Genomic DNA, 1,153,433 nt, shown 5'->3' with positions numbered 1-1,153,433 from the left:
AGCCTGAAGTATTGTAAAAATTATTTCAAGTTTCTTAGCAGAATGCCTGTAGCAACTTGGTAAGCAATTATAATTCATCACCAATATAACGGGCTGGAAACATCCTTCCAGCTTGAAGAGGCAGCTGCTTCATCAGAGATTGTCAAACAGCACTGAAGAAACAAAATAAAGATTTCATGGTTCTTGAAAATATCTTCGTAGCCACTGCCTTTCCTCCTTCCAGCCCTTTGCTCAAGGTCAAGGAAATCTAGCATTTCATTTCATTATTATTACTGCTGTTTGTTATGAAACCTGTAATAAAAATTGAGTTTTTTTTCCTTTGTCTTCCTTTTCTAAATGCAATTATCTGAACTAAAACAGGACAATAACCAAGAGCTGTGTATAGTGGAAGATTCATAATATTGTGCAGTCCTCATAACTTTGGTTGGGTCCGTGTACACGTAACGATGCTTCACACTTCTCACAGTTACCTTCCTGTATGAAGATTGTGGGATAAGTGAAGTTACTTTACTTTATCAGTATAGAAATATCTCACCTGTGTGTGTAATCAAAATCATATGCTAGAAAGAAACATGAGTGTGAATGCTTTGTGTTATGGCTGGATTAGTCTTCAGCATTTTGGTTCTACCCTTTAAGTGATGTGTTCTGCTGTGTCAAGGAGTGTGATAATACAGCACATTGCTGAACACTGGAACATGGACAAAGACCATGAACAAAATGACAGGAAATAAGGAAATTCCCTGGCAAGTACAGACAGTGGTGCTGTGAGCTCTTGCAAAGTCAATATACACGAAACCTCGCATTTAAGACAGAAAAGGTTCTTTGAAGGGTGAACAACTTCAGGATCTATATTCGATTGGAAGGTGCAAAAGAGAAGGAATTGCGTCCTATGAATCAGTGGTTGCTGGGCAGTTGCACTGACTGCTGTCCACCGGTGTGGATTGCAGAAGGAGCTGAGAAGGCTGCAGTGATTGACAGATTATTGTTTGCAGGCTCAGGATACACGATCTCTGCAAACTAACAAAGCAAAGCATGATGGCAGGAGAAATTAAACATTGACAAATGCATGGTGAAGCACTTGGAAAAACGTAATTTGAACCACCTGAATGAACTGTAACCACTCATGAAGAGGACCCAGCTGACCCGCTTCGGGGGACAATAGGACACCCAGTGGTTGGGAGAGGGGCAAACAAAAACAGTATGTGGATAGGGAAAAATGTATGGCAGTTCCTTTAATAAGGTTGTTTCATAATAACTAGAAAGATGCTTGAATGCATTACTGCTTGATCTAAAAGAAAAGAACCTCCACACATTTGCCTGACATGTATTATTGGTGGTTTATACTCTTGATTGTTAAATACACTGCCTGACAGACTTTTCAGGTAAACTGTGTAATTTAGTCAAGGCAGCTTCACCAACCAAGGGAAGAGTATACCACCACAACCAATTATTTATTACTACTGTTTCAGGGGAAAATCATTCTATCATGATTAATACAACTGTTTGCTTGTTCTCTTGACCAAGTCATCTTTCTCCCTTACCACTTCCACAGGAAAAAAAACAGCACAGCACTTTAGTTCTTTGGACGTACTTCTAGTTTACGGCAACAGAAAACCATTGCATTATTTGAAACAAAAATTAAATACTTACCATTGTTAAGTGAACCAGAATTAAATTTTAGATACTTGATGGTCCCGGTTAATTAGTTATATCCAGCATAAAATGTGAAAGAAGTGTATTTCATCTTTGTGTTTTATCAAGCATACTAGGAAAAAAAAAATTAAAAAAATAATCAATGTAATAGAACTTGGAGGCGGACTCCACAGGTCACATAACAAACTTGTTCAGCAGAAGCCATCTGAGTACACTAGTGAATTACTCCCTTTCCCATCTCAGCTGTGTTTCTTCGGTTTTAGTTTTCACCAGATGGCAGCAACTATCACCACTCTGCTAATACCTAGAAGTTTCAATTAGCATCAAGGGCTCTTGGAAGCCAGTAACAGACCACCTCCTTGCTCCCCCTAAAAAAACCCCAAACCCCAGAGGGAGGGGTCTACACCTTAGAGAAGATGCAAAACCCTTAGCAGACTCCCTAGTTCAGTTTCCCTTGTCATACTCTGCTTCTAGACCAGCCTTTCCTCTATGGGGAGCCTGTTCCCTCTCAGACCAGGTGCCGCCGCTGACAGTTTTAGGGCTTTGCATCTCTTGTGTTACACTGCTGCTTCAATCCCCTGGGGCGAAAGCTCATCTGAACTTGCAAGTATGCTGAACGCTGCTTTTAACAGACAGCTCCTCTTATTTGCTATATTTGTCATCGTGGTGATTCCCAATTAGTGAGGGAATTACAACTGGGTGTGCTAATATACTGAAAAAGATGAAACGTGGGTAGCACTTTTAGTTTTATACAGGTGGCTCCAAATTAGTTCAGGGTACTGGGGTTGTCCTTTTATTAGTATTAATTGGTGGCAGTGTCATCTGTCCACACTGTAACTCTTTGCTGGAAAGAATAGCAGTGCACTGGTTTGCTTTATTATCATGCAAGAATGCCTGCATTCCTTCCCTTTTTCTTTCAGTCTGGGTTAATTTTTCAGTTTTACATGCAATCAGCATACTAAATGTAGTGTAAGTGATGTGACTTACACTGAGCGTTTGAAATTCAATACTTTTGAATCCTAATACATGCGATACATTGTAGTATAATGAAATCAAGACTTACCTGCTTAGTTGTATAAAATTGCTTGGTTGTTTCCATCACCAGGCTTTTTTTTTTTCCAAGTCTCACAAACCACAAGTCCCCCATTGTGAACATCTTCCCCCACATCAATACAAACCAGTTTTAGCTGCAGCTCTTGCAGCGCTCCCCTGGTTCTTGAATTCTCAGCACACCAGGGGTGTCCTGGCTGTGGAGCTGGGAAACAGAAGAGGAGCAGGGCTCAGCACAGCAGCTTACAGGGGCACTGCGAGAGAGGGGGATGGGCTCACAGGGCATGAAGCCCTGTCCAGAGCAGAGCTAGGAAGCTAGGAACTGGCTGCAGAGCATGACCTACTAGAGGAACAAGCCTGGGTGATCCATGAAGCTGATGGCATTTGGTAAAACAGCTGGAGAAGGCACCATGCTGTCAGGCAGCAGCAAGGGCAGGTGTGTCCATGAAGCAGGGCCAGCCAGGTGCCCAGCGTGTGGGGCAGACAGACTGCACAAGCAAGAGCACAGTTTGAACAAGGGAGCACGTTTACAGCCAGCAGTTCAGGCACTGCTCACTGGCCACCAGGCAAGTCAGGAGTAACAAGACAGGTCTGAGATCAGGCGTACAGCTCTGGCTCTGTGAGGTACCTGGCCAGGCACCATTGCAGTGCAGCCCGGCTAAGGACTAGAGGTCATAGCCGGGGCCCAAGCGCAGCTGCCAAGCAAAGAGCAGAAGCCCTGGCAGAGCTTCTCACAGCCCTTGTCTCAGCAGCCTGAGCCAAAGTCACACCTGCCCCATGTCAGTGCTGGTCTTGAGCGTAAGCAGCCAGACACCTTGAAGGAGTGTGCTGGGGGCCCTGATGCAAACCACAGACATCTGAGGGACTGCCGAGGTGGAACTGGATGCTGGCAGCATTACCTGTATCTCTGAGCTTGATGCAGCTGTGAAGTGGGAAGTTAGAGGTGATGCCTGCAACAGCCCAGATGAACTGTGGCAAAGGGGTGAGCAGGAAGCTTGGCCTGCTTCAAGCAGCATTGGTGGGCTGGAAGCTGGGTGGTCATGGTGGTATCAAATAGCTGGTGGCACCACTGTGGAACTAAGGAGCCCTCTCCCCAGATGGGGAGGGAATACAGCATGTGCTGGATCGAAGGGCAAACCTGCCCTTCAAAACACAGATCGGTAGGGAAACAGACAGGCTTGCCCAGAAGTAGAACCTCAAGAACAGAGAGCTGGTTTCACCAGTCCTGCCTGAGGAGGGAGGTTTGCCCAGCTGAGGGTTTCCACGGAGCTTATTGGTAGCTTACCATCAGCATCAAATGTGGGGCTCTATGAACAATAAGATTCTATAAAGAAGCTCTTAGATTTTCAAACACTTCTTTCTCGAGCTAACTCAGCCTTGAAATTGCTAAGACCCATGCCAGCATCAAGCTATGAAGCCATAAATAAGCTTGTTTATTACTAGTCTTGTGGTTAATAATTACTGCGGTTTGGGCAAACAGCAGTAGTAAGCCCCTCTAACAGGTTCTGCCTGGGCTTGTGTTGAAGGTCTGCCACTTCCCCGTATGGATACTAATAAAGCTCCTGAGTTATTTTGATTGTCTCATTCCTTCAAATATTTATTGATTTAAATCATTTAGTTCTCAGTCACAGCAGACACTGGGGAGCCGACGGTAAATCATACCATCTCTGGTACTTGAGTTGGCTGTAAATTTACCATATCTGGTAGACTCGAGCTGGCTATAAATTCTTTTAGTGCTTCTAAAGCTTGGCTGGCCGTGGAAAAGACTGCATGTCTTGTGCTGCCTTGTGTTTGCAGCCATGCTGGGAGTCAGAGTGCCTTTCAGTGCTTATTTCTCATTTAGCCTCAGCGTGGTAGAGCCCCTTCCAATTGTTAGGGTTCTCTTGTGCCATCCCCTTAAAAAAAACCCAAAACCCTACATCAACAAATAGCATAGGTCAAGAGCAACATCAAATACAGCTTCAATCTCCTCTCCATCAGAATTCCACATGGAGCAGCTCTGCACACATTGGCTTTCTAAAAGACTCTGTTCTGACTATGATTTACTCCATCTTGCCTTCAGTAATGTAAAAATAAATCTCAGCTCTGTGAGATGAGATCTTACCTCTGAATGAATAAATTTCCCACCTCCAAAGAGTGGAATGAGAACAGGTGCTTGGATAAATGAATGTATGAATCTGCTGGCTTAAAATTAAGTGCACAGGTGGATTAAGACAATCCTTTCCACTGCACTTCTGGTTACAAAGTAAGGCTATACAATATTAAGCAGCCAACATCTTAAATCATATAAAAATTTCCTGTTTTCAGCCTGAAAGGCAATTATTTCACATACAGCTGGTCGTAATTTTTCAGGAGAAAACTAGTAGTGACAAAACCCCTTTCGTTTAACAGTATTTTTATGAGTTATATTAAATTTTTATAAAAGGTTTTTGTTCCTTATAAAATGGATAAAACAATTGAAGTACTGAAAAGTTTTATTAAAAAGGGTATTTTGTTCTTTTCTTGCAAGACAGAGGAACTATGAAGTCTCCCCATACTTTTTCTGCCTCCTTAATTCTGTGTGAAGTGACAGTTTATCCTGGAGAATTCCATTCAACTGATACAACTTCATTACTTTGAGGTTAGTTGTTTTTCAGATAGATGTGAAAATGTGATCTGGAAGGTAAGTCTACATTGCTGCCAAAGGTGTGATTTCCAGCACAGGGAGATATTTCTGCTCGAACAGCAATTTAGCTAGCTTGTGAACCGATAACATCAAGGTGACAAAAGCACAGAAGGACGACTTCTGTGCAACCAGCGGTGATCTCAGGTACTTTGATGGCAGCACTTCACTGCTTTTCCTTCCACTGCTTGATTCAGATGGGTCTTGAAACCATCTAAGAATGCATGGAGCAGTGCAGCTGCAAACAGATGAGAAGAGTGATCTCCCCACCTCTCCTCATCTGAGAGCACAGGGCTGGACTGGCAGCTTATATGAGTTTGTTAGAGAAGATGCACCTATTGGGTAGTGTTACCTTAGAATACAGTGCCTTCTTCTAGATTCCCCTCTCCCAAACCTGCAATAATGTGTTAGAAATATAATACCTTTTCCACATTATCTCAAATCTCAGCTAAACGAGGTTTAGTCTCTTTCTGTTTGCTGATTGCAAAAAATTGGTGTGTGGTTTTTTTGTTTGTTTGTTTGGTTTTGTCATCCAGGTTTTAACTAGTCCATTGGTCACTGTAAATGTTTAACCCTTCCTAACACTGCGTTAGTGTTAACCATTCACAAGTCACGACAAATCAAAATTTAGTGGTTGGAAATGCATTTTCTGTGAAAGAGAAGAAATTTCTATAGCTTGTCCTATGCAATATTATAATACCAAATAAAGGCAAAAATCTACTTCTGATCCTCCTATACTGGATTTGGGTGTTGCCAGTAAAGACTCCTTTTGTCTCAGTCTCCATCCAAGCACCAGCTGCTGATCTGCAGAAAGCCCTGTGAGGGACAGCCTGTAGCTTCTCAGCTCTGGCAAATTGGCCTCTAAGCTACTCAAAATGGGACTGTGGGTCTGGGAACTGGGTCTGGGAACAAAATGGGGAACTGGCATCCAAAACATGTCTGAGGGAGAGTCAACTAATGGGTTGTATTTGGACTTCATCATGCTGCTTCCATGCCTGTGCTTCATAGCTAAGCAGCAAACAAGGCTTGGGATTGTCATTGCCCCTTCGGACTTCAGAAAACTTTGAACTCTCAGTTTCAGGCAATACTCAAAGAGGGAAATACATACCCTGGGGACGGAGTAACCTGTCCTTTAGCCTAAGTGGATCTATCAATGAAGCGAGAATGAATATTGTTCCTTAGTGCTCAGTGCTCACGTCTCTACACCCCCTGTGACTTTCCCCAGTCCATCGTGCCATAAAAGTGTCACCTCTTGCCCCTGCATACTGAGACCACATGTGTATAAATGACCACAGCCATGGATTGTGTCACAGCTCATAGAGCAGGGGTTGTATTTCCCTTCTTCAGTGAGTCCTTCAAAAATATTATTTTTTTTTTTTTTGTGGGACATCTGCTTATACACATGGAACATCCCCATGCTGGCTTTGTTCAACAGCCACAGCCTTTGAGCAAGTCGGCGGGGGCTGCTGTCACCCTAAGAAATACTGCTTAGCAGCCAGATTATATGCCATGAACCATTTCTTCAGGGAATCTATCTTAAACTCATTTTAGGCTAACACAGCCAGAGCCGTATATTACAGAAAGGGGCAGCTAACCCTTTAGATCTGCTAAGTGTGATTGAAACACATTACTCACTTTCTCACTACCTGGACAATTTTATCCAAGAAAACAATCGTTGTGGGGAAAAAACTCACTATGCAGACGGTCATAGAGCAATGTTAATGATACAAAAGGTTTCTTTGCCCTGACTTCAAACCAGACCCAGCTGCCAGAGGGGAAAGCACAGAAAATTAACTGTTCCAGGGTACACTCGGGTCTTTTTCAAGCCCAACAAATTTTGCCTGAGAAGTCTTAACAATATTGGCAGCATCAGTACAAACCTGAGTATTGATCCTTTGTCAATGCAGTGTTTTTTCTTGATGATAAAACCATGAAATGTATCTTCTCTGTATCCACATGCTGTGAAGCTGACAGCTTTTCAGCATGAGCAGACCCTTGGGTAAGGCTGAGAGAATGCATAAGGGTCCATTCATTTGTTAAACACAGCAACATTAACTAAAGTCTCACCAGGGCTGGGAAGGGAGGTTGTGAAGAGTGAGAGTCAAATGAGATGTTCATCAGAGGGCTGCGGATACCCTGCATAATCTGGTATAACCAACATACTGGAAATGAAAGAGAGAAGCCTTCTGGTATCGGAATACTGGTGTAAGTTCTCAGTAACAAAGAACAGGGAATAGCAGTCTTTTCCTTTCTCTTTCCGTGTACTTCAAAATCTGTCCTAATCCTAATTCAGCAGAAATATTTTTTGTTATTTGGTTGAGGTTTTTTTAACCAGTCCAGGTTTTCTAGGCTGAAAGAGATGCTTGCTAGCATGTACCTTTTGAGATGACAAGTGCAGCTGAGAAAAGCTTCTGGTAGACAGCAAAGTCCCCAGCACCGTGGTGGGGCACGAGTGTGGTGTGCAGCCCCTGGGGTAGTGTCCTAGTGGTGTGGGAAGATCCTGCCCTTTCCCTTTCCCTTTCTCTTTCCCTTTCCCTTGCCCTTGCCCTTGCCCTTACCCTTGCCCTCGTGTATGCACAATAGTGTAAGATACAAAAAGCATCATCTCCTTTTCCTGTTTTTCTGCCGTTGGTTACTTCTGTGTTAGTTTAGTGCTAAGAAGGCTTAAGAGTCATATCACTTAAAATAGGAGAAAGCGTAACATCCTTTTGATGTGGCTCTTTGTCTTTTAGTCTTGGTATTGATGAAACAAACTCTCTGCTAAAAAATGGAAATGCTAATTATTTTCCCTTTCAAAATATATATATATATATGCCCAGTGTTAGATTTTTCACATTACCACACTGATCCTGTAAACTAGAAAAAAACAGCCCCAACCATCAAACTGCCCAGCTGATAAGACCAAACCGATAGATCTAGCTTGTTCTATGCAGTATGAACATAAATGGGATTTTTATATTTTGGGGTGAACTAATATGGCAGGACTCCAAAAATAAATGCCTAGAAAGAAAAATAGAACTGATCTTTAGATAAAAAATCACATTAATAATGCTCTCCTCGTGCAGGAAAAAAAATGGGTTTGTGTTTGCGTCTGATATTGCAGGAGCAGATACCACTGATCCACTCATTCATTTCGGCAGGGCTCTCCGGAAGGGTCTGCTGGTGGGATGAATACGGATTGTTAGCATGCATGGAACTGCCTCAGCGCTTTGTTGCCAGGAAACGGTAATGAAAGTATAGGGATGCCAGCTTGATGGTAGGGATACGGGGCAGCAGCATTAATCCTGTGCTTTGCAGACACGAGATCTCTATCATTTGCAAACATGAATGCCTGCACAGGCTGTTGGAAATTTCGGAAGGTCTTTTGGCTAATGGTTTTGTAGAAACGTGGGACATTAGAGAAGCTTAAGCCGACAACAGCATTACATTAGAGCTCTGAAAAACCTCCTCTACCGTGTAGAATCCAGTTTTACAGGATACTATACTCGTGCATAAAGTATTTGTGCTGTTTGCTTTTTAGGTAAAGAGATCAGGGACCATCGAGTGTTGTCGTTAGTTAATAAGCAGAGGAATGCTTATATTTTTACTGCAAGAGGTAAAGAAAGAACTTGGTAAATTAAGATGGGACTTTTCTAGCTAGGCATCCCTGTGAGCAGAATTAAGACAAGACCTTTAGTAAGTCCCAAGGGTGGGGATGCAGTGGGCAGGATTCTACCTGAATTTGAAGGCTTTTATTTTGGTTTCTTGTGTGTGGTATTTTGTAGTGTTTGCTCAGTGGGAAAGACATAAGGTTCATATTTGTGCATTCATAAAATGGTAGAGTTTTTTAATGGATTCCTGTACTGGACACTCTCTGTTGTTCTGCTGACTTTCAAGGCATTAGCATCAGTTCCTAGTAGGGTAATGAAATCTTGTAGTTTTATGATTCTGCTTCTTTGATTTTTACCACTCCTTCAGAATAATTTGTTCAAATGTGTGTAACAGGAATATAGTGAACTATAGCAAAAGCTTCAGAGAAGTTGAGAAAAATAGCAACAGCTGTTTTTGTACTCTTAACTGATTGCTTGTAATTAGGCTGAAATTTCCAAGGCAGGGAAAACCCCCATGAAATGGTGAGGAAAATTGTAATGCCATTGAGCTTTTCTGGACTCTCATAAAGGAGACTTCTTGCAAGTTGGAGTGCTGATTATAATCAAAGTCCGAGCCTGCTTGTAGTCCTTCTTTAATCTTCAAGAAAAGCAGTCTTTGTGTGTATGGCTCTTCTAAAATGACTCCATATGTGCTGTATAACTACTCAGTGGAAAGTATAGCTCAGCCGAAACAATCCGGGGGGTAAGGACATAGGCATCAGCAGCAGCTGCATGTGCCTTTGCTGTGAACAGTGCCCATCACCCTAGAAAGGTTGCTTGTCTTCTGATAGCTGGACTGCCAGTTGAAGACTTCAGTCTTCAACTGAAGCAATCATCCTGAAAACAGCAAACCTGTATCTTGTTCTTAATTATTCACATAGCACTTACTGAGAAATTTTTAGATTGATAATAACACTCAAAACTTCCCATGATGGAAAGGCATGCAGAACTCCTGAGCGCCGCTCTGGGGTTGCGTGCGGAGAGGCTGTTTTGTACCATCGCTTTGGAAATTAGATACTCTGATATGCTATTTCCTTTCAGCAGTCTTGGGAAGCTCTTCCAGTGCTGACAGCAATCATCTCCAAAGGAAAAAAGTGCACTAACCTCTGGTAAATATCTCTTGAGAGAAGCAAAAACAATCTTGTCAAAGGTATTACCTAGCTTCTGAAGGAAGGAGCCTTGGTAAACAAGCCTGTCGTTTCGACCTTTCCAGATGATGGGATGTGAAAATGGGGAGATTAAAGGAGCAGAGCTTATTCATTGGAGGGGAGCTTCTGTGAGAGGACAAAACAGAACAAAGGAGAGCCCCAAAGCACTGCGTTTGCCTTTGTGGTAGAGGCCTCCTCTAAACAGATTCAGGAAGAAAGTGCAAAGTGAGATGGTTCCGTGGAAGACCTACGGCCCTGTGAAATGGGTGTAATGGATACAGGCTGCTTCTTTGTAATGGTGAGTGCCTACTGCCCTGCCTTTAGGAAGATGCCTTTCCTCAGCGAGATGAACACAGACTTTGCACTGGCTTGGTGGTGGCTGGACACCTGGAATGTGTCTGTGATGGGAGTGACCAAGCAAGATATGTCACTACGTCAAAGGGACATCTTTTGGGATGCTGTTAGTTGACAGATGATTTAGGGCGACATGACAAACGTAATGGCTGAATACTGTGATCCATATTTAGCTTTCAAGAACCTTCACTGTCCAGGGCTTCTCATTTGCTATCAGTCTGCAGGAACACACTGATTACTGCTGCTTTTCTGCCTGGGATTAGCAACACGTCTTCTGACTAAACTGTTACAAAGTGTTTCATTTCAGCTTTTGAATGGTAAATACACCTTAAAATTGCAGTGATTCAGATTTCAGGACTTTATTGATTTACTAGACTCAATTTCATACACGAGCAGCTTGGGTTTTGTTTAGAGGCAGGGCCCATTTCTGTGGCATGCCAGATTGGGCAGGTATATGAGATAAAACACATGCACAACATCGTATTGTTAGTCTTTTGCTTCTTTTTAAGCAGTGGAAGGATTAGATAGGGAGATGGCAGGGAGCTATTCCTTGATTTTTCTAACATGATATACACTGAGCTCTGCCTGTGCCCTTTCCATCAAGTCCATATGACCCAGGTGTTGGGCTTTGAGCATATGGTTCACAAAACCTTTGTTCATAAACCCTCTGTTCTTAGGTGCTCATCGACTTCTTGTGTGACCCTGTGTATATCTCCTTTCCCTTCTTTCTTCCCATGCTCTTTTACCTATCTTCCCTCTTGAGGCTGCAGATTCCTGGCATGGATGGAGCTACACTGCAGCCTATCTCCTACCATGGGCTTTCTGGCTTGAGTGGACCCTCCAGACATTTTATATAGCAAAATAAATTGTTACTGCCAATAATAATATTACCATATTTATCCCAAGGCAAGGAGGAGAAACATAAATTCTCTCTGGCAATGCTTATAATCTGAAAGTATGTGTACAACAATATTCCACGTAAATTTTCTAAATATGCCATCATCATTATAGCAGCAATGATGCTTCTCACAGCCAACATAAATGCTATCAGTTTTTTAATGTCATCAAGTATCAGCGAAATACTGTATTAGTGGTTTTTGTATTTATATGCACAACATTTTGCCAATAAGAAAGCAATGTTACTTTAAATAATTATAATACTGGCTATACCTCATATCAAATATAGGAAACCACATCAGTTGAAATGCTTAGCAAAAATGCATTCATATCTTAGTTTCTTCTATTTTGAACTCAGTGAAGAGCAGCGACTTTTTAAGGTAATCATTATATGGCAGATTAGAAATGGGTTTTGTGCTTTTTTGCTGGATCAGTAATCTAGCAACTGAAAGGCAGCTGGCCCCTCTCCAACAAAATCATTTCGACTGTGGTTTTAAAATGGATGATTGTGCTGGTAGCTCTTGCAGGAGGATGTGCAAGATCTCAGTGTTCTGCCTTTGACCAGCAACATTAGATCTGCTAGTAAGACATTGCTAAGTAGAAGAGTAGACACTTGAAGTGAAAAGCTGTTTCAGGTCTTCTTTGCTATTCTTTCTTTTCCAGCATGGTATGATTTATCTCCATGCCAAGGTTTTTTTTAAGGAGAAGCAATGGATGCTAGAGGGAGAATAGGATATGCCCTTGTTTGGGACATGCGTGCTTTTCATCCATGTTAAATACATCCTCTATATGCAGTGACTGACACATAAAACCTTTATTTCTTGTTCTGGTTTGTGTGATCCTAATCTAATTTTATCTCACTGAAGAAAGACAATGAATTCAGAATGACAAGGTATAGTTTTATTAAAATACTTTGCTTGGCTTGATTTGAGTGTAAATTGTAGCAAGCATTGCCTAATGCCCTTTGCAGCTGTTAATAAAAAAGAAACAAAGTTGCAAGTTGAAAGATTACTTAATAATAAATGAGTCATTTCTTATTAGTAAGGGTTATTTCTGAAAGGAACTAGGACCAGGTAACACTGGCAACTTGGAAGAAAAAACTCTTTCTGATGGTGTTTCGTTTCTTGCTAAATTCTCTCCTAAACACTTTTAAAAAGATCCACCATTTCCCAAATCCGGGCTTTTTCTGGGTGGGCTGTTCAGTGGCCTTGTCTGAACATCCCTTTTCTGCTCATGGATAGTATATTTTGTGCCACTGAATGAAGGGAACCATCTAAAGCCATCTGCTAAGGGCCATGTTTGGGAGGGTGCTTCACGAGCTTGGTACTGTAGCACACCGTGAAGGGCTGCCCTCTCCATGGAGGCTGCTCTTCAGCTGGAGCAACACTGGTGACTATTTTGGAGAGCACACCAACTCTATGCATCCAGCTGCCTTTCACAAGAGGCCAAGTCCTGCAGTTCTTACTCCTTATTCAGGCAAAACTGGCCTTTGAAGCCAATGATTAATCTTATTTTATCTTTTGGACAACAAAAGTGGAGTCTTTTCAATAGACTTCCAGGGGATAGGCAGGAACTGCAGGGATGGATGTAAGCAGTGCACTTCTTGTGACATTCCCCTGATGGGATGAATCCTCCCTTGTCCACCATGTGCAGAAACACAGCTTGTATTCATCAGTCGGTTATTCTCTTGCATCGATGCTTCCTATGCGCTCTTTTCTTAAGCAGGAGCCCGCCTGCCCTCCCCAGCCCCAGGCAGCAATCTCTTTATCACACCCTTGCTTCTGTTTGCTATTTCTTCTCTTCCCATCTCTTTTGCCCCTTGAAATTCGCAGCAGGACTAGCATGCTGGCACGCTGGGTGGTAGACTTGGCTTACTAGCCTGATTAGAAAGCAGGTTATGTTTATTTTCATGAGTAGCATGAAAATGTCTTTCCAGACTGCCTAAATATTTCATTCCAGTTGAGACGAATCTGTAGATCCTTTCAAGATCGGTGTCCCACCTTTCAAGTACTTCCTAAAATAATTTTCTTATGCATATTCAGCAGCTCAGACCTACACCATCTCTTTCCTTGGGGATTACAGTTAAAGCCTTATTAAGGCAGCTGACCCATACTCCACTCTGTTTTTCCACTGATCCTAATCTTAATGTTAAATACAACAAGATATTATGTAGAAGCAGTGTATTAGGATATAAACGTGCTCTGTACTATCTCAGAGTAATCTCTTTATTTCTCTCCAAATTTGGCTTATACAAATCCTCTGTTTTCCCAGGGAACATTATTCCAAGAATATATTTGTATACTTTTCCCTGTAGATATCAATCAAAATGCACTGAAGTCAGTATAAGATTTCACAATGATTTCCAGTGTTTTACCTTTGGCTTTCTGTCAATTTATATTTTCCCAGGTTCTTCTTCTTTTTTTTTTTTTTTTTTTTTTTTTTTTTTTTTGAGCCTGGCCATAACACTAACCTTCATTTCCAGTGGAAATCCAGTAACTTCTAAAAATCAGGTAACAAACTGAGTGTAAAATGCACACAGCAATGCTTTTTGTATTTATCTGTATTTATTAACTGTATTGTATCCAGTTTCCAGCCTCAAGTAGTCATTCTTTATCAGATACTCTAAACCCACAGCGTAAATAAGTCACTAATTCCCACCCTGAACCTCTCTCAGCAAAGGAAAAGGGACTTTCTGTCACAAGAAGACACAGAAATAACACTGGAAATACAGAAAGAAAGGTTGATTATTATTCCTTTTCCATATGGCATCAGCCAAACCTCCTCTGGCCTCCAGGAAAGCCTCTCCTGTGTTTTAATTTCTTTCACGCAGCAGCCTGATGTCCTCCAAGGTGGATGCCTGAAGGATGCTTTCCTGCTGTAAACCCAGATAGCCTGACAGCAACCATAGCTGAGCTTCTGAGTTTAACATGCCAGACAGATGCCCCTTCACAGCCATCATCTCTTGCTTGATGAGGATTGTTGTCATCAGCATCATCTATTTTGCTTCTCTGGATGCAAAGTGAAGAAGCGATTCATGCTGCTAAGCTCTGGTCCCTGCTGCACTGTGGCTTGTTGAGGTGCAGCGTGGCTGGGGATGCCAGATGCCAACACGTGGGTGTTTAATCTCATGTCTCACTGGAAAGTCTGGAAGACACTTCTCTGGAAGAGACTTTGAAGCCCCAAACCTCCTCCATCTTTGATGTCCATAAAGGCAATAAAAGGGGTCCTGGAGTGAGGAGTAAGGGGGAACACACTGCCTGTGTTTTTAAAAGCCAGGAGTAAATGGCAGTGCTGTATGCAAGGCATTTCCCGTGGATAAAACTACACTGGCAGACCCAAGAGCTTGGCCCTGACATAGACTTGAAATATATGGCTATTCTTGATCCCAAGTAGTGACATGTTGATGTGTTGTGTAAATCCCAGGGTGCTGCCAAGAGAACATCTCCAAACATGGCACTGTGATAATTCATTAAACGTTATTAGATCTTTCTGTGGCTTGCTTGTTTATCAAGCCCTGTCATACTATGTTTTGGACATAACAGATTCCCTCTGTGTTAATTGAATGATACACCAGAAAACAGAGCAAATGAGACAGCTCAGAGACTGCCACTGTCTATGAATTGTAAATAATAAGAACTCAGTAAGGAAAAATTATCAGAACATCTCCCTATTATATTTAATAAAGAAACAACAAATTGCTGTTCTTGGATGGTTGGGAAAAATAATGAGTTGAACAATAGACAATCTCGTTTCTCTTTCCAACTGTGCAGAAATTAAATGTCAACTGCAACCACTTATTCTTCATTTCCACTTCTCTCTACCATACTTTTCTTTGTCAAGCTCCTTAACCAAAAGTGAAGCAGGAGAGGGGACAAAACCAACCTCTTTTCTAAGAAGCCAACAACACATTTAAAATGCTAGAGCATACTCTGCGAAACTCATGAGTGCTCTTTGTAATAAGAGAAGTTTCTGTGTAGGGCAAACTTCTATTACGCAAAGCCATCTCCCATTAATACTTTAAAATAGAAATTAAGTGGCTGTGTTTTCATGGTTAGAGTTCAAGGTGACAATTGTGTGTCAAAGGAGAAAGTCATCTGCTATAGAATATATGTACAAATATGAAAGTACATTCATTTCTCTGTTGTTATATACCTTATTTGCTTATTCCCATGTGAAGTATACTTAAAATGCTTTGAAACTAAATGGAAGTAGAACACGCAGCAAAAGGAAAATCAGCTCAAAGAAGACTTAAGCAATCAGCAGTAGATCAAAGCATCAGAGTCAGGCTAATTACTTTGTGGTTCAGTTCTAACTAAGCTTTGGCTGAAGCTGTTCTGGTCCAGTTCTGGATCAAGCCTAACACAGCAACTTGAAAACAATGATGCGCACCGAGCAGTTTGAATCTTTGCTTGATTAATTCCCCCAGATGTTCAAATTGAAAAGCTATTTACAAACTCTTTCTTCTTTTGTGTGGTGCAGCAGACCACAAGAAGCTTTCAGTGTGGGATTTGGTGTTTCCCCATCCTGCCACAGCTGCACTGTGGCAGCTTCTCGGGTCTCTCCGTGGCAGGGCAAGGAGCTGTGTTTGCTTCCCCATCCCAGTGCAAGAGCCACTATGGCTGTAAACCCTTTACACCCTGCCTTGTGGCTCAGCGGAAGGTCTGTGTAAGGGGGTGCCAGTGAGGACACCCTTCTACCCAGCTAGCCATCTCCCTGTATCCTCTGGCCAGGAGTTTGGAGGATCCCTGCACACGTGCTGTGTGCACTGGAAACAGGCTGCTATCTCCTGTACCAGCCTCTCATGATGCAGCCTGCAAATGTTTATGATGAGCACAGAGCTCTCCAGGAAGGGATGCACCTGGAAAAATGGGCAGTGTTCTGTGACCGTGATATGCAGCTGCCGGATGAGCTGCTGATGGTCCCTCTGCCAAGCGTGCGAGGAGTGGTCATGTATGGTTTATATTATTATCATTATAACTGTGAAGGTCAACAAGAGGGCTGGATGCAGATGACAAAGATGCTGGGGAAATGGACCCACTACCATTTAGTTTAATCTTGTTTCCCAAATTGTTGCAAGTAGAGGGCTGGCACACAGCCTGGCACAGCAGTGGTTGCTGCCACAGCTGCCAAAGGCACTAGGTCCTGCCATGTCTTCTGCAATTGCTGCTGCTGCTCTTCCTGAGCCACTGCTGAGGATGGTGCTGGCAGTGCCAGCTCTAGGTGACCCTCCTGGGCTGCCCCAGGTTCATTACTCTGACCCTGGGCTGCCAGCAGCACCCTGGCAGGTGGACTGGCTTGACGTCCACGGCATTTCATTGAAAAGCAAAAGGAGGAAAGGGGAAAATACCAGAACCCGGCATCGGTGGTAGCTCACTGAAACTGCACAGCTCCCGACGAGAATTTCAAGCTGACAGCTTGATGCTTATTTACTTGAAACTGCATGCTGAGACCTGCTGGAAATTGGATAATTATCCTTGTTTAGTGTGGAATCACGCAGCACTTGGTTTAATTCTTAATACGGTGACATTCTTTATTTTTCAGCCATCAGGTGGCTCCATTTTGGACCTTCCATTGGGAAGCTGTAGTGAAGCCCTGGCCCTCACTGGGGCTAGCAGAGGGGCACCCATCACCTCGAGAAGTTAGCCACAGCAAGCTTCTCCATCTGAATACACGTGTGGGTTCAAACCAGAGACGTACAGACGTGTTTTGTGCAAAGAGGGTATGAATATAGACCCGAAACTTGGCTTGGGGATGAGTTCAGGAAAGCAAACTGTGTGTATGGATTAAAAGGACTGTGTTTGTGTGCTTCTGGGCATGGGCAATGCTGTTTATTCCTCATGATTATGACAGATTGGAAAATCAGCGCAGCCTGAGGAGGAGGATGATTCCCCTGCCTGAGATAAAGTACTTCATAACACGTCTCATTGGGGACAGCAGAAATAACATCTGACTCTGCATGGCATGTCAGGTGTGAAAAACCCAAAAAAAGCAGGCTGGTGGATGATGCTGAGCAAGTGTTTTCCCCAAAGGATTCCCAGGAGTGGAAAGGATAACTTTCCTGATGGATTGTTCTGTGACGAGATAGTACCTTCTCCCAAACATTGGCCATGGAGGACCCTCTTAACCTGTTTAGCAATAAGTATTGAGCTTTCTGCATCAAATTAGCAAATGCTGATTTGCTAATCAGCAAATTGAACTGGGGCAGATGACAAGCTGTGGCCCAACAGTAAGTCCAATGGAACAGGGAGATGCCCATCCTTCAGTTCCCTCTGTTGTCTGCCATCTGGAAGGGTATCTCAGCATGCTCAGGTAGAAGTCCTGGTTGATGTCTCCTTCTCAGAAATGTATTTTAAACCGCAATGGGAAAAGAGGATTATAGCAGGTAAGATGTAACTATTGGCCGAGTCATTACATTCCTGCCCTTCCAGGCTATTTGCATATGAACACAAGGAAAGGCAGCTGGCCATTGTCATGGGGAGGCATGCATCATGCATCGGAAGGGCCTGAATAAAAGACTTTGCACCACTCGTTATTAGTAAGGTCCAGCCTGTCATCTTCTGGGCTTGGGACCTGTTTTGCAAGTCCAGGAAATGATGGTATGTGCCTGAAGGTGTTCCTGGACTAGCAGGTCCATTGCAAGAGGCCAATTAGGAGCAAGAAGGAAGTGCAGAAGATGGTGGTCAGGAGGCAGTCAGGTGCAGTGCTGCTTGTCTCCTTGCCAGCAGGCTGGAGACTTGCAGGAGCTTGAGATCCCACCCCTGAGTCAGAGGGTCATTTCTACCGTGGGTGGAACTGGCTTTCCCAACTCTGAGTGAAGGGTAGCAGAGAGGCTGTTTGTGATCAGGCAAGGAAGAACCTTGGAAATGCTTCGTTAACCATATCTGAAGCATGTGTTTATTAAAGATGCTTATACCAAAGGAGCAGGGGAGTATTTGTGAGTGAGTGTGCTTTGGGATTGGTTTGGATTTGGGATTGCAAACTTTGCCAGTGTTTCTGAGTGTTAAATATTTATTATTTAGAAACTGACAGCTCTGTTTCCCACCACATTTTTAAGGAAAGGAGGTCGAGGTGCTTGGTGTGGGTATGTATATTTACATACCTTAATATTTGCTTTTTTAAGGTTGATGTCTACAAACTGTGACCTATGCAAAAAAGTCCCCCAAATATCCCTTTCTGGCAAGTTTTGTAGAAGCCAGGCTAAGAACAGAGTGACTTTCCTACAGCCTCAATCCTTCAAATATCCACTGAGCAGATTAACTACAGGATGCAGCCCTAAGAAAGCAGCCTTCCTCCTGGGTCATCCTCTTGTAAAACTTGCTTGTTCCGTACTGAAATTGCAGGAGACGTCCCATGTGGTGTGTAATAATTTAATGTGGCAGACTGAACCGATGAGAGTTTCAAGCAAGGTATTAACTCATTGCTGAACCAAGGAGCAGAAGAGAGAGGTACACCGAGACAGAAATGGGTCACAGGAGCAAACCTGTGCTGCCTATGGATGTACATTAAAGCCCCGCAAATAGTGCTTATACTGAATGTGTTTAACTCGAGCAATATTGAACTAAGTTCTGCTTAATTTTGCTGAGAGGACCAATTTATTCCACTTTCCTGGCTATAATTTGACAACCTTAGAGGAGTCAGCCCCTCTTACGCTGCTGCTGGGTCGCAGTGCAACCACCCAAGCACTCAATGCTGGTTACAGCCGATGGGCAAATGTTCATCAATGCTGCTGGATTAAAACAGATCTATCTTTACCTGCCATAGACTGTCTGCAGCATTCGTGTCCTGGTGAAGGGAAGAAATTTCTGGAATAGCAAGGCAGTGAGAATTGCAGGAGGATGGGAGGGCCTGGAGATGTTTTGCTGCTTCATGCCAGGCACGCTGTGGTTGCGTGAGCTGGTCCAGCTCCCATCCACAGTGGGCACTCAGTATGGAAGTGGAAAAGTGTTTTCCATTTTGTGACAGGATCTGTGCAGGTGGAGAAGCTCACTGTATCCCCTGATGGCCAGATGTCTCAAAACACAGTGTCTGCAGATGTACTTACTGAAACAGATGTATTTTTTCAATAGCTTTGCTAATCGGAGAGGGGGGAAGCATGACTGTCTGAGAGGAGTTGGTAGATGCTCTACAAGTTAAGCTACATATTGGATGACTTTTCTAGGACCCCTAACTGGTGCTGAAACATTTTATTGTATTTTTTACCACTGCTTTTTATTCTTTTCTCCTATTATGCATGCATGTACATGTCTGGTTTTTTCTTACACACTTTTTAGCTTATTATTATCTTTCTAATGTCTTTGTGCTATTCCCTGGCAGCTTGCCAAGTGTTTCCCAGATCCTTTTATAAAGCTTTCAATATACTTCAGTCAATTTGCCCGATGCGTTGGCGGGGGAACCCCTGCTGCGTGTTGGCTGCTGCAGTGTCAGCTCCCACGTGCACCAGGGTGACCCGGTCCTTGGCTGATCTTTAAGCAAATACTGCTCCTTATGTGATTTCCCAGTGCCTCAGTTCTTTTTTCTCCCATTGTAACACCTCTCTGGCACTGCACAGCTGATCCCTTCCCTTCTTTTTTAGTGCTCCTGTGACCTCCAGTTCGCGGTTCTCTGATGCTGGTGCTGAAACTTGTCCTGACTCTTTTCTTGCCCTTGGGGTTTGTCTCAGCACCACAAACCCCAGCTCCCTCCTTGCATCTTTCCGCCGTGTTTGTCCTTTCACTGCTGAAAACCTCAGGAAAAATCCACATTATGAATTCACTACTTTCTTTTCCATCTCCAAACCTTCAAAACTGTTTTTAATCTCTGCCTTTCAGGCCAGAGGTCCCATCTGGCTGTTGAAAGTCTCCTGGGTCTCCAGCAATGTGCTCCTCTCTTTCTCTCTCTCTCTCTCTCTCGTTCCTTTCTCCTGCTTTCTTATTACCAGCTGTACATTTCTTCCTCCCTTCTTCACTTCTAAGCTGCTGCACCAATGACTTTAGACCCCTCTTGTTCTCATCCCTCCTTTTCTGTTTCTTGAGTAAATTGAACACATGATAGTTTCTCTTTTGCTATTAAAACTACCCCGTGGACCTGACCTCTCTCTCTGAATGCCACCTCATCTCTCAGCTGATCTGATACATTGCCAGGGACATCACTGTTCTGGCTTCTTTCTTCATCCTCTCTCAACAACACGGCATCTCTTTTGGCCCTGCTTTTCAGCTGTTTCCATGCCTTCCCCATCCCCTTTGACCACCTCCAGCAGTCAGTCACCCTCAAAATCTCTCCTGTCCTGGCTGTGTTCCTCTGACCCTCCTCCTAGTGCTTCCCCTACACTGCTGGGCTGTAAACACGGGGTCCTTCAGGCTCTCACTTCCCCTCCTCTGTGCTCCTCCTTTCCACAGGTCATCTCATTCCTCTACACGATCCTGGTTACCCCTGATGCTAATTGCTCATCAGCTGATGTTCTTACTGTCACCTCCCCTTCCTCACTCCTTCCCCTTTTTGGAGACAGTAAGTTGTCAGTACGAGTCACTGCTAAAGATGAGGTACTTGGGTCTCAGACCCTCTTCTGTGTCTTGGCAACTGGGGTTTTTTGGCCCATCAAGCCAGTAATACCTTAATGACTTGAATGCAACTATGTTTCTACTGCATTTTAAATAGTGTTTCCATCCTGGGTGTAGTTTTTGGGCACTGACAACTCCAAACAACCAAAAATACTTATTATTTACGATAGTATTACTTATCCTGCTTTTTTTACCTTGTATTCTTCACAGTTATTCCTTATGAGCCAGATGTCCTGCTGCGGCTGGCTGCTCCCCCAGGGAGGACGTGCCCTGCCGGTGCCAGTGGAGCGGCTGTCCCCTCCCGTGGCACTGGTACTGCGGCTGTTCCCGAGACCTCATTAGGGTCTCTCATTACATTATAGGGGTCCTGCCTCAGGCTGGTCCAGGCTCCAGCTGCTTCTCTGCTGACTGTCCCCAAGGCCGTGGAGATGGTGGTGTTCCCCATGGGAGCCCTGCTGCCGGCGTTGTGCAGGTTTGGTGCGAGGGCTCCAGCCCCCTGTGCAGGATGGGTCCCCTGGGCCAGGGGCTCACCCCTGCCGCCTGCACTGCTCAGCCTTGCGATGCCCCCGGCATCCCACATGGGTGCCCAGGCTGGAATTTCTGCAAATGCAGGTGAGGGCACAGCTCCCCATCACACCTGGCACCTTAACGTACATTTGCATTTACCCTCCTTTTCTTCCACTTTTCCCCAAGCTGGCTATAATCAGCTTTTTCTTGTTAGATGCAAAGGACAGAGTCAGTGTTGATGCCTGTTGGGAGGGCTGCTGTGTGCCCTATTATAAGCAATAAAAAAATAATAACCCAGATTTATTACATTATATACATAAATATTATTTTTGGGCTGTGATGCTCAGTGCTTAACCAGCCCTGCGGTGCCAGCCCAGCGCCGGTGGTGCCCAGCAGAGTGCGGTGGGGCCTGGGCGCTGGTTTGGCACCTTCTCTTAAACACATACATATGTGTGTATGTACATACAGGTACATAGAACCAAGAAGAAAAGAATATAATAGAAATATTAGATATATATCGATACCTATAGATACATGTGGACATACATATCTATGTAGACATCTCTTCCCCCATATATAGGTCTACATAGGTGTATATGTATAGGGGTGTGTATATATACAGGTGTGTGTATATATATAGGGCAAGTTATATATGGCGTGTATATAGGGTTATATATATATGCGTATATATATATAAACCTCTATCTACAACTCTTTATCTCTCTCTATATAAAATGGGGAGATACATATTTACAGGGGTGTGTGTATATGCGTATATATAGGCATATACAGCTCCCCATAAATATATCTATATAGGCTATACACCTACCCACCCCAAAAAATTGTAAAAAAAAAAAAAGTATAGATACGGCGGGGGACGGCCCTGCGGAGAAGCCCCTGTCCGCCCACGGTAACTGTCCCTGCCCCGTAACCCTCCCCCGAAGCACCCCCCCGCCTTCCCCTTCCCCTTCCCTTCCCTTTCCCTTTCCTCTTCCTCTTCCTCCCCCACGCCGCCGCGGCGGAGGGCGGGGTGGCGCCGCCGGGAGCAGCAACGCCTTACGACGCTGTTTGTCCCTGCGCCGCCCCCGTAGCCTCCTGCTGGGGCAGGGCGCTGCGGGGGGCGGGCGGCGGTTGCCATAGCGACATGGCCTAGGCCGGCCGGCGGCCTGCGCTCGGCCCCGGCGGGCGGGGCGCGGGTCAGCGGCGGGGGCCTGGCCGGGCGGGGCCAGGCCGGACCGGCGGCGGCTGGAGCAGGTGCGGGCCCGAGTGGGCCGGCGGGGATGAGCCATGGCGTCGGTGAAGGTGGCCGTGCGAGTGCGGCCCATGAACCGCAGGTGAGTGAGGGGCTGCGCGACCCCGGGTGCAGCCGCCGCCGGTGCGGGAAGCGCCGTGTGCCACCCGTGCGGCGGCGGTGACAGCCGTGCGGCCCTGGGGGCTGAGGGGAGCCCTGCCGGGGACTTCAGGGGTTGCTTGGCGCTGGGCTGAGCGGCTGCTGGGAGCGCTTCGCCGCCCGGCAGGCTGGGAAGGAGCTCCCCCGTTGTGCTGGAAGTGCGGGGCCTGTGCTGGGGCGCTGGGCTGCCCATGGTCTCAGGCACTGGGCTGCCCCATCCTTTTATAACGACGGAAAGGCCACGTTGGCGAAGATAGGAAACTGCCGAGAGGCAAGGGCCTGCCAGGGGTGTACGACCAGGCTTCTAAAGCGTGGGATAAAGCCCCTTCGTCTAGAAACTGAAACTCCTTCTACCTGCTTGAAAGGGATTAGTGTCTAGTTCGTTTGTAGCACCAGCTTTTGTGGAGGAGCCCTTAGAGTAGAGGTTACTAGTAGGCTACTTAAGCTCAAAGTATAGAAGAGGCAGTCAGCCTCGTTTACTGTGTTGACAGGAGTTTATTACTGCCTTCCTGAGAGGTGTCTAGAAAATACATACATTTCTTTGGTGAAATAAGTCTGTCATATGCACAACAGAGTTAATTTTGACTGATATAATTTGAGAACCGTTTGTAGAAGATGATCAGACTCTACTGGCAGTGCTCGCTCTTCTTCCCTTGTTCTGGAATGATGTTGCCAATTAAAAAGGAAAGTGTTTCAGGGGCACGGGCAGCCAGCCAGGCTCTCACCATTCCTTTCACTTGATCCGTTCAGGTATTTACAAAACAAAACTTGCCAGGTTCTGAAAGTTGGTCAGTATCTTGTCACTTTCACTGGGGGTAAACCAGACCTTATGGCAATGAAATTGATGAAGGTAGGAAGGGGGAAATACTGCTGCTTAGTTTCAAGTAGTTTAGGCAGTTTGATGGAGCAGAGTGGTTAGAGGCCAGGCTTGGTGAATCATTTTGTCAGCCCTCCTGCTTTTCTCCTGCTCCCTCCCTTAAGTTTCAGCATATGGTCCTTAGAAAATTTATATATATTATTTTATATATATATAATTATTCTATATATACACTTCCTTCAAATCTTTCTGACAGCAGGTAGCATAGATCTTTAAAGTATTGCTAAGACTTGTTATTTGTAATGGTTTGGTAGCAAAGAAGTTTTGTTTGTGGACTAGACCCATGATCTGCGAAGAGACGAAAGAGACAGGGAAATGGAAAGCGTACGGCAGAAGAGAAAAGGGCAGTTAATTGTGATAGGCAGTGGAAATGGCAATTGATAAAAGTTTGAGTGGAAGTTTGCAAGTATTGTGAAAGAATATCACAGACAGTGACTGTAGGCCTGGCATCTGTATTGCATGTGGGAGGATAACTTGGATGGGGCTGGATCAGAGCATATCCAGAAAATTGTTCATGATCCATGAAAAAGACCAGAGCAGACAGAGGCTTGGTGTGATCAAAGCAGCAAGCCGGGAAAATGGTCTTTGACACTGTGTACTGAGTGGCAGTGGGCAGGCTGTGAATAAACTTATTCTGAAAACCAGTAGGCATCTGACTATGGGAATAAATGAAGTGTGAAGAGCCTTCCATTTCAAGTTGCCGAAACCTTGCTGTTTGCGGGATGGTGCTTGACGTTTATGAAACATTACTGGGAAGCTGGGTTCAGTGTTGTGGGATGTTGCTTCTAAGTCTTGATTTTTTCAGCATGGTTGCTGTTCAGCGTGGCACGTGGTACTGCAGCCTGGGAGCAGTGCTGGGGCCGATGGTGCTCCTTTGCTTCAGATAGTACTGGACTCTTGTGCTATATATTGTAAACCAGAGATCCAATAGCTTTTCCTGTTGCAATAGCGAAGGTATGGTGAACCCTTGGCTAGGAGTAGTAATCGTGTCTTGCTTACGTCAGTTTCCCTTGTGTCTTCTCTCAGCTGTGCTCCCTTCCCCTATATGAGTGACTGCAGGGTTTTGCAGAGGAAGGGTCTTTCTGCCTGTTCAAAGGAACTTTCCAGTTGAGTGTTCATTGTGCAGCACTTATTTTCAAAATCTTTAACCTGATACTGTATAGAGTTAGATTTAATTTTGTGTCTCTAAATTTGCTTTGGTTTGTTCAAAGCTTAATCATATAATGCAGCTTATTTCATGAGTCATTTTTAATTAGAGAAGACAGAGTTAATGAATGGTTATTGGTAAGACTACTGCATTATGGAGCAGTTGCGCTGTGTGGTATCATAGCACTGCTAATTGTGTAATAAGTCATGAACACAGATCTTGGAATGAATCATGTGATAGGAGGTTGTTGTTTAAGGATTACTTGCTGTTCCATGGCTTAGATGACAAACTTCAGTGTGGGTTTTTTTTTTTTTTTTCCCTCCTCCTGCTATGATTTATTTCCAGTTGTCTTGTTTTTTCACTTGACCTGGAATTTATTTATTTCAGTGCTGTTGTTAAAGTCCTTCACCATTCTTCTTAAAGTAGTTAACATCCCAAATTGTGTTACACAGAGATTACACTAGAGGTTTTTGACTATAACACTGGATAACATAACAAAAATGATGCCCTAGGGCTTTGCAGTTACTACTTTGAAATCAGTTGTGAGTGTGAACTTAGAAAGTTCAGTTACTTGGTGAGTCGCTGTCTGTCCTTTGGTTTGCCTCATTCAGTACTGAATTGCAGTGACAACCTTTCAGTCTGTGCTTGTATTTTAATGTTTCTGCAGAGTGGCTAAAAACCTGCCAGCTGGCAGAAGACTAGGTTTTCTTTATCGAGTAGAAATCTGCAGCGAGGTGAGGTTGGGTGGTTGATGTATTTTGCTCTGGCAAGTTAATGGTTTTGGTCACTATTATTTCTAAAGTTCATTTTCCAAAATGGTCACTAGAAACATTCATTCATTGTCTTATAATTTGGAGGACTTGACTGGAGAATCCCATATCTGGCCCCAGAAAATGCAGTTTCTCATCAAGATTCTGTCATTCCTCAGATTGGCTGTTTACTGGGCAAAAATATGGGGTTATAGAGAAGCGTAATTGGCTTTGAGGCACTTTTCTGTTCACCTGCTGAACTGATGATTTTCGGTTACTAGTTACTAGTCACTGTCTTCTGTACAGTGTGAGATATTTGGGATCCTGTTAAGCCTCATCTAATTCTAGCTCTCTGTTTTGTATCATGCACTGCATCTGCGCAGTTCAAATAAATACATTGCTTTATGTTCAGAGTCTTTTAAGAAGAATGAGGGGGTAATCTTTTCTTCCATTTTATGTTACATTTTCTCTGCAGGAAAACAAGAATTTTCAGTTAGTGTCCAGGGAAACCACTTTTATACTTTTTTGTCAGTTAAACCATCTAAAATATGCTAAATATGAAAAAATGTTTTGATGTTTAATAAAGGAAATATCAACTTGATCCTTTCAGATACTATCACTAATTCTTGTGCACCTCAATTTCTTACACCTGATAGCTCTGTTTTGTTTAGCTTTTACTTCATGGAGTAATAGAGGAAAACAAGCTGCTTCTGATTTTTAACTTTTGTAATCTGTTTCTCGCATTTGCATAAACTAATCATTGTACTTAACTGCTTGAACAAACCAAACAATGGTCATATGCTGTCCTTACCTGTGGAAGATGCAGCTAACATCAGAATATGGGTTTGCACTGCAGTAAGTTCTTCTTCGCTGTGCTTATCCAGTGCTCTCGGTGTTTTTAAATGTTTGTTTAGATGAGCCATGTAGACTTTCCCACAGCTTTGTTCTTATTTCCAATACAATGAAATAGAAATTCCAATATGATTTAATTTTAAATGATTAGGTTTTTAGCCCTACCTGCATGTACACACTCCTTAGATTTGTTTTCTAAACAGAAGTGACTGATGGGGAAGGCAGAAATGCATGTCAGTGGCTATAGTGCTCTATGTGGTTATACAGTCAATCACAATTGTCGCATCAAAATGAACAGCTTTTATGTTTGATAGTGGGGAGACAGAGAAAATAGGTTTTCTTGCTTAGAGAAGACTGTTCTGTGACTCAGGAATTTGCTTGGATTAAAAGCTATGCGATACCAATACTTTAATCCACAAATACATTATGCACGATTATTCATTAGGTGTAAGACTGGCCCTCTTGATTTTACATTATTACACCTTTCAGTTATGCTTGTAAGTCTAACATGCGGAGCTGTTGTCAGACTACCTTGGGAAATGTAGGACCAACATTATATTATCTCTAATAACTGCTTGCACAATCCAAGCCTCGGTATCAGTAGCAAAGTTTTCAACAGCTCAAATTGCTATAGCAATGCAAAGGACAGAGATATAAAATAAGCTGTTTCATTTTACAAGGGACATGTGACTAATAGTGTCTTTGTGGCAGCAAAAAGAGATAAACAAGTAAACAGTGAAGAGCCAGCTGAAGTCTTAATTTCCATTCCAAATGTTTACAAGTGATTTAGGTAGGAGTTTACTCGGGGTATGAAAGTTATAATTAACTATCCGTGCTTTCTAGATTTGAGAAGGGAAGAGACACATGGAGAATGTATTACAGAGTTTCCATTGCAGGGAAAAGGGGAATGAATTGGTATCTCATGATGAATTGCTGTGTCTAAAACGTCAGTTACTGTGTATATTTTTCATTTTCATGAATTTGTAAAGATAGGGCATTTTGACAAAATGTGTACAGCATCAGTGTAACTCAGGTAGAGTGAGAACAGATGGAAGGATTACAAGCAAGGACACCCACAGTGAAATATCATATCAGTCTCTGAAGTGCATGGTGAAATTTTTGCTGTGCCTGTTTCTGAACACTGGTTGTTGGTTGTTGCTCGTAAGAGGCATCAAGAATGATAGCAGAAATGTAACTCTGAGCTTTGATATGGCCAAGTGTTGCAGTACTGTCACTTTCTGAACTACAGTACCGATGAGGATAAGCCATTTATCAGGAACTGAGTTTGCTGTTTCTTACATTAAGTCTTTGAACTTCTGTTTTAATAATGGTGCCTGTGATTTGATTTATAATCAAGTATAATTTCTGTACTATAAAAATAAGCTGAAATACCTGTCAAGATAAGTAAGGCTTTGGTGTGCCTGGAGTGAGTGTACTTCTCTCTTGCTTCTGCCTTTATCTGTGGATGAGTCTGAATCCAATAAAAATCTGCTTCGATGCTGAGCTGGCAAGATAAACTAGCAGTTCTGAATGTAACTTTTTCACCTTGCCATATTTCTTGTCCAAAACCTTGAATCATTTAATGACCTCCAGCAGATTCTTCTCTTTGGAAAAGTGTTCAGAGTAGATACACTTCTCTCCCTGGAAGTAAGCTGTGCATATATGTATGTACAAGGGCCTTCATCAGTGTGCTGCTTGTGTGGTTAGCATTGGTTCAGTGCATAAATGTGTAAACTCTGAACTGAGTTCTTGGATCATATCAAGTTGATACTAAGAACTTGAAGTCTGAAATTAAGAGTGCTTTTGGTTTTGTAAGGTACATTAAAAATGGTTTTATTTTCTATTTGTTTTCTCTTACCTCTTCAAAAGGAGTTAACAGTAGGTAGAGTTGTAGTCTACAATATGGTCGTGCACACCTTCTCTGAACAGGTCCTCTAGTCCAGGCAGGACCAGAGGGGTGAGCATCGTCATGACAAGAAATGTGTCATTTCTCCTTAATAATCACTACCTTTTACCTGACCTGATTGAAGATGTGCTTAGCGGGTGGGTTATGGTTGGCAATGGCTCGGCGATACCCGGTGGGTATGGCCAGGTTTTAGGGTGGCGTTAAGAACAGTGGGCTGCTTCGTTCATTTGGCCTTGCCAGCTCAACACAGGCAGGCTGCCGGACCTGAGAGAGCACAAAAATCTAGTACTTGTTCAATTGTGAGAAAGAAGTGTAGAATCTGATCCGTGTTTCCATACAGGTGAAATGAAATGATCGTTGTATGGCCCCCATGTTTAAGGTGTAGGACTCTGAGAGGAGTGGTGGGTAGGACACACAGGTATGCCTGTTCTGAAGGTGCTGTTGGCCCCTGGTTTTGATGGTGCTTGACTAGTGCTAGGGAGGCCTCTGCTTGTTAAATGTGGTGAGAACGTGTATTCTTCAAGCGCAGGTACCAACAATAAATTGTGACATAAACATTTGTAATTATGTGAAAATGCCCTCAAAGATTATAAAAGTCTTAGTGGTGATGGTAGTTTATGGCTGTTGTTATTGCTGTCTGTAGTTCTGGAATGAAGATGCAATTGAGCTAGCAGTGTTTGCTAGGAAATATAGGTGCTATGTATTATGAGGCTCCTCTAATTGGTATCTATCTGGATCATATATTTGAGAAAGGGATGTAGTAAGCTGTGTTATAGGGTTGCAAGCAGGCCATTTAAAAATTGAGGGAAGAGATCTTTCTCTTGAGAGTTGGGGAACTTGCTGTTGAAGCAAATGTAAGTAGGAGGGACAACTTGCTTGCAGCAGAGCATTGACTCAAACTTGTAAGGACTAGAGAAGGAAAAAAAAAAAGAGAAGACCCTAGTGGGCTTACAGAAAAGTCTTGTCAGTGGCAAGAATAAGTAAGAGGTGATGGAAATCTTACAATCAATATAGTAGCATGGGAGATGGTTGGTGTTTAAGTTTTAAGGTTTTGTTGGCATAAGGGTAGTAAGTAGTAGATAAGTAATTCGGGCCTGGTTATGTAAGAATGGCATCCATGAAGGGGAAGGAAAACGCCAAAGTTATTTTACTTGGTAGTTGAAGTAGAACATTGCAAATAAAAAACAGAACAGCCCCTCTACTGAAGAGTTTGTTGCAAGAGGTCGTAAAATTCAGTATTGGGAAGGCGTGTTAAGGAGCAGGGTCTGATGACGGTATGGCCTTTGCTAAAGTGAAAAGGTAAAGCCAAATAGAGAGGCCAACACCAAGGTTGATAGTTGGCTGGGAATTGGGATGCTGCAGGTCAGGATATTCTAGAAAAACTTGTTGGACTCTCCTTAGGCTTTTCTACAACAGCAGGTGTCAGCAGTGCTGAAGCAAGCTGAAACTTAGGGGTACAAGCAATAAGGGAATGCTAGTGTTCTCTGATGGTTTGCTTCTCTAGAATTTCTCACCTGTTGTAAAGCACATGGTCTTTGAGGCTTGTTTTCTTCTTTGTTCTATGCCATTTTCCTCTGTGGTTAATCTATTCAAATTTTTCTGCCTAAAGTGATGAATTCGAACTTTGGAGTGTGCTACAATCACAGTGCAGTTCTGATTTGCAAATATATTGCAAAGCCAAACACTGAAGTGGTGGTTGGTGCTTTCCCCAGCAAGCCCCTGGGTCAATATCTCATGAAGTCCTGTTTCTGGAACCTCATTATCTGAATTATGTTGGAAGAGATCTACAAAAATGATGGGAATTATTGATTCAAAAAATATTGAGCTACATGTGTACTCTATGTGTTATGACTACCGGAATAGATTAGGAGATGCAAGTCTAGAAATATTTGCAAGGCTTAAATGTTGAAAAGAAGAATTAAATATTTAGTTATGGCTCCTTCATAATATCGTGGAAGTAATGGAACGAAGCTAATAATGGATCAGCTTAAACAGTATCTAAGGAATTACTGCTAATGAGATAGTGCAGGTTGTGGATGAGTCTCCCGAGGGGAATGAAAGCCCAGGCAGTTGGGAAGAGCTCATTTCTTTGAAGAAAGTCATTACAGGAAACTATCTTGCTTGAATGGGAAGGAGAGACTAGACCTGGGTGACTTTTAAGTAGCTCCTGTGCTTGCCATTCTACCTCTGGCCTCCTCTATAGTGGTTTTTGCACAGCTTTGTATGTGAGAGAGATAATAAAGGGGGTATGTGGTCTTTAAAACAGGGGATCTTGCTGTTTTCATGTATCAACTGAGATATATTAGGGAGGAAGATTCTGAAGTGCAGAGCTTTATCCTTGTGTTGGTGGGCAGCAAAATGGAGCAGCCTTGACTGCTGCAGAAGGAGCTCTGAGTTTCAGCAAAACACTGGGTTCCCATTAACTGAAGAGTTAATGGTTGAGACTGACAGTTAATCTTGCATAAACCCTCAGAGATCAGGAAGCCCACGTATAGCCTCTGTTTACATGAGCTTATTTTTCTGTCCTTTTTACTGCTTTAATGCAAATGCTTCAGAAGTTTTTCAAGCATGTGGGATTTGTCACAATGACTACCTTGTTTTGTCTGTCCCCCTCCCTAGCATTGAAGAACAAAGACCTTCCAGTGCCAGCGGGGCTGGAGAACAGTGGTGGTGTGGGCATGTGTGGGGCAACGTAATTAAACTGGTCTTATTTACAGATTCTAATCCCCAAAACTTCACAATCTTAAGCATTTTGAACTTAAAACCTAGTTTCAGAATAATGTTTCCTAGCTCATTGATTTGAGTATTATCAGACACATTGCCAGGTTACCTATGCATGTTTTATCTCTAAAATGATGAACAATAAAATACTTTCTAACTCTGCTTTTTGTTGAGATCTCCCTGAGACCAGCAGAGAAGAAGGTAAGGAGTGTATTGTAGCTTTCCTGATGAAACAAAGTGAGAGAAAGGTGAGTCTGATTTCTCAGGCTTTGTTTATTTGAAATTAAGACCGGTTTTGAAATAAATGGGATTAGCACTTGTCTGTTTTAACCTAGCTGAGCTCTTGGACTTCAAGACTCTTAGAAGTCTGAGTATCTGAAAGGCAGGTATTGTTGGTAAGAACAGCTGACTGAATTGAAGAGCAAAGTCCTCTATTTTGCAGTAGCTATGAATACAAAGCCAGGGTTATTTATTGAGAGGGTTTTTCAGAGTTATCTAACAGAAAGAGGGCATACATGGCACTTGGCATCTTAATTGCTGATGGGCTGAAGTTCTTACTGTTGAAGGCTCAGACACTTCAAATATTGGCTTTATGAAGACTCTTCTCCAAAGAGTTTGCATTGTAAATAAAAAGTTAATAGTGAGATAGAGAAATCTGGAATACACCCATCATTTTTCTGTATGCTTTTACATTTGAAAGATCTTTGTACTTAGATAACTGAAGTCGTTTGTTGTTCAGTCCAGATTGTTTGGATGTGTCTCAGTAGAGGAAAAGAATGATAGAACAACAGCCTTATGGATTACTTGAGGGGCTAATAGATCTGTGAGGTTAGGCACAATTCTTCCCCCCCCCCCCCCCCCCCCCCCCCCCCCCCCCATTTCTAATTTGAGGACTTCTTGCCCCAAAAGAAAAGGACACTGCAGGGAAGCAATGTTTGAATCATGCTTTGTTATACACGAGAGGTTAAGCCAATACTTTATGTCTTGGGATGGCAGGAGTAAAAGAACAGATCACAAGAAACAAGGTATTAAAAGCAAAATATCACATGGATTAAAATCCAGGTGTCCTAGAGAAATTTCATACTATCATAATAGTTACAACAAAATTCCAAGATGTCATTCAGATCAACTTGATTATGTCTGAGGTTGTATCTTACATTACTTCTGCCAAAGGTGGGCATTTGCTACTTTTTCTTAAAGGCTGGCATCAAAAATGCGTGTGAGGGGGTTCACATGTGGATATCTTAAAACTTAGCTATGCAGGACTAGTTCCTGCTGGTAAGACCGTTACTAAGCCTGGTTTAATGCTCCATGTATTCAGGCAAAGTAGCTGCTGAGGTAGTTGCTAATTGAAGATTAAATATTTTTCAGGTTACTATGCAGTTGTTGACTGTGGAATGTGTGGATACAGTAACTTTTTTAAGTTACCTATTGCTAATGAATTAAAAATTTGCTTATGTGGCTACCCACAAGACCTAATCTGAGTTGCTGGGAGGTGAATTCTACCTGTAATATTATTGAAAATACAAATTTAAAAAGCAGATCAAGTACATGATTTAATGTAATGACTAGTCTGTATGTGTTACCACAAGAGTGCGTAGCTTCCCCCCAAAAGAAATGATTTGACAGAAGACAGCACAAGGACACCTGCATGTTCATGTTCCAGGAGAGCCTTACTGCTGTGGATTAAACTACTGCCTTTCAGTATTGTTGATAAAATTTATTCTTATGGCTGAAGGCGTTTAATCTAGGTTGTCCTTCATACAAGAGCTGATATGTGTGTACTAGTATATGAACTTAGGGAGTATTTCTGTTTCATGAGATATATAAGATTTCCCCTGTTTCTGCAGTCTCTGCCACTGGGTTTATTATTCTGGTTTCAGCTGCACTGTGAAAAAAGTTCTGGGAGTAGCAGAACCATCTCATTTAACTATTTGCAAAGTTTGCTAGTGCTTTTTATAAAACTGGTATCACAGAAGGGAATGTGGATATCATTATGTCTCCACTAGCAAGTTACTAAGATTATGTTGATCACAGAAAACCTCATGCCCACATAAAACGTGCTTTATGACAAAACTCTTTTAAAGTACCAAGTATGTGCACAGTTTTTCTCTTACTGAGACACAATTGCAATCATATTTCTTTTAACTTCAGTCCCCATGAATCTTTTCTGCTGTTTTCTTGTCTGGCTTCTTAAGGTGAAACTTGAGAGACGGCGCAGCCCGTCTGTCAGCCAGGTTGGTCTCATCTAGCAGCTTTTGAACGTGCTGGCCGAGGTCAGCTGGATTTGACAGCTTGGTAGAGGTCTTGAAGATAATGAAGATGTGTTGTTCAGAGGAAATGGGTTGCCGTAAAAGTCTGCAAAGTCTGCAGAGCTCTCCCGAATGAGGGGGAGGCTGCAGCCCTGATCAGCTACCAGAGCATCCGCCTAGGAACCTCCCTTCAAACTAAATCGGAAGGACATCTGATTGCAGTTGCTCTCCTTGATGTACAATTTGTAGTTGTTAACTTTTAGACTGTATTAGTAAAAACATAGCTTCAGTCATTTAATATGTGCTTGTAGCCATATCAGTTAACAGCATGGGGTCACTACTTTGAGCTCGGGATATGCCAGGCTATTGCCCTGCTATGGAGACAACTGTGATTTTTATACAGTGCAATCATGTAGTACTGGTGACTTTAAGCTGTAGTGGATTCCCAGAATCTTATGATTAAGCCAGATTACTTGACTTGTTCTGATTTAAGGTCTTAGCCAACATATTGAAACTACTTGTTATTGATGTTTATAGAAAAAAATATTTTAATCTAAAGGGTAATGAAAATTATTTTATTTTTGTATACAGACCACCAGATACATGTTTTTAATACTGCATCTAGGTGTGGAATCACATTTAAAACTAACATGCTATCTATAAAACAGTTCAATAGGTATTGAAGAAGTTAAAACAACAAAACCACAAAACCAAACAAAACCATCTGAATAGGAAAGAGAAAGATTGCACCAACTTCAGTTTTCCTGTAGTTACACAAAGTAACAAAGAATTTACTGTGTAAGAGGGGTTTTGTTTGACTTTTTAAAGCATATGGTTGAATAGACTATTTCTCCTTTAAGAGTTACTCAGACAAAGGAAAGTGCTCTTGGTCTGTGTAATTCAACGGGAGGTCAGGGCAAACACACAGTATGTTACAAGCTGCAAGAAAATGCCAAGGTCTTTCTGTGACACTGTGCTTGTTTTTCAGTTAAATCTACCTTGAATTGTCCTGGTCATTAAGCAACCCTCATGCTTTCACTTTGTGACCCCAGAAATACACCTGTGTAGTGAACAAGCAGAGTGATAAAACAGGAAATCCGTGACATTGTGCCTAAAATGGAAACATAAGGAGTAGCAGGCACTTTGCTGAAAAGAAAAGCCATTGAGCATGGTTGAGTTGCTTTTACAGGTGCTCAGATTATGTTTTTGAGTAGTTGAAAACAAAATCACACATCTGCTCTTCAGTATAAGCCTTTCACAATAGATGTTCCATTAGATGTCTACTGTTAAGTGAATTTCCAAGAGTATATTTTACAGACCTTTTTCTATTTTGACACAGAGGTGCTCAGCAAGCCGTTCAGGTAGTGGCTGTGTCCTTGTCTGTGCATCCTTGGAGGTGGGCTGAAGTGGTCTTTCGAAACACCATTTGGGAAAACGGATTGCATTTTCTATCCTGTCTTTTTTGGTTTTCCCCTCCCACCCCCCAGATGAAACACATCTCATTCTTTCTGTTCTTTTCCTGGCGTGGTGTCTGACAGGTATTACGGTAATCACAACTGATTCCCATAGTACCAATTTAATGGAAAATATAATATCATGATTTTCTAATGGGATAAACTATAATGAATGCTCTAGTGTCTAAATAATACAGAAAGGATTTATAAAAAGCCACTGTTTAGCTAACGGAACCTTCCATTGAAGGACCTTAAAGGAAGGAACTTAAAGATTAACTTGGAAGAAGGCCAAATACATTTTGCATGTCAGTGAAAAGGGTTTTTCTAAAGCTTCCCTTAATTTATATGTGAGGTAATAGTGGTTTTCTGTGCTCTTGTCCCTTCTCTCTGTGGAAGGATCTTCAGAAAGTCTTGTGGAGGACTGGGTGAGTGATAAAATGAACAGGGGTCAGTGAAAGTTATTTTGAAACCTGTAGATACTGCTAACATATGGCTGCCTCTAGTATGATTTCAACTAGATGCCTGTGGAGGTGCAAAAACCGCTCTGGTCTTTGCCCTGAAAGTAAGCAGGGGATATAAGGGAAGGAGAGGAAGAAACTTGCCATAGAGATACCTTCATTGGAGCTTTTTCCATGAAGCTGCTGGGTTTTGATATAGCTGCTGAACTACCTTCAGTCTGGGGAAGTTCTCATAAGCCACATGCCCCTTGGGCAAGGTTTTAGTAATTTCTCTTCAGCACAGGTAAGCCATTTACCAAGTTATCCCATTAGCAGACAAGTATACTAGTTCTTTTAAGCATATCTTGGTACTAATACTGATACTGTTTATACTAAAGTGCCAGTATTATTTGAAGTCGTTTTTCTGACACCCCTCCCTCCACGCCCCCCGCCCCTTTTTTAAAAATTATTCTTTCTACTCTCTTCCTCGCAATTAATTGCTAGATGACTAGCTGAATGTAACAATAGTAGAGGGTTAATAACAGCACAGGGCTGATGTATGTCCTTATGTCTGTGCCAAGAAACTTGCTTGTCTGATCACTTTGTAGTTTGGTTATGGGTCAGGCGATCACGAGTTACAAGTTTCCTTCCCTTGTGATCCTGGAACTCCATCCACGTGGTGTATGAAACAGCAGCGAGAGCAGCCCGGAGGCTGGCCCTGAACACTGCTGTGTGAGCAGATTGGGCGGGGGTGGCGGGGGGAGCAAGCTTTCTTAAATCATCAGAGCGTTAATTGTGAATTAGTTTTGGCAGCCAGCCCTTTTACATTGCTTTGTGATGAGGGGGCTGGAATTAACGGGGCAGTTTGGTTAGTGGCTGGGGCTTGTCTCTGCGCTGAGGGAGGGCTAGTGCTTCCTATGGATGCTGGTTGCAGTAGGGTTCTCCTAGCTCTGAAAGTTCTCAGAAGGGTACCTAACGCTGCAGTACAGCTGTTTACAGCCTAAACCTTTAATTAAAGTGGAACTTGCAATCAAAACTTTTTTGAAAGTGACTCAGCCCCTGCTGAACTGCATTAAATGAGTCCCTGGAAATAACTGGCATCACACAAGCAATTGTTTTTGATGGGTTCCTCTCAAACTCTTCATGTGTACAATAAATTATACTTGGCTGTCTTGAAATGAAGCTTTAGCATTTGATTCCCGTGAATTCTTTCCACTTCATTCAGGTTGACTTATTGATTCTGATCATAGTATTACTGTTTCAGGTTGTCCTCTCCCTATGCCTTCCCATACAAAAAAGCAAAATTCTGAATTCTGTTCATGATTTTTTTTTTTTATTGGCTATTGCTCTACAGGGCCTTTTTTTCCCTTCTTTTTTTCTTTCTTTCTTTCTTTTTTTTTTTTTACTTTGAAATTTTCATTCTTTAATAAAATTTAGTAGTCTTATCAGTGTTATCACAAAAATTAATGTCTATAGGCTTCTCAGAATTTTGTGTAAGGCTTTAAACATTTTGCATCAGGTTTCCGTAATATGGAGAGCTGGCTAGGTTTGGGAAGGAAAGTACCAGTTTTCCTTCATACATCTCAAGCATGAAGAAATTGAGACAAAAAAAGGAGTAAATCTGGCCCAAATGTCTTCCTACCTGGAGTCCTTCCAAACTTCCTAGAGCAAGCAGGTCACAAATCTTATTTGAAACAGATTTACGTAGTAAGATAGACCATTTAATTGGGCCACATGACTTATTACACCTTTGCTGAGCAAATAGCTTCAGACAGGTAGAGACTGTTGAGGAAGCAGGATGGGTGGCAGCCATCCGCAAGCTGCGTTATTGTGATGCCAAAATCTATTTCCTACTAAAAAATACCATTGGACACTTCTCTGTTTCCCTGTTTGTTACCTGTAGCTGTATTTTAGTCTCTTAAGTGTAGACCTAGTAAAAGCTGCTGAGGATGACATGGAAATGAGTGAAGGTGCATCTCTTACAGCATGTTTTTCTGTGGTAGATCTAAACTCAGTTGTATAATTAATGCTGTAATTATTGCAATTATATATTTTTATTAGCTTAGAAAAGAACTTAAAAGTGCTTACTGAAGTATCAGTACATTATTTGCTAAATCTTTATTCATTAATATAGATTTTTAAATGCGTTTTGCTTTTCTTTAGAATTTCTTCTGGAAAACTGAATGTGAATGGAGGGTGGGTGCACAGTCAGCTAAGGAACATAGAACTGGTGATCCAGTGCACCAAGAGGAAGAAAGTGTCACTGAAATCCTGAACTTGGGTCTCCTGCTACTAGGAGGAAGTTTCTGTTTCTCTCTCTCTCTCTTTTTTTTTTTTTTTTGGTTGGTGCAGTGGATTTTTTTTTTTTTTGGTTGGTGCAGTGGATTTTTTTTTTTTTTTGGTTGGTGCAGTGGATATCCAGTAATTGCTGAGATACCATACAATATGGTCAAGCAGCACTTCAAAGCCCTCTGCTTTGTCAGGTGACTCAGATGGTTTTGGAACAGGGGTGTGTGTTAGATTTGGGAAGAGAGGTTTTGTGTGGTGTATATAGCAGTCTTCCTCTTCTGGCTCTTTCATGTGGATGTTTTTAATAACACAGGAGATGTTGTCATTCAAAAGCAGCCTGCATTACTCTTATGGCCAACTATAATGAAATCCCATCTCTAGCAAGCAGGTTGATACATGCTGGTTTTAGACACTAAGGTAATGATTTTTTATGATAGTTTTGAAAACAGAAACATATGATGTGAAATAGATGGCAGGTACATGAAAACACTGCTGCAAAACTAGACTCTTGCGCACCGCCCCCCCCCCCCCGGCCCCAGAATTGATGTGCTTCGGAAAGCAACAAACCCATGTAACGCTCCCTTGGTAGCAGAGCCGCTCCTGCACAGCTGTGATGCATCACAACTGAAAAAATAAATTGGGTACCTCATTTCTAAGAGAGTTTTAAAATACTGGGGTTTTGTGGTTTAAATATTTAGTCCCTGTTTCCTAGGCTTATGGGTAAATGGGAACTGCTGCTAGTAGGGTGGTGGTAGGAGGCAGGGTCTTATCTCGTAGTGTTCTGTTTCGCAGTTCCTTAGAGCCACATAATTGACTTCGCTGGGCTTTGGATCAGACTACTCCAAATTAAGAACAAACCACTTAATTGACTTGCAGAGTCAAACTTCTGAAGCAGGTTTGCCCAAGCTGCTGCTCTGTTTCTAGATGATGGGATTTGGAGGCAAGCCCAAGTACTTCAAATATATCCCATAGCAATAAATAAACATTGGTCACAACAATTAAAAAATGACTTATAAATGAATTCACTGGATAATTGACTGTTGCAAGCAACCTGTTGAGCGGAAATATGACTGTAGATAATTGTGATATGTTTTATTTAACATATTTGTCTTTTTCCTTTCTTTTTTCCTTCCCGCCCCCCCCCCCCCCCCCCCCCCCCCAGGGAGAAAGACCTTAATGCAAAGTTTATTATTTCAATGGAAAAAAATAAAACTACAATCACAAACTTAAAGGTGAGTAAACATGATTTAAAAAAGGAATTCCTAACTGAACTAACTGAATAGTTGCCAAAACATGTCTGGACAAACAGTGGTGCTCACTGCACTGTGGAGAACAGCTTTAATTTTTAAAATACAAGGTTGAGATTTTTTTGGCAAATAGATTTAACTGTTTATTTGCTGCGCTGTGGTGTTCTGAAAACCACTCTACGGGCTGTATCTCATAGGTCATTACTTAGCTCAAAAATGAAAGCCAGCAATGGAAGAGAGGTACCTGTCTGGTAGCTATTAAAACTTTGCTTCATCTGTAGAAGAAGTCTTTTGGAATTCCCATGAAAGTGAACTAAACACAAAGTACCCACCACTTGCTGTAATATTTTGATGGTATATTTTAGCATTTCTTTCAGCAAGAGAAATCACGCACAGCAAATATGCTTTTGGAAGACAGTTTCCGATGACAAATATATGAAAAGGAATTTCACTGTGTAGTTTGTTTAGACTGATTCAGATAGCAGTGAATATTGCTGAAGTATAGTGAGCTGTCATGCCTTGAGCATGATGATAGCCTTAAGCAGCAAGTCTGTAACAGCACTGTAATTATGACTCCACACTGAAATGCTGTTAACAATGCAAAGGTCTCTTTGGCTCCTATTAATTATGTGTGTAGGATAATCCTTTATTATAATCTGAATTTCATATACAGGACTGACATAACTGGACATAAGTATTGTGATAAAAATGTACCGTGGTAGGAGTAGTAAGCTAAACCCCAAATAATTCCTGCTCTGCTATCTTGTAACATGACTGTCCTTCTTGCTGAAGGGAGTATCTGTTGCTGATTTCTTCACTGATGTTGGAGTACTAGGCTAACCTGTCAGTATAAATTTCTAAATGTGTATAGCCTTATGTTGAATTTGCATTCTGATTATTTATTTTAAAACGTTTTTAATTGCTTCATCAGGATGTATCATACCAGCCCTTTTTTTTTTTTTGGTATTTTTATTTTTTAAATAGGTACCAGAGGGTGGTACTGGAGACACTGGACGAGAAAGAACTAAGACATTTACCTATGATTTTTCTTATTTCTCAGCAGACAGCAAAAGTCCCAGCTTTGTCTGTCAAGAAATGGTAGGATTTCTGAATGTTTATTTTTTTTCTCCTTCCTCTTTCCTTTGGCTTGAAAGCATTCTTTGAAACTTCTTTCCACTGCTAGTGCTTCTTGTGTAATTTAGAAATTCCCTAGGCACCTGAGAATTTGATTTTTTTTTTTTAAACTTACCTAATATTGTTAAATTTCTTCTTTCTAGTTCTCTGATCTGTCTTGTAAGGTCAAGTTAGAAAACTTCCTTGAGAGCTAAATTTGTTTCTGAAAAGCATTTTTGAAAAAAAATCACTTTTAAAAAACAAGCATGTATCTTTAACTCACTTAGACAGAAACGTTCCTCCTATCTGGTTGAAGTGTTTTTTGGGTTTTTTTTTGTCCAAAAGTCTTGGTACACCTTAAAGAAGACTCCTATTTCTCCTCCCTTGATTATTCAGCCTAGGAAAGGACAAAATTGCCTTTCTTCCTGCACACTCAGAACAGAAAATCAAACTCAGAGCTATAGGTATTACTTAAATGAACAGATAGATCCTCCCTTGACCTCATATTTCATGTGAACATTGAACCTTTTGCTGTTTTACATTCCCAATAAATTTATTAAGTAAAAATAAAGTGTTTTGTGATTACTGTCTTCTCTTTGGATTTTGTGGAACTTGGGGTGCTGTACGCTTCAAGTGAGAGTATTTATTCCCCACTTAGGATAATGCAAGGATTTGCTGAATATGATGTAAGCTACTTGGATACATACCTTTTTGGTATGTACCTCATCTATTCTGTAACCCCCAAAATCAAGGATAGTGGTATGGCTAATCCTAAAAGCCTCAAAATTAAAACTAATACTAAGAAACAAGAAGTTCAAGCCTATATAAAAAATATTTATGAGAAGGACAAGCTTTGCTATTATATTTAATGACTGTAATTGAAAGGAAATTTATACCTGAATTTTCTATTTAACCATCAAAGCGGTAGGTCCTCTTTTTTTTTTTTTTTTCCTGAAAGCTTCCTTTTTTATTTCACTGAGTTATTAGTTAGTTATTATTAATCCAAACATTTGTTCATCTATATTCTTGAACTTCCAGCATTGTTATTACTTGATGATACTCATTTAAGTAATACATTTTTTGCTATATTCTGTGAAATATCAAGAAGTATACATCTATTTATACATCTGTTTGGGCATTGATGTGGAAATATCCTAATTACTTAAGCACTGTGGCAAATTTAAGTAGTGTATTTGAGTGCAATAATTGGAACCCTAGTTTCTGTAAGCAGGTGTTGCAGGACATATGGCTTTACTAGAACTTTAGCAAATGCTTTAAGCTGAACATTTAGAGAATTATTTATTTTAATTAAAGCAGCTTTGATCACGTATTTTTTCTGATCTCATTTTAACTGAAACTTGAGATTTTGGTGGTGGTTCTACAGACACAACAAATGTTTGCCTTAAGTTTGCTCATACAAATTGATTAGGGACTCAGTTTACTATTGGTTTCATGAAAATGCATATATTTCTCAGTGATAACTGATACCCATATTCTCAGTTCTTCCTGATATAGATGAGTACATCTCCATAAAACAGTATTATTGATGTTTCAATGCATATTTGGAAAAGTCTGCAAAAAGTACCATAAAAGTAGTTATAGAAATTCTTCTTAAGCACCAATTGTAGCTTAGCTTTATGGATATTTAATTCTTGGATGATTTAGGTAGCTGTTTCTTTACCTGACTTTAGATACTTCTAGAAAGCTATGTTAGATGAGACTTGTTAGAAGAATGCCAAGAAAAGAGTCCATTGTTAGGCTGTTGCTGTTACAATGCAGTTTTTTTCCAGAATCTGAATATGGTATGAAATAATGAAGTTAATTCTTGTTAAAACAGCCATTTGTAAAACTTGAATTAATATAAATGTATATCCAAGTTGTATCCTGTGTTGGTGTCCAATTTCTGCTTATAAGTGATAAACTAAGTTCCATATTTTAGGTTTTTTAATTTGTGCCATTTTGCCTGTTTCAGAGCAAAGTTGAAGCAAGATCAGTATAACTTACCTGTGTCAGAAGCTTAGAGGAAAAAAAAAAAGAATTAAGATACCCATATAGGGATCACTGCAGCAGCCTTGAGCAATGATTTTTTTAAAGCTGTGAGCTTTATGTTTTGTAGTAATAGGATGCTAACAATAAAACCTAAGCATGGCTTAGATGTCCATGTACAACACCCTGCTATTACAGTGTGCCCCACAACCCCAGACTGCCTCTTTCATCCTTACTGGCAAGAATGCTAACTTCATTTGCTCAGTCACGCTATTACTGTCCCTGTGTCAAGTGTTATTTTAATTACAATGTGAGCAGCACATGGAAAACAACAGGAATTTTCAAACCGTGGGAGTGCAATTTCTGAACAAATGCTGCACAAGCTATTGTTTTGCTTGTTACTAGTTTCATATTTAATTGGAAGACTTTGTAGTTAAGCTTTTATCAAGTTGCTGAAGAATTTCCACTTTACTGCACCAGTGGCGTAGAGGGGCATCTTTCATTCACATTTGCCTTGTCATGGAATAAAATTGATCTTGATTGTTGGTATTGCAGTTGCTTAGTGTGCTTTGTTCATGATTGTTATATTTTTCCATTTGAAAGGCAGAAAAATATTAAATGGAAGTCTGTCTAATATTTCATGCCCCATCAATATGCCTTGTAGATGCAAAATGTGCTTTAGAATTCAAAAATAGAGTGGGAGTGGCAATTTACCATCAGGCTATTTGGTTTGTATTTCCAGAAGAGAAATAAATAGACTTTTGTTGTTTACTGCCCTTTTGTGACAAACGAGTATCCCAGACACTTGTTTCTGACAAAGTCCCATCCTAACAATGACTTTTCTTCTAACCTGTGTGTTAAGCCTCTGTTCAGACAACACTGACTGTAACTGTCCTATGTACTACCTCAAATCACTGTGCAGGGTATGCACACATTTTTAAAAGGGAAAATGTAGTCAAAACGGTGCATAAGGAATTGGTGCAGGTGGTGAGGTAAAAACTTGAACATAGACAAAGGGAAAAGTGGCAGGGGGACTACAGGAGCAGTTACTCGGGGGAGAAAATTCAACTAAGGTGCTACTTTTCAAATGACAAACAAAAGGGGAATTGTGCTTTGGCTCGTCTTTATACTCCTTTGCTCAAGGAAAGGTCAAGTTTGAGTATTCCAAAGGCATGCTTGCAACTGAGCCTTAATGATTAAAGAAATTAACCAGCAGTCCTTCAAGGGAGGAGTAGCATGATTATACTGTGCGTGTGCCATTTGCTGTTAATAATTACTTGTACACAGTGTTTAATTTAAACCACGTATACTGTGGTCTAGTAGCCAAATCATCTGAAGCATTGATGAGACTTTTGAAAATCGTGTTTGTATTGGGAGACTCAGATCAATATTTTCATTGAGAGAAGTGCTGTGCCAAGTGTTACTCCTTGCCCAGCGGGATATGGATGGAAATGAGGGGTATGGCAATGAAAGGTCAGGAATCTGGGAGGGGTACTGGAGCCAATATTGCAGAGGATGGTGGTGAAGAGGTCTGGTGAGAGATGAAGTTATTAGGTGAGAACAGACTCTCATAGTGGGGTGTGGAGGAAGGATCTTTACCAGTTTGTAAATGTTGAAGGAAAAAGAGAACGGGCTAGCTAATGAAAGAAGGTTACTTAGCATATAGAAAACATGTTTCCATGTTTGTCAGCCTAAAAAGTATTGGTACGTAAAAGCCAGTTAGGGAGGAAATATGGAGAAAATAATGGGCCGTTTTCTTACACTTGGTTAAAGGAAAAAACCAAAATCAAACAAAAAAACCCTCTAAAAACAGAAACCAAGAAACTACCAGGATCACTGAAACATTATTTGCAGGACATGGAGAACTGGCAAAGATACACAAAGTGAGTAGATATTAAAAATAAGGAGAAGTATATTAAGTGTCTGGGATTACCTTCTTTCTACAGCTCTAATTTCTTTCGGCAGCATTTTTTGTTCTTCCTCATGCCAAGCAGATCTCTGCCAGAAAATGAAGTATAAAATATACTGTTGCAAGTTGCAGTGCTGTAAACTAAATATGGTTGTAAAATTCAGTATCTTATTTGAAGTACTAATTTCCTGTCCTATAGTAAATATCATCGATGATGCCAATAGCTTATATTGTGGTAGGTTATTGTTTAATATTTGCCATGCTGGACTGATAAAAAACTTTTTTCTACAAGCTTTTGTTGTCTTAAAAAACTTTCTTTGCTTTTAGGTTTTCAAAAATCTTGGTACAGACGTGCTTAAATCTGCTTTTGAAGGTTATAATGCTTGTGTTTTTGCATATGGACAGACTGGATCTGGGAAGTCCTACACCATGATGGGAAATGCGGTATGTTGTATTTTCATAGAATCATAGAATACCAGGTTGGAAGGACCTCAAGGATCATCTGGTCCAACCTTTCTTGGCAGAAGTACGGTCTAGACAAGGTGGCCCAGCACCCTGTCCAGCTGAATCTTAAGTGTCCAGTGTTGGGGAATCCAGCACTTCCCTGGGGAGTTTATTCCAATGGCGGACTGTGAAAAATTGTCCTCTTGTGTCCAAACCCAATCTCTCCAGGAGTAATTTGTACACATTACCCCTTTTCTGTGTGAATCCTTGTAAGAAGGGAGTCTATCTTTTTTGTAGCCACCCTTTGAATATTGGAACGTGTTGATTAAGGTCTCCGCTAAGCCTTCTTTTCTCAAGGCTGAACAAACCCAGTTCTCTCAGCTTTCCTCTTATGGCAGTCTTCCCAGTCCTTTGGTTGTCTTTGTGGTCCTTCTCTGAACCCTTTCCAGCCTGTTCACATCTTTTTTGTATAGTGGAGACCAAAACTGAACACAATTCTGGGCATGGCCTGCCAAGCGCTGAGAAGAGTGGCAGAATGACTTTATCTCTGCTGGTCATGCAACGCAGCATCCTGTTGGCTTGCTTTGCTGCAGCAGCACACTGTTCACTCGTATTGAGCTGGCTGTTCACCAGGACCCCTGTGTCCCTTTCCACAGAGCTGCTCCTCCCCAGCCAGGTAGACCCCAGCCAGTGCTCCACGCCTGGATTGTGTTTTCTCAGACCTTACATTTATCTCTGTTGAATTTTGTAAGGTGTTTGTTAGCCCACTTTTCTGCCTATTCAGGTTTTCCTGTAGGATGGCTGTCCCTTTTGAAGTGTCCACTTCCCGACTCAGTATGGTGTCATCAGCAGACTTGCTGAGGGTACATTTCATCCCATCATCCAGATCACTTATGAAGATACTAAACAGTGTTGGGCCAGGGGACCCCAGATGTGACAGGCTGCCAGTTTGAAAGGGGGCTGTTTACCACCCCCCTCGCGCTGAGGCCCGTCACCAAGTTACCCCCCACCACACAGACCACTTGTCTAGACTGTAGTGCATCAGCTTCTTCAGGAGGTGGCTGTTGGAAACTGTATCGAAAGCCTTGGAGAAATCCAGGTAGAAAATGTCCACTGCTCGCCCTGCATCAGCTGAGCAGGTGTTTTTTTTTTATTATTATTTTTTTATTTATTCTGTAGCAATGCATTGAAATTAGGCTATTGCAAGAACACGGTTTTGTGAAATTATTACTGATACTGTCTATCTGCTACTCACCCTCCATGTAATCAGAGGTTTCAGAAGCTGTTTGTTTTATAGGTAGATATATACAGTTGGAAGACGTGTCTTTCAGTAATGCTCTGTCATGTTGGACAAAAAGCAATAATTTTTGTTCAGTAACAAACCCCAAAATTGCAAATGTTTCTGCTTATTTTCTATGCCAACTCAAGACAAGAAAAAAAGAAGATACTGGTTTTGAGAACATGGATGATGAGCCCTTTCTTAAGAGATCTGTTTTTTAGACCTCTTTTTAAAGGGTCAGAAGATTAAACTAGCTCCTTGTCCCCTGTTTAGAGAAGGCCATCAAGTGAGGAGTAGAAACTGGGGATGAGAGTAGCTAAATGTAAGTTTCAGCAAACCATTATAAGATGATTGAGTAACTTTAAATTTAAGGATTACGTCCTGTTGAGCACTGCAGTGAAGACTCTGGAAGAGGTAGGTGTGATAGGGGGAATATTTGGCAGTTTTTGAGTAAAGGATGGAAGTAGTTTCTTGCAGTTGCCTCCGTGCCTGTCCAAGGACAGAAAGAACCCACTAAACTGTTGGGAGTGGAGCAGTTTAAAAGGGCCAGCTGAGATGAAGCCTGTTGGCCAGGCAGCCTCTACAGGTTTCATCCCGTAAGGTTTAATCCTTGGGGAAAAAAAATACATCACATCTTCTCCCAGCAGAATTGAAAAGGAGAATATTACCGCTTGTCCTTCCTTAGATAAATCACTCTTCTGAAATGTAGTAAGATTGGCCATGTTGTACCTCCTTTAGCTTAGGAGAGTAAATTAGCTGTAAATCTTTTTCTTTCAGTTGTCACAGAATAAGTAGCTTTATATTTAACTTCAAAATGGTAAGCAGAATAGACTTTTGTAACCAGAAAAGATCTTATGACCTAGATGTGGATTTCTATTTAAGAAATTTATAAAAGTGACATTTTTATGAGACTACCTCACTGTATGTAATGACCGTAATCATCAAGACATTTTGCAAATGAATAGGTGCTGAAGTTTGTTTGACACTATTCAATAATAAAGGTCTAATCTTCTTGCCATGATACATAAATACTTTAATCTGGCTTTGTACAGAGTGTGTATAAAATATACTCAGCCGCCAAGTTAAATGCTTGAAAATTGATGGCCCTGTCAGAGAGACTACGGTGCTATAAGAAAACTTGAATTGGATATAAATTTTCTTTTTTCCTTACTTCTCCTTAAAAAGTATGATTTCTATTCTCATTTTGCTTTCAGTATCTGCTGTTCTTGGCTCTGGAAGGCTTCTTCTGCAATACTGTGTGCAACAATCATTTCAAGAAATATGTGGACCAGTTAGAATTAAGTCTTGAGCAGAGACACTGAAATGATCAGAGATCTATAAAATACGATCTGTCAGGAAAGTCAGGCTTGCTTATGCAGAGAAAGGAAGATAGTGGAGAAATAAAAAGTCTTCCAAGACATGAGAGGCAGCTGCAGAATGGAAGGGAATGATTTGTTCCCTATGCCCAAGGTAGATGGGTAAAGCCCAGTACATTTAAATTGCAATAAGGAGTTTTCTGGCTAGATAGCACAGAAGGAAAATGGGCTTTTAATGAGAAAATTCAGCTCTGGAGTGAGCTACCTCTTTTGGTTCTACAGATTTCCGTGACTGGAAACTCTGTAACCCAGAAAAAAACCCTGTCAAATATGTAGTTGATTCTGCCCTGGAGCTGTAGGGGGTGAAAAGGGAGAAAATGTTTCAATATAGTTTCTAATGAAGAGTGTACATTCTGTAAGATGTAAATTTTATTGATAAAATATGCTGAGAACTGTGTGTTCCTCCTTTCTCATCGTTATATTGCTATGGTTGAAGTTACTCAATTAGACCTAAATTTTCCTATTTTGAGACCTTTACAGTTGCTAAATGATGTCAGACACTAATGACTTGCCTGAAACTTTGTGATGGATCTTTCATATTTTTTCATTAAGCTTTAATTAAAACTATTCAGGTGTTTCCAAGCATGAGATGAAAGAAAAGTCTTTTTCCCCTTCCAGTGTTCAAAAAAAAAAAAAAAAAAAAAAGCAAGCGTATAGGAATTTCCAACACTGAACCCTGAAACTTTAACTGGAGGTAGAGAATGATACAGATTGGGAAAGGCTGCTCCTCTGTTAACAAAGGCAACAGTCTCAAAAAAAAGCCTGATTAAACTGCAACTGCAAGTTTCTCCCTTTGACTAGGAGTTGTTATGTTTTTTTTTTTTCTTTTTTTTTTAAACCAAAGTGCAGTAGGGTGAAGGGCTAGGTATGATAGGAGGAGAACAGATTATTATTTCGAAGAATGAGACCTGGTTTGAGAAGGACAGAGAGGGTCTGATTAAGAGGAGGAGGAAGTCGGAAAAGGGCAGAATGGAGGGATAGAGTATAATTTTTTTTTTTTTTTAAAAAAAAAGACTGGATGATGAATGAGGAATTATATCGGGGCAAAGGAAAGAAGAAGAGTAGCTCAGAGGTGGCACCTGGAAGAAGATTGCTGGGACAGAGAATGCAGGGGGAAGACGAAGGATGAGGACAGAGGGGGCCAGAGTGGGAGAAGACTGGTGTGCGCTTGGGCAAAAATGGTCAGATTTTATGTGGGGGTCTGAGTAGAAGAGAAATCTTTGCTTGTGGAGCACTCCCCTGCCAGAATGTGGTGCAGGGGAGTCTGCTGTCCTCATGTTTTTCTGCTGCCAGGTGTCTGTAGAATGCCACCAGGCAAACTCTTGGGTGCCTGGAGTGTCTGGGCTATGCTCATGCTGGATGTTTGGGCTGATATGTCCTATTTGCCTCCTGTTTAATTATAAGGCCCCTAACTCTAAGCAAGAACATTTCTTGCCTCAGCGGCGCATAGAATTAGAATTAGTCCATCGCATCAAATCTCTTGCGTGTTTTTGGACTGGAGGCAAATTATAGCTGGCAGACTGTTTTGTAAGCTACTTCTGAGTTTGCAGCTCTGAGCCTAAAGCTTATCTGTATGTATGTGTCTTCACCCTTTATTCCTGGGAGCTATGTTCACTCATTCCAGCTCTGAAGGAGTGTTAGCTGCTGTCCCGAAGTGGTGGGTAGGAGGTGTGCCCAGCAGGTAGCTGGTCATCTACATAACCAGACCCAGTGGGATGGGGCAGCTGGGAGCAAGCAGCCCCTCGTCAGCTGGGAACAGAGCTGCGTGCGCTCCCCTGCTCCCAGCTCTGCGGCTGGGGATGGCCCTGGCTTTCATTTACTGCTTGCCTGGAAAGGGGTCTCCCTGGAGCAACACGGAGAGGAGAGCTGCATGCTAAGTCTCTGGATATCTCTTGCAGTCCGACACATGTTTGACATCAGCGGTGGAGCAGCAGACTCACTGGGATGAGGCTCAATTCTCAAGTGCCAGTTTAACAGAGACAATGATGTCCTGTGCTGCTGGCCGCTCTGTTAGCTGAAGTGGCAAAGACCCTGTAATGGATAGTTGCAGCCCTGCTAGTAAACCACGCAGTCTGTAGGGATCTCTGAGAAGGAATATGTTTTTTTTCGGTTTGCTTTATTAAACTGACTGAGCACTTTACGTGTAAGAACCCTTTAACTGCAGAGTTGAGCATTCAGAATTTAGATACCAAATTTAATTCAGCTGCATTGTGGGATACAGTGACTGTAGTTTTGGTCTTGTTGTTGCATGGTAATTTATCCAGAGGACCTGCTGCATCCTTCAAGACAGGCAGGACTGTGAGCTGGGCTTTGGGGGTTTGTATAAGAATGGCTCATGGGTGCATGTTCATGGCTCTTGTCCCGTTCTCTGCAGGTGTTGCCAAGTCCATAGTGAAATGAGAGAGAGGAAATTAGATGTTATTGAGATAAGGCAGTTCATATGTTGCTCTGAGGAGCTGGTTTCTGCATTAAGCATTTGGGATTATTTGAACTAAAAGGGAGGGACAAAATATATCCCAATAGCAAAGAATTGGAGCTAGTATATATGTTCCAACACACACAAGGATTAAAGTCTCAAGGTGACTTCAGTTAAATAAAGTGCAAGAGAGTATTTGTTGAAAAGTTTTGTTCCCCCTCCCCCCTTTCTGGACGTTGGAATGTTCAGCTAGTGATCTTGGGTTTTATGTTTCAAAATTTATTGTGCATGTGTACATAGCCTTGGAAATAAGAATTATTGTTGTTGCAGGGTGATGCAGGTTTAATACCTCGAATTTGTGAAGGATTATTCAGCAAAATAAGTGAAAAAACAAAGCGGAATGAAGCATCCTTTCGAACAGAAGTCAGGTAGGTCTTGGTGTGTTAATAGCTTGCTGGTTATCAAACTTGTTACAGTTAAAACCACCCGGTTTCACTTTATCTCTGAGAAAAATGTGTCTTTTTCAAATAACTTTCCATGCTTGCCCTCAATCCTATAATTGATTTTTGTTGGCAGTCGTAGTCAAAATACGCAATACTTCTAACTTCAACAGTTGTGCATTTTGCTTTGATTAAATGATAGTGAAAATGCCTTTGGTACTGAACAGCATCTTCCTTATTTGTACCTTTATTTCAGAGTGGCATTAGGAGATCTTGATCTTGCTAATGTCTGCTTCCCTTCTACTTGCTTCTTGCTTTTTTCCTTATGATACAAGTGTGCTGTAGTCATTACTATCTTTAGCCAGTTTTGGAGCCTAGCTTCTCCAGACATCTTGCTTTCAAACACAGTGTTAAGACAGCTCTCCTTCCTTTAAAGACTGTTGAATCAGTCAGTGGTTTTCTAATCTTTTTCTTTCAGTTATCTGGAAATTTATAATGAACGTGTGAGAGATCTTCTCAGACGGAAGTCATCAAAAACTAATAATTTACGAATACGAGAACATCCGAAGGACGGGCCGTATGTTGAGGGTAAAGTGTTTTGCACTGGATATTTTATTACCTCTGTATATTCTAAAATGTCACGTCTAATTGCATAGGACATTTTTATCTTTTAAAATATGAATGATGATGGATACGGTGCTTTCATTTGATATAAAAGATTAAAGGAGAATATCCTCTCATTTTGTATCCCCATTTGCTTTCCCAATTCTAAGCTTATTATACATACAGTTTTTATCTCTAAACTTAAACCACATTTTTAAATAATGTTAAGAGATGCAATTGGTTTTAAGAACTTGTTGACTGTAATTTATAAATCTTTAATGTTTAGATGGAAAGAACCTATTAGAATCTAATTGTCTTAATCTGTCCTCTACTAGGGAAGGTTCTCAGCTCTCAAGGGTTTATCTTATGTTAATGCACTAAATACTTTAGTAAGATTGCATATTTTTTTCTTGATTTACTGTAAATGTCTAAATTCTCTATTGCTCACATGAGGCTTCATTGCTTTCCTTAATTGATAAACAAGTATGACAATAAACACTAATTTAGCAATACTTTGCAGTAGTGGGGGCAATTTGAATCTTTTTTTAAAGAAAATCAAGTGCATGTATGAGCACACTGTAACACTCTGCTCTTCTTCAGATTTGTCTAAACATTTAGTGCAAAATTATGCTGATGTAGAGGAACTTATGGATGCAGGAAATATAAATAGAACAACTGCTGCAACTGGAATGAATGATGTCAGTAGTAGGTCGCACGCCATTTTCACTATCAACTTCACTCAGGTAACAAAGCACCACCCCCCACCCCCCGTCTTAATATGTGTTTATATGTGAATATAAGTAGTTCATATGATAATTAAAAAAATAAGGTTGTCAGATAAACAGGTATGGGTAGGTAATGACTGTGGTGTTGTCCTGTGATAGAGGAATTTAGAAGTGTAAAAATACTATTCTGAGTATTATAAATATGTTTATCAGTGATAACAATCTTTAAAATTTACAGCGTAATGTGATTAATTAAAATGCTATTTAATAGATTTTGAGGAAATAATTATTGGAAGTTCGGGGTGATTAACGGTGACCAGTGGTGGTGTGTTCTACGATGCTGCTGGGATAGGAGTGGGTGAGGAGCATGTTGTGTCAGACCTCAGCCGGAGCTGAGCGTGGGCTACCTTTTATGCTCTAGTGTTATCCAAGGTTAGCGAAAAAAAATGTCTCCATGGCTGAAATCTTAGAGTGTGGAAATGTTTTCTGAGTGTTTTCTTGCTGACTCTTCGTCAGTTACTGTTGGAAACCTATTTATGTTCCTGGATTTACTCATAGAATAATGGAGAGATTTAACATGTTTTCTCAGACCATGGTGATCTTTTGGTTTATATGTAGTAAGCTCCTTTTCTAATGACTTTTACTCTTCACTGTTTTTGGGAGGCTTTTTAGACAGTCCACGGGTAACCTGCTAGATGAAGAAAAGACAGCAGAGTGGTGGTTCACTCTCCCGACAGAACTTTTTGCATCTCTCTCCCCAAAAACACACAAACACGCACAAAATCCCACGCACCAGCTGTTCACTAATGATGAATTGCTCATTGCAAAGCTTTCAGAAGAGGATGAGAGGCAGGCAGCAAAAAGTTTTGTTCTACTGTTGTACTGCAAAAGTAGAAGGAAGTTTGAAACAGGGCACTCTGAGCTGATTTATATGAATTAAGATAAAAACTGGGAGGAAGCCTCAGTTAAAATCATAGAATAAAAGTGCAGTTGCTACTTACCTGAACTCAAAGACAGGTAGAGAAATTGAGTGTAAATGTGTCTGTGTATGCTGTAATTTCTTGTTGAAAGCTAATGTAGAATCGTAGAATCATTTAGGTAGGAAAAGACCTTTAAGATCACAAAGTCCAACCGTTAACCCAGCACAGCCAAGCCCATCACTAAACCATGTCCCTAACTGCCCCATCTACACATCTTTTAGATACCTCCAGGGATGGTGACTCAACCACTTTCCTGGGCAGCCTTTCCCAATGCTTTGACAACCTTTTCAGTGAATAAATTTTTCCTAATATCCAATCTAAACCTGCCCTGGTGCAACTTGAGGCTGTTTCCTCGTCCTGTCACTTTTCACTGAGGAAGAGAGACCGCTGTTGAAAGCTTAGTAAAACAAATGCAGCAAAAATTCACTGTGCATCATGTAAATACCAATTCACAGTTGTCAGCGCATGTCTGTAAGTGGCTAGGAAGCTGCAAATATTACAATTTAAAGTAGTAACTACTCGTGTGGGAGTTATGCAGCAATTCATGATCAAATGCCTTTCTGTGACATCTCTAATATACCTGTCTTCTTAAGCTCTGCTTTTGTAAACAAGTTAAGGTAAACATGGAAAGGGCCACTGAGTTGGACTCAGTAAAATTTCAGAATTTCATAGCTTAACATACTTCTCTTTATTTTTTATTTTTATGTAGGCTAAATTTGATTCTGAAATGCCTTGTGAAACTGTTAGCAAGATTCATTTGGTAGATCTTGCTGGAAGTGAGAGAGCAGATGCCACTGGTGCCACCGGGGTTAGATTAAAGGAAGGAGGGAATATTAACAAATCTCTAGTTACTCTGGGAAATGTAATTTCTGCCTTAGGTAAGTCTGGTTTTTGTGCTTGTCTGTTTTGCTTTTTAATCATTAAATACCTTTCTGCTTATTTACTTACACAAATAGTGGCCTAACGCATACTGTTTTATAAAATGAATGAAAATACATAATTGCATTTTTTTTTTTTTTTTACCTTCACATCACAGCTGATTTATCTCAGGATGCAACAAATCCTCTTTCAAAGAAGAAACAAGTATTTGTGCCTTACAGGGACTCTGTGTTGACTTGGCTGTTAAAAGATAGCCTGGGAGGAAACTCTAAAACTATAATGATTGCCAGTAAGTGTTTTTAAATTATTCTTTGCATTTTGAACAGTTCATGCTTAATAGAAGTGACTGGCTGTAAATATTTAGATTGCTGATGCTTTGTTAAGGCAGAATGTTGTTTACACATATTAATGATTTCTTTCTTTCAGAGTTTTCTAGTAATACTCTGCCTTTACCTACACTCTGCAGAACATCTCTTCCAACGGTAGAACCGTGTAGGTTCTCATTGTGTATATGGGGGCAGCCTAGTGGTCTAGAAATGTCATGAACAACAGCAGGTTTGCCTCCTGAATTTGACAGCTTCATTTTCATCTGCTGTTTATCTCTTTGAGTGCTTATATCACTTGCTGAGTATTTGGTCACAGGCATAACAAGGCATCCAGATTGTGCATGTACAGTCCTTAGATGCTTGTTTGTGTAAGGATCATCCAAATGTATAGCCCAATTGCTTACATTTGCCCTGACATATACCTTGCGGCTGTTTCTTTGACATATGCACAGTGTAATGATTAGCTAATGTGAGCAGTTAAACTTCAAGTAATAGTTCCTGTTTATTCTTGAGGTCTGTTTGCATTCCAGACAGCTCCATTACTCATGGTAAATGCTCAAACATGGACCTAGATGTAGTCTTGTACTTTTCTCCCCTTACACCTCTTCTCCTTAGGTTGCAGACTTGCATCCCCAGTAAAAAAAAACAAACCCAAAACAATCCCACCAGCTTTGTGCGTCTAGTCAATACTGATATATGCATCAGTTTGCTTTTCCAAAACTGTGGTGGTGTTTGTTGTATTAGCAGCAGAAACAACCTGGTCTCTTTTGACATTAAGTGATTAAGACTGTCATCTTTATTTAACCTACTTTTTGAATGCACACAGCTTTTTAACTTTTTGTCTAAATTTATTTATGATGTAATTTTGCAAACTTTTCTTACAGTTTCCTTTTTACCTGTAGGAAGCTCTGTAATGATAATTTGGTTTAAAAACCTACCTACAACATACGTATTGCAGTTTTTTCAACGAATTGTAATGGGAATTCCATTCCTCAAAAAACCACAAGTGAAGCTGGGGAGATGATTAAGGGGAGGGGAGGATTTTGGATCTTGGAGACACAAGGTGTGAAGAAAAGAGCAGCGTTGAAATTTGTCACTTTCCTGCTCAAATGAAATGCAGTCTAACTGATGCAGTCCTCTTGTGGGAATGGTGGAAGAGCAGAATCAAGGGAATAAAATGCATTGGATCATATTCTGGTTCTTCAGTTGCTGTGTAATAGTCAAATTCTTTGCATAGCAGTTCTTTTGATGCATGATTTTGGGGATGATTGTGGAATCCATGCTACTTTTCCTTATGCGTAGTAGTACCAAAAGAAGATCTTGGACCAGACTGCTTTGTTTTTCTGGCAGTTTAAGTAACACTGTACTGGCATCTTTCTTCTTGATGTTTTCTTTCAGTTACATGGTTAAGTCATTTGTTTAGTGTTTTTAGGGTTTGGGTTTGGGGGTTTTTTTGTTTGGTTTTGGGGTTTTTTTGACAGAAAGATTGGGAAGAGAAGTTTTAGACACACTGAACTTTCAGTGCCTACACTAATAATTACAGTGCTCAGCTCTTTTTCAACTACTTCCTCATCTATTAATGATGCTTCTGCTAGGTAGAGCCCTGATGGTTGATCTTTTCTCCAATAGTAACTCTACTAGTAATGTGGCCGAATTGCCTAACAGAGCCTGACAAAGCTGTCTGGATATGTTTGGCCTGCCTTTTCTGTAACTAAACACCAAAAAAGCAGGAAGATCATCTCAAACTGTAGGAAAGGTTCTTAAAAATACCTCCAATTCTGATTTGTCATATTTCTATAACATATTGTAACAGCCCTCCAGAAAGAGAATAATTGAGTAGTGTAGAAGAGGCAGTAGATAAAGTAGGGAAGTGGTAGTGTGAGCTAGGGGAAGTATAGTCTGTTGCCAAGTGCATCTCCCCTAATTCAGGGAGTCTCTACCACAAAAAGAATGTTTATTACTGTTGAGAGAATGAGGAAGACCAGAATATTTTGGTTGCTTGATTATTTTTTCATGTATTTTCATTGTCTGGTTCTCTGGGTCTCTTGTTTGGTTTGATTATTAACATTTCTGGTCCCTCATCATTTCTACATGGTGTTTTCATCTGTGTTTTTATCATCTGTTTAGATGCAGTAATTATCTTTTTAATTGGGAACATCTTGTATATTATTAGGAAAATTTAGTGAAGAATAGCATTAGCACTTTTATTTAAACTCTGTTGGTTTTCCTGGTTAAGTTGCCCATAAAAATAATACTGGTTTCTCTTGATGCATCAGACAGTTAACAGTTCTGTAGGCTGCCAGATACCTGCAGCTCAGCAGAACAGCTAGGTTTGTAAATTACAGAAGCTCTTCTCGTTTTTGTTTTCATGTCTGCTTTTTGTTTGAATGCTGTTTAATTTCCCTTCAAAATGTGGACTGAACCTACTGTGTTTCTACCTGAAATTATTTTTCTATTCAGTGATTACATTGACACTTACAAAGTGCTCACCATTTTTCTTACTGTTGTAAAAAAATTGCAAGAAAACCTATGAAGTGTTCATATAGGATGTTTACGCTTACCAGAGAAATGTAAGTGGATTGACAGCAATATCTTTTTACAGTGCTTGATTGTTAGACCTGATTATTCTAATTCACTCTTCTAATACTGTGTTTACTAAGCAAAATTACAGTGACATGAAAGCAGTGGAGCTAGGTGAAGAATTGGAACAAACTGTAGCCATACTGGTTAATCATGTATTTCTGTCTCTTCATCCACATTGAGTTTATCTGACTTCAAAAATACAAACTAACTTTATTAAATGAAACATATGGTGCTGGATAAACTGTTTCTGATTTCATCTCCTTAGCTATTTCACCTGCTGATGTCAATTATGGAGAAACTTTAAGTACACTTCGCTATGCAAATAGAGCCAAAAACATCATCAACAAACCTACTATTAATGAAGATCCTAACGTCAAACTGATCCGTGAGCTGAGAGCTGAAATTGCCCGATTAAAAGCCCTGCTTGCTCAAGGGAATCAGGTTAGCTTTACTTGAAATTTATGTGTAATTTTCCTTGAGTTGTAACATCTATTTCTAGAATGTAATGAGATAATTATCTTTCATTATATTGATTTGAGTAAACAAGCTCTATGAGGCTATGAATGAATATTATTTTCCTGATTGAATCAGTTTCCATATGGCCAGTAGATTACCTGTTAACATAAGGGCAGAAAAATTGTCATCCCAAAGCTTTTAGTTTTCTCTTAATATAATCAGAGCCTGATTGCAGTGTGCTATGGAATAGGTTGTCAGCACAGCATAAGGAGACTGAGCAGTAACATTTCCTGCGTCTAGCCTGATGGACTGAAGAGCTACTTTTATCTAGTATCTTAAAAGAAGTAGAAGGTATGAAGTATTGATGTGTAAATAAATGTGTAAATAAAAAGATGTAGGAGTATGGATTAGTTTGAACAATACATTTTACTTGTGTTTGACTGCACAGTACATTAGAAAGCATGTAACGTGCTAAATGTGTAGAAGTATTTTCAGTGGTGGTGTAAGAAAAAGCATCATGCTATACTTCCCTTTTGCATGATCCTCTTTGTTCTTTTTCCTTCTGTCAGTATTAGCCACTATAAACTGCACAGCTCAGTTAGCCTTAATTTCTCATCTGTTTCCAGGATGGTGAAAACAAGCTAACAATAAGGAATATGCGATTGGTTCAGGCCAGTCGTCTCTTCTAAATAATGTCGCTCGGGACTGCTAGATGTCATACTTGAACAATTACCATTTGAAAGTATTTGAAATGGTACTTCAGTTTTATTTCTAGAACTCTCTAATTTTATTTTAGATGGGCTGTGCAATGTCAAATGTCAGTTCAGCATAGACTTTGTTTTAATAGAAGGCTAGCACTTCAGCTAGATTTTGTGCTGTAAAACATTTGCTGGAAAAGGTAATGGGACCACAGCTGGAAGCAGTAATAAGAATTGTAGATGACTGAAGCGGAGAGCTCTGCTTTGTCACAAACAATTAGAAACTCTTTGTGGGGTTGCATTACTCTATTATACTTGTGTTTCTCCTGTATTCTTTGGGAGGGGGAAATTAATTTATTTTCGAATATGTTTTGATTTAAAGTTAGCAAAGTAGGTGAAACCTGGACCCCTTTGAAGATCTAATGCTTTAACCTGGTTCCAAGCTGTAAAACAGGGGTTATCACAAAATAAATCTGCTTCAGCCATAGGGTGTGATAGATGGCTGTGTGGGAGACAACAGAGGGCTTACTTAACTTAATGGAATTTGTGATGGTTGGTAAAACAGCAGGTGGTGTTATGTATGCACAGTAGAATATAAATCTCTGTATAATTTCTTTTGTGGTTTTCCTTTATATTCCTAGAATACTGTATTGCAAATGCTTCTGTAGATCACTGAAGATACTGGTTATCAAAATATAGTGCTGGATTCAGTGTAGAAGGTCACATGAGTATTGCTTGCGTGTGTGTGTGTGTTGTGTAGTAGTTTTCCTTTTCTAAGGCCGGTTACCTTAATACGTATTTATTAAAGTTAAACAATATACATACGCGTAATAGTGAAATGGTTAAGTATGATGCATAATAAATTTGCATGTTTCATGGAAATAAGATAGATGTATCAGGAATTACACATTGTAAACATGTCTCAAGTTTCAGTGTCTGAATGTGTGTGACCATGTATATACATAGTGAATGAAGATAGTACTGAAACCAATGATTTGTGTTTGAAATAGCTCCTTTTGACAAGATTTTGATTGGTCTGTTTACAGTATTTCAAGGTAAAATTGTGTATATTGGAGTTTAAAACACTTCATCCTAAATAATCAAAAAAGTTGAACTGCATTTCTTTCATTTGGTTCCACCAGAAATTTTAACTTTTTTCTTTTTTTTTTTTTTTTAACTTGATGATCCTTACATTTTACAATTTTAGATTGCCCTCTTGGATTCTCCAACAGCTTTAAGTATGGAAGAAAAGCTTCAGCAGAATGAAGCAAGGGTGAGTTATAATTTCATAAAACATTTTTTAAACAACAACAAAAAAAAAAAAACCAAAGAAAAGGGGGAGGGCGTCTGGATGCAAGAGTGTTGATAATTTTCAGGATGGTTTTTTTGATACACAACTAGATTTTTCTCCCACCAAACAGCATTGTCTCTTAGTGCTTTTTTTAAAAAAAACCAATGTGTGAACTTGTAGTTTTGTTATCCTACTAATGTAAGGTAACATTATAACTAAGAACAAAGTGTATCTGATATTTATATAACAGTTCTATTTAATGAAAATATTTGTTCCCAGGCCAGCTTGCTTCAGTAAAAATGTATATTTGTAAATGGAATGGAGAGGGAAAAGCCACTAAATCAGAGTAATCAGTAACCAGTAATCACGGTAGCAAAGCATTCTGCAGTAAAAGATTTATGGGGAAAATGGTCAACTCTTTTCAAGTAATTAATAACTTGTGTTGTGGGATAGGCTTTCAGAAAACTTCAATCTTTAAATCTGATATGTACAAATATGTTCAGTACCTAATTAGCTGTCTTTTTGGGGGAGGGTCTCAATACTTTGTAGTGTGCCTCACAACAAGCTGTTTTAATAATCCAGCCCAGCGTAGAGGCTGGGAAAGATTCCCAAACAGGTATAGATATACTCACAGATTCCAAAAGAATATAGATACAATGGTACTCTCTCTAATTTGCAATCTTTCATTCTTTATTCTATCATTCTGTTTTAATTCTTTTCTATAGCCTGTTTGTAAAACTACTGCAAACTGTTTTTAAAAAAATGCTATTACTCAGACTTTGGAAGAGGAGAGAGAAAAGTATTTGGAATCATTCCGCTATGTGGCAGCAAATATTTAGTGCTGAATATTGTCAGTAAGATGCCAATCAAATGTAGATATGATGCCTTGAAAAAATAAGGGCTTCTTACCTGTTTCAAATAATAAGGTTTATACTGGTACTGCTTAGACCTTTACAGAAGGTGAAAGAATGAATACATTGCTTTGAGAATCCTGTTTTGACCTAAGTAGTTGGTACAGTATGTGCTTCTCAGGATTCCTGTTGGTAATACCAATTTTTAAAACATGTTGAAATACTTTTCAATGAAATGATACCTTAACAATAAACTTCTTGACAAAAATGAAAGTAATATGTGTATTAGTATGAACTATAGCTGCAAAGTAGACTCCAGGCTTCTCCATCAGCCAGCTTTCTGCTAGGAATGCATTTTCCAACTCATATTCATACTAGGTTTTAAAAAGTTTTTAGCTGAATCAGAGAGGAATGATAATATTGTTAGTTATGTGTAGTGTGCTTTTATTTTTGTGCACAAATGAAAAGCTTTTATCTAAGAGTAGCTGAGTAAAATAAACTGCTGACTCTATGCTAATTAGAGTGTTATTCATGCTCTGACAGTAATCACTGCTTGTCCTGCTCAGAAGTGTTGGCCCCTCTGCGTGGGGAGTATATCGAGCATATTTTATTATCTTTTATCAGCCTCATTAAAAGGTTATGTGATTACTATTCATGATAATTACAATAGACATAATTACTGAAGAATTGTAGTAGATGCTGCAGTGGTAATAGCTTTTTTATAATTGAATGAGTGCAATAATTAATTTGTTTATACAGATCTAAAGACTTTATCACCATATTTAAATTATCTGACTAATATATGGTGGGTTTCTTTAATGAGTTGGTTTGTCCTTATATAAGAACAATTTTTAAATTGTTTCTGAGGAATAAAAATTGTGCTGGTATGATGAACAGACTTACGATAGACCTTCATGTTTTTCTTTAATCTTTTCAATTTTTTTTTAACATTTCGACTAGCAGCAGCAGGAATGATAATGATGCATGGAAAAATGTGCTTGCTTTCTGTTATTGAAATCTTGAGATACAGGTGGAGATAGGAGAATTTTCTTTAGTTCGCATTGATTAATTTGCAGCTGATTTGCAAAGACAACTGGGAAGCTAGGCTGTACATGGCAAATGTGGAGGTGTTTGGAGGAACTGCATTGGAGACTTTCTTTTTTTTTTTTTTTTTAACAGTGGTTTTATATCTAAAGTAATAAAAGCACATAGCTGGTTCCCCCCCCCCCCAGCTTTTCTGCAGATGAAGAGAATTTAAATAGTAAAATTTTGTGTGTAATGCCTTTGCAAGCAGCTTCTGACTTCTGTGCTTGTTTCTACCAAGTGTGTGATTTCTAAGTTGTAGCAAACATTGTTCTGGTTCTCTCCTGAAGGCTGCCTGTCTGCTGCTTTTTCTCCATACTGTCCTCTGGGAGGGTATTTTAGCCTGAACATGCCTACCTGTGCCTTAGGAAAAGAGCTGTTGTTTTGTTACAGCTAAGGGATCAATGTGTGGCAGTAGACTTCATAGTACTGATGAAGCAGTTTATGGAATTATTCCATTTCCTTGAAAATGCCTGCCATTATTTGAAGTGGCTATCCCTGTCCTTCATTTGGTACTATAAAATAAGAATTTTGTGATTTTCCTTTTTGGGAGAGAGATATTGTAGCTATGGCCACTTAATGTAGGAGCAATAGTCCTGTTCTAAATATTTAAGTATTAAACTTCACGAAGAATTGCACAGAGGTTTAGTACCTTTCTGAGAATGCGTTATCAAGGACTTTAGAAGAGATGTGATTTTTCCCTCCCCCCCAATATTTGTTTTCTTTTATAGGTACAAGAGCTGACCAAGGAGTGGACAAACAAGTGGAACGAAACTCAAGATATTCTGAAAGTAAGGCAAATAAATAATTTTTCAGCTTGTCTTTTACACTAGCCTTAACAATTTTCCTTCAAAAAAGAAAAAAAGATCCTCTTCTACATCACCTTCTTTGTCTGCTTTTAATAACACAAAATTTTCTCAGGCTTGTTTTAGCTTATACTGGAGAATTAGTTTTTGAGGGTTTTTAAGAGTAAATATTCAGGCACAGTGGTATTCCTGAATAAGATTTTTAAATAATATAAACAAAAGTTAACACAACCCTTTCCTTCACCTTAGTGACCTCAGTGCAAAACAGCTGATCTCCAACAAGTCTTTAAATTACTGAATATATGTGGTGGATTTTATTTTGAGTTGCAAATGAAAAGAAGACCTGAGGCAGGGACAAGTGGATCCCTCATCCCCTTGGTAGTTGTGTTGTATCAGCAAGACCTGTGAATAATCACCTTTTATGTTATACTGGGTGTCTCGGTGCATGCAGTGCATAGTGGACACATATTTTTGCATCGGCCTTCACATTTATGTTTCAGCCAGAAATCGCTTGTAAACTTGAAAAGCAACTTTCAACGGGTTTTCTGCAGTTGAATCTCCTCCAGTAGGTCTTCGTCAAACCAAACAGATGCATCTGATCTAAGCATGCTCTGGAATCCCAAGCACAGGGATTTTTGCAGCTGGTTCATATAAGCTGGCCTATGTTGCACTCTGGCTCTGGACTGCTGAAGCAGTTAAATCCTCACAGTCCTCTCTTGCGTTTTGTAGATTTAGTACATATCTAAAAGGGCAACTTGACAATTTCCATACTCTCTGTTTTGCATGATGTAAAATTTTTACATTGCTGAGATTTTTGTGTTCTTTGCATGAATCTTTGCTTTCCTGCTGTCCAGTTGTACTGGTAAGATTTTATACTGGTATTTGGCTCACAATTAAGGTGATAGTCTGAGGTAATATTTTAATGGGACACTTCACAATTCCATACACGCATACAAGCACACGTGTGCATGTGCACAAACACACACACAAGAGTAATTCCCACAATTTTTTTCATAATGTAAACTAACATTTTTTTCAAATATTTTAAGTATTCTAATTTAACTATTATTTTTTATTAAATAAGAATTTTGAAAACAAAGGTTAAGCTTTCATGACTTGCTGTATATGCTGAGCATTAACTTGTTTGGAGTGCAATCCAAGAAAGCATTTAGAAGTAATTTTTTAATTCTTATCACTGAAACTTGATTTTTGTAGTTCATTTTTGCTGTATATCACTTTTCAATTCCTTCAGATTTTTTGTAAGTTCACCACTGTGTCTTTTGTCTGACTTCCAAATAAGTTGAATGACTCCATGCTTAAAAATAAAAATAAAGCACAGATAGCATAGACAACAGAGCAGGGTGGGTAACTGCTTAGCAGATGGCATGACAGAATGGACCGTTTAATGTCTGTCTTGATAGTGAACTGGGAATTACCATTTGCATATTCTTCAGAGATGTTTTGGTCCAGTTTTATGTTACTTCTGTGTTATTTTGAAGCATCTATATGTGTATAGAACTCCATTAATTTCCTCTTTACTCACATCTGGGTTAGGGAGTTCATTGTTACATGAAGAATTTGTGAATTTTGGTCAATTGTGAAAGTGAACATGATGTAGCATATGAGAAGTTTATAAAGCTTTATGTTGGAAATGCACTGATTCTTGCACAGAAATTAAAGAATTGTAGGAGGTGTTAACTGAACAAATTACATAAACAAGTGAAACCTGCATTTGTTAAATAGTTGAATATAAAGGATTTTAACTCAGACACTGTAATTCTGCTTTTCTGGTACTGAGCTTGTGTTAGTTTAATTCATACAGCTTCTGTATTTTGCACTTTTATATGCTGATATTTGAGTACATGAACATAGCTTATATTTCACTTTTGGGTTAAAGGCAGTTTATAAAACTTTCTTGGCCCCAAAAAACTGACAATCTGCTAAAGATTTCTTGGTTGTTTTATTTTACACTATTTTACTGAAGCTATCCATATTTTTATTCACTCCCTGTTTAACGATTCCTGAAATAACTGCCAGCATATGAGTAGAAAAGGGCTTTTTTTTTTTTTTTTTTTTTGGTAGTTTGCCAGACTGAGTCACTGGAAAGCAGATTTTAAACTATAGAGCACAGTGGAGTTTCTTGTAATGGACTTACACCTATAAGTTTGCTGGCTTTTTTGTTTTGTTACTGATGTACCTCCTTCTTGCACACTGAGACCGTACACATCTGTTTGTAAAACTACAGTGTCTCATCACCCCTTGAGAAATGAGACTGTCTTTGTATGTCTACCTCACTGCAGTCACAACTGTGGCTTCTTCCATGCCATAATTCAGTAACTTTCAGGACAATTGTTCATTAAGGTACTTAGAACTTCACGTTGCACTTATGTTTAAAACCTACTTCCTCCTGCCTCCCCCTGGGCTTGCAGTCCTGAGATAGCTGCTGCCCTTCAGCTCCTGCTCTGCAGCAGGCTTGGAGAATTAAAAACCTCTTGGTTTTCAGTCCCTAACACCTTTTGTTCCAAATCTTTTAGGCACTTGATTTGAGAATTCGTGTAAACAGCTACCTATTACCTATTCATATACACCTGCCAGATGCAAGTGCACTTGCTAGCAGCAGAATGGTATCTCCTACTTTATTATATGTAGTTATGCCTTTTCATACTCTGTTCTAAATATCAGAGTTCACGTGGTTTTGAATTGTTCTCACAGGCTGGTGGGAAAATCTGTTACTGTTTAAATCCAAAATAATTGAAAGGATTTTGCATAAGCCTTGTAGTATACAGGAAGCCAGATTCATAGGGCATACTGGTGTCTTCTACTAGATCAACAGATACTGCTGGAAAAAGTTACCCAGCTTTTACTGAATACAGTGCTTTCATCAGGCCTGACAAAGAAGTGATGCTTACTGTTTTGCAGGGAAGATGTTCCTCAGACTTGTTCACCCTTGCCAGTTATTTTGAACCTTGTTTTGAATTAGACCAGCAACATCTAAATGCTACCTTGAAAATAATTCATAGAGAATGGAAAATACTGTTCAGCTAGAAAATACTGAGGAAGAGAGAATACTGTGTGAAGGCAAGTTTTTGATAGAAAGTATTTGGCAGCTTAAAATTCAGTTATTTCAGTAGGCACAGTGCCATGTGTGCAGCTGACATGCAATCCCAGTGTACTTCCTTATTTCTGCTTGTAGCTTTTATCCTCTTTGACACTTGTCTCTATGTAGTTCACCCGAAGTTACGGTTTTCCATCCGTCTGCATCATTAGACTATGTTGAACTATTCTATCTATAAATGTTATCAGTTCTGGGTTTGGTGCTGAGTCTGTATGGCTGAATGCCATGATCAGCTGTGAACATCTTGTATAATCCTTCATATGTGCCATTGTCAGATTGGGCATCCTGGACTGGTGATGGTAGTACTGATAGCGTGCTGTCTGTCATGCATTTGGAAGGAGCCCTTTTGCAGAGTGACTGTCTGGGTTCCTCCGGAGTTGGAATTACTGTCAGCTCACACCAACATAAAGCTCAAATTCTCCTGTTTTCCTTATGCAAGGATTAGGACACTGCCTACATCGGGGTTTTAAATTGGTGCTGACGCTATATGAAGTATTGTTTAGTGCGTGGCACGGCAGCTTCTCAGTGGTGTTAATCTGCCTGAAGTGACAAGCATGGCTTCCAGTGGTGATGTTTGTTTACATCCTTGACCTTGCTATCGTACAACATGACACTCTAACCTTACTAACCTGGTATTACAATCTGTCCTCTGTCCCTCTCTTTTATCAGATGGAGTAGATTTTAATGCTTAATAAACTTAATAAGTATGTGGAATGATGCTTCAGCATTAGGTAAAATACTGCATTGACAACCAAAGAAATAGTGTTTAATTTGAAGCCCATAGGCTTTGGGTTATTTCCTCCAATGCCACCAGCTGTCAAAAGAATTGCACTTTATAAAACAGCACTGCTTTACATGCTTCTCTATCTTCAGGTGTCTTGCAATCTCAGCACTTCACTGTAGCATTTTTGCTTTCATCTCACTAACTGAATCTTTCTATGGATTTTTTTCCCTTCTGTTAATGTTCTTCTGTACACATCCCCCAAAAGAAGAAGAGGAGGGAAGAAAAACTATTTGCTCTTTTCCTTGGTTTAGTCCTTTTTATATTGTTCTGTTAAAGATCAATCCTGCGGTTTGTAATTTCTTTGGATACTTTCTAAGATGTTAGGGTAACCTATCCAACTTTCGATTTTTCTCTTTCTTTGAGGCTTTAATTGGTACAAAACTTCTTTTGATGTGTCTGCTATATTTGACCGCATGTGTTGTCATTCTTCTACAGATCTTTTTTCTTTTACTGGCATCTTATTTTTGTCATCTTTTGTGCATGTTCCAGTTTCTTTCTCTAACCTTTAGCAGCTTTTATATTAATCTTTGTGAAACGTGTACTCCTTTTTATAATTCTCTGCTGGTTTTTCTTCCAAACTTTCTTTTAGATTTCTTCTCCCCTTTACTGTTTGTGTAGTAATTGGTTTGACTTTTAGCATGCTCTTTTTTTTTTTTTTTTGTAGTTTGAAGTAATTTTAGATTTACCTTTTTTGTTATCCTGTTGTTTGATTCTAATTGTGTCATTAGCTTTGTGTGGCAGAGCTCAACTGATGTCAGAGGATGCAAAGATCTGTCTTCACAGACTCTATTAAAAGACAAGGTCTTTTTTTTTTTGTATGTGTGTCTAATTCTCATGATCAATAGTTTAACTAGTAGCTGCTTCAGCTGGCTTTCTCCTGTTGGATTTAGTGACACAGGCTCCCTTTCATCAATAATACTAATTCTGTTGCAGCACTTTACTACATGTTGTGTAAATATGTTATTGAGCACTGTTTATTTGATCTTTTTCTTTTTTGTGCTCTTTGGTTGAGTACTGGTGAGTAGAACATTTTTATGCCTTAACAATGATTGTTCCTACCTGGGGAGGAAAACTGTATGTCTGACTTCAAGCATTAACATCTATCATTATTCTTTTAGATCATGCTTTTTTTTTGGGGGGGGGGGGGGGGGATGAAATATTCTTAACTATCCATTATGAATAAATGCAGACTAATAACAAACAATTATTTTGGTAGAAGTACTCATCTAAACAGGGGAATTTCCTTTCTTTAGGAATCTCGGCTATACACAGCAAAGACACTAGGAGACTAAAAGTAATTGTGGTGTTCTTTATGAGGTGCTGATTAGGGTGGCAGAAGCTAATAGATTTTGATTTTAATCATTTCCTTTCCATGCTGGCTTGTATACCGTAGTGAACTCTGTCAAGAGCAGTTTGTGTTCTATATAAATGCTGCATTAGTCTACATTTATTTGTATTTCCAGATAATTTTTAAACCACAGTTGCTGAATGGTATTTAAACCCCACTGTCTCTGTTCTTCTGCCTGTAAGGCTGGGCATACATCACCATTTTGCTGTTCTATACCTTTTTGTTACTTCCTATTAACCTTGACTGCCTTGTCTCCTTTTCCTCTTCTCATTTGTGTTCTACCCCAGTACCGTGCCCTTCCATAAGCATTGGTTTTCTTCATTCCTTCATGTCTTTGTTTTAACAACCTCAGTTCCCAGGTGAAAAGTGCTCTCAACACCTACTTTCACATAAAATTCTTATGTCTACTAAATCCACTTTTTGATGGCTGTAGGGTAGAGAAGTTGTGCAAGCCCTTGTTGTGCAAACTTTAGAACTTTTAAGAAGTACTTATTGCATCACTAGTAATGATGATAGTCCATTAACCGTAGCATGTGCTGCTTGTCCAAAAACCAGTACTTGTGACACTTCCCCATTCAATGCCTTTAGTAACCCACAAAAACTTGAGGGTTTTGTGCCTATTCCATAGTATTATTGGAATGTGAGGAACTTAATGTATAATGTAGTTGTCCTAGATCACTAAAGAATGGCTGGAGATTTTTTATAATTTATAAATATATAAATTACGTACAGTTATCTGATGAACAGAAATATATCTTGATATTTGTAATTATTTATATCAATCTAATTGTTTTATGGTTGGGTAAATCAGGTATTTAAAATCTGCATGTTGTGAGGTTTTTACAAAAGACACCAATACAGGCTTTAATCCTGCTCTTAAAAAGTACGTGTGACTTTAACACTTCTGGACACATGCCTTTAAAACGCAGGTTCTAAAATGGTTGTATTTACAGGTCAAGTGAAAAAAAAAGGGGGGGGGGCAGTTAAAGGAATGGTGTGCATTTATATACAAAACGATGGATGCATGATACTGGATTTAAACTGTTCATTTTCAGCTTTGGCATATGTGTTTATTTGTGTGTTTGGCAGGAATAACACTTGTTTCTAAGTTTTTTTTTTTTCACATTTCAGTAAGTGAATCATTTTTGTAAAATTGTTGCTAGTTAGACATGTTGGTGTTGCGTTTTGGTTAGAATGTCTGTTGTTGGCTCTGAAGCATAGCTGTATACTTTTAACAGGAGATTTAAATCTGTACTTTCATTTGACAAATTTTATTTGTTATTTTATAACTTCTTCTATTTGTCATCTGTATTAGACAACACTCATTGCTGCTTCCAGTTTTTGTTTTCTTTCTACAAGCTATGTCTTCTGCCTGAATTTTTAAGTAAGGTTTAAAAATCACTGCAAAATTAAAATAGGATTGCATATCCATTGAGCTGGCAGAAAGAATTTAAGTCTGATGTTACTGCTGAATTTGTTTTGTTTTAGAAAAGTTGATAGAATAAATAGAATAACAACTCTGTTCCTAGGGATTTTTGCTTTCTCAAGAATTGTTTGCCCTCCAATAATTATGAAATATATGTGCATTTATCAAACTGAATATGTATGGAAAAGAAAAACGCACCTTTGTGTTAAATAGCCTCTTATTAACATATTATGCTTAACGGGATTCCCTTCAGCTGGCTTTTAAGTGTTGTGCAGAAGACAAGATACTAAGAACATTTTAAAAGGGCTGATATGAATTTTTCTTTTTAATCTCCATCAGAAATCACACAATAAATAGTAATAGCTTCTCTTTCTCTAGAAGCCTGTTTAAATGTGTTTTTGGTTTCTTGCACTAGATGTCACTGCAGATACAAAAATCAGGTTCTTCTGCATGCTTAATTCAGATTTAATTCTGATATTTTAAGGCAAACTGTTTTGCAATATCTAGACTTTCATTGCTGTTTGAATCTACTAAAGTTAGGTTTATTAGAATGCCAAAACATTGGTTTAGGAGCAAGTGTTGAAGAACCTAAGCAACTATTTTGCCAGAAATACTTCTGAACAACAGTTCACAGGTGGAATGCACTGAAAAGTGATTATGTACATTCAAAATTAATGCAATTATTTGACAGTACATTTTTCAACTCTCTTTTTCAAATGACTGTATATCTAGAATGCTTGACAAATTACTTTTAGCTAAAGCCTTTAAAATGTATTTGTTTTCTTAACTTTGTTGTAGCTCTGATGTTTTGGGGATATAAAAGGACAGCTTCTGGAAGAGGTAGTATATTTTATTTGACCAGGTAACATAGTTGAGAAAGCAAACAGGCTTTTGAATATACAGATCTTTCACCAGGCCACTTCTGCTATTTGCTTTCTTTTTTAATGAATCTTGCAGTTGAAAAGCCAGTGGCAATGATACACAGCTTCTATTTATAACTGTTTCTTTTAACATTTTTCTCTTCATTAATCACTTCTGTAGATTTATAATTGAATTTCAGTGCATTAAAATTTAATGAGTTTATTGGGTTTTTTCCATCTTTTTTTGAGGGAATTGTCAGACAACAAGGGTATTTCTACTATTCTCAATCCTTGTACAGTATTTAGTCACAATTCTTACCTCCTGAATAATGACAAGTAATACCTAGTTTAGCTGTCAGTTTTATTAGGTTTTGATTTCTTATACCTGGCCCTGTGCATTATTTATTTATTTCCCAAGTGTAGCAGTTACTGGCAGTGCTTGTAGTCCATAAAATCATCTCTTCTGGTCAGAAGATGTAAAATTGGGATAAATTGTCATTACTAAATGTCACATAGATTCCTTCCTCCAAAGCCTCTACAGGTGGGCTTTTTGTTCTTTGGGGATTGGTTCAGGACCAGGGACATGAAAACATAACACTTTATCTCCTCTTGCCCACCCCCCACCCCCCATCTTTTTTTTTTTTTTTTTTTTTTTTGTCTTTAAGGTAAAATGAATATAATTTTAATTTGGACAAACTCATCCACACATGATTTGTTTTACCTTAAATAGATGTTGGTTTTTCATACTTTATTACAGATGCCATCATTTAATGATGATGATTCCCTGATATCAGCCCCTTGGCTTCAGTCTAGTGTGTATGCCCAGGTCAATGCAAACGGAGAAGAAAGAAAATACAGTGGAGAGACTTTTCTACAAAAGCAAACAAACAGAATTTTTTTTAAGGGGTTATATGGTTGTCTGAGATACAAAGTCCTTTTCTTCAGGAGAGCAGCTCTCATTGTTCTTCACTCACCAATGACTTTTTTCACTGCTTTGTTCACTCTTAGCATTGGCTTGCTGTTGTCAGAGGAAGAAAAAATACTAAATTGGGAACTCGTGCTACTGATCTTTTCCCAATACAAACACGATTGAAAGGGTCCCATCCACTTGGGGAAACCAGAGTGCAGCAGTCAAAGGCAGATTTCAAAATGAATAGTTGTCTGATTTCAAGCCTGTCTGCCACCTGTGTTCATCTTATTAAGAAATCTCCTTTCTCTCTTGTGGCCTCTTCAGCTGCTTGTGATGCCTCTGCAGTGGACTGACCACTTCTAACTTGCAGTTTCTGCTAGAAAGTTGTGATCAAGAGGTGCCTAATACTATTGATTGTTTTTTATTTCAGTTTTAAACTGTTTCCACTTGAAACCATCTGGACCATCAGAGAAGCATGGTCAGGGGCTGCAGTTTCTGAGCTTACCAACCACAGATTATGGCAGGGTTGAATAGTTCGGTTGATCCAGACTGCACATTCCAAAAGAGGCCCTTCGGGTTCTGGGAATAGCCATACTCCCAACTATTTTGCTGCTGTCCTCCTTACAACTGGGGCCCTGCATTTGCAGATTATCCAGGCCATGCTTAGCTTTAATCCATCCCTAGGGTTTGTAGGTGGTTTTCAAATGAGAGGGAGTCAGACAGAGTGAGCTGCTTTTGAAATCCTTTCTACAGCTCAGATGCCACTTGTTCAACAATTCCTCCTGGGCGTTTGGTCTGCTTTTCTATTAATTTTCTTGTGGCAGGAAGGGGAGCTAAATTGAAAGCAGTAGAAGCTCCTGATTTAGCCTATAGAAAAAAGAAGAAATATATCCTGAAAGCTGTTTCTTCTAAAGGATCAGCAAAGAAGTAGTAAGAAGGAGAAAAGACAGAATGTGAAATTCTCATTGGACTTTGTTATGGGAGAGTAAAGAAGCATTCCAACATCAACACTTTAGATCAAAATTTATCTTGAGTCCCTCACAAAGGAACTGTTTCTAATGGCAATATGTATTAGATATGGAATAATAAACCCGTTCTATTCAGCTGATGTTTTTAGCAGTATATTTAGGGGTTTATTACTGCGTGATTCTGGTAGTTTTGAGTATATGGTACTGTTGTGCACCTGACTTAATGTCTTAATTGTCAACTGAGCATAGCCTTGATTCATACAGCCATACTATGGTAGAAGTGCTGCTGGAGTGATGTGCTTGTTCTTTGTTCTTTCCAGCTACAGAGATGATATTTTTTAATGAAGTCCACTAAGAGATGTCTTAACCACAGATGACAGCACAAATCTGCTGCTGTTGCAATTGGGTTGTATTCCTGAGCAAAGGAAAGGGCAGGTCCAGTTTCTGAGTGCCATGTGTCTCTTCAGGTTCATTCACTCTGTACTTTAGTAGCTGGGCTGTGAGGGACAAGAACGTGCTGGCAACCAAGCCTATGCATCTTCCTCTGCAGAAGACTTCGCTGTTGTGTTGCTAGTCCTGAAGTCTGTTGTTTTGTTCCTTAGTAGTTGTTGCTTGCTGGTATGCATAGTCCTCTTCGATTTCTTTCAATAGCCAAGGGTTACATGTTGACTTTGAGGAAAGGGATAATAGATTTAAAGTAATCTGTTGCTTTAGATTAATCTCTACAGATGTAGAGATGAATTTCTAGGTAAATAATAAACAAAACAGAACTGTAGATAAGTGAAACTCTTCTTAATTCTCCCATCCCCCAAGAAACATACACAAAAATGGAATAGCTTTTAAAATGAATAAATTTATTAGCTATGAGACTAGGGTTTTTTTTCCTCTACAATTCCATGACTCATTCATCATCCAGCTTTAGCAACAAATGAGGTAGGAGTCCTGTAGATAATAGTCTAGTTCACTGCGTTCTCTTGATTCATTCCCAGAGTACAGTCTATGGAATGAATTATTCACAGGTCCTGTAGAAAATATATGATCATGTAATTAAAGACTGTATTGTAATGCATATGGGAGAAGAGGATGAATTAAGAGAGCCTATTTCTTTCTCTTCCAGCCAGGCCCTTTCCTCCTTTTAGATACCAGCATGAAGAATACCAAAGGCAGATTTGCTGTCCCTTAGCTGGAAGGTTAGTACCTCCTGCTAGGAAGGATCATTGATGGCAAGAAAGGTCTTGTTCTCTGCCCTGAATGTCAGCATTGCAATAGGTAGACTTATTTTTCCTTTGAGACTAATGTATAGTGTGGTCACAGATTGGAAGCTGTGGAGAGGTGAAGCCTGGCCCACTTGAGGCATAGCAAAATGCTCTGTGCCCCTCGTTTTTTGAAATAGAAGAATAGTTTTCCTTTAAACCCAAGCTAGTGGGGGCAGAAGCCAGCCTGCAGCAGATGCTCCAGCATGGAAAATGGCAGCTTCAGTGGTTAAAGTTATATAATCTATTGGAAAATAGGATTTTACAGGCTAGTGTCCAGGAAGCTTGAGCAGTCAGGCAGGCACCTCTACTTACAATTAGCCGAATCATGCAGTTCTATTCGGGGATTATTATTTTTTTTTTTTCAGATGTTGATAGTAGCTCTGTCTGTACAAGATCTAAAGTGTCAAGGAGCAAGCATTTCAACTTACTAAGTTTGTCCTTGTAATTCCAGGAATGAAGGCCAAATTTCTTGAAAAAATAATTTCCATCTGCCAAGTGTTCTGACAGAAATCCTTGCAGTACGTTAAGTATAGTGGTGCTTTGGGGTGCCACTACAGTAATAGGATTTCTGTGTATTAATAGACAGCTGCGTCTTAGCAGTGAGCACATGGCAATCAGTTCTGAGGGGGAAAGAGAAACAATGAAAAATGGAAAAGGTAAGCTGACCTTATGAGACTTAAGAACTGGTCCTGTAATTCCTTTTTTCTTTAAAGAAATAGCATCATTAATTTTCCATCATTTTAGCTTCACTGTCTTAGCAGTTGCTTATTTAAGCAGTTTGCATTCTGTATCTGCCTTTTTAATTGTCATTCATTTCGGAGAGCTGTTGATGCCTGTGTGGGCTGCTGCTGGAGCACCTGCACTTTCACAGTAAGCTGTTCACAACAAAACTACAGTTTTCTAATCCTGGTTGTTGCAGACTCTTTAATGGCCTTTCTTGATTGATGAAGGTGGTCTAATGCTCTAGGAGACAGGGAAAAATCTGGTTAGTAAGTTTCTTCTCAGTTGTGGTTTTCTTTGTGGCTTTGGATAGTAGAAGATTCCTCCTGTAGGAAGACTAAAGTGTTTTAATTGTACTAAACTTTTTGTTTTAACTGTAGTGAAACTGACTCTAGCAGCCAGCAGGGTGGTATTTTATCTTTGTCCCATTGACCAGAAGGAGAAGACATAGTCGGAATTTATGCCTTACCTAACACATGCACGAGGGAATCAATATCCCTTTTCATAATTGATGATTATGCAAATAAATAATTTATTGCTTATCAAGGAAGAGCATATTTTTAATTTTCAAAAGCATTTTATTGAAGTCCTAGGATAGTACAAAACATACCTCTGGCATATCCACAGATTATAAAGCATACATCTCCTCACTGATGGTCTGTTCCACATTTATTTCCTCCTCTTTTCCCCTTACTTTCCCCCTTACTTCTGAGGTAGATGATTCAAAATTTGTTATTCCTGAACCCCATACCTGTGTCAAGCTGAACATAGTAAAACATAGACAGAAATTTGATAATGCACATGCAGCTTTATAGAATACAAAAAAAGCTAGTTTAATGTACACCTGCTAAGAAGAGGACCAACTTCCCTGAATATAATATGGAAGAAGACAGCTTTTTCTAGTTAATGTGTAGGCTGTCACTTTAATGGGAATCTCAAATATTTCAAAGTTGTTTTCTTGGAACAGATTTTTTTTTTTTAACCCTGGAATTGTCTTGTCAATCACAATTAGACACAATCGAATTTCTTTCAGCTGCTTCTCAGTGTTTTGTCTTGGCTAATCTTTATGTGATATGTATTTTGTAAGGGAGCCAGCCTGCAGAGCAAGAAGGATGTCCATGTAACCAGTTCCCGTCCAAAACATAACAAGCTGAATACTCAGCTCTACTTCTCCCTTTATCTAACTAAGGAATAAATTACTAGTAGTAAGCCCAAATGAGATGTCACAATTTTTTGAAACCTTTTTTGTCCTCTCCTGCCTCTTGTTCCTCTCATCCATTCAGCAAATGTTTTCTCATGCTTTGCAGTGGAAGTTCCTTGTTCTTCTTTTTAGTTCTTGTGTAATACTACGCGCAGAGACATCTTTATACATTCTAAACCATTGTATCAATAACTTTCCTAAGGATGGCATTTCTGATGTTTCCTGGTGTACATCTCCAGTATTTCCTAATATTGGCAGGATGAGTATGTATATGCTAATTGTCTGGAAAACTGTTGAGGAAATGTCTGCCTGTCTTCTGGGAGGCAATGCAGCATTCAAAAGTAAGGAGTGGGTCTGTTCCATCCCTTCAGCACATAGTCTGGATAGTTTAATCTGTCGATGCAAACATAAAAAGTTCTTTGAACGTATCTGTGTTGTTTCCACATCATTGTTCTACATGGTTGTAGGTTTTTCCAGTTGGTCCATAGCGAGATTGCTTTATTATGCAGAATATTTTTTTCTGGTTGCTGTGGTCTGACCCTGGCTGCATGCCAGGTGCTCACCAAAGCCACTCTTATCACTCTCTTCCTCAGCTGGACAGGGGAGAGAAAGTAATAGTGAAAAGCTCATGAGTTGAGATCAGGACAGAGAGATCACTAGGCAATTACGGTTACAGGCAAAACAGACTCGACTTGGGGAAATTAGTTCTGTTTATTACCATTCAAATCAAAAGAACACCTTCTCCCACCCCTCACTTCTTCCTGGGCTTAACTTAATTCCTGATTTCTGTACGTCCTCCCCCCAGGCAGCGCAGGGCACTGGGAATGGGGGTTGAGGCCAGTTCATCACACGTTGTCTCTGCTGCTCCTTCCTCCTGATACTCTTCCCTGGCTCCAGCACGGGGTCCCTCCCACGGGAGACAGTTCTCCATGAACTTCTCCAACGGGACTCCTTCCACAGGCTGCAGTTGTTCATAAACTGCCCCAGTGTGGGTCCCTCCCGTGGGGTACAGCCCCTCAGGCACAGCTGGCCCCAGCTGGGGTCCCCAGCCCGGCCCCCTCTCTCCGTGGGGCCACAGGCCGTGCCAGCAGGCCTGCTTCAACACGGGCTCCCTGTGGGTCACAACCCCCTTTGGGCATCCACCTGCTCCGGTGCAGGGTCCTTCCCAGGCTGCGGGGCAATCTGCTCCCCCGTGGGCTCCATGGGCTGGGGGCACAGCCTGTCCTGCCATGGGCTTCACCATGGGCTGCTGGGGAACCTCTGCTCTGGCACCGGGAGCTCCTCCTGCCCCCTTCTGCACTGGCCTTGGCATCTGCAGAGTTGTTGTCACATAGTCTCACTCTTCTGCTGGCGCAGATCATTTTTTCTTTTTTTCTCTTCTTAATATACTCAGAGAGGTGCTACCACCCTTGCTGCTGGGCTCAGCCTTGCCCAGTGGCAGGTCCCCCTCAGGGCTGGCTGGCGTTGGCTCCACTGGACATGGGGGGAGCTGCTCGCAGCCTCGCGCAGAAGCCACCCCTGCAGCCCCCCGCTACCAAAACCTGGCCATGCAAACCCAGTACGCTGGTACGCATATATTTTCCCCTCTGAGTATGAGGATGTTATTGAGACAGGTAATACAGAGAATACTGAGCCCTGACAATCTAATGTAACTTAATATCCTTCTGTTTCCAGTCTTGCCAGAAGGAAATAAAAAAATCTTGTCAGCAGTGATTGACTTGTCCAATAGTGTCTTGTTAAAGAGAGTGCAGGTTCAGTTTTATTAGTTGGAGGGTAATGTGCTAGCATTTCAGGTTATCCCTATATTGGGTGCTGAAACACCAGCTGGCACTTGAAGGTATTTTAGGTGCCTAATTCCCGTTTGTTTTCATTTGGATTTGGCTGTTTGAATACCTTAAAAATGCAGGGGTTAGACAGAATGCTGTGGGGTAGTTATCTTTTTCCTTTTCCCCATCACAACTTCTGTGTGAAAGAAGTCTCATAGTTTTGTAGGAACTTTTTCAGCAAAAGATTTGTGATTTCAGGCAGCTTCTGACCCAAGTAATAGTTCATCCATGAATATCACTGTTTCTGTGTCGGGAGTTTTTTACCCTTAGGTAATCCAGAAGACATAATTAAGACCAACTAATCCACAACAGACCAGTTAAGGACTTACTTTTCGAAATGTCAACTTCTGTAGAGCTTTTTGTTAAATATTTACATTTAATTTCTTTGTAATTCTGATTTGCAGCATCTGGACAAACTGGTGCTGAAGGATTTGTTTTGAATGTGTTTCATTAAATTTTTGGATTTTCTGTACCTCACATTTCTGTTAAAAAGTATCTTCCTGCATAGGCACTTCTCCAAATCTTTGATTGTCAGAGGTTGGAAGTTTATTTTTGTTTCCAACTTTTTTTCATTTCCCCTTGTGTTCTTATTTTGTGGCTGTGTTCACACAGTGTAAGGAAACAAACTTGGAGATGGGTTACATTTCAAAACATGAAGAACAATGTTCCAACTTACAATATTTTGTAGCAGTCCAAAGATGCTCAGCCCTTAATTACCTGAAGAAGCTGTCTGATGCCATAAGGAGCAAAATTAGTTTTATTCCTTGCCCTTAGAAGCTTTTTACCATGCTCCTTCATTTCCATTCCTGGGCTCAGGCTACTGTAGCAGACTTCTAATTTCAACTGGATAGCGGCATGGTCAGCACGAGGGTTTGACAAGGTGATGGTAGGCCAAGAAGGGTGCTGACGTGACTCAAGAAAATGCCATATTTGAATCTTCAGAAAAGCAATGACTGGTTTCCTGTTGTTGTGGTATTTTTTTTTTTCCCGTTGAATGTGGGGATACTTGTTTTGAAGAATTATTTCTGGTCAAGGGAAAAAATTCAAAATCTCATACCCTAGTCGTCATGGGAAGCTTACTTGCTCTAAGGAACAAGATAAGCTATCCAAGAACCTTCTTTTCTTTTAAATCAGGATACAGAATTATGGATTATGTTTACATGAAGGAATGACATGTCTTTAGCTGAGTGTGTGTTTGGTTGTTTTTTTTTTTTTCCCTCTGGCATCCACCTGTCATTTGTGCTTCTGCAGCTTCTGTGGTGACAACTTTTTAATGGGAACTTCAAGAAAACCAGCTTTTGGAATATTGATATGGCAACTGCGTTGCAGTGTTCATTTATTTACCGATTACATGTTGCAGGGACGCTCTGAGTTTAGGGGAAAACAACAAATCCTATATTTGGGCGGACAGACTATCACATAGCCAAGAATTATCTGTGTTAAAGAAGAGGAGCATATAGTTTTGGTTTTCTGGTGTTCATTTGAGTTAATTGGCCCCTATAGGAAAGCACAGATCCATTTGTCTTTTTGGTTACATACATCAAATTACTAAATGTTTGCAAAGAAAGCTTTTTCCATTGAGAAATCCAACTGATAATGTGGGAAATAAAAAGTGTCACTTTTGAGCAGCAGAAATGTAGATGTTTTAATTGCCCAGCTGAATTACAGTAATCCACCCCACCATTTACCTCTCTTAACACAATGCTTTGTTGCATGATCACATTGTGATATCTTGTTATTTCTTCCTCTTGTTTCAGTCAGTGGAGAGATGGCTGCAAAATTCAACACAGAGTTCAGAGATGTGAGATGTGGAGGGGAGGAGGCTGTGGTCTGATGGACCTTGACTGGTGTCAGAGTTAGGGTCATATACAGGGAGCATAGCAGAAAGGCAAAGGAGGATTTTAAGGTTAAAGGTTCCTTTAACCCAGGGAAACTGTGTCTTCCTGTATCCCTTTAACCCCAGGGAAATCTGAGAGGGTTTCTTCCTGAGGAATTTTCTTTGGGCCATTTTCCTTTAAAGTTGCCAGTCTCTTAAGACATAAATTGATTAGCTCAATTTAAGACACTCATTAAGGCACTTAATTGAAATATGCCTGGGAGAGAATTTGGTTATATTTGGTTTTATGTTTAAATCTCTGTAGTTTTGTCCAAGTATAAGCTGCTTTAGATAAGGAATCTAAAACTTTTCTCTGTTTTTAAAATAACTTATTTAAATATTTAATACCATAGATTGCTTTTGCTAAAGCAATATTGAAGCTTGTTCTGAACTCAACAAGTAGTGTTCAGAGGTCTTAAGTTTTTGTTTACTAGTGACCTTTTTGGTCTTAATCCACCTGTCAACTGGTTTTCATTAAGAAAGGACATTGCAGAAGTTACATTCAAGCTGACTTCAATGTCACATAGTCATGGTTGGTGACACTTTTAAAAGATATTTTTAACGTGTTCCTGACAGTTTACGTTAATGATGTATTTAAATGAATATTTCAAATACTTTGCCTGCTTTTTATTGAAATTGTTAATATGACCCATTATGAGGTCTTATTTAACTTCTGAAAATACTCAACTTTGTGTTTATGCTGCCTCAGTGGCTTTAGGATTGAAAGAGTGGTTTTGCCCTCCATCTGTTGTAGTTGGTGATATTTACTTGCCAGTCATTTTAAGTCATTGTACTCCATGTCAGCACATTGTTCTTTTGAGTTCATTTACATAGTGGGATGAATTACCTCAACTAAATGTATAATTTTGCAGTAGTACATGTCAGAAGTCACTGAGAATTCAGGTGAGAGGCAAGGCTGCCATGATACATAACATTTATGCACTAATGTTTTCAAATCTCAGTAAGGTTATAAAAGTAATGTAAAGCTTTGCTACTGAAGAAGAAAAACATGCCTCACTTTTTACAGTAGGTAAATATAACAAATGTCATACCTCCTTCGGTGAACATGGCTTTCTTCTTTATTATTTTGTATTAGCTGGCAAACAGTAGTCCCCTGGAGGTTCTTCTGAGAATACAAAAAACATGATAGATGCCAAGTTAGGGTTCAGATCAATCAGCAAAATGCAAAGGTTGGTGGTTGCTTTTTGAGGTTTGGGTAGATTGCTTTGCATTTTCTTCCTAAAGACACACAGCAGGCTTGTATCTTTAAAGGCAGCATTATCTTCTGTTAGTAGTTGGTGAAGCTGTGCTAATTTACTCTCATTGGCTACATGGGCCTTAAATTCTAAAAACACTCAAATCTGGCAAAACTGCAACCTGCCAAGAATGCCATAATATACTATAGTTTAGACTGCATACAGTGCAAGAGAGTCTTCCCTTCTGTTTTTTTCCCTGTTCAGTTGTAGTTTAATTTGTCAAAAATTTGATGGGAATTTTACCCTTCAGTCAATATTTGGAATGTCTGTCTTGGCTATGAAATATGATTTAGGTATTCTTTTTTTATTTGTTTTATATTTTATTCCTCTTGGGCTTGGTGTTAGGGACTGATGCCAGGTTGTAGGTTTCTTGGTATAGGTGGTTTTTATTTAATTTTTAAAGGACACTTCCTTTTGATACAACTAGTACCTGTTTCTTGTGACTGTATTTTGGGAATTATACTCTTTGCGTTTTCTCTTTCCCCTTGTTTTATGTGTGTTTATCCTCTTTGAGTTACTCTTTGTTTTGTTTTCTTTGTTTTATTTTTTTAATGGGTGCTTTGATCTTGTTTGACATCTATACATGTAATTCATTATTGTTTCTAATTAAAATTGAGGTCCTTCTATTATGATTGTAGTTCAAGCATTTGGCATCCCCTTATGTTGTTTTTAAAAGCAGTTAAATTACTATGTTGGGCTATTGCAAATTACACTGACATGTTTGTTTTTATTTCATAGTTAAAATTGCGAAAAAAACCTGTAGTTTCATTATGTGTAATTAAAGGGCACGGGCATTTCCTGTGTCTCTTCTCCTGGCTTTCAATCATTGTACTGTAAATGCTGCAATTTAGAGAATTCAAGTCAATTGACAGTATATTATGCAGATGTATACAGCTTTTATTTATATTTATACATAGATATACATATCTTGTATACTGTTAATGATAGAATTTGAGTTTGTTTTTAGATAGGGTTTATTTCAGTGAAATTTGAATTAAGGGAAGATGTGTGTAGCTGCTGAGAAAAGTTTAGTTTTCCCAACTGAGTTTAACAGCTTTACAAAAGAAGAGTATCAACAATCCTAGTCACTGCATGACATAGAGCCAGTTGTTAATGCCATTTGTGCCAGCTTAAAGCACCAATTATTTTATGCTTTGAGTACATAAAATCAAACTGATAGTTTTTAAAGGGCACTTTATTCTGTCTTTTTGTAGCATCCTCAAATGTTTGCCTCGAGATCAAAGGGAATATATTTTTTGCAATTTCTGACCTTTTAATAGTCCCTTAATTTGCATTAAAAACTTGATGGAAGTGACAACTCATATTTGCTGTCACTGACCCAGCAAAACCTAGCACGTTATTTGTGGGGAAAAAAGTGATTATACCTTCGTCAGTTACCAGAAAAGTAATTATAAACTCCGTTATTAAAATTAAATGAAAGAAAAATAGTCTGCTAAAATACTACCTAGTGGAAGTAAACATTTAAAGCTAAATGCAAATGTTAAATTCAGAACTGTTACTCTGACCTATGTTGATGCTGAAGCAGATTATGGAGGGACTCAAAATTTGACTAATATTGTCTCCCGAATGGCTTATATTTGCTGGACTAGGGAGGAGACTTAAGGAAAGCTTTTCCTTTATATTTATTTCTACTGCATGTCTTTGAAAAAGTGGAACAATCATAACTTCCTTCTTTCCTGTAAATCTGTTGTTTATTAAATAGTTATTTCCTATTTAATTAACATTTTTAATGTTGTCTATAGCCTGTGATTGTTTCTAGAGCTAGCTCGTCCTGGTCTGCGTGCTCAGTATATGCTGGATCTGGTTCTATCAGTGATCCCTGCTAGAAACACCTGTAGGACTGGTTCTCATGTCTGGGGATGTTGGTAAAGCATTTGACCCTGGGACACATAGGAAACTATTTCCTTATTTAGGCAGCACGGAAATTAGAATTTAAGTGAAATAAAAATGTTTATATAGAGAATGTGATGCAAGTGATGGTACTGGGAGGGGTGGGAAGTTGGTAGTAGTGTGGTGGGTTATTTTTGTTGGGTGTTTTTTTTTTTATTTTGGTGGTGTTGGAGCTCATTTTTGGGCTTTATTGTGTTTAATGATTTCTTTAGGTGTGTTAACTGGTGAAGTTTGTTGATATTGAAGCTGGGAAATGTTATTTGTCTAGCAGAGCATCTCACAGAGGATGGGATGACTAAGGATTAGAATAATAGAAGAGTGATTGATGGAAAATAGTTTGCAGTGCAAAAACATCAGGACTAATAAGAACTTAATACGCTACGGAAGAGGAGGAGGATGGCATGAGACTTTACTGTCATGAGATAGTATGCCCACATGAAAGACAAATAACTCCTGGAAGGAACAGTTATGTATCTTGTGCAGTGAGTGAAAAATAGGGGTTCTGTTGTATGTGGTGCTGGCAAAATTGCATATACACTGGGAACATGGCACATAAGTCATCAAGGCCAAGGAAGGTGACTTTGAGAGAGGACATGTTAAACACCATGGTATGGCGAGCCTGGTCATATGGAAGGAGACGCCTCGAGTTTGGCCTGGTATAACCACAGTAAGGAGAGTGGGTACGACTGCTGTCGGTAGCTGTATCAGTGAGTAAATTTTGGAGAAGGAAAACAATTTTTTCACCTGAATGTCAATAGTGATGCAAAATACATGAGTATGAACTGACTGTTGGTAAGCTCAGACCAAATATCTGAAAACAGTTTAAGGTTACGTAACGGATGAGAGCCTGAGTGTAATCTATGAAATGATTTATTTTGGTATTTGAGAGTTGCATGTGGTAACATATGAGATCACTTTCAGTTCTTTCCCCCCATGTAGGAGAAGCATTACTGGTGTTTTAAACAGAGGTGAAATTCCTGAAATTTTGCTATAAATTACAGAACTGAACAAGTAAGCCTCCTTGTGTTTTGTAGGGCTTACTGGTGAGTTTACTGAATTTTGAGTATGCTCGCCTCTTAATATTGCAAGTGCAACTTCAATCGTTGGCCATGTGTTCTTTATAAATATAATAATTAGCATGCAATGCAGTTGAAAATTCAGAAGTAGTACATCTGTTTATGTAGCACTTCTATTTCTGAAGAATCATCTCTAGAATTATTCAGATAATTTCTGTAAATAGAAACAAAAGTCTGTCTGCAGTGTATTCCTCTTGAATCCTGCTATTTTTAACCCATTGAAAACATCTCCAAACATTAGGACAGTACCACCCAAATAATGGGAATAAGCTTTGAGTGGAAAAATAGCAGTTGGAAAGTTTGTATTTAGAAAGGAAGAGAAAGAATGTAGGGATGGAACTGGGCCATGGTCCACAGCTGTTTTGTACAAGGGTAGTGATCTTGTTGCATAGTTGAGTTTACAAGACTTTGGTTGTTGTCAGGGCTCATATGTAGACTTTTAACGTGGTAACAGGTTGCTGTTTTGCAAGCATTTGCTCAAAGAACATGCAATAGAAACACTTTGCGGGTTTTGCATCACACTTGAGGCTTTAGCAATTGCGTTAAGTCTTGCGGAATTGCGTGCAAGTTGAAGTCCAAGACCAAAGTTAGAGAGGCGTTTCCCTGAAGGATAGTTATTATTTACCAGTGCCATATGGAATTTAATATACTTGCAAACAACATTTTTAGAGCTTACGTAGGAAGGGAATTGCATGCTGGAGGATTGTCTGTCTTGCCTAAGTAGGCAAAATATTCCTCTGTTTAAAAAGAAAAAGAAGGGGGGGAAACATGATGATAAACAATATTTTTTTCATTTGCACTGAAAGCTTTCATACTTCACACAAGTACTGGATTAACATAGATAAATGTGTAAATGTACCACTATATGGAGGTTGGTATAGGAATAATAAAAGCATCACATATCTCAATGACGTTATGTGGAAAATTTTGTAACTCTAAAGATAAACTAGATTTCAGTGGAATGCACAGGTGATGCATACAATAATAAGATAATATTTTGTTCTGATTATTGGATAATTTAGGGTGTCAAGACAATTCATCATATCAAAAAAGCAGTAAACGTGTACAAAAACTGTTTTCTTATGTTTATCTTTATGCGTAGTATCTATAGACCACCTTGCTGTAAGAATTTTTTAAATTAAAAAATCAGCAGGAGTCAAAAGAGGCTGAGGATCTGGATTGATAACACAAATTTCTAAGGTGTATTTTCTGATAACATACATTAAGACAGTAGGAAATCTGGTTTTAAATCAAACTTCAAACATTCTTGTCCTTTGTGCTGTCAAAGAAAAACTATATTGGCTCAGATTAAATGCTTCTGTAGGTGAAGTTGGGTTTATTCAACCGTACTGGGTTTTTCGAATATAAAATAGGGCAAGTGGATAGCAGTCCTTCCCCAGAACACTTCCCATGATTTCAGTGTCTGTGGTTCTTGGGGTTATGGAACCATATGTGCTGGGTACCCTGTGCATTTGTCCACAAGTACCTCCTTTCCTTTTCTCACCATTTCTGTAGTTCATTTCTTGTCTTTATGTAAATTATTGATAATTTGATAAATTATTGCCTGCAGTGTCCTTCAGTTTGACAAGAGGTTGCTTTATTGTTGTGAACTCCTGCTGAATAACTTTTCTGCTCCCTTGTATGAGAAACAGCAAGTGAGCACTGCATGTCTGAGAAGTCCCTGCTCAGGTCTGGTACATGTTCATCACGGTTCTGTGCTGCAGTTATGCCTTACTTGATATTTTTCTGAAAGGGCTAACTCTGGAAATGCAAGCAGCATAGTCCTCTTAGCGCACACATGCACCTGGTATAGGCATATCTTTTTTTTTTTTTTTTTTTTTTTATAATGCAGAAGTACAACCCTCAGCTAGCTGGATTTATCCAAAACCTCTGCAATGAAACTGTACTTTTAAGTCACCTAATCTTTTACTGTTGTGGGATGGAGAATATATAAATTTCTGACTTCAGTGAATTCAAGTCCTGGGTTTTAACACACCTGAATATGGAGTGACCAGCTAAGGCTGCTTGATCCATATTTCTTATTCTTTCTGTTTGCATGGCCTCTTTAATGCCATGTATCTTCTGGATTTGGAAATAAATGTTTTTCAGATGCCTTTGAATTCTGAGCAGTATGGAATATTTTTCATCTGTAGGTATGAAACATTTGTTTCCAGTGATTTAAAGGGAATGCAAAGTGTACTGAGTACATAATTGGAGGAAAACAAATTAAGAATTAGGAATTTTCCTTGTGTGCAGTTTACATCTATATATTTTTTAGAGGGCTTAATGTTAGTGCCAGGCCACTGAGTATCTTCAGACATTTTTGTGAACTCAGGGTATAATAATGTATTTTCAATGAAAGCAAATGCACCCGAAGTACCTGTTAGCATAAGAATCTGCTCTAGTATAATCTGGTTAAATATTAATGCAAAGACTTCTGCCATTGCACATTTTTACCCATAATTTCTTTAATTTGATATTACATGCTTTTGTGCATTATTTAAATGTAGACATCTGAACATTATGCTGGCTAAGTAAATTGTCATGTTTTACTGAAAGTATCTGCACAGTATATTCTCAGGATTGTGTGCCAGCAGCTAACTGTTCAATATTTAAATAAAGGAATTGAGGTTTTTTTTGCATTGAAAAGCGTAACAGAATTTAAACTTCTCGAAGAGTTTCTATTCATTGAAAGGTCAGCGTATGAATTACATGTACTCTTTTAGTATGTGCTGGGCCAGAAGCAGCATATGTTTCAGTCTACTAGTAGATTGGTCAAGGAATGTTAGAAATATCTTTTGGGCTTATTTTATTTTTTTACTCTAATTCAATATCCCGTTGGCTGTTTTTAAACTTGCGTGGTTCCATTTTTGCATCGTTCCATTTTAAGAAATACATTTAAAGCAATCCTAGGTATCTTAGAGGTCTTATTTATCATGGACAGTTATATATGGTGAAGATTAACTCTACAGCTCAAAGAAGTACTTTAAACAAAGTTTTTGTTCTTAAACTACCAGAACATATCTTAGCTGTGAGCTTGCAGATGCCACCATATCAGTTAATAGAGCAAACTTAATACATCAGTACAGAAGGGTTGAGGTTTCACAATAGCTTTTGTATCTGTCACAGAAGTGTTGATGAATTTATAACATCAGGATATTACTGACTGCTGAGTCAGAGCTGAATTCAGAGGGACTATCATTTAAATATACAGCATCATCCCCTTATATTAACTTTGACTCAAAGAAGTGTTTTTTTGTGGACTCAGAATTATTTTCAGAGTTTCTAATTTTTAGGTGAGATCTAGCAGCTCCTAAAGAAGAAAACCTTTTTTTCTTCTTTTTTTTTTTTTCTCCTCACACGGTAGCCATTTATATTAACTGGAGTGCTCCTTTGTGGATAATACTTGGCTTGCTTTATTTTCCACAGTTTGTGAATGCATCTTAAATACCGAGGGAACATGCGTTCACTTTTCTGTTCAAGGATAATTCAAGCTAAGATGCATGCGATACGTTCAGCTTTCTTAAACTGTGCCTTGAGGTTTTCATAAATTTTCGGAATGAGTATGTTTTTAATAGGGACAGTGACCTTTCCTGCTCTTTCTCATTTGACTTATGGATTCACTGTTTCTTAAAATTGTGTTGCACAAATGAAAGTGAATCAAATATTGGATTAAACCTAATAATTTTGCTGCCTTATAGTAGCTTATAGTCCTTCAGTTTATCTCAGAAGAGGTCCATATTCCTTTAGAAACATCCTTCCTATGCTGTTGAGGATGAAAGAGGGCAATTTGGCTGTTTTTTTCTGGCCTTTTTCTTCTCTTTCTCTCACTGTAGGAGAACAGAGTAATAAAGATCTACTGGTGAATGAGGTTTCTGTGACTTTGATTTTGGGCAAAAGGGCACAGTTTGGTGTTTGGAGACATCCTTGCAGAAGCTTTTGAATCTGGAATTAAATTTTTAGCCAAATTAATCATTAAAGTTTAACAGATACCTGATTAAGATTCAGGATTTGCAGTAAATTGTATCTGAAGATAAAAGCTAATTTACAGCAAGTATTAAAGAAAAAAATATTATAGTTAATCACAGCTACTGCCCGCTGCATTTATTATAATGCTTCCATCAACAGGATGCATTCTGCGTGTGAATGGTAGCAATTTACAAAATAAGGGTTTAGAAACTCAATTAATTTGTGTTCTTTAATTTTAGATCTGAATAAATAAGCAACACATTTAGTTGAAATCACAATTATACATAGTTTATTTCTGAATATAGTAAAAATGTGTTAAACACTAAGAGACTGGAAATGAAGAAACATTTTTTTTTTCTTTATTTGTGATAGATTTTTCTCACCCAGGGGCAGTTTCTTTGCCTGCTGGGATGTCTATTTTTTCCACAGTCAGGGATGTTGGCAAATAATTTGTTATGCTGGGGAAAAATTGTTCAGCTCTTAATATTTTATCAGTTTCATTGGGCTGACGGTGCCAGTGGTTGTTTAAACGGCCACCAGTCCTCAGCGTTTTAAGTCTTCAACCTCGTCATATGGGAACATTATAAATTATGTATAACAGTAGATGATACTCAATAAATAGTTCATGTGATAGGTATTTTTGACTGGAATTACTTTTTCGCTTGAACAATGATTTAAGCTGTATCTTTTGGTTTTATTAGGTGACAGTTATATAATATCAAGGAGTAGCTGGGTGCAGTTTGAATGTCAGAGAGCTGCAGGGCAACATGAATCACAGCTTCTTTCTTTATCCCTGAATGCTGGAGAACTTTTTAATTCATCCATGACCAGAATGGGATTTCCCAGTTTTGGAGTGACTTTTGTATGTTGCGTTGTCATTTTGTCTTGCCCAGGTGTATCCATACTTAAGATTTTTTAAACAGAATCAATATTGATGACATTTTGCACTGTGCAGGGAAATGAGATGTAACATCTATTTTCTTCCTTCAGATTTGTGGGTTGCTGTACTTGGTGGAATACACGTAACAACCTATCTGTTGTTTTTTCTTACTAGCAATGTAGTTGCTTGGTTGGCTCTGGAGAAGGCATACTGATGACTTGGAAAAGGAGTTGTCATGCTGCTGTCAGGAAACGTATTCCCTGTGTTTACTAGCACCAGGAGAAAAGTGGGTGCTTTATAATACACAGAAGTGATACTTGCTGTTGTTGCCTCTCCTTCCTGGGCTGTCAGTCTTCCTTGGCTAGTAAAGGCTTAGCTGTTTTACATAGAAAAACGCATTCATTTTGAAAGGCGATGTGTGTACGCATTCACAATCTCTGTTGCAGTTATCTTCCAGGCCTAGAAGCCAACTGGATTTTATTTCAACTTGAAAAATAAACATTATAAATACTAAAACTCACTTCAAAGCTATAATTAATTTCTTATTTATTGCATAAAGTCTGATCAGTACTACTTCTGATCAGTACTATTTTATCCAAGGTTGAGGTTGAAATCTCCACTTGTAGTCCTGGTGAATGGTACCTCACTGTACAGGTGGCTGTATGATGTGGCCCAAAGGAATTTTGAAGAACTGAATTGTGCCGCAAATATTTCTTACGTTTATTTACTATTGTCAGTGCTTCCCTTACATTGGATGATGTTTAAACTGCTTAGGCTTACAGAATTTTCACGTCTGGGGTTTTTATTGTGCAAGGTTCAGTTTATTTAAAGGTTTGCCAAAGAGTGTTTAGTTTTCTATTCCTTAGCCGTACTGAATTCTGAGTTTTAATTCTCTTTAACATTATGCAAGGTGGTACATAGCTTACTTTTAGACAGCATTGCTTTGTTATGCTCTTGATTGATCTTCCTTATCTGGTATAATTCAGCTGTTTGTCTAGTTTCTTTCAAATAACACCTTCACAGACTTCCTGAACAGCAAGCTTGGAAGGCTTGATGGAAATACAAAATTCACATTTAAAATGTAGGGGGGAAGGTGCTTTTTCTTGGTGCTATTACAAAGATAAGTTACGTTAGAAGTAGTTTAGAGAGAGAAGGAAGAGTGGTATTTGTTGCATACTCTAAATAGATTTTTTAATTTTTTTTTTTTTCCTTTACAGGAACAAACCTTGGCTCTGAGGAAAGAAGGGATAGGTGTTGTGTTAGATTCTGAACTGCCTCATCTAATTGGCATTGATGATGATCTTCTGAGTACTGGTATCATCTTGTACCACTTGAAGGTAAATACGTGTGTGTTTCTATAGCCTTTATATGCCTTGTGATTTTTTTTTTTTTTCAGTTGGCAAATTGTAGTATTAAATTGCTATTTAAATATAGTACTCATTACGTTTCTCCACTATAGTAAGAAAAGCTCATTATGTTTCTCTGCTGTGGTAAGGAAAGCTTTTAAGAGGTTGCAACTGATTCAATTAAAACATCTATTAATTTACTGTTTAGGTTTATCCTGAGGGTCAACTGGTTAACCAGAGATGTCTGTTTAATATTGTTACCCATGCATATTGGTTTGTCATTCATCTTACTGTAAAGCTTGACTTGAAATCCAAATCTGGATCGGTTACCTCAAAACTGCAAAGGTGGTTCTACACAAGACAGTTGAAAATTGTATTTGCTAATAGTATTATATAACAGTGACTGTAAAAGCATTTTAAAAAATGCTACCTGATTTTTTTTTTTTTTCATGTAAGTTTAAACATCCGTTCTGTTCAGGTTACTCTGAGAAAGTGGAAGGATAAATTACATCTTTGTGGGGGAGGAAGGGAGATTTCAACTGAAAATTATGTGTCTCTCTTAATTAGGAGGGCCAAACATATGTTGGCAGAGAAGATGCTATGACAGAACAAGATATTGGTATGGAATTTGGCATTTTTTTATGTTCTTCGATTGTTTTTCCTTCTAACATCCCAATATGTGAACAAAGCTTCATAACTTTCTCTTGTTCAGTTGTCTGTATGTTCTTGCATATTTTAATTTTTATAAAATTTGAGAGCTGAATTACATGGGATTTGCTTCAAAGAGCATGACTTCTAGAATAGCTTGTGGGCTTAAAATTTATTCATATACTTGTTGCTAATGTATTTCTTGCTTCCCTTGAAATTTTATCCTGTAAAAATACCATCCTTTTTCATACAGCACTGTCACAATTACTGCACAGTCATTCTCTTAACCTTTGTATAATGACAGTATTATTATATTGTTATACTTAAAGCAGTCTTTGGACTTTAGACTTGAGTTGAAGAAAATCAGTTCTGGAAGTTGGTAAAAAGTAGATAGGCTGCTTCTACTGATTTTTTTTTTATTCACTTCTTATCAAAGCAGCTAACTGCCAGACCTGGAATGCCTTGTCACATATGTTGCTTAAAGGCAGTTTCATTAAATAAACTGCATCCTTTCATTCTCAGTGTAGAGATTGAGAGTCAAATAACTTAATTTCATGTATTTTTGTGGGTCAGAAGATGCCTGGATTAAAATTACTATATAAATACCATGAAACTAGCGAACTTCCATTGCTTTGTGTTATTAAACAATACAGGTAGAGTTAATCAAACATTAGTTGAAGAAGAAATAGAAAGTAGCATAACTGATTGATAAAAGGCCTGAATGTTATTAGAACATAAGAACCTTACTTCAGCCACCCTTGCTAGTCTACAATTGCATATTATATCCTGTCATTTCAGATTTAGGCATGGTTGCTTTAAGGTCGAGAACCATTCATTATTTCCAAATATGTAATTTTTATTTACAAATATATGAATTTTGCTTTTCTGTTGTTTTGGTTTTTTTTTTTTTTTATCAGAAGGAAAGAAGCATTTACTGATCAGGTGCCAAAACATAGGAGGAAAGAACGTTACACTAAAAACCCCCAGAACAACCCAACACACTTTTTTCCAATGCAATAAAAAAGTAAACAGGGTCAACATTTAAAGCATGCGGGGTGTGATGAAGGAAGGAAGAAAACTTCCATAATAAAAAGAAAAGATACTCAGATATGTAGTGCGATATGTCCTTAGTAAATTAATATCAGCACGCTAATCTTATTAGTTGTTAGGAGACTAATTATGTTATCTTAATTCTTTGTGTTTAGTTCTTCATGGCCTTGATTTGGAAAGTGAGCATTGCATCTTCGAAAATCTCAACGGTACTGTGAATCTAATACCACTGAATGGAGCGCAGTGTTCTGTGAATGGGATTCAGATTACAGAGGCCACACACCTAAACCAAGGTATTAGCCAGCATAATGTCATTTTTGATACAGCATCTTTGTTTCTTTCTGGCAACAGCACTGAAAAAAATCTGTGTGTATATAAAAGGGGTTATTGTTTAATTAAAATTAATTCTGTGTCACCTTAACTACAGACCAAAAGCCATCAGGAGAGCCACAGAGATTTTGTTCTGTCGAAGAATTGCCATGTGGTGAAAGAGAATTCTTTACTCACTTAAGCCACTTCATAATCTTGAGTATGATTTGATAGCTACCCTTTGATTTCGTTCAGCATTCATACAGAAAGTGAACCCCATGCCAGATTGCTTGAGTTGCTGTAATATTCAGAAGACGAATATTAGTCTCTATAGGACTAAAATAATGTCAGACACACCCCCGCCCCTCTGTCTGAGCTTCAGGCCAGTCCTACTTAACACTCTGTTGCCAAATCCTCATCTATAGCAGGAAATTCAGCTGGAGTATCTGTTCACTGCAGCTGTAGGGAAATGACAAAACGGTGGAGGCTAATCCTTATGGAAGAAGTTTAAAGAATTTTAATTTTAATATAAAAGCTTTAAAATCTGGAAATGAAAAAGCAGACGGGACAACTGGGAACAAAGGTTTATTGTGTTGGCCTGGAAAGGACTGGCTGACAAGTTAAGCTGGTAAGTGCTGCAGCAGAGGTTTGGCATGTTTTATCTTCCAGGAGCACCCAGAGTTTCTTCCCATTTAGCAATGAGCTGAAGACCTGTTTAGGAGTGAGGCTGTGACATAGCTCAGCTGCTGAAAAACAATCTGACTTTATATTTCTGGACAGAAGCTTTCAGAGTAAGCTTATTCTAACAAAGGAGGAATGCTGTGTTGAACTAGAAAAGTCTTGCATCTTTTCTGAACTCAAACAAGAGCTTCAGTAGTCTGCTTTCAGAAAGTAAGGAGTTTTGGTATAGAGAGGGGGTGCTGGTTTTGTAAAATGTCTATTTCTTAATCCAGAACGGGATGTGTATGTTCTTGTTCCTTTTACAGATACTGGGGGGGGGGGGGGGGGGGGGGGGAGAGAAAGGCCAGCCCCCTTTGTCTTATGTTTGAGTAAATCCCATTGAAAAATTGTTATCAATAGAAACATTGACATTATAGGCAAATAGCACTGTAAACAACAAGAACTGAGTTGCAATGACTCATTTTTACTTTATTGTAACTGCATTTCAAAGGCAGTAGAGGTTTGGTGTGACTCAGAAGAAAGTAGGAGTTTGGATGCTATTTTCCTCTTCCTGGCACACAGAACAACTCAATTTTTATACTGTGAAGAGTGGAAACACGCTTCCCTCCCAGATTTCTGTCTAAAAAAATTTGCAATTCAAAAGAAGGGGAAAGGGTTGCTTAGAGTTACTAAATTGTGAAGAACAGCTGCATAAGCTGACCTGTAGACTGTAACTAGACTGAGTCTGAGAGAGAGGTGGCAGCTATGATATTAGGTAGGCAAAATTAATGAAATAACTAGTTTAATGACTTGTGCACAATCCGTGTATCCTAGCTGTGTTAGCATTTAGTCTCACAGCATGAAGTGCCAGCCTCCTTAAATATCCGCTTTAGGTAACGCTGATTAACTGCTGATATATTTAAATGTTTCCGTTCATCATTAATAACTGTTCATTTGAAAATGTGTTAAGTTTTTATACTGTCATAGAGTTAAAAAAACCCCACCCAACAGCCATAGCAATTAATTGCCACTTCCTTCTACAGATTACTTCCAGCACTTGTGAATTCTGGCTAACACAGCCTTTTTATGTAAATGTAACGTACTACAATATTTTTTATCCTTAAGAACATATAGAAGAATTTTTAGAGCTACCTGAACTAATATTCACAATTAGAGTTTGCCCTTTACCTTAAATATATCCTCATGTTGAACCAAGTTTTCAGCTTTTTAGGCCAAACTACCAGCCCTTCTGAGCTTAACGTGACCTCCCACTGCTTGTTTTTTATAGTTTGTTAATCAAAAAAACCTCAAACCTTTTAAAAAAGAAAAAGTGACTTTTAGGAGTTGGTAAGACCTTAATTATAGATACATTTGTGTGCATAGTTCCAAAATAGTGTTCTCTGTAGGTCAAATATGCTTGATGACATCCAACAGGCATTCTTCTTATATATATGTGTGCGTGTACATATATGTGTGTATGTATGTTTTTTTGTTTTTTCCATGGGTGGTTTGTTTTTTCATTTTGTGCTCTCTGGCCATTCATGTTTTGGAGTCAACCAGTTAAATTGTGAGATCAGAGCTCCAGAAATGATAAAGACTTATCAGCGTATTTGACAACCTCCCCCCCCCCCCCTTTTTTTTTTCCATTTAACATTTAAGGAGAATAAGAATTGTTGCTTATAATAAAGAAATGGAGGCAAACCCCATAGCAAATCCAGTTACGTTTGCATGATGACATTCATGGTGCACTTTGCGCACTTGCATTCTGATGGAAAGCTTTGTATAATTATAATGATAAACAGCAGATAATTGAACCTGGTACTTAGGAAATATTTGACTGCACGGTTTTGTTCAGACTTCTTTTTCCTAAAGAGGGTTTGGTGTTGATGCTTATATAAGTTCTGTCAGGTGGGAGTTAAGATAGTAGAGTTTTTCTTTAATAACAGAATAATACAAAACATTATCATAGGATTCAGAGAAGTACTAAAAGAGAAACTTGAGAGTTGCTCATATGATCACTCATCTGGGTTTGACTGTCATGGGCTTGCTATTAAGCCTCTCCGGTTTTCTTTTAAATTCATGAAGTTAGGGGTACATATCTATAACTGCATTTGTTCTGTTTTTTTTTTTTTTTTTTTTATTATTTAATTTGCTTCCACCTAGTAGAGTGATCAAAACTGTTTAAAATTAATTATTTTTATTTTCATTTGGAAGTAACTGAAGGAATGTCATAGAAATCCTCACTATTACAAAATCCCCCTCCAAGCAGTGAGTCAGAGTGGAACAGATAAATGGTACAACTGTGAGCGTATCAAGCGGTGGTAAACTAAAACCAGTTTTAGCTCTTTTACTACAGCAGTCATGACCATCAGTGATCCCTTTTAATATGCTTACTTAAAAAGTATGCCCAGTGCACTTCTTAAAGGAAAAGCTATCATATAAATTAGAGGTGGTATCAAAAGGACTTTGCAATACAAACCTGTGTAGAGCTTTATGAAAGGTAAGACTTTTTATGGTTAGACTGAGGTAAACTGTTCATATGGTCCAAAATTGAGGTGTTGTGTAGACAGCAAGGAGAGATGTGGTGACTATAGTGCTTTTTGCTGTTTATTTGCCAAGACTAGATGACCTTATTTGGGTTGATAATCCTAATTAAGCTAATTTTAAGAGGAGCATTCCTTATTAAGGACAGCATTTCATTCTCAGATGATAAGAATTTGTAGTTAGCAGTCTCAAGTGCAGTTTTTTCATGCTTTGAGTGTCATGGAGTCCTTTTTCTTTTTAAAAAGAAAAATGCTTGATTCGGTGGTGGTTAACTTGGAATAATTCCATGTTGTGACAGTAGTGAGACATCACTGGCAATATACTTCTTAGTAGGAGAGTATTTATCTTGGTGTAATTGTCTTTAAAATATGATAGGAATTTCCCATAGTCTCATTATTTGTGACCTGTACTTTAACTGATTAAATACAATAATGGATGTACATTGAGCAGTATGAATTATTCAAGATTCTTCCCTCAGAAAATAGCTATTTGGTATAAAAATCTAATAATCCCATTTTGAGTAACGATAAACTTCTGTGTTATTCCACATATAGGAGAAAAAGGTAATTGAGAGTACAAATTATGGTGATTGGGAGCTTTCAGTGTAGGTGGATTCAAACCTGACTGCGATCAGTAGTGGATGGACAGGTTTGTTCTTAGTTACGTTTATGGATGCTCCCATTGTACCTGGTACCTACTGCTGGCTTCCAAAGTAGCACTATTGAAGTATAGATCAAATTGGGGCAGCTGCATCCATGGCTTCCTCTACCTGTATTTATTCTTTAACTGAACTGCAGGAACGTGATTGACATTTGTGTGTGTGTTGGGTCTGTGGTTTTTTTTTTTGTTAAAGTAGGAAGGAATAAATTATATACATCAGTTAATGTAGCTGTGACTATGCATTGTTCTACATTTGGAATTGTCAAAATGCATTTTCATTTTGTTCTTGGTTAATGGAAGTCTTTGCTTACATATGAAAAATTACATGGCATTTTCAGGTACGGAATGTTGTCCGTGAATGGTGTTTGTTTTTCTCATCAGGTGCTGTTATATTACTTGGAAGAACCAATATGTTTCGCTTTAACCACCCCAAAGAAGCTGCTAAGCTAAGGGAGAAAAGAAAGGTGAGATTAAATCAGTGTTTGGTAAATTTAAACCTTTTCAGTTTGCTTGCTAATATAGACATACCTTGATGTGGTAGAATACTTTTTTTTATTTGCTTCACATACTTTAGTTAATACTTCATCAAGTGAAACAAAGTTTGTAAGCACATCAGTGTTTTTCTAATACATTTATTTTATGGTCTGTTGTTAGAGTGGACTGCTGTCTTCCTTCAGCTTGTCTATGACAGATCTTTCAAAATCTTGTGAGAACCTGTCAGCAGTTATGCTTTATAATCCAGGGTGAGTATGTTCTAAAATGCGGTTGTTAAAATTCCAGCCATTCCTCATTTTAGTGCTTTGAATATTCCAGATGGCAGTAATAGAAAATATTTTGTTCTCAGATTATGCTTGTTAAATAACAGGCTTCTGAATGAAGCCAGAACTTTTCAGAAATATTTGAACTGGTCCATGCTAGAAAGCGGGGTGAAAAGACACTGAGGAGCTTTCCATCCTGCTTAAAACTTGCTTTTACCTGGCATTTTTCTGCTCAAATGCAAGAAGTGTAACTGTACCAGCAAACAGCCACACTGATAACTCAAAGTTGTGGTACCTGGAGTCCAGGAGGCAATGTTTGCATTATAATCAAGGCAGTTCAGTGCAATAATGACATGACAAATTTTATGTTCATACTTTCTTCAGAATTACAAGTTAACTATTTTTCCTGAGAAAAATGCATTGTAAACTGAATATCAAGATTTCTTGAGTTCATATAACACCAGTACGAGCATAAAAAGGCTGGGAAATTGATGTCTTATGTTCTCACCTATATACCTCCTAGTAGTTGGCCAAGTTGGGATGTAGAAAACAGTTTTATTGTACAGTTACAATGACATAGGCTGCTTATTGTGGAGAAGCTGCTTGTAATGTTTTTACCAGTGTTCTTAAAGTGAGTTACAGAGAATTGATGGCGTTTGGTTCTAATGTTTTTTTTTTTTTCCAATAGCTAGTGCCTGTGTTTTGAATTGAGTGTGAGATGAGGCACTTTAAGCACCTATGCACTTTTGAAAAATTTGCTGTAAATTGAATTATAGGCTTGGATAGTGCAGCTTTATTTCCAGATTTTACTGTGGAGTGCTCTTTATTCATTAGAATTTAGGAAGATTGGACAGGTAATAATAACTTCAAGTTAAACAATGTCTTAATATAATGACTATGTGTAGTAACACTGCTTCAAATGTGACTGATCCTTTTTTGCTACTGAACTACATATGGATATCTCAAGGCAGTAAGGTAGTTGCTGATAAATCACAGCATTTTTTCAGACAGATGAAAAAGCAGATCAAAAAAGTATATGTATTTTTTTCTATTTCTTTAGCTTTTCAAGTAGTTCAATCTAGAAACTTCTAGTGACAGTTGCTAGTATTATATTTCCTGTGGGCGAGGGAAAGTTCTTGGCTGTTGCTTTTTTACCTCTGGTTATTAATCAGCTACCATGGGCTTTTCTCTGACTAATAATGGTACTCTGTTACAATACTGGTATGAATAATGCCATTGTGCTGCACAGTACTGCCCTTGACTTTGCAGTCAGCATGGAGTAGGACAGGTTGTTTCAGCATTGCCACGCTTTGGGTCTTTCAAATTTGCAGCAAAACATAATGGCGTAGGCAAGGCCCAGTTGAAGGTGGGCTTAAAAATTATTTCCCTGCCCAAGGAGTTCATACTGTCTTCATGTAATGCCACGTTGTGTCTTACAGGGAAGATTTTTCCCACAACCCTTATTTAAAAAGAAAAAAAAGAGAAGAGGTCTGGAGGGTTACTTTGAATGTCTCTGATGGAGTAGATTGCAGCAAATTCTTCTTTTTCCCTGATATGTTTTGTGGAATATAGCTTCTTTTTTCTTATCAGTGCTTCAAACATCTTGCCTTGCTTTCCTGGAAATGGAACAGGATGAATAATATAATTCTCGTTGTGTATGCAGCAGTTTTTAGAAATGTTATCATTTTTCCCATCTAACACTTCTTGTAACTTTTGTTTTCCTTTTTTGGGTGTGATTGAGGGCACTGTTGCTGTTGAAATTGAGGATATGATTAGGAGAAATACTTTCCATATTCCTGAACAGTTCATGCCTGTGTTTTATTAGACTATAAACTATGAGCAGAGGGTTAATTATTGATATTCTCCTGCTAGTCTGCATTCGATTAATCTTTGAACTGGCTTGCAGGAATAGATATTTTGTCCTGCTTAATTTGTAAACACAAAAACCGATTATGCTTGAGGATCATACTATAAAAGGAATGCAGGTCTGGATGACTTTCCCTTGTTTTTGAACAACAAAACCTGTCTGAGGTTGTTCCATAGTTACTTTGAAGGTCATCTAGTCTAACCTGCCTGCAACAAGCAGGGGCATCTTCAGCGACATCAGGTTGCTCAGAGCCCCGTCCAACCTGACCTTGAATGTTTCCAGGGATGGGACATCTACCACCTCTCTGGGCAACCTGTGCCTGTGTTTCACCACCCGCATTGTAAAAACGTTTTGCTTTGTATCTAGTCTGAATCTGCCCTCTTTCACTTTAAAGCCATTGCCCCTCATCCTATCGCAACAGGCCTTGCCTAAAAGGTTGTCCCCATCTTTCTTACAAGACCCCCTTTAGGTGCTGGAAGGCTGCAATAAGGTCTCCCCGGAGCCTTCTCTTCTCCAGGCTCAATAACCCCAACCCTCGCAGCCTGTCTTCAGAGGAGAGGTGCTCCAGCCCCCTGATCATCTTTGTGGCCCTCCTCTGGACCCACTGCAACGGGTCCGTGTCTTCCCTGGGCTTCAGGCTCCAGAGCTGGGGCCAACACTCCAGGCGGAGTCTCACCAGAGCGGAGGAGAAGGGGAGAATGTCCTCCCTTGACCTGCCGGCCATGCTGCTTTTGATGCGGCCCGGGACATGGTTGCCTTTCTGGGCTGTGAGGGAACGTTGCTGGGTCATGTCCAGCTTTTCATGCACCAGTACCCTCCGCCGGGCTGCTCTCAATCCCTTCACCCCAGCCTGCATGGACACTGGGGGCTGCCCCGACCCAGGTGAAGGACCCTGCACTTGGCCTCGTTGAACCTCAGGAGGTTCATCACACAGACCCTCTTCTGGAGCTTGTCCAGGTCGCTCTGGATGGCATCTGGTCCCTCAGGTGTGTCAACCCCACCACTGGCTGGGCTTGGTGTCATCTGCAGACTCGCTGAGGGTGCACCTGATCCCACTGTCTGCGTCATTGAAGAAGATATTAAACAGTACTGGGCCCGATGGTTGGGTATTGATAGTTGTAACTCCTACCTCTATCTTTAGATGCTTTAACTATGTTTAAAACAATAGATGCCATACCTAACAATACACACTGCCCGTGCAGTGCACAGGTGGGTGTTGGATTAATAGATCAGCAATTTATAAAAGAAGCAAATAAAACCCCAAACCTCAGATATGGCTGGTTTTAATGCATTTGTGACTGCTGCAAAGAGAAGGTGGGCTCTGAAGAAGTTCGCACGGCAATTTAACTGAGCCTTGGTTTTACAAATCAGTAGCAGAAGGTGTCTTCCATAATTGATGCATCTTTCTGGACAGAAATTTGACAACAGCAGCCTTTCATCTTAGGCTGGTGTTCCATGATGATTTTAAATTTGTGTTGAATTTAACGCCGTTTTCTTTCCATCCCCTCTTTTGTAACAGCACTGGGGGTTTGTGCTCATGTGATGAGCTTGTCCCAAAGAGATAATTCTGCAGAAAGTGGTACTTTAAGGAACACGTGGTTGGAATAAATGCAAGTTAAAAAAATGATATGTTTTGAATAAAGCAGACCCCAAGCATTTGGGCCTTAGTAGTAATTCAAAGCCAGTGGCATCATCTTCATAAAGAGTTAGATGGCTTGTAGAATCCTTGGGGTCTGTACTTTCAGCTAGGAGTGCTGTTTAACAAGTACACTGTTGCAGTGGTTATTCTGAGTGGTGACTGTTCAGCCTGGGTAAAACATTCAATAAATCTGATCTCTGGGTATCAAAGGCAGGGTAATTGTATCCAAGGAGTTAGCTGGGGGTGAGGGTCTTGCTTCCTGGAAAAGTGCTGATGGAAAACGATGTCCTGAACTAGATTTAGTTTGAATTTTTTTTGTTTTTTTTTTAAAGTTTTGGCACGACCAATGTAGGATGTGATCTTTTGGTATGACCCTTTATTACAATAGATGGTAGTATCATTTTCTCATAACATAGTGGTATACTGCCCAGCAGCGGTGTAGAACTAGATTCAGTAGCTGTCCCTCTGGCTTTTTTTGTGTGACCTCTGTAACAGACTGGTATTCTGTCTATTGTTCATTTAGCACTTTCAAAACCACCTTTTCTTCCAGTTTCAGTATTAATAACATAAAAAATAGTGGCTAAATTTGCAGTTTCTGTAGGTTGCAGTAAACAGATTGTAAGATCTAGCATCATGAGCAATCAATGGCAGAAATGCCTGTGGGGTATTTCATTTAGTTCTTGTGAAAGCAGATAAATGATGGATCTTGCTTGCTCTATCTGTATCTTTCCCCTGTGAAAATCAATGTTATCTTTAATTGTGTTTTCAGATGGGTGGTCTTTGTGTGTGGCTTTTGTGTATACGCTGTATAGCTGTTGATTTCCCATATGTGGAGATAGTTGCATAAAATTTCGGCTTAACATGCAAAATTCTTTGTTCTGCTTGTTCCCAGTCTTTGTCTTTAATCTGGTGTCATGCAACGCTGCTTCAGATAATAAGCTTTGGATAAAATAGAATTTTGCACATAGATTTATGCCAAAGAATTCATTTGTGGACCTTCTGTAGGCTACATTATACTGTAACTCTAAAACCACTCATGAGAAACCTTGGTCTTGCCATGGATTTAGCATGGGTTTTTTTGTTTTGTAGGTTTTTTTAAAATAATCTCATAAATTGGGCAACTGAGTGGCATTGTAACATCTCTGTAGTCCTGCCAGTACTCGGTCTTTCCTAACAGATGTGGTACCAGATTGCACTTTTTGCGCTGTGTAAATGAAGCTATTGTAGTACTCTGCTAGTAGAACTGACTTCCTTTCTCAGCAGCTTATCTACAGTAGTCTTATCACTAGATATGCCAGGTTTTCTAGAAAAAATGGTGTCTATTTAATTCAACACTGATCAGATTAAGTTCCTTTGTGGTAGAGCTACAAAAGAAGAAAGAATAGATTCTAGTCTTCAATATCTGTATGTTTGTTTCTTTTTAATTTCAGGCTGCTTTGCTTTTTTTTTTTTTTTTTTGGCCATTCACAGTAGTGCTTATATTAAGAAAGGGAGTAGAGGTTATGTTGAAAAAAGATTTTTATTACAGAGATACTAAACCAGACAACATCAGTCTTGCATTTGTGCTTTGTAAAACTGGCAGTGATTTGTTGTAGCCAGTGAATTTTTTTGGTGATGCTGTGACTTCTTTTTTTTTTTAAGTAGCTTCTTAAAGAAACAAGGTTTCTGCAGTTGTTGACTGCCTGTCCTGCCTCCCCAGATTCTCTCCTGTCCTAAAATAATATTGAGCCCATAACCAGTTTGAAGCAAATACCATAGATGTAGTGGTGTCAAAAGTGGTAAATACCTGAATATATTGAGAAGATAGGTAGCCAGCTAAGGAAGACAGGCATCATTACTACCCCTGCAGAAATACAGACTGCAGTGTGAGCACCTTTGATAGAGAACAGAGAAACTGTGAATAACCCCATGGTTGGAGAGCCTGCAGTGGAGCTCAGACCTTCCTAGGCACCACTGAATCTACGTAGCGGCAAAACACCAGGCTGTGTTAGACCTTCTCTTCTTAGGCGTATTTACTTGTCTAAAATATCTTAAATGTGCATTTTGAAAACAGCTAGGTGTAGTGTTTGAAAGCTATTGATTGGGGTGTTGATGATGATCCATATTTGGCTTTGGGAAATAGTTATTTTCACTGAAGAGCCACTTCTGCATAGTTCATTCCTCTTTCCTGAAAAACCTTTTGAGCACCACCAGCTTCATTTCAGTGTAAGGTAAAACTGATCGTCCTGATTGTCATGACACTGCTGTTGAAGGTATTAGAGACACTTGCTCAAAGAGAAAATCACGGAGATGTCACCACTGACCTGGTTTTTATATCAGTCTGATTGCTGTGATGGCTCGTTTTCCTTGTATCAGATCTCAATCGAAAGTTAGTTACCATTTTTTATGCTTTTATAAAATATGTGTGCCAAATTAATTGTGTTCTATGACAGTCAAAATACAAAAAATTTTTGCTCTGTTTTTTGCATGTTATGTTAGCCGATCTGAAATGTTTCAGTTCATTATGGCTTAACCAAGCATGGGAATGCTTGTAAATCATCTTTGCCAGCTGTCTAAGCAAAGGCAGTCTACATCTGACAGCACCCAACGGACATCTGCGTTTCCACAGAGCACAGCTGTATTCCCCTAGGTCTATATTATTTTGGACTGAAGTAATGATGAATATAGTGGCATTTGTCAGCCAGGCCCTAGGTAAGGAGTGATAACTTACAGTTCTGCATTCCAGAAGTAGACCATAGCCAAAGTGAGGGCTTAAAATAAAAAACACAGGGGAAAAAAACCCAAAGCACATGGTAACTATTGAATTAAGCTTTTGCTCTCTTTCAACACTTTGTGGGTTTTGTATTGCTGCTACAGAAACTGCAATCAAATTAAAAATACTAAGGTGTTACTGTCTCTCTTCATGCTGTGAGGTTGAGATAGCACCCATCCTAGCCGTAGTCTTAGTGCAAACGTGAAGGGTCTCTTGGCGAGATATTTACATGAAAGCTCTTATTGTCTGGAGTTGTATATAAAAATCTACATTTACTAATCTCTTAAGAATTCTGGAAGGCATTTTTAAAGATGGATTTGTGAGAAATAGACTAGTTTAACAAAAACATTTTTTTCCCTTTCTCCAGTATTACAGTGGTCAAAAAGGTGCTTCTTGAGCATGTACAAATCAAAGTTCATTTAAATTGCTTTATAAGTGTGAGATTATTGGTGAATTTTTTTCATGTTTCCAAGGGCAATTCCTGTTGTATGCATTTGTATGATTTTAGAAAGAAACAAAAAACATGCCTTATTTTCTGTCTACAGAAGTGTGGTCATGACGTCTTAAACTGCAGTTCGTCAAATACTTGAAGTTAACTTGTGGTGCAGTCTTGCATTTTTTTCAGTGTTTATAGACTGTCTTCATAACCTGAAAACTCCTTAAGCTGTAGCAGGCCTGAAATAACTGGATATTTGTGTATTTGGTTGAATATTTCAGTCCATATATAGATTCTCCATGCTTTTTTAATATTTATTTTGAAAAAAGTTCTTAAGAAAAAAACCCATAAATATTTCAGAGGCAATTAAAATAAGAGACTTCTGTACTGCTGTAACAAGAGCTGATATTAAAAATTCCATAAAATACTCTCCCATAATTATTCAGCACCTTATAAAACTAAATATACTAAAATCTCAACATATTTTAGGTAAATGTGTTTGAACTCTGTTCTGTGCTTGAATGTTGCGCTTTGCGGGAATGTGGGGTTTTTCAACACTACTGATTACAGCATAGTAATGTTTGGGGGTTTTTGTTTTTTCTGGGGAGGAAAAGGAAGAGCATCTACAAGCATTCCCTAGTATAGCTTCATAGTTCTTTCCCTTCTCAGAAGTGGCCAAGTTAATAAACCATAGGATGATGAGCATCGATTTAACTATCATTGGCATTTGAAAAACATGTTTAGAAAGAATAATTATTTAAATTTTACTTTTGAGTTGCAATGTGATGAATCTTCTATGAATCTAACCAATTTTAACCTCTAATAAAACAAACTGTTATTGACTTTAAAATATTCTGTACTGCTAATATGTTTTTATTATCAATTCCTTTCTTAATTGATCGCTCTGTTTCCCCCTGCCTCCCATGGCAGTCTTTTCCCTGTAAAAGGACCGATCTGTCTAAGGTAGAGAAATTAAATTTCTATGTATTGATTGCCATGTCCGCATGTAGTTAACTTGCAGAGGCTATGCTAATCATTCATCTGTCTTGCTTAACTTTACTTTTTAAATATTATTTTTTTTTCTCTCCCAGAAACTTTTTTGTTTGTACCTGTGTCAGACAGCATGGTATCTAATTTGTAACCCTAATGAAGGAAATATTTTCTTTTATTGTAGAAAGTAGTTTTATAAAACTTTTCATTTCTACCATTGTTATAGTTTTCTAAACAGACACTGAATTCCTAGAATCATAGAACTGTTTAGATTGTAAAAGACCTTTAAGATCATTGAATCCAACCATTAACCTAATACTGCCAAGCCTACCACTAAACCATGTCCCTAAGTTAAGTGCCAATATCTTTGTATTTTTTTGTGATGTTCAGGAAATAATAACCTTTTTACTGTGTGTGGGTTTTTTTGGTTTTTTTTAAATCAGGCTAGAATTTGAGAGACAACAACGAGAAGAGCTTGAAAAATTGGAAAGTAAAAGGTAACATTATTCTCTGGTCTTTATGTATGTGTGTGTATATATACACATTAATTAAATGTAAATATATATATAATATAAATTAATTAATTAAATTTGGAATCATGGTATTACTTGGCAATCAGAGGGTCCTGATACAAATGATTTTGTTTTGTCATCTATGAAGATTTTTGTTATTTTCTTGAACCGTTCATTCTTACTGATTAGTAACAGATAGGCAAGCTGAATTGTAGCTATTATCTTTAGCCATGAAAATACCAAAAGTAAAGGTATGAGGATGATAGAGTATACAAATGTAATATATTACTCTCACTCTTGATTTTCAAAGTGTTATTTTAAAAGGTGGCAAATGACATTGTTTATTCAGATCTTTTTTTTTATGGTTTAGTTGCCTTTGGATTGAATCATGATTGGAAAAACTCATAAACTCTGCTTCTCTTGAATAAAACTGTGGTGCTGGTGTGGGCCTACCAATCATACTTATCAGAACATAATTTCAAAATCAGTTTGAAGTATAAAAGAAGGTATTGTTGTCGGCTGGCAAACTGAGCTGACTGTTCTGGCTCATCATACCTGCTAAAATTTTAGAAGTAACAGCTCACTTTGCTGCAAATCACAGCACTGATTAGATTCATAAGCTGAAAGGCACTTTCTGCCATCTCTCCTTTAGAATGCTTGCTCCAGTTTGAAAGAGCTGTTTATGCAGCTGGACTAAATTAAGCGAACTCAGAAAACCCCTAAAACTGTGAAGAATCGGATGTTATTCAGAAAAAGATGCAACAGTCACTGATATTTATCCTTTTTGTTGTGTTGATAGGATTTGAGTTCAGATTGCACTGAAGTTGCTTTGCTTGTGCTTTTAAGTAATTTGACTTCTTGCAAAATAACCAACCAACCTGCATGCTGTCTCTACATGTATTCAGGCGATTGTGTTATAGGGACAATGGTGACCTTCACGTCTCAGTCTGTCTCCACTTGGGATGCACTAGAACCTTTAAAAGAGAGATTGCCCAGGACATAATGATTTGTGTTAAAGTAGTTCCTCTCTCTCAAATACATCTGTTCCTAATCTTATAATCCTGTTTATCAGTAATTCGGTTGGTTTCACCTAAAAAGAAGGCTTTGTTTTAATTCTTCTGTTGGCCTCGATTTGGTGAGGCAAATTTCTAAAGAAGTCCTTTTATACAAGTTTGTGTATATGAGAAAGTATGTATATATATATATATATAAAAAAAACACATATATTTGCTCTTCACTGTGTGCATGGATGTGTTCTATCAATATTTTTATTGGATTTGACACAACTAGTGCAGTCCAATTTTATACTAACGTAGGTGCTGTATAACATGTCTTCCTATAACTTCATATATCCACAACTTCTTATGTTGAAATAGGCTATATGAATCTCTTTACCATTTGTCCCATGCATTGAGTGCCTTCCAAGCAATATAAGATCTAAACCTGTGGCAAAAGAAAACTGTCAAAAAAAGGAGCTGTTACATATACTGCAAAATCCTTGTCCAAACCTTTGTAACTTCTAACGGATATATTGTCCTTTGGAAAAAAAGAAAAGTTCAAAATATTGCATGTAAATCTTTTACTGCAGAAAACAGATAGAAGAGATGGAAGAGAAACAAAGATCTGACAAAGCAGAACTTGTAAGAATGCAGCAAGAAGTAGAGTCACAGCGCAAAGAGACAGAAATAGTCCAGCTGCAAATTCGAAAACAGGAAGAGAGTCTGAAACGGAGAAGCGTTCACATTGAGAGCAGGTTAAAGGATTTGTTGGCTGAAAAAGAAAAATTTGAAGAAGAGAGATTACGAGAACAACAGGAGATAGAACTTCAAAAGAAAAAGCAGCAGGAAGAAATTTTTGCCCGGGTCAAAGAGGAATTGCAGCGACTACAAGAGCTTAATCATAATGAAAAAGCAGAGAAAATGAAGATTTTCCGTGAACTAGAAAAACTTAAAAAGGAAAAAGATGAACAATATATTAAGCTGGAATTGGAAAAAAAGAGACTTGAAGAACAAGAAAGGGAGCAGGTGATGCTGGTGGCTCATCTAGAAGAACAGCTTCGAGAGAAGCAGGTCATGATAGAGCTCCTGAAGAGAGGGGATGTACAAAGAGCTGAAGAAGAGAAAAGAGATCTCGAAGATATTAGAGAATCTCTTTTGAAAGTCAAGGAAGCCCGATCTGAAGGTGATGAAAATCATGAAGAGCTAGAAAAAGCACAGCATGATTTTGTAGAATTTAAAAGGAAACAACTGGAACAATTGAATATTTTGGAAAAAGATTTAGTCCAACAAATGGATCACCTGGAAAAGGAGATAGGAGATGAAAAAAGAGCTCTGGAACACTTAAAATTTGCACATGAAGAACATTTCAGTCTCAAGAGAGATGATGAAAACTTTGTAGATGCCGTACTCAAGGCTGAAGAAGTTGACAAGACAAAACCAGCAGAGTGCAGACTCCAATCTAAAGTACGCCAGCTTGAGTACCTGAAGAGTAATCATTTGCCAGCTCTGCTGGAAGAAAAACAAAGAGCCTCTGAAGTCCTTGCTAGGGGCTTGTTAGGGTTAGATAATACTCTCTATCAAATAGAGAAAGAAATAGAAGAAAAAGAAGAGCAGCTTGCCCAGTATAGAGCTAGCACAAATCAGCTGCAGCAGCTTCAAGAAACCTTTGAATTTACAGCCAATGTAGCTCGTCAGGAAGAAAAGGTTCGGAAAAAGGAGAAAGAAATCCTTGAATCAAGGGAAAAACAGCAGAGAGAGGCGCTGGAGCAAGCTGTTGCTAAGTTAGAAAGGAGGCACTCTGCTTTGCAACGTCGTTCAACAATAGACTTTGAAATTGAAGAGCAGAAGCAGAAGCTTGCCACCTTGAACAACAGCTGCAGCGAGCAGGCAGGTCTGCAGGCTAGCCTAGAAGCTGAGCAGAAAGCCCTCGAACAAGACCGGGAACGGTAAGTGTTGTGGTTGCTTCCATTTGTTAGAAGCTATCCACAAAAAGTGGAATCACCTTAGATGTCGAGAAAACTACTTGTTCTGTGTCCCAGTGTTTGAGTGTCTTGATGACTTTCAAGTAGTTTACTCAGAATAGAAACTCTGTATTGCTTTTTAAAGGAGTCCTGCTCACTCTTTAATTTCTGTTGTGTTTGGATAATTATCCCATCCTCAGCAGCACAGTTTTTGTGTTGGCCATCACAGTACTTAGTTTTCTGTATTTAGAAAGCTCAGCCAACCTTATGTTCTGCCCTTACAAAAACATGTACTGTCTAAACAACTTTTTTGCTCTAACTATATTCGTGTATAACATTTTGTTTCCTCATTAGCAACAGGCTAGATTATTGCTCGAGATTTGGAGACTGATTAGTTGCAGTAGACTGCCAACTGTCTTTCAGCTGATGATGTACTGAACACTGCTGGTGTTCAAAGTAAACAAAGTATAATGTTAATTTTTCTATTGGTTTCAGAACTAAATAAAATAGGCTAGCCATATATCTATGTAAAATGTGATGGTGGTTTTTAAGCTTATTGGAAAATATACAGAGGCACAATAAAGCCCTGTGTGGTGACAAACCCTTTTTAGGTACAGAAGCAATGTCATCAGTTATACACATGATATCTGGTAGCGTAACGCTCAGCCGAAGTATGGGAAGCTTAGAGAAGAGTGATTTAGGTAAGGACGGATCTTTCTGTGTGGAAGAAGAGGAAGAAATCTTTTGTTTTATTTTTGGCCTGAGCAAAAATCTGCTGGGATTAACGCATTAAATCCATGCCATATGGAAAAAGGGCAGAATTGCCATTTTTAAATGTGTTGTCTGATTTGCTGATACTAGAGCTTTAAAACCTGTGATTATTGGCAAAATAATGAACTGGATTTTCTTGAGGTAGCATTTGTCATTTGTTTTATTTTAATATTCCACTAGTTATCCGACTTTTCTTTCATAAGCCCTTCAAAACAGATGCTTGATTAGAAAAAACACCTAAAAAAAGAAACTTGCCTATAGCCAAATTGAAGAGCTATTCTGTATCCTTTTCCTTTTAAACCATTATCAGAAAAGAATAATTCTTTTCTGTACCTTGTGTAGGGGTCACTTTTTTGGCATTTAGAGCTGCACTGTGTAGATTTTAGTTGAGCATTTTCGATACTAATTTATGATTTTGTTGTGGATATTGCCATTATTTTTCATAATTGTCTTGAACATAAAGTCTTGTCTTCTACACTAGGCATCTCACTTGACTCAAGTCAGCTATAAACAACTGGAGGTTCCACCAAAATAGACAGCTTAGCCCTCAAGAGATTGCTGGGTTGTGTGATAAGTGGAAAAAAATATGTTGTCAGCTAGAAGAGTGACATTTGGAAAAGATACCAAGGAAGTAAAAAGGTCTTCCCCTGCTGTGCTCTTCCCCTCCCTCCCCCCCCCCCCTTTTTTTTTCCTTGTTTACTTGAAAGTCATCTTGCACAAAATAAATAAAACTGAGTCTTTCAGTGAATTGTCCAGGGGCCTGCATAATTCAGTTCTGAATGCTTTTATGAATCTTGAGGGAGAAGAAAATCTTAAGATACACGATAATATGTTAAATGTTTCTGGCTACATATCGTTCTTGTGTTTTGAGTTTATGCTTCACAGTACAGGATGTCTTGGATGCTATAGTAAGCCTATGAATTGTATCTATTTTCTATTGTTTATCTAGGTAGCGTTATGTGATGATGTGCTTTGGTTCAGATCAGTGTTAACTCTGAAAATGTTTAAATGCAATATTCATTTGAAATGCTTTATAAGTCCATCATAACTGTGTAATTCCCCAGTTCCCCCCCCCCCCCCCCCCCGTTTGAATATTATGTTAGCTGAAATTCTTTCACCTACAGGGACGACCTCTAAAATGATAATTTGAAGTTAACTTATACTGGAATAATGCATACATGTTTTGTCTTTACTGGCAGAGGTTTGAGACAATAGAGTGAACATAAAGCAACTTTAGAGTCATCTTTGGGACAAGAGGATGTATTGCTCACGAGTGGCAGGGCACAGTTTAGTGTACTTACTGGTGGGTGCTTCATGCGGCTGGATAAGTTTATAGCTATAGGAAGTGATATCTTTTGATAGTAGGATGTTTACAAATGAAGAGATAAGCTTTTTTCCGTTAATGTAATTCTGATTTTTGTGGTTAAATTGATTTTCCATAGATGCAAACACTCTCTTATATCCATCAGCCATCTCCCATCCACTTCCCCTCAGGATGCATGATTGTTTTGCTGCTAATCAAAAGAAACAGATGGCTTCTGGCAGTGCTGCAAAAAGTACTCTAAAAATGAAGTAATAATTCAGCCTGCTTTACTCCAGCTTAGGTTTCAGCATTCGTCATCTCATTAATTTTCTTTTTTAACCTCCAGGATGGAGTAAAGTAGTTGTAGCATTGTACTTCAATTTAGAGATGTACAGTTGTAGGATAAGTAGTAGAATCCTAGCTTCCCATAGTTTCCCCTGCTTCTGCAGGAACTTCTTTTCTTTTATTCTTTAATTGTTAGGTAACCTCTAGAAAAACAATTACTGGTAAAGACAAAAGTTGTAATGGACATGGACAAGATTGTAACTGTGTTACTAATCTAATCTCGGCTACATTACAAGTGAAAAGTGTGTTCTGAAAATTACTTTGTTATAATATAGTTTAATATGACTAAATGATAAATATTTCAAGAAGTGCTTCTTATTTTATACTAGATGCCTCAGGCATTTTCAGTCAAAAATACGGTATCTGATTTTACATATTCTGTGCATAAGTCTGGCTGGTATGAAATTTATTTTTTAAAAAAATGAGAAGGCTTCCATTTCAAATGATTTAGGTGTGTATATATAAAATAAATACTAGCTGTTTTATTTTGTAAGTAACTTTTCAATAATACATATACAGACTGAAGGAATAACTGGAAAATAGGGTTTATATGTATAGTACACAATTTAAAGATTTTCTAATAGATATGTTTTGCCACATCATTGTTTTAGCTTGTATTTGGTTTTTTGTATTAGTGCTCTATTTTGAGTTTTTGATTTTTTTCCCCTCATTGATTCGTATCCTTCACACTGGAAGCTAATAACTGAGGTTGTTGATAGAGTTCTGTAAAGAGGAAAGTTTATTCAAGTGATACTAACAGATAGTTTAAGTCGTATGAATTAATATTTAATATGCTGTTAGATACCTTTTGCATTGGAAGTTACTGAATATTACTTAATACTGCTGTTGTAATGTGGCGTTTGAGCTATCTCTGATTTCCTACCTAAATATGCTGAAAGAACAATTCAGACTTTGTATTTTCCTAAATATTAATGCCTACACTTTTCGATGCATGCGTTGCAGTGTAAGTACAGTACTTCCTGTAAGAACTATGGGAATCAACTCTAAAACAAAGTGAATTACATTTCAAGATCTCTTTATAGCCTGGACCAGGAAATTCAGCAGCTGAAGCAAAAAATATATGAGGGTGATGGTGGTCAGAAAGGAAGTCATGGAACATTAGAAGAGAGACTCTGCCACGCCACTTCCCCTACCAGCCCAACAAAGCCACAGCCACCTGCTGCTCCACTCGTTGATGACAGGTAGGTAACCTGCATTTCTTCCGTGTTTTGGTAGGTATGCAAACAGTAGCTTTAGAAAAGAAGTGCTTTGAAAGGTCGTTCTGCCAGGGTTGTAATTAAATACTGTAACTGTACTTAAAGCCTAGTCTGGAAATAAAATCAGTTTCCCGTGTTTTACTTTAAATAACCAACTGCCTAATCTGTTGCTCCTGTACAGTTTGTTTTAGGATAGGGGGTTGGAAAACTGTGGGCTAGAATGTATTTAAATTGAGTTTGTGTTTACAGTTACTTGTCTATATGGTACTGCTTTATATACACTTGAAGACAACTAAGTAAATTGTTAACAAAGTTAATTGTCTTAAAAAAATTGTCTTAAGCCTTTTTTAGTAGGGCAGCTGCCTGGTGTCATTTTAAAATCTATTCCCTTTCTTTTCTTTTTACACTTGTAAGTACAGTTGTTAGTATCAACTCTTGGAACATTCCTTCTGTTTGAAGACCAAACCTTTGTTAGCCCAAGTTGCCAATACCGCAAAAGCGATAAAAGCAAACCATTACGTAACTAAAAAAAAAAACGATAAAAGCAAAGCATTGTGTAACTAGAGATGCAACCCCAGCCTTCTATTTCTTCTTCATCGCTCTTACCCTCACTGCCACTTGTATGTAGAGCTTTATGCATAGCAGTGCTTAACCTGTGGTCCATTAAATTGTCTAATTGTGATAACAGATTGTTAACCTTTGCCTGTTAAATGAACACTTGCTCGGGAGTCCATGTTCCTTAAGGAGTGATAAAACTGGTCTAACATTAAGCCTGGCAATTAAGAGTTGTGCAGTATGTAGGGTTCATAAGCATTTCAAAGAGCCCTTTAGCCTGTCTTGATTTTTATCTAAGAATATACTACTTTATTTTTTTCCCCCCACTCTTCTATATCTTGAAGGATAAATGCCTTTATAGAACAAGAAGTGCAGAGAAGGCTCCAGAATATTCATCATAAAGCTGAGGATAATGATGTTAGCCTGTCGTGGTCTGCGGAAAGTTCAAAGGTGAGCAGAAATGGGTAGGATATCCTGACCTTCACTGCACTGTGTGTAACCACTGATTTAGTTTTGTTGTGCAATAATTTTCATGTTTTCCTATGTTTATGTAATTTTAAATTACCAAAAAATAAACAGTAAATCAGGGATATCAGTTTTAGATTTTGAGAATCTCCTCCACCTACTCACCTGCCCAATGACTTTTTTTATGTTGTATTCCATTTGCTTTTGCAGGGAGGACTGTGTAAATGGCAATAGGAAGCTTGCAGATAAAATAAAAATGTTCCTTTTATGTCTGTATAATACACTGATAAAATTCCATCCCGAAGAATGGTAATCGTTGATACTTACAAATAAATGGTCATTTAAAAACTGGTGATTTAATTAATCCAAAGACTGGGTAGATTCACTTCCAAGCCAGTGGTTTAATAAATATCAATAAGAAAATACTTATTTCTGGTTATTAAAAAGAAAAAAAAGTCTCTTCCTATGAGTACTTTTAAACAGACTTAGACAAGAAAGGAACTCTTTTTAATAATCACCTGTACCTTTTTTGTTCTTAGGATAATGAGAGGCTTAATAATGGCACTGTTCAACGCAAGCTGAAGTATGAGGTAGGTCATAATTTGTCAGAATGAAATGGTTGTCTTAAATTATGGCATGCCCTGTAATTAAATTTCTTAATGTTTAGCTGCATAATTAGAATTTTGAATTCACAGCAAGATTAATGGCTAACAGAGACAGCAGTGCATTTTGCCAGCTGGAATTAAAGTGATTTTTTTCAAATTGGGCATAGTTTTTTCCTTATTTGAAAGGTGTGGTGTTATTGCGGATCTTTTCTTCCTTGTGTTGTCATGATTCTTAATTTGGATCAGTATTCCTTTCCTGATTTTTAGAGAGTAAAAACCTTTAATAAGGAGAGATTGTGTGAATTCAGAATACCGCTTCACCTTTTTCACTCACAATAACTACAGTAACGATGCGTATAATATTAGCAAGTAGCATTGGGCACATTTGCCTATGTCATAAAGGATTCATACATGTATTTTTAAACTGAGGCTTAGATGCCTTCCACTGTGTTTTGGTTGCTTAACTTGTGCTTGAAACATGGTTAATTACTTGTCTTGGTAAGTAAATCCTAAATACCTTTATGGATTTAAACCTTAATGGTAGGGCGGCTGCAACACCTGTGATTTGGACTTCTTTGGTCTTTTACACTGTTTTTTTTAAAACCCTGTTGGACTTTTTACACTGTGTTGGACAGCATAGGATTACTTTTTTGTGAACATGTAGAAAATTACTAAAGGGCTTATAAATTTCTAATAATAAATAAATAAATTATAAATTGCCCTTTGATTTTTCCATTGGTTTTCGAGTGAAGCAAATATAAACCAAGTGAAGTGGATGCTGCACAAAGAAAAGGCAGTGGTGGGCTGGGAAGATCAACCATTCCTGAATCAGACCTCAATCACTTCTGTGGGATTTTTCTCTCTAATTTGAGAGTTTGTACTGATTTTGAATGATTGAACAAATCTAATCAAAATCAATCCTCAATTTAAGAAATGTTCAAATTGGAAGATTTTTATAAAGACGTTTCTGTTTTCTTCTTTTGAAATTTTTAACAGAAAAGTCAACAGTGGCAGCCACATTATGGCTTTCCATTTATGTCTAAAGATGGCAATTGTGCTTCTGAGTTGTGTGGAGAAAATACAGGAGCAAGAAACCATAAGAGATGGAAGCCATATACAGAGATGTGGGATTTATTTCCCAGTTCTGGAAGAATCTCCTCCCCTTTTACATCAGTGAAGGCATTTGAGAATGAAAGGAGTAATTCAGAACAGGAGAGCTTTGCCTGTCATTGTGACATTGAAAGTAGTTTAATTCAGTCTAAAAATATTAATACTTTACAAAGTAAGAATGTTCCTTATCAGAATGCGTTATCTACTTCTTTACAAAGTCATGACTTAAATGATGTGGCTTATTCGCTCTGCAACGTTGAAAATTTCAATCATTTTGATGATAAAATAATTACTTATCCGGATTGCGACAGCTCAAGAACTGAATCAGATTGTTCCCACTTGAAACAGCTGTCTCCTGTAGGATCCTTAATGGGTGCAAATGAGCAGGCTGGCTCTAACAGCATATCGTGCCTTCTCTTTTCTCAGTCTAATGTGTGTTCTGAAATAGTAACTTGTAAAGAAAACAGCCCAACTAAGACAGTGCAACCGACAATCAAAGACCAGTCTAGTAATTCTCAGCTTCCAACACAAAAGGCCTCTGATTCGATTTCTTTTAAGTCAGTATCTTCTCATTTTGATGCGAGACCAGGACACACCTCTGGTTTGGGATATCTTTTCAGTAAGCTTTCCTGCCTTTGCAAAGATACCAGTAGTCAGCTGCTCAAAAGTACTGTGGTTTCAAAACAAATCAAGGAGTTGGGAAGTCTGTGTGGCAGAAGTGAGAGGTGTGCACAAGCAGTATCATTAATAAAAGATCTGCCACTTATAAGAAACTTGCAAGTAAATGTATTCAAGTCAGATATGAATAGAGACATGTCCCACCCTACAGATGATGCCAAAGCTCGTACTGAAAACGTTGTTCAGCCTGAATCCCCTGTGCAAGAGTCTATCATGATGCGTGTAAGCACAGAAGTCTCTGACGCCTATGCGAGAAAGCCCTCTGAAGGATTTGCATGCTGTTGTAAAGATGAAGAGCTGGAAAGCAGTCTTGTGTTAAGACAGAAATTTGTGCATTTTCCTGAACTCTTTTTGAAGCTTCAGGTCTGTTCTCTGGAAAAACTGCTGGAATTTTTGACCTGTGCCCTACCTCAAATTTGTATTAGAATGGAGGAGTTGAAAGGTATATATTGGCTCGCTGTTTGCAATTGCAGAAAACCTGATCCACAACCTGCTTGCTTGCTTTTGTTCAGCTCTGTTCTATATGTTGTTGTTTCATCAGTCAAACAAGACATCTGCCAGAGTTCCTTGGCAATGTTTCATGAGGTTCCCATCATCACTGTAGAGGAGATTCAAGTTGGCTTTGCTGGACAGAATATTAGTCTTCTGTGTTCTGCTGAAGACGGTTTACTCACAATATTTACCTATAACAAACATTTCACTCAAAGAATTTGTCATGACCTAATAAGCGTTTTGATTTCAACAACGGATGATGCTGTTTATTTATATCACCAGCTCTTGAAAGACAATTTGATGCAGATTTCACTTGACTGGACATCAGAAGTAAATGACTTAGTTTTTTCAAATGGACTGCGGTTGTCCTGTAAATTTAGAACTGAATTGGCTGATCTGGTTTACTTGCTTCATGAAAATATGGGAAGTATTAAACCTTCATTAGGTGACATTCATGTACTACTGTATGCCTCAGTGAAAGTAGATTGTGCTAATCAAGCTGTGTACAGAGTTCTTGTTCTTACAACTACTCATATAGGTCTCTTAAAGGAAAATAATGTCTTCTATCCCACACCTAACTTTGTGGATGCTTCGTGCCAGCAATCACAATTTGACAGCCTTCAGTTGTGCAGTTTGAATGATATCCGATGTGTAGTTTTGCCAGACAAAGAGGATTTCACAAAAATTGAACTTGTGTTTTCTAGAAGGAGCAAGGCTGGATCTGATTCAGGAACTGGTTTTTCTAAATACTGTGAAAAAGAAATAAATACTCAACTGACAGTCATTCCATCAGTTCTTCAAAGAAGTTTGCATATTCCTTTGGAAATCTGGAAATTAACATTCAGTTCAAGTGAAGAAGCCATTTGGCTTATTATGCATCTGACTAGGTGTTGAAATCCAAATACGTTTAGATACATTCAAAATAAGACGCTAATGAATATTGATAAAATCCTTTTTGATAAAATGATTTTTTATTACTTGACTGCTTGCTTTTTGGGGGTCTGTGATATGCTGTAGATACATTTCCTTGGGAAAGTGAGGAAATTAATGTTGGGTGGATCAGAACTGTAATTACAGCTGTGTCTTCCGATTTCCATTTTGGCTGTGTTTTCTGGCTCCCTCCATCTACTATCTGTCTTCATTAATGTCTTCTCCATTCCTCCTTGATTGCCTTTTCCTTAATCTTTCCGAGTGTCTTTGTTTTTCATGCTTCTCATTTATTTCATGCCCTTGATACCACTTTTTTTTTTTTTTTTTAATTTTCAATTCACTGTATGCTCTTAATACTAAGGAATTTTACAGCTTTTATACTTGCAATTTTGGGAAGAAAAGCATTGACAATTCTTTTCTGCTTCAGAGTTTTTCATTTAAGGATTATTGCCTTCCTGCATTAGAATTCATCACAAGTGCAAAAGCAATTGTGTTTGGCTTATTCTAAGTCTGTTGGCTGAGTTACCATGGATTGATGGATTTGCCATACCTCTTTTCTCCTGGACTTGCCCCCTTTGCCTAGGGTTAGGAGAGTGTAGCCTAGTGAAAGAGAACAAGATCAATGCAGAGAACATCCAATACTCTTTCAAAATTTCCTTTGCCCTTCCTTTTCTTGCAGGGAAGCAACGCATGGCTTTGTCATTCTGATTTATTTTGACCAAATAGTTAACTTGTACTCCTCCACCACAGTCTTTATATTCCCTTGATGTGAGCGTTTAAGGAAAATGTGATGTGAAAATGAGCCTGGTTCAAGGGTGTAAACAGAAGTTGGTTGTACTTTAAATAGCATTTCAACCTTTTGTCATGCTCCTATACCTGTGGTAAGACACGTGGTTTGGGGTTTATCATCTGCATACATGTTTTTCATGCTGTTAAATGGATAGTTAGCCTGACAGATGGAGTAAGTTTAACTGTAGGGTTCTCTCCATGTAGTGTGGCCTGATTTCCTCTTTTTCTGCTTGCTTACTAATGGGGTTGTTGATACTGTGAGACTGCATCCCTTACAGTCTCTTTAATATTACATTCCAAGAAATAATGGAACTGTTGAACGTTAGGAAAACATTTCCATTAATTGATGCTTGCCTTCAGCTTAGTACAAGGTTATTCTTTACCTGTTACCCCATCAGATGTTCAAGTAATAAATAAGCTGTTGTCTCCCATCTCTTGTTTCTTCCCTTGTAGAGGGAGCTGAATACCTTTTGAATCCTGTTGCTTGAATGTGCCATCTGCCTTGTTTGAGGAAGATGGCCCTTGGCAGAAAAAACAGTGGTATCTAATCTGAAATTCTAAATTCTGTAAGCATATTGCCAGTAGAGGTGCAATCTTCTACTAGACAGAGTTAGACTTCAGTCTCTCTACTAGTGTAAGAACATTTTCCATTTGTTCTTACCATATGTTAAAACATGATAATATAACTCACGTGGGATTTAAAAAGAAATAACTTGCATTGGACGAGGAAATTATCTCTGGAAGGATGAACACTGGTTTGCATAGAGAATTATGGTCTTTCTTTTATCATGACAAAACTTTCTAGTATCTTGAGGAAGACCAAAGATGAGCAACATGCGTCATGTTATTTTGAGGTATGTTTTTTGTTTTTAACAAAAAAAGTACACTCAAATATCTCATGGAACGTGTAGTAAACAGGGTAACTATGAGTTGGACATAACCTTGTCTCAGTTCAGTTCAGGAGTGGCTCCTTCGTTGACATCCCCAAGGCGTTTCTTCTGAGCCTTGCTGAACGTCAACTTTGAGTGGCCCTATCTGGGAGGACTCTTAATCAAGGCTGTTAAAGGAAAGTAATTTCTGCAACTAATTCCTTTGCAGATTGTACCCTAAAGTTAAATCTGTACGTGTGTTCCCAATAACATGGTTTTGCTCTTCTGTGTTTGTTTTCAAATCTAACTCAAATATTCTGTGCTTTTATGGAAAAATTACTTCAAAGCAATGTCTTTTATTCTACTGTAAATTAAACATAGAATAGTGATTGATGTTTATGAATATCAAAGCATTATTTAATGTATTAGGGTATATTTTTCACAACGCTTTCAAAATAATTTGAGATTATTTTCCTCTCTGACTATTAGCTGTTTGTAATAGTTATATGAAAATTACCAATAAATTACATGTTGAGAGAGGTGGTTTTGAGAGTGGCTTTATGGTTTTATTGTTGTTTTAAAACAGATTATATTGTTGTCAAGGCAGTGAGCTCCTCTTTCCCCCAAGGAAAAATTGCTTACACTTCTACACTGCAGAAATAAGCTGTAGTTGAAGAACCAGTAATGTGGGGAGAAGTGAAAGAAGGGTAAAATAGAGAGGAGAAAATCTTTGTTGTGTAAACAAATGTCACTAAAAATATTTCCCCATTCAAACACAAACATTTTTTACACTTTCACAAAAAAAAAAAAAGTTTATGGGAAACACCATCTAGATAAAGTCAGTTAATTGGAAATAAAATTCACTTTCTTTGTATTTTCTTTTTCACTACTCTTAATGCTAATGTTAAGGGAAATGACATCGGTGTTTATAGTTGACTCGTAATGAAATAACAAGCTCCCCTTCTCTAGAGCCAGATGAGGATGCCAGAAACCTCTGTAAGAGGCAGCTTTCAGAGAGGCTTTTGTGAATGAGTTTCAAACTTTTCTCCAGTAGGAGCTGGAGAATAGGAATGTGTACTGGAAGTCACCAGGAGTTGCTACAAAGAAACCAAGTGTCTGTGAGCAGAAGTGCGAGCCATTTTCACATTTGGAGATACGTTGGTCAGGACTGACGAATTTTGACCAAGCAACATGTCTTGTGGTAGTTGCTAAAGGACTGAAAATGAATGTTGAGAGTACAGTTATGGATCAAGTGATGAATAGGGTCACTAAATAAAAATACTTGACATGGTCCCAACTTTAAAATGGTAGCTTTTCAATCTTTTTTTGTTACTGCTAATTTACATTTGTCATGGTGCTGTTATACTTTTTTTTAAAGTACAAGTTCATTAAGTTTTCAGACCAGATATGCTCAATTGAAGAAGGGGAGGACTTCCTAAAAGGCATTTTCTGTACTTTATTCACTGTAAATGCTTATGATACTTTTGAGCACAGTCACTGCAAAGCATTAATCTTTTCAGTTGCAAAAATATTTTATATTTGACATCAGAATTACAGATTTCATCTGGTCAGAGGATTGTGCTCTCATTACAAATAACTTTTTAGATCATTGTGTCCCGACCCTGCAAATTTATCATAGTTATCGGTTAATTAGTCAGAATTTAAAGAAAATAATAGGAAACTGTTCTGACAGTGGATTGCTATGTTATCTGTACCTTACTTAATTATAAATGAGTTTGAATTTTTAAAGTCTAAGAGCTTTCTGAATTGCCTAGATCCCTTGCAGCTTTGCATAATATTGTAAACAGGTTTGTTTTATGAAGATATACAAAAAGTATGGCTGACTGTGAAGGCTTGATTAATTTACTTTTTTTTTAAGAGAATTGATATAAAATCTGCTTTCCTTTGTTTTTATATCTAAGCTGAAAATGCCTTTTCAAAGAGAAAATAATATTTTTGAAGACACTTCAGCTTAATTTTTTCCATGCATAACAGAATGCTAGGGCTTGCTTATAAAAGGAGATCCACTTTGTTTTCAAATAATTCCTTCATTTTAGAAATAATTTCTGCCTCCTCCATGCTCTTTTTGTCTGCTCTTCTGGCCAAGAACACTTTCTCATTTTTAGTGAAGTTGTTTTTGTTTTTTTTCCTTATGTAGTGATTTTGGTTTTCCTTTGTTCTCCCTATTTGGTATGCACATGAAAGCGGATGGTCTGTCGTTCACTGGGAGCAAATCCAGATGACCTAAAGGACCCTATTAAAATTAGTATTCCACGCTATGTCCTGTGTGGGCAGGGAAAGGATGAACACTATGAGTTTGAAATAAAGGTAAGTGCTTTTCTGTTGCTTCACATTGTTTGGGTTCTCTGTATATTTTGTACATTTATACAACAGTAGCATGGTCGTAACAATAGAAAAATGCCTTTTGTATAAGACCAAATAGTTCCTAGTTTGCTCTGTCCAACTGTCAGTGTTCACTGTGACGGCATCACAGTTAGTGAAGATAGAAACAGCAGCTGGAAACGCACCTGAGAATCTGGAGATTCCAGAAATCACCTTACTAATTCCAATGAAATGTAGGTTTTGTTCCACAAGTGCAATTGTTGGTTCTTTTTCTGTTGTCCAAGTGGCCTTGGTTAATCAGTTAAATAAGAGAGGTTGTGAGAAGGCATGCACAATACAGGACACTGTAAAGACAGGTATTTTCAAAGTGGATCAATTGTACACAGGAGGTTGGTGGTCCGACTCTTGGAGTGAGCAGTTCCAGATCCGTTGTCAAATAATCCAGTTGAAGGTGTTGCAGAGGTGAGGATTAAATGTAGAATAGTTACAGGAAAGAGCTTTTTTGAGATGTGTGTGTCAGGTATAGAAAATGATTGGACTTGAAATATTTACCTGTAATAATGAAAGCATAATTATAGGTATTTTTCACATATCTGCAACAAAGGCTTTGATTCCTTTCAGTCTGTCTTTGTTGTTCTGATTGTTTCCACCCTGCATTTCCAAGGTCTTGCTTCTCCAAACTGTTACCCATTTCCCCTCTGTTCTAGTGGCTTCCTCCATTGCTCTTCTGCGCAGAAATGCTGGAAAAAAAATGCATATTCATTATGTTTCCTCTGGTATGAAGCCAGTGTTTTTTCAAAGCAAAATGTGAAGTCTAATTGGAAATGTGCTCTCAGTGCATGTGGACATGCAGCATAACTGATGTACATGGCATCAGAGACAGAACTGGCAGCCTTCTTCACTGAATGTACTGCCAGATGCTTTGTTAGCTGGTGCAAGTTGGAGGAGTGACCTGCCCTCATAGTGTGAAGAACCATTTTTGAACTGTGCTCACATTCTCTTTTACAAAGGCTTTTATTAAGATGGGTAACCTTAGCTCTCTTTGTGTTAATTAAATTTTCCTCTTAAATCATACTGCACAATTTGTGGATGTAATACTTCCTTTTGCCTTTTGAACTTTGGATTTTCTGGGGCCAGTGAAAGCCCAGAGCCAAAGAGATGCTGAGAGAAGAGTAAGCACATAAGAAACTTCCCCAAGGACTGTTCTATTCACCAACTGTTTTCAGCACATGGAATTTACTGAACTGGCTAATGGTTAAGGAAGGTAGATAAAGTAAAAATGTGTTTTCTCTTTTTAGTAAGTTGGTGCATTTCTTTTCCCTTAATCTCTAACCCATGTAATCGTCTGCAAAATCTTAGGAGGAAGGGGCAGTAAGTATTTGCAGGAAGACTTGGACTTACCTGGAGGGAAATGTAGTAAAAGAAAAATGTTAGAAGGGGAGTGGGGTTTGTAACCAGGAAGGAACAGGAGGATATATCAAGAAGAGAAGCCAATGCAGATGCAACTAGGCTCCAACAGTTCTGTTGCTTGTGTTTTGTTTCTGTGAAGAGCAGACTTGTGACCTACCCTCAGTAATGGTATGGAATGAATGGATGCTGTAGCTAAGAGCAGTGTGTATGGGATGGCTGTTCTATTCTGTCGTACTTGCCGGTACAATCTTTTGTCTCTGTCCTGTGCCACCTCTAGTCTGCCTTTGAGAGAAACTGCTGCTTAAATAACTGCTTTGATGAACTTCAAAGAAATGGATGACATATGGGGTAGGGAATGGGCTATCACTAATAATTTTATTCCATTGCTGTCAGCTTCCTTAAAGCACTAAATATATTTACTGAAGTTGCTATGGACCTTGGTTTGGCAGTCTTTGGGATGTTTCTTATAGTCATTCCCCTACACAGATCGATCAACTGTTTATGTTTTTTCCTTTACTTTCAGGTCTCTGTATGTCACAGTGGGCTACTTTTGCTGTGGTCAGGATTTGTCTGCAAGCTACAATCCACAGGCCTTTCACAAACTTTTCTATTTTAAACCTTGCCCCTGCAGAGCTCCCAGCTCTACTTTGATCTGTATTAATCTTCAGCAGCTGCTACTGTTATTCTTGGGAAATCAGAACACGTGGAAGAGTGATTTTTTTTCTCTCTTTCTTTCTTAAAAATCAGGAAAACAGGAAGGCAGGGCAGGGAGGAGAAAACGTGTACGTGTTTTTTTCATCCCTTCCTGATGCATCAGTATACAGTGTCAGTTGTGGAAATAATTCCTAATTTCAGCCTCACTTTACTTAGTTCAAGTTTATTTTCAGATAACCTTGTACCAGAATACATGTCAGTCTTGGGGAAGGGCTGGTGTTAATCTTGATTCCTTTGCTAGATCCCAAATAAGCTTTCTTCACCAAGGTTCCTCTTGCTCTTGGGAAAATGGGTAACTGACCTGTTCGCATGTAACAGCACTTTGAGATCTGACAAAGGGTCAAGGGACAATTGAGTTGAATTGTAAGACACTCCACAAACTTTTGAATTCTAGAGGTCTCAGAATTGTTTTCTTCAGCAGATGTTTCTAGTCATTGGGTTTGTAGTTAAATCCTGGCATATTGCTGTACAGAGGAACAAATACAATTAATTTCTATATGGAACAAGTACATAAATTTCTTCTTGTGACATGCAATAGTAAAGATTATTTTCTTTATATGCCAAAAGAGGGAGAGTTCCACTTTTCTTGGCAGCATCATGGTGAGTTCGTAAGTCTTTCAACAGTAACATAGCATCCAAAAATATTTTCTTTTAGTGCAGGTTTGTCCATTGAGACATATATAACATTTGGGAATGGGCCAGCAAAATGGTGTGTCCGCCCAGGTTCTTCCACTGGATACAGATCCTACTTTAGCATGTTGATTGAGTCTCATGAGAACCTATTGGAGGCAATTCAAAATAGAAACAAATCCATATTTATTAGAGTTAAGATAGCACCCTCTGCTTTTGCAGCAAGAGATGTCGTGGAGCTGTTTGTGCTGGTCTGCTGTTAAGTATTCAGTATGAATAGATAAATTTCCAAAAATCTTCCATTTTAAGCGACAGTTTTACATTGTTTTTAAAGACAATAAAGTAGTAACTTAGTCAGGTCTAAACATATTTATGCTAAAGCTGAATTAGAATACCAGTAAACTATTCTTGCATTCTCCCCTTCCTTTCATGCTGTTGCGATACACAGAATACTCACAAGGCCATGCTAGAAACAGTGTGTGGGAAGAGCTTTTGCATCGCTAAGACAGTTGGCATCTTTTACAGACAGTACCTGTGGTTGCGGGTAGTACCTATGGACAGCAAAAGGAGCAGCCAGGCAGCAGGGGAGGAGGAACCCCAGCTCACATAAAAGCACACAGGGTCTCCCAAGAGCAGGTGATGGAAGCAAAGCCTGGAATCAAGCACAACCCTGCAAGGGATCCTCTGACAGGGAAAGAGGGAACGTTTTAGATAAACTTTCACATTTTTATTCAGCTTCCCCTAGTTGTTCCAAGTTCGCTTATTTTATTTATCCTGTTTGATATTCTTTCAAAACTGGCTTTTTCTTGCGTTTCAAAACCTTTCAGTCATCTCTGATGAGTTCCCTGTAGGAGATCTGGGCAGGTGCACCCCAAAGCAGTGTTTTTCTCCCAGTCCAGTCGCAGTTCTGTTCAGCCAAATGCTGTGGTGGGTCTTCTCAAATGTCCATGTTTCTAGTCTTAAGTTTCTTTCTGAGATCAGTGAACTGTTGCAGAATTGGAGTAAAGCAGCAGTGCTCATTGATACCTAGCTCTTAAAGAAAATGATGCATGCCCCATATGTACCTAAATTAGAAAAAAGAAAAAGCCCAGTCTTCCCTTAACTCTATCAGATTAATACCATCAATAATAAACAAAAAAAGGTTGCAAGAAATTTTTAGGCAACCTTTAGATTTTTAGATGCTGTAGTCATAGACAACGTGAGGAACACTTTCAAGTAGGTCCATTTTGAGAAATAGGAATTTTCGCCGTGACTGTAGACAGTTTATCCAGCCCAGATAAGTAAGGTGGCCATTTTCTGGTGGTTTTTTAATTGCTTCAGAATCAGGTGGAATATTCCCTCTCCCAGGTTTTACTTCTATTTGCGTGGGGCAGAAGGGGAAAAAATTCTGTGACGTGGTTTATTTTGTCAGTCACCATGAGAAGGAGACAGGACTGCAGTATCGCCTTTCAAATTTCTAGGTTTTACGTAGGAAATGGTGCACTGAATGAAAAAAACAAAAAAACCCAACAACAAACCAAAAAAACCAAAACAAACCACCACCACCACAACCCCACCACCCCCATAATTCTGAGGCAAGTCTGGGGTCACATAATTGCCCAGATAAGAATATTTTGAAAATCTGTATTACAGATTTACTCAAGCATGTGTTTGGTTTTTTTTAGCAAATTACAAGTGAAAATTAAAGGGCTTTTCAAATTTGCTTTATTTTTCACTGTAAAAAAGATGTGCATATATCCCCATCGCATACTTCAGGAGTATATAGTCTATCATATAGCTTTTTTAAATGAGGGAAAAAAATGCCAGCTGAAACTTGTTGGATCAGCTGTAGGAGTAAAACGCCCTGATCTAGACATGCTGTTGCTATGCCAGGTGCACTGTAATTCTCCTCTTTAGGAGTGGAGTTTTATCCTGTCTGGCCTAACAACATTATTGCTGAGCTTTGGGGACCAGTTAAGATTTTGTTTAGCCTTGAAATTCATTTTCCATCAATAATAGCAGTAGCAACAATAAAATTTTGCAATGCATTACCTGCTAGTCTAATTGCAAGAATTAGGAAAGTAAACAGAGGGTAACAGGGACTGAGTCGGGTCAATCCAAGCTGCCAGAGAATGCTCTAGAGAAAATCCTTCAGTTCTTAGGCAGCACAGATACATGGCTTTGCTCTTCTTCTTGTCTGTCTCTAACAAGTTGTTCATTAAAGTTTGTAGAAGAAAGCTAATAAATAATCGGCTGCAGGCAATTTTGAGTATGGTTGGTCCCGCCATATCACCTAGACAGCTGTCAGATGCACTGCCAACAACATCGCTGGCAAGCTGACATACATGCTCTTCCCCAGGCTGTGTAGCTGGCGGAGTCCTGGATGCCTTGTGCTAGTTGCTCCCCTGAAGGCACGCTTCTGCGGAAAACCCTAGGGAAAAAAAGAGATCACTTTTAAATAAAGATCATGTACGTATGAAATTATCACAGCAAAATTTCCTGACTCGGAGAGATTAAAATGCAGAATTAAAGCAAAAAGAAAGCACGAATGAGTAACATCTTTATTTTATGATTATCCATTGTGCTCTAATGTTTAACTGAAATCACAAAGCCCTTTAAAGTAAATGTTCAGAACAAAATGGTTAATTGGTTGAGATCAGTGTAGTATGCGTATTCCTGAAGTTACATTTTTAGTTAAACCTGCCTATTCATTTTAAATCCATTCACCTGATTTTTAAAGTTAGACACTGTTAACAACTTATTGCATGGATACAGTCCATCATGTAGGTGTCCTAATAGTAGTCAAGCTTATTGGTGACATGAAAGATGAATTTTATCAGAAATAATGAATTTGCATTGTGGAGATGTGGTAGAAGAACCTATGTTTTAATGTTTGTGAAAAGCTTTGAGAAGGCCAGTCTTGTTTACTTACATCTTTTAGTTAAAAACAGAGGTTAAAAAATAGGAAAAAAACCAACCCCAAAACCTGTTTCCTGATGTCATAAGACACAGTATTTTTTGGTTTCTAAAACACTTCACCCAGTTTCCCTGTTGTATACAGCAGCAGAGGCAGTGGGGTGGAGAAGGGTGGGCCAGAGGGGAGTCTGTTGTGAGCATGGGGTAGCAGCTGTCAACAGTGGTGCTTGGGTGTTGGTTCCCTCTGGCTTTGTTACTCGGGTTTGTTTTCCTCCGACTTGGTTATTCTGCTCCATTGCAACTTTCTTTATCTCCATAACTTTCTCATATGCACAGTAGCGAGGGAACTACTTGATAATTCGAAGTCACTTTAAGATTAAAAAGCCTGTGCCTTCATAAATTGTGTTTTATGAAAATGCTTATTTTTGATCTTTGTGCATAAAATCGTAGCTAGGCAGAGGTAGTGTCACACATTAGGCCTGTTAAATTAAAAAAGCAGTGGTCTTCCCAGGTTTAGGCAATGCCAGCTGGCTTTGTCCAGCTCTGCTAGACATGCTTATTCTACCTGCAGCATTGCTTCTTGGTAGCCTTGGACCACTAGAGCAACAGAAAGATTTGGTTGTAAAATCAAAGTCCCCAGTCACAGTACTTTTATGACCCACTTACAGATTTCTTTCATTGCACCTAATTTCAGTGAAAATTTTTGCCCCCTGAAATTTTTGTTGATTTCTCAGTTCCAGGGAGGATTTTGTGAATAACTGGTGGTAAGGTTGGCTTGCCCTCCCCCTTCACTCCTTTTGCTATGCTCTTTATTCACAGGAGTAAGTAATTCTGTAGATTTTAATGAGACTTCCTTTATAAATGGGATGTTCATAAACATATTGATGACACAGACCAAGACTCTTTCAAAGGAATGTCTTCTACTGAAAGCTGGCATATATAATTTTTTACCCTACAAATTGGAACCCTGTTCTATGTGGTTATGAGCTCTTTTTCTGAGGAATGCGTATTTATTAATTGTGTATATGTGTGCGTATATGTATGTGAGACTGTACATTTCTCTGAATGTCTAGAGAGGCCACGCTACGGTTGTGCATTCATTAGTGGAACACCCACTGACTGTAATGCTGAGAGGAATGCTGCACCAAGGAATGATTTGGGATTGGGGATATTTTAATGTCTTTATAGCCTTGTCAAACCACTCTGGAATAAGGCATAAATGCGTTCAGGTTTTCTTGCTTTGCAATCGGTGCTTCTTATTAAGCACAATTCTGCCACTGTAATGACAGAAAAATTAATTTTATAAGTAAACTTACAAAAGCTAGTAGATTTAAAGGAACTGAGAATTTCCCTTATTAATATGATAACCTTGTATCCTGCATGGTTTTTACTGTTGTGTGGCTTTACTTTTGTTTCTTCTTTTTGTATTGTGTGATATAGATAACAGTCCTGGATGAGACCTGGACGGTGTTCAGGCGGTACAGTCGTTTTCGAGAAATGCATAAAACCTTAAAGCTGAAGTACCCAGAGGTAAGTTTTGGTAAAACTACTTTTGCTGAAAAGGGTGGAGGTAGAGACTTGAAAAGTTTTTTTTGAAAGGTGTTTACTCAAAAAGGGGCGTGATTTGAGATTGCCAGCATGGCTTCACCAAGGGCAGGTCCTGCCTGACCAGCCTAGTGGTCTTCTGTGATGGAGTGACTACATCAGTGCACAAGGTAAGAGCTATGGATGTCATCTCTCTGGACTTCTGTAAGGCCTTCAACATGGTCCCTCAAAACATCCTTCTCTAAAAATTGGAGAGATGTGGATTTGATGGGTGGACTATTTGGATGAGGAATTGGTTGGATGGTCACATCCAGAGGGTAGTGGTCAAAGGCTTAATGTCCAGATGGAGACTGGTGACAAGAGGTGTCCCTCGTGGGTCCATATTGGGTCCAGTACTGTTTAATATCTTCTTCAATGACGCAGACAGTGGGATCAGGTGCACCCTCAGCGAGTCTGCAGATGACACCAAGCCCAACCAGTGGTGGGGTTGACACACCTGAGGGACCAGATGCCATCCAGAGCGACCTGGACAAGCTCGAGAAGAGGGTCTGTGTGATGAACCTCCTGAGGTTCAACGAGGCCAAGTGCAGGGTCCTTCACCTGGGTCGGGGCAGCCCCCAGTGTCCATGCAGGCTGGGGTGAAGGGATTGAGAGCAGCCCGGCGGAGGGTACTGGTGCATGAAAAGCTGGACATGACCCAGCAACGTTCCCTCACAGCCCAGAAAGGCAACCATGTCCCGGGCCGCATCAAAAGCAGCGTGGCCGGCAGGTCAAGGGAGGACATTCTCCCCTTCTCCTCCGCTCTGGTGAGACTCCGCCTGGAGTGTTGGCCCCAGCTCTGGAGCCTGAAGCCCAGGGAAGACACGGACCCGTTGCAAAGATGATCAGGGGGCTGGAGCACCTCTCCTCTGAAGACAGGCTGCGAGGGTTGGGGTTATTGAGCCTGGAGAAGAGAAGGCTCCGGGGAGACCTTATTGCAGCCTTCCAGCACCTAAAGGGGGTCTTGTAAGAAAGATGGGGACAACCTTTTAGGCAAGGCCTGTTGCGATAGGATGAGGGGCAATGGCTTTAAAGTGAAAGAGGGCAGATTCAGACTAGATACAAAGCAAAACGTTTTTACAATGCGGGTGGTGAAACACAGGCACAGGTTGCCCAGAGAGGTGGTAGATGTCCCATCCCTGGAAACATTCAAGGTCAGGTTGGACGGGGCTCTGAGCAACCTGATGTCGCTGAAGATGCCCCTGCTTGTTGCAGGCAGGTTAGACTAGATGACCTTTAAATGTCCCATCCAACCCAAAGTGTGCTGTGTTCTATGATTCCTCTCAGCCGTATGCTTCTAGTAAGATTGGCAAGCCCTTCAGCAGTTTAAAACTCCAAGGCTACTAGATACAGGATGGATGTTGCAGTGAAACTGTGCCTCCATGTGTTGCCTCTAGCTATTAATTCCCTTTACTGCTGACTGGCATTGTTCCCTGGTGGTTGCTGCTTTGTTCATTGCAAAATACTTGCAGTCAGATCATGTCATCCTGACAATTCTTCATTTAAAAGAGCAGCGTTGTTCCACAGATACCCTTTTGTAATAGTGGTTTCCAGGTTTCTGCAAAATGGAAAATTGATCTTTCTGACCACCTTGGAGACTCTGGGCATTCAGGATATGAGGAGCTGTGCCTGACAGAGCTTTAGTTCATTGCAGTGAGCATTTGTAGAATTACAGTTCTTGGTTTCTGCATCTAACTTTTAATTATTGACACTTTTCTTCCTTTGTACTTGTCCCCTTGCATATTAGAAGTAATAAATCATTCAAGCAATGGAAATGATTCCGATTTGAGAGTTAGCACGAGAAGCCTGGGCCATATATTCATGGACAATATATTAAAACCATTAATATGCCCAAGAAAGAGAGAGATGCAATAGTGCGAAAGTGCTTTCTTGGTGTTCATAGATGTATTCTTTAAGCTAAAAACTAATTGAGCATGGAACGACCTTGGATTTTAAAGGTTAAAATAAGTAGATTTGTGTTTTGTAGGGATTTTGGGACTAAAGATCGTTCCCATTAGAAAACAGTGTGAAACCAGAAATTGAAACTACCATGCACCAAATATCTAAGGAAAAGTTTTTTGTTTTGTTTTGTTTTTTTTAAAAAAAAAATGAAAAAAAAAGAGAAAATAAAAAGAATAGTTCATCTTTTCTGATTGTCAGAAATTTTTTAAAGGTAAAAATAGATTTTGAATGGAAAATTGAAATGTGCTTTTTCCACAAGTGCTTTTAAAAATATTACTTGTGAATGAACATCAGTATCATATTTTTTATTTGAATGAATTGCCATTTCTTCTTGGATGTTAGAGTTATATTCTATCAGCAGTAATATCCTAATTACATCTAGCTCTTGAAAAAAACAGCTAGGCAGTCATTCAGTTGAAATAGAAAAGGGCTGACTGAATCCCTCTGCAGACTGATCTTCCCCCATTAGGAAAATGTGTTGGAGTAGTCTTTTTCAGAGTCGGTTATTGGTCATGACAGTACGTTGGGAAACAATTGAATTTGGCTTTTACACTTCTGTCAGAGGGGGATCAGCTTCCTTCTTGTATGTAGTAATCAGATTCAGGAGGAATCTGATGTTATCAAAGCCACTATTAATATGTCCCGTGTGCCGCAGCGTATTGATGTCACCTTTTTGAATCAAGCATTTGTGATGCACAGTACAAATTCAGGCTTTTTTTGGTGTTACAGGAGGGAGTGGGGGGTTATTATTATTTGTTTTGAAGAACTGTGAGAACATAAGAGTGTTGTTACAAGGTCAAGATGAAGTCCGGCTTCTGAGAGCGTACAATTGAGAAAAAATTCCAGTCTAGAGCAAAGGTACATAGTTTGCTTCATCTTGGAGTCTTCCCAGCTGAAGTTAATTTTGTTGTAATTATTAGTTCATTATTAATATTTTTCCTGTGGATTTTTTCTATATTTTCCGTTCTCTGCACCACTCACTTTATAGGCAGTTTTCTTCTGCTGCTTTTCTTTTAGCTTCTTCCCTCTGTTTGTGGTCGTGCTTGCAAGGTCAATATATTCTCTAGTTTAATGTGCCAGTGTGTTTCTTATTGACATGCCTGTGTTGCTCTGTGTCTGCATCTTAGGTAAACTTATTGAGATTCACATCTAGTACATTAACAGAATTACTGGTTTAACTATGCAGATGAATGAATTTCTAATTTCCACATAGGAAATGCATTGGCGTGTGTTTTATTAAATTATCTGTTCCTTTCTCAACAATTTCTGTCAGTTGTGACAAATACTAAGTCTTACAAGTTTGCCAATATAACTTTCTCTATAAAGATGAGACTCTGTGGAAAAGCATAGTAACGTGTTTAGCTTCTGATATACTTGGAAGAAACATGTAGTCATGTTGCTTTCTGGAACAATAGATCCACAGCTTTAGTAGTATCTTCTTCCAGCCTTTATTGAGCCTCCACAACAACCTTCAATAAATTGAGTGAGGTTCAAGTACGTGTATCTTTGCTAAGTACAAAGCACCCTAAAGTTCAGCAGAAGCAAGATAAGCATTTGATCACTTCATCTTACTGCTTTTAGGTAGGTACTGTCACTTAAGTACCACAGTTTCAGAAACCCTTGCAGCACTGATGTTGTTACTTCTGTTTTGCACAGTACAGGCTGTGTTGTGTGCATGCCTGCTTTGAGGCTTAGGGTACCGCAAGGAAATGGCAGGTTTGTGGGCAGAAGAAATCTAGTTAATAGGCAGTTGGCTGCTTCTGCTCTTCAGCATTTCTACAAACTTCTGTGTCCTTGTTTATCAGAGAAGAAAAACACATTGTGATGAATGAAACACGTGATACCGTGCGCTGTAGTAAAGATTTGGTATTTAGTTTTTTTGAAGGAATTCATTATCATTGTTATACATGTAAATTATCGATGGCTTCCCATATTTTTTTACCTTTATTTAAAATAGCCTTGATTTATGGTAATTATGGATTAGTTTTCCAACGTAAGTAGGAGTTCAGTTTGTTTGGTAAATTGGAAATCATCTGTCTACTTTTGCTCATCTGTCATTGACCTAATTTGGGATTCACCGTGATGCTAAAAGGCATTTTAATACCAAACTTGGCAAAGTTGCATCCTTAGTTCCTGTATGTTATTTCAAAGAAACTTCATCCTTAAAAGCAATGTTATCAGAATCCATCAGAGCTGAATTTCATTTTGCATAGTTCACCTTCCCACTCTAAATTAATATTTATAATGAACAGCAAAAATACTGTGGACGTGTTTAATGTATGAGTGTCCTGCTTTTAGAAGTGAACTTTACAGCTCATTAGTTGCTCAGCTCTGACTTACTACATCAGTATTTTAATAATTTGCTGATCTTGCATTTCGTGTTGCTGCCACTGAATTCCCAAAGGAATGTATTGGCAAACTGATTTATTAGGAAGGTTTAAAAAAAAAAAAAATCTCTTGGAAGAAACTCTCTTGTCTTACAGTCTTACTAGATGCCATATATTTTATATACCTGCACATTTCTTCTAATGTAATTAAGTGGCTGCTGACAACTGAATATCTAATTGAAATGTGTCACATGCAAATTTTGAAAGACTGAAGAAGCTGCAGCAGGGTGAGATTGTGCCAGTGGCAGATAAGTACCAAGAATTGAATAGTGCCTATTTTTTTAGGCCTGCATGATTTTCATTTGCCCGGCTTCAGCTTTCGTATGCTGCTAGATTGTTAATGACTCTCTTATTATTTTTGGAATTTTAATTAAGGCCATACTTGGCTTTCAGTTGCAGTGGTCTCTGTAATGAATATATTTTTGTTTGTCATTAGTCAGAAATAGGAGCAAATGGGCTTTTTAATAGTGAGAACTTTCAGGGTAACATTCTCCTTTTTCCTCCCTCGTTTTTCATCTTTTTCTCATCAGTTCATGGTTTTGAAATACAACCGGAGTGCTGGTTTCTGCAGAAAACCTTCCCTTCCTGATCTCCAGCTTGCTGTGAGGGAAAGCTCGCTCTCCCATCTGTGTTAGTTCAGCCGATTTGAGTGATGCACTGTTGTGCTGGCCAGTGTTCCCTTCTTAACACTTTCTTGTCTCATCCCTCTTTCAAAGGAGACGAGAGGAACAATTGTCCATTTGTCTTTCCCTACCCAAACCCTAGGTTTATGAAGTCTTTCCTTCATCTGGGAATCCTTGATTCCCACTTGTGTCCAGGTATCTAAGCCAGCTTTTGTGGGGCTTTTGGCGTAGGCTCTGCTTATGGAATTCCCTGTCGATCTTGAAACCTCCTTCCGTGTGCATAAAAATGTCTACATGGTGTTAAGGGAAATGCCTACTGTTGCGACATTTTTATTACTAGTAGTGATTTTCGACTTAAAAAATATTAGTAAATCCATGGAGAGCTGCCAAAGAGAAGCTAAAAAGTATGCTTGCATTTATAGATTCATTCATGGAGATAAGGACTTAAGTGTGTAGGCAAGATTTCTGCAGGAGTGCCAAAGCTATCAGCTTCTAGCTTATTTAACAGAATGTAATAATTTGTGTACTTGGATTTGATGTATGGAGGTATGTATAAGAACATATATTTGTATCTTTCCCAGCTAAAGCACAAAAAGACTATTTATAATTTTTAAAGAATTTCAGCTCATGATTGAGCCAGCTTCCCCTGGTTTTTTTGCATCTTACATGACTGAATGGATGCGTAATGTCCATATCTGAAACAGCAGGAACATCTACACAAACTTAAGCCTTCAAGCCAAAGTTACTGTGTGATCAGCCTCTACCCCCATCTGCTGTTCCCACCAGGGAAAGGAGCGTGTGCAATATACTGCGGGAACACGTCAATGTCGTGGGTCGCGGAGGTCAGGATTAGGATTAGAAACTGTTGTTTAGCTGCCAGAGGTTTTCAGGTACATTAAGTATTGGACAGTAAGGATTGTATTTTATAACCATTAAGAAAAAATGCTCTCTGGTTTCCTTTTTTTTAATTTTTTTAGTGTAGTGTTCTGGAGGAAGAGCTGTCATTGGCAGTGTCTATGAGTGTTATATATTCCTTCTTTCTATTTCTGAAGGTGATATCCTCTGCTTATCAGAAATCTCTTTGTTTGACAGACTATCATTTTGTTTGAGTGAACTTGAGGCACTTGTCAACTGGAGGAGTTAACAGGCTGATCTTTGCTTTGCATACCTGTGAGAATTGCCTGGAACTCAAAGGGTAGAAAATCTTTGTCAAGCTTTTCAGAAATAGTACGTTAATGCTTTTGAAAATATTTTGAATTCAAAACATTTGTTTGCAATCTTATTTGAAAAATATTTTTAAATATTTCAGGTTTTTTGAAACTCAAAAGTAGTCTGTCCATTTTTTACTGTAAGTATTTTGGATCTCAGAAGAGAGACAAAAAATGTTTTGTATCTCAGTGAAGCCAGTTCCTGTTTCATCCATCCATCCATGCTGCTTGCAACCACCCAACATTTTGTGTATACATCTGCTACTAAAATAGAACAGACAGGTTTTTGAATCCTTTCTTAAGTTCTGTTTAGACTCTTTTCTGGTAGTGCTTATTGTTTAGGAGTAATTCATCTCTGTGCTGATGAAGAGGCATGAACTGTTCATGTAACCACCACCGTCTGATTTCACTGTCCGCTTCTTTTGCCTCCATACTTCTTTTTTGGGTGACTGCCACAGAAGGATCTCCATTTTCTTTTTAAGTGGTCCCTACACTTGGTGCTCTTTATAAGTAATAAGTGGAGGAAATCTTCAACACTGAGTGCTGGCACAGATAATGGTGAGGGGATGAGTTTGAGATTAAGCCATTAATTTTAGGACACCATCCTTGGATTCTGGAAGAGGTTCTCTCCAGGATCATTGATAAAGAAATGCAATTTTGTGCTGACTTTGAAGACATGGTTGGTGGGGGCTTGGGGATTTTTATTCTTCCCCCCCAATAGTCTCAAGGATAATTAAGCAATTTCTGTGTATTTATGTAATTATTAAATTATTTTTAAAGTCTTGCCAGAGATGCAGAGTTCTCCTTCCTAAGGAAGAATACAAATAGAGGAATTAAACTAGGAACAGAGCAGTAAGGCAGCAGACTTGTGCAGAGCACTTAGGGCAGCATTTCGGCTGGGATCTTGGCTGTCTGGCTGCTCTGATGCTGGTTTGTAACTGTGCAGCTGTAGTGTTTCATTAAATGTAAAATTAGTGTTAATCTCCTGGGATTGCTTAGAAAGGGAGAAGGATAGGGATGCAGTATCTTTGAGGTACTTGGTTTGCAGGGCTGGTGAGCCAGTTGCCACCTAACTAGTGAGCTCCTGGAGTTCAGGAGATGCTTTGGCAGCAGAAGTCAAAAGCTTGTTGCATCAGAGCTAGCTAGCCTGAAGCTCTGCTGGTTTTACCATTGGATTTTCTCATTTACTGGCATCAGTAATTGTATATTTAATTCATATATAAGATTTAGGTATTATGTTCACATCGAACGCAAAATTCCGGACATTTGGATGCTTGTAGTGTTCAATTAGAAGTAAAGCACTATAGCTGTAAGGAACTGTAAATAAAAATTTCTAAGATGGTATTTGAAATTAGTTGGTTCTGAAACCTGCAATACTTGTGCCAAAACCTTGATCCTGTGGTGACTGAAGTCCCAAACTCTTCCCAAGTTCAGTGACTGTTGAGATTGATGTTTAGAAATTCTTGCGACCAAGAAGCAATTTAAAATCCCAGGTTACGTGTACTAGAGGGAGCAGGGTGTAGCATATAGTAATGAACATGATGGTACAAACCTTGCTATAAATGTTAGCTCGTTATTTTAGAAAGTATAGGTTTGTCTCTATATGGATTCTTAATTCAGGTTCTTTCAGCCTCTAGGAATTCCATGACCCTTAAGTAAGCATAGTCTAGGACAATATTTTAAGATTTATTTCTGTATTTAAAAACTTGATCCAGTGAAGAGATGAACTTGTTGATGTGTTTTGTCTGGACTGGAAGCATGTTTCTGTATATTAACTAGCAAATTTGGATATTTTTTTTTTTTCAGTAATCAAGAATATGTACTGTAGTTTGGGTTTTATACAATAGAAAAAGTTAATAGGAGTAACAAATTTAATACGGCAGCCTTAGGACAAACACCAAGAATGCATAAGCCATCTAAAAGCCTTCTTTTTTTTTTTTCCTTTTTTTTTTTTTTTTTTTTTCTTCCAGAATCTGTATATTTGGGTACAGGTTAAAATGAAAATTGTTTGCAGCACTGATGTGCTTGTAAATAGCAAATGCTATGTATGATGTGTATTAAAAAAATACCTCTGGCAGAATTATAAGTGTCTAGAAAAGCATTGAGAAAGTAGTTTTTGAAATATATATCCTAAACTAATGGCAGACCTTAATTTTTACTTTCTAGCCTAGAACCTTGGTAGCTTTAGTAATGTATCTTTCCATAAATATTGAAAGAAAATGAAATTAGAATTTTTTTTAATACATATTTGTATGTAAACCTTATAATACTATTACACAAGGATGTGATTATAGCCTTCACCTTTATTCAGTACAAATTACAGTAATTATGGTATAGATAATTTTAACATTCATATTCCTGTCACCTATAACAGCCAGGAAGTATGTACGCAGGGAGCATATTTTCACATACACGATTCCAGCTCCCATTCCTAATAATACTGTGGTGAGAACGTTCTAAAGCCTGCAGCTTTATATGAGTAGTACTTCCATATCAACTTTAGTTTGCCAGTAGCTACAGAAGTGATTTAAGAGGTATATCCTTAAATGCTTCATCTGGCCATTCTGCAGCACAAGACTTTTGGCAGCTGATATTTTTAAAAGAAATTTTAAGACCTTCCTCAGTACATCAGTCTACAAATGAACAGGAGAATTTGTCCCCGTAAGTAAAGCATGAAAAATGTCGCTGCTAACCGTATCATGTAGTTCAGTGCAAGCCTGATTATGGGGATGTGTATTTGTTCCACGTGCTCCCGCTGAATTCATAGCTGCTAACTAGGACTGGAGCATCTGAGACACAGCAAACCCCCTGGCGTATTTGCCTCCGGCACAGCATGCAATCGCCAATCTATTTCTAGTGGGAAAATGGATTTGGTGTGTAAATTTCTTGTCATAAAACTGAATCTGAATGTGTAAGAGCCTTGTGAAAGCCTGGGTTTGGGATTAATTTATGATTATTGTGGTTTTGGGTGCTAGATTTGTGCAGTGAAGTGTTCCCGGCTTGGTACAGGCAATTCTGCAGAAATACAGTTTCTCTGCATCTCTTCTCCTTCCCCTTCCCCTTCCTCCCTCCTCTGTTTTGGTCAGTGATGAGACCTGTGTTTTTTTTGGTCTGTCCTAAGCAGCTAATGAAAACTCTGAGTTTCCAAGCAGTTGTCTGGGAAAATACTGTTAGCTTTACAGGTCTTCCAATAAATTCAGCACGAGACAAGATTAACCTGCAGACAGACATCAAAGGCCAGTTTTCACTGATTGTGCTGCGCAAAAGTCTCACACATTAGTAATGTAGAAATTGAAAAAAGTAGTATTTGGAGAGGGGCGAGTCCTTCATCTCATAATCAGGAACATTGGACAGAATAATTGCTTTGATTATTTGATAATCTGGTTTTCAAGGCTCTGATCAATTACGTCTTCTGAGGATTTGTGAAGAACAACTTGTTCTCACTATGTTGATCAGGAATATGCGCTAGATTAAGCAGACTTTTCAAATAGAGTCCTTTTGGTTTCAGTTGATTTTGGCTATGATGACCTAGCTCTAACTCGTTTTTGTGAAAATACCCAGGTTAATCTTGAACAAAAAGCATAGACAGTAGCAAAACCTGCCTGGTTCCAGCTGCGCTGCCTGTTGCATTTTTTCCTTGCTCATTTAGACAGTATTACTGATGCAGTTGCAGATGTGAAGCTGTTGTGATAAACTTTATTCACTGCCTGATCTGGAGGATTAAACTAGCTACTCTTGAGCTTCACATGGCAGCTTTTGAGTAGGATATTACAGGGTGCTCCTCTCTTTGGAACCACTGGTAAAATGAACAGAGAAACACAGGTTGCGGGTTTTGCAGTACAGTAAGAGTATTTAGCTGTTTCTTTTGGCATTGCTATATTAAGCAAATGAGTGATTTCTCTAAATGGGATTCAGATGTAGGTGACTGTTAACTGCTGGAGGCCCCATTGAGATAAAGGTGATGTAGTCTGCAAGAACGAAAAGCTCCTGAAAAGTGGTTTTCCCTCTTTGTATTTGACAACTGTTGCTATGTGTTTTAATATACACTTATGGCTTATAGTTTATCTAGCTGCTCTTGAGGACTCAAAATTTATATTCATTTTATGCTGAGATGCTGACCTTGGCATTCATGCTTTTGGGATGTAAAAGTTAAAGTGAAGCACGGTGCCTTCCCTCTGTAGGCACCATTTGTGTTCGCTATAGAGAGATGAGTGCCTTCACATGGCATTTCAGTGTTGGAGGGGAGTGTGCTGCTCTGAACTACCCACCGGAGGATCCTACAGAGCTGCTAGGGAGCAGTGAGGCTGGGGATGCTCCCAAGGGAAGAGAAGCCAGGAGCCGAGGGTGGCTGCAGCAGAGGTCGCAGTGGGAGTGGGTCTGCCTAGGGCACAGTCAGACAGTGCCTGAGCAGGGCCAGGACCGTGACAGCAACCACCCCGGGGACAGTCGGGGATCCGCCGGTCAGGTGAGGTGAAAACTCAGGTCCAGGGTCCATCCAAGAGAGGCCAGTTACTAGTGAAACATTGAGACACGCTAATCTTATAAATATTTGTTTATCATCTTCCTGCTATTAAAGTTTTCAGACTCAATACGGTGAATATAATATTGTGTTTCTTAATTAAAAATGGGTCAACTTCACAAGAAAGGAAGAAAACAAACTTCTTAGACCTGTGTAGCTGATAGTAAGGTTTCTATATCAGTTTCTAAAAGCTTTTGGTTTTGTATTCACCATGACATCTCCCTGTAAGGTGCTCTGGATATTTTCTTGACTGCTGTAATGTAAATACATTAAAAAATAATAATAAAATCTGGAAGGATCTTTTACCATCTGTCTCTGCAACGCAGAATATACAGAAGGCTCCATCTTAGAAGAGAGAATTGTCTACCCCACTGCAGAGCCAGAGGCATGAAAGCCAGAGTTGTAAAATTTATTAGGCATCCCTGCATGACAAAAATCAATAAAACACAATCTCTTGTGGTTTAATATGAAAATAAACATAAAAAAGCAGTGGCTTTCAGGAAGAGCATTGAGCTGCAGGTATAGAATTGAAAATGTCAAGAGAAGATGACTGAAAGTGGAGGATGTTGTCCAGTTCACTGTAGGGCATATCTCAGAAGTAGAGGCAGGAATAATAGTGGGGAGGGCAAGCTGTCTGGTGGTGTGTAAAAAACCAAAATTTGTGTGGCGGATGTTGGTGACATGTGAGTGAGATGGAAAAGCACACTTCTCATGGGGGACAAACTTCGGGAGCCAGTGTTAAAACATTCAGTTAATTCATGATTATCTATAGATGGTTATGATGCTGTGAATGATAAAAAGAATCAAAGCTACAGTTCTGTTTTGCCAGATTATTCTGTATTTAATCTATTGTTTTCTATCACACTACTGGGTATTAATGCTACTTTAATGATTTGTATTGTGTGGTGCTGTCGGCAGTACGGGCATTCTGAGGCTGTTTGAGTTGTGCACTCTGTATTTTCCATGAAATACTCTGAATTTCTTTCAAACTGCATCTGAACACTGCATGTCCTAGTTTTGTTATATCTTTTTTGAGAAAAAAATTACAACAAAACTTCAGTAGTATTTTAAATCCTTAAATTAGTGTGCATTCAATTCTAACTCCAATTTTATTTTTATTTTTAAATTAGGGAATAAATAAGAATACCTTTACTTTTAAGTTCATTTCAGTTTTTGAATAGTACCAATATTGTTAAAGTAATTGCAAACTACTGTTTTGCAGAGTAGCGTAATTTCCATTCTGATTGCACCTGAGGGCTCTTTTGTGCTATAACTTATTGTAAGGATGCTGTTTAAAAAAATAAAATAAAATAAAAAAAAGATGTGGTCTTTTAGCTTTCCCTTGCTTTCCTGGGTTACTAAAACTTGTGTAGATGGAGCAGCATCACTTGTGCACAGACTCAGCGATGTAGTGCTTGTTGGGGACAGAATATTATAGCCTTCTAGAAAGCATTTTGACTGACAGTAATTGGAAATTACTGACGTGTAATCTAAACCCAAATACTTGCAATAGTTAAACACATCCCTGTTTTCTCCCCTGCCCCAAATAATGATGTTGACTTCAATACCATGACAATTCAATTGAGTGTGTCTTTGAGTTTTCCATGTATATGTGGTATATACGTGGGTCTTGCTTTCTAAGCATTTATCTTCAGGTCCTTGATCAAGAAATTTTATTGTACTTGGGAATAAATATTTATTCTTACCTACCACCGCGACTCTAGGATCTCAAGAGCAGTACTAACTAGGGCATTGCTTGTGAAAGCGTTAGGAACAGTGATCTTTCTGGTCCCCATAGTTGCTTTTGCTGTCCTGCAGATTCAAAATCCTTTGCCAAGCAAGCTCCTGAAAATGTATCTTTTATTGTGTTTAATTAATTATCTGTCATTTTAAGCTTTAGCTAGTGACCACAGTGATAGTGGGAGGAAAATCCCAAATTTGTATGAGGCTTACAGCTAGTTATTAGTCCTGTGATAAAGCAGCTAGTTCTATAATGTCTGTAAGACTAGGCATAAATGAGAATTTATGTATAACCTATGTGACTATCAATCACTTACTGTTGGAGGGGGGACCGAGTAGTTCCTTTTAAGCTTCCCAATTGTGTGCTTGCACTGCATTTTCTATAGTTTTATCCTTTTAAACGACACGGAAGGCTAGCTAACTTCTTGTAATCAGTCCGGTTTGTTGTGAGAGTTGCCGCTTTAAATCTGTAACAGATCAAACTTAGAGGCATACTGCATATTTGTTTGCAGGTGTATTTCTCTGTGACAGCTGTTCTTTAAGACCCTGAGATCTGCCATTAATTTTGAGTAGTCAGAAAGGCATCCATCTAGTCAGCGGTAGAAATTATTGCTGCTCTTTGATGAGTTTTCATTATTAGCATTTCTCAAAGGCAGGGATGACTGAAATTTATGGCATCAGTTGGCCACACGAGATGGGGATGTTTTATAAATGCTGCCAGATGTCACTGGGACGAGCTTGTATGTAACAAACAAATCTTTTTTGGAAAGAGCTATTAAAACTGCTATTGTGAATTCTCGCCTCTGAACCTATTTATGTTGCTTGTTGCTTAGATCAGATGGTGTGGTGACTTCGTGGTGTGCAATCAGAGTGGCCTGATAGCCAACGTGGCAGCGGCAGGAAGGTGGTGAGGGGGGTGAGGCTGTACAGGCCACAGTGGAGATGGTGTTTGCTGCGTGACCCACCCTGTGCTATTGCAGGGACACTTCCTTAACCTTGCTGGAAATCCCAGTGGGAAAATAATGAATCGAATCCCAAATATTTTTTGAGAGGAAAGTAAACCCCACAGCAAGCACCAGAATTTTTTTTTTTTTTAGCTCTTTGAAAAGCAGGTTTTCAGTTGTACATCGATGAAGAAGATAGATTAGTGTGTTGAGCTTTGAAGACGTGACCTTGCAGACCCAGCAGTTGTTGCCGTTTCATTAAAGAACTCAACAAGCACCATGACCTGAGACTACATGAAAAAAAAATAAATGTTTAATTTACAAAATCGTGAGCTAAAAGCGTAGAGTATGTGTTACACTTGTCTATAGACTTTCCAGGTCAGTACGTACCCTTGTCTTAGACCATGGTCTGCCATGCAGTACTGGTATTTTCGCCTCAGAGACTTCTGTCTTTCGGCGAGGGAGAGACAAACAAGGGAGCAAAATCAAGGTTTGCAAGAACATTCTTTAGGTTAGTGCATGCTGTTCTACACCATGTTATTCTGCCTTTCTACAGCCTACATAGAGGACTTCATGTATTTTCTTTGCTGTTTGGCCAGTTTTTGTCCCTCTTTCCTTGGCTGATTATCCTGTGCAGGTAGTGGTTTATATTTAAAAAGATGCCCTGGCTGTGTTCATTTCCACTTTTCATAGGAGAGATTAAAATCCTAAAGCTGCATAATTTTATAGAGCTGTGAAAGGTTTGCATGAACTTTGGTATGTACTATTGCTCATTGTTATCGTTATTCTGTGTTTAAATGCTATCGTACTGCTTATAATGAACAGAACGATGAAGTAATTGGTCAAATATTATATTGACCATCATTTATGGCTCTATTTTGGTATGTTATTCCAACTTGTCTAGAAATTGCTTTAAGGAAAAGAAAAACACTCCTGGAATGCAAGGTAACTTCTTTGGCTGCAATTAATTTCATTTTTCTCAATAGCAGGAGGCAGACTAAATGGAGTTAAAATAATGCAATAAACTGTGGCCTCCACATCTCACCATAGCTCCAAAAATGCATATTGAGTCTAGGTCAGCCTGCTTGTTTAAAGGAGAAACTTACATGTGAGAACTCTCAAACATTTCTGATAATTACAGATGGTAGTTTGACAGGCGGGTAGGCATGACTCAGGGATGATGGTGAGGCTGTTAGTAAAATGCGAAAGAGATATCTTTGGTGTCCAATCCTACCTGGTAATTTTCATCATCAGAGGGAGGTTCCCAGGAGGTGAATTTATTTTTTGTGTTCTCATCCCTCTTCAGTGACAGATGAAGTTGAAATGTTCTTTGGAGAAATGGATCTCCCCATCTGAGGAAGGTAACTGGCAAGCATGCCAGGAAGGTCTTAACTCTCTAGTTACCTAGAATTAGAGGCAGCCCAACTGTGAGAACTTGTACATCCTGAGAAGATGCTCATGTGTTGGTGAATACAGAGAAGGTGATCTGTGGGGGTTAGTCACAGCATCCAGACTTTGGGGAGACTTGCAACAGAACACATGTATTTATGGGAGGAAACTTAAGTGCTTGTGCTTCTTGGCATGGCTTAATGCCAGGATTGCAGGGGAATGATGTAGAGGAGGTATCTATTTAGCTACGGGTGATGCTCCAGAGAGATAAGTAGGAAAAAGGCAAGGAATTTTAGCCAGTCTGAGTACAGTGGGGAAGCTGCAGAATTGTTTGCCTGGCAGGTTAACCCCAGCAGGGTCTCCAGCACGCTCTGCCCTCAGTGGGGTGTGTTCTGGAGGGGGTAAAGTAGATTTGGCTCAAGGGGCTGTCTGCACTAGGGGTCAGGCAAAAAGCAATGTGCAAACCAGGAGTTGCTTCTGCCAGCCAGATATGCAAAGGTTAGACCAGTTCTGTGTGCAGGGGAACCTTTGGCACAGAGCAAGAAGGATGGATAGCAGGAAGAAAAGGGTATTCTCATGTATGTGGGGCAAAACAGCTTCCTCTCTGAGAAAAGGCTGGGCTGTAAAGGGACAGGAGACCAAGTTGTGACATAACTTGTATTCAGGAGATACCAGAGGAAAGAACAAAACCAACAACAAAACCAAACCAAACCAAAAAGCAATCCAGAACTTGAGGACATCACTCTGCAATACGGTGTCTCTTGTATTTGTCAGAAAGCACTGCAGCCTGTAGCAGCAAGGAGAGACAACAGCAAGCTGGAAGCCTGCTGCTCTGATGGAGGAGCTGAGACACAGCAGGAATGAGCCTAGAGCAGCTCCTCTGGTCTCAGAAACGCTGCAAAGACCTGGGGAGGAGAGGGGCTGGAGGATAGTCAGCTTCCCTCAAAGCCGGTGAAGGGCTGTGTTGGGCTGGTGTTGGGCAACTTCTGTGGGGGCTCCTCTGCAGGGACCCTTGGCGTGCAAGGAAGGTTACCCACAACCTTTTTCCAGTTCTGTTTTCCTGGTGACTTGAGTTTTCTTTGGTTGAGGAGGTTGATTATCCTTGTTTGCTTGTTATAATAAATTGTGGGGTTTGTTGCTGTTTAGAAGCTGTTCAGTCATCTCCAGGGAGTTCGCAACATTAGAAGGTTGATACGGGTCCACCTGAGAGCTGTTGCTTGGATGTCGTGCCTCTGAGAAGATCAAATCCCTCTCCCCTTCTGGCAGATGGTAGGGAGGGTGGCGTGGGAACAGGAAATTTGATGTGGCAAATGGACAGTGGAGTAAGAAAAAAATTAAGTGGGTAATGGGGATGTGGGGGGTGCAGAGAGGTGATGGAAGCATAGCAATAAAGTGGATACAAGCTGGAAAGTAGGGGAGAACATGTTGGAAGAGATGAGAAAAATAGTAAAGAGAGAATATTAGAAATGGAAAAGTAGGTGACAAACTGAATATCCAAAAATAAGCCCCTGGATATTCCCTCTCTTCAATTAGTTGATAGTGGAAAATATCGTCTTTAATCTTTCTGTCCTCTGAGGGCATCACTTGCCAATAGCATGTGTAACGGGGAAGCACTCCGGGGTTTACGTGATGGAGGACTATGTTTTTTTTTTCTAAAGGAGAAGAAAGTTTAGAGTTTTATTCACTCATATTTGAAGTGAAAGGGAAAAGGTTCATTTGAACCTTAAGTAGTTTGAACTATATCACCTGAAAATGTGACTTAGGTGGTTTTTAAGTAATTTTGTTGTTTTCTTTTTTAGTGGATAGTATATGTTCAAATGATTTATCTTTCATCTCTATTTGATTTTTGGTTTTTCAGAATTTATAAAGTAGCCTTTAATCAGTTGAGTGTTAACTTTTTTTCTTTGCCTAAGGCCCTCTTATGAAATTGCCTAGGTGGTTTATTGCAGAGAAAATACTAGTAAAAATATAGATGTTAAGCTTTTTTTTTTTTCCCTTGTTGTCAAATCCCTAAATATTTAGTGCAAGTTCCTAGTTAAGAATACAGCTTTTGTCCAATTTCTTTAAACTCTGGGAGACTTAGTACATCTTGAGAAGTTGAGGCTTAAGTTACTTTGTTTAAACTTCAAAAACTAAAAGTAGGACATTTTTTTTTTTCTTTCATTACTCCCTGCAAAATCAAGTCAGGTGCAGCCACACCGGCTGCAAAACTGTGCCACATTCTTCTCTTTGATTTTTCTCATCTGTGACAGAGATTTCTGGTACAAAGGATCAAAAGTCAGACATGCCCTTTGAAAAATGAGAAAATTTGGAGTTGTAAAAGTAACATGAGAGTTAAAGAAGACTGACTTTTTAATTTAATAGTTAGCATTTCCTTAATTTTCTTTTTTTCCCCTTTTCCCCCCATTTAAATATATCAAAACATTCAAGTACAAAGAGAATGAAAGATTAAAGATGACTCAGCCTCCATCAATGTCTGCCCTGTTTTTCTTCTTAAAAAAAACCTTTTACCATATTGTAGGCACTAAAACATAGTTTTTTACCCACCAGAAATAATGAGATGTTTCAAACCTGTAGATTCTTGCTTGATGTTGGAAAATGGCACTTTTTTAATGTTTAGGGAGCATAACACTTTGAACAATTTCACGCGTCAGAAGTGACAAGCCTACACGGCTGTATTATGTGGTATTTTACTTTGGTCCACTATATATTGAAATATCATCTGCAAAGTACTGTACAAGAGGTTTTTATTAACATGTTATGTTTCGCTGTACTATAAAACCCCTGAACTGAATTAAATCCAGCAGGTCCCTAGCAAACTTGGGTTAACATCAGCCGAAGTCTCTCCAACTGATTATCAGAGAAGTTAAAGGATGCACTTCAAACGTGGACAACTTCGTTTCCTAAGGGTCCTGAAATGAGAGTGCACCCCATCCCAGGCAGAGCCTTTCGTGATATTGGAGCCTTCATTTGCACTCTCTTGGTTTCCAAATGGCCAGTCTCCAAATTTACATCTCTTCCTGGGGCTCAGTAGTTGAAGGCTATGAAGATGTATGGTTTCACTGCAAGGGAGTATGCTTCCCTATAGATGTTGTTAGGTATACACTGTTTCCAGAAATAGGTGCATCTTAAGGTCAAAGAGATATGTAAGATTAAATAGGTGACTAAAAAAAGGGTCAGTTACTGCTCTGCCATCTACTCTTACCAGTATTAAATGCCTGCCGATAACCTTGTTAAAACCAGTCTCCTGGCTGAAATGTGACAGGATTGGAATCCATTAAGCTGTTTAAAATTTACTAGAATATTACTTGCCAAGTGTGAAGCACCTTTCCCTTGAGGACTGGACCTAGCGCTGTCTAAACTTAATTGTACTAATCTCACAAATACTGTAGCATGGCAGGCAAGTATCGTTTTTTACAGATAAGGTTGCTGAGGCACAAACAACTAACAAGCCCCTAAGTGATACGGGACCCAGAAATAAAACACAGCCTTTATTTATTATAAAGAAATTAGGGAGTAAATTGCAAATGACTGTTTGCCTCTCCCTGAGACTGCTACTGCCTAGCAACGATTGCCAGATAGGATAAACTTCATTAACCATAAAAAGTTAAATGTCTAAAAGATATTAGGAGTGGTGATATGCAGTCTTGAGGTGTCTCTATACTATTTTGAAATATGATCTGGGTTATTTTGGGTCTAAGAGTAGCCCCAGCCTTGCCCATGCTACATGTATGCATGCATGTGCTTGCCTCTATGTGTATAATGCAATTTGTACTGCAGCGATGCTGTAATTCAGTATAGTAGGGAAATGCTTCTGCAGCCAAAATAAAAATTAGAAATCTTGCGCACTACATACAGAAGCTTCTCAGGAAATCATTCAAGCTCTCTCTTCCTGTCAGGCTGGGGAATATGCTTCTTAATTTCCCCTGACAGAAAACACATCACCTCATCAGCAGCCCTAGAAAATGACAAAACATCCCTGCCGAAGAAGACCGACTGCCAAAGTCTTTCATTGCTGCCGCAGCCAGGGGCACAGGGACAGGGACAGGAGGGGTGTACTTCAGAAATTTCAGGGAAGTAGAATAATTTACCTTGCTGCCTATGGAGTCTCACTGTTTTGCCTTGTGTTGCTGCAAAACATTCTTCTCATAGTCAACGTGTGACCCTTGAAGAATTAATTTGAGTCAGAGGGTACATAGCCATTTAATTCTAAAAGAATAATTTATCCTCCTGAATCTGGATAATGTGAAATTCTCTTATGCTGCTTGAGGCAAGGCAAACATCTCTATGCAAAATCTGCACCTCACATCTCTCACACATTTAAGCGACAAATGCAGCTCAGTCACATACTGTGTGCTATGTGCATTAACCTGTAGCAGTGGTAATCTCCTCTGAAGTTACTGTGCAGTTTCTTAAACGTGTTGTAGCACTACTAATAACAAAACTTGAATTTGCTGAAATGTTTGCTACTGCAGTTTGGCTTAAATGTGTAAGATATTTTCAATAAACCTCAATTCTCTTGAACGGTTGCATTTCTGAATCACACAGTTACATTCAGAGTCTGATGGTCCAAATGATACATCAGGACAGAGGATCTTTATAGACAGTTGTTATGACATGTATTGTTACTTCAGTATATTTGTATTGCTGGGCTGGTTTTTGTTTTGTTTTTTTTTGGCTTGGTTTGGTTTTGTTTTTTTTTAATAAACCAGTACTAAGACGAGATGAGAACATTTTATTGTCACTCTGCAGACCTGTGGAACCCTTGCACCGATGTGTTTTTCCCCACACTAAAGGAGTAACTTTGTAAGTCAGAGTGACAGAGATATCAATGGTGTATAAGCACACTCCCTCTGGTAAATATACTAATATTGTGGGTTTATATAAATTACTACAATGGACTAGCTTCCTATTGCAGTGAAATTACACAGTCACATAGAGGACTGCGTAACTCACATCGTCACATGAATGGTTCTAGCTCTCATGTAGCAAAGATGATTTTCAAGCTGCAGACGGGGTGGAAAGGGGTGGTGTCATGCCTGCACCAAGCGTCTGGGCAGCCTGAATCTCAGGTCTGGTGAGATTTAAATGTCTCTTCGTTTTGGTGGGCATTAGACTCTTGGCACATAGTTGAGTAGAACACAGTGGAATAATTCAGTGTTTCCAAGAGTTGCTGACGTGATGATGAAGTCTGTGGCTGGAGGTTTTTCTGTCGTGGCTGGGTGTTCATCTGCTGTGTGACAGAGATTGTCTCAATTTTTTATTTTTGAAATGGACGTTTGCCAATCATTTAGGTGAAACAGGAGCCAGAGGACCCTTGGAAAAGAGTGGGACCTAGAAATGCTCCAGCAGGCCCGAGGTTGTGTGCTTCTACATCTAGCCCCGCAGAGATGGTGACTGCAGTAGATGATCAGTCCTTTGTAATGTACCCTCTGTGGGATGCAAAATCCTTCCAGTCCATACATATGTGTGTGTATGGGTATATTCTGTACACACATACGTGTATGACAAACATAGGGAACATATCTGTGTGTGCCAAGTATGGGTCAGCACATTGGTGTTCTGATTTGGATATCTGGAGGGAGGTTATTGTATATAGTTCTCCAAGTTCCGAATACTCAGACCCAGGTCTTGACGGGCAATACATTCATGATTTTCATTTAGGTACATGTTGTGACTTTGAACATTTTAGAGCCAAGTTTACTGGCTGAGGCCTTTCTTTTGCCTATTAAATTCATGACTGCAATAATGGACTTTCACTGGCTTGGTTTCACAGATTTGTGCATCAGTGATTTGGGAGTTCAGAAATGTTAAAACTATGGGAGTAGCTACTTTGGTTTGAACTTAGTGAAACTTACTGGCTTTAGAAAATGCAACTGTTTTTCATCTGAGATGTATCTAAGAAAGCTAACAGATTAGGAAAACAATTTGCCCATCCCAGAGTTTTGTAGAATCAGTCCCTAAATGCTTGTTAAAATCAAACTTAATTTAGATAAAGAAATCATTCCTAATTTTAGTTGTAATACCTTGCTTTGACTCTACAGAGTATGTCTGAGGACATTGTAGCAGTAGGGTGTTTTTATTTGGACATACTGTGTTTTAACAGACGCTATTTTAAAATTCTGTAATACAAGTATTTATTAGCAAATAAATATAAAACAAATCTCTCTAGGGTCAGGAGGGGGTTGTGGTGGTAGTTATTTTACCTTGCTTGTTTCCAATAGTGACAGGATGCAGTATTGTTTAATAAAACGTAATTTTTGCAGGGAGGGGATTTTGAAGTCCTTGAAAATATTAGCACTTACAATCATGTATAGGTTAAGGAATGAGTAATGCAGTAAAAGTAACTCCCAAGGACGTAATTACAGGATACTGTTTGGTTGTGTACTGCTTGTCCTGCCAACATGAAGCAGCAGGCACACCGAGAAGAATATGGCTGGAGAAATTTGAGGAACATAATTGGGGCATGCTGGCAAGACTGGTGCGAGCAAACATCTCTCCTGTCTCCTCTGGTGCCCCACATCACTTGATATTGCTCATTTGAAGATGTCTAGGCGTTTCTTAAAAATTATTCAAGTTGGAGCTGAACCATAGAATGGAAATAAATTTTTTTTGTATTGTAGAATTCCTCTGTATTTTAAAGATGCTTACATTCAATATCAATAATGAAGCTCCTCATTTAATTCAGTATACTGCTGCTCCTTGTAACCAGCCATAAATTCTCTACAGTCCTGTATGTGCTGATATACTAGAAAAAGCAGCATCTTGTTTATTAGTTCAATATCATCAAATAGCCAGGGGAATTCGTGTAGGAGGCATTTTTACGCAGGGCTTTTGCCTGAAAACAACTCCAGCAATGCCAATGGGAGGTTGCATATTTCTGTCTCATACTGTGAGAACGAGGAAGAAATTGGTTTTGATGTGCCTTCAAGTGCAAACACAAACTATGTGGAGAGGACTTGTTTTCTAGTGCATTGTTCCCAGCTGCAGTGGCTTAGCAGACCAAGTTCATTGGTATTTGTTACTAGCTCTTGAGTCTTTTCTGTGTTTTCCAGATATAGCTGGCTGGAATTTGTTCAAGCATTTTATGTGTTGGTGTACAAGAAAGGGACACAGTTCCCTCACCCTCTCCCTGACCAGTGTAGCTCGGCACCATTCCTACAGGATGGCAAAGGAATGAGAAGATAGCTTTGAACACCTCTGTGGAAGAGCTCCTAAAATGACAGATCTGAATAGCTGTTTCTAGCAGTTAGTTGCGCAGCTGCCTTGTTTTCATTCTCAGTGTGATAAATGGGATTTTGCCTGCTCTTGTGAATTCTTTTCAGAATTTAAAGCTATTGCCTTCCAGTGTGGACAGACATTTGAATGTGATTGAGCTACAGTTGAATTATAGCTCAACAAGTCCCACTTCCCATCATCTTAGGTAGGTAGGTGTAGGCGCATCACAGTGTAGGTGCACGCTCTTAGCCTGTCCCTGCTGTGAAGGAAGAAGTCGTAGTTCAAGGCACAGCAAAAGGTCCGTCGGGTCCGGCTCAGGTGTCAGCTGGAATCCAGCACCATCTTCCACAGCGTAATCTCAGTGGTAGTTCTTAGATCCAGCGATCTGACGTGTACTGTAAAACATAAGAAAAGACAAACCATTAGATGATAGTACGGCTGGAAACCACAGCTTGTAAGAGACTGAACGCAATCTTTTAAGATACACAGATTTCCCGAAGAGATCTTTCTTGCTTCTTAGTTGGTGCTATCACATCAGTTTGTTTGCAACTGTGTAATCTCCATGTGAGCAGACGGTGGCATTCTTAATTCCTAAATTTGCTTTCTGTGGCTCATGGATGACAAAACACGTTGCTACCTTAGCAGTGCTGCAGACCAGATCGTCACAACAGCAGTAGAAATAGCTAATGTGGTACTTGCTAATAGCATATACTATAGCTCTTGATTATTGGGCATTTCCTTCTTCTCAGTTGCTTCGTAGTTTAAAGAGGAATTTCTCATTTGAGTGTGTCGCTTCTGATGCCAATTTATCCTTTAATGTCTTCCAGCTTGCCACTTTAGAATTCCCTCCGAAGAAGCTCTTTGGAAACAAGGATGAACGAGTGATTGCAGAACGACGGAGTCACTTGGAGGTATGCCAACTTTTTAACGTGCTTGTGCAGTGTATTTAGGTGGAGTAAATCTCTGCTTGACCAACAGAAACCATTCCCATGTGGTCAAAGTTAAGAAGCCTGCTTGTAAGTACCAAGTGACTCGCTGCCTCGTTTAACACAGGAGATGGCAGCAGGAGATTGCAAAGTAATGAAACATGCCTTAAAAAAAGATAATAATCCTAGTCTAGGGAAAAAAAAAAGCATCTCTTTAGAGATTCATAGGAGGTACGTTTATTTAGGGGGGAAAGGTTGTGGGTGAGGTAAGTGTTCGCTGGAGACAGATGGTCTCTGTGCAAGACAAGATTAAAAAAAATATTGCTACTTTAAATGCAATTTGTTAGCTGAAGATTTACTGTTTTATCATAGTTACTATATCCAAATATCTCATGACAGAAGGAAAGTGGTATTTAGGCATCTTTGAGCTTTATTTTGTAACCCAGCTTTCTGAATAAGGTTTTTTTTTTTTTCAATTAATTTTAAAAATTAATTTTATGGTGGACAAGGTTACTGAGTTTATGAGGGTTTGGGGTTTTTTTTGCCTTGTTCTGCAGTGCTATGTGGAGGGCATAACTGTGACTCCTATCACACATTAGATCTTTGTATTTCTATATTAATGCATGTGTTTATTGCAGCCCAGGGGCAGGAGGTGGGGTTTTGGGAAAGCAGAAGAAGAGGCATGAACAAAGACTAACCCATACGCTCTGCAAGTGTATTGTAGCCACATGGGGATTACCTGATCATGCATGTCATTAAGAATTATGTTCTTTGTAGAGCTAAAGTAGCATAAAGTAGTGCTTTAGAGAAATTAATATAAAAGTAGATTGCTTCCAACTGGAACCTTTTCTTCAATTTTTTCTACATACCTCACCTTTTCTTTGATCTACCAACAAAACATCCTCCCACTGACTTTTGATGTGAGGCTGTCTTACATGTAGCACAAAATGTAATCTGTTTTTTTGGGGTTTTTTTTTTGTTTTTTTTTTTTCATGTCCTCTATAGACAGCATAAAGGTGTGGCTGTGTTCCAGTTTAGTACTCAGTTTGCATGCTTTTCTACCAGTAAGAAATTTAATCCCTTAAATCTTTCTGACCTTTCATTGATTTTCTAACATATTTTATTTTAATGTTTCTAAATGTTAAAACTGCTGTGTATAGTGATGCTTTGATCATGGCCATGTAGTACTTATAGCTGTCTATATAGCCAGTTTTTATCTTAAAACTAGATTTATCTATTTAAACTAAATTAAGTCATTAAAACGTTATTTCCTATATATTTTTCTAAGATAATAATAATATATGACCACTATTCACATGAATATGTTTTGCCATATGCCAGATAGCACACTTGGCCGTGCCACTCAATAATTGTGACAAATCACTCCGTGCTGGAGAAAGTGAAGATCCCCTGTGGCTAAGGGAGAGTTAGATAAAGAGGACAAGGAGCCAAGCAAATATTACATCCTTACCATGAGGAATTTGATGCAACAGGCTGATCAAAACCCCCTTATGCCTTATATCTCGATCTCTAATCATGGTATTTTCTTTTCACTATGTATTTTCAGCGGTTTGCTCTGGCTTTGCCAATGGCCGGAGAGTTTCTGCTAACATAAGCTGCAGCCTCCTTGGTGAAGAGTGGGAAAACCCATCTAACTAGTCATGATTTCCTAAGTCATGTAATACTTTGAAGGCTCAAAGCACATCTTGAGTTGCATTGTGGAAGTGGAAGTTTTATTGCAATAGTGGACAATGGCACAGGCATCAGTTGCATTTAAAGTACTGACTGTTAGTGCCTCGTGGCTGTCAATCTGGTATGAACCTTGAGCACACTGCAGTGGGCTAACTGGGAAGTAGTAAATAGATTGATTGCCTTTGTAAGGGATGGGGTTTCTCAGCCTTTTGGCCATAGAGCGTTTCTCATGTGGGAGTTCAGTCAGGTAAAAGGTGAGAGAGTTGGACCTTGGCAGCAAGCAGAGTCATAGCTTGTATTCAGTTGGATTTCATACCTGGTCCCGTACCTTGCTTTGCAGAAAACCCTTTGCAGTCTCTTTCAAGCTTTGCAGGTGATGTGTTGTTATAGTTGTAATATTCTATAAAAACTTACTTGATTGTTTGCATTGTTAGTCAAGAGCTTATGAGCTAATACAGCATTTTTAGAAAAGCAAAGCACAGCATCCAGGCCAGCAGAAATGTATATTCTCATCCAACATCTGAGATTGACTGAAAATAGGTGACAGCCTGACAAATATCAATCTGATATCGGTGTTCTGAACAAATATTCTGTATTGCCAGATCATTAGTAAAGTTGTCATCCCGGTGGTGGGTGACAAAAAGGTTACTCTGCTCCTCCAGTTTTTGCATTAGGTATTTATACACCTTGAATAGGCTGTGACTTCACATTGTTTTTCCTGAACTTTTTGAAGTGGGATAGTACAGCTTTGGCTAGTCCAGTGCTCTCCACAAATCATCTCTAAGCAGCAGCAGTTTCTTTTTTTAATTTTATTCTTTTTTTAAGTATGCACATAAATTAACATTCAGACTCCAAGGTACAGCTGTGTGAGGGATAAGACAACTTAAGCTGTCGTTTCAAACAGCCTGACTAGAGTATTTGCTGAAATTAGCAGTTGGTTACTGAAATGGCCTTACAGGCTCTTTTCTTTATATCAAAACTAAATTGCAGCTTTTGGTCTGATCTGGGAAAATGTAGCAAATAGACTGTGAGTCATTGTAGGAACAAACCTGCTCTTCCAGTTAACTAAAGGTACAACAATCCGAGCCAGTTCTAGCGCAGATATCTGAATTGTTATTTTATTTGACTCACCTTGGCTTTAGTGAGGGAAATCTTCCTTGTGCCTAATTATAAAAAGATTTGTCCAAAACATCCTTTGCAGGACAGTTTAGGAAGAGCTTGTTTTTTCCTGCATCTCTAGGATTCTTGCTGCAGTAGAAGTGCTAGGGTGGCAGCGGGGGTTGTGGAACCTTTCAAGGCATCTGGAGTCGGGGGGCTGGCTGTAGGGTTTGCGTTGATTTAAGATTGTCATGTAGAGAGTTATCTTATTTCGGCTTGAGATTAGAAGTGGGTGTATTTCATCATAATGGGAATGGATTTACTTGGAGTGAGACTCCAGAGAGCCCCACGTTATGGGGATTGGGATTTAAAATCACAATAAATACAAAGTTTATGTAAAACATTAAGTTCTTTCATTTATCCTAGCTGGTACAAATGCTTCATAACCGAAAGCTTCACAATACCTCGTTGGTAGGAAAGGTAGGAAAGTACACACGTTATGTGTACTGGTTTTGTGTGAGATGATCCTGAGAAGTCCTTGATTTCTGGCATGATACCTAGTTGCAATGTAAACACTTTTGCTTTGGTCTTTGTTGGTCTAATACAAAGTCTTTTGAGCAATAGCTTACATTTCTGTAGAGTTTTGGAAAAGTAACATGCAAGTTTGCACAAAGGTTTTGCCTATACATCTTGAGAGAAAACACCTAAATTGTATTTAAAATTACCTATCCAGAATGCCCTATTGCAATCTATTAGTTTTGTATTTCATGAGGGACCTGTTGCAAGGCAAAACTCTAAATTAATTTTTCCGCAGCCTTTAGACTGTAATTTCACTTCAGAGCCAACCTTGCTTGATTAAATCCGCCTTAAATAAAACAGCCAAGAATTCTTTTGATTAAAGTTAATGAATAGAAGTTAGTGTGTATCTATCCTTTCATGCAATTAGAAATCAGTAGATAAGAGCACAGGATCATTTTTTTAATGAAATCAGGCAACGTGTATTCCTTTTTCTATTTTTTTTAAGCAAAAACTTTGTAAGTGAAACCCATGTCATGAGATGTGTGGTTCAGTGAGTGTATCTGTTTCTGTTTTAACTGCAAAATATCTTATTCCTTGGTGAGTTGCTGGATTTGTGGATGACAGTAATAAGTTTTCCTGAAATCCCAGCTTCTTTGGAATACTGCATTTCTATTATATCATTCCCCTGATTATTTTTCTTCTTCTCTTAGACTCACACTTTCTTGTTCATTACTGAAAATGATTCTTAACCCCATTTTCCCATTGTGCAGCCAGAGAAACTGGGCAGGAGTCTGAGCTGACACAACAGACTGGGTCATGCTTCTTGACTCCTTGGTCAGAAGCCTTGCAGTTGCGGACCCACTAGGCTTTCTTTTCAGCTCTTGCTGTCACCAGTGTGCTTAGGAAAAAACAATTGCTATGCTGACAAAATCCCAACAGGTTGTTGCGTAAAGGAAGACAAGAACTCCCCCAAGCCTCAGCCTGTCTCCTTGTCTCTGTTCCCTGTTTCCCATTCCCTGTTCCCACTGCTGCGTTTCGTCAGGTTGGTTTGTGGACAGCAAAGGGGAACAAGCAAAATCCCTGATCAGGGATGCACCGACAGACAGCTCAACGGTTGGTAGCAGTCCTGTGCTTCCTTTTGCTGCCACTTGCAGAGCTCAGGGAATGAATAAAGTCAGCCTGTAACAGTATGGTAAGGCCAGCCTACGTCAAGTTTTGTAGGAGCACATACATCTTCCTGGCATTCTCTTTGCTCTTCTTTTTTTTTTTTTTTTTTTTTTTTCTTGGTACTTTGAACCTCTTTAAAAGATAGACACGCTCAATTTATTTAAAATTAATAATACAATTGTCCTTAACCTTCTCACTTCCTGATGTCTGCTGATGAGGCTTTCAATGGTAGGTGTTAATGCAAGAGGCAGAAATAAATCTTGTATGAACTGCATAATTCAATTTTGCTCTTGAATCTGTAGGACTGGCTGGGGAAGGCACTGTAGACACTGAACTGACTGAAATATTGCTGTTACTTACAGTCAAAATTAAGCTTTCAAAATAAGATTCTTTAACTTAGAAGCCAAATGTTTTGCACTAGTTTGTATTCTCACTTGAGTTCTTTTAAAGGTGATAATATCTGGGGTTTCTTTTGGTGTAGGGCTCTAAAAGCTAGCCACTCCAATTTTCTCCTTTAAGAGTGAGACTCTGTTGGTTTTGCATGGCTCCAAGAATCTGGTTCTTAAGAAAAATGTGAAATAATGGAAATAGCACTTTTTCTTGAACTTGAATTCATTCTTGTTATTTAAATGTATTAGCTTCAGAATTAACACCTTGGAGGCAACCAGCAAAAGGAACATCTGCAAAAAAAGAATAATCTCAAAATATTTGTTGACAAATTTGGGCAAGCTGAATGTCTGAGTCTGTCAGAGACCTCGTTTCTTGAGGTTGTCCTTGAAGTCATGAGGGCAGAAATATTTTAATGAGATTTTAGATGATTTGTCATCTGAACATTCAGTACGAACTTCATGAGCACATCCCACCGGTCTTTGTTTCACGGTCCCAGCCCTTAATATGTATAACTGGGACAACCCGCTCCATGCTAGTTGCAGGTGAATTGATGTTTCTATTGAAAAAACCCTGTCAAATGGGGTCAGAGTTATCATTTCTGTTTGATTTTTTTCCTGACTGACACCAGTCACAAAGACCTTTCAAAGCTACTGATTATGTGTCAGTTCAAAGTGATTATTAAAAGAAGTTATTAGACTCCAATATCAGCTTACAGCAACATCCCTAATACCAAAGATTTTCAAGATGAGCTTTAAAGACAGCTGCTTGCTGGCCTGGCTCTTGCAGACTGCATGCTTGGCTCTGACAGTGTGGTTGTAAATATTGTTCTTAGAAGCATCTCAGTGAGGTGGACTTCAGAAAGCATCTAGAATACATTTGATAATTATTGACAGATAAAAGGAAGCTTTTCCTTTTCATACAGACGTAATGCATGCTAGGTATGACTGCTAGTGCAAAAGCAAACCGCTACAAATGTCAGTGTTTGATAATCCCAGAGAAGGTTGTTTCATACCTGTAGTCTGAACTACAAGAATGCAGCATCTGGGGAGTGATGGTTTTAATTTCCTACTAGAGGAACAGGGGTGCAACGGGAGCACAGAAGGAAAGAGCATTCACAAAGACAAGAGAAGAGCGTGTGTGGTTGGGCCATATTGTGAATATCAATTCTATGAAGTGCATGTGAACAGATCCTTTTCTAGCTTAGGTATAGTTAGTCTGAACCAAATGCCTTTCATAATCTCTAGTAACAGTTAAAAAAATTTAAGAACAAAAATGACTGCTTTTCAGCAACAACACTGAAGCCTTGCCTTGCCTGCAGACAGTAGGACTCTGTAGTTAGCCATCCAAAAGCGATTTCACACATCAGGTTCCCATCCTTCCGTGCATCATCGGGGCTGCCCAAGGCACCTGGCTGTTCTTTGAAACAGAAGCTCTCAAAGAGGAGTTGTTGCAGCTCTCAGCATTGATTCATTTCATCTTTTTTTGGGTGGTGCTGCTTCTTGCGTGAGGCTCTGTTAGCTTCAGAAAGTGAATAAATAAAAATTAATTTTACTTATTGATTACAGTCACTAGATACAAATAACTAGAAATTAGGACTTTGCATACATCAGCAGTTGATCCGATACCAATAAAATGTTATTTTGATTAAATACCATAGATTCAGCCAGACCCACAGCAAATGCAAGACATAATGGCAATAGACAATAAAGATGGCTGTTTGTTTAAAAGGAGTTAAAGCCCGGGGTTATTTTCTGGATGAGTTAATTTTAAGCTCTGGTCCAACAGGCTGGAGGAAAGGAACAGTGAGCGTAAGCAGTGCCTTAGTCTCATTTGCTCATACTCGGTGCTTAACTCAAGGTCAGGTCTGAAAGCCTGTTTTGCAGAGTTTGCTAGAGGTAACTGTAATATACATACCCCTTTACAATGATTTTGGTGTTTCTTTAGGTATACAAAGAACCTCAAAAACCTGGATCTTTTGTGGTAAAATGTTTATTTCCGTTACAAGAGAAGAATTAATATTAGGATGTGCAATGTGGAGGCCTTTTTTTAATTTCCTTTTCAGAGATTTCAGAGTGTCAGAAAACAAGGAGGTGTGTTTATCATGATGTGGTAAGTTCAGAGTAAGCGACAGCATATATCTTACACTCCAGTTTAGCTCCACATCCTAATGTGTTGTGCTGTCAGTCCAGAACAAATTTCCCAACATCCTTCTACATATCAAATTTTGAAGTTGCGTACCTTTATGGGTCTCCAGTAACGGCTCTCCACCTTCAGATGTGAGCAGGTGAATAAAGGGAGTGCTCGGCTAAGGCCGCTGGGTTGAACTCGATGCTTTCCCTTTTCAAAGCAAGCGTATCAGCCATCCTCCTCTGCCAAAATCAGAATCGGGTGCCAGGAGTAGAGGGTGATGCATGTCATGGGCTTTGGGAGCTGTTTGCCAAGGCCGCTCCGGCAGCCGACACGCTGTCGCTGCCGGCCCGGGGATGCGTGGTAAATCCAATCCTGTTGTTGTTCTTTCTGAACAGATTTTGACAGGACTTGTTTTGACTTGTGCTCTGAAGAAAAGATCGGTTTCCTTCACTAGTCGGGTCTGGTTTGATCTTTTTGAATATGGCCGTTCACTTCCAAAAGACGACTCACGCTGACCGAGCACCTGTAAATCACAGCCCTTGCTGCCTTTTTTCCCTGCCAGCCTACAATTCAGGTTTCGCTGGGGCTACTTGCAGCCAATGAACATAAGCTTTCAGCAAGCAGGCATTGTAAGAAATATTAAGTCCTGTGGATTTTAAATGAATTTCAGGCAGAATAAGATTGCAGTTTGGGATATAGACTGACTTCAGAAGTTAATTCAATTGATGTGGCATAATAGTAATTCAACAACATGTGCTTATGCCATTAGACTTGCACAGAAAAACACTGTAAATAGCTATAATGAATAGTTTGGATTTTGAAAACCTGGGAAAGCAATTTCACCTTCATAACTGGCATCTCTCAGAATGCTTGTACATTACAAAAATTCAAAAAGGTGTATGAATTCAAGTAAATTTCAGTACTGCCCTGGGTAAAATTAAATTTTATTGGCACTCAAACACTTCTGGAGATGTAGTGGTAAAATCTGCTTTTACCTGTATAGCTGTGGAGGAAGCTAGCCCTGATTCAAGCATTGTGCTGTGCATAAAAACATAGGGAGAGTTTCCCAAGGGGCTAAAAACTTAAGTCCTGTTTTTCCGATGGAATTTAGCTTCTTAAAGAGCTTGATTCTTACCCACTTAGTTCCAAAGTCATTTCAGTAGACCTAAACATGCCCAAAGGAGTGGTATGTATGTTACTGCTGCTTCTCTCTCTGCTTTGGGGTAAGTCCGCCACCAACAGACTGCTGTGGCGTTAATGCCACTGCAGTGGCAAGAACACAATTCTCCATAGCCCAGGTTCGTAGCTCCGACAAAAGCAAAGGCTAAATTCTTTGCTATAAAAATAAAATTCTAGTTTTATAGATCCAGCATTTACACCCATGGTAACATTTGGGGGCTGTACAGGTAAATCTGTTCACTAACAGAAGAGCTGTATTATGTTTTCGGTAGGATGTTTCAGTCTCATCTCCTTCTATCTAGCTCCTTAGGAAAGAAGCTCAATCTAACAAGTTAAGAGTTTACATATGTGTATCGCAGTCAAATCGCTAAGATGATTGCTAGTAAATTAAAAAAAGCCAACTTAGCATAATATGCCATACTTGTATTATTTCTGTTAAGGGAAACCCACAGATCCTGGTTTCTTAGGGAATGTAGCCAGCCCGCAGCACAGGCAGCCAGACCCTGCAGCAAATGCTCTGCTGCCCCCAAAGCTGCGCCTGGCTGTTACTTCCCAGCAGTAGGATTCCTGCGGTGCCAGGTTTGCTTCCCTCCACCGGTAAGAGGACATTCGTACAGGCAAAGGCTGTTGATGAGACAGCTGGAAGTTTAACACAGGTGTGCTTCGGAAGAGCCGGCGATGTGCATTGTGCGTGGTTATACACAGAATTTAGTTTGGGTGGGAATTGTTGGTGTGTGGAGTGGAGTTGCATGTGTATGTATAAAACACAGGGTAAGGTGATACTGATTGGTAAGTTCTTTTTTTATTATTTTTTTTTCAGTGACTACTAGGCATTATCTGTAAACAGCCTTGCTTCTGATTAGACCTAATCAAAGTGAACAGGAAGGGTCTGATTAAAACGAGTCAATCCTTTATTCTTGGCTTGTGTAATGTGAAGTCAGTTAATCCAGCCTTGAGCTTAATTAATGTCTTGCAATCTGAAGCAAATACCCCCCCACACCCTTTAATATTATGACTAATATGGTGGTGACTTGTCATTTTCAAACATGTGAACCTGTCTTTATTCTCCTGAAAAAACTCTCTGTGCTCACACAAATCATGTGTGACTAGAGCAAGGTCTCTGGTACCTATGGGATAGATAAGTTCCGGAGGCATTTGTTACCGCTGACTCCTTGAGGAAGCTTTGCACGACATTGACAGTATCTAATACTGTATTTATTTATTTATTTTTTTGTAAGGAGAACCCAGCTATCCTGGTCTTTCTGCAAAAGATATTGGTCCAGGTGATCATGTCATAATTTTGGAAGATTTCTCTCCCAGTTTCTCACAGAAGTAAGACCCTTCAGGCACCAGGTAGTCTCCCAGGCAGTAAGTCTTTTTCTCATCGCTGTGAAATCACAGCTGCACGTAATCACCTACGGGTGTGTGCAGGAGATAAATGTGTATGGATCTAGAGGTCACATCAGGTACGTCCTGAAGGGCCTGAAATATCACTTGAGATATTGAATATCCCATGCTGTCCTGCTCACATGTGTTACTCAGATCTGCTTTATGATTTGCAATATATGTCAAGGTGTTGGGGAAAAGAATTGAAGCCTTGTGTTTTCTTTATTAAAAAAAACCAACAAAAACACAGAAGACAAAAATGTTTCTGTGCTAGTTATATCTGATGAGTGGAGAGTTGATCTGAATTGCTGGAGGTGAAGATTTTAGTCATAGCCTATGTTTGGTCCCCCATCCTCTTGAGCAGCTGTACTCCAAAGTAATGCCACCTCTTATTTTGTATTCTTGCTATCAGCCAAATTAATAAATCCAGAAATGGATTTGAATCTACTTTTAGAGAGCTATCAGAGCATTATGCTGGCAATTATTCACTCCCAATTAGACAGTTTAGTCCTCAGGTGGTCCCTAAGGGAAGGGGAGACGGTTTGAGTGGCAGTCACAGGGCAGAAGCTTAACTGTGGTGAGATGAATCATGACCTGGAGGGCCAAGCTGGCCTTGCAGATCACAGGAGGAGCCTGCTGGGATCACTGCCTGGACAAAACACCTTCGTTTGGACAGCTTGAATACCCCTTCCTGGGTAATGTTGGGGCGTTTGGCATAAGAGAACCCGCTGCCTTGGAACTCAGTTCATAAAGAAGCTTCCTATATTATGGCTCACTGCTTTCCTTGTCCTCCACACCTGACCCAGATGATCTGGTCCACGTGGTGGCTGTGATGTGGTGAGTGTCCAGGATGAGGCAAAGCTGGTGTGGCTTGCTGCCATTTCCCTACGGGTTCCTGTCATCTGCGCTCCAGCCCTGGCTGACCTCCTTGTGCAGCACGTTAATGCCCTCTGACTTTTGCCATTAAGAAAAAAAAAACCACAAGGAAGAAGCAGATCCAATGAGAAGTTTGAATCCTATTTTTCTTGGGAAGATACATGATCTTTTCTCATCAGATCCTGTATATAGAATCACCCCGGACAGGGCCCTTTGCCAGCCTGAGGTCCCTGTGGGACACCGAAACCTGCTGTTTAAGCCTAGCTTTTTTTTTGTCACAAGAGACTGTAGTTGGTGATGATAGCTGCTGGCATTTCTGCAGAGCTTTGTATTTGGAGAACTACCCTGGAAGTAATTTTTTTTTTCCTCTTCAAGACACCAGTGGAAGGGTCCAAAATAGAGAAGGCTGATTAATTTGGGAAAGGATCCCCAAATGTTCATTTTCCTTTGCATATGATCAATGATTTATTTCTAGGAGACAAAGGCAGGAGGTACACTCCCGTTTCTGCATTCCAGCAGGCTCCCTTTACATCTGTTGTCTTCTCAGCAGATCCTTGGTTTTGTGATCACGGATTGGAAGTGAAGCATGTTCCTGTTTTCTTGCTTTGGGTTAGAGTCTTCCTCAGAAAGATCTTGCTTTGCAAATACCTAATTGCAGCATAACGTGGTTTTTAAGGCTCAGGGAATATCAATCTGTCTCTCTCTCTCTTTTTTTTTAATCAGGTTCTTACTCTATAGAAAACAGCTGTTGATACCTGTGTATGCTTTGCTCTATGAATAATTCAAATCAAGATTTGATTTAAAGCTTGCAGCGCTTAACACTAGTCGACAGAATAATTATGTGATTGGTGCGAGCAGTGAGATGAGCAAGTTAATTAGTCCTGCCTCAGCCACCAGTGACCTTTTGGTAAAGCTTTTGACCATCACATTGACGTGTAGGTATTGAAAGGGTGGTATTGTTTCAAAGAAAATAAGCTATTGTTTCAAAAATCCCCAAAACCTTGTAAGGTTTATCTTACTGAAGTTTGGTGCTTCCAGCTCTGTCAAATATTAGGTGATATTTATAATGCTAATTGTAAAGTCTTGTATTTAAAGAATTTAGAATGCTGGCTTTTTTGAGGAAATCACTAGAAACAGCAGTAGGCGAGAGAGATCTCAAAGTTTCTTCACTTTATGGAAGTACCAGAGTTGATGATTTTTTAATCACACCAAAGTTTAATGAAAAATTGCGATTCTTTCAGAGCTCTGCTATTGGTCTCTGAGGCTGTCGCCGTTTGTAATGGATTATGAGAACAATGTAATTGAACTGAATTCCTCTTTAATATGCCACAATTGAAGGGATGATAAGAACACTTTCACATTCCAGAAAGCTTTTTGATTGTAATAATTTTAATAACTTTAAGTTATGGATTTATATTTAAAATGTATAAAATTATGTGGTCCCCACATCACGAAGTGGTGCGAAAATCATTAGAATGACTTTGCTGTGCTGATGGATTGAGCATGAGATGAACACTGGCCTACTGCTAAAAAGGTGAACCCTATTAAAATGATTTTTAATAAGCTTTTTAAATGGTTACCATTTCATTATTCACATAATTAAAAGGGAGGGAAAGCTACTCAGTCTAGTAAGTAAAGAAAAACCTTTGGGCCTCACACCACTTTCTCCAGTCTTGTTTCATTTGCAAATGCTTGGAATGCAAAGTTAAAACTTGCAGATACGGCTGTCGTAAATTTTAAGTTAAAGGCCATGAAGATTGTAACGTGTGCCTAGAGGGCAAACCCACTGCTTTTCCTATTTTGGGTATTTATTTTTTTTAACCTGGCTTTCTATCTTTAAGTGTTTTGTGCATATAAAGAGTATTTCCATTCTCTAAACTGGTGTTCCTGAATGCATGTTTAGACTGAGCAACCACTATGACTGATGTGTAAGTTACCCATTTTACATCCCTGTTGCAGTGCCAGGGTCCTGTGCCCTCACATAGAGATGTTTACAAACTTATAATTAGGACGTTTTCCAGCAAACCAGCATTGTAGCAGGTTGAATGCTATTAGTGAAATGAAACTCCTAAATGCATTTGGAAAAGCACTGATTACCAGACTAAATAATCCAGAAAAAATGGCTAGAGTTTTGAAAGGCTAACAAACAAAAATGAGTAATAAAACCAAGCCTTTTGGAATATTTGTAGCAGTTACCTAGTTTTTTCTTTCCAAGGTAACCACGCAAACCTAGCAAAAGTAGGATTGCTGTAACGTTGGGCTTTGCATACCAGGGACAACGATTTAGATGCTCTCAGTGAAGTGCTGGTAGGAAGTCACAGCACCAATTTCTATAACATTTGGACATGTGTCTGTGAAGGCATCCTGAGCTTGCCAGTCTCTGCTAAGAATTTTTTTTTAAAGGAATACATAGCGAGATACCAGAGTGTTTCCCACCTACTTTTAACTCGGCACAAATAATGCTATTCTGTAGATAGAGAAAAATCCTGTCTGCTGCTGGAAATAGATTAAATAAGAAAGCTTTGAAAACAACTTTCCCCCTGCCCACTGAGCCCTGAGAGAGAAGATCCTTTAATCTAGCCTTGCTCCCACTCCAGCAGCTTGCAGTGGTCTCCTGCATTGCAATAAAGTCATGTTGAGTCTCTTTTGTATCTCTAAGACAGTTTTCTTGTCGTCATCTCTGGCACTTGGTGTTGATGTGCTCTGCCCCTCTCCCAGCTTGCTGTGACCCTCATTCTCTCCCTATCCCATCTGAAATTGGGAAGCATCTTTCCATGCACCAGTAAGGAGCACTCTTTCTTCCCTTTCTCCTGCCACTTTCTTCCACTTCGTTGTCCACGTTGCAGCCAACAGGACAGAGCAACCTTCCCCCTTACTGTTCAGCCACAGCACTCAAATCCAGGCACATGCTTGTGGTGTTAGCAAACACTTCTGCCATCAATCGCTATTTCCTCACTATGGAATTCACTGCTAGCCAGCGGATTTGGGCAGAGCAGCCTTTTTTTTTTTCTCTGAAGCAACAGCTTTTTTTTGTGTCGAGGGCATATCAGCTCTGTGTTATGCTAACACATCAGCATTGCAATCAAGGACAAATGCAGATAGGGGTTTTATAAGAGGGCTAATTTGCTCAGAGCACATAATGCCAAGCCATATGGCTGGAAACCTTCATACAGAATTAATTCCATCATAATCTGGTAGGGTCTGCTTGTTGCCATTTTCCCAAGGATCTTTTTCACGTTCAGAGAATCTGTGATACTCACCGAGCAACTCCGGTGTGCAGAACTGGGAAAATAAGTATACCTGCTGTTCCTAGTGTTTCCCTGTCAGATAAGTATATGCTTATAGCAGAGGGTGTTGGGGTTTTTTTCTACTCTACTATTAGAGCTATCATGATAAAACAATGAGTAATGGCTCTACGAGGAAAGCCATGACAGTCAATTAGCTGGCCATACATACCAAGGTGAACGCAATAGGTCTTGTAATGTCTCTGGCGAGATATTTTGGTACCTTTGAGTCTTCGGTAGCCATAAACCGGAATTACTGCAGTAACTTCTCAGCAGAGTGTTAAAACCCTTAACAGGATGCCATGTTTTACATTTGATTTTCTACCGTATTCATCCTTCAGGCATTACTGGATTGGGACCTTTTTTAAAGGGCCCTACTTTGTGAACTAATTATGACAAACGTTGATATGACATCTGTTGCTCACTTTAAATTACCTCTTAGTCTGTTGGAATTAATCTTGAAGGCATTTTTATAATGGAATTTTTTTCATGAACGTTAATACAACCTGTGGGAGAACTACATAAAAAAGAAAATTCACCAGTCCTGCCAAGAGAATAGCTTGTACCAGCTGCCTTTTTTGTTTGTTTTTTGTTATCCTGCTTTCTCTGGTATTAATACAGCTGGTTTCCAAGGCATTTAGATAGATAACAGGTTATAGTATGGAGGAATTCTCCTTGAGAAGAGAGTGAATAATTAGGACTTCTTCCTGAACAAACCACTTCTATGCCCCAAAAGCTTCTGCACTGAAATAACTAAACCTTGTGTTCTGCAGAGGAGATTGTGCTGTTCTGTTTTGCAGATACATTTCCCACTGAACCGAAGATTAGAGAATAATTTCTCAAGTTACCTTTTTCCATGGTCAGTCTGTAGCAGAGCAAACGAGTTTTATCTCTGTGCTCCAGATGAGATTTCCCTCACAGCTATGTGGATGACACTGGGTACTTTTTTAGCACCTATCTGATCAACATTTTATCTACTGTGTTTCATTCAGTAGTTATAAATATGACTTACTAAATCATGCTAAATGATAGTAATAATTCAACCCGTATGTGAAGGAAACCATCAGGTTTGTGAAAACTAGCTTTGTTTTAGTGTACATCTGTCACAATGTCTCTAGGCACAAGTGGATGTGAGCTGCACAGTGGTTGATGATTAACTTTTGGAAGGGGGAATGCTTCTCCACGTGTAAGACTTAAAAACAAAAAAAAAAAAAAAAGAAAGAGGATAGCTCAGTGAAAAGATTCTGGTAGGTTCTGAGCTAGTATGGAAGTCATGCAGTCTTTGTGCAGATGGCCTTGATCAAAACAAATCCTTTTTGATGCAGGGATAGTGGAGGCTTGATGAAGGAAAGATCTCTGAAGTCCTTTTGTGTCCATATGTAGTGAAATTCCTGCAGAACGGATTTGAGGTTTGCACCTGCCATAGTGTTTGGTAATGCTAGACGGCAGTATTAGCAGGTCATGATTAGCAGAAAGCATTACGTAACTACAGAACAAACCAGAAAACATCACACAAGCACAGAATAAAACACTTACTAAGCTTGGCAGAGGAAGAAATGGAAAATGGTTCTTTTCTGCTTTTCCTAAGCTTCATGCAGACATTTCAGTAGAATTGTTTTATGGATGGATTTAAATGCTGGTGGTTGTTAAAAGGAGTTTGCACAGTCCAAGGAGATCTTGTCTCTTTTTTTTTTTTTTTTTCCTTCGCATACTGCTGTTCATTTAACTCTTCAAAGTGCTTGTAATCAGTTTGATCAAGTGAATCTTATGAGATCTTGCATTTTGTTCCACAGAAATACCTCAGGAGCTTTTTCTCTGCAATGCTGAAGTCTCCATCGTCCCCGTTGCACATTGATAAAGTGGGGCTAACTCTGTCAAAATACACCATCTGTGAATTCTCCCCCTTCTTCAGGAAAGGTGTTTTTGACTATAGCAGCCACGGGACCAGCTAACTTTTGGGCCAGGACCCTTATGCCAGAGGAGCACAGTCGAGTGGTGCCTTCACTTTCGTGGTGTGAGAGAAATGAGGGGAAGAAAAAGAAGTATCTTCCTCCATACCCGGAACATTTTTTTCAAAGCAACTCCATTTAAGACTATTTAAGCTACACCCCAGCGCTAGCCTGTGTCCTTTACCAGTTCTCATACTAGTGCCTGCATTTTCCTGGCATGGGGTATACAGATATTTTTCTGTAAGTTGCGCTGTTAATATTGTAAAAAGATTCTGACTCTCATGCTGAGTTTGGATCCGCTCCTTTGCAGGAGTGCTTCCTTCCCATTTGCTCAGACAATTTGTTCTGGTGGGGCGAGAGCATCTCGTGTTTACGGTGTCGGTGTGTCATGCTGACAGAGGGTTTCTGAGCAGCCTTTTGGTTTCTGTCCAAGCTGTTCCATAAAGAACACTTCCTCGGTTGTTTCCTTATAGCATATTGTCGTGTTTAAAGTAATGCTCATATTCCACTGTTGTTTCCTTCCCCCACCTCCCGCCAGACACACATTTTAACTATTTGATTGTATAATTGTATAGTCTTCCTCAGAAGAATTAAAGGGCCTGGGTAACTTGAATGTTTACAAAAATATATGCAGCAGAAAGAATATAATTTAAACCCTGTAAAAGTCTTCCACACCTGGTTGTTTTGAGGCAGAATGAATCACTCGCCATTAATTAAGAAGCAGAGGAAGCAATAGTTACTGAAGAATGCAGTCAGCATCTTTTTAGATTTTCTAATTACCCAGACTGTAAGTGGATACTGTGCACTGTACAGAGCTCATGGCTATGCATAAAGCTAATGCAAAGTGCTATACTTCTTTTTTTTTTTAAAAAAAAAAAAACAACACCTTCTTCACAATAACATAACATTGTAAAATCTGAGTTTTATTTTCATCTGTTAAAATTTACAGGATTTGACTAATAGTACTTTAAAATTACTCAGGACTCATTCAGACTTGCACATGTATATACAGGTAAAACTCATTTTATATTGCTGCAAATCCAAAAATATATGTATACACTGTGACTGGAATTGAGTATGTGTACATGTTAATGTATTATTGGTTGTGCATATTAAAGTGCATAATGAAACGTAAGTTTTGTGTACCATTTGTTAGGAGCGTGAAGCATTATTTGTGAGTTGCCATCATTGACCACTGGTAGGTCTTGCTAATCAAACTATTTCATGTTGTAGAAAATGATTATTAAAACCTAAAGTAACAACACTGGTTGTCTACAACATTTTTATTTCATGACCTAAATTATAGGAACAGTAATATTTTACAATTGATAGGATGTATAAAGATAACTGGGTTTGTTTACTATGTCTAGCCTGTTGCGATAAGCAGTGCTAATTTAAAAAAAACATTAGAATGGATCGCTTAAACTTTGAGAGTATTTTTATTATTTTAATTTATTTCAGTGAAAACAAAAATTAGGGTAAAATTTCTAAACCACGGGATCCCTATTATCAGCAGGGTAGGCTTTAATGTCTTTGGATAGTCTGACTGTATCTGACTCTATCTGGCTTAGGCAGCTTAATACCCTCAGTTGTGAGCCTGGTTTTTAAGCGAAGCATTCCAGTCAAACCTGCTGATTCTGAAACTGGTTTTGCACCATGTCCCAGCTGTTCCCAGTCTCCCTCGTGCACACTGGAGCACTGACTTCACATGCGCTGCATCACTCAGAGGGACCCGACCTCATGATCCTTACAGTGCTCTGTGCCTGCACCACGCTGCTCCGGTCTCTGCCAGGCCCTTCCTGTGCACAGGTGTCCCCTGCCCGGCTCCGTCCTCACCCCGTGCTCTGGCTTTGCTTGTGCCTCCCAAATCGGAAGGCGGAGGCTGGGCGCTGGCTGGCTGGGTCTGCTGGTTTTCAGATTTGATCCTAAATCTCGCTTCAAAACCTGAGAGTCTCTTCTGTTTCTCCCTCTCCTACCTGCTTGCAGCGCTGCATGATAAAGAATTAATGCTTCAGAGTTTTAAAAAATGAATTTTGCGTAAGTGTGGAGGGTGATTTCCCGTGTGCCGCTTCTGTGAAAGGACCTGGTGGGCCAAGAAATAGCAAGCTGCTTTACCTGCTGCACGAACCCGGTTTCTGCAGATGTCCTACCTGCCAAGCCACCGGCGGTGCCAGGGGCTGCTCCGTGGCCAGCAGCGCCGAGCCTGGCAGGAGAACTGCCCTGCCACGTGGCGAACGCTGCTCTGTGAGAAGGGGTGAGCGCCAGGGCTCCCAGGGGTGAGTCCCATCCTTCATGTCACTTTGGTTTTGGAGAAACTGTTTAAGAAAGACGCAACTAGACAGAGAGGTAAGTTGAGTGAAAAATAGGAACGTTTGTATTTTTCACATGAATTTAAGACTTGTGCTGGGTTACTGTCAACAGTACAAATTAATTCAGGGAGGACCAGATGCTCTGGTGGTATAAACCTGCCAATAAGGTGGCTGATTTATGTTGGCTAGTTTATCTGTCCTGCGGCTGCCTTAAATGTGTACATTGCAAATAACAAAGTAAAGACCGATTAATCACTCCATTTAAAATGTCATCAAGTTAAAAGGCACAGAAATGCAAGTGTGAACATGTAGTTAGGACCACAACCCCAGGCTACCAGCTTTTGCCACCTTCTTATCTGTCCTTCAATGGTATCCAGAGTTTAATCAATGACTGCAAGCTCAAGCTAGGCTAAGAGGCATCTTTTAATAATTTTATCAATAAAAAATATGATGGTTCTTTATAACCTACAGTCTTTAAACCCAGATTTCATAAGAAGTTTTCAGGAGAAGCTGAGATGCATGTCAAAATTATTAGCCGTTTTCAAGATGTTCCAACTGCGTTTCTGTGAAGATGCCCTCAGGCTTTAAAATTCTCCATGCATTTTATATTCAAAATATTGTCACTTTCGAAAACATTGTGAAAGCTGTCTTCAGGGCTGGTACAGTTTTTTGGGTTGGGGTGGGTTTTTTTTGTTGTTGACTTTTTTTCCAAATTGCCTCTGTAATGGGGCTTGTGAGCTTTGCATCAGCAAAGTCCTTAAGTGAAACTTGAACTTCTGTATCGGGATTATTTATATTTCAAGCAAATGGTGTGTTTAAGTCCTTTACTGTACCGGGGCCATCGTTCTTACCTATGTAACTGAAGTTGTGCCTCCATTTAAGTCACCAAACCACTTGGCTCATATCCTTGCTGACCCTACAGGAATTTTTTTATCAATAGGGATGCACAAAAAAAGTCTGAAAGGCACATTGGAGGTGGTGCTGGGCTGTTTTTCTGCATGATAACTTGATCAAGAATTTTTTTGTCGATAGGGATGCACAAAGAAGTCCGGAAGGCACACTGGAGATGGTGCTGGACAAAAACAATGCATGACAACTTGATCAAGATGCAAAAAACCTTTGGGCAAAGACTTCTTGTTGGTCTTGATCCTCCACGCCTTTATCTAGAAGTGCTGTTCCCCTAAAGATGCTGCTTGTAGGAAAGAAGTAGAGCAGCCGCCAGGGCACAGCTCCTGGCAGTCCCCTGGCTCCACAGGCTGCCCTGCCCAGCCCTGAGAGCCCACAGGGTCAGTTATAAACTGCTGCTCAGGTGCCACGGTTGGAGGTGACGTTAGAGATGAGGGTCTTCAGAATTGCCCTATAAATGAGGGGGGGAAAACCCCATCTGTCTAGAGCTTGGCTGGTTACTTGGAGTATTTGCAGCTGTTGCTGATAAAATGAACTGAAATACGTAAACTAAAAAAGAAAGAAGAAAAAACCCAAACACGTGGGGCACTGAATGTGTTGCTCTAGACAATCAGACCCAGTCTTTCCAGTTTAATCAGTGGGCCTTTAAAAGGTGTTGCAGAATTTCCTATTTACTGTCCCTGCAACCTATCCCCTGTACATGAGAATAAGAAATACGTTTGTACTAGACTGTGATAAAGCTTGAAATTTTATATGCCGCTGGCTCACTGAAGACACAAAATTGGAAGAAATGAATTATTTTTAACTTAGCAAGATTGTTATGTCCACCCTTGGGTTTATTTTCTCTGTGTTTCATTAGATCTTGGGGGAGGAAGAAAAAGTTTGATAAGCTGAAGAGCAAAAAATGTGTTGGCTTCCAACCTCATCATGGGAAATAGAAGATGTTCCTTTGCAGGGAAGACTTCACAAGCAATTAAGATCAATGGAGTTGTGTAGGCTCTGAGATGCAGTTAAAGGGTTGAAGTCAGGATATATTTTCTTGGCAGACCTATGAAGTGAATTTTTGACATACTGGAACCTGCCACTTTTTTTAAATTTTTTTTATTATTATTTTAAGAGAATGTTTTCTTTCATAATTGGTTGCAGACCAGGATGATGTTGTAGATGCAGCTTTTCTTTTTTTCAGTACAATGACAACAAAGTTGATAAGAAAAAGAGAAGAAACAGGTAGAGAAAGTGAGCTTTGACCTGAAAATGCTTTTTGTGGGAAATAAGTAAACTTCTATGGTGCCATACTGTCTGTTGTGGTGAAATCAGTAAAAGAGCTTGTCCAACTAGACAAAAATACCAGATTACAAAAGATATTGGTCTTTTGTCTTCTTGAGATTGAATTTTAAAACCGTTTTTAAAGGGGGGAGAGAGAGGGAGAGAGCGTTGCGTGTGTGCAAGCCTTATTCAGGGATCACAGTAATGTCTGATAAAATGGAGGCAAGATTTCGGACTAGAGGCTTTAGCCTCATGTCTCCAGTGTGTAACAAGCCTTAGCAGCAAAAAATGCTGGTGGCAGCCTGGGAAGTGCCGTTTCTGTTTTCTTCTTTATTGTCTTTATGAACACCGACACTTTTTTCCGGTGCCATGCTGACAGCTGAAGTGTCAGCTCCCCGTAGCACAGCTTGTGCACTCACACAGGGTTTCAGTAGCATTTTTGTTGTTGTTTTTAAGAAATCGTTCTTTGAAAAAGAACTAGGTCTAAGAAAAAAGTCTACAGACTTTTTCAAAGTCCTTCTTGGTTTCTTTTGCTAGCTTCTTCTATCTTCTCATACCAGTTTTGTGTGGATGGCTTGTTCTCATTCTCCCTAAGTTTTCAATTTTTTCCCTTCTGTTTTCTTGTTTTGCAGATGGTTTAGAAGAATGTGTTGGGAAGAGTTGAAGAAAATCCTTTATTATCTGAAAAGAGGTAGTTATCTCATCATCTTCTGATCTAGCAAAGTGGAACACAAGTTTTTGATCTTTTTACATATTTTGAACTTCTGAGCCTTCAAAGGTCTCACATGCTACAGCTTTCTTGGGCATTATTGTGCTTTTTCATGATCATTCCTGTGTTCTTTTCCATTGTAATTAACATTTGACATGAGCCTTTCTTCAAACAATGTGTTTGAGGAGAGGGAGCCTTCTACTTAATGATACCTCCTGTTCAGGTCAGGAGGTCTTTGTAGGACTGCTTTTTGTCACCATCCTTGCCCAACAGCATATTTTCTCCGTGTTAACCTGTTTTAATGTTATCTTGAGACAGGGGGTTGCCTCTAGCAATCTGTTTTTCTGTTTCCTTAAGATACAGATTGGAAATTGTCAATTGAAAACAGGTTTTAGTCAGATTCTGCAAAAATTGGTGTTTGTGGTTTTGGTATTGTGAGTTAAATCAGAAATCAGAATCTTAAAAATGAAGAGGTGAAAAAAGAGATGATATTGTTGTTATTATCGTTATTATTGTTATTATAATACCTGGGAAATCTCAGTGTGTTTTCAGGACTTCTGCGTCATGGTTGTGTTTTATTCCCAGATGTGGATAGCTAGGAGATGCATGGGTTGGAAATTACTCCTTTCTGTGGTGCAAATGAGTGTACTACTAAAGAGAGCTTCAACAATTGTTCTGTGGAAACTGAAACCATCTGTGTATCAAATCACCTGTTGTTCCCATTGAGTTCCAGAGGAGAAAGGTAATGCGCTGCTGGTGAAAAAGCAAGGCATGGCACATTTCCATCCATAACCACCTCTAATTCTCATTTTAGTAGCTGAGCAGCAGGGGAAGAGTGCTGGACAATGTAGGGGCAATAGAGCCCTCTGAAAGGTTAGCATAAGACTGCGTGAGCAATTACGCATATAACTCAGTTTGTCCTGTATTCCAATCTGTCCAGTTTTGTGCTCAGGAGTCTTCATTACTGCAGTATCGATAAAAGAAACTGCCAATTCTGGGAAGCAAGTCCTTCCAGGAGGTCCGGCGGATGCCTCTGTACTCCAGCACGAAAAGGTTGCTCAACAGCGTGTGAAATCAGTCTTGGACAAGCTTCCAAGCCGCCTGAGCATATTGATTCTGGCTTTCATAAGCAGGTGCTTGGGTTTATGTGTCCAGATGAAGTTACCTCTTAACATCTTAATTATGTTCCGGACTTTGGCTTTAGCTGTTGTGTGAGTAGCACTGGGTGTTGTTAGGAAAGGCAATGGAGAATGGAAGTATGCCAAAAAAAAATTGCCAGAAAATTTAAAAACAAACAAAACAAAAGCAAGTGCTTGTTCTAAAAATATATATCACAAATTTCTTAATCTGTGGCAACAGTAACATTTGCATAACATTGACTGCTGGATGGAACCAGAGTTGCTCAAATGTGGCAAGTCCACCAGCACATGAAAGTATCCTTCAGCACAGCCATCTCATATGCAAGAGGATTTCACTTCCCCCATTCTCTTGCAGTGGTGGAGCAAGGTTTTAGTGTGTCAGTGAGGGATGCTGAGACCTTCCCAGTCTTAACTGGGACTCTGCCAGGGTGTACTGGCAACATGTGTTTCATTCTGCATTAATTGAATCAAAGGTGACATTTAAAAGTCGTACTGAGTAGTCTGGCATTTAAATTTGGGATGAGATTATTCAGGGCAAGTTTTGGCTGCTTTATTGATATCCAGCTGGCACCCTGCACATCGCAGGACAAAAGGCATGTAGTGATTTTGGCTATACCATGATGAAGGCTGTTGTAGTACCTTTCTAGCAAGAACTTGACGAGGCTGGTAAATGAGACTGCCTCGATGATGTTCTGGAAGATCAGTGAGGACAGGACTTTCTTGGGTTGAGTGATTTATTATCCAAGTAGGAGGGATTGGGCTGTGGTTACTGAGGCTGCACAGAGCTCTCTGCTGGAAATTTCATGGTCAATATCTCTCTCCTTGGAGATACTGTCATGGTTTGACCCAGCAGGCAGCTAAACACCACGCAGCCGCTCGTTCACACACCCACCCACCCCAGCCAGTGGGATGGTGGAGAGAATTGGGGAGGAAAAGTGAAATGTATGGGTTGAGATAAAGACAGTTTAATAGGACAGAAACAGAAGGGAAAATAATAATAATGATAATGGCATTAGAATATACAAAACAAGTGATGCACAATGCAATTGCTCACAACCCGCCAATCAATGTCCAGCCAGTCCCCGAGCAGCAGCCCCCGGCCAGTTTCCCCCCAGTGTAGGTACTGAGCATGATGTCGTTATGGTATGGAATATCCCTCTGGCCAGTTTGGGTCAGCTGTCCCCGCTGTGTCCCCTCCCAGCTTCTGTGCCCCCCAGCCTGCTCACTGGTGGGATGGGGTGGGAAGATGGAAAGTCCTTGACTAAGTGAAAGCACTGCTTAGCCACAACTAAATATCAGGGTGTTGTCAATGTTATTCTCACCCTAAATCCAAAACACAGCACTGCACCAGCTACTACTGTAGGAAGCTGTAGTGCTTCCTACACTACAGGAGGAAGAAAATTAACTCTATCCCAGCCAAAATGAGGACAGATATGCTGAACTTACAATAATTAATTTAATTATTAATTAATGTGATTTGTCTGCACTTTGGCCCATATTTACTGTTCAGATGGAAACTTTTCTTCTTCTGGTAGGTGCCAGTTCAAAATGTGGGAAACTAGTGGTGCCAGGAGGGTAGAGGCAGAAGGGAACAAGAGAGCTGCTGGTGCCACTTGGGCACCTCCAGCGCCAATTCTAGCACCCCTTTGCCAGGGTCACCTGCCCGATGAAGCTCAGGACTCCCTGGTTACTCCCTGTGACCTCCCACAGGTTGTGGCGAAGGAGCGGCTCTGTGGTTTGGCTGTGCCTTGGCGATGGTGGTCGCTGCCTCTGGTCCCTTTGCCCAAGCCCTTTTTAAAGTAAATGACATTTCAGTTGCAGTTGTTTTGGAGATGAAACGCACACGTTGTGTTCATTACTTTTCACTGCCTTGGTGTAATTTGTTTACCATCCCCTTATATATTGCCAGAGATGTGAAAAAAAAAAAAAAAAAAAAAAAAAAAAAGCAAGCCAAAGTACCCATTTGTTTTTTGTATTTCCTCTCTGTTCCTCCAGCTTTATGATATTCAAAACCCCCTGGTTCCACCTTCACTTAGAAATGCACCTTCAAGGACAATTTTACACTCTGGTTGGTCTCCAGATAACATAAATTTTTCATTCCTGTATTATTAAACCTAAGCTTGTAACTGAAACTGAACTCTCATCCCTTTTCACATTAACCCCTTTGGTGCAAGATGTCAAGGATTTTCTAGCTCATATCAAATGGAAGTCACTGAAGCTGGGAACCTCTTGAGACCAGGGGGTTAAATCTACAGAATCACAGCTAGTGCTGTCACTTAACTAACCCCACCACAAAAATGCCGACAAACTGGTGTTACTAGGTCTTTTATTTGGGGATAGACTTGGGAGAAAATCCACACAATTTCACAGCTGTAAGGGAAAACAAATAAGGGCCAGGAGTGGAAACCAGCAGTACTTAGGGCGAGGTGCATCCCATGCCAACAAACCTTGGGGCAAAACTAACTGTTAATTATAAAAAATAATTTCTAATTTCAATGCAGCTGTGGTGGGATGGTGCATGTGGCACCACTGTGGCTGGAGCAGACTGGTCTGGCGTGGCTGACTGCAGGAGGGCTCTTGGGTTTGGCCGAGCTTTCCCACAAATCTCCCAGCACATTTCTCCCCAGCAGCCAGTTCAGATGCGTGGGACCACCGGGATGAGTGCAGGGGCTGCTCTGGGTAAGGACACGCGGGTGCTCCAGAGGACCATGCCAGGGCAGGAGAGCAGAGGAGGGCTCCGAGGCATCCCCCTGCCTCTGCTCCCAGCGCTGGAGCTGTTGACAGATGGCTGGCATGTTTGAGGAATCAAAGCCAGGATTTCTGCAGATGGGCAGGGTACCCTGGAGAGCCCCTCCTCACTGGCTGCTAGCTCAGGTAACACAAATAGACCAGGGAGCAAAAACCCCAAGCTGTCCATCCAGCTCTGCGCAGGGATCTGGCTCCTTCCCCGCACCGCTCAGGTGGAGGCTGGGAGCACAGCATCGTTTGCTGGCCACACAAATCGCACATTAGCTTAAAAAGCAAAATGTGAATGCAATGTAACGCAGGGAGATCAGGGAGGGGAGGGAATGAGGTGGTGGGTTTGGGTTTGCAGAGGATGGTAAATCTTCAGGCATTTGGGTTTTTGGAGGGGGTGGCTCAAAGAAGATTTACACACATTGTTTCTTTTGTGGTGAAGCACTGATTGGAAGGTCTATAAGGCTGTAGACCGGCATTCTTGCCTTATGTTGTTTAAAATATGCTGTTTTCTTCTTGCTGTCGCCTGGTTTTTCTTCTACAGAAATGCCTTGACAAGATAGTGCAGCAATTTTCCCAGGAGATCTGGTAGCCCGTCTCTACTGCAGAGGCTTTAGAAGGTATTTGCTCAAGCAGAGTGTGTTCCCAGTACCACCAGTTCTATGAAAATACTAAATTAGGATATTAGTTATTAAATTCGACTACACAAATTACCATTTATATCGTTACAAATCTGTCTCTACTGAGCAACCATTTTTATGGTGATGATCCTAGTATTTACATAAAAATTGCAGTACACAAGGTAAATTATGTGTTCAAACCTGCAATTTTTACTGAGGATTTACACATGCAGAATAAATTATTTTCTCCTTCTTAAGCAAAAGTAATCATAAGTAATGTGTGGAAACATTCATAACCATGGTCTAACATGAAAGATACATTTTTTCCCTCCGTAACCTGCTGTAATTACAGTGTACATCAATTCCACCGTAGGTAGATACACCAGGTTTTGTTTTCCCCTTTTCCTCATACAATTTTAATGACTATTCCTGCTTAGAATACAACATTTTAAATTAAAAAATTAAAAATTTAGAAGTAGATTGTTTCCCTGACAACAACGACAGCAACATTTAATTCCCCCCTGTGTCATTTGTAAATAAATACGTACAGTTGCTGATACTAGTGAGATAATGTGCCTGAGGCTAATTGTGCCATTACAAATATTTTGAGCCTGAGCTTGATAATGCAGGTCGTGGTACTTAAATATGTATGAACTGAACTAATTTAACCTTCTTGCTGCTCACCAGCGTATTGATAAAACCTTTTGTAACAGGGCTACGTGGACATCATGAAGCAGCTGAGTTACACTGGGTTGGGCGTTGTGGGGGTTTGGGATTTTTTGGACTTTTGTTGGCAGCCCAAGGGAAGAGGCTTATGTGGAATGACGGAGGGTGCAGAGCAGATCCTCCTGGCTTCCTTCAGCCCCACAGATGTCCTCTTCCAGGCTTGGGGTGGCTTGTACTTGTGAGACACCCCAGAGCTTTCAGCATGTACAGTATGTAAGAGAGCTTTGCCTAAGTAAGCCCTGCAAAAAAAAGACAGGCTTGGCTCTCTGATTTATTAACTAGTCCCAGGAGGAGCTGTGTGCGGGTGGATTTTGTTCAGCATTGCACGTGCGAGTGCTGTGTGGTTGCGTTTGGAGCTTGGGGCTCTGCAGAACAGCTACAAGGTTCTGTCACGCTCAGCTTCTGATGGCAGGGCTGGCCTGGATGCGGCCGGAGGCAGGGTCCCCGCAGGGTGGCTGGCAAGGACCAACCATCCTTTTGGCACTGCAAGTTAACGACTCATTAAGATAGAAAAAGATGAGGAGAGAAAATGCCAAGCTATTTAGTCTAATCCCCATGTCTTGCCCTGTGGCAACACGAGAAATCATTTAACTTTACAAGCTCCCTGTTCGCAAGGTGTTCTGCCTGCCGTGAACTCAGCTCTCGGGTTTGTCCTACCAGGCATCGTGCTCAGCTCCAGCGGAAAAAGGCCCTTAAAGCCCCTCCGTGAGCACCGCTTTTAGGCTCAGAACTGCTGGCTTAGTCTGTGAAGAGCTGTGGCCAGGCTGAGTGGTGCTGTGCCTCTCAAAGCAGAGTGCAGCTGGAGGCGAGGGAAGCAGGTTCCTCATCTCTGCCCCTCGAATTGCCAGGTGAGCCTGGTCGGGAAGGGGAGCAGCCCCTGCAGGGCTTTGGCTCTGCACGCTCCCGTGGGCTGGTGGCAAATGAACTCCCGCAACATCACTGCAGCGTCAATTTGGCTATGGGTAGAGTGAAATGTTTAAGGTATAAGTTCTCTTAGATTTCTCATCTCCACTTGTCATCTTCTTTTATAGCTAATCAAGCAGGTGCTGAACCAAGTAAAAGTCTGCCTTATGGTGCAGCTGGCACTAACCCCAACTCCAGCATCAGGAAACCTCAGAGACCAAAATGTGGTCACCTTCCTCATGGGTGGTACTGCCTTACCCTCCCTAAGGCTTATGTGTTTTAGCTGAAGGCTACAACCAGTGCAGCATACATGAATTTGCTCGGACACTTTGGTAGCTGGACAGGTTTGTTGTCCTCACGGCATCGGCAAAATCTTCCACAGGACTGTCGAGGCTGGCTCGGATCCTCAGCCCGCGCCTGCTGCTGGGGCTCAGTCGAAGTCAGTGGTGCTGTGATATTTTATAGAGTCTGAGGCACTCACTGTGTGCTGTGGGGAAATAAAATCCTGAAAGTGGAGTATTTTAGGGGATGCAATTTCAGCAGAGCAGAGCGTTGCTCCTGCAGGGCTCTTAGCTGGGAAATGGGCTGCCACAAGTCACCTAATAAAGCTTGGGGCAACGTGCCATGATGTACCATGATAGAAAGGAGGAAAAGCAGACTTAAAGGGAGAAATAATGAGAGGGAAAAGGCTTGGAAACGTGACCATCGTGGTTCAAGTCACACTAAAAGGATTATTTGGTTGTGAATAACAGGGTCAGCAATTCTATATGTAACTGGAAGAACCATATGCTGTCCTGTTACAGGCAAGCTCTACTTAAAGCTTGTTGGATTTAATGTGTTAAAATAATGTTACACATAGTCAGCCTTGGTCATGCCAGTAATTAATGTGAGTGAAATTAATCTGAGTGGAGACGACACCTTTTGTCAGCAACAGGTAAAGCTGAGCAAGCAGTTGAAAGGTGAATCATTAGCAACATTCCTCTACTATCGTGAAGTTTGTCTTCACACCTTGTTACTTCCCTAGATGGATGAGCTAAATGCAGAGAATGACAAAACAAGAAAAAGCCCTTCACGAGCCTCTGAAGACGTTTTTACTGGCTGAAAGGAAAGCTTTCCTTTGTATATGTTGCTATTTCTTACATGAGATGCTTTGATGATCCCTGAGGGATTTAGCTCGTCTCACAATAAATGTGGAAATTAAAGGAACCACACAATTTGTAAGATAATCATATTGTTTGAAGAGAGATCGGTTACAAGGGCCTTTGCTCAGATTTAGCACATTTAGGCATGTTTATATCTGTTACTTCTTTGCCAGAGTCTCCGTCAGAAATATGGCCCTCATTTGGGTGCCGCACGGGCTGCGGCGCTGGGCTGCTTTCCATGGCCCCGTCAGCCAGCGCCGCCTGCCACTGCCTGGGGACCTCTGCAGAAATGTCAATTAGCAATAAAAGTTCTGCAAACAAGCATTATGCCATCTCCTTATACCTCCCCTGCTGCTGCTTGCAGTTGCACAGTAATGTCCTAAAAAATGGATGTCATTGGCTTCTACAGCTCCACGGAGCTCAGTGTGGTGGTAGTTTTCTGGACATGCTCTCACGTGGAAGTTGGCATGTCACCTTGAAAACAGAAGATTTAGCCACTGGTATCCTTTTTCGAGGGATGCTTTTCAGATTGGAGTGCCTGTAGCTTGCATCTAATTCCTCTTGGGCTTAACAGCTTGCTTTCAGTTCCTGTCTGTGCTGTTCTTTCAGGTGGCATTTCTGCAGGTGACTTAAGAACCTCTTTGTTCCTGGGTGTCATCCACACACCTCAGAGGGGCTTAGCAGACATTATTTACCATTTCTGCCCTCCATTGCTTTTTTTTTTTTGCTTTTTCTCGGCCCCCCCCCCCCTTTTTTTTTTTTTTTTGTTTTTGGTATTGCAATTCCCTTGATTTCCAAAAGGAAAAGCCCATATATCTGAGCAGTGTCTGTCTGTTCTCCGATGTAATTAATTATCTATTAAGGGTGCCACAGAGATTGCCCCATCAGGGGCTGTGTAACTCAGGCAGGTTTTCCCAAGTGGAAATCCTTTCCCTGATTACCTGGAGGGGAATGAGATATGGATTTGCTCATATGATGCACAGTTTTATGATGATGAGAATTAACAGAGTGGTTAAATCAAGGACTGGAGAACGTGCCTGTTTGCTGCTCTGTAGCACTGCCTGGAAAAGCATGTCTTGGTGTTGAGGGATAAGACAAGGGCTTGGGCTAAACCTTTCTTCCATTAGGCAAGTGCTTAGGTACCAGATGTCATGCTACTTCCTAAGTAGCACCCACGAGGCCGAGATGAGTCTTTAAGTGCCTTTTCCCTACCGCAACATGATGCGTTTCCTAACCTAGAGCTCCATATCTGATGCATGCCATCCATCTGGCACTGCGTTTGTCAGGCAGTGCAGCATTTTGGTTGCAAGCCAACATGGGCTTTTCTGAGCACTGCCAGCAGTCAGGTGCTGTGCAGGTCTGGTGTATAGCGCTCCTTTGCATGGAGATGCTTCCTTTTGAAATACTCTTATGAAGCCAGTGTGCTCCAGAGCTGAAGGGTGCTGTGGGCACACCTGTGCGTTTTACTTGGCTTAACTCATTTCTTCTTCTAATCGTTTGTTATCCAGTTGGGAGCAACTTCAAAGTGCTGTTTCTCAGCCAGACTCGCTCACCCCTATCACTTGGATATGCCCAAATCCAGTTTCCTGCAGGACTTTTTTTTTTTTTTTTTTTTTTTTTTTTAATGTATAGTATTTCAAAGTTGCTTTATGGTTAGACCAGGATCACTAGCAGTCAAATCTGTCACGATTGACAGCAGTTTGAGGGCACATTTTTCCTAAGCTTTGGTGCAGGCATAAAGAGCTCAGCTGCAGAAGGTCTCCAGGTGCTCCACTGCTCTACATAAAAGAATAATAATGGATGTTTTTATTAATAAAAGTGTAGACCATAGTTTATGCATTCCTAATCTGGGAGTAATTAAATGGCTGGAGAGAAGGATGATTCATACCAACACTCACTATGCTCAGAGTTCTGTTTCTGTATGTTTGATTGTGTCTCTAAGAAGGAATTTGTTTTGTTAAATCATGTAAATAATTTATTATGCTCCTGTTAAAAAGCTGCTTTCTGGGCAGAGAAAAAAATAAAATAAAATCATTGTATTTGGTTTTCGTGGTATACCACGCAAACCGAAGGCTGATTAGTGAGCAGCCAAAGGGAATGGCCTGAGGTCTTGCAGGAGAGTGTTTCTGGAAGAAGGAGTCCAAGGTTAGAGGGCTCTGCCAGTGAGTGGAGGCACAGCCCTGTAGTGGTTTTGGTGTTGTGAGCTCCTACTGTGTGTCTCATGGTGTTGGGGGTTACAAAACATCCCAGTGCTGGGAATTCTTCGGTTCTCTGAGAATATCAGCTTTCATCAAAAAAGCATTTTATTTTTTTCTGTGGTCCTCATGACTTAAGAAAAATAGTCACAAATGTGACCCTGCAGGCTCAAAACCCAACACAAAGAACTCGGACTGACTTGAGATTTATCTCATGATTAATATTGAGGCTGACTCGCCAATTTATACTACTTGAAAGGCTGACTTAAATAACCTGTAGCATTTATATACTACCCTTCAGATGTGAATTGAAAAGCCCTTTCAGATGTGAAACTTTGTCCCTTGTGATATACTTGTGATAGATTGTTACTGTGAATTTCAGCTGATTTGGTCTCATTTTTCTATGGTGATTTTTCTTAATTCTGTCTCACTTTTCCATGAGTAATGGGCTGTACATACATGTTGCTCTTGCTGGGATCTACAGAACCCTGCAACATCCCGTGATTTCACCACAAAATTATCTGGCTGGGGACTTCACCTACCCAAAAGTTAATTGGGAGAAGGGCATGTGTACAGAGAAGAACTGACAACGGAGAGATGATATTGGGAAAACCTAGAAAGGAGATCCCCCAGGAAGCAGAGCAGCTCCACATATTCCCCAGCTGAATTAGCTCACAGGTCTTTGAGAACATACCCAGCTTGGGAGCAAAACAGGGAGCCTTTCCACTGTTAACGTTTTAAAATAATCTTCGTCTGAGTAATGCAAGCTGCTTTGACGTAAATGTATATAGGAATAAAATATTATTTGCAAGACAAATGTGGGGAAATACTGGCAGTGGATGGCAAAGGGTGATGCAGGTCTGTCCTTGTCTTTGCTGTGAGCTTTCTCTGTGTGCTGAGGCCAGGAGTGTGCTCCGCGCTCGGAGGACCACTGACTGCACAGCCCGTCCATGCTGATGGAAGCCTCTGCCTTTCTGCAGCTGATGTGTTAGTATGAATTGGCAGCCTGCACCTCAGAGCCTTTCAGCTGGAAGCACCCAGAACTCGCCTCTTGTCTTGATTGGGCTGGATTACATCAAACCTCACACACCCTCTCCCCTTTTTTTCCTCTATTTCTATGTAAACTCTAAAGAGAGCTTCCATGTTCACATTTGTGTATGAATAAGCACCTTTTAGGGGAGGTTGGGGCGGTCATCATGAGTTAGCTGGCCCAGGAGGGCTTGGAAGTGGTCAAACACAAGCTCACAGCTAATCCCCTAGCCAGACTCTCGTAGCGTCTCATCACATAGCTCTCTTTCCCCATTTGCCCAGAAATAACAGGCACAATTTTCCACTGAGGGGTAATTTATAGGGCAGACAAGCTCAGAGCAGCAGTAAGAGCTAAGCAATACACTCTAGAAATCTCACTGCTATATGGTAAATGTAGCACCAATTGCTTGTACACTGATACTGGCATCTCTGGCTCCACTGTAAATATTATTTCTGGCTACCATTTATGAGGGAAATTTCCTTCCTGCATAGCCGTGAGCTGATGGTGGTTCAGCAGAGGTCCCTTGCCAAAATCTTACCTTCTTTTGCTTTGTGTTACCACCCCCCAACACACACTTGCCTTGTGCACCCCCAGCAGAGTAAACAATGCAGTAATCCCCAAGTGCATGATCCTCTTTTTGCAATATTGAGCTTCGTTCAATTCAGTTTTTCCCAGCTCCTCAAGGTCTTTTGGTTCTTCCTGTTTAATGCTATGATCCACATCTATATTGATAAAGCCTCTGATCTGCGGTTCGTCACTAACTTCCCAACGGATATTATGTCTGTTGAGCAAACCCTGTTGCCTCCACCTGTACCTGAAGTGTCACAGATACAGGCACTGGGGAGGGGATAAGGGAAATATGTGCTGGGAAGCTGCTGGGGGATTTATGCAGGGATGCTTAGAGCATGGGTTTGAGAAATACGAAGTATATTTGTCAGGTTTTAAGATTATGCTTAGAATCAACCCACCTCAGAGCATACAAAACCCCCCACCAGATGATTTATGAGGACATGCATTTAAAACCAAAGCACAACATGCATGTATGTGTGAAAACGTGACTTATGCTCCCCGGGCTTGGTTCACGTGTGTGCCTGTCTGTGTGCTCCACCATGGAAATGCAAGCCCGTTAATAGTGGAGCATGCAAAAATTTTGCAGGAGCAGGAGACGTTTCCCTTTGCGACCTGATGTGAGTCACGGCTGTAATCAGCTGTGCTCACTCCCCAGCCCACCTGGCAACCCCAGCCCAGGATGTGCTTGGGGGAAGGGGTGATTCACGCGTGAGCATAATTAAAGCAGATCCTGTCTGCAAAATCAACTCAGGAGAGTGCTCCGATTACCTCCTTGCTGAACCTCCTGGATAAAAGCACAGGGCAGAGGTGGTGGGATCTGGGCAAGCGTCCCTTTATCTGCTGAGGTGAAGCTGTGCTGTGCCCACGCGTTCGAGGTGAACAATATCACTAACCAAACCAGATTAGAGAAAACAGCAGAGAGCGCAGCACAGCTGCGGGAAAGATGGGAGCAGGAGAGTTTTGAAGGCTGGAGTTCTCCTACCGAATGAATGGGATGAGATGAAAGGGGTGAGATCAGTGAGTGGATGAAGTGCAGAAGTTGATAAAATCCTCAGACTTTGGGAGATTTACCTGAGCCTATTAAAATGCAGCAGGTTTCCCTCGCTGGGGCCACATGAATGAAAGCAAGATTGGCAGCGCAGCCAAGCCTTTCACCTAAAAGGAAAATTAGGAGGGCATGAAAAATAAGCAATGCTGGTGCTCAGAAAGGCCATGCAAATTACTCTGAGGCTGGAAAAGCAGAAGAGGTGTGTCTGTGCAGGCAGTGTGAATGCCGAGCCCGTGCTATTAAGCGCGAGGGTGGTAAAAGGCTTTGCTGCCCTGCTAGCAGCAAAGTGCTGCGGTTGGCGTCCACCTTGTCACCCTAGCCTTGGCGCCAGGTGGTGTGCGGTGTCCACCTTGTCATGCCAGCCTTGGCACTGGGCGGTGTGCGGAGGGAGGCAAGCGTGTTCCGCTTCATATTTCCTAATTCGGTGGGAAACCTGACTTAGGTGCATTGAGATGCTCGGAATGCCTCTGTGCCCTGCAGGCAGGAGCCAAGATTTGTCACAGCCGTGCTGTCGTGTTGCTCACCTCCGGGGATGTAACCGTGTCCTTGCTCTGTACAGCAGGGCTGTAAATCACTGCGGCAGCATTCGCACTGCCAGGGCTGCAAACCATTACAGACATTGGTATTTTCTTCTGTCCTGTTGTATCAGCTAGGGTTTCCTTAGGTTGCTTTGGTTTTTTTTAAAATTTCTTAGTTCGTATCATTATTGCAGCGTGCGTGTTTAACTCAAAAATAATGCTTTGGAATTAGTGTCAAGAGAATTAACCACACTTTGGCAAGAAGACCATTAACATGCACAGTGAGGAATCCAGCTTGGGGACTGATAAAAATCAGCAGTCAAAGAGCTCAGGAAGGGAGGCTTAATTAGCCTGTAAGGTTTTTCTCTAAAATTCTTAAAAAATTAGAGATCTTGTCCAGGAGTTTATTATGGGGTCCTGAATTACTTGCATTTAGAAGCTTAAGGGTTTGACCCAAATCTTGTCCTTGTTACACCTTGGAGAGCTGGCGATGGTAAGTACAGGTACACCTGGAAGGTGGAGATGAATCTTCCAAGAAGCTGACTCAGCTCCAAAGCCAACATGGTCAGAATCTCCTCCCTTGCAGAAACAGAGAGGCGTTGAAGCCAAGTTCTTCATTTAGAACAGGTACTTCTACTTCTGAAAGAGGTCTTTGCTCCGCTGCATAGCTGAGCCTTCTGTGGAAAACCACGGGAGGTAAGGCTGGAAGCTGCTTTCCCAAGATTACACATGGAAGGCGATTTAACCAGAGGCTGCAGATGAAAGGCTGATTTTGTTTAGTCACTGTCTCCTGGGAAATTACCGGAGTCTTTGAGGAACACTGCAAACCTCTAGGCAGGCATGTGCTGTCCCTCTGGACACTTGGCAAATCGGCTATTTAAAATGTTAGGTTGTTCCTAAGAACATAAATAGGAGAAGGTCATAATTGTGAGAATGTAACCCTTCCCCAGAGCACGGGCGTCACCAGACTCGTGGCTGAAGCACTGGACACCAACTAGCAGAGTGGAGAACAGGCAAATACCTCGAGCCTCCTGAAACCCAGGATAGCAAGTAGTGGTTTTTTTCTTATTTTATGAGCGTACGTAGAAATTCATTACTTAACCAAAATGTACTGCAGTTTGATTCAGTCAGATAATGGCCCTGAAATTCAAAGAGGGGGCATGAATTTTTGCTTGCTGTGAGTCTTCAAGTCATATTTCTTTACTATGGGTTTCCTAATGTGGCACGGACCAGCCAGAGGTACTGCTTGACTTTCGTCCCTTGCTGGGGCTGACAGAGCAGAGGCTGTCTTAAATATACAACTGGAAGACCTGGAAGTTGCTGGAGGCTGGGCTTTTCTTCTCATCTCACTCATTTGTGCTGGAAGTGGTGTGGGAAGGTGCTTTCAGACCTTTGCCTATTGACCTGTCTCATCCCAAAGTGATGTTAGTCTGTGATTTCTAGTCTTACTTCGCTCTAGTTCAGGCTCTGACCACGCAGACTTCTATTACTTGCTGCTTTCAAAACCAGGTGCAAACTTTCCTACTTCAGGGCTCTGGCAGTGCAGTGTCCTGGGCAGAAACCGCCCAAGCACCTTCCCCCTTTCCCCTGACAGTCCCGCCACCTTCCAAGCAGCAGCACAGATCCTGCGGTGCAGGCCCAGCGATGACCTGTGGCGTTCGGTGGCCCCTCTCTCGTAGCAAGAGGCTTTGACGGTTACTTCCCCGTGTGGGCTGCTCTGTTCTGTTTGCCAGCCGAAGTGGCTAGTTCAGAGTTTGATTCATTAAGGGTCTGGGTGCAATGAGCTCCTCAGTGAATTCGCTGCATGTTGAGGGATGTTTGCCACTGGGTAGCATGTGCTCAAATTTCCCAAGTAAGCTTTTGCAGCAGGGGCCGTACATACCCTTCCTGGTTTTCTGATTCCCCAAGCATCTTTCTCAAAATGACACTTTTAGCTAAGGGAGGCTACTTTCCTAGGCACTCCTGGTCCCTCAGGGATGTTAACCCTTGTCCCCTACTTTAACAAGTGCTTTCCATTTTATCTATTCCTCCCGTTATTCTCTTTTTCCTGAATCTCTTTGGGTAACATCCCTCTTTTTTTTCCCCAAAAAAATTTCTTCCTCTCTCCTTCACTCGTAAGGTGACAGCAGCTAACCTTGCTGCATTGTCATCTCTTCTTGAGTTCATCTGCACTGAGCAGGCTAGGTTTCTTTTGATTCCAGCTGTAAAACCACAACAAGCGTGAAATCAGCCTTGAATTTACACAACGAGGGAAAACCCCAGCCAAGGTGGCAATTAGAGATCAGGGAGCTGATTGATTAATGCCCAATGCAAGAGCTGCATGGAAATGTTTGCACTAAGCACTTACCGTTAATTATTCATCCTGCCAGGCAGACCTTATCTTTGGCTCAACATCCCAAGGTACAGAGAAGCTGTGGAGTCCCCTGTGGGTGGAGGAGGTCAGGAGAGCGGAAGAACCAGGTAGCACCTCGTGTTTTACTGTCTCCTACTGCCGCAGAGGATCTCGGCAGGGTCAAATTTCTGGTTTGCTTCTGCACTTCGGAGGCATTTTGTTGCAGGGAAAGATTTATTAGCTGGGCAAACATTTTACACGGGCCGCCTCTGGCAGCAGTAACCACAAGTGGGCTTTTCTGGGATGCATTTTTTCTCTCCAATGTTAAGACACTGGTCCCTGTAAGGATACAGGTATATACTGGACTTCTCACTGGGAGCGGGCACAAACTGAAACAGAAGTTCCTTCTGAATATGAGGAAGAACTTCTTTACCCTGAGGGTGATGGAGCCCTGGTACAGGCTGCCCAGAGAGGCTGTGGGGTCTCCTTCTCTGGAGATGTTCAAAACCCACCTGGACATGACTCTGTGCAGCCTCCCATAGGTGACCCTGCCTTAGCAGGGGATTTGACTAGATGGTCTCCAGAGCTCCCTTCCGACCCTGGCCGTGCTGTGATGCTGTGAAAGGCAGCATTTTGTGTTGGAGAGGCCAGCAGGAGGAAGCAGGAATGGTGGATGGGGACCTAAGTACAGACAAAATATATGTTATTTGTATTCTGCTGCTCTGACTGTTGTTGTTTTGCCCCATGCATTTTGTATCATAGAATCATGGAATCACTTAGATTGGAAAAGACCTTTAAGATCATCAGGTGCATCCATTAGCCCAGGACTGCCAAGCCTACCACTAAACCATGCCTCTGAGCACCACATCTACACGCTTTTTAAACACCTCCAGGGATGGAGATTCCACCACTTCCCTGGGCAACCTGTTATAATGCTTGACCACCCTTTCTGTGAAGAATTTTTTTCCTTTTGTCCTGTCGCTGGTTATCTGGGAGAAGAGACCAACACCCACCTGCCTACAACCTCCTGTCAGGCAGCTGCAGAGAGCGATAAGGTTGCCCTGAGCCTCCTCTTCTCCAGGCCAACACCCCGCCCCCCCCCTCCCAGTTCCCTCAGCCGCTCCCCACAGGATTTGTTCTCCAGACACTTCACCTTGTCCTTCCCATTGTTCAGCTGGCTGCTGGCCATGTGCCGACCAGGAGTGCTTTAGGATATAAAAGCCTGCTGCTGACAGCGGTGTCTCTGCGTCACGTATCAATACAAGGTATGCAGTCACTGCTTCACCTTGGCTTCAGGCACTTTCTTACACAACTCTGGCCTGTCCCCCTCATGCCGGCTGTGCACATCTGCTTCCAGGTCCTGTGGTTAGGTGAGACAGGGCTGCACCAGGCTGATGAAGGTTACAAAAGCATGAAGTGGCGTCTAGTAGAGAGTCAGCAAAAGGGGAGCAGATCCTGGGGGTGGTGAAGGAGCCCACCTCCAGCTCCCTTGCATCAACAGCGCCTCTCAGCTCTTCAGAGATCTTGATTGGTCTCTGGTACAGATTCCCTTTGGATGTGCCCACAGGCTGATGGTACCTCACGATTTTTTTTTAGGTGTTACATTGTTTTAACCATCTTTATTAATATCTTTGACCTTATCTCCTGGCCTGCCCTGTAAGAGTTTTTTTTAAAAAAAGAGTTTAAAATAGTCTAACCCATCTAATGGATGAGATGGAAACTTCATTGACTGGCTTACCCAGGAGAGATATGTGAAGCTCATCACACCTAAATTAAATTATATCTTGAGCACCTTTCCTTTGAGCGCTGTCATTTTCCTCCAAGAGGCTGTATAAATTGCTTTCTCATTTTATTTGATGTGGCAAAAAGCCAGGACTGGAATCTATCATTCTCCAAATCCTGAGCAGTGGTGATGGGTCAAAGCAATCTAACATGAAGGTTATTATCACCGAGCGTGTGGGTTAGCAGGTTGAAGAAAATAATGTATTTGCCTGAATTAGCACCTAAGTGCATTCTGACACAGAAACTCTGTTCTCTCAGGACTTTTTTTTTTTGAATTCAGGAATTCCTGTGGACTTCATTGATTATCTCAGTCCTTGATTTCCCTTGAGTGACACAGAAGGCAAATTAAGTTTATGGCAGAAAGTCTTCTAAAGATTGTGTAAATCTTTGTACTAATTCTGTTAATAAAATAGGTGAGATAAGCTGAAGTGGTGCGTACTGGGTGAAAGCAGTCTGTATAGTCAACCATACAGGGGATGAGTGTTGACTCAATTAAAAATGAATACTATCATTAGAATTTGGGGTTTTTTTCCAGCCAAGTATGTAGAAAAAAGATGCTGGTCCACTGTTTCCGTGGTGACCAGAGCCCTTGCACTGCCGGCTACGCAAGTCAGTAGTGCCATGCTCCAGATCTGCTGCCCCACTGGCCTGGAGATCTCTTACTGCCAAAGGTTTGCAGAGCATCTTACTGGGGACGATGGGTGCATTTATGCTTACTTTAGCGACCCTTTAGTTTTACCTGTCTGAGGTGTACATCAGCCAACACATACGGTGTAATGTCCCCCTTGCGGAGCCTCTCCGTGCACGTGCATGACCTGAAATGACCCAGTGATGGATGGTTACCCTACTTGTGTTCCCACGGCACCCCAAACTGCCTTTTCCCATCTTCCTAAGCCAGATAAGGGACAGCACAGAGCTGTGAAGTTGTGTGGAGGTGCCAACACTGTGAAAGAGGAAAAAGAGGCAGGAGATGAAACCATCATTTAGTTCTGCTCCCACCTGGATGCCTTCCTTCCCCCAGGCACACAAACATGCACCTAAATTTGTGTGTTGTGGGTATCCCAGGACCGGCAATAAGAGACACTCAATATGCTATCAGGGCCCACTCAGTGAGCAGGTGGTCAGTAACTGCATTCGCACTACTGCAAATTGAGGATGACATCAAGCTGTTGTCTTTTGTATTAAAAGAGCTTTGACTGGCTGGTTAGGATTGTAGTTTATTTCGTAATGTATTTATTTTTATACATATGTATGTATGTATGACTCCTGTATGAATTTGACATACTACGAAGGTTGGGACCTTAATGCTTGAGGGGAAAGAGGTTATACAAATGCAAATTATTTCTTATGTCGGAGTATTTTTACTAATAGTACTTCGTGGTTAAAACAGGGTTTATGTCTTTTGATGCACTGAAAATACTTGTAGTGTCCACAAGAGGTGTGAAGTGAGTGAGCATTATTGCCCTATTGCTTAAAACTAATGGATTTCTTTTGACTTTTTTATCGTTTTCTATGTTGGCAAGAAATGAACAAGATATGTTATAAAGTGATCACATCCAAAGACCATTAGAAACGGTGAAGAGATGACAACTGACTGCTGAGCCTTGGATCAGACCCTAATATTTTCTTGGAGACAATCTGTGTGGCAGGTCAATCCGATTTATGTCATGTACCTTTCTAGTTTATGGTTATTCCTGTGTTTAATTTGGTAAAGGACCTGATACGGATCAGAGCTGAGCTAAGGCTACTCATCCCCCTCTGTGTCCCAGCTCCTGACCAAGGGTTTGCTTCTCACGGGATGAGGGTTTTGCTGAAGCTGGAAGCTACGCTGGCTGTGTGCCACTTACCCCTTATGGAGCCTTCCTACCCACGGCGCAGGTCCCACCCTGCTCCAGCTCTTGGCTCATCAAAGGTATTATCTATCCTCGCTGCTTTGCAGCACCTTACGAACATTAGCAGAGCATAAATCTATGCGAGTTGTCTCCTATGATGTTAACACGTGGGTGTGCTATTCATTTCGAGGCCATCACTGGCCACCTGCCACTGGGCGTTATGATTTGCATGAAGTTGATGGACAATCTGTGAGTTCTCTGGCCAGTTTTGAAGCACCAGTTTGAATTTCAGGGCTTGCTTTCCTTTCAGATTTCTCCTGCCTCTCCCTTGGCAAGCTTTTTGAAAGCTGGCTGCAGAGTGGAAGGAGCGGGGGGAGATGCTCTTCTGGGTCTCTCTTAATTTTTAATGAATCAGTGAGGTTCTTTTCTGGCTTGGGTTCTTTCTAGCTTCAGTGCCACCATCTCATTAATTGCAGCCAGTTAGCAGAGTGGAGATGCAGCCAAGTGTCAGCTGGTGTGTGCTTTTCGTCTCTTTTGTCGGTGTAATTAGTATTCACCAACTATTGTGTTGCTCGAACGTGCTCCTTCACGGTGTTTCCTCTGTTGCGTAGCTGAACCTTAGGGCCCTTTGGCTGAACTTTGGCTTCTGCAGTAGGGAAAGGCAGCTGGGAGGGGGTTTTATTCTCGGTGCTAAAGAAAAACATGGCTTGGGATAGAAAAGTGTGGCAGGGAAGGATTTGCAGGCTGATGGCAGCATGTTTCCTTGGCAATCCAAGACCCACATCCCGTACACAACTCTCAGCTTCATGATGGCAAGGAAAGCATGGTGCCCAGTGCGGTGAGCGGGGCTGGGGCATTTGGGGTGTTATTAGTGCCCTGGATGGCCTCCTCTGGCTGCTGCAAAGGACATGAGGGACCACTTGAGGGTTAGGAGATGCAAAAAATGCCTCTGGGGCTGGGCGCTTGCCTTGCCAGAGGAACCCCAAGCCCTGGTTGTGGCTGGGCAGCAGCTTCTCCCTTCGCCTTTGGTGAGCAGTGGCCTGGGAATGGCCAGCCTGGGGGGATTGGCCAGGAGCCTTTGCACAAAAGCATCCAGCTCTCAGTTCTGGTGAGTATTTTTCATGATGTTTCCTCAAGTCTCAAAACCAAGCAGCTTGTTTCTGGTTGTATGAAACGTCTCACTCAAATCAGTTATGCAGCAAACTGAAGCGAGGGTGGGGATTCTCATGTAGCCTGTGACCTACAAAACCACGGATACCTTATGTGTGGATTCAGCCTCATTTGTTCTCCCAGTCTGGCACAGAAGGCAAGAGCAACCCTTGCCTACTGTAAACCAAAACTGAGGCAAGGGGCTCAAACCTCCCGAGCTCTTCCATCCTCCAGCACCAAAGCACTGAACGCTTGGGCTGGCCCGCATCCCTCTGCCCTCCTGGGGCATCTGCTTGGCAGAGAGTGCTTCTGGTGTGTGGTCCTTTTTTCTTTTTTTCTCCTTTTTCCCCCTATTTTGGAAGCGGAGCCTCATGCAAGGAGATGTAAGTTACAGTTCATCTCCACTACATATTTCTCTCTCTGTCTTCGCTCTGTGATCAAAGGGAGCAGATGGAAAACTTTGCAAAGAGAACAGACGTCTTTGCTCCCTGCTGCAAGTCAGGAGGGGGCTCAGGTGTTATCTCTCATACTTCGTGCTGCAGTTAACTGAATTTGTCCAGGGGATTTAGAAAGAAAAGATGCTATTGCCAGGCATCTGCATACAGGTAATCTGTCTTGATATGTTTTTGGTGTTACTGATGAGAGCGGGAGACGAATGCTTAATTAGGGAATTAACCATCTTTTAAAAGATTAAGTTTCCTTTGAACTCATTTATCAAAAAAAAAACAACCCAACAAACGGGGGTGGGGGTTGGCAAGTGCTGCAGACTGTTTCACAGAAATCTCTTTTCTCAATATGAATGAAAGGCATAATACTTAGAATAAAAGGTGAGCATAATGACTAGATAAACCTAGGACTAGGCTTACCCTACAGAAGTACTGTTTTCCCTTACTGTGTCAGTCTCATGTGCTGGTCCTGTTTACTCATCTGCCCAGAGCTACTCCCCACCAGCCCCCCTGGGAAGGGTGGGCACATGCAGGTAGCCCTAATTCTGCCCCCATCACATCACGTCACATCACATCACACAGCACTTGGCTTTGCTTCCAAAGTCCTTGCCTATTATCTGATACCTGTTAGCTGGAGTGACGCAGATTATAATTTTATGGCACCTAAACACTTTTGGGAGCTCAAGCATATGCAGCAGTGAAAGGCAGTTGCAGGCATCTCAGGGTGACATGGAAACCGTTTGCCTGATGCAGTGCTACTTCTCACAGCCATAACCTATGCTATGCCTCAAATCTTTAAATCAATCAAAAGTTAATGTATCCCTCTTCCATTAACAAGGGTGAATGCAGTTTGGTATGTGAGAGGGGAATAACCTTCTGTCCCTGGGATAAGCACCAGGACAAGATAGGTGTGCGCATACCCGATACTCCTATGTGCATCCCCGTGGCTGAGACAGTATTTACGAGCAGAAAGTAGCATTGTACAAATTGTGACAATAATTTTTCCCCTTCATGAGCTAAAACTGGCTATTGGTGGTTTTTTCCTCCCAGATTCCTGCCTGTCATTTCATGGAGATTCTCTAATTCAAATTGACAGGTGCTTGTACAGCAGGCTGAAATGCCACATAACAAGCTACATTTTAGATCTTTATGCATGTATGAGCGGAATACGAATGATTTCAAATTTACTGTGGGAATGGCAGGGAGTTAGACAATGTGGACTACCTTTTTGTTTTCATTTTTCATGCACTTCATCTGCCCTTTGTGAACCTCAAAGAGCGCACAGCTATTACTGCTTTCCATTTGCAGCAAAGCAACATCTCTGATGCTTCTCTAATACTTACCGGTGTCTGGCTGGAGAGGGGGGATGATTTCTGACTCTCAAATGCCACACTCAATCTCTGCCCCAGGCCTTGCTTCGAGGCTGCATGTAGGAGAGGGACAGCACACAGCTGCACATCCACGGAGGTTCGCTGGCCCTGGGGCCATCCTGCAGTCTCATCTCCTGCGCATCTCAAATGATGATTTCATTTTGCTCTTGGCAGTAAAGGCTGTTATTGGTTTCTTGCAGCAATAGCAGCTTCTGCAAACCCGTCCCGTGTGAGTGCTCATGTGCAGGTGGATCTGTCGCCAGTGGCTTGTGGCAGAGCTCAGCATGAATGAGGTCCTTCGGGGGCTGCGGCTGAGACCCTGGGTACTGTGCAGCTTTTTGGGTGCATGGGGAGGACAGGCAGCCCCCTGGGCATGGGGCTTCGAAAGCAAACATGCTTGGAGGGTTGAGAGTGCAAGAAGATGCCCATCAGCACGGGAGTAACCCCAACATTGGGTACTCCTTTGGGAAAGCCCTGTTCGAGTCCCCACCTCCAGGGACTTCATGTATCCCCATCATGGGACACCCCAGTGGAGCCCAGAAGAGAGGACCCATGTGCACGTCTGCACCTGAGCTCCCTTCTCTCCTGCAAGCCTTTTTCAAGCAAAGAACCATTCCCTGCACTGGACATGGCAACCAGGAGATATTTTCAGGACAAACCCCAAATGTTTGCAAGCATGCCCAGAGTTGTCTTTGGAGACGTCAATTGTGTGCTGAAAAAAAAAATAATGTAAAAAGAAGTATAGCTTCACTGAAACCCAACAAAGTGGCTATGTTTGGCTGGAAAATTGGAGCAATAATTGGCATCTCATTTGCTGTATATAGCTACAAGAATAGCTTTTTAGCCTGATTCAGTGCTCGTTAACACCTTTTTAAAATGAGAGTTATAGCCATGAGTTTACCTAGATGCGGCACTGGAATGAATCCCTTTGTGTCTACTCCTTAAGCTAAGAGAGCATCCTCGGTAATCCTTGGGTACACTAAAAGGGCTGGAAGAAGGCTTGTCCCCCAAAAGTAGGGGGATGCTTGTGTATGGCAGCTGGGCCTCATCTCTCAGGCAGCATTCTTGAAGGCTGCATCCTTCATGGCAGATGATTATTTTAGGATCATTGCAGCCATATGTGTTATTTACCCTAAGTGAACAAAACCTTTTTGATCTGCATCCATCGGCACGGGATCACAGAAGGGAGCCAACGCTGGATTTTATTCTTTAATGAAGGCTGCTGAGAGGGTGTCCCTGTTGTGTGAGGGCTGCTCTGCTGTTGGAAGTCCCTCACCTCAATGGGAATGATGTTTTCATCTCTCACTCCCCTCAAAGGTACGACCGTGATTGCATTTCCCAGGGAATAATTATGTGGAATCATTTAAATGAGCCATAAAATGAAATGGCTGAGGGTGAGGTGCAATAGGCAAGCTCCTGAGTCGGTAGGGTTGCCTTACCGCTGGAAAATTGCTGGCCCTGGTTGTAAAACGGGGCTTAGTCCAGCCAGGCCCTCCGTCCCCACCTGTAGACCGGAGCAGGCTGAAGCTAGAGGTGTTGGAATGATTTCCAGGCAATCCTTTGGAGGGAACACTCCGCAGTGGCTGTGAGCTCGTCCTCACACCAGTCCCTGCAGAAGACTGCTCCCAAGTCTTTTGCCCGCTAAGGAAAACCGAAATCAATGGGGCAAATTTATCAGACAGCTAATCCATAGCGGTGGTACCCCCTCCAAGCTTGGTATTCTCTGTGGGCAATACAATGATGATTAATTAAAACACTCTGACCCTTTCAATTACAGTTTCCAAAGTGCTTGCTAAGCATTAAGTGCTTTATCGCCATACAAGACAGACAACATTAGCAGCCCCGATTTGCAGACAAGAAACCCCCAGTTTAGTAAAAGAGCCTGATTTAAAAAACAGCTAAAATCCTTGTTCTGTGCAAACTGATGTTCAAAGTCCCTTGAAGTTCAGTAGGACCGAGTTTCTACTTCGGAGAACTCCTGTCCTCAGTAACCCTCGCAAAGAAACGTCTAGTTCAGAAGTTGAAGAAAATTTGTGATGTTGTCCTCAGACTTGCTTCAACATTTTGAATAATTTTCCAATAACTTGTGATGAGGCACCTGTAATTACTGTGCGAGTTTAATTTAGAGGAGGTATTTACCAATCAAATTATATCTGACACAGTTCTTGAAGGGATGGAAGCTATCTTAAAAAAATCACTATGTGCATTAGTAATATTCCAAAAATCAATGTTGTTTAGCAAGCCTTATTGACCTTCTTAGAAGCTGAGATTTTTTTAATTACATCTCTGAAATAAGATTAAAACCTTTCATTATACCTTTAGAATTGCCTTAAAATAAATAAATAAAGAGCACCAAAGCATTTCTTATTGATTTAAAAGTGTCTTGAGTCTCGTAATAACAGTCTTTAAACCTCAAAAAAATCAAAATTTAAAAAAAAAAGCCACAACACCCACCCAAGAACCCTCCTCTATTATTTTCTGCACTGGGGGAAAGTTAAGCTTTGACATATGTTTTGTAAATGTTTTATTAATGATACCATCACTGGTTTGGTTGTTTTGGGTTTTTTTGTTTCTCCTTTTGGTGTGTCAGCAGTAAAACCTACCTTTATGCTCCTGAAGGCCTCGGCAGAGATGGCTAATAAATGTTCTTATTTTGGCACCTGCAACTATGCAGCGAGTAATGCCGCTCTGTTAGCACCGGCACCGACATCTGTTGCTCATGAATCATCGCTCGTCGTTAGAATGCATAACTGAAGAATTGTTTAAATAAAAAACACTATTAGCAGTGGGAGAAATGAGTACAGAAAGGAGGTTTCAGCTCCACGAGGAAGAAGGAGCATCCATGTGCTGAAACACGCTTTGAGCTCCTATGAAAGTTCGCCCCGGGGCCCGAGGCATGTGCAGATATGTTGAGAGGAGGCAGGCAAAGAGAAAATAAATGTATCCACAGGGATTTAGCTGGTTTTCAGGTTTTATTTGGGGGTTTTAGCTGCTCTGTATCAATGTTGGACTTTTAGGTTGTGTCTGCACGTTGGGCTAGGATGTCCCCAGGTGTCCCTGGTCCTGTGTGTCAGGCACTGTGGTTGGTAATACTGCAAATGTGTAAGAGATGATGTTAAAATAAATCATACAAGTAGATAGATTTATGGGTTGGTTGTTGATTTTTTTTTTCCCAGGGTGATTTTTGGGGGAGAAGCAGGTATATTTTCAGTGTTCAGGAATTCAGTATGCAATTGGCAAGTAGTGGGGGATGAAGAAAAGTGGATTTTTTTCACTTAAAACTTTTTTTGGTTTGTTTCAAAATGGATTTTTCTACCTAAATATTTATTTAAATTCTGCTCTGTGATACTAGCTCTAAAACAGCATGAACATGTTAAATAGAGGGAAAATTGTCGGAGAAAAGCAAGACAGGAGCAAAAACGAGCAAGTGAGAGATGGGCAAGATGAAGCTGCCGTTCCAGGGTGTGGGTTAACTTGGGAGTGAGGAGGCATCATCAAATGGGCTTCACCAAGGTGTAGGTTTTGATGTTTCTCCTTTTCTCTTGCAGCACCAAATGTTTCCCACTTCTTCAGTGCCTTGGTCAGGAATTCGTGTCCCAGTGCGGGTCCAGGGTATGGTGAAGAGCAAGGGACAGACAAAATGGCATCCCAGAGCTTCTTCTTACAAGCCAAGGTAAGAGAAATACACCTCAAGACAGCAATCCCAAGATGCTGGGTCAGTTTTATTTAAATGCCTCTGTATTTAAAGGCTGGAGGACTTTGGGTCCAGAGATGTTCTTTGGTGTCTCCAGTTCATCCCCACATGTGCAGCCAGCCCCAGCAGGACCAGCACAGGGTGAACTGCCTCTTGCCCTACAGCCAGACCGTCACTCTCCTGGGCTGCATCTGGGTTTCTTGCTTTTTCCTCAGTACACTTGAGCTCCAAGATGGGGTGGAGACATTCAATCTCCTTACCCCTAGACTGTTGCTGCCTGCTGGTGGCTAGGAGCCCTGGGGCTGCTGGGGGGCTCGGCTATGCTGATCTGCTGGTGTGGCACCATGCCCACTTGCAGAGCACGGGGCTGGCTTAATTAGGGAGCTCAGTACCATCCGAGGCTTAGGAGGCAGCCAGAACATGGTCTGTCACCAGGCACCTCCTTTGTGACCCCGTGGAGCTGCAAGCAGCACTCTAGCTGTTTGCAGGCAGGAACAGTGTGGGGCCATGCACCCCCGTGGCTGCCGGGACAACCTTCCTGCAATCCCGGGGACACTTTCTCATGTTGCCTCCTGTATCAAGGTATAACATGCCTGATGTGGTGGCTTAACTGAGCTCATAAAGTCAACTTTTTAAAAATTTGGCATGAGCCACTGGCCTCGTTTGCCCTGGCAACCTCCTGGTTTTTGTTTTAGAGAACTGATTTACCCAGCTGCAGGGCCAGCTCCTAAGTTAAAAAGCAAAAATCTCACGTGCCCTTCAAACCAGGCCTTATTCCTCCATGGAACACGGTTACTGCCTGCACTACAACAGCTCATGGTGTTCCAGCCTTAGGGATGGTGGGGGTGTAGGCGGGGACACAGCAGCACGAGAAATCCTGTGACAGTCACAGGCTTGCGGAAGGGATGAGGTCGGAAGAGACTTGCATTGTGTTTTGAGCTATGTTTACACAGATTGTTGCATAAATACTTTATAGTGAGACCAAGCTCTGTTAGATCCGGGTGTTTGGACAATGATGAGTATCTCTGCTCCCCGCTCCTCCAGCCTGGGCAGCCTCAGCCCCGCAGTGACTCAGGCGAGTTAGAGCTGCTCCAGCTTTGCTCTGGTCTTCTGTCAGCATTTTCCCCCTCCTTTCACTCGAAATGGTGTCACCAAAAAGGTAGTGTGTGTGCCAGTTCAACACTGTTGGTGTTGAAGATGGTGGAGACACCTTCCTCATCTAAGCCAGCAGGGTGAATGATTGTCCTTCCTTTAAGATGCAATCCTGTCCTTTCAGGGACTACAGGAGAGGAGGAGGAAGCATTTTACTCCCTACCACAATCACACAATTGCAAAAACAGATCAAAGAAGCTGAAGAGTTACTTTGAGATTCTTTGTCCTTGGTTCATAGCTGTTTTCAAGAGTGATGTCAGTTTTTCTCTTCACTCTCTAAGCTTTGCTTGCTACTTCTGTGTCTCGAGGTAGTGGAAAACATCTTTAAAATGCTTTTTCACATGCATGCATGTGTGTGCTTTTGAGGTAAATGGTGTAGGTGTAAAAATGAGCTTGGAGTCTTGAACCAGGATTATTCCTACGAGCACTGGTGGCACCAAGATCAGGTACTGGTCTCAGCCAGGGACTCCTCTCCCTGAAGGGTGGTAGAAGAGTAATGTCAACACTGCAGTGGCAACTTAGAAGCACAAGAAGCAGCAAAGAAAATCCGTTAATAAAAATGCTTATCTTGTGAGGAGGAGGCTTTGAGACTCTTAAGCAGAAAGCTGTGTAGAAATTACTTCTTATGTTGTGAACTTACCTGGATCCTCAGGACCACGACCCCTGGTCGATGTCTCCAGAAGGAAGTGAGAAAGCATGATGCTTGCTTCTTCACACTGTTCACCACAGCCTGTCAGCCAGGGAGAGCAGGTGCCAGCACTGTGATCTTGCTCCTCTCCTTGTTTGGCATTTTTACCTGCAGTTTCTGGACACGCTGTGGCCACCCCATCACATAGCTCCTCACTGGTTTGCTCCCTCACCTTGTGGTACAGCCAGGTGCCAGGTGGCATTCCTGCAAGCATCAATGGGTGACATCAGGCAACCCGGTTTCCCCTCCTTAGAAGAACACGCACAGTTGCTGCCTGTATTTAAGCACTCCTCAGTGAACCCAATGCAATATTCATATCCCAGGCGGTGCACACACAAGGATGAGCAGGTGCTGTCCTTGTAGAGAGGGTGGTCAGCAGCCTGCGGCCATACCAGGGCTCAGCACGGTGGCTGAGACGCACAGCTTCACTGCTTAGCACAGCACGGGCAAAGCTCATCTGCAGAGGAGTCAACACGGCTTGCAGCGCTGGCCTGGGGTGGTGGGGTGAACTTTCACTGGAGCATCAGCCCCCCCGCACATCCCACCCTCTATTCTGTGAACACAGGGCAGGTCTTTGGCTTGCCTCTGTCGTAACGACAGAGCCACACGTGCATGGGAACAAACACAAACCTGCCAAAATGAAACCCAGGAGGAACAGGCAAGTGCCAAATGTTACTGTCAGATGCTGATGTTACCATGACCTTAATGGAGCCACATTATGTTCGTTAACAACCAGTTCTTGTCGCACGGTTTTGTTTTGCCAATATTCAGATTTGTGTAGCAGCTTTTAATCACACAGACAGTTTAATAATTTTGGCTTTTCAGGCAGATTGTAAAGTTCAGCAGGTGCAGAAGGGGTGTGCTTGTAGCCCTTCCTTGCTGTGAGGGGTGCCTTTGTCTTTAGACACTCAGCAGTGGTCCTGGCAATCATCTCTACATTTCCACTCTTGCAAATATGTGCCTTCTAATAATTTCTCTCCTTTTCCTAACTGGTCAAAAATACCTCTGCCCCCAGCCCTGTATCTCTCTCATTTCTCTGCAGGTGCTCTAGTAGCTTGATTTGTTCTTCCTTTTGCTCCCACCAATGGAATTCCACTAATTGCTGCAGACACCATTGATGTCCTCTGTTGTATAGCACCATAAAATAAGATTAAGAGTGTGAAGTGCATTAACACAGCTTTTAAAAACTGATATGTAGTCTGGCCTCGTGTCTTACCTGTGTCCCTCAAGTCTACCTTGATGTTTGACGGTTCCAGGTGGACCAAATAGGCACCAGAAACCCCTTTTGTTTTACTGGAGAACCCCAATGGTTCAGAAAAGTCAACATTTTTTTCTGGAAAAAAATACACTGCATCTTAAAGAAATTACATATTCCATGGAGACATAAAAAAAGCACGTGAAATTTGCAAACAGCTGTAGCAATTTTAGGAACCTCACAATATGTTGTTTTTCTTTCAAAGAGGAGCCCTTGTGCATGAAAGGGGAGCCCATAATTTTATTATCTCCTAGTAATTTTCCTGTCTTCCATTTCATACCTTAAAAGATGTAGGGGATGTGAGCTAATATGTTCATTTGCAGTTATGTTTTGTTTTGGTGGTTTAATTTAAGCAGTACTGAAACTCAAATTGAAATTAGTGTGAAAATGCAGCAGCATTGTAGAGACAGTCCTGAAGCGGGGAAAAAACCCTTTCCATGTTGCTAACTTCACTAGGGAATTTCCTTTTGTGTTCTGAGCTAATCTTCTTTATATTATGCCTTCATTGTTAAACATTTAAGGACTCAGGCTGCAAAGAATTGATTAAAAATCTTGGCAATTGCTGTGTGCCATTAAACTTCATTTTTGCTGTAACATACTTTGCTAATTTCCTATGATGTGTTTGATTTAGTAGTTCATTTAGCCATTGCCAGAAGCGCTAGAGGAAAAGGTAAATTTTCAGCTTGTTGACTTGTTTAATAATTTGATTTAGTCTTTCCTCTTTGACAAGTTTACACCGATGGCAGCAAGAGCTAAAACCATTACTCAGTCAATACTTGAGTTCCCTGCACTCAGAAATACTTCGGGCTGTAATGGGGTCAGGCTTGTTTGTGACTGAACCTTTCTGAACAAACAAATGGTGCAACAGTATAACCAGTTCCTCCTTTATTTTTTGAAATGAATTCAGTGCATCTAAGCTACTTTGCAGAAACAATCACACACATTAGGTCCATATTAATTACTTCATTTTCCTTATTGTATGCATGCACAGCCTTAGAGGCGAGGTTTTAAAAGACAATGTTTCTTGGGAGGGACCCCTAGGAAGGCACACTTGCTGTGAATGAGGCTTGGGGGAGAAGGACCTTTTCTTAGAGAGGTTAAGTTAGGTGGATGCAGCTGGAAATTGTCTCTTTGCCTAAAAGTAAAAGTGAATTTTTTTCCAGTCTTTTGCGTGAATATTAGAGCAACTGAGTTTTGGAAAGAGAAAATTTCAACACTCAAATATTTATGAAATTTAAATACGCAGCTAGAAGCGCTCCTAGTAGACGTGGTGGGTTTTTCTCCAATGAAGTGGTCACAAATTACTGGATGAGTGCATTTTTAAGCACTTTACAGAAGGCTAATGGTTTGTAGGTATTTTATGCCACAATTAATCAGCTGCTACAAGCAAACTAGCCGAATGATAACCCAGTGTGGGGCAAAAAGCATCAAACCGCTCTGGATTAAAGGGCAGTTCAATAAATCACTGTAGGATTCAGTATGTCTTGCATAACCACAAAGAAACCATGGTGTCATTTTGGTTTGTGCCCAGGATGCTGTTAGTGCCCATATAATACTGTAATTCTGTAATATAATACTTGTATTTTATTATATTTTATATAATACTTTTATTTCATATACATATATATGTGTAGCCTATCACATATCTGTGTATTTCATTATTTAGCAGTAATTATATCACGAGCAATGGAGAGGTGGAGACTGATAGATGTGCTGGAGTTGAGGAGGGGGAATGCTGTGAACTGGATCTGGTGCAGGCATCGAAATGGCAATCTGAAGCACCTGTTGCAGAGGTGCTTTGGCATTTTGAAGGTGTGCAGAAGGAGAGCCTAATTTAGACATTTAACCTAAAGATGACAGTCTGGTCTTTGGAGGTCCATATTTCTCTCCATTGACTACCTAAGACCCTGCTTCTCTATGCCAAAGGAGATTTATCTCCTCTGACATGGCGCTTCTCATCACTGACCCTTCCGCTTGCTGGCATAGCTTGCTGGAAGATACATAAAACGTTGTATAAAAATGAAGAGATCAAGCTCTGGCAAAACCCCTGTTGGCCAGGTTGTCCCATCCCAGGTTGGGGGTGGATGGTCCCAGAGATGCCAGGGTGCCTCAGATACCTCCGCAAGCAGCCCTTTTAATTACAGAACGTTCATTAAGTTTACATGCTTAAAGTGTTGGGCATCCAAATATAGAATTGGAAAACCTGTGCAGGAGAAAAGCAGGAAAACAACCCAAGCTTGCACCAATACTTGAGATTTCCCCTGTGGTGCTGAGGGGTCTCACAATACCAATTGCACCCCATGTCCCCACAGCGTGCTGCAGAGAGAAACCCCATCTGTGGGCTCCTCACTTCCATTTATATTCTGGAATTCCGTTGCTTCTTCAGAGTTGTTGTCATCTTTATTTCTCTCCTGATAATCAAATACATCTCCTGATTCAGGTGCTCTTTTCCTGGTGAAGCTTCTCTTTTGCATACTGGTATCTGCAAGATGTTGAAGACGTTTCTGGGCATACATGAGTACTCCTCTCATTAGCAAAAAGAGATCCTCAGGGCCACAGAGCTGTGGGCATAAGCTGGAAAGGTTTAGACCGGACATTAAAAGCATTTCTTTACTGAGAGGGTGGTCAAACAACGGAACAGGCCTCCTAGAGAGGTGACTGATGCCCCAAACCTGTCAGTTTTTAAGAGACATTTGGACAATGCCCTTAATAACGTGCTTTAACTTGTAGTCAGCCCTGAAGTGGTCAGGCAGTTAGACTAGATGATCACTGTAGGTCACTTAAAACTGCAAATATTCTGTTCTGTTCTATTTATTCTATTCTGTTCTGCTCTGCTCTCGTCTGCTCTGCTCTACACATTACGGCACATCGCAAAGCTAGATGCCCCATGAGCATCATGTAGCGGTTTCACCCTCCCTGTAGAACATGGCTTGCAACAGGCTTGTTATTGCAAGTGCAGCCTGATGTGGATGGCATATGGAAAAACATTATTTACGCAGCCTTTCCCCAGTCTCTCAGTTCAGGCTCCACTGTGGTGTTTCCAAATAGCACGCATATAATATTAACATCAGTTACTGACTTGGCGCTCAAGTAACTTGGGTTTCCCACTTGTAGGATTTAGGGTATTCTGCCACTGCCCCTTGAAAAGCTTTGGGATGCAGATTCCTTTCCAAAGCCATTCTCTCAGGCTTTCGGAGAGAATTACAAAATTATTATTGCATTGATGACTCCTGGGCCACATTTTCAATTTTTGTTGCTTTCGTGCAGTAAAGCCTGGAAAACCATTTTCGTTAACACTTCATTGACTCTCCCTGACATTTTCTTTAGTGCAATGTAATTATTACGGCTGCATGTGTTCGTCTGATATTCATCCTTTCCCTGAGCTCTTCTAGACCTTGATGTTCGTCTGCTTGCAGTCACTGTCATCTTATGATGACTGGGCATGTCGCTGACAACAACAGCTTTGTGCATCCAGTTGTTCACAGGCTTTTTTTCAAAAGACAAAGCTTGAAAGCACATTCAGATACACTTGAAAAGCTGAGCAGGGTCCTCTGTTTCCAGCCTCTGAAGGGAGGCGGGGCGGTCTTTAAATCTTTATGAGTAAGCTGGGACCAAACAAGCAATTAGCAAGATGCCAACTTGCACGAGAGCACGGCGCTGAGCGGGCTGTGCCAGAGCAGAGCTCAGCACCACGGCTGATGGCAAGAAAGGCTCTGGAGGAATGAAAGACCCTCGGAGGTGCAGGCTGCTGCCAAAAGCTTTTGCTAGACCTGGCGCTGGGGCAAAACTGCTCAGAAGCAGTCGTACCACAAGAGCCAACAGAAACTTTTGCAAAGCGCATCTTCTACCTGCCACCAAATGGGAACTTAAAGCAGCCAAAACAGGTGAAATGGGAGCTGAGGGTATTCTGCCTCCACTGAATCTGGCCCGTACATGAATACTGAGTGATGGAGACCAGGGATACAGATCAACCAGCCTAAGTGTTGTGCTTGATAGGATGCTTCTCATGGGAAGCTTTCCGCAGGCATGCAGATAGTGCCTTGGCTCAGCTGAAGCTGAGAAAAGCTTTGGAAAAATAAATGGCTTCTCTTACAGCACCCGAGCTGGCCTGTCTCCGGCAAGCTTTTAAAGGACAGCCTCGGTGCTGCTGGTGGCCTTGCTGCAGGCACAGGGCATGGATTTGATGTTGCCATCACTAAGCATCTCGCTTATGTCAAAAAAGAGTCTGGAAGACAACCCAGGTTTTGCATCTCTTCTTCTAGCAGAGGTGAGCAGCTGACAGAGGAGGAAGGGTGCCAGAAAGATGTCTTCAAACCCCTAGAAAACAGTGGCTAGCTTGCCCCACAAAAGCTTATCATTGACATTTGGCCATCAAAAAAAAAGTGCTTGTCTCCTGCACCTTCCAGGTTTGTACCCTTCATGTTTGCAGAGAAAAGCTTGGAAACACCACTGAAATAAATCCTGGAAGTCAGAAATCATGTGGCAACTCTAGTCCTTGTTCCTTTTCTTAAAAAAAATTTTACAGTCTTTTTTTTTTTTTCCTTAGCTAATCTTATGATGGTTTAAACATCTGACTCGTGGGGTTTTGTGTGTGTTTGGGATTGGCAGTACCCTGTTGGACATAATGTAAAAGCAACCCACACAGAACTGTGTAAGACGTTTCTTCTGCAGAAAATATTTCTGAAAAAAACATACCATAAAAACACCCACTAATTTGTTTTCAAATAAAATTTCCATGGGGAATGATGATTTTTTTAACCAAACTCAAGGCATGATTTTCCCTCACCTACAAAGATTTCTTATAAACTGAGAACATCCTTCTGAAAACTAGATAAACCCATACCATGTTCCAGCGTATTTTGGTTTAAAAGAAATAAAACAGCTTGTCTCACACTGACCTTGGAGAAATATGGCAAATTTTTTGGGCAATCTGGAAACTTCCTTTCTAATGTTTTTTAAAAAATGTGGTATGTGTTATTGAAGGTTTTTGCTTAAATTTGCTGTCATCTTCACCTTTTTTTGCAGCTCAGTGCTGGAGAAGCTTTGCAGGGGCATAGAAGAAGAGGCAGTGACAGTGACAGATCTCTCTGAAGAAAAGAGGAGCAAGGTAAGGAGTCCCAGGAGAACAGGGAGCAGCACCTACTGCCCCAAACACTGGTGTAATGAGCTTGCTGACACCTTTTTTTCTTGGGCTGCCAAGCGTGCACAGCCTTTCACAGAGCACCCTTGGTGCCTGGCTGGACCATCGTCCCGGTCCCACCTGTGCAGGACGCTGCTGCAGCCACCCCCCACGTTCAGGGGGGTTTCCTCAATGAGCTGCTACTGTTATGACAATTCATCTGTAGCTTATTAATAAGGGATTCAGGGAAAATGAAAACATGAAATATTTACAGCTGACTTCTTTTTTGTTGTTGCTATTTTTTTTCTTTTTTCTTTCTTTTATTTTTTTTTCCTTTGAAGCAGCAAAAAGAATGCCCAGTTTGTGAAAGGACAGCCTGGATTTCTGTTTCAGGACTGCTTTATGTAATTAATTCATAGTCACAAAACAAAGCAAAAAATATAAATGCAACCCCCTAAAAAAGAATAGCACAGGAGATCAACTGAAGCCAAATTTATATGATGTTTTTCATTACATAACCGTAAAATGCCCCTGCTGAAAGGGTTTATTGATCACCCAATAATGAAGGAACAAGACTAAGCTTCCAAAAACGCAGCACCCAATCTATATGGACTGATAGACATAATTGATTCCTTTCAGTGTAGAGGTGTTAACGCAGGAAAAGATTAGGTTATCTGAGAAGAGCAGCCTGAATGTTTAGATTGCTATTCAATAAAGGCTTTGTACGGTACCAGCACTTTGAGGGGGCTGTTTCGTATATTCAGTCTTATCTGTCAACAGCTGTGCATAATCCGCCACGGATGGATCAATATGAGCCAGAGGTATTGCATTACAGGGTGGTAATTCCTCAGAAAAGAGAGCGTGCATTTAGGCGGCTTTGATAGTATTGATGTCAGTGGGCAAGCTAAAAGCTGGTAATTATCCCTCCCTCCAACATTGATTATTTAAAAGTTCCCATGGATTGGCAACATGCGGAGCACAGACCGTGTGGAGGTGGGCGGCAGAGGAGGAGGCACCTGGCATGGTCCCCTTGCATCTGACATGTCCCGTCAGGGCCAAAGCGACCCCCGATGCACATGCGTCACAGGTCCATGTGCTGGTGGAAGAAACCTCCCCTTGCACATCGCAACACCCAGCACCGGGCGGTTACAGCAGCATGACCTGCATCCTCTGGGCTCTCTGCCTTCAGACCCGGTGTGGCAGTGCCCAGTAGAGGAAAGGGTTTTGATGCTTGGTGTCTTTTGCACAAGTGCTTTTGTGGGCCAGGAAACACTGCTGTCAGAGTTTTGCCATCTGTCTGCTGGTGCAGTGGAGGGATTCAACCCCAAAAAGGGTGACGTGCCAAACCTGCTGCCTGCCGTGCGGCAGTGAGGGGGAAAGCAGCACTATTTGCATGCCGGCTCTGAACCAGCTGTGTCTGAACTCATCCCCCTGTGAACATCAAGACCAGTGAAAACAATCCATAAATGTATTTTGAACCCTCTCCTCTGCAAATCCTCACTCCAGCTACCTCCGCCAGTATCCTGGATCCCCCTCCCCAGCAGTCAGGGCACCATGAGTCAGGGTCGATGATGTTTTATGGCTCTGGCAGAGGTAAAATATTCACTTGCATTGATCTACCCATTGATTTTTTAGGCTTCTTTCAAACATTCATGTGCCCAATCTCACCCGTGAGGAGTCGTGTAATCCACAGGCTCACTCAGGAGCTGCAGTGTGCTGTAGTGTAAAGCACCAAGTTCACTGCTAAATTATAGATGCCGTGTACTAAAGAGGAATCATATGTGAGTGAATGAGAGTTTATTTTATGCCTTGAGGTCTTATTTGTGAGAATTGTGCGGTTTCCCCCCCTCTTCATGTAAGCAAAGGAGGCAGCTTCCAAATGAAAATGGCCTTTTCAGCGGTGACCACAGAACATAATGAAATAACAGCAAAGCCAGTGCCTAAATTTTTCAAGCTGGGGCTCTAAACTGGATCAAAGCAAGAGCATCCGTCTTCAGAGAGCCGGCAAAGAAAGGGCAGCAAAAAGGCTGATGCCAAGCAAATACCACAATGTTGCCCAGAAAAGCCTGGGGACAAAATCATACAATCTGGAAAGAGCTGAGCTGCACTGTCTGAAAGGAGATAGTCTAAAAAAAAAATAAATCCATTTCTGCAAGCTCCAAAGTCCAAGTCGGAGTGATTCTGGCTCCTTGCTCCCAGCCAGGGGCAAGACAGCGCAGCAAGCCGGGGCCATCAGCCAGCTCCGGAGTAATGGGAGGAAAGCCGTCTGCCTGGCCGTGCTGCGCTCCCTCTCCCAGCCCCGAGCAGGGGTCCCGTCTGGCAACCCGCTTTCTCATCCCATCAGCTGGCGTGGGATCTTTTGCATCCTAACTCAGCTGTTTGGGGGGATTAGGAGCTGGGCCTTCTGCAACGGGGGGAAAGGAGGGCGTCCCCGGTAAGATGCCAGGTGGGGGCTTATGGTAATAACTCATTGGCACCGCGTATTTTTTATCCAGTTTTTTGCAATGTTACTCTGCAAGCTGCTTAGTTTGATTAACGCTCCCCAGCACGGGCTTCTCGCTGCATGTACTAAGTGCTGCCTTTAGGTCTTCCAGCAAGCTAACTATTAATTTCTGTAAGTTAATCTGCCTGCTTTTTCGCCTCTGGGGACGGGAGGTTTCTGTGCTCCCCACCATCCCGTCAGCCACTCGCCGTCCCTCTGCGATGGACATGGCATTGCCAAACCTTCACCTGGTACTCGATGCCTGGAGGTTGCCCCCAGCTTTGCCCAGAGGTGCCAGTGGAGAAGCTACAACCAAGTTTCCTGCAGAGAGAAGAGATTTTAATGTGCAGATCTCTTTCTAAGGAGTCATGAGGTGGCCAAAGACCCAAACGATAATTTGATTTGTCTGCCCGTTGTTTTAAAAAGTAAACACATGACGGAAAAGCCTTGCCCTGGTTATGTACATCTATTTAAAGATTTAATACACCCAGTAAAGTGAGCAAGTGCCCGCCCTGAGGTCAGAGCCAGCTTGTTCACTTCTATCCGCCTCTTGTTTCTGAAGTTTTCCTCATATCCATATTTATAAGTCCCACTGAAGAAGAACAGAGCTGTCTCCTTCTGTCATCAAAATGCCAGAAAGAGCCTTTAGCTCCTCAAAAACTAATAACCAATATGCCGGGATTGTTTCACTCCCCATCCTTCCTCGACAGCACATTAAACAGATGTCACAGTGTGCACCAGCGAGACGCATGTGGATAAGCAGCAACTGTCTGGAGTTTAACAAAACTGAGAGAGAAGAAAAAAGAGTTTTATGGAGGAGCTAGTCAAAACCTGATTACCAGGATCCGGTAGGGACACCTGCCCTCTCAACAGCAAAATGAACCAAACCCTCAGAGGCGCTGGATTCATTTCTGTTCTCTGAGAGTGATGTGCCCACAGGAGCAGCTGCACCTTCAGTGCACGGTAATGTCTGTGTGTCTCTTGGGGAAATGCTGGGTGCGGACACGTCTCTAGGCTCTCCACTACTGCATTTCCTTTACAGTGGCGTTTTCCTGAGGCTTCTGCCCAAAGCACACTGCGGCTTCGTTTCATGCCGTGTCTCTGAGCAGCCGAAGCAGCAGAGATAGTCTGAAAGTACACCAGGGCCCTGTGCTCTGCGCTGCTCCTGCTGCAGTGCAGGGTCTTGAATTTAATCTTTGAAGTGAGCTGGACCATGGCTTCCCTGATGCCAGAGCAATTCGCTCTCTCTAGACCCAAATCCAGGGTGGGAGTGATGACACCAGCTTGCTGAATTGCGGAAAGGTAGCAGTACTCCAGTAGTAGTGCTGCTGGGTGAGTGCCTCTTCCGGGAAATCGGTATGCATGGATCCTGTTCAAAACTCAACACAGACCTCCTCTCCCCCTGGCCTTCACCCAGAGGATCTCAAAGCAACAAGTCTAACAAAAGGAGATGACTGATGAATGAATGGGCATATAATCAGGTTGCACCCTTGGCTAGAAAGTACATAGAGCTGTTGATTAGGGGTTCATAGTTTGATTCAAGATGCTGTGATTATGATCTGATTGAGAATTTGGGGATAAGACATATTTTTGGTCAAGAGAAGAAGTCTTTTTCTTAAATGGCAATCATTCTGCTCATGCCCATGTGAGACTATGGGTTTGATGTAATGAAGCTATAATATAGCAGGTCTAATCTGTTCCATAGGTGCATTGCATTAGCACTTACTATTTTTGGAACATCTGTTCTTGAACTCAAGCTCATCTCGAGAAAGCCAGAGGTGAGAGCAGCCGTAGCACTGAACTAATAGCGACAAGGCTGTTGACCTGATGAGACAGCAAATCAAACCGTTTCAAGCTGCTTCAGGTGACCAGGCTGTAGTGACATCCTAGAAGGCAAAAATGATTTACTGCTGGGGTCACATACTTGGCAGGGGAAGGCTGCCCTGCCAATGGTGAGCTCCCAGTGCCCAGCTGAAAACAAGCATCGTGGTGCTTGGTGCATTCTTTTTCTTTCTAAGGACTTCAGCACTCATGTAGGATTTCACCAGAGGGTTTCACCAGGAAAGCAAGGGTTTGCTAGAAGCTGTCTCCTCCTTCAGCTATAGCATTCTGCTCTTGTGTCCACATAATGCAGATTCCTGAATGGTCCCCTACGTGCCTTTTCCTGAAGCTGTGGTATGTAGCGTCATTGCTGACAGGCCATTACTGTTTCCTGTAAGACCTTTACTGGTTCTTCCGCCATATAAAGAAAGGCTTATGGTTATGCCTATGAGCCTCAAGGATGCTTTGCCCAGCCCGCAGGCACCCGCTAGCTGGGGTGGTCTGTCTGCATGCTTTGCTTACTCTTAAATTTCTCTTTTGGCCTAATTCAGATGAATGGCCCAAGTAATCAGCTTTCTCAGAAAGCCTTTAAAAGCTCTGGAAACAATGTCAGCATCAGGGAGAGAAAGAAAAAGAATGGTGGATACTACAGGCAATCTGAGAGCAAGAAATGACACAGCTCTGCCCCTTTATAACGTTTTCTTATGTTAATTAAAATCGTTGTAAGCCTAGAAAGAGTGGTTTCAAAAATTAGTATATATTTGGTCATGTAACAAGGGACATGAAGCAAAGTTTTGGAAAGGCTGAAGAGGTGTTTTGTCATCTGCTTGCTGTCTTTGTGGTAGTCTCTTTTTGACAACAGAAAGCAGATTCCTCTCATTCTCCTTTAAATGAGAGCACTTTCTATTATTGTTTTTTTTTTATTTGTTGCTACTGCTGCTGGGCTGCCATTACTTTAACGTATCCTGAGGTGAGGGACAGAGGAGCTCAGGTTTGTCACGGTGGTGATAGCAAAGCCTAACGTGGCTGTGCTGCAGCCTGTTTGCACTCTGTAATGCTTCGGAAGCTTGCACAGAGTGAATCACGCCAGAATAATAATGCTGCATCTTGCAATTCATTCTCATCAGGTTTAATGAAGATAAAGGGGCTCACTTTATGAATCCACTTGGGCTTAACAAATTAAACATGCTGCTGAAAGGGTACGTGTGAACAGAGTATTTGTCCTTATAATGTTCATTTAGGCGGATGAAGTTAACTAATCTTATTCCATATATTTTTGTTTTCTTCTTGCTGCCTAAAGAAGGCCTCACAGCTACACAGTTGGCTCTGATCTTGTTCCCTGCTCATTAAACACATTGTTTACTTAGCATTTTACCACAATTCCAGATGATTTAGCATCGTTTTGCTTTGAAAAAGTATTTTGGGTGTCTGGAAGTCAGAGGAAAAGAGCGACGGGGGGCAGGGCAGAGGGGCAGCAGCACGAGAAAATCTCCCTTGCTTTCTGCAGCAGCAAATTCAATGACCAGCCAACCAGTCCCACCGGCAGGCAGTTCTCCAGCTCCTCTGCAAAGCTTCATTTCATGGCCTCGTGTCTGTTGATCGCTGCCAGACTGCAGCAGCCACCTGGAAAGGAGAGAGCAACCCTTCCGCCTTGCTGGGGAGGTTGGCTTCAGTCTGCAAGTTGCTCAGATTCGTTACGAGCAGATGCTATGGGGAAAGCTTAAGGATAATACCAGCTCTGCCTCCAGAAACTCAAAAGCAAAGCAAGCGGTATCTATTACATCAAACACCTCTTTTCTGTAGACCACGGAGAAGAATAAGATAATAAACACTCGAAAGGAGGTCAATTAACAGCCTGACAAGATTTATTTCCAGCAATAAACAATCTTCTGCAAATAGCCGGGGAAGGGTTGCAAATACTGGCTTGCCTGGAGCTGTGACCTTGGATAGGGTGCAGAGCAGGAGTGGACACGCCGACAGGAAAGGACAGCAGGTCGTGCGGGGACTGGCATGTGTTACTGCAGCCCGGTGGCCAGGCAGGCTGCGTGCTGGTAGCACTGGGGACCACGTCAGGATGGGTCCCTGGCGAAGCCGTGCTACAGAGCAGGTAAAGCCGCTCCCTGCCTGCAGTGGCTCAAAACCGCAGCAATGATGCTCACCACTTGCTTTTTCTGACTTGTTAATGGTAGGGAATAAATAGCTACAGGGAGTCACAGGTGATAACCTGGCTGTGACACTAAGCAACACCAGGTAGCTAAACAAGATCTGTGATTGTTCTTGACCTTTCATAGGTACTCACCAACATTAAAAATGTTATTTTTACCTTTCTTTATCTTTTAAGAAAAGGAAATGCCCCTGGTTCAGCATTCTGTTGGGATGAAGAGAGGGTCCGAATGCCTCTTGGAGGACAGGATAGCCAAGAGGGAAGGTTACCTGAGCTCTTGCAGTTGCTTTTGTTACAAAGAGCGGATCCTATTTTCTTGAAGAGAAAGGAGTGTGTGTAAATGCTGAAAAGGAGAGGCGAACACTGACTGCAGGAAATGTAGCTTTCCTCTCTGCTGTTGTCTTTTCCTTGCAGCTTCATTGCTGAAGGAAGATAAGCACAGTATGTTGTATTATCAATCACTCAAAACCTCGGTCAGCATGTACCAACATCTGTCCAAAATATTTCAAGCTTTGTTTTTGATCATGGACTCACAGCAGTTAGAAAAAAAACCCCTGGCTTGGCTGGCAGCGCTGGGTTGTTACTGGCAGGAGGCAGAGAGGGAGGGAGAGGAGAAAGGAAAAGACACGCAGGGCAGCAGCAGGACCACAAGCACCCAAAAACCGACTTCAAAGATCAAAACAGATTCAGTGGCACTGACTTGCACCAATTTACTCTTATTTATGGTGTGAAACACTAAAAAACCTTATTTATTTATAGTGTGAAACACTGTCCGTCACCAGCACAGGCAGTATCCACAGTTAGGATGCAGAAGCAGGCACCCCGGCCCCACAGGGTGAATTACCTCAAGATTTGCCAAAATAAGGTCATCCCCCTATGGAGCACAGAGAGATTTGTGTGGCCACAGCACTCAAGGCGATGCTATTAAAGCCGGTAGCTCATAAAGGAGCAACTAGACCAAAAGTTAAAGTACTTGTTAGCCTAGCAGTTGTTTAGCTTGGTGGTTTGCTTCTAGAAAGGAGCAAAAATTTTGAGGCTATTATTTAAGAAAACCTTTCTTTGGCTTTTAAGAAGCAACATTGGAGAAGAGATGACGGTGATTATTTCTGAAGTATCTGTAATAATGATTTCCCATCAGTTGTCCACTCATAAAGAAGAACAAAATTTTTATCTTTTATTGTGGCCACTCTCATCTTTTCAGAAATAAAATACTTTTCTCCCCCTGCCTCCTCCACCCGCTCCCGGTGAAAAGCCTTTGTCAGCAAGAATCCCTCATTAACCTGATAAGACAGCTGTCCCTTTCCTGAACCATTTCAAATGTCCCCCTCCAGGTTCTGAGATGGCTTCAACCTCTAGGTCATGCCACAGCATTTAATCTTGTAGGCAAGGCCATCCAAATCAGGAATAATAAAATAAAAAATAACGAATAGTAATCATAATAAAAAATCTGACTGAAGCCAGAAATAAGCCCCAAGAATTGGTGCTTGGTGGGGTTAGTCACAACGGTGCAGACCAACCTGACCAGCATTGCACCTTCCTTTTAATTTCCCTTTCACCAGCATCATCTCTGAAAGTAACAGCAGAAGAATATGGCATGGTTGTTTGCTTGCCATGTGCTCCAGCTATCTTTGATTTGCTTAACCATCTTTGACCTTTCGATCCCTCGTGGTTGTGCATAGATAGATTTTGCCCAGTGAACCACTGTGGAAAGGAATTGGCTCTTGCAGCCCCCTCCGACATTTCTGAGCCAGGATGGAGGCACTCTTATTGCCCTCCATGGGGTGATAACACATTAAAAACCCTCTTCCACCATCTCATTTATTACCTGAAATTGCATTGCACCGAAACATTAGAAAATCCAGCATCCACTGAGATAGGCTAATTTTAATGATTAACTGAGGAACTGTTAAATTTTACTTCAGTACTCCACTGTCATTATGGAATTAGTATTAACGGCCATGTATTGCGAGAGCTGTAATGAGACTGGCTGGAATTGACAGTGCCAGGGAGCTGGAGCTCTGTAATTATAAACTTAGCACATATCATTAAAAAAAGAAAAAAAAAATAGGAAAAAAAACCTCTCAAGAGCCTCACTTTGTTGCCAAATTGTGCTTGGGTCCCTGAAACGTGAAGTCCAATAACTTTATTCTTTCCCCCTCTCCTCCTCCCTCTGTCTCTCTTGCTCTCTCTAGTTGCTTTTAATTAAGCCTAGATAAAATTAGCGGACAGAAAATCAACACTTGTAAAAATGTCTCGTTACAGGATGATGGTGGGACAGCTTCCTGAAAACTCCAGCAGTTTTTCACTGTACCAGCCGTAGCACCTGCAGTGATGCCAGGCCTCCTGGCACGCCTGTCGCAGCCCTCTGGGAAAGCAGGGTCACAGCAGAGGCAAGTAGGTACTAAATTCAAGACTTCTGGTGTCGCCCTTCCCCCCGTCCTGGCTGTATGTTGATCCATTACAGTTTGCCACCGGTCAGGCAGTCTGTTTTATTGCTGCTCCGAAGCCCGCGCTCCCTCCAGTCTCTGCTCGTATGTGCCTTTTGTTACTGAGTTTGCTGTGGGCAGGAATGCCTCTTGCCCCCTGGATGCTGACAAGCCAAGGCTGCACCCCTTGCTTTGGTGGCACTTCCCACTCCTGCACGGGAAACAGGGGCTCCTTTGGGCTCCTGTACTTGGTGTATTTTGTCTCTGACCATTGACTTCATCTCTGTCTCTTGCCTGCCCGCTCCCCACCCTCTTTTAAATACCTTCCTGACTGTATCCTTTGATTCAAAGCATCTCATTCCTCCAGTGAATAGCCTGGCACTCTTTGAAGATCTAAGCTTCCCCTTCATCACTTGTTTTGGCTGTTTTCACTTTTTTGTTATGAGCATCTGATCCACCTACTGGAGCTTCCTATTCTCTGACAGTCATTTATGCCTCATTAGCTCCTTGATAGTTGCATTTTTCACTCTGTCTTCTCTACTTGATCTTCCCAATCTTTTTCAAACATTTATTTTCAAAGTTATTTCAACTTCCTTCATTTTTTTTCATGTGCTAATGTCTCATGTCCTTACAACATCTTCAGGGCAATGCTCACCTTGACAGTCCTCCCTTCGTTTGTGGATAACCTACCTCTCATCTGAAGTCCTGAAGAACCTCCTATCAGTGTCTCATACATCTGCTAGACAAGGAAGTGACCCTCTGGACAGATTAATCAGGTAGCAATGATGTTTCCATGGTGATTCCTGGCAAAAAGACATCTCAGGGATTTTTGCTTTTTTCTTTAACTCCTTTCCCCAGGAACGCAGTCCTTGTAGTTACCATTGGTTCATAATACCCATAGGGGCTTGCTGTGCAAGGCTGCCCACTTTCTGTGCAGAATTTCATTTCATCTCTAGTCCTGCATGGGTTTTTTGTTATCTTAAACAGAGCAGTTATTTACCACGACCTTGAATAGCAACTTTTACACCATAAAAAGTCTGCTGTTCCCTCCTGCAACATTACTTAAATTTCTTTTTTTTTTTCTTCAGCACTATTACAGTGCAAACACCTGCTCTTTATACCACAAAGAAAACTTTTATTAAAGACTCTTCCTTCTGCAAGGTGCAGCCCATGTGCTGCTCAGTTACCTGCAGGGGATGCCTTTGTGATGATATCCCTTTCCTAACTGCCCTCTCTAACATCCGTGACAATCACATCTTAAAATACTGTTTTAAGCTATTATTTTTCAGCTGAAAATGTGGGGCTGTACTTAGCTCCAGAAGTTTTATCAAGTTCTCTTCTGTGTCTCGTCTTTATGGACAGAAGAGATCTCTTCTGAGTGGGTAGTGTCTATAGTGCGTCCTAGAAAAGGCATCTTGCGATGTCCCAGAGCTTGCAGGAGATGACACTGTGCATGCTTTAAAACTGTTCAGGAGATGTCCTTCAGTGTCCACAAAAGCTGTTGAAGGGAGGGCTGGGGAGCTGGCAGCAAACCACTGCTCCAAACAATGTACCCAAAACACAGTCAGAGACCGCTGCTGTATGAGCCACAGGAAAGGAGTTATCTGGGGGGGGCTCCACTGCAAATCAAAGAAGAAAAGGGGGTTTGTGCCCAAACCCTGTCTCTAAACAAGAAAACAACGCAAACCCAGTGAACCCAGTGGCTTCCAGTCTGACCTTAAACCTTCAGACTACACCGCGTCCCATGTAACAAAAAAGTCAGGTATTTCTGTTGCACAGCTGGAAGCCGTGATGCCCTCTTTCTTTAACAGTATGCCAAAATGCAGTGGTTTATTATGCCGGGGGGTTGTTTAGACCCAACCAATTTGCCGGCGGTGGACGATGCCTGGTCAGCACAAGATTTTGTACTTTCTTTGGGTTGGTACTTGCGTTAGCATGGGGGGGCGGCTCGGGGACAAGGTCCCCCTTTGTTAAGTGTGTTAAGGGCAGATACTTGGAGGTGGCGCTGCCATCCTGCAGAGCCCGCAGCGTAAACAAGGAGGAGGCTTGCCAGGAGGAGAGGGGCAGAGTTGCCATCCCTGCTCTGGTGATAGTAGGGGAAAATCAACCTCATGGCATTCACAAGGCAACACTTGACCCTCCAGGGCGGGCAGTGCAGGACAGCAGGCTTGTTGCAGTCCATGGGAACTTCCTTCCCCCGCCTTTCTGGAGTGGGCTTGTTTCCCAGCGCTGCCTGCAGAGGTACTGCGTTGTGTCCCACTGCAGTTTCTCCTGTGCAATTTTTCATACAAAAGGTGAGCAAGTACTTTCCAAGACAAAATGAACTACCTGTGTTATTTCCTGGGAAAAACTGTGTTTTCCAAAAATCAAAATTCTCTTTATAAGCCCATTGAAAATGGGTATATTTTAGTAAAATATGCTTATTAAAATCTCTTCTCTTCAGAAAATCATCATGCTAGTGGATATACTGCACCATTTTCCTTCTGAAGGTAGTGGCTATTACATACCACCAAGCAGTATTCTGGCACTTCAGAATAAATTAGTCAGTTGAAAAGATATGGGAAAACTGTGGGGGGAAAAAAGAGCTAGGGCTTGATTTGAGATTTTCCTGAGTCACCGGAAAAATTTTATCTGTATGCAACCATGACATAGTTTATGACGACAAGCTTTGAGGATTTAGCTTTTTTATTTTATTGGCAAGGTGGCCCCTCACCCAGAGGTAGGTCTGTGAGAATTGGCTTTGTGTTGATGAGCAGCGACAATCCGAGCAAGTGGCAATCTTTGGGACATAAAATTACCATTTTATGGATTATCTTGTTTGCTCATTGAGCTCTCCAAAATCAATTCAAACGGTATCCAACCCTCCCAAATGCTTCCTGTGTGATTTCATGTCAGCTAGGCAATGATCAATAATATCAGCTAGAGGGAAGAAAAGTCCAGACCGTTATGATCTACAGCTCAATATCCACAGGAGAGAAAAGAAAGAGAGGCAGATGTCTAGCAGAGATGCTCTGAGCGGCAAAAGAAAGCGTGGAGGAAAGGAAGGGTGTCTTAGGAGTGATGTCTGCATCCTTAAGTGTTGCACCATAGACAGATTGTGTGGGTCAGAAAGGAGCACAGTGGGAATAAAAAGATATATCTGTGTGAATGAAATAAGACGTTGACTATTTTTCAGCAGCAATTAAGAAAAAAAGGAAGAAGTGGGCTAGAGGTATAAAACATCATAGCAGAGTGGAAATGACAAAATGGTCTGCAGCAGGGAAAAAAAAGAAGCATAAATGTTTGATAAGGATTACCGAAGTAGGAGGTGGAACAGACAGGGATAAAGGTAAAAGAAGATCTGAGCTCCTAAAGCACACAAGAAGCAGGAACCCAGGCAGTGTGTCACTGGGGCTGTTGGGGAGCCGAGCAGAGGAAGTTAGTGACTAATGAGCCCCGGACAAATCAGCAGCTGTCGAATACAAGAGGGTCCTGGGAAAAGGCTAGTAGAGTGGTTGTACATCCCATAAGACTCCCAAAACCCAGGGATCTCCTACAGGACATCTGGTCTCACTAATGTCAGGGTTTGCTTTACCTTCAGCATCAACAGAGGCAGGATTCCTCCTCTGGACTTTGGAAGGTGTGCGCCTGAAGCAGGTACTTTCTCAACAAAATTGTTTATCCTCAGGCATCTTGACTCAATAACCAAATCTGGAGGAAAACATCATGATTCTGTCGTTGGCTGGTGTATACTGCCTTGAATACTTGTGTCCAAAGGACCTGTATCAACTCAGGCCGTCCAAGGGGTCTACACTGTTGGATCTGATGTACTTTTCACAGAAGACAACAGCAGAAATAAGATTCAATTACTATAATTGATCCAGACTGGATCACCAGATAGTTATTGTAATGCTTTGACAGCTTTCTTAGAACAGAGGAGACAGTTTTGAGTCTGAGGACTGGCATCTTTGTAATAAGGTATGTGGTGATGTCTTTGGGCTTCAGAGGAACCTGCCTACTCAAAGCTCCCATTAGGGAAGGCTCCACAAGACTTTTGCCAACATTAGCAGTTAAGTGTGTTTTCTTGTGTGGAAAGTTATTATAGCTTGTCCAAAATCAGGCAGTTAGTAGAAGGATCAGAAATGAAATGGGAATCTTTATGTAAAGGCAATGAAAACCAGAGCCTATTTCACAATATTTTAAACATGAACCTTACTCTTTCTTTTTATTTCATATTGTTATTTGAAGATTGACTTTTCCAGCAAGAAGTTCATTAAATCATTGTAGGGTGTCTCATCTCAGCACACCAATAGCTTCTCCATTTTTCAAATGAAACATCTAGAAGAGCTTTCTAAGAACACAGAAGTTTTTTGGAACTAAGTGACATTTTCAAGTTCTCTCAGGGACTTTATTCAGAACGGGTGAAGCCAGGTAAGTCTACTAGTTGCTCTTCAGATGCTCTGAATTAGGTCTGTCTTGCAGGATACCTTCCAGTGCATCGCAAGCTTGGTGAAAAATTCTGGTCTGTGTAGACAATGCATGCAAGAACTTTCTTCCAAATTAAGCAAATTTATCCAGTTTCTGTTTCCTGTAGGTTTCTTGAATGCATGGCACTTGGGTCTTGGTTAGTGTTGAAGGCCTCTGGTCTCTTCACTCCCCACTTCTCCAGCCATTGGTCTGGCCCCCTTGCAGAGGCTCGCTGATGCGAACAGAAGGGCCCTTTAGAGGAGCCTCTCTGGGGAGCTGCCATTTCACCATGTGGCCTTCTTGCCTCCGCGTTCTGCTGCAGGCTTGCACGCCAAGTATTTGAGGACCAGCTTTGGCTGAAAACACAATGCTTAAAAGTTAAGGAAGGCTGAGAACGCGTCCAATTTGCACCAGAGGGAGACTTTGTAATTCGTTTTGTTGGAAGATGGCATCCAATCAGCGGTACACATATGGTGTAAGTGTTTGAAAAGTTCGTAGCCTGGCAAGCAGAGAGGCGCTGCTCTCGTCCAAGCTAGCGGCAAAGAGACGGGCCCATCTGTAAGCAGAGTCCTTGGGCTGGGGGCTGTCTTCCCCTTCCCTTTTTCCTTTGCTGGTTTTTTTTTTCCCTCCTACATTGCAATTTTTTCAAGGAAGTAGCAGTGTTTGAGGAAGATGATGCAGACAGCACAATCGGATTTCTAGCATTTCCACTATCTGCCTCTCATTAATATTGATTTTTTAATATTTCATCTCTGACAGAAAACATGACACATTAAAAAAAAAAAATCCTTTCTTTAGTTCCCAGCTTTTCATGAATGGGAGATAACGTGCCTTACTCACTCTGAGCAAAACATTTACTGCTTCTTTACATGTTTAATTTTTTTTTTTTTTTTTTTTTTTTTTACTTTATGGTCTCACACTCCTAAACAATTGCTGCAAGTTTCTCCCCAAACTCTGCAACTAAGAAAATGGTTTCCTAACAAAGAACTGTATTCACTCAGTTAAACCATACCATGCTGCTCATTTTTGTAGACTTCAGGTCTTGTGTGATGCTGGGGCACGATAATGCACACTTGTGATTAGTAAGATTGAGGATTTCTGGGAAATGAGCTAGAGAAAAGTACCAAATGGTACAGTATTTCTTGATGCCAGAAGGTGATTTTTTTGTTGTTACCATTGCCACATTTTCAGACTAAGGAGTTAATTCCCCTCCCCACCAAATTAAGGCAACTGGCCTAAAATGGTAAAGACAGATATGAGACCATTTGGCTTTTTATTTTTTTCCCCATCTGATATCTGCAGAGCTGGAACAGTTTGAAACATAGAGGAACTACCTTTTTCTCCACCAGCATGGGTGACAAAAGCTCTCCTGAAAGCTAAAAGCTGCTGTTCCTGCCTAGCAGACCGCAGACTTGTGGGGCATGAGGACCACTCCTGCACGTAGCCGCTTCGGACCCCACACCAGGTAAACTGGGTTTGCTCATCACATGCAGTATGACCTCCTATGTCCAAGAAAAGCTGTGATCTGCCTTCTTATTTAAACTTGAGCTAGAAGGGAAAGGGTATATGTGTGCCTTCTCTTAACCCCTAGTATATGTTTCTTAAAGAATAGAGATTTGGGGAGGAAGGGGGAGATCTGTGAGATGGGCTCATCAGCCTGTTTCTCCCCATGCCAGGGCAGATTCATGTGTGTCTGGAGAGGTACAACGAGTCTGAAATCACAGGTCTCCAGAAAATACGGCCCAACAGATTGAAATGGAAACTCTTTCTTTTTTGTGTGTCTAAAAGACTCTTCTTTGTTTTCCTGAAGGCAACTTGGTTGTCATGGGCAAAACAAAACAAGGACTGAGCCACCATCAGCAAGCAAGATGGTCCTCTTCTCGTTCCAGGAAAAGCCCCGACTCTGCCCACATCAGCAAAATTTGGAAAGGTCAACCCTTCTTCAGAGTCCATCCTACGCCCATAAGCCGGGGTGTCCTCCAGGGAAGCTCTGTGACCTGCTCTGCTTGAGGGCTGGGGGTGAGGAGGTGCGCGTTGCACAAAAATTTACAAAAACAAATAAATCCCCTTTAGAGAGCTGATCTGCTGCTTACAGCTGTAACTTTTCTCCCAATACTGAAAAACGCATTTAAGTGCTATTCAAGCATCTACACACAGCCCAGCAGTCATACTTGAGTTTTCTTACCACATTTCAGGCTGATTTAGCATTGGGTGCACTGCAAATCTCCCAAAATAAAGGGAGCGAGAGGGCAGGAAGAGAGATGGGGAAACTGGAAGGAGCACGTGGTGATGGAGGACTGGAATGATGGGATCAACACCTTTTTGGTCACTGGGTGTTTGAAAGGGGTTTGAAACAGGGTGTGAAGCTATCAATAGCTGTCAGGGAGCGTTGCCCCTCTCTGCTGCTTCACTCACGGCTCGGTACTTAAAATGGAAAGATTGATTGGTTTCAGAGCATGCCATAATCGATACAGCACTTTTGGATGAATATTGCAGCTTTCCACTTAATTAGGGGTGACTCGGTTGTTTAGTATTTCAAATCAGTAAAATGATTGTGTCAACGCTGTAATTCCCTAAGAAGGAAATATCGCCTTATTTTCTGGTCTTTGCTTTGTTTTATGCATATGCATCCTTATTTCTGCATTTGCTTATGCTGTTTGCTTCAGTGAACATGCTTTAGTGTTTTTGCAGGCTAAAATTGAGCAGAATTTGTCTTTGAGCAGAGCTTGACATAAAAGCTTAATCTGCAGCTGAAACACTTATTTTTCTCACGGGGACGTAAAAGGAGAACAGAGTAAATAAGTGGAGCGTGGTCATCGTACTCCAGCACTCCAGCGGTCAGCGAGAGGCGCTGCGAGCTGGCTTTGGGCAGCATCCTTGCAAGGCTCTGCGGGACCTCGGGCACTTGCACCGGCTGTCAGCATTCACAGCGTTGCAGAGGCAACATCTCAAAACCAGCCTAACCCCTCGCTTAGGGCTTCATTTGTACCACGATGTTTTAATGCCACTATAAAATGCCAAGCGATGCCCTACAGCAATGTGATTGATGAGCATATGCCTTGTGCCCTGAGTGGCCCTGGCACTCCTGCGGCCATGAAGTGAGCAAAAGGTGACTCGTGGCCTCTCCCATTAGCCGGCTCTCCAGCACACACCGTGGGTGCCCAAAGGGATCTGTGCCTGCCAAGGCCATGGGCTGTCCCTGCAGGGAGATGTGCTAATGAATTAATCGTGTGGGACTGAAGACATGGGCACAAAGGAGGAGCAAAGGACCCTGCTGCCACAGGTACTTTCAGGGGTAGGGGCAGACTTATGTGCCGCAAACCAGAACTTCAACACATTTCAGGTATCTAAACCCCATAAAATCCAGAATCAGGACAATGCAGTGTCTCTGACCATCCTGACTGCACACTGACACTGTTGGCCCTTCCTAAGTGTTGTCTGATTTTAGAGATGCATCTGTCAGAGAAAGGGGCAGGCCTGCCTCTCTCCTAGATGTAGAAACCGAGAGGCCAAAGTTGACATGGTGGGAGAGTGAAATCCAGCTTGTAGGCTTCACTGAGGCCACACTTAAACTTTCTGGATGCCATCCCACCTAACCAGGTTATCGTATACCCCATGGCAGCAAGGGGACAGGCAGAATGGTCCCTATCTTGGAGAGCTGAAAGCAGAGGGCCGGGCAGCATGGAGAGGGTGTAGATACCTGAGCGGAGCTTTCCTGATGCACTGAGATGGAGGTGCCTAAAAATTCATCGCAAAGACACCCTCATCAACATGTGGATGAGCCCATAGGTCCTGTCCTTTCACAGTTACTGGCAACCAGTGCGTCCCAGTGTGGCCGACGGTCATCTCGCTCGGGTGCCAGGATGGATATAGCTTTGCCTTGCTTGAGTGCAGGAGCATTTGCAGAGACGCTGTCTTCAAGAGCACAGCTGATGAATGGACCCAGGGAGCCATGCAAAGATAAATGAGCTCCATAACCCTTGGCTTTGTCCACTCCTATAGTCTTTAATAACACTCCAGACGAGCTTAATCTGCATCAAATGCCTCCAGCAGCAACCCAAGCATGCTGAGACAGCCTATCCCATGGGCTTTTCACACACCTTCTTGCAGTATTTTTTTTTTTTTCTGTCACAAGGCTGTTTAACCTTGATGCCTGGCAATTAGCTGCCAGTCTGCTGCCTGGAGAAACAGTTCAAAACAGGGTATTTGAATGGTGGTTGAAGGAGCCTTTTTATATATATAGGTGTATCTATACATACATATATATATATAAAAGCCCTAAATACAGCCTTACCGCCTCCTAGCAGATGGGTCTGTCCAGCCATTCTCTGGCTGTGAGCACTCACAGCAACTCCCCCAGTGTCACCAGTCCCCCACAAAGGCATATTTCCTCCAAAGAGAATTGGAAAAGGGCAGTAATCCATGGCTGAGCTGTACCGGGAGCCTGCCTGGGAGCACTCAGCAGCAGCCCGCAAACGCCTAAGCAAGCAGCCCCAGCTGCCTGCTGACGTCTTCTGCCTTTGGTCTCAAAGCTGAAGCTTCCAGTTCTCCCCAGATTGTACCTGTGCCTGCAAGGAGACATGGGAAGGGAAAAGGGAAAGCAGGAAGGAAAAGGACAAAAAGCTTTTTGCCCATTTTGGTCTGGTTTTAATTGCTGACATGTCAAAATTTGAAACAGTCCAATTACCTCTCAGCAGCATGCTGGAGATTTCAAGTGGCTCCTGTAGGTATTTAAATGTGCGTCTGGGTTGTAGGGGATCTAATTAGGGGCTGTCTAATTGTGGCGATGTCGTCCTGAGAAACAGTGGTCTCTCGGAGACCAGAATGATCTTTGAGGTAAGCAAAGAGAGAGGCTTGCCGTCAGAAAGGGGCTGCCATCGTTCTCTGAGAAGAAAAAGATTCAATTAGACCATTCCTCATTTCAAAATGGGATTCCTTCACCCACAGGTTACCAGACCGAGCCTGAAAGTGGTGAGCAGTGGAGATGGGTGATGATGAGACGGCGGTGACTTCCAAACGTTTCTTTCAACATATTGGCTTGAAAATCCTGTGAAGATGTGAAAGCTTTTTTTCTGACTGATTTGTACTTCAAGCCAGCCTTTTCTAAGAGGGTTTTTTTATACTATTGTCCTTTTCCATACCTTTTTTCCCCTCTCTCTCCCCTCCCCTCTATGACCCCTCTCCTCTGCCCGTGTTACCCACCAGCCTGTTCAATTTCTCCCATCACATGCTGCCTGCCAGGCAATGGGGAGGAGAGAGCACGGCCCTTCCCGAGGGCAGGGGTTGGCAGGCATTGCCCACCGGCAGGACCAGCCCCCTCCGGCTGTCCCTCCAGAGATCATCGCAAGCAGGTTTCACCACTCCCAGGGCACAGCTCCTGCCAAGGCTGGAGGAAATCATACAAAGCCAAATGAAATTCAATTCTGCATCCCCCCCACCCCTTTAGGTCTGCTTGCCTTCCCCAAACTGCCATCAACAAGGTGTAAAACCACCATGAAACGCCTCTCCAGAGCACGCAGGTGGGCTGGTGCTTGGCTTTCCTCTCGAGATCTTTCTGGTCCTGGTGGTTTTGGTAAGAATTAAATCATCTGGTTTCCCTAGCGGTTTTATTTGCATGTATCGATTCCCGGCGAGGCAGAAAGTTTAAATTGGAGTGATTGATTGGCACAGCGTTAGCTCTGATCAGTGTGGCACCTTTAAATGAATACAGTCATCTTGCACTTAATTAGAGATGACTTGGTTATTTCACTGAGCATTTCGTGTCAGGTTGGGTACCAGCGCAGCTGTTCAGCTCGCTGCAAGGCAGAACGTGGCCAGAGGGTGGTTCTGGTTTGCCCATAGTTATAGGAAAGCAGATGAAGGGAGAGGAACAGAAATTTGGAAGTGAGGATGTAGCTGAGACCCTCAGGCAGGAGAGGAGGGTGGGACAGAGAAGGGCACCCGGCCACAGCCTTCGTGCTGTGGTCAGTTAGCAAGGTAATCGCCAAGCAGACCTCCACTTCATTTGTCATGGTGAACGGCTGCAAAAGATGTTGTGTTTCTCAGTGAACCAAAAATTCATTTGACCCATAGTGAAATCACTTTTTAAAGTGGAAAAAACCCTAAAAAAAAAAAAAAAAAAAAAAAAAAAGTAAGATGCCCATTTGTTTGTTTATTTTTACTTGGTCTATTTGATATTGATGAATGTTCCATTTCCTCATCCCTGTGCTCTGAGGGTTATTTATGTTGGGGTAATAGGTCCATGAGCTGCAGCCCGGCATACAACTGGACACCATGAGAGATACCCCCAGCGCCCTGAAGGACGGTGGTCCCTGGGGTGGGAGGGTGAGGTAGGACCTCAGGGATGCCATCCCCTCTCCAAGCGAGGGACCAGGTTCCCTCTCCATCCCTGCCGCAGCTCAGGTGCCCACTGGTCTCTGCCTCCAGAGGCACTTCCCGGGTGCTGGTGTCCCCTGTCTTGGTGGTTTGCCCGTGGTGACAGGAGGAAAAAGCTGGTTCTGAGCCCAGTGCCCAGGTCCGAGCCCAGGCAGGATCCGAGCCGGCACTCAGTCCTGCTGGAGTTGGTTTAATTCCTGTGCTGCTTAGCAATGGATGTTTAGTCACAGACTCCCCAGTTGCACGTGGGCGAAGCGCACCTGAGCACTCATCAGGCATTGTTATTAAAACTTTATTATGTAAATTAATTGCATACATAAGTACTGGCATAGCACACTGGAGGGCAGGCTTTGCAGACTCAGAAAATGTCTGCAAATTCTCTGGATTTCCCCAGTTTGAAAATGTTTCCTTTCCCTTCCAGAAACACCAAAGTGCACAAATGGGTTTTTCTTACCCTGGGGCAAGGAGATAGATCATACAGCACAGCAAAAGGGCAGCCAACATAAGGCAGGAAGGATGCAGCGCGGGGGCTGCCATGCGCACAGCTCCTTGGTGCAGCGGCGTTAAGTACCGCCACGCCATCGCATCTCCAGCGTGCTTTCTGAGGCATCTTCCCCAACTCTGGTGCAAATATAACGGTTCCCCCAGATCCACATTTATTGTTTTCAAATGAACGTTCTCTGCAGCTTGATTGTATTTAATAATGTTAAAATGTTTATCCCCCCACCCCCTCCCAGTGGCGTGTGCCATGGGTCTCCAGCTATCCTCACCCCCACGGTGACCTGGGAGGCTTCTCCCTGTTGACGTTGGGCAGGCAGCTGTTCTGTTGGACCATGTGTTGCAGGAAAAGGCTCAATCTCCATATCAGTTGGCCTGAAAACTTCTCAGAAATGAGCTCCAGAATATTTTCTTTTTTTTCCCTTCTGCAGATGCAATCCCACGCTGGGTGGAAATGGAGTCTGACTGTGCCACAGCATCTCCCGTATAATGTCTCCTTGGTGGTGTGCCACAGCATCTCCTGTATAAAGCCTCTTTGGTGTTAATGTAACTCCCCAGGAGCTTTCACAAACGTGGAGGGCATGCGATGACACAGACCTTCCGAAGGAGAAACTAACCTGTCTGTATCTTCCTCGTGCTTCATGTCAACAAAAATAATTGCGGTTGGAGCATTCCTCCTCAGTTCATGGAATTAATGAAGATTGCACCGCTAAGGTAAATAAAATTAAATAAAATAGTGCGTGCAGAAGGTGAGCCTGGGTACCAGGGGATGGGTGATGAGCTGAAGAGATGTGGGCTCACAGGTGGGGAACAAGCCCCCAGGTGGGTACCACCGCAAGGGGCTGGAGGTAGGAAATAAGGGACTGATGCATTCTGAGGAACCAGTTGTTTGACAAATTACCAGGAAAATTAGACAATTAAGCTATACTTCCTCTCAGCTGCTTTCAGTAATGAAGTTTGATGTTAACAAAACTAGCCACCCAATTTTTCCCTGCCCCGTCCCGGAGGACATGTGGGAAGGCATGAGGAGCGAACCAGAGTAAAAACTGACTCCACGCATGATGAAACACGTTTTGGGCCAGTTTGCCATCTGACATCCTCTACGGCACCACAAAATTACCAGTACAGAGCTACATGGCTTTGCAAGACATACCCCAACCCCATTGCACCAGCCACATGCTTACATTTATCCCAGTTTTCCCAAATCCCAAATTTCTTCACCCCAAATTACCAACAGGCAGGCCCCCCTCTGCCCCAGGCACCTTTTTTATCCCCGCACCCCCTCCCACCACACGCCTCCATCTCCTTTCTTCTCCCAAGGCTCTTTCACTCTAAAACAGCACAAAGCCAGGCCTCAACAGGCCGGCGGGGTTGGGGGGAGAAGGGCACTCAGCCTCTCCGAGGGCACAGGCCACCAGCGACAGCACACACTCGCACCTGCAGGGATACACAGCATGACACAAGCCCAGCACTGGCTCAGATGCTTCATCCCATGGCACCAAACTGCCCTCTCAGTGCCACTCCCTGTGGGGTGGGTTTCTTTAATTTTTTTTTCAGAGAGACATATTTTGTCACAGTGCCACCCACCTCACCCTTGCACAACTCAGACGCAGCAAAAAAAGGCGCCTGGGGCAGAGGGGGGCCTGCCTGTTGGTAATTTGGGGTGAAGAAATTTGGGATTTGGGAAAACTGGGATAAATGTAAGCATGTGGCTGGTGCAATGGGGTTGGGGTATGTCTTGCAAAGCCATGTAGCTCTGTACTGGTAATTTTGTGGTGCCGTAGAGAATGTCAGATGGCAAACTGGCCCAAAACGTGTTTCTTCTGCGGTACAGCCCTTCTTAATCCCATCCAGCTCCTTCTGTGCTCCTGGGAAAAATGAAAAGGTTAACTGAAAATCATGACATTAAAAAAATAAATAAATTCAAAGCATGTCAAGAGCCAGGAATAAATCAGCTATCAACTCTTGCATTGCTCCTGAGAGTTGGCACATGTATGCAGGGACATGAAAAATCTGCCGGTGCCGCTCCTTGCACACCCTCACCCTTCAAGGTCAGGTGTTCCCCGCTGGATGTATGAAATCCTCAGACACACACATGCATGAGAAGCGTACAGAGGGTTTCATATGGGATACGGTGTTTGCCCTAACGGGAGAAGCAAAAGAGCCTTCAATACCATGGTCCTTATGAATAAGGAGCTGCTTGCTGCCCGGGTCAGTGATTTTGGGTTCACTTCCTGAAGAGCCCAAGTCCTCCACATGCTCTTCTGTCCCATCAACCAAAGTCCCCCCGCCCTCAGCAGCAAAATCTGATTCAAAGGATGGGTTTGATGGATGCCTGTCTTCTCTGATGTGCTGGGCTGCCACAGCCCATCTCCTGGAGGGGGACCAGAGGAGGTTTAGCTGCAGGCGGAAGCCGTTGTGAATGGAAGGGGTCCAAAGCAAAGCCCGGTAAATGCTCCTGGGCTGGGGGTGATGCACAGGACATGTGCCCTGCTGTGACCCCAGGTCACCCGAGGCTGCCTGTGGACAGAGGTCTGATGGAGCCAGTGGTCTGAGTGAAGTTACAGCACAAACTGAGCAAATATTAAAAGAAACCAACCACCTGGAAGGAGGTCCTTTCAGCATCCGTGAAACGAAGCATCTGGGATTTCTTTGCAGAAGGTAACAGAAGGGTTTCTTACTAAAACTGTTCCTTTTTGGATAAATAGTGTTTTTAATTCTAAAGACATATGTAAATGTGTTCAGTGTGAGACTGGGAAACCATGGGGGAGAGGGAGGAAGGAGCAGGAGGAGCAGCCAGCAATGCTCTGGGGACATCAGGTCTGTCTTTGGGAGGAGAAAGTCATCCTATCACCCTGGTCGAGTAATCTCCTACAGTGGCATCGCCACCACAGCTCCCCCGCACATGCTGGGGTGGGTGAACTAGGTGGCAGATGGACTCTAACAGAGGTTGGAGTCAAGAGGATTGTCTCTGTATGCCTTTTAAAAAAATCTCCTCTTAATCAGAGCCACTGTAATTATTTTAGTATCTTTTTTCCCCTTCCTACTCTGCAACTGCACTTGGCTTTGCAAGTCCTCAGAGGGAATTTTATGGAAGAAAGCATGTGCTTTTTTAATATCTATTTTAGATATATTCCTAACAATGTACTTACCAGGAAACAGGTGGGGTTTTTTGGGGGGAGTGATTATTTTGTCTTACAAGAGACAAAAAAGCCACCACAGGCCGTTAAGGATCAGTGAGATCTTGCATGTAATTATGAACCGAACTCTCAGCTCTGCACACCCGTCTGCCCACATAGCAGCTGCCTAGACCAAAATCCACATCTGCCAGCCCTGCCTCCCTCCTCCCTCGCACCTTGGATCATGGCAGCTCTGTCACCTCCCTGTAACTGCAGACCCAGCCATGCTGCCAGGCAGCAGGGACAAGGCACTAGGTGCCCTTGGGGCAGCAAGACAGGACTTTGGGGTTTGCACCAAAGCTGTGCCAGCATACACATCCCTCACGTGTGTTTCAGTTGTCCCTTGTGCAGTTACAGGTCAAACCTTCCAGCCCCATCCTCCTGTGGGCCCCCTTTTATTGCAGCCTATTACAGGTGGGGTTCCTCAGGGCTCCTGCAGGGTTTCGTGTCCTTTCTGGAGCTATGTGACATTTGTGGAGAAGCCTGTGAGCTCTCAGCCCCCAAGATGCACTTGCAGCCTTCACTTTTGGACGTGTTTGCAGTATTTTTTCTGCCTGCTGTTGGATAATGCTGTAAAGGGAAGAGCCATCTCCCAAAGAAAGAAAACCAACCACCAAACCATCCCCCACGGTGGTTTTTCTGGGAGAGCTGTTGCCCCACAGGTGCAAGTGGTTCCCCCAGACAAGGCAGCACCTGGCAAGGCAGGGTGAGGCCAAGTGGCCACAGCTGAGGGTGATTCAGCACCAGCGTGCATTGCACCGCGGGCGGCCTGAAGAGGTCTGTGGGGTCAGATCAGAGTATGCTCCACTGCAGTGGGAGCATAGCTGGGGTTGTGTGTCCTCTCCTAGAGAGGACCCAGATCTGGACCTGGACCTCTACTTCTGCTTTGGGAGACCTGGAGCTGGTGTGGGAGCTGCATTTAGGATGGGAGCTGCGATCATACATCATGTCCTGGCAGGCAAGTGGTGACTGGCTGCTTCTTAGAAGGTTATGGATGTGAAAACTGTTTTGATTAAGCCTATTGAAAGTGTCTGTGTGTGCAGAGAGTCTCTGCACCTTTGCATGTCTATAGATGCATGTCAGACTTTTAGTGAGATGTCTAAAGGGTCCCCAACCCACTCCTTAAAAAACTTGATTTCTCTAAGAATGTCTTTTGAACTTCTCTCTGAAAGATGGGGAAAGAGAGGAAAGAACAGGAGTTGACCTGTGTGTGACTTGAAGGTGTGAAGGCTGTGGTCCTGGCCACCTAAGCTGTGTATTTATTGCTCTGCCTGGGCATTGGATGGAAAGGTTCACTGTTTCCTAGCAAAACTGTTGGCTGGGGGTTGCTGGCACAAGGAGGAGCAGAAGTAGGGAAGAGAAGGGGCTGCGTGGAGCAGCTATGGGAGGCACCTGGCCATTTCTATGTGAGCTCACACAGGCTGATGTGGGGAGAGGTGCTTGCAGGAGCCCTGCATGCCTGGTGGGTACACCAGTGACAACCTCTGCAGCCAGCTTTCCTCCCAGCAAGGATAAGCATGGTCCAGAGCAACCTGGCTCTTCCAGAGGTCCAAAACTGGGCTTGGTGCAGCTGGAGGCCATCTGCCCCTGCCTCTCAGTCATGAGCAATTTTCACACTGCATTGATGGTGTTCTTGTAAAAGTGCCTGCCAAACATTTAGTTCAGTTTACTGAAGAGAAACTGGTTTTAACGGTGTGACCTTCAGCTGTAGGGAATATGTTCAAGCCAAGACACAAGCGCTTCCAGTCCCCAGTGCTTTGCTGCTTGCCCCAATAAAGGACAGTAGCAGTGACCAGGAGCACTACTGCAGCCCTGATGGCACTGCAAACCTGGCCAGAAATTGTTGCTGTGTTTCAAAGAAACTCTGCCCTCAGTGCATGACCTCACAAAAGGGTGGCTTGTCACAGCTGTAAAGCTGATGCTGTAATTAAAAGAGAAGCTGTTCCAGCTGAAGAAGCCCAGCCCCAAGGCTGCCATGGGGCAGACAGACCCTGCAAAGACAGGATCAAATGCTTGGTTACATCTTCAAACCCAGGGAAGAGAGTGTTTTGTGTACCAGGGGAAAGAAAAATGACCACTAGCCAAGCCATTCTCCAGTTCCACCTCTCTTGCTAACTAATTACATTTTTTTGCATCTATTCCTGTCATTTAATGCTTTTTATATCAAAGGGCACATGGTAGCCTTGCTTGACAGACCACAGCGCTCTTGTGCACAGCACAGTTGATCTGTGCTGGGTCCAAAGGTTGACATCTAGGCTGTAATTTCCAGCCACTGGGTTTGTTTCTGTGATTTATGTTTTGGTTCTCCTTCTCTTTGTGTCTCCTATCATGCTTGCAGCCCATAAGATGGGCTTTAAGGACGAAACAGACATTTTCAAGTCATTGTCTCCCACCAACAATTAGGAGTTTGGCCCAAGGTGTGGACATCCAACCAAATAGGGAAGCTGGCAAACAGAACCAAAAGAGAAAAAAAAAAAAATCAACCATCTTCTGGCAAGGCATGCTAAGCCTGTGGCACTGACTGCTTCATGGAAGCAGTGCAGACAAGCTTAGCAGGATTTAAGGTAAATGCCTTCACAATATTTTATTTATATAGAGATAAGGAATGTAAAGGGATACAGGAAAAGAGGATCACGGGAGCCAAGCATAACTGAGGCAGCCCAGCATTTGCAGGTGGCTTTGGGACATTATCTCACCCAAACAGATCTTCGGAGATAGGGGGCTTGAGTGAGAGGTCTGCTCTGGAGCAACTCTGGACCAAAACTGGCATTTGCTGCCTTCAACCCCTTCCAGACTCTCCTTGGGATATGCTGAGAACTTCTGTTTTCCTGTGACACCACTGTGTCTGTTTCTCTGTGTGGGCTTTTTTTTTTGTTGTTGTTGCTGGTTTGTTTTGTTTTTGGGTTTTTTTTGGCATTTGTTTGTTTTATTTTGGTTTGGTTTTTTTCGGTCCATGGGGCCAGAACTGATGCAGCTGGTTGGTCTGCTAAGCACATTTGGGTAGAAATGGTATAGCCAAATACAAGCTGGTGAAAGACATGCAGCTCTCCCAAAACTTTGGCTGTAGTTTCAGGGCTAGTGGTGGTAAAATAGCAGCAGAGCTCTACTGCAGCTGTGTGGGAAGGGCACAGGAGGCTTCCCTCTTCTGGGCAGGCCGGAGTCACCCGAGATGCCCTTTCCCAGGGGGTCAGCAATGCAAGTCAGAACTTTAGGAAGAAATGATATCACTTAGGCATTGCCCTTGCTTGACACAAGAGGTCAGCCATGGCGGGGAGGGTCTAGCAGGTTGTCTCAATCAGTAGGAGAAATTGCTGGCAAGCTGGGTACTTTCCTTGTAGGAAAGGAAGCAACGATCTATCTCAGTCCTGTTTTCTCAAACCACAATGAAGCTAAACCAGCACGAGCACTTTCATTGCTCACAGCTCCAAATCTTTTCAGCTAGCAGCTAATGAAAAGCACTCTGCTTTTTCTTGGGGTTGTGCTGCTGGGGCTGCCATGCGGTTTCCACGGCTGGATTGACATCTTTGTCTGCTGCTGTCATGTTTCCACTGTCCCTGCTCCTTCCCAGGCACACAGCCATCCTCATCTGCCTCCCACTCCAATTCCTCAGCCTCCTGGTGGGCCCTTGGCCTGAATGTTGGGCAAGGGCTGCATTTCAGAGCCCTTGGCTCTGCGATGGGATTAGTGGCTGGCTCAAGCTCAAAAGGCTGCTGTGGCACCCACCAGCCAAAATATTTTTTTTGCTCTCCCCAAGTCTAACTGTGTATTAGATGATGCAGGGCAGGGGGTGGAGAGGAAGCACTCCAGCCCCCCCCCCCCGCCCCCACCTTTGCAACAGGGGAAGAAACAAGTGTGCAGCTCTACCAAACAATTTTCTCAGTATTTCAGGTTTGGACATTCTTGCCCCTGTGTGACAGGGTAAAAACAGGGGGAACTGGAGCATTTTTTTTATTATTTTGTTTTAAAATTAAACTCTAACATCTGTCAGCAGGCTTGACTGGACACAAAAAAACCCCCCACAAAAACCAAACAAGCCCCTCTAAAGTTTCTTGTTATCAGTGTTTTAAAAACTTTGCTTTCTGTCTCCAGATCATGGTATGAATCAACCACACAGCAGCAGACACTGATCTCTTCTTCCAGAGATGTAAAGCAGCAAACCCAGTATGACCCAGTATGCCTTATAGCTTTATTCAGCTTAGATAGACACTATTCAAGTCTTGGTGCAAAGACCATCAGCTGGGAACTGGAGTTCAGCTGCTGCCCAGCTAGAGCCAGGGCAGTGTGCTTGCAGGGGTGGCCAGGGCTCCACAAAGACTGCGGTGAGATGCACACCAGCAGTGCTCGGAGGTGAGATGGTGGGTTTACAACTTGAGGCAAGGGAGGAGAGATTTGCCACTGCAACCCAGCATGGCTGGGAGCGACTGGTGAAGCACCAGGATCCATAGGGCTGGCTTTTCTCTGGGCCGATGTGAGGCTGAGGAGTAAGTTTCTTCCAGGTAGGCAGCAGCAGCCGTGCCTACAGCTTGCCGGGTAGGAGGGTTGCTGCACTGTGCAGCTTATTTCTGCATCTGGCAGTGCAGCAGCTGGACTGTGTCATGCTCAGTCAAGCCTTGGTGTCTAGACAGCAAGGACCAAGTGCAGTGAGTGGCTCGTCAAGAGCGGTCCCTCAGGCACACCCGTGTGCATGCACACTCGATCCGGTGTGTGCCGGATGCGAATTGCAAGGACTTTACCGTGGTGGGCAGCCGGAGGTGTTTGTCGTGCATGTGTTCGCAAGGTAGGTGGTGGCGTGGGGCTGTACGATGCTGTGTGGCCTCTGGTCGGTTCTTCCCTCTGAGCGTGGGGAATGTGACAACTGAGCTGCTTTGGCCAAAGTCCTCTGCCTCCTCGCTCTCAGCCAAGAGGCCTCCTGTGCTGCTTGCAAAAGCCTTGTGGCCTCGCTGCCCCTGCACAGCGTGCAGCATGGGGATCTGTTGTACCTGGCTCTTGTCACACAGCCCAGCCCCTGGCGCAGGGTGCCTGGTACAGGGCACGTGCCTGCCAGCACGGGCTGTGCTGCTGCTACTTTTTGCAGCAGGTGCTTCAGTGCAGGAATGAACCGGAGCAGCTCTTGGCCACAGTAAAAGATTGCTCTCCTTGTTCCAGTGGGGCCTGTGCAGGTGGCAAGCATCAATTCAGGGGTAGATTTTGTTGTTGTTGTTGCTTCTGACTTCTGCAAGTGCTTTGCAGAGAGGATGCTGAAACCCAGCGGCAGAGCCTCACTTCCACTCTGTTTAGCGCAAAGAACTGTCCTGTTTGTAAGGTGGTTTCTCCCCCCCGCCCCCCCTCCCCTTAGACCACTGACTTGCTGCACAGCCCATAGCTCTCCTCTGTGTCGGTGTTAAACGAATCCTGGATTATTTGTAGGATCCTTTCTCTTTTTACAGAGTAGTTATAAAGAGCTGTCTCAGCCTGCTGTGTCATGTGTATGGGTGGATGGAAAGGGATGTCATGATTCATCAGAAGCATCAGTGCATCCAGCAAACAGGGCCTGCAACCCATATGGGAGAAGGAAAATGTTCTTGCGACAGATGGTTGGACTTCTTTTGGTTTTGGAGTGGTTTTTTTTTTTTTTTTTTTGTGTGTGTGGAAGTAGGAAGTATTTGTAGTACTGAGCTGGAAGGCAGGGATGAGGAGCAGAATGAAGTGCCCATGGTCCAGCAGGAAATGGTCAGCGACCTGCTGCTCTGTTTGGACATGACAAGTCTCTGGGGCTGGATGGGATCCACCTGGGGGTACTGAGGGAGCTGGCAGAGCAGATTGCCAAGCCACTCTCCATTGTTTGTTGACAGTCTGGGCTAACCAGGGAAGTCCCACAAGAGTGGAGGGTAGCCAATATGGTGCTCATCTACAGGAAGGAAGAGCTTCTCCAGATAAATAGCCCCAGGACAAGAGGAAATGGCTTCAAATTTCACCAGGGGAGATTTAAACTGGGTATTAGGAAGAATTTCTTCATTGAAAGGATGGCCAAACATTGGAACAGGCTGCCCAGGGAGGTGGTGAAATTGCCATCCCTAGAGGTGTTTAATATAAAAAAAGAATAATACATAGATGCAGTGCTTAGGGACATGGTTTAGTGGCGGGCCTGGCAGTTTTGAGTTAATGGTCGGAGTTGATCTTAAAGGTCTTTTCCAACTTAAATGATTCTACAAGAAGTTAATTGTTGGGCAGTTGATGCATTGTCTGACTTTGGAAATTCTGAGATGGATGTAAGGAAATTTTTCAGAGGGACCAGGGAGAGAGAAAAGGCACTACATCCAAACCCTGGGATTTCAGATCTGGGCTGCTCCTGGCACAGGAGCGATCTGATGGGGTCCAGGGCTCTCGCCTCCTGACAGAGGGGCATGAATGCATTCCTCAAACCTCCATGACAGCATAGGAGCAGGGATTTTTCTTATTGTTGATTCTGTAAAAGGTGATTATGTAGAATGTGATGCTTCTGAGAGTTTTCCTGTTTATTGGAAACTACTAACAAATATCATGAGAATATGCCCTTTCTGGAAGGGAACATCTTCATTGTGGTTTTCAGCAGTACAGGAGAACTGAGCAGTTCTGGACTGGAGACGCGTATCAGTAGCTGAATGTGTTCAGCAGGGGCATCTGTCACATTGGTGATGCTGTAGAGGGGTAGAATTAGTTGCTTCAGAATGCTAGTGTTTTATTTTGTGCTGTTAAGTATTTCTTGAGTGGTACTGATGAAGTAATCATAACAACATGAAAATCCTTGTTGCTAAAGTAAAGTACTGGTTCAGTGTTCAAGTGGCTCATCTCCCAGAGAGCAGTCAAGGTCAGAAAATAAACAGCATATCCAAACAAAATGGATTTCCAGGCCACCATGTGGGGTGTCTGCATCATCAGAAGAGACTGATGCAACAGTGTGCTATGATCTCTGGAGCACTGTCCACAGAAGAGAAATACTGAGGGCCAGCACTGTGGTTATGACTCCCAGTATAAGAACCCTTTTGCTATGGGTGTAATTCATGATGGCAATAAGTCATAATGAACTGTATGACCATACAATGAGATCTGGGCCTAATGTTTAGATAGGTGTTGAAGACTGTAAAAATAAGGTCCTAATGGAGGGTGAAGAAAAGATGAGGGTGGATACATAGCCCTCCTGCTACCCATAAGGAAGAGTGCCATTCCCTAAAAAAACAAACAAACAAAAAAACCCCACCCCAAAGTCCATTTGTTCCACCCCTCAAGTGTGAGCCAGATCTGGAGGATAACAGAAGGGATATTCTTAGAGGGCAAGATCAAGGAAATCTCTTTCCCTGCCCTCTCAAAGTGGGGGGTTTAGCTCAGCTCTGTCCAGTATATGCTGTATGTATTTATTACAGACTCCATATATGTATTCTATATGTATAGCATTTATCATTTATGCTGCATGTATATAGTGTATAAACCACAGATTATATCCTCTTATGTTATATAGTACAAATAAGCTGTACTATGTATCGGCTAGCAAGTACTGTTCTTAGATAAATTTCTTCAGTACTACCTAGCATACATTGCATATTCTATAGTATACATGTGGTTGCATATATATAGAAACATTCTTCAAGAGATGATAGATGCTACATAATAAAATAAATACATGTATCTTAAATGGATATACTACATAAATACATCCACATAATATACATGCCTGTTTATAGTGTGTATGTAGACCGTATTGCATATAAGACAATTACATAATTACTGAATAATGTATCAACATGTTTACAACTACATAGTATGCATACTATAAGATTTGATAGTTTACAAATAATTTATTATATCTTATGTTACATTATGCAATGTATTGTATCTGACATCTATTATACAGACAACGCAGTATGATGGTATAATTACTACATAGTATGATAACAATATGATTTATATGTATGAATAGTGTATATATATCAGAATATTTCAGGCTAGAGATTATGTACTATATAATATAAACTGTCCTGTACAGACATAGCACCTAAGTTACATATATACTACATAAAATGCCATTTATGTTATAGGATAGATGTTGTTACATATCAAATTGACTATTAAACAGTATATAGGATATACGTTATCTATAATATGTGGTCTATAACATAGTATTTGTAGTAGATTGCTGGTATACATCATCTCCATACTACATGGTACACATAGGGTATAGCTTACATAGTATTTATATATGAAGTATTTTATATTTACTTGATATCACAGCTTTTACCTGTAGTGTTTACAGAATGTATAAAAATGAGTTTGAACTAGAACATATTTTCTTTAGAGTATGCAGTTTTATCTGATTGAATTAGGTATAGTACATAATAATATACACTATAACATCCAAAATATATTTACACATCAGCTGATATATAGGAAAGAATATATATCCCATCACGTATTATGTAGTGTATATCGTACATACAACTACACCTCACATTCTGATTAGAGTATATACTACTATATACTGATATAAATCATGTATGTCAGATGAATTGTGTCTTTTTTTTATACATATATGTATATACATAAAGAAGAAAGCAGGAGGAGTCTCCTTGTCTCCTTTCCCTTTCTTCTGCAACAATAAACATCCCCCACCCTGGTGTGGAGGTGACACCTCTTCCAGGACAGAGAAGGGAGTTTTAGTTTCAGGATGTCCCTGGCATTGCTTTTCGGTTTGTGGGTCTTTGATGCTCATTTCAGCTGTCTTGTGATTAGATCTTTCTGTCCTCCATCGTTCCATCTCCACTTGTATTTCAAAACTGGTTTCCTGGCCTGCTGGGGAATGGGGGTGGGGACAGATATATAAAAAAAATAATATTAAAAATTCAAGTTTAGGCTTACATTTCCCATCCAGAAGGATGCTTCTAGCAAGCAGGTGCTCAGAAGCTGGTGTGAAATGAGTAGGAGTTGGAAGTACACGGCACAGACCCAACCAGCTCCTTGGACTCTGCAAAACCCAGCAGCAGTGGTGGCACTGCTTCACAGGCTTGTGCTGAAAAATATTAATAAAAGCCTGCTCCATTCTTGCTACTTTGTGACAGCAAGGTTGTTCTCGCTCAGCTTGTCTTCCTTGCCTTTTCCTGTAGGAGCTTGCATTGCCTAAACACTATTTCTAAGGCACAGAGGGGGATTTTCTCAACTTTCCTCTGCTGAGCACCATTTCTTTCTGCTGAAAACCAAACTTCATCGTGATCTTGTTTATCGGTGCTTTTGTTTCTAGGTGAGATGTGTCCAGACACATTGCAATGGGCTATACAACGCATACCACAAGAGCATTTAGGTTGATGGGGGCACCACTCCCCCTGCAATCTCACAATGGCCCCACAATCTCCTTAAGCACACGTACCTGGCACCCCAAGAGTCCTGCACCGCTCTCTCCAAAAGGCTGCTGGAGTGGTTGAGATGAGGACCTCCCGCACAGCCGACCAGCTGGCTTCAGAGCCTTTCGCCACCCTGCAGTGTCGGTGTGTAAATGCTCGGTGGCAAACGCAAATGCTAACCCTGCTTTCCAACACCAGCCACGCACACAGGCGGGTGCTCTGCTGCCGCAGCGGGGGGATGCTCGGTAGGTTTGAACTGGAGGGGACCCCTCACCCGGCTCATGCACCCACAGTGCCCCAAAAGCGACCAGCCCCGAGCTGCCACCACCAGATGGAGCAGCCTCCCCGAGTTCCTCCTCCACCGACTGTTGTCTCACCACGGCTCCTTTCTTTTTCTTTTTCTTTTTTTTTTTTTTCTACAGGAATTCATTACGATAAATGTTTTATCAGTGAATTCCGAAAGAATTAACAGTGATTTGCCACTTACTTTACGGGGTTGCCGATAATTCTAATGGAACGAGAAATTAGGGTATTTAAATATCTCCTGACACTTTTATTTCAGGGAGGGGAAAAAAAAAAAAAAAAAGACCAACACCAAACCCCAAGGCTAATTACAATCCCAAAGCACAGTTTTCACCTTATGAGATAGATCAAGGTCATAAAGACCCCTTTGGAAGCTTCTGTGCGGTGAAGAATCAAAACCAATTTAAAGCGTGCACACAGCCCACGGAGGAGCGGCAGTTTGCATGGAAACCCTGAAAGGCAGCCCGACTCCTCCAGGAGAATCTCTCCGAGAAGCTGAGCAGAAAATGTGGTAACTGGGCCTCTGTTTCTACAGTGACCTTTGCTGTTACCAGCTCAGCAAAACTTCCCCAGGCACAAATTCACACTTTTCCAAACAAGATCTGGAAGAGGAGATGTCAGTCTGGCCAGCAGCAGCAGCAGTATAATTAAGGAGAATTTATCACTCATTGCATCCTAGCAGATTTACCTGCTCTTTGCCTAATCCACATCATCTGGACAAACACGCATCCCTGCAAGGGTCTGAGCAGCTTCACACGCATGCCCATCTTCACCCTTGAAAACCATGGAGGTTTTCCTCCTGACCTTGTGCTATTCAAAAAGGGTGGGACCTAGATGAGAGATTAATTTTTTTTCTCCTTTTAAACATATACACCTGCTGAAGACAAAAATGCTCCCTTGCAGCAGAAACAGGCTACACTGCAGGGGTCCTCAAACTACAGCCCGTGGGCCAGATACGGCCCCCCCAAGATCCTCAATCCAGCTCCCTGGTATTTACAGACCCCCCCCCCCCGCTGGGGGTTGGGGGAGGGAAACCAAGATGACTGCCTGCCACTTCATCCGCACGCCGGCCCCCTGTTTAAAAAGTTTGAGGACCCCTGGGCTACAGCATGGGTGAAGTGGGCACCTCCTCCTAGGCTGTACAGTCCTTGAGATACAGTGAAAACAGGGTTCTTGATGAACTGAACCCAACAAGAAGCTGTGTTACAGCTATTGCTGGCATTTCTTTCTCTCAGGTTAGCTCGCTGCTACTGAGTTCAAACATGACAGCTGGGTCCTGTATCCAGCAAAAAGGCAGGCATTCCCCACTGCCACGTCTCCTGTGCCTTGTCCTCTTCCATTCAGCGAAGGGCTGCGGGCAAGGAAAGGTCACACAGAGAGGAAACGCATCTGTTGGGAGAGCTTTGAACACACACATACAGAGCCCGCTACCTCAGGTTATCACTAAGTCGTTGGCCAAGAAGAGTAAGGCAGGTTTGGTACATGTGTTTTCACCTATACCAGTGCCATGGCAAGGAAAAAGCCATCTTCCTGACCTTTGAAATATCTTCCACCCATTCAGTCTTGAAATAAGCGACAGCAGAAAGGACAGATAACATCCAGTATACACTGCATACCTGTGGATTGTGTATATATGGGAGTATCCTTTGATAGATGCCAGGGATTTAGCACTGGTACAACTGCTGGGACAGGTTTCATAACATCTCTGGTGCAGCGATGGGACAACTGAGTGTCACCTTTTCGCCTCTGAGCTGCAAAGACATTGTTCTTACCCTTCGGTGGCGCCTTCAAAAAATGTCTCTGAGGTATCCATTTCTCACAAGACTCTGCCATCAAGCGAACAATAAATTTAAGTGAAGAGCTGCCTGCCCATGCTGGTGACGATGCCTGTCCAAACTGAAATGTGCCTCATTGACAACCGAAACGGCCGCTGCACGATCAGGAGGGAACAAACACGAGTGGCATCGCCTCATCTACGGGACAAGCTTTATTAACATTTCGCTTTAACAAACATCGTAGTATGAAGGCATCGGTTCTTTAAGTTTTCCAACGCATGGCACAGAGAAAAGGAAAAATGACAGACTCTTGAGACAAATTCAGCATGTAAATGACAGAGTAACAGAAGAGGCATGTATTAACCAGTATAGCTGCTAGACCATCTATTAGAAGACAATTTGGAAGCAACAGTCTACATTTCTTTGCATTGAAGTAAAAACATAGTTTTGGATTGAGAAAATTACCTTTTTTTAGATTTTTTTTTTAAACTTTCCTTTATATCACAAATGTCAGGGTAAGGCAAATCCTGGATGAATCATATGATAAAAACCCCTATTCCCAAGAAAATAGATCCACATACTCTGTTAAGTTTGTAATTTTAAAAGCAAAGCCAGCATGCACTGCATATAGTGAAAAGTCCTTTTTTTTTTTTTTTTTTTTTAAATATTTTTATTCAAGTGCCTAAAGCAGAACAGTGTTAATTCACAGAGAGGCTTTCTCGGTGCTTTATAGAAAGATTGACAATTAGCTGCAGTGAACGTGTGACCCATTATTACAGACTATGTCTCAAACATCCCCTTTGGATGTCTGTATGGAGGGAAACCCATTCATCATCAGAGCAGCCACCAGCCTGAGGAATATCGTGCTTAATGGTAGGGATGAGCTCTTTCAGACACAGGAGAAACAATGATCAAGCAGAGCCTGATACTTTGTATGCGAACATCAGCACCAAAAGGCTGCTATTCCTTTACGCCACCTACCACAAACACATTTCAGGTTTAAACCAAAAATCCTTGACATAAATCCCTGTGGAGTGATTCTTGCTCTGATGCTTGGTCTTCTACAAAACCAGCTCCCTTCACTTCTGCATCTCCAGCAAGAGTGGTGGAGACTGCATCGAGGGGCATGGGTCCAGCCTCAACTATGAACTCAGCTGAGGAACTCACGCTGCCAAACTACACTCACTTTATGACTAGTGAAAAACCCCAACAAACCAAAACTCACCTGAAGAAAGAGATACAGATGCAGCTGCAAATTGTCCTCTAAGGACTTAACTCCTGCATTTTCTTCCTTTATGTTTCCCACCTGGGCTTCATACTTTGCTGGTGCATCCTTAGGCTAATGGTTCATGGATTCAAAGACTCACTGCTGTTCAAGGACCAAGATTAAATGAAAAGTGCAACGAAATTACTGTCAGGGGTTAGACAGTGTCTAACATGATGCATCATTGCAGTTAATTTTTTTTTTTAAGCTATCAGTCAGTCTCACAAGGAGTTTAGGGAGTCTTTGTCTCCTTGCTGAACCATCACACCTCAGCAGGCAGCCTCCTGTGGGGCTCTCCCTTCGGCTCCCTCACTAAACCCGAGGCTGGCAACAGCAAGAGGGACATCTGATAACATGGCTAATGACAGCCTACAGGTCTGTTCATGCTGCCCAAGAGCAGAGCTAGATTCAGGGGACTGGATACTCCATTGACCAGTTATCGCAGCTCTGCGGAGCTCAGTTCACCCTGGATGGGGACCTGGCCACCTTGGATCTCCTCAACGTTTTGCACAGCTCAAAGTCGAGCTCACCAAGTTCATTCCCAGCCCGCTGGGGCCGGTTCCCTCACTTACTTAGGTAGAGCGAGCCCGTCAATCCTGGTCTTTTCACAGGGACCACACAAAAAGGCGATTGAAAGGAGAGACACCCAGTGCATTTACTTCCCTTCCGAGGTATTTATCCACTCCTGCCCCACCTATTATGAACAAGCTGTTTCAATCAAAATCACCCGGTACAGAGAACATTCGGAAACATATGGGATGTGCACCATGTAGAGGTACTACCTGCAAGGCCTCCCACTGCAAAACCGCAATCGGCTGGAAACAAGGGGAAGGGGGGGAGGGGGCGAATCCATATCCCAAAAGACATGTTCTGTCAAGCATGACCACGGGGATGGGAAAGAAAAGCAGCAGCAACACCTCAATGAGAACAAGGAGTCCCTTTGAGGGTGCCCTGGGGAGAACAAGGGCCAAAGGAGTGGTATCTAGCAAAACTAGGTAAAATTAGCAATATTAGAAACCCAATTCACAGGCTTACATCAGCTCACTTACTCCTTCCACAGCTGATCCAATTCAGAGTTATGCAACCACCAATCTCCAAGACAAACAGGTACAAAGAAGCGCCTTGAGACCTTCTCTAGCGCTAGTGTCACCTGGGTTAAAACGCCACGGGAGCTGGCACATGGAAATACTCTCCTGATCCCACCACAAGCAAACGTGCTAGAGCCACACACAGGGAGATGGGGGGCTGCCTTTCTAGGGGCCGTACTCTCTGACTGAAATCTGCGGCTTTTCTTGTTTTCTTTTCTTGTCCTTGGCTGACCTGACACCCTTTCGAATTAACCTGCAGCTGACAGCAGACATCAACTGCCATAGCCAGTGTGCAGGGCCACGTGTGACTTGCTGTTACACCAGCAGACGATTTATAACCATAACCAAACCTACTCTAGCTGGGATAAACCCAGATCACAGGAGGATAGAGATATGTCTAACCTTGGTTTGTTTTTTTTTTATATACTTTTTTTTTTTTTTCATTTTTGGCCGGCAAGTGAATACCTATTTTGGATTCATGCATATTTGTGGGGGGAGAACAGAATCAATTACGTTACTTAAAATGATCAAATTATAATCAGCAGCATTTTAAAACAGTTTGTAGCACATCACACCCTGGACACGGGTTGCGTGCTCTTCCATTGAGTGTATTGTCTATCAGTTTCGGTTACAGCACGGTTGGGAAATGTATGTGAAACCCTTTTGTTCCTTTTCTAAAAATTTCAGTGCAGCATTTGCTGGCAGAACAATTGACATATGGTGAGACATTCTTATCCAAATAACTGTTAATTGCTTTTTTTAAAAAAAATTAAAAAAAAGAAATCATGCATATGCAGTAGAAAATATAATGAGGGCTCACACAAGGTACAGCGTGAAGTTGTTAAAGCCGGGAGCCGTATTTAAAGATGTCTTGATTGCAGAGTGCCTGTTATCCTTTGTCACTTGCAGGATCGAGGAAATCGCTGTTGCCTACCCACACCCTAAGGTCATACTTCCAGCACCGATGCTGAGGTGCGTGGAGCTAACCCGAAAAGAGCAGGACTGATCTGGGCTGCCGGCAGTTGGAGGCCACGTGTTATTTGCATGTCGGACCCACAGAGGGACATAGCACAGCACAGGCTGGTCATGGTTTAGCTTTCCCATGCCAGAAAGAAAGGCGAAGGGCAGGGCTATGGGTGATCCAGAGGCACTGGGATGATGGAATTAACGTGCAAACTCTGCTTCCAGCGTGGACTCAAGGGAATCTGTCCAGCGCCTCTTCTAGCAGCCAGGGTTTGGACATGGCAACCTGCTGGCCGGTGCCGGCAGGAGCTGCTGATGGACAAGCCTGGCGGTGGGCAACATGCAGGGCTGTCTCTATCAATATTTCTGATATTTTGGAGCGTCTAGTCTTTCAAATCCCTAGCACAAGGAGGGAGGTCGTTTATCAGTGTGTGCAGAATTATAATCCTTTGTGGCAGTTCATGTTCTTGAAGAAAATGTCTGTTTATATCCTAGGGAAGTTCTAAATAATAAAAAACAAAAATGGAGCGGGGGGAGGAGAATAAACTGGCTCCCACAGGTTGCCTGCAGACAGTACTGTAACTGGAAAAGATGGTAAAGATGGTAGAAAAGGGGTGGGCCTGGAAACAGGCTACTGGTGGTATAGTGCAGGAGGAAGAGAGACCCAAGATAAGACAGGGACTCACAGTTCAGAAGAAACTGCTGTAATTGCAGGGGTCATTGCAAAACATGTTTAGAATTGGGAAGTTATGTGTCTTTCCAACAGGCTTACAGAACAAAATGCAATGAAGAACAAAGAGAAATTAAAGCAAAGAGTCATTTCCCCAAAGCCGCCCTCCCTCCCAACCCACGGAGCATCTCTGCATGCTCTTTTCTGCCAAGAATGATGCCGTATGATGTCAGCGCCTGCCCGTTGGGTTTCCTCGGGTCTCTCCTCTCCTGCATCCTTCCTTCAGCGCAGCAGGTGAGAGAAAAGGGAAGGGAAAAAAAAAAAAAGACAAAATTTCAAATGTCTGTACAGAAACCAGATATCTTTCTAGCACAGATGCCTACAGTTTCTCTTTCTGTCACACAAGCAGCACGTATATGTGTCACACAGTTTATATATAACAGCCACTATTATCTCTATAGCAAATTGACTGTGCTCATTAGGATTTCTTGGCTTTCTGTAGCACCGTGCTACCTAGCGTGGTATCAGAGACCTCCAGCTCCAGTGGGTGCTTTGGTGCGAGACCACAGAACATATGTTAAAAACAACACATTGAAATACCAAACACAGTAAGCAAAGGGATCTCCTTGGCTCTTAAAGACCCTAGTGAGACCCTCTGAAGTTTAACAGGCTGATCAGTCCTCCCCAGGGACCTGCTCCTCCCCATTTAAACAGCGGCAACAGAGTCAGGACGACTTTGATAGAGACTTGCAAAGGACTCAATGCCTGCTTCTAATCCTGTACATGCCATTTAAATGCTGGGCAAGACTTGGTGCACCCCAGCTCAGGCCCCTTTTCTTCAAAAAGGTGCTGGCAGAGCCAGATCTTGCAGTGGAACGTAAAAGATTTATTAATTGGTTGCCAATTGTATTATTCCTGTGAGCTTTGCCTTCGTAAAGCAAAAATGACTCCAGCCCAAAATTTTCAGAGTTACTCATTTCCATGGGAAAATGCAGTGTGAAACAGACTTCCTACAGGCTGTATGAAAGCGGTAATAACACCAGATACATATTTTTTTTTTTTAACTGAGGAAGGGTATAGGGGTGGACCTGATGACCTTAAAGGTCTTTTCCCAACCTAAATGATTCTACAAATTCTATGTATTTTTAACAGTGAGTATTTCATTAGTTCCTCTTCCTTTCTTGGTTGAACAGAACATACAACCCAAAGCTAGGGGAGGGGGAAGGAAGAGCTGTGGGAGCCATACTTTAATGGTGAGGGTGCCTTCTGGTTTTGCTTCAGTACTTTTTACCAGGGGCCCCATCAGGCCTATTTCTCGCTCCAGTGGTATGGCAGCACATCGTCTACATGCTGACAAGGACAAAAGGCTACGCTCGGTAATAAGTCCTTGTATTTTAAATCTCTGTGATACAGCTGCCACTGTTGTAAGGCTGCTGTATTTTGTTTTGAGCTACATGAAGTCGCATTACAAGCACAAACAACGCATCTTGCTGTGTGTGATGTTGGCACCTCATGATAAGCCCATGCCAAAGGAAGCAGTGTGCGGTAATGCTTGAAATCTGCTTTTGAGAGAGAAATGGCAACTGCATCTTGTAATTGGGGATGAGCCTTGGACTTCTATCTTCCTACCAAACGATTGATTTTTATCTGGGGCTGAGGCTGTTCATGCCTATGACAAACTCTGCCGCAACAGCCACTATAGCACGCTCCTGCCATGGCACTGTCATTTAGCATATAAAGCCATAAAAAGCTCCAACAGGCAGCAGAGCTCCAGAAGGCAGCTCGCTGGCTTTGCCCTGCTTTTCAGTGGTTTTGCTACAAGAGATGTTAGGCATCAGAGAGCCAAGGGCAATAAACCTCTCGTGATGTGAACCTGTTGTTCCCAGAATACAGATCATACAGAATCGTGCTCGGTTCCAGCCAGTATAAATTGCCTGTCATTTTCTTAAGCAATGCCAAAATTTGTTCACTCAGTTACTCTTCTGTTCCTTATCTCAGTGCTGTCTTGCCTTCTGATGATCTAAGACTGTGCACTGTCTAAATCCATTACGGTTGCAGACTGCTACTATAATATTTCCTTGACAAATCAAATCTACCAGATATTTTCATTTTTTGCCGCAATACCAGCCATATTAGCCAATTTATTTCCCTTTGTATTCTATTTTCCTTTTGTGCGTGCATGTGTTTGAATTCTACCTTTAATTAAGGTCATTTTAAAAACAAGTTTTCAAACAGAAACAGAATGGAAAACTAGGGGGAAAAATAGCCATAAAGGTCTTACCTGTTACTTAAGCTTCTCGCTTTGTTTCCGTAGGATCGTTTATACTTTCAACTTGACTATTCATTTCAGCTGAAAACAAAATGAGACAGTCATCAAATTCTATTCACGGTAAGTTGAGTAATAACCACTTCTAACCCAAAGGGGACATTTACTGCATTGATAATACTATGCCCTAAATCTGCAAAGAAGTCTCTTAGGCCAGCCATCCTAACCTGCGGTTACCTAACCACGGAAACCCTGAGGAGCACTCCTGCCAGGGTAAGGCTGCAGCATCGCTAGAAATGCAAGCTTCTGGGTCTAGATTTTCCCTTTGGTTCACATCCATCCAGTTTGACTTTGGCACCCAACTGAGGTGCCCAGCTCAAGAGCTCAATGACCCTCCTCTGTCTCTGTAGGACACAAGCAGAGATATAGGTATCTCCAAAGGCTGGTTGAGAGTTTTGCTGGGCTAAGTTGTCTCGACCCTCTCCTTTGAACATCCACAGGCTTCTGACAAAGTCCACGGCAGGCTTGGGGCTGAGCTGCAGGCTGAATGTGGATCCATCTCCAGTTACAGAGATGAGGAAGTTGCCTCTGGGTGTCCTTGAACTGAAAATTGCTAGAGGGGATTCAGAAGCAACATTACTATACTGCTACGCATACTAGTTCACTCGTGTACTATCCATTTACAAAATCAATCTTACTTGTTTTAATTGAAAATTACTAAAAAATAATTTAAATAGAAGGCTTAAACTCATTTCAGTGTGAGCTCTGTCAAAAACACCATCTAAACTATGGCAGGTGTAATTGGTCCTACCTGGTCGAAATATAAAAGGGTTACTTCAGCACGTACATTTTTAAGACTAGTATTTAGTATTTGTTCTGCAATGAATTTTAATGAAGGCATTTATATTAAGACCTTTTTTCTTTCTTTAACCTCGCTTTATGTTCTGGTATCAACTGCAGATTACAAGTCATTTGATGTGGGTGACAGGGGAAACCTCAAACCTGAATGGGAGATTTGGAAATTAAGGGAAGAGGGGAGAGGGGAGGGGGAAAAAAGCCCCAAATCAATCACTGTGCTACTTCCAGCCAGGCCGTATGATCCTTTTCTGAGTCAATATAATGTCAATACACCTGTTAGGATTTTGATGAATTATTTGTAAATTATTCATCATCCATATGCAGAACAGATACTGTAATGGCTTCCTGGATGTATGCAATGAATAATAAGAAAAGTATCCGCTCCTGATTACGGAGCTCTGATGCACATCGCATGTAGCAACGTGGTGTTCTTTACCGACATTTGCATAGCAAAGACAGGATGCTTAATAAAAAATCATTAAGGGAAGGCTGCTGCATACTGACAAGACCAGCCTTTCTCAGCCTCATTATGCCAGCCAATTTCACTGGCTGGGTTTTCTGAAAATACCACAAGGCTTCACTCACGTTTTACAGAGATCTCCTGCAAAAACAAGGTTGATTTGAAACTCGTCATTCGGCTCTGTCAGCATCCCGGATGAGTACGCCTCCTTCCCCTTCTTTTTTTTTTTATGGCTACAAGCAGTCAACCCCTGTCACACCGATAGCATGCCCCACAAGGGGTGCAAAGCGCAGACTGCCCAGGAACGCTTTAAGGGCAATGGGACAGCACAGCGAAGGCGCAGCAGAGGCCTGGGACCCAGAGCCCCCACCCACGGGGAAGCAAGAGGAATCACAGAGTCCCACAGGTTTGCAGTGGAAACGGCAGCCAGGCACCCTGCATCACTGGCGCTAAAAGCATCCGCTGTGCACGCCGCAGCGGGGAGGTGGCTCGCAAGTGCTAGGGCACTGGTGCGTTGCATTGGCAGGTTTTCCCCACGTTTGTGACCAAGCTCAGCTCTTCGCATTAACACCGGTAGGGGCAGGAAGATGTAACTGAAGGTAAGCCTCTGCAGACCCCTGGGTGACCCCCACCGACAGATATCACTATGAGGCCACCTACACAATCCTTTATATTTAGCTGGCAAATCATAGAGCAGGAAGCACCTACCACAAGAGCAGCCGGAAGAGCTGCCACCAGGCACGGTGGGGATGTGACTCACAGCCCTCGTTGCCTCCCAGCACGAGCCAGCATCAGAACGATATTGTTAGCCCTGGGCACACTACATCCAGTAGCAGCACCAGCCAAAACTGGCCTTCTCCCCACTAAACAATGCTTTAAGAAGTATTAAACTGCTGACTTATGTTAATGGTCTCTTTGCGTCTACCATAATATGCTACAACAGCCAGCAGCTCAGCAAAACAGTTCACAGAGGCTGCATATCTCCTAAATTCAGTTTTACCTGTTCCCCCTTCTGTAGCTTCATGTGGGGCTTTTTATGCCAGCAAGGGACATTCCTCTGCACTCCTTGTCTGTTTTCCCTCAAATTTTGGCCTGTTGGGCAGGATCCAACTCCGCCTTCTCTCTCAGTCAGGGAGCTGCTTAGCAGCTCTCAAATTATGACCAGGGATGGATTTCCCCAAAAAGCAAACAAGTTTCCCACAAGAGAAGAAATAACCCAGCAAATAGTTCACATCCATCAAAGCGCTGCAGTTGCTGCTGACCCGGTGGATGTGCGTTGGCAGCAAGGCATCCCGCCTCTCCCCAGCAAGAAAGCTATGTGCTTAAAGGTCACTAGCCAGGAGTCACGGTGTAGCATCTAAGTAGAGAAGACAGGCAAACAGGAGACTGGAGAACTAAGTTTAGAGTTGTCTGTGTGAGAGCGAGAGCATTTCCCCACCCCAGGATATTATGCTGTAGACCTGGATGGCAAATGACACCAAAATATTACTGTCTTAATTTAAATAGGAGCTTGGTCAGACTCTTACAAACTTTAACTGTATCTTCAGGCACTTCCTAAACAATGTTTCCCCATCGCATCTGCATAACTTAGCTATAGCACATTCAGCTGTAACTCCAGACTGCCTACAACAAAAACCATCTATCTGGAATTCAACCTGCTGGGCGGTGATGAAACACGTCTACCTGTTTACTTGGTGGTTACTCATTTCTTGGATATTACATCAACAGTGTAAAAAGCATGAGGGTGTTAGCTGTTGAGATCTTGCTTTTATTTTACTTTGGTGAACCAACTGATGGTGCACTCACCAGCTTGCATGAGCTTATAAAAAAAATGGGAGATTTCAGGTTGGAGACTGCCTTTATCTTTTTCTTTTCTCTTATTGTGTCAGCAAGTCAGGATGCAGCTTTCCACAGGCTTGAAATAAAAAAAAGTGAAAGACTAACCCCATTATGAAAGGAGTAAAGAGTTTGATCCGCTTAATACCAGCTAGAAACTAACATCTACCTTAGCAATCTTTAAAGCTTTGGTGGAGCTAAAAAAAATAATTAAAAAAAAAAAAAGAAAGAAAAAAGCAAAGCATAAAAAAAAGGCTGCCGGTGAGGAAACACCATCTAGAAAACCAATCACCAAAGTCGGGGTTTGTTGTCATTAAAAAATACTAATCAGCAAATCTCTCCTGGGTACAAGAAATTTAATATCCAGGGGTCTTTGCTGTGGTGGCTGATGGAGATTGCCAGTAGCAACCTGTATGTCTGTATACACATCCCTATTCAGGCTTCTGCGTGCACCCCTGACAGCTTTCCTGACAAAGAATCATGCCTAGCTTTCACATAATAGTAATTTCTGAAATATATCACTGTTACAGCCCTGCCCACTAGATGAAACAATATCGAGATCCACCTAAGCTGTCAAAACTCTCTACATTCCTAAAGCACTTTTCGCTGTGACATGGTATATGGAATTAAAACACAAGAGCTGGGCTGCCAGGGGGTACCTGGTGATATATGCTTGTGCTTTCAGCTGTGAAGTGATGAGCTCTCCTGGGGCGGAAGGAAGGGGACCAGAGAAAAAAATAGGTGTTTTACATAAAAATTACTGTCAAAGAAAACCTTTTTCTTTGCTTTCTTTCTTTTTTTTTTTTTTCATCTCAACTAGCACCCAGTACATTTTAAAAAAAAAATTAGGGCTTTTTTTCAGCAAAACATAACCCTTCAGATAAAACAGAGCATAGGAAGTTTGATCCTTCCTCTGTTCTGAGTTTTTTAAACATGTAATATATGTCCACAAAAACCCCACCCTGTAATATAATCTCAATAGAAGTTTAAGATGTAGAGAAACGAAGCCTTTCCTGAACAGCAGAGTACCTTTCTGCAGCCTTAGCAAACACCCTTTTCCTGTCTTTCATGTAACTTAGAAAGTTCACAGGAAAGGAAGTTACAAGCTGAGTTACACGTAGACGACCTTACACGGTAAGCAAGATTTGAAACAAAGACACCTCCTAGTAGATGTCCCTGCCTGTGGCAGGGGGTTGGAACTAGATGATCTTTAAGTTCCCTTCCAACCCAACCCATTCTATGATTCTATTAAATCTGTCATGATCATCATTTCAGAAGCCATCAGCTGATCCAGCTGTGCTGCACTATGGCACACATTACAAGAGCTATACAACTGCTTTTCTTTCCAGACGAAAATCCTTTAGGATACTCTTTTAGTAAATTTTCACTAAGTAGCCCAGATCATTCCAGGGATTCAAGATTCAAATATTTTAATGTGACTATGACCTTTTGGTTGGTTTAGCTTGATTCTGCACACTTACTAGTAATAGCACAATCTCTAGTATTTTTTTAAAAAAGAAAATCCATTATGCACACTATCCTGTGCTTGCAAAAACTTCCCTACAGGCCAGTATCTAAATCAGCCACTGATTCAAATACTGCAGCATGATCTGACACCAGAGAAAGGAAATCAGCATTAGATTCTTTGTGCCATTAATATCAAAAAGAATATAATTGTTTTTCTTTAAGATGTAAAAATGTATGCCTTGAATTTATATTATGTCAATGCTGAAGAGGTTAAAGGAGGAGTTAAAAATCATCCTGTGCTACAAAGAGGAGTCCATGATCCTAAAATGAAGACTAGAATCCCAATTCCAAATCTCCTGCCATTTGAAGCAGTAAAGACAACCCTTTGTATAAAAACTAAGAAAAACCTGTAAGTCGCTCTGTTAGGCTGTAAGAGTCAATCTAGAGGGGTGACAAAGGGTCTGCCTCACCAAAACCTAAGCACTAGGATGCTGACTCCATCCAATATTTCTTTACACATAGGAAGAGCCTAGAAGGACAATTTTTTTTGGAGTGTTATGCTCTGCAGAGCTTGAGCAGTGTCCTAGTACTAAGCCCTTGCAAAGACTTTGCCAGACAGCTAGGTCATCTGCTCACTGAGGCCAATGTCAAAAAAATTTCATTGCCGAGTCAGGAAATTTGGGTTGATGACATCCACAAACCTGATTGAAAATGCTGTTGGGCCAACCAAATAGCCATGGTTTTATCAGTAGTAAATGTCCTAGGGAGAGAACTTCTGCCTGCTGCTAGACTGAGCTACACGTGGACTCTGAAGGAGGAGGAGGAAGGGAAATCAGCTCCGAGCTAGGAGACAGCCAACATACGAGTTGAGAGTGGTTATACAGCCAACACCTGACCCACAATGGAGTCGGCCACTAGCGCAGGTATTTTCAGAAATATCTTCTGACTCCTGTGTGGGACCGCGCACATCTTGCCAATACCACATCCAGACCAAAATTACACTGAGCCTAAATTATTGTTTTTAGGCAGGTGGATTAAACCTACCAACTGAACAGATAAACCCAATCAACTAGGAAAGCAGGGCTACGGCACTGGAAGGTACTTCCACCAGACTTCTGAGACAGCAGAGATTGTGTAAACTCTCAAGAAGACTCAGTTGAAGACATTATAAATATAACTCCTATTTTGGGGGGCATGCTCTATATCTCCTTCAGGACAATTAAAATATTAGAACAACATACCATCCTTATTTGAAACATCTGCTGCTTCAGACACGAGGTCAACTGTCATGGGCTCCGCAGAAGTTTCCTCTTTCCCTTGCATCCCTGTAAGACAAGCCAAAGAAGAAGGAGAAAAATTAATACTTACAGTACCTGATTAATGTATAATTCTCAGACTCCATATGCCTAGTTTTTTTCTTTTTTCTTGTCTTTCTTTTTTTTTTTTTTTTCCCTGGCATGCTCTTGCCTTTATAGACTGCTGCTGTATGGTGGCAGCCATTAGAGAAAAGAGCAGAGGATATAAGGGGAGGAACACGGTTTGAAAATAATTGCTTGAATATTTGTAGCGATCTGCACTCTTTTCTAACTGGGATTGTTAAAACCACATCATGGTGTGTGATTCTGCCTCCCTGCCATTCTTTTCTCATCATTTTTGAAGAATCCCTTCTACTCACAAAACGCAATATATGATGGGGACATAATCACACTTACAAAGTTTCTCTAGCTAGCTGAATAAAAATAGCTATAGTGAGAGTTCAAATATACTGGGTAGTCAGACACAAACCAGAATTTGAATTTAGGAAAATGCATTTTATCACTGTAATTCAACGTTTTTATCTCTTCTGCCTCAGGCTTGTCTGGAAGCTTAGATTCAATCTCCTAACAATATTTGAAATGGGGGGAAAAAAAAAAAAAAGTGGTTTTGCTGTTTTGTGCACAGTTCTCCTAATATTCTGCCATTTACAGTGCAGAGATGCTCATTTTTAGTTCATTTCCATCATGCTACTTCTCTGCTTTTGTGGCTGCTACAAAGCCTGTTGCACCTACGCTGCGGCTGCACTCCTGGATGTCAGGTTACTGGTTGCTAAGTGATCCAGACCTTTGGGTGGATATTATGAGACAGCAAAGCGTACTGAGAACTGAGACCTCTCAAAAACGGTTTACTCTTAAACTGAAATAATTTACCTCTTCAACTATAGAGATGAAATGCTCACTGTCCAACAAACACCACCTTCCCCTTTCTGTGGAAGTCTAGAGTGTTTTTTTTTAAGTGCACTTGAGCGCACTACATTTATTACGTCCATAAACATGTATCTACCACTGAAGTTTTCAGCCAGTTTTCCTTCTAATCGTATCTGCAAGCCAATACACTGTCATGGAGACAGTGCTAGTTTCCTCTCTGCTTGCTATGCAGGCAACGCTGTTCTCACAGGCAAATTAGAGCTCACTGCCTAGTGTCCTACCAAGCACTGAAATGCTAAAACAAGGACCCAGCACATACACAAACCAAAAAAAAAAAAATAGCCACCAAAAAGCTCAATTAGCTATTGCAGCAAGCGTGGGGGAAAGTGCACTAGATGACTTTACAGCGATGGAGATGTCACCCATCATTTTAATAGATGTTACTTCTACTGCAGAAATCCTTCAGTGGATTGTCGCATCACCAGCTCCACCTCTTCCTCACAAGTTTAAAATTATCTCGGCATACAAACAACAACAAAAAAAGCCTATAAACATCTGTGACTGTGAATTCAACATGTCAGTGAATGCCTGAGATGGTCCCTTTGCGGGTGCATCAAATCCATGACGCTTCTCTGGGGAATTCAGGAAAGCGAGCAGGGTTTTCTCCTGAGGTTTCTTAGGTACCAGCAGATCTAAGCTTTCCCAGCACTTGCCCACAGCTTTTCTGGCGCACACAAAGGATAAACCCAGATGACCCCATTGCAGAAGCATGCACACAAGGCAGGACCGTGTCAAGTACAAGGCTGAGAAGGTATGTTCAAAATCCCTGCCTGACTTCTCCTAGCAAAATCAATATGAAATCTGGGTAACTATGAAAGCACTGATTTATCAAGGAAGAGACACTGAAATTCAGGTTGTGCTACATTTTGATTTGTTGGGGGAAACAGTTCTATGAAAAGCAAAAGTTTGGAAAACCAACTGTCCCACCACAAGCACAGCCTGCAGTGGGCACAGCCCTTCCCACCAAGACACTCAGATGTTTGATGTAGGGATTTGGGATCCCCGCTAAATACCAACGCCCTCTGACTGGCAGCTGATGCCCCTGAATCTGACTTTGCCTCCTCTAAACCACCAACTATTAACCAAATAAAGTGGATACAACATGACAAGTTACGTCTTGGCTCCCAGTTTCTCTAACGTCTAGAGATACCTGATTGCTCTCCTGTTGTCAGCTCCTAAAGATGCTTGTGTGAAGTTCCCAGGCCCTATCCTGAGATCTCCCATTAACTAGCCCTCACGCCTGGCTTCACCATGCTGCCAAAAGGTTTCTGGCTTTCAGTTTCAGAAATCTCTCATGCAGCTGACAGGTGCAAAGGATTATTGGCACAGCACTAGGTGAAGACAGAGCCTAATCAAAGAGAAGACATTTTGTGCATATGCATGTGTGTGCACACATGTGCGCATGTGCTAATTAGGGCTGCTGTTGCAAGGACAAAAGCAGAAAGTGTTGAAGGCCCTCAATTCGAAAAGCGATAGGGTTGCCTCTCAGGGTGGGCAGAGAGAGGCTGGGAAGAGTAACAACAGCAGCAGCAAATTTGCAAAATTGTTTTTCGAGAGGTTTAGGGCCATGAACATCGTCAGAGCACTAATGCGTGTTCTGCTTTTTCACCTTCTTTCCAAGTCTGATTCCCCATCCCTTCTAGGAGGGGATTATGGCCATATCGTGGTTTTTTTATAGCGAATGTTGACTGTTGGATATGTTCAGCAATAAAATAATAGTGGGAAACAACATTCAGGGCCAAGCAAGGCAAAATATGTTTTAAACCTGAACAAAGCTGAGCACCACCACAAACCTTGGAAGGAGGCTTGCATGTTATATCATCCCATTTTTGCGAAGGCTTTCAAACTCGGTTAATATAAGTCTTCATTTCTTTGCTCACTATTATTATGAGTGGGGGACAGGAGCACGCACTATACCGCCATGCATGTGGAAAGGGATTATCCAAAAACCTTCTTCCTCGCTGTGCAGTAAAACCAAGTGCCACACAGAAATGAGCCCATTTCACATAAACAGCAGAACTCGATCAATACTAAAACCACCTTGACAACCAATTTATTCTAAAGGCCTCCCCTCACCCCCTTGTTTTGATTGCTTCAGGTTAGAGCATAAACAAGTGAAGTACTTCGGGTCTCTGAGCAGGAGCTGAGAGTTACCGAAGGGGAGGGAGCCTGGGAGATACCACTTTCCATTTCAATTACCATTTCCAATTGTGCTCCTGACAGAGCTCGTTACCTGAACCCTTTGCAGGTGGTTACACAACCAGCCTAGCACTGAGAGACGACAGGCTTCCAGCACGGCCAAGGATGGCTCCCAGCCTTTTGAAATGCGTAAGACAAGCATATACTAGGAAGACAGAAATCTCTGTGCTGTTATTTCATCTTTTTTCCTCCTTTACACTCACAATCTGTCAATAGTTCCACAAGGTTACAGCTAATGCCCTGTTCTTTCTCTAGAGAAACGTGGTTCCAGATTCATATATGATTCCCAAGATTAACACGAAGATGTGGTGGTTGTTGGTACGTTAACATTGATTTTAAAAGTGCCCGATTACAGAGGTCAGACATCTATTCTCCTTACCCCTGATAAATCCTCATAAGTAAAAAGTGTAACGCTCCTCCTCCACCTCCTCCCTTTGCACAAGGTTTACATCTGTTTCAAGTGTTAAAGCAGGTAACTGTGCAGGCTCAGAAGCCGTAATGCAGAGCAATCCACAAAACTCATTCTTACCTGCTCATCAGCAAGGTTTTGCTGTGTACTGAAGAGCGCCTTTGTAATCAGGAAAGAGAGGCAGGCTCCTCTCCCTGGTAATTCAAAGCAAAATCCCAATGTAACGTCCCTGGAATTGACGAATCATTCCTGGAAGGCACCTGAACTGGGTTTCTGCTCTGAGCTGCCCACCTTAAGGGAGTTTATTTCTGTTTGTTGGCTATGGAGGGAGCCTGGGTGTCCAGGCTGTCCCAGCAGAGCCCAGCCTTGGCAGAGTCCTCACCCCAGGTGTGGTAAGGGATTGTCAAGTGGGGTCTGAAGCAGGAATCTGGATTTCTGCTATTAGTTCCTAGCTTGTATAGGAGGTTGCAGATTAGCTTTAAGAGAAACAGAAAAACAGATTTCATGCATACATGAGTTCTGTCAGTGCAATCAGGCAATACCAAGATAACTTAAATCTTAAAAATTCCCCAATTTTAGAAGTGCTGCAACTAACTGGGAAATCCTGGCCCTAAGATCATTCTGAATACTTGAGGAAGAAAAGGGTTATCAATAATACAACAGTCCAGATGAATACCTCTATTTTTACAGGCTAAATGGCGAGGTCATTATTCTTATAACATGTCTGCCCAGCAGTTTTGGGTGTTGGCACAGCATTCTAATAAAATACTATCTTGCCCATGGACAATTTGCAACCAGGGGAAATTCATTAGTCATAAATTATTTGAAGAGCAGTTGCTTCTACTCACATTTTACACTTTGAAAAAAATCACCTAGGTCATTACACAATATGAAAATCACATTGCAGCTATTCTGAACGATCCAAAAAAAAAATAATTATTATTTTGAGTTTAGCTGTAAATATGCTTCTCTTCATTGGGAGACTGAGAGATGGAGACTCGTTAAAATCCAAATTTCTCTGGTTAAAATTTGAAGGCAACGTTTTTCATCTGCAGCAACAAAAGAGACAGACAAAGCTTTTCTGACCCACAGCTGCATTGTCTTATCTGTCAAAACCAGTTCCATTTTTCTTGCTCTGCAGATAGCCAGGGCTGTTTTTCCCTTCTTCCCAGTCATTTCACTGTAGCTCTTAGCTAATGTGACTGTCAAGCCTTCATGTACTTTGTTTACCGCTGTATTTTAGCAGCATTATAAATGCTGCTTCACTTAGAAACTGAAGCTGTCTGTGATACAAGGGCTCAGCTTGACTCCTGTTTGACACCTCCATCTGGGATGACTGACCCCTTTAAGCAGACCAAATTCTACCACATAAAAGATTTATACTGTCTTCTTGTATGGCTCTACATGCAAAACCACCCAACCTGCTGCTCTCGGGCCTCTAAAACAAACACAGCAATTGAGGTCTGTCTGCACTTTGTTATGTTCAGTCAGCGGGCAGTTTTCCCTCTCGTTATCCTTTTGCAACACACAGGTCGAGCATGACAGTGCCGAGTCTGCAGAATGACAATGCCGCAAAGGTGCCTCTCGCTACTCACTGTGGCTTCGTTGACAACAAACATCTCCATCTGTTAAATCAGGAACATTCTACCTTGATCAAAAAAAAACCCCAAACAACCCAGCAACTGGGCATCACAGAGATGAAAAGAAAACTCAAGGATGCAGATTTCAGAGGAGGGCATGCTGGCCGGGATGCTAGCTTTGCTGGGCTTTTGAAGGCACTGAGCATCATTGCTTAATGCCATGTGTGGGCTGTCAGGATTCACATTGCAGCCCCTTCATTGTTAAATGGAGTGTTTACCCTTCCTTTTAGCATTTTGGCTTTGTCTCCCAGAGTAACCCAGTGCAACGAAGCTCCCCATCCCTCCACTGTAGCGTGCATCATCTCAGCTCTCTGTGTTTGTGCACGCAACTGTACCCAAAGGCATCACACTGCTTCCAGCCACTGTTATTTCCAGATCAAGCTGAACCGCAATTTTTTTTTAACGTGATTTAAAAGTGTCTAGGATCCGCTTATCCCTATCCCCTTCCAGCCCTTTATTAAACATACTGTTAGTAAATCTCATTATGCCTCCTTTTCCCTAAAGGTAGGAATGGGAGGGTGGTGAGGATTGTCTCTCATAATATGGTCTGTAAGACCCATACAAATTGGGCGTTTCTAAAATCGCTAATGCCCATCAGGAAGTCTTTGTATCTTTTGTCTGTCTGTAACAACAGGATAAACCTGCACGCAGCAGGCTCTTGATGAATTCAAGGGCATATCGTATTAATGAAAGCCCTTTTCCGTTGGTTTTTTGTTGTTGTTGTTGTTTTTATTATTATTATTTATTTCTGAAAAAGTCTTAGCTGTGTAAAGGGCCACGTTGCTGTCTTCCAGACATTCTTTCTGTGAAACCTCTCATCACAGAAGAAGCCTGCAGCACAGGATATCTGAAATGGAGCACCCAGAAGCTTTCATCACATTCCTCACTTGCTGGTTGTTAACACAACTAAAATGTTGCTTGGTTGTATCCAAACCAGTAGACCACCTGTCCTGAACGGCTTCCAAAGCCCTTGTGCTCCATTCCCCTGCTTACAAATAAGGCCGGCAGTGTGCTCAGTATTAGTATGAAAAGGGAAGGGTTTCTGAATGAGTAGAAATGGCATGATTATTTACCTTTCCCATTCTGTCGTTTTCCCTGCCACCTTCAACTATTTATGAAACTCATAAGTGATTTGGTTCAGTTCCTGATCACTAGCTTCCTGATCCTAAAAAGCTGTGTAGGTGTGAGGAATTACAGCACTGAAGACCCTTTTGAGTAAGCCGCAGGAAACCTCCATCTCTCCTAAGGCTCAGCTTTCACCCGGGGGAATGATGTATGGCATTCAGAAATGCTTTTCTAATTCCGCAGCCATGGGAGCAAGCCTGCTGAACGGCCGCCAGCTGCCAGAATGATACCTGCACCTCCACTCCCATCACATCAGTACTTGCTCCACGCACTCACCATGCTCATTACCATGTACCTGACTCCTCCCCAGCTGTCCTCGCACAGCAACTTCAATTCCTCTTTGCACCACTAATCTGGGGTGAGGACTCTGTCCTTAATTTTGAAGAACCGATCCAGGAGCCCAACAGCTTTAATAGGGCTTGCTTTCCTCTCCAGCACAAACAGCTTAATAGCTCGTGCTGCTGCTGGATTTTCCATCAGCACATACTGTGCCCCTATTCCATTTCAATCTTGCATTCACTGTATTTTCTGAGCTTTTCAAATGATCTTGAGGCAACTACAGCAAAGCAACAGGCTGTGAAAGAAAAGAGGTCCTGGATCTCCTAAGTAGGCTAGATTTGTCAGAACGCCACACTACTTTAGAAAAGGGAAACAAACTTTCCATTTCCCTGCAAAGGAGCCACTCCAAACAGACGAGACCATACCGGTCCTCAGCCCTGAGCAGCTGCATGGGAACTAGGTGGGTCCTGGGAGTGAGTAGAAACCACATTTATAAATGAAATTATACGGGAAGAGTGGGTTGGGAGAGTGTAAGACCTTAAGAGGACACAAATAGCAAATTGCCCAGAATTGGAAGTTAGAAAAGTTCCTTTAAGACCAGCAGTCTCACCTGTCACGAAAACCCCTCTTTCTGGCTACAGCAGAGAGGACGATGGGGAGAAAAATCACACCATCCGCACAGGGCAAAGGGAGGCTTTGCCTTCGCTCCTGCTAACGTACAGGCAGGGCTGCTCGCCCTTATTGCTGCAACCATTTATTTCTGGGGTCACTGCTGCTGAGTCAAAGAGTAGCCTTGGAAAATATTCTGTTCAATTCCTTTTCAAGGAGACTGTTGCCAAGTATATGAAGAATGAGTTTCAAAGTGGCAGGGAACAGCAACAGAAGGGTAAATGAGAGTGTATGGATCTACTTGAAAGGCAGTGACAATATACAGTGTGGGAGAAAGACTCCTTCCTGTTATTTATCGAGAGACCCCAACCTAAATTTTGCAGCTTAAAATTAAACAGGATATTCAGAACAAGGAGAGGCGCATGAAGTTCAACAAAGTTCTGCTAACATTTGTAACCTTACAGGTATGCTGTCATTCTCAATCATTTTGTGATGTAAAGATACAAAAGCCAGCATGAAAAATAAAAATTAACTAAAAAACACAAGACCTCCCAAACATCAATAAAAGCTTGGATAACCAGAGGCAGAGTATACAGCACACTTGGCTGAAACTTCTTGCTTTTTGGAAAGAATACTTGGCTTTCTAAAGGCTCATCACCTCCTGACCGAGCACTCTTAATTTTCAGAGACCTGTTAGCTTCCTAAAAGCAAGCTGAGCATAACAGGAAACTCATTTGCTTAAAAAGGAGTGGTAATTGGTAACACTCAATAACAAAGACCTTACATTTGATACTTGTCATATCTTCTTCCCCTACTGAGACACATGATCAATAATATTTTTAAAAAACCAATAACATAAATGTACACGCAATACACTTTTTGTTTTTTTAACTGAGCTCTGCTCGGACTCCTTCAAAGCCAAATTTTTATAGTCAGTTTCAACTACATGGTGATAAACACAAATCTGCTATAAAGGACTAATTTTGCTGCTGAGCTCCTCACCTGTTCCAGTTCTCAGGGCTGTTGTTTCAGACCTGAATGGTGACCCATCAAAATATAACAGATGTTTAAATAAAACACACAAAGACGCACACTTGTGCATGTACATTTACGCTCAAGGGCAGTAAGCCATTTTTCATAAATGGCTGTGAGTTGTTTTCCCTTTGTAAAGAAGGGAAAAGCTAAGTGATAGATGTCAGTGCTTGTTACCCAAGGTGATGCTCCCTGTTCTGCTCATGAAGCACCATGCGCCCCGTGGAGAGATGCCATCGCTGAAATCTGGCTTCTGGAGATCTGCGTGGCTTTTGCTGTCAGAGGATGTCATTAGTGCTGACTGCTGCCCCCAGAAAGCCTGGCATCCTCCTCTACAGCAGTGAGCCAGCCAACACCGGCCAGCCTCGAAGGAACGGGAGAGAAAGCAAACATATTGCAAGTGCTATATTACCTCCTAAGCCTGGAGACCATTTTTAATTTCTACTGATAACTGGATGAATATAAGAGCAAAATTTTAAAATGATGACTTAGAGTAAGATGTTTCCCCAGGAAACAACAGAACTACATCAGAGCAACGAGTGGTCTAAGCTCCCACTGCCCTGTGCCCACAGCCAACAACCACATCGTCCTCTGAACACAGAGCATATAGAAATATGCCATGAGGGGGCCAAAATCCCGAGACTTCCAGAGGGAATCGCACACCACCAACTCCCAAACTGAGACAAGCCTACAAGCTCAACCTAGCTACTATAGGTGGCATTTCAGCTCCATGGTGGCAATCACGCTTTTTTACCCATTTCAGCAGCATGTCTTAAAAATCAGCCTTTACCAGTGACATTCTGGGGCACGAGAGAGATGCAGAGGCAGGCAGCAATAGCGTAGCTGGTGTTTAATACTTGAAATACCCACCCGTCCTCCTGACACTTACTCTTGGCCTCATGGGAAGGAGGCATATCCAAAACACTGAAAAGCACAATGGATAAGATGACTCCTGTGAGGTTGCTTTTAGAAAAAAGTAACCCACCAACCTGGGTGTTACCACCTGCACCGTAGGAGCATATTACCGCGTGATGATCGGCTTGGCCGGTATTTTCTGGCAAGGCTAAAGACTGGATTTAGATTACCAAATACATGGGGTTTAGTTGCTCTATCTTGGAGAAAATGTTAAGACCAAATTCGAAATTGACAGCATGGGACAGAAAAATTTTGCCCACAACAGAGCTTCCAGAAAAGCAATTTTGCAGGCCAGGAAAAAGCAAGTGTCAGTACTGGCAGACATATGCTTGCTTCTTTTCCTTGCAGAGAGCCATTATGCAGTGTTTTCTAAAATTGTAAATGTTCTTTCTTGCTCACAATGGGAAACAACACTAATATGCATCACAGGGTGTGAGATAAAATGTGCGGCGCTATTGTTGCCTTTGATTTGTCTTCCATTTATATCAGCTCTCAGTAAGAATTACACAAAGACAGAGCTGCAGATTTTTCTTCTCAACTTTTTCACATTTCATCCTTTGTTTGGTTCCTAAATTCTAGGGTCTAACTAGGATGTTACATCAGAGGCAGGAATTTACATTTAGATAACAAAATGCAAAGAACACTAACAACCGTAATCCTCCCTCCTCCAAACAGCTCCAGAGTTCTTCCTAACTGACCTCAGCTTTGTAAAACAGGGTTCTGGCTTATTTGCTTTAAGCTGAACATTTCTTTATCTTTCTGCAGTAACCTAACATCCAGGGGCTTAATTTGGTTGGGTTTGTTTGGTTGTGTGGGGTTTTTTTCTTTGTTTCCCACTTCCTCTGACCTCTTTCTTGACTTTAGCAAGTCTCAATCCCTGTGCTGTCCCTGTCTTAGTCTCCTAGCTATGGACATGGCTCCAGTTTGTAGTCTAGGAAAAGACCCTGGGCACAGTGGGGGAGTATGATAATTACAGGTGGAAGGCCACTTTGTTTCTTGTGAGTTACCTAACAAAACAGGTAGCAGAAGCCCCCAAGAACAGTGTTCTGATTGCAGGACACTTGAGACAGCTTTTCTTCAGGACCCTACACAAGGACTTACTAGTGGTGGGCAAGCAAAAGCCAGCAACGTGCATTAGAGCAACAGTAAATCTCTCCAGACAAGTCCTCAGTCAGGTTCATCAACTCTGACATCTGCTGACACTGGCACCCAGGTCCAGTGATTTAGTAGAGTTGCAGCCCAGCGTAGGTGGAGGGGGCAAGTAGTGGGGGCTTTTTTGTCTCCCTAACAGCTTTATTCCTAACACTTTCCCTTATGTGAGCTCGTTCCCACTGTTTGAGGAGGTCCCATCCTGCTGTTATTGGTCACTGACAACTTTATAAGCGGGAGAACAAGTGTTCAGAAATTTACTCTAGGGTTCACACATATTAGACACTTGGTTGTATCAAAAGAAAGTAAGTGCAGGTAGCAAGTTAGACCAATGCTGGTTTACGACCAGACAATTACTGTTATATTGGGTAAAAAATTGGAGCAACGCATTTGGAAAGCTTCAGCACATTTTTCTCTCAACCATCTTGCCTTCACTCCAAATTACTGAAGACTCCTCAAAGTCCTGTTATGTCTCGAGGCACCAAATAGAAACTGGAGGCCAAAGAGACAAACCACATAAAAGACAGTCTGAACAAAAGTCTTTAAGAAAAAAGGAGGGGAGGGGGGTGACTTTTCAGGTTTGTCTCAATATGTTTCTTATCAGAGAATATGCTTTCCAGAAGACCAGGATTTTTCCCTTTAGCACTGGAGATTGTATCCCCTCTTTCCACCAAACACACTTTTAACACAGAGGTTGTTCTAGATGCCAGCAGACATAGGTCAGTATTTTCAAAAATAGGTGACTAACATTAGGAGCTCTTTAAAACAGAGTTTACATCTTGATTTTCAAAAGCTCCAAGCACCCAGCAGCTCCAGTTGGCTTCAAAGGGTCTCACTTCATAAGGTTTTTGGGATGCACTCAGCATTTTTGAAAATCAGGCCATTCTATTCGGGATCCTAAACATGGACTTAAAAATTCAGTGCCAGTTCCCACTGCACTAAGAATGACACCACTCCTCTAACCCCTGCTTAGAAAGCTCACTGACATTATAACTAACAATATGGCTTTCGCCTTCTTTTTCCCACAACAGAATTTATAGAAGTGCTACTAAAACTGTGTCTATCACGAAAACCGGCAGACTCTTGAATCTAACAAGATAACTCTAATTTTCCTTGAAGCTATTGAACAAGTCTATACATCTCCCAAATTCCTCTTAATAACTGACAGCTAACACAGGTTCCTTCCAATGGGGTGTCCCGAAGGTCAGCCAGAATACGGCAGCAGAAATGCCACATGCCATAGAGAAGTACTGAAAGCCAGCCTGGCACACTGCAGGATTTAGCCCTTCCCATAATGCCAGCCCCTTGCTACGGGATGCCAGAAAACTTAAAGGCTTATACTTGGGATCTTAACACCAAAGACAAGACCTCTACCAATAAAGCCAGAGGAGAATAATTGTGCTACCGGTTGACAGCACTAGACTTTTGTCCTGCTAAAGGAGGATGACATGCACACATTAAAAGCATTTCCTCAAGGTAAACTCCTTCAGATTGCTGGATTTGGACCACATTTTATGATTTATTTATAACGAAGAGCTTCTTAGCTCATGAACTTGCAGATGCCCACAGCCTTTTCACTATACAGCTTTCAACTATTCTGGGCTTAAAAAAAAAAAAAAAAAAAATTGAGACAAGGGTTCCGCCTTTGGGTCAACCAGCAGCAACATCTCCCCTCTTCTCCCCTTAAGTACCCACAGCTGGAGGACTGTGGTCCTTTTGCCAGCACATAGCACGGCGGTCAGAATTAGAGGGTACAGATGTGCACTATTTCTCATGGTCCAGGTTGGCAAGAATTTGTACGCTGGTGTAAGGATTGCCACTGCCCACAGCCTCCACAAAGGCTTCGGTGTCTGTTACTTTCATGGGCACTAGCGAAGCTTTCAAAAGAATGCAAAAAGTGCTAATCCCCTGGTGCAAGTGACTTCAGCCTTGACAGACGTTTTCCCAGAGTCACAGATAAAACTGAAGGATTCAGCCATAAAGGATTAGGAGTGGTGTCACCTAGAATTAAGTCACTGGCCTTGAACCGTGTTTTTGTTCAGCCCTGTCAACAACAAATTCAACAACCTTACAAACAAGGACTATTGAGTTTCTTTAAATATATATGTATATATGTATCTTGATTTCCTGAGTAGGTTTAAAGGTCTAGACAGTTCATCTTATATTGTTTTATAGTTTCCATTTTCACTATGCTTCGGTGCACTAAAACCCATCAATCTGACAGTCTGAGGAGACTCAAACAACTTCTTTTCACAACTGTACACAGGTTGTTTCTTATGTATATAAGGAAAGCAAGGAATTAAACACCTTGCACAGCTCTCTTCACATAGAATCTATTTTAAATACTACAGACCCTAAAAGGGGAGGGCCTGTTACATAGAAAATTGGTGTTCTTTGCCTAAAGAGTTTATAGTTCAGAGCAAATTAGATAAATATCTTGCCCACTTAGCTCCCCTGCTATTCTGATGTGAGCAGCTAAAAGAGGTCCCTACATGTTATGTGCTTTAAGTTAAAAGTCTGCAGCCTTTCATTTATCAGGTGCAGAGATTATCTGGGGTGGTAGGGGAGAAATAAGCCTTATGCTTTAATGGGTTGTTTCAGTACACACTGAATAACAGCGACATGGCTGAGCACTGACAGAAAATCTTACGAGGGTTCTGAGCACAGACTACCAGTGATCCTCAGCCTGGTAAAACCTGCCGTAGCTTGGGAGTATTGTGCAAAGCTAACTTTGACTTAGTACTGTGCACTACAAGTTGATAAGGAATTTGCATGGCAGAGGCTAACCTACAACACATGACAGCCACTGGTTTCAGGTTTGTTCAAGAAATATGGTCTTGCAAAAATGCAACAGCTGAATAAAACCAAACCTTACTTAAGTCTCAAATGTACCTCAAGCAAGGGGAAGGAGGAGGAGAGAGTAAGTCTCCATGTCATGCCGCATCACGTGGCAGCTCACAGAAGTTTTGGCTGCTTTGACTCCTGCCATCAAAGCTTGCAAAAGCACCTGGCTCAGGCTGGAGATCGGCCGGGCAGGCGGCAGCAGCCCCGACACTGTGCCAAAGCCACCACAGCTACTGCACCCCGCAGACAGTGGGTGGTCCTGCTGCAGGGGGAGCTGACTGGAACAGCACATGTGGAGTTGATCAAAATATTTCTAACAAAACCTTTTCCTGAATCAAATTACTACCCCCTACCCCTCCATCCCCTTTTTAAAAGAACAGATAGTTTTATGGGAAATGTCATTTTCAGGGAGTCATACAAATGTAGCCTGAGAAGCCCAAGATTTCCTGAGAAATATTGTTGACTCTCATCAAAACTGTGAACTGCAGCTATAGATTTCTGTTAAAAAAAAAAAAAAAAAAAGGAAAAAAGACAGAAAAATCCGTCCAAATTTAAAAGGAAATTAGTATCTTTTGATTTTGTAAAAAAATTCCTTGGAGGGAGGAAGAAGAGGGAAGTGCTTCTGACTAGCTAGCAGGAAGCACCTATTAGTGTATGTACTGGTCACTCATGCAACAAGTATTTCTGGCAGAGCTCAACAGGCTATTCTTTAACCAGCAGGAGCTGGAGGCAGCCTGCTGGTCACAGATGATACACGTATAAGACAGCAGTACAACTGTGTTGGAAATCCATGACATGGATGCTCCAAGTAGGCTGATAAGCATGCAAAGCCATGAAATTTAGGCTGTGCACTCCTTGGGTAGACACAGCCGTGTATGGCACCTTACACGATATTACCAGTTCAAGTTTAGGAGCTGTGTTGCATGGCTATATGGCAGTAGTGATTAATGAGTACAGTAACAATACTAATGGTGAGAAAGATGCTGCTTATCCTTCTGCATGTTCCCTGTCAGCAAAATTCTTCACTTCAGTTTCATTTCCTTAATACACAGTAATTCATAACCCATGAGATGACTTAATAGCATACCAATTACTGCACGATAGAAAGCATAATGAAAACAGACCCAAATTAAAGCTCACTAGGTTCAGTTTACCAGCTCTTCGCTCTCATGGCATGTATGCTATAGCAAGCTTAGAAGTTCAGATCCATTTTATTTCTGTCTGTCCTCAGGTTTACTAACTGAATTAATGCAGCTTCTTCCCCAGCCCAAACACGAAAGAACTCTGCAAATAGCTGAAAGAAACGATAAGGACTCCAGGTGACATAGATCACACACTGTACACAGAATTACTTCCCCAGAGTGAGCATTTTGTGACATTCATCATTTAAGTTCAGTCCTTGGAGTGCTGCCATTGTGGTCATGCGCAGCTGGCGCTCTGCTGATAGAGCCGAGCTTATAACCAAAGGCCATCCCTCCTGAGGGCAGCACAAAAGTGATTTGAATATTGGGCCTCAGGAAAGGGGGTTTTCTATCCTTAGCTGGGTTTATTTCAAACAGTCTTTCAAGGGCTGCTAGTGGGCCAATCAGTTTCAGTGCGTGACATTTTATAGCAACAAAACTGTGAAGTCCCCAGAAACTAGAAACCAGTGAAATGTGGAAAAAGAGTTGCCTCCTTGCCAAAACAAAATTCCTGGTAATACACAGCGTCGGATCAAAGACAAGGCACTTTGCAGAAACACAGAACTTCCACAAACCTTGTCACGAAGGCTTTGGGGGCTGCTGGGTGGCAGCCTCTCCGGTGTCCTCGACCACTCCAGCTGAGCGCAGCCAAGGCTGGACCAGCTCCCGTCCCCTCACCAGCTTCCTTATGGACATATCCTCCCAAGTCCGATTTATTCCCCCGTGGGGACACGCATCACCAGCAGCAGGGCTGCTCAGTGAGGGACTGGGGAGCCCCTGCTGCTCCAGGCAATGCCTCCTCAGCAACTCGCAGCAGCAAGGCAGCGAGAGGACGAGCCAGACGGTAATTGTGGATTGTGCCCAGCAATTTGTACCTGCTGCAGTAGCTCTCGAAGGGTTAGAGCTCATTCGTTTCCTTCCAAAGCCTGCAGCAGGCCTGACTACTTCAAGCTATCAGACAGCATAGGGATACCATAAAGCATGGAGCAGCCTCAAGCGCTGTGTTTTGTTCTGCATATGCACCCTTTGGGTCCTGGGGTCTTTGCCCAAAGACTCCTCCACCCCCCCAGTCAATTAAAAGAAGGTGCAAAATACCAGAGAAATGGCATTTCCTAGCAATTTTGACAAACAAAGTATGCAACCAGCTACTTTAAAAGCAGACTTTGAAATGCCATTGGCTTGCTTAGTTCTGAGCACATTCCCAGGGAGAATGTCAGGTCGCATAACTCATTTGTTATCTTTACACAGAGGAGCTCCGCTAAGCACCAGCCATCAGAAAAATACTAACATTTCTTTCTGTGGAAAACAAATATAAAAGAAAAATACAGCATCTCTCTCTCTCAAAAAAAAAAGCCAGTTAGCACTTCAAAGATTACCACATGGTCTGTAAATAGCAATGTCAATACACCGGGGAGCTGCACTCCTCTTTGTTTAATGACAGCCTGAGTTACTCAAATGGAGGTAGCAATGTTACAGGCCTTCCCTGTGACACAAAACTACATCATGCATTCATTTAGACACACTCTTTGCATTTTATTTCCCTCATTGGCTTAAAAAATACCAAGAATTGGAATAGCGTAAGAACAGCATTTCAATCTAGCCTTCCATAAAGCACTGCTCTCCTTTGGGCAGTATGCACCCAGCAACATCTACTTTATATATACCACGAAGGGGAGTGTCAGGGAGAAAACTGCAGTAATTGAGGTCATGTCCTCCGTCTTGTGAAGAAACCTCCTCCCACATTTTTCCATCATCCATGGACACTTCCATGTATTTACAGCTAGCCGTTTCAATTATATCTAAATATTTATCTCCTGAGTGGCTAAATTAGTAGGTATTTAATTCTAGAGATGCAAACACCTGATGGCTGGGCGCTCTTATTTGCCTGTAAATGCGAAACACAAGCCACTGAATTCAATTATGTGGCAAATGTCCACAGGTACCTCTGAGGTATCCGACATCCCACACAAAAATCTGTGCTTCGCATTCTTAAACAGTTATCTCGTGCTTTATAGGGAGGGAGGGAAGAGGGAAAGAGTTGTGGTTTGGCCTTTTTTAAAATCTCATTTGCAGTCGTACAGCTAAAGCTTGAAGATTAATAATAAAAGTGTGTACGTGACAATGCAGAAACAAATGCTGTTCAATGTCAAATACAAAGTAAGATGCAAATTTATTTTTCTGTTAATTAACCAAGCTTTCATCTCAACTGCTCTGATCTGTAAATAAAGCTCACAAGCTAGTTTCAAACAAGTCCTGGAATTAAGCAAACAAACAAAAAACGCCCTAAACCAAAATACCCCAACCCAACAGTCTCCTAGCACTGGTTATCTAATTATGTTTGCCATTTTTCAGTCGGGGGACCTAAAAAGATTAAAAGATGTTAAAAGCAACAGTACTTGGGTGCTGGCCTAAGGGTGACAGCCCTCCTCTGAATACCACCAGCCATCAGACACTGCCAAATGCTGCCAAGAACCAAAGGGCATCTCTGAATATTCTGAGAGACAAGAATGGGAAAGGAAACATGGACAGAAGGATGGATGGGAGGACAGACAGAAGGGAAGGACAAAAGAAAGAACAAATCACTGGTCCCCAGCACTAATAACATTACATTCTCCTGTAGCTATGCCTAGCCTCTAAGGATTTGCTTTCCAAGCTCTTTATTGAAATTGTTCAGGTCCTTAACTGATCTCCTGGGGGGAAAATCGGGGGAGGGGTGGGGGGGGTGGGCGCTGAAAAGCCTTAAGCTAATTAAGCATGGCTGAGACATGCTTCATGAGATGGGAAAAACATGAAGCTTTTGAAAGGGTGAAAAATCTCCAACCATCTGGCAGTTGTGTTGCAGAGAGAAGAAAGAGGAAGGACAAAGGGGCAGCTCTCTGCAGTGAGAAGGTACAGGACTCCTTTAATTACTGGGTCACTGAGACCATTGCTGCTCCAAATGCCTGTGAAAGCCCTCAAAACAAGCTTAGGAGGCTCAGCAAAACCAACAGCTCTGAGCAAGAAAAGCATTGGCGAGAAAGCAAACTGGAGCAGCTTTCCCCAAGACACGTCTGCTAATTAGAAAGGATAAGTAGTAGATGGGGGTGGTGGAGCCCCTGGATCAGAACAAGACTTTTTTCGGCAACCCCTCTACCTGTCTCCTCTGATTGCTGTTCTCCAAGGCCCTGCAGATGGTGCTCTCTTTAAATTAATGCCACCCCGCCAGCCAGAAGGAAGCTTCTGTTGTACTTGGCAATACAGGTGAACAGCCTGCATTTAGGTTTCAAAATGAATGCCCCAGGTGTTTCATCAATATGGCAAACAGCTGATGTGCTCCAGCCTCTTCAGGCCTGGTTAAGGCTCATCTGTGTTTTTCCGTCTCTAAGACTGGCTAAAGAAAATCACAGCATTCAGAGGGCAAACTTCACACACCGGAGCAAAGTCTGAGCAATCTTTGCTCTAAATGGCTTTGTCAGCCACAAACAGCAGAAGTACCAGTGTGATCCAAATGAAGAGCCCTCCCCTGCCTTCCCCTCTCAAATGAGCTGGATACGGCTACGGCTGACTACAGGTGCAGGCTAGCGAAGAGCAAGCTGGTTTCGACACCAGAAGCTGTGACCATACCCTTGCCAAAAAGCAGCGCTATGCTAACTCTCGCTTCGGGATGTGAATATGTGCAGCTGATTTCCTTCCCTCCCACATGCAGATTCTTCTCCAATTATTTTGGCTGTGTGCTGTGATCCAGTCAGATTCACAAGCTGAGCTAGAGCAGGCTATATCCATCCTTGGATGGGAGACCTGATTAAAAGAAGGAAGCGGTACCAGCAATCTAACACATTGCATTGCACTGCTGCCTCCGGGATCAGATGTAAAACCCCGACCTTGACTACCTGTGGTCGTTAAATATCCTGTAGCAGTTGTGAGAAGAACAAAACCCCCTATTCTTCAGCCAAATCTCTACGTGAATTTCTCTCCACTAGGCATCCCTTGAAGGTTCATTTGGAATGAGTTCCTGTGTCTTAAACTATCACACTTTTAATTCAGTACTGTTAAACATTGGCTGCATTTAATGCCAGAGGGAACAGTTTCACAAGCAGATTCTGTGATCTCTGTATATACCAGTTTCTAAGATAACTCGGGCTCCTTTAGATAGGTACCAGGTATATATGTATTTCTTATCATCTGCTTTTCATGCTCACACACTTCAAGAGCCAGCTGGATCTGCAAGCAGAACTGCATCTAGAAAATCTATTCCCCTCCACATCCTATGTAATGCTGGAAGCAAGCAATATTAGAAATATTGTTTAAGGGCTTCTTTTTTCTTTCTTTTCTTTTTTAAGCAAACTTGCTCAGGTTGCAGGCCCAGGAGATACAAAACCAAGCTAAAAAAGCATCCAAACTTTTGGAAACTTATCTGAAAAGCAGCTGTGTTCCACCCGGCCCTTGATGCTGCAGGGGGCTGCAGTACCTCTGTGTGGTTACCAAGTCATCTGGTGCAGACCGTGCAGTTCAAGACTCAGGTTTACACATGCAAGCAGAATCATGGTGAGACAGGCATTAAAAAGATCAACAGTTGTATAAAGTGACCCCAATAGCTGTTCCTACTACACACTGGACAGTTACTACTTTGGAAGACAGGCAGATATGACAAAACCACAGAGGACGCCAGTTTTGCCGCTCCAAGACTAGTGTGGGACTCGTTAGCTACAGTCATCTAAGAGGAACTGTAAAATATCTGCTGTCCCAAGGAGGAGGTCCCAGAAAACATCAGAGTACAGCTCTAGTCTCTTTTAGAGATCCAGCTTTGTAGGCCAACATGACCACCAGAAAGGAGCTCCATCTACCCAAAGGAGGGACTGGGTACGCTGGTGGGGAGCACACCAAAACGCTGTGAACGTGTGAGGTGAGATGCTAAGAGGCAAGGCCAGGACTGAACTGAGACGTGATTGCAGCAGCCATGCAAAACTCAGAGCCATGAGCACCCCAACCCAAGTGAGGGAGAGGGACCATGCCAGTGCTTACCCTGCAGGGTTTCACACCCTTCTGAACACAGCATGCTGGAAATAAATCCAAATTCGAGTCCCTCTCTGTGCTGGAAGGGGTTAACCCCCAACCCTCAATGTCCTAGAGATCCCTGCAAGGCAGCCATGAGGGAAAGCCCCTTCCATGGATGTTGGGACACCATCGATGAAAATGCATGACCTGCTGAGCCCTTTCAACACTTAGAAAAGTGCAAAACAAGAGGCAGTGTAGCTGCTGTACACTTAAAAGAGCAAGTCCAGCTCAGTTTTCCATCCTTTCCACACCAGCTGGGTCCTGGGCCAATGGAGATGTCATGCTCAGGTACCAGCACCCCAGAGAGGGGGAGATGCTGAGACACAGCCTTGCCGACTACCTCCTTGTTCAGTCTGTGAGCTTTTCTGCTAATCTTCCCTGTTGCCTGGACATCTGGAAGAATCAGGCAATTTAATTTCCTTGAACTGAGCTGCTGGAGTTAGGTGCTGATTTTTCAGCACAGTGACATCTTATTTTGAAGCACCTGTGGTACCTCCATTTGCGCTCATTTGACACTTTTGTGCTATGTTTCAGGCTGACAGATGATACCAACACATCCAGCAAATGCATTTTAACTGATGAAACACCTTGTAACCATGATAACATTTGGCCACAAATTGGGAATCCCAATTTTTTCCAGGCACCGAGCCAGTGACCTTGCCACCCTGACCCCCTAAGTATATAAGCCCGTTGTTAGCAGCAACCAGGGGGCAATGGAGAAAAGATCATTATTTTTTTTCTTCTCAGAATCCAGAACACAGTTTAACTGATTCTTTATCCAGGTAAGAGTGGTATATCCTGTCAGTGACTGCTTATTTCCTCCACAGAGAAAATGCTGAACATGTAAACATGCCATCTTTTCAGGGGCTGTCAAGTAACGGAGGTATTGAGTGTTTTTTGACAGGATGTTGTAAATGGAATAAAGGCTGTTTTGGCCTCTGCGCAGCTATGATTACTGGCAGAGCTGTGCCCTTCACACTAGTGATTGGAGAACAAACAAACAAACAGGGACTGCACATCTGCAAAGGGGAATAATGAGACAAAAGGCTTATGTGTCCCAACATGTCAGGGTAAAGACCCTGCACCAGTGAAACAATAATAAAAGGCGTTTTGTGGTTGAAATCTGCCAGCTGCAGAAACCTACAGTTTTTAAAACTCAGGATGGATATCACAAGTAAATTCTGAACCTGGGAGAAAAATCCTTAATAACTGCTTGAGCAAAGAACAGTATTAATCAAGTATGGAACTGTAAAACATTTAAACAGTATGGAACACATAATGAGCATCCCAGCATGTATATGGGTAAGTAAAAGACAATGCCATTCCATACTCTTCATATTTCTCTTGGATCTCTCAAAAAACCTCAAGTGTTTTTGCAGTTGCCTATAGACTGTCTATAGCTGCAACGGAAAGTGCATCATCCAGAGCACCTGCTTTGCCAGACTGGTTTAATTGCAGCTACGAACGCATTCACAGCACAAAGAGTGCTCCAGAAAGAGACCTCCAGAGCTCATGCAAGACCCCAAAAAAGAGATGCTGAACTTTTTGTTAAATTACAGGAAGCCACAAAGAGCTGCACTCCCACACCAATGCGCTGAGATACCACTACTGCACGATTAAGATACAGGTGCCGCCACAGACATATAGGAGGCGAAATTAAATGCTAGGTGCCTCCCTGGCAGATGATTCATGGTGACTAGAGACAGGGTCAGCTTGGACTGTTGGGCTTACACTGTGGGACAGGTATAAAGGTGGTGACCTCGCATGCTCAACTGGAGGCGAAACATGACAAAAGCCAACCAAGAGGAGAAAAAACTGTTCCAGATGGAAAGATCTGTTCAAGAGAACACTCACCTGTCAACTGCATTAGGAAAAGGTGAGGGGACAGAAAACCTGCTGCCAAAAATTATGGGTAACAGGCAGAAAGAAGGAAGAGAAAATCCAGAGGTATGAGGAAAGCACAATGCTTCAAAGATCTGAATGAGACCGGGTGAGATTTTTCCTGCTCTGGGTCTGCAGTAGTGACAAGCAGATCTAAACTCAGTTGGGGTCATGCCCTATCAAGGTAACCTCCACTTCACAAGTTGTAGACACACCTTCCCCCTTGCTGTGTAACATTCTCTCCTTGTACAGCACTGGCCTTCCTCTCCAAGTACCAGGAGCAAGGGCACCTATCAAGCCATAGTGTACCTTCCCGGCAAAGCCAACACCGTGGGGATGCACAGAAAAGAAAACAGAACAGAGCTGAATCAAAAAATGTACCTCCTGACCCACCTGTCCGTATGCAGAGTGAGTAAATGCCACCCTTCTCATATGAAAACAGTGTTAACTACTCACCCACAACACCGGGCAAAAAAGCTGTTGACAGCAAGGCAGCAATGTTCTCCCGCTCCCCCAAAAGAACAAGCAGGGAATCTTTTGATGTTAGGACATATGCTTCTTTCTTTGAATTCATTCCTGTTCTGTACTTGAAATAAAAGGCAGTTGTCCCAAATCATCCCGTCTTCACTCCCACTGCATGTTTTTCCCCACACTTAGTTATGACCACACTCCACTCATGCTCTTTCATGAAAATCACTAAGTGCAGTTCCCTTCTCTGCTGCCCTAAGTGTGTGGCCATTTGCCTTTATGAAACAGCTATAAAATAGTGCAACAGCCTGGGTAGTGCAGTCCATCCATACACAACGGAAGCAAGGGGGAGCATGGAATTTCCAGTTCCCAGAGCCAGCTCAGTTGGATCTGTACATATTCCATCATAAACAAACTTTATTAAAAGAGGTAGGATTCCAAAATTAGTCAGTGCATAACAAAATGAACCCTCCTTTTGTAGCAGACAGGGCACAAGAACATAAAATTTGTCCATGAGGGATCAAATTCTTCCCTGGTGTGGCTTCCCACACTCCATTGGTCTGCTGGACCTATTTTAAAACTGAAGTTTTTACTGTCACAAACAGGAGTTAAGCCCACCGTTCAAAGTGACACCTCTGTAGCTATATAGTAATATTTGAAAGTGGCTCCATTTCTCTGGAGGTACTAAAGCTAATTTCCAGATACAGGGGTAACTGTGAAGACATCTGTAAGAGTGCCGTCCTTGGCCAGGGAGCCCTACTTTTCCAATACGGTACAGGAAAAAGTTTCTAAGATATCAGTGTTCCTCCCATATTCCTTTCACTTGTTCCTTGGGTGCTATTTGAGATGATTTGAAAGAGCTGTGCATTTCATTTGTGTAAGGCACCTGGAGATTTGAGCTACAACCAAAGCCCAGTAGGCTTGGACACCACCACATGAAATATGGATTCCATTATCTTTCCAGTTTTCATATGCTAAAAGGGCATTATCACTATCTTAAAGCTCTTTAAGCCTTGTAGCTCACCAAGTACAGAACACGTAACGTCATGTAATACTATTATAAACATATGAAGACTTAGAATGACCTCATAGCATCTGCTTTTCAGTGGGATTTCATGTCTTGATATTTTTTGGCATTGCTACCATGGAAAATAAAAATGAAAATGGCACTTCAAAATATCCCATTAAAAATATCCAGTTTCTCCTTCAGCTTCTCAGAGGATTTAATTTTTTTTTTAATTTCTTTTTATTTCCTGGATATGGCAAAGACTTCCAAAAATTATTTTACTTGATATAATGCTGAGTGTGTTTCAATTCAGTACTGCAACATGAGTTAATTAAACCAAACAAAGGCTGCATTGTCAACACTTTCAGCAAGAACAAAGAGATGATATTTTTAAATGCAATAAAAATCACCAATTCATAATATTATTTCTATTCTGCTTACTGAAAATGAAATGAAGAAAGCAATCAAATACACACAATAAACCTTAAACACTATAATTGTTAAAGTATTCCCTGTTCTTGTTTCTTTTTTCCTTCCTTTCAGCTTTGTGTCTTGTACCCTTACCATCAAGCCTGATAACATAAAGTGACTGTGACAGCAGCAAAATGTTTAAGCTGAAAAATTTCTTGTTTTGTACTTTATATTAGAAAAGCGCACAGAAAAAAAAATACATCGTTTGTCATTGAACGAGATGAAAAATAATTAAAACTTAAAATTGATCTTGCACCACCTATTCTTTACATACATTCAGGCTAGAATCTGATACACGGAGAGTAATGAAAAGACAGATTCCTCCTGTGGTCAGAAAAAAATATGATGTTTTTCCCCCCAGGAGACTGAAATCAATATCTGGAGCAGACTAATGACAGTATAATAGTAACCGCCCTGTCCTGCCAGTGCACAGTACTGCACAGCATGGCCCGGGCAGCACCCTTGGGGAAGGCCTGCAGGGGGTCTGCATCCCATGTGCCGCCTCCCACAGAGCAGGAGAGGAGGAACATCATTTTGGGCAGTGTGTGCTGCCTGATGTGCGATGCCTTCTGCACCAGCCCGTGCTTAGAAAATGAATGAACCCCATCACTTCCATGGTCCTGCTGGTGCATGCCACCGGTCGTGACAGCTTGCAAGGGGGCATGGATCAGGAAAGCTGGTCCACAGAAGCAACGCTCCTTCCTAATAATCTTGCTGATCCTTCGCCATCAGTGAAGTAATTGCTGATAGCACCTACCCTTTGATGACAGAAAAGCCTGGAGACCTTTAAGTTCAGAACCCACAGAGCCACCACCATGGACACTGGGACCAAAAAACCCACTCCTCTTCCACAAGCTGCAACATCCAAGTGGAGCAGAGAACACGCTTGCACAGGACCACTTACAGGCAGGTCAGCCTCACCTGTTACAGCTGTTCACAGAGCCATACCTGTGCAGGAGTTAAAGTGCATTCATGAAATTCAACATACTGTTTGCAAACTGGGGAAAAAATGCTGCCACCCTTAGCAAAAGTACTCTTTTGCTGGGCTAAAAAGTTTCTTTGCCCTGCCTACAGTTATGGCCTTTGCTACTTCCACAAGGCACAGACGTTACCTGGGTATACTTTCCTGCCACAGACAGCTCTGATGCCTTCAGAAGGCCAAAGCGCTTTGCACTGGGAGATACAGACCAAACAGCCCCTGGGTCACCACAGACTGGTCACAGCAGGCTGGCAAGCAGAACCTGGTTGGAAAAGCGCCTCATCTGGCTGATACTGCGACTGCAACACTCAGTTTTTGAAGTTCTCGAGAAAATAAAGATATGCAAAGCAATGCTTCTTAAAACCTAAAGGTATCCCTGGAGAAAGGCACTTTTTTGGCTTTCCAGTGATGATCTTGTTGCTGCGTACCTCCAACTACTTCCAGCTACTTGCTTTGCAATAGTCCACACCTCTCTGCATCGCTTAGAGCTTTAGATGTGATTTTAAATACCCTTGTGCCATTTTCTGGTTCCTCAGCACTTCCAGCATTTCTACGAAAGGTCCAAAGGTGCACTTTTCCCCCTTTGCCAAATATCAATACCTGTCAGAAGCAGAGTTTCATGTTTAGGGTCAGACTATTCTGTAGCAGCCCCCAAAATGTCATCTGATCCATTTAATATTGCTTGTAATCAAAGACCAAACACACTGCATCTGATTTGGGATACTTACTCCCTCCTTCTTTGGGCAACTGAATAAAAGAACGTGGAGCCTTTATACTAGATCTTCAGAAGCTGCAACACTCCAAAATACCTTTGTATTCTTTTCTTTCCAAATAAAAAGGAAATATCTTTTTAAAGACCTATAAGGAAGATTTTTAAAATATCTTTTTTTTTTTTCCTCTTTCAAAATGTCTCATCCATCTCCACTTGAAGCTGAACATAAGTTTGGTTAAGAAATAAAAGGTAGTTACAATTGCCATGACTCAAGAATAAAGATTTCAGATTTGTCTGAAAAGATCTTTCTCAAGAAATATTTTGTTTCTCTATAGCCACAATGTCATATCAAACTCATTATTTTGACATTATTTACAACCGTACCAATGCATGTAAAATCCTATAAATGTCTGAGACTGAAGCTATAAAAAATTGAGAGTTCTTTTCCTCCAGGTTTTGGAGTATTTAATTCTCTCCAAGATTATACCAAAAAATTATCTCTTTTGCCAAAGGTACAGTGGATAAAAGACCTGAAAATCCAGCTGTTTAAGTGAAGAATGGACCAAATAATGGCTACAGAATTACACAGCTATTCATGCAACAAAGTCTGTGGAGCAAGGCCAGGCTTAGCTAGAACAGAAATTAGAATTCAAATTTACAGTAAACAGGCACTGACCACAAGACTGGCAAAGGAAATCACTTATATTGCAAATGATTTAAACCACGAAACCTCCCCCAGCCCGTTCCCAAGCCTTCCTTAGCATTGTGTGGTTCATACAGAAAAAAAGATGGTTCATACAATTCCCTAAACATGGCATTCAAACAGGCTAAGGTGCAACTACACAGAAATAGTAATTGTAAGCGCTGTGCCCTGCTCTTAAGCTAAATCCCTGGACACTTTAATATCCTTTTTATAGGCATTAATTATAGCATTTTGCTCCTTGGTTGTGCTTCAGCGACAGTCTGCTTCTGTGTTTCTGGACTTCTCTGATAGAAAATAAGTGCGCCCTTGCCCAGGAAGGATGCTACCCAGCCACTCTGGATTTGTTTCTTGGGTGGAGAAACGTCCCAGGTCAAGCTCGAGTCATGTTCCAAACAGCACAGTAAGACAAAATATTTTAGCCCAAACACAGAAGAGACCCAACAAAGAAATTATGGCTACTTCTGCTCATATTCTAGTGCTCTAACAGAAATTCTGTCCTACAAAGAGTTAAGCAACTTCCAGACACAATCAGTAGGGGAAATCATCATATCTAATGTCTCGACAAAGGGAGATAGAAAGAGGTGGGAAATAAGAAGACAGAGAGGAGAGCAGGCTCAGAGGAGGAAACGGCTACATATTCACACAAATAAACATGAGTTTTATTTTCTTGTGCTGCAAATTGTGTGGTGGAAAAAACTGTTGATTAAAACTAGAACTAAATGGTGAATGCATGGGCATTACAACACGACAGGGCTATTTCCAAGTGAACATATAAAGGGACTGCCAAATGGTCTATTAAAAGCATGTACACTTACCTAGTCAGCAAATAGGTCAGTGATCACCACTTACTCTGCTTTTTAATAAAGGGATTTGAGAATATTCCCTGATCTTATACAAAACACAGATTTTCATTATTCTTTTGTGAACTAGAATGAGCGCACTATAGTAGCTGGAAAAAAATTTAAAAGGCATCTTAGCTTGTCTTTTTTCTTTTGTTGCTCCCTAGTAATATATAACTTCAGGTTACAGTAGGAAGAAAGGGAATAAATTGGCACATGCTATATTTTATTACTGATTTTGGAAAAAGTAACAGCAGGTTTTTATGAAACACACACAGTGCCTTACATTGTTAAATTCTTCAGGGTAATCTGGCTTGTTTCTTACTGCTGGCAATGGGAAACAGTAGTGAGACTGCCAAGACTTTGATTCTTTGTTCCTCTGGGCTCTCAGCACCCCAGAACCTCGAAAGCACCAGGATCCATGACTCCTTGGTAATATACACTATGGCATGACCCTGGAGCTGTGAAGCCAAATGAGCAATACAGAAAGGACCCTACACTCCCTAAAATCCCCCAAAACACATAGATGAGCTGGTAGTAAAACTTGCACAATTAGATCAGAAGCTAACCTATGGTTTGTCGCAAGTTTGTGAAAACTGAGACACATCAAACCCAGCAAGAAACAGTCGTTCTTCCATGGAAAACCAGATCACTGAAAAAAATTCCTAGCACGCTTCAAAGCCACAATCAGTAACTAAGCAGAAACCTAGCTTTAGGTTGGAAAAGGGACTTTGATCTTTGTTGGTCACTTAGTGGCTTCCACAGCTCCAGTGCTGGGGACAGCACAGGTCACAGATGACTCCCATTAATCTAATGGCTCCTGGTGAGAGAGAGAGGAAAGAGGCAGCTATGTGCTACCCTTTGCTCCAGGATGAGCTTGGTAACACAAAAAAATGATGTAGATCAAAAAGACCAGGTAGTTTGCAGTTTAGTAGTTGCTATGTTTGTCTATGCATACAGATTAGTACAGGATAAAACCACTTCACATCAGTGTATTTCTATTTAATGGGATTAGCAGTCTCACGTTTGCTTTTTTCCCCACATGTTCTTAAGACAAAAATATGCCATTTCATTGTATGTCAAATGTACTTTGGATGCTGCTGGAAAAATATTTAACTTAATTAGTTTATGGGCTAGCACTCAAGTTACGTAAAACAACATTACATATTGAATCTCTGTTTTATTCCAGGTAATTTCTTTCCATTAAGAGGAGTCTCTCTTTCGGGAATATATCTTACTTTATCAGCCTGAACTTCAGCTGATTTTCTTCTTTTACCTCTCTTTGTCCAGATCCACCTTGCTTTGTGGAAGACTTTCACAACTCATGTGGCAGAGTATGTGCCCACCAGAACTGGAAGCATCTAGCAAGACGAGCACTGAGGTTGCTCTACGTGTTCTTATACCCATAAGAACAAAACAAAGCGATGGAAAGCCTGAATTTCCTTCTCTTCTCAAAACCCTGAAAAAGCACCCATTTATTTTCCCTGACCCAAACAAAGTATGTTAAGAAGAAGCTAAACAGAATATCTATGCAGTTACCTGAGTGCTGTTACCCTGCATGTAGATTCAACACAAGATTTCCTCTTATCATGGACCTGACCAAAAGCTCACTTAAATCAATGAGAGTCCTTCTATGAACAACAAGCTTTGGATCAGATGAACCCTGCACGGGAGCAATACTTGAGCCCCCAGGTAGGAAGATGTTCCAAAATATTTGGAAAGAACCTTTTATTAATGCAGTACTTGAACCTTTTAAATCAGGGGCTGGAACAGCAACAGTGCCAAAACCAACCCTTTTCTGACATTACTTTCTTTTCCTTAATGTTGTGTATTTTAATGGTAGGTAGGACAGATGGTGAAATATAACATCTCCACTGAGAACTAAATGACAGTCACTAGCTGTAGGGGACACGAAAGTATTAAAGAGAAGGAAATGTACAAATAATGAAAGTACATTTTGTCCAACTTGCTTTTGATGAGGCATAAAATAAGACATAAATAATTTCTATCAGGAGGAAATTAACATAACAACATTGGTATCTGCAGAAGAGTGAATTTGTATTATATAATCTGGATTTGCAACTCAGGTAGTGCAATACCATTTACCTGGATTTGAAGTAAAGATTATATCAATTCTATTTTCACCATCAGTAATAAAGCATAAATGCAACACCATTAACGTGACTGATAATAAAGAGATGTCATCAGTCCCAACTCGGATAAGCAATAAAAAAAATAGACGAGAGAGGAAATGCTGTTTAGCTGTATATGAACAAAGAGATTCTATTAACCTGGGTTTGCAGTGAAGAAAAGTGTCAATATTGCTAACACAGGTTTGCAATTAAATTGGTGTCAATGTGGCTGGGAAAGGGAGTTCATAATTAGGATAACACTGTTAGTATTGACCTGAATTTGGAACTGTAAAATTCATCCCTGTGCTCTACAAATGACCACATAATTATTAACCTGCAGTTACTTTACAATTAGAGAATTACTTACGTAATACACTACTTTTATATAACCATGTGCCTGTTGCAAATGGCGAGCTGAATGTAGTGTTACCAAAAGCATCCAACACTTAAAACTGAATTTCTACATTTCTTTGCAAAAGCATTCCTAAGGATTTAAATACTTTATTCCCAGAAAAAAATACTGCTTCAGTAAGACCCTGTGTTCCTGCTCCAATTATTGGTTTCTTTATTAGAATTACTAGTTTTAGTTAATTGCTATTTAAATCTCTATTAATGACCTCACAAATAATTATCATACCCATTTATTGTAAATACTCTCAATGCTTCTAGGGAACATGGTCAAGGGGGTAATTAAATGGACATAAATTGGTTGTTTAATCAGCCTTATGCACTTTAATGGAGGAAACAACGAGAAAAGTATTTATTTTAAAGTCACTTTAGAACCTGAGTGTGCACTTTTTTGCACTTATTTTCCCATGTAACTCCAAGTCAAATATATCAAAACAACACTCAAGAACAGGCAAAAAAGGACTTTTCTTAGGGGAAAAAAAATAATACTTTTACGTGCTCTTTCCATGTTTTCTCATAATAGAAAAGGAAAACGAGCCGCACAGCATTCTCTGTCTCAATCCCTTTTATAAATAGCCTCACCTTCTTCTTTTCCTCCTCCTTCTTTTTTCTCTGCACCATGAATCAAAGGTATCTCCACTTCTGTTGTGTCTTCTTGGTTCAACAAGGGCTCTGAATAAATTTGATAAAAAGAAGATGAACAGTAAGGCTTTTCAGAACGGACATGAAAGGATAACACACACAAGAGAGCTTGCCATTAAAAACACCGGCACAGGAAAAGGATCCCTTTCCCCAAGGGTGCAGACACAAAAAGTCTCAAGGAAATCCAAGGGGCTGTAATTGAGAGCCTTGATCCTCCAAGATGATGAGCTTTCTGGGATTCAGAACCCCCGCCACACACACACATACACACACACACTACTTAGCTCCAGGCATGGGACTTCTCTGGGACTCCTCACAAGCCCAGAGACCCAGGTCATCAAGTGTTTCACTGGACTGGGGACAGAGCATTCAGTGCTCCAAACGTACAAGGCTGACATGCTTGTAATCAGGAATAAGAAATGCAATGTTCACTTCTTTCACTAATAGTTGTAGTCATTAAAAAGTCAACTTTCATCACTGAGAACCCATAGATGCTCCCCTGCTCAGGGATGAATTAAGAGTGACCATAAGAAGATCCAGCTGCACAGATTTAGCTCAGTAGGCATGGAGAAAGGAAGGGAACATCAACACTACCGATAATATCTGAGCAATAACTAGTGGTTTTGCCTGTTAATCTTGCTCTTTGGTTTCAAGCCACATGCAGTACCTTCTATTTCCATGCAGGAGCTTTGGGAATCTGCCCCACTTTTCATCTCCTCTGGAGAAACATCCTGTTGTCCTGTTAATGTGACAAATTGAAAATGGCATCAGCATGACGGCTGCATGCAGGCAATGGTAAGTTCATCAAAACAGGGCACGGACCTAACATATAACATAGTACTTTTCAGCCAAGTACCACTTTTCTTCTATTAAATGAACAATGCTGGACTTATTTTATATTTGAAAATACCACTTAAACTCTAAGCATTAAGTTTGTTAATGGGGTCAGTCAAAACTGACCCTGCATCCCTTTTGGTTTTTTTTCCTTCTTCTTTTGTATCTCTGCCTTGACAAGCTCTTTCTCATAAGAGCTGTTGCAAAGCATTTGCACTTGACAGTTTAACAGAAGGAACAGAATCACCCCACAGGCTTTTAGAACAACAAAAACAACAACAACAAAGGACAATAATAGCAATGCTATGCACCCGGGATCAATACGGTTAAACCCACATATTTGGACATGCATGCGTTTTCCAGCAACACCAGAGATTACCGCATGACAACCGCTTGGCACATAACCAGTAGCCAACAGCATTTTCTTGAGATGGCAGAGGTCAGGCTGAAACCCACTGGATGCTGAAACTGGAACAACTAAGGTTCCCAACTGATCCATTATCTCTTTCTTCAACAATTTTGATACAAAACTTTACCTTCGGCTTGATCTTGTTCACACCCCATAGGATGTACTGGGTCACTCTCCTGTGCACCTTTGGAGTCTTTCAGGGAGTCTGAGGAAACAGCAAACAAACCAACCAACTAACCAACCCTGCAGCAGTTTTCATGCTGGAAAAGTCAGGTGGTTCCTACATACACAGGTAGCCCTTAGGTGCTAGCTTCATATTTGGCATTCGGATGTGCTACAGATTTTCTATCTGTTTAACCACACTTATATACTACAGAAGTGTACTCGTGGGTTTCAATTACTCAAATTGATTTCAGAACCTGTATATTTACTGAGCAGATTTTTGCCTGCAGTACAAACCTTAAACAAGGAGCCAGCAAGAAAGGATGCATAAGAATAATCGGCAGGGCTACCAAGAATTTTATTTCTAATGAGTGGTACACAGCTATGAGAAACAGCACAAACCACCAACTTTAGCAAATGGTTTCTTATTTATTTAGAACAACACCTTTTATAGCTGGATTTTCACAACTTGACAAACATTAAATCCTATAAATCCCACAGTGCAAATCCTAGCCTCATTTCACTTGATGACAGAACTCCCAAGGTCATTATTGTGGCCAAGACTGCTTTTCCTTTTGAGACAGACCACCAAAACGAACTGCCCAGCAACACGCTCTGAACCAGTGGCAGAGCAAGGTTTACATCAGCCAACAATCACTATGCTATCTGTAGTCTTCATCAACACAGGGCACTATTGTGTGGTGTAGAACAACATTTTCTGACAACAGCCACTCCTTAGTTTTTGTGTGGGGATGGAGAAACGCATCATTCCCCCCCCCCCCCCCCCCCCCCCAGTGAGGAAATCACAGCAACACAGCCACCCGTTTGAGCTCTGCTCATCTGCATAACACACAGCTTTCACTGGATAAAAAGCTCTCTTTGAGCCTCGTTAAAAACCACCGCTGATCTAACTGCACATTTCTGGAAACTACGGGGGTAAAGTAGACTTGAGGTCATCACAACGGTAACAGATAATCAGTATTTGTGTTCCAGAGCGAAACACTTTCTAAAATGCTGCTAGATGGAAAACTTCAGTAACAGTGCCAAAAGATCTATGGTGCATGATAATAAATTATGCTAGGACAGTCTTGTTACGACTCTACTTCTGGAAGTTCCCTTTGTACAATATAGCAGAGCAAATCTTACAATATACCAAAGGATGCCCCTGTAAAACTCTGTTCCTGAAACTTGCCAGGAATAACCTCTGATGGATAAGTGAGAAAGCTGGGTTGTTAACATCTGATCCAAATTTAATAATCTGTAGAAAAGGTATGCAATGGAAGTGTGTGGCTTTAATTAACTGCAAATAATCCCCCAAGGCAAATATTTAATTACCTGCACAGCTTCTTACATCTTTCATGGCATGACAATAAGTTTATAAATCCAAGTTTGAAAGAAGAATATCTCATGGATGTACCATTTACTAAAATTTGCCCTTGCTGCACATTTTTTCATCCTACCGTGGACTTATACTGCTACTCAACGCTACCAGCTGGACCACTGCACTGGCCTTTCATACTAGGATGCCACATCGTGCTATGAGTTACAAGGGATTACCCTATCAGCTTGAACCACAGCAAAAATAAATTAGAATTTCATCAAATTCCAATTTTAACCAAAAAGCGAGTTGAAGGACCTCTTGGTATAAATGGGAATGGCACTAAAAGTCTGTAGGGAATTTTTCAAGCAAACTTTAAACCCATTGAGTTAAATTCTGGCTTTGCTTAAGTTTTTGACAAAGCTCTCAGGATACCAAACAAACCAAGATTTGTACTACCTGTATCCCCATAACCTAAATTAATACAATCTTTTTCTGTATGTTTTAGTTGTACATTTGTGAAAGGAACTTTGGCAGTCCTCTGCCTTAAGTACTGTGCAGCTAGGGCCCAAACAGAGCCCTTCAAACAGCCAGAAGTGATGATAAAGTGTGATATTACCTACTACGGGTGGGAGAGATGCACATGGCTCTGTCCTATCAGACCCTTAGAGCTATCTTATCCTACACCCATTGCACAGACCTTCATACTCCTAGACCCGTGCCTTTAATCTCAGGTGCCACCTTTTCTCCCAGAATGAAGAATGACTCCAATTTCATGCAAAAATCAATCCTCAGCATCAGAGGAACAATTACGCGCTTTGGTCAATAATAACAAATGGAGTTTAAGGAGCCTCATGCTTGGCTGATATATGTGCCCCATCACGCTGCTGTTTGTTGTGGAGCATTGCAAAGCTTATCCTGCAGCGTGGGGAGTTGTTGCTACTCCTAGCGTTTGGCACAGTTGGCAGGCTGGCTCCGCAGCTGCGGTGAGTGTCAGTGGTAGGCACCACGGCTAGAGAGCACCCATGCTATTTGGCACATCTTCACACATTCTCATAGCTGGCTCTGCACAGCTTCTTCTCACAAGATCATGATTTTTTGTTAAGCTTTCATTTTTAGCATAAACAGTTTTCTAATTGTTCCAGGGTTCAAGAAAGCAATTTAATTGCACAGGATTCCAAATTATCCCAGGAAATATACAATGATAATTTTGCATGAGTTATTTTTTGCAAAACATGTTTCTGAAAAGAGCAGAACGTGGACAGGAGTTACTGCCTAGCTGCAACAGTCTGCCACTCTTATTTCAGTAGCAGAAATAAGTCTTTGCATTAGTATGCAGATTGTGAGTTTCAAAACCTTTAAGGTCAGGACCATGTCAAAGATTTCTTCTTTTCAGATGCAAATATTCGATCACACATTCAAGCCAAAAACTCCAAAGACGGATTTACTTTTAGGATTAACAAGAATAAAATAAAGCGAAGGAATACAATTTATGAAGAAAATCTGAGACAAGTAAGAGTAAAAGTGTAAGACCAAACGTACCAGTCAATAAAAGCTGTTTCCCAACTGGATGCGAGGCAAGAGTGCCACCCCCATTTCAGCTGGCAAGCAGTGGTGGGAATCCCCCAGATGCTGATGATATACTACTTTCTGTGTGCAAGTTTTCAGTAGGGTAGTGGTATTCCTCGGGCTCAGCTGGTCCTCTGTGCTCAGCAAGCACTTTAGAGCCTTATCCAACTGGGCAAAGCCAGTATCATAGTCCTAAACAATTCCAGGGTCTACAGAAGCTCTGGCCATCCCTAAAGCCTTTGTCTGATTGGTCTGATTGATCAGGGAACAAACTCTGGAACAAACTCTGATTTTTTTAAATGGCATAAAGCAGTGTTAGCCTTCTAACACAGCTACTTATCCATTAAGCCATAGCAGGGAATCCAAGTCAGGATACTATTTTGCAGCACAGCATGCTTAGTTTTTGGTAACACAAGCTGAGCACTATTTACCTTGGGTAACCATGACTTAGGACTGTAAGGGTTAACATTCCTCCAGGCAGGACTGAAAATAATCAGTGTTTCTGATATTACACTGGAGCAGTTCCTAATGTCATCATTGATCACATATGAATGAACCCACCATGACTTCTGATGACAAAAATGAACCAAAGATAGAGCACTTTATCTACTTCACATCAAGCACTGAAGTGCTCCTTCAAGTCTGAGCATTGCTTAATTCCTTCAAACCTGCTTTTACTTGGTGGCTGCAGTGGCAGTGTCCACATCAGGAGTGCCTGGCTTTGCACCTCTCCGTTGTACTGAAACAACGGCCTCATGGGGCTGCATGGCTGAGTGCACCTGGGAATTAGCCCCAACCTTTAATAACCCATGGACTTTAATAAGCTGGATCAGAACACTCCCCACGTATATTCACTGTTCCACTATATCAACTGTATGTTGAATTCAGCTCCAAGAAAACCATGTAGCTTGCAATAAACTATCAATCCTACTCTTCCTGCCAATAATCAGACACTATTTTGTCTAAATACTGCATACACTCCCATGCTTTTCCATGCCATTCATATTTTTTTGACTGTATAAAGCAACGTTGCTCAAATAAAATTTTGCAAATGCTAAGGAAGAGGAGAAATGGAAATATCTGAATGTTAAGTGGTTTTAATGATCTCCTAAAATTCACTTCCCCAGCTACTCTCTGTATGGCTTATTTACTGAGTCCTTTCTAATATGGAACACACCTGGGTCCTGCACACAGCATAGATAAATCACCATGGTTTAGGGAGCTGTAAGAAGATTAAAGAGGAAAAAAGCTGGTCATTATGAAAGAAACAGGTTCAGTGCATTTTATTTTTTAACCATGATACTGTGAGAAATGACTGGAATATTTCCAGAGTGAAAGAAATCAAGCAGGCATCTAAAAATACAGGTAATGGTGTGCACGGAGGCTGCCACATGATTAGGGTATTCTTTTGCCTCATAAACTGAGGAAAATGTGTTAAAATGAAGTATTATAAAATAGTGATTTATGAGAAGTTAGGGAGATATTCTTGAGCTTTGACTTTAAAATGTTGTTTTTATATCCACCAAGATTTCATTTTAATCTATCTTTATGACAGATTAGATTTATTGGAGCCCAAGTATATACGACTTGGTAAAGCAGACCTTTTTAGGTGCAACAACCTGTAAAGGTATTTTTGCAAGTGTTCGGGTAATAGACCAGGCGGTTCATCTCTGCAGGTGGGGTTCACTGAGTAATGCTCCCACCCGCTCACGCTTCGAGCTGACAGAAGAGCATCTTCTCTAACTTCATCTTGTGTCCACAAGAGAAATTTCAGGCGCAGTTGGTATGATAACCATGGGCATCCTGCTGCTGCCATAAGGGGCAGGGCATGTTGTACAGGGCTGTGGGAAAGGAAAAAGCTGAGAAAAACCTGACTGCCTCAGTTAGACCCTTCCCAGGAGAAGATGCCACACAGCTGAAGGTAAGTGTTGAGGTGGGGAGACAGAAGCAGTAGGCACTCGCATCAGACTGACAGGAGTGCAGCTGGATGGCTCCAGGTCAGCTAATACTTAAAAATAAGTAGGATCTAAATAAACCAGCTAAGTAGATTAGCGTTAGCTGTTGCGGCTGCCTGTACTGGCGAAGGGTAGAGCAGAAATACCTCAAGTAGTTTATGGGCTGGCCCCCATCTGGATGTGCAATGCTACAGACAGTTCAGATTAAAAGGAAAAGTGAATAACCTGCATTACGTACAGCTCCAAGCGACCATTACGGAGGGTGTAAGGAGAACAGGCGCTTGGCTGGATACTGATGGTTATGTACCTGGTTTAAAGAAAACTCAAACCACACCATGCAGCAAGCGTTAGCCAATTTGCTTTCATAGAAATAAATCCTTCTAACCAAAGGAGAGAAAAATGTTATCACTGTAGCTGGCATGCAGAGCCACAGCTACGGTTGGGGGTGTCGAAACTCTTCCACTAAAAGGTTCTTTTTCAGTTACCTATAATTGAAATTTTTCAGGCTGAAATTTTCCAGGTCTAATCATAGCCCAAGGGTGAAGTAAAAACATTTCATTGGTAGCTGCTGAGCGCTCAGCACTTCTGAAAATCAGGTTATTCATTTAGATGTCTTAATATATACTTAAGAGCTGATTTTAAACACCTCTTTCTGAACATATTGGCCTTTCAGTCAATCTTTTTCACCCACTTATCAGTGTCTAATTTGTGTCGATTTGCACAGCTCCCCTGCATTTGAAATGCTCTATCTTTCAGTTTATCCCTTTCTCAACCATTGATGTCTTTAGGACATCAAGATTTTTCCACGGTGAGAACTACAGCTGGCCAGAAAGGAATTTTATATCCATTATGGTTTACAGGCAGGATACTTAACAGGCTTCTGGGTTGCATAAAGCGAACTTTTAGGGTTAACCCCTAGCCAAGGCATGTACCTAATTCTGTTTCTGACAACACAAGCCCTCCAGCTGACTGAATCTGACTCCATTTCAAAGAATGTAGAAAAATAGTGACTTGCTTTAAATGGCACTCCCACAGGAGCACAGACTTTGGTGAACACCTGGAAATAATTAATCGCTACTTTATTTTTACAATTAATTAGCATATGATTTAATTTAGTTGACCTTCAAATGAAAATTCAGTTCTTATTAAGTGCTAATGAATTAAAATCAGCATATTGTGCACAGCAACTTTGCCATGATTGCATAGTGGGGAGTTCATTCTTCACCTGTACTAAATCCAGTTCCTTTTTTAATTTTCCTGCTAGAAAGCCCTATCATTAAATCAGGTTAAATAGTAATTGGTAGGACAGGTGACTGAGATGAAGGTGCAGAACATTCTATCTCTCTCTCACACACATGAACATGCACACACACATACTTTTTTTAAAAAAAAAACACATTCACAGGTTCAAACCAATCCACAGCTCTATACGATGTGGTCCATTTAAAAGGAGGCTGTAGTCCCAGCACCATCTTGTATGGACAGACAGGCACACTAGACTGAGTGCAGCCTGTCTGATAGGTGTTTTATCTACTGCATAAACTTTAATCGCTTTGTTCTGCCCTTACACTTCATAAAGAGAAGCATCTCTAACTTGAGATATGCTATGTATAAAGGATCTACTTCCATATGCACAGTAATGAAGCACTATGAAGGTGCTGCCTAGAGACGTCAGTTCTCCCCCCAACAGCTAATAGTTATGTGTGCAAGTTTTCAAGGGTAAAATTGCAACATTTCTTTGCAGTATTTCCAGACAGTAGAAACAGAAACTTGGCACAGACCGGAATAAGAGGATACCTCCACAGCATAACATCAAACATCTTGATATTCTTGGAATATGACTGGTCTGCTTTTTTTTTTTTTGCTTCCCCCCACCCGCCCACCCCCCACCCCCACCTTGAGGACAGACAGAGCACTTAAAAAATTCAGTCTGCTCAAAGGCCATATGCAGACTGAGCCCATGTGGACCTTTTTTTTTTTTTTTTTTTTTCTGGACAGTGTTTCTTCTGTTTGGAATAACAGAGGAGATATACTTGCACATTAATATGAGATTTGTAATCTCAGAGCAGGTTTTCATTTTCACCGGAGTGCCTAAAAACATGATTCTTGCACTGTTCCATGCACTTACCATGAAACATCCCCTTTACATTCCCATCCTTCCCCCCTTCTCCTTTAAAAAAACCCTGATAAATACGGCTCAGGTAAGACAAAAAATACTAGAACCTGATGGCAGCAGAGACCCATGTGCCCTGTTTTTAATATCACCACATTTTAGAGCTACAAATAACTATTTTGATGTGTCTGCTATATTCTAATTCAGAAACATGAAGAAAAATAAGCAGAAAAACTACTAGCCAAAAATAATTGGAGTCAAAATACTTGTTTTGGTGCACTCACCAGAACTGACATTTGAAAGATGCTATACTTGCATAGCAGGCTTAGAAACCTCCCATTCTGAGTGGTTGAAACTACGAATTTTGGGAATATGTAGCCTACACTTATTTGCCGTAAATCTCCTTTCACAGTAGTTAGGTAGAAGGACTGGAAAAACATAATTTCTTTAAATGCTTTACATCCAGTTCATTTAGTTGAAGATAAACTACTGAAATGAGTATGTTCCAGAACCTGGCAGGTTTTAGCTGTGTTAACTCAGTGGGCAAACAATTTGAAGGCTGAAATTTATTTCGGTACCAGCAGGTGTTTTCAGAAATGCCGGGATTTTGTAAAAGTGCCATTTCCCAAGAAGTAGCAAGCTTTTGTAACACCAGCGTTCATTTTAAAACAACTCAAAAGCTAAAATCTGAGAAGTTGAAAATATAGTAATGGAAATAAGGATTAAAACCATGGTCTGATGGATGCGGTGGCATCATCATTCAGAACTCTTGGTTACATTTAAAAAACCAAGCAAGCAAATCCCAAAACATCTTACTTTCCTCACCATTCCTTTTTTCTGGTTAGACAACTTTACAAACAAAATATATGGAGTACAGTCTATCTCGCTTCTTCCTCCCTACCAGATGCTTTCCATCTTGCTTTTAAGGAGAGGTGGGACATCAAAGAGAAACTGCCCTTTGGATTTCTCAGGCACCGCTTTTCCTGTCAACCCCTCAAGGGAAGAGGGGAAAACACTATAATTTTAGCATATTATAGAAAAAGTGAGACCCATAGCACCATGATGGCTACTTTCCTGAGAGAAGACAACTACTACATTCAGTCAAAAATCTGGAGTGGTTACACATTGAGATGGTCACTGAAAAGCACAGCAGAAAACACTGGCTTCGTAGTCAGGAGCAAGCACTCAAAGCAATACCAAAGTGTTGGGATCTTCAGTAAGACTGCAGATAGAGAAAAAAAAAAAAAAATCCCAAAGCCTCACCATGACCCTCACATTACAAAACATAAAAAACATATCTGATGGGGATCTTATAGATACAAGGATACATAAACAGGCCAAGTGTCAGCAAAAAAAGAGAAATGACTGACAAGCAATCACCAGCTACGCTGGGGCTGAATCTACCACTATTTCTGTCTTCCACTAGCCTTGCCACGACTATAATCTGTGAAGATATCAAAAGCAAAAGCCAGCAAAGGTTTGTGATTTTTTTCTCCCTACAGGATCAATCATTCAGTTAAGAGAGCACTTAAATCAACCTGCACAAGGCTTTGAACTCCTAATCAGGTAAGTATGTGGGCTCTCTAGCATGTGTCTTTGGAACAAAAGGGCAAGATCTCACACCCCGTCACACTTATCTAGAAAAATGAGAGGAGAGTCAAGCAGCGATGCTGAATTAAACATTAAATCTTTTAAAATAAATAAGTTAATGGATGTTACTAATTATGTTATCTCAGTAAAATGCATTAAAATTTTCTATTAGTCTTTCTTGAAGGCTGTACTGACGGATTGTATTTATTATAGATAGCATAACTCCTGTTTTGAATTACCAGTAGCAAACATTTTATAAATCACCCAGGGTTCTGCCTGACGTACCCCCACAAAAATGCCAGAAACTGTAGACCAGCACAAGCAATTAATAGCGTGATATCATAAGAGTATCAAAACCAGTATGTCTGTGCGCTGGTTCCTATCTGTAAGCCAACAACTCCACAGGAAAAATCTCAGCTTGAAACATTTAAATTAGATCATCTCTCTTTCTTGTTTCCTAAACTCCCTGTCATTTGGCCCCGCGACACTGTTAAATATTTATCACAAACTAAATGATCTGAGTGCCCAGCACAGTCTGCACAAGATAAACATTACTTTCTCCCTCTCAATTATGACTTCATCTCCTCCTGTCTCCTCTTGATGTGTTTACAGCTATTGTGTTTTTCTTTTCCCCATCAGGAGAGCACCAAATAGGGAGCTAATATTGCCGAGATAGATGCACATGCTTAACTTTATGCCCGTGAGTCGCCCCAGCAAGCCCAAGCTTTGGGCTTAATTGTGATATGTCACGTATGATATTTTAGTATTACCTCTATAGCAAGGGGATTTAGGAATACATGGCATCTCTCCTACCAGCATAACAGCTGGTGCCAGGTACTTCATTACAAAGACTTCCATAAATGAAAATCCAAGCATTTACCTATTTCTGTATTGTTTAACTGTGATTTTGGCAATTTCCAGACAAAGGAAACCAAGGCTTTGCAAAATGTCCTCTTGGGACTGGATATTTTGAAACACAATTTGCAATCGGTACCTTTATCCTCACTCAGTTCTGTTTCTTCTGATGATGACAGGGTGGCTACAGCTGAAGCTTTCGTCTCATCTGTAAGAGCCACAGAAATGAAAGAGAAGTTATTCATTAGATAGCAAACTCACGAACCACTTTACTGAAAAAAGTGTTATGCCTTCTTGAGGCAAGATACTAGACCTGAATTTGATTTGCTTGGCTTCCATCTCTTCACACTGCATTCACCGGCCATCACGGGTCTGATTGTCTTCCCTAAGCCAGGGCTAAACTTACATTACAATACTGCCAGATCAAGTCTATATTTCAATTTCTCATAGTACAGACTGAGGAACAGCTATCGGTTCCATGGGTAGGCTGGTGTCGCTATTTGCTTTGAGATTCCTTTTTTCATTTAATCCAGATATTTTGAGAAAAAACAATTAAGCCATTCTTAACTTTAATGTGTCCATGAATCCCATTGGAATCAAAAGATGCAAATGCTTTCCTGAAAATAGAAGCTTTCATAAATCAAGCCTGAAATTTAGCAAGTCCCTGAAAAATCTGTAGCTTGGAGTTTTTTAATGGTAGAGCATGCGTATAGAACTACTGCAGTTAATAGATAAAACTAGTGCCTGAAATTAATAAATTTTTTAACTTTCACTGTTGTCTTATCTTGGCAATTTTTATAGTTCTAAAACCTTCATAAGCCTTTGTGTTCATTTCTAGCCTTTCATTTATTGCAAAAGACTTGCCTCTGATGATTCTGACAAATTTTTTTTCCTAATATAGTCTCCGAGTATTTATAACTACCTTGAAACAAGAGCTCTGAAGCACCTGCCATTTTGTTTTTCCATGTGTTAACTGATGGTTCATTGTTCACTGATGATAGATTGGAAACCAGACTTTTAAAAAAAACCACACAGTAATAGCTGAAAAATTTCAGGCCAGTCTTTGCACACTATAACTGGCTTTTTCACTACTGTATAATAGGAATATATGAATCTGTAAGTAATGGAGTGGGTAAGAATACAGGGTCTTATTTCTTCTCCTACATTTTCTTTCACAATATCAAAGTATATTATTTGTGATTTATCACGCTCAGATGAAGGTTATGCCTTTTGGTTTACAAAATACAAATAAGAACTTTTAACATTTCATGGGATTGCTCCTTACGGTGATCATTCATAGCGATTAGAAACGTTTTAGGCTTACAACTGTGTATCTTAGAAAATCAGGTCATTTCCTACTGCCAAGAAAGGGCACAGAAGCAGCAATCTAAAAGTTCCTGATGATGTTTTGTCTCCACAACAAGTAGAGTGGAAAGCAGCAGCAACTCATTAGCTGAACTTAACTAACCGAGGTAATTGTACACCTCTCTGTTCTTGCCACTATGCAAACCAGTAGGGAAAAATGTTAAGCCAAATAATTTTTTCCTGTAACACTGTGTGCCTGTGACCGAGGAGGTGATTCATGGACTATGCATAGGCACGATGCTATCTTTAGGCATGCACCTAAAATGCATTCCTAAAATATGACATGCTCTGGATCTGGGACCTAAAATGTCTGGATCTTTTCCTTGACGCTCTTCATGATAGTAACAAAACATGACTACCAATATGAGATAGCGAAAGAATGTACATCACAGCTCTGATAAACCAGCTCTGACAGCTCATAACATAACAAGTCGTAATGATGGTTTTGGGAAAAACACAATGCATTTAAGACACCTCCAGTAGCAAAGTAATAATTTAGAGAGGTACACAGTCCTTAATTCTCATGGGAAAAATGAAATGCGTATCATTCAATTGAACTGTTTTACGAATGAAAACACCGGGGAAATACGCACCCCATCAGAGCAAACACAGCTGAGAAGCACCACGGGCTGCATTTGGCATTTGTATGCAGCTGTATCACCGGGTTTAACACCGGAGCTAGGAGCTCCTAGGTGAGTTAGCAGCCAAGCAGTACTTAGTGCAGTTAAAAGTTCAGCATCGCTGGGTCAAAGATATGCCCCTGCTTAGTCAGAGATTCAAAACAGTCTAGATTCAGACAGAGCAACTCATTCATCCCTTCTCCCTCGTCCCCTTTGCCTGTTTAAAATACGACCAGAGTAAAAGTGAAAAACCCAGGAAGGGAAACATGGTTGTTCTCCAGCACTTACAAAATACCACTGCATGCTTATCTTGGGGATGATAAAGGGCCTAGGTCCAATGTTTGCTGAGGTCCATGGGAATCTTTTTTTTATTCTGTAACACCGTGTGCCTATGGCTTCACCTCCCACAGCTTGCCCCATATGAGGACATAAAGAAGAGGTGATAAAGAGGACATGAAACCTAGAAGGACTTCAAGCACTTGCAGACAGCATCAGCTGTTAACACATAGTTGCAGAAGACCGACCTGTGGAGTGCGGGGAGAAATGCTGCACTTCCACACACACAGTGCGCCATGCACAGGACAAAAAGAAGGACCCTCATCAAATTAACTCCTCATCTGGAAACGGCCACAATGCAGTAAGCAAAACAGATAAGTAAAAATTCCAGGCCTTCTAAATTTCTTTTCTACATTTACGGCTGGTCGTCTTCAGCTCAATCTTCCACGTATTGAAAACATTCTTCAATTCTGAATTTTAAAAAACAAAAAGCTTCTGAAGAAAACCATTTCATAGTCTCTGGATTAAGTATGTGTAGGCAATACTGTGCGCTGCAGTGAGAAAAACCCCAAGCAAACAAGCATGGTGCTAACATGTAATACTACGCTAAAACAAATCCTTAAGAAATGAGGAGATTTACAGACATTTTGATTGTCAGTTCAGCTGTTTTGATAACTGATTAATTCTTGTTGTCTTTTGCATTGAACAGAGTTGGGTAGGATGAAAAGCACAACCATAAACAGAAGAAAACAATAGAAACTATTGTGAACAGAGTGACATTGTATTTTAAAATACTGACCTCACTATCATTTCTAAGCAAGCCGTCTGCAAAACCCGCTGCTCGTGACCTCTGACATTCATTCACAGTATATGCAATATCATTCTGTAAGGATTTAAATCTTCATAACCCCTGAGACTTTTGTAGACAATTTGTTAAAACTTTAAAATATCCTTTAAAATCTTCAGAAGTACAGTTTTCATCAAAAGAAGCTTTTTTCCTCCTTCTCCAAATTTCCTTTTCCACCATTTCTGGTCTATGCAGAGGGCTACTCCCTTGCAGACAGAGGGAAAAATTATTTCTTTCTATTTACAGGCTCAGCTAGAGGCAGTCCACCTTAAAGGGAGAATGTAGAGCTGGTAAGCTAAAGAAGGAGGTTTGCATTCCTGCATTGCAACCCATTCATTCATAATGAATGGAGTTTCGGTCTGTAATGGAAGAATTGCTCAAGGCCTGAGCTAATCTGGTGAAAATGTACAAACATTCTCCTTCAATAGCATTGACTAAGGTTATTGTTCACTAAGGTGGATAAACCTTAGAAAGCCCTTTAAGGAACTCTGCACAAACCTGCTTCTTGGCTCTGGGCCTCCGTTTCTTCGGTCTTTTGCTTCTCCTCTGTGCCATTACCACCTATCGAGGAAAACACATAAAAATCATTTATGATATATCTTTTTATTGGTAACAGCAGCAGCAATATTAATTGTAACCAGTTCAGCACAAATTGCTAATTTACAGTAAGGTGCTGTGATAAAAGAGGAGATACAAAGGTAAACTGAAAAAACGTGCAAACATAACCAGTTACATTTAAAACAGTCGCATTTTCACATCTCAAACTGAGGAAGGGGGGTTAGATTAAAGATTTTATCTCAACAAGCACACTGGAAATATGTGTATAGCAAATAAAGGTATGTCTCCCTAAACACTGTCTGCAATAGATGAAATCATTGCTTGATCTTAGCCTATGTATTTTGTAAAGATTTTTTCCTGGAATTATTTTCCTCCAGTAACATTCCCACGAGATCCTTGAAGTGGCTGTTTCCAACCTGCAGAATCCACTTTAATGCCTATGGAAGGTAAGAATAGGAGGGGGAGAATCACCTCAATTTTACTTTAAAGCAAAAGGCACACCACCACTTAGCATTAAGTACAAAAATGCATCACGTGACTGCAAAGAAGAGAAAAAAATAAAGCAAAGCAAGATTGCTAGGACTGAATGCATTTTCCCCCTTTTTACATTCACATTCATTCCCAATTTTCTCCACTACTTTGCATTTGCATTCATTATCCATTTTCTTCCCTCCAGCTCCCTTTTGGAAGGCAGGTACCAAACACCAAATTACCACCGAGAGAAGTAACACCCTGGGGAACGTCTATGGACATGAGATCAAGCTCTCTTAAACTTTGCTTGGCCCGATTAGAAATATATCGGGAATTCTGTATTTTTGACGATGGAGAGGGCTCTTTTAGCTTCACAGTAATATTAGAGGCTGCAGTGCAGCATGCTGGATCAGATGCCATGGCTGCACTCCCTCTTTTCCAGCATGGCGAGATAGACGGCGAGAACAACCGAGTACCAGCCTTAATGAAGCACTTGAAAAACTGACTGCTGAGCATATATACTGGGAGAAAGGAAATTCATTCCCAGGCCTGTAAATGGCTGGATAATGATACACATGTTTTTTGCTGTGATCTTTTCTGGCTCCTAGGTTTTTCTGATTACAGCTTCTCTAAAGCAACACGGTTCAAGTTCCTCGCGCCTCCACCTTGCCTTTGCTTAACACACGGGGACTGTTGAAGAGAACAGCAGTAGCCCAAATGTAATTAGGTGGATGGAAGAAACCCAGAGAAAGCTCGTGTTTTTCAGAGGAAAATGTACATCTGGTGGCATGCTGCATTCAGCTAATATTTAAAGCCTGAGGTATGATGCTCTCCCTCTTTCCAGCAGGCAATACATCCTGGCATCCAGCAGATGGGACTAGTGGAGAAGTATTTCCAGGCTGACCCTGAGCAGAGCTGCTCTCAGGAGAGGAGATGGAGCAGGACTTTGCCACCCCACCTGAGAGGGGAGAGGTGGGCAGGCAGCAGCTGATGGCCATCGCTGGGGACTCAGGCCTTCTGCGTGCTTGGTAATTCTTTGTACTGCTTTTAACCAGCCTTAATGGATGACTAGCCATAGTGATTTCTTAGCACATTAGGGAGCTTTAACCTGTAAAAAATTGCATTACATGGATGACCAAAATGGCTTGATAAAACCAGCTGGGTTTTTTCTTCCTCCGCTCAAAATCAAAATGTATTATATTCAAAATCAGCGTTCTGCCTGTCCACACACAATAGGAAGACTGCATGTAAAATAGAAAGTTAGGTGTACTAGAAGATACACTTTTCTCTCCCCCTTCCCTTTTCTTTTAAAACATGGGCTTGGGACTTCGCAAGCTTTGCAGCAAGCAATTAATAAATAAGGAAAAAAAATCCTTTGCATCAGCAGGATGTTTTTCAAAAGGATAATGTCACCTAGCTCAGGACCTGTGAAAAGGGACAGTACGTTCAAGGCAATCCTATAACACAACAGTGCGTGACACTTGAAAAATCTTTACCATTAGGTCAGTTCCAAAGAGAATATTGCATCACTGCAAACCAAGTGGTGCCAAAGTATAAAGGATTTAATTACGGCCAAGTGCCACATGTTTCGCTTTGCACAAAAAGACTTTACATTTGGAAAAAGCAAGTCAGGCATAAATGGTAACTACCAATATATCACTGAAAATAATTTCAGCAATTACCTTACTGCATTCACAGTGTAAAACTACATTCCCAGACAACGCTTGTTTCTACATCCATTATAACAAGCATGACTATAACTAAGAGTTATTTGGCTAAAACCAGGTATTTCAAGAGTTCATTCGTGTTTATTGCCAAGGGACTACATCTCTTGTTAAAGTCACTCAGACCAAAGAAACTACAAAGAAAGTTTACATATCATCTGGTTCATCAGATTATCAGATAAAGCACCTATCCATTGGTATGTTTTATCAGTCCTATGTTTCATTATTTCACTGGAGAGTCACTGTTTAAAACTGGTATAATAGAACAATAATTACAGCACTATATGTTGGATTCTCAACTTGTTTTCCATCTAACACTTCATTTTGTTCCTTCAGAAAGAAAAATGTAAAAGACTTTAAGCAGAAGCTTCACCTCTTGTACTCTGACCCAGTCCAACAGATTGACTGGATCGTGACATGAAAATTAATCTCAATCAGCATATTGAAAGTATGTGTCGTGCCTGCCAAGTGGCTTTGATACAATTGGAGAAAAGGAAAGGCTAAAAAATTAAGAGTGGACAACTGATCCTCAAGTAAATGACTTGCAGAAGGAAGGGTTAAGCTCTGCTTGGCCTGGAGCACCTCTTCATCTCAGGAGAAAGGGAGGAAGTGGAATATGAATACAGTAATAAGAAAGCAAACTATAGGGTGGAGAAGTGACTAATCCCAAAGCATCTGACAAACAGTTTTCTCCATGTTTTAAAAAAACGTGTAATGAGCCTCTCACTGAGTGTCTTCTACTGATGAAGAGTTTTTTTGTAATTATTGCTCTCCATTGGAGCTGGGGGTAGAGCAAATGGAAAGGCTTTAAGTAGCACATGCTCAAGGCAAAGAGCTGGAAACATATTTCACAAGAGTAGCAAGCCAATTTTTCACCATATCTTTATTCACCTTGGCTCTCCTTTTCTCCAGGCAGAAAAGCCAGCCCTAGTGCATTTCCCTTGAGTCTTCCTCATGACATTATTAATAATAAAAATGTCTTTTCCACTGGATGGCTTCTACAGTATCTGCCATCCTTCTCTTTCCACTACTGCAGCAATTGGCGATTGCATTTCCTTTAGGTGAAAGCTGTCCTCACAATATCTGCTTTTCTATTATAGTAGTAATTGAACAGCAATCTGTCACTCACTCCAAAGGAGATAGAAAAAGTGGCGAACGACATGTCGTGTCGTTTTAGGCCAGCAAATGTAAATGATTTTGAGCCACATCAAAAGACAAATGGGAACATCTGTTTCTTTTCCCCAGCCTGGCAGTCAGTTGAAAAAACAGGAGTTTGAGAATTACAGTAGCACTGTACAAACAAAATAAGCACATCCGACACTAAAATACCTACCTCTGGTCATATATTTTGCTCTCCCTTGCCAAGTTGACTACTGCCTGATAGGTGTTTGCTCTCCCCTCTTGGCCTTTTACTTTGAGATCAGCAAGAAAATGTCCCCCCCACCCCCAAATGATACATACTCTCATTTATATTTGGTAGAAAACAGGCCAAACAGTGATCAATCAGCACACTCAGCAAGCTGGCAGAGCAAGCTGCACTTCTAACTGAACTAGAAAACTAGATACTCTGTGAGTGCCTGCCCACTTTATGTTAAGGAGAGGTATTTAGCATGCACAGTGATATGCCAGCTGCAGTAGCAGCCCCAGAACGAAGCAGACGATATGATAAATAATAAGCCGACAGTCAGGCGGGAGAGGGCTGGGACAAGATCTCTATGAAAGTCCAGAGGACAAGCTCTCAGCAGCAGCACCAAAGCAGGTTTTATATTCTTCCCATTTTTCCCTGTGAGAGCCTGGAGGCACGCGGCTTTTTACAGCTCTCACTGTTCTTGCGACAAATATGGCAAGTCAAAAATATTAATAGCCTGCTGGCCTCTTGCTTTCCCCATTTCAGAGCTGAATAGTGCCAGGTTTGCTCATACACCTACTCCTCTTCAGCAGTACCTTTCTTCACAAGTAGTCAGCGACATACGTAGAGCTGAGGCTAAAGTCAGTGTCTCAAAAAACAGTGCAAAAAGACACCTCAAAAAACAGTGCAAAAAAGAGATTTTCCAGAAGAAAACAGAATTGCGGATAACGTATTTTTAGTTAAAGGAAGAAATTCTGCGTAAGCAGTACAAACGAGTCTACTTCTACCTCTCCAACATAGATGTTTTTAATAATAGAAGTGTTTTTACTACTGAGAAAGCTGTACTACCATCTGTGGTGTGTCAACAGAGGAAGGTGCCTTCAAACAACCTCCTCCTTCCTGGAGCAGAAGAGAAAGAGACTCAGGGCCAATGCCTCAGCCTTACCTCTTATCTGCCACCCTTGCATATCTGTGCACGTACCACCTCCCTGAGCACCAGCTTCGGCCCTGTTACATCCCCGCAGGCAGGGCTCTTGCCATGCCAGTCTGGGTGCATTCTCTGGGTGGGCAGCAACCGTGCATCCCTCCTGCGGCCTGGCCTGCAAACCTCCCTGCCAGCTGCGCCACGCTTCTATGGCAAATGCAAATACAAACCGAGATCTGGCAGATAAAGGATGCCGGTTTTGAATTATCTTTTTCTTACAGCACAAAAATACTGCCACAGTAATCATACTAATGACGTGAAGGTCCTTCTAGGATAACGGGGAAACTAATTAATGACAAAATTAAAAATATAGGCCTTGATCTTACAGCTGTTACATTCTGTATGAATAGATTTGCTGACTTCAGTGAAACTCCTGAAATGTGAGAAGAAAGCCCACGTGTAGCAATATATACCCTCAAGATCATACGGCCTGCAACAGTTTTTAGACAGTTCCACTGGCAAAATGGTATCACACATAAAGCAAGAAGCAAATACACACAAAGGCCATTATTGTAGAACTACAAATGCATTTAAATGAATCATTAGGGTGGTGGCCTGAGGTTAAAGAACATTTTCAGTTTGCATTTTAATTTATTTTAATTAAATTATGATTTAAGTCAGTTTTAATCACTACTTGTATATAATTCCTTTGGGGTAAATTTTAAGACGGGTTAGTAAAGAGTTATCTGCAGTGATTATTTAATGGAGTTATGAGACGACATTTCTCTGTGCTGCTTCAACAATTTACCTCACTGCAGACGCAGACCTGAATGCGCTGCTGTCAATGCACCCAGCCTAAAGAAGTTGTCAGGCGTAATAAATAACAGGTTTTCATTTTCATGCAGCATTTTGTCAAGAACTGTTGAGGAGTGTGGGAAAAGAATGAGAAAACTATAGCTCCTGGGCATTATCTCAGAGGTCAACAATAATTATATTGTATCTCACCTATTTAATATCCTGAGAAACAAAGGAACCTAATCTAAAGCCCACTGAAGTCACAAGGTGTGTTCCATTTGCCTCACTCTATGGATCACAAGGCAAGTAACTTGGCTTCATTATACCTTTCCTGGCTAGGGAAGAACCAGGGGACAACAGCTACAGCATCAGATTAGGTGTTTGGAAGACACAAGCACTCAGATTTGTCCCAACCCACTTCATACATAACATTGCTGGGAACGTTGTGCTAGGCTGGTCATTCACTGGGTGTAATTCTTCTGTCTGACATACAACGTGAGTCAGATTTTGCATTACAGGTGTTTGGCAAGAGACAGCCATAATTTCATTGCAGAAGATGCTGACCATCTAAATTTCTGACAATCTGCAACTGTGAGCATTCAAAACAAATGAAAGCAGACACCTTCTGGAAGCTTGAGCTGTCCAACATAACCAGAATATGGACATCATACCCTAGATGTCATATGCAGCCCATACAGAGGACAAAGATACAGTTGGCATCTTGATGCAAAAAATACACACACTGTGCTGCACGTGAAGGTGCACAATATGATCACAAATTTTATCATTACTATAACTACTTACTATTCATTCATACTGTCATGGTGTGCCTAAGAGCCTGGTAGCTGGATACCATTAAGGACTGTGGCACAGCTTCTTTTCCAAGCCACAGTCAAAATAAAGCATGAGACATACTTCAATGTTTTTGCATGCAGGTCATGAAATCATATGGTGTGGCAATGTAACAAAAGGAGGAAACGGACAGAGAAGCCACACAGGAGATCACACTTGTTAAAAACAACACGTGAACCAAAACATGCGCTATTTTGCATAAATATTTCAGAATTAAGGGGCTAGGCCTGACTTCTGCACTGGACCTGAACAATCATGATGTTATTCACATCATGGTTAGAAATGAGAAATGAATTCCTTGACAGATGAGTCCCCTGCAGGTACGCTGGTTTGTCACTGTGTATAATTCTCCTCTGACAACATTGCATTAGTCACTTTAGTAAGTTAGTATTTTGCACCTTACCTCATCTCAGGACAAAGAAAATCTACTCTGAAACATCTAGCATGAAAACATGAATTACAACTATTTGCCTGGTGTGGTTTACACACACGTACATTCGGCTGCTAAAAGAAACCCGAACGGGTAAATGGTCAACACAACAGGACTGCATGTCACCTGCGGAGGCCAAAATGAGCTGCATTTCAAAGTTGTCTTGTGTTGCCACTACACGGCAATTTAATGAAACAGTAGAAGCGATTTCAGCAATGAAAAGAATCCTCTAAGAAGGGTTTGCTCAGTGAGCAAATACAAATAAAAATACAGAAAACGTCCTGTTTTTCCCCTAGCTTGGTGGAAGGTGATCACCTGATATTGTGAGAGCTGTAATCAGTCAAGACAGATGGTGGACTTCTAAACAGAAGTGAAAAAAGAAGCTATCAACTGATGTGGATAGGGGTTAATAGCATCACTTTAAATATAACCAATCTGCATTACGGTGAAACATTTCACAGACACGTTTGATACACATGCTTCCCAGGGAATTTCTTCTGTAGTTCTTTATCTTAATTTAAAGTTTTATTTAAGGATTTGGTTTGGTGGCAAGAAGAATACAGTAACTTCTAAGCTATCTTATTAAGTAGCAGCACTTTTAAGGCTGAATAAGAGTGCGTGTTTTTGAAGTATAATTATGTGTCGGGATGTTCATTTTTAGTAGATTATGAGTGGAGCAGAAATTTACTGAAGAATATTACTGCCCTGTGGGATGCAAAGAGGAAATGCAGCTACTATTTATCAAATGATAAAAGAATTGCTTGCTATAAACCGAGGAACACTTTAAAACTAATCAGAAGTTGAGTCTAGTTAATATTAATCCACACCTTAAAGAGAAACACAATCAGGCTGCATACTATTAGAAGGCCCTTAGAAAAGATGCTTTGAACTCCACTGTGTAACAGCAACACACAGCAGCTGTTGTATGCACCTTTCCCCACCCCCATTAAGCCCACTTGGAGGAAAGCAGCACAAGCCTGTTGGCTTTTGTGGGTACATATGCTATATCCCTCTCTATGAAGCTAAGGAGCGAGCAGCAAAGCTGCAAAATTCCTGGTATACAAAGGAGAACCAGGAAGGGGAAGCCTTATGTTAATCTCACAATTAAAGGACTAAGCTGTAAAATGAGGGGAATTTCCCTAGTCCCAAAGGTATGCAATTTTTATCATTGGACAAAATCTTTTTGGGCGAAGGCGTGAGCAGCCAGAGAGTCTCCTTGATGAGCATCCCTCCTAATCACCACGACCCGCTGAACCAAAGAGTGGTCAATACGAGACGTGACTCCATTTCGCCTCATTTCTAATGTGTACTCTGATCACTAGACTGATATGTCTCATCAGCAGAGCATCCACTGAGTGAGGCAGGAGCCTGCTGGTGAGCCTCAGACTCCTGCCACTGCTAGGTGACATTTCAGACATTCGATGTTGCCCTTAAGAGCCAAGGGGTCAATAGTGTGATGTCCCCATCAAGCAAAGGAACCAACTCTACCAACTATCTTAAAGATGATTTGTGTTCATTTTGACATTCCTGGCTTGGCTTATCCATCAATCTGTTCTCCTTTCCACCACATGAACAGAAAACAGACAAAGTTCATCCCGGACAAACAGTTCCACCAGACCAGCTCCTCACACCATACACTGAGCCTCCGCTAAGGTGATTGCCTGAGACTGACAACCTATCAATCTATCAGGAAGAATCTGGTCACTCATTTTGGGAGAAGCTTATGAGAAAAGCTGGAGCAAGACAACTTGCAGAGCTTCAGTCCTGTCTTCACATCCCTCAAGGGAGGGCAAGGAGGATCCTGACCTCAGGAGGCACAGAAGCAGCTTCTGCTGCATGGATTGATTATCTTTCTCCTAGAGGAGGAGAAAGATCAGGCATTTGTCCTGCTGTTATTAGATGTATTAGTTGTCTTTGATACACTATTGATCAGCTGCAGACCATGGCGGGAATGGATAGGGCAGCTCTTGGGCAGGCTCCGTTTAATATCTGAGAAATCCCATAAGGAAGGAAATGGCAAACAGTTTTGTTTCTCACAGTATCAGGAAAATCTATTGCACACACCTCACTGTTCAGCACGTACAGGAGGACATCTGGGGAGATGGCTAAGAGAAATAAGGAACATTTTACATTTTTGGTTTGTTAGACTTTTGTAAAAGTCGTCTGCCTTTGCTTGGTGACAATCAGTAGAATAAGAACAGGTGACCTGTGGCATTTGTGCTAACTCCTGGCTGCTATGCTGTGACAAGTACTGACATTTTGTCTATGTACTTACTTTAGGATTGTGTTATGAAGCTACTGAAGTAAGACACGCTAAGTTTTGTTTAGTACTGAACATATTTTTCTCACCTGAGACTTTACCGTCACTCAATCACTGAGTGCACCTGACTGAGGGGAAAGGCAAAATTATCACTGGCTGATTTTACTCTCCACAGACTCCAGGCAGGGTGGGGTAATATGAATAATAATAAAAAAAATTACACTGCATGTTTGAACAAGTCAGGCTTGAAATACTGCAGGGAACCTGGGAGCAAAGAATGATTCTCCATGTATCCAGTCTATCCTTTTCCCCAGCCAATAACCTGTGCTACAATGAAAAACTACTGAATACAACCACTGACAGCAGAATCTGCTATGCAGTTCACACTTGCTTTTCTCTATCAACAGTCTGAAGGCAGAGAACAATACATCTAACAGTGTAACAGACACCATTAATACTTTAGATGTTCAATATAAAATTGCTTTCATTAGCATGTCAAGTGTTTATTTTAGCTTACTGCAAAACAAGCTCCTTACATACAGCCACTTATTTGACTTTCCTTGATTGCAGAGATGGTAATAATGAAGGAGGCTACTTTCCCTGATCTTCTGTGGAGATTTTTACATGCACTGAAAAGATATTGCTCCATTACCTCTAGCCAATGAACCAGCTTGGTGTGCTGGAGAAAAATATTACAGCAGAAATATTACTGAACTCAGTGGAACAGCTTTTACAGACTGCTACAAGGGCATGCATGAGGCTGTTAAAATAGCAAGTTGTGTTCCCATCTTCAGTCTAAAAGGACACTGACAACTAAAGCAGAGGAAAAAATATCTGATTCTTCCTGTGCTTCAGTGTATATTTATTAAGTATTTTATATCTGGTCATGTTACCAAGGGGAAAATAATATCTTATGTAAACTGTAAGTATCTTTGGACTTGCTTTTATTGCTAAAAGCTGTTGGTTGGCTTTTGGGTTTTTTTTGTTGTCTCTTTTTTTGGTTTGGGTTTTTTTTGGTTTGTTTGTTTTTTTTAAACTTGGGGTACCTAAAGCATGTGAACTATCCCAAAGTTAAAACACAATGAACACAAAGCACTTCAGTTTTACTACGAGGAAAATTCAACACAGTTGACCTCAGGCAGAGTTTGGCCTTATTGTGTTTTATTTGAGACTATTTATATGCAATAGCTACTCAGAAAAAAGGAGGGGTGGGGTGGGGTGGCGGGGACGGGGGGAGAAAAAGGCAGTTCTTTGGAAGTGAAGACAAATTCCTACCTAAATAAAACTACTCAGACATGTAGTTCTGGTTCACGTCACGTATTCGCAACTTTCATAATCTTCAAGGCTCCCCATTAAAAGTTCTTTTAATTAGTCAAAACCAACAGCTAATAATTAGAACAGTAGAAACTAAATCCTATTCTCAGACAAATGTGTGCAAATCCCATTTACTTAAATGGAAATGGCTCACAGGTGTGTTACATTAGGCTCTAGCCACTCGGCAACTTTATAGGAATTCAGTGTCTGGAGCCTAACTGCTTGACTCCTCTTCAAAACAGAGGCACAGGTAATGCCACAGAAATCTGATCCAGGTTTCTCCCCCAGCCCCCCTCAGCAAACACTTTAATTAACTTTTTTTTCCCCTCCCATCACTGCAACCCTCAAGTCTAAATTTAGACTTTCAATCCTCACCATTACAGGCCAGGTTCCTGCCTAAGGAGAAGAGGACTCCGTCAGCAGCTAGATTAAATACTGCAGCAGTGATTATATGTTACAGGCCTCAATTCTGCATCAGCAAAATCTACTGTACAGCATCAAATTCAAGGAGATCAGGCATTTTACAGCTCGAGGGTAATGCAGTCATTTTGTTGCCGTACTATTTACTTCACCCTTCCAGTGCATTTGTGCTCCACAAAGTGAACTGGAGGTCACCAGGAAACACTGACAGGCACAGTAAACTAGGAAACTATATCTGGTAAGCCACAGGAATAGTTAACAGAATGATATCGGTTATTTTTCCAATGGAAGGAAAACCTTACGGTTTTCCAATACTTTTCCTCCCACCACCACCCCCCCTTTTTTTTTTTTTTAAAGACACCGATATAATAAAAGCTTTTAGCCACACTCCATATAAAAATATATCATAAAAACTATTATTGTTTCGCCTATTTAGGAACATGGAAAATGACACCATGATCTGACATGATGTTTAGCCTGCACATAAATTGACATGCAGTTTGTCATCACTGAATTCTCTAATCCAAACATAAAAGTGGTATTTTAATTTCAGCTGGGTTAATTTCAGCAGCATGAAAGGAAAGATAACCAGTCAGGATGAGATTTCGTGGGTCCCCCCACACCTCCCAGGCGATGACAGCTATTGCTTTAAGTACTTGCCATTAACAACCAGTCACAATGTTAGTGACAAGATGTTACTAGCAGTTACTTAAAGTGATAGATGTTAACGTATTTCTGCTCCTTATGACTCACACTATACCCCAGTCAGAACGTTTTATGAGCTGAATGCACAGCACTAGGTCAAAATGATGAAGACGGTGGAGCCACTGGTTGAGGTGCAGAAGAGACCTGTCACTTGAGGAACGTTAGGTCAAAGAGAATCCATGATAAGGAACCGTCATGGATTAAAGATTAAGGTTCATCCTTTTAACTGTTTCACATAAAGAGATTTCTCCAGCATTGGGGTATTTTGCTTTTCCACATAAACGAGAGCAACGTGAAACTCTGAAAAATAAGTCTTTGATGTTAACATCTTTTAACAACTTTCCCAATGACATACCGATGAAGAAATTATACTTTGATCCAATTTTAGAACAATGTAGACCACATTTACCTCCATATACACGGACAAGCTGCCCTGTGAAAGCTCAAGTGCAGGAAAGCACCCTTACAGGAGCAAAACCATAGGCATAACGTTAAGCTGCTGTAACTTCTGACCACAGTCAGATGTAATACACTGCATAAGGCCTAGAGCCATAAACACCATAACTGGAATGGAAAAGGTAACAGCAAGAATTTCTTGTAGAAAAGGAAAGCAAGAATTATATTGCTCTGTGATTTGCCACAGGTAGCTGATTTACCTGACCAACTTAACCAACCAGAGTGTGATCCAAGCCCTGCGTTACACTTCGAATTATTAATTACATAAAGTCAGCACAGATTCGAGATAAACTAGCAACAATTTATCATTATGTATCAGCAATAATCAGCAGCCCATCACATAAAGATAGCATTTGTAATCCTGAATCTATCTTGAGATGAAAAACACTTCAGAAGAATTACAATTTCATCATCTAGACCAAAAGGAACTTTCCAAGTGTGTGTTCAACAACATTCTGAAATGAAAGTTTTCCAATTCTTTCCCAAGAATTCAGTATAAGCCTTTCCCCCCACAATGCAAAATTGATTGATACCTCTGAAAAGGTGTCAGACCACCTACCTTCAGCATCATCTTGCAGGTCTTCAGGCTGCTCTGCTTTGCTCTTTGTGGGAGATGGAGGCTGGCCTTTTTGTTCCAATCCTTCTTTAAATATACAAAGAAAAAATATTACACACATTATTTTGAAATGGTTTTATTGTATCAAACATTACTATCCATGATACCACAAGCGTGAGAACATTTTATCTCAGCACTCCATTCAGTACCCAATGCCTATCTTTCTATTATTACAATTAATTACTGCGTCATCTGTTATAAAAGTCACTTTCACATGACAGCAGTGAAGAAAGCTCATACCAAAATAACGTACTTCTTCACAAGCTCTGAATCTCTTCAGAAATAAAAAAAATAATGATGTTTTAATTTCTATTTTTAACATAATAAATATTATACTGCATTATAGAACTGTGGAGAAATAATTTGAATGAAATTATTTTCCCCTCTCAGGTCAATTCTCCATTCAATGTCATAACACAGTAAGAAATGAATATTGACTAAAATTAGCAATGAAATAAAAGGTAGGGGAGCAAGTTTGATAGTGAAGTAAAGTTAAGGAAATGAAAGCTTCACCAGATAGAAACGTTCTGATTGAAAAGCTTCCTTCCAACCTTTTAGCCAGAAAGCAACAGGCAGATAAAGGAAAAGGAAAACCTCCTAAGTAAAAACAGAACTGAAGCCAGTTAAGTTTAAAGATCTCCCCTATTTGCGGGGACTGAAGTTCACAGTATTTAATATTGGTTGGTTAAACTTTAAAAATGATGAACCCTTTCTATAGCATTTTCAAAATATCCTGTCAATATAAAGGATGAAATTACTCTTTGTTTGTTATGATAGACTGCAAGGCACAAACTGGTAGCACAGAAAGCCTGTTAGTACAAAAGGGAGGCCAAGCTGGAAATTAATCATAAAGGGTATTTGTAAATTAAGACATTTAATGAAAGCAGGTTCGCTAATTAAAACATTCTTCAAACATTGTTGCTTAACCACAAAAGCAGAGAATGGCAGACAATTAAAACTCAATTCATTGCACCTACTGAATCCATTCAACCGCAATGGGAAAATGACTTTCTGTCATCTGACTTTCTGTCAAACCTCCCGATTCCCTGTGGCTAACTGAGGGCTTGGGTGAAGAAGCAGCCTAAAGAAAACATACTTTTGCGCATGCTGGAAAGAAACCTTGACCACTTGTAACCAGGAAATTTAAGAAGACATATGACCTTGCTTGATTTACCCCTACTGCTGTACTGTGAGAAAATAAGAATCATGGTATTACCTCAAAATGATTAGCTAATTAGCAGCTAGGAAAAAAGCTCTCTATATGTGTATTATAAATTGCTTAAGTGTTCCGAAAACTCCCGTCTCTTCTATTGTCATACATACCCCACACAATCATCTGCTCTGTATGTCCCTGGATTTTTAAACAGCTCCCAGCAATCAGATGGCCTCTCCTCATAAGGCACTCGGCTCTGCTAAGAGGTGTAGATACTACCCTTTTATCTTCTATCCTTCCACAACTACATATATCCAGAACCAAAATGCTGAAAATTTTCAAACAGCAGTTATGAAAGAAGGGAGGGAGGATGAGGAAAGGGAACTTGCAGGGTCAAGGGGAATACTGTGTTCATTCAAGAGATAAAAAGGGAGTGAATTGCTGGCTTTGCATGGAGCCCAGGAAACTCAGAAACATTCTCTGCCTGTCCTCCGGGGAAACCGATTATTCTACTGTACTTACACACAAAAAAAAGAAGCGCCATGGATTGGTAAGCTGGCAAGAATTCACATGAAGCAAAAGCTCAGAATGTCAACAAAAATTCCAAAATGGAGATCTGTGTGTGCGTAATTAAATTCTCTCCCACTAGCTTAATTTTAAGGAATGAGCATTACCCCAAAAGACAAACTTAATATTGGTCTTAAAAATTTCTTCTGGAATGGATTTTCTGTTTCATTATAGAATTCAATATGGTTCAGAGAACGAAGGGCCCTTAGAGCTCAGTAAATAAAGCTAGTTAGTGCAAAGCGGGACATGCTCTGAGGTCCGGCTTGGTGTCAGGACAGCACAACATAGGGCATCACGTGTCATGTCATCACATTTGCTCACATGAATTTGAAATTCAAATACAATAGTTGAAGGAAAACAAGAGTTATCAGGTGCTAAGATGAATATGTTTCTGGAGCGATGAGAATATAGGAATAACCACAAGAAATACTGTGGGGAAAAGTAAAGGCTAAAACTGCCAAATATGGACACACTTTGTCCACCTTTTTAAGGGGTTACTTGGGAGCAACTGTGATAGAGTTCAAAAAGAACTTCAGTACAAAAGAGATCTCCTGAAAATAACCAGGCTTTTAAAGACTGATTCCTGCCAACACCCTCCTATTCTTTTAAAAAATAACCTGAATATTTTCAGTGGACCATATCGATGTATGGCTTCTTTGGTTCTAATGCCACTCTGAACTACCTGCTACGTTCCCTTTTTTGGTTGACAATGATTCACATCAGGAGACTGAATCAATAGGACTGTTTCAATCAACACTCACCCTTCTAGTGATGAATTTTATCATCTAACCAATCTGCGAGGCTTCCTTCAGTCCCACAAGTCAAATGTCAATCAAGTTTAAGTGCAAATGCCCAAATGCCCAGCCAGGTCTTTCAGGAATATCTGAGTACATTAGATAATATAACCAACATCTTAATTGACAGCACAAAGACAGAGAGGGAGGAAGATTACATTCAGAGAAATCAGAACTGTTACTATCTCAAAAGAAATTATCTTCTTGCACTCTATAATCTTAAAATGCTCACAAAAGGGTGTAGAAGCAGTGTGCCAGGAGAACAAGATTTCAGTCACAATTTCACTCTTTTTTAGCAGATTTCCCTTATTCCAGAGACAGAAAAGGATTTGTGCAGGCTTTAAAATGATGTCTTTTTATTTTGGTCAAAATACAACTCTTAAGCCTTTCCGTATGTCTGTATGTATGCGTGTCTTTCAGAGCAGTTAGCCAAATATTACAGAAATTTTGCCTGCAAATTTCTGTTTAGAGACAGCACACCTAGACAGGTATCCGAACTGATTGTATTAAAAGCTTTTCTAATCATGATCATCTGTGCAAAAAGGTTTCTGAGCTCTAACATTGGGAGAAATGCTGCTTCTTTATAGGCTAATTCAGAGGGTCAACAAGCCACTTAAACCTCAGTGTCTGTCTCCAAGTAAGCTATTTGCAAAATCCCTCACAACTCTGAAATCTCGCTGGTTACAAGTGATTGCTATTTTCATCTCAGAAAACAAGAGAAAGTCTCCCTCCAAAGAAAGTAACCCAAGTATAAGAGTGCACACAGTGGAACACACAAAGAAATTCTGTATTTATATAGCATTGATTACAATAGGGCTTCCCTTGCTAATGTGAACAAGATCCTTCACCCTGCCATTCTAGCTGGCTGTGGCTTCTGAACTAATGAGTAGGTGGTTAATTAGGAGACTCAGGATAGAAACAGAATAACCAGCAGGGCATTTATTGCGAACAACTATTAGACGGGAAATGAGAGTAGTGTGGCAACGCTCATAGAGGTGAGGTCAAAAGGTTCTGCTACCTGGTGGAGAGTGAAGCTAAACAGCTTGAGGGAGTGAGGGAGAATATAGATTCACAACTAAAACTGTTTTCTGTGTTTCTTTTTCTTTCTTTCTTTCCTTTTTTTTTTTTATTTTTTATTTATTTAATGGTAAGAGAATTAACTTAGTGCATTATAATGAGATGTTGTATAGGAATCTGGACTGTGCTTCTCATAACAGCACGTGCTTCTGTAATTTCCACTTGCAATCACTCAAATTGTGCACACAATTATGGTAGTATTACGGCTTATTTTGCACGCTTCTGTGCACGGATACGTGAATCTATGGGTATAGAAGCAAAGTCCTTCACATGTTAAAGTTTAGAATAATCTTCCCTTAATGGAGCTTAAAACATTAAGCATCATGACTCTGCAGTGTTAAATCTCTGAAGTTAAAGGTAGACAAGAGTATTAGGTCATCTGATCCTTCTCTTCACTTCTGTAGGAAATCATTCACAAAGGAAAGCCGAGATGTAGAACGGCACAGGTCTGTACCCACTATTACTATATCTGCCCTTTTGACTCAAGCCATTCTAACAGCAAACTGTATGACATATGACAACATCAAAGCACTTTGAATTAAATGGTGCTGTTAAGTCAGCAGCTGCTACAAGATACAGCATCCAGAATAACAAACTGATGGGTTAAAATCCCATGAGTCAAACGCCATTAAAAATGTGGTCTTGAGTGTGTATATTTAGTAAGAGTAGGTTATTTTTAAATGTTTTTCTTTTTCTAATACATACAACATATGCAGTGACATTACACGATTAACTTGTTAAAATGATCATTCATGCTTGTTGATTTTATAGTATTAATGTAGATATTAATGGAGATTATCTGGCACATGTAATTAAGATATTCCCTTATTTATTTTGAAGATAAGTCATAGAAAGAAAGGCCTTTCTGTGTGCGATGAGATATTTGCACTTCAGGGTGGTAGAAACACAAGACAGATTACTTTTGTAATGTGTTCATCACACAATAATAAACACATTTGATCATCTGTTATTTCGTACTGCTGGCTAATTCTCTAGCTGTTCCCAAGGCCCAGTCTGGTGTGCACTGAAGTCAATGGACGTATTCCCACTGACTTGAGCTGACACTGGACTAGGATCTGGGTTTTTTCTCCAATTCTTGCTGCCAGGTTTAAAATAGGACAAAAAGTCCTACGTATGAGTATAGTCTGCAACATGTGCTGTCCAGGAATCCAACATGTCTTTTTTCTTTTTTTTTTCCCTTAAATGCAGGAATTGAAGAAATAACCCCAAACCAGATTGGATATGGACAGCTCAAAAAACCAGGGTCATCGATATTGGTGCCAACTGCTGACTCCATCTGCTGGAGTCATGACCCATGAAGTCAAGTGGAATGAAGAATGATTATTCAATTAATATTTTGAAGTGGTTACTAGAAGTTGCTACTCTATTTTCCCCTTAGAACAGTAAAAAGCAGATCTCTTTCAAACTGATAAAAATCTGAGTATAAAGATGGAAACTCCCCTTAATGCAGAAGTTATGTATTTATAGTTTCCTGTAAATTCATCCTGCAATCATTAAGATGACCATACACAAACAGGTCAAAAGGGAATAACTGTCATATATTTGCCCTACTACTGGAGCAGATGTACAAAATATACTTCTCTTTATCCATGTAGGTATTCATTGCTGACAGTCAACGCACTGATTCCCAAAATTTCTCCAAGTGACAAAGAAATGACCAAGTATGTACTGTAGAAGCTCACAGCATCCTACACGCAAACCTGTGAGGGAAGCTATGATCTCATCTATCTCATATGCACAATGAAACAGACAGGTAGGAAAATACCTTCCTCAAATGACTTAATTCAGTGATAAATTCCCAGAGCAACTATGTAGCTTCACCTAAATTAAAGAATCTGTGAAAGATACGGGGCAAGAAAGAAGAGACCAGCTATTAAGTGGAAATATACTTCCTTTTAATTGTAGTTTAAAATGCTTTTAAAAAAGTAATTTGCATAATCTGCATAAAAGCAAGAAGACAAAAATGCAAAATAATTGGGCTTATAAAAGTATACATGCCATGATAACTGTAAAAATTGAAATTGGAAATGTTAGATGAGTTCTGCAAATTCAGCTGGAGGATAATCTTTGGCAAATGTTTGTCGTATAATAACGGTCTTTATTTTTCTACTTTTATGTATGTATAACTGTATCAATCACACTAATTATATTAAAATTCCTAAAAGTTCCTATCCAGTAATCTTGACACCAAAATGTAATTATAATTATATGTAATGAAATCAACAAGCCAGAACAGCCATAAAAGAATGTGCTAATCCATCAGTGTAACATGTATCTATCTGTGTATATCCATGTTTTCACATCTATGCATATACACCATTCTTCAACTATTTCTAATTTCTAAGCTAATTAACTAGTTGCATAAATCATCATAAGCCATTTGTCTTTAGGACAATCTTGCCAATTTAAGCAGCCAACATACTGCTTCAAAAGGATTTACCTCTGTTCAATGGCTGGTATAGCTCTGCATTTCTCCATGGGGCTCTCCTTTCTGATCCTGCATTTTTTTCATGAAGAGATCTGGAGCTTCCGGCACAGTCACTGGGCTATGATGGGATCAGGGTCACAGAGCACATGCCTGGTACACTGTCACGGATGGGTACTAGCTGCTTCAGGAGAGGCAGAGAAGAAGAGCAGGGGGAGCTAGCTGCATATTCACTGCATAGAAGTCTCTCGTGGAACAGATGTCCACTGGGAACCTCCAGGTGAAGGTCAGCAGGGAAAGTAACACAGGGTGCTGTGGTGGAAGCGTGTTACAAAAAGCCTGATCAAGGCAATTAAGTCGATGAAGCGCTCTATAGAAAACTAGCAGGAGTCTTCTGACTGGAAGCTTCTGTCCTTGTGGGAGATGCCTAATCCTCTGTCCTCTCTTGTTCCTTGGGCCTTTCTTTGCTTTATACCTATCCATCATTTCCATTTCAAGTCTAGCCACAACCACTAACACTTGTTTTAAACAGCAAACTAGGAGGAACAGGAAAAAAGTCCTCTGAACTATTTTCCAATCGAGTTCAATGTATTTAAGGGGTCGCAGGAGAGTTTTGCTATCATTTTCATTGCAAACAAATCATGGCCACTAATCAGAATTGCAAATGACTCAAGAATTGCTGTATTCACACCTTTTTACAAAGAGACTGCAGAATTTTAATTATTTCCCATTCATGTTCAAATTACTTATTAATAAAAGACAACCGAGTATCACCCAGAGGCTCATATCAGATGATGACATTAAACGGGTAGTCTCAGCCATTCTTACTGTGCACTACCTGTGATCAGGGATGGTTTACCCTATGTTATATTGAAAACCAGAGATGGCTATTGTAACATTGGCAATAACCAATTGGCACTGCTTTTCACAACCAAGGCAATTACTTTCAAGAATTCGTTCAGTTTGGTTCATGCTTTGGAGAAGTGATATATTTTAGAATAAAATTATTTATTCACCTGTCTCTTCACTCAGCTCAGTCCCCTCTTCATTAGCATCATCTGTCAACAAAAATTGAAAGAAAATGATTAAGAATACCAGGAAAAATCTAAAATGAATTATTCCACATTTCAAATTGGCTTCGCAAATTTAACGTTTTGCAGTGAGATCTGGAGGAGGATGGGACAAGAAAGTTTTGGTACTAGACTGTTACTACCAGATACAGGGGATAAAGACAGGGAATAAAATTCTGTGTAATTTACAGAATTCTACAAATCATCACTTTTATGAAATGAAATTGCATTCTCTTCTCTAGCAGAGTTTTTGGTTTACTTGCCAAGTTCCAGTTTACTTTGTCTCCCAGGAACAACTGGCTATGTTAAGAGGAGAACCAGTTATCCAGAAATCATACCACATAAAGAAGTTACTATAAATTTGCCAGACAGGACCTTGGTTTAAGCCCAGACTTGGGCTAGCCAAGAATTGAACACTTGTAATTACACTTGTAATTATTAAGATGATATATAAAGAAAGCAGGTTCCTTTTGCAAAAAGTTGCAGTTCAGAAACAAAGGAATTTATTACCAGAAGTTGTTTTGATGAGGGGAAAAAAAAATATTAGCCTTAGTGTCGTGGTTTAACCCCAGCCAGCAATCAAGCCCCACGCAGCAGCTCGCTCACCCCTCACCCAGAGGGGTGGGGAGGAGAATCAGAAAGGAATGTAAAACTCAGGGGCTGAGATAAGAACAATTTAATAGGTAAAGCAAAAGCCACACATGCAAGCAAAGCAAAGCAAAGCAAAGCAAGAATTCATTCACTACTTTCCATCGGCAGGCAGGTGTTTGGCCATCCCCAGGACAGCAGGGCTCCATCACGCTTAACAGTTACTCAGGAAGACAAATGCCATAATGCCAAATGTCCCCCCTTCTCCTTCTTCCCCCAGGTTATATACTCAGCATGACGTCCCATGGTATGGAATATCCCTTTGGCTAGTTCAGGACAGCTGTCCTGGCTGTGTCCCCTCCCAATTTCCCATGCCCCTCCCGCTCTCTCGCTGGCAGGGCCCAAGAAACCAAAAAGTCCTTGACTTCATGTAAACATCACCCAGAAAAAACTAAAACCATCAGTGTGCTATCAACATTGTTCTCACTTCAAGTCCAAAACACAGCACTGCACCAGCTACTAAGAAGAAAATTAACTCTATTCCAGCTGAAACCAGGACGCTTAGTTAACATCAAGGTAATCCAATGTTCCAGAGCCTTAATCATCTAATGAAGAGCTCATTGACCCCGGAAGTTTGTGTCAGCTATGCTGCTCCCAATTCACATAAGACTCCATTCATACCCTTTTAAATGGGTTTGGGCACATGCAGATTTTCTAGCAAGCCTACAATTTCTGCCTAAAGCTTAACATCTTTCAAACTAGCATATGTGTCTATTATGACCACCATTTGACCCTAAAGGAGTTTTTGTGCTGTCATGATCAATGGCAATGGACACTAACAGTAGTATTTAGGCCCTAATTTACAAGGTCAGATCTTCACACTATAAACTCTCCTGAGATCCAAGTTCTGTGACACATGCTATAAGGATTAAGCTCTGCTTTAATCAAGATTTGGAGCCTGAAACTTCATTTTCAGTAGTATTAGAACAAAACAATTGGTTAATAATAAAGGCCTCCACTGGGAATTTTTTTCTGTAATGCTGTAAGCATTAATATCATGAACGTGAGAATTTCCTTGTGTGCTTTGAATCTACAGTAGATGGATCTGTATCCATCTTTCTTCCCCTTCCATCTCAGTCAGACACGCTCTGGAGGGCAGGACTTTCAGAAGCGACTAAACAACAGCAGGTTACGTTTCTCTTGAGTATGCTTTAGCCCTGCCCGAAGGATCAGGACTGAAAAAAAGTCACTGCACCTTTTACTTCCTTTCTCTTTATTCTGCAAACAATTGTTTTGTGGATCAAAAAGGCACATGGACCCCTACCATACAAATATAAATTTGTACACAAAAAACTTTAAGGAGCTTTGACAAGTAATTTTTGAGGTAAGAAAATGAAAAATCCTGTTAAAGCCGATGGGAAATCTGCCATTGACTTCAACAGAGCCAGGATTTTCAACTGGATACCTGACATTTTTCAACAGACCACTCAGAAAACATTTGGTTTAACATAGAGATTATTAATTATTCAGTTTCCAATAACATGTTCTTTCCATGGAAGCGTTTATAATGGAAGCAGCATGATAAAATTTCAAATTAATCTAAGACTTGACACTAAATCAGCAGAATATAATATCTTAACATACATATATCACCTGGTCTTCTGTGGAAGTGCTTAATTATAGTTCTGTAAGTGACTTCAAATACAAAATTCCCAAAGCAACAGAATAGCTTCTAAGCTGGTGATAATGGCCACAGACAAGAAATCTGATGTTATTAAAAAGTAGTAAAGTCATTATGCAATATAATTATGAAGAGGCAAAGACTGCTTTTGTGAACTAATTGTGAATTAACAGCTGTTTTTTCTCGGAAAAGGAACCTAAGTCTTGCTGAAAGGCAGTAAAGTCCTTACGTAATTTCTGAAAATGGGAGTTGGGCTCCCAACCACTTGGTGACATGATCTCTAGGTCATTGCAGTGCCTTTGAGAATTCTACCCCAATCTAGATCTGAATCTGAGTTTCACTTTGGCACACAGCACTCCCTAGTCACTACATGTGCCTATAATTCTTACTCTCACACTATTAATGCATCTGGTAGAAATGCTTCCCTGTCAAATATAAAGCTGTCTCTCTCACTAAGCTTGGTGTGGCTGGCTGAAGTGCTAAACATCATGTTTAGCTGACAGAACTCTATGCCAAACTCAAATATTCAAGATAAAAAATAGTGGTTTAGAAATCTATATTGAAAATTCATTCACTTTCCCTCCAAAAGAATGATATTACAGGTGGTTTCTTGGATACTGGTTCTGAAGAAGTAAAAGCAAGTAAAAATACTTTTAACTGATGTTCTACATGCCTAATACAAAGCAAAACCAATACCAAGATTGCTATAAATTAGGTTTGTAATACCTAGGTTTTGGGTTTGGTTGTTTTTTTTTTTTTGTTTTTTTTTGTTTTTTTTTTTTTTTAATGTTCCCTATACATTTTTTTAATCCATCTAGAGGAAGCCTTCTAGAGGTAGGTTTGCTTTGGTTTGAAATACGCACCACAGTCAATCCCAAATCAAAATTGAGTAAAACCACAGAAGAACCCAAGAGTCAGTTTTAGACACTAGTAAACATTTCCTTAAAGACATGTTGTCAATATTTCTTTCCCAGACTCCCCCATTTGAAAGACCAGAGGCGAGGTTCTTTGTAACTCTCATCCTTTCTCAAGAGCTGTTGAAAAATAATTGAGAAGGAAAACATGCTACAGCGTGTGCATATGTGTACCCACTGTGGGTTACATTTTTGGCCAGAGAAGAACAACAGCAACCTTTCACATGGCCTCTCCACTAAAACCCTGGATTTTGGGAAGCTCTACCAAGATGACCTTGCTGGAAAAGGAATGACAGACCTTGCGGTCTGGAGTGAGAGGAAGCTGACAGTGGCACCCTGCAAGGGTCAGCCCACTCCCAGGAAAACTCACATCAGTATTTAGAAGGTTTAGGATATGAGGAAGCCTTCTAATCCAAAATTATGTCATATGGCTGAGCGCACAAAATTTTCCAGCTTGTAAGCTGGTCTACAGTATATAAAATCAAGGTATTAGATGTATGGGAAAACAGTTTCCAGTCAAGTATAAAATAATTTACAGTTGAAAGTCAACCTATGATTGAAACTTGCCCTCTAACTCTCATGCTATCTGAGGTAACTATACCTCCAAAGATCACAGCGCTTTGCACTTGGGAGTAAGCTGCTCAGAGCATACACATTTGTACAAGTCACAGGCTCCCTGGTGGAGTCATGTACCAAGTGATGCCTGTTGCTCTTTCATTCCCCTCTCCCTTATTACCTGCTGAGCTCTGTGAAACAGAATAATCGCACCATACCTGCTCTTACTGACACTGGAGAAGAGGACGCCTTCTTCTGTTGTATACTTTCTTTTTTTTCCCCCTCCCCCCCTCTTTTGCCTTGCTGGTCAGGTTCTTTCTCTGTCTCGGTAGTCATTGCATACAAGCAAACACAAGCCAGATGGCTAAAACCATCAATCTGTGTTAAGATTTATGTTAGGAACACAGAGGTGAAAGGCTCTAAATACCGCTGCTAATCCCCAAAGCCATTAAACCGCCTCCTCCTTGTTGCTCACGCTTCTATTTGCATTCTTCTTCATGTTAGCACGCAGAGAGTCAACGCTGTACAAACACCTTTTATTTTTAACTGCGCGTGCATTGAAGAGCTCTTACATGAGAGCCAGCTCCACACTGCAGGAGGCTGCTGTTTCATCTGCATTCAGGGCCTGCACCCCAGGCTGCCGGCACTCCCCCAACAGCACTGCAGGCTGCTACCTCCTCCCTGCCGCCTTCTAACCTCTTCAGCTGCCTCGTCTTGCCTTTCAGGATTTGGTCCTTTTCTCAGCACTTTCTGCTGTTTCTCACTTTCCAGACGTTTGCCTATTTCCAGCCAACCCACGTGTCTCAGCCTGCTCCTTCTTGCAAGTGCAGCTCCACATACAGAACACAACCTGGGGAGGTGCTGGGAGGGCACCGTGGACCTGACCAAGTCCCCTCCGCAGCCTGCATGTGCAGGCACTGGCAGGCAGAGCAACAATACAGGCAGAGCTGTACAGCAACTTGAAGTGACAAGTTAGTGATCATGCTGTTGATGCCTCAAAAAAAGCCAAAACCAAAAGACAGAAAACCTTTCAGCACTGAGAGTTGCAGCTATCCTGTTAAGCTTGTTTGCTATACAAAAATAGGTGTCCAGCTGAAAAATTTCCTGCCGTCCAGCATTTGCCTAGCAGGTATTCTGTGACCTGCCTGTCCAGTTTCCACTAGAATAACAGGGGGGAGTGGGAGAGCAGTCTCGCAACACTGAGGAAAATGGATCCCAGTTTGGGGCAGCCTCTCAAAGCTTGCTCAAAGGAAAAGCTTCCTGTGTCCAATCTTGGAGCGGGCAGCAGTGTGGGCCAGGGTACCCCCCTGATGCAAGCTGTCTAAACTGTGATAATACCAGGTTTCCAGCAGCTGAAAAGACCAAGCGGGTTCTCACTCTCCGTATTTCCCTCTACCACACTTGTCTTTAAAAAACTTTGTTGCAGAGCTCCACCCACCTGTCTACATGATCATCTTAATATCCTTTGGGAGCTTTATAATCATGTGTCTCATGTCTATTTTCAATCTTTAGTGATTGAAAAATCACTTCTTTTTGATTGCTTACAACCACTGCTGCTACCTAACAGGAGCTTCACAATAGCGTACAGGCTCTATGTCCACCTCAACTTAAAAGAGTCAATGTTTCTGCAGCACAGTAAACCACACGAGAACACCCTAGGGTTTGGTGATGCCCAAACGTACATATGAGGCTTGCAATACCCTAGGGGTTCATAAGCTTTTTTGGTTGTTTTGATCCCTCCGATTCAATTTTCTACTGGGAGAATACAACAGACTGACCAATAGCACAGAAAAAGGGAATGTTTTCTTTGAGAAAAACCAGATTTAGAAATCTCTGCCAGATGAGATCAACCCAGGCCCGACTCTTCATACATCTTATAAAAAATTATACTCTCCATAAAGCTTTCCCTCATCCTCAGTGCTCCTAAGAAGAAGAAAAAAAAGAAAAAGATAAAACGAGAGGATCCTTAACAAAAAAGCATATTCTTCTACTTTGGAAGAAAAAGTAGGATGTCTTTTAGTTCTGAACATTTGTATCCTTTAATCGTGCAATCCTGCATACAGAGCAATAGATACTATATAAACCTCCACCTGATACTAAGCGAGTGTAATCAAAATTCTTAGTCTGATTATACAGAAACTTCCACCAATAGACTCTGTACATCCTGGCCTTACTGCAGCACCAGTGCAGTTTTTCTTCCTGTGTTGCTTAGTTACACCAGTCCCACAACACCGGAGTCTCACTGAATGTAAAATGTGTTTGTAGCTTTTGAAGCCATATCAAATAGAAATCCTTAGTACCAGCCTCTTAAGAAGTTAGGCATTGGTGATTTTTTTTTTTTTTGTCATCACATAGATGGTTTCTTTTATGTACCGTATCACTTGATCTGCTGTAAAATACACACATACCCATATGAGCCTCAGCTGCATATAAAGGCTATGCAGTAGCTGCTGTTCCCACTGTGAGTGAATTGGACAACATTGTTCCTGTGCAGGAAATGGTGCTCGCAGCCAGGATCAGATCTGGATTTGTATTTCCCTGATGCTTCTATCTCACACAAAAGGAATGAGGCACTCCTTGGGAAAATATACATCAGCTTTTAAAAAAGAACTTATTGCAAAATTTCCTTATTTCCTCCCTGCCTTAAAATACTGAAAACAACTGAGTTTTGTTTACACAAGTGCTAAAGTGGATTTCTCACCCACACGTATGCTAATGTAGTAGTCACACAGAAAAATGGTATGTTTTGCATGTGGTGACACATTTCTAAATACAAGCTTCTAACCAAATCTCATCAGTAACCTAAGGTACAGGCAATCAAATGAGACAACCCCAAATTTAACTGTGTCCTTTGCAATTAGAAGCACTTGAGCACATGAAGTGACTCAGTGTCAGTGACCAGAGAGGACAGGATATTTTTGAGCATGACATAACATACATTTGTAATGCTTTACAGGGGATGCCACGATATGCAACACAGCAGGAAGAAAAGATCCCTGATCAAAGATGTATTCCCATAAGATATTATACAGAAAAATCTTCTGCTTGTTCACCTTCTGGTGCCAGGCGTCCGTGTGTGAAGGACTGAGTACAGAACAAAACAGCAATACATTTCCCTCCCACTACCAGTCTCTCCCTGAGCCTAAGGTTACATATAGACCATCATGATTAATAGCCACTGTTGGACCAGTCCTCTGCTGGTTGAGCTAATCCTCCTTTTAACTGTATTTAAGACCTACAGACTCTGCAGCACCTCATAGCAAGCATTCTTAGACCCTAGATAAGTGCTGGGTGAAAAACTACTTCCTTTTGCTTGTTTTCATCCTGACTCATCATTTCTGGGGACACCTTGCACTTCTTGCATTACAAGGGATGGTAAATAATTGCTCTATATTCACCTTCTAATTATCGTACTCCTCATCTTCCCTGTGCTCTCCCACGCTGCTAACACAGTCAGCAGCCTGGTCCTTGCATCTGCACAACCTCTGTGCCTTCAAGGGCATCCTCATTGCCTGCCACTTCACTGTTTCAACACAGTCCTTATGTAGGTGTGTCTCCCAGGAGCTGGACAGCTCAGGGATTTGGAGTGCATGGGCAAATACATAGAAACAGCCATTCCCCTGACTTCTGGATGGACCGTAGGCTCCATCGTAAGGCTCACAAAAGGAGAGAAAGAAAATGTCTACAAGATGCTGCTGGAGCAAAAAGGAGGAGGCTCCACTTAGCGAAGCAAAAGCTCTCGACAGCAGTGCTTTAATAGGTTATGGTCCCATTGTCTGCCCACACCCTGCTCCAAGCAGTGCCTTTGTTGCTATCAGGGATGAGAAAGCAATTTTCCAGACCCCACAGAGGACAGCATCACAAACCTTTGTCAAATCACGTACAACTAGGAGGATCCAAGCCCAAATTTTGAGGTGACTATACTTGCAACACATAGTCAAGGTGCAGAGCAATGCTCTGTCAGCAGTCAGTCAGAAGGGATCATACCAGGAAGTTTTATTTTGATTCAAACTGAAGCAGAAAACTGCCCATTAACTTTTTATTAGGTACCGGAAGCCCACCGCCATGCCAGAAGGTGCTAGGAACCCTCTCTTAGTCTGCATATCTCTTAAGACGGTGAAAACAGTATTTGAGCCATCAATTACATACTCTGCCTCCCAAGCACCACTCCTGAGCTGCTGCTTGTTCATCCTCCTGCACTACATTGAGGCGCTGGCAAAAGGGGCTAAGACAGACGACCCCAATGAGTGGTAGGACTGCCACAGTCATTGCCACAGCAAATGAAAACCAAAAGCCATAGAAAAAAATTGTTTCAGAGTTATACGAACACCTTTAGCTTTAATTATGTTGAGATTTTATGAGGTAAGTTGTTTCAGACACTTTGAAATGGACAGATATTTTAAGCATTATGGCTATATTAAACTTTTGGACGGAGAACAATTTTCACAGCATCCTATTTACATCGGAGTGTACTTTATCAGGATCTGTAAGTGCTGTAGAGAGAGAAAAGCCAACAAATCCTATTCTGGTTCACAGGCTCCTCCAGCTCCTCCATATGGGTAGTGCTTCCTTTGAAGCCTCCACTGCTGAGGGACAAGGAACCATCATGGGAAACAGCAGGGATGTGCTTCTCCCCAACTGTTTTGAAATAAGTCCTTCAGCAAGGGGTCTTGCAGAAGCCATCTAAGGATGACATCCTCCAATATAAAGACAGCCCAAAGGGATGCAGAGAGCATTTCGCACCCATGTGAAATTGTCAGTGTGCCACTGCTGCTCCAAACCCACTGCTGCCTTCCACCCACAGAAAAATCCTTACTCGTCTCTGCCTGAACACAAGACTCCCCTCCAGACTGGAAGTCTGTGGAGAACATTAAATGCTGGCATGGAGTCCAGAGCAGGCCAGATGGCTGCGAATGCATAAATACTGTGTGGTACCCTGATACGCACTCGATGGCTTGATACATAGGCCTGGAAAGGAAAGGGATGCATGGTCATGCCCAATCTCATTGCACATCCACTATCTGAAAAGCCAAGCAGGATCTCCAGGTGACAAGTCAGTTTCACAAGCCAGAGAAACCAGCGTCCCCTGAGTGTCCCAACACAACAGCAGGGACTGCAGCTCCATCAGAACTATGGCGTCAGGGAAGCGAGACTCGTTTCGCTTCTTCCAGCAAACAGGCCTGGATTGCAGGTGGTCCTGCTCACAACCAGGCCAGAGGCCAAAGACTGCGACACCACGTCCCACCCTGCTAACGCTGTGGCTGGTCACTCCGGCTCCGTCCCAGCTTCTGCCCAGACACAGATGTGCTCATGTACCAGCTGTCTGGACACAAATTCAGGCTCTGCGTCACCAGTAAGGACCCAGCCCATCTACAGTGCCTCGAAGGCTTTGTGAGAGAAAGCAGTGAAGAAAGGGACATGGTCTGACTGCCTCTAGTTTAAACCTGGGAAAACACAGGCAGTTGTCAGCTGTGAACATGACAACCTGAAAAATCTGAGACAGAAAAAGTAGCTGCAACCCAAACCTTCAGGATGGCCCTCATTGGCCTGGAGGAGGAAGCCAAAGGGATTTCAAACTCCCCCAAATCTTACTTCCTAACATCAGTTTCCAGGGGGGCTTTAAGCCCCAGTGGCCTTTGCATGCCTGCCTGAACCAGTCAGGAAAACCAAAGCCTCACGACTTACAAGGCAAATCACTACCCGGGTGAAATCTCGGATAAAGGATGCCGGGTACTTCCAGTAAACCACTTGGCACCTATCCACATAGTAAAATAAAACCCATGAAAAATATTTTGTGGAATACATTCAGGTGATGAATTAAGGAAACGAATCGGCTCATGAACACTGCAAATGCAAATAGATAGGCTAAATTTATCAAACAAATTACCCACTTGATACAGGATTACTTACTAAGGGCTAACTTATGATTCTTTTGCTCACACCGAGGATCACTTCAGCCCCAGTGAAGTCTGCCATATTACGTGGAGAGTGCGATGCTTCTCAATACCAGTACAGAAATTACAATCTCTGCTTAAGAGTTCACTCACGTATTAGTGCAGGGATCTGTCTTTTTAATACAAAGCTTTTCATTCAGCCATGTAGACAGTTTCAAATTTGATTCCAAGCCTGGTAGATCTCTTAACAATGAATTTCCTCTGCAATTGTAATATATTTGCACATTTATGCACAACTAGGATGCTATGCGTCCTCCTGAAGTAACAGAAGGATTAACATAGGACAGTAGCTCTTATCCATATGCTTTGGGTGGCGGGGACAGGGACACAGTGTTTTCGTCAACCAGTAAAAAAGCAGAAAATGCATTAGATGTCATAACCTGGAATAGAAGGAAGAGAAAGTTTTTTTCAAGACGAAGCAATTTCTCTCTCTTTTTCCTAACGCCAACTGATATGGCTCAGAAAAAATGAATAAGCTCTTGGGCTCAGCATCCTTTCATTAGCTCTGAAAGGACACAGAGTCTAAAAGCTTGCATCTTCCATCTATCAACTGGTCTAATAGAAGTGCAAACCTGTCCTCTCTCTAACAATTTTAGCAATGCTTTAGTGAAGTAATTTTGTTACTCTACTTAAAGTAGTAAGAATGTAATATAACCTTGAACGGTGCAGCTTCACAGTACGTACCCTTTATAGCATTATTTTTGTCTAAAGAACATTTTCAGAAAAATATATTCCCCTCTCCAATCCACTGACAAGTGGCAGATTTAGAAATACTTTAAGCATTACAATTTTAGATAAACCTTTCATAATATACAAGCCACCATGAAAAATAAGCATTTGCTAAAGGTCCTTACAAGATTATCTATCTGATATATTAAGTGGCTAGGTATACACAGTATACAGGAGAAGAAAAAAAAAGAAAGGTATTTTTGCCTCCAGCTAGCAACTATTTACAAATACGCTTAATTTTGGTCCTATGAATAGCATCCTAGAAGTACTTATCACTGCAAGGTAAATGTTGGTAAAACTGGCTTTTCGATGTGGACTGTTTTATTACCATTTCCTGGTCAGTCTTATAAATATATATATTTAGCAATAAAAGTGATGCTTAATATCTAGACTCCATTAGAATTCTGTTAGAAGAAACAATGCATTCCAAGAGAAAAAATGGTACAAGTATCAGTTCCTTTACCGGAAAACTCCCTCATAATACTAGTAGCAATGAATCCAGCGATGGAAGAACTACACATCTGAGACAGAACTGCAGGCAAGGATATTTTATTTGCCTGCAAGATATGTAGCAAGACATTCTCTCAGATTAAGCAGTGAGAATTTCCCAACGCAGCTGAAGGGCAAATCACTGGGCTACCTCATTCCACTAGGAGATAGGACTCAATTGGTAAAAAGAAAAAAAAACCACATCAGTTTGTTACTATGTTAAAACAATGATCCATCTTAAGCACAGAAGGTTGGTTGGTCTACTGAAATAGTCTTCCACCCTCTTTTTCTACCAGGAAATACAAAACCTTCTCATCAAAACTCCAGCAGTTCAACAGAAAATTCTGTGTGGACCAGGGCCCTTTACTTTCTAAACCAGTGCTTTTCTGGACAGCCACTAGCATGAAATCCTAAGTCTGAGTTAAAAATGAAGTGACGCTCCCCCTCAGAGCATGCTGGCTTGGGCTTGGGTTCTGCACAGGCGACCAATTACCGAGATTAAATCAGCAATACTGTGACAACAGGTCTCTTACTGAACAGCTCTGCTACACTCCTAAGATACGAAATTACTTAGAAGTCCGCCTCTTCCCCCTATATGTTTAAAGTTTGCAAATGACAAGGCTCTTGGCAGTTGTCTTAATATCAGTACTATTACTCGACTAATTTCTTTGGCATTCCACTTGCAAAATAGGCCTAATGATATGTTCAAGTAATGGAACAATTTCCCTGTATCTATATTCCACTTACTCTAATGCACTGAGGTGTAACTCTAGCTTCATTTCATTATCACTTGACTAGCTCAAGCACTCGGATGTCTTTTTGGATTTATTAATGCACCAGGTTTAAAGTAATAACTATTTATGTATATAACTCCATGAATATATTCTTCTTTCTAAGCGTTTTTGCCCACATCTATTAAAGTAGATATATTTCATAATGTTTCTGAATGTGAGACAGACTTTAAAAATGTCTTGATGTTCTTTCGCAAAGCTTAAAGCAGTATCTCAGTGTTATTTCTCCTGTGAGTGTTCGGATAGTGTCCTATCAATATAAATTTAGGGTAAGTCTATCCTTGAAGACTTTCATTTCGGCACATTAATAGATTCTCTTAAAACCAAAACAAACTCACCAGTTTTGGCAATTCCTTCCACAGTCTAAATGTTGGGCATTTATTGCCAAAGGTAGAGACAGTTGCTAATTCCTTGACACAGAGACACATTGACTAGGTCCTCTGTGCAAGAAACCAGTGCTGCAGAGAGATGGAATATCTCTGCAGTTGGAGAGCCTGCTGATAACTTGTCAAAGTCTACTGCAGTAAATGCAGATGGCAATTCACAGGAGACCAGAAAAAAGGTAAAACCAGCAGACATGATGGTCATCTGGTGATCACCACCCAGACCATCAGCTGATGTTCTCACCAAAAGGCTATAGGCAATTTAGGATGGGGCTGACTTCAACTGACACCTGTTGAAGCGCTGGTACCCTGCAGAAAAGTGTCAATTCAAGATGGCAAAGAAAGCCTGAGACTGTATATTAATTGTTAGGGCACTCCTCCAGCAGAGAGACCCAATACTGATCATTTCTCCAGGGACACTAATGGAGAGTCATTTGGGTAGCATGTATCTTTCCTGGTTTTCCCTGTTTCCTCGCAAGTTGACGATCTGACTCTTATAAGGACATACCAAATGTCCGTGGTGATAGAAGACATTAAAATCAGATCTCCCAAATCACTCGCTACTGACCTAACCACGGGCAAACCTTCACTGAGTCAGGGATAAAATTTTAGATGTTAAACTTGTTCCTTTTAAAGCTCCAGCTCACCAGCTAGTAGGTGCTCAGGTCTTTCTGAAAACTAGCATTATTAAGGCGTATCAAAACTGGTATTCAGAATCATTATTTATGAGAAACTGCAGTGGGGAGCCTATGAAAATGGGTCCTAAGATCTCTTAGTAATCTATACCAAATTGTGGCTGCTGAGAACTAAAACATTTTCTCTGGACAGCTGTCTGCATAAGTACAGGATGAACCTTTTGCATAGTCACATACCAGCAAAACACTGGATTTGCTGTGCCTTAGAGGGTCCCCACCACAGCCACCTCTCTGTGGTCACGTATGAAATTCCCAGTTTTAGTCTGAGAAAACAAAAAACCTGTAAAAACTTTCCACACATCAGAATAAACACACTTTTAAAACTGTGGTACAACATAACGTGGTGTAATGCAATGATAAGTCTTTATATAACATGACACCCAACCATACAGGCTCTCTGTAGACAGAGTTTTGTTAAACAAACTCCCGTTTTGAACACCCCACCCCCCACCCTCAAGGAAACAAATATCCCACCTTCCTCTCTTTTCCCCTTCGGGCTTGCCGTGCTTCAGCTGTGAAGCATCTTCTTGCCTCTCAGGCTTTCAAACCCAAGTGGGGTTTGCATTTATAACAATACCAGGCTGAAATCCAATTACTTCCATTCCAAATTTCAATTTCAAATTCAATAGAAAAATTTCAAAGACCTTAACGATGAAGGTGAGTCTTACTACTCTAATCTGTTGACAAATTGACACTGTAGTGTAGTCCCCCTTAATCTGAAGGGCAGGGACAAAGCCAGCGACAGTAGGCAGGGTACTGCCACTTTATTCTCAGTGTTGGGGTACACTGCCAAAAAAAATTTAAAAAAATCACATAATGAATGGTTTAGACATGCAGTCTTTGCAGTGCATGTTCTATGTGCTCCAGACAAAAATATTATTAAGCAGTTAGACACCACTCTATGCTACCTGAATAATTCAATAGGTCTTTAAGTTTCAGCTGCCAATCACTGCAAACTGGAGATTACAAAGCCGTCTACAAAAGGCTTTGTTCTAGTGAGATGAGACAGAAACATCACACTTTCCATACTACCAGCCAAAGCAAAAGGAAAAAAACACTTTGGCTACTGTGACAACACGGTCCTGTAGAATTAGCAGATATTCACAACACACCAAAGCTCTGCTTCCTATTACTCAAAGGCCCTTTCCACCAGACAGACAGCGTGGGGAGTATTTAAGTGACTGCCACTTCTGAAGTGGGTGATAAAACAAAATAGTAAAATCTGGATCTTGTCACATATAGTAGGACTGATGCCATAGAAAACAAAATAAAACGGGAGAAGGTTAGGGTTGATAAAAATACTGAACACAGATTTCTAATGATGTATGATAAAAATAAATTACAGGCATATGGGGGAGGGGGATTAACAAATTTACTATCCACCAGGTTTTCTTAAATTCTAGAAAGTAACCTCCTGTGTGAAATGTGAGATGAATGGCTAACATTTCCCAAGTGCTCCGGCGAGAGCCATCTTTCTCCCATTCATTCTTGCAGAGGGACAGCTCAGGTTTAAAGTTCTTGTTCAGACACAGTTGGGCTCTAACCCCTGAGGTATCTTTTCAGACCCAGAGAAACCCTACCAGCATCATTATTGAAAGAGCAAAGCATGTACAAAGTGCATGGAAAAGCAATATACACTAGAAGCTATATACATTAGTACAAATCATTTTCTTCTGAGTCAAGAGAGCCAACGCCATGCACCGGGTTTCAGGAGGAGATACAGATACAGCAGAGAATGAAGAAACTACTGTACCGAGCATACAAAAGCAGGCCTTGATTTTCCAAAAGCAGTATCACAAATAGTTTTGCCAGTTCACACATTTTAAATGTATGCATTTTTCCAGGATCAGAGCCTGTATGTGCAGCTGATCTTTAAAGAAAGTTCACATTTTAATGTTTAGCTTCAGCAGGGAAAGAAGAAAGGACACCAACTGTTGTCTTTTTGCTGCATCATTTTTAAAAATCAGATGGCACTTGATTACTATACCTACCTAGAGGGAAAAACTCGCCCATTTTCTTCTTGAATATTTTGTAGTCAACCTCCAAAAAGACGCAGAAGATGATACGATCCACCTGTAAGAAACAAAATTATCCACAGTGAAATGATCCCAATCATAAACATTGGAAATAATAGTTAATAAAACCAAAGAAACTTCTAAGCCAACACACTTTTATGCTCCAGGCAAGCAAGAAAACATCACCAGGATGCATGTTTTGACTTTATTGTGCATCTGTGTTGTAATTTTAAAAATAACATTTGCAATCACAGCTCACAACTGTATTCTTTGTTAACTGCCTCCTGTTTATGCAAACCACTCTTGAGCACAGTATAAATGACTTTTGGCATTCTAGATGAGTACTGGGATGCAATGTTTGATGAAAGAGTCACATGGGGAGCTTCTAATAAGCATATAAAAGAGTAAATGGGTAAGCAAAGAGCTCTTTTTCCACTCCTTGTCCGACAAACCTATTTGCAAAACCATTTAGTATTTTAAAATGGCTTTAAAAGGTTTCATGTGGTTTTAATTTACATGAAACCACTTATTCTTGCTATAATGCCAGCAGAATGCAGCAAAAACAAAAGCTGATTAGATGACAGGTAGCACATGGGGTAAATAAAACATTTAATATGCCATCTACTTAGCAAGGCTGAGCATATCAATGAAACCACAGCCCATAATGTATGCGCCACCCACCAACGATTTCAAATAAATTGTTTGGGAGATCATTGAATGTGAAAAGCTTTTCTAAACGAGGCCAAAAAAAAAAAGCCAAACAAAATAAGAAACAAACAGAATTCCAAAGCCTTTAAGACTGAAAAACACCCATACTGGACTTCACTCTAGCCTTGCTATTTCTTTGTTTTATCTGCTTGAATAGCCCAGCACAAATTGCCCCTGCAGCCAAACCCCGGCTCCAGGAGGGAGCTGTGGAAGTCAAAAAGACCCTCCCATGGCTGAGCTGAGGGATCTGCAACCCAGTAATCAAATTTGTCTCTGTAGTGCATGAGAGCTTAACCAGAAAGGGTTGAAGACCAAGCAACAGGAAATTCAGCATCTTGGCTGGCATTATACTGTCCTCGTGTCTCCATGGGCAATCAGCCGATCTGTCGTAGCAGAGCTCCTCAAGAGTGCCTTTGCACATGCTAGAAAAAGCACCAGCCCCCCCCGCAGGGAAACTGGCGGAAGGAATGCTCTCAAAAAAAAATGCCTTCTTTCCCTTATTTTCAGTAGAAAATGCTGTCCTTTTGCTACAGCTGCTCTTCGAAGCAAAGTACAAGTCTAGGCTTCAAAGATACCATTATGCTGAGCAGCTCAGCTCAGGACATCATTTTAGAGCTCATTTTGAAGCAGCCTGGTAGAATACAGAAAGGAATGGGAGCAGGCAATAATCGGTTACGCTGGAAAATGCTAGGAGTTGCTAACAAGGACATCTCTGAATCAAAGCTGACTACAAAACCTGAAAAAGCAAAATAGGTAGGAAATACTAGACTGAAGGTAGAGGTTATGTGGGCGTTAAGGAAGAAAGAGGCTTGTAAGCAGGAGAGAAACCAGCAGGGCAGAACTTGGGTGGACGCTGCCTCCCATGGAAGCATATTGGCAGATTTATATAAGCAAGAGAACTGCCTGTTGCTGTCTGCTCATATGACGTTCACAGAAACAAGCTGTTCTGTGCATCCCTCGTAAACAAACCAGGCTAAACCTTAAAAATATGCTGGACTGTGTCATCAGCTACTCTTCACAAAGAATACAATAACCCAATTACTGGTGAAATGCTCAAGACAAAAAGCCATACTCATCCGTGTACTCACAAATTTGTAACATAAAGCACTGGTGGCAAGAGGTGCCACGTTTTACCTACATGAGAATTCCCACCTAAGTAAAGTTGTGTGTTTTCAGGAAGGAAGCTTTAGACAGTGAATGTTTAAATTATACTTAGTGTGAAAATGGGTTTAAGATAGGTGAGGCTAGATTGTCATCTTCTATCTCTGCCTCCTGAGCAGAGCAGATATTCAAGTATTACAGTGATAAGCCCAACACGTGAATCAGGACAGACAAAAGAGCAAGGATGGAAATTTATAAACCAAAGGAGGAATGATATTCCTACGCAGAGAAGCTCTGAGTTGTCTTAGTCTCTATATAGTCTCATATTCTCTGCTGTAAATACTACAGACTTTCTCTTCACTTTACATAGTTCAACTTCTTGAGGTGTTCCCTTTACTTTTATTTATTCTGTACAGTTGAAAATGATAAAACTTCCGCAATCCTGAGAATTTCTCCTACTTCTAATATAATTCCGTAATTTAAAGATAGGGAATCTCTCTAGTAACGGCAGACTATTTCAAAATTTCTAGCCTCCTGACTGTATACATCCTATATATAAACCTGTTCAATTTCTTCTTCGTGTGAGAAAAAGTGCTCTATTTTTAAGTATGCATAAGATATTGTGATGACAGCTGAAATCCTGTGTTTATCTGATTGAATGGCATGTGTTGGCAGATAGTAAATCTGAAATTAAACCATATTCTATCATCCTGCCAGTCACTGACTATTTTATCTAACATCCCCAGCTAAAATAACTTGAAATTAGGTACAGAAAGTAACCCTTGTCCTCACTGTTCCCATTCCAGCTACAATAAGGAAAGGTTTAATCCAAGTGACTACAGACCTGCCTTGCCTGCTGGCTCACAAAAGCTCAGCAGGCCTTTTGGGATGCACACTTATGAAAGCTGCTCCTTATTCAAAGAGGAAATCTCTCGTCTCATGTGGCTAGGAAATGCCAACTCGATTAGTCTTTTTATGCTGCCCCTTTACAGAGGGCAGGGACTGACCCCCAGGGACTGCCCAGAGCACGCCCAGGCAGCCCCCAGCACCTTTTGTAGGTGCACAGCTCCTCCACAGCTGACCAAGCACCACTCAACTGCAGAAGAAGTTTAAAGGAGCTGCAAGTTAAAGCCCATCCCTGATTGACAGATCTTTTTTGGAGGCTGGTATTAAAATCAACCAACCCCTGTCAGAACCCGATTAAATTCTGCTCGCTTCACAGCTATGAATAGGTGGATCAAAGAACCCCAAAATTAAGAGCACTGCAACACAGGAAGAAGGGAGTTAAATTGTGTGAGCTGTTCACTTATTAAGCAGCTTCACAGCTCAAGGCTGTGAGTATATATTTTTTTAAAAAATATGTATTTATTACATTTATCTCTTGGGTCCTGCTCTCCTTGCCAGGCTCCCTTTAATTTTGAGGACACCTTCCCTTTGGTTTTGTTAGCTGCACCTGATAAGGATCAGTAAACTTCTAGGGCTCTTCATGGCTCACAGGGCTCAAGCTGTTTTTCAGTGGAACGGACCCAGAGTCAGTCATTAATGCCAGGATTTTCCAAGGATACGGCCAGATCTCATGAACTGAAAACCCCTCCGCTGGGTATAAAAGCCCTGTTGGTCTTAATGGCAGCAGCACTGATCTTAATACAAAGAAGCTAGCAAAAAAATTCCCTCCTGTTTTATGTTCGATGACGTTTGATTTGTTTATTTGCTTTTTCCGCAGTGAATGTGAGAGCATTTTGCATCTAGTGAGTTTTAAGTTTATCAGTGGGTTAATGCACCCTGGGTTAGCTCACTCATAGACCACTAATGAAGCAGGCAGGTGCTCAGGGACTGCACCATCACCGCAGCATGGGAACGATGAAAAGCTGCCAAGGGTCTCACCAACCACACGGCAGAGCTGGAAGCTGCACCCCTCTGCGGCAGCTGAGCTCCACCGCCATGCAGACACCACCAACTAGAGACAGCTCTGCCCACAGAAGGCAAGCAGAGCAAGATGGGCACACACTGCTTGAAGAGATGACTGCAAGCCTCGCCACATCCAATGCTACAATAAACCAAGAGTCTGCTGATGCTTTCTGGCAACTTTCTACTCTTTTTTTTTAATGGATTCTTAGAGAAGAAAAGAAGCCCTGCCTTTGCTAGCAAAGCAAAAGTACACACCAAGTTCCCTAAAGGACCCTTCCCTCTACCGCAGCATGCGGGAGGACACTCCCCTGCTTACATGCACATCGGTGTGTGCAGCCACTGACATAGGAGTTTATACTCTACAGCTGTACCTATACGTAGTTTAGGATCCAAAATATCTCTGGTTTTATCTCTTCTCTTCTACTGTGGCCTCTGGCAGGTTTTCCTGATTCCTCTGACTTAATTCCCCTATCTGTTTAGGGAACACTTATACTTAGTCATGCACTTACACATCACTACAAAGAGGTATTGCCAGGCACAATCCCCGGGATATGCCAAATGTTGTCATACATATAGCTGTATATATACCCAGGTGCCAAGCTGTATATATCAGGCACAGTTTTGAAGCAGAAAAATGATCAAAAGACATTCTAGACTATCTAATCAGAGCTTCCGTGTCATTGCCACCTTGCATCCTAACAAAACAACAGCTCGCAACGAAAATAAACCCAACTGCATTTCAGCACTCCAATGTATTTTATGCATATCCCCGTACCAAGACATTTACCCAGCAGGCAGTGACTGCTTTTTATTATATGTGACAATAAGTTTCATCATAATTTAAATCGTGCTAGAAAATACACAATAGAAAAACAATGTTGACTTGTAAGAAATGTTTCACAATCCCAAATCAAATTAATGGTAGCAAACCACAAAAAGAATGAAGCAGCGTTCTGCTTTTTGTGCGCGTAGCAAATCCCTTTTATGAAATGCCCTTGGCTGATCCCACCAGACCTATTGTAAGGTGATGGTGAACTCCAGAAGCTTGCTGTAACATTTTTAGTTTATCATTCTTTGGACTGAATTCAAAACCCAGTGAAGCCAAACAGAGGCTCTTATTGACTTCAGCGTGGTCGGATCGGCACCTGTACTCCATAGGACCAGAAATAACATTTGCCTTCTTAAGAATTAAAGTTCTGATATTCAAATTTCATTACACAAAATCCTCAGACACTTTCTCAAACATACCCTTAACAGTCACTGTTCAGAGCTGCCTGTACCCATTAAGACCCGTTGACTACAATGTCTGTAAGGAAGAAGCCCCAAACCTTCAATAGTGCTGCAATCCCACATTTTCCCTGTGCTCGGACCACAGCTGCTCGGGCATGCCTGTTGGCTTTTATTCCCTGACAAGACTTCCCTTGTAGGGACCAGTGGGAACAAAGCCACCTAAGTCAGGTTTCCAAGGCAGGCTCTCGTGGAATTAAAATCTGAGTTGTGGGAGGCACAGAATAAGGAGGAAGAGATCTTTAATGCACCACAGCATCAAGTTACAAGTGTCCTAGCTGGTCCCTGCACACTGTGTAAAATTTCTTCTATTTCTGTGGCAAGGGCTCAGTTTGCTGTTCTGAAGTCTACATCTCTCTGACTTATCTTCAGGGAACCCCTTTTCCCATCTCTTTCTTTTCTGGTTTTCTGACAGAGTTCCTCCCTGCCCAGGACCAAGCTGACACATTGAACTGACTGCATGCAGAGGTACACTTCAAAGACACCGACATCTGTTTCTGCCCCCTTAAAGTACTCTAAGTGACGCTCTTGATGCTGACAGTCTCCCCTTCAGCCTACCCTTTGCCCAACCTGATCCTCTGATAATCCTATTGCAACCAACTAACAGATGGAAATACCAGCTTTGTAAAATAACACAGGCATCTGCCATATCCCTGGCAGCAGCTGTGATCCACTTTGCCAGAGGCACTGCCTTTCCTCAACACCAAGCACATCTGGCCAGCTGTCCAGCTAGCAATCTGCCCAACCAGAAAAAAAGAGCAGAGAGAACTGCATCCCACTTGGAAAGGAGCAGCGGTCGAGGCCAGAAGTTTTCACACACGCCTTCCAAAGGGGAATGCTTCAGGCCCTATAAAACCTACTCATTTTGTAGCACCATAAATTAAAATTCACCCTCCTGGTATTATTACTAATTTCACAGAACCCATTAAAGCATAGAGCCTAGCTGACTGTCTGCTCCTTTCAGCATGACATCATGGTCTATAATTGCAGAATTACTCTCCAAAAGAACTTCAGTCAAGTATTTATGGCAAATACAAAGCTTCGGTGCCGCTTCCATCTTCATAACAAGATTTAAGTGGGGCAGAGGTGTCAGACTGGCGATACGGTGAATTTGACAATCAATGAACTGTGTGATGATGTTCGCAAAGCAATTCACGTAGCCTTAAGATCTTTACACCTGGCCTAGCTTCAAATCCACTGCAGACCTGAGCCAAAACACCCCCAACGTTTACTTGAACTCGTAGCCACCCAAATAAGCCCGGCTTCAGGCAAAGAGGCAATCTTCAGATCATCCTTCAGTCAGTGCTGGTGGAGAGAGAAAGATGTACTCTCTCAGGACAAAGCTCTTTGATTTTCATGGGTTTGAGTTTTGAGATTCTTTGAACCCAAAGCAAAAACCTAAATAAAAATCCACATTACTGTAAACCTCCTGCCAGTAATGGCATTAATGGAGCATTATGATATCACATCAAGAGCAAATACCCGTTGAGGACTAGCTGTGAAGAAGCAACTCTTACTTAAACCATCCTATTACTTTGGCAGTCATTGAAAGTAAAAATAATACAAAACACATGAATTATAAAATTATTTACGCTTATCAGAAGTAGAGTGGAATGTTTTCTATGGTTGTTTTACTGAAGTTAAAAACAGAAACAAAGTTATTATTAGCGCTTTAATATCCTACTTCATGACAGAAAGCATACTTTGCTTGGAGTGACAGATAATTAAAAGTCCAAAGGCAATTCAAAAAAAACCCAACAAAACAACAAAAAACCCTCATAAAGTTATTACAAGTTTGGAATATTAATACAAACAACACCCCAAAAGAACGGTACATAAGGCTTTGTAGCAAACCCTGCCTCTAAAACAAATTACAGTAGCAACACACTTACCTACGAAACTCAAGATAAATTTAAAATACAGTCAGAATGTCTCTCCCTGTCTATTGTGCCCATCCCGACAGCTCTGCTCATATTCAACAGATGAAGGCAAATTACTCCCTGTATCACACAGGTACCAGACACACCACTGTAGTTATCACTATGGCACAAGCCTATCTTCACAATACTGAAACACATTAAAAACCATAATACTTTCCAGTGGAGAAGCACTTTTACCCACAGATCTCAAACACAAGTAAGCATTACAGTTTTGTGATAGTTCTGATAGATCTCTGCCTTCAGGTGGAGATTTGATGTGCCCAAGGTCACAGAGAACAACAGTAGCAGAACTAGACCAGGACCCTGGGATTTTTCCTCCTGTTCTTTCTTCAGGCAAAGATGCTACAGACAAAAAAAATTCCCATCAATGGTCACAAGTAGAGTTCACAAGCTTCACTGCACATCTCCAGTTTTCCTCTGGCATATCCTTTCAATGTAGTCATGTATTGCGAGAATCAGTAATGATAACTCCTTTTCCCGAATACATTGGTTGTTTTTTAAAGGTTACATACTCTCTGTGAGGAGATTCACTCTGTGCCTTCAATACCTCTTTAATACAGCATTTTATTCAAGGACAGGTAGAGCTTTCCCTTTTGAACCTGGTGAATCTTTGTGCTGAGCTGTTACTTTTTTTTTTTTGTATGAACAAAGCACCTCCCAAACAAGCACAGTGGCTGTCCTAAAGCAGTAATCTGGATCTAAAATAGGAAATTATAATAACATTTTTGGAAGAATTTACAAATGGCCAGCAACAAAATTGTATGCGTCCCAGTTGCTCGTACATTGCATGATTACATGACAAATAAGACATGATAGTCCTGCAGTGACAATATAAACACAGACAGACTATAAAATAACCAGTAGTTATTAGTCCACATGTGGGGTTTTTTTGCTCAATAACTAAAAGTTTTTCAGTTTCCTAAAGGTGAAAAAACCTGTAAAATCAGCCTAGGATTTAAGGCAATGTCTCAGTATATTTCTTTTGATGGTCACTAAAACTTGTCAGGAAAGGGGCAAGAGAGTAGTTTAAAAATGCATTTGTTTTTACCAAGATATCCATCAATCTGCACAATTCACTTCTATGCCACACAAACACGATGACATAAAGCCCATTAATCTTTTCCAGCTTAATACCTACTGTCCTTTGAAGATACATGTTTGGAATATCTGAAGACGACCTCCATTTTTCACAGTTACCAGTCATAGGGCAGCTGACACAGCCAAGATAATCCTGTATTCAGCGAAACCGAGGGAATGAATGGATTCTGATGAATGTAATTTGCTATCTCAGTGACAAATGGCAAATGTGAAGAGAGGGTATGCATGCAAATATAACTGCGTTAAATAAGGGCTTGTGAAGGATAGTACTCTGAAAATATCTGATAGGCAGTTTTACAACAACCATGCATTTTTTGAGGAGATAAATCATCAGCTTAAAGTTATCATTACACCCTCACTGTGGATGTCCGCTGAATGAGATGGTATTGCAGCATACAATCAAGCAGCATGTTGTAATCCCATAGGCCAAGTTTTTGCACCACATTTTACCTTACAACATATTTTTTTCAGTATCTTTTTAGTAACAGTTTGGACAGAAACACCCCGAAGATCCCAATGATTATGAGCATCCTAAGCCTGTTTGGTTGTCCAACCTAACCTGTAGCAGACTAATTCTTAGAAGACATTCCATGTTCTACTAACACCAAAAGCTCTTTGCTGGATCCCCTGAGGCTGAGGTGTCACTTTGGAAAATTCTTGATGTTCTTACCAGTTCTGTTGTAGTACCACATAATATCTAAGAATACAGTTTCCACCCCTTCCCAGGGCCAGCAGGAGAATCAGCACTACTTGCTCAGAGTCCACCACTCAAGAAAAAACAATACGCTTGAAAACAGAAACGTAGTCTCCTCCTTGCTATCAACTTTGTGGCTGCTGCAAGATTCTGAATATAGAACAGCCCTAGGTTTTAAAACCACACGGACAGACCAAGTGATGGTGCCTCCTACCCTTCAGACAGGTAGGTATGAGTAAATTAGGTATGGATGCCAGAGCCAGCACCAGGAGAAGGCAGAGTGGCCATAGGCTAGGAAGCAGCAGAAGGATCAATGGGAGATTCATGTCCTGGAAAGCAAAGCTCCCTACTGCTGTGCTGCGGAGGTAGGGACTAGCAGTGACTTCCAGGCATTATGAGAAGTCACCAGGTCCCTGAGCAGTGGGAACGTGTCTGTCAGTCCCCAACAGCTCTGCCTCCCGTGTTCTTCCCTGCATCAGGGGTGGGAGTGCTCTCCTGCCGCAGGAATAGGAGTGCACTGGCGTCTCATGGCTGGGCCAGAATCAAACGTTTCTGGCTGTGCTGCTGAGAGGCCCTGAGCAGGCTCCTGAGGATGCACAATAAATGTTTGTGCTGCAGAAAAAAAAGCAGGAGAAACAGCTCCCAGAAGCAGCAGATGATGGCTTAAATAACTTTTTAAGTGTGCTGTTACAGGCAGGGTAAATTTGCAGTCATGATAAACTCAACAATAATTTTCTCACTGAGGTAGAGCAATGGTTTTACCTCACTTGGGGCGTTGGGATACTTTACAACTGTTGACTGCTGTCACCTGGGTTTTTCATGTTATTTTCTAATTTATTGCCAAAGTAAAAAATTCTGGCTTGATCTTACGAAGTTGGTTTAAAATTCAACTTATTTAAGTATTTCCATCAAAAGAGACCAGAAGACCCTCACATACAAAATTATACATACACCTAGGACCTGGAAGGTTTCACCATTGAAAGCTGTGCAAAATAAATGATTTGCTGTAGAAATCCCTCAAACCTAATGCAATTGAGAGCAGTCCCTGAAGGAAGCTCGCATGGGGTATTTCCCTTCTTTAATCATTCTCACCTTCATTCTACATTAACATCCATGTTAGTTACTCTTTATTCAAAAGCCGTTGACTTTAAAGGGGTTTTGGATCAGTGCAGCTAAGCATTTCCCACTCTGGTGGGAAGACAACAGCAGCACAGGGTTTGTCTGATCACAGCTAGATTTCCAGAAATTCAACAAGTGTCATAAAATCTGCACTTTTATGGATGAACAGTGCTCACTTCACCTATACTAGCAGCACTACCACTGCAGTTGTCTGCAGCGTATTGCAAGTTCTCCTCTCCAGGACCACCATATATTCTATAATCTTTATTTGAGGGACAATATAGGCAGAGACAAGACTGGTGTGGAAAGTCAATAATTACTCCCCACTGAGGGGATTAAAACTCCTGTAGTGGAAGTGAAGGGGTAACATACCTGCTACCTGGGTTATGAACGAACAGTATACACAGAGTTTGCAAAATTCTTACTCAAAAAGTTTGTGTAGATAAGAAAGAGACCTTAAAAAAAAATAAAAGGAAAAGAAATTGCTTTCCCATGAATACAGGCCACATCACGTAACTTGAAACAGCTCTGAAACCACTGCTCTTACTAAAACCTGGACTGATTCTCATTTATGTAAATATTACCTTATCTCTATCCTTGAAGAAAATGTTTTACGATTAAGTTATCTGTCATTTAGAGATCAAATTAAACTCATTAATGCAAGCTATTAAGGACCATTTTTAAAGGACAAAGGCTGATTTTCTCAAATACTGTGTCTCTCTCATTCTAACGCTAGAGATAATCTTTTTGCCACCAGAAAAAGAACCAGGCAGAAAAGGAAGTGATTAAATTTCCAGTAAAGCTACAAAAAAATACTTCCATTCCCAGGATGCTCCACTGTCTCTTCCAAAAAGGAGATCAGAAAAGTCTATTCATCACCTTCCTACACAAAAATTCTTTTTTCTTTTTGTAAAAAATCATTTCTTACAGTCACAATTACACCCTATTCATGCCTGAGACACTTAGGTAGGTACGACAAAGTAATGTATGTTTTTGCTAAATAAGAATGACTGTAAAGTGATGAGTTATTTTCACAAGATTTCACAGTGGTTGATTCCCAGCATCCTGAAAGAAACCAAGTCAGGAGTCGGTATGATCTAAATGCAACCTCTGTGTGTTTCTTGCTACTCAGAAGGGAGATCAGGAGGAACAATGAACAGTGAGACAAGAAAATTTAATGTAAAATACTTATTCCCCTAGAACTCAAGAACTTGAGCTGGCGGCTGTGTCAGCTTGGGGAATGGATGCACTTCAGAGCCTGCTTTTAGGGTATTTGCACCTGTGAGAGTCTGGGACCAGTAAGGAAGATCTATGCCTGAGAGCAGAGGTGATTATAGATTTGGCATGTGAGCTAGGTCTGCAATTCAGCCAAAATGTGAAAGGTCATTAAGCCAACTTGATAAAATTGACAAATGTCTTCCACAGAGGATATTGCAACTTTAATATAGGTTGTTTAGAAAAAAAATAATAATCCACTGGGATATAAATGTCAACTGTATGCCAACATTTTTCACAAGGATTGGGAAGGGAAAAAAGAGATTCATCTCTAAGGGATCACTTTTAAATTAATTTTAATAGATGGTAATAAGCTGACAGTTCTCTGAAAATAGCCAGCAGATGTTCCAGCTCTTTACCAAGTCCTCATGTCTAACCTTGGGTACATCGATTCCACAAAATCCATCTTCTGCAGCTGGAATGCTAATGATGGCTTTTAGTGGTTTCTGACTTCTACCAGTGTGTTTATTTCTGCCACAGATCACAGCACACAAGCCACAGAGGCGAGTAAGTGCAGATTTACGTTTTATTAGAAAGGACAAGAAAATTCCTTATGTATGGTACATTGCTACCTACAGATAACCTTCACTCTATCTATCTGCTCATCATGAGATAAAAAGGATCTAAATTACTAAGATGTTGCTTAAATACAATTGAGAACATTAGCACAATTTATATGAGGTGCTCAAATGCACCGATGCGTATAAAGTTTCCAAAACCATTTATTGTCAAAATGACAATGCTAAATGCACAAAAATGTAACTTACTTTATGCCATTAATTAACTAATGTGTGCACAGCACTTTGAAAATGTAAAAGCACTTTGAACACTGAGAGCTAAGCGGTATTATTTTTACTTGTGTGGACTCACTGTATGAATCATACATAATAACCACCTCTTGTGGAAAGTATTTTTGGTCCACAGCCAAAACTTAAGATTTGGCACTTCTGTTCAGTAAAGCATCTATAAATGGTCCTGTTAGGGTTTCAGCTGGAAATTTTCTGCAACATATTAATTACTAAGTTCTTCACAATATATACCAGGTATAAGGTGCATTCACAGCTTTGTCATTAATGCTGTACAGCGAGACAACAAACATTTTGTTGTAAACTCATTTGCCCAAAACATTTGAGAATAGCTCCCCACTAGTGCTAGCTGTGATGTAACTCCTCTTTGATCTATACAAGATGCAACAGGCTTAACGGATATAACACAGGATTGGGATTCCCTGTCACCTTTGTGAGAGCTGTAGCTCTCAAATTATTCTGTGATCTCCTGGTGAAAAGAATTATGTGAGAACTAGACAGTATCACCATTTTTGATCCCCATGCTGTGATTTCTTCCCTTCTGATCACCCTCTGTCTGGATTTTTCCCCCCATCTTACCCTTTGTGACGAAAGAAATGCCATGACCATGAGTTTTCCTTCCCAAGTGAGTGCACAGAGAGCTTTCACAAGGTCACGTTATATACCTACAAGCACATCTGTTGCATCACCCTGGAAAAAAAATACACTTGGCTATCCTATCTTTGCGTAAAATTGCTTCTCTGTGATCATGTTCATGGGGGAAATCTAAATCTAAAATAACCAGAAACCAACAAAACTTCACCGTTCTCCTGTTGTGATTAGTTAACAAGAACAGTGATGACTTACAGCTGGCCTGAGTACCACCTGCAGTCAGGCTGGCCCCATGTTTCCAGAGGTTTTGGCTTCCTGGCTGACCTGATGGTGATATGCTCCATTGTTGTTATAACTCTCGAATCAGGAGATATTTTATGCATGCCTTGTATTTGTTTAAACACATGTCTATCCATAATATAAATTAGTCTGTGTGGGATTAACCTACCCAAGAATTTATCTTCTACAAATCTGCCTAGATGTTCAGATTTAAAGAGTTTTAAAGAACCTTGTCTGTAATACACCACACCCACCTCCTGCTAACAACTACCCTAATATACCCTTGATAGCAGATAAGTATATTCATTCAGCATAATTTTTTATTTCTGAACTAATGGAAGAAAAAAATACAGGAGTGGGAAATACCTGATGTGGTTAACACCAATCTATAAAGCCTGGACCTATTTTCTCCTCTTGAAACAGAGAAACTAATTCAGAGATTTTTAATAAGAAAGAAAAGAAAGAAAGGACATTTGAGCTGACTTGGAACAGATGAAATATTTTACAGTGTTTACAGTGTAGGTTTACAAACCATTCCCGGGGCAGGTACACTGCATATCTTATCCATCAGGTAAACACAGCGGGACCGTATAGTGGCTCCCAGGCGCAGCCTCGCAGGACTAGCATTCATTTCGGTGCAGCTGTGAAGCACCAAGCTGGGCTCCAGAGGGTCCCCCCGCTTAAAAGCGAGGGGTGCACTGAGCCTGTTGAGAAGGGGACTTAACTGCTGAAAACATTGCTCAGCACCTGCTCTTATTCTGCCTGGCTCCCTGGTCAGCTCTCAGTCTTTCCTGCTCACAAAGCAACATCTTTATCTCATTTTAGCTAGGTAGAAAAAAGGAAATACATGGGGAGGGCAGAGGACAGTCAGCTGCTGTGAATGGAGTGGCCGGCCCTGGTGTAAATCAGTGTAGCTGCTGGGGGACTACAGCTATTTACAACAACAAAGTCCCTCATCTGGTACCTTGCTTTGATGCAGTTGCTCTCCAGGTTCAGTAATTCTTGGTGTTAAAAATCTGTATGGTACAGTCAGGATTCCAGATATATACGTTATTCAACAATAATAAACTACAGATTTACATAATACTCTCCACTGCCATTTAATCTGCTGTAGGTGGGGCGGGAACTAAATGAAACAATATAGCACATCTCATGCAAATGTTGCAAATAAACCATTTCAACTCAAACCACAAACTTCCGTAACAGACATGAGTCTACTAGGCATCTCTTTTCAATAACTCCTACCGATTCCCAGTTCTCTGCAACATTGTGTGCCAAGAGGATGCAGAGTCCTCACTCTCGTAGTTGGGGTAATTTGCGGTGCTTTTCACCACTACACAACCAGGACCTCACCGTAATGGCTACAGAGATGAGGGGCTCCATTCAGATTCATTACTCTGGCGTCGCCTGCAAGTACTCATGGGGCGTATCTGCAAGGCTGATCTCAGGGATGACTCCAACCAATTTAGCTTCTGACTCTAACGTTCAAAAGCCCTGTGTTAAAATCCACACGGCATGTCCCTGTATTTGCATTGTTCATGATTATCAAAACCAAATTATTTCTTGGTGTGGATGATGGGACACCCACCCAAAACTCCACATTCTTGTATCTGGTAAGTGACCAACAAATTTTGCTTCTGTAAGTCTAATGTGCTGAGCAATAACTCAAACACATCTAAATCTCTGAAAAGCCAAATCAATTTTCTCACATATTTTCTGTTGTAAAAATATCTGCTCCAGGGCTGTGAATTTTATGCCAAGTTTCAAAGCACAATGAGTGTATACAGTTAAATTACAACCCTCTAAAATGTGGATTTATAATACCTATAATGGAAGTCCTGTAACATTTCAAATGTAACATTCCTACAAATGCCAGTTTCAAGGGATGCTATATGGTGGTTTGAACTGCCTCGTGATCCATGGCAAGATAATGCTTTCTTAGGGAAGGAAGACTTCCATTATTTCCCGATTATTCTACAGAATGAAGATGGCATCTTCCTCCTTAGAAGGCAACTCTGCCTACCAATAAGGATTCTGTGGGAGTGATAGATGACCGAGCTTCTGTGGGACTAAAACAGCTTTTGGTTCATACATGCCTCAATCTGTCTGTGGAACTGAAAACATACTGTTGCTGTAAACACTGTATTTACATCCTTAACCATACAAAATCATGACAACAGCTTAAAAATCACAATCACAAACTAATAATTTTGTGATAATATCAGCATTTCACAAACTAATAATTGCGAGTATCTCTTCCTCCTTATCACTTCTGAGCTTTTAGGCACTCATGTCATGTTTTCACCTGTATCTTCCAACTACATAGACTAAAACATACTAAAAGCACACAAACAGAATAGCTTAAAAAAAAATAAAATATCTCCCTTGTATGCCTTCAAAGCTCTGACTTTGAGAAAAACACCAAGTGTCACAAGAGTGGGCAACAATGTAGGCTACGCTAGTTCTTCAGAACTACAGGAACATGAGAAAATCACTGAAGCAGAGGCATACGACCTAGTTGAAACTCCACGATACGATTTGCAAGGATGCTCTGGCTCTGACCTGTTCATACTGAACTCAGTCAGGCACCTGTGATTATGAGGGGACTTGGGTCAGGCTTTCTGTGATGGCCCTTGCACGCACCTGCCTCTGTGGAAGAGAACAATGGGTCACATCACTCCTGCCATTACTGCACATACAGTACAGAAGCGTCTCCGCATGGATATTTTCTCTTTACTGGGCTGAAAAGGGAGGTGGCATTTTCTTTGGTAGACTGGGTTGTTTTCTCCTGAAACATCCAAGAACGGGCTCTGAGGATTTGAAGCAGGAGCAGAAAGAACAGCTCTGGGAATGAGCTGCTTTTCTGCTGCAGTTTTTCTTACCGCATGCCCAAGGACATACTGCCACTTGGATCTGTATTTCTAGGCTTCGTTTCCCTGCAGAGCTCTTCCACTAGAGCCTGTAACGTGGCACTGGGGAATAACACCAATGATATGGGGGACCTGCTGTAGCAATGCTGCCAGGCACAGTGAGCGATGTAGCAGCAGCTGGCTGTGGCTCACACACACAAAAAGCTAGCACTGTCCTAACCCCTCCTGCGCTAAGAAGAAAGTGGTAAGAAAAGTCAAAAATAGTCTTCAGATAATCCTTCCTTTGTCCTTGGAAGCCTTTGGTGGGACTTTCTGTATGAGGTTTCAACCTGACCCATCAAGTTTACCTGAGAAGTTAATGACTTCAATAATATTGCCTGCTGCAAACTCCTGTGAGTGCGTGTTGCTTGATTTGAGAGTGTGATTCGAGGTGGTGAGCAGGGAAATGCTGCAGACAGGAACCCTTTGGTGAGTATCAATACAACTCAAGAAAACGCTCACTTTTCAGTAAACAGTATAGCCATGGACAGGTTTTAAAGCCTGTTACTAAACATGTTCTGGCAACATGAAGTAGCTATTAAAAAATATTTTCAATCAGAAGAACTGAAACATGCTCTCTATTGAAATAAGTATACAAATCACTGTTTTTAGGAGGCTTTATGGTTTTTTTTTTAGCCTGCCATAACATTCAGAACCATCTACTTCCCTTTTATTCATGTTGTGTTTATTTAAAAGGTACAATCTGCCTTAATTCAGAGCAATTTTTATTGCAAAAAAATTTTTATCATTCTTTTATGTGTTATTCTTCTTCTTTCTCTCTCTCTCTTTTTTTTTTTTTTTAGTTCTTCCTGTGAAGCCAGGCTACAGCAGCTCATCAAAAGGAAGCAAGGCGGCCTGAATTTTATCTTACTGTTATTCTGATATAGCTGCAGTGGGCAATCTGATCTCATCAAGAAACAATTGCAGTAAAGATATCTAAGTGGATGTCACAGCTCTGCTGAAAGATAATAAAGTGAAATGAACCAAAAAAACAATCTTTCCAATACAAATCACATAGTTAAGTTGTAGTGATTTGCAAGCAGAATATGAGTGCGGGAGGAGGCAGATATAGTCAGAAATGCCCGACTAACACTTTTAAATTATTTCAACACATTTGGTGAGTGCATAATTAAGGGATTTACAACATTAAAACCTAGAGCTGTTGTGCAGTACTACACTAAATGAGACAATCAGTAACAAGGGAAAGAGTGAATTACACCACCTTCCACTGCAGTTTGAACTACTGTCTCGTAAGATAAACACTATTGATTGCTTTTAAGCCTCCTCTCTATTAGAAAGAGACTTCTAATTTTGGGAAATCAATAATGAAAGATAGCAGAAACCCCAGATTCTCTCCACATAAGCCTGCAAACAGGGAAGGGCAGAACCTCACATTACATTGGAAGATCATCCCTGATTTGCAGGGTGGAGGATTTGCCCCCTGGGCGGCGTTCTTCAGCACTGAATCTGCATCAGCATCACAAACTATTGTTTTAATTTCCTGACAGAACAAAAACGTCTTGCCACACGTTTTAACATTTTTTTTTCCTTTTGTTAATGTCAGCTCTGCCTCCAGTGCCTGAAAATTAACTCCTTAAGTAGTTTAACAAATATATTTCCTTTTCCAAAGCAAAGACTTTTGTTAGAGACCAAAGTAGCATCAGCTTTCAAGCTGTGGGGTCCTTTCTACTTCTTTTGTCTGTTCAACAGCAAAGGAATGGGGTGGCGGTATTGCGTTACCAATGCTGATGCGCTGGGAGGCTGTTTGGGTGTCTGCTTTCTGGTGTTTTGGGGGGAAGGCTGTTTTTAAAGGCACCTACTATACAAGCCCAACAGACAACGCCGAATCTCTAAGAACAGATATACACAGAAGACTTCATAAACCACATCTGGGCAGACATTGTGCATTATATACCATGCAAGATGCCCAACGCGCCTTCCAAGAAAAATACCAACACTGACTGAACATAGGCCAAGGATTTTCTCATTACCATGAATAGAGGTTATGCAGGCACACAGCGTTTCCCCCTTCTGTTTTCCATTCAGAGAGGCGACCACTCCTAGGCATGCAATACCTAACACACAGCCGGATTTTCTACAAAGAAATAGCTGTGGTTTTTGCCTGACTTCTGCTGCTAAACTACTGTCTGCTTGGAATTCACATGATTTCCTCTGAAACTGGAGAGGTTTACCATCATATGACACTGCTTTTCTTACAATCTAACAGAGAGCGGGCATCCCAGGCTGGTATTAAAACAGCAATTTCACTGGTGACTCTCTTGTTAAAGCAATTACCTGTGGCCATTATCTAAATGTATCACTTAGTCTTTGATGGGAAATTGTTTAAATAAATAAGAGGGTACAAAAATAGCTTGCAAATACCAGGAGATAATTGCATGGTTAACCCTATAAACGGCAGTGTTATGAGAATATGTGTATGAGTGTTATGAGTGGAGGAATTTGTAATAAAGTAATCACAAACAGATTAATAGCTTGGAAAGCAACAGGGGATTTTCTCTTCCACAGCAATGGGATTTTCAGCAGACCCAAACCAGTTCTCGTCTAAGTAGAAATGTGCTTATCTATATCCGTCTCCCCTGATCGCCTCACTTCTCACCATAAAGGGAAATCAATATGAGGACTTGTTATTCAGAAGAGTCTCAAGAGTCAGGCACTGCAATTGCACCTCTAATCCTGCAGGAATCTATTTCCAACAACTACATATCAAGTGCAACAGGCACATTGTTTACAGTTGCTTTGCAAAGCCTGCAGTATAGGGAAGCAAATAAACCCAGATATGGGGTATTCGAGCTGATCTCCTGACCTCTGGCTCTGCCTCGGCAGCAACGGCAGCTGCACTAATATAATCCTTTTGACTGCATGCATTTCTAGGATGGAGACCTCCACTGTTAGAGAAGATGCTTTGATTCTCTGCACAGTACCTATGTATGGATTTCTCTTGCACTCATTTGGCTGACCAATTAGGAAAATAAGGGCAGCATAAGGGTTAAACATTGATCTCTAGGTTCCCTTGGCAAGCTAGGAGCTGCTGCTAATAACACTGGTGGCAGTTTCCCGAGCTGTAACTCACAGCGTGATGAGAACAACTTTGGATCTGATGAAAATTCTTCCCTCGCTGCAGAAAAACACCCCATCATTTAAAAGTTTCGAACGTGCTAACAGCTAATTTATTAAAGGAACTCCTGCAGTGTCCGTGTTTACAGGGCTCAGGCTGCATACAAAGGCAAGGCCTATTCAATGTACATAAGGAGAGCAGAATCAAGCTGTATTTTTGGAAAGGCAAGCACAGTGTACCAGAAGAAGGGCTGGACTGATGAAAGGAACAGCTATGATGTTGTACTGAGACTTCCTTCAGCCTTGACTAAAAAAAGCACAATTACAGATTGGAAAAGAAGAACAAATAAGAATAAGTTGCATCTTACAAATGTCAAAATAAAGGTAAATGAATTCAGGCCAGATTACAAGTACTGAGAAATATAAAACTTTCCTATATGCTCAGATACGGTGAGGAAGGAAAAAGTACATGAGGGCAGACAGACATTTTAACTGATTTCTTGTTGTAGAGTGTTTTCTCTTTTTAGGAAGGTTTATACTTTTCCCCTATAAATCCCAAGCTAAAATTTCTCAGCCCAAAAACTAGTCTCTGCCCCAAATCAGGGTCATAAAACGGATGGAGGGAAGGGAGGCTGAATTTTCTAAAGACTTTTGCTTTTAACCAAGAAAATAAGATACCTTTCACAGATTTTAAATGAGACAAATCCCCCTGTCTTTTGCACAAAAAATGCTATAAACGGACATTTTCAGCCATCTCCAGTAACAATCACATTCCAGATGTCCCTCTCTGACAAGCTGTTAGACTGCTAAAGCCTGAAAATGGAAAAAGTCCAAGAAAGAATTAGGTATCCTCTACATCTAACAACATTACCTCATTACCTGCAAGTAAATATTAGGCATAGCCTGAGTTTAGAAAATAAGTCTAAGTGCAAGGAGCACCTGGTTAACAAGCTAATGGGCTAAATAATTCTGTATAATTTTCAGACACTAACACTTATGTGTTAGATTTCCTCCTCCCAGCTGTGTCACTTTGCCGAGAAGTATTCATAAAATAATCTTAACAACTTTGCAGTATTCATTTAAATTAAATATATACACTTCAGCTTTCACTAAAATACCATTGTTAGAAGCCAACCACTTGATGTGTTGTCAAGTGACACTCTAATGAGTAAGATTTTTAATGGGCTTTAAGTAGCTGAGGGGAAAGAAGTAAAACCATGGATCAAAACCCAGCTGAAGGTATGTGTATGTTTGAGTTACTGCATTGTCCTCGAGCCTCTGATGTATGCTGTATGAAAATACATGTTTCTGTAATGAGTATGCATATGTTGACATTACCTTTTCCTTACTTCATGCAGCCTATTTTTAAAGTATCAACTTAAAACATATTCACAATATTTTTGGCTCTGTGAATAAACTTACATATTAAGTAGCACAGACTCTTAGAAGTGATGTTCTGCTCCTTGCTGTGCACAGTCCATAAAATCCACATATGTCTCGATTAACAACTTCCTTGCCTTGGTTAGACCCTCCAAAAAATGCCATGTGGTGCTTCTAGCGCAGCACAGCCACACATATGATGGACTGGCCTGTGCACAATTTCTTCCTCATTCAACTTTATCTTTTACCTATCCCTTGCCATTTTAAGCCCTCTAAGTCTCCTTGAAAGAAGAAACAATGTTCCTGAATCCTTAGTGGTTAGTGTGTCTAATCTTTTCTAATTTTCAAGGTGTTCATAGCACCGCTCTGTTAACGCCCCACTTGCCCAAGCTGTGATCCTACCACTGTCTTGTGGTTCCCCTGCCTTTTGAACAGTCAGGTCACAGTGCCCTGGCTAGTTTTATCATATGAAGTACTGTTAATATCTCAATTTACCTCAAAAAGCTTAACAGTTATCTTCCATCTGTGATTTTCATTCAAACAGGATATTTCTGTGCCTCTGCTCCAGCCCGTTTCTGGCTAGTTCTGCCTCACTTGCCCTATAAACAGGTTTATATCCAAGTTCTCCACCAAGGACTCATTAATCTCCTCAAGCTGGTCAGCAGCCTTTTTAGAGCTTTTGCTCTCTGCACCAGAAAGGCACCTAAACAACATTTTCTGCCACTGTTCTTCTCAGGGAGGCACAGTGGGAGAGTTAAGATGACCTTGATGTCCTGCTTGCTAAACTTCATTAGTGCCTGGCATGACTGACCACGGGCAGATGTGGCTCCATGTTGCTATCAGGAAAGCTGAGTGGCAATGGCCCACAGTGGGGACAAGAGAAAAAAAACCCATAAAAAATCAGGTACAAGAAAAAGAGAAAGGAAAAACTAGTCTGGGGGAAAGCACCGAGAGCCCACAGAAGAGGATTAAACCTCAGGATTTAAATTGATATGAAAACAGCGAGCTCTTTACAGCAGTGCCAGGGCTGTGAAGTAACTTGAGTTATTCTGATGTCAGTGGCTGCTCAGCCTATGGATCAGCGTGCTTTTGCACCTATGGATGCATACATATCTCCCACCTTGCTCGCACCTCATTCACTGTGACATTAGCTGGTGGCACTCCTGGACTCATCATCTCCTTTAGTCATCACATTACTGTGTTAAAAAGCATCCTACATCACCCTCCTGAGGTTTCTTAAATTGCTGAAAATATTTTGGTTATAAACAAGTCCACAACATTTGACATGAACTCATCCATAATTATAAGCTACTGAAAATACATTAAAAATAAACCCAACATTTTTTTGTGCATATACTCTTACAATGGTGACAATATGCATGCGCTAGGCTGAAAGGCCAAAAATATTTTAACATCCATTTGCAAGGGGCCAGAAAAATTCCCTTCCAAAGGTTAGGTATTAAATTAAATTAAGGCAAATGTCTTATTTACAGACGACAGTCCCATAGAAGGCGCCACGATGCCAGAGGAAGAGGGAAAAATTATTTCACACGTTGCCCATCTAGAGTGTAACAAGGGAAAACATCTCAGCCAGAAAGGACAATTTCAGTGCAGAGGTAACTGTCCTTTTGAAACACACACATCCAAGCATGTGATCCGGTCTGAGGTCTCTCTGGAGTGCAAGAGGAGTGTCAGCATACGTTGAAAAGACTCACAAGAGGTGATTCACAGAGGGAATATGAAAGTGCCCCAGCCCTAAAAGCACGTGGCAGTAGTGAGGGGGCCCAAAGGCAGCTGTGGTGTTTCTGAGCTGCAGGTCTGGCTGCAGGAGTAAGCAGCACCTTCAAGGGCTATGGGAAGTCGGAGAGGCTGTCAAAAAGCACGACAGAAATTCTACTCTCTCCTCCTACTGCATCATCTCTGAGGACTACTGTAATTTTACCTGATAACACATGCATCAGCCTGAGATATTCCAAAGAACCTATCTGACGAGCTTTCAGAAGCTCTGGTACTAACTAACAAGCTGCTTCCTCTGATGCTTTTGATTATTTTTCCTAAGCTGCAGGATATTTGGATGGCAGTCATGAACCAGATTCCACAACAGATTTTAGTCCATAAAAACAAATTAGGCAGAGAAAAGTTCTCTCTACTTATTGGCACTGAATTTCCCTGTTCCTGGTCATCATATGGATCACAAAGGCTAAGCCAGTCACTGCTTGAGGATGTAGACATCAGCCTCCAGTGCCGATGAGGAGCCAGAATACCGACTCCAAATTGGTTAAAGGTACTGGTGGCATTTGTGGTTGGTTGTTTTTTCTTGGTGTTGTATTTTTTTTTAAGTACTAGCTTTTGTTGACCAAAAAAAGGAAAGCTTCATCAGAGATCAGTTACTTCTAAAGGTATATTGAAGCTCAAGAATCAAAGCACTGATTTTTGACAGTCAAAAAATGGTACTACTGCAGGATTTGCAAACAAAAACGGCAGAACCAATATCCAGGGCAGCGTCTCTGAAGAGACATGTCAAATTTGTTCACCGGCTAAGTCCAGCAAATTCTGTCATCATTTGGTAGCACAGAAATGTCTGCCCAAAAAAACACAGAAAAGCCTTTTCCCTACAGTTAAAGAATATTTAAAGATTCGTTACTTATGCTCTCTCTAATCGTCTGCTCTGAGCCTGTGGCTGGGGACTAATTACAGTAACTACTGAAAAAACAAAACATATATTATGCTGTGTATTTTACTGAAAATATGCTATAATGAATTTCAGTGGGAGAAGAAAAACCGGGTATTTAAATCTCCTGGCAGAAATGTGTATTTATGAAAATCCGCCCTTAGGATGAGGTGATGAGAAGGAAGTATTGTGACCTATATGCTAACAAGATTTCTGACATATCTGACCCTGTAGGTCAAATAACAGACACCCCTCACCCCCCCACCCCCATTCTTGGAACTAAACTTGCCCTTTAACATTTAAAGAATTGTGGACTAATTCCAAACCTGACAAGTACAAGCTGGACGAGACAATTGTTCTCTGAGAACAAACAGTAATTATGAAACTTAACACTGCTTTAAAGGACCCGCATACAGATGAGACAGGGGTTTCTAACGTCTTCTCTAACTTTTAAAATTCCTTTTTATTTTCCATGAAATAAAAGCAGGACCTATTCCTCCCATTCCTCTGTTTTTAGACAGCTATAGTTTTGTTTTGGATGTGATTGAAGGAAGAGAACTTGTAATTCATAACATATTGTTGTCAAAATCTTTATGCCATACCTGGCAGATGGCTCGATAAATAAGCTAGGAACATCAATAAACACAGCAAAGAGCTGTTCTTTAAAATGGAAAGTATGGTCCCAATCCTTGCTAACGTACACAGTGCAGCTCTGGCATATGCAGAGGACACCTGTGAGATGCTCTTGCTTGCCCCAGCGAGGAGCTTGGCTCGCTCGTGGCTTCCTTTGCTTAAATCTGCCGAGCTGTTTCAAGTGCGGGCAAGGAGGAAACTGCCCTGAAAGTGGGAGTCCTGGGGCGCTTCGAGCCCTTCTCTGCACAGGGATGTGTTTGCCAGGGACCGGGTCATGTGCAGGTCCCCAAAAGCACCCTGCTCCGGAGGCCGGGGACCCACCGGTGTGACCCGCACTGCCCCTATTCCCCCAGTTCACACGGCAGCTTCTCCGCAGAACCATGGTTTCTGCACTCCTCTCCAGGTGCCAAAATGGCCCCAACTTGTGCTGCACTTTGGCTGTGCAAACTGGGGAAAAGCTTTTCCTCAGCCTCTGGGCCGAGCTGCACAGAAAGGAAGGAGAATCTGCTCCAGTGTCAGCTGGGCACAAATGTGAAAAGACCAGGCTATTCTGGAGTAAGGAATTATAATCAGAGAAGTCCCTCCTCTTACCTTACATATTAAGAAAAAAAAATGAAAACCTGAGAATAAAGAAGGAATCAGCTTTCCTACATAGAAGGGCAAAAAGCGGCTTGAGCTACCAACTTCATTATTTTTGCAGTCTTACAACTTTCAGCTCAAACAAACTGCTCTCAGTTCTAACATTTGTTTCTGGTTTTAGACTAGTAGAAATCTAATTTCCTTCTCCCCAAGAGCAAATGTCAGCACAAGCGGGAACTGAAATTTGTTGCTTGACACCTGCAGCAAAGAGCTAAATTGAGAGTAATATTTCAAAGAGGTACTTGGGAGGTATGCGCTTAAATTTGGTTAACAGACAAGCAGCTTTGTGTATGTTCCTCCTGCATACTGCCTCTAAAACCTATCCACCGTCACCCTCGACTGCCATAAGGCAAAGGAAAGGGAACTGCTAGAACAGCTCGATTGGAACCATGCAGGACAAATGCAGCATTTTAGGAAACTTCCTACATCATTCAGAAATTAGTATTATGGGTTTTATACTTCTAAACACACAGGTCAAAAGAGCCTGCCTAGCATTTACCTCATTTGCTGGGTTAACAGTAAAAACAGTCTACAAATAAAAGTAACGTCTGATATTTGTGATTTGTGATAATTCCAGATTAAAACACTGATGGCTATACACAATCAGCATCCTCTCTCCTCCTAGCCTTGCTTTGGTGTCTAGATTTCTACACCACTGTGGGCAATCTGCCTCCAAGTTCTGCAAGGAAAAAAAAATCAGTAACCAGTACTGGCTGTGAACTACTAACTGCAACCCAGGGATTTCTGGAGAGTCTATGACACAGCGTCCTGAGAACAGCCATTCAGAAATTCAGTATTTAAATGCAGCAAATCAGTACATTTCTGTAATGGTATTTATTGATATTTATTCTAGCTAAGCTGTAAAATGCAGTATTCCAACAAAATGGTTGGGAGTGCAGCATGTGAGCTACTTCTAGTTTGCGAACTCACTCCAGGCTGAGCAAGCAGGCTAACTCCCTGTATTAGAAGCTCACAACTTCACTATATTTTACTGCTTAACTGGTATGGCTTGCATAATCCTTTTGGTACAATTGCTTGCACAATTCCTAAATTTGCAGTACAGATTTCTCATTTTGAGAATGGGTCCCTGAGCTGGAAACCAATAATACTTCAAACTACACTGGCAACTTCTCTTTGAAGATGTCAAAGTGCATTTTAAGTTGTCACATCAGCCTGAGTAGACACTCATTTATATATAAACAAAAGCACACTCAAGACAACCGAGCCACGGAAATGTAAGCAAGGAACCAGGTAAGACCAAAAATCAAATTGCCTGCCGTTTTGATCTCTGCTACAGACAGGGGAGTTCAAGAATGTATACGGTGTTTCAACTTAATAGAGCATAAATGATGTAAATTAACATTGCTTCCACAATGCAAAAGAACAAAGCAAAACGAAAAGGATGAGACAGATCTTAAATTGATCTAAATCGGCATAGCTCCATTAAAGACATAGGAACCAAGGATGTAATCCATTCATCTTCAATACGGAAATAGCAATATTTGGATATGCTAACAGTTATTAGAAATTTCACTGGCATGGAGTTTCTTTAATCTTAAAATCAAGCTATGTCTCAAAGGTGCTAACTGGAATATTGCCATTACTTTCAGCACCCCCTTCTAAAGCTGCTACAGAACCATAATTAATGCAAAGGGAAGATTATGCACATGCACTAATTCAAACATATTAAAAGTTCTGCTTTAAGTAAGAAAAAAAGATTGCCTGTGGCTTGCCACCCACAGGGGCCATTCTACTATTTTTAAGTCAATTAGTTCAACTTCTCTCAAAAGTCAGCCCTCTCTATCCTCGTTAGTGGTGACAAACAGAGTTTACTGCACTTATTATTCCTTTAACAGCTCATTAGAAATGGAATACATTAGTGCCAAATGATCTAGAGGTCATTTATCATCAATTTCTTTAAATACAAAACAAAAGACAAAAGCCATCTAAAATCTCCAGAAGGATTGCAATTACTATAAATAGGATAGCTTAGAAAACTGAAACAAAAACCCAGCAACATCTGTTTTTGTTACTTATTACCTCAGAATTAAAAGAAAGTGGAAATCACTGCTTTCTAGCTCCTACTAGGGGGTGGGGAGTGAGAAGAGATGATTAAATTTTCTTAACTTTTTGAAAGTAGAAACACATTTAAAAACCAATAGGACGATTCTCAGACACTGCGTGTACCAAGAGCAGGAAGAGTCTGACGGGGAGATACTATGAAATGCAGTATCTTCTCACAAGAAGCATCATTCAGAAAGTGCCATATTCACCATTAAATCTGGTTCTTTTCCAGGATAGCGACTGCACAGATCTAATAAATGTCCACAGAAACCACATATTTCATTATTACTCACTTGTATTGGGCTTTTCCAGAAGTGTTGTATTATGATAAAAATCATTAGATGCATTTTAGGAAAAACAGTTAAGCTTTCTGCATGAAAAATTAATCATTACGTATAATTACAACATAATAATAGGAATTACCAGATAAATAGTTTCATCAATTCTTATAAGGAAAATGCCTCTAGATGCCTTTAGCTGAAATTAATTGGGTTGAACCGGAAAACAATCTGAAAAGCTGAAGAATTTATCAAAGAATGACAAGCTTTTTATATATTTTTGAACCATCTTATGATTTCTATCCCACGGGCATAACACTTTGTGCCTTTTTTTTTTCTTTTTTCCCCAAGTCCATAAAAATATTATCATTACCTCTTAAATTTTACAGTAATTTTTCGTAAGGGAAACACTTTTCACATTTGGGGAAGTCTTATAGTACGTTAAAAATATTTAAATGTACATACATTAGTCTGTGGGAAAAAAATGAAATGCCTATTTAAAAAACAGCAGAATCAAAACAAATGGAAGTTCTCAACAAAAATGCTACCCAAAAGGGATCAAGGAGAATTTGTTTATAACCTACACCTGAGAGACTGTTAAAAATATAGATATAAATGAAGACTGGATAAAGACCCTTTTAGATATCCACGCAGACTAGCTGTAGCACGGCTTTGCATCGTGAGTCCTACCAAGATCATAAGGGAGAGCTAAGAGAGGAATCCTAAATGCCAGCCCTGAAGAGCATCGAGTGCTCTCTCCCCTTAGCAGGAGCAGAAAGGGTAGTTCAGGGTTCACAGTCAGCATGTGAAAAGCTGGCAGAGGGCTGAAGTGGAGCAGAAAGAGGTCCTCTGAGAATTTTGGGACCTCAGAGAGCCCCACCGTGTCCTGTTGAAAGCACCCTCTGCAGGCAGGAGGCAACCAACAGGGAAGAGTTGATTTACTACCAAGATCTTCTCAGTCATAAAAAATGATGCTTTTTGCCAAGGCTGGGATTTTACATTTGAAAATTTAGGTTAGAAGCAAAGAAAGGTGATCAGGTTAATGCAAGTTAACAATTTACAGCCCCTCGCTGGAGCACAGTAACCTATCACTCCCAGCACTAGCCATTTGTAAGCGAAACACTAACTTGTAGCACAATACTTTAACCCCGTAATTTTAATTCAAGCACCCTTTTTAAGCAGCATCACAAGCCATTTAGAACAGTATGGAAACACCCTCATTTTTTTTTTCTCTATGGACAAATTAGTGCCATTGACAGTAGCTTCTAATTTTACCTGAACCTATGTGGGTTAAAAAGACAGTTTTATAAAAGCATTAATGCTTTAATGCTCTGAATTAATGTAGAGAAGCCTCAATTAGTCAAATTCTTTCCTTAGGGGGAATCTCTCCTCTCTATGTTTATTTTAATTAAATACCAAACAATGTCACTAAAATACAACCCTGGCACCATGCAGGAAACAAGGTAGTTAATTCTATTTTTTATTTTTGAGGCTATAAAGACAAATACATTCAGAGAAAGGAATAATTGCTTTTAAAATGCTGAACTGATATTCCCTTCCTAACATAATAATTCAGAATACACAAATATATCTAATGCATATTTATGAAAGGCAGCATTTAACTGCTGTATAATATTCTGAATAAAATACCGTAGAAGGTCTGCGCAGTTTATTCTGAAGGTGGCCTCACACGTACACGAGAGCAAAGGTGCAGACACCGCAGGTCATGTGTCGGGTGTGAATCAAGTAGCTTCTTCACTTGATGTGGAGTAATAAGGACAGCAAAAGGCCCTGCATGGGCACCCGCTCCTGCACCAGCTTCTCAGCGCTCAACGCCGCATGCAGGCAGGACCATCGGCAGATACAACAACAGGTACACAATGTTCCACTATTCTTGAGTATTCCCTTTAACTTAATGAAAAAACGAGTTGTTTGTTCTCAAAAAAGCTTTAAAAGTCCACTTTCCAAGACAAGTAGTCTGAGACATTTTACAGGGCCCAAGTGTTCAGCATTATTCATGTTCTGTAAGCTTTTTTTCATCATGTCTTTACTAAATAAAACATCAGCTGAACCCTTCTAAAGTTCTACAGATATATGAGGCAGTTGCTAACTATATTTATATGGGACATTTCTGCCTTGCTGCTATAAACTATTCTTATTGCAGTAGATTCTGATTCAGCATTTCCTTTTCAGGTGTAAAATTCATGCAAAAAGGAGAAAATCTGGTTTGTTCATGTCCTATGGAAACACTAAGGAAAGTCATGCTTAATTAACTTAGGCGCAAACACATTAATATGGTAAGATTCTGCTTCTGTACCTGATAAATAGTTGTGCAATGATACCAGCCAACATAAGGAAGAAAAATTTCTCTCTCTGTAACGAGTGTAATTAGTAACAAGGGTCCCCTGTAGTTAAACCAAAATTACTCTAAGTGTTGCAAAGGTAGATGTTGCACTCTTCCCCACACTCTGCCTGTCCACCCACGGCTGGACGCTGCATGTGCTCAGGGAAACGGAGATGCCGCCTCCATGCCATAGTTACTCTGCAGCAGCAGTAGCTTTTGCTGGAGAAGAGGGATGTACAGGGCCGAATCTACAGAGCTGGTGGCTGGGGACAGGGTACAGCTCCCATCTGGCCTGTGCTTTCTGTGCAAGGGCATCCAGGAGGGATTTCCTTCCCTTCCCCATAAAGTACCAGCCACAGGAGGACAGGGTGCATCAAAATGAAATAGTTGCCACCCATTCCAAAGGGCTGAGAGAACCAAAAGGAAAATAAATTTAAACCACAAGAGAGATGAAAAAAGAACTACAGCTGTTGAAAGAACCAAAAAGAACAACTAAGATGGTAAGGAGAAATATTGTTTATCCATATGTGCTAAAGACCATTTTCAATAGTAACTAAGGCAAGCCATGCTGGGTTATAATCCCTCCCCTCCAAACACATGGCAGCCCAAGGGGCTTCACATTGCATTTTCTGATCTGGCCAGCCAGCCACAGGGCTCTCCACTCCCATCTCCTCCACTCTGCCAGACCACTGAGGGGAAGGGGGAGGAAATTATTATATTTTTTTTATGGCCTGCAGGTTTGGAGTACAAACAGAAGAGAAAGGGCAATGTTGGTAAATGCAAGATGGAAGGTGAAACATCATAAGCTAATCAATTCAGAACTAAGGCTTTTTGCTTGTTTCAGATCATATTTGCAGAGCTTTGTACAGCAGGAAATCTCCCAGGACACACCTAAATGTGGCTTTGCAATTAGGCATATGTGTACAAGTTAATGGTGGTGAAATCCCAAACTCTGAATTCTTAAATTCCCTGAGTTTAGTTCAAACCAATTTTTGAACTACAGCATTTTTGCATTTAGCAGCAATCTTGCTAATAGACAGCCATTGACCACGGGCTCACATCCAAACTACATTCGCTTCAGTTCTGAAACACAGGAACCGCTATGTTAGAATAGACTGAGGGTCCAGTATCCTTGTCAGTGCCAGATGATTCAAAACAAAATCAGATGAAATTTTGCTGCTAGCAAGATTAATCCACATACTAATCAACTCAGCTGAAACCAAGGTAGTGGTGAGCCCCAGACCAGATTTTGACCCTTATTGTACAATTTACAGCATGGGAAAATGAGAAAGATTTCTTCTGACCGCAACAGATGATGCCCTGGAGTAAAGAGACTGATAAAAGATTGGCACACAGTGGTAATTTCATTTAAGCTAGTGTATCCAATTTGGTGTTTTGTTCTTTGAGGATAATGTTACAGGATAATATTTTCTGAAGTGCCCAAGCAACCTTAGCCCTTTGGCTCCAGTCGCTTTTGGTGAGGTTTATACACTAAATCACCGAAGGACATTTGAAAACTTTGCCAATACACTTGAAGCTCTAGATGTTAACCAACAGAGGCAGCCTGAGCTTCACAGGGCTTTTTTTTTTTAGGGAACAGAAGTTGCTTTTCTTTTCATGCCTGGTCTACACCAATATTTTACAGTCAGCAGTTGTCTTGCCTCCATGGCTTCATCCCAGTACATCAGGAGAAACACTGGAAATGTCAGTCCATTCTCTGGCAGACTCCCAAGTCCACAGTTTGTGGTCATTAAGGCAATTCCAGAATGGAGCAAACATGCTCCCACTTCCCAAAAGTTAGTGCGAACTTTCCCTGGGGCGGCCTGGATTTATTTTTTCCAGCTCCTCTCCTAGCATTGCACGTTGCAAAGAAGCAGAATATTTCATGCTTAGTGCAAGGATAAGAAATGCATCAGAAATGCAGGTCAGTCAATTCTGAACACTATTTTTAATTACAGAGACTTCCTTATTTATTTTGTACTCTGAACAGCTTATCAGGATGATCCAATTCCTTGTATCAGTAATTAAATTCTGTTGGCATAATGTAACATTTCAAACCTCTCCTTCTGCTCATTGTGTGGCCATATATATCACGTCATCACTTTGAATCTTAATTTCCTTGGAATTATACAGGCCGTTTATTTTCTTTAATTCTCCCAGATTCTGTTTTCAGAGTTTTCTTTTTACATTGCATTCATTCCAGGCTGTTAAAATGACACACCCAGAGCAACACTGCAGTGCATGTCACTGATGTACTCCTGGTTTGGAAAGTATATTCCCAGTTTGATGGATGAGGTAAAGCTCTCTTTTTCAGGTGGGAATGTATTGCTAAGACTATGCAGATGGACTATTTTTTCTGTGGTAGAGCAACATGAATATGGATATCCAGCTGTAGTGCTTAGGTGTAATCAGGGAGGGAAATGCAAAAACAATGACAAGAAGGTCAATATGTTTTGGTCTAACAACAAATCCTACTGTTGGTGCAGCTGGAAAAAGAGCTGAAAGGGAAGGCAGGCATTAAGAGAAATATATTTCAATAATTATTTCATTCCGGGAAATGTGATAATTGCGTATGCACAGGAGAGCCACTGGAGACCAACCGCAGAAGTTATGTTGAACGGAAATGCATTAAAACAACATATTAACATAGAGTAATATTGAAAAGAAGCATTAAATGATGCATTGGTTAGAAGGAATACATAATTTATGTGGATCCAAGTATTCAAAAAACAGAGGAAAGCCTGTCATGTTCACACCCACATATACCCCTGGTTCCTGGAAGCACACCTCTGCAGCACAGGAAGGCTCCGCTGTGGACAGCCAGGTCTTGGGACACTGTGTGGCCAATGCCATGGTGTGGCCTTTGCCATGAATGGCAGAAGTCCTGGCAACAGTCCCAGCTTCCCACTGCCTTTGCTGAGATGTCAACAGCCAATTCTGTGGCTTGTGTTGGACACAAGGAGCTGAGTCCTATGTCCCTCCTGCTGGGGCATCGTACCCAACCCTGTAGTTTCCTACACAACAGAACTAGGTAGGTGAGGCAGCAGTCCCCTGCTATGACCCCCTGCACGTCCGCCACACACAGAGCTGTAAGGCGCCTATGTTGCACTGCTCTGCATGGGTGCTGAACAGCACTGTGGCCACAGGGGAAGAATGGGAGGCTTAAAACCAAGCAAATGTCCCTGTTTGCCTGTTCCCATGCCTACTGCCACAACAAAAATGAAAACGGAGGCGCTCCAAAGTACAAAAAAGACACACTTCTTTTACACGCAAAGCCTTTTCTCCAGGCCTGCAGTGCAAATTAGAATGATACCACGACAGTATAAACCACCACATTCCATATTTTACTAATTTGTATGCTGTATCTGAATCTTGAAAGCCATGAAATATGAAAAGATCACACCAAAAGCAGAATCTGTTTCAAAACACTGAAAGAATTAGCAGTGTAACTGGCCCGTGTGAATTTCCAGTGCTCATTCATGCACCACTACACAAAAACTCTGTCTGCTAAGTGCAGCAAAAGGCTAAATTGTTGACAGCAATTTACAATAAATCAATTCATAGATTCTTCCACTGTTGAACCAATATATATTCCCATACAACTTCAATTAGCCCTGTGAACAAACTGACACCTGGCAAACAGAACCATAAATTACCCTTTGATGTTATCACATCCTAAGGCAAGTACGCAGGGGTTGTTTATTTTACTAGCAGGTCCACATTCCTGAGTATACTTTACAAGAAAAAAGGAACGAAATGCACTATTAACACCTTTGTCTAAGGAAGGCTTCTGTAGCTGTTCGGAAGTCCCTAGTCCTTTCTTCCTTAGGAAGGAAGACAGCAATAAGGAGGTGTCACCTGGAAAGACTGCCACTGGAAGAGGCATGATGAATATTATAACATCATAAAATAACAGAAAATAGAAAATGTTGAGGTGTTTCCTCAGCACCCCTTCTAGTCAGAATCAGAAAATACTTAACGGAACACAAAAGTTAAAAAAAAAAACAACAAACCAAAATAAAATGCTGAAATGGCGAGTGTTTGAAATGATGAAAGGCAACGAAGCATGTATTTCAGAGCCCACAGCCAGAAGAGTCCTGGATTTTGCCACTAAATCATTCTTGGGGAAAACAGTCCTTAAGTGTCCATCTCTCTATCTGCAAACTCTCATAACAGCAATTCCATTGAGTTTGGAGTAAATCACTTAATAGTCAAGAGATATAAAGTCCTTTAATAGTGTGAGGTAATACTATAAAATACCACAGTTGCACAAACAAATCAATAACTGAATAAGAAAGAACAGCCAAAGACTGAATCAGGGAGATGAGAGATGGCAGTCCAACACAATGAAACGATCAAAATGTGCTATTGATATTTCTGAAGCTCTTATGTTCTGGCAAACAAAGGCCCAGAAGTCTAAAAGTTTGGAGTCAACATTTGAGGCTTTCACACTGAATGCTAAGTGAGCAAGTAAGTTATGAATCCATGACTTGGCTTTTACAATGGCAGAAAGTTTAATTTGTGTTGTGCACTCTCAGAGCTGCTTCCTACATCATCCATGGTGATTGCTCCCTAACCAACATTTTGAACAAGTGCTGTTTTAAAAAATAAAGTAATTTGAAGCAATTTTTTAAAAAGGATTTAAGTGTTAGAAATTCTTGACCTATATCCAGGATTCTGACCTCTTTCTGCTTTGCTTTGTCAAGTTCACTGTCAGGGACCCAGAGACATCAGGGATCCCCACCAGAGGCCAAGATGCCCTAGCTAGATTTTGCAATTTTCCCCTCTCAATCAGATCAGGTTCTGGCATAGTTTAACATTAGATTAAGTGTATCTTGCAAGATAAACGTAATGCACTCAATAATTGATAGCATGTTATGCTAAATTTGTTACAAGAAAAGCAAGCAACTAAAGCATTAAAACCCACAATATACACCAAACATTAATAAATAGAGAGAGTAATTACCAGCATACTCTGCTAGATATATTCCAAGGCTAATCGACCTAGAGGACAAAATGAGAGACACAGTACTTCACCAGCACTTCACAACCAGAATTCCTCCTCTAGGACAGCATTTTCTGCAAATCTTATTGTCAGTGAAAAGTACAACCCTTCTGACTCTAAAGATTTAGCTTAACTACACAATACCCTTCGTTTTTAAAAAGCCCAACTCTCTTTTAGCTTCCAGCTGAAACAGTGCAGGCCAAACCCTCATCTGCAGTTAATCAGCGTGGCTCCACCAAAATCAACAAATCTGTGCTATTTAACACTAGTCCAAGAACTGACCCTATGTTATTTCCCAGTGTATTGACTTCAGTTTGGACTGCAGATGTAATTATTTTGATTCCGGCATCTGAAATATTTGATCAAGAGTTAATTAGGTTACTGCCAGTAGAGTGTCTTAAACTCCCATCATTTTTGATGTTCGCTCAAACAATACATATTCTGCAGCTGAGTAAACATTTCTTTGGGGAACGTAACATGTGGATTGGTTCTCACTCCAGATGTAGATCGTATTTATACAAATTTGCACTGTGGCTTTAATGTGAATCCTACCATCCTCTGGTCTGTGATAACTGAATGCCTGTAGATTCACAGCTTTATCAATAGTGATATTCTAAACTTCCGTAGTGCCTTTTTCTATTTAGTGCCTTACACACAGTAATGAACTAAGCCATAAGGATCCCAGTGGGGTAAAAATTATTCTATTCATTTTGCATACAGGAAATTTATGATGTAGAAAGATAAAGCTACTTGCCAAGGTTGTGTGAGAAGTCTGGAGTGAAGCTGGAGAGAACTGCAATCAATACCTAAGAAAAGTTCCTGTCTTATTGAACAGTGAGAAATGTCTGCAGAATTCAAGCCACATTTTAAAAGTTGTTAGGCAGACAAGTGTCGTTCAATATACAAGCAAGGAAGAAAAAAACCACATTATTTTGCTGAATGAGAATTAAATGCAGTGCATATTTATTGAATATGAGGAGATTTTTTCCCCCTAGCAAATCATTTTCCCAAAAGACTTCAACTTGTATGTACTGGAATTTCCTTTGCTGGGGAAAAAGTCTCCTTTAGCGTATCCAGTAATAAAATAGCAAAAGGAATAACTATTCTGGGTGGAACTTGCTGGCATTCATTAACAGTATTGGCTCAGATGTGTGCCATTTCTGGAAGTGCTTGGAAAAAAAAAAGCGGGGGGTGGGGGTGGGGGTTTGGTGGAGAGTTTCGTCACCGATAGCAAAGGTAGACCAGTCCTGAACTATTTTTGAAATCCTGCCCTCTGTCATGCCATGGTGAAGAAAAACAAAGCAGGATTCACTGATCGCCCAGTAAGAAATCAGATTTTGATATGCAGATTGCATTTTAAGTTAAATAATGCAAAAGTATTGTACACAGATATTTAAGAAGATACTACAATCATATAGCTCAAACCAAACAATGTTTTCAAATAATGATAGTTAACTTGACAGTCAGTAAGACCAATAACTGTCGGTGGCATTAATGGCTGTGGCAGCAGAATGAAATGCTTGGGGACCAAACAACCCTTGACTCCAGAATGGCTCTGATTTTAGAGATAAGTATTATAGTATGTTTAAAAATTAGTTTAGGAAGCACTACCCTAGCATTAGCCGTATAGACTCCGAGCTCAGTGGGTGTGAGGATGGCAATGGAGATGCTGATTCAGAAAAGCTGCCTCCTTCAGGAGGGAAAGGACGAAGGCACACTTAGTTGAAGTCAACAGACTTCATCTTGTGCCTCTGAAGAGCTTTTGGTGAGGGATGTACTAGGTGTCCATACCAATCTTCTAACAATACAGAGGAAAATGACAACATAATTTATTTAAGGAGCAGTAAGATTAAGCAAAATAGACTTTCTAACAAATACCTTGCTCTACCATATATAAAAACTCAGCCCATATATCAGGTTGAAACAAAAAAAACCTATTGAACACTTTAATTACAAGATAATATTCTCTCTTTAGTGTGGAACTGTCTCTTTTCCTAGCAAATGTTCTGTATTTCCAGTGGAAATATGGCAATTTATTGAAAATGAGACTCTGGTCTTGTACATTTCTGTATTTCAGGGGTCAATTTGCATACTAATCATGGACTTCTCTTCTACATTCCGTACAATATGAACCAGTTCATTCACAAAATGTGGTACAAATTGATGAGGCATAATAGTTTCTGTTAAAAATACAAATACATGAACACTGTCACGTTACAGCTTAAAGCAGATCTTTCTTTTTAGCAAAGTTAGTTTGCAAATAGGGTCGTCATGGAACTGCTGAAATTCATGGTACAGACAGGTTTCGGAAGAGGAAAAACTTCTGAAGTGGAAAAATAAAGATTCTAAGCAACATGAGAAAGCAGGGAATGTCAAAGAAAAAGATGGAGAAGAAGAAGTAGAAGGATACATACTCTAAGGAGAGATGAAAGCGTGGGCAAATGAAGGGGAAACAGCTACAGAAACAAGGCTGATGTTTAGCACAGAAGTAAGATCTCAGAAATAAAAGCTGTTTTTTGACTGCTAAATTTTGCTGTTAGAAAGAACCAGATAATTCACTAACATTTTCTGCTCCATAAATAACTACTTGCAAATGTGCACTTTCATTTTATTTATTTATTTTTATCAGCTTTTCTACTGGTGATAAACATTGGATAGACCTGGCTTTTCTAATGCTCTTTCCTGACACACACACGCACAAAAATGGTTAGAAAAAGAAAATTTGGAGTTTTTTCTTTACTCATTCTTCAGTGACACACAAAAACACTAACTGCTCATAAAAATCTAAAAAGAAAGCATCGCAGGAGAGTTCTTGCATGGCTGAAAATAAAACCTAAAATCACATCAAAAGTGTTGGCCCAAAGTCATTTTCAGTGAACCACAACTGTTATTTCTCCTGCCAGCTGGGAACATAAAGAGATTTTATTAATGCATGATTTCTGCATTTACCTCATATTTCTAACTTGGAATAAATTAGAAACAGACTTAAAGGCCCCATTCCACAGCATGAAGTAAACAAATGTGTTTTACTATATATGCTTTTCAGAATGAATTAAATTCACGCAGCATTTGTTCTACTTGCTCACAGCAGACAGCTTTCATTCTGTACAAGTCTGCAAGAACAACAGATGATACAGTGAAGGTTGGCACTTAACTTTCCAACAAGAGTCCCAACTACTTCTGCCGTGTTCCCACCACTGCTGGGTCACTGCCCTGAGCAGCAATGGAGCTAACTATATTTTTTAAACGGTAAATACCTTTCTGTGACTGCCAACTGTAAAATATAATTTCCATTCAGCATTGTGTTGTCAGGCAAAAGTACTGATATTTCAGAATTTAAAAATGCTTTAATGCATGAAGAAACCTGGGAATTAAAACTCATGCTCACTCCTACCAGAAGTGAAGCAGCACAAGACTGGGGATGTGGTGGCTCAGGAAGGCTGCCTGCTGCTCAGAGCTGGTCACATCTCATCCTTAACAGTTTCATCTCATGGCTCGTTCAGAGAAGTACTGCCCCACAGGTCAACATGTGTGATCTCTTAACAATACCTGAATACCTAACCAGAAGAACTTCCACTTACATAACCAAGCTGAAATGGATCTCAACCTTTTGGGAGGGGTCTTTTGTAAGTTTAAGGGAGAAAAAAAAAAAAAAAAAGAGCACTGCTGTTCCCAAACTCAAAACCATCAAATGCAATTTTTTTATTATTATTTTTGATTTTTTTCCTCCAAGGGGAGCACTAAGTTCTGCTCCAAATTCAACCTCATGGATCTGAATGAAAGTTGGGTCAGGATCAGGGTGAAGCTTCTGCCTTCTCTCTGAAGAGAAGGACACGAGGAATTACTGCACATGCTCCTCAGGCCACTTCTAGCAGCCTCTGTACACACCACTGTGACAAGCACTGCATGAAAACACAGCTCAGAAATGCAATAACTACCTTATAACATCTGATTTGCTTCTGTGAATGACAAAAGCAGGTTATGCTACATCAACTACATTTTTCCCTCAAAGAGACTCACTGGTGATGCTGACCTCTCACTGTAATCAAAAGCAACCACTGAAGTTCATATGCACAGGATGCCTAGCTACCAATCAGGTAAATAACTTTGACAACAAAAAAAAAAATTATCACCACAGTAGAGTTTGGATTAAACCTTCAGAAGGGAGCTAGCAAGTCCTTATTATGCACACCATTTTGCTATTTTTGCTGAGCAGCACTTCACACTTCCAAAAGACCCAAAAATTCAATAAAGATGAACAAAATAACTTCTAAAATTATACTCTTAATCTTACACCTGGGCCAAAACCACTACAGCTACATAATGTCTCTGAAACATCATTTGCTTGAAAAGAGAGACTAAAAGCACCATCAAGGCTCAATTATTTTCTCATTTGGTGTGGTGAATTCCTAAAATGTCTTGGTACCTATCCAATGGAGATAAAAGGGAACTCTTACTGCTGCTAAGCATGAGAGTTAGCTTAAATTCAGAGTTTCCCCACTAATTAAGGTTTACATGAGACCTTAAGAATATACACAGTGAACAATATGTTGCTTATATGGCAGTTACCATTAAGGAAAAAATGCATGGAAGAATTAATAATTATGAGAAACAGTGGTGTTTCAAGTTAAATATGTAAGCAGTCCTTACAAAATATAATTTCCAAGCTGTTTTTATGACAGTTTTTACAGACATGGGAGTTTTAGTAGCATAAGCACAGATTCCCATAAATAAATTCTTAATCAGACTTACCACACCTTAATTTCTGTTTCATATCAGTTTTTAACATCAATGAAAATAATCTGGCTGTACTGATGAAAGACTGGATTCATACACTGGGGTGTCTCAATGTGAGTTATTAATTTACTGACAGCAATTTATGTTCTAAAGGAGATGCTCATAATAAAGATAATGACATGAAATAAAGTAAGACAAAACATTCAATCTTGAGTTAGCCCCTCTGGGATAAATATATTCAGACATTCTGAACGATTAATGAATCAGGTCATCCATATAAATCTCTCATTTCTTAAGTGGAGTGTCTGTTTAGGTCCCGCGTATGCTGCATTTATGGATAACAGAAAGGCTTGTATAACTTGTCCCTTCATACCGTGCCTGAACTGGGTTTTTTCACTGACAGGGATTCTAGCCATAGTGCAAATAAGATACATCCCAAATGCAAAAGCAAACATGTAATAAAACTCCATCTATAAACACAAATTGGAAAAAGAAATAATCAGATTTTTAGCAGGCACATCTTAAGGTCACTGAATTCAGGTGTTAAGCAAAGATTTTAAACAACCTGTCATTAGTGTGTTACACGTATCTCCCTCCTAATCGTCACTCGCATTGGCGAGCTCCTAAGAAGGTTAACTAATCTGCCCATCACTATTAAAAGTATTGTGAAAATCAAATCCCACTCATCCAAATCAATATCAGGTCACTGTACATTTCAAAGGGAGCACCATTTTTCTTGGAGAAAAGGAGATCACATCTTTCAGGTGTACATAACCTTTTGACTGCTTTGTATGTTCAACCAACACGCCCAGCAATACCATTAAATTAGTGCAATGCTGTCAGTCAGACAACATTTCTGTATACGACCTAGGGGCAAGAGGAACAGGGAGTTTGGGTATGAATTCTGGCTCCAGTTCAGGAGAGCACTTTAGCATACTCCTGAGCTAAGCAGGGAGGGTCTTTAAAGCCACTGGACCGTAAGCAAATGCTTAATAAGAGAATTAACTATTTTCAGAATTCAGTCCAAACAGCTTGATCTTGCAGTAAACACCCTCAGCTGCTGTTATAGTGAGAGTCATTAGTGCTCGGAGCTGAAGTGACTGAAAAGTTTGGGTGTGCACGTGCTAGCTGGAAACCACGTCTCTGCCATTATAGAAGAGAGACATAGCTGTGCTAAGGGTGAAGATCAGTTGCTCTTCTTCCCACTAAACAAATCCAGCACTTTGAAATGTGGTACATCCCTTTTTACCCTGTGAAGATAAGAAATACAAATAACCTGCAGGGTACACCTACAGAAGGGTGGAAAACTCGTGACAGATATCCAAAAGGAGAAAAAACGTTTAAGATCATGAAGTAGGTTTGAAAACATTATCCTCTGTGGCCAGGGCAGTTTGTCTGGGGTGACTTCTGTAAGCACAAGTAGACTGTAAATGTTTCAAGTGAATTCTAATGAAAGACTCTTTTTCAGCTGTACCTTGCTTTTAGCACCATTATTTCATTATTATAAGCATTCAAGCTTATTAATTGTCCATTGCGTGCCTAAAAGTACTTTTGGGGAGCTATAATAGCAGCACTCTCTGTGATGGAGGGAAGACTTTGTTAGCACTTAGGCACTTGAAATGTGTTAAGTGGTTCGAGAGTAGTGCAACTTGAGCCCTGGGTGAAAGTGTAAGTAGATTCCAGAATATCTGACAAGCGGGATTTAGATACACAAGTTTAACAAGTGTACACTAATGCAGATGAATGTCAAAACAGAAAGGAGATATGTCACCCTCGAAATGGCAGGGCTTTTTTAACTGCTTGAGACTTTAAGAAGCATTTTGATTGCTCATTAAAGTGATTATTGTTACAGAGTTCCTTAAGTGCATTTCACTGCCTCTTCACAAGACTTTGTATCCAAACCATTCTACTGTCTTTGTTTTCTGTTTAAATACCATTTAAATTATTTAACAGAAAACCGGTGCAGTCTGGTGAACAAAAGTTAAAAAAAACCCCAAAAAATAACAACAAAAAAACCCCCAAAACCAAGCAGAACTTTGAACAAAAAACCTGTGGAAGCAAATTGAAAATAGTAGGGCTTAAAAAATGTTACAAGTCTCATCTGAGGTAAAAAATCTCCTCAAAGAATCCTATTTATCATTTCAAACACATTTCCTTGTCTGCTGAGGAAGGAAGAAAGGTAGGAAGGAAGGAAGGAAGTCTGAGATCTTTAAGATCGAGCAAGTGGATGATATTTTGTTATAAGAATAGATTGCGCAATTGCATTAGCCCCAGCCTTGACCTTCAAAGTCAAACGTTTCCTGTTGACAATTTATGTATATCAGGGAGGTCAAAAACTTAGCACACAAAAAATAGGTCCAGAAATCCAAATTTTTTTAACAGTACATTTACTTCTTTCTCTCCTTCTTCAGACATATCCTTTATGCCATAAACGCATTAACCTGTAAGAAGATGCAGTCTCTACCCTAAGTGAAAAATAATCAAGAAGCTTACCTATAGAAATAATGGCAGTAATGCAATACATAATGCATGAACCCAAGTTTTTTCCACAGCTTGCCTAAATAGGAATCCTTTTAAAAAAGTACCTTTAACTGTGGAAACTAAGCTGAGAACGTGGCCCTTCATGGTTGTTAAATCACTGACACAGGTCAAGGAAAAGTTAAGGAAGAACTGAAAGCGATCTGAAGATGCCAATTTACAGAAGATAGTTTATATATATTTTTTCTCATGTATTTCTTGTTAATATTTTACAGGAACTATAGCTGAAGTTCAGTATGCAGTATACTACGCGTTAGTCCACAGCATTATAAAATCTGTTTCCATTTTAGGAAACATTAAAGAATCCAGCAAGGGTCACTCATTTTATATGCCAAGATTATCTCTCAACTTACTAGAAAGTTTCACAATAGAAGAAACTTTTGCAATATGTTTACATCTTCCTCCCCCAAAAAGCAGAATTACTTTTCCACAAAAGTGTACTACCTTGAGTACCACTGTGAAATTCAGCTGTGGCACTGAGATAGCTTTCCTAGTCAAGTAAAGGTTGTAATTTTTCAAAAAATGTCATCCACACAGATAGCATGAAATGAGAGATTTACTTTTAGATTCATTCCTAGTTTTCCAACTTAGTATTGCAGGCTTAGATTCACAAAGAGTAAGATGCTTCACTTTTCCTAGTATTTTGCAAGTATATATAAAACAGGTGGTAATATTATTATGCTACCTGTCAAATCCTTTTTCAATGATAAAATGTAATGTTTCCTCTACTTGTACAAACTAATTTTACACCAAAGAGATGTTTATCCAAAACATTTATGTTCTTCATGAATATACTTTTTGTTATTTTTGTGATCACAGAGTTTTTCAATTTAGGTTGCACAGAAATTAGAGGTAGTTTTATAAGTGGTATCACGGTCCCATAAGTTGACCAACAGCCACATGCTGAGCATGAATCCAGTGGACTATAATAGCTCATTCAGCCCTTACTCTGAGCGGGCCTGTATGGATACAGCTTTAGGCAGATTTGTAGCAGCTAAGGATTTTTCATTTACAAATCCATATTTACAATAACTTTCCTCAGTTTTTACTAAAACATGATTTATAGGTTGGAAAACAAATCATCTAATTAAATTTAGAGACTGCAGCAGTCGCCATTCTAGTAGGGTCACTACTGCACCCAGAATGACATTGTAACATTATTCGTAAAAGTGCAATATGAAATCTCCAATGTAATTATTTGAAAATATTCATGACTGTAAAGAAAGGGATATGAATAAAGCTTTTCTGTGTGCATGCAATATCCAGGGCGTTACTGTTAGTCAGTTTGCTGTTGACAAGCCAGGACATTGACACGACAGGCCCCTGACTTGCAGCATATGACTAATGGCACCGAGTCCCCGTTCTCCTTGTTTCTACTCTTTATTATACACAAGAGCGCCATGCCATTAGCATCAGTCTTTCAGGAGCCTGCGACTATTCGACTTTGCGTCTTACAGGAGTTATTGCTGAGCTACTCGCTGGTTTGATCACGTACTGCAGTTACTGAGGCACTCAGGTGGGGGGCTTGAGGATGAGCCCTAGCCAGCGCAGAGGTGTTTGCATAGCCAACAACATGAGTTTAGCACTTTGACCAGGCTACTTTGCAAGACAAGCTTAACACAAAGTACGGTAAAATGATACGAACGTGGATTAAATGAGACTTCATGACACTTCTCACCTGTCTGGGAAGCAAACAGGACCAAGAGCCCAAAGGTCCCTAAAAAAAGCTGAGGGTGGCAGTAACAGAACCCCCTTTTTTGACTCTTTCTCCCTCTTGGCCACCACAGCTACCTCCACGCTGTGGAGCTGCGGGCCGGCTGCGGCTCATCCTGAGGGCAGGCTGCCGGGAGAGCTGCAGCTATGGCCCACCTGCCCACAGCACTGGAAGCTCTCAGGAACACATTAGAGCTTGCTCCCAAATCGCAGCCCTACTGAAAGGCCGTTTGTCACATTTGGTGGCAGTATTTCACTAGTCTCTCAACCATCCACCTCCCAGCCTTGCCCTGCACCACCCTCCGCAGTGAGCCCAGATGCTGAGCACAGCGAATGGCATCAGGGAACTGATCCATCACAAGACAAGACACAGGGAAAAAGTACGCTTTCTCAGCTGTCTGGCGTGCAAAATATCTGTCCCAAGAGGCTGTATTGGCCAAATGGGTTTTCCCTTTGGTTCGAAAGGTGAGATCTCTGCCCAACGTGGAGACCTTCTGTGGGGTATTCCCTGCAGAGTGCTGGCTACAAACCCAGCTGCAAATGGCATGGCAGCTGCACGCAGCCTGCTCTTTCCCTTGGTAATACATACAATCTGGGTAGCTGGCTTTGAAGGAATAAAGAACAACTTGCCTAGCTACAATCTGGCCTTTTATTTCTTTATACTATGCACCATACAGTAACGTTTTTCACTGTCAGCCTCCTTCAGAGTCAGGGCTTACACCTTTGCAGATGCCAGCATATCTTCCATTTCACTTCCAGGTGAACTGCGAAGCCTGCAATCCTACTGTGGCTTGTTACACGTCCCCTGGGGTTAACCTATGCAGTTTTGAACAGCAGCAGAAACTACATGCGTGTATTTGAAAGGAGGCTGCAACCCACTGCCAGCTCCCCGTTCAGCTGCAGACAGCATGGCTGTCCCCACAAGGAGCTCTGTGCACACGTGCACATACCGACCTGGCACACAGAAGGCAAATGGGTCAGAAATGCCACCTAAGCACCAGTTGTCTTATTTCTCTCCTTTGCCTCTGCACAGCCCATTTCTTTTCATGGCTGTAAAATTCAAGAAAGGGACAGACTTACCGAAACTTCAGGTGTGTCTGTCAAACAGACCATTTAAAGACTTGTTACTGTGTGGCGTGGTATCAATTCAGTAACATTCCTTCAGCTCCTAGAGCTTACCTGCTTTGGGTGAATGAGGTAGACTACCCACAGCTTCCCAACAGAAAATCCAAATTCTTTCAAAGCCTAGTGTTGCTGTGATAAAATGCACACAATGTAAATGCTGTTCAGTAAGCAGGAAAGCCCCACAGCCCTGGCTGCTTGGAGGAACTTACGTTTTAGCAGCAGGCAATAATCAACAGTTATCGGAAGCAATGTCTCCTTGTTATAGCGCTCTGGGCACCTGGGTTTGCCTTATATATGATACCATCAGCTGTTGGGGAAGTCACAGTAGTTACAGGCATCTTTATTTTCCTGGACATAAATACATCTTAACAGTTTAAAAATTCTCAAATCCCAGATAAACCTTAGCCCTTGGAGCATCCTACTGTGCTCTTACCTATGGCCTATCATGTGACTCAAACCTGCTTCAAAGCAAGTACAGCACTTCTCCATAACACAGTCCTGCTGCTCCTAAAAGTGGGTTACGTGAATTTTGGGAATGTGCTGGAGCCCCTGTGATGAGCACCCACACGCCTGGGTGTGTGTGTGGGGGGGGGCTGCAGTGGAGCACACAGGGCTGTGGCAGCTCAGCTCCTTCCCTGCTGTCCTGGGTCTGGCCGAGCCCCACAGCAGCCCCCACAGTGCTGTGCTTGCACTGGTAGCTAGAACGGTGGTGATGACACATGCGTGTTTTGGCTGCTGCTGAGCAGTGCTGGCACAGCATCAAGGCTGTCTCTCCAACATTCCCTCTGCCCTCACCAGTAGGCTGGGGGTGGGCAGGATCTTGGGAGGGGACATAGCCAAGAGAGATGACCCAAAGTGTCCAATGGGATATTCCACACCATATGATGTCTGCTCAGATATAAAAGCTAAGACAAAGGAGAAGGAAGGAGGGGCATTCGTTATTTATGAGATTTGTTTTCCAGAGCAACCGCTACTCACACCGAAGCCTTGCTTCTTGGGAAGTGGCCCAACGTCACCTACTGATGGGAAGTAGAGAATAACATCTTTTGTTTTCCTTTGCTTCGACCTGTGTGACTTCTGCAATTTCTTCATTATTTTGACCTACAAGGTTTTTTTTCATCTTACTTCCTCTCCCCCCAACGCCACTCTGCTGAAAAGGGGAGTGATAGAGCAGCTTGGTGGTCACCTGGTGTTCACCCAAGGTCAACCCACCATACCTGTGCCACAGACTAGAGCTGACCCAGGTTGTGCTGTGGCTGTGGGCTTCATGGGCTGGCCGTGCCTTAGGGAAATCATCTTTAGTATAACGGCACATCAAGACGTAGAAAGTAACAAAAGCGTATTAACAAATGAGGAAAAAAGTGGCATCTGCAGCAATTCAAGTTCTCCTTAACTATGGCCTCAGTTAATAGTCCCAGGACGTTCACACACAGAGACACAGGGTGCTTTGGCACAGGAGTCTTCATTCTGGGTTTGATGCGCTGCTGTTCTCCCAAGAGAAAAGACAGTTATTTCTTTTTATCTTGTCCAGGAGAGCTGTGGCTGAATTAGTGAACTGCAACACAGGTGCTTGTGTGAAAAGAGATGGCTCGCCAGCCCACCAAGCAATTTTCAAATGGCTGGGGATCCCTGAAACCATGCATTCAAACCCCAGCAGGGCTGCCTCAAGCCTTCACCTTTCTAACAAAGTAAGTTGCAGAGGGTGAATTTTAGGACATGGGGTCTCCCGCGCTGAGAGGAAAGCGAAGAGAAAGGCATGGGGCTGCTATCCACTTCGGACAGAGCCGTGTCAGACCAGCTGCAACCCCCTGGCCCCACACTCTCCAACTAGAAGCAAAATTGATTCCTTTTCTCCTGGGTAATTCAAACTGAGATTGAGAAATCATTAAGAGATGAGAGGGATGGGAGTGGGGTCGGGTGGGGAAGTAAATACCTGTTATTACTTAACTCTATTTAGTGGTAAAGAAATAAGATGAGTAAATCTGAAAGTTTTATGCATCTTTAAAGCCGAAGCTGGTGTCCTCCAGATTCTCATAAACCAACCCTGGTGTTTTAAACACAGTCATAATATACCTATACATTACCTCTTTGTCACTTCGTCTGAATCATTAATGTCACGATGAAGAAAACAGTCTTACTTCCTAGGTAATTACTGTATATCTATTAAAATGAATTAACTCTCTATTGAAAAGGCTTGCTTGTTCCATATCCATCCTGCTAATGTGTACCTTTTCCTTCATTGTATCTGGTAAAATGTCAAGCTCACTATGTTGGGGAAATCAATAATTAAATAGCTTTACAGTAATTACTCCAACAACACACATTCTTGCCACTTAACAATACAAATTAAATACAATGAATTAAAATTTACACTAACAAAGAAGGGCATGTCAAGCACTAGCCCTCAAAAGAGTGTCTATACTGGTCAGAAAGTCATCACACTTTCTGCAGAATATTTTACAGAGCATTTTATTTGCTCATTTGTCTTTATCATCAGCGTGTTTCAAAGTATGAGAGGCGAGTGAATACAAGAATACGGCAAGCAGCAGCTGTAATGAAAAGAGTGCGCTTTTCTAATATGGTACAAACAAATTGAAATAATTTGCAAATAATTTCAGTGTAGCTGACCCTCCTGCATCTGATCCAGTATTTACAGTAAATGCCTACATGGAGACATATGTAATATGAATATAATTTTAATATATACATACAGATAAAATATCTCCATAAATTTATTTATAAGCATACATTCACTGCTTTGATAACATATATATTCAGATGCATAAGATACTAGGCATTTTTCTATTTCATTTTTTTTTTTAAATGAACTGAACACTGCTCATTTCATTATTTATCTGAGAATTAATATTCTGGTGTATTCTAACTGATAAAAACCAACATGGATAAACAGGTGTAGGTGTGGACATGTAGGCACGTTCATCCCAGATTACACAAAATGCTTAAACTGCAATAGCTCACTACACCATTATTAATCCCAACCTACAGGAGAGATTGATGGCAATTTTTTGATACCATGGGTTCACAGACACAAGCCATAACAGAGTTACACAGCTAATATAAGGAAGCCTGTTCTCTCCCACCCACCCTGACTGGCTTCCTCAGTCCTGAGTCAATTCCACCCCAACGCAGTCTCATGGAAAAACTGATTTGGGATCAGAAAGGCTAATTTTGATCTCCATCGTTACCAGTCTCCATTTCCTTAGCGCTGGAGTGAGCAGAAAGGCACGCAGGAGCCAGGAGTGTCAAATTTTGCAGGGCGGCAGAGACAGGATTTACAATCTGGCAATCCAGAAGCTGAGGTATCTGGAGTCTTGCTGAAGGACCGACGCCAGACTTTGTGTTTTTCTTTAGGCCAAGTTATCTATCCAAGCAGTAATTTTAATAGCTTATTTGTATCTGCTGAGATAGAACATTTTCAGATTCTCATTTTAGAATAATCAATATTTTGGCCTCACCTACCTCAGGAAAAACACCTCTTTTTTCAACATGGGGGGAAAAAATAAACAATCCAAAATCCCAATTGAAGTCATGGCATAGGCAAGAATCCTGCAATTACTTAAAAAAATAAAATAAAATAAAAGCTGACACAAGTATACTACATTCAAACCTACTCTCATCTTAACTGTCACTTCTTCATCGTTTGTAATAGGTATCTGTGCCCCATATGTGGAGTTAAGCAGCAAACCCGAATTTCCCAATTGCACTGCAGTATATATTAACATGCATATATATACACACATATATATAACAATTTCATTTATTGAACATCATTATCCAGAACTGAGCACTGAGCGCAGATGGTTATAAGGGTGACATCAAGCTCTCTGTTCAGCACAGTGCTGCTTGCAGGGAAGCTTTGCAACATTCTCTGCAAGGAATTGGAGATCTGGGCCTGCAGAGTTATTTAGGTTTTTCGCTCATTTATGGCAAAGATAAGATTTTTTTTTTTTTTTTTTTTTTTGTAGTTCAGCTAAGCCACTGATATTCCATTTTTGCTGAGAAGTTTACAAAATAATCACTTGACATTTCACAAAATATCACAGTATTCTTCCTTATGAAAAAAGCCTTACTTAAGCCTCTGGTAGAGGAAACGGATATATCAGACCAGTGTGGCCTAAAGACTAAAGCCTTCAATCCACACCCCTTTTGGAGAGCCAACCACAATTCCTTCTAATGTTGTTGACTGAACCTTCACCAATGACAACCAAGTTAACTTCAATGCCTCTGGTTTATGCAAGCATATACAAGATTATTTTAGCTGTTGACATGCAAAAGCTTTAGGTGAGATTAAGTGGGACACAGTGGGAGCAGGCAGAGATGCTATCTTGTCTCTACCACTAGCCTTTCTATCCTGGATGCTTCTATTTTCACTTTGTGTGGGACTACTACTCGTACTTAAAAAGCGTGTTTTGAGTGGGGAAGTGATTCCCTAGAAGAGTCTGAGAGTAAGATCTGCTGTCATTGAACCTGAAGAAAGCTCTCTGCATTAGGGTGACTGATCCTTGAGACAAGGGTGTTTCACATGCTAAGTGTACTTTCAATATCACACAGATCAGGGAAGGCTAAGAGGTGTAGAAAAAAACAGAGGAAGTGAAGTGTAATCACAGGGAGAAAGTGGGGGGAGAAAAGAAGCAAAAAGATCAGACACATCTATTGTGAAAAGCGCTGCGTTATCTACTGATGCTTAATATAGCTATCACACAGAGCACTACTCATATCTTTTTTCTAATAGATATCTTTTTTTTTTTTCTTTTGGTATGCTCTGATTTACATTTAACAAGATCTTTCATTCACCCTCTCTGCACCCAAATAATAAAAATAAAAAATCAGAAAGAAAGTCCCACTGGGGCTCAAATAAGCTAACACTTTGATGTTAGGGTAAAGAGACCAACAAAATCATGGTCTCTTGACCTACATGGGAGGCACTGCTATTATGCTGAGGCAGCACAGGAAAATAGATAAAATGCTTTCCCTTGAAACAGCTATGAAATAGTGCAGACTTCGCTGTGTGCTAAGTGTAAAGCTACTGCTGCTCTAGCAAATGGTGGTGTGTTTTTTCCCCACATATTACTTCACAAGACAAAAATTGAAGAAAAAATATCAAGAAAACACTTGAAATGAAGCTGATTATTTTCTGCCTTGAGTTTTGTTTTTTTCTGCCTTTTGAGTTTTGTTGCTAGATAGATGTTTGACATCTCCCTCGATAGCATCTGTGTTCATCTAATCCATTATTCTCACCCAGATTTCAAATTGTACATTAATTAAGAGGATATGGCAGCAGCTTCTGAACTGGTGCCCTGATTGTATTACAACTGGGAAATGGGATTGTATCAGCCTTCAAAAAATATAAATAGTGTGTGAGATTTGTGACTTATGAATTCTCCATGGATACTAAATTAACAACAGATAACTGAAATGCACCCTTTTCATCATATTCATCAAAAAAAAAGAAAAAAAAAGTGCCAATCTACCATCAGTTGCACAATTTTCAAAACAAAAACATACTTTCTGGATGTCTGATATTTGTGTCACATCATGCTACTTGTAAGCTATCTGTCATTTTGGGCCATGCTCTCCCCAGATTGTAATCTCCTCTGCCCTCTCCAGATGAAGCAGCCCTCTGCACACACACACTTACTCTCAACAGAATGGTCATTACTTAGGAGGGCAAAAGCATCTTGTCAAATGTTGTTCTAGCCAAAATAACAGAAATAGTCATGGACAGGCACCTACAGTAGCAGAGAGGTGATAGTAAAGACAGCCATAAGGATGCCATATGCATCTACAGGACAGAACTGACAGGTTTTTTCCCTTGCTGGCTTATTGAGACTCCTGGAATCATTATTTAACCAACTTGAGAACAGTTTACTCAGTCACAGAAGAACTATTTAATATTTATGGAAGTAATGGACAAAGACAACAATTGCATCTCATTAGCTCTTTAGATAATGCTTATTCCAGAGCTGGGAATAACCATACGTTATTGCCCTGCAAATGAGCAATGCAAACCCGAAGGGCTGAATGTAAATTCCCTGGCTATTTAATTGAGCTAGTTCCCAAATCCTGGTCCTGCATCACTGTGCCGAGGAGCCCTCCTGACATGTGGCTTACAAGCCCATGTCTTCAGCTGTAGCTCGATGGGCTGGAGCACGGCATCAAAGCAAGTGGCAGGAACCGGCTGAGCCTTCCCCATAATTTGGCATAGTCAGATTGCTACCTAAGCTGAGGATCTCCTGAGCACAGCCCTGTTCTAGCATCTGCAATGTAAGATGTGAGTTGGTCAAGTCAACTCATTTCCCATCTTTGTACCCATATCTCAACCACTATCACTGAGTGCTAGAGACTACGGTGCAGCTCCTTGCTTTGGCTGAAAAAATTTCCGAGTGCTTTTTTTGAAATACTATGGAAGTTATAGCAAAAATGAATATGCCTAGAAATATGGAGCATATTAGTGAATATTAGGCTTCTTTAAAAAAAAAAAAAAAGAAAAAAGCAGAACAATCAATTTTTCCAGATTTTCTCTGCATTTCTTTAGGGTATGCATTTTCAAAGTATCAAAACAAATACTAAATATAAATCATAATTAAACCTTGTGATGCTCCTGCAAGACATAACAAATATCTGACATGGCATGCTCTCAGCGTTTAAACTGGTAAAGAATAGGTTTTCATTTTTTAATTACACCATGTCATTTATTTCAGATGCAAAAGAAGAAAAGAATAATGTGTGCTCACAAAAGCACACCAAATCTATACATTTTCAGTCCCTAAGTTGCTGGTTACGGCAGGTTCCCAATAAAGAGGATTTGTGGGGTGATAGCCTCCCTAGCCACAATGCAGAGGTATAAAGACCAATGAAAGAAATTCTTTGTTCAAGCCAGTTCCTAAAAGTAATGACTACAGAAAATGCAGTCTTGCTTTCTATATTATTAAGTGGTCCCTTCGAGCAGTGGGATGGAGCTGTAATTTTTTCTAATTAAAATATCATTACTACCCTATGCGTACTGTTTAAAGCAACTTGAAAATTTCAAGGTTTCTGAAGAGAATCCCTTAAGCTTTCTACCTGCTTACCAGCTGCAGCCTATGCATGCCTTTTATATCACCAGTGAACACCTAGGATTCATTTAGTCCCAGTGAGTAGCAGGTTTATACTGACTGTCCAATTTTTATAGTTAGATGAGTATTTGGATAATAGAGTTTGTCTGAAGCCAAATCAGAAAACAGGTAAATTATAATATTACATGTAATCATTTTCTGTGGCTGATATCTTAATAAAAAGGACCCATTTTAATGCTATGCCAGCTCCATAATCCCACAAAATTGAATACATCAAAATGCATACCTCTATTATATTTAGTTAGCAACTTGCTAATACCATTAATCTGTTGCAGTATTTTCCCAAAATCCTATGCTTGGAACAGGGCATTATTTTATGATTGAAAAATCAGCAAAAATAAAAGGAGCAGCTGTTAACCTCAGCAATCACAGACCAGATGTAACTATAAACACATAAAGTATTCATTTTAAAAAAATTACTTTTTTTTCATTTTTCTCCATTTGTTGAAATCCAAGTTTGGATACACCAAGATATTGCCAATTAATCTAACACACACAGCAGAATGATCACTTAGCTCTAAGCAAATTATTCATATTACACATTACATCCTCACTCATATTTGCTCTACAGCTTTACATTTGGACATAGTGAATAACCTCCTCAGTAGCATTAACTGCTCTGATATTTATAAATCCAGATCAAACAGGATGGACTGCAGTGGGAATCCACTGAACCATCAAAACACCACTGGGCTTCACACTTCTACTTTGCACAGCAATATCATCAAATCTCTGCCAAGGATGTTACTTCTAAACGTCGATTACTGAAGAAGATCTATATCTGGTGACAGAATCACTGGCACAGAAGTCATTCTCAAATAACTACCTGTCTCTCATTTAAACCGTGTTAAAAAAATGGGGATGAGATACCAAAATGGCATGTGGAAAATGAGCCTGTGAAGGAGGGGGCGGGGAGGCGGGTCTGTCAGGATGGCAGCTCTGAGGAAGGGGCTGACCTCGCTCCACGTGAGTGGGTAAACCCTCCGTGGGTAAATGTGAGCTGGGAGAGGAAAAAACAAACAGGTGAGACTGGTATCACATGAGAACTGGATGAAGGCATCAGCTACAAACATGAGGCTGGAGAACAAGACCACCATTGCGTATGGGTACAAAGACCATAGAAAGAGTTGGGAGCCTCACCAGCAAAGACTTGGCTCAAGTAGGCAGTGGGAAAGCCAACGGGGCAGGAGTAATTAGGGGACACCAAAAAATTATAGGTTAAGGGAGCAGGCAGTTTCTCCTGCAAGGTGCCTGGAGGAGGAGTCACTGCAGCATCTCACCATGCTCGTCACATGCCAGCAAATACCCTCGAGAGGCTCCATGGTGCCTCTCTAGTGCTGTGTCACATCAAAGCTGACAGTGACTTCCACCACCAGCTCCTCTCAGTGAAGTACAGACAGCCCTGATGAGTAACAAAAGGCATCAAGTGGATGCCTCATCAGTTTCTTCTTTTACAATCCTAGGCAGCTGCACTTAAAGACCTACACAAAAGAGCACCAGAAAGGCTGTCATCACCAAAAACTTAAGAAGTGTGTGAAATAAATAGCCCACACAATCATCCTTCAGCTCCCTTCTCCTTATGCAGATGTCGTGGCAACCCAGAACACGAGCAACATGAGGCAGCTGGATTCATACCAGGGAAATGCTCTTAACGTTGGCATTTCTTAATTTTTGATGGCTGTGCAGCCATAATAAAGCTTGCTTCTTTTAAACATTGACTGCCATTTTTATGTTCTTTAGTAGGGGGCTTCTGAATGCCAGAATTACAGCGTGGCATGCGCAATATCACATTTGTTGTACCTGCTCTCTGAGGGTTGGTATTCAGATTGAAGCCCCTTGAGATCTTCAGCCTTTTTGTTCAATGTATGTAATCTTTTCTAATATGAACTTATATGTAGCTTTTGTAGCATAAAATTCCTTCAGGCACACACTAATGCTTTTTCCTCCTGGACTAAGTTGTTGGAATGAGCTGCTTCAAAAGCTGTCACAATGACATAAAACACTTACTCTATCTGCCTCTTCCTTCACCGCCAGTGGGCAATATTATTTCGTAAACAGTCTGCTTCCCGGCTGATGTTGCCCACAGTAAAAAAAAGCCACAAAGCCAAAAGGCAGTCTTTTCAAAACATACATTTTAAGCACCCCGTAAGGTCTAACCACATGTACAATGTCACATAAAAATAAATGCGAATATTTTTACACTGCAAATTAAGTAGCTGGTGGAAGCAGAGGAGAAACAGTGGCAGAACAGTTACTGCATCTTGCTAGAGACGCATAGGGTTTTTCCAGACTCATGGCAAAAATATCCCCCCACCAACACAACTGTAATGGGCACACATGTCCACGGCCTCACAGAAATTAGTTCAACAAGTGAGACCACCTACTGCCACCTCCGAGACTTTGAGCTTCCGACCATGAATGCAATCAGGGAGCCTTTAGTTTTCAGGCTGGACTCATTCTCAAATATGAAAAGTAGTCTTCTCCCAAGTCAATGCTTCTCCAAAGGTAACCACTTTGCAAATATGCTCCACTTTTTGTGAAAGAGATTCTCTTCTGAGAGCAGAAAGCATCAACACAAACCAGCCATGGAGCATCCACCACTCCAGTGCCTTAGGGGAGGAACTGCTCATCATCTCCTGCTCTCATTCTTTGTGCTCTGGACTCCCAAACCAGACTACAGCAGTCCTGGCATTTCAGAGACTTCCCACTATGAAAATCATGGGGCCATGGCATAAATAGGCACCTGAAGAAAACTTGTTATGAAAAGCATTGGTGACATTTCTGTCACAAAGCCTTTTCCCCCCAGAGAAAAGGAAAAAAAACCCAACCAGAAACAAATCCAAATAATACACATTTTCTCAGTAGCTTCTACAGATGGATTTTTAACCAGATCATCAGAAATGGTAAATCACAACTGAACTTTGAAAGTATTTTCCCTTTATGATGCTATACCTATCTTCACCCTCTTACTCATGAATGTAGCATCTACCTGCCTGCAGCTGCATAGAAACAACTTAAAATTCCATTAGTAACTTGATTCTGCTTTACTCAAATGACTGCTGCAATCAAAAGGAAAGCCAGAGGTAGATGAAAACCTATTTTCACTAATGCAATAACAATAATTCTATAAACATATTAACAATTTCCTGCCTCACTCTTAATTTTATTTTCTCTCCCTTATATTCATTTAGAAGGATAATGATATCATTTGTTATTCTGTCTAATCTTTGTTGAGCATACAGGCTAGGAGAAAGATGAACGAGATTTTTGGCATTTAGACCAAAAGGCAGATACTGTGGGACATAATTTGGGTACAACAAATTATTAGGCAGGTACATACTTGTAATTGGTACTTAGTTCTGCAGGTTTATTGCAAGTGTGGTTGCATTTGTAATGGGTCTACAATGTGCTTCCAGGTATTACTTGAGAGAGTAAATCTTACTCTGGCAAGTTCAACAGAATTCAAGGCAAACTCTTCCACGATGAAAACTCACAGAAGCCGGTGCTGCACAAGCTGGGATTGATCAGTATGTTACGTGTCATTTATGGGGTTTTGTTTTGGTTTTGATTGGTGTTCATTTTGTTTTGGTTTTTGGCTTTACTTTATTATGTCAAATTAAATTTATCTGTAATTTCATTTGTAGAAAGTGGAAACAAAACATTAAAACAGCATGCTTTCAAATTAATCCTAATTACTCACAAATGCAAATGCATCAACTAGGCTTGGACATGCAATTAGATAGCTAATTATTATAAAAATAGGCAATTGCAGATTGTAATACATGCTGTCAGGTCCTGCATTCGCTAAATATAATATCATCTTCGAGTGGCCTTGGAAGAAGCTTTTGCTATTTTTCATGGGATACAAATGATGGATGGGATCCCCAGGGGGATCAATAAGAGCCTGCCGCAGTGGGAGGTGGTGATGTGTCACCTCACACTTTCCCTGGCAGGAGTTTACAAGAGAAATGGGAGGACTGGGTCCCTGGGTAGAAAAATTTCTAAGCTGTGGCCTTCTCCTGGGCAGTGCCAGCTAGGCTCCCATGTGACAAACTGAGAGGTTGTAAGAACTGGGCCAGCACCGCATTTGCCAGTTCCACAGTTTCAGTATTCTGTTGGCTTAGGGATTCTGAAAGAGGAATTTCACTGAAACGAATATATTCCTACAGTTCTGCTTGTCTGCAAAGAAACTCCTCCATGAAATCTTTCCTGCATAACAGTCTGATTCAGATGACAGGCCTACCCGTAACCCTTCAAAGGCCTCATGTGTCTTTTTACAGGCACAGCCTGACCAGCAACACCACTCCAACTACCCCTGCTGCGAGCAGAGCTGCGAGAAAGGGAAACCAAAGGTCTCCAGAGTGACTTTCCATTCCCAGGCTGCTAAAGGAGCACAGAGCCAACACAAAGGTAACAAAGAAGAAACCTCTGCGTGAGCCACCGCTCAGCAGAATATGATTAGACTGTGATCATGATTGAGCCAGGTTTGCAAACAAGGATACTGCAGAAGCAGTAACTTGCTAATGAGACACCTCACGAGCTGCTCACTTGCTGATGTAAAAGAGATCTTAATTCTCCTAGAAAATTCACCAGAGATGAACACAAGTCTGTGTTTATTTTATGTTATTTTTAGACATTTTTCTGTTGATAAAGTCTCCACATTTCCAGATGCTTTTAAGACTTTATACATCAGGGCTCTGATAGCAATTAAGAGAATGCTACATGAATCCATCTGACAGAAGTTTTTTTTTGTGCCAGGATTTTCCCATGCAATGTTTGCAGCTCCGTTCTTTTTGAAATGCCATTACTGTTTACAGAAATGTAAGACTAATCTGTCATTTACCTTTTTTTCACTGTAACAAACACACACAAAAGTATAAAAACACTGAAAGCATTTTAAAGCACTCCTAATTCACTTTGCCTACAAGAAGCTAACACAGTTTTCCAGATCAACCTGCGAACTGAGCATCAACATAAAGTGCAGATGGCAGAGCTACTCGGCATGCATCCGCACCAGCCAACTTTCCTGTTGGACCATTCCTTTCATGGAGTATGGGATAGCCTGCGGCACTGGCACAAGATTGCTTCTACTGATCGATTCAGCTCATTCCTAGGCTTAGGCATTAGAAATGGCAACAATGGTCAAAGGCACAAGCAGAGATGGGGCAGGAGACGGGATCCAGATGATAAGCCTTGGTATAAGAGTACGTTCAGCCCAGCAATCTCAGCAGAGGCAACTGTGGCAAGAGGAGACTTGTCATAAATCCCTTTAGATCCTCTACGGCCAGTGTGAGTGCATTCAGGAGAAACGGTAACGTCATCTGCATGACCTAGGTGGCACTCAATGTACCTAACTGTGTTCCTGCCCCTTGGGATTTTTTTAAAAGCACTCTCAAAGACTTCTCTGTGTATAAACCCCTCACAAGTGACCTGCCATTTTTAAAGCTGTGCTTTGAAGCAGCTACTCAAAATAAATAATATCCTACTGTGTGAGTAACCCTGTTATAAGCAAGGAGACCATACATCAGGTGAAGCCGAGTATTGTGATTAAAGGATCACAGCACTTTCTCCTTAATCAGCAATTCACAGTCCATTCTCTTTTCAGGTATACAGTACCACGGCTACCCTAACTACAGCGCAAGATACTTTTCCTCTCAACAGCTCCTTTACTTCTAGTTCCCCTTTTTTCTCACTCACACATTTTCATATTATTCCTGTTTTCGCAAAGCTCAACATTGCTATGAGATTAACTTCTGTCCTTATTCCAATATTCTATGGCATTATATGATTTTTTGTTTTTCAAGATAGGAACAAAGTCAAGTCATACCAATTCCAGCCACCACAAACAGAGGAAAATGCTTACAGTCAGGAGTCATGGGGACCCCCCCACCCCCCACCCCCTTACTCAGGTGCTTGAAATGCTATATAAACAGAATATATAGATTGTGCCCTCTTCCTGCTGAAATCTTTGATTATTTAGGCAGCACTCTATGTCAAAATCCATTTCAATAATACCCTAACTGGCTCAGCAGCCTCCTCTCATTTAGTAGATTCAAGCATTTCTTGCTGATGGAAGGCAGAAATCGCAACTAAAAGATGCCATTTACAGTAAATTTCTCCCATGACTGTAATGTTTTATCACTTACAGTCTTTTGGACAAGATTCCATATCTTGCTGAATGTGTCATGAAAAGGGAAAACAAACATGAGGCGGCAGCAGCGGCAGCTTTGTCACATCTTTACTGAACTCATTAATCAATGTTTGTACCGTTAGTGAACTAAAAAACCAGGCAGGACAGCAAAGGCCTGAAATGCTGCCCGCAGCCTTGGGGCTTTCTTTTCCTCCCAACACAAATAATCTGCCTGTATTTCATACTGCTAGAAGTCACATCTTTTATTCAATTATTCAAAATACTTCAGCATTAATCATATTTTATGAACCCAGAGTAAAGCCAGGTTAATTGGTTTGTGCCAGATTATGAGTCTAATCCAGGAACTCCAAGCAGTCAGGTCAGATTAGCTGTACTTCATTCTTTTTTCAGAAAAAACTAATTACACTGAAAGGTCCTGATCCTGTATAGTTGAAAAGTATGGGAAAACTGTCATTAAACTGAATAAGAACTTGTTCAAATAATAAAACCCATCCAATCTGTGTTGCAATAGGAAAGAAATATATCTAATCAAAAGTAATGTAAAATGCTTCACATACCTCTTTAAAAAAAAAACCAAAACCAAACAACATCAAAACAACACACACACACCCCCCAAACCACAAAAACAAACAAACAAGAAAAATTCCTAAAAAGTGTTGGAAAACATTCGTTTATAACAGAAAGCATTCATTTTCAGAGTGCTTTGGGGTTATAAATATTTCCATCTGGATAAGTAGATTATTGGAACTAATTTTCTTTCCCTGCACATTCTGTACGCTAAATTGAGGAGGAGTGAGATCTGGTGGATTTTTGCAGTAAGAAGCATTCATTCAAGGAATGCCCTCTGACGTGTTTACGGCAACATCAGGTAATGACTATTCATTACATCAAGTGAAAACCTTTAAAACTTTCTCCCCAGGTCTGCTGAAAACAGCAACAACAAAGCCATTAGGAAGAGTCTGAAAATCATGCAAGTATATCCCCTCTGGAAAGCCTTGAATGAGGCAGTCTTCCCAGATGGTCTCCTCGTTTCTCATGGGGAAAGGCCCTGGCTGTCAGAGATGTAGAGCACCTATAGTTCAGTCAATAAAGTTTCTGCTGTAGGCTCAAAAATGAGAACTGATTTTGTAAAACTACTAAACCCCCACAATACTCACTTTGTCAAAATTGCTTTTCTTTTAACCATTTTACATCTTAAATATCCATGACAAAAATGCATACGAGACAAAAAAGATGCAATGGAGTTCGGCCATATCTTCCAAGGATGCTACCTGGCAATAAAATGCAGATCTGGATACTGCTTATTAATTGAGTGTGCACAGTGGCTTGAGTTGAGTACCTTCAGCCTCCTCCTTCCAACTTCATCTCAGATCTGCTTTGATCTTTTTGTAGGTGATTTCTTGCTTACCTATTATACTGCCTGGTAGCTGATTTCTTGCTTACCTATTATATTGCCCGTGTTATTTGTGCTAGGGTCGTAAAAGCCAAAAAAGGGCAGTTTTAAAGGAATTGCCTTCAACTTTTTCTTGCAAGAAAGATATGAGAACTTCCTATTCATCCCTGCATAAAGACTGTGAGGGACTGCAAAGACATTGAACACTCACAAGAAAATATCAGATTCCCATTACTGCTGTGAACATTATTCAAGCTCAGATTAGATAAGTAATTAAACCAGAAATAGCAATTATGGTCATAAATTTTTATACTCACACCTAAGGCAAAACCCGCTGGATCACAAATGATCCTGAGCACCCCTGCCTCTTAGCCTGACTCTTCCAATGACTAATTCTATTTGTTCACATCATCAAAAGTGTCAGGGAACATTATTTACTACTATTTCATCAATTACACTTTAATTCCTATTATCTTCATAGATCAGGTGAATCAATTAATAAGTAACCAAAGCTCATCAAAGGCAGATGGTCATGAAGGGACAGCTATTTCTGAACAGAATCTTCCAGCATCATCCATATTGTTAATTGACACAAATAAAAACAAACCTGAATGCTTGAGATACAAACACTCTTTCAGAAGGGAAAACAAAATGAGGTTTTTCTCATCTTTACATTTTGGTGATGCCAGGTGAAGAGAGACATATGCCCAATAATAGCGAACTACACACCCTGTATTTGCTGTAAGCGAATAATTGACCTGCAGATGTGACACGCTAAAAGCAATAAGTGCACCTGTAGGGATTCTGTAATTTACCCTGCTGTGAGACAGGGAGTACAGGGCAACTGGTTATCCACAGAGGGTACGATTACCCAGCATGAAAAAGTATTTAATGACCTTGCAATGCCCTCTCTTTGATAGCCACTTGTTCTGCGTGATCAAAAGTATGAGGCTGCATACCCACCATAGAGTTAATAAACAGTTTCTTCAGGAAATGTCTTTCTGAGCACCAAGAGACTACAGATTTCTACAAATACAGCTGACCTTTTCATAACACTTAATTCCCAGGTGGTAGCTGAAAGTGACGGACCCATCTGTAAAGTCATGCTTTCATCAAATTAAATGTTTGACAGCATCCAGCAGATTTAACTTTCATCTAAGCAGAGATACAGTAACTTGCCCTGTTTTCAACAGTCTGAAATTTGAAGGTGAACACACTGATTAATTATCTCTTTTCTTAAACCATTGCCATTTTTAAGATAGAGCTTCAGCTATCTAGTGGGGAATATGCCTATAAAGTAAGGAATAAAAAAAACTCAGAATTGAGTAGATGCTTTATTCAAGATCAAAAGATAGGCAGGTGTCAAAATTCATCTTTGATAACACACCATCCATCAGCTCTGAGCCTCTTCCAAAAGTTTACATTTTTCTTTCTGCTGTTACAGTAATGACATTCTGCAGAACACATCACACTACACTTTATATCCTCCTATAAAAGCAATTTCCATTCTTGTTTCTAAGTCTGTATTCAAGTTTAACTTAAGCTTTGCATTTTTGATAGTCAGTCATATAAAAGGTCCACAATTGGCAAAAAAACATTCTTTCCTATTTTAAACTGCCCAGTGATTACTAGCAAAAGGCAGCACATACACCATTAAGAAGTGTTATGTTTCAATATAGAAACTTTACTCCTAACGGCTTGTTCTTTCAGAATAAGATTACTTCATTAGCATGGTGGAATGAGTTTGGGTAAATGAATGGTACCTATATTGTCAGTAAAGCTGAAATACTATTACATACATTCTTCTCTAGGGAGATTCAAGTAAGATTTAAATCAATTCACAGCACATTTTTTATGATATAAAAAGGGGGAAGAAAACTGGTACATCTGGTGTGAGCTGACCTTCCCTTGGGACACAAAACTATTGATCCCATTTTCTCCAGCATCTGTTAGATGTCATGGTAAATGCAATTAAATATGTGGTATGCTGTAATTCTCATTTCTCATGCTTTCCTGCAGGCAGAAAGCACCTTTCCAAATTCTAATATTTACCCCTTATAATATCTATTCCCACTGTCAAGTAACAACAGCTGGACTTCACTAATCAACAGGGAAGTTCACTTTATGTTCCATTCTAAACTCAGACCTCTGATGTTTCTCTAATGAAGAGATGAAAAATTTGTCTCTCCATCTGATTTTTTTTTTTTTTTTTATCATCTATAGGGTACTGACCTGGTCAACACTCAAATTCACAGACGCTAAATGAGCATGATGTAATTAAACCATTTACTACATATATAACACTTAAACAGAGAAATTTAAACCAAGTATTTTAACACAAAGAAAAAGCCATTGTTAATATGTTGGAAGAATACTTGCATTCATTTACATTTCATATGATGCCTTTCCAAGTTTTAAAACAGTCTTGGTATCACAGATCCAAAGGATTTTAAATGCAAACTTTGTTTCACTAACCAATTCAATGATGTGTGCATTATACATATAACACTCGGTCTTTCATCTGTATCCCAAACAGAGATCATGCTCCAGATAACTCCATTGTTAGCCAACCATACACACACCAAGCTTTCTATCTTTTGTACACAGATGAAAGATTGAGACCCATGGCATTCAGAGACCATAACCTCCTTTTAATAATGCAAAACCCCCCCACACTTAATATTTGCTAGCCATCCAGTCCTGAATGGACTGAAAAATCAACCTTTATCTTTTCTATATTAGCCACTTCGTCACCAATGAGTAAGTCTCCTATTAAAATTTCTGGGTTTTTTTTGGTGCAATTTCTAAGTCATTCAGGTAACTCCATAGAAATTCACGTCAATAGGGGGAAGCGTTAAAAAGATCATAATCTGGCCAGGTTTTGAAAGAGTTCTTAGTCATTGTGAAGAACCAGAGCTTAGAAAAAGTCTGACTGATTGTTTTCAAATAATAAAAAAAAAATAATCAACAAACAAGCTTTTTTGTCTATGTAACACAAAAATCACTTGCACAAGGGTTTTAGCAAAATCTTCATTAAATGTTGACTGCAATAATTACAAGGCAATTGCTTTTACAGGTGACTTGTTTGGAGGTTTTTTAGTCATGAATCTAAAGCTACTCCTCCCACAAGCCCCCAGCTTCAAAAACTTCTTTATAGAAGTCTCTCATTTGGTGCCACCACACACCACAGCGTTATAAGCTGAAAACCAAACTCCACACCACTAAAGCAAACAACCTCAGCTTCTGACATTTCAGGAGGAACCTCAGTTTGCATTTCTGTGAGCACTGGAAGAAAGGGTGAAAAGACTGGCCACATCGGTGGCATAAAGAACCTTCCAAAATACACTGACAACCCCTGAGTAAAACACCATCATTTTCTTAGCAAGAACTGTTACTAACAACAGCTTCGTTCAACTTGAGGATGAACTTTCAGAGAGATTTACCTATAGGAAAATTTGAAGGTTGAAAGAAGCCAGACTTCACATAAAAATTCCAGTTTCCAAACATGTTAAATTTTAAGATGCATTCTTCCTTCATATTTTAATAGGAACTCAGGCAGATTTAATAAATTCTCAGCTAGATTTCTGAATGACTGCTTGTGAAATACAGAACCACGCCGCAGGAATAAAGCCCTGACACAGAGTGATCTGTAATGCAAAAACTGCCAGACTTTGCAGGTTTTTACTAAATCTTCAGCCTAAATTACTTTATTAGTCAGAGCTACAGAGAGATTAATATGGCCTTGGCGCCCTAGAGCCAACTTAATTTGGTACTACTGTCTATACTGGCTTGTTAAATGTTTTTGTGTTGTTCTTTTTCTTTTCCCACCCCCTCAGATGTTCAGGCATTATGGGAACCTGAGCAGGATTACTACTTCTATCAGTTCAAAGTGCAGACAGCCTTTGCGGGTTTTTTTGTGGACATCAAAATCAGAAATCATTTGAGGAAACATCTCCAGTACCCTGATCAAGGCCTGCCGTACTTCCTGTTCTTTTGGGGACAAAGACACAGAAGAAGTGGGGTAAAATTACTCCTTTTAGAGAGGGATTGCAAGTAAACAATTTTGGTGCAGGGGAAGTTCAGATAATTTTATACATCTGACCAGTACAAAGCAATGACCATACATTTAATGTGTGTGCTATAACTAATTTTCTCATACAAAACACCATCCATCCTTCCTCTCTGCTTTCACAGTGAAAAGGTTTGAGAACTTTGCACATTTGGAGCACACGTTGGAACAACTTCTTGGCAGCTACACAGGTTTTGAGATCCAATTTGAAAATGATGAAGGAGTATTCCCTGACCCAGGAAAGCACTTAAATGTACGCTTTACTTTACAGTAGCAATCGTAGTAGTTCAATTTTAGTGAGCTAACACTTTACTACTAAACCCCATCTATTTCTGAGTATGCAAAAATAGAGAAGGTGCCTTCATGAATCTGGATTTTGCTTTGCAAGTTTTTCCCTTCGCTGATTTCATGGCTCAGTAGTAGCAGAGAAACAACTTTGCCTGAAGAACTTTGCAGCTGAAGATGACTGTCAACTTTGCAAATAGAAACACACAATTTTCTCTTTGCTGCTCAAAAGTAGTTTCCAAAAGAGGTGGGAAGACTGGAAAAAGTCGGTTTGGTATAAAACATTAAGGCTTTATTCTCCATCACCAACCTGAGTTTTTGACAGGAGAGGGAAAGGGTAGACTAACAGCCCCAAAAGTGATAAACAAATGGGAAACTCCTCAGGATAGTTGACTTTCTGTTTAAGTAGAAACACAGGCTTGACTGTAAACTCTGGGGATCCCGATCAAAGCAGGTCACCCGCCTTTTCAAAACAGACCATCTGATCTCCATTTTGTATTAACAATAGATGAACTGACAAACTAGCCACAAGTCTGACATAATAAAGGCTTTCAGCCTACAATAAACTTACCTTGAGGCTACAAGAATGTGGTCTTTGAATGTTTTCTGGCATTACTGGATCTGTCTCACCCAATTAATATTAACACACTACCCAGCCAATAAAAGGACTTCAAGGATTTGTTGCCCATCATCATGACGGTAATGAAGCATTCAGCACAAGGTAAGAGTCATGTGGTGGATTTGTTCTGGTTTTAAAAATATATTCAGTGAAGTAAAATTCTAATAACATGCTGCAATACACTTTTATTATGTGGAGGTTTGTAAATTTTTCTCCGGCATCCTGTGGCTCAAAGCTGCTTATAAGTGTTATTTAAAAATCTTAAAAATTCACCTGCCATTCACTCTCAATGTCTTCTCTTTTTTAGGAAACTTTTGGATACACACACATATAAGCATGCATACATACAGGGATATACCTATAAATATATATTCAAAAACATGGTTTATAATTGCCAAAATTTCTATCATCACTACCACAAGTTAAACACTGTGAACAGTTTCATTACTGAAAGAAGATGATCTGTATTTTTTTTCTGTATAAGCGAATGTGAGATTTTCAAATTTCTTCCAGAAACATGCATGAGGCTAGCAGTCGTAGCTACACTGGCATGAAGGTTCATTTACCTTGATGAAAACCAGGGTAAGGGAATCTAAGCAGAGCCTCCATACACTTCCAGGGCTAAATAGCTCCTCTAAAGCTTTTATCTACACTGAACTCCCACTGGGAGTGTCAACATACCTTGATCTCTTTGTACTCTATTCCCCATCTATAAAATGCAGATTAGTCAATGCCAAAAGGGAGCTCTGTAATGTATTAGAGTGTGTCAGGTTCTTCAATCACATGAATCACAAATTCCTAAGTACCACTGCACAAATAACCACACTTCTTATTCCAATGAAAAAAGTTTTGGGCTTTAATTAAGTGTTATATTTTAACATCTCTTTTTGAAACACAAAACCTATCTCGTTTGCAGAATCTGAAAAAAAATAATCTCCTGAGATAGCTGCAATCTCAGCATAGTAATTACTGCATCTTTTAGTATACTGATTTTAAAAGGCACACTTACTGAGAAAAAAACTATGTGATCCCCCGTGTTTGGCAACACCATCAACCAAAATCTAGCGATAAGAAGTGTACAAATGCATTTCATGGGTGGAGAGCAACATATTTCATAAAAAATTGATCTCATTTTGCATATCTCTAGACATTGGATCCCCTCTATCACAAATGCTCTTACTGCCAGTTAACCTTCGATTTTAACAGGCAGCCCATGCCTGACATTTAATTAGTGACCCAATTACATCTTTTGCTGTTCTCAGCTTATTTTACCATTTAGAAGCAAATGAAAGAAATCAAGACAGGCTTCCATGAGGAAGAAATTACAACTGCCTTTATCAGCTTTAGAATAGTCATTCCAGCAATATAATGAGATAAGGACTTTGACCATTTCCTTAGTATAGGGATGTTTGGCTTAGATGCTCAAAACCATTCCCAGGGATTCTTCCAGTAATTTTATGGGAACGCGACAGTTGTAAAAAAAAGAAGTATCAGCGTATTATGTACTGCCTGTGCTGCCATTAACACTACTAACACATGGTTCACCTGCCACAGTACGATAGATGTACACTGGGACAAAGGATTATCATGAGTGGATAATGAGTACCTAAATGCTGATCTGTAGAGGTCTGTGTCCTCTCTTCAGTTTAATTTTACTCACCCTACAAAGATGTCACAATTAACTAGCTATACATTGTGAAGATTTTACAGCATCTGCTCAGGTTTCATTATGTTTATACAGCACAGTTAACTAGTAATCCTGCATATCTGCAACAGTATTAAGCTCCTTTCCCTCTTCCCAGCCCAGGAGAGGAAGATATTTGTCCAGCTGTTCTCTTTTTAGATACTTTTTCCCTGGTGTTTTGTTTCTGGAAAGATGCTCCCATAGAGAAGTTTTCTGAAAGTTACAGCTTTTACTCAGAAGTCATTAGGAACGTGCTAGTGCAATGTCCGTGCTAGCAGCAGCATCCCTAGCTGGCTGCTTGCTGCCTGCCTGAGCTCCTGTGATGGTCTTGGGAATTAATCCATGCAAATGAACAAACTGAAGTCTAATCCCATGAAATCTCTCCAGTTGTTACTGTTCTTGTATCTTCCTTGTATATTATCCTTTATACGCATCCCATCACATTTGCCTGGCATTACAGCTGTACCACAGGGTTGACCCAAAGTGCAGCAGACAAAGTTCTCCAAGAATTGAACCCCCCTTTATTGTCAGGCTAACGGAGACAAACCGAAGTCCCCTGAGTTAACTTAGAAAATCCAGCAGTCCATGTCACCCAGCTGCACTCTTGCTGAGTACCAAGAGCATTCACACAAGAGTTAAAGCAGAGCGGCTAACGTTCTGTTAAATCCCACCTTGAATTACTGCACACAACCATCCCACACAGATGAACCCAATTAAGGGCAACAAAAATTAACTGTTCCTCTCATGCTAGTGGGGAACTGGGATCCAAGACTGATGTTCATTTTTAGCAGGAAGGGAATCAAGGCAAGAAATCCTTGTACCAGACTCACTAACTTCAGATTTTATTTATGCCACTGCACTTATTTAGAAACCAAAGAGAATGGTGTGGTTGGTTTTTTGTTGGTTTTTTTTTTTTCGTTTGTTTTTTTTTTTTTTTTTATAATTAGTTACTGAATCGTTGAGGCAACAGCCAGAAATCTCATCAGTAAAAGTCTGTGCTAGGGGTGTCTTATTAGATCTGTTTTATAGATTTTTTTGAAATTCATTTATCTTTCTTTAAATCAATTTGAAAGTGACTAGCAGCACATAATTTTCTATTTTTACTAATTACATCTAAAAAGCAATATTAGGATGAGACAGTTATAAATAAAGCTTGTTTGAGCAGCATGTTGTCACTATTTTATAAAGTTTAAGTTGTACCAAGTTAATAGATGGAACTTAGAGCACATGTGGAAAAAACAGATTTTGTTAACCCTTGCTGTGCTAGCAGCCGAAGACCATTGTTATTTCACTAAAAAATGCTGTGCTACCTCAGTATTTACATCATTCTTTCCGTGGCAGTCAAAGCGTTAACAAACATCTGGAATGTGCCTTTTTAAAGATCATGAACACATTCAAACTACTTTTATCCTGGAAGTGATTCCGTGTATCTCATCTACTGTGGTAAAAAACTGGAGGAGCTGTCACATACAGTAACTGAATGGTTTGAAGGGAAAAACATTTCCAGCTGTAACATACAACAGTTTCCTAATAACTCTGAATACATTCAGTAAATGATCTTTTCATGAGAAACGGACTAAGTTGTATCACAGAACCGAAGGACAGCCAATGAATATACACTAAAACTAGGATTTAAAATTTATCATTGAGGATTTGACAACTGGATTTTCTGATTTATGAGCTCCATCCTCTAATTACTGAACTAACTCTTTTTTCTTTCTGTATCACGAGCAGTAAGAAAGGTTAGGGTTTGAGTGGAAAAGTTGTATTTGATTATTTTTTCTGTTGCCAACACCACCTATACTTTATATGCTTTCAGCATGTTCCAACAGGCAACTGGCTAGATGATGGTAAGTTTGCAAACCTACACAAGTTAAAGAGAACTGACAGTAGAACAAGGGGTCCAGCACTGAAATGAGTTGTGTTATGCAGAAATACATCTGTAGACTCACAGCACTTGAGATCCCTTGAATCACAGCCTGGTGAAGTTCTGGCTGCCAAACTCCCCTGTGGTTAAATGTTTCAGTCTTTGACATTTTGACTACCTACTAGTCCACGAACATGCTCTCCTTTGCCTCCCAGGCAGATTTGCAATCTGCAGTTAAGTTACAAAACCATTAAATGCCTTTGGAATGTAAGAAGATGGTCCTGTCACTTCAGGTTGAAGGAGTAACAAGTTGGCCACCAAGACAATGTGGAATCTTTGCCAATATGCAGTCACGGGCTAAAGCAGCTAGTGATAAGTGAATACTTTGCCGTGCAAACACTGGGCTTTTCTAGCTATGTGTTTGATGGGAAAAAGAGGTGACCTGCTTGGTGGGTGTATCTTACAGCAGGATATCACTGCATCTGCTGTTCACAGTTAATATACAAATAATTAGTATTTGTGACATTCTATAAGGTACAAAGAAAATTGCTTTCTACTGCACATGGGTACTTTATTCTGTATTTTAAGGTATAAGAAAAACCCCTTTGCAATGACATTTAACTGTAAATAAACTTTCATGTGGTTTCTAACTGAATGTCCAGATAACATACACATGGCCAGAAAAGCTGTGTCTGCTTTGTTTTTGTAATATTGAGGAACGCAACCTCTGTAACAAAACACTCTTTCCTGAAGTTAATCTACTTTATCCTCCTGGATAACAATTGTGTATTCTATCCTCCCAAATATTTTGGAATGGATTAATACTAGTCATGCAGACTTAGGTTTTACATGGAACTAGCAGGCCGGACAAACCTCTTTGCTCAGTTTTCAAGATATGCAAGTAGACGTTCTCAAGATGTTGTTCACCACCCTGATCCAATATTAGGCAGCTGATGCATTTGAGTTTGCCCTCAATGGATAAAGAACATTAACCTGCAGAGTTTTCAGTAAAAAACCCTATACATTACCTATTAACAGGTTTTTGCCATATGGCTTCTTTTGTAACCCACTTTCCCATGCTGGGTGATGTTACCTGCTACAAGACTCCTAACACATACTATTCAATGTACTATGTCAAATTTCTGCTTATTGATTCTCATTTTTGTGCAGTTGATGAAACATGTCCATCTACTGTGATGAAACAGCTTTTTTCTAATGCTTTGTCTATGTGAGGAAAATAATGCATAATTTTGTCACTAAAGATTCTCTCATAATATTACTTAAGACTAATCACTCTGTATTTTGTCCTATTCTTTATCTTTTTTATATGCCAAATTATTCCATTATCTATCACTACTCCTTTCTTTCCAGAGATTCCTCCCCTTGATTTGCCAAATTCTTTCTTATTGTTCCTTTCTCCCTTCAAATCCCTGCTTGTCTGCGTATTCAGAAGTTCCTGTTGTTCCTTTGTTCTCATAATATAGTCTCTCACATCTGCGCAGTGACACACATCTGCCAGTCCCAGTCCTGCCCTTCGCTCCAGTGTTGCGGTCCAAATTTTCCTTCATTTCTCAGATAGTTCCTGCAGACTAACAGAGCTTACTGACAAGTCCAACTCTCGGAGGAAAGATGTCTTCAATTCACAACCAAGGTATCTATTACCCAAGTGAAATAATTCCTTCTTAGCTATCATCATCAGCATACTGTGTGTGTGCACACAGGCCCCTCCCTGGTAGACAGAAATATTGCTCTTTTTTCTGAAGCTAACAGGGTTTGTATTAAGCCCCAAGTAACCCAGAAAATATAGCCACTGATTTCCTAGAAATTTACTTCATCATCCGCTTGCTTACTGCAAGACTACTTAAATCTTTCCCTGAAGAGGGAGCAGAAGCGTGGAGGCCCCACATGCTGGGAAATTGTCTGCCACATGCATTTTTGGTTTGTGGAGCTTTGCTTAGTTAATCAAGCACAGAGTAAGCTATGAAACCCCAAGATGGCATCTGCCACATCTAGAGAACATCCTTCTCTGGCAGACAAGACAAGCTGCCAAGTCCACTGGAGCAACAAAAAGATCTTGAGGAAGTTTTGGCCCATGCCTTCTAGTAATTAAAGTCACTGTACAGCTTCCCATTTGCCTTCCACAATGATTAAGAAGCAGGGTCATTTGCTGGTTCACAGGCTGCAAGTTGTAGAGGGAAATACTAACTCCAGCTTACCTGAAAGCAGCATTTTTACCCTTTATTCCTCACTAAGGGTATTAGCCTGTTCTTTTAAACAGAAGCTCTTTGCACTCTGCACACACAGAATTTACACAGAAACATGGTTGCAATGCAATCAAGGCTGGCACAGCGAAGGGGCCTCTGTTCCCACCAGCGTGCCAACACTGCAAAGACCCTTCAATGTTTTAATTTTAAATAACATCTTAAAATGGTCCACATTCCTGTTGCAAAAGTGTTCTGAAGAACAAAATCTACCTTGTAAAGACTATTTGTTTTCATGCAATTCTATATAAAAATATATATATATAATTTATGTACACAATTATATTTCTCTGACAAAGAAAAGAAAAAGAAATAGTTACTCTTTCAGAACACTCCTATTTCCAGCTGGACTGATTTCTAAATGGTGCTTGTACCACAAATGATTTTTGATATTTGAATTTGGACACAAAAAGCCTCTCACTCTTCCCAGAAACCAGTTAGCTACCAGGGCCTGTAGTGCTCGATAACATGACTCTCTTACAACCTTGAGAAGCATTTCTCCCCCAGATAGCAGCGGCCAGGTTTCTCCCTTTTCTTCCTAATTAACAAAAAGATACCAGCATTAAGGATCCATTTACTACTGGGTACACTTCTTGCTCCTTAAAGTTATAACCTGCCACGGTAACACAACAATTGTTGAGGAATCAGTAGTGCTGTCACAAATGGACAGCTTTAACTACATTTGGAACAATTTACAGGTACCAAGGAACTTAAAATTAAATTCTGACAGCTTAAAAATAAGGATAGACATGAAAGTAAATGAATTTCCAAGAGAAAATCCAATGGACACAAGATTTACCCACTACACACCTACACTGCAGTTCTTTAGGTCAGTTTTGCACCTATTTACTATTCACACAACTAACATGAAAAATCAGGCAAGATAAAAATGAGTACAATTAATCCAGACTTAAAAAAACCCCAACAACAAACAATTGAAGAACTTGCATTAAAACAGCAATTTGTAAGCATTTACTTGTAAGGATTAATCAAAAAGCCCTCATCATTTTAAGGTAGACAGTACCAAAAAATACTATTAGTCCCTTTTGGGAAATCTTTGATATATAACTTGTCAGATGTCAGAAACAATAAGATAACTTTTATTTCAACCTGTTACACATTAGTGTTTACAAATGTAATCTTTTTCTATCTCTTTGGAAAAAGACTCAACAGAGACAACATTACACTGTAACGCAGAAACCGGTATAAACTAGGTCTTCAGATCCAGCTGAAATGAAAACATTGGCAAAAATATGCTTTAAAAAAAATAGCAATGTGCAAGTCCGCTCACAAAATAAATACACTAATGCCTTATTGTCTTGAGAAGAACAGAAAGTCTGCATATATAAAGCTAATGAAAGGATTGCTCAATTTATCGGAGCAGAAGTGCTTTTAAAACCTTGATAGAACGTGCAGATACTCATTAAACATCGCAAGTAGCTCACAGGCAAATGGGCATAACTTTCTCCCATGGGAATATGCAGCAGATGATCAAAGACAAGCAATGAAGAATAAAACTGCCTAATATGACAGTCAAGGCTGGAAGGATTTGCTGAGATAAGAAATGGTTCTCAGCGTTCTGGCAAGTGCATTGTTGTCACACGTTCCGTGCTTTCCATTTACAGAGTTTCATTGCTCTTTTTTTATTTCAAGAATTAGCATATCAGAAGGTGAAGCCTATAGCTTTGTGTTTTTTACTTATTAGCTAATCAAAAGCATGTGTTTCTATACCTTTTGATTTAGAGTACAAAGAAAAAAAAATGATGAAAAAAATCCTAACCATTTTTCAAATCCCTTGCTTCCCTGAAAAAATACAGGCTACCTTGGCTGAAGGAATGGCAAAAACTCTGCTCAGGTAATCAGAGAATGCATAATGGTGAGTGCTAGATGAATGTAATTTCACAGTTAATACTACGCAGTTGATTTGTGATAAGTTTTTCAATGCAGTCAAATTGTAGGAACAATTTACTCAGAATTTCCAAACACTGCAGGTGAGAATTCTGGAAGCCTATACAAAGATAAATTCAGCATTAAATATCAACTTGAAAAATAAAAATCGACTGACCACACTTAAAAGTCATGAATGTCTTCACATAAACAATCAAGACATGATTATTTTTATTGTACAAAGAAAATGATCTGTAACAGTTTTAGGCTTTTTAAGGAGAGTGATTTCACCAAACTGAAAATGTTTGTGTGCCAAGAAAAAAAAATAAGGAATAAGTAGTATGTCAGACAATTAAAAAAAAAATAAATGTCACCAACGCTGCATAACTCACAATCAAGAAAAAAGGCTATCTATATACAGAATAAATATATTCGCACAAGGAAGAGAGAAAACAGCCATAAATAAACAGGCACACATGCTCAGAATGGCTTAAAAAGTTTTTATTTTAAAAAAAAAGTGGCCTTTAAAAACATGAAGAAAAAAAAGGTTCAGTCTATGTATATGTACAGGCTCTGCATCAACCTGCAATGCAAAAGTGTGGAAATACACATATAAATACTATTACTTTTGTTACATAATCTATCAGTAAGATGCTTAACAGAGGTGATGATGTACTGAAAGTAGAACTAAAGGAAAAGTAAGACATAAGAAATTGGCAATTACTGGAGATGTGAGTAATAAAAGTTTTTTTTTAAAAAAAACTGTGTTAGGTACAAAAGAAGTCACAGCAATTTTGCTTTTTAATTAACAAATGACAATGATTAGCTGTCAATACTGATGTAAATGGACACAAGTATTCAATAAATTTCTCTATCTGGAAAATAAAGCAGAAGATACAAGTCATACCACTTAACGGTGATAACATTTATCTCATTTTAGAAGTAACCAAGGATGATGTTAAGGACAAGCTTCTAAAGTTAGACCTTTTTAAAGCAGCAGGCCTGCATAAGCTTCAGGCCAACACCTTCAAAGAGTATTTTTCAAGGAGCAATTTCTACCATCAACATAAATTCTGAATAACTCTTTGAACACTGAGCAAGTTCAAGAGGTTTGGAAAAAAGTAAACATGCTAATACAGCAAAAAGATTACTTAGTGATGTAATTAGGTAGAGACCTGCCACCTGAAATCAGTCCTGGGCAAAATTATGGAACAAGCAACACAGCCTTTTTAAGTACTTAAAGAACGACTATATCAATCAAAAGTGTTTATGGTCTTGTCAATCTAACTCAAGATATGTTCTGATGACATTACACACTATAGCGTTAATAAAGTTAAAATGTGCTGAGATGATAAACTTCCCTGAGGTATGCAATTCAGTGTTGTGTAATATTTTGCTTAAGAAATAAGAACACTACAAATTTAATGTAACACATTAAATATACAAAAGATCAGCTGACAGGTTTTAAAATTTAATTGGATGTTTTTCAAGCAGAGGCCAAAAAGAGCCAAACCTCTACCCTAGTACTACCAAACATAAATCCAGAAACAAAGAATAAAGACCGTATTTAAACAGTGAGGACTTTATCCTAGAAACCAGCAAGTGAAAAGGGCATGCTGGTCACAATAGCTAAGGCTGCTGGGCAGCCACCTCATGCTACTGCAACATCATCTTCAGACATTTATGACAAATGTGTCCATCTCTAAGAACGGAGAGAAGAAGGATACATGAAATGACAGACAGTCAGCTCCAGTCCCCAGAAAATCATGGAGCAAATCCTCCCAAAGCCACCTCCAAGCACATGAAGGACAAGAAGAGGACCAGAGAAACCATCAAGGATGCAGCGAGGGCAAACCTTCCCTGACAAACCTTGCTGCTTTCTGTAACTCAGAGGACAAAGGAGGACCAGCAGATCTTGGTGACCTTCATTTCAGCAAAGCTTTTCTCACTGTCACTCACTATGTATCCTGTAGCAAAATTCCCGTGACATGGTTTGGATAAATGGTCTATAATGTGGGATCTTGATCCCTGGAAAGATTCAAAATTCAACTGGACACAGGTCAGAGCAGAGCTTTGAGCAGGGAACTTGGACAGCGGCTCTCCAGAGCGCCATTCCAATCTGAATTACTCTTTGATTCTGACTCTATAATGAACCGAGCATGAGGTCCTAATACAGCATTATGGAGTGTTTAATCTTGCAGATTAAAGGAAATGCGTAAAAAAAGAAGTTAACTAAATTCAGGCTAAGAGTAAGGTGTAAAAGATCACATCAATGTATCTAGAATTTTAGTGACCTTACCAAACAGTGATGGATTTTCTAAGATGTATTCCAGTTCAAAATTAAGACATTAAAGTCAGTGCACTTCCACATCTTGTCTCTTCCAGGAAGCCTATGAGTTCATCACAATCCTCTTCTCCAGCCTTACAATCTATGCATCTCTGACAAGCAAGCAATATTTTTTTTTCCCCCATTCTAATTCTTAGGAGAATTATGCTCTATTATCCCAGTGATGGAAGGAAGAAATAATAAGGGAAGGTGAAACAACTGCAGTACAAATAAACCAAGAATAATGTTCCGGTATTCAAGAATCCAAACATTCAAATTAGTCCCAGCAGAACATTAAATCACTGCTCCAGGATGCCATCAGAAGTATAAAGCTGGGTAAACTGTTAGGAACTCTACAATTGCAAGTATCACTTAGGGAGAAATTCTGACAAAGAGAAGTGATAGACACATCACATTGTGAATATACAGCATTACTTCTTTAATGTTTATATGCCCACAGTGTTTTGAAAACAAATGCTTTGTGCATAAAGAGATATAATAAAAATTCTTACTACTTCACAAGATCTCATTTTTTGTGAAAATATTTTTCATTGTAAACATTTGATGTACACATCTGCTAGAGCTCAAAAAATCAGAAACTTTAAAAAAAATTAAAAATCACTAGTACTAAAAACTGCAATACACACATAACATAGGGAGTAAAACTTCACCCGTTATGTTCCTATGCACCCAAAATTACAGGATTCATAGGATTTCTTTTATAACCTTCTCCATCGAAAACAGTATTTTGAAATTTGTGTTTTTAACTGTGCAACATCTATGATGTTATTCAATGCACGGAAGTCCATGGATGCAATTTTCAAAATATAATTAATTATGATTGGTCATAGTTTCACAGGCAATTTGAAGAAGTTAATCACATATCCAAAGTGCTTCTTTCCCTTTTCAAATTAAAAACAGAACCAACACCAGCATTACTTAAGAGTTTATATAATGTAATTATATCCTCTTACTCATGCACAGGCTACACTTTTGTATCACTGATTTTGTCTAGGGTGTAAGTTAGTTCCTGCAACCAAGACAGTTCCATTGTAAAATTCTGTTGTTCTTTTTCCTAAATAACGAAAACAAAGCTCAATGCATGTAATGTATAAAACTCCAAGCTACTGCCAGATTTTCAGAAAAGTGTCACAAAAGCTGATGCAGCTTCACCAATTCACCCCTATTTGGATGTGCCCTCTCCTATGCTCAACACTTCAGAACACACAGTTTCCACTTTAACTACAGTTCAAGACTCAACTGTCATTTACACTTATCTTTTATCCTCTCTCTGCTATCGAATTATCCTTTCATCTCTGACCACCCACACAGTTCGAAGGTTTGGATTTCAATGGAACAGACATTCTTTAATGTCCATAATATATATAGTTCTTGCCATATGCACTTCTCTTACCATTTTTGAAGGACTTTTCTAATGTCTTTTTCTGACAACAAGCCAAATGTTTCTCCTTCCACAGAGAAAAGCAATGACAAGACAGGAGAAAAATAAAGGCAAAATCCCCTTCTTAAGTCAAACAGAGATGGTTTCCCTGTAACAAGTAGCAAACTGGCAATCCAAGGAGGTGGTGAACCCACAGCAAGAGTGGAAATGGTGGCCCACAGATGTAAACATCTGAAATGCTGCAGAGGAAAACATACATGCAATTATGCCTTAAGTCCTCATGGGAGTATGTACGAGTGCAGCTGATGACCATCCTCAAAACATGCAGAGCTTGATCCAAGCAGAGTCTTCCACAGAGTAATGCTGCCAAAATTGCAAGTCTAGAAACATATTTCTCTTCTTTTTTTGTGCATTTGTTTTGTGTTTGTTTTCTAGCATACTTGTAGGCCAGAAGAAATACTGAGCCAACAAACAACAGAGAGGTAGAGAGTATCTTCTACAAATCTATTTCAGATTTTCCTATCATGCAGAATAAACAACAGTTACTGTTTGGTTACAGTTACTGAACTAATGGGTTACTTGCCCGACAGTGATTTTACAACATTCTGGTGTGAGGATATAAAATGCTGCAAGAAAAGATGCAGTACGAAAACAGCTTGTAAATACATTAGGAGCAATAAAAATGAAGGAAAGGAAAGGTCCTTTCCTTATAAATACTAAGGTAATGGACAAATGGAGATGACTGACGCATTCAATGCCTTTCTGCTTCACTCTCCACAAAAACATTCCATTGTGATCAAACCCTTAACATAATTAATTTCTACAACAATGAGAAGGGATGAAAAAACTGAGGAAGTGTGCATTTGGACATATTCAAGTAAAAGAATTGTCAGTAGAGCCTGATGAAATCACTCCAGAGAGTCCAGGGGAGTATTGACCACTTCCCTGAAGAATTCAAGGATGATGAGAGAAATCCCAAAGGACAGGTAGGCAAACAAGGAAGGGAAAAATCAAGAGAATGAGGATTTAGAAAATTACAGAGCAATAAAATAAAGTAAAGAAAGAAAGGTTCTAATCTAGGAAAAAACATTTAACCATCCCTAAGTAAGCATCCAGAGGATAACAAAATGCCTGAGGATGGCCAGCACAGAGCTGTAAAAACAAATGCTGTCAAAACCAACCCAATTTTCTATAGCCGTCTACAGTGGGCTAAAGAGAAAGGTAGATAGGACCTACCTTGACTTCAAGTCATGCTCTTGACACATTCCACTTGACGTGCTTCTAAGCAAACCTCAAAAATGTAGGTTTACATGAAACCACAACAGAACAGATGCAGGACTATCTGGAAAACTGCTCTCATGGACAATTACCAGGGATTTCCTGGCAAAACTAGAGAACATATTAACACAGGCATCAGTGGCTCTGTTCTGGGCTCCGATGCTTGGTTGCTGATACCGTTAATGATGGACTGAACGCACATATACAACTGGCTGGGGAAAGAAACTGAGAGGAAGGGCAATTGCTTTTGAGGATTAAGTTAAAAACCAAATCTTGCTGAATTGCAGATGCAGTTTGAGATTAAAGACAAGTGAGAAACTTCACCTACAATACGCGAGTCATCAACACAAACGGTCAGCGACAGACTACGAAAACAGGATTTGAGGAATTTATCATGCATCACAGGATAAGTGAATGAACAATGTGATGCAAAATTTGCCACAAAGGTTGAAAAACATTATTCTAGGAACGCACTAACAGGAGTGTCATTCATAACACCTCAGAGCAATTAGTCCATTGCTATCACTAGTCCAACAACAAGTCTCAGGTGAAAGACAACAGGCAAACTGGTGGCAATCCAGAAAACAACACAGAGGAGACGTTTAGAAATGTGGTTTTAGAAAGGCTTAGAGGAGTACATGTGTGTGTGTGTGCATGTGTCCACATGCATGTCCAGGATACAAAGGGATGACTGAGGAATATGCTCCATGAACACACTCAAACATAGTTAAGTTAACAGTGATCATCAAATGCTCCTGCATCTGGTCTGGGGAAATGAGAACTCATCAGCTGAACTTGCAGCAACATAGATTGAAGGTATTAGGTCAAATTACCTCAGTGTACATTCAGCTGTGCACTGGAACAGAGCAACCTAAGGAAATAGAGGAATTGTTTCATTATTGGAGGATTGTTTCAATAAACAGGTTAGAGACATCTCCCAAAGACATAAGGGTACTCCATGTGACTCAGATCAAGAGGATGCACTAGACACCTTCATGAGGGCCTTCACACAAGGCTGTCTCTGATCTGTCTTTATGTTTGCTTATTGCCCAGCCACACGTCTCTGAATTGCCAGCTGCTTTAACATACACGTTAATCAGTAACAACTATATTAGATGAAATTGAATCTAGCTTTAAGAACCGTTCTGAGACACCAAGAATCTCAATTCCTTGGGTTTTTTCCCCCCGCTGAACTACATTTCATTTTTATTGCATTGTGGTATGTATAAACCTTTAGTAACTGTGTAATAGTGTTTGCACGCCCACCCACCATTTTCTCTGACAAGATTACAATGCGATAAAACCATACAACACATGAAAGCGCATACTTTAGTGGGGCTCCTTTAGAGCAGCTCACTCTCATGTGAAACAACAAATCCCAAAGCTGTCCTTTTTCTTACCTCTTCAGATTAAACTCAGATCTAAGTCTCACGATTAAGTGCCATTTCTGAAGACTAGCTAGGACTCTATATTTACTAATACTGTGCTTTCTGCTTGAAGCACTGTCACAGATACAGCAGCTGGTATGTTCAAGTTTATTCACTACTTCAATGGGACAAACGTATTAATCGCAAAACACACCTGGCAAGAGCTGAACGTCAACAAGGCTGATAAAAAGCAGAAGTCTGAAAAGAAGATGTGGGGCTGTCAATGTGAACGTGCGGCACCTTCAGTAACTACTGGGTGCTTGAATTTTTTCAGTTTGCATCACAAGTTCAGCCAGCAAAATCTGCATACAGACCTCAGCTGGTCTTTGAAGAGTGAGAGCTGTTAACTGTGCCTGCTTGAGCAAAAGGCAGCAATATGAAGCAAGGTTATTTCTGCTCAAAACTTTCTAAGGCTTCTTTCTTCCTTTTTTTTTTTTTTTTTTTTTTTTTTTTTTTTTTAAATATTTCAGAACTAGGAAGCTAAAACAAGAAAACAAGTAAGTGTCCAAAGCAAGTACAGATATAGGATCTCTCAACCAGTAATTTATATCATACCAATCTTCTGTAAGGGATGTAAACAAAAGTGCTATTTTAGCATACATGCAGCCTCTAGGCTTTGTTTGTAAAACGTTCTGGATCAGATTTTCAGTTTCAGATGCATAAGTTATGCCAAGGGGAAAAAAAAAAATGGAGCACAAAGCAGACTTCACTGCATGTAGTTGTCCCTTCCAGGCACAAAGCAGATTCTGTCTCACACAACGACCTGTCTTCAGTGTGTCATTCTTTGTTTCTCACAATTAGCAGGGCATCAGGCCAGGAAAAAACACAAAAAAGCATGGTTCATCACATCGCCTTTGTGTTTTTATATATTTGGCTGGTGAATTTGAAAATATGCACACTTCATTCTAAATATGTGCTGCAATAGATAAATTGGCCAAAGAATAAAATGTAAAGTGAAAGAACCACAAACCCCAGAAATGAAAGAAAAGACGCACGCTTACTTTATCTTTTAAAAAGAGCAGCAACTGTAATTAGCCTTTTCCCTAGTTCTTCCTCCATGAAAAACTGTGTTTTAACAATCTTAAACACCAAACAGCTGATCCTCACAATAATTCGTGAGGCAGCTAAGTATCCCATTTCTTTTTTATAGAAGCAAGCAGAGACAGGTCAAGGTCCAGGCTGTAAGCATTTACTCACCAGAGTCATCACGTTGTTTCAGTACTAATTCTGTGAAATAGCTGCTCCAATATGGAAGTAAAGAGGTTCACAGGTAGGCTTTAAATGAGTCTTTTAAGTTCACTGTGCAAATCATTATCAGAAATTCAATTTAATCACAGGAGTTCCCGGGGGTGTTTTATATGCTCAGCCCATTACAGTAAGCTACCGCTAGGAACAATGATAAGGTAATAAAGTGGCTCCTGAAAAACTTATTAAATGTGCTTTTTGTATTACTGATACCCATGGAGATGACTGAGTGCTTCAAAACCGTGATGCCATTCTACAGATTGTTTTACACAAAAAGGGTCACAAATCCACTCCAGCTCTTTAGCTTTGTGTTTATAAACAATTTAAAGTGAAAAGTTTATTTCTGGTATTACGGTCATCAGGGACAGGGCTATGTTGAATGAATATCAGGTCTGCAGAAAGCAAATGATGAAAGTGTCACATGTGAGGGGCACAAGCTGAAAATACAAGGGGAAAGGGCTGGATCATAGAGACCACATTATGCGCATGCCCCATATGTAATCCATTTGGAAAACAGAGCAGACTAAAGTAAGGCCAAATTGCAGCAGATGTGGAAAGACACAAGAGAAGACTTCCGGCCAAAAGAAAGTTCAGACATAATTCTGGTGCTAGCAATTAGATGAGATGAAATGGTTCCTTCTGAGCCAGAAAGCCCTAAAGAGGTTATATGTGCTAAATAGAAAGACCCACCATATATACGAGTGATTGCTCCACATTTTCATAGCCTTTGGATATGCATGCGCCTAACACTAGACCCAAACTTCATGGTTTCCACTGTGGAGGCAACAGCTGCTGCCTCCTCTCTCTTAGGCTGTTATCCTCATCTCTAACACCACCCTCACATTAATTTCAGCTAACACACACTCTGGTCTGTGTTCAAAGCCAAGAACTTGGGTAACCAGACAAGGTAATGGTTCCTGAGAGCCATCTAAATTCCCACGTATATATACATATATCTTTATGCACTAGGAAACCTACTAGTTCTTTGGACGTAGCTGTTCACAAGTATGTTTCCAACGTTGCTGCACCTGTGAAAGAGGCTTTCATCAGGCTTACCCTATGCAAATAAAAAAAGCTGCCAACAATTTACTCAATTTGCACGCCTAAAAAATTATTGCTTAAAATTAGTTACAAAGTTATTTAAAAAATTATCACTACAACTCATGCATACTATCATCACGGTAGTAAGTAGAGTAAGCCATTGTCCAGTTTCTAGGTGCTTTAAATCAGGCCTGCTCTCTACAGGAAGGCTAGCAGAAAGTGAGTTAGGACAATAGTTTACAGTGTGCTATTTCATACCAATCTCAGTATGGCTATTTACTGTCCCTACAGCTAGGATCTTTCACAGAAGTAACTTGATGTATTTGACAGCTGGTCAAGCATTGGAAGTACCTGAATCTACACAGGTAATAGGATCTCAGGAGCTGAGGATTCACAATAGCTGATTTTAGACACCTGAAGTCTCTTTCAGCAACCTATACCTAGATGTGATATTCCCTTGCAGAGAAGGCATCCACTGGAGAGCTCAGTGGTCCTCACTCTCAACCACCGCAAAAGCCTCCCCGCCTGCTAAAAAAAGTGCCTAAGCAAACAGGTCCACAGTATGAGGCAATACAGCTGCTAGCAACCTATAAACTCACATTCCTAACCCTACCTTCTTTACACCCTTGATCAGAGAAGTCCATTAGAATAAAACAGTTTTCATGCAAATAAAGTCCTTCCCAGGGGGACTATTCATATAAAGAATTTTCCCCGTGACTGATGTCTAACTTATGCTGTCTTGTCTGTGCTACGTATATCCTATCTAAAGGCACCCATAATATTTAAGTTTTGCAAGAAAAGTTGTGAAACAGGGATTCCAGATGTTATTATTTCTTAAATCCTGGGTAGTATACTCCCCCAAACCATTTGAACAATTAATTCCCAAGTTATGTATGCACTAAAACAACTTAAGTCTGCTGTCAACAATTACAATACAAAATTACTCTCCAAGCAGCTCTGCATTTTATGATAAATGGTAAAAGGAGATTAAGTATCTGTGCCACGGCACCACTCCTGCCTGAAAAGTCATGGAGAAAACCATTCATTTATTCTTGGCATTCTCACTAACATTTATCCACGGTGTTCAAATAAATTCAATACTAGTTTTCAAGACAAGCAAAGGCAGTGACTTCTAAATAAAATACAAGCTATCACTTAAAACATCAGGGATGAAGTGTTCATTAATGATGAGTTTCACTATTACATTCCAAAGCCCACTAATTATTGTCTCCACTGGTCACTTTTAGAAGGAAAGATGCAATAGGTTAGTAATAGGGCATAAGAAAGCTCTGACTTACAACTTTAAATAAAAATGAATAATGTAAATTAGCACTGGGATTTAGGATGGTTGGCAATGATAGAGTTTGCAAAATTTAATACCTTTCATTTCAGATGTGCTTGTTATAAAATAATGATGTTTTCTGAAAACTTAGCTAGGTACGAGTGCCAGTAAGCCCTCCACAACACGCTGCTGTAACACAAACAGGAAAGACTACAGAAGAAAGGTTTCTGACAGTAAAATATGACGAGCAAATTTTTCAGCATATTGTTTACAGTAACTCAAAACTGTCATGGACAGTGAAGTCCCAGGAGGAATTAATGAGGTGTCAGTCCTTGGACTGGGAACGGTAAATGTCAGATAGGTACTTGTAGTTTCTTACAAATTTGTTACAGGTAAAGCAGACGTCTTATGGACAGGTGGTGGAGTTTAGACAACTCCTTTTATTGTGTTGCTACTAGCAACACTATATATCTATATGTTCTTGAATCTTGTCCCATATGAACACAGAAGATTTAGTCAATAAATTTTTACGGATCCAAAAGTGTTATGCTGTACGTGATACAACAAAATCTTATGTCGCTCCCTAAATCAGACTATGAGATACTGTAGCAACTGTTGGGAATGCCAAGCTGATAAAACAACCTACTTTTTGTGGCTCAAACGACAAAACCCCAAAACAGACAACATTCCCCTCTGTCATTAATCTAATCAGTCTGCATGAATCATGCAGAATGAGGTTTTATTAATTTTCCCTATTTCTAACCCTTCCCCCAACATAACTAGTACATTGACATGCCTGCAAAAAATCCAGTGTTTGTATCAACTCCAGGTGGTTTTCTAATTGTTTTGTACTTTTCTGTATTCACATTTAAAACAAAGTAAAGGCATCATTTCCAGTCATTATACCCTGGAAACCTCAGGGTGGGAAAAATTGGTCAGAAACATCATTTTTGTGATACAAATCATTGCTGCAAACTGTTGTCAGTTATTTTCCCTCTCCTCCCCCTTTCTTTAAACTGCAGTTAATCTTCCACATCATTTCCTGCATCCACCCATTCCCTCTTCCTGCCCCAAGGATAAATCTCTCAATCTGCTTCTAATCATCCGTCAAACTCCTGCACTTGGCTATTTTGTACTGAACCATCCCCCACCAAAGTGATTTTATCAAAATTTTCTCTCTTACTCAACACGTCAGTGACATCAATGTCTTTATCTATCTATATTTTATAGGTTCAAGCAAAGCTATGAACACACAAAAATTAAATTCTGCTTTGTTCTCCCAACTAGCTACCCAAAACGGTAGGCATAACTGAGGTAAGTAAACTCAATGCTTTGCATTTTTTTCCTCCATCTCTAAAAATCTCTGCTGGTGTCAGAAATGGTGGCAGACACCCACGCATGGGGAAATCAGGGAAAAATACAAATAGTGCAGTTCTAGAAAGAATAAGTGATGGTGAAATGAGATCAAAAGGCTTTCACTGAGATCCTAAAATTGCGCTAAGGTCCCATTGACCTTTTGTGCACCGAAGTTAACAGTGGATTGCTGAGGGTAAAGGATGAACTCCACACTCACTTCACAAATGCCCTCCTGTCAGCTAACGGCAGCAGTGGCAAAGCCATTTCACTTCTCTCAATCTGCCATGCCTATCAACAAGCACTTTAGTAAATTCACCTTCAGGTTTTTTTTTGCCTCTTTCAGATACTCAGATTATGAATCAACTGTAGGCAGTAGAGTGTTTTCCATATAAACTGTATCCATGACCATTCATAGAATTAATACAATCCAATGACCCTGCACAAATTGCAGAAAACAGTAGAGAGAGACATGGCCATATCATGCCATCGATTTTTAAAATGAACTCCCAATTGGAGTCAATAATGAAATATGCTTAAAAATCAATGACATGCCTACTATGTGGCAATTAAACTCTAAAATGAAGAAAATCCATTAAAACTTTGATACTTAAACACTCCCAAATCACTATCATCCCTGTTCCTAAAATCCATCTTGACTGCAAGTCAAGACAATATATTTGACTCAAATGCAGCAGTAGGAATTAATATTATGGGTCTCAAAAAATTCCCCAAAAGCAGTTTTTTCCAAAAGCTGCAAAACAGAAAGGCAGTGTATAAGTGGCCTCAAAGTGCCTCAAGGCCACTATTTGTACTTAAAAACAAAACACTTGTTGCAGTGCTAAAATACAAGGGCAGATAATGTCTGCAATGATTTCTCAGGATTAAAGTGTTGACTGAGTATTATTAGTTGCAGCTCTCTGTTTAGTCATCCATTTTTTATTTCATCATAACAAAAATTCACAGCAACCACAGCAACCACCCCTAGAAGGCTGTTAGTACAAATTGTTGATGTTGTACTGAAATGGCACACAACAATCTTGTTGCTGCTGAGAGAAAACCAGGTCCTGGGCAACACCACCTGCAGGAAGGCAGCGCTGAGAAACACCAAAGAGTAGCCACAACTACTGATGGAGTGAAACGTTTGCACCGATGTCCCCATGCTTAAAAAGGGAAACAATCTTTAGTTTCAGGTTCTGCAGCTGTCAGGGATGAAAGCAAGAGAAGATGGACTACTAGTTTGGTCCAGATGGCAATCTCTGTTCTTAGAGTTTTCGGAACTTTACTGGAAATAATACTGTGTTGTGTTCTTGTTAACAAAAACGCAGGTAAAAAGCACAGCGTAACAGTGATTTGCTGTACACTTGTGTACAGCAACCATTAATTACCATTCTCTCTGGTTGTTCGAGGTGAAGTCAGTAGCAAAAAGAGCCATTTTCAATTATCCATATATTCCTCCATGAAAGTTAAATACCACCACTCAAGTCCCCACCCAGAAATGTGGGAAAAGTTGCTAACTTCCCTTGAGCAATCTTTAAAGGTAACGCTACTTTACTGAATTGTAGGGTCGCTTTACTGAACTGCAGGGTTTAAAACACAGAGAATTCTGCTGGTAGGTGGGAAAGGAAGAAACATCAGGAAAAAGTTGGAAAATTAGTAACTAATAAATCAGTGTAAGTATTTCAAGTGAGATTCCAGTCCCTAAGGGCATCTGGAAACTGTTTTTGTTTCAGCGCTCCTCCTGCAATTTTGGGCCATCGATGATGCAAAACTTGTTACTGTTAGTTGCTTTTCAGCACTCTTTCCATGCCCAGGTGTATTTACAGGTTGGCAGAAGCTGAGGCTGTTGGAGGAGCCCAGAATTTCAGCAGGTATCTCTGGCCTTAAGGGATGCGCAGCTTGGGCAGCTCCTTTACCACCTCACCTAGGGAAGCAGCTATGGGATTAAGCAGCCCATGCCAGGACAGTGCAGATACAGATCCATTTGTAGCTCTAATTCTGTACTTCAGAGAATACTTCAGTATTTTACTGTCCTTTACCCTAAGCTCAAAGCTACCCAACCACTTTGCACTCCCATGCTAGGGCTGAAAACACAGCAGTTTTTGGAAAACAATGTACGAGGAGAGAGGACCCACAGTGGGAGTTTTTGCCACCATGGAAACCATCTCAAAAAAAACCCACAGACTTGCCCTTTTAGTCTTTTTCTTGCCATCTTTCTGGCTTGCAATGATTATAGTCACAGACATCCAACCTTGGCTGTCTCTGATCTTCACTTACACACACTACATACTCTCTAGGGTTTGATACCTCCAGCTGATCTTGTATCCGCTCCATCAAGAACACCAGAAACTGATTCTTCAGTTACAAAGCCAGTGGACACATTGGATCCTTTCCAGGTCACACAGAATTGAAGATGGACAGAAAATTAAGCCCTGGGTTAATTTTCATTCAAACACAAAAGATTTATGTATTGCTATAGACATCACATTCTTAACTGAAAGACATCATAATCCAATCACTGAAAATATTGCCACCATAGAGCATGATTTGACTCAGCTGCAATGGTTTCTTTGCATGATGCTTAAAAAAAAAACCAAGAAAGCCTGTATTTTACAGAGTATTTCTGTGTCTTCACAGTTACCCACTGGCTGATCTGTCTTTCAAGAGCTTTAAAGTCATAGAAAAGGATACAGGGTTTTCCTCCAGTTTACCATGAAGCAACACAGCAGGAAATGAAAGTTTACTACTTTGATTGCACTCCAGCACTGACACATATGCATCATAACCACTGAAAAGCATGCAAATAAACTGCAACAACAATTCAGACGCTGTTTCAAGAAACACTGGAGATCTAGTGCTTAAATCCTGGCCCTGTGACTAATAGCATGGATAAAGATCAGCAGTGTTGAAGTGTTTGTGAAAGCGCACCATGTACAGGTACAGACAAAAGACTCGCATCCTCCTCTTCCAGCCAGCAGGCACATCTACTTACCACTGCTGGCCTTGAAAAGAAATGAGCCTTTGCAATGTGCCCTGGAGGTCAACGTAGCAGGTAACAAGGCATATTTTATACAACGTGCTTTACAATGAGCTGTTAAAGCACCTGTTCAGCATTCACTTCTCCTAATGATTTGCAAGGCCTCTAATGTTTTAAGCATATATATTCAAAACTCAATTTTTGGGGATGGTACTGATAATGTGCTTTTCATTTTTAACCACTCTAAAAGCTTGGGACATATTAATAGTTCACTTATACGAATACTGAGGGGACCTTTGGTATTTAAGGTGTTTTACCCCTGATCTTTGTAAGACAGATTTATATTTGGGATGCATCAGCTGACTTAGAAAACATCCAGCGTCAGTTAGGCATTAGTTCTGTTGGCATTAAACAAAAGATTGGTTAAATTATGGAACCAATAAAATTGCCAAGATTTGTACTTTTCAAAACTAGTTGCTGCATTCCTGATTTATTAGCTAGAACTTCAAAGGTTTGTCATGAAGATAAATAAAAGAGCATGGATGGGAGCATAAATACACGGACTCGACAGCTCTAAAATACACTGTTTACAGTGAACCAGGAGAGAGCAGCATTTCAGGTCATATTTTATATCTAGCAGACCACAACATCAGAACTGATATAACTGATAACTGCTGTAAAGAGTGCAAAACCATTTTCCCAAAGATGGAAAACCTTTAGCTATAGCTGACCAGAGTCCAGCTTTAAAATCTAAAAGCAGCCAAAGTGTTAGAAACAGATTCGTGTTCACTTTGATCCCAGACCCTTCTCAACAAAAATTGATAGCCCTTTGGGAAGGGGAAGAAAGTAAGATACAGTAAATAGTTATACTTGATGATTTTAAAGGTCATTTCCAAACTAAATGATTCTGTGATACTATATCTCTCTTGTATGATAAATGAAATGTAAAAATGCAAAAAGCTGCACAGTTAATTGAATATGAAGATTCATGCAGTAGAAAAAAAATTACCCCTTGTCCACCACCTCGATAAGTTCAGGACAACAAAACCAATGATACTTTATCCATCAAAACTCTCCATATTTGACTCATAGGCTCTAATAGATGGTACTTACAGAGTCACATGGGCAAGTAACAGACATACGAAATGAGCAGTAGTTCGACAAGTTTTACTCCACGAAGAAAAGACTCAAAGCAGACAGTGGCTTACAAATGTCATCCTGGTACTCTGGGTAAGGTCAATGCCAATTCTGCCATCCAATTTGCTGAGGTCAGGCTTTCACAATGTCCCATCACATTGTTTCTTGGCCACACATTGCCAAACACTTTCACTTTCAGGACCAAGGTGTCATTTTTCACTTTGCTACCGTGCCCTGCAACTGTCACTAAAGCGACACTGATGTATATCCCAGGAAACGGAAGGATAATTTTTTTAAATCATTATGTGCCATGAACTCATTCCCTTTTAAATATTACAGTTGCTGAGTTGCTCTTGCTTTGTACCTTATTAAAGCTAACATTTACAACATTGGCGTGTACATAGTACACTCATTAACTGGTTTTGCAGTTACCATGTCTGAAGTTAGTATTTAATTGCCTGGAAACAAATTCAAGTTCTTCTATATTCATACTATTCTTCAGAAAAATGACTATGTTTGGTGTCTATACTCCGTTTCACAAACATGAGATTTCAGTTTGGGGGTTTTTATAGATAACTATAAGCAATTAACTGGGCATATATAAACCAATACTGAATTTTCAAATTACTGATTAAAAGTGAAACTGTTCCAATCTTAACAAAAAAAACATCTCAAGAAACACATCTGTGATTTAACAGAAAAGCTATAGCTAAGCACAGGTAAGCCTTGGCATACCATAGTTGATTACTGGAGAGAAATTAAAAAAAAAAAAAAAATCTGAAATAATGAAAGTCATTGGGTGAAAAAAAATACGTATCAATGAATTTAGTGAAGTTTTACCCTCTAAGGATCAGATGCCAACCAGGGACAATCTTGTCTTGGGAGATGACAGCACCTCAAGGCTCTTGCTGGCAGCGCACCGGGGCCGGGTTGGCGCAGGCAGCAGACGTGTTGGGGGCTGCAGGGCACGTTTCTGCAGCAGTCGCAAAGTGCTTCTGACTTGTGCCTGCACAAATCAAGACTTTCTCCAGCTCTTTAAGAACAATCCCCATTTTAGCCATAACCTGCCAGGTGTGAGACACCATTAATGAAGATTTTAATAAGGCAGCAAAGGTTAGTTCCCAGAATTCATGCTCGAGGGGATCCAACCTCTAAACTCCTTGGCACCACGCTGGATGTTTTCTTTGAGAGGTGCTCCCTGCCTGCTTTTATGCATCAGCAAAGCCTTCTACAACTTTCACCGAGGGATGAGCAGCTGTCAGCTTGGTGGTGGTTTAAGCAATATTTTCATTCTCTCAAAAGTCTTTTTGTGTACTTAGCTTTCAAATCGGTACTTGTCCTTTTATCTTAATCTAAAGACATACCCTCAATACTTAATGCATGGAGAATTTTTACACCTGTTGTTGCCAGACACCAACAAAAAAGTCTGGTATGGTGGGTTACCCTCCCCAGTGGCCACAGTGTCCTGTGCATGGCATGGACCTGCAGCATCACGTAGCACAGCAAAGAGAGACCCCTGTCACACAGGAAAACATGCTCCCAAGCCCTGGTTCTGGGAGGGCCAGTCTCTTGCAGCTCCTCCAGTCAGAGCCAGAGGAATGGGAATGTTCCTTGGGAAATCCAGTCCCTCCCCATACTGCAGGTGCCAAGGCGTCACCAAAGAGCGAGACTCCCTCACGCTCCCTCCTAATTTCCCCCCTTGTATCAAGTACATTTTGATCTCTAGAAAGGAAAACAGAGTTCCTGGCTCTGACATATGTTCTAGCAGTTAATTTCAACATGAATTTTGACAATTCACAAGGAGATGTGGAATCTGCTTCTGCACACTTCTTATGTTCTTCATATTTTAGTTTAATGGGGACTTTAAAAAAAAACAAACACAAAACAAAACAACAAAAAACAACCCACCCGAAAAAGCAAAGCCAAAAAGCTTTCAATGGCTCTTTTATTTGAATAATGATGGAAATGGCATGTTACAATTCTGGCTAATATTTGGAAGGAACAATGGTGCATTTACTTGGCCAAAGCCTCACCATAACCCAGTGATCTGATGTTTTCGAACTTCAGAGTCCATAAATACGCATAGATGTTCTCAAAGGTTGCTAGAGTAGCCAGGCTGAGCTCAAATGCAAACAAAGTGAGCAAAAAACCTAGTGCTCAAAAAGAAGCACTAACTGTTCAGAGACTAAAAACTATATAATCCCCTCCCAAACTCCTTTTAGAGTAATGCTTCAAATTGAAAAGTTTAACTGATGACAAATTCAGTGAAAACTAAAGAAAATTTCTAGCTGTCTTAGCCTTGCTTTTCCTCCTCATTTTCCTAAATACTTTTAAAACGTCACTGCTCAGAAAAGCCAAATTAATGGCTCCAGATTCTGAAATCCTCTGCCCAACCTCTCTAACAATGCCACTACATTTCAGAGCAAAGAGGGTTATCAGATTCTCTTCACATTTTGTTACTGACCTCTGTCAAACCTGTGTAGAAGGGAAAGACAGAGGAGCAGAAAAATCATGTGCCCACTCTCCAACAGACTATTCACTTTATAAAATTGGCCATCCAACAATATCACAATTTTCTCTAATTACCTGCCTGCACTCAAGTTAAAGTGGTTGAGTCTAAAGCCTCTAAACTTTTAGTATTTCCCTTGCATGTCTAAGACTAAGCATGCGGTACAAAACAAAATTTAATCATTCAAAGCTGAAGTTAATCTTTCACTGTAATTAATAAAACAAACAAAAATTTTCTGAATGACCTAATGTAGTAAGTGTAACAATCCCAACTGAAGTTTTATTTTAAAATCTGAAATGTCTCTTTGAGGGATTTTTATTTTTTTTTCCTGTAACAGTGCAAACTTCAATGACCAGTTCTTTGCAACAATAAAGTTAATGCTCTCAGAAACATAACAATTTTGCTTAACTTCTGACAGTATTCTCACCCGTCTGAGGTGTTCTGTGACACAGAAGCAGTGCGTTGCTCCCACCCAAACGCTGTACTGAGGACCACAAGTATTTTAGAAAAAGTGGAAAAGGAACCAAACTAAACAACAAGACATACTCTAATTTGAAAACTTGTAATGTCACATTTGAATAAATGAAAGGATAGAAGTAGGTAGTGTGAGGAAATCCAGTGTTGGGAAACCAAAATAAGCAATACCAAATGTGCAGTCAAGTCTAAACTTCTGACAGACTTCTGATACTTAGATTCTGTAGCTCATAATCGACACAATTCCATGCAAGAAAGCCAGAAACAGAAAAAATGGAGGGACAAAAGTTCTCTGATAATTGCATAGAGGCAGTTTCTCCTATAGCTTTTGTGCTCAGGTAATGAAGTGGGATGACACCATGATGATTTTCTGCCTGTCACTATTGCTATCCACATGTTGTCTTTTAATGGCTAATGTGCCTGTGGCCTTAAAAAAAAAGGAAATATACTGACACTCATCGCAGAACTACATATTTTCTTGAAATTGAGCCATTTTGCTGTGTCTCAACCCTACAAGCTATATCATTAGTTATTTTCAAAGCCACAGGATTTAGGGATTTTGGTAACTTGGAGAAACTTGAACTCTGGATGATGCATATTTCTAGGGAATTACATGCCGTGCTGTTCTCTCGGTAAGCAATACCCATAAAAGTTCTATTTCATTACATCTCAAACACATTCCCTCTAGTAGGTTGGAAGATTGAAATCTTCCTAAATATCCAATTCTCAGCAAAAAATGATATCCTGCCTCAAACTTAAACGTAGTAAAAAATATGATATGAAGAAGTTGCTAACATTTATGAAAGTATTATCAGTTACATACGTCAAAGACACTTTGAGTTCAGATCAACTAAATCCATCTGACAAAAAGATTTTCTTGTTACTTCCTCAGACAGCAATCCTACTGCAGGCTCTAACAATGCTACACAATCAAGTTGCCTATGCAAATTAGCACATCCTAATTGGCAGCAGCTGAGCTTAACTTCTGCTGAGCCAGTCCAATTGTATATGTAAAGGTATTCCGGGATTGATTATTGGAGTTCATACCATTTGGAGCTGGGGGGGCTTGTTTGCCTCTCCCCATCCACAGAGTTTTAAGATAGTCTCAAAGCAAGTGACATCATCTCAGTTTGGTCGTGAAACTTGATATTTGAAATATTTTATTTGAACAGTTCTGAATTCTGATTTAGGTGCATATAAAATAGGACAGCCATATGGCAGCACTTTGCAATTAGATTTGTAAAATATACTAATGTCCTTCTCAAGAATCATTCATTCTTACAACCAAATTGACTATCTGTTCTTGTTCACGATCTATCTCATTTTTTCTGAAACAGATTAAAGAAAGCAGCAGAATTTCTGTCCCCTGTTTACAGAGCCCGCAGTCTAGCCCAGCCTAGAGCACAACCTTCTTCACCCAATGGTGCTGCAGTGGATAAAGTGGATAATGGGATTACGAGCCTTTGTGGCAACTTTGGCCTCTTAACCTGTATTGACCAGGTAGGTATCAATACTTAGCTCAGACAGGGTCAGCTTCAACACAAACTGACAACTGCTTTTTCAGACCATCCTAAAATAGGGCCCTTTTATATTAAAAAGGGGTGGTGGGGGTGGTGTTTAAATACATATTTATATTTGTATATATGCTTTCTTTTATATCTAAAAATAAGACATGTATATATTTGTATATATGCTTTCTTTTATATCTAAAAATAAGACTGATATTTGTATATATGCTTTCTTTTATATCTAAAATTAAGACTGATATAAACAATGCAGAATCTTGAACTTTTACTGTACCCATTTTGGCATAATCCTGCACTGAAGTCTTTGCAAATAAACCCACAATACCAACACAGAGCGGTTACACTGGAGCAAGACAGAGGTCTACCTGGGATCCAATTAACTGCCTTTATCACCAGATGATAATGGAAGCTTGCATAAGTGAAGATGAACAGGGTGTGCCAACAGTGGTAACTCCTCTGAATGCCATTTCATTATCAGGAAGCAAGTGCTTCCAAAGGCCAACAAATCTCAATGTAAAACCATGCTACATTGAGACGTCAAGGTGACTTGGCAGCAGCAACAGCTGAACGTGCCGACAGTCCAAGTGGTGACAATTCATCCACAGAAACGTTCCTCACCTGTAATCCCATTTTAAGGCCACCAAACCTTGACCACTTCCTTCTAGGATACATCGCATGCCACAATCTGCACTCTGATCTTTCCACTAAATAGCATTTCGCTGCCTCCCCAGGACCCAAAATGAACGTGTTCCTACGCACTTCCCCACAAGTGGGAAGGATTTTGCAGTCCGCTGGGCAGCATTGCATCAATCCCAATAATGTCATCTACACAGCGCTTGTAAGCTGACAGTGAAATGAGTCGTTCATTCTTTCAGGAAAGAATTTCACAGTCTGCAAGTAAAAAACTCTGTCTGTTACGAACAAGATGCTATGAATTTGGAATCAGAAAATTCAGATTGACCGGTCCATGGAAGAAAAAAAATGTCTAATGTAAGACTGGTAAATGGACTGTGGGTATGGATAGAAACATCTGTTACTTAAGCAATTTGGGCTTAATTTTTCTTTCAACATGGTATTATGAAGCACTGAAGAGAAACGACATCTGGCACAGAATATTTCATTGTCAGCTAGACCTTTTGTGACTTGTAAATGCACTTAAACTGGGGATGCAGAAAACAAAACTAAAATATTTTCTGAAGCAAAGCAATGAGTGGAAAAAAGATTAAGAGAGAGAGAGAGATCATTTCCCCTCCCTTAAAAAGAAGAATATCTTTATGCTTTCTTACTTCAAATGCAAACATAAAAAAAATATTCTGGAAATCAAAACATTCCTGATGAATTTGTTTGTGTAAGTAGAGTAGGCAAACGTCAAGTGACAGCTGGCACCTGAAATTTTGTAGAAATACCAATGCTATCACTCTTCCATATTGTTACTGACCAGATGGTTATTTATAGGCCTTTTGACCTCAATTTTATTTTAAACTGGGAGTAGTAGAGTTGAACAGAATATAAGATAAAGGTAATTATTTTTAAAGAACTGCAACATAAAACCAGAGCATTATTTTTTCCAGACTGACATCAACTTCAATACAAACCAAAGGCAAATTGTCTCGCAGGAAATGAGACCATTTCAGCTGCTGATTCTGACTTTTATTTCACATTTTTTATTTCCCTAGGTAGAATATATCAGCTATAGGAATCATCACCAAATTTTGCTAGACATTACCCCAGAGAGTACTTGGTCTATAAAGAGAAGTAAAAGATTTATTTTTATATAATTTTGAAACCACATGGAAGTGATATCTTTTAAATGCAACTTCTGTTAAAGGTGGGTTTTAAAACACATCCATGTAGTAGATACTCAAATAACAGAGCGTAACTATGTTTTCTCTTTAAACAAAGGCAGCATGAAAGTTATAATCTTTCTATAAATCACCTTTTCAGACCCACTCGCCTTGGTGCATTTAAAAGAAAGAGCTCAAAACAGATCACAACAAAGCCAGATAATGAAGCCTGCCTGGGTATCTTATCTTTTTAAGAAAGAGAGGAAAACTGGTCCTGAACATACACTGCCACTCCAATTACAAATGCAAACACCTACTCTGCTATAGATCCACTAAAAACCACACATATTTTTACTGGAAGTAAATGTAGCTTATGATATTTCACCTTTTCTTTTGAAGAGTTCCAGACTCACTGTATCCCCTACAGCCTCACTCCAGAGTCTTTTCAGTTTTGTCTACAATGGCATTTTGTTATTTGTTCTGCAAATCCAGCACAGAAGACCTGTTAGCTTCCAGCTCCCTGCAGACATTACTTTGCATGATCATATTCTTAAAGAGCAGATATTCATTTATACTGAGACATGCTCATTCTGAAGGAGGCCAAAAGTGCGATTTCTGGTTCATTCAGAAAGAGGAGGGGCTGCAACTGGTTTAACGGTCTCTTATTCCATAATTTATTCATAAGAATTTAGTATCTGGCCCTTTATAAAGATGTACAGAAACAAAAGCTTGATGGCTGAAGGTATCAGTAACCTGCTATCTGGGCTCTGCAGAAGGCAGGGATGCAGCACACGTTCTCACATACCTTTATAGGTCACACACATTTATGTTTTCTCTATGAAAGTGACAGTGTACAACAGTATCCAAAGAGCACGTATAATTGGTATGGCATTACTCTCCTACAACCTGCTTTATGAGCAGAGATAGATAGATGTGGGAAAAGTTACCCAGTATTTCACTGGCAGACGTAACAGCAAAGCAGCTAAGGAAAGGCTGACATCAGATGTGCTATGCATTGCCTATGTTTAAGAGCAATTTGTTGTGAGAACTGGTGCACTGTACCTGAAACAGCAGTTACAACACACACACATCCATTGAAACTATCTGGGCCTGTTATTCTGCTTTATGGTGGCTCCATTCCCTATGTTGTTAGCGAGGAAAAAAGTACTCCATCTGACATACCATAAAGAAGAAGTGGACGCAGTATGAGTAAGTAATGCACCGTGTGCCTTACAAATAGGTGCCCCTCAAGATTTTGTCAGTATTGAAAAACCCTACTGAAAGCAAACATAAAATAAGCGGAGGACATAGGAACGCAGAGAAGCACGGATAAAACTAGGGAAACTTGTTTGTATGACAAGTAATGAAACCAGCCTCCAGAGACAGAAAGGATAGCTGTGAAAGAAACACAGCAACAAAAAAATGCACAATATAAGGCCACAAATTCTTGCTCCCCCTTAAACCTGCCGTAGAACTTTATCATGTTTACATGGGATGTTGGCTTGAGTTTAAAGGAAGCACTCACCATACTATATACAGTTGGCAAGAAAAAAGGGTCTGTCCAAAGCTTCTGGGAGCATATGTTTTCCTGAATACATGGAATAAAAGTAGCAATTTGTGCCATTAGACCATATATTATTCTAAAATGTGTCTGCATGGCTCAATCAGATTTCTTCATTTAAAAATATAATGCAATGTAATTTTATTCAACTTTTTAGAAGTGAAATGCAACCCATGAATAACCTCTTTCAAATCTCTGCCATGAGAGCAAGTTCTCTAAATGTTATTCTGAAGCACCAGATAATGACTCCCAGCATCCAAACCCCAAACCACTTGTGAAAATTCAGCCTTTCAAAGTGCTCTAACTCTATTACTTCCAGCTGCTTGCATTTGCCCAAATGTACTGAATCTCACACACAAAGCCCATAAATCAAAGGAGGAAAGTGGAAGAAAATAAGAGTAACAGAACTCTAAAAGACACATACTGAACAATAATTTGCTGCTATTAAGGTCTACTGGATTCTACATATTTTCAAAAACACCACCAGCACTGAAGTTCCTAGACAGTTCTTTCCACAAAAGAAGCCATTTCAATCTTAAACGCGCCTTATATTTCAAAGTATTTTTTCCTCTAAAACCTGCCCATTACCACAGTCAAGAATGATTCTCAGAGAAATCTCACAGTAGACATATATCCCAGTGCATGACATTTTAAATATCTTCATATATATAGCAAGTAGCATAAAATAGCTGAAACTTTCTTTTGCAATACAAAGACAATACATTTTACAGAAGCTTAACTACGTATATAGCTGGTTCAAGTAACCTGCACATTCCTCATCAGATACAAAGGGGTCAGTAAAAATTAACATTAGCTTTCAGTAACTTTGAAGACAAACAGCTTAACAAATTGATACAATTTCTGATGCTTTATCATTTCAAGTGTAAGACAACAGACCGGCAAAAGCTCTTGATTCTGTAAAAACACTTGGAAAAGGTTTTATGAAATGTTAAAACACTTTTGATTTCATCTTTTTAAAATACTTTTCTAGCCTTCCTGCTTATTTGGAACTCAAGAAATTGTGACTGCAGTATTTCTTCACTCCTTTTGGTTAGGTTTATTTTTAACAAATGTGTGACTGAGACAAAGCTCTTATGCAAATGCACTCACTAACAAAGTCACCAGAACCAGACCCTTTACCCTTGATCTGTAAAACATTTGACCCTCTGTCACCAAAGCTAAATGACACATGTTCCATTTGATAATAACGGCAGTACCATCATCCTTCCCTTTTTGCTTGGCCACTGGAGAACAACTTATCTCACAGACACATAAAAGATCAGCATTTGGCATGACTCCTCCATGCCTCATAAAATCATACGGTCCTTTTTATACCTCTTTCCATTTTTTCAATGGAAATTCATATTTGACTTCAGTCGAAGGAAAACCTCAAATACAGCAAAATGCAAGGCTGGAAACATCCTTTGAAGATAAGTCTCTCCACAGGTATAATTTTTTTAAAAAATCTTAATAGTATCTTTTATTAGCCCAAATTAATTAGTAATTTTAATTATATAACTGTCTTCAGGTGGGAGGCATGTATATCCATTACTTGGATAAATCATACAGATAGCCTAGTTTCCCTTTCTTTTTAATTTCCCTATCTTTGGCCAAATCTGCCAAAATTCTTTGAAGTACAGCTAAACACAGGAAATAAACCCACAGTTTCACTGAAACCAAAGAATTAGCTTTAAAATTCAACAGGAGTAAGATTTCAGTTTAAGGGCAGGCCTTAAACTGAGAACAAATTAAAACCACAGACAGATTTAAGACTAAACAAAGCTGAGAATAGAATACCCCTAAGATGACCAAGCTGCTTTGAAAATATACCAGCAGACTTTGCCAGACCTCACTGCTAGCTCCTGGGGCTCCGTATACCACGTGTACACACCAGCAAGCAGTCATTCTTTCAGATGCTCATCCCCAGCTGGGATCATGTCACACAAAAGGTACTTGGTGAGGAGCTCGGACCTGACACGTTCCTCACCTCACTCTTAACTGTTGCAGATTTTCCAAAATAAACTACTAACATGCCCAGGTAGAGATGCTCTATATATTATATTATCTTGAAATCTAAACTGGGTAGTGACAAAACCACTGAGTCTTAGGACACACAGTTATCAAATATTTGTGCTGATTCTGTCCTTGGCAAAATTGAATATAACAACAGAATTGTGGTTACAGAATCAATTTCAACCTGAAGTGAGATTGTAATCTATGAGAATCTAACTCAGTAAAATAATTGACCTCAGTGAATCAAATATCAGAAATATGGGTTCCTCTCCAAGCTGCTTGTGTGTACCAGCCACAGGTCCTACGGCAAATGATCCATCCTTCCCTTTGCTTCTGAATAGCCTTCCCATATCTTTCCACAACAAGATCATTTTAAGAACCTGTGCACTTGAAGAAAGCAAAATAGAGGTTTGACTTAACACCATTTGCCCTTTTTTGCCCTCATGATAATATTTTAGGGGTTTTTTTCCCATAAATTACTGTTCCCGTAGTTAAAAATATCTCTGTTATTCCTACCCCAGGCATTACATATTCTGTTTTAGAGCTTTGAATTGTGGTAGAAAGTAAGGCTTAATTATCTTACTAGTCCCATCACATCAGTAAGGGCTCGTAGTTGCAGTAATTAGGAGACTAAAATTCTGAGAAAGAAAAGAATTAGTGACCTTACCCTGTTACGCAGCGAAATACAGAGATAATCACTTAGACCTTCCTACCAATAACTGTCAAAGAAATCTGTATCTATTTGAGCCTTAGAAGGAACGTTGAGTGAATAAAGAAGGTATGTCACAACCTTTCCCAAACACACACTATGTGCAGACACCCCCTTTCAAACTCATGTCTGGGGCTTTGGAAGACTCTCGGTGGAGCCTGGCTAAGCCCCACCTGATGGCTGATAATTTCAATCAAACATGGCCAAAATTTCAGTGACTCACGCTGAGCCGGAGAATGAGCCAAATCCTCTGCACAGTTGAGCTGATGGTGTCTAGGATGTGCTTGGTCTTGTTCTTGAATGTGCATGACTGCTTCTCTGACAGCTTGGTCTTGTTCTTGAATGCGCATGACTGCTTTCATGTGCCTCCTACCCAGGCAGGACGAAGGGCAGGTATAACAGGACCAGTATGTTCGGTGTTACATGCTGCTAGTGAGAATACTCTTTGGGAGCCACGTTAGGCAAGTTAACCATCAATTGTGCTTTATAACAGCTGCTTACCAATAAACATTCATCTGGTGTAAAGCAAGTATTTACAGAAGTGGAGGAGAAGAGAATCTCTAGAAGCCAGCCCAAATGGTATCCACTACAAATTGCTCAATGTTGAACAAAAGACATGCTAAAATAACAGTAACATACCTGAAAAACTATCAGGCCAATGGGTTAAATTTCAAATTTTATGGTGTGATTTGTAATAGAAAAATAAATGTCTCACCTATAGGTAAACTATACAGTCAAGCCTAGGTAAAATAGACTAGGAGTTGAAAAGTTCCAAGGATACGAAGAAATTGTATAGCCAATATGAGAAATGGCAATTGTAACTAGCAACTCTGAGAAAGAGTAATGCTGATGCAAAAACTGACTTTCGAAGTCATTCCATAGACATGGATGTGCTCCACAGTGTTCAACACCATGCTAAGACAGAAGGATAAATATTTGCAGGGATCACCGATTGACAGAAAACAGAGAAATCATTCTTCATGTTAGAGAACTATTCAGAATAAAGGTACATAGAAAGGTGAAATGCATGAGGGATGCAGTGTGCGCCAAAATGATTGAAAAAGCAAGGCTTTCTTCAGGACCTAGCTTGGAAAGCATATATTAGAATAAGAGTTCCTGGGAGTATGAAAACCAAGAACGGGTTTCCTCAAAGATATAATAGTTTAAACATTTTACCTAATACTGAACTCGAATCATTACTACTGTGCACAACAAACATCAATTTAAATGATTAAAGCAGCACTCAACCAGCTTTGAAAAAAAACCCACAAAACCATAACATAAGCTTAAATCTTTTTTTCTCTTCTTGCACTCCCTGATCATCATATTACTTGTAGTGTTGTTAATTAGTAGATATGTCATCCTTTTCTCCACTCGCTTTTTTTCTTTTTAACATGCCAAGTGAGATACAGAAAAGGTGCACTTCATCTTGTCAGGTTGTGTCTTATCCTTGCTAACATTCAAAAAACAGAGAAGTCCTGTCTAAAAGAAAAAAAACCAAAACAAATGGCATCAACTGAAGCCTAAAATGTCAGCATGAAACACGAAGGCAACTTTTTTCACGCAACTTTGACCGTAAGATATCAACACTTCCAAAGCTTGCCATTTCAGATAGAAAAGGAAGGATTAGAGCCACAAGATCGCCAACTGAATTCATTCACTTGCACTCTCCTTTTGTGCTCAGTATCTCAGGCTTTAAGAGTCTACGTGGGCAACACAAACAAGCTCCTACAGGGAAAAGCCCACATTGCACTGCAGAGTATGATAAGAAAATGTTCTTTATTTAAGATTCTGATATAAGGCAGATAAATATTTGCAAGATTAGCTCAGCACGGTTAACACAAGACTTCTGAGAATTTTGTAAATTTAAAGTTACAGTTGTCACTCTGGACAAAAAATTTCTCAAGTGGAGGCAAATTAAGACAGTCTTTTTCACTCTGTGACTTGTGACTTCACACTTCACTTGCCTGAAGTTTCAGAGTCACTCTAAGAGTTAAACTGTTCAGACTTACTTACAGCCTCTTTCAAAATATGAAATCCTTTTCAACCATATAAATACGCAGCCAAACATCTAATTATATTTTGCCATACAAAGTAGTATGAAATAAACATTCGCTTTAAATATCATTATCTTAATTAGGGTAATGGCTTCAGGAGAAACCCACAGAATTATGGCTGATGATATTAGTCTGCTCAGTCTTAGAAAAGAATACACACCCAACAGCTACATAGAACTAATAATGACGAGAAACAGTGGAGCAGAGAGGTAACTAGAGCTGAAGCCACCCTGACCATTTAGTGAATGTTGCAAAAATCAGTGGATAAAGATGTCATGTTTTCAAAGGAATCAGAGTTCAGCTAAGCTTTTTAAGTTTAGCCAAGAGAAGATTTCTTATTTTTATCCTAGTGATATACATGTTGGTTTTGCTAGTAACACGCTCCCTGCCCGTTGGGGTAGCTCATTACTCAACGAGGCAGACTGCCTTAGACTAGAAATCTACTAATATTTTTCAAAAGTTTTCCAGCCTGTACATGATAGGCTGCACTTCACCATGACAGATGATGGAGGAAACAAAAACAGGAGAGTGAGGAGACGGAAAAAATTGGCATACAGATAAACACAAAGGATCTATGACTAGAGGAAAGGTAGATGGGAAAGGGAATTGCGTATGCCTTTGTGTAAATGATGTTGCTTTGTGCCTAATCTAGTGCCATTGTAACATGCCCCTAACAAATGTCACCATGGGATCATGCAGCATAAACGCCATGAATGGTGCAACCACACCGCACTTATTTCAGACACCAACTGAAGACCTCATTTCTTTTCTTGTAGTAACTACTATAACAATTGGCTGCAGTAGGTCTTAACAAATACATACAGTTTCAGTTCACTTTAAATTCATGACGGTTTCTTTGACGCAGCAATACAAGGACAGGACAACTGTCTGCGTGCTGTACACTGCTGAGGGGCATGCTTTGGACAACCAGTGCATGTCCAGCTTAGCTATCCCACACTTACCAAGTAAATCTGATGTTCTCAGGATGCTTCAGAAGAACTGTACTGTTCATGCAAAACTCCCTCGAATGTGTGCTATTAGGAATTAATGACAAGATGCAGATGCAACGCTTGCTAGTAAAAGACCTATGTTCATACTGTACAAATGGGTGGCACTATTGTCACATTTCAGAGAAAGAGATCAGCAGTTTTCATGCCGTATAGTTTTCTGAATCTGAGCGAATTGCCACCTCTCTGTAAGCACCTTGATTTTGGCGTCACCTGCAACTGACAAACGCCTACTTATTATAAAAAGGGCACATCAGCTGCTAACTAATCATAAAAAAAAAATTAAAAATGTTTTCTTAATGATGAATATCCAGCAAGAATACACTTCTTCCTTCTCTTCCTTCCAAGGACTTACACTGAATTGCAGAAAGTAGACCAGACTACTGTGCCTCACATAGATGACGATGAGATTTTACACTTCCAGCAGCAAAACTCAGCCTTTTGTTCTTAGAATGAAGAACAGCTGGTTACCTATGAGGTGTATTTTCTGGATTGCCAGGGAGGTTATGTATAATATACTTCAGCAAAGCATAAGGAGATACAGAGGTTTCTCACCATCTGGGAACATCCCCCTAGTGTAATTTAAAAATATGTACAAAGGGGATGCTAATGGCAAAGGCTGTGACAATAATGCACAGGCAGAAACCCCTTCAGTTGTCAACAGCCTCTCTGTCCCTGACAACAATAGCTGCTGCAGTACTTCAGAGGTCACTGGCATGGCCAAGGCTCACTTAAGAAATATTGTATGAGCACCAAAAGAAAAGCCCTGAATTTTACAGCCTCATTATAACAGATAACAGATGGATGCAGAGAGATGTCAACTATTTTGCAAGTATTATGCCAGAGGATATTTCAAGGAAGGACTTCAAGGGTTTAACAAATTTTAACAAATGTTTTCAGGCAGAACAAGGGGAATAATTTGCAAGATGCATAAAAGGTCTTTTCTCAGAATATAACAGAAAGGCTGGCCCAGCTGAGGAGCTGACTTCTTAGCGTGGAATCATAAGGAAAAAGGCCACAGAAGTGAAGACATCCATCTGTTGTGCTAGAAAAAGGCAGCACAAAAAACGGAGTAATATGGCCAAGACAAGAGATAAGCCAATGACCTTTACAGCAGCATCCCAAACAGGTAAGAATAAGCCATAACTGAATTTGGGAGAGGCAGAGAAAAAATAAAGATAGCTGGAAACAAAATGTGAGATTATGTTTGGACCAGAGTTTCAGTTCTGTGGCTAGCTAAAAAGAAGAAAAAAAAAGTTGTTATTTTAAAAATTTTCCAGCCTTACACACAGGATGATGTGAGGCCCTGGAGAGAAGTAGCAGTGGCCCTTCATTACAGGATGAGGGGCAGCAATTTAGATTGCAATGACCAGCGAAGAAGACAGAATTATTTTGGGAAAAGTGACTATTTAGGAGCTAAGGCAAAGACTGAAGAACAGTCAACCTCATGCTTGGATAACAGCAAGCTCACTCTCACTTACATATGTGCTTTAAACAGATTTCTGAATGAGACACACAAAAACCCTGTCAACAATTTAAAACCATTGTTCTCTCTCCCTCAAAAAATAATTGGGGTGACAGCACTGGTGCAGTTTTCTAACTATACAGAATTGTAGTACTTTATTCTTATGAGAAATGGTTTCCTGAAAGAAATTCCCTTAATGCATTAAGCCTTACGTGCTTCAATCATAAAGATGCACAGAGAAAGTGAAGGCAGAGCAATGTATTTCAGGCAATTAGATACAAGATGGCATAGCTGTCATTGCTCATTGACTTCCTTTGACAATATCTACTGCAAATGGCACAGATCCCTATGGAAGTCTTTCAAAAGCTCACAGTATTTAATCTGCAGGCATTTTAATTAGAAATAAAAGTGATATTTTCTTCAAACAGTCTGAGAACAGGGTGAACAACAATGATCCAGTCAGTCTTAAAGCAGCTGAGGATAAGGCTTTCAACAAGTGATACGCCTTGCACACACTCACAAACCGTGTACATAGTTTGGTATTTCAGAAGAGTGAATGGCAAAATCAGAAATATGTTTTCAATAGCATGAGAAGTGGGTGGTGTTTGATTCATTCTCCAAAGAATCTGAATATCTTGTTTAGCTCACAGGCAAAAGACTAGAGGTGGGGGGAAAAAACCCAACAACCAACCAACCAGAAACCCACACAAAAAAGCTCCCCGTTCCAGGATGTGTCTAGAACATGAAATCCTGTCTGGCACATGTTCTGGCATGTTACTGAACACCAACACGCTGTGCCCACATACCGCTTTCAAAGAGATGACCCTACCGGTAATTCTGTGAGATTGCCTCTTCTGGTGACATCCCATGGAAGAGTTCTGAAAAATCAGTTTTGGGCAAACATCTAACAGGAGGTGAGGGTGAACCAACAGTGGGGAAAAAATCTAATTTACAGCACTTGGTAATGAGCAAGCATTTTTTCTAGGCTGAGGATGAATCAAGCCCCCACCTTCCTCCCACACTGGTAGCCGTGGTTCAGCACTGTATTTGTAACACGGAGCACGTGCCGTGGGCATCCAGCCATGGTCCTGCCTTCCCACTCCATCAGTCCTCATGCCTGCAGAAACCAGCTGCTGGTATTTAAAAGGGGGATGCACTGACTGTGTTTGATTTACATGTCCATGCAAGTTTTTCTTTATCCAGGCTACCCCGTCCTGCCAACACCCCTGAAGAGCCCAGAGCTGATTCTCTTATAGCAGCCTTCCAGTACCTAAAGGGGGCCTACAGGAAAGCTGGAGAGGGACTTTTGACAAGAGCCTGTAGTGATAAGACAAGGGGTGATGGCTTTAAGCAGAAAGAGGGTAGGTTTAGATTAGATATTAGGAAGAAATTCTTTACTGTGAGGGTGGTGAGGCACCGGCACAGGTTGCCCAGAGAAGCTGTGGCTGCCCCATCCCTGGCAGCGTTCAAGGCCAGGCTGGATGGGGCTGGGAGCAGCCTGGGCTGGTGGAAGGTGTCCCTGCCCATGGCAGGGGGGCTGGAACTAGGTGATCTTTAAGGTCCCTTCCAACCCAAACCATTCTATAAGTCTCCCAGCAACTCACAGCTTCAAGAGCAGCTAGCCGTTGTCAGCCCAGGCAGCAAGGAAATACTGTGCTACTCTGCCAAACCAAACCATTAGCCCTTTACCGTTAGTTGCCACTTTTCACCTGTTTTGTGACAAATTCCAGATGATCAAAAGCATATCAGAGACACAATTTGCACAAGTTCATTCCAGTTGCGTGCCTCCTCTAGGAGAAGAAACACCTAATTTCTGAGCAAGGCATCAAGTGAGCACAAGAGCTACTGACAGCGTTACAGTTATGGAAGTGAACAACAATAACATGTGAAAACAGAAAGGTAGCGTAGTACTGATATTTGAAAAAAAAAATCCATCTGGAATCAACTGCAAGATGAACCAAAGGATTCATGTAGTTTTCATAAATAGGTGATTTTCAATAAAGCCACAAAGCTGCTGCTCCTCATCTGGTTGGGACTCCAAGATAGAACCTCTGACAAAGGCTTTTAATAGCTAAACTATTAATTTATAACTTAAATATTGAGAAAGTGGGACATATGGATAAGCCAAAGTCCAAGTAGCTGAGTAGTGCTGTGGTAGACTAGAAGTTAAATCAAAAAATGACCATGTTTTTCCCATAACAGGCTCGGTTGTAAAAGCTTCACAAACCCAGCAGAATATTCATTTCTAACAGAGAAACACTACAGAGACAGATGCAGGCTGAAGAGAAGAATTACAGGCCCAGCAGAATTCTCTGGGATCTGTTTTTGTCTTAAGCCCAGTCCAGGTTCTGCTCTTCAACAATTTTCAGTTCACCAGTGCATGCCACATTTCTCAGCAGCACAAGTCCCAAGATCTTTTCCCTGGAGAAATCTTGCATAGATTGCTTGTACCAGTCCAGCCATAGGTTGAGCAATTTGTTCCTGGTTGTTTTGTGTTAGGTTTTTTTTGTTTGTTTTTTTTTTTCTTTCTTGGCTTTACTGCAATGAGCTCTTTAAAAGGTACCACAGACTGTTCCCTTCCACACAAGAAAACAAAAAATTGTCCTGAAATAAAATTCACCCTCTGAATTTTGTTTCCCACCAAGAAGTACATGCTCCACACAGGAATTTAGCTGAGCAGGAATACAATACCAGACATAGATTGCTATTGCTACCGGCAGTTTGAGCATTTATCACTTTTGACACAAGACCTTGCAAAAGCTATAGCCATATAGGAGTATAATATTGATAACAAATTGCAAAGTGAATTTCTAAAAACAACTTTTCCTCTGTTATAGACCTCATACTTATAGGAGTTTTAGGTACTTTAGGAGTTTAGGCAATCCAATGAGAAGTTTACTTAGCTCATGTTTTTTTCTTAGATCTATCTACAGAAGTCTGGTAGCTTTGTGGTACTGATAAGGGATCAAAAAAGAGGTTTGGCCCACTGTAGCAGTCCAAATCACCAACCCATTGCATTACACGTGCTGCAGAGAACTTCCCACTCATTCCCATGAAAGACAAAAAAGGCTGTCAAATATTGCCTTGGAGGCTTCTAGAAAAAGAGACTTGAAACTTCATGTATCCCAGTTTTCCAATGGACAATCAACACAACACTGTTGGAGAGATGAAAGGGATTTGACCAGCTTTGGTTTGTGTAAGTCTACACTGTTTCCCCATTTTAAAGAGTGATTATCTGATTTAGAAACCCCAACAAATCTGGGAGAGAGCCAGAAAGGACCTCAGCCTGCTGGAGTCACTGCCCCATGCACTGCCCATGACACTTCTGTTATCATTTGCTGCCCCTTCAAGACTGAGCTCTAAATACGCGGTCTTAGAATCTTGTTTCATGCCCAATAACAACTATATTGTTGTTCCCAGGGTTTAACTGCTCTTGAAAAATGGAAAGATGAAAAACTACGTAGTGAGAAAACAAATAGTATTTCTAAGTATAGATAGCTTGGTTCCTAATCCCACATACCTTTGGACATCTAACTGTCTGTACTGCTCTGTATCAATAATAGAGAGGAAGCTTCTCCAATATTGCTGACAATAAGCATGACCTGTTTTTTAATGTAGAGCCACAGAAAGAAAAAAAAAAAAGCAGCATTGTCTCAACTACATTACATTAACCTCAGGTAACAACATATGCTCGTCAGGCAACCCTCAAAGCCACAAATCACACACTTTTTTGAACGCTCTCTGTTCACTGATACATCTCTGAGCACGCAGTTAAGCACTTTTTGTGCTGTACATTGTAAATGGCAGATTACTTCAGAAGAAAAAAATTTCTTCCTTTCTCTCATGTAAAGAGGGAAGGGCCAGTGATCGAGCATTGTTCCAGAATAGAAGGATAAGTTTTAAAGCTTACATGTTCATGGGGGTTTTCTTGGTGACTTTTTTATGGTTTTGGTTTTTGAGGTTGGTTGGTGGTTGGTTTTTTTTGTTCCCTTCCCTGGGGCAGAAAAATATATGCTTTTAATGGAAACAAAATGAAAAGGAACATGGATTTAATAATGAGAAAGAGCAGAGGGAGAAATTCACATAATTCAAAACTCATTTTGCGATATCCAAAACGTTTCAAAAATGTTTTATCTGCATTACAGAACTTCAAGCTGTACTAAGTTCCCACATCCCCAACTTCAATTGTTAGCTCACAAAATATTTTCCCAGAAGGAATATGAATTAAACATGAAAGGAAAAATTCCACTAAATACAGCCTAGAGAAAGCAGGTGCAGCTCTTAAAGAAATGCCCAGTAAAATTTGATGGTGTGAATTACATCTCCAACATCCATGTTGTTGGCATTAGATTAAATTAGGAGTGGATCCTACAAAATCCAAAAAGCTACGTTGATGTAAAATTATGATAAGAGAAGGGAGAGCTGCAAGCTGCGGAAGAATGATGAGAAAAAGTGAGTAAGCGTGGCAGAGTAATGTAACATACATGAACAAGCAAAACCGATATGAGTTATTGTCTCCATTAATTCCTTTCCTTCCTATATTTGCTTTTTTGCCTAGAAGAAATGTAAAATAAAGGAGAATTCCTTGTTTTAGATTATGCTTCTATTATCGCCCCCCAAATTTCCAGAACCAACACAAGTCTGGAGACTTCAGTAATTGCACCCATACATCACAGCGGGTTGTCAAAATAAACTTCTATTCTGCTTTGCAGAGCTGGCTATTTCATAAGTGAACCTAAGAAGGGACCAATTCTAAACAGTGCTGAATGCCCCCCGCAAAGTGCTAAGTGCCTTGAATGTCCATTAAAGTAAGTGAGAATTGAGAGCAGCCAGCACTTCACAAGAGATGCTAAAATGCTTTGCCACACTGAACTACAGATATGTCAGATCCTGAAAACTTTTTCAGTTGGTTGGGTTTGTTGGGTTTTTTTTTTGTTAACAAAGTCTGCGTGATGCCACTTTCTTCCATGTTCTTTAGAGGTGAAGACAGTACTGGAAACGTGCTTGTGTGCAGCACACTGCCATGTCATAATCCCCTCTGGTTTTGTCCTAAGCAGCACATACTGATGGGAAGGAGTAGGGCTCCCTGCACTACTGATAGGCACCCAAGGGAACCTGCTGAGCTGTGACAGCAGCCAAAACAGAGCCAGGAACCTCCGTCCTCCCCAGCAGCGGTATTTGGCCTTTTAGAGGAACAAGGGCTCCTGCTGAGCTCAGGCAAGTTTCTTTCCTCCCAAATGCTGGAGTGTGTAGCAGGCACCCTGCTGGGGCCAGGCTGGAGCCAAATTCACCCTCCACGCTGCAAATGACACCTGTGACACACACTCCTCCTCTCCCTAAAAAAGTAGTGAACTGGTGATGACCCACTTCATCCATCCATCAGTGCCAGGCTAGGGGGAAACTTCATTTGAACACACCTGGGAAACACCTATCCTATTTACACAATGGCAAGCAGAATGGGAAGGGTGATCTGCATTAAAAACCCAGATATCCAGGCACTTCCACAAGGGAGTAAGTCCCTATTTATGACATGGTACCACTTAAATTCCTTGCCAGTCCAAACATACAAATCAGCAAACAAATGAATTTACTGTAATCCGATAGTTACAGGTGCCTAGGTATAATGGAGTGGGCAATTTTTACAAGGAAGTAGAGAAGCAGACATTGGCTGTGGTGGACAGCATAATGCAAGGCACTTTCAGCTTGTATTATCACAGCTTGTCAATTAACAGAAGTACTTATTTCAATTTCCATGGTTTGTAGCAGCCAAAAGAAACCTGCAGCTGATATAAAACCATGAAGCAGTCTGAGTATCTTTAGAGCAGGCACAGTATTTTCACAAAACAAGTACAAGTGCTCTCTGTGAATATAAAAAATAGTGCTGTGAGATGACAGATCTGATCTCTGATTACATCTATCCAGTACACAAGCACTTGTCTGACATAACATCAGGCATAAAGCAAAAAGCAGATCCTGTGAAACAAAGGGTAGGGACAAAAACTATTTCCATGTGAATAAATTGACTCTGAACAATTTCTTGTTCACTGCTATTTTAACAATCAATTACACATTTCCTGTAGGATACTGTAATACACAAAGGCAGTAACAGTCAGACTCACTAAAAGAAACAAAGCTTTTTAATAAAAAAAAAAAAAAAGAAAAGAAAAGAAAAAGTGACACAATCTATTCCCTGAAAACACAGAAGAGGGGTGGGAAGGATAAGGAAGGAAAGTGGTGGTGGTGGTGGTGGAATCTCTTTTCAATTTGACATTTCATTTTCATAAAGTTAGAACTAAGCAAAATGTAGGATGGTGTGATTTCAGCCTGTGACTCAAAAAAACATATAAAGTGATAAGGCATTAAAAATATCCCTTTCTAAAGCACTGCTTCCAATTAATTAATTCTCATTTAGCACTTGCCAATATAAAGCTTTGTTAAGTCTTTCCCCTCCTTCAAATATCTGTCAAGGGTCAGAAAACTGCTCCTATGCTTCTGTTTCTCTTTAGAAATACCTGAGTTAGAGTGGTAAATGGGAATTCGTGAGAGAAGTGCAAAAATAATTGGGACCTGCATGATCTCCGTTGGTTATGAGCATCCCAAACCACAACCCAGCCATTAATAATGTAAACTGAAAGGCTTTGGGAGCCTGAGAGCATCTCCTAGGATATGTCCTGGCATCCAATCATGACTATTGCATAGATGAGTGCTACTGGGAACGTGTGGATTCAGGAGGTATATGAGTGCTGAGGCCGCATGGGCCTGCTTGCGATTGCGAGTGACGTTAGGCAAGTGCAAACTTGCAAATAGAAGAGACAGTGCAAACAGAGAGAAGCTGAACATGATTGAATCAGAACAGGTTTATAATGTTTGATTGTCGTAATAAAAAGACATGCCAGGAAAAGGATTTGTTAAAACACAGAAGGAGACGGACTAGATTTCCAGCACAAACCCAGTCTGTCTATCCAGACCTAACCTCTTTTGGATTAAAAACAAGAACAGTGGTAACATTGCCCTGCAAGCAAGACCCTGATCCAGGAAGGCAATTCAAATGCGCCATAGCTGTTCCGTGTGTTCACAGCCTAAGACAGATAGAACCAATTTAAATAGCCAGAATGTAATAGCCTACAACACACCAACCCTTACAGTTTACCTACAATGCTCTATTAAAAGTCCCAGGATGCTTTTAGAAAGCTTTAGCTACCAAAATCAATCCCCTGATTCTCTTTAAGTCAGAATCTGCAATCTCGCATCACAACTGTAATTGCCCATGAACCCTTGGAAGGGCACGTGCAGCTCTGCAGCACCAAGAGCACGGCTTGGCTGGTACTTCTTTCTCCCCTGCAGCTATGGGAGGATAGGCATAGCTCTCCATAAACCTACATTACCAGATTAAATCAAAGCTCTAGAGAAATATTCTGCAGCCAGATTCGAAGTGGTTGGAGACAGACAGATGATGGGGAAAAGTAAAATAATTTTTAAAAAAGCGCCCCCAATCCCACTGCTTGACTTTCTCCACTAACCCTAAGTAAGATGTGGAGAGTTGTGGTAAGTAAAATAAAAATAAGAGAAAAATAATGTAGCTGCATGGATTTGAAAATTGTATTTTGTGGAGGCACTGGCGTTAAGCACTGGGAGCTGAAGAAACAGGAAGGATTTGTAGGAGTAAAAACACAGCAGTGCTGTGGAAGAGGAGGAAGTATTCTGAAAAACTGACAGCATTACCTATGGTTTTAAGGATGACTGTTAAGCAGCTGCCTCAACAGGGACTCATATCCCACCTCAGTCACAACGCAGCACAAGAAAGGAAACCTCTCTCACACTCCAGAGATGAATTAATACAAATGTAAACACAAAAAAACCCCTTTTCTCCTTTGTGATTTTTTAAAATAATTTAAAAGGCAAGCTATCACCTAATGTGTGAAAATAAAATCCAGGTATAAGACACACTGAACACAGGATGAATGTCAGGAACCCTCAATACACTAAAGTCTGTTTACGATAAGCAGCGTAAGACAAAAGCATTTTAGCAATTGCTGCTATACCAAAAACCACAAATCAGAGACATAATTTACCATCATGGGGCAGGTGTCCTCATATCAGCATAGCAGATATAAGTTACGACCTTACATGTACAACAAAATTGTATACATTTCTACATATCGGTATACTGTTATTGAGATTACACTGGTAATCAGGGGTTCAACAACACAGGATGCTATTTGTCAAGACAACAAAAACAGCAAAGTAAATCCTGACCTACAGGAGCCAATGACACAACTCCCATTGGAATCAACAGAGCTGGAGTCAGCCTACACTCCCTGCTGCAAAAAAACTTGTGAATTAGATTCTTTGCAACAGCGTAGCGGAGTGGCATAAAAATGGTTGGACAGTAGGATGAGTTGAATGCAAAATAAGTATGTCCGCATAACTGGGAATCTAAATAGACTAAACTAGCAATTTTGGGAGTACTAGTATTTTATAAATCCTCTAGGTGAGTTGAGTTCAGTGGGTGTATTCTACCTCCTAAGCAATGAAAGATAAGTAATGGATTACAAAAATATAACAGATCATCAATTCACTTAAGTTCTTCATGTGATAAGGTTAAAGAAAGAGTTCAATTATGGTACAACATTCAAGTTAACATGGAGATAACAATGGGCATGTATTTGTCACCTGATTACCCGAACAAAAGAAACATTAATATTTGCAAGGAGAAAAAAAAAGATTGGGTTAAAAACAATTAATCTTGAATACCTACAAAAAATGTAGGTGACATTTGAGAAGTCCATTCATTAGAATTACAGAAGAATATTTCTTTTTTTTTTTAAAGGAATTTATTTCACTGGGATTTCTAGACTCACACACCCCTTATTCTCCCCTTCTCTTAAAGAAATGTGAGATTTTTCATGATATCTGCTCACTAATGAGAATTCAATGATTAAATATTTGGTGCTTGAGACCACTCTAATAAAGCAAAAGATTGCAGGGAATCTAATGTAGAAAATAAGACTGATAAGTTCCTTTGCACATTACCTGTCAGTCTTTTTACTTTGATTAGTAGAAAGTAAGAAAATGTAATTAAATCTCACAATCTATACCTACATATAAATGACATATTGCCTAGGGCAAATAAAGAGAGAATTTATCGGTGGTGTTCATATTTCTCTGTTCATGCAAAAGGCATATGCCTCTTTCCAGAATAGCTATGCAGCAGTGAAACAGTAATCACTATTATTTATCACAAATACTAGAAATATCTCTTGCATAGAATTACATTGTTCCTAATGAATACTAGTTTCATTTCTCTAGTAAGTGAAGGAGTGTGTCACATCCTTTTGGATATTGACATAAACGTATGTTATGTGCACACAAAAATATTGTTGCTAAATATGTTTATACAAGAAAGGGTATTTCTAGGAAAATGTTTTACTCAACCTATTATCTCTGCCACTGCAACCTTGAATGGGAGATAATACCGACAACGCAGTATGAGCTAAGCTTTTTAGAGGAGAGAGATGCTACAAAACCAGCACAGTAGCATACAAGTTCCCAGTAAAGCATGCAAAGCTGTGCGGTCACTCTAGTCATCTGGCTCTTTCAAAGCTCTACATATTTCCACAGCTACAAGCTGCTGCATTCTTGAAATTGCATGCTCTTGTCAGGTGACACTGTTACCATCAGGTAGAAATGGAGAGAAGGAAACTACACAAACTATTGGGTTATTAGAGAGAAAATCTTGTGTGTTCTGTTTACAGTGAGGCAACATTCACTACTGCCCACACAGGCTTCTGTGTGGCTTAAAAACTGGTACAGATTTTCAGTGCTCACTTATGAGCAGTCTTACTCCTCTTCTTTAAAAGCAACTATTTTCTAGCATCAGACTCATCACCCAGCACATTTGTTAAAATGGCGATTTCGGGAGCTGCTGTTTCTGGGGATAATGCCAAAAAGCACAAATGCCTGAAAAAATGTTGGGATCATCTGTACTCTCTGCTTTTTGGTGTTAGAGTGCTGCATTACAGAGGCCCAGCAACTGGATAGTCTCTGACCACTTACCAGTCACTAAAACTTCCGCTTCTGTGTGTTTCAACTTCATTTGCTAAGTTTTGGGGTAGAAAAACGAGGACAGAATATCAATCACATTTAGCAATGATTCCCTTCATCGGCTCGTAAATGAAGGTGACTTCAACTGCTTGACTTAGGAGAAATTTCCTCAAGGGCAGAGGCCCTGTACTGTGTAAAACATCTTAAATAATAAGGGTCGCTCCTGAATAAATATCTGGAGAACCATTCCAGCTTAGGTGATATGATAATCCACTGAGAAGTATTCGATATTAGCTTCTCAGTTCTCGGTGCTGCTAAGTGTGCCTGTGACAGGAGCTGCCGAGCTAACTCAGCATACAAAATTAACTGGTAATTCTAAACACGGGAAGGATAGAGAGCTAATTGGAAAGTCCTCTAGCATTAAATAATTCCCATCTGTCTTCAAAAGCATAGTATCAATCACAGCAACTGTTGCACTGGTCTTCCTTTTCTGGCATTCTCCAAAAAGGAAATGAGAAAAGTACAGAATGTATAAATCATTTTGATATAAAAAGAAGGTGCTTAGGCAGCCATGTAACGAATCCCCAGCACTGTCATCTAGGTTAAAGGCCATGAAGTGTTTTGTAAGGTCACGAGTATAAACAGCATAGAGCAATAGAAAACTGGTTTACAGCCTCACACAACAATACAAAACTCAAACGAACATGCAAGCTAAATTTGAAATAAACTCATAAACAAATAACCTTAGTAAGATAAGGATTAAGCTGCATGTCTTACGCTGAATCTGACTTTGAGTTTTACATTTTATCAGCAAATATTGGATTGCCAATTAGATTAGCCACTTGCAATTATTTCCACATTGTGAAAAACATCTGGGTTGTTTTCAAAGAGTCGTTCTTTCTTTCCCACTTACTAGAGAGCAGGAACTCGAGCATTCAGTAGAACTCAAGATCCAAAGATGATGCTATCTCATACGGTACAGAAAGACTGCACGTTAGCATAAATCATGAAAATCATACAGAACAATTATCGGATAAAGAATCAAATGGCCTGTGCCTTGTTCAGAACAGTACCACGCTCCTCTGTTAAAAAAAGACAAAGAAAAGAAAAAACAGGTGGGGCTATTTTTAGAAATGAACAGGTTTTCTCCATCCTACTCAACACATGCCATCCTGGACAACTTCTAAGTCACGTCAGCAAATATTTGCTGTGGACTCTGCAATGCACTGTATGTGTCTGCAATTGCATTCTGATCACTTCTGTGTTGTATACTTATGTTTATATAGAACCAGCAGCTCCTAATGTGAACTTAGAGATGATAGATACAGCCAAACACAAAAAAAAACCCCAACAAACCAACTTCAAATATTTAGGGTTTGTTTTATGTTTTTGTAAAGAAAAAGAACTGGCATCAAATGAGAGTCAGAAGAGATCTGCAGATTCAAGGTGGGTTGTCTCCTCCCATCTGTGGCCCTTGCCTGCCATGCCTACGCCTTGACTGCTATGCCTGCCCCCCAGGGACTGAAGAAATTGCTGGCCTGGGTCTCTGGACTCGCACTGCCAAGATCAGCCTCTCCTTTTTTACATCTTAGTGGGCATCATAAGCTGCTCAGTCTGGTGTTTTACCCCTCCATGCATCAAGCTGGTTATAATGACATATATACATACATATGCATGTGTGATGTCTGTCCTCAGTAATAATGGTCCCATATTTGCAATGAAAATTAAAATATAAAGTTTGCGTATTATTAATAAAGTAATGTAAAAGAACAATTGGATGTTGGCTTGCAAGACCCTTGGAAGATTCCTTGGTCAAAGTATGATGCAGAACAATAGACAATTTCAATAAGCATGAATATATTAAGGAGAGCTTTTTAAAAGATGCAAGAATTTGGCTTTACATAAAACTATCATGAGACTAAGTACTGATTAATTTTTAAAAAATTAATATAATGATGCTGATCTCTAATATACTTTCTATCAAGCTAATAAATATTCATGTTACTTTAACACTGTCACACAGAGACGAACGAACATGACATACAGCTCACCAAGAAGCAAAACCTGAGCATTAACTGCATGCATTAGAGAAAGGGTATTCAACCATGACTATATAACTCCAAGCTCCATTTAGCATGGTTTAAGAAGAGATAGGCAAAAAGCCAAGGATATTTAATAACAACATTAACAAGGGCAACAAATTTTATTTCCATTTTCTACAGCCTGGCAGCCAATTCCATATTTTAGAAGTTATAAAAATTCCTCTGTCTAAGCTGTGGATGTCAATGTAGTGCTTACAAATCTGCAGATTATTCACATTAGCTTGTAAAACTTACCTTATGCTTTCATCAGGCACCATTAGTCCTGCTGAAACTTTAGGTATTTTTATGTACCTTGTGTTCTCTCCTGATTCCTCCCTGTAGGATTTTCAGTGATTTACCTTAAGCATACTCACTTTCATAGTACACTGAGTGGGTTTTCCCTAGCTTTTCAGGAACTTCCTTGCTCCTTTTTCAGACAAGTGAAAATAAGACTTCTGCTGCTGACCAGATGTTGACATTCAACTGGGACAACCCGATCCGGATCTTAGGACACGAACCAAAATAAAGTCAGTAATGAGAGGTTAAAAATAGAATTAAATTAGCAATTTTTTCTTAGCAATTTTGCAGTCTACAGAAAACTTAGGGCAGAAACAAATAAATATTGATAAGACAGAAAAGCTGAAAAGTGTTTCCATTAAAAAAAGAAAAATCAGTTCAGTTTATTTGGGTTTGAATTTGCAGCAGCTTTTCCTGCATGCGGACAGCAGAAATGGGTAATTTCATCATTCTCACTAGTGCTCTCCACAGTAGTAATGCTATGCATCTGTTTCTCTGAGCCTTTTCCCACTCCTAATAAATGTAGAAATCTTGGTACCTCCCTTACCATAGCACTGGAAACCTGCATTTAGTTCTTTTGGTGAATTTCAGTCATATGGCAAAATTATTCCAAATGTGTGTATGTGGGGGGGGTGTCACCTTTAATTAAATACAATTTATAGACCTTGTCCCAAGTTAGACAACCCTGCAACAGCAGTCATCTGACAATGAGTTTAGGTAGACAGATCCCCGATAGCTGTGGGATAAATAATACAGAAAGTCCCACTTTTAAATACCCAGCATTATTTTAAGAAGTTCTCCAATTCCACGATGCAAAGATTTACTGATAAATTTACTCTACAAGACCACATTGTTCAAAAACTGTTTTAACAGTCCCACAGAAGGCATTAAGCCATATTACAAATAATCTGTGTTTTCACCCTCATTCCTAATGATTTAAGCTCCATTAGCTTCATATCACATTCTTTACATAATTTGATCATATGTCTACATCAGATCAGATAAAATCTGTACTTAATTTGATGCAGTAGAGTGCATAGATCTAATATTTACAGGCATAAAAACGTGGTCTATATTTCTAGTTCCAATTGTTATTTACCCAGCCAGCAATTTCTCCTTTCTTTTCTCCTGTTTTCTTCAGAAACTCATTGACAATTTCCATCCATGTCAGCAGCAATGACTCTGAACTCCGAGATCAGACATTCATTTAATGCAAGTGTCCACATAAGCAGTCTCAGAAAAGCTCAGTGGTGGGTAATCCTTTGATATGGAGAGACAGGTCCACATACAATTCATGTTCTAAACTCTCCGGCTGAGGGTCACTGAACTAAATGCACATAAGTACATGGAAGAAATGGGTATTTATGATAATTTTTAGTCAGGGGGGTTTAAAACTGACACACATTATGCCTTTCAAAATCATAGGCTAAAAATACTGTATATGACTTGGAGGGGACTTCCTAAAGAATAAGCAGTAACTTCTACTATTAAATAAAACCTCTAGTCTACAAAGCTTTTGTTACACAACTTTTAAAATGTGATTTTTCCATGAGTGCACTAGATCAGTAGTTCCCCATTGTTGTGGTTTCTTGTATTTAGCTGAAAGTGGTACTGGGCTTCTCTGTCAGTATTAAAGGTGCCCCAGTAATTGCTGTAGCTATCCAAGATAGACATGAGAATTCTCCTCAATTTTCATTGCCTCTTACTTGCATTCACTTTTAAATTTGGCTTTTGATGAAAGCATCACTAACTATACTTTCCATTTTTGCCAGAAAACTTCTAAAATAACTACATTTTCTTTTATTTTCATTCTAATTTTCACTATGGATTTAAATTTTGCATTTGATGAGACTTAAAAAGCAGCAGCCCTGATCCTGGAATTGCCAGACTGCGAACAGAACGGTCAATACGCTTTCAGTCAGGGACACATTTCACATGGCTGTGGTGGTTTTGCTAACTGGGACATTTGACCAGTCAGAAAAGAAACACAGATTTTTTGGACTGTCATAGGGTGACTTGATATTTGCCCTGTGATACTCGGGCTCCTAGAGAAGAGGTTACCAGGTAAAGGGAGACAAGCAGAAGGGCTGGTAACTCACTTGGAGGCTAGCTGAGCAATCATCAGTCTTTCACCCGTTCTTGACAATACTGAGAGAAAAGTGGAGACTGGAATTGGCTGTCTGCAGTTGCAGGGCCCATACAGGTCCAAAAAAGAGCTGGTTTGCCCCAAAGGAAGGAAAGTATCTCACGTTCTTCATATGACAAAGACAACAGATACCACAGAGGGAAAAGTAAGCTTCTTGTGCATTTGGAGCTCAAAAGGAAAGGAAAAACTAAGCGAATCGTATGGGAATAGGGCTCAGGGCAGCCAGACAGCCAAGAGTCAAATATCAGAGCTAAAAAGAGTGTGGCAGCAGCTCGGCGGCCCCTAAGCCAGGGCCATAGACCAGCCTGCCACAGCAGCTGCCCAGCTCTTGTCCTGTCTGAGACCTACAGACCCATTTGCAGGATTTGCTAACTCTTTCCTCAAGGCTCCTAAGGGGGACCAGAGAATTTGGTTCCCTTCTGCTACCGAACATACCCTAAGCCCTGCAGTGGACAAAGCTAATGCCAAGTTATGGACGTGTAACGTACAATCTAGCTTAACATTTAGTACCGTATGAAATACTCGCATAGGCCTTCACCCAAGCACCCAAACCAGTGGTGTCGTAACATCTGGCTGCAGCCTGGCTTATGTTATCACAATCCATGCAAACTAGAGCAAAGCTGATTTCATTTGAATGATAGGGTCACTGGCAGTTGGCAAATACTAGGCTAAGCCTTATTGATCACACAGAAGGAAAGCGGTAGAAAAATGCTGTAGTCAATAGGATGACATGTCAAACTTTTTGGCAACTTGACAAATGCATTGCTTTTTTTAATTGGACCCCCTCATCCATAGGTGACATCTGCACACAACAATACTTGAAAATATGTATTATGACAGGAAGGCAACAGTCTTGTAAAGAATACTACCGGTATTTTTGCCTGATCTTTTCTTTCTCAGAAACTATATCAAACATAGAAGAGAACCTGAAACTACAATGGACTACATTAAGAGACTCCTTTTACAAATTCCTACTGTATAGAACCTTTGTCACCATTACTCAACTTTTATCCATTAGTTGAAATTATTTTAAATACCCTGAAATAGGCAAGCAGCACTATGCATTTCAGTTATCCAACGTAATGTGTTACTTGAAGTCTATCTTCCTACTTATATTGTTCTTACTTTGTACTAGCTGTGAGAAACAACTGGTCTTGACAGTTTAAGATTTAGATGTTTAGTGTTAAATGATACTGAATTTAGAAAGTGAGAAAGTTATTGAAGAAGTTTATAAAATATGTTAGTAATTATTAGGCAAACAATTTCTGTTTACTATAGTACTTCTGATAATAATCAGAAATAGGGGAAACCTCCTGAAACCATAAAAAGTCATTAAGTTGTCACCTTGCTATAAATCCCCCTTCTCAAGTATGTTTTTCAATTGCCAGCTTTGCAAAGTGGAAGATATATTATTTGTTCACACAGCTGGATTAGAGCGTTGTATCAAAACATATATTTTATGTGGGGCTTCTTATCCACATTCTTTTACTGTACCTTAAAACATTAGCTTATACCAAGTGATTGTTGCTTAAAATTAAGTTGCTGTGTGCCATGACAATTTCAGGTTTCTTGTTGCTAGCTAGAAATTCAGATCCTGCTACTGTAAACATACAGATATACTGAAAATATTTAGATACATCAGAATCATTAAATACAAGCTTGGAAATAATAAGGGACATTCATCATTTCATGAATCTTCATAGGTTTGGGATCTGCAAGGGAAGAATTTATCTGATAATCAGTTTGCCTGTGTACTGCTTAAAGACTGATGGGATTTACAGAGGTCTGAAAATTGTATATACCCCAAGGCACTGCTAGGTCCTTACGTACAGAGAAATATGAGTCCAGCTGCTCACCCTAGAGATCGAGCCATTCATAACACAAGAACTGTACTAGCTGCCTTACAACCGTTTTACCAAGCACACTTCAATAAGAGCTTCTTAAAAATCTTAGTGCCTCTCTTGGGACTTCTGGCAGCCCTTTAATATTCAGCGGGAAACAGAGGTGCTTAAGCCCCCTGAAAACTAGGCTGTTCAACTCCACTAGGTGTTCAGCTTCAGACACCTACATCAAAACCATCTATAATCCCTCTCAAAGAGAGGCAAAATGTTGATCATTTATCTTCTATTCATGTTATGTGTTCTCTAAAAGTTTGAACTATTTTAATTTTGCACAAATGCTCAGAAAGATTTTTACATTTGTCACATCTCCACTGAACAAGATTAGTAGCTTCATACAAGCTGTTTTTGCAAAGAACATGATTACAAGGACATTTTTAGGTCAAAATTTCACTACCATGCCTAAATTCCTCATAACACTACATTAGCCCTGTGATGCTGAAGACATGCACATGTTTCTATGCTACATCTGTCACCCAAGTGTAACTTTAGGTCACCTATCTTCCACAGAGTTAGCTATGTGGATGACATAGGGAAGCCCTGGTGGGTACAACAAGGCTTCAGCACCTAAGGGTCAGCCCTGCCCTGCTGCTCTCCTTGGTACTCAGATTTCTTGGCCATAAATGTAATCCTCTGGCCTTCAGCAAAGCCCGAGGATGGGTTACCTGCACTGTCCTCCTGGGCCGGTAGCAGTAGACAGTGCTCAGGATAGGCTCATGGTCCTTAATAGCACGGACACAACTGTGCTGCTGCTTGCAGCAGGGCAATAATAAACAGCTGAAGAGGCACAACTATTTCAAAAAACCTGACTGGGGGAAAGGGAGAAGGTTTTCTTCTCTGCTTCCTTGACAGCAACTTGCACTTTTGTTCCTCCACTTGACTCTTGACATGGCAGAGAAAGTGTTATGAGAGGAACAGCAAGTGAGAAGTACTTTTCATCAATAAAGGAGAAACAGCAAAGGCTTCCTGGAGAAAAACACTTTTCTTCTCAGTGATGAAGATGACAGAACTAGCGCAACTTTGGCAGCTTCTCTAGAGTAGCTTCAGGAGTCCTGCTGCCACAAAAATGAGGGCACAAATCAATCTTGTGAATGACAGGACAAAAGTGTCATCAGGGCGTGTATTTAACAACTGTAAATATCAGAGATCCTCTCTAACATAGTGAAGATTAGAAAAAGCCTATGTTATCAATCTGCCTGGAGACAACCAATGTGAGAGAATCAGGTGGTGCAGTCTCACTGCATGAGATGATGATAATGTGCAAAGACAACCTGGATGTCAATACTTAAGGGGGGGGGGGGGGGGGGGAAGAGACAAGAGAAAGAGGAAAGAGGAAAACAGAAAAAAAAAAGAGACAAGAGAAAGAGGAAAGAGGAAAAAAAGAAAAAAAAAAAAAGAAAAAGGCCAACTGCTTCCCCTTGTCTCATAGATAGCGTATGAGGAACACTGGACTATGGACTAACCCCACGAGGAACTGAAGTTACGTGGTGCTGCCTTTGTACCCTGCCCTACAGGAAAGACAGATGGATCCACACGTCCTGGCACTGGGATGCAGGAAATCCCACTGCAGCTCCCAAATCCCCTCTGAGCTCACTGGAGCTGCTATGCTACCATAGAGATAGCAGGACTAAAAGTAGTAGTGCTTTCTCATCTTTTTTTTTTTTTTTTTTTCTTCCTTAAGTTTGGAATCTCCAAAGCAGGATTTATGCTATAAAAGGTGTCTATGCAGTGTCCAATGCTTTTTTTGTAGGAAGTGGAGGTACTACCGCAAACGGAATAAGTAACTACATAAATGAGCCCTTAGAAATCCCACAGCCTGGCTTGCTGATTTGCCCCTGAGGTTCCAAGTCTATTATAAAACTTCATCCTCTTTTGCCTTACAAGCACCCATTTCATAGTAGTCACAATCTATTTTTTACTGCAAAAAGGGAATGGAAAAAATTTGTCATGGATTCAAATGAAATCTACGTTTTCATATGAATCATACATTTACTAATGCCCACTACCACCCCACACCCCCCTTATTCTCTGGATAACAAATCAGATGTTCTTTTATTAGCATACTTCGTTTCTAAGCCTTTCAATACATAGAAATAATATTTTTTAGCAAGAGACAGCTCTTGGACAATGAAAAGATATTAAATTGTAGGTTTAAAAATTTCCTTTCTACTGGAAGGCCATATATATTGAGAGGGTAACAGAACAATTGTGCTACCTCGAGATTCATTAACTGCTGGTCTCACTAATAGACAGGCAAGAGAGAAAAAGAGGAAGGGAACCTTTTGAATATTTCATTAACTCTGATATTCAATTATTATAACAATGCCACTCAGGAGGGCTTGCACTGAATTTCTGTTAGAGATTGTTATTTTAAGAAAATTATAACAGATCAATTTGAACACCCACAAAATTGTTTTTCAGTTTCATTAATAACATATATTACCCATCCTCCCTTCAGAAACAGGAAAAAACTGTTTATATTGCACTAAAATTCTTAGAATTTGAAGTAAATTCACTTAAAACCAAAATTTGCCTTACATATTTTTACATGAATGACAGGTCTATATAGAATTTTTGTATTTTACATAATGGAATATATACATCAAGAGAAATAGTCTTTTTTTTCTTTAACTTCACCAGAGCCTACTCACATGATACAGCAGCTTTTAAAAAAATGTTCTTATTTTTCAGATTATTTTATTTCTTCTGAAAACTTTCAATATTTCTCAGCTATTCTCCTGTAGATTTTGGTAGCTTGCAGCAAGTAATTTCCTTTTAATCATTAATAGGCCCATTTTTATTTTTCATTAACTAGACATCTACAATATAAATGGATCCTACGAAATACTTGCCATGTCATTAAAGGCCCTCAGCAGAAATGATCTTTAAATGGCTCTTGTATGAAAGTAATGCAGCATTGTTCCCCCCACTCTACTTCCCACCCTCCTTGGATATCTAGAACGGCAAAGGAAAAAGTGTTGGTTTAATGCCCTTCCATTAAGCTAATGAGAAGCAGAACTGCTTCTGAAGGTACGTTAGTAATAACAGCTACAACAATAGACCCAAGGAAAGAAATCCTGTATCTCAGCTGATGGAAAACCACTTGTCAGTTGGGGGCACGGCAACTGAGGAGGAAAAAATTTACACATTTATTTCTGAAAGTCAGTGAACATCAGTAAGAAAGAGGTTTTCAAAGGATTTACAGGCCTAATGCCCACTGGAATCAGCGACTGTTTGACACTTTGTTGCCTGCGAAGGATGAGGTGGAGCTGCTCTGAGCATCTTGCTTTAAGTACCAGTGAGACTCTCCCATCCCTGAAGATGACATGACAGCCTGTGCACCACTTTGCATTTCACTGTTCAAACAATGCAAACTTGGCACATGCACCACCTAAAAAAAAAATCATCTCTGGGAACTGTTTTACTGAGATCAGTACTAAGATATGATTCACAGATTAATTTTGTGGCTAGTTTCTAATATCAGAAGACTCTATAGCTTGTCACAATTACATTTCCATAGTCCTATACAGAGTTCAATGTGCAGATGAAAAAAGACAGGAGGTTGCTGTTCTCCACACAAATCTTTACTTTTAAAATGCTAATTATCTTGCAGTCTCATATTACATCTTTGATATAAAGATCAGATGTCACAGCCATAAGTGCTGGTTATCTAATTACACACAAAGCACATATCTCTGTATTTTGAAAAACACAGTTAATGCACACATTTCTCTTGCTGAAAGCCAATTTCCTTTAATTTCATAGACTTCAACAACAGTGGACGAGCAAAACTGTCCCTAAAACACAGACAAAACCATCCCAAGACAATCCTTTTTTCTGCAGCTAACAATTATGTGCCATTAATGTTCTCTGAAAAAAATTCACACAAAGCCCACACTGAAGCTAACATATCAATTATGCTCAGCAGAAGCTAACCCACAGATGAAAAATGTGTCTCCCCTGCACATAGCTCTAGCCTCAACCCAAGCTGTTGCAGTGTGGTCACACAGCCATTTGTAAAATTATTGCTAATCTTTAAAAGGTTTTAGAACAAGCTTTATTCCAAGATTCAGGGATTCTGGTAACACTTTTGAAGTTTGCCAGAAAAAAACATCCCAAAACAAAAATCCAAGCATATATGAGTTCAGACGCTCAGATAGCTTTAAGCAAAGTCTTATGTTCCCCATTTGTAAAATTCAGATGATAATACCCATGTCACCTACCAAGGCTGTCAGAAATTCGTTGGCTAATATTTGTGAAGAGCCAAGACCCAAAGTTGCTCTTTGATGCTGACTTTATCAAGATTCTTGCTGTCCAAGGCCACAGTCAAATAAGACTTGAAAACCAGCTGACCACTACCGGATAAGCCACAACATGATAAAACTGCACTTGAAAAATAGCTTTAAGAAACAATTATGTTTGCAGTTAACAGGATCTCTCTACACAGAACGATTGTGCTTATTTGCTGTTAAATATAATACACACATACAGACAGAATTAAACTAGCACATTTAACTTCAGCGGCTTTTGCCACAGGAAAGGACTTTGTCCATGAAACACTGAGAAATACTTCTATTTTTCTCGACTCTATTATTAGAGAAGATATTTAGTGTGAAAACTAGGTACACATTCAAATTTTTTCTCTCAATAGGTAAAACAGACACAAACATATAAACTCCCTTTATTTTCAATATAAACATTTTACTTCAGCTAAAAACATGTTTATTAAAGGTTCAATGATTGAAGATAAGCTAATCTTTAACTACTGCTGACAAACGATTGCTCGGGGACTCCTGCTCATCTAATAAAGTGAATCTGCGCTCCCCACATTTCTCCTTGCTATCGCACCATAAACTATTTTTATAGCATCTTCTATGCAATGCATCACCAGGCACTTTACATTATAAGACTAATCAGCAGATAAAACACCACTGGAGCTTATAACACTGACATAAAATTCAACATCTAGTAAAGTCTAAATCAAAAAGATAAATTTTCTACATCAATTTGCAAACTAGGAGAAACACACGCTCCCTGCACTTGAGGATAGAAGTCCAGTGATGTGGAGCCGAGCAATTCAAAGCTTAACATCCAGTAAAGCTTGCACGCAAACCTTAGAAGTTACTTTGGGATATTTCAAAGAGCCTAACAGACACAGAATGAAAATGTCAGATGCTAAACCCACGTAATGCACATTCAGTTTTCTAAGAACACAGGTTTTATATGTGCATTAGAGCCTTGGCCAAAAGCAATTCCAATTCTATCAGAATTGTCTGACAATTGCTTGTATTATCTCTGTTTTGGAAAGTAATAAGCAGCTGTTTCTTTCACTACAGAAGCAGTCAAATTATTTTATTGAACCACTGAGCAGATAGAGAGGTAAAAATAATTTGGAAGGTAAACCAACTCAGCCAAAACCGGAGGAGAAACAAAATGATTCAACACTTAAGGTATTTTGAAAATAACAATCTAATCTCACGGTTTATTTCAGGAAATATTTGTCACGAACCCAGTACTCCCACCCCTCACTTACCAGAATTTGTGTATATAATTACACAAAGTCAAACCAATCATAAATATCAATAAAGCATTAGAGAAAAAATTAATGGTGTTAACTTATAGTTGAAAGAGATTACAATACTTGGTAGTAGCAAAAATACTCATCTATAGGAATAGCACTCCTGCAATAGTGATTATCAACCGGATTATACAGGCAGAATTCAAAACTCATACAAATCAAACTTCAGAGCATTTCAATGAAGAGTGTTGAAAAGGAGCTTTAAGAGGCTGAAAAAAATCAACAATGAAATAAGAGTCAGGGCTTGTGAAAGCTCAGAGCTTAGATGGAAAACAACTCTATTCTATAGTGAGCTGAGAAAAGAAGGGACCTTTAGCGAAAGTGCCCTGAACTATACAACATTTTGAAATAAACAGTAGCAAAAGACATGCTTCAAGTTGAAAAACAACAGTGTAGCAAGTTCTCCACTGTGGGGTAAGGATACATCACAAGCATCACCATAGGACTTTATATGGAGAAAACACCATTAGGTGGGCAGTATGTGTTAACAAAACCAGCCTGAAGAGTTTTCATACTAATTGTCAAATGGAAATATTTTAACTTGTAAAATTCAAATTAAAAGACTTTCCCTAGATGAACAACTAATAAAGGATCACAGAGGGAAAAGGGGTTTGAAATGGTGTGGCTAACAAGGCCAAAGAATGGCCAAGCCTATTTAGAGCCTGTAATAATACAAGATCTTCCAAGACCTATGTACAATCCTATGCATTATCACTTGAATTGCAACTCTGTCAACATTTATTCAGTCACAGACTGTGAGAGTCAACCCCCCCCCTATAATTTTATTCTGCTAAATCCAACTAACATACTAGCAGGTACCAGTTCAGTGTGCAGTAAGAGTTATAGCTGCAGTCACTGTAGTGCTTGGCTTTTAATAAAACCCCCAAACTATACATACTGTTACTTGCAACACAAAGCAAACCCAAAATGTATTAGCCCACCTGAAATATATCACTTGATTTAAAAAACAAAATTTTTTGCACTCAAAAAAAGGAGCTGGATACACATTACAGTTCACAAGCTCCAACCCCACCTGGAGCACTTGCGTCCTGACGGAGATAGGGGTTAACACTATCCCACATGGGGTACCAACACATCCCTGCACTGGTAGCTACTCACCACAACAAGGTCAGGTATTACACCTCTGCAACAACATGAACAGACAAAGAAAATAGTTTGCCTTGACCGTGCTTCCCTTTACTCTGGTGGAAAGAGGTGATATGGTTACAAACAGGAGTCTGCAAGGAGCAACGGAGGATGACACCTGAGATTAACATTTGAGCATTTGACTGGAAGACAGAGAATCTGACTATTCTGGGCAGTTGCTCCATAAGTACACTCAGGAATGAGAAACAAGAAAGTGTGAAAAAAAGCATACCTCAATAAGTGGTTTAAAATCCTTGTAAAACAATCCTCAGTCCTCTTATATTTCCTAGATCTAAAGCACACAAATCTTGAAGACAGTAACACAGAGGGATTAACCTTGATTAAGGCTAAATGACCTTGCAAGATATGACAACAATATTCACACTGTTGCTTATGACCTCACAAGGTCAAAATCAAAGTGCTTCAAGGTGTTTGTATGGCTCCTCATCGGTCTTAAACCATTGAGGCAGCAGACACAGCGCCTGCCTATCATCTGCAACAGATGCCGTATACTGTACACTTGGACAAGGTCCCTCACAAAGAGCCAAAATAGGGCTGTGAATAATTACACGGGAACAAGTGACTATTACAGGGAGCGTGGCCTGCAAGTTGAACGCCAGTAACAAAGAGCTAGATTGCAAGGCTTTGTGATGAAGAGCAACTGAAAACCCCTGCTCAGTGGATTGGGGTTTGAAAAGCTCTGCCTGAATTCGCCAGAAATTTACATGATGATCAAAGGTAAAATAAGTTTAGCTAAAGAACAGCACAAACGCACTTCCATTTTGATACGAGGATGGGATATGGCGCACCGCAGGCAAAAAGATGGAAAGGAGCCTGAGTGTTGCAAATCAAGGTTGAGACATTCATCATTAGATCAAAAATTCAGCTGCACTTGATTTTTACTGATAAGCAGGTGTTCGGTCACTGCCACATTAAGGCTTAGGATGTCAAGCAACGCGTACCCTCAGTGGTCTGAGAGGGCAGAATTGTGATCATGACCCATGCTTACAGAGGATTTAGGGTGCAGAGGCAGCAGAAGTGATGAACTGAAGATCCTATTTATGGAACTGGAAGGTAAGGGGTCCTGAGAGCACTTCTGCTCCATAACTCTGTGTATTATCACTGCCACAAAAATCAACCTAAACAACATAAATACAGACAGCTGTACATGCATGCACGTGAGAATGTGAAGGGTTAAAACCAGAGCTGCTTGAACATCAGCCAGTCCTGTGCCACTCCTCTCTGCATTCAAGACACCTTGTTGTATTAGTAGGACATTTCTATTAATAGGCAGATATATCACATTCAAGAATTCATTGTACCTTTCATCAAATAGGCAAGAAATTTCATACCTAAGGGACAATCTCAACCTTCAGTACCTCTTTTGTAATGTGCAATGAAAATAAGAATCAGTTGCTGACAGAACTGCTCATCTTTTACATATTCCGGACCCTATATTCACTAATTAATTCAGTGCTGAACTTTCAATAAAGCTGGTGTTCCATTGTGTTAGGTTAACTAGTAATAGGTAGTCACATAGTTCACCCATGCTCAATAAACTGAACTCCAGCAGAAGACAGAACAGATATATGCAACCACATGGCAAGAATATAATGGAAGGCATTAATGGCACTATTGAGAGGCACAGAGGATGCCAAGAAATTAACAGATTGTCATAAACTTAGTGTCCTTGAACAGCTTTCAATTAGAAGGTCTTAGACAAGTTTACAAGTGCAAATAGTAAATCATTACATGTCTGAGCAGCATAAGTTACTAAACACACTTGCTTCCTGGCTTAATTATGATCTAGTCGGAGAAGTACATTTTTATATATCAAAAAAGTCTATAATGAGAATAATCATTATCCGGAAGTACACTGTTAAATGGGAGATGGCAGCCAATAGCTATATACATAATTCAAATAGTGAGCTGGGATTACTCACTGGTTCACATCCTCCTGGGCCTGAAACATTAGCTCCAACAGTCATCAGAACAGGAATGCAACAATACAAGTTGATGAACTCACAAAGGAAAATCATCTCATGACTGTGAATAGACATTTACTAATAATAAAACATAAAGAAATGAAAACTCAGGACAGTGTTAAGTCTAAAATTTGTAGGGAACATAGATGTGAGAAAGCAAGCATCTCCAACAATTCTGTTTCTCTCAGAAGAAAAATGTCCTGACAAAGGTTGTTTCTAATTTCAGCTGCTACCTTGTTCCCAGGATTTGGCACACTCTGAGCAGATGATAAGGAACAGACACTCAGCCCTAGGCCAGTACTGGAGAATTCAGCAGTTACAAAAAAAAAACCACATTCTCTGCTAAAAACAGTTATTCCTGCTTGCAAACCTGCAAAATTTTTGACGGAGTGAAAAATGTCTTTCCAATGTAGACAGATGAGCTCTGACCTATGACTATCAAGTATAACATTTCTCTACTCTGAAGAAGACAGCAGAGTAGAAAAAGTGAGATTAGATTCTGATTTCAGTCACAGGAGTAAAATCAGAACAACTCCGCTGATGTACTCACCACAAAACTAGTGTTTGGTCCTTTGAGTGCAGAAATAAAACCTGACAACTGAGTCTCAATCATCTTTCTGAAAATCATGGTCTCAGACTCTTTAAATGAGCCAATGCTGATTAAAGCATGGGGACAAAGAGGACCACCAGTGGTTTGCCAGTGGTTACATCAGATTTTCTGACAGAACCTGATGGAAATGTGATGCACCTACTAGCATGCAACATTCATACAGACAGCAACATGCTGCGTGAGACATTTGGGTTCTCAAAATTAGTTAGGAATGTGAGAAAGAATACTAGAAAGCTGTGAAAAGAACACATGAAAAAAAAAGTGTAATCTTACAAAAACAACATTTAAAGCAATCACTGGTGACCAGTTACAAACAAAACCCCCAAACTGGAGACAAATACAAACCAAGGCCCTTCAGTGCAACGAAAGCTGCCTCTCAGCTAGCAGACTGTAAAGAAGAGGAATCAACTCTGAAATTACAATGCAATTATTTCACCAGGTTCTTCCTCCGAAAAGATAATTATACTCTTCCAAATACTGAAGGGACATATAAAAGAATCTGAACCATGGTGTTTCAGGAGACATTTCATAGCCCAGGAAATCAACAGGCAATTCTACTTTCATCTGCGACCAGAAAAATATTTACAGGCAAGGTAAAGGGGGGAGAAAAAAACCACCCAAAAAAGAAAAAAAAAAAAAAAAAAAAGGTAGGTATCTCATTAGCAAAACCCTGATTCAACCAACATTTCATTTTATGAGCACAGAGTTTAATTACAAGCTAGGATGAAGAAAGTTTAAAATAAGTTACTCTATGTACTTAATGAAGACAAAAAGCCGGTTCAATGAGGAAATGGGAAATCTGGAAGTTTGGCTAACTTGTATCATGAGCAACTAAATTCTTCCATACCCTTTAGCTGCATTTGCCAGCAATAAAAATAATCTTATTCCAGATTTTAAGCATGACATCCTGGAGAGCTTGGTCTGTCCCTCACAAGAAGTTAGTCTACTAACTGCATCATGTATGCAACATTAGGCAAAATGCAGGCGGAAAAAAAATTTAGACTTAGGGTAGTTCACAACTGCTTGAACTTTAGATGCTTTCAAGCTGAAAAAATGCAAATAATTTAAAAAGAAAGAAAGAAAAAAAAGGTGTCCTGTAGATTTTTCGGATCATATTTGTAAAGTCATGTCTTTTACTCTTTCTGTGACTTGAGGCATATGTCCATATGTTCCTGTAAAATCCACTTAAAAATCCATCCTCTGCATCCAAAACCTGCCAGAGGTTAGGGAAAGTAATCTTTAAAAAATAGATAATTTAAAAAATAAGTTCCCTCTGTATAACTCTTTATATATTAAAAAACCCAAACCACCAGAATTAAAAATGCATTTCTAAGATTTCCTTAAAAAAGTAAGTAAATTAGGGTCTTTCATTACTTCAGCCTTTGCTTCTTCACAGGCTTTCTGCACTGTTTGTCTTTGCTGCCTTGGGCAACAGTAACTATAATTATACAGTGCAAAATAAATAGCATTAGTCCTAAGGTCAGATGAAACACCTAAAAAACTCTGACTCCTTTCAGGGTTATGAAAATGTACACTGATTTTCCCCCTCCTCCCCTAATAAGATGAGTAAGTTGTGCCTGAGGCCAGTCAAGTTCCAAGCAGCTTAACTAAGGAGCCTTAGTACAAGTTTGATTACTCATTGGCTTCTTCTGGATGACCATTTTGAGTTCCTCTGTACATATCAAATATGCCCTAAAAATGTACACGTGTTTGGTTGTTTTTTTTTTTTCTTCCAATAAACTTGCCTTTAAGGTAACATTCCAACTGCGCAGGCGCAAATTCGCCAGACCACATCACATTCTTCAGGAAAAACTCACCTTTTATACTTTTTCCAAACTGCCCCAATATCCTCCAAGAAGAATAAAAAAAGACAAAAAGAAAAGCTGTCTTCCCTTCTCCAACTCGCAGTGTGGATCTATGTAATAATGAATGCTGACCATCCTTCTTACAAATGAAATATGAAGAAAAGGAAAAAGACTCAATAAAAAGTTCGGCTGTACAGCTTGATAAAAGATTAATATTATACAGAAACCATAGGAGTTGATCAAAACTACTAATCTGGTCTAAATGCTCAGGATTTATGGCTGTGCAGGTATCGATTTAGTAAGTGGTTTTGGCAAGCCTTTGCATTGCTATAAAAAAATAAATAAATAAAAAATAGTGCTGTTGTCTCCTCCCTACAACTTAATGTCACACTGCAGTGGATATCTGCACGGTGGAAGCCCACATCCCTCTGTTTTACTGCCATAAAAGATACTTTTAGCAGAAGAGACGTTTATGATGTTCTCTTATACGTATCTGTTACGCACGTAGTGATGCATGGTGAAATGAGGACAATAAGTCCCATCATAGGTTTATCATATCTAAAGGCAACTAATAACATTGCTCACCCTCTCGGGGCATTACCACCCTAGGCACCAAAACAATTATGTGAGGACACTACACAGCATACACCTAACACTGTATGTAAAGCTGTATTTATCATTTTGCAGACCTGTGATTTTACTTTAAATTAAACATTGGTTTCAATGATACTACTGTTTGCCCAAAGGAAGGAAATTTAAAGCAATTTTAGGAGGTTATCAGAACTAAAAATGAAATATTAGGGTCTGACAGGCAATTAGCACAAACACCTTTTCCAATAAAACTTAAAACATCCTTTAAGTAAAGAAGAAAACATACATTCTTTATGTTAATTCTTACAGCTTTACAAGATATTACTCAAATAAAAGCAGCAAAAGTGTAAATTCCAGCTAGTACTGATAAAACTAGGAAAGGACAGCTTTTTTTTTTTTTTTCCGCAAATCTGAGAAAGCAAGCAAGGTCTGCAAATCCTAAAAGCTTTTAACAGAATGACACTGCACACATGCAAAGTGAGGTTTGACAAGGCAGACTAGAAAACAATCAGCAGCTTGTCTCAGCCTTTCTAGGTTAGATGAATTCAAACAGAAAACAGCACGATAGGACTCTACCCATGCACATATTTTTCACTTCAAGGTCCTACCAAACCCATTCTAACAATTGTGAATTGTAGGTTATGGCTCTCTCTGCATAACAAGGCTCCCAGGTAAAAGCAGAGCTTGCCTTTTACTACGTTCAATTCAAACTTCTGTAATGAAACTATAATAGAATCAGGCCAAAAGCTCAGTCCATTTAATCATCTTTAAGTCACACTTGCTGGAACCAAATCCAGATAAATCACAGAATATCCCCCAGCTCAGTGGTTTGGCCACACTGTGCTTCTAAAGTATGAGAAAAAGATGAGTGAAATAACGTTTCGACTAGCAGCACGTGCAGCCTGCTCCCTGAAGACTCTGGTTTCATGCAGGCACCCTGGTATTTCACAAATGCATGCCAGGCTCATTGCACAACACTCCTTCCTCTCCTGACCCCCGTGGCGCCAAGCTTTCCCATCTGGCTCATATAGCTAAAGTGGTGCTACAGCTTAAAGCCAATTTAAGATGAATAAAAAGAATTTCATTTGGAATATCCAAAACAAGCATCTCAGTTACAGTACAGTTACACAACTTCATAAAGGACTAGGTGAGGAAACGAAAGCAATACTTCAATCATACTGTCTCCTTTGCTCATTGCATAGTTTCACTCTCTGTGCATAGTTTATGCCTGAGGTTGTATCTGCTAGACAGCATCTACATCTGAATTTTGCGAGAAAATTTCCCTGTAAGGGAGACTTTCCCCATGGAGAGCTTCCAATAAAAGAGAATCCTTGGAAGCACCTGTCAGAGCTCACCCTCACATGGCTCCATCTTCTCTGTGCGTGCAAGCTTTTATAGGTAATCTCTCCTTTGAAGTTTCCCAGATGTCCAGACAGATCTGTTCTTTCATTCCAAAATGCAGTCTGTTCTCTCCTTAGCCAGAAGATGGTCTTACTATTTGTTTCTAATAAAATAATCATTGCTTTACTCCCTTAGAGATGCAAGTATCTCTGTAAGATACAATGCCAGTACTGGGTGGTTACTGAGCAACTCTCCTTGCTTTCACAAAGGAAACCTCTCGCTGCTTCCCTTCTGTGACTTACTGCAGTGCTCTTGTATCAATTACTACAACTATGTTAGATACAAACATCTAACAGGTACCTAAACACGCAACTCCTGATGTGACTCTGGACAAACATGATGCTGATAAATTTCTCTGGGGTTATGAAGGGCTTGTGATGACTTTTTTTTTTTATTACTACATTATAACATTTATTCTCATTTTTAGAATCATGCATGGTCAGAAATGTGTCCTCCCACTTCCTACCTTGCATTCCCCATTGCCTTTCTCAAATTTTGGGAACAGAACTAAAGTATATGCCACCTGTCTCAGGAGTCATCCACTTGCTCCTGAACAAAACACACTTTTGAAGTAAATAACCTGCAAATTCATCACACCTTCCTGACACTTCTCAAGTGTTTCCAGAGCCTGAATAAAAGAAGTTTCAGTGTAGATAACCTGGTGGGTATGGACATTTAACTAACTGTATGGGCAATGCTGCTCTGGTGGGGAGTAAGGTATATAAAGTATGATACTTGCTCCATGCTACTTTCCCTGCACCAGATCAGTCCTTTCCCTGTAGCCTGGGAAGTAGGACTCTATGGTCACTCGGTATCCAGGAAAACATTTATGCAGTTAAATAGGCAAAAGATTATTTGAGCTATTCAGAACTCAGATCAAGAAAACTGACAATAGGTATTAAATGCACAAATCCCTTTCTATTGTCCTCGTGTATAAGCACAACATAAGCTGTTACATTCCCACGTATCATATGGACTCCCCCCAAGGTGAGTGAATGAATGTCTCATTCTTGTAGGAAATAATTTCAATAGCCTGGAAGTTTTAATGCAGCCACACGGTTCTCGTGTATGTCCTGTCATTCAATAAGACCATAACATTTATTTGGCAGCCCACACTACACAGTGAAGTTAATTGTCCTGGTTTTCAGCTGGGATAGAGTTAATTTTCATCTTAGTAGCTGGTTTTGGACTTAGTGTGAGAACAACGTTGATAACAGATGTTTTTAGTTGTTGCTAGGTAATGTTTGCACTAAGACAAGGATTTTTCAGTTCCTCAGGTCTTGATAGCAAGAAGGCAGGAGGGGACACAGCCAGGACAGCTGACCCAAGCTAGCCCATGGGATATTCCGTACCATAGAACATCATGTTTGGTATATACACTGGGGGGAGCTGGCCAGGGCCAGGGACCAGCTGGGCACCGGTCAGTGGGTGGTGAGCAATTGCATTGTCCACCACTTTTTTTATTTCTCCCCCCCCCGACTTTGGATTTTACTCCTCTCCTATTCTCCCCCCTTTTTCATTATAATTGTCACTGTTACTATTATTATTTTGGGGGTTTTCCTCCCATTGTATTTTATTTCGATTATTAAATTGTCCTTATCTTAACCATTGAGTTTACATTCATTTCCAGTTCTCCTCCCCATCCCTCGGAGGCAGGAGTGAGCGAGTGGCTGCATGGTACTCAGTTTCTGGCTGGGTTTAAACCTTGACAATAATCCACCCCTTGCCTGCAAAAATGCACCTGAAAACCTTTGGTAAGCTGCTTTTGAAATTGTCCTCTGTATGCTACATCCCTATGTAGGAAACTTAAAGCTTCCTGATTGCGCTGATTACTGCCTTAAACACACACACATTCTGCTAAAGCACTCAAATGGAAAGAGCCAAATAAGTTGACTCATACAAGTATATGATCATATACTATATTTTCCACATTGTTTGTTCTTTAACCAGTACACAGAATACTAACGTTCACAAAACAAGCACAGGTTTAATATTCTGTGCAAGAGGAGGAACCAAAGAGGTAAGTACTCTTTCCCCACATCCCCATCTTGCTAACTGCATGCTATTAAAAATATTCGTAAACAATGTCAACCTTTGCCTAGTATCCAAGTATGGTGTTTCTCCAAGGTTTACAGATATTCATGGATTTACACCAGCAGGGTGAACGAGCAATATTGCAATACAACTTACAGACAGGGAACTGGGAACAAGAAGGATGAGCTAAAGAAATGTCCACTATTTTTGAGCATCCTATTTGATGTAACTTAGCTTTCTCACTAATGCTGACTCTAGTAGTTTAGCTGTTGAAAGCCAGGTCTTAATACTTCTCCTCTGACACGTGAAGAAGTTCTGTTAAAGTCATACAGGATAACTGACTCACAGGCCAAGTATGGTACTAGGTCTCAATGCAGCTTTCTTGGCCGCCATATGATGCTTTTACTTTTTTTTTTTTCATCTTCTCAATTCAGCTACATATGGTGTGACACAACATCCTTATGAAGCTCCTTGAAACAACAGCATCTTTTTTCTACTTAGCTGTGATTTGTCCAAAGCACATGCCATCTGTGCATCCTGGAGAGAAAAAAAACCCTGTAGCTAGTGAATGCCTGGCAAACTTTTAAGCAAAGGAAAGCAGGTCATAAAACAGGACATAATGGGCTAGGTCAACTCCAGATCTTGAAATCAGCACTCTCTAAATTATACATGCTAGAACATTATATGTTAATTTCGCTGTTGTGTATTGACATGGTGCACAAATCTAATCCACAGATCTAGATGACAAGCCACCACCATCAGTATTAGTTTTTGCTCTGTTGAAGATTTGCAGAGGTATAAGAATAAACTCCAATGCCTTTCACAACTCAGCAAACACCCAAAACATCCACCACAGATCTAGAAGACCTGGCCCTTTCTCCCTTAATGGGTACAGAGGGACGTCTATGTAAAAGCCCAAGTAATTTCACTCACTGAGAATAGAGAATGGGGGGAAAGAAGAATCCCCCCCAACACTGAAATTTACAGACAGGCTTTCAGGATGGAAATAGACCTTGGTTAACACTTATTAAAGCTATAACAAGGTTTTTATTTTCTATGCATTAAAAAAAAAAAAGCTAAAATAAATGACAAAAGGAAAGGAAATACTATTCATCCACTTTTATGACATGGAGCTTAATGGTCTGCCAACATATCTCTCCACAGAGACCTCAAGAGGTGACCATTCCGCCCCTGACCATTCATCCTTCACATCTCCTGTGAGGCTGCCGACAAGCACACTAATTACTGCCAACGACAATAACACTTTCTGTGTTGTGAAATGGATACCTGGCACTGGACTATTCAGCTAATTTCACAGAGACGAACAGTTGTCAAATGATAACGATTTCTGGCCCTGCAGAAAAAGCCTCTGTGGTAAACTCTAGAAAGAAAGTCCTAAGACAATGACACAGAGGGAAAAAGAATAGCATAGATGTGACATCATCTTGTCACACGTTATGTCCCTTTTCTCCCTTCCTCTTTTAAATATGCAGCACCCACCAAAAAGCCAATTGCCTGAATCAGTTTGCTCTGCTACAATCTGGGACTCTCAAGAACACAAGTGGCTGCACTGCCATCTCATCTGAAAGTAGAGGCCCTGGAAAGAGCAGCCTTGAGACCCTCCCACACCTCTGCCAGTCTCTGCTTGTTTTCCTGATGCCACTCCTGAAAATGAAACAGGAAGGGATGGGAGAACGTAGCTCAGAAAATGAACCAAGACCGGTGAGGATTTTAGGAAAAACTGTGGTCCTCTCTGTGGTTTTTTGCTTGTATTGAAGTATTTTATTTGGATTGTATTGAAGTATTTTATTTGGGATGTGTCCACAAGAACCAAGGAACAGAGAAGAGCATATGCCTGCAAGGTGAAAAGCACTGTATTTCTACCACCAGACTGAAGAAATTCAGTCCAATCTTTATTTTGAACAGAAATGGTTTAAACACAACTTTTCGTATTTTTGCTTTATCAACCCCCCCTGCATAAGAGCAAAGTTCATCCTGTTTAATGCTGCTTAAGTGTACATATATCCTTGACATTTTGCCATATCTGTGCAATAACATTTGGGGTTTTATTAAAGTCTCAATGCCTTTTTTCAAATACTTGAGCCAGTTCATATTCACAAAGAAAGCCCTTTTCACCATTATCATGCAAGATGACTCACTTACTGTCTTCTGGTAAAATCATTCAATTCTGGCAAAACAAAACAAGCCAATAAAATCCCTCTAGAAAACTACCCAAGCTATTAGCCTACATAACAGAAATATCTTAATGAGAACATCGTTTCTCTTCCAGAAATGTTAATTATAGAATCCCACATACAGTTACTATAGTATTTAGCTGATTTACAAGTTGTCCTCTGAAATATCTTTTATCATTGTTGCAGTTTTCACCTATAGGTAACCGCTCTTGGGAATTCTGAAAGGAAATTTGCATTTGTTAAGCTTTCTGCTCAGAAACCTTTATTAAGGAGGTTACAGGTTAACCGACAGGTTAAGTGGAGCTGCTGACAATTGGAAAACATTGAATCACTTATAAAAGAACTGTAAAAATACTATGTGTAAATAAAGGTTTTATTACAGACTACAAAGCAATCTACTCTTTGTTACTGCGATCTGCAGCTCTGTTAACCAAGGATTATGATACCATCTACCCGCCTTTTACCAGCCATATCACAGGTACAGCATCCTCAACAGGACATGAAGAGGTTTAGAGCTTTATTCTGTGGAATACTACAGCATGGTACACGCAATCAGCCGCTGCAGGAGGAGAAAGAAGTCAAAAATAAAACTACAGTTCAATATGCAAAGGGCAAAACGGTACTAGGGAAAAGAAGGCAGACCCATTTACATCCCCTCTTCTGGGATAAGATACATCCTTTTCCTCATTTCTAATTTTTTTACATATTCTACAGCTTGTAATAAAAGATGACCTGCAGGCACTTTCTGTCAAATGCCTGTCAAAGTGGATAACAACCAAGAAGGATAGCAACTAAAATGTGCTAACATTTCTTAATGCATTATTTGAAACTGTTACTGGTTTCAGGCTGTACTGTAGATTGCTTACTGAATATCTTCATTGGTACGATTTGAAGTGATAGCAACTGAAAGCAACTGGTGTAGCCAATACTCTTTCAGTGTCACTTGTCATTGATACTAAACTTGATACTAAAGTGGGAACGTGTAAAGCAGCTGGAATAAATGTACACCTAAGGAAGTTTAGGGGGATCTAGTCAGAGAGCAAGTTTTGCCCGATTTAAATGAGCTTATTCAAATATCCTTTTTAATACTAAATAATAAAGAAATAATGTAGAAACAAAAGGAAAGAGGGGGAAAATGTTGTCCTTTGTTTCAACAACGATCAAACCAGACCGCATGAGTGGAAGATTGCATAAATTTCTGCTTTTGCCACATTCAGACCAGGAGGATATATACGACAGTGCAACCTTTTTCTAAGCTAACTACTGTCTATAAATAATTGTTTGACCATGTTCCAGTCCAGTAAAATGATAAATTTTAAACTCTGGAGAACAATAAAGTATATTACCTTATCTGTATAGTTGCTTCTTTATTTCTTCCACTCTGGGAAGAAAGATTCTATTTCTGGGAGTTAGGGTATTTTTGTGGGTTTGGGGTTTTGGGGGGAGGGAGGTGTGTTTGGTTTTTACACAGAAAGGGGTGGGGGGAGTGGTGAAAAATATTTTGATTTATCAGATATTATTTTACTATTGGAGGAATTAATACTGTCAAGATTTTGCAGTTGTGTTTTGTAAAGCTGCTTGAAATATATTTCTGAATGTTTCTAAAGCATTTGAGTCTCACCCATTACATGCGTTTTCAAAACCCCACAAATACTGAGAGTGTAGAACACAGCCATCCAGAAATGTCCATTGTAACCGGTCCCTCCGAAAATTACTACCCTGTATAGATAGCAACAACATAGGGAATCGAATATATCCGTTTTAGTAACTCTCTAAAGATCCTAGAAATGCACTTATTTATAAATATTAACTAAAGAAACAAAGTAGATAGGACATTTTGTTTCTGTTGAAACAACAAAGTCATATTCTGAAACCTTGCATCTAGCTTTTGTAGATTTATGATGTTTATATATTTTGCTGCAGCAGCAGCTCTTTTTGGTGTTAACCTCCTTGATGTGTTTAAATACTGAGGTAACTACACGAAAGCCCGAGTCCTACAGATATCTCACTAAATCCAAGCAGATGCCAGCTCTTCCCAGAGAAGCCAAAACCCCAAATCCTAAACTTTTTTTGTTCAGCTGCGTAAATACAGAATTAATGGTGTAGCATTAGGTATTCCTGTTTGAAAATTCAGACAAAGAGCAACCTGGACTCTACAACTCTGTCTCTCTGAGTTCAGCCTCCTTTTGCCACTGGCAGCCAAGTCACAAACCCTCCTCCATAAAGCTCTGTCTTAAAGCTAATGAAGCTATTTTGTCCCTTGCTGGACAGGTTGCTCACAATTTCTCCACTCAGATAGTTAAATGCCTTCTTGCCAGCTTCAACTCATTTGTGGTTAGTTTATCTCCATTTGCTCCTGTGCCAGCATTACCTTCCAGCTTCAGCATCTGCTCTTGCTGTTTACCTGCCTGCTATATTTATAGAGAGCAACAATATCCCCACTCTCAGCTTACTTTTGCTAGGTTTAACAAGCCAAAAAATTTTATCCTCCTCTCAATAAGTAAGCTCTCCTCCCTGTTGTTTTACAGTTCAAGCCTGTGTTCGTTCTTCTTAAACACAAGCGATCACACTGGAGCATTGATTTGAAGACCAGGTTTCTCTAGTGTCTTTCATGTCATGACTGTGTTCCTATTTTTATTAGAATACTTCATGCAATACCTCCTAAGACTGCATTTACCTTGGCCATGGCTTCATCACATTTGCTTATTCTCAGAAATTATGTGATTTAATAATCCCAAGTCTTTTTCCTCTGTCATTTCTAGCTGATGAAGCTACATGATATAGCCATAGTTTTTATTACCAGCAATATGTATTATCTCATAACTGCCCTACAAATTTAATCGTATTTCTGCTACTCAGTCTTCAACATTATCCATTATTGTTACGGATAGCAAAAGCCCCACAACTTTCGTCAACAAATTTGTTCGGTTTCATCTCAGTCACACACCAAAGCCATCAGTGGCAATAACAAGGAAAATCAAAACCATGGCCAAACTTAGAGAACCACGACCTTTCCCTCCTCTGTCTTGTCATAGGCACCTCATCACCTCTGCAACCTTGGCCAGTCAGCATTCAGTTTTCTACAGATCTCCACCTCCTTCAGCTAATGAAAATTTCCTACAAGATATTGCATCATGTGGTTTATAAAAATGCAGGTAAGATCTAATGCGCTCCCTTCAAATAGGAAGTCAAGCCCATCGATAAAGAAAGGTGTCAGGTAATATCTGAAACAATGCCTTTGGCAAAGTCATGGTTGCATTTTATCCCAGCTCTTCATTAACCTCTGTGCCTTTAATTATTCCTTATTTCCTTTCTTGCTCAAAAATATCTGCATATTGTTCAGAACGGATTAACAACTTTGTAGTGGGCCAGATCACTTTGTCTTCCTCTTTCGATTGGTCATTCCTGATTTGAAAGATTTATCACCAACCCTTGCTTTTAGAAAAGTCAGTTCATGTTATCAGGTCCTTCTGAATTCTGGAAAGGAGATTATGTTGACTCCCTTGATTTCAGGGCATTTATGTAAGGACTTCAGAGCTTGGTTTCCACCTTCATTATGATAATAATTCATTTCCATATACTAATTCCTGTGAGGCACCCTGTCTCTGCCCTACCTTCTCAGTGAATGTCTTTATTTGAACTGTATCTGTGCTAGCTTTAATTTTTCAGAGAAGCATATTTCCATGATGTAGTCAATATTAATGAGTGCAGTGATGCTATGCATGTGCACATCGAGAGTGTGTTACTTTGAAAGTGATGCGCAAATCAGTGGGGTTTCTCACAGAACAGATATTACTTGGCATGAATAGAGATGACATAAGGCTTTTAAGACTGACTCTGAGAAACAGACCAACTAAAGAGCAACTGTAGGATTAACCTGGAAGGAAAAGAATCCAGTTTCTGGGAGGGGAAAAAAAAAAGCAAGCAGAAGTGTAATTGTCTGCACACCTCTGAGCCAAGTGCAAGCAGAAATGGGGAGCCTTCTGCCAGGTTACTCAAAGGAAGGGTCAGGACAAGAAACACTTAACTAAATCAAAGCCTGCACCTCTCAGAGATAGGAAATAGCACAGGGCAACTGTCAGACTGCATTGCTCATGGCGAAAAGAAAAGCAGCGTCTCCAACGCTGCATTGCTTTGCCTTCCTGTGGTCGCCCATTTTTCTCCCAGGAGAGAGGAGAACAGAGAGTCTGACAGCAGCTGAGGACAGGCAGCGTCTTGCTGGGTCAGAAATATGAAACTAATCTATACTAAGCTGAGAATGTGAAACTAATCTATACCAGGAGGAGAGCTGCCGACTTGGGCAGCTAAAATTGACAGTTTAAGATAGCTTCTGAACGTGTGAACTAAGCCGGGATGAGAACCACTTCTATAGTGAAAGGTGTGATCAGGCATCGCTGGGAAAGGAAGGCTGAAATAAGAAACAGGAAACACCAACCCGTTATGGCAAGAAAAAGCTGTTCAAGATGTAGGAGGGCTCCGAGCTACCCGCTATCTGAGGAGTGCAAAGCGTGGTGACGGCAGCAAGGACAGAGAGTGAGAAGAAAGAAAAGTGAAGTAACAAAGGCAGAAAGTTTGTTCCTAACAAAAAAGGCAATACTGCCACATCTAACCTACAGTGTTGTGAGATTAAGCCTATCCAGAATAGAACAAGGGGAGTGAAATGAAACAAATTCCTGAAGAGGGTTTATTATCCTGGCCTTGGTCAATAGGTAGCCCTTTCCATACACCCCCACCACCACCACCACTTGTGCCAAAAGAAAAGGAAAAGAGTTTTCAAGTAGCTGCTTAATCTAGTCTCTCAGTTACTTCCAGTGAAAAGCAACAGCACAACATGGATTCCAACATCTGACCCCTGGTTTATATTCAAAATCACATTTGTCTTTTTTTAGCAGCAGAGCTACAGTGAGCTGCAACACACACCATGTCATATGGACAATCACATCCATACCATAGGAAATCCAAAGTACTTTTCCCAATTTGCTGTCACAGTTTCATGTGTTAGAGACATACAAAAGGATGATTGCATCTGTATTCCAACCCACTGTCCCAGCACCCAGCAGATACTGATGCCATGGTCCAACACAGATCTCTTTCCAAGGCTTTGCTGGCCAGAAGAGAAAATTGCCTCTAAACGCTGCACTATTTCTCTCCCACTTAAAATCCATCCTCAAGATTCACCTCTACTTTGAAGCTGGGGAAAAAAGATAAAAACAAGCTAACCAATTATGGTTAAGTAGTAGCTGAGGATAGCTGATTAAAAAAAATAAATAAGCTTTTTGCAAACAATCACGCAACAAATAGCTAGGTGTGACAGTTTGTGCTATTCTCTATTTCTCCTTTCTGTTCCTCTCATTTGTCACGTTTGCACTTCAAATATGACTGTTACCTCTTCAGAGTAGGGATTTCTAGCTATATGGCACACAGTGATCTAGATGGTGATCATACTAAACCAATACATAATATGTGCTCAAGGCATTAAACAGGTACTTGTTTAACAAAGATGTTAGGAGGAGATTCTACAGTATCTCTTACTACACCATGGTTTGTCTTCATGTTTCTTTAAATCCCCTCAACATTGCCCTAGGTTTATATTGTTACAAAGCAAAAAGCACCTCAAAGCCGCTCTATGTGCAGTAAATAATTTACTGCAAACAACAATGGCTAAAGAGTTATCTGAAGATGCCATGGGAGCATTCTGTGCACCTTAATCATCTTAATTTCAATGCTGAATGACTTTATTCGAAAGCCAAAGGCAAAAATCCTGTCACCGACAAAGAGGTGCAAAAAGTGCTGATTTCAAAAAACAAAGCAATTGTGGGGATGACAACATCTAGCTTTGGTCTAGTGGCGGCAGACGTGTCACTTTTATGCATCTTCATATAGTATACACTAATAAAACGTAAGAAAAGTCTGCTCTGCTTATGGAGGCACGTAGCATATAACCCACAGTGGAAAGTTAATTTCAAGAAGTCAGCATTTTAATTCTGCTAGCAATTTTTAATTCTTCATTGTAGAAGGTACATCTTCAGAAATATAGGTCTGATTAGTAAAACTATATACTCTGTGGTGTTATTTGGGTTGAGGTTCTAAAACACACTGTTCATTCACAGCCAAGTACTCTGAAATGAAAACTTCAATTTTTAATTCAAGTGTGCTAAGTTTTATATTTGAAAGCACTAGTTCTTGAAAAAGCAGCATACTTTTGATATAACTGTTGAAGGGAAAGTTTGTGTTTCAATAGATTAGTGTATCCTGCCTGACACAATATATAAGCACCAAAACATTCCAAACCTCTTCAGAGAAAATGCCCAGAAGTTGTAACTTACATCATTTTCTGAAGGGAACAGAACAGCCTGATAATCTCACAAGAACAGTTCTTATTTAAGTTTGTCCCTCCTGCTTTGAGCTTTAGCTGGATCCAAGAAATTAAGAAATTCAAGACATGTAGGATAATGGCATACTTTGAAAGTGAGACTGACTGCATGTTTTTCTGTTCCACTAACATTCCTTTTTATTTCAGGGATTAAATGTAAAGACTATTCTTACTCTGTGTGAATCATATCTCTAACATTTGCCTATCCGCAGGAGAAAAAAGAAAGGGAGGTAATAACATCTAGTAGTTTAGGGACCACTAGCTGACAGAATTCTCTAGCTGGCAGAAGTGATTTGGCAATCGGGAGATCATGCACACTACATCTTATATAAAAGAGCCCACATGCCTCTTCACACTACAATAACAGCTATGCTATACTAAGCGTAGTGTTCATCGTTGTCTTTTTCAGCAAGGCCATGACTGCAGAAGAAAGCTGAGCGTGGGGGGCTTTAATTGATTTATACGGACTAAACATTTTTTGGTCACAGCATCAGAGGAAACTTTCTTCTAGTACAGATGTACAAATGCTTTAAACAAATAAGTAGCCAGCTAAAGCCTTTAGGTCGCTACAAATATCAACTCTGACCTGAAAACAGTCATGGAACAAACTGCAGATTTCTTAAAGGTGAACAGGTATTTATGATCATTATAAATACAGCATTTAATATTTTTCATTCACTTGTGTTGTTTTTTTTCTTTCCCTAGATCTAATCCAGTTTCCCAGAAAAGTTGTTCTTTTTCTGTCTCATTCACGTCCACATGCCAGCATTCAGAAGCCAGGAACATATACTATATAGCATATGCTGATACTTGCAAATACCAGCATTGAAAGCAGTGTACTACAGTGCACGTCTCTGAAAAGAGGCTACAATGAATCACTTCAGCATGCTGATTAGCATTTTTACTACTTTTAAATTTCAACTTTCATTTTTTTACTGCATCTTAATGCACTGTTCTTTCCCTCTTTGGCTGCCTGCAACTCACTGTAACTAAAGAATTCTTTTTCTGGTTTATCTCTGACTGTAAAGTAGTTTACGATGTTCTGCATGGTGAACAGCATATATAAAAATGAATTGTATGCTAAATATGCTCAGAAGGTAATACGATAGCAAATCAAGAAACAGGAAGATATAAACCTCCCTTGCTGCACAGAAGACAAACAGCTTACAGAGATGAGGGATATCCGCTTTGGTTCAATATTCTACTTCTCCTGTAGAATAAATATTTATATTACATATATGGATGTTTTACGACAATAAATAGTGTTTCATGCCATTCCAGAATACCAAATAAGATAAAAGGCTGGACAGGTTAACTGAATTTCAATTCTCCATACGAAGCTACTGTATTTGATTTTGGCTCTTAGAACATCTATAGGAACAGCGCAAGCCTGAAATTACTTTGCGTAGTGTACTCCATCACAAATCTGGGGGAGTTAGCAAGGCATCCAGGCACATGCGAGAAGTTATGCGCGTGCTTTAGTACTTTGCTGGGTGGGGGACATAACTGTGGAGCCAGGACACGAAAAACATCAACTTTCCAACAGTTATTCCTGGTGCACACACAGCTTGATGAGTGCTCGCTGGAGCAAAGTGCTCTCCCCGACACTGCCCCCAGCCTCTCCCAAAACCAAACAACTGAAGAAAAACTCTCCATCCCTCAGAAACTACTTTCTAGAGTGCGTAATAAATATATATATTCCAAAAGGTTAGAAAGTGTGTTTCTGTATACATACTATTTATCAAATTAATTACAAAAAGAAAAAAGAGCATTAACTTTAAACCAGGTCTTCAGAAGTTAAAAATAGCTATTACACTGTGCTACGCACTTTACTACTCAAGATCACTGAGGAGAAAACATATAACCATAAATAATACACTACATTTAATAGGGAAACTATAAGAGGGCAGTATATCAAAACCTGCTATTTACTTGACACAACTCACACAGTAAGCTCATTTTTGTTGTAAGTAAATCACCTCAATATAAACAAGGACTTCAGAAAAACAAGCAAGAATTCATAGTCTAACTCAGGAGAACCATAAATCTGAATGTTTCCATATGAAAAAAATGACACAAACCCACTACTTGCATCAAATTTTCAGCATCCAAGAAATCTATCTTGTTAGCATGCATCACATCATTACAGCACTATTCATTGAGATGCCAGAACCGAAGACTCCCCAAACAGTCTGAAATGGACAGATGGGTAAAGCTTTTATGATGTTCCCAGTATGGCTGTTTTCATGAGACATGCCTGAAAGAAAACACAGATGTATGTGACCCTTTCTAATTCTCCTCCTCCGTGTCAGTGTGCCTCGCCGAACAAGACATAATTCAGCAGCAGATCTCAGAGTGACAAAAGTGAGTGCCCCATTTATGACTCCTGAGAAATAAAGATCAGGGCAGTGGACACCAAACAAGCAACCTTCATTCAGAAACAGATACTCGTTCTCCATCCGAACACTCGACAGAGCTCTAAATTTCACACTTCTACACCCAAATTAATTTGCAGAATTACTTCAGGTGAAGGATTCCCATCAAACATGATAAGCATAGGCCACAAACCTGAAATGTTATCAGTTCTCATCAGCATCTCACCAGACTTTCAATGCTCATGGTAACTTATTTTTAGCTAAGAGCAAACCTCCCTGGTTATGATACCATCTTCATACTACCATCCAGTAGGCTACTTCACTGCAATGACTTTTAAATTAAATGGTATTGATAAAACATGGAATTTTTAATAGGATCACACAATGAATATATACTTTGAATAGCTGAAACTACAGAAGCAGAAAACTCCAACTATAAGTCTGCATTATATAATTTTACTTATCTTGCTACAGTTGGAAGTGTTACTCTGAACAATCAAACCCAAATTTTTACTGCCAAAGTAGGAAATAGGTAATGGTGGAAAACACTCTCTGGAAATAGTCATTCCACAATACATTTTTGAACATCTGTTCTGTGCTTATTACCCAGTAAAGTCCAAGGCACATGAATTTACTCATGGTGCTGCTACCAACAGCACATTTTGATCTTACAAATACATTCAGAAGAAAATTATCTACAGTACGTTCACGTGCTGACTTTCTGATTCATGCTGAGATGGCTGTTCATTCAACCCTGTAACATCAACACCACTATGTGACTTCTAAGTCTAATTAGCACTCCACAAATTATGAATGGCAAATATTCCCAGTGAAGCATTCCTAAATACTCTGAAGACCGGGAAATAAATAAAGGAGAAGTTTTTTATGACTTTTCATTGTTAAGAAATTGGTCATTTTATTATCTTGGGGGGTGGGGGGTGGTATAAAGTATTCTCTGCTTTTTATCAGCTGAGCAATAGATCTGGCTACTTTAACAGGTACGAAAATAAATAATAAGCATGTCAGGAAGAGATTTCTGTTCAGCTTTGTGACTGTATCTCACTCTTCCTTCATAGCTAGTAAGGGGTTAATGTCCTGTCGGGCAAAGACAGGCGTGTCAGAGGGGTCAGACTTAGAGTTGAAGGTTTTACAGTGTTTAAGGAATTAGGAAACTATGCAAGACCATCTACTTCCCAAGCAGAAGAATTCCATATATATAATCACCATTCCCCAGACTAGGTGGCTGATGGGATTCACAATTGTTTTTTACATAAACTGTACCAGCAGTGCCATCAGTGCTCCTTCAAGAATAAAAGTTTAGAAAGTTGTGAGGACTGTTCTTTCAATGCTGAATCAGCTGATACATAACTAAAAGACCAGTTCTCAGGGGTGAAGTGTGACCAGCTTCAGTGAGGCATTTGATTGTTTCGTAACAACGTTAAATAAACAAAAAAAAGCAAATTGAGTAAACCAGAATAAACTCCTGTTTACTCGTGTAAGTGCAAAAATAATAAACCTGTTGAGGTTTGAAGATTTATTAGTGTGAAGGGCTGCTTGTGAAAATAAACATTCATAGATGTTCTTGTGACTACTCAGTATTCACTGAGTAAAACCCCCTACAACTAGAGCAAGGGATAGCAGGAGACCCTCGGTTACATGTGAAGTGTTTATTTCTCAGTGTTTATCTGAGCTCACATCTAGCTTGACTATGTCAAAGCTCCCTGATTGCTCTGGCACATACACAAATAAATACTTAATATTCTGTTTACATCAAAGAAGCTTCATCAGTGGCACCGATCAGCAACAAATAAATTTCACGCTGCCAACACAATCCAAATACATATCAATCTCTGATTTTTGCAGGCAGGATTGGACCACGACAAAATACTCAAGGACAATCTTAAATCTAACATGGCACATCTAGTACTTTCCTAAAAGTTAATTATCTTGTGATGCCAGTCCAACAAAAATCAATCTGAGAAAGTACTAAAAATAATGACTGCTAGAATCTGGCAGAAAAGAACAGCGAGGTGGGGGAGAGCACTTTGTATTTATCCTATTATTTCTTCCCCCCGCGCCCCCGCCCCCCCCCGCCCCCAGGTTGCTAGCACTGGTCACTCAGAGAAACAGAACAGGGCCAGCCTGACATTTGGGTTTAGCCATTGTGACCATTTCTACACTCTTATGTCATGTTTTTACAAGACTGGCGTTTCATTTCTCTCTCTCCAGGTTTGTTAGCCTTTTACATTGGGTCTCCAGTTTCCTTTATAGATACCAGAAGAGGAAAACTCTTTCCTTTTCAATGAAAGCTATGATTTTTACGTGATGCCAGGACTTGAGGCTTTAAGGTGAGCAAGAAATGCAAAATTCATAATAAAAATCATTTTAGCAAAAAGCAAAATTATTAGAAGCAACTATTACAAACTATTTTTCCTGAGGCACCAAGGTCATATTTGGCATGTACCGTGTGCATGCACATTGGGTAAAATCCATTCCTGCGCAGAGGCACAGCATAAAACCTGTGAACCACTTCAGTCTCATTTAAGACCTTAAGTTAGGACTTAAATGATGCATAGGCCTTCAACTGGACGCTAGCATGGAGCTGAATTTTATCCACAATGGATATTGATCTCATCACAACTGGTGCTGCTCTTACATTAGGTGTAAATTCATGCATAATTCATTTTAGATAAACAAAATGATTCTACAGCTACCAGGCATTAACTCTCTTGCTGAATAAGCCACATGAAAATTTCATAAAAGATATGAAACCTATTTTTCAAGCCCATCTTCAAACAGAGAAAACAAAGCACTCTGTACTACATTAGTTTCATCTTGTGATTCCTTCAAAATATCTGCCTATTAGGACATGCCAAGACAATAAACACAGAATTAGAATTTAGTAAAACAGTAAGATATTTCCCATCGATATGCCTATAACAACTAAGCAAGCATTCCATAACATAAAGCCTTTGCTGCCACAACTAACACTGAAGTGTGCAGTACTGAGGTTAGTTAGGGAGATGAAACAAAGCAGTTCAAGACCCTTTGCACATTTTATACAGCAGTAGATCGTGTCAGGATTTATCGGGGGCAAGAGAGGAAAAAAAATAAAGTACTGGTTTTATTCAAGAAGTAACACCATGTAAAAGCACTGTAGAAATGCTGGCAGCATTCCTGTGCTTCTGAATGGATCTTTCTATTTACTTTGCAGAAGAACATGTGACCTGAACTCCTTGTTGTGCAACACGATAGATAAAAAGAGAGGATCCCCCCTGAAAGTTGGACTCTCACAACACAATTTACTGTCCGCAATTTACTGAAAAATTAAAGGTTGCCTTTGGAAACTGCCAATGAAATGCACAGCAGTCGAGAAGGCTAATGGAAGACAGTGACATGTTAACTGTGTGATATATACAGAGGCAAGTTCAAAGCTGCAAATATAGTGCCTGAGGAGAGTGGCAAAGAGCCAGATGCTGCTTCTGGCAAAATGACTGGGAATCATTGCACTCATATCCATCAGAAGAGGACAGCATGTCAGGAGAAGGTAAGTGTAAGCTGTGTTTCCTCACATCAAACACCTAAAGCTGATTCTGCTTTCAGAAGGATTAATTAATTAAGGAAAGGCCGACATTTGGACAAAGAAAATTATAGGCAGAGAAAAACGTGATCTAAAATTCCACAAAAAGGCACTGTATACAATGGTGCAGTGACAGCTCATGGCAATGGATCCCACCAGTATACCTTGTGGTGGCCAACCCCACTGAGGAGTGAAGACCAGCATCATAAAATCAGGTTAACCAGGTAACACTGCAGAGATACTGAACCACCACCGTTGCTTCCCACTGAATTAGGATTCAGCAAAGGAACAGCCATAAGGGCACGCAGGAGGGCTCACGCGCTATGACGATGCAGAGGGAAATTGCCCTGTATTACTCAGAGACCTTGCTGGAAATAGATACACTCTAATAAGGCTCCTGATGAGAAATATCTGGTTATTTCATTTCTGGGGCCAGGATGGTAATCCCATTGACACTTCCATTTTCTTGTTTGCAATGGGTAGGAGGGAGGCTAAAAATGTGTCTGATTGCCTTCAGCAGCAGGGGGTGGGCAGGAAAAGGCATCATGGCACTAGTGCCTTCTGGTGCAGCTCTGCTAGTTGACTCTGCAGGGGGCTGGGGATGGCAGGGTGTTGAGCTGAAATGTTAGTGGAATATATTTTGCATTTATTCTAAAAAGAATGGGGACATTTTAGAAGTGGGTTTTTTTTCTGGCTCAGGGTAAGAATTTCTGGGTTTTTCCACCCAAGAATTTGACTCATTTTACAGTCTGGGGAAAGACACAAGTAGAACATTTGTAGTTCCTATTTCTTTGTGACACATTCTGTAGAGTCTTCTTAGTGGCAAGAAACATTTGGCTGGAAGTCTGCCTGGAAGGAAGGAAGTGAACATTATCTTGTCAGAGCTTTCTGTACCACGCCTTAAAAGCAGCACCTAGATAGAAGAAAGAGAGGGGGGAAAACCCACCAAAACCCACCCATATCCACGGTCAGTTCAAGACTCTAGAAGCCAATTTAATGCTGTAGATATTTTTTTTTTTTGACTACCATAACTTAAATCTTGTTTAAGATCTGTAATTTCTTACAAGTAGCAAAGGAAAAGGAACTTGATACCCAAATATACTCTGAAAAAGTTCAGATAAAAGAAAAAGAGAGCAAAAGAAACAACCTTAGATGAAGACAGGAATGCAGCTATCCTAACACAAAGCCAATTCAGTATCAAAAAGTCATTTACTGAAGAGGACAAATAGAACAGAACAGAACATCTTCTAAGAAAATACTCAAAAATGGAAGGGACAAAGAAACTTAGAGAATAAAGTCTAACACAAGAATCTATTTAATATTTTACAGATGATCATTTATATAACTGCTATGGACGTTATTGGTTCATATATTCCAAGACACAAGACATAATGAAGACTAATAAATTCATGAGAAACAGGAAGTCTATACCAAGTATTTAGGTCCAGCAATAACATATAGCTTTGGTATGAACCCTCAAAGAAAAAGGAACAGTCTTTGACAGTCTGTTAACAGTAAAACAGTGGAGATGATCATGCTTCGACACAGAAACTGCTAGTGCAGCTATTACACATATCGAGCTCAAAGTAATACTACAGCACATTTAGCTCCCAAGGTAGCTTCCATAATTTTAGTTCTACTGATAATGTTTAAGACTGTCAACATTTCTTTAATGAATCATTCATTAAAAAGTATAACTTTGCGTTTTGCTTTGTATGTTACCATTTCTGAACCAGTGTTAAACACTAGAGAATCAGTTACTCAGCACGAATCTCTGACAGTGACACCACAAATCAATCAAAACCTTCTTTCTATGCCAAATGCATAGAAGCTATCAGTTTACAAGCACAAATAATACGCAAAGGCATAATCCAAATATTTCACAAACACAGATCTCATAGTTGCAAGCACATTTACAAAGACTTGCAAACCATATTTTATTATTTTTTTTTTTACTTTGGTGCAGCCAATGGGGCACAGATGATTAAAATCCATGATTTAGCAGTTCCTTCTGCTGTTAACTCCTAAAAAAGGGCCAATCCACATTTATCATTTGAAAAGCATAGTAACTTTATTAAATGTTTATACATCTACGGACACACACTTTTCCTCTCATCTGTGAAGCATGTTCAGCAGATGGCTTCATCTAAGCTTAAAGGACCACGGTAGAGTAATGGATTTAAATAAAAACTTAGAGAAGTAAGAGTTAAACAGATTAAAAGGCTCGCCACTTTTGCCTGTGTGAAGTGTTTGATCCTGCTGAGAAAAAGCAACATGTGCTCCATGGATTCATAAAGGCGAGAGATTTATTCCCCCAAGGAATGTGCATGTGCCCAGCAATCCTGAGGGGTCAATTCTCTGAGAAACCAAACTTACGAAAAAAAATACCTTATTGTTTTCTTTCTTCTCAAAACTCAGAAAGAGGAACTCGGATGACAGTCTAGGAGAGAGATCTGCTTACAACAGAGAACTAAACAGTTTATCAGGATTACATTAAATGATCAACAGAGGTCTCATGTAGCCAATTTGGAGCTTAATATTTACCCTGTACCACTGATTTACGGGCACATAGGTATTAACTGGACTGTGAGCATACCATGCAATTCTTTCATCTTCCAACGTGCTGCTTCCACCTTTGCCAAAAGTCGTAATTTCCCAGCATCCTGGATAGTTGCATAGCCAAATGATAAATGTTTTCTCAATGAAGAGAACATCGTTTGATTGGATTTCTCCTTAAGCTGGAGCCTCCCTTATAATAAATATATTGATTAAAATTCTGCCTGCTTGGAAACAAAGGACACATTAAATAACTGCTTCACTTTGAGTATATATGTGTGTGGGAATCTCTACTTCTATATACACAGCTTCATTGAATTTGGTGAGACTTGGTTAAAAAAAAATACTACTGATGCCTCTGCAATTCAGGAAACCATAAATCAAGTAAAGAAACTGAGAGGAGGCAGAGTGCAATGGCAACACATTGTAGTTGGTTAAAAGTTGTATCAGCAAGTATTTTGCATATATTCTGCTGAAGAGATACTGTTCAACAGTAAGGTTTTTAGATATACCTCAGCATGTTGTCCTGCTCTGTAAGACGTATAAACAATTCATTTTGGTTGAGTCAAATCTCCAGTTGCATTTTGTTGTTATGCACCAAAAAAAAGATACAATACGCTACTTCAGAGGGTCTTTTAAACTAAAATATATTTGAATGAATCACTTCATATAAACAATTTTGATTGTTCCAGTACTGGAAACAGGTTGTGGGTAACCTGGAAACAAACCCGACATAACAGATTTACACCAGGGATTCCTCAGAGACCATCCATGATCCAGGCACATCTGTTAGTCCAGCCTTATCTGCTAATGGAAGCAGTCAAAAATGGTGAAATAATACCAGCTTCACGCCACCCTGAAGCACTCATCCATGCCAAGGGACCTGACAGTTACCAGCTATGGGCATCAACCACTGCAATGGCCAATAGGCCCAAAAGGGCAACGTGAATCTATCACCACAAAACCTGTTCTACAAGTTACAACCATTTTTGGAAAAGCACTTACTAAACCCAGACAAAATCTGAAAGATTTGGAAAAATCTGCCTTTAGAGCCCCACAAAATAATGACTTCCAACTTGTCTTTAGTGGAAGGCCTGAATTTCCGATTCTGATGGTTTCTTAATATCAGGTCTAAATGTCACTGATCCCAGAGAAAAGCACTGATGTGCTTTGGCATTGGTTCAGTTCTGTATGGGTATGTACCAGACCTCACACTGGTTTAGTTTTCATTACCCGAAATGTCATTTTGAAGGGTTCCCCATTTTATATATAAATGCCAGGTGCCAAAATGATGTTCAGTGACCTTCTAAAATAATAGCACTATCATTTTGCTTTAAGGTATGCTGATTTTCTCCTAGGCGCAGTGCCCACAAACCAGCCTACAATGTAGCAGCCCCATCACAGGATGATATTGGTGGAAGCAACCTTAGACGAGAAGTGACAGTGGACATACAGTGACAATTACCTTGAGGCACAGTCTTAGCAGTTCAGGAGTGTTTGTGTTTCCATACTAGGTTAGGTATCTAAGTCCAACTGAAGTTAAAACTGTCAGAAGTACTTCACTGTCTAGGAGCTCTGGTTACATTGTCAAAGGTTACTTAGTCATTCAGGACATCAACTCTTGTGGAAAGCTTCTGAGATTTCTCACTGAAAGTTAATGAGACTTTGGCTCCTAGGTGTATGAGATATGCTTGACATAAGACTTAAAAATTTGAGTAACATAAGCACATGTCAAATATTTACCTGTATGCACTGCATTCATCCTGAACTTAGGGGAGAATGGCAAAGTTTCAAAACCTCTGGTAATAAATCCAAACTTTAGTCAGTTTTATTGGGTCACTGAATCACTGTATTTTTATAAATGTTACTCGCTATCTCTTGGATCCTGGAGGATGATGACAGTATTATAAAAGCATCTCAAACTGATAAGAGAATGAACATAGGGTAAAATCAGTATGGATTTTACTAAGCATGCTGAGGCTAGTGTTGACACTAGAGGCTACCTGAATATCTATCTAAGAGACTTCTCTCCAACTGAGGTTCTTCTAGAGTTCATGTTAGTCTCAACAATAGGGATGATAAGACCATAAAATAAATAAATAAATTAACAAGGGAAGAAAACAGACATTATTTTCAAGTCAATCATCCCACAGCAGGATAACCTAACACATTGCTTCTAAACAGAGGTGAAAGAAGGCACTGCAGTAACACTTATTTGATTATCCTCCGACAGCCTGCATGCCTATCTTATGTAGCTCAGTTCAAGAGAACATCTACAGTGTCCAGTCTTGCAGTTCACTTGTTCAGGAAAAAGGGAGTCTCTCCTGAACAGTGCAATTCAGTATAATCCTCCCCAGCAATAGGGAAAGCTCTGAGAGACAAGTGAAAATTGAACCCTTTGCAATAGATCATTTTAAGTGTGAACAGATACCAAATGTCAGCTGCAACTTTCCTCTCAGATGTGGACAATCATCCCTTCTGCTGTTCTACCTGTGCAAAAAGTGTCTTTAGCTGCAGGAAAGGGAGATGTGCATACTTCTGGCCAATACTAATAAAAAGGCAACTGAGTGTTTTGGGGAAGACCTTGAACTAGTGGAAAAAAAAAAAAAATCACACTGAAATGGCTATTGATTTCAACCAAACTGCATCTATTAAAACCGCCCTGTATCTTTGGAGTGTCACGCCTATACACATATATTCTAACAAGAATAGACAATTTTCAGAGTTATCAAAACATATACATAACACACTCAGATCCATGGAGACTTTCAGCATAGAAAACCAAACTATTTTTAAACAAAGAACTAAACGCACAACATCCTCCACCCCATACAATCCAGTTGTAAGTTTTATCTGTATTTTTCAGATAGAGTTACAAGCCGTATCCGCCTAAACCAATGCAGAAAAAAGGGATAGAAAACTATCCCAAAACTCCAGCAGTTTCCTCTAGGTCTCAAGGGATGTTTTAATAGTCCTTCAAGAAACTATAAAAATAGTGTGACATACTTGTAGCTAAAAGAGAATAATTCACTCATGACTCCACTCTATTGTCCATTTATGACCTTTTGTTACATTGCAGGGATATAAGTACCAAGAGGAAGAAAATACTTGCAGACAACATCCTCCTTACTGTTAGCCTAGTAGTGCAAAAGGTCTTGCATCCCTTGTCTGGAAGCATGGAGAGCTTCCTACAACACAGCAGTAATCACTACAGTACAAGTAAAGTTGACAAATTTGTCACTGTTATGTCCAGCTCCAAGGGTCTCTTCTCTAAAGATCATGCTCTTGATGTTCACCACCATCATAAAAAGAAGAAAAAATGTACTAAACATATAAATTTGCATTTTGAAAAAATTAGCCAGCTGTTTATTAGCTTAAAAAAGAAGCTATGTTGCTTTTGAACTCTGACATTTTGATTCGCAAAACTCATTTAGATAAAATGGATCAGATGAAATTCTTAAACCTTATTCAAGAATGGCCCTGAACACCTAAATATGTCTCCTGTTACAAATAAAAATACAAATTTTTAAGATTACAGAAAGAAAAAAATACTGAGACTGTTCATTTAAGTTGTATGCTCTGAGATGTGAAATGCTAAATTATCTGTGCCTGAGCTGAGATGGTTAAAGTATAACAAAAAAAAATTTTGGAAAAATTGAAAATAATAGCAAATCCCCACCCACTCATTAAAGGAAATTTAATTTCCAAGGCACAACCCAACAACATGGTCCACCCACTCATTAACGGAAATTTAATTTCCAAGGCACAACCCAACAACACAACAACGTGGTCTGGTTCTCTCATGACATTTTGCAGTATACAATTCTATAAGGGGAAACCTCAGAGACATAGACAATACCATAGTCTACCAGGGTGTAAGAGCCTCCAGCTGTATGTATGGGCATATGACACATGGTCTCCATGTATGATAAAGCTTCCAAGCTTCTCTGACAGGAGCAGGAAAGTAATACTGATATTGTAATCATACCTTAGCAGCAATAAACTTTCTTCATTTATGTATTGTCTCCACATATATTATTAAAACTATTATTTCATTTGATTTATTCTACAGTTAAAGTTTAAGGTCAAATTCTTTCACTGTTTGGAAAACCTATTTTTCTGTTAAAACAAATAGATTGGGTACATCCAGATTTAAGTAGCTTCCCTGTCAACGTACTCCCAGAGATCTTCGATGTTACTCAAAAAGACATATCCAACATCATGTTTTTTCACAGTAAGGCTTGGTTTCTAGGTACAATTTTAAATTGGCATCTGCTAGAAATCTTTTCTGTGTCACTTCTAAAAGAATCAGAATGTGAATTAAACTATGAATCTGCCTGGACAAGTAATTATCAGTTTATTGTAGCATCCTTCCGTAATAATGACAGTACAGGAGGGCTTTGTTCAGGATTTCTTCAGAAATCAGATTGCATTTAGGTCTCTTAGAACTAACACATTTATTAAAGCTTTTATTATGCAAGTGTTGCTGCTGCAAAATGTTGGAGGTATCTTGACCTACATTCAAAAATAATTAGAATTATATGGAATCAATAAGCTAACTCATAACTTTGCACTACACTAATCACAGTCCGTTCCCCAAAATAACTTTTAATTCAAGACTGAAAAGATTTTGCCTTGCTTAAACCAGAAAAAGAAGTTTTCAGATAAAAACCTAGCCACTACACACTCCCCAGATATATTTACCCCTACGTAATCAAGGAGTGCTTTATGAAATAAAATACTTACTCCAAAACCAAATGAACACTATTGATGTGCACGTCCCCTCACTTGCTGACCCAGTACTCCTACTTAACTATATTAATAATGAACCATTTTCAAAAAGCCAAAATGGTTAATACATTCCTCATAATCTCTTAGTCCTGGAAGCCTGAGATAGTAGTATAACTAACGTTCATGATGAATGTCAGAAAGCTGCTGCTTTGTTTCTTTACCTACATGGGGGAAAAAAGGGAGAGGAAGGAGGTGCAGAAAAACACTGAGGAACAGCCATAGAGCCCTTTAATATGTAGTTGTCATTTTCTTTTTGAAAGTGTTCTTACAGAAGACCTGCCTCTGAAGCACTGGAAATAATTGACTCTTTTCACTGTTTAACAAAATGAGAAATGAGTGCCCAGTCTCGCAGTGTTGTCATTGTACAGCAAAGACAACCCATGTGGAAGAGATAAAAAGCCTATACATTCCCAGTTCACTTCTCCATGTAGATGAGGAAGAACAAAACCTGAGGGTGATGCATCTTTATCAACAGCTGCCAGTCACTACTGTTTTGTGATATGCAACTACATTAGTGTTCATTTGCTGAATTTGTTCATCAGAGGAAAATACTTCTGGAAACAGAACTGCTGACAAATACAAGGAGCTGTCACATGGAGCACTTTGGCAGACCTACTTTAAACTTGTTGCCTATTGTTATTTTTATTGTGCTTATAATTGCACTAATAAACGATACCTCGTGTTCTTCCACTCCCATTTGGAAGATGCAAATTGCTATCAAAATCCTGAATTCTAGAGAACAGCTTCTGATTTAATTTTCTAGGGCTGCATTCTCTTAAGCATTAAAGTTTTTGCCATATTGTGCACATAATAAATTGTAATTATTTTTTTTAATTTCCATTTAAGATGCAAAATGCGTGGGCATTTTTGCAATAATCATACCTAAAAGTCTCAAAACTATTAGACAGAGGCTGAATACAACAACAAAAAATACTACATACCTGTGTGTTCATTGAAACCCACCTGAAACTGTTAGCCTCTGACTCTCTCCCCGAAAGGCTTTACCAAATGTAATCACCAGTGCTCCACTCTGAGCAAGGCTATGACCTTCTCTATTGATGTATTTTCATTGAAAGTAAAGCTAAATATAGCTAATCTATACCTACTGTATTCTAAATAACAGCTGAATATCACAGACCTCAGAAAACACAGATTAAGAAGTTCACAGAAAAAAACCCATAGAAATTATTACAGTTTAGTAGTACTTATATAGGCTTTCGTTTGCCACTTATGTCTCTAATCATTCAAACATACATCTAGAGCTGCTACTTGCAGACTAATTGATTCTTATTGTCCTAGAAAAAATATAATCTACAAAATTTCTCAACAAATATTCCATAGTCACCGGTCTCGCACATGACTGATACTGCAGTGATGGAGTATAAATTCTTATCATTATTGAGAAATGTGTTGGTTTAGTCCAAAAGGCCTCCACCATAAGAAGGACATGGACCTGTTGAGGTGAGCCCAGAGGCGGCCACGGGGATGATCAGCAGGCTGGAGCACCTCTCCTATGGAGACAGGCTGGAGAGTTGGGGTGGTTCAGCCTGGAGAAGGTTCCAGGCAGACCCTATAGCAGCTTCCAGTACCTGAAGGGGCCTGCAGGAAAGCGGAGAGGGACTTTTGACAAGAGCCTGTAGTGATAAGACAAGGGGTGATGGCTTTAAATGGAAAGAGGGTAGGTTTAGATTAGATATTAGGAAGAAATTCTTTACTGTGAGGGTGGTGAGGCACCGGCACAGGTTGCCCAGAGAAGCTGTGGCTGCCCCATCCCTGGCAGCGTTCAAGGCCAGGCTGGATGGGGCTGGGAGCATATTTTACAAATACTTCAACTGAGAGGTTGCATGCAAACCTTTCCATAAGAAACAAGAGCTGCATTTCCAATACAGCGGAACACAGATTCACCTATGCTACCTTTAAGACCGAATCTGGCAAAGTAACTAGATTCCCAAAGAACGCTTCTGTATGCCACCGAAAAACCCTGCCTTCGTCCACCCCTGCAGCTCTCTCAGCAGCACATGGCCTGGGCTGGCGACCCACAGCTCTCAACACACAGAAGTACTTCAAAGCTGCACTAGAAACAGGGAGCCGGAAAAGAGCACACTATTGCTGAAACACAGAACTATGATCTTAGCTTATAATTTTACATTCAGCTTTTCAATTAATCAAAAAAATGACTAGCAAAGAGATAAACATAAACAAAAGACTCAGGTCAAGAACAAATTTCCACTTGGACCTTGGTCTGCATTTTATATACATTAGTGGCAACTCCTGAACTTTTGAAGGTTGAACAAGATGCCCTGAAGACATTGTTTTAAGCCCAACCTGATATTATTTGAAGCAAAATGACAAGAAATAGAACCAGCCAAGGCACCAAGCTAGACAACCAATTTTTTTACATGCCACTTCTTGCATTGCTTTTGTTTAACTGAAACGTGACCCGCCAGTAAATGAACAGCCAAGCATTTACTGTCACCAGATCTCCGAAGTGACAAGTCTTTAATAAGACTGCCTTCTGCAATAAACCCTTTTTCGTACAAAGAGATAAAAATTGTCCCTCAAAACATATTAGTTAGATTGGATTGATTTATATAACAGCACAATAGAATAGCAAGTCATGAAGGATAAAATAATTATCTTAATAATGTCCACTACAATGATGAACTGTAGCAGTTTGTACATTAGTAGGCTATTTATGTACACTTTGATTGCATTAGGTTTCTCTGCCTATAGGCACCTCAGAAGTGCACCAACAGCTCTGTAATTCACATCACTTTGTGGTTTATTACTGAGAGTGCAGCAACTAATATTTCACTTTCTTCCCAATTTTTAAGGCAAACATTTTTGCCTTTTTAGTAGTTGCCACTGGAAGTATGACCAGAAGGAAGAGGGTAATGTATACCATATTTTTTTAAATAAGATTTTGATATTTATGACTAAAAATTTTTTCATGGTTTGTTTTTTAACCCTTCCCAGACAGGTCATTTCCAGACACAATTATATCACATCCTCTTTTCTTTGTCAAAAAGCAAAATCCGTAAGTAATTCCTGGTAAATAGAGACCATACCTGGACTCATGGCACTACCAAAAGAAGAAAATGCTATATTGTCCACTTTCCAAACTGCTGCTTACATCCAATCTTAGTCTGGGTGGCCCAGAACCTGAAACAACGGGAACTCTCAAAATCCCACAGCAACAGGCATTTCCCAACCGAATGATTCTTCTAACATTAGTAACAGCTGAATACAGGCAGCAAAGATGATGACTGCATTCCATTCAAAATCACACCTCAGCAAGAGAAGTAAAAGCAGAAATAATTGTTTCCTCTCTTGGCCAATCTGCAGCACAAGAGCAGACAATCAATAGAGAAACATAATGAGATCCCCAGGATGAGGAAAGACATGCAGGAGGAACTGTTGGATTTGCACAGTTTTTTATTGGAGTGGTGGTGGTGAGGTGTTTTTTTTTGGGTTTTGGTCGGTCGGTTGGTTGGTTTTTTTGTTTTGTTTTTTGGGGGGTTGTTTGGATTTTTTTTTTTGGGGGGGGCAGTGGCAGGGGTGGTGTTGGTGTTTTTTTGGGGTGGTGGTGGTTTAGTTTATTGTTGCTTTTTTGATGAAGAAAAGCATTGCCATCCAAAAGTGCAACTCGAGACAGCCCTACATACCAGTGCAGATGACTGATATGGAGCAGTTTGAAGAAATTGAGCTATTATGAAGGTAGAGTCAGGTTACACTGAAACCATTGAATATATTTTCCAGTGGTCATTCTAGATTGCCTGTTGCAATTCAGTTTTTCCAGTGTATCCCATTCTGCATCCAAAATGAACTGTCTCTCTTTACAGACTACAAATCAACCTCAATGTGTGGGAGTGTCTTATATTTAGCAAGGCATTTAAGGTACATTTAGTAATACAATATTTTTATATATTAATCATGGCATCTGCTATTGCCTTGACACTGCAGAAAAACAAATGGATATGTTTTGTTTAAAATAAACAGATGTATCTTGTCACGGTTTTATGACGATTTCCACCTCTGTTTCCATTTAAATGCTATTAAATGTGTTTGGTTTTAAACAGCCTTTGAGAAATGATTAGTGATAAAAACATGTAGATAATGGTTCATCTATTTTTGTTCACACTGACATATCAGATATGCCATTCTTTGCTGGATTCTGAAAGGATGGAAGCAGTGTTACACAATATCCACCACCCTCTAGTCTTTTTGTTAATCATCCCTAATCAGCTGCTGCTTCACTATTCAGATTTTTAGTCCTTTTAGCCATGTAGTGTGATGCTAATGTGTGGCAACAGAATGTTGATTATAGACCACTGGGTAGCACTAGCTGCCCCATTAGTGGCATCCAGCTGTCCAGATTCATGCGTGAGCAAGAAGGATTTAACAAGTCAAGATGAAGAGCAGTGAAATGCCTGTGAAGCAAATAAGGACAATACAGAAATAATTAGTGTGAGGCAAAGCATCTTTTCAAAGCAGAATTAGTTCTGAGGTAAATGACTGTAACTTCATTAATCACTAGATGTATTGTAAAGTTTTAAACTAAACTGCTTTGACACCACAGAGGAATGCAGGATATTACAGAATTCCTGTACATAATGATGAAAGTGAAATTAAATTATTTCAAAAGTTGTATGAACCGTTCCTATCCAGTGCGTCAAAATAAAATTCTGATGATTGTATGACTATTCTGAGATTATTAAAAAGTGTCAGCATTTAAGAACTAACAAGATAATTGACTATTTACACCATAAGGAATGACATTATTCTGAACAGAACAAAATGAGCACTGCCATTGTTTGTGAATGCACGAACCTCACCACACTGTGCCAGACCCCAGCACCGGCCACAGCCTGCAGTTCTTGACCTGCCCAGAATAGCAGCAGCTCACCCAGTGCAGTGCTGGGAAAAAGCCACACATTCTCCACAGCAACACTACCTCGTCTGTACTGACAACAAAGTCCAGCGCCTTGGCTGAACAAAGTCTGTAATTCTTAATTCTCAAAGTCTTAATTCTTGGAGAATTAAGGTCTCTCCAAGACAGGACAGCCATCTTTGTTTCAATTCAACAAAACAGAACTTTTACTCCCAGTGATTCAGACATTGGTGTTTTCTAAAATATTATTAATGCTTCTGGTAACCCAATTTCTGGCAATGATGCACATAAAAGCAGAGTGCAAGAAACTGGACATTTTAAGGCCTACACTGCTAAAAACAGCCATGAGCAGCTTGAGCACAATGTGAAGGACTAATTGTTTTAAGATCATTTAATTAATACAGAGGACTGCTACTATTTTGGGATTCCTGTGTTTTCAGCTGTAGGAAGCATCAGAGTATCACTGGTCTCGAATTTAAAATCTGATAACACAGGAAAGTTGTTATTTTTAGTATCACCTTTTAAAATCAGAATCTAGAAGCATGCATATGGAGAGTTTTCAGTATTTTTCAGATGTAAAACGCTTCTGAAAGAACAGACAACACGAGCATTCAGACCACTGCTATTCTACCCTGGTGGTTCATTATCAACTACCATTTCTTCATTTACTATTTTGTTCCTCTATTATTCAGTGGTAAAGGCTTTTCTAGAGGCCAGTCTTCCCCCCGACAAACTTCTCCACTCCTGCAACTTTTTGCCTTCTAATCACAGCCTACAAAGACCAAAACCCCCCATCACAAGTTTCCTTCCAAAATGCAAGCACATCCCCAAAACATCATGGTAGTTCTTTACTTCTATATCCAATTGCTGTAAGGTCTAACAAGCTTCAAATAAAAGTGCTGATGGCTGAAATTAGCCCATCATTACTTTAAAAATGAGCACAGTACCATTTTTCTTACTTTATACATCTTGTCCTAAATTTCCTTAGGGTACAGAACTTGGCTGTGTATTACTCTGGCGTAATAAACAGCCAATGGTTCCATAAATACTAGGGTCCAGCTTCTCAGCTGATGCAAATTCACTTAAATAGAGCTAAGCAGACTGACACTAGCTGAGGAAGCAGCCCTGTATATCTAATTATGCACACAGCAAGAAAGTCACTAGGAGCTCTATCTCAGTTCAGCCTATTTTACGTAATTAACGGTAGAATAAAACGTTCCATGATCAAATAGCTCAGTTCCTTTGAAGTACTCACTTTCCATTTCCTTCAATAAGCACATCTAAGAAGAAATTCCTTTATACATCCATGAACATTCGAAACTATCAGCACTAGAGCCTGATGTTTTCCATTTTGTGCCTAATCCCAGCAACTCTGGAGAGAAATGCAGAATCGCCAGCTGGGTGCCGTGACTGCAGAATAAGGCTCTTTAAATACATAATGCTCATCAATACAACTAGAATTATGTCAATTGTGATAGGGACCAAAGACACATTCTCCATTTCATTCTACGCAGGCAAGACTAGTGCGAAGGCTGAAAAGCTCTCAGACATGAACAAAACAGTCTGGATTTGAATCAGCGACCTGGAGGTAAAAGGCTTGCTAAGTAACATCCCTGGCTTCACTCTGGCTCTCTTCTTTAGTTCTCATTCTAAAAACAAAGATGCATTCATTTTAAGCTCTGTTAACTTTGGTGGGAAGGGTGGAGGGGAAGGACAGTAATTAGCATTCTTCCATTACATACATAGTTCATTTCTAAAATTCCTTGTCAATTCATTACTCCAATTTTTGACAAAGCAGCCTGGATTAAGTCCATAAGTAAATGGATTTATGTCGTTTAGGCACTCAGATTTTAAAACACACTGAAGGCTCAGTGCATTGCCCTACTCCTGCAGGATCTTATGTGCTATTCCCACAGAAAAAAAAGTAAGACAGTTACATCATTATTTTCTAAATCAAAACTCTACATACTTTAGCAAATCACCTCCTAGAATCAGGGTACTTCTCTTTGGTTATCTCTGCTTTATTGCTCCCTAGAAGCCTTTAAGCCATTCACAGCGGTCCCTGACAGAATGTGCTGGAATACAATAATATGTCAATTAACTACAGTCAACCAGCTGCTAATACTATTTCTCCAAAATGTCTTCATTATTAATGGAAAGCACTGTAGTGTGGCAACATGCTAGAAGACTAACTGAAAAAGAAATTATGACCCAGTTCTATGAATAATTATATTGCCCTTCCTAACATTTTCCTATCACATTAATTAGTACAGTTGTGGTTTTAAGTTCACAGATCCAGTCTGACCTCTTTTAGCAATAGCCCGCAGAGGCCACCCAGCCAGCAAAACCCTATACTTGCCACATATTTTCATTTGATAACGCTTTATAAATTATACGCCACCTATGGCTTTACATTCATAGATGTTTTCATTAACCACAACATTTCTTCAAAACCGCTTTCTAGAGCACTTAGAAGAAAATAAGCTGAAAAAAGGTCTGAATGACTGTATATGGAATTACTCACATGGGTGCTAATTAATCTAGTTGAAAACTAGGATGTGACAGCTCTGGAGACTATTATAAAACAGAGACCCTTTTTTGCTTTTACATCATTAGGTCAAACACAGCCCAGGTGAGATGTCTGAAAGCAGATAGCAGCTGGGGCCGGGGCTGCTTGGTGGCCTGTGTGCAATGCGCCAATTGTCTCGATCCAGTTCCAAAGTGACACGTGTCACCATCACAAAAAAATGCTCCAGGAGCTGGCACAAATTGACACCCTTGTTGGCAGCCTCAGCAGTGGTGCCAAAGGCTGAGGGGGGTTTGTGATTGCTCTGTTCTTTTGCTCACAGACGTTGTCATTTCTCATAATGCTGACATCTCAACACATCCACAGCCCAACACCCTTCAACCTCTTCCTCTTTACATCCTGCAGGGCAGTGTCACTACCTTGGGCACCAAAACCAGTAAATTAACAAAATGCCTTGGATGGCACATATAGACTGTTTCTAGAGATACACTCTAATTACATTCAAATCTCATTATTTTTCTAAACAAATGAAGTTTGAGCAGTAACACAGTGCGTAATAAACAACAATACATCATTAAAACATAGGACTGCTGCATTATAGTTCAGAGATAGTAAATGGTTACATAGCATTTAATGTTCAATTTTGTTTTAAATAACAGCTGTCTGTGCTTCTCAGTGTCCCTGCAGGAGGAAAAATCAAAGCTAATGTAGAAAAAAACACTGTTCCCTTCTCCTTTCCAAAAGGAATTCTTCAACTATTCAGTCAATTCAAATCTAAAAATAACTGGAAAAAAATACTTGGAAAGAAAAAAGAATGCCTTCCTAATCGTGTATTAATTGCTATACCCAATTGTAACTTTCTTTTGCACTAGCAAGTAACATCATTTGTGCCATTATAAGGCTCTCGAGAATGCTGCCAACAGAGAATGTGCATGTCAAATAATTGATTCAACCTGCCACTTCCCACAGGGTCAATAAGAAGCAGCTGGACTTGAAATCCCTACCTAAAAAGAACAGCTGCAATGCACCAGATAGACCCAGAGCAGAGGTACAGTCTTTGTTTCCTCTCCCCTGATCCAAAGCACGTAGTTAAATGCCCAGGCAATACAGCTGAATATAAAGAGACAAGTTCACCGCTCATGAAAGGGGCAGTATGGGGATAACTGAGAGGAAAAAATTGCAAAGGGAAACAAGGTACAAAAGAGGGGAAAAGCAAGATATTCTGGACCCTGCCAGATCCCTGTATCAGGAGGTCATTTTTACTCTGTGCAACTGCTCTGGTTATAAGTAGGGCATCCAAATCAACTTCTTCCACCAGCAAGCTTCTGAAAACCCAGTAGCTAACGAAGCACTTTCAACGTCTACCACAGCTTTCCCTTTCAACTAGGCTATCTGGGAAACTAAGAAAGTGGATCAAATAGCTTCTCAGCACTTCACTCCTGAAGTTCCCGCAATACTCCAGGTAAAAGACAGCGTCAGCCTACCTCGCTCCCACTTACTCCCAGTCCTGACCAAAGGCGAAAAAAACCAACATACATGCTCGTCATGGCTATCCCCAGCTTGACATCTGTCTGCTTCTGCTAATCCTTAGCTCACCGGACCACAGCAGGGTCCCTTCTTCCCACGTACAAAACACAGAAGGTGACCATAAATTGCCAATAAAGACAGGTTACTGACCATTTATGTGGAAATCACAGTTCACTGAGCAACCTGGCATTGAAGCAATATTTATACTTGTTATTATCTGCCTGTAAAGAATTCTTTATTCTCGTAATACTCTCAGAAAAATCTTACAGTTACTTATTTCCCCTCTCAGCTTCTGCTATATGGAGGCATCATACAAGCTAGATTTATTTTTGCGATACCATGGCTATAAATTGCATGTGATGAGACTGTCCTTCAAATACATCTTTGTCTCAAAGTGCACCTTACAGAATCTGAAACACAATGCTCACAACACAAGTGCTAGTAAACATACGACTATATTTTCTGTAAATACTTGTACTTTCAACATGGGAGCAAATTCAGCATTTTCCTTTACCTCTTGTAACAACACTAACACTGACATCATTAAAGATACTAATGCCTGCCCTTCTTTGTTAGCAACCATGATGCAAAAATTCTTTCACTGCAGAAATTCTCTCTCCACTAAAATTTAGGAGAGCTTTGAGGACCAGTCTATAGAAGCTCTGCCCTCTGGATTTACGTTCAGAGCTTTGAATTACAAGTTTCTTCGATCATCTGCGATATTGCAGTTTCTTATATATGCAATTCCACCTAGTTAATAGGAGTTTCAGTACCAACAGCATGTCAGCCACCTTCAAAATTCCCATGAAGACTCAGACCCCATCCTGAGGGGCATACATGCATAAGCAACCTGTAGTTATAATAAGACTTCATTCTTATATGCCCCATAAAAATCACATTGGAAAAAAATGCCTAGGGTATTCTACAAATATAAGTATGCATATTAATTAGATATTACACTTACGCTATATAAAGCTGTGTCAATGTTCATATAATCCAGCAAAAATCAAGGGCAGTTGTACCTCAACTGTCTGAAGGAAAATATATGTGTTTTGTAAATATTAATGAAGTCAATATGGTGTCTGTAGGGAGAGATTTTAACAGGGAACACAGAGCAGCGAGGCAACAGTCACAGAAAAGTCAGTAGGACTAAAGCATATAATTTCTATTGTGCCTTCTTTAAACATTTCCCCATCATGAGGTTATCATCACACAGATCGTATATTATTAGTATGCAGTCCCAAAGGAGTATGTTTGTTTAAATGTCTCCAGGAAAGAGGTTATTATGTGATGGGTATCAAGATTAAATTCAGGGGAGTCAAAGTGCTATGTGACAAGTTTCTTTCATATCAGGGCAAGGTCCGTGCATTCGCTTCAGAGCAGTAAGCAGAGTGCAAGTTCAGAGACTTCTTCCACACATGGAAAAGTCATTTGACATGCACTCTCACACAAGGTGAAAGTAAAAATAATTAATGAAATTAATCAAATATACTGTATTCTAGCAATAAAACAGTAGTTAAAAACTAACATCTCAACTCAAGGATAAAATTATGAATACGCATATAGAAGACTATGGCTTTTTAACCTTTTCACTTACATAACCTAAAGGGACTTTAAATGAAAGGTGAAATGTCCAGCAAAAGAGGCTGAAAGTCACTTATAAAACCCCTTCCCCCAACCTGAGAACATGTACCTGGATTGAGGCTTGAATAACACAGTCCCTTGTAAGTGTGTGGAAAAGTTAGATGGAAGAAGTCAGATGGAAGAAGTCAGAGAAGAACGCAGAACCTGAAAAATCCCTTCCTCATACTTCATCAAAGCCAGGACATTTGGAGATGAGCTCATGAAAGGCCCTAGTTTCTCACAAGGGGGACAAATCAGAAAGACATCTATTCCTCCGGATTTATTGTGCATCGATCGTGTGGATGAACATGTAGCAGCTGATTCTTAGGGTTTTACTTCAGACCGCAGTAGTAAAGAGTATGGCAGCAAATTAGCACGTGATATATTTAGTCTAATAGCAAAGACAAGACAAATACACTGGCTCAGAAAAGCATCCCAAATTCAGTTCTGGTTATATTAAAACACAGCCTTGAATCAGGATGAAAACAGACGGAAAAGCAAAGAGACACGGGCAACACCAACCTGGTTCTTTACAAGGCATAACTGCAGGTCAAATCTGTGCTCTATGCCATGGTGACTTTCATTTCAATTACAAAATTATACTGCTTTTAAACTACTTAATTCTGCTTTAACCCTCAGCCAGTATTTACCCTCTTAACCACTGATTTTTTCCAGTTATTTTACTAGTACCAAAGTACATTCATCCTTTCTAGTTGAATGTAAGAAAAGAAAATAAGACTTCAAAAAACGAATCCAATTTAGATTTAGTAGCTGTAAACAGCCTATGCTAGTAGAAATTAACCTTCACTCTTATCTCTTGAGAAATCAGGTTAGAAGCAAGGTGAGAACCTGAGCAGGTCTTTTTGTAGCCTTTGTTGAAAAACTCTTCTCAGGAAGCACTGTTTATTCCAACGGAAGTAAAGAATTTCATAGCTCACCTAATTTATTCTCCATGTTTTCATTCATCCCAAATAAAGGAAGGAATCACGTAATCTGTCCTGAAGTCTAAGTAAACCTTTAAACTGTGCTCACATTTGAATTTCAGCAAGTTGTTCTGTATTAATTATCAGGTATTTTACCTTGGAAGCCTGCCAGTCATTCCCATGTTTCCACAGGTTCTCATTGTCAATGCTCCCCACATCCACATTGCTCTTCTCATCTGCTCTGTCATTTCATATATAATAGACAGACCCATTTTTCACCTTCCCAGGAATACAGCATGATACAGAACCTATGAAGTATGTGGCCAATATCATCTAACCTATTAAATGTCAGAATCATATATCTCAAGCTATATGTCAAGATGCTGTAGTCTAGCAGCAATAAACTCATTTTTTTCCTCACAGGGAATGCACTCCAGCTATAGGAATCCACATGGGTTTCCTTCTAAATAGATTTGATTGTGACCTACTGTTGATGGCTAACATGCTTGGAGATGATGGTAGGAGTTGGCCAGATCAAAATCTCAGTTGGGAAGAGAGAATAAAACTTAACAAAATATTCCCTTTATAGTTAGCTAGCTTGCACCAGTATGGTCCCTTGTAGGGTGATCCAATGCCTGCTCCGGTGTCAGACTTGCCTAATGTACTTTTATATTTTATTATTATTATTATTTCACCCTCACATGCCAGGCTGGAAATTCTGCTTTGAGGAAAACTGTAGGCAACAGAACTGAATTTAAATTGAACAGAAGCGGCAGCTTTCCAGAAGCAAAACAGCTACGTGAGTTTATTTGAAACGGAACACCAAAAAGCAGACATCGTACGCTCTACAGGATGCCAGGAAAGTGCCAGCAAAACAAAGCATGTGCTCTTGGCTCGTGTGGAAGGGCTGCTGCCCATGCCAGCGCAGCGGCTTCGCTTAGCACTGCACTGTGTGCTGCGGCTGGGCGGGCAATGCAGGCAATGCAGCCGTCAGCTGGTAGCCGTCCGTCCCGACCGCACGTGCTTCCAGCACACGCTGGGCTGCGCAGCTAAAGCGCCTCCAGGGCACTCGGAGAGGCCCAGGTCACATGGACAGACGTTTCTTGTCTGCAAAGACCGATGAACACGTCACCTGAGAGGCACTTCAGAGAACTGAAAACCCAGCAGCCAAAGGAAACCCCCAAATCAAAGATGTACTCTGCAGGCTGCAGCTATGGAGCAGGAGGCTGGGTGCTGGGCTCCCTGCCCTGAGGTAGGGCCAAAGGGACCTCCCCTGGTTTCTGCCAGCACTCCGATGAGGCCTGGGTGCCTGGCTGGCATCACGGACAGACTTAGCTGGCCACCTGGTTTATCTGCTGCTGGCAACTGCCTGGCCATACCCATCCTCGGCAGACTGCTTCCACTTGTGAGTCTCCCAAAACTCTGTCTTCATGATGGGAACCTCCACAGAGCAAAAGACAAACCTTCTGCTCTCCTTCCTCTTACCCAATCTCAGCTCAATTCCTGCTAAGATCCAGCTGTAATCCACAGATACATTTTAGTCAGCCATGACTGCATAGCAAAACATAAATCACAACAGATTTACTAACGTGAAGAGCTCAGAAACAAAACAAAGAATGTAACAGCAATTTCTCTGTTACTCATGAAATATTTTCTCCATGTATCTCACCTGGATAAAATTCCTCATTTTATCTGGATCTACATGGAACTACATGGATTGCTATTCCTCATTTTTTTTGTCTATTTATTCCTATGTACCCACAGGGTGAGCAACACAAGCCGTTTTCAAGAAAAGAGTCTCCTGAAGGGTAGCAACAATAACTGAATCTTCCGAAAATGAAGGCTGGACCTCTTCTGCATAGGGCTGATTTGACAAGCCAGTTGAAATTACTGGGATTTCTGGCTGAAAGCCAGTACTGAAATAAAGGGATGTTATCAGGATCTTTTTTGTCATGCAAGAAGTAGCGGGAAAGAAACAAATGTAACTTTGTTTCTATTTATTCCTTGAGGTCTTTTCACAGGGCTCACTAAAGCTCCCAGACCCCTCCAAACGCACAGAACTCAGGAGGGGAAAAAAAGGAGGAAAAAAAGTTCAAGAAACAAGACAAAAATCTCAACCCTGAGCTAGTGACAATTTTCTGAATTTAGCTACACGCGTGTAGAATTTTCAACCTATCCAAGTTCCTGTTATCATATCTGCATTTAAAATGTAAGGATAAAAAGAATAAATGTTTTAACAAATTTCAATTATTAGGTAGTTAACTATTGTAAACATAGAAGAACCCATGCAGAGACCCGTCTTGTATTAGGTGACACTCATTAGCTGTAATGGAGTTACAGGACTCCTTATTTATACAGTACACTAAGTGTATATAAAACTTTACAAAGATATATTCATTGAAAACAACTACACTATGCATAGAAGTGGATTTCCTTGGCCCTCAAATAATTTTAGGGAGAAGGGGTGACAGGAAGCCATGTTCCCACCCCCACCCCCATTTTTATTTGGGTCACAAGTGAGCAACTCAAACGCGTCACCTGGGACATTCATAGCAATCACAAGCTCTAACATTTGTTTCCAAGAAGGGTGCCTCCCCGCCTTTCTCTCAATAGCTGTATCAAAAATAACGAAAGCTTTTTAAGTTTAATAAATAAAGTATCATGCGTAATGAATACCGGCTTTGTCTGCTTTGCTTTATCAGCCTTCTACTTAAATAGCAGTCTGAAGAACCTATAAGAAAGCATTTCTGCCTTGGCGGCTTACTTATCATTTCAGGAAATGACTTGTCTGTTGGGATGATAGTTAGGTTTGGGCTTTGGGGACAGCACTGAATCTCTTTGAGAGCAGCTACACAGAGCAAGTAAATCATTTTAATTTTGTACAAGTTGAAAAGCATTTTTTCCTCGACTTCAGCTATAGATGACAGTGGCATGATGGCTGATTTTCATTTCAATCAGAGCAGCATATGATTACCACCTAATTAGAATGTAGAAATAGAAAGGAGATCATTTTTTAACCTACCCAAGAGAACTGTGCTGGGGGAGGGGAGAAGATTATGTTAATCAAATGATACTGGCATATAAGAGCTACCAAAATAGCCGCCTGAATTTTTATCGGCACCCTTACTGTCCTTGAGGATCTGTCAGTGGCTTCAATCAAAACCTGTATTTTCAGAGCTGTATTTCTGAGTAATAAATACACCTTAAAATAAATACATGTCACTGCAGGCCCAAACTTGTCGCAAAAGATATCACCTTAGGCATAAATACATATATTTTTCAATATTATGCATAGTTTTGTTGACAACTCTATAAACTGTAAGCATGAAAATTACCCAAGCAAAACCAAAAGTAATATTATCTTAGGAGGAGTTGTTCACATTAGTTGATTTAGGAAAAAAAAAATAAATACTTGCTTTCCTTAATTAAATATTGTCAGCTAGCTACTCCACTCCTTTTTTGGAATAAACATAGAAACTTAGCTGCTCTGCCTAGGGGAACCTAACTGAGGTTACATTAAAGGAAACCGCATCAGACAACATCTTCCAAGACACACTGTCTCCATCTACGTCCTTCTGTAGAGATAAAGATGAGACTTCATCTCAAGATGCCACTTTGTTTAATTGTCTCTGGAGAACGAAGAGCCAAAATTAGGTTGCTGAGACCACCAAAGGGGGGGGGGAAAGTAAATTTTTTAAAAAATATAAATTAATAATGAAATTATCTTTCAGGCAAGCAGTCGGCAGAAATACTGAAATTGGGTTGCCCTGATGTTTTCAGGGGCTCAGGAGGTAAAAAAACCTCCTTGTGAACTGCATGACCCAGTTTTGAGGGCAGAGACATGGAAATGTTCCTACCCTGCTGTCTTGCACCTACTAGGTATCTGCCTACATCACACAACACTGCATAGCATAGATACTGCCAGACTAACATGGTACCCACATGGATGCTATGGGGTGCCATGCTTATGTGCAGAGTGCTACACCAGACACAAAGTTGTGATCATGTCAGTTCACCCAAAAATAAAGCTCTAGTGCATTTAAAAGCTCACTGAGGCACACATGCACAACCCTGCCTTGTGCAATGGAGAACAGTGGCAACTCTCTGCTCTGTCCTTCAAGGCAGTGACTGTCCAGCAGGACATCTACCTCTCTCCAAACTTGACACAGTACCTAGCACCATTCTAGGTGCTTGGGATATCCTGCCTGACGCAGATATCCCTCTGGAGGCCAATGGCTCTCCTGTGGGTCCTGTGCCATACCTGCATGCCCATGCAGCAGTCCTGTCCTGCCTTGGGCACCCAAGACCAGTGCTCTTTTTATTTCAGCAACAATAACTCTTTGAGCTGAGATGCCTCAAGCAGGCTTGGGCCTGGTTGGCCAACGTACAGTGCACTGCCCTGTTCTGACCCTTCCTGACCAGGCACAGACACCTGCTTACCACACCATCAGGGTGATGAGCTCTGTGAGAACAAGGAATACAGCATCATCCCTAAAGCTCTGCTTTCTCATCACAGACCTTCCATTCCTCAAATTCTTGCATACCCTCTCCATCCTAAGAAAGCCAATTGCTCATGCAGCTTTTATCAGCAGGATAAAGGTCCTTCCAGTCAAATCCATGATCCCCATTGCAGGGAACATTTCCTCAGCTCCCTGCTTTCACATATGCCCACAGCTCCCACTGGCGAGGCAAGGCCAGCCCGACTCCTGCATGGCACCAAGGCACAAGAGCATATGAGAGCTAGTGCACAGGAAAATTAACTCCACTTTTTCTCACTAGTGGAAAGTATCACCATGATTTGGATGAAGCACAGTCCAAAATCAAGCACAGATGCAGGGCACCCATGTTGTGGTGTGCCTAATTTGACAAACCAGATGTTTCCTCCTGAAAATTCTTGTCACAAGGAGTATAGAAAGTGTCATCCTGCCCCTCTCCCCACTGCTGAAAACAGAGATCCACTGATTTCAGCTGTACCAGGATTTTGTGCATTCTTTTTTGCTGGAAGTGTACAAAGATTTTTGGGCAGATGATAGATGCTTAACTGCTTGCTAAAACACAGAGACCTAAGTCTCATATACTTCAGGCAATATAAGAAAAAGCCTCTCTTCAGTAGTGTTTCTAATGAAAAGGAATCAGGAATGCGTTGATCTATTTTCCACTTATATGCTTTTAATCTGCATCAGTTATTTCAATGGAACATATATTGCAATTGTGCTTTCCTAGTTGTTGTTCTACTGGAGTGCATAATAAATGTAGTGAGATATTGTGCCAGAGAAAGAACAATACTTTGAACTAAATGTGCTGTTAAATTAAAGTCTTTTCTTGAACAGTGAAAAAGTCCTGAGGCTTTTCATGTCAGTGACATAAGGTAAGGCATACACTGAGCTTGCTTTATTTTTCACCGTTTTGAGAAACATAGCATGGTACTGAAGTACAAGGAAATAATTTCTAACATTGCAAATGTTCAAAGACAGCTGCCTCAGAAACGCCCAGACATAGCCCTTTCCCCACCGCCCCCAAAAATGTAGGGCGGTCCAGTATTTAAAGGTGTCACAATTGTTTCGTGATACCGTTACAGGAAATCAGGTGGCAATATCTCAAAGCCTGCCAAATTATCCCAGAAAGAAACTTTCAGAACCATTCAAAGACCTTAATGCATGTTTTTAAATTAATCCCAGTGTATAATTTCCTAAAGGATGGGATCCAATTCTATTTTGTGCTCTGAAGAATTCTATTAAACCTCAAGAGCACTTTGTGAAATGTGAAAATGCAGTTTGCTAAAGAGATAGCCTAGGTGGTCTGCAGTAAATTAACCAGTACTGCTGACTGTGGCCATTCTTGTGAGTTTGCTCCAAGGGATTTCTACACTTACACTATAACACCATTTACCAGCTTCTAAACTAGATTTGCCCTCTGGCTGCAAGTCAGCAGACCTTGGTGTAAAACATGGCCAGAAATTAGCCTGACGAAGAGCTGCATTTCAAGACCAGAACAGTGCTGCATGTTACACACAACTAAGTCCAAACCATTACTTACAATACTGTTGTTTTCCCTAGTGGACTTTATGTAGTTAAGTTTTAGGCTGCTAGACTATGATGGCTGCTGCCCTGCCTAGCTGGTGTTCTGTGTTCAGTAAATTACAATACATCTCTCTCTGTGTTGCTTTGTAACAATTAACCTCAGAAAGGAGCTAACTCCATTTGCATGGTAATGAGACATTCATCTGAGCGACACTGGAGTTAAGCATGCTAATAAGTTTTTATGCAAACACCTGAGGGGTCAAGCACAACCATGGACTTGGATAAGAAAACCTTTTATTAAATGCAAATCACTTTTCTTGTAAATACTATGACAGACAACTTCGTAGGACTCTAACACAGCTTGCAAGAATAGAGTCATTTAGGTTATATTTTCAGGCCCCTGGGCTGACTAAGGAATATAGCTGCTGATTTATTTATATTTTGAATTAATATCAGTGTGGATAAAATCCTCATTATAGCATCAAAGCAGAGAAGTGTTAAAGGAAGGCAGAGAGGAGAAAACAACAATATTGCCTTATCTTTCACAAATTTGTCACAGTTTCCTGGGATGCAGGAAGGCAGATAAGACACTGCACTGTAGAGCACAACAAAAGACTTACAACTTGGTCAGGCTTCCATCTTATTCGCCCATCTGTTTTTGCCAAGTGTATTGTTATACAGGCAAATTTCCTAGTGAGCAGGCTATCATTTTGGTCTCTATCTTGCACTAAAACTTCTTGAATTCAGTCAATCAATTCACATTCTGCACTCAGAGTTTGAGATCTTAGCACAACTGGTACGAAACATGACCAAGGGGATGACTGGCTGCCAAACATCTCTGGGACTGAAGGAGCAGAACCTTCCCAAAGGCAAGGCAGATTGCAGAAGAAGGAACGAGGGGAAGCAGCTGACTTAAATTCATTTAACTCTGGCAGAGCCAAGCGCAGGAGGCCTCTTTTGTTCAGGAGAGGCTGTTAGCAGGACACACTGACTCATTTTGACAGCGCAGCCAGCATCAGCGGAGTGGTTCTGGTTAGCAGTAACAGGAGTGAAACACGGGCAGCCCTCTGACAAGCTGGCTTCCTGGCAAATCATCAGAGGTTTTGCTCCTGGACTAGTGAATTTAAATACCCAGTGGGTGTAGTGGGAGTTGCTCTATCTTTATGACAGAAGTTTAAAGAAAGGAGTTTATCATATGGTTATCTGCAGTAAGAGGAGACTATATTGTTGAGACACAGAAAGTCCCTTTCATTTCTGTTGCTGTATTGTATGATGAGTTACTTTTGGGAAAAGTTTGGTGATGTATAATATTACTACACAAAACCCAAAATCTAGTCCAAGGGAATAAAACATATACAATATAACATGGATCATATTGACACCTGGCACAGAGCTACATTTGTTCATTTAAATCAGATGAACCACGCACACCTTGCTATACGCATTATGCAACAGCAACCCAACAAATGTATGCTTCTCAAACATACATAAGTTACTGCTACCTTCAACAGAATTGATAGGTATTTTCATTTTGCTGCTGACCTATTCATGACATGTAAAACATGCCGGTATGCCACAGTCTAAAATTCAAGCCAGCGGATTATAAAAAAGCCTTACAAAGAGGGGAAGCTTGGTACAAGAAAGTACAAAGCTATAGATAACGGGGCCTTCAAAACTTGTCTTGATCCAATTCTAGTACTCCGCTTCCATCAAGAATTAACAAAAGCTCTTGGGGATTAGCTCTAAATCATCACATTTACTGATATGCAATAATTGCATCAAATGTATCACATGTACATCTCCAAGTGCATCAAGAAGCATGAGGCCTGAGCTTGGTGGGTTTGGGGTGCAGGGTGTTCAGAAACATTTATATATAACAACTATTAGCTATACTAGTCCAAATTAAAAAAAAAAACCAGCTGTGATATAAGATCAGTAGAATAATTTTTAATAATTGTTTCCTAGTCAGGACAGCCTGATCCCCTTTCATTGTCCAAACATTGTAAACAACGGCTACTTATTTAAAAAGAATTCAAATTAAATCGGAATTTGTAGGGAGCAAGAAGGGAGGTTTAGCACTAGGCAGCCAAGAAGGCCAAGAATTAGAAGGGAATTTGTAACAGAGTGAGAAAAGAATAATCATGCATATTCAGTGTTTATAGTTTCCATGAATCTGCGTGGACCATAAATACAGTGGCATTTGCAAATGCAGGTTAAAAAACATAAAAAAAATATTATAACACAGATAAGTCATGAGCATATATGACAAACACCATCACTTCAATCTCTATCTGCTATGAACCTCAAGTCTTCTTCCAAAACAGACCTGGAGCTTTTTGAGGACAAGGGAAGGAACTCACATGAAGTCTATGGAAGGAACTAGAAAAATACTGAAGCAACACATTAACTAAAGAGAGGAACGTGACACGCAGAGCATACAAGTTTCCAGGCCAGAAGCAGAAAAAGGATTAAAAAGTGGACTCAAAGCGTATTGAAAGTGAAAGTTGTCCTATAGTTGAGAAGCAATGGCTGAACCATGGAGCAGAATACTTCAGAAAATAGTTTTCATTGAGAAAACTTCTACACTTTTGATTGGCAGGCTACCAAATGAAATCATGTTTCCTGTAGTACCACTATGAAAAAAGTAATTAAGGGGTGTATGTACAATATATAACTAGCCTTTGAAGAAGAATAGCTTGCTTCTGCAGGCAAAAAAGATTTTTAGTGTATTTTTTAAATTGTGCAGTAAAAAACGCAACTCAGAGAAATTATGAAATGGCAAAGCAGCCCAAACATAGGAGTTCTAGCCTTTCACTTAAGGGTTAAGATTACACACTAACAGACTAGATTCCCCAAAATATAAGCCTAGAGCTAGGCTGATGATGCTTAGGCACCTAATAGCGTTAATAAAGACTGTCCATCCAAAACTCCTGCTTCACTGCCCACACCTCTTAGTCACAGGAAGCTACCAAGTGCTCTGCTACGAAGTACCAGTGTCCAAAGATGTATGCAATCCAGGTCTGAAAACCTCAACATGGTATTTCCTTTCAATTCAGTTGGTAAAAAACAAAATAAACCCCATAAACCTGCTAAATGTATACCCTTACATATAGGATTCTCTCGAGAAAAAGGTCCCCTGAATATATTGCTAGCGGAAAAATACAGCTAGTTATGTCCCTGTATCCAGTGCTTCTCCACTGGATGCTTTGTTAAATATTTCCAGACAAAAATACTGAACAACTCTAGCTGTCTGAAATCTGCTTGCCGTCATCATGAGGAAACGGGCTTATCTTCAGTTTAAGACATTGTGATTATTTTATTTGTTCTGTCACTTCTTCGTTGCATTTCTGCAGTTCAACACTAGGAACTATCAGCCTGCTAGGAACTCAACCAGAGAAAGACAGAAACTAGAAGGGGGAGATGGAGATCATTCCGTTGAAAGCACTTTTCTTTGTCTTGTAAAAATAATCACCACCTAATGTTGTCACCGGAATAAGAGCAGTCCTGTTAAAAATTTATACAGTTGTATCACATTTAGTGGACGTTCCAGGGAAAGCAAACACGTAACTGTAAGCAAACCAAAAATTCATGAAAATAGAAAATACTATCATACAGCATTTTACTGCAAAGTGACCCCTGGAACACCACTGACCTTTGGTGGCTGTTTCCACTGACAACTGTTATACACATTTCCTTTCCAGGAATCTCCTCATTATTACACAAGAACTCTGACACTCAGAAACAGCTTAGGAAAAGAATAGTCTTTTACTTTGCCAGGAAAGATTACAATGCACAGGAAATGCACAGTATGGTTTCAAAGGCCTTCCCTTCAACTCCATTGTAGCTTTTAAATATAACAATCTTCCCCTGGTTATATTGTCTTGACTTGATTACACTGGTCTTAAGACTAAATAATAAATAATAAATGACTTTGAGGCTTATGTTTACTCTTTGCACAGTTTTGGAGTTAAAGACTATGATCTTAAACAGGAATTTGGGAAATTTGTATTTTATTCCATACCTCATTGTGGTTCTTGCTTAACCATTCCTTAATAGTGTTAAGGGCAATGACAGCAGCAGGCTCATTTGGAAAACCTAAAAAGACAGAAGAAATCAGAGATAAATACAAAGGACACATTTTTCTATGTATATAAAAAAAAACAAAACACTGGAAAATTTTTTTTCTCTATCTTTTGGGACTACAGTCTGTCAACCCCCTCCTTCACGGATTTTTATAAAGGTTTTAGGTAACATCAGTAACGTTTTTTCCCCACCTAAACACATTGAAAATTGGGTCGGTGATGTTTTATTGGATTTTTCTTGTTTGTTTTTTAAACGCTTACTTAGGAAAGCTCCACCACCCAAGAGAAGTAGAAACAATAAAGAGCTATACATGTGTCCTACTAGGCAGGCAACAATATAACACGTATATCACAGCAATAACTATTAGGCCTACATTTCATGGCATGCAAGAAAAATTCAGATGTTTCTTAAGGCATAAGGGCTTTCTTAAGGTTCTCTTTAATCTTATCTGTCAGCAAAACTGTACAACACTATGACCCCAGTGCCACAGGCCTTATAACCACAGAAATGTCTGCTTTAGAAATTTGTCACCTAAAACATAACAAACAACACTGGAAATTAAGGAAATCACAAAGCATAAGCATATGAATTTAAGGCCTGATGTTGCACGATATACTAGCGATAGTAACTCCCCCCAGCACTAAACAATATCAGAAATCTTTCCAGGGATACAGACTTTTTGTTTTGATGGTCTCTATCTATCAAATCTAAAGATGCTTTCATTACTTAGGCAGCCTTAATTTAATTTTCCTTTGAATTCCTAACTTGAGGGCAGCAAATCATTTTTGTGAGGATTTAAAAATAAAAACCCATAAGCTGCATAAATAGCTCTCAGTAGGTTAGATTAATAGAAGAGTCTTTGAAGAGGTGGAGCTGCAGGCACAGTGTACAAGCAAGCAACAGGGCTAGACAGAGTCATGAAATTTGGCATACAGCTGCATACATACAGCCTTTTCTACATCATTCATCACCCTCGCACCATAAAGTGAAACACAGACACTGCAAAAATTAATAGATGCATCCAGTTTTCTGACCTGGCACATGATCCTCTAAAGTCATACGTTCTTTAAACCTTTTTCAGAACTTGTGCACTACTAGATTAGAAAAAAACCCACCAAAACAACCCAACAACCAACCAAACACTGCCCCCCCCCCAACAAAGCAAAATAACCCCCCCCAACCCTAAAACCCACAACAACAAAACAAAATCAAAACCTCCACCCTACAAGGATTTTCTCTAGCAGTATGTGTACTGTTTCGAAGTGATAGGTAACAACTGTCCAGCTAGAGTAGCAAGTAAAGTAGTCAGCGTTTGGGTAAAACTGACATTTAGCATGTGCTGCCTTTGCACACATTTCCCAATAAAGCATATTTTTAATTTATTTTTTTTTAAAATTCCCAGGTCCAACATGGAAAATTAACTAAGATCCTACAAGTGTTACTGCAGATTCTTCCACTGCCGGGAAAATATATTCTTATGATGTTTAATACTACTACTGATATCATCGAGGCATATTTCTTATGACAGAAACTAATGAACACTAACAAAACCCAAAGCAGGGTCTTTTTATCATATAAAATAAGAGACTTCTAAGCAGACCATCTGCTCAAATTAGTAATATCCTACCTAACAAACTGGGACTTCATAACATGGAAATTCTGTACCTTTCGTGTAGCAGATCTGCCTGGACATACAATGAGCACCATGCACGGGACAAATATGTATTTCAGACAACTGATATACCATTGTTTACGCCTTGAATGGTTTATTTTGAGAATAATTTTCCCTCCGGCAAGATTAATTTTTCAGGCTTGTTTTTCACTCCCTTGCAGCAGGATATTTGCCCAAAATTGTGATAAAGCACTGGCGATTTTATGGAATCTCTCTATAAATTGTACACTATTTAGAAAACCACTACCATACTAACCAATCTTAAATAGAAACTTATCTAGAAAACTGGTGTTCAATTACTCCTAAGTAACCACAACGTGAAGGAAATAGTTCAGCAACCAAAATAGAAAGCCTTGAATTCTGTGTATGATTTCAGAAAATATCTGTAAATACATAGAAGCCTTTTATGAACAGTTAAAAAAAAATATTAGTATTTTACACACATTTCTGGTAATTTTAATGAAAGTATTACCTTACTGGCTTTATGCAGAAGCAGGGTGGAATTTAGCCTCCTATTCCATAACCTGCACCAGCACAAAAGACCCTCTGTCTCTGATACACAGAAAAACATTTTGTTTTACAGGGCTGGGTTAAAGGGAGATAAAGCAAGATGGGATCTTTTTAAACATGTTTTTGTGTTGTTTTTATCTCTAAGTTACATTTGTCTGCCATAACATTTCTGATCTGCTCCCATACATGCACCCATCCCCCTTACCCACTTTCTGGGAAAAAGCAATCTCCGTGAGCACGTGAGAATCAAATTACTTAAGAGAAATGAGCTCAAGGAGCCTCACAGTTAACCGACTGCTGGAGCAGCAGCTCAGGCAATTCTGGCTAAAGGCTCAATTTCACAAAAGATAAAACAGGTAAAGTAATAAGAGTGACACTGGCCCATGTTACTGCAGTGACTGCTCCTCCAGAATACTGAAAAGGACAAGGGCACAAAGGCAAAGAAGCATTAGCCGTCAGGTACAGGCAAGCGGTGCTCTGTAGTACTTCACTGGGTTTATTTGGCTGGAGAAAAAGGGAGAGTTGGCAGGTTGTACGGCATGGGTAGGTGTGAGGTGAAGCACGTACCTACGCATACACACTGGCCTCGAACTTGGGCTGGGCTTCCTACATCCTCCAGTGGCAAAGCCAACATTTAGCAACAAATCCCAATATACCACAGAAACAGCACAACCTGTCTTTGGCTCCTGCAGAACTGCTTCATCAAGTGGGAATTATACTGCAGCCCTCTGCATTTTGCAGTGCCTGCTCATCATATCACACCATATACTCCCAACCCTTCAAATACAGCAAATCCTAGATTCAAGCAGCCACCACCTCTTGCGCCCCTCTCAGTTCAGGAGCTCTCCTTTAAAGTACAGGTTTATTACAGCTGATGCCACAGAGGGTGCAAACCTGATAAATTAGTAGCAAAGAGGGCGTGCAGAAAGTCCTGCATGGTTTCAAAGACAGAGTGGGTGAAGGAGAGACCCCATGTGCATGCATGCCCAGGGCTGAGCTTTGCTCTACTCATTCAGCACTACCAACTCTGAAAAGTATGTTGGTGTTGACCATCCCCATGTACCTGTCCCTCTGGCCATATGGCTGTATCACAGCTGTGTTTCCAGAAACACCTGTTAGTCCAAAATCTTTGTCATTTGCTCAGAAGCTGCTATGAAAGCTTTCACATCTTTGCGCAGTTGCGTCACAGCTAAAATGCCACTTCAAACAGGACAGCTACCTTTGCATAGACCTTCAGAAAAGTGACTGCTAGCTTTAACACTGACTTGGGTACCAGCATCAGCCAAACCACAGCCAAACTTAGAAACTTCCTCTCCTGCCTTTCCCATGTTGCTAATAGATGTATATACTACTGCGTCCACTCACTAAGATGAATGACCACACCTTCATGCTCCCCGCTACAAAAACTGCATCCTACTACCAACACATAAATACACCTCATCTGAATTCTGCTTTTGACACGTCCTTGCACAGATACTACCCACAGCAACAGCCTATGAAAGCTTTAAAAGGTCTCAGACTTACAAGTTTCTGCATCTTTTCCCAGGACTTTACTACCCTGCATCTGGAAATTGCAACACTGACCTGAGAAATGGCTGCTGAAACAAGCTATACACTGCAAGTTCTCACAGTCATCACGGCCATAATTTTACAGAGAAGGTATGATAAGACCTGGCAGAATTATTTTGAAATATTTGGTATGAAATAAAAGTGCTGTTTTAGAGGAAGATAGCGTGGAGAAGAACTGAGAAAGATAGTAACTGTAGATACACACTGAAGTTCCCCTTACATTATGCATTTATTCCCTGGAAAAAAACTGGTAAGGATGTAAGTCCCCATGTTTCATCAACGTACAGAAAATATGTGATGAATTCCCTGTTGTTAGACACCCTAGTGTAAATGCTCAGCCTTTTGTGCTTGGGGAACTTAGCAGAGAAACATTCACAGTATTGTGAGTGCCTCTTACTGTATGCCTAATTCGTCTGCACGGTATCTGAATAATGTATACTATAAGTTCTTCAATGAATAACAGTCCAACAAGGATTGTGTGAGATAAAATTAACAGAAACCTATTTAAGGGACTCCCAAATTGTATGGAGATGCTGGTAGCTTTATCTGTCTCTCTCACTGTTCTCAACCCAATTATGCATCTTATTAAAAATGTCCAACTTAAAATCAGGTAATGTCACCTCCCTATGAAAATCCCATTAACGAAACAGAAGTACTAAATAATCAACTTTTAACACAATGTGGCTGTAGATGGTAATAACGGATTATATCAGTTAGGTTATAATACTAACAAGCAAACATCAATCCAGAAAAATCACTTCAGTAGCTGCAGGGGTAAGTGTTACAATTTGTCAGTTTGACTAAGATGCCTCATGTTTTCTGTAAATCACCTCATCCTGGTAAAAAAAAAAATGTTCTGCATCTTTTTGTTAGCACAGATTAAGTGCTAGACAAGTTTTTATTCATTTAAAATATGTTCCCTTCTCTATGGTTTCTGAAAGGCTCATCACAATCTTAATATTCTTATTTGCCAGTTTTAATGGTTTCATTTTGAAGCCAATCATGAAAAGAACCAAATTCACATCAACACAAATACTCATTACGTGTTTCTCACACTTTCTCAGAATAATATCTACAGTGGTGTGTTTGTGCATATATCAAGACAGAACAGTTTGCAGACTGTTCCTGTGTTCTGAAACTCAAACCCAAGTCCCAATGTTTGATCAACACGACTGTCAAAATGCAATAACTTCCATTTATTTAGTTTATTTATTTGCCAATGATGGTTAATGCATATAATAAATATGCACATAATAAAGGATGCTTCTCAAACAGTAGCTCGACAACCACATTTTTAAACTGCAGAAGCGTACTGAAGGCCCTTTCTGCAGTCAGTATGAGAGGGTATTTCCTCCATGCATTAAGTATTTGCAGCGTAGTAATCATCAGCACCAGATGGTCTGAAAAAGAAAGATATTTCCCAGGTTTATTTTAAAAAAAAAAAAAAGGCACTAAGCATTTGTTTCATGTATGTCCTCAAACCAAGTATTATTGGTGCTACGAATGCTTTCTGAATTGCAACAGACATGAATAACTGCACTTCATTACAGTCACATGGGTGAAGGCTAGCTATTGACAACACACTAATATAACACTCCAGCCTTACTGCTTTATGACAATAAAAGGGAACAAACGAGATGCACAGCCCAGCGTGCCCAAGGTAGGGTTAACTCAATACACTCACTTGTCCTTCAGGTGTGAAACTAGCGGTATAATCTTGCAACTTATCCCATATAATCTTGTCAAAGATATATTTTAATCAAATGAATTCACTCATGCTAGGTTGATTCCCATTACCAGGGTAAATCTGACCTATTTGGAAGCAGAGACGGTAGTAGTCTACCAAGCTTAGGTTATTGCTGTTGTTGAGCTATTTTCTCCACCCACACACACACCCCTGAGCCCTTTTTGTTGTTTTTTTTTTTAACCATGGTCATGTGGTGATTGGATAAACATGCTGACAAGTTGCTAGCTTGATCATTTTTGTGCACACTCAAAACCTGGAAAGGAAGTGCCCTCATTTGGATCAGTTGCAATGATGGCTAAACAGAAGAGCCATGAATCTCCTCCTAAATAACCTACCCTGCTTTATTGAACTCATCCAGGCAGAGAAAACCTTATTTGCTGTCCACTCAAAAAGTAACTCTCAGAAAGATAGTGAAATTACATACTGTGAAAAACCAGTAACCTTTCTGTCACCCCAGTTATCCCAAGAAACAAAGCAGCATGTATTCACTGTATCCTTCACAGACTGTGCTAGAATAATTAATTAGCATGCACATAGAGTGCCAAAGGAAAATGAAAAGTTTTCAAAATGCACAAACAAAACATTCTTCTGAAGAAATCATTATGTGCCTCTCAATTTCTCTCAAGCAAGGAACATGCCTTTTCATTTTCCTTGAGTGAAAAAATTCATCAGCAGGGAAAAATGCATACAGTTCCTGAAGAATGATTGCCAATTGCGTTCAACCGCTGACACGATACAGAGGCAGCTGGTGGAAGATGGTTAATAAAGAAACCCAAAATAAGCATCTAGCAACTAACGTGAGAAACAGTGTCTCTACTATGATATAGAGACACAAAGCAGGTAGAGTACTGAAGTAACAGAGTCCTTCTGCATCCACGGAGGTGCATTGGGTAACTCAGGGATCCCTGGTTAAGTCAACCAGGGTCAATGCTGGCACCAGGGCATGTTATAAACCTCATGCAAGTCAGTGAAACCAAGACAAGTTGCCAGCTAAGATAAACCAACTCTTGACAACAGGGATGGCCCAGGCTTGGCTTGTCAGAAAAGGTGCCCAGTGTGTGACCGTTGCTGTGCTGATGGGCAGCGGACTCTTGTCTGATCAGCACTGTGACCCACCCGCACCGTCTACAACTCAGCCGCTTTTTCCATACAAATTGCAAATCTGGACTCAGCTTATAGCTGCAGTCAAGGAGAGGTCAGTTACAAGAAGGTGGCTAAGATGCAAGAAAAAACATGTAATTGCTGTTTTTCTGAAACACATGATATCATACTTCATCTCACACTCTGCTACACTGATATCATTGGAAAAACACCTGCCATGTAATTGTGTTAAAAAGGTCAGCTCAATATAGACATATTCTGTAATTAGTTAGGTCATGTGAGCACATAGAGGCTTGCACTAACAAGCCACAGGATTCCACTGAAGAAAAAAATAGATTTCAAGTTTACCAAGATGTTTGATACTTATTAGCAATGGGGGGGGGGGGGGGGGGGGGGGGGGGCAGGCGCAGGGGGGAAAGGAGTTTTATTGAAAATGCATTTAGACATGGACTGCTGAAGAGGTATGGAGCTTCCACATGAGTGCCTTACTGCAGGAGGCATTATACTGCAATTCTGCAGGAGAGCTGTGTGTCTGCAAGAATTTCACTTTTCTGCAGCAGTCAGTAGAGTTTTATTAGAAATCAAGATTTTGGTTTCATTCTTTTTCCAGCGTTTATAGGGAGTACACTTGCAGGGGGACCACATCATGGATAAATGGATCCTCTAACAGTCTTGTAAAAAAATATAGCAAGCAATACTCAGAGACTCTCTGGGAAGCAAACCACTTTGTAGCTGTGCTGTTTACTGTGCTATGTGAAGGAGCTTTTCTGTCTGTCGGGGTATTTCTAATGCCCATGTGGAACATTAAGGCTTCAAGCTGAGGCTAATAGGAAAAACAGCAAAAAGATACCACAACACTGAAAAGGCAAAGATCTCACTACTCTGGCAATAAGCATTCTCATATGGTACGAGAAAGTATTATACAATGCAAATGCAAGTGAAAGATATGCAGGTAGTTTTGCAATTATAAAATCTACCTATGAGAGTGTATATGCAATGTCTGCATAAATTACACAGCCATTTAGACACATGTATGCAGCTGTTCATGAGCTAAAGTACTTCAATCTTCATAAAACACACTCTACACCATATCCAGAATTATTATTCCAGAAACAAGCATTGTACAGAGAAACCTTAATTGAAAGAGGTTCCAAAGTGTACATGAGCTCCTTAATGCAGAGAATTTCATCTCTACTTATCCGTATATAGCAAGTTGGTTTTTTGGTTGGTTTTTGTGTTGGTTTTTTTGGTTGGTTTTTTTTTGTTTTTTTCAGAGTGGCAACATAATACAGCAAAAGTAATTTGAAACAAAGCGTAAAACACTAGTCAACTGTGAAATCTCCCATCATACACTGAATTGAACAGGAATGGGATATTGGCTTCATTGTAGTTACAATTCCAACAAGGTTAAACATTTATTCTACCCACTGATTTAAATAAAAATATCTTGTTGTTCTCAACAGAAGCAATGTGTAGGGAATCAACCCCACCTTCCTGAAGTGCCTTGCTAACGCTGCAAGGGATAAAAAAACCCAAACACTAAACACCCCACGCCCATTCACTTGAAACTGGTAGTTTTTCTAAAAGTCATGTGGTCCAATGCAGTGATGCTCAACCTTTACTGACACTATCCAGGCCCTCCATGACACACAGTGCCCTCTAAGCACTGAGGGAAGCCCAAGCATCCAGAGATCTGCTGTTCAGCGACAGGAATAAAGTAACGATCCTGATCCACACAAAGCCTGGTTCCCTATGGAACTGTATTTTGCAATCGATTGCAGATTTCAATTATGAAGGCTTGCCTGAAGTTGAGATACCTCCTTGCCAACTCCCTGATGTCTACTAATACACCTGCCACTACAGCCTGGGCAGGGGGAGAAAGGGGGTTAACTGGCATGACAGGCTCCTTCTTCCTGCTGGCAGGGTCTTTGTGCAGACAGCGGGAGCGGGGGAAAGTGCATTGAGGTGCAGCAGGTTGGGGTGGAGGAAAAGGAGAAGAGGGAGAGAGCACAGGACCTCTCGCTGTGAGATGGGGTGCAGAGTTCTGGGGAAGAGGGCTGAATCTGGCAGAGGCAATATCAGGGCTATTGGCTTCTCTCAAGCTCTCAGTATTTCGACTAGAATAGGCAGTGCACTGTGGCAGGAGTATACAAGTACAAGGACTTGGGGATACACACACACATATATATATAAGGAACATAAGGGAAGACAAGACACCGTAGCAAAATGAAGGGAGATGACACTGTAAAAGTCCGAGAAACTTCAGAGGAAGAAAACATACATAGGCAATGGACAAAAATAGTCACATAAAGAAAACAGACGGTGTCCCCAGCCCAGCTCTATCCTTTAAATCACTTCCACCACATTCAATTGCTCTGACAGATGCAACCCGAAGACCTAGCTGGATTATCTAAGACCAAGAGTACTTGGTGAAGGCCATACACGTACAAGAACAAACGAAACAATCTGACATTATTTCTACTGAAGCACAGTTCTTATCTGCTTTCTAAGGGAAATCAAAGATTTCTTAACAGCACAAAGAAAATCAGCCGAAACAAGATATACTTACTCCTTGGGGGTGGGGGAGGGAGAAATAAGATAATTATTTTTTTTTTTCCCCAAAAGACCTATATAGAAAAAAAGTTATAGGGCAGGTTGGGTGAAAAAGCGAGATACTGTGGGAAGCATATTTAATCTACTTAGTTTACTCTTCTTAACAAATACATTATTGATTCTTGGTTTGTGCATTTCATTCACACCATGGAATTTTTTTTCCATACTTGCCTCAGGCAGTGATAAACCATAGTAAAGGGTCACACAGACCAGAAGCTATTGTATTCAGGAAATACACAACAGCTCAAATCTGAAATATTTCCAGATAATCCGCAGTGCAAAAATGCCAGTACATTTTTGAGGAACAGAGAGGGGGTTGCATCTTGTATTTGATGCTTAATGGCTTCTGTTCTTCACTGTACAGTAGGGCACATCATACTACTTAAACACCCACTACGTGAATACTGCTAAAAGAAGTGCTTTTGCAGGACATTAGTGCAATGATGTGTCAAGTCAATCTCAACATTTTATGCATTATTTTTTTTAAGAGGAAGCAGTTTTTCCTCCTTGCCTAGAAGCTGCTTCACTTCTGTGGAAGTCATTTGTCTGGCATCTGAAAATACATATCCTTTTTTTTTTTTTTTTTTTTTTTTGGTCAGCATGGGTCACAGTGCACCTTATTTGATTTTATGCTACTGTATGTACCAGCAACAGCCAGTCTACTCTAAACACATAACTTTATTTCAGGCTGTATTGCAGCAACTTTGTGAACAACAATTACATGGAAGTAATGAGCAGCTATTCAAGCCTTCTCCCAATGCTGTACTGAAAATTCTTTTTGCTTGTTCTGTTACCTGAGATCACAGCAACATACACAAAAGGAGAAATGCAATTAGGAGTTTTAGGAATTGGATTGATGGGAAAACTGGTTTAAAGCAAGGAGAAGGAAAACCTGATATTTAAAACTTTGATTTTGACAAACTCAATTGGTTGCAACTATGCATCTCGTACTTCTGATGCTCTTAGCAAGTCCTCATATGCTAAAAAGCGTAGAACAAACAAGTAATGGGAAAAACACAAAAATATCATAATCTCTTGGAAAACCTTGACTCTTCTTCTGCTTTTTTTCTGTTTTTAAGGACTCATTCACTCACATGCTAATTCTTTATGCTTAGGTTAGCACCCTCTTATTGCAACACTTCTTTTGACTGACAATCAGCCCTTAGCATCAGTTGTCTTTTAAACCTAACAGCAATTGATCAACAAAATAGCCCACATCTCATCAGGTTCTTCAGTGTGTCAAAAGATCACAGCATTAATTATCAAACAAATATTTTTTTAAAATTAGGATTCCTGCTAATATCTCTAATTTGCATTTCACTCACGATTCTGCATTTACTGAATCTTGCATACTTCGGTCAAAAAGGAAATGAAATAACTAGTTAATGGACTTCCAACCCCAGAAATTCAAATCCAATTTAGTCCTGATATGAACTTTAGGTGTTATTTACACTTGTTTTTGAAAGCATTTTTGGCATGTATTCTGACAAGTTGTCAGTGGTTGGTTTGTTGTTGGTATTTTTTCAATCATTATACAAGCAAATATGTTCTGCTTTAGCATGTAATGGCAATTCCTAATGTTTAGAAAGGTTTAAGAAATATCAACATTTCTGGTTATAACAACAGTAGTAAATTCAGCTTTAAAATTAAAAAAAAAAAAATGAATTTGCCATTCTTCAGGGGAAAAAACCCCAAACATAGCTTTTCCATGTCATTTTGAATGATATGCAGATTTCTATAGGAGAAAGAGAAATGTCAATGCAAATGAGACTTACTGTAGTCAGAAACAACGCCCATATTTGAAAAGAAGGAGCCTATGCTATGGTTGGTTAGATCAGGCAGCAAAGGATATGGGAGACCAAAAAATTTCTTTTATCTAACAAGCTAGTACAAATAAGAAGCTGATCTGGACAATTTAAATGTAAATTTCTTACCACCTGTCAGACAAGTGAGATTTAAAGACCTCCACTTAAAAAACCCCAGGCATCTCCAACCTGAGCCTTTAAGTGAAAATTGACCTCCCACCTCAATTTCCTTGCAAATGCAGCCATGTGGCAGCAAAAGGGGTGGTTTATTCAGCACTTTATTAAATTTAGCTTGTGTGTACTCTCAGCATGAGATGACCCACACTATGCATGGGGAAAATGACACTTTTGGGGCATATCTCCATGCTGCAGCCAAACACAACTAATCCTCCCAGAAACACAACAACCTGGGTAGATTAGCAGCAGGCATATGGAAAAGCATTTAAAGTTATTGGACAGAGAACCTCATTGATTATTAAGCAATGAAGCCAACTAGGGAAAATACATGATTTTTAATTAGGGGAAATGTAAAAGGAAGGTGGGTCAGTTCAAAAGAGCTTTTTACATAATCAAAACCGAATGTAAGCATTAGAGTCAAGCTTATGGAGCAGCTTTAGCCAATGTGATTTCCATTAATTTTATCTGAGTCCTCTCTATACATACAATTACATTTGAGATAGCTTGCATTAATGCAACAGCTGCACATCTCCAGATTGTGAAAAATACCACTGCAATATTGGGTCACATGAGGGTTATTTTAGCAAATTATCGACATGCAGTAACCACCTTCCACAGCAGAGTCTTCCCCACATCTCTGGCAAGGGAAACCAGTAAAAAAAAAAAAAAAAAAAAAAAAAAAATCACAAGACTGCATGGAGGAGGGAAAATTATCACTGTATGGGACAAAATCTAGATTGGCCAGGCCAATTAACGTAGATTCATAGAATTTTTATCTCAGCTCTCCTCGCAGGATTTACCTTCAGAAGAGGATGAGAGATTCTCCCAGCTCTATACCTTAAAACCAAAAAAGGCATTTCACAAATTCTCCTCTCCCCACTGCAGCAACCCCGGAGAAGATGACAAAGAATGCACCTAAACTAAAAATTTTATAATATTTCCTGGTCTCTGCCTACATTTTTGCCTTTGTATTGCATGCAGGCATCAAGATGCTGGCTGCGGGACCCCTCTGCAGGGCGGCTGTCGCTGCCTGGGGCCAGGTACATCTGATTCCTGCCAGTTCCCAATGGTTCCTGATGGCTGCGCAGCCCCTGCACCTCCCTGACACCTGGTTTTAGAAAGGGCAAAACAGGGCTCTGGAGCGAGTGGGGAAAAAGTAAGTAAACAAAGACAGCCCCAAGAATCCCTCTTGCCGGAGGGAGTGCAAGATTTGGGGGTGAGGGCGTAACAGAGCCTGGGAAAGAGGGAGTGCAAGGAAAGCCTTTATCTTTCGCTACCCAAACCTGTTTTAACTGGCAATAAATTAGTCTTCCCTAACTCTTTTTTACCCATTGTGGTACTTGGCAAGCCATCTACCTGGCTTTACTTGGAGCCACAAGTTTTTCCATCTTATTGTCCCCCCTTGTGCTGCTGAGGAGTAAGAGCATGCCAGGCCAAAGGTCAAGCCACTACTCTACCACCGATTTCTCAGTCATAAAATATTCTAGCTATTCTATTTTTCTTTCACCAAAACACACAAATTGAAAGCCTGCAAAATGAGGTCACAATAACATGAATAAAAACTATTAAAAAAAAAAAAAAAAGGCAGGGGATGGGAAATTAAGACACGAGAGTACTTGCTGGTGAGACCAGCAGAAGAGTTTGTTCAAAACCAGTTAAAGTAGTTTTTTGTGGTTTTTTTTGGTTTGCGTTTTTTGTTTTGTTTTGGGTTGGTTTTTTTTTTTTTTTGGGGGGGGGGGGGGAGCAAGTCTAGTCATACTTTTCTAGTTAGATTTACAAAACGAACACGTTGTCATTCCAGAAGAAACCAGGTTTATTTTTATCAATCAATTGCTAAAAAAAGGACCTCCACAACAAAGCAAGAAAACTCATAGTACTGATGAGTCAAAACCAACGAGATCAATACCAATGCTTATTTGAATTACACATATTTATACACAAGCTTTGCAAAATAATCTCATGCAGCTTGGTGCTTATGGAAATAAAAGCTACTGAATTTACAGTAACCCCCTGGAGATAAGAAAAGAATAACAGACTGAAAGTTTGTAGGGTTGTATCACTGAAAGTCTGGACATGACTATTAAAAATTATTTCAAAAAGCAAACAAAAGAGCAGTCACTATCTTAAATAGTTGAGAAAAACTAAAAATAAGTTATACTAACACTGTAATAGATAGCCATGCTTGACACTATACATCCAGCACTTGGTATTTAACTTAAAAGTATTCTAGGAATAGAAGGAAAAAAAAGTGGTGGACATCTGGATGAAAGAAGGATCCAAAACTCAGAAGGGTCAAAGGAGGATTTGTATTCCTTAGAAAAGAGGAAATTTTTTCTGTCTTAGAAATTAAATCTCTAAGACACAAATGCATTTGAACAGAAAGACCAATTGCTGCAAAGTACCTCAGATCATGCAAAGAACAAAATTAACTCAAATTAAGAAACCCCCTCTCCAATAGAAATTTGGGAAAAAATTCTCTATACAGACTGAAAAAGCAGGAAGGAGAAAAAAAAAAAATGCTAAGGATAGCATTCAGACTAGCTTTTGCATACAGTTTCAAAGCTGCTTAGAACACTATTTGAGGAAAGATCTAGTGTGCAATAATAGTGCTCAGTCAAAGGAGGAAAGAATGAATGTCTGAGCTTCTGGGACATTTCTTGTGCTGAAATTTTAATATGGATCTTGTTTCCTATCAGTTCCCATCAGATTCCATGTTTCCTTTCTCATGTTCTGTTTATGTAAGAGTTAGATAACACCAGTGGGTACACAGTGAAAATAACTGATGATATAGAAGGATTGAGGTACTTTTGTAAATTCAACAAACAAATTAAAAAGCCCACTCACTAATTTCAACAAAGCAAGTGGAAAAACATCAGCTTCTCAATCCAGTTTTAATAAACAAAGATGCTACCGCCTCAAGCAGCTCATCTCTGTCCCCCAGGAGTTAGTCCACACTCAGACCTGCTGACTGAAACATTTGTGTGAACATCCTTTGCTTTGGTCCAAATCAAGTGGGATGCCTTGGCTTCAACAGCTTCAGACTAGGGTTTGTTGGGTTTGTTTTATTTGGGTTTTTGGGTTGTTTTTTAATTATTTATTTATTTATTTTTCCCCAGTCACACTCCTTGGGATTGAAAGCGATTAGCAAGTAGACAGTGACAGACCTAGGAAGGACGTGGCTCCTGGCATGGGGCAGCTGACAGAATCCGCAGAGTGAGCATCCTCACAGCATGTGGAACTGGAATAGTCAAATGCTGCTTAGATAGGATTGTCCGGGTGTTTTGGTGGTGGTGGGAGTTTTTTGTTTGCTTGTTTGGGTATTTTTTTTAGGCAAAGTATCTTTTAAATAACTGCATCCAACGTGTATTAATGTTATCGTACTGTCTTAAGCACTGAAAATTATAGACAGATAATTCAGGACAGGACTGAATCACGTGATTATCTTCTAGTGTTTACTAAGTGGATATTTAGATTTGTTGTGAAGGGAGAGGGAGAGAGAGTTTCATCATCAGTTCTGACATTTTAGGGGAAGAGAGTAGCCTTACAATTTAGAGGTCCACAGACATTAATGTATTTAATAGGCAGTGACAGAAACAAGCAATAAATACAGAGTAACCTAAGCATCAGGTATCATACATAAAAACTTACAAAATTAAGACTACACATGAAATTCAGGCAGAAACATTTTGTTTAGTAAGTAGAAAACCAGCGAAATATATTGACAGCAAAAGTCATAAAAACAACTAATAAAAATAAGTAGATTAAAAAAAAATGTGGCGCTAAGAAAATCTTAAGACACCCAGAATGATAAAAAGTGGAGCCAAGGCTGAAACATATTCAGTGCAAATATCAGGGTGACCTCTTCCTAGCCAGAAGCTTTGATACCATGAAACTTCAGTAATTTGTGAAAATTGGTCTATTAAGTAAACATAACTCATTATCCAATGTATTTTTTTAAAAGTAGATTATTTTTTGAAATCATATGTAATTTAAACATAAGATAAGTTTCTGAACTACAGGTCTGTTTTATTGGCATAAGTGCTGACGGAGAAACATTTCTATCTACTCCTTTCAGAAAGCACTCAGCTTAGTTAAGGTCAGAATAAATGCCATGTAATCAACATGGGAAACTCAGAAGAAGGTCAACCACTAGGAAAAGATATCTTGAAAACATGAAACAAGCTAAGAAAGGATTTGGAAGTTAATTCTTTACCATCAAATGCATGACATTCCACAACTAGCACATCACCGACCACCCTTGGTGAGGCAATTTTGAATACACTGGCATTATTAAAAAATTAAATAGTAGAGCAGTTAAATAATTCCATGTCACTTGTGCAAAATTTTGAAAAATATCAACTGAAAATATATACAGGGAGTTGATAAACCCTTGTGTATGAACACAAATTAAGCAGCTAGAGATTCTTGTATATTCAAGCTTGTCAATTGTACATTCTCCACTTCTTGGTTGCCAAGCATGGTAAATGCAATCACTGCATCTGATTACCTATTTTCAATAAAATGGTGACAACTCATTAATCAGGCCACACAATAGTGAAACTGGTGTAAGGTTCCACAACGTGAATTCCTCATTAGGAATGACACAGAAGCATTGTCAATATGCACCCTCATTACCTGCATCATGGCTGACAGCTTCGATTAGAAGGGAGCTCTGAATCTCACATCTTTCTTTGTGAAGAGCCTACTATACATCATTAAACTACTGCTTTACTGAAAGCTAGTAAATTATGACTTATGAAGCTGACAGCAAAACAAAACAGAAGATTTCCTAGAGGGCTGACCAGCATGGTCAACATTTAAGTAGCATCACTGGTTTCTTCTATATTGTATTTTGTACTGTGGAAAATGCAGCACTTTATTTCTCACTTTGGGAACTAGGCCTTATTTCTCTAAAAGGGACAAAAATAATCTTCTCTTAATTAAGCAATGCTTCTTTAGCAACTGAAATGTTCTTTTCTCTCATTCTTAAAGCCCGGGGGGGGGGGGGGGGGGGGGGGCGGAACCACACACAAAAACCAGAAGACTACAAGCAGCTAGCAAATGTAGCTCAAAATGTCGTTGGACTTGTAGCTGTAACGTTCTTAATGGCACTCTGCTAAAAAATATGTCCTGGCCTCATAATGGTCTGCTATATTGTGTTTACTAGCTGCAACAAAAAGAATAGTTAAAAACCTATCAGCGGCATAATGTTTAGCACCTATTATGGACACAAGTATAACCACCTTAGGGTAATTAAAGGCATAAGAAAATGATTAATGTTCTGAAGCCATAAAACTGCATCAGTTGAAAAGCTATTATGATTGCACTGTCTACAGCTCACAGCCTACACTGGGCAATTTACACCGATATGCATACTGCATAAAACTGATACTCATTTTTTCTAACATCGGATAATGAACTGGTACATAAAGCTTAAACCATGCACCACACACTGGTCACCACTGGAACAGTCCCTGTACTCTCACCCTAAGGATGCAACTGCTTTTTTAAGCTTAGGTTCTAGACCTTCCTATTCTGTATTTTTTCTCATCAGAATGCTGAGCGGTTCACACTGTCATCTTCTCCATCTTAGAAATACGCTTCTGACCATAAAAAAACCCTGAGAAACAGGGAAATTGATATAGAACACATGCTACCTGGCTTCCAGCTGGAACAACATGCTCATATTTATACCAGCTCTTATTTAGCTCAGGGATGTCTGAATCAGCCACTCCCCACACAGGAGCTGCATAACGTTATTCACATCGAACAGTACCTTCCTCAAAATGTGACCTGTGAGTGCTACTCAATTTGACTAATTTGACCTGAATATTTTTTTTGACCAATACAAGTCACAATGTATGATGAAAGATGGTATTTTCCATATGGGATACTTCCAATTCCTTGAAAGTGAAGGTTAAACAGTCTTATTCCAGACAGAAAAGAAAATAGAAGGGGACAGAAAGTCTTCCACTGCCACAGTATCACAAACAGTAAATGATTACCCTATAAAAGTGTTACACATTATTTCTCTTGAAGAGTTCTTTCAAACATCACAGAGAAAAGGGAAAGGGGGGGAAAGTAATGTGGTGCATTGTCCAAAACTAAATTGGAAAATGATAGCTACGGTTTATCATCTAGTAATATATAGGAAAGCAAGTGCTCCACGCTCTCATATATAATATATTGAAAGGAATAAAAAGAGATGCACAGAAATCGTTTACAAATCAGACTTCAGGGTAATGTTCTTTCCAATGGGCTTGATACTCTTTCAAGAAAAAGTAAGATAAAGTCTTCTCTGCTCAAAATGAACATTATAATACAGGTATGATACATTGGACCAGACTTATCCTCTGCTGAAGTCAATGAAATTAAGAGTCAAAGTGAATAGGGTCAATTACAAACAGCTATGCCTATTCCTCTAGTATTCTTCTATGCAATGGAATATTTCACAGCTACTGCAAACCACTGTATCTTTGAAAACAACCTATATAGACTTACTCCAGCATGAATTTAGCTGTTTCCATATTAGTTACCAGATGAAAACCTAAAATCACAGCAATAGGTATTATAAAGAACATTATCATCAGTAGATCGGTTAAAATTGGGTCTCATATTCCAAATACAACCCTAGAAGCCACACACGTGCTTGCAGCATTCCAAGAAGTACACAAGAAGAAAACTAAAACATTCTCCAAAATATCTCATTTTTTCCATCAATGACTGAGTAAATTAATTCATTAGCCTGCCATTTTTTTTTTTCTATCTGGAGCCAGCCTAGGTCCTATTCCCTGGGACAACTTCAGAGACTAGCTATCGTTGCTCAGATCTGCTAGCAATAACCACCGCTGTGAGAGTCGCCCTGTGCAGCAGCCATAACACATCCACCCAAACCAAGAGACCATCTTGGTTCTTACAGCTTCAGACAGAAAATCGCTCCTCAGAACATAGTTTTGGTTGTAGTCTCTCCAGACACCTTTTAAGCCACTGCACAGTGACTCTTCCTCCTCAGGACTAATCCAGGTGATCCCCGTCCCACAGCAGTGATCAACGAGGTGCCGGGTGGCACTCAATAACCTTTATCGCACCTGCCAAGCCCTAGCACCAAGAGTGAGCAGTTTGTTTACGGGTGGTGCTGGTGACAGGCACACCAACAAGTCCCCTCATTCAGTCTAATGGGGTGAATTGAAAGATTAGTCTGTCATGCCAGCATGAGGCCTCATTTTTCTTCCGTGCTACATAGGTCCCCCCATCCCGCAGCCTGTATTTGATTGTGATTAATTTGTCAAGGCTGGCTATAGCATGGAAATGAAGAAATGGATTGCCAATTACAGTTAGTCTTCTCACAGAATACCCCTCGAACCGGTGCTATTCTGCAGTAGTGACAGCTCAGAAATGAACTGAAAGCAGCTCTATTGAGCAGAAACCTGACCCCAAAGTGTATTTTAAAGCAGAAGGTGACTTCCCCCCCTCACCCCCAGCCAGCTCCTCAGTAAATGCTTGACTTCTATTCTGCCTGCCTGGCAGGTACACAAAAAGGCCATCCACATTTATTTTTGTAGTCACCTTGTTACGATGTGTACTGAACTTCTGACTTAACGCTCTTCAACGAGGTACACTTTTTTTTTTCTGAATACCTCACCCTCGGTAAGGCTGAAGGGGAACCTAATATGTATACCATTACTGCTCAGTAAACAAAACCAGCAGTGATTCTGCTCTGTACAGAAGCTCTTAAAAGCATTCGAACTTTCTCCTGAACAGTACTCACAGAAAGGTAAATTTTGACTTTTTTTGTGTTTCCTTTGCAGTAAACTCACGTATTCTTACAAGATGTTTAATATTTCATTGATATAGACAACTAGCTTATATTGAATAATCAGATCTGATAGATTAATGGAATAGGAAAAGAGTCCTAATATTTTTATTCATAATTATTAATATGGCATTTGAGAGTACCTCTGTACCAGCAACACATGCATGCAATTCATTTTATGCACTGATATAGCCACTGGCAAATTACTCAAGTTGCATAAATTCAAAGCACGTGTAAAAAAAACACTCACCTTAGAAAGTTTTTTTTTAAAAAAAATATCCCTTTTCCCTCAATTAAATTCAGACCACTCTAATAGATACTTCCATCGCTGTAATTCACTGTATTTTATATCATTGTCTTGGGTACCTCATCTTCAGATGCAGGAAAGGTGAAAACGTTTCCGACAGTAAGCAGCACACAATAGCTTTAAACATGTTCTAAAGACAAAAAGGCACAACTCTCTTGCAGACCCAAGGTGGCCTTCCATTAACACAACCGCATTAACAACAAACCGCAGTGTGCAGAACTGCAGAATATGTCTTATAAACAGGACCCTGGCTTAGAAACAGGATTAGTCATTCATTGCACTGAATCACCCGCCTTTGCTATTCCTCTTCTGCCTCAGCGGCAGTTGCCCTTTCCAATGATATATGGTAGCATTCCTATCTAACAAAGATGCAGAATTAAGGACAACACAGGGAACGACCCTTGGAGGCAGAGATGCCTTTAAATTGTCTTTGAGGTACTTCGATGAGACTCCGAACAGCAGCTCTTTTCTGTTGATCTTTTCATTTCAGAAGAAAGAGAAAGTATTTGTCCTAACAGCAATACGTTTTATACCTTTCACAGGCCACCTAAAAGCCCCATATTCTCTCACATACTTCTGCCACACTTCTTGAAGCAACCTTCAGACATCAAACTTATGAATGAGAGATGATCTTAATAATATCAATTTATGTATGTGGTGACTTTCTGTATTTGTACAGGCGTAGTATTTAGGGTCTCCAACACCGACTACACCCGTTACTATAGGTATTTTATAAATACACATTAAGCGACAACGTCTGCTATAGAGAATGAAAATCGGGGCAAATAAGGCTCCCACAATATTCCATAGCCAGACCTATCACCGTGCACTAAAAATAAGGAAAGAATGAAAAAAAAGGAGCTGCTTTCCTCAGGCATTTACTATCTAATGCCATCACAGAAGTTAAAAATGATACAGTTAATAACTTTGTGGTAAAATTAACTGATTTACGTCACACCACGAATATTATTCCTAGTCAACATCAGTGTCTCATGGCTTTTAAAAAAAGGTACTTACAAACAGAATAAAGTTTTAAGCTGTGAGTGGGAATCAACATTAACCGAATACACTTAACAGTTTTAATTTCTAAACATCAGATAAACCAATTGTACAGTATTAAAATGACGGTGGGTGATGATCAAGGACTAAAAATCCTACCCTAGGCACTTTATAGATATTTTTCTAGCTGCTAAAGTACAGAAAATGTGTGTTGTATAAGTAAGATAATATACAAGACTAGTTATGCCACAGCACATGGGTAAATGAAATCCTTGCTAATATGACACACATCAGCTCTAGTGCAAGTTTTCAAACCCAGGAGTAGTTTTACAGCTGTCAAGATGATAACTATTCTTCCTTAACTAGATTAATTTTATATTAAGTTCTTTCTTTCAAGGAAGCTCAGTTGTATCATGAAAGTTGACTGAAACCATTAAACTAGCTGTCTTTTTACAATGTATTTAAAACTCAGAGGTACATAATTCATTTACAACATTTTCTTCAGAAACGGGGAAGGGATGAAAAATATGTTCTTTACCATCACTAAGTTGTCATACTATACTTAATCACAAATATGATTAAAAGACACCCAAGACACCACAATGTTCTCCTTTTGCAAAGAAAACCTGCTTTGCTATAGCACCTGATGAGATCTCACCAAGGCATCTGAGGTAATGGTGTGATTCCCCTATATGAATCTCACTTGTCAATGAAGAAAACATCCAAGCAGCTTGGAATCACAGGAAAACCCAGGTTGGAAGGGCTACAGCACCTGTGGAGGTCATCTGGTCCAACCTTCTGCTCAAAGCAAGAACAATTTCAGACTGGGATGAGGTTACTCGGGGCCTCAGACAAGCCAAAAAGAGCACATCTTTGTCTCTGCTTCTGGCTGCTGACTTCTCAAAATGAAATATAAATGCAGAGAAGTTGTCTTGAATAGCAATATACACACATAGCTGGTTGGCTGAATTATCTGAACAGGTACCCAAACAATTAGACCAGTCGCTAGTAGCCTCTTAACCTTTTGAGACAGTAATTTTTAAGTTTTAAATTTTAAAGCTAAATAAAGTAAAACGTATCTTTTTGAACCTAGGTATCCTTCTGCTGCTGGCCTCTTCCATGATGCTGTGGTATGTTCCACACGCATTAAAGCCAATGCAAAGGGAAGAATTTGCTAACGGATTGGGCTCCGAGTTTGGTTTGAGTGAGGTACTCTTTTTTGGGGGGAAAGGACAAGATTACATCAAAGAAAAATTTTGGATAGCAATAAAGGGGTATTTTACCAAGAAGTATTTTATTCTTCATGTATCACGTTAATTTAACGTCTCCAGGACAAGGTTCATGTATCTTTATTTTCTTACTTAAATTAATTTCTTAACAAATGAGCTTCAAAGAGCTTTACTATTTCCTGAATGTAAGGCCACAGAACACACACATAAGAGTATCTTTTTGACATCAGCCAGGAAAACTTAGAAAAGGGGATTAAGTGATACTGCTAGTATATAACAATACAGAGTTTTAACTTTCATCACGGTAATTGAGACAGTCTATTTCTTTGAGTGGAAAACCACAAATACCAAAACAAACATTATATCTGACCAGCTGAAGCCCTGTTTGTGATATCAGCAATGTGTTTTCTGAATACCAGAGATCTTTTCCAACTCTCTTACGCTTTGAAGAACAGTTCGCCTGGGGGAAAAAAAAAATAATACAAGAAGTGAAAGGAAAAAGGGGAAAAGTGCCCAAAGTGCAATGTGTTTTTGATGATTTTGGAGCTGTCACTGGCTTTTTTTTTTTCAACAGTCTGCAGATATCTATATAGCTCATTGCAAAAGCAACTAGACATGAGCTATGCTAGGTACTTCATGATGTAAGCCACTATGAAATAAGAGCAAGAGAGCCCACAAACAACTGTTTCTTGCAGAGTAGAATCAAGACAGTGAGGTTACAGAGAGAGTATGGGCAGAAGTTGCAAGACTGAAGGAGGCAATTAACATATGCAAATATAAACTACTCAGAGTGGTGAGCCTAACAAAGGAGCCAGGCTTTCAAGACTTTACAAATCCTGAAGTTCTTCATGCTTCTGCCAATTTTGAAAGAAAGAAAGGCAACTACATAGACTCTATCTCTCCATAAAGAGAAAAGGGAAAAGACGAAAAGCAAGGCCATGAAGCAACTGAGTATTCAGTGTCCAACGGTCTAAGTCTTCAAAGGGAAATTTTTAAGGACAGTTACTTAATGTCATTTCAATGAAGAACAGGATTCATCCTCTAGGATTCAAGACAAATGCTGTAAACTGGGCCAGTCAGCAAGCACTTCAGAATACATAAAATTCTCAACAGTCTAACTACAATATCCATAAAATACCAATTCCCACTGAAAAAGAGAGCTTATTAAGTCTCTCATCTGGAATCAAGTTTGAGCTTTTCCTTGCTAAAAACATCATATGAATGTTAATTTTAGACTGTTGAGGGCTCAGCAATTTACACTTTCCAGTAATTTTTTTAGTACTTAAAATATAGGAAAAGACCAATTAGTATCATGGACACTACGCTGTCTGAAATAAGAGCACTGTTAAATAATGCATGCAACAAATTTTTATACAAGTAGTAATTAGGTTTCTAGGACTACTTGAATATTATAATAGTAATTTCATAGCTGTTACTATTATTAATTTTAATAATAATCTCAGTTAACTGGTGATCAGTCCCAAAAGAGCATTAAAAAAATGAGTTATCAGATATATCTTCATTTTCACTAAAACATTATATTACATAAATTATGGTGTAAATAACAAAATGCAATTAAATTTCCAATGAGCTACAAAAAACGACTGCTAAAATCACACAGTACTGTTAAAAAAGTTGATGCAGTCTGAGTTGAGAAATGAGGAGCTCTCTGATCAAGTTAAAACATTGGCTTAGTCAAGAGACAATCTTCCTAACGGGAACTTTCCTTACGTGACTTACTGGATTTTCTTTTTTTTTTTTTTTTTTTTTTTACCCCACCACACAGAATTTATATGATAATATCCATTTGCCTAGGTCACCATAATTGACAATATTCAGTGTTCAAATGCTGATGATCATGATCACGTACAGCATCAGATCATTGTGATTGTTACAGGGACCCAATGCACCAGACTGAAGATAAATACAAGACTGTTTCATAGTTAATTATTATATATTTGTATATAGTGCCCCTGAAACATTTGCAACTCCTTCCTTGGAAAGATGGCAGTGCAACCCTTATTAGAACTGCTCATTAAAGAAATATGTATCTTAGGAATAAAACACCAACAGAAAATGTGGAGAAACAGATGGGAAACATGGAAATAGAATGCCTTAACCTTTAGCCCTGTGTCAGGAATTTATTCTACCTTTAAAAACATTTGGTTTAGTCTTCTGACTCGGATTTTCAGAGGGCTTTTGTAATCCTTCAGTAGCACACCTGTCTGCTAATCCCTTGTTATAATCTATCTTGGATCACCTCACGGGGAGAAGAGCTGACAGATACACTCTGTGGATTGGCAGGATGAAGCATTCTTTGGATACTGAGAAGGACACACCAGAGGTCAGGACAGCTGTGACACAAGCTGGCACCAGACCAAGAGACCTCTCTCCCCAGATAAAGACAAAGCAGAGCAGACTATCTGTGACACCTACCTGCACCCTGCCTTGAGAATGTATTATATGCTTCTATTTCCGATATACACTGAATACTTCGCCTTTTTTTTTTTTCTTTCATTGCTTTCTAAGCTTGCTTTTCAGTCTCTCCTTCAGCAACACATAATAAATTTAACCTTGCAATGTCTTGCCATGACCAGGCCAAAAGCTACAAGTAAGCCTAAGTGACCCGATTCTAAAAGAAACAAGTCTCACTCCAATGTAATAAAGGTGTTTAAAGTGAATCTGTGCGTTTCCACTGCCCAAATCACCGCAGACTTTCTGCAGTTTCATGGCTTTTTGTCTTTTCCTTTCCCTTTCTCGCTCTGTGTTTTTAAAATAAATGCAAATATACATTCATAACAAAACCTAAGAACTGCCATTATCTTCCCCCCAAAAAAACCCAAAAACAAAATCCCACCCAGATGATACCATTTTAGTGAAAGTCAAGTAAAGGTAAAATATACAGCTATATTGATGTAGAGACAAAAAGAAACACTAACTGTACATTTCTCTCAATATTTCTTTTCCTCCTTCTTCCCTTTTTCTTTTTTCACCTCCCTTAAGTTTAAAATAACATTTAAATACTTTCTTATGTTGCCAGAGCAGCTTATGTTGCCAACATAAGTATCTGGGAACAGCAGCCAAACCCTGTATTACTGTAAAATAACAGTAAGAAGGAACAAATAGGTGTGCATAGACCATAACATCTTCAACTCCTTCCATATGTAGTCCACCCCATAATTACCTCTCAGCAGAGTATTGCAACAAACATGAAAATAGCTGTCTTCTCATATCCATCTGCAGAGCCTTGTTTTAATTTCGCAGCTCATAAGATTTGTAGCACCATAGCAGGCATCCTTGTTCACTTCACAGGCTGCGAACACCAGAATTTGTGGGGAGCTTCTTAAAGACATGATAATGAGGTGCTCTTCCATTAAATATACTGAAGGAAGTCACTTTTTTTCCCCCCTTCTGGCAGTACGTCAGCCATAACAAGATGGTAATTATGGGGGAAGTGGATGTGTAAATGGTGATTCACTGTGTATAAGGTGACGATCTGACACTCTACAGCCTAAAATAACATGTTTTACCCTCTGGACTACAGATTTGTCTGTAGATTATTTTTTTTTAATTTTTTTTTTTTAAACAGATAGTAAAATCACTTTGAAAAAGGCAAAAGACAAAATGTTAGAAAATCCCTAAAAATCTAGCTGGCCTACAAAAAACCTTTGATAAGGTTAAGATTGCACTCTGACTCATGTTTGAGTGTTACTGAACAGCTACTGAGGATCTGTTGCTTGATACTTCAGTACCTCCCTAACGCTATGGGAGTGATACGAATCCTCTGCACTCCTCCTGAACCAGTTTGTGAAACTTCATGTTTTTGATATAAAGGAAAGCATTTATTGCAACACAATAGAGTAACCCAGGGATCCATGGGGATATAAGCCTTCACAGCCTTTGCTTACTTAGATCGATTATCAGTTTATCAGCATATTAGAGATGATAGGGATCTCTTAGAAAAAGAGTGCCTGTGGGTACACCCTTGCTTTTGCAGTCCTTACAAACATTCAGCATCAGTTGCTTTCTACTTCATTTTTTAAAGATTTAATCCCTCATTTGAAGCTATCAGACTTCTAAAACAAAGATCCCACATGAGTGAATTTGTTGCCAGCACTCTAAATAGGAGCACATTAAAATCAAAGTTTTGAATGCTGGCACAGTGCCTTAAAGGCAAATGGCCTTCTCGGGGCTTTAATTCGTTCAAGCTGGAACATCCACAGTGCTACGGGTGGAGATGGAGCGTCAGGAAAGTGTTTGGGGAGGAAAGGCAGACCTTTCCTTCACCCAACACCCTTCTCATGAAAAGCAATCTGCCCTTAGCCAAACCCTCAGAAAGAGGCTGGCTTGCTTGTTTCTTCCCAGTTTCCTTTTTATGGGAGAAAAGGAGTGCTCTGCAGTGATGCAAACCGGAAAGGACTGCTCTCCAGAGAAGTGTGACTGCTCTCTCCTAATAATAGTAAAGGCAAGCCATCTAAGCATTTACAAGAATTTGGAGCAGAACACAGTCCAGATTCTTAAACGGGATATCCTCAGTTGATCTCTTGAAAATTTCTCCACTTCCATTTGGAGGTGAAACTCAGTTGTCAGCCAAGGGTTTCTGAAGGGACGGCATCCGTTCACATGGATCTGAGGTGAAAAATCAAGTCTGTACGTTCCTTTAATAACATTTTATTGGAATAGTCCAGTGTTAACTGCACAATACATAAAGCAATCCTAACCAGCTAGGCCATCAGCAACCGAGTTGATCTACTTGTTTGTCTAGACTTTGCTGACTTTATCTAAAGGAATATACCCATGCAGAGGGGAAAACCCCAACAAAATCATAGAGATGAAAACATAGCTTTGCAGACTTCGGGTATGCTATACATCTCGAACACATCACACAGCACAATTTTAGCACTGCAACTGCTATCAAACATTCTTGAAAATATTGACACCTGAAGCCTGATGCAGGGTTGCCTGTTTAATTACTTCTCTAGCAGTATGTCTGAGAGTCTGAAAAGAAGGTATTTTTTCATTGAGGAACAGAAAGTATTTATTAAAACAGTAAAATCTATTAGAGATTATATTCCCAAAACAAACAAACAAAAAAAGCAGCCCCAGAAGAAGAGTATTTTAGCAGAAATGTGTCTTAATTCATTTTCAAAGGTGAAAACAGCAGTTACTGCAAAAGCATCTGCCACACTATATAATGTTCCAGTAGTGCCACAGCCTTCCCCATAAAATCACTGCTAGCTTCAAGAAAAGCATCCGTTGCCTCAGGAGAAGAAAACTCAAGATTCCTACCAGAGGTCCCTTCCAACTTTCTTTACTGACTTCAGGGAATTACATTCCTCACCTGCTGAGTCTTTCTCTATTAACTAGGAAAATTCTAAAATAAAGTGAGTTATTGCTACTTGTACGTTCTACTTACTAGTAATTCCAATACATTTACACCATGTCTTGCCTGGTTTTGTAAACCAGCATAAAAAATGTGTCTATGTTAAAGATCAGTACTTAAGGCAAAGAGTCAAAATCTAAAATGCAGAGCTGCCCTGAAAGTTCGAGAGGGGGACCTGAACTGAGGACCAAGGCAGAGCTTCATCTGAAACCAGGTTCGTATTCAGTGACTTACAGTGTTTGTGGAGATGGCATCTGCGTGTTCTGCAACTATGGAAGTGCAGTTCAAGTAGAAAAGGATACAGCACCCAAAATAATTCAGATTCTACCTTCTGAAGCCTAATTCTGATTTACAATCACCCAACAATGTTAAATAAGAGCTCCTTGAAAAAGACCCACCCTAAATATTCCTGTCACTTCCCCCTCCTCAACTGCAATAGCTGATTAATCAGAACTCAAGTTACTTTAAATAAATTACTATATGTTACTTTCATGCAGCAGCAGCTATGTCATACTGTGGTGTTACATGATGACTACATTTTTTTTTAATTTATTGCTGCTTAGCATTTTCTGTAAAATCTTTCAATTGTACAAGTAATCCAACCTACTATCATTTGTATGCATTTACTGAACCTAAACGAAAGAAAAATCAGCCCACGCTATTTTTAAATTAAAAAGTATTTTTGTCCTCTCGTAATTTACATGCCCTCAAATTTCTCCTTGTTTTCTGAATATTATAACAGCTTATCTTTTTCCTCCTTCAAATATCATGCTCACTTCTTCCGCAACTTCAACCAAAAAGAAGCCAACTATCAGCGACGGATTACTGTAAAATTACAGCAAAGCAAGTGACGAACTTCTATAATAACGCTTTACCTCCAGTTCTTCATGCGGTATTAATTTGCATGTAAATTATAAACTCAAAATATGGAAGCACAACTCAAGGGAACAAAGACAATTTCATGTTATTCCAGCAAGTTTGCTTGAGGTAACCATACGTTTCCCCTAGTCCTGGACACCGGGGAGTTTTGCTTGCTTGCCTTATGATGGAAAATTTTGCCAAAACCCTGTTTTTCCCCACTGAGGCCACAGCAGCATGTTTAAGAGTTAGGGAGCCGCAGAGGTGTAATCACAGCTGTGGGCCTCAGCTCGCAGGCCAAGGGCTGTGCTAAGGGCTGCACAACAGCCTCCCTCTTAGCACACCAGTATCTGCTCACACGCAAAGGCTTTGGGTCTCTGTTCTTTAACACAGGATAAATAGATTCTCAAGCCAAGATGACCGATGAGACATTTGATATGAAATATCACCATTTAAAATAGTAATAAACGGGAAAACTGATTAAGCAATATGTGACCTGTAAGGTCTTACTTACCATAAATTCCTGTTGAAATACAGGGAAATGCCTGTAAAACAACAACAAAAAAATAATCAGTGAGACACCCTTGGTTTAGATAAAAAGCTCATTAAACAGATATTTTTAAATGCCTGGTTTTCAACACTCAGAGATTACATGTTGTAGCCTTCACTATTAGAGCAGTCAATTCACAGGCATTTTCATGTCATTATATGAAACGTTCTGTATGTTTTCCTTGCTGCCATGTTAGCAAAGCCACGTTCTTTTTCTCATCTTGAGCTAGGAGCAACATTTGAACCCAGGATCATTAGTAAATATGCTTTTCGAGCTGAAAATTAATACCTTAAGCTAAAAATTCATCCCATAAACTAGTACGGTAGAAAAAAAGAAATCATATTCTCTAGGCAGAGTTAGACAATATTTCTTCAGTAGTAAAGTAAGTCTGGCCAGCTTAAAACCTGCCCTGCCCCTTTGCCATGCCCTTGTTCAGTGTAACCTCCTTTTCTATTTCAGAGGTTTTCACTTTTAAACTCATGTTTTTCAAATATGTGGTTTATAGTGTGACCCAACACAGCTGTACCGGTACAAGTTAAAGGCTTGCAAACTGGTGTGGGGAGAGGACCTAGAAAAGCTGGGTGAAAAGGGTACATTTTTGGGCCAGCTTGAACACCAAAATAAATGTATCGTGCAACAAGAGATGGTTAGAGATACCGTACCAGCAAGAAAGACAATTTACATTTTTCCTAGCTGTATGTGTTGTCTACAGATTTGCATTTCTGTGAGCTAGAGTCAGTTTTCCACCAGGAGAAACCAAAGCCGTGGTTTCACAAGAAAGACAATTTTCTTTATGTGCAGTTGATATGTGATATCACCTTTGCGCCTCCCACCTCTGGACTGACAGCAAACAGCTCAAAGGTACAAGAGCACCTGGGACCAAAGTCTCAAATATCCACCCTCTGGCTCCCTCCAGATCCCCTGGCTATGAGTCATCATACAAAAGAAAGGAATTCTTCTTTACTTAATCACACAGGAAAACATTATTCAAAGCTAATGCTTGCTTTATATTTAACCAGGGAATTAATTAGGGAACGGTGATTAAGAAAGGAGAGGTCTAATGGAAAGAATACATCCTCCTTGCCCCTCTGAAAATACTTAAGTAAAATAAAGTGAGGGAAAATTATAGTCTCATTCCTTCTCAACCACTACAACTTACATCCTGAAAAATACTTAGCTTTGTAGTTTGTACCCAATAAATCACAACAAACCAGCTCTTTAAGGAAATAAGGACTGCAATAGGAAAAAAACCGCAACACACACAGTTGCAGAGCTCAGGCTGAGGTGGCAACAGATGCTACGGCAATAACAGAGGCATAAAGGATGATTTTGTCTAGTTTAGCAACAGGTTTTAAAATTCACCGCTGTTGAAGTTTCACATATTAGGAGATAATTGCTCCAAACAAGTGTTTTGTTTTCCATTCTGTCCCAGAACTTGAGTAACAGTATATGATTTAGATACTTTTATTGGCTACAGGGAATGAGTAACACCATTCAAGGTTCCTTCCCTTACTGTCCCCAAAACTCTGGACAAGGGGAAAATGTCCTGCAGCACCTCTGAAATCCCACCAGTCCTGCAGCTCCTTGGGCCACACCACAGAGGGTGCCTATAGGAAGCAGCTGATGCCTTCAGATCCCCATGCATATAGCAAAGCCACCCACCTGGGGGACCACAGGCTGGGGCAGCTCTGCAGACCCTGGGCAGCAAAAGAGCACTGGGCACCAGCTCCCCCCACACCACTGCACATTTGTCACCTGCACCAAGCAAAGCCCCGATAGTGATCCCGAAGGGATTTACCAGCCTGGCTGCTGCACTGTGGGATGGGCTCAGCACACACTCCCAAGATCTCACCCCACAGCTGTGTTTATTGGCCCTGGAGCCAAGCTCCTGAAGGGAAGGCTGCACCTTCCAGGGGACCCAGCTTCCTTTTCAGCTTTGCCTTGAGAAGAGATAAGACAACTGCATTCGCAGCACTGCAGGACAGACCATAGCTCACTGCATTTGTTCATCTCCATTCACAGAAAACACTGCTCTGAGGCTGTTTTGCAAGCTTTAGCTAGCAATTTGTGTGTTGTGCATGTTTCTTAATACCTACTTTAAAATTACTATGTAGACACATCATAATCATCACCTTGCTTTCACTTCTGTCATGTAGCTGAAACATATCTGAATAGAGCTACAAGAGTGTGTAAAATCCCATCAAGCTTCTTCCAAATACTGGTCTGTGACATAACTTGGATGAGCTCTGCCCTCTCCCTCATTCAGAGATGATCACAGCACATAACCAGCAGATGTAATTTCGTAAAATGTGACAGTGCTTTTATTCATTCAAGAAAGGCCCATACCCAAGATCACGTATCAACTGTGTTTCCTCTTGGCTCCTAGGGAGACAATTTAGTCTGGATGCCAGGTTGAAATTACTGGCAGAGCAGTAATGGGGCACTCACAGCATGGATATCAACATAATACAATATTTGGCTTATGGACAAAAGATGTTAAGGTTTCTAACCTTTTCTGTGTGTAATAATACCTTAATCCTATATTTGATTTCAATAAAAAAAAAATCACTTTCACAGTAGCAAACATTCATTCCTATTTCCACAATATAGCATTTCTCATCTTCATTTGTTGCTGGTAACTGCTATTTATTGACTAACTTTTAATTTCTTTGCTACTGAATTAGCATGTTTGATTTACTTTGGAGCTAGTAAGAAATGTTACCCTGACAGCACTCAAAACAGGTACGACTCTGGAATAAGACACAACTAATAACAGCGAGATCTTCCTACTACTATGCTGTTGCCATCATCTAGATAAAAAGGCCAAACAATCAGCTGTGTGAATACTGTAAAACTGAAATGGATTTAATTCCTGTAGGAGAGGATGTGGGCACTCAGCCTCTAGTACTTTCTAAGCTAATCGTTCTTTACTAAGGCTACAGCAGAGCAGTGTTAATTAGGATGAAATGTAATGCAGTTTCATAAGGCAAATTTACGATGGTCACCATGCAGAGGCCAAGCTGGACTCTAAGACATTGCAATAAGAGGGACCTGGGTATTTAAATACTTAAGGGCTTGTCTACAACAAGGGTTTCTAGTTCACGCTGAGCTGAAATGTATTAACTGTTATACATTAGAAAAATACAATTGCTATGTCTACATGACCAGATGCCTCCTACTGCTGTCCTAATAATTGCTTCCACAGAGCAAGGACTTTCTTCAAATTAAGTGCTCAGCATTCTGCACCGGCATCCCAGTGCCACTTCTGCCACGACCAAGCCTCATACGAGGTAAGCACTTTTGTTCCAGCACATAACACAGCAGACAAAAATAATATCAAACACAAATTGAGCTTTCTCTGATTTCACTGCATCACCTCATGAAGCAGACTAGCTAATACTGATACTTGAGAGCCATTCCTTCATGCAACTGGCATTACTGAGCCTTCATAAAGAACTCACAAGCTTTCTAAAAAGTCTTTGATTCTACTGAAATAAGCAGAAATTTTTAACTAATGGTTCAAAGTCAATATTTCCTAATATCTCTGGGTTGAAGGCAGTTAAATATGTTACACACAAAACATCACCAAAAGCTTCTCCAGCAAGTTCAAGGTAACAAACATCCCCTCAGGAACACACCTGAACTCCTGATTCAGTAGGAGAATGCCCCACTCCTGCCACTCAGAGGACCTGACCCAAAACTCCTCCAACTATGCTATCTTATAGTGCCTCAGTTTATTATTTTTAAGTTGGGCTCAAGTTTTTGTTTTTCAGCTTCCTTCATTTGTATCAAAATATTACACTAAAATGAGTTCCTCTGCAGCAGGCATTCGCTTTTAAAAAGTAGTACAGTGAGCACCTTTGCTAGATTGTTTGTCTTACAGCTGGTGATTGCCTTGTGAACTGAAGTGGCAAGTGAGTGGGCAGAGAGAAAATTGCTTGTTTAAGAGCAGCCCTGACAGCGCTGCTCTGCTGTGATTCACGAGGATGAATGCCAGGGGGACTCTGCAAAGGTAAAGCAGAGGGTTACAAGGTAAGGCTGCCTATGGTAGAACTAGATCTGCTGTGTAGAGTATAATATGGGACTTTTCACACCTTAAGTTCCCATGCGTGTTTTCAAAAAGCTCACTGTAACGTAAATATATATTTGTAATAACTTTGTAGAACATCACGGATTAATAATGTTCTGGTTTCCTTGGCACTTTACTACCTCTGTGGCTTGTCATGTCCACCTTAAAAAAGAAGAAAAAAGTAAGTATTTATTGCCTAAAGCCTCCACTTTCTGCCAGGGAAAAAAAGAGTTTCGATAGCATGCTATGATATCTTTTAACATGCAGCACCAAAAAGCTGTGGCACATACATCGTGGCATCATGAAGTGCTGTTATCAAGACTGTGGCACAGCGCTGTGAAAGCTAAGTATCAGCTAAACCAGAAAGCAAGCTAATTTAAATGGTATCAATTGTTTGAATAATGAACAATTTATTTTCGTGAAAAGATTTTATGATTTGAATCTAGCGGGTGGTGAAGAGCTGTGGTGGGGAATACAGTGGTGTATATTTAATACTTGGACCACATGGTCGAGGCACTGCAATGGCAGGGAAAATAGAAGACCCCAGGAAATGGGAAGATGGGAGAGACCTTGGTGTCATCTGACATCAGGCATTTTTCCATTTCCCTTGTTTAGCTGGTCACATGCATTTTTTAGTCCTTACTCCCCCTAGGTATTGCTGATATTTGGAGATGAATTACGGTTGTCAAGCTGGAATATGAAACAGCAGAGAAGGCATGGTCCTGGATGAACTTCCAGAAACCCTTGCAGTTCTTTTAGTGGCAGAAAATTATATTTAGCCATCAGTTGCACATGCTCCAGACCCATTGTCACCATTATTTTCAATGTACAAGCAGAAGGTTTCAAAACTAGAAACCCTTCAAACTCATCCATGCCCACCCTGGCAGCACCCACCTGGGCAGCTGGTACAGCCCCCCCCCAACACGAGGTGTGCACAACGGTACCGCTCCCCAAGCATTTTGGTACAGCATCAACACCAGCGCTCCCATACCTGCTTTAGATCAAATCCCCTCCATTGTGCAGACACTGACCTGCGGTATGCAACCGCAGATAGCACCATCTGTGCCCACAGATAGCAGGGGGGTGGTCTGTAGAGCCCAGGGTCAGCGAGAGGGCTGTAAGCACGCTGAACTAGCCATCCCTACGTCTGGTGTCGAGCAGCGTGAGTTAGCACCAGGAGAGCCAGCAAATGACTGTTTCTTTCCCCTTGCCATGACCATTAATCCACCCTAACTTAATTTCTGTGAGCCTGAACAGTCTGAACCCAGTTATAGCACTATTTTTCAGCATTTGTCAACAAACTTCAGTATCTGCTACACCGATATTCCTGTTGGCCAGCCAAAGCTCCTAAAAAAATTTGAGTGCCTTAGATGCTTTTCAAAATAACATGCTCTATAAAACCCCCTAATTCCAAAAAGCACAATAAACCTATAAAACTTCAGGACCTATTTTAGCTCCTGAATGCACAAAACATTCACAGGGTATGCACATTTTTAAGATAACAGTAACATCAGAGTCAACCTTTGCTACTTTTACTAGATCAAACTTATAAACCAAAACATTTCATAAACCACTAACTATAATACTATCCTGTTGCCTTTTAAAAATCCTTATACTACTATTTGGAAGAAAAATAAAATAAAAACTTAGGTTATTTCCTAGTCAATCTCCTGCCATAAATTTTAAATGTCATCATTCTGAACTGTAATTTAATGAACAACAAATTTTGCAAGTAAATACAATTCAAAGAAAACTTACTCATAGAAAACTCTAATGCACTTTCCTATACTGAAAATGAAGAGGAAAAAAATAAAAAGGAAGAACTGAATATGAGAATGGTTAAACTCAGTTTTCATTATAGACCATATTAGCATGCTTATTAATCTGTCTTTAAAGAATACAAAAGTAATTATCGCTTCAAAAATTAGTCTATTGAATACAGAAGATCACACACAAACCTTCAGACATTCATACAAGCTTCCTCATTCCCACATGGGCAGGTTCATGAGCTACAACGTTCAGCTGTTCAGCACAGTCAGGACCACTGGGCACACAAGTGCCAAAAAAAGTTGGGGGTAATTTACTGGTAGAAACTTCAGTGTCCAGCTCTTTTACATGCCTGAAAGTTCACATGCCAGCTATGTGATGTGTTCTCAAAGGGTGTTGATAGCTGACAAAAGGCTGGTCAAGCAACTACAGCTGCAGTCCAGATTCAGACCTAACATGAAACATCCTTTCAGTATTGTGGCTCAAAACTTTTCTATGGACCTTCATTTACCAAAATGTAAATTAATACTGCACAATCAAAGGACCATGTGTTTAGAAAATTACACACAGCAGTAATTAAATTGAAAATAATAAAAAAAAAAAACAAACCCTAACAGCAAGGTGGCAAATGATCATTGAGAGAGGGGATCTGTCGCAAATCTACTGAAAGCTGACTAAAGGACACCTACTTAGTAAAAATGTTTTGCAACAAGTGCATACAGAACTTCATCATAACTTGGAAAAGACAGAAATCCAAACCAATTGCACACCAGTTTGTCAGAGGATCTCCCCAAGTTTCCCTGCTGGTCACACTTAAAGGACTGCAACAGATAAGTATTTACCACAAAGACTGCAGTTTTTCATAAAGTCTGTTTATTTATATGAAAGGGCAGTTACTGAAAGAGACCACCTGAGAGGTTCAAGGCCAAAAGAATACCTTTAATATTTCCTGTTAACAAAACTAAATAGATCAAGGGGCTGCAGGGGAGTCTTTTCCTTTGATGACCTCTTTGCCACAAAAGCGGCAATGTTCTCATTGTCAAATTGTGGGTCTTGCCTCACACAATGCGTGATGATTCTGCTTAGTTTTTACTGAAATAACTAAAAACTTCAACTAAAGAACATTTATTCAACAATGAGTACGTGGGAAAAAAATACCGAGGAATCCCTACCAAGATTTACAATTTTCTTGGTTTTGGCAAATTTATTTTTTTATTTACAAATATTTTTAGCAGCTGTGTGTTCTAACTTCATATGAGTTTAAAATAGATTTGTGAAGACATTGAAACCAGCTGCTACAATGAACTATGCAAAACAGCAGAGCACTGTAGTGTGGAATTAACTTCAGAAGATTCACTACTTGAGGAATCTCACCAAATACTTATTTTTAAATTTTCAAATCTATTATCTTTCATTAATTAAAAGTAATAGCTCAATTAACTGCGTGGATGAAGACCTAGACTGAAAGTTGGTCAAATAATTTGATTTCCCCAAGTACAAACTCGGTTGTGGCATGGGAGTTGTCTGTTGTTTTTTTTTTTTCTAAACTCTTTGCACATTTTTAGTTAGAATGAAAAACTTATAGGGCAACTATGGACTAGTGGTTTGGTACATGTTTTAAAAAAAATCATTAACTATTCATATTTAGAAATTCTCAGAAATTAAATTGTAAGTTTCAAACAGCTGCAGAATAGCAGAGATTGGAAAGCACCTCTAGAGATTGCCTGATCTAACCCACCTGCTCAAAGCAGGGCCACCTAAGGCTGGTCACCCAGGACTATGGCCACTCAGGTTAGAGTATCTCCAAGGATGGAGACTCCACAACCTCCGTGGACAACCTGTTCTGCTGTTTGACTGACCTCAGAGTAAATAAGTGATTTCTTATGTTTAAATGGGATTTTCTGTATTTCAGTTTGTACCCACTGCCTCTTGTACATTCAATGGGCACCGCAGAGAAGATGTGCTTATCTTTACTTTCATCCATCAGGCATTTATACACATTGGTAACATCTTGCTGCTAAGCCTTCTCTTCCTCAGGCTGAACAGTCTCTCAGCACCTCTTTCTGTGAAATACAGTCCAAGCTCTTGCTCATCTTTGTGGACCTTCGCTGGAGTTGGTCCCATATATCCATGTGTCTCCTACTGGGGAGCCCAAAGCTGGAGTAGAGGGAAAGGATCACCTCCCTTGATCTGCTGGCAACAGTCTTCCTAACACAGCCTAGGAGGCTGGTGGCTTTCTTTGCCTCAGGGATGCGTTGCTGGCTCATGGTCAGCTTGCTGCCCACTGGGACCCCCACGGCTGCCTCTGCAGAGCTGTTTTCCATCTGGTTGCCCCTCAGCATATACTAGTGGCAGGGGGCTATTCCATGCCAGGGGCAGGACTTTGCATTTCCCTCTGCTGAACTTCATGAGGTCCCCACTGCCCAATTGTCTGGTTTATCAGACAGCACAACCATCTGGTTTGTCAGTCACTCCTCCCAGCTTTGTTTTGTCTGAAAACTCCCTGGGGTCCTTTCTGCCCCATCATCTAAGTCACTAAAGAAGATCTTAAATAGTATCAGCTCCACTATCAGCCCCTGCGGTATACACTGAACTGACCTCCAGCTGGACCTTGAGCCACTCTCCACAACCCTTTAATCCCATCAGCTCAGCCAGTTTTCACTCTTTTTTTCACACAGCAAAAAAAATACAGACAGAAAATAATAATTGAGTTTATAAGACAGTAATCTGCCTAGGATATTCAGAAGCCATTACAGCTGAAACACCAATTAAAGCATAAAAGTGCAGATGAGGAGGAGGAAAGAATAAAATGTCAAATGAGAACTCAGAACAGATTTAATGATTTTTTTCTTTCTATACCAACCCATGCCAAAACAGTCTGGAAATGAATGACAAACTGATTTTGACCCACACCTGTGATGCGCTTTTAGCCCCGGTAGAGAACAGTTCTGAGTTTCTTTCATGCCAAAGAAATCAAAAATCCCCTTGCCTTTTTCAAAAGAGAAGGGGGCATTCACCTACCCACCCCGTACTGCATCAGCCTCTCAGCACTGCAGAGCATGCAGCAGTTGCGAAGTTTGCCTCTGGAGTGCCTGAACTATCAGTGTTTAAATATTTTATGAAGAAGAGCTTGAACATGCAACTTCCTTCACAAGAACAACACAGACACAGCCCTTATTACTTTTTAAATGAAGGATATCACTATTTTCAGAAAACTAATAATACTGTTTAGTCCTACTACCTTCAATAAACCCTATTGTATTAAGAGATTCTATTTCTGGTCTGAGAGACCATCTTCACAGCAGTGTTTTGGCATCTCACTCCCCCCAGCATGTTTCTACTGACAAGATCCTGCAAGATCTACTGACCTCATCTTAAGTGCGTATCACTAAAAGGAAAGCTAGAATCCAGCTTCATCTCAGTTAAGCCATTTCAAGGCCGGAGTTCTGGTCTAAGGACTCTCTACAGTTAATAACAAGGGTCATTCAGCTGTATCAGGTCAAATGAACGGCTCTTCTGAGGAACTGCTGACTACAGAGTGAAGCTAGATACCTAGGCTAAATTTAGGTGAAACAAATCTCCCCCTGAGCACAGGAAATCATATGTGTTTGCCAGAAAGCATATTCAGGAACTCTCTTTCTCTTGAGTCCTAACCACAGGAATATTCTTTCCATTGATTCAATATAAAATTACTTCTAATGAAAAATGATGGGCCAGACTTCTCCAGCTTCATGACATCATCCTGTATGGTAGTCAGCCTCATGGGTGGGATGGCAAAGGAGAGCTTAAACAGTCCAGGAGAAGGTCTCTCTGGCACAATCCTGCCTCAGACAGAAATACTTGCACACCAGCACTGAGCAAGCACCTCCCAGCCAGCAAACATACTATCTTTCTCAAAAGGGCTAATTAACAACTACCCAGCATCCTCTGTCTTGTGCTGGTCTCATTTCCAGGAGCACAGCTATGAAAATCAGATCTGCTGGCCCTAGTGCAGGCTCCTAGTAGTCCAGGGGAACATACACCACACTCAGAAGACACAGTCTTTGCAAGCCTGGCTTGAGCTTGTGCAGGCTGGTAGGAGTGAACGTACCTAACGCAGCATCAGCATTTCCAGTGTACAGGTTGTAACACTTACTAATACATTCTTAACGAGCTCAAATTTAGTGTGTACGGCCCCGATCCAAATCAATATTGCACCACATCTACAGATCAATACTAGCTCTACATCTATAACATTTTCAAATGAAAAGAAAAAGGAAGAACTCACAAGATTATATTAATGTAAAAATATTTTAAAGGAGGTACTCAGTGACAAAAGCATTTACCGACTGCAGTGACAATGACAGTAACTGCTTCATCCTTAACACTAGGTTATAGCCTGTCCTTACTGCTTCATCTAAACCAACATACCAAGGAAATACCGCTGCACCTTCACCGTGGTCTGATTCAGATCTGAGCCAACCTTGCAAGAAAAAACTCATTAAATGACATTAAGGTAGTACTGAGATCATTCTCTGACAACAAAGAATAATGAGGTAAATTAAGGGCAGATGGATATTGAGGCTTTCCTCTAAATGTCCTTAATTTTGTAGGTTTTAGACATACTGTCTCCTGAACCTCGGTGCAATTTTAGTTTTACTATTTGTGATATTTATAGCTCCCATTTATATAAGTAATATGTAATTTTAATGCAGGTCTAATAGTTCCAGCTGCCATTGACACAGATTGTAAAATGAAAAAGGGAGGATACCTTATTGAGTAAAATGCTGTTTTATTTCCTTCCTGCCATCTTAGCCACTGCGATACAGTGGGTTAATGTCTCATTTGGATTCCAACCTTGTCAACACATCAAAGATCCTCCCAGGTGAAGAGGATCAGGGCTATGCAATTGATCTCCCCTAACCTGTAATGTCTGTGTCACTCTCGTCCAGGGTGAGCAACTGAAATGCATGTTTCTTTTTGAGAGAGGTAAGAGAGCCGCCTTGAAGAACTACATGATGATGAAAGGTATGAGACAGGAGTAGACCTTGGGAAATGTCAAGGGAGATCACAGTCAAAATTGCCTTCTTTATCCAGAATAAATAACAGCAGTTGTGGATTATGTGACTGTAATTCTGTTGAGGAGGTCTGGTAACATAAATCACGATAAAGACGACTAGAGACTCTTTAAAGACCAAGGAGGTTATTTGTATTTTTTTACCTTATTTTCTACTGTTCCCAGACACAGACTCTACAGATGTTTCTATGGCTATCCTGAGTCCCCTCAATGCAGTATTTTTCCCTTCCCTATTTATTCTCTGCTGTCACCCCACTCTATAACTTTTTCCTTTCCATTCTTCCACACACACCCCCCTCCAATGACAGATTGCTGCCATCCGCTCTGTTCTGAATTCACTGCTTCCATTATCACTTCCCTTACAGCTGTGGCACATCTGCTTTCAGATCCACTTTATGATTTTTCCTAAGGCCCTGCCTTGCTTTCAGCATTGCTGAAGTGCCTGTGCAAGGAGAGCAGCAGCTACAGGCACCTCATCACCATCTGTGGCTTGATTCAGAGCCATTGCAGGCAGCAGGAAATCCTCAGCTTCAACTGCAATCCAAATCTTATTCCCACTGTTTTTCTGCTTTTAAAGTGTTGTTGAATGACATAAACAAGTTAGACCGCACCATTATTGCCAGAAACGGGTCAACAACTCTGGACACCTCATTTCTGGTACCATGAGATTGGTTCAGGAAACGGAAAACAACACGCTGTCTGAAAGAAGGTTTTGGAAAAAAATCAGTGGCAATGTGTTTAACAGGGTATGCAGAAAACTAGGAGTCCTGAAGAAAGGCCAATCCAGGCTTTCCTCATTCTGAGTAACCCCAACAGTGTTCCTACCAAGTTGAATGAATCTGCATAACAATAAACATGTCAGGATAGGTCCCAATAAACTTCAATGTCAATGCAAGAAAGGCCATCACACGCATGGAAAAAGTGAACACCCCCCCCCCCCCCCCCCAAAAAAAAAACCCAACCAAAAAACCCAAACAAAAATCATACCACAAAAAAACCCCAAACACAAATAACCTGATTAAATATGTGTATTTTATCTAAGTTCTTCCAGCTTTCATTCTCTTACAGACATTTATTCTTTCTCTTGATAGATGCTGCTGCAAAAATACAAGGTTAACAATTTTAAATGGAAGTGTGACTTTCATTTTCTACTTCCTCCTGTTCAAGATAATGATCCAGACAGATTTTTGAACTGGATTCAAATAACACTTAATGCCTTGTCAAAATCTTCTTATTTTCAAATGTTTTGCATGAAAATAACTGTTATGCATATTTTTTAAATTGCAGAAATGGCAAAACCAGAGAAAAGGCATAAAGATTTCTTGCTTTTTAAATACATATTTCCCAAATGAAGCAAACTGCACAGAGTAATGAAAATGGAACAGAAAAATATAGCTATCACTTTGATTTCCCTGTCTTCTCTCATTGAGTTGCCCCTAGATGCCCTTTTCATTTTTTTAAAGAAAGCATATTGAGATCCTTGTGCTGTTGCTTTGAATTTTTTTCTTAAAGGAAAGACAGACATGAAAAGGTCTAAACCAGAGACACATTATTATTCAGGAAACGTTATAAAGGAACTACCACTTGCATTACTAATACTTCACCATTCATGGAAACCATTTAGCATGACAGACAAAAGCAGCATATATACATCTAAACAGCTTCGTATGCCAAATAGATACCAGTTGTGGAGAACAAATACTGCACACAGAGGCAAAAAAACCCAACCCCAACCTCCCCCCAAAACCCCCACAAAAGTGTCCCAAAGCAGTGAGGAAAAAGAAAGAAATTAAGAACTTGTCTCTGTGGATGGTAAAGATTTAAGAAACTGGTTTTAAAATTTCTTGTTTTCAAATACTTTGAAGAGAATTAAGAAATAAGTGAATAGTTTTGTACCACGCGCTACAGTAAGGGCTGTATAAAAGAGAAAGGGAAATGTTAGTATTAAGGCCCCGGTTCTTCTTTCTGTCTTTTCTCCAAGCTCCCATTGATTTCAACAAGAGTTCTGCACACGCAGTGACTCCAAAACGGGGCTCTGATAGCTTGTGTTTTCATACTGATACGAAGGCATTAACACAGAGAAATTTCCATTTGTGCTAATGGGATCTGTACAGCCAACGATACTTGTTTTTCTTCCTGAGCACATTCCCCTGGTTCTTGTTCTTTTGAGATCTGCTTCAGCAGAACACTTCTGTCTTGCATTAAAATACAGTTACAAAATTCATAACTAAACAGTACTTAAAACCATATTGTTTAATCTATGACTTTTCCTCTGACAAGTGTGAAAACGTGTGCAATATGACAGAAGGTTTGCTATAGTAATTGCATGTTGTGATTGAATGATAGAGTAACAACCACGGAAATAACTGTCTTTCTGAAATTGCCACAGAAGGTAAGTTGCTCCTGTACAGTTTTAACTTACGCACCATCTGTTTTGCCAGTCCTTTAAATGTTCCTTTAACCAGTTAAGGGATTTGATTGTTATTTGTATAGGCATTGCCACACTTCCTCTGACCTTTTGCACGATTTATTTTGGAAAGAGTGTCTCTCTGTTCCTTTCTGTCCCCCTCTGCCTCTCTCCCCTCAAACCCTACTCTCCCCACCGGGGACTCATTCATCCACCACCCACATCTGACAGATCTACCACCCATGTTTTCTGAATTGTTGCCACATTAGCTAGCAAAGAGGATATTATGTATGGGCAAAATGCATACGTCCTTTTGAATATTTTTCCAGTAGATGGAGACACATCCACAAAGTGTCGATTTCCCTAAAAGCTGACATTATTAACCATCAGTTCAAGAATAAAGTAATATTCCAATATTGCTATTATAGTCAAGACTTACCCAGTTGAGAGAGAAGAAATATATTTGGATAATAATCACATTGTAGACTTGAATTAACATGCTAAATCATGTACAATATAGCACTAAGTAGCACTACATTAAACTTAACAGATTATCAAGACTCTAATTCTATATTAAAAAAAACCCAAACAGCTTGAGTTAAAAACAAAAAAACCACGCACAACAAAAAAACCCTCTTCGGCTAAAGTGTATGCATTGTCCCCTTTACTCATCAGCAAAACCCTACAATGAAGTAACCACCACAATAAACCCGTGCTTATAGCACGGCACACAGTGACAGTACATTGCACTACAACAATAAGAACTAAGGTTCCTTCAAATCAAACTTGCAGGTGGACAAAAAAAAATAGATATGAAATGAAACCAGCATGTTGCAAGTTCAAAACAAACAAAGGAGATGCTACTTCACATAAAGCAGAGTGGATGCCACACAAAAGAGAAAAGTTTATGGGCGCTGAAAATCAATATTACAAATCCACCTTAGAAAAAGGCAATGAGGGATTTAAAGCACGAAGATAAAATTTGTGGATCATAAAGTCCCTAAGAGATGAAAAGCCAGGGCTAGGAAAGTGTTCTGACAACTGCCATTAAATGCCTGCCCTGTCCTTACACTCCTCACTAAGCATCTGCTCTTCCCAAAGCAAAGGCAGGGTACCGCACAGGACAGACGTTTGGTCTGACCCAGCGTGGCCCTTCAGACAGTCTTCAACAAACTTTCTAACCATCGAGAAAACTACGGGCAAGCCGGCGAGAGCAGGTCGTTGTTGTAGGCTAAAATGTGTGAAAATAACTAATTGCATCAGAACAATAATAACTGTCAAATAACTGGGAGAGCCACTAAAGCAGCAGACACTGATGGAGCCAGCGGCTGCCTCGGGCATACACAGCTCAGGGGAGCCATCAGCGCGGCACTGAAGCCGGGGAGAATGGCACACGTCAGCTGGACACCAGCTAGTGCTCACCGCACCTGTGACAAGAAGCTCTTCCTACTCAGTGAGTGCCTCCTCGTCCTTTCACCAAGGTTCCCAGAGTCAGCAAAGGTCAGAACCAGAGACAGCCTAGAAGCAGCCCACGAGCCTCCCCTGCCCTGCCCGAGACACAGGGTTTGGATGGCAAATCTTTCATCCCATTTTCTGCCTTGAATGTCCTCTGGAGCAACCCTTACCTGGCAGGCACGGGAGTTTGCTGCGCATTGCGCTCTTGCTTCCCTGTGACATGAGCAAGGAATGTATATCATACTATTCAATGCTAATCATAAAAGGGACTATGGACCCTCCTTATCCTTGCTGGATTTGCCTCCAGCCACAAAGAAGTCTTCTCACATTCCCTGTGAAGATTTTCTCTCTCCGGTCTTCATTGCTTCCTCCCAGCGTGCTGCTGTAGGAGGCTTTAAGGAGGATTTCATCCCTGCACAGTGAACAGCTCTCCGAATTGGAAAAGTAAAATACTACATCTTACATTATTAGTGCCCTCTTGCTTTATGACAAAACAAACAGGAGGAAGAGACATGATTTGTACTTATCTTTCATGAACATATTGAATAAACCGATTGTCATAATATTTTAAATATTTGACAGATCTTTACTACCACTGTTGTATCTTTTTTGTAACTCACTGTTCAGCCTGATAGCAACATTCACATTATTCACATTATTATCACACACACCCAAAAAAAAAAAAAAAAAAAATCATCCCTAGCCACATCTTAAGAGCTGAGCATTTTATTTGCCTTTCCAGCCAACACTGTTTTCAAGAAGTCATCCAAAATCACTTTCAGAAAATTTTTCCCCAAGGAGTTACAACTAATTAAGAAGCCATCCATGTTTTAGTAATTTCCATTATTCTATTGTGGATTCTGTAATTTTTATCTAAAGTCTTTGAAGTTTATATATAAAGTCACTCATTCTGAGTCATCAGCAAATTATAGCCCTCTTTACTGCACTGCTGGAAACACTGTTAAATATATGGAGCAAAACTGGTCCTGCCGCTGCTCCCCCTAATACTACTGTTAACCTCTTTCTTTCATCAAGAGAATGGATTTTTTATTCTTTGTATTTATTTCTTATCTGCTAATTGATTTTTAATCCATAACTTCCAAAGGCTATCAACTTCTCAGCCTTGTGACTTTTTTTGGGGTCTATTGTCAATAGGCAACACTCCTTATTTTCTCAGCAATACCTGGCAACAAAAGTGAGGCTGCCTTTGCAGCACAAGCCTTCCTAGCCTAGTTGGTGCCAGAAATAAAGCAGGAAACTATCTCTGGGGCTGCCAGACAAGACAGTCGAGACTTCATCCTTAGCTCAGCGCAGGGGGCCACACACACACACTGGCCAGGACAGACAGACTGAACTGGGCAAAAATAGCCATCCGAAGTGCAAGTGGAAGCAGACAGAAAAAAGGGAGGCCAATACATGTAACATTTCAGTCAATTTTTGACCTGTTCTAATAATAAATGAGAGAAATAGCTTGAACACTACACGCTATTGGGCAGCGGTCCCTGACCTTTTTTAGTCCATATACCACAAGCAACATCAGCCATTGCCTTCCCTGGCACCCCAACCACTGTGACAGCAGCCCTGCCTTCAGCTGCGGGATCGAGCAAGCTACAGGGTGGAGAGCTCTGGTAAAAGGTCTCTAGCTTTTCTTCTTAAGAAGAAAAGATTGTCTTTTATAAATGTTATGACAGTAAGAACCATTCAGAAAAATAGTGGCACGTTGATTAATGCTCCATCAAAGCTCTGTGTTTTAAGCTGTACATAGAGTATATTTGGGGTTATTCGGCTGGCTACCAAAGTACCCCAAGTGAGGCACAAAACTGTCTCATTTGTTGCCTTCAAATTATTCCTTAAAACCTTTTCCTTTTACATCAGCATCTAAAAAACTTGAGAAAACATAACCTGGTGTTATGCTGAGCCTACTTCAAATCATGACAGCTAACACTACCTCTTCAAGTGGGCTCCTGGTCTTTAAACAGCACTCTTAAATACACCAGCAATAAAAAAGCATCAGCTGTGACTGATTTGGTCTCTTCAGCTGCTGGGGTCAGTAAAGACAACCCATAAATTCTTTATGGACTAAAAAGCAGAACATTAAAATATACAGATTAAGCTAAACCCGTTTCAATATAATTCAGGATTTTGGCTGCCACCTCACCCATAATTACCATCGACACTAATATGTTTTACTGTATTGGAACAAGTATAGCCATAAGTGTAGCATTATGATATGGAACAAAAAATGGCCCACTCCCTAACACGACTCAGAAAACCCCTACGTGATCTGGCAATTTGTAGTCACTTCTATGCCCATGCCCGCAATTACAATACTCCTTCGGGGGCCTTGAGCCCCCAGTTTCCAGGAGACGTCTGTGCCATTGTTCAGGAGAGTCAAGGGTCACTTGCAGGACACCTGTAATGGATTGCCGTTTACAGAAAAGCCTTATCTGGGAATTGTAACATTATGCACAAATAAGGAAAATTGGATGATAATGGAGGGTAGAAGGGGAAAGACAATGAGGATATGAGCCTAAGAACACTTGCTGGATCAAAGAGTTTCAGACTGAATTTGGGTACAGTCACAGACACCATAAACCATAAATTTATCAGTATTTTACGTTAATGCAAAAATTCCAAGGACAAACAAGTAGCAAACCTACTCCATAAAATAATAGCATGTCCTTCCTGCAGAATCATTTACCTCACCACATGTAGCTGTGAGGACAAATAAGAGTAGGAAGCACAAAAAGGTCCATTCCCAACTCAAAGCTTTTCAGAAAATTCCCAAAAAGCAATACAATTAGAAGCGTAGAAGAGAAAAAATGACTTGTTTCAAGTTTTACTTGTTTCCTTGTGCAAACTTCACTAGGAGGTACAACACATTTCCTTTTCGACTATCGTAAATCTTCATGCTCGTGAAACAACATTTATTACTGTGAAATTCTGCAACCCATAGTATTTTGTACTTTTAAGAACTTGCAAGTCACACTGAACATGCACCAGAGCCATACCCTTGCTAAGTTACGTTTTGGTCATCTCACTTCTGTGATACACAAATGCAGTCAAAATGGATTATGCATAGTACACGAAAATCAGTTTCACCTAAGTGCTGTTCTATATTCAACCAAAATTTAAGGAAAGCCAGCTAATGTTTTGTTAAAACCCAATGGGATAATAAACACACCAAACTGGGTAGGCATTTGGAAACCCTACAGAAAAATAGCATGCAAATTCTATAGCCTGAAGTACTTCCAGCAGAGGTGGCTCAGTGCAGACATTGCTTCTCTTGTTTCAACCCAAAAACATAAAAATCTGAGCCTGACCCAAGACATAGTCCTTGAATAGGCCATTATCCTTCACATTTTAAGAAAAACATATTCTGGGTGCTACCAGAACTGCAGGAATAGACTTCGCTGAACCTACCCTAATTCAGGAACAATTTTCCTGGTGAGCTACTACCTTAGGTAGTCCCTTATTGAAGGGGGGGGGGGGGGGGGGGGGGGGAAATATGTCAACATTGCCAAAGATTGAAATCTTACAAATATGCCACTCAAATGAACCTATCCGCAGCATATCATGACAAGAGATTTTATTGGCCCTGTAAAACCTGCAAGCCCCAGGAAGGTTGCTGCATATCCTTGACTAAGCCGATTTCTCCATCAAGGAACTATTTACATATAAACAGGCTTTGCTATAAAAGCATGCCAGGACATTAAAGATAGTAGGGGAAACCAGTGTCAGCGAGACTGTTTCCAAACACAAATGTATTTGAAGCTTGAAAAGTACAGTATTTCCTTCAGCACACAAAACAATTTTTATTCAGCCATCTCTCTCATGTACATTTTTAGAAAGACAAGCTCTCTGACATACAAATTAGACCATTTAGATCCTGGGAACTAATGTAATAATACCCTGCAGATAAAGATAGTTTTTTAAAAAATATATTATACCTTTCTTAAGGCTGTCAATGCAGATATTAAAAAAAAAAATACTGCAAAACTCCAGTATTAAGTTAGTTATAGGTTTGCATTAATTTAGTTTGCCTTGAATATATTTTTTTTACTTTTATGATTTTCTGCATTTCTTTCTGCTGAGCCCTAACTCGTTCAGTTCATAAAGCACAAATCAAGTAATCAGCATGTACTATATCATTTTAGGCATTTTCTGAAGGGTGTGCCTCAGCTTCCCAGGCCTTCCTGGCTCTTCTCACCACACATGCAGCCACCCAACATTCACTAGAAAGGCTTTGCTAAGGTTTGCATCCACCAGCAGCAAAAACTTGACCAGGATTCAGATGGACTCACGACTGCATTTCAGGTGAAGGAGCCAGAACACCATATACAAAGTTTATGTTGGCTTTAAGTAGGATATACTATAGCAGACAGGCTCTAATCCAGCATAAAATTAGTGAGGTGCAGAGAGATAACACCTAATATGACAAGGCTTTCAAAACTGAGCCAGCAGAATGATTTTCTGCCAGAACAGGGTTGTTCAGCACATGGCTGTGGCAGCCTTACTGCAGCAGCGAGAGCCCCCAAGTAGATTTACTGTATCAACAAACCACAATTGAAATAGGAGCAACTTCATTTCCTAGCGTGCGGTATTCACATGTGAAAACACATCAGGATCAGTTAGACACATAGCTGCCTGACTCATCTCTTTTTTTTTTTTTTACTACAGATTTGTTACAGCTGGGGAGAAATCTGTATTTCTTTTGATCACCGATGAACTCCCCTTACATCCAGCCTTTTAGAGCTAGATCAGAAGAACAAAGTTTGGAAAGAGCACACACCTGTCCCTCAGGTTGGCTGACCTAGAAGGTAACCCTGCAGCGTATCACACAACCGTACTGCTCCATCGCTGGTCTGGCCAGCTCCTCTGCTCCCAGCAGCGATGAAATGGAATCTGCGCTGATGTACTGACAGTGGTGATGCTGAGGAAACATGCTTCTTGCCAAGCCCCAGGTTTTGTTTCCAGACTCACAGGCTGCGCACTGACCCAGCACTACCTGGCTCACAAAACCTGACAGTAGCGCACAGGCTGAGATGCTCAGGCTGCAGGCAGCCTCCAGATGCCAGCAACGCTGTTCAGGCTCTCAGCTCATCCCACTCAGTGTGCCTTTACACAGCTGCCTCCCCACAACAGCTCATTTTCCCATTTTCTGCTATCAAAATATATTATTTCTTTAAAATTTTGAAAGGTTTACTTCAAAACTATTTTCAAAAAATGTGATTTTCAGAGCAGAATTGAACTCATGAGAAACACAAATAGTGTGGAGAGAAAAAAGTACAAGAAACAAGTCGCTCTACTAAACTTCTAAAAGCAACAGCTTTTCTCTAACAATTTAACATGAATTTCAACTCCGCGCACACACACATGCTTCACCAACGTTACCTCCTCAAGAATATCCTTCTCTGCTGGTGTGAAGTCCCACTTCCAGATGTCCCACTCCTGTTGCTTGTCAAGCAGCAGCTTGTGCGGGGCATGGGCTCGAATTCTGGTATTTCTGGTGATTTTAAACTCCAGCAAACTGGTTTATCAGACACGTATTCCACAATGTCTGTGAAGCCCTATAACTTTCCTGTTTCTTCAGTAGTGAAACTTGAGGTCCATTAGCTGCTCATTAATGGTAGCCACATTATCTGCCTTCTTATATTAAGAGTGTAACACAAGCAGCCCACACTGTGAGAAACACTTTTGGTCAGACAATGTCTGGTTGCAGAACATTAAAGAAAAGCATTTAGCTAGTTATAAAAAAAAAAAAGGGGGGGGGGGGAGCAGAAATCTTCTCAGCTGTTAGCAGAATAGAGAGGCAAGAAACTTTATAATTAATTTGCATTTTGGTATGCTCCCATGTGCAAATTTAAATTGCTTTTGTTTTTCCTACCCTGATCTTTATTAAATATTCCATTTCTATTTGCATCCTTGAATCAATGACATCTTGCTGTATATCAGCCTCTGGTTAGAGACAAGTAAAAAAAAAGCCAGAACTCATTCTACTGGGAGCTAATTACCACAGCTGGATTATGTTTTATCAAACAAATATTGTAGGTTTTCTCCTTCGCTGTTTCTTTCTGGAGAAGACCTCTAATATCCTTTTGAAAGTTTCCCATATTAGCTGTACTCTGCTAATCAAACTTCACTGAGTGCAGAAACAGCTTTGCGTGCTCCACCTGCGGAAGAGTTTTCTGAGTTCATATATTTTGAAAGTATCAAAATGAGCAGCTTTTTCAGCAAGCCCTTGCTCTCAGCAGTCCGCCCTCACAGAGCAGCCCGGGACTGAGGCTTCATAGAGTGTTTCTCATGAAGTAATAAATCAGCAACGTGAATCAGGTACATCATTAACATAATCCTGTTAGCTTACAGAAAAAAAGGCACGCTGTAAAAATCCCGTTTCCCTAACAAAGCAGAAACAAACGGCCCCAGGCAACTTCTCAGCTCTACAGTCCCCAGGCCTGCCGAATCAGCCCAGGCTGGAAGGGTGAGCTGGCCCTTGGCTCTCACCCCATAGCAGATGGGGGCTTCTGCCCTACAGAAACTGCCAGAGTCACAGGCCAAGGACTAAAAGGTGACACAGCAATGGAGTGTGATGGCTTCTGCCAGAGAGATGAAAATTAGAAGTTCTCCACACAACCCCAGTGCCACTCTGGTAAACACCATGGCCAAAATGTCCCATCTGCCTATTTCCACTTTCAGTCACACACACAAGGTCTTTTTTTCCAGCTCTTCTCACCAAGCACATCCAAGTCTGTCACCAGCACAGCATTTGCAAATAGCACTTCTCCCCCTTTAACAAGTAAAGGAAAACCAAGTTTTTGGGAGAACATTATCTCTGCAAGATTAAGATCTCTTTTGCCTCCCTGGTTATGAAGCCACATACTATGAAGCTTTCCCCCTCTGCTCCTGGGAGGCATTAAGCAATTCTCCCAGGCTTTGCTGGATCCTTAACTAAAACACCAAACAGCGGTGCTCCAGAGTCACCAAACTCCAGTTATTCCTTCTACTCCTTTCTGCAGGACTTTTGGCCAGGTGAAAGGCCAGCAAAAGAGCTTTCTTGTAACACGTGTTCTTCAGTTTTAGATGTGGCAACAATACACAATTGCATCATGACAAGCATTTCTGTTGCAGGGTAGGTGCATCACGGCTAGGTGATAATGGCAAAGCTGATGTGCTGCTGCCTGGATCACAGTGAAAATCTGAAGATCCCAATAAAAACAAGCTCAGAAAAAAATTGGCAAAATTATTATTTCTCTCCTGCTGTTCTCCTCTTTCTTTTGATCTCAGCCAGGTTGGGCTGCCTAGGCTTGACGGTACTGCATTTCCCTCATTTGATGAGTTATTCATGGGTTCAAATATAGTGACAGGCATAAAAATCACACCTCCTATCAGCAGCTGAAGTTTATAGCCTTCATATCCATCAACATCCTCCAGCTCCAACCATTAGAAGCAAAATACCTCAGAAAAAAATAATAATGAACAGGGTAAAATGGAATTACCTCCAAAATGTTGACATTCCTCCCAAACTGTTTTCCCATTGTTTTGAGTTACAGGCACAGCAGGCTTCACCAGACCCATCTTTGTCATCTGACCATTGTAGGACATAACTTTCAATATTAACAGATATATCCACTTTTAAAATTAGCATAGTGATCAAAAATCCCAACAAATTATAATTGTGCAACGTACTATTATTAAAAGAAGTATATATACAGTTACTATCCAAAAAGACTTTGTGCTGGGGAGTGGAGGGGGACAGGGACTCACATCAGCTGACCTACAACTCTGCACTCCTGAATTATCATTTTTTAACCTTGGGGACAAAATGAATTCTGCTACTGAATAAATTTAGCATATAGTCAACTTAATGATCACATTAGTCCCTGTCTGTTCTCCCAATGCCCATTCACTATTTAATTAACCTATTTTTGTAGGTTACTTCTTGAAGCTATTTTTAGGTAGTTTAATCTAAGTTGTCCCTTCTCTGAAGACAGCTACACGAGTTACCGTTCCTTTACCAGCTGTGTCATCACCACTTGGATGTTAGCAAGAAAATGGTTATGCCAAAGCTTGCTCTGACTTATTTTTACCTGTACATCGCTGCCCAAAATTCATGAGATTTTTCTTTCTGGTTCATACTTAGGACAAAGAAATCATTCCTGCCACCCTACCAACATGCTAAAAGATGGATTTTCTTCATTCGGGCCAATAACGCAATCATCAGCATGGGCTGATTTAATTACAGCGGGGGCCCCAGAAAAAGACCCTATACGTCATTTTCCTGGAAGCAAGACCTGCATACCAGAGATCTTCTGAAAAAGCCCTCGCAGACTGCAGCTGCACCAGCCAAAGGGGCTCTGGTGGTGAACACACCGACAGAAAACCCTCATTAAACAAAATGAAGAAGTGATGTGTCTATTCCTTCTGTCTGCAAAGGGTGTAGGATGGACATGACTAACAAGCAAGACAGCTGTTATTGTGGTTGGTGTGCTGCAGCTCATCGTTAACTGTAAAGGTAGAAAACGGGCAGCTAAAAAGCTACCAAAATAACTACTAGGACAGGAGCCCAGCAAAGGCTTAAAAATGTATACAATTGCAGTTTAGAGCCTGGGATTTGCCTGAACTGTTTGAAAAGGGAACCTCAGTAAAGAGATGCTATTTCCCTGGCTGATCCATAGAGAAACTGGGCATCTTGGAAGGAATTTGTAATTACCAGGGTAACATTTTGAGCAATTGTGATATTGACTGTTGAAATCCCACACGTCTTTAGCTGTAACAGATTGCTGTAGACTAGTCTTCCCCTTTGCTGAAAGTAGCATGTCTGAAATTGTATCTGGGAGTAACAAACCTGTTTTGTTCTGTATTCTTAGTGCAGTTTTGACTAATGTGTTAGCCTATCATCCTTTCCATTCTCAATCTCTGCTTACTGAAAACACATCAAGCAATTCCTTCTACCACTAATGGGTAAGAGATGATGACTAAGGCTTTCAAGTTCCTTTTGTAAAATATTCCACCTTTGTTTTAGTGAAAAAGTGAAAAAGCAAGAATTGGAGGAAGAGGAGGTGTGTGTCTCTCTGCAGGAGACCTTAGCTGTGACTTCTTTTAATAAAGACTGTGGAAGTCCCTTAGAAGTAAGGGGGGGGGGGGGGGGGGGGGGGGGGGCGGGATGCGATGCAATCCGTGTAGTGGAGAAACTAGCTCCATATTCTCTGTGCTCTACCAGCAAGTACTTTAAGTAAGAAGCAGAAAATAAAATATTGTCTTAAAAAGTTAAGAGGATTTTAAAAGTTTTCAAGTAAAATTCAGAAGTGTTTGACAAATATGAGAAAAATAACAAAGAACAATAACAAAAAGACTAAGCAAGCAAAGAGAATATTGATTGCAAAGCCTCACCTGTAACTAGATGCTTTCCAACTAACTCAGCATAAACATCAAACGTTTCTCTTTTCTAGCCTTCATCTTCTAAACCTAAACTGCTCTCCCCTTCAGAAGGTTCCCTATATATAAAATAACAATTCTATACAATTGTTAATCATGTAATTGTTATTTCATGTTACAGCTGCTGATTATATATCATTGCTAATGATATAATTGTTATTTCACATAAATGTTACATATCATGTTAGCAAGAAAACAGTCACGGTAAGTCTTGCTCCGACTTAGTCTACCACTATAGCACTGCCCATTATAAATTAAATAATATAAATTGCTATATAAAATAACTACATATTATATTAACAATGATATATAATATGGTTTTTTTATATATGTGTGCGCATATAAAACCATGCTTCTAATATAGCACATTTTTAATGTTATGTATATGTTCCAGAACACTGGAGATCTGTAAGATACATAATTTTACAAGAAAGATCTTCTAGGATACAACTAGCTATTAGGTCTTTGATAACTATCAGCAATGTTTTGGTTCATAACAAAAAAGTTAAATACAAGGTAAAAGCATTATAAATAATTAAAATGTACAGTTTACTCGAGCTGGGAAGTTTACAGGAGAAAGACAAGGGTTTACATACCATATATATCTGTTCTTTTTGTATCAAATTTAACTTCCAGTATTTGCTGGGATCTTTTTTAGACTGCCACCCTAATTCATCCTAGGAGCCCACATATTCATTAGTATCCAGAACAGATCCAGGGTTTGTAACTCAGCATACTCAGTAACTGCAGAAAGTAAAAACTGGTGCACAACCTGTAAAGGTCTCACTGGATAATTGTTCTGAGTTATGTTTTTCAAGTGCACAGTGGAATGTGTGTCTGGCCGTGGCTTCTTGGGTATCTGACTGCACTGGTAATATTCTGCAGCAGGAAACACCCTTATTAATGCAAGATCTGCCAGCAAATAAAATTCTGGTTGGTTTTTTGCTACCATCTAGGAATAAAATTAGCTTTTTGAAAGGGTGCCTGGAAGAATGAAGAGAAGTTGACACAAAATAGAAGCCAAAACCAATAGAGAGAAATGGAAGGAAATTCTGAACTTTGGGGTCTTAAACTTCATGTTACCTTACAAATAGCATTGTCTAAGTATCCCTACCTCCCCACTCAAAAAAACAACACAAACCCAAAAAACCCATCTCATTTGATAAAGACAACTAGTTAAAGAAAATTAAATACCATCTAGTTAAGGAGCACAGTTGATTTTTACCTTTTCTAATTTCATTCCCTGAATACTTTTCTCTTTTAAACATATACTTCTTCCTGATAACTGCTTTAAAATACTGTAAATATCTTGTAAAATCCCCATTGAGCTGTAAGATTACCTTTCAGCTCTGCTGCAAGTTGATATGCTAACAACCAGCAAGCACTAAGCTTTCTTGACCTTGACAGGACAAGCTACTGCAATAAAGTGAAAGACTATTTCACCAGAACTGCGAAAACAACTCCAAATCTTAGTTTTCCCATCCCAAACCCAGATCTGAGGTGTTGTCTCAAGGAAATTTAGAAATTACATGTCAAAGGAACTTTGCTAAGCCTAATGTAAAGAAATTTCTCTTTTGTAGGAACTGACAGAGAAAAGATACGGTGTCTGCAGTGCCAAAACCAATACGTGCACTCAGTGTCCAGAGAGTCAGTTAGTAACTACTTGTTGCTCCTATTTTCTGAGCTCTCCCAAATCAACTTCTTGAAAGCTTATCTTTAGAAAAGGGGAGGGGGTATCCTGAAAACAAGTGTTTGGAGGTCCAGCCAAGAACTGCAGTGACGACACAGAAATATTCCATTGCTCTTACTATAACGCACATAAGCGTTGATCAAAATCTCCTCTTCAGGGTCAGTCTAATGACTGTGACTACTTTTTATCCAGCCATTAATCCAGACCCTGGAGAAGGTTAACAGGATTAGGCCTAAATTTGTCATGGTCATGACAAAGTCACATTCAGTGTGGTTCTAGAGGCAGTGGGAGAGCTGAGCTCTGACCTTAAGAGTTAAAATTTGTCCTAGCCACAAAGAGCTAAGGGCATTACTGGGGCTACTGTAGGTGGATAGAAAATACCGATTTCTTTCTATGGGGCAGAAGTTGTTGGACATAAAACTGTTTGGTCCTTATTCAAAATGTAATATTCTGGAGTTCACACTCTTACCTGTTCCTACTGCTACTGTCTCTTTTGTTGATTCAGACTACGGAGAGAGGCTGCAGAAAGCATGGAAAGCCTTCACATCCTCACCTGATACCACGTGGCTCTTTGCCTCTGCCCACACACAATGTTGATTCTCTTACCTGACACCGAGGGGCTAGAAACTGTATTTGCTTTATTGCTGGGTGAGAGCTATCTGCACATACCTGACATCACTATTCTTTGTCTTACGAAGTAAAGCATGCCACCGCGCTGAAGTGCTGGATCAGCGCCACAACTGATGCAATGATTCTGTGTGCTGCCCTAACAAAACAGGGTCAGGCACCTCCTCAGTCCTCGAGGCTCCTCGGCACAGAGCTCCCCAGAACCTGCTCCGTCACGCCTCGGTTCAGTATGCACGGGGGACACCAAGAGGAAATACTGAGCTACTTTGGGTACTGATCCATTTGGCATCCACAGCATAAAATAAACTATGGAGTTTCAGGGGGAAAACCAGAGCTGCTAAAGTAACCGCACACTTGAATGTCTTCCTTTTTCCATGCCCTCAAGGCAGATTGTTTTTGTAAAGTTTACAGCAGTCCAAACCCAGAAATAACCACTAAAATAATGTATTCTGACCATATTGCAAGCCATCCTTGGTACTTTGTCAAGTAATATCTATTATGTACTCAGTATTTGTAGCTTACCAGAAAATATTTCTGGAGAGATAGTGCATCTTGCTTTAAAATCTTCAATGGACTGCACTCAGAGAAACCCAAAACTTAATGTAAAACCAAAACAAAAACCAACTTTGGCAGGGAACCATCCAAGTTCATTTTATGCTGTTTCTCCCTCCATTTTCCTACCCATGTATCTCAGCCTTCTCCTTACCCACGCAGCCCGTGGCATCCAGGTATTCTAGTCATTTGAGTGGCAGAGGTCTGGCATAAAAGCCCATAACTGGACAGCTGAACCAGCATCAATTTTATTCTACAAGTTTTCATGTTTTAACATCTGTTCTTAAAAGTTGAGGACAACATCCAATTTTTTCCACGCTGCTGCCTCCACTGATTCAGGCTCATGTAATGAATGAGGACTTAGTCCACAAAATCTATCAGAACCATGTGAAATCTCTATGTCAACCAATTTGCCCTACCTTCCAAAAGAATCGGCACCAAGCTTAGAATGATACCGTGCTATTACAACAATGAGAGTTTTGGCACTAAGAGGGACAGATTGTACCTCTTCTTCTCATTTTTCCCAGCTTCCCCAAGGGGAAAAACTCAAAGCCATGTAAAATTTGAGACAACTGGCTTATGTAGGCAGCTAAAAGAGACCGAGGGAACACAGATGTTATACAGAAAGCCAAATTCATCCTTAGCGATGCAGCAGCAAACATATCCCTTAACGTTAAAACCAGGCGGATGATGATAATTTGTTTAAACATAAGAATTTTCAGTACTCTGTTGAGCTGAACACTTATATTAACAAACTTCAAAACAATACCCTAGCTGCAAGAAAAATATGAAAACCAGAGTATGACCACAGGATGCATGCATGACGTGCACATTGAATCACAAGAACCATTCATAACAGGATGAAACAGTTAGGGTGCCTTTTATTCTGTTTGAGTAAGACTTTACTCCACCAATAGTCTTTCTAAAAGCCCTGTCCAAAAGAGGCAGTGATAGAATCAGTACCCAAAATGACATGTAAAGCATGGAATTCCCAGTCTGAATAGCTCACTACATACATTGTACTACATACATTGTTTGAGATAATTGCCCCAGGAACTCTCTGTAAGATCACTGCAAGAAGCCTTTAGAAAGCTTACAGACTCTGACCAATACATTAGCTACAGTTTCAAACCCCGTTAATGTGAAATGTTTTTCAGCATGCAGTCTTACAGAAACCAGTTAGCAATACTATTAACTTCATACTTAGTGGGTGAAGAATTGAGAGAGATTAACATTCAAGCAAAGAAACACTTAGCTGACTTATGCAGGTAATAATCATGAAGGTATAATTATGCCAAATGGGAAGGAAAAAAAATCTACACACAAAAAAAAGTAATGAAAATGCCAAATCTTAAAAATAATCCTATAATGAATGGTAAGGAACAAGAAATACTATTTGTAAGCAATGCTGGCATACAAATGAAACGAACTGAAAGCAAGCTACCCAATACAGAGTGCACTTGGAAATGTTGGTAAAGTGCGCTCCATAAATTCATGCAAACAAAAGAAATCATTAAAAACAACTTTGCTCACCAAAATCAACATACAATAATACATCTTCTTTTAGAAAAATTCTCCTTTGGTGTAACAAATAACTATGTTAGCTACCAATGCAATGAGGAAAAGAGCACAGTAATCGCTGCAACCCAAAACCCACTGTTACTGCAGAATGTCTCTACAGAATATATCTTATTTACTCTTCGTATTTAAAATACAAGATGCTTTGTATCAACTACAGTATTTGTGTAATACATCTCTTGAAATGGTTATATTTACTGTAGCAACTAAATAACTGAATTAACAGAAGTTTTGTTGTGTCCTTCTCCTTTTAGTAAGAAACAACATGAGCTCTGATTGCAAAAATCGCTTAAATTCCTGCACTATGTCCCACCGCTGAGCAAAGCGCAAAGGTTTTTATGTGATTTGCTAAACTGTGATGAAGTTAAGCGCATACTTAAATACTTCGCTGAGGCCGAATACAATGTCTTGCTAAGCCCAACTGCACAAGATTGTATACACTGCCAAGCTAGCACACGCTGGCGTATGAAACCGTGTTCATGTGCCAAAGAAGGTTTGCTACAGCGTGAGCCTTAAATGTTGATTTAGAAAAGTTCATTTACCAAAGTCTAGGTCTTGCTAGCTGCAGAAGGCCTTTGGCTCTGTCCAGAGTAAACAGGAACAGAAGATGTTTGAACACAGTCAGGAGGCTGCATGCTACTAGTACTGAATTACACAGGCAAAAGAACCTGTTTAAGGGAGACGTTTCACCTGATGGCTAGAGCACCAATCAAGTTCAGGAGAGCTTGATTCAATCTCACTGTTCTGTCTGGACACTTCACCTTTCTTGGTTGCCATCATCTTCTCTTCTAGGTGGGAGATACCCCTTGAGCTACTGCTTTGATGTAAAGACATGGACAACAACACACAATACATGAATAGTGTGTTGCTTGCTACAAGGCATCAACTGTCTAGGATTTGCCAGAAGGCATCTCTAAAAAAAAATAAAAAAAATGTTTTGGACTCATGGCATCACCAGAACAAAATTCCTGACCTTTAAAGATAACACAGGACAGAATTCCCTTCACTACTGAAGAAAAAGTTTTCCAAGTTTTAGGCCTCCTGGGATGTCCTGGTTTTCAGAAGAACCCAGGTTCTGCAGAACACACTGCCTGGTTGATGATACGGCTAACATCTTCCACATAATTTCCTATTTATCTCTCTCCATCCACTTTCTCATTACCTCAATTTCTTAGCTCATCTGTCTGGCAAAACTGTGCAATTCATCTAGTATTCCATCTGATCTCTCATTAATTCATACACCTCTAAGCTGCACAATCTCAGTAAGCCCAAACTTGGCATGCTATGGAAACCTGCTGCCCATAGAGCTGGGGGACAGGCAGGCTCCAGAGGAACGAAAGCCACCTACCGAAACATCCAACCCATCCTTCGTGTGCCTGCAAGCACACAGATGTGCTGGTTTTAGCTGGGGTAGCATTAATTTTCTTCAGTGTAGCTAGCACGGGGCTGCGTTTTGGATTTGTGCTGAAAACAGCGTTGATGATACAGAGATGTTTCTGTTACCACTGAGCAGGGCTTACATGGAGCCAAAGGACTTTTCTGGTTCTCACCCCACCAGGGAGTGGGCTGGGGGCGCACAAGAAACCGGAAGGGGACACAGCTGGGACAGCTGACCCCAGCTGACCAAGGGGACGTTCCAGACCATGTAACACCATGCTCAGCATATACAGCGGGGGGAAGAAAAAGGAAGGGGAGAATGCTTGAAGTCACAACATTTGTCTTCCCAAGTCCTCGTTACGCGTGATGGAGCCCTGTTTTCCTGGAGATGGCCAAACACCCGCCTGCCCATGGGAAGTGGTGAACAAATTCTTTATTTTGCTTTGCTTGCGTGCGTGGCTTTTGCTTTACCCATTGAACCGTCTTTATCTCAACCCATAAGTTTTCTCACTTTTCCAGTTCTCTCCCCCATCCCACCCGGGGGAGGGAGTGAGCAGCTGCGTGGGGCCAAGTTGCCAGCCACATTAAACCACAACAGCAAATTTCCCACTGGAGGACTTCCATCAAGGCCTCCTTCAGCTCAGGCTGCTTAAATCACTGCTCTGCACACTGTTGCAGGCCATACACTGTGTAGGAAACAATTGCACATTTCTGCAAGGCAGAAATCAAACAGAATTGTATTCCTTTGGAAAAAAACCCCACTTTTCCTGTCAGTGAAACAGGTTCAAAATGTCTTCAGTGCTCCTCTCCCTCCTGCCTGCAGCTCTGGGTTTTTTTGCATTGGAACTTTTCAGATAATTTGGATGCCAGCACAAATTATTTGGCAAAGGCTGGACTGCTGGCAGGTGGGCTGCTACTTCGGCAATTTCAAGTTTTGTTTTGTTTTTTTTTTTTTTTTTTTAAAAAAAAAAAGGAAATCAATCTACAAAAGACAAAACGGCCAAACAGATTATTCATTGGCTGGTAAGCCATATCCCCTTGGGGCTGTTGATCAAGCTTTATCCCTGGCTGACAGCCTGTTGTAGTACAGATGGAAGACCTGGCTGCTAAAACGCTTCTCCCCCACAGCTCAGCAGGAGAAGGGATCCCAATCCCTACTGGAGAATATTTCCTTGGTAACTTATCTTGTACTTATCAGTGCTTTTCCACTGCAGGAGGAGCATTTCTTTTCCATATGCAAGATCTGAAGGAGATTATTAGCAATTTTCAGGTATTTCATTCAAATCAGTTACTCCTTGCAGAAGACTGAGCACACTTAATTGAAATTGTTTCCTTGCTCAAAGATTTCATTTTCGCTACAACACAACTGGAGACATCAAAAACTTTACAGCTGTTATTTTGTGGGCTGAACTTCTTCATTTGCAAATACCATGCCATTCTCTTTCAGTCATTTTGACAAGGTCTAACCTGTGTTTATACTGAATTTATGGTGTTTCCATCTTACACACTAGCTGTATATTTCTGTAATAAAAAATAAGCTCAAACCCAAATGGGTTCTATATTAAATCACAATGAATCAATGGATTCAAATGTAATTTTCTTCCACAATTCCTCAAGTGTATTTAGAAAGTGCAGCACGGTTGATTTCAATCACCAAGCTTTGTTTACAAAAGCATCGGTATCATATCAAGTGCACTCTGCAGGAGCAAAACCAATCCCCAATTACGATACGCCCCTGACGTTATGGGTACAATTGTGACGCATAGGCACGGAGAGTAACAGCACTTTTTCAATTTTATGAAATCCTGCAATCTAAGCAATAGCTGAAAGAAAAAGTTGGAAGTGGCAAAGATTAGTACAAATAAAAATAGCATTCAAATTAAACACAAGCCAGTAAGTGAATCCCACAAGCACAATCTCACAGACGTTGTTAGTTTTGTACTTAATTTGTGCTGTCCCACCCATTCCCTCAGCACACAGCATACAATACACAAGGAAGGGTTTGGTTTTAATTTTCCAGTTTCATGAGTTCTCCTAAAAAACTCCCAATCTCTCATCCCCACCGACTTGTTTCTTGTCCGCTCTCTGACAGCATCCCACAAACGAGCGATCAGCGCAAAGGGACCATTACACAGGTCAACATCCCTTCTCCCAGCCCCATCATTTGTTCCAGTTAACTGTCATATTTAATCGCTGTGCAGTGCCAAGGGCACAATATTAATCAGCTGTTTGTATAACTCTTGCTTCTTAAATTATGTTCTCTGCTTTACCCAGACCTGCTCTGAGCTGGCAGTTTGATAGGCGACAGCTGGGGGTCCCTCACAAGCGATGCAACTCTGCAAGTCCTTCAGCCCATGGTTTGGAAGTTGGAACATGCCAGGATGCAGGCGCAGCCAGCAAAGCAGCAGGACACCCTCCAGAGCCTGGAAGGAGCTTGCCAGTTACTGAACTGACAGGAACAGCACATCACATGAACGTCTTTCTTGAAACTTTATTCCCAATCTCCTACCAATTATTAAATTCTTACTCTAATCAAATAAACTTCATTTTGTCTTCACTTGCAAATCCTAGATAGCAAAGCTGTCTAGGAGCAGAGACAGGTGAAGAGACCTCAGATCCCACAGGAGTTGTCACAGCTCATCTTATTGAGGATGAAAAGGCAGCTCCTAGAGTGCCCGCCACGCCGCATGTGCTGCGTGGCTCTCCCGAGGCCCAGGCACAGCCCCCCGTGGCTGAGGCCAGGGACCGCTGGTACCAAGTGCCAAGGGCATGAAGAGCAGCATCCCTACGCAGATGTCAGACTGGGCCCCTCTGGCAAAGAGCTGGGGAACAGAAGTTTACACGTCCAGGAATAGTCACATTTGGGATGAGTTTCTCCCTGCCAAGAGTTATGAAGTAGAAGGACAGGCTGCAGCAAAAGGGAACACACTTTGAGTCCTTGGCTAGCACTGGCAGGGCAGAGGAAAACATACAAACCTAACAGAAATTGCTGAGGCAGTCGTATAGGAGAAAGTAACACTCCATATTTTCAAAGGGCAAGAACAAGGCCAGGGAAACAGGGACTGTCATAACCAGAAAGGTGAGTGAGATCATAAAACACTAAAGAAAGCTGTTTCTGTACTGCAGGCAAAACTAAACCCAGGCTGTAATAAATCTTTAGGGAAGACACCCAGAAATAAAACCCAAAAAGTACTTCCTCAATCATTTTCATTAGGAAAGGCGACATCAGGATCAGATAAAGGTATTTTTAGCCAGATAGAATCAATTGTAGAGGTGTAGAGGGAAAGTGATATAAGGAAGGAAAAAAAATTCCTTAAAATGGTAAGGAAGTGCCAACAGGAGACCAAATGATCAGCACGGGAAAAGCTTAGAGTTCATGCTGAAGCAGAAAAGGGTTGAGAGAAAGCGATTAATCTCCTGTTTAATATTTTTAAAGGTTCAAAGCCACCATAAACAGAAGGTCCATCAATATAATTTGATCCGTAAGTAGCAGCTTCACATTGAACTAACCAACTGGTTTTCTGATTCCTTGGTATTTTTGTCCAGCACCCGCATTTGACTCAAGTCATTGCAGTAAATACATGGCAAGCAGTGGAAAGTATTTTTGGCACATAATAATAACTCGTAGGTACTTGGCAGGCACAGCAGACAGTTGCACTGATTGCCTTGGTGTTGCCTCTGTCACTTAGTGAAGTCAGTGATAGATTTGGCTGAGCTGCTACATCCCCCTAACGCTGCATTCGGCTTGGTCACTGTCCATTCATTCTTAAAAACAACATATTTGAAACCAATGTGTGAGACAATATATCATCTATGAGCTACACACAATGTACTTTTGCTACTGAGCATAAATGTATTCCACCATAAAATAGCAACAGCAGTTTCTCTGTGTGCCATGCAATTGAAATGCTGGAGCTGAAAATGAAGCAGTGGAGGAAAAGTGGTTATAGAAAAGACAGAAATGGAATGGGACTATTATTATGAAAGTCTTTTAAAATAACTTGTAAACCATAAATAATAAAGAACCAAGCTGGTTTAGCAGCAGCATGCACATACTATTGATTAGGAAGCAGGAAATATGCCTGTGAGGTCTGTCTTTCTGCTCCAGATACGAAAAGCTTTTCTTCTCCAACTGTTTTTAAGCTTTCAAGTTTTCCAGGTTACCCTTTTACCTTTACTGAACAGTCACTCAAGATACAGAGTAGCCAGGACAAATGGTGCTTTAAAAAACCCACACCAAAACAAAACACAAAACCCACCAAACCAAACAAAAAAACCAAAAAAACCCCACCCCAGCCCTCAACAAACTGATATACTGTAATTTCCTCTCCATTTTCAACAGAGAAAGAGAAAAGCCCAAAGTAGCATTACACAATCATGTGCTGAGATGCACCCAGGGTAGCAGAGCTCAAGAATAGGCTCCTTCATCATTTTCACACCTTTAATGAGAATAAAACATAGCTGGCCATCAGGGGCTTGACTCTTGGAAAATACATGCAAAGGATACTGCAGAATTTAATAGTGGCAAGTTGGGATAAGTAGAATGTCTAGTTAAGAAAGAAAAAACCAAACAGATTTATGTCTATACTAATGTATAGTAACATTCCAACAGGGCTCAATATCTACCATAAATCAAACTGAGCTATAAGAAAGTAATAGTGAAGCTAGACAACAGAAGTGCTTTATGGTATATAATAATTATGGCAACTGACCGATTGTACTTTCATAACAGTAACAGAAACACTCTACACTCAGCTTTCTCTTTATTTTCTCTTGCTAGTAATAATCATTTCTAATACACTATTGATGAGAAAGATACCACTTAAAAGAAAAATCCACTTATCAGGCACACATCTATTCTGCAACCAGACACATGTGATACTATTGTCCCACGCCCGTTGATGGGAAGTGGTGCTGCGCAGGAAGAGTTCTCACGTTCTGCATCTCAAAACCTGAACACAACAAAATATGATGCAGGGAATAGCCAGAATGGTTTATTTTAATTGAATCAAATAGAGCACAGGCATTTTCTTGCCTTAGACATCTGCCTGCAAGTGACTCCTGCTGTTGTTCTTGACTTGCACACGTGACACATGCTGCATGACAGATCAGGAATTGTTTTCCCTGCTCCGATCTGGTATGACCCCTCCCCGATTGTGATACTGCTGGACAGCATGGGAGGCATAGAGAAAGACGAAAGCATGCAAACCGCAAGAAGATATAAGAATAAAGCATATAAGAAATATGTACTAGGAATTTCTAGTCCCTCTCTGAGATCAAAGTGGCAGTGAATGAAAATGAAAAACAGTTGGAAATGCAAAAGGAAACTATTCTTGTTTGGTTAGGTTTTATGCAACAGAAAATGAACTATGGAACTAACTATAAGAGAATGAAATTGAAAGTCACAGATCAACAGTATACAAAAATACCAAATAATAAACTTGAATGCAAGCGATCTGGCATTGTAAGTGTTCCACAAGAGATGCAATGTCTTCTTGCCTGAGAGTTGAAGCCAGCCTCTGGTAAGAAGGGATCAACAGTCAGTAACGGGCAGGATATCCCTTCACTGCGTGCCACAGGCTTTTTTTCCTTGCTCTTGTGAAGGAGCTGTCAGACCGCAAACTTTGAATTAGATGGACTCCCACTCTGATCTGTAAGGGCAATTCCTACACAGCCCTAGGCAGAGTGCCAGCAGCTACAGGCGAACTCTTTGTAGAGCCTTGCTTGTACATATAAATCTTGATCTAACGTACACACGTTATTTCAGTTCTAAATTGCTCTCAAATCAGGCAAGCAAAAAGTGTCAATCTAGGTGGTGGTCCTGCAATGTCGACAAATGCCAGCTTGGGCTCAGGCTGACGTTACTGAATTAATTTTCTGTTCTGATCAGAAGAAGATTTAGATTCTTGTAGTTAAAGACTAACAACTAACCTAATTTCTGGAAAACCTGGCAGTACTGCATATCATTTAGGTAGATTGCCTCCTCTCTCTCCCCCTCTCTGAGGATCAAAATTAGGCTAAACAAAATGGGAGCAAACCGACAAAATCATTATACACAATAATTTTAAATGTGGAGCAGAAATCTGAACTAGGTTACATCTGTATATTGCACAAGTTCCACTATAACTCCACATTAAATGTGCTTCTGTCTATACAGAATATAAAACTATCCATACATAAAAATCCATGTTTGTGTGGATTTATAGCTCCATAGTAAGTGGAAAACCTTGGATTGATGCAAATGAGGAATGCAGGAGATGCAGGAGTTATTTTAATTATGTGCATTTCTCTGGCTGTTTTCAACAGATTAAGCCTTTAAAAAAGATGTATAATTCTTCAACAACAAAACTGTCTCTCTTACCCACAAAAAAAGCCATTAAAACTCTTTAACTAATTCAATCAAAAAATTCAGCACTGACAATGCTAATAGCAGCACACTCTTCAGATCTCTTCCAATTCCTTAAGCTATCACAATCAATTTCTTTAAGACCTGGAACTTATCCTAATTAAGATCTTTGCTTTGATATGCTGAGAATGACCTCAAGGATTCATTCTAATAAATAGAAATTATTCTTGGTAGTCTGCGGTCCTTATAAGCTTTGCGTCAGAAATCAGTTAACTCATTCCATGACAAAATAACTTGTGGTTGATCATTCTGTCCCAAACACTATCTGTAACATGCTGACATAGACTTGAAAAGCATGGCATGGTTTGCTCATCTGAAATGAAGTTTCTCAGGAAGAACAGTTTTGATGATTTCTTCTTTCAGTGCAATTTTGATAAATAAAATTATCAGCGTCATTAATGGAGAGCAGAAAAAAAACCAAACCCCAACTTTCAAGATTAAATAACATTTTGCTGAAGTTGATATCCTGATCCATTGGCCCAAAAGACTACAGTGACTCAGTTATCACCAAAGGCTCAAGACTTCTAATCTCACCTAAGCACCCATCTAAGCCGACAGCAGAGTTTTTACAGTTTTCAGTTGGAGGTAGCTTAGAAACAGTGGAAATGGTATATAGCTCTGAAGAGTTATTTAAAAACATCCCCACCACCACCTTTTTTTTTTTTATGAAGTCTATATTGTCTTCCCTCTAAGTTACCACTTTCAAAAAAATGTAGACTTTTCATTAAAATTCACTGGTTACGTGCTATAGTAACATTCACTTATTGTGAGGGTGATCAAACACCAGAACTGGTTGCCCAGCAAGGTTGTGGGGTCTCCCGTCTTTCAAGGTACTTAAAACCCAACTAGACATTGTCCTGTCCAACCTGCTCCAGGTGGCCATGCTTGGAGTAGGGAGGTTGGACAAAATAACCTCCAGAGGCCCTGTCCAACTTCAGCTTTCATGTGAAAAATATTCATGAATTATAGAGCAGGAGATCACTGCACTGTAGTCAACAAAAGATCACATTAGGTTTAGTCTGCATGTGGCTCATTAATAACAACTCACTCAAAATGTACGCAGGCTTCATAGAGAAAAACCCCATGGTCACACAAACATCTTCCCCCTTCACCACAAAACATTTCTTGATACAAAGAAACTGCTCCATGCAGTTAAAACTTCAGCTTGCTTTTTATGCGTGTAGAAAAAAAGTCAACACTGAACAAGGCTTTGTCAAACATCTTTCATATGCCACTGGAAAGGATAAGGTCACATTATTAAATAATAAATCTTATCTGCTTCTACAGTTTCCAATATATTACAGCGAACTGATACCAAAATGGGAGTACTCGGAGCCTCTGTTAATGAGCCACGCCACTGTGCTAGGTCAGCATAGTTCTGCTATGCTTTACTGAGGTGTGCTTTATCCCCCCACATTAAAAAATAAAATGGAAATAGTCCTATTTTAGAAAAGACAGGCAAGACAGCACTAAGAAATCAGGCTTTTATGTAATCCCTGACCTCCATATTATCATCAGGAGAGCGTACAAACGTGCTAATATGAAAAATCACCTCCATTTTCTACTGCCTCGCAGAGAAAAACAATTTTATTCAGAATACTCACTCAACTCCTGGACATGTCCAAGTGCATAAATGGTCAGTAGCATATTCATCGACTGAGTAAAAGCGCCAGAACTGCTTCTGGATACCACGAATCTTACGGTTATCAAGTATTGGGGAACAAGGAGGATCATAAGTCTCACTCACTATTGCTTATTTCTTGTGTCTTCCTCAACAACAAACATTCTTTTCCCCAACATTGTGGTTGGTCTCAAAATTCCCTTCTATAATCCTCTATTTTCATTAGTGATAGTTACATAATTTATTTAAAAAACAAAACAAAAAACCCCCTAAATTAATTGTTCCTTAGAGAGACAGATAGTTCAAATAGCCCTGCAGATACTTTTCCAAACTTTCCAGCCATTACTCTCAATAATGATCTGCAGAAAATTTGTTGTGGACAAAATACTCCACTTCTGTAATGGCTTAGAGCAGAACCCTCTAATGAACACAGAAACCCACTAATTCTGCACAAGTTGAGGTACTTAATCCAGAGGTCAGAGTTGTGATCATCAAGCTCATTTACTACAGTAATATATATCCAGACACGAACCATATCTTTATCATCGAGATAGGGGGCTATACGAGGCCGTTCACACTTGTCCCTCTGTGGGGCAGTTCTCTTATTGCGGCTTTATCATGTGCACATAGATGTGCCTGACAACGGGAAGGGAAGAAACTGGCAGCCGTTTACATAATAAAAAGCTCAAACCACCACCAACCAAGCCAAAAATGAAGTATAGATTTCCTTCCCACACTCCAACAGATTAAAACTCAGATTTGCTGAAATCCGTTCTGAGATTTCAGGAAATCCATTTATCTCTGTTATGCACCCTGCTGTCTTCTCCTCTTTCGTACTCCGCGGCCTAAGGTTAGTAGGATAAGAAAGGACAGACATCTTTAGATCTCCACAGAGTATACAACGAACCTAGTAAGAGACCCCAGCCCTGCCAGAAACACTGCAAACTGGATGCCCAGCTGCAACATTTAAGAGAACATTACTTTCACAGCCATAAGGGAATTTCTGAAAAACACCATGCTCCCCATCGACCACAAAAGCATTACGAGAAGGATTCTTGGTACCTTCAGAGCACTATTCTAGCCATTCATTATGAAGTCAGGGTACAATTGCAACGGACTTCAGTGAACTTTACATACTTGAAAACCTTCAACCAGACCCTTGACATAAAATATATGATTAAGTTAAATTAACATCCACTAACAGTAGAATAAAACATGCAATGTACAATAAAGTTCATGCATGTTTCCCCCCCCCATTTCCAGGCACCTTTCAACAGTCTGACCAAAACTGTTACACAGAAGTTAACTAACTGTGCTTGCATCAAACATGGCTAAAGCACGTGGGAATGGGTATGTGCCAAGAATGAAGTGGAAACACAATTTTCTGTCACTGTTACAGTCACAGCTCAGCATAACGGAAAACAACGATACGGTGCTATGACATCTGCAAGCTAAAATTGCACCGGCGTCTTTTTTCCCCCGTTTGCCATAAGCACTCCTCTTGTACACGGAGTACACATACATCTACTAACCTTATTTAAAAGGAAAGGGCACTGTTCACAAAGACACCAGTATTTTTACTTTCAAGACCATTATCACAGTCAAGCAAGTAGTACTGGACTAAAAGCAGCACAGCACATGCAAAGCTCCAGGGTAAGTGCTTCACATCTACAAAATAGTTTAGACATTGCTTAGGTATTACTTGATGGCAGTTTCACATTTCTGAGAGTGTGGAGTAAAGTCTTTACTACGACAGCTACCTCCAAAATGAGAAAGGGAGGGAGGTAGGTTGCGGCTGGAGCTGCCATGACTGCACAGGAACAGTATGTGTGTCTCCACCAGCCACTTCCAAAGAAATTTTGAAACACAAAGGTATGTTGGTGGGGTTTTTTTTCCAGCCTGGTCTATCCTTTTTTCTACACAGTGATAAGATAGCTTAAAATCCACATGGAAAAAATACAAAAAGTAATTCAGCTGAATTAAACATAAATAGTCCTTTGTGACAGACCAGTGCCAAGCTCTCTCTCCATAAGTACTATTAGTCGGTCACATATTTCAGCCACATAGAATGAATCTCCTCATGTGATGTTATATAGGTATATGACAAACACACTAAGCCAGAAAGTATTTCCTGTCCTGAATGCTTCACAAAAAGGATCCCAAGTAAACCAAACTTGCTAAGTTTCTTCCAAAAGTTTTTTTTCCATTTCTGTTTGCTTCTGATTGACACCAACATGCACCCTTTTCCTGAAACAGGGACAGGGAGGTAAACTCAAAAAAACTGGGCTAAGACAGAAACTTGATCCAAGTATGCAATGAAACATTTCTTTACCTTTTGTGGCATTGCGTTACAGGACTAGGATATTCTTTTTTATGTAATAGCTTTTTAATACTTCAATAGTTACCTATTTGTCAGAATAGCACGTTAGTAAAACATTGTGCCTAACATTGATTTTTATTTTTTTAAAACCAATCTCATGTTATATATAACATTTATATATCAGACACTTTTCAGCTTGAAAAGTGTAAAGAGATAAAATACAGCCTTTGTCAATTTGGGGTTCACATTGAACTTCCTAAGTGAAAAGGAACAGAATAAAATTTACAGCAACTTTGGCAGAGAAAGTCTCAAAACAGATGAGAAGGATTTGGAACCAGTTTTATTTCTGCAATGTTCTGCTTAGAATAGCATCCACGTCCGCCCGCAGTATTAACACAGCTAAATTTATGGGTACTCCTTACGCAAATTTTAGCTCACCTCTTTTTCAGGTTATTTGGTCAAGATTTGTCTTATTAGATAATGGCTAATAATAAAAGGTCTTGTCATGGCAAAAAAGTTGCCTTTGTAGTTAACAGAGATTGGTGATTTAAGTAATGAGATACAATTATGCATTTGATTCATGGTGTTAAGGTTGGAGCTAAGATATACAGTAAGTGAAGAGAGAAAAAGATGCTTGGCCTTAGAAATAGGTTTAGCAACATCAGTGAAGTTGCCTCTGCAAGCAGAACATCATCAAATGAAATAGCCAGCCCAAGCACAATCCAGTGAGAGGGAAAAATAAAGTTGAGAGGAAAAAATAAGGTTATGTATCATTTGTCAAAGGCTAACTGCAGGCACGCAACTGCTAAACATTTCTTAACAATTGGATTCATTATTTCTTCAGGCATAAAATACAAAGAGAACTTTAAAAAAGTATAATCACTAATTCCACCTCTGAGTTATCGTAAGTAGTTTCAGAAATAAGAAAATGGATCAAAGAAACCAAGTGAAATTAAGGATATGAAGAGACAAAGGCACTGGCAGAGAGAAGCACTTGAATATACACGATACCAGCTACATCTTCATTTTGAAAGGACACCATGCAAGACTCCCCGCTGTTCCCAGAGCTCCTCGTGCTGGGCAGTGGTTCCCAGCCGATGGCTGGCAAGGCAGAGCCAGTACCCTGCAGCTGCTCCAGCAAATCACATTAACCAGTAAAACTGCCACGTCTCAGCTCTAAAACATTCAACAATAAAGAGCGATGATGTTTTTCCTCCAACACTGAGACTCTGGAAGTAGCCATTTCCTCCAAAAAGTTTGTGAATCACCACCTTGGGTTTCTACTATGTGACATAAGTCAAAATTAGAGGGAATTAACTTGCTTTAGTTTGTTCTCAACTTCAGCACTACCGTCATTCCAAAATCAAACCACAGCACTCCAGCCTAACAAAATCTTTGTTCCAAAATAAAGGTTTAACACCTCAAATGAAGGTCATAACTATTTGCCTGTCTCTAACCTAGATTCAATATTTTCTCCATGTGATTTGAAAAGATCAGAACAAAGGTTCTAGGGTATATCATAAAAAAAAAAAAGCAGCCAGACATCACTAAGACATCTGCCCTTTATCCAAACCTACCTAATCTTCACTTGTGTAAATAATATCGAAGGGAATTAATATTCTGTGATAACCAAAACTGAATCCTACCTTAATTGTTTGACAATAATCTGAAAATATTTGCTCAGAACCAAAAGCAAATGAAAGAATAAAGAAAAACTGGATTCATTCTTTTCCTGAAGAAAAGGTTTTTTGAAAAGTCATCAAAACTGCTTACTGCAGTCAAGATAAAACATCAGCTTCTCCTAAATTATTAAAAAGATCAAGCATCACAATTTTTAGTAATTACTCATTAATATTCCTTAGAGACAAATTTAATTCACTATCTGAAACATACTCTTGCTTCTTAGAAAGCTTGTTGTTTCACCCCAGAGGAAAACTCTAAAGTCTCAGAGACAGTGAATACTCCATTTCAGCATCTTAAAACTAACTTCCAGTGAGAGTGTAAAACAGTGCCACTGATATGCAACAGTCCTTAAATTAGCCCAGATTAAAGAACCAACATCTAAAACAAACCCCATACATACTTGATTGACACTGTATTGAACTCAGCAGACTAAAGAAAGAGAAGCTGTCATGGAGCAAGTAATCATATTGTATCCACCTATGCCAAGAAAAGAGACATTTTTTCCAGCGATAGACACAGCCGTAACAACAGCATACAGCAGATGGGTAAGGTGGTTTACTGAAGCGGGCTCGTTTTGGGGGTGGCCTATTTGACACCTCTTTCCAACTGATACATGTTTCTCCCTCTGGTGTCACACAGAGGATAAAGCTTTCTGCTATGATTGACTAGAAGCTTTAGATACACAAATCAAATAACAGAAAGGAAGGGTCTTCTAAAACCTGGTGAGAACCAATAGCCATTTCTTGCATCTTTTCTTTGTAAATGTTTCTTCAGCTTGATAGAAGAGTACCTATGGTATAACGTGATGAAAGCAGTTAAATGCCTTTTCCCATTATTTCAAAAGCACTTCCCTACCTAGCAGGTTGAGGAGCTGGGGTCTCTCAGTCTGTCCCATCGAAGCTACTCCCGTTCATATGGACCACGCAATATTCATTTTCTGAAGGAGGACTGGAGGCACTGTTACATGGAACCTGGTTCTCCCACACGATGAAAAAACCCCGAATCTTTAGCATCAGTGGCTGTCTCTCCCCTCCCTTATCCGTATCAAATATTCATCCAAATTAATATTTAATTATCTGTAATAAGTAAAACAGGGACATCAGGAGAAGCTGAGGAAGAGGCTGACAAAACCCCCTGAGATTTAGAGAAAAGCTGCAGTGCCGGGGAAGCGTGCATTTTTCACAGCTCAGGAGATTACCCTATCTGTGACTGCAGATCCCGCAAGAAAATATTTCTGACGTTCAACCTACTTCACATATGTCCATAGGTTGTTAACTGCAACCTTCTGCTCATGCGGTGCTTTCCTAATCCCGTGTCAGGCAGCAGCAGTGTGTATTTGGGCTGAATTACTGATGGAGTGGGTGTATCTCTAAAGGTGGGAAGAAGGGGTGTAGGCCTCTGCTGCTAAATGCCCACTCAGAGTGGGAACCTCTCCTGCAGGCTGCAGGAAAAAAAAAAATTAAAAAAAATTCTAGCAATTAAAGAGATTTAGAGTGTAAAAATCTATGTGCATCAATGACGTTTCAGATTTTGAGATTGAGGATTCCTTCATACTGACAAATTCACTCATTACAGAATACCTGAACCATATTAGTGACAGGAAGAAACTATCAGCTTCAAAAACATCTGTAAAAGATTTAGACAATTTGAACAAGTAGAATCTGAATGGCCCACAGAACTGCTCTGTCAAAGAGGTACTGGCAGTTTCATAGCAGGCTGCCACTGGCAGAAAGGAAAAAGGGAAAAAAGCATTAAAAATTTTAGTTTAGAAGTTTGCCCCACTACATCATCTACTGCCCTTGTTCATTTACCCACATTTAAGTTAAAAGAGTTACTTTTAATGTTTGAGTCCCTGATTCAGCAAGTTATTTAGCTTAATACAATCCCTTCACAGACTTACGCTCTTGCTAAATGGATCTTTACAGATTAATATTACACCAAATTCTCTCAGACTTTTAACAGATGGAGCAGCATGCAGAGCAGTACCTTTAAGATTATCCAAAAAGCAGCATTTCTTTTTAAGACTATTTCAGTTTCAATATGGTGTGAAATTTCCACCCATCAGGCTGTGTCCTATGCTGAATTTTCCTAGGTACTTTGAGGAAATAGATTCAACCATTTTTGCATGGACAGTCAAAACACATTTTTCATAAAAATCTAATTTATAAAATCCTTTGTTCAACTTCTTCAGTACCAAAACAGCTGGGAGTTGAAAAATTACATTTTTCTGGAAAGTATCCTTCAGTGACAAGTAATTAAGTTTTCCAGTGAACACTATTTTGATTTCAGTAAGCTTTTTGAAACTATTCATGGAGGACATATAAAACTCTTTAACAATAACAGTGACATACTAAATCAAGTGATTTTCTCAAGAAAAGAGTGATATAGTGCACAGGTAGGTATACAATAAAGACAACCAAAGGCAGTTTTTGCTGGCTTGTACTTCCAAGCTTCCTTTTCTCCACACCTTACACTCAGGCAAGAGGTCACTGACTGGAAATCACCCAGTGCCCAACTCAAAACAGGAAAAAACATCACCAGCAACATGGAAGGAAAAAAAAAATTAAACCCCCTGCATTTCACCTTGATCCCACCCGCTGTTTTTTTATAGTTTTCCAGTCAATTCAGAAATCTGGTTTTGGAGTGATGGGGTGTGTTTTTGTTTGGTTTTTTTGTTTTGTTTTTTGTTTGTTTGTTTTTTTCTGTTTGTGGTGTTGTTTTTTTTAATTATTATTACTTTTACTATTTAATTCTTCACAAGGAGGAACTCCCACAGCACAGACATTCGTGTTTTCTAGATTAGCAGTGAAAAACGTGTATTTTAATGTTTCTAATCTGTATTTTGCTTACTACGTTTGCATTTATATACATTACATAGGAAGAAGCTGCCTCTCTTCCTCCCCTTCACCGCCTCCAAAAGACAGAGGAGAAACGAACATACCCGCCTGGTAAGAATTTATCCATTGTATGTCCAGATTCATTCAACTGTGCTGAAAAGCAGACACACAGTGACATGACTTTGTTCATGACCAAACAAGTCACTGTGGAACAGTTACCATTTACATCTACAGCAAGCCAGTACGACTTTAGGAATTTATTTATGAATGAATATGACAAATTAGAGGGATACTCCTCAAGAGCTCGAATTACCATTCAGTTCCCAAAAGCACTGCAACCCTTTAAGCACTTAATTTGGTTCAAGCAAGACTTTGAGCAAGGGTCTGAGGCACAAGCAGCAGACAAGTATCTCAGGTTCCTGCTATTCTCTCCCCATTTATGTCTGACATCAAAACAGAAGACATTACGTAAATCATGCAGTATTTATAAAGGAGGCTTTTGTCAGCTCTCACTCTTTTTCTCCCTGCAGGTTGCCTGGGAATCCTGGTTCTTGCTGGGATAGGGTTAATTTTCTTCCCAGTAGCTGGTACAATGCAGTGGTTTGGATTTGGCATGAGAATAATGTTCGACAGCACACTGATGTTTGAGTTCACTTTAAGTAGTGCTTACTCGAGCATCAAGGACTTTTCAAGGTTGCCGTGCTCTGCCAGTGAGCAGGTGCACAAGAAGCTGGGAGAGGACACAGCCAGGACAGCTGACCCAAGCTGGCCCAAGGGATATTCCGTACCATAGAACATCATGCTCAGTATATAAAGCTAGGGGAAGAAAAAGGAAGCAGGGGATGTTCAGAGTGATGGCTTTTGTCTTCCCAAGTCACCATTACTCATGATGGAGCCCTGCTTTCCTGGGGATGGCCGAAAACCTGCCTGCCGATGGGAAGCGGTGAATGAATTCCTTATTTTGCAAGCTTTCCTTGCATGGCTTTTGCTTTACCTATTTAAAGCATATTTACCTAAACTCACAAGTTTCCTCACTTTTACTCTTCCTGCTCTCTCTCTCACCTCACCAGCTGGGAGCAAGCGAGTGGCTGGGTAGGTTGAGTTGCCAGCTGGGGTTAAACCCCTACACCAGGTTATTTGTCTTTGTGAAAAATCCAAAACAAAACTGGGAGGTAACTGTTAGATAACTGGGAAGAGTTATCTTCCTGGCCCAGGCTTCAGGATAATGCACATGCTAAATCTAACAAGAGTCATCAGCCACTCAGAGAAGACAAAAGGAACTAAAACACACTTAAAGATTGAAGAAAGGAAGGAGAAAAGATGTAACACACTTGGAAACTTCTGTGGCTTGGCCCACTCCCAGTAAGAATTGCCTCTTGAATTGTTATGAACTACCCCAGCTTCTTCAGAAGTCCTCCCGTGTTACAGCAACCAGTCATTCTGTCCTACTCTGTCATCTTAAGCTGTGCGGTGCTGGTATAACTAATGAAGAGAATGATCTATTCCTTCTAACGTGTATCATCAATAACATCATGCCGATGCAATTCTTATGTTTCTCATATTGTTAAGTGGCCACAAATCATAATTAAAAGTGTAATTCTTCCAAACTATCTATTCGTAAGGACACTCTGCAACTTCAAACAAACAATTCTTCAAACCTATGTATTAACATTTTACACAGTTCCTTTATATTTTAAAAAGGTTCTGAATAGAAAAAAAAATAATCCATAAAATATGTTTGGTCATGGAATATGCCTTACAGCATTTTAAATAACCTCATTTTCCTTGCTTCCAAAGTAGTTAGAATATTGAAACAACTTTGAGACAAGTATTCTCCACCTCTCCATACAAAATGCTCTCTGATAATTTAAGTGTAATATCATAACTCTAGAATAACATAGTATCTTCCGAGTAACAGTCAATATACTGTAATGCCTACATGCGAAAGAAAGAACCCGATGGACCGTCTACTTGGTTACTCTTGCTGTACCTGTCCCACCCAGTACAAAACATCACCATTACACTTTAAGCACATTTAAACACATGGCTAAACAGAAAACTACTGTGTGCTGTGATTTTTAAAGGACAAGGGAGCTCAACAACATTTGCTTTCACTGCACAAACTAAGAGAGATGGTATTTTTTTGCTTTGGCAATTCTGTCCTCACATAAGTTATAATTTACCTTTTGCTTATTGCAAAACTCCCATTCTAGAAATACACCAAATTGTAACAAAGGCTTTCTCCATATTTCAAATTTCTCTAATTCTTAGAAAAACCTAACTTGATAAAGATCTTACCTTTGTTTCCAGTCCTACCCTGCAGATTTTTGTGTATGTGTGAGTGCACACTGACCTCAGAGCATGGGAGAGTATTGGCTTTTCCAAACAAATCTTTGGACACAGCAGAATAAGAAAGAAAACACATTTAGCTTTAAGGGTAAGAAAGTAGAGGAATAAACTATCTGAGAATATTAGACCACATTAAGCATTCCACTAAAGTTCATGGAGTGACATTAATAAAATGAAGTTAACCCAGAGTTAAAGATAACAAATATTTCATAACAGTTCCTATGTATTTTGATATTGCAAAAATGTTAACTAGGATCACTGCCATAAGGAAAGCCCAAGATACTGGAAATACTGGGGCATGCAGTGGACAGGTATCAGCGAGGATGATTTGAGAGGTTATGAGCACACCAAGTACCACCAATAGTATTTTGTGGAATTAGAGAGGGTTCAAAGGCCTCTAAACTGCCTCGAAAAGGCCTCATGAAAAGCAACTTGTAAGTTGGAATCCTTTACCTTAGGCTGCATCTACATCGCACAGGGCTACGCGCAATGCAGCGCAGCAAACCAGCCTGTGCCAGTGCCCCACTGCTTTTGGTGTCCCACCAGGCTTCCTTTAAACAGATGTAAATATTCTGAGTACTCATTTGCTACAAGAAAGATGCATAACAAGGAAAAAGATAGAAGTACAGAGAGGATGATTAATATAAAGAAAAAGCAAATTTTTACTTTATTTTCCTTTTTTTCCCTTATTGCCACAAACACTCTTACCAACAATGTAACAGTGAACTTTGGAAATCACTGTCACAGGACAGCTTTTACGTGAATTAACAGTCATCTTGCCAATGGTTTCAAAGCTTGAATTTTCTTAATGTTAAATAAGAGACAACGTATACATCCATTTGAAGTTTAGATGGGAACTCTGTGAATGAGTCAGGGATGGGGGTCTCTTTTGGAGGCTAAGGAATCCAAAATCTCTGATGATATATTTGCAATGTTTGTCTCAAAATGGCAAGGAACAATAAACACTATGGCATTTCTGAGCAGAAATGGGACAGTGCTGACGGTTGCTCTTTCACGTTTGAAAAGAGAAACACATCCATATGGGCTTTCTCATTATTAGTAGATAAGATTGTTTTTTTTCTGTGATGCTTATTCATGGAATAACACCATGTAGCATTTTTATTATGTCTTTCTTTCTCTGCTTGACAAGCACTTTCATTCTCCATATTTTCTCAGTAAGAGACCTCAATGGACTAGCATGACATTTTCAATCACCAGTTTTTCCCTTACAAAAACTGAATTCAAAGTAAAAATAGTTGATTAAAAAAATAAATAATGGGGCTTGCATAAACCTACCCCTTCCCAAATCTTTCAACACAGAATTGCGTATCTATCCACTGTCAGAATCTCAACGCAGTTAAAAATCCCCAAACTTGCAGCTGGACCAAAATGTTAACACCCAAGTCCAGTGAAACAGGAGCCTGTAATGCAAAAACAGCAAGACACCTCCGCCTACCCTAGTTCCAATGGGTAAAGCAACAGTAAAGTGTGATTAATAAGGCAGTTAAACTGCTGCATCTTTCTGTGGTCCTTCAAAAATCATTCAGAAATAAAGAACAGCTTTTCCCTGCCTGAGATCAGATTTTGAGATTTTAATGAATCTTCCAAAATCCAATATTCCTGCCAACTGCTTTGTCACAACCTGTTTCTACTCCAAAACCTTCTGTCTATCACTTTCCGACAGTGAGCAAGGATTTATATGCATCTTAGAAAGCTGCCCAATCCCCAGTTTCACAAGATTTCTAAGATACAGACAGATTTAAAACAGTGTGTCCTTGACTATGAGCATTACACCAACCTCCTAATTCTCTGACATCATTCCAGGACAAATTAAAAGTGGTAAGATCATCAAATTTGCATTTAATTATAAAGAAATGTAACTGTTAATGATTAAAAAAATATCTTTATTAAAAGTTCCCAGCAACAGCAATGAAAACAAGAAAATTATTAAAACCATTATTTAACCTGACATTAAAATTGTGTTCTCTGGCAAAAGATAAATTGTCAAAAAAAGTGTCATCATTATTAAGAAAATAAGCTGTTGCACAGCAATCACTTAAATGACTAAACAACTCATCTTTTCTTCCAAATAAATCCTCTGTTTAACCTTTCTTTGCATTTCTTTAAACCACTTAGGAACAGAAAATATCCTATGACACCTTGACAGTGTTTTGAAGCACAGCTTGTCCTAGGAAGAGGGAGGACAGGGCTTTGTTTCTTATTTAAAGCTAGTTGTTTAGGAGCAAGATACCACCAGTGAGAGAGAGTCCCATGTTTCAGTCACATCCTTTCTTACTGGTGTGTGTTTTGTATCCTGCCACCATTCACACACTTTCCTGACATCCCCCACCGCATCCCGTACAACACTCCTTTAGGAGAAATTTTGTTTAGAAGGCACAACGTAAAATAATTTAAAATACAAATACTCTCAGAATTCTCATCACAGTGAAAGGATTTTCTCTAGGGAGGTAAAAATTGCTGCTTCCCCCAGGCACACATTGAACAAAACACAGCCATACCTTGGACAGAAGATTTACACAAAGCATCTAGACAATGGGTCATATTTAAAATTAATTAAAAAACAAAGCAACAAAGAACAAGCACCCAAACCCAACACTGCTCTCCTACCACAACAAAAAAACAAGTCAATCCAAATTAATGATGCTGCCCAAGGCATACAGGTCCATTTTTTCCCAAGAATACACCACCACAAATGTGTGGCATTTCTTCTCAGGAAACAAATAATCTTTTGACAGTAATGTTCTTTAAGGCACTAATGAAAGACAAAGAAGTAAATGTTAAGCAAAACTCCTTTATTATCTTCACACCAGCACTTGTTTATTGACTTGCACTCCCTGCTGGGAGCCAAGCATCCCAGTGTCTCTCACCAGCATCCATCTAAAAAAGCTGACAGCAGTTTAGTTTCCTACTACCATCATTTGCAGCCTGTTTACTGTAAGCAGCTCACCAAAGGTGCCTTCAGCCAGTGCCATGGAAGAAGGACCTGGCAAGAAACTTTTTTTTTTCCCCCCAGTCATTGCAATCAAATAAGAAAGGATTATTTATGAAAAAATAAAAGCATGGGCAACAGTAACAGCACAAACAAGTAACAAGAGCAGAAAAGGCATGCTGATCTTTCAGAGTCAATGGTAGTACAATTAGGAGCACATTTTCTGTAAGGTGTTAAATTATAAAATCTGGCAGATTTGGATTATGACCTGTCAAAAGGAGCATCTCTAATCAGAATCCTTAAGCCATACGAACACACGCCCCCAACATCTGCAAGGGTGTACTGTCTCTGATCCTAAGCATCTTTCCTATAAAAGCGAAATGAGACTAAGCCAGCAGCCCATTCAGATGGGCATGTCAAATGATGAGGACTTTGAAAAGCCAGGGAGCCACCTCGAAACACCCTCCTAAGGTAGCTCTGAGGAGCTACTTTGAAAACTTAAGCCAAGAAATGAAAGCAAACAAAGCTCCAAAGCATTTCTAACAGTGCTAGATGCAATTCAGCCCTTATTTGAAGTGTTCTGCACAGTTACAAACCCTAAAACATGTCTCAGGACGGTGACACCACCACCACCTCCCCACTCCTCTTTGCAGATTCCTCCGAGGCTCAGCACAGACAGGCACCAGCCACCAGCAAGCACCCATACGCCCACCAAGCACCCTGCCCTTCGGCAGGGACCCGTGCCTGGACAAAGCACTAGTCGAGACAGCTGAAAACCAAATCCCACCGCTAACAGCTGCGGAAAGATGCCACACTGACTGCTCTAGGTGACGAAATGGCAGACGAAATATTGTGTTGACAAATGTAAATTAACATGCATTGAAAAAACATCCCTGGCTTTACATACACAATGATAAGCTGTAATTTAGCTATTAAAACTCAGGAACAAGAGCTTGGAGTTATATGTAATTCTGCAAAAAACATCAGCTCGGTGCTTAGCAGAGATTAAGAAAGGCAAACAAAGATCAAAAATTTTCCTATCACTGCATGCTTCTCCCTTGCTCATCTCTCTCTCCAAGTTATTTGCTCTTGGCCACTCTTTGAGAGCAGACACCAGGAGTTCGCTAGATCTCCACTCTGACTAACACCTTTCTGTGCTCCTGCTACAGCAACAGTGCAACCTGACAAAAGAATTATGAATTAAAACTGCATTAAGTTTACAAGAATTTCAATTTAATATCATTGACACTAGATAGGCTATAAATACTTTCCTGATTGTTACATATTTTATTTACAGGATGAGCCAGATGGCTCAACAAAAACTGATACAAATTTGGAAAGGTTTATTATTGTATATTGCTATTGCAGGCCTGAAGGAAGCAAAATAAAGCATGTTAAAGTTTCAAGGTGCCTCAACACCCTATCTAACACTGTGCTTATTAACTGTGACCAAAATAAGGAATTTATAAAGATGACAGCTGCAGATCTTTTTAAAAAGACTTTCAGCTTAATATGGACTGAAATCAAATCCCAGTGAAGTCAACAGCAAAATCCCATTAATGAAATAGTCTTCTTCCCCAATGCTGACATTTGTTTAGTTAATGGCAATGACATACAGGGAACAGGCAACTTCAGCCCACCTCAGAAAATTCATCCAGCCCATACTGCAATAGCATGATACCTAAGAACATCTCAAGGAGAACACGTAATATTTTAGTGCCAGTCTCCTGATCAGGGTATGGATTGCAAAATTTCACACCTGCAAGTCAAGATCCAGAGAACATCACTGTCTGAGTACCAGCACTGTGGCCACCCTGGAAGAATAGCTCATGAACTGCCTACCAACAGGAAAAAAAAAGGCAGGGGGGTGGTGGTGGGGTGGTAGCAAGATAACCAGCTCCACAGTGTCATTCATCAAGACAATGGCAGCAAGAACATGTATGTATGCTTCTTTGTAAATGTTCCTGCTACCAATTCAAACCAGAAGCTAATTACATATCAAATACGCTGAGCTCTTGTTGCGGTAGCTGGAAAACTCTTCCCCACCCCTGAAGCCACTGTACTGAAAAAACCTTGGATCACTTCTGTGGATTCTAGACATCAGATACACTGAAGGGAAAAAATAAGAAATAAAGTAAGATAATAACATTGTAAGTGCTACACCATATCAAAGTAGAGATATTGAGGAAAGGAAAAGTCCAAAAATGGAGAAAAAAGGATTTAAACTCCACTTAAATACCTTCGGACTCAAGAATAGTGTGACTTTCAACTAACTCCTGTGAAAATGTTTTTGAGTGTCATCTTTCAGTATAAATAATTCTGCAAGTGAATTCTGAAAAGGAATGTTATCTTCACAAAAGAAATTTGATCAAAGCTTCCTTTTCAGAAAACATCTATGTTATATCTTTAGTATTACTTTGATTTTGGAAATAATTATTGAGCAATTATTTGACTTAATAATAAATTACATTTATCTGTCCCCCAAATATTCTACATCAGGATATACAAAGAAATGCTTAGGAACCAAGGAAGACCTCTTAGAAATGTTCACATAAACAACTGACATGATAAAAAAAAAAAATCTCTTGGGAACTGAGATTTTGCTGGATTTCTAAAAATTAGCATTTTAAAGAAAACAGGAACAAGCTTGCAGTCATCATGTTGCTACAGGTGCTGTTATGTTGTTTGCTCAATAAATCCTTTTCTTGCTTCCTATTTTACTGCAGAAAAATTTCAAATTACAAGTCTGAGTTTCAACTTTCTAATGTAATAAGAACAAAGACTCTGCAGCACCACATGAACATTGTGACTGGCTGTCTTTTTTTCCTTCATCACATCCGAACAGACATAGCAGGAGTGGTAACTAAAGCACATTAGAAGCTACAACTGCCAAGACTGAATGAACTAGAGAAAGACAGGTTTAGTCCTGCAATACTGTCCAGGAAAAAAAAAAAAAAAAAACAAACAAAAAAACCCCAACCAAACAACAAGCTAAAATAAAAAAAGATCACAGAAATCCTTTCACATTCTTTAACAGTAGAGTTATTCTGAAAAGCTATTAGTTTAGTAATCTTCCACGAAACTGCAAAACTGCATTTCTTATAGCATATGAGAAATCAAGCAAAATTGCTAGGCAGAAGTTAGTCATTCAAAGAGTGTGACTAAGCTTGATTAGCTTTCTGCTGAAGTCATTTTGAAATGTACACATTTTCTTGGTAAGCAATACTGCCAATGGATTATCAAAACCGATTGCTTAGCTCTGTTACTATTTATGAGCTCAGGAATTCCATTACAGCCTTTACTAAACGTGGAATTGGTCTAAAAAGTCAAAATAATTTCAAACAAAAATGAAACGAGGCCGACCTGTGGGTTAGGACAATTTTTAAGGCTTACATTTTTTTTTAATTTGAAAAGCCCAAATTTATTTTATTTTTTTTAATAGTGTACCAGTTGCCTAGTGATTGGTATATTTAAATATTTTGATGTTGAGGGAGTCAGTGTCACACGCAAGATCTTTATTCAAGTTTCATGCACTGCAACACATAAAGGAGACTAGAAGGTACCCCAGTCAGTTGCACAAAGACAAAACATGTTACATCCTTGCACAGGTGTTGGTGTTCCAATATCCATACTGGGTGGTCCGTTTTGCCTTGGAAGGGGCTGTCTTTTAGCATCCTTCCTCAGTTTCACTGCCTCACCTGGACACACCTGCAAAGCTAACTGCCCTCCCATGACGAAGAAATCAACCACCCAGCCACAGCCACGAACATCAGAAAGGGAATTTTCTCACAGGGTTTTTGGTCTTGCTCTAGATCAAAAGCCAACCAGGGGCTGGGGTAACATAATATCCTGGCAGCCCAAACAAACACCTCGTCTCCCAGATTCGGATTTAGAACTAGACTTGACTGGAACCATCCCTTGCTGAGTGCAGAAAACAGAGTTCCTTAAACAGCTGATCTGGCAAGCGCCACTCATTCAGGCTCATCTGGCAGAAATAGCATCTGCAAAATCACTGGGAGTTAATAACGCATTCATCGACACTGAAAATGACTGAAAATTCCCTTTTCACTTATTATTCTACCTCTCTAACATGTTTTAAAAGGAACTGTAATTACCATTGTGCAGTGTTGTTAGGAAAGAGAAGATCAAAGCCGCTCTAAAGCGGCTGCACGGTCCCATCTCTCTTTTGCTCTTTGCTAAATAACAAATGTGTGCCTTGAAGTGATTGCTCCACAGCGAGAAGTGACTTGTGGGAATGAATTGCAATGACCTTGGGTTGTTTACCGGGGAACTCATCAGAGCTACCACTTAGGTGAGTGCAAAGGAGATTTGATGTAAGCAAACTCAAAGAGTTATATCCAGAACAAATAACACTGTATCTTCTAAAATGCCTGTGGCACCCTAGCAAATACAATCCCCGCTTCCAAACTTTATTATGTTCGGAGTGATGATTGTTTGATATGGTTTGCATCTGATCAGAGAGCAGGCAAAATCTCCTAAGAGAAATGTTAACGTTAAGCCTACTTCAAATTTTCAAATAAAATAAAATAAATAATAATAAAAAAACAAACCACAAAATCTGCCCCCACCAAGTTCCTGCCACCAAGACTTCAAAGTTGGAAATAAAGTGGGTAAACCATGAAAATGAAAGAGAACGCCAATGAAAAATAGTGCCAGTGGAAGGCTTTAAGAAATGCTAAATGTGTCACCTATTTGCAAAATTTTAACAAAGCTGTTGCTGATGAACGGCTATCAATATAAAAGTGCAATGGGACATAAACAAGAGCCCTAAAACCCAACAGTAATACTGTCTGACTGGATGAGTAACTAAAACTTAACGTGGTTTTGATTCACTGGTAATTTACGGATCTTTTATCTTTATGAATATAATAACTAATAGGAGCCACAAAGTTATATATCTATTACTATAAGTTCTGCTATACAAAAATAAATAAATAAAATAATGGTAAACGATCTGCATGCCAAAAATACTTTAAAAGCTTAACAGCATTTAAGAACAACAACAACAGTTTCTCCTTTTCCCGTAACACATATACCCTTCAGAGCGAATTAGGGCAAGACTAAATCACAGTATCCTTGCTGAAAAAGGTAGGAAGACCAAACCTTTGAAGAATGAGTGCTGTATGTAATTTAGGGACTGAAAAAGTACATCTAGTATTATTACAAAGTCAATAGCAGGGAAAGTATAAGAAAACTATAGATGCAATTTTTAAATTTCCTTTTATGCCAGAGGGGCAAAACTGATCCCGTTTTCACTATTTAATAACTAACTGGCAAAGCACAGCTCAAGCCTCGTTAAGGTGAGTAGCTTATGTGCTCTCTTTTATCCTTTAGCAGCCTGTGTGGTCAGTTGCTTAAATTATAGATTTATAATTTAATTATTGTTTGAATTATAGATTGTTCTTACATATGATTACACCAAAGTTGGCCCCCACTATGGACAATCTGAGCAGTGACTTAGAGGCCAGAACTGGAAGGGTGATGATTTGAGAGGTAGTTCTTAATTAATGGCTTTTAATCAGCTAGCTGGATAACTTGATGATTCCTAACTAGCCTTTTCCCAAAGATGAAACAGCTAAGGATATCGCTATATAGTATGTTTCCTACAACACGGCTCCATAACAAACCAATGTAACAAAACCAATTGATTGCCTACGTCATATAGCATTAGTCCCTTAACCTCAACTCTGTTCACCTAGAAAATAAATTAAGCAGCATCATTTCACAAAAAAGCACATGGGTTAGAAGCTGTGTTTTCCTGGAGGAATAAATTGGTACTAGCACCTCCGTATCAGATTCATAATTCTGCTCCATCTAGCTCTAGCTAGCTTGCTTTGAATTACAAACAACTGAGACCCAGCATGTTATTTTCCCCGCAGTATTTAGCTGTCAAAGATACTGATCTAGAACATGCATTGTTATTTAGGCTTTTAAAACTTTCTATAGTTGTCCTTCCCCCTGAAACACAAGGCTTTCTTTCTCAACACGATCCTTCCAAGGCTGAGCACGTAACCAGGCTTTGTCTAGTGAATGGCAGCAGGTCTGGAGGCACAAGCAATGCAAACCCACAGCAGAAGGAAAACCCACCCTGCAGCAAGAGCAGCAGCCCCCACCTGCACAAGAAACCAAATGCACATCCCGATGGCAGGGCAGGATGCCCCCAAAACATGGTCCCTCCTCGGCTGAGGCCATTCCAAGAGCTCACCCTGACCTTGCACTTTCAAACTTGGGACTGTTCAACAGCACCTCATAAAATAACGTTCTGTAAATGCTTCCAGTCTCTCATCTCTGTTGGAAAAAAACCCTACAGCCTCTAGTATTTAAATACAAATGACTAAACACCATTTCATACCCCAGTGCTCAGCAGTTTAGATGGCATTCAGTTGTTATTTCAATGCATCCTAAAGAATATAGAGACCCTAAAACCACCACCAGTGGTTTCATTTCAGCCTCACCTGCCAGAGCACAAGAAAGTTCACAATTGTATTTTGCTGTTTTATCTGTCATAGAACAGATAAAAAGTTAGAAATACACAGCATCTAGTGCTTGTGTTTTTTGGTGTATATACCTTCATAAAGTAGTCATTATAACTGCTTAAAGGCCTGTAGAAGGGAGAATTGTTTCACAAATGAATAGTCCAGAAAAAGAAAACTTTCAACACTGTTTACCAGAAGTACAAATTTCAAGTGACATTTTCTAGGGTATGGGTTTTTTCTACTCTATCTAGATCTTTTGTATCAAAGTAAAAAGTTTCCACAGAAGTTGCTTTTTAAAAAAAACATAACAAAACCACATTAAAGAGCAGCAACAGAAATCACTGATGGTTAGTGCTTCCAATGAAAGAGAAATAAAAAACATTTGAGGGGCTAGGCATTATAAGCTTTTCTTCTCTTATATATACCTTATACCTACCCTGTCCTCTACTAAATCCAGAATGTTAAAAGGAAGTATCCAACACCATCACATAAGAGGAGATATCAGCTAATTTTGTGAGGAAACTCCGTCAACAGTTATCGTAAACTGTATTACTCAGATGTCAAGCAACTAAATTTTATATTGCAACCATATAACTGCTCTTAGAACCATTTATTTTCTATAAAATTATTGGCAACGTATGCCTTAAAAGAAATTATTTCATATATTCTCAAATTATCACGCAGAAAATAGCAGCTATACAAATTTATAAGGACTTCAGTCTTTTCAATGACTGGAACTAACAAAATGTATGGCATAGTAAATGACATGGTTTTGCTTGACGAAGGCTGCAAGTTCTTTGAACAGTGAATGAACTGGGATTCAATATTCTAATTCTCAATCATATAAAACACCATGATGGACAGCTCTGTCAAGCTCATTAACACTAAAGCAACTGCTGATAATTGCTCCAGGTTTCAACCTCTAATTAAAGCTAAGTGGCTAGATTTGCATACAGTAAACAAAAGAAATTTCTTGCACTCACACTCCCAGAGGCCTTATCAGCTGCACAAATACAATATCATTAAAACTTGAATGCTAATTACGGTTAATTTCTCAATGCAAATAGGAGTAATTCACTGGATAGTTAGGTCTTTCTTGCTCAGACTTCGCACTGTAGTTTATCTAAATGCACCCTAGACGTTTACCAAAAATAACACGCCAGGAAGAACAAAACATTCCACCACTCTCTTCTTCATCACGTTTATTAAAATTATGTCAAATGTTATCAAAAGCATTCTGATAAATTGAGCAAGGTAAGGTAATTAGCTTCTCTCCATTTGTTCCATTTATCTGGGTAACAGTGTAAAAAACCCAAACCACTCCTAATTAAAAATACCTTTGGCTAAGCTACTGTGCTCAGGTTACAAACTTTGGTAATATCATAAGAAGACTTTTCAAAACTATCCTTATTTTAAACATTGTCTATATAATGGCAAAAACAACAATGGTGTGGAAATCTGCATCTGCTGGGAAAACATGTAAAGTGCATTAAAGTGTTAAACAACAACACACGTCTAATGTCTAATGTATTTATAATCTCTCCTTCAACCTCCTGTGTCAGCTATAGGAGAAGAGGGAGCAGGGGAACAAGCAGAAACCATTTGTTCCTCAGTGAAAGAGCAGCCAGCACTCCAGCAGCCTCAAGAGCAGGCTAAAAAATGAGCTCCGCGCGCCAGCCCGCACACGGCGAGCCCCTCGGTGCTTGCAGCCTGCGAGTGCGGAGGATGGCGATGCACCCTCCACCATGCTGTACCAGGGCTTGTGTGAGCAGCACCAAGAGGTGAATCACTCTTACCCAAAAAAGGAGCCCCACTGCTCGGCAGCATGTGCAGTAGTTGATGTTTGGGATATGCCGTCCTGTTAGCTCAGGCTTTTCCTATCCATCTGCTTCAGATAACTCCAGGATCTTCTCCCATCTGCTGCATCTCAAAACTGCACGGACTAAAGCACAAGTTTCTACAATGGAGCGACGAGTCACCGAGGAACAGCTCATCTGTAGCTACTATAAAAATACCAGTGCAACACTGACAATGTCAGCGGCTAATTACCGACTCCGGATGTACCAGGAAAAAGTTCCAGTTTTCTTCCCGCTGATGCGAAGGCTGCATTAATGAGTCGGGTTATGATTTCCAGTGACAGTCCCTGCTATTTTTACATGCATCCCTGTGAGTTTCCACACTCCTCCAGCCCACACCAGTTAAGTAACAGGTAGAAAGTGGATAATTAAGATTCAGAGGTACCTGTTTCATAACAGCTATACCACGTAGAAAGGAGTAAGCATCACTTTCCACATAAATATTTACATATGTGGCCTCTATAGGGTCATCAAAGAGCTCCTACTGCTGCTTTGCATGGAACAGTCTTCTTCTCCAGCCTGCCTGTCCACACCTATCTGCTTTTCCAAGGAATAAAATAAACCTCCAAATAGTACCATGAAAATATTTAACTGGTAAAACCTTATAGTATTTCCCTATTCCCACCCCCCTCCACCCCTTTTCCTTTCAGAGATCCTCCATTTTCATTCTTTCTTCACTAGCCTCTCATCCCGGCCTTTTTCATAAAGGCTGCAACCTTCAGGTCACATCCCAAGGCTTCTCCCAAGACATCTAAGCTTTAGTTTTACCTTGACCCAGAATTCATTTAAAAACTAAAAATAAATTTAAAAAAATCCAACACTTGCTGTCTATTCTGCCTCCTTCCATTTTCAAGGGACTGTGACTCAAACCACGTTCTGCAACCAGATCATCTATCTAATCTGATAACCTAATCATTTTATTTTTTTAAATATGACATTCTTCACACTTTCTGTTTCTGTCAGTGACCCCATAAGCAGAACCTCTCTAGATTTAGTTTCCTATCCACTTAAGTGCATCTTTTTCCATGCTGGACATTGCTAAAGGAACATCTCCAAGTTCATAGTGTGCCAAACGTTTTTAACCCTCTCTCAGTCAATCAAAACAGGACACAAAGCTTCCTCCACAAAGCTCTCACGCTAGCCCGTCAACCAAACGGATACACTTTCGTGTTACTTGGCTAGGAAAAAAAAGGTTAAAACCAAGGCAAGCAAAAATAAACATAAGACCAGCCCTGGTTCTCTGTGCACACTGTATTACCTGCTACAGTTTATGAATCTGAAATCTATCCACGTCAAATGCTTCCCTGCAGACAGAGCATCACTGAACGAGGCGGGCTTACTCCTGCACGTAACCCTCAGTACACATCCATTTATCTGCAACTCTTCTGCTGGGGCTTTGTCCATCTCTACTTCTTATGGCAAAAGTTGCCCATTAGCTTTTAAAGTATACCAGCGTTTTTGTCTTTTAAATTATTACCTTCTGTAAGCCTTTAATAATTTCTGTTACATTGAATTGATTGGAAGCCAGGGACCATGATCTGCAATAAGCACATTTAAACAGCTTGCAGCAACAGCTGAGCACTTCTGCAATGAAACCCCAAGGATACAATGAATCATGTCACATTAGAAATGAAAATTTATAGAAAATTATGTAAATCTTTTTGCAGAAACTTAAATTTTTGACACTCTTCTGCTGCGGAATATTGCCCCACTTTGATCATTTCCACTGGTGCTGTTTTCTGACATCAACGTGGTGATGCGCAATGTACCAGAACATTTACAGAGCCTTCCTTCTGCAGTCTGAGACTTGATTATTACTTATTGATTGCAGTCGTTTTGCCAACTGAAGCCATTCTGGGTACTGGGAGTATATGAGATTTACTTTAGATACACAGCATGGGAGCCTGACTCCAATAGCTTTGGCTGAGTCAAATTTTTCACTCACAACAGTTGGGAAAAAGCACACTTAACAATCAGTCTATTTGAAAGTCAAACAATTTCATATTTTTCATTTTTGTAAAAACAAACATTTCCGAAAGTGTACCCAGCAGCTGCTCAATGCGATTGTGTTCAAGAGTCCTTGAAACATTTTATTTCTCCTGATAATACGTCAGGAGAGGGGCAGTGGTACAGTTGTAAGCCTACTCTTCACCATTAAGAGAGGCTGTTGCATTAAAGGGGTTTGATTTATTTATTCTTCAGTGTAAAATGTTAGAACAATGTATTCTGGAAAAGCTTAACAAACACAACTAGAAATGCACTAGAAAAAAAAAAACCTTGAGGAAAAAAGGAAAGTGGTCCTTTGAACATATACCCTTCACTTACAGATTTCATACCTTCTGAAATTTTACAGACAAAACACTATTTTAAGTGAGTTCTCATTTGACATGAACTTAGCTTATTGACTCTAATTCTAAGTCTTTCAGGACAGTGCTCTCCTTGAAATCCACAGAACCCACAGGATTTACAGAAAGATGTCCTGAGCCATTCAAAGAAAGAAAGAAAGAAAATAAAACAAAACTTAGTCTAGAGGTAGAGAAGGTTTCCAGAAACCTTTTTTAAGGTAAAGATCTAGACATGTATTCATAACAGTTAATGCTTTTTATTGATATAAACCAGTTCTTCCTACTGATGGGGGGATCTTAGGACTATTAACAGTACCACCATTGCTTACTAATTGTTGGAGAAACACTTAATCTTGATCAGCTGCCATTTTTCTATTGAAATTCAACCTCTTTTGCATACCAGAAGACACCAAGATGAGACACACAAACATCTCCATGAAAACTTGCTGACCTTGGTGCTGTCACACACTCACAGCACACACCAAGGTGAAAAATGTATGTATGAGCAGGAAGCACCTAGTAACTCGTTCTAGGAATAGTTTAATTAAACATCATCCCCTGTATATTCATAGCTTAACAATACATGGAATAGTTATATGGCCAATGTATTTATATAGATAGATAGGTAGATCTATGCAGGCACACTTTTAGGAAGTCTTTGACTCCAGCCTTCCCAGCGCCTGCCACCGGTCCCCCTGTAACTCCAAAGAATTCAGCATTAGCTTCTAATGAGCCCTCTCCATAAACATTCATACAATTTGCAAGTTTGCCTCGGGTAGGATTTTTCAAGCTCCTTTGGACCTATACTTATATGTCGCATTCACACCTGAGTATTTCACCCTATTTGCTATTCTCCCTTTTGGATTTAACTGCTGAAATAGGTACTGTTCACAAGTCAGAATTACAAGGGAATTGTTATCTTTAACTAACAACGTCTTTCCACAATTTAGCCCAAAATATCTAACATTTTATTTGGTTAGAAATGCTTCTATTAATTCCTGGCTGACATTTAAGTACCAGTGAGAATTCAACATTGTATTTTATACTCCAAAGCCTCTTCTGGAGCCTGTCATTTAACCAAAATCTCCCTGACACTTGTGTAGCATTTCATTATTCTCCCCAAACTGCCTCATAAAGACTTGCAAGGTGCATGCATTTGTTTTATAAACCATCGCAGCTCTCCCTCCTCTGGCAGGACTAAGTACAAAGGGAGTCAGTAGAATGTCATTTCGTGAAACGAAACTTTGCATATTTATCCAGAGAAGCCTGACACTTGGGGAAAATGCAAGGCCTGGCTTTCTTAACAAGGAGATAAATAAAGAAAAATGGTTTCATTTACTTAAACTACATCTGCACTGCAAAGAAAAGGTATGATGATAAATCGTACTAATGCATCCAAGCTACCCAGTTCAGAGACTACAGGTGCCGCAGCTATGACAAAGCTCTTTTGGGTCAAGCTTCACGAGGATTTAGCCAGAATAGGCCAAGTTATTTCTATTGTCTCTGGTACCTGCAGAAATCTTTCAGGTGATGTTGATGATGGCCTTACAAAAAAATAAATCCAGCTTAGGCCAAATACATGACAACAGCAAAATACCCCCCCACCCCCACCCCAACTATAAATGAAGGAAACAGAGGTACCACTGAAATGATGCACAATAAATGGTGAAGGACACCACAAATAGTTCCTACTTTTAAAAACATTGATCACTAGCAATTCTAATTAAAGTCAACAGTGCAGTATGTGATTTTGCTCAGCATCCTTGAATTTATCAAATGGGTTGTTTCCAATGCCTGATTACAAGCAGTAGTCACCGCCACCATCAGGCGTAAGTAGAATTCGCTGTCATTAAAGTCATTAGCTTCTGGGGATGAAGCCCTGAAATATGACGGATATACATCCTCCCAAATGGCAGCTTATTTGAATGAACTGATGTTAGATAGCATCACCACCTTGCAGGTTTTTTAGCAATGTGTTTCTTGGACCACCAAATGGTTGTTGGTCTAAAAAAACCCCACAACTTAGTAATTCCCATTATTCCCACAGAATATTTGTATTTTATTTCTAATAGACCTGGATATGCTGCTATAGGGTTGCTTGCTTTTCTAAGAGAACTGCATGTTCTGAACTGGTGAGTTATGAACATTCAGATATTAATACTGCATCAAAAATTCAGCTTATATGCTACACTCCTCATTTCTGTGCCAGGACAATGGAGAACAGACATGTTAGTGCGATAACCAAACAAAAATCTTTGTGTCTGCTACAGTTAGGCCTGCATACAACTTTACCTTTATATAATGCAACTCAGCAGCTCCAATAGTCAAAGACCCTTAGTAATTTTGCAGATGATTCAAAAGGAGAGACATAACGAAGACGCAGAAGAGCAGTGAACAAAAGGGAGATAGAGAGATTAGGAAAATGAATAAATAAATGTCCTATGGAATTTCAACATTATGAAATACATTTTAAGGGATCAAAGAAGGGAAGTACATAAACACTTGAAAGGAAAAAAGCTACAGACGGCAAGAAACATAACACCTCAAGACTGCAGTAAGTAACAATATGTTTGGAACACCGTGTTTCTCTCAAGAAAGAAAAGATGGCACCACGGTACATAAACAGGGGAATTAGAATGCAAAGGAGACATTAATTTAGCAAAAAGAAAGAAAAAATGAGTTTGATGAATTATATTTGTCTTGAGCTTGTACTTGTCATCAAACTTGGTGTATTCCAGAATGGAAGAATAGATAAGAAAAGATCAGGAATACCTGCATGCAACAGAAATAAGCAGAAATGGCTTTATGCCATTGTGAATTTTGCTTTGAAAAACAAAATTCTGATTTGTAATGATCCAGCTGAGAAAGACACTCACACAAGGACTTAGAAAGGACTTAAATGAGAACTGAATAGAAGATGGAGATTTAAGATCAATATCAAGAACATTTTAGTAAGCCAGAAGCATTAATGGCAACACTTCCTCCTCCTGCAGGAGGCAGGCAGATCCAAAGCTTTCTGCATCACGTAAACACTTGGATATTCAGCCTCAGGGAAGGGGTGGGAGGGGGCACGTTTCCATTCCAACATGCCAAAACACAAAAATACACATTTACGGGGGTGGCCAGAAACTGATCCAGAGCAGGCAAAAGCAAAGAGCACAAAGAGATCATACTGAAACATCATCCTCTGCTTTCAGACTAGAATGGTTAATCCCATCATTACTATGCTAGCAAAATTTCCTGCACAAAGCCTGACTGCCTGTGCTTGACTTGGGGAGGGATGCATTCCACAGCAAGAAATACCAACAGGTAATAGATGTAAAACCTTGTTGGGCTTATGCTCTCTCATCTTTCACATAGGCTCTGGCCCACTTGCAGTTGTCCTCTTTTTCACACAATCAGAGGAAAGAACTGCTCTGTTTATACAAGTCCAGAGTCAGGATCAGCTGCTCCAAGAGGACATGTTGGTGGATAATTCTATAATCCTGCCCTGAAACTAAGTTTTCTTGATTGAGAACGTCATCCGAGGTTTCTATCCAAACCATGTCATTTGGTAGGAACAAAACCCATTGCCTCATGTCTGCTCCTCTTCTGGAAGTGCACAGCTGTGTGGAACAGACACCGGTTGAGATTTAATTCATAAAGATTTAACCCAGCCAGCAAACATCAGAGAAAGTTCAGAAAGGTATGACAACTCATAAAAGCCAGCGATATGCAATTTATTTCCCTAGAAAAGATTCACAATGTAATATATCTTATATTGCAATGTGAACAGAACAAATAATAATTTTTAAGATTACCATTAAGTAAATGCTCAAGCTAACTTCAGTCTACAAGAAATGTGTGTTCTTGGTTTATAACTTCAACTTAGGTAGTCATCTTTTAGGAAAGGTTTAGCAACAGAAAATGAAAAATTCATTTACCTGTAACTATCCCAATTTAAAATAATTCTCCCCCCTTGCACTGATGTCTTTCTGTGACAAACCACGGGAAGTCATGAGTCATGCTATGATACACATATTTGTTATCACAGTTTTCTTTACCAAAACTACTAACTCAACTTGTTATATTTGTTTTCATCTGTGCTATGAACCAATCTCTAAGTCCTAATTGGCAGGCATTACTAGGAGTTGATAAGCACGGCAACTTTGAAAAACTAAGGCTGCAAAACTGTTTCCTTGAATACGGACTGCATGTACTTGTATTTCGTGTGTATAGATTTTCAGATATAAGAAATAAATATTTCATCAGAAAACAACACTAAAGTACCAGTCATATTACCTCAATTATATTATTCAAATTACTGTGGTTTTACACTGTACAGGCTGAAAAGATAACGTGATGACATCATATTGGAATAATATTAAAAACATCTCAGGTAAGGGTATATATTTTGTAGCTAATTACTGATCATTGCTGTTTCTTTATATGTAGCTAGACTTACTGTATCTTTTTTTTTTGTAATGCATGTGGCTCCAAGTGACTCCTAGCAATACAGGGAAAACATATTTAACGAGCTGGCAAACAAGGCTCATGAAAGCATGCCCCTTGTGTTTATTTTTCAGAACTACTTTCCAATATATTTACTTATATCCTAAAAAGATACTATGCTGTAAATAAATACTTTTTTTTTAACCCAGTTAAGTATTATGATGCCCATCTAATACACAGAATAATTTATGCTTTTAATTTTTCGTTTCTTTTATATAAGCTATGTAAATATAAAACCCCCGATGTTCAAAATAATTTTTAATATGGTATTTGAAAAAGGGACTGCTTTCAAGTAAAAAAGCAGATACAAATTTAATACTATACTTTGTTCTTTGCATAGGTAAAATAAAGAAAAATTTTAAAACCCAAATAGGATACCGAAATGCCTCAGAATTATCAGGTGAAAAATGCCAAGTCACAGGGACCTTATAAACACCACGTAGCGCTAAGATGCAGCATCATGCATCCTTTTCTTCACCATCAAATTGTGAGGGGGAAAAAAAACCAACCAAACAGTAGTGACAAATCACTGTCTTCCAGACAGCCCCTTCCATATATTTTTAGGCATCACGGAGGGTACCCTCCAGCATGGAAAGCTGTGAATAAGCAACTTCTAATTTCAGCAGAATTTGACTCCACTTCTGGTGATGGAGAGAGTCACTGCAGTCCATGTCAAAAAAAAAAAAAAAAGTACCCTGTTGCAACTATTGTTTTCCATTACTGCTATTGCTGTGAATCTCATGAGTCTTAACAGGGATTGCACCTTCACAGCACACAAAGACCATCCTTTACAGAGCAAATTCAAGCCCTCCCAAAGAGCTTACAAACTGCTGACAAGATCACAGGGTCAATGAAAGGAACTAAAGTAGAAGGACAACGATGAGTTTGGGCAGAGCCTGATGGCCACAGCCCACCAGCTCTGTGAGCTTTGTTAGGAATTTGTATGTATCATCAACTTTTACTATGAATTTCCATCACAAAAAACTGCTATTCAGATAATGACAAGCATCTTATACACTTGACTCTGGACAGCTGAGATTTGCATGCAAATAAGAATCCCTCTAGTCTATTTTTACTTTTTTTTCTTTTTCAATCAAAATGAAGACTTTTTTTCCCCAGTACAATTTCCTCTGTACAGAAACATCAAATGTTCCCTTCCCCTGCACTTCATGGTGTAGACTTTCCAGCAATCCATAGATTTTATGAGCTGTCTCATAAAACTACTAGCATTGTGGTCCACTGTCTGACAGATTTGTATTTTGTCCTTACCTAATGAGACAGTTCCCCAATTATCAAGCCAACAGAATTTGTTTCTAAAAAGTTTCGTTCTTTCAAGCACAGGGTGATTGACAAATTATCACACATTAAACCCATCACACAAACTTGCAGCATTTATTCTTGAACGAGCCATCTCCTTTTTTATTCCACCAGTTCAGGTTTGGGTGTTGGTTTTTTTTTTTCAAAACATACAGTTAGTTTCATGAAAGCCAGCAGAAATAACTAATCTTTCTCCCTCTTCCGATCACAAAACCAACATGTTGCAGACCCACTATAAAAATAACATCACAGAACAACAACATGGGGAACTGAGACTCCCCAGTAATGCCATCTGTTCACTAAGCACCACTTATTTCTGTACACTATCTAGACAGCTGTTTCTGGTCTGGCAGGAGATGGACCAGGTGGGTGTATGGGTTATAAGTGGCTTTTGTCCTCTATTGATACTACCTGGTGCACTATCTAAGCCCCAGGATCCTGAGACCTGTCTGTTGGTAGAAGTTCAAGTACTTGCTCAGTTTGGGGCTCTACCTGTCCCAGTCTGTACTCAAAACACTTCTGAACACCTAGGATGGGGCGGGGGGAGACAAAGAGGGGAAATATCCCTATTCAGAAGTCATCATATCATACTTTAAGAATGAAGAATCACATCAGGTCACACCATCAACACCGCTACCACAAATTTCTGTGTGGTACCTGCTACGAAACATTCATGACTGATCAATCCATCTCATCAAGCTGTTCCTGTCACTCCCGGCCATAGAAAACAGACACTGTAATATGCGTCAGGCATCAAATACACCAAATCCACTTGCTAGTAGGAAATATATACTGAATATAGAACCATACAGTAGCAGAAATAAAAATTTAAATGGATTATTAAACAAAAAGAAGTATACACAAGTCTCAGAATGCTACTGCACGTGTTATACGTGCACCCTAAACTAATTACCTTCTCAGCACCTGTACAATACCCTCCACGGTAAGAAGGAAGAGTAGCCAGATAGCAGGAGAAACAGAAAGCATTTATCTCACTAGGAAAACCATCTGCAATGGCACACTGGCAGGGTGGAAAACACAAATAGGCAAGGAGAAAAAGAAAAAAAATAATATTTTGCAACTATGTGATCAAAAACCAATAAAAAAACAACATCAAGCTCAACTTTTTTTTAAAGTCATTCTGTTTGCATACAAAGCAACCTGCCCGCCTCTGCACTGTGCAGCCAGCTCCCGCAGAGACTGGGCTACCTGCCCATTCCCCACGGCTGCAACAGCCTCGCTGCCTCAGCCCAACCTTTTGGCTTCCAGGCAGCACGAAGAACCTGAGTTTCAACAAACACTGGTAACGGCCCACACAAATACTGGTGAAGCCTAAACTTCCCCAGACAATTTTCCCAACACTTTACTATCCTTCCAACTAGGAAATCTCTCATAATGTCCAACTTAAAACTCCTCCTACAAATCCTGACTGTTACGTCCTGTCCTTTTACTCTTTGATAGCCTTCTACGCATTAATAGATTTTTTTTTTAGTCTTCCCCTGCTGACCTCTAGTCTCATATTCTCTAGGCTTAGAAAAAAACTTTTCTATCACTCTACTCTCAGTGCTGTTTCTATCCCCATGACCATCCCTGGCTGGAACACCATTTACAGTTCCCCACACTGAACACCAAGTCCGCTTAGCACTACAGAAGTAGTGCCACACATAACTTCGCAGATCTTTGCTGTCAGTTGTCACCCTACAGCTGCTCCTTTCTTGGGTTTCCCCACAACAGGGAATGTTGTCAATTCACTTTCAGTGCATGACCCGCTACAAACTCCAGCTTATTCTCCGAGGAGCCTCTGCCTAGGGCTATGATCTTTCCTCAACCTCTCTCAGTTGAATGAGCCAACAGTTTACACTTGATCTTGCTGAATCCCTCTCACTTCATGAAACCCTTATCGAAGAAACAGGATTGTCAGTCTGACAAGATCGTTTTGGAAGCAATGGCTGGGAGCACATGCAACACAAAGCAGCAGGTTCACCTTGGGTTAACAAAAGCATGGCCAGCTATAGTAATTCCTTTAACCAGGAGGAAAGATCACAATCTCCTCATCTGATGCATATGTAAAAAGCCAACGTGGTAACTAAGCAAACTTCAAAACTTAATGTAGATAAATATTTTTTAAAGACTTTATCTGAAAAATATCCAAGAGAAGAAGGAAGTTAATAAGCAAAGAAGACCAAGCTGGCGAGAAAACAAAGTTTGAAAATGTAAGATCAGTCATATCATAGCTTACAAGTTAAGTAAGTGTTTCAAAGAAACAAGCTACGCGGATTTATGATGCTGTGGAAATTTTCTTCCAAAGAAACCCTTCTGACTGGTGGGTATGAATCTGTATCAGAAAACCAGATGACAGAATAAAGTCAACCTTGAGGAATTTCAGACTTATATCTCATTGCTATGGCAACATTCTCAGAAAGAAATAACTTTCCTTAAACATAAAAAAAAAAAAAAAAAAAATTGCTTTACCTTTCCCTAAACATAACTCTTATCATGAGAGAACAAGCCAGGTAAAGGCAAGACTTTAAAACAATCTGTTAGAGCAACGTGTTCTAGTACACCATACTATGTACCATTCTACAATTCAAGTGAAATTCTTCTTTCATTAATTTTAAAATTTAGAACAAGAGGAGCTAAGAACACTCTGGGTTTGAACTTAGTATTGGAAATTCAAGTCCATAAATAATAATTGAAGATTCAGGCATCACAGAAGCTAAGTGTGCCTCCACTCAAACTAAGCTCAGAGAAACAGTGCAGCCTACCAGAGGTACAACACCCCTTTAAAGGTTAATACAAATACCAAGAATACCAGTGCGCAGCTGCAAAATCTATTTTTAAAACCCCAATTACAGGTGGGGATACATATTGAATACAATTAAAAAGACAATTTTGTTATTTTTAAGTGCTATAAATGGATAAGTGGCAAGTATCTTTCTCAAATTATTTTTATATGACACACTGAATAAGTCTCCAGTTGTGCTTCTGTACAATTGAGTCATACTAGTATTGGTATTAACTTTGACGGTCCCCAAACAACAACTAAAAGTAAGTGACCCTAGTTTGCAAAAACCACCTACAAAAAGGATACGAGTTGAAACTCCCTGTTTATTAACTTAACATTTATATGGAAGGAAAACTTCTCTAATAAAGCCTCAAATAATATTTTAAAAGCAGTACATACATATACACAGCCCATAACATACATTCTGTACACTGGTTTAAGACCCTAGAAATGGAGGCACAATGTGGATTTCAAAAAGCATGTCCCGATCTTATTTAGGATACTTTTGCAATAACCCCAACCAAAAGGCAGCGTAAACTGTGTGCGCAGCAGGGACCCACTTTATGCAGAGTCAAGAGACAACTTACTCTCCCAGCAATATCCCACCGTTACAGGTCACTAGCCATCCCACTGCCACCTGACAGCTTTTCCACTCGACCTGAAGATGAGCAATACAGCCCTTGAATATGTCCTTCTACTTCTGAGATATTTCTTTCTGAGATGGCCTTTTGCCTTTACACGCTGCAGACAGAAGGCGCAGGGTGGCTGCGCTGACAGGTCCAGCGAAGAGGCTTTCCCTGGAGCAGGACCACCTTTTGTCATTCATAGCACAAACATCCTGGCAGAAAGACAGGCTCATATTTTTGGTGTGTGTTTTTTGATGCAACAGCAAACTAATCTAATAAGACTCTACAACAACATGAACTCTTTCCTAGATGACAATAAGAAACCGATGGAAAAAAAAAAAATAATCTGTATTTTGTGTTTAACTCTGTTAATATATTTGTTGGTGATAAGCAGGCCTCGTGCAACTCACAAAGCCACACTCTTTGAGGATTTCCTCCAGCCCCACAAGTTAGCCATAAATCTCCCTAGAGGTGGAGGTCAGAGAGCATGGTCTGAAGAAATGCTTCTTGTTAAAGCTTTACAATTCATCCCCTGTCAACATGAAGCAATCCTGAAGACTGCGATGCTGAGGACAGTCCTGAACAACAGCAGAGCTGTAGTCCTCAAATAAAACTTCTGCGTTCCCGTCACCCCAGCAGAGGACAGCTGCCCAGCCTCCGGGTGAGACATCAGCACCGACTTCCCTTCTCTGCAGACCTGCTACAACCCTTTTGATTTGGATCCCACCCACAAGAATGCACAGCATCTTTTTTTTGTTTTCTGTGTAGTTCATAAGGTCTCTGTTCAACTGCAATCCCAGCTTCACCTGACATCAACAGATTGAGATTTTTTTCTAACCACAAGGAAAGTCTGAATGAAGTACGTGATGTTCAGAAAAGTCCCAGGATATCTGATAACTTCAAAGCAACGTATGCAAAGATAACCAGGACAGGAGGTCCTCTGAAAAAGTCAGAGCGCACAAAGTAAATAATTTCTTACAATGTGTAAACAGGGGACCAGTTTAATCCCTGAAAACAGTGATTACAACTCCCCCACTCTGCCTGATAACCTAACAATCATTAATTGGCCTGTAAGATTTTTCTTTCTTTCTCTTATTTAGAAAACCAGTACAGGATAACAGAAAAAGCACCTACTGGACTATTTTTCCCATTTCTTCTTTCGGTGAAGATTTGCTATCTATAAGGTATTCCCAGTGTTTCAGGCAGTGGCAATTTAATTGATGCAGAATAGCAATTGCTACTAGTGTGTTAAAGAGACCAACACCAAAATACAATTTTTTTACAGTATTAGAAAATTATCCTGAACATTTAAGAAACTTAATTTGCTTAAATGTCGACTATTTGCTCCTAAAATAAACTCCTTGTATTATCTTAAATACTTTTCTCCTGTTGCTCTGTCCAACTTGAGCAGAGATAAACAGAAACAATGTCCCAAGTATCCTCTTGACCAGGCAGAGGATTGTATAAATATGACTCATTCAACAGGAAAGCCTCACGGGGCACCAATGACCACACAGCAGTCAAAGCAGCTCAAGTGTCCTACAGCGGGCACAGCTACACAAACAAACGCGAAGGAAAAAGTGATGCACGTTTTCAGGAATGCCAGATAACAAGGACAAACACAAAGATAAACCTTACACTGGTAACCCTAAAGGTAGATGGAGTAGATGACCTGTGAGAGAAACTCCTGTATGAAAATAATTGATATGGCATTTGAAAGCTCCTATTGAGAGCAAAAGGTTTGAGAAAACGGGTGCAGGGACAAATGTCGGGAGCTGTTTGATTCTTCTGAACAATCCTGCAGAGAATTAAATTCACTCCTGAAGCTCTTCTTTCTGCCTTAATGGCTATGCAAATCCTCGCCCATGGCTGGGCTGCTGGTGAATTACGAACCTTGGCAATCATGCTGACTGGTATTTAATTTTATTTCCTTACCTGATCTCTGGGTTTATCGATTGCATTTTTTTTTTAACGTACCTTGACATTGTAACATTTTCAGATGAGATCTGAGTCATCCCCCATGAGCTAGCAGAGAGTTCCTCTTGTCCATAACCGGACACCATCTACACCATTTAACTGCCATTTTGTCATACACACAATAACATTCTTCTCTCCCCCCCTCCATAAAGCTGCTCTTAAAGTACTGTGTAAATTGAGATGCATTGCTTCCCTTCCTCAGTATGCAAAATATTCTACACAAGCATATATACGCACGAGTTCTGATCTATTCCGAGTCTTACTTCTGTTCTCCCCAGCCCATTTTGAATGGAAACTACAACCTCTCTGAAATCCATCATTTCTCTGTAGGCAACTCAACAATATGTAATACTGAAACAAAACAAGTGACTGCTGTAAGGATATCTAATTTGAAGCTTATTATTCAAGACCATTTCCTCATTATGCTGGTTTTCCAGCACAGCTCTCCCTTCCACTGCTTGTGCACTGGGTTATTTTACCCCACCATATGCTACTTCATCTTTCCCATGCCGAGTTACACTGTAGCTGTCAGCTCTGGTTCTGACCTATCTTCCACTGAAGTGGAGGCAAAAACTCCCTTCTGGTGCTGTAGCGGATGCTGGATGAGGTTATATTCACAGTCTCTGTAATCAATTGTCATCATATATCTTTGTCCTTTTCTAGTGTTTGCAACACTGCCTAATGTAGTATCATTTGTAAATGTAATTAATGAGCTGTTTATGTACTCTTCAAAAATCATTAAGATGTTAAATTAAACTGCATTTAGCAGTGCACCCTGAGTCACTCTGCACACTTCTGTCCAACTTGATACACTGCCATTCATCATTACTCTTCATTCGTAATGCCTCCAGCAATTCTAATTCCTATGACACAATTCATGTTAAAAACAGTTTGAAATGTGGGATTTTTTCTTTTTGCATTAATTTCTAGACTTGTTGTCCTTTCTGTTTTGAAGATAAGCAGCACACTCATGTTGCTACAATCTTTTAATGTCTTTCTACTTCCTTCTCATTTACTACAACTGCTAGCACTCTGATGCTTTCCAGTTTAGTTACTTCTTTTAGTATACTACAACTTGCTATGATCAGTACATATTTATTTACATGTCGTAAGTATCCTGCTTTTCCTGTTTTACTCAGTACCTATTTTAAAATTCCTCATTTTCCTCTTTCCCAGAGTTATTTCATCTTCTTGTTAAAGAGGCAATCAAAATACACCTTCAATCAGCACAACTAATTTTCTTTTCTTCATTTTACAGAGGTACCCCCTCCCCACCTTCAATTTTTCATTGTCTTCTCCCTATTCCAAATACATCTGTTGCCGTAATCCAGACTGCACTCAGATGCTGTCTATTTGAGTGCTTCTGGTCTCTCTGCAAGCCTCAGAAGTCTGTAGATACTTTTATTCATTTCCTTCCCTTTCCTCCTATTGTCTACTGTAGTGGATCTTGTGAAACCCACATGCACTTTGTATTCTTTTCTCCAGACTCACAGTAATCTACTGCTCCTTAATTGAATGAATTATACATTTTACTTTGCTCCAGGCTTGATTTGTTCATTAGGGTTGGCACTCAAGTAGCCTTCACTTCCCAAAGCATCACTGAAATCACTGGACTTAAGGCTTTTCAGAACAGCCCATGATCTGTCATGTGGACCTTAAAATCCATATTGCTTGCTAAGCTTCTTAATGCTGGTATGAATGAATGGCTCTTGGCTCCTGTTCAGCTTGTGCAGCTGTGTTCTGCAAGTCTGGGTGTCGAGTATTTTTTATCTCGAACAGGTGCAGAGTCAACAGCTCTTAACCAACAAGGAAATAATCCGTGGACGATTTCTCCCGTGGCCATTTTTTCTTACTAAAGTATCAGGCTAGTTTTCATGAAACCCGTTAGTACGACCACTCGTTATTACCAGTTAAATACCAGGCTACCATCTAGCATGTCCTAAAGTTACAGAATCCCTATAGACGTATAGGTTACCAGCACTGAACAATACCCACTGCAGTTTTTTCTTCGTTATTTCAATATTCTTTTTTACACCATTTCATTATTGATTTCTTTTTTCTTTTCTTCCCTGCCTCTTGTTAGGAACTTTATTCTCATTAACCTGATTGCCTCAGAAGCAGCACGTCACTGCTCACAGACTAAAGGCAGGAAACAAGGATAAATGTAGGAGCAAGAGCATAGAGATCTTACTGGCTCTGAGAATCACATCAGGACAGAAACATCCTTGTGTGTTTAAACAATCCCAGAAAGGAGTTCAAAACATGTCCCCCCACCTCAGGTTTGCTTTCAGTTCTAACTTTTGTGCCTAGCATAAAAAGAATGAAAACAAAACAAACAACAAAAAACCCCACAAACAATAACCGACAACAGCAACAAAACCCAAGCAACAACAACTGCATTGGGTACCACCTCCCTCTTGTGGCTGGCTAATGACAGAGATGGCTCACTGGGCACCATTTTGAGAAGTCCAGAGGATTTAATTAGCCAAAAAACGTGTGAAGAGCACAGTTTACACCAACAAGAAAATAAGATAAGGAATATACATCAGGTTTGACTCCGAAGGGCACATCTAACCCCGGCTCAAAGCCCTACACCTGTCCTGCTCCTCTTGTCAAAAAGCTTTATTTTCCATTTGCAGCTATTCACATTAATGGCTTTCCTTTAACAAGTACTTCAGCCTGCTATAGCACCACTGAGCCAACTAACAATTTTTTAAGTGTGTGTTTTCCAAGCTGCCAAACATATGTGTTATCACACAACCAGCGAAATGACCCAGAAGGTGTGAAGTCAGGCCCAGGTGATCACTTCCTTCTTGGTTAAACATATAGGGAGCTAACCTATGGATAAAGCCTTCAGCTACAACAGCCTGAGCTACAGAATCAAGGCTCCAGTGCTGGAGAGGGAACAGCCCCTCTTCTCTACTGACGGAAAATGTAGGTTTTTGAGGCACAAAAATGTAATGTATTTCCCAAAATCAAAGACCCTTTGTAATTCCATTGAATATCATATAACAGGCTATTTTATGACTGCTTTTGGTGGGGGGTGTGCTATAAACAGCACCACTTGACTGATACCTTTATTTTTAGGTAGAAACTTTAACAAACAGAACAACAAATTAATCACTTCTCAGCTATTTTGCAGGCAATACTGCATTTAATTATCCTCCTGGCCAGTGACTTCTAATAATTTTTTAATAAATAGTACAATAAATATTATTTTAAAATAGTATATTAATTATACATATTTATGTACATATATTATATCTTATATTGTATCACATAATAAAAATATTTTTTAATAAGTAGTATAAGAATGAGCCATGGGAACAGCTCCCTCCTTTTCTTAATGAGACAGTTGTTTGTACTGCTACGCTACCAGGCCAACTTTCCCTACCTCCTACAATAAGCTTATCCCTTTCTTCCAGCGACTGCTTTTGCCAAATGATATTTAATTTCTTGCTTTTCACATCACATACAGCAAGATATCCTTCTGGAAGTCTACCATTATAATTATTCTGCAGCAAGAAAACAAAGATCCAAATTAGAAAAAATAACGTGTTCTCATACAGTACTTACAATTGATCTGATGTTGTTTTCTTTTGCCAGTTTCAGAGAGGATTTATAGCAGTTTGCCAAGTTTTCTTTATGAGTGTCAGTGAGATGGCCTCTTGCAATCGGCCCAACAGTATGGATCACATCTGCAGGAAATAAAAAATAAGATTAAAAAAAATCAGAGATCCTATGCCTGGTTTTATTACTTATGTCATGACTGCCAAATACTACATTGCAAGTCAATCCATTCTGGTGCTGTACCTAGACACAAAGGAAATGTTTGTAACTGCAAATCATATAAACAGCTACATCTGTGATAATGAAGAGTGAAATTAATAAAGCCTAAATTTTGAAGTATATGGAATAAAGTAAAAAATTACAAAGACGCACTAAACACTTGTTATATGTGTACTGCAATCCACATGCAGAACACGTGAAAAGTTTTCATAAATACCATAAACCTTTAGGGCTTTACAACTATAAATACCGTACAGCTTTGAAACAGTTGTTCTCACCCCCTGAAGATCCACTCATGGGGAAAGTAACTACACAAAACCTCAGCACACTGATGGTGATGCACAGGTCTTCTTTTTTGTCTAATATTTTGTCTTTTCTCAGAAACTATTTTAAGAAAAGTTGTGACCTATGAACGTGATAGTTATTAAAAGTATGTGCTGTCCTCTCACATCAGACCAAATGGAATATCATGCAACAAAACAAAATATTCTGTTTGAAGAAACTTGTAATGAACAAGAAGAAAAAGTGCAGTCAAGGAATCTCTTAGGTATGATGCCTCCAGACTCATCAAAATCAGATGCCGCAATCAAGGTCTTTAAAGTGCTATTAAAAAAATTTCAGGAAAAATCCCGGAGCAAAAAACCCTTGAAATCTACACACTAAAAAATGTAATGATTTTTTATTTTTTTAAATTTACTTTTAAGTACCCCTGCCCCCAGCTCCCTCAACTAGTAGGGAAGCACATTTGCTTTTCAAACATTATTTTCATTCTCCTATACCACATGTAAACACAGTAGAATGAGCTTTTGTGACAGGTACTTTTTTTTTTTTTTCCCTTCCCTTATCATCCCCTACAACACACAGCAGCAATGAAGAGTGGCACTATTTTTTGCAGCATTGCCGCAAACAGGGATTAGGCAAGTGCTTGCAATTACAGTGCCGCTGGACCCATTGGTTAGGTTGTTTCTGTCCCATATGGGACACGTTTCCAAGCAACATCTGCTGTTGTTACACTCCAGAATATTTTAGTTTACTCACCAGCCCTACAGAATTCACACTGTTATTCTTTGTCTAAGCTGTCTTTGATTATTTCTCTCCAATCTATACCAAAGTGAAAATGGACAAATTAACATTAAAACATATGCTGTCTTTTTTTTATTTTATTTATTATTTATTTTATTCCTGACATCACCTGTCAAGCGCTGGTCTCTACTACTGAAAAGGCGAGTTATGTGCTGAGGCATAACGCTTTGAAAATTTCCAACATTTTTATTTACTTTAGCCAGAAAGTATTGATAATTCAGCAATAAAGCCATGTCGGAAGGGTCCCAGCCCCCAGAAAATGAAACTCGCAGGAGCTCAAACCTCCTAACTGCTACAGAAAACTACCCTAACGAGACGTAATTAAAAGGTTAACTATTCTTCATTTTGATCATAGTAATTTTCTCTAGTTGTGGGAACAAGATGGATGGATTGGATAATTTCTGCTGAATGTCACAGCTGCCAGACAGGGACTCCAGCAAACCCTCCCTACAGCTTTTCAGGTAAGGGAACCAGGAAAGTAGGTGTTAATTACCCACTGATGAGCAGGATGATAGCAGGTGATTGAAACAAGCAGAATGGCTTCACCCAGGAGCTCAGAAAACAAGGTTTGTGTTTGGCTTTTGTTGTTGGGTTTTTTTCCATGCACATTTTAGTTGCTATAATAAACTTAGAACTATTAAGACAGAGAAAAAGAAATAGCATTACTAGTTTAAAATTTGCTGCTTCTTGCAGAGATAAGGTGTGTGCATACATCCATTAGGAAAGACCATAATTTCAGACCATGACTACAGCAGTTTCCTTCAGGTTGAAGCTTTCCAAGAAAGGTTTCCATCTGGAAGTGTTGGCACTTGCCTGTTGGCAACTTCAGAGAAAGAAAAGGCTTCTCTTGACTTTTTTTGTTTCTTGCTCTTTGTTTTTGAAAAAGGTAAGCTGCAATTACTGAGCCAGGGGGAAGGAATATACCTGTGAACCCGGTCTCAGACAAGGTCATTCTACATTTATAGACACTAAGATCAGAGGTACCATGATGTATTTCAAATTCACAGCACCCACCAGCCAAGAAGCAAAGGAACGACTATAAAAACAACTTAAAAAGAAAGTGTAAAGAGATGAATAATAAAAAAAAAAGGAATCATAAAAGGTTTCCCTCTTTCTGCTAAGGCTGAGTTAACTTGCATTTCAAGGTACAGCTGCTTAAAAGCTGAAGCTTAATAGCTTAAATTATTAATTTATTACATCACAACAAGGAGGTCTGGGGAACAGCCCAAGCACCAAATTCTTGCTTGGATCTTTCTGTATGAAACTCTCCCCTTAGTATCATTTCTAGATGCATTTCACTCATTACACGTTTAACTCTATTCCTTTAGTCTTCCATTATTAAACGCTAATTTTAAAAACTCTCAGCTCAATAAAGTGGGAAATGTTTTTCTTGTCATCTTTGTTTCAGAACTTCCCGATTTAGCATTTTCACAGTGCCTCGTTAGCAACCCTCTGTTGCTGCACCAGATGCTTCATGTAAATAGGTAACTTTTAATGCAGTTCCTGAGTTTTATGTTTTAATTTTTACAAGCCCATCGTAGTTGGCTCTTTAGACAGGACACTGAAAACTGTTATGAACTGGTTTATAAAATATCAAAACTATTGTAATTGTTTACAGCATGTCATCGACAAAAATAGTTTTTCTTGAGTACATTATTATTGTGAAACACATGACAGAGCAAGATTTTATTGGCAGAGCAGCATCATTACTACGACAGTGTTTCATGGTCAGCAGAGGAATAGGGAAGGATTAATTTTACTGTTGTACTTTGTCAATAAAATCAGTGTATCCCTACATTGCCTAAACCATACGTTATTCTGCGCAAGCTATTCCACAATACGTTAAGATTTGCAGGCACACAAAACCCTTTGAGACTGTACAGGCAAAAAAGCAAACTAGAAAATAAAACAGCTCTCCCCCCACCCCATGCAGTTAATATATGAGGATCAGGCTTCACGGGCTGAAGCACAGCCATTTATTTTTAATATATCTACGAAGACCGTGTCAATCTGCCAGGCTGTCTGACACAACAAAGTTTCCTTTCTGCTCGCACATTTCCCCCTCACCCAGCCGCACAGAAGTGGAGAAATTTGTATGCTATGGGGCTGGGGGAGGGAGAAGGGTGGGTGTGCTGGAGGGAAGTGATCTACAGGCATCTGTCTGCAAGAAAATTAAGGGGCAGAACCGTTGCCCTGCTGCTGCTCCAGCCACCCGCTACAGTCGCCAGCTCCAAATGCAAAGCTCCAGCACCACTGGCAAGGACAAACACGGACGCACAAGCCCTGCTTATCACCTTCCACACCAGTCTGCCCATGGCGAGAACCAGCATCCACCCTAGAGAACTGCACAGCCTTTCTGAAGCAAACAACTTCCAGGCTGGGCTTCAAGAGCTGTGAAGGACCATCACAGGATGTGTGCAGGGATGAGTTTCACCGCAGGAGAAGGCAAACCGAGTGCAGAGGGCAATGCAGATGGGAGTACCAGCCACGGGGATGGGCACGACAACAGGCTGAAGATACACTGTGCATGCAGAGGCACAACAGCATGAGACGGAGGAAGGTCTCATCACCTAAAGGTTTTTAAACTGGGGGAAATGCAGAGAAACTCCAAAAATATTTAGTCTGGCTAGGAAAGCATGGTAGACGTATCTGCTACCAAACAGTTCCCGCTCCTTCTTGGAGCTACTGCATCCCTTTGCTGTTTGAACACTTCTTGATGATGTCAATAAGGAGCAAGGAACATAAACGTTTCCCCAAGATGTCCCCTAATATATTTTTTTATTCTTCAAAACCAGCTAAAACCTGGTACAGTCAGCTCAGAGAATGCCACGCTCATCATTTGTACTATTCTGATTTTTACGTTAAACGAAGCTGCCGGCACTGCTTTGAAGCTTCTGATTTACTATGGTCAGTCTTCCAGCCAAGAACATTGATAAGAAACTTCATTAAAAAGAAAGTTGTGATCCATGTGTTCGTAAATCACCTTCTCTGTGTACACAGAGCAGAGCGCTTGCTTACGTTTTTAAGAGTACACCAAGGTGGAGAGCCCCAAAGGAAGGTATATTTTCATCTGTGATTTGGGCCACAGTACGGATCAAAGTGCTTATAATTCTAATTAAGCTGCTTAGTTTTAAAGTTATATTTATAAGGAAAGGAGATTGTCTTTGGAAACGTTTCTTGGGGGGGGGGGGGGGCGGGGGGATAAAAAAATAAAGTAGGCATGGTCAAAAGGAAGCATCAGCCTTGATTGATATTGCACAACCGTGTTTTGGAGCTCCTTTAGGGCTGAAGCAACATTTTACTTTCACACCAGCTTTTCTAAGACTTGCGTTGCAACACATGCTTGACCCAAAGACAGCTTATAGGAACTACTGCTATTTTCAGCCATTTAACTTCCAGGCATTAGGTTAGAAACTCCGGCAGCCGAAGCAAGGCCCATGACAGTCACACCCCGATTTGCATCTGAGCACCCTCTGTATCATCTCTACTTGGTTTTGTTCATCTTTTTCCCTGCGGCACTATAATGAAAGCAGACAACTGAATCTTGTGTAAACCACAAACTAATCTGCAAGTATATAACAAGCACTTGGGCATTTAAAACATATTTGTCACTACTTAGCCACCAGTGAAAATAAATACAATTTGCGCATTTAATCAACACTTCAAAAGCACAGCAACTCCTTCCTCAAACTCCCATGCAGGCCAGTCAAAAATGAAACCACCTCCGCTGCAGCATACAAAATCTAGGTGTAAAACGGCCAGTGAGGCTTCTTTTCTCTGGTCTTTTATTGAAGAAATCGGTCCATACATCTGAACGTGCTCTTTGTCACACAAGTTGTTATCTACACTGCTACAGAGAAAGGGCAGAGTTACCTGGGCAAAGACAAAACACAACTTCAATTTATAAAAGGATGATAAGAAGTGACTGTGCCTCAAAAACCAGCCAGGACTGATGTAATTGACTCTTCCCTTGTTCTTCATAAAAGTGACACTAGATGGCAAAAATATTAGCATAACGAGTCCTTCCAAACACCTGAAAAAGTACAAATAACTTTCATTTCTTCCCTTACAGACAGGAGTGTGGCACATTCACACCGTTAATGAACCAGCAGACCACAGCTAGAATCAATTACACATTTCTCTCATTCATCCCATTCACGCATTCATAGCCATAATCGGCCCATCTAGCAAACTGCATAATGAAGCTGTACCCTGTCAATCACAGCAGGAACCGTATGAATTTTAAGAAGGAAGCTACTGCACTGCGTGTGCCATTGAATAAAATAAAAAACTGACAAAAACTGAGAGCGTTTGGGATCCATTTGTAAATCTTATCAGTTGACTTATACAATAAACACCCACCATATTGGTGCTGAAAAAGGATAGCTGTGGTTCGATTGATAGGAAATGGAATTACCTCCAGATATTTGTACACATTGAATATCCCTGTTCTTTAGGAATGCATGTAGCCTAACGCTTTGGTATACAAATTTGCTCTGCTTATTAATTTTCTATTTCTAGTTACATGCACTTGCACATAAAATGTGCGTTTTCAGTGTTTAACAAACAACTGTTAATTTAAGTTCAGCTTAAATGAATCCCCTAGGACCACAGCCTAATTTATTTACTAATATGTGTCTCCAAAAGTAGATTAGCAGTGTTGAATATTTTAAATGCAAGACAACATCTTCCATAGATCATGCAAAGCTGAGTAAGACTACGTATGACACAGCTCCTGAGTTCAGAGGTATTTTTGTTTTATATAGATAGATGTTGCATTTATCAGCAGTTAAAGAGACAGGGGTTTTGGGCTTGAAGCAATAAGCACCGCTCATACTGATGTTTGTACCTCTCATAGGTGCCTTCAGTGATCCAATCAGCTGTTTTGGGCGAATCAAAAGAAATGTTTCATTAGCCATAAAGGCTATGCTATCTAGAAGTCATTCATGCGAAATATTTTAAGCCATTTTTCACCTAAATAGCCTTGTCTGCCAAAGAAAAGGTAAAGAATATGTTTATTGTAAATGATTAACGAGCATCCCTCTTTGTGGGTTAGGTATGTATTTTAAGTATGAGACAGCAGAGACAGTCAGAAAAAAATATTCCCAAAGGGAGAGGCAAAGGATCTGCTGAACCAGAGAGTTTCTCCGAGGAGCCACAGAAGCCTGCCCTCAATAGCCAGCATTTAGCAGTGAGCCATCGCCCAGCATCCGCGGGAAGCTAAAAAACACAGAGAGCTTATTCGCAATGGTTATACCGCCGCCTCAACAGCCGGCCAGAGAATTAAGTCACACAAGTCAAAGCCCAAGCCTTTTTGGCACTTGTGCTTGTCGTAAAATACAAGGCCCAAGTATGCCCATGTAATCCCAGAGCAGCTCCCCCCCTTCAATGAACTTACAGCATCATTCTGCCATCAGGGCCTCACCATTAACGTCAGAAACAAAAGTAGGCTCTGTTCAGGCAGGAGAAGCAAGTGGTGCAATTAAGAGACACTATACTATATCCCAGAGTAATAGGTTTTACAAAGTAATTTAGTACGACGATGACAGATGTCAAAGCAGCAACTAGACAGACGGCCCCACAACTTCAATGGAAATAATTGCCTACATGTAAAGCTAAAAGGCAACGGCTCCATTTGGGATGTTCATGTGATACCAATAGATGTGAAATGAACACAACGTGACTTAACATGAAATTATGACATCCATGACTTGCTATTTCTGTTTTCTTTTCTAACCTGAACTTGAAGAATTCGCAGCAGAAATGCTCAAATAGTATCCTTGTTCTCCTCTACAAATCATCTACCCAAATAAAGACCGCAATATACTTAGGAAAACAGAACAGACAAAATGAAAATACATTGCCCCAGCACATTTTGTCCTCATCACACTATAGCAAACCTCATTTTGCTAATAGCAGCAGAGGAGCTCACCAAAGCACCATCCTCACTGAGTGGCTTGCGAAACACGCACCAAGTGACCCCCTTGACACAAGTAATGCTCTCCACCTTACTCTGACTATTATTCTTTGCAACTGGACAAAGCTATAGACAAAGACGCCTTAATCTGTCTTTTGGTTTGTTTGCTACATGTAGGAAGGCATGAACAAAGATTGTCTCTTTAAATTTCTCTTCATTGAGCAGCAAAAGATGTTTGGGAGTAAGTTTGGTTTTAATTAATCTAATAATTCAGTCAGAAGGCTTTTCAGCACTCAAAAATAAACTTGTTTGCCCTTAAATTGAACTGCTTGTTCTTAAGGCACTAAGTAAGAGAATGCCAGTCTGCCATTCCACAAAAATCTCAAGCCAAACTACAGAGCATGGTGAAGGAAAACACTAGCCACATAAAGGTATATTTAATCACACTTGATTCAAAAGAGAAGCTTGCAAATAATGCCCTAAAACAAACGTGTGACACAAGCCATAGAAATATACAACTAGGGTTTAAGTTAACTTTGGTTCTACTTTGGGGGCTGAATTAATTACAGGGGCACAGAAATCAGAAATGAGCTAATGCTCTCACCTGCCTAAAGCACAGACACACACACACACCCTTTGCTACACTTGGGCTGTTTTCAGTCTCCAATCCCATTTCATTAAAGCTGATTTAGTTACCTCGCCTGGTGGGTTGCACAGTTAAAGCATAAATATGCCCTTCAGGGGGTGGGGGGAAATGAGAACATCCCTAACAAAAAGCCCCCACAAGAAAGAAAAAAAAACAAAAAACAATCACCCACCACAAAAACCCTCACTCAGCCTCACTACAAAACTTAGTACCAGACTAATTTTACCCAGAAAAGATTAACTTGGAACTGAAATTCTTCCAGTTTCCCCATGTGCAGAACAATGCCTCAGTGTTCAATTAATTTAACAACAATCTGTAGCAAAAGCCCTTTATTTCCTATTTTAAGGATTTTTCCTATGCAAATTCTGTTTTGATAACATTACTAAGGTTTCTTATTAAACAACCTTTTATTATTTAGTTGAGATTGTTGCAGGGATGCTAAAGCAAAGGAAAGCACATCCCAAAAGAACTACATGAAAAGCACTGAAAAAACCAAAACCCCACACAGCCCAACACGTAGTGTTTGTCGTGGCCATGGGAAATCTTGAACTGGATCTTCAATATAAGCAAGTCCCCAGACTGATCGCAGGGCAAGCGTCAGAACCAGGGCTCGTTGTGCCAGTACTTCAAGGCTTTCTTTCCCTTTATGAAGTTATTGAATGACTGAAGTTATTTGTCATTCAGACTGGATTTAAGAATATCAGTATAAAAGTTTACAAAACACTTGTCTTCATTTGAAAGGACCAGTGACCATATAAAAAGTTTTCAGAAGACCAAACCAAAATAACCCTTAAACACAACATTAGGGGCAGAATAACCTCAGCTGAAAAGAGGGAAAACTGCTAGCACTGGTTTTATCTGCCCCATGAAGGGATACAAATTTTTTAATCAGATCGCTTCAGGTAAGAAGGTTCTTAAAAATCAGTCTGAAAGAACTGTTTCCTTAATAGATAGTTTTATGGGCTTATTGAAGAGGCAATAAAGTATAACTTAAAGTTTCAGGGAAATTTTTATTACATTCATAGCTTCACTATGACACATCTATTCCTTGATGGTGGCACATTGCAAAAAGGTGCCATGCTCATTTTTTTCATTGACTACTTCTACTTGTTTTCTTGAGAATAAACAAACTTCTTCCACTTCCACAAACCAGACATCATCATCTTCATAGCACATTTCTCTAATCTACATAACCCTCTCAGTAGAAGACACATGCTTTGCTAAGAATTTTCCGTATCATCTTTAACAAAAAAAAAAATTTACAGGCTCTCCACATATCTCCTAAAGAAATTAGTGGTAGCCTGATTAGCTTTAAAGATTGAACACTCAAAACTTAGGAAACCATGCTCGGAAGGTTTAGTAATTCCCTTGCCACAAACATGCTGTTCTTGGAATAGAGACAGGAGGGCCTCATGCAGCCTGCTAGTACCATTTATCACCTCTAAAAGTAGAGTGGATGCAGAGGGAGGGGAAAGTTATAAATTACAAGACTGAAACCATTAAATATATTTTAAAATACATTTTACCAGTTGTCCTTGTTTTGGCTCAGTTTGCCCCAGTCCAAATCCTTCTGGAAGCCAGTTTCAGCAGTGGTAGCTGGTGCAGTGTTGCGTTTTGGATTTAGGGTGAGAATAATGTTGATAACACACTGATGTTTTTAGTTGCTGCTACGTAGTGTTTAAGCTCAGTCAAGGACTTCTCAGCTTCTCAAGTCTTTGCCCGCGAGAAGGCTGCGTGGCACATGAAGCTGGAAGGGGACACAGCCAGGACAGCCGACCCAAACTAGCCAAAGGGATATTCCGTACCATATGAAATTACGGTCGGTATATACCCTGGGGGGAGCTAGCTGCAGGGAGGGGGTGGAAATCACTGCCTGGGGACAGGCTGGGCATCAGTCAGCAGGTGGTGAGCAAAGGTATCGTGCATCACTTGGGGGTTTTCTTCTTGAGTTTTATTTATCTTTTTGCTATCTTCCTTTCCGTTACAATTATTAATATTGGTGTTATATTTTACTTTATTTCAATTAAGCTGCTTTTACCTCAACCCACAGGTTTTACCTTTCTCCAATTCTCTTCCCCATCCTACTGGTTGTTGGGAGTGAGCAAGCAGCTGCATGGTACCTCCTCACCAGCTGGGGCTAAACCATGACACCAGTTTAAAAAGACAAAGCTGCTGGGGAGGTATGTGGACCGTGCTACAGGACTGCACTTTATAAAGGGTATACTGTATTTTCCTCATACGCAAGAAACAGTGTTTATAGCTCTGAACTTGCAAACTGCTTTCAAGCCTGTGGACAGTCCTACTGAAATCAGTCAGGCCATTGCCTTAAAGATAGTGAGGATCCAAACATGGGCAAAAGAAATGACAGCACACTTTGCCCTGGATGAAGGAGTGAACTTCTATTACTTCATCTTCTAAGGGGCATCACTGCAAAAAAAAATATAATTCTCACTTTCATTACTTTACGCAAGAAAAAATACAGATGCTGTCTTGAATTCATTTCATCTATGTACTCTTCTTCTGTACTTTTAGCAAGTTGCATTTCACAGAACTTTGTCTACATTCAGTTTGTTTGGAGATGGTTTCCCCTGCTACACCTATGACCCCATCACAAAATAATGAAAAGAGGAAAAAATTAGATTTACCGGCACCACCTCTCTCCCAAACATTCTCAACACATGCAGTGAATAGGAACAGGGACATATGTGGTACCCAAAAGTAAGTTCAACTCATTTTTAAAAGCAGACTAGATTCCAAGTTGGCAGTGCCACTTTAATTGCTTCATACAAGTGTGATAAGCTAAATAACTGGACAGCTCTTTCAACCGTAACATGAGACTTCATGCCTAGAAGAGGAATCTCTCTTTCGATCATCAATTTTATTTTAATTTTAGGTGGCTGAAACCACGCTAAAGTGCCCTCCTGATATCAACATATTCCAGATACCAACTTGTGAGAACACAGAACATGCCAAGCATCCATGATAAATTCCTTTGACCGTTTCCTCCCAGTCTCTTCCCTAGAGATGGTCTCTATTTGAAAGATAATTTCACCAGCTGGCAACGGAAAGAACAATAGCACTTGGAATTCACTGCTCTGTAACCCGTCTTAAAAGCAAACCCAGCAGATGATGGGGGCATAAGCAAACCTGAACCTAAGGGAAGGAGGGACAACGGGAAGACAGGTATCTACACAGACTATACTATACCATAGATACAGACTAAAGAAAAAAAAAAATAACCAATTTAGAGAAGAACTTCAGTGCCTCAATCCTGTTACCTGCATGCTATATATATATAGCACGCAGCTATTACTTCTCCACACGTTTCAAAATGAGTGAACAGGCTAATTTCTATTATTAATAAAACAGACAACTGTTTTAGCAGAACTAAGTAAATGTAAGGCTTGAATCAAGCCTGAGAGCAGACCCTTTGCCCAGGTGCGTAAGGGTATAGCCAAGGAATTGCTGCCCCGGCGGGGCTCTGCTCTGCACACACGCAGCCCTTGTCCAGTGCAGACAGGGCACAGCCCGTGACTTTCCACATACATCCTGCTCAGTCTCGGTACTCCTTAAATTTGAGCCCAAGCTTACAATTTAGGCTTCGGTCTATGCCTTTGCACACAGGACAGTGGGATGTGCCTCACGGCAGGAGAGGGGAAAAAGCAACCATTCTTTTAGCCGATATGGCTGCATATGAACACGGCTCTCCCTCCCCGATGCTGGCCCTGCTTTTATCAGTTTTCTTGCAGAAGCCTCCGCAGAACTGAGCTGTCACAGACGTTACAGAAACATCGCACTGAAAGTTTCTGATCTCCAGCCCTTCCAGCTCAGAGAGATACATGCACCACAGAAGAGTAGCAAAATGTAAACAAAACACTGACAAGAAAACACCACCATTAATCCATTTACTGTCTGGATCGTGTTCACGTCACAACATCTAACTCAGCAGTGTTCCACATTAAGGTGACCAGCCTGGCCAGGCTACTGGCCCACTGCAGTAGAACAGCTGCCTGCTTACACCACTGTTTAGCTCAGCAATGACATCATGGGTGAGCACCACTGAGGTGGAAAGGAGCTAGAAGTCTCCAGCAAGTGTGCTCGGAAGTGCTGGCAGATACAGAATCTAAGCAGAGAAATGAAATGCATCCAACAATGACATTCAACAAAAATTGTGGTATGGTATTTTGTACAATATGTAATGCTCATGTGGATCCAAGTGAAAAACAAGCTTTGACAAACATCTTGAGAGTGTTTTGCATCAGTGGAAGTTGTAAACAGTTGAATTTGCAGCAGGAACAAACTTACCAAAATAAGCAGGGAATTTTTTTTTTGTCAAGTTAAAAAAAAAATCCACAAAACTATTGCAAAGCGAACTGTTAGCAACTTGCAGAGGCTTATTGCACTGCTGGCGTTCTTCGTGTCAATGTCACTAGCAACAGTCCTTGAAAAAACACTGGTGTCATACCTTGTTCAACTCAATCAAGAAAACGTACTTAACCTTCTGGGAAGTCACATAATGACCTAAAAGAGCTGTTGAAGGACAGTCTTGAGCTGAGCCTTGCTGTCAAAGAAACATGTGTAAATACAGTCAACTTATGCTCCAAGTAACATCGTAGCATCCCACTAACCTGTCACAAGCATTTTGTGATAAATCACAAGTGGGGAGTTTCAAACTCAAGTCTCTTAAACAGGCTGTCATGGATTAGGAACCAAGAACCGGGAAGAGCGGGACTAGAAGCAGCAGCAATAATTTGTAAACACAGTAATGCCTTTCAAAAAACCCTAATGTGACAATGGCAAAACTTCAAGGGTGACAAGTGTCAGAACAACAAACCAGTCCAAGTGTGAGGCTGTGCTTGCTGAGGGGAACTGCTCAATTTCTGGGAAAACACATTGAGAAAAATATTTGTAAATTTTATTGCACTTGATATTGAAACAGAACAGTTATTTTGCCACCTGCAGTACCCACAAGCTCGATGCATCACTTCTCCAGGAAAAGAGGAAGTGTCTGCAAACTCACATTATCCACATTAACAGCAGCCTGAGGATTAGGTAGACTTTTTAGAAGTCTGTGTGAAAAGTTATACTTCACAGCAGCATCTCCCCTTGCATAGGTTGTCAGTAAGACATCCTGGTATTTTCACAGTGAAAGCGATTGCTTGAACAATAATGTCAGCTCCTATTGTTTACAAAAAGTCAGAAATCGGAGCACGTGAAGCAGCAAAAAAATGCAGCTAGCCTTGCCAGCTGAGCAATATGTAGTCAAGCAAGCACAAACATGTTAGGCAAGACAGTGGTAAAGAAAACAAAGTGTAGACATGTGCTTTCACAAGTTTTCATGAAACCACTGCAAAATTTTTTTTTGAAGGAAAGCCAAATGCTTGCTACTGATTATGGTAAACATCCTGACCTTATGCACATGAACGTTTTCAAAGCAGTTCCCATGTCTGAAAGCAACGCGTCTGAAAAAGGTAAATCAAATTGCTTTCACTAGTGCCATTTCCAGAGTCAGGTGCTTAAACATGCCTGGGCTGTGGTGTGACTCAACAGAGCACTTTGCAGTGATGGCTATTAGCACTTCAAGAAGACTGTAGGTCCTACTGGAACAACCTAGGATGAGGATTTCACTGTGCTTATGAAGTTTTAGAAAAAGACAAAGCCTTAACGTAAGCACAAAAATATTCTTCCAATTTGAAGAAAACCAGAGGAAACTTTTCAGAAGTCATTTAGCCCATGTTAGTGCTGACAGCGTTAATGTTTTATATTTTAAATATTTATAATATTTTGGCTTAATAGAAGCTTCATCTTTTGGAGAAGCTAGAGGTTTTCTGCATGTTTACAGTAAAATATTACTAATATAAAACCTTGTAGCCTTTAGTTACAATATTGTTGTCTCCTCCATAGCTATCTTCATCTATTTTCAAGATACCTGTTTCCTAAAACAATAACTTTTGCTTTAGGGTGAAAAGCAGCCAAGGAAAAAAAAAAAAAGAAATGAAAAGACACCCAACCAAAACACCCCCCCATTCCTGATTTCTCACAGAATGAAATTATAATACATCTGACTACTCCTCTTGTCCTGCTTCTCGGCCAATAAAGTTTTTGTTGGGAACTTCACCTCATTACAGAGTCCTCATCATCTAAATAATGTTCAGCAATAACAAAGAACCCTGTCATAAAGCTTTTGATAGATGTTTTGCAGCCAACAGATTACAGTCAGGATTTATGAGAACGATTTGGAAAAGTAAAAAATAGAACTGACTATCATTTTGCAGAAAAATTACAAATGCAAATTCAGAGGAAGACAGTATCCTTTTCTTCATGAAGACAAATTTTTAAAGTTTCTGAGCTGAAACGTTTATTATACAGTCCCTTCTAAAAAAAGGGGACCATATAATAAACTTCTAATTTCAATAGTAACATCAGGTAAGGAAGGAAAATTACAATAGGCCAGGTACCATGTCAGCCCTGATCTACCACTACACTTCTTTATGAGCACATTACAATTCAGAGACCTAATAATAAAAAGTGATGCTGAGATGATGAATTGATGCTATGCAATTAGACCTATTAGAATTCACAAGAGTCGACAGGCAATAATCAAACCACTTTCATGCTGCCCATTGCAATTATCTTTGCACTTAAGAATCAACAAAGCACATAATGACTTGCTCTCGATTAAGGAATTCATGAGAAATGGAATTTTAATTAGTGTGTAGAAAGTTTGGGCCAGTTATTATTTTACAGGACAACAGATTGTGAAAACTAGTTGAGTTGCTCTAAGTACTCAACAGCAGGTCAGGTCCAAGAACACCACAATGACGCTTCCAAGAAGAAGTTCCTAATAACACCCCTTGAAATGGGATTGCCAACATAAGTGCATGTTTGCTTCTGCTAAATTCGGGGGCGAGGGGGAAACACAACCTAAAAAAACCAGCCCACAAACAAAACTTCTGGAGTTTGAGACCAAACCGGAAACCATTGTTGATGTTTTCCATTACTAGCTGATGAATAAGTCAAGTAGAATTACATTTATTTGTGGTACAAGCCACAGACACCAGAAGATCCAATTCTACATTCTCATCACAACATAAGTAGGAAAACCAGACAACGAAAATTCACCATCACTTAAAATAAACAGAGTCTGAATAGTAACTTGAATGCTGATTTAAGGTTTCTTTTAAAAGCCCTTGAATAGGAAGATTATTTAATTTCAAACAAAATTACTTCTCATCATTTTCTGGCTTTAGTACAAAACAATTTACTATTAATTTGAACAAAAGCACCAGTTAAAGTCTGGAAGTGGATCTCCTTGATAACATGAAATAGAGGTTGATGAGGAAGTCAAACAATTACGCTGAACCCAAATGCTATGCGATGCACTGTAAAAAAACTGCAAACAAAAATTCCTACTTCAAGTGTGAATCCTGGCAGTACAGAAGTGAATATAAGGTCATCTGCTCTTGGAAATGAATGGTAGGTCAGTATGATATTAAACAACATATGTTAACAGCATAGTTTATTGAAAAAAAAAGTTACTAGAGGTCCAAAACAGTTAAGAGACAATAAATAATTGGGTATTTGGATTATTCACGATCAATTAATAAACAATTTGGATTACTGCATGATTATTACCTGAAAAAGCATGCCCCATGTTTTCAGCCTTCTGAATTTCCTACTTTGCTACAAATAAGCAATTGGATATTTAATGTTTGAAATCTGTCAGAATATTTTTCCCTCATCATCAGGGAACTATTTCAACGTTTCTGCTTCTTGGTTCTGTGGGGGAGCCCTATCTTTCTAATAGCCCCATTCAAATAACATTTACAACAACCCAAATGGCTTCTTTTAAGTGATGATACTTTTTTTTTTAAAAAAAAGGGGGGGGGGGGATGTGTAGGCATGCAGGGATTCACCCTTGAATTGACCTACGTGCTCTGTTTAGGGAGGGCTCTGGGAAGCAGCAGGGAAAGCAGCAGGCAGTGCTCCCCTCAGGCCATCCTCCCACCAAGGGAGCGTTTACACACTGCTGCTGAGCCACCCTCTTTGCCCCGCACCGGGTTTTCAGGGAAAGGGTTTTTGTGGATACGTCTTTCCACCCTCAGCATCTCCAGCCCTTCCAGAATTGCCCCTCGGCAACAGGGAGAGTTTGTCACAGGTTAAAGCAGCTCAGCGTGCTGCTGTCACTTGTGATCAGAGGAGGACTGGGACTGGCTGGCTCAGACTCAGGGTACAGAAAGCTGGCACCAAGCCCGGCTGCCTCCCTTCCCACCTTCGGGCTCAGTCAAGCCCAGCCCGTTAACCAGCGCATCCCAGCCAGGGCACTGAACGCGCCGCTGAGAACTGCCCTTTCCTCCTACCCAGAACTCATTCCTGCAGCTTCAAGACAAGGAGGCTGGGGAAGTGGCATAACCTGTTTTCTTTGCTGCAGTTGTTAAACACGAGTGGTTTCTGTGAAAATAACGGCATTTGACTGGCCTAGGTATTGCAGCAAAGATGCTTTTGGAAAGCACCTGAGACCCATAAACCCCCTAGAAGTCCCAGGGTGGACACAGGGTGAATAGCTCAGACACACCAGAATTTTTTGCTCAAAAGGCAAGCAACAGTATCAATGCTTGAAAAACAACACAATTAATTCAAAATATGCTTACAAGGTAAAGAACACTGTTAATCCAAAAAGGGCTCCTAGATTAACATCAAAATCTGTTAAACAATGTCATAAAAAGCACCGCGCTGTTGAGGATTGTTACAAGTGAACCTGAACTAAGTGATTCTCTGTGCCGCAGAATTTACAAGATCATGGCTCAGTACCTCATTAAAATTAGGGTTCTGTTAATTAAAGCCTTCTTTCAAGTGATAGATGACTACTGTGGATATAAGCTGTGCATACTGTTGAAACTTCATATTAGGAATAGATAACACACATAAAGTATATAGCCCTAGGTGGAAATAAATTTTGGGGACTGCTTCTGTGGAAGCAAAGGTTCGTTACACTGAAACACAGAAGGGGGGTGGGGGGTGGGGTGCAGGGGACACAGAGGTACAAGGTAGAAGGTTCTGTAAAATTCAAGGAAGGTTTATTAGCACCCAATTTTGTCGGAAAGTTTCTCAACTAACAATATCCTTTTCATAGGTTTCCAGTCTTGCTAAAAGCCACAGAAAGGTTTACAAGGAGATTCGCTAGCCTTAGGAGTGAATTTTTTTTGCACCCTTGCCCAAATCCTTTCATCTGAAAATTTAGAAACTACATATTTCATATTTCATTGAAAAGGAACAATGATAAAGAAAAACCAATGGAAAGAATCATGCTTGATATACTTATGAAGATAGAGTGCAATTTATTTTATCCTGAAAACTCACCTAACCCCTCCAATTGCTAGGAAAACATAATACTACATTTTTTATGCAAAAAAGGACTCCTGAGAAAGGAAGGGTATATCCTTCTGAGAATGAGCCCAACACCTTAAAAAAACAAACAAACCAACAAACAACAAAAAGTCTTAGGATTTTCAGAGATGACATGTCAAGTCCACTGAATTCAGGAAAGTTAATGAGGAACCTCTAAGGTCATGCAAAGCAAGGTGATGCATCAGCTGTGCTATATAACAACAGTTAACGCATTTTAAAAACTTGTCATTTTACCAATAAGTAATAAAATTGCCAAATAGAAATTCTTGTTAAAGGAGGCGCTCCCTCCCCATTTTGGTAACTTGTTAAAGAAGAGAGCATTTGAGAAGAGCATTCAGTGCTCTTTGGATATTCGAGTCTAGTCTATATACAGCTGAGACTTCCAAATGTGTTATTTGATTCTTTAGTGGTTTCTGTGGTTTCAGTGCATTCAAAATCCTTCCTTATTTCAATGACTAAAAGTTAAGTTCAAAACCCAAAGATTTTGATTACTTAAATTGTGCATAGAGTCTATGCTGTGCTGATACAAAACAGAGAAATTATGGAGGTCAAAATAGATATTTTTCTCCCTTATATCAGAAAGATTAAAGAATAAACCATTAACCTTATGGCTAGTCACTAATAGCTCAGATCCAAGAGAAACCTCTCCACAGAGGCATCAGATCCAAATCTGATCTGAAAGGCATCTTCTGCAAATACTGCACGCTGAATGTCTGTATAAGAATTCCAGAATTACCTGCAGCTGAGGAGACTCAAAACCATAGGTCTCACTCTCAGTTTTGACCCAGTAAACTCAAATAGTGGAAAATGGTACAGACCTACATTCTGCATGGGCTTCAGTTTAAGCATAAGCACTATCTTATTTCTCTGCAGTGTTTCTGCAGCTACAGTGGGAGTAAGCCAGCATGGAAAAACACAACTGCAGCACATCCGTAGCATTTTCTTGCTTTTGACCCCTAAAAGGGTCAGCACTGGCCTATGGACTAACTAACACAACCACCACAATAATTAGCATAGCAAAAAGACAGCAAACTGATGAAACAGTGAGATGTGAATTTTCTGGCTGTAATGGAGGGAATTGTTCCCAGATGGGACTTAGAAGTTTCTGTACCTTCACCTAGTATCATCTTGATGAGAAGCTGTTCCTTCCCTGCTTTCTCCCAAAGGAAAGCATCCTTGCTCTGGGGAGCTAATTCCCTGCCATAGCTCAGGGCTGTGCAGAAAGACACTCTCAGCAATTAGGCACAGCTATACCAGCCTTTTCAAAGGGATGATGCTTTCAAGAAAGCACAGAAGCAATTGGGCCTTGTTGACCAGAAACCAGGACAGTAAAACCCTGGAGAGTTTGAACTGATTGGCTTTTTATTTTTGCATTTTATCGCAAGGAAACTAGATGAATGAAATGCAGCCAGACATGTTTTGACCGCACAACAAATTCATTTAAACCCAAAATTTCTACTTTGTATTCATATCCCTTCTGTACAATGTTGCCTCTCCCTCTTCCACTGTCCCCCTACTCTTCTTGACTAACATGCTTACGTATGATAGATTTTCTAAAATATAGAAATAAATCAAACCATATTTTAATAAAAATAAAGGGAACAGAAGATAAATAAATCAATACTGAGTAGTAATTTTTACAACTTTCCCAGAAATAAAACAATTAAACACACTAGCAGTGAATGTAATAATAAAATCAGACAATTAGGATATTTAAGTGATTACCACGTTTAATCAAAAGATTAGCTGCAATAAATATGGATAAGATCTGCTGAGACTGAGAAAAGAGAGTCTGTACCGTCCTCTTCTGTGTCAAATGGAGAGTGTTTATGCAACACAGTAGATTTATTGCCATACACACAGCCTAATCTGATCTGTTACTCTCGCTGCACTAGTGTTTGAAGAAGATACCTTAAAAGCAAATGAGATTATAGTTCTGCCCATGTTAATTATTGCTGCTGTAATACTACTTGCAGCATCCTTTGACACCAAAATTTACAGCATAGTTATAATCAGTTTTTTAGGAATGCTACCAAGTAAAAAAAAAAGAAATCTAAAAGGTTTAAATATTAATAGCACTTCAATGCTTCTCTCCCAGATGGCAACACAGCTGACTGCCGTTCCCTACTATAATACAGCACTGTTTATCCTCTGAATGTCCCCAATATAAAACCGCTTTAATCTTTTGTTGTTGTTGTAAAACTTGATCTACTGCGGGACAATGTAATTAAGTGTCAACTTTTGGATATACGGTACAAAAAGTAGATAGAATAATCCAGCCTGTACGTCACCAATAATTCAGTTTACAGCTCAGCGATAATGGGATTCCAGATTATTAGTTGAAAGGCACAGTATTTTACCCCTCTCGGCACTGGACTAAGGTGTATTTCCATTGCACTCTGTGCATTTTTCAGCACGTTTTCTTGCTGCTCCCTTTTCTCTTCCATTAGCCAGTTAAAAGCTTTACAATACTCATGCTGTATGACTGCACTGTGTAGCCAACTGGAAAGAAACAGCACTGTGATTACAAGTGTCTGATGATCTGTTAGTTCTTGTAAAAGTTATGGAGCAGTTATGAAATGTAATATAAGGTACGCAAGGAGATTAGCAGAGGAATGGGATTTTGTATCAGGACCTTCAGGAAGATGAACGAAGGGGAGCGAGCAATTAAAGCAGTGGTTCTTGTCTGAGGTTTGAACACCCATACAAAACTGGACAGCTACCTATGCCTTTCTGCAAACATGCTCACAGAGGACTGAGTGCCATCAACAAGCCATTATTTGCCCTCTATCCTTGCCATCCCTACGATAAAGAGGGGGAAATAATGACCTACTGTGCTAGGAAATAGTCTCAGATATCTACTATGTGTCTATTACTACACGGTTATAATCTTATGCAACTACAATGAAGCTACATGAAAGTGAGAGAACAAGGGGAGTGGTAGATTAAGAAGTAGCAAGATAGAAACTGAACATCACCACAGATTAACGTATTTGTTGAACTACTTGTTGGCTTGAAGTAAGCTATTGCATACTTTAAGCAAGTAATTCAGAAACTAGGCAGCATGCTAAAAAAGTACATAACCATCAGAGTAGTCATCACCTATCTGAGAAAGTCAAAGAAACCGGAAGAGGAAAGAAGGAACTCACTCTTCTGTAGCCACAACTACTCTGTGGGCGGTGATCCTTCAAAGCTGATTACATGCAGGCAAGGTTTGCCCCAGTGCATCTTGTGCTGGTGCACTCAGTAATACCAGCTGAGCAAACAAACGGAGCCTTTGATGCTCCAAAAAGCATCAAATATAAACTAAGATGCACGTGCCCTCTTAAATATGGGATGCTGTTACAGACAGACAGCAGCTGCCACACTGGCCACCTCCCCTGAAGGCCTGGCCCAAGCTGCCCTGCTTCCACCGTTACAGCTCCGCTGCGGTCACCTGGTGACCTGTGAGAGGCACCGCGCACGCACAGTGGCTTTTTTCTTCCCTTTTAACTGCAAAGATGAATCTCTGCTCCTGAGGGCTGAACAGCGTCATGTGAAGTAACGCAGAGATTGCATCCGTGAGGCACTGCCACGTAAATGAGTTGCACGACGGACAGAAGGGTTTGCTTCATTGGCATATAACCTCTATCTGCAGCAGTTAACCTAATGTGTTTACTTTATTACCCGCAATATGCATCCGTCGAAAGATGCTGCAGTGTGTTATTTAAACACAAGCCATTATGAATATTTTTATACTGCTGTTATTCCCCCCAGCGCATATTATTTCCATTTTAGCTCAGTAGTTTTCTCCACGAAGGCTCCTTGGCATAGGTCCACGTGGGAACATCAACTGATAAGACTTTAAATCAACCTCCTTGTTAGTGGAAGCACACAATACTATTATCCAGCAACTTGATATTCTGGCTAAAGATCAAGAGGTCAATTCTCTTTGCTGAGTTAATACCTCCACAGCATAATTCCCCGGCTAGCGCATCAAGAGAATATCGCCTCACTGCACGGCACAGCCCAGGCCACCAGGGCTCAGCAGTGACCCTGGGCTCGACCAACTCTCTGGCAGCCACCAGCGTATTCAGACCTGGGCCCGATGCTCTGCTGCGTTTCACTGGCTCTTTACCCACATTAGCTCAAAAAGCTGTTGCGGAGAAAATGAAGTGAACTGCACTAGGGTAAAAGCAGGGCAGTGTACCAAGGAATCAGACACGACATTTTTTTTCTTTGATGCTTTGAAGCCAGCAGGTTTATGCATTTTGAAGCGCTATTTCTTTGCATAGATCTAGTACTCAAAAAAATAAATCCAATTAGTTTAAACAGCATCTCTATACCAAAACAGCCAAAGGGAAAAAGCCTTTATACTTTTTTCTTTTGCGATGTGTAAGGAAAAACAAAATTAGACAACATGTGCAACATGGAAACCGGCAAGTTCCACAGATTTCACCCACATCTTCAAATAAACGCCAAACTGTAAATACACCCATACATCCAGCTAAGCATATAACCATGTTTTTTCATTTAAATTCTACTAGAGTTAATCAGATGCAAGTATGAGCACCTGCCAGTGACATTGTTCAGCACTGAACCAGATTTTCAACTTAATATGGAATTTCATTTTCACATTGGTTTCATACAATTTTTAAAATAAACTACACTCCACACCTTTTTAGACAATGTGTTAAAAACAACAAGTTTCTGGAGAGAAGCACTTTTGTACAGCTTTTGAGCACTTCAACAGTAGTAAGATAAGAGTAAATTATTCAAATCCACCTACTAATTTAATACTCACCCTTGAAACATTGTGCTTTTGAATAGGTAATAAACCTTACATCAAAAAAGTGTTACACTAAACATAAATCAGGTAAGCTTGACATGATTAACAACACTGGACCAGTTGCCCTGATAGAAGGCAAACTGTCACCATTAAACCCGGTGATGAACGACAGTTTTCTTCTTCTCAGGCACCAGCTAATATTACAGCATTCCCACCACTTCCCAAGAATCAGACTCAATTTCCAACTGAATGAACTGAGATAAATGTGATATCCGCCATCTGATTTATTAGACCACATATGCTGAGGATGTTCATAAAATCTTTCTTAAAACTCTTCTGCATTTATGCTTACTTCAAAACATTATTGCAGAATATTATTACTATAAATAATTACATGGCGATTTCATCATAAGAAACAGAATAATATGGTTAGAAGAATGAGATTTAAAGGCAAAACATTTTAGCAGGTGGGAAAGAATGCCATTCTAGAGATTATGACATGGTTACAGGGTTGACAGATGCTTAATTTTAGGGTTCAGACATCAGAGACTGACCATGTAACACATGAAAGGTTACCAGTATGGTAAATGCATAATGCATTTGAAAATACCATTATCTAAAACGCTGATATGCCCAAAACAAGAGAGAAAACTATTTCCCTTATTTTTAGGGAAGATTTGCAATTGTGACATTCAGCGCTTGCAAAAGGACTGAGGCATTTTGCTGAATCACAGAATGAATGACCAGTGACAGAAAATGTTTTGCTTTAATATCATGCCCGCATGCCAGCTGGGATCACTTGAAGCACCGGAGTCTCAGCTCGATTGTGTACCAATTACTTCTTGGTTTTCCAGCAGCAATTTTGCCAGCTGTCATTGGCTTTGAGGGCTCTCCGCATGAGTTCATGTGTTCACATGTCGTGAACACGTGCCACTTGGAAACTGAGCCAGATTTGTCCCTCTCCAACTTCAGTCAGGCATTTTCAAAAACATCTGGTACTGGGGAAGAGCTAAACATCTGCTGACTTGCAGTAGAAGCAGGTATTTATGCTATCATGTCTTTGAAGATATCTTCTCCTCCCCGATCAGCATGTAGCCATCCCTTTGAAAAAGACTGACTAGTATTTCGGGGGTGGGTGATGATGGTGGGGGTGTGGAATAGGATTTCCCACCTTTTTTTTTTTTTTTTTTTAAAAAAAAAAAAAAAACATACAAGATAGTCCTTCAGTGCAAGATTGTGGAGTGGTAGTTATTAACTAGTTTTATATTACATTAACCTGTGTGCACCAGCAGCACCGATTTTAGTAGAACCATTCAGAAACGCCCTCACACACCACCCAGCCACATCTGTAGACTCCAGAACTTCAAGCCATTACCAGAGACTACACTCGCCTGCTCTCAGGAGCAGACTTTTTATTTTTGTTTCCAAACCCACAGCACTGCAATGAAAGGCAAATTTAGAGGGCCAGCTGCTTTGGTGCAAATGCAGAGCCACTTGTTCTGTTCACATTGGAAAAAGTTTTGCGGACATTTCCAGCACAGATGGATTGAACCTAAGACAGTTTATTTTGTGAACAAGTGGGGAAAATAACGCCTGTAGTAAGTCCCTGACAGCACTGCCATGAGTTCGGTACAAGGCTTTCTGGATGACTCACAGTAACAGGTTATTCATGTCTTGCACTATGCTTCTGCTTAGTACCAAAATTTTTTGGGAAGTTAGACAACAGACATTATGATCCCCAAACCCCTGTCATCGGAGCTAGAGGGATGATCACAATCTTTGATTACAATGCAGTTTTACTCTGACATATGCCAACATGCAGAAAAGAGGGTTCTTCCATACTTTAAAAAGGCAAAAGCTTTTTTGAAAACATTGGCCAGTTACTCTCTGTCCTGAAGCACAGAACAAACAAATCCCAAAGAGTTACCGTTCCATTTGTAAACAAGGACTCACAGAGAGAAAAACATCAAGAGTCACTAAAGCCAAAGAGATCCACTCCGATTCAGACATCATGTAAAAGATGGTACCTTCGCGAGTTCAGTGTCTGATGGCACTGACAGCGGTGTAGATTTAGTGGAAATTCCAGTAGAGTCCCAACATAATTAGGAACCAAACAACATCGCTGTATTTATGAGCTCCAGCATCTAAGTCCTGACCCCACACTAGACTTCTCTTACAAACTCCATGCCACATGACAGCAGGCTGGTAAACCTCAGATTATGAGAAATCTAGATCCAAAATTGGGATTTAATGATCAAAGAAAGCAGGTCTAACCAAATTTATACTCTACGTAAATTGCTGTCCTATCATATTCTGCAATTACTTGATTTTTAGCTTTTATTTTTAAAAGGAATACTGAAGCATTGCATGGGACTGTTGCCTGCAGACATGCCTCCTACTTGCAAGTTTCATGAATTCATATTATCAGCAAAAAGTATAATTTGCAGGCATAAAGTCAACACAATAGACAAAATCTTTTCAACAGAAAAGAATGCGAATGACAATTACAATGCTTAAGGCAAACTATGGTTGATGTTTTTGAATACCTAATAACATGTTTATTCTCCTCTTTCCCACCAGTTCGTATCTTCATAGTTTTCTTTTTTGAGAGCCAACCTTAGATGTTTTGAATAAAGAAGGATTTTATTTCAAGCACAAGGAGCCAAGAAAGCCAATCTTGCTATAAACCGGGAGAAAAAAAAATATAAAACTGTTTTGTGTAATCCATCAAAATTTAAGCACGCTAGGACTGGAATGTTAAACTATTTTCAATACTGATACTGATCTATCAATCTCTATAAGGTCTTTATTTTTTCTTAAGTTGTATCTCTCTAACAAGAATAGTATATTTACCATTCTCAATTTGCTTAGTGCAAAATAGCAAGGTAATCTACAGATGCTATACCATGCAAAGAGATTGTAGCGTCTGATGACTGCTGTTAAGCTGAACTATAGTCCCTTAAGATATAAATCACGCTGTTCTGTGTTCTTGATTCAAAGAAAGATTGAAATACTTGGTTTCCCACTAACAAATACTTTATCTGGCCTTTATATTACCTCTGGTTATGCCAAACCACCCGATTTTATCATGTATTCATTATCTCTTCTGTTACATAGCCAAATATAAAGCAGAGAACTGGAATAGTAAGTTCAATTGCTACATATCTTACAACAGAAACTTCATTTGCATTTATAGTAAATTCAGCTGTGCTAATTTGATAACAGAAACCAAAAAAAGTTAATTATGTTTCAGAAATTTCAAAGCTTGCTCAGAATAAGTGTTTTTTAGTGAACAGAACTTGAGTGTCTTCTTTATGTCTAAGTACAGTAAGACACTGGAGGTTTTGCAAGTGTTCGTACTGTATGGAACAGCAGACCTTCAACAAAAACTGCATTCAGAGATAAAAAGCAGGGTGAAAAAAAGATCAGAATAGGGATTGTTGCAGAACACAATCCATGTGAAGTTTAACAACATAGTTTCATAAATGAACTCACTCTGGCAGCCCCTACAGTAAATCCAAAATGAGGATTCTATAATTTCTGTGGTGACGGAGGACGACAGTCTCAGTGCAGAATCAAAAACTGAGGGGCAGAGCAGAGGGAAGTCACATGCCAGCAGACATCCAGTAGACAAGGACTCATGAGAAAAATTAAAAAAAACCAAACCCCCCAAAAAAACCCAACACACCAAACTGGAAGGCCCAGTCTTCCTACAGATTAGGTTTTGAGAAATACCAATAACTACTTGCCAAATAACACCTGATAAAAGCAGGGGCAGTGCAAAATGGCATATGAGGCTCAAAGGGTCCAGAGAAATTCAAACTGGCGTTCACACAGTCAGAGGAGAAACGAGGGGAGCAGCAAGCTACGCTCCGCCAACCTACCCCATGCCACCATGTTATTTCTTTAATTTGTTCTACCTGTCTGCTCAGATTATATAATGTGAATCTCAAGCTGCAATTACACTGCTGGCCAAGCCATTGGATAAATTACTTTTGACGGAATTAGGAAATTTGTGCTGTAATTGGGTGTTCCTCAGTGATCGACACAGGGCTTTGCCTCTTCACCACGCTGAGCCAGGAAGGAGATTTCAGGCTTGGTGAGTTTTCTCTTCTTGGTGTGGAAGGTTTCTGCAGTTCCTCAAACAAAATTCCCTCTTCACACCACTAACTAAGCTGCTTAAAACACTTCCTACAAAATAGAGCTAGTACTGCCTACAAGTACTGGGGATCTTTGCTGAAGGTTCGAAGGTGGGGGGTGTTGGGAAGGGTGTGTGTGTGTAATAATTTTAAGAGTAAAGCTTGGTACAGTTGAAGACTGCATACCTGTGGAGACCGTGGAAGGTAAACGTGCTCCCCAGCCTGGGGGTACCCAGAGGCCAGATGTGGAAGAGAACGCAAGACCCAACCAGTGTAGATTATTCATGTCCTGCCACTGCTTTTCCTACCAAGTAGGTGAGTCTATCCATGAAATTCACATCACTCTGTATTATCCCAGCCAGTTACTACACAAACTTCGGAGAAACATGCTCCCCCAGATAGCACCTGAACTCACACAGGCCAGAGCAGAGTCCGGGCCAAGTTTTCCCTATAGAGGAACAACAAAACTCTGGGACAACTCCACCAAAAACTTCAGTGTTATATAAAGCCTGCAGTGCCATACTACCCATCAGCATGCACGCAGCAGATATGCTTTCTTTCCAACTAGCCTGGTATTGGAGGGAGGGGTGAGGGGGAAAACCCACCATAGCTTCAAGTGCACAGAGGCTGCAAGTGGACTGTTGAGCTTTTCAGGTGATTTGTAGCTCACCTCCTGAAGGAACAGAAACAAATGAGAAAAACAAAGTCCCTCTAATCTGTCTTTGCTTGCAAATTCTTTCCTATAATCCCCATCTTTGTTCCCTCCTGCTAGGCTGCTCACCAAATTTACATTTCACAGTCTTCCCAAACATTCCTTTCTTGCTGCTACTGACACAACATATAATCAACCTACCTGAACCTTCTAGTTATAAACAAACAAAAGGATTGCCAGATTTTTCGCATGCCTTTGAAAAAACTAAGTGATTAAATATTGAGAACATTCAAATATTTAACAATACACTCAGCACACAGAAAGAAACCTGGAAATTTACTTTTCCAAAAGGGAGTGTCACCTATTTGAAGTGAATAGGATGGTGAAGAGCTACAGGTGGATTTTAGTATCTTAAATTGTATTTGCAGAGTAAAGAGGAAACAGTAGGAAGTTACAAAAAAACCTAGTAATTACCATGTAAAGTATTAAAAAGTAAAAGGAATAACCAAATCTGCCCTGAGCAGACACAGTGAGCTTGGTTTAAAAAGGGAGGAGACCCTAAGGTGAACATAAACCTCAACTATTTCTATTCTCGCATCAGTTCTGAAATTCCAGGTTTGTTAGAAGGGGAAAAAAAATAATCATATAAGACAGTATAACACATTTGAATATGCATGGAAAACAAAAGGAAGTGAGATGTTTTGATATTAAAGCATTATAGCTGCCATCACTAGAGCTAAATATTGCTATTAATTTCCATCGCCTTGTCTCACAAATTAAAGCACTTAAATCACAATAGCGCATAAGAGCTATAAATCAGTTAAAGAACAGACTTCTTTTCATACATATAAATACACGAAGCAAAATTAACCCACCTAGTCAAATCCCAACTAAAAAGAGGCAAAGAGTATAGTCTTCACTGCGCCCGGCTCCTTACAGGGACAGGTCACTGAACAAATCTATCCCCCAAGCCCCTCAGGGGCTGTCTGCAAACACACAGACCAGAAAAGATTTCCTCCAAACAGTGACACTCCAAAGAGCTTGTGTCCTTTTGTCTCGCCTGTGCTTCAGCATCAGTCTTTAGAAATGGGAGAGAAGGGGGGGGGGGGGGGGGGGGGGAGGAATGAAAAAAAAAAAAAAAAACACATTTCCTTGAGCAGTAATGGTATTGCAGAGCTGCATTTGAAATTCTTCCCGAGATATCTTTAAGATTGAGGGAGCTGGAGAGGTCACCAAGATACACCAGTATAACCACTTCAATCACAAAGCTGAGGGAAAGTGGTGGATGAATTTCAAAACCCAACCCTTGCCAAAAAATAAATTCTCCTCTCTACAACTGCATTAATTGTTACAATTCACAATTTAGGACTTACACCCTCCTCGTGGGAATCAGGTACTGGCTAGGGCCAGAAGGAAGAGTTTTCCAGACATGTGGCCCAGCAAACTTTACGGACATGGTATATCAACTACACAGACAGTGTCTTTTCAGCATCTAAGTGCCTCTGTACAAGAGACATTAACAACAAAAAGTTACTGAATAAAAGAAACTCTTTATAAAAGATAAAGTTATCTTCTAGAGATGATTTGTTAACAGAAACTGTTAATTTTAAGAAGGTAGAAAATCAGACTTTAAAGTAATGCTCTGTTACTTTTTTATTTTCCTTAGGGAAATATTGGGCATACGCTACAGCTTTGCTTCTTTTTGTTGGGGAGCAGGGGGAAGTGATCTCTAAAGCATAAATATTAGATCTGTTCGCCAGGATGAATATTTGGATTCGGTACGAGCACTAAGAGCTGCTGCGGTTGTGCCACAGCCCCATGTTAAACCTATTAAATCTTTTTAACAACTGGCATTAGCAGAAGCATTTGATTAACAGGCTAATGAATATACTGGTACTCTGGTTTTAATCATCAAAAAGTAATTCTTACTCTAAATCCCAAACTTGGAGATACATCTATGTTTGAACATTAGTGCTGATGATCACAGCAATATCAAACAAAGTCAGACAGCACCATAAGCTTACAGGAAAAAACAGAATAATGATGAGATTTATGTCAGTGTTTCTCACAACTGTTTCAATTAAAAGTATGCAACAGTGATACCATCAAACTAAAAATTGGTTCTGCATGACCGAAACGAAGGCCTACTGCACTGACTATATTTATGCTCAGTTATTGAGCAGTGACCCTTGACTTTCCGAGAAGGCAGGCAGCCAAAAAGTTGTATTAAAACATAGTTTGAAATCCAGCCAGTTTCCAGAATTCTCCTGAAAGGGGATGAACTCTGTGTTGTGCAGATTTAGATTAATTTGATGACAGTCTTTTCAACCATATTCAGTAACTGTGGCCCTTTTTTCTACAGGAAGATCATTTTCTCAGTTGCCAGCTCCAGTAACATACTGCCTTGCACGCACCAAGTAGAGAAAAAAACAAACAAAAAAATATTAATCTGAAATCACTCCATCCCACCCACCCCACTTTTTGACAACATTTTGCCCCTTTCTCCCTCCCCAGACTTATGGGATTTTCTGTCAAGCTCTCAGTTTACTTTTCATTGAGCAGATTACTCTTGGGTTTAAAAGTGCCACATGTACAGAATCTATTTTTTATCGCTACAAAGGTGTGATTCAGGAACTAATATCCAGGTTCCCTGAGCAGCCAGAGTCCAAAGATTTAATGCAGAAAGCACACACGCTCTATTTGTTACTTCATCCTGACAATTCTTACCTGAACTAGGGTTTGAACTGAGACATAATTAATGTGAATTAAGACCTAGGTTTGTAATTTAGCTGTAACAACGTAAATGAAATTAGTACCCACCACTAAAAATGCCTTTCACTTAGGAAAAACATGCAGGTTACATATCCTGTCAAAGCATATCACAGGTTTAACTACTGTTAAGTTTACAAAGCCCAAAAAGTAATCTGCTTGCTTTTTCAAAAGACTCCCACAGCTCTGAAATGTTACACCTTGAAATGTTTTAGATTTTTGTTACTGCCATCAATAGAGTATTCCTGGTAGCTGCAAACATATTTAATAATATGTTAAGATTACAAACACCAAGAACCTATGTTTGTTAAAATAAAGGCTACAAAGCATTGCAAACCAATGAAAACATGCTGATTCTATTGCTATTAAAGACAGGATGAGCTTAAATAGCATATGAATATGACAAAAAAGCTTAATTCAGATTTAATTCTCACACTGAACATGGGGATTGGATGTTCGTACTTCATTAGAAATTGTCAACTGAAGGTAGTGGGAGCATTGGGAAAAAACCCACATTTATAATGTCACAAGATTTTTATTTTTGTTATTTAACTCCTCACTTATCTTGAAAAAGATTAGTCAAGTACATATACTTGCAACACTATCATTAAAATAGTCTAGAATATAAAAAGCTAGTAAACATACAAATGCTTAGATATAACTTTAAAACATACTTCAGCAACTACATTTATAAATATGCTTAGAACATTAACAATAATAAAATATTTAGTTCAGAACCACACAAGTTTATCTCATCCAAAAAAATATAACGATGATAATCAGAACAACAACAAAAAAAGATATATATGCATATACATATGTGCCTGGGCCTTGCCTCAACATGTGCATTCATTCTTCAATCACACACACAAAAAAACATTTATTAGGAAGATACACAAAACTTTTCTTCCCAAAAGCCTTGTTGCATGTGACTGAGCAAACATAATGTAAGAAGTTCACGTTGAATGTTTCCCATTAAAGTTCTGCAGAAACAGTAATAAAACATCAGGCTGCCAAAATTTCTGAGCAGTGATTCAGCTGCCCCGGGCGCTGGAAAGATTTAACCATCACAGGTAAAGGCTGTGCTGGGCTTTGCAGGGAAGCAACAGTGTTACACCTCGCCAGAGGCTGCCAAGTCCTACCCAAGTTCCCCCTTTGATGCAAGCCTGCATTTGGGGCCGTAAGTCTGCAGTTTCAACAGGATAGATAACCCAAAAACTTAGTGATGGAGAGCACTCAGAGTGGCTCAGAGCTACAGTCAAACGACACAGAACCCAGGGATGCTACATCCAGAAAAGGAAAAAAAAAAAAAGAAAAAAAAAAGAAAAAAAAAAAAAGAAAAAAAAAAAAGCAGGATACTTCTTTCCCTGTGATTTTCACATCAACATGGGCGGCTGCTGTGTTTTGCATGGGACTTTCGACATGGTCTGAATACGCCAGGGACCCTGCCTAGCAGAGGCTACTAAAGATACAGAAATACCAGATTTGCACCTCTACAACAGGCTTAGCTGTAGCAGAGATTCTGAGTTACTGAGAACAGCTACACCAGGACTGCCTCCAGACCACATATAGCTACCTATACAGCTTAAACATGACCTACCTGGGGGAATGGGGGGGTGTAAGTATGCTTACAGAAACCACCTCACATCGATTATTTCAATGTCTGTGAAGTCCTGGTATTTTGAGCTTCTTCAAACTATGTTCTTAAGTTGCAAGAATACCCAGGGCTTTACAGCTGAGATTTGAGGGCTCTCTCTCAAATGAATGTGCAAATTACTCAAACCTGAATTATCACCACACTGGCTGCTTATTATTTTGAATCACTCCAATACTGTACTTGGCTTAGCATCAAAAGAGAGCATGACTATGGCTGCTTTCTTCTTATTTAACTCACATAGTTGAAGATTCAACTGAATGACAGCCTGCTTGGTCTTGCAATATAAAAAGGCTTAAAAATACCTTCCTTTATCTCCTGCATCAGAGAAAATTCTTGCTAAAATAAGGTCAGCAAAGCTTTTGCCACCAGCCCCTAAAGCTCACTAGGACTGTTTGCTTTGCAACATACAACAGTTTTGATAGTGCTGGTGGTAGGCACAGGGCACTTGGGCAAAGCAAGTCCAACTACGAGGCCCACAAGGAGATAGGTTAAGTCTGCTCAAGCATCTGTCGGCAGAAGCGACTCTCACCCAGCCAGCTTTAAAATGGAAACATCCACTTAAGCGATGCTACTGGCAGTGTTATAAAAGTTCTCATATACTTCAGAATAGATCCGTTTATCCTATTACTGCTGATCCAGCTTTTTTTTCCTCCAACGTACGTCAGCAAAAATAAATCTTTTCCAGTAAATGCGTTACACAGGCAATATTAGAACAATTACAACTGCATTAGTGGCAATGAACACAAATCTTACTAAATCTTCTTGTAATTGTATATTACCTTATTCAAAGAAATACACAGGTATCTCAACAGCAGGCAGAGCTATTCCCGTTAACCTTGCACCTTACTGTTGTCTGCTTTATATCATCTTTCCCATCTGCTTTTTGTTTCTGTGAAACAAAGCAGAAATCTCCCACAAAGTTTAAATCTTCTTAGCCAAAATACAGAAGCCAATCAGATCTAGTTCTCCCTCCCTTCCTCTCCACCCCAATCCCCTGATGCCAATAGCTGCAGATGAAGCCCATACATATGAAATGCCACACGCTAGTCCAAATTGCTCGTGGTTACTCAATCACAATCCAGTAAGTTTGTGTACACTCATCGTCTCCGACACGAAGCCATCTAGGCCTCCTTCCCCTGGGCACTCTTTATTTGAACTATTTATTCTAATATTTGTCTGTGGAAGGGGGATGGAAGACTGCAGAACTCTTTGGAGACTTCCAGTGCAAGCTTTGAAAATGTTATTTGTGATCTTCTGTTTTTGTTCTATCTTGTTACACTCACCACAACTTACTCAAAAAGGTTGAACTGTAATTAACTAGGAGGCAAAGCAGTGTGCTTTTAAATAATATGGGTGCTCTCTAAAAAAGCAGGATTTTGCCAAATTTGGCTCAGACTGGACATAGAGACCACAATAGAGTTTTTCTGTGATGAATGGACATTGTGACTCCTCTTCATCACAAAACAAGTCTTGTACACAAAGATTATTGTTCAAAATCATCCCACTATGGAGAGTTATGTCTTTCCTTGCACATACAGTTTCTAAATTGTTTTTGAAGTCTGTAAGTAGATTCAGATATGATTAACATACCCAGAGAACAAACATACTAAACGAATAAAAAAGGCTAAACCTAAATATTTGAGTTCTAAATTGCCTGTGCAAAATCAAAATCCATGTAATACTTCAGAGACAAATTAAGGAACCAAAAATATTGTAACTGCTGCACATTTTACCACGCGTGTCAGCTAAAACTGCTCTCTGATTTGCCCCAAGTATCATGTAAATTACCATGTAACATCCTTTTGACCACTGATATATTGTAATTTCATCAAGCAAGCATACAAATCCAATAGTCCCCAGACTTGCTCAGTATTAATGAAAAAGCATTTGTTTCCAGGCATATACAGTATTAACTTATTAGTATTAACAGCGCAACATAGAAGTGACAGTCGATTCTAAGAAAAGCTTACATCTCTAAAAGCCCTCAATTTTCTTTAAAGCTTTAAAGAAAGCCCCCATGCTCTGTGGCAACATTGATAAGGAAAATGTTTTGCCTGTGGAGCTAAGCCCTCCATGGGCAGCAATTAGCAGTGACTGACAGGCCTGAAATGCTGAGGAACCCAAGACATGCTTTCATTTTTCTTTTCAAGATGTCTTGGTGTTGAATTTTAACTTCTTTCCCCACCCTCAAATGACTTTTTTGGGAGGATAGGGGAAAAAGCGAGAGTCTCTTGTGTGAATTACTAGATCCCAAGCAATGGCAACACACCAAGTGGATACAGCTGAAGCACTAGCCACATAAACGAAGGTTTCAGGTACAGGGGACGAGCACGGTGGTTCACCATCAGAAAAAGGGTCTTTCGGTATCACTATAATGTAGAAAGTCAGAGCTAACAAATACACTGCAAGCAGAAACTCTCCTTTCTGCTACAGGTTCAGGGAGTTCAGATGCCAGATGTTTTCTCAATCAAAAAAAACATCAAATAAACCAAAACCAAAGTCTTGGTAAGCACCCCCTAACAAACACCCTACAGTGCAACACACGCAAATCTAAGTATTTATGTGGACTCCAGCAATAATGTGTCATAATTAACATAAAGCATCTTATATACTGGGAGCAAAAGGGTATGAACTCAGTCTTTCTTTTTGTTCATGTTCTCTGGCTCTGTTTCCTGGATGGAAACGAGTGCTGCACGCGCAGATCTGAACCCATTCATGGCACAGCCTGACAAGCCATGTCCAGCAATCCCAGCTGGTGAGCTCACTCGGGCAGCGGCAGCGAGTGCAACACTCTCCCTCCTTCCTCCGCTGTCTCTCCCGTGATCCTCTGCATCTTTATTCACAGCGTGCCCTGCAACTGAAAGACCTTTTACTGCCTGCCCCAGCTGGCCTCTCTCTTTTGAATCCCCAACAAAACATCTCCCCCCGCCCCCCAAAAAGACAGTCATGGCTAATCCCGCACTTGCAGAACTGCATTATCTCTTCAGTGAAACAGCAAAACTTCTTCCAGCCCAAACCATGATGCAATCATTTTGTTTCCTGTTCACTCAAAGCTGGTTTTTCACAGGTCTGGAGCACATGATCTAATAGGAAATTTTAATGAAAATACCACATTTCATTGGAGACTAATCATTTTAGAGAGACCCTCTTCCTTCTTCAAACTAGCTTTCAGGGGTAGACCTGAAGTATTTAGGTCACCATGTCAGTAGCTAAGAAGATGGGAGGGCTGGACTCAATTCTATACATTGTCTAATTCTGCAACTTGTGATGAGAAAACTTGCACTGCCCGACACAGATCAGGGACTTGAATTTTTATTTCCCAGCTCAGTAACGTAACTGCCCATCTGTAGGGCTCATACATGTCCTGTGCACAATGAGACTTTTGTAGCTCACCGGAGGATGAAAGCCAATTGTGAAAGTGGGAGAGGTGCTGTAAGAAATTCTGCCCTCTCGTTGGGTTTCATGGAGCGCTTGGACTACAGGTGTATTGCTTTACAGACGGAAGGGTCACATTACCATCTTGTGTGACCTCCCGCATGACACAGGTCACGGCGTTTCTCCCTGCCAAGCCCCTGCGTACAGCCCAACTACCTGTGATTGCAATACAGCATAAGACCCAATTTAAACACTTGCAGTGACAGACAGCTTTGCCACATCTACCAGCAAGTTGCTTCCAAGGACTAATTACCCTCACTTAAAAATGTCTTGCATTTCTTGTTTGATCTTTGCTGACTTCAACCACAGCCACTGGATCTTGTGCTTGTGCCTGCTAGCTTAAGGAGTCCTTTGCTCCAGACATCCCTCAGTGGGTGCTTACAGACCATGATTAAATAGCCACTTAACCTTCTCTTCAGTAAGGTGAGTCCTGTGAGAGCAGATGGTGCTGAGCACCTCTAAAAATTAGTACTGCAGCTATTTATGCCTGTAAATTACCAGCCTATTGTTTCATAAGGCCAGTTATGGAGAGCTGCTGGCACCATCGACAGAAATTACACATGCTCAGCATGGTCTGGCATTTGTTTTTCATACCGAGTTCATAAAGGCAAAGGACACAGTCCCCTGTGTTAGCCAGCACTGACCTAACGCAGCAAGAACCAGCCCCTGCCATAGGAGCTGCGCGTTAACAGGGCTGAGTGCTTCAGGGCTGAGCCAGCTTTTACCTCTGCGGTCTCTGCAACGTTGGTACCAAATACATCCCAAACCCCAAATCTGTCGCTAGTTTTTCTGCATTCTGAGGAAAAAGATCTCATACTGCTAAAGGGGGTAACTGAAGCTGCTCTGTGCATTGAGGAGGGAACCAGGTGCTGGCGTAGCCTGGGCAGGAGCACTGGAGTGACGGCTGACTGCAGGACAGCAATAGCACCGGCCCTTCCCTCTACTCACCAGGAACATCTCTGCAGCGGCAGCAGCACAGGGAAGGTGTCGCTAGCAGAAATCGCTCTGCAGCTTTCAAACATTTCAGACATTTTTTGGTTCTCTTCTGCCCAAGCTGCTGTTCTTCAGAGAACAGCCCTTGATCACAGGGGCATTCCCATTGCCCCTTATTTCCCAGAAGCCACAGTACCACAGCTAGCACATCAGTTTTGATACGATATATAGCAAGGCAATTACTTGTACCTTCTGCCCAGGCAGTTAAGTAGCAGGACTCAATTGTTCTAACTCCTCCAGAAATAGGTTGGGGATATTGGTGTTAAATATGTTAAAAAATAAAAAAAAAAAAAGTCTCCCAGGTTCCTCTTCTCCCAGCGCTGGCCCATACCCATCTGGCAGCTGAGAGGTACTCCCAATTAAGACCTCAAAAGCTCCAAAAGAGGAATAAGTAGGTGGCTCAGAAGAAAACATTTTCTATAAAGATGGCCTTCTTACTAGGTAAAGGAAATGACATGAATTCCTGGACAAAGAGGGACAGGGCCTGGGAACATCTTCGGGGTGTCAGAACCTACGTCTTTGCACCAGATGGAATATGCAACTTTCCAGTCATGGCAAACTCCAGCCTAGCAAAATTTTAATCAATAAATAAAACCAAAACTATCACCCTGATTCCCCAGTCACTCCTCTCCGTTATTTTTACCTCCTTGTGGGAAATAAGCCCAACACTTGCAGTTTTCTGACAAGTGCCTTAAACACCCAGGAAGTTGAAGAGAGGACACCAACATTGCATACCCCAACCCGAGAACTTCCCTTCTGCCTCTGTCATTTATACCACAGATAAGCAAAGGCACAGAAAGCACATGAAGTATCAGAACAGGGACTATATTGTCCTCAGAATGGATAAATATTTCTAATGAACTGAATTCAGTTCTAATCTGAGTGAAACAATCTTTTTGCATCCAGTGTAAGGAGAAAGAGGTTTGCAGCTTTTTAACTCGCCCACCACCAGCCCCAGAATATGCATACAAGCATGCAATACACAAAAGGAACAAATGAGACCAGAAGACAGAAAAACATGAATGAGGAGGAGGCAGGCTATAGGCCTGTAAAATACTCTCCAGATTTCCTGCCAGTAAACATCAATTGAATACGGAGCTACTGAAGTATAATTACCTCCTTGTCAATCCTGACATTAACATTTTTCTAACTCTTCAATGACAATCACTTCTTTCAACACTCCTTAATAACAATTCATTTACTTATCCTTTCACGGATGTGTGGGATTGTCAATAACTTCACATCCTTAAAGCAAAACTGGAAAGCTGTGGATCAGATACTGAGCTGGATTTCTGAACAGCCAGGATTTCTCAGATGAAGCTTTACACTTCTTTTAAACCCCAAACACAAGAGGAAAAAATAATTTAAGTTACTCTATTCATTCTTTTCCCAGATTAGTAAAACCGGGGGAAATTTGTACTCAAAAGGCAAAGATTATTAAGATGTCTCCCCGGAATTTCCTTCCATGCAGCTTAGGAAATACTTTTCACATATATATGCACATAAAGAATACAAGACAATCCAGTTACTGTTCTGGTCTCTAGTATTGACAGGTTGCGTGTCTTGGGCAAGTCACAGCATACACCTGCTTATTTTTTCATTAGGTTGAATACTATAATGGCATTCACCTCCTTCAAAATACCAGCAAGAGTAAAGAAAGAAAAAACCCAATACAGTGCTTTACATAGCATTGAGACCTACTGGGCAGGTCACAGCAGCAATAGGACATAATAATTGTTGATGCTTTCTACAGTCCTGAGCCACAAACAAACATGATTAAAGCAAACTACTTTGGATAAGAAAGATTAACATCACGTTCTTAGGTACAGCACAGTCCCGAGACCTGCTTTCACCACCCCCACATGTTTTGTTTTTGTTTAAAATAAAGTTCAGTCCTTCTGACACGGTATCATCAAAATACAAACCCAATGAATAAACTGCATGGGGCAGAGTTGGCTTTTTCCTAGTTTTTCTTTCTCCAAATACGGAGTTATCCTTAAAGACTGTAGAAGCTCCTGCATCCACACTACACAACAGGGTATTTGATCATAGAAGATGGTTGTTCACTGAGGAGCCGCTCCAGTTGGACATGAAGGCAATGGAAGAGGCATACCAAGTAACCAAATGAAAGAAAAGTGAAGCAAAATACAGAGGAGACTGTGTATTAAGAGCTTTTTTGTGATCATCAAAAACTTGTAAAGGAAGTCTGTCTGCAGACAGATAGAAACGGATTATGAAGGTATAAATTTCACCTAAAAAAAATTATCATGCAATACAAACAATATTTGCAAGTCTGGACCTCAGTCTGTGATTTAGTCATATGTGGCCCCATATTCTAGCAGCAGAATAAGGGCCTAGGATGAATCATTATCTCATTATAATTACCCTGCTCTCAATTCTATCAGGTCTCAGGTGGCATATTTAGAACCTTAACGAACAACTACCAGCATAGCTAGAGAAATACTAAAACACCTAGCCAGCTCCCAACTCTTCTCTCAATGGATCATATCTCTGCCAGTAGTTTATCAGGAAGAAAATAAAATAATAATAAAATAAAAAAAAACAACCCACACCTCAGTCCTTGCTGCTAAACAGGCCCCTGCAGGATCATGTCAGAGAATCCCCACATTAAAAGGCTAAGAAATTTCCACAGGATGGCAGGGAGAAATCACTGGGAGTAAGCCTGCCCTCATAACCCAGAAAAAAATAATCTTTAAAATCCCTTTCAGAAAGTGACTTCTGTTCTTGCCGTGCACCTCCAGTGCACAGACACAGCAGTGTCTTGCCTCTGATTCATCTGGCTACTTAATTTGTTTGCCAAAGATGGGCGCTTATACAGTGTTTACTGTATAAGCACTAAGTAAACACCAGTGCCCAGCATCTTCAAAATCACCACTAATACTATATTATTGGGGAAGAAGCTTTCAATAAATTCACAGCTTCTCTGCATCCTTCATTTATAACACCTGAAATAATAATACCAATTAATAAAATGCTTATGAGAGCAGCCAAGCAATGTTGGTCAACAGCATACAACTTCAACTTTAGCCTTGCAATGAACTCTCGCAGTGAAGAACTCTTTTCCATGTAGAAGTCAGAGGGAGAAACCTAAACAGTTAAATATTACCCAAAAGAAATCAGAAGTGTTAGGCTTTTTCTGTTAAAGATCTGCAGCCAGTTCTCTCACCTTGGACTCGTGTTCCTGTTGAAGTCAACAGCAAAACTCCCATTGACTTCAGCAAGAACAAGGTCATGATCCTTCTGTGCTGCTGACTTGGTGATAGCGCAGTCATAGGTCCTGAATTTAAAGAAAGAAAGAAATCAATAAAACCAGCCTACAGCTGACTGATTACATCTCCCCAGCTACCTACCGACTCACACTGGGGACTTTAGGTTTTACTTTCTAGACAAAAGGTTCATATATGAGTATATGATACATTAGGCTTTATCTGGACTCTCAAAGGGGTTGTAGCCAAAACACCACCGAGATAAATGTGACTTGCCAGTGTCTGGGTGCCGCGCCAATGAGGCTGTTCCTTGTATATTATATGCAACCCGCTGTGAACACACAGACAAATATAATGCTCTCTTTTATGGAGCAGCTAATGTCAACAGCGGTGCCTGCACCACGTGATTTTATACATCAGGGAAATCCAGCCCAAACACTTCCTACGTTGCACAGAAGAGGCATAAAAAGTCAGACCAGTTGACTACAACGATTTTGGTATCTGCTTCCATTCATACAAAACTAAGCACAAAGCTTGCCCTCAATATGTCCAAATACAAAACTACCTTGTCTTTAAAAAGAAAAATAAAAAAGAAATAAAGGCAGTCTGTATAAGCATTCACAGAAAAAAAAGTAGGTCCTCTCTTAATAAAACAATACATACATTACATCCACACATTTATAAACATACATGTATGTGTATGTATATATGGGGATCTTAATCTTCTGCCTTACAGAGAACTGATTTTCACTTACAGGAATTTCTGTTGCTTTCAAACACTTCTTAAAACCCCTCATTACATTTAGTGTTGCTTTTGCTTGGCATCAGAAGTAAACATTATAAAATGAATAAAACCAACAGCATAAGAATGGCGCTGACTGCAATTTAGAGATACAAATGAATCTTTTCTATTACCAACATCAAGTATCCCTTGCCTAAAAAAAAACAAAAATAAAAACACCAAAAAAACCAACAATGTGTTTAACAAATGAGTGCTTAAATGTGCTTTTACTAAACCTTAGCATAAACTGTGCAGTGTGTGTTCAGTAAACTTTGCACTGGGATTTTAATTAACAGCACCATCCTTATAAACTTCATTGTTTCTACTCCTCCCTCCACCCCACCCCACCCACCCCCCCACCCCCGATTTGTCAGCTTTCTCTCTCCCCAGCTTTAAGTGAAGAGGCAGATTTGTCTGAAGCTGCAGCCAAGCCAAAAATCAAAGCCAGTTCCATTTCCTGGGATGGCTGTGAGCAGAGTTTACAGCAAGGAAATACACCCACGCGCATTAGGGATGACCTTGGGAGCATCAGTTCATTGACTACACTTCTGGCAGCTAAGAGCTGGATCATCAAAAATCCTCCTGAACATGGAGACACACGCAGCGTTGGCAGAGACACAGCGATCCAATACACCCAGCAAGGCAAGGTTCAGGGAAAGAGGAAAAAAGCTCACGCGTACACAATCAAAAGCAGCCAATTGCCTCTCATTCAGCTTTGCAAGCTGGCAAAAGCGATACAACAGTTACCTGCGGCATTTTTCCTTTCTGAGAAAACTTCCACTATAAATACTGAAGGTATAAATACAGTTATATAACCCATGACAGCTGGCAGAGGGCAGTTTCACAGAAACATATTGGCTTATCTGGAAACCTTTTGCCAAAAGTAGTGGGTTTTTTCTAACCGTAACAATGACATTCTTCTAGCATTAAAAATATGATAATACTACATAAGTGTTTACAAAACATTATCCCCTAGATAATTCATGGCAGACCAACAGAGAACAGAAACTTAAGTAACCTGGAAAACAGTGACCGCAAAAGCTAGCCACATTAAAGGGAACATTCAGAATTGTAAATATGCAGCCACAGAGGCAATTTGAGAAAAATATGTCAGGTTGAGATGCATGAAGAATACAGTCCTTTAACTAATCAGAAACAACACATCTGACCCTTTTGCAAAGCTCTTAATTAAGCGTTAATCATCCAAGCTGCAAACTGTTTGCATTTTTGTCAAAAATCGTAATATATTGCCCAAAACTTTAAAAATTCCATATTAGCAATACCCATCAAGAGACTTGAACTTTCAATCAAACACTGTCTACAGAGGAGTGATAAGGCGAATTACGCAACTGTAATTTAACGATCAATTCTTGTAATTTCAGGATGCCAGTACTATTTGGGAAAAAAGTGAAAGGAAAATGGATTAAAGTGCTAAAATAAAGACGCTTTGTTCATCTGAATAAAACATTTGTAACTCTGGTCTGAGAGGTTACTTTCATTTGCAGCCAGTTTGATTTGCCACTCATCTTCCTTTGGGAATCATTCTGTTTCAAGTGCATTAAGAGATGATTTATTTGCATAAGCCAACAGAGGGTTATTCTTTCCTCAAAAATACAGAGAGAATGACATTGCTGTACAAATGAAAGAAAATGTTAACAACTCCTGAAAGTTCTCATAGGTGATTAAAGGAATCGTGCCACATCACAAAATGATTCATGCCAACGTGGCATATATTACATTTTAAGCATATTTGAGCTTTTGCACTGTTTCCCCAGCTACTAATAAACCTCTGATTTTGAAGACACATTAGAAATATTTGATCTTCAGAAGCATGTTTCAGACTAAAAGCAGAAACTGCTATCCCTCATTCAAATATTTTTTATATGTATAATCAGGAAACAAGCAGCATCATTACACATGTATTTTGCCATCCATCTAGAAAGAGGAGAAAGTGAAGCTGAAGACTGTCTTCGGTATTATTACTTGGTTGCCTCTTTCTGGGCACAGTTGCATCACAGCAAGGCACAAAGACAGTTGTCACAAATGTACTGTTGCCGTGCCTCCTGTCTGTGGATGTCACTATTGCACTTTAATTAAAAACATTAAGGGTGACATTCTGTCTCCCGTGGTGGGTACTTCCACAGCAGCCTCCAGAGCAGGCTGGCTTACCTTAGCAGATCTGGGCGCTCTCAGACAGTGCCTGCTGCAGTAGCAGTGCTAGCCCGTAATGGAAGCATCAGGAATTTGCTCCACACCAAAATGACATTCAAAGTCAATTTAACAAAAATACAAGCCCAGAGGCTTCTGCCCCTCTTCCTCTTGCCTCCCCGAAACATTGCTTCTTAGAAATGTTTTCACGATCTTTAATTTCATATATTTCACCCGTTCAGCTTGCAATCATGTTGCAAACTGCACAACTGGAGCACAATTTGACCATTAGCTTTATCATTATGCCATCCAACCCCCTATTCTCACCCCACACCCCTCCAGAAAACCTCACCTTAACAAAAAACATCACCAGCCTCAGAGAAAGGCAGCTTTTCCAGTAAATCCAGAAGGACCACGTAGGGAGCCAGCTCCAAAATCGAAGGTCTTGACAGAGCAACACATGAGAGCCCTCACACACTCAAAACAAACCCAAACACCCTCCAGCGGACATGCTTCTGCTGAATACCATAAACAATAAATGTAATAATTTTCTGAGGGAAAGAAAAGGATTACAAGAAAGTTGCAGCACTAATTTATTAAATGCCGAGACCAGCTCCTTGAATTTCACAGGGAAGCCTGTGAATGGCAGAGTACAACACTGCAAGACAGTACAATTAGGAGTAATCGTCAAGAAATAACCCAACCTCTCATTTCTAAAGGTGCTGGGAATTATTTTTCCTGTTTCCACACCACCTAGACTACCATTCCTCTCCCAGTAAGCCCAAGGAACTGGGCTCTTCCTTTCACGTAAAGATTTTTTCATACAGTAAGTCTCAAAGCAATACTTCCCCACTTTTAGGTCCCTGACTAGAGAGGTATCATTGCTGTGTTTCTTTGGGCTTCATAAGGAAAATGACTGTCATTCACTCACTAGTTTCTCCAGGGCTGTTTTCCACAGTGGAGAAAAAAACCCAACAACCTTATATTTGTTATTGCTTCACCCTTCTCACCAGGCCACATTACAATCAAAAAACCTGGGAAACATGAGCTTAGCTTACAAATTCTTAAAAGATCTATTCCTTTGCAACTAATAAAAAAAAAATATAATAATGAAAGCAAGGAGAGCACAGGGATGAGATTATTAAAAGTCACGATTGCCACTGCCTAAATCAACCAGGGCACAAGCCAAAACAATTATGGAGAGACATATGCTGATTGCAATAAAACAATTACTTACATTCTGTGCCTATTTTAAATATTAAGTGCTAGCAGCATGTTACTTTGAAATTTAAAAGCCCACAAATTTTAGTTTCAGAATGTGTGAATAAAGCACCGCATATGGAGGAAAGTCAAACCCAAACATTTCTTTGTTTGCATACTGAATACCCACAATGTTATGTAATCAAAAAATTATGGTTTAGAAAGAGTTTAATACTGCAACCGATCAGTAAAATCTGGCACTGAGGATGACCATTTATATGCTAAGTCAGATTGTACACTAAAATATGTAGATGCATAACAGCTTATCTTTTAAAGATAATATACTGCACACAAATGCAAGTGCTGGATCTAATTTAACAAGATTTGTGGTTATGAACACATGGACACCAAAAATCCAGAATGAATACGTTACAGTCCAGTGCAGTTCCAGCTGGCTAAAATACAAACATTTCTTCCTCAAACTGTGGTTGCTAGTAAAATCAATACAGAAAATTTGATCATACCTACAGCAAACGCTAGTTTTATATTTTACTTTCCTGAAGTAAGGTTCTGAGAGAGTTCCTTGCCTATCGGCTCAACAGCATCCTTTCAGTTTTCCTCCCTCAGCTATAGGGACAATTTGCCCATCAAAGAACAAGTGGTGGATCAAGTCTGGACATCAAGTCCGTGACTGAATTTGATCTCACTTTTGTTCTTTACCATAGCACATATGTATGTAAAACAGAGAGGTGGAAAACTACTGCAATCGGAACTCATGTAAAAGAAGAATGCATTATTGTAGAAGTAAAAGCACATTCAGGCAGTAATGAAAGCAGCACCAATTACTCATGTATGCATTTAACAGGCATAATATACACTAACTTGCCTTAGTGCAATGAAAATTAATTAATTTGCTCATTGGAGTCCATGTTGAGGCGAAATTCAAAGCATTACCAAAGACATACTGCCCAGCAAAACTGATGCCACATCAGTCTGCTATTGAAATAATCTTTTTAAGAAAAGCCATAACTTACCAGTTTTAACAGTTAAGGTTTCTTACTCTGTTGTGGTATCATTAAAGCTGGAAATTGCAGCACGTTGAATTTAAATCACAGCAACACAAGCCAAGTTGCAGTGGCTGATCTTTGGTATTGAGTTCTGGCTGTCTCAATACATATTTAAGGGAAAACACGCTGCCTTATTTTAGAGGCATTATGGTACTATTGCAAGACATCCATACTGGTAAAACCACCAATAATTCAAGGATTTGGTACCTATAAAACAAGTTAGTGTTTCATAGTTACGAAAGAGACCCTTGTGAAATATTGCCAAACCCAAAATTAACAAACAAAAGTTAAATATTTATAAACAAGACACATTGCTCACACAGGAAATCCTTATAGAAGATATACTCCAATATGATTGACTATTCACGTATAGAGTATGACATACGATGGAAATGAATAAAAAGTAAACAACATACTCCATTACTCCCAACATCTGCAAAGCCTATTTTAAACTTCCTAAATTACACAGATGTAACAGCGTGGAGCTCTTAAGCCTCGAGTGCATATTGATGAGATCGCATTTCTGTTTCTGTGATCCTGAAGTGAACAATTAAAGAACATACATTTCTGTACAGCAGCTGAACAAATCCAGAAGGTTAGTATTTTTATTTGCAAGGCTGTCTGACATGTACATCAGAGACAAATTAGAAGCTTGCCAGCAATTCACAAGGAATATCTCATTTTATTTTTTAATATAATGAAGCAGACTGTGGCTAACTTGGGTGTATAACAGAGGCATTATGACAAATGCTGAAATTTTTCTTCTTTATACTACACATCATCTCACATTAAGTAGATTTCTCTTACCCTCACACTAAACAACAAGGAATAGCAGAAACTAAACAGATTACACTAACTTCAATGTTTACTTATTCAGCTCTGGGAAAAAACGAGTTTTACCATTATCTCAGTTTACCCCCCAAGTTTCTCTCTCACCAGAGCCTGTTCTGTACTATCCTGTTAGCGTCCTCCAGGACCAAATCTCCCATTCCTGCCCAAACCCTGCAACATGGCAGAGGTGAACAGGAACGGGTTGTCTCTCTAAACTCTGATACTATCATAGTTGTACAGGTGAAAAAGTAAATCCTGCAGGTGTTTAACAAAAATCACCAATCAACCAAGAGCTTGATACTGACCCCTGAATGCATCTTCCAATTGAGATCATTACATCTGAGGACTCCACAAAAAAGTCTTATCACAAGAATCTACTGCAGAGAAATAACTTATTACTTTTTTTTTTAAAAAAAAAAAAAAACAACAAACCCAAAGTTTGGTCCTAACAATGTTCAAATAAGAGCAAAGCAGGGTTTTCACCACAAGTACACTCCCTCCACTTTTGCAACTCCCACTCTATTTGAATTCTAAATGGAAATGAGCTACCGAAAAAGCAGGTGACATGAAAGTAAATCAATAGAAAAAAGCAAACGACTGCCAACTTATGTGTTCCTTCATAATAAAGTCCAGAGTCCAGCACTGCACGCACTATCCCGCTAAAAATAGAAGCGATGGTAAGCAGTATCTGGAAGAAGGAGGGAAAATCCTTGGTGGAAACAAGTTTTTGGAAAGCAAAGGGTTCAAGACTATCCACTAAGGTCACTGAAGTCTGATGTGCCTGGAAGCCTCGACGAAACAAACTCTTACAGAAAAGGCAGAAATTCCCTATCCGTAGCAGGTTGAGACTCTGGGGTTTCGTACTGTTTCGAGACAGCGACAGAGTGGCTGATATACTGGCATCAACAGCCACAGAGCCCGGTTAAGCCGCTACATGAACGCTATTACTAATGAGCAATATTATGCATTACAGTCAAAGATCAGTGCAACAGCTTTTTTAAGACTTTTATAATGGAGATCCAATGACAACTTTGATTGGCAACACAACTGAATCATGTTTTTTTTAATCTACATAATCCCTTTTCTATCACAATCGTTGATTCAGCTCAGCATTGTTCCAAAGATAGATCATACCAACGTTACCAGATAAAGATGGCACTTTTGCTTATCAAGTACTTACCTCTGTAAGCCTTTTCATTTACAAGGAAACAACAAAACCCCACAATGATAATCCTCTTTTTCAGTAAGAATCACTCTGAAACTAAATGTCTAAGTATGGTAAGAAAATTAAATATTTTAATATTTAAAAAAGGCTGGAAATAAAGCTGTAATTAAAAATCACTGACATTGTTCATGACAAAGGCTATTTCAGCACTACAGATGACTTGGTGCCCACAGAATGCTATAAGGCTCTACAATCAAAGTCAGTCCAGGGCAGTAAAAAGGATCAAATCCCCTTTCAAACCAGTGAAAGTGAGTTTCTCTTTTTGTGCAAAGAGTCTTTGTTCTGTGCTTCTGTGTACTGTCCAAAACGTAATGCTACCATGATGTCACTGTTAGCATTCCAGCTTTAAAAGCCAGACAGAAACACTGTTTTCAATTTCTTCGTGGATTAGTATTTGGAAAACATTTAGGAAAATATGAGCCCAACAGGAGGCTCAAAATCTAGCAGATTCTGTCATCTGCTTTTTCAACAGCCTCAAAAATCTTTAGCTCAAAGCTACTTGCTTTACACTTTTCATTCTTTTTTTGGAAACGTTTCTCATTTTCCATACCCCATTTCTAGCAATAGATTTTTCCATTCAGTAAACACGGAAGCTGCTGCTTATTTAGAAAGTAACCTTCAAGGCTAACAAGAAAACCTTACAACTATTAAACACACAAAAGCAACACAAACCAAGTACAAGAGTATGCGCAAGAATTATTCTTTTTTTCTCTAAGAGACATCACAGTACTGTAAATACCAATCACAGTTGTGACAAGGCTTAACAGAAGCCACAGCGTAGGTTGACAAACCATTCTAACGGCCCGTGGTATTAAAGGAATGGAATTATTCCTGCTCCAGATCCCTCAGGTACATGGGGAGGACTACCAATGAGGCAGCCCTCTGGGAAGAGGCTCACCCACATCATTTTCATCAGGTTCGTGTTTTACACCTGAGTGGTTTTGAGCAGAGCTGCTTAACCAGAGGACAGGTCAGCACGCTGCAAAGAGGTGAAGATCAGGAGCCAAGGGCCAATATGAAAAGGCATCTGTGAAGTATTCTTAGGTGAAAAACACAATCGTGAGATGTAACAGTTGGGGGTATTTTTTGTTCTCATAACTATTTCATGAAAGCTTTTCAAAGTATTATCTGGGTGACTTCACACTAAGTACATTGTTTTAATGCATGTGTGAAGGCAACGTGATCTTTCTGCTTCACAAACCCACCATGTGTACACATTCCTGAATAACAACATTCTCTGACATGTGTGAGAACAGGCTTCGTCATGCTTCCAAGGCCTGAAATGAGCTGATGGACAGCAAGTTCACTGGTAACAACAGGGGGAAAAAAAATGCAAAAAGAATGATTCAATACACAAAACAGATAGTCAGCGTTCAGAAAACATTGTTAGCTCTGTAACATTACTGTCAAAGGAAACTACAAAATCAAAAGACACAAGTGGACTTGCTAATTTAAAAGGAATTAAAATTCCTGGCCGGAGTGCAGGGAGATGTTTTATTTGTCATCTTTTTATTTATTTTACATACTTGATTGCATGAGTGGGAGCCTGTAATTGAAATACTTTCCATGGGCAAATTAGACGATAACATTTTGTTCTATAAATCAAGTATCACACATTGATGTGGAAATTACTTTTGTACTTTAATACAATTGGTACCACAAAACAAGCATCACCTCACAAGAAATTCAGGGGCCACACAGTGCTGCCTTTGCAAAAAGTAACTTCTGTTAATCTTCAGCAATTAAGTAAATCCATAGATACGGCTTGAAGAATCCCAAACCTAAAACTCCTAACACAGGACTTCAGTGGAAATTTCTGCCAGGAACATCAAATTAGTTTAAAAGGCATAGCTGAGACCAGGAATTAGAATACCTAAGAATTCAAACATGAATGATGGTCTCCTGCATTATGGTGACATAACACACCAGAGTGATATTATCATTATTAATGAGGATAACTTATTATTATGGATTCCCAGAGGAACACAATTAAAGACAGACATCTAAGCACACTTTCAGAAGTGTAATTACAGGATTTCCAGATATGAGACAGGTGGCATTCCTTCCAAAAAATGAAGCCAGCTTTGGCATGCTGTAGCCAACTTTTCAAAAAGAAAACAAAACCCCCACAGTGCTTCGAGTTTGTTACAGACTCATTTCTCCTCCCCTGCAAGGACAGAGTTAAGAGTTACTGCAACCCAAACCCAATAAAGCCATCCGAAATGTCAGTTTGAAGTGCCACCAAGCCAGCTGGTTCCCGTGAGCTGCAGGGGCTCCCCAGATCAGCAAGAAACCCTCCGCAGGGCTAAGGCACGGGACAGGGACCACAGGCTGGCCTTTCCAGCCCAGCCACCCTGATGCTTTTACCCTAGTGCTGCTGCTGGGCTCAGAGTTTTACTTTTCTCCCTAAGCTGTGGCACAAGTACAACGCTACTAGTCCATTTACAACGCGTCTGTCACGAAAGCAAACCTAAAATGCAAGCAACAGCAACTTTATTAGCACTTACTGATCCCAGGGGTGATAAATATGTTTGTTTACTTCTGCGCGAGCAAAGCTGGTGGTAAAAGGGAAACCGATCAGACTGTTAAGTGGCTGAAACTCGCATTAAAAATCAAATGATAATATAATCCCAGGAAATTGCCAGGATATAGAGATCGAAAGTGCTGTAGTACCCAGGGCCAGGCTGGCGTTTTACCAGCAGCCTGAGGGTCAAAGCTATTCTGTGTGTATATTTACATAAATTTACATGTATTTTGCATAACAAGTAAACATAGTCTTAAATGCACTTTATAGAGGGACAGTCCTTAACTAGCTTATCCACTTTTGCAAGAGCACAAGGCTAGCAACTCCTGTCTTTATTTTTAACTCCCCATATAATAACTAATTTGGTTTTACAATGCAATCATATGAGAAGACTGATCACAGGAAAGTTACTTCTCTGCTAACAAAGCTGTGTGCAAGAGGATTGGCGCAATGAAGACAGATACACTGTTTTATTACAAGTGCAGATCCCTTTCTCATATGTGTGGCATTGAGGAAATCCATAACTGCTTTTTTCCTTTACTCCTATGGCTCTTCCCAAATTCAAGATGTGGACTCAGACCTGTCCTGTTTTTTTACAGAAGGGGTCAAGAATCTTCCTATAAATATTCAGGATGAAAGAAAGGAAAAGAAAAAGAAAAAAAAGGAAATTTTTTTATTCTTCCCTCTATATAGAGAAACTCAATCCTTACTGTGGCATCTATGGCCATACAGAAATCACATATACGTGTGCCGAGAGAGCCACAATGTATTTCCCACAGTAAGAGATGAAAAAGGTAATCATAAACATACTTTCCTGGAATAAAAATGTGGATGTGCCCTCACGTTATGACACATAAGCACAATCAATTGCTCTGCAGCTACATTCTGAGCAATTGCTTTCAACTGGTTTTGTGGGATGTTTTACTTTTTGAAACTATCAGAGTCCAAATATGTCAAACTATGCAAAAATGTGACTTCTATTATTGTTTGGAAAATGTTGTACCATTTCAGAAAGTAACTAAATCCAAGCTATGCATAATATTTTCTTTTTAAAAAAAATTACTTTTTTGCCACATTTCTAGACTTTCCTCTCATCTCACTTCATCTCTCATATTATATTCTTCAGTCATAGGTTCAGGATTGGATGTTTCATAAAGCTGTCCAGCTAACTCAGAAATTTCAAACAGAAAAGTAACAGAACGCTTTCTAATATTATTGCAAAGTAGGTACTAATTCTCTGGAATGAAAGAGTGCAAGTTTGCACGAACAGCAAAATACAGCAGGGGAGCTAAAGTGAACGTGCTTTGGACTACACACACATCAAAAGTCTGGACTTAAAATCTTACCCCTTCCTAGTTCACATGTTTGGGGAACATCTCCCAATTCCAGGACATCAGAAACTTCTAATTATGATTTAAAACTGTAATCCTGAAGAGAGATCAGACTACTTTTACAGTAGTCAGATTTTCCAGAGCCAGATCTGCCCTCTCGGAACCCCTCTGCATTCTGCAGGGGGTGGGGGGAAGGATACCAAATGCCAAACTATCATTATAGCTTTCAGGGTATTAAGCCCAGGCTATCATTTTTCCTTTCTTTCTTCTCTTCCCCGCCCCCCCTGCAAATATATCTGATTTTGTTTAGAGATTCTTCTGAAAAGCTAATGCTTTCACACCGCCTTTCACTTTGCAAAGGAGCCAAGTCACATTTCTTCAGAAATCCTACAATAACAAACCATGGATACAGAAAACAGGTAAGGAAATGTTGTAGAGTAACAGATTTCACATTTAAGCTTCCAGGGAGTTCAACTAAACCAACCAGCTATTTTTTTCTTTATTTCTATAAATAGTTTCAGACATTATCTGTAAATGAAGTAATTGAAATACTTTGCTTCTCTGAACTGATTGCTGCTGGGAAATTAAACCACGGCATCTCAGCACAAAACCACACGCTTTGCCATACTGCCCTGCATTTCCTTCATCCCTCTAGTCGTTTTCGTCTCATCTGTCCAACTATACTTCTCAGCGCCAACTGCCAATTTGTACCACCATAAACCCAAGTTACATTACTTCAGCAGAGTTTATAAATTCCTTATGCTTCCTTATAATCTCTGCAAAAAAGTAAGATTTGCCTGAACAACCATCACATTCATCATGTTAGCACAGTTCTGCTCAAGACAGCAGTTCATCTTTTCACTTCCAGACTTCTATTTTAAACAAGGAAAGATGTCTTAATGCAACTGCATAGTCTCACAAATGCAGCAGCAGCAGCTTTCTTTTCCTTTATGTCAACCTATGTAAATAACACAATCTGGGTATTTAGTTTCCTTCTGAACACTGCAGCTGAATGCAATACAAAGCGGGGAAGGGGCTGGGGGGAGAGAGAAATCTTTGAAGGATGATGGCTTGTGATTTTCTTCTGCTATTTGTACATAGATGGCAAGAAACACAAAAGGCAAGCTCACTGGAATTTAATTTTATTATGATCCATTTCCACCTGTACTTCATAGGCCTGGACATTAAACAGACACTCATCCGAGCTGTGTCAGTCCCCTGCAGTCCATCTGCACTTACAGAAGCAGCTAAGATGACATACCGGGCTCACCAAGAAGACAGACCAGCTACACAGTTCTCATCAACGGTAAAGGTAACGCTGGCTGAACCACGCTGACGTAACGTGGACCCTTCATTCTTCCATAAGCCAAGATGCTGAAGTGCTTGAGATCTACCTGGATCATTTTTATTGCTATCTGAAGGAATCATCACAGAATTACAGACCGTATTCAGGAATGAAATATAGTGCAATCTGATCGGCATAAAAGCCCAACAGACTGTTTGGGGAATAGTTTGTTCTTCTAATGATGACATTATATCATTTGTTTTTGGCAGCTCAACACCACCGACAAGTTTCATCTTATTCAAATTGTCTTGAAAAGCTTAATAACTCTCTTTATTTGGCATATCTCTTAGAAGAAAAAAGAAAATAGATACATTGTTTGTAAGGCAACATATGTCTGATGACTTTGATCTGTGCTGATGCAATACCCTTCAAGGATAAAAGCAGAGCTGTTTAAGAGGAGTCGTCATCATATGAATATACACTTTCTAGCAGCTTTTTCAAAACACATTTCTACTCAATTAGCACTTACAGTGATAGCTAATCTTAGATATTAAAGCACTGAACTTTCTGTTGTCGTGCTTTCATGCTACAATCCTCTCCAACTGCAGCAGAATTCATTCAAAATGTTTCCCTAACACGTTTTATGTATCTTCTCCGCTCAAAACTGTTGGCTTGACTGTGCTAATACATAGAGGCTGAAACACGGGTTAATTACTCAGCTGTTAAGTTCCTATAGAAAAAAGAAACTACAGAATGACATGGGTTAAATATATACTATAAAGCTATAGCACGACAGGGGACACATTCTTGCTCTTGATTTGGTTGCCTTGAGCCAGGAACCAGTTGTTCAGTATGTAGATGCCTGAAGGATTTCTGGCTATATTTAATCTGATGTCAACTTTTACTTGTTTCTTATGCAAATGTATTTATACTAGTAAAATGAAAGATTTAGGTTTAATTGTGTTTTGGGGTTGGTTTTTTTGTGTGTGTGTGTGCGTGTGGGTTTTTTTAATGCTGCAAAACCACATGATAACACACATTCCTGTGGAGGATACAATGCAGCCACACATGAGCTTGGCATTCAAATTTACACAGATGCTGACCCTTCATTCTGGGTTATGTTTTACCTTTAATTTTGGTCACCCCAGACTGTTTACATGAAAACCAAAAAGCGTTTTTAAAAATAAACCTTGACACATCTCTCCACTATCTGCAGCTGTATAGTTTATGTACAGTGCAAGTGAAGTTCATTGTGAATACACACAAGATCAAGAAGTGCTTATGAAAACCAGAAGCAGATCAGTACTTGAAGAGACCTGGGGCACATCTAAGGGACTTCTGTGGTGGTCAGAACACTGGCAGGTGGAAACAAATAGAAACACTTCAGAACAATTCTTTCTTTCCCAAATGCAATTAAGTTTTCCCCTTAAAGTTCAAACCTCAGTCATAAAACCAGCTAAAATTTGTATAATAGTCTAAACCCAAATGACAAATACAAAAGGCCTCTCTGACTATACTGGATGGATGTGACTGGAAAGCAAGATATGGATTCTCTCAACAGTTCACAAAAGAACCAATGTATCTCCCATGTTTTTTTCATGCAGCATATATTTCTGCAACTTTAAGAGTCTGTTTGACACTATCCTTTTAGAAACTGATGGAGATACATCAGTATCTTTATTCTGGGTTAAGGTTTTTGTCATCGATAATTCTGGGTATCATCCTCCCTATCTTCCTCTATCTCCACATTTTGTTACCTGTGATAGTGAAGTCAGAAAATTCAGTAGTCTTATGGGAGACCAGCTATGTTGGATGATTGGTTTGAGAGAAAATGAATATATCATTTTTTGATGTTTTATACTGATGATAAAAACATTGACAATAAAAATGCTTCTCTGACTGTTCCTTGCATTTTACCACCTATTCCTGAAAGGCTGCCATGCATGTCCTGTGTAGTATCTCTCATGACAGAGATCTTCCCTGATCAACTTCAACCGCTGTTCTCAGAATTATCCTCTGATTGTTCCCAATTGTTCAGCCATGTTCGCAGGAAAACAGCTCCACCCTTTGTGCATACACAGTGAGGCTATAACCTCAGATGTACATTTCTGAAAAAGCATGCGTGATTCAATCAATGTAGCTGACTTGTCCAAAATTGTTAGATGCCACGTCAGTTTTACCTATATTTCACTCAAAGTCAATTACGTTTCTAAAGGGCATCCTTCCCATAGTCCAATTCTTTATATTCCATAAGCCACATGTTCACGGGTGCGTAACAGAAATTTGCATCCTCTCTACAGTTGCTTTGCAGCTATTTTCAAAATTTCTTTGGAGTTGACATTGTTTTACTGTTCCCAGTGATACACTATAACGGACTTCGATTGCATTTGCCTTTCAATACACATTATGACAGAGTAGCATGATCACGTTCATAGTTTTCTCTTAAAAATACTTCCTAAGTTTCATGACTTCCAGTCATTAAATACTCAAAAGTGGGTTTTGCAGAGAAACCTTAGGTATTCTGTTCCTGCTTTCACAGACATCACAGAACACTATAGTTTATTTGACTAACCACTAACACTTCTTTTTCCATAAGAAAATAAGTCTTATGTATACTTGAGAAGTCACAATACTGGCGGTACTTTTCTTCATTGTGGTTTCTTCTTCTGCACTGTTTGCATAAGCATTTCTTTCACACGAACCTTCACAGCCAGCCAGTTCATTTAAATCAGTTGTGCAGCTTGTCTTTTTGTGCTTTGCTACTTCCATCAACTTTTCCACTGAACTTTCATTTCAAGATCAATAGACTTAAGTTTACTGCAATGCAAGACCTTCCTGCTATCACCACTGTTATTTTAGTCACTTTTAGTGGCTTACAAATTCAGTTTCATTTGGTGAAACACAAATGGCTCAGCAGGTAAGATATAAATACAAAGTGTTATTTTCTTTTTACAATATATTATGAATACAAGACTTAGAAGGGGCAGAGTTTGTAGCTGCGCCCTACAGTAACAAAATGGATTAATCTCATGCATTCCATTATGCATCACAGCCCCAACACAGCCTTGAGTTTATTTGACCAAGCCTAATCAGGACTGATGCTACTACCTGAAAAGCAGTAAAAATCAAATATAAAATTGGAAACCATTCTTCTTCTACCCGTTATATGGGTGCTCTCTGCATCACTGAAATAATATAACAGAATTTTCCATGAAGCCAAACTGATTATAGTATGAAATTCTCAAGAAGCCTAAAGCTAATAATGAAAAGCAATGGCACTGGGAAAAATCAACATATTAGAAAAGTCATCTGTAGCAATAGCGTAACAGAAAAATTCAGCTTTCACTTGGAGCAGAAAAATACTTTTTTTCTTCCCCTCCCTGTTCCTTGTGTAGAGCATAATCAATAACTTAACATGCTCAGTAAACCACTGACAGTTAAAAATCTAATTGGAAATACCACCTCACTCACAGCAAAAGAGCAGATAACATATACACATGCCTAGTAAAAACCAATTGCCTGAAAACTAACAGGGATCCATTTAGTTACTGGAATAGTTTTGCATTGATTTCTGCCCTTATCTTTTTTATGTTAGTGTGTGAGCAAAAGTACACTGAAGACAGCACGGCATATTCAAAAAATGCTATTTCTTTTATTATCTAGAAAACCTGCCAATATATATATTTATTTTTTTTAAAAGGAACACCAGACTGAATTCTAGTCTTGGATATGGATATGTTTAGGTGTCTTGTATGGGTTGAGTATTTTTTTTTGGTGTGGGCTTTTTTATTTATTTGGGGGTTTTAAAAGTAATATATTAGTGAGAAAAAACAACCCACACACCAAAAAATGCCCTGGATTCTTTCACATGTCTTTCCATTAAAGCTGATGCTTGCTGATCTAAAATACAAAGCCACTGTCACTTCTACATAGTATGATTTAATTTGCTAGCTGTAACACTACAGGTGGACTGGCACACATGACTGACTACTCAGCTGCCACCATCCCCTGTCTGAGTCAGCACGGAGCAGGATTTAACCTCGCAGTTGCAAGGTCAGACGAACATTCCCCTCTTCCCCCTCAACACAGCAGCAATAATTGTACAGATATGTTGAGCAATTTAACTCACTAGAATGTCAGAACTTCAACCTTTTCTGACGTATGCCAGATTTGGCGTACATTGCACAGACATGACATTTCCGTGCTTTCCCCAGCAATTCTATTTCAATAATGATCAAGAAACACAACGAAGCAGGGAAATAGAAAATAAAACCCAACCACAAACAATGTTAAGGCTCCCCTTGAACTCGTCAGCATAAGACAAGGTGATGTATTTAACCAAAACTGCAAATAAGGCTTCCCTAAACAGTGGAATGAGTCAATTATACATTTATTTTTTATGAAAATGAGAAACAAAAAATCATTTAAATAAGTTGCAGGTAAAAAAATCTGACTCAACATAACTGTTCTGGCGTAGCCACCTTAAATTTCAAAAGAAAATGAAAACATGAAAAAGGAAGGAAGAACCAGAAGCCATCAACTTCAAATGCTATAACCCCTTAGAATGTACAATTCCTTTATCCCTATTACCATAAACAGAATTCTTGGCTGAAAAACATGATAGGAACCATGATTGCATATGGCATGTTTTAATGTTAAGCAATCAAAAACCACACTGGATTTTGATTTTCGTGGGACATCTTGAAAATAGAAATTAAATATCTACAGCTCTGGAGACTTACAGACAGATTTAATTTCAAATAATGTCTGCTGCTAAAGAAAACAGTAAGATTAATGTCATTTCATAGAAAATATATCTCAAAATTTAAGTTTTAAGCAGCTGCGTACCTCTTCATATATTTTAGAAACTTTCTATGCCTGTTAAAAAAAAAAAAAAAACACCACCCACCCCCCACCCCCCAAAACCCCCAAAACCCAACAAAACCCAAAACAAACTCACACAGGAAAAGCCACCGGGTTTTCTGTTCAACTGTATTTGAGTTAGAAACAAGTTCTACGCAGTGTTCAAGAGAGTAGACAATTGTAAAATTTCAGTGTCTTAATTTGGAATTAAAATAGGAGAACAATTCACAGTAGGGCTGGGCAGAATAAGGCTAAAGGGAATCTGAACCCAACCCCCACACACCCCCCAACCCTCCCTTTTGGGGCAGCTGTCGATTGACAGTGCCTTCCACAGACCCCTGACAGCCACCCGCTGCCTGCAGACGCTGCTGTTCGCTTTGTAGGCATCAACCAGTTCTGTCACTACCTTCATCGGCTCAGATCCACCGACTGCCAGAAACAACCTACAGCTTCTCCCCAAGTAACAACCGCATTAGTTTCATATCCAGCCCTTGCAAAAAAAGGACTATTCAGCTGAAAAACAGACCAGTACAAAAACCTATCCAAGTTAAAAGCAATCCAAGGCATTTGAGGATTTCCAACTGCGTTGTTTTACTACCAGCCCATAGCTGTAACAGCACACCATTCAGCACCAGTTGGCTCAAGTCTCAAAACCAGTCACTGAATTTCACTTCTCCCCTTCCCCACCTTATGGACTGGATCCATCACACTGGATGGCTTCCCCTGCCAGAAGTTCTCAGAAATCAGTCACCTCAACAACACATAGGGCTTCCCAAAGCATTGACATGCCAGGGCAGCGAACTGCAGAAAAACTACTATAACAAGCAAGTTCTGAGCTCTTACCAGTACCCCACCAATCACCCCAGCTACAAGGGAACCCGAACTGGAACCATGAAAGCCCACTGCCCTGCCTCACTCCCTGCCCCGACTCAGCCCATACAACTACCTTCCCCTGGCAGCTGCACACAGCTGCAAGCACAGTCTGTTCTTCTGGTCACCTCCCACTCCGCGACCTTTGAAGATCTTCGCATACTTTCCCTCCCTACAGAAAGTGGCTTAATCTAACCTATAACTGACTTAAACTTCAGTACAAAAGTATGTTCACTGTTTGAAATCCTACTGGAATTTAGCACTGTTAGATACAGGGGAGATAAAAGTTGTAGAGCTGGAAAGTTTTATATCTAACCCACCCACTGTGGGCATAATCCCTAAACTATGGATAAAGAGCTGACCGCTTCAAAATCCCTTTCCCGTTCTCCCTCTGCCCTCGTAGGGGGCCTGTGCTCAACATGGTAACTCATGCATACAGAGTGGCAAGCAAATAGCAGCTTCTATGCCCAAAATGTCCCTTCTGGATTCACACCACAGCTGCAAAAACACGTGTTGGCCAACCCCACTGGATGTCCTGCACTTGGCAAACAATCACAAACGCACGGAGACACTAGGGAGTAGGGAACAGCCCAGGGAGATGCAACCAAACAGAAAAAAAAAAATCCCAAAAAAGAGCAAAGAACAATAGAAAAGGGAGAGAGGGGGGAAGATGAGAAGGTCATTGCAAGGCAAAGAAAGAAAAGGGCAAGAGAGTCTGGGAAAGCGGTGAGATAAGTGAAGCATACGAGGAAACAGGCTGTGAGGAAGATGTCCTGCCTTCAGCACATAAAACAAGGCTCCTCGCAGGAAGATAGCTGGGAAAAAATGGCCAACAGAAACAAAAAAACCACCCCAAACTTCTGCAAGACACACAGAGAGCTCAGTGACACGTTAGTAGCCAGAAAGGCTTTTCTAGCCCACAGCTACTTCTGTACTGATAATTGAGAAGGCAACACACTGAAAGATTTGGACATTGTCACCGGCTGAGCAAGTAGGTTAGCCTTGAGAAGAGATGATGCATATAAAATGCAAAATGGATGGAATGAAACATTTATTGCCAACAGAAAGTTGGGCTGAGCTTCCAAAAATACTGAGTGCTACCAAAATACAAGTCAAGTCCTGAGACGGAGAGACAGCCAATTGAGCCTCCTACAGCTTTTAGCTTAAATGGCTTGCAAGCTATTCCTGCAGGTCTTTCAGATAGCAAAATTAGTGCTTCAGTTCCTGCTGACTGCTTTAACTGCTGCACCTGTGACTCTTTAAATTCACCACAGCTGGGCTGCTCGCTGCATAATAGCAGTCTTCATCAGGGAGGGTCTCAGCAGATAACGTGCCAGATCACCTCGGGGTTGGGGAGGAGAGAAAACACAATGTTGTTTCTCAGTCAGGTAGGATAGCATTTATGTCCACGTGTTCCCGTTCAGAAGAGGCAAATAAATGAAAGCTTTTCTCTCTTTCAGTAAGAGACACCCATCTGCCTTCCTAAACCCAGCAAGCTTCATGCTAAACAGGGCAAAGAAAAAAAAGAAAGGAGGAGAAGGCAGAGAAAAGAGCCACTTTTTACTCTGCTGGAGAGGGAGATGCAATGGTTTACAGTAAGGTAGAGAACAGGAAGGAAAAAGACTAATTTGTAAGTTGTATTCATACACTATTCATATTACATTCCCCTCTACATGTATAGCAGTTTGGAGTCACAAAGGAACTGCAGCCTCAAATTGGACGTTTCCTGGGCCCAAGAGAACACAGATAAAGCTGTTCCCCAGCCTCCACATTGCAGCGTTATTCCTGCTCCCAAGCTACACAGCAATTGTAGGCACAAACCAAAAATAAACAAAAACAAACAAACAAAAAACCCCAACAAAACACTCCAGATAGGGGGTAGCACTGTATTTTTGTTTGCTGCTAGTTAGTAGGTTTGGGCTAGAAAATATTTTGTTGTTGGGTGCGTTTTTTCTGAGGTTTTTTTTTCCCCCCAGCAGAAATGGTTTTGTCTTTACTTCCAGGATAACAGATGTGGTTGCACTGTTAAGATGCATTACACTGACACAGCTCCTTCTTGCCAGCACTTACCCTGCCAGCACAGTAACAGCCATGTTGCAGAGCTCTGGAATGGTGACATGGTTATCACCACACCTACTGAGTTAACAGATACACCCCTCCCCTGCCCCAGACAAGACTTCATCTCTAAAGGTAAAGTACCCTGCTCACAAAGCCAAATTTATTTTTATTTTAATTGGAGAAAGAGGATTTGCTTTACACATTTTTTTTCAACTCTGCTATTTAAGCTTACTTACAGTTAATCCATTTTTCTAATTACATTGTTTCTCTCACTATAGATCAACAGTTGATTAATCAGACTCTTCAGTGAAGCAGCAAGGTGTCTGACCTTCTTACTTGCTGTATTTGTAATGAACTTCATCTCATATTCTTCTATGAAATAAAAACATTATTCATTTCAAGCTATCTTTAGAATATCTGACTGACTACAGGGAGCCCATCAGGAGCTCACCTATGGGCAAGGCTATCAAATTCATTCTCTGTCAGTACTTCACAAGTCTCATATCTTACTATACACTCTTGGTGTTAACAGAAAATATTTCAAAAGCCAGTTTTTCTAACTTGATCTGCATTTGCATGTGAAAATTTGGTCGTTTCTCAGGATGACTACACACATAGAGCAGACTGAAATTCACTGCAGCAGAAGGCTCTCCTACAAAGCTACAAAAGACCTCCTTTAGTTATAAGAAAAGCTGTTAGCACTTAGAGGAGATGTAAACACTTGCATTTCTTCTGCATCTAACTGTTGGACTTAATCTTAAAGGTCTTTCCAACCTAAATGGTGCTGTGATCCTACCCTCCAAAGCGACTAAACACACAAAATCTGAGCAAATCTAAACTCAGTCATTTTCTCACACTTCCAGCTATTTGCCAGTGCATAAATCCCATTCACACAAAGTGAAGGCAGACTACAGTGGCCAGTCCGAGAGTAGGACTGCCAGCGATCTTGGGAAGTTATTTGCCAGCCTTAAAAAAAAAAAACAACCAAAAAAACCCACAACAAACCACCACCAACTAAAAATGTTTTTCTAACCCCCTTTAAAAACTCCCAAAGATGGAAACACTACCACCTTCCCATGTTGCTTTATTCCACCAGTTTGCCATTGTTTGTAGAGGCAGTTTTTCCTAGGCTTTAACTTTACTTCACCCTGTTGCTGCCCATCTTGTTCTTCACAAAGGCAGACCAGATTCCCTTTTTCTTTACTATAAAACTATGTATTAAAATAACTCTCACATCTCTTTTATTCTTTTCTTCAGACTAAATATCTCCTCCTCCTCTTCATACCTGGTGGAGTCACATTTTCTAGACCTCCAGTCAGTCTCCTTCAGGCTTTCTTCAAATAGTTATTCTCTCTCTAAACAGCCACAGTACGCTAAGCAGAGACACTGACAAAGCTAGAGTTCGGGAGACAGGCCATTACCCCATTTATACTTTTAAATCAGGTGTCTTGCTGTGTCAGAACAGGATCTCATCGACTCCTCATCAGCCAGGGATCAGCTATAATACCCAGATCCCTGCCTGTAGCCCTCCTACCTATCTGCTGTTTGGGTGGCTGATTTCTGCTCCTTAAAGCTGGTAGCACAATACTCGTCCACACTGAATGTCATTCAACCTTCTGGGTGGTGTGGGTGGTGGGTTTTTCCCCCTAATTTGAGATGACTCCAGATTCTACCCCTGCCTTTCATTGTGCTCGTGGTCCAGCCTGAAATGCTTGCAGATTTAATAAGCACACACTCCATCATCCAGGTCATTAAGGAAAAAACAGAACAGGTTTACCCAGGATGATACATATACACCAAAGATAATAGGGAACAAGCCATGCCCAAACCCTGACTTACCAGTTCGTACAACCCAACTCTGTTACATCTTTCAACACTTCTCACAGAAACAGAAGTTGGGGTGTCATAACCAATAGCCTTTCATGCTTACAATATGTAGCCACATAAACAATATGGAAATAAAGTATTTGTCCAGTATCTACCAAAAAGACGCTGTGTGAAGCACAGCCTCTCAAAAATCACACGGAATTCAAATCTCTTTTCTCCAATCTTAAAAACGTTTCAAAATAGGTACACACCAGCCTCAAATAGAGCCAAGTTCCTGTAAACTGTGATGGCTAAGGTTGCGTACTGTAAGTAAAAAAGCCTACAGTTGGAGTGAATTACCTTACTTGTACTTTTAGAAAGCGTTATGTTAAAGCTGATCTTTGTTTTGGCAGACTTATTTCCCAACATACTAAAGAAATACTAACTTCATACATTATTAAAAACAGAATAATAGCTTTTTTTTTTTTTTACCCACACACCCGACCCCCAACCCCAAAGATAACACATGCCTAAGAAACAAGCACATGGAAAATGAAATAGCCTGGGCTAGCCGGCTGCTTCACTTGTAAAAGCTGTTTTATTTTAAAACTGTTCTTCCCAAGGCTCCCCACCAACATTTGGCTAGCTGACTCACTGCATGTTCCCTTTAAACTTACATGGTGTCAATTAATAGATTATAGGAGCCATTGATTTACCTTTAAAGTACTAGTTTACAATCTCTTGATTCTCTGGGAAATGGGTGGGTACCTACGTGGTGACAGCTCACATCTTCAGCAGCCTACGGCAAAGGTTTCCTTTACAGTCACTGAGCTAAGAACAAGTATGACCGGGAAAATGCTATATGAGCTTCAAATACCTGGGCTTCTAGCAAGGAGTTTGGCTCGCCTAAAACCCACTCGAGCATAGGCTATTTGTTTTGAAAAGCCAGAAACTACAGAGACAGTACTGCTGAGGCATATGTTGAAACAACAGGAACATTTACTTCTATTGGCTCAGTATTTCAAATTCAAAATCATGAAAGTATAAGAATGTTCTGTAAACAAACTAAAACCACTAAATGGAACAACTGGTGGACTAAGTCCAAATTGGACCAAGGTTCAACCCAGAGGCTCCCTCAGACATCCACTCCACTGAAGGTACTCCAGCATGATCACACTGCTTCCCAGTCATCACCTGACTGCGGGATGACCAGATGTTCTCGTTCTGGAGCCGCCTGCTCCCACAGGCACCCATGCTACTTCCAAACCCCATAACAGATACCAAGCTTCACTACTGTATCAAGAACAAAATCTAAGTGCCCTTTGCCAGACTAGTTACCAGGACAAAATAACATCTGAAAATTACAGAACGGCCATTTGGAACTGGGAGCAATATGAATGCTAAAATGTAAAACAATTAAGTAGGTATTCTAAATGACGCTCTTTATTGCTGCTCTTCACTTACTAAGCAATCTGCACATTGGCCTTCATCCAGCTTTACAACTTCAACTTCTCGAGCCAGGCTTGGCAATGGCATACTGAAAGCACAAGTTTGCACTAAATCCAACCAGGACACAAAGCAAGGCATCTTAATATTCTTACATTTTTAGGCTCTTATTATACCGCTTAAATAATCGCTCCGGCTCACATGCCGTTGTTTCTTCCATAACAGTAAGCATTTTGTAATTGGAATCTCTTGATAAACTTCAAAAATACCATGTTTATTAATTGGAAGATTAATATGTTCAAAAGCTTTGTCCTTTAACTGCAAGTTTGAAAACTCACTGAAGCATCTAAAGGGATGCTATATAGAAGGGAAAGGCATCGCCACAGTATTAGCACACCAGAGGAAGGAACCTTACACAGGACGGAGCGTTGTTAAAGTCTTAGTTATTTTTAAAACTCTTGCAAGATATGGAAAGGCTGATTATCCTTTCCTTCAAAACCCCATCTGCTTTGAATTCTTACAGCCTCAAAATAAGCACACAGTTCTAATTAATTTTAATGATCCATGCTGAATTACTTACCATCTAAACAAAACTATTTAATTTGTTAGTGGTTTTGAATTTTATTGTTTCATCTTTGCTAATTTATAAATGCTTTTCATAAACAGAAGCTACAGTTCACATTGAAGGCAATACTTTCAAGTGTAATAGGTGGCTGCATAGGCCCATTGGGCTCAGGTGTGCTGGCAGGACAATGCTGAATCCAAATTAATATACAGGATTTAAATACAGATCACTTGGTGCTCTTTTTTTCAGAAGGTTCCCAAATGAATGCAGATCTCAAAGTCAGAGCTGGGGTATGACAGTTAAGAGGACCAATCCACATTCAAGTGAACTGAGGGCAAGGAAGGAGAAAAATCACCGTTTAGCAAACCTGCACAACCTTCTCAGTTAATGTAACTATTTGTCATCAAGAAAAGCCTGCACAGTAACATCTTTTATAACGGTTTTGTTTTAAGATACACTGTATTCAACAGCCTGATTTTCTATGGATGCAGATGGATAGAGGAAAAAAAACCCAATGAAAACAACCCAGGAGGATGACTGACTTCAGACCTGACATGAACTTTGCCATTTAACTCAGTGGGAACAGGTTTTCCCCCTGAATATGCCTGGTAAAGAGAAGTAGCAGCCCAGGAACATTTAAGAGTTCAGTTCACACCCCTGATCCTCCACAGCATATACACCGCTGAACTCCAGAGCTTTCCCCCGTTCAGGTTAATATGGTGAATATTTAAGCAGAACACTGGCAATGTAATCCCTAACAAAACACTTACTGGCCTGAGCAAACATCAAATTTTGACCTAAATGTCTATCCCCAGAATGGCTAAGAGGTCTGTGACACTCGTGTTGAGAAAAGCTATGTAATATTGCATTCCCAAATCAATATTTCTGTTTTCCCACACCTTCCATCACTCCCTCCCCTCCCTGCCCCAATTCCCGCTTTTGCATCTGCACCAAAAAAAGGTCACAGGGCACAACTCAATTGTATGAATTAATGTCAAAATACTATCAAACAATGCTTTTTTTTCCCCTGCTCCCTTTCAACTCAGGGTTATCTTCGAAACATCTGTTGTGTTCTGCTTTGTGTTTTATATTAGAATCTTGTTTCTCTTGCAGTCTTAAGAGTTTGCAGCAATGACAACTGGCATTTAATAATTAGTTTCCCAATTTCCACAAAAGCACTCAGATTTCAGAGAATATGACCTGTGGGTAGTTTGCATACAGACACTTCACCCTCACTGACGCTTTCTGGAAAAAGAATGGCTCATTACAATGCAAATTAAGCTAACCCTTATCATGGGATATTATAAGTTATATATATTAAAAAAAACCAACAAACTAAACAAAAATCAAAACATCTTCCTCATGGGTCTCTACGTTTCACCACAATCAACATGTTACAGTGGAGCCACATATATTACAAGACAGTTGTGGGTTTTTTCTGGCTCTAAAATCTAAAGGTTTCCAAGCATTACTAGTACTTCACTGCCCCACCCCAAGAAAACCCATTTCACTATCAAAAATATTTCTTTTCCCCAAACCAGCTTCAGAGCTTGACCCATACATACTAGAAAATGTAGATATTCCTTCACTGAAAATGCACCAGAAACCCTAACATGGGGACACATCTCTCATTTCTCCAAGTTTATTTGTATGCTGCAAAGGAAAAGTCATCTACATACTAAATTAAGACCATCAGAATACTGGGGGAAGAGGTTATGTTTGTATAATAGAATGTTCCTTTGCTTTCAAAATATGCTATATTAATAATACAGCATATTATTAATAATATATTAATGACCCTCCTCCTCCCTCTCGTGGAAGCTTCAGTCACTGAAGACAACAATCATAACGTGGCAGGAGTTAGCAATGTGTTTTCATAATTTCACTTGACTTTGCAGAGAATAGTGTAAATGTGGGTGATTTCTAATTGATAAGTTATTCTTTAGCATTATACAGGGTAAAAAAAGATTTGTTACAATTTGTTTGGTATCTGTACAACCTCCCTTAAGCTACACAGACAGGATATATCTTGCCTCAAATCCGCTAAAACCCTCAGTATTTGTAAACAACTGATTTGTACTGTTAGTTTAAAAAATTGATTATTTGTCTGCAACTCTCATTTGACAAGACCATCACCACTCATCTTCTCCTTTACAGATGCCAAGGCTATGTGGACTTCATGAGAAAGATTTTGCACTTGACACTCCAGCATTAGAGATTACAGAATAAGTCTATTACTGGCTTTACATTTTCTATTTTCCAGAGGACTACAAAGTAGCTCTGAAAACCCAGAGCCAACAATGAAAAAAATCTGAGAAGTGAAGAACCTCATGCTGTATTCAATGATCTTAATCACAAAGTGCGCGTTCACTCCAGCATCTAATGTATTGTATATCACTATCTGAGTTTTTTCCTTATGTTTTTTGGTGAGAGGTTGGGGTTTTTTTTTTAAAAAAGCTTCTCAGGCTGGAACCATGATCAATTGACTATTGTTTCCCTGATGACTTGTGCTGCTCAATTATGACATTTCATTTCAACCTTATTCTCCCAACACCTTGCATTAATCCACCCAAATAACTACTGGAGACATTTTTGAGATGATTGATTTTTCACATCTGAAAGACATTTGTTCTGGTATGCTAACAGTAATAAATGAGAGAGGGGCCTTCAAGAGTACAGAGTGAAACTGAATGCCAAGATAAATGTTACATTTCAAAGTATAATGAGTGAAAAATTTCATATAAACATCCTGATTTTTTTGAAGAAACTTCTTATTTTCTAACGCAATGTACATATCTGTTTGTTTGTCATCAAGGATTCTAATACTACATTATCAGCGCGATCAGAAACACAAATAGACCTGTTTGTCATATCAATAGCAGCTATAGCCAGAGGATCAAATATCCAAATTTGCCCTTGTACATCAGAGAAACCTCAAGAAAGCAAACTAGTATTTCATGAACTCGGCAGGGAATACATGACAAGTCTCCAAAATAATTACGACAACCTAAAGGAAAAAAAGTATACTTCACTTGCAAATTATTTCTAGACTCTTAAATTTTTTTTTAAGACACATTTTAGAAGGGTAGTACTGTCGTAGGTTATAATAGGTTATGTTTCCAGGATCCAAGGCCTCATGTTTCGAAGACCTGACATAGATCCCCAGCACAGGACACACTTGGAAGTAAGATCAGGATTTTTTGCTCTGAAAGGCCATCTACCTTGCCAGGAAGGATATTTTTGTTTTAAATACAAAAAAAAATAAAATATATAGCATTCGTTTTAAATACCATAGTCTTAATATTTATAGTCTTCTATACTTGTGTTTATACTGATAATCAGTAATTCTAGGGATCTGAAATATGTGGCAAAAAACCGCACATGCCCATGCGTACACATGCAATTCACATAACTGCGTATACAAGAGCATCAGCCATTCCCACAGCTGGGGTAACTGATGGAGAACAGGAAACAGGTGGTGATCACGAAGGGCAGGTGAGGGTACAGAAGATATGGAAATAATGGGTGAAATTCCTAGAAATCACTCTTATTTCAGAGGGCGGCAGAGCCCCATAAAAAGCAGTAAGCTCACTCTCTCTTCCCAGCACTCCAGTGCAACTGTGGCACAGATCTGACACTTCATATTTGGTTATGGAAATTGTATACATTTTTCAAAAGAGAATCAATAATTTCTCTGCAAGACAGGTCAAGCAATAGTCTCATTTCTTCAGAATGAATCCAGAATAAAGAATAGAGAAACACAAAATAATGTGGTTTATTTAAAACCAATCCAAAAATGTCTGCATACACTTAGAAACCTAGTTTTATTTTATTCAGTCTACAGAGATGTCTGTTGTCTGAACCCAAATCAGAAGTCTGACATGTTAGCAAATTTTCAGTCAATCACTGCTCTAGGTTTATACTATTTTTTACTCCAATATAGAAAAGAATCATTTGGCAATGCCAAAGGCACCTTCAAGTCCAAAAACAGTTAGATCTGAAAATATCTTTTTCTACAAGGAAGAAAAGCTGAAGAAAAACCTCTGTAAATCCCACTGGCAAAATACTAAAAGCAATGAGTAGGCTAAAGTACATTAACTGATAGTAGGAATGCACAAACAGACAAAAGGATGCGGTAGCTTTCCTATGTTCTTCTATTAAGAGACTTTAAACACTGTTGTGGTGCCAGCTTATTACTAGTAGTGAAACTGAATTTTTGGAAGCTGTAAAAATGAAGTAGGTGAAGCAAGGAAAACGTTATTGCATCTGTCAAGTTTTTTAATACAAAGGGGTTTGATGACTGCCAGGAGAGAAAAAAGAAAAGGCGCTATATGTAACTAAGACAGCCATCCCAATTTTTCCATATAAATCCATGGTTTCTTATGTTCACATCTCTCCCCATTCTATTCATTGACTTTGCTTTTTTCAGAGAAAACCCTTTTTGTAGAAGGATCAAGTTCAAACAACACTCACCAAAATCAGCAGTCTGATGAATGGATTCCTTAGGTACCACAACCATATACCTTCTACAAAGGCCTGAGAAGCTTCTGCACAGCTTCAGTACAATACCGAAGTCTTTTAAGGAAACCAGAATAAATATCAACATATCCTAGCATTCAGACTCAGCATCACGGTGTTCAATAAGGAGAGGCACACCAACCGCCTCAGAGCGCCTTCCCGGTTCAAGCCAGGAACCAGACAGCTTCCCAGCTGGATTGAGGCTTGGGGATTTTGTCTTGTTTGCACAAAGGACAATCTGTGGAATTCCCACACAGCTCAAACCATAACGCTGCCAGCAAAGAAAAAATTTATACCTATTAACTAAACCCAAGCAGCTTAAGTAGGAATTTAGGAAAGCCTCCTATTCAACCACAGGTGCACGTTCCAAAAAGGATAGTCAGAGCCATTACAACCTGAATCAGTTTTGCCATGATTTTAGTATTTTTAAATTAAAAGAGCTATAAAATTCACAGTGAAAATTCATGTTTTCTGACATCTACTTCCATTCTACCACCTAAATTGCCTTTAAAATTTTGCAAGTGGACTTCATCGTACTTTCACCACTCTCAGAACAGTATTTTCTAACTACTCTCAAGCTACAGCCATCCAAGTTTCTCCTAGCTTATATTGTCTTAACGACCCTGCAGACCCGTTAAGTTTACATTACAAAGTGATCCTATAGGAGCAAATATTGTGTATAAGGCTGAAAAAGTCAAGTATGTCAACCCTAACACTGATGCATCTGCTGTTCATAGCTCAGAGCAAGGCTCTTTTACTTCTTTTATATAGGCCTAATTTCATTCATTCAAGCACATATGGAAAACCAGCATCCGATAGCTTATATGCAAGAAACGACAGGCCACATATTTAAACTGCCTTTTATTACAAGTTAAAAGCTGCTTCTGCACACAGACATCGCTTCATTTAAACAGACTTACGTATTAGAGGATGGCAGGACAGGTACAGGTCATTGAAAATACAATCAGCAGAAAGCACAGCCTGACTGAGAGAAGCACTCAGATACGTGACTGCATTTCACAGTTCTGAGATATAACTGCATCATACCCTAAGCAGGTCAGTTATCCTCTACCTTAACTTCTGCTCTATAAACAAATGAAGTAAGAACTAATACTTATACACTTCCCAACCCTTCTTCGAGAATGGATGTCCTCATTTTTTCTAGACACTACATCTTCAGGGCCATAAAATTGAAACGAAAGAGTCAGAACTTGCAATACTGCAACTGCTATGCTGATTCTGAGCTTATAAACATCCTAACACTACTATAAATACTGCTTTGTTTGTCATGATGTGTATTCCTACCACACAGTTCAGTCAGCCTAGGGAGGAAAAAAAAAAAAAAAAAAAAGAAGAAAAAAGTATCAGCAGCAAACACCATCTATTTTGTTTGTGAAAGTTTGCTGCAGCCTCAGAGATTTGTTCTTTACCATACACGTGCTTAATTCCCATCAGCATTAGTGAAGCTTAATGCAGAATTTATGGAGAAAAATGAAGGTTTTGTGTTAGCCCAAGTAAATGGTTTGCTCTCTGTTTTGGTCCCTCCTAATGAAAAATAGCAGTTGCTTTTAAGCATGCTTTGTAGTCAGACAAGCCTTTGTTGCTGCAGAGAAATGTAAATTTATAGCAGTAACAAATTGATTAGTGACATGGAAACCACTTAATTCTTGCTTCTCATATGGGAGATTGTTAAGCAACCATTTAACATATTTGTATTTCGTAAAGAAGATTCTGCAAGCCTTCAGCCGAGATGCTGAACATTCAAAATTATCATCTTTTATTTTAACCTGCCTGCAAAACTACAGTCTCCCTACAACTCTACATAGGGCTAGTAGTCCTACTCCAAGTTTTTAGAGCACAACTAGGTTTTGCCAGGAAAGCTGGAAAGAGTGCCAACATGCTGACTTAGAAGAGTTACTAATGGTTGCTGTACATTATCCAGCCAACTCAAGGCAGATTTGAATACAATCTATGCAAACCCAAATATCTAGCTAAAGAGTCCAAAAAGCAGGCACGTATGCAAGCCACGTCTATCTCTAGCTACACAATTATAGCTGTATACAGTAGCTTACACAACTACCTGGTTCCTATTTTTACATAGGAAATTCATGTTAGGGATGCAGCCTAAATGCCACATACATTTAACTCCTATAGTGCTAATGTAAACAACCTGCAGTGATCAAGAAGGCTTAATTCATAATCCGATACATTTCCAAACACTTTCCAACACATCTAAATATGACAAACATGTATCAGCCACTTTGCTTCCTCAGTTCTGCAGTTTCATGTAAGCAGACTGAATCCACAGGCATTTTAGAACAGAATGTACAATTTATAGATAACTTAACAAAATGCCAATATAAAACTGTCCCTTCCTCACCAAACTGCTCTACATTTATCATTCCCCTACAAAAAGCTCAGTGTTTTAAAACAGAAATACAATAGCAAAATATTGAATTGACGCTTACGATAAAATGCATTTGATTAAGACTTAATAAAGTAGCCTGTATATTACCAGTGAATAATGCAGCACAAGATAAAGCTAGACATAAAGCAAATAAGAGTGTCAAAGTTAATTCCAATGTGCATTTTTCAGCCATATTACTTATTTTATTACCGGATTTTAAAATGCACACTGAGATTCAACAGCACTTTTTTTTTTTTTTTTTTAAGCAAATAACAATAAATCCCTTGAGAAATTTACCTGATTTAGTCACGTTGCTAAATTAAAAGTCAATGCAAACTTCCCAGGAAACTAGTTAGTTCCTTGTCTGCCTTCATACATAAAACTTCAATAAAGCTTTCAGAAATAAAGGGGGGTGGTGAGGGGGTGGTGGTTCCCCCTCTCCTCCTGTGCATCAGGAAAAACAGAATACCAAGAAAGAGCATCATAAAATATCACTGATTAAATATTGTAGCTGAACTAAATTTTCCTAAAATATTTTCTTAATATTCAACATGAGCCTTCCCAAACCAACAAGCCATAAACTAATTGTCTCGATAAATGATATTGCACACGCCGGATGTCAGAGCACAGAAGCAAACACTTGAGGCTTATGTAAATGTATCTTTTTCCATATTGCTAGCAGGCTGACCTTAACTGAACCACAACACTAAATCCAAAAAAATACCTCCCCAATAATTAAAGTTTAAAGATACTTGCAAAAGCAAATATTTGTATGCAAAGGAAATGGCACATTCCTTAGAAAATACATTTTTTTATTCAAGTTGGAAGTTTCAGAAGTGAGGTTTCCAGAGCATCTCTAATTTCACCAAGTTCCCTATACAATTCCCAAGTAAGATTTTCTCTAAAATTTTAACCCCAAATTTACACTAGCATATAGGGAAATAATTGTTAAATGACAAGATTACTAACAATGCAGGCAGTTCTCCTACAATCCAGCTATACTCAGAAACCACCTTCTAAGGCACAGAAGCAGCACTGCAGCACAGAAGAGCTGAAAACCGACCTGCTTGGCCCAAACGCTGCCCTGCTGCTTTCCCTGGTTTCCAGACTCTGCAGGAGTAAGCCCCACACAAGGAATAATCTCTGTGGCACACAACAGCCACATTTCTCCTTTTGCTCCTCAAGGTCTGTGCATCAGGGCGAGATAAACATGCCAGAAAGGGAACTCACCCTTAGATCAGGTATCAGAGAAAAATCAAGACAAAAGCACTGACGCTCTCCAGCATTAGCACTGGTACGAGGCTTCAACAGCTTCCCAATGTTTTCACTCTTGAGGTTTTCTCCCTCTTTTCCAGCGCAGCAGGCTCCCTTCCCCTTGTTTTCCATCAGTGAAATTCCATCCCTGCCTTTCATCTTCCTTTTCATTTTGAAAGTTAAAATTTTACTCCCACATGTACAGATAAGTATAGATAGTAACTGTAAACCACCACTTTGCTTGCACATTAAAGCCCTTTCTTCCACCCTGTGTTTATCTTCCTTACTATGGAGATACTGTCACCATGTATATTACCTTCCTGAAGCCACATTCCAGAAACAGAAGACACAAATAGCAGTTAAAAAAACCCCACATTATTTCAACTTAAAAATACCAAAGTTTCAGGGTGAGCCACAAGGCCTATCTATATTTCCACTAAATTGACAATGACTGCTTACACTTATTTTAAAACTTTAATAACCAAATTTGATATTGTTAGAAATAAGTTCTGATGCGCTGCGGTAGCAGTGTGTAGTTTCTAGAAATCTTACCTATTATAAGATAAACTGCTTTAAAAATTGAACATTTAAAATATTTAAGTATTGTTCAATAGATAATGTTATGTACCAAAAAATTCATTTCCTTTTTTCTCTGAAAAAATCTCAAAACACTAAAGGCAGTTTATTGGAAAATAATTACCAGGATCTCTGCTTTTTTTTTTTTTCTTTAAAGTATTCTGTAACACAATGTGCTCCTAGTCTTTCCCAGTAAAAGGAAACATTATCTCATGTCTAGAACAGTACTAGTTAAGAGAAAAATGGAAAACATTTTTGTTGAGAGACTGAGGCTTCCAGAGAACGGGCCTCTTGACCTAAATGAACACAGGCTGCTCCTTATCCCCGAGCTCTCTGCATGCCACATACTGCAAATTTGCATTTGATTCCATGTACGGTTGCGGAAAGCCCCAACAGAACACTTTTTCTATGCACTGTGTTGAAACCAAGCCTTTTAGTGCTGAGCAAAGCTCACTCAGGACACTTACACATGTTAATAAGAAAAACTTTCATATTGGTTCTCTCCAATCTATATAATGGAGAAGTAAGAACAGCCCAAAAGTGCTATTTATACACTGTGTAAAGTGACTGCTAGTCCTATAAAACTCCTAAGGAGCAACAAAAGCATCTTTCTTCAGGATGATTAGTGCTGTAGCCATTATAGGGAAGATTCATTTCTGACGGGTTTGAAAGGAGCAGAGTGCTGTGCACACTTCTAGCCTAAGGAATGACTGAGCTGCATCCTGGGAAGTCCGCTGAAGTGGATACTGCCTGGTTTTAATGAAAATTTAAAACCACTGTCTGAAAACCAGACAAAAAAGCACCTCATTTTCAGAGAGCTCCTATAAAAGTAAAACTCACTCTGAAGAAAGAATAGGATATCAAAGAGCTGCATAAGAAGCTGCATATACAAAGTAAATTTGGTTGCTGTACATTAATCATAGAATGGTTTGGGTTGGAAGGGGCCTTAAAGATCATCTGGTTCTAACCCCCCTGCCACGGGCAGGGACACCTTCCACCAGCCCAGGTATCTTCCTTCCGCTCTTTTTCCCAAGTACAGGAACACATTTTGAAATGCAGTAACGAGCTGTGTTTGATTGCTAACCCCAGCCTATGAACCAGTAAATAGTGTCTCTGAACACAGCCGCCTCCCCCGCCTCGGGCACCAGCACTAGCAGCCCAGGAGAGCAGCAGGGTGGACCCCGAGGCTGCCACCACCACGCACAGCCCTACACACTGATCACCAACCTACTGGGCCCTGAGAACCTTAATGTCTCAAAGGGCAAAAATCACAGCTTAAAAATCCTAACTTGTTTTCTGCCTCCTAAGATTTCAGAATTACAAAAAAAAAAAAAAAAGAGTCACGATTAACTCAATGAATAAGAACTTCTGTTTAAAACAAACAAACAAACAAAGTAATTTTACAGCGTCCTAACCCTGCAGCCTTTAGGATTTACATTCTAGAAATGTTCTTTCCAGTTGGGAAAATGAAAAACATTTTGCTGATAAAACACAGGGCTCCAAACTAGTGTAAAAGGCTTTTTTTACACATCAGCCCACTCCCATGAAGAACTATGATTGCTCTCAGAATCAAGCTGACTTCCCAGGGAAAGAAGAAAAGGATGCTAGATCAGGCCCCGGCAGCAAACTCGCACTGCCAGAGAGCTGCTAGCCGGCCCAGAGCATAGGTAAAGCTTGTTCAAGTTTTCTGGCAAATGACCAAGGTGACATACCCTGAATAATATAGACCCCAGACCCCTCTGTCCTGATGGCATCACTCAGAAGAGATGTGTGGCCCAATTCCACACACAACATAACCGAGCGCAGCTCAGCCCAGAACAATCCAACCAAATACATTTAATTCCCATTATATTAACGATTGCCAAGGTTCTCTGTGAAATATCAGGGTCTTCCCAATACTATAGGCACAAGGAACATTTCAAGGTAAATTATTCACCTTCTGTCTCCACCCCAGATTTATCAGAGGGGCAGAAGGATCACATAACTGAGATGCCAGCATACCAGAGGAGGAGAAAACAGCTAGGAAAAGGACACCAGATTAGAAAACACGGTGCCTGGCAGTCAAGGTAAATACACATCAAAAACACTTGTAGCAATGCTTGCTTATGTAGCCAGAACATTTTCCATTTTTCTTTCTATTATTCAGAACTACTTTTAAAGGTTTATTATTTAATCAGGTAAACTCAGTCAATCCGAAGATTAGAAAGTGAGTTCAGGAGCAAATTTCTTGGAAGATCGGGTTCCTTCTTTATAATTTTGTCTTTCCAGTCAGAATGTTTAAAACCAGTTTTTTTCATAGGAAGAAGATTGGTTTCCTTCTTTATAATTTTACCTTCTCAGTCTGTTTAACCAGTTTTTTTATTAGGATACAGCAAAAATTACAATAGACTTACAAGCTGCAGATGGTAGTACCTGTAGCTTAAAATTAATTTCAGTGCATTTTCTTAGAACTTACCACAAGAAATAACTACTAAAGCACATTCTCTTGGTCAAAGCAAGAAAATTAAAAATCACCAGAGGATCAGAGAAATATGGAGCTGGAAAAGATTATGCAGTCCCAAGTCTTCTATGGCAATACATTTCCATGTAACTTCTACAGAAAGACATTTGCATATCTATAAGGCTGCTTTAGATAGATAGATAAGCATATAAGAATTCTCTTCTATAAAGGAAATTCCATTAAAAATTATTTTAAGCCTATGACTTCGAAAAGGGTTTCTGACACGCAAGGAAAACCATCTATGCTTCAAATTAAAACATTTGCTTTGTGAGCTTCCCCCACGAGACACAGAAAAAGAATGATTACTATATTTTAAAATAGAAACCTTTTAAAATGAAAGACCTGCCCCCTGCCCTTGTCTTACATTGGAAAAAAAAAAAAAAAAGGGAAACAATTCCTACTTTTTTTTTTTCCTCAAGTCATTATTTCTACACCTCCTCAAGCTCTCATTTCTTCTTTGGAACAGGCAGTATAGTTCTGAGTGCACAAACAGCACTATTGCTCCCCTCCCCAGATTTAGGCTGCAATTACTAGTTATATACTTGTGCACTTTTTTGCATGTTCATCCTATTGATGACACTGTGGTCAGCAAAACTAATTCCAAAAATACTGTTCATTTTGGAAGCCTTTACGGATTAGCTCACTGACTGGGGGCAGTCGTGATGACTTCATGCCACAGTCACCAGCTGAGAAGCTAGCTGGACATTGCTATGCTTCACGTCCCTGTTGCTCTTGTCTTTATAGTAGCCGCTATGCGGTTCAGCCAAAATTACTTCTTAATAAACTTTATTTTATAACAAATTCACAAAGGAGATCATATGTTGTTCCCAAGTCTGTTCTCAGACACATTATTTGGGTTTTTGAAAGAAGCAGCTTTGATGTTTGCTGAGTTGTAACTTATTTATGTGTAACTCTTCACACAAAACAGTCTGAAAGTAGCATATTACTTGCTGGACAACATACATGCTAACTAATACGTAATTCCCTCAATCTAGGCATTTTATTCCCAAAAGTAAACCTTGTAACTGGCCGCTACCATACAAGATAGGTAACATCCATCAGCACTTATGTGGCTCACTCACCTTAGAAAGCAAAAAAAAAAAAAAAAAAAAGTTGTCCTAGTAGAAACATATGCATTTGAACTAAAAAAAATTCCAAACCCATAGAAAACAAAAAAACACCCAAGCCCCCCCCAAATAAAAAAAAAAAAAACAAAACCCCACAAAACCCCACTGTACTAGTTGGTTCACTTAAAACTGGAGCACTTTACAGTAGTACAACCAATCGGTTTAGCAGAAACCTAACAAAAGTTATATAGCATTTCCCCTCCAACCTCACACATAAGCATGAAAAAATAAACACAGCACTTCCAGCTTCACCCACCTGCATCACAAAAAAGTAATTTTTCAAATACAAATAATTAATCTCTTTAAGCAAACACTACAGCGCTATCCCAGAAGCACATGGTGCAGAGGTGCTTCAGCTCCCATCCGTTCACCACGGAGCTGTACCTGTCAGTGCACACAGACCCCCAGGCTATTCAATAGATGTAATCTGGAAGTAAAGCTTGCCATTGCCTTAAAACTGTACAGTATAATTTACACTTAATATTTCAAACCTTCACTAATGCAATCAGATAAACAGAATACTTAATTAATCCCATTCCTAACACAATTTCTTCCAAGTTGTCAGGAACAATCAGCAAACGACAAGTTCTACATCATTACTCTTGTGATTGTTTTCAAAACAACTAAATTGTGATCACCAGAGGCCTAAAATACTGCTGGTTTTATTGATTATTGCTGTGCAAAGACATTTTTCTTTCCTTCCCAGCTTTCCACACAAAGATAATTAAGCAGCAAGACAGAGTAGTACTGATAATGCACATCTTCAGTTGGGCAGCAAGGTACCCGGGTGAAGCCAAAATACCTTTGATATGCACAAGTGTGTGTTAATCAGCGCTCAGCTACCACATAGTCCAGCACAATTCCTCTCAGATCGCAACATTTAATCTGAATAATAAGGACATGTATCTGCATTCTTAAAAAAAACAAAAAACCACACAACAAAAAAACAACCAACAAAAAAACCCACCACCACAAAATAGCCTATGACTGGAAAAGCACCCTATATCTCTATATGTTTTCTAATCATTAATTCATCAGGTTCTCAAATAGATATTTTAATTAATTTTATTTTTCAAACAAACATTGTTAAACCCCATTTTTTTACTGTTTTAAATATTCTGGGAACTTGTTTTCTTCCTGAAATGCATTTTCTGATTAGACACAGCCACGTTCCTACTGCATTGATTCAGAGTTAAGACAAAATGTTGATCACCAACGCAAATGTCATTGGGATGTTCCTTACGCACAACAAAAAAACCACAATTACAGTGCAATAAGCCAGCTTCCTATGAGCTGACAGAGGACAAGGAGTCCCAAGAAAGAACAGATTTTTGTAGGAAAATATTTGTTTTATTTTGGTTTTTCTTTTCCATTTTAATAATGAATTGTAGCTACATTCATCCAATTTATCTTCTGTTTTCAGTTGTTAATTCATGTGGGATCTGCCTCATGTTGCAGCCCATGGCACAGAAACGCACAGGCCACCCCAGTGGTACTCTCGTATTTAGAGGTGGCACCAGGCTCACCCACAGGTATTTCTTCTGAAGGTCAAACCACCTCATATTTTCCATAATCAGGGAGTTAATTAGGAGGAATGCCAGCAAGATAACCAAGAAAGGTTGTTCTCTAAACATGGCATTATACAAAATATAATAGCTGGGGTTTTTTACCTTGTGTGAACTGTACAACACACACAAAAAATTGATGTTTTAAACAATTCCACCTGTCTTTGCAAACACAGACCCAAACCAGATGGAAAGTCTCTCATCCAATTTAATGCACACTAGATGAGGGGACCTTAAGAGTTCACAGATCTGCATCAGTATGGATTAAATAACTGCCTGACTTCCCTACCTATACATTCTAACTAGTGGTTGATCTAAAATGTGTGTGTTAGCAATGCTGATTTTACTTAGTAGCTATGTGTGCATAAGCTATTAAAAGTGTATATAACTTACCAAAAATATTCTCCTATGCTTTTAACAAACAAATAATGTGACTGAACAAAGTCACATAACGTACCATAAACACAACTAAGTAAAACTGAAAAAACCCAGCTACTTAGCAGACCTAAATCCATCTTTTTCCAACCTCTACAACTATATAGATTTCAACACAATTTCAACTCCATTGTTTAAATTTCATACTAGCTTTAATAAGTTAATAACATATTTGTATGCACAAATGCTCTCCAGTATGTCATGACACCACCAGAAAAAATTCTGCCTCTTTCAGATTGCTGTAAACATTAAATTGCAACTTCCTATGTTTTATAAAGTAAGATACAAGTTGCACTCATGATACTATCACTGAGGTTTTCATATGATATATGAGTCAGTAAAAGCTTACAGGGCTTTTCCAACGTAAAACAATTCTATGACTTTACCTGCTAAGGATAGCAACTTGTTAGCATGTTATCTTACAGCATTAAAAATTAAACTAGTCTACATTTTACAAGGCTTGCTCATCTATAAAATAAGTTCATAAACTAAATACCTGAGTGTTCTGAACAAATTCTTCAATGGAAACATTACTTACAATGTTTTAACTCATAACAAAAGATGACCTAATTCTTTGCTTTTATTTAAATATAATCACCAGTTTGGAAGAACATACATGAAAACCGACAGAACGAAGAGAAACCCAGAAAAATACACTATGCATCTATTGGAAATGAAATATATACTAGACATCTTCCACACTTCCATGCATTTTTGTCACTAAACATCAAAACCAAGCTAGAACACAGCACATACCATATTACATGGTAATAAGCCAACCCAATTTGATTATTCCTGTTGTGTAAAGGGTGACCATAATAATTAACATTTGCGCATGCTTGTTTTGCAACAGAAATGAAAGAGCCTCCTCCAGGTGAATCAGGCAGTGATGAAAAAATGCTAGCTCGATGATAGCTGTGAAGGGAACCTACACAAGACAAAATACTTAATCCTATATTACTCTGCTCAAATGGCCAGCAATGTCCACAACAGAATGAGACCTTGCTTAGCAGGCAATAGAAAAAAAATGAGCACATTCTCTACCTCCTTTTCAGCTATTCATTTTAATACCATCTCCATAAGAAAGGGTCCAAAAAATACATAACTAAGACAATACACATACAATCGTTCAGGGAAACAGCGTTCAGAAATGGCAACATGCTCCACAGCACAGGAAAGCAGTACAGCAAGGAGATCCAAGCATACTCCTTGTTGGTTTTACTAGGTATGTTTTACCTGGACACAGCTCATCTTTTTTATCTATGTACACACGTATATACTTCATGTGTTGCAACACTTTTTACTTAAAAAAACCAAACCACAATAGCAGACTAGAAGGTTGAAGTGTGAAACAATGCCTCTGTAAAAAAGAAAACCAAGACCATCCACTGAAGTGAAGATCAACATGTCAAGGCATGCAAGATGAATGCTGAAAAGAAGGGAAAGTGTAGAACCAGTCCATGAAGAAAGGAACAGAATTCTCTGAGGTAACAGAGCAAACACACATGGCATAAGGTGTCATCAGTCAGACTGTTTTCTACCACACAACTGACATTCTCGATATCCTCCACAATCCGTATATCTGGACCAGTTACTGAAAAAGACTACGTGGAAAAGTAGGAAAAACCTCAGAACAGAATCCAGTCTGGAACCGTGGCTCAAAGAATGAGATTTAAAGATCAATTCACGAAGCCTACTGGATAATGTTACTGACAAAACATTACATAGCATTTTTTGTTATAGTCTATTTAAATAATGTACTGTATTTTTCAGAGCTTTAAATGAAGTTTGAATATTTTACTCCTGAAACAGGTTAAGACAGTAAAATGTAATCTATCTTTCCTCAATTATTGCCTTTTGAAGACTTTTCTCAGGGAAGGTGAAAAACAATTGACTCCAATTCATACGCAGGGAGGTCAGGAGCCATGTGCAGACTCTATCACATTGCTACACTGCCAGTCAGTAACATTCCTATGCTGCACACTTCAATTACTATGCCTGCCCAGAGAACTGCAACTAAGAAGAAGAAACAAGCAGTGAAGAAAAGAAAAGGGATAAACTCATTTGTTGTCTGTCAATAAGCGTATAAACCCAGCATCCTTGTTCGCATCTGTTTAAAAGTGCATTTGGAAGCAATAGAGCTGCTATCACCTGGTTTTAATTTTCTTTCTTTATGCAAGCAACTGAAATAAAAGTCTTCCTTGTAACCAAAGAACATAAAAGACATTACAAATAAAATTTATTAGCTCCATTTCATTTTCCTATGATAAAAAGCACAAAGAAATGAAAAACAAAACACTCCAGATGAAAAAAATAATCAACAACTTGAAGCTCCTTACTTCAAGGTTAATGCGAATGAAGTTTACTCAAGTTGAACATCACGCCAATTACAACAGAAAAAAAAAATTGTAAGCTCTGATTTCTAACAGTAGAGGTAGACACTGTTTCCAGAAAGCTCATTATATATAGATTTAAGTTGCTCCAGGGACTGATTAAGGCTAGAAAAGTTCTATCAATATCATTAAGCTCACTAAGATGCAGTTCTCCCCTCTCAAAACATTTATACCTGTGAAAATGAGGACACAACATACAAATGTTTTAAAGTATCATATAATGTCATGGTTGCTCTTTACTTAAACCAAGGTTGGGATTTTTTAAGGATTATTTCATCCTACACTGATAAAAAAGACTTTTATACCCAACTTGACTACAAGATTAGCCTATGAAGACATTAAAAACACAAACATCAAGAGTGTGTCCTTTTGCAACTTGCAGTTAATTCACGTTCATATGCAGTGTTTTCATTACTCCTTTCCAATGAAAAAATACTTTAAAAAATATTAGATTTTCTTTCCAAGGGATGACCATAATCCAGTTGAAGACCATGATCATTTTGCTGGTGACAAAAGCTATTTGTCTTTAGAAAAAAAACCCAAACTCATAGTTCTCATTCAACAGTAACATTCACAAGAGAGAGCATCATCCCAACCACCTTCCCAGCCAAATGTATTGAAAAACTGAGTCAAACCTGTATGCCAGGAACTACTGCATTTATTCAAGAATAAGTATTACTTTTTAACAGTAGGAAAAGTAAATGCTAGATCTGTGAACAAAGCTTTCTTTATAAAAACACAACTAGTCTTTTCCTATTGATGACTCCTCTTCTAAAAGACCTATAGACCTTTATCCACACAGATTCAGAAGTCACCGATTCAAGTTACTTCTTGTATTTTCCAGATCATACTACTAGGATTGCCAATCTTGGACTTACTACTTTGCATTCCAATATAAAGATGGTGCTACCAGTTTAGGAGTAACAGGAAAAGTTATTTGCACTCCTCATGTGTGAAAGATGACCTCTCCAAAGCAGTTGCCTCATTCATCTCCAGGTGCCAGCACAGGCAATAGCAATAAATTACATGCTCATTTGTTAACCAACCACAAACCATTACCCACCTACATGAGGTTCAGAAACATCCTAACTTGATGCAGCAAGCATTGCTAGACAGGAGTTTTTAATTTACACAACTGGATACATCTGTAGCTCCAAGTTGATGAATACACACCTCACAAAGGCTGCAGGTGCAGACCGCCAGAAGACAACATCTTCCAGTGAACGGTCAACCAACCAGAAACACCCAAAGGCAACCAGACAGCGGTGGGAAATCTCTTCAGTGTCTAGCCAGATGACACGCCAGTCCTTTAAGCTGGACCGTTTAAGCAGCAGTGAAGGGTCACTGATGGCTTCCACCTTGCCTTCCAGTAAAGCAGTGTGCAAGAACCCTCTCATGTAACGTGACACAAGGGAGATTGTTCCTGTTTGCTGGGTGTTCCTGGAAAAGGCACTACTGTGAGTCATAGAACAAGCTCATCTATGTGCTAGATGATGCGAGAGGCTTGATCAATAATGCCTAATCCGGCAAGCTGCCTCCTACTCAAAAAATACAGACTTCAGCTCAAACCCATGTCATAAGCAGAAATTGAGTCAAAGAAAATGTCCCTGCTCACAAAACTTTAGGCTCTATGAACACCAGGCCATCAGTTATCCACAAACTGGAAACAAACAGTAAGAGTCTGCACATCTCACTGCAATCAGTGAAAAACAGTGACATTAGGCAACCACGAAGTTATTTTCAGCAAGTCTGAAAGATACATGCAATGTTTAAGCTCATTCTGACCTGAAGCAATGCAGTAGTTTTAGTAGAGATATTTACCCTTACTGGGCACAGGTAATTGTTTTTTATTTAGAGCACCATTTCCCTCTTATTCTTCCAAAGAACAATGTCATCTTAATCTTTATAGCATACATGTGATAAAAATACATAGGTGCAACAAGGCTAACTGTACAAAAAGCAACACTGCCCTGGGATCCATTCCAAGCCAAAACTCATGAGTGCATAGGGGGAAAGAAGAGAAAATTCATTTAAGAAAATTAAAGTATTTTAGGCCCACAGAATGGTGCAGTTAAGTCTTCCAGTTCCAGAAAATAGCTTCTATTTTCTCTAAGAATATACAGTCTCAGATGAGCTGTTTCCCATTATCCTTGAGAAAAATAAAATACTTTTTATTTTACTTTTTAGCTCCTGATATTACTACTATCATCTTGGGGATGTTTAGTTTCTTTAGTGAAATCAGATGTCTTCTTGGATCCCAAATCACTTTAAAGACATACAGATGGTCTCAATGCTTGCTTTTCTTTTTATCTTCTTGTCAACTAAGTAACAACAGCCCTGTGCTGGCCAGACCTTTATTGACAGTATCAAGCACATAATTCCCCTTCATTTACATAGTCTTTCCTGGCTACCAGTTTTTCTTATTTTATTTTTAGAGCCACAGGGTTTAGAAATCCATTTGCTACATGATTTGATCACAAATAATGGGCGGGTGGGCACAAAAAGTAGTGACCTAACATTAAACAGGTTTGATCAGCATTGTGACTACCTACAAGAAAAAAAAAAAACAAACCTAAAAATCATGTATCACCAGCTCCCTATCCTCCTTCAGATTGTCAGGTTTCCATTAGATAAGGAGGGGTAGCAGTTGGAACAACGGCAGAGTTTAATAAAATTTGTATCTTTTTTTATTTGAATAGAAGTTGGATAGAGCAAAATGTACTCAGTTTCTTAGAATTATGCACTTTACTGAGTAGAACATGTTCTAGCACATCAGGAGGGGCCATTCCCATTAAGAATAAAAACACTTCTCTGTTAACTACTCATGAAAACAAAACACAGAATTCCTAAAAAGCATGAAAAACCATAAGTGACTACGTGCATTCTGAGCAGTACTCGGTGCTACCCACATCGCAAACACATCAGCTAGTAGGTTGGGTTTTTTTCTCTGCACAACTTTTCCCACAAAAAGAGGAAAGGTAATTCTTCTGCAAGAGATTATCATTAACAAATAAGAAACGTACTGCAAAATGCTGATGTAGTCAAAGAAATATACAATAATTATTTTTGGTAGGAGGCCAGTGGAAGGAATACATTTGTTTCTTAATAAGAAAATACTAATTAACGCAGATACTACATTTTATTCCCATTATCAAAACTGGAGAGGCAGCTAAGCCTTGCAGAGGTTTTAAGAGTTGCTGAGGCTGGATGAACGGATGAATTAACTGCTTCTAGATGCTTTCTGTTCTTTGTGTCTGTATCTGCTGACTAATACGAAGCAACCCATTAGTTATCTGCCAGCTAGGCCAAGCAACATGCCAAATGAACACACACTGGGCATTTACATGCAGTTACTTTAATTTAATATATCAGTGGCTACACTCCTGCATTTTTTAACAGTAAAAAACATCGCTTTTACATTTTTAACTCGCCACAATCATTCAGCTCTCATGACTTACGTATAATCAAGGCAACCATTCTTTCAGAGCAATAAAACTGCAAAAATGCAGCCAATGATGCATACCTAAAAATGCATGGCCTACAGTTTCATCTTGCATTCAGCATTTAAGATCACAGTGCCTAAAACAGGCATACGCATGCACCCCTTGCACTTGAGACCTGAATTTCTTCTGCCTTTACATAGCCTTGAGGGAAGGGGCAAGGAAAAATATTCTTATGACTCCATCTCCAAAATGAATCCCATTTACCATACAATAATTGCAGTTACATTGAATAATCGGACACAGCTGACAAACATTTTCTCAGGCAAGTATATTAGACCCAATACACTTCCCTGTAGAATTCAGCATTATCATATATAAGTGAAACATACATAAAAAAACAGAATTACTGTTTTCACATTCTAATAGCAATCTACTTCATTAGTATCACACAGTTACTTGTTAGATTGGGAACCTTTGACAAAGGCATGATACTATCCTAAAAATACCCTTATTAAACACTTCCATTCTTCTAAATTTTTCGAAGGATATAGAAGGATATAGTCTGACAGTTTATGAGCTGTACATTACACTATGCGAATGGCAGTTGTCATGAATTAGAAAAGAAGGGGAAAAAAATCAGAAAAAAATATAGCCAAAACCCCCAATTTAGAAAGAAATTCATACTTGGGTATTTGCTTTAAGAAACCATGAGTAGACTGAGACCACAAGCCTTAGTAACCAAGATACATCCTGAGGAATTGTAAATGTATGATCCCACAAATCCTTCTTCCGTAAACATGCCAGAAGCTGCAGACTATGCCAGCCAAAAGCATTATTCCTGCTTAGGTAACAAAGAGCAACAAAGGAAAACTGTATTAAGCTAAAGCCCTACTCTTGTGCTTCTGCTCCCTACTGCTTTGTAGAAAACAGCTGTTATTTCACAATATACAAGTTTCTTGTTTCCATTATTTTAAAATTTAAAAACCAACATCTAAGCTTTAAAGGGTTTTTAGTTATTCTTTCTATTTTGATATTTTTAGGAAGACACCATATAAAGCTGGAACCTAGCCATACTATTACAGGACGAGCACATACTTTTACTCGCAAAGAGAACTAGTTCATCTATTACCGTACTGGAAGTAGAATTTCAAGCTCAAAAAATAAAGCAAAAAAATGTTCCAAGTACTTTGTTTTCTTGTGAGGATGTGTCAGAAGAGAAAATTACTGGGGAGCACATGTATTGAGTCTCTACCATTACTCGTCTTCACAAATATCTAGAATTTTAAATATACTGCAGGACATGGCAAATTAAAATATTTAACCCATCATATCCCAGTTGTGACTGTGGGAATGTTCCAAAGCCCTGTGAAATCAAGGCTGTGGGGGGAGTTAAAAATGATCACCAGCTTCCAATGGACTTCATAATAAGGCAGAGAACCATTAGTACAGGATACGATCAAGCCAAATCTTGTTTATAAAATAATTACTACTTAGCTTTTCATGAACTCCAGAATATTCAGCTGTATGTCTAGCCAGCGGTGTTTTTAAAGGCAGTAATTCATTTTGGAATTGGACTGGTGGTGACGCACAGAACTCTGAGTGGTCACATGACAAAAAATTTTGCTGCCCCCTCTTCCTTTTTTTAAGCCAGGTGGCCTTTTAAACAGAAACCCAGCTTACATTCAGTTTCATGGTAGTATTTTTTTCCATAGATCCCCTGGGTATTCCCACTCCACTTTTGAAATAATTCAACTTATTTTAAGGCACAGGACATCAAACAGCAGCAATATCATATGGACAATACCTCTGGTGTTCTAAAAATACACTCTTCAAAATCAGTAATTGAAAAATCTAGGTTTATATAGAAAATTTCCCAAGAACAGCATAGGAAGGCATTACTAAGGTGTGGTATTTGCAAAGCAATAACTGCTAACATGAGACACAAACTATTTTGAATGAAATGAGCGGCAGAATGGAAAAATGTATCCTTCACCATATATACTTGAAAGCCATTATAAAAAGTAATATGGCATAATTAAAGATATAATAACCTCTGACAGCTGTGATGCAATGTAGAAGGAAAGAGAGAGAACATTGTCTGGATTTTGCCACACCACCCCCACAAGTTATATAAATTTTATTTCTCTCTGGATTTAAAACGGAAATAGGATTACAAAACTTTTTTTTCTTTGTTTCACTATAGGAAAAAGCCTTACAGAACAGCAGCTGTACCGCATCCTTTGGTTGGATGACATGGGACAGCACAGGGTCAGGGCAGCGTCTGTGCATGTCCCCAGCCCTGAAGAACCACCGCACACCAAGCACCACCAGGCACAGCCAACCCATTTATTTCACGCTGAACCGTGGTGTCCAACAGCAACAAGCAGTCACTTAAAAACCAGTCTAGGAGCATTTCAGATGCTTCCTTCTCCCTCTCCCCATGGAAGGCTCAAGCAAACAAGTCTGGAAAAAGCCTCTCGGCAGGACAACGATGTAGTTCAGCCACCTTGCTGCGACCAACAGACCAGGGGTGGCACTGGCACAGCTCTCCCTGTCTGCTAAGCAACAGCCAAAGGAACTGATTCAACATCTTCATTTGCATGAACTTTTCAAAAAGTAACTAAAGACTATTTTTTCCTTTTCTTTCACAAACATGAGCTAGCCTTAGCCTGTCTTTTCTTCCCCAGCTGTTATCACCAAAAGAAAAAAAAAAAAAAAAAAATCATGGGAGCTCCTCTCTCCACTACAGGAACAGCAAAATCCAAAGTATTTTGGTTTAGATCCTAACAGCTCATGAAAGCTGTATTTTCTTAGCCCTCTCCTCTATTTATCCTTGATCTCTTGCCACGTGCCTGAAGAGGACATTTGTGATCCCAACTTGACCGAATCACTTTGTGCTGACATTCTCTTTATCCTGAGATACTCCCTATACATATGAAATTGAGATGGTGGAAATTAAGAGGTAAAAAGATCTGGAAAAAGACAAGACCCAACAAATCAGTATGCCACTTTTCCTCCACCCTCGCACGCAAGTCAAGTAATTCCGAACACATCAGAACCTTCTTGCCAGTCTGCTGACCCGTGATGGACTCAGTTCTCTTACAAGTAGCCGAAGTAACAACATTGCAAATAACCTTATCATCCTAAACTTAAAAAAAAAAAAGAAAAAGAAAAAAAAGAAGTCTTTTCCTTTTGAGTTTCAAATACCAGTAACACCTCAGACTTCAAGAATGCACTCTACTTGCATGGTAATGGCCATAATTAGCGAGAGCAATCATTTAATGTCAGAAACTAATATCTCCAACCAAGTATATTAAATTCAATATATTTTCATTAGTTATAATAGACAGAGACTTGGCTTTTAACTGACATTCACAATATATTCATTGTTATTACTAGCACTACACAAAATAATGGAAAAGTGGGTGGAGAGAAACGGAAGATTTAAAAAAACAGCCTGAAAGGAAGGTCTCAGTTTTCCTATGTAGAAAGCTGCTCAAGAGCTCTGTAAATCACCTCTCACTGTCTGACAAGCCCTCTGCATTTTTAATCAGGTCTCCTATTAACTGTTACAGAACATACAAGGAACTTGAATATACTGTAAGCCAGAAGACTTATGTTTTAATGAAAAAAATGTTATATTCAGCAGCTTACATAAATAAACTTACTTTAAAGAATTCTCATGTAGCGTGATTTCAAAGTGATGCGAAAATAAAAACCCAAATTCTTTTGTCACTTGGACCCACTAAGCTCCAAACCCATCAATAAAAGCATACCTCGGCCCAAAGCATGAGTTCTTTGGCACTCCTAATAAAGGCCTGCTGGAAGAAGCCCCACACTGCTTCCTCAAAGGGCATACAACATTTCATCTACGTTATTCTCCCTGCAAGAAGCCATTTCTGTATGGATCTGTTCTCTTTAAAGAACTGAAGAATTAGCCATTTATATTTTCCAACTACCATTCAGAGTATTTATCTTCCCGGGTGATATGATATTACATAGTAATGCAATTATTAGAAATTAATTATACGAAATGGCTCCCATGAGAATTACTCCATGCATCACACATGTAATTACGAGTATTTCTGTAGTGCCACTAAATATGGAAGATACTCTGTGTATGCTGATGTGTCTCAGATAATAATCCCCTGCCACAACATATTTCTTTCTAAAAATCTCTTTATAAAGACAACTCAGTGCTTAGAGTGCTTCAGCTCACTTCCATTACACCATATAACGATTGCCAAATAACAGAAATGATTGCATGCAGAAAGGAAAATATTAAGGGCATAACAACACACTTTACTAGAGTGGTTTGTGTTGCTGGTTTTTCATTTTTTTTTCCAAGTCAACACTTGTTAGATTCTATGATTTGCTGAGAACTCTAAGTACAATATGAAAAAATAGATGAATCTGCATAACTGCATTAAACAATATTACAAATAATTACTTGCACCACTATATCACAAAACAATAAACAGTATCTATCTAAAATAAATAAATCACCATTTCTTATTTTTAGTATATACTCTTCGCCTTCTCTTTTGGCTCATGAAACTCAAGCCATCGTAATACAGTACCCAAACCAATTCAACCTTATGTTTCCTCAGCAAAAGTAACAGCAGGAAAACACACCTGAAGAAAACACTCATGAAATATTTTGATGTAAAAAAGGCTTCTCATGTGACTCTCTTGAAAAGTAATTCTCCCATAACAGCATGGTAACTGGCAGTAGTAAGTACTAATACCCAGTTAGTACATGAGCACATAGAGAAGAGGGGCCCCTAGCAGTCTGCTACCTCAAGGACAACAGCACATAAGTCCTTTCATAAACTTTTCAGGTTCCATATTCACTCCCTCCCCAGCACCCCAAGTCAACACCACGACCTAATTTTTTGAGTCTTTACCAGGTTCAGACAAACATGGCCAGCTCACGCTGCCACCAGCGTTTCTCCTCCTTCTCCCTACCTGATGTTTGTCCGTCCTGTACCGAGGAATAGCTCTCATTTCTCCAAGCAAGCGACGCTCACTCTCCTCCAACAGTCCTACAACTCTTTACTTATCCCAAAGAAATCTCTCTTCACGACAGAGGATCAGAACCACACCCGGCAATCCAGGAGCCTCCCTGCCCTAGCACTGTCCTGCTGCTCTCCGCGGCGCTGCAGCCGGCTGCGTGTTTCACAGCTGCACAGTGTTAGGTGTTATCACCTGCTGCACCTCAGCTCTCCCCAGCTAATCTGTTAAAGGAGCACACCTGGGTCTTTCTCCCCACCACCCTTTCCAAGTAGACCACTCCCCACAAAATAGCACCAGTTTTTATTGTTCCCCCTTTCCATGACAGACCCGTTTGCCCCCTTTATCCCCTCTTACTCGCACAACTACAGAACTCTGTCACGGATTTTGCCCAGTCACCCCACACCTTTAGCTTGTCTCACGTAACTCAGGACGCTGCACACGACTTCCAGGGATCTCAGCTGTATGGATATAATGAAAAAAGGGTTATAAGCCCAAAATAGCAGAATAAAATTTGGGTTTCCCCTGATTATTTTTTTCCTATTACTGGAAAAACCCTGTGATAAATACAAAAAAACCCTGAGTATCTTCTGATTTTACAAGATCCTCTACACCATTCCTTTCATCATTGCACATATGGAGAAAAACTTAATGCTGATTTTTTAAGATCTGTTTTTAAGGAAACACTGAAAATGACCCCATTTAATTACCTTAAAAAGTGGGACTTGCACCCTCAGAGTTTTAAAACTCTTCACGACTGTTCTTCCCTTGTAAGAATGGCAAGACAGCACTAACAGAACGCTCCCTTAATGAAGAAATCAATAATGAAGCTCTTTTCTGAAAAGCAGTTCTTCATATCAAGTCCTTTTGGATCAGTCACCTCCTTTGGGTACGGGAGGCCCACAGTCAACAAAATACCCCTACTCAAAAAACATCTGAACATGAAGTTAAGCAGAGACACGCTTACATGCTATTGCTGACTGGAAGCCATTGCTCAATTTAGCAAAGCAATTAAATACATGATTATTAAAAAGCAAACTTCTATTCGAACCATCTGAACCTTCCTTGTGCTTATTGTTAAGCACATTCTAAAGAAGTTGTCTGATAGTCATACGGATCTGATTTTTAAAATTATTTATGAGCCAATGTGTAGGGCTAGCTGTCAAAACAAAGGAAACGTCACGTGTAAATAATCTAAACAGTCCCTCATCTGCAAAATCTTTGCAGTTTTTGCATCTTTGAACATAACAACATTCAGATCACAGGCCAGGATGATGATGTTTCACATGGATATCGAGATCGTCTTTTGTCGTTCCCAAAGTTGTCACCTACCTAGGATTTTATTTTCAATCTACTAAGGGGTTTGCTATACCCCAAGTAGTACATACAATGTGTAATACCACCAGGTGGCAAATTGAAGCACTAAAGTTTGGATCTTCTTCAGGTGTACATTATCATTCCATAATCAAGTTAAACTGAAATTGCCTCACACCAGAAACTAATCAGCTACTTAACTGCTAGAAGTGGTAACTAATAAAAATCTGTATTTCTATTTTAGACAACTTTTTGTATACAAGAACTTCTATTACTTCATTACCATTTGTGACAGGTTTTTACTAATACAGCAAAATGGGTGCAAAACCTGTTCAAAATCTTTTATATATGAAGAGTTTGAAAAATGAGGAACCCACTTTGAATCTAATCTAACAGAAAATGGATTTTGCTTCTAAAAAATTGTTCAACCTGGAAGCCTCTTTTTTGAAGGAGATGTGGGGAAGCAGGATAAGGAGATCACTGTGGAAAATCTGTTTACAGCCCTACCCCCAGGTGTCTTTTTCAACCAAACAGAAATTATAAGAATTGCAAAGAAGTTTTGGGAGATAGAAGGCAGTATCGCTATTTTGGGTGAGGTTTGAAAGTGGCATTGATGGGGAACATGGGCACTGGAGAAATGTTAAGAAATCACTGTGCTGCCTAAGGAAGTTAGGCTGGGTATCGGCATGGAGACCTGTCCTAAAGGGAAGAAGCTGAGAAATTTTGCAGATTCTGTAGGTTGAATCCATTTGGATAGAAAAGTTGGAGCGTTTAAAGACCCTTCTCAAGTCCCGAATATTTGTGGAAAACCTTCTGTCATTTTCTTGTCGCAGATTTCAGGACTGCAGTGTCTGTTACCAGCTACTTGTACAGTCCTAATGGCCTGAGTCAGCTGGAATCTTTAGCAATACATTGATACAAAATGATAACAGGCTCCTTGTTTTACTGTTATACTTTGTCTCAAAGGCAGAGAAAACCTATTTGCATTAGAAATTCCAATACATCAAGCAATAAAACACATAGGATCTATGCTGCGTGCTTCCTGAAATTAGACAGCTCTACAAGGAGGTCAGTTTTAAAAGAACTAAAAAAAAATAAGTTAAAAAGACTTTCTTTACCAACCTCCAAAAGCCTTTGTGGAAATTTAGTCAAGAGAGTTTCCCAGAGGACCATCAATTGGCATAAGCCAAGAGACGACATTTATGTAAGTTCAAGGCCTGGTCATCTCTTCACCGGGAGAAAGTATTGAAAGTTAAGAAGTCACAGTGACTTGAACTTAAAATCTCCCAATAAGTGTTACTTGTCACATAGGGTCACACACAACAGAAAGGACTCGGCCATCATCCTGTGATGGATGCCTCTTTAAAAACCTTATTTCTAAATTCGTTTATCACACTTTGGACTGCTTGTATGACTGGAACCAGGGACTGCACTGAAAAAAAAGCTACTATGCAATCCCCTCCCTTCAACCTCTTCACACCACAAGAAGGACAACCCTGGAACACTCCAAGCGTTTGCACATGTGCAAGGCAGCCTGAGTGTAGGTCTTGGAAGTGAAAATAAACACAGCCAACCTTCTAGGGATTCCCAGTGAGCAGGGAGGGACAGGGGAGTCCTGTGGCACACTTTGATTTTGGGATGTCTATGGCAGATATTCGCATAACTCCTTTAAAGTATTAAAAGCACAGGTTCAAGTATTAAAATATAGAGGTTAATAACACATGAAAACCTTTGTTATGCCGCATAAGCCCACGCCAGGCTCTTGAAAACCACCTATTGTCACTTTGATTTTACAAAGGTCTTTACAACTCTAGCAAGGGAAGAGCAATTCCGCAGCTGTAAGAACCCTGCCTGATGTCAGGGAAGTTCTTACATCTTCGTAACTCTCCCAGCAATCCACCAGAGGAGACCACCAGCAACGCCGCTCATCTGTGACAAGGAAACCCAGAACAGGTTACCGAGCAAGCACACGGTACCTTCTCGCTGCATTAATACACCCCGCTCTAGGCAAATCGTTTCAAGCCAAATTTTCAAAGGCACAATGGATGCAGGGAGGAATCTTGGGAGGGAAAACCACAGGAAAATTATCACCTAAAAATCCTGTGTCATGAACAGTCTCTGTTTATCTGTGCTTCATCATCCAGAAAACAATACTGCCGGTTGCTTAAGTATCTTTAATGATGCTTTAACAATTAATGCATTACAGTGCCATTTACTGTGTTACTAGAGATAAGTATAGGCCTTTGAAAGACAACGGAATACGGCTGAATATGTGGAGACCAGATTAACTGTTTCATTCAGAAAGGAATCATTTTGACCACTCTAAAGCTGGCAGAGTAAAAGCCCTAGAGAAGGCTGAGCAAATAAACCACAAAAATCCTTGGATAAAAAGCAAAAGACAACAGAATGTGCAAGAGAGTGCAGAGGTGAGCAAAAGAATAGCATCAGGGGAGATGCAGTTACTTTTCAAAGTATTGAAAAAATGGAGAATACAAAAGACAGGAGAAAAAAAAATTAAGTCAAGAAAAATCTACTGTTAGGAAACTGATAAATTGTATTAGAGAACTGGGGGGTGGGGCGTGGGTGAGGGGCAGAGCAGAATACAATGGACAGAAAATCCAACAAAACAAGCCACGCTGCAAACAGAATGATGTATAAATGCACTTCCATTTTGCTGAACTTCCTGGGGGCAGAAACCCAGGGATTTCTAGATACCTAGAAACTACATGTGGGTAATACAGGGATGCAGTGAAATTCTCCACCCTGAATGATGCTGTCTACATATACGAGGGTCGAAGCTCTCCCTATGAAACTTTTGCTGCACCTGACGCATGTTAGGAAATGGCTTTACATCCAACCTGAAGTTAAAAGCTGGAAAGGCAAATCAGATCTCCTAGTTTTGAGATTTTTCTAATACACATCTCTTTCTGAGGCAGCAGCATAGCTACCAAAACTCAAGTCAGTTAACAGGCTGTTAATGACTCAGTGAAGTCTCTTTCATGAAAAATTAGGAGCAAAGTGTTCATATTTAAGGAATATAAGTAATCAAATGATGTGTACTTTGCACTGGAAAGAATGGCCTACCTTCCTCCATCCTTTCAGCCTATCTTACAATGAAATACAAGATATATTTTAATTCGCTAACTCCCTGAGATTTTTTGTGTAGATTTCTTGACAAACAACCCTGATCTATTCTGAGATTACCTTCAAGTACCTGTATATGCATGGGAAATTTCTGTATTAGCCTCTCGGGTCTTTGAACTTTAGGTTCTTTCTTTTCTACTGAATTTTTAAAGAAGTTTTGCGACACGTCAGGTTGCATAGCACAATTTGTGTTACATGAGTCCAGGAGCCATGCAGGGACCTTTTGTATAGAGCCACAGTGGACCAGTGCTGAATATTACCCGAATTTTGGCATCTTTTGGTTGGTTGGTGTGCTTTAAGGGAGCGATGGCACACTTTAACCCCTGGATGGTGACTTACTTCAGATCCTTGCGCAGTTCACCCATGTAACCAACATTTCATTTAGTGTACTTCAGTTGATAGCAGCTAAAGTTTATAGAGAGGCTACCTATTATCTGCCACAAGACATGTAGGTCACAGAAACACATTGTCAGATGAAAAGACCTAAGCCTGATCTCTCTTATGTCTCACAGATCACAAACTATTCCAGCATCTAAAAGATGTGTAAGTCCTGATTATTCAGGACTGCCAGGAGTATCAGTTTCTTGCACAAAGGAACACCTGGCACAAAATAAACTTGAAGGAACCTGTTACGAATAATTTTTTAGAGGACTTCCTGGGCAATGCCTTCCCTTTCCAGCTAGTACCTTCCCCACCCTTCCTTCCAGTGTAACAGGAAGCTTACAATCATGCTTAAATCATAATTAAGATGATCGACTAAAATAATTGCCTACAGAAAGCTATTCTCCAGCCTGCACACACCTTAAAATTCGCACCTTTACTCATAGACAGGGTCCCCTCAACAGTGATTCAAACACGCACCGTATTGATTCTCCTGCAATATACAGGCACATCTAGACATACTACAAAGCTTCAAGCTTGTCCAAAATGTGGCTGCTCAGAAACAAACATTAGTATTTCTGCAACTAGAAGGGATTAATCTGTTTGACAGTCCCTCGTGGATATTGTCTTATGCTCCTAGTAGTTTCTAGTCCACCTCTATTCAAACTGAAAACATCGATCCTGATCTCTAGGGCCATTCAACAGAACAAGTCCTACCTATATCAATCAGGGATAATATATCCCTTTCTACATGCCAGGCTACTGCATTCCTTGGGGACTGTACAGTCTGTAAAACCCATGGATGACTGCACGTACCATTCTTGTTCAGAAGGATTTGTCAAATGAATTTTTTGAGCCTGAACACCTTCGCTGCTTTCCTATCCAAAAGAACACTTTCACAAACTATGGCATGTACAAAATTATTATTCCCCAAGCCTGGATTTCCTTACCTAGGGGACAGATACTGCCTAAAATGCTAATATCAAGTGAGAAAGTGTAATATGCTTAAATAATACTTAAATACCATTTTGGCAGGAATAAAAGAAAATTGCAATATTGTAAGTTAGATGAAAATAGCCAACCTATTTACATATTTACTTTACAGAAAATGCTTGTAACTTCTGTGGATCTATTTCATGTGCATGGATACACAAATCTAAAATACCTCAATATAAAAAGTTCCTTTCCAAGAAAACATTATTTACCAAACAATAAAAGCTGCTAAATTCAAAGGCAACATCAGCTACGTATTGGCTTATAATACACTATCCAATTTCCCTTTCTAAATTTTGGCTTGAATACTGTTTGACATATTTCCAGCAAAACACATCAAAATTAATTCTCTACTTATGCCCTGTACAAGCTATATGATTTACTGAGAGGAAATAAAAGTTTTCACAAAGTGTTTGATAATGGACCGCCTTCATCAATCACTATGGCGTTCCCCTCCCATGACTTCCTGTGCAGTCTCCAAATGATCCTGCTTCCCCTCCATCCAAAAGGCAATGTGAGTTTTGTTTAACCTCCCTAACCATAAAACACAGCTCTTCTGTTAATCTGTCATCTACTAATCAAGACTCCATCCAGAAGGACCCTGAATATCCATTAGCAGCTGGAATGCTGCATTCAAATCCTAGTTCCTAGCAGAAAAATGACAGATTTTGGAACTATTACTAGTCTAAGATAATTCTTCTTCTGCAGATGCAGGTGCTTGTCTGAGTAATTTTTAACAGTTGTAGTGCAAAATGCAGCATAAATCCCAGAAGTGTTAATGTAGAACCACCCCATTCGCTACTCTCATAGAAGTTTCCAAAACACATCTCTCTATTCAAGCCAAAACTTTTCATAAGTGTATTTATAACAGTGTATGTCTCTGGTGCAACAACTAAAAATATTGTACCCTTTTGTTACCAACAGAATGAAAATCTTGCTTTTGACAATGAAAATCAGCTCATTTTCTAATGGTTAAAAATAATATACTGGGGGAAGTATGTGCTGTTCCTACGTGAAATGACAGATAAACCTCAATATGATAAATTATAGCTCAGCATGTACTTAAATAAGAACTACCCTTAATTTTAGCAGAAGAAAGCGGCACTTCTTTAGGGTGGCTATGCAACTACTATGTATTCTCAAAATCTCTGTGTATTTCAGAGGTTTCTGAAAGTTGGCACAAATTAATATATCTTATATAATCTTTATTGCCAGCACCTTACCCATAAGGGACTAATTTTACTCTATCCTGACATACAACATGCAAGGCAAGTAGAGGGAAAAGTTTTGCTCAATTCAGTTTTTCATCATCTGTTAAATAAATTCAGAACTTCTCTGCTCTCAGTGTTTTAAAGAGGGAACAATGAAATTTTGCACAGAACTCAAAATACGCTGCACTTTCGACACGTTTTAAAACCAGTTTTTGACAGTATCATTTTTTTCAAACCTGTTTCACATTGCTATCCTAACAGCTTATGTTACTTCACAATGGAGAAGCAGTTGGGATAAACATATTTTACGACCTTACATAAATTGCAATGAAATGATGGCATATACTATAATGACATTGATGTATTAAATGTCGTTAAACTTCCAAAACATAAACACACACACACACCCCACAACTCCCACCCCACTTCCCATGCCTGAAACTTCATCAGCAAATAACAGGCTGAAGTACAGAATATATTATAAAACGCACATTGTGACTACAGTTCAGAAATTTTACCTATATGAAAATTTATGACTGTCCCTTTACCCCAAAATTCTCCAACATCAGAGAGTGGTGCAAAAGCACAAGTGATAGCCATGACAACATCTGTATGGATAAATTATGGTTTCTGTAACACCTACCCTCTTGATGTAAAAAAGATCAAAGGATGCTGCTTTCATACCAAGGTCTTCTGGATGAGCACAAGTTCATCAGTAAAGCCCACCTTCAGGCAGTGAGTTTCTTAACAGTGACTGTTAACTGGGCAGAAAAAAGCACTTTAGGGGTGACATGGGGGAAAAAATATCTGAGCTTGCCTTCGTTTACATTGTGAAGGTTAAATACTGGGAAAAGCTGCTGTCAGAAGTTCCTGCTCATTGGAATTCCACACATCAAAACCAGGAGCTCTCTGGAACTATGAAAACTTACTCCCAGATTCATAGACAAGCACACAATATCACAGATGAAAGACTGCTGACTGCTGTGCAGTTAAAACTACTAATTTACTTAGCATATTCTCTCTTTCTGAGATCTCCTTGCAGCTGTTCATTGCAAATGATCCAAGGCAACATTCACATGCTTGAGACAAGCATAGCAGATTTGAACTAAGGAAACACTTCTAGGAAGAGGTGAAAAAGGATCTGAACTCAAGAGAAAAATAGGAACCCCTCCTGACTCTAAAGCATTTAAACTGTACACGCTGATTTTGTAGTTTCTACAAAAGCTGTGCATGAAACTTAAAAATTAGAAGGATTAAAGGGTAAAGAAATTATGCTCTTCTTTTAGAAATAAGGACAAATATCAGCCAGTGAACTTTATAATGTTATTTTGTCCTTGTTACACTTGCATTACACTGTTCAGAGTCCAAATTTACTTTGGAAAATACTGTTAAATATAGGTAAGAGCAATTATTAAATGGTCAAACAACTATTGAATCTAGTCTGGAGAAACTGGATTAACAGCATTTTGATTAAAAACCCAAATTAAGGGAATATAACAGATGGAGCAATGGGGACACTAGGAAGTCATATGGGAGCACAGTCTTTATTTGTAGCTCCTAGTTAAAGGCTTGGGGATCTCCAGGAAGACAGCTCTGTAAACCACACGGAGGCCCACACGGGACCAGGGAACTTGTTTTGTGAAATGGGACTGGGAAGCGGTCAGGGCAATGGAGCAGGACTTAGTGAACTACAGTTAGTACCTGTAGACTTCAGCGATCTACAGCAGGTTGAAAGGTGCAATTTTCTAGGACTCCCCTAACCTCTACACATTCTGTTTGGATTGAGAAATTAAATGTTCCTAAGATTTTGTTTCATTTTGCTTTTGTGAGATATCATTCAGAGACTCAAGGCAAAGTAACTAATCACTGAGATCCTCAGGCTTGCATTCTCTTTGAATTTTGCTCATTGCATACTGGATAATTTACTTTTTTCCTCAAACGAAAACAGTTCGTGCTTTCTCGCTTCCAACTAATCCTGTCTGCCTGCTAACAGGAATGAAACATGAAATGAAACATTGTGAGTTGAATATTAGAGTTTGAAAATCTGGGCGTGCTTCAGGTAGAGATTGATACCGATCATTTGATTTAAACATAATTCCTAGAAATACTTAGAAAAAACAGCTGTTATTGTTAATGACACCTCAGAAGACATGTATGTGCCACCATATGCATATACATGCTCCATAGCTGTTGTGCACGTCTCATGGTGAAGACTTGCTGACATAAAGACACTGATGCAATCAGCCATGCAGTTCTTTGTACAGTATTTCTTTCCACCCTTTTCATAAGTCTCCCACTGTTATTTCAACCTGTCAAGTTGTCAGGGAAATAGTGTCAGTTGCAGTTCTTATGTTATAACTAGACATGGTATGTACCCAGGGTGCTCTCAAGTTTCCTTTGGTGTTAGTACCAGCTCAGTCTCTATTTTCTGGCAAGCATTACTGAGAGAGATAATCCCCAGCTACCCTGGTCCTTCACAACACTTCACATAAAAAATTAACAACCTGATAGCTTAAATCTACCCTTTTCTCACAGCTCCTTCCTTCTGGGCACACCGGGTTACAGTGCTGCTCTGTCTCCAGCAACCAGAGCTGGATGACATATGGAACATATGTAAAGACATCCTGTGAACCTCTACTTTAGGTATACCAAGAGATAAAAGAATCTAGAAAAAAATAAAATTAACATCCCCCCACCCCAAAGCCTTACTTTCTTCACTCCTGAATGCCTTTTGGAATTTAGCAGAATCCTCCATGATGTCCTTTGGCACATAGTTTTCTCTCTACATAATGCTGGCCCTCTGTCCTCCAGCCAGAGCGCTCCATCTCTCCAAATACTTCTCAGCTATTTTGGTTCTACCACTAATGCTGGTTTCTTTGCTCTGTTTGGGTCTAAATTCCCTCTCAAGACTCCCAGCTCTGCAGGGGAAGAGGTCATGAGAATCTTAGGTTTAAAGCAGAGCCCGTATGCAATTGAGAAGACACCTGATCACAGTAAACAGATCCGTAAACAGCTTGGCCTTTCTCTCTGAATGAGCAGCTAACACAGAACACACTTAAAAAGCAATCATTCAGTCCAAATTAATTACATACAAGGCAAGGAGCAAAGAAGAGAATGATCTACCAGGAGCTCCTGAAGGAAGCCTGCCTCACCCAAAAAGCAGCACTGGCAAATTTGCCCTTTTCTTTCTGACCAGGCCATAACTGCCAATGTAGCAATGCCACAAATGCTAAGCACCTGATCAACGCCACCGTAAATACCTGAAGGAGAGGGAAGACACAGGTGTTAACACTTGTCCCCATGTTTGCTTGCCCACAAGCAGCAGCCCTACCCTCTCTGTGTAAAATCACCCTATAAAGTCAAAATTACAATTTTAAACACTGTTCTCTCTAAAAAAACCCCACCAACCAACAACAAAAAAAACCCACCAACAACCAAACCAAACCAACCAAACAAAACAACAACAAAAAAAAAACAACTATTCCTAAGAAACCTGTCCTCGGAGAGGCCAATGGAAAAAAGTAGGATAATGGATTCTTCCACAGTTTCATGATATTCTGCTACTGGTCCTGTACCTAAAAGTGATATTGTTCAAATTTATACAAAAGCTAATGCTGTAGGCTAGCTCCCCTTCCAGCAGATGCCATAAGATACATATAAGACTTATCTTCATTTTCTGTTTTTCAGATCTACCTTTTAAAAATAATTCTTCTAAATCTCACAAATCTTATAGAGCTATCAGGTCAGCATACAGTAAGTCATCTGCCTACTGAAAATGTTTCAAAATTCACAATATTAAGTACACACCTGCTCAAATTCAAAATCAAAAAAAGGATGAAAAAAGAGGTACATTAAGAGCTACCACCACTGTAACACACAACCTGTTTTCTCTGTACCTGTCACATAGGTTGTGAAAAGTCATTGGACATGAACTAGTTCTGCATTCACCTCTTGCACAGCCCTGTGTATACTCCAGGCACACTTCTAAAACCATCTAATTATTGGTAATAATTTATTAACAGCAGATAGTTAACTGCAAGTGCTTAATCCCTCTCCATCATTTGGCCTGGGGGAAAATTCTGAAAAAAACCTACCCACTCTGCAACTAGTAAAAGCAGCTGCAAAAGCTGTCAAAAAGAGGTACTTCTGGCGATTCATAAATTTCTGATGTTTCCATGTGTTTTCCCATGCTAACTGCTCTTTTGCTTAGCAGATAATCTGTAACACCCCCCCTGCCTCTACCCTTCAATTCAGTTCCACTGTTTATTCATTTCTCTCTTCTCAATGTCACATTTCCTTTCAACTACCTTGCATCTTCATAATATTTTTTTCCCCTTTCTCTTCTCTCTCCCATATTCAAACTGGAACTAGTCTGATATTTGCTGGACTAACTGTTCAGGGATTTTACCGCAAACTTCTACCGATATTGCTCACCCCTGGCTACTACAAGAAACCTGTCGCCATGTGTTGCTACATTACCAAGCAAACCTGGTCTTCAGGCATTACCAAAATAAACAGGATTAGCAACAATTAAACCTGCTTGATTAAAATCCCTGTATGTATGGTTACACCATAGATTTGCCTAAATCACATAAGCAAAAGAGCATATAAATTTTCACTACTTTAGATGATTTAAAACCTCACACTTCTTAAAATGCCATTGAGGTAAAATCCCACAAACACATTTCTGAAGTTAAATACTGCGGCTAAAGTAAACCAGGCTTAAAATAAAAAGTTGGCATTTTAAAGGCCTGCAAATAGGATAACCCAGTCTGTATAAACATTAATAAGTGGAGCTCCTTTCAGTTCTAACCGAAGACGTATGCCTCTGTGAGTCACGTGAGGACCAGCATGAACTTTCTTTAATTTGCAACTAGAAGGTCTGGAGGTTGAAAGAGGTAAAATAACTCAACAGAAAGGTTCGCTAGGACACAGATTAGGATCTTACACTTCCAAACCTCTGTTTCTGTTGGCTGCAGCTCTGTCTGATCACTGCTGAGCTTTAGCACTCGCCCACTTTACATCTTTAGCACTCTAAAGACATAAAAAATGGAATTCTTTATTCAAGCTGCTTCTCAGCCTTGCACATCCTAAGTAGCAGGTTTCTGGGCTGGGCTATTTCTCCCTCTCCGCCCACTCACAAACCCCACCAGTGCTGAAAAATGACATAATGAATTAAATTATACACTTGTTCAACTGTTCCTATTTTTCAGTACTACAGTTCTACTTCTGAGTAGTCCTGGATAATGTTTTCTACAACTCCCCGCTGATACTCTGTGGAATGTTATTCTGCTGTAAGAGACTTGTATGAGGAGCCTTTGCTCCTCTAGAGCAAGCCATTGCAACCATAGGTCATTGGATGCTGGACGGAAAGCAGTGCTTGGTGGAGCGCTTTGCCTTTCCTATCTCACTGAAGGAAAATGCAGAGTAGATGCATTTCAGACACATCTCTGCCCCTTAGCACGTAAAAACAGAGATCAAAATCAAGAACAAGAGGAGTTTCTTTTGGATTTGGGGTTTGTTTGTCTGGAACTTTGGCTTTTTTCATGCTAACCAATGAGAAAACCCACAGTAAGGATCAAAATCCCATCTCCTGGTTTCACTATGGTTCCCGTGCTGCCCCTTTGGGCAGCCCAAAACGACCATGTTTTCCCCATGAGGCAAAATGCAAGGCTGCAGTCTAGACTTCTAACAATGACATTCCTGGTATGTGTAAGACCAAAAGAAATGAGCTATAAAACTTGAAAAATAAAACTTAGCATTTGCTCAGTTGTGTGCACAGCCATGCAAAGCTTCCCATACCCTACAGTTACTATTCAGATGAGCCCACTGTAAAATCAGGATTCACCTTCAGAAAAGAAAAGCAAAAATTTGTGAGTTTACAATCTAGCAGAAGTAGTTTACAAAAGAAAAATCTAAATGTAGCCTGGAATATACAATGTGAAAACTGACAAAAAGATGGTAGCAATATACCATCAAATCCTTTGCCAAAGTAAATGAAAAAGTCACCCGGGCAGATAACATCTGGATATGTGCAATCTCAATTTAGTCAAAATCCCAATGTAAACAAGTCCACTGATAGCAGAAGGGCAGTTAAACATTCCACCAGCTTTGGATAATCGAAACCATCTTCCTTTCCTAAAAAAAATAACAAACCTTCAATTACCAACCTCTGAGGAAGAAACTGACAGCTATTGGAAGGGTTCCATTAAACTTTCAGTTTTTCACCTCGCAGACAAACATCTCTGCAAACAATTTTTTGTTTATACAGGTTAGAAACTGCAATAGCTCTCAAATGGTTTAATACTTGTAAATACCAGTAATATATAGTATACAGATTATACATAATTTAAACAATATATTTTGATCTGATCTATTAGACTGAGACAGAGATGCATGTTCTGCTAACCCTGTAATTATTTCAAGTGATATCAATACTAAAAGAATATTTGAAAGAAAATGTATTTACAGCTGTGTAATATGGAGTTTCTTTAACATACGCACATCCCCCTGCAAGAATCCTAAAAGAAATGGTAGCAGTCACTCTGGGAATGGTAACAATGCAGCAAGGGAATTCAGTCTCAAACAGATTTCATTTAAAGGCTCTGTAGGATCAGTGGAAATGTATCGTATTACACCAACCTAATTATATATTGCAATATCATTCAGTCAACCCCTATGTCAACTTACTGCATTAGTATATTATCACTGATAATGACGTTTTGACAGTAATCTGAAACATCTGCAACAAGTACCATCAAAGCCATTGAATACAGAACAGCATTAACAAAACAGTTCATTTTTTCCAGGGCTCACAACTTAATATACTTCTGGGGTAAATGTCACATTAGAAATAATTATAATCACATATGAATCATCTTTCATGCCTATTGACAATGCACATAAAATGGAATAATCTATATATTCTAGCAGGATCCAAGTAATTTTTATGCAACAAAGCTGAAGCCCATACAGCAGGTCAAATGCTGAAGAACACTAACAAGGTTAGGAAGCACTAGGGGGTTACAAGAAGAAAAAAATTCCACTAAGTTCCACTGCAAAAGATAACAATTAAAAGGAAAATATCATGCACATGCACCCCACCAAATCCTAATGGCAACTAATTAACAAATAAATTCTAAAAATTCTAAAATTCTGTGTTCCTTCTAGCTAACAAAGCTAAAAAGCTCATTTTTAGAAATAGGTCAAGTCTCTCATCTCCCTGTAACAGTGACAGAGGCAAGTATTAAACTGGTTGATTTAAAAAGAAAGGGATTATCAGAACACTTACTTGCACACAGGCAGAAAAAAATCACCTCAAATGAAAATCAACAGAGCCGTATTACATCGAGCAGAATACACAAGTAAACCTGATAAACAACAGAGACAACTTGCAAATAAGCTATGAAGTTTCCAAAAAAAGAAATCAAAGAGGAAACCGTGTATTTAACAAGTTAAAACATGCAAAAATGAAAAGCTTGCTTACCAGAAACTATCTAGTTTACATGAAAATAAAAACTTTATATGGTGCTCATGGATAACCTCATCATTAAGGTATGCCTCATCCTGACTGAGAGATCAGCTGATTTACTCAACTCTCATGTACTGCAGAAGGTAAAACAAATAGGAACTAGCTTTAGGGTCAGGGCCGATGATGAATTTCAAAATATGGAACCCCTGAACAGATTTGCACAGTAAAAATCATATTCCAGTATCATTTAATAACGAAGGAATTTGGAAGAGATTACCTGACTTTTCTTGAGCACACCATGCCAAGTATCTGTGGACAATATTTTCCTAAGTGCAAAGACAGAGGCACTTAACTTTCAAGACAGTCACCCAGAGAGCGTCAAAATTAACCATTTTAAAGGTGTTATTCTATTGCCTTGCACTTCATATAAACACAGCCTTGACACATTCTGTATGACTGCATCAATTATATATAGGTGTGTTAACAGTGCTGCATTAGACATGAATGACGTAGTTCCATCGATCTAAGTCTTTGTGCTTAGATCCCATTTTTCTATTTTTCTCTAACCTTGGGATGCTTAAATATAATTCTAACAACAAATGGATACAAGGAAAGAGCTCCCAAAGTATATGTTTCAATCATGCGTACTCCTGCAACATTTTGGCAAGGTATGACTCATCAGGCGCCATGTACCATGGCTATACTTGAGGAATGTTTGGGTAATTTTAACTGAGTTTTCTTCTACTGAAGAAAAATAAAATGATTCTAAAGTTATTTGATTGTCCAAAATCGTAATGTGCATTAAAAAAGGAATGACTTATTTCTGCTGGAACGTAAGTTTTAAAATAGAAAACCTGAAACTGAAAACAGTAGCTTGGAATTACCCGATTAGTAGATCTATCAACCTCCTGAATCAAGTTTTGAAAAAGAGAACGTGTAAAGTCCATGGGTTTTTTCAGATATTACAATTGAGATCTTTAAATTACATTAGTATGTGTATTCGTTCTTAGTTTCATGTTAAAACAAAGGAATGGTGGGGTAGTTAACCTGCTGCATTGTGTCATAACTCAGCCAGCCAACAAAGACTTTCATTCAAGTGGTACCCACAAAACAGTGCTGACGTGTGCCCCTCTAGGGGCTCCATCTTTGGAAAATGCTCACTGTCCTCTTTTGGATGTACAGTGCAAAAAATACTTTGTCACTTCACCCAAATGACATGCTTCCACCTTGGAGATACAGCACTCCAGAACTGGAACGTCAAATCTCACCAGTGGACCCTCCACTCCTCCCTCCCTCCTTGAATTCTTCCAGGAAAAAAACGAAATGAAGCACATGTCGTATCTGAGATACATCAGTCTGGAGGATATCTGTGTACCACGGAACTCATTAACATCTCTATGATACTCTTCAATAGTTGCACTGCTCCATTTCAGAAATAACATTTCTGGAAGGTATTTATACTATGTTAAACTTAGATCTCCTGAGCAATGCATTGAAGGTAATCACCGGTACATCTGTTTCTGTCATATTTAAATTCATAGCCTAATTCAATTGCAAATAATTAGCTATTTATCACCATGAAGTTCACATTGTAAAATTAGAAAAGGCCAACATGATCCTAACCATTTAACAGAAGATACAGGCCTTAAAAGGAGGAAAGGGGAGAAAAACAAAATAAACCCCAGCAATCAATCCCTCAGTAAATCAAACACAATCAGTTCTGCTTGCCCATCATAGCCCGGCACAACCCTTTGTTTTTGTCACAGACTTACAGAATATATTGCCATACATATCAGCTATGTCCATCTTTCATTTTTATAGCCTGAAGAGGAGAATTATTTAGGCAAAATAACACGAGTACACAGCTCTTGTAATACTGTTGTGACCTCGGTTTCTAACCCCTACTTTGGAACATTACTATAACTCAAGAACTTTTTTCAGTTGCAAGGACATCTTAATTATCCCACCCGTGACATGAATGTTTTTGGAAGATAAAGTCTGTAATTAACTTGTTGCCAAACAATATGTTTACTGTCCCTGAAGGTCAGTTCTCATATAAAGACATAAGGACACTTAACTTTGGGAGATGTGTATTGTAGCTGCAGTCAAACATTAACCAAATGGTCATCCATTATCTAGAGTAGCAGCAATGCAGAGTACAAAGATATTCCAAGCACCATAAAATGGCTGCGTTAAGATAAACCTCTACTGAGGCTCCCAACAAATAAATGCAAGTAGAGAGACAGTGCTTGACCCACTGTAACAGGATTTGTTCAAGAAACCACTTAATCTCAGCAGTCACTCAGTAGTGGGAGAATTTCCTCCAGACAGTCAAAGGAGATTGCTTCTGTACTATAGAAAACTGTCTTTGCCCATTGCCCTTGTCAGTAGAAATTAAATATTGAAACTGTTTTTAAAGATTTTACCAAAACAACTGTAAGGGCTCTCTTCCTTGTTTAATTCCGAATTTACACTAAAATTTTGCACGCACCGGTTTGGCTAAGAAGTGCGTGATGTGCAAAAGGCAGGGGTGGGGGTGTCCATGGGTATAGCAAGAGGTTTCATTAGCCCTGCAAAGCCATGAGGGGCAGCTTAGCACCTCGGGGACAATTTCTGTACCTAAGGAGCTCCCTGTTGCAGGCAAATGAGAAGGTAACCATTTTGATTAAAGATCTCCTATAGTAGTACACCAGTTAGTTGTATGTATGACCCAGGAGAAATACAAATTGGGGGGGGAGAAAGGACAAACAATGGAATAAAAAGAAGGAAAATTATAATAAATAAATATATGTTAAGAATGTCAGTGCTGTTGTGCCCAGTGTTACGTTGTCTCTGACTCACATCCTCATCGTTATTCTGTATTTCAACAGGAAACCTAACAGACACCTGGCCCTTGCCTTGCCTTACACTGCTTCCAGTCAGAGACAGATGGAGGGAATGGGGGGCACAGAGAAGCAGCTAAGAAAATCAAAGAGGAATAAAATAATCTTTGTCCAACAAAACACGTTCTTCTCATCCTAAGCTTACAGCATGCACTTTTTCACATAGAGGAACAGGTAACAACTGAGAACGTGCGTTTCCCTCTAAGAGTTGGACAATATGGGAAGTACTTGTGAAGAAATGGCATATGGAAGAACCTAAACATGACAAACAGGCAAGAGTGAAAAAAGTAAACAGGAAAAAGAAATTCAGATGGAATAAAAGGACAAATGGAAGTGATGAATATTCAAATAAGGGAGGGAAAGATTCAACTACAGAAGGGAAAAATATTATGAATTTAGAAAGGCAAAGAAATGAGAAATTAGGAACACCAAAATCACTGAAGATAAGAACTGCACAAGGAAGGGGTGTCTGGATACGTTCACATACAGGTGTGGCCATTAGCACTGCAGTGAACTTAGTAAACAAAGAATTTCTTTTGGCATACCACAGTCCGTTAAAGAAGATACTTTGTATTAGTACCTTTCATGAAAAAGTAGTTGATTCAAGGTCTCTGTTATTTGATAAACTCACCTATGTCAGCACTTTAGATACTAGAATAACTTGTTCATGCTGAAACATGGACTATTTTCTGTTTTCCCATTGAGAATAGATTCAATTTCAAATTCCTCCACTGGGTTACCAAAAGCATTTCCATCAGCTGGAAACACTTTTCAATCCATCTTGCCAACTTTTGACCTATGCTAGTTTCTTTTGGAAGGTGAAACCAGTCAGGATCAGGCATGGATAAGCAATTCTCCACTGAGAGCATGTCAAATAGACACATAGCCTTCCCCAAGCAAGAATGCAGCAAATGTGTATTTCTTGAGAACGTACACTTACTCAGAGCTGTTCATATGGAAGCAAATAACAAGAACCTATGTCACACTGCAGTTTCTCTTATAGACATGCATCGGCATCACATGTGCTATTAATTTTCTGAAATAATATTGGAGAATGCTGTTTATATGCTGCCTATAGACCATCTAATTTAAAGAATGTAGCATATTAAAGCAATTGAAAAAGGCATTTGTTTCTGTGCACAAAATGGGGAGTCTGATTACCAGACAAAATAATTGACATCCTGTTACACTATACACATTTGCCTGAATACTATGGGATAATAAGCCATTATATGATAAGAGAAGGCTTCAACTAATCTCAGCCCAGAAACATTCTTTCACTACTGTCAGCGATGCCCCTGAAGTGCCAGTCAGCTGCAAGATGATTTTTGACTGAGCCCTCCCCGCTTTGTATGTGAAATGGAAGACAAAGATCTGTTGCTATGGCTGGCAGCTCATGGCACCTCATACCATAGCAGGATTCTCTTTACAATGCTGCAGATGGAACAATACCTAAAACCTCCCTCACGTTCTTCCCACCATCCCCCTTCACCACTGCCCCCCCCCCCCCCCCCGCTTTTTTTTTTTTAATTTAAAACAGGTCATTACAGATCCAGCTCTGATGCCTGTTTAATTTCCCAATGATCTACTGACTTAACTTGTGGTTTGCAGGAATGAAAGCTTCCTGCAGGCTGGTTGCACCCAGCAGGGAATACAAATGCCTCACTGCAGCAGGAGGAAGAAAATCAGAGCCGAAGTCATTATCCCCTTCACCATCACCACTCTCCAGCCTCTGTATAAACTCTCTGATCGCACTCCCCCTTTACCTTCTTCTAGAGTGTCAAGCAAAATGAAAAGGTTAAATTTGAAGGGTTGTACATGGCCTTTGGGTTAGATACCCACTTTTTTTTTAAAAAAAAAAAAACAACCCCTACATACAGCGAAGTATTTTTAAAATAACAGAAACATGAATGTCCAAGGACTAAATTTGCTCCCCTAGCTGAATTACATGCAAAGTCTAATACTGCTCCCCAGAGAAATACTTGGTATCATGCTTCCTAAACTGGCTATTGGAAGCTAACTTCAGAATCAAAATCTTGTTCCAGTACCCAACAGCATGTCACTGGTGAAATCCCCACGCTTTGAGCCACCACACTCCTTTACATTGCTCTTCATACAAAAATGTAGGAATACTAACACTGGAAAAGGTAAATTTTCTCAACTTCAGCCTGGTCAAGGTTTTCGCTTTTTATTTCCTACATTTAGCATCTTCCCATTCAATCCTCTTCCCTGTTTTTCTTTTCACATACCCACGTTTTCTTTTCTTGCTCTAGTGGGAGACATTTGGACAATCAAGCAGACAGTAAGAAATGCAGACAGTGCTGTGAAACCCTCTAACTAAAAAGCCTGCTGTGAGTCAGACACGGCGGGATCACGGGCTACCACTCCACTCACAGCAAGGGCCATAGGTAAAGCTTCATGTGGGAAAAATAATTAAAAAAAAAAAAATAAAAAAAAAGAGCAATACTAAATATTCAGCTTCCAGTGCGATGTGCCAGCTAATGTCCACTGAATGATCAATTGCCCTGCAGACTCCCTCCGCATGCAGTCACCCACGGCTCACCAGGCTGATACTCTCTGAACAAAGTAACTCTTAAACTAGTTTATAAGCCTTCGCAAAAGATTAGCTTTTAGGCTTGCAGTCTTTTACAGTTAATTCAGAGGTATAGGGTCAAAAGTTATGAGCCTTAGTTTTGTATTAACACCATAAATGATCAAAACAACTCATTAGCTATGATTCATCTATTTGTCTAGAAACAAGTAAATGTCAGGACTGTCAGGAAAAGGAAAAGTTTATGATTAAGCTCTGGCTATATTCACTCCTCATAATAACCATTTGAAGACAGCATGCAAAAGCATTTTTAAAAGATTCAGCATCCATCTAATTTAAAAGATTTTCCATCTACCTCATTGAGATAGTTGCAGAGAATTCATATAAAAGAACATCTATGCAGAAGCACACACCTTTACATTCAATATTGTTCTATGAAACCATCTCGCAACTAGATTAATTTTATGGCAGAAAAATAATGCAACAGAAAATGGCACAGGATGATTGGAATAAGCATAGAACGCAATAGTGGTTAAACACATGTAGACATCAAGTCAACAACCTTCTTTCTACAACTCAAGGGGAATCTCACATGCCGTTCTCTGTTGTCTTAACTGTTTCCAACACTGACAGTTTTAACATTTCTGCTGCACAATTTGTTTATGTCCCCTCAAACACGGCAACCCCTCAGTTTTCCGGCACGTACAGAGTAACTAAGCAATTCATATCATGTTCCCACTGATAAATCCTCCAAATGTGTCCTCCGCATCAGTGAAGATCACTGAGGGAACCTGAAACGAGGCGTCAGTTTAGAACGCTTGATTTACATTATATTCATATTTATTTGTTTAAGTCATAGCATGGATAAAGCAATAACCCAGGCAGGGCACAGTGCACCGAGACCACCTTCCCGTCTCATGAGAAAAGGCTCTCAAGCGCGGAAAGAGCTGTTACACTAATGCAATCTAAGTTAGTAATAACAATAATAAAACATTTTATCTATGGGTAGTTTGAACATGGAATTAAGTCATTTATTTAAAGTATCATGTAACAGCTCTAGAAACAATTGGCACAGGCACTTTATTTATTTTATTATTACATTTTTGGATGTACAAATGAGTTTTGCATGTAGATGCCTAGTGCCTTGCCATGTCATGACTGCAGAACAACAGCAGATACTTATCAGCTCAGCTTTAATTAATTTAGTCCCAAATGAATACCGCATGTAGAAGGAAATAAATTGTAATTTTATCCTGGAAGACCACTTCACACAAATGGGACAAACTGTTGCCTTATCTGATTTGTATCTGTTGTCTAATCATGCAGAGACTTACTATAAAGGAATTTAAAATATTTCCAAAAATACCCAGCTGCTATTGCACATAAATATTGCGTCTTCCTCTCTGGATAAAATCCTTCTGAGGGAAATAGCTAAGTTTTTTACGGCTTGTTTTTCTTACATCTCACATGGACATGCCCCAATCACTCATATCACTGTTCCATCAAATTTTAAATCACCTATGTGGAAATATCTACAAGTTCAACAACATTCCACTGCATGTGTTCTGCTATTTTGGTGTTTTAATTATGTTACTTCACACAGCCGAACGAAGTTTGACATTAGTACTGAATCTCATAAATCGTCACTTTTACAAAACGCATTCCCTTGAGGAGAGATAATATAGGCCATATGAAAGTCCCCATTTTAGCTTAAAACCTTCTCAAACAACCCTAATTGTTTTCAGAAAGTCAATGGCAGGCTTATGCTCTGTCCAAGGCACAGAAGAAATGAGTGAGTTATATTTACACGTAAGTTCATTTTTCTTTGCATTTTTATTGTGGTGGAGGGTTTGGTTTTTTTTTTAAATAATATGAGGAGTCAAATAAATAAATAAATAAATGAAACATGATTTCTACATTAATTCAGTAGTACTGACTCTGGAACAAAACCATGCTAACATCATGCTGGAGATGTACAGTTAACATTGTGCTACAGATGTACAATCCTTATCATTATTCTTCATCACTCCAAAATACTTTACTACGGAAATGGCCAATGCTATCATACAAAGCCCAGTGTACAGCACACAAACATACAAAAAATAGTTTCACAAGAATACTGAGTGATTCAGCATGTCAGAAGCTTACACAGACTTTGCAAATAACAAAGCTTATCATATTGCAATGAATTCCACTAAACTAATTTCTTAGAATGTTAATTGTTGCTTTTATAATACCAAAATTGGGACACCATATGTGTCGCTGTCTAAAAGGAACCCAGTAATCTGGTCTAATTGTTAATTGACTAATGAAAGTTAATTTTTCAGTTGGGGCAGCGGAAATTTTACAGTTGTATGACATGGGCTCATGCTTTGAATCCAATAGGGATGCACGTGGACACAAATTGATGTCAAACTCTATAATAGCAACAGGCACATGTAGTCATCTGCAAAGGTTCAGATGTTTCTCACAACAACGTGTTAAGAGAGCTGCAAAGAGAAGGAAGCGGAAGCATACAATTCTTTAAAGAAATCTGCCCAACTCTTCCCATTGTCCTTGCCTATTCTTTCCACTTGTGTATCAAGAAAATGCCCAGAACCCCCCTCCAAGGACGAGCATGTCCCCTGCCAGCTGAAGAGTGGCAACAGCGCTGGATGCTCAGTTTTGTAATCGTATTCCCATGCATTATCTCAACACTCTGCACTCTCTCTTCCTTGTTGTCAGCCTGTTTACAAAGGGAACAGTTGGCTATTGCCAACCTTTCTACTTTTCCCCCAATGCACTGTGAAAAGGATTTCTGTGTGTGCTAAAAATCAGCACAGTTAAAATACAGATCTTTACATTTCTCCAAAGGCTGCCTCTGGAAGGCACAATGCATTAGTGCCCTTGGTTTCACCTAGACCACCTGGTTTGAGGGGACAGAACCACTCAGAAAGGGGCGGGGGAGGTAGACAGGAATAAAGGCAGATTCTACTACTTTGGGGCTAGAAAAAAAGAAAGCCTGCGCTGCTAGTGCTATAGACAAGTGACGCACGAGTCCTCCCTTGCTCTGCCCCATAAGACGCTCTTCAAAAGAACTAGCATATATGTGCTGACCCAGGCGTAATGAAGATACTTCTTGAATGCTGGCCTGTGTCACAGGTTTAAACAGCCTGTGGGGTCCTGAGCTGCCCTTACTTCACCTGGGTGAACATAACTCACACTAAATTAATTTTCTCAGAGAAAGAAAAGAGGATCAATATTTATTCCAGGATCAAAATGCTTTTCGCTTAAAGAACTCAGCAGTCAGGAAAAATGAGGAGCAATCATTTCATTCCCACGACAAACAAAAGCTTCCTTGCCAGTAGAAACTGTATATTGACAATAACCTGTAAGCATCGTAGCACGCATAATAATAAGATGGTATTTTGCTGCAGTGGATTTCTATCTTGTAGACACTATTTTTTGGTTCTAAACATAAATTTTGAAGAATCAAAATATTGTATTTTCCATTAAATATTGATTAAAATAGTTATGATAACAAACACTTACTTCCACTCCCCCACCCCAGAACATAAGCTTTATTTAACACATACTAATTTAAATACTGTGGCCATAAATAATGACTAAGGAATCATCAATAGATCTGAAATGCAAGGAAAGGGAAGTCTGGGTTGTTGGGGTTTTTTTTAAACCATTCTTTTATTTTACTGCAATTAATCTAGTAGTACACCAAGCTATTACCAAAAACGTCACACCAAATTAACTTCCTTTTTATTAACCATGGCAGGTCAAATAATTACAGAAATGAAGGTGTCTTGGTAATGAGACTTAACTCAAGGACACTAATTTACAATGACACAGGTTCCTCCTTTCTGTATTACCTAACATACTTGGTAAGAAGTCCTTGAAGGGTCAAATTCTTATGTCATCTAGAAATGATTTTGATCACTCTCTGCCTGAACTATACTCATTTTCCCTCTAATACAACTCCCAGTTTTCACCATCACATCAACTTGGCCATTAGTGGCTTGATTCTGTTTCAAAAGATGTCATAAACCATTCTTGTCATCACCTGCTGCATTACATAGGACTCAGCAGTAACTATGTCATAGGCCAAGTAAAACCAGCTTTTGTTAGCCACCCACTGACTGCAAAATGTATGAACAGTTCTGAACCTCCAGTTTATAAAATGGCATAAGCTGGTATTTAATCAATCAAAAACATTCAAGTGAACACCAACTCTCTGTAGTTTTTGGCATATTTCTGAATATATTTCAAATACTTGAGTGTTCCCTCAAAGGTATCGATTGCATCTATTTCTTTCCAATTCTTTTTTCCAAATATTTTTGGATATATATTCCAATTTTGGATATATTTGATATTTTCCAAATTTCACCAAAGCAAAGAAAATCCTATAGGTACCATTTTGCCATAATGTAGCATTTTTCTTATCTTTCGGATTTTGCAGTTATTTCTGATTGCTATTTTATCTCATTTTTCAGAAAAACAGCACCTGTAAGAGCGGTCAGTGAAAATAAACAGTACCAGCGAAGCAATAACTTGCTCTTCATCAAGGGTGAGACTAAGTGCAGGCTCACTGTACCTGGTAAGTACAAAATAATGCCCAGTCCTGAAGGTGATAATTTGATGTTATAATACTAGACATTATAAAATGGATATTAGTATGGATTGAGAAGACAGTGAAAAATGGATTAAAACACAATCAGAAGTGCTATTTTATTATTACAGGGGTTTTATTGAGGCTCAGGAAAACCCCTGGGCTGAAAATAGGTGGAGATTGAGAGAAAACTTTAGAGCAGTATAATCTATGCTTGCTCTGCTCCTGCTCTTCCCTTCGCACTCATTTATGGTCATTAGGGGACTTGCTGCTTATTTATTTTTTTTTTCCTTTTTCTTTTCACACCATTCTAGAAACACAGCAATAGCCAGCTTCCTGCATGGAGAGGATGGTGTAAGCTCCTACTACATTTCCCAGTCCCCACACTCATGTAATATAAAATCCTCAAGTTGAGGACATAACAGATATTAAACTGATAAAAACATATGCTACATTTGATCTTTGCCAAAAGGTCAAGAAGCAAACATGATTCAGCAGACTCGATGGCTTCCTGGTATGACTCAGTGAGTGCACTAGGACTGAACCACTGTAAGATTTTAACACTGCAGTAGCAACAGTTATATAGCTTTATCACTCAGATTTATCGCAAGGAACTGCAAACAGACCCCAAATAATTTACTCCAGGATTTCAGTGAGCTCATGATTTCGCATGCACAGTAACTGTTCCAGGACAGGAACTTAGGAAAGCTAAAGATGCCATGTCCAGCCACACAAAACATTCCACTCTTGGTCTGGTTATTTTCTCTATGGTAAACTAAATCAAAGGAAAGAACACCCAACAACCTCCCCTCTAGTCTCCCGCTGCCCCCCCCCTACAACCTGCCCCAAACACTTCAGCAATCTTCTGGTTTCTGAATTATTACAGGGTTATTTTAGAACCTTCTCCCCATGGATTAGGGAGCAACATATCTCCCCCGCAGAAAGTATGTCACAACATTCTAAAAAGTTGAGGGACTTTTTAATAAATAACATACTAAAATAACATACTAAACATAGAACTACATACTGCAGTTCATTTTCTTAATGTTTGCTGATTCAAAGACCACACTGCAGTCTTGCCAAAGCATGATTTTTAACTGCTCTGTATGGAAGTCCACTATAAATTAACACAGAAAATTCCACACACAAAACACTAAGACAACACTGCTAAAGATTAAAAAAATCATCCCTGTGCGTGGGAACTAAAAGTGTCTGAAGTTAGCGAGTAATAACAAAAGACGTTTGAGTAACTGGGATCAAGACAAGAATTTCTTAAAAATCATTTTGATTTTCAAGAAAACTTTAAACAAGCTTGGAAACCTTATCTGCCATTATATTTTCCATCACTCATTATCACCACTAATTATTTATAGGAATAGAACAGTAGGTCAGAAGTAAAAGGAAATGTATTGTCACAGCAGAAATACCCAGCTAATATACTGATGCTGGTGTTCCAAGCTGCACAAGAGAGCTAGCCAGCTGTAAGGTAATTGTTTTACTTTCAATACAGAGTATTCAGCGAATCAGTATCAGCAAATCTACTGGATTTTAATGAGTTAAAATATTTTAATAGCATAGCTTTGTTCTTTAGTTTAATCACCTTTCCCTAAGGCTCTGAACAACATTTAAGCATGTGCTTAATTTGCTATTGAAGTCAACAGAACTTTCGGTGAATACTGGAAGTTAAACATGTGCTTAATGAGATTTACTGAATCAGAATGCGTAAAAACCAATGTGAGCAGAATCAAAGCCCAGAGGCATTAGTCAAGTCCACCCTGAGATTCCGTAAGGATACAGGGCCTCCAAAATGCGAATGAGTATTTTGTAATTATTATGACATGTCTGCTGTACACACGGATTTCTGAAATACTTATATAGCAAAACACATACCAGGCTTTATAGGTCATTCAAGTAAGAAGGGGAGAAAACCCTTGAATTTACCCTACAATAGCAACTGGAAGTTTTTGTGAAATTTTTTTGTTCAGTATCAGCAGCTCAGCAATACCCTTTTACATGACACAACTGCTGATTTGTCTCATGTTTCCTCCAAAATGAAAATGTAGTATAATTAAAATGCTTTGATTGGGGTCTGGAGGGAATGGAGGGATGGAGTTAACACATATTTTTAGGTATCTGTTCCGCTGTGAAAAAGGAGGAATCTAATCCAATATTAGTATCTCACTTCCTCAATCATTCAGGCAAACTGTGTAATCCTCTCAAACCTGCATATGAACATCTGCGTTATACCAGATGATACCCTTTTCTCAGATTAAAATAAATTACCTGCATGCCTTTAAGTCCCTTTTTTTGCTACCAAAGACTACCATTTCTTCCCAGTGTGGAGGAGTTTGAATTCAGAACATAAAACATAAAACTGTTCTTTACTATTTTGTGTGACATTTAAAGGGCTTAAGTGAACATTTAATTGAATTGGAACTAATAAATATTTCCCTTGACAGTATAAATCAAAAAAAGGATTTGACACCAAGAAAAAAATTCTTCTGATTCCACACTCACTATAAATGTTCAAATCTGATGTAGCAATATTTTAGTTCGTTCTCTTCTAGCTTACATGGAGAATCTGCTTTTGCCTTCAAATGTCAGAGATAATTTTTATATGCCCAGAAAAAATCAACAGTGTATTGGAGAAAGGTTTAGCAACATCTCTTAACAGTATACCGTCACCAATCCTTTCTGAAATATACTGTCAAAATCAGCAAATCTGCTAAAGACAAAATTTTGAACATAACAATTGTTACTTCAATATGGAAGTCATTAGCATGGAATGAGTTAATCTTCCTCACTCTTTAAAAAGAGTAAAAAAAGGCTAGGAACAGCTGTCACTCAGGTGATGAATACAAGCTGCCAGCCTTTTAAACAGCAGGTACAGCATTTGAGCTCTGAATTAATTAGCATTCAGAAAGCCTAAACACTGCTTGATAACTCTGCAAGATAATTTTTGTCCCTTCCTGCAAATTAATACTGCTATTAAGATGAGCAAGGACACAATGCAGATCGTAACTGTACCCATTAAACAAAGTTTCACAAGTAACAAATTAGAGGTTCTAGCCAAGAATGCATCAAATCAAATCAAGCATTACTGCAAATAACACTCAGGAATCCACCTTCAGTTTTTCATGGCATTCAGAAAACCAGATACAATATGAATTCCTGTGTAAATGCATGAAATGTTTCCTGCGTATAAGCACAAGCTTCTCAAAAGTTCAAGGTTCTAAATGTTTAAATAGTGGCTTTGTCTCAAAAGCATTTGGGCTACTCCATACAAGGGCTGCTTTTAACATACACATATACACTGCAGTGACAAGTTAGCAATGTCTTGGAGATTGTACGTGTAACAGCTTAAAAAACAAGGGCTCCACCAAATACTGCATCAAAGTCTACACAACGAGCAGTGAAAAACCTTCCTCCTATATATATCATTTCATTCATGTGACAGGCATATTTTAAAAAGCACAAAAATGATTGATATCAGAATTTAATGATGTTTAATAACTGGCCATCTGTCAACAGTCAAGGAGTAAAAAAGCAGCGCTTTATTATTTCCCAAAAGATTAGAAATACTGATGCTAATTAAAAGGCACATTATCATTATCTCAAAGCAATGTCTAAACACTGATCAGACTTCAAGTCCAGTGAAGGGGAAGGAGAGAGGACCTATGAACACAAGTCTTCCCCAAATGGGTCATTTAGATTGATAATCTCTAAGCTGGTGTTACGACAGTGTACCTATCTGAACTTGGCGAGTAGCAGGTAACACCTGACTGCGTGGGCGAGCAATTAAACCCTGCCCTGACATAAGAAAGATCATTTGTTTTAAACTCAACTGTTTAGAAGAAATATTTGGTACGCTTTTACACAGAATTGCGAGAGGAGAAATATGCTAAACATGGCATTTCACTATTTATTTCTTCCAATGTTCCATACATGGTGTTTCAAAACAAAGTAAAACTTGGCATCACGGTGCCCCAACACATGACTAATTGCACCACACTGAACTGCAATGTACTAGGTATTTTTAGCTGAGAAACGGATTGATGTCACACGTGCATAAGGGACTTGCATGGCCACATATGACTGAAACCCATGCACAAAGGAACTAAACCCATGAGCATGGTGTCTGTGAAGCACTATTACCTTTCCAGTCCTTCAAGAACTCCCTTTTGAGGTTCAGCGTTGCTTTGGCTCCTCACACTGAGTGGTAAGAAGGAAGCAGGTACATAAAGGTAGGTGGTTCAGGCTGCTGCTAATGTGTGCCTGGAGCTCTGCCTTCAACGATAATAGTCAGTTTATTACCTTTTAAAAATATGGTATTTATTGACATTTTCACAATTCATCTTGATCAGAACCTCTTTTAAGCAAACAGACCTCTACCAACCTCAAAATCCATGCTTCGTGTTTGAACAGAAGCAGCCAGCAGCCCCTAACATGTTTTTTCTCTTAGCATGTACAAAGCTGACATGACTTGGCATTTGTTGCTTGCAGAGAGGCAAAGTTTTCCTGCCCTTGGGATACAAGAGATGTGTAAGCAAGATATGATTGATCGCATCTCCCACGCAGTGGTAACTCTTTGTACATTCCCAGGTATAGTCACATGGAATCTGTGAGCCCTGCTGATCAGTTTACCAATATCACAAGGCTAAATGAACGGCTTTGTGGTGCCAGAGCAAAGAGGCTGGTGAATGGTGTGGAATACTCCAGCAGTGAAGATAAGCGAAGCACAGACAAAACCAAAGTAAAAGGCAGACTGAGAACAGATGGAGAAAATAGGGATGGGAGAATCACACTGAAAATATGGAAAAATGGCAAACTGAAAGTGTCAAAGCCATGGCTGCAGAAAAGCACAGCTATCCCCTCAGTTGAGGCCCAGGGGCGTAAGTACCTATGCATAATTAAGACCAGTCATTTTTTTCCACCGTATTTTTAACAGCAAACTTTTTCACCTGTAACTGCTGCTATCAAATTACCACCTCCACAGTGCAGAGCCACTTCTAGACTTCCTCCTCAGGTCAAGAATCTATTCATCACCGTCAAGTGAAGCATATTTCTACTTTTACTTGTCATTTTCAAACCATCGCTTCACACAGGTGTGACCTATGAACCTGATTTTCCTTCCAACACTCTCCTTGCCATACTCGCACAGTCCTCCATTATCTCTTTCCTAAGAAATATCACAAAACTTAAGAAAGATGTCCCTGGTTTTGATTACCCTATTCCAATCTAACTCCTTGATCTTCAGCATAAACACTTCAATCATTCTGGCATTTTCATTGACTCAAATTAGATGCAGAGCCAGTAATTATTTCACAGTCCCCTTGCCCTTTCATACACAGGTCTTCCGCCTTACACAATGACAAAGTATTACCTCCCAGATCCTTAAACGGTTCAGATACTTCAGATACGCTTTGGATATGAATCTGACATGAGGGGACTCTTAAGTAAACCTTGTGAGGCTTACCCAGTACTAATTATTAGCAATTACAGTGCTTTTCTAATGTCGAGCTCCAATGCTCAAACATGATGCGAGCCATATAACCATACAATTGTTCCACTGATTAACAGTTTCCTCAGGGTGATCGTGAGCACTAGGTACAAGATCCCCTGTATTTTGCAGCCTGCTACATTTAAATTCAGTGCAGCTCATGCAAAAAAGGGAAATTCACAGTACGGTGTAGGTAAATTTGAAATGAGGTTTGCACAAAAATACAGAAATGAAAAAATACCATCAGTACCCAGTTTTACTTATGTTATTTACTTCTATATTCATTACATTTGTTTTAAACCATCACTGAATTCTTTATTCTTTGTGATTCACAGATTTGCCTTCTGACTCTGTGCAACTGTTGTACATTGTATAGCTGTCAGAGCAGAAATGGAATGTATTAAAAGCTGGATAATTGTAAGTTGGGGCATATGGCACTACGGAGAATGTAGGAGTTAGTGGGAAGAAGGGGGTTTTGTTTTGATTTTTTCAAGAGTCCGGATATGACTAAAGCTTTTTCCGGTGGGCAAAGAAAATATCCCTTGTTTCTCTGCTTCTCCACAATTTGAAAAGTTGCTTGCTTTTTTTTTTTTTTTTTTTTCTTTTTTGCTTGCTTTTTTTTTTTTCCCCCCCGGGGGGGGAGCTGGGGGAGGTGGGAAGAGAGGAAGGAAAGTTTGACATTAACTCTAACGTACATGCTGGTTCTCCTCTTCTGTCCCAAGAAAATAAGTTCTCAAGCAGTGCGTATTACATTGAGGCTTTTGCAAAAAAAGCACAGAAATGAGCTGGCTGCTGTGTAAACATGTCAGACTTTATAGCTCACATGCATTGAAATGACCAGCACAGTTCGCTCTTCTCAAAGGTATTGCTTCAAGCTGATTGCTGACTCAAGACAAGAACACAACTCTGGTCACAGTGAGTTTCTGAGTATTTTCTCTGCAGCTGCAGGGTATAGAGGGTTTTCTGTTTGTTTTGCTTTTTTTTCCCCTTTTTCATATGAAACCTCAGATTCTGAAGTACAGTTTGGCAGCACCAGGCTGAATTCACTGCCAGTTTCCTAGGGTACAGAATCTCTAATAACACAAAGCCCTGACTATTTTCTTGCCCAATAAATAATCCTAATTTTGCACCACAAGCCTTCTGAAAAATATGACTTCTTGTTTTTATCTCTTGGCTCCAGCTAATCCTTTCTGTCAATGGGGTTTCATGCGTAACAAGTCTGCCTGTGACATGTTAGGTCCCAATGCATCTCTTAACAAATCCCCCATGCATGGCGTGGTTCACAGAGTGCACAGGTTGCAAAAAGGACCGCAGAGACAGAGCCTCTTCTCTAATGGGATCAGAAAGGCTGTGCTTTCACATGGAAGATGCTCATCAAGTGACAGGATGGGAGAGACAGTAGGCTGTCAGGGAAGTCCGAGCTTACGTATCGCATTTCGGGTGCATAAACACAACAGAACATTTGTGATATTTGTATTCTTGAACATCTCTTCTGTCAGGTTGAATTACTGGTCACGTGTTTATTGCTGTCACGCTGGAAAGCTGACCCAGGCGCTGTTTGCTTCATACTCAGCAATTTTAAACAGCTTTTTGCTAGGCTTTAAGGGCTAGCAATTGTGTAACTTGCTCCCTAGTTGTTGTCCTTCATGTTATCCTCCCCTCTCCCATCCCTGCCTCAATTCTTTATGCTTGTTCACTTTGCCCAACGTATCAAAAGAAAGCGCATGAGGCAATAAAAACTGCACATATGCTTCTGCCAGCAGTGGATTATCAGGGCCTTCTCTTGGTTTTGCAAAAGAAATAATGGGAAAAAAACTCCGTGAGAGCTGTAAGTCCTCACTTACTTTTTAAAACCTGCCTGCCCCTCTATCAACAGCAGCCTACATTTAATGTGCAGTTGTGGACAGGAGGAAGGTGACAGACACCAGCGCACCCTCCTGCTTCCTGCGACACCCTCACCGCCCTCTCCTGAAAAATGCTGTTACACTGTGTGGCCACTTCTTTCTACTTTCTCAGGGAAACGGCTCCATTTTCATCTCATTGACAGGGAAATGAAAAGTGCACTTAAATTCACTATAGGGACACTTGACACCTAGGGGGTCATTTCTTCCAGTTATCTCGGATTTTAGGCCAGTTCCCACAGGGCACTCTGGGCTTGTTTGAAATCTTGTGTCAAGCCAAGCGTTTCACTTCACTCAATGACCAAAAGTGCTGCAAAAGCTGCTCCTGATGGCTGCCAAACTGCTGATAACTGAGAGATTACAATGGTCATGTAATAAAAAATTACAGGTCCTCTAGTTTTGGCTTCTGAGATGTCTGAGAACAAGAGTACGCCTCTGTCTGCGGTCTGTGTATACACAGGCACGTTCTCTAGTTAAGAGTGAAACCGTGTAACTGAGGGTACTTTGGAAAGTTGTTTATATTCTTTTCTTGAATCGATCCGATGGCACAGCAGAACGACACAGCTAACAGTGACACGTTAGCTCACACCCTGCACCATTTTACATCTTGTATCACCTTAGTAAATATAAATTATAAAAACTACTTATCCGTAGTGACTTTTCAAATAATTCCATTATTTACATTATGTTCTGTATCGTCATTAATGTAACAACCAGTTGAGACACCCGAAGTATGCTCATTTCACCTTGGGCTTTCTGCTGAAATGCTGGTATTGCAAAACCTCCATGGGACATATGCACTTAAGTAAATACTGTTGCAAGCACTTTAGAAAAAATCATACATACAAGACTATTAATATTGTTTCCTATATACAAAAATCCCAAATGAACTAGAGGCATTCATTAATAATGTGCATTAATGGGCAAAAATTTCTTCACAAGGACTCTATAAACCTTCAAATACTTGCATGATAAATACTTTGCTTCTGTGTAATAAGAAATGACAGAATTTTGGTTTTGATGAAACACATGGACCTAATTTTCATTATGAGTATATCAGCGCTGGCACCGAGCACAGATGGGAAGAAGTATGAATTTATTTTATGCTCACTTTCATATGTTCACAGCAATATAAATTTAGATTTAATGTATAATTGCTAACTAAAGTAGAGATCCATTCATCTCAAGAAAACATGCAAGGAACACCCAGATTCCTGAATGGATGTTAGTTGTTTGGGTAAAAGGAATTAGGTGTGTAGCACTCCACACACCTTGTGATTAGGTGAAATCCTGAGGATTTAAAAGAGAAAAAAGCAAAAGGAAACAAAAGGCCCATCTGAATAGATATCCCCATCTGCTTTCAGAATGGCTGGTCAATCAGCTGTCAGCTAAACAACCCAAAGGCCTCCACCCCCACCCCACCCCCACTCCCACCCACCCCCCCCCACTCCAACCACCATCCCCCCCCAAAAAAGGCTACCCAACATGATTTATTAACTGTTCAATAAGAGCACAAGAGTAGCAAAACCACACAACTCTTCTCCCTGTCCAAGCGGAGAAGCTAGCGTACCCTATTAGTGCAGGGGGACACCTGTCTCTCTGAACAGCAAATCTGCTTCACCTAAGCAACTGGCTTTATGTGCTTATACCCAGTAACTTCAGCTGAATTTAGACAACTGTTTAATTATATATTTTTTTTTAAACTGAATATGAAAGTAAGAAGATGTACTTATAGGCACCTTACAAGTGAATCAAATCTGCTGGAGGAAGATAATAGTACAAAGGATAAACAGAAAAATTGGACAAATTCCTTATAATGGTCAAAGACTTTGGCTTTTCAAGGCATCTGGTGATCTAAACAACTCCACTGGGACAACATGGCATGTAAACAAATTAACATTTTGTTTAAATGTCAATCAACAAGTTCTTTCCCTTCAAACCCAGGTCAGCTGCACCGGCAGCTGTTAAAGAGGTGACACTCGGAGGCTAAGGAGTGGGTGGGAACACCACTCTAAAACATTTCTCTAAAAATTTACACTTTCCACTTTTCCAAATTTATACAAATAAACATTACAATACCTGGGGACAACCTCCCCAATACCCTCCTCCATCCTCTTCTCATTCAAAATTTTGGAGGTTAAAACCCAAAACATTTCGCTCTAAATAGCAACCGGTCCTATTTTCATGCATCATTGCTCAATGCCATAATATACTTTAGATCCGGTTTTACAGTGTAGTGACAGAGTGCAAACTCAGAAAAACACAAAAGGACAAACATACAATGGCATAAATGTCTTTTTTATGGCACTGGGGGTTAGAGGGGTGGATAAGAGGGGTCAGATTACCCTCTTAAATTCATGGCATTTGCGAAGGGTAGCACCCTCACCACTCAGGCAGCTCAGTGCAAGCCCAGGAAGCCATGAAAGTAACACTGTATGATTCCAGCAGAACAGCACCGTCCACCAGAGTGAATCTTCAAAATCCTTCACTGAAGATGGCACATACAAATACAGGCTGAAATATGTTATGAGGGCACACTTGGAGGAGGGGAAAGGTGGTGGAGCAAAATCAGAAAGAAAGTCACTCGTAAAACCAGATAAATAATTTTCTTGGTCTTTACCTGTTTGTAAAAAATTTAGGTAGCTTTCTTTAATGAGATTTCTTTCAGTATGAAGAAACAATGCCAAACTTTGCCAACAGCCAGTCTCAATTTGTTAAATCGAATATGAACAGCAAAGACCACACACAGACATTCTTCCTCTTAGCCACATAAAAATACATGATCAAACTGCAGGTAATAAACAGTCAAGAATAACAGAATCCGGTCTACTTCACTGCGAATGAACAAGCTATGCACATAATCCCTTTCCTAGATATTCCTAGCACACTGTACAAGAATTTTAAAATGTGTCACACATGACGCTTCTCCTAATACCTTTAATTAAAACACCACCAGAAGTTATAATGAAAAAGGATTACTTCTTTTTTAATACACTAAAACCTCAAGCTCCTGTTATTTTACATTCTGGTAAAAAGGAAATGAACAATGAAGCCACATTTTGGGATTTAAGATAATCATAAGAATTTAAGTTGAAGTGCAGGAAAGAAGCTTGATTTTTAAATTTGCTTTTAACAGATACAAGCCTTACGTTTCTTTATTATTACAAAGACCCTCAGTTAAAGTTTGCCCTTTTAAACTCCCAACATTTGTTCACAAGCTGCATCTTCCTTCTGCCCCGATATAAATGACAAACACGGGCTCCCGCTGAATGAAAGGGAACTAGTTAATAATTGGCTGTATTGTCATTTCTGGCTGTCTTGTAACACCCTCTGGATTTTGCTCTGAATGCAAAACTCTTAATACCATCCTAGTTTTCATGGTGCTCAGCACACTAGCATGTGACTACTTAAATTAAAACAACGCTATTTACTGTTTGCAAACTCTCCCACTCTCATCTGACAAAGGCATTTTATCCTCTCCTGGATAAAAGCTGGGATACGGGGGCAGAGGAAGATGAAGGCCAGATGACTCCAAGATTCTTGCATGCCCATGTGAAAAGCCAGCCAGTCCACCCACTAAGGGTATTCAGCATTTTTTAGCTTTGTATGGGGTTCAGAGCGTTGCTCCCCAGTTTCAGTGGCAGCTGTAAGAACTGCAGTTGCCCAGGCCTCTGTCTCTTTGTTCCAGGAACAGGGCCATCAGCAGGTGCTGTCTGCTTGATGTGATGATGTGAGGTCCACCACAGAGGCGCCAACGATGGTGGCCAAGCAACAAGTAATGGGCTTGTCTCTTGCTCACAAGACTCCCACCTCATGTTTTCAGCAACAAAATGAGACAGGGAGCTCCTTCACAACACAAGCCTGACTCCTAGAGCCGTATCATCTTCTGCAAGCAAAGAATCTTTTGGGCTTTATGATCGCATCATTAAAAACTGAATGATGATGGTCATATACAAAGTAGAAGACTTAAGCAAAAGCATGCAAGTGATTATAACTCTCTCCTGGGATTTGGAGGCTGGGAAAGAAGATTGAAATTGGTTTCTCAGGAATTTTTTTTTTTTTTTAATTTAAACTGATTCTTTGGATATTTTTTGCTTGTTTTTTGTTTAATATTAATTGGAAAGCCAAACTGGCATCCCATTATAGAGCAGCACGTTGATGCTGACAGGCGTATCTTCAATTCCAGAGATCCACTTATCAAAAATCTGGTACCTAAGCAATTGAAGCAAAAGACTGAGGTAGCAGATTATCTTCTGTGATAACACGATGGTAACATACATATCTGCTACTGTGTTTCCTAAAGTATTTGCTAACAGCAGATAAAAATCCTGAGTTCAATTCCAGATTCTTGATAAAGGTGCTGCACTTATTACAGATCTGTCCCACCCAGCTCCATTCCTCTAAAACTTTTAACACCTCTGCTGAGCGTGAGACAAAAGGGGTTTTCAGTGCTTTACTGTAATCTTGAACAACTTCAGCAGATGTTTTACAAGAAAAACTGAAAAACATAACCCCTTAAGAGTTTTCAAACACTTGCTCAAAGCATGAGCTCTGCTTCCTAATCAAAAAAAAAAAAAAAAAAAAAAAAAAGTTGTTTTTGTTTTAATATGGACAAAACAGCATTTTACTTTACCCTTGGTCTCATAAATGCTTCAGCTGTTTTCAAATGGACTTTTCCGGGGTGGGGAAAAACCCAACATGCCGGGGTGCCAGGGCACACAATGGGTATTAAAATGTCTCAATTCAAAGTGAAATATGAAGAACTTAGGAGCAGCCAACAAAAGGAATTGAAAATGAAGTGTCACATACAATGTAAAGTAAAAATGCTGCCTACTCCACCCACAATTATTTATATTACAGAAGTGCCTGAAGACCCAAACTGGCATACAATTCCCTACCAGGAACTGTGGGACAACAAAGACCCTGTCCTGAAAAAAATTAATGAAAATCATACCCTGATAATACCACAGTGCAGCTCCAATGAGAGCTTGAATCTAACTGTGCCACATGAAGAACTACATACCACTTAAAAAACAAAACCTGATTTAACAGGTTGGAATAATTTGGGTTCTAAGTACTGTATGATGTAAGACAGAATATAAATTCATTGCTGCTGCCAATGTATTTTTGCCCAATCGCTCTGCCAGGTCATATTGACCTGGAGAAAGTGTGTGCAAATCTGAGCACATTACACATGTGCCTCTTCAAGAAAGACTACCCGTGACGGCTATGGACAGTATTTCTAATGGCCTTTTTAATTGGCACTATGATGATTAATTCGGGCCTTCACAGAACTCCAGGAGTTCTCATTAGCTAACGGCATGGTGTCCTGGCACACCGTGTGGGTGACCATTATTACTAAAGAGTTACCAGATCGTGAGACAAAGGTAAGATGAATTTTATACAAATCTACAAACCCCAGAAATTGAAGTCTACTATGGAGTCAGCGGGAAAATCACTTCCTTCTTAATATATTCTTTCAGCAATGCCCATATGCTCAAAGAAAACAGAAAAGGCCTTGAGAAAGGTACTGAAAACAGGCCACATATGTAAGAAGGATTAAAGGCTCCATGCCGTATTTCTTGTCGTTGCAAAAGTTTACGTGTGCTCAAGGCTACACGCAGGGTATTGCAATTATCCCCTGAGACCAGAGCAGGAGTTTGCCAAGCCAGGCCTGGTCACTGAGGGCTGGTACCTGCAGGAACAGCCATCAACCAAAATATTTCAGCTACACCCGGCTGCTGCTGCCCTTCCCTGAGAGGAATGCCTCAGGTGCTGCTTTTTGCACAAGACCCAGCTTACGGGCCCACTGAGACCAGCTGACCCGCCAGCAGCCCAGCGGCTGTCCCCAGCGCGGCCATGGCACCACGGGCTGCCCACATGTGGGGCCACGTTGGAGGCCACTGCCCGGAGAGGGCCTTGAGCATTCCTGCTGTCACTTTTGGGGTTATAAAGCTCTCATCTGGCTTCCCTCATCTGCACTTCTGCCGTTTCGGGGCACAGCCCAAGCGCAAGCTCTCGCCTGCGTGCCCACCATGGCCCGTGCCCGGTTACCGCGCCCCGCTACACAGCCAGAGGCACAGGTAGTCAGAGGCACAGCCAAAGGCTGCCTCCGGCCTCCCAGCGCCGCCACCGCCGCCCGCCGCGGCCCCTTCCCGCCACCGAGCCAGACGCGCCAGACGCCGGCAGGGGCGGAGCTTAGCTGTCGCCGCGAGCGCCCGTGAGGGCGGCCAGCGGCGGGGCGGGGCACGCCCTGAGGGGAAGGCGGGAAGGCGCGCGCGCTCCGAGGGGAAGGCGCGCGCGCTCCGAGGGGAAGGCGGGAAGGCGCGCGCGCTCCGAGGGGATGGCGCGCTCCGATCGGCCGCAGCGGGGCTGAGCAGCGGGCGCCCCGCCGGGGTTAGGGAGCCCGGCCTTTGTGGCGGGAACGAGCCGCTCCCGGGGGCGTTCGCAAGCGCTCGGTGCCACGGAGAGGCAGCAGCCGAGGGGCCGGGGCTGCCCGGTAGGATACGGCGCTTCCCTCCCAGCCAAGTTACGGAAGGGAGCAGTGCCGGGCTTGCTTTTACTTCCAAGTATCAGAATCGGTGATTAAAAGCTGCTTAACTGACAAAAGACTGATTAAAATACTCCCGAATCAAAGCAGTTTCTAGCCGGTGATGGCACCTACACACAAGTTCTGGGAGTTTGCCGTTTTGCTTTGCTGCTTAATAACTACTAATACAACTACTAACACAACTACTAACACTGCAGTGATGGTGTATCCAGCGCATCTGTAATGGGAAAGGCTAATGGGCTGGGGTAGATGCACAAACTAAATCTGCAAGACCATGTATAAGCCCATGAATGTCTCCAATACATAACGCTGAAACATTTAGCCCCTTAAAAATATTCCGTAAATAATCTTGGATAACATTAACACCATCTTAAATTCTGGGAGTGATTTAGGATTTTGTCGCACACTGACAAAGGACTCAGATTCTCGTTAGAATTATGCAAAATCTTCTTACACAAATCTCCTGTCAGCTTCAATACATTGCAAATAGTAAAGGTATCCTCAAAGTTGGGAACCAAATAAAATTTTGTTTAGACTTAAGATTCAATTTACTACACTATTAATCGGATAGCACTGATACACTGTTCACTTTGCCTTGACCACGTGATCCTTTATGATATTTGACTCCATTTATATGACACAGTGAATCTAAAATGCTAGCCACAACATGGATTCAACCCCAGATGGAAGTCAAAATAAGCACTTGGGCAGCTGTCAGGAGAGCTGGTGCTCCCCAAAGCATCGCCCATTGCGCTGAACATCCTGCATTTGCGCCTTGGATGTAGCTCCTCTAAAACCAGAACCTGCGATCGCCAACCAGCCAGCGCAGGAGAAAAGCTGCTGTCATCTCTTGCCCAGTTAACTGGCTTTTCATTCTCTTCCTTTCTTGCTGCTACAAAGAAATGGGGGCTCTGCTGCCTCTGAAAAGGCCTTCAACCTAACTGGAAGAAGATGGGGGATAGACAGCCAGCAGAATATGACCCCCGTGAAGAGATCTGGGTAGCCTCCAAGAATACATTTCTTAAAAAAACCCCAAACCAACAACAACAATAAAAAAGACATAAAAAACCCCACACTTAAAAAGTTTTACTTTTCTCATGAGGACAGAGTTCAGGACTGTGTTTCCCGAGCTGAACTACAAGCCAGCCAGGGACCGGTTGGGGGTGAAGCACTATTGGGGCATTTGGCTGCACACCACAAATACGCATGTGGCACACACCATTGGGTAGAGACTCCTTTGGGGGTTTGCTCTGTTTCAGCCTTCTGCTAAGAAACACACCTATACTCTGAGAAATACATCTTCCAAAATGCATCTCCAGCTGACTTGCACCAAAAGGGCATACTGAAGCAATGTATTTTCCCGTCTCATCTTGTGAGCTAAGTAAAGGCAATGCCAAGAAAAAACAAGCTGACCAAAGAGGCAGTTGTCAGTAAAGTGTGCTTTTTTTAGCCATGACAGTAATGCTGGAGTAAACTGGCTTTGAAAGATTTCATAGTTTTGTGCTTTTGAGAGTCATAGGAACCAGTTTTAAATCCATTTGGATCATTAAGAATTAGTTTAAGTTGTACTTCCCTGGGAAAGAAACTACTGTAAATCAATCTTATTTTAAATACACATGAACAGCTTAAAAGTGCATCATATGCCATTGCTAACATGCATTAGCTTCCAACACCAAAGCAGATTTAAGTTTCACTACAGAGCTGAAGATATCATTCAGAAACAGATGTTAAAGTGTCATGAAAAGCAACTATTTTACTGAATAAATAAACTTCTTTACAGCATTTTAAAAAAATTAGACAGGTTAAATAATAGATGCCCTATTCAACATTTTTAGATGGTGTAAATAGCCACCCCTATGAATCACAAATCATGAGAAATTGCCAAGTTTCTGGAAATGGATATTAATCTCTTTGAAACACATGCCCTTGCACTCATGACGCATAGCAAGCTTGCCCAGCAGAAGCTCATGAAAAAAAACCCCAAAAAAAAAACCCAAACAAAAAAAACTCAGAAGAACTGACACACATGACACATTTATAAGAATAATTGAGATGGTGAATCATGAATCCCAGCATTTTTCCCAGGAGCACTGCTTCTACAGAAGAAGAAAAAAAAGGAAGAAGAAAAAAAACCCACAAAAAAACCCAACAAAATGTCTCTGTTTTGAAGCAATTTAGAATTTTTAGGCTATTTTAAAGTTTGAAAATGATTCCATTTTGCCATTCTAAGGAAATAAGGGTAATAGCACACTAAATGTTGTTAAAATGAACCTTTACTTCAAGTTTGATTTAATAAGGAGTTCGTAAAAGTACTGTGACACAAATGCACTCAATATGTTCTCTCCCCTGGCCTCCAGTAGACAGAAAATTATATTTTCAAAATCCATTGACATGACTCAAATTGTCTTGCCTCTAGTATTTTTATGGTTTCAGACATATCTGACACATCATTTTTGCTACCCTCTTGTTAACTCTCTCGAATCATTAGCGGCATTTCAGTGTACAGGCGGAGAACACTAAATTAAAGAGTAGATTTCAGTTTTTAAGCCCCAGGGCAGAAAAGGTTGAGCACATCACAGAGAAAATGTATTTTACTTCCAACTTGGATTGCCTGTGCTCTCATTACATTACCTCAGCACCCCTTCAGCTTCTGTGTGAAGCGGAGGTATATTAAGCTCTGAATGGAGCTCATTCTTCTGTCCTATAAGCTAAAGAAAGACATTTCTGGAGTGATGAGAACGGCTTGAGCTGGATGGAGAAGATACTTGAAAATGCCTTGTGGGGTTCCAGCTGTACAAGCCTAAGCATAATAGCACTGAATTGGGGGTGTGGCACACCAGAAATTTATAACTGCTGGTGGACAAAGCTTTTATTGCCTTTAGAAGCACTAAGATGAAAGGGAAAAACAACTCTACACTGCGGGGTGAGGGGGTGGGGAGGGGCTGGGGGGGGGGGGTGGGGAGGTGAATGCACACAATAGGTTTTTTATATATTACCCAGACGGCCTTCTATGGCTATGGGACTTTTCTTATTCATTGAGCTAAGAGGATAATTTTGTGGTGTGTCAGCAGACCAACTGAAGGACTTAACTGCAGCAAAGAGGCTGGTTGGTTCATGCACACCTTGACAAATGGCTAATTGCTGCTGCAGGCTGTTTTGAAATTCTGAGCATTCATATATCAGCAAAAGAAATCACAAGTGAAATTGGTAGAAAAGAGAAAAGAGAAGCACAGCATAGAGGTGGGAAGAGAAGGAGGGTTCATTACACACAGTAGCGGAGTAACTACAACAGGATGTGCAAGAAGAGCACCAGTGCGGCTGGTGCTGGTCATGAGCAGTGTCCAGAGGCATTTGGCATAAAAAATAAAAATACAACAGAAAAATTAAATTGAATGTTTTCCACAGTTCCTAAAACTACAGGATTTGTTTCCAAGTCTGTAATTCCAAGAAAACAGAGATTATGCAAAAGCAAAGAAAAAGAAATAAAAGAAAAAGAAAAAAAGAAAAAAAAAAAAAACAGCAAAAGAAAAGAAAAAAGAAAAGAAAGGAAAACCTAAAAAAAAACCCAACCCAAAACCCACACCAACAAAAAACTACGTACCAAACCAACCAGCCTCCTTCCCAGCCCCATCTCTCTTTCCCTTTTCCAAAACATGAAATTCTAGAATAATAAAAAAAAAAACACCACCAAACCTATTCAGTTACATGAAGGCAGGGACAAAGGAAGAAGCTTTGAACATGGTGAAAATGAGGGATAAGACACTTGCATAGAAAGCAAAAGACAGCTGCACCAGCAGAGTGAAAAAAGGTAACTAAGCGTAAGAAACTTGACTATTCACAGAAACCTAATTGCTACCTTGGGTCATGAAGGACATCCTCTCGTCAGGCATAAGCTACCAAAGGGAAGTGCTAAACTGCCTTTCCTCAGATGGGCCCTCGATGTACACCTTCAGAAACGTCTTTCAAATCAGCACATAATTGCTCCTCATTCTGTAACGGCTGAAGGTGCACTGCATAGTTTCTTTGGGGACTGATACGTTGCAAGAGATGGTTGTGAAAGAAGGCTGCCCAAAGTACTTCAAATTAGTTTCAAAAAATCTACTTCATACACCCCGCTTTTCAAAATACTGGCTTTTCACGCAGCATTTTTCTAACTCCTCTGAAGAAATAAATTCAATTTAAAAGGGGAAAAAAGGTACAATTTTCTATAACTGGAAAAAGCAAATCAATACTTCATAAGTATGGTATGCACCGAGATAATTAATTTTCCACAATATGCTGAAATCTCAGCAGTGAAATCAGTATAAAACCAAATTAATGACTAAATATTCTACATACTAAGAGCAAGAAAACACTTTCATTCTTGTTAAATAGATTAAATGGGAAATGGTTTCTATGGCTGTCAAACTGCAGCCAGTCTGAACACCTTGAATTCTGAACCCTATGGATAGTACCATAATTGTCTTTTCTTAAGGGTTTGTTAGAAGCTTCATATCCTATCAAAAACCTTTTTGAAGAGAAAGGCAACCTTTAAAGGTCTCATTCATTTGGACCATGCCTCATTTCCATTATTCCCATAGCTCATGTAGATTTTATCCCTCTTGTTCTTTGCAAGGTCATAGTCTTCTGTCATTTCACTCATTACATCCCGGGCTTCAAGATCAGCAAACACAGACTTAAACTCACTTCGCCCTCACACTAAATAAATAATAAAAAATAAATAAATAAATAAAGAATCCTTTAGAAAAGGCGATTTTGACATTGGCTGCCTGCAGTTTGACTCCTTACCGCTTCACACTGAGATCAAGAATAATACTTCACTTTATAATGCTCACCTCGAGATTGTGTCAGTAATGAAACACTCCAAGCAGGGATCAGTTAGAACAGCAAATGGCTTTAACATTTCCAGGGAGCCAAGGAACTGAAACACACCACACTCCACATTTTCAGAACAAAGAGGGGACTAAAAGACACAGAAATAAAATAAAAAAAAAAAAATACCAACAAAAATAATTTCTTTGTGGCGGAATGTCTTGAAAGAATGAATGTGCATGGCTGAAGAAGCTGCTGTGCTGTGTAAAAGGCACTGTGGTTTTGTTAACCACAGCTCAAAATCAACAGTAAGTGCAAGTTAAATTCTCACCAGACTATTTTCTGTAAGCATTTCAGCCTATTTCCACTTTTTCATAAAAGCAAATACGTGACCAAAAAGACCTCCTGAAGGAAACCATTGCACTGCAATGTTTTTTTTCAAGAGTAGTTGTAAATTTATTCCCAAATCTCTACCACCGTACACAGATAGACATAGGAAGTTCAATAATGTAGAGAGCAAATGCAAAGCAGAAGTAATAAAATAAAACCCAGTCACAAAATCTGCCCCCCTCTGAGTGGGATTTCACAGAATCTCAACTGGAAGAAAGTAGGCAATAAAAGGAGATGTGTGGGTGTTCACAAGAATGTATGGAGGCATATCTCACTGCATGATATACAAGTTATTTCACTGGAAATTTCACATCGTCTGACATGTCATCCCTACAGACCAAGAATCTGATCTAATTCTGATCGTTTCTGACAAGGTATTTCTATACAGCAATGCACCATTAGACAGCGGGGGAGAAATTGTCACCTGTACCGCTTCTAAGGCCAGATTCTCTGTACTGGACAGAGGACTTCTCCCCTTGTTTGAATCAAGGCAGACACAGTAATTTCATTCTCAGGTTTTCAAAATTTGTAAGTGCAATTTTATCCTGAAGGATGACAAGCTGAAGATAGTTCCTCCTGTCTTTACATCTCCTCCACATGACTTCAGTATTTAGTCTAAAGCTAGAGAGGCAGCTGATAGTTAGCTGGTTAGAAAGCATGAAGCCTGTGTAGCTCTTGGAAGAACAGCCAGCTACAAATACTTTTATTTGTACGCATGACTTTTAATCTGAGTCATTGAGACAAAAGAAATGCCAAAATTTCACATCTACAATTACCTACCTTACATTCACTTTTCAGAGCATGAGTATGTCCCTAAAAGAAAAAGGCTTAGAACCAGGCTTTCCGATGCAGTGAATTATTAACTAAGCTAAAACCGGGCTGTATGATAGTTTGGATGTGTGAAAGAGTTGCTCAATGGGATGAGGCCTAAGAAGATCATAAAAGGCTGCTGGTGATGTCAGCTGATGAAGCCACTCTTTCAGCTCAAGGGCTTTGGTACTGTCAGTCTTGTACTGAGTCCTCGGAGGTTGTATTGGTTTAGACTTTAAAGCTTCCATGTGTATTTTAAGCCTACTTAAGGAGAAAACTATAGTATTCAGGTTATTTTATGTAACAGTAGCACTGAGAAATAAAACCAACAACCCATTTTCTAGAGAAACTGTATGAAGTAATTTGGAGTGATCACTGCAAACTGAAAAAAAACCCTATTTTTTTATTTTGGTATTTGCAAACTTGAGCTAACACAAGCACCACTATATATTGTCAGCCACTCAGGTTGCCAGTATTCTTAAAAGGCATGTAAATATTTTAGATTATAGCATAATGATGCAATATAGATATATTTTCTCTCTTCTGTATATCTCTGTTTTGTAGTTACAGTAAATATTTTGCAATATTTTAATATAAGACTGAATGTATACTAGCAGGAGGGAAGGCTTTCCATTAAAGAAATAAAATTGGAAAATCTAATAAAAATACCTTCAGAAAGCCTACACGGATTTCAGTTCAAGACTTTATTCTTATACTATTAAATGATTTAATGTCCACTCTGTGTATGAAACAACGTTATTTATTGCATACCTTCTTCCAGAAGAGCACTTGAATATTTGCAGAGAAGTACAAATGCATCATAAATTTTCCTGTAACTAACATCAAAAATGAAAACAACTGCTTTGTATTAAAGAATTACACAGTGCCAAACAATGAATTTGGAAGAAAAGCATCAAAATTGCTTAAACCGTATCTGGACTGGTACACTTCAGTTGCATTTTGTCCCGTGTCAACCATCTTAGATTATCTGGAAGTGAAAAGCTGCACTATTTCCCGCTGATCTTATGTTTCTGTTCCCATGGTTGTACACAGATACCAGACGTTTCACTGTCTACTGTAGACAGTGTGCCAGGCTCCTATCCCACTAGTTTGGGACAGGTTATTGGAAAATCTAATATTTATCTAACACTTGTCTGATGATGTAGCAGTGTGAAACAGCTCCCACCTGCATCAGACTTGGATCAGTGAAGGGGCAGAGCCATGTGCCCAGGAGGGTGTCAGCCAAGAGCAGGACTGCCATCGGCTGCGGTGAGATCAAACCCCAAACGGAGGGCATGCATAATTGAGCAAGAGCAGCTCATTTATTGATTTTTTTTTTTCCTTTTAGTCTGGTTGCAAAACTCCTCGCTTTCTCCTCATTAGGTGGCAAGTGCTCAGATGGCTCAATGACACCTTCTGTACACGAACAGTGCTTCTGTGTATATGAAAGGAACAAAACCGGCATTCTGAGCAACAAAACTTTGTTCAAGGAACTTAGTAGAATTCAAAGGCAACTTGGGAGTTTGGTTTCCAGGCCAAAAGTGAACTTCAACATAATAAAAGCTATCAATTCATAAGCTAGGGCGCTGCTGAAGCACATCAGCTACACTTCAGAGTAAAAAGTCAGCTTTCTACAACTGAGATGTGGTATAATTCAAGATGTAGGAATAAGAGAAGTAGAAACAGTAGAGAAAGCTCAGAATAGTACAAAACAACAATTACAACCAAAAAAAAAAAAAAAAAAGGAAATGTCTTAAATAACAGAACTGTGTATTACTGTATCAAAATCTAAAGCATCACATGCAGCCTTGCAAGGATGAGGAAACCTTCACACAGAACCCCCGCCCCTTGTCAAATAATAATGTCGTACTAACGTGCGACACCAGAAGAGAAGTCGGGATAGACACCAGCCCGAGAGAGCAGAGGTGGGACGCCAGCTACCAGGGGTGTCAGTGGAAGACGTCAGTCTTTCCAAAACTGAGAGGAATGTCTGGGTGTTACTGAAGTATTTGCATCACACCAGAAAGTCTTCTGGGGAGGTTTGGAAAGGACAAACCTGCTGTGCGAGGCATTGGATTTGGGGGCTGAGCAGGAGCCCAACGCAATCCCCAGTGAAGCCGTTCGAATTGCCTCGACTTGGAAGTGCAAAGCAGTTGGCAAGAGGGACAATTCAAGCAACAGGAGCCTGAATTGAGACTTTCCAGCATACAAATGAAAACCAGGGACTGCAGCAAATGGTTCTCAAGAAAGTAGATTAAGAAAAGCCAGAGCCTTTACCCAACCTTTGTGGTCAGAGACCAATAAATTGTATAATGATACTAGGGGAATTGCGAATGTTGTGTTATTGTTGGGGAATGCATAACTCTAACTTCCTAAAAGGGCTCTGCTTGATCTCGGGGCTTATCCAGCTTAGCTAAAGGGATTATTTTACCACTCAAAACAGTCCCCATTCGTAGAGTTAACTCCTGATTTTTTAAGAAGGTCAGGTACTTTACTATGAAAGGTTATCTCTGGGGTGGGCAATTACTGGCTGGGATCACTTAACCAGCCTGCTGAGATTCCTACCTGACAGAGGTATCAGCACACAAAACCATTGTCAAACACATGCTGAAGAATGATACTCACTTACAGATGGACAAATTTAACAATAAGGACTGGGGACCCTTGACATTACCCAACTTCTAAAACATTTAAAAGTAAGATTTTTGGACAGCTGGGGTTCTTGCTCAGTTTACTACCTTTTACTCTGATTTTCAAATTGTAAACAAGTTTCTGAAGAGCTCTCAGAGTACACTGAGTCCCTGGAAGGAATCTGGTTAATAATAATAAATAAAATTTTCTAAAAACTCATGAAACTTCACCTGAGGATTTGATTGGGCTTTAATTATCCTCTTGAAACTCAATTTCACTGGCATCCTACATCAAAGATGAGCAAAACACAACATGATTCTGTGATTGAAACCTGTCTGCCGTCAATCCACATAACTGCCTTATACTTCACATGGTCCTGCTCATCTTGTCAAGCAAAGAAAAATCTCATAATCAGTTTTAGCACCCCGGAGCCCTTCCAATTCTCAAAGTAATATTCCAAACAGCTCAAGTAGAGCACAGTAATGCACAACTCGGCAGCCAACCTATTGTAATACTACGAAAGAGCAGAAGTTCAGATGACAGAGGCCATGAATTTATAAAATCCTTTTAGGGCCATCCATACCACATTATGGTACTCAAATGAGCAGATCTCCCACCTGTTTGTTATGTTTGGGTTGTTGTTTTTTTTCCTGGAAGAACTGGGAAGCAACAAAAGGACAGAGTGTTACCTAGCACTGTAAATCTGTACATTAAAAAAAATACATCATGTACTTCTTTAGTCTAGGCAGCATGCTACAGAATGGGCTATAAACAACAACAACAAAAACCCCAGCTCTCGAATCCTGCTTTACTTGTGTGTGTACACATACATGAGCACAAAGGTGTCCTTGAAGTAGAGAGACTCCTGATTTCCTACTATCCAATCCCTAGAACAGCATCAAAAAAGGAATCCATAGCCTATAATTATGCTATGCAGGCAATCATATTTCCATTGGTTTGGGGAAAATCTGGGTAATAAAAGCTAATTTATAACTATTCTTAATACTCAATAATAGTTCAGAATCATCAATATAATTTTATCATATTCTGCAAATTGAAATGTAATCACATACATACAATGAGCAAGTTGTCCACAGGTTTGGGAGCACCTTCATCTAGGAAAACCATCCAAAATACCTGCTTTCTAATTCTTCTGATACTTCTTAAATCAGCCTGTACTGCATGCGTTTTAATTGGTCTTCAGAAACATTACTAAAATAGAAGTAGTAAAGGCACCTGTTGAAAGGTATGGGACAGAGAAAAAGGTTGAGTTCAAAGTGCTAAAGAACTGATAATTTTGTGTATAAATACAATCATATCAAAATTAGGGTGCTAGGACAGGGCACTGCTTACTCCTATTGATGTTCATGAATCATATCTTAGAAGAGGAGGCAGGAGTACAAAAGAGAAAGAAATGAAACTCAGTAGGAGGGACAAGAGGCAGCGCTGGTTTAACACTTTAATTTCCTTATCGGGAATCCAACAGTGGGAGCCTTGAGGAAGGGATTAGGAATTCACTATTCTAGATCAAAATTTCAGCATAACAATGAGCTCTATCATCTGGCTAAAGAATGCCTCATTTAGGTAAAGTTTAAACATCTGTTGCAAACATTAATTTCTGCACGTATCTTGTAAAGCTCCTTCAAACTCCATCTAAAAGGAAGTTTAGCACCGAATATTTTCAACATTTTTCTAGAAAATAAACCAGCAGCTCTCAGGCAGAGGGAGATAAGGGCTTGGGAGTTGGGTTTTTGTGGAAGGCAAGGCATTTTGTTTTCTTTCTTTTTATTTTTTTTTAAAGGCCATAAAGTGGTGCCAAACTCTGGCCCAGATGATGAATACTCTGGCCTTCATGTCACACTTGGGTTTCTCTGTAGCTCAACCCTGCCAGCTCTTTGCATGCTGAGTCTGCTGCAGAGAGAAATGGATTTGCCAAGTCCATTTCTCTCGGCAGTAGGTTATGCAAGCTTTACACATGAAAGATTCAGCAAAGGGAACTTGCTGAAGAGGTAGTTGATGTCCTTCCCAAGGCCTTTTCATGTGTAGAGCCACTTTGCTGTGCATTGGAGTCCACTATCAGATGAAGTTGCACATCAGAGTGTAAATATGCAAGCCGCAGAATGGGGTGAAAATAGTGCAAAAGGCGATTGGATGCTCAATGTTCTACAATTACAAAACTTATGCAATCAAGGAGGTAAATTCAAGAGACAGAAGGAAAGGAAGAAAGGGCAAAAGTGAGAGAAGAAAAAGTCAAAAAAGGGAGAGAAAGGAGAAAAAAAAATGTAGAATTCCACTTCTTCAGGACATACAGTTAATAAGATGTAAAAACATTCGCAAAGATTAAGTTGCCCATCTGCCAAGCATCCTAGTCTTCTAGAAATCTGCATTACATCCCTATTAAGACAAAGTAAATCTGACTTAAAGAATGCAGAGTCTGAAAAAGGAGGCTAAGGAGAGAGTGGGGAAACAAAAGCAGAAAATTTCTGTGGTCTTCATAGGGGAGCCACAGCGTTTTCCTATTGAGTAACATTGAAAGCATAGGTTATCTTTATACAAATAATTCAGCATGTGATTAGTGCTTAATTTAGGTGCCATTTCAATGCCATTTGGTATATAATTACACTTCACCTTTGTTAGCAGTGCCAAACTGTAGATTAAACCCTGAATCAAGTTTCTTGCCAAAGAATAAATTGAATCACGTGCTCTAAAACAATTCCCACCACTAACTTCTCTCTTAGTAAAATCAAAGACGAGGACTCAGTTCAAATACCCAGAAGGCAATGTTTCAACTTACTTTTATAGTTCAAATTAAAAGCAGACTTCTACCTTTACAACACAATGCTAAATTTAAATTTACCACAATAAAACAAGAATGACACTAATACTGCACAGGCATGCTATCTCTCCAAACAATTACTGTTTATATGTAAAATTAATTGTCTGAACTTTTAAAATGAAAAGTCTTTTGCAGTATTTCACAGCTGAGCTACTAAATGTATCTTACCAAGTCTTGCAGGTATGTCATTTAGTGACAACATAATTGTATTTTAAAATGTGTGTGCAAAAAGGCTCCCTAGTCCAGTTTGTACTGAGGCTTTAACCACATAATCGTGTCAACTGGTAAGGCAAACCTGTCCTGACTGGAGACAAGATCTCATTAGGTTACGTTGCATTAAAACAAATTCATAACGGTTCCTAATGAAACACTTGCCATCCAGCAAAATAAGGTGATTAAGTAAACAGCAGTGCGGCGTGACACTGTGGTAAAATGCCATGGGGAAGGGTTTAATTGCAGAAGCTTGCATTAAATGCTGAGCTCCAAGCAAGCTGACCTGAATCCGAACTGATAGGAGAAGAAATAGTGCACTCTTCAGTATTTCTAGACTGTACATCTAATTACTCGTGGGCGGAAGCTAATGAAGTCCAAAATCTGGACAGCAAAGCAGGAAACATGACGCTGTGCCTATGTACATGTGCTTGTAGCTTTTTGAAACCATATAAAATTCACATCCTAAGGTGGCATACAGAGTGCATACATTAGGTCATATACGTGTATCTTCACAGTTGTTACCACTCAGGTCTCCTGTTTACATAAGCAAATGTTGAAAGACTAACCTAATGAAATATGCTACCAAATATACAGGTCTACCCAAATAAATACCAGGCGAGCCCTGCTCATCAGGCACCATGTTTTGATGTAGGGAGTTCACATCACCTTCAGGTGCATACTGGTTCAATGGAAGTAAAACTCTTTGCATCTTGGTAGAGAACAGAGAAGTTGCCTTCCCATCCTGTTCTCCACCCAGAGCAGGTCAACGTAGCCATACTGAAGCTTCATTGTGAAATTTTCAGAAGAGCCTAAATAACTTGGTCCCATCTTCCAAAGTGGTACAGATGCCAACGTATCGCTGGAAGCCAACAGGACCTCAGATTCTTTTGAGCTCCAGTCACTTTGTACTTTGAAAGATCTGAACATCTTTGCTCTCAGAAAAGATGATTCTTCTCAAGTCATATGATGACTTGAAAGCTTGAGAGTTCATTGAGCTCCTCAACAAACTTCCTTGTAGCAAGAAAAAACATCAGAGCTCCTGTGATTTTATTAAACTTTGCAGAACACGGTTCACAAATGGTGGCTCAGCTACCATGGGTGCTGCACACAAGCAGCCACGCGCTGATATTGTTTTCCCTGAAACGTAGAGCTAAACTTCCAGACAGACCTGGCCCTTGGTGCATGCAAATACCAGACGGCAGTAAAGGAAACTGCTTTTTGTTCAATGAAATAACACAGCTTGAGAAGATTGTGTTAAAAATAAACAAAAGACTGCAGACCTGAAGAGCACTGTGATTTTGGAGGCTGAGTTATCCTCTTAACTTTGGATAATGACAAGTCAGAAAATCTCCCCCAACTGCCTGCCCTGCTGGTCACCTGCCCGCCCTGCTGCTCAGCCCACTTCAGCATCCCCGACTGGGGTGAGCTGGAGGGTGTTCAAGAATTGGCTTTAGTAAGCAGCTGAAAAGGAGTTATGGAAGAGTCCTCATGAAACGCGTGGACTGACCACCTACCAGACCACCCAGGCAGGGCCCCGTGAGATAAATCTGCGCTGCCCAGGCTCCTCTGCCTGCTCTTCCAGAGCAGACAGCAAGTGCCACGGACATCACAGAGTTATCTCAGGGAAGCAGGGTCTGGGTTGCCTGGGCTCTGTTTATTTTTAAGCGTAGCCTGGGAGAATAAAACATGCTGTAAGCTAAACAATTAGCCTTCCAAGACAAATGGTATGGGTCAGACAGATAGTACAGTGTAGCTTCTGATCTGCCAATGAAGTGGGCTACAGCTGCAAGTCATTACACTGAAGTGAAAATAGATTAACTGAATACATAAACTGCCTGATCCTTCTGTAAAACTGAGCAGAGGATTTGTGAGATCTGTAATCCTGGTATTCAGGTCTTTCCTTATGCTCAGCAGAGAAGTCTGAATCTGTTTCGGGCATGTCACACAGCTATTTTCAGCTGAGTCCCCTAGTACTGGGGAATTTAGAAAAGGTCTTTGCAACAATATTCAGCTATATTAGACATTAACTACCATGGAGTTTTAGGCAAATGCCAATACATATTGCCATTCCCCTTAAAGGGAAATATTTATAATGCAGTATATAAAGCATTACATACTATGTGGAGATTGTACTACTGTGACATCACTGTTTTCTGAGATTTTTACCTTTCATTTCTATTTGGAAATGTTTGTCTCTATAAATTGAAATTGTCCATATTATTGAAAAAATACATGTTTTAGGGCATCACTGCTTTGATGCTAATAACAAATATCTACATATAGAATGTAATACGAATATACATATTGTTTGTGCATGTATACAGATAAACCCAAATATGAAGACACACATGTAAAAAGTCACCAAAATAATGCTCTTGTTCTTGAAATTAGCATGAAATTTTGCAAATATTTCATTAAATATAACCAATCCATCTAGAAGTACATATAAAAATCCAAAAAGCCAACATCACAAAACCCTTCGGATGGTACAGGTGCTGGAGGAACCTGTGACTGGCAGCTCAAGCTCTGGAACCCAAAGCAGGTCTTCAGTTCCCCCTGCAGGGAGGACAGCAAAGACTGTGGGAGGCTCCCCATAATATGACATTATTAAAATTGGATGAAGTTCTAAGATACATATTCTTTTAGCTATAGATATTGTCTACTGAAGCAGAGAATAGTATTCAAATAGTATTTTTTTAAGAGATCTATCTCATCAAAACGCTTACCTATCCAGGTCTCACTGATATCAAGTGGGGTTCTGTTATACATAATTAACCTAAAATCTTGGGAAAAATCTGGTTAAACACACAATACTTAAGCCATGTTAACCATGTCTGATCTTTAATAGAAACTCTCTCTTAATAGTCAAAAAAGCTCTCTCATAGACCTTCAAAAGGAGCAAAATTGCCAATACAAGAAGAATTATTTTCCAATAAAACCCATTTCCTTGAAACACAATTTTATGAAGAACAGTATTAACTCTTACAGAATTACAATCTATCCTGTTACTATTAGTATTCATGAATATGCTATTAATGAATTTGTAGAATATGCAATTTATATTGTAGATATGGCACTTAGGGACATGGTTTAGTGGTGGACTTCACAGTGTTAGGTTTATGTTATGACCTGATGTTCTTAAATGTCTTTTCCAACCTAAATGATTCTGTGGTTCTGTGATTATTCGACAGAATCAGTGCATAAATCAGCATTTTGGCCAGATTCTGATATTTCACTTTGATTTCAGAAACTGCATACTTGTGATACTAAAAACTACATTTTTAAGTGACAGTCTCTAGATTTCTCTCACACTGTTCGCTTTCAGTAATATTGTGCTCCAATTCCAAAAGCAGTGGATAAAAATGTGCATGAGGATTTGCAAATAGATTGAAGTTTTCTTTGAAGAAATGCAGCATAATTAAATTATCATAAGGAAGTGACAGTTTTGAAAGTATCTTTTGTGATGTTACTTTGAAAAGTGCCACTCCAGCTCACCATCAAGAGAGGGAGCATATACTTATGTGCAAAGGGGGAAAACAAGGGAATGCAAACTATTAAAATACTTCATAAAAGAACTTAGACCTCCTGGCTCTCTGCTAAAAATCTGTGCATCAGAGAACCTAGTATTAGGCCATAATCTAACATCAATAATGTTTTGGCAAGTATTTCTTAATACCTTCAGAAATAACGAGAGCTGAGTTAAAATCTAGCTGCCACTTCATGTTGTAAGAAAGAACCTGACACTTCCCAAAGACTGAGATACCTAAACTATTGGCATGCGTCTTGACTGAGGTATAAATTACCTACTCTCTTAAATGGTTTTCCATGAGGATACAAAAGAACTCCTGTAAGCCAATTTCCTTTGCTTCTCCATCAGACCTCCAGGTTTGTCATATTGTTACACAGAGTAACAGTTTTCTGATTTAAAAAAGAATTGTAGACAAGTATATTTTAGGAATTCAGAATTCTGTTATGCCATAGGAACACTTGTCCTTTTTTAAAAAGGATACGAAATTTAAAATAATAAAATTATATATATATATATATATATATATATATATATGTATAAAAAAAAAAAAACCACCAAACCCACCACAGTTTGTTTTTATCACCACTACCAGCCAGGTCATGGAAAGATCAAAAAACCCCACTATTTTCCCTCTGTTCTCAGTTAATGTTGTGCTTTCAACAGAGTTACGCTGAAGATCAGTTCTGAAACTTGCAATAAATTATTTTGTATGTACTTGATATGCAGGCAGCATGAATGGCAGATATACACAAAATAAGCCTAGCTGTAGGTAGCCTCCCAGGTTGGTTTTCATCACTGAGAAAAATTAATTATTTTTTTTTACGAAACTAATCCTTTATTTTCTTCTTCCGTTATTTATCATAACTCATGAATTATTTCCTTTTCTCCTTTTTCCGTGATTTTGCTAGTACACTCCAACAGGACAGGTTGCTATTAAAAATAACACATTTGATTTTTTCCACCTAATGCCTCAGACTACCTCACCCAAACCATTTTCAGTGAGGATTTTCCACTCTTCTGAAATTCCTCCCTTCAAACAGGACTACAGCACATAGTCACAAGAGTTATTTGATCAACCACAGTCATAAGGGTTACTCAATCTGCCATGGGTGTTGATGTAAATACATTTCATTTGCTTTGTTCTGGAAAATTTGTCAGATGCAACAGCAAGATGGTGGATTCCATATCCTCCTGTAAGACTTAACCAAAGCCCTAACCAAAATCCCTACACAGTACATAGACTCTCCCTTTTGATGTACAGGTCCACAACTGAAGCACCCTAGTAAGAAAGTAATTCTTTACAATTGTCTGTGGACAGTTCAGATGAATGAAAGGTTTCATTTTCATTTATTTATCATTCATTCGGGGAGCCTGGGAAGAAAAAAAACCTCTCAACTATCTTCATTGCAAAATCTTTTATTACTTAATTGAATTTATTTACTTATTCTCTGTACTTTCTGAGAAAACAAAAAAATCCATCAAAACCAAATTAAAAACCTGGCCCTACTGAGCAGCTTCACATCTGCAAGCATAAGTCTCTCTCAGATCTGCTCACTTTGGCAAGGAACCATAATGAAGCCTGAAGTGTGAGGGGGAAAGTCAACAGAACTCCAGAGACAATCCAGTCCTGTACAAAATACTAACAAGGTTTTCAAAATCTTTTGGGGCCCTAAACCAAAAATTATTTGGGATTGTGAATAATATGGGATTTTTTTTCCCCTTACTGGGAGGATTCAGACACTCAAACACAGGAAAAGCTCTAATTCCTAAAGCCTAAGTAAAACCGTAAATAAAAAACACTGTGAAAGTACTGCTTTATAGTACAGCAAAACTACGGGCAGGAAGCATGGACAGAGACATGAAAAATAATACAACGGTTAAAAAATCCACTCTTTCGCTAAAACTCATCCTGTTCTTTTCTAAGGGTCTGATGCCACAAGTTATTCTACATCATGAAGGACTTGCATGTCAAACCAAAATAAAAAACATATATTCTGTGAAACTGGTGCACATTTCTGCTTGAAAACTCAGTCTGACCTGAAAACAGCACTTGTGCATTCAGATGTGTTTCAGCCTGCTTTCATATTTTTTTAAGTATTTTTTGGTTGTTGACTTGAACAATGTACATCTACAGATACGTACCAGAAATGGCAAAGTATTAAAAAAAAAAAATTTCTTAGTTTTTAGTAAGCCTGCAGTAACTATAGTAAATAAAATCTTATTACTTGTGAAATATAAGGTCAACAGCTCTGCTCTTACACAGTTGCTCTCTGTTTTCGGGGTAGTTTAATAAAACTAAACATGTCAGTTCCTGAAATATAAATGGCCACCAAGAGACTAGGTCCACAAAAAATACGTAGAGTTTCCACATATGGCTGATTTTGTTTTTAAACATTCCTTCTAATGGCAATAAAAAGAAATGAAATAACACAGTGGAGTGCATCTATCTGATGCAGCCTCTGGTAGCTGCCCCAGACAGGGGGAGAGAAGCACACTTTGGATACTGTAAATTAAAGCACTGTGGGTCATTAAGCTTTGCTGTCAAAGCCAGAGTTCTTCTCGCTTGGCTTCTGCTGTGTACACGTTGTTGGAGATGCTTTAAACCAAACCAGCTGAGTTCACCTTGATTCTGTTTCAAAACTTCTGAATGCATCGATTAATTATCATCTATACTACACAATTAGAGAAGCAACTTTCCCACAGATATATATCTTGACCCTTTTATGCACACATGCCTTTTATGTTCAAAAAGTCAAGTTGCCAAAACACCTTCCGCCACTGCTGACAGCAGTTATGTTAACAGTTTTATTTGCTGCTTCATCCAGCCTAACCTCTGAGGCCAGCTCTTTCATTCCTTTTGCATACAACATTTGCTAAAACGTTTTGCAAAATCTCTTGGTACTATCATTTTTTTCTTTTGATAATTAATGCTAATTTATACAATTATTACTACTCAGAAGTCAATTCTTCAATAACAAGATGCTTCCTTGTAACAAGAACAGTTTATTCATCTGACCCAAAGTTCACTGGAAGTCCCAGCTTTCGATAACCGACCCTCAGTAGACCACAAAACTGTTCAGAATGAATTTCCTAGCACGCACAGGACACTATGATACACTGCCAAGACTTGAGTCTACAGCAGTTGTGTTCAAGATGTGGAGTCATGAGACAAAAGTCCCAACGCGTACTGTTGGAGAGGGAAGTGTTTGCAAGGGACCCAAAGGCTAGATTAATTCTTACAACGTACATATGGGCTCTGTTGTCATGCTGGCTCACTAGAATAAACAAGGCTCAGGCAGTTTCCTCCTATCTAGCTGCCTCTCCACCCTTTTCTGTGGAAATTGTCTCCTAACACATTTGGAAGCCATTAGGCAGCTTCAACCAGACCTGGAAGAGGGGTGGAAAATGGTGGGGAATTGATTTCCCTTCACTTTGGGAATTCAACAGATGGGGAGAGGAGAGGTCCCTGAATTCACACCCACAAAAAAGCAGGATGATCCTGCCCTTGCTGGCCGTGCCAGGCAGATCCTGCAGATGCCCAGCAGCTGTTCAGATGGCTCCTGGCTTTGAGCCAGTGGCAGAATGCTAAAGGGGTTCAGGAACCAAAACAGAAATTTTGAGAAAACTCAGGATTTTTCCCCTGCTATCCACAGGTCTATCTTTTTCAATAGTTATGATTAAGGATGCTTTCTGAAGTTTGAGGTTATGGATCATACTGAGCACAAGCAACCACTTCATCTACCCGTGCCCACTGTTCCTCACAGTCATTCAGAAGGGAGATGTATGCCCTTCTTTATGTGACATGCCAATTCATTTCGTTATTTCATTAGCTTACTTTAAATGTCTTCCTCATCCAAAACAAAGCAGTTTGTTAGAAGAAAAAACACCTTGTTTCTCACATCACATCCTACCTGCAATATCCAGACAAAGGTGGGGTTTTTTCTGCTAAGAAGTCTAACATGAAGAGTGGTGAATAATTAAAATTGCAAAAATATTTTTTATAAAAATCTTTCTAAAGATGGTGTGTTAGTGTTTTGTTGCCATTACTCTAAGTTGGAAAAAAAGACTTAATTCTGATTTGGCATCTATGGCTTGGGGTTGGATTCCAAGTTTTATAGTTAAATAACTCTCTGTTCCATTGCACATGTGTGCATCTGTGAAAAAGAGCATTTGTATATCTGAAGAGATATTAATAACAGATAACAGATTAACTTTCACACTAAAAGGCAAAAGACAGATTAAATATTTGAAAACATGATGAGTCATGAATAAAATTATTAAAAGGGCATTTTGACAGTATTCTAATATATTCTTTACAACATTAAAGCATGAATTTTGGCTGTAAAAAAATACAAACTCCAAGTCTCTACATATTGTACACATTTGTCAATGGAAACTTCAGCCTTTGCCAGTAGGCACAGAATCAGTTCAGTTTTGCAGTTGAGAACACAAAGTTCTTTAATAAGCTTCTAGCTGTATTTGAATGGTACGGATGCAGTCGTAATAAACAGCAAATCTGTGTAATGACATAATCAAATACATTGTTAGCTATTACCTCCAGACAGAAGATGCTGAAGAACCATTCCAATTTTTCTCTTTTTTATCACCTAATGCTGTCGTGCAAGCTTATTTAAAAGAAAAAAATAATTAAAAAAAATATTGCAATCTTAGCATAGTACTTAATAACATTTGGAAAGGAAATCTCAACTCTCTGCATGTTGCATGTAGCACTGTGTGGGTGTTTTAAAACATGGTATGAAGAAACATTAGAACCAGGGAAAAACATGCTTTACTTGGTGTGTCCATATTCCCATAACAGCAATTAAAAAACCAAACCAAAACAAACACACAAACCCCCCCCCTTTAATAATTCATAGTATTTTGAAAAAAACCCTAGACAAAATCAAAAAACATTATCCACAGCATTCATCCTGAAGCAAACCAATGCTTCACATTCCACAGGCTTCCCAACAACTTCACTGCCATTAGCTTGGTTTGTATAATTACTGTTATTTTAGTAAACACTTCACTACTTAATTCCAACTACTTAATACATTATTCACTGCAAATGGCTCCATTCTGCTCTTGTTAAATCAGTATCAATACTCAGCAACTATTTGGATAGAGATTATACTCAAAAAATATTTTTGTACTATTTTATATACATAAATTTCTCTATCTGTCCTTCTCTCTACAATATTTTGACATAGAAAACAGTATGTGCCAGTCTGGGGACATTTCCTGAATTTATATGCACAACATTCTCAGAATTTAGATGACCACATCAAGCGAGATCTGTAGTCCCAGGTCCTAGTGATCCCTAAATTGGGATTGTATTTCAGGTATGGTGAAATGTGTAGTAACTTGTGTTTAGAAAATGACAGAAGCTTCATCTTTTTAATAGATTTAAGATACATTTATTTCCCTTGATCTGAATCGTTTCACAAGTATCATACCTGTACGCTCCATGGAAACCAAAGCATCACGTCTTTCTTTGCAAAGCTTATAGGGCATTTTTTGGATCAATACCTCAATGCATTAGACTGCTTTCCAGCGCCAGCTTTTATCCTTCAACATGTTTCTTTTCAATATTCTTCCCTTATATTTTACTTCACCATTTTTTTAACCAAACTGACATTCTTAGTCAGTGTTTTCCTCCAATCTATTTTCTGCCCTGGTTGCACACATATCAGGATTGGGTAGTTTTGAAAAGAAAGTCTCTTTCCATGGTTTTGTGAATGCAAATGTAGGATTATTTTAATTCTTCCATTTTCTGTCTGCCACCTCCAGCTGTTCACACCGAACTGCAGCAGTGAACGATATTTGATCTTAGCTTTTTTTTCCCCTCCTTCTCCACTTAAAAATGCAGTTTCTGTTTCTCTGGCATATCTGTAGTGTTTCAAGCTTTGTGGAAGTGAAAGCATGAAATGAAGAGAGGGGGAGGGTTTGAGCACTCCCAAATGTCTACCGAGCACAAACTGAGAGCAAATATAAACTCTTCACTTAGAAAACTTGTATCAGCCTTCCAGTACCTAAAGGGTCCTACAGGAAAGCTGGAGAGGGACTTTTGACAAGAGCCTGTAGCAACAGGACAAAAGTTGATGACTTTAAGCGGAAAGAGGGTAGGTTTAGATTAGGTATTAGGAAGAAATTCTGTACTGTGGGGGTGGCGAGGCACCGGCACAGGCTGCCCAGAGAAGCTGTGGCTGCCCCATCCCTGGCAGCGTTCAAGGCCAGGCTGGATGGGGCTGGGAGCAGCCTGGGCTGGTGGAAGGTGTCCCTGCCCCTGGCAGGGGGATGGAACCAGATGGTCTTTAAGGTCCCTTACAACCCAAACCATTCTATGAGTCTATGAAAATCCCTGCATAAATTCTATAAAAACCCACACATAAATTTAACTCTGCATCTGTGGAAAAACATTGAACCTTGGTTTAGAAAGGATGATTCTCAAAAGAACCAGACATTTTGGGTATTTTGCACATGCTAGCAAATGCTTTAGGAGAAATATGGAAAGACATGTGACAGGAGTGTTTTGGGGGAAAAGAGCAATTCTGAAGTGTGGAACTTCACACCTTTCCCTAGCTCTGCTGGGGCTTCTAGCTCAACAGGGGACCAAGTAATTTCCTCCAGATCAGACCACAACACTTACCACTTATACATACGTTCAAAAAATATTCATCTTTTTAATGATAGCTCCCAGAATGTTAACTTTTTAAAATATAAAATACCAAACACTGAGATATACTTACGTATTTCAATATTCTCTTCCCTCAACCATGGAGATAAAATTGAGTCAGTATAAATATCCTAGATTGGCAATACTGTTTCAGGAAACTGTTTTGATTTTACAGAATTTTTTTAGATAGGATTTCTTTAGGGAGTGGTGTTTATTTGTTTTTAAGAAAAAAGAATAATAAAAAGACAAAAGAAAAAAACCCTGCCTTTTCCAATAGAAAAAAACTATCTTTTTTGTGAAAAAAGATGTCATTGGGACAAACCAGTTACATTTCCTGACTAGCTGAGTGTTTTTGTCACTTCACCCTTAGCTGAGTGTTTTCCTCCACCACTGATTGTAGGTCTTTCTCACCATGAATAACTCCAATAGTTGTGAGCAGCAGGAACCCCCACAACAAACAACCTGCCCTGACCCTTGTCAATTTTACAGCTCCCCAACAAGACAGCAGTAGTACTGATTTGTTGTTTGGGTTGGGTTTTTTTTTCTCTGCTTGGGTAGGTTGTAAGTAAAGAAACATGGGAGCCATCTGTTTGTGGATGTTTGATGATAATCTCCCAAATGTAAGCCTCTACAGGCCTATCTCTAGGAAGATAAATTAATTTTATTTTAATTTAAAACTTAATTTCCTAAGAAATTGATGAAATGGATCCCACTTCCTACCATGCCCTTCCAGATACAATTTCCTAATCACCAGTAGCAAACTGATTCTCCAGTCCTGTTATTAGCCCAGATATAAGTCCTCTAGAAAATTTTATCAAAATGAATCATGGAGAAAATGAATTGGAGAGGTTTATGTTGCTTACCAAAATACATCATTAGCAGGAATTTACTATCCATCACCTACCTGTTCAATATATTCCAGCTTTCTTGTAACTTCACGATCAAACTCAGGACAATATTTAATGCTTGCTTTCCCCTTTGGTCTAGCTACTGCCTTTATTTAACAAATCCCTGCCTGGCTCTGGTAAGGGCATGGTCAGGGTAAACAGGGCATTTCAGGTCCTTTTTGGTGTCATGATCAGGATATGATAACATCTGTCTTCTTCCCATCACGAAGAGGTTGGCCTAGAATTCAGTAGGCTGCAAAGTCACAGTGTCTTGGGTCTTGGGCCAACGTCTATTCCAGTATGGGAAATACAGATGGGGTATAATACTGGGAATATATGGGAACTGTTTGACTTTCTTTAGCCTTCCTTTATACCTGGAAGCAAAGCAATGCTCCCGATAGGATAGCTAACATAAATTGAATTAGTCCTGTTTCTGAACATTTAACTTATTGAACAATGTGAGCGTGATTTTTAATGTGTTTTAACTTAAGAGTGAAAAAATAAGAGAAGGAAAAGTAATTTGAAACTGAAAGTTACAGCAAAAAAAGGACTGCTTCTGCTCCATTACTGACAATGGGCACTGGGCTTTTCTCATTACCAGAGAAGTGGTCTCTGGTTTTATTATTGAAAATTTATTGGAAATAAACCATATAACCAAACCATTGCTGAGTGGTGAATGTTAATAAACTGGCTAAGATAATGTCATCTCAAGCCTAAATTAAAACTTGCCATAATTACGTATTTTCCTTATTTCTTTCCCCTCCATACAAATAAAAAGTCATCCAGAGTCAAGTTCTGAATGTCCAATTCAGACTTTGAATATGCTGAGTGCCTCTCAATCTATCAGACTCCATGGTGATCATCCCTTGGTTCTCCAACAACTTTAAGGGGAGTCAGGAAAACTTCCTAGCTCTGACTCTCAGCAACACTGTAATCTCTTCATAGAAGGTCCTGCCTGAATTAATTTTTAATTGTTAAAACAAGTTACTGCAACAACCTAAGAATAAGTGAAGTTGATTTTTCACTTCATTGTAACTAGCCATGCTATCGTTCTAGCTGCTTTTCCATGATTACATTGTATTGAGCCTGGCTTGTGATATGGAAAAAGATCCCATTAGAAACTGACTTAATCCAATCATGCAAAGAGCCCACAGGCTTAACGGGGAGGTTGGCCCGGTATCATCCATCTATCAAGAGTCCTACCTAATTATTGTGTCAGGTAATACAGGGCATTGATAGAGCCACAGACTCTGAAAGTAGTTCAGATATAAAGAACTTCTCGATCAATAATAACGGCTATTATTTCTCTTAAAAAAAAAAACCACACAGAGCAACCTTTTTTTTTTTACCCCTCATGTTGGAAACCTGGCCAGACACCTGACAACACATCTAGCTGTTAGGCTTTGAGTAAAAGGATGGGCAAGAGCAGAAGGTACATCACTGCATTTTCTTGCTCAGCCGGTGGAGTTTCTATTGCGGCTCAGCAGTCCTCCCTTCCCAACCTCTCACTCTCAGCTAGCTTATCCTCCCAGAGCTCTTTCAGCTGTTTCGCCTTAACATGGAAGGCCGCACAACCCTGTTTCCACTGAGCAAATGCATTCAACTGTCAACTCAGTAAATGATCAGAATTTTGGCAGTACTCATCTGTAACGTAATTGTTGACAGAGCAGCACAAAGGCTGATCTGCTGCCTATGACCCAAGAAAACCTCTGTAATGAAGCTGCTGGAGACAGTGGCAGAGAATGAACAAACGTAACACCGGGCGGTTGGGGAGGCTGCACAGTGCCTCCCCTCGCTTCCTCCTCTCACTTTGCCTTCCTAGGTAAGGCCCTGTGAGAAGTACAGCAGGTCTTTCACAAGTGACTGGAGATCGCTTGGTGCTCTGGTCCAGGTGGGCCTGAACCCCTCCAGTGCTGACACTGAGCCCTTGGGCCGTGCCGAGGAAGCTGAGGTCATGCTAACGCAGCCCCCATCTCTGGATTTGGAGCTGGGTTCTGAATGCCTTGCTTGGAGAATAGGCAACATCAGCAGGTCAGCTGGCAAAAGAGAGAGAAATAAGCCAGACAGGATGAGAGCCTGGCAAGTTCAATATTCTGCAAACAGCACTCCCAGTAGTGAGTGTCTGAAGGCCAGGCAGGTATTTTTAGGCAACGCAGAAACAGTTCATGGTCTTACAGTATCTTTCTGATCAGAAAACAGACTGCTTCTGTGAGCATAAAGAAATTAAACCACCAGTTCCTTCCATTAGTATCAAAGCACTCAGGTGAAGGGGGAGAGTGTGTACACATCCTACCCTCCCTCCAGAAGACATCCACAGTTAAAGTAATTCCCTCCCAGCAGCTCCCGCTGCAATAGTCATGATCCAATACAAGTCACACTAAAAAGGCTACAGATGCCTGCAGTAGTAGAGGAGAGCTGAGTTAGGGACCAGCTGTACAAACTGGACACATACAAGTCCATAAAATAGCTCTGCTGTAAAACACTTGGAGGTCCTGGCAGACGGCAAAGTGAATGTGAGTCAGCAGAGCACCTTTGAAGTAATGAAGACAAACCATGTCCTGGACCTGCAGCAGGTCAAGGGATGTGATTACTGTATTCTATTCAGCACTTGTTAGGCATGCCTGGAGTATCATATCCAGTTTTGGTCCCTCCACATTTCAAGAGAGATATTGAAAAATTGGATAGGGTCCAGTGAAGGGCCACCAAGATGATTAGAGAACTGCAGAGTTGAAGGAACTCTGCTTGAGAAGAAAAGGCTCAGAAGACCTATTCTTATTCTTTTTTATTATTATTCGTAGTTACAGAAAAGCAGAGGTACTCTTCTCATCAGGACGTATTTTGACAGAACATGAGGTAACAGGCACAAGTTGCTTCAGGGGAAAGTACAGCTGGATATAAGAAAAGAATTCTTCACTGTGAGAGCAACTGAGCATTGGAATAGATCAGTTGAAGAAGTGGTGGAATCTGCTTGCTGGAAATAATCAAGGCTTAGTTTGGTCACGTCCTCGATAACCTAATCTAAGGCCTGAAATCTAAAGCCTGCAAAAGAATGTCAGACCAGAAGTCCTTTCCAACCCAGACTTTTCTGTGGTTCTAATTCCAAACAAAAACGAAGAAAAAAAAGTGCAACATTTTTCTCTAAATGAAGGTATTTCTACAAATTAATGTTCTTCACTCAACTCATTTAGCAACAATCATTGTTAAAAATACAACTCCCCCACACTCTCTCAAATCAAATTTAAAAAGAGCACAACTAAATGCCATAAATGTAACTTGCCACACACAAATTAACCTGCTGGGCTGTAAAACTGTGCAGCTTGTGAGAGCTACAATTACTTTTACAATGGTTAGGATCCAACTCGATATCAACAGCAAAGAGCTTAAGTTATCACCAGGAACACAAATCATTGTTTTATCCTAAATGTCTAAAGTTTAAGTGACTTTATTACTGAAAAAGGAGAATTCCATACAAAATCCCTGCAGTATTGTAAGAGAAATCAGAGGATGGAGCTGCCCGGCACGCAGCAAACTGTGGCCTGATTGCTGAGTGGTAATTCACAACCAGATTAAATGACAACTGGTTGTCTGAGACAGAAGGACTAAGAAATGGCTACTAACAGGCTTTTGATGATTTACCTAACCAAAATCAACACACATGAAAGGAAGAATATTGTCAAGATGGTTTACTAACAAAGATGAGACTCCAGGACCATCTTAGTAAGAGGAAGAGTAATACATTATTGCTATGTTCAAATCTGGAGGGAAAAAATATTATCCCATGTAGAATCTTAGAAGAAACAAGATGTTGAGTTATGTTAGATAGTTACACAGTCTGATGACAATGATCCAGCCTCCTGCCAGAAACCACTAGCAAGACAGCATTAAGACACAAAAATCAGAACAGATTAAAGTATCCCCAATTCAGTACTTCTCCAGGGACAGTAAGGAGTTTCCGTTCTTCCAAAGTCAGGCTGGACAGGGCTCTGAGCAGTTTGATCAAGTTGAAGATGCTCCTGCTCATTGCAGAGGGGTTGGATTACTTGACCTTTAAAGGACCCTTCCAACCCTAACAGTTCTATTATTCCATGGCTTTTAAATTTCCAAGTTCAGTTTTGCAATCTGAATGCTTATCATAAGGTGCACATGTTATTTAAATACTGACGCTGAAGACTCAGTTTGTTGTTGCCTTATGCAGTTAGGAAAAAGAAATTTGACCAGCAAACCAATGCTCAACTGGAATCAGAACTGGGCAGAGACTTACACTCACCATCTGCTATTACTTAAAGCTCAATGTCACTCCTGTTTCTCCTCTAAAAATCAAAGCAACACAACAAGCATTTCATTCTCTGAAGTCTCTCTGATGGGAAGAAAAAAGGGCAGCAGATACCTCCTCACAGGTGTCTAGCAGGGGAGGAAAGATGCACCCAGTGTGGAGTGTGAGATGGCTTGTTGGGTCCACCGGGAAACAACAGAGGAAAAGGAGAATAAAAACCCGCACACTAGGGGAAAGCAAGATTTGAGAGATAAAGAAGGGAATAAATTATTTTTAAAAGGAAATAAAGGACAAGAGGGAACAAGATGAAGCGTTGGCAATTAAAAAGCAGAAGACAAAAAATAATTAGGAAAAAGCCTAAATGACCCATAGGAAGGAGAAGGCAGTTCATTTGCTCAGGTTGCTGTATTGCTCTGCCTCCCTTGCAGAAGCTGGGGAAGGAAAGGACAGGACAGCAAAGCACATTACTGAGAGCCGCGCAATGGGGGAATGCTCCAGCTGGCTGATGCAGTCTGTGGGAGGAAGCTCTGTATTTCCCCAGGTTTGATCTCTGAAAAACAGCACTAAAGTAAATATATGCTCCTGTGGAAGTTCAGCAATGTCCCTGGAGATCATTCATTTTCTAACCTTTTACCAGCTGCTGGCCTGACATGGTAGGAGTTCACTTTAAGCCGGACGGGATTTCAAAGGAAAGGTCCCAGAGGTGACAAGCTGCTCATTAATTCACTGTAATGCTTTAGTGCTGGAGGAACTGTTTTAAACACACAATCTGAAACTATTTAGAGCCACCAAATAATTGTATCATGAGAAGCCACACCACACACTTCACATTTACTAATGTTAAAATCTAGCTATGTCATCTGCTGATAGAATTAATGAAGAAAAAGGAGGAGACTGGCATTTTATTAAGAAATGCTAATCAACCTGTTTTTGAAGTGTCCCTCATTTGCATTACAAACATTATTATGAAAATTCAGCATTATGCTTCTTTGTGCAGCATTGTACTGCTCTGCTGAACATGAAAAATATTCACTTCCTTAGAGCAAGGAAAAAAAGGGAATGAAAAATCATGATCAAAGATAACTTCAATTACTTGTTAATTTCACCTTAATTCCACTCTTGGGATATTAAGCCTTCCTCATAAGTTCCCTTCCCTGTAACAAATTCTGATATATGCTTATAGGTCCCTAAATATATTCCCACAAGAAGTACATGAATAAATATGCATCAGTGTAATTTACATAGCCTTCACCACAAGCATGGTAGGATTGTTCATAAACTCACTACTGTTTACTGTGTGAAAAACTTATTAAACTCCCCTTTGAATACAGGAACAAAACTTATTTTTTAATTTATTAGGCATATTCTCATTGGTCTTCTATTCAACAACATCATTAGGGATGCACAGAGACACTTTTATTACCCAGTAAAAATAAAATAACAGTGCAGAAAAATCAGAAGTATATACTTTTGATAGTGTATCAAAACTTCACGCACTCATTCCTGAATAAAGCACTACTTTTCCTGTTGATAAGTTGATATGAAGAAAACCTAATTTTTTCACGTTGGTTTATTTATCAAGTATTTATCTGATATTTATTACGGAATATACATTCTTCCCTTCTCACAGTGTGTTGAAATGTTAACTGTAAAGACTCATGGAAACAGACCAGGCTCACCGATCAACTCTATAAACAGGGAGAAAATTAAGAAATTATTGAACTTGAAAAAGCAGGCAATAAATTGGTAGATCTCAGCCACTTATTTAGCTCCATCAGCTGCATATAAAATAAATTCCTTGACAACATTTCTCTTGTGAGGAACTAGTGAACTCTGAAGAAAAAACTCATCTTGGAAAATTCTTGACCATCTCTGCCTAAAAACACAGACTATATAAAGCGATTTCCAGATTTTTCAGTGAGGCCAGACAAACTTGAACTGGAAGAAAATTTTTAAAAGATATCTGACCAGCAACATAATTCTTCTTTGGCTATGACTATTAAACTTAATTGATCAGACAAAATGACAAAACAGCTAAAAGCCAGCAAAGACACACAACTGCTTATTAAAACACAAATCTTTTGCAAGGAAAGGTGAGCTTATCTCAGCTTCTTAATCGAAAAAAACCTATTCCTCTTTCTTTTGTCTTTGTGCGTGTGCTTGTTTAGAAAGCAGAAGCTGAGGACCAAAAGTTGCCACAGTCTTTTCAGAAATGGAAGCCATCAAACGCTGTGTATCAAAATGGGGGAAACGGCCCCCTTTTACACTTTAGATAATGAGAACAAGCTCTCTCAGGAAAAAGGTGGACTAACTGAAACCATAAAATGCAGGTCTTCTGGAGACACAGCAGGAACTGTCATGGTGTATAGAAGGAGCCCAGCCTACGGCAGTCTTGCACCTACTATCTTTTTAAGCAGTTCCTGAAGCAATTTAGCTCTCCAGCCAGCCCCAGACTTGGTCTTTGAAAGAGCAAGCTGGAGCACTGCAAATCGAAGCTGGGGGAACGCTCAAGGCTGCTTCATCACCCTCTCTATTTAGCAGAGTAGATGCACCCAGTGACACTTTTGCTTCTCTGTTAGTCGCATATTTCCTTTCTTTCTGAAACAAGGTTGCTCTCAGGAACAGGAAAGTAAATCTGTATTGGATTCCATTTTGTCTGCTGGGGAGAGTAGGATTGTGCCTCCAGTAAGCCAATATGTGGAAGTTTCTATAGGATACTAGGACCCACACTTTAGTGATGGGTTTCATGATGGTTAAACATACACATTTAGTAAAACAGCATCTCCCATTGGCCCTTCACATGAGCAGGACTGCACTTTAAGCCAATAAAATGCCTTTTGAAGATACGGATAGTAATTTGAGAATGACTAAACCATAGGGTAGTGTCCATAAGCGTATATAACTCTTCCCTCTTCTCCTCTGTTTGTCCCCAGACTCCACCATTTTAATTTCACCAGTGGGATGGCTGACCTAATGAAAAGCCAAAATACACGGTCCTCTGCTGTTACAGATGCTTTCTCTGCACACTGAGTCTTCAAAATTTTCTCCCTGCTGGAAGACCAGGCCAAGGATCATTGGGTTTCAGTGTGTTAGGAAGGGGTCTCCCTTGCAACCTCATAAAGTGATAAATTCAGCAGTGGTCTGCTTCTCTGTCAAGAGGGTTACAGACTTTCCTGACACAGAAGGTCTGCCAAAGGAAAGAGGTGCACAGGAAAGAGGCCACGTTGTGGAAGAGAGAGAGAACTAACCACGATCAGGAGTACATCCCTAAAATGCATCCTTCTCTTTTGTATTTCTGGCTGTAGATAAAAAACTAACCAAATCCCCAATGAGCAGTGCTATGATGAATAATATGGTCATTACTCTTCTTTCTACCTGAACTGTAATTTTAGATGTCCTTCAAATTTGCTTTTATTTTACTCATCTGGATGGTTGAAATGTCAAACACCTTAAGGGATATATAAACCACTATTTACTCAATAGAAATTTAGTTTCTAAACCACATGCACTGGTCTGTCCAATCAACGTGACTTGAAACACAGCATGCTTGCTCAACAAAGTTCTGTAATATTTTTTCTGGATTCATATTATTTTTGAGTTGTTTTCTCTGCCGCATAATCCTCCCAAGGATATAAAACCCCAGGTAAATCAGCATATGATTTGTAAAACAGGCTGCATTCATTTTATTCAGCAATTTCCATTCACAGTATTTAGATATGGCAGACCTTAGGGAGCTGTTTTCTGAAGCTGCTCAGTTCTTTTTTCCCTTTTCCTTTTAAAAACATGCATTTGTATTATTGAGGACTGTGGTTTAGGAAAGACAGGAATATAGCATCTAGATACCTTGAGCCATTCTTATTTTCCCTCTTAGGCTATCATATTTTAAGTGACAGCATTGGTTCTTCCAGTGGGCACTTCATCTTTTATGGGGGTGCTTGACAATCTTCACTACTACAGTATTCAGTCTTCTAAGGTTAAACAGCTGCAGCGGTCATTAATTAAAGTATCCTCTGTTCATACTGTTTTACTGCATAACAATCTAATAACTACCAGGAAAACAAAATGTATTAAATAGCAGAGTTATTAGAAAAAGAATAAAGAGGAAGAAAAAAAAAAAAAAAAGCATTTGGGTAGGTACAGGCAACGCCACAACTTAAATAAAGCACCTGGAACCACAGTCATCATAACAAAGGAAAAATATTACATTTGTGAATGCAATTTTTTAGGAGCTGCTTTTTTTCTTTTTTCTTTTTTTTTTTTTTTTTTTTTTTCCAATTCACCACATTCACTGTATTAAGTCTCTTGGCTTTCCATTCATATTGAGTTTCTCTTTTAATCAATACTTTAAACCAAGGGCTTGATCCAAAGCCAACAGGGACCAATGAAAAGTTTCTTCGACTTCAGAAGAGTGCAAGCACTAGAATTACATTAAGTAACAAGCATTCATTGTAGATTGACTAAATGCAAAACAAAGCATAAAATATTTGAAATTACAGTGTTTTAATAATGCTTCAGTACCACTTTAATCACATAGACATTTGCTCTGGGACTCTGACTTCGTATACCAAAATTCAAACAGAAGCTATCATTTTTGTCTCATTTACCCAACAGTGTAAACAGAAAAACATACATTATAGCAACTATATTAAAACTATTCTGCAGCACTTCAAAAGACAAGTCTCAATTTAAACCTCCATTTCTTATAGCCTGGATTTCAACCAGGATACCTGGGGCTAATAATTAAACTCCACAGAAATTACAGAAAGGGAACACTGAAAAAAAAGTCAATAAAGAAACCTTTTAGACTAATATATCTCTGGAACAAATGGTTGCAGTATTCATTCCATTAAACTGTACCTGAAGCAGAGAAGACCTTAAGCCAGTCCTTCGCACAAATGCTGCAGTTGCTACAGAACAGCTTCCTATCCTTTGGCAGATGCAATTTCATTGCAGGGGGGCTTTACTGTCTTATCAACTACAAAAAAAACCCCAAAACAACCAAACCAAAGCTGAAGTGTAGTGCAAATCATGGCATTAACTTTCATTCACAACACTGCACTGTAGTAACCACCAGTGATGGATGCTGAAGTTGAAACACCGAGACTTTCCTGTCAAGTGTGCCTAGGAAAGTCCCATGACAACGTTAGGTAATGAAGGCATCTAACACATGGCAAGTGCTGCCTCACTTAATTCTTTTTTCATTCTAAAAATAAGTCCTCAAATTACAATCTCGGGGTGGTACCTCAAACTTGCGTGAAACTGCATGGAGTTAGGAGAACTATTCAACCCATTTATCATTCCTTTGTTTCTTGCTTGACAGGAATGATAGCCTAATTTTTCCTCTGCATTAATAGAACATTCACGTCACATCAAATTCCAGAGTCATTAGTTAGTATATTCACCAGATCTACGGTAATAAAGCAATAACTTGATCACTGGCTTTTAAAGTGCCAATTCAAAATAGAAAAAAACAGGTGCTGTTTAAACAGCATAATCATTATTCTAATTGATACCTTCGAGTTAACACTACAGAAGAGGGAGTAACTACGAGCACTGAACTCCCACATACATTTTAGTTCAAGCAAATGTCTCTCACTCAGTGTTTAATGCACAAGAGTTACTGGCATGGGAACAAGAACTGCTCCCGTTAATGCTTGCGGATCTCTAACCTCATGAATGTATGCTATTGATTTAGCTTCCAAACGCTAAACTATCAGACTTCCTCACTGTGGGAGAGTTGTAGAGGAACAGAAACTTCAGCCAGAGACAGGATCATTAAATGAACCACCTCTGAATGGACCTGTTGCCAAAAATAAAAGCGCCTGCCATGATTCTGTACTCTGTAGGTCTAAATCTGCTCCAGGAGATTCGAAACCCTTTGAAATTGTAAGGTATGTTGATCTAAATCCCAAAGCTTGTGAAGCAGAGAGATGGAGAGAACTGGGGTTAAGAAGAGGTTCACCGCATGCCCTGAAAGGCGAAGGATTGCAGAAAATGTCTAAAGTTTGAGAGAAGAGCTTAAATCACTTTTCTAATAATCTCTCACAGAGGCTGCTGATTAGGCCTGCAACTCGTTAACAGGCTCTGGACTTGAAGTAAACATTCCTCCAAGTTATATCAGGGACAGTATGGAGTCCAGACCAAAAAAATACAAAGTCTGAAGTTTCTAATGGTGGGGAGAGATAAAAAACCAAAAAAATAAACTGCCTATTTCACAGTAACTGCCTGACTGTGCACCCCATTTACTGAGTGACCAGGAACAAGGAAGTTTTCACCTTCAAGTCTGATTACTCTGTCCCAAGGTATCATCAGTACATTTTAAATAGTCATAACCCTCATTTAAAATGCAGCGTAGATAAATCTCCTTAAAACTTACAAATAATTGGAATATTTTATTCTATCATTGCAAAAATAAGTACAGTGGGAAGAGCCCCAGATTTACTGCAAAATACCTTTGAAAGACTGCAGTTCATGTCCCAAGTAAAATGAAGAAAAAGCAGCAGCAAATCTCACAGGTTTGTTAATTTAACAGTCTATTATGCAAGATAAATGTGCAAATAAAAAGAACAATAGTACTCAGATTTCAAGCATATTCATTTTCACACAATTGTTTATTCATCTGTCTTTTACATCATCCCTGTGATGGGCACACATGGAGAAATATAAAATGTGTTCACTGATTGAACAAACTGCACAAACAGGCATGTTTTGAAGTAGTTCAGGTAAGCAGGTATTTCTGCTTTACCTCAAAACTTAAGAGGGTTTACATTTTTTTAAGAATACAGTTGTATTTGTAAGAAGGTAATTAGTGCTGAACAATTTATTGTGCCCTAACTGAGAATATAGCACAATCTCCTAGTGATGCTTCTTATACCGATATGAAAAGGTTAAGTAAAAGAAAAAAGCACAAGCAGAACATATAAAAGGGCACAGGGTCTTTGAACCTTTAAATGAAAACTTAACTGAAAACATTGAGGTGGTATTAACAAAGCACCTCCTGAATGAAAAAACATTTCAAAGCTTCAATTTTGTAAAGCTTGGACAAAAAACACTAAAAAATTGCAGCATAACAAAATGTTCTAAAAGACTTTCCAAGAGGAGGGTTTCAGGATGACCCACACAGGGACAGATCACAAGCCAGAGAATATTAACTTCAACTACAGAGGAAGTAACTGTCTTATAAAATGGGTAGTGGCCACTGTGGGAGAAAAGGCAGGGAGGGGGGGAAAGATACTAAAAACAAAGTTCTATATGGGAGCAAAGAAAAGATACATAACTAGCAAGAGAAATAGGTGGAGCAGCTTTCAAACATTACAACTTTACAGTGCCTCTGAGGTAAGTAAATATTACCTCTTTTTGCTTCATAATTGAGGCAATAAGGGTAAATGATTTATCAAGATCACACGGGAAGTCTGAGCCAGAGCCAGGAACCCAGATTTATTACCTAACCTCTACACCACGCTGACTCCCATGAACGATGTAGACAAACTGCAGGGAGTTCAGAAAGAAAAAAACTACCACTCCAGGCTGGCAAGACTAAGACACAAAATGAGGTTTAAAAAAAACCACTGGGGTTTGCAATGATAAAACCAACAAACTCATAACTTCACATCAAACCTAGCACTTAATTAGATACATAGTGGCTCACACATGTGAAGGAAAAGCAGCAAAAACCCAGCAGAAATGAAATTCTGGTCTCTTTTCTCGTACTTTTCTCCCACTGGTGACAGAGTAATGGAACAAGCAAGAGTGACAAGCATTAGTCACATTGCTCAGTCCGATGCTTGATAAATGCTGGACATTTCTGACATACTTTGGTGTAGCACAAGAGCCATACAGAATAGTGCATCAAACAATTCTGAAAAAACTTAATCCTTTCCTTGGCTAAGGAATGATTAAGTAGTTGTGGGACTTAACCGTTTCCATACTGTAATGGCTATTAATGGAACGGACTTATCTAAGTCATTTGGTTTTATCTGAGGGTATATATTATTGGACATAATGGGTTGAATGAAGAACCATAAAATTTAGGTCTAGTAAGAAGTAACAAATCGCCTAGGGATAGAAGTACTCCTCATATAACTATTGAGGAAAAAAATAAACATACTGGACAAAAATCCTGTCTTGATAAATAGTCTAAACACTTAATCCCACTTTAAAATGTATTTTTGCTGGGAAATGGATCAAGGGACTATATAGGGGGACCCAGCCTGACTTATCCAGAAGCTGAAAGTCAACAGCCCCATAATTTCCAATTTGAATACAGTATTTTTATAAAGCGGGGGAGTGTTATACAGAAGTAGAAAACTACTGCTGCTGAAGCAGCGACCTTCACTTCAGAGGACCTGTCAACACATGAAAGACTTGAACATCAAACAGGTTTAAGGTCAATTTTAGCTGTAACCTTTTAACTATTCCTTTAGCTTTAACATACATAACTGAGATCACAGAATTGACATCTATCCCCCAGGTCCTCCAGCAAAATTGATGAAAACAAGCCTAACTTTTGCAAAATACCCTGAAGAGTTCTGTTCCTGGGATACCACTTCTAAGGAGATATTTTACTCCACTTATTTTTAATTAAAACAACATTTAACACAATACAAAGCTGAAATGAGAAAGTATAATTAGTGCAGCCTCAGAGAAAGGACAGCATTTGCTGGTCAAGCAGGATGAAAGAGGTCACGGACCTTTTCTGGTTTATGGTTCATGTCCTCAGGTCCTGTTTAAGTTAGTTGGTTTTGAAAGAGGTCTAAGTAAGGCAGGGCATCATCTGTCCTAGGTGATGAGGTATATGGCACACATACGTATTTTTTCAAGTGCAACACACTTTTGAAGCCACACTTTCACAAACAGATACAATTTCATTGCGCTTGATGGGCTTTTCAGGATGGGGGATGATTCTCTCTTGCATGTTCAAATTCATTTCCCCACCATCACCGCTACCACCAGCAGCAGATTCACCACCACTTTCAGTATCTATCCAGGCAGATAAGATGTTACTGCTTAAACTAAATCAATTAGCACGTGGCAGACATCCAGGGCAAGTATCTTTTCCATGGAAGTCTGGTTCCTTGAAATCACTTGAAAGGTTAAGATGACAAAAGTTAAGACTCTGGCTAGGCTCTAATGCCTGTCACAGGGATGAGACCAACCACAGACAGCAATCAGATCAGGAAGGGAGAGCAGATGAAGGCAGCCCTACTAAAACTGAGACGTAAAGCGGAACATACATTGCACCGTGCAACTTCTTGCCAGATATGTCTCTGAACAAATCACTTTAGCAAAGCTGACATCCAATTAAATCTACTCTTTAGTGTGTGTCATTCTTCTTGCAAGTCCATGCAAAAGGGGTTATAGGAAACTTTTTGATGACATTAAACATTAATTGCTGGCTGTATTCTTATATCCTCATTCCAACATACCAGCTCCTAAATCAAAATTTATACCATGCATAGTAAAGTACTGTACAGCACATGTGAACACATCAGGACCTTATGTTGTAAGTAAATCTAAAAGCGCATCTATAAACATCAGGCATGTATTGGGAAAAACATTTAAAATTAAGGGGGGGAGGGATCAAGACCGATTTTTCTATCGACTAACGTGTGGGTCTGAGGGATCTGAAACCATTCTGTCTTATGCTCTGTCTATACACACTGCTGACAGCAAAAACTCATGAGGAAACCTATCCTAGTGCTATCTGATGACTGACAGCGCAGCAATATATTCATTGGCAGAAAAGGAACACAAAAAGGACAGAAAAGACAACCTTAAGTTTCCATTAATCTGTCAGACTGACTTAGAATCCTCATATTATCAAGTAGATCTTTTTAAAAGCGGAACATGGGGGTAAAAAAGAGAATTCAGACTTCACAGGACCTAAATCCATTCACTGTAAGAAATTTTAACAAATGGTTCTTGACATCGCACAATGAAGACATGATATAGTGGGAAATTTTCACCTTAAACCATCATTTTATATCTCTGTACATCTATCTTTTAATCTGTAAGCTTTGTCAAAATTTTTTAAAAGTGCATTTTAAAAGAAGCTGGAAATACAATGCCATGAAGATGAATACTCAGAATTTCTTAAGATCAGCAGAGGAGTAGAGGACTCATTTTTGCAGTGGTTTATTTTGACAGTGCATGACTACTCTTCCATGAAAATCATGTCCATGCAAAGGTAATAAAAAGATAAATATATCTGAGCAAATCAGACCTGTATGGGGTTCATAATTGCAGAAGTGACTGCATCTCATACACACTTCAGGTAGCTGGAGAACTGAGGGTATTTGATGGATTTTAACACGCGTGTCCCTATTGCTGTTGCATCTTTCTTCAATTTACAAACATTTACTGGTCAAAAAAGAACTATGAACACTCTTAATTGCATCATGATTATCTTCTCAGTAGGCTGCCAGTATCATGTGTTGTGACAGCTTTATGTTTTGCTATGTTTATTCATAGTTTTCAAACATCACTAAAAAAATAAATTATGAAATGGCTCATTGTTACATAGACAAGCACAAAGACTCCCATGTTTGTGCTCTTTGTGGTGTTGACTCAAAATGGTGTGTGTGTTTACCCATCCACAGGTAATGCTGCACTGAAATATTCCCAACACTGAAAAATACTTAAGTGTTGGACAATAAAAAATGATTTTTAAAAAAAGCATTTAAGGAAACATAAAATCCTCAACAGAATCACATATGCAAAATTTTAAGCCAGTGACTTCACTGACATTAAACAAGTCATCACAGATCTACTTCAGTTAAGCACAAATCGATTGCACAATTTGAACTTCATGTGTTTTCCACAATATCACTTAAAGCCATGAAAAAAACCAGAATCTCCATTTGTTTCAAATACTTTTTAAAACATACCCAAAAATATGTCTTTATGTAGTACGTGTTAGAGAATTGTTGGACCAAAAACTGCTTCTGATGCTAAAACGAACCGAGAATCTCTTTCCCTACCTTGCTGTTTCCATATGGTACCAAGAAAATACAATCCTTTTCCTACAGTACTTTATTTCTTTAGGTAGTTATCATGAAAATATGAAGATTCTTGGCCCCTTTTGTACTACAGGGGCTATCAGAAGCCCAGTTCCCTACTGTCTCCTTGATCGCCTTTGAAAATCTATAGGCCACTATGGGATCCAGGAATGCCAGCTGCCCCACTCACAGCCAAGCATAACCTCTTAGTGCCCGGACATATCAATTAGATCTGCTCAATGCATGTTTAAACACTAGAGTGTTTAATTTTAAATAGTCCATCTTTATTGCTGTTTTCTAAGCTATTAGCACTGGGGAAATCAAAATGAAGCTAGCAAAACCACGTTCACAGCACTGTAAATGTATTATGCTATTTCTCCTCTCCATAGGTTAACATAGGAGTTTCTTACTCCTTCAGCAAGTTGGTTTCCACATTAATGAAAGTAGACTGGAGAAAACATAAGTAATTCCTAGCTGGCTCTCCCTTCTTTTGTTTAAATCACTTTTTCTCTTTTCCCATTTCATTTTCCTGAAAATTATCTTCTCACTTTTATTACTCCATTTATTTTCTTCCCCTTGCGAATGTCCCCAATAGAAATGTGAAAATGCTAGTGTCGCCTGTAAAAAATGGGTTTGGCTGAAATAAATGGAAGGATTCATCTGACTCATGAATTTGGCCATCGCTGTAAAGAAGTAACTGCGTCCCAGTTGAACGTCACAAGATATGAAGCTAGCATATCTCAAACTGGGTAAATTCATACAAAGAGTCTAAGTCAGCATGTCAAAAGTTCACACTTCACTCTGCAAAAAGCAAGAGCCATAAGTTTTCCTTGCCTCTTCCCACTTGTTATATAACCTCCAATTTAAAATGTTATGATCTTTGGGGATTTTTATTATTTTTTGTTGTTCTTCCAACTTATATTACCTTAGTTACCGAGTCACATTTTAAATTGCTGCCATTGATGGAAATAATCACAGCTCCAAAATACACACTTCTTATTTGTGCTGCTCTGATTGTAAACTTGATTAATGAGCCCTGAATTTAGAAGCATCTACACTAATCTTGTATTTTAAATAGTCTCACCTTCCTCAGCTAAAACAGAACATGTTCTTACTGCCTGATGGTGAAATATGGAGTTACAGTTTTAGTAGCTAGAGATTTTACCTCTACAAGCACATCTTGTTTAGTAACACCATAACCTCCCATCACACAATTATGGTAAAGATGTTGGTGTACAGACACACTGTCTAATACCCAGAACATCCAGAAAAAAACAACTCACAATGGTTAAGCCCAAGGTCAGAAAGTAAGCATTTGATGCTCAGAACTTGAAAAGTAGAACTAATTTAAATTCTTATTCAGGAGGTGTCAGTCTCGTTCACGTAGGAACACTTAGGCTGGCTCCAGTTGCTAGCACAACGAATTGTTTACTACCAAAACCATGTACCTTTTTATATTATCCCAAAAGCCACATCAATAGATATCAAGAAATACGACAAATCTTCGATGAAATAAAGGTGGAAGAGCGCAAATATATTTATCAAAATATTCTAAGTTTCCTCTGCAGATTGACTCCTCTTAGAGTTGAACAATCAAATAATTACTTTATTTACAGATGTAATGGTCCACACATGCAAAGTAAAATCAGTTTTGAAATAATTCCCATAAAGGCAAAAATAGAATATACCAGCACTCAACCAGCATCTCTTTAGGCAGAATTTTGTCACCAGGGAATGCAATTGCAGGAAGCTGTGAACTTTCATTTACTTGACTGCTCAGCCATGGGCACCAGCATCTTTCAGCATAAATAAGGAAAGAGAAAGTCCATCATGGGGAGATGGGGTTCTTGTTACAAAACTGACATCAGAAAGTGAAGAAGGATAATCTATATTAATCATAACTAATATATATAAATAATAATTAAGAAACAACAGGAGGTGAGAAACACTTCTTCCAGAGCAGCAAGACTCAAAAAAAGTCATGTTCAAAAAAGAAAGTGTGTTTCTGACTGAACAGATGTATTTACACCTCTAGTACCACAAGACCACGATATACCGCAATGCAGTATTTTCAGAAAAAACAGAAGTCACCCAAGCAGCTTTGGAAGTCACTTATGAGGCAGCATGGATGAAACCAGAAATTCAGTGTTGTTTTGTCCCTAACTGGGGACAGAGCAAAGAAGGATTTCTTCCTTTTTCAACAGGCAAGTAGTTGCAAAGAGAGCTGACCCTTCACCCCTGCTGAAGTCTGTGGGAACAGGAATCTTTAAGAGCAGACATGATTTATTAAAAGGGCATGATCAATTAAAATCTCGTATTTCTAGCTGAACACTGTATTACCAATAAGTCTTCAGACATTACCATTACCAAGGAGTAAAAAAAACTTCTCCTGATGTGTTTTTTTACTCCAGTTCTCTGACTATGTGCACATGCCATTTTGGCCAGGTAGCTCCCAATAGCTCATATGAGTACAGAAAAATAAAAACAGGCCACAACCATGTGGTTTTAAGGCTAGAAATTTTCAGGAAGATATCATCAACGAAATACCTGAAACTACTTGAACTCCCTCTTTAGCAAATTTGAGATGTATAGCCTGTATTGAAAAAGATTAAGTATACAGGCAATCTAAATGCTACCTAATTACAGAGATTATCTACAGCATAATATATTGCACGCAAAATACACTGTTACTTATCAAAGTGTTAAGTATAGCAGGCTTCTCTTGAAATACTAATATCTTTTAAGATTCTCACATTGTACATTTTATATGTCTCTCCCATCTATGGTGCACTACTTCCAATGCAGCAGACCCCTGTAGTGAGAATGTTCTTTAACAAATAAGTGAAAACTTTGCTGCCAATCTTAACAGCTCAGAAGATGATGCAGGTGACATCTTAGAGGTACTTTTCAGAAGGTAACGTGGCATTTTTTACACGTACACTTGTACATGGTCTGACAGTACGCTTGTATGTGGTATGACACTAAGTAAAAATTCCCTCCTAAACTTTGTACACAGACAAGTTTCTTCAAGTCTTGTCTTACCTGAAGTGCTATCAGGAGAATAGATGTCAGCACTATAAAAATAGCAAATCTGAATCTCAGCATTGTGACTTCTGTATTAACACTGCCTGGCCCAAGCTGGAACCAGCAGAGAACTACTGACAGCTGTATCATCATCTTTCACCTAGCCTACACCTATCACCGAACAAGAGGAGAATGGGAAAAGCAATTTTTGCTGCATTAATAGTTCCACTCAATGCAAATTAACGCAAGAAACCAGACTCAGCTCCCAAGTGCACCGTGCAATACAAGCATTACTTACTCCAGAGGGAAACACACAGCTGAGACTGGAAGGACCCAGCTAAGGTTACCAACATCCTACCCATCAGCATTAAGTAGGCAGAAAGAAAAACATGCCTGAAATCCAACTTGCATCCTTCAGACACTTGTGTAGTTCCAAACTTGGAACATAAGTTTGTGCACTGCCAATACACAATGAAAATATTACAACTGTCAGGTACACGTCGTGCTGAACCATGGGCTATTAAACAGCATACACTTCTCTTGTGTCTCATGCCCAAACTGAGAATTGGGCATGCTCTGAGAGAACAGAGATTAAACGTCTCAATTCACAGTTACCTCTGTTGTTTTCTTGGTCAGATTTCTTGAATTTGTAAAGTGTTCATTTTCAGAAGATGCTGTGGTGGCTATGCTGTAGAGGCCAAACATCTATTTAAAACTACACAAAGCACAGAACAGTTTGATAAAGACCAAGTACATGCAAATAGGTAGCAATAAAGTAAAGCCTGTGAGCTAGTTTTAGCATTTTATTGATTTAAGGTATGTTCACTTTTTTTAATGCCTCATTCCAAGTCCTAAAAACAAAACAAAAATCCACTTGAGTCAGGACAGAGGTCAGCAATCACCATTTCAACTTAAAATATCTCCATTTAAATGCAAATACTAGCCTTTCTTCCTGACCTTTAAATGCTCATTTCATAGAAATGAAATAGAAAGTGTAAATTTTGTGTCTTGATATCTCTAAGCAGGTCCCATGTCATTTAGTCACATTTTCTGTCAAATAATTCCTTCTGATTAAATATATTCCTTCTGATTAAATATATGTCATTGTATCAGTGTGCCCTAGCTCCTCAGAGACAAAAAGCTGTAGTTTTCCATGATGTTTCATTTCACAGAGTACACAGATTAAAATGTAGATTATCACTGTTTTTTGCTTTCTATTATTGGAGATAAACCCAAGTTTATGTGATACCAACAATAACACTACAATATTCTGAGGCTTCATAATAACAAATTTAAACAATACTGATACTCATAACAGAGGCTTGCAAGCTTTCCTCAAACCAGTTCATCAAACTGAAAACCTCGCTCTCTAGTTTATCTACAGCTATGTATTACCTTAAATTTCCTGGCAATTAACAGACTGTTATATGCATAAACCCAAGAAAATTAATGGATGAATATTTCTTTTAATATCAAGGGGGGAAGTCTGGTCATTGCCCATGAAGTTATTACAGCAAAGTTTCCCAATAGGGCAGGACAAGGTCTAGTGGCTAATAACGAAGTGTGAAATGTAATATTGAGCTATTGACGTCTTAGCCCTGCTGCACACTGTGTGGCAGGATTGCTTTCATTACCTGTACTGCAGTAGCATCCAAGTCAAGCCCTGGACCAGCACATTCAGGCAGGTCCCACACAAACAGACCAAAGAGATTCCTCCCTGCTCCTAGGAAGAGCTACCCCATGTTTCTGTTCCACTGAAGTTCTTCTACGGAGGTCACATGTACCACCAAAGCAAGGCAGGGAAGACCTTGTTCCTTGAAGGAACATTTTTTTGCCTGTTTAAAAAATGACAACACTGCCATTTCAAGGAGCACTGACTTCATAAAATGTCAGATTCCCAGCTGGAGGGCAAAAAGGAACCAGTTCCTAGGTCAAATACGGTCACATCACCATTACTCCAGAGCAAAGGTCAATTAGTGTCTGTACAGTAATTTCATAAGGCTCAGTGCTGGGTCCTGTACTTGGGTCACACCAGCCCCCTGCAATGCTACAGGCTGGGGCAGAGCGGCTGGAAAGCTGCCCGGTGGAAAGGACCCAGGGGTGCTGGTTGATGGCCAGCTGAACAGGAGCCAGCTGTGTGCCCGGGGGCCAAGAAGAGCAACGGCTCCTGGCTGGTGTCACAAACTCTGTGGCCAGCAGGGCCGGGGCAGTGACCGTCCCCCCCCCCGTGCTCGCACCCTGGGGTGTTTCAGGCCCCTCACTGCAGGGGGGACGCTGAGGGGCTGGAGCGTGTCCAGAGCCGGGCAGGGGCTGGGGACGGGGCTGGAGCACCAGGCTCACGGGGGGCGGCTGAGGGACCTGCGGGGGGTTGGCCTGGAGAGGGGGCGGCTCAGGGGGGACCTTATCGCTCTCTGCAGCTCCTGGCAGGGGCTGTGGGCAGGGGGGTCGGTCCCTTCTCCCAGGTGATGAGGGACAGCACAGGAGGGAATGGCCTCAAATTGCACCAGGGGAGGTTTCAATGGGATATTCAGAAAAATTTCTTGACTGAAAGGGTGGTGAAGCATTGGAGCAGGCTGCCCAGGGCGGTGGTGGAATCACCATCCCGGGAGGTGTTCAATGAAATTGTAGACGTCGTGCTTAGGGACATGGTTTACTTGTGGGCTTGGCAGTCCTGGGTTAATGGTGGGACCTGATGATCTTAAAGGTCTTTTCAAACCTAAACAATTCCATGATTCTACAACTCTATGTCATGGTCTCCCCTTCCTGTTTCACCAGCAGACCACATTTATAGGTGCAATCGTCCTTTCAGGGAGGCATATAGGATTCTCTGTGCCCACATGTGTGAAAACATTTCTGTTGTTGCTGGTTTCACCAATTCAGTCATTAGTTTCTTAAATTAAATCCTATCCCTTTCCATATATTTAACTTCATGATTCAAAGGAGGACAGACTTTAATTTTACTGTTGATGAATTACACATGCAGAATCACAATGGCGCTCTGGCAAACATGACTAACTTTAAAAAAAAAAAACACATAATTATGCTTTATTATTTCATTTATCGGGGGATAGGGGGAAAATTTTTATTTTGATTTTTTTTTTTTTTTTGGATGGCATTTGTTCCTCTTTGACTATCAGTCTTGCTAATGGTAGTAGCAAGTCCAAGGAATCATTAGTCTCATCTCTAAAAAAAAAAAAATAATGAAGAAAACCCAGGTGTGAAAATCAGTGTTTTGTACAGATTATTGGAGTAATTTCTGAAAAATATCTCAGAATGAGAGATCACTGCTTACATTTTTTGTCATTGTATAAAGAAATATTCTGCCAATTCTGCCATCCAGAGTTTAACTATTGAACAAATTAACTCTTTAACAAATCGTATGGTATTTAGAATTAAGCATGCAAAGGACATAGCATAACGTCAGACGATTACTAATCACAGCAAGTAGAGAATCACAGCACAGTCAATTCAATTTTCAGTGATGCCTCTTAAGCTCTAATGAACCATGGTGCCCTAATGAGAGGTTTCACTGAATCCTAGCCAATGAAGCAGAAAATTTATGGAGAAAAGGGAAAAGGTAAGACACAAACCCACTCAATAGCTGTATTTTACAGCAACATGTTCAACCATGGTTTAATGGTCACTCTTTAAACCTGTAAATAAAAGATCATGATAGAACTTTAACTTTGCAGTGCAGGTTCAGTTTGTTTCCTCCCCCTTCATGCCCCTCTCCCTCTCCCAAAAAGTGGTAGACAGCGAGCTGTACGGAGAGAAGAAATAAACACTGAAAACCAGTGAAAGGATTTGTGACGCCCTGGTTTGTCAGACACTGCGGCAGTATCTTGGGCTGCCCTCATAACTTGAACCACTTTGATTTATTGGGCCATTAAAGTTCTAGTAATAATTCCAGCGCACTTACACAACTAATGGTTACTGACAGGAAGAGTTTCTGTCTTTCCACTTAACAATGTTAAACAATAATGGATGCAATCCTGACCTCGCTGAAGTCAATAGCAAAACTTGAATGCAGTTCTGACTGATGAAGTTTTACACAGACATGCCTTCCAAGCTTTAAAATGGTTTTCTAAAAGAGTAATTACAATATGCGCAATGAGTGTTTTCAGCTGGTAAATTCTACACCAAAATGAAAACTTCGATCAGAGGGGTGGGTAGGCACTTAGAATATAAAGAACATAAATAGGTGGCCTGCTAGGTGTTTGTCTTAGAAAATAATCTTGGGTTTGGGTAGGCTGCAAGATGAGATATGTTTCCAGAGTAAGTACCTGAATCTGATGAGGAAACCTGAGCGTTTACAAGAGATTTAACTTTTGTCTTACTAGAGCAAATCAGAAGAAAAAGAAAAGAAGAAAAGTACTCACTACATCTGAATGTTTTCTTGTCAAAAGGGAAGAACTTGGATGTTGCTGATTTGGCAAAGGTTGTTCTCCTTATGAGAGTTCAAGTTGGGATGGAGGAATACCTCCTCACAAATTTCAAGACTATATAGGCTTTCTCTTCAAAGGATGATGATGAAGGACAATATAGAAAACAAAGCTTTCCTTTCTGGCTTTAAGAATTACAGTAAAGATTAGGATGTCCGTAAATCTCTCCCTTCCTCCTGATGAAGCAGAAGTGGGACATGTCATACTTACTCTAGCTCAAGAGCAAATTAATGGATTTTGGGCCTTACTCTTTCAAGACTCCCAGAAAAAACACTGTGTTACAGGGAAAAACTTCTACAAAGCACTTAACAAGTTTCATGGGCAAAGTGGCACAGGAGATTCTCTGAAGAAAGAATACAAGAAACTAATCTAATCTGCTTGGCACTAGAATAAAGCAAGAAAAGTCATGTAATTGTCACCAATGTGCTGCCTTTCACCTTTATGTTATGTCCAGTATGTCACACTTGCTTTCCATTCTTCGTCTGTAAGATGGGAATGATATCAACAGAGTAATATCATGGAATATTATCAGTGAATAATAGTATAATAATACCAAGGAAATTCTGAGCCTCTAGGTTCAGCCTCTCATACAAGGATGGTAGATCATAGCTGGGTATTAATAACTCCCTTCAATCTCAAAACATGTTTCACTCTGAAGCTACGATTTCTGTGTTTATGAGAAGAGATTGTCATATGGCTGCGATGCTTCTAAACCACATAGCCTCATACTTTAAAACGTGCATAAAAAGACTCTAGTGCTTCCAATTCTAGACTAACTAAAGACAAATGTGCAAACCAGAGGAGCAAAAATTGTTTCTGCTGCTTTTATATGAGGAGCTAATGAAAATTTAACTGAAAAAATATTGTTTCATAAAGGTCCTGAAAATTAATCGTATCAATGAATTTTAACAGACAAATGTAATTATACAATCTATATGCTTGGAAGCATTAAAATTAAGCACTGAATCAAGAGCTGTTTTGTGCCAGAAAGTCATCTACCCGATCCTTCCCTTCTCAAAGCAATGTTTCCTGTTTCTTAGGGTTTTTTTTTAACTTTTAGGAGTTTTGTTTAAAAATAAGAATATTACATAGATATTCCTTATAAGTCAATGATTTTTCCTCTCTCTCAAGCGTTTGGTGGTTTTATGGACGGCTAAGTCTATATGCCTTGCAGAAGATACAGGATTTAACAACATTTCAGTTTAGTACGGTCCAGACAGTATAAAGGATTGACATCAAAATATAGAATTTTTCACTGCTATACCTTCATCCTGACTCTAACCCAAGCTCATAATTACCTTCATGTCAGTGAATCAATTCAGCTTTGCTGCTAGAATTCATAAATACTGACCTTTGATAAATGTGAAAGCAGATGGCTTTGTTGGATCATTGGAAATTTGGCACATATCACACACCACAAAAACTATGCTGGCCTGTCAGCATCTTTTTTAGCCACCCCCTCCCACCTTGCTTTTTTTGTAAAGGTAGAGAGCTGGATCAATACAGAACATATGTTACGTTCAGACATCAGTGACTGCTGTTCCACAGTTCACTCTTCAGGCTCATTTAAGAAGGCAGGTAGCAAGGTAGCACTATTTCATCCCTTCACAAGCTATTCCTGCTCTCAAATGCAAGAGAAATTGGATTTAAAATTTACCTTTTGGCATCTTTTGGAAGCAATAGAAACATCTTAACCACACAGAAAGCACATTATCAAACACGTACAACAAAGTAACTTAGAAAAATATTTGTAAGCTGTATCCATTAGGATCACAAAGAAAAAATGGTAGATGAATGACTTAGCAGCCTAGGAATTGCCAGACAAGATCATCTCAGTGGTTCAACTTCTTCAGTGTTGTTTCACCAGCTGTGGCCAATACCAGATGTCTCTGATGAAGATGCAAGAAATCCAGATGGACACAATTAAGGGATAACATTATGCTTAAAGATAAACGTTTTCACCACACTGTGAATGTAATCTGAGTTTGTCCTTTGCCCTGAAGCAGGGTCACTTAAATTACTTCCAAAACCCAGGTTTTCGCATTTAGGTCTCCTTTCACACAGCAAGAAGGCTTATGTCATTGCTTTGGCCATGACAGTTTCCCTTCTTCCACCACCAAAATGTGACATTTGAACCTTTTGGCCAACTTCATCAAAACTCAAATGAAACGCCATGAAAGTCTAAAAGACAAGTATATTCCCAGAGTATCATGAAAGCCAGCTGACACACCTAAAGAAACACCTACATTCATGCATCTGCTGAGGGAAAGACAGGCCATAGCCTGCAGCTACCCCTCCTGTTTGGCAGCACCCAGCCATCAATCACATCACACTTACAGGCCGATCAACCAAAGCATGCCTAACCCAAGCCAAAGCCTTTTGACCCAGCAGAGGTAAGGGTCTCCTGCACAGTCCAGAGGAGGCGAAAGAAGGGAGCTGCTCTTAATTCATTGGGGATATTCAGGTGACAAAGGACAAGTACCCAGAAGAAACCTGGTTTCATTTGACTGAACACCCGGTAACTTGAGAAGCTTTTCCCTCCACGTGTAACTACTGACCCTGCAAAGGTCTAATCCCAGCATCTCCCCTTCCACCTTTTGCTTTTACTTCTTTTAAAGGCTTGGCCTATTATTTTTGAGCTGTAACTAATTAGACATTACATTTTTTTTTTGTATCAGCTTTTGCTTTCTGTAGCTTGTTCAATTTCATGAAACTTCTCCCACATTTTTTCCTCATGTGACACAAAAAAAACAAGTTCTCACCTCTGTGTTCTTCTGTGTAACAACGACTCAATGTTTTCTAAGCTTTCCTCTACAGGGAAAACAAATCTTTTGAGTCTTTCTGTACAGAAGATTGTTTCTATGCCTCTAAATTATTTCAACTGCATAAATGTGGATCATTTTAAATACTACAACAGTTTATCTGTGTGAAAATATGGCTAAGAGCATCCAAAGTGCAAACTCACAATGAATTCATCATTACAGTATCTTCTGCACACACTTGCAGTCCATGCATTAGAGAAGCTAACATTTGGTTCATTTTTTTAGCTGCACTCATACATTGGTCAACAGTCCATGATAATAAATGTTTTTACAAAGTGGAGCAGTCTGAGATGCAATACATGTTTATATAGAAAGACACTGTATCAGCAATACAGACCTGTACAGGGTAAGAAATTTCAAAATGTCTGAAATTCCGAGATTAATTTCACCTGCATTCCTTTGTAGGTGTTACAATGACAGACGTAATACATAATATAATACCACTAATATGTACTACCTGTTAACAAGCCAAATAAAAAATATTTAATAAAAATTGGACTAAACTTGAAAAGATAAAATAATTATTGCAAACCTGTCTAATGATCAAAGATATGCATCCACAAAGTTTGCACAGCAACGGACAGTAAGAAAAAACAATTAAAAAAAAAAAAACAGAAGTGAACAATGTCACAGCATTTTACTGTCACTATCTCTACAGAATAAAATTGCTACTAAGAGACCTACAGGCAGAAAAAGACTTGGAACAGGAGGAAATATTTCACCCATACTAGAACATAAGCTGAACTTTTCACATAAATTTCTCTGTGTGCATGCCAGGGCACAGGGATCAACTTCATGTAGCACCTGAATGATACATGCCACCGTGACACATCCCAGTGCACACTCCACTAAAAATACAGCATAAATCATCATGCAGGGGATGGGCTACTGCAATTCCTGACCGTAAAACAAAAGGGCTGATGAACGCGTCCTAGAAAAAATAACTTTTGCCAACCGTCAGCTTTGACATTATTTTATCCTTAAAAGCTAAATAATGAGCATTGATGCCTTAATTTGTTCATTCGAACATTAGAGGCTTCCAGATCTATTAATTTGATGCTCTATTTAAATAGTCTACTGAATTGCTATAACTTGACGACATTAAATTTGAATTTTAAGTGATTAATTTGAAACAACTTTTATCCCAGAACAGCAATTGGTATTTAAGCTTTTAAACTGCTGTCAACATTTAAATTAGTCATATATAAGTGTTTCAACCTGAAGGGGCAATAAATTAATTAGGATTCATTTGCTATGCCTTATCATGAGCACATGTCACAAATGTAACCTGGCAGTCGCAGGGCAGTGTTTTAATATTTTTAAGAGAGAAAAGGAGTGGCTACAAAGTGGCATGTGGTGGAGGCCCATCAACACAATGCAGTGCAATTCAACATAGACACCAAATAAGCCCAAACCAGAATAAACTATTAGAGTAACAAGGAAGTAGACAGTAAAGTGTGCGAGAGAGTAGGTGTGTGGTAAAATTTAGGTGGACATAGTGTAGGCAGTGCTCTCTAACAAACAGAAAATATAATCAATGGAGCAAAACCCCTTTCCCTGGGAGGAACCAGACCCTCGGGCTTTTGTCATTAAAAAGCTTTTAAAATGCCTCTTTAGGCATCCTTCCATTCATAAGACTTTACTCTTTTCTGCCTTTCTATCTTCTCTATCAGATTACATATGATTCAAGTGCACTGTGACGAAGCTACAGGACAGTAATTTGCTCTTGTAACAACCATCCCCTCAGACTGAAATGCAATTCAAATACGTCCTCTTACAGTAGTCTGCTTTCACGTTGTCTGAAAGAACAGTAGAGAACCCAGCTCTGTGACTAACACATGGAGACCAAACTGCTGCTCTCAGCTGGCCACTCACAGCTTCTCTCTGTTTTATCTAGCAGCGGCAAACAGAGGTCAAGTGGTGCAATAAAAACATTTGCTCTTGAACCTGTGCTGATCGCTACATTCATGTAAGAGTTTCTGTACAGCAGGGATGAGGCTCTGATACAACACAGCAAGCTAGGTTACATATCTTTTTTCTAGTCAACAAACTATCTAGTATTTATTGTGGAACCTGGATACTCAGCACAGAAATGTCTTCTCTAAATCATATCCCAGCCCAGACCAAAAAAGTAGTAATATGCAGAGCAGCAACGATTAGTGATGTAAAATACTCATAAAATGACCATCACTTATGACTCCATGCACAAAACTCAACAAGCTGTACTTTCTTATCTCATTGTTATCTTCTGTCACTGGAATTATTTTATATGATGCAGAGAGTGACTTTACCTCTAGGCAGGCAGGGAAGCAGTGCTAATAATTTTGTTAAGTCTAGGGAGTAGGTTCTGGCAGGTTTTGTTCTGTTCCTGAAGCCCTGGTGACAGAAGTCACTGACCTTTCAGTGACTGGGCAAGCTTTTGCAACAAATGCCACTGTGGTGTTCTTTGTAACAAAAAAGCAATTAAAAAAAAAAAACAAAAAAAAAAACAAAAAAAAAACAAAAAAACCCCGATAAGCAAAGTCCACAGAGAAACTACTAGGAAGCCAAACCAACCACTGCTAGTATTCCAAAATTCATCTCAGTCAATTTTTAATTCCTGGCAGAAAAAAAAATAAATTGTGAAAGCCACTTGCCTAAGTAGTACTAAAACCCTCTTCACGTTACTGACATTTCTACAGGAAATTTGTTTCAGAATATTAAGGGAAAACAAATGTTCTCCCACAGTAAGAAAACAGCACAGGGAAAAAGCAGTTGAGGGGAGTAATGAGTGACAGCACCAGATTTGGACTGGCTGGTCTGAACTGGCTTCTTCCAGGCAACGAGATGGAATAACCAAAGGTCAGAAAAGGAGCGAGTGGAATGGAAAATCTGATTTTCTCTAATCAAATTTTGTGCATACAGGTATGTGTAATCTAATTCCAGCCTGCCAGATTAAGATATTAACCCAATTATGTTAATTTTATCACCTTGTAAAAATGAACCATCATTTTATTTAAATTTGTTCAACTGTTAAAGGCTAAGAGAGTAATATATTCCAATGTCAATACAGTGCCAAAATACATTTCATATAGAAAGCATCTATTTATATGAATCTTAATCAGTCCAGACAAGTGAAGAAGCACTTCTTAGTGCAGACCCAGAGGCACAGCAGATAGTAAATTGAGTGGGCATAGAGAAGATTTACATTAGTGAAACTGAAAACTCATTTCCTAGGCCCATTCATAATGGAGAAATTATTGTCCCATTCCCTACAGACTTTCCATTATCCCATTATAGGAAAGCCAGAACTTCTATCTGTGCTTCCACGCCCATGCACATATTGCATCAGGAGAGTATGTGAACTTAATTTGGCCGAGGGCCATAAATTCACTGTGAAAGGCAAATGAAGATCCTCTCAATCTGGTCACCAAGGCATGACATCCTAAAATCCAAGTAAGTCAGAGCTCAAAAGCCTTGTTGAATACAGCACGTTCTACCGAGGTGGTAAAGACCAACTGTGCTCTATCAACGTGGGTATCCCAAAATTAACAAGAGTAAATATATATCTCCTTGGGGCCCAATGACGAATTTTCAAACTGTTAAACACAAGCAAATTGAGAAGGAAAGTGCACAGTGCTACAGCTTAGTGGCATTAAATTCTTCCAAATTGTAACAAGCTAAGCCAGTCCCAACACCAATTCTTCTAACGCTACAATGTGATATTGAAGACAAGGGAATTTTAGTGCTAAAAGATGGCAATTTGCAGGAAAATGGGATACCAGCAAAAGGTAAAATGGATTTTTAAATCAGACCAATAGACAACTCATCTTATCAGCCATTTGTTCAGCCCGTGCTTAAGTGCTTTGGTGAACTGTGGCCACATCACCTTATCAATGATGTTCACGTAAAAAAACCCCCAACCAACCAACCAAGCAAACAAGCAAAAAAGAAAACACCAAACCAAACCAAAAATATATAATGGAAACTTTGATAAAGTGAATGAAATAACACTCCATATCCTGGTCAGGGCAAATCTGCTATAAAAAGAGAAGTATCACAGGATGAGGAAGACATCTATGAGAACTTCTGAGGTCCTTTTCGTGAACCGTAGACTCCTATTCTCTTTTCTCAATGGTTTTATTTTTCCTTTCCTGTTTTGCCTGCCATCCTTCTCAAATAAACCATCATCTGTTATATTTTGTGAAAATCACTGTTTTATCCTACCTTGTTGCCCATTTCTACTCTTCACAAAACCAGCCACACTGAACCACCCACAGGTAACTCAAGTTTACTCTTTGAAGAGGGATTCTGAGAAGGTTGTGAAGTTTGTATCAATACAGTCTAAACATGCCGGGCAGGACATGGAAGCAGCATACAGGTCAGAAAGAGGCACCTACATGGCACTGACCCCTCCACTATCACTACTGACTAATGTTCAGTTTATTAAGGCAGGTTATTGTGCAAGTTATTCAATGTCAGCTGGAACGGACAGCTTATCCAGTAATGAAGGTTTCAGTGTGTCTCTACCAGCCCTCAGAACTATGCCATCCCACAGAGCATGTAACTGTAACTATTAGGATTTACAACCCCTAGACATATGTCATAGTTACCTTAAGCGCGATGGCTGCCTTCCTTACAGCCAACATATTAAGTCAAATGTAAAGCAAATTACATTAAGGCAAATGTAAAGCAGAACATGCATATTTTAAAATTATGTAAATAAAGCATAGTGGACCACCCTTGGAGAAATGAGCTACCTAGCCACATAAGCAGCAGCACTGCATTAAGAAAAAGGGGTGCTTGCTATGTAGATGAGGTACGTCTCTCCCAATAGCAGCACAGGTAAAGCTCACCCTGAAGAACAGGGCACTGGGTGCTTCCTGGGTGCAACATAAACCACAAGAGCAGATCAAAGGTATTACCTTGGAGTTGTAAAAAAAGACAAATCAAAACAAAGAAAATGCAGCTCTACACATCCCTTCAGCAATCTAGTAATCACCTGTGTTTATATGAACACATGGACACCACCCTCTTCTCATAACAGAGAACTCCAGCAGATTTTCCTTCAAACCCCACTAAGGGATCCGGGAATTCAGCATAAGACAATATGCAGAAACCATTAAGTACACAAACACACCCCACGGTCTTTCAGTAATTAACATAAAATATTTTTAAATATCAACTACAATAATTATTACTTTAAAAAAATGTGATGAGGGATCATAGTAACTTGAGTGGTCTGGAGAAAGTGATTAAATAGCAGCTGTTTACCACCTATTCACATGCAAGAACTGGAGTCAAATATAACAGGCAGCTGGGAGGCTTGAAAAAATCCCAAACAGAAGAAAAACAAGAGAACACGGCTCTTCATTAAACGTGCAATAAAACAGTGAAGAAGTGTGTCAGAATGCTGCAAATGTAAAGCATTATGTGAGTTCAAGAGACATTCAGGAACCTAAAATGTTGTTAAGAGTTACTAAGTAAAAACAACACCACTACTGTCGGTGGAGGAAGTCTCTGTTACAAAACCCTGGAAGATGGGAGAATATTTTGAGATTTGGGAATATTCTCACTGGCCCCTGACACAACACTGGGCTAAACACATCCTCAGCCTGATCCAGTACAGCCAGCACAATTTTCTTGTTTGAAATCTGAGGAAATGTGTAGATGGTTGTAGGGGACCTCAGCCTAGTAACTCCAAAATTGTTCAGGCAGGCACTTTGATACAAAAGGCTACAGATTTCTGGTGAGCTGTTAGCTTGTATCTGACAGTGTTTCAGGGTCCTTCAAAATTAAAAGTTGTTTCTTTCAGAAGCCTCCCAGTTGACCAGATGTCCCCTAAAAATATCTTAACATAAAAACCTATTCAGCTTCGTGGATTTTCTGCTTTATTTATTTAACTAGTCAAAACACTTTTTTTTTTTCTTGTTTACACACTGCAATTATTCATTTGTTTTATCATTTTACACAACTCAAATGCAATTTTGTTTTATCAGAAGGCATAATAGAAAGATCACTTCAAAGGCCACCACTCATATAATGTAATTTACCACCATTACCCAGTTTGCTTAAAACATTTTGCCTGAGAACAGCCAGTAATAAAAAGCACTTCAATCGATCTCATCCTTGAGCTATGCCATAATTTTCAATTCAGTGTGTTAGCACCAAGGAAAGAAAGGTAAGCTAGAGTCTGTTATAAAAGTATCAAGCATATTAAAAAAATATTGGTGGAAGAACTTGAGAGATCATTGTCCCCCTACTTCTTCAATCATTCCAACCATTTCCATCTGAACCCAACTTAAACATATTAATACATGCATTTACAACACCGACATGATTTCATTATGCACCACATACAATTTTAAAGGTATCTTTTTCAAATGCACAAGTCCAATTGACTTTCAACAAAATTCATATTGTGACCCCATAGAGAAGTTGTGTGTTGGGGGGGGGGTTCAGCCTTGACTTCAAGGCAAGAATCTTTAAAAGTTTTCCTCTTCTCTTAGCTGCTCTACTGTGGATCTTAACTATTTTAATGCCAGAGTGACTTAGATTTCATACCACTACAGAGAGTTTTATTTGACGTATCAAAGATTCTATTAGACAACATTTCCCCTTCCTATTTTCTGACAAACTTAGATTTTCTTAAAAGGTGGAAACTATAGCTGATATAAATTAGAGTTGTAGAGATACATCCCTCCCTCTTTAATTTAAAAATTACTTCAACAAGCAAAAAAAAAAGGAGATACGGGTACTACTGCAAACTCTTAAAAGCACCATGAAAATACATGACCTAACTGTATGCTTGCAAAATGTTTCACACGTTGTAAGTGCAGAGACAGCAGGCCCAGCTGTAAGCACCGATTACTGTGCATTGCTGAAGAAAAATGTTGTACGATAGCAGATTCATCCTCCTTTATCAGGGTAGAAGGAGATAAACTGATCAGGTCCACCTGTAATACTCACAGAGCATCTTCCAGCTACCAAAAGTGAATATTTTGGAACTGTGAGATGGATGAGACATAAAGATACTCAAAGGAGATTAAAAAAACAAAGCAAACTTTTTTGCCAGTGTAGGGAGAATCAGCATTCCTTGATGCTCAGAACATAACAAATAAAGATTTCGCTGATCACTGATAAAAATAATGAAGCTCAGTAAGAAATTGTAAAAATAAAACTGTAGAAACAAGGAAAAGGTAAACAACAAAGTAATGAAGTGCAAGACAGGCAAAAATGAGAAAAGGCCAGGTTTGCTATGTATTATACATGTCAAATAGTCCTTATTATCCACCCTTCTCCTTCCCATCTCTAGAAGGCAGCTTGTGCAGTATAAAGTTACATCAGCAGATGTAGGAAAATCCAAACACAGACTGGTTATTTTTCTGTACAGACCTAAATTCACAGAGAGACCATCCAGGATTGTAAACAAACATTCCTTCACTGCAGATAATAAGAAAAAACTCAAAGTACTGTGTGCCTGTGAAAGAAGGAGTTGATTCAGCGAATGATTAAGAGGTGCATATGTGTAAAGATTTACTTAATAGCATATTCCATGTCCTTTAAATAATAAACTTTGAATATTTTCTTAATCAGGCAAGTATTTCCCTCCAGTTTATAAAAAAACCAAAGTTTTATTTCTTTCTTTTCTACTTCTTTCCTTTTTTTGAGGTGAAAGCTCTTGCAATTAATTGTTACAAATATTTAAAACCAACGACAAGCCACTCATCAGAGAGTCACAATTACATTCAGATAAAGACTAACATAACAAAAAGAAATGTTCTAAGGGACTTTGATAGACTTTGGAAAGCCAATCCAACCAGCAGAAAAACTCTTACAGATCTGCAAAGAAGTCATTAGTTACGTGAAAGCGAATTATTCATTACTAAGTTGTTTGCTCCCCTCCTCTCCTTTTCTGAAAGTCAATACATCATATTTCACTCAAGAAGCCATTCTCTTTTCCTCTAATTTTTCCTATGTCTCTAATAATTAATTCATTTTGCTTACACTGCAGTAGCCTCAAAATCATGGTTTCAGTTTCTCTGCAATAGAACTCTGCCAAAGGCAATATGCCATGCCGTAACCTCAATTACAACTTACACAGGAGAAGGCTCCACTTATTTTCTGCTGGAGTCACTCTTTTGTCTTAAACAAAATTCTCTATAGGTTATTGGGTGCCAAAGATGTATGGTAAAAAAGCATATCAGATAATACAAAAATAATTCATTTCAGAGACAAGATAAAGATCCTTGTCAGAAAACTGAGATTATAGAAGTACATCAGTATTAGTTATCCTGTCGGATGCTTTCACAACTACAAAATACAACATTTACAAAATATTTGTAATTTAGCCTGTGACAAGAGAGTAAAAATAGTATGTGTAATAGAAAACATTATTTCCAAAACATATGATTCTCCTACAAGAACCACTGACAACTTTGTGTCAAAGGGTTTATTCATAAGATAAACTTCAAAAAATACCTAATATAGTAAAGACCAATTCCGAATTCCATTTCAGCATTTAAAGAGGAGTGCATTTAAAAAAACAATATCTCCAATTACTCCGCCACTGCCTACTCTTGCAAGCCCCTCAAAAGCATTTCAAGGGATACTATGTTCTTTCACTTCTTGACACAAAAAAGTGTGTAACTGGGTGGTCTACTGCATCCTTTGCTCCTCTTCCAAGGCTGTTTACAGTTATCAACATTGAATTGCATGTTGTAGGCTATGGGTGATCCTCGCGGAGCCACTACTCCCCCAGTAAGCCTTTGTGGGGCTGCAAAAGCACAACGCTGTGATCTACCTCACCAACAGAAATCCCCAGCACTGGCTTTAACAATCCCCAATTCTCTCTCTCATTTGCCCAAGAAAGGTCCTCTTTGGCAGCCACACACAAATACTTTTGACAGACTTCATGCGTGTTGTTCCTTCATTTAGGCATCAGTCAAAAAGGTCACCTGCTCTCTCTGAAAGAGAAGGCAAGTTATTGGAGACTAGTGGCCAGTATAATTGAAGTAGGTAGAATTAGCTGTGCAGTTTTCAGTGACAAGCCTAAAAATCATGTATTGCCTCAACCCATTAAGCAGGGCAAAAAAAAAAATGTGGGTTCCCTGAATGAAGTCTTTTTAGAGATCTGACATTCCAAGAGAAGTTCAAAGACTTTCCACAAAGTGAAACATAAGATAGAAGACTTTGAAACGTGAATGAAGAAATGCTTTGTCTAATTAACCTCCAACCTTAAAAAAAGAAAAACTCTTCTGGCTTAAGATCACAGAAGCCAAAATATGTGAGAAAGGATCTTTCACTGGGGAATGGAAGAAATTTTAAAATCTTTTAAAGAGTCAAGAATGACTTGGTGTGAATTTTATTTATGAAATCACCAATGGAGCGACATGAAATTAATTTTTCTTCCCATGCAACGAGTAAGAGTGAGCTAATCGTTTATCTTAATGAACAGTATTTATTCACCTGAAAAGACAGAATTCAATTTTGTTAGTTAAGTTAATGCAACTGCTATTGGACATGCATAGCAAGAAGTAATTAATGGATGTGACTATGACAGAAAAACCTCAAGTCTATTTTCCCTTCTACAATTAAACTGAACATTTATGAGAAGTTACATGTTTTTATTCACAAGCTGTGTGTAATTTTCTGTCAAAAGGAGTAAAAGAATCAAAATAGTGTAAGAAAAAGACTAACATTCAGTTATAAATAACACACACACAAAAAAAACCCAGCAGCAGCAAAGAAAAAAGAAAGCTGTTATAAGAAATTGCAGCAACTTTTAAAAAATGCACAATTGTTTAACAGGACTAATCACGCGTTTTAGTTTAGTGCAATGAAGTAAGAAAGCATATGATGAGGGTCAAACTGAAGGCAGAGTCTTCAACAACTGCTAAAATTTCACAAGTTTAGTCTTCTCTTTTAATTGCAATTGGGAATGGTCTAATGCTTTTCCCGAAGTGTCTTCTGTGCTCAGCATAAGTTTAGCATGTGTGGCATGTGCCTTTAATCACTCTGTTCAGAGTGCAGGAATAAAATAGTTGAGGCACTTGCAATTTTAAGAACAGAAGTGTTTAATATATGGAAAGTCATGCATTGGAAAAGAAATAGTGTAATCTGAAAATAAACTGAAAGAAAAACTGGCAGATGACAAAGACAATAGCAGAATCTTGCCAAATATGTTTCACAGCAGGGCTTTTACAAACAAGAGGGTGGCCCTGTTCACTAATGCATCTTCCTGTAATGGAGATGAAAAAAATAAATGGAGAACTGAATTACTGTATGACTGGAAATAACTGAAGCCAAAGGGGAAAAGGATAGAGCCATTTGGGATAATGTTAAAGACAAGAGCAATTCTTCTTCCTTTTGTTTTATCAAAATCTGGTTCTCTTGTCAGAATTAGTGAAACCAAGTGACAGCAGTAACTGATGCTGTCAACAACCTCAAGCTAACTTCAAAAATCACAGTCTGGGAATGAACAACACAGCTACACAATTGGCCAGAATACATAATGCCTTGGGCATAACACTGGTATTTGGTCTGTTACCTATCCATCAGCCTCATCGTGCCCTATGACCCCTTACAGATTGATGCACATAAAATATCTTTAACCAGAAATATCAAAACGATACTTGTATTTCATTCAGCTTAGAATATAGCTTTGTGAGCAGCAACATCAGTGGTGACTCTGACCTGGTTTAGGCTCAAAAAAATCAAAGGACACACTCCTCTTAGCCTCCTCTTGGTAATTTGCCTTAGATAAACTCTATATATACATACGTATAGTTTTAATCAATGCATTATCATCCAATCCTGCATATGCATTCTAATCTGAAGCCACAATGTTAATTCATTCCAAATTGAGTTCTAGGCCACTTAAAATAATAGAGAGACAAATATAGGAAATTCAGTTCGGAAGCTGAACTGAGGCTACCAAGACTATCTTGATGTTTAGCACAGTATTAAAAATCCCATTAAAAAGTGCTACTTTGGACCAAGAAACTTAAATTTCATGCATCAGTTCAACCATTCATATCCGCACTGAATCTGTCTCATGTGGCTAATAACTCAGTTCATATTGGCCGTCAGAAGCCCAATCTGCTTTTACAAGCCTAAAACTAAAGAAAAAATAAACCAAACAAACCACAACACAAAACACCATCGGCATATCATCTCTTTAAGCTCTCAGTTTGGACTATCCCCTTATTTTTGGCTTTTGACATGTCTAGCTTTCTCTCTCACAACTGTTATGTCGATATCTAGAATTGTTACCAAATGCAACACAGATGTCAAAAAGTGAATCTAATCTTTCTTGTGTAGCATCCCCTCTGATTTTCTGATTTAATGTCACCTTACTTAGTTATGTTCCGCTCTATCAGTGAGTGACCTTTTCATACAACATATTATGGACTATGTTTATGATTTATATTTGTTTCTACTTTTCCAAAAGACTAACCAAGCATCAAAACTGAGGTTATAAGAAGCATTAATAATTAATACAAGAATTTATAAAACGTAAAACAGTTTAATGAGATTTCTGAACACAATTCCTTCATGCAGGCAAGATAAACATATTACTGTCTATTTAAAGAACCATGTGTGTACGCTGGAGAAAGCTATATATTTTGGGTTTAAAGCTTTCAAGTACTTTTCAAGTGTTTTTAAACAGTCTGGAATTATTTAGTTGCCAGTGTATCACTGATATGATACTACACTGAAGTTTTCCTATATCTGTCTCCATGTTCTATCTTCCATATACCCAAGTGCCAGGGAGAGTAAGTGCTCTTCTCCTGGAGTACATGAAAGGATAACAATAGTGCGTACAAAGAGAAAATTAGGCAATTAAGTGGTACAATCTCTATGACCTTTGCTCATCTAAGAAGAATTTGACCTGATGGTACCGAAGTGGTCATTTAATGGAACGTGGCTCTCCACTAGTAGTTTAAGCAAGTTCATTTCCGTTGGCCTCTGTATTTGCATTTAATCTTTTATTTAGTCACAGAACACTGAGGTCACCTTTTTAGAAACCACCTATGGAAATAGGGGAGCAAGTCTTACATTTCCCCGATTCCTGCAGAATGGTACAAGATAATGGCAAGTGGAGACTATTTCTTCCATTAACCCTTTGACCCTTCTAGTTAATGGCCTTTTGGTTCATAGAGATACAACAAGCAGAGCTCCCTCTAAGAAGCTAAGCTGTAGGTTACTTAAACAAGTAAAGGCTCCACAGTTACTTGAAAAACAACCTAGGTCATCCTATATGTTGAACACAGACCGTACTTAACTGCCATGTCAGAGGTTCACAAGTTGGCCCATTGGTTTAGTCATTTCATGCAAGAGATCATTCCGTAAAAAAGGCATACACCAAAACATTTTAGGTTTTTATGTCACAAAGCAGAAATAGATCAACAAAACTTTCAACCTCCTTCAAACAGCGGTTAAAAAATGGTGGTAGCCCCTTTTCACTCAAAAAGAATGCATGGTTAAATACCTGCAGAATACTTTTCAAAGCTATGGACATCCTTGTGATAAACACTTACAGAAAGTCAAATTAATACCAAGTCTTAATGAGGTGAAAGAAGCAATTAATTTCACTGATTTCATGCATTCTCATTACTGTTTTACAATGCACTGGATGGGAAACCTTTCACACAATGAAAATACCTTAAACCATGATGAACAGCATCACTGGAAGAGGAAGGTGTTCCCAAGACTAGTAATATTTTTCATCATTTGGTGTTGAATACTAGGTTAAGGTATGCCAACGTTTCTGCTGCCACGTTCCCTAAAATATAACTGATGACACTAAGACAATGCCTGAGTACAAGAACATGGCTGCAAGTGTCATCTTGCTTATTTTGTACAGGAATTATGAAGTGCTGGGTGCCCTTGGGATTTCATAAAACCAGAAACTGACACTCCTATGGTCTGGAATTTATTTTTTATTTAAAAAAGGAAAAAAAGAAAAGTATCTGTTCCCAATTTTAACAAGATCTGTGGTAGTCTGTAACATTATGGCTTCTATAATGATTTAAAACAGAGTATTGTTATTCGTTTGATAAACAAAGCTATGCAAACCCATTAGACAAACATACAGGCGCAGAGTGCCAAAGCAGCCAGAGTGGGCTGCAAGAAGATGACTGTAGCAGAGATGTAGAGATGGCTCATTCCACCACCTGAGAAAGGATAGAGACCTTTCAAGTGTCAGTTTTAAGGGATACAGAAGCACAGGAAAGACAAGGTACAGATACTCCTATTCTTATACCCTTATACCTCCCCACCTTCCTACTCTTTTCCAGCTCTTCTCATAGCATCACTAAATGATTTGGTTTTTTCCATACATGAACGATGTGTAGAATCTGTGGTCATAGATATGCCCAGCTTTGCTGGCCTGCCTCGCACATCTGTTCCACCTGCATCACCTTTGGAGGCATCAGAATGTGGCACATGGACCTATTCCCACAGTCTTCCAACCTTCAGCTCACCTCATGGGAATGGGAAGGTGCCATGGAAGACAAAGCTGAGAAAACCAACACAGAATTCCTAATTTAAATGTTTTTCTGTGGCATGCAAGGAAGTGCATTTCACTCCCAATAATCCCCATTAAAAAAAAAACAGTAAAGTAAGATGGATATCAGATCCAAATTTCACAACTCAGTAAGACTTTCATGGGCTTTGGATCAGTTTCTACATGAGGACAAGAAACAGATGTAGAGGCCTGTTATTATGCCCAAGAACGAATCAAGGCAGAATATCTAAGTGGACAAAACACACATTAAAGCTTAGTTTTATTTTCAACGTTAAAGTTGATGACAGTGTTTATGTACAAGTTCATTTATATTTAAATTTGCACAGAAAGGGTTATTATTTGTCAACATTCCCATGGTGATTTTCGAAATAGCATCAGGGCTGTGATTAGTTGCACACTCTGAAATGATCGTCCTTAGGACTGACTTTTAAACAGTCAGGCATACTGCACGTGAAGTCACACTGTAGTCACAACTCACTTTTTCAGTGAAAAATTTCTTTGCTAACAGATTAGGATATTTTGCCATTCCCTATTCTTCCATTGTCATGAGGACAACTACATTTCACTGTCTGTAAATACACTTGTACAGCTGAGACCGGTGGTATAAGGCAAACTCCGAGGGGGAATCCCTTTCTTTAGGCCAGACAGCTGTTAGGATTATTTCTGTCAGACACAATGCTATCTTAACCACTCAAGTGCTACTGAAACTTTATTCCATTATCATTTTCTCAATGAAAAGCACTTGTGAGACATCACCTCCCATGTTTTAGAATCAGATCAATTTTCTCTTATGGATTCCAGTTGTTTCAGGATCAGAATGCTTCCCAGAGCTATGCAGATCAAACACCGTACTTAAACTGAAGAAGATGAGGCAGCCTAGCAGATGATTCACTTTACCCAGAAACATGGCTTGTTTTTATCCTTTTGTTTTGCTTTGCAATTGGCACTCATAAAAATTCTGAGAAGGCTACAGCTAGGTATTGTTTTAAAAAAAATAATAATTTAGAAAACAAACCACTTATAAAGAAGTAGACCTTTAGGAGACTGCAAATTCCTCCTAGAGCCAAGAGAAAAGCAGACTGCCTGAGGCAATATGTCATCTTCTTAGTTAACACACTGTTCTTTTTCCCCACCCTTTTAAGTGAACTGTTGGAAACGTTTTAGATCTTGTCTAGAGATAAAAAGTTAATTTTACATGGTGCATCAAAGGCACAGCATAAACTCATAAATGAAATAATATTTTTCCAGTAAGCCTTCTGCTGGCAATACAGAAGCCTGACTTTGCAATGTTGCAGAACCTTCCTATAACAACAAGTTTCTACATACAAAGATTTCACTTACTTGTCTATCAGCAGAATTCAATAAAACGAGTTCAGATTTTTTAAGTGAAATTCATAACTGTTTAATATCAAACGCTGTCTTCCTCTGCTAAGAAGGCATTTAAAGTTTCAAAACTATCAAAATCATCTCCCATGAGTACAGCACAGATTTTCCTCTCGCACTGAGAACAAAACAGACACAAAACCAAAATGAACTATTAAGTAATAGCCATTGTCTTAATTATTTAGTTATTATTTAATTATACACATAAATTAGTTGTTACAGTTATTTTTTCCTTGCTTCAGTAGATTGTTTTTAATTCTTTGCTTTTCCTTGCACAGACAAGATGAATGCATCTTTTCTGGCAATTCCTGCATGCATTACCGATTTATTTTGATTGAAATTATACTTTTGGGTAACCCATGAAGTTCCAGAAGATGAAGAACAGCTCTATGTATGTGGCTCCTGTTTTACACCAATAAGAGCTACCAGTTACTGTGCACTGCCTGAGCCATTCTTGTCAAGAGACTCATTTATCAACTGAAGAGAAAAACCATGAAAAGAAAGTCCAAAACAACCTCTGATGATGTATTTGCTCTATGATAAGAATAAATGTTAACATGACCACAAAAACTGAAATACAAATGCTTAATACGTCAGCATAAGTATCTGATGCAGACCAGGTAACCCATGTGTTTTGAGATACAGGTGTCCTAAACTAATGACTTCATGCCCCAAAGATAGCTGCACAGAAAGCCTGTTGATCTGAGTGGTTCTTCAGTGTGACATGAAAACCTCCCCCTACAACAAGAGTGCTCTGGCAGATTACCAAATGATTCTTTCATACCCAGATAAACAGTTTTAATCCTTAGAGGCTATCCTAGCCAATCCTCTGCCAAATGTGATGAATGCAATTAAAGTCTTACCCTACAGTACTAATGTGATAAGCTCTCATTGTGAGAAAAAGCCAGCTGAATACATGTAGTAATAAATATCTTCATCTGCACGTATTAAAAACTGAGGCAAACAACCTTCCCAAACAACAGTAAGGATTTCTGCTCTCTTGGTTTTTTTTATATACAAAAACAAAACCAGAGGAATACACTATAAATACAAAATTGTGCAAGGAAGAGCACACAAACTAAATTGTATTAGTTATTATAAGTACAGAGCAATATGAGAGGGCTTGGTGATGAACTCACCAGTATGACATAATACCAGAAAACTGAGCATAGAAAACATCATGACAGTAGTACTTAAGTATTTCCCGTATGCCTGAACAATTTGTGCATTAACAGTCTATTGCCTCATCGCTTTCCCACAAAAAAATCTGAACTGATAACTTTTCTGACAAAAACCTGCCATTTTTTATCCAGTCTTACAGTGCCCAGAATAGCGGTATAAGCAAAAAGAAAGCATCCCGCTTGTAACACAGGGGTGTCCAAGAAGGGTTGCATTTTGCAGCCCATCTGCCAATGAAGACACACAGAACCTACGCTGGTAACTGCAGCTTCATGCAGGCATCACAGGACATATGAAAGGACACATATAGAGGAAGCCTGGTGCACATGGGGCCATGAAGAACATGGTCTTTCCTTTTTTGGTGGAAACCCTGTTAATGAACCCCTCGTCCTAAGGCTAGGAAGCAGGTCATGTGCCACAGAAGAGGTTGCAGCTGTGGGGCTGAGCAGGCAGGAGAGATTTATTGGCATCTGCAGTAAACTCAGAGCTAGGCTGGGAAACAGATTGGCTAAGGTTTCAGTTGAGCCCCAACTCTGCTCCCCTTGCCCCAAGCACTGTACGAGACAATAAAGAAGGAACATCACAGCATGATCAGTGTGGCCAATACACAGATATATATGCAGGAGTCTACTTCCTCATAGGTACATAGGAATAGTAGATTTTACCCATCTCTCTCTTTTCTTTGTCTCTGTCTTATGCTCATCTTTACAGCACAAAATGGTAGCAACTGAGATAAGACCTTCTTTCAAAAGGTATTTTAGACATGGTGTTTTTCCTAATATGTATTTTCTTTTTTTAGAGTTGATACAGGTTGATAATATAGATAGATATAAAGTAGCTATAAATACAATTATGCAACCAAAGGATGGCAATCTGACAAGAAAACTCTGAATCAGGCTGCAAAGAAAATAAATACCTTGTCAAAAATATGGAAATACTCTGTCATTAACAAAGTCTGAAGCAAACGCTTTACACAAAACACCACCAAGTCAGTTATTTGACAATAACTGGTTCTACTTTAAAAGCATCTCAAATTCACATTTAATTACGCCTAATGCATCATTTTATTCTCCTAACATAATTGGTTAGCATAAGCACACAAAGTGCTGACAGTGACCTTTCGGTCTCAAATATGCTATTCACAGCTATTTAATTAATCCCTTACGTGTAGCAGGACGTACAGCCTAATGTCCTACAGAAGGGCACTGAATTGGCCTTATTGTCACCATATGAGATGGCATTCATCTCCAAATGCCAAAGCGCAGCATAAGGAATGCAGAATAAGAATAGAAAGTATTTAAAAGAACAAGAGGAGAAGAAACTCTTGAATAGCTTGCTCATTTATTATCATTTACAGATCAACTTTTTCAATGAAAAATATCCAAGAGATTGTTTTCCCACTTGTGCAGTCCAAGTCTTTAAGTGCAGTGACTGCTTTTGCACTTTAAAAGAATGTTTCTTCACTAACCAGCAATTAAGAGTCCAAGGTCAATCAAGGCAAAATTCATCTTCTCCGGTTTTGTAATTTTCCCTCTTATCAAACTGTATGTATGCATAAAGCACAGACTGCGATGACTGTCATAAAACAGCTTGAAAGTTTCAGAAGCAAAGAGAGAGTGAACTGTATTTAGCTGCTCAAGTTTAAGAAATTCTGCTTCTCTCTTTTCTGATCCATAAGCCTGTCAAAAAGTAAGAGATTTTCAATTTCGAGATTTATTTTAAAAAAAAAAAAAATGGTCTGAATAAAAGTACATTAAAAATGTATTTTAAATAGTTACAAGCATAATTTGAAGAAAATTTAAAAATAAAACCAAATAACAAAAAAACTGTAAGTTTCTAAATATATAGAATTAGCTTAAGGTTAGCAATACTACATTTAAGACAAAATTGCATTTCCCATTGTATTTAGATGCCTGGTTATTTTGCTTCAAAAGCACAATCTCTAAACAACAGATAAAAGTGCTAACCCTTCTCTACCCACTACACCTTCTGCAGCCTGTCCTCCTAGGGCACGCTTTAAAATTCTCACCACATCTTACATACTGAACTGTCAACTTCTAACTTCATCAACAAAAATAACTTAAAAACACGTTACATATTTCTTAATTATACAGCCATTTACAAATCTCTGTAGACAAATCAAGTTATGCTAATTCTTATTGAAAAGAGGGACTGTTCCTGTTTCTCCTTTTGCCCTGTGAAGTCTTAAGCAACCTTCCTTCCACGAAGCATTAGGTAAACACAATTAAAAAGAAATAATTCAAATGTCTCTTTTACACTGGAAATTTAAAGTACCTCAGAAAACACCATGATTTATGAAAATGTAATTGTATAACCTTTAAACAGTTCTACTGAAGTACTTTTACCAAATACAGTTCCCCAGATCTCTTTCTACCTCAATAGTTATTAACAACAGCATGTGCTTCTCATACACACAGATGAAGCCATTAAAACAAATGTACTCTGTGCAAAATCAATTTTTATTGATTGTTTTGAAAAGCAAATATTCTCTTATGTTTATACAACATTCTTATTTGTATTAAAAAGAAAAGAAACAACCTTCATTTCTCACACCAAGAATCCATGCTCCAATTATAATTTCCTGAATTTGTTCGCCTGGTCTGTACATAAAGAAAGCTAATGGTAGGAGGAAGGGGGAGTGCTGGGGTTTTTTTAGGTTCAGGGTTGTTTGCCTTTTTTTTAAGAGATATAGACACTCAGGATAATCCTAGTAAGTCAAAAACATACCTACATACCTGTTTCGGCCCATCAAGGAAAAGGATGCAAATTTAGTCTGCAGTCTCTTCAGGCCCCAAAGTCTCTTTTTAGCTTAGAAGGACCTATTAAATCTACCCCTCTGAAGTTTACATTGAATGTCACAAGTATGATACTTACTACACCATCAGACTTCCAGTGAAGAAATCAATAGGAAAACACTTTATGTTATCTCTTTGTTTAGTGAAAAATTATGGGATAAATAATTAAGGACAGGTCAGAAGAACTTTATCCCTTTGCACATGCACAGTACAAATTAAGACTACTAACACCAGCTTACATAGATTTGAAGAGTACAGAAATAAATAGTTCTTGGCACTTCTTGTCCCTGTGCACTTGCCTGGCATGGTCCCTACATAGTCTTTTGCTGTTCTTCTGCAAAACAGCTGCTGCTGTTTCCAACCCATTTCACTGGGGTATAAATCTAAATTCAGAACTGTGCTATTCAGAGGGCATATTCTGTTCCTAAAATGAAAGGACACTCTGGAAACCCCAAAAAGTTCTTTCAAAAAGCAGTATGAAAAATGGTGGGACACTGAAAAAGTACTAGGCCATTGCTTTAATGGCAGAAGGAAGGATTACAAAGCAGCAGGCTTGCTAAGACAACCGATATGTCATGTGTTCACTTAGTACTGTGTGCTGTGGGGAAGCATGATGATATGCTTTGTGAAGAACAACTTGAAATACACTGTCTCGTTAAAACACAGGACTACACTGCACACTGCACTAAGCCTCACATGATTATAATAATAAATATTTCAAGCAGCTCACGCGCATTTGCACACTCTGTGCCAGAGGAATCTTCCTGGAACTTTTTGATAGCTGCCTTTCAGATTTGACAGTTCATACTCTATTAATCAACACTGTAAATCCCAACAGTCCCTCACCACCCCCTGAAGGCCTTAAGAGTGATTTTTTAGTACTTTATCAGACGTGACTGCAGAAACTCAAGTCAGAAAAGGAGAAGCAGCAGAGGCGTGTCACTGAGAATTACAATCTGCTTCACATTATAAAATTAAGATTCTGTTTCGAGCAGCTAAGCTTCTGCAACAACCTTTTCTCTTCTGAATCAATTACCTTTAACTTTTTTCTTCATCAAACTCCATGCTAATGCTAGCCTTCAGTTTGGGCCACCTTTACCTTTAAAGGGTCATGACAGCTGGCGAGCAAGAGTATGCAAAAGGCCAGTGGACAGCACTCAGGATGGCTAGGGAGAAGAATATATAGTATAGCTCTTGACAAACTGAATAGCTCTTCGAAGCCTGCCATTCCCTGCTTACACATCCTTTTAGTGCTAGCCTTTCTGCTCCATCCTGGATTTTAACACTGATTAAAGCCCCTTCTCAAAGGCTATGGATATTGATTCTAGATCAGTTTTCTATTCCCAAATAGCCCTATAATCTCTATTTACTTTCCCAAATTAAAACTAGCATGCTTTCCTCAGAGTTGCTATGCTTTCATTGTTTCCAATGGAAATTGCAAGTGCCCATCTTCTCTAGACTCTGGCTGTACAGCGTGAAAGGCCTGGCTTGTGTCTCTCTGAAAATGCTACAAAAAGAAGCCCACATTAGAGACAAAAGCAGTCCTTTGTTCGGTCCACCAGATCACACAGCTTCATGTTATCAAGTCTCCTCTCACTGCTAAAGAGATTATACTGGTGTTTTCCAAGAAAAATTGCTCAGTTCCAGACTGTCGAGTTGTAAGAAACTTGAAGCAACTCCTGCTGGCCAGCAGGGAAGTAGGAAAAGCAGAGCAGGTATCCTGCATCGCTGAGAGGTGGCTGCCAACAACTGGTTCCTTCAAGAAATTGAACTCTGACCACCAACAAACATCCTGCATTTATTTCTTACACCAAATGCTAGCAAACTAATGAAAGGATGAATACTCCCCTCCTTTTTTTAAGTTTAAAATATGTGAGCATAGGTAACAGATGCTCTTTGATATTTCCCGTGTTGTCTCAATTAGTGGGCCAGAAATCCTGTGTTTTAGAATCACACTGAATTCTCCCTCTACTAGACTTGCAATCTGGCACACAGCAGGCACCAAAGAAAATGACTAGTGCAGATAGGTATGCAGCAGAGATCAGAAGTGTGGATACGGATACAGTATACCTGTCCCTTCAAGCAGCGTGTGTTTTCAATATCCAGGCATTCAAATCTCACATCCATCACGTTCAGTGCAAGACTGAATACTCGCTTTTTCCTGCAACATCTTCAGTGTACAGAGAACCTATATCCACATCCATCACGTTCAGTGAAGTAAGAGTCTATCTGCAAATGTTGAGCTTCAATGTTACTGCAGTGATCTGAATTACAATATGCTGCAGGTGAACATGTTAAATTTCTGAACTGGTAGACATGAAAAAAGTTCTGGCAGAGTCATTAATAAATGTGGCTAATGTGGAAAAAGACTCATTTCAGAATGTAGCTGGGCACCATTAATGGTGATAGAAAAAGCTCTTTTTCAGCTAGCAAATATAATAATTATAGCAGATATCAGTGTGTGTAACAGAGATAAAGATGGAGTATCTGTATTTATTACTATAACATGTAAAATGCTGATATCCACAGTGTAAATTACCCAGGGCAATGCTGCTTCTAAACCTATTAAGGCAACATAATGCACTTTCAAATTCATTTATTGTGTCCATATTGAACGCTTTTGGGGTTTTTTTCACCCTACCAACAACCTATCAGTGATGCCAAGTACCACTGATGATGAAAACCTGGGTTTGGAGGATAAGTCTATATAATGTATAAAACAGTGAACACCTATCAGACTCTCGAAATATTGTTACTGTTTTCAGGCACTGCACATGAAAAAGAAGGAAGGCTTCAAGTGAGGTATATTGTCAGTGTTGTCAGTGCACCCTTGCCATAAATTATGCAAACACAAATCAGTAAACAAGAAAAATGGAACTCCAGGTAAAGACTAATTCAATTCACAAGTCATGATAATGCCCATAAGCCATCTGGATACGTGACTACCTTTTAACTGCAACCTTGAAGAAAAGATTCTGTTTCCTGGAAATGAACAGAATTAATGGTTGAATACTGATTAGTTAGGTAAAGGCACCATGGTCCCTCAGCAACATACTGGTTTGTTTTCTTTTTAATCTCTCCTGCTATACTGTTGGGAAATAGAGTATCTACCAGTTTTGATGTTTGAAATTAGCTTTCAGGTGAAAGTAAAAACTCCTAATGTAAAGAGCATTATAAACAAATGAATCTACAAAGATGAGACTCAAAATAATCTTTGCACAATGGGTAAAGGGCTAACAGAGACCCTCAGAGAAAAGAAATCCCATCTTTGCTGCTATAACCACAGCACGTGCTACACTTAAACTGAAGTCAGAGAGAAAGGGTAATATGAATTGACTAAGAAGTTGGAAAAATCTCTATTATAGCCAAAAAAAACCCCAAACAACACAACCAAAAAACCAACCAGCCAAAGCCCAAACTCAAAACTGAGTAACAAGAGAGATGATTCAGAGATTATTTCAGTTTCAATCTGCATGCCTCAGAATCCTTCCCAGCTGGGTCCCCCACAGAAGTAATATCATCTTTCCCTAAACCAGAGATTTCTGATAGAGCCATCCTGCTCCACACCTAACCCCTGAATAAACCTTGATGGCCTTCAGGAGGGATGGCACAGGTGCACTGCATTCCGCTGATTATTCCCAGCAAAAGAGTTGCTAATCATTCAAAGATAGGAACTGGCCTTGTCCCACTGACAGGCTCTGTCCACTCTCAATGCTTGAAGCTGAAGAAAATAGACCTTTTTTCTATAGCCTTGTCTGAGCCGTAAGCTAGTTGGTTAAATAAAACATACTGTCTATCACAGCAAAAATACCTGATGCAAGTCATTACATGCTTCTCTAACTGCTAGAGACAGAAAGGGGGGTGGGGGAAAGAAAATAGTAACAGTCCCTTTCCTTGGTGGCCTGAGAATTTGGTAAGTTCAAGCCTACTGATCCTGTGGAAAAGCACAGACACACCCAACTTTTACCGGGCTTAGCTTGAGAACCCTCTTATCCATGAAATAATGAAACTAAGACAGAACTGTACTGAAATTGTATCAAATGGAGTGTGGAATGACTATTATATAAGAACAATTTTCTTGTAATATCAAATCTTACTTATTTTTATGAGACTCTAAATAATTTCTTCCTAGACTTTCTTTGTGGCTTTTCAGCACTGCATAAATGAATATCAAACAGCTATTTAAGGTCTTTCCCATTCCTTTTCTAGTTGCCTCTTGGCAACTAGACTTATTTAATAGGAGAATACTGGATATTTATATCTGATACGGTATTTCTGTGATACGAAAATAACTGAAAGCCACCCAACTAACAAGAAAATAGGGTGTGAAAACACACACGCACCTAAAACAACCTCTTCTAGACTTTCATACAAGTTTTTCTCATTAAGTTTTTATGTTTGGAAGAAGCGTTATTAAATATTGTGTTTTAGTCCACAAACTGCTCAATAAAAACACCCTTTTTATATTTTCTGAATTCCCACTGCTGCCAATTTGTTTAGTGTTCCTATTATCCAAGATGTTCTTTATATTGTGTGGTCTAAAGTCACTTCCATATTTTTTTCATGCACTACCAAGATTTTTCTGTTGTTGGTAGTGGTGCTTTTTTTAAAGTATGCACCTGTCACAGGCTAGCATTAAAATATCACCTGGAAACCAGCAATAGAAATTGATTACTTAATATCTGCTTCAGCAACTAATTATGCAGATAATATTTTTCATGGGCCTCTGGAACCCTCGGCCAGTCCCATTTGTTTGTTAGTGGTTTATTATTACAAAGCCGACATTTCTGTCACGAGGAACAAAAGATATCTAGCCTTCAAAGAAAAAAGAAGGAACATCCTTTCCACGTTAGGTCTTCAAACTGAAGAAGGAGGATTTCAAGTTTTTCTCCAATTTATAACTATGCAATTTGTAACTTGCATTTATGAGATAACATGTTTGGTCACACAAGTTATGCTGTCCACTGCACTCATCTACTGGGTCTAGTTTTTGTTCAGTGGTGCAATATTTCACTAAATTTTTCTTCAGTCTCTGTGGCAATTTGGTATTTATTTTAATATATCGGAGGCTGCAATTTGACAGATTCATGCTTCTATGTTTTTATTTGTCAAAAACAGTTAAGGTTTCCATCTAGTGTTTGTTAAAGACACTCAGTGTCATGACTGACAAATCTAAGACTGCAGGTAGCCTGAAAAAATTTGAACATTTTCCCTCAAAAAGGTTTTGCCATCTCTTCCTTCATGCCTTGGTCCTCTCAACCTTAACCCTTCCCCCCTCCCTCCTTCTGACCTTAACTGATTCCTCTCAGCCACTACTATACCACTACATACCCAAACTGTTGGAATTATTTTTTTTTATAAACTCCAAAATTAACTGTATTCTGCTAATCTCTGAATGCACTGTAACCTTTTAAACTTTTCAGTATTTTCAGTTTTGAAGAAGAGGCTTATAAGGAAAATTGCTGGGCTCATTCAAAGCAGAAAAAGGAGTTTTTCTGTTCACTAGCAAAACGTTACATTCTTCCATAGACTCTACTACTTAACCTACCATTTTCATCAATATTGATTATTATAGTGATGCCTTTCCTTTTGGTATTTCTGTATCCATTCTCTTACATGTTTTCATGTTCTTCACTGAAAATGTAACATCTAACTAGTTTCTTCCCCTGCCTTTTGAGCAAATACTTCAGTGGATAACACAGACAGGTATGTCCTTAATGTTCATGTAGTCTCCTTTCCTCCATCACTTCCATATGTTTCCATCTGAACTCTACCACTGAAGCTGAATTTTTAATTTATATGATTACCTCTGCATTTAGGTGTCCCCTTCCCTCTCTTTTCTTCAGATTGCCTTCTTATTCTAATATATACAAACCAAGAACTTCATATCTAGGTTTCTCTACCTACCCAACACACATTTCCTGGATTTCTGGTTCTCATTGCCTGGCTGTTTCACTTCCCACCCACTGCACAGGAGAGCTCTGCCCCTCATGTACACTCAGCAGCAATAAAAGTCAGGAGGTGCTCCTTATGCTCTCAAACAAACAACTTTTCTTCCATTGCTGGCAGAAAGCCACCTGTTTCCCAAAAATTCCTCCCCACTGCAAGCATAGCCACCGACAGTGTTCAGTCACTTTGGCTTCCTTAGTTCAATTTCACCTGCACACTCAAAAGAGAAAGCAATCAATGAAGGGCACAACTGAGAAAACACCATGCAGAAAATCATTATTCCAGGACCAATGGAGTTTGTCTTGCCAAAATATGAGTGCACGAGTATTTCTTAGAAGTCACTAGTTGTAAGAATTAAAATATTTATTTGAGGGACTAAGACAAGTAAACCTCAGAGGCTTAACACCCAGATTCAGCAACTCAAAACTTCACCTCAATTTCACTTCAAAATGTTGTATTACCACTTCTTTGTTTTGTTTTTTTTTTAAAATGTCATTTTTCCTTTCTTCCTTGAAGTGTTCATGGCATATGTAAAACATGTTACATTCACAACCTTATTCTTTATTCTATTTAGAAGAGATACAAATCTAAACAGAAATGTTATTATGTGGATATTAAAATACAGATTACTGGATCAGATATGAAGATCTCATGAAGAAAGATCCTACTTGCATGAGAAAGCAAATAAATGCTGGTTCCTTATAATACAGAAGGAAATTCCAACATTTTCTGCAATAAAAAACACCTAATGATCCAGCACATAAGTATAATTTGTACAATGAATAATAAGTGAGCCTCAACAGTATACATGCTTTGGAATTTGAAATGTTTCCTTCACAGGTACTACTCTGCATAGATGTGAATGTAATTTGAATTTTAAGTTCAAGGAGGATGTCAAGGCGCATTAATTCCAAAAACACCTGTAAGTACCTTACGTAACACACAGTAAAATAGTGCAAATGCAGAAAAATCCAATTCTTTACAAAATCTTTAAGCCTATAACTACTTAATTTCTAGGACAGAAATTAATAAAAAGGAGAAGCTTGAAAACTAGGAAGGTCACATCATAGGATACAGCAGCATAATTGGTGTGAAGACAGTGTGCCATGTTTGAACATTAAAAGTGTGAAAACATTTATCTCTTCTTAGATGTCAAACAGCTTTTAAAATTATGTACAATTAGACCTAATAAACATCACACTTCTTTTTCAAGCTACTGCACTTTGACTGTAGGCTACACATATTCTAATGCTAGCAGTCTTGAAGCGACATTTTATAATGTCATTGCATAGAGAGACAAAATCATTATGAACTAACATCTCTGAAAGTACAGAGAGTTGGAAGATACTCTTAACTGTAGATGCCATATTAATAAATCTCTTTAATCTGAAATACAGACAGACAGTCATCCTCGAACAGAATTCTACTTTCATTTACATACTGTTGGTGCACTGTACTCTGCCATGTATACCGAGTTTATATCGGACCTCCAATAGATACAGTTACCCACACTCTTAACTGAAAGGTGTGGTATGTGCATGTCTGGTTAGAGCAGTTTTTTCACTAGACAACTCACTCTGTTTTATTCACAAGACACTAATACATCGGATATATACTACAGACAGTACTTGTCTCCTGCAAGGAAACTTTTTTTCTCTCTCTTCCATTTCTGAAGAACATTTGGATCAGTTAAATTAGACACACACACATGCACACACTCAAATCATTCCTATTAACTTAAAATTAACAGAGCAAAGAATGTATTTTGTGTCAATGTTTAAAATCAATTCACTTTCTTAAGATTTTTTTGAGATCATAATTAATGATATATCACGGATTTGAAGAAATCAAACAAAAAAACCTACACTGAGTGCGTTTAGCGGTACTCTTCCATGTGTAACAAGTGAAGGAGCAGATGGTCAACAGATAAGTCCAGCTCTCCAAATCCTTTCAAGAAGCAAGCGTGATTCACATGAGGTTGTGATCTGACCCCTTTTGTAGCTAAGTCAGTTCAAAGAATACTATAACAAGCAGCCAAGGTGTGGGAATTATGAGAAGAGACACCATGGAAATGGAAAGATTAAGATAAAACTCCTGATAGTAACAGCTGAAATTGATACCTCTTGAGCTTTGTCTGAGTGAGTTGTTACTGCCCCATGCCAGTGTGTATGGATGCTCCACTGAAGTGGGTTCTATGGGGACAGACTTTCTGAGGACAAGCGCTACTATTGCGCACTTGCTGCTTTCTGACCAATTAAGGAGAGGGTTGCATAAACAATATTTATAAATTACAATTTGCACAATGTTCCAAGTCAGCAAAGAGTTATTAAAATGTAGGTAGATTCAACCTGATCAGTGAAACAAATAACACACCTTGTTTTTAAAAGACCATAGCGTAGCAGTGCATGGTCCTAATTTGGTTAAAACCAAATACTCATAACAGTTCATAATGAACTTTAATGCTTCTTTGTAAGAAATATTGAAGCATTATATTCTTCTGCCAAAAATGATTTCACACTTTCAAATAGGTGAGAAAATAAGAACCACATTGCCAGTACAGTGAAGTTGTGAATTTTGTTTTCGACCAAAGCAGAGAAAAGGCCTTAAATCACAGGTACATTGTAAAAATAAAACACTGCAGATCTACAAAAACAACAAAAATTGAACTCATCAAGTTCTCCTGTGAAACCACAGAAGTACAAACACCCACTGTGTCTTTGATTTTATTGAACATTTGGTTTTTGAACTGAGCTGGGCAAAGCATTTCTGGAAAAATATCCTAATCAAAGAATCAGAAATTTCTCATTGGAAATTTCCTTTTTAAAAAATGGAGCACAATTCAAGGCATTCTGGTGGGAACAGCCACACCTTCTCCCCTCCTTCACGTTCCTCTAGGTATCAGAGACCCAGAAAAGGAAAGAAGCTGGAACACCAAGCCAGCTGTTACGCAATCAAGCAAATCACACGTTATTGAAGCATAAAGTTAAGAGACACAGACTGCTCTGATCATAAGGATAACAGACAAATTGGCAGGTGCCCATTTATGCTGGAGGTAACATCTGTGGCATGGGAAAGAAGAGTTGTATCTGAGGAACTCATTTCTACTCCTGAAACAAAAATTATAGAGGTCATCTGTGAGCCTCCAAACACCACTTCCTCCAAGAACTCACTCTATGTAAGGACGCTGGTACATTGCAAAACAGAATGAAAGTATGTAGAGCACATTAGGTCCCAACTGCCAATTGCTGTGGCTTAGACTAACTTTGTAAAGTAAAGCTACCTCATTCTGAAAAGAAGATTATTATTGAGCAACATACTTAATGTACATTTGCTTTCTAGTTTATTTTTCTACTTCAAAAGAATTGCATTGCTTTACTATGGAAGGAAAATGAGTGTATATAAAAAAACCTACATCAGTCCAAATTTTATTTTAATATCCAGGTCTCAGCCAACACCACTGTTACATGACAGTAGCAAACCAGATGTTCTTTCTGGGCTTGGACATGCAAACACCACAGCAAATGGTCTCAGGTCGCTTCACATTGTTATACCTGGATCTGCCACGAGAAGTAGCTTTTGAATTAGAAAATATGCAACCAGGGGAGCACACATTTTATATTCTTTGGAGGCTCATTAGCACATTTCAACAATCTGCCTGGGAAAATAAGGCTTGCTACAGAGAATAACAGTCAAGCCAAGAATGGGAGACACTTCCACAATTCTGGCTTGCAAAACAAGATGGGAACGAACCATGTCATTCACATGCATGCCCAAACCTGTTTGTTCCCAGAGCTGAGACAGCAGCACTGCTCATAAACAGCTGTGAGCAGGGTAATGACATGCAAACACTGAGCATGTTAGGATTCTTTACAAAGCAAAGGAAATATTTACTGTATAGTACATACTGCCTTCATGTCCTAGGGTATCAGCCTCAGTAAAGCAGTAATCCCTGTGAAAAACTATTACAGAGGGTGAGATTTATGATATTTATGTTCATACATAGGGCTGATCAGTGAACAATCAAATTTATGGCAGTGCATCCAAATCATAGAAGATATGCTCTCTTTCAGAAATTCTTAAAGAACTCTGTTGGGAATTGGCAATTTCTGAATCTCTCAATCATTCCACTTTGAAACATTTAATAATAACCAAGAAGCTTTATGTTTTAATACAGAGGGTTCTTTAAGCAGAGGATGATAGGAAATCTTTTCTGAAGTCCTGCAACATTTTGTAAGACTCAGTGACTAACAATGCAGGACAGCATAATTGGGCATGATTTTTCACTGCTTCAAAAATATTTTCATGTTTTATCCTAAAGGAAAGAAATGAAGAAATCTTTTGTCTGTGCTTTACAGTAAGATTGCAATGATATATTCTGAATTGTGATACTTGTGCTCTAGACTTCTACTCACGCTACAGCCCCAGAGAGGGGAGAAGTCCACACCAGGGAAGATCTCCTTGACTATAATATATGCAAACCATGATGTCGACACATATACACTATGTACCTCTTTAAACAAGGAGTTGCACCATATGATTACATAAACTACCATTTGGAAATTTAGTCCCCATTATGGCAGAACTTGTCCATATCTGCCAAGTAAGATAAAAGACTGGTTTTGAAAAGATTTTTTTTTCCCATTTCAGTGAAGCAAGAAAGCAGAAATGACAGGGTTTCCCCACAGCCTGGATAAAACTTGCGTTATATTTTGAAGTTGAAGATAGGTGGCACAGAGTTTCCCTTTCTTTCAGAGATTCAAATGGGACTCTGTTGAGCTCCATTCCTTGCCCACAAGGCATGTTCAGAGAGAAGTCCAAGATGCTGTATGCTTGCACCAAATACTTTAGAGGCAGCAAAACAGAGGAGGTCTCATTAACCAAGTTAACTCAAAGTACCACCCACCAGACAGCCTTCCTAAAATTATTTTTATGCAAAATTCTTTTGTACAAGCAGATATGGTTGGTCACTGGAACAAGCTCCCCAGGGAAGCGGTCATGGCACCAAGCCTGTCAGAGTTCAAGGAGCATCTGGACAACGCTTTTAGTCATATGGCTTAGGTTTAGGTAGTCCTGCAAAGAGCAGGGAGTTGGAATTAGTGATCCTTATAGGTCCCATCCAACTTGAGATATTCTATGATGCTATGATTCTACATACACATTTCAAAAAATACCCTGCATCATGCCTTTTACTGAACATGCTCAGTAGTCTGAGTAACTCAGGGTTGGCATGGTTTTGTTGTCTTGACCATACGGAAGATTGTTATATTTTAATCTAGGAAGACATGCAATTATAAAATTAACACAGGCAAATTGTGTTTTTTATAGAAGTTCATGCCTTTGATTACTTTAGACAGCCAAATAGATTACAAAGGCACCTGCTCAGCTACTCAATGGGTGTCTCAAAGAAAATGTGTGGGTAGTCTTCAAGGAAAAGAGTCCCAAGTGATATCTATTCAATTAGAAAGGATCTGACGCTGCACCTAAATTCCTCTGTATTGCTATCTGATGTAGGTGACATAAGGTGCATATAATTCCAGGGCCATCATCATTCAAATGCAGCGTAAAGCCTATTTGTGGAACACATCTCATTTGCCCTTTATCCCCAAAATACCACAAGAGGGCATGTCATAGGGCAAGACTGAAGTATTTTTTGTGCTTGGCAGAGCTGAAAGAAAAACTAGTAAGTCTTAAGATAATCATACCCAGTCATAAGTCATATGCAGCCTGCAACACCCTGGAGAAACATGATGACTATGACCCAGCCTGAAAATAGGTAACATGCATCTGAAGGGGCCAGAGTGGATCAGCACTGGGAAGGCAACAACCCTTTAGACGTGCTGGAAGAGACTAGTTCTGACTTATGAAGAGGACGTAATCCTTTGGACAAGACTGGTCCCAATACATGGAAAGAGTGATGCACAGTGGAGGCTGAGAAATAAAGGTGAAACCCACTGACCTCCCTCATCTCATGCTGAGCCAGCTTGACCTCAGGGATGAAAAGCCGTCATGGTTTGCAGCCAGCAGAGTCAACAATACAGCATCAGATATATGGTACTGTAGACCTGAGGCTTGACCAGTATGTTTGATTAATGCTTATTTTTTAGTTATGTGATTTGTTATGTGATAAATAGCATAGCAGTTAAGCATAAATAAATGCTTCTTTGTGGTTTCTGAAATTTGCCAAAATATTCCCACCACAGTAGTCCCCAATTTCCTAATCAAAATAGCTGTTACACTTCCTAAACCGTCCATATCTGAGCCACCCATTTGCATACTAGCTCTAACAAATCAAACACTTTTTTTGGATTATATCCAAACTTGAGCCCAACGTACCGTTTCAGAAATCCCAAATTCCTTGTTGCTGAAAAGAAATGAAAAGCGATTCATTTACTTTGCAGACAGGCAGGATCAGCTAACCATCTCTGGCAAACATGCTTGAATGTTGGATACTGACTCTATCTACAAACCTACTATCTCACTTAGGCAATCAGACAAACACATCCTCCAAGAACACAAACATACCTGCTAGTCTGGATTGTACTAAAGGACAAGCTTTCCAACTCTTGTATTCTCTTACAGCAACTATGTGCACAGATAAAGACTATGGATCAATGCCCATGGGATCTCATGAGTGCAAAGAATCCCTTTCATGTGGGAAGTTCACAAAACTGAAGCGAGCACAGAAGAGCTTTCTATTTAATGCATGAATTACACACCCAAGACACAGAGGTCATTACTGCAGATGGCTATGATTTCCAACTGCACAACATACAAGCAGCAGTCAACCTAGCTGCTTAAGCAAAAGCTCACTGCTATCTGTGATAAGGAACATAAACACTTGTTTTCTCAAGAGGCTGGAAGTAACCCAGGGGACAGCAAGACAAAGAAAGCTGTGTCACAAAGACATGCTTAGCTCTACAGAATGCTAGGCTCTGCAGAAGCATGTAGAAAAAGAATCTATGGAGAGAACAGAGGTGTAAACACAAAGAAACACAACGATACGGAAAAAGCAACTAGCACCAAAGATCTTGGTGTACTGAAAACACAAATGTTACTTTTCCGTGCAGGTGGCATTGCCTTTCTCTCAGTACTGGAATGCCATCCCCAGAGGTAGTGGTATGACAGACCCTCAGGTGTGTCTTTTTCTTTTAATGCAAGACATTAATGGTGTAAACAGCAAACGAGAAAAACTGAGACAAACTATACAGCTCATGTTGCATCTTTCCAAGTCTAAGTGATGCAGTTGGTTGACTATAGGGAAGAAAGATGTTATGCAGCACATCTTCTTTGATAATGCCCTACTTTAGGACCAAAGAGCAGGTTGATTATATTTTGAAAGCTACACGATCAAAGGAAATTAGAAAAAGCCTTTTGAACCATTTTAGTAGATGCTTCTATCAAACTGTATCAGACCAAATCCACCCTTTCAGTTTGAACAGTATGAGCCATAGCATCACTCTTCTGCTCTTTAAATCTATTAATAAAAAAAATAAATAAAATCCTTCCCCAAAGAAATGACCACACTAACCCATTATCTTGTGTAACCAAGTGCAATCAAAGAGCTTCATTTATTTTATGTAAATGCCCTCTCCCTTTCCCAGGCTTAATGTTTTCTTATTCTCTGTTGTGTCACCTCATATCTAACCTAGATACTAAGATTGTCTGGGTGGAGACTCTGGGTAAAAAAAGTCACTACTGACTAAAAAAATCAGCACCTTAATAACGTAAGATACTTTTTAAGTAAATACCCTAGTTCTTCCTTCTCTGCTTACAATAATTAAAAAAAAAGTGTGCATACAACATATCCGAATATTCCCATATTAATTGAAACCTATTTTCTGTCAATAAGAAGTTTATAATTCTTTACGATCTAAAATCAAGACTGATTTTCAGTAGCCTAAGATGTTTAAAGCAGAGAGGCATACAGTACAGTGTTATTAAATATGTAATTGCTTCATGCTTACAGCATTTCCTCTCTTAATGTTAATAAACCAGGTGTAGAAGCCACAATTGCTTCCTCCAAACAGCACCACTCAGTCTGCCATTGTGTCCAATTACATTTCTGATTCAAAGGCTGGTAGCAGAGCGCCAGGAAATGACAGCTGCTCCATTGTCAACATGTCCTACGGTACAAAACCATGAGTCATGGCATAAAGGGGTTAAAGTGTGTGATGGCAATGACAGAATTTTGGGGAGGTATTAAAGCTCTCTGAAGCCTTGGCGGTTTACTGCCGAAGTGTAACGCATTCCCATGTTTCATTCTGTGGCTGGTTACGGCAGTGTGCGGTATTTACTTGTACAGCCGTTCTTACTTCTCCTCTGCTTCTCTCCTGAAAACTACAGTATAGTATTGGCAAAAATAAAGGGTGATGAGATTTTGTAGACCAAGGTCTCCTCTAAGATTCAAACACTCACATTCACTAAACGAATGTGAGAGGAAGACTTGCCTTATATCCTTTGATACAATAGAATTTGATGGAAGAGATTTTATCTCTGTTTTCTCTTGTTCTGTTTTCACTTAACAGGAAATCTTTATGCATTGGCAGTCAGATTTCACAGCTAAAAAAATAATACCTGCCTTGAAAATTTGAGTGTCTTTCATCTCTTTTCCTTTAGCGCATATCAATGAGTGTTTCATCTGAGACACATCAGGATATACACCAAGCTCTTAAACACATTAAACCAACTGGATCAAGTCCTTTAAATGTGTTACCTTATGTCTGCCTTGGTCTTTCATTTTACATCATTTATTAATTCTACATGTACTGTACTAAAGCAGAATAAACTAGAACTAATTTTTTCTCAGGCCATTTTACATCCCTTTTCCCCTTCATCTCCTTGCCACTTTACATATTACCTGTAACCATACCCTGGGTAGGTGACCAGTATCTCAAATACACAAGCAGGAAAAAACTCAATTGTTCCTCTTTCTTGGTGAATCCTTTCTGTTTCCAACTATCGGTGACATTGCCAGTGCTCTCTCTCAACAAAGCTCACACTCTTCTTTTTCATACCTTTATACTTCCCAATGGTCTCGTCAACAGGTTTTGTCTTTAATTACCCACTGCAGAATTTGTAATAACTATCTCTTCAACATTATTTTTTAATTTTCCTATTCAGGTCCTAAGTATCTTTTATTAAGATGAAACAATCCTCCTATTCTTGAGCTTCCATGTATCTGCTGCAATTCCTTTTACATACATCCAGAATACAGCTACTCAAGTCATTTCACCTCTCCTATCACTTTGGCTATGCCCAGTTTATGCTTCTCCACATGTAGCTATTAACTTCTATTCAAACAAAGTGCACAATTATTTTACTCATATGTCCAATATTAGCATTAACCCATACTATCATTATAGCTGAAAGACAGAGATTAACTGTATCATCAAGCCAAGTATCACTATCCTGAAAGTTGATATTATTGATATGGTTGTTGTTATAAATACTTTTTTTTTTTTTTTTTTTTTACTCTGGCAACCAGCAAACATTTTAATACAGTAGCAGCACGTGTACTGATTACAACAGCATACAGGAGGTCATAACCAACTACTCAATGGCAACGATCTGCTGACCTCAGGGAAATGCTTCTTTCCTGCTTTAAACTCAAGTAAAGGTGATGTAACATATGCTTCCAACAAAAAGAAAACTGTTGAACCACCATCTTCGTTCTGTTTGGATTAAGTTTGTATTATAAATTATACTGGTAGCTTCCAGAGGCTTGCAGTTTTCAACATTATAGAAGGTTGTAGATCTGGCTTTCACAATTAGTAAGCCACATGGGGTTTTTGTTTGTGGGGTTTTTATTTTGTTTGTTTGTTTTTTTTAACAGGTGCAACTGCACACAGCCAAAATAACAAGAAGGAGGAGCCCCCACTCTGCCGTGGCACAGCCATGCAGCTTCAGCAAGTTGGAAGCCACCATTTAAACAGCCAGGAGAACAATCTGTAGGATTTCCAAAGCTATTTCAACACCATCTCTTTTGGTAGCATTGCAGCGGAGCGCAAACAGCCACCACAATTTTATATAAGTGTTTCACATAAATGTTGGTGGACCTTTCTACCCAAGAAGCACTTCAAAGAAGTAGAAAAAGGCAATTTCTTTATATACATTGACTATATAATTTGGCCGATTTGTTGAAAGAGAGGAGTTGATGACAGGGCCATCATTGGTACGACTTTTTACATATGTAACTCTTCTCAGAAGCTCATCTCTTTGCCTCCCTGCTAGCTTCAAACATGCTAACAAAAAAGGGAATGGGCAGAAATCTTAAACACCTGGGCACTAAACAAGAATCCCGGTGAACAAAACCAGTAAGAAAATACACATGTGTATGGCCAAACTTCAGACTTGACTGCAATAGCCCTGTGCTCCACTGTGGCACACAGGAAGAAATCTGAACCTCAGATTCATTCCTAATTTCATCATTATTTCAATTCCTAATTTCATCATTAAATGCTATGCCAGTGGGATACAGGCTGCACAAGCCCAGAGGATGTAAAGCTTGTGCTTAATACTTTTTAAAAATTATTTGCTTCTAGGGGTGGCTTGTATCAATTTTTATTTCAGGTCAGCATATATAACATCCAAACACTTTTTTTTTTTCCCCTACACAGAAATTATATTTGTATATTTACCTTTCCCTACATTCCATTCTTGAATACCTCCCATTCCATTGCAGTCCTAGATGTGACCAGGAACAAATCACTGGATTTTCCATTCCCTAGGCCATATCAACATAAGGAACTGGAAAGACAAGAAACTGTCTGAATTTGAATCCTCTGTTTCTGCTATAATTAGCTTTTGTAGAAATGGTGTTAGAAACTTACAGTAGGGAAAAAACTAAACCACAGCTTTCTGCATAATTATTTTCCAATCCAGTGCATTCTACAGTGAGCAGTAATAGGTGAGTTTGGGACTTGTAAAGCCATTCACCCTCTGCCCCAGAGAAAAAGCCATTGATGGGTCTAAGTCGTACAAATGACAGCATGCATATATGTTACTCAAACAGAAGTATGTAATATGAATGCAAATTGCACATGGCAAAAAACGCTAAAAAAGGCAGAGGAAGAAGAGTAGATTTCTAAAAGGGAAATACATTATTAAAAGGTATCTTCGTAATATATGCAAAGCTGTCTTTTTTACTAAGCTATTGACCAGGGAAAAAGGACTACAGGTCTTTGCTATTATAGTGTGCTGCCAGCTTTCAGCTTTATATACTCACTTCTCCAGTGAGATTTGAATATCCTAGTCCTTTGCCATTTTTACCCTCTCCCCAGCATTTGACTGAATTTTAAATGTCTAACACATTGAAATTCAGTGAATGAGATGGAATAAAAGTGTGCAGTGAATAATCAGCAGTGAATAACATACGGAAAGCACTTGTGTATTTCTTTCCTACTGAGAAAAATGTCCTAAACAACATCTGATTTATTTACCCCGATGTTCTCCTTACAGGGACTGACATTGCTGTTGACTGGGCATTTATTTATGATCAGTTGGTACCAGGCTCTGTGGGTTTCGTAGCAGGAAATGTGAAATTCATTACTCTTATCACACTACACAGTCCATTTTTATGTATTATACAGTGTGCCGATTTACCACAGGTATAGACTTGAAAACCTGGAAAATGAATATTTAATGATTATAACATTATATATGCCTGTATTGTGTTGTAAGGAAACTGTACCAGTGTATTTTGCTGCATAAATTCCATTATGTTTTTCTAACAGGTCAGTATTTGCAATGGTACTGTCCAGCTGTTGGTACCAGACATTTATTTCTGCTTTACCTAGCATCACTTCTACCAAATTTCTAGTGTAAGTAGTTCTACTAAGAATAGGAAGAGCATGATGACAGGTCTTCAATGAGCAAAATTATTGAATCTGATAAAAAAAAAGCAACTTCCCCTGAATCAGAATTAGTCTACTTTCATATCTGTGTCTGGGAACCAAGCTGTCATCTAGCTTAAATTAAAGGACCGTTGGATTCAGAATATGAATTTAACAGCTGAGTTCTGAAGTAAATCTTTTTTAATAAGAAGCACTTAAGCAGAAGTATTTACAAAAAAAAAAAAAGGATTCTGACTAAATTTTTCCTTCATAATTTAATTAACATATAATGCAATATGGGGGTTCTTGACATCAAATACAACTTGCATATATTTCTATTTATAAGCTATATATAACTATGACACAGAAATAAAGTAAATACTTCAGCTTATGATCCAAACCTTGAAAGTGCATAGTTCATCATTTTGACTTTGCTTAATTCACTTGTTTGTGTGTTATCACATGTTATTAAGATTACATAAAAATTCTGTAACAAAAATGAGCAGAATAACACTTCACATACCAGATTTGATGTCAAGCATATAATGGCTCAGCTAACCTAGCATTCTTAAGTTGCTAATCTATAGCAATGAAATGAACCATAAAGGGAAGAAAAAAAAAGAAAAAAAAAAAAAAGAGGGGAAAGGGGAAGGACACACAAAACCTCAAAAGAAAATTGCAATCCAGTTACAGGATTTTCCATGAAACCATGAATATTTACAAAAAGCTAGGAGGTTTTTTTCACTTAGCTTCAAATGTCTCCTTTAAAAACTCTTCTCAAATATTAAGACATGTATTAAAAAAAATAAACTGTGCATATAAAAGAAGGCCCGAATGAAAGACATGCAGCTTTTAAGATAAGCATGCTTTCAGTGCTAGCATCTGCACTCAGAAGAGCATTTACACAAATTAACATATTTTATCCACTGTAAGGACCATAAAGCATTTCCAATTCAGCATATAATTTTTATTTGAATTGATATGACAACATCTTTAAGTGTAGGGCTAGTAGAAGACACAAGAAACTGCAATGACCAAAGGCAACAGTGCATTTCCCTGTATAAAGACATGAATAAAAATCAAAAAAAGGATTGGATATTTGGGGTAGAAAGAGGGTGTTATTTTCAAATCTACAGAATCAGCTTCTTGTTACCATGATGTTTTAAAACAAATATAATCTCTGAGTGAAGACAGAGAAAAAGATTACATGATACAGTACAATCCCTTCTCTAGAAACATGGCAATTTTGTCATTGATACACGGGTGAGAGATGTCATTACTCTTGGAAAATAAAAGAATTAGAAAGCTCCTATACAGCTGTCCCGCACAGTGCTATGCCTAGCAAACAAGGGCACACCACATTCAAAGCTCTATACCATTTGCAGGTTAAGGTCTGCTGATACTAGACCCAGTTCCTCCATCTACCGAAATTCAGTACCTTGGTACATGCCACAGATAGGGTCGCTACGGTACAGCACTCACAAAGGTGATGACTGCTTCCAGCACTTTATTTCATGGCTGCAAGGACTTGTCTTGCTTGATTAATTTTGACTCAGTGATGAAAATACTAATAATACTGAAATATGAAAAACAAATTTAGGGAGCTACGGTGGCTCTAGGACTATGTCATTATGTACTTCTCTGCAACAAAACTTTGAAAAGAGATTGTTACGTCTCAGGCATAAATAGGAAAAATACTAAAGTACCTTCTAAATACACAGTATGCTTAGTTGTATGTGTAAAGCATCAACATAGTGGACAAGAAGTTTCTTGTAAATTATCTTTTTCCCCTTTACTCATGCTCTGACACAAGGTGTCTTTCCAAGGTGGGTTCTGTATCAGAAAAGGTATTTTATTCTATATTAATGGTTACAGAAAACAGATTTGGTTAAATATATAATGTCCAACAGGCACTGCCATCCTCTAAAAAGATTCCCAATAACAAATTGTCTTATGCCAGTGTTTTTGGGTGGCATTTATCCCACGTTGCCATCAGAAATCTAATGAATATGCCTAAATTATCAAATTAGCTGTCCCTCTTCAGGAGTGAGGGAGAAGTGTACCTCCTCCACTCACATCTGCAGATACCTAAACTCAGACACCTCAGTTAAGCACCCAAAGGCAGACAGCACAAATGAATCTGGGCCTTATAGTCTCCCCAGTAGACTCCATGTCCTCAACCTGATTATTTTTAAGTAATTGTGATATTTAATTTTTTTTTTTGCCTGAGGCAGACTATACTAGAGCTCTCTTTCGCAACCCTGTTTCTCAAGTTATTCTTAGTCAATCAGATATATTTTTTTAATAACACAGGTGCATATAATATGGCATAGGCACAGTCACCTGTCTAAAATCTACTGCCAATTATTGTAATGTACATTACTTTCAGTGTACTTCATTGCTTCACAAGCACCAAAATCTTACATTTTTAGAAACTGTTACTTTAATTCACAAACTCAGATTCAAAATCCTAAGAAAAGCTAAAATCCGCTCCAAAACAGGTGAAAATCCTTTGAAGAAGCTGCCATTTACCACCACATCTGAACCCTCACGTTAGAACCTCCATCTTGAACTTCAAGTCAGAAATCCACAGCCTGGACCTACACAAGAAATCTTAGCAGCTACACTGTCAAATAAAAATCTCACTGAAATGTGCCTGAAATGATACCAGTAATTTGTTACTCTTGCTTAAACAACATGTAGGAGAGAGAAGGCTCCCAGTGACTCAACATGCAAGCGAACTGGCACTGTACTTACCCGGTGTCACTATCTGGAACTCCAGAGTAATAAATGGATGAAATGCAGCTCATAAAAATATTCATATGATGAAATTTATGGCTTACATTAAAGCATGTTTAACTTGAAAAATGACTATGTAAAGCTCAACTGATCTGTTCCCTGTGTATATTCACAGTCATATCTGTTTACTTTGGAGCTGCACGTTTAAATTTATTTCCACTTGAACATATCCAAACTGTGTGCACGTCCCAAACAGCTGAAACTTTTTTTTTAAAAAAAAAAGTATGTGCAGGTACTCTATTTAAAACAAAGCCTGGTACAATTCAATCTTCTGGACCAGAGGCACAGCCAGACCCCGAGATGGATAGTGCAGAACTCCTGCCCCCTTCCCTCTGCAAAGCCAAGGCAGACAGGACAGGTGAGCTTTGCCACTCAGGGTGCAAGTAACCAGCCCTGCAAAGCCCGGCTTGCCGAGGGGGCGACTGTATCCAGAGCACAGGTTCCCCCTTTCTTTTAACACACCACTCGTGGGAAGAGACACAGTTATCCTCCGTGCACAACACAGCTGCCTGGGACCATGGAGACGGACATGTCTAACATCAAGCCATCTTTGCCCACCTCAAAGGCTGCTGAGGGGAGAAGGCGCAGGAGGAGGCTAGCCACATGAATCAACCTGCGCGGGCAGAGCCAGCTGCCTGCCGGTTAGGCAACCCAGCCTGAAGCTCTGACCAGAAAGCTGTTGCACAGATGCCAGTATAGATTACATAGGTCTTCTTATTTATACCTCTATTAGCATAACTAACAAGGAGTAAGCAGGATTCTCTTCCAGCTCATACGTAAAACAAGTATCTCCTCCAAGTGTTTTTCACTGTAGGTAAAGAAAAAAATCTTTCACATGCTCTTAAGCTTCTCAATTTCCCAGTAGCAACAACACATTTTTCCTTTTTTTGGGGCAGCAGAAATTTAACACTAGTACTTCTCAGTTTAACATCCCCTACGGTTTTAGTCTGAGATCTCTACTGTGGTATCTAGATTTTTAATATACCGAGGGAAAATAAGTAAGAAACTTCCACAATGCAATCTGCATGGTCTTCAAACAAGACACCAGGTTTACAACGTGACTGAGTACCATCAGGGAGTCATCCCAAATTCCTTACCAACATACCGATAAAAGCAGCTAGTAATGAAACACCTAGGGACAATACTACTCGTTGGATGTGTTACAATGTAGATGGGAAAATGAAAAATTATCATTCTAGAAGTATTGATGAGCTAGTACAGGATGAGGAGTTTTGCAGATTGACTTGCATTCATAAAGGACAGTACTGAACCGGAATGTTCTCAGTAAAGAGTTATTTTCCCTTTGTTTCATTCACAAGTACAGGTCAGCCTGATGGAACTAATACTTTAAAGTAGACAGAAGTACAGTTTCCAGTACATACAGATCAATTCAAGCTACAGTGCAATGCATGCTACTCATGTATTGAATTTCTTTTAGTTGTTCTGTTTTGTGTAAAGAATTGCTTTTCCTTCTGCCTCAAAAAGAACCTATCCTTCCCCTAAATATATATACATTAACTCTAGTGCAGTTTCTTTTTCTTTTCCCTTTTTTGAGGCAAAACCCCCCAACAAAATGAAAACCAAACCTGCAAGTGTAGAGGAGGACAATCGGCTCCAGAGACTTGGGAGCAACCAGATGACTTCCCAAAACTATTGTGTATTTAGATCTGATTATTTGCAATTAAATGCTCTTGTAAGTTAATAGCATCTGCAACCTTTTCAAAACCAGCATCTATTCCCAATTCCATTACATCCAATTTGCTAAAAAACAACCTGAGTGACCTGTCATTTACAGAATGGGTATTCCTCAGAGACAGTCACATTTACTCAGGGCGAGGGTGGGAGAAAGACATAATTCTGAGGAGACATGTGGATTGAGAACCAAACTCTCTTAAATCTTTTCTGAACTGTCTTTTATTGCTCAGTTGAAAGGAATTTGCAGTGCAAAATGATAAGAAATACAAACCACCTTCTTAATACATATGCCAAAACATTTACTTTTCTTTTTAATGCCACTTTAATTCCTGGTAAAATTCCAAACCAAGCGTTTATATTTCATGATATTGTCAACTTTGCATAAAACTACTGGTACTGCTCATGACTTATACAGCCTCAGGGAGACTATTGATTTTTTTCCCCTTCATAAATCTGAAAATGCTCTGTCTCTTCCCAGTGGACCCATTATATTTATTGGTATCCATCCCAAAACAACTGCTCAAGGTTATAGCTATGAAAACATTTGGGGTTTTAATTCACTATACAGAGTCCAGAGAAGCCCACAGATTTTGGCTCAGAACCGAAAATTTGCCCTGACTGCAACAGATTTTTTTTATTATTTTTTTTTTTAGTTGTGTATCAGGACAACTGGGTAAAACTTCTTCCCTGGACAGGGCTTATACCCTCTGTAATGGAATATTAAGCAAAGCCCTTCTTTATAGGCAGTTGAGATCAGACAATGACAGTTACCAATAAATAAATATTGCATAAATATTTCTCCTAAAACTCAAATCTTCTTTATGGAATAGCTAAAATAAAGAAATTATCCTGGCCCTCAAGAATAGATGTCCAACTTTGAAAACGCTTTGAATGTCTGACATTTCAGATGGCAATAGAATATATGTAGGTGTGGTCAAAGATGAAAAAGATTTAAGCTCTGCAGGTCATTAAAATACAGTATGCTATAGTGACTGATTATGTTGCTATTGCTTTAATTGGTGTTTGAATCTTCAAAGATAACTTTGCATCAACTTTTAAGCTAATTTATGAAGGAACAAGGCATCATGCAATAATAACCTTCTACTCCCTCTACCTGTACTGAATCCAAATGGAAGATTTGCATGCGAATTATATAAAAACTATACTAAGCCACATATCCTATCCTGTAATGATCTTCCAAGGGAGTACATGCCTGTGGGATGTTCCTCTCAACACAAGAGAACTGCTGCCAATAGACACCAAGGCACTTTAATCTGAGTCATGGGACTACTTATGAGCTTAGCCATGGCCACCCCTGGAGCAGGTACTAGAAATACGTAGAAGAGTATTAGAGTAATGATTCTTTCTTTGATTTCTTTCCCTACGTTATGAGTATGGACTTGAAAGGGGGGAGTACCATCACCCTTAGCACGTTACCTGTTTCACAAAGCAGCTGCACACCAAACTGCAAGGAAAAGAATGCTGCCTCCAAAAGCAGCAGCTACAGCAATGTCACTTAGTTTTAAGACATGTAAAAATATAGTCATCACAATAAAAACGGTAGCCTTTGCCAACAGATTTCACTAAGTGGTATCTCAGATACCATAATTTTGATTACATTTAGAACAAAAGCATATGCCTACTGTGCAGTTAAAGTACGCAAATGCTGACTATATATTGCTTTGCGCTGTACTTTAATAAATTAAACACAGAAATTGCAGTATGTTATCCATAGTCTACATGAAAATACCTACAGCATAATTTATAACTGGCATCTGACCAGTTGGCAAGGCAGGCCTAGACTTTGCATATCACACAAATACATAGTCTTACATTTGTAATCTTGCTTTCATAAAATGAGCAGTAGCAAATTTTCAAGTCTGTAAATTCTGTGCTGAACCAACACACTCAGCTATAAAATCTTGTGTCCCAGGAGTGTGACCTGTTCCAGAAAAAAAATGGGGTTCCTTTAGATCATTTTACAGTGTCAGCTTTTATAAGCATGTTTGGTAAATAGCTATCGAGGCACATACTTCTGTTTTGCTATAAACCTTTGAAAGAAATCAGCTTTCAACAACAATCAAAAAATTAGGGCTATTTCCAATAACCTGAGATTGTCAAATGTTAAAACCATGGGTTTACTTGCTTTTCTGATGTGGTGGTTATTTGCTTAAAGGCAGTATTTCATAACATTGCTCTTTTCCTTTACTTTTCACAATATTGAAACTACCATCACCTGACTATTGTAGCAAGAGAATCATCACAAATCTTTCCTGCTTTGCTCGTTAAATTTAACAAATTCAAATTGAGAAAACTGTTCCATGTGTATGTACTGCTAACTGTACATGCAGTTTGTTATAGATACATAGCAACAACAGAAACAGTAGCTTTCAGAAATTACTTAATAATATATTATCATTAAAATATGTCATACCTACAGCTTTAAAAATTGTTGTCATAGTAGGAAACATTCTTAGCCTACAATCACAGAAAAATTGTACTTCCTGAAATTTATTGAGAAACATATACACTATATTTTGACCCACTGACACATGGAATTAGATTTTGTATGACAATTTGTGAGAGGAAAATGTGGAATGTAAATTTACAGGTAATTAAAATACCTTGATATTAAACATTAAATATCTTTACATAAATTACTGAGGCTATGAGTAAAGAAAACACAGAATCCAGATGGTTCAGGATTCAAGTAAGTGACTTGAAAGTAATAAAAACACCTCTGACAAACACAAAACATGATAAAATGCACCAGTTTCTTTCTTTTCTAAACAGGACTCATTAAATAAAACTTCTTTCTCCAGAGGAAAGCAACCATGTTGCATGTTTAAAAAAAGTGCGGGAAAGCATTGCACTTGGGCTGAAAGCAACACACACTGTGATGCAGCTTTTTTCCTTTGCTATTAGAAGCAATGACAAAGTTACTCAAAACACTGAACCAACACGATGTCCAGGGTAGGTATCAGTGCCAACCATCCGTATCATCGTTAAGGACAAAGGGGTATGACTTGGGACTGAGCTACATTTGGAACATGCCTTTGGGTGTCCCAGAGTTCACCACACAAATAGAAAAGGTAAGAAATGACACAATGTATTTGGTGTTATCTTGGTTTCAACGTGCCAGTGAATATGGCATGATTCACTTGGTCCTTAAAATCTCATTTCTCCCCGTATAATTGATTCTTCGCTGATTCCCCTTTTTGCTTCTGAGCACAAAGGGGAAAATTACACCTATCATTTGCCATGATTCCCCATCTTTCCCAGACCACCCTCCGCTGACACCAACGTAAAAAGTCATCAAGCAGATTACGCAGAATTATACATTAAGATTTTTTACATATACCTGTATATCAAAATGAACATGTGATTTATCATTTGATAGACTCATTGTATGTGTTAGATAAGTTACGCTATTCTTCTGTTACCTCTGCTAAGCAATGTAACAATGAGCAGCGAGGCTAATCATAATGGCATCTACCTTTTGAAATCACACTCACTGAAATAAACAAGACATTCCTAGTTAGAAATACCTAAAATTCCAAACAGAATTTACTATACAAGTTGTATTTGCTTCATATTTACCAAGTTTTCTTTTCAACTGCAGAGACAAGAGATTTTCTCACCCTTCACTTTAAGTGACAGTTATGGCTCTGAGCAGCAAGAAGTTAGCCTGGTGCACAGTTTAGAATGAAGCACCACTACATACTTAATAAATACAAGCCTGTATAATACTATTAGGGGAAAAGATGCAGCTGCATCATGTTTAGATCACTAAAAAATTGTTGCTGTTGTAAGAAAGTGCCCCAAGGGACCAAGAAGCAAGTCATGACATCGTGATTTTGCATTGATTTTACAGAGAGGATATCTGAATACTGCAATGGCGAGTGATACATTCATATCCTCAAGCCCACAAGACAAAACAGAAATGGGCTAGCTAGTGAAAGTAATTAACTGTAAAAAGAATTTGAAAATGAAATCTAAAACCAAGATGTGTGAGGAGAAACATAAGATTTTTAGCAAAGACAGAAAATGTTATGGAACACGTTGAATGGTACCTGTAAAAATATCTCACTTTCACCTACACAGAGGTTACCTTTCCAGAGGTAAGGCTGAGGTATTTCACCAAATTACATTTCCTATTCTGCTCCCTCTGTGTTTACTGCAGTTTCAAAAGAACGTATATGAGTACCACATGAACAGCAGCAGGAAATAAAATCTATTTTTAATAGGAACTACTTAAATAAAGTTTAAAAATAAAGTACTTCTTTTCAAAACTAGATTGCTTAATTTTTTAAGGGCTTTGGCTCTGCAGTGTACAAGGGTGCTCTAAGATGCATATACCCAAAACCCCGATTCACTTTAAAATTAGTGCTCTCTTAGAAGTATGAATTGCTCCATCTGGAAGTGATTAGGGTTCCAAGGATGTGCAGCATTAAGTAATTTAACTTACTGAAGTAGTTCTTTTTTAATAAGCTCTTCAATTTAAAAATAAGAATAGTTAAAAAAAAAAAAACAACAACTTCCTAGTACAGCTGTTCGAGTCACATGAGCCACTTTATTCGTTTAATATACTGAAAGAGGTGGGGGAAGGAATTACTTGAAGCCAACAGTAATAATTGTAATAGCAACAACCTAGAGGTGCAACTGTACGGGCTGGGGGGAAGTCAAATACTTGACCTAAAATGTTTGTCTGTGATAATCACCAGGCTATCCCTTTGCATAGCTACCAACTGGATACTTCTTATTTTCATTGGAAGATGTCGCTGGAAAAAAAGTAGGGACCGCATGACACCTACCATCGGCAATTGATCAATAAACAATGCATGTATACCTTGCACATATAAATAGTAAACATAATTGTTACAGTATTATGCAACAGCCAGTATTTTGAGCACAGAAATCAATGTGCATTTCATAGGGGCTGAGACTGATGCATGCTGACACAGATGTCTATTTTTTCCTTCTTAAAAGGCAGGGGGTAAAGAAAGGACTTACTAACTTTGTCATTTGCTTTCACCAGTCTTGTGTAGATCGTTATTTGAAGCCAGACCCAAAAATGTGTTGGGTGTCTTCCAACTGAAAGAACCCACTGAAGCACCCAAGGACTGCACACCCCTGGCAAAGGGTACGCATGAACAACAAGCAGGAACAAATGGTGCAGCACACAGCTGAAGAGGTCAGTGATGATGGATCACTTTTTCTAGAGATCAAGTTTTCCTCTGACAGAAACATATAGTTTATTTTCATGACTTTCCACTTTTGCCACAATTAGCTTCCTGAAAGTATCACTACAGTAATTACTCTCTAACGCATGAAAACTCTTGTGGGAAAGCATTCAAACTGGCATTTTAAAGTTCAGTATCTCAGGCCACAGATAAAATCAAAATTAGTCGCTTTATCTTCTAGTAGGAAATTCTTCTTTGTCTGCCTTTGAAATTTTTTTATTAGTATTTCTTAGAAGGTTTTAGGGTGTTTTAATAGAAGATAAATTAAGACTTGGTGTTTGACAATGGCAATTTTGGCATTTTTCAGGTTAAAATCTCTTTGTAATTTTGAAGGGTTGAAGTGTTAAAGTAAGAGATGCTAATTTCTCTGGGGAACATGAAAATTAAAATATATTTCCAATTTGAATGAACTGACATGCATCATCAGTTGTATTTTCAATTAAGGTTCTGCAATGTTGATTAATTCACTCATTTGAAAAACATTTACATACAAGATGGTCAGGGAAGTGGAATGTTGCCCTGGGGGAACTCAAGAGAAGAGTCGGGGATCAAAGTTTGAAAGCAAATTGACATATTTGGGGAGCTTTCAATCGCATGGTAGCAGTGGCTGAAGATCACAGCAGTCAGAAGAATGTTTTTTTGCTTAGAAGATGGTTACTGCCATCATTGAAGATTTAAGCCTTCAGATTTTTTTATAAACACACAGCCTTGTAATTCAAACTATCAAGAAAATGCCAGCCATTAGTCTAGGGAAATATTTGAATACTGAAATGGAAATTAGCTTTACAATTTGCATTTAGGAATGTGTAAGTGTGTGGATGGGCTTTTACATTATGAAATTATTGCCTTGTTTAAAAAAACTGTACCTTTGCCAGCTGACTCCAGGAAAACTCTCTCTACTCGGTTGTTATGACTAACCAGGAATATTAATGAGAAATTGAACTATTTATAAAGAAATTTATTGAGAAAGATTACCGATAGTTGCTGTAGTATTTCAATGGGACCCGCTAAGTTAGATTTTGATTTGCTACGCTTAAATTGCAAAAACAATTCAAATTGCAATCAACTTCATGGTCTCTTTAAATTGTAAAGAAAAATCAGAGATGCAGCATCTGAGGAAATTAATGTAGCTAACATTTTAAAAGAATTCACCCAATTATAAAATTTACTCACAACGCCAAAATACCATGCCAAGACTGTTGGTTTCACACTTCCCACGTAAGGAAATGTTTAGTAAAGTAAAAAGCACATATTATGTATAAGTTAAATCAATGTCAAGCAGAAAACAAAAAATTCAGTAAATATTAGTTTGAACTTGAGACAAACTATGAAATATGAAAAAACATGTGATTTTTTTTAACCCATTTCATAAGAAACAGCAAAAGTGCCCTTCACCAGCTGTTGCTGGAAAGCTGTCAGTTCATTTTTAAACAGAGATGTCAAAGGTCTGCAAACCTGTTATTGAACAAGACTGAACAATTGAAAATGACTGGGGTGATGGGGTTAGGTGCAGGGACACATGATTTTAGGCAACCTTCTGCCTTTCCACGTTCTTTGAAACTCAGTCCTAGTGAGCTTTTAGGGCTCTACTGTTACCCTAGTGATACAGAAATTCAAGACTGCGAAGCATACCTCAGCCTCTCTGCTGTAGGGGCTCCCAAGTTAAAAATGTCAGCACAGACGGACTTTCAGAAGTGAAAAGTTACTATGCCCTAAACCTCTAGAGGTAAAAGGCAGACCTGTACCTAAACTCCAATGCAACCCACTTCTGCTCTAATAATATATTCTACAAACAGAAAGCGTCCGTTGTAAAATACCATTCAATTAGTGTCAGGTACATAGAAACACATTTAAAACTCTTACACTTTATGATGAAAACTACAGTTCTTCATTGTTTAAGTATTTTTTCCTATGACAATGTGAAGGTACATATTTTTACTGATGTAATTGTATAATCTAACTCTTATGTGGATGCTAAGCAGAAAACTGCATTAATGTAAAAGTTTGATCTGTGCCAGTATATGATGCAAGAACAGAAACTTCTCTATTGGCTTCAAACATATAGTGCCACAGAAGTGACTGTGCTTGAAAACTGAGCATTTTTTTTTTCCTTCAGGCCAAATAATTAGTATATCAATAGGTGTGCAATCATTAACAAAAATCAAGGATAAGTTACCCCTACCTACATTTAGCAATGGCATCAAAGGCTCATTAATGCAAACAGTGAGGAACATATTTCCTTTTGCAGTGTTGAAAAAAAAAAAATAGACATGAAAGGGCCAATTGCATGAAATGCAGCAACAAGTTGTTACATCTCATGCCACTGGTATCATGCAGATAAACTAGTAAAGCAAAACCACAGAGTGTAGCAGAGCTGGGGGTCAGACAGGGATCTTTCTGCATGGTCCCTGGATTAGTGCTGGCTTCTTCATACAGTATTTATGTGTAGACCAATACACAGGGCATGTGAAAGACAGCATTACATTTTTAAAGATACAAACCCAAAACACGGCCAAACACAACCCACAGCATTTCAAGAAAGTAACGCAGACCACTATGTTTGTTTAAAGGATGAAAACTCCACCACTTAATGTGTGCAGAGATATGCACAGATTATCCAAAAGACTAACTGGACAGTCATGAAGAGTGCACAGATTAGGAAAAACACTTTCTAGAGATGGCAGGTAGAAGTAATAAACAATACTGGTGTTATCAGTATTTTGCACATTCTCAGCATCTCCACAGGCACAGCAGAGTCCTTCCTGTGCAGAGTGATGGATGACTACATTTAAGCCGTGCAGAAGGGATGCTGTTAGGGATGCTGTCACGAGGACTTTGGTTGCTGAGCTTAAACTGCAGGAACTCAGGACATTAGCTCTTGAACTGCCCCGTTCAAATCAGAGCCTGCCAGCTGAAAAGGCAGCCATCACATATCTGTAAAACCCACTTCTCTCTGTGCGCCACTCTTAACTGGCCTCCCATGTAGTCGAACGGCTAGATGAACTGACAAAGCCAGTACAGCAGAAACTCCAAAGCAAAATATTTTCTTCTTTTTAAAAAATAGGACTTGACAGAGGTGTCCATCCATTGGCAGCTCTAGCTCTGGAACCTGTGCATGCTTCATTTTTAATGCTGTTTACTTCAAGTAGTTGACAGCACCAGCAATAATCATTGCTACTGTCTTTCTACTAGCAGCTCTGCATGATCAGGGTCTATGCTAGTCATGCCCCCCAGGTACAGTTCTTTACTGTAGCAAGAATTTAAAGTACAAGAAATGGTGAACAACAAAATACAATCATTAGAAACTTTTAGAAGAAAAATATGGAGAACACATTACAACTGAAGATATTTTAACTAGCGTTATTTAACGTAGTGGGTTTGTGTCACAATCTGTTGGTAGTTGCGGGGAGGGGGGGGGGGCAGGCTGCAGGGGTGGCTTCTGTAAGAAGCTGCTGGAAGCTTCCCCCAATGTCCAATGGAGCCAAAGCCAGCCGGCTCCGAGATGGACCTGCTGCTGGCCGAGGCCGAGCCCATCAGCGATGGCGGCAGCGCCTCCATATGGGATAGCATATTGAGAAGAGGGGGGAAATCTGTGCCAGCAGAAGAGAGGGGTGACACTATGTGGGAGCAGCAGCCCTGAGCGCCCAGGCCAGGGCAGGCGGGGCAGGAGGAGCTCCCGGTGCCAGAGCAGAGGTTCCCCAGCAGCCCATGGTGAAGCCCACGGCGGGACAGGCTGTGCCCCCAGCCCATGGAGCTCACGGGGGAGCAGATCCCCCCCCACAGCCCGGTGAGGGCTCCATGCCTGGGCAGGTGGGTGCCCGCAGGGGGCTGTGACCCATGGTCAGCCTGTGCTGGAGCAGCTCCGGGCAGCGCCTGTGGCCCCGTGGAAAGAGGGGGCCGGGCTGGGGACCCTGCGGGGGACCCACACTGGAACCGGGCATCCCTGTCACCCTGCGCCACGGATGGGGAAGAGACAGAGCAAATGGGGAGTGAAGCTGTGCCGGAAAGAAGGGAGAGGTAGGGGGAAGGTGTTTTAAGATTTAGGTTTTATTTCTCATTATCCTACTCTGATTTGATTGGCAATAAATTAATTTCCCCAAGTTGAGTCTGTGTTGCCTGTAACTGGTGAGTGATCTCTCCCTGCCCTTATCTCGACCCACCAGCCTTTCGTTACATTCTCTCTCCCCTGCCCAGCTGAGGAGGGGAGGGATAGAGCGGCTGTGGTGGGCGCCTGGTGTCCAGCCACGGTCAAACCACCACAAATGAAGGCAAGGTGACTCTAAAAGACAGAAAGACAGCAGACTGCAGATTTACATGTAAATAAAAAGAAGAGAGCAAGCAGTCGTATAGCTGGATATAAATCTTGAGTAATGCAATGAAACATGGCTATATTATCAATTTTGCTAATGCTATCATCGGATTATTTATTTGCAGGGAAATATAGCAACGAGTTAAAGCCCATTTAACAAAAACACCAAAACAGTGTAACTGGATGACTGTAAGGATTCTTCTGTAAAAATACCAGAAAATCCAACTACTTGAGAAGCACACATTTTTAAAAGTCATATTAGGGAATGAAAAGAGTATGTCCTTTTCCCTTCAGCAGGCCTATTTATATGCCTAAAATTAAACACATGCCTAATAATTAAGCATGATTAGGTTCCAATTACTTCGTTTGTGCTTCTTTAGTGCTTCTTTCATTTCATTCTAACTGCATCAAAATGTGAAAACCAGAGATGTGAATGGCTGAGATTGACTGCCATCGGTTTCAGACACATTTCAGCCCACCCTGAAAAATGTACGCTTCCTGTCATACACTGTCAGTAAAACTCATGTCTTCTAAACAAAGGTTCTGAGAACAGAGCTCACACGGCACCTTTAGATTTTACATTTTGTTTGACATCTACCATTTGTGAGAAATGGCATTTTATAACCACTTTCCATCCTGTCTGTCCCCATCACCACCACCCCCACCAACCATAATTGCTTTTGCTATAAATAACTGACAGTGCCACTGAAAGTAATAGAGAGTAAGATTTAGAAAGCTCTTTTTGACTGCTTAATAGATTTGTTATATAAGTGCAAATCTTCTTCTAGTGTTAGTGTTAAGTAGGTTCTTTTCTGCCAGGGGGAAAAAAAAAGGGGGGGGGGGGGGGGGGGATGGGGAAGGAATATATCATCTTTCACAAGCGGATAGCACAGTCTGACCAGGAGAAAAACAATTCTTGTACTTAAAGCACATTTGAAAAGTTAGCTTATCATCAGGCAGCACACTACATAAATGTAAGTTTCATCTCAGAGATTCAATATTAATTTCCTTTTTATCAGTTTCTTATTTGAAGATATCCTAAGTTTGGTAGGTACGGTACATTTACTAAGCAAAAGGAAAAGGAATTAGGTTTGCCCAGGTAAATCCCATTATTTTCTGACTCAAACACTCATTAAAGTAGGAAATAACCAATATGATGCACTGTATCAGCTGCTATGGAAAACGACCTTTGCTGAATGCTCAATTTACTGAATGGGACTTCCAGTGTTCCAGAGCCACCAATAATAACTGCGTGGCAAGCTTTGTCAACAGAAAAGCAAATCAACCGATCTAAACTGACATACAAAGAAATCAATCTTGTATTAAAAAGAAACTTGATCAGTTCAAAAAGATGTTCACTTTAAAAGATAAACATTCCAACACAATTACAGATGAATCCATAAATTCAGATGAAAGGTGTTATTCAGGGCACCAAAGAGCTTCCAAATTAAAACTGCAGGAATATTTCCCTACAGAAATCGTTCTGGTCACATTAAAAGAGGAGATGAGGTTATAAGTTTTGGGTTCTTTTCAATTCTGTTACCACTCAAGTAATTCTGTAAACTGAGAGTGCAAATCTAGGTAAGCGCTATTGTGAAGACACAACTTTAAATACCAAAACAAAGACTGTTCTGAAATTTTTCTTCATATGTTTCTTTCATGGAGCAGAAGGCCTGGGTTTCAGAATGGCTGCTCACAGTCAACACCTGCTCCTTTGTGCTTTTGCGAAATTTCACCTAAGAAAAAAATATTTTGCTAAATTAAGTAAAAACCAGGATCTCAGCCAGAAGGTCCCACCTTATCCCCAAGATCTTGAGAAATTTGAAGTCCTGAGGCAGCACTAGGACTGATGCATAACTAGCAATTTCTCACATGATTACACAAAAAACAAAGAGGAGGAAATGCAATTATTTCACAATCAGCATCAAAGTTCAGCAATAGATTATGGCAACTACAGCCCATGGAAAAAACATCCTTCCAGCAGTACCCCTAAGTGGAAGTGATTCCCCTCCCACGCTGGCTACCCCTTCACAGCCCAGACCTTATTCCCTGCCTGGTATCGACTCCCTTCCCCAAGCAGCATCCTCCGATAAGTTCATATGTTCTCAGATCATCCAACAGAGTCAGTTACAAGAGGAGGTAGCCTGACTATGATGGTAACTTGCCTCTGAAGCACAGGGGACAGATTGTACCTCTCAGAGCTGCCATTTCCTAACATCAGAAAGTAATTCATCTGAGTTGACTTCCATCATGGAGCAAACAGTTTGCCAACAGTAACCACCAAATATTATATTAGAAATTATACACGTTCGCTACACTGGAGGTGCGCCTAAAGCATTAACTGTAAATGGTATTTTCAGCAGGGATGTGTATGTGGGCATGCGCACTGGAGTCAGAAAAGCTGTGGCAGTCATGGATTGCACAACCATTTCCATAAACAGAATCTTCTGTGGATAGCTTTTTCCCCTGCTGTACTAAAGTTTTCCATGTTTGGCCTCAGAAAAAAACAGAAGTGCGCTACCCTGGGAATTAAAGAACTGTTCCCATCTTAAATCCATCACTGGGGAGAGAAACAGGAGTCTGATTTCATGGTGTTTGTTCTTTTCCAAGATTTACTTTAACACATGGTACCTTCTCCATTTTCATCTTTAATTTTTGGTTCTTCCATTCAGAAAATAATGAGCGAGGCAAGGTTTACTCAGACAGCGAAACATATCAGAGCAGAGAGCAGCCCTGTCAGTGCTTAAAATCAGTTGGGACACCTAGGGATGGAGGGCTCATCAACTGAGCCTTGCAAACCATGGACCAGTTAGGAAAAGCTGGACAATAGCTCATACCCTGCTTTCCACATTTTGGAGCCTGGAAAGGTGCTGGAATGCTTGAACAACAGCGCTGGCCATATTCCATCATAAGTATGTAAAGAACACAGTTAAAAGTCAAGCATTATTAGCTAAATTCAGTGTGATGGATGAAACGGACCCATTCCTGCCCTACATATCATTTAAGCTGTTGTTTCCTCAAGTAGTGCATAAACTGTACGATGGCATTTTAAGGAGGGTGATTTCACACTGAACCATTTCCAGAAGTCCTGTGAGATACGAAGATCTACTGTGCTGTTTACATTTCTTATGTTCAAAAGAAGGCTTTCTCCAGAAATACTCATGACACAAGGTAGATAAGCCGCACGTAAAGAAAGGAATCATTCACACACACACAGAACAAAGTTCTCCCTATACAATCTGACGTTATCTACCTAGGCTGAAATATAATCAGTGTTTTCTTCTAAACATTAGGAAAACAAAACAAAAGCCCAAGCATACACATGAAATTGCTGCCAAGAGGAAAATCCATATTATGCAGGTGACAGCTTCCCCTAACAAAGCATTTAAAATAGCAAAATATGGGAAATACCGCTGCCTGCCTTCAAATACCTGTGGAAAAGGTTAAGGAATAAAAAAGGCAATAAAGAAAGAAATATTAGCACACAACAACATAAGAGTGCAAAGTGCGTTAATTAGTGTATTATAATGACTTCTGACAGCGTCACATAATGCCTTTTCATCATCACACTGTTTCAATTATGCATTCTCCACTTCCCGCATTAAAAACAGCTTCACTATTATTTTTCACCTGCTGCTTCACTATTAGGTTTAAGCACTTATGTCTTTTGGGAAAATAATTTTATTTTCTGGAAGTTAATCACTGATTCCCTTAATAAACACTATGGAAAAAATTCCTCAACTCTGTGAAAGCATAAAAAGAAAAGAAAAGAAAGGGGAACGTTATAATGCAGTATGCTTTGTTATCTCCAATACACCATGATCCTCCATGCTTCACAGAGCCTTTGGTTAGAAGCCAATCATGCAGCTCAGAGCTGGAGCACACTGATACTGAAATCTAAAAGCTGGACTAACTTTCCCCAAATGCTGAAAGAAACATCAAGCAGCCCATTTTTTTTTTACCAGCTATTAAACATGGAAACAAGCATTAAGACAAATGACTGGAAGTCTGATCTACTAACAATATAAATTAAAAGATCATTCGCTACTCCATTCCTAATGACCCGCTGGGGAAATATGTACCTTCCAATTATATTTTTTTAACCTTTTTTTAAACCTTGTAGAATCTGAAACAAGGAAATCCAAAACGAATGCATACATGGGCCTGAATCCTTTCCAAAATTTAAAATACTAGATTATTCCATTATACGCGTTGAAGTGTGGTGTAGCAGACTGGAAGACTACTTCACTCCTCTCCTTGAAAGGCCAAGCAGTACACCAAGATGTCAAATGCAAAGGATAAGTAACACTAGGTGGAGTGTGAACAGATTAAAGGGGCACAATTCCACAGCAGATCCCTACAGCCACTCACAAAAGTGGGCTCTGACAACAGAGCTGAGACGTAATGAATGGGTCTCCTCCTACACACGCCTCTGAGCTCGCTCTGGGGAGAGGCAGCAGCAGGAGGGTGATGATTGCCTCCGGGAAACAATCTTTCCCATACCAAGCTTCATGGGACACACCCTATCTCCAGTCATGGTATGGGTGCAAGAATTTTTTCCATGCACTCATCAACCACTCTGTTCCAACAGGTCTGGTACATTCTTCCTCCATCTACTCCTGAAAGGTGCCAAGAACCTGCAAAGCAAGCTGAGAGTTTTAGCAGCGCCCTACAGGTATCCAAAGCCTTGCAGGATTTGATGTTCAGAAAACCACCAGAGGCAGAGAAGTGTTACACAGGGCAAAAGATCTTGATCATTTAATGATAGTTTACTGTAGCAAGCTTCAATATACCCACATTTTCAACCACTTCTCCACTCATTTTATGAAACAATCACTTAGTAAGGAAAGCCTTGACAGAGAGCCACAAAACAGAAACTCCTCCTTGAAATTTTCATGCAGCAACTCATCACCCAGTTATTGCTCTTCTTTTTAAATCTCACTGAATTTTAACACTGAAAATGGTATGAGGTTAAGACAACTTTTTGGACTAAATTATATATTTGCCCAAAGTTCTCAATTCCTCTTCATCTCTGCCCCCTCTTCCCCCACAACATAATGCTGTAAGCCCTTAATTAAAGTTTACACAGTTAGGGTGAAACTCCCAGGCAATGAAAATGTATACTTGGAGGTTTGACAGTAATATCTTCTACCAAGTAATGCACCACATTAAGGAGCTGCAAACTTTTGTTTTCTTTTTTTCGATTTTTTTTTTTTTTTTTAAGACATTTGGATGCTTGTAGCAATCATGGCTTGCTGGGCTGAATTTTCAATCTCAGGCACCTTTTAAGCAAGACTCTTCAGGCTCCATGGTGCCCTTTTTAAAAAAAAAAAAGAATTAATAAAAATTAAAGAATTATTTAGTGGCCAAGTTTTCCCACATGCCTAGTATCCACACACTCACTCTGCAATCTCTCTGAATAGGTGTCTAGTAAGATCTTAAATCAGCACCGGAGTGCTTAGAATTAGTATGTATTAACAGATTTAGGCAATAAAATTTTAAGCTACTGAAGCTTATTATTTTCATTCTTAAAATCTATTCATGTAAGTACAGACACCTTCTCATTCAGAGCAAAAGATTTGAGATTTAAATGTAGGTTCACTTGAAGTGATTTTAACACACAAAAAGTGACAGGAGTTGGAATATGGCTCATTTGTGAATTGAAGAAAAAGAAACGAAATAATAGAAGCAGCAAACAAATTACAAGACCTGTCAACCTTGTTAGGTACTGTGTTGAGAGCAGTAGGGATGAATGGGGACTTCCCACTTCTATGCCTATCACAAACAAATGAAAATATATGCAAGGTTTTGAATAAGGCATTTAGGAAGTGACAGATAAGTCTTGGGAAGGCAAGTTTGCTTTCCCTGCTGAGAAAATAACATATCTCAATACCAGTACTTTCTTTCAAATTCCTTAGGACAATGCCTTACATAGAGCAATTTTAATTTGAGCGTTTGCTCTGTGTTGACAATCCAAGTTGGCAACTTCCAATATTCTACTTTAGGAAGCAGTCTTAAACGTCACAGCGCAAGCTGTAAAGAATTAGTACCTTCCAAATAATACATCTCTTAAGAAACCATCTTTCTTCCCAGCTATTCCAACCTTAATTCCTGCATTCCAGCTTCATGTTTGTTTTGTCCAACAGGAAGGCATTTTATTCCAGAATGTTATTCTTTCCATTATTTTGGAATTACACACATCAACCATGTCTGAGTAAGGCCAAAAAAACATGAGGGGGAAAAAAAGTATTTTTAAAAAAAAATTATTTATTACTTGAATGTCAGAAATTGCTATTCTTGAGAAAGATCTGTGCTCATTTATGTACTTGAGAAATTCCTTCTCTTAAGATTTCCCCTATTTGAAGAACACGACCATATGCTAAATAAACATACAGAATCATAGTGCTATCTGCAATATCAAAATAGATTTACGCAGACAGCATATTTAACTGCACTGTACCCATCTTAACATGAAGGGCACAAGACAGAGAAAGAAAACCAATCTCTGCTTGCATAACTAAGGATTGTGTCACTGCCACAACCTAACCAATTACTTTTAAATGTACAATAAAGCCTGCAAACTACATTAAGCTTCCGAAAAGGCTTTCCAAGCAAAAATTTTCCACCACTGCTTTGTTCAGGTTGCTGAAACGACATCTTAACAGAGGGCAAACCGAAATTCCTTGGTGTTAAAAGTCTCAGACAACAACCATTCCTCTCAACCAAGACACTATTTTTATTTTTTAGATCATTCTATTCCTTTAAGTAGAAAAAGTACACCTGCTGTTTGTTCACTATTGTCAAGTAATCTGAAAAGTATAGGAATGTAAAATTAAAGCTCTAACAAAACTGACATAAGCTTCAAAAATCATTCCACATCATTTGAAGATTCCTGCTTCACTAAGTTTTATTGTTCTCCAGTTTAGTTAATCCTCTGATATGTAAAGGTCATTGTTCCATGTATTTGAAGGTTTATACTTATGCAGGAATGTAGGGATGGTTGTGTAGGTAACTCCAAAATCAATCCCATTAGGGCAGAAAAAAAAGAATAGATGCCAAAACTCCTCTCCTACAATGATAAAATGTAAATGCTCTACAGAAAGTGAAAACAGCTCCTCAGGGAATTGTTAGGAACTGGGCAAAAGAGCAATGCAAACGTTTCATTAGTCAAGTAGAAACTTGAAGAAAGAGAACTGGGAGCGCTTGTGAGAACACAACAGCACTGCCAGCATGGTGCAGCAATAGAGAAAGCCCAATGACTAGTTCACTGACCTTGCATACTGATAAACGTCAATAAAAGAAAAGGAAATAAGATAAAAATCTGTACATATAAAGTATATCCCCATTTATTCCTTAAAGGATTTTGTAAATTCCACATCTTCAGAAACAAAGATAAGCCATCTACTCATGAAGGGCAAAGAACTGCCAGTGTTCAAGCCAACTTCACTGAGTTTAGTAAGGACTCCTGGGAGAATCAGCATTTAATAACATCTCTCACTGGTCTTCAAGAAAGAGCTTCCTAAACGGGACCCATAGTTTAACCTTCTTCCCTTTGGAAAATTGTTGTTAAGAAAACTTCAAAAGGGAGAAGGAAAACTGTTTTACTTGTATCTTTCTCAGCTTGTTTGTTAAGATTGAATTCTCCGTGTAATTCTTCATCACAATTATGGCCTGAATGCATTAAGTATGACTGATACTCAGGAAAAGAAACAGTGGGATGTATTAATGATCCACATCTTTTAGATTTTTAATATAATCTAACAAAATATGAAAATGTTAAAGAGGTTCAGCTGGAAAACAGAATGATAAATATATCACAGTCTCTTTAATCCAAATATTTTCTTTAAAATAAACTCCACTTTCAGGGTTCATTTACAATCTCATTTGCACAGAGTTGCCAATCCTGATTAGCCTGAATGAACTCCCTAAACATGAAGGTGAAATCTCCCAGACAGTGATATAGCAGGAGATTAGAACACCTGCAGACATCCATTGTGCCACAAGAGGCTTTCTTTTTACTTGGAACTACCCTCAGATCAATACCATCAAATAAATGTACAAAAGAAAGGATCTCACAATCCTTGGTTACACAGAAACCTCACATTTTGAAGACTGAGGAAATGCATGCTGCTTCAGACTAAAAGCTAAAAACCAAAGAAGTCTCTAGCTTTCAAAAACAATGAACACTTAAAAAGGGAGAAAAGTATGATTTTTACCAAAGTCTCAAGATGCTTTTAATAGGATAACTAGTCATGAGCGGTGTTACAGTAGGCAAGGTAAAGAAATATTTGTTCAGCCCACCAGTTGAACATATACTTCTTCATGAAGACACAAACCACAACCATCTGAAAAGCCATTATTTCTTTAAAAAACAAACCCAAAACCTGATAACTTGATAGATACTAATGATATTATTATGAGTCAGACTGCAGATGAAACTCGTGTCAAGAAAGTAAGTAACAAATGTCTCAATAAAGGAGGATTTTTCACACCCAGCAAATCAGTACATGCCATCTATTCCTGCTGATTATGGCATTTATTTGGTCAAGTATTCACAAGTTAAAACTCTGTGTGTTTAATCACAGGGTCTGGCCTATTATAAGGCATTGTGTCTTAAGACTTTATTTGATCAGAAGGCAAGCTTAGACTAGTTCCTGTAACTTTGAGAAACTGCAGTCAACCATTTCTCAACATCTGATAGGAAGGAAGCACAAGGAATGCATTTTAAAATGTGTATGGTTTGATCAATGATCAACAAGTAACGTTTCAACGGTTGCGATTGTTAAAAATGACAGGGTATTCACTGTACATATAGAAGAGAGTATTGCACATATCACATCTCATGCAGTAAAAAGAAACATAAATATCTTAAATGCATATATTAAAAAAGGTGCATAATTGAGATGAAAAATAAAACATTTTTAGTTATTGAACTGTACTGAGAATTAACTATGGTTTGAATTAATGTATTGGTTTAAATGAGAAAAATGTATTTTGAGATTAACTGGAAATGCTCAAGCCTAGCTATACAGATACCTGATGAAAGAGGACTGGTTTGCTTATGGGATGATAGCATTTCCATTTTCCTATAGCCCGAGTCCAGATGTTTCTCTTAGATTTAGCAAGAATGAACCCTAAACCTTAATTCAAACAAGTCTGATTTTAATTAAACCCAAGATCTAGACTCAACTTCGTACTAAGAGGAAGTGTTCCTTTCATTAGGTAGAAGATAAAAATGGAGGTAAACACAAAAATAAATTAAAAAAAAAAAAAACCAAAACAAAAAAAGATTTCACATCAAACAGAAGCAACACGAACAACAAATGGAGAAGGAAAGAAAGCTGAGAAAGGGCGAGAGGTGGCTGGGAAAACACTAAACTGATAAAGGATGCTCTGACAGTCTATGAAAAGACACAATAACGATACGGAGATATCGCCGCTAAAAGTGACTGCCCAAGAAAGTGGTGGAAACATTTGAAGTCAAAAAACACAGGGGTAGAGGAGGGATAATATACTTGCCAGGCACAGTATTCAGATAAGAGACACTGTAGTTAAATCTGTTAATTGCACGCCTGCCATCTTATCAATTTAGAGGCTAAAGGTGCAAGATATAATGGATCCTGGGCTTGGAGCCAAATCACAGCTCCTGCTGTTGAATATCCAGCTACTATAAGCCAATAGGGGTGCTTTTATTTTTTAAAGCATTGGTAGGTAAACCCATTGTTTTCCAAATATCAACAGCACATCTCTGTTACAGTCTCTCCAATAAAATACACAATGACCCAAATGAGCATTAGCACTGGTTTGTATTAAGGAGATCCTGGAGCTAATAGACAAATAAAGCCCAGTATCAAAGAAACACACTGAGTCCCTCTGCCACAGGCTGGGAGATGCGTTTGGCTGCTTTCAAGTGAGGGAGGCGTGGGAAGAGAACAAGCATGTGTACCGCATATGTGGCCAATAATGGCACTACGGAGAGGTGACCACCTCGGAGGCATTCGTTTCAGAGCAGAGCTCACGCAGCTGGCCTTGCCCAAAGCCTGCCCAGTGTTAAAGCCACTGAATTCACCTCTTAAAAGACCGGGCAGATAGGAAACAATTCATTCACCTGATGGTGATACACTGAAATCTCAGGCTGCTCACACTGGCAGCCTGCTGTAAACACACAAGACAGGGACTTACCATACCTGCGTCTAACATTAGTTGCTATTTATTTAATAAAGTAGGATTCTTATGAGGAACTAGATTAGATAATGGCTTACAAAGCCATTTGCTTATATAACTCTGCTTAAAATCCAACACCAAATAGCAGTGGCAGAAAATTGTTACCAACTGGTGCCGGTACAGTGGCTTACTTGAAATGCACTGATACCCTCAGTTTGTTCATGGTGGGTAAGTCACTCCAATACAGAAGTCAAATCCACAGTTGGAATTAATTCAAAGAATACTTTTATAAGCCAAGAATATTCCAAAACCTGAAAAAAAAAATATTTTCCTCTCCTATGAAAAGATAGTCAACCTAAGCCAGATTTGGACACTTTCTCTTTATCGTTGCCGTCCTGCCAACCCACCTGTCCAATGCATGTTACACACAGAGAGGGGTTTTGGTTTTTTATTTTTAAACCGGCGCTTAAAGTCTCTATCCCTGCAGGCATGAAGGCAGCTCTCAGCTGTCTGGGAGGAGAGCAACAGCAGCGGAAGGAGCTATGCAGCTACAGTTTCTTCATATGCCACAGGAACACACAACACTCCAAACAGCATTACAGTGTGTGACAAAGGCCAAAGTCTCCCAAGCTCTTTGGTAAATGAGGTAAGGACTTGTCCCACCTTAGAAAATTTCCTTTCAGAACATGCTGTGTCTGCCGTACAGGGTATTTACTCATTTGTGCCACCCTGATTTGGCCTCTAAAATACCGTTGCTAATAAAATAAAATTAAAAAAAAAAAAAAAAAAGAGAGACCAATAAAGTCCTCTCTCATTTTCACCCTCACCTTCTATGCATGACCACAAGAGGTTCTCTGAACCATGAACTAACTGCTCTTTTAGATAAAACCATCAGTAGAAAAGCTAAATAAATTATTGTCTACAATCAACAACAAAAAGGTAAGGAAAAAATAAGATGAAATCTTACAGTGTTTTGAGATCTTGAAGGCTTACAGATTACACTAATTTCACAAAAAGTGTCTGGGGAACTTAGAGAAAAACTCAGATACCCCAATTGCATAAATAACATTTAATAAAGAAAAAGGACTCGTGGATCTGCAGCTGCAATAGGACATTCAAGTATCTATGATTCATAGACCTCCGACACGGATCTTCTGCCAGTTCTTTAACACCTTTCAATTCCCCACGGGGCCAAACCTGTATACAAGTTGTCTTTACTTCTACCCTATTTGTTCCTGTACTAACACAGTGGCATTCAAGTTGATCAAGCATAATTTAGATAATTTTTCACACCCACATCTGGGCTGTTGGACAAGTCCATTCCCTTGCCAAAAGCAGAAAATCCAAGAAAGGCTAAAGTGGTGGCTGTGCTGTACAAGAGCTAATTTAACTCAGGAGCATGAGCCAGTGAGGAAGGCAAGGGCAATGCTGAAAGCATTTTAATCATAACCACTGTAAAAATTTTAATCCAAACACAGGGGTTTTTCTTGTTCTTTGGTGGGGTTTGGCTTGGTTTTTTGGTCTTGTTTTTTCTTTTGTAATCTGGGGATAAATCTCAGTCTTGGCTAAAACTAATTTTTATGTCAAAGACAATCTCCACTTGAACAGTCCTTAAGCAAGACAGGTAATAAATATTCCTTAACAATAAATCACAACAAGAGGAGAGTTTTCATGCCCTTCAAAACCATGCAATATGAGGGGTCCAAACAGTGATGGAGAGGCAGTTTTCTTCTTAAGTTGTGGTTCAAACCCCAAACTCATTTTCTGAAGTTGTCTTTCATTACCAAGTGCAAGACTATGATTTAAAATGACTTGGTTTGCATCTTTCTTTATGTTTAACTCTCTAATCTGAAAGAACTCCAACATATTCATGGCTCCCCAGTCAATTTTGCGTTAACTTCACTTTCAGCTTCTCATGAACAGGGCTGTATTTATTACAATAAATTAATTTTAAATGAACAGTCTTCCCTGGAAACATTTCTGCTCTTTTTTTTTTTTTTTTTTTTTTTTTTTTTGGGGGGGGGGAAGTGTTTTAAACAAGATTACACCTCTGACAGGATTACACCTGACACAATTGCAATCTTTTACTTGAATGAATTGTGATTTTCAAAACTGCAGGCTTTCAAGAGCATATTATATGACACTATTTTGCCATCCATGACACCTCTCAAAGTCTCAAGATTTTTTTCCTCCTCTCTGGTTCACATATAACATGACTGGAGTTTCCCCAGTTCTACTGGAGAATTAAAAATTAATAATGTGGCTGTTAAAACAAAAAGCTTCAACAAGAAACTGTTTCCTCCTTTGTGTTCATGGGTACTTTAAACCATTTACAGTCTTGACGACCTAGCCCATGTAGGCTAACATATTAAACAATATTCTTACTGTATTCTTACCTTCCCAAAACCTACCCAAATGTTTAATTCTAATCAAACACTGTATACTGAAAATACAGTAAGAAAGTTGTGAAAAATAAATGTGATGCAGGCAGACATACACATATTTAGATACCAAAAATGTTATTTTTACTGTTGCAAAGCATTTGTCCTTTATGCATTTATTTATTTATAAGCCCTGAAAAGCTTTGGAAAACTACCAACTCTTTTTATTGAAAACTAAATGTGAAGCATACTTAGAAGTGTGAAGCTATGTATCAAACACATTCTTTATTGCCACGTTGAAACATTACGATGGTCAGACATTTCTCTGTCCATCTCTTTCATACATCACTAGAAAATACATGAATTTAGACCACTGTGTCTGAGATTAAAGGGCATTCAGTATAACTCACTTTTCTGATGAGCCAGAAGAGAGATCTGTAGCATGACAAAGAGCTAAGAAAGAGTATGTAAGAAGATGCATTCAAAGTTGGAATAGTTATTTAAATATCACTTTGTTCCGGCTTATTACTGCATAAGTTATATTATACAAATTATATTCACCTACAAACCAGCGTATGAGCAGAAACAGATATAAAAAAGTTTAGACTGAAAGTACTGTATCTTGCATCAAAACACTTTCGTCTTAAACCTGATTCTAGAACTATTATCAGTTACTTGGACTACCGCTGGGTCTTTTTTGAATATTAACAAAAAAACAAACTAACAAAGACATTCAGAAAGTTGTAAAGCCCAGATGACAGTTACTGCTGTGCCCTGTAGATGACGCATTTCAAAGTTCCTCTCTATTCCCAACAGTGAAACTTCAGTTCTAATGCAACAAGCTAAAAGCGCTGTGCTGCAACTACTAAAAACTAACACTTCTTTTCTCTGAGTGTTCTGAAAATGGCCAAAAATCAATGACATCCAGAACCTATTTTTTCTTAACAGCTAATTCACCTAAAAGATACTGCCATTTATCCAGAACAGAATAAGTGGTAGAACATTGGCAAGTTATGCAATGGTGTAAATATTCTGTGACACTTACTAGCATGCACAGAGAAAATATAAACACACATATAGATAAACAGATGTACAGCTACAGATATATAGTAACATAAATGCATCCCCTCCATCTCTTGGGTTTCCTTGTTTCTCTTTTTGTAAAAAGATACAAGATCACTGATGATAACTCAAGAATCTTCATAAACATCATTGAAAACTCATGAATACTAAAAAGGAAGGAAAGAATCTGAGAAATTTGAGGTGAAATTAAAAATTAACACCTAATGTATCCTCTTCAACTGGTGCAAAATATTTCACACAAAATTAAGAAAAAAATAATACAAGTACAAAGCAATGTTAAGGGGGATGTTATCAGAAAACTAAAAAAAGGAGAACTAATTTATCATAAATTTCTAGTACTGCACAACAACAACAAAAAAACCAACATTTGATTTTGATCCCAATACTAAAAGGCAAAACATCATGGATAATGGCATAGTTTCACTAGTACTGAAACAGGATCTTCAGCATGTAAAACAATACCCCCCCCCTTTTTTTTTTATTATGTGGTTAACCAGTATTTAGATTCTTTCCTCCAGCAATTAAAACAATATTTACACCCTGCAGCCTCATACCCGATGTCTTCTTCCTGAAGAGAAATCTTTCAAATGTTTGACCTCAGTTTTTAACCAAAAAAACAGGTTTTGGTCTTTGCACTTAGTTTATGTGAAACAGCCTCAAGATACCTCTGCTTAATGAGACAAAGGCCTTTTAAAAAAACATTTTACATCACTTTCCCATTCTATTCACTTTAACTGGTCTAAAGGAATTACATTACAGGTAAAGACTCTTGAAACATTCCTACTTTTCATTTGTAAGATTCTTTAAAAATATATTCAGGGGAAAAAAAAAATAATAACCTCAAGTAAACAGCAAGGGTTGTGAGCAAATGAAGAATAACAAAAAAATTACAGCACCTTTCACATCCATATTTTTCCTTTTGCTTTATTTCAAAATAGTAGAATGAAAACAGCTATGTTCTGTGCTATTACCTATGAACTGACTATTTCCATCTGCAAAAAAATTGCCATATTTTTGGCCAAGGAATATGCAGATTCAGCACAAAAAGGAATCCTATACTTTGCTTGCAAGAAAGAAAATTAGGCTGTACTGTTTTTACAACATTCCAGCTACAATAATATAATTATTATTAATCTGAAGAAATGATATGAAGTTAATGACCTCCGAGAGGCTACAATTTTAAACCTTCTTCCTACCCTAGGGAGATGGAGGATCAGCAGTTAGTGTTCCAATTCCAGCCCCAAGCCTGTGCCAACGTATTTTATAAGCTAAATCCAGGTTTGGGAGACAGGCTGCATATTTTTCAGAGACTAACCCAGCATAAATCACAAAGTGCCAACACACTATGAGGTTAATGTTGTGTTTTACTACAGTAAGCATTTAAAATGAGACAAGCAAAATTCAGGCAGACAAAATCTCATGCATCAAAGATTAATTTTTCAAGTACTGAGTGTAGGCTTTGGCTACTGAGGGAACGTATTAGAGTGGGAGCAGCAGCAACTGCTGCAGTTAAAGGAGCATAAACATCTCCATTATAACCCATTGTAACCCCTTTTCCTTGTCAGCTGACTGTAGCGATCAGAATTTTGTTTATTTTTCTGCTACAAATTAGACTTTTTTATTATTATTATTTGAGTAAAAAGAACTAACTATATTCAAGGAAGAGGGAAGAAGGAGGAAATAAAATATATTAGCCTTAAGGGGCACAACGCCCTGCTCCAGTGCCAACATGCCTGAGGAATGACTATATGCCACCCGTGTGGAAAGGCATATTCCAGTGCAAAATATTTTTCACCGAATTAAGAGACATTTTAAATAGCACCTTACACATAATTTAAGCATTAGTAAAGTGTTTATACCTGGTTAACTTACTCTCAATTTCTTGCAGGAGGGATCCAGAGGGTGACCCCAGCACACTGAATGCCAACACCACTGAATGTGCTACCAAACAGCGAGGGCTGCCACCACCACCACGCTACACTGCAAATGTACTTGTGTAACTGCTTTCAGTAACACCAAGAATTAGACCCTTGCAAAAAATTTACATGTCCAGAATTACAGAAATGAGGCCAGGGAGGGAAATTCATGGCACAAGTTTCTACTGCCTGCCATTACACTATATTAACACCCACGTTATAAGCCAACAGTGGAATCAAGTACCAAGCGAAGGGTTCAGTCCTCCTCTCAATTTTGTCTGTGCCCACTCCTGCCCCGGTGTTCAGTGTTTCATGACCAGTTTGTAACAAGTCATGCCCAGAAGAGGAGGATTTAGAATGAGCAGTGAAGTATAATATTATTATAATAATATTGTAATGAAATCGACAGTGCAATATTTCCTTTAGACACAATGCATACATTTGTTAACTGAACAATTTGCTGTGAAATAACAGTTTCCAGCAGTACATGCCATAAGTTAACCACAACATGGCACTACACAGAGCACTGACAAACATGCACTCCAGTCCATTCACAATTTAAATTTCAAGGAATCTATCCATTAAAAAAATGTATATGAGTTAGGTTTGAATCCAAGGACAAAGACCATATACTCCTGTGATGGAAGATACTCGCTGATTCATAACTGCACATTTCAACTGCTATCGACAACACTTGTCCCTTTTCTACCCAAACTGATAACAGACCTTGAGCAGACTTGGAAGAGAAGATCTTTGAACTTGTTTACTAGAAGTTGATAAATTAATTTCCACCATTCCCCACAAATCCTAACTTCTCCCTTTGTGTGTGAGTGGGGTGGGGGTGTGGTGTACATAAGGGAAAGACAAGCCATAAAGATTTACAATATTGCATAAAACCCTCTCTAAAAATCTAAGCAGGTTTTAGGACCAAAATAATAATATTTCCCTTCCAACACATTTACAGCATATGCAATGTATGCTATTGTTAACAGTGAATATAGCAGGTCATTAAGATGACTGGAGGCAATTAGACCAAATTAAAACACAGTAAAGACATCACTGCACCTATTTCCAAAATGGTCATGCCATACATAAATTGAGCTTATTAAAAAAACAACAACAAAACCAACTTTGAAACTTAAACACAACTCAGAAGAAAAACACACAACCATGTACAGGGTTTTTTTTAACCATTAAAAAAACTTTCCCAAAGAAATCTAAACAAAAATATCACTCAAGAACAAGGCATCTTGGGCATTTGATTAATATTATCTTGCTTTGCTTCATTTTAAATTTAGCTTTAAATATTTAAGTAATGATACTTGTTTAAAAAAAATATGAACAAGGGATAGCAAACAGCTGGTGCAGCTCAGCATTCTTTCACAAAATAACTGTCTAGAGCTTTTTCTGGCTATATCTTTTTTTCCAGTAGGTGTCACGCAGTTTGGCTACAATGCTTACAATAATGTGATGCTACTCAGGTAAGACAAGAGTATAAAGACATCCCTCCTGGAAAACTATCGTAACATTTATGAAGCTTCAATTATGCTTATCAGTAGCCTTTTTCAACAGAAATTTCATCAAACTTCAGTCTAGTTATACATCTGGTGGCACACCTGTTCTCACTTAAATATTTAAAAGCAATTGTGAGAGAAGATCAAGGTCCTTGGACCAACTGGGAGTTAGACTTCTCTAAGCAATCCTCTCCTGTCCACATATTGCTCCCTTTTAATGCCTTCCTTTTAAATTCCCACACTTATTTTCCAATTCCCAGACTTACCTCCACCTGGAAAAAATAGGGAGGTAGCAAACTGAACAATCATGCAAAGATAATGTTCTGCACATCAGAACCAGGAAGAATAAAATATCTCTCTGACTCTCAAAATCAGAAATTTAGAATAGTTTGAAACAAATTTTCTGTATTATTACATCATCCAAGGTTTTAAAAATAAGGAAACAAAGTTCTTTGTGGAATCCCAGAAATTCAGATATAAGCTGACTATTATGCCCCATTTTTCCAATTGACCTGTTTTGGAGTACTGGAATAGAGTTCTGTTTCTGCATAATCGACCTTATAATTACAGCTCTTTATGTGTTTTCCAGAAAATATGGGGAGATTTAAAATCAGTACCCTTACAGCCTCACTTTAAAATAATATCCTCCAAATGTTCACCTGTAAAATATAGACATTAATATCTATATAATAGAAGCATACTTTTTAATCTCTACTTTTTAATCTCCACTTTTTAATCTGATTAAACAAATTTAAAGGCTGATTCCTCCTACTGCGTTTAATACTAGCACTCCTCCTAACTACTTATTTCACAGCAGGAATTGTCTTTAAGAGCACATTCACATTATTACTCCAGAATGATCTACACAGTGACTTTGGACCAGAAGACTATGCTATATGTGGCACTTACTAAAGGATATTGCATAAAGTACTAAAAATATCAACGCAAACAGAAAAATTATTCAAAGTATTATAGCTTTATTAACAACATAAACCAATGTATTAGAAACTGCCTAGCATTTCCAGCAAGGTACCTCCACTGAAAGGCCACCTTTCAGATTTAATTTACCAGTCATTGGCTCTATCCCATATTAGAGGCTGTAAGCTTTTATTTTCCTCAGTTTAGGGGTTTTATTACCAAATGTTTTTCAGAAAATAAAATAAATTATTACTAGACATACTAACAATAGAAAGATAGTTTGGCAGTCCTTTCCTGCAAGGTCAGGGTACCACTCACCTGTACTGGGTATCATCACCTCATTTTCAGTTGGTTTTCAGCTGTTAAATACCTTGTGGAACAGGACTGTTTTTCCTAATGTGGTCTGAGAGGGTCTTTTTTTATAGTGAACCTCTGCAAGCAGGTAACAAGCCACAAGGCTGTTATGGACCCTTGGTTCCAGCCACAAACACAATTTATATTCAGACCATTTTCTGCCAGTAGAGCCAACTGAGACTATTAATCAAATGAGAAAGAAAACAAGCATTTGCAGAGCTTTAAACAGATACTGTTCATCTGTTATTTAAAGCATGACGGTATCACAGTACTGCTCAATGTTTGAAGACCAGTTGTACAATATTTAGAATGAACTTTTCTTTAAAAGGAACAACAATATGAAGTACAGAAGTAATTGATGATCAGTCTGAGAAAGCATCTCAGAGCAAAAAGCGCTGCCTTTTTCAGCCCTTCAAAGCGCTATGAAAACTTGGGTGCCTGCATAGGTGTTTGCTGAAAAACAACAATAGATGACATCAACTAAATTATGTATTCAGCAAATAACTGTTGGCATTTGGGGGGGACTTTGTGTAGGCTTTTGCAGCACAGAAGGCAGATGGTGATTACAGCAACTTTTGTAAAACTATACTGAACGTTACATTAACTGGTAATTAGAAAACTCAATTTGATTTCACTTCTATTTTCATACAGACTATTTTTTGGCATTCAGAAAGATGTATCTTGAAAAGTCCATAACGCAACATCTCTAGGCTATAGACATGTTAATCTTGGTCTATTCACACTATCCGAATAAAAAGATGAGTAAAAATGAACTATTTTATGTATTGTCTCCCTAAACATTTACTGTTACTTGTGTATTTCACAAACTGAAATACACAAGTAATGTTCTCCAACTCAGATGCAACAAGAACAAGTCACAGAAAGCATCTATACCCTAAATAAATCTTTGCATTTTTGAGTCAGACATTTTTCTATCGTTCCTGTGTGAAGAGATTATTTAGCAGAACTGTTCTTATTTAACCCAAGTAAACACAGCAAAGCATTCAATAAAAATACAATAGATCATAAAGGAGATTGCCAGAGTGCTTATTTACCAACTACCATCTTCCTAATAAAGCATACCTCCCCTTCAAATGCCAAATTTAATTCAACCTCCTCCACGTTGTCTATAAAACAAAGCAATATGCTGCATAATCTTTGAACACTAAGTCTTCTTTAACATGGAGTCCTCAGCTAAAGCCTGAGTCCTGCATCATACAGCACACATGCAGGCTCCTCTGTCCCAGAGCAGTTTTGCTTATTTCAGCAAACTGCTTCCAAGCAAAGCATTTCAGTATCAAGAACGAAAGACAAGAAAATCCCAGGGGTAGGAAATATGATTGTAACATTTTACAATTCTGTTAAATAAGATAAAAATTACAATTCATCATGCTAGGAAACACATTTCACATTTACTATCATTATTCATTCAACTAAAGTCACAAGAAGAGCAGAGACAACAAAATAATCATTGCACTACTCAAACTGTTAATGGATTATTGTAGTTGGTCTCCTACATACGAATAGATAAGTGAAAAGCAAATTCATTGTGAAAACTGGGAGTTATCCATTCATCTCTAACCTTCAACAAACTGAGGACACACAAAATTGCATCACAGTATATCTGGATGGGGAAGTCTGGACCTCCCATTGTGCTGCTGCTCACATCACAAAAATCATATGTAAAATAGTTTCCATAGTTAAATTGTCATACTATTATGACAAAGTGACATGGAGTTACAAAAAATGTCCAGTGACTATAGCTCTTTAAAGTATGAAAACAGAATGTTGATTATTCACTTTCAGACAAATGGTCTAAAAAGTACTATCATTTAATGAGCCTACAACCTTAAGCTTCTAAAGGGAAAAGTAAAAGAAAGCAGTTGGTAAACAGAATATGTTTTAAGGAAAAAAAACCCTAAGAAATCAAGAGTATAACTCTCAGCCTCTGCATGCAAAGTGTACACTTCCCTCCCTGTTTGTCAGTTAATGTAGCCTTTCCCCCTCTCATGTTGATGCACGATCAAATACAAATAGACATCTCTGGTACAATTTCATTTTCTAAAAATATTGATTAAGCAGAATATTGACTTTTCTCCATGTCTGGTTACAGTACTTATTACCAACTGCAAGTGATAATGGGTTTTCCCACTGTTTTGTTTATTATTCCTACATAAAGGGCAAACCAAAAAATTCTTCTATAGTCTTTAAACAGGATGCGATTCTACAAACCTAACTTGCAGCATAAGACCCATTAAACTATTATAAAAGGTAAAGAAAGGCCATGCCTCTAGACATGGAATCCTCAGCTAAACTCCTCAGTGTTCTCTTTCTAAGACAGTTCAGTGCTCATTGCTTTGATACCTTGTGTTTAATTTCTCTCATTAAACATGGGAAGAATTCTGCACCTATGGATAAGTAGCTTTTCTATCCCTCCCAACATTTTTTTTTTTAAAGGGAAGAATTAAACATCAAAAAATCCCCAGCAGAGTAAATTATAAGGTGTTCTCTAACAAACCTATCCATTTTATAGGAATCCAGTGAAGATTTTGGTCATATACACACTCACTGTAACAACCACATTGCATCTCCCTCAACCATTTTCCTGACCTCTAGTCAAAGTAGCCTTTCATAAATAATCATTAATACATGGAGAAACTATGTATGAAATACAGTTAAGTTTTCCCATATATAGCAGTTATCACTGTCAAGGAAATAATTGGTAGCTCTCATCATCATCATAGAAGCTGCCAACAGATGACTGGGAACACAATTTTCTTCTTTACCTAAGGTATTAAGGACCACAGGAAGCTGAAAAGATGCCTGCTACTGCATTAAGCATTTGATTTTACATGGAAAATGTATAGAATAAATTAAGAGAACAGATGTAAATACTTTTGAATGAGCCATGTTCCTAGTGCAGACTGCATATAAAAAAAAAAGAGCTTGAGTTCTAGTTATATGCTGTTCATAATGCTTTCTTTGTACTTGTATCATCATATCTTAATATACTATTCTGTCAGAGCCTTACTTGCAGAGATTTCCTATTTTTCATTCTTACATAATAGACTGGTTGACCAATGTGCTGTCAGCATGTTCGTTTTTTCCAAGAAAAACTCAGCATCTACACAACAAGGTCAAATAGCCATCTTCTTATTTTAAATAGGATGGGAATTTTGACAATTCCACTTTCAAAGTGAAAAAACATTCCAGCACTGAGCTGCACCCTGTCGAAAGCTAAAGTGTGACAGCTGCCTTCACAGTAATTGCCAGTCCGCCTCTACGTAGCAGCTGAAAACACAATACATCACTTTGATCTCCTTGGCTCTCAAAGTATTCACAATCAAGGAATCTGCATGAAGAATATGAAATATGCAACATTTCCAAAAACTGTCTCCGTGGAACTTAAATATGATAATGTATATTTTGTTCATACTTCATAAAGCATTTCCAATCCTTTATTATGCATATGAAAGGATATGTTTTAGCTTGCAAAAAATAAACATGAAAGATGCTTTATACTTTAGAGACATGTAGGTTTTCATTGGATAACATAGGTGAAATAATTGTTTAGAAAAGCCTGAATTGCTTTGAGGGGAAGATGTTATTACAGAACATGGTTAATCAAGTCCCACTGCTAATTTTCTAAAATGAATACCTTGTGGAACTAGACTACAGGGAAATAAAAGCATGCATACCAGCTCCACGTGCTTTCAACAAAAAGAAAACTCTGAGAAAGGGTCAACTTACATTTTGCAGGTAGGTCGTAGCCACATGTAATTTTTGCTTGCCCAGTCTCACAGCCACTCAGGTTGCGACATTCAGCAACCAAGCAGGGCCCAGCAGCTCTGTGTATACAGCCATCCACTACAAAAGCAAACCCAGAAACTTTTAGTTATTAAAAGCCAGTGTTTATGTTGTCTTCACACAAATACACAGTCACAAACATTTACTACTCATTTTACATTCACTGGACAGACCTACTAATCTATAAGTAGATATTCAAATACATACAAACATTTTTTCTGCCAAAACTAGTCAACGTGTTTATAAAAAAAATAATATTCAGTAAACTTCTGCTAACTGAAAACACCCAGAAAAGGTAAAGCAGAATTAAAATTTCAATATTAGAAATGTCTTATTCAAGGTTCTAAGAATTTATCGCTACAAATTATGAAAACAAATTTGATCCCCAGCTAAATACCAAACTCTCTTTTACTATATACCTCTGATACTTCTACAATCACGCAGAACATTTAACGTCACCATCCTATTAATGCCTTATGCAAATATTCCAAAAAATAATGCTTATGGATTTGAAATAAATACTTTGCTTTGACCTTTTTTCTTTTTTACATTTTTTTAATTTTGCATTATTCATGCAATACTTTGAACTTAATTAAATAATAACTACTAAAGGTTGCAATTGCAGCTAAGTATGCTAGAAAATTAGTAGAGTGCATAGATCTTATTACCCTAAGGAGCCAGCAAAAGTGTAGTAGCAGCAACAAAGAATAAAAAAGGCTGCTGGCACGGCATTTCTGCACTCTCACCGTGCAATCAAAGAAATGATTTACTGTAATTAAGGCAAAGAGTTTAAGAAAAGTGAAACATACAAAATAAGGGAAATATCGTGTGCATGAACAGTCACTACAGTAAGGCCCTAAGTCAGCACCAATGATGAAGTTCATCTATGAGAATAACCATATAGCCTACAACATCAAATAAAAAAGGGTAAAATGAGCTCAAGCATAAAGGCTAAACTAATGCTTACGGAGACAAGAAAGAATGATTCTGTATGCATATCGTTCAATATTTATTTCAGATTTCACTAGTTCAAAGTTATAGCAGTACCCAACAGCATGTGTGAAGCAATTAAAACAGAAAAGGTTTGCAAAGCCAAGTGTAGATAGGTTTTCAAAGATGCACATAATCTGTTAATAGCATAAACTGTGTAGCTTTTTACAGGCTAGCAGTGTAAGATCTGGGCAATACAAAGCGCAGGCGCTCAGCACATCTACTGACCGTTCACTGCCCACTGGGATGCAGGGAGACAGGTCATCCCTCACCCCACAATATTTTTTCAAGTTGGAATTGAAACAACAGGCCTCTCTGCGTTAAGGGCATAGCTGGTTTTGCAGGGTGTTGAGTCTTTCCCTGAAGCCACAGATCCCTATGTCGAGGAACAGATAACATCTTTATCAGAATGAAGGCATCTTCTCCTAAGTGTTAAAAACCTGATTGCCTTTCCTGAGGTGTTCTCTGCCAGACTTAAAATTCAAATGACACAGCAAAATCGGACAAGCAGTTCCTGGTAATACTCCATACTCATCCTGGACACGGTGCCACTGGTTTTCAAAATGCCATTTTTAAAAACTTTATATTAGACAAAGATAATTACAGAATCATGTGATTTTGCACTTTCTATGAAATTTTCTAAAATTTTCATATTGAAAAAGATGTGGGTGCTCAGCCACCATACATAAGCATGTCGTGCACTCTCTATGCCAAGACACCAAGCCTTATTACTCTGTCAGCTGAACTTTTGTTTTTAACTTACCCAAAACCTCTGCTCGACAGACTCCAAGATGCTAAATGCAAGAATAATATTTTGTAACCTCAAGGGCAAAAAAGAATGCTTGAAAACTATCCTGTGCGCATAATATCCAATTTAATTATTTTAACTTAATTACTAAATGCTTTTCCAAACCAAGCAGGATAAGTAAACCAGTATGTGTTGAAACCTCAGGTATATTTTTCACAAGCATCACCACCATGATCTTTACCAACATTAATGCTTCTTCCTGAGACAGTAACATAAAAACAGCACTGATGCTTAGGACTAGCACTTTCTGCATGACGCTTTACAGATGAAGAAGTCTTTCACCTCATGGGTACCAGACAAGGACTCAAGTTCATGCAATTATTCTCTTGGCAGTGGATTAATCATCACCACCCCTGAGATCCTTCTTGTCCCTAACAAGTAGGCACCCTTCCTTGAGCAGTGTCTGTACAACGATTTGTTTAGCTACCCTCTGAACGAACCCATCTGGATAAATCAGGCTCCTTTTCCCCAAACTCCATTCACTTTAACCCCAGCCCAGCTCAGAGCACAGACAAACATCACCTGCACAAAGAAACCACTTCCTCTGGCAGGGAAGTGGAAGCACAGATTTTTCCACTTCTAAATCTGCAATGTATTAACATACCCAACATGTTAACATACCCAACATGTTAACATACCACGTGCCAGATCAGCTGTGACAGCCAACACATACGCAGTCCCAGCTCCCCATCTATAAACCATCTCATGACAGAATAAGCATGCTCTTAATGTACGTACAGCTATGATACAGATGGTATGTCACTAGTTTCATGGAGCTGGTTCCACACAGGTCCATGCTCAGTCTTTATAATCAAAATAACCTCCACAAAGATAAAAACATAATTGAAATCCCTGGAGGTATTTAAAAGACATGTAGATGAGGTGCTTAGTGGATGCGGTTTAGTGGTGGACTTGGAAGTGACAGTTTACTGGTTGGACTCGATGACCTTAAAGGTCTTTTCCAACCTTTCAAAAAAATTAAACTGTTAATGGAGGAAAATAAATTCTATCATAACCAATTTAAAAATATGACAGGGAAAATGGAAGATATCTGCCAAAATGAAACAACTAGACGTCCATACTTCCCTTATAAATGTGGCATAACAGACAATAGATTGAACACTCCAGACAGCCATAGATGGGAAGGCAGACATTAGCATTTGATATAATTCAGTGACTGATGACATAGAAAGACGACGGGGAGACAAAGGGGAACGATGACACAACCACCAGCAAAAAAAAACTCCACAAAAAAAAAAAAAAAAAAAACCAAAAAACCCCACCAAACAGCAAATTACCCACAATTTTCTGAATAATCTCTTTTCTCTACCATACTTTATTAAATACTTGAGCAGAGATAACCTCTGCTCTACATATGGATTTTCCATTTAATATTGTAACCCAATAAATCATGCTAGAATTATTCCATGTTTCCAATAATACATAAAACCTATAACACAAGTTTGATAATTCTTAAAGATAAAACCCATGCAGTGAAATATATTGTCAAATACCAGCACTGTGCATAACATCAAGAAAAAAATTGGCAAAGGTAGAGTGGATTTGCAAATCTAAATGTGATACTTCAGCCTCTGCTAAAACATGTCTTAGGTGTCTTAAGTCAAAAAAAAACCCACCAAAAACATGGAACAGGCACGCAGAAAACACCTGCATGAGTTATTTTGTTTTCTGAAGTGTGCACTAACTAGTAATCTAAGTGTACAGAGAAGTAAGCATTGTTAACATGGAAACTTTATGGCAATTACAGGTAACAGCAACAACCATAGGAGGGAAAAAATGATGACCAAAGATCTATTGTTATTGTGTAGTAAGGAAGAAGAGATTTATGTGATAATAATGGCATGCTGCCAAACCGCTTTTACAGGCAAGTGAAGAATCATTCATATATTTGTTTCAGATACTTCATCTGTATAATAAGTTTGACATATAGATGCTCAACTACATTTTTCAAAACAGATTTGGAAAACGTTAGACCATATCCCACTGTTCCTTCCCTGGAATTTCTTCGTGCAACTGGCCAAAAAATGGAGGCAGTTATGGTCAATTCTGACTTGTGCCATATGACAGCAATAAGGAATTGTGCATTATCACTGTTTTCTACAAGCAATGAAAAATGTCATTTTACTTCAAAGCTATCACTCTGCTTCACAGTATGCTTTTTTTCTACAGGCTGCCTTCCTGTCCATGTTTATGGAAATCACATATATACTTTGGGTCATTTATATACACAAATGACCTGCCATTTCACAGATACAGGAAAGATATGGGAAAATCCCACAGACAAAACTATCAATCATAACCGACAAGAAATCCAATCTCCGGTCTGCATTCTGATTGATTGGCATTTCTAAGTACTGGTAACACCTGAAAGTACTAAAGACAGGGCTGCTAACCACCTTCATTGATGCTGTGCTTCTTGATACGAGTTTCATGCTTATAAACCAAGCTATTTCTAAGGATTTTTGAAAGCATTAATACTGAATGAACCCTGCCTGGGGCCACCCGCAAGGTAGCAAATATCCACAGGATGGTCCCTCTTCTCTTCTGCATTCCGCTTCCAACAAACAAACTGCCAGGCTGCCCAATGATCCCCACAACGTACCTTGAGGTAAAATAAATATTTTGAAAAAGCACAGAACCCTTTCTTTCAGATGACTGCTAAATTTTAACAGGTCAACTTGTCTTTTGAAATGGGATCCCGTTACACTGTACTGTCTCATGTGGAAAACCCATACAAATGGAGTTCCTGTATTTATTGTTTCACAATAGCTTGGCTGGACAAGCACATGGAATGGGTTTCTTAGTTTTGAAGACCCACATCCACGTAATGTATTTTGAGAGCTGAAGAACAGTTCAAGGAGCTTTAGATTCAGCTATGTAGTTAAAGTAGTGTATATTTGCCTAAACTAAAAAAAAAAAAACAACGAAAACCTAAAAAAAAAAAAAAGGTACTACTGACATTTGACATTTTTTCATTACAAATAATATTAGCAATCTCATTGCATGCATCCGTAAGTTTTAGTAGCCACGAGGGACAGCATTTGGTTCTCCCAACAATTCAGCAGAAGCCATTAATGAAGAAAAAACTCTTTACAAAGCTACTGCAGTCAATGGTATTGGTTGCGCAAAGAAGTCACCAGAAAATAATCGCTTAAAATACATGGATCAAAATGAAGTATCAAAAGAAGACTCCTATGCAAAATGACAGCATACTAAAAACAATGTGTTAAAAATACAGAAATCTTTGACAACATCTTTCTCACTGCACACTAAAGTATGCTAACAGGTTAAATGCTTTCTTATTTCATTTATTGTAAAGCATCTGTATTTGTTCTCCAGAATTAAAGGGTTAAAGTTATATAGTAAAAAGTAGCTAATTTACCAATGTACAATATAGAAAAAGTCTATTTCTTGTAGAAAATCTCTTGAAATTGCAAATGAAGCAAAAGTGCAGGAAACACGGAATTAAGGGTATCATGGGATGCTGCTTAAAAAAAAAAAAGAAAAGGAAAAAGAAAAACACCTCAGCAAAACTAGCCTCGCAGTGCAGATGGTAATAAAAAAGGGTAAGGTAATCAAAAACCACAGCAAAAATATACAAATTCCCCCAGGAATAATAAGCTCCAAACTTCTTTTGTGACCTTGTGTGTGATTCTGGATAAATTGAAGTTATGATGTAAACAACATATGTAGATTTATCATGTTATATTTCAAGAATCTAAATATTCTTTTTTCCTTAGTAATGCCTGTTCCGTGGTACTTTCCCAGATTTTCATTTTTTGTTTTCACTATGAAAGTCAGGAGATTTACTTATTTCACTGTGCGTAGTTTATCTATGAAGCAGTATTGCTCTTCTACATGACAAATGCCAGGCGTAAATAAAAACAGAAAAATGTCATTATATCAGATATATTGCTAGGGATACACAAGAGGAAGCTGTGTCCCCATACAAACACACCTCTTGTATATGTGTCCTCAGTCCTTGTGGACCTTTCAAAAATGCCCATTGTAAAGACATGTGTGGAAAGCAGAAAATTATAAGAAAAATACTCAAAAAAACCCCAAGCACCCCCAAAACACCCCCATCAAAACTCAAAAAAAAACTAATTCACAACCAAAAGCAATCTCATTCTGCTAAACTGGTGAAGTCCCTCTAGGAAGTTCATTGGAACCAAGTGCTGTCAAAGTCACAACTGCACCTCCGAGACCAATGTCAAGGGGAAATAAATCCTGCCCAGCAAGACACAACAGCTGCTGGTCTAATGAACAAAGGTGGCGATCTTAAAAAGATTACAACACAGATGCCAATCAGCTGGTGCTGCTAGAAATGGCAGTTTATATTACGGAGATGGCCTATGCCATTGGGAAGTTTAATGAACTGAAGATTTTTAATCAATGCACTGGTTTATAGGCCTCCAACATAATTAATTTTAAATACTTAGCATTTATACTGTACTTTCTGGCCAAGATCTCAAAGACCTTAAAAAGATGATCTGCTTTAGCCTTAAAATTCTCCATTTTAAAAACAGAAAGCACAGACAAACCATTTAGAGATGGCTATTTCACTGAATTAGGTTCAGGTTTCATCACAGACAATCTAAATTTATGGTTCCCTATTCTTATTTTCCAAAACTCTTAGTTCCTACACCTGCATTATCTCAAGACAAAACTGAGAGTTGAAAGTCTTGATGCTTAAGCTACTGATTACCTAATGTTTCAATTCCCTGTATAGTGGCTATCTTTATTTAAGAATCAATATTCTGAGGCTGCACAAGGGACCTCCCTGCAGCCAGAATTAAAATTCTGGTCCTCCCAGATCCAACCACTAACGTTTGTTGCAGAGTGAGTTTAATGAAAAGTAATAATAAGACGTAATAAATTTATTATTCCAGTAGAAACTGAAAGGAACAAAACTACTCGTAACAATGGCATATCTAAGCCTTATTGTTGAGTCATGCATGGGAAACTTATTTTAGAATATTGTTTAGCTGAAATCCTGCAAATTTAGCTTTTAAAACCACCAGTTATTGCCTGCTATGGTGAAAAGTGCTGGGAATTACATTTTAAAACCTACTGTTGTTTTAACTGTCCTTTATGTGCATGCAGTTCACATTCAAGCATAACAAAAGCAGCTGAAAGACCAAACATAATCAATGTCCATGCTATAAACTGGCAAAAAGACATATAGAAATGAAGAAGTCAACAATGATACAAAATAAAGCTCACTTACCCACGGACCTGTTAAATTTTAAGTGTTCTATATTTATTGCACACAATCAATCATTCTTACTTTGACAAAAACACAAAACAATAGTAAACTCAATACTTTTGGCAGATTTTTTACTTTAGTCAAATATCTTGGGATATCTGAAACTCATATTAAAAATATATGAAAAGCCAAATAAAAGTTGTTCCGTCACGTTAGCAATGACAATTGGTGAATTTCTCCCATAAACAACTAAGCAATAAAGAAAGCATTTGGTTTATCTCACACTTAGGACGTCATCTTTCTTAGTCTCCGAATGCTCCACTCCAATTTTGTAGACAGTTATAATGTCAATAGGATTCACACTTTTTTCAGCCCACTCAAGCAGCATAAGGGCTCAGAGAAACATGGGTCTGATAAACCTGTCTGAATGTCACACTTTTGGCAGGAAAAAAAGAACTAGGAAAGGCTCCAATAGTGTTTTTCCAGTTTTTCCCAGTCCAAAATGCTGACATTAAGGCATGTGTGAAGGAACTGTTCACTTCCTTTTAATTGTGTTAGTGTTGAAGCACCTAACATACCACACTTTCCTACAGATGGAAATGAGACAGCTAAGCCTTAAATACCTCACTGCAGCAAGCAGAAAAATTGTGTATTGTTTCTTGACAATTGAAGCAATAAGCTGAAGTCTGGTGAAATTTCAGGCTATTATATGCTATTAAACCAAACTCAGCTCATGTTCACCTCAACTTGCTCTCCCAGCTTCCCAAACTGACTATTAAGAAGCTGCAAGGGTTTTTTTTTTTATGTGTTATGACCTTGAAGAAATGGGTTTGGTGACTCCAAAATGCTCTCCTCAAGCCTCCTGGGCAGGCACAGTACTTCATTTCCAGCTAAATACCACATAGACTGGGAGGACAAAAAGGCTTATCTACATTTCAGTGCTAGGATGCCTACTGTGTCCTGGATTTCCATTCATGTTAGTGTGCTATTATAACAGGACTCTCGTTCTTCATTAAGAAAACATCTCTGAGGTCTAACTTCATGCACTGTAGCCTCTTCCTATACTCATTAAAAAAATAAAAAGTGTGTGGAACAGATTAAGATCATGTGAAAAAGTTCACAGCTGCCCCTCTGAAAAGGCAGGAAATTGAGAGGATTAGTTACACTCTTTGCATTACCCAGTTTAGCAATACAAATAAAAATCTATTAGTTAAGCTTTAACCTACCATTTAGGGGTTTGTACCACCTTGAATTTAAATGATGTAAATGTTTAGGGAGATGGCATCACAACTTTTTTCCACTGCATCCCCACTCCTTTGCAAATTAGGCTGTTTAACACTTACTTCTAATTCCACACAGAGAAGTCGATGCCCATCTTCACCTGGTCCAAGATGCCAGCCTCCTCCAGCACCTCACTTGTTTCTTTTTTTAAACAAGCACCTTTGCACTACCTTCCTCAAGCACAGGAGAAACTCACAGTAAATATCCACAGTACTGTTTTTAAAATCTTGCTGAAACTCTCTTTTGCCATGATAGCTATTAAGCTATTGATGACATTAGGCTCTACCATAGTATCAGTCTCTGTCCAGTGCATAAAACTGTGGAGTCTATTTTTCCTTCTGTAGTGTTTGGAAACATAATGTTAAATTCTGAGAAACAGTAAAGAAACAAGTATATAAAAAGATAAAACACATGCCTGAAAGGGCAGTGAATCCCAGGATTTATTTAAAAAAAAAAAAAAAAAAGGCAATTTACTAATGTTCTGATGCTGCATGCAAATGAAATAAGGAACATAGAAATAGACAAACTGGTAAGACTCACTGTCCATCTGTCTCAGCAGCCTATCTCACATGATGGCCAAAAGAAAATGCTTAAAAGAAGAGGGCAAGATCAGAGGAAGAAATTACCAGTGCTTCCACAGAATATTCTGCCAACTCTTCGTTACTGGCAACTCACAAACCTGAGCAAGATGTCTTTTCTGTATCACTCTGGACATGCTTTTTTTCTTGGCTTTTTCTGAGCATTTTGCGAGTAACTCAGACTCACATAAGCATTTGGATTTGTATCTTCCAATTTTATGTAGTCCTTCCTGTAACGTGGACAGCAGCATTAGCAAGGAAAGAGATACTGCAGATTACTCTGAAGAAAAGCATGCTGCTAACCTAGAAAAAGAGAACGAACGTAGAAAAACTACTGCAAAGTCTTTAAGGAAGTTTTTTGTTTGTTTTTTTCTCCATTTACAACACACGCAGACAAGCACTTCCTCTCTGTTGTCCGATAACTATTTTTCTTTGGGTTTTTTGTAATACATCTTCTCCTCCTCTGCAGGTTGCAGCATTTTAGGGCTCCTCATGAAAAGACAGGAGACTGCAATGGTGTGCTCCATTACTTGCAGACACTTCAAAAATACTAAATGCATGGACCAGTCATGGCAGATGAATTGTACTAAGCCAGAATAGGTATTTGCATATTTGGAGTACAGTTATTATGCAGTCATCACACAGTGATTATACAAATGTATTCACTATGATCAGCTAGCGGTTGTCAGGCACAGGTCAAGGATTTAGACAGAGCAGGCTACCAATAATAATTGTAAAATGACTGTTTAAAAGGGAGCCTTAGAACAGTGGTGTATCCTCACAGCCCAGCAGGCTGTGGGTCTGTCATTCCTGAGAGTTTTAAAGCTATAGTTAATTTATTTTTCCTAATGTCTAAAGTGAACCACTTTTTCCCCACCAAAATGCAAAGGGATGTGATCTAAGACCTTCACTTCACAGAGAACAGGGAAGGAAAGGCATTCTCATATAGGTCTTTTCAGATTTGAAGCCTGAAGGATTCTGTAGCGAAATACCACTTCTACCTAAATATAACTAAACCAGACATGGGAGAAAGTGATGTTTCTCTTTAGCTATAGGGTGCACCAAGCATGAGAACATTATACATCACTGCTAGAATAAAAAATACATTAAGGCTTTTGAGAAAACCTGGGAGAAGACACTGAGCCTGAACCAGACGAAGGAGATGCAAGGTGAATAGCTCCACTTCCCTGGAAAATCTTGCAAAATAAAAATGGGCAGGTCTGCCATGAAAGCACTTTTGTGACTTATGACTTCAAATATTACATTCTAAAAACTTTTTGTAAGTAATTTGTTTGTTTCCAAAAGCCATCTCCTCCCTTCCCCTCTAACCCATATGGGTTCAGTTTGACTATGTGACAGCACTGAACCTTCATGCAGGTTTAAGTAATGCTTTTTCTACAAGAGAGAGAAGATGCAGAAAGCAGCAGAGGAAAGGTTAGATACAGAAGCAAGGTACATCCAGTTCTGGGCATACTTCAAAAGGAACTTGAAAAAACCACAGGGATTGTAGGAGCTCTGATTTAGGGCAGCAGCTGGATCATACAACGCAGTAAGACTAAGTACCAACAAGGAGATATTCTCTTGCTTGCAGTAAGGCTTAACAGGCTAAAGGAATACTACAAAGTATTTACTGAGTGGCAGCTGGTTTTCTTATTTCCTGGACCATTTTCACTTGCGCTAATTTACTTTTATCATAAACCAGTGAAGGGAGAATACTTGGTGGAGATACTTCGCAGTCTGCTATCACAGAAACATCCTCTCAATTTGGAGTGCTGTTTCAAGCCAGATTAATTAACAGTATTAATTATACCAAAATTGCCTTGCAATAGGCAAATCCAATTGAACACATCACAATGTATTCACATGGAATAAATACATGGAAAGAAAGAGGTAAACACTAGTTTAACCACAAAATGATGTATGAACAAGGTTCTTTCAGATAGTGTTTTAACACAAGCCTGAGTAGTAATTAACCATAAAAAGTCTCAAATATTCTTTCCTTTTGTTGAGACACTATGACAAATCATATGTACCACACATCTAAGACAAAGATAACTTAAAAGATCTTGCCAAAAGATAACTTAAGAGATCTAGGACACAATCAACATTGAGCATTGTTAAAATATCAAATGCTTTCCAGCAACATGCAAAAATATCACATACACTAAGTACAATTTCTCATATTAAAACAGTATCATATCCTGGTACAGACTTATACCACAAATCAAATACAGAAGAAATACTATTTACTCTCACTTACATGTCAGCTTGCATTGCTGAATCTAACAAATCTGTAAAAATATTAGAGGCATCAGCACAACCTTCACACATAATTAACTGTATATGGAGTAAAGGGGGCAAGCTGCCATCATCAGGCCCCACCCTTCCACTTCCATTCCTGGACAGATTGTCTCTTGACAGTAAAGTTCTATTTCCAAGGTAAATGGAAAAGCATTATACTAACCTAGCATTGTCAGATATATTCATAATGATCAAGTAGAATTTCAGTGACTGTATAACCATGATTAAAAAGAAAAGGAATAAAAAACTCTTGAGCATTTATTTATTTAATGTCAGAAATAAAAACAAGATAATGGAAAGAGCATGAGAGAACAAAATGTCTCCCGCACCACCCACTGTACTTGGGGGTTTATGCAGTGTAATGACTTTGGACAAAAATAATTTAAAAAAGGAGAAGGACACAACGCCTGGTAATAGCAAGTGACGTTTAGATTGAGTTCAAAAGTTGCACAGAGAACTTCTCCGAGCTGTTCACTATCCAGCCCTCCACAGGACCATATCTCAACAGCTCTCGCCAAGTCCCACACAAGCTTTTTTGACCTATAAGAAAGGTAATTAATGAACTTATTAGTTATCTGAGCTGGCCACAATGCTCCTTATGCTCCACAGGTTGTGGGAAGGGTAATTGAAGTACTTACTAAGCACAGATTAAAATTACAATCTAATAGATTTCGAGTAAGAAACATGACACCCCACTTAGATGACTATATTTACCAGTTTGGTAATACTGGCAATTCCCTTCCAAACAACTGTATGTTTTTCCTAAAACACTATTAAAAGGGAGATAAGGAACAGGAGAACTAAAGAGCTGGTTAATCTGCGCAGTAGCATTATGTATTATTTAGTTTAATATCTTCTTGTAGTAAATACAAAATCATTAAGTGCCATTTTCTTCAAGAGAACATTGTAGTAAATTTGGTGTTGCAACAGAACCATTAAAGTATAATAGTGTACACAGAAAAATTCTACTGATTAGCAAGCAAAAATATGTAATTATACCCACAGTGTGGGACTCAGTTGGCTGGTGTTTTATTGCACACAGCTTTGTAAGACTAGTTTGCTGCCAAAACTGATGAGGAAAATACTGAGTTGTTACTTCCAGTTGTACTAGAGGGTTTTGTCTTGATTTTATTGACATTTATAAAGTGATCATCACATGTAACAAACAAGCCACAGTGCCAACACTGCAAACGGCAGCCTACAGTAATTAAGGAGTAAACAGCATCAATTCCATAGCAATGTTCGATTGATACATAATGTATTAACTGAATTTTTAAGTAACTCTGAACAATTTACCCAAAGCATCTCAAGTTCTCAGCAGCTTGAGCAATATTAATGAACTAATACAACAGCACTGAGACATGACTTCAAAAGGAAAAAGCAGCTCAACATTAGCCCATAAAAGCTGTAGTAAACATATTCAAATGTGCGTATGTCCAATATATAAAAATAGTTTTTAAAGAAAACACACATGATCGTAAGTAGAAAGACTGAACAACACATATCCTATGATATTTGTTATTATACTTAAGCCTCCACATTTTCCTTTCCAGCTTTCATTAAAAGGGTGCAGTGGGGGTTATATTTTCAGCATTGTACAAAAAACACGGAAAGTTTCGGTTTAAAAAGCTTGCAGAGAAATCAAAAAACCCAAAGAGTTAATCTGTTTCTGAGAAGTTACGTTGGAACCTTTAAGCCAGACTCATTAAATTTACTGGGTTTTAACCATACGTGTTTCATATCTAAAATACAGCCTGGTGCCATTAGAAAGAGCTAATCATTCTAATATGCCAAAGAATAAAGGGAGAGAGCATGTAACGCTGGCTGAAAATACCAAAGCTCCAAAGAATATCTCAGTGATGAACCCTAGGCATGAATTCCACTTCCAGATTGCCCTCCTTTCTTGAAATGTTTATGGAACAGCATCTTTACCCATATTTTTAAAAAATAATAAATCTTAATAACTTATGTCAATGGTGTCAAATGCAGAATAAATGTCAATGTAATTCTTAACATTATCCCAGCCACTGTCAGAAAGCGTACTTTAAAAATTGCTTTGCCTACTTTCATAGTAGTCAAATTAGGAAGTCATACACAGGGTGATGAAAAGAGACTACGGTGAATTTGTCAAGGAAGCTTGGAGAGGCATTGTGAACTACAATCCACACAAAGGATGTATCAAGCCCCATATACATTTTTCTATTAAAATTTGGAATTTTGGATACATCTTCATTAGCAAATAGAGGACCAATAAAAGCACATCTCTGGAGTAAAATAACTGGTGTTGAGAACCAGTTCTACAAATACTATACACATTTCAGGGTATTTTGGTGCTGGGGAGAGGCTTTTTCTTGTTTGTTTTGGGTTTTATTTGTTTTTACTATGGGATAGTTCTTGTCTGGTCCTAGGACTGAATGCCAGTTTTCCAGTGGCATACACAAGGGACACATCCCCTAGTCTACTTATACCGAACAGAAACTTAGCTCATGGGCTCTGACATACTTAATGCTAAATACCAAAGCAGTCAGGAGAGTCGGGGGATTTCCTTCAAAAGCACATTCTAGGCACCAGCTATAAAGAACTAGGTAAACATATCCTTTAAGTATTGTTTTTAGTTGAATTTTTTTGAATTTTTCAGGATTTTAGCAATGCCTAAGTTAGTGTACCTGCAAATAAAGGGGGAAAGCCCGCATTCTCGCACCCAGGTGAAACAAATTTCTGTAATACAAAAGGGCAGCAGTTTTGTTACTGAGCCTTAACAACCTGTATGAATCAAAGTTCAAAGGATCAAAGTAACAATTCACATCAAACTCAGACTCTGCACCAGCCACACACAGAAGTCAGCACGACAGGATATTCATCCCTTGAGGATTTTAGTTGTAAACACGCACTAACAGAGCAATGGCAGAACAAAAACATTCAGCAGTCACCCTAGGGTACAAGCATAAACAAGCCTTGTCTTAGAATGACTAAAACGTTCCACTTGCAGTGGTGAAGTTAAGGATGAAGCGTCGGGAAGCAACAAGACTGAGGGAATGATGGAGAACTTCTTTCAGAGCACTGAGATGACTTTAATAATCTAATGCCACAGTTCTAGTTACTTCTGATAGGAAGTTGATTGAGAAAAGTAAGTCACCTTCAAAATATTATGCATAAAATTTTACACTGCTAAGTACTTGTGAAATAAACACCTCAGTTCAAACTGAATAAGCAAAATGTGTGAATATGCTGATGAAACATTTTATAAGACAGTCTCCAGAAGACCTATGGCTCATTTACAATCCCACACCATAAATATTTCACGTTTCGGTATTACCAGCATCACACTGTAAAGTCAAGCTCATCACAGTCCTACGGAAAGATGTCTTTAACTCCAGTAAATGGACATGTTAGATTTATTAGCTATAATAGTACTGATTTATTTTATTTTCAACATATATCCTTTGACAGAAACAGAAAATAACTTAGGCTGGATTGGATCCTGGAGGTTCTGTGGTCCCACTCTCTGCTCAACTTTCTTTTACAAAACAAAAGCAAGGTAGGAATAGATCTGCCTTCTACCCTTCTGAAGTGATGAAAATCTACAGAAGAAGTTGAGAGCTGTTCTACCATCTAAAATCTTGTTATTGTTATTATTTTTACTAATTATATTTATGCTCCAGGGTAAAGCAACACCCAACACCTACATGTTACTGAAAATAAATGTTTTTCAGTTATTAAGATGGACGAATGAAAGCTAAACAGTAGCTGGCACAAAAAGTTCACTTAAAAACAGTCCCAAGACGACACCTATGCTGTTTGGCCAGGCACCTATTTATGGTGATAGCAAGAACCACAAAAAATAGGTGTAGCTAAAGTATTAAGGAGGATGAAAGGTCTAAGCTGACAGCATATACAAACCAGATCTGAATACTCCCATCAGACCTCCATTTGTGGTGGCCAGACTATTATTTGTTATCTAAGCATTCAGGTATGCACAACACAGGCAAGCACTGCAGGCAGAGGGAGGAGTGCAAAGATCCTTAATGAGGGAAAATCTAAACCCTCAAATCTCTCAACATGTAACACGGTGTGATTCACAAAAGAAAGGGCTGACTTATAACACGGCTTTCAGCAGAGAAATGGGATTCTGATTTCTTTTTCTTACATCTGGATTATTTTTCTTAATTTTCTCTTCCTTTTCAACAAGAACAAGGATTTTTATACCTACCTCTTCTAATTGGAAGTCCAACTTCCTGATCTATTGACCTATTGCACAATATGATCTTAATTAGTTCACACTGACATGCCATGCCTGGAGTTTAAGTATTGTTTTTCCCGAACAAATCTATTTGCCCATTGAAAGCATCTACATAAACAACCCAACAAAAGCAGTTTTGAAAATATCATTCTATAAAATCCCATGGGATATAGTTGATTACTGGCCTGACTGTCGTAAAACGGTGAGTGTGACATTCACGACCTTCTGAAAGGCGCTTTCCTCTATTGAGCTACACTTCCTACTTGATTTTTTTGTTTACAATTAATAGGATTTTTTTTGTCAAGTACCAATATATTGTTCCTTCTCCATTAATGCCTTATACGCATGTCAGCACAGATACAGATTATTAAAAGAATATTTGTTTTGAATAGAAATCTCATTCAGCAATGTTTTACAGACCAGACATAATTTGAAAGCAAGAGGTTTTATCACATCAAAACAATTCCTCAAGGCTTCACACAGCCTTTTTATTAGAGGCTTTTATGTACTTCACAAAGGAGATGGACACGAAACAGGAAAACACAGAGGGAAACAGAGGGTAAAATGACGTGTGTATTTTCAGTGCCTTCCAGACACTCCCTATATCTCCAGAAAGCCCCACATGTCCTGTCTCCCTTCACCTACTGTACACTCAGTTCTTCCACACCTTCAGCCTGGATCCTTTTGGTTTGCTGGCAGGATAAAAGCCACACATGCTATACTAAATCTGAAATACCAGCTAGCCACGTGATTCCAACAAAATATATAATGGTTGAGTCTCCCTGGATTTCCCCACCTTACTCGAGGCTTTCTCTCTGGACACCAGTTTTCAGAAATATGCAGAAACCTACTTGTTTTGAACCCTGCAACCCGCTGACAAACACATCTGCAAATAACCATTAGATTAAATAACACGTTGGGAATTAATAGTAGGCAACAGATATTACAAGGAAACCAGAATAAGAGTGTTTCAAAATCTGCAGACTGCTCATATAGGACGGGGCATAAACAAAGCATAAATGGATACTATCACATATTTCCTTTCCAGTTTGACAAGAAATCCCTTGACAAAACTATCTTGGACTTCAAGGAGCCCCAGGTTTCACTACAGCAATCTGCACATCTCTGAATGAGTAAGTGAAGCGTGTGCACCTGTGGTAACATTTATGAAAGACAGCAAAGATCACGGCCATCATTGACAAGATGACTCAGTGAACATCAGGGTTTGAACTTCTACCTCTAGCATTTATTGGTGGAACATCAACCAAGAAGTCTGAATGTTTTCTCATGTTCAGCAGATTCCCTATCAAATATGAGTTGAGCTAGTGTTGCAAGCCTACTACTTGAAAGCCACAAAATAGCTCCACAAGACAGCATTTGCACTTTTTTTAGATGCTGTAGAGTTAATACCTTGTGAAACTAATAATGTTCTCTTGATACTTCAAATAGATACCCCAGGAAAGTACAGAATAAAAAGTGAAAAGAAAGAAGTTTAGATAGCTATGTTCAATCTTTCCCTTCTATTATTCATAAACCTGCAGGTTTTAAAGGCAAATGCAATTACTAAGGGTTCTCAGAGAAACCTGGCCTAATTAAGTTTTAATTCCAATAGATCAAGACTTCTTCCCTGCAAACACAGAGCCACATTTTAGCAGCAAATGTCTTTTCCCAAAAAGACAACATTCATCAGTAATCCTGCAACGGATTTAGTCCAAAATTTGGCACCATCTGTATATCATAATAGGCCTTTGTGATTCAGGAGCCTAACCAGCCACCTTGTCTGTAGGACTACTGATAGTCACTTTGGCCACAGATGCCTCCAGAATCCTGTGAGGAATTGAAAATCATTGCAGAATAGCTCCAAAAAAGACCCTTCCTTCCTCTTAAAACCTCTTTCTACTTTCTGGCCTCAGGATATGCTTAAACTGCTCTAGAAGTATTTTAATAGTAAAATGCTATTACCCAGGGATTGATCCCTTCAAAAACAACCACAAAACAGCAAAACATGTCAGAGGCACTGCAGTAGGGGAAAGGAAGAAGTGTAGAGATCCGTATGTAAAGCTTTTCATAAAGTATAAATGCTAGGATGGGCCAGAAGTCCCAATAGTTAGTGTCACTGTTCTCATTTCCACCGATACATTCCTAAATTAATCTCAAGGACAAAATACATTCTTGCAATACACAAGACTCCTTGACTCAGACAAAACTTCACCTACATTGCCATCAGTCTAACATAGTCTTTAATGGCACTTTCTAAACATATTCTGGTCTTGAGCTTTGTGAAAGAGTTAAAATTGAAGCATTGCTAAACAACACTCAAAAATAACGTCTGTATGGGGCAGAATCATCACTACAGTCAATTAGGTATTCATGGCTCTGCTCCCATTTCTGCTGCAGTAGGTGTGATTGTTGTACTTTACTGTTTCCCCAATTCTTGCGCTCCATTTAGTTACACTGGTCTAGATACCGCTTCACTACACATCAAAAAAAAACCCCACTCTAAAGTGAAGCAGAAACTGATTTACAAAGTAGAAAACAAGGCAAAATTTTTCAAAAGCCCCAAAATTGGATGCAATACCACATGGTATGCCTCAGAAGGTAAACGTGGATATCTGAAAGGTCTCTTCAAAAATGAGGATTTTGCGAGCATTCCCTCCTGAAAGCTGAGACACTTGGGTGACTGCACAAAAGCACCATGCTAACTGCAGCACATACTTTTCTTTGGCACATATACGGAGAAACAACAATTAAGCTTTTACAAAATATATCTTTCTTCCAACAAACAAATTCTTCCAAAATATCTGTGCTGCCAATGTCTCTCTCACATATATAGTTATACAGTCTTAAAAGAGTACAGAGTCAAATGGAATTGTTAAATAACCAAATGTGTTTTCTCTGTCTTACTTTTGATTATTCAACATTAGCGTATAAATTGACAGTTATTAAGTAAATGATAAATGTTATCTGTTCATACAAAGAACACTTTACTGAATCAAAATCATTACCAGTTCCCAAAAGCATAAATGTAATTCTTTTATAATACTGAAAAGGAAAGCTACACACACCCCAAAAATAAAAGTGTAGATGTTATTACACTCAGGAACATATGCAGAGAGTCCCCAGAAGAGGCAAGCAACACAGCTGACCTAACACACTACCGCTTAAAAATCATTGTAAAAGGAATTTAATGTGTGTAAGATAAGAAAACATGAAAATTGATTTCTTTTCCGTATGCCTCTGAGCTTCTGCTATGCTTCTAGTTGATTTTACCAAGCTGAAGTAGTACTATAAATTTTAAGCATAAATCTACCCTTGTACAAATTTTCTGCCACACAAAAAAATAAGTATTCTTTGTCAAGCACAATGACCACGTTAAAGAATGGGAACTTAACAGAAAGTTACTTCTATTCAAATACCCTTAATTCAACTCAGAAGATTCAGAAACACTGCAGGAAGTGGGGGGACAGATTTTGAAAATTCTTCCAGGACATGTAACGGTGGCAAATTGAAGTTACAATCTAGATGTCCCACTCCTTTCTGTCTTTTCAAGTGTGGTATTACAGTGTTCCTCTGACATCTGCCAGGGAAAGAAATGAGAAATACACGGCGAAAGACTCGTCGTTCTGCTTGGAGAAAGGCCCATCTCCTCATAGCTGTAAGATATCCCTTGCCCTTCGGATGACTTGTTGACCTATCAACACCAAAGTTTACAAAACACCCATCAACAAGTATCAGCAAAGCCAAAGAGAAAACCTTTTCTGTGGGTTTTGCTCCATCGCACTTTTGATGCAAGTGAATGATAGAAGGTCTCAGACCATAAAGTGAATATTCTACAAGAGAGTTATAATATGGTTTTCCCTAAGAAAGGGAACCGAGGTACTTCTGGATAATGAGACAGGAAACATGTAAGTCCCATCCCACTTTCTTGTTTAAAGAATTTAATAAAGCAAGACTGTATTGTGGCACACCAATATATTTTGGCAGCATTCAAAAAGATAGCACCTCCTGAGCTGTGAGTACTGTATTTTACTGCACCCTGTCAGGTTAGATAAAAGCTGTCTGCAACTTTTATATTTTTCCTAGACAGAAGAGTTACACAATATTGCCACTAAGCTTTAGAACCATACATGCTAACCTATCACTACTGCCAAACAATTTTTTAAAATTATATTTCCCCTTCAGTCTAAAAGGCACTCTGGCAACTCTATAAACATTCAAGAAAGCAGCATATTCTCCAGCTACTCTGCAACACACATTGAGACAGGGCCTTAGAGAGCCTGGCTTTGGAAACTTCAGTCTTACAAATTCTTAAACTATTTATAACAACTTTTCTGTGAAATTATTTTTTATTATTATTTTCACATTTAGAGAATAAACATTCTTTAAAAATTAGGTTCTCTCCTCCAAAACTAGCCCTAAAGGAGTAAGGCACAAAGTAAAAGGAAGAGGGAAAATAAGGAAATAAGAACATGCAGTAAATATGTCATTTATTTTAGCAAGTAAAATATCAATGGAGAGAAGAGAAACTTCACTTAATAGCAGCCTGATTATTCCAGTAGGGCCACTTAGGACTAGTGATGGAAAGATAACACTTGCTTAACTAATGTTTGTAAAGTACTTTACATTCCTCAGATAGAAGAACTACAGATACATTAAACACCATCATCATTAACACTGGCTGCTGCTATGACTTTTGTAAATAATTAAAGGCTGTGATATCATTCCTGTGAAGTATATCATAATGTAACATCTGGGGGGTGGGAGGAGCAGACATGACCAATTTCTCCATCCTATATTTTATGCATAAAGAGTCATACTTCATCATGTGATCAGAGCATGACCACCAAGAGGGATAGCTTGTAGCTAGTGATGTTTCCTGGAGAGACTGCGAAGTTCCTTTTGTTAAGACAATAAGCGATCAATAAGCTCCAGAAGTAAGCTGCAATAATATGGGCCAACTTTCAAAGCAGTCTTTCTTTTGGAGAAATTTGTTTTGTTTACTTTGTTGGAAGCTCTTAAAAACATCTTCCAGTCCAGTGCTCAATACCTTCAGGGGACAATTACTCCTTTACCAGAAGCATCAATTAATTTTGATTACTCCTTCTGACAAATACTTTGTGCAGAGCGTAACGTGGGTATGTTTTATTAACAATCCAGGAAGTTAAGGGTTTTTACACTGGGGGGCCGCATGGATGACCAAACCTGTTCTATTATTATATCAGTAATTAAAACTAGGAAAGATACAAAACATGCAACACAAAATGCATAAAACTCTGACTTTCAAGCTAGGGAGGCAACTTTGTGAAAGTCTTTTTCCAGACCATTTACAGTAAATAAAATTTCAATTGACTTGTTTCTGTCCATTTTTGCTACTCTTCTATCAGACGCTGGGCAACGCTAGCATACAGCAGCAATAGATAATGGTGCAGTGAAGATGGAAAGGCATGAAGTAAGAATAAGTCTATTTGAGCACAGAGAAGAAACAGAGAAGTTAGGAGACACTTAAGTTATGAGAGATTGTCATTGTTTTCAATGGTGAGGTGATTCATTAAATGATCTTAGGCAGACAGGTCTGTCAATACTGGAACAAAGCTACTTACAAAAACATCATTTTAATTAAGCTCTTAGAGGATGTCCAGTGAGTTAACTGGTATTAAATCATGTACAAAGAATGTTCTTATTCCATGTGACGTGTTTTCTTCTAGACATTCATCTCACAGGAGGAACGCTAAAAGCAGTGATAAAATGTTTTCTGTTTTTCTGTGTACCAGCAAGTTTACCAGAAAGCTAGGAATTAACTTCCACTGGATAATCACTACACAGTAGCTAATTTTATAAGGTACACATGTGGTATTCCAATTAAACATATATATTTAATTCATCTAGAAATTCTAATATCAAGATGCGGCTTTTAAACATCTAAAAATATGCATACTATGAAAGCAGGAAAACACCACCAAAAAGCACCTTCTTAATTGTATCACAAACTGAAGTTGGTGACACTCGGCGTGTCAAAAACCATCTCTCTCTGCCTAATGTGACCTTAAGCCATGGCTGAAGACTGAAGGAGAACTGCTAAAAGGAGAAGAGAATGACATCCACTGCATGCCACAAAACCACAGAAAATGGGTTTATTCCACAACCCAAGAGCAAGAAGGGAAGAAAACTAAAACACGATATACAGCAGTCAGAAATAACTGGTAGAGAAGAAAAATCTCTGGTGGCCCTGCAGTCCAGCCCCTCACTCAGGCAGGGCAGGACAATCTCCAAACACCAGACTGGGTCAAACTTTGCATACAACAGTCCAGGTATATGGAAGGGAACTGGTTAGAAGCCCACTGCTTCAGAACACAGCTCCTGTTGTCTCATTGCTGTTTCTCCATCTCACTTCATGTCAGAGGTATCTGCACAGTGAGCTCTTGCAATCACCTGGCAGAGCAGGAAAGCATCTATGAGGAGACAAGTCAGCTCCCTGAAGCCAAGGCAGAGCAAATCCTCCCCACTGCCTCTAGGATGACCTCCACCATGCTCCCTCCATACACACATAATTAGCAATGTGTTTCAGGCACTGCACTTTCCACTTAGGTAATGAGGAACATTTATCAAAACTATTGTATTTCTTCCTGTACACTACAGACTTCGTAAAACTGATGCTCTTTCTGCAAATATGTTTTCCTCACCTTTCCATAACATTTGTGCATTATTTACTACCATGATTTTCACAGAAAGTTTTCCTTTCAAAGTAGAAAGATCTGACTACTAGCATTGCATTAAATAGAGCGAGAGGAGTTTTCAACATTTGGGGTTAGTTTTTCAATGTTTGTTTCAGCGCTTTTCTGATTCAAGGCCAAACTCTTTCTTGTACACACATCCTTCAACATTACTCATGAGCTAATTTAAACGCAGCTATCATCTAGTTTCTATGAAAGACTGAAATGAAAACAAATACAATAATTTAATATGAACTGCTATAATATGACGAATAGTACATTTTAGAAGAGTATGCTAGGAAAATAATTTATATTGTATACTAAATAAAAAGGATCATAGTCTCAAGAGCTTTTGAAACGTTAACTTTCCCCCAATGAATTACAATGCAATTTTCTAGCCAACTAATTTCACTAAAGAAGATAATGACTTGAGCAAAAGGCTAATCAACTGCCAATCAGGATTCCTTGAAGCACAGAATGTCAAATATTGAAGCAATTTTTTACAAGTCATAAAAGCACTTAAGTTGCACGATGTCATAAAACCTGTGATGAAAATCTGAAGTTGATGAAGCATTCTTATTTCTCTAGTGATATTCCTAAACAAACAAGTTTCAACTTTAACCAAATCTTCCATTAATATTCAGATCTATTAAAGAAGCATCATCACTACACAATTAGCTGTGTAAATGTCAGTCAGAGAACTAAACAGATTAATCATCGAGGTTGTTTTCTCCACCAAGTGTCTGGATTGTCAATGTTATTTAACTTCTTCAGCAGTGGAAGGTGAGAAGCGAAATATTTTTTTAAAAAAAATCTTCACTTATTAGAGAAGATCTTTAACATGATAGGAAGCGCTAATTGATCATTACAATTAATTTTAAATTTAAATCTACTTTGGTTTTTTGTTCTGTAATATTCCACTTACACCTTTTTCTGTAATGCAGCACAAAATATTTCAGAACTAAAGCTTTGTAGAAAAACATTAATTGCCATCATCTTTTCTTCACAAGAAACACAGGTCACTACTCTTTTATGTCTGGATAAATAGTATTCTCTGAAGGCAGGACTTTATTTATATGTAGCTTGTCTCCTCCTTCCTATTTTTAAAGTCAATAATTAATTCTTTGTCTAGGCAGCTTCTATTTCACCATCTTGTGTATTTTTCTGGTAAGAAAGCAAGGCAGCTTGAACCTCTATTACCCCCTTGATCTAATTATGATGTTTTAACTTGGTTACATATTTTGTGACTGGAGTGTTAACACTGATGAATACTAAAGAACAGAAAAGAACATTTTTAAGCAATCTAAATCAACAGTGTTTTCAAATTTCAAAACTTTTGGACACCAGGAAGAAGGAAAGCAGACAGTCCAGTCTCATATCCTAAAAATCTATTTCTGAAAATTAAATACACTGCACAAGCCCAGAAGACACTGTAAAAAAGTGTTATAGATTATAGATTAAATCAAACATTTTTAAACAGGATACTGTATACAGCTAAAAGTATTTGATTCATTTTTGGTCCTTACATAAATAAGGACCACATTTAAAACTAAGAAATTAAAGTCATCAAATGTTTTATTAGACTACCACATTTTACCCTGCTTCCAAAATCTGCTTACAGTACAATGCCTGTATCGACTTATGCAAAAAGAATTGGTGCAATTCCTGTGATAAGTGGATATGATGTAAACAAAGCCCACATTAAGTACAGATAAAACCCCTAACCACGGCACCAGTTGTTCCTGCTGTTTCTCACCCTCATGCAGCCCTCAAGTCCCCTCTCCTCTGCTGGGCTTGGCAGACCTGGAGAAAACATTTTCCCCTCCTTTCTTGCACTAATAACTGTTACATACAAGATTCATGTGGTCTTACTACTATTGATACCGGGTGTTCGATCCTGCTCCTTTCCCTGGATATGGATTGCATACAAATAAAGACCTACAGTAGCCTGCTCCAACAAGCTAGTTCGTTCCAGCTGCTGGCATGAATAATCCCTTGACAGTGCCTTGGTAGCTGCTATGCTTTGACTACTGCCTAACCCAAAATTTGTGGTCACCCCTCCATTGTGCTGCGCTTTCCAGGCCTGCTTTCTAAATCTGCCTGTTGTCTCTTGTCCTCCTCTTGCGTGGGGAGCTCTTCAGGGCAGGGATAGTCTTTTATTGTTCCATGTTGGCACTGAGTGACAACAGCAGTGCTACAGTCACCAATAAGAGCCACCCGGAGCTACAGCAATTTAAAAAAAGACTTTAAATCCTTTTCGGACATCAGAGGGAGCAGAGTAGCAAAATGCAAGAACTTCCAAGCAAGGCAAGGACCCCTGACAGAGCAAAGCAAGAGGTAAGAAGTAGTCTTGCATGAGAAACAGCTGCATCCCCTGCTTACCTGGCTTACCATTGCAGACCCTTACTTTTCTACAAATTGGGGATGAGTGCTAGAAGAGGCAAAACATTTTTCAGTGGAACAAAAAAGAGGAGATATCTGGGAAAAGGCAGGAAAATTTGGGCCTTTTTGAGGCAACAGGCCAACTCCTAAGACAGCACAGCAGGGAGAGGAAAACTTTATCCTCTTTTTTGAGAGAGAGATTTTACATACGTATGTATGTGTTTGTGTAAGACATAAAAAACAGTCCTTTCCAAGACCCTAGGTCTTCCTTAGACCTCCATCTGTTCCTAGAAAAATTATGTCTCAATGAAACTATTTAATGCCTTGTTAAGATTTCTACCAACAACTGGTTTGTTTCAAGGAGGGAGGAGGAAAAACTAAACTTAGGTTGGCTGAACAGCTGGTCCACCTTCCGACTGGCCTCCCCAAATCCCTCAGATCTGCAGAAAGCAATCAGGTGATGACAGAGCCAATCAGCTAAGCATCCAGTCAAAGTATATGTATTAGTACAAATTCTCACTGGCCAAACAAGCACAGAGAGCATACAGCTGGAGAAAGCCACTTCTGAACGTTGACCTGCCCAATGTATATGCTTGTACCTCAGGAATTAAGATCACAGACCAAGAGAAAACCAAGAGTGGGAGGCGGGGTGTGGAAACTTTATAGGCAGCAAAGTACAAAATGAGTTACAGCACTGTGAGCACAGTAAGACGCTACGTGTTCCATATTCTTTAGCTATTAACTCCAAGAACATCCTTCTGTCTCGCCAAACACTTGTTGAATGCTTAAGTATTTTAACATATCAAGCTTATTAGATCACTGTTTGGAAGTCTTTCCAAGAAAACTGATCTGGTAAAGCAATCACTATTTCAGGGAGCATAGCTGAGCTGTGGAAAGCCACATGTGCTAGAAACGCTTGACTTGTTTTAAAACAGTCAGTGGAAGAGCAGGGTGGAAGAATAGAATAGAAATAACTTCCATAAAAATCCAGATTTAACAAAATCAGGAAAGAAGTAAAAAGGTTCACCAAGGCCTATCAGATCTAATAAAATTTGACTTCATAAGACTTGAGTCATTTTCTAATCATGTATATGGACGCTGTAGGCAAAACCCATAATCCCTGACTTTCCAGGGCAGTGCACTGTTTCCAGATGCTTGTATACTTTTCCGGTGTTTTGCTTTTCACACTGAAGTGAGACAGGCTTTTTCGTGTATAGGAAAGTTTTAAAAAAAATTGAATTAAATAGCTAATCTGTGCCCATACAAGGGTAAAAAAATGTATGATTTTTAAACTGTAAATTGCTCTTTGCTTCCTCACAAACTTCTAGGTTCCTATCACTTACACAGGATTAGCCTAAACTGGTTGGCCAACCTGTTCAGGTCTGTCCCTGGGTGGCAAGGAAGGAGGTGGAGTGAAAGAAAAATGCCACATCTTTCTTGACAGACTAAAGTGTATCAAGAAAGAGACAATGCAACACAACTTTGCAGCTGACTGCCACAACAAACTGAAGTGCAGCTCAGAGTTTCTAATCGCACTGCTGAAAAAGACATGCACGCAAACAAATTAAAAAAAACTGTGACTAGACTTGTTACAGAGGCATTACAGAATCACTGAGGATTTCTTTTTCTTACATATACGTACATCTAGAACTGCTCTGTTCCTGGATTATTTTATGAAAAAGTGAATCTCAAGCAAAATCACATTTAGGAGTGATGGAGTGGAAAGCAGTGGTGAAGGCTGTGATGGGGCGGATGAGGTGGCCAGCTGAGGCAGGGAATAGGAGGCAGGTACTGGAGCTATACTGACTATGAGATTCTTCACATCCACAGCACGCTGCAGAGCAATGAAGCACCATCTGTCTGAGGGGTCTGCACTCGGATGGTAGGGAAGTGACAAAGGTACTTGCTAACCTGACAACATGTAACTTAGTTTTCCATGATGACATAAAAAGTAGTACAGATGTAATTTGTGTGAGTATAAAGCAATGTATACTTCATCTCATTTATTAAGGTGGTTTCTGATTGCTTTTCCCATTTTTGAGGAAAATGCTCCAGACTCACTAAAAAACTGAAGGCTGGTGCTGGAGCAACCTTTAAGCATCAGAGCACAATATCTTTACATGCAGGAAATTCTAACTTTCAAGGCTAGAAAGAAACACAAATGGTGAGAATATTACCACTAGATCACCGGCCTCCAGAAAAACGAGCAAAGAAAAACTGTTCGCAGTACAGATCTTCCAAAAATCAACAGGGTACATTAACCAAGAAACAGGACACTGATTTTTCCTGCTTTTTTAACCCATGCATGCTGTCATTTTCTGTCCTTCCTGGTTTCCCTCATCATACGCATTTACATTGACACTTTTACCTTCCATTTTACTGTCTCCACCTCAGATTTTCTGACAAAAGAATGGCTTTTGCCATCTGTCTCACTCTGCTTCTGCCACCAGGGAACAATGTCACTGACTAAGCCTCATATAAAATGCCATAAAGACCTAGTGAGCCATGGGACCTTGATGATTCAGGGATGATGGAGCAGCGCGCACCCTATTAGCATGATACTGCTGCCTGGCCTTGCAATAAAATCACAAAAAGGGCACATATGCCCCAAAGACACATTGTTGTATGTCCTGTGACTCTGTTGAAAATAACAAGCTTCCACAATAGCATGGAGTACAGGGGCTGTCATAAATAAATGGCATTCAAGTGAACTGGTTGGATTTTAGTTCTACTTTCAATTTGTTATTGATTTGGGAGGCTCTTTTCTCTTGAACATGACATTGCACAGAAGTTGTGGCCATGACACAAACGTAGGTCCTTTTCTGAAGTCTGACCTGAGCCTTGTCAGTGCCCTGGGCCTTTCAGAGACAAGGCTGCACGCTTTGGCTTTGCTCACGACAAGAAGTAGACACAGGCACATTTTATAAACAAATTGGAGACAAACCTAATCACACACCCACCAGCAAAAACAGAAGAGCCATATTCAGCATCAGACAATAAAAACTACCTAATATAATTTGTTTTTATTACTTGTAGTAATTTTTTTCCTACTCTTTTTCCTTGCTATGACTTACTAACTTCTCATATTGCAATGTTTAAGTTAACCCTCTGTTTAATCAATACCTAAACTTGTTTTAATGGCCTACCGTGAGAATTAAATACTTAATAACCGAGTACAGCATTAATTTGTGCTTAAACTGGCTTCCTCTTGATGATCAAACATCTGGGTAGATAATTTTCAGCAAAAAGCTCTATAAACAAGGTACAATGCCAAAAAAAACCTAATGTATTTTTTTTTACTTTAAATTCATAGGTATAAAAGTAAGATATCCACAGGCTGCTGCCAAGAGCTCAGGAGTGCAATTCTTTCTGTAGATAATGTTCTCTTTTCTGCTTTCTAAGAAAAATCATTGATCTAGTTTATGATTCAAAGTCTAGATAAGTGCCTGAATATTCTGTCTCACATCTCCACACCTCATTTTAAAATGCAGGCAATTTAGGAATAATGAAAATCTGGAAGTAGTCAAAACATACGGCATTTAACAAATCGTAAAACTTGGGATCAGTGATGGGTATATTATGAGAACCTATATAGTACCGTCTCACAACATAGGAGGTAAGAAAAGCTCTGTGAGGCCAAGCAGAGGCCAGAACATAGCAACAGTTAGATTCTGAATTTACAACAAGTAGAAATGTCAAAACTCCTCTCTCTCCCTTTTATAGCCCTTCCACCTTTGGCTCACTTGCAGAAATCCTTCAGTCACATTAACAGCACTTTGGGGGAGCTGCATCTATGGAATGTATTAGTACAGTGAGGCTTTCCAATAGTCCTCAATGAGGCACAATCCTGGAAGTTTAATCTAGACATCATTCATAAGGGGTAGTAGAAGAGATAATGTCCGTTTTGGGGTAAAGCCCCTACTGACTACAGATGTAACAAAGCAGCCAGATACAGAAATTAACAGCAAAGTAATTAATTTCCATCTCTCCAGTAAAGTGAAAATCTAGTTTTGGTAAGGATTAGCCTTGTACAACATATAACAAAACAGGAGAATAGCCAAAGGAAACTAATTATTTGATATACTTTAGGGGAAATGTCTGCATCCCCCACAACACACACAAGCCAAGGACATAGCCAAGAAAACTCTGAAATTGCACACACAGTCGCTTGGCACATCATGAGTACGTGAAGAAAAGACACTAGACATGAAAATTAGAATTCACAGCATTGAATTCACTCAGAATCACGTAGGTTGAAATTACTGAAATTGGGGCAAGCAGGCAGTGAAGCAGCGCTGTTTGCAGAAGGCTCCTGCAGGAGGACATTTGTGATAAAAGGGAGCTGCAAATGGGTACATAGTACAGTCACAGCCACTTGTTTTCCGTAACAACCAAGTAACACAGAGATATGAACTTAATTTAGTAGCCAACTTGCACTGCTATACCTCTGCTGCAGTGCAGTGTAGAGACACCTAAGCTAGTCTTAAAATCCCTATGGCAGCACAGAGCAAGGCATACATTGACCAGTTCTGTGTTTATTCTTTAGTGTATTTTGCAGGCTACGCTGGACTGCAGGCTCCAGCAGCTCTCAGTCATTGCAATGCCCAGACAAGGTAGGGAGTGACCACAGTCCACATGCACACTTAGAATTAGCCAAGAACAGAAGATTTAATGGAGAAAAAGGGAAACCACAACGGTGTTATGAGAAGAAAACAATTTTGACAGAAATTTCAGCATCTAACCCAAACCTTAAGAGCAGTCCTACTGTTGGAACTATTCTGATAAACTGTTGCAACCTGAAAGCAGTTTTATACCAAAAAAAAATGCATTTTCTTGACCTTTGATTTGAAATTAATCTCCTTTGAGAGGCAGCATTTTCTTTTGTTTTGCTTCTCAGCTTACAGTTACGGTGTGTTGCCCCAGTGAAGGGGCATGGGGAGAGGGGGAGCCTGGCTCTCTGCTGGAAGGAGCTGGCCCTTCCCTGTGGCAGGAGGCTCCCCTGGCCAGCTGCAGCAGCCAGGAAAGAAGGGATCCCTAGCAAGATGTGGGGAGCCCGTGCTCCAACAGGGGCTGCTGAAGGAGGCATGGGGCCAGCAGCCTGTTCTCCAAAAGCTTCTTCCCATCACCCTGCTGTTATCCAAGAGCACCAAATTGATTGAAACACAGCCTGAAAGCAGGAAGCTGCCTGCCAGGACAAAGGGTTGTCTATAAACCCTTTTTATTTCAGTTCTATCTTGCCTTATTCACTTCAAGTTTTCTCTGATTAAGATGTGAGATATTATAGCACGCATCCAAATACAATGTGGCTTTTTGAGTTTAGAAGCTCTGCCGCTGGGCAGACCCCCTTCCCAGCCCTGGCCAATTCAAAATCTTGCAACAACTCTGTCCCTCTCTTCCCCAGTGTAATCCAATTTACATGACGACAGTATTATTTTGGGTTTTGTACCACCCTTAAACATACTTTTCTTTCTGTAAGCTTTTCTTCTACTCCAGACAATACTTATTTCTTGCAAGGCAGTGTCTTTCTAACACATTACTGGGCAAAACATGAGAGCCAGCACGTAGCACTTGCAGTCGGTCTGGAAATTCATAGTGGGTACAGGAGGTGGGCTGTGTTTGTAATGCAAAGGGCAACTTCATACTAAATGTTGGCCAGTGGGTGACACTTCTGGCTAACAGAAAAACAGAAAGCTACCAGGAGCAAAGAGTCTTCCCAACCCAAGCAAACCTGCTTTGCACCTGTACTTTATTGTCCAAGGAAACATTCTGTCTTGGAAACTGGAAAATAAGCATCATCCTATGAAGCGAAATGGAAAGACAGACCTAGGAGGAGGACCACCACACTAGATGTTACAAGTTCCCTTGATGTCCTGCCCCTGAAAAGAAAGCCCAGCTTTCTTTTCACACTGAGAATGGACTAGGAGTGGAAGATCTGTACTCTGGGAAAAGGAAATACATTTTGCATCTTTCAGAGTAAAGACATTAATAAGAAATCACATTTTTCAGGCTGAAAAAAGGATATTCTAAAAACCATTAAGCTCCACAAAGATTTATGTAAACTGCACTTCAAATAGATAGCAATCACCACCCATTTTGATTTTGTTGTTAAGGGTTACAATGTCAGTAGCAGCACAGCATAACAATATTTAAATGCCATAATATACACAGAAGAATTCTGCAAATATTATAAGTCTGAGCTAACCTTATTAACTGCCTGCAGCATTGCTTCAGTTCATTACTTGACACAAACAGACCAAATCTATATAACTGCATCTAAAATTACAAACAGGTAGTGTTATACTTCCATGACTATAGTCTTAGCAGTGGTATATATGCAGCCATGAATAAAGTCCTGCCAGCATTTTGATTACAAAACTGTATTTCTAGGAATTTTTTTAAGTTGTTTGGAAAAATGTGATTTGACTTGAAAGTTACCATTAAGATTTTGATTAAGACTTTGTACAACTAATAACTCTTTAATATCTAGAATAATTTTACAGAAAAAAAACTCATAGGGTCAAATTAAAAGTAGTACAGGGATCACAGGAATGAGAATATTTCTCGGAGAGATATTGACAAGTTGACTAGGACAGAAATTCAAACTAATCACAGATTTTCTAAATCTAATATGGTCTGCAGTGAGGCTGAGCATCCTTCTTCAAAATCACAATGGGTATCTGTATGAGTGAGAAGCCTTACAGAAATACCGTTACAATCTAAATAAATTATGTTAAAATGCCAAGAGAGTAAAGGCTGAGGTTATATACAAATGCAAAAAAAATTGTATCTGCAGAGGTTGACATCAGTTCACAGCTGTACTCTGTCGTCTTAAAAGAAAAAAAATAAGATAGTAAAAAAATCGGACCCTACAACTACTTTTTTCTTCCATAACAATCTCTTTTGTCTTGGACACAGAAGCAGAAGCAGTAGGCATGGTTTAGTTAGGTTGTAATTCATCTCTACTATGAGTTATCTGACAAAAACAGTGTGCAGTGTCATTCTTCCCTTCGTCTGGGAGCTGGTGGAAGTGGTTTTGTCGTGTTTTTTCTGTCCCTTACAATATAAGATGTCAGAAGCTTTCAATCTATTCCTCAGGTTTTTCAGGCATCTTTTGTCCATTTTTATCTCTTGGCATTGTACCCTCCCATGAGTTTATAAATCTTTGATGAGATCATATGCCACTATTCTCTGGAGGTCTATATCTGGAAGATGCCAAGGGTGCAGAATTGTGTGATACTCGTGCGTCAAGAGTTACCTAAACATCACTTAGCACTGAAGCCACCGCAATTTACTAAGTCCTTAGGGGCTGTATCACAACATGGTGATAAAAACATCAAATTAAGTGCTATGAACACAGATCTAGGAACCTCACTGCCCCTTCCCCCTCCCCTAATCATAATTTACAAAATTTGGGTAAATATTCACATACCTACTAGGTAGTTTTAGGTAGCTCTCCAGTATTTCTTCAAATAAAAAAGGAACATATGTCTGATTAAAACCAAACAAACTAGCAGCTGAGGCCTATGTCTCTAGGATAGGCTCAGATGGCCAGTGCTGTGTTATCAGTTATTACAACTTGGGATGCAACAAATTAGGACCTCGGAGCATGGCTTCCCAGCCCCACACAAGACAGAGGATCCATCAGCCTAAGCATGAGTCAACCAAGAGACCACTGTGTGGAAACCACCACATCTGAGGCTAAGAGGAGAAATGGGTAACAAACTGGTAAAACTTTTTCCCCAATGGCTATGAAAATTAGAAGGAAATAGAGAGAACGCCGTCTTCCCTGCAACACATGCAGAGATATCTGTCATTAAAAGACTCTTTGATATAACAAACAAAGCAAAGGTCCAGTGGTTCAAATCTCAGTCCAGAAAAGTTCAGACAGAAATAAGGATCATAATTAACACATATAATTAACCAGTTGGAACAGCTTCTGACACAGGATGCTGTAAATTACTCTAGAAGCCTATAAAACAGATTTTTATGGTAAATTTTCATTTAAAACTTTCTAACAGAAAATCTGTTTTGATGCCAAAAAGTGACCAAAAATAGCTACCAATCAAAACAAGTAAAAGAGGAATTTTTATAAACGTGTGACTGCTAGATCTTTTTTTCCAATTGGAATCAAAGAGACACAAACCTCAAAACCTTTGCAAACAAAGCAATTGTGCAGTTGAAGTGTTGCAGAACCTCTAAAGGAAACTGAACAAACCCAGTCCTAGCTCCATTAATCTGTTCATGCCCTGGAAACAGTTCTAACAGGACACACAACAAGAGATTATTAGAGAGTTGTTCTGATATTTTTTTTTTAACTTTTTAAATTGTTATTACTCATATAAGTAAAGTAATATCTTTATTTTAAATATGAATCATAAGCTGACACAGTGCATTAAAAAAAAATTCCAGGCATTTATATGGCACATCACACAAACTAGCTGCCACTGAGATGCATTAGACTATCGTCTGAAGTCTAGTCTCCAGGGGGAAGTGGAGCACTAAATTGAACAAAAAGCTATCACTACTTCTGTGGAACAATCCTGAACATGCCAGAAGATGGAGAGATGACCTAACAAGTTTCACCTTCAAAGTGAGAACATCAAGGGATTAAAAAAAAAAAAAAAAGGGAGGGGGGGGGGAATATTTTAATTTTTACTGTTTGAAAATTGTAGAAAAGTATTTTTTGCAGAAGGAAAAGGCTAGTGGGAGAAACTTGGTAGTATCTGCTTCCAAGAAAGGTGATGAACAGATTTATCAGGAAATTATGGTTTCTTCATGTTAACCTTCCTCGTCACAACAGCAGAAAGAGCATAGCTGCTGAAGACTGCCCAGGGCACAAGGACTGGCTCATTCTCCCAGAGAGACTCCTAGCTGAGGACAAACATGTGCACTCCCCAGCTTCTGTCCATGGTGGAGATGACTCAGAAAAAAAAATGTACTCCAGGGGAGGTTTCCATTTGTACCCGGAGTAACCCTTGTCTTTTCCAAATTTCCACTGAAGGGACCCCTATCTCAAATTAATTTTAAAGCTTATTTCTAATGGCAATGTGGAATAAGTGGGCATCCAGCATCAAGGGAGAGTACGTCTCCCAGGAAATATATAGTATAAGGTAAAATACCATCCTCAGTAGACATAAAAGAGTAAGAAAGGAGCAGAAATATTAAACATCAAAAGTTAAAAACAAAACAAAGACTAAGTAATGCACCATCTGGGGTTAGTTTGTGTGCATATGAAGTTTTAGAACAGAGCTAGTTAAGCAAGTGCCAGGGGTAAGCCTGACCACATTTCTCATATTCTTCAGGTGTTTTCAAAACATAACTGTCATTTGCCTGGAAGGGAATTTTTTTCTCCATCCTAGCCTATTATCTATACTCTGAAGCTGTAGCAAGGGCCTGTAACAGAATTTTCTGGTTATAGTTTCTCTTCTAAAAGCAAAGGACATTTTCATGCTGCTGTGGGCTCTGTTATCAGAAGTTCTGATTTACTGAATACAAAGTCAATGATATTTTAATTTTTCCAGGCTTACACAAGAGGCAGCAATTCAGCTTGATTTAACAAAGCTTTTTTAACAATGAGGCAACATTTGGCTCTAAGTCTGACATTCAAACAGCAGCTTACCTTTGGGAATGAGAGTACGTTTCTCTCCCAGAGCCAGATTTCTGTGATGATGAAAAAGTTCCTGTTAAGCACTGATGCATATAACTAATTTAGACAAGTTAGGAAGCGCACCCTTTGCTCATTACCTGAAATTTACAGTATCTGTGGGAAAAATATCAGTTATGGCACAGATTCTCATAATGTCATCTAACACCAGTGCTTAGCAAAGAAGTTTCTAGATAAGCTTGCTATTATCTGATAGCAACGGGTCCTCTTCAACTGTTGAATTGCATTAAGAGGCACAAAATACTCCTGAAATATTTATTTTCCTTCTGAGCAATGGCTGAAGTATTGATAAAGCATAAAGGATGTATATAAAGTCAGAAATGGAATGCACAGAATCTGAACCCTAAACTACCACTAAAAAGTGGCACACACTATGAAAACATTTGCAAACCTTTGACTTGAAGCACTCAGACAGTAACAGGATATTCACAGACATGCTTTATAAGGGCAAACACATAGAGAGTGTAAGCAGAAAAAAAGGACTGAGGTGATGAACAGGGGCAAAGCAGCTAAAGATGTGTAATAACAGCAATTATTCCACAGTTTCAGATACAGATCTCAGCACAGAGTTTGATAAAGATATTGCTAGCTACAGAGACAATGTTTTTGTACATCAAATTTATGTTTGAAGATAGTTATTGTATGGAGAACCACTTGAGAGTTAGAAAATGGCCGTTTGATGTGTACAGGCTTACTTCAGTCTGTTGTATTATACTACAGGGGTGGCTGCCTTTTGTCTAAGTAACGTCTACCTGACAAAGAATGGATCGTATTCTAACTACTCAAAATTTTAATTCTTGCTGTTCAGTACGAAGCCACTTCCTCTTTACTTTTCAGTTTACTTTTCGCTCAGATGCTTATCAAGACCAGCCATGAAAACTAATTTATGAAAATATCCTGGTAGGAGTCATGACATTTGACATAGAATTATCCGTGTGCTTAATAATGTTCCTTAGCTTATTTTCATACTAATGAAATAGCACTATTATTTGCATTTGTGAACTGCATGGAAACATAGTTGGCTAAAAAGTCTCTTTCATCTCTGAAGCAGACAATGTTCCACAGGGATGCGCTCTTTACTGAATATATTTGTTAAATTATTAAGAAGTCTGAAAATTCAACTATTGTTTAAAACATGTCCAAGTAATATAATACTGTCAAAAGGGGGGGGGTGGGGGGTGGGGCAAATGCTTATCCTGTAGCCAAATATCAAATCTGTACTCTAACACTGAGGAGTACTAGACCTATTTAAGGAAAAAAACAATCTCCAGTTCTTGCGTACTGGAAAGCCATTTTACCTGAAAAATATGAAAAAATTATAAACTTGGCAAACATCCAGCAATGAATATTTCATTTTGAACAAGTAAGTGGGTAAATTTACAAGCTATAAGAAGATGGTTGTTTGCAAAGGATCAAGCCATCTTACAAGTATCTAGCTGTGGTGGGTTGACTGTGGCTGGACACCAGGCGCCCACCACAGCCGCTCTATCCCTCCCCTCCTCAGCTGGGCAGGGGAGAGAGAATGTAACGAAAGGCTGGTGGGTCGAGATAAGGGCAGGGAGAGATCACTCGCCAGTTACAGTCACAGGCAACACAGACTCGACTTGGGGAAATTAATTTATTGCCAATCAAATCAGAGTAGGATAAAGAGAAATAAAACCTAAATCTTAAAACACCTTCCCCCTACCTCTCCCTTCTTTCCGGCACAGCTTCACTCCCCATTTGCTCTGTCTCTTCCCCATCCGTGGCGCAGGGTGACAGGGATGCCCGGTTCCAGTGTGGGTCCCCCCGCGGGGTCCCCAGCCCGGCCCCCTCTCTCCACGGGGCCACAGGCGCTGCCTGGAGCTGCTCCAGCACAGGCTGACCATGGGTCACAGCCCCCTGCGGGCACCCACCTGCCCAGGCATGGAGCCCTCACCGGGCTGTGAGGGGGGATCTGCTCCCCCGTGAGCTCCATGGGCTGGGGGCACAGCCTGTCCCGCCGTGGGCTTCACCATGGGCTGCTGGGGAACCTCTGCTCTGGCACCGGGAGCTCCTCCTGCCCCGCCTGCCCTGGCCTGGGCGCTCAGGGCTGCTGCTCCCACACAGTCTGACTCCTTTCTTTCACTGTAATTGCTGTTGGTGCAGCAACTTGATTTATCCCCTTGTTAAATATGTTATCCCAGAGGCACTAGCACCGTCACTGCTGGGCCCAGCCTCGGCCAGCAGCAGGTCCATCTCAGAGCCGGCTGGTGTTGGCTCCATTGGACACTGGGGGAAGCTTCCAGCAGCTTCTCACAGAAGCCACCCCTGCAGCCTCCCACAACCAAAACATTGCCATGCAAACCCAATACACTAGCTTTACTTATAAAAATAAACACTACTGCAAGCATTTTAACCATTTTCCCCTAAGTATCACATAAGTAGGTAGGACCGTTGTTTGGTAACTGGAGAATCAAGTCCCCTCATCTTAGACCATCATTGGCCTTGTCCTTCAGTTCCCAGTGCAAAGGAGATAGACACATCCAAAGAACTAACACGCTTCCATTTGTCTGGGATGGGAATCACATGAGTACCTAAAATAGATAAGAGATGCCCTGTGCTAACAGTAAATCTTATCAGATGTATTTTTTAAAAAAATCATATTACAGCAAGAAGAATTTTTACCTTTAAAGAGAATATAAATGATTTAATGCCCCCCAAAATCCATTACTTTCATGCACAGTAGCAAAATAAATATTTTACAAACAATGAACTTCCACCTCTCTGCCTTTGAATTCCCTTTCATCTCCAGTTTCAATCTGTTTAATCCTGGTCTCCTCTCTTACAGAGCTATACCATCCTGAAATGCCAAAAATTTTCAGCACAAATGAAGTGATCCTTTCACAGTATGCTTGCTGTTTAAACACACTTAATTAAATATGTAAATCTAATGATTTGTCTCTAATATTTCTGAATATGCATTTTAAAAAATCAACATAAGCAGAAGTCTAAGATCATAACGCTGAAGTCAAAACCTATACTCCCATAGAAGAGCCCTTGACCAAGTAAACTGACATGTGCAACAACTAATGCAGAGATTGAGATCTGTTTAATTAGTCCATTAAAACAACATGTACAGTTGTGAAATCTGTGTCATTAGAAGTCATCCTCTTTAATCTATTCTGCACCATTTTTCAAATCTTTTCCACAAGGTATCAGCAGGTCTTTAAGATCAAGTATTGTTAGCAAATGTTCTCCTGATACAACCCATCTGTTAGGTGTTAGCGTTGATCTTTTCTCAACATTCATAAAACAGTCTCTTCTCTATTGTGGATTATAAATATCAGCAACGGCGCAGAAACAGCGTTGTTTAGGACTGCCGAGACCCCCAGTCTTGCAAATGTTGTGTATTAGTCTCCAGTAAAACCAAATTTCACAGGGTTTTTAGCATTGTTTTAATTACTCTGTGTTTTTCAATATCATTAAAGGTATAATCAGCAGATCATGTTAGGTAAAAATCTCAATTTCTGTACATTGAGAAAAAAAGCTAAAATTTGACTTTTTTTTTTTATAGTATTAATACATTTTGATGAGGTTACATTTACCAAAAAAGCTGTCAATTTAAATTTTAGTCACTTGCAGTCTTTAAACATTATTGAGAATCTACCTAGACATGAACAGTTATACTTCGAAAGATGAAGCTAAAATAGCCATAAAAAGGACAAAGGAGGAGGAAGCATGCTTTCTACATCTGAGGCAAAGCAAACAATTGCAGCGGTAATTATAGCCTTTTTCTTTAAAGGAGACTTTAGACCAATTGTCCTGAGGCCACTGAAGGAAGAACAAGATTTAGTTACAGTGGCCATTTGATACTGCAATTTATTGCTTGCTGTATTTTCCTTGAAACAAGATATTTGAGAGAGCCAGTTGCTTGGTGTTAAAAGCTTAATTTTCAAAGCAAATTTGAAGAATGATTCCAGATTTTGACATGGCCAGTCTTCTTATTACTCTTCACATGTTTTCCTTTGGCTATGAAAACAATTCCAGATTCTTTTTTTCATTTTGACCATAGCAAATGAATAATGTGTCCACGCAAGTGATACATTTAAAAAATCAAGGTCAGGCAATTCTGCCCCTATGTTCTTTACTTATATCCTATGTTAACATAGTGTTATTATTAAATTACATGCTGAAATAACCTTATTTTAAAGCTGCTATATGCTTTATAAAATATTACATTTAGAATATTTTTCCGTTATTAATTCTTCAAATAGTAACTTAGACTGCCTCAGAGTTGTTTTGTTTTTTTTTTTAATATTCTTTTTATGTAATGAATAGACAAAAGAAGTTCAGGTCAGGACTATCTATAGGTATACCCACACATTCACATGTTTTAAATGTAGTAGATCATCTCTGGGAACCTGAGCTACTAAAAAAATTATTTAAAACTTTATGGTTGAGATTTTTTCAAACATCCTATGCTGATTTGCCTTTAAATGTATTGAAATAAATTGTCACAGTTAAGTGATCTGATGTGGGCAAGTCTAACCTGCTGCCTGCCCTCAGGTCAGGGAGAGCTGACAGAGCTTTAAGCCTTTAGAGGAACAGCTTGGCACCGCACAGGACTGAACTTTTCAAGTGCTTGTGAGATAGAGAATTATGAATACGCAAATACTTACTGATGGATAAGACCTTTTTTTGACACGATAGCTCCCTTCACTAAATGTTTGATATACAGGAGTCAGTCCTGGTGGCTCCCAGGAGCTGACAAAACCGACACAGATTTGCTAATACATTGCAAGCAGACAGAATATGATGGTCAGTAAACATTGAGCAAGCTATTCATGTTCCTCCCCTACAACTGGAAGCGGTCTTTGCAAGGAAATTATTAGGAAAGTAAAACAATGAAGGTGACGTAAGAAAGGGCATAATCAGAAGACCAAACTAAATGAAAAAAATAAAGACAGAAAAAGAGCAAAGGAAAACAGCAATAAAGTTCGTATTAGATGAAGAGTGCTTGAGAGAGGACAGATGAGAGCGTTTTGAACACTCAGCTGCAGATCAGATAGGCTGGAATCGAAAATGGTGGGAATGGGGAGACCAGGAACATAACCAGTGTCTGAGAGCTTCACATGCAACTGGTTTGACAGGCTCCTGCCAGCTCAGTCTCTCTTCTGAGCCTGTTTCATCTCAGTGACATTCTTCTTTCCTAACCCACATCACACAGCACAAAGCAGCATGCAAAATGTCCTGCTCCCTCTTCTACTCCTGCATTATCTCTGCTCTAGCTGGTACCATGCAGCTTCCTGCCAACTACCCATTCACACCCAATAGCTTACTCCAGTACGTGTGCTCCTGTGCTACATTTTTTTCATTCATCAGTCTCTGTTCTCCTACCACAACTGGGGGCCATAGAAAAATCCCTGTACATGCACCTGCTAGAGGAACAGATGGCAAATAAGAGAACCGATGAATCTAGGGCTAGTTCCCCAAATATCTCACCATTAAAAATGTACCAAATTTATTTCCTTTAATTTTTCTTATCTGTACACCGGGATTAACACTTCCAATCTGTTTGTGCACAATTCTTTAAGATACGATGATGAAAATTTCTTCAGCAATGCTAAATATTAGTACCATTAAGGTCATAGCATGGTTGAGAGTAGGGGTATCATTTCATAAATGGTTACGAGCATTTGTCAAGTCCACATCCCACACAAACTGTTGAACTACTGGAATGGAAAAAGCCCTGAAAAACAGAGAGGAACGCCAACACTGTTCATTCAAATTACATGAAGTGCTACATATTAATGATCTCAGCTCTGGTTTGGATAGATGGTTCCTCAGAATGTACAGCTGCTCTTGATTTTCCCTATCATTGTTAATAGTAAATGTCTGAAAGTATCAAATGAAGACATTAAATAAATTAAGAAACAATTTTCCTATCAAAAGTAATTAGCACACGTTTTTACATCCTTGCCAGATACCTCTCTCATTACTGGTTATTCTCTTTGGCACACACATTGGATAGTGAGAAGATTATATTTTCCACTGTCCAACAAGACAGATTTATTCTTCAAGGACTAAACCGTTTCATATATTTTTTTAAGAAAAAAATCAGCAAAAATAAACACGCAAAATCATCATGTAGCTGGCCATAAGAAATTCCAGTGTAACTATTTTTGGCAGAATCACCATTATGTGAAAAGAGGAAATTAAAATACACTGCTGACATCAATACTACCAAAAAAAGAGTGGAAATAAATTTGCAAAGTGATGCTGTAATTAAGATGGCCCTTGGGGTCTTGAGCCGATGTTCTGCCCACTGCAGAGAAAAGGGGAGAAACTTAAAAGGCACCAAATGCAATTCCAGACTGCCACAGCACTGTCTATGACAGCAATAATTTGTGTCAATGGCTTCAGGATTACTGTCGCTGAGAGGTACTTTATTATGTTTCACCCCTCCCTCAGCATACTTTCAGAGCTATAGAGCAGAAGAGAAGCTAGGTCAGAACCAGTAACTCTAACTACACAGAGAAGTCTTCATCTCGATAACAAGAAAAAGAGTCTAGTTACCATTTTGAGTTCAGAAGGCTGCCACTTTATATAACTTAAGAGAAAAAATTCAAAGAATATTTTGATAAAGCTATTCAGTCTTCCTAATTTCTTAAGACAGAAAAGCAAGTAACACATTGTTAATGATCCAGTTCATATTTTCCATTCCTGAATCATACAAGGCTTTTTGTCTCGGGTAGCATTCCAAGTTTCTCCAAATTTTTTCTCAGCTTCTACTACTTGGTTGTTTTTTAAGCATTACTCATCCATCCATCCAAACTAGCTACGCCCCAGACTGACAGCAAGCTAGTTATAAACATTTGTTTACTCTTGACTCCTTCCTCTACACTTAATTTATGTCACATTTTAGAAGCTTTTAATTAGGGAGCATCTACTGATAACAGGAAGGAAGTGGTTTAAAAGTGCATGAACAAAATCATAGATAGGAATCAAGTTAAAATAAAAAGAATACATGAAACTGTTTTTCATTCTAACTCACAGCTGGGAAACACAGCGGTGACTTCTTTGTACCTTTTACCACTGGCTTCAATTTCTGCTTTAGAGTAATGTGAACTACGTGGAGATAAAACCTTTATTCTATCAAACAAAGCCTTTGTTTCATGAAGGAGAAAATACTAATATTTCTAATTAATTTGTAAACTAAAAGATGTTTCCAAATTTCTTTGTAGCATTATTCAAAACATTCATTGAAAATCACAGTCACCAGGTTTTGCCACACAAGGTTTTTAAACAGCATTTGAGTAGGGCATATTTCACAGCCAGCAATGGATTGAGATTGCAATTACATTTTTTTTAAAAGGCCATTTGTGCATAGATCACAGCAAGGAGAGCAAACCTCTTGGGTTTGAGCAAGGGCTGTGAGACTTGCAGCTTACCTGTGGCAGGCTGGGGAAGCTCCTCTCTGTAGTTCTGGACCAAGTAGCAACACTACTCTGAACGGATCCTAGAAAACCACTTCTTACTATTAGATGTAGAGCCAGTCCACAGCCCAGAATAAGCATTTGGAAGAGATCCAATGTTCTTGGCTCTCACATCTGCTTTCTAGATAGTGGTCTTGCCCTTGTTTGGATATATTTATGACCTTCGTAAATTATAGATAAGGTTAAGAATATACCGTCTTTAATAATGGGCTTTAATAATTAATCTTTAGAATAGATTATTATTTCCACAACTCAATAAATCAAACACTTTCACAAGAGAAAATACATAAATTAGTAGAAAACTGGCCAACAGTATTGGTGAGAATATCTCTGACCTTTCCAGATATATTTTACTGTCCTTCTCTCTTCCCTGCATTATTTTCTGTTTTGTAACATGGCTTTTATTTCTCTGAGCATGATAAGCTCATGGGATTCAGTTTGACCCCTCAAATGAGACTACTAGATTATAGCCATCACAAGAAATCAAAATGGTGCATCCACAACCAACTAGTTTAAAAGTTGTGCTTATCACAAGCCATTTTAGTTACCTCACATAGCTGTGGTTCCTTTCCTTGGGGATACTATATGTGATTGTGTTTTGTTTCTTTTACATTTATACCATGCATATTTTCTACATTTTCAAGCAATATTCTGAGTGCACACTACACTAAAATGGCACAACATTCAACTGAAGCCTTATCAGTAGATTGGCTTTAACCATCTGAAACGTTCCATGCTATTCCTCTAGTGTTAGAGAGAATCCTGATTTATTGGATAACCTAAGTCATACTACTGGCACGTTTGGTACATCCATAACCACTTTTCAAGTTCAATTATTGCTATAAAAATATAAAATGATGCAGAATGGGTTGCAATCTGCAAAATAAATGCTAGGTGTAACCAATTTGAATTTTCAGATCAGTATACATAATTTGTCATTATTTTTTGTGTGGCAAATCAATGAATAACTAAACTAAATCAGTCAACACTAAGTGTTTTACTGGAGATTGATATCCCTCACTGTCAAAAGTTAAGTTGTTACAAATGTTTTTTGGTACATAGATTTTTATTTTCTGTAGGAGCTCTCAGATTTATTTACAAGAGAATAGGGAGGCTTCTGTTCAGCTCATAACCATAAAATAAGCCAATACTACACTGTCAAAACCCACAGTTGCAAAGTGATATAACCAAAAAGATTAAGGAATTATCATGTGTTGCTCTCAAGAACCTAACTTCTCCTCCAGCCTCCCTATTCTTCTGTCTTCTTACCCTGTCTGCAAAACAAGTCTGATACTAACAAATGTTCAAACCCAGTCTAACTAACATTTTTTTCAACTTCAGCTGAAAAAAATCCAATGCATGTTGAAAAACAGGTGTAATATTAGCAAGCACATAAACTGGAACATATATTTAAACAAAACAGAAGATTCCTTACAATAGCTAACTCTATATTTAATTTGGATACTTTGCAATGCCAGGTTTTACCCCTGCAGATACACTTAGAGCCTTGCCTCAGTAACTGAATGCCAACTCTTTCAGACAAGTAAGATTGCTGAAACTAGCATTGGCTTTTCCTGATTTAAGCCACATAGTTTACACATAATTTATGTAGGCTATGTATATGAAGGATCTGTTTTCATCAAAACGAATGTTTTCACTTAGGAAATACAAACCAAATTTGCCTGTATTATTCTTCTCAAACCTTTCTTGGTTTGACAGGAAAATCCATACATTTGCCAAGCATCAAGCACCTAAAAGATTTTTCTTTGGTACTGAACGCACAATGTGTTCCCAACAAATAATCTCCATTTTCCTGTGACACATTATATTCTCTGGACAATGAAAGAGGTTGTGTAGGAACAAATGTCTTCCTGAAGCATAACTCACAAAACCCGCGAAAGAAAACTAGTACCCTGGATTAAGTGTTTTTCTTTTTTCTTTAATCAAAATTCTAAAAGGGTAACAGAAGAATCCCCCACCCTATTTATCCTTCAGTCCACACAAAAAAAAAAAAAAGGCTTCAAATGCAGGAAGAAGAAGGAATTAAGCAAAGTTGGTTTGTATCTACATTCAGCTGAAAACATTTATAGGCATGTTTATTGCTAGCTTTGCAGGTAGAAGTCCTCCAACATGTAGCCACAAATTAGGAAAATACAGAATGATTTAAAATCGGAAACAGCACAGTGCAGGAAGACGTTCAAGTGTGGTACTCCAGGGAAGTCGGTAAGTCACTGACTTAGGAGGAGATCCCCAGTCAAGGGGGAGTCACCTCAAACAAAATCTCTGTTCAGATTCTCTGATTTTCCCTGAATTAAATAGAAAGAGGCAGCAGCCAAAATCAAAGCAGCCAGTTCTGAAGAGGGTTTTCAACCCACACTATTTACAGTCCAAGCATTCAGGGCTTTTAGAATTAGCTTATGTATTTTGGTGTTTAAAAAAAATAAGACAATTTTTTTATTTTATCTATTCAGGATTCAAATTTTCAGCATTTGCTGGAAATTGGTAAAGCCAACGCAGAGAAAGACCGTGCTATAAATGTCACATTCATATCCAGTGCTAAGATAAAGCTCCCTGTTACAGACCACTTTGAGAAAGCCACTCTCTCTGGCATGAGAAGTAACTTTTCAAATTAAAGACAAGGTTTTCATGTCATAATTTTAAAGCAGGTCCTCATTTACTTAGCACCTAATTGCAAATGAAAATACTGCTCAAATCAAAAACTCTTGTAAAGCTAGAAGCAAGCCATATACTATAATCTTGTCAAACACAAACATGCCACTTTCCCTAACATTAAGAATAGCAAGAAGTAGGGAGGAAGCATCTTTTCAAACATAACCAAATCTATCCCCCTGGCGTCCCGAGTAAGAGACACCTCAGGCTGAAGCACAATGATAAGAAGAGAATCTACTGTTTAACCCATCAGCATCAATGTCTTCTGAGACTTCCTCCTTTGATTGCTGAGCAAGGAATTGGGGCACAGAATTTCTATGAAGGAATTGTTTTCTCAAGAAAAAGAGATGAAAATAGTTTTCTAAATGAAAATGGACACAGAGAACAGCAAAGGAATCAGATCTACAGGGTGCTGAATGCCCTCACTTCAGGTCATGTTAGTAACAGTCACAGGTACCAAACAACCTGCAAAACTGGACCCAGAAAGAATGAAACAGAACATCTCAGCATCACTTATTCTTCATTAAAAGTGAATAAAAAACCCACCACCACCCTGCAGTCTTATCATTGGATACATACAAGCAGAAGCAACAGAAAAAATCTTCCTAGCCCTTGTACAATGTCAGAACACACCAATAGTTTAAAGCTTTATACTTCTCAGTACAGCACAAGCACTACCTGAAGACATAATTTTTCATTGAGCAACTGAATGTAGGAACATGGATTTGTCACATAATGTACATGGTTCATTTACCTCAGAGAAGAAACACATTTTTACGGACATTAAATACAAACTACCAAAAAGCATTGTATAGTTATACAATTGCCATTCCTATTCTTTCATAAGCAATGCCATCTAAAAGGATAAAGCCAGGGTTAAGACCTTCATTTAAACTAATCAGAATAAATGTCAACATAAGAATCCGCAGAGGAAGGCATGCCAAAAATAATAGAAAAATAGTAAAGACAAAACAAACAATAAAGCCAGTTAAAATCTTGGATACTGATTTATCTTATGATGCAGAACAGAATACCAGAAGGCAAAAAAGAAGTTTACCCACTTTCCACTTATTTAAAGGATCTGAACATAAACGCTGTCCCTGTAATTTCTGTAATCAAATGATTTTGAAGTTCTTTGCATTTCTTTAAAGGAGCTACCTGTGCTTAGCTGGGACATTTCTGAAATCAGAAATACATTCCGTCAATGTGAACCAGAGAAATGATGCAACAGGAAAGGTTCTTCATGCCCACCTCCTCTTGGGCACTGAGGCAGAGGTATCTGCAAGGACACAGATTAGCTGCTGCTGGGAAAGGCACATATGTAAGAGAGAGCTGCACTCAGATGACATGCTCACAAAAAATATGGCTAGTAACTGCTACTTCCAAAACTAGCAAGTTAGCATTCTTTAATATTTGTTATTTGCCTTGAATGTTCAAAGCCATGAAGACAGTATCATGTCTGGCAACCTGGTAAAATTATAACTCCCCAAAAATGTACACCAGATTAGGTAACTGATAAGGGAAGCTTAAATTGTTCAAAGCTCTGGTTGGCACCTGTAAACATTCACATCAGGATTCTTAAATTAAGCCTCAGAGCTGGGTCCACTCATCAACTACATAGTTTCCATTGCTTAGGTTCTGACCTTTGCTGAAGTTGTCTTCTATGTCTGGACATCAACCCAGACACAGGTCAGTAGTTCAAAGCATTATGGGCTATGTAATGTATTTTTTCTCTCCAAACAAAGAACTGAAACACAGTTTTTAAAGGCAGTTATTACAAAAATGGAGGGGAAAAAAATATTATCCTAAGACGATTACAAAGTTATGATCAACAAATGATGCTTTTTTTTCCCCAAAGTCTAAAGTACTGACAAACTGATGTCCTGTATACATGATGACTCCATTAGCTGTCAGTAATCACTAATCAGATCTAGAATGTCATGATGCAGTTAATCATTTCCTTTAAATACCCAGCACTCATTATTTAGTATGATGACACAAACTTGGACCGTAAAATGACCTACTGCAGTCTCATTAGTCATGTCCTCTTTTGCTCAAAAATGCAACAAGAATGGATCTGCGCATAGATTAAAGCAGACTGCTTTTAGGTAACTGCTCAAATACATTGTAAAGTCTTTTTCTCTCTGCTTTCATGGCTACCAGCAGTCTTGCCATTCTTTAACAAAATTAACCTTGGTCTAAGGCATTTGTTGCTTACAAGTGACTTACTGAACATTACTATTGTAAGTAAGATGTATAAAAAAACATCGCATTAGTTCTGCTCATGGCAAACTGACAGTTGCAAGACATTTTCCCTCTTTATGTAATAACAGAATAAAGTTGAATTAAATGAAGCAAGAGACATGAAGCCTCTAACCTATTTCTGTAAACTGTACAAAGGCATTACACTCTAAACCAAGAGGATTTTTTTGTATGGACTTTGATTCCAAATCTATGACAAATTTCTGAAATAGCCCATTGCATCTGGTTGGAAATTCAGGATTCGGGAATACTCAATTGCAGAATCAATGCCTCAATTAACAAACCTGCAAAGTCAGCAGGTTTTCATTTTCTTTAGAAGTTATGCATATTAGTGGTAATGCACAGAACACTAAAAGACAGCTGACTGGAATTCTCATGACTTAGAAATAACTGTGACCAAATAAGAAAATTTTTAGATATGCATCTATGCTGACATACTTTTCTCTACTTAGTACCAAGTTGATTGACTTGAGGAGAGACACATACTGTTTTGTAACTTGAAGGCAAATGTGAGTGCACAGGATTTTAACATTAACAAAGGGTTAACACCCATGCCATCACCAAAAAAGACTGAGTACAACTTCACTCAACTATTACAAATTACAAAATAATCATCTAGCACTTTTTAGAGTAAAGTAGAAGTGAGAAAAAGGGGGTTTAGGTGATCCAGTGGGGATCAGCCACCAACACCTCTAAGGCCTTTTGGCAATTACTGAGATTTTATATATGAACAAACACCTTTTTTTCTAAACTGCTGAGCACATACAAATGTGAATTAACCATTTTGTGCTACAAGCAATTAAGACAAATTAGAAAACAGTTTCATGTGCTTTCTGCATCACAAATACCCTATAAATGCTTTTCAGTGACCCAAAAAGTGAACAATAAGGACTATGTTAAAGGCTACTGTCAGAGAGACAAAGAGTAAAGACATGCAAGCTTTGTCAATGCTCTTCCAGAGAAACTCAGCAAATTGCTCTGTCATGCATCTTGTACCCTCCCCAGCAATCATGTGAACCTTTGCCCTTTTGCCCTGACAGATTAAATCGAAGCATGAAGGAGTGGGATCTTAGCCAAAGAATATTACATTTTAAAAGCTGACCTAAGCTTTTTTTATTTGCCCTTTCATTTTGATCTCATGATGATGTTTGAGTACTTTCCTTATATATTGAGTTCATCAATATCTAACTCTCTCCTGGTGTACTTTAGGTTCTGCATTTCTTCCATTTCTGGGAAGGGTGTTTTGCACTTTACAGATCAACTTTAATAAAATGGCCTCAATGATACAAGAAATCTAGAATACTTAATAAGAAAGAGGGCATTTACCTCTCAAATTATGAGTATTTTTATGCACCCAGGCTCAAAACAGCAAAAGAATTATCACTTGTTTATATACTAATTTTGGACTTGCATACAATTTATCACTAGTGAAAGGTTCTGTGCAAACACCCCTTCTGCTCACTCACCCACCCACCACCACCCTTCCTTAAACAGTTGCATGAAGTGCCTTGTAAATACTTTGTAATCGGCTGTTCAGCTTTTCTTAAACCTCTAAAACTGACATAAAGATTAATGACATTTGACACCATGAGTGAATAGCAGCATAAACTACCATACTATTTTATTTGAAATTAAAATTCTCTGGTCTGCTTTTAAATGTTACCTTTTAAATGTGCCTCTGGCATAAAGCTTTCAGACCTGAAAACCGAGGGTGCAATATGCAGAGCTCACAACTTAAGTAATGAAACACTGAATCTTCCAGCTCATAAAGACCCAAATTTTTGAAAGGTTTAAGCACCTTACAGAGGTTAAACCAAACTAGTTGCCTCAGTCTAGCTTTGAAATGGATGTATCACTCATTAATAGGAATAAAAGCTCATGGACATTTTAACTACCCTCATACTTCAAAAAACATACTTGTAAGTCAGGATTGAAGTTTCCATTGCCATTGTATGAGATATAAAAATACTTGCTTGGGCAATTTAACTTGTGAAAACACGTTCAGTTCATATAAAGCAATGAAAACACTATTATAGAGAATAGCATTATAACATTTAAAAAAATAAATCCATTTATGACGCATTATAGTAGAGCCAAAGATATATACCAACCCTGAATTTTTATGTGGGACACTCCACACCAAGCACACAGACTTGAATTTATGTAATTCCTGATGACTAAGAAGCCAATATCTGTTCTTTGTACACAATGATCTAATATTACACGTAGTCATTCAATTATTCCTGACAATGTAGTAGAAAAAGCACACATATTTGTACACAAAGGATCAATATTTAGAGACTGCATAATTATTCATCTCTTTAGATGGGCCATCCTAGAAATTAGTCATCTTTAAAAGTGATACTCCCAGAGAAAAAGGACATTTTTGCAATGTGCAGACTGTTGTGATGGATACAGAACATTCAAGTCCTCTAGCCAGATACATTATGCTTTCTCCTTTTGAATTAGAAAACTGTTTTTTCTATTCAATTTTTCAGAGATAACAGTATTGAAAGGTGGTAAAATAATAGTCCAGATAACAGAGGACTGAAATTTGAATCCGAGAAAAACACTATTGTTTAAAATGCTGTTTAGTAGTATTTTATGACCAGATCTCTCTTAATTCAAATATTCAATGAAAGCTGCAAGACATTGTTCTGCTGTAATGAGCCCTTACTCCTTGATTTAAAGGCTGAGAAAGTTCACAACAGATACTGAAACTTCCAGTAAACACAGTGAAGACAATGCTTATACTTACTAAAATTGAAGCCAAACAATTGTAAAGAAAACACCAAAAAATAAAGATAAAAAGGAAAAGAGGGAAGAAATAATATTAACGGCAGACACAAAGCAAAACTCTGGCATTTTCAAGCCGTCAGCTTTTTTACATAAGCATATCTTTGGCATATCAACTTTCATGCATAAGAACAATATTTCTATAGCACCTAAATCTGCTATTAGTTATCAGCTTTGGAACACATGAGCCTGCTGTTGACACAATCCAAGAAAAAGGTGTTTCAGGGCAGTTTTTAAATGGGCTTGACTTTGGCTGTTCCATCCATAACCAGAGCCTATGTTTCCAAATGACAATTCAAATTTGTTACAACATAATAAATGCAGCATATTATGGCTAGCAACAGTAATTTCTCTCTTATTTAAGGCAACTGTTTACATTAAAGAACCTCCCAGAAGGATTTTGCGTACCAGTGATTATCTTTTAACTGACAGTAAAGTTATTAGCAAAGTTATAGTCTATTATCGGAATGTCTTTTATTATTATGCACACATTAGCACTTCATACTTACCAGAGGACTATGCAAAATGTTTCTAATATTCACTGAAATAAAATAATTTCAATTCCACAGAGAATGTATATGTACTTAGATAGAAACTAAAACTGTTAATTATTCATATGTCTGAGACATCAGCCGCTTCCATTATATGTAGCAGAAAGCTTAAGAAAAGAGTCTTGAAATAATTCCCTAGTCCTACATACGACTGAAGGGAATAAGGTTATGTGTTTGTGGTCTCACATGCCAACACTGTTTATCAACACGTTCTAGCCTGACTTTATACATTTTGTGCAGAAAAACCAGCTACCTGGTTGGTACCCTATGAAAACAGATTTAGTATATGCCTCTAGGTATTTCACTGGAAAAGCATGCTGAAGATGTGGATGGGTCTAGGGATGTTCCAGAGAAAGGATTCTGAGAAGGCTACACTTTCCACGGTTAATGCAATTCTGGCAGTCTCTTAATACAGTAGCAATAAAACTAAATTATATAATCTGACCACTTCCTATGCTTGGATGCCCAATTAAATAAATGGAAATAAGCGAAGGATTCCTCAGAAACCATGGGTTTTCTACCCAAAAAAGAAAGTCGCTCTTGATATGCTGATGTAAATAAGGAGATATTTCTGCAGACATAATTCATAGAAATTAGAACAGACTTCAAGAAGTCACACAGTCTATCATCTCCCGTTCTCTGATGCTACTTAAGTAAATATGGCATCCCTGCCAAATCTTTATCAAGCCGATGTAGAAAAAGCCTTTCTGCCTATTCAGTATTCAACTGCTATGTAGCTGAGATTTCCTCCAATTAAAATCCCCTTGCTACGCCTTTAAGCTGTTATTTCTTCTAATCACCACCAGGCATGGAAAACAATTGGTCATTATTCACATTCAAAGAAAACAAAACTAAGTCTGTAAACCTTTTCTGAAAGATCAAGTTTTAATTATATTTGTTTCTGACAGATTTCTCTGGACTCTCCAACTGTAGTGTGCAAGAAGCAAACTGAGAAATACGTGGTGCTAAAAAGGCATCTTGAATCTTTTTCCAGCATGGCAAAGGTATTTTACTTTAATCACTCAGACTCCTGTACCTATAAAACCTGGGGCCAGTCTACAAATCCTTTGTAGCTCCTAGATCTGTGGAGGTTCTTAGATATTCCAGACTACAGAAAAACCTTCAAAAGCCAATTAAGCTCCACATCTGTTTTGTACTGGGGAGCCCAGAGCTGGACACAGTGTTCCAAAGGTATACATATATACTAGTTATCATTCTTAAGCAAAGACATGAGCTAGATATCATAGCACTCATTCCATATTAAAAAAGAAAAAAACCAAACCAAAACGCACAAACACACACACACACACACACACACAAAAAAGCCACAACAAAAAACTAAACAAAGAAAAGAACCAACCCCCAAAATCCTCTACATGAAACTTTGACAGTGCAGGTTAAATTTTCAATATGACAAGTACTTTATTTACTTTGCCCTAGTTCATATATTTGGCAAGGGCAGAGAGGGCTTCTTAACTGCCACTAAGAGACCAAAGGCAATTCCTGCAAAGTGGTCTCTGTCATCTAAAGATGACACACAAAAACCACATTCCAAATACTTCCTTCTGTTAGGATTATGAAGCTAATCTAAATATGCTACTCACTGATTATGTCTAGGCCATCTTATTAGATTTGAAACCAAAGAGAATAATATTTCTCAAAATTAAAATGCAAGAACTGAAAATAAAAGGGAGGCTGATAGGCATTTGGTTGAGTGAACAGGCTTATTAGTTATCAACCCCCAACCCACAGAACTGCCCAAAGAAAGAGGGATAAAAACATGATACAGTTATAATTCTGGAATCACAGTTTTGTATAACATAAACAGATAGATAGTGGTCAAAATTGACAGTAGTTAAGTATTCAAAGACAAAGATATACAGAACAGAGATACAAATCTCTATTCAGTTCTGGAATTTGTAATGCAAAGAACAATTAAATGCATCAGTACAAGGAAAAAAGGAATTAAATATATCACAAGGTCCAGAGTTTAGTTCAAAACTTCATGAGAATTTAGATTTTACACTTTGGAATTATTTTTTTTTTTTAAAGAAAAAGAAGAAGAATATTCAGCCAAGAAAATTCAATACTTTCAAGAACATGTCTGGACTATTTAATCTAAGGACTGAATCACAACAGCTTGGGGGCAGCGGAGGGAAACTAGACAGAAACAAGAACTTGGTAGAACTCCTAGTTGGAAAGATGAGAAAATAATACAGGACAAAAGAGCTAAGAATAAGAGACAAGGTTACAACTGGTGAGGCCTTTGCACTGATATGCAATTTTTTGTGTTATGTTTAGGTAATTTTATTCCCAATTCTCAGTTTATTTTACACACATGCAGCACATATAATGAGAACACACCTTCACAATGAAATCTGAAATATCAGGAATTAAATTGTCCCCATTTCTAAGTTAATAAATATCAAGAGAGTGAGGTCAAAACCTGCCCCTCTCCCCCTTTTTTTTAAATGTGCAAAAGTCAGCAGAGAATTAAGCACCTTCGTGTTTACAATATGAAATACTGGATTTCATAAAACCTGATGCCTGGAGTAACAGAGGCACTACAGGCTTGGCCAGGCCACAGCTAGTCTCTGAATGCATTGAAGGTACAGCAATAATTAGGTTTTTCCCCAAACAAAGCGTTTATTTCATTTCAGTTAAACCACAGAAATTATGTGTGTTTACATTATCTACTCCAAAGTCTCATTTCCTTTTCACTTATTACATACATGAGACAGGAACTTCAAATAATTAAGCTTAGGTGCATTAATGAAATGGTGAATTACTTGCTGTTTGTTATTTACAGCACTTACAAAAAAGATACATGTATATGCCAAAGAAACTTGGGTGAGCATCAATACTCTCTTTACCTTTTAGGACTGAAAATAAATTACTCCAACACAGATTATCATATGTATCATGAAGTGTTATACACTGAAGTAAGGAAATAGATGCCTAAGTAATGAAAAACAAAACAGACAGGAATTCTACATCTGATTTGGTCATCAAAGTATCTGTATCAAGTAAAGGAACAAGTTATGTTCCCCAGTTGCAAGTTAAGAGACATTTCTTTCCATTTAAAAACTGCACATTCCATACTGGCAACAAAAATATGTCTGCCAATATCTTAATGGACTATATTTGTTCAAAGAAATTTACTATAATATACAGCAAATGCATATCCTACACACACAGGAACCGATGGGCAGAGACTGGTTTTGGTTTGATTTATAATCATGCCTGTTATCGTTTGTGAATATCATCAGAGAGCTACAGATTTCTTAAAATGTAGCACATTTCAGCTAGTTACAAGTCTGTGCTACAGGCTTGCCTTCACTGCAACAACATATTCTTAAACTAACAGTTTGTCAGCAAAATGAAATTCAAACATTGATTGCTTTCATCATGTCAGTGATGTTCAGAAGTTGTTTAAAAATTACTTCCTGAAATGTATTTCCAGAGATCATTCCAGACACAAGACAATGATCTTGTGCCCAGAAAGGCTGTAATTGTCTTGCAGCTTCCTCCCAAAAGGCCTCCCTTTCATTCCATGATCCAGCAGCAACCCGGATAACATTCAACTACCACACATTCTCCCTTTCATCTTATTCATGCTTTTCTTCTCATAAGAATCCCATTTCCTCTCAGACCATGCAAACATCTCCCCTTTTCCCTACTCTGTCCATGGAGCAGGAGACGGAAGACACACTATCCTTTGCTCTGTCTTGGGGAAATCAGAGCAACAATATATCCTGTAGTATTTCCTGGTATTCATCTATGAATTATCCTCGCTTCCTAAATAATGTACGTTGACGTATGGACACCACCATACACATCTGGAAGGAATCTCAGTGTTTTATATTACATTGGTATCGGAAGAGGTATACTGGGAGAGATTGTTACAAAATGCAAGTGGAACAGAACAGGATTCTGCTTTCTACATGGGTTCCATGCTGGAACTGAGAAGATAACTACTGAGGATCAATGTAATTTTGCCCTGAGAGGAAAAAAGTGGTCCTTTGACCTCTCAGAGAAACCCAGAGCTTCTAGAGGTTGAATAACCAAACAAAAATGTCCCATCCCAAAAGCTATATTGTTCTGAGACTTCAAAAGATCAGGCCTGTGCTGAGTGACTTGTCAATAATACTGGTGTCCATCCATCACGTCCAAACACTCAAATTTTTTGTGGAATTGTGTTTTTCATTTCTTGAGATCCCAGAAGTTAGCCATTTTAGACACTTTTAGCCAACAGTTCTCAAATATATTTTAATATATGTGTACCATCTTTGTCATAACCCATCTTTCATGCAGAACTGTAAAAACAGCAATATCCCTTTGCAACTACTGCAGTTGTTAGAAAAGTGAGAGCATGAAAACTGAACTGAAATCTGTTAAATTCATATCTTTATATCTGTATATATTATATACTTATACAGCCACACCAACGCATTTACACAGACAGATACACACTCATACCCCTACCATGAAGAAAGCCAGTATCAAAGGACTGCCTAAGCCTCAGGCCACTATGACCCAGTCACTTGCTGACAGTTGAGAGATTCAGATTCACTACAGCTTAGCAGTCATGCTTTTGACACCAGTTCGACCACCCTCTTCGCTGATGTTTCTATGAATACAGGGAACAAACTCAAGTTCGTATTTATACTTGGGCTGCTTTGGTCTATCAACCTGCATCCTTCTCAGCATAAGACCATGCATTCTTTGCTCCATTTACAAGCCCAGAAGTTTCAAGCTGGTAACATCCACTCAGGTCTCTGCCAAACGAATAACAATCAGCAATTATTCTTCAGGTTTCAGATGCCCAGACTGCAAGGGAAAGAGGTTTTGTTGAGCTCACAATCAACTCAAAGCCACATCTTCAAAAAACCTCAAGGTTTTATTAGTTCTAGTATTCCTGAAATAACTGGTTTTTACTAGTGGTTTGACAGCAATAAAACTTATAAAACTATTGTTTCTTTTCTGGATAAGCAATGTCTTCAACCAGAGAGTCCAAACACGTGTGATTATTGTACAATTAAAAAAAACCAACAAACTTTCCCACTCTCTGCTTTCACCAAAGCAAAGAGACGCTGCTTAATAATTGCAAGTACTGTGCAAGAATTATATTAAATAGCTTCAGCTTCTTCATTTCTAAAATAGACTCCAAAATTAGCTCGGAAATGACAACAATATATTCACTTCACATTATATCAATTGTTTCTTAAAATTCTCTTACAAAAAAATCCCCCTCTGAACTAAAATAAAAAAAAAAATACTCATGGTATGTTATGCCTCAAATATTGAAAACTACTTTTCAAGAAACACACATTCGTAAGCAGTAACAGAGTTAACAGCACCTAGGTATTGCCTAAAATCTGCAACACGCCATCTTTTTTTTTAAGTTTCAAAGCTTAAAATTGTGGCAAGCAGCTTTGTCTTAAAGAAGCTTACAGATTCCACAACAGTGTAAGTTAGACCCTGTAAAATATGTCATGACAACAAAGGGGCAGACGGGATGGCAGCACAAAATGGCCAGCCAAGAACAAACTATGGGTAGTTGGATCTTGAGGGGGGATTTATTTGGAGGGGAGTACACATTTAATGTAGAAAGAAAACCTTCTAGGATTCATATTCACAGAAGCCCATCTTCCATAGTACAAACATTCCAACCAACCAAATTATTTTGTTTAAAACTGTTCTTGAGAAGCTGAAACCTCCTCATGGCTTAGGTACGTATTACAGCATCTGAGTTTAGAAAGGAGAGCTATAACCTCCAAAGGCAATTTACTTCAGTCCACTTCAGCATTGTTTATTTAGAAACAGGTCCTTACGGCCAACATTTCAATGCAGCATTCTGGTTTTTGCAAGTGCAAGGTCAGAAAAATTCCCCCAAAAGGAAACAAACTAAAAGACATTCAGAAAGGTGACTTCTATGTACATATCTCCTACAATGAATACAGTCTTCATTGCACTATATGTAGCTACTCCTAGGCGTTGCTGTGGTACTGAATACAAATAAAACTATACATTCCAGTATCTCATCTGAGCATTTAATCACTTGACAAATCAATCAACACTCACTTAACTCAAAAATATAAAGGGACAGATTCACCCCCTGGTTCCAGGGGGATCTGCAATCATAGATTGAGATGAAAAGAGCCCAGGGCTTCTCCAGTTTCTTTGCTCTGCTCATTCTGTTTCAGGCAGTTCCAGCAGGAAACAGACAGTATTAAAGCTGCCTGCCAATTAAAAGGAGGCACACCCTTCCGTCATCTGGCTTTTGAAAGTCCTAAAGCCAACATGGGAACGAGAGATGAACTGGGGTCAAACTTGGTGCTCAGGCTTCTTGTCAGGTACTTTTCATCTCTGCTCTCCAGCATGCCACCCTTGCAGCAGATGAGTCACAATACCCCATAGCCAGCCAGGGAGGCACTGTATTCCTTCCTAGTGAATGTATAGGAGTTACAGAAGACAGATAGAACAGTAGTAGTCTACCAGTAGGAGAAATAATTCTTCCACACCACAGGTGGTCTTGAGGGAAGAATCTGCTGTATGGATGAACCAGACACAAGGTAAAACTTACAAAAACATTAAACAGTGCTGGAGAAGGAAGATGAGTAAAAAAATCCTGCATAATGGAGGTAAAGTTTTCTATTTGTACTACCCAATTACCTAAAACTAAGGGGCAAGCCCTCAACCCAGATATCAGTTAAAACTTGCTACACAATTGATTGCAGCAGACTGCATGTCTGTGAAACACAAATACTTAAGGACTTCATTTAGAATTCATATTTTACATTGCAATGTGGGAAACAGCATTTATATCCTTAATGATACATTTTCACAGTGAAAAGACCGGCTTATAACAAAACCAAAGTAGTCATCACAGTATCTGCAGAGATTGTGCCATTTTCCTGCATGTTTCAACGTCAGTGTTCGAATCCAAAGCACTCTGGTCCTTCCCAAAGGAATTTTGTAGCAGGTAGCGTTAATAATCCTTGAAACAGGATTCTCTTTGCTGCACCAGCTAAAAGTTAGGGGAAAAAGGATTATGACAAAGACTTCACCTGACCCAGTAATGCCTCTGTCATTTGTCACCTATCATGTCAGTTTTAGAATAAGCAGGTATAACATTTCAATCATAATACTGCAGATTTACTTCTACACTTGCCAAGGTTGAAGGCTAATGTGCTCTTAGAGAGCCATTCTCCTGCAGGAAAATATATGGAAATTAGGAAGAGCTACATTCTACGAGGAACTGTCAGTTTTCTTCAGGGCTTTTACAAACCCCTTCTCCTCTGTTCAATCAGTTTGAGGTGGGGGGGGCGGGGGGGGTGGGTAGGGGGCAGGGATAAAGGTGAGGTAGAGGTCAAGCCAGAACATCTCCAGTGAACATCATCTGCGTGACAGTTTTCTGAAGTCACCTTATTGAAAGTAATACTGCTTCTTGTCTTAACATGAATGCTTTCTAGTTTTCATTTATGTTGATTGCTCATGCAGTAAAAAATATGTCTGGGGCAGCAAGGTAACATCACGTAAGGAAGAGCTGAAAGATATGACACCTTTCTAATATCTAATCCCAAAGTTACAGATGCATCAGAGCCATCATTTTGTCATTAAAGTCCTATCTTTATAATAAATTAAAGACCTTTGGACCCATGTTATACACCGGAGTTATATAAGTACATTTACAAAATATTTCACTATTAAATATGTACTTTTCCAAAATGCAATAAAAATAATTTATTTCATGTGGGACATTCACCAGACACATTTTAAATATACCATACAAAATCTTGGATGTTTTCCCATAAATATTTGAGATGTAGATGAAAAATTCTAAGAGATATTAAATAACTTTATTTGGTATATTTACTTCATTTTGAACTATTCCATAAATTTCCAGACTTCCTTCATCTTTTAAATGGCGATTTAGCACTTTAAAATGCTACAAGATAAGTATATCCATATACTTGAAAACAACAGAAAAAGGCAAAATCACTGCATTAACAGCAAATTTAGAAAATCTGTGCCTAGAGATCCAATGTACTGATTTCTTTTTTATTTAAAGGGAAAAAAAATAATTCAGGATCTGGATCATATCAGAAAGAGATTTCATCTTCTAGTGCTATTGACCAGAACCAGAAACATTCATGTAAAATACCTTTATTTTGATTTGTCAACTTTGATGAATTCAGATATAGCTGGACAGAGCTACTGTATGGATTAGGTTTCTGAATAAAATTGTAATTTTCAAAAATAGTTATTTCTATGAAATTCTAGTCTGTGGTGGTTACAGTGTCATCAGATCTGTTGAGTTTCGATCAGCTTTTCAATCCAAAGCAGACTATCATGACCACCTTAGACACTAAAACCAGATTTTACCCCAGAGGCAATTCACATTCCCATTTTCAGACCATATGCTATTTTCAAATCGACTAAAGTAGGTGCTATGATAACCTGCTAGAAAAGCAGGGCACTGCTCTTTACATTTGCAAAGAAAAAGCAATCAGCATATATTCAGTTTAAATAAGAGTAAAATGACTAGGAAGATTTCAGCTACACATTTGTATAAGATTTTAAAACCCTTATTCCTTCAGCATTTGAGAGAGATGTTTGTTTAAAATATTAAGCTATTGAGAAGGTACCTTTTGGTGCTTCAGTTCTTCATAAAAAGAAGCATTAATGTATTTTATTACTTGTTTTAAGCAGACACAGTATGTCAAGATCTGGTCCTCAATGAGTAAAGTGGAGGATAGCTTACTGTAATAAGGCTAGCAGCTTTAAAGAAAACAACAACATGTTTCAGGAATTTTCTTCTCCCATCCAATTTATTCTGCCCACACTTTCCAGTGCTCTCAATCCTACACTCAGATTTCCTGCTCTTCCCGCTCCCTTTCACACACTTGTAACTATTCTTTTCCTTTTCAGCCCATCACCCTTTGTCCTTCTAGCTCCATTGCTCCTATGAATGCACCTCTCCTCCCACTTCTGCTATTTCCATATTTCTTTTAAAACAAAACAAAAAAAGAGAGAAGTCCCCAAAGAAATTCCCCCTTATAAAAAGCAAAATAAAAAACAAACAAAAACTCAGGGAAAACAATTAATAGCCCTGCAACTGTACAGAGCTCCGTTGATCTGTATGGCACATTAGACTATTGTCTTTTGCCTTTTTATTTATTTAGACTATAAAGCAAACAAGTTAAGATCAGAGATTTGATTCAGTAGGTCACTTATTTGATTTCAGGACACAAAGATGGATGGCTGAAGGAGTTTAGGTGGCTTAAGCAACTACTGCAAAAAACAACCAAAATTAAGCTTCTATCAAGGAGATGCAAGATTCTCCCTAAACTCATCATCTTAACAGCATCCTAGCTGCATCAACAGGATTACTTACATCTTGCACTACAACCAGCAGGAATTTGGAGGGCTCTGCAGTGTCTGGTTGCTGTGTAACTATCATCCACATTCGAAGATACATTCATATCTGGAATAGGAACTAAGCTTTTCCCATGTTAGTGGCTTTAACTGGAGTGTGGCTTCCCCTTTATCCTCCCCTCTGACTTCTCTATTTCTTTTTTCCAGGCACTGAGATTAAGTGCCTATATATCAAAAAATGATTGCCAAGGAAAGCAAAAGTTAGATTATAATCAAAACAAAGCTCAAGCCTCAGTCCTTAAACTCCTCATAGGGCCAGCATCAAAACAGTAAGTGCTCCATATGCCTTTAGACACATTCAGCCTCACTCACGTACTCTTGTCCCATCGTGAGGTCTGCTGCCAGCCTACAATGAACAGTGCAAATGCACCTGCACAGATCTAAAAATTTAACCTGAAGTTCACATTAATAATGAAGCACTCCAGGTGGTCTGCAAGCTGGGACCGTAATGAGGAACTTTCAGTGACACACTAGCTATCAAATGTTGAGCCAGGTCACTACACATGAATAAAGTGATCTCCTTGGAAAGATGAAAGGGGAATTATTTTTTTAAGAAAAGATTACACTTGCCTTCTGTAAAAAGTCTCGAGTCAGACAATGTGCTAAAGCATTTAACTTGATTAGACTGGAACTGAATAAAACACATCAAGAACTATCAAAGGAGCAGAAAATAATTGTGAACTGTATATGCAACAGCGTCTAAATCCTGCCTGGTGCCCTCTCAACCCCTGCTGACAGCAGACCTCTTAACTGCAGTTGCACCACTTGCAGAACAGTGGAAGAATGACGCTGATCTCAAGGACCGCTGCTGGGGGAAGGAAGCAGGGGCACAGGGAACACCAGAGGTGATAGCACTGGCCCTGGGAACAAGGAGCACCTTTCTCACAACCCAGTGCCCATCTCTGCTCACCACATACCAATTCAATGAGGCAGGCTGCCCCTGAGCTCTGTAGGAACAACCTTCAGGAAGAGGCATGACAAGCATCTGAAGGAAAATTAGGGTCTCCCTTCAGCCTGCAAGGGACTGAGCCCCCATTAGCCCTGCTTCACACCTGCTCTGTCCCTCAGCAAGTAGGAGGGATATGAAAACACTTTGGGACTCACTCAGATCGGAGGATGAGGGACAGGCACTGTCTGCAAGAGACTGTGCTTTGAAGAGCCCAGGCAATATATGCATAGGGAAGAACATACATAGGATACAGACCTGATGACCTATGTTGCCTGTGCATCAGAAGGTCTTCATACAGCCCTAGATGGCAGATCATTATAGCAGACAGCCACATAAGCAGCTGCATAACAGTTCTGATCTGTTCAGTCCCATGTGTGCGTGACCTGTATAGCACATCTACTACAAACCACTTCATGTTCTTAGCTGAAACAAGGCTTTGCCCTTGCTAGGGAATGGCAGAAAGAAGCAATGGCATACAGAAGGCAGCTCATTCATACAGCCACCTTGGGCATCCCCTTTCATCCTACAAGAAGAAAAAAGAACCAGAATGCAAAAATGAGAAAGCCAAGAGGGTCTTAAGCTTTACAGCCTTTGCTGTTTTTATCCCAGTGGCTTGCCATAAGGGAAAATTACTTCTAAAGCTTTGCCTACTGAGAAAGAAAGGCCAGTTATTGTAGCAGGGAGCAAGGAAATACTGGACTGCACACTCAGCAACATATTGTGACTGTATAGGAGTAGGTTGATAAAACCTGGAAATGGGGAAAGAAGGAAAGAGAGCAGGATGGTCCCATAAAATCTTAGCAACAGTAGGTCTGTTTGAAGTTCCCTATATATTGTAATACATCTTTGACTAAGCACTAGAACAATACAATTATGTTACAAATCAGGTTCAGTTCAAACAAGGAAAGTTCTTCATATATTTCACAGATGGGTATACTACAAGGACACAGGAAACTACAAGGAGTAAAGTCCCTGAACTTTGTTTGTACCCGATTCTGTAATCAAAAGCAAGTAAGCTTTCATTGTTCTTTACTCCTTCACAAAAAAAGGTATTTCAGTGAGATACCAAAAGACATACTAAAAAATATCCTCAAAGATATAACAAATAAGTTAGTTGTTCTTCTCATAAAGATAATTCAAGCACTATACAGAAATTATGGGTTAGCTTCCTTGCCAATATGCACAATTCAAAATCAACAGCATTCAATCTTCTTCAGAAAGACGAACACATATGCTATCATACCAGCTTAAAAAAACAAAAATAAGTCTATTTACTGCATGACTCTGAAAACTAAATGTAAAGCTTTCCCTGAGAGAAAGCCAGCTCCAAATCTTATGAAGCTGTTTTAGCTTAATTGTTTTGAGATGTAAATGTAAACAATGTAGAGTGACATTCTTCATTTGGGAGAAAAAACAAAACCAAAGAATAAACACAGTTGCTGGATCTGAAGCAAGCTGTTCGCTGTCCTGAAATAATATAACTTACTTAGACATGTTTTCATGCTGAGAAGCTGGAGAAGCCAAAGTGTTGCTTAAGGGACATTTGAGACACTTTTGCACCCAATGAGGACAGCATATTTTTTGCAAGATAGTCTTATTTTCTTTTTTTGCATGCATCCCTACATGGAAACAGGTATCAGCTTCTGAAATATTGCAGCCTGTGTATTATCACCCAAATAAATCATTGTACTTCTGGGGAAAAAAACCAACACCTGGAACAGGTATAATGGAAAAATGTATCCAAAAGCAAAAAATGTATAGAAACTAAAAAACAAGTTTCTTCTTTTTTTTTTTACTTACTTTTTTTTTTTCATCACTGTGCAGGCCTCATTGCCAGAAAGAATTAATCCCAATACTAACCTGAAGACTTCTATGAACTAATACTAAACATACCTATCTTTATCTTCTTAAAATACATTTTTAGTAAAACCTGACCACTAACTCTAGCAAGCTGTTCTCAGATGTCAAGCTTACTATTTTTCACATCACCTGAAACATGGTCTTGTGTCTTTAAAGGACCCTTTCTGAAGAAACAGTATGTTAGCATTCATTACTGTAACCCATTGATGTATATTTTATTTGTGGGCTTAAAGTTTTCAACCACTTTTCTTTGATGCAATGTATAATCAGTAGTAGTTAAAAGACTACCTTAAAAAATGGAAGCCTCTGAACAAATTTTGTGACAAACCATCAAAGGAGCGGAGTTTGAATTAGAAGTCTGAAGGGTAAGAAACAAACCGAATTTGAAACAACTGAGGTCTCTAAGAACAATGGCAGGAGTGGGGGAAATCTCTACCATTAACACTGGAAAGCTTAATTTGAAATAACTATCAGACACAGCTTCTTTGTTAACCTGGATCTGGAATTAAAACTACTGATGCTCTCCATCTTACACCAGTATAAAAGTGCACCTTTGTTTCTATACTGAAAACGGTTCAACAGTCAACCATACAATCCTACTTCACAGCCCAATGAAAAGTGATCACACAGGATCCTTAGATGAAAAGTAGCATATTTTGGATCACTACTACTGACTTTAGTCCATGAAGGGCTTAAAATCCTATGTGGAAGGAATCCATAAAAGGTAACATGAGAAGGCTAAAACCCATGCTATGTACAGGCCATACTTACACTACAAAATGTACCATCATTCACAAATTAGAAAAGGCTGAAAAATGCTTCTGTAGGCAATTTTCATTTATTAGTAATGGGAATGTTTTATGGGTACCTTATACTTTAGAACAAACATGCATCAAGCATTTATCTAATATTTTTATTATACTTAATGCTAAATTTATGTAAATATAGGTTAGTAATGAATGACTAGAAACTAGAAAACACAAGCTTTATTTATTCTTACTTAATGGATTAAAACAGCTACCAGTCTACAGGTGGAAAAGTTTACTGCAAATCCCATTCACTTTATTTTAAAAATAACATAATTTCAAAACCTTTTGAAAGTCACTTGCCTCCAAGCAGTCTTTTACATCATTTCAAAGCTCGAGTCCTTGAGCTTTAAAAATAATACTTAAGTTTATTATTCCAAGAAAGGAATTCCACTGAAAACTCTCTTTCAGTGTTTGAACAAGCATTGATGAAATGGGGGGCAAAAAGTTCGCAGCATTGCTGGCAGTCACAGAAGCAATTTTATCAGTGCTCCACAAAATTCAGATTCAGACAATAGACCCCTACATAGTCAGACCTTTTTAAGTAGACAGGGGCAGGCCTGTCATGGAGTGTGGGAAGTCTGCCAATCCTCAAAATCAGCAGTATAGCTGGGAAAAGGAGCCTGAACTATTGCAACACCTTAAACCAAAAATACAGAGCTCATAAATAGTTCTAAACACATTTAAATTGAAAGTAATATAAAATTTTAGTTCTCATTAGCATTTCCTATGTATATCAATGAGAAATGTTAATATAACTCCTTAGAACAACCAAATACTGTATGCACTTTTTTAACAGCAAAATTAAAGATACAGAAAAAAGGTCTTGCATAACACAAAGATAAAAGGTTTCCTTCTGAACTTAGCTACTGTTAACATTTGCACCTGGTGCTTACATAATTAAATACAGAAAACAACAATTGTACCCTAAGAAAAACTTAATTAGATTAGGCATGTAGTAACAAATGCAAAATTACCATCATTAGTATGTCAGTGTTCTACAAATGGAAATGCTTAACTGCCAAGCCTACAATTCTCATGTCTGATTTATTCCCACAGATGAGGAGGAGACAGCCATTTGCACCCTTCTGTAATTTCAGGGCAACTGCATCCAGGGGAGATTTGCTCACAAAGGAGCAGGCAGGAGCACTCCTGTCATGTTGACTCTCTCCAGAAATTCAGAAGGTGTACTTTTGTTTACAGAAGTTTTGTGGTACAAAAGCAAAACCAGGTTGTGCAGCCTGGAACAATCTAATGAGTCTACAAATCTCTTACGTGTCCTGATCCTCCATCATTAGCCTTGTGGACTGCTTCACAGGCACCTGTTTTTCTCACAGAGAGACATTGTGAATGACATGACAGCTCACCACCATCACCCACCCCACCCACCGCAAAGCAATAGGAATCCTTTAATTTCAGGCTTAAAGCCGTAACAACAACAACGAAAGACTCCAGGGAAAAATGTTTCAATGACATAACGGTATAGATAGTGATGCACTGGAAAAGACTGCCTACAGAAGTTGCACGGTCACAAGCAGGAACACAAAGAAGTTACCAGGAGCAACCTAAGCAAAAGTGATACTGTCTGATCCAGTCTTGCTTTCTTCTGATTATATATAGAATCTTTTAAAATATTTTGAATACTTTTACCCAGACCTACTAAAGATCAGCAGCTGTGATGCCTGTGTGCAGAGTCACATGAGTGAAAGAAATTTTCCCCACAGTTATTATAGAACAAGAACTTTCCCAGTTGTTTTCTACCGTCTTAGTCAAGGGGAACAGTGCTCACAAATCTTCAAATCCCAGCACCGAAAGAGATCAGACTCAGTATGACTAAATACAACCGGGTACATCATGGTTTTGTGAACCCAAATGTTCTGTTTCACATGGAATGGACACACTGCTGTAAGCCCCAAACTTACTCTTGAAAGTTTGTAATTCTCTAAACGCCAAACACTTTAATTTCTCAGGAATTAATGTGAGCTTAAAATAGGTATTTAAATGCTTTATATATTTCATCAACTTCCCTCAATTACCAAACCGTAAATACTCCCCGAGTATTAGGGCAATAATTTGCTCTAAGAAGCTCCCAGAGACTACAGCAGCCTTCCTGGACACTTCATGCCTGTGAAGTTATTTAAACTTTACCACTGAAACTGTAAAGCTAAACAAATCTTCCTCCCAGTGTCTTCTCTGGCAGGGCAGGTATTTAACTAAACATGGCATCTAAAGATAGACAATATTTAAATTGCTGTTTGATAGCAGTTCCAGAGGATACCTGATGCAACTTGTTCAATAAGAAGTATTAGGTTTTAAATAACATAAATGAAAGAAAACCTCATAATTAAGAATCCAGATTGCTTTGAAAAAACCCTATGCTTGATGGCAAACCTGTCACACCCACCAGCATGGACTCTTTGCCTTCCTCCTGCTGCACTACTAAGAGCCTGCAATCACATCTGGCCTTCCCTTTATTAAAAAAAGCCAGAGAAGCATCAGGCAAAATTGTAGTCTGACTTTACACTTTACTAGGTAGTCAAGAAATGAAAAAAAGAGAAAAAAAAAAAAAAAGTCTTGTTCATGAATTTTTGAAGCAAAATTCACATGAAGATAGTACAGGGTATCGACATGATTGTTTCTTGAGAAAACTATAGATACAGAAGGTTACCCAGCTGTGTAGCCATGAAACATATTTTTCTTGATTAAATAAGGAACTATGGCAACCAAGGGTACTATGGCCTCACATATGCTGCAATAATGAGACATAATGAAGGGTCTTCTGGGAGCTCTCCCACAACTGTTAAAATTTTATAGCATTAAATTTGGGAATTAATTTTGAAAAAGAGAGAATCCTATTTAATATTTGATGTGCGTTGGTATTTTTTCCTTGATAATGAAACAATTTCCTCTAAACATCCACATTCTTTATGTCTAAAAAAATTCAACTGCTCCCGCTGAATCAACTCCCAAGGGAGAAGAAGATAATAATATTGCATATGAACTTTACAGTATTTGCTTAGTATATCCTATTTGCAGATATCACCTTCTTTGAATAATCATATGTTTGCAATTTTCCAGCCCCTGATGAAAAACTGACCTGTCATCAGAGCAAATTTCCCTCAAACTCACATATGATTGTGAGTCTATGTGGTGTTATTAAGAAGATTCATTTTTTTGACACTCATTCTACTAATTATCTATAAACTTATAAATATATAGCAGGTCTCATCCCAGCCCACAGGGAGGTCATGCTACTTTTCTTTTCTGTAAAAAGTCACTTGAAATAATTGTCCGATAAACCTGTCAATTCTTTGTCCAGCTGTCATTTCAAGGGAGAAGTTTTCTGCTGAATCTTTTGTTCTCTGGGAGGGCAGGCAGTCCTGGCTGAAGCCCTAATTGCTTGTAAGCCCAAAGAAGAGGCTACATTCCACCACAGCTGGGTTATATCTGGATCGAACAAAGGCCCCACCCTTGAACAAATAATCCCCATGGAGAAATTACTGCCCAATCATCAAGGGTGAAGAAATGCAAAGAAGGTAGTAACACCAGGGGTTTTATATCCTTTTACACCAACGACAATACTGCCTTCATTCCTAAGAGCAATGGAACAGCAGACAGGGTGACCACCATAGTACAGCTTGGTCAGGCTAACCATTTTAAATCAAAACTGTGATTAAAAGATAAACAACGATGACAACTGTAACTGTAGGCTTTCATAAGCTTTTTCTTCACTTAACAGCAACTCTGAAATTGGCAGTTCTTTCATTTGCTTGAGTAATGAATTCACTTGGCTCGACAAATTACTGCCTGTTCAGAACACTTCTTCCCTTCGTCCCAGTAGAAGGTGGTGAGAGGAAGGAGAATGGGTGCTACCTGCATTTAGGGGCAGATTACATGATTCAAGATGAGAAGGACTGGTGACTAAAGCTGTGATTAGGATATGGCATAAGAGCAAAGCTGGAAATGAAAGGGCACAGGCATGAGATTCAAAGAGAAAGAATCTCAGAAATTGGCCTGAGACTAAACTAAACCATTTCCCAGTAAAGAAATCAGACAGCGAGCAAGGAGCAGAGAGAAACCATGAGTGGCTAGACACGGAGACTAGTTTTTAGAAGTAAACATGAAGGTTAGAATTTAGAAAGAGGACACTCACTCCCCGCACCCCAAATGTTTGAGAACAAGGTCTCACATTACAATCTGCCCAGCAGCAGATGAAGTTATCACTCATCTCTTCCCCTTCGCACTTGTTTCCACACCCATCACTCCTCTCTCAATCAGCTCTCCTCTCCTTAATCACATCCAAGTAAACCTTTTTAAGACCACAGTCAGAAATTTTCCAAGTAAAAACTCTCTCTAAAGTCAATCCCCCTTTAATACGTAAATTTAGGCCACCAGATTTTTGAATAGATGTAATTAAGGGAGCAGTAAACTGTAAAATGCAGGTAGTGGGACTGGGAACAAAAAGTAAAGATGAAGGTGGGAATCACGAGGTGAATTTCAGTCTGGTGATTTATAACGTTGCATTACATCCACAGTTGATACACAAGTTCAACTTTGCAGAATCACTTGGAATCTACCAGACCTACTTTTTGAAATATAAGGACTTCCATTTCTTTACAAAAATTAGTCCCCTGTTGTATAGCTTGAGCCTTAAAATTAGAATTCTGACCTTAATCTCTGAGTTGTTGGTTTGGGTTTGGGTTTTGTTCCTTTTGGTGATGTTAACACCATTGTTTTAGGGAAGACAAATAAATTACCTATGAAATCTTTAGTTATGAAATCATATACCAAACCAGTAAGTACCATAACAAATACTGGTTTGCAGACCAGAGTTTCAGTACACAAAAAGTAAAACATGGGCTTGCTTAGAACAAAGAGGATGACTGAAATGAAGTTCCAGCTGGAAAAACAGTGCAATTGCACAGTTAGAGGCAATATCGTAATACACATATGCATAGAGACTGCGAGCCTGCAGGCAACTTTAATTTTGGCACTTCCTAACTTTAAGTACTTGGTTTTGCACCTTAATAACATTCTTTTAACATTGTGTGCATATAATACACTCATAGATCACTCAGCCAAGGCATAATTGATTTAATCATCCACATTTGTGAATGATTTGTGAAGCTTACATGAGTTTGCTAAGTTGCAGCCCTGCCCAATAAAAATTAAAACAGATGCCTCTGTGAAGCCCAGAGAAACAAGCTGATAATGTAAAAGGAACAGACTGAACTTTAACAGGAGAAGTGTGACAAAAAATATTTTGTTCTTTGCTACTGTATATGTAGCCAAAACTACAACACTACAGATCTGTCAGTCCAAATGGCAAAAATATGATTTTGAGTTTTAAAAAGCTAAATTAGCTTTCAAAGAAACTTGAATTATAATCCCTACACATGACAAAGCATTTACGTAAGAACAAGGAAAAAGATGTAAATAAGGTGAATTCGTAAAGAAAAAAACAACTATTTTACACATAATTATAACGTAGCCTTTTAATGGAAGAATCATTGACATTCTTGTGCTGTTGGAAGAGGCTAAATTGGTCAATAATGAAATTAGATACTTTCTTAATCCAGAAGACTCTCTTGTTGTCATCAAAGATTTTTAAATGGTTTATTAATAACATACAAATTCAAATTCAAAGTAAACCGCCCTTCTCTAACAATATAGAAAAGATGCAAATAAGAGCAGTGAATTGTTGTATATTTAGAATTATTAACGGTAGTAGCCTCAAGTACATCACATTTTCCTATATTAAAATGTTGACTCCATTAGTGTAAAACCAGTTATCCAGCAGTATCTTACTTCCAATTGGTGGTCCTTCTGCCATTACTTTACAGAATTAGCTATATAACCAATTAAGGCCTAATTGTCAGAAAGCTGCTCTCAGTAGAGTATGTTTTCTCTTTTTCCAAATATCATCCTGTTTCTACTCATGAAACTGGTACTAAAATTAAAATTCCACTTCTTTCCAAATAGGAATCAAAAATTCCTATTTGCAAAACTGATACAGGCATTATGAAACCCCAGTGAGTTATGCTTTGCCTTCAGAGAGCCGATTTTTGCTCTTTTCCATTTGGACCTTTTGCAAAACATACGGTTTCCTTGTCTTATTTTCCCAACTGTAAAATGGAAAAACATTACTTCTCTGTTTACAGAGCAATTAGGATAAATGCACCAAAGGTCTGTGGAGCATTTAGATTCTGTGATAATAATGCTCATATGGATGAGGTTCATCATGTGTTTTCTTTCATATCAAAGCCATCCTCAGCAGTTCCTGTCCCTCATTACTTCACAGCGTGGTTTACTATTCCCTCACTGTAACTGACTTTAAAAATGAAGTCTAAATTGAATATACAAAGTCATTCAGGCTAAACTTGAAGCCCTACAAAGGGCTGGGAGCTTTTTTATTTGTTTCTTAAATCACAGGAGCTGTCTACTTCATAGCTTGCCACATGGCATTAGAATGAAAATTAGCAACTGGAAGCTGCATTACCATTCAATATTATCAGTTTAAAAAGATGAGCAACTGCAAAGACAGACTTGTACGTGGCAGGTTTTCCACTGATGTCTCTTAAAAAACAGTTCCACCTATGTAAGAGTCTTAATCCTTTGTTAGAAATCACCATATTTCATTTTTTTTTATTATGCCAAAAGTTCATTCCACTTCATACTGTCCGTTTGATTGAGGGTTCTCGAAACTGGAAGGAAGATAGGCACACAGAAAACAAAGAAGGACCGATCTTTCCAAGATTCAACTATCTCGCCAGCTACTCTGCTGGAGATTTTCTTGGCTTTTGAAAAGCTGCATGTTATAATCTGTAAGCATTTTGCACAGAACAAAGAACTTCTGAAAAATGTGATCAGCAAAGAGCGACTCATAAATGAGTAGTGAAGCTCCGAGGAAAGAGCAGAAAATTTGAAATAGAAGGTAGAGGTGAATGCAGACCTGATTTCGTAATCCTTCATCCTATGGGGCAAGGAGAGAGTTGTAAATTCTATAATATCATTAATTTTGATACTTTGTTTTTCCTTGCCTCTACAGTTTAATCCTGGGGTTTATTCAAGATTTTCTTTGAAAATATAGCGCCTAAGAAATAATTGCTTTCATTAAAACCAAAAAGAACAAACTATTGTAAATTATTTCCATTATGGGATGTAGGGCATTGAGGGTGATGACAACCTCCAGTCCCCGGCCTTTGGGGAATGGGAGTTTTTCCTGCCGCAGTACATCAACAGGCAGAGTTACAGCTTTGGGAAGTCTGTCTGGGGAGGTGCTAGTGTTATGCAACGTCCATATTTCAATTAATTGGACGCACACCTATTTTAAAAAGAACAACCATCAAGGATCAGTGAATAATTGTTGCCATTTTTCTATTCCAGTTTTCCATGTCGTGCTGCTCACACCTGTATACACACTTGATGTAGAAAGTAATGAGCTTGGGGCTTAGAGATACTTTCAAGGAACTCTACTGATTACGATCTTTGGTTTGTATTTAGGCATACTAGTGTGAAAGCTTCAGTAAATGGGCTGATATTCAAAAGTGCCTCGATGTCTACAAGTCAAGTACCTCCATCACTCCTTTATGTCCTTTCTTCTATTTTAGTATCAGGGGTGAAAATAAACAAATGTGGTTTTTAAATGTTTTAAATTGCATTTTACATTTTCCTCTTACTGAACAGTCAGTACCACTTGATACAGGGCCAGGAAAATAGCCATAGACCTTAAATATGAAAAACAGATTTAAAACCACCACCATCTCATTTGAGCCTAATAAAACATGTCTTTACTGCAGTGCTCGCTTCATTCTTAGCTCAGCAAAAGGGACACGGTTGAGACGGTTAAGCGTAAAACTGAACAACTTTGTCAGGTGTCCCAATTAACAGATTTTTCTTTAAGGAAACCAATCAAATGCTTAATTTTAAAAACTGTCTCCTGTAGACTGGCACATATATATATATACTCAAATGCCTGACTTACTGTATTTTCATTGTAGCATACAGCCACGTGTCACTTCCGGCACTCCTAGACTCTGTTTTCACGCTGAGAGCTGTGCTCCTCACCTCCAGCACCTCCAGCTGCAGGGGGAGAGTCTCAACAGAAGTATCCTAAGATGCCTGAGCAGCACCTCAGTAAATGAAAAAATAATTGTATTTTCTGCATGCAAGACACACATGCAAGAAATGTATGCATTTGCCTATATGTGGAAAAAGTGTTTAACATTTTTAGAGCATATGTCCAATTCACTTTAAAAATGTACCATTAATTGCCTTAAACATCATGTGGTATCTGTGAATTAGGGAAGGTTTGTGATCACTCATCCTGCTTTGCAGCTCTGTCCCATAACATGATAAGAAAAAGAAAAAAAGAAAGAAATACATTCCTTACATAACTCCCTGCCTTTTCAGCTTGGATTTTTATCAAAAGCACCTTACATTTTCAATGACCATGAACTAAAGGTCTTTCCCAGTCTAACAAAATTAATGCCTTTTTATTATTATTTATTTATATACACACACACACAAGGCCTGACTTTCTGAAAAGACTGCAAGATTCAGTCACAAATATATATGGTGGCATGCATATATATATGTATGTATATAAGAAAGCCATATATATGTATACATGTACCAGAAACTGTATGTTCATTTTTTAGTTGTGGGTACACAACACTGTAATTATCTCATAACGATTTTAAACAAAATGAGGAGAGTCAGTGTGACAGTCTAAGAAAGAAAAAGGCCTCACAATTAAGCTGGAGCTCAGAGCGTTGTGGAGTCAGCACTCAGTAACTGATGAGTGAATAATAAAACACCACCTTCTAATGCCTAATTAAGTCAACACAGCAGCAATATTAAAAGGCTGAGGATAGCAGCGAGTAAGTGTGCCCAGACACAGTAACTTTTAGATTATTTTAATGACCAAAATATACAGTCATGTTCCTATACCACTGGCTGGAAGAGGCACACGACTTTCAAGAATCAGGCTGAACATGTATTTTTAAAAAGTCATCATTAGCGGAAGTCATTTATGTGCATCAATAACTATATGTACACATTTCAAACTTAACACCTGATCACATACCTGTATCAGTTCCTGTAGACAGCAAAACATAATTTATTTATTTTTTAAGTAACTGCTGGAAAAGTGTAATTAACAGGATACAATTAGGCAACAACTAAGAAATACTTAACATTAATCCAGAGACTTCCTGTTTATGATTATTACCCATAGCTATAAGAATGTATAAAATAACTGGAGAAAGGAAGTTAGTACCCTATACAGCCAAAGAGCAAAATAAGTATCATATTTAAACAAAAACAACAACAGAAAAACTCAAGTAGAGCACACATTTTAAATATAATCCTGGCAGCTTGGTTTAAGGGTCCTTTGAAATAAACTATGCTTATTTATTTATAGAGCTGTCATCATTATATCTCTAGATGCACTACAAAATGAGAAAACTTACTAATTCTAATTAAAGCTGAATTAAATCTCACATGGAAATATCCACTGCAATAACAGAAGGCAAAAAGCAAACATACATACACAGATTGAAGAAAGAAAGAAAAAACATTTCAAGAGTAACTGACCTGTGAAGAAAGACTTTGCCTACATGGGAAGTTCAAATAAATTCTATAAAAGTGGATAAATTACAGAGAAATCTGTTTGCTTTGATCTGATCCAACAAAAAGTTCATAAATAATAACAAGATTTTGGGCTGAGCCAAACACTTTGAAAGGGTTACAGTCTACCCCGAGCTACTGGGCTACCAATGGAACTAGTATTACAGCTGTACAGAAGGAAATACACCTAAATGCATAAATATTAAAATTTTAATTGGCTGATGTACTGTCACAGTGGGGGAACTTGTGGATACAGCCCTCTCAAACCCACTCTATTTACAGAGATGAAAAAGAACAGCATGCAAATAGTAAAAAGAGATAAAACATTTTAACAACCCTACAGAATTGCAGCAGCAATCTTATAGCAGAAAGGGATTAATTAGCAACAAAGGCAAATGGCCATTTGCCTTAAATTATCACTTCATCTACATGATCATTATTTGCTAGGAAAATCTTTGTACCTTCATGCTATTATCTAAATACCTAAGATATGATGACGCAGTGTACAAAGCAACCAAAAGCTTTTGAAGATAGTTGAAATCCCAGATAAAGCACAATTGGTTCCATGAAGCAGTTTGTGGCAAGCACACCCCAATCTGACAAATGCATTTGACATGACACAAGAACATGCCAACAGACTGGCATAAAAAAATACAAAATAATAATGCTTATTTTCTTGATGAAAGAATCCTGTCATTGATTCTTTCCTGAACTCTTTCTTCTACTCTCAAGGGATGCATTCATGTTACGTACACGTCATGCACAAATTTGAACTTTGGATTTAAACCCTTGCTTCACTTGCATTTAAATTATGTAAATATCAAGACCAAGTCCTGTAAAATCCAAAACAGAGAGCATCTCATCCTATTTCAGGATAAAACAGGCTTGTTTTCTTCCTGTTGCACATTTTGAATGGGCTAGCATAGGGCCAGTCTAGTATTCGTAGTATTCTCCTTTTACATTGCTATGGGGTGCTTTGCAAGTTGTCTTATACCTGCCTCCAAACTTCTTGTACAACTTTCACTTCTCAGTGTCATGAATATTCATTTGCCATGTAAGCTGACATCAAGTTACTATTCAGACAGTGCAAAATTCCCTTTCTTCTGGTAGGTTTAACCATCAGAAAGTGGCTGAAAACGGTTAGTAGTGTACCTAAGTCACGGCTATGAGAATAAAAACTTTATATCTACCCAAGCGGAGGGATGTCAAGAAAAGATACTTGTGTCAGCTGTTCCTTCCTGCCACTACTGACTGGATGATCCCCAGCTTTTTGATCTCCTTAGCTTGCAATTAATTGACAAATAGACAGGGTGGCTGGCAAACACCAGTGACTTCACAGCAGCACCCTATCAGCAGTTATCCTTGATTTCTATAGCATGAGCAGCAGCCACGATGGCTATGCTACACACCTGCTGTAGCCATGTTTGAAGATTAACTACTCCACCATCAAGCTGGACCCAAGTGGTACAACCCAGATGCTCAAACACTGGTATCTGGTGGTACTTCAGCTGCCCCAGACACAGTGACAATGTGTGACCCCTCAAGCTGTCATTCTGGAAAGGTGCAGAACCCCACTCAACCGTGTCCAATCTGCCAGCTCCATGCCTTGGCGAGCCCACTGGGCTGATGTGACACTACGTGCCTGTAGGTGAGCATAGCTGCTAACATTTTGAAGTGGTATACTGACCCTCGCACAAAGTCCATCTCCTGCATCACGTGATTTTGTGCTCAGGCTTAGCAAAAGATCCCAGCTGTTGAACAGCTCATTTCCCTCCTGATAAATCTGTTTTCCAGGATAGAAGTCAGTCTGCAGTAATTTCTTTCTAGCAGGAGAAAACACTTTTTTTGCGACTATTATAATCTAAAGGCAAACAAAGAAGGCAAGTAAATCCCACTTTCAAAATGGAGTCTACCCAATAACATACAGAGAAACTCAGTTCCCTATTGCAATCATGAGCACAAGTTCCCCCTGCCGTAACAGTTGCTTAAAATGACATGTCTAAAAACTGTATCTTGGCAGACTGGAGGGGTAGGTCTGGTCTACATTTAAGATATGCTAACATACTTATGGCTATATAGGAATTAATCTTTTCCATGCCAGCAAAAGCCCTAGAAAAGACATAGTTACACTGGCCAAAAACAGAGAGACAGAAGGATGGAGAGAAACAGAGAAGCAGACAGATCTTTTGGGGCAACCAACTTAAATTGGGTCCAAACAATGCTTCCAAGAGACTGTGAATATAACCTGTCTCCTCTCAGAGTTTTTAAAGACAAAATTACCATTTTCAAGTACAGAGCTGACAAAAATTATGTTCATAACAGGACACACTAAACGATGATGTCTCCTTCTCCAACTCTAGCATAAGCAACAAAACCTAATGAGGCAAAAAACCTCAAACCCTACCTTGCTATTTTAGATACACCTTCAAATTTAAGGTCAAAAAAAGCATGCCAATCTGGAAATCAGCATGCAACAAGAACTTGATTACAGTCAGCAAATGAAGTAAATGAAAAAATGAACCTCAAGGAAAATAACTGAAAAAAGGAGGTGGGGACAGTGGGGCACAAAACCCCCCAAAAAATCACAGACTATCTGAAACCTTAAGGGGGAGGAGAAATCTCAGCTCTTGCTAACTTTGCTTTAACATAGTGCATGAAATTACATACTTTCATTCGTTGACATGGCTGTAAAACAACGTAAAGGAAAAAAATTACCACACAAAATAGGGCATTTCAATTTCTTAACAGCCAAAACTTCATGATACATTTTTAAAAGGGGTCATTTTTCCTCAAAATATCAGATTTTTTTCCTTACTCCCTCCAAATGTAGGTAATTTTCTTAATAATTTTCACATTTGCACCGTTGAACATAATGGGACAAGTAATACACGTTGCACAAATAAGACATAATGCTCCATGCGAGTTAATAGGACCAGTGAGATGCTGAATGTGAGATAAATCTAGACCTGAAAGCAAAATATGCCTCCTAATTAAAAATCAATTATTAAAACCAGTAAAGAATGAAAAAGAAAAAAGGCTCCCTCACCAAACTCATAATGAAACCCTGGAAACTTCAGTTATTTGAAAAGCAGAAAGAAACCTTCGACATCTATATTTAACTAAAGATTCTTCTAAGACTCTATTGTGGGTTTCTCGATTCTATGATTAAACAGTTCTGTGAAAAATAGTTTCTGGTATCTTTTGTGCTTTTATCTCTCCATTCCAAATGGTCATGAAAATGAATAGACAGCATTTAAACGGGGAATGCAAGAACAAATCATTACTCTGGCTTTGGGAAATCAAAGTACACGGATGCCCTGATGTGGCTCCAAGGTGACACAAGGATGATAAGCAGCCACCCAAAACCACCAGCACCTAAACTTACAACCAAGTGTGCTATGTTTACCAATGTCGCCCGTTGGGTTCCTCAACAGTTCTCCTCCAGAAGATGGTTTTAACATACACATTGAGGTGTTCAAATAACTATTTCCAACTAACTTGTGTTAAATTCTGGAAAGATTTCAAATACAGAACAGCTCAAAAGTAGCTCAAAATCACTAAACCTGTTGCATGAGCTTGGACAAGTGGAAATTTCTGGTTTTCATTTTATGTAAAACTAAGGTAAGTATTCACGCCCCCAGCAGTGACAGAGAGATTAAATTAATGAGCATTACTGAAGAGATCTGAATCCCATTATTGGAAAGACTACGCCGGTACTATGCATTATCATTAATATTCAGCATCTGCAATCAAAAGAAGGCTTTGCTGTTTACGTATATAATAAAATTTTAATAATTAACCAGCAATTTTTCACATGGAATGCTACCACCACATCCTTCTGAAAAAAGGCAAAAATCTATCCAGAATTTAAAATCCAAACCCCTTCAACTGGAAATGAAATTTCCCTTCTACAGACAAACGCACATTGCCAGCAGCAAGTCATTTTTCCAAGAGGCAGGGGCTCCAGGCTTCATCTGCCTGCAGCAGGCGGGTGGGCCATCCAGAGGTGCCTCCATCTTGTGCCCCCCTGAGCAAGCTCCAGCCCGCAGACCCTGTGCAGACTTCCCCTTCTTTGAAAGGGCACGGCCAACACATGCACCCAAGGATGGAGCCACAGATGCCCGTGTCAGCTGCCCAAACTTGGGAGTACTTTGGCAACGAAATTCTCAACATTTTTCCTCAAAAGACTCCAAAAACTTAAGCGAGCACACTACAATGGAGCGTTGGCCGTCCTACCCAAGGGTGGCTCATGGAACCTCCAGAGCACAAACGCAGACCCTCAACCATCAACAATCAAATTCTAAGCCTCTAAACAGTCATATTTGGTATTTTACCTGCAAGCCTGAGCACGTGGTGTTATCCTTCTACTGGAGGTCCTCGTTGGAGAACCCCTGGGGGGCTACAGGGAGAGCTCCTCGAGGGAGGGTGTCAGGCTGCCCCGCGCCGCCCACAGCCAGTCACAGCCGGTTCCACAAGGGACTGGCCGTGGACAGGAACTCAACCCGCCACTGCAGCTTCCCGCCACCGCTGAGGAAACCTACTTAAGAAATGGCGGTGAAAGGCCAAAAGGACACCAGGGCATGAGGAGGGAGAGGAGATACAGAAGAGAAGGTGCAGAAGCGCACTACCTTAGCCTCCTGGGCTGCCACCACCTCAGCCTGGCCCCAGGGGGCGGGAGGGTGCGACACGGGAGGGAGGGGGCCGGGGGAGATGTTTTTAATTGCTTGTCAATTAACTTGATTGAAACTCCCCTGCTTTTTACACATAAAATACAGAAAAAAATCCCATCTTGACCTATGATATGGGCTCACCCCATCTGCCACAGAGGGAGAGCCATGTTATCTAGTGCCTTGCTAAACTGACATCAACTTTTGAAGTATGCCAGAATAAATACCACGGAAAGTCGAGCCACACCCCTGCAGCAGCGGCAATGCTCTAGGAACCTGATTAGAATTTGAATATTTGCATTGATTTTTTTTATTATTATTATTATTTATTATTTTTGTTATGTTACCAGCTGGGAGCAAGTGCTGGACAGGAGGTAGGTGAACAGCTCCACAGCCGCATGAACGGCTGGCGAAGGATTACCTTTTCAAGGATTATCTTTTAAACAAAGAAGAATTTGGTATACTGCAAACAGCTAACTCGAATCAAAAGAAACAGATTAATCCAACAGGATTACCAGGTAAGGCTTCCCTGTACTTTAATGTCCAGACACACAGCTGAGAAACATGAACAGTTTTATTTAGATGTCCGGGTGCTGTTGTTAAGCACCTTTCCACGGTCCACAAAAAAAGGGCTGCCTGTTCCGTCAAGGCTGTTAAAACAAAAGCTTTGACAACTTATCCTCAAGCCTCACAAGCAACAGCATTCCTCTGTCTTTTTACAGAGCCCTTTCCTTTACCCTTGCATATGTAAGCTCTGATCATCAAGTCCTTTTAACTCTAGCCAGGAAGAAAGATTAGTTGCTGCCTGTACTGCTCCCGCACTGTGAAATTTCCAGAAATGAGCTCTTTTACTTCCCTCTGGGAGGCAAGGGAAGTCACAGAAAACTGAGATCCAGCTCTTCATGTTGTTTTTTTTTCCCTGAATTGTTAACATTCATGTAAGCTTTTACGGCCACAGTACTACAGTATTGCAAAAAGCAAAACAGCATTAATCGACTGAAATAAAACATCATCCATATATTTGGAAACAATACATACTATATGCACTTGAGCATGTCTGTATTACTAGAGGACATATAGGTAGCATCTCTTTTACATGCATCAAAGACTTGTTTTGAAATCTACTTAAGTATTCTGCCAAACAGAATGGGGGTAAGCAAACAAGTATATAAAAAAAGTACAAAGATAAAGACTCACTAATTTACTAAAATGACTTTTTACTGTGGTTTAATTATTTAACATTTTAAAAAACTGTTTATTTAATGCCCATTCGAGATTCCCTTCAGGTAAGTTAAAAATCCTAAATACTTATGTTGTGTTTAACATAAGGCAGTCCAGTTCCTTCATACAAGTCAGCCCTAGCCTAATCCCACGGGGAAACTGGACTCAGCAGCAGTCACAAACCCTGCCGCTTGATGATATGAAACATTATGGACTTTGGTTGAGTTTGCCCATCTCATAATTTTACATTTCTACCTTTTGAACTTACCACATGTTGTTTTATAACCAACTAAACACTACATTTGTTCAGCATATATTTCACATTTAAGAACAAATACAGCATTAAGGAAAGACTCACCTCCTCCACCACCAAGCAGGCTGGAATTAGCTGCAAGAAGAACAAAAGGAGAATCGTTAGCATCGAGCTTCCTAAACACAGATGGAACTGAAACAGATGATGTTTCACCAGAGATTTTCCATTATTTCAGTAACTTTGCCACTCTTCACTTATCCAAAAACATCTATTGTAAAAACAATCAATTATGTAAATTGTAATCACAGTCTTTACCTTTGCAATATTTTGCAATCTTTGAACAGAGAAGCTAATAAATAAGAGTAATACAATTATTAAAGCTAATGTGTTGAACAGCTTATGAAATGACAATCCAGAATTTATAATTCTATAAACCACATTCCTTTGTGATTACCAAATTAAGTACAAGTTTTTCATTTTAGAGAAACTTAAGTAGACTTCGATGCAACTTTTGACTACCTCCCCTTGTCTTCTATGACATGGGACCTTTGAGGAGGAGGATGAGAAACCTTGGTCCCATTGATATAAAAGGGTGTTTTACCATTGTATGCAATTAAGTTGGGATTTCACTCAGTATGCTTAATTGCCTCTGCACTGTAACCACCCAGCTACCCAAGCCAGAAATGGATAAATCACTTATGGAAAGCAATTTTCAGAGCATGGTGATACAAGATGGTCCCTCAAATTAAGCTAGTACAATTGGAGCCATGCCAGACATTTTCCCTTCACTGCCTAGGCAAAAACAGAAGGAAAGACTAGGCTTCTAAACCTGCCCTTTAGATGTGTGGAAGAGAAATCCCTGTCATATAGTAATATAGATAAAGCGCAGCATAAAAGCAAGAGTATAAGGGTTGGAAGCAAGTATTTCTTACTGCTTGCTGATAAGTAAAGGAGAAGCTATATCTAACCATTTCCTGCTGTAAGACAAGGATAGATGGCAAGATACACAGAATAAATCTGGTATTTTCTAGTATTCAAACTTTTTACTGTTAGACATTATTGTTTCTGTGATTTCCCTCCACTTCCTAAATAGAAGACTGTAAACACCAAAGTCTCTGCTGTTGTTTTTACCATCACTTGCTTGAGACTTTTAGCAAAAAAATGAGTTACCTTTGTCTTCATCATTTTTTTTCAGATATTCTACAAACATCTCTGACTTATCATCCCTTTCAGCTCAACCACTTGCAGCCAGCTGACACTGTAGTAAAACTGTCTTTATCAAAAAGCTAATTTTTTCCATGAAAGTAGCATACCCAAGATCTCTGATTTTAAAAGAAACATATACCATTAATACTATTATCTTACAGTGACTCTATAAGTAGCTCTATTTTATTCAAAATGCAATGTTCTTTAAAGAAATAAATGTGTAGCTGTATATCTGCATCGCTGACCATATCAAATCAAACTGCAAGCTACATACAGTTATCCATCCTAGGACTACTTGTTCCTACGCTGAGTGAGTGAATCGTTGAGACCAAGACCTAGAGAGATGTTGTGTGCATCTTTCTGATCCAAGTCTGGTTCTAATACTCTGGAAGATTAGATGGAGGAAAATGGGGCATTTTTTCTAAATAATCATTGTTTCTAAAACAAAGTAATTTGTAGCCATTTTCAAAGAAGTGCCTGTTTGAAGATACAGAAAGATTGGAGCAAGAGGCACAGGCACAAAATGGAAAACTGAAAAAAAGGACAAGATCATCCATACCTGATAAACATCTCTATAGGCTATCCTCTATAAAAGTGCTATCATGGAATAAATATCACCATATATAAACCGCCTTTGAAAAAATGTGTGCAGACATACTGCAAAGACCGCCACTGAACTTCAATCTTTCTGAATTGACCTATTCTTGCCCTCACTGAAATTCACTATTAAAGAAAGAAACAAATTAAAAATAGGCCCACATATTTTTACAGCAGCTTCCAAAAGCCTCCTGTAACAGGCAGCATCACCCTCCCTGCAATATGAGTTTATCCAAGATAAAATTCAGCATACTTTATATCAGAAGAAAATAAAAGTAACAAAGTGTCATCTACTGCTGTGAGTCTGCTGTTCAAGCTTATTCTTTTTGGCATTGTAGAATACACCTACAATTACCATTCTAATTCTTGAGTGAGTCAAACTCTAGGATTTCAGTTATTAAGTTTGAGAGACTTGAGAGACACTGCTAAGGCCTGCTAAACCTCACTGCAACCAAAGTTTCCACTGCTAAAATAGTTTCTTCTGACACTCAGCCAACATCCCCATTGCAAACTCTCATTCGATGGCTTCTCAGAGAATTATGTTTCTCTCATTAAGTTTTGCTGACAATGTTCATCTTTCTAAAACTTGTTAATAACATATACTATAAGTCAGCATCGCACACTTCTCTATAGAAACAGCAAAAACAGTTGAAATAGATTTTTGGCTGCAATGCATCTACCACAGCTATTGAAATTGCAGTAATAATTTACAGGCACTGTTTTTTTAAAGAATTATGCTTGCATACTAGAAGGAAAATCAAACCACTTTCCTATGATGCAAGGAAAGAACACAACTGAATCATACTTATAATATCCTTTCCAGAAAGATAATGTGTCACTCATAGAGCAAGAACTTTTACTTTCAGATTTTTCAGACTTTACTTGAAAGGTTCAATAAAATATACCTCTCTTCCCATCTTTGGGAAAGCCCTACCATTAAGGAAGTAACCTGTCACTTAGCATCTTAGAAATACTTTTCCCCAACCAGAGCTTGGAGAGGAGGTCAGCACAGTCCCATGGTTGTAATCACATCGTATTACGTTGGAGCGAGCACGGCCTCACTTCTGAGTCCCTCAGTGTTAATCCACCGCTGCATTTTGTCCATCAGTGCTCCCAAATGACCAAGGCTTGCAAAACACTTTGAAAGGGGCTCCTGCTGTCGAGGTTCAACTATGGGTAGGTATGAGCAACCGGCGGTGGGATCCTAGAAGCTTTCAACCACCAAACTTCACACAGTCCAAACTGCTCCCCAGGTTGCACCACTACACTGTGCATGTGCACAACTCTCCCACCTAACTCAGGGCATGCCCAGCCTTAGGTAGCACATATTACAACATTTGTAGGCAATTAGTAAATCCGTCTTGACTAACCTCTTGTCCTTATTTCACGATTCCAGAACTGCACAAGATTCTGAAGTTATAGAAGACTTGGCGTGGGAGCAAAGAGGAAGTCTGAATTGCTACCAAGTTACCAAGGCAAAGAACAGTAAAAGAAAACAAACAAGCATAAGAGGGGTTCCAAAGGAACGTCAGGTAAAGATTTCTTGCACCTCATTTCATTCCCCATGTTACCCTTTCAAGTCAATTGGCCCAACCTTTCTAGATTGCCCCCTTACTAAGTACAGTGTACAATACATTCCTGGGCATTAATTCTGAAAGTCTGTTTACAATACAAACCTTGAAATATTATTTTAATAAGTACTCATTTATACTAAGAGGAGTGATGACACAGAGTGGGCAGGCTGCCAGCAGACTACGTACTTCCTTGTCAGATTGAAATATTACACACATTGATAAAGCCCCATCCAAAACATCTCTCTTGGTGATGGCCTGCAAGAGGCAGCAGAGGTGAGAGCTCATATACTTTTAAATATTTTTTCTTGCACCAGTAACACAAGCTTCAATAAAAAAAAACCAAAAACAATAGTTACAAAAAAAAAAAGGGGGGGGGGGGGGGAGGGGCATATCTGGGGACCAGTTCCTGTGATGTACTTCAAATAGTAGTAGCTTCAGGATGAGACAAACCACAGCACAGGAGATGCTGCAGCTCACCTCTGTTTATAGAAGGAATATTGAACTCTGCGTTTTGATAGGCAGATCTCATCTCGCCTCCACAGTCTGCCTCAGTACAGCGAAGGGAAATAATCTAGAAGTAGCAGCATGGCTTTCAGCCTTTTACTTCTAGATTTATTTTTGTTAGTACAGTAGAATCATTAGCAGTAAGAAGTGTTTCTACAAAGTTGAGTCTCATCCCTAAGAAAAAAATCCACTATAAAGAAATAAATCCAATTAAAAGAAAAAACAGCCTCTTATCACAGAGTATAACTATTTAGCCCTTAATGAGATGTTTATGACCTGAGATTCAACCAGAAGTTCAGTGTTTCAAGTGACCTGGCACCTCATCAGACTAGACTTTTATGCTTTTTAACATAGAGCAGCAGCACCAGGACAGCACTACTAAACAAACTCTGCTAACACAGGTCAGGTCTACCCAGAAAACTCCACTCTTGCTCTAAGAAACAAAAGTCCTTCCAAAACACTTCTGTGGGAAGAGAGGAAAAAAAGAGAAAAGAAAAAGAAAAGACTTGGAAGGAAAGAATTTAAAGTAAGCTTAGTTTCTCATTACAGAATACCCACAATGAAATTTCAGGACACTAAAATGTACAAATTTGAATAATGAATATACCAGCATGTTTACAAATAAGAACTGGACATGAATGTTTTAAATCTCAGTCTTCGTAATGAGTTAAGTCATATAGCTTTCCAACACTTTTTTGACTGTATAAGCAGACCAGAAACTCTGGCACAGGTCTTAACATTTTCCTCAATGTTCTCTTTACAAAAGCATCCTTGCCAAGAAGTAGGATTATTTGACATTTTGCGGAAACCAAATGAATGCTGAAGAAGTTCACCTCAAATGAAACTGAAAATCTTTCTGCACTGTAAGCCAAAAGGTATAAAAAGTGAAAAAGGATGTATGTACGGGTTGCTTAAACAGACATTTGCAGACACAGTATTATTTTTTCTGCTGTCAACTCTGCAGAATTTAGAAAATAGAAAAGATGTGAATACCAATTTTTGTGATGTCTCTGGAGATAACATGCTTTTAGCTTTGTTAACAACATAGCTGAATGACTCTGGTTACTTTTTGTTGGCATATACTCATCTGACAACATTTTAAAAACGTAAATTCTTCTGGGAGCATGTCTTTGTCAAGTATTAATGGCACTAGTAACTTAAATTGACATCTATGTCATGCAGCCATGCATCTGTCAGTATAATAAAAATACACTTTTAAAAGATTACTTGATATTGTCTGACTTTGGCAGCAGATGTTTGAGCTTATTTTGATGTAAAAAAGATTGAATATTTTTGTCAATACTTTCTAATTGTGAAATTTATTCAAGAAGACATCTTTATAACTGGCAGTGTTGTAAGATGCAAGACATTCTATTGCCTCAGTCACCATTTTTATTCATCAATAAAACATCATAACAGGCAGCTGGTGAGCAGAGTACCAGTAATTTATGGAAGGGGAAGCTACATTTCTTCTACATGTTTTGTGAGACATCCTTACCTGTCACTGCATTTTGTTTGATCTTTTCTTAAGAAAGCAGAGAGAACAGAGGAGTGAGCTAACAACTGCACCTTATACATTCAACCATTTTTAACATGAGATGGTTTTTGGTGCCTTAAAGTAAAAAGCGTTAGGCTTACAGATCATGAAGTAATTTTGAAGTATACACAGTTAATAAAATACAGCCATACACAATATACTACAATACAGTCACCACTATAATTAACTTTACTCAAAATACCTCCTTGCACACAAAGCCACAGCAATCAGAAGAGGTAAAATAACATTATAATAACAGACTGGGCCAGATTTGAAAAGTTATGTAACTGCTTAATGGTGCAAAGCAGAGACTACTTGAAATTAGAAAACCATCCAGCCTACAAAATAAGGTTGACTTCAAACGTTTAGGTACATCCATAAGTACCACTATTAGCATCTTCAGACACCTATATGCCTTCTGTAAATACAGCCTTCTGATGCTTACTCAATATGGAGAGTGTTATTTTTATAAATATATATATATAACCTGCATGCAACTGTACACCAGAAACAGCTCCGTAATATGGTTAGCAGCAATTTACATAACTGTTTTCTACGATGCAGAAGATTTCTACAAAAAAGTTGCTTCTCTCCATACCTGAAAAAGGCTTTTGCCGCTCTGGACTAACACCAAAGGGCCAAACTGGGACGGAATCCTTTGGCTCATGCACAAACTGGAGCCTCACGGAGATGGCTACACTCAGAGTGCAAGGGCAGGGGGTCAGACCCCCAGAGGACCCACTGCTCTGCGCGCTCCAGCCCTGACACCACAGCTCCTTGGAGCAATCCCTGCATTGGCCAAAGACCTGGCCTTGAGCCACTCTGCTCCTGAAATGCTTCAGAGTTTACCCAAATAATTTTGGGGTTTGCTTGCTTTTAATGGGTGATTGACAGCACATCATACTCCTCAATACACAAAGACTTGAGATTCCATGTATTAAGAAATCTCCTCTTATGCCCATAAAAAACCTCTGTAAATAGAAGCGAATGTTAGTAAAAATCACCAACTTCAAGCTCTCTTTCTAAATAGCCAAGATGTCAAGAAGCATGACCAAATGAGTCCAAACAATTCAGTTTGTGAAGCTTCCACTATCTGTGTTAGCAAACCAGATGATGTGGGAGACAAAAAAAAAAGGGACTGAATTTTCAATGCCTTACCTTTTTCTCAGATACTGAATATGTACACTACAAATTTGTCCTGCTTTAAAGATAAATAAGACCTAACTGAATGCTTTGTGCAATTAAAAGTACATGCTATATAAAACGGCTTCGTGGTTTACTTGTCATACAACCTGTGCTGTTCTATTCCCCCCTCACAAATTCTGTATTGAGAACAAATTCTTAAAAATAAATTTTGCCATCTTTGCAAATAAAGTAGTCATTTATCTCCCACTTCAAGCTTGTAAAGGGTATTTCACAGGTAGATTAAGGAAACAAAAAACATCAGCATACTAATAAGTGCTCTGGAGTTGATGCTGTCAAGGAAATTGCCTTCACAACAATCTGAATTCAATAAGGAAACAATAACTGTTGAAACTTTTCAGTTATTGTTCTCCTTATAATACATTACCAACTCAATATATAATGTGTATTTATGCAAGAAAGCTATTTTTAGAAATTATGTATTATACCCATTAAGCTCAATCAGTCATATGCAGAAAAATCTCTGAAATCTGATATGAAGAGGGGAAAAAAAAAACCGAACACCAAACCCACAAAAACGAATGCAGGCAAGGAAGCAGCCAGCAGCAGCGTATCAGTGTCCTGTGAAGGCAGTACAGGTATAAGCACACAGCTATCATCTGGCATTTAAAATTTAGAGTACATCAGAGGCATACCTTCAAAGTAGAAGGAGAAAAAATGACAGGTTTTTACCTTGCAGTGAAATACACTAATTGCTTTAATGCAGAGTGAGAGAAAATTAACAGAAATTGAAGTTGACTAACACATACTGAGAAAAACACATGAGGGAAGGCATTTGGCCTAGAGTACTTCCTAAACGGTGCTGTATAAACTTCCATATGGACTGAAGATTAGGCTCCAACTTTAATAGGAGCCTAAATTTTACATTAGCCTGAGGACTCTAAATCACCACAATTGCTTCTTGGTGGGGAAGTCAACCAACCACAGCAAAAAAATGTAACTTGAAAGAATATGCAAAAAAACAGATTAACTCATTTTTAAGAATGGTATTCATCATGAAAATCTTCAGTCCCAAACACAACTCCACAAAACATTTCCAGGTGAAATCCCACAAAAACTTCAGTTCACACATTCATAGCAATGAAATTAATAGCCTTCATACCCATCCACTGGTATCATTTTCAGCTAGACAGAAACATCTATTCCAAATCAAAGGAAAGAAAGTGATGCAAAAGGAAAAGGTTTCCCGCCAGCACCTTGTGAAGGACAGTTAGAAGAACCTGTTTGATGAGGCTGATCTCATCCCTGGGAGGGAGAACACAGACCTGTTGAATCAGAAGCTGTAGTTTGAAGGGAGGAAGCTAGAAAAGGCTAAAACTGGCTGGCAAGCACAGAAACGTCCATCATCATGTTTTGTGTGAACCCCTTTGCAGAGTTCACACTTATCTCATTTTTTTTCTGGCAAACGGGAGAAAGGTGCAAAGCAGGAATAATTTCATTCTGAAACACAGGTTGATAAATTGTCACACACTACCTGATGCTAAAGAGAAAGCTATGAATTACGATTTCATCCATTTTGTGTGTCAATTCGTGGTTTGCTCAACCACTTAATGTTGCCTTCTAGATCATCAAGGTAGTTTAGAATACAGCCGAGTTGAAACATAAAACAACAGGAACTTATTTCAGGGGAGAATAATGAGGAAAAAAATATTCAGGTCTGCTACAGCCAATTCTTCATCTCGTAATTTGGGCCATTTGTGTGGTTTGTAAATGTAACATTAAAGGGAATCAAAGTGCTGTAGTATATAATTAATCCATTAAAGTCGAGTCATCACCAATATTTAAAAACCTACGCAAAATAGAATAACAGGTAGTCGTAGGTTCTACCTGCACAATTAGAAAAGCAGTTTTGGTAGTAATTCTTTCAAAATAATTAGTGAAATTTATATAATTCATGCATCTTTTCAGTATCCCAAAGGCATGAGAACATGTTATCTGGAAAACAGAAAAAAAACCCAGAATGAATTCTTTGTGATTTCTTTGCGCTTTCTTTGCTTTTATCTTTTCAAATTTACAACCAGCACTGAACCTCCCAAAGTCTACCTGTACACAAGAACACTACCCTATGAGCTTTTTTGTCTTTTTTTAAATATTTTTAAAACATTGGTATGGTACTTATGGTGTAGCTATTCATAAGATTTAATTTCAATTTCCTTCACAAGGAAGTAATTGCATAATATTTTACTTCAAGAGGGAAAACATCTGATTGGATAAAGTTTTAATAAAGCAACAATTACGCTCTGAAAATCAAAAAGAAATCAAAAGGTGATAAAAGCTAACATCTTTCAGTCTTAAAACATTAATATTCAACATTCAGGCTACAAAACAATAAAAAAACCTACCTCATTATGAAACCAAAGGCAACTGCTGAAAAGAAGCTACCTGGGGCCTTGCCCCGACAGCAGTACGCGCAGGGTAACAGCAGTAAGAGGTACCCTGTGGTGTAGGCACACCCTGCGGTGCTTCTGATTTACTCAAAGGCAGTCTAAGCAAGGTCAATCCTGGCTACAGCTGCAGGGCTGACCTCAGTGGGCATGTTTTCAAATAAAACTGAGTGCCCACACCACTGTTTTTTCTTAGGGTATTAACACTAATGAACAATATTCAGTTTAAAAAAAGAAAAAGAAGATGAAAAAAGAAAGGAGGGGGGGGGGGGGGGAAAAGGCACACCTCATGCCCTGCCAAAACAGCCCTCACATTTTTTTCCAGCTAAGCAGACAAGACTTCACTTGCAAATTTTGCCACAAAGTTAGAGGAAGGCAAGGTGTTATTGCACTGTTTTTGCAAGAGCAGCCTGGAAGGAAGGTTTTGACAGCGAATTACAAGCTCCTGCAAGCAACTAGCGCAGACATGTAGGATTTAAGGAGCCTGCAAGTAAAGGATTGAAGTAAGGTCTACTTTAAAATGTATCCAACTGGGTGAACGTAACACGCTCTGCATATGAACGTGTTGTATAACTTCTCTAATGATCCTTTCTCTACATATCCTGAAATTAGAACCAGCTCCCACTGTGGTCAGTGTGAGCCACATTACAGAAGAAACAGAGAATCTGGTTATGTATTTTACTGTACTTTTTTTGTTTTCAAGCACAGGCCCAAACTGTTGCTATAGGGCTAAATATTTGTATAACTATGGTCATGTATTCCTTTATAAGGGAAAGTGGAACTTAATAACCTCAGTATTTCAGTCAAACCAGGAATAATGCTTGCAGTAAAATATGGACTGGATGTCTCACACAGTGCCGATGAATATTGTCTCAAATCTTTGTGTACTGTTGTCAAATACACTATCCATACTTTATCTTAATTAATTCTTTCAAAAAGTTACCATCTATAAGCTGAAAAATAAATGAAAAAAAAAAATCTTGAGAAGACCATAAAAGATATTAAGAATACAGTGTAGCCATCAACTTACTCTATCAGAGAAATCAGAAATTGCCCCTTTTATGATAAAAGTAAGTCACCTTAGTCACAGGGAGATCAGTTATCCTCTCCATTTTACTGTTCCTGGAACATATAATCCATGACATCTCTTAATATGGAAAAAGATAATCTAAAGTTTGAAAAAATTCAGAAAAAATGTATTTTTACTGTTAGCTTACCATTCTCATGTGTCCTGAAAACTTAAAAACCTCTACTCAGGATCTTTAAAGTAAAAGGAGATCACGAGTAATCAAAACAATGTGAAGGTCTGTAGGTATTTTCAAACGCGTGACACAGCCAAGAGCCCAGATGCAATCCGTGGCAATGACAGGATTTCAGATTGTGTGGGACAATTCTTTGTTCCTCTCAGCTTGTTGGGGGTTTCTACTCTTTCCCAGCTGCAGATGCTCACAGTTCATGATTTATCTCAGCACTCGTCAGGTTGGAGCCATACTGCTCAGTTCCTTGCCTACCACACAGTGCTCTCCACCTCATTTGCCTGCAAGTCAGCTGCGTACCTGCTCCTTGGGTACCCCATGGCGCCATGAGAAATAAAGCAAGGAGTCAGGTTTATTATACTCTCGAGATACTTCTCTAACACTAAGATTACAGGCAGTTCTTAATGATGAAGGAGATTAACGCTATTATAAACATAAAAAATAAAATGCAGCAAATAGGCACTGTTGTTATAAGACTGTGCATTCAAGCAGATAATATCTGGCAGAAGTGGTATTCAGGCTTTGATGAAAAATTAACTGAGGTTAGGCCGGACAAGAATCCTTCATTTTCTCTGAAGCACAACAGAAGGGTAGGCTGGCTGCACTGTCACACACCAATAATGCCAGGCAGAAAGAGAAATCATCAGGCTGCAACACCTAATCAATAGCTTGATCATATATGCTCCAAAGTGTCATCCCTAGAATTACACATTCTTGCTTCCTGCTAATTCCACTGGTCAACTGTAGATAAGGAAATGTTGCCTATATTGGGCAGGACTCATGCTACCTGTTGAAGTGGGGCTATTCCCAGTTAGACAATATATTTCAGTTGTCTAGAGCAGACAAGACTGTTGGATGCAGATCAGAAGACCGCATGTGGAAGACTGATTCCCTAAATGGCCAGTGCCGAGAGGCAGGCACTGTCAGGTGGCAATGTGGGACATCTGTGTTTTGTGAACCTAAGGTGGATAACATGAATTCATGCTCTGGTGGCTGATGCTTGTGGTTAATCACCACCACCACAAGCACTTCCACCACAAATGATTTCAGCTACAACCACTACTCAAAACAGCAAGAACTGCTGGCACTTGCTATTTTTGCTAACATTTTCTTTCATTGCTTCAAATAACACTTTGCCCATTGACTAAAGAGCAGTACTACTGTGTAAAACAAATAAGCAAACAAGTTTGACTCTTTGCCACAACTCAATCACAAGCTTTTTGTATACCATAGCACCTAACTGTTAAAGGTATTCTCACAGAAAGCTTCAATAAAAAGGATGATGGCTTACTAATCAGAGCTTATGACATGGGAAACAAAGAAAAAAAATCCTACAAACGATTTGTACAATCAGACCAAAGAAAAATTTGGGAAAGATAATTAATCACTTCAGAATATGCTGCTCCTTTTTTCCCTATTACTGAGTATTTTTTAGGTGTTGTTCAAATAGCACATCTATGCTTTTGTTTACCTATCTTTCTGTAAGGCAAAAAGGGAGAAAAATAGATGTGGCACAAAATCCACATTAGGATGAATGAGTGTGGTCCAAGTTTAGTCATTTTTCTCCCAAACATTGCAATGCACACAGCTCATCTAGAGCAACTTTCCGAAAACATGTCCTCACTAAGTTGGCATTTTAATGAGTTATCATTCCTTCTATAGTTTATATCAAAAAATTCAAAATTCTAAGAAGCTCCAAGCTTTCATATAGACCTTTGGAATCCAGGATTAGCATGGAATGCACAGTGACCTATTCCACATCTAGGAGACACAAACAGAGATGCTATAATCTAATTTGTGTAAAGCAAACATTTCATTTCATTATTCCGTATACTACTAGCATGATTTATGAGTCAGCTGAGTACTTTTGAAAAATGTACGAAGACAATAAAGACAGAATTAGGCAAATGTTAGTACAAATGCTGCTTTAATGAATACACAGACCAGTAATGTCAAAGGATATTACAGGCACCTTTAGCTACATATACACATCCGTAAGGCAGGTAAAGTATGTTTTTATAGCTGTTCAGAAAAGAAAAAGATGAATCATCTTTTAAAGCTCTATATAAAATTACTTCTCTAGTGGCAATTAATAGAGAGAGGTCCCAGAACACCAGCCACCTGCTCTAATCATCAGGGAGAAAGAAATTAAATGACATTTTTAAAAAAAAAAACTTCATTGAATATGGAAAATTATGTTTTCTCTTTGAAAGCAACTATAGCAATCTTATATTCTATAACCACGTTAGCAAAGAAACGGTTCACTGGATAGCTAGAGAAAATATTTTCTCTCTGAAGCATCAGAGAGATTACAATACAAAACCTACACTACTATATACATAGCATAAATTTATGGTCATGATTCTCAGGAAGAGATGTCCTGTCAATTTATCTCTAATAATGTTGTGATCTAAGGATATCACTCCTACCAAGTATAAAACCCACAAAGAGTCAAAAAATTTACCCGGATTTGTTACAGGCAGAAAAAAACCCACTCCTCTGGCTGGAATAAGTGACTGTGCGGGAGCATGGCTCTTTTCTTCCCCTAAAGTCTCAGGCAGTCTTTTCTTTATACTTCAAACAAATTAAATGTACCGCAATTAATGATTATAGTTTTTCCTTCAATCAGCCCATATTCCTCTAGGAAATTAACTTAGCTATTAAAAGCCTAAAGGCTGGAAAGGAACCTAGTTAGATGAGTTTTACCTCCTCTGTATTGCCTCTGTAATCAAATGCAGTTTCCCCACCAGTTTAATTCTAATCAGTTTAATTACTGAAAATTACAACGAAAAAAAAACCCTTACTTCTTATACCAGAACAAAGGAGAAAAGCTACACGTGGTAACACAAGAATACTGGGTGGCAACACTCTGATACTGCACGAGGGAGAAAAAATGACTGAAAATAAAGACAAATTCTAATAATCCTTAGACAACAACTATCAGACTGAGGAGGTGGAAACAGCAAGCCACAAGCCAAGAATAAAACTCAGTGCAGATGATTTCCAAGGTGTGAAATTGGAGGAAGAGTTTATTACTTCAGTATTACAAAGCCTAGATTACACAGGACCTGTGTAGCTCCACTGAGTCTTAAGTTGTATTTCCTACTCAGTCTTTTGGTCAAATGCTTGCTGCACAGAGCAATGGAAAAGCAAAACAAGCACCACCTGGGACGGCTTAATTCTGTCTTTCTCACCAAAGAAAGAAACTAATAATTCAAGCATAGGGGAGCTGTCCATGCACATGGGGAAAAAAGTAGGCTAGGAGCCACACTCTTTTCTTGCCATGTCTCCAAAACAAAATTGTTCTATCAGTCCATGCTAAGGAAGGAGAAGCCAAGGGAAAACATGGAAATAAACATCTTAAGTGTAGAAGAACACTCTGGTGGAAAGCAAACTGAGGAATAACACCAGGAGGAGAATGGATTCTAACAAAGAAGTCCAGGATTGAGACACAAAGGAAAGAATCCCTAAAACAAAAGGAGTGCTAGTTGAAATGCTTTCTTCTATATGCTATAAAAATACTGAGATTGAAAGTCTCTTAAACAAGTCTGTGAGATGCACACAGAGTTATATAGAAATATCTAGAAAGTATGCATGCTTTCCTCCACAGCAAAAGTATTCCTTAGTGTTATGAAACTCTTTTTTTAAAAAGCAATTATTTCCTGGCATGTTTCTCTTATCTTTTGCCACAAGGAAGCTTCAATGCTGATCAGAAAAATACAAGGTAGTATCATGCTTTTATTTCTTTTGACATAATCAAAACATGAAACAAATCCGTTCTTTCATTGCATCTTAATTTATTTTTATAATTTTTCCACTTGGACCATAATGGCTTTACTGTCTACTTCACAATTTTAAGGACCTCAACCAAGGCCACTTTAAATCTTCTCTGTCCAGATGACTAATCCCAGTAATCTCATTTAAACTGCTAGTTTACATTTTACTAATACTGCAAGGCCATCTGATCTGTACAAAATAGGGGTAGGAGTATGCTGGTGAACTTTACTGGAAGAGACTGCGATCACTGCAGTAAGTGAAAGCCAACTGCCATAAAGCAAGGATTGGTACTAGTAAGACAGATACCGGCACTTAAAAGTCTAAAAATTTTGGAACATATTATTTCATTTTTGCTGAATTCACCAATCCGCTTTGTATTTTGTAATGCACATTGTGGAAAAGAGGAATTCTGGCTCATTGCAGACAAAAATCGTAATCCTCCAAAAAGGAAATTTGTGAATCCCGAGACAAGTTTTTAATGAATTGTGTTCACTAATAATGGAATTGGAGGGCAGGGGGGGCAATACCATAGCAGTATTGGTATCTGGCATACCAGATTCCAGCATCCTGGAATCTGCACAGAAACATGGCAAGATGAACTATATAAACTTTACCAACAGGCAAACCATGTATGTTCCTAAAGAAATATGTCTTAAAAAAAAAAAAAAAGACCATTTTGTTGCAAGACAACACAGGTGCTTTTCACAAGGTCTCCTTCTGCGCCAAGATGTCTGCAGTCATGAAGTCTTTAAGCCTATATAAAAATTCCCTTCCTTTGTAAAGAACAGCAGAAAGCAGTAGTATCTTGATGAGCAAACACACCAAGCCTGTATCTGAGTCTACAGTCCTCTCCTGAAGGGACTATCTAATCAAGGATATCAAGATACAAACTCCTAGGATAAAGAATCCCTTATGGTAAAAGCAAGTCACTTATTCACAACCTTTGTTCAAAAATACCTGGCTTTGAACATTTAAATGATTGTAGCCTTAAGGTGATCAAGTGTATTTAAATAGGACAATACAACTCAATCAAAGCTTTTAAAAGTTCTAGACTTAGATAAGATGTCCTCATATATCCTTACCCACTCCCAGCTGCTTTATCATAAACAGTCAATAGGCTATTTTATCCAATCTTTTCCCAAGTTTTGCCTAGACTTTTCTTCTCTTAGAAGATGGGGAACGGAACGTTGCAGAGAAGTAGCTCACAAACCCTGAAGGTTCTGACTTTTGAAGCACTAATAAAACCTCCACTGAATAAAATGGGGAAAGAATTTAAATATTCTAGAAGCATTGATCTATTACCAGTAACTCCTTACCAGCTGATCACTTTTTTGTCTGCTCCATTCATGATAAAAGTTGTTTTTCCTCTGCAAGGTCAACAATTAGAATAAGAGGAGACAACGCGGGGGGGGGGGGGGGGCGCAGAGAGAGAACCCAAACCAACAACATAAAACCCTAAGAAACCTAACAAACAAGAAACAATCACGAGGAAGCAAATAAAGGCAAGACTGTGACAAAAAAAGATTTGCCAAAACCCCTGTCACTTTTCCCTGCCCCCCCCCCAAGATACAGCAATGTATCTATACTTTCAATTCACATTACAGTTTTTAAGTACACCTCTTGAAATGTATTTATTAGACACTTTTTAAAAGAATTATGGCTATAACAGCTGCAATCGGTCCTACAAGAAAAAACATAAAAATCAGTTGTACGTGTTAGTGAGGGATACCACTATCATCATCATGGGTACCTCCCCTGTAATGAAGTGAATAAAATTTCCATGACACCCACACTAACTGTATCTCATATGGCGGGATGAAATCAACTGTTAATAATGCAATCAAATTATATGTTCCACCATTACAATTTCCAAATTAATCCTTAGAAGAACAAAACAGTATTTCTTTGAAGCATCTAATGTAGTTTTTTAAAATGAAGGAAAAAAAGCTAAAGTAGAAATGAAACGGTCCATGTTCATTTTATAAAAGAGAGGATGTTAATATATACTCTATCACTGCAATCTCACTCAAGCTGAGCTTCAAAATACATTACGTCCGGCATGCAAAACATCCTTTCATGAAGATAAATTCAACCATTGGTAGACCCAAAGGAGTCTTGAGAAGAATAAATGCACTTAACCTGTATTTCCTGTTCTCCCAAGTCAATAATTCCAGAGGATGTCCATTTGGATGTTCGAGCCCCTTTCATACAACCTACGAACCTCCCATGGGATCAAGCCAAAACTCAGGGCTGCATGGAAAGCTCTCATGCCACAGCCACCATGAGGGTCAGTACTGACTAAACAACAAAGCTCAAAAAGATTAAATTCCCTAATCTGAGAAATACCACAGAAGCAGAAGACTGGTTACGTCCTAAGTATAGTTTCAGAAAACAAATCTTGCAGCTCAGCAATTTCAGTTTTTATTGTAAGGGGTGTTATGACAGCTTCACAGTGGATTCATATTTAAATATAACTTTAGTCTCCTCTTGCATCCTCCAAAACATCCATCACTCTAACTTCAGCCTTTTCATGGTTTAAATGAATAATCTTCAGCTCCTAAGTACTGCTTTAGTCTCTTTTTGACAGACAAAATTAATACGTCTTGCAGTTAGTGTTGGAAAGTACTAGAAGCCCCAGTTATCAGATGCTTTGACCTTGCCCCTACAGCCAGTTATTCATGCTGTCAGCTAACTTCCACGGGTCTCCGTGCCCAGCACCCTCGCTGGGAGCAGCCCAGCCCAGCTGCTCCGCGGGAGCTGGGAAGGGTCAAGCGATGCCAGCAAAGATCTGCTGTGACAGCCCAGTGTGGGACTCAGCAAACGCCAATCTGCCCCTAACAGCACTTTTAGAAAACCAGGCTTCCAGCTTCCAGTTATGCTTTCAGCTCCAGAACATGAGAGGTTTTATGCTTTTAGAAATGGTGTCTATCATTAGAGGAAAGTAGGGGCTTTCACAGACTTTATAGGGACAAATGTCCCAATGACCCCAGTGGGCTCAATTTAACCTGCTATGAGAGGGAACTGTAGAGCTACTACTGAGAAACAGAGAAAAAGGTTCTACACATCTTTCTGTCAAAGTTGGGTTATTTGGGGGGTTTGCTTATTTATTTAGGGGGAGTTCTAGTTAATTTTAATGGATGCATACTTTCTGTCTTGGCACTTTTGACCTGCACTGAGCCTATAGATCCAGCTGGGGCAGGGTGGGTGGTGGTGGGGAACCAGTTCTCTGCTTTCAAAGGTCTCTGAGAGTCTCAAGTCACAAACAGCTTTTTTGGCCAGTAGAAGAAAACGAATGCATGAAGAGCGGTAATGTTTTGATACCGTTGTCATGGTGTAGAATTATTATTCCATATATGAACTTTCCTTAAATTTGTCATCAAAATCATATTCAACAGGTAAACCCTAAGTACAGGCTTGGGAGGCATAAGACCCTCATGGTCAGTTGCTTTAAGCGGGGTTGATAAAGAGCCAACAAGCTGGAACTGAATCTTGCATTATTTCCCAAGGTATAAGAAGGCTTCTACCAACATTAATTAAGATGCTTGGTGAATGCATTAAGAATCCTCTATTAACATCATCTATTTAATAATGTACAATGACCATTTGTGAAAGGCATTGCACTCACCCGTGAAAGCATTCTGTTAAAAAAATACAGTGAAAAAGGATCACATGTCCCACTTTAACCCATCGTTTACAAAGCTCATCAGAAGGAACAAAATCCGTGAGGAAAGATACAAAAAAAATTTTATTCACGGGACATGTTCTTAAAGTCTAGAAACTAGAAGAAAACTCTCTACATCCCAAAGGTATATTTTTAAGAGCTAAATTATCAGTTAGTATTTTGTTAAACAAGAAATACTTCGAGCATTTACTCAGCCGCAGTTAAAAAGAAGCTGTAAATAAAAATTCTGTGTATTATCATCTATTTATTAAATCCATTAAATTGAAAAAATAATAATTTCTTTTGTTAAAAAAGAAAACTACTAAAACTTATAGCAGCGCTAAAAACTGCTGGGAACACATAAGATTGTTCCTAACTGATATTCCTCCCTTTCTTCCATTTTCTTCTCTTTTTGTAAATGGCTGCATATATATCATCTCTATAACATGGGGTTGAGATATGTTTATTACTATTCAACCATTTAATGCTTTTACTTTTCCATGATTTACTCTTGAAGAATGTAATAGCAAATATATGTAATGACAAAAAATGTTTGCTAAACCAGCCAACTTTAACTAATGCTGTTGAAGCCACATGAGCAGAAAGCAAAATTTGGAATTTGTAAATGACAGTGTTTGGACTATTATATTCCAAAGGGTGTTCACAAATAATAATTTTAGTATAATGTACTGCTATCCTTGGTTCCTCATGTAGTCATCAGTCCTTCTGGAAAGGAAGTTTGAGCACACAGTGGATGTAGCCACTGAACGTACCAACCTGAGGAGCAAGCTCCCTCTTTCCACCAATGGTATGACGGATCCAGTTAGCTTCTGTGAATATCCTTCTTTAGGTTCAGAAATAGTAGTTGATCTATAAGTTTTACAGCGTTTGCATGATGAATATGCAGAACTGGAAATGTGCAATCTGGATAAGAATAAGGGACAGCCGATAAAAATTTTCAAAATCTTTAAGAGGTTACTGCAGTTTGGGAGTGTGTCAGCATTTTCGTTTTGGTACAATACAGTCAAACAACACAGTAGAAATGTGTTCACCCACAGTAATGCTCTTCAGCAGAAATCCACAGTTAGAAATGAAGTGAGCCCTTAGCAGAAATGCACAACAGGCACAGCAGCATAACTCGAGCACTCAGCGGATACTGTCACAAGTAAGTGGAAACGCATCAGAGGCTGATTCAGACCAGGTTTTCATCCACAAACACAAGTTTAAGTCAGCTCGTTCTAACTTAAAGTTAGCAGCTGTACTTTCAATTACTCATTATTTCTATCTGGCCTGAGACTCCTGCGAGGGATTGTCTTGGATGACCATTTCATCCTTCCATGACTGCACATACGTTTAAATAAAGACAGTTGCACCCAAAATAACACAATCTGTAGTACTTAATTGAAAGCAACCCTTTCGGAACTGCTGCTTCTGATCAAAGAAACAATCATGAGCCCAAATGAGATGCTCTTATCAGGGCCAGCAAGCACTATTTGTCTCAAAGATTTTCTTTCAGCAGAAAGCCATCCATCCCATCTCAGCACTCATGCCTCTCAAGTCCCACTCATGGCTTCCTCCCCCTGACCTAACCCCTTCATTTCTCTCTTTTTTAGGCTCAATGCATGACATCTTCTCACAACCACATCCTCTACCAGGTGCCTCTTCAGTTCCTCTCTCAGCTGCTTTCTCCCTACCCCACATCTATGCTGCCTAACCAGTTTGCTTTTCTACACCCCTCTGCGCCATCTGCTTCCCCATCAAGCTGCCCTCTTATCATTTGCTCTCCAGCTTTCCACTGCGATATGACATTTTGCCTTTCAGTTTCAGCACATACGGTTTCCAGTAACCAGATTAAAGTGACTTAAGTTAGAATAAGAAGGCAAATATGTAAACAAGCAGCTATTAGATGTAAAAGCCTAAAGCAGACTTCATCCAAGGAACACTCACATTTGAGAAAATAACCTTTTTCATTGCCCCAGTAAATATTGCCTGCAACTTCCCAACTGCTTCCCATCTTTCAGAGTCATTCTTTATGAAAGATACCTCCAACACACCCCTGGGCAGGGAAGAAAAATTCAGATTCAAATTAACTTATCAGGTCTTTCTCTTGAGAGGGAAGGCAGCTGCTACCTAGAAAGCCTTATCTGATAGTTTGGGAGTTCAAAGGTCACAGGAGACCAGGATGTATCTGGTTGAAGAATAGCCGTTATCTTTTCACATGCATGACGGCTGTTTCTTTCCCTGGAAAACAAAGCTCTTAACATTTTACTGGACACCATACAGGTCATGTAAAGTTTGCCCCTCAGTGCCTCATGAATGTTGGCATTATAATTATGAAACTGTAAACAAACACATGTTGTGGAATCATACTATTTATGAAAAACTGAAGTATGTAAGATATAAATGCATATATGCACTATTCAGATTAGATATTAAGCCATTTTTCAACTACAACTCAGACGTATATGCAAAAAGTTTCACTTACCAAGATTCACCACGAGTCCTGAATTATTAAACATACAACCTAAATTGGATATTGAATACCAATCATTATCACAACGTGAAAAAAACTTACTCCCTTGAGACTGGACAATTTAATCAGCCTACAGGAAATAAATACTGAAAAAGTTAAATTTAGTGCTCAGTGAGTACTATTTTAACCTCCCTGGTTCAGCAAGATTTAAGGTTTGTCTCAGAAGCGCTATCTCTTCTCAAATTAACTTTACTCTCCCCATCCTTTCTTCCACTTGTTTATGCGATTAACAACAAATGAAGGAACAAAATCCTATATTGCAATTGCATTTCAGCTGCAGTGGGTCAACAACAACCCCTTCTCCTACCATTAACTGAAAACTAACATTTAGATTAAAGCCCCAAGTTTTTTTAATTATAAATATTTGCCTGATTTGTATCCTGTATTTTCATAAAGTAATACCAATGGCAATATCTAGTTTCTGCCCACAGACTTAGACAGTAGAAACCTGAAATAACAGCTGAATTGCAGGCTTTATGACATAAATTAATTTGCTGGTGTCCTGCCACCTGCTCTACAGGAACTCCTCAGGGGTGAAGCTGGGCTCTGTAACTGTCTGGGCTCTGTAACTGTGCGGTTAAAATTATAAGCCATGTTAAAACCAGAAATTTAACACCATAATATGTCATCTGGAAAACAAGAGACCGAGCAAGCATATTTGAAAAATAATTCCATCTAACAGTTCTCAGATATGAAAGTATAGGAAATACTGAGCACTTAATAGTGCAGATCAAACTCTGCAGAAAATGGTACCATCAGCCCCTCTGACTACCTCCGAATTCCACAGCAGACCTGGTTTGTGGATGTCAGTAAAGCTTGGGATTCAAGAGCCCAGAAGCTCTTCTGAAGGAAAACGTGAGCAGCTCTTACTAAGAGCAGCTTATGGATCGTGATTATGGGAGAGGCAGTCTATCTTGAAAGTCCTCAGGAATCACAGAATCACAGCACGGCCAGGGTCGGAAGGGAGCTCTGGAGACCATCTAGTCCAACCCCGTGCTAAGGCAGGGTCAACTACAGCAGGTTGCACAGGGTTGCGTCCAGGTGGGTTTTGAACATCTCCAGAGAAGGAGACCCCACAGCCTCTCTGGGCAGCCTGTGCCAGGGCTCCGTCACCCTCAGGGTAGAGAAGTTCTTCCTCTTATTCAGGAGGAATTTCTTGTGTTGCAGTTTGTGCCCGTTGCTCCTTGTCATGATGCTGGGCACTGCTGAGAAGAGCCTGGCCCCATCCTCTTGATGCTCACTCTTAAAATATTTATAGAAATCTGTAAGATCCCTCTCAGTCTGTCCTTCTCCAGGCTAAGCAGGCCCAGGTCTCTCAGCCTTTCCTCATCGGGGAGATGCTCCAGTCCCCTCATCATCTCCATAGCCCTCCACTGGGCCCTCCCCAGTAGTTCCCTGTCTCTCTCAAACTGGGGAGCCCATAACTGGACACAGTGCTCCAGATGTGGCCTCACCAGGGCAGAGCAGAAGGGCAGAAGGCCCATTTCAAAAGCACCAAAGTAGTTTTATTTTGAATGGGTGGACATACATCAGCTATTTTTTCTACAATGGGTAAAATAAAGTTATTTTTCCCTTAAATAAACCATCCGGAAATAAAATTGCTCAGAAAATGTCCACAAACACGATACATCCAAAACACCACTTGTGAGAAAAACAAGACAGAATGGAAACAGCTTACACAAACGGGAAAATCCCGTACTTCATGCCATGTGCCACGGCTCTCCACATGGCCTGCAAGTCACCGACAGACAAGTCACAGAACAACGCGCACCAGCTCCTGCTTTCCACGGCACTACCCGTTCCCACTGATTAACCACAACATGATGGAGAATACAGAATTCATGTTTACATGGCATTTGGCATGTTTGCTCTGTGCAGGATTTTGCAGCCCTGAGTAATTCTTTTACCAAGGTTTAGTCCCTCCTAAGCCCTACTCTCTAATGGTGCTTTGTTCCATCAGTGTGGTTATCCTGCTGACCACTGGAGAGCTGGACACGTAAAAGTTGATCAGAGCACCTCAAAATTAAAAAAGACAAGCTACCAGCAAACTCACTTCTTCACCCTGTCTTTTCCTTCTTGATTTTATTCATTTTATGTAGCGAAACATGGCAATCTCAAACACCATTGCCTCAGAAACACCAACATGTTCAGAGTTACAAAGAGCCATAATGAGGAATAAGCCATGAACTGAAACGTAAGCAAAAGGTCCATCAAATAGCTTCTCCTGCACCCAAAAGCACAAAGCTTAGTCACATATACAGAAAAAAATTGCAATTGTTTCCACCTGAGTGCTAAGACTGCTAGAAAAAAAGTTGACAAAATTCAGCAGTACCTGTTGTTGTTGTTGTTTTACACAATTAAAAGGGGAAAACTTTGGAGCACTTAAAGCACTTCATCATTGCTCATTTAACAAACACAAAAAGATGCCTCTTGTGTCTGGCAACTGCAATGAAACAACCTCTTTCATCTGAACTAAAGGTTGAACAGCTGAGAAGCAAAAGCAAAGCACTAACTAAACAAGGTACTTCCCAAATAAAACCACAAACAATAGAAAGCATTAGATGGATGAATTCCTGGCTGATATCTTGACTCTCAAGAAGTGTGACTTCACAGGCTATGAATTTCAAAACCACCACCTCTGAAAGGATTAGAAGGTTAACGGTCATTTCTCTTAATACTATCACACTGCCTCATCCTTGCCCTCATAGAAAAACCTGCTTGTTGACTAGTCAGACTAAGAGATGCTCAGGTGCAGAACTGGCTAGGACCACTTTTCCAAAAAAAAAGAAAAATCTCATGGGCCAAAATATTATTATTCTTTTTTAATTCAGATGAGGGATTTAGATGAAAATACAGTGAAGGCCAGTTTCTTTAAGTTGCTTAACCAAATAAGGATTCTATCACAAATGAGGCAATTAAAATTTCTAAGAACTGGCAAGCATCTTTATCTCAGCAGCCACAGCAGCCTTCCTCAGAAAGTGCCCACTGCATATGGTTGGGTGGGGTTTTTTCCATTTGTGCCTTTCCTTTCTCCTTTGAGAGAACACCTCTTGTTTCAAGGCAGGTACTCCTCCCTTCATCCACACCTGCGATACTGGATGCAATAAAGATACTGGATGCAATAAGTAACTTCTTCCAGAAGTTACACCCGTAACAGTGGTCAAAAGCTAGCCATTTAAAAATATTTACAATATTTTAATAAGAATTTTAATACGAAGTATTATACTCTTATTAACATAATGTACATATATAAAAGTAGACAGTGAAATCCAACTTGGGTGCCGAAACAACTAAATTCAAATGACTCAACATTTAAGAGTCGCTAAATGAATTATCAGCTAAGTGCCATCATATTCAGTAGAAACTTTGCTGAGAAAATCTCAGGATTATCAAAAGGGAAGTTCAGAAATTAGAAAGACAGAAATTAAGAAGTGTTACTTATATGCATCAACACTTATGATTTTTTTCTAAACTTTAATAGACGATATGGAAAATATGCCAGTTAATCTTTATTCTCTGTAATTAAGAATAAGTAAACACTAATTGCCAGAGAATGAGCAATTTTTATAAACAGATATTCCTCCAAACTTTCACAGCCACAGAAGATGATTATTCATACACACAAATCCAGGAAGCCTATTTCAGCATCTTTTATTATGGACTAAAAACTGAATTCACACTCAGTAATGATGAAAAAAATTGTTAGCAATACTGCCTCTAGAGAGGGTTGGGTTTGGGTTTTGTTTTAAGACCCTAATTACTTGTTTTTCCATTGCACTATTTTTTGCTGTTGGCTTCAGTGCTATCAGTTGTAATTAAAAACATAAAGTATTATAACCCTGCTTATAACCCACCTCTACAAACAATCATAAGTTCCTAAATTAATGCAATACAAGTCATTGTCCAAGCATATATATCTTAAATACTACAAGTGTTAACTAGGTAATCACTGGTGATCATATTTCTCCTCTGATTTTTCTTTCCAAAGCAACCCTGTCTCTCCAATACCTAAAATAAAATACTTAATTGCCTGTGTCAGCCTGAATGCTGCTGCTTCCTCTGTCACTAACTAGCGGTCTTAACAATTAATGGTCGTAACAGAGTGCCAAAAGAATCACAGCCTTCTACGTGTGGCCGCATCGCCTGCCCCTCCACCAAGAAGAGAGATCCCTGTGGCAGGACAAGAGGAAACAGCCTTAAGTTGCCCCAGGGGAGGTTTAGATGGGATATTAGGGAAAATTTCTTGATTGAAAGGGTGGTCAGGCATTGGAACAGGCTGCCCAGGGCGGTGGTGGAATCACCATCCCTGGAGGTGTTAAATGAAATTGTAGACGTCGTGCTTAGGGACATAGTTTAGTTGTGGTCTTGGCAGTCCTGGGTTAATGGTGGGACTTTATGATCTTAAAGGTCTTTTCAAACCTAAATGATTCCATGATAGCATCTACAGACAAAGCAGACAACATTTTCATCCTGGGCAAGTGGCACCGGATCACTATATGATGCCTTTGTGCTGCAGTGGCCCTGAACAGAAGTTCTGTTCACGCAAATCAATACGGTGAGGACCTGCACAAAACCTGCAGTCTACTCCTCACCCTCTCCCGTCCTGCTGATCTGGACATGCATTTCTCTGATGTAAGGGCCAGATCACACCGTATTGTGCCTGTATAATGAAGCATGGATTCTATGTGGGTTCTGTAAATAATTTAATATGACCTAAAAATCTGCAGTCATATCAATGCAATACTTTCATGTGGAAAGTTTGAGAAGGTTTTTCCTAACTGTACTATTTCAATACTCCAGCGGCTGGACAAATGGAATTAAGGACCTCCACACTTCCAGTTCCATACAACATTTCTCTGATTTACAGCCTCAGGAACTGAAAAATAAAAAGATCCAAACCACAGCCTATTCTTGCAAGAAGACAGGAAAGGAAATCAATAGCTGGCCTGCTTCTACAAATTGAGGTCCTCCAAAACAGACGGCCAGTATCACAAGGCAACAGACTGAAGTAAAAATGAGGCTGTGCATGCCACTTATTCCCAAAAGGATGATCCCCTACACAAACTTCATACTTTTCAGTAAGGCTTACTCTTTAGTAACATGGAGGTTCACGGAGAGTTTGAAGTCCACATTGCTTTTTATATACAACTTCTCACCGGACCATGTTTTATCCTGCCCCCTTCAATTGCCTTTTCCATGTCCTGCTTCCAGGAAACGAGTGCTCCTGCTGACAGGCTTGTGCCTGCTAAGCTCAGCAAAAAAAGACAGCCTGCCACTTCACATGGGAGGGGCAAAACAAGATCTGAAAGGTCCTGCCCTCAGGAGAAGCACTTGTTCCTCCCCATTCCATACACCAGCCTGGGAACCAAGCAGAGAGCAACCCCAACCCAAAGAGCGAGCTAACGCTGCTCACAGCGCACAGGGAGCAGCGAGGCACGAATTCAGGAGCTAATGACAGGTAATCAGGAGCAAGGAATGCAAGTCACTGAACAAAACCAAATACTATTATTTGACCTCCCACTCCCTTCCAGACATTCCCACCCATGCCTTTTGTACTGCAAGCCAGAGCAGGGGGTAAGAAAGAGATGTGTAATTCCTTTCAGCCCTCCAGATGAGCACAAACTCGGGGGCCCTGCCCTCATCTTCCTCCAAGCATTCCTTTGCCCTCTTGCTGATAACTCAGCATTGCTCTGCGGAGGGAAAGAGAGGAGTAGAGTGAGATAACACGATGGATACGTGACTGGCCTACTGACCTCTTCCCACATAGTGCCATGGGATTTTTCTAATAGACAGTTTTCTGCTATTTGCTGGTTTATTTTTGTAACCAGTCTTCCATACACAGCAGATGGTGTTCTGGAAGAAAAGACTACAAGAACTGCAGTACTGCTTCAAAGCAAAGATCCACCGAGCCCGAGATCCTGCTTCTAACAGGGAGCACGAAAAGATGACCAAGGAAAAGTACAGGAACAGGATAATCCAGCACAACATTGCCAGATATGGTTATTCTTGCTAATACTCCATATGCTTTCAAGCTCAGGGAATTCCTTAGTTGGCTTTAGTTTCTAAATAATCCTCAGTGGCTTTCTTCTCCATGAACTCATCCAGCCTCTCGTTAAACTATAAGCATCTGCAATACCCTTTGGCAACAAGTTTCATATGCCTAGTACCCATTGAATATAAAGCCTGGCTTCTGCACACTCCAAACCTGGTGCTAGCTGTATTTATGCAGGTGTTAGAAGTTTTATTTTCATTACGCCTTTTAATAATTTCAAACATACAAAGCTTGCAGGCTTGCAGTCCTCAGCTTTCCCAAGCTGTGTTCAAGATAATGACATCTGCCACCTTACATACAAAAAACATATTAGCTAACCGTTTACACCGTTAGTAATTCACCTTTTCCATTCTTGAGCACCTTCACAATGTTTGGCCAACACCATCTCATCCTGAAAATGTGCTACTGCCAGTTTAGTCTGTTTGCTTCGTAAGCTCTTTCACATTTGTTTTCTCTTCAGACACAGCCTCTACATCTCCAACAAGGAACTTTTCTGTAGCACAAACCTCTCCAGTTTCTCCCAGAGACACAAAGGAGTCACTTGCCCTCCCTGGTGGGCATTCCACATTCTCTGCTCCACCTCTCCTGGGCTGCACATTGTTTCAATCTGCAACCACATGAGACAGTAGCAGTCACCTCTAATTCAAGCAAAGCAATTTTGCAAAACCTTAGGTTATCACCTATGATAGTTAAAAGCAAATGGATTTTTCATGGGGACTGGAAAAAGAAAAGCCAGGTGTTTTTTTTAAAGAATACAATAATCTCCTCTGACCCTCTTGTCTTTTGGTTTTGCTTAGTGAAGTCAGTGAAAAACAGGTTTTTACTTTGTACAGTTTTACATAAAGTCTCAACAATTGAATAATCAAATCACTTATTTTTGTCCACGGTTTGCAAACTCAAGATTGATTTTAAATGGTCAGTTTCAGACCCCTTTAAAAGGTTTGACGGGAGTGTAAAACAGGGATTTCCACAAAATACTGTAATTCACAACCAAAATAAAATACAAAGGCAATAGAAAAATGAAAGTTATGTGGGGAGCATTCGCATCAATTTGTATATCCCCACCCAGAATTGCACAGGAATGCACTAGTCACTGACCTTCTGTATGTCTGTTTTGCTATGTGCCTTATTTATAGCAAATATATTAGAGATCTTTTTACATCCTTTCCAGCTTCAGCTTTGACATAAGAGTTTGCTTTTTCTTTACTAATCTGACAAACCTTCAGTGGCATGGGCCTTATCCTGGAAGGCATCACGTGCAAAGGGCACAAATGCAAAAACCTCCAGAAATGCTCAACTTAAAAACAGACGAGTGAGCCTGAGTCACAGAAGAAAAAGGCACTAAATGTAATCAGCTTAAATTCTGCTTTTGGTATTTTTAAAATCATTAGTATTTTTAGGTAATGTTAAAAGTAATCCTGAAGGGCTCTTGGGAACAGAGGATCTTGGGTAAAGCAAGTATTTGCTATAATTTGATTCTGATGTGAATAAAATAGGTGGAATTGTCTGGGATATATTTATAGCAAAAAGACTTTACAAGTCACAGCATTTTGACCTGATCGTCCTGGCATAGAGGTACGCAACTTGTCTCTACAAGCTCCTCTTTAACTGATGACAGAATGAAAACAAATGAATTTGAATAAGAATGTACTCCAAACAAAATGTTACTTAATTAAGGAAACTCCTGTTATTTTCCTATTGCAGGAAATAAATTTCAGCTGAAAAATCAACATATGATTTTTATATACATATAATTTTAACATATTAAAGGACCTTACTTGAACAGTCATACCAAAATTTACACGACTTGCAGAATAACATATAAAGACAATTAATGTTCATTAGAAGATATTAATTTATATAAACATCTTGTAATCTGCACAACTCTTCTTCTTCATGCATTGCTGCTGCTATCAACGTGCAATTCATTTAGATTATCTGAAGTATTCTATATATTCACCTGTAAGAAAACAACATCCTTTGGTTTGTCTTTCGCAAAAAGATTTTGATCATTTGTCTTCCCTCAATGTTTAAGGGCTATCAACCTCTCTGGCAATGTCAAAGTGATGAACACAATTAAAAAATCCATTTCTATTGAGGGCAACTATATTCTTTTTCAAAGGAAAAATATTCCTATCGCTGATTGGACAAATAAAAACCAGAAACATCAGGTTAATTATTAGAAGTAGTATTATGAGTCAAACTAATACAAACTGTATAATCAACCAGCAAGAAGTAAGTAAGAATTACAAAAGGACTATGCTAGTTTAAGATAATGTTTTTCTACTTTCACATTAATGCTGTGTTCAGGGGGAAAAAACAGAAAAAGAAAAAAAAACAGTGGTCATACCCCCAGTCCTTCAGTTGTTTGCACAATGCTGAAACTCAGACAAACCCAAGATTAAGACTGCAAAGAAGCAGGCTTCTCCTCTGCTGTCAACACTTTTGTATTTGTGTTGCTTGGCTTGACTCCTTGATCTCCAAGGAATCATCCTGAAGATCACAAGCAGATAGAGAACCAGAAGAGCAAAGAATATTTAAGTAGCAGAATTACTCAGTGGGAATATGCAGGTGTTTCTCTGCAAATACATTAAAATTCTGATGTTTTATTTTCAAGTTCCTTTCTAGCCTGCACAGGTTAGATTTAAGAACAGGCCTTAAAACAGTATGCTATTTCAACTGAACTGATTATTCTAATCATTAAATGAGCAAACATTTCAAGTTTTACATTTGGCATTCACCTAAAGTAAACAAAGCAAACCAGATAATTTTATACCTCACATTTATTTATTTATTTGCAATATCTATTTCTTGAGGACAAGGAAGGTGTTGATTTGATGTCAAGCCACAAAGGCAAAATCAAAATTCAGCTTGTATAGTGTCAATTCTCCCCTGAAATCCATGTTGGACCATCTCTGCCAATGGAAATTGGCAGAGGAAAATTCTCTGTTCTTTGTGGTTACCAGCATTTCCGTGCAAATCCCTTCTAGTATGTGTATTATACCACAGCAATGTTACTCCTCATGTCCCACAAAAACAGTCCATGACACAACTCCTGAATTTAAAAGCAGACAAGCTTTGGTACAAGGACATTCACCTGAAAAGTGATTTCTGATAAGCAGTGCAACGCATATAACATAGACTTACTCTGTAATGTTTGGGACTTAATAAACAAGTATGGAAAAATAATGAGTCCCTTTGGAAATGATCCTAACTCTGTGCAAGTCTCATACTACAGATCAAATATTGGTTTTTTCGATATTGTCTGGTCTGATCCTATTGTATGTGCTTTCCTGTGGCACAAAGGGTTGCTGTGTCACTGCCCATTTCAGCCCATTTTCACCCCCACAGAGCCTGCAGATGAGTCTCAGATGCAGATGACTATGCCAAGAAGGCAAAAGACAGTTCAGCATTTAATTACAGACCTGTTGAGTCTTTACTCATAGTAGGTTCAATGCCCAGGTAAGTGAAAATAAGTCTTCCAGATGGAAACCTTAGCAAGACCTGTATCAGCCTAATAAATGATGTTACACACTTAGAAAATTTGGACAGATGTAATCAGCAAGATTTTTCTTCCTCCCTGAGTCAGTTCCATCGTTAAAAATACCTCTGAAAGACTGTTTCCTAAATTAATTCTTCAAAAGATTCAACGCAATAGACAGCTTGTTCACTCACAAACACCAGCTTCAAGCAAATGAAAAGAAAAGACAAACGGCAACAATGCAGTAGCAATACTTATAAATGTCTTGGAGTAACTCCCAAGTTGGGAAATTAGGACAGACAAAGTACTCTTGAGTATTCATAGTGTCATAGCAATGTTGGTAGAATCCAGCAAACCTGTCATATCATTTTAGAAATACATCATTTTGCTTAGAATCCAGAACTTAAGTAACACAATTTATTGCCTCAGATCCTAATTGTAACACCCAATCAAGCAGATGCTTCTGCCACATTTTGTAAGGTGCACCTTACGAAGCCTGAAATTCAAACAATTAAAATCAAATTACAATTGTTTATCTGACTGCTTTGCACAGACTAGATTTCGGTTGGCATTATAATTTCCATTATGCCAAATATTCCACATCCAAACCCCTTCATATTCTGAAGTGGAAAAAAAAGCCAAAAGACAGTCACAAGCTCCTGCAGATCAGTTCTGGTGAAATAAAAAAACTTTTTACATTTTTAGTTTCAGTGTAACATTTTGTTCTAGTTCTAGATATACATATATAATGTTAATACAAGCTTATGTTAGCACAAAACAGAAGTAGTAAGCTGCTTCAGATGCAAACAGTTCATGCTAAAAGATTTTTTTTCTCCTAGAAGCAAAAATTATCCATTAGCTCCAATTTAATTTTTTTTCAGTCAGAACTTCAAGGTTTTGATCAACATTTTCCTAGAGGAAAAGCACTCCTTCAGTCTTTTAAATTGCAAACAGGCTTCCATGCCACTGGAAAACCTGTTGATGTTACTGTTAATCAAAAATAATAATAATTTTTCCTGTCTAATGTAACTTTATTTTTTTTTTTATTTCTATGCAAAGCATTCTAGAATTCAGTAAAATATGTTCCACACAAGCACCATCATTGGAACAAGTACAACCTCAAAATTATACATTATATTACACTTAGGATGTACACATTTTAAAGGTGCAGCAGCCTGGTGCAGATCGGTTCAGCCATTATTCTACTATTAACCCACTGCAGCATCTCTTTCCATCTGTAATTCAATGCATTAGGTAATGAGCTCCGGCAATTTGCAAAATGTTTTTTAAAACATTGCTCTAAATCACATCAGAGACTACAGACAAAACTGAGTAACATGGCTATTATTTTACGAAGCATTTCCATAAAATTATGAGACCAACAACCATTTCATAGCTTTGGTAAAAATAAAAAACAAAAAAAAAATTATGCTGTCACAGAATAAAACCCAAGACCATTAAACTGCACTGCATTTTATAATGTTTTTTCAGAGAGATAAACAATATCTACACCATTTAAAGCTACTTAAACTCAAGTATCACTGCATAAATAGTCAACACCACAGTTTCACACGGCTGACAATAATTTCTATCACAAAAGAGGTATGATACAACCTGCCAGTATTTGCCATTCAAATGATCTGGCATACCACTATGTTTAAAATTACTCTGAAAAGAAAAAAAAAAAAAAACGCAAAAAAGCCAACAACAAACCTAAAACTTTTTTTTTTTTTTTTTTTTTTTTTACAAGCCAGGAAGAGTTTGGAGTTTCCAAAGTGTTTTCAAAGCAAGCCATTGTATGGGACTTCCTTCCACAACGCCATTTGGAAAAATCTCTTCCTTGCAGAACAGAGATCTCCCCGCTGCCCATGTCAGTTGTCAGGGCACATCCAGTCCCCACCGCCAGATTTCAAAGCAGACACTTGTTTGCACAACGGGAAGGCATCAGCAACGCGCAGCTGGAGACTCCTGAGGATTTCCCTGCTCGGTGCACAGTCCTGGGGGATCCCGCCGAGCAGCAACGGAGCCACAGGCGTGAGGGGCTTCTCAGGATACCTCTGCCTGTGACGATGGCATGCGCCCCGTCTGCTGCGGGACTTCACCTTCACCATGCAAAGCAAATGCCAGTGAGGCATTAAGAGACGTTAAATCTGGACAAAACCTAAAAGGTGAATGCAGCCTGAGCCCATGCCAGCCACGAGGTCTCCAAGCAACACAAAACCTTCCCGCTCCCTGAATTCTCCTTTTCCCCACTCCCCGAATTCTCCTTTTGCCCATCACCCCTCCTTGGTTTCCTTTATAACATACAACCCAGCAGCCGTATAGGCAACCGGCCTTCACCCAGTACGCCACAGACACACCACCGACAGGAACACGATACACAGCCTGAACAGGGATTTTACAGAAATTCGGTTGAGAGTCATTTTTCCCTCACAGCATTCAGGATTTTTTGAATTGCTGAAGTTGCTCTTTGTAGCCTACTTTATCTCTGATCAACGTTTCTCCTCTGTTGCGGGGAATTTGTCCAACAGCCTTGTCAGAGAATCACTGCAGGGTAAATCTGAGTTGTCACTCTTATTCCTAGTTTTAGATCTCAGTGAGACGCAACCAATGGGACATTCGCTCACAGCACACACCAGAAATTTTACATTCATTTATGCCAGGGAACCAGTTTTTAACAACCTCATAATATTTTGAAAACTCCCTTTGTGCCAAGATCATTCACATGGGACAAAAGTTCCCTTCTGTACATGCAGGATCCCTAGTTTGTGTTTGTGCTGTAGTTGCGCCTGAATTCTAATGCTTTATAAGCCTTGATACAAAACGTCTGTTCAACTGTATTGCACATACTTTCCCCACCACGCTCACTCATCTGCAGCAGTGAAGACACCCATACAAATTCCTCTGTGCCCACAATCTCCTCAATACAGCGTTACAAGCTCCCACCTCACATTTCTTCAATTCCATGAGAGGGTGACAGTCTGCAATAACAATGTGCAAGCTAAAACTTCCCATTTTCTGTAGCCTTCAACAGGTTCCTAAAACCCGAGAGCGACACAGATTTCTCAAATAAGTAAAAGCCAGTATAAAACCAACTTTCAATTAAAATACACCTTCTTACAATATTTTTGTTTGCAACCTTATCCTAAAGACCTGGCCATCATTTCTAACATCAAGATTTCGGTGTGTAAAAAGCTTGAGGTACCTGAAATTTTTGAGTGGTACTCGCCACTCCTTCAGACAGGCACAGATTTAGAAAAACCACAGAGAAGGGGGAAAGAGAACGCTAGTCTGGAGTTAACCTTTTTGCAATCAATCCTTTCAACTCATCTCACTCTCGTACCTAACACGCGGGGTCACCATACAAGAGCCGCTGCTTGCAGGTCAGCGCTGTCCCTGCCAGACTGGAGCAGAGTGACTTTCCATTACAAGATCCATACTCCCTCCTTCTCTCCCCTCTGTTCTCACCAGAGCCGTACCCATCCTTGCTTTACAGAGGTGCTGGTTAGTCATCTCTATTAATTCAATGTTTTCCACTACAGCTTTCCACTACTGAGCAAAGTTTTCCAATTCTGAAGGAGCTCTCCCTTCTCATCTTCCTCCTCTTCCTCCAAGAAAAGAGAAAAAAAAAAAGATACTTGGTAGGTTCTGCAGCTAGAGGCACCCTTCTGAAACATCTTATTTTACAGAAACATGTTATTTCCAACCAACCCATTCTTATTGTTCATTACTACACAACTAGCTTTTTTATTGCAAAATAACACTGCGCAAGAAATAATTCTTTTGCAGATTTCATTCTTTTTCTATTTTTCATCCAGCTCGAATGTATACACACAATAAATAAGCTATAATTTTGGTTCTAAAACAGCTGTCATCTCTTATGAAAACTTGCTGCTCACAAGCAATGTTTGTTGCACATTCAATCCCATAAAGATATAATACCCATAATTATGCTATTGTTATTAAAGCAATCATAACAGATACCATATGGACTTTAAAGTGGCTTTGGGTACAATTCTTTAATAAACACAACATTACTAACACATTTTGCAAGAAAAATCCATGCCACAAACTGCACGCTATTGCTAACATACATAGCTTACTCTGTTGATTTTTGGGGGGTTTTTTTACACTGTATGTACTGAGAATAACAATGCAACTCATAGCTTCTATTGATATCTCACTTTCAAAGGCTCTCCAGACTCGCTGCACATCATGTTTTTAATACAACAGTGACTGCATGCCAGAATTCAATGCTCCTGCAAATATGCCAACTTGTAGCTACTTTCAAAATGAGCTACTCACCAGGAATTAGTGCCAGCGTAAATCAACGGCACATTCAGCTAGATGTTCTAGCTCTACAAAATGAATTATACGCTATATACAGTCCTTTTGTACATGTCTGTCTTTTTTGCATCTTTATCAATGAAAGCTGAAAAGGCTAGAAATGAAGTTCCAGAAGGCTGTCAATTATCCAGCCAAGGGTTAGCAGAACAGGAAGCAATTCTTTCTACCTGCACGTTAAATACTGGACTCATGTTTTAGAATAAAATCTGCACTGTCTAAACCATTTAACCCCTTCTCAAAAAACACCATTTCCTTTTGGTCATTAATGCTGTAACACACACAGAGCAGCTGGATGCTCATAGCTATACAAGCAGTCTACTAATAGCCGAGTGCTGGGGTGTCACTGGCAAAAAAAAAAAAAAAAGGTAACTTAAATTGCAAAACCTAATGGGCAGCAAATAATTGGGGGAAGTAAAATAGAAATTTTGAATGCTCAAACACAAACCTACTTTCTAGCTGCAGCTCGTATGGACATGACACAGCACCACAAACTAGGAGGCAGATCACACGCTGCACTTCTGACAGTTAGTGTGGGAAAATCTGGGGCTTGGGGAGCGGCAAGAAGGAAGTGACGATGCTGGTTGCAGAACAGATCCTGGAGCTCAGGCTCAAGAACAGAGACAAATATCAGGAGCACCTGGGGACCTCGGCCAGTGATACTTAAGGCAGGGAACAGCCAGCAGTGACACAGCATGGATCAACCTGACTTTGGGTTCCACCTCCCATGGGCAGCACCCTCCCTGCTGGGAAAGGAAGCAGGGACCTAGTGAAGGTGACGCTGGGAGAGTGCAATGTGAGTGCAAGATCATCAGACAGGGTAAAGCCTCTCATCTTGTTGGTTCCTAAATAACTGCAGTCTCCAGATCCACTAGGGACTGTAGGATACACACCCTCCCCGCCTTCCCCCCCTCCCCCTTTTTTTAATGTTTCTCATTTATGACATGGAATTTCTTACCTTTTCTTAAAAAAAAAAAAAAAAGATGCTGGCAAGTTGCACACTTTACCAGTGCAGTGCTCTTTATTGCAAAATCTGATAAGCCTGAGGGCTGTCCATGCTTACAGTCAATACCCCTGACCAAACAGCAGGTAGGTTTTAGAAGTAATTGAAGCTCATAGAGTTGTGATTGTGATATAGGAGAGGATAGCCTGCTCCGCAGAGCTAAACATTAATTTGCAGAAGTTTCAGTGGCCTGATCGTGTCCCATTTATAAAACATTCTTATTCACTATCCTTTTATTCCCTTCAGACATTCAATCAATTTTCCATTCACATCTCAAAAGTGCGACTGCCTTACGAGTCGTGTGCATTTGTACCATGTGTTAATCATCTCCTCCTACAGAACCAGATTCCTTTATCTACTACAACCTCAGAGGCACATGCCTAATTTCACCTGACTTCACTATTCAGAGATAGTATATCGTATTTATTTTAGTATGGATTATGCACAGTGCCTTAGGTGCTTACGCTATGGGCATTTTATAAGTGTAAACTTGATTGATTGGTCACAAGACTGTTTTGGATAGCTGTAAAATGGATTTGGCCCCCAGCCACGGTTTGCTCAGCACAGATATACTGTAGGACAGAGATAACTTACCATTTCAAGAATTCATAATGAATATGCTAAGAAGTATTACAAACCCGTACTTGTACAGTTGATATTATACATGCATTTCTAAGCATTTCTCAATAGCAATGCATACTACAACATATAAGAGAATTCTGGTTGGATATTTATCAGCAAAGAAGCCTTATGAAAATGTGTTTTCAATAACTGGTGTGAAGTCAGCCCACTCTCTGCTGATTAGATACAGTCGCAGTTCAGAAACAGCTCTATTCAGCATAGTAGGAAGCAATCACCCGCTGTATGCAGGCTTGAATTGAGAGCTTCATGCTTTATCCTGAATGACTAAATGCAAAAAGATCAAGAAGACTGCATTAATTGCCATCTTCAACTTGAATGGCAAAAAGAAACCCAAAATTTAACTCAGCATCTTCACCTGGATTCTCTTTGCACAGCTTTTTCAAGTGCTGTTTCAAAAAGTCCACTTTGTAATATTAACTAACTATAGTAATGCCGTTTTACCAAAGCACAAAAGCACCAATATCCTAAGAAGCCATGTTTTTTATATAAACTATACAAAAGCTTAATATCAAGATCGTTTCAAATATACAGAACAGTCCCTTCATACCATTTTATGTTTCCCGTTCAGGTTACTGACGTGACTTTTCAGACTTAGTAATTACAAAGGAGCCCTCCCCATAAGCTGATGCACCTCTTCTTGAAAACTGGTCTTGAAGAGTATTAGTCTTGAAAGAAGAACCGGGAAATCTTCAAAGCGTTTAAGTCATCAGCATAACCATTTCACATATGAGATTAAAGCAAGACAAAACACAGTTCCTCCTAAAGCCTTAACCTTCTACGACTCTGCAGTTTCCCAATACTGAACTGATAATGAAAAAGATTGCAGCCATTACAGCCGACCATGTGATGGATCATCCACTGTCCTTCACTACCTTCAAATAACAGTCAAACCAATGAATTCCAGTATAAAAGTGTATCGTGGTTTAACCCCAGCCGGACACTATGCACCACACAGCTGCTCGCTGACTCCCCCCTGCAGCAGACGGGGGACAGAATCAGAGGAATAAAAGTAAGAAAAATTGTGGGTTGACTTAAAGACAGTTTATTGGATAGAAGAGGGAGGGAAAAGAAAAAACCAGTAACAATAGAACTATAACATACAAAAAAGGTGATGCACAATGCAACTGCTCACCAGTTGCTGACCAATGTCCAGCCAGTCCCCAAGCGGCAGCCCCCGGCCAGTTTCCCCCCAGTGTAGATACTGAGCATGATGTCGTTATGGTATGGAATATCCCTCTGGCCAGTTTGGGTCAGCTGTCCCCGCTGTGTCCCCTCCCAGCTTCTGTGCCCCCCAGCCTGCTCATTGGCAGGGTACAAGAAGCTGAAAAGTCCTTGACTAAGTATAAAAATTGCTTAACAACAACTAAAACTGTCGGTGTGTTACCAACATCATTCTCATCCTAAACCCAAAACACAGCACTGCACCAGGTACCAGGAAAAAAATCAACTCTATCCCAGCCAAAACCAGGACAAAGTGTAATTCTCTTATTTTAATATATTTGCGTATTAACAACTGTAATATGTGGTAACATTACAGCTGTCTGGATTTCAAACATTTGAATTTTATATTTTTAAAATGCTATGCATCTGTGTTTATTTTTTCAAACAAAAGAAATCAGGCTCATCCTGATTTATTTAAAAATTATTTTACAAAAGGGGCATATTACTGAAGTATTGTGTAAAATATGTATGGTCCAGGTTCTTAAAAACATTTGAGAAGGAATTTGGTTTTAATCCTTACGCTTTGAATAACCCTTTCCATATTAGCTCACACATATAACTTTCTTTATTGCTAGTATAAAGCAAAATCAGACAACTTGGGCAATACTAATAAGATATCTATGACATTTTTAATAGCAAATTATATTAAATAATTTAACTTATGCATATTTTTAGAAAACTCTTTGATACTAGAGTTTTCACTTCACACCCACAATAAACTAAAGACTGAAGTGATACCAATACAATGAGCACCATTTTTCTTTCTCTGGTGTTTAATGAATCTGTGTATTTTATTTCGCGAACCGCATTGTATCTAAGCCCACAGCCGAAGTCTCAAGATGCTCACACAGCAGCCAGGAAGCCAATGGGAACAGGGGACTTTTTTCCGCTGAGCTTCCGCGGTCTGAAGCAGAAACACACGTTTCCAACAGCAGGAGAGCTAGGTGGCCTACCTCAGTCACCCAGAGTACAAACAAGTCCAGAACCACCAATACCAATCTTTAAACAGGAGAATGCTTCCTTTTAACCAGTGCGCCGTGATCAGACAGAAAATACTTTGTGTTATGTTGTAAAATGTAAGAACAAAAATTGGTAACATGAGGAATGTTTCTCTCAAAGAAGGACTAGCTAAGTGTTTCGAAGAGAGTCTTACTTCTCCTTACAAAAGCAGCTGTCCAACCACAAACAGCATGGAACTCTCTCGTGGACCTCTACATTTCTGACACAATCATTTGACAAACCTCAACCAAGGATAAAGCAGCATCTGTCCAAGCTCTGGTCTTTAAGAGTATTAGTCTTAAGGAATGATGCATTTCCACAGGCACCTCTTTCTAAGTTCTGAGTCAAGTCAGACTGGAATCATGAATCTCATCTGCAAGTAAATATGTTGGGTTTTTCCCCCATAATAAAACCTGAAAAAATTTCCAGGTGGTGTCTCCAAAAAGCTCTGCTGGACACCACCACAGAAGCACTGCTAAGGAAAAGCCACCATATCGCTCTTCATGACAGTCCTGACATTAACTTACAAATAGCCTTGCAGACTGATTCACTGAAGCACCAAAGCATATGTTCACCTCTAAGAACATATGCAGTCACGACTGACGTCAGTGAAACAAGGTCCACACTTAATGGTTTGCTGGATCAGGTCCTAGTCCACAGTTGCCTACCCATAAGCAGCACTTCATCTGTTGCTGATGACCTGTGTGTTAACACAGCCTTAGAAGATGGCATGAGAAAATAAGGAAGAAAAAAAGATACAGAGACAAGATGGACCGTTATGACTTTTCACTGAATCATCAGAAAAGCGGTTAATCAATCACAGAGAATAATGATATAAAAATAGGGTTTGAGGAACAATAAAAACATTTTGCCGAGATCAAACTGCTAACTGGCACCTAAACACACACTAACGTGATCCAGCTACCACAGTTCAGGCTATCGTCAAAGTTAAATTCCACCCCTTGGACTGCAGAACTTTTATGACTGACTCCTTTTTAAACTTCCTTAAATTAACTTGATTTTTAAGGTACTCCACTAAATCATTAAGGTCAGAAAGAAGCATATTTTTTTTCTCTTCAACAGAGAGCATCCTGTCGTGGCATGGCAATGTCAGTTCTCCAACAATTAAACAGGCATCATTTATACAGTCTTTAGCATCAATGTGTGGGACAACGAAATGCTTCCAGAAAATTGTAGGATTTTGTGTTTTCTGTCTCAAGGGAAAGCCAATGAGACATGGGCCACTGTAGTTATATGTCATTTACAAAATGAAACATGGCACTTGACAAAGGAAAGAATATCTTCTAGGTAGGATGCTTGCTAAGTAGGTCCCAGCTCTCAAAGCATCAAAACCAATCGCTTTTCCCTCCTGTCACTCAGAGTACTGACAACCTATGCATTACCATACTAAGGGAGACACTACTGAAAATTTCAGGAAAAAAACCAACATTGGAAGATTTTGGCTTGTGCACTACATCAAGGGGCGCACAAAAAGGTTAACTTTCTTACTTTTTAAACTAGTATTAAGAAAACATGTTTTAAAAATTCAGATCAGACAATACTTCTCCACTGAATCCCCAGTTAAGTGACCTTCAATAGGTTGGAACCTACCAGGGTTACAAATGGTTAGGCAGTGCCTTCTTAAAATGCGTACGCGTATTAACGAAATGTTATAATACTTGTACGTATTTTAAAAACTGTATATAAGTCCAGTATTTATTACACTAGAATTAGGGTGGCGGTTTTCCTCCTCCTGTTATTATCACTTTGGCTTCCTCAGGTGATCTTAAATCCAGCAGAAGTATGTTTAAGAATTGAGTGGGCGCTCATGGCATCCTGCTGCACGGTCCGCCGGGACCGTTAGAGAACCAATGCATGAATGCTGAAGAAGTGTGCTTGCCCAAAAAGTCACCTGATGATGTTTTTGAGTTCTTTGCTGGAAATCACAAAAGGCAAGTGTGGGGAGGGGAGGTCTGGTGCTCTCTGAAGAGAATCATTATGGCTTGGGCAGATCAGCTGGGCAGCAGCAGCAGACGATGGAGCAGCAGAGCTCATCACATTGAGTAACAGCAAGAACCGTGGGACACACGTTTACAGAGCACAGGCCTGTGTAGCCACCTACATGCTACAGCTGGTCCAACCACCCGCTGCTGGGGCACCCTCATCCGCAGCTCTGACACGCTGATGATAGCTGCAGCATGCAGGGGAGTCCCTGTTCATTCACTCCAGACACATACTAACAGCCTAAACAGACACACTTCCCACTAGCACCTCTGGCTGCTGACAAAGATTGAAACTGAAGATGATGCATTTCCACACACACTTCTCATCACAATTGTACCCATTGGGCAAAAATGAGTGCTGGGGAAAAAACAACATAGTTTCAGGGTAAAGACTCACACCGTTCTGTCCAAAGAGTGTTCAGGGGTAAAGAGAGAAGCCACCATCTTAAACCTGCCGTGTTTTCTTCCCCAGCCAAGCTACTCTCATGCTCCTGCCAGACACCTCTCCTTTTTACGCTCACAGCATGTATCTTCCTGGCGTCAAAATGGTCTTCCTCCTTTGGAGGAGAAATCTCCTGTAGACCTTAAAATGCACGCTCTGATCAACATAGTGTGGTTAATGAAGTTAATTCCCATAGCCTGGAGGGAAGCAGCTGCTCTGGAGCAGAGAAACAGCACCATAATCTCTCTTCACTCCATGCATGGTTCCCCTTAGCTCCTGTGTGTGTTTTGGCCCACGACCATCACCTCTGGTACAAGTACAAAGACCCTGTAAGTCCAGGCTGGCTGTTCTGGCTTGGCCTGCAATTACAATTCAGATTTCTTTTTTAAACTTGGGCTAAAACCTGTCATCTTTGCAGGGAGCACCACGGCAAATGCATCAAAGTGTTCATAGTCTTCCGATAACTTTCCCTCTATTTGCCCTGAAGGACATGCCTGCTCCAAAACTGTCACAATTAACTTGGGCAAGGGGGAGAGCTGAAGATTGCAGAAGCATCTTAGTAGAAAGAAACACATGATATGTCCCAAGATGCTCTCGTGGGAGCGCAGAAACACTGTGCAAACAATAGCAGGGGTGTAGCTCTGCTCCCAGCACCATCACCCAGGCGCTCAGCCCTGGGCTCCTCCACAGGCGGCCTCAGCTTCTCCGAGGAAACACCCCCCTCGGTGCTTTGGGCAGTGCCTGCAAGGCAAATCCCTGCCTGCCTCGGCTGCAATACAGCCCTGCTGCTCAGCACCACTAACGTGGCTAGTTAGCTTAAATTAGGAGCTAGTTTAGGATTTCCATTCAGCTTTATTAGTAAAATTGATGGACTGAGAAGAACTTGCTCAAAGCCAGTATCTCCAAGCCATGGCCCTTGTAGGACGAAGGTAATTTTATTGACAAAATTGTTCCATGAGCTGAGCAAACTGTGATGCTGGCAAGCATTGATTACTGCTGCTGTTTTCTCCTCATGGATTATCTGAAAGCAAGTCATTCTCCCCCTACGATAAGCATTTTAATGACAGTATTTGAATACTCTAGCCATCGTGATAGGCGAAGGGAACCCACTCCCAGAAAGCCACCATCTGAAATGAGAGGAAAGATATTTATACAGAAGGTTGCTAGCATATAATAAAACACAAAGATATTTACAAAAGGATTTTCCAAAGCAACTAACGGAACATGAAAAGTGTGAGCAAAAGAGATCACCTGGAGGGGAAAAAAACCAAAGGAGGGTGGGAACGGAGGGCATCAGGCACTGAGTTGTAGGGACAACACACAAGGATGCTTCGGCAGTTAAAGATTTTAAAAACAACTGGTGGGACAAACAGTAACCCAGCTAATCCTTGGTACTGGCACGCTGCCTATTTGGAGAGAGCAGCAGCTGGTGAATCTGACGTATGTCTCTGCATCCAAAGCAGGAACTTACTGTAATGAAACCACAGCCCCCATTGGAAAAAAGACTAAACTCAATGAAAAAAAAATAATCAGGTTCTCAATACATTATGTGCTGCATTAAAATATTTCCATCCAAATAAAATTAACTATGTAATGTCAGAATTAAGCTGATTTAAAAAAAAATAGCAAAAAAACCCACCCCACAAGTCTAAACCATCACTTGGACCGAACCCAGTATTAACACAAAAAAAGTGAAGATGAAGAGAGTACGAAACTTGCCTCTTCTTTGGTTTAAAAAGTACAAAACTGAGACCTTAAGTGGCATAAAAACACCGTTCCTGAAGCCCAAGGCACCAGGCAGAATTACTTGGACTGGAAAAAATACCTACATTAGCAAACCACCTAATTCAGGATTCAGTTACTCTTCCACCCCCATTAGAGCACTGCAAGAATGTCAGTCCCTTTATCTTGGGTACTGTGAGAAAAGCACCTTCTGATAAAAACATCCCCACCTCTCCTTCCCCCTCCCTCCCTCCCTCTCCTTGGAGGAGGGCTGGGTCCACGTGCAGCTCTGAGCATCAGTAGATACTAACCCTTTGCATTTCCCTGACCAACTGTTTTCCAGGATATTTTTTTTTCTTTCTTTCAGAGAATATTAGGGGCGAGGGGAAGGGGGGAAGGTTTTGAGGCGCATGGTACTTTTCAATCTTTCTCTTAGTTGTTTAATATTAACTAGCAAGGGAAGAAATTACCATCTGCATAATGGCAGCAGCAGTTGTAGGAGGCCCCTGAATCCCATTTCAGGAATTCCAGTTGCTGCACCAGGCAAGGGCAATGGAAGGTGTGGATTTACAGGCAAAATCCTTTAAGGGTTTTTGGGTGAAGAAATGGGCCGAAAGGCATAAGAAGGGGTGAACAGGGTTCTATTTCATTTAGGGAAGATAGAAGAGGAAGTCATCAGGTCATTAAATCATCTAATTTGCGCCATAAGCAACTGTGTGCATAAACATCAGAGTTTTGGTCATCGTATGTCTCATTGACCTTCAATGTCAAATATGCTCAGTTTAGAAAGAAAATGTTTTCTTTTGTTAGTCTTTCACAGCCAGCTTTGTAAAAATAGCTCTGGAGCTGAAAGTCAAGCTGTGTTCTTTTTTGTTCATGCATCACCATAGAAATTGGTGATGGAAACTTAATAGAAATTGTCACTGAAGTCAGCAGATACACGCTTTCAGTAATCTTTGGCAGTGCCTTGAGTAAGAAAGGGGGCGTTTTCCAGAGCAGAACTGCTCTTGAAACAACTAGATTGTGCCTCTAGGGCTGTGCCTGAAGGAAGGGAGAGAGGCTGTGCGAGATTAGAGGGGAGACGGACTTTTTTTCCCCCTTGAATAGCAGATCTTTAATGCAACGTACGTATGTCGTCCCCCTTGCCCCCGCCCGCATCCGCCGCGCAGTTTGGTCACACTGTGAAGCTGGGATTTGCTGTCGCCCTGCCAGTAGCTCCCTGCCTTCTCCCGTGCCAGCACCAGCGCTGCAAATGTGGCTCTGAAAACACAAGAAGCGCTATGAAAATTTTAGCTGTTCTGATCAACCGCTCCTGCATCTTAACCCTTTGCTCATCCCCTCCCGTACCCCAGGCGGTGCTGCACACTTCAGGGAGCTGAACCTCAATTTGCAGCGGGGAACTTTGCTGAAACAAGGTCAGCATAGCTTGATTCAAACTCCAGGCTGTCTTGACGCCAAGCCCAATTCTGCTAAATGTTCGAATCTTCACAGATTTCTCTGTGCAGCAAGGAGAACCAAGTTCAACACTGAAACTAAATCTGTTCTACTTTCTCAAGATTAAGATCTTTCATTTCCAGCATTTAATTCACAGCTTTTAATGCATAAGAAATAACACTTATCTGAATTAGCTTCTCCATTGCTTTTGCAGACTGTATCACATCAATCCAGGCTTCCCCAATGTCATTTGCTTTGGGATCACCATCCTCCAAAAGAGAAAGTTTGCTGCAAAAAGGTGGTGGCAGAAGCAGCTCCACGCTTTGTGCTGGGCAATAAGGAGTTTCTGGAGGCATTACAGATCGCGGTCCGACACTTTTCCTCCCATGTAATGTAGTAACTTGCCCAGGTCTAAGGTAAATTTATGCAGCTACGGAAGGAGAACCTCTCCTTTCCCCTGGAGAAAAGGCGCTTGGATGTCTCCATGTAATTTCTGAAGTGCTTTACATGCCACTAGTGTTATGCACCTCGTATCTTGACTTCAGTAAGTTACTACACTGCCGTTGAACAACATTATAAACGATGCACTGGAAACAAACTTAGAAGTATAAATTATATTCACCAAGTCAGAAATAGTTGCTTGGGACGTCCCACGCCATGGGGCTACATGCCTCTTAATTATAGACTGCTGACTGTCTTGTTAATTTTGCCTCCCACAAGTGTTGTAACAGGGAAAATTGTGAGATACCAAGTATGGGTTATAGTTAATAAAGTAGTTTAGCATGGTGAAATTCTTTGATATTATATTCATTACAGTAATCTTGCATAAAATAATTTCTTGGCTTAATATTCACAGAATTTCAGCATTCTTCACACAGGCTTTGCTTTAATTATCTATAATGATTAACTCTACCATTTAAATGGTAATTTGAAACATTTCTGGCACTATGAGAAGAGAGGAAGCTTTACGACAATGTGATACAAATAGAACAAGACACAAATAGGTCAATGAAACATAACAAATGTAATGTGTCGAACTAAAATTTTTCATTATATTATTCAAATATTTAAGTCTTCTTCATAGATTGATGTGAAGATGCATTGAAATAATGTTCTGTGTTGTCCCTCACACAAGGATTAGAAACAGTTATCTGCCTGGTCTAAAACACAAGCTGGAAGATGCTCTGGTGGCTGGACATACCAGGACACTTAAAAGTATTTGATGTGACCAAGGGAGGAGTAGATTGCTAAATATTACTGCTGCTGGTAATGGATAGCCTCCTTCTGTTGCTGTTCTTTAATCGAGTGATTTTTCTTCCAAGATGTCTGCTGGGCATGTTTTCCTGGAAGGTAGCAGAAGTGGTTTGGGATTTTATTTCTGCAGCAAGTTTTGGAGGCACTCATTTTTTTAAATAGAAACCTGGAGACAAAATCGCCTTTTTAATGAAAAATTCTGGGTGGGGAAAAGGGAACATGTTTTGGTTTTTTAAGGTGTTCAAGTGACACCCCCACTTTTAAAGATGTTTTACTTTATCCTGAAAAACAAGAGCATGCCTCAAAGAACCACGGAAACAGAAGTTGTTTAACACACACTCAAAAAAAAAAAAAAGTAAAAGTGTACACTTATAAAAGTGTAGAAAAGAGATGGTGGGTTTTTGGCAGATATGCTCTGCTCCTTCTCCTTCGCAGGGCTTTCACAGAGCCGCACACAGGCTTCCCACAGCAGCGGGAATTTCCTAGGACGTCAGCTCAGCTGTGTGCCGGGCACAGAAGAGCAGAAGCTCCACGCAACATCACATCTTTCAGACTCATCCTTCCTCTGACACATCCCCCCCAACACCGCTGAGTCAGTCGGAGTCAAGCTGGGCGTCCAGCAGCACAAATTGTCTGCGCTACACCAGCTATCACACAGCTCATGCCAGCTGACAAGGAAGGGAATGGCTTTAGCACTAGGAGATAATTTGCCAAGCTGTTTTGCTGCTCCTGAAGCTAATCTGTAATTTTACAGCATGTTATTTGATTTTTATAGGAAAGCTTCTATTAAAACAGAAAAGTCTGAACTCCAACCTGGAAGAAGCTTTTCTGCACATTCAGGGGAGGAATATCTCAGACACAAGCACACTGGGCCAACATTTTTAAAGTAGTTTACAAAATCAGCCCCAAAATGTATACAGAAAGACATTTATAACATTTCAAATGGTATTGTATTTCACCCTGATTTCACAATTTTTCTCTTCCTAGAGCGTAATGACCTAAGTTTCCAATCTTGCCCATGGGCTTCTTTCTGTTTGGTACAGCACAAACATGGGTTTCTTCATAATAGGCCACTTAGGATCTGTATAGTGAGCGTATTTCCAAAAGATCTGACATCCGTTCATTAAAATAGGTTATGTCCCCGGTAGACTAAACGCTAACTTGAGAACTCTAAACAGATGCTGTATGAGAAATAAATTTTTCAAGGCACATGGTGAAATAGCAGCACTGCTGTAACCAATTGATCCTGTGACGTTTCAGCAAGAAGATGCTGCAGCTAAGAAAAAAAGTCAACTTTATTTCAGCCCCAAACAAGTTATAACAGCAGCAACATTGGCTCAGGGCATTTTTAAGGAATTAATAACCAGCCAGGGTTAGTAGCCCGAGGCAAAGTCAAGGATTAAGCACTATGAGGATAAACACATACAGCAGCTTCAAATAATGTAGTTGACTTGAGTTTAATCATTTTGTTTCGCTTTCAAAAAAACTTATGATCTCCAGACAGAAAATAGAATTCATATCTGCAAAAGAATATATCCATACATACGCCCCCAGGCAAGAGCTGAAGAGATAAACGGAAACACTGTAAAAAGTAAACATTTGCCTCTTACCATCAGAAGGGTAAAGTTTCCATTGGTTACAATCAAAACAAACAAATCCTCCAAAAAATAGGCAAATACTACCAAAAAATAACCATACAATATTAATGACTGCATGGAAGAGAAAAAGCAACTTAGGTGATCCCAAAGCTCATCATTTTCCCCCTAAGAGGAATGGTGGACCACGCTTTTGCTATAGCCTTCACTGCCCTGAACCATTTACAGAACTCAGCTAATACACCAAACTGTGTATCATAGAATCATTTAGGTTGACCAAGACCTTTGAGATCATAAAGTCCAACTGTTAACCCAGGACTGCCAATCCCATCACTAAACCACGTCCCTAAGCACCACATCTATGCATTTTTTTTTAAATACCTCCCGGGATGGTGATTCCACCACCGCCCTGGGCAGCCTGTTCCAATGCCTGACCACCCTTTCAGTCAAGAAATTTCCCATCCAAACCTCCCCTGGGGCAGCTTGAGGCCGTTCCCTCCTGTCCTGTCCCTCATCACCTGGGAGAAGGGACCGACCCCCCTGCCCACAGCCCCTGCCAGGAGCTGCAGAGAGCGATAAGGTCCCCCCTGAGCCGCCCCCTCTCCAGGCCAACCCCCCCCAGGTCCCTCAGCCGCCCCCCGTGAGCCTGGTGCTCCAGCCCCGTCCCCAGCCCCTGCCCGGCTCTGGACACGCTCGAGCCCCTCAGCGTCCCCCCTGCAGTGAGGGACCCAAACCCAACCCAGGGTGCGAGCACAGGGGGGACGGTCACTGCCCCGGCCCTGCTGGCCACATTTCTGTTGTTTCTGACACCAGCCCGGATGCTATCGCCCTTCTTGCCCCCCCAGGCACACAGCTGGCTCATGTTCAGCCAGCTCTTAACCAGCACCCCCAGGTCCTTTTCCACCTTTGACTTTCCTTTTTTGCTCAACTAGTAAATAAGAAATAATCTTTGCTATTTCTGTTGTTTAAAAGGACTAAATGCCTTTTTTCTCTAAAATAAATCAGCCCAATAAACTTCAGACTAATCTAGAAATGTGTAGTCAGAACAAGATTCAGATTTTGTTGATATGTACATTAAAAGCATCTTTAAGGCACTGTCACAAGCTGTAAGCTTACAAGACACACTCCAATAAGGAAACTAAACAACAGCAACACTTCAATTTTTAATAAAAATATTTCCTTCCATCATCCGATGTCAAGAAGAAATAACCTTAAGATAATACACTAGAGCATCTTTTTATTTGAGAAGGTCTAACCAGCCATTATCCTAACTCAAAGAGCCTGCTGTTGGAAGGTTTAACATGTATTTATTTTGCAGACCAAGAGGAGAAAGAAGGCTGTTCTACCTGGGTGACTTTTTAACACTTACATCTAAATACAGTAGAATGACATTTGCTCTCCTGTGGTAGGTACTTTTTTTCCCTTTTGTTTTTTGAAGCAGTGAAAGGTCACTCTCCTACATCATTGCAAATGTTTAAAGGACATCGTAAAATTCTGATGCTACTTAAAATTACTTTAGGACTCTTCTTCCAATACAAAATAGAGCACAGAAAATTTACAAGGAATAACTACGAAGATCCTGAGTTGAATCTTTCAGACACACCTTTCATTTATTTTATATACAAAAATCTGTGGAGTCAGTTAAATATTAACATACAATGGAAAAGCTACTTATCTTTTTAATTGCTAATTTATATTGATATGGTGATAGAAATGCATTTATTATTAACAATTTACTTCTTAAAAAATATAAAAAGGTCAGGATTTTTAGACAGCTTTTCAATACTTGAAATGTAATCTGACCTCAGTGAAGTCAGACAACACTTTGCCATGGACTGAATTAAGACCTCACCGTAAGCTTTTATTTGATCATTCTTCCTTCAGAAACACAACAGTTATATCCTTAGAGATCTGTTAGTTTGGAGTTGTTTCTAATCAAAACACTTTTCATGCAACTAGCATTTCTTCACTCACCGCAAAAAGCCTGCCGCTGCACAGAAAAGCATCGTCTCCCTCCCTGGGCATGAGCTTTACAACAAGGGACTCAAGAGCTTTACTTCAAATTCTTACATCTTCCTACAGCTCCGGGGAGATAACATCCCTGTAGACTGAGGCGATATTCACACGTGAATATCACACAGGGATGCTGGAAAGGTTAATGTTTTGAGAGCACAACGCTTCCTTCTTGGTGAAATAGAACAGACACAAGGAAAAGAAAAACAAACTCCTCCTTCTAAGTTATTGAAGACAGAATGGAAAACTAAAAAAAAAAAAAATAATAAAAATATGAAAGCAACGTAAAACTTTAAGAGGCCTTACATTCTAATATGGAAAAAAATTCAAGTATTTTAATAAAAGTTACTTTCACAATTGCTGGTGATGAACTATGAATGAATGCAATTCCAAGCACCGAGACATGTTTTCATTGCCTCTTATATATAGTGTACTTCTGAATATTGAGCTATATTCTTGCAATGCTTTTCTATCTATAAATTCTACACTTAACGTAGGGATATCCATTTGGCGAATTGCAAAAGCACATAATAAAATGCATTTTATCATGTATATGTGACAGCCTCACTTGCTATTAAAGTATCTCCCAAATACTATCATGCTTTTGAAGAGCTCTAAAATAAACATCAAATCCAAACCACAAGTCAGAATCTCTTTCCCCAATCTCAAAGTACAAGTATTCTGTTCGAGTCCAGAGTTTGCAGGGAATTATGTCATAAATTATCAGCATCAGGTGCATATTCTTTCTACCTCTGAGGAACAATTGGTCATCTCATTTTTTTACTCCTTAGACAAAACAGTTTCCATGCCATTAATCCACAAAGTTGACAACATTATGAAAAAGAATGTACCAACCAACTTGTAATAGATTCTGGCTTCTGCATTAAGTTTTACTTCTGCTTTTACTCCTAGCACAAGAATACTAGCCAGTCTCCACGTTTCAAATAAGTGGGTTTTTTTGACAGCTAGTGCCAGCAATTCAGAAGGTTAGCCACTTAAAAAAAAAAAAAAAAAAAAAAAAAAAAAAAAGGCAAAACCCAGCAAACAAACAAAAAAACCCCACATCTTCTCTTTGCAGGTCATCTAGTGTCTTCCCAGCCACTTGAGTGCTGGTCTGAAGGGGAAATAGCCTGGTTAGCAATGGTCTTCTTACTCTCCAGACCAAGGACAACATTTCACAAGTACTTACTTTCATGTCTTGTCAACATTTCCATTGTCTTTGTGTCTGGAAATTTCAGATCGCCATGCATGGGCTGTCAGCTACCTTTACGCAGTGCTATCATTTGTCCTTCCTCAGAATATTTTTTCCTCAGAACTTGGAAAATGCTGATTTCTAGTAAGACAACGTAACTGTCTCATCAAAATACATTCAATCATTTAAATCGTAACACATCGCTCACCCCAAAATCTCTTTCCAAAGCATATCTGTCACTGAATTTGTGACATTAAACAGACAGAACTGCTGTCTGCCAAAAGCTGCATCCATAATTAAGCAAGCAGAATATATGACGTGCAGTACAATAACAGCAAGGTGGGATTTCAGTCACCTAAGGTAAGGCTTCCACAAGTTAATGTAAGTAGCTCCCACTTAACTGTCAAAGTTTCCTATAGAAAATGGAAATGAATAAATGGCTTAAGACAGCAATTACTCTAACTTATCTTCCATTCCTAATTTGATCAAGCTGAATCACTTCCTGTGATGGATTTCTCTCCGTTGATTGTAACAGAAAGCTGAGAGATGTGCAGCGCACATTTAGGTGTTTAAGGGTTAGATATTAAAGTGGAGGTAAGATGGATCTTACCTTGAACTAAAATGTTTCATCCAAAAGCAGGACTTTGAGATCAGGGGTATCCTCCACAGCAAACTCAAGCTATTTAAGAACTGTGGAAATGCTCTGTCATGAAAACACACAGTGCATATTGCTAGAAAAAAACCGAGGGTTTACTATAAACACATACACAGGGATCATCTAGGTTTAAAATAATGAGAGCGTGGAGATGCAGCATCTTCAGCAGGAACGTGACCTGATCTGACAACTGACGACTGTCATAGGTAGTGCAGTCAGCTAAACCTCTTGGACTGATGATCAGAGGATCCTACCACTCAAACCCCACAGTTCTTACAGGCATGTGTCAAACACGTGATGCAGGACTCCCGAGTCCCAGTGGGCATGCCTTCAGGAATGAAAAGGATGTTACGTTTCTAGTCAACTTAGCTGGAGTGCAACCAAACTTCTTCCCATAACTAAGAAGCCAAAAGAGCAGATGCTGAATGTGGAATGTCAAACCACTTACCTCATTGCTCTGACAAGAAACCTCACACGCCGCACAGAATATAACTGGACCAGTAAGAAACACCCTAGTGTGTGTTTATCCATCCTCTGCACGACATTCTGGCACCTGCCACCTTAGATTTCCATTAACTGGAAATTCCAGTGAGATATAAGAAAAAAAAAATCATCTTTTGGGCAGTTAAGTATTAGTAAAGGTTGCCCAGAAAGGTTGTAAAATCTCCATCCTTCGAGACATAGGAAGCTGGGCTGGACACAGCCCTGAGCAACCTGATCTAACTAGACCTGCTTTGAACAGCAGGCTGGACTAGAAGACCCCAGATGTCTCTCAACCATATGTATTCTATGCCTGGTGGGGTATTTTTCAGAAAACAGCATCATGTATTGCAAAACCATGATCTGCAGTCATGTACATAAAAGCAGACTTAGTAATGCTTAATCCTGGTTTTGACAATTTACACGCAGAGAGAAAAATCTCACTCTCAAATAAACATGTTAGAAAAATCTGCAAAACTACCACACTTTTGGCCAAACTACCATTTTGGTTATATTTTTGAAGGTGTGAACATCTTTTATTATTTGCTTTATAAACCTGAATTTAGCACCTCTCCTCCTCCCCACCATCACACCACCCCCAGGAAGAAAGAAAAAAAAAAAACCAAAAACCCAACCCAGAAGTCACCAATACACACAGATCGACCACAAACAAGATCATTTAGAGGAACACTGAAAACTCATCTTTTCTCATCTGTGCCACCTAGCAACACGCAGTACCAGATCCAACACATTTGCAAACCTGACACAGAGGAGTGCATAAGCATCAGAACAGGAGGAGAGATAAAGCCTTCTTTCCCATTTCAAAGATTCTACAGGCACAAGGTTTTTCCATTAGTTTTGAAATTTTGTCACTCTTAAAACAGAATACATACATTATGTTTCAACTGCATACTCAAGATTTGAATAAATACAGGGAGGGTGGTTGTGTGGCTGATAATCTCATCTTCTATAAATCAGAACCAGGGACTGGTATTTCAGAGATGTTGACAATCATGCTGAACTTCAAAATTAAACATAGCCAACTACACTTTGCCTGATTAGTTGTGTGCAGCAATAGAAAGGGCAGCCTTTACTCTTTAAATTAATACAAATAAACGGACAGACTTTAAGGCTTTAAGCCCAGTTTCCCTCTTGATAACATTCCGATTCCATCCAGGATAGCAAGCAAGGTATTTCAAAAACCCTAAACATTATTATAGGCACACATAATTACTGGCATGCTACTCATTGAATACAATTCCTCAGTTAGGTACTTAAATTCCTTACCTACTCGCATGTTCCTGAGCCAGGGAAATAAATGTTAACAGACTGCAGCAATAGGTCACAAAATTACAGCACATCTGGGGAGACCCTCCAGGCCTCCCGGCTTCAGTGTTCTAGCACTGGAGTAGATTTACTCCTGTTTTAAAATGTGTTTAGGCAGTGTTATCTATACAAACAATGCATCTGACATTCAGTTCAATAAATGGTATGATGTATGTAATTTTATTTTTTTTAAAAATTGCAAGATCAACCTACTACAGTACTCTGACAGTCAGTCTCAAAGGACTGAAGTATTAAACTCCTCTAATTTCAGTCAAAAGTCTGGAAATTATGATAACTTTTCACTTTTTAGGCATTCCTATTCATAATTCACAACTGGATACAAAAAACCCAATACTTTATTTATAAGATGCAGATTTGTGTGTACAAAATATTTAATGCAGGCTACATCTCTGGGAAACTTTCAAAGACATCCCTCTCCTGGTTTTGATTCCTAGAAAAAAATTCAGCAAAATTCAGTTTATGTGATGGTCAAAGTGCATTTAAAAATTTGTTTGGACAGATACATACATATTCATTCTGACAATTTCATCTTGATTTTCAGCCAGCCATTTCCCAACTGAGGTATCTTTTATATGTATCTCTATCTTATAATCGCCATTCTGGACAAAGGGAACTTCATTATTCATCTTTAGACCGCTTTTTCATGTTTTAAAATATATCATCTTTCCTGCAGATTCTGCATTTTTAAAAGAAATTAGAATTTTAAAACAGCAGCCTCCTTATACCTTTGCACGTGGAGAGGGCTCTAGGAAAGCGATGAAAGGTTTGCCACTCAAAAGGAAGAGGCAACACGGAGACCAGAACTTAAATGAGCACAGCAGACAAAGCCCAAAAAAATTGAAAAGAAAATCAGAGATGAAGATCACTGAGGCAAAACAGAGGTTCAGAAGGAAACATCAAGATTGACAGCTGTCAAGAACCAACTCACCTATTCAATCAACTAAGCAGCTCATCATGGGCAGAAATAAACTCCTCCAGAACACTTCATCAGCCTCCCTCGAATATGACCTAATGCAGCTCAGATCTCGCTGCTACCAGAAACCCCATCTTTGCACTGTCTCTTCTTAAAATTCTGTGCTGCAAAGCAATAATCAGCAGCGACTGGTGATCCAGTATAATTTGAAAATCCATGAAAACCAGGCAAATCACGGCTTCATTTCACAAACTGTCACACAGTAGCAATTACTGTTGTGAACTAGTACTTAAATGATATACACAGCACCTTGTCACCAGAATCAGAAGGAATATTTGTTTCTATTTAAACAGGGGGAAAAAAAATCAGCCAAATGTCTGCGTAAAACTGCATTCTTAGCTCTGTTACAAGTTCACACCACAATTACAAAGATAAGCTGAAAACAGGAGCAGGACGTGAGCTTTGCACAAGGTAGGAAGGCTGGGATCAACCATGCCCAGTAGGACTTCAAGGACCAGAAAGCCCCTCCAAACACAGCTTTAGAAGAGAGGGGGAAAATTACTCTATTTTTGGAAGCTTCTTGAAAGCCATATTAATTTATTTAGACTGTAATAGGAGATGTGCATAGACTAGTCAAGTGAAAAATGAGTTCACTTTCATTAAAACCAAGGAAATCTGGTCTACTACTTTTTGGTTCTTGGGGATATGCAAACAATTTCACTTCAAGTCAAAAAGGTGTGAGAACCAAGCAGCTCCTGTTCAGATTTTGCCTCCATGTACACAGCCTCACGATCTCCACTCCTGAACACTCCTAAATATCCTTATGCACCAAAAGAAGGAACTCTAAAAATCAGAAACGGTTTTTCACTTTAGCTTACCCATTGCCATGCAATCGACTTAAAATTCCTGTTAGCATAGGGGGAAAAATATCTGTCCTTTTCTTTGTTTAGAGAGCTGATTCTTAGATTTCAATTATCAACAGATTTCTGCTGGTTAAAGAACTTAGAAAGGATTGTAATATGGTGAAGCAATAACGTGAGTCATAAAACAGAAACCTAGCACTATGGATTAGTTCATTTCAAAGTAAACAGAAATTAGATGATTTCTCTATAATGTCTTAGAAACTGCAAAACAACGATAAAAGGGTAACTACCATACTGAAGTAAATGTTTTTATAGGATCCAATTAAGATACTGCATTGTTGTTTTGCCTTTTAAGTTCTGTTCAATACTTTTTCTTTATCCGTGTCTAACATCCTTCACCCTCTCACTTCTAAGGAAAAATTCATATGAGCTTATTTTTAGTTCTTGACACAAGAACTTCAGTTTTCAACTTGATGTAATGAGTCAAGAGCTGAGGCTGCTTTTCTGAGAGGGCTTCAGTTAGCAATCTTCCATTCACATACTACCTTCAGACCATCTTCCTCTGCAGAGAGATGGGGAACAGACGAAATGGCACAGCAGATCTTGGGGCTATGGTTGAATTTCCTGGTGTTTCGAGTCTGAGCGAGAGGACGCTGGCTGGGCTGCTTAGGGAGGCCAGCTCCTATGTGCATTTCAGTAGCCCACCTCAGCACGGCAAGTGACTGCTAGGTTTGCATAATGAGTATCTGACCTTTATTTGCTACTAGGGTAAACAACTCAACTTTTAATTCTTCATAGAACCAAGTTGTGAAGTTACTTCCATCATTTTCACTATTTACTACCTAAGCCCCTTTTCACCACAACCACTTGCTGCTCTACTTCTTTGTTTGCTGGGTACTTTCTCCCCCTGGATGCACAACACTTTCCATGAAAGAAAATAATTTCTTTTTTCTTTCCTTAACTTTGTTTTATACATTGTTGTGGGGTTTTTTAAACTCTCCAAACTGAGTATCGTCAAAGTAAACAAGTTTTCTTATCATCCAACGTTTCAGTCTGATGCAATGAAACAACATATATATTGATAAATCTCCATAAAATGCAAATGGACAATTCATTCATCAACCGACTGCATTGCTTTGAACTAGTCTGCTCGCGATTCTTTAACTAGTTTTCAATACATTGCGACGTGTCAAACCGTACTTAACAGCGATTTATTTTTCAGGATGCTTAGTTTGTGTGACACATACAAAAGGCTTGGATCCATTCAGACTATCCTATGTCTTTTGTGAAAACCTTCTGCAGTAAATTCCAGAAGTATTTTTTTCCAGCAGTGCTTAAGTATTTCTAGCTCATCCCACTTACTGCTCACAGCTCCACTATCCTCTGGCTTCTTGTTTTTTCCATCCCAAAAGCTGTTATATTTAGTTGGAAACTGAAGACGGTCTTTCCTAGTTAAAAAATTAAGGCTATTTTTCTCACTGTTCATAAAACTTGAAATCCTAATCCCCTTCATTCCCTTTGCTTTCCTCCAACAGGATCAGCCCAGGATGCGGCTGTGGAAATAACTGTCATAATTGCATGAAGCGAACTAATTTCTTACAAAGTTGGTGATATTTTATCACCCAAACACATCACTTTACTACACAGAGTATTTTTCCACCCAGCAAAGCTTTCTATAGGTGTATTGACAGGCTCTTCATCACTTTCTAATTGCCTATGCTTCCTTCTCGCTAAGACCTCAGCAAATTAAATTCTCATCTCAGCTCAATACCAAGTCTTCCTGTAGCACCAGGTCAAACATCTTTGCTTCTTCAGCTGGGAAACAGGGACAAAACATACGCCGTATGCGTGCCCTGTGCCTGCGTGCGCACGCACGCTGTGTAAGGGCAAAGCATTACGGAACAATTAACGGTCGCATCCTCGCCCACGACGCAATGGAGCTGGCCTCCTGCTTCATTCCTGGCACTACTTGTTTATTTGTGTTTTGCTGCAAAAATCCTTTTCTGTTCTCCTTGGGTTTTTTCCTTCACGTTAATTTGTTTCGCTTCTAAAATGGAATGTAACAGCTGTTTAGTAGTTCATAGCTCATTTATAGTTTATTCACCTTTTGTTGCTCGACTTTTTAGCTCTCCTTATTCAAACGAGCATTACATGCTGGGATTTTAGCATAAAATAAATGCTTTTCTGCTCAGTTTCACCTCTTACTAGCTCCAAACCCATCAAATATGTTATAAACAAAGACCTACAACAGAACATATAAAGCAGCACTTAGAAATCCAGTTTACCAGTGATGGATTAGGGATTTACATTCCCAAACTACCAAATACAGTGGTCTCCTTGACCACCCAAATACAGTGATTTATACACAGTGACAGATTAAGCAGTCTTTCTGGTTACATATCATTAGTGGAAATCAAAGTCATGTCAGATATTGATGGTAATACCTTTCAAAGGTACATTACTAGCCAAGCCTTATGAACAGCTTTCACATGAATTATTCAGTGAACAACAATGCTTAAAATATATGCATATATATACTCTCGGATCCTTAGACTATATTCATCACTGCTGATTTGAAAAGAATGGAAAATGTACTCAAACTCAAAGCTAACCTGTACATAGAAGCAGCAAGTTCAGGCTATTCAATTTATAGATTTACTATTGTAAGTGCATTACATTAAAGTGCAACAAGATATCTCAATTGCAAAAGCAAAAACTCCTAAATATCCAATTTCCAGCATTCAATAAGCACAACTCTTTCTTTCTTTGCTGCAAATCTATTAAAATCACTGACCAAAATAAAAAAAAATAAACTTTTAAACTTCCATTTAAAAGCATGCAGTCATTCTGGGTTACGTTACTGCAGATTAAAACTAATCTATTATAGGAACAGAGTAATCCAGTGTTGATGCTTATTGTAAAATTGAGAAGTGATGAAAGCAATTTTCATAGCTCATTTTAAACTTTCACTCAAAACATGTAGGTTAATGGAAGTTAATATAAACAGCACGGAACAGAAGGACTAAAATCTGATGAGGAACAATCAGAATAATTTGGTTCACCAGCTGAAAGGATACACATGTACAACTAAATTGAACTTTGTTTATGCATTTTGATTTTTGAGCCTTCCCTAAGATGATTACCCTATCTACAGCTCTATCAAGGGGGAAACGCTTCCTTCTTTCTTACTCTGCTTCTAAATCAACTTCTTTAATGCTGTTTTTTTAAAACTAGGTATGTCACACTATTTAGTTTCTACTCCAAACATCTGCAAAGAAATGTATCTACCGCAACTCCTTGCCAACTCCTGACTGTCTCTAAACCTGCTACTATTATTTTTATAGTCTCTGATTTGTTTTTGTGGATGTAAGCAGGATTAGGGGATGCCCCCTTTTGCCTCTCCTCTTGTATAACTTTGAGAAATGGGATAATACTTACAGTGCCAAACCATCTATGCAGCTGCAAGTAGTACTCCCAGGCACTTCAGAAGAGTTTTTGACCAGAATGAAATCTCAGATGCTTTACAAAAACTAAGATGTTCACAATGAATGGAATTAAAATGAAACATTACCTACGTAGCAGTGCACAGTAAATGATAAGATTTAATACAGAAAATAGAGAAGCCCCAACAAGCAGCCTGCATTATGCTTGTGTTTATATTAAAAAGCTGCAGTACTTTCTACCCTAAAGCGCTTGTTTCATTTTTACACACAAATTACATCCACTCTGCCAGATACCATTTGTAATGGCAGACAATCAGATCAGACACGACACTCATGGTTTTTTTTAAATTTCATATTAAAAAAGCAGCATGTCAGCATATTTGGCTACTACAAGTTTTCCCCATCATTTAATTCACATTTGTCTTAAATTGGTAAACAGCTTAAAAGTTGCTGTATACAACCTTCCACGTAGCCCACACCTCACATGCAATGGCTGAAGCCTCATTTTTTAGGAAATCTCTGTGAAAAATGTACTTTTCTGCCAGTTTCAAAGTCCAGGGCAATTACAATGTGCTTCACATTGAAAAGTCTTCATTCTGAGCTTCCCAAATAAAATTTTTGAGACACTGAAATTATGAAAATTAGTTCAACGGGTTTATTTTTAAGCAGTGATGAGGACAGCAGTGGGTTGTTACATAAGAAGTAGGGATAATTGGCTTCACTGTGGCAAAAAAAGAAAAAATCACAGTAATTGATAACATGGAGATATCAGAAGTTACTTAATTACAGCACATTAAAATTGTTCTTCAGGAGTAGACTAAAACTCACTGTAAGTTGTGCTTGAGCAATTCCATTTTGCACAGTCAGATTAGTATAAAACCAATTACCCTGAAAAAAATAATTATATTATTCAGTACTTTTTCAACAGTTCTCTTTCTGAATCTTCATGCTCAGCCTCCTCCTATCCAAGTTTTTTATTATGAAAACAGATACCCAATCTAATAATACCCTGGACACAAGCAACTTCATGAATTGTAAAACTTAAAAGAAGAATTATATTGCACGTAAGTCAGAGCTCTTCTACCAGCATCAGGAAAGGACTGTGGAAATGTCCATCCCTATCAACTATTTCCCTGAAAGAAACCAGACCCTTGAATTGACTAGCACAGGCTGTCCTAGCGACCATAAAGAAGAATTATTTTCAGATAGGGGAAGACATCGGCCAGTAACAGCGCCTCGAGTTTCACTGTACATGAAAGCTCAGACGCGAGGACTACCGACAGGGCAAAGTTAGAGAGCACGAGAAAAACAGGGGCTTCGTGGAGCCGTAAAAAAAAGTAGCTCCAAAAGAAAGGACCATGATTTTGTTCAAAGCAGGGGAGAGCCTACAGCTGTCAGCCAGCTCAAGGGATCTCTTGAGCAGCACAAAGGGAGTTGTTTCAAGCGGAGGTTTTGCCAAGGTGCTCACTGCCATTTCTCATGCAGCAGCTGAACCAGTAAAGGATATAGCTCTCTAATGAAGGCAAAAAAACTCCATCAGAACATGTGGTTACAACATGTGTCGAAACATACGCGTTAAAATCTAGAAAACAAACTCACTAGTAAGTTATCATGTTTCCTTGATTTTAGTGGTTATCTTGGAAGGGTATGGTGCACAAATCTGTAGCCAGAGATCCCTAATACATTTTCTCATGTTATAATATTTATCAGGTTTACAATTCTTTCATTACATCCCAGTAGTCAGCCTCCACTGGAGAGTCACTGTTCGTCAATTAAAGAGATGCAAACCCCTTTAATACACTTCATCACTGGGACATGGAAACTTAAGACTCACCTTTTCTTTTTCCAGTGTTACGGAATAATGATACAATTTTAGACACAGTTCCTAGCAAGACTAATAGGCTACCTAGTGAAGCACATACAATAAGGCTCATGAAAGCAAGGGATCTTAGGTTACATTTTCAATGTCTAAATCAATCAACATACAACAGGCCGCAATGCTTACATTTTCCCACATCACAAGCACATTACAGGAGCTGGCTGGTGCTTAAAGCTCGGGGGTGGTTGTTTTTTTTTTCCTTTCTTAATTATGTGATTCTGTCAATCACATTAAATTGATTCTAAATCATGACCATAAAGAATAGTGTCATTACTGATCATCAAATGATCACAGCCAAATCAAACTCCAGCAGCAGTATTTGACAACTCCCAGAGGACACAAGTGCTGTGAGCTCAGTACTTGCCACATTAAGAAATACCTTAGCCGAGCTGTTCTGTTGATAAAGCACTGGAAGGTGCACAGAGCTGCAGAGAAACAAGTGCAAAGTTAGCAGCAGCTGCTTTTTCTTCATCTTGCAAGAGAATATCTTTGCATTAAGAGGCCAAGACTGAAAAGAATTCTGTGGGTCCCAGGATGGCACCAGTACAAGGACCAGCAGTGCCTCACTCATCCAGCACATCATGCTCTATCAACAATTTACTATCAATACAAATTGGTTTTCTGCTCTGGCAGCACTGCCCCAGTCTACTGCATTTAGATACCCTCTCCCACTTTGGTTGTATGCCACGGGCTAAGTCCCAGTATTTAGTACATCCAGGTATGTCACACATATGAAAATCCTCAGTCTTCCCAAGGCCAAGACAAACTGATTTATTCTTTAAGAGAAATACTCTCTAAAAACGTCAGCTCATTTCTTATACTCAGCTGACATGCAGAAGTTCCCAAAAACACTAATAAGATTGCAAGACTTTATACAACAGAAGAATTGAAGGATTCAAAACTTACTTCAGATGAAAAAAATTGATGCTAAACCAGAATGCTTTCATAAGGGAGGACTGGAGAGTATCAATGAAACAATTTAGGCTGGGGGAGAAGGGCATGGTGAACGTAAGAAATGGGGGACAGCACTGACCTCTCGAACACGACATCAGTGTTCTGCTGAAGAAAAGGAAACTTTGCACCAGGCCAAGTCAAAGAGAGAGCTATAAAGAAAGAGGCTGTAATACATCCTATGGGGCTGAAAAAGTAATAGCAGAAAACAAGGAGTCCCTTCTTTCCCCTTACAGCGACAACAAAAAAATATTTAAACCTGATTACATTGGTCCATTCTTTATTAGTATTATAATAAAGACACCTTTGCATTCATGGAAATTCAGATTGAAAGGAATGGAATCTGTTAAATACCAAATATTGAGATAAAAAAAGGTTTAGGAAAACTACCCCAAAACCTGCAAACACACCTTTCAGAGGCAGAAGTAATGTATTAATCACACTTCTTTTAAAGAACATAAATATTTGTTTGTTACTCCCTTAATAACAGCACAATAGAATAAGCCCTGGCAGATCAGCATTTATTTTGCTGATCATCAGGTTTCCAAATTGTTCTGCTACAATTAATTCCAGTGGATTGAAAAGGAAAGGCTCCGCGGCTCTGCCTAGCACCAGAAAAGGCTGTGGGACCACCGCAGGTGACCGAGGGCCCCCCAGGACCGACACTGCTCTTCCAGCCACCTGCATCAGCACACTGGGTTGAGGAGAGGCTCTGACCCCCCTCTTAAACTACATTATAGTTTTGTATCAACGGTTCCTACTTTCCTGCTGTCAGCCATCCCAATGATGAATTGATAATGCATTTTGATGAAGAGCAGAATATATATGTAACGAAAAAAATATTTTGTCTACATACTTCACAATAAACTGGTTTATTCTTTTCATTTATTTTGGTGACTTACACATGCCATTAGTTGGATTTCCATTTCAAGAATAAATTAATGGCTTACAAAGCTGGTGTTTCAGAATCAGGGGGTTGCTGAAGATGCCTAGCTACAGCGCACATGGAAGTACTTTGCTTGGCTTTGTGGGGTTTTTTGGTTTGTTGGGGGTTTTAAACTAACAGTGATAATGTCAGGTCATCCACAACTTCTCCTTTCGTGCAACATGCATCATTCTCTGACAACAGCACAACAGTGCAGGTATGTGAGTAATCATATTTTAAAAAGGAAAAAGGCTTCTTGCTTGTAAATTAAAGTGATCATATAGCTCCCTTGTCCTGTTGAATTCTGAGACAAATGTGCTATGTTAGACCAAGTCACCAAGGCCTGTTCCATGAGGAACCCACATAATTCATCAAGTGAGCCATATTTCCTTTTTTAATTTGAAAAAATCTCATTATCTAGAGGAAAAACCTAGATTTTTTTTTAATGTATATGCAACTACTACATGTGTGCAGAAGGATTTTTATTAATAACTAACAGAAAGCAGGCACATAAACCACATTACTCTTGGCTTGTGCGTCATCTCACCGCTGCGAAGGGGCGAGCACGTCTTTCATCAGGAATGCTAATATATTCTTCCAGCTTACCATTTTACATCCTCTCTGAGGCTTTTAACCACTGGCCTGAATCCTGGACAAAGGAATCGGATGCCCAGAAAGAAAGGCGCAGGGGAGCAGGGGCTATTTATCCACTCTTTGCAATATTCTTCTGACGGCGCGAACCGAAACAGCCCGCCACCCATGCCCACCACCGGCATCGCATAATATTGAACGGCGGTGCGCAGCAGAAAGGACCTTTCCATCAGACTTCTCCAAAGATCCTCCTATTAGCAAGACTTAAGAAGGCCTTTGTCATATCAAATATGCTCAGCTGCTTACCGCATGGCAAAGCGGTGTAAGAAGCGTTTAAAGATGTGTCTGACATCATTAATCTATTTGCCCTCTGACCCACGGAGCTGAACTGTAACTATGGCGACCAAAGCTTGACCTTACAACGCTGAGAAACTTTAAAGCTTGGTAGTATTTTGGGTCACATTGTTAAGGCTGAACAAAGGAATAAAGAAGAAATGTGACAGTTTCCTAGGAATTAAGGTCAGCAGGTCAATTGCCCTAAGGCTTTATTGTTACACGATAAGCAAGACTATCTGAAATAATTTTTCAGCTATTAGAAGGATAATAATAAAAAAATACTGAAGTTTTTGTTGTCTAAAGTAGAAAATTGGTCTCCATAAGAGCAATAAACAACCCATCACTGAGCAAAATTACTCAATAGCCTTCCCTGTACCGTTTACTGCACAAACACAAGAAAAAGTGGGTAGCAGGTATCAATTTCATATTCTTTCATCAGGTTTATTGTTCACTCAAGCTTTTGGGGGTGTGCAGAAAGTATTTATTAATGTGTTTCTGGCATTGCATTTGATAAAATTGTCAGTATTTTCCATCCTCCCTTTTCAAATGATTCATGAAAGTATGTGGGAATAAGCAGCCTGAATATACTGATTTTGAACATCTGTGTAAAAGCAGCATATGCCTTATGCTTAGAATACATACAGTATAGGCACCTGCCCCAACAAAATGCTATGACAAACACCAATCCAAATATTTACAGTCTTAACAATTAGGCTTATTAACATTGTTTATATAATTGTGTACTGTGAAGCTAACCAGGATCACTGTAAGGGTGTGTCAGCAAAATGCATAGGCACCTCCATTTTCAAGCGGTTTACAACTTAGACACTGAAACTCATTTCAGATTTAAAATTAACTACTTTACGATCGTATTTTTTTAAGCCTACAAGCTTTTCAAATTTTAGGCATTACAACACATAACATGTAGGACCACAAACGTAACCTATAATATCAGCTGAAAAGCCGATAGATCCAAAAGATTCAAGCTGTGTAGATTTATCATGCTGTTGGATTTTTTTAATTTCTTACATCACTGCTGGAAAACTACTGTGATGCATATGTACAGCACAGCACGTATGTAACATGCCAGCTTAGCTGAGCACATTGCCCACAAAAATATAAAGGGAAATTTTGTGAAGCAGTGTCCTCTTTCGCAGCACATAAATATATATCAATATAGTGGCTTGGGGCTCTCCAAAATTAGAATATTTTCTTCAATTATCCAATAAATATAATTCTCCATGAAGCAGATGCTGAAACAGTGGTGCTTGTTCATTAATAAACATGCAAGAGTACCAGGTCAAGCTTCCAAGATATTTTTGTGACTATTAAAGGATAGAAAAGCAAAATTCCATGCACCCTGTAAGACAGCCCTTTTTGCTTTTCATTTTTTTAATACTCTAGCTGTGTCTGAGAAACACAATTCTACCAAACTCATTTTAAAAGGCCTGTAGACTGCCAGTCTGACAAGAAAGCATGGCAAAAATTATGCAGAAGTGGGGAATTCCAATGGCGCGTTGGTAGAGCGCAATCTGAAGCTATCACTGCTGCAGCTGTCTCCACCCTGGGGGGGGAAAAAAAGTTAATGGCTCTAGAAAAGCATTAACAAGAAGGAATTAAAAACCAGAAAATTTGCTTCAGTGTGAGCACGTGGAGGAATGTAATCAATATACGTATCCAACAGCAAGTTAAGAGTGATTTACCTGCAACCATTAAAACCCGGAATGTGTGAGAACTCTTATCAGTTTCATTACTTGTCTTGCAGAGAATGTCCAAAGCCACCGAAGCCAGACAAATCATAAACTAGAGAGAACAGATTTTAATAGCAAGGGCAGTTTGGAGAGCAATCATGCAACAGTTAATATTTAAGATATGCAGTAGATTCTTCATTTCACCTTGAAAGACCAGATGCTTTTTGAAGTTGTGCCTGTGACAGCTCTGATACCCAAAAATAATGTTGAGAGGTTATTTGGGCTCCGTTGTACAGAAGGTCACACTTAATGTCATAATGGAACACCAGGTTACGGCCATCCTCTCTGAACCTGACACAAAACACTTGAACCAAAAAGCATGGGCTCTTAACAAACTATCCTTTTGAAATCATTGTTTTTAAAGTTTGTTTTTTACAAGAACGGTGCTGAAGCTTGGCACAGAAGGGGAGCATTACCAGGTGCCACACTCTTTATTATACACTCATGAACAAATACCTACTCTGGAAATCCAAAAAGACTCTCTGAAAGAGTCCTGAAAGCTCAACAGTTATTATTTTCTGTAGAAGTGAATCCCATCTGAAGTCATACATTTAGGTACTACTGAGTTGGCACAGAATGGATAAAAGCCAGGAAATTCTAAGCTGACTTGCCATCCTTAGCACACACTATTGTCCTTTATCCCTAAAATTTAATTAAAACCTAGTCCTGACCAGTTGTAATAAGTAGTACAGAAACTGATTATTGGAATTGCTTTCCTCCGACGGTCTATTGTGCTACACTTCCCCCTCCGAAAAATACAAAAGATTCTATGTACATTTTTCTTTCTCTGTGAAAAGAGGGCTGGAAAAAAAAAATCCAGTCTGAACTTTTATTTAGTTGCCAATTGTGCTGTGGAAAGAAACTAAGCATTTTCTTTTAAAAGCTGATTCAAATTCAGTACTTAATCATGCCATAGCAGAGCAAGAGCAGCAACAAATTATGTTACAATTACATTAGAAATTCTTTTACAAGATTTTGTTTTCAGTCACTTCTAATCTTTCAATAGCTGCCGTTTCCAGGGTTGATACTTTCCTAACAACATTTTTGCCTGAAACTAGCTGCTCTGATGAGGAACATTTGGAACGTAAGGAAAATATGTACATGCACGTGCACGCAGAGCACAGTCAGGGAGAAAAGCAGCCACACTTGATTAAAAAAAAAAAAAAAAAAAAAGTTGTACAAGCCATGAAATATTTCCTTTATTATTCTAAATGGGTGGGGGGGGGTGGGGGGGCGTTCCTTGTTCTAGCAGATTATTTACTCCTGTACTCCTAACCAATTTGTTTTCTGTGCTGCAGACCACTGCAATCTAAAATTACAAAGTAATTGTTTTAAAATTTTAAAAGGCACGTTCTATTAGCTCTATTTCAAATAACAGACCCAAAACACAGGCCTCAAGAACGTACATTAAAGTAGACACAGCACTAACTATGTGGATGACTAAGCCATCCAGAAAGAGGTAAAGGAGCTGGCAGGCAACGGGACACACAAGTTGACAGCACAGGTTTTAAAAGTCCTCTTTGTCTGCAGTGTTCTCCCTCTTAAACCACAAAAAGTCATTGATTTGAAGATATCAAATAACATCTGTTTTCAAAACAACACACTAATGACTGCAAAATTTACAACACCCACTGTTGAAACAAAATTCCAGAAAGACTGAGCTCAGTCTGTAAGTCCAAAAACTTTAAAGGAACCTTCGTTTGTGATTTCAAAAAGATGCCTATAATCCAGGGAACACATTCCTGCCACAAGATGAAATAAAAAAAATATATATATACATCTATCTATGGTATCATAAGGATATCCAACAGAATTAGAAAGTTTTCAGGTAAAAGCTATTAAACTTTCATAGCTTCAAAGAGGAAAGGTGCAATCCTTCACGGGCCAGCAACAGGCCAGTGCCTGTTACAGCGATGCCTCATCATTATTCTTGTAAATGACTTATGGTTTGGCTGCCACGGCTGCCTTCGTTCTCATCTGCCCCTGCTTTTAGCCGCAAACACCACGCAGCAACATGTTTGCTAGTTGAAATAAAAATGCAAAAATATACAATGTCCTCCTGGCTCTCTGGCCCAACACAGATGAATATGCGTTTCTAGTATACAGTCTTCTGCTGACTGGGATCTCGCAGCAAAGGACAAACCCTCAGGTCCCCACATTTCTCCCCGGCATTCCCGAGTTTACACAGCTACAATGATGTTTTTCCAGCAGTCACTCCAGAACCAGCTAATGGTCAAGGTTAATAACTTCTCTTCATCTGTAAGAGGGAAAAGAACCCCAAACCACCTTTGGATGGGAAGGTGGGTGGCTTTCACAGGTGGCTGCACAGGATTAATGAACTATACTGTCTTTGGTAGCTACCGAGAAGCAACCCCGCTGCTCAGGTGACTACCAGATTAAATGCTACACATTTCGTCAATAGTTACATGAGGCTGTTTCTACTTGAAATCTTAAGTAATGTAAGCACCACATTGCAAAAGAGCAAAGGGCTGCTAGGCATGACAAAATGAATGGCTGCCGCAGAATCTTACAAAAGTGCCAGTTTCCATGCCAATACCACAATCCCTTCAATGAGGCACTTTGCCAACATACTAAAATCCTTAAGACCATCAGGAAAACAACAAAGTAATTCCACTGTAACAGCCCCAGCATGTTATGGTATCTATCACTTTTAAAAATACAGTAGATATAGCATTACAGCTTACAGAAAGAACCAAGTATCTTTTAGTTCCAGAAATTAAAAAGCAAAGAACAAAACTGGTTTTGTAGTAATATGACAGGCGACATAAACTGTAAGAAATTTGATAGCTGCATATGCCAAACCTGCACGTTTACTAAGAACAAGATTATATGAGACCTCTAAGGCAGAAGTTCACAGGTGCAGCATTGAAGTCAGTTTTGATCAGCGATGGTGGGTGGAAGATCCAGCTTACTAGCAGGTAGCAGGGCTTTGCAGTTGCTCTGCAGGCAGCCCGGAACAAAGACGTAAATAAAGAAGCAAATGAAACTGAGCCAGGAGCAATTTGTGACGTGCACTGTCACTGGCTGTCATTCAGAGCTGGATCATCTACTCTTCCAGCTGATGGATCCCACTTGAACTCACTGTGTGCACAAATACACAGTATCCACTAAATCTGCAATACTAAGTCAGAGCCCCTAACGAGGCTTAAAACTTGACTTTCCATCTTTCTGAAAAGCATGCCCGCAGCACTGTTAAAGCTGACCACAAAAGCCAACTTCAGCTCCAGAGTGCAGCACACCCGACCTATCCACCAAACTGCAGTGGAAGAGGATCGTCCTGCTCCCTTTTTGCGGTGGCGCAGGCACCAGCACTTGTCTGGCTCCATCATCAGCTGGATGGAAAAGCAGCACCGGCAGAACATATTTTATTTTGGGAGGAAGTCTGGTTTTCTGGCAGCTAACTAGAGGATTGGCCAAATGCTAGCACTGATGCAAAAGCGGAGACGGGGCTGCCCTCTGTGGTAGCAGCCAGCCAGCTGTATTGTTAAAACCCATTTTTAGATGCTCTTGCCTGGAGTATCAGGGAACTGAACTCAATAACCCGAATCCCTTCTGTTATATGCTTTTAGGCTGGACTGTGTGCAGAAAGTACAGGGCTGACCCGGCACAGGCCTGAAATGATTGTGGTTGAACGATCCATAGCAATCATTACTTGTTCGCTAAAGAATTTACAATTGCAATCAGAGCCTCTCTACATCCCCTGGGAAAAATGATCAAGAAGAAATGAAATAGGCTTTGTTATACCCACGAACAATAACATAAAATAACATAAAGCAGAAATAAAGACAAATGCTAGGCAAGCTAACAACAAATAGAGGTTTCATTTCTCATTGGGGTTGTTTTTAGACGCGTTCATATTTAAATACGAAGGTAATTTCCCAGTGCAGCTGTTAACTGCTCTTCCTGAGCTTCTCTTGGAGTTTGGGTGTTGCATCTGCTGGCATTTGCAAGGCAAACTTCTGGTTTCAGTGCTGTAAAACTACAAAAGCAAACGTTTCAAGCATTACTTCCAAAAATCATGCCTTGTATCTCAGGGGATACTATGGTCGTTTTATTTGTAAAAGGTCTGAAGTTTTATGTATAAAACTACGCTGTTATTCTAACGAGCATCTTGCGTGGCTTTTAATCTATCAAAAGACGTACTGAGATATGTATCTGTTGAACAACAACTATAAATAATGTGCTAGTTCAGGCACCACTGATAGTTTTAGAAATGCATGATTTTAAAGAACCATCATTAAGGTCAAGAACTACTCCAGCTTTAATTAGAGGACTTGATCTGTTTCTCTCATTCAAATGAAGATTTATTTTTTTCATCAGTAAGTGGAAATTAAGTATTTCTCACACATGTTACTGTATCGGAAAGCATGCTTATCTGGAAATAGATAAATTAATGCTTTAATTATGACCATGGATATACCATATTTGATTCGAATCATAGGTCCAACCAGCCCTGTCACACCACCAGCTAGTTTTTGCTTTTATAGCAACATCCAAAACTGAGTTTTGCACCTACGAGTTTTGTCATAATACCTGAAAAATAGGAATTGATTTATATTCTGGCTTTATAACCCATCTAGACTACAAAGAAAAGAAATGAAAAGCCAAATCCCCTAAGAGCATACATACTGCTGCTGGGTTATCCAGTGTTGGAACAGGTTGCCTAGGGAAGTGTCACCATCCCTGGAGGTATTAAAAAGATGTGTAGATGGGACGTGCTTAGGGACATGGCTTAGTGGTGGACTTGGCAGCACCAGGTTAACAGTTGGGCTCAATGATCTTAAAGTTCTCTTCCAACCTAAATGATTCTATGACTATACTACAGGCCTTTTGTACTACCTGCTGTATTGGCAGACCTACGCCTGCTTTTAACCTTCTCTCCAGCTCCTCTCCAAAGGGAATGAAGATGAAGCCTCTGGCATTGACGCCACAAGCCTTCAGTGGAGAGTTGTAGATTTTAGGGTGGAGGAGCAGGTATGAGCGTGGCTGTGAAGCAGCTCTGAAAAATCTTTTTCCCCATCAATGAATTTGATGCAAAGCTACTATAGCATAGACCACTCTTAGGGGAGACAAAAACACGCTCAACTTGTATGTGAAAATTTTGTTTTCCTTACTTTTAAGATGAAAGGGAAAACAATGAAAAAGAAAACACAAGACCTTGATGAAAGCGTTCATGTAATGCACAGCTGCAGTACCTCAAACTTTCCATCCTGCCTTCTGCCATCTCCTACTTCTCTGAACCATACAGAGTCAGAAACACTCCGCTCTTTGGTAACAAAGCTACTGTTGTCACCTTCTCAGACAAGACATCTCTTTCATATGCTGCACATCACGCACAGCCCCATCCACCCTGAGCTCATCCCAAACGCATTCATTTTCCTGAGTCACAGAGCTGAAGGTCTCTTACGGGTTTCTACAGTTTGCTTCTCTTCCATGATTCCCAACATTTTCCCCAAGGCCTTGGGACTGGCAGCAGCAATTAGTGTGTGTTCACAAAAGGCCAAAGAACAAAAACATTGAGGAAGGAGATTAAAGACGGATTAAGGAAGAAAAAATATTATATATATATATATATATATATACACATATAAAACAATGCTCCAGATACTAAGCTTGAAATGGCTTTCAGATCCGGTTTCCCATGAAACTTCAGCTTCTTACCATTTCAAGGAACTTCACCCTCAGTAGCAGCAAGGCATACCAACTAATGAATGCATGCTTATCACCTGTTCTAAGCAATTCCCAGGTCTTGGGCCTTCTCCTCGCTTCCCTGCTCTACCAGCAAGCTCTGGGCAGACAGCTGGCAGGAGAGAGCTGCTCTCCACTCATCAGTGTTTCTAGTCATTCCATCCAGGTGTTGCAACTGGGACATGGGTGAAAACTCAAGAGGAATCACTCTAGGAATACCCGGGAAACCCTCCAACATGAATGTGCTTCCGAGACTTGAAGGAACAGCATGCCTCTGCTGAGCATGCCAACACTTTAGAAATGAGATCTCCCTTACATTTGAGGCATCCTTTACATTCTAGACAAAATTTCACTGGTAAAAAGTAAGATCAGTATTAATGATGTATAACTAGGAAAAGCAAATGTGAAAGAATACACATATGCCTTATGACTCTTTTTTCTGTTTAGCTTCAAGGAGCTTTCCACAGTACGTTCAGCCAGCAGATGCTGAAGACAAGCCAGCTTCCACACTGATTCAACGCAGATGGTGCCGGTGGAGCTGATTCCCGTACAAGAGCGGCTTGTCTTCTCAACTGAGATAAAGTTTCTGCATATATATCCTTTTTCTGAGTCAGAATCTCATCAAATGTAACTACACTCTTCAAGGCCAGGGAAATTTCAAAATTCCTGTTAACTCATTTTTAATCACCATCTCAACTTGTAACTTTCTGCCAACGCCATTAACTGCTGTTGTGCAAAGCCACTTCTGAAATGTCCTCTCTCACAGACTAGGAAAAGATGGAATAATCAGCCCTACTTACAACTAAACAAGTCTGTTCAGACAACGTAAACTTAGTCCTTCCTAAGAATAAATGCTTTTGAGTTATTCATATATTCAACACCAGCACACAGCCTTTCATAATTTCAAAACCAGGTATTACACAAGCAAATCAGCAAATACACAGACTCAGACTCCAGCTTACTGCTAGACGTTAAGAGACTAGACACAAACACCACAAATAACCAGGGTGGTGCAGCTGGCCAAAACAGCGTGCCTATGATTTGATTTGATTTGCATGCTAAGCAGGGGGTGTACATTTTTTTAGAGATAACAGATCACCACCTAAAGCCTTCAGCAGCATTAGACCCATGCAGTTGCTTTAAATTTACAAAGAATGGTAAATATTCAAATTGGGTAACTAATACAGTACAGATCTGCACAGAACTTGGCCACTGGAATTTTACTGGATTAGACCTATATGAAACTGCTCACCTAATTAGAGACCAATGGAAGAAGGAAAGAAAATAGGAAACTCTTTAATACGTAAAAGGGGGGCAAAGGAGAAGGACAATGAGAGAGAGAAGAGAGCTCAGCAGGAGCAGCTCCCCATGGCAGATCAGTGCACAAAGAGCTGGAATGTAAATGCTCCCGTGTGGGTCTGGTGTGCAGCAGAACAGCTATTGGGCACTGCGGGAGGAGGAGAGGAGGTGGGTACGAGGTAGGGCATACGCAGAAAGCCTCACAGGGAGAGGCTGACAATGGTGAGAGGAGAGGCAGCCAAAACTCTGGGGCTTATCAGGAACTAATACAAAGAAAGAGAAGGGACCAGAAGAACCATTTCTGTGCCTGAAAATACACTTGTGAGAAAGAATGTGACTTCCAAGCTTTCAGTATATAGCTATGAAGAATTAAGACTTCTGAAAACTGCATGGGGAAATACAACAAGAAACATGAATTTTCCCCAAACAAACGTCTGCTTAGTACCTAAACAGTTGACAGCAGGAGCAGCAAAGGGTTCAAACAGCAACAGGCAAACCAGGTACATGGACAGACAGTGGTCATCCATTCCAAGCCCCTGCTTAGCAAGCCACAAACCACCACTGCCTTGCCTATCACTCTATTCTTGAAGGTGAGATTTGGGCAGCTGTTGCATAAGCAGCAATTAAAGCTCCAAGAAAGACAATCCGAGACCAAAACGGCAGCAGCATTTTTTCCCCTGCCATTTCAGAAGGTTTAGATTTTACATTTAATTTTGGTTTTTTAATAGATTTCTCTACTACAGCAACTCTTACTATAGAGGCAAGCGTAAAAATGCATTTGCTGCTTTGTTCAGCTCAGTATAGGCTACATCCATAAAAATGTGAATTTGCAAATGTAAGAAATGCCCTCAGGGAAGAACAGCAGTTTTGTCCTCCACGGGATTCTTCCTCACACATACTAGACACTACTAACAATTGCAGTTAAAGTTTTAAAGGTTGTTTTGGGGGAAGACTATTTCTCCTTCTTTTAACACACTTTCAAAGCCACGTCAAGTGTACAGAAAGCCTATTCTGTTCTGACAGCAGCGCCTACTTCATCAAGCTTGCAAGCAAAAACTCCTTGTCCTCCATAGCTGTGAAGGAGTTAGTTCTGTTTCTCCTAAAAGTTTTTGTCTTGGTAGCTTCATAGTTTGACATCTAACAACTACTGGAAATTGCCTGTTAAATACAAAAAAAAAAAAAAACCAAACAAAAAAAAACCCAAAAAAACCAGCCTTAAGCAGTAGGAGTAAACTCTTTTGGTATGAACTGTACCCAGTTCAGCTTTCTTTATCCATTCTTGTATGTTCTGTAAATAAAATCTAAAAAAATACTGTACTTATAGTGATACCAGAGGGATTTTACCAGTGTGCTTAACTATAAATGTCGCAAGTGTGTATCCATGACATGGCCGAGCTGTACAATGATGTATTATGTAGTTTAGCTGCTAGTAGAACGCTGCCTTGTATAGTTTAGCTACTAAGTAGGTAAAAACCAGTCTGAAACCAAGACGTGAGCCACAAATGCTAAAACAGGGCCGGAAGAGAAGGTCACAAAAGGGTCAAGAACAAGAAGAGGAAGATGCCGAAGAGGAGGACAAAGAGAGGCTGAAGAAGTCCCAAACAACCATCAGAGGACCCCCGACCCATAAGGCCACATGTAGTAAGGTGCAGATACAACACGTGGTTCACGGAACTGTAATGAATATGCTAATACTTTCTCAGAATGTCATGACTATGTTTAGATCGGCCATATGCAGATAAACAGAAAACAAAGTCGGTATGCACGTTGGGTGGAACTTTACCCCTGTGCATCTGGCACCAAAAATAATGTCTGCTTTCCGAAACTCCAAACCGAGTATTACAGAGTTTTGTCTCCTATTTTTCAGTATCAATAGGCTTTGCAATCTTGAGTACCCCATTAAGTTACTTAATTTTGCTATCAATAGCACATGATCTCATCAGCAAAACTGTTTATTTGCCTTCGGAAAAATAGAGATGTGGTTGCACCCAGGGTGTTTCTGAGTTAACAGGGCTTTTCCCTGGGGCTGTTTAGGAGAGTCAGAAAGAAGAGCTGGAGAGAATATGGAGAGAAGGGAGAGGAATGGCAGACAACACAGGTGCAGTGCTCTAATCTCCTGGCATTTACAGGCAGACAAAAGAATAACCACAATTACAACTATTATCTCTCACACATTCCTCTGTCGCGGAAGGGGTGGGGTGGGTGGCAGGGCAGGCAGGACTTTTGAGCCCACCTAACTTTAAACAAGTATTTAGATTTAGGCTCTTCATACCTTTTTTTGGCTCTACTGTGGACTGTCTTGCACAATTACATTCTAATTTTTGTTGCATTTGATACAGAGCTGCTGCACTAAGACAAGGTACTGTATGTACATACACAATCTGAAAGCTGAATTTAACAGGCATTTATTTTTGAAGGAATGTATCCAAAATCGGATTCTAATTTTGAAATGGTTCAGACCATTTAAAAATAAAACTCTAATACAAACTGCAATACGTGTTTGCTAAGAAACTGTACCTAGTCAATATCAGAAAACTTTATAGGACATGTATCATAACAAAAGTTCATATATTACAGTGTCTTCTTTTCTTAGATGCCTACAAATCAACCAATGCCTAGCTTGGATTTGGTACAGCCTGCTTTGAAAAATCAATATAGCCTGACAAAAGCCTAATGCGAAAACCCACTAACATCCATTTCAGCGTATTTCATTGAATATCAAACTATTACTCTCAGCTTTATCTAAAATAAATCTGTCCCTGGGAAGCTTAAAGAAGCAACAGTTTGGTTTTGATGCTTGAAGACATCTTGTTCTCTGCACTGAGGATGCGTGATCTCAGATTCAATTTTGCTTCCTGATCAACATGTTTGGTTTCTTAACATTTCATAAATATCTGCCCAGAAATGTTTATGACTGGAACCTGATCTACAGCAGGACAAAGTAAATCCAGAAAGCCTGTCGAGTCATAGCAAGTCATTCAGGTCAACCTTTGGCTGAAGGAGTTCCCAGAACTGCAATTCTTATCATACCGTCAGAGTGCTCAGAAAAAACCTACCAAGCATCATCATCACGTAATGGCATCTTACAAGTGTGTGTTATAAACTTGCATTAAAGTTCTTTGAAACATGTTATGTAGTGTTCCCATCTGCCACCTCTTAAACCCTCTCAGTCCATTAAGTGTTAACAAGATTGCCATGTCTTCTGAAAGGTAATTTCCCTATAGGTCTGACAAGAACTTTTAATCTCCATGCCACAAGCATTAATTAATTCTATAAACAAAATACAGGTAAAAGACTATTTTAACTTAGAAATTCAATTTAAATACCTCATTACAGTCCTAAGGTTTGATACATCTGTGTTACGTATTCATATTTTTATTTGCCACATATGACTAACTCCATTGGTATTAAGAGAGTTCCTCCATTCTTCTGGAATTCAAGAGGCCTTGAAGTTCTACATTTTAAGAAGAAGATGGAGAATGTGGTCAAGCTCTGCATGTACAACAGGTTTTTTATGGAGAACATTTTAAAGGCTACCCATGGTCTTAAGTATACTTATGGAGTTTACATAATAGGGTGCAGTCAAAAATCTCCTTGCAACATTAAAGACATTTCAGTACTCAAGAGCAGCTGCAACTGTGACCTGGTAAAACCTAATTATTTCTTACGTGCCCTTTGGAATTCTCCTCTCCATGAATATTTACTGTCATTTCTAACTGGTGCCATAAGCACTGGGTCAGCCTTGGAATAAAACTGAAAGATAGCTGAATGCGTACCATATACATCTTTTACGAATATCCCACAGATATATGTTAAGACTTCACCATGTGGTACAGCAACGTAAGGCTAGAATTTGTTATCTAATATAACTAAGTCAGGCACGAGAAATACCAAATACATGACCTTTTTGAAAAATGCTACTCCAATCTTAAAAGAATCTCAGTTTAAAAAACATTTTACAGAACAGTTGCAGCATCTCAAAATGCCTTCTGCATTACTATAGCCCACTGTTCTGTCCCACATGATGAGACGCAGACACGCTGTAATGCCAGGGATACCTGTGTTTGTATAGAACACGCACATACATATCCATATGGCATACACATAATGTAGTATATATACATTAAGATGTATATGTGATAAAGTTGTATATACTGAGATGGTTAGGGCACAGCTCACTCTACTGCAAACATTAATACAGACAATTGAACCTTAACTTGAAGTTAATTTATTATTAGTTATATTTATATTATTATTATTATTATTAATCATCTCAAGAGAAAGATTACAATTGAAGTGGGAGAGAGAAAAATAAATCCTTCTCCTTTCGTTTCAAGGAAAATCAATCTAGAATTTTGTTTTTAAATTAGCTGAATAAATAGAGCATGTCTATAACATTTCAAACATTTAAATACCAAATACATCAAGCAGCATTCAAAAATCTATTGCAATTCCTCCTGAGAAAGGAGGAGGCTTGACACTTTCCAGTTTGCCTGTATTTCTTTTTGCAAAAATGTAAACAAAGTGAATTTAAATATTCAAACTTCACACAGGAAGTGCAACTATCCTGCTGTTTTTATAGGCCTTACAGAAATCAAGCTCTCTCTGACCCTAATGTAGCTTGGCCTTGCTGTCCTGATACGGGCAAAAAGTGCAACTGCAGGACAACTGGGACGAGCAGGGACAACTTTGGGGAGCTGCCTTGCGCCGGCACCCCCAGGATCCTTGTGCGGGTGAGCACGCATGGCAAAAGCACTGCAGGAGATGGCCAAGATCACCTATGCACTGATAATGAAGAGAACAGGATACTCATTAAAGGAAGCAGCTCTTTGCCTTGAGAGAAACCCTCATTTTTATGGAAAAATATTTTAAAAACTCCAACAGTCAAAACATCCACTGCATCTGCCAAATCTGACGCTACTTGTGTAAGCCAGCAAGCCATAAAAATAAGGGAAACCAGGTTTTATTAAAAAAAATCAGGGGAGTATGTATTCTAGCTTGCCCTGCAACTACTGTAAGTTTTGGGGTTTGTTAGAAGAGCAGAAAGTTTGTTTTCTGATGCAGATTTCTCGAAGGCTGACGGCCAGCCAGGCCCTACTCATCCCGGGCCTCGGCCCCGCCAGGCACGATAAGGTATCGCCAAGCCAGCGCCAGCCGGGGTGGAGCACTAATACCAGACAGCTCTTACCCACTTGCTGCTTGTAAACTGCACCAAGTGCTAATACCTCAAAATAAACCCCTGGAAGCCCCCGAAGCCGCCAGTGCGGCCTGCGAGGCCTCGGGCGCGGCGCTAGGGCGAGGCCGGGGCTGCGGGGCCGCCTGCCCGCAGGGGCTGAGGGCAACGGTACCGGTCCGCTGGGTTTGTCTGTCGGAAGCACCTGGCACAACCCGTAGCTGCCCCCATCTTTGGGCCACAAGCCAGGGGCAAGCAGCGGCCGGGGGGTCGCTGGCCAGCGCCGCCTGCCCCGCCGGGAGCCCTACCGACAGCGACAGCACGGCGGCTCGGGGCTTAACCGGCAGCGCTGAAGGGACGAAGGGCCCCCCCTTCCCCCGGCACTGCCGGCAGCCGCACCGCCGACACGAAAACGGGGAAAATTTAAACACCGCCGAGGGCAGCCAAGGGCGCGGCCCGGCCCGGCCCGGCGGTGCGCAGGGGAGCGGAGCGGAGCGGAGCGGAGCGGGCCGCCCCCCCCGAGCCGCCTGGCCGCGGCGCCGCCTGCTGCTCCCCCTAGCGCCCGCGCCGCCGCCCCGCCCCGCCCCGCCCCCGGTGACGTGAAGCCCCGCCCCCCGCTCGCCGCTGCCGCCGCGACTTGAGGGCGCGCGCCGAGCACCGCGGCTGCCCCGCGCCAGCGCAGCGCCCAGCGCATCGCTCCGCTCCGCGCCCGGCCCCGGCCGCCGGCGCCTCCCTGCGCCCGGCCCCCGCCACCGGTGGAATTACCGCGGCGGCCGCGCTCCAGCCGGGATCGCCCCTTTTCCGTGCTCCGCAGGTAAGTGCGGGCTGAGCGCTTCCTCCGCGGGAGTTGCGCGGGTCGGGGTGCGGCGCTAGAGGCGGCGGCTGCGGCGGGAAGTTGGGGCACGCCGCGGCCCCGGGGTGCGGGCAGGGCGCTGCGGCGGGAGCGCTCCGCTGGCTGCGCGGCAGGGCGCGCAGGGGCCAGCCCCGCGGGCAGTGCCGGTGCGGCGGGCGCAGCCGGCCCCTGCCCGCCCACCCTCCGGGCGCCCGGGGCGCAGAGCGGCCGCTGCCGGCCCCGCCGGTGCCGTGGCCCCGGCAGGCGGAGCGCCGAGCCGCCTTCCGCGGGGGCGGAGGGAAGCCCGGGGGAACCTGCACAGCAGCGCCGCCGGGCCGGCTCCCCCCGCGCGTCCTGGGACCCCAGCCCCTCATTTTAACGCGGTAAGGGGGGAAACCTTCCTGCCCGGGCCATGCACGGCTCCCCGGGTTAGAGAACACACACACACACCCCCCCGCCTTTCTGCATATGTTTAAGTACAATCAAAATCCCAGCGAGAGCGTTTGTGCCCCCTCCCCAGCGCTGCCGCTCCGCACGCACAAAGTCTGCGGGTAGGAGATGGGGGAACAAAATGGTTGCACATACGTTAAGAAGGAATGCAACAGGCCCCATCGCCTCCAACCCGCTCGTGGGGAAGAGCAGCCTCCTGGCATTCGCAAGCTCCTTGCCTAGTTTTATAATCAACTTCGCCGCGGTTTCCAGTTTATTAAGGGACTGGCTGCCCTCGTACGAGCGCAGCAAACGCGTTTATCCATAGCTCGCGAATTACTTCACCCACTTCTTCCTTTGCGCACCTTCATCTCTAGGCTACTCTCACCCCGCGAGCGGTTTCGGCGCTGCGAGGTGTGCCGGAGGCTTTTGTTTTACCAATTTCCCCGAACGCAATTAGGAGCTGTAACTTAGTTGATGAGGCGAAGCCCGAGCGCCGCTACCTCTCCCGGCGCAGCAGCCCCGCTTCTCCGCAGCTGCCCTGCCTGGCAGCAGCTACGCACGGAGCTTCTCCATTTTTTTTTTTTTTTTTTTTAATTTTTCTATTATTATATGGGGGGGGGGGGGCTCTTTTGGTTCCTGCTGAGTTCCCAGAGGCAGCCCTTTGGCCAGGCAAAGCTCTGCTCTTGCACAGAGAGCTGCCTTTCTGGCTCAGCCCTCCTCTCTTTGAGCTAGCCTCAATTTTAATCTCTCCGCCCGCAGAGGGGTTTGAGCGCAACCCTGGCGCAGCCAGGCAAAGTTGCGAGGAGGAGTGTTGCAAACGCGACGGCGAGTGCATGTAATTAACTAATTCACGGAGTGCTGTTAGCCATGGGTTACTAATTTGGACTGAAGGCAAGTCACTTCCCTTCTTCAAGGGATCAATTCTTGTCAGTTCCCAGAGTACAGCAGACTATTTTCTACACTAGATTTACACCGAAATGCAGAATTACTTTACAATTACATTGGATTCCTGCAAAAGAGCACGTCAGCTGAATCTGTTCTCTTATTGCCACTTAGAAGATTCGTGTTTCGCATTTCCATGCAAATCCTGTATGCAGAGAAAAGTATAGAAAGAAGATGCTGAAAACGCTTCAGTCTTTAAAAAAAAAAATCATCATCCTGACCCCAATTTCCTTGCCTAAAATACACTGCCCAAAAAGATAGAAGCGTCAATTATGCTTACCAGCTATTGCCTGGGGATATGGCGTCTTAATGAACATTTCTTTGAATTAGAGTGAAAAATGCATTTGTCAATTCAAGTGTACAAAGAAAAGAATTACTTGCTTTAAAACAGGAAGATCAGTATGTTTTCCTTGTCAATATATGCCACACATTAGGTCATACTTAAGAGGTTTCAGTGCCCTTCCCTCCTCCCTGAATAAAATAAATAAAAAAAAACCCCAAACACCACCCTCGAGTTTCCTTTAATTTATTCCAAAACCATACAATACAGTCCTGTTTAATATCTGTTTTCAAATATTTCATAAACAGAAGATATACCTGGGTTTATAGAAAGCCAGTTATCTTAAAATATACTGAGGTTATTCTAATCCTTCTATTCATGCTGCTATCAAGCTCTTCTATTTTTCCGTCCACATTTAATCACTTCTAAAAGCTGTATTTTTTCCTGCCTTCTGTGCTCCTCCTATATCCCAGAACCAGTGACAACCCTTGGCATGTATTTAAAATGCTAATTATCTTTTTCTTTTCTTTTTGTACATTCATACCGGTTTATTTTAACTGGAAAATGACCAGATAAATACCATAGTTTGTACAGTCAGCCTGGGAAATAAGATTCTGTAGACTCTCTAAAAGAGCGATATTTTTATTTCCCTCCTTTGGAGGCTGCCTTTGTTTTTCTCAACAGGAGACTTTGTTGTAATTAAAGCAGAGAAAACTGGACAGCAGCAAAAAACATCTGACTTGTGGCTCTTAAAAGTACAGGTTTTGTAGCATGTACCACCCCCCAGTGGGCAAAAAACTCTGTAGTAAACTCACAGCCAGCTTTAATCTCCAAATAAAGTGTATACATTTTGCAGCAAGAACAAAATAACTGCATTTCTGGGTTTGAGGTGTTCGGGGTTTTTTTTTTTTCTTTCTTTCTTTCTTCATTTCTCGTTTGTCACCAATTGCTAAAAGTTGAAAGATACTGTCTCAGGCAGTGGTGACTAATCAAAGCAATTGCTGGAGTTTGCAAACTTTGCATTGCAATTATTTGAAGTGGCTTGGGTTGGTGGATGGCCATCTTTGTCTCCTTCTAGCAGGACCCATGTATGCTAATGGCTAGTTATTTCTGAAGAAACTTCCCTAATTACTTCAAAGCACAGGAATACAGAAAAATTAATACGTGATTGCTTACATCTCTTTTTACTAAGCGACCAAATATCACTCAGAGCAGGCATTTTGCAAAGTGTTCAGTAAATGTATCATCACAAACTCTGTTGTTCCTTTCATGAGCTGTAAGAATTAAAGCAATCTTACAGCTGCAAGTTTTTAAAGTCTTATTTTTTGAGGTGCAAGTTTAGTAAGTTGGGAGATGAGCAAACAACTGTTTTAAAAAGGAAAGAAAAAATACTGAAACTTTATCCAGCTTTTAAGTAATGTTTTCACATGCCTAACGTTTTGTGCCAGGAACTCCCTATCAGGTATAATTTCACCTAAACTTGTCAAGAGGGGGGAAAAAAAGAATGGATTTTACTTTGAAACAATGGCAGCATTTGTTCCCTATTCTTTTATTTTAAGCATGGGTGAGTTACCTCAGCAGCAGTTCTCAAAAGAAAACCTAAGAAGCCCTAATTGGCTAAACTCAAAGACCACTAAAACACAACAAAAAAAGGCATTGCAAAACACTCCCCCTCAAAGTGCTTTTTTAACATGCAACTTTTGCAGAAGCAGAGTAATCAAAACAAGAGAGTGAGTAGGAATAGCACAATAGCCTGAATCTTTTCAACCTAGCCTCTTCAAAACTAGGAAAGGTTTTAGAAGTAAACTTCAGAAGCGAACAACTCCTAGTTCATTTCCATCCTCTACTCAAATACTGGTTTGGCTTATCCTAGGCATGGAGTCAAGCTTTTACTGAGAATCCATTTTAAGTCAGATTCACTTGTATTTGAGGGGAAAATCACATTAAAAAAACTCATTTTTTTAAGACACTTGAGTTCAAACCGGGAAGACTAAAGCAATACTATATTCAACTACAGCACAAGAAGGGGGGAGGCACATTTTCTACAAGTAAATAGAGGGGGGGGGGGGAACCCAAAACAAATTTCACCAAAGCACTCTCGCTTTAACAAACTCCTTTGCATTCTTTACCCCTTGGAAAGACAGCGAGAGGAACTTCTGCTTGCCTAGCACCAAACAAAAGACTGGGGCACCTTCCTGAAATATGATGATCGTGGAAATTGCAGCTCCTAGACAGGGTGCTTAGAAAGCATTTTGCTGTCACGATCAACTTAACTCTGAGTAACACACTTAAAGAAAACAAAGTATGGGCATTGTTTTAAGTGTAGGTTAGCACTGTGGAACTCCTTTAAAAAAAAAAAAAAAAAACACCACCAAAAAACCCTCACAACACGGTGAAGTTATTTAAGAGGCAGCATGACCTTCGTAAGCTAAACTGGCAATATATGCAGTAGAGAAATTTCACAAGTATTTTAAAAACTAAGCACATCTTACATTTCTGATAAATTCCAGATGCTAAACAAATACATTTGTAATTCTGGAATATATGTACACTGATTAAGCAAAATTGTTAGGCTTATCAAGTCTGTATATTCTAACGTTACCTGCAAATCATACTGTTGTAATTTATAATCTAAAAATACTGGGTTGTTTCCCTTCCCCCTGTTACTTTGATGGTTAGAAAGAAGCTGCTGAACTACCAGAGTTCCTGCCGGAGAACACAGAGGTGGATTAGAAATTCAAATAAGCATTGTGTGACCTCGAGTGAGGCAGGTCTTTATTTTATTCACATTTTATCACAGCTTAGAAAGAAAAGATTTCCCTGGCACCATTTGTAGGAAAAGTCCCAACTTTTCAAGTATACAATTTTTATTTTTTCTCTTTTTTTTGCTATTGACAGGGAGTGCAGCAGGACTCCACACCTCATAGTAAATACAGGAAAAATATGCCAAAGAACACCACTGTATAGTGCAAATTACTTTGAATATTTTAAAATAAGATGTCCCCCTGCTTAGCTGTACCACAGCAATAAATACACGTGCAAGGCTCACGCGTTACCGCTATCTGTAGTAATATGCTTGCTTACACAATGTCCAGGGAAAAGTAATTTAACCATGTAGTTCAGCAAAGTTCATGAAAACATTCAACTTGGAATAAAGATAAGCAAAAAAGCTGCTGCTCAGTTGTTCTGACATTACTTACCAAACCTCCCCTCTCCATCATTTTTGCATTTAAAAATTAAATTTAGCACACACTTCCTAAAATCTGCTCTGCTCAAAAGTAATGACTTCTTTCAAAACCATGTGTCCATGAAGCCTCCCAGTTTGATGTTGCAGAAACCTGGACACAGTGTCTGTGCCAGTGGGGGTCACTTTTTCTTTTCATCCTGCCGGATCAGCTATAATGACTTGATGTCAGGGAATATTTAGAGACAGCTCAAGAAGGGGAAGGTTGGAGCATGGCAGCAGGATTCCCTTCTTCTCTGAAGACAGATCACTGGAGCCTTTGATATGCAAAAACATTGTTTTCAGCTATGGCTTGAGATATAAAAGGGAAGTGTGAGATACCAAACAATCAAGACCTGAAGAAAACTATTCTAAGTTTAGAAAAGGGAGTGGGGGGTATAGCCTTAATCCACATTTTTGAAACAGTGTCATCTTCTCCAAAGAGACCTGCTTTTATTTTTCTCTCTCTTGTTATCATGTAATTTTGAGAGAAGGGATAAAAAAATTCCAAGAACTTAATGAGCTTTAGTGCTTTCATTTCAATCCTACACATTACTGCTATTATAATAGCGGCAATAAATGAAGGAATGATTATCAAATGGAGCAAAGAGGAAACAGTTTATATGCTAGAAAGGTAAAACAAATGAACTTACTTTCTCATAGATGTATATATCTATAATGTATACATACTAGAGCCTCTGTTTTGCTTAATACTAACATGGTTTTTACAGGTCTAAAGAATCTAAAGAAAATTTGTTTGCTTGTGTTTTTTTAAGTACTTAAAAGTTACTGTAACCTTCGAAGGCCTAACTAAGCAATTTATATTCCCACTTTACAATATACTTCCAGAAACTATGTTCTATCACAACTTCAGATTAGTTCCTAAGAGATACCATTTTTTCTACAGCTGTTAAACAACTGTTTATTTCAAAGTTTCAGGAATAGAGCTTGGACTTCTTTCTCAAACACTTCAGTAATAAGACCAAGAAAACTGCACACTGGAAGAACACGAAGCCTTTTTGTTCCACTGTCTGATGATTGCATAATTTGCCCAAATTACATAAGCTATCAAAAATATGCATTCCCTTATATTCTAATACGTAGCCACGCAGATTGAGTTTTCCCCATAAATAAAACATACGTTAAAATACTTCCTTATGCCACAGTGGGGGTCACTCATTCTAAGTTACTATTTTCTTTAGAGAACTGCAGAAAACAAGGGTCAAAAACAAAGCTCAGATGAGTCTGAAAGCAGCATTAAGAGAGAAGAGACTTTACCATTCCCTCACTAGACAGTCACACCGGGCTTTCGTTTTTGGTTTGGTTGTTTTTTTTTTTAATGGTCAACATTTTTCTATGAAGAAGAGCGGCATAGTTTGTATCTATGTCAGTCATTTTGTATCACTGCGTATATCCTCTTGCTATAGGAGTATTACTGATCTATTTCATGATGAATCTGCTTCAGATTGCGGGACACAAGAGTTTAAAACAGAGACTGTCTGTTAAGGTCTCATATTTTATAACGGACCAGAAGCTACTGGTTAAGCTCGTGAGGCAGGCAGCTCAGCAAGCGTTACTCAGCATGCTGTTTCTTCCTAGCATTTCAGTTCTGGAGACTCTGCTCAGTTCTCTGGACAACATGCAGTCACCAAACAGAGAAGCAAGTAAACGTTAAGGACATTTTAATTTCAGATTTAACCGCTTTTATTTCAGACATACTAGGTGCTCTTAGGGAACACAGACTTGATATCTCACTGGATACTTTCTAAAATAGTGACATGAAGTAGCCAGGATTAAAAATACCATCCAAAAATAACCAAATAATTACAGTTATTCAAGTAAGAGGAAAAATATTTTCAGTCTTGGCTGTTACTATGTTGAAATTAGAATAATCAGATTAAATGCCAGTCTAATAACCAATTCTACTGTGTGCAAAGTGACAGATACAAACAATAGCTTAGAAGTTCAGACCACAAACGCTTCAGCACATTTAATGGACAAAACTCACATATGAATCAGTTGTCAAAGAGTTGATACAGATGCCTAGCTGGTCCCCAATTCTGAATCAGCACATTGCAAATGGGAAATATTTCCCCTTTCATCCAGTAACGACCGAATGGTAATTGCTCTCTTTACATTTAAAAACCAAGGAGATGACCATTATCTATCTTCGTTTACCAAGAACACAAAGCAAGCAACCATTCTGGCCTCCTCCAAGGAGGCAGGACTGGCATTTGTAATCAGGTGGGAAACATCATTTAGGAATACTTTGTTGCTGTCTGTCAATTCAGGTTTACTTTTATTTTGTAATTGAAAAAGGAAAATACAGTTCCAGCAAAACCTTTTCTTAAACAGCTCTGTATTTTGCTGAAATACCAATACTTTGGGAAAACAAAATATGCTAGTCATGTATGCAATAAGCATAGCATGAGTTACATAGGGTATAAAACCCAACTGAATACTAGTTGTTATTAATTCCAATTTTTGTGTTTGTTTTTACCTTTGCAGGAAATTAAGATTTCAAGGGAAGCTTTAAAAGGGGACTTTTCTGGGAAGCAGATCATATTTTTGTGGGTTTTTTTTTAATGAAGAAAATCATCTGAATTGCCTGACATTTCTACGGTAGAGTAAATTGCATTCTTGCAGCGCAAGAGGAATTCTTTCCTGCATTACAAATTTGGAAGAAGCATTAAAAAGTGAGAGTCGGAAAATGGTTCTGTCAAGGAGGTGTGGATGTATCAGGATGTAGCTACTGTACAAAGATTGCACTTGGATAATTCTGGACAGGAAAAAGCAGCCCCATTCCTGTCCTCCTGAAGAGGCTACCATCCTTCAAGCCTCAGCATAATGAATAGTTTCCATCACGCAGCGCTGCAGTTACCACCTCTGACTACTACGCTGCACAGAAGAGTTTGTAAGAGTTACAAAGAAAGTAATTCCTGCTAAAGGCATTAAACCAAACAAAAGAGGCTCTTCATTCACTGACTTTACATGAGGACAAAACCAGAGGCAAGCTGAAGCTTTTCTATGCCCCAGCCTGGTGTGCTTATGTACCATGATAAATCTTGGTTGGAATGCTCATTGAGTATCGTGCCAGGAGCCAGGAAACCCACACCACCGAGAAGGACCGTCTGAGTAAACACCGTTGAGGAAAAAAAAAAAAAAACCCACAGCTCCATGGAGTAAACTGTAAGAGTGACTCACAAGGCATTCCTTCACTGGATATCCTCAAGCACAAAATTTACTCATACCTTTAAATACGGTAGGATCAATATTAATTTATTTTCCTTTTTGTGCCTCAGAGAATAAAGTTCAATTAATATATGAACCCACAAGAGAAAAGGTCATGACACCGCTTAATGCATAGGTCATCTTGCAGAAGTTCTCACAACCCTAATTACAATGGTAATTGAATTATGTTGTCTTAAAAGCTATAAAAATGCTAATTGCTTGAGCTCAATATACAAACACACTACCAATGCTAAGTACAATTCCAGTCTCAAGAGTTAATTTATATTATCCTGCCCTGCACAGTTTGAACTAATAAGATGGGAAAATGTGGTTAAACCTGCCAATAGTCTCTTATTAGTGTACTGCTTAGTAAGACGACTTTTGAGAATGACAAATATTTAAACATGAAATTAAGCATGTAATGAAATATTCCATCCAGTCAACTAGAAAGCCATCGCTCTACCGGACACATCAGGTTTTAGCTACCTACCAATTACAACTTTTACCTTTCTAAACATTCCAGCTCAAAACCCAAGAAAAGTAGACTGCAGAAGTGGTAGGATACACAATATGATGTTGAGCGCACCGAAAACCTTGGAAAAAAAGTCCTTAACTGGCCCTTGCTCTTTTGACTGTATTTTATGCTTTGCCATTAGGACTTTTTTGAACCCGCAAAATAGCTACCGCTAAACTTGTGGGTTTGGTAAGGGTTTATAGTTCACTTAAGGGTTCCTGAGGCAGTTAGCTGGCTTAGGAATCACTTCTTATCTTTCAGATACAGAATGATTTACTTGAACTGTGGTCTAACTCCAGCTCTGTATTTACGTGGTATCTGCAGACAGAGATTGTCTCTGCATGTGAAATGTGAAGCAATCCTTAGAAAGACCCTTCTTGCTTAAGCAAAACAATTCGCAGATTAGACATACTTGATTGTACATTTTCAATTACTATGCACAGTAACCTATTAATGAATCAGTACATGAAGCGGTACAATTACTGATGTAAGGAAAAGAAAGTAAACCGTGTCTACGGGCTTGATTTTTGGTATAATACATGTGTTTCAGATGTCTTCTGTAATGTTGAAGTTGAATTTTCATTGCAGTTTCTTCACTGATGATCTGGATAATTTTGTTTGTTTGGTTTTTTTAGATTGTTGAAGATCAGAACTGTATACAAATCTCATCATTCCTGACCATGATTAGTGTAACCTGGAGCATCTTCCTAGTTTGGACTAAAATAGGGCTGTTACTTGACATGGCACCTTATTCTGTTAGTGCCAAACCATGCCCTTCAGTATGTCGCTGTGATGTGGGTTTCATATATTGTAATGATCGCGATTTGACGTCTATTCCTACAGGAATCCCAGAGGATGCTACTACCCTCTTCCTTCAGAACAATCAAATAAATAATGCTGGGATTCCTTCAGAACTGAAGAACTTGCTTAGGGTGGAAAGAATATATTTATACCACAACAGCCTAGATGAATTCCCCACTAACCTCCCTAAGTACGTTAAGGAACTGCATTTGCAGGAGAATAATATAAGGACCATTACTTATGATTCGCTTTCACAAATTCCTTATCTGGAAGAACTGCATTTGGATGATAATTCCGTTTCCGCTGTTAGCATCGAGGATGGAGCTTTCCGGGACAACATCTATCTCAGACTTCTTTTTCTCTCTCGAAATCACCTTAGCACCATTCCCTGGGGTTTGCCTAAAACGATAGAAGAGCTACGCTTGGATGATAATCGTATTTCCACGATTTCAGAGCTGTCCCTTCAAGACCTTACAAATCTAAAACGTCTTGTTTTAGACGGAAATCTTCTCAATAATCATGGATTAGGAGACAAAGTGTTCATGAATCTTGTCAATCTTACAGAACTGTCATTGGTCCGCAATTCGCTCACAGCCGCACCTGTAAATTTGCCAGGAACAAACCTAAGAAGGCTTTATCTTCAAGAAAACCACATCAACCGTGTGCCACCCAATGCTTTCTCTTACTTAAGGCAGTTGTATCGGCTAGATATGTCCAACAACAATCTTAGCAATTTACCTCAGGGTGTCTTTGATGATCTGGACAACATCACTCAGCTTTTTCTTCGCAACAACCCTTGGCACTGTGGGTGCAAAATGAAATGGGTACGTGACTGGTTACAGTCGTTGCCTTTAAAAGTTAATGTACGTGGACTGATGTGTCAGGCACCAGAAAAAGTACGTGGAATGGCTATCAAAGACCTCAACGCAGAACTATTTGATTGTAAGGACAACGGCATGATAAGCACCATCCAAATCACTACTGCGGTACCAAACACATTATACCCAGCGCAGGGGCACTGGCCAGTTTCTGTCACCAAACAACCAGACATCAAAACTCCCAACCTAAATAAAAACTACAGAACCACAGCAAGCCCAGTACGCAAAATCATTACAATATTTGTGAAATCCGTAAGCACGGAAACTATTCACATCTCCTGGAAAGTTGCACTGCCAATGACAGCTTTAAGGCTGAGCTGGCTCAAGATGGGTCACAGCCCCGCCTTTGGATCTATAACCGAAACGATAGTTACAGGCGACAGAAACGACTATTTGCTCACGGCTCTTGAACCAGAATCGCCATACCGTGTATGCATGGTTCCCATGGAAACCAGCAACATCTATCTCTCCGACGAAACGCCTGAATGCATCGAGACTGAGACAGCGCCTCTTAAAATGTACAACCCTACCACCACCCTCAATCGGGAGCAAGAGAAAGAACCTTACAAAAACTCCAGCTTGCCCTTAGCTGCCATCATCGGTGGCGCGGTGGCGCTGGTGGCCATAGCGCTGCTAGCCCTGGTCTGCTGGTACGTCCACAGAAACGGGTCCCTGTTCTCCCGGAACTGCGCCTACAGCAAGGGACGCCGGAGAAAAGATGACTACGCCGAAGCGGGAACGAAGAAGGATAATTCCATCCTAGAAATCAGGGAGACTTCTTTCCAGATGATACCAATAACCAACGACCAAGTGTCCAAGGAGGAATTTGTAATACACACCATTTTCCCACCTAATGGCATGAATCTGTACAAGAACAGCCACAGTGAAAGCAGTAGTAACAGGAGCTACAGAGACAGTGGTATTCCAGATTCAGATCATTCACACTCATGATACTGAAGGACATGAAAGACTGGTTTGGGTTTTGTTGGTTTTTTTGGTTTTGTTTTGTTTTTTAAAGAAAACAAGAAAAGACTGACTTAACAGTTGCTGTTCTACTGCAAAACACTGGAGTAAAAGACTGACAAAGCAATGTACTGTACATTTGCCATATAATTTATATTTAAGAACTTTTTATTAAAAGTTTCAAATTTCAGGCTACTGCTGCGATTAATGTAGTGGGGATACCTGACCACAATTCTATATTTTAGTATTTTTTAGTAATTTGTACTGTATTTTCCTTGCTAATATTGAAGTTACAGACCATTTAACTTTTGTGTTCTACTGAGTAAGATGACTTGTTGACTGTGAAAGTGAATTTTCTTGCCGTGTTGAGCAGTCAGAGCATTCATCTGAGATCCTTGTAAGTGTAAGCACAGGCCATTTTTCACTTTGGTATCAATAAAATAATGTTGAACCTGGCAAATCAGGAAGATCAAGAAGTGGTTGCAAAAACTCATAGAACTTTAAATGTTGGGTCCGCTGAATCTGTAAACCACAACAATATTCAATAAACAAAAACGCGTGTAGTAATGGGCAATATCAGCTGTCTGGATATATCCATTCAACGATGGTAAAATCCAGTTTAAAAGAAAATAATCAAAATGATGACATGCATGAGACTGAAGCTTTTGACACGTGTGAAAAAAGTAATTGATCCCTGGAAGAAAGCCTAATCAAATTCCTAATAAGGAAATTTTAAAAAATGCACTAGGCTCTACAAACCAAGAGGATAGATACAGTTTTGGTATAGATTTGTGGTTATCAAAGCCAGAGGTCTGCTTATTCCAGGGAAAACGTTGATGTATGGTCACAGGCATTTGGGAAGCTAAGGCAGGAGGACAGATACAACGCTTAGAAACTGCTTTGAACAAAAAAAGGGCTGAAAGTGCAGTTTCACAAGGAAAAAAAGAGCAGGACAAAAAAAAAATAATACAAGCAAGGTCTCAAAAACTTTAGTCACAAAGGTAAGCAGACAATTGGTGAATACAACTTTTTTTAAACTCAAACAGTATACAGGTATGCATTCAGTATACTGCCATTACAGTCAGGAATACTGCCCATTACTGTCGCAGTTTTCCAGAAATTCCTTGATAAATCTGTAAGGTAACATGTTTCTGTTTCTGCCTTCCTACTGAACTATGGGCTGTTTCATGTTTAAACCCCAAGCTGCTCTTTGTTGCCATAATCACTTGTTTCTTCAACTAAAAAACCAAAGTGCTTTGTATGCCCTTTGGCCAGTCCTGTGTGTGCCTTGATCCAATGCTACATGTATCAAGCTTTTAAAAACTAAAAAAAATACCAAACAAAAAAAAAACCCACACAAAACCTGGAAAAAATAAAATACCCACTTTTTCATACATAACTTATCTAAGAAAAATACTGGTTTTATTGATGAATAAAGTTGAAAAATTAGTTCAAAATAATGCTGTACCTCTGCAGTGCACTGATAGGAAACCCATTCAGAACCTACTACTTCGCAGGTCATGAGCTTCACCTTTTTCTTTGTTCTGTTTGACAGCGTTACACTTGCAGGATTTCTTCATTATTAATTACTGGAAAACAAGTTTTCATAACTTTGAAGTGTGTGAACAATGAAAGGGAGGGAAGGCATGGAGTTACAACCCCCAGAGATACAATTTTTTTCAACAGAAACAGCAAATAAAAATACTTAATATTTTGGACAGTATCTCACACAAGAAGAAACGTATACCAAATGCAATTCTATTTTAAGAGAACTTGAGCGGTTCTTGCCCTGTCCTTTCCCCTAAAAGTGGTAAAGGATGGAAGACCGCAAGAAAAAAAGCGACCAACACGGAGACCGATGGTTTCAGCAGTCAGCCTGCAAACAGCTCTGCCAGCAACCCATCTAACTGTGCAGACCCAAAATGTCCAGTAATACGCAGCTCTCTCCATCCTCATTTTCCAGATGTGCCCAGGGAAAGTCCTCTACAAACTCCCTGTGCCACAGTACTGCTTCCTCAACCTCACCTTCAAAAACGCCTCCTGCAGTTCCTGAGCAGTGGAGGAGTCCCAGATGGAGAAGCAGCGCTGTGCTTCCCTCCCAACCTCAAACAAATCCCATCTTCACACAGAGCACTGATTGGATCCACCGTGCCAAAAGTGACAGGAAGGGGCACGTTACGCTAAACAACTGTGTGCTCCGCTCAGTGCAATGCACTAAACAAGACTATTTCGCTCTCTTTTTCCCATCAGATACAAATCTAGGGAAGGGCAAGAAAGCCAAGACTGAGCACATTGAGCCTCATCACGTTCTTCTGCAGAAGGCTTCCCGAGTGGTATGCGGGAAAGAAAAACCACCACAGATGGAGCAGGCAGAGCTGGTTTTCATCCGAGCTAGCGTATAGGGACCTCACATTGGAGATACATTTAATGGCTAGATCGCTGGCAATAGATTACAAGTTCTTTGCCATCAGGTCTCTGGTAACAAATTAAATAGGTTTTGCTGAATTTTCAAGCTATTTACATGAAAAACTCTCTCCTAGGTGACTCCAAATTTGTGTTGTGAAAAGGATAATGAAATAACACTGGGTGAGTACCCTCCTGTGCCTCTTCCAAGGCACCTGAGCCGCAGGCAGCCTGGTAATGGTACATCTGCTGTGCATCTCGGGTGATGCCATACAAAGGTCACATACGGGCTATAAAAACATCGCCATTTGAGGAGGAGATAACTGTATATGAAACTTAAATACGAGGACTTTTCATGTGAAATCTATGTACTGTGAGGTAGTAGTATGCAAATCCAAAACAACTTCAACAAGCTGGCCCAGTTGTTCCCAGTTCACCTGCACTAGAAAGAGTGAAAACCTGGCCAAGGGATTCTGTCTTCTGCAGAGCGCCCGGCCAGGTTTGCAGGGAGAGCTGGTGCCTTCCTGCCACAGTTGGTGTCGATGGAAGAAATGGCACATCCATGCATATAACATCTTCCTTAGGTTCTACAGCAACTTTCACGTGACGTGCATAATACTCAGAATGTGGCAAATGAAAGGCTGCTTTCAAAGTAAACTCTGGGTTGGTTTTTTTTACTTTGGATACTTACATAAATTTCTATTCTGCTCCATGTCACGCCCATCTCTTCAAGACATCTACTTACCATAGCCTGCAGTAACAGCATGCAGTGCTCTCTAGCACCATGCATAAATCTGTTCTATTAGACAGTTATATACATAGGGAAATCGGATTACTACACTGAGCAGTTTACTCAACACATCTATCAAAATAACATTAATCCACATAAAACTTATCTCAAGTAATTTTCTAATTCCATGTTATTTCATGTACGGTTCAATATTTAATAGTGAAGCGAGGAGTGGATTTTTTTTCAGTGTTGTCTAAGCCTTTGTGCAGGGTTAATTTAATCGGTATATTCCATATTAAAATACTATGCCAAGTATCTTTTACATTCTTTATCGGGGGATCACCTCTTAATTTTTATTTATATTGCTACCCTGAATTGCTCACAGTTCTGTTTTTACCTGAAAGCTGACTCACAAAAACCTAAACCTGGTACTTTGGAAACCATAATAATTTTGTCTTTTCAGTCAGAACTGAATTTGCTTGATTTATAAGCTATTATTTCCTAGCTTTGTACAACAGCCTCAAATGCAACAACTGTTGGGGTTTTTGTTGTTGTGGTTTTTTGTGTTGTTGGGTTTTTTTGTTGGGTTTTGGGCTTTGTTTTGTTTTGTTTTTGTTTTCTCCTGGCTTTAACAGTACCAAATTCAAAGTATTATGGTCTTGGAACACAGTTACCATTTCTTCTGCTAATGCACTAGCTAGCATGCAAGCTATATTGTGCCAATGCTGTACATATTGAATGTAGAGCAGCAAATGCAATAAAGCAAGAGCAAAAGTAATAAAGCCTTATTTGCTATTAAAATAATTTACTGATGACATAACTCACTAAAGCATGTATATAGACTTCTCTACTAAGTAAGAGAATGCAATTTTGCATATTCACCTGCAGCTGAAATTGGATAAAATCTTCAAATGTGAGCTGGCAGATGCCATTTGCCTGGATTTATCCAAACCACGTTTGTTTGGGATACTTTTGGATGGAACCGTAATTCACGTGGATACCCCCTGCTTCCAAAACACCTTAATCTTGCTTCCAAATCCATGTATTGTTTCAGCATCACCTTGTGACTGATCTTTGTTTAATTAACTGTTTCTTTACTCATACCAGCATAACAAAAGCTTCAAGCCACAAGCCAGCACTTACGACCAATGAAGTTTTGTTTGTTTTTTTAAAAAGCATAAAGTCACTGGGGACTTTCTTCTTCCAAACTAGCCCAGAGTGGTTCAGCCAGAAAGGAAAAGCCCACTGACTGCATTCAGATGTGAAAAAATTACACTTTTTTTTGCAAATGTATTTAATTTTGGGGGTGGTGGAGAAGGAGTTCTACCCTTGCAATGAAATTATAGCCCTTTGAAACACTCTGAAGGTACAACCACGACACAGGTATCAGATTCTGGACACAGTTGCTTTGAAAGTTTTTTCTTTTGGTAAATGTGTGTTTGGTTTAATTTTAATAGTTCCTGCTCTAAAAAAAAAAATAATCTATAGATAAAACCATACAAAGAACATGGATCTCTCCAAGAGTGACAGAGCATCTAGCTCAAAACAAACATCACCTGCATTTTACCAGCACTGGACATCAAGCAAGATACTCATTTTAAGGTAGTCTTTAAGTGACAACTAAGAAACATTCCTGCCCCACGGGGAAACCAAAACACTTCAACAAAATGGGTGTTAAAAGAAATAACCAACTTCTGGGTTATTGGTGGTCTAAGGCAAAGGCATGCAACACACATTTTGGAAACTGAACAAATGTCCATCACGCACAGACATGGTAAATGTCCTGCACCTGAAACCTGCTGGCCAGAAACACGGAATTGTATTACCCAACTCAACTGCTTTTCTGAGCCCATTTGTGTTTCCTTAGGATGAAAACGTAGTGGAGTCACAGTATAAAACCCCTCAAGATTAATGACATGAACCGAAAACACTTTTTGAAATCTGAAGCTGGACCTTCTAAGCTTAGCAAGAACACTCATAAATAAGTTATAAAAATAGAAGCGTCTTAATAGGGCTAATTAAATAATCTGACTTGTTCAAGCTGGTTGATAGTGTTCATATAGGCTGCTACTCTGTCCTGAACAGCCCTCTTAAGTAATCAGAGAAAGGGAGGAGATCATAGGCAAGTGCTAGTGCGCACTCCCGTCCCCTTGCTGAGCTTAAGGAATATCTATCTATAGACGCAGCCGTGGAAGGTTTAATTGTTCAAAATCAAGAGACTGCATGATGCTCTCTAATCATTAACTGTGGGAACATCATTTACAAAAGGATGAAATTATTTGCATATTATGCATAATTTAACTTCTTAAATTTATGCAAAATATTTAAAAAAATCATTTCTATTAGAAATGCACATACGATTTATGTAATACTGATTTCCTCCAGTGGTATTAGTCCCTGATAAATGCCTACTAGGCAACTAGCTTTCCACATGAAAACAGGTGGGTTTTTTGGGATGTGGGGATTGGTTTTGTTTAGTTTAGGGTTTCTTCTTGTCTCAGTTTTTGTAATTGAAGAGGCATAAATAATTTCACTCCAAGTCTTTCAGTTTTCATTGGATGCAAAAGTTGACAATTTCAAGTGAATGCCTATCTCACATCAACACATATTTAAGGCAGGTGCTGGTGTGGTTAAAGATCTCCCCACAAACTCCTTTCCCATCTCTCCTCACAGTACCGCTTTTCCAGGATTTTAACTTCAAGTCTTGCCTCTGTTGCAAGGATTGCGCTAGGTTAGCGAGATCAGTCAGTTTTCACCACTGAAAGAGCCTATTCAAAATTTGGGACTTTTTTTATTTTGAGATGCACATGAGCAGCGGTATTTACGTATGCAGTTAGGGACCAGAAGCAGAAATCTTTCAGGCTGGGTAACACACAGCAGGCCACATCAAATCTAAGCCTTTATCCAACTGAGCCTGCTATATTAATATAATTTCCTTAACTACTGTAACAAGCATTAGAGCTAAGACAGTAAAAGAACATGTCCTTACCTTACATACCATCTTAGACTACTACTCTGTATGTGTAAAGTGGAATTTATTTGGCTTCCTTAAACTTGTGCTGTTTTTCCATGGAGTAAATGGCAAAGTAAATAAATAAAAGATTTTAGAAAAGGCAAAACCCTTCAACCCAGGAATGCTGATGTTCTGACAAAGCAAAGGATTTAATAAGTCACATTGTAACTGGAGAAGTACATGCAAAACCCAAGCCTGTATAAACCCTATGCACTTTTCAATTGTGTGCATTGTATGTTCACCCCCTATTTAAGCTACATCAATTAGAAACAAAGGTTACTTGCATTGCACTGCTCTAACAGGAAATAAACTAGAAACAGTCTATTTTTATTTTCTACACAGTTTGAACAATGATGTAATAATGTGGACAAGTACAGAAACTGTGGGGGTTTTGTTTACCTGGTTACAATAACCTTCCCAAGAAAGGTTGAAGGCACTTACGTTTGAAGCCTGACAGAATATTTTACTGCCCATAAGGAATATGAGCTCATTAACAGAAAGCAAGCCATATACAGGGAAAGTGCTAGCCCAGCAAGTAAACATATTTTAGGGTATTAGCTGATAATGCAGAACGTCTGTGCCTAATGTCTTTAAAGTAATTATTTTACTCTAAGAAGTCATTAATGGCATGTTACCTACTTCATCCACTAAAAACCTTTTCATTTCTCCCCGATACAGAAATGGCATACAGAATACCAAAATACAAAATAAGAAAAAAACCCATGGTATTCCCAGATCTTGGAAGTTGTTTCGGTTGCTGAAATTCAGCCAAAGTGAAAAGTCAGGTACAGGAGAATACTACCGGGGCAGCTGAATTGCTGACCTCATGCAATTTCCTTACATAAATGCAAAAAAGGCAGTGCTGGCAGCGACAGAACTGCAGGTAGGACCTCGGGCAGTTCAACCATGGCCGTCTCAGACAGACCCCTCAGCTCTCCCATGTAAGTGGCTTGCTGCTTTTGACTACAAGAAAATTTTTGTCAGTACTTTACGGGGTTGAGAAGGTTGAGCACTAGCAGGACCATAACTACCTCTAAGGTCTTCTTTCCTTTCTTTCTTCTTTTTTTTCTTTCTTTTTTTTTTTTTTTAATTAAGTTCATTGAGACAGTTTGTTCGGTAAACACGACCGTCTTGCATGTAAAAACCTCTTCACTCCTAATCATACTTGCTGATACATACTGGAATAGTGCTAAACCCTCCTTGAAGAGTTTGCAATTAAATCCAAGGTAGGCACACCACAAATTATTTACCAACTGCTTTCAGTGCTGCTGCTTTCCTCTGGCCCATATTGGCACTTAGAAGTTCAAATAAACAAGGTCAATTAAAGAGAATTTTGGGGGAGAGGTGCAACACCACAAAACAACATTTCCACTACCAAAAATTGAATTATACTGAAAATAAGAATAACTATGTGCTTTATCATAGCTTATATGTATCTCTAAGTGCTCAGGTCTTTCTCATTATCTGCTGGCCTGGAGACCCAACAGCTGACAGGGCTGCACTGATCAGTGTCCCTTGGGTGCAGACAGGCATTAAGAGTAGCCAAATGCACCTAAACAACAGCAACAGGGACTGGTTTTGTCAAAAAAAAAAAAAAAAAAAAAAGTCTCAAACTGTTGGTTTTCTCCAAAAAGTTTTGTTCCAAACTCTGAAATCTATTCCTATCCTATGCTACATTTCAAAAAACCAAGCAAACAAACAAAAAAAACCAAACAAAAAAAACACCCAAAGAACAAACGACATAGCTTTCAAGCATGGGTGATATGACATAATGCCCAGTTTACCTGTAAAATAAAATTTTAAAGTTTTGTCTAATTGAATTCATACCCAATGCTAGCTGTCATGAGTACATTTTAATTAAGTCCCCATCACCCCCCTCAACATTTTTCAATACATAGTCTCTGCATAGAGGTAAACAGAAGTTTGTGCAGCACGGTTCATCAGCATCTTCCCATTTCCCCTGTGTTATCAACGGGCTTACCTTTTGTATCATTTTAGTCATTAAATATTAAAAGCACAAGAAGCGATCTGTCAATTTAGCTTTTAGGGTATTAGAGATGGGAGAGGGAAAGGAAGGAGAGACATTACACTAGGATGCTAATTAGGGAAAATAGCATGCTACAATATGCTGCAGGTAGATTCCTTGTTGTACTGATAGGAAAAAAAACCCACCAAAACAAAAAAACCAGAAGCATCCAAGCTTCCACAAACCCAGCTATATATACAAAGGACCTATCAAGCTGCTCATGCAAGAAATGCATCTTGTTCCCAAAGCAACTGCATCATGTTGGGAAGGGAGGGGAAGGGAGTCACTTTCTTTGATACTAATTTGAAGGTGATACCCTGCATGCCACGAAGGAGACCCCACTGATATGTTAAGTATAGGCCTGATTGTCTTAAATGTCTGCTTTAAACTCAATACTAGCATTGCTGCAAAACTAGAGAGCAAGCAACCTAGCGCATAGTTCCAGAGACTTCAAAATAAATCCCAAACAAATCAAAAAACAACTAACCCTGCAAAATCCTCAAAAAGCACCTATCAAATTGATTTCAATCCAGTGATTCGGTACAAAGTCAAAGGATGTAAGCTCTTCTAATCCCACCCTTTCAGCTCTTCCAGGCTCCGGCAGACACCTCCTCTAAAGGATGGGAGCCCTGCAAGCCTGGCAGTGCCTCACCACACAGCTCTTCAGCCATTTGCGACCTGACAGCTGTTGGCTTTGGGTTTACACACTGCAAAAACAACTTAGGAGGCGAATAGTGTGAACGGTACCCCGTTCCAGTCCAGGAGATTTCATTACAATGAGTTTAGCTCTGGGCAAGCTGCCATAATAAGCACATTCTTGACAGGTATTTTATTTTTCCTCCACAGAATACCTAACACTACCGAAAGCACTGACTGCCACATTAAATACTGTGGGTTTATTAAAAAAAAAAAAAAAAAACACAAACCCAAACAAACCAACCCTCCAAAAAACCCACAAAAACCAGCTATTGTTCTCCTCCTGTTAATAAAGGCTAACTTTATCCTTCAATATAATCCCTCCAAATCAATTAAAATGCATTCAGTGGGTTGAAAGGATGCTAGTGAAGTATTAACAAAAGCCTGGTTTGGATTATGCAAAACTTCTGCAGCAATTGGCTGATGCTAAGATTTCAGCGGCAAGGGGATTTCAAGAGAAGCAAAATAAACCTAGCTCTTAAAAATATTTCTTACTTTGTTTCACTCGCTAGTTCTAGCAACATAGTAGGTCAAATCCCCACATCACCAACCTCTTTTTAAGTTTTGCAAGTTGATCTATGAATAAAATGTGTAGTCTCTCAGAGTAATTCATAGAAATCTCTACAGCCCTGCCATAACCTGGTGCTTAAAGACGACCAATATGAAAATGCTTTAAAACAGAAGCTGCTCTGGGTACGCTCAGGTCCATCACTATGAACTGATGAACCCATCTAGGACGTGCTCGAGCCTTCCCAGGAATGAAGATAGGGAATTAACCATGCCGGGCATCAACAGATGTTGGAGACCTGCCAAGGCATTTATTCACATATCTCACAACCTGCTAAAATGCTGGTATGGAGAGGGGAAGATTTTCTGCCCTGCCCAGAAGAAGCTCCAGCGGGTGCTGTTACCTGTGCTAGGTCTGGTCAATAGACAGCCACACTTACTGCTTCCTTTGCAAAAAAAAAAAAAAAAAAAAAAAAAAAAAATATCAGGATAAACTTTCCTCTGACCAACAAACCCAAGGTCACGTTCTCTACTGCTTTTGCATTTGTAGGAAGCTGCCTCTGACATCTCACTGCGGGGCTTCATCAGACAAGGAAGAAAAAAATCAGAGAATTTTAAAGGCACCAACAAGTGTCTGATCTTTCAAGACATCATCGCTAATCTTCACATGATCCAGTCTGCTCAGTAATCAAGACAGAAGCACCATGCAGGTGCAAATTAATGCTACTTATGTCCTAAAAACAAGAAAGAAAAAGGATATGGAATAAGTATGCCCAAAAGCAACATCAAATTTATTCTCCACGATCAGATGGGGAATTACTGAAGTTTGCTTCACCTCAACAAAAACCCCCAAACAAACATGAAGCCATCTCCACGCCATTAACCATTTGGCTGAGCTGGTTAGTGCTACATTAAAAGGACCACAGGCTCAATGGCAGCGAGAACAGGAAGACATGGAGTGGTCCTCAGCTCCTCCAGTGATTTTCACACACTGCCAAGACAGAAAACCCAACTCTTACAAGACAAATTTTTTTGTTCTTCCTTTGGGTCTGTCAACAGAAAAATTAAGAGGAGGACCAAGGTTATTTTAGGGCATTATGCATCTCAATGACCTAATATGAGTAAACAGTATAAACTTATGGCACGTCACTTGTTCAGGTGCAGGACAGACACCTGAAGAGCAGCCCTGTCATCAATCCCAAGACACCACGTGCCAACCTGAAGCATCCCTCTTGAAAAAGGACAGCAGCCCTGTGAGCTCACAGGGGAGCAACCGCAGCACGGGACTCAGAGAGCACATGAAAAACTGCCAGTATTTTCCTGAACTGCTGAAGCACAACAGGGAGGTGGCCGATTGATACACGGGCACTAGGAAGTTGTCCAAGACCTTTTAAACCCTAATTCACCGGAGAGCTAACCCAGATCTGACTATTTCTCTAATGACAAAAATCACTCGCTACTTAATATCTGTGATACATGATTATATGCTGATGATGCAGGTTCCTTGGACACTGCAAAGTGCTGGGAGGGTTGTTGTTAAATTGACAGTTTTGCAGGAGTAATCGTTATACCTGTCCAGAAAAAAACCCACATGTCCTATATGGTGAAAAGCAATGATGATAACTGCAGGTGTTTCATATAAGAATAAAACTAGCAGGAAATTAAATGGGAAGGCTGGGGGGGGGGGGGGGGGGGGGGGCGGGCGCGCGGGACGGGGGAACAGCAAACAAAACAAAAAAAAAAACACCCAAAAGCCCAAAACACTCCTGCCCACTATAGTGACCAGCTTCCATATTCCAACCTGATTTTTTAAAAAGCTTATAAATATTCTGTGTCCAGAAAAATCTCTTTTACAAATGCACTTCGTAAGATCTTTTTCTAATACTCTTTCTCCACTGATGATTTTTCAAAGTTCTTGTAATCAGCTTGAAAGGGACCAGCAATTCTTTGCTCAACTGTAGCAGCAATAGAAGGAATCGGCACAATATGCCAGAGGAACGTAAAATGTACTAACCAGATATGAAACCAGTTATAAAATACTGAAATCCACACAAGTACATATCAGATTGTCTGTTTAACACTGCAAAATTTGTGATATTTACTTTTCCATTCAAGAATGCTCCAGATGACACCCTGAACTCTCAAAAAGCATGTATTATGCACAGCCGCAGTGCAAATGAGAAAATTAGGGCTCTAAATCCATCTGTTCTCCATTTTCTTCAGAAGTATAGTGTATAATAATAATAATTTATTTTCCCCTTTAAATTTAATTTCATCAGTCATTGTCCTTTAAAATAAAGACACAAACATATGGTCAGATATTTTTCTGTATAGAGCATCATCATTCTTATGGTAAAATTAATAGCTCTTCCAAACAATTTTTGCTAAGCAGCCAAAATCCAGAAGTAAAGACCGAGCAAATTACAATACTAATACTAATTTATTAAGCTACTTTCAAATGTGTTCAGCTTCCCCTTTTTTTTCTTTGCAGCATTATAGGACCACTTGATAAAGCAAAATTGCAGATGTTCAACCCTTTGTTTACTATGATAACTGGCTGAAAACAAAATGAAGTGACAGGACCGGGGCTACCTCACCCTACCAGGAGTTAATGCTGTGCTGGAGTGGTTGCTGCTGGAGGATATGGAATAGCAGAAACTCTGAAGGATGATGTCACCAGGGGTGCTCTGCAATCCAGATGCTCAGGAAGGCAGGAGCCAGAGCTTGGAGAGCTGCTACCATCTCCCTTCTATGAACCACCTGGATACCTTTCCTAATACTTTGTTTTCTGGACTATGCAATATGTTTTCTTATACCTGCCATCTATATGGACAAGTCAAGCATACTAGCCAAGCCTGCCACATTCATCATCTCTATCAGCACTAATTCTGCTGGCTTTTGAGGCAGCAATAAAACCCAAGTGGCTCCGCTGCAAGCAGAGGTTCCTCGCAGCCGAGCACTTCTGAACATACTGCGGGTTCACCAGACTGAAGTGCTCAACCTGCATTTGCAGGTTGTCCTGTCAAATTATCTCATTACAGGTACACCTATCTCACAAAAACTTTGGTTTTTTCATATCTCCCTAAAGCAGGTGCTTTTGAGGGCAAGCACCACGATGTTTGGTCTTTGGGATTGCATTTTAAATGACAAAAGCTAAAAGGCTCTGATTAATCAAAGGGATTTATTTTTTTTCCCTATCAGAAGATCAACTGTTTCACACATGTACTGTTGGAAAGAAAAGAACAAATCCAGGCAATATTTTCTGTTCCCCACTCCTACACTAAGAAACGTGTGACATTTATAACCACGGTATAAAAGCTCATTAATACTATGCGCTGACCTATATAAAAAGGGTTATTGGCTTAACACAATAGGAGACACTCTCATGGAAAATGGGCAAGGAAAGGAGAGAACAGCTCAAGATAAGCCATCTCTCCACAAACACTGGCTCAAAGGATGAGATCATTAAATGACGGTATTAAAAGTGGCCAACATTTTTCACCTCCTCTCTGCTCATTTAAAAACCAGTTTAGAACTGCAGAATAAAAGCCCGGCGAACACCCCAGTACATTTTAAAAGGTAATTCTTTCAAAGGGCTGATAGCAGGCAGGGAGTGGGAGAAAGGTTTATTTTATTTGAGCTAATCTGACAGACTGGCACCTACTCAGAGGTGTTGGAAGAAGTCTGGCACGTCCACGCAACCACCAAGAGCAGCAGTAAATCCTTAAGGAAGACAGGGCTGCCTATGTCTTACATTGGCTTTTTAAATACTTCTCCTCTAGAAGTTCTGTTTTCTCCAAAGAAATCATTTAAAGCAAGCTCCCCAATCAATGTGCTCTGAAGAGAGTTATTTCCAACACTTGACCTTGAGGTTTGCCAAGACTAGTTAATGCTCAAGGCACCGTGCCCACGGGGATGCACCACACGGGGTGAGAAATAACCTGCCTGCCAGCCAAAGGGGATTCCGGATTTACACCCAACACCTCCTCATAAAACCATCCTTTAGCTTAAATAACTGTGCTTCCCCCGCCCCTTCCAGATACAGATGGAGAGCAATCCTGTCTCCACTCAGGTTTTGTTTTTCCAGGCTGAAGCCAAGCTCTTCTGTGATGCCTACAAAAAGGCTGGCCAAGCCTTCCACCAGCATCCCAATTGCCCTTCCTTGACCTGTGGCAGCCTAAACACATCTTCCTAAATACAAGTAGGACACCTTCATTCTTTGCTGCTCCCAAATGATGAGGCTGAGCTTATAGAAGAAATTAATATCATCAGTCCTTAAACACATGACATACTCCTGAAACAAATTAACGGCAGAGGAAAGTGGTTCTTCTCACATAACAATCCCGTCCTCCTCCGCCTTGCCAACATCTCTCGGCTTTGGAGCTGGCAAATTTATTTAGCAGGCTTCTAATTCTTCTGTAAAGGCTGCTAATGAAAATATTAAATAAGGCACGATTTGATCCTTGAGGAACTCCAGCAGTAACTTCGTATGTTCAACAGAACGAAAAAAATAAACTTGCGGCAATACAAGGTTATCAAGAATTACAGTGTTGAAAGACTTCAGTCTTTAAGGGTATTTTAGCCACCTTAAAAACCCTTCTCGCACAATACAGGATTACTGTGATGCAATCAAATTATGCCCAATTATCTCAAGTATTTTGAGCATTTATGCCAGCCACCCACCCAGAAGAAAAACAGAAACTGATGTTTGATGCACACAGATGCAGCAAGACCAGTGACTACTTATATTCAAACTAAACCGAAAGGCAGGCACCGTCATCTTCTGGTTCTCCCGAGAGGTCCCTATCATCCAAATGAAGATGCTTTTTTAGCATCACAAAACAGCTTGCAAAGCACAGATCCCCTATGATAGCACAATTAACTCATTTCCTATACTGAAATCTCTTATACAGTGAACAGCATTTTAATTAATTCTTTAAATATATATTCTTCCAATAGGTTAAACCTTAATTAAAATTAAAAATGCCTGATAGCATCTTCTTATCTGGTTACAGATGCATTTGTTAAAATTTGCGGTGATGATACAGCAACCACATCAAAAAGGATACATATTTAATTTAAGTTTTTTTTCAGTTCAGTGTAACACTAAGAAAATTAATTCAATCTGCATTTACACTCACAGAATCCATCTCCTGTTTCTGTAATAACTATTTTTGTTTTGTTTCAAACAAATTTTAAAAAAACATTTTTGGACTTTGCCCTGGAAACGCCTCTGACCACCAGAGATTCGCTGATGCTTAATCTCCTATCTCATTAGTTATTGCTTAATTGGAACCCCATTTGAAAGAAGCTGAATAAAAATGGACCATTTAATTATCATGAGACATGAAAGAGGCAAAAAGTTCTTTGTAATCCAAGCTGCTCCTCAGCAAGTTTTTATCATGTTTATCACAAACATCACACATGACTTTACCCTCCATCTAGATTTCAGCTCTTCATCTACCAGTGCAGCTCTTCAGTCAGCACATCTGCCACTACTCCTACATTCGGCTTCACACAACTTTCCTGGCATCGGGGAACACCACAATCCTGCTGCTGGGAGACAGGTTCATGCAGTCCATGAACACCAACACCACCACACGCTTCCCAGGCCCCACCTCAGCCTTTATCTCACTTTTAAACAAGACAGCCAGCACAGCAACCACAGGAAAAGCTCCAGCAATATCTTTTAGTTGAGTAGAGTACACACAGGGGTCCTTTCCAAACGTACCAGAGCTCCTTACAGCTCTAAAGCAAGCAGCACTTCCCTGGTACTAGCATTACCCTTAAATATTGATTTTAAAAAAAAAAAAAGTTTCTTTTGATTCACTCTCCTTAAGTGCACCCTCTTTTCTTTATAGCCACCTAATTAACAAAACTGACAAGTTTACAATGCAAGCACAGAATAACCAAGTTTACCTATTAATGTGCACAACTAAACACTGAATCGTTTCAGTACTTTCCCCACCATCCTTGTTCAGGAACCATTTATGCACAAATGCCAAATTATGTTCTGTTTTCGGGCTTGGGCATCTGAGTGTAATTTCAGCTTCCCAATAAATAACAAAATGTGCTCAAAACCAGCAATTTACTTGAGAAGCATTCTCAAATTTCAGTCATGTCTGAAACCGCTGTCTGAAAGGCTTATTCATGAATTGTAAATTAAAGTGTTACTGCTTTATATTATGCAAATAGACAAATACTAGCATTGTAACAGAAGCAATGAGCTTGTTATCCTGTCAGTCCTGTAAGCAGACAGACACCTTCTTAGCGCATGATTTCAAACAGTGCTGGTGTGTTACATTAACTGTACTAGTTTTGATACTAACGCAGGATTTACCACCAACTTAAGTGAGACGAGATGCACCCAACAATGAGCACTTCTAAAAAGCCGACCATTTACCTGTAACATGGTATGCAAATGTTGTCATACTTCATAAAAATTCCCACAACAGCATTTATATTAACAAATGCAAGCCACCCAATGAAGTTGAGCAATAGAAAAATGAGATAACAGATATCAGGACCTTCATTTTAAAAAAAAAAAAAAAAAAATCACATGATGCATTCTCAAAATGCAGTAGCCTCACTCGTGTGTTCAACAATTAGCTTTCATTAGGTGAATTATGTAACTAAACAGTTGTGTGTGCGAAAAATAAGAGTACGTGCAACCGTCTTAAATTCAGATCATATACATCTCGACAGTCATCTTTTATGGAAAAATTATGCATATGGTGCGTGTGGGTGGACTGCGACCACGAAGGGATGCGTGTTACCTCGTTGCATCTCCATAATGCAGGGCAGGGTGGAGGGTTCAAAGGAGGCTGCACGCCTGTCATACACATCAGCACATAAGTCTGTGTATCTGCATCAGCAACTCAAGTCACATGCGTCCCATTAAACGCTATAAAATTACCTCACCCCTGCACCACTCAAGCAAGCATCTTCAGACAGACACTGCCTCCCACCCGCTCCCGTTCAGGTAACGGCCTCGCAGATGGCGGGCGACAGGAGGACAGGCTGTGCCAGGGCACACCGGCCGGCACGGCACAGCACGGCACGGCACCCCGCGTGCTGGGGCACGAGATCCCCGCCTCCAGCAGAGCGGGCAGCACTGACCAGCCAGGCTGATATATGCTCTGTTTAAGATGCAGTCCAAAAATGGTAGTGCAGATGTGACTCCTGCAATCAACAACGGGCTTACAGATGTACCACACCACCAGCTACAGGGGCGCAGTGCTGATCGCTCTGCCACTACCGCACACAGTCTCCTGGCCTGTGGACAGCACGGCATAAATCAACCCAAGAATAGTTTTGGAAGTAAACAGGATTCTGAAAGCAGGAACACATCTGAGCCCCCAGTCCATCCTATTTCATTCCAGAGCAGTTAGCAATACATTTGCTTATATTCAGCCTTCTTTTTTTCCTCATTTAAATTTATTACATTTTACAAAGCAGTACTCAATTTCAATGCATTTCTTCTTCAGTCTTTCCCACTGCATTATGCTTCTTTCTTTATAACTTGCATTACAGAGCGGCTTCCAACATCCATGCGCTTTTGTTCAGAACGGAGGTTTCAAATGTATCTGTCATAACAAAATAAAAAAGGAAAAAGCTAATCTCTAGTGTCTTGGGATACTAAAACATTGATGGTATTTGCACGCTACAGCTGAGAACAATATACTGATGGAAGCATCAAGTGGCATTACTATAAGCAGACAGGGGGAGCAGAAATAAAACTCAGACACGAGGAAAGGAACTGGTATGGAACCTGATAAGCTACTTGTTTCCTCTCATTTTTCACAGCAATAAATTAAATATTCATCTATATAACTGGGTTTGGGACTTGTTCTAAAAGCGACTAACAGGGTTTGCACAGCTTGCAGGCTGATGCACGTTATGCACAACCAAGGCAGTTGTCACCATCGTTAGAACCACGGCGACATCAGACGTACCGCACCGTCAGAAACCGTGCTGGAAAAAAAGGGTATTTGCATGTATTTTGTTTCCTGAAATATCAGCACACACAGAGCTCTGGCCTGCAATCCAAACACCGGGGGAATGCCTCCTCTTAAAATGCATTGATACTGCTCAAGTGAAAAGTTTTCTGCTGATGGGTTTTATGTGCATCTAAGCTGAGCCAAGTGAGCTCAAGACAATCTAGCAATTCCACCATTTACCATGTTACAGTAATATATGGCTTTTTTCTTGTTCCTAATTATATTTTCAGACTGCACAACAGACTCGTCTATTCCCAGTACCCTACAACTGACAATGCTGTTATAATGTATTCAGTAATTTATTTCCAAACCTTAAACAAAATATGCAGAAAACAAACAGCAAACAGTGCAAGAGGATACTGTCCATGCTTCCACAAACACTTGAGCCGAGTGCACTTACATACCAGCATAAATCAAACAGGCACAATCCAATTTAAATATAAGTCCTGCAAGGCTTTTTCATTAGTGCACTGTTTATACTTTTGTCATCTTTTGACTAATTTTATTATAAAATACTGAGAGATTTACTATATTGCATTACAGCTCAGCTAGTCATAACAGAATTAAAAAAGTTAATTTTGTTTCTGTTTCAGAAGCTTGACAGTGTATAACATCTTTCTAGCTTTCCATCAGTGCATTTTTCTGAAATCCCTCTTTTGTTCCCCCTTCACATTTTACATTAAGAAATACATGTCCTATGCACTATCATATTTTAAAAAGCATACCTAAGAATGCTTCCATTCTTGTGTGCATTGCCACTTCAAAAAAAAAAATCATATAGTTTTTATATTTTTTAGCTCCTTCTCTCTTTTGCCCCAACCTATTTTTTCAGGGTCTCCGGTCAAGTAGTAATAGCTCAGCAGTTCAGCACTGACCTCACGGAAAAAAGATATAGGGCCACTGCCTTCATATTTCCCTTACTCGAAACAGCACAAATAATTCTACTTAAATTGGTGAGATACATTTATGGCCCATTTTTGAAGACGGGAACATAATTCTGGTGAGCTATTACTAGCTTTTTGTCTTTTTTTTATTGTCTTCTTTAAACAGCTGCTACTGAACACTGTCAGAGGCAGGATGATGCTCTGCCCTGAGACTGCTGTGCTTGGGGATGAATCACCACAAGCACCACCAGAGAGAGGAGCACCACAAGGATTAAACCTACCGTTGAACGTTACATACCCATTTATCTCCATTTTACAGTTTAACTGGTTTGGGGGTTTTGTTTTATTCATGAGTGTTTTGTTCATATTTCTTAGTTCCTCAGCAATAATATACAAAAGGGCCAGCTAGGGTCCAGAATTATCCAGACCAAAGCAAAGGCTCCCAATGCCTGTATCGCCAAACTAGAGTCTTGCTTAGAAATTGAAGCCTGGTGTACCATATATTCACGTAGAGAGAAGTTTTGGCCCAGAGGACTGCATAACGTGCATTATGAGCAGAACAAAAAAACGACAGGAAGACAACCATCATCGTACAACAAGTTGCACATACAGCTTGATGCACACAAAAAAGCACATTAAATACAAACCTAGAAGCCAAGTTACGGATAAAAGCACCTTTCACAACACACAGCAAATTATGTACTTTGCATTAAGGATTTTCTAGCCTTTTTATTTGCAACTCATTTTAAAAGGACCACTCGGGGGGACTGTTGGTTTCAGACTGATCACTTCCAGATTGTGTCAAATTTTCCCACATACAGAAACAAGTGGCATGCTGAATTTGGTCAGATCAAGGCGTTTCCACCAGCTGCTTCACAACCACTTAGAGACATCTGGATGCAATTATGACTTTACTGCAAAGTTTTTATTGGTTGGGTTCTTTTAAACACTGGACCACAGAAATCATGTTCTTCATTCAATTCCCATTGAAGAGAACAGGGTGGTTTCCATAGACTGATGACTTTCGGATAAGGTCTCATAAAAAGATGAAAAATAAGAACTCTTTGTCTACCAGGAAAAGAGGTTAATCTCTTGTCCTTAAAGGCTGCACATCAAAGAACTCCAAAGCTGCATGGGATTGCTGTGCGTAAAGTCCAATATGTGGCCATAGCAGCAGGGATATTTATAAAACCCAGTATTTTCACCAGCATCGTTTTCTAGTGGCATATTACAATATTTCAGTCATAGTTTAAAATGAAAAATATGTAAAACACATCTTCAAGCCTAAGGACTTGGATTCAAAAAGACTAAGCTCTTCTCAGTGAGGTAGCAAGTTGTCAATTCAAAGAGATTAGCCTTTAAGTTCGAAAAAAAATACAAGACCGCTAATTTTATCCATGGATTTTCTTTTATTTTAATTTCTCTACAACTAAGATACAGCAAACCTTTATCTGAGTAGGGTTTACTTTTATACCATCAATTTGTCACAAATCATAGTAAGATATTCATATATATTTTATATCTAGTTGATGTAGTTAAAGCCAAAACTGCTTAAACACACCTAGGGACAGGGGAATCCAGTAAACCCTTTTCCCAAGGAGAGAGGTACAGCTGCCACACTGAAGTTTTTCAGCACAGGCATCTTCAGGAGATGCTAATCCCAAGAGACACTTTGAAAGAAAATACGCGTTTGCCTGACAGACCTCTACAGAAACCTCAATTCCAAATTCAGACCCACATTGTGCCACCTGTGATAAAGCCATCTTTGCACCAGTCAGCCCCAGTAAGCGCTTTAACAGAGCACAGCTTGTAAGTCACATGCATAATGACCACAGATGCATATTAAAAAATATAATTCTTTGCTCAAGTATCCACAACCAACAAGCCATTAAGGAAAGTGAGAAGGTTCTAGTTTTACAGTAGTTGCTAGCTATGGCTGTCAACAATCTACAGACTTCCCAGCTTTGCTTTTGCCCAGAAACATTTAAAGCTTCTTTTGTTTTTCCAGATAGCCATGATTACAGGAAAGCAGCTGCCTTAATGAACCATATAAAGCGTACTGGAAAAAGAGGCTGGGGATGAGACCTGCCTACTAAGAAGTTTCTCTGCTACTATTTTTCCTCCTTGTCACATACTCAGTCTATGAAGTAAACACGCATTCCACCTCTTCAGGATACTTATAACAAAATATGTAACAACACTATATTCTACCTTTTCTTAGAACTATGTTGGCAGTGTTGATCTTAACTTTAAAAATAAAGACTGAGTAGGTTCAAACAAATATTCTTAGCAAAGCAGGTTTTCTTCAAAGTTTAAAAATCAACAAGTGAGACGAGTTTGCCTTTAGCAGCCTTTTAATAAAACTAGAATCCTGCCTGCTTCTTTCATTAGCAATGGACCAATTCCCAATGTATCATCATGCTGAAATACAAACTGCCAGCATTCTTCTCTGGCATGCCAGCAATGATGTGGCTGTTCCGTTTTGAATATGACAACTGACGTTTTGCATATACTGAATAATCCTATACATAGTTGTTCACTTTGATCTGGCTTGTTCAAATCAGGCCATAGTTAGCAGTAACTGAAAGTTATCAGACTACGAGAAATTAGGTAAGGGTTTCATTCCTTGGTAACCATTAACATCTTTCTTTTCACTCTAAAAACTTGGAGATTGGTACCTGCAAAGCTCTCTTCTCTACCTTTCTTCCTAGTCTGTGAGAAATGAGAAGTACTTCTTACATACTGTAAAATTTAGCTAGAGCCTAGAAACAGGTGTGTAACAGCAGAAGACAGACCAGTTAGACTTGCATAGGCTGCAGTGCGGGCTCAGAGGAGAGCAGGGAAGGAAAAGATGGGGTTTATTTTTGAGTTCACGTAAGCTGCTGTAAGATTAACCTAAAGCAAAGCTCCACCCTTCACCACCAGCCATTTTTCAACCACCTTCAAAAGACATTTATTGGATATACCTTAATTTGGTGAACCCAAGTCTATTTTTATCATGTCATAGTCTGAAAATACTTGTACAGAGATTAGAATGTATTAAAGTGGATTTTTTTTCTGATAGTTGGTAAGACTAATTATGTACTTACAGCATTAAGTAATTTACTACATGTATTTCCTAAAAATGTTTCAGTAGTTCTCTGGATTATTTTTTCCAGCAAGCAAAAGATAGCATCACACAAGTACAATAATGCTGTATGTGCAAATATCACAGGCAACTCTGTCAGAAAGCGAATGTTTTAAAGTGTAACATGTGAAGAGAATGGCATTAAAACAACAGATTTTAAGAAATGGAAATGAGAAAAGGCAAAATTGTTCAATAACCAAGTCAGCATCAGCATAAGGAAAGCCTTAATGCATGCAGCCACAATGTGTTTTATTTGCTTATTTTTCTCTGCTGGTAGCATCATAATAACGTTGGTGATGTTCAATATTGTATCATATTTTCACCTGTGTAACCTATTTGGGAAAAAAAACCAAAAAAACCCCCAAGAAACTGCAAAGGATAAAACCGTGCTGCACCAAAACTGAGAGAAGTTTACCATTGATTTAATGAAAACAGTACTTCACTCCGATCCGAAGTGATTTGCCCCAAGTGGCACAAGTTACAAGCAGAGCTGCTGGTTGTAATCCAAGTCCCTCGACTCCTCTTCTCCTAACTTACTCTAGCAATCACTTACCTGCCTGTTTTTGTGCAGAACAGGCCACGTGTTACAGTAATACAGATTAGCTCTGCTCCACTGTCAGTCGTCTGTCTTCCTCTGAATTTAGTCCAATACTCCATGTAACTAAGGAATGACCGCAGATTTCATATTTCACCTGGGGAGCAGGAAATCAATACATACTGCAAAGAGCACAGAAAATCCTTTAGCCTGACTGTGTTTGGCTCAAACTGAGAATCCTTTCACAGATTTCTTGAGAATTCAAGTCTTCAGGTTTTTCCCCAAGCATTGCTGTAACTAAGCATCGCATCGCTGAAGCTTCAGCAGACTAATAATCTACTCATCCCGCACGCCCCATAGGAAATGCATTGACAGTATCATGAAAATACCATCCCTTTCCCACCCAAATCCGCACCCAACAGTTTTTGCTGCACTTGTCCACAGAGCACACACGTTTTGCTAAGAGTCAGTCACTTTAGATTTTAGTGGTTATCCATAACAGAGCAAATTCTGCTTACTATTTTCTCCAGATAAGCAGCTCCAGTCACTACAAGGAATTAGTGATGGCAGAAAGCAAGCAGAACTTGCCCCAGTTTCCTTAACTGGCTAGACTGAAAATCTGTCCATTTAACTCTCTAAAAAAGAAAAAGTCTACTAACGCACTGAAAATTATAGCTCTATTGCAGGTAGCACTGCAAGCCTCCCAGCCAAAGACTTCAAAAGATCCTTTAAAGAATAGTACTTGGAGGGTTGGTGTTTGTCCTTTGCTTCTGGTCACTGTGGGGAGGCCCTTTACTCACAGGGGTAGGGATTTGGGTTTCATTTGTTTTTGCAAGAACAGTTGTGAATATTAATAGATGTATACCTTCAAGATACAAAAAAACCCAAAACACCACACCAAGAAAAAATTGCCAGGAAAATTCACACCAAAGGACAAAACCTACTGTTAAAGAATGAAACTTACTGTAAAGCATCAACTTACCTGCCAAGTCAACTAGAACGTGAGCTTTGCAACACAGAAATCAAGTACAGAAATCAGTCAGTGCAAAACAACAACTATCACCTCAAAGGAGTCCCTTCCCTGTGTGGGATGGGGTCTGGCATCCAAACATCCCCACTGACATGCGTTAGGTACAGAAAACTTTGTTTTCTCTCAGCAAGCAGAAGCCACATAACAATTGTCCTCTGTTCCCTGTAGCATCTACGTTATCCAAATTCTCTGATGTCAGGGGCTGGGCTTTCCACTAGATTCACAAAGGGTGTTTGGGTTTTGCCTCTTAAAAAAAAAAAGGCAAACTGATAAATTAGTAAGAAAATCTTAACTAGAAATGCAAGAAACCTTGCGTATTCTTGAAGAAGATCGATCAAGCCAAACAAAACCAACTAGAAGAGACTGTCAAAGACAGAATAAAAGCTGGCAAGCTTCTTCTCAACTTCAGCTGTCCCTTGGTGACACGAGAGTTTTCATCTTTTCTGAAGACAGTGCCAGTTACGCATCAATGCTTCTGAATGCCAGCCTCATTAAAGTCTATGTTGGTACCAGCTCCTATAGCCAGCGCAAAATTAATATTCAAACTTCGACTAAGAAGACTGTCACAGTTGCTCCACCAGAGTTTGCATACAAGGAAAACAAGTGTTACAGAACAGGAAAATTACATTAACTGTGTTCTCAAATTGCCGCTCTGAGCATTGCATACTAATGTATTAATATTTGTTTTTAAAATAAGCATCTGCTACTGTAAGACTGGAAGAGTACATAAAAACAGATGCTACCCAAAGCAGCAAGATAGCTCAGGAAAACGAAGGCTGCCCATCACCGGCGCTTGTCCATCCACATCCAGGTAACAAGGATGTTAAAACCAAACCTGGTTAGGGGAAGACCGAAGGAAAGACCTTTCATAAGTGACTGGGAAGAAACAAAGTTTGAAAATTGTCAGAGCCAAACTTGTGGGTACTTCTAATACAGATCAAAGCCAACTCTTGACTTCAGAGCAGCCAACAGATTCTGAGTGTACGGGGGGGGGGGGGAAGACCACAGATGTTTCCTTCTTACTGCCAACAAAAAGATATTTGGCCACCTGAAGTCAGGCAGCAGCTGATACTGGAGTTAGAGACAGATGAGAGTTAATGGATATTTTAGAGGTGGCCTCCCATTCTCCCTCCTCCATCCTAGAGCCTTCTTGGCTTACTGTGCCTCTAGGCAGCAGTGAAAGCAGCAAACACATGCACAGAGGGTGCATGACTGTAAGCTGATAAAAAGCTGCTAAACTAACTGATGGCAAATCTGACCTTGCTAAGCCGCTTGACAGGAATTTAAGAAGATAAATATTATTATTTCAAGGAGCAAGATTCTCACAGATACTCCATTAAACTTTAGGAATAGAAAACCACAACAGGGTGCAGCCTGAATGTGGAGAGCAGAAGAGTGATGTACATCTGTAACATCAATGACAGAATTATTCAGAGGGAATAGGTATATACAAAATATAAACCAACAACTTTATTTTTTAATAACATGCTGAATGCTCCCAAGTTCTCTGAGTAAAAAGCACTTCAAGATCATCATACTTCACTCCTCCTAATGTTTCCCTTAACTGCATTATTACTTTTTGTGCCAAGACACATCCCAGCACCACTTACATACTTGACACAACCTCCATCAAGAAACTTAAAAGTTCAGAGCCAATATAAGGAGGTAAAGGCAATCTTATTTCCACACAGGAAGATCGTGTTCTATGCTGTATTTATTTTAGAAGCCTCACTTTTTAAAAAAGCGAAATTATGTAAGCGATAAAGTAGTTTACACAGAGGAGTGCTAAATTCTTGAACACCACCTTTCCTATCTTCAGGACAGCACTGTAATTCCACAACGGTCCAAGTAAAAATGACCAGATTCAGTTCTAATATAACATTAAGTCTTTAAAAGTATTTTTTTTAAATAAATCATTTATGACTAAGTGGAACAAGAGACTGCTAATTTAAACAATTCACATATACTTAGGTGTATTATTCAAAATAGCATTATTTTATCTAAAAATAGGCTAAAAATTATATTCTAGAATTCTAACCTAAATACTGACATTTGCTCCATTTCGCCCTTGTAAGAAATGCAATTCAGTTGCTCTCTCAGTTTTATTTAAAAGTTATAATTCACATTTAGCAAGCCCAAAAGCAATTTATCACTTCAAAACAGCGGCATCAGAAATTTACTTGTTGCCCTGAAGAGTAATGTTCCAACATATTAAATTTTTTTATTGATAAAGCTTGAAAGAGCTTTTTTTTTAATGACAAGCCACCAGGTCAGTAAACTGCTATCGCAGATACTTCTATTTCCACCTAATGCCACTGGAGAGATGGAGAACAGCAACAGAAGTCATAACTCTGTGGCTGTACTCCAGAGAACTTACAGTAGCACAAGGAAGCTATTTTACATTATTCTGAACCAATTCTATTTTTCTTGGGGAGAATTTTATATAAAAAAAATCCAGCAACAGAAGAGCCAGACCCCTAATTATGCTCTCCAAGGGAATGAACGCTTGGTAACGCAGAGACAGATGGCTTTGTTTCATATGCTGCACTCCCCCTTTGGTTTTTTTAAAAAGTTCTGATGCAATCTTATTGTATGGGCTTTTTAACTTGCTTGCTTGCATCTGTCATCGTATTTCGTGAGCTGTGTAGCTGCTGAATAGAGGAAAATGCTTCATTTTAGAGATGGGAACAGATTTTGCCTGCTTATAATAATAATCTTCTCAATTGGGATATGGCTATTTTCTCATTAAGAAAAATTCAAAGTGTAACATTATTTTATTGCTCTGCAGTCAACAAAAGCAAAATGGAGCATTTTTTAAAAACCGAATAATACCTCTGGATCAATAAAGGTCACAGCTACACGAGTAAACTATCTCTGAAATGTGCTCAGTGGCCTTTCATCGCTGAATAAACGTGTCCATGTTCACAGCTAATTGGAATAACCTGGTCGCAGCCAAATAAAACAATGTTTTACCACTGTATGAGAGCTCACAAGACCCAAGCTGAACACCAGATTAGTATTTCCTATAATGATCTTGTCATATATCTTACCTTTATTTGCTTTAAAATAATCACATACAGTTTATTTTGCACATGCACCCCATTTATGTCATTGGTGTCCATGTGCCCATGAGCCACTGAAAACTCCTATTAGGTACGAAAGTTTAAATATAAAAACGGACGTTAAATACCAGAAACAGTTTTGCTATCAGTTTCAAGACTGAGCAGTGCCTTTTAGAGAAACCATAGCAGTTTTGTCTTTGCAAACCGCCTTTCTCCCTTTGCACACCCACCCATCAAGCTGTGGCAATCCCGCAGGCTCCCTCAGCAAAGCGTCACTGCACCCTTTGCACACCATCTCATACCAGGGAGGATGCGCTCTTTAGCTACCAGAACCACAGTTCACTGACATTTATTTTTGGGACCCAAAACTCTCCTTCTCCCCTTACTCGGTGCTACTCCAGAGAGCCGATTTCCCACCCCAGTAGCTCATACTGATGTGCTGCCTGGACACTGTGTTTGCTGGGATAGGTAAGATAGAAACATCTAGACCGTTTCTCCTCCTTTCCCCTTGCCTGCCCCCAAATTACAAAACACCCGGCATGGTCTGGCTTTGTGGTGCTATTAGCACAAAATGCCTCCCAGAGCTACTGGTAGTGATTCACTGGAGAGGAAAAATCAAATTTGTGTTCTGCGTGCACATGCAGGGGCACAAACTTCTTGCCAGCAATCAGGAGGAAAGGTTTCGCAGTGACCACCTCATGGAAAACATCTGTTTGCTTTGAACAAAAAAATTGCATTAACAACTGAAAGCTATCTTCTCCCTTTAACCAAATTTTGTGCCTGTTTTTATGATGTTAAAACAGTATTTTGAAATGTTGTTAGAACCCATAATCTCCACCCCCATTGTGGCTCAAAGTAAGCTCCATTTATCCACTGTCCACTCAAAGTGAATAGTTTCAATGTTGACAAAGATTTTGGGGCCAAAAAAAGGTGTAGAAAGCCCCTAGGTGTAACACCAGGCAAGAACTAGCACGGTGCAACAGAGGCGACCCCCAGGAGCTGTGGCAGGATCTCACCTCCTCGAACCAAGTATAGCAGACAAGAAAGTCTGATAATCTGACACAGTTTGTAAATTGAGATGTTACTCAGATATATTAATACAATAAAAAACATCACCGCAGATCATGCAACAGAAATATTTCCTTAGCAACTGTGAAAGTAAAAAGTCTATTTATTGCAAAGAAAGAGGAAAACTTTGATATTATTTTTTTTACAGCAAGTCCCCCAGCAACTAGGTATTAAGCTTATGCAGAGTAAACCGTAATATTCAGATTTTGTACTCAGTATTTCAGCTATTATGAAAAAAAGCAATTTAAGGGTTACTAAATCACATGTGTATCTTTCTCTCTCTACTTACATACCCATCTATATAAAAAAATTGTGCATAATCTAAAGTTTCCAGTAATGCTGAAGTCCCTCTTCGACAATTTTATTTTTAATCTCTTCCCACCTTACTCTCTCAAATTGAATAGAGGACATGTCAAGTATCAGGCTTAATTTCTGTTCTCATTAGCTTCTACATTATGCAGATGTCAGGTCAGGAAGAACTGTATCAGATAACCAAAAATTAGTAATAATTAACCAATAGCAGTGCAGATTGCCCAAAGAGACCTATTCCTTCCAAGTGGTAAATTATTTTTTAATTATCCCATCGAGATAGAGACTTCTAATTGCAAATACTCTAAGCAAGCAAAAAATATACACCGGGGAAATCCCAGATCATTAGCAACTGTGCAACTTTCTACATAGGTTTTGCAAGTAATAATAGATCTTTTTCAATTGAGAAAAGAATTTCCTGGAACATTTCTTCATCGATGCAGATAAGCCTGAAATTGAAGTGCATGAGGAGGATAATGGAATTGACAATTCAATTTTTAATGTCCAAATAAACAATTTTTTTTTTAAGTCAACAAAATAAATTGAAGCCAAACCTATTTAGAAGGTGCAGATATAAGAAAATGAAACAGGTTTTGAGCAGCAGACATATTTTATTAGCTTAACAGTAGGTGACGTCAATATATACCTATTTATTTTGCACTTGAGAGGCACTTCATTTGTTCCAATGCAATTTTACAGATCCAGAATCACTCCTGAGCCCTTTACCCTGCCTTTCCACTGCAGGGAGAAAAGATGTTATTTAGTACCTGGAAACTTCCAGCTTTTTCCAGTATTCACAACCATAAGATAAACAGCTCCTCACACACTAAAAGAAAGGAACTAAATAAGTCTGAAAATTACCACAGTAATCCACCAGCACCATAGTAATCAACGTTTTCGGAAACCACGTTTGTGGCTGCTGTTGAGCACAGCAGCTTTAAATGCCCCACATCACGGTTCTGCTTTCAGCAGTCAGCAAAGCAAACTAGAGCAGCCTACTGCTGTCCCTTAACCTTGCCTAACCCATGGGATGAAACCAAGAGGAAAAGGAACTCTGACCCTTCTTTTTTTTCTGGTTCAACCACAGAACCTGGTGCTCAGCATCCTCATCCCGTGCCCTAACAGTCCTTCCAGCCTGATCTTCCAGGGAAAGATACGAGTTCCCCACCTCTGTCTCCTAAACCCACCCAGCCACCTCTTCAGGGGACAGGCTACAACTGTCTCTCAAATTGAGCAAAATTAGAAGTATGTATTGATATCCTGAGCATCACTTGTAAGATGTTGCATCTGATGAGATGATCACTGATTCTTTCCTCCTTGCCCCTAAGAATAACATCCTCAGGTGACCAAAGACAGCAGTAACGTTATACCCTTAGCACATTGATTTCTGAGGCCAAAACACCCTGCAAAGAGCATTTAATAAAAACATCGGCTATAAAATCCTACTGGCTTAATTTGTCACTTCAGCATTTCATAACAAGCATTATCAACCTCTCCCAGGATCACAACAAGCAAGGATAGCAATAATGTGGTTCAGCCACAAACATTTCTATTAATATGGCTCATGCACACATTTCTACCTAATCAGCCATCTGTCACCGACTGGGGACTTCCCTCAAAGTTTGAAGGATAGAAGAGAATATTATGCACTAAAGGTAGAAAAATTAAAAAAATCCTATTTCATGGCTGCATTTCTCTTTTTGAACCAGTGTCTTGGCTGCTGAAAGTTGGAAGCAGTACCTAGGTGCAGAAGGTGCACAGATTTCAGCTCTGTGGGTGCAAAATATAGTTTATAGGCCAAGTGAAAACTAGAGTCAGCATCCAGTGAACTGCTGGCCTTGCAAACAGCCATACTGCAGGAAGAAAAATGTCAGGTATGTCTCCCGAGACAGAGTCTTTGGGTGAGGCTGGGCATACAAGAAATATGTAAAGAATAATAACCTTTGTTTTGGTCTCCTAGATGGTTTTGGAGGCCAACAGCGTCTGAAAAAATGCCAGTAAGGTGTAGAAAGCATTCTGAATATTCAGCCTACTGTCTTACCACCTTCATTCTATTATTCTAATTTTCACTTACAAATCCAGCCTGAGAGGGATGACAGTAAAACTCCATACCTCAAAAAGAAATCAGAGTTCTTCCCTAAATCTGCACACAACTTATCAAAGCTCAGCTATGTTTGAGGCTGCAAGTAGTCAGGGCAGTATGACTGCTACATCCATTCGGCAACTCCGTCACCCAAAAGTTATTACAATTTTAAAAGCTCAAAAATATAAAGTTTTCCACGAAGATGAATAATGAGCAATTACCTTTTGCAGAACTTTCTGAAAACCACTTTAATATGCAGGCTTTTACCTCTCCTAATTCCCTCAGTGCTATCCTTGCTTTTCAAACCTTTGTCCAGAGGAGAAGCAAGGTCATTGCAAAGAAGCCACCATACCACAAAACCCCTCCCGTACACAACAGGCGCGCTCCAGTCCAGCACGGGCAGTGTGACATTTAGATCCAAGCCATCTTGCTAACTTACCCCCACTCCTGCTGGAGTGCTTATTTTCTCATTATGCTATTAGAGAAGAAAAAACTATAAAGAGGCATGAGCCACGTCTATGATCTGACCTAAAGCCACACAAGCTGAAACATCTGTAATTAATTGGCTATTCAGTGTATTGTCCGACACATGAGAAGAAGACGACATGTTAATTGGAGAGGTCCTTTCAACTCCAATTTGTCTAGCTCCCATGGTTAGGAAAGACCCCTAAAGTCACAGCAATTTTTTTGATTGTCATTACTGTTATTCCAGTTCAAAAGTAGCCCCCAGTAAGCCTATAAAACAAAAAGAAAATTTGATTTCATCTGCTTCAAATTTTTCCTCCTATATATAAGCTTTAATGTAGCTCATAATTAGGCACCACTAGTTAAGGGAAAATTAATGAAATAAGAACAGGCCTCCAGATGAAGATTTTTAAAGCGTGCCACTGACACAAAGTTTTTTGTCATGTTAACATATTTAATTGAGAGAAGAGTGGCAGAAAATGGCTAGAAACACAGATGACCTCTTATTCTGCTTCATTGCATCTGATAAATTGTGATCAAATATACTGATATATTGAAGATATTAGTGTGCTTTTTCTCCCCTTTCCCAGATGCGAATCAGAGGGACACAAACGCCTGTAGATTGGGGGGATGATTGTTATTTCTTTTAAAGAAAAAATAAAATGTTACCTTTTGCCCTTTTACAATGTATCACTTTACTTGAAAACACAAACATTCCTCTCCAGGTGGCAGAAGACAGAAAACATGTATTTAACGTGCCCAAGTCAGTGAGCCCCTTTCAGAATAGGAAAGGCTGTATTTATTTTTACAAAGAATACAATGTAAAAAAGTTACTCCAAGATTTAAAAAAAAATAAATAAATTTCATCAGAGAAAGAAGTCTCTTTTTCCTATCACTTTAAGATTCAAGTATTCACTTAAACCCTTTAGATAAAGCTAAAATTATGTTCATTTAATAAATTCTTTACTCAGCGCTACAGTTATCCTTTGAATGTGCCAATTATATGATTAAGTGCTGCTCAGACTGCTTTGGACAAAAAGACACATTACAGTATTGTCACTCCAGTAAATGCAACAAAATACATATTCTTTCTGAATATGGACACTGTTGATCTGTAATTGCAAAGCTGCCTATAAGGCTACCATTTCATCAAAAAAATTGCTAAACATACAATTATTTTTAATAAGAATAAAATACTCCAATGCAAATACAAACATAGCAGCTTACATTCTGAGGGATCACATCCCTCAGAAAAGTCTTGTAATTTCCTATTAGATTTATGCCATTCGCATTGCTGCTGTGCCATCAGATGCCTTTGCCATTCGGAACTGTGCTTTGACATAGTTATTTACAAAAATAACAATAATTTTCACCAATTAGTCTTCCTGCTTTCTAGTGCTGCTGCCCTACTTTTACATTGTTATTGCAATTTACTACTGAAGTAGAAAGCTGAGTCAAGGAGGAGAAGAAATAGATTTCATTCTCCTTCCTTTCTGTCTCAATGTATTAGGTCTTCTCCGTTTTCAGTCCTTTTAGCATGGCTGCATTTCCTCATCAACTCATGTTAAACACGCACCAAAACCAAACCGCCTTTCAAAAGCTTAAGAGCTAAGCAAAGACAGATCTATCAGAAGAAAACGAACCAAAGCCCCAAGAGGAATACAATTAGATACATCTACTAATATTTACTCTCTTCTCAGCTGATTAGCAAAAACTGGTATTAAGCAAGAACTTAATCTCTGGCTACTACAATATCTTGTTTTCTTAACTGAATTCAAAGAGGTGGCTGGGCGATACAGAAGGTCCCCACGTGTGTTATCAAAGTCGTTGAAAAGATGGACTGCAGACAGAAGTACAGAGCATGTGGCCAGTTCTCAAGGCCAAAGAAGTATCATAAATGAAATTCCGAAGGCACCAGAGCCAGGGCTTGTTTTGTTCACCATTCACCGGTGACTGAGGGAGAAGGCAGAACAGGGACGTGATCAAGTTCCCTGGCTGTTGCCAGCATACCGCACTAGAAGTCCTCCGCCTGCACAGGTGACAGTCTTACAGGTGAGACCGGTGCAGAGGAGATTGCTAGGGACCCCTGTTCCCCATCTTCTCCACTGCAACAATTAGGTAAAATGCAATGAAACTAGCAAGGGGAAAGTTCAAAAGAAACCACTGGCTATATAAGTAAGCTATAGTAGTTTGATCAGGCTCGAAGAGTGCCTGGATAAATTCACAGCAGAAAAATGACAAATACTAAAACCAGAGAGACCGCCTGTACTCAAGCTGTCTCAGAGCTACCTGTCAGAGGAGGCTGGAAGAGTACTCTAGGAAAATATATTACTGCATGCTCACTGCTCAGCATCCCACCGCAGTCCATCATAGACCAGTATAACCCTTCTCACATCCTTATTAAATACTAAAAGACTAAAACAAGTAAACACCTCATCTTGTAAGGGCTTGCCACCACAAAGTCATCAAGCAATTGAAATCAAGGCTGGGAGAATTAATCCACTTGCTAGGAGACAACAGTCAAGGAAGAATTTGTATGTGAACCTCTTCATTTCTTTTACAGCTTCCCATATCATTTGACTTCTGTCTGAACAGTCAATTATTCTAGTTTATAGTATAATAAAACCTGCCTTTTTTTTTCCTGTCTCTAAGCCTTCCAACATTAATTGGAGTCTGTGGAGACCCACCTCACAGCTCTGCCTGGCAGTAGGACCCCAACACCAGCATGTCTACAGCTCCTTTAGTAAAAAAAAAAAAAAAAAAAAAAAAAAAAAAAAAAAAAAAACCAAAACAAAAAAACCACAACAAACATACATCTAAAAGAAGCCCCCCGCCAAAAAAAAATCCAAAACCAAACAACCCTCCCCAACAAAAATAATAAACTCCACAAACAACAAAAATCAAACATTAACAGTATGTTTTAAATGTATCTCAACTTCCCTGTGGTAGGTTTTCCAGAAGAAGAAAATTAATGTATGTTATTCAGTTTCTGGCAAGTGAGACCTAGCCTGTCCCTCAGTACTACTGCCTCCAAAAATCTGAAGGGCTGATTTTCATGAATGATAATTTATGATGGAACACAGGAAAGAAAATGAGTGGGAAAGAAACAACTCTCAAACTTGACGATGTAGTGATGAATACATTAAATTTATCCTAGATCTGTGTGTAATTCCTATCCTATCTTAAAACAAGGGACGATAAAAGGTACCAGATTTCTTCTTCTCACGTTCGGTTTTTTTACTTTTATGCAAATCATCCAGAATTTACCTTCATACCCCATTATATAAAACAAGTCTGCATGGAAAAGTATATCACATTTTTGTATGTCAAGCATACTTGGAAAAAGCTTCACCTAATAGACCAAGTGAAGTACAACACCAAGTTCTCCCTTTGGAGAATCAGCAGTGCCTTCCTAACAGGGCCTGAAGCTGAACGGGTTTTTCCACCGCTGCGGTGGCTCCTGGAGAGGCTGGACGCCGTTTCTGTTCTTCCCCACTTCTCTTGGTGAGACATCAGAGAAAGGAGCTTGCACAGAAAACCAGTCTAACATTGCTCCTCCATAAGAATAGAGAGAAGCAGAGCAGAGCAGCAGGGAATCGGAGTGAAACAGTATTTGCAGCTAGAAAATCAAAAGCGCTATCGATATACATGAGAGGATGTAAGTGTGTTCAGGCCTGAGGAACAGTGAAAGGAGCACAGGCGATGGCAAGAGGTTTAGCAAACACATATCCTGGCAAAGTTTTAGAACATGAAGTATAAATTGCCAGATTATAAAGAAACAGTTAAGTCTGATTAAAATAACTTGGAAGGCAGGAACAATGGAAGAAGTCACTGACAAAGAAAAGACCATGAAGGGGGACTACGTACAGAGCAAGATGAGAGAAGAAGTAAAAAGAGACAAATAGAAGATGGTTTGAGATAGAAAAAGAACAAAAACCAAGAAGTGGTGTCCTGGTTTCAGCTGGGATAGAATTAATTTTGTTCCTAATAGCTGGTACAGTGCTCTGTTTTACATTTAGTATGAGAACAATTGATAGCAACAACTAAAAACATCAGTGTGTTAAGTAATGTTTACACTAAGTCAAGGACTTTCCAGTTTTTCAGGCCCTGTCTGCAAAAAGGCTGGAGGGGCGTAAGAAATTAGGAGGGGACATAGCCAGGACAGCTAACCCAAGCTAGTCAAAGGAATATTCCATACCACAGAACATAATGCTGAGCATATAAACTGGGGGAAGGTGGCCGGGGGCTGCCGATCACTACTCAGGAACTGGCTGGGCATCCGTCAGTGGGTGGTGAGCAATGGTATTGTGCAGCACTTGCCTTTTTCGTCTTCTCTTCGGATTTTATTCCTTTCCCCATAGCTCTCCTTTTCATTATTATTTTAATCATAATTTTATTTTATTTCAATTATTAAATTGTTCTTACTCAGCCCTTTAATTTTACCTTTTCTTCCCAATTCTCCTCCCCATCCCACTGGGCTGGGGGTGGGGGGTGGAAATTAAAGTAATTCTTGCAAGAGGAGGAGGAAGACAAAAAAAAAAAAAAAAAGCAATTCTCAAAAAAAAACCCTACTTGTAAGAATTGATGTTGAACTGTCCAAAAGGCAGGCATGTTTCAGGCAAACGAAACTAATCACTTAAACCCCCGGTGTGCAACTGGCTGTGAATCAGAGAGACACTTGTACAGGTTCTGCCTTCAGCAGGCCGTGGGAAAATGGCTGTGAAAGCTTCCTAGCTTCTCCTGTGCGTGTCATAAAGCACTGCCTGAGATCTGAGGGATGCAATGCCTGCATGGCAAAGCTAGGGTGGGGAAAGTGACAGAGATGCCAGATGATTTAATGTCAAAACCAACCATTTCCATTAATTTGAGGGTTTTGATGTTGTTGGAGGTTGTGTGTGCATGTTGAGGGTTTGGTTTGGTGTTTTTTTTTTTTGAAAACTCTACTGCCACGAAAGATTTGTTCAGAATAACTCAAGAAACACACTCACAGCAGCTTAGCCTCACTCTTACATTAAGTTTTCATCATCTCAAATCTCTTGAGAGTTTTCATTAAAAACATTTTTTAATTCTTTACAAACCTCTAAAGTATAGGTCTACAAGGACATTCATTTTCTTAGGTGAAAAGGTTCCGTCTGACTGCTGCTTATCTCCCAGCAAACACTGACTGTAAACGCTGCTGAAGTCCTGTACATTCCATAGCAAGCTGTAAGTTAAAAACCAATACAGCTGAAACCATACAGTCATGCAGCTACATTACAAGAGACTGGGAAGGCTGGGACTCTCCAGACTGGAAAGGAAGAGGTAGAGGTGAGACCCAATCCAGGTTTACACAGCAGCACCGGTTGTGGAGAGGCTGAAAACACAACACAAAACTAAAGGGATTTTAAACTAGCAAACAGCACATTTAAAACAGGTAAAATCATTTTTCACCCAGCAGACAGGAGACCCCCAGATCTTGCTGCCATGGGGAAGCAGAGGCAGTCTACAACATTGGGTCAGAGATTGTCTCAGCTACTTTTGTATGATCTTCTCTATTAACTTGCAAAAAAAAAAAAAAAAAAAAAAAAGCAACTGAGGAGTTCAAGTTTAAGACTTTCCCATGATTATGTAAGGAAAGAAAAAGCTATCAGAGGTGCAGTTTGCGCGTTCCCCTTGCACATCCGGAGCTCGTCACCTATCACCAGCTAACATCCAGGCACTGAATCCTGTGAGAGCCATATGTCCCACCATATGTCCAGAAACATGAAACACTGACTTGAGGGAGGAATTGACCCGTGTTCACTACACACACTACCTTTGAGGCTCCTGGATAAATGTATTTGCACTGATCAATTAGGAATACCAGGATTTAAGCTTTAATTTCCTGTGCAGCAGTAGAACTATGTTACTTTGATTTGATTCAGACTAAGATTTCTAACAGCTTTCTAGCTTCTTACATTTCTGTTTCCTAGACATAGCATGGTAAACAAAGAAGCCAGGTTAACAGATGGGAGGAAATAAAATTGATGATCTTGGACCCATTTCTGCTAAATTGACAATCCTATTTCTAAGAACTAGATATTATGTACATCACACAGCCAACAAATTAAGTATTTTAGTCCCTGAGCTACCTAAGAGACAAAGCTACCCAGAGAAATTAGACATATTCTTATCTTTGAATGCCCCAGGGGGCAGGTAAATTCATAAGCTTATTCATAACCACCTACCTGATTCATAACCACATATTTTTACAGCATTACAGATACAAGACCTCAGATTTTCACAGTCTCAGTCAGTACTTTTCATAATAAATCCACTTCAGCAGTTTGGTAAAGGAGTTAATTCATAAAGCCAAGAGTTCCCATAACACATGAACATGCAGCAGCTGTGTTATATTCAGGGTTTTGTTTAATATTGTCAATTTTCCTCTGCTTCATTCCTTCTACTTTTCCCCTCAGAAGAATAAAACTAACTCTGAAGTGAAACAAAATAAATCATTCCTTAACTACCTTGAGAAATATGTGGGTGTGACTATGAAAGCCAAGCAAGCTTGAGGGATACAAGGTCTTGAGAAATACAAATTGACACAGCTATTGAAAAAACCCCACAGAATCTCTTCACAAATGTCTGAGGAGAGAAGATTCCATGAAAACAGATGCTATCAGAGAAAATCTGGTGTACTAAGTATCAGATTTTTTTTTTTAAATTAATACAGAAAATATCTGATAAACTTTGCCCTCAGAAGGGGAAATGGAAATTGTTATGCATGCACAAGAATGAGACCCAGGACTACAGCCAGTGCTGTATCCCCTATTCCTTTAGGAATTAAAGAACATTAGAGAGAAATGAGAAATTTTGATGAATGACAACATGTTTGAGTGAAAGAGCCTGGAAACTAGGAGGACAGATCATGAGCTTTATGGCATTAAGCTTTTTAATGTCTCCTCTTCCTGCAAAACATACACAATCAAGTATTCAGTACATTTTTAATAATAAACAGTTACACATTTTCAGCCGTGATGACTTTTTCCTCCAAAAATCATCTGTGCTAACAGCAACCATGTTCTTAAATGTAGAACTAACAACTGTTAGTAATGACTTTATTTTCCTTTTAAGAAGTCTGAAATCCATATTATTTCTGCATTCTCTACAACTCTAGCTGCTGGCAGTCTTTGGGAGCCCTGTCCTCTAAAGCTACTCCAAGGTAAGAAGGGGAAGATACTGGCCAAGGCAGCTCAGAAGCTAACAGTACCTGCCTTTTCAACATGGTTGTATCAAAAGAGATGAGCCAGGCCTAAGAAACATCCTTTATTTTATTCCGTTTGCAAGCAACTACACCAGACGAGAGCAGCAGCAACTAATATTAGTCGAACTGAAACAAGCCTTCACATTCAGAAGTTCAGCTGCAATCAGGGTCAAAAAGAACAGAAGAGTATTTGAATAGCACTGTGATCCATTTTCCAACCTGAATGATTCTATGAAACTAAAATCAAGGCAGTAAATAACATCTGTGCCTCAGTGAGCTATAACACTTTATAGAACAATAGCAAATGGTTACACTTCTGATCGATAGAGAAGTGTTAGATCATAGAACAGGCAAAGCTGTTGCCAGTGTAATTCTTTTCCTAAGGGAATTTTGTGATCATTCCTTCCTGTACTAACTTTGAAGCTTGTTAAGCAAACTTCAGAGGCACAGAGATTAAAGGTATTTAGTTATATGTTTGGCAAGGGAACAGTGAGTTGGTGTGGATTACAGAGCCCTAGGTTAACATCTTGCCCCTCTCCCAGGCAGCACACACGCACCAGCATCAGCCAGGGCAGAGACCTCTTGCCCAGCCAACAGCCAGTGTGGGGGAGAGAAGGCATCTGGGGACACAGGGAGGGAAAGATGCACTCTGACACCTGGGTATGAGAACATTTACCTTAATGCACATCTGCATGGACACTCCACAGACAAATTCCTGGGCATTTTAGACCATTAAGATACAGAAAACTGTTCTCACAGCAATGCATGGACTAAATTTTGCAGACTAAGACACAGTTCTACAGAGTTCAATAAAGACAGGCATTAGGCTTATTCTTCTTGGACGGTGCCCATTGAAGAGAATGAGAAGCAGTCAGTAAAAAAAAAAATATCTGGTGACCCTCTTGTGCTATACAAAGCACAAAACAAACAAGTTTCCTCTGGTTTTGTGACACAATGAAACTGGAAAAAGAAAATACTATTCTTCATGCTTGAGGGATTTCTCACTCAGGTGATTAGTAAAACAGAAGCTTTAACAAACAATTCAGCCAAGATCACCATTGAAATTTTTTTCAGCTAATCAAGATTCAGATTTTACAAATTCTTGACAAAGTTTTCATATAGAGTACCATGAGAACTAATCCATTTTAAGCTCAGCCATCTAAAGCTCAATCCAAGCTTAATGACTACAGCAGCAGCAGAAAAAAATAAAACTCCAATAAATCTTCTTTTTTTTTTCCTCCTTACTTTCTCTCAGAAAAGCAGCATTTTATATTACCCATTACACCTTTTTTTTTTTTTAACTATCCTTTTACGTTCTGTACACTGTTGACTGGCCAACTTTAAATGTTTATAGAACAAGCTGACTTTATATATACAAACACTAAAACATCTGAAAACTAAAAGCATGCACAAAACACAACCAACGTCTCTCCCACATTTAAGAGTCCAGAATACTTCAAACTAGCATAAACTCCAAGTGCTACTACCTAGGATGCTGTAAGATAGATAAAATAGTAACTCCAATAAAATTGCTGAGAAAGTTAAAATATCACAGGTTTCTAGGATGGTTTTTATGAGTATAAACATTATAACTAATTTTTCTTCAGCTTCTAAGCAGCACTTATGGGTGGTACTCCCTGCGTAAAGATGCAAAAGCAGTGCCGCAAAGCAGCATCAACGTGACCACCATGCATTACTTGTGGATAGTTCAGAAAATTTATTAATTAAAACTGGAACAGACACCACAGTAAAAATAAGCTATTGTACACATGGTTTTGACAACACTTATTATATAAGCATTATCAAAATGCCTGGCTTAATTGAGATTGCCAGCATCCGCTTTCGCAGAGGGGAAGCGCTGCAACAAGCTGCTGGTAATTTTGGTACCCTACAGATATAACAGGCAACAGTTCTGACTAGTCAACTGATTGTTATTTACCCAATTAATACACTAAAACAAACTTGCACTATCTGTAATTCATTATGCAGCCTAACAAAATTTTAACATTTGTATCAGAGAAAATTACTTGCATTTATTTTAAAAGATACTGCCACCTTTGTAAAAAATTGCTGATACTCATCTATTGTTATTGCTAATTAGATGTGCAATTGAAAATACATGTGGTAGAACAGGCTACTGCTCAAGTGATGTAAGCCTTGTCGTAATTGGGTTTAACAAGAAAATAGCAATTACAGATCTCTGTACTAACTTAAATATGAATACTGACATCATAACAACAATTCTCTGCAAGTTTGCTATTCTAATTAGCACTTGTGTACTTTGTATGAAAAGAAGCATTCCAATTACTTACTGTTTAAAACACTTAAAATTTGTAAATTTATCTTGCAAAAGTGATAATATCAAACAATTAAATGAGATTCATACCCTCATGCCATTTTTTGTTATTATAACTATCGGGTTATATATTTTATGTATATGTATATGTATACACACACACACACATATGAACAATTAATTCTAAGATAAACACTCCATGAGCTGTCACTTATGTTGCTGACTTAGCTTACTTTTCCTCCGGGAGTTTCATTTTATTCTACTCATTTGTTTTACACAACTAAGTCATGCAAAATTACTGCAAGTGTAACACCTATTGCACAATGCATTACATTGTTTTTTCCTAAATCAATTTCTTTCAGAAACTAACTTTCCCTCATGTATTTTTTCAATTCTAGACAGGTAATAATTTCATTGTTGTCAAAGTATTTTTTATTGACTGACGCTTTCATGACAATTTCATATGAAATTGTATGCTGTCAGACAGCACTTGAAGAGCTGCATCAAGGACTGTTTCGTCAGGGAGAAGAGTTACAACCTGGCACTGCACATCCCGGCTTGTTTGCTCCAGCCTTGTAATTTCTTTGTTTTGAAATAGAGCATCCTAAATTTCAATATACTTTTGAAGCAGCTTGTTGCTTTTAATGATCACAACCATTTTGAAAGTAAGCTGAATGGTGTCTTCAGGGCACCATTATTAAGGGAGGCGAAATTCACTGAACCAGCCACCAGCACACACTGCCTCTCAGGCTCTATTTTTATAGACGATTAAAAATCTGCCACGTTTTGTCACATTCCCTAGATGTGGCACTTCAGGGCTTTGCTAGTGCCTACCCTATATGGGCTTAATTCTGTCAAATCTTATTAATACCTCGCTGAAATCTTCACAGATAAAATTCAATTCCAACTTCAGTACCCTCCCTGTCTGCCCCCATAGAGACGCCCACTACCTTCAACCCTTCTTGTATCTGTCTGTAAAAACTTTAAGAAACTTTAAGTTAAAGCAACATGTTGTCTGTAAGAAAACAGCAAGTCATGTATACCTGCATAGCATTTGGCATCACCACATGTATACTGTGTCCTGAAAGCTCAAACAATCTGACCAAGAAATTTTTACTACTACATAGTTTTATCCCCTTCAAAGACAAAAACTGCATCCACCTATGCACAGGCGTTAAATGGATCCCCGATGGGTTCCCGATAGAAGCTGAACACTTCACACTTCACAGGCGTCAGCATCACCATACCATGTGGAACAACCCTGCCCGAAAACATCCTCACCCAGGTTTGGGAGAGTTGCCTTTCCTTTTTTATTACTATTGTGATACCTTCATTGCTATGAATCATCTTTTCTCTCCCCTACTGTTTTTGTTCAATAGGATTTGCTGGAACTTCTCTTTGGCACCAAGCTCTGGCAACAAGCATTACCAGCTGCTTTTATGCAAAATCAATGACTTCTTTTATATTTCTATTAATATACAAACCAAACATTTTCATAACAAATACAATTTAGTCACCAATATGTTACAATTCCTCAATTGTAATGTAAAAAATTCCAAAAAAATACATTACAATTTTGTTATTTCTTAAAAAAAAAAAAAAAAAAACAAACCACACACACACACATAAAAACCCACCAAACCACTCAGTAATATTCCTTAAAGTTTAAACATTACATATCTGGGATGTTCCTCTTCCTTCCTCTATGCTTTATCACTAACACATTCATCCAACTCCTACAAACCAACAGACTATAATGCACTAAAACCAGCTAAGTGGTTTTTCTAATGCAAATTCTATCTGAAGAAGGTTCATCAAAGAGGATTATTACAACTCCATGGTTAGTAATAGTGGCACTGTCAGGGACATCAGTAAGAGCTCCCAGAAAAGTCTTTTTTTTTGTCTTTTTTTTTTTGCCAAAAAATGCACAATACTTTGAAGTTTTAAGTGCCACAATCACCATCAAAAAGATCTAGCAGCTCCTGATGACAGTTTCTGCTCATGCTCACCAAGAGAAAAGCTGTCTGCTCCAAAGGTTGTTTACTAACCTTTATGCTTACTTGGCAACATCACAAGACAGATAAGAAGAGAACTTGGTTTCATTATAGCTCTAGGAAACAAAATATCCAAACAAATTAAATTCAATCTGTGAAAATTACCATGACTACATAAAATGCCTTTAAAAGCACCAAAACACAAAACAAGAGGCTAACAAATTCCCATTTCATATCCAATACCAAACCCCATATAAATCTGTGGTGGGCACAGACACATGGCGAAGTGCTTCCACAACAAGCCTGAAGCCTTGATTCCTGATGTCCTCCAAGTTCTGTCTTTTGCTTTGTAACACTGTGTTTGGTAGCTGTTGGAAACAAGCAAGAGTAAGTTCAGGGGAAGAAGCAGGGGAAAAATTATTCAAATGGGTTTTGAATACTTTGAACAAATGCTTACTTGTGTATGAATTTATTTAAAGCTTACACAAGCCTGCTTTATCAAGATTTTATTACAAGACCGAAAACTTGGCCACAACAAGGTATGGGAAAGGTTACAAATAGCAGGCCTGCCAATGCACACACATGCACTGGCAGAAACCAGCAGGACTAAGACCCCAGGGGAAAACACTGAAACTACTAAAGCAAGGGGAAGCCGAGACAGGGACACCTGCCCACCTTTCTCCATCGGCTTCGATTTCTCACCACCACCATCCCTACCCCGAAACCCTGAAGAAGGACAAGAGCACTGCCATCCAGCCCTGAACAGTTACGTTCCAGAAAAGAGCTAAATCAGCAGGAGAAAAGTACTCCCCGCAACAACCTTCTCATTTCCTTGGATAATCTTTTCCAGTTCCAGGATTTGGGGGGGGTTCAGTTCTTTAAACAAGTGCTGCTTACACTCAATGCAATATACAGTGAGCACATGCTAGGACAAAAAAAAAATAAAATAGAAGAGCATGAGGTTTCTGGTGCAGTTTTTGCAACACTGCAGGAAAATGTAAGTTACATAGAGAACTTATTCATGCAGAGAATTAACAGAGGTAACTGAAAACTTACAAATTATTTTTTCCAGCCTGAGAACTGGCCAGCCTAATTCAATCCTAACTATCAGAACTAAGAATTGCAGGTGGCTTGTAGCTCTTAATAATCAGGAAATAGCAATTAAGTCAGGGCTGCCAATTACCAGCATATATACATCTGGATAAACCGCTATAGGTACGCCAAGAGAACTGAATTTAGTGCCAGTACCCATCTATGACTATAGTTTATGCGAAGATACATTTCAAATCATCCTAACCTGCTTCATGGGACATGAGGAGCCACGGTGGGTCAAAACACCTCTGTCTCATAGCAGGGTTTTTAACATGAAACCCTCAGTCGCCCACAGGCATTTTTAGCAGGATACCACTGTCTGAAGGTGCAACAGAGCAAAGCCGATGGCGGCTATTACAGCTTGAACAGGGGAAAGCTAAGATGATCAAAGTCATGCACGGTGTTCACAGCATCACAGAACACTGGAAGCCAGAAGCACAGTCTGAACCTGCAGCAGTCGGGGACCACTCCAGACGAGGGAGACTGACCCAGAGCACAGCACTGTGGCTGCCCGGCAAGAGGACGCAGGGACCCACTCCTGACAAACGCCAGCGGCAAAACTGAAGGCAGATCCAACACACCTCCCCACCTGATTGCCCTGAGTTTTGATTCTGAGTTGCCAGTGAAACCCAGTGTAGAAGATTTCATGGTTATGAGCGTTTTAAGAAGTTTCCTAATAACAGGAATAACAGCAAGAATAACAAAATTCAAACAGACTGGAGCTGAAGGATGGAAATACATCTATAGAAGGAAAACAAGGTCCTATTTTCTCAGTGGTTTAACCTTTCTAGAAAAAAAAAATATTTCCATTTTAACTATGTTAAAACAAGTTTTAGTTTCTTAGATAGAAACAAAAGAAGGTAAACATTAATTATACCGCTATAAGTGCTTTCCTGTTCTGAACATTCACTTACCCACTTACACATCTACTTATTTTGGGTTATAAAAGCAGATATATAAAAGTTTCTTGTTGCCTTTTGAGAAATCATTGCAACCCAGTCTTTCATTCTCTAATACATTAGACACATTACTCTACTGCTTTTTCCCCTTTTAAAAAAAATTACATGCAACAAATTGTTTCGCATTATTTGCATCGTAACACTTAGGCACAAAGCATTTTAATGGAAAGAAAAGTTTTTACATAACCATTCAGAGCACCAATATATATGAAATTAACACAAAAGGCATAAAAATCTGTTAAAGGCACCCACCAGAACTGATTACTATTGAAGGTTTCTAAGTGAGACTATTGTCCATTTCAAAAGAGTGTCTCAAATATCAACTCTCATTTAAGAGGGAAGTTAAAACATCAGAACATATTTCTGGCCCGGAAAAAAGAAAGGAATATGCCTAAAAGGAAGCATGTCATAACTTCAATTTACTAGAAGGTAAATGAAGAACTAAAGTATTTTTAACTATCTGCAGTGTTCATAACCTGATACTTTTACAATTCAGTGCATGACATTACATTACAGAAACAAAATGCATTTAAAGGCACATCTTGCAAAAGTGAAGTCAGTTCTGTCTTCTAAAGTGTGTATCACAATGCTCGTTACCAAGTGAAAAACACAGCAGACAACACAGGTACTCACCTGTCAGCACTGAGCATCCTCAGCTGCTGCTTTACAGCTTTAATAACTTCAGCAACAGGAATTATTGCAATGTAAGTATGATAAATTACAGTGAAGACTTGACTGTAAGTTAAATTAAAGGAGCTGTTACTACTCCCATTAGTTAGGTATATTCACTGCTTTGCTCATGTGTGCATGTCTGCCGTGCCTGACCTCGGGACTTAACACTTTCAGAGCAGCACAAATTCCTACAGTGTCCTGGGGGCAAAACCAACAATGTCGAGGCATCTGGTTCTCCAACCATCCCCTTTCTTCACTACTAAACCAAAAAAAAAAAAAAAAACCAAAACAAAACAAACAAACAAAAAAAAACCCAAAAAAAGAACAACCCACACCACACACAAATTCTGGGGAAAAACATCCCAACTATCAACACACGTCAGAGAAGAGATTGAGCATACTTATCTTTTGAAGTGTTAGATAATGATTGGGACTATAATGACTTTCCACATAATGTTGCATATCACTAAGTTCACTTAAATTCAAATGCTGGCTTTTAGTGGGGGGAAAAATAATACTACTTTATTTGTTAGCATACATCATTCAGCCATGTTTCAAAGTAAGAGACTGACATTTATTTTTGCTGTCACAGAGGTGTACTTTGCAATTCCATAGTTAATAGCTGAAAATGTTTTCACTTAGCAATAAACCCAACATTTACTACAGTCATAGAAACAAGATTACACCTGGCTTTTGATTGCTGCGTCAAGGAAGAGTTTCAACACTTCTGCAAGATGAAAAGGTCATCGTCTGCTTCCCAACATTACCATACCTACCCCACCAGCTCAGAAAGAATAAAAATTCAGAGCTGCATAGCCTGTAAGCTTTGCACACCAGAAACCAAAGAGCATACACCAACAAGAAGGGTCACATACAAGTAAAGCAGCTTCATGCTATGTATGCATTTCATCTAGCAAGTTAAGCCAAAAATGCAAGTTAGGCTGCAATTACGGACAAGTATTCAGCATAAGATATGGGTGTTGCAAATGCTGGCATTCTCTTGACAGCAAACAAGTTGTAATTTTGACCTGCAACTTGACACAACCACCAAAACCAAGCAGATGGCAGACTGTAAATTAACATCTGGAATTCAGTCCCAGGAAAACAGATGCATTGAAGGCATTTTTGTAGCATTATGGCAACAGCAGCATTGGTTCTTATGATGTGAAATACCAGGTACCTATTTGCAGAGTATCTGTCATTTGTATTCTGCTGACTCTTCAAGAAAGTGGGAGGGAAAAAAACCCAAACAAATTATACTGCTGGTAAAATTAAGCCTTCTTCAGCTGATTTAAAAATACAAGTATAATGGCTAATTGCCCTTCAACTTAACATTTTTATCTCTATTAAGAAGAAATATAGTGGCTTTGAAAACCTAAACCTAAAACACTTCACACAAAATATGAAAAAGGAAGCAATTTTTGCTTTGTTTTATACTTCAAACTGATAGCAATTGGTCAACATTCAAAAGGAACCCGCTGCTGGTCAAATTATGGTTCTAAATCCACTTATCTGGTAGCTTTTTCCTCCCGCATGATATAGCTTAAGATAAATTTTAAATAGCCTTGGCTGCTCCAGAAACTATTTTATTTAAAAGGAAATAAAGATAAATGTTATTTTAGAGGGTATCAGGCTTTGGGTTTTTTTGAACTTCCTGCTTGAAGGAAGGTAATAGAAAAAGTGACAAAATCATTAAGTTCAATCTAAACTACAAAAAATAAAAATAAAAAAAAAGGCTTTTGTTAGCAATCACAACAGCTACGTTGGCTCACACTGATCTAACAGCAAAACTACTCCACCACAGCACATTGCCATGACTGAGTCACATGTTTGTCTCAAATGCAATAGCACAAGACACATCAGCTAATGAAGATTTCCAGATTAAAAACAAGAAAGCCACAAGCCTCATGACCTCACGGACTCAAGTTCTCCAAAATCTTGCTGTGTCAGACAACATTCCTTGTTACCACCAGCCACATCTTTGGCTGAGCCCCTCTGTGACCCTTCCATACCCACTCAGTCAAGCCTACCTGGCTTATCGGGGACACCACTGTTACCGTCTGAATGCTCTAAGAACATGCTGGGAAGCACCTTGTTAAGGTGTCCCAGTTCAAAGGCTACCCATGTTCCTGAACAAGCAGCCGCTTACCTCGATGTAAACAGGTAGCAACCACTAAAGCCCACCTTAACTAAATAGAAATAAGAGTCTGAAACAATTGTTGCAAACTTCTATTAAAGGCGGTGAAAAAGTGAAAGAAGCTACATTTAACATATTTAGACCAAGACAAAGGTCTAAATTAAGTATTTCTCTTAGGTTAAACACTTTTTAACTCTGTCTAGAGGGAATGGAAAGACATCAGTAATACCAACAGAAAATCTACCTCAGCTGTGAGGCATCTATTTTAGGAAAAGTTGGATTGCCTTTTGGAGATGTGCTCTTGCTCCACTGCCTATAGAAAAAGCAGAGGGCCAACCTGGACAGTTGAAATAGTGGCAAATTCCATCCACACTATTTTGTCCACGGAAGAAAATACATTATTACAGAAACATCATGCCTTTGGAGCATTTAAAAAAAAAAGTGAAAGTGTGAAACTGAGAAACTTTTCTTTCCTGCATGATGACAACTGAAATTCAGCAACTCTGTTTATTTTAAGTCACCAAGGTTTCTCCTTCAAAAGTCAAAGTGCACACTGGTAAGTGTGGACAAAATGGACAAGAAGTTGCACACCCTTTCAACACTCCTTATGATCTAAATACTCTCCAATGACTTGCTGAACTACAACATTGCATAATTACATGGGTATATTAAATAAAGCATCTTCCAGAAGAAAAAAAAAAATCAATTTTGTTATTACTTGGTTAGTTATAGCATGGTATAATTAGCCTAGCTCATTAAATCTAAGACAATGAATACAGAGCATCTTGTATAAACTTTATTGGTAATACTGCATATAATTTGCATCTTGCTGAAAGGACTAATAACTGCATCAATTTTCTTTTCAAAAGAATAAGCTTCATGTTGCTTAATGCTAAAAGAAATTAAGATTTCTACAGAAACTAAACGTTCTCGTCATTCCTCCCTGAAACAGAAGTCATATCAAAATGTGCTTTTCCATCTTTGGCTGGAATGTTTGATAAAGTCTACCCTGAAGAATCAGGTAAACTTCATCAATCTCTTTTCTTCTCTAAACCTCCACACCAACATGCACCCTTTAACCAGCCCCTTCAGTTCTGCTAATCTCCCTCTGGGCCATTTTGGCTAACGATACCCACCACCACACTGCCACCAGGTTTTTGTGGGTTGTTATTGGTTGGCTTTTTTCCCTATTCACTTATCTTCTCAAGAAAACTATCTTCTCCTTACCAAGAGGAAAATTAGTAAAATAATTACTCTCTGCTGTCACCACACTATTCTCCCTCTCTTTCAAAATGCCTCTGTAGAGTTTCCCTCTCTCTGCTATTTAAGATATGCTTTAAGAAAGGAGCTGCCTGCTACCTGCAACTCTGTGTGAAGTCTACTTCTAAGCACTTCCCCCAGTACTTCCTCCCCATCCCCATTTTTCATTTCTAAACAAACTCTTCCTCTTTGGAAGGAAAACAAACTTTCCTCAGTTGGGAGGGGGGAAGCATAAAAAGAGTGGTATGTAACTGCTTCAAGTCCTACGCCACTTATGTGTAAGAGAGAAAGACCGGGTTTACAACTACTACCAAGATACTCTGGATAGAAGAAGCCTTCCTTCAGTATTGGAGATTTACTAATTGCTGACCACAAATATTTTTTCCAGGAACTGCAGCAGAGAAGGTCCTGGGTGGTTACTGAGGGAGAACATCAGTCTCAGATTTCCAGGGTCGGGAGTTTAACCAGTGATTTAAGGTGTCCCTGACAGAACTGTGAAGTAACTAGTACGACTTCTGAAAAACAAATAAAGCAGAAGCAGCATTCAGAAAAGTGGTTAGAGTTGCAAATGGGAATTGTTAGTTTATTAAAAATAAATTGTATCTTAGACATTAACAGTCTGTGTGTCCTATCATGCATAAAATTTCAATCCCGTTTTATTTGTCTCACAGTTACATTAATTGTTTACAATATTCACTGATTACAGTTTTATTAGAAAACAATAAAACAAGGAATATGATAAACAAGTCCATTATTTAAACCTAATGTTTAATTTTGCTTTGCATCGATATTCAGCAATATCAATTGGGAGCAAATGGGGTTTGTGCATGCTATTTAAATAGTAAGAACAAAGAAACTTGATCAACAACAGCAGAGGCATACAGAAACAAAAGAATGAAGTGACTACATTAAAAGTCATAAAGCATTTTTAAAAGCATCATTAGATTTAGAAATGTATCAAAAAATTACCTCTTCTGGAAAAAAATCTATAAAATCACACGACTGAAATTACAAAGCATGAGATCGCCTATAATAGGGCAGAAGAATGGAATCTGAAACGTCCCTTCACAGTTCAAAAAAGCCAACCCTTATGGAAGCACACAGCTGCGTCTGAGTGAAAGAGATAGGCAGCTCAATGTCTTGTATCAGTAACATATGGCTTAAGGCAGGTACAAAGAGATTTACTTCCCATGTGATCCATTAAAATCTCCAGATACATTTAAAGCTCGCGCTGTGGAATTAAAGTAATGGAACCATCCTGGGACCTCAGAGCTCCGGACCACAAGTGTCTTTTGTTAAGAAAGCCGCTAAGGCTTGGATTTCCATTTAATATCAGTTTTCTAGAAAAATATAGATAGCCTATCTAAAACATATGGACAAATATGCTTTTTAACATAAAGCTTCTCAGAAAGAAGTATTTTTATTAACCCTTTAAACATATCTCCAAGTGCTTTGCTTGTCCCATTGGGACAGAACTTCAAGAGAACATTTCCTATCGCTTCTGGGGTTTGGACACTAGCATTTACAAGTCCCAATAGCTACTTCCCCTAAAACATGAAACATACAAATAAAATCACTTTGCCACACAAACTAAAGAAATAGCAGCTAGATCATCTAAGACTGATAATAAATATTGCAAGGGATTGTTTTATTTTTAAAAGTATTTGCATGCGGATAGAAAATGCAGATAACTTGTCTTATAATTGTATAGTGTAAAATAATGCAATAATAATATAATAACATAAATAATAATATAAAGCAAATGCTTGCTGAGGTATTGACATAAAGACTCTGCTCATGAATCTTTCATCTAGAGTCACACAAAGAATGAAAAATTCTCCTGAAGTGCCTGTTAAAGATGCAGGCCAAGCACCTTACAATCACATCAGCTGCCCCGGCTGCTGTCTGCTCTCATTCAGGCTACAAAATCAGTGGCTCACATGGCTAACACGGGAATCTTGAAAGCACATTAAAATAAAAGTTTTCAGCCCAAGAAAATTCAACAGCTCATTCTCATTTTCATCCTATTTGCAGTAATTCAGATGAGCTCTCCTGCTTTATAGGCTAAGTCTTACCATCGCACAGGAGCAAGCTCAGCTGTATTAAGGCCAAGCTGACTGATTTGAAAGTTGACCTCCATGTACCTCACTCCTAACAACCACTGCCATTTTGTCCAAGTCCATAAAACATTGCCACTATAAACTGATTACTACTTGCCTAGTGACAGTTGCAGGGTTTTTTTTTGTTTTGTTTTAAAAAACAAACACATTACTAATACATAGTTGGTTTATTTTATTCTTTTTATATGTGTGTATATATATATATGTGTGTGTGTGTGTGTGTAAAAATATTTATAACCTGTCCAAATCTCAGGATTGCCTGCATTGACATGAAAGGCAATGACTAAGGGAGCATTGCTTTACTTCTATGCAAGTTTGCCTTAAATGCTCTCCCCAGATGTTACCTTCCTCATTAGTCTCTAAAGAGACTTTCATTAAAACTAAACATCTGGAAAAAAATAAATCAGAGGCAAGTAGTTAAGATGCTACATTAATTAAATTATCAGTTGATTATAAACCTACCCCATAAATTCCTTCAGCACTGCCCTGTTTCAAGACTCATTTAAGAACCTGATGACTCACAAGAAGTCTGGCATGTTATCTGGAAAGGGATACTATTCCTGCTTACAGTACACAGAACTTCACTTGCCATTACGCTTTATGAAGACCTGGCTAGTGAACATCTCATTCAACATCTGTTGAATCAACCAAGAGCTCAATTCTGTAACAGGTTAATTAATGAATAATTCCAAAGTCTTGCACTTGAATTTCCTTCCTGACAACAGCAGCATTTCATTGCAAAAATTTCATTCCATAAAGTAGTTTCTGCTCCATTACTATGAAGCGCTCCAAAATTAGAAATGTGCATGTTGAGTAACTTGCTGTTCAAGGCAGAAAATGCAAACGCCCTCAGCACTCCTGGCTGCTTTAGAGGCAGAAGCTGTAGAAGGTTGGGCCATGCCTTGGCTCGGAGCTGGTGCAGGCAGTGTGTTGCATTTTCTTTCGCATTACTGAGCTCACACCTGCTACAACTATTTTGCACAGGAGAAAGCTCCAAAGTCTTCCCCATGATCCAGCTGACTGTTTTGCTCTCTCTAATTCGTTCCAGTTTCCAAGCCACAAGTTCTCCTTGCAGGCACGCAAATGAGTGGATGTGCACCCCAGCTTCGTTCCACTCACAGCACACCTCCTCTCATCTAGGGGATGCCTCTCCAGGCTGTTACCCAGATGACTGCATTTTTTAAGAATAGAACTGCCACGGCAATTTCCAAATGCTTGGAATTCAAAACAAGAATTTCTAAAGAATTTGGTTACTTGTATGAAACAGTTAAGACACAAAGAGGTAAGTAAAACCTGACAGAGGGAAATTCATCACCACTGAGGCAACAGGCAACTTCATCCTGAGGCGTACTAACGTAGACCACCAAGCACAGAGTCCCAGCTAACAGCCTGCAAACACACACCTGAAAGCCACAGTTTTGCTGTTATCAGCTAACCAAACGTTAGTTAACAAAAGCTTTCTGGGAGCCCAGTAGAAGATTTCAAGGAGAATCAAGAAGTGCCTTTAGCTTCAGTTGAATCAAGCTAAAATGTTTAAGCACAAAGCAGCTAAAAAAAAAATTCATGCCATTAAAAAAGACCAAGTTCTACCACTATCCCTCTTCGTTACACTGCAATCTCAAACCTAAATCAGTCTTAAAGGATTTTTTTCTTTTATATGTACACTCCAATGCAGTGCTGGCTGTATATAAATATATCATTTCATCATTTCTACACCAAGCATAAGAGACCAAGAAGAAAACTCTAGATATATGAATGCAGAAGAAAACCTGGTCTGCACACAGCTGTCAAACAAGCTCAAAGAAATAGTCGAGGAGGCTACCCTCCCTCCCTGCTCTGCCCTGGTGAGGTGCATCTGGAGCGCTGTGTCCAGTTCTGGGCTCCCCAGTTTGAGAGAGGAAACTACTGGGGAGGGCCCAGTGGAGGGCTATGGAGATTATGAGGCAACTGGAGCAGCTCCCTGATGAGAAAAGGCTGAGAGACCTGGGCCTGTTTAGCCTGGAGAAGGGAACACTGAGAGGGATCTTATCAATGCATACACATCTCTTAAGGGCGAGTGTCAGGAGGACCAGGCCAGGCTCTTCTCAGCGGCGCCCAGTGACAGGGCAAGGGGCAATGCGCATACACTGAAACACAAGAAGTTCCTTCTGAATATGAGGAAAAAGGAAGAACTTCTTTACGCTGAGAGTGACAGAGCCCTGGCACAGGCTGCCCAGAGAGGCTGTGGAGTCTCCTCTGGAGATGTTCAAAACCCACCTGCACATGACTGTGCAACCTCCCGTAGGTGACCCTGCCTTAGCAGGGGGTTGGACTAGATGGTCTCCACAGCTCCCTTCCGACCCTGGCCGTGCTGCGATGCTGTGAAATGCTACTATATCAAGGTATTTATTTGAAATGCCAATGGATAGGTTTTTTCCTTTGCATATTAAGATAAAGTATTGCATTTCTTTCCTAACTCCAAGAGGGAAATTTCAAGGGTTGTGCAGAACAGGCACCTAGGACTCCTGGGCTTTAAACAGAACATAACTTCATCCCAACTGACTTCACAGAAATAACCTTTTCTTCCACCCTTTGCCAGGATTGTAGTATCTTTAGAGAAGTGAAAACAAACACAATAAGGTAAAAAGCAAATGTTCCCGTTTACAGTAAGCTATAAGGCTTTTCAGGAGACTCACAAAAGAAAACCAAAGATGCCCATATGGCCAAAAGTGCAGACACCACAACAGATTTACCATAACTCGCATCCCCCACATCTGGATTCAGATCATGTACAACGCTTTAAAAGGCTGGGGAAAAAAGTTACAGTGAATTAAAAGTAAATAAGAAAAGCCTGATACAAAGTTAAGATTCAAGCACTAGTCATTGTATCAGAAGTAAGTTTTCAAAGATTCTTCAATTAAATAATGAGTTTAATGAATAAAAATGTATGCCATTTGTTTTCTTGCCTGTCAACTTCATCAGGAATCCAAGAAAAATTATTTATGCATATTCAAATGTCTTACTTGTGCATCTGGCATAACTGAATACATTCTTGAATTTGTTGATAAATTTGTTGTTCCCAAGAAAAGCAACTTATTCAAAATATCTGGTAATGATATTCTAATGACTAGTTCAGCATTACTATTGTGAAGCAAGGAAAAATAAGAGCTTCCATTAGAGACAACAAGAAATATTTATGTCACTTAATGTGATAACAAAAGCACTGTCTGGTGCTACCTGTCAGTGTACACTGTAGACAGCATTTCAATATCCTACTGAACTTCTGCATTACACTTCCGAAAGAATGATCTTGTCCTGCTACAGAAATTTTGAGAAGGAAATTGTCATAACACATATTGCTTTAAAGCTGGTTTTAAATTAAAGACATTTCTGTTGTTGATTTCTTGCAAAAACACTGAGAAGTCTGAATTTGAAAAGATAAAATTTGACTAAGAGAAGCCCAAGCAAGTGTACTCATAAATCCTGTTCTCATTTGGAAATACTAAATTCCTTATTAAATCATATGAAACATTAAGAAAAAAATGTCTTTGAAATTATCATTCCACCAAAATATCTCTGGTTTATGAAACTGCATTGCTTAGCCAGAAAACAGATTTTGGGCAATCCCTCTCCAGAGTTACATGACCAGACCCACCTCCTTGCTTGCCCTAGCAAAGGCAGAAACATGAGGGTAGCCGAGGTTTAAACTGTATTTTTATTCTGTTTTAGTGCAGCGGCCTGCACTGGAAGGGAAGAAGAGAGCAGCTCTAATGCAAAGAAAACTGCTAAGAACTACAACCAGTGCTGCCGCTACTACACTTTTTGTCTCAGTCTCATTAACTTCTCGCCTACAAAGGATTTGTGCTTCCAAACCCCTGGCTACCTGTCTCATTTCCAGACAAATCCCAATACTTAGGACATTCAACAACACCAACAAATAATTCCAAGGAATTCTGCTGAGTTAGTTACCACCATCCAAAAAAAAAGTTATAAGGGAAAACATACAGTACCACTTCAAGTTAATTTTTATTTTGTTTTAAATGAAGTGTTTGAAAGGAAGAAAAGAAGGAGAGAAAGTTAATGCTCACATGCATACAAATAAATTCACGCATGGCTTGATACAAACCTTTCTTTACTCTTCCCCTTCTTTCCCCACAAGCTGAAAGTTATATATATAATATTGAGTGCAGCATCTGTCCCAGAGATTGGCACAGGGCTCATCAAAAACACAATGCAGCCTGACATGGACGCCCGAAGGCGTCTGCAAGGCTAGCAGCAAAGGGGAGCTGGGGGTTGGGGGCAGGCTGAGCAAACACATTTTCTCATATCCAAAACCAGTGTGGCCAGCAGGGCCGGGGCAGTGTCCGTCCCCCCCCCCCCCCGTGCTCGCACCCTGGGGTGTTTCAGGCCCCTCACTGCAGGGGGGACGCTGAGGGGCTGGAGCGTGTCCAGAGCCGGGCAGGGGCTGGGGACGGGGCTGGAGCACCAGGCTCACGGGGGGCGGCTGAGGGACCTGGGGGGGGGTTGGCCTGGAGAGGACTTGGGGGACCTTATCGCTCTCTGCAGCTCCTGGCAGGGGCTGTGGGCAGGGGGGTCGGTCCCTTCTCCCAGGTGATGGGGGACAGCACAGGAGGGAACGGCCTCAAGCTGCCCCAGGGGAGGTTTAGATGGGAAATTTCTTGACTGAAAGGGTGGTCAGGCATTGGAACAGGCTGCCCAGGGCGGTGGTGGAATCACCATCCCGGGAGGTGTTTTAAAAAAAAATGCATAGATGTGGTGCTTAGGGACGTGGTTTAGTGATGGGATTGGCAGTCCTGGGTTAACAGTTGGACTTTATGATCTCAAAGGTCTTGGTCAACCTAAATGATTCTATGATAAAGCAGCAAGCTATAGAGGTAAGAAGTAGGTAATACTCCAATAAATCATCTACCTCAAAAAAATCAGATTAGACTTGCATTATCTCAGGTGTCCTTGTTACCATGACAATATAAATATACTATTAATGGTTCTAATACCATTAAGCTGTTTATTCTACAGTTTAAACTGAAGAATTAGCAACAAATCCCATTTCTCCTACTCATGAGTATGTGTACAGCACAGTTATGTTTGCAGCTTCATCGCTGGGGAGGCAGGGAACAGTCATTACATACCATACATACCATACATGCTGTCACAGCAATCAATTAACACACCAGATAACGCTGCTGGAAGCAGTCCCTCTGTTTGACTAACATTAGAAATAACAGAAATAAACATGAAGAACATCTTTGACCTGGTAATGCTACTGTGCAGAGTCCAAAACCAGAATAAACCCTAAAAACACACACTAGCAGCTGAAACAATGTATTTCATTGCCATCTCATGTCAAAATTAGAAAAAGTTCAATTCACAAACACTTAAGAATATAGGTACTATAACCAGGTGGGCATAAAGGCAGCAAATAAAGTGTCTGTCTTAAAGCCTTTCTTAGGGCTCACTGTGCCAATCCCATAAGCCTAAATTTCACTAGTTAACAGAAAGGAAGTGACGGGGATGATGTTAAAACAATGTCCACACCACAAGACATGCAAGAACCATTTTTTCAGCTACACTCACTTCAGAGCCTCCTAAATAACACTTCTTCCCTTCACAACGCAACAAACATGATTTGAGCCTTGACCATATTTACTGAAATTCATGTGGGAAATCTGCTTTCATTTTATTTTTTAACTATCAACAAGTAAGAGGTGCTGACTCCTCTCTATTCTTCAGCCCACATAACAGTTTGCAGAACATCAGAACACCAGCCTGAAGAACAAAACCCATGTGAATGGAAGAAAGGATGAGATCAAAGTAAACTGACTTCATATATATATATATAATCTCTAAAACTTTATTTTAGCTCTTGCCATCATTTAAAACAGTGCTGGTAGGAATAGTAGCACAGCCTGCCACTGCAGTACATTAGCTGTTAAGGTTACATATTTAAAGAGTTATTGGTTTAATTCAACCACTTGCTTGCTATCCACTACCTGCTTGTGGTTTATGCATCTTAATTATTCTGGAGACTTTCAAGATCTCTACTTTTTAACAACCTTCTGTCACATTCTCAGTTATCAAAACACTCAGAGAACAGCTTAGGGTTTGGGCATAGGTTACATAAGACAAATAGCAAAGACAGCGCAAAAGGTAACTGCCCATTTTCAGCATAAAGACGCTACTTGTTACAGCCAAAAAAATATTGCTCAGGTGGTTGAAACTGTTCCCCATCTCCTTCCTTCCAATCTTTTGTTTTGAAATCAGTGATAAGGGCAGGAGTATGGTTAATATCTTCATGTCCAGACTTCCAGAAGCACCCAAAACTAGTTTGCTCTGACCTGTACTTTCATAATCCATTCTTAAAAATGACAAAAGTTTAATGAAAGCTTAAACCAAAAATAAAGTTACATAATTATAAAGATGCAGACAGAACAGCTGAAGGGTGTAATATTAATAACCAAAATCAGAGACATCAGCTTAGTTCTCCAGTAGTAACTGTTTGGGTTATAAAAATATATTCTAACCTTTAAGAAGGACAACCTCTGATGTAGATTATTTCATAACGTTACAGAAAGCATGTTAGCTTCTTGTGATGCTGATTTTTCTGATACAGTAAAGTAAAACCCATATACAACGCACACACAGAGGTAAGCAGATGCATTTGCAAGCACACTGTCTTTCTGCAGACAGCCCACGTGGAAGAGCAGCTTCAGGAAATACCAGTTCAGGAAAGACACAGGTATTTGTGAAACCCAACTCAAGACAAATGGTGAGCCTACATCACTTCCAATACTTTCCAACACTGTATTGGCAGAGTTTTATAAAGTGATAATTCATCATTTCATATATGCATAATAAAGAAGATTATTATTGAATTGTGGAAGAAAGCCACAAGCAAAGAGGTGGACAACAGTCTAGTCATTGTAATATGTAATATAGATTGTATATTCTTATGTAGCGTGACTATGCAAGATAAACTTTTTTAAAAGCACTTTGTCTCTACCTTCATCCATAATGCATCCAAATACCTTCTCCAAAAAAGCAAGGGTTACATACAATGCATACATACATCTCCTTCTCAACTCCTAAAATAATGCAGAAAATAGAAGTACCTGCTGCAGACTCTTCGTAGTTAAATTAGTTGCATGTAGTTTCATGTTTTAAAACTAAATGCTGCACTTAAAATAACCACACAAAATACAAATATCTTCAAACACAACAGGACAGATCAAGAACTTTATCAAAACTAACTATTAATTGGTTGAAGTCCTAAATTCTCAGAAATTATAGCACATAATACAGAACACATTCACATCAGCAGAGAGAAAGGAACCACCTGACAATTAGGAGAGCAAAACCACCAGGTTTTAAAGCCAGGTTTAATTTCATGCTGTAGCCAGGAATACTGAATCCAATCTCAAAGAAATCAGTCTCTGCATCTCCCATATATTTCCCAAAACAACAATACTGCTCCCTCCCTACCCTTCACACAAGGAAGCTGTGACCCTACTCCATGAGTACCAGAGAGACAGTTGGAAAGCTGCCTGGGCACTTTGCAGGGAATTATGCAAGTGTGTGTGCTAATGAGTCCTTGTCATGGGAGCAGCTTTCTGTCAGCATGGTAAAAGCATACCTGGAGAGGAAGATCCAGATATTTCAAAAAAAATTATTAAAAAAGAAAGCTTCTGTATGCTAGCAGCATTGTTTCCAAGGTTATGGCTGGCAGTGTTGTAAAATGTTTAAGTTATGAACTATCTTCACATATTATAAAAGAAAAATTAGAGGTTACTTTTTCAGTCATTCAAGATATGAAGAAGTATTTTAGATTTATTAAATTACCTTTCCTGTATGTGCAGCCCTATGTAGGTACACAGAAGGTATTTCCAAAAGAGCTGGACAAAGACTTTGCAACACCTTTTGCAGGTCACCAGATAAAATTTCTCTCATACAACAGAACTGGATACCTTCAGGAAAACATTAACTGCATTTTCTCATGGTACTCCATGCTCCAGCACAAAGTAACCAAGCAGTAAGTTCTCAGTGCTTTTATCTTTCAAGTAGCTTTACTATAGACGTGGCTCTGCAGCGTATAGAGCAGAGGGACAGAGATGTGCGTGTGATTATAGACCGCTCTTCATGGAAACAAGTAAAGGGGATCTGTGTTTCAGCTCCGGCAAGACAGCGAACAAAATACCTCAAGATAACTTTTGTTCCCAAAGCAGTCCAGAAAGTAACACAGGCACATCTCACCCACCACCAGCAACTTGGACAATTGATAAAGAGGAGGGAAGTTTCTGATGCACAACGAAAGCATCTGCCCCAAACCTTCATTGAAAGTCAATGGGATTTCAGCTCCCGATTCTCATTATCGCTTTTGAAAGTCTCCCTTTTGTCGTTCCACTGCAAACCACAGATGAAAGTAAAAGCATTTCTGTTCGAGACAGGCAGCAGCCATTTCAGTTAAGGCTGACCAGGAAAAGCACAAGTTTCACTTCTGCCTTGACCTGAGGTTTCTCTATTTGTGCACTATTGATCAGCCGATGGGTAATAACCAAATTATAGCAGAGCCGACAGCTGCAATCAATCTGTTCTCAGATACAAACATGACCTCTCTTGCCACCTGCAACCTGGAAGTTTTGGGATTTTTTCCATCATGAAGCAGTAGATCCTTATTTGATCGAGTGCTGGTATGAAACATAAAAAGCATATTTACTGTCTACCAGTAGTAAACAAAACCCCTCCACTTTATGTCTCAATGTGAAATACTCAATATTTACATGGAAGTACTCTGTGATAAAAATCATCATGTATGCGTACATAATATCACTCAAATTACCTTTTGATGTGCAAGGACTGAAAGTTGAAGAATTTTACTTACGAAAGATGACATGTTATTTAAACACTAGTTACTGTTCTGGCAGCATTGGAAGGCCTGTCTCCTTTACAATCATAATTTAATCTTAAAATTAAAAGAAGCCAAACAAAGTTATAGAACCCCAGTTTAAAGTTTCTGCTTCAAAAGTCTTTTATTTCCTGCCTGGCACTGGTAGCCCTCAAAAACCCTAAATAAACCCCAAAGCAAACAGGATAGCTATTAGAAGCATTAGCGCCTTCATAAACAGATATTCAGTCATTTTAATTGTTCCATGATAAACAATGAAGACCCTCTAGTTTAGAAAAGGAGATTTTGTAGCTTTTTCTACCAAATTTCCATGTTAAAAAACAGGATCAAATAACTCGTGGGCAGTAGAAACCAATCCCCACAGGCACACCAAGGAACAAGTCATCCAGGACAACATAACAAGCTAATCCATGATTTCTTTGATTTGTTTGCTTGTTCAGGGGCCTGTGGGTTTTAGTGATTAACATAAGGTTTCTAGGTGTCGTTAGCAACTCAGATGGGCAAGTGCAGCTTGTCATGGAGCAGTTTTGAAACAAAAAAATAGCCGGCGATACACAAAACTTTGCAAGAAAACACTCTAGTCTTAACTGTGTTATGTACACAGAAACAACATAATACTTTCTCCTGCATACTCTGCTCTTGACTAAAATGCTGTGGTAAAACAGCATACATGTGTATGTGGACGACCATACCTATTTTAAAGGTTATTACTTATTAAAGCACCCAACAGCAAATCCCCAACAGATACCACATCCAGATCAGTCAGTTACAGCCACCTGGATATTCCTGTTTCTAGGAATACAGTGCGCTGCTTGATACCCCTGCTTTGGCTGGCTTTAACTGCTAGAGTGCTTATGTATAAACTTACATGCTACTCCGCGACATCCCAAATAGCTACGTGTTGCTGAAATAATTGAACTGTCAGTCATTGAAAGGCAGCTTGTGAAGATAAAAGGAAAAAAAAATATTTAGAGAAGGTGGACTTAGCTTATGACATTAATTCCTACAAGGGAAGAATGGCCTCAGACGTCAGTGCTATTTGAAATAAATGCAGAAGTATTTCCTCTGTATTTTATGCAAATTTGAACTTCTTCCTGATGACAGGGGCAGTGAGGGGAAATGAGTCCATCCTGAGAAGCCTGATCGGTTTAGGTTTTAAGAGCAAGAGATACCTACTCTGTAATACTATTAAGAGGAAGAAATGCCTTACCAGGTAAGGCTAATAGTTTGTGTAACCCAGGATTTTCTCCCTGATGGGAGCAACAACGGACAACATGTCAGTCTGGCAACTGCCCGTGGTCCCTTCGCCTTGCATTCCCCCTGCATCCGTAACTGCTCCATTAAGGATGTTAAAGCATACATTTATGTCCAGTCCTTTTACTGTCCATTTTGACCTGTTTACTATGAATCTGTCTAATCACTTTTACAATAAGAAGATTTAGAGGTTGAGAAAATAACTATCACTGAAGCTACCTCTGTTCTTCTGAAAGGATAAGGGCAGCTATCCCTCCTTTCCACACAGAGGGAGATGGCCAAAACAGGAGTTTGGTAAAAAGCTGGTCCAGGAATTTTACAGCAATAAAAGCAAACATTCTGCATTAATAAAGCTGGCATTTAGAGGCTGCTGCTCGATGCTAAAGCCCAGGTTCCCCACATCCACAAATACAGAACAGCACATGACAGTCAAAACAGTGCCTTTCTCCAGCAAAGGCAAGGTGACCACCAAACCGAGACAGAATAACTACCACAGCCAAGCGGTAGGGTAAACCGTAAATACAGCATTCAGTCTGATATGCTTATAACTTTTTTATTGTGAATAAATAGTTCTAAAATTCTTTCACAAAAAGATCAAGTATAGCAATTGCACTTCCTCTCGTTTCTCAATGCACTCAGCATAAGTATATTTTTCTCTTTTTAATAAAAAGGTTTTGTTAGTTTTTAACATTACACATTGACCACTCTGGAGTCATCTCCATGGAAGTTCCACAAACTGATATCCTGGTCAGATGGGTTGCCTTCCTCACAGTTTGAGGAAACAAATTGCTAAACCCCAGCTTAGCGAGCACCTGCTCTATCTACAAGCTCTCGAGATCCCACGGGATTCGTTAGTGTCGCTTCAAATTGCCATTCAAGTCTGGTTACATAAGTCCCCTCTGTGTAGTTGCTGTTGAAAGCTTGTTGTGAACAGTTACAGCTATATGAACTTGCTGTAAGGGTAAGCTCTACAACAACAAAAATTCACAGGAAAGGAAACAGTGTTCTTTCATAATTGTGCTTAAACTTCATTACTAAAATTATACATAGACGCTACAAAGTCAAAGCAAGTCTTACACAACCTGTTTGATCTCACCTATTTACTATTTTCATATATGAAAAATATCTTGGCAACATAGTTAATAGCCATAAAAACACCTCTCTGCAACCTGCAATATCCTTTTACTTTTTTATTCTTTTACTTCTCAAGACTAACTCACAAAGTCAATTTAACTCAGTATCTTTAATGAAATATCAGGGTTGAGACATCAAAAAGTACAGAAAGACAACTGACATGCAACCCCAACTCATGCTTTCAAACCCATCCCCTCAATGGTCCTCATTATATTCACTGTACATGAATATCACATAGTAATATATAAATATATGTATAGACACACACAGAGCATACCTAGAAGTACCACTTCAAAGCCACTCAGGTGAAATAAAAAGGGAAGAATAAAAAAACCCAAATGAATTTGCAAGGGCAAATTATTAATTATCCCAGTTGGAATTTAGCCAGTCAAACCTGACATCTAAATTTTATGTTAAGTCTACAGTAGAGCTAGTTGAAACTTTAGAGGTAAAAGTTTATTCCTTATAAGTGTGTGGTATATATAAGTGAAATACATCCAGTATTTCAGCAGGTAGCTCTGGCTGGTATCAGCCTCTTTATTCCGTGTTTTCTCAGATCTTTTTCCTCACCATGTACAAACAGATTCAGCCAATTTAATAATAAAACTTTAAATTTTTTTCAATTATCAACATGGTTTTTTTGTTTTTCATTTTGGAGGGAAAACATTTGGACTAATAAGTAATGTAAACAAATTTACTTCTAGATAGTTCTTCAGGCAAAAACATAAATCTCACCCAGATATTGGCCCAGGAGCATTTCTGAGCCCTACTACGATGAAAGAAAGAAAGAAAGAAAAAAAAAACCCCATACACACACAAACAAACAACAAACTACCACTGCTTAAATTTTACATCTCCTCCATAAAAAAAAAAATAATCATGAAATAAGGACCTGGTTGGCTATGTTTTTTCCAGCACACATGGATGTGTAACTGAAGCAGCTTCCAAATGTTCATGCTGTTTTGTGTCAGAAAAAGCCAGAATTAGGTATGTAAATGCAGCAAAATTGACACTGGAAAACACATTTTCAAACTTTCCACCTCTGAACTACAAAACACAAGATTCCAAAAATTCAGTTTTAACACACTGAGATGAGATCGTGAGTATATACACACACCTACTTTCACATCAATGCGCATGCGATACCAAAAAATTCAGTAATCCCAACTCCATTCTTTTTAACCATTTAAGATATTCAGGCACATATATATGATGTATCCTCATTTATATATAGTGTTATCCCCTACACAGATTCTCAGGAAAACCTACTACTGACAGCAAGTATAGGCTCTCCATTCTTGAAAGTGCCATAAGCATATTTTGAATTATTACATATCTATAAGAATGCATTTATCAGTTTAAAAAAAATAAAATCCAGAGTTTCAAGATGATTATGTCACTTAAAACTTAGCAAACTCATTACTATCTTCATGACCAACAGCTCATTCACAGAATTTCTGAGGTCCAATGTATTTGGAATATGACATTTGAAAAATCAAGAATATTTTAGAAAATCTAATATTCTATCAGACTTTACATTCTAGGAACCTGTATTTTTTCCTCCTGAATCTTGTACAGCTGTTTTAAATACATAGAATGACCTAAGGCAGCTTTTCTAAAACAGATAGTCTTAGAGCAACCTCCTGATGAAGTTTCTTCATAAGAATTCCTCCCCACAAATGAAATAAAAAAAAGTAGAAGGCAGACATACACAAACAGACTAATAGATACAGCTGATGAGACAGGTAACTCCATATTGTGACCAGAATATACCACCTGACAGGCTAAAATAGATATATGCAAAGGTAAATGTACATCCAAGAACTAGAAGGTTCATGGAGCTCTTTTTATTATTAAGACAGCTGCAAACACATAGCTGTTAGCTTTACTGATTAAGGAAAAGATTCATTTATTTCAAGTAGCAGCTAAGCAACCTTTGACCACTGTAAGACCTGACAACTTTAATTAGTTTTAGCTTAAAATGGAACCAAACTTGGCTTTGGCATCTCTCCAAATAATTTTATCCCAGACTGCTCTCTTTGCTAGTGGAGCATTGCAGTATAATTACTTTAATCTCTTCATAGACATGTTCCATTTGCTAGCTTTCCAAGGAAATTTACAACCTTAACATATAGCTCAAAAATAGTGAAAAAAAAAAAAAAAAAATCATTTCTCACATTAGTGAAGCAAAAATTAACAAGAAGCATTCATCCCTTACTGGCCTGAAAAGAGAACTTTTACTTTTAGAAAGTTGGTGTACCAAACCTATATTCATCACGTTCAATTAAAGACACCGGACAAAACAGCTCCACACATTCTACGCACAGTGAAGCCGTTAGACCTGTTTGTAGGGTTAGGTGTTTTTTTTTCCCCACAGGTTTAGCTTGTATCATTCTAGACAAGCAAATGACCATCTGGCACAAATTCCAGACATATTAGCAGCCGTAACTATTTCCAGATTAAATAACATTATCACATTGCCATAAAACACTAACACCACTTAAAGATTCTGCCAGTCTGATCTGGCTGCTTCATCCGCTTTCTCAACAGGCACAGAAAATAGCTGGACAACCTATTTATGCATAAAGTCAAAGTTATCAGGGAGGGCAGGAAAGGGGACCCTTCAGCAGAGTATTTTTCCTAGCTATCATAACCCATGCTCGTATTTCCTGCAGTTTTCTGTTGAATTGCACAAAATGACCTGCCCACTTTGCAGAATGTTAGTAACTGCTGGTAATGCTGCTGCATATATGGGGGTGCTCTGATAGACTTTGCCCTTGTATTAGACTGCCTTCCAGTAGAACATTAAACATACTAGAAGCTTATCATTTGTTGCATTCTTTGCAGAACATACAGGTATAGAAGCGTATACGTAACGGTGCTTTTTCTTAGCAGGGTTTTGGTTTCGGAAAGTTACAACTTTAAAAATACACATTTTCTTCCATGGAAGACAGGTTAATCTCACACTTCAGATAGAAGGCAATTGTCCTTCATTTCTATATGAAGGCCCGTTCCTATGAGAATTGCTCCCTGCACAGCTGAGCTTTTATTCTCACGGCATAAACACACAGTATGCCCGCAGAGGAGAATTGTCAGCCGTGATCTTCATCCAAGAAGAAGAGAAGACATTATGGATTTCCCACTATATTTCAGAGAGCAATTTTCATCAGAGGATGAACTTAATTAAAATAAGACAGGACAGCAGAAGTAATAAAAAATCTTTTAATTACATTTCTACATTTTTGGATTTGTCCTCAAGCTAGACATCCAGACTGCCTCAGCCTTCACCAAAAATATGAAAAGAACTCAACTGCACAAAGTTTTCCTGACCAAGCAAAAAATCACCGAATAGCAAAAAAAAAAAAAAAAAAAGTGTACTACTTTCAATTTGTGCATCTCTATCAAAGAATAACTTGCAGGAACATGGAAAACAGACCACACTTATTCTAAAAAGGCAGAACTAAAACTTTTTGATAAAGAAAATGAATACATTTCCCGAGCACTGTACACACCACGTGCTTTCTTCCATACACAGCCCTACACAGCAGGTCTGCATTTTCTTCCCCACATTCACCAGCACAAAGCTCAAAAGCCCAACTCCATAAACATTACTACACAGTGCTTATAAACGATTTAATTAAATGCTGTTGATACCAACTCTTTATAAGCCATCAGCGTGGCAACCTCGTATGGGCTCCTTATTCTGCAAAATAAAGGCTGCCGTAGGGACGTTCTAAGGCTTAATGACACGATGCTCTCCTGGGGCACCCAGGTACCAAGCTAACAAGCCACCAGGTCATTCATTGGCAAGCAAGCAGGGTGCAACACACAGAAAATAGCAGGGGAAATCGCTCAAGTTGCCCAGGCGACAGCAAAGCAAAGTGATGAAAAATTCAGGGTGGCCCAGCAGCAGGGAAAGCAGTGGGGTGAGCTGGCAGCCAGCCCCGGCCACACAGGGCTGGGCTTGCAGCACACTCTAGCGACCCAAAGCCTCCACGAGAACTACATAAATCCAGCACTGCACTCACCAGAAAAAAAACTAAAGAGCAGTGATTTGAACCCTGCCTCCATTTATAAAACATTTGGTGCTTGTTAGGAGGCAAAGGATAGACCAGCATTGGTCTGGGATCACCAACCTTTTGCTCTCCGTATAACGTGAAGGCAGCTGTGGTTATTATACAGCTTGCCATTTCTTTGGATCAGATTTAAGCGCTGATAGTTAATCATTTGCAAGGTATGGCTTTGCACTTTGTCTTGCTGGCCGAGAACACACGTGCAGCTGACAGCAGTGCGGTACCTGGGTGCAGAAGCCACAGCAGCATGTGCAGCGTATGAGCCCCTGCAGGACTGCACCAGGACACTCCCCCCACAAAACCCTCAGGTTCAAGAAATCTTTGCACACCACGGCATCTTCTTGCACAGTTTCTAGGCTACGAGTACAGTCTGCACTATAAAATATAACTGAAAATCAGCAGCTTTTTAACAGGTGGTTAGTAGCAGTCTACTGTACTGCTGTAGCAGTCAGCCGGCAAAACCAAAGTGAACTAAAACCACAGGCTACTTCTCTCCCCCACCCCGCCCCCGCCCCACTTCAACATTTCCCAATTACCTTGCACATACTATCAACAAAAACTCTTTAAGTATGGTCACAAGCTGAATTGCTTCACTAAGATTGGAAAGGTGAAAGACATTTCACTGATATTTTTGTGCGCTTGCCCAGGACAGCCCTGGGTTGGTAGTTCGCCAGGTAGAAGTTCAAGCACACAGACATACCCCCCCATTCAGTGTCAATTGCTCATGTCTCTTATTGCTGAGTAGCTTCCAAGTTGCTGCATAATTACAGCCCCAACTCACAACACCCTGGTCAAGTGACCCTCTCCCACTCTCTCCTTTAGCACATCTAAAACATTTCCTCATCTTCTCAAGTTAAAAGCATCCATTTCTTCACATCCTACAGTCTTATTGAACAAACTTCACAATTTGTAGGCGTTGTCTTAATCATTAAGAGTGGGGTCCATGAAGCTGCAAGATAAGCTTCAATAATTCAAAGCCACTAACAATTTCTTCTGTATGGGGCCCACCTGTATTTCAGTGCAAATTTCCTTCTCCCACTAATTTGCAGCACTTGTTCTATTTCTTCCTTTTCTCTGTTTTCCTTTGTTTGCTGTGCCTTTGTCTCTCCTTCTCTTGCTTCAATTTCTTCAAACATGTTTTCTTTGAAGAAGCTTTCCCAATCATTCAGCCATGTCTACAGTTGTTGTTCTTGCTCTTAGTGCAAGCATGAATTATTGGTAAATCCAAAGCCACTTATATATGCATACACACATTACACACGAACACACAATTTCTGCTATTCTTCTCATAATGACTCTGCAGAACAGTTACCATTACACCCAGGCACACGGCAGGGCATCTGGTACACCTGGTGTTATGACTTCAGTGAGGAATATATGTTTAAAAATCATTCTGGAGAGTTTAAGTTTCAGACTGTTAAGAACATCATGACTACAGCAAGTACTTACAATGGATCATTGTACTTACTAATGAACAAAGCCTGTTGAAACACTAAACTACATGATTATTGCTTAATTTCTAGATGTGGATACACCTCATTGCCTCTCTGTACAGACTACACTTTGAAGCTGAAATAATGAACTGCAGTGATTAGAGAGCAGCTTTTAAAGAGAAAAAAAGACAGTACCTTTTTATTAAGGGGGGGGGGGGAACGGGGGGGACGGACACGACACGACTTCAATAAGAAATAGCCCTTTAATACATCATTTTTCAAGACTTGAGCATGTCCTTTAATTATGTATGAACAATCCTTCCAAACTGAACGTGACTATGCCTACACTAGAATTCAAGAACTTGTACGGCTTTTTCCAGGTTCAAGGCTTAAACTCAAATCTATCCAGTGACACAACTGCCTTATTTAAAATCAACATTTTCATAAAACTTGCAAGCTATTGTATACAATACAGGTGTTAAACTTCAGAAGAATAATGTGTTAGTACCAAAGAGTTACCCATGCATTCCAAAAAGCAAACATTTTGGACAAAGGAGAAGAAAGATGCTTTGGAAGTACCAGATTCAGGTTTCTAATTCTTAAGGTGAATAGTTCACATAACTTGGCAACAGAAAACCTATATCCGTTAACACATTAGCTTCTCCCAGCAAGGTTTTCAGAAGGAAACAAGAAAAGTGAGCCACCAGTTGCATCAGTATTAAAAAAAAAAACAAAAACCCACTAACAAAATCCATAAACTATCTCTCCTAACAACATCTTTCCATACCCTTCTCCCATCAGCTACCTTCACACATGCATGAATGTTACATTGCAGGAAATTACGTTATGATACTCTTCAGAAAAAGAAAAAAGCCTTTAAAAGAAAATATAATTGAAAGAAACTTCCATAGTATAACAGTACTTACTTTCACATATGCACCACTGAAGTTTTTCTGTACATATAAACTGAATAAACAATAAACCTCAAGTTTTATTAATACATGTAACCTCAATCTTGCTAAGAACTAGCCCACTGAGGGATACCTGGACCAGTTTATACAGAAGATGAATTAAGGCCTAGTTCAGCAGTTGATTTTATTTCCAGTTTATATGCACATTTTCTTTCTTCCCCAATTCATAGATTAATTATATGCACTCATAAGAGGTATACTGCAAGGGAACAGAATTCAGGATCATAACGTAAAACGCTTCATTCTCACTAATTATACAGGATTTAGCTTCAATATTTGTACAATGCCAAGCAGACTGCTGATGGTGCAGACTATTTACTTAGCTAGTCTGGAAGAAACACTTAAAACTGCAGCTAAATTAAATTTTTAAAAAAATCAAAATGCAAAGAGTGCAAATGCACACGCATATTACATGTTGCAGTATAGGCACTGAGAATTACTAAGTTAAAAAAGTATAAACATCAACTAGAAAGATCCTGTGTCTAAAGAACATCAGAACCCCAAGTGAGGAAATGTAAGCTAATTCATAAACCGATTTCACCACAACCAGAAAGAACCCAAAATCCCCATTCTTAATATTAAATCATCCTCTGTTTCACCAGACTAACTCCAAATTTGCAGCACTGTATTCGTGCCAGGATTGGAGAAAAATTAGACCCAAAGTAGAACAGGAAAATATGAACCAAATAATGTATTTAGCAAGACTATGTAACATAGTGTTGTTGAACAAAAACAAAAAAAAAAAAAAAAAAAAAAATCAAAGCCAAAGCAATATGTCTAGCAAGAGGAATGTCTAGCAAGAGGAATGTTGCATTTGGCCAGGGAATTTTAAGAACAATCCCTTAATCCAGTTAGAGACCATGTTGGGCAAGAGAGAAACTACTTAATTTGCACAGATCCGAAGTGCCTGTCCCCTTTTCCTAAAGCCCTGGATCTCGAGGCCATGCCCTTCCCCCACTCCCACAAGCAGGTCCTTAGCTAGAACTCCCGGCCCCCCAGCTCAGGGCTGGATCCTTTCCTGCTGAGAAGTGATATTTTATCATCTTCTTCATCAAACTCAATGCATGCTTGCCTTGATTCCTCCTCACCTTAAACAAAAAAAAAGGAAAATTAATTCATGAGTAAGTCCAGCAAGGGTGGCAATGCGACTGGGAAATCTAATCCACATTCCAAGCCAGGAACAGGTTTGCAATTCGTTCAAAGCAGAGGAGTAGGCTTCTCACTCCGTATCTTGGCTAAAAAAGGAACATGTCCTAGCTTAGCTCCATCATGCCTGCACCAGCAAATTGACTTAATTGTCAGCAGGAGATTATGAAATATGAAGTGACTCTAGCAGCACTCAGGGGAGACTCCTGAGGCATGGTGCCTATAGCAAAGACACCAAAGAGCCATCCGTCTCACTCTCACCCCCAGGCAAAGCAGAACAGCCTTGGATATCTAAAAGAGGCCAACAAGAAATAAGAACAAAACTTGGCTTTCCTGGGCGATTAGCACTGGCCCAAATAAGATAAAGTGGTTTTAAACACATCAGCACAGCTTCCCTGGCTGCTGGTGTCCATGGCTGCTGAAACCAAAGGTTGAAGCTCACGATTTGAGACACCAATTTGCAGTTATGAGGCTGCATCTGATAAAAGCTCACAGGGGCCTTTCTACGGAGATGTGCTTCCCCTCTCACATCCTCCTCCCCAAGAAGGATAAGGTGGAAAGGGTAGAAAGCAAGACTGCAATCAACACAAGCTGCTCTATTGGGCACTAGCACTAGAGCATGGGAGAGAATGGGAAGGCAACAGAGATACTGCTAAGCTGCACTTCTGGCTCAAGTCCTGCTTTCAGTCTGACTGTGCCAACATGGATGAAGAGAAGCAGCCAGATGTAGCTCAACCCCTGGGACACAGGCACTAAGAAAAAAAAGTAGGGATCTGAAACCTTACATTGTGTCTTTGATAAGAGTATATAACGGAGAGAAATACTCCCATCTGAAAACAACCCTTGTGCCATCCGTCAGGGGACTCTCTCTGAGTTTAAGAAACAGTTTTTATGTTAATCTAATCCATGAGTGGTGCTGGGGACCAGTCTGAACTAGGGCTGCAGCCTCACAAGCTGTAAACTCCAGACCTAAAGAGCCTTTGGGCTCTAAGCCCTACAAAAACACCAAGTTTGGGCCTCCCAAGCAGGTTCGGTTTTGCCAGAAAGGAGGTGCAAAGTCAAGAAATCACTCTGTGGTGCAGCAACCGTGATGCTGATCACTTAGCTCTCCGAAATGCTGGGGTTTGTCATTCAGTAGTGAGAAAAAAAAAAAAAAAAAAAGAAAAAAAGAAAAAAGAAACTATAATTAGCTGGGTCATGGCCAAGATTAGAACTGCTGGTAGGCAAAGCTCTGCTGTTACACAAGGCAAAAATCATCTGGCCTCCAGCATTTGGAGATGCCTTCATCCAAGGGATCAAAGGAAAACTAAGAACTGCTGTATTTGTTCTGGTCCACCCTTCCCCCCGGATAGATTCAGTTGTTCTATTTTTTTTAAGGTAATGGACAAGCTAAAATGAAAATTGTCACAGAATCTCAGAAATAAGAAGCTATGCATAAATTCTGGATTTCTGATACTTTTCCCAATACAGTTTAGTGAGCTCTGCAGGTAAAATCCACCTTTTTTCACTGACTGACTATTCTGGAAGTCATTGTAAAATTTCATTTTCATTTCACAAAGAGTAATATCAGGACTCAGATTTGAAGATATTCAGAACTAGTCAAGTAGTGACCTGGACCACACTGCTCAATGCAAACACCTCCAAGAAGAGTGAAACGGGATAAAAACACAGAGTTTCTCTAAAGTAAGCTATACACCACAAATTCTTAGAAATCAAAAGGAAGCAGGTTGCCAGTTAATATTATCTAGCATATCAAGTCACTGTGAAGACTTCCTCTACAACCTGGGTTGATAGAGTTGAAAGCAGTACCATCTCTTTCTTAAACAAGAAATTATTTCACATGACACAGGAGTACCATTCTCTTGCAAAAGCAATATGGTTCACACTTTAAATTTAAAAGCATTTCTAACGTGGATTTGCAATGCAAAACAATCTAAATACAAATCAAATACAGCTGGTAGAACTATCTTTTTTAGACAACCTACAACTAGGCATACCAGGTATTAACTATTGCCACTTACTACTCTACAGGAGCTAACTTTATAGCATAAAATGAAGGTGCTACAGAAACATACTTAAGTGATTCATGTTCTGCACCAGATTAAAGCTACTGCAGTGTAGACACCCAAGTGCCAAAATTGAGAAGCGGCAGTAATCCTAAAAGTTTTCTGAATCAGTGTTTTTCCACAAAGTTCAACTACTCGAGCACAAATAGTAATAAAAGCCCCAGGCTTCACGGCATCACTGCTGAAACCATCTGAGAACAAGGGCCATGACAACACAGCTCCTACAAGGGCCAAGTAATCTCTTCTTTATGAGACTGCCTGCCCTCCAGCACAGCTCAGGGGAGAAGCTGCAAAGCTCCACATAGCTCCTCTGCAGCCATGGGGCCAGTATTTGGGACAGGGTACCCCAAAGGAGAAAGGAACGGTACCACCCATCTCTCCTCTTGGCTATTCAAGCACACTGTGCAAGTGACCATCAGGCAGGAGATATAAAAATGAATCTTGAACGTTCTTGTCGCCTCTCAGTGAATCAAAGATATACGGGCGCAGTGGTAGCTCATCACTCCACTGTTGTGAAGGCAGCATATAGGGCTTTGCAGCCTCTTCAGTACTAGAATTAATTCCCACATACAACCCAACAACACAGTGTGTTTCAGAAACAACGCTGAATGACGGCACATAAACATACAAGTGTCTATTACTTGCACATGATGCAAACAACACTTACCATTGTGCTTGGATTAACAAGCAAATACCACTTTCGCAAGCCTCCACTGTGCTTTGATGTATATTTTGCTGCCATTACTAATTTTCGTGACTGTGACAGCAGGTCACACAAAGGGGTGTGGAGTCCAGATTTTTAAAGCCAAGATGTACCTTTAACACTAATTTTTAAGCGAGACACATCCTGAATTCCTAAAGAAAGGAACTTCTGGTTTTGCAACAGAAATGTTTTCCTATTGTCAGAAAAGTCAGCTTCTAACAGCCATAGGTCAAAACAAAACCTAAACCACATTTCACAGTCCATAATTATGTAACAAGTAATTTAAACTGTATTTCAAGTGACTAACATTTCTGAAAAGCTTCCCCAAAATCTGTAGCAACTGGCAAAACACTAGGCAAATCTGAAATTGTAACGAAGGGTGGAAGACACAGAATCAGTCTCCTACTCAGCATCTGAGAGATTTAAGCAAAAGCAATGCCTGCTGCCAAAGGAGAAGGAAGGGGAGACAGATGGGGTTAGCCAGACTGCTACACAACAGCATTTTTGAACATCAACTCTCATTACCATTTAGGTGAGTAGGTATCCCATTTTCTGCATCTAGTAAGTTAGATGAGATAAACCTAAAGCTTACTTGTTCCAAAGTAGACCTTCCTCTATTCAAAACTTTATGGCATATGTTTAACTGGATTACATTACACCTAGAAATACTAATTCCCATGCTAACCTTGCTGTATTACTTACACTGAGGTCTCCCTGAGCTAATATCCGTACAAATCCAGAACAACTTAGTCCATGCCCATGTGTTTATAGTTACAACACACAGGTAGGAAAGAGCAAACATACATTTGGACAGAGAAGTATGAAGGGGCAATATTAACACTACATGGGTAATATCAGCCTACTACCTGACAACCTGCTGCCAAGATTTTGTAAGTATTGCAGAGAGAGGAGACTTCAAAGAAATCTTCTCTTTTGTGTCCTAACACTTTGCAATTACTAGACACTTGACTGGTTTGTTTTTTTAAATGCAAAAGCTTGAAAAAACACCATGTTGCATGCCTATCTTCACTGAGAACACACTGCTGCAACTATTGGCTTAAAAACCCCACAATCCTTTGGATAATCCCCCACAAGTCCTGATTAAAAGTGGATTTAATATTATGAAACGAAGCATAATTGTTCAGGACGACCTTGAGTAGTTTCTTACACCACACTGCTCCATCAGCACACTCAAGACGACAGCTGTACTGTCAAATGTAGGATGAGACAGGCTGATAGCAAGGTCCTTCCTAAATATTTTCCTCTCTGAAGTAAAACAGATGCTTACAGTTCTTCCAAACCACGTCTGTCTCCTGTTCTATTTCAAACACGCACTAAATACGCATAATGAAATGGAGTAGGCATTTAATAAGTACAAGCCGTATCGATGGCCTATCCAAGAAGCAGTCCTAGAATACATGCATTTTGTTTCCTCTGCTTAAGGCATTACTGATTTTATGTCCAGGAAAATGAAGGCAAAAAGCGGTTTGACAGTAGGAGTGGCACTATTGCCATCTGCCGTCAGAACGCGTCCACGGCATACCACACCACCCTGCTCTTCTCCCCTGCAGGAAATTAAAAACTGTTAAAGAGAAATCCAGCTTTGCAGGTGTTTTGCCTGCACGTTGCCAGTTTTCTCTAGAAAAAGCACACACAGAAAAGGTCCAGGGTAACCGTGGCATGAAGGCTTAATAACCGCATTGGTCAGATGGCTACAAAAGTCCACGTTACAGTCCTGGAGTACAGGAAAAAAAGTTCTACTAAGGGAAACAAGGATTTTAAGATTTTAAGTTACCACCCCCTCAAAGCACAAAGGATAAAATAAAACAGTGTCAGAGGGCAGAAAAGCTAAAAGAGAAGATGATATAGTGAAAGGTCTAACATTTCACAGCCTGTTACTATTTCCCTTAATTACCGAATACTACTAGAAACCTGTATCACCAGCAGAGCCCACAGCTCCAGCTGCCCCGCTCGCAACGCATACAGTCCTGCTTTTACGGAAACAAAATGTGTTAAGTTTGAGTGGCCAAGCACAAACTCTGATACAAAAAGTTATTTCTAAACCTGACGAGTCACAAATGATGCAAGTAGCACCCTCCACTCTCACCCATTCTTTCTCCACAGTGTCAAAGTTACTTGAAATGTTTTATTTGTGTCCATAAAGCTCCTGAGCAGGTGTGGTGGGGTTTTTTTTCATGAACAAAAATGTCAGGAACACATGGCTTATGTAGACAATTATTGCCCCAGGGAGCCAAGAAATAATCAGACAATAAATGGGTTCAATAATGGATGCACAAAGTAGTAAGGAGAACATACTGGTCTAGGTAAAACAGACCGTGGCCTGAAAGCATCAACACTGACGATCAGATTGTTAAATCCACGTACCATAGACCACCTAGTTAGATTAGGTACTAAAATGTCTGCCTTGCCCATTTTATGTTAGATGTTTAGAATACTAACAGACTGTTGAATCCAGTCAGAGGAGATAGCTGGCCATCTAACTCTGTGCCAGGGTATTTCAAAGAATCACAGAATGGTTTTGATTGAAAGGGACCTTCAGAGATCATCTAGTTCAACCACCCTGATGTGGTCAGGGACATCTTTCACTACATCAGGCTGCTCAAAGCCCCATCCAACCTGGCCTTGAACACTGATAGGGTATCCACAAGTTCTCTGGGCAACATGGTTTGGATGTTTATATATTAGATCCTTGGGTATCCTGCACCCTCATCTCCATTCTACTCAAGACTTCTGTGCCAGCATAGAATAACATGGGAATTTAAACAGCATTGCTCTGAACCTCAACTTGCTGTGTGTCTGGTGCCTCAGTCCACAATCTGTTATTTTAAGGAGCCTTTTGAGTGCGTTGTTCCAATGGAAAGTGTATTTTCATCTCTACTGTTTTTTGGTTTTTTTATGGCCTCTCAGTAAGTCACTGAACACTCACACCACGTTAACATGAAGTGCCTGTCTGTTTGCAGTATCTGGCCATATAGCTGGTTGATCAGCAAAGCTTTTCTTGTAGGCATGCAAGGTTTAGGTCTTCATTCCATCACCTGAGACTCTGCTCACAGACACCACACGTGGTTTGGCAGGATAATGCCCAGGTCCATGTCAGAGGCACAGACCCCCCCCAGAAGCCACCTCTGTCAGCTAAGCGACACAGCTGTAAGCACACAGGAGGAATACACTGGCATACTGAAAACATTTCACTGCAATTACTTCCCCCCCCCCCCCCCCCAAAGCACCCCAGAACAAGGAAAAAAAAAAAAAAAAAATCATTCTTGCCACGTGTTTGCAGCACTGCCAATCCTTTCTTTTTTTGTTCTTAAGTTTTGAGTTATACTAATTATACCCGGGATATTTTCAAAGTATATTGTGACCATCCTTGCTGCAGTACAATGCTGAGCTTGTCTCCTCAGTCTTAAGCTTTTGCCACATCCTTAGACAGAACAGTGTTTGACTGAGACAGCAGCTGAAGTAACCCACCTAAATTAAACTGCACCTCTAGCTGTACTTTTCTTTGCTTTCATTCTCTTTATCACTGTCACTTTACACAGATTTTTAGTTTTCATCCAAATGAGTATCACACTTAAAGGAAACACTGAAATCTATTTACACCAAAAGAAGAGGGCAAGTTTAACCATGCCTACTACTCACCAGCCACACTTAAAACATTATCCACAGAAAGCAGTAATAAACTCACACACAGATGTCATGATTGAGAATGACTGATTCTCTCTACTATTAACATTGACTTTTCTAATGAATAAGTGGGGACTATATATTAATTAGTCTGGGGTTTTACACACGTGTAATTGCACCAACTGTAAATTAACTTGAGAAACCTTTGATTAGCACCACAGTCTGCTCACACTAAAGATGAAAACCAAATTAACTAGAATTTGTTAGCATTATTGGTTCTATTCCTGGAGGAAATTACAACAGTGTAAATTACATAGGCAGATGCCAGATGATGCCATGCAGGAGATTTCAATAAGTTTTCAGTTGCCTCATCTGTACAGTGGATATAAAGCATTTAAAACATGCTTACAAAACATGCTACTAGACATCAAACTCACTAAGAAGCTCCCAGTATAAGCAACCATTTGTGTTTAGCTCAGCTTGGGTGGGAACAACAAAAACAATGCTAATAAATATGCAAACATCCCATGTAAAAATCCTGTAAGCAACTTAAGGCCACATTTTAGACTTTGTTGATTCCACTTTCAATAGCAGGAACATTTGAGTTCAGGGACTTATTTCTATAGTGAAGAGTTGAACAATAATTTCAAATAAGTTCCAGAGTGAGAACTACTGGTCACCATAAAATAAAAAGGGGGAGAGTAAGCATATACACAATACTACAGCTCAGGCCCAGCGACTGACTAATACCTTCATGATATTCAGACAGGCCACTTCTGAAGTAATTTCTATTTCAGAAGCTACAAGACTAAAATTTTGTGTGATAAATTAAGTTGCCAAATGAAATGGATTAGCAATCAGTGAAATTGCCTGATGTCAGTTCTACTCCAGATTAGAATCCATCCTTTTTCCCCACCTGTTCATTAAGCACCAAGTTCAAGGCAACTGCAGTGACTGATTGCACATTAACAAGCTGTTTATGTGGAAAGGCATAGTTCAGCCACTATCTATACTTACGCACTTGTTTAAGCATAATTCACTGATAATATATTTAGCTCCCAGTTTCAATACATAGTACTTCTACCTTGATATGTCATTTTGGACTTGAGAAAAAAGGGATGCCTCAAAATTAAACCATCTGATTATAATTCAAGGTCAAGGTAGGAAAAATCCAGAAGAAAATCTGTTGCGCTCTGTAGTTAAAAAAAAACTGGAGAAAGATACTGCTGTTACACTGTGAAAACACCCTTGCCTCTTAAAGCAACCAAGAGATCCTCTGCTCTGCATACCTCTACTCAGCTGTCGCTGCACAAAGTGCCAAGGCAGTTTAAGAAACCCATGCCTGCCAAACCAGCATGCCCAGCTGAAATGACTCACTGCAGATTCCCTGTAGAAGAAACCTCTTCTTGAACAGCATGAGGTTCCTTAACTAAATTCCAGCATCAGAGCCTAGTAAAAGGGACATTTTTTTCTTCACTAACTTTTTTCACTGTTTATCAGAGTAAGATTTTACTTCCCATTTGTTTTTTTCATATGGGAAAAAAATATTCCCTTTAAAAAGTGATAGTCTCTCCCCAAATTTGGGAGGATTAGAAATGATTCCAAGAGGTAAAAAATTAATTAATACCTTAAGTCAATAGTGATGAACTGCTGCTTAAGGTATATCAGGTACATAGACTCACATATCACACCCACTCCGAAATTGCAACTCTTTATCTACTTCAGATTTTAAAGTTACTGCATACAATATAAACAGCAGCATATTTTCCCTATATTTATTAAAAATGCTGAGGAAATTTAGTATTTACTGCTTGGCTGATACTATAAATATTGCACAATTTTTTTTTTCCAAAACTTACTGACGCTTTTACAGCTTATTTTTGCATTTGGGGTTGACTGCTCTATAAAAACAACATACTCAAAGAAGCCTAAAAGTGAGCAAAATAAGCTCTGTGGCTGGTGGACTAATTCTTTTTGGTTTTCCAACAGGCCCTGAAAACTTCAGTCAGGCCCAGTGTTACTGCACCAGACCCACCTAAGCCATGAGAACATGACATCACACAGCTCAGACTTCGAAGAAGCAGAAGCAGCAGGCAACCAGTCTCCAAGGGAAACAGCATTTCAGGAGTTACAACCTAGGACACACACCACTTATTCTGGACTGCTGCTAAATTAACCACCACCAGAAAGACTTGCTCCCTAAATCCATATCATACCTTGGAGAATGAAGTTCAAAAATACTATGGTAAAGGGAGCTGGCGAGGCGGTATGGGTGGCATTACACATTTTGCAACTTTACTATTCCAGTATTATCAGAAACTATTTTTCTCACATAGTCCATTTGGACCTCAAAAATGCCTTCTATCAGGAAATGCCTGCAGCACGAATAAAACTTGTGTTAAAAGAGCAGAGAGAAAAGAGGCAAAGGGACTAAACAACTCCCTTCTCCCTCCACTGAACACACACATCCCCAAACTCGGCTCCCATGAGCTATTTGGCAGTCAGCTTACTGTGGTTAGTCAGGCTTCCAGGTGCTTGAAGCACTTTTGGCATCAGGACGAAGTGACATCCAGGACTATTTAATTTGTTAAAAAGGTCAGTTATCATGAATTTATGCAGTAAGTACATGCCTCAAGGAGAGCCTGTTCACATTCATTCTTAGAGCGTAATACCAAAAGAGCAGACAAGGATATAGGAGTAGAAATAAGGTTTTTGTACAAATCTTATCTGAATCTTTTTTAAAAAATGGGGAAAGGAAATTAACATAACAGGATACCTTAGGCAAAACATCCAGTTAAACTAATACCTGCCTGCAAGGTAATCAGTAGCAAGGACGATTTAGGGGACCATTATGGAAGGTTAACAGATTTACAGGGGTAGATAATTGACATCGATTTTAGCAAAATGGCACATCAGCTCCCTTTTACAGCTGCCTTCTCCTTCACGCTGCATCTGAGGTTAACTCTCACTCTCTTCAGAAGCCAGAACATAGATCGTCACTAATCACAGATGATTTCTAAGTGGCTGTTTTGATGTGGTTGTTTTGACAATGAGCAAAGACACGAACTTTTACTTCCACTGTTTCCATAGTTGTCCTCTTTTAGTATAAAATATTTGTAAAAATTTTTGAAAAGTAAGTAACATTCAATTTAGGAGAAAGTATAGGAGAAAAGGGGATCTTTCTGTAGAGGTGCTTATCAGTGATACCTTGACATATAGCTATGTAAGATCACCATTAACACCTTTGTTAGCCTATTGAAAAAATTCAGTTATCAATTTAACTGTCTCATTTACATATGAGAAATTCAAATGGGAAACTACAAAATTTAATAGATTTGTGTAATATAGCTCAGAAATTAGCTGGGCTATACTCTGAGTCATGTTGTTATCTGGATGCCCAAAGGAAGAATTCACAGTACAATATCAGCACTACAGACAAGTTACCATACATAATTCTCACACCCCTGCTTAATCAACCAAGTCCATTTACATCTCCTATACCCCTCAGAGGCAGTATTAGAAAATATAATTTTTTGCAAATATGTTTGTATCCAAATCTGGAGACAATTTGAACCACCTGAAACCTTCCACAGCCCCCAAATTTGCATACTATTTCCTTTAAGGCATACTTTGGTTTTTGTGTATGTCCACGTAAATGAAACATTCGAACTGTAAATATCTTCCTATGGCTTTAATTTGGATATGACTTGTTGCACGTTCAACTATTTATTAAAGGACATAGTTAATAGAATTCCTAAATTCAGAAAGTTTCAAGAGGGTTTCTTCCTCCTGCCAGTTGCAAGCCCTGGGTTAGGGAGAGTGTCGGTCATTGACATTTGGGGAGGCCAACATATTTTAACTATAAAAAGAACTTGCACAGATTAACCTTCAAAAAGTCTGTCTCCTATGCCATGTTTGACAGGCTGCATTTTACTCAACTTATGCACAGAAGCTGGTACTGTGACTGCTTTTTGCTTTATCTCTTTGAGGTTTGGCTGATTTTAATTGCAGGAGTAAAACCAAAGGAGTTCTTTGCAAAAGCATCAGAGCGCAGAAACACATTTTTAGATACCATCCATGAGATGCTACAATTTCACTGAAATTGTGTTTGATTTTAAAAAAAAAACAAACTCAATGCAGCACCTGGATTTTTTGCATAAATAATATGGATATTGAACCCAAATATCCTCCTTCTCATTTAGCTTTCTAGCTATCCTCCACAATAAGTTTAAAAGGTTTAACTATAAAAGGAAAAAAAAAGTAGCCCTGAAACCGTAAGCAAATCAAAGGCTTAACTTAAATTTTAATTACTACATTGACTTATAGAGAGTATTTGATTTTTCAAAGCAACTACAGGTTAGTGTTGTAATCTAAGCATATTAACAACTCATAATGGTTAATACATTACACACCTTGGGAACTATAACAGATTACAGAGAAGGGGCTAGAAGAATCTCAAAAATCCACCCATCTCAATGCTCTGACTTAGGACTGCTGCTATGTATCAGCCTGATACAGCAAAGTATCACTGTCCGTTCCAGTAAATTGTTTTGCCAACCTGTAATCTGAATCTTCACTAAGCCCAAATCCAACTCTTCTTAACTTACTTACAGAAGACATCGGTAGAAATAACCTTTTTGGTTTTGGCAAAAGCCTTATAGATACACAGAGTCTTATATCCCTCTTTACATCTTTCAACCTCAGTTACGTTGTGTTGTTTCAAGTGGCCTTTAATCTTTCCCTCTAAATTACGTATCAATATGTGTTGATTTTAACGGGGTTCTATTTTTTATTTCTACTCAGATAGATGTATTTCTTACCAGGATGGCAGGCAAGTTCACAGGTAGATAATGCCATCTAGCATATAGGTTTTTGGACATTTCAAAAGAAAGGGAGAAAATCCCTTTAAATCAAGAAAAGCAAAGTATTCCTATTCCAAAACTAACCTGCAACTGGTTCCAGCCTGTAATTCAAGGGAGGCATATGAACAAAGAAAATCTAAATATAAATTGAGAGAAGCATACTAATATTGACTTACTGTGGAGTAATAAAGTAAGGAAGTCAGAGAAAGCACTACTGGAAATGTCATCTTGAAAGAATAACGGAGAAAAAAAATTAAAAGATTAAAGCTTCAGAGGCCTCGCCAACACAGTGAGGAGAGGATCGTGTTACATAGATGCTACTGTATTGTTTGTCTGTAATTTAGCAAGGCTTTTATGCACCAGTAAACTAGAAGATTAATTAAAAAGTTCTGCATGGAAATACCATCCTCATTACTTGTTGGAGTGCAAAAAAGCATTTTGAGATAACTGAGGATTCCACCTGTACTTCACAAAACCCACTAGCATGTCTCCACTGTAAAGTGGGGAGTCATGCAGAACAACAAAATCAAACAATCCAGGACAGTCTATTTACAACCTCCACACCATATAAGCAAACATTTCAGCATTCTTTACAGACATGAGCCAGTATTTCCACACAGATTTTTACTATAGTAAACACACATCAACTTCGGCCAACACACACTTGGGAATCTCTGCACTTTATTCCATCACAGAGAAGATGCTGCAGCATGTTTCCTTCCAATAAACGGATACCACCAAAAATTGGTTCTTGAAAATGAATCAATACTCCTAACAACTGAGGACAATGCTAGCCAAATACTAGGCGGCAGGGGGAAGGGAATTTCCAGGCTTGGGACACACCACCCACATTCTTTTTGGGGTGGGGAATGCAGGCAAGATTTGGCTGGGGCATGCGTGTAGGGGGAAACCTTTCCAGAGTCTTTCCCAACCAAATTAGCTCCTTATAACCTAATGTACAAAGACATTAATTACATAGGCATTTCCCACCATTGCTGTCACAAGAAGATGCTATGCACAGCTCACCTCAGTTGCAGACCTGGAAACATGGTCACTAAGAGAGAAGAGGTACTAGAACATTGAGTACATTTGGGGTTTTTTTGTTCACGACCAAAAACTCAAAAAATAAAATCTCCCTACAAGAAAGCAAATATTCAAACACATGAAACGAAAATTCAGTTTTCCTATCACCTTATTGTTCAGGTTTTCACATTACCTAGCCCCAAACGGCTTGATTTCTAAAAACAGACTGGAATAATCTGCAGTAACTTACTGTTAGATCTCAACCTTCTACAGTATCAGGTGTGAAGTCTCAGATACTCAAGTAAAGTCAAGAAATATTTTTTTTCCTCTGTAACCATACTATTAAAGTTTCACAATAATCTTTGACACAGGAAAGGCACACAGGATGAACAGATATAATATAAAGAAACTGGGAAAAATACATAGTTTCAAACAGATTTCCACAGTACATACCATTTTTATGCAACTTTTCAAAGTTCAAACTTGTACCATAGTGCTATAAAGGATCTTCACATCATAACAATGTAAAAAATTTAATCACCTACCAGCATTAACGATGGCATCAACCTCAAGCAATGTAATGTCACCTCTATAGAGAGAAACTTTCTCGCCCAGACTTTTCTTCCCTTGCAGATCTTCTTTAGTGTTTTCACCTACGAACCAAGAAAGCAGTAAAAGCGGATTACAAATGTGGGTCTGAGATCACTATTTACAAGACCAGAGCAGGTATCAGCAGTTCCAGTTACACTATTGCTGTCAGACTGCAGCATCCTTCGGTTTCACCTCGAGAGGGCACTGGTAACCCACAAAGATAACAGCATGTCTGTAAAATCACACTACTTGCTTTTTACTTGTTTTCAAATACAAGCTACTATGAAGCACGGATTCCTGGCCCACACTCCGTGTGATTTTAAAAAAAAAAAAAAAAAAACAAAAACAACAAAACCCAAACTGTATAAACAAACACGGTTTTTTGGAGGTAGATCCGTTAAATAATTTTCTTTTGTAACAACAAGGATGCAAATTAAAAAAAAAACACGACAGTTAAGACAATCCTTCTGCTGAAGCAGTAATTTTTCCAACCCAAAATTATTCCAATGTATACAACAACACACGAGAACACCATCTGCCAACAGCCCCAGCATTCAGAACTAGCCCTGGAAGCAGGTAGAGGGGAGAAGAAAAACCTGAACAAAAACACCAGCAAATTTAAAACTTGGAGCTTAAATTGCTCAGCTGCAAGGGGAGAATGAAGACAACATACATTAGTTTTCGTAAGTTTTTTTTTCTAAGCAACGTTATAATAGGTCCTTTATTCTGATAAACTTTTAATTTTTGCATCACCAATTCACTTCAAATTAAGTGAACACTTCTACGAGCATATATTGGCCAAAACCTTAACCTAGTCTTGCATTGTTAGGCATCTACATAATTAGCCAAGGACTAAGGAGAGAAAAGATTGCTTAATTTATTTTTATTATTTTTTTTAATTAATTCTTTCTGACACAAGCCAAGCCTCTCAAGAGGCTTGAGTTCATATATTGGCCAGAAATAGAACTGAATTGCTGAAGTGACAATTTAAGTGGGAAACAGTTCCCAGTCTTCAGAGCAAGTGAAATTTATTTGACAAACAAAAAAGACCAAACCCTCAAGGGAAGATTTGGTGAGAAGGTAGAAGTCCAAACAAATCTGGCCCTTTAGTTTTTACACCAACCTTTTATTTAAATCAATTTCCACCGGTTTGAGTATATCTGCTCAAACTTGTTAGCATCACAAGCAACCAGAAGCAGAAATAAGAAAGTTATATTTATTTAGATCTTGTTCCAACTTCAGCACAAATGACTGGCATCAGAAGTCACTGTTTATTTCAACCACGCCAAAATAACTAGTCTCACTCAATTCTACTTCAGATCGCTATCACGTCTAGTGAAAAATCCATGCTACCTCCAGCAAAAGATATGTTGCCACTGTGACTTACATTAGCATAAAGGTAGCCTTGTGTGTATATTCAAGAGTTTAGTTCTTGTATTTGGCTCCAAAAGAAACTACTCCATTGCCACCAGATCATGCTCAGTGTCTTATCCAAAACAAAGAGCATTTATGTGGAAAGATATGAAGATTTTATTATCATAATAATAACCTTGTTCATCCATTTTTCCACAGAAGATAACCATTGCAGTTAGCTGTTGAATTGTGTTAAAATAAAAATCAGCCTCTGTAACTGATTTACAGAGTCCGATTTGTTATCTGCTTTCATGTTAAATGCATTTTGCCAACAAACAGGACAGTTGTTTTCCCCATCCCTCCCCAGTGAGCATCCTACTGGAGCTCTGCCAAATTTAAAACACACATCATCATCATCCTCCCCCTCCACCTTCTGCCCAAGTTACTGCAACAGTAGTGAACATCAAATCAAAACACATTGAATTCTCCAAACAAACCTATTACATTTAAATAGAAAGCACAGTTTGGATACTATAGTATATGTGCCAGTATGACACAAAAACAAGTAACAAAAAAAAATCCACCAGGAAGAGGCATGGAGAAACAGATACCACACAATTAAAACAAACTTAATTCTCTCATTATCATTGATTTCCGAGTCAGAGGGAAAGCAGAGATGTCCCTTAGTCAATTCACCAGTAAGGTCACCTGAACCCTCTCTGTAGGGAGCCATGCAACACCGTGTCGCGTGCACCGGGCACTGCCTCCCAATTTTTCTATCCTCCACACCTTCACAACTTTGCCTCTAGTTCTCACTCTTTACTAATACTGAATATATTGGAGTGTGGTTCTCTTGAGACTCCTTTCTCATGAAAAAGCATTAGCAAATTCACTACCTTATGAGAAAAAACAAACAACACTCCTATATAATCTATCACATCCTCTTCAGCAAGTCTCTTACCTGCCCTACAATTCTTCGAAGAGCCCTGATGGCCACTGTCTTTAATACAGTTCAGCAGTAAAAGCACGTGCTTTTTGCATTGTACATTTTTGCACTGTAGCCTTCTACATCTCTGATAGATTACCTTTGTTTCTTTGAATAAAAGTCTGTTTAACAGAGGATTTGAGCTTGCACTTATTTTATTTTGTTCGGGTTGTTAAAGAAGGATGCTTAACACTGATGGAAGTCATGGAGAGCCAAATCTTATTCACAAAGACACTCAACAAGTCTACTAAGACATTTCTGACTATAAAAGTAATCCCAGTATCATACTAATAGTTGCAGGAGAGGAGACTATTTCCTTTGCCATCTGTTAGATCTCTGGGGCTGGCAGACAGCATTTCCTAACAAAGTCAAAACTGATACCTGATTTTGGATATTTTCTTCTCCTGTAATCAGTTTAGTCACCTCACCTTGGCAGCAACAGTGAAGGCATTCCTGGTCGTTACAAGTAACTTGCTTCCCACCTCTGTCTCCCATCTCTTCCTTCACCACGCACTTTTTTGTCTGTCTCTCAAACTAAAGAAAACCTGCACTAATTTACTTCAAAGTCTCTTCCCAAGGGAATGATTAACATCAGATCTATAAATAAGTATGGTCAGTCCTCAAATACGCCCAGGAAAGTCAAATGCTCTAGGTATTACCCTGTAATTCATGGTACCATAATTCAGCAAGGACAAACCAGCAATTCCAGGGGATTGTGTATTTTGCAAAGGATACACATCATGTGTACGTACTAGTGCATTAACAAAAAATCCTAGTAGTAACAGATTTACCTTGCACTTGTGGTAACAAGGGAATGAGAGTGTTTCTTGCTCTCCAGTAACAAAATAGCTGTACGTACATCCTCAAGAAATAAACCCTCTGAAGTGTCTCTAGACTCAACCTAAGTTTTTAGAGATAAGACCTGCTTGACAAGCAAATCAAGCTTTCCAGTCTGTCTCCACATTGGTTGTCCAGAGCTCACATTAAAGGCAGAACAGCTGGAAAGCCAGGAAAATTCTAATATATTCCAGTCCTAAAAAAACCCAACCAACCAAACAAAAAAAAAAAAACCACCAAAAAAGCCACAAAACCAAACCCCAAACAAAAACCCCACCAACTAAACCTACACTACATCAAGACTATGACAAAATCCACCTCAGTTTTAAATTGATGCATCACAGACTCAAAGACAAAAAACTATTTTGTTTGGTCTGTGGCTGTGAATATAAGAAGTCTTCAGGACAAAAAACCCAAGCAAAGCAAGAGAGACTGAATTTTCTGAAGTACCTCCACAGGAATCCCAGCATAGCTACAGTAAAATTTAAGAGGTACTAGAAGATGTTGAAGATTTTCCAGCCGCGCAGTGAAGGCAGGCTCCCTGCCTGCTAGAACTGCTGCCATCCCCTTGTCACCACAGCAATCCTGGCTCACAAGCAAAACTGAACACGCAGCAAGTGCCTGCGCAAGAACCCTGGATGCCTTCAGATGACTGTTTTTAATCAAGCCACGGTTAATAAAATGGCAAAATAGCTGTTGCAATGGGATTGTGGCAGTATTAAGTATGAACAATAGCTTCTGCTTTACTTGGAGTTTTTATCTTTGCACACCACTGGGGACACTGTTTCTGGGCTTTTCCTTCCCTCCGGAGCAGACTGCCTCTAAGTTCTATCGCATGCCCATCTCCATTGAAAAAGTAAAAACACAGGCTTTTACTGGGAGATGCTCCCAAGAGACAACAACAAAAACCCACAAAACCAAACCAAAAAACAAACCCGCAACAAAAAAAGCCACTGCAGAGAGCTCTCACAAAGCAGTGATAATCAGCATTAGTTTGGCCAGCTCAGTTCTCTCCCAACTCTCACACACCGAGTTATTTTTCTTCCTTGATCTCAATAGTTGTGCTAACAGTTCTGTTGTACCTTGTGTCAACAGTGAGGATTATGAATGGGCTCAAACTGGGGTTTAAGCACATTATGTCTGCGTGTCAAAAGCAAATAAACCCTGTTTTTGTTTTGTTTAATGTGAATTTTACAAGGCATGTTCATGTAAAGTCTGGTTATCTGAGACGGTGCAATCCCAGAGTCTTCATCCCCCATAACTTCCCAGGAACATTTAATGCCAGCCCAGCCTCTGGAATAAAGGGCCCTAATGAATTCAAGACCTTGGGCTAAAAGCATCAGCAAAGCAATGGTCTCCCATACAGGTATATTTCACAACCGTTTAGAGCTTTTAGGTTCAGATGAATTCAAAGAATTAATTGGCATATAAAGAAAGCTATTATGGAGGAGGATAAATGGAATATTCACAAACTTTTGAAATGCCTTTCACAGCACAATAGAAGTCTATCGTAAAATGACTGTAGGCATAACTACAGTCAGTTCAAGTGTATGCATTCCAAAGAAATGAAATTAATTTTGCAAAGTGAGACACTGAAGCGTAAAGCAACCACACACACACCCCAAAAATCTGCATTTTCACAAGCAGGTGAGGACCTAACAGAACCCTAAGGAAACGCCCAACATAAAAGCAATTACTAAGATTTACGCTTTGAATTTTTTCCCAAGTGCCTACTCTGCCACTCTTCTAACCTAAATAATTCTCGAACTTTTTTCCTCTGCTTACCTAGCCCTAACTCAGCCCTCATCCACCCCTTCTCTGGGCCGATTTTGATGGAGGGAAGGGGAAAAAGACACACAACACAACAACATCTGCTAGGGAAGTGTAACAATATACCAAAAAATACCTAAAAAAAGGAAATAAGGGGGGGGGGGGGAAAACCTTTTTTTTTTTAACTTTATCATTGCTAACAAGTTTACTGTAGCTCCTATTAGAAAGTGAAATCAGTGGTCACTAAATCATCTTTGCACACAAATGCACAAAATATAGAGTTGATCCTGTTACATCCTTCACAAAATCTGTTTTGTTTAGGCTGTTTTTGAAAACACACAACGGTGGACACACCACAAACACTCCAGGTCCTCCTCTGGTTCCCTCTGCTCCAGCCTCAGGAATAATTAAAATTGAAGATCTTCACCAGTTGAAAATTTACGTCACACCACCATTTTTTTCCCTCCAGATCCACCCCATCATCTTCTATCTTTCTGTTTATACAGCCCAACTTCCTTTAGCTTTTCCTCCTAGGCCACACCTTTTGGGCCTTTAATCATGCTCCCAGCACCTAGAGTCCACAGAGCTACATCTTTAAGTATGATGGAGTTGAGCAGCTGAGGTCTTAACACCAAATACACCAAATAGGCAGTCCTATCCCTCAGTTCTACCTACAAGTCCTTCCAGCGCTACCAAAGGAAAAGGACCTTTACAACTCACAGAAAAATGTATTGGATTTAGAAAACAAAAACTGCACTTGGAAAGAAAACACGTGACTAAGAGGAAAAAAAACGACTTTCAGAACTGCTCACTAGAGGGAGCCCCCATAAAGAGCATGAATATAAAAGTATGCATATATAAATACATACGTATAAAATAAATGCATATATGAATATAAGAGCATGCATAAAGAGCTGGTGCAATGGAAAAGCATGGCACAAACTTATCGTAAAATCAACTCTAAAAGTCACTGCTAAAATAGCTAGGATTTTAAAGTCTAGTACACTTTAAAGCATCTTTTTAAAACAGGTATCAGACATCCACTGACAAAAATTCCTACAGCAATACCAAAGAGTTTGCAACCAAAGGGAGGAGAAAAACCTACAGCTGGAAGAGCTTCTGTTAAATAAAACACAAAACCCAAACACATTTTCATTTTAAAACTACATGATAACAAAAGAGTGGAGCACACACAGAGTAGTAAAAATAGTTATTAAAGCCCCATAATATAAAGTAATACCTATGGCAAAGAAAAAGGCTCTTGGCACTCCACAAGCAAAAGCAGATAAGAGAAATGAAAGAAAGAACAAGTTAAAAGGATTTACAGCAGCTAAGCTCACAGGCTTGCACTATCAAAATGAAATTTTGTTAAACAAGTCAAGCCTGTTTTTCTTTAGTTCATAAAAACAAGAGTAACAGACTGAATTACAAGAAACAAAACCGAAAATGGGCAAGTTTCATCATTTATAGCCAGCTTTACAATTCACAGCAGAAGGAAGTAAATGAATTCCAAGGAAAAAATAAGTAGCTCTGCCCGCTATCTCATCCCTGCTATGCCAGCTACTAGTAGAAATATGTATCTCCGCAAGGAAGGCTTCTACAACAGCAGCCCGTAACATCGATCTGGAAACAGTGCTGGGAAAAGAACTTGACCAAGGGATAATGACCCAACATCAACCCCGGACAAGAGCCAGTCTTTCCACTCCTAGGAGAATCCTCAGCAAAGGCTGGACTAGGACACTGCTCCACTTTCCTTGGGCTACTCTGCTGAAAAAACAAAGGAGTCAAGTGAGCCTTAAGAGCACATCTGACCACAGGGAAACACAACCATTCTGCAACTTACTCTCTGCACTATTTCCTTTCGTGCCTAAGTGCCTTTTTTTTTTTTTTAAATGCTTTCTTTTTTCAAGTATCTTGTACAGATTAAAAATGACAAACTATTCGCAATTACTAACCTCACATATAACACAGCTTTCCATTCCATTTGATCCTACATAGGTTTACGGAGCATTAGAAAAGACAGATTGTAAGATCGGTTACATTACGTGCCTGCTTCTACTCCTACTAACTGTGGATGATTGTACAGGAAAGGCAATTGCTTATCTAAATCAAGATAAGCATTATTTCCATATGTTCCATCACCAGGCGGAAAGCATTCACAGATGCACTCTAGTATTTCAGATTTGTAGTACAGATTTGCTCTATCAGTTTTTGGACTTAAACTAAATCAGAACCTGAATACAAGGAAGAAACATCTGTTGCAAACAAATCACCTTCTAGCTAGCCAAAAATGCAGCACAACATGCAAGTCTAAGGCACTGCATGAACACCAACACCTTGTCCCAGCCTGCACACCCTGCCAATATGCGCCGTTTCAGCTAATTACAAAGTGGCATAATTGGATTACCCACCTACAAAGCTTATGAGGCATGCAGACACCACAAACCACAGAACTGATGAGGTTGGGTGGGACCTCTAGAGATTGTCAAGACCAACCTCTCCACCCAAAGCAAAGTCACCCCAGGCAAGTTGCCCAAGTCCCTGTCCCAGCTGGATTTTGAGTATCTCCAAAGATAGAGAGCAACCTGCTCCAGCATTCAGGTGCCCTCAGAGCCAGTTTATAGTTTTGTTTTCTTATGCTCAGAAAGAATTTCCTCTTTCAACTCATGCCCATTGCCTCTTGTCCTGTCACCGAGTACCACTGAGAAAAGTGTGAAGCCATCTTCTTTACACCTTCCCATCATATCTGTATAAGCACCAAGCAGGTCCCATCTGGGGTGTCATTTCTTCAGGCTAAGTCCCCCCTTGCAGAAGAGATGCTCCAGTCCCTTAATCATATCTGTGGTTCACCTGGTGCATCAACTGCACCTTCCACTTTTGCACTATGGAAAAATTTGTTGAGTTTGCACTCTGCCCCATCTTCCAGGTCAGGAGGCCATGGTGTCTCCCAGTCAACGTTTTTCAGGAGGTATAAAATATCCCCATCTGAGGACATGTGCATCACATGATGTCCACTGGTTAACTGAGTAGCCCACATCCAACGAACCACGCCGTAATTGAGTTCTGTATCCGAGTTCTACTCTGAGTGCTATAAAACACCCATCTAAAGCTACTGCAAAATGCCCAAAACAAACTCACTTGGTCAAAATTAAATGTAATAATACAGCTAGCAGCAGCCCAGGAACAAGGCTGTACATATGAGCCTCTACTTTTCAGCGGCATGTTTGAACCGGAGCTATTGAAGACTAAGTTACACATCAAGGAGACAGAGTAGTGTACCATGAGGATGGATAAAAAATAACCAGTCAGTCCTAACAAACCACACAATGCTCATGCAAAAGGCAACTACTCTTGTATTACCAAGGGCTTGTATAGTCCTTACAGTGTCATATTCCAACATTTTCCTCAGTCTATCCCATACAGTTCTATGTCCCTCAAAAACAAAACAGAAAGGCAAAAAACCCTTTAAACCTGGGAGAAGAGAAAGGACAGAAAATAGAGAAGGTTGCCAAGAGAAGACTTGGTATGGAGTGTTGAAGTACCAAAGACCAAAGTTTGAGAAAACAGTCACAACAAACAAGGAGAACAAGAAAAAAGGAATATGTTCTCAATTCTTATTTGTGGTGCAACTTGGTCTGCAGGGACACACAATTGTCAATTCATAAATCAAAGTCTTCTCACTTCAGCAGCACACACACTGACAGCAAAGACATGACTTAAGTAGGCTGAGGCCCTCAGGTATTTGTCTGTTTACTTGGAGAGTCAGAATCCAGCTGCTATGGTTGCTATGCTTGTTTCTGCTGGCTTGAGATTTCATGATTTAGGGTCCATAGGAATGGCTGCTGCTTTAGCTAGGACCCAGAAGGAGCTGTGCTTTGTGTATTTGAAGAAATTCATTCAATCACTGTCTTGTTCGGTTGTTTTTTTCATGTGAGCCTTCAGAGAGATTCAAGATATTGTGACAATGTATTGGAATAAAAATGCTATTGGATAGCACATGTACTAGGTTGTTGCCCAAGCCTGTTTATCACTACCTCTGTATGAGGGATGCCAAGGATTTCAATACACAGATCCTTCTTCCAGAAGGGCAGTGTGAGTTGTACTGAAGTACGTTAAACAGTCAACCAAGGCCCCATGGAGGCAAGAACTACACTGCACCATCTCCAACTCGATTCCCACTTTGTAACCTCCTGCTACAGAGAACTTGAAATTAACAATGGAAGTTCAAAAGTTTAGAGAAAAACATATTATGCTCCTTTAGACCACTGTTCATTGCCTCACAGGAGCATGTTGATACTTCTCTATAAAGCTAGAAGACTATAGGTGATGCTACTTCACTAGATTCCTTCAAAGACAAAGCAGATAACCTTCACTGCAAGAGTTGTTTCTTGCTAATATCACAGCATTCACACAACTATTCCTGGTACGTTCAAATCAATCCAGTACCTCCTGGGGTAACTACGAGCCTTCACCCAAAATTTACACTACCAGCAGCACAGCATTCCTTCACTCAGCTTCAGAAACTGGCTGGAAAAAAGTTGCCTTTTCACATGCAACCAAGTGTTCGGTCTTCAGCAGCATCTATTTCATTTACCAAAACGTAAAAACCCATTTTTAATAGGTGTGAAGAGCACATACACCATCAAGTGGAATTAAAATAAGTTTATAGTGGGAAACTACAAATTCATTAGCTTTCATTCATTCATTAGTTTACCAAGCAGACTATTTTTATTCTGTATTCTCTGTTTTTTAATTCCCTACACCATTGCTAAGCAACAGCTTCTGTAGTTGAGCATGACAGCCTTTTGTAGTACTTAATGTGGAGCTTGGAAATAAGAAGTTACTACCAGCAAACTATGAAACTTCTGCAAAACTGTCAGCAAATATTTCATGGCACTGTCATTCAAGAACCTCTTTGCATGAGATATAGTGACAACCACTTACCACATGGGAGTAGGAACTTCAGCTTTCTAGCAGCAGGGGACAGCTAGGTAAGTTTTTGAGCAAGTACCAAAGATGACGTTTTCCGCACGAAGACATTAGGTTCATTGAGTAGCGCTTACCTTGCAGCATTTCCCCTCCCCTACTCCCTGAGACAGCACGTGTAATTTGCTACTCTAAGAAATAGTAGGGCTTCAATCCAAACAGCAAGGTATAGAAGAAAATCTTCAATATTTGAAGAGGACTCTACTAAGACCCATTTGCATTGCAAGTCACGCTTGCTTACTTAAAGGACTTGAAAAATAAGCAGTAATACAAACTCACTAGCAGTTAATAGAAAGATGTAGCTCTATCTTCTTCTGCATGCCTACCTGGAAATTAAAGACACACAAAACCTCAGAGCCTGTTCAGTCAATCATTCTGTCAGGATTTAGTTATTTAAATTAAAGCTTACAAACATTCTCCTGTAAAAACTCTGGTAGCAATGAAGAAAGGGGGAAGAAAAAAAAAAAAAAAAGGAACTCTACCTTTTTTAAAATATAACTGATCCATACTCTCACTGACAGTTACATAAAGTCTGAGGTTTGCTTGCAGTTGACGTAGACTCATTAAGCATTCCCACAAAAGGACAGCACTGCAACACACAGCATGTTTGTATGAGAGCACTAAGAGTACCTTATTCATACAGAAAAGATTACATTAAGCATACAGGAATAAATCAAATGTAGGTTGAACTTCACTGAACTACAAGTCATAAGTTACCTGGTTTTCATTTGGTGCACAAATACAATGCCTTTACAGACTACCCAGCAGTTCCAGAGAGACAAACAAAAAGGCACACATTTGCACAAAAAAGCCTCTGTGAAAAAGGAGAAAGCAGAATAAGGTAGGTAATGTTTTAAAGCAAGACAGATGTGCAACCAGTTCTATGCTTTCTGCATATCTGCGTTATAGATGGACCAAGTCTTTTGGACAGGATCCCCTTGGTAAACTACAGGGCAGTCATTTCTAACTCAGTGTTTGATTGTGAACTCCTAGAGATGCTATTAGTGCAAAAGCACACCTTAACAACTACATCCGCTTTCACAAATAAACACATTGGCTTTACTAGCACAAGGCTGAGAGGTTTAATTTTGCTGGTTGTACATTCTATAGTATCCTGTTCACAAAAAAAAACAAACATCAGGAAACTTCAGTAAATGCCGTTGCGACTTCTGCAAACATGCCAAGTCAACACACAACAGATGCAAGTCTCAGTGTCTCTTCTGTACACAAACATTATGCTTCTCCCCCTGCATTTAAACAAGCAATATTTCTTAGAGAAATGGAGCCATGCATAAAACTAATTTCAGTGGGTTTTAAAGCAGCACAAAATATAAGTTTATATTTAAACTGGATTGTTAAGCCTTCTCTCCAGCAAGGAAGAGCATTTTCTGTGCATCGTAACAAACACACCTGTACGTAGCACTTCCTACGGGGCTGAGGCACTCTGTATCAACTGGATTTTCCTATGGCACATCAGCTAGACACCCTTGCACAAAGTCATGTATCACTTCACGTAAGAAATACTACAACAACTTATTTGGACGTTAGTTGGATTTGTTAGAGACATTTCTACATGGCAAGCAGTTCGGCTCTAGTAAACCAAAAAAGGGAAACCAAGCTTATCTGGTTTCCAATCATTTGGTTTTTAACACATGTGTAATGAAGTGTTTAAGTGTGCATGAAGCAAATGCAGCTACGCATGAAAGCTGGTTAAAATCATCCAAACAGAGCTCAGTGAACTTGAAGTGCATCAGTGATCCGCCTACCTTATCATGGGAGTTAAATATGTATCCTTACGTGTGGTTAATTTCCAGACTTGATGCAAGTCTTGCACATAAAGAGAGCAGTTGACAGGCCCATCCTGTGTGATCACTAGTTACTACTAGCCCCAGGCAGCAAAACGTAGTTGAAGCAACAGTTCAGCACCTTCACAAACGTCTGTCACATCTATGCTATAGTGAATTAAGACAAGCCATACCAGCCTCTTACTGTCTTATCAAAAGACCCAGTCTTCTGCAGGATGATGTCAGCTTTTCCCACCTATGTACAAAGACATCCAAAAGTCATGTAGCTGGGCAACAGGTCTACACTAGTAAGCAATGACACTGGTACGATTTAACAGCTTGATCTTGGCCTCTACCTAATCATAGACATGTGGCTTCTAGTCAGGCTGGCACACTGGCTCACATCTGTCTGCAAAAGACTGTGAGAACATATGCCGCAATCCATCATAAATTATAGATGAGGGCTTTAGCCAAGTTACCATACTGGGCAAAACTAGGTGACATACTGAAACTGTCTTTGTAGAGCAAAGCAATTAATTTGAGGATTTGATCCTGCAATCCCCAAGCCCAAAAGGAGATCATCCTTTATATACAAAAAGAGGGAAAACTATTCAAAGGAGAAAAGACAAACGTATACATCAACACAAACTACTGGAGACCAAGATGTATAACTTACTGCTTTTTTCCTCCATATGTTAAACCAGGGGTCCTCAAACTTTTTAACCAGGGGGCCGGCACGTGGATGAAGTGGCAGGCAGTCATCTGCGGCTGCCTGGTTTCCCCCCCCAAGCCCCGGGGGGGCGGGGGGGGGTCTGTAAATACCAGGGGCCAGATTGAGGACCCTGGGGGCCGTATCCAGCCCGTGGGCCTTAGTTTGAGGACCCCTGTATTAAACTATCACTCAAAAAGTTACAATTCTTCTTCTTTCCCTTAGTAGTCTTGAATATGAGACAAGTCAGCCACTGGAAAACTCCTGACTGGAACTTTAGAAACCCTAAACTTTCTCAACAATTTCTGAGGAACAGTGCGTACCAACCTACACACAGCACTGCTGCTGCTAAAGCCATCCTTCCTCACACTCTGAACAAGCCTGCCAGCTGACAGCATGCTGCATCATCTGGACTTTCTAATTCTGGTTGGTACTTACCTAGGGACCTCTGTACAAAACTTCAGTGCACAGCGATCTTCAGTAGCTACAAAAATAAGATTGTTCCTCATGTTGCATAGGAAAGAAACTTGGGAGTGGGAGTTATTAACCTAGTCAAGAATCATGTCACCAGCCCATTAGTAACATTCTTAAGAAATATTCTTTCTGGCATAGACATCTTTAACTTCCCTTTGCATCTCCACCTACTATTACTCTCTAAAACACATTGAGAGCTTGTGGGGCTTCAATAAGGATACTAGTTTACTGTTGAGAGCAGCATCCTTTCCTACGGTTAACTCCTTCCCCTTGAGGAGCTGGCTGCCACCAGTGACAAGAGTGTTCTCACAGCTGCACGCAAAAGGGCCACAAAAGGATAACTCTATCAAGTACCTGTATAAGCTTATGCTGTGCAGAAGTTAACTTGTTAAAAAATATCAGGGAACAGCAGCTTAAAAAGAAATCATCTTAATTACATCAAAACCAAGTGATTTACTTCCTTAGGGAGAGGATTAGCCACACTGGATTCTGTGTTCATCTATATAAACAGAGCTGATTTTTTGCTTTTTAATAATCATTTCACACACTTTATGAAAGCAAAAGTGTTTTCTTATTTTTCTCGAAAAATATTTTAAAGAAAACTAACATGCACGTCATTTCTTTGACGGCTAATCCACCCTATAAATGCTATAAACAGACAGTTCGCTAGGGAATTACAAGGTCAATGAATACATATTGGTTCTTTTAGTTTACTGTAGTTTTTCCCCCCGCCATACTACACATGCTGCTTTATCCACTTCAGTCAGGGATGTTACTAACTACAGAAGAATACTTGCCTCTAGAAACAAACCACCCACCCACACCCAAAGGTTATTTCTCAGTCTACACTAAAGGAAACTTGCACCTGAAGAGTTTTTCCCCTCTCTGCGCTGTGTAAGGTTATCTTTGGAAAAGAATAGCTGATGTATGTGTTTAGAAAGACAGAAAGATGTGAGGGGTCAGTAGATCACATGGTCAGATTTGTACCACTCTGCAGCTTTGCATCTGTTCAGGACACATCCCCAAAGGGCAGCCAAAAACCTGGGAGAAGCAAGGCACACCAGGCTCCAGTTACCCCCTATGGCTCTGGCAGCCTTTGGTATCTGTTGTAGCCAAACATAAGCCATCTCTGCCTTAAAGTCACTCTGCATTACGCCATGGGCACACAGACTCCTGGATAACTTTAGTACAGACTAATAAGCTGTAAACGTTGTTTGCTCTTTTTACCACAGCAATTCCTTTGCTCCTTCCTTAACATATGCATAATTTTGAGAGACAACAGAATGAGTAAACTGATTCACAGCCACTTTCACAAAAAGCGTTATAGTTTCCTAAGTATCCAAAATATTTCATTACTGTGATCTTCACACAATTCATAGAAGCCACAGATGTTAGTCTTTTCGTGGAGCTCCCCAGGCTATTATACACAACAATTAATAAGCAGTAGTCTCCACATGCCTCTAAATGACACAGCTTTCTAACCTTAAACATACTAGCCTTCAAGAGGCCTTGCGATAAAATGTTTAGGATGAGTAACAGAGTGGCATGCCACTATATGAAAAGTAAGGACAAAACCCAGTATAGCACAAGTTTAAGTAAAGCTGCAAATCTGTGAAAGCTCAAACTCATGTTCAAGGCCACAGCTAACAGCAGGAGATCCTGAACTGTGGCAGGCAAGTTATTGCAGTTTTCTACATCAACTCTGCAGAAAAACTGTCTGGTTAAGTTCACAGCACAAAGAGTTTCAGTAGCAAAAGAACCATTTTCTCTGACTGACACATAGCAAGCATTACACTGAGCTAAGATGTCTCGATTTACTTTCATCATTGTCACTTCGCTAGAAATCTGTTCTAAAGACAGTTGTTAAATTCACTGTAAGAAAAAAAGGTAATGCAAGCTGATGGACTTGTTTTTCTGGTGGGGGGATGGTCTTGAAGTGCACTGGTTTCACATAGCTATTACAGACAGAATCATTGACTGTCAGGCAACTTTTGACAATCTTAACGTTCTAGCAGAACCTACTTTCTTTTTCTGTATAACTCCCTGAAAATAATGAGTAGTTCAGAGAGATGCCATCTCCCACTTGTAGATGTCTGGCTGGATTCCACCGCTGCTTCATAGTGCCATTACTTTCCAACAGCTGTTTGATGATTGTCACCTTAATTCATAGCTCCCACAGGGCAGATACTCACATCAAACAGGGCCACAAGAGATGCTCTGAAGAACCCAGTATGACTTGTGGTTAGTTAACCATCTCCGCAAATGCTGGTCAATGAAGCTCAGTATTACCACACTTATTTTTTCCAGCATGAGGCATTCTGAGTGGCTTATCTAGATGCCTTGTCTCTATAATCGTGTCCACTCACTGACTATTTAGAAAACTACAGATTCATAGTACAAAGATGCTTTTATTAATCAAATATTACACATAAAGCCCTCAGAGTAAGATTAATTCAAATACATCTTGAACCATACGATTTTCTAAAAAGACAGCAGATTAAGAAAATCCAGAGGCTGTCAAAACATCTAAACATACTTCAAGACTTGCTTAGAAAAAGGACTGCAGATCTTTCATGGCATTTAAGCAAAAATAAAACCCTCAACAGTTACTGTGTCCTAACGTTTTAACTTCATCCAATCAAATTAGTCCTTACCATTAGCAAAGATCTTTAAACCATCATCTGAATTTGCTGTTTTCTTGGCACCCCTGCTATACCAGTGAATCCCAGAGGCTGTTAGAGTCAGCAGGACTGTCGGCTGCCTCGAGTTCAAACTATATAATTTATTCCATTTTCTGAATTATCCCAGTAATGCAACAAAACATTTTTCTACCAGTGACACAAAACTCTGTGACAGCAGAATTCCCAAGACACTGATTTTTCAAAAAGCTTTCAAGGAAAAGTTTTCTGAAGCAATCTCTCATACTCCCCACTGAAGAGTAAAGACATCTTGTGTACCCAAGAAAAAGCTAATACATGTATTTAACTTCAAAAAGCACTAGTTATTCATCTACATGGTGGCATTTTATTCACCACACATCACAAAACACAAGCAGCCAATGTTGTACAGGATGAATGCCTAGCATAAGGTGGTATATAATAAATAGCATTGAAATACAGATATACAAAATCCAGAGCTTCAGAAAACAAGTCCATTATTCTCATATTGTCAGAAAGCATCTCTACTTCAAAGTACATAACAGAACAGCTGAGATGTGTCTGCCTTTGGTCTATCTGAAGGATAAGAAGTGGGAGGAATGACAGATTACAGTATATACGTACTATCCAGCCCTGTATGACAGGTTCATTCTTTGTTCCCAAAGTGGACAATTCTTCGTTTCCTTAATAAAATGCAGTTAAACCAAAGAAAGCTTATATTTACAGAGCTACTTCAAGAACAAGAATTTTTTTCCCTTCCTATCATCTCCTCTTACATGAAAGAGGACCACTTATCAATAACAGCAGTGGAAGGAAAAGGGGCAGTGTTACGATACTTCATCTCCGAGGTCCACTTGTGCATCCTGGCAAGTTGTATGCCAAAACCCAGAGGTGTTGGCAACGTAGTCCTGCTGGAAATGCACATATCCACGTCAGCTTGCTTCCCTCAGTGCAGAGCAGGAGGCATTGGGCTTAGTCCCTGCATTCCACATTGTGCTGCAACACCCCACCTCCTCCCCCCACAAAAAAAAAAAATACCAAAACTATCAGAAATATTGACCGAGTTCCATGTCAACATACACAGAAGCTTAATTTCTTATGACTAGTCATGTCTATATGAGAACTGCAAAACCTGTAGGTTTTTGGTTTAGTCACAAAAGAGCAAAACAAAGACAAAACCTATACGCAGCTGCTCTCAACTTCCAAATGTTTTCAAACACCTTTGCTGCTGTAAGAAAAGACAAAGCTGCCATAGAGGATTCCCTAACTTAACTCCTCAGAAGCCTTTAAACTGTTACACATCACTCTGTTACAGACTTCCAGCCTTGCTCAAATTTACCTTAACATCAACTTACTCCAAGCTTTACTGGTTTTCTTCAGAACTTAGTTCTGAACGCAAACTTCATACCAAAGGCTGGAGGAGGAAGGGTGGGGAAGAAACATTTTCCTCCCCAAACTAAGGTATGTTCTCCAAACTTGTCAATAAGGAGCATGCAAATATATCATGGGGGTCAGGTTGGCTCCTTCACAATCTGAAGTTTATAGGACATGTCGATTTCAGTAGTTCTGCACAGAGCTTTTTCAATACTCTTTTGTTAGACTTCCTTATAACAAAACGCATACCTAACCGGAATCTCCTAACACCCTCCAGTGTGGTAAAAATGGGTACCATAAAGCTTTTGCATTGTTCACGCACTTTCCCCCTAACAGTCAGTACAAAAACTTGTGCAGTACTGAAGACTCTTAATCTCCAGTTGAGTATTTACAGGGAGTATTGCCAGCCCAGATGCTCTCCCCTTCTCCTTACTCCAGCAGCTGATTGATTGCACCTGCTTCACTTTATTTATTCTTGGTTGCTTTCTTGATTTCTCCTCATCACTCTTCCTGAACAGCCACTCCACACTTTACTAATCAGTCATTTTTTTCACTGTATACAGTGCTGGAAGTAAATGGTAAAGAACCCTTTCCACTTTCCCGATCAGTTTTTGTTCTGGCTTGTCAAGCACGCAGAGGATTTCCCCACCACCACCACCCCCCTTCGAGACCTCTTTAGTTTGTCACTGCCAATAGCAGCCTTTCACTTGAAGAAAATATCAGAACTTGGCATGGCATTGCCAAGTCATCACCGATTTTGTTGTACCTGGAGCTTCACTTGCTCTCTCCAGAGTCTCATTTAGGTGGTACCAGTTGCCCTCCATATGTACCAGTACACAGAGCAGACATTAACATCAGCAAGAAGACTTAGAAATTCTAATTTTTTGACATTTCAGCTCAGAAATACAATTCTTATACACTCTCTATACCTTCAGAGTGAGGTCAATGTTTAAGGGAAAGTTTGAAGCAACTGCAGTTAACAGTTACATTAATATACATATTTAATTGCACTGATCAGTTGACGTGTGGAAGCATTTCAGCAGTCTAATCTTCTAGAAGTTCACTATTCCACATGGCTTATTTACAACAAATACATCAAAGAAAACAAGTGACTATGGATATTTTCTCCTGAATGTACAATATAACAAAAGCTTCAAGTAGCAGAGGAGTGTTTCAGTGCAACTTCTGCCTTCCAGCATTTTTTGCAGTGTACTGGTTACTAACAGAAAGAACACAAGAGCAGCTACAAGAAAATAAATTCACCACTGCCGTGATTCAATACCCACATGTTAGACTCCGACATTTTGCTTATGTGAAGTGTAACAGCAATCACAACCTAAGTCCACACTTTGCCACGTGCAGCAGCCCAAGTAGTAAGACCTGTGAATTTCAGCGTATTATACAGCACCTGAGAGTAGTTAGAATAAAAACATCCTTTAGGCTAGAACAGATAGAGAGTTGTAGAAGAATGGCTGCAGAAGCGTGGCCTTAGAATCTCTGAAGATCTGCACAATCCAGACCTGGTATTAGAATAGGCCTGTAATCAGAATTGTACTGAAGTTGCTGTGCTGAAGTTAACAAGAAAGGTAGCCTTGAGCTATTCTTCAATCCTGAGACCAAGCAATTATATTGTGCCAACAGGCCGTGGCTGTAACAAGCTACAGCTGCTGGGAAAGCAGGTGCAGGGCCAAGGAAGATAGGGACCGGTATGGGAAAACAGGGAGTAACAAACTACAAGGCTGAAGCACAGCAACACAATTAGCTACATGGATAATAGAATGCTCATTTTAGTCATGATAATTAGGGGTGTGAGAACTGCGCGTGTTTAGAGACTACTAACCAATTATATTTCTGCTTTACGAATATGCATGTGTATCGGTTCTATGTAAGTAGTGTTAGAAACTAATAAAGTTGAGCAAGACGCGTAACTCATATTGAGCATCTTCTTGACTCCGGCGAACCCTTCTTCCAACAGAGAGTCTCCCAATTAAACTATCCGATATACTGCATATCCCCATGTACCACAGGCCACCAAAATGAAGTTCAGAGAAGTCTGATAATCTTTTTTACTTTTACGCAGCCTTTGTCTTCTAGCTGGACAGGCTTCTTTGTGTTGTAAGATACAAAAGGCATATTCTAATGGGAGAAAGAGGTCTATGGGTACAGTTGTAGTAAAACTACTCATCAGTGTTGAAGAGCTCAGGAACCTCTGACATATTTTCACTCCAAAATTCATTAAAGATGCTTTTAAGGGTATATGCTACCTTTAGATGTTTATGATAGTGGCATCTGGAAATCTGTCAGATTGTGCTAGGCATTACAGCTTTCCCATTTTACTAAAACCAGTTGTTTAGTTCCAGGCCACATCTCACCTGAAGTATTATCATAAAGACCATGTTCACCTGCAGTCACAAGATTACGCAGCACACCTGTTGACACAGGCCAGTATTTGCCCTTAATGATAACAAAAGGGTCAGAATACTAGTCCTATATCTGCAGAAGCAGCAAACACTTTAGGTCTCCTAGTTAGATCCTCCTCCAAAAATCACAAGCTTCAGCCAAGTAGGATAACAAGAACTAAAAAGACAAAAGGAGGATGAAACCAGCTCAGAAGTTTCTTCCGCACCCCCATGTGGATGAAAAAGAACGAGGCACTGTTAGAGAATTCTTTGTTGTACATAATCCTGTAAGTGAATCGGGTTCTCATTTTTGGTCAGCCTTCACTGCAAGTATTTAAACAACTCTACCAGTGATCATAACTGTGATAACGCTGCAAATGCCAAGAGAAGGGGAGTTAATCCAGGCCAGGCTGATGTTCCTCAACCCAAGAAAGCAGGCAGGACCATAAAAGAGGCTTCAAATCCAATCTTCTCCCATTTCTGGATTTTCAGAAAACACCACAACTTGCGCACTTCCCCTCTACTTTTCAGCCACCTACAAGAACAACACCATTTTGCCCAGATTCCCCGTATCATTCTGCTCACTAAGTTTCAAAGACAAAGTTCTTTAGGCATGGCTGACTGCTGAAATATCTGAAAAGACTCGTGCAGAGAACAGCTATTTTACACACTTAAGGCTATCAGCGTATTATGACTGTATGGGGATATCTACAAAATCAGCAGACACCAGTGAGGCTTTAAGAAGTTCTGTTGGTGGTTTTTTCCCCCTGCCCCCAAAGTGCTCTTGTCCCCATGTCAGGCTGCCACTGTCAGTAACAACATGGGTTCTGAGTCTTGGCCCTCCTAAAAGTCACTTCAGACTGAGAAAATAGAATTGTCCGTATTTAAAACTATTCCCCTGTTTTACTTACCATCAGTTTCGCTCTTATTTTTTAAGTCTTCCATCCATGTTGGAATATTTTTCAATGCAACATAATCCCTTAAGTACTCTTTGCGCCTTTCTTCCAAGGTCATCTTCAGCAAACGCTCTGTTTAGGGGAAGAGAAATAAAAAAAGTTTTGCAAGCTTTCATATATTCTTGCACATTAGCCAAGTAGCAACCAATTCAGTGTCCTTGATGCAATTAAATGCCATCTGAGAGAACCAAGCACGGATGATTCAATGAGTTACAAGTAATAGGAGCTAAACACGGTGCATCGAAACAACTGCATGAGCCTATTTCTGGATATCCCAGTTCAGCAAAAAGAAATGCCTCTTCAACGCACTCTTGGCTGTCCAGACTTCCTCCCCACATCACTACTGTGCCTCTTCTTCTCGTCACTTGAATTCAAGAATCAGAGAACTAACATCCAATTTATTAAGTAGAGATTTCTTATTTTATAGAGTTTTCAGGTAGAGTCTATTCTGTAGGTTCTGCGTTTGTAAACCAGAACCCTATTACAAAAAAAAAAAAAGTTAGGAAGACCAAAACTGAGACATCTTTACTGAAATTAGTTTAACAGTGCCAGCAAGTACAGGCAGGGAGTGTGGCACAAAATTAACAAAAGCACTACTACATTACAAAAGGAATTAGAGCAAAAGCAAATGTTATGTCACTTTCTAGATGGCTAGAGTGATAAGAAAGGCATTTCTGTTTGTTTGGGTTTTTTTGTTCTGCAAACAATGTAATCTTCAGCATGAGAAAATTTCTGTCATTTGCTTTAGACACATCCAGGGGCATTTAATCCCATTTTGGGGGAAAAAAAAAAAAAAAATCACCAGCTGTAGAAAATACTAGGGTATCTGTCAGACACCCAACAGTACACTGTAGAAGCAAGTTTGAAAACTTTGGCTGAACATAATCCCAAGTGCTAGGAAAGTTCACTGCCATCCACTGGCTACACACATTTCTAAAAAGCAGACCAAGACCAGCTTGAACTGCAACTGCAGGATTGAAAGTGCTACGAAATGGTACCTGGGTTTAAAGTGAAAGGCATGGGTTAAGCTTTAGGGATTTTTATTTGAGCATTAGTATGACACACTGTTACCCCACTGAAACACATATGGATGGTTATTTTCTCCTGAGAAAGTCACCACTTTTTTCAGACATTTTGTGATAAGTAAAGCCTCCAAGACTGTACAATTATGATGGCTACTGCCAACTTCACTATTCTTCAGACCTTGCTATAAATGGACTAAGTCCTAAGATAATAAAAAAAACAAAAACAAACATCCCAATGACCCAACACTGCATGCTGGTGCTTCAGCAAGACCCTGTACCTGACTTCTGCAGCCACGTCCTCTTCTCCCTCCCCACCACATCAGTGCTCAGTATTAGCTCAGACCAAGATGCAGAGCTTTCCCCCTTCAAAAAGGGTATGGAAGGAACACAACCCAAACTGTCAAGCATATCACAATGCCTGTACACTAATCAAGTTTTGGGGTCTGTCTTTACCAGTAAGACTGGACTACTATTACCATAATAGTAAGTTTTTCCTGGCACACTATTCAGTAATAAATGCTCTTTGATAATTCAAGAGTTTTTACGGATTAGGGGAGGACTAGACTTGTATTATTTGCCTTTGGCACAAAGGACTAGACGGACATGAAAAGAATATTTTCATCTTGAGTTGAAGGAGCAGTGAGTGGACTGAACATGGAAACTGCTTCTCAGATCAAACCTTAAAAAAAAAAAAAATCACTTTCAGTGGATTCGATTGGGTTTTTTTCAAAACAAGGTCTTCTAAATATGCAGGCTGCAATCAGCACATTCTAGTAATGGTAGGTTTTGAGCACAGGCTCCCTTACCAAAATAAGTTTATTTTAATATTTTTGACAGTATTAATGATTTCTTAAGTTGACAAAAACATTTATCTCCTATTTTTCAGGCCTGGTATCTTAATTGGGTATTTACAAATGCAAAAATTAAAACTAGTGTGATTAGGATCATCATTATGCACAGCGGATATGCACTTAACTCCATTACTTGATCTTCAAGCATACAAAACACCAAGTACCTAATGTGCACGTTAGACTTACTACAGAAAGGCAAATCCGGAAGTGCGTGAGCGTGCCCATCAGGTTGGAGGGACTGACAAGCACAGGAAGTTTGACTGCCTTTTGCTGAAGAGGTTACAGACCCAGTTCTGTGCCTTCAAAACGCATGTTCCTCTCCTATAGGAGGGTTTCATAAAACTTTGCTCTTGCGAGTCAGCAGCGAGAACCAAGTCTTAATTATAGACAAACCTCCCCAGAAAATGCTTCCGACAGCCTTAGCTGTAAGTACGGTTTTCTGCCTGTCGCTCTATGAAGTGCCTTCGAAAGACTGCAGGCAGACCAGTCCTGTATCGAAGACTCTGAAATCAACTCCAGTCCCACCCCTACTCTGTTTCAGCTGTCCTCAAGCAAGATCCACTCTGGGAGAACACGGACCAACCCTTAATTACCAAAAAAGTAATTAAGAAAAGCAAGCGTATTGTCAGTGGGTTTGAACTCAATATTTAGCAATCAGTGCTTTTCCTTTTTAAAAACTACTTCAGAATCTAAAAGGCTGAGAATGACTACACTCAGAGCTTCATGGGAAGAGTTGAGCCAGCGAGCACACACCCCCACTTTACAGGGGTCCAGGAGTATCTGCAAAAGACAAAGGCAGACCTAACAAAAGATTTGATTTCAAAAGTATAATCTGGGTAGGAAGGAAAGAAGTTTGGCTTCTGTACTTTTCCTCTCTAGTAAAGGAGATAACTGGTAAGAACAGTCACAACAGGGCTACAACACCAACCATGAACACGGAAGTTTTTTCTGCCCTCCTCACTCCAAATACTTAAGGCCAGCATCATCGGCATGGTGCTGGAAAGCAGTTCCTGGCGCAAAGACTGGCAAATGCAGTTCATTCTCACTAGGCAAAAAAGACACCACAGTCCTGACCAGATAGCACTCACAAACACGCTCCCCTGGATAGAAAAATCTCATCAGCAGTTGTGAGCTCTGGTTTGCATTCAGTAACATCACTGATGGAGACTGCTATCCTCACAGCTGACTAAGCCAACAAATGCACGCCTGCAGCTCAGGTTTCCAGCTTACCCTCCAGACCCTCCTCACTGAGGGTTCAAGTTCACATGTCAGGCTATGAATTCACACAGACAACAGCAGAGCTAGAAGAGACAAGCGCAAGTAACGGGAACACTCACCAGAGCCCACCAGAAACCTTTCCCCATCTACCCCCAGCACAAAACCAGCATGTTTTGAAGATAACGGCACACACCATTAAGGACTTGGCATAGGGAAAATCAGTTATAGTTGATCATACATAAGCAATGCCTGAGAAGACTGAACTGTATCTTCTCTGTTGAAAACAAAATCTTAAAACATCTTGTAGAAATTTGTTGCCTCACTGTAACTACAGAAACATGCTTTGTAAGACAGCTTTGAAAGAAAAAAAGTATACGACATAACTCACTTCATTTGAGAGGAGTTTGTCAGGAGCAGCTAACCTACAGAGGGATCAGTTTATTTCTGTTTTAACAGTTTTGCCTTAGAAACACGCACTTGATTTCTGCCACAGACAAAAGGGATGAATCCCATCCTTCAGGCTGGTCTTCTGCTTTCTTGGCTTGAAATACACACAGAGTCACAGGGGCGATGGAAAAACAGAAAGAAAACTTGAAATAGAACCCATTGATCAGTTTATTTTCCTCTCCTTGTATGTTTCTAGATTATTTGTAAACATACCAGGCAGGAAGCCATTTCCTTCTAGGCAACGTAAATACTCTACTTCCACTCCGTCGATTTCTCTTTAATTTCTACACTGCTCTCCATGTGACGAATACAAAGTATCTAAGTGGCAAGGTCCACATAAAACGCTTATCCCACGGTTTTCACGCTCTGGAGTTTGGCACTGGGGTTTTACAGAGTCTCTGCACATGGTGGGGGTGCTTAAAAACAGTATTTCTGATGGCAGGAGGGGTGCGCTCGGAGATCCCCCACACCCCCGGCGTGTCACCCCGGGTGATCGACACCGGGAGCTGAACGCAAGTGCACGGCACCAGTGACACCAACAAACCGCATTTTCCCTGGAAAACATATGCATGAAAACGAGTAAAGGCACGTTTCGACGGCATGTGCTTAACTTTTCGGCCTGAAACGCCTCCACAAGGTGACCCGGGGGCGGGCAGCCCTGAGGGAGAGGGGCTGCTCCCCGCCCCCCCGCGCCCCCTCAGCCCCAGGGCCCCGCTCCCCGCCCGCAAAGTTACTCAGCGATAACCCAGGCGGGGGAAGCCCCTCCGGACCCCACCTGAAACACCCCCGGATCCCGGAGGGCTGCCGAGGGGCGGGGGGGCACCCCGGGCGCGCGGGGTTTGGGGGCATTCCGGGGGGGAGAGGGCAGGGGCCAGGGCGGAGAGCGCTGCGCCCCCTCCCCCACCGCGCCGCCTCAGCCCGGCGGCGGGCACCCCCCGGCGGGGCGGCGGCTCTGGGGGACGGGACCCACCCCCCGCGCGGGCCAACGCGGAGGCAAAGGCGGGAGAAGCGGGCCCGGGCCCGGCCCCGGGAAGGGCGGCAGTACCTTTCTCCTCCCGCCAGAGCTTTTTCCGCTTGTTGCCGGGGTACATGGTGGTGTGGCTGGCAGCGGCTTTGAGCTGCAGGTTCCCCAGGCTCACGAGGGGGTGGACGAGACGCCGCGCCAGAGCCGACCGCTACCGACGCCGCGCGCCGCTGTCTGCTGCTGCTGCTGCTCCCCGCCGGCTCCGGCTCCGCGCCCGCCGCACGGCTCCGCACGGCGCCCGTCAGCTGGGTCACGCCTCGCTCTAACCCGACACCCCCGCAGCGCCCGCCCCCCCTCCCCGCCGCCCGTTGGCTCCGGCAGACGCCGCTCAGCAGCCCCCTGCTCCGCCCGCCGCCGCCGCCGGCGGACCGGGCCCGGCGGATGCACCGGCCAGGAGGGGCGTGAGCGCGGCGGAGGGCCGGACGGCGGCACTGGGGGGCTTGGGAGACGTGGGGGGGACGCGGGGGGCCGCCGGAGAGGGCAGGTGTGGGGGGTGCTTGGGTGCGACAGTGGCCGCTGTGCGCGGCGGTGGCGACGGCACGGCGCTCGGTGCCCCCGCGGGGAGGGAGCTGGCGGGCACCCCCAGCCCCGGCCCGCCGCCGCCCCCCGGCCCGCCTCCTCCGCGGGGGCGGGGCACAGCGCCCTCTGCTTCCGGGTTGCCGGCCGTTACCGAGCGCGCCGCCGATTGGCCGGGAGGGCGGGAGCCGTTGCTAAGCGACGGCGTCGGGGCCCGGTGGGAGATACGGCCTGCGGGCCGGGGCCGGCACAGCACACCCATCGCGCCTGTTCCCGCCCGGCCCGGCCCGGCGCTGCGGCCTTCGCCCGGCGCTCCCCTGCCGCTCCCCTGCCGCTCCCCTGTCGTGCTTGTGCGGGCCGCGCCGGCACTTGGGAGCGCGGCCGGCCCCGACGCCCCCGGGACGAGGCGGGAAACAGCTGCCCGGGTCGGCTTCAAAATGGGTGCTGCAGCCCTGGCCGCCGCAGTGACGTTGCGGGGAGCGGGGTCTCCGCGCCGGGGTGCGGACTTCCACCGCCCCGCACGGCAGCCGTGACCCGCCTCCAGCCTGGCCAACGGCCCCCTGGGGACCGACGGGTGAGGGAAGGCCTCCCCGCCTCCCTCGCTCACCACTCCCCTTATTCCTTGCGGAGATTACTTTCCTGATCTCAATAAACATGCCAACCCCCGTGGACTAACTAACTAAATAAATATAAAAGCTTCCCTGCAGCTGTCGGACCCTCCGCGCTTGTGGCCACCCCGACGTGGCCCTTCCTTCACAAGCAGGTGACCGCGCTTGTGGCCCTTCCTCGTGCAGGTGACAGGATTTGGCCCTGGAAGACAGCGGGTGCTGGTGCTTAACCTGGAGCATCACAGGAGCCAGGGCGGCACTGGGCATCCTCACGGCCTTCGTCTGCATCATAATGTTCATGGACCAATACAACCTTACCTATAAATAGCAGTTTCTCAATGGGATGTAGATGCCTGGTTGAAGTCAAGCATATGAAGGTGTCCACATCTGCTCACATGAAAAATGTACCATTTCAGCAAAATCATCCAGAGAGTATCTTCTGTAGGTCTTCAGGTGGAGAACCGGCTTTTCTTTGGTGGTACACTGTTGCTTGACCTGTAACGAAGAAAGGTGAGGCACAACATAGCGACGTTTCAACTAATTTTCTTGTAGTTTCAGATTAAAAACCCAAATTAGCACCTCTCCTATTACCATTAATCTTGAGTCACGGTACAATTCCTTACAGAAAAATCCTTAGTCTTATCACACTCTGAGGAAGCACTCAGAGCTTACTGTTTAATCAGTTCAAAATCAGACTAGGATTCCCCTTTACAAAGCACATTAAAAATACTTGTATTATATCATCCCCTAAGGGTCTGTTATTATCTTCCGTCTTTACTTGATTTCCTCACCTTGCCCAGGCGATGTGCTTTGGTAGCTCGAGCACAGTTCTCTCATCTTGATAATAAAAATGAGAGAGAAGCCAACAGGTAAACGGGCATTAAGAAAAGAGATCTTCGTTTAAATCATGCTTGCTGGCATGATGTGTGAACCCATATCCTAGATCACTGCATATTTACCAAGCTACTGAATATTCTAGTGTCCTGTGGGATCTGTTCCACATTTGATAAATCAATGTTTATTGGACCAGAAGGGGAGAGAGAAAATGTAACCCGCTTCCTGTAAAGGCCATCTGCGTGCGTTTTTCGGTTTCATTTGTAAAAGCAGCTACAAGAGCCATAATTTTGGAAAATATGTAAAGGAAGTACTTACATACCTTAAAGGATAAAAATTATGAAACCTGATGTTTACATCAGGACCAAAATGGAAAACCACATAAAAGGTGGGAATAAAACTTTCTTCAACTTTAAAATAGAAATGTTGAAATGTTCCAATTCCAGTAAGAAAATCATAACCGCATTTTACTTCACCCCCCACCAGCTGCTGGTGTTACCATTGATTCCACTGAAGCAGTAAGAAATTACTACACTGACTTCAATATGTATGAGCATGACCTCTCCTTTGCTTCTTATACTTGTTGATTCGAGAGGCCTTAAACCAGAGAAGTGATCGGCAGTTTCGCATGCAGTGGGAAAATTTATCTAAAAAGCGGCAATTCAGTACTTGGATGAAAACCAACCAGGCTGCAAAAGAGGAGGTTATTTTTCTGAGAAAACCGTAGCGAGCTGTATACATGGTAGGCTAAAGCAATGCTCAGAAGGCTTAAAAATGTTCTGTTGAAACAGTGAGCATGAAAATGAAACTGATAGGAGATGGGTATTTTGTCTAACGATGTGGGTATACTGAGTCCATCCAAGGCCTGGTGTACGCACTGGTGAAATCCTACAGAGGCAGGCAGGAAAAGCAGGAAATGTCCAAAAATAGTGTTTGAGAGATACATAGCCTGGGCAGAATATAGGTTTCTACTAATAGCTGTAAAATGAACATTTGACATAAGGATGAAGTAATGACTGGTTAGAGAGTTCCCGTTAGAGATATAATAGGAAACGTAAATTAATACAAGAGTGAATACTACACTACATAAGTGAATAAATGTACCAAAGAAGAGCTAGAGCTTTGATTTAAACTGCTAGGTCATGCAACCAAAGTGGCGTTAAGGCACCCACACGCAGCACTCCGATCGCCATCAACCATCTTGACCAAACTAAAAGCAGCGTCATGACAGATCCCACGCTGAGCCTATAGCGGAGGAAAGCTATAGGAAAAGGACTTGGGCCCCTTAAGGAGGGAGGTTGTGGCTGCTGGATGAGCGGTGGCTCCAGGGGGGTCAGTTGTGGTGTGGGATACATGGCACACCAAAAGAGAGGAGGGAGAGGGTTGGTCTAAGACAGTTCTAAAGGAAGGATAAAAACGGCGGTTGCTGGAGAAGTGGAAAGACTGGAATGGAAGTCAGCTCTTCCAGATCCTGATAGTCTTAAAAATCTTTGGAAAACTCTGTGCAAAAGAGGGAAGGGCACTCAGGCGTGGCAAGCTGATGCCACCTCCACGAACATGACACGATGCGCGGCCAGGGCCTGCGTTTGTGGACGTTGACCCAAGGGCAGCAAAAGCACGTGGTTTCACAAGAAAAGCCTCAGTGTTTAACATGGAGAGAATTTATATCTTCCTCCTCACAGAGGCAACTGTCAGAAGCCGCTGCCCCATAAAACAGTTTAAAATACGCCTGTGAGTATGTTCAATTCAAAGGTCATGTAACATAAGTTACCTGGAGTAAATTCTTACTTCCTTATACTTAAAAAAGCATGTTTATACAGATCATCAAACTCTTCCATTCACAGTAAATGCTATCCCAAAGAAGTATGTTGGTTTCTTTGGTGGATTTTGGGGGGGTTGGGGTTGCCTTTTTTCTTTGTTATTGAATAATGTGCAGAAATGATTGTATGGCCATTTTTACATAATTTTTCACATTTTATAATTTAATTTTCTTTATTTTATAAAAATCTAAACCAACAAAATAGTACACAAACTGTAAACAGAATCCATAAATAAACTATTTTTTCAATCTTTTTACCTAAAAGATTTTTTATCTAACACAAAATATTTGAGTTTTTCTCCTCCCTCATTTTGGTGTTTTTTGTTTTTTTTAAAAAACAAAACAAAACAAAACAAAAAACCTAGGAACTGTCTTGATTATGCATTCATTTCAAGAGCTTCTTGTACTGCTACAAATTTAAATGCTGGGGCATTAAAAAAATTAAAGAAAAATGAAAATGACAGCAGGAAGTCCGTTTAGTCAGTGACTTAGCAGGAAGTCCGTGGAAAACAGTAATTTATTTCATCAGTATTTACACTGTTTATTCAACTTTTCATTGAATAGAGTGGAAAAGGTAAAGGTGAAATTAAGACGCCTTAAAAAAAATTAAATATTTTTTAATTTTCATAATATAAATACCATTCCAGTTAAATTATAAAAAAAAATAAATGCAAATTTAAATTTAGATTAAGATTATTTTCTCAATTTCTACCTCACTTTAAAAAAAGGCAACAGAATGTTATGGGCAGTTTCACATGTTAAAACTCCTTCCTCATGTATGTGAAGGTACATTTTTAAATGTATAATTTCAGTAGCTATTAAAAAAATTGATTTATTATACCAATAACAGAGCAATAGAAAAATCTAAAATGAGGTTTATAAATTATTTATACTTAAGAAAAATGTATTTCAGCCGTTGTTAGTCTTATCAAAGCTTGCTTGCGTAGCAAACCATGTGTTATGCCTGGTCTTGCTGATTTTGATTAAATCCTGTGCCGACGCACGTTTCCACCACGGGAAATTCAACTGCAAACTTACCGCCCCTGTACATTAATCATGAAGTCTTTCCTCCTGTCCATCCGTATCACATGCTGCAACTGTTCCGAGCTCTTTTCACAATGTTTCCACTATATTGTTGATAACATGTCACCTTTCATTAGCACGTTCACTCTAAGATGCTGATGTGCATTTAAAACATAACATGCATATCATCCATCTTTTATTTGACAGTGGTATCCTACCTTCTGAACTTTTAAGCTAGTACTAGCACACCTCGGCCAAGGTTCAGTTAATGAAATGATGCCTAGTGACAGGTATAGAGGGAGTTAACTGACTACAAGCATTTGATAAACCATTACCTGTAATTCCTCTGGTTTGTTGCCTTGAGCAAACGAGCTAAGGAGGAGGCAAGTAACTACAAGCCCCATTTGTCCAGCTGGGTGATTGGAGAGAAAGTGGAAAGGCAAGATACTTGTGTTTCTTACAGCTTTAGAATTTTAATCCATTATGTCAGGGAAATACATTTTGGTCCATCAAATAATGTGGTAACAGAAGTATCCAAACTAAGAGAAAAAGAATGTTTCTGTGCTGTTGATATGTTTGGTAATATGATTTCCTAGAGATACTATTTCACCAGTAGTCAGATGCATAGTATTTCAGTTTAACCACTAAGGTTATACCTGTATCTAGAAATAGTTATTTTTGACAGTAAAGAAATACAATATTAAACACATAAAACAAATTATTTGAGGTAATTATTCAAATAATCTAATAAATACACAATATTAAATGACTCTTCTGATGGTTAAGACTTATTTTCTAGTACTTGGCTTTGATTTGTTAGACCCGCACAGACTTCTAGAAGAGAAATTTGTAGATCCTTTGAACTCAGACCTATTTTAAGCCAACTATTTTGGAAAACATTGTTCCAACATAGCAGCGTTGTAACACAGTTCAGTCTTCTAATGCAAATGAGAGGAGGATGTTCCCAAGCTTTGCAGAAGTTCCAAAACTCAATTACTTAAATCAGAATTATCAGGTGTGATTATGCATACCATGTGAGACTGATGCATGTTTTAATTATTGCAATGGCTACCATGTCATACCTGAATTCTGCAGTATTTCACACCAACCGTGTCCTATCATCAAAATCCATGTTTGCAAAGACAAGGGAGAAGGAGCTTTTCAGAGTTTCCAAAAGAACCTCACAGATCTGAATTTTTATGTGCAGCAGAAGACCCAGAAAGGATAGGAGTGTTCAACTTGGGCTCCCCTCTGCGATCAGCATTATATGGAAGACATAAAAATACAAGCTAAAAAAACCAGCAGTTGATCCAATCTGAAACTGTCTCCTGCTCCTGGATCTATTCCTGGCTCGGAGAGGAAAAGAGGAAGAAAAGAGTAGTGTTCCACCTTGGAGCTGACTCAATGGAGAGGGAAGTGGAATGCCAAACTGGCACCCTGGTCCCAGCTACCAGCGACTTTGCCACCATTCAGATGTTCGAAGTTGTGATGGCAGTACTTGCACAAGCCTTCTCAGGCCTTTGCCAGTGGTTGTTGGAAACGGAACTACCTTTTAGTCTCAGTCATTCTGTAACAGAACAAACCAAGGTGTATTCCAGAAAGTACTGAATAAAGAGGAAGACTTGTAAGCTGGAAATCCCTTTTCAGTGTGCCACTTGAAAATGTGGAATTCCTGCTCAGCCTGTAATGTCCTCAGTTAAATATGGAGATTGAAAGGGCAAATAGAATGAAACAAAGTGACCTTAATACAGAAGAACAGAGGAAAAAATAAAAAAAAGCAGGGCTTAACCATGTGCTTAAACTTAAAGTACACAAAATTGATTCTATTGACTTCAGCCAGCACCACTGATGTACTATACGACCACTGTGAACTTGACCTCTACTGGCTGCGTACAACCTTCTTATAATCAAGACAGTCACATCATTGAGTGGCTTTGCAAGGACAGAAGATAATTAAATGCAGATCTAGCAGAGGAAAGCATACCATTAATCTGCAGCAGTAGCGGAGATCTTTACTAATTATAAAATTCCTTACATGATTGCTGCTTTTCTTCCCCAAACAACAACATCCTGGCATTAGAAAAGTTTATATCGGGTGACTGTACGAAGAGGTAAACGGATGCATTTTTTTGGTTTGGTTCTTCCACTCTCACTGCATGCATCTACATCTATGCTTTGATTTGTATTTTAAGACTGGGAGGGGCAGAAGGTGGGTGATTTATTCCAGCGTGCTATGCCAAACCCTCAGCATACAGCTGAGCAACTGGGACTAGTCAGGCTGGGAACTAATTGGTTGCTAAAAACAATAAAAGATAGGAGTACTTTTTAAAGACATCTAACATGCTGACTGTTTAAAATTAGGCTGAAACGACATTATTAAAGAAAGCTTTCAAGTGTCAAAAGTGAAAGAAGATCATATATTCTCCACTGAGGAAATCTAGATCTCACCAGAGGGAACATCCACTTTCATTATTCTGCTGTTTTATCTGTTTTGTCTTTTACAACAACTTTGTAGCCAGACAGAAAAAAAAAAAGCTAAGAGATATGGTTGAGAATTGAAAGAATGAGCACATAGAGTAGATAAAGGATGTAAGAATTGGAAAGACGAGTCAAAATTTAAAAATTATATATACTGCAAAGCTAGAACAAAATAGTTATTGATGAAAAATCTAGGCTGTTTTGAATGTAAATCTTACGCATCTCATTATTTTTGTTTTAACAGAGATCATGCATTGTCAAAATCATTTGAATTATACCACTATAAATATGTTTGGTTTATACATATCAAGAACTAACTGAATTAATTTTTCAACTCTGCTTTTACATCTCTTTCTTTTGTTTGTTTTGGATTTTTTCCCCCTTCAAATGAACCATCTATTCATGGCTATCTATTCTCACCATTTCTGATTGATTCTGTCGTTTTTAATTCATCAATTCCTGCGCACTTTTTGTAGATTGGAGGCAAATCTCTTCTCAAGAGAAGAGATGTAACTATGTTACTGTTACAAAAGGACATCTGCCAATTAACATTAGTGAGGTAGTGCTTGTGATACGTACAGAATCATAGCTTGTACAAAATTAAGGGATCGGAAACTCACCACAGCTGGAGGGCCCACAGGAGATCTCTGGTCCAAGTTTTTGCCTAAAGCAAGGTTGCACTGAATTCACATTGGGGTGCTCAGGGCTTTTGACACATTGAGTGCTGAAAACCTCTAGGGATAGCAGATCCACAGCCTGTCTGGGCAGCCTGTCCCAACCTCTGCTGGATTTGCTGAAGTTTATCACCATCCTCCTTATATTTTCGTCTAGCACCAAGTTTTAAAAGCATAGTTTAAAGAGTTCCAGTTCAATCAACTGATGTCCCACGATATGTAAAACTATATGAGCATATCACTATTACTCTATACCTTTCTTGCCCTACATTCATTTTGTGAGTTGCCTCGGACTTCACACTGGATTGCATGGCTATTCGGCAAAGAACTATCTTTTTGCTTGTATGGAGTCCAACATGAAAAAAGGGGGTGGCGTGAGGGTGTCTTTCAACTTTGTGGAAGCAATGGCATGGTTATTTTCAAGGCTATTTTTCTTTCTAATTTTACTTTACTCTTTTGTCTTCTCTTGCATTTTGTTTGCTTTGCCTAACCTTTCATGTTGTTTATTGCTCACCTTTCCATTAGCAGGACGTTCTATTTTTATCCCCTGTAAATACAACACATGCTCCTGCTCCTTTTCTTGTAATGCTTCCAGCACTGTGAAAGCATATCTACATTTTCCTTATATTTTTCTTTCATCTTAATACAATACACCCCATATCGACTTCGCTACTTTCCTCTCAGCTAAATTGTTCTAAATTATTTGTTTGGTGTGAGGGGAGAACAGTTATGTAATATAAGTAACTGCTTTAACTTTGATCATCTGGGTATCATAAGTTTGTGTGTACTTGTTTTAGTTTAATTATGTTCTATCACTTGGCAAAAGTTAGGTCATAAATTGGGAGTACAGGTTTTAGAGGAGATTCGCAATAATACTCTGCCTGAATGCCGGCAATTAATATGTCCTCCTCATCACTTGCACTTTACTGCTCTGTGTTACTAAATAGTGTGTTACTGTATCATTGACATTATAGTACATTATATACTAGGAAAGTAGGATATTTACATCACAGTTCTTAGAAGTAGTTTTAATTGTGACTTTCATTTTGTATAGTACTCATCACCTTTAGCTTTGATATACGTTTTACCTTGTTACAGTACTTTTTTGTTGCTAGTAAGTTAATGGCTTTTCCTAATGTGCCAAAATCAGTGCAGACTTTTTAATTAGTAATCCATAATTCACAAGTATTTCTTGATCTGTAGGAATAAGGTTTGTTCATATTCCCTCCCTCAGGTTGGTCAAGAACTGTATTATGAGCCTATTCCGCTCATACTGAACTCACCAGGAAACCCTTTCTATTTTGACTGAGTTATTTACTGCAGATACAGAATTTCATTTACTACAGTGGATCCGACACCTAGATGCTAACAGTATTAGAGAAAGCAGTGAGCATAAAGCGCTTCACTCGGGCTCATCAGGTACAAAATGTACCCTCCTTGGGTAGGACTATAATGATGGTCACTGCCCGCTGTCCTCCGAGGAGCTTGTGATCTGAAGGTCTTCTCACCACGGCTCTACAGTGCCATCTTCCTCACAGGCTGGTTTCTGGCTGTACAGCAATGCAGAAGGGGTTTGCATTGTGTGTCCTCTTCCATGGGTTATCTACCAGCTTGACAAAGGTCCTGTCATCCTCTTTATTATAAATCCATCAGGACTTACGTACAAGCAATAGTACAGGTAAGGCGGATATATAGCAAAGTCTCCAAATCATCCATTCTGGGGAAAATGAAGGCTTTACCCTGCTCACACCTAGCAGCCTAAGAGATAAACGGGTGGCTAACCAGCAAAGCACCACTTAATTGATGGTTATTCATGTAGGTGGTTACAGCTATGTCCTGCATTCTGCCTTTTGTCATAGGCTGGAAAAAGCATTTAATCTTTTTTTCCTGTAGCAATCCCTTCCTGGAAGCCCTTTCAAGAAGAGGTCTGTAATATGCTCATTAGAATTTAATCTCTTATATTTTAATAAGTATCCTGCAGGGTTATTAAGGTGTTAGAAGTATCTCTAAAAAGAAAAGAAAAAAAAATGACGTTCTTAGTTAACAAATTAATAAAATGTCTCCCAAATACGTTTTGTTTGATAGAAACAAAACAATTTTATTAACAAAATGTACCCTCTTACAGATAACTTGTTTATTTTCAGAAGCAGATGCCATTTTTTTGAAAACTACAGAGAAATAATGTTTCAAAACAGGTAAATGCATTTCAAAGCATAATTTATCAGGATGAAGGTTTAGTCCCTCCAACACAGTCACAAACTGTGCTGCATAGTCTTTATAAATAGGGACGTTATCTCCCTTAATAAATTTGAATAATTGTCTTAAATGCCATTATTGTTTAATAACAACCAGACTGCATCCGCCCAGCTATTTAAACATAGCATGGATAGGCAGCAGTCCCACGCATTCACTGGTAAGGGAACACTCAGAGCTGGAGCATTAAGTGCCTACCTGGGAAGCAGCTTTCAGGAGGCTCAGAGTGGGCTGGGGTGGTGTCCCGAGTGACCCAAAGCAATGCTGTGGAGGCCGGCAGGAGCTGAGAACCTGGTTTAATTGTCTGCTGTGTGCCATGGCAATGAGGTTGGCCAAGCTTGGCAAAAAGAAGCATACCCCATTAACAGAGCCGAGCAATAACACACAGCGTGGGTCAGCCACTGTGTGCATCCCAAATTTCCTGGATGTGGGCATTCTTCAGCAAATAGTGTGATTGATATTTGATTGTATAAATGACCCGCAGAGCCTGCCAGGCCTGGAAGGTGACAAAGCAATGACAGTAATCCTGGTTGCTCTCTGGGGCACACTGTAGGTAGGAACGTGTGCTTCTTGTTGAGCCCTGGCTTAAAGGGTTACCTTTCCATCTGGACACTGAGATGATACCTGGGGAAACAGGAGACAGGAACAAGAGAGAGATCAGATGATAGTCTCCGAGACACCCACAGCTGTTATAAATGATAGAGTAGTGGGAGGCAATTTAAACAAGTCTCTGGAGGGCAGCTTCCGCAGAGAAGCTTTCATGTGCAGAAGGTGCTAAAGAAATAAGCCTATGCAGTTAAGAGTGCAGCCGCCTGAGTTCACAATTTGGCTGTCGGCCACCACAGATGTCGAGGGCCACGTGTTCCCAAGTGACTTGTCACCAGAAATAGCAGGCAATGTCAGGTCGGCACTTCACAGAGCAGCACAGTCCAGCCACTGTGTCACGTGCTGGGGGGGAGCAGGACCATCCGTGGGATACATTGGCACTTGTCCCCAGGGTCCCAGCAATTAGTTTGGTGAATAGCCGCTACCTCACAGAAATCATGCTCCCTCCCACAACCACACGTCACACCGCAGCTGGACGTGGGAGCTGAGCCACAAACCTCTCTCATCTCCTGTCCATCTTTCTGGTAGCTGGTCACCAGGACATAAGCAATCAGTGAAATGCATTTCGGAATAGAGCATGTGAAATGAGTAGAACAAATGAGAGCTAATTTTTAAGCCCTTAGTCTTAAAAACTGTTTCTTACAGTAAGTGTTCTCTCGTGCGATGCTTGAAAATTGCAATTTTCAATAGAATTCTTAAAATTATGATATAATATCATTTTGGTGGTGAAATATTTAATTATTATTGGGAAAACTGAATAGCACATACATATTAGCATATAATGTCAATGTCTTTTATCTTCCTGCTGATAGGGCAAGAAACTGAAAAGTACTCCCAAGACTGACAGATCAATCCAGGTTCTCAAAGCAGTAATCGGGTGGAAATGGAAATTCACCAAAACACAGTTAGAGTTGCCCCACAATATTTGAGTACAACTACACTTCGCAAAGTGGTCATGAATTTTGGATCTGTTCAGTTTTAGTATACAAATCAATATCCCATAGATATGATTCGTGAGGGTGCCACTTATTTAAGTGAGTTTCATTTCAAGTGTTAAGCTATAGAGGTGATGTATGTAAGAAGTGCATATCAAGTATTTGCTACGTGATATAATTATTTTAGTAGTGAGTTTTTGAAATATTATCTCATTTTATGCCTAAATACAGTTGCATTTTCAATGTTTTTATTTGAAATAAGAAGCTATATCAAAGAAGGTTCTTATCTATAACAGCATTATCCATAGGCTGCTCTCCATAAGCTTTTTATTGCTAATCTTTTTCTGCTGGAGACTTGCACATATTTTAGACCGAACCTTTTTTGGCTGATGCTTTGCATGTGGGTGTAAGAAACAGGTTTATCAATATACCATCCAGCTGAAACCAGTGTGAATTTATTAAATAATTCAGTTCTTTGGACATTGCTTAAGTTGCATTTGAAAATGATGTTAACTTTTCTGGATAGGTAAATAGCATGGTTAACAGGAAAAAAAAATACTGTGTTCATCATGAAGGACTTCTGTAGTTCATGAAATACTAACAGCTTTCTGTGTGTGAAATATATATTCTAGTTTTTAAAAATATTACTACAGACTGCCTATGTAAAGGTAGCAAAACAGTTTTCATGATGGTTTCTGGTTTTGACACTCATTTGCTGATCATTTCCCATATTTAACTTCATCCTAAAAATTAACATGAAATGTTACCAAAAAATATTATTTAATAGTAACAGATTTAAAACCACAAAAGAATCCCCTCAAACATTTCTTCTCAGACCTTAATAATAAAATGCTCCTTCTGACAATCTAATTGGACAACTTAGTATCTTGTATTTAGAAAAAAAAATAGATAAATGAGTAGTTCATGCCATAAACTCAAGTCTCTGCAAAACTTCAGTCTCTTCACGTTGCTCTGTTTGTACAAAATGCGGTAGAAATAGCCTCAGGGAAGAATCCAAGAGTAATGAGGTTAGTTCAAGTAGAGCTGACAGAATAACTCTCTATCAGTCCCCCAGCGCTAAGCCATGTATCTAGATGCAGCAGGTAAAATTCACCTTAAACAATCACAAGATCAGCTACAATTTACCTGCAGATAAATTGTGTTTCCTACTTCTGTTTTGGTGGTTAAAAATACAGCTTAAGATAGCATCAGAAGGTATGCACCATAACGTTTACAAGAGCTTAAAATGCTAAGTTAACGGTGGACTTAGAAATATTTGACTGCATCTGCCCTAGCTGAGTTTTGCCCTAACTTTTCACAAATTCCCCCTTTCTATAATACCAATACCTGCTTATTTTTAGAAGAGTTTCTGTGTTAAACAGGGAATAACAGAACGTGGTTTAGTTCACCCTGGCCATTTGATGGCAATATACACACTAGATATACAATGTCACAAGGATAATTAATTGTGACATTGCCAAAGGGACCCAACATTTTTCCTGATAAATTCTTTGCATCTTTCCAAAGGGTCACCGTCAGTATTTCAGCTTTAGCCTGGTTTATTGCCTAGAGCAAGTTTGATTTTAATAGACTTACACAAGCTATGGAAAAGGTGATCTAGAATGGTTACATGCTTAAAATGTGAAAAATGTTCCAGGGAAAACAGAAAAGCTGCTGCGCTTTAACTTCTTCATGCAAATAAAGTCTTACCTGAATATAAATGATGTACATCTTTGAACAAGACTGCCAAGCTGAAAATAACAAAGCATATTAATATTATAATACCAAGATGAGATAGTTTGATCTTAGTTTGATAGAAATAATTTAAAACCTAGATTAAGGAGGCGAGTAGAATGCAAATCATGAATAGCAGAAGGAAAAGAAAGCCCAGAAAATAGAAATCCTGGCAGTAGTTATTTAGCGAAAAATCACTTTAAACCCACTCTAACACAGGTTCCAATTTAGAAACACTAGTGAATTCTGATTTTATTTTTCTTAATTCTCCACTGTCCTTTCAGTATAGACACAATAAGGCTGATATCAAAGTGCTTGTGTTAATACAACTGACTTTGCTTGATGAACCAGTAAAGGCAAGACTTGCCAAAATGTTCATTTACCGATATAACTCTGCCAGCAGACTTTTTCATATGTATTATCCAGCCTCATACAAGATCTGTCTCTACCTTTCTTTCTGTAGTTAATTGGCCATCACCTTCCATATGCAGTTTCACAATATGCTACTCAGATGAAATACTGCAGTGATTCAGCAGTGATTATCTCCAGGTTTATAACGTTTTCATTAACTTGCCTTTTTTTGGCATGCTAGCCTAATGTAAGTAAACTGTATAAAACTGTCAAAACTGGTCTGATGTTTGAGACTTGTTGGGTTCTCATGGTATATTGCTGCATCTGAGCAGGATTAGAGAGAAGTCTGAATAGGTTTTTAGTCCCAAAGGGTAGCTGCTGCAGATCAAGTGCCCACTGCCTTTAAGGGTGGTTGAGTACCCTCCATGGTCATAAATGCCATTTTAAGAGTGATGTCAAGTTCCAACTGAAAAAGTAATTCCTTGAAAGAGAAAACTAAAACAGGATAAGGAACTATCTGAACGCAAGACGTTGTGCTCCAAATTCTGAAGAAATGATAATGAGGATGCTGAAATTTTATATTTTTGAAAAATCTCAAGATTCTCCTTTATGGAAGAGATTTTCAGGAGATTCTGCTGGAAGAAAAAGTAGATCAAGAATAACTCCAAATAGGAAGCAACAATGAGGGGCATTAACAAGATTTGTATCAGTAGTCAGGGACAGTATCTCAGTGGGTGGAGGGGGGTGGGAAGTTGCATGTCTGTTTTGTTTTTAAATAAGGAAGCAACAGCATGCTTTTCAGAAACCACAGAAATATTTTAGTAGCCAGCTCATATGTGAGAAAGAAAAGATCTATAGGGAAAAACAAAATTTGGGTTCCTTGGCTTAAGAAACAGCTTCTGCAGGATGAAAACTGAAGCAAGGTTTCTTCTTATAGGTCAAATTCCAGCCATAATAAAACAAGGCATATAGCTACTTTCACTAGTTCTGTGTATATCCCCAGGCTGTCAGTAGAGGCTACAGTGACTTACAGGGAATGAAACCTCGCACGACCTTTCAGATGTGGGTAAGGCTAATGTAAAATACAACCAGGCAAACACTTAGAAAAAATGTTTAAGTGTCTGTGATGCCCATGGCAAGCACACTAACTGAAACAATAGTTTGAGAGAATTGCAGTGAACCAGTGAACTCTTACGTGCTTTAATCCGGAATGTGAGACTCTTCAAAGTATATAATGAAGGATGTCACCAAAATGTGGGCAATGCTAGTGTAAGATGGAACAATCATCCCTAAGAAAAAACAGCTTTCACGCTACACCTGTCATGCTTGTAAGGACGAGAATAAGTCAATGACAATAGATGAGACCTCCGCTATTCTATCTTTAAAAAGTGCCTACCTAAGTAATGTTAATTCACAGCCATACGGTGACCCAAAATAAGATCTCTTCAGCTTTAAGTCAGAGACTCTTGACAGTGCTGAAAAGAAGATACACAGTGGTTTTAAGTAGCAGAAAATAGTTCATAACAAAAGCAAACTTTACTTTTTAATATTAAATTTTAATTTTAAATTTTAATACTGTGTTTAGCAAAATTAATTATTGCCAAAGAACTCGTGGACATCTCTCCAAAATAAACTCTCGCTCTGAAGGAAGGGTTTTTCACACAATACGTTTATCTGAGTGGTCAACAGCAAAGTCCTCTAGATCTGCAAACATTAACCACAAGCACCTGAGCTAGAAGTCTGCCTTGCTGCGAGGGGGCAGGGCTATGAACCTCCCTGGTGGCCCTGCTACAATGACATGGGGAACAGCTTCACCCAGGGCTTAGAATTTAGGAGGAGATACGGTAATATTTCCCAACATATTACTAAGTAGTAAACTCTGACCAACCCACCTGCTTAGAAAAAGCCCCCTGAAATAATTGTATTTGCATTAAGTTTGACAGATACTAGACTTGGAAAGAGTCTGTCAGATCTAGTTCCTTGTTGAGGCACATGCTTTCATGGAATTGTGTAGGTTGGAACAGACCTTTAAGATCATCAAGCCCAACTGTTAACCCAACACTGCCAAGTCCATTGCTAAACCGTGTCCCTAAATACCACATCCACACATCTTTCAAATACCTGCAGGGATGGTAACTCAGCTACTTCCTTTGCTTCCAGCTTTGCAAGTTCTAGAAGCATGTTGACTTGGGTGAAATAACTGTGGTACATAAACGTAAGCAAATGCGTTAGTGTGGAAAAGAGCAGGCTCCTCAAATGAGAACAATTTAAGCACAAAAAAGAAGCACAGATTCAAAATTATTAATATTAACAAGTGGAAGGCATAAATGTTTACTACACAGCTGTTCCTTCTTTTGCTTTTTGTTTTCTGCAAAATCTAACAGGTATTAAATATCACTAAATACGAGATTTCATAAGTAACACTGGAGTTCTCAAACTTGTTATTACTAAATTCCTAGTACTAATAAAGTAAAATCCTTAAATACTTATGGAAGTGTCTTCTGCTAAACAGAGAACAGGCCATTACTCCCATTTATTAAAAGTCAATACACAGTGTACTTTTTCTTGATGATCACGCTATTTGCTGCTACAAATTATAACCTGTTTTTCTTCAATGTAAGGAGCCCAGATTCCTTGAGCTCATACAATATGTGAACATATTCATGCAATCTCAAAAGTAGGTAAGCTGAATTCTTAGATGTTTTATTTATGGGATTGCAGTCTTAACAAATGTTGCAAATACTGCTCAGTAATTCACATAGCATAACAAAAGTGTTCAATTTATACCCTATATATTAAGAATGAAAGCAGAGAATTGAGTGACATTTTATTTCAGTTCTTGCTAATGTGGATGATATATATCTAGAAATACGTATAAATGTATCTATACTTCAACAACAAAAATAGTTTAGAAAGAAATGGTGCACAATTTCTTTTCCTCTAATCTCCAGGACACACTGAATGAAATCGCAAGATTAAGAATGTAAGACATAACCCCTCTGCAAGTTAACAGCCTTGGCTGCAAGTACTTGTTTTCCCCACATGCTGTTTGCCTTGTGTAAAGCATGCTGACAGTGTAAGACAATGGAATTGCAAAGCTTTTCTAAAACAGATGTCTTTAAAAGATTTAAAGCACAATCTTTAATGAAGTTTCACTTTCTTCCACTTTTCCTTGTTATATCATGTCCACTCCAAATGTCCCTTGGAATTAATTCAATATTAATGAACAGTTTAATGACACCAAAATGAGGATTGTCACCATGGAAATTGCAGTAGAAGGTCATTTCTGCTTCTCATTTCACGCATATGGTATAAACATTTTTTTCATGCACGCATCAAAAAACCACAAGTTGCCAGTAAAGCACATGTATAGCTGGGAATACCTCTTTGCCTGCAGATCAAGTGTGGAGGACTGTATTCCCATTTTCCTTATTCTCACTATGAAAGAGGACAATGAATCAGCCAGTAAATAGAAATGTTGCACTTGACTTCTGGGTGCTCACATTTTTGCCTTGCAAACACAACCTGCTTTCCCAGTTCAGCATGTTGATCCCATGCAGGGTTAATTGTGAATTCATGCTCTGTGGTACATCCATATGGTAAAATGATCGAGCATTTGCTTAAACTTTTAATTGAACGTGGGCCCAATTCAGCATTGTTCACCTAATTTGCATTTGGGAGTAGCGCATTATTTTTTTAAAACCTTTCTGTAAAACACAGATTATAGATTGTTTTATGATAGAAGCAATTCGGTGGGGGAAGCAATGTGCAGTCAGCACATTGAAATGAAGAAATAGTCACAGTTAGGAGAAAAACATGAATTTTTCAACTCTTAAATGCTCCACGTATTTTAACCGTGAAACACGCAGGCTTTAGATCTCTATTGCTGTCAACAGTATTTTTCAGTGCTGTAGCATGTGTCAGAGGCATTTGAGAGGCAAAGGGGCGTTCTGACCTAGCGCTTTCAGAGCACTGAACCATCTACACCAAATTTTTTTTTACTGCCTACTCAGAAATCCATTCTAGATTTATAGTTAGCAAAGTTTATATTAATTACAAGCTAATTCTAATAAGTTACCTGTTTCACATAACCTTCAGGTAAGTTGAGCAAGAATGACATTTTGTCTGCCCAGGAAGTATTATGCATGCTTTTAAGGGCAAATTACAGAGAAGGGGAAAAACCAGAGGCGGACAGTTTGAACAACAGAAAAGGTTACTTCAGTTTTCACACGGGTCATTCCATTTCTAAGTGCTTTATCAGCTGTACCGGGTCCAGGAGAGTTTGATTTGCTTTCTTGCAAAAATCAATTTGAAAATAAGGTTGCCGACATTTCAGGAAACTGAGGTCCAAAGCAACAACTGTGTTGGTCTGGGAATTGCAACTTTACTTTTCTTAAAGTCCTGGTTCTTCAAGTAACAAGTAGCATCTGCAAAACTCAGTCTTGAAACCTCTGCTAGAGCCAGACTAATTTGCAAGAGACTTTGGAATTAGCTAAAACTATCTAAAATCATCTGTTACATTTAAACTGAGGCCCATCTGGAGTTGAATCTGTTGAAAGATGTGAAGTGCAAAAAGATGGGCTTGTACAAGTAGATCAGCAGCAAAAAGCAGCCAATTGCCTCTATTACAAAAGACAAAAGCCAGAATCATGGTGTTTTCCCCTTAACGGTAATTTCCGGAAATCTAATCTGTACTGAAGTACCCAAAAAGAGTAATAATCTCTTCTTTAAATGAACTGCTGGATTTTTCCAAGTAGTGCATTGAGAGTGTAATTCTTCTGATTATTTCACGTTGATGTTGTCAGCTTGTTTGTTTCTACTTTACTGTCACGTGTTGAGATTGTAGATTCTTTTCAGATTCTTTTCAAGTTGAGTAAAGACTCCTATTTTATGTCTACAAAAGATTCAATGAACGTAGCTTTCTCTGAATGGTAACTACAGATAGCAGATAGAATGATACTACTTCCACTGTGATTGACAGTCCTAAAATATATTGAAAAGTTTGTTTCTCTTCATGTTTATTACTAAAACTGTTTCAGTAAGGCATTAGATAGGGAAGAAGCAAATGTTGGTTACCTATTACTGTGCTGTAATTCATTTGGGTGGTTCTGTCTGCCTGCAGAGCAGCCTGGCAGACCACAGCAAACCTTATTATGGTAAAAATTACTGCCCGGCAAGTCAGGGGACAGTCCCCTGCCAGTGATGATAAAGGCATACCAGACATAAAAGCAGATAGCTCAACCATCTATTAATCACAAAGCAAAGCAGAATACTGCCCGTCACACCACAGAACGGCGTCTTTCGTAAGCAAAAGCATTTTCTGAAAGTCTTAAAAAACATTTTTATAAGCTTTTTGTTTTTCAAAAGACTTGTCAAATACATATTTTTCTCTATTTTGAAGATGTGATGACTAAAAAGCAGTATGACAAAGATCTGCAAAATCATGAGTGGTATAGAGAGGTTGGACAGAGACCAAGTGTTCATTGTCTCTTCCAAAATAAAAACTGTGGGCAACAAATTAAGGTATTAGGAGTTATGTTGGAAACAAATGAAATTGTTTTCTTCATGTAGCAGAGAATAGATTTCAGGAACTACTTGCCAAAAGGTAATGGTCAGTGCCCAAAGTTTACAGGAGCACTAGGGGAGACTGCACAGCATCACAGGAAATAAAACCACTGAGCGTTATTAAATACTCAGTCACTGCATCTAGGTCAAGAAGTCTCTGAGCTACTCAGTAGATGAAGGCTAGAAATTATCCTATGTACTCATCCCATTTTTAATGTTTCAGAAACATTCTCTTTTGGCCACTGGTCGGTCCTTTGAGTCTCCTCGTAAGGACAAGCAGAAGTCTGCTCCCAAGGGTGAAGTATCCTCCCCAAGCAAGGCAGGAAGAAACAAATCATTGCTGAATACAGGAATCAGGAAAGGTGGAGGGGAAGATCAAAAAGCAAGGGGTGGAGCGTGGAGGGAGTAAAAAATCAGGAACTGGAAGAGATCCAGACCACTCACGACAGCATGCACTGCTCCCTTCAAGCATACAGGATCTGGTGAACACTGCACAGCCAGCTGGGACCACGCGTCTGTGGTCTGAACTGTATGACCATCGTCAAATGTCAAACATAGTATAAACTGCACAGTAAATATCATAATAAGATGTATCATTTCACACTACTATTGCAATAAGATAATGTTACTTTATGCAGTTGTATTAATGTGATTGCCCAAATTATAAATAATCCTATAAATCTGTATCACATCAATGCATTACTGTTACACGTTAACTAGGTCTATAAAAATTAGATTATATGTCAAAGACACTTTATTAGAATGCAGCTTAGCTAAAAACAAGCACAGCAACACCTGGATACAATACCACATTTAGCTTTAATAGATCTTCTAAGTACTGATCTTTGATATAAGCATCTTTTTAAACTAGTTGTAGGCTTTAACATAACAAAAACAAAGGAAGAAGTAGGCAAGATAATGTCAAATTTTAATCCTTAAAAACACACACGAAAATAGCTGAAAATCTCATTTAGAACTTGAAGATGAGGGAAGGTAGACCGAGAAGGAAGTGTGTTCTTCCTAACAAGGCAGGATTTGTACTTCTCTAGCAGCCACTCACAGCACAAACATCTACTTAACAATTCAAGAAATAACTTGTGGTGGCATACCCTCACTCATCTTTATTATGTAAAAATAAGCATCCAGCATGCTCAATAAGGATATAAGACACGTGCCTTGAAAGATTTTAGTACCTAAGGCACCATCCTATAAAGAGCTACTGTCTGATGCACAGCGCTGGCTACAGAGAGAGCACCATGGCTATAGCGCCCTACAAGAGGAAGAACACTCCTCCACTTCCACTTCTGCAGTACTGTTGCCTAATGTCACCTTTATCAAGTAATAACAACAGCAAGCTATTTTAGCTAGCGACAAACATTTGAAACCACCAATTTCAGGGCATGTATTTTTCCTTTTTAAGAAATTACTTCCCCTTTTGTCCCCCAACTGGCTACCAAGGTGCAGAGCAGTTGTGTAGCACGCACAGAGATGCGCACACACACGTACATACTCTGCCCCTCTTCTTTCTCCTCAAAGGAAAACTATGGGGCTGGTAGAAACAAGGTCTCCAAAAAACACATACTTTCTACCCAGAAATCAGGCTTCAGACCAATAGCATTTCTAGCCAGAGGAATTACTGGTGATCATTTTGGGTAGAATGGAGGAAAATGGTTTTTGTTTCCTCTTCTGCTTAATCCTCGAGCAGAATTCCCTTTGCACCAAAGGCAACTACCTTTTAGCTCTGCATAGCTTCAGCTGGAAGTGCGTTGGTGCCAAAAGAATCATCTCTGCCTTGGTCCCTTGCTCTTAACCCGTGCCATCCTTCCTTGGCACTGGCACAAGGGTTGATCTAGGTGAAGTAACTGATCTGGGTTATCCATAACCTGACAGCATTTTACTGGCCCTTCTGGTGGCTTCTTTCTTTAGGTTTCTGCAGCTTTCAGGGTAAATCCAGCTCTGGCTTTAACAAACGCGAAGGGCTTTAGGAGTCCTCTCTCTCACCAGAGGCTTTACATAAGCCTGAACAAGACATTTTATCTCTGAAAATTAGCTTCCAGTTAATCTTTTTTATTCCTTTAATGTTATTAACCCTAACCTGATGTTAACATTAATGTTACCAAGTAATATTCACATTAAGTTGAAACTACTGCTCTGAGAGCGTGGGAGGAGAAACAGAACTTGGAAAGATCTCTGTTGCCAAAAAAATGTGTTGTAGTTAGCTCACAGACAGCGGAATAACAGCTACTGCTGTTCAGACCAGCACTCTGCACTCTCTACAACTATTCTTAAAGGCCTTGGGAAACATTCAGGTAATTAAATTTGAACCCCACAATTCTGAATTACAGTCTACCAATGCCAACAAAACACTCGTAGGAAATCTGAATGCAATGGAAATAGTAGCTCCTGATTCACTCTTCGGTTATGATGGCTGCCTGCACATAATGCCACTGCAGCTGTGCTGCTGTATGACATCTTGGTGGAAAAAAAAAAAAAAAAAAAAAAAAAGGATTTTATAAAAAAGACAAGCTAAAAGTACTATTTAAAATTTTCTTTTTAAGTGCATAAAGCTTTAATTAGCACTACTCAGCTGGAAAGCTTATAAATATTTGAATAGCAGTAAGATGTAGTTTACTTTTACAAATATCTTAGCATAAATTGGGGTCACGTGTAATTATCAAAATGACAGTATTCTCTTTGAGTTCATTTTAAGAGGATCGCATTTCCTGATCAGTGTTGGCAATAACTGATTTTAATGAGAGCCACTGAACCTTTAATGTACTTGCTTTTTATTCTTTAAAAGGATTACCTATATTCAGAGCTTCATTCATATTGGAATAGGCTGTTCCATATCACTTTTTGTGACAAGTGTGAGAGTTCTGTTTTATTCTGTGGTTCCACAGATAATTGGTGATGTTTAACTAAATATTAAATCTGATTCCCCATGAAGGTTTTAAACCTGAATTTTCAGTGAGTCTATAATGCAAGAGATGTTTTGACTATTGTATTTCAGATGTTCTTACCCTACCATTGAAAACTGTATTTAGGTGTTGAAGTTACAGATTTGTCTTTATATGCTACCAAGGTCGAAATGTTTTCCTGTGGAAAAACATCAGCTGTAATTTAAAAATAAAAAATATTTTAATTTATCACGATGCAGTCTTTCCAATTTGCTCGAGCTTCTTAAATACCAGATTTCATTTAGAAGAATCCTGAGCTGAGTAAAGCTCCTTTGTGACTACGTATGCACTAACTACATGGGTGATAGGACTTCCCTTAAAAACTGTTATTCCCAGTTGCTGCTTTCTGATGATTCATAGAAGATTCACTTGCCATTACAACTCGCTATCATTTAAAGTACCTTCAAGTCCAGAGCCAGCCAACATTGCCACTGTGAACTCCCCACTGGGGATCTCATTACAGAAAGAAATCAGGTGCTCCAGATTCTATTAATTTCATTCATAATTATCAGTGGATGAGATCCTCAACCTTGTGCGTCTGTGAACAGTTTCTCACTGTATTGTTTTGTACAGACTAACGTTTAGCCCAGCATAAGCTAAAGTGTTTTAACTGATTTCATGTGAAGGGGAATCTCCAGATGCCAAAGATTTACTTGCATAAGCATGCTTATTTGGTGTGAGATACAGAGTAAAGCAAACGTGAACTACACTTAGCAGAATTCCCTGTCACTCAGGAGGGTATTTTAATTGACCTTACTGTGTTCCTGTTACGCCTTGGAATTGCTCCTACCAAGGTTTTGCATTTGTGAAGAATACTTTTTAAATTTGCTTCAGATCCCATGACAACTATAGCAACAATAGAACGAGCAGACAGGGTTTACAGTTCAAACTAAGCACCAAACACAATCTCAAATCTGTTGTACATCCAGAAGGTAGAGACTTGAAACAAATAATTTGTGTAGAGGGACTATATCCTGCATGGGACAACTTCCAACTTCTATTGAGGTAACACATCTGGTTTTTGAAGTATTCTTTACAAAAATATTCAAGAAACACCAGACTGATCCAGCAAGAATTCACGGCACAAATGCAGAGATTTTAAACCATCGGTCTAAAGAAACTATTATGACAGTAAGTTCAGTATAGACATTAACAGAATTGCACATTACAGACGCCTTCCCCTCCCGCTTTCTGTAACATCCTCACATAGCCAGCGTTGCACTGGAAGTCGCTCAGGGTCAGCAACTAAAACCTGCTCCAAATGCTCGGTTAGATCAGAATTTCTGTTTGTCAAAGTCATGGTAACTGTTGAAATAAAAATTAAAGAGTTAGGAACTGTAAGCAATTTGATATGTTGGAAGCCCTTCGGAACGGTAGGTAAATGGCACACTACAGGAGTCATTCACATCTCTCGGATGGTAGTTGAAAGTAGAATGAAAGTAACACTGAAGCACAAAGACAAGCCATTTACCCATTTTGGCAGCTGGTGCTTTGCTTTTGAC

General features: G+C 39.7%; 3 protein-coding genes and 1 non-coding gene across 12 annotated transcripts; 2 read left to right on the top strand and 2 right to left on the bottom strand.

Moving 5' to 3' along the window:
* The first annotated feature begins 22,508 nt into the window (after positions 1–22,508).
* Positions 22,509–164,667, top strand: KIF16B (kinesin family member 16B). 6 transcript variants are annotated; one of them, XM_055816404.1, is made up of 27 exons: positions 22,520–22,770; positions 38,673–38,742; positions 39,742–39,855; positions 44,093–44,209; positions 49,611–49,708; positions 50,199–50,308; positions 50,924–51,066; positions 52,738–52,906; positions 53,065–53,196; positions 56,082–56,257; positions 58,178–58,243; positions 60,927–60,986; positions 87,601–87,720; positions 88,297–88,348; positions 89,583–89,720; positions 93,982–94,064; positions 94,255–94,343; positions 101,983–102,015; positions 102,486–102,539; positions 104,143–105,498; positions 108,964–109,134; positions 110,049–110,154; positions 110,709–110,759; positions 117,848–117,970; positions 125,075–125,164; positions 148,036–148,119; positions 163,649–164,667. In XM_055816404.1, exons 1-27 carry the CDS (start codon positions 22,724–22,726, stop codon positions 163,805–163,807), a joined length of 4,011 nt encoding a protein of 1,336 aa, XP_055672379.1. In that variant the 5' UTR covers positions 22,520–22,723; the 3' UTR covers positions 163,808–164,667. The 6 variants fall into 6 exon arrangements, with proteins under 6 accessions (XP_055672378.1, XP_055672383.1, XP_055672382.1 ...); XM_055816405.1 differs by having other exon boundaries at positions 22,521–22,770; positions 108,976–109,134; XM_055816406.1 differs by lacking the exon at positions 101,983–102,015 and having other exon boundaries at positions 22,522–22,770; positions 108,976–109,134.
* A 72,783-nt stretch (positions 164,668–237,450) lies between these two features.
* MACROD2 (mono-ADP ribosylhydrolase 2) lies at positions 237,451–1,129,870 on the bottom strand. Of its 3 annotated transcripts, none has more exons than XM_055816689.1 (19): positions 1,129,600–1,129,868; positions 1,124,969–1,125,085; positions 1,104,684–1,104,791; positions 935,302–935,331; positions 856,393–856,509; positions 608,621–608,742; positions 532,936–532,966; positions 504,577–504,650; positions 327,693–327,774; positions 312,869–312,910; positions 305,759–305,842; positions 293,440–293,502; positions 289,973–290,041; positions 280,399–280,476; positions 279,696–279,767; positions 278,969–279,058; positions 249,370–249,453; positions 243,523–243,591; positions 237,451–241,521 (listed from the first exon to the last, which is right to left on the bottom strand). In XM_055816689.1, the coding sequence occupies exons 1-18, from the start codon at positions 1,129,643–1,129,645 to the stop codon at positions 243,530–243,532; spliced, it is 1,371 nt and encodes a 456-aa protein (XP_055672664.1). In that variant the 5' UTR covers positions 1,129,646–1,129,868; the 3' UTR covers positions 237,451–241,521; positions 243,523–243,529. The 3 variants fall into 3 exon arrangements, with proteins under 3 accessions (XP_055672664.1, XP_055672665.1, XP_055672666.1); XM_055816690.1 differs by having other exon boundaries at positions 305,759–305,839; XM_055816691.1 differs by lacking the exon at positions 280,399–280,476 and having other exon boundaries at positions 1,129,600–1,129,870.
* Positions 721,601–721,790, bottom strand: LOC114012526 (U2 spliceosomal RNA). The gene has a single exon (XR_003555027.1). It is a non-coding gene; the product is annotated as a U2 spliceosomal RNA (small nuclear RNA).
* FLRT3 (fibronectin leucine rich transmembrane protein 3) lies at positions 1,011,754–1,027,798 on the top strand. 2 transcript variants are annotated; one of them, XM_055816688.1, is made up of 3 exons: positions 1,011,754–1,011,954; positions 1,019,358–1,020,111; positions 1,021,230–1,027,798. In XM_055816688.1, the coding sequence occupies exon 3, from the start codon at positions 1,021,275–1,021,277 to the stop codon at positions 1,023,222–1,023,224; it is 1,950 nt and encodes a 649-aa protein (XP_055672663.1). In that variant the 5' UTR covers positions 1,011,754–1,011,954; positions 1,019,358–1,020,111; positions 1,021,230–1,021,274; the 3' UTR covers positions 1,023,225–1,027,798. The 2 variants fall into 2 exon arrangements, with proteins under 2 accessions (XP_055672663.1, XP_005238661.2); XM_005238604.4 differs by lacking the exon at positions 1,011,754–1,011,954 and having other exon boundaries at positions 1,019,038–1,020,111.
* Positions 1,129,871–1,153,433: the final 23,563 nt, after the last annotated feature.

The sequence above is a fragment of the Falco peregrinus genome, chromosome 11 (genome assembly GCF_023634155.1).
Source record: "Falco peregrinus isolate bFalPer1 chromosome 11, bFalPer1.pri, whole genome shotgun sequence".
Lineage (NCBI taxonomy): Eukaryota > Metazoa > Chordata > Aves > Falconiformes > Falconidae > Falco > Falco peregrinus.
The sequence above is the reverse complement of the archived record's forward strand: the minus strand, read 5'-3'. Positions and strand labels throughout refer to the sequence as shown.

What these genes read in the sequence shown, in the direction of transcription:
- KIF16B (XM_055816403.1), top strand. Translation starts at nt 22,724, where the DNA reads ATGGCGTCGGTGAAGGTGGCCGTGCGAGTGCGGCCCATGAACCGCAG. An exon ending in CTACAATCACAAACTTAAAG is followed by an intron (nt 38,743 to 39,741) that starts GTGAGTAAACAT and finishes TTTTTTAAATAG; the next exon opens with GTACCAGAGGGTGGTACTGG. An exon ending in AAACTCAAGATATTCTGAAA is followed by an intron (nt 60,987 to 87,600) that starts GTAAGGCAAATA and finishes TTTCCTTTACAG; the next exon opens with GAACAAACCTTGGCTCTGAG.
- FLRT3 (XM_055816688.1), top strand. Translation starts at nt 1,021,275, where the DNA reads ATGATTAGTGTAACCTGGAGCATCTTCCTAGTTTGGACTAAAATAGGG.
- MACROD2 (XM_055816689.1), bottom strand. Translation starts at nt 1,129,645, where the DNA reads ATGTACCCCGGCAACAAGCGGAAAAAGCTCTGGCGGGAGGAGAAAG. An exon ending in TGAGCTGAGTGAAGAGACAG is followed by an intron (nt 305,843 to 312,868) that starts GTGAATAAATAA and finishes GTATATTTAAAG; the next exon opens with AAGGATTGGAACAAAAAGGC. An exon ending in GGCCCAGAGCCAAGAAGCAG is followed by an intron (nt 290,042 to 293,439) that starts GTTTGTGCAGAG and finishes TGGCTCTTACAG; the next exon opens with ATGAGACGAAAGCTTCAGCT.